Consider the following 1,008,557-nt stretch of genomic DNA (forward strand, 5'->3'; position numbering starts at 1 on the left):
GGATTTTGTTTCGTTTGGGGGCGTATTTTTATTTTTCTTAATGCTTTGTTGTATATTTTGTTAAATGCAAGTTTAAGATTATTATATACAGCTTCAGCAGAGTCTAAAGATGCTATCTGCATCCAGTCTGTTTTTCTGATTTCATCGTTCACTATTGCTTCGTTTACAATGCTATGATACTGTTTTGTAGTCTCAGTGATTTTTATGGGTTCGGGTTCAGTGTGTAACTGCAATGCTGTGAAATAATGGTCTGCTAGTTTGCATGTTATGACTGCTGCTGTGTGGCTGTTTGGAGGGCCCTTATATTTATATGATCAATGCAGGTTGAGGTTGTTGTGTTTCCGACTATCTCTTCTCGCGTATACGACTGTATGGATGGGGTTATGTTATATGCCGATAATAGGTCTAGGTATTGTTCTGTGTTGTTATTTATGTTCCTAATGTTTATATTAATGTCTCCTATTATTATCAAGTATTTTGAGGTGCCTACTTTCGTGGCTGAAAGCCATCTGTTTAGTTCTTCTAGGAATTTTGTGGTGCTTAAGTTGGGTGGTCTGTATATTGCGTTTAATATCAGGGAGTTTTCTTGTTTGATGTTTTTAATTTCGATGCATATGTTTTCTGCGTATTCTAATTTATAGTTTATTACTGTTACTTCTAGTTTATGTTTGGTAAATATTATTATACCACCGCCTCGTTTTGTTTGTCTGCAGTGTTTGTGTTGTTTGAAGTGTGGCATTTGGTAGGAGGATTCCTCTTCGTTTGTCGTAGATACTTCAGTCAGTATTAAAATGTCTATTTCGTCTATATCTTCCTTCAGATAAGCTTGCAGGGTCAGCCAGTATTTTTGAATGCTTCTGATGTTGATGTGGAGAATAGATAGTCCTTTTTTGGGGATTGTCAGTTGTTTCCGTTCTGATATTGATTTCAAAATGTGGCAATTATCATGTTCCGGGGTGATTACGTGTGCTTGATGGTGTGCTTCCATGTTGGCTGGGGTGCTGGTCCTTCTTTACGGGTTGTCAATCTTCCTTTCAATGTGTCAGCCTGTTGAGGTCATCTACGGATTTTATTTCGATTGGTTTTGAGTCTTGTGTCTTTCTAAGGAATATTTTGCTGTCTCTTATCCATATAAACTGGTAATAATAATAATAATAATAATAATAATAATAATAATAATGATTTATTTATTTATTTATTTATTATTATTTATTTATTTATTTATTATCATTATTTTTTTTGTCTCAGATGAATTGCATACATAGTTGCTGTAGTAATTATATATATATATATATACTGTATATATATATATATATATATATATATATAATATTTATAACGCATTACTATTGTGTATAACAGATACTTGCAAATTAATAATTTTCTTCCTCGAAGCTTAGCAGAGCTTATCTGAGGAAGATAATAGATGATAGAGGGTGATGGTTTCATGGTTATGTTCTTATACTGGTCACAAGCCAGGTGTTGATTTTACTGTTTGTTGGTACGTGCTTGGAAGACTTCGACTGATATTACAGTTTAACTTTTTTTTTGTGCAAATAGGGTTGGATTTAGACATGGTGTGTTTGTTTCTTTGTGTTCTTGTAGTGATAGTTTTTGAGACGGGGGGGGGTTGTCATAGGTTTGTGTGTGTGTGCATGTGTGGTGGGGAGAGAGAAACAGGAATTGCTCTAATTTTCATTCTCGCGATAATATTTATATAGTGCCTGTTTCAGCTCTCTGTATGTTCCTAGGTTTCTGTTGTTGAACGGCAGTTTGTTTGTCATGTCAGGTATAATAATAATAATAATAATAATAATAATAATAATAATAATAATAAATAAAATAATAATAATAATAATTATTATTTATTTATTTATTTTATTTTATGTCTCAGATAAATTGCATACATAGATGCTGTAATAATTATACATAATAATATTTATAACACATTACAATTGTGAATAACAGATACTTGCAAGTTAATAATTTTCTTCCTTGAACCTTAGTAGAGCTTATCTGAGGAAGATAATAGATGATAGATGGTAGTGCTTTCATGGTTATGTTCTTATAGTGATTATAGAGTTAGTGATTTGATTGATGTCGTGTTGCATATTTGTGTAAGTGATATTTGCATTGTAATAATAATAATAATAATAATAATAATAATAATAATAATAATAATAATAATAATAATAATAATACGATTAGTGTTATAATTTATAGCAATCCTAACAAAAACAGTTTATAGTTACAATTTTACGTTAAAACAGTTTAACAACTATTTATGATTTTGTCATTTATATTTTAATTTTGCAGTTGATTTTTATTCACAATTACATTAACAATTTGGAGCCTGTGTAGCTCAGTGGATGTGGCGTTTGCCCATCACAGAGCTTGGCCGCACAAAGGAAGACTTGATTTCGAGTCTAGTCGGCGACTAGAGGAAATTTTTCTAAGCCTTTTTTCGACCGGTACCCTAGGTAGTCGATCTCTGCCTCGGGCAAGGGGTTTATTCCCCCTGAAACTCGGGTTTTTTGTCCCGTAAACTCAGGAAAATCGACCATAGAACCCAGATTATTTCAGACATTAAATACGAGTGTTAGGGTTGGGGACCACGAGATGGCGGCACCTGTAGAGCCGTCTCTCTTCACTGCGTACCACTTAATTAGTGATAGCCTTGGGCCAGCTATCTCTGATTGGGTACCAGTGAATATTGAATTGCCCACTTAATCTCCAAAAAGTTAGATAAGACTAAAAACGGCCTCGCCTGCTCCCTATATATACGGGAATAAAAAGGCGTTAGCTGATTTTTTTTATTTTTAGCTGACATTAACAATTATTTTTTCATTAGCATGCAAAAGATATTAAATGCTTAGATTTCACTTTTCACAATAATAATTAAAGCAAAAAAAATCGACACCTACAATGAACAATGACACTTTACAATTTTACAACTTTATAATTCTGTATTAATATGTGTACAATTCGGTATATCACTTTACTTTCAATTATCATTAACTCTTAGACAATGAGATATACTTTATAATACTTTGGCCACAGTCTCCACAATAATAACATTCGCAGTAATCGTTTGTAAATATAGTTCACAGTTAGAAAAGGTAGTTAATATGATTAGATGCTGCATTTTACATTTTATTATCTGTAATTTATCTATATTATTATACAGATAAATAAATACAGATAAATATTATACAGATAGAGTTAACAAAATGTTATCTTTATCATTCAGATTGTTATATTTAGACTATTCACATATTAAGTTTCCAGTTTAGTATGTTATGTAATAAAAACAACAACAACAACAACAATTATTATTATTATTATTATTATTATTATTATTATTATTATTATTATTATTATTATTATTATTATTATTATTATTATTATTATCATCATCATCATCATCATCATCCTCCTTATTATTATCGTTTAAGGTATTGTGATTTTTGAGGCCTGTATAGCTCAGTGAAAGTGGCTATCTGCGTTAGGCCGCTGGACGATAGACTTCAGTTCGAGTCTAGTCGGACCTGAGGAACTTTTCCTAAGCCTATCTTCCACCGGTTCGCGAGTTAGGCGATCTCTGGCACGGGAAAGCGAGTTTTTCATCCAGTAAATTCAAGAAAATCGACCGTAGAATCCAAATTAATTCACACAGCAACATATTCTGTTAGGGCTAAGTACCAAGGGACGGCAGCAGTTGCTTGCCAGTATCTTCATTGGTGGCGGCTTATAATTAGTGATAGTCATGGTGTATCTATTTCTGATTGCCTACAGGTTGAGTTTGAGCTGCCCATGCAGTCTCCAAAACTAGATAGACTTAGATGGCGTCGCCTACTCCACATATGGGAATAAAAAGGCATTAGCTGATTATTATTATTGTGACTCTAAAGTTAAGTGTAGTGATTGGCTAATGAAGATTATTTAATTAATCCCACATACTTCTAAGCTTGGGTTCGCTTTTACGAAAATAGTGGGATTAGAATATAGTACTTACGTTTAGTATTTTTTATGGGTGAAAAGTAGGCATTGGATGATGGTGATTTGAGAAGTGAAAATCGTGGTGCGTGATATATTAATTGTGTTGGTATAGCTTCCACAATTCGTATTTTAATGTTCTGTAATTGTCTATATGTTTTAAATTTTGTGGTAGGTTGGTGAGTAGATTGGGTATGAGATTACATCTCATTGCAGAACTTGTGAGTTGTTCAACGACCTTGGGCTGTTAAGACTTGTGGTGGGCCGTGTTATGCGATATGTCTCTGTTGACGCGATAAGTGTTATTGAAGTAAATCTTTGGCAACATTAAGTAGGTTTCAGAATTTTTATGCTCAGGATTTTGTGCATCGCCATATAGGGTTCGGTTATTGTCTGTTGTGTGTGAGGCCTCCGATTCACTGTTGAAATAATTTTGTAATGTAATGTTTTATTACATTACAAAATTATTTCAACAGTGAAACATTACATCACTAAACATTATATTACATTACAATACAAAACATTACATTACAAATAGAAAATAGAAACGATCTAGAGAACTCCGCATCATTGCAACAAAACGTTTCCAAGTAAAAGACATGATTTCATATAAAGTAAGAAAACTCCTATATCACGATCGCTACTCAGGAATGGCTGTTTGATGTGTGTACCCTACCTGACTAGCAATCGTGATATAGGAGTTTTCCTACTTTATATGAAATCATATCTTTTATTTGGAAATATTTCGTTGCAATGATGCAGAGTTTAATAAGTAGGTATTCTATATGTTTTGTCAGAAGCTTGGTCAAGAGTATTTATATTATGTCTCGTATTAGGTTGAGCCTATGTGTTGTACGGGGTTTGATGTCGCTTAGCCATGCTTAACTCATATAGAAACTGAGTGGATTATTATCTAGGGATCTATATATTATGTTTATTGGGTATTTGATAATATGTTTGTCGCTATTTGAGATTTCCAAAATTAGTGTTTCCGGTGTTCGAAATGAGATTGTTTTACTGTTATATTGTATTTTTCTTTTTTGATAAATGCAACGATACCACCTCTTGTTTTGTTTGGTATACATAAGTTGCAGGTTTGGTAATTATTAATGTTGTATGCGTAGATTTCTCTGTCGTTTATTGCAACTTCGGTTGCAATAAACGACAGAGATGTAGTTTAGCAGTGTTTCCAGTGTAAGGTAGAGTTTTTTTATACCGCTTATATTTGTGTGCATGATAGTGAAGTTGTTATTGGTGGAAATGTTGTGTGACCAAGTCTTCATTGAGTCACAGACCTTGAAAGTTATGTTGTCTGACATGTTCGCCTATATTTGAGTTCTCCATTATATAGTTTTTAAGTGATTTCTATTCTTGTTCTTAAGAATGTGAAGAGCTTGTGTTTTGTTTTGGAAGGCTGTGTATGTCGGATTCTTTTAGAATTATATAAATTCGAGTGTTTCCATTCTTTCTCATAAATATCTTTGAATCTTTAATCCACAGGAACTTGTAGCTTTTCTCTGTTTTTTTTTTTTTTTTTTTTTGTCTTTCTAGCTTGGTATAAAAGATTTTTAATATGGATTCCAGTGTTCAGTTAGATGAGTGTTGGGAATTTCTTGTCAGTTAGGAACGATGTTGTCGGCCTTGTTTACTTGCTTGCTGCAAGAATTATCAGACTTCTGCTAGTAAAACGAGCTATGATTGGTGGCAGTCAGGGAGACTGCCATCTCTCTTTTTTTTTTTTTTTTGTGGGCCTTGGTTAATAGAGGCGATGTCTGTGATGGCGACTTGAATGCCAATTTTGCTGCCGTATCTATCACTAATTATAGCAGCCACGGTTGAAGAGGCTGGCAAAGAAGTGCTGCCATCTCTTGGTACCTGATCCTAACCAGAAATGTCGCTGTCTGAAGTAATGTGGGTTCTAGTCGTGGTGGTCGGCAGTAGATGGCGTTGGTGTAATTGCGGTCAGTTGGTGGATTGAGTGGCAGAGACGGAATTGTAGAGCAGGTGCTCTCCCCTGATGAGTCTTTAGATTCCCTGGAGGTGTCTAATAATAATAATAATAATAATAATAATAATAATAATAATAAAAATAATAATAAATATGGTCAATTTTTCTTGAGTTTATGGAATCAAAAACCGAGTTTCCGGAAGGTAAAACCCCTTGCCAATAATAATAATAATAATAATAATATTTATTCTTATTATATGGGCACCTCCATGGAGTCCAAAGACTGATATCAGGAGACTCGAACAAACCACACAATATATTATTCCTCTGCTTGAACCCATTAAATAGACAAAGCACTTACAAATTAGATTGGTAACCGATTCCACTCATTCGCAACTCTCAAAGCAAAATATATAGTCCTCACACCACTTACTAAACTTCAACTTTATTCAACTTCCAGGGTTGACCTTTTTTTCTGCTCATTCTAGCCAAGTGCTGCAACATTTCTCCTACATCTATCCTATAATATTCTTTAAAGAACTTAAATTTTTCTATCATATCCACTCTTTTTCTCCTCTCAACCAACTTCTGCAGTTCAGTTAGCACACCTTTAATCGACTCTTATAGGGAAGATTCCACAGGCGACTCACCATCTTGTTCACTCCCCTCTGAATCCTCTTCACCGCTTTCTTATCTCCAAGAAACCCAGTTGACCAGACAGCACAGTAATCCAGATGTGTGTATATATCAAGGTTTTCTAACGAGGAATTACAACATTTTATATCTATCTCTCAACCATCCATTTATCCAAGTGAAGAATTTATATTCAAGTCCCATATTCTCCATTTTATGCAACGGCATTTCATGTGGTATTCTATCAAATGCCTTTGCAAGATTCTACATTATCATAGTGTATCTATTCCCATTATCGATCTCTGTCGTAATATTTTTATAAAATACTGTATGAGGAAATTAGTAAAATATGACATTCATTTAAGAAATGTCTGCTGTTTCTTGGATATGATACCTTGTCTGGCTATTCGTTTTTAATGCGGTTTCTTACCAGCTTTTCTAAAAATCTTCTCCATCATATCAGGGATAGTGATATGTCAGTAGTTAGACAGATATTGTTTTGCATCACCCTTGTGGAATGGAATTATCTTAAATTTCTTCCATTGTTGTGGTATGATTCGTGAATTATGACTCACATTACATGAATATGTTAAAGGCCTAACCACCATTTCGGCTGAATATTCCTTTAGCATATGTACTTATGTTCCATCTGTCAGTATTGCCAAATTCTTGTCCAGGTTATGCAGCATCGCTACCGCTTTATTCTCATCCAATGCATTGCGCATCATATCGCCGGCCTGGTTGGCAGAGTGGTTAGTGTATCTGCTCTCCAGCCAAAAGGCTGGAGGTTCGAATCCTGCCGTGGGCCTCGATGTTTGTGATTGTCTGTGGAAATACGAGTGGTAGACGACAGTAGATGGCGTTGGAGTAGTTGCGGTCAGTTGGTGATTGAATGGGGAAGACGGAGTTGTAGGGCAATTGTTCTCATTCCCTGGAGGTGTTTAATAATAATAATAATAGTATATAGACCTGGTTGATATATCTTAGCGAAGTGAAGACTAATTGTTTGGAGAATATCACTGTCTTCTGACTAGAAAACTATCTGCATTCAGTAAAGTTATTCTTCAGCATTGATTTTTACAGGATAACATTGAAGATCTGCTCTGAAACTAAGCCAAATGGATGGACGCTATAAAGACACTGTATAACTTCAAGACTCTCTCACCCAATTACTAAGTAACAATGAAAGAATTTACACAAAGCGAAAAAATGGATGGAGAATTTCTCAAAATGATAACAGAAGATAAAATTTCAGGAAAAGAAGTGGTGTATTCTGGATAAAGTGAATCGAGTGTAGAATGACTTTACTTCAATGTCTTGAGGTTCCAAGAAAAGCATAGGTGCAGAATGACCATATTGCCTCTTATGAAGTCTGGTGAAACTAGATAACGTTTATTTTCGCAGTAGGGATGGCTGAATATTCAATATGTGTAATACGATTATTTATGTGTTTGTTGGAGTTATTATACCTATAATAGAATATTAAATATACATATATATATATGTAGATAGTTTTTTTTATCTTGGGTATATACTACGTTATATTATGTTAAAGATACCAAGCAATTTTTAAAGCAAGGTTTTAATCCTTTTTCCCAAGTAAGCAAACTTGACTTGTTTGTCTGTTTGCTTACTTGGGAAATGGAGAAAAACCAGGTTTAAAATAGCTAGGTATCTTTAACAATATATATATATATATATATATATATATATTTAAAGAAAAGATACCTAGCTATTTTAAACCTGGTTTTTCTCCATTTCCCAAGTAAGCAAACAGACAAACAAGTCAAGTTTGCGCCTGCAAGTGTTGCAAGTCTAGCTGACCCTGCACATAGTTCAAGACCAAGGCATCTCATGGTAAAACTAGATTTAAGCTCTGATCACTAATCTTAATATTTACCCTTAATGCAACGCACATCGGCTGGAGGAGATGTATAATGCTTTGTATTAAAAGCATGGGGCCACTACCCAGACCGCTTTCGACCTTTATTGAGGTCTCATTAGTTGGAGCCAGGCTAGAAATACCAAGATTTTTTTAAAAAAAATAGCTTGGTTTAAATTTGTTTAAAATAGCTTGGTATCTTTAACATTTATAATACACAAGGTAAAATACTTTCTACATTTCTATCTCCTCCTGAGATTTTTATTTAATAAGGTTGAAACACCTTATGGTAACTTGTTCTGGTAAAATACATATAAGTTCTGTATTACTAAAATCTTATATATATATATATATATATATATATATATAGAAGTGGCATTTGCACTCTACAGCGCTTGACCGCACTACTAAAGGCGTTCGAATCTAGTCGCCGACTAGAGGAACTTTTTCTAAGCCTTCTCTCTACCGGTTCCAGAGTTAGTCGATCTCTGGCACGGGCTAGAGGTTTTTTCTCCCGGAAAATCGGGTTTTTTCGTCGCGTAAACTCAAGAAAATCGGCCGTGGAACCCACACTATTTTCAGACATTAAATATTGTGTTAGGGTTAGGCACCACCAGATGGTGGCACTTACTAGCCATTTCTTCACTGTGTGCCGATTATTTAGTGATAGCCTTGGGCCAGCTATCTCTGATTGGCTACCAGTGGAGATTAAACTGTCCACTCAGTCTCCAAAAGTTAGATAGGGCTAAAAAACGGCCTCACCTACTCCCTATATGGGAACAAAAAGGCGTTAGCTGATTTTGTAATTCTCTTGTAGGATCTTCCTGAAGAATTGAATATGTCGAACTATCTCCAAGTAATTAAACCATTTTGTTGTGGTAATCTTCGGAGTTGAGGATGACCGTGGAATTGCCTTTATCAGCAGGCAAAATAATAATGTTACTGTTCTGTTTTAGATTTTTTAGGGCTTGTCTTTCAGCCAGAGAAATATTATCTGTTGGAGGTTTAGCATTATTTATAATGAAAATCGATTCAATACGAAGAAGTTTCGCCAAATGATTAGGAATGAGTGAACTTGCCTTTTCTATTTTTTTAAGGAGAGATTCTTTAGGGATAAATTTTGGTGAGGGAATGAAATTGAGACCTTTGCTAAGAATATCCGTTTCCGCATCCGTTAAAATATGAGATTTGTTCAGTACAACTTTTTCAGGATTAATACGGGCTTCACTATGACTAGATCTGTTTTGTATCCTTTGTAGATTATTGAATTTCCGAATAAGAGTATACTTATTATTGTTTTGTATTCGAGTGGCTTGTGTTTCACTGTTAATGATAAAATCATATAAGTTTTCATTATCCATAATTTCTTCAAGTTTTTGAGCTAAAGATCTTTTAGTGGTGAACAAAAAAGCTAAACAACGTTTTGTGTCTGAAATTCTTTCGCTGCGGAGATCCATCTTAGCTTTATGATAAATTCTTTTAGTGCGTTCCGTTGTTATTTTTTCTTGAAAAGAGATGAATTTAGGAAAAACTGAATGGAACTTACAACGTTTGAGAAATACTAACCTGTTTATTTTCAGGCCTATTTTCATTATAAATAATGCTAAACCTCCAACAGATAATATTTCTCTGGCTGAAAGACAAGCCCTAAAAAATCTAAAACAGAACAGTAACATTATTATTTTACCTGCTGATAAAGGCAATTCCACAGTCATCCTCAACTCTGAAGATTACCACAACAAAATGCTTCAATTACTTGGAGATAGTTCGACATATTCAATTCTTCAGGAAGATCCTACAAGACAATTACAAAACCGTACAAACAACTTGTTAAAGACTGCGAGTGAACTTCTTCATACTGTTAGCCTCTCTTTACGCTCTCTACATCTTCTTATCCCACGCATCTGGAGTACCCAAAATTCATAAAGAAAACATCTCTCTTTGCCCAATTGTGGAAGGAATTGATTCACCTACATATAAACTTTCAAAATATCTAGCAAAGTACCTCAAGTGTTTCTCCAATAAATCTTCATCTTTCATCAAAAACACCACAGATTTTGTTTCACGTATAAAAGATATTGCCATCAATAAAAATGACATTCTAGCAAGTTTTGACATTATATCTTTGTTTACTAACGTTCCTATAGATGAGGTACTTACATTACTAAAGGACAAATTATCCAAAAAAAAAAAAATGTTTGCTTTATTAAAACATTGCATTCATTCTGGTTACTTCAAATATCAGGACTCCGTTTACCAACAAAAACAAAGCCTGGCAATGGGCAATCCTTTATCCCCAGTTCTAGTTAACATCTTTCTTGAAGATTTTGAAACGAAAGCCATATATTCCTTCTCATTTAAACTGAAAGTTTGGAAAAGATATGTTGATGATATTTTCATTGTTTGGAATCACGGACACACATCTCTCATAGCTTTTCTTAATCATCTTAACATCCAACATCCTAATATAAAATTTACTGCTGATCTAGAAAATAATAACTCCTTGCCTTTCCTGGATGTCATGCTTACACGTTGCTCTGAAAGATTAAAAATCTCTATATACAGAAAACCTACTCATACCAATAGATATCTGCATAATCTTTCTCATCATTTTCCACCACAAAAACGTGGAACTATATCTACCTTAGTACACAGAGCATGCTCTCTCTTGAATGAACAAGATGAACTACAAAAACAAATAAATCAACTCTCGCTTATCTTTAAACAAAATGGTTACTCTGAAAAAACGATTAAGAAATTTCTTCTGGATCCTTCTAGACAGTGCACCACAGGAACTAGTAATTTTAAAGGCAGCATCTCCATCCCATATATTAGTACAGTCTCTAACAAATTAGCAAAAGTCCTTAAAAAATATAACATCAAGAGGTTCTTCACCACCCTTCCAAAAATCCGTTCTCTAATCAGTCATCCAAAGCCTCCTCATCACAACCTAAAATATCCAGGTGTATATAAATTATGGTGCGATTGCAATATCCCTTATTTCGGACAAACTAACAAATCTGTTGAGCAACGTATAGAAGAGCATAAAAGAGACATCTCTTACAAAAGATCACATGCAACTGTGTTATCCAGTCATGTTCTTTTTTCAAATAATCCTAATGATGATCAACAAAGCCACTCCGTTTGCTGGGATAGATCAGAAAATATTTTTCGCTCTGATGATGAGTTTGAGAGAAAAATTATAGAATCAAGGGAAATCCTTCTGAATCCTGTCCACTTAAACAACAATTTGAGTTATAACATCCCAGATAGCCATGCTGCAGTTATTCAATATTGGCGTTCACGTGAGTCTGCACGCATACTTGCAACAAACAATGGGACGTCTGTTAGAACAACTTGAAAAAATACAACGTTTTTTATGTATCAATTGTGTGTGGCGATATTTTACCTGTATTTTCAAGTTTTTAGATACTTCAATGTTTATTACTATTCTCTTCCTTTAAGAATACCTGATGAAGGCTATTATAAGCCGAAAACTAGTTGTATTAATCTTATTAAATCTTTATAGTAATCTCGGTTTTTAAGTCATTAAATGTATTAAAAAAAAAATATATATATATATATATATATATATATATATATATGGGAATAAATTTTTAACTTGGGTATATTGTATATTAGGATAACCAAGCAATTTTATATGCTTGGTTATTTTAGCTCCTAATCCCAAGTATGCAAACAATTAAGTTTGCGCCTGAAACAAAGTTCAAGTCTAAAGATGAGTTGCCCTGGTGTTGTACCATCTTTAGACTTGAACTATAGACTTGAACTATATATTTGAGTTATATATAATATATATATATAATTATTACATTATATATATATTATATAACTCAAAACAACTTTGAGAACTAAGGTTAACGGTTCTGTAAATATGTACTTCTATTATAGAACACACGCAATTTACAGACAAAAAATACTAGTTGTGGTAGTGGTGGAGTTGGGCAGTAGATGGCGTTGATGGAGATGATTAGTGGTAGAGGTTCGGTGTAGTGGTTGAGACAGTTGTAGGTCTCCTGCGATGAGTCTTCGGACTCCTTGGAGGTGTCACGAATAATAATAATAATAATAATATTGTTATTATTACGTGACACCTCCAAGCTTTCTGACTCCACCAACTACATCTAACGGCAACTACACCAACGCCATCTACTGCCCACTGGTATTTTCACAAATAATCACAAACATCTATACCCACGGCGGGATTATGCAATATTGGTTTGTGTAAAGTGGCATGAGTTTTGTTGATTTTTTTCAGATTATTTTATTATGGTATGTATATTGAAAAAGTAGGGTATTATTTTTTTAAATTATTTAATTTTTTATGTTAGTACAATTACTGTTTTATTCAAACATTCCGTTTTTTTTTTTTTATCATTAAGATTTATGTATATGCTTCCCAGTTATTTCCTAGAAAAGTTAGTTGTTGGGTAGTGTTAAAATTCCTCACTGATCAGAGAATTTTAGGCTGTGCCATTGATTTAAAAGATGGAACTGTATAAAATTATGGGAAACAAACCTGAAATTTGATATTATCATTAACCATACACCTTTGATAACCGAAAACGGATATTATCTGCATTAAGATGATCAGAGCTTATTCCCCATCTCTTCCTTGGTTTTTTAATATCGAGCGACACCGGACTTCATTGAGAATTTACCCAAAATATCATATTGTGTCTTGAATTTCGAAACTAAAAAAAAAAAAAAAAAAAAAGCATTTAGCAACACGAGCACAAATTCTACATGTTTTCTCCACCTCAAGCAACCTTACCCGTTGTCAGTGTGTTGGGTGATGTCACTATCACTCTTAATCCATTGTCATCTCTGGTAATGATTATGTTATACGTAAATTCTGTAGAGACAAAATGATAATCATTACTAGAGCTGACAAGGTAATGCTACTGTTGGCCCCTGTACTAGCGATTATAATCGTAAAATGAAAGTGCAGCCTAGAGCACTCGGTACTTTTAAACTTTTAGATTATACCACCAATTCTGAGGGAAAAAAATAAATAAATAAAAAGCACTAAGAACCCATCTAAAAGTACCTATTGCCTTAAATTCATAAGCTTAATTACCCTCCCCATCCCATAGTAGATGCTACAGACTATTCACACCAGCTGTCATACCTGTGTTTGAATTCATTCATGCCACTAGCACATGCAACATCCAACAATAATCCATTCCAATCACAGAACACTCTGTGAGAAAAAAATCTAGCCCTAGCCCCCCTTCTTGACAGCATTAGAATTACCAGATGTTCAGGATTGGCCTGGACAGTCCTGGATTTTTAATTATGTCCATGGCTGTGTCCAGGATTGAAAATATTCCAAGATTTTTAAATTATTGGTGCTTACGTGTTTAGTGATTAGTAATTCTCCTTGTGTGTTTGATGTTTGTGTCTGAAAAGTCTGCTACCTGTTTTTTTTTTTTTTAAGTTTTGTATTCTTTACTTTACCATGTATCTTTAATAAACCCAAGGTAAAAAAAAAAACTTTCTACAATGATCAAGTAAGTTGCACATTGTGTAATGGAGACTTCTCAGTTGCACACAAAGGATTAGGTGATATAGAAGATCATATAAAAATTGCTAAACACAAGAGAGCAGTAAGTAGTGTTTCATCTTTTAATATTGTTGTCTATTTTAAATCAGCCGATGCTACTGATGATGATCTTAAATGTGCTGCTAAAGAAACCGTATTTGCTATCATTCCGCAATGCATGAAATCAGTTTCAAAACATCAGACTGTACACCTAAGTTAATTGGAAAGCTATTCAAACCAATTTGAACAAAATTTTTGCAAAAACTGACGCAATAGTTGTAAATGTGATATCGCCATTAATTTTCAATGAAATGTTGGATTCATTAAAAAATGTTAGTTATGTATAACAATTGATAGTTCAAATTATAAAGACATAAAGCTAGGCCCTATAGTGGTTCAGTACTTTACTTTAGCTAATGGGATTCAGATAATACTGCTACATTTTCAAGATGTATCAGGAGAAACTTCAGACATCTTGTGTGATTATCTTTTGAAAAATGTCAAGAAATATTCTTTTGATAAAAAGGTGATATGTTACTGTGCCAATAAAACCAATACAAATTTTGGAGAAATAAATAGGAGGGGGAACTCCGCCATTGCTGCTCCCAGGCCCGAATGAGAAAGGAGGAGGGTTGTACTTGTGGCTAGCAACCATAATATAGAAAAAACATATTACTACAGAAACCAAAACCAAGAGGGAGAAGTACTGGGGAAATGAAGCAAGCCAATGAAAGTCCCATTGGGGAAGATCACAGGCGGAAAACTCCAAGAAAAAACCTCTTTAGCCCAAAACTTTCAACCAAAATTGGATGCTGGGATATTAGGACTTTGTATGAAAGTGGAAAAGCTAACTTACTAACCAGAGAAATGGACAGATACAAAATAGAAATACTAGGTCTAAATGAGACAAGATGGAGTGGTAGCAGAGAAATCCAACTAACAACAAACAAATACTTTTTATTTTCTGGAAACCAAAATGAAGATGACACACATAGCAAAGGTGTAGCTTTCATGCTAACAACAGATACTGGAAGAGCACTAATTGAATGGAAACCAGTTTCTGAAAGAATCATCAAAGCTAGATTTAAAACTAAATACAGAAATGTGACTATAATATATGGACCAACAAACAATGCAAAAACAGAAGAGAAAGAAGACTTCTATGACATGCTGCAGAAAGAAGTCGATGAAGTAAAAAGTAAAGATATACTTTTAATTATAGGTGACATGAATGCAAAAGTAGGAGATAGTAACGTGGGATATGAACGAATAGTGGGAAAAGAAGGTTTAGGAAACTGTAACGAAAATGGGGAAATCCTAAAAGACTTTTGCACTTTCAATGATATTATTATTATTATTATTATTATTATTCAGGCCTCCAAGGAGTCAAAAGACTCATCGAGGGAGGTCCTTTCTAGACATAAAGTCTGTCAAGACTCATCGAGGGAGGTCCCCCCCCTGAGAAACACAAAGTTTATCATACCACTCCTTAAACCCACTGACCGTTCTCGCTCCCACCACTCCATCAGGCAATGCATTCCACGGCTCAACCACCCTCCACACAAAGAAATCACTCCTTACCCTCTTGCTCACAGTTTCCTTTCGTAACTTCCAGGGATGGCCTCTTGTCATCACTCCTTCCCGCTGATCAACCAAGCGAAAGAACTCCCCAGTGTCAACCCTGTAACCACCTCTCAACAGTTTAAAAGTCTCAATCATATCACCTCTCCTTCTTCTATCCACCAAACTCTGCAGTCCACATTCTCTCAGCCGATCCTCATAACTATCCTTGTACAGTCCTGAAACCATCTTTGTCATCCGTCTTTGTATCCTTTCCACAGTTAATTTATCCCCTTCAAATCCTGGGGACCAAATCTGAGAACAATAGTCGAAGTGTGGTCTGATCAGAGACTTATACAACGGAATGATAACCCTCTTATCTCTGCAGGTCAGTGTCCTTCTCATAATAGCAGCAATCCTCTGTGTTACCTTCACCACCTTTGCAATATGTCCCCTAAACTTCAGGTTTCTATCAATCATCAACCCCAGATCTCTTGTCTCCCCTACTTCCTCCAGTATAACTCCTCCCATAGAGTATGCAGCATCCCATCGATGTTTCCCAAACCTCAAGACCTTACATTTTGCTGCATTAAACCGATGCCCCCATTCATTTGCCCATCTATCTAGCTTATTTAAATCCTCTTGCAGGGCTACCACATCTGCACTATTACTAATAATCCTTCCAAGCTTTGCATCATCCGCAAACAACTGAATATCCCCCTGCAATCCACTGGCTATATCATTGATATAAAGGTTAAACAATATAGGTCCTAGTACTGAGCCCTGTGGGACCCCACTTGTAACCATCTGCTTCCTGGAAACTGCTCCACCATACACAACTCTCTGATACCTATCAGACAGCCAATCCTGAATCCAGTTGACCAATCTGACATCCAGACCCATGTGCTGCAACTTAAATATCAGCTTATCATGTGGCACCCTGTCAAATGCCTTCGCCAAGTCTAAGAAAATTGCAGTATATGCCTTTCCCTCATCTAATGCTCTTGTAACTTTATTATAAAAGGCTAGCATATTGCTAAAACAAGAGCGTCCTTTCACAAATCCATGTTGATTCTCACAGATAACATTACCCTCATCTGCCCAATGCTGTACACGGTCCCTCACTACTTTCTCCAAGATCTTAACAACTACCGATGACACACAGACTTGCCTATAATTAGACACTTCCAGTCTGTTACCACCCTTATGCAATGGCACTATCTTACCTTCCTTCCATTCCCTGGGCACCTTTGCCAAAGCCAGACTTTCATTGAAAAGCCACGTTAAAGGTATTGTCAATTCCCTAGCACATTCTCTCAAAACTCGTGGCGAAATACCATCCAGTCCCACAGCTTTACTGACATCCAGAGTACTCAGTATCTGAAACACACTCTCCTCCTGTACCTTCAGACCTCATACCAGTCCTATCCCTCTAGCATTAAAACTGACTCCTCTAGGATGAAATACTCCAATAAAGTGTTCATTGAACAATTCCACTATGTCCTCTGCATCAGTCACTCTATTCCCATTTTTATCCCACAATATCATTCTTCCACAGTCATTTCTCCTCCTACTGGCCACATAGCTAAAAAATTCCCTAGGATTTTCTTTGGATCTTAGGGCCAAACTCCTCTCATATTCCAGTTTCGCTTTCCTTACCACACGAGTCACTCTTCTGGCCTGTGTCTTATATTCCTCATGCATCTCTTCACCTGTCTCCTTATATCTCTTCCATAGCCTCTTTTTCGCATGCAATTCCTGTTTAATATTGTTTGTCATCCACTTTACTCCAAATTGCGCCCTCTTCTTCACTCGTGGTATACAACTTACCATTGCTGATAACAAATATTCTTTCACAATTTCCCACGCACTGGTGATATCCCGGCCTTCCAATTCCTCCCTCCATGAAACTTCCCGAAGTTGACGTCTAAGACTATTATAATCACCTGCCTTATAATTCCACATAAGTTCCCGTCTCTTTGATACTCCTGCATATCTATTCATTTTCCAAGTCAAAACCATATGGTCACTCTCTCCAACTGCTGGGAGAGACGTCAACTCAGTTATTATCAACTCTTCTGATGCTATAACCAAATCCAAAATTTTTGAACCTCTTGTTCCCTCTGTTACATGTTGCCTAAGACATTTGTCCCTCAAGAATTCTAGAAATTCCATTCCCCTATTGTTACATGCATCTTCCTCTGTCCAATTTATACTACTGAAGTTAAAATCTCCCATAACAATCATTCTTCTTGCACTTGCCAAACTTAGCTGTCTAAACATCTCCTGGTCCCCATCCTCTGTGCTCCTGGGTCTGTAGCAACACCCCACTAAATATCCTGTCTTGCCTACCTCTACCTCACACCATACGCTCTCAAAATCATTTGTCTCACTACCTTCCAAATTCTCCACTCTTAGAGGACATAGGTCATCACTTATCATAAGCAGCACCCCACCACCACGCTTTCCCCTCCTATCCTTGCGAAAAATGCTATACCCAGCGACTTCTATTCCTGTTTTTATATCTCTTTCTGTCAACCACGTCTCAGTGATCGCAATAATTTTTGGCCAGGCTGATGCTATCTGCGCCACCAATTCCTCTCCCTTAATATGATCATAGGAGGAACCTTATTTAAGCATAAAGACATCCATAAACAGACTTGGATATCACCGGATAAGAAATCCAAAAACCAAATAGACCATATTTTAATCAACACACCTTGGAGAACCTCTTTGATGGATGTAAGAGTTTGGAGAGGTGCAGATGCCTTTACAGACCACTTATTATTGATTGCAAAAATAAAAATGAAACTAAGAAAAATATTTAAAGACAAGAACCAAATAATTAAATACAATATATCCAAACTGAAACACAAGGATACAAAAGATAAATATAAAGTAACATTAAGGAATACATATGCAAGCCTTGTAGAACAGCATAAGAAAATAGACATTGAAGAGAACTGGGAAAAAATAAAGAATATATTTAATAGTTCCGCCAAAGAAGTTCTGGGAAGGCAGAGTAGGAATCGCAAATAATGAATCTCTGAAGAAACCATCAAATTATGTGAAGAAAGAAAAGCCTTATGGAATAAACTTCTGCAAAGTACAAAAGAAATAGAGTAAATGAAAGATGCAGGCTTAAAAACAGACAGGTAAAAAAAAGTGCAAGGAAAGATAAAAGAGTTTTCCTGGAGGAAAGTGTAAAGAGGTGGAAGAAGTAGCAAGTAAATTTGACCCAAAGAGATAACAAGAAAGTTAGCTGGGAAGAGTTTTAAAAGAGAAGGACCTGTAAAAAATAAACAAGGAAAGTTACTCACAAATAAAGCAGACATAGAAAAAGATGGGTAGAACATTTCCAAGAAATTTTAAATGGAGAAATAGAAAACCTAGAACAAGAAATACCAGAAACACCAGAAGAAGAAATACTTAAAATTAATACAGGAACTATAACTAAACTAGAAATAACTCAGGCAGTAAAGAAAACAAAAAACAATAAAGCAGCTGGGAGTGACAATATACAGGCTGAACTGCTTAAAGCAGATATAAACATTACTGTTGAAATGCTACACCTGCTATTTAATCAAATATGGGAAAAGGAGGAATGGCCAGAAGACTGGAATATCAGGACTCCTGGTGAAACTTCCAAAAAAGGGAGATATAATACTTTGTAAAAATTGGAGAGGGATTTCACTTCTAAATGTTGTAAATAAAGTATTTACTAGAATATTGCCAGAAAGAAAGAAACAAGAAATTGAAACTAAACTCAGGAAAGAACAGGCTGGTTCAGGCCAAACAGATCTTGTATTGACCAGATAATAACATTAAGAATAATTGTTGAACAATCAATAGAGTTGCAGAGTAGCCTAAATTTGGGATTCATCGACTTTGAACATGCATTTGATAGCATAGACAGAAAGACTACAGTATATGGAAGTTAATGAAGCACTACAGGATTCCTCAGAAAATCATAAATATAACAAAGAAAACTCGTGAAAAATCCAAAATCCAAATAATAAATAATGGCAAACTATCAGAACCATTTGCAACAAACACAGGAGTAAGACAAGGATATATACTCTCCTCAACCATCTTTCTCATTGTTATTGATTGGGTGATGAGGAAAACATTTGAAGAAAAAATTGGCATTCAATGGGAATGGTCAAATAAAATCAGTGACCTGGATTTTGCAGATGATATAAGCCTTTTGGCACAAAAGCATCAACACCTCCAAAAGAAAATAGATAATTTAAACCAGGAAGCAAATAAATGTGGATTGAAAAGTATTTCAAAGACTAACTTTGAAATACTAGGGAACAAGAATACACTGGAACAGGTAGATAACTTTGTCTACCTGGGATCAGTGATCAGCACACAAGGAGGAACCAAACAGGATATACAAAATAGAATCCAGAAAGCACACATTGCATTCAGTATGATGAAGAAAATTTGGGGGTCCAAAGAAAATAAAATTAAAAATCAAAATTAGACTCTTCAGCACTAATGGTAAACCAGTTTTACTATATGGAGCTGAGACATGGTCACCAACAAAGGAAAACATAAATAAAATACAGGTCTACATAAACAAATGCTTGAGGAAGATACTAGGAATATACTAGCCAAATAAAATAACAAACATAGAACCTTGGGAGAGAACAGGTCAAACCAGCATCAGAAATGAAATCACTAAAAGAAAATGGAACTGGATAGCTCACATAATCAGGAACCCAGATAAAGAAATAGCAAAAATTGACTAGAATGAAATTCCCAAGGCAAGAGGAAAAGAGGTAGACACAGGATAACTTGGAGAAGAGAACTAGAAACAGAGGCAAGACAGTTGGGATGTTCCTGGAAAGAGATCAAAAAAGAAGCATTGAATAGAGTCAGATGGAAGTCAATGGTTGAGGCCCTATGCTCCGCAGGGAGCGAAGAGGATAGGTTAGGTAAATAGGAGGGGTGAGAAAAATGTATTCAGAAAAATTTAAAGAAGTTTGTATTGTTCTGTTCTCATCATTGGCTGCTCGTCACATATAATAAATAATTGAAGGGTACAGAGGAAAAACAACTTCAGTCCAATTTTTGTGAATTCAACCTAATGCTGCCATCTGTTGGGGATTAAAGGAAGGTTTCATCTCATAAATACGATTTTCTGCATAAACACCCTCAGTTCAGACAAATGAACGGAGAATATTTCTTAAACTTGGGAAGAACACCCTCAGTCCGAGCGGTTGTATGGAAAAGCAACTTCGGTCCAATCACATCAACTATTATCACTATTGCATGAGCCATTATTTTGTTATCAGTGGTTTATTCAATCACTACTAGTCTTGATTATAGTTTTACTGTTTTGGTTTTACGAGTATTTTAATTGTTTTTTAATAATAAAAAGTAGTGCGAAAATGATAAGTAATTATTCTAATAGTTCGAAAGTGAAGTTGATACTAAAGAAAAACTCACAAAGAAACGAAAAAAGACAGGTAGGACTAGAGATGTAATGAAAATTCTTCGTGCAACAACGCACGAATTTGGTCCTGACTGTTTATGCAAAAGGTATTGTTGTTTCGAAACTATTCCTGATGCCGAACGAAAAAGAATTATTTGTGATTTTAACTTATTAGGGAACTATAATGACCAAAACTCTTATTTAAGTGGACTAAATTACAATCCTTCCCATAATGAGAAAGCATCCTAGAAAAGGAGTTGATGCGAGGGTGAACACGGCTTCATTTGCTTTTCGTGTCAGATTACTGCAAGGTGGCGATGAGGGGAATAGCGAAGATGTCAGAATTTGCCGTAAAGCATTTATTTCTTTGCATGGTATATCTGAAGAACGAGTGAGAAGGATTAAAAACTGTTTGATAAATACTGGTCAGTCACTTAAAGATGGGCATGGTAAACACCTAAACAGACCCCACAAAATTTCAGAAGAGACTAAGAACAAAGTTAACAGTTTTATTAAAAGTCTGAGGGGATGAAAATCCCATTATTCGCTAAAAGAAACCCAAAAATTATACCTTTCAGAGGATTTGAATATTTCAAAAGTTCATTTAATGTACATACAAAATAACCCAGAAAATAAAGTATATTATGAAACATTCCGAGGAATTTTTGAAAATAACTTTATCTCTTTTGGTTATTCTAGAAAGGATACGTGTAGCAGTGTGACCTCTTAAAGGGAGAAATTTCCGTTTTGGAAGAAAAAATTAAATCTTGTGCTGATTGAGATGCTTTGAAAGAAATCACAAATCAGAAAAAGCAAAAAGACACACAGTATAAGGTACATTTGACAAAAGCAGAACGTTTTTATTCCTTAAAGAGACCTTATCGCAAATGTTCACTTAAAAATTCAGCTTTCGAAGCTGTCGCGATGGATTTTCAAAAAATTTTGCCTTGTCCAAATATTACAACTAACGATGTATACTACAAACGTCAACTTAACTTCATAAGCTTTAACATCCATATTCTTTCAAATTCACGATCTGTATTTTATACTTAGGATGAGTCAGTCGCAAAGAAAGGAGCGGATGATGTTTGTTCAATGTTATTCCATTTCGTGTACAATATTTTGCCCTTAGATGTTAAAGAACTTGTAATCTTTTGTGACTCATGTGCTAGTCAAAATAAAAATTTTACTGTTTTCCGAATGCTTCACTTTTTAGTAACAAAAAAAGAAAGATTTGATGTTGTAAAGATGATATTTCCTATTAGAGGGCATTCTTACTTAGAATGTGATAAAAATATGGGGTTGTTAAACCAAAAATCTTACACTTAAACTCCGGATGACTGGAGAGAAGTTTTACGTATCAGTCAAGATAAACCTATACCTTTTGAAGTGATTGACTGTGGAAAGGATTTTGATTTCCAAAATTGGACAGATCATTTATCACCTTTGTATAAAGCGAAATGCCTTTTTCCCACGAGACCAATTCGTATGCTGCAAATTTTAAAGGACAAAAAAACCTACAGCGATATTTTACAAGTCGGCTTATTCCGCCGCATATGAAAGTGCATCTATTGTAAAGAAAACTATAAAGAATCAGAATAATAAAAAAATAAATAACAGAGAAACTGTGCTACAGAGCTTATACACTGCCAAAGTACCCATAAAGTTGGCAAAGTATAACGACCTACTCCACCTGTCTCAATTTTTAGAGCGGCCAAATTCAAAAAAAATTTACGAAGACTTGCTGTATAATGATGCTCCAGAGGGTGGCAATGACGACAACGTTGATGACCATCCAATGATACTGCAATATTTTAACTACTTAAATTTTTATTACTTTTTACCATATTTCATTTTTTGTGTATTATTGCTCACTTAATAAAGAAGCACTTACCAACCTTTGTTAGTATAATAATTCCCTTAGTACCTATTATCTTTAAAACAAAGGATGCGATCTGATCATTATTTATAAATTAAATAATTAATTAATTAAAAAATCAGATATTACCAATCTGATTAATAAAAAAATGTGCATAACAACCATTTTTTTATATAGGCACCAACTTAGCCGGAATTTACCGGGGGAAAAACCACTTCAGTCCGGCCATTTCGACAAAAAGGCCATTATTTGCCATTTGTTTTTTTATTTTTTAAGTACTACTTAAATTAATTATGCTTAATATACATGAATGTACCATATCTATTATTTTTTTATTTTGTTATGCTATGTTTACTTGCATTTTGACAACAAGGAAAATTTAATTACATTTTTTTTTGGAAGTCAATATCGTGGACTGAAGTTGTTTTTCCCCTGCACCCTTCAATTGTGTTCAGACTGCTGCAGCTACAGTGTGGATATTGAAGTGATACTAATTAAAATATACAAATATTTTCATGTATACACAGAACCACCCAACTTAAAGAATTCTGAATTTGTTGATATAGAATACAAAACAGTTTTATCTCACAGGATTTTTGAGCTTATTATTATTATTACGGGTATCTCCATGGAGTCAGTAGACTCATCGCAGGAGACCCAAACTATCAAAACAATATCTATCATATCTCTTCTTGAATTCATTTACAGACGAAGAACTCGCAACTGAGTAGGCAATGCATTCCACTCATTCACCACCCTCCAGCCAAAAACCCTCGTTCTCATGCTCTTGTTAACCACACTTTTCCTTAATTTCCAGGAATGACCTCTTGTTCTTCCATCACTATCACACAGCTGAAACATTTCCCCTGCATCAATCTTATAAAAACCTTTTAGTAATTTAAATGTTTCTATCATATCCCCTCTTCTCCACCTATCAACCAACCTCTGCAATCGACAAACTCTCAATCTATCAATATCATTGTTTACATCACTCGCCAACTTAGTTGCTCTTATCTGAACCCTCGCCACAGCCTCCTCATCTCCAAGGAATCCAGGTGACCAGACCTGAGCACAGTAATTCAAGTGTGGAAGTATCAACGCTTTATAAAGGTGAATAATAACCTCTTTATCTCTGGATGTTAGTGTGTTCCTAAATAACCACGTAATCCTATGTGCAATCTTGGACACCTTAGCAGTGTATATCCTCTGAACTTCATCTCCTTATCCACCAACACCCCTAAATCCCTAGCCTCATCAATCTCTTGGAGTACTGTTCCATCATTGTAGTACACAGCTGGTAATCTCTTAATCCCAAAATGCATAACTTTACACTTTTCCACATTGAACTGACTCTATTACCTTTTGCCCATTTTGCCAGCTTATTTAAATCATCCTGCAAACTCTCGGTATCAGCTTGATTTTTTATTGCGCTATCCAACTTTGCATCATCAGCAAACAATTGAATATCTCCCTTTAAGCCATTTCCTATATCATTTATGTACAAATTAAACAACAACAATGGCCCAAGCACAGAGACCTGGTCACTTGCCTCATCCTGGACTCTGCCCCTCCATACACTACCTTCTGGTATCCCTCCCTGAGCCATTCTCCTATCCATATCACCAGTTTAGTATCCATCCCCATCTGCTCCAATTTGTGCAACTGTATTCCATGGGGTATCCTGTCAAAAGCCTTAGCAAAATCCAGAAGTACCACTGTGTAGCCATTTCCTTTGTCCAACTCAGATGTCATTCTATTATAAAAAGTTAATAAATTTTGCTAAGGCAGGATCGACCTTTAACAAAACCATGTTGGCCACATTAGAGTATCATATCCTGATCCACCCATTCTTGAATTTTGTCTTTAACCAACTTTTCCAGTACTTTTACCACCACTCCCAAGATGGTGATTGGCCTGTAATTAACTACCGCAGTTTTAGAGCTATCTTTATGCAAATTAAGATGGCTCTAAAACTACTTTGCCTTCCTTCCACTCCCTAGTGACCACACCAGAGTTCAAACTTAAGTTAAATAGCCAAGTAAGAGACATTGACAATTCCTTTGCACATTCACGCAACACCCGAGCTGATATTCCATCAAAATCTACAGCAGTGTTTGTATTTAAATTTTGCAATATACTAAGTACCTCTGATTTCTTAACTTCAATTCTCACATTGGTTATTGTTACTCATTTGGGTGATAGACTTTTGAAAAGTGATCACTCAGTAACTCTACTATCATATCTGAATTTGTCACCGCAATACCATCAGCATCAACTAAATTTATTCTTCCAAAGTCATTCTTCCTTTTACTTGCGACATAGTGGAAGAACTCTTTGGGATTACCACTGATCTCCTTGGCTAAGGTCTTCTCATAATCTGATTTAGCTGTTTTTACTATGCTGGTAACCTTCTTAGCTTGAGCCTTGTACTGCTCATGGGTGTGTTGATCGCCTTTCTCCTTGTAAATTCTCCATAACATTTTCTTTTTTTGCAGATCAAGCTTGATTCTACTACTACTCATCTATCTAATGCCTACCTTGTTTGTCTTCCTGACCATGGGGACACAATCTGATATTTCCTTCCTCAGATACCTGCTGATTTTATCCCATGCACTGCTAACATCTTTCCCCTGCAATATGTTCTGTCATGGGATGGCTGCAAGCTCACTCCAAAGCTTGTTATAATTGCCTAACCTGTAGTTGTATATGTATCCCTTCTTAAGAGAAAAATCCACAAATTTTGAACCTTTCAAGTCAGTACCATGTGATCGCGCTCACCAATTGGAGGTAATGAGGACACCTTACTTATGCATATATCCTCTGAACCAATGACCAGGTTCAACACTCTCACACCACGTGTCCCTTCAGTTATGTGCTGTTCAAAGTGATTATCTCGTAGATGTATGAATTCCATTTCCTTTTTGCGACATGATATTTTCTCCTTCCAATTGATATCACCATAATTAAAATCCCCCATAATAATCACTAACCCTGCCCTCATTGTGCTAATTTTAACCTTTATATCAATGACATTGTCAGTGAATTGCAAGGGGATATTCAGTTGTTTGCAGATGATGCGAAGCTGGGAAGGATTATTAGTAATAGTGCAGATGTGGCAGCCTTGCAAGAGGATTTGAATAAGCTAGATAGATGGGCAAATGAATGGGAGTGTCGGTTTAATGCAGCAAAATGTAAGGTCTTAGGTTTGGGACACATTGATGGGAAGCTGCATACTCTATGGGAGGAGTTATACTGGAGGAAGTAGGGGGAGACAAGAGATCTGGGGTTGATGATTGATAGAAACCTGAAATTTAGGGGACATATTGCAAAGGTGGTGAAGGTAACACAGATGATTTCTGCAATAATGAGAAGGCCACTGACCTGCAGAGATAAGAGTTATCATTCCATTGTATAAGACTCTGATCAGACCACACTTAGACTATTGGTCTCAGATTTGGTCCTCCCCAGGATTTGAAGGGGGATAAATTAACTGGAAAGGGTACAATGGCAGATAACAAAGATGGTTTCAGCACTGTACAATGTTAGTTATGCAGATCAGCTGAGGGAATGTGGACTGCAGAGTTTGGCAGATAGGAGGAGGAGGAGGAGATATGATTGAGACTTTTAAACTGTTGAGAGGTGGTTACAGGGTTGACACTGGGGAGTTCTTTCGCTTGAACAGTGGAAAGGAGCGATGACAAGGGGCCATCCCTGGAAGTTACGAAAGGAAACTAAGCAAGAGGATGAGGAGTGGTTTCTTTGCATGGAGGGTGATTGAACCATGGAATGCATTGCCTGATAGAGTGGTGAGAGTGAGAATGGTCAATGAGTTTAAGGAGTGGTATGATAGACTTTGTGTTTACTAACAGGGATCTCCTACGATGAGTCTTTTGGCTCCATGGAGGACTGAATAATAATAATTTTTGCTTTTCAAAACATTTCAGTTTGGCAGCAAAGACCAAATGTCTTAAGTCTATTCAGTTTCATGCTATCAGCCAGCAAAATTTTTGAACAAAGCACACACAGTGTTATTTGTTCAATTTCATCATTTACTTCAGTCTTTGTAAAACCAAAATCTATATATTCTGTTGTACTTTCTGAGTGATATTCTGTGAACCTGAATTTGTTGACATCGACACTCCACAGTCATCAGATGCCTGCATATGTCCAGTTAAAAATTTATCCATTTTCCTACGCTACAAAAGATCGTTTTTATACCATGCATCACATTCATTGTGAATAGGAGTAAAATAACGCCAACCTTCGGCTTCTCACTGTTGGTCATTGTTGCAGTGTTACTGCCATTTCAAGCCTTATATATACTCGCAGAAACATTTCCAGAACATTTGAGACTTCGCAAATGTTTCTGAAAGGCTGATACGATTCAAAGGTCTGTGCAGTGATGCCAGATCTATACAATTTTCAAAAGATTTGATGACATATTTAAATTTGTATGAATATTTAAAAATTTTAATTAATTCCTAGTTTGTTTGTTTTTGTTGTTTTGTTTTGCTAACTTTTATGGGTTTTGACAGTGTCTCAACACAAGAATCGCAAGGGAGAGGAGGGGCCACAAAAACTATTAAAAAATGGGGGGCACACATGAAAGAAGGTTGAGAAACACTGGCCTTAGGGAATGTCCTAGTATCACTTTCTTGACTTATTAGCTAGAGTTGGCAGTGAAGTTTTATGACTGGATGCAGCTCCTGACGTCAACCCTAGCCATTTATCCAGACTTAAGACTGGCACCTACTGGGACTAGCCTGTCCCCTTCGGTGGCTTAATCAACGAAACAACACAGCAAAATAGGAAATATTCACCCCAGCCCTCGATTACTCTAATAGCACTGGGGGGAAGGAGCAAGAAGAAAAGAAAGAAGGGAGGGGGGGGGCATCATCACATGAAGAAGGCATGGTTCAGCATCAGGTACCTTGGATTTGCCACGTCCTTACTCACTAAAGTGAGCCCTTCAGGTACTTTATCAGCTCTTGACTAGCAAGAGGTGATAAAGCACCCCACCATCATTCATTCATTCGTGTCCACCATCACAATCATCTCATCCACCCTTTCGCTCCCTCTTAACTGCCACAGCCACACACTGTCTATCATTCCTCCAGGCATACATTACTCAGAATAGCATTATCAGCTCTTCTGATGCTGTTACCAAATCCAAAACTCTTGAACTTTGTGTTCCTTAGTACTTGTTGCCTAAGTCATTTATCCCTCATGAATTCTAGAAATTCCATTCCCTTATTACTACATGCAGTTTCCTTTTCCCAATTTATACTGCTGTAGTTAAAATCTCCCATAACAATCATTTTTCTTGCACTTGCCAAGCTCAATTGCCAAAACTCCTGCTCTTCATCCTCTATGCTCCCTGGCTTGTAGCAACACACCACTAAATATCCTCTGTTGTCCACTACCTCACGCCATATGCTTTCAAAATCATTAATGTCACTGCCCTCCAAAGCTCCCACTCTGATTGGATACAAGTCATCATTTATCATAAGCAGTACTCTACCACCACATTTTCCCTTCCTATCTTCTAAAAAATGCTGTAACCTGCTACTTCGATTCCTGTTAGTATATCATCTTCTGTCAACCACATCTCAGAGATCGCAACAATCTTTGGACCAGTTAATGCTAGCAACGCCACCATTTCTGGATATTCCTGGCATTAGTATAAAGAATAAAAATGTCACTGCTTCTATACCTATCATTATCTCCTCCAGATTCCACTGGATTCAGCATTACCTGATGTATTCCCCCTTTCCCAAGCACCTGTTCCAACAACAGGCCACCCCTGCTACCATCTATCCTGATAATTCTAGTTTCCTTGCATTGACACGCTGACTCGTTCCGAGAACAGCAATCTCTCCAGATGGCTGCATCCTTCCTGATTCAAGGTCTCTTGCATACAGTTCCTTTCTGTCCTCAAATGCCTCCCAAGCATTTACATATTCCAAGCCTCTCTTTTGACATATTCTTGCTATCATACTATTCATTATTAATGCTCTTCACAGCTCTTCATTATCATACCAGGGCAACACACACTATTTTCCTACTCTGAGTCCTTCCATACCTCAACCATGAACCTTGATCTCTTGCCCACCTCTTGCCTCTCTGATCATTCATAACCATCAACACAATCATCTCATCCACCCTTTCATCTCTCTTAACTGTCAAAGCCACACTGGCTATCGTTCCTCCAGGCATACACTCCTCAAGTATTTTATCTTGCACACCACAGATCATCAAGTCTCCATAGAATTATGGATTAATTTCACCATTTGATGCTAGTTTACTTAACTGTTGTTTTGCCAAAAATGCCAGAAATTTATGTTGAAACCTTTCTTTAAGTTTATTTTTCAGTTCAGAATATTTCATTAACTCTTCTGTTGCAGTTATAGAACTGGACTCTACACGCTTGAGCACAGTTTGATATAATTGTAAAGTTCCATGCAAAAACAGAAGTATACTTCATTTACTGGATTTTCAACAAAATCATGTAAAATCTTTTGGCATTGTTTGCTTGAAGGAGTATATGATTTTAGACCCTCAAATACATCTAAAATTCTTTGTATTGCAGATAATATTAGATATCGTGAAGAAGAAAAGCGTCAATGGGAGGATAGTGTGTGTGCTGCCTCGTTTTGAGAATTATGAGTTAAGTAGACGAGTGATGATAATGAATGATATGATTACAAGAATGTGCAACAAAAGAAGTCTGGAATTTGTTGATGTCTGGAGTGTGTTTGAATGAAAAAGACAGCTGTATGCAAGAGATGGGTTGCATCTGAACATGGAAGGTCATAAGCGATTGAAGAGGTTACTGTTTTCTAAACAAGTTGAAGTAATTGGGCAGGGAAACTAAAATTAAAAAGGTTGAGTATAAGAGGGAGAAACTTAAGCAGTGATTGTATATTTGTTGATTCTTATTCGTGGAATAAATTGCAGAATAGAGTGGATAAAAATCGGCATGGGACTACTGAAATTAGTGACAGGTATATCAGTTCTAAAGTTGGTACAAGAACTAAAGAAAATCTGCAATTTTTGTATACCAATGCAAGAAGCATTCGAAATAAGAGGGAAGAATTTTTGACATTAGTCAGTGCAATCTCACCAAAAGTTGTAGGCATTAGTGAAACTTGGCTGTCAGTAGAAGATGTGGTCACTGGAATTGAATGTGATGGGCACAGTATTTTCAGGGAGGATAGAGAAGATAGAACGAGGGGAGGAGTACTGTTGATGATAGCTGATGAGTTGCAGCCAAAGAAAGTAGTATATCAAGATGATAGACATGTGAATGATAGTTTGTTTGAGGCGGTTTGGTGTGAAATAGTGACCAACGCAACCAAATATACAGTTGGTTGCTGCTATAGGCCAGGAGGTACAGGGGAGTGATATTGAATTCATGCATCAGCAAATTATTATTATTATTATTATTCAGGCCTCCATGGAGTTAAAAGATTCATCGTAGGAGGTCCTTCCTAAGAAACACAGTCTATCATACCACTCCTTGAACTTATTGACCGTTCTCGATGTCACCACTCCATCAGGCAATGCATTCCATGGTTCAACCGCCCTCCATGCAAAGAAACCACTCCTCATCCTTTCTTTTAAGCTTACACAGTGATCCGAATTCATTTTTGAAAATTATGGAGACAACTACCGTGTTTGAATAAAAACTTTAGTTTAATATAACTAAAATCTACATTCGACGTTTCGACCTTTATGTCAAGGTCATCTTCTGGAGCATACAACTATACACAGAAAACAAGCTACACTACAATCAAATTGATTTGTTAAAGATACTGATCAACCGCTGCCACAATTGTTGGCCTGTCCTCTGGTGAAAAAAAAAAAAAAATTATACACCAACGCTAGAGTCCTATTATTAGTGTTATCTGTTGGTTGTAGAAATACATTGGGCGTAACAACAAGTATCTATCTATATACAGTGGTATCTCACTAATCCGAACCTCTTTAGTCAGAACCCTCCAGTAATCCGAACTGCGGTTTGAAAGAAAAAAAGTTTTATTTATTACGTATTATTATATTTATTATATATTATTATTTTGTGTACTATTATTTTGCCTACAAACTGTACTCTATTGTTGCAACCAATGGATCAGAACATAATACAATCCATTAAATTAAAAGATCGTAAAGACCTGCTTTTAAATATAATTTCCCAAAATTACCACATCAATAAAAAATATAAATTTAAAGGATGTAGCATTTTCAATTGATGTTGCTTGGGAATCCTCAAACCTGAAGCAATTCGAGTATCATGGAGAAAATTGTGGCCTTCTAGAATTTACGAAGATAACTACGGTGATACACAAAAAGCAGAAATTCAAAACGTGCATAATTTGGTTAAAAATATAAATCCAGATGTTGAAATTTCACAAACAGATGTTACGGAATGGATTAGAAGTAGAACCGAAAGTGAATTCGAAATCAAATCAGATGCTTAAATTATAAATATGACGCTACAGAATTAATTAGCAGACAATGATAACGATAAAGAATTCAAAGAAAAAAAAAGTAAAACATGAAGAGGCAGTTGACAGTTTTAATATGTTTATAGAATGGGCTAATCAGAATGATACGCCATTCCACAAAGTTTTATTGCTAATGCAGCTCCGAGAAGAAGCATTCGAAAAAAGTTCAGCTTACAAGAAGCGAAAGAAAATCAGTGACTTTTTTTACAGAGAAATTAAAAAAAAAACTTTTGTGTGTTATTTTGTGAAACTTTGTTTTGTGTGTTGTGTACAAGAAAGTGATATTTTTTAAGCAAATTAAGTTGTATATTGAACTATGCAATTCTATTAAATCAAAATCCTCAACAATAAAGATTTATACAAACTAAATTTTTTACTAAAATAAACTTATATTACTTTTTAAGTTTTACATTACGGTACAGTAGCTTTTTTTTCTATGAGTTACTTCATTTATTTTCAGAATTAAATTGATGTACCACAAGAATCTGATAATTTTTGTCTTAAACGCCAGTTATTGTTGTCTCTTGGGAGAAAATTCATTGATCCGAACTTTTCGCTAATCCGAACGAGCACGGTTTTTATTAGTTCGGATTACCGAGATACTACTGTACATATATTAACATCATGATTACACTTGTACATTCCAGCCAATTGGTATGGAATGGTTTCTAATACTAGCTGAAGATTGGCTAGAGTAATGACTTATGCTGGATCTTATATATTAGGTAGGCTGAATGTATGCTATCCAGATCATGCCATCTTTGTTGTTGATATTTGGGTGGTTTATCAGGATTTCACAGGCTTCCTTAAATTTCCTTTCATACCAGGTTTTTGTGTGGTGTAAAGAGTGGGTGCTTTTCCAGTTGATTTGGTGTAAGGTGTTAAGCACGTGGTCTTAGAGGCCTGCTTCACCATAATGGTTATATTTAATGTGTCTAATGTGTTCTTTCTTGCGTATATAGGGATTGTCTGTCCTGTTTCACCAATGTATGGTAAGTTACAGGTGCAGCAGATGCAATAGACTCCAGGATGTGCCAATGGGAGGAGATGATCCCTAGAGGAGCTGAATATGGTTTTAAGTTTAGTGGGTGGCATTGAGGTTATGATGTTGTAGGATTCTGTTGAATTTTTCTGATAACCCTTTAGTGTATGGGATGGCTATGGTTTTACTGTAATCTAGATTCGTTTTTGTTGTTGTTTTATGGAGTATTTTATTAATAGTATTTTTGTTATAGCCATTATTTATGAATATGTCGCTGATGATTTTTAGTTCTTGTTTCAGGGCTTGCTGGTTAGAGCAAATTGTTGTAGCTCTGTTTTTAAGGGAGTTAATGACTCCATATTTTTGTGATGGGTGGCGGTATGAATTAGCATGTATGTATTGGCCAGTGTGTGTCGGTTTTCGGTAGACCGTGAAGGATAGACTGCCTGAAGGAAGAAGTGTGACTAGTGTGTCTAGGAACGGGAGCGAATTTTGATTTTCGATTTTGATGGTGACTTATGTGCGTTCGTGTTGTTTGTTCAGGTGGCTAAGGAATGTGTTTAGCGTTTGTCGTCCATGCGGCCAGATCGCGAACACATCGTCAACGTATCTAATCCAGACGGTTGGTCTTAGTGTGGCGGAATCAAGAGCCATTTGCTCAAAGGTTTTCCATGTAGAAGTTAGCAATTGGGGGGGGGGATAGTGGTGAGCCCATGGCTGTACCTTCTTTCTGTAGGTAAAATTTGTTTTCCCACACAAAGTAACCGGACTGTAGTATGTGGGCAAAGAGGGGCCGTAATGTCGGGCTGAAATTTGTTCTGTAATAGGAGAATTGTGTCATTGATGGGACATTAGTGAAAAGGGCAGAAACGTTGAAACTGACTAATAAGTCGTCTTTGTTGAGTGTTATGTTTTTAATTTTGTTTATAAAGTGTTGTGTGTTTTTATGTAGGAGGGGGAATGACTTACCAACTCTTTGAGTGTTGCTGCTAATTTCTTGGCTAAGTGGTAATTGGGACTGTCTATTCCTTCTACGATTGGTCAAAGGGGCACATTTTGTTTGTGTATTTTTGGGACCCCATATATTCTGGGGAGGGAAGGGGGGGGCGGGCGTAGTGGGGTTTGAGTTTTTTAACCATGTCTGGTGGCCAAGAAGTGAAGGACTTGAGTAGTTTCTCTGTTTTATCCTTTATCCTTTTTGTTGGGTTATAATTTACCAGCTTATATGTGTTGTTATTGGCTACTAGTTGATTCATTTGAAGTACGTATGTTGATCTGTCAAGGACGACCAACTAGAAACCACTTTTCACCCTCTTTCTCACAGTTTCCTTTCGTAACTTCCAGGGATGGCCTCTTGTCATCACTCCTTCCTGCTGTTCAACCAAGCGAAAGAACTCCCCAGTGTCAACCCTGTAACCACCTCTCAACAATTTAAAAGTCTCAATCATATATTACCTCTCCTTCTTCTATCCACCAAACTCTGCAGTCCACATTCCCTCAGCTGATCTGCATAACTAACATTGTATACAGTGCTGAAACCATCTTTGTTATCTGCCATTGTACCCTTTCCAGTTAATTTATCCCCCTTCAAATCCTGGGGAGGGCCAAATCTGAGACCAATAGTCTAAGTGTGGTCTGATCAGAGTCTTATACAATGGAATGATAACTCTTTTATCTCTGCAGGTCAGTGGCCTTCTCATTATTGCAGAAATCATCTGTGTTACCTTCACCACCTTTGCAATATGTCCCCTAAATTTCAGGTTTCTATCAATCATCAACCCCAGATCTCTTGTCTCCCCCTACTTCCTCCAGTATAACTCCTCCCATAGAGTATGCAGCTTCCCATCAATGTGTCCCAAACCTCAAGACCTTACATTTTGCTACATTAAACCGATGCCCCCATTCATTTGCCCATCTGTAGCTTATTCAAATCCTCTTGCAGGTCTATCACATTTGCACTATTACTAATAACCCTTCTCAGCTTCGCATCATCTGCAAACAATTGAATATCCTCTTGCAATCCACTGACAATGTCATTGATATAAAGGTTAAACAATATAGGTCACAGTACTGCGCCCTATAGAAGCCCACTTGTAGCCCTTTGCCTCCTTGAAACTGCCAACATACACAACTCGCTGATACCTATCGGACAGCCAATCCTGAATCCAGTTGACCAACCTGACAACCAAACCCATGTGCTGCAACTTAAATATCAGCTTATCATGTGGAACCCTGTGAAATGCCTTCGCTAAGTTCAAGAAAATGGCAGTATATGCCTTTTCCTCATCTACAGCTCTTGTAACTTTGCTATAAAAAGCTAGTATAAATGCTAAAACTAGAACGCCCCTTCACAAATCCATGTTGACTCTCACGGATAACATTACTCTCATCTGCTTAATGCTGTATATGGTCCATCACTAATTTCTCCAAGATGTTAACATCTACTGATGATGCACAAACTGGCCTATAATTAGACACTTCCAGTCTGCTACTGCCTTTATGCAATGGCACTATCTTACCTTCCTTCCATTCCCTGTTCATCCTGCAGCCAGACTTGCATTGAAAAGCCAAGTCAAAGGCTCTGTCAGTTCCTTAGCACATTCTCTCAAAACCATCCAGTCCCACTGCTTTACTCACATCCAGAGTACTCAATATTTGGAACACACTCTCTTTCTGCACCTCTAAACCTCGAACCTGCCCTATCCCCTCTGGTATTAAAATTTACTCCTCCAGGATGAAATACTCTAAGTGTTCATTGAACAATTCCAATATGTCTTCTGCATCATTCACTCTATTACCATTTTTATCCCACAGTGTCATTCTTTCACAGTCATTCTTTCATACTCTTCCTGATGCCACATAGTTAAAAAATTCCCTGGGATTTTCTTTGGATCTTAGGGTCAATCTCTTCTTGTATTCCAGTTTCGCCTTCCTTACCATACTAGTCACTCTCCTGGCCTGTGTCATATATTCTTCATGCATCTTCTCTTCATCTGTCTCCTTATATCTCTTCCATAGCCTCTTTTTTGCATGCAGTTCCTGTTTAATATTGTTTGTTATCCACTTTACTCCAAATTGTGTCCTCTTCACTCCTGGAATATAGCTTACTATTGCTGCTAAGAAATATTCCTTCACAATTTTCCAAGCACTAATGATATCCCATCCTTCCAATTCCTCCCTCCATGAAACTTTCCCAAGTTGATGTCTGGCTATTATAATCACCTGCCTTATAATTCCACATACGTTCCTGTTTCTTTGATACTCCTGCATTTCTATTCATCTTCCAAGTCAAAATCATATGGTCACTCTCTCCAACTGGTGGGAGAGATGTCATCTCAGTCATTATCAACTCTTCTGATGCTATGACCAAATCCAAAACTGTTGAACCTCTTGTTCCCTTTATGACATGTTGCCTAAGACATTTGTCCCTCAAGAATTCTAGAAATTCCATTCCATTATTGCCACATGTATCTTCCTCTCCCTAATTTATACTGCTATAGTTAAAATCTCCCATAACAATCATTCTTCTTGCACTTGCAAAGCTCAACTGTCTAATCATCTCCTGGTCCTCCACCCTCTGTACTCCTTGGTCTGTAGCAACACCCCCACTAAATATCCTGTCTTTCCCATCTCTACCTAACTCCATATGCTTTCAAAATCATTAATGTCACTGCCTTCCAAAGCTTCCACTCTAAGAGGACATATGTCATCACTTGTCATAAGCAGTACTTCACCACCATGCTTTCCCTTCCTGTCCTGCCGAAAACTGCTGTACCCATCTACTTCTGTTTCTGTTATTATATCATCTTCTGTCAATCACATCTCAGTGATCCCATAATCTTTGGCCAGGCTGATGCTATCAGCGCCACCAATTCCTCTCCTTTATTCCGGATTCTCCTATCATTAGTATAAATTATAAAAATGCCATTGTTTCTATACCCAGCATTATCCCCTCTAGACTCCACTGGGCTCAGCATTATATGATGTTGTCCCCCTTCTCCCAGGTACCCATTCCCACAAGAGGCTTCCTCTGCTACCATCCACCCTAGGACACACCGACTCGTTCAGAACAGCAGTCTCTCCAAATGCCTACATCCTTCCTCTTTCAAATGCAAGTGGTCTCTGTGCCCTCAAATGCACTCCAAGCATCCACATATTCCAATCCTCTCTTCTGACTCATTGTGGCTATTATATTATTCAATATTACTGCTCTTTTGCTCAACTCGTAATTATCCTACCTAGGCAACATGCACACTATCTTTCCTCTCTGTGTCTTCTTTCATACAACCTCAATCTAGCATTTATAAAGCTTTGTCTGTAAATGAGCTATTTTGCATCTAGCAATTTTATATTGAACTTTAATGCCATAATGGCAAAGTTCAATATAAAATAGCTAGATGCAAAAAGCCCACACTATCGGAGAAGACCTAATTCTGCCAGCTGCGATTGATATTGTGGAAACTATGCTTGGAGAAAGTTTTGCTGAACAACTACAGTGCATACCTCTATCAGATGATACTGTTGCTCAGCAATTTGGTGATATATGTGAAGATATGCAGCAACAACTTTTGTCGAAGCCTTGTGATCAATTATTCTCATTTCAGCTAGACAAGGCAACATAGCAACAAGGATTGTCATTTAATTGATTATGTTCGATTTTGCAGTGGATTATCAGCAGTTGAAGAGTTATTGTTTTGTAAACCAATAGAAAGAAGAGCCAGAGCACCTGAATTGTTCAAAATACTCCACAATTTTATATGCAACACAAACATGCAGTGGAAAAATTGTGCTGGAATTTGCACTGATGGTGCTCGAGTTATGTCTGAAAGGTTTAAAAGTTTACAAGCCCTTGTGAGGGAAAAAATGCCCACAGTTTCTTTGGACACATTTCATAATTCATAGAGAAGCTCTTGCTGCAAAGGAAATGAGTCCCTTTTAAATGAGATAAATCATGAAGAAGCAGAGAAGTTTAGAGACTCCTTATTTGTGATGAAATTGGGCTACTTGGTGGACATATTTGAGAAACTGAATATGTTAAACCTGTAACTCCAAGGAAAAAAGAACACATCTTAGAGATGAGTGACAAAATCAATGCTTTTTTTTTTGAAAAACTAGAGTTATAGAACACAAAAAAGCAACAAAAATTAGAAGTGTTTGCAAATGTGGATGAATTTATTAAAACCTACAAGGCAGAAGAACAACACATCAAAGTTTTATTTGCAACTATTGAAAATCATTTAACAATGTTGACGAAGAATTTTAGAAAGTATTTTGTAACTGACAACAACATAATGGCAACGCACGAGTGGGTTAGAAACCAATTTCAAATTACCCCTGAAGGTTTTTCAATTGAAGAAGAGGAACAATTTATAAACTTCACATCAAGCAGCAAAATCAAAAGACAATTTGCATCTAAATCGCTGTTTGAATTTTGGGCCAGTGTTGATTATGAATTTTCTGCACTAAAATCAAGAGCTTTTCATGCACTTTTGCCATTTCCAACATCTTATCTTTATGAATTCAGGTTTTCTACAGTGGCTGCCTTAAAATCAAAATATAGTTCTCAGTTAAATATAGAAAGAGAAGTAAGTGTGTCAGTTTCCAATGTATCACCATCATATGAAAAGCTTTGCTCTGCAACACAGGCCCAAGGAAGCCATTAAGTTTTAGATTCATTGTTATTGTTTAGTTTTAATTAATTGCTCTGTATATTTGCAATATTCATATGTTCCCATAAGTGTAACTAGTTTATTTAATACAGTGGATTTTATTATTTTATTTTCAGAGTTTATTTTATGTTTTTGTGTCAATAAATAGTTTCATTAAATGTTTTTCAGTTTTTCCTTTGATTTCCACTTTTTTCACTTTTTTTTTGCCTGCCCCCTTATGTATTTTGCATCTCCCCAAAGGGGCATGCTCCATAGGTTGAGAATCACTGCCTTAGGCGATGCACAGTTACATCGCCCTACAGCTGAGAAGTGGACGAGGGCTACCACATCAGGGGTGGATGCAGTTAAAGAAGCGATCCCAGCGGGTGGAGAGAATGTTGGAACTTGACTAGAAAGGAAGGAAGGTGGCAAACATCGTGAAGAAGAGGAAGTTGGACATTTTATGTGTTCAGGAGACAATGCAAAGGAACTGGGAGATGGGTGTAAATTGTTCTACTCCGGAGTGAATAAAGAGGGAAGAAATGGTGTTGGAATTGTGATGTGTGGCAGAATGAGGGAAAAAGTACTAGAAGTGGGTAGGAGAAACAACAGGATCATGTGAATGAAGCTGACTATTGGAGAAGAGCAAGTGGTCATCTTATGTGCATATGCCCCACAAGTTGGCTGTACAGGAGGAGAAAGATGAGTTCTGGATCGTGTTAGATGAAGAAATAAGATAATTGGAAGAAAATGAGATGGTGATTGTCAGAGGAGACTTGAATGGATACATAGGAATACAGAATAGGGATTGTGAAAGAGTGCATTGTGGCCAGGGAGAGGAAATGATGTACCAGGAAGGAGAGAGGGTTGTGGACTTCGTGGTAGCGTTTGTAAACTCATTTTTCTGCAAGAGGAAAGAACATTTGATAACATTTAGAATAACAGTGCACAGATTGACTACATCTCGACTAGAAGAAAACATCTTAAGGAGGTAAAAAATTGTAAGGTAATCCCATCAGATCAAGTGGTGCAGCAACACCAGCTGCTGTGCGCTGGTGTTGCTGCACCACTAAGGTCAAAGATAAGAACCTTTGGAAACCATGGGATAAAGACAATTAAGTGGTTTCACTTAAAAGAAGAGAGTGTGAGGAACCTTTTTTAATGAGAGGGTGTTAGAGAGGATTTCAGATAGTCTAAAATGTGTGCAAGATAGGTGGAGACATAATTCCAAATTCTGAGCTGTACGATTGAGTTGCTTGGTGTAACATTGGGAAATATTAGAGAGCAGGAGGGTTGGTGATGGAATAATAATGTGCAAGAAGCAGTGAAAGTGAAGGAGGCATAGAAGAAGTGAGGGCGAGTCAAGAGTGGAAGAGGACTGAAAGGAATACAGAGAGAGAAAGCTAGAAGCCAAGAGAATTGTTGCATAGGCGAAGGCAACGGCATGTTATGATGTTTATGATCAATTAGAAATGAAGGAAGGACAGAGGGAAAATTTATCAACTGACAAAATGTTGAAATAAGTCATCAAAGGACAACTTATATGTGAGGCAGATCAAAGACTCCGAAGGAAGATTATTAAGGAGGGATGCGGATGTAAGAAACAGATCGAGAATATGCTTTGAAGGCTGTTGAACAGGAAAATGTGAGGACTCATAGAGAAGATGGGCAGCCTTATGAGGGGATGGTGCAGAACATCAGTAGAGTGGAAGTGATGGAGGCTATAAAGAGGATGAAGAATGGAAAATTGGTGGATCCTGACAGGATCCCACTGGAGGCATGGAAGGCACTGGGGAAGAGGGCATTAACCTGCTGTGTGTGGGATCTGTTTATGAAAGCTTGTCAACAGGAAAAAATGCCTGAGGAGTGGAGGGAAAGTATCCTTGTTTACAAGGGTAAAGGGGATGCACAAGACTAAGAATTACAGAGGAATAAAATTGATGTCCCACATAATGAAAATCTTACAAAGGTTTCTTGATAGAAGACTGAGGGAGGAGATGGTGATTGCAAAGGAGCAGTTTGGCTTCATGCCTGGTCGATTGATGAGGGATGCTATCTTTGGGTTATGCCAGATAATGGAAAAGTTTTGAGGGAAGTAACAGGTGCTACATGTGGTGTTTATTGACCTGGCAAAAGTGTACGATAGAGTGCCAAGGCAAGAAATCTGGAGGTATCTGGAGAAATATGTCAGGTTTTGGTGTTGGCAATGTACAGAAATGTGAAGACAGGAGTTAGGATCTGCCTGGTAGAGACAGAAAGTTTTCAAGTGACAGTTGGTTTGCATCAAGGATCAGCATTAAATCTGTTCCTGTTTAATATTGTGATAGTGGAGATGATGGAAGAGGTGATAGAAGATGCACCTTAGACAATGTTGTATGCAGATGACATTGTGCTGTGTGCAGAACCAAGAGAAGTGGCAGGTAAACTGGAAAGATGGAGGAAAATACTGGAGGAAAGAGGTATGAGATTGAGCAGAAGTAAGACAGAATACATGTGTTGCAAAGTGAATGGCACCCAAGAGACAGATCTGAAGCTGGAAGGAGGTGCATCAGGAAGGTTAGCCTTTAGATACTTATGAGAGTGGTCTGAAAAGTTCTCGGCCTAACACTGAAAAAACAAATTTATAATTTCAAAATATTTTTATTTTTCAACATAATCTCCCTTAAGACTAATACATTTATTGCAGTGATGTTCCAGCGCCATTAACCCATCCCTGTAGTGGTTCTTAGTAAGATCTGCAAAATACCCCTCTACAGTTGCAATCACCTCTTGATTCGAAGAAAATCGCTGACCAGCAAGGAAGAATTTTAGTTTTGGGAAGAGATAGAAATCAGAGGGAGCCAAATACACCCTCAATGAGAATGCTTGGAGAATAGGGTGGATATTCCAACAATTCATAGTGCAGATTCCTTAATTTTTTCATTGACAAAACACCTTTGGGCAGGTGCATTGTCCTGATGAAAGATGATTTTTCTTCTGCAAACCAGGTCTTTTCTCGGGAATTTATTCGTCTATTCTGGTTAAAAGATTGGAATAATATCAAAATAATTAATAAACAAAATGCCTCTAGAATCCCAAAACATCGATGCCACGACCTTTCCTGCTGATGGAACTGACTTTGTCTTTGGCGCTGAACAACCAGCTTCTGTCCACAGTTTTGACTGCTGTTTGGATTCTGGTGTGAAATGGTGAATTCAAGTCTCATCCATAGTAATAAATCGATGCACAAAATCAGTTTTATTCTTGTTAAAACGCTCTCAGCACATTCAGAGATTTTCATGCGAGTGCGTTTTTGATCTGCTGTGAGCAAGCGTGGCACCCATCTTGCGCAAAGCTTTTTCATGTGCAATTCTTCATGCAAAATATATCCTACACGTTCTTTTGAAATACCTATAGTCTCAGCAATTTCACGCACTTTGACTCGCCGGTCATCCAATACCATATCATGCACTTGATCAATGATTTCTGGTGTTGTTACAGTTTTTGGACATCCTTCACGTGGGTCATCTTCAAGGCTTGTACAGCCATGTTTAAACTCAGAAGCCCATTTTTTAATTGTCGGAAACGAAGGAGAAGAGTGCCCATAAACTTTTATGAACTTTGAACGAATTTCTTTTGACATTATACTTTCTTTTACAAAGAATTTTATAACTGCATGATACTCAGTTTTGTCCATTTCAAGGGATACACAACACTTTTGCTACAGACAGCTATGAAACAAACTACTTGATAGAATGACTTGCAATTTCACATGAATGCTTATGATAGATGTACAAACTTAGAAAAAAAAAATCTTGCTGATAGTGTTGCCATCTATGGTTGAGTCCAAGAGCTTTTCAGACACCCTTAGGTTCAGTAGTGGAAGAGGATGGAGAGGCTGAGAAAGAAGTAGGATGCAGGATACAAGCTAGATGGAGGAACTGGAGAGAGAGAGATGGCTGGAGTGCTATGTGATAAGAGGGTGCTGATCAAACTAAAGGGAAAAATCTTCAGGACAGTGGTGAGACCAGCTATGACGTATGCTATGGAAACTAGTCCTGAGGAAAAATAACATCGGCACAATGGAGATAGCAGAGATGAGAATGCTTAGGTGGATGTGTGGTGTTACCAGAAAGGATTGTCTAAGAAATGACTATGTAAGGGGAACGGTGAAAGTCGCGAACTTTAGGAGCGAAGATACAGGAGGCAAGGTTGAGATGGTTTGGTCATGTGATGAGGAGGGAGGGCAAGTATGTGGGTCATTCAGATGGATGTTCAGGGGAGGAAGGAGACCAAAGAAGAGGTGGATGGAGCTGGTGGAAGAGAATCTGAGGATGAAGAACTTGGATGTGGTTACAGCCCAAGACAGGAGATGTGAAGGAGACTGATTAAAAACAGGGACCCTACTTATGTTGAATAAGCTGCAGAAAAATAAGATCAGAAGAGCTGATAATAACTGAGATGGCATCAGAGGCCATGCATAGAAGTTGTGTGGTGAAGAGCTGCACAAGAAGTAGATTTTTTTTACATGGAGAATTTAGTGAATGGTATGCATTACTGGAATATGTTGTTAATGCAGAGAGGGTTACAGATTTTAAGATTCAGTATGATAGATATGTTGTTAGTAAAATGAGCCTCCCATGATGAGTCTGCCAACTCCACGGATGGTGTAATAATAATAAACCACTCAAATTTCTTGCTTTTTATTAACAATAAGATTTTGGATCTTTGAAACAGGTTTCATAGTTCCTGATTATGTTTTCATTCATACATTCTAATATTTTGATTGTAATTTGGTCCAAAATTTTTTTCAGTACTTTTTTCTATTCAGTTTCTGGTACACAAACTACGAGTAGGTGACATGCAAAATGCTCCAGGATTGCAATTCTGATAGGCTGATGGTGAATAGGGTCCACACATCCCAGTGTATTCTCCCTGGCAGAGGCATAGACTTAGGACCTATAGTCAAGTTTTGATCTTAATCAAAATCCGTAGAAACAAAGCAAAGAACATATGGTGAATAGAATGTTCATTACTTTATAGAACTTGTCTCCAAACTGACATATGTGAGAAAGGAAACTGTTTACTGTCAAATATCAGTCCCCAAAACTTGGCTTCTTGTGCAAATGGAATTGGTGCAGAGTTCTGGATTAGGATGAAGACTACATCTGTGGCAAAAGTGCACAAACTGTATTCTGCTATGAAAATCTGAACGGAGTGTCGACCCAGCTACATTAATTAGTTGTAAGCTCCTTATTAGGGGGGGGGGGGCTCTCAACCCACCCTAGGATGGATGGATGAGAAGGATAGATAGATATAATTTTTAAAATTTTTATGATTGTAGAAATGGTGCTATACAGTTTTTCTTTTAATATATTATAGGGTGAAATTTTTTAACTATGTATTTAAAGAAGAAAACTTTTTTTTTTATTTTTTAGGCAAAGGAAGATTTACAAAGTAAATATTTGTGGGATAATTTGAATCTTCATCCATCAGTACGAAATACGATAAAGAATTTTGGTTTCAAATTTATGACACCAGTTCAGGTAGATATATATAACCATAATATATACTGTTTTCTTATATATATTATATCTGTGTGTGTGTGTGTGTGTTCAGCACTAAACATGAAGGTGATCTTTTTGAATTGTAGGCAATATCAGGTATATGGGCAAACATCAAAATGGGAAATTTTACAATGTAAGTTATTTGTACCAATGATCCCATAGAAGATTCTGTTAAGAAAGAAGTGAAGGCATTTTTTTAGTCATGAGAGGTAGCTGACATAAAGAAAAAAGTTAGTCCTTGTTAGCGATCTGCTCAGAGTAGGAAATGAATACTATATACAAATATTTTGGTAAAATTTGGTGAAAAGAGCAAAGCGAAGTAATGGTAAAGTGCCTTGGATTCCATATTCAGGACATGGACTAGTCATCACCATGTTCCAAGATGGACACAAATTTACATGGTTAGAAGATGCATGAAGTAAGAAATGTCTCAAGATTTGTCAACTTCATGAGACTGAATTTCATATGCTGATTTATTTACAGCTTAAATAGAGACTGTGTATTGCTTGATATAATGTTCCGTTTACACCATATAACTAGCATTTTGAAGAGCTTTTCTCTTGTCACCTTGTCATATGCCTTTACCAGATCAACAAAACTTAATTATAGACTCTTGTTATATTCCCAAGATTTCTGAACTTTTTGTATTAAAACGAAAATATGATGCTGACAACCTTTATTTGGCCTGAATGCAGCACGTTCTTCACTTCCACAATTTTCCTCAGTTGTTTCTCAAGTATACTTGCATAAATCTTCCCAGGAACACTCAATATGGAAATATCACTATAATTCTCAGATTCAGTTTTATTTCCGTTTTTATTTATATTGGTAGTATGAGAGCTCTGCTCCAATCATGTGGAATTCGACCCTCTGACAGGCCTTCTGAATTATGCAATGCAGCCACTGTAAAACATTTATAAATTGATATTTCAACATTTCTTGCTGAATTTCATCTACTCTAGCTGCTTTTCCACATTTCAGGTTTCTGATGACTTTAGCTTGTATAACTGAGAGGAGACCTCCACATAGCCTTTAAAGAAATGCAGAACACGACCATGGCTTCTGACCTAATGTCCAGTCCTCACCTTCTCATCGTGCACCCTGTTTGGTATCTGCCTGGATACAAACAAGGATGGGCTGGCAATTTTGGATTTAGCTGATGAAATTGTATTCTTATTGGCTTAAACCAAAATATAAAATGATGGTACAACATGACAAAATTTTATGCCTGCTGGGGTGTCGCCTGATTAAACAAAGCCCCAGTTGTTTTTGGCAGGGAATCAGGGAGAACAGCAAAAAGTCAGCTACTGGAACAAATCTTAAAATACACCCCAACTCAAAATCACCGGATTTCAAGATCGGTATTATAACATAAGAAACCTGAATGGCAAAGAAATGGAACTAGCTGAGGAATTGGATAAGTACCAGATCGACATAATAGGGGTGACTGAAACAAAAAAGACAAAAACTGGTGCTATCTTTCTGAGCAATAAATAGAAAATGTTATATTCAGGCAATGACAATCACGGAAAAGGAGTAGCCATAGTATTTAACACTAAATATGAGGCTAATCTTCTTGAATGGCAGGCCGTCTCAAGTAGTGACGTGGGCAATTATTAGATCGGGGAACTGGACAATGAAACTTATTTGTGCCTATGGTCCCACAGAAGGTTCTACTAAGGTAGAAGTGGAGGAATTTTATGAGGCTTTAGAAAAAGCAACTGTCACAATGAAAAAGGAAACGTTGGTCCTTGTTGGGGATCTAAATAGCAGAGTAGGAAATGATTGTCAGACATACAAAAATATATTGGGAAAATTTGGAAAAAAGAACAAAGCTAATAATAATGACAAATATTTGCTGGATTTCTGCTCAGGTCATGGACTAGTTATTACTAACACAATGTTTCAACATAAAAATGTGCACAAATTCACATGGAGAGAAAAGGCAAGGAATAAGAAAAGTCTCATTGACTATGTTATTGTCGCTAGTGATATTTTCTCCCTGGTGCTGAACACCAGAGTGTACAAAGGATTCAAAATTGGAAGCGATCATCATTTAGTCTTGAGTAGAATAAAATTGAATTTTATATTGAAAAGAAGAATATGTAAGAAAGAAAAAATGAAAGAATTTTAGAACAGGAACCAAACCTTAGAGATTCAGTATCAAGCCAATCAGTAAACACTGATTGATTCAGCCAGAGAGGCATGTGGTGAGGGTGTCTGCAATGATAGAAAAATCAGAACTCCATGGTGGACACAAGGAAGTTAAAGGGGCAGTGAAGGAAAAGAAGAAAGCATATTGAAAGTTCCTGGCAAATAAGTCAGCTTGTTCTCTTAGACATTACAGAGACAAATGTAAGAAAGCTAAACACTATGTAATACTAGCTAAACAAAAGTCATGGGAAGATTTTGGTAAGAACATGGAAATAAATATCGAGAAGATGGCAAGATATTCTGGAGGTTGTTGAAGAAACTCAGAAATGGAAGAAAGAGTGGTGTAAAAGGAATTAGAGATGATAAATGTGACATGAAAACTGGAGAAAAAGATATCCTTGAAGTATGGAGTAGTTACTTCGAAAAATTGCTAAATGAAATAAACAGTGATAGCACAGTGGTAAAAAAACACTTAGCAGGGATGCAGTCAGAATACATATCGATACTTGAAGTAGAAAAAATCCATCAAAGAACTGAAATGTGGAAAGGAAGCAGCAGTAGATGATATTCGACCAGAAATGCTCAAGTATGGAGGTATAAAAGTCTTACAGTGGCTGTACTGCATAGTTCAGAAAGGCCTGGACAGAGGGATAAATTCAGGATGATTGGAGTAGAGTTCTCATAGTACCCATATATAAAAAGGGAAATAAAATTGAATATGAGAATTATTGAAGTATTTCTCTACTGAGTGTTCTTGGTTAGATTTACGCAAATATATTTGACAAACGGTTGAGAAGGATTGTGGAAGAAAAGCTTGGTGAAGAATAAACTGGATTCAGGCCAAATAGAGGCTGTCAGTATCAGATTTTCACTTTACAACAAATAGTTGAGAAATTATGGGAATGTAACAGGGATCTATATTTGGGTTTTATGGATCTGATAAAGGCATACGACAAGATGGCGAGAGAAGTATTCAAAATGCTACAGTTATATGGTTTCAATGGGGCATTATGTTATATACATATATAACATAATACTTAGTCTAACATTTAGTTCTCCTGGCTAAGGCATGAAGTCAAACAATACTGATTTTCCTGTTTTTATTGATGATGCTGACGAAAAATTGGGATTTAGCCTCAAGATGTAGCAACTGAATATTGAAGGAATTAACAGAGCAAGATGTGATTATCTGTGCAAAATACTACAAGAAAATAACATTGATGTTCCTTCAAGAAACGCATGCTGAAAGCAAAGGTGACCTTAACAGAAGAGGAAAAAAATGGTTACACTCTGATTGGTGCTACATACCATCAGAATTATGGCATTAGAACGTATATTAAGGATGATATAGAAAATTCTTTTGACCTGACAACAAGATGTTATAATGATATCCATCTTGTGAGTGTGAAATCCACAACTAACAATAGTCAGTGTCCATAAACCTCCTTTAACATCATGGACTATAGATGTGATACCCACTTATCAGCATCCAACAGTATGGATTGGCGATTTTAATAGCCATCATGAAGAATGGAAGTGCCATGATAACGACTGTGATACTGCCCTTGTTCAATGGGCAATAATATACCATGTATTTGATGCTAAGAGCCTTCATAGCTCAGTCAATATAAATGAAGCTCTTTGGTCAGAAAGACCTGGATTCGATTCTCGTCAGTGAAGTAAGGAACCTTTATCTGGTCTCTTTCGACTAAAGGTGAGTTAGCCGGTCTCATACGGAATTAGGGGGGGGGTTTCACCCCGAAACTCGAGTTTTTTTGTCCCGCAGAACAGGCAAATTGGTCCTGTGAACACACATGGATTACAGTCATGAATACGTTCCAGCCATATGTTGGTCCTGAGCCCGGATAAAATTGGGAGGTTGGGGAAAGCAATGGTGAACTACCCTTTAAAAATCTTACCAAGAATACTTTGTGGGCAATGCCTACAAAGTCACCTATGGTCAGAAACAACTGAAAGGGAAAACCAAACAAACAAATTTGATTCTTAGGATAGAAACACCTTTAGATCAGCAGCATGGCAAACGGAGTCTAATCCAGACTTATGTTTTGTTTCGTTAAACATTGAAGGGCAGCGTTTACCAGCAAGACGATATGTATTTTCAAACTTCCCACACAGTCAACATCGACTGATGTTATTAGAAATCGGGATAATGCTGCTATAGCAAGATTCTTTCCAATACCACGTTTGAATTTTAAAAAAAGCAAATCGGAGAAATTTTACAAATGAAGTGGATAAATGTATTCATTGGATATTCATTGGATACTGCTAGAGTTATGGAGTACAAGAGATTTGTAGGAGCGACCATATCAACTGCTAAAAATTATATCCCTAGAGATTACAGAAAAGATTATCCCTGGATAGACTGAAGAGAGTGAAAATCTTTATAGAGAGTTCCTCAAAAGTGAAGGGACCTAGTCTTCATGAACATACTAAGAAAGAACTTAGAGCATTAAAAACATGCTCCTGCTATTTCACAATATGCCTTAATCTTTACTATAGAATGAAGTTTCTCGTAGACAGGCTTATACGGTGGTTATGCATTATTAAAACACTTAAGGAATAGAACAACGTAGTTAGGAATATAAATTAAATTAAACTTTAATAAATATTTTCCGATATTTCGGCAATGTCACATTGCCATTTTCTAAAGGAACTTACAAAAAAAGTTACGTGCAACGTAGGCACTACAACACAGAAACTGGGAATGAAAAGATGAAGCTATTGTTCTCCTAACAGTCCTGATGGTGCCCTCTAGCGGGCTAAGTAGGTGTTCTTGGCCGTTGGGCTGAAGGTCTGCAGATGTAGGTCTCCCAAATTTGGGGCAGTCGCATAAACCCAAATTTGTTGAGGTTTGGAGAATTTCTCAGGGCTGAGGCTGATTCCATAAAGAGTCTTTCAAATTTGTATTTGCTACAGTGTATCACTGTAGCTTTCTTCCACCGTATTCTGTGGCGTGTATCCAGAGCATGGTCCGCAAGCCCAGAATGACTGTATTTGTGAAAACGGATGTAGTCCTTGTGTTCCGAAATTCTGATATTCGCTGTCCTGCCTGTTTGGCCAAAGTAAGACAGTTTACAACTGCAAGGGACCTGGTAAACACCAGGTAGGGCTAGGGGAAGTGGTTGGTCTTTAGTGGAGCGGATAAGGGATGCCAATTTTCTGTAAGGTTTGTAACAGGAGGTCAGGTCATGTTTTTTTAAGATTTTGGTAATCTTTTCCGAGGTGCCTCGGATGTAGGGAATGGTGATGGATTTAGAGTAATCCTTGTTGTTGGGGGGAGGGAGGGGATCTGTGGTTTGTAGGTTCTAATATTTTTTGGATTTTTTTGGGGGGGTAGCCATTGGCTGAGAAAGTGTTGAGGATGTGATTTAGTTCAGTGTTTAGGGCCAAGTCGTTTGAACAGATTAGTTTAGCCCTGTTGTAAAGTGTTTTCACTACTCCATATTGTTGTGAGGGAGGGGGGTGGGATTGTTGGTGAATGTATCTGCCTGTATGGGTGGGTTTTCTGTAAACTGAGAAAACCAAGGATCCATTAGGCTGGCGGGTGACTAGTGTGTCTAGGAAAGGGAGGCTGTTGTTTTCCTCTTTTTCCAGAGTGAATTTGATTTTGATGTTGGTTGTTCAAGTGTGTTAAGAAGGAGAGAAGTGTTTCAGAGCCATGTGGCTAAATAGCGAACACATCATCAACGTAGCGAAGCCATATGGTTGGTTTTTGTGGGGCAGAGGCTAAGGCTTTTTCTTCAAAGGTCTCCATAAAGAAATTGGCCAAGGGTAGGGAGAGTGGTGAACCCATGGCTGTTCCCTCTATTTGTTTGTAGAATTTTCCCTGCCAAACGAAATAGCCTGAGTTCATTGTGAACTGAAATAAGGCTGAGATGTCGGGAGAAAATTTAGCTTGGATTAGCTCTAAAGTTTCCTTGAGTGGGACATTTGTAAATAAAGAGGACACATCAAAGCTGACCATTATGTTGGAATGTAAGGTTTTCTATGTTGGCTTTGAAATGGGCTGAGTTTTTTATGTGTGATGGTGTGTTGCCAGTATAGTGTGTGAGCTCTTTGGCCAAATGTTTAGCAAATTTGTATGTGGGGGAATCAATGCCATCCACTATGGGACGTAATGGCACATTTTCTTTGTGTATTTTTGGGAGTCCGTAAATACGGGGGGATATAGAGTTAAACGGCTTTAATCTGTTGGTAACTTCTACAGGCCAAGAAGTAACTCTCTTAAGGAGCCTGTGAAGTTTTCTAATTTGAGAGTTGGTGGGATTGTAATTGATAGGGAGGTAAGTGGCCCGATCTAATAGAAGAGCATTCAGCTTACCTGTGTAGTCCTTTTGGTTAAGTAATTTACGGACTCCCAAAAATACACAAAGAAAATGTGCCATTACGTCCCATAGTGGATGGCATTGATTCCCGCACATACAAATTAGCTAAACATTTGGCCAAAGAGCTCACACACTATACTGGCAACACACCATCACACACAAAAAACTCAGCCCATTTCAAAGCCAGCATAGAAAACCTTACACTCCAACATACTGACATAATGGTCAGCTTTGATGTGTCCTCTTTATTTACAAATGTCCCACTCAAGGAAACTTTAGAGCTAATCCAAGCTAAATTTTCTCCCGACATCTCAGCTTTATTTCAGTTCACAATGAACTCAGGCTATTTCGTTTGGCAGGGAAAATTCTACAAACAAATAGAGGGGACAGCCATGGGTTCACCAGTCTCCCCACCCTTGGCCAATTTCTTTATGGAGACCTTTGAAGAAAAAGCCTTAGCCTCTGCCCCACAAAAACCAACCATATGGCTTCGCTACGTTGATGATGTGTTCGCTATTTGGCCACATGGCTCTGAAACACTTCTCTCCTTCTTAACACACTTAAACAACCAACACCCCAGAATCAAATTCACTCTGAAAAAAGAGGAAAACAACAGCCTCCCTTTCCTAGACACACTAGTCACCCGCCAGCCTAATGGATCCTTGGTTTTCTCAGTTTACAGAAAACCCACCCATACAGGCAGATACATTCACCAACAATCCCACCCCCCTCCCTCACAACAATATGGAGTAGTGAAAACACTATACAACAGGGCTAAACTAATCTGTTCAAACGACTTGGCCCTAAACACTGAACTAAATCACATCCTCAACACTTTCTCAGCCAATGGCTACCCCCCCCCCCAAAAATCCAAAAAATATTAGAACCTACAAACCACAGATCCCCTCCCTCCCCCCACAACAAGGATTACTCTAAATCCATCACCATTCCCTACATCCGAGGCACCTCGGAAAAGATTACCAAAATCTTAAAAAAACATGACTTGACCTCTTGTTACAAACCTTACAGAAAATTGGCATCCCTTATCCGCTCCACTAAAGACCAACCACTTCCCCTAGCCCTTTCTGGTGTTTACCAGGTCCCTTGCAGTTGTAAACTGTCTTACTTTGGCCAAACAGGCAGGACAGCGAATATCAGAATTTCGGAACACAAGGACTACATCCGTTTTCACAAATACAGTCATTCTGGGCTTGCGGACCATGCTCTGGATACACGCCACAGAATACGGTGGAAGAAAGCTACAGTGATACACCGTAGCAAATACAAATTTGAAAGACTCTTTGTGGAATCAGCCTCAGCCCTGAGAAATTCTCCAGACCTCAACAAATTTGGGTTTATGCGACTGCCCCAAATTTGGGAGACCTACATCTGCAGACCTTCAGCCCAACGGCCAAGAACACCTACTTAGTCTGCTAGAGGGCACCATCAGGACTGTTAGGAGAACAATAGCTTCATCTTTTCATTCCCAGTTTCTGTGTTGTAGTGCCTACGTTGCACGTAACGTTTTTTGTAAGTTCCTTTAGAAAATGGCAATGTGACATTGCCGAAATATCGGAAAATATTTATTAAAGTTTAATTTAATTTATATTCATAACTACGTTGTTCTATTCCTTAAGTGTTTTAATAATATAGAATGAAGTAAAAGCCATCATAAAAGATGTCAAAGCAGGCAAGGCCTTAAGCTTCAATGGTATCCATCCTGAATTCCTGATTAAGAGTGAGCCAAATGCTATAAAACAGCTTTCTGAATTCTTTTCTGATATATTATTAATTCTTCTTAAACTTCTTAAATTCTTCTTAAACTGGCTAGGTAATCTGGCTGACTACCTAGCCAGTGTATGAAGTCAAAAATAGTTACTGTTCTTAAGACTGGAAAACCGCCCCAGGAGGCAAAAAACATTATCCCCCATTGCTTTATTGAACTGCACCTATAAAATGCTAGCATGTCTTCTGTACAACAGATTATCCATACCAATCATGCAGCACGTCCCGATCGAACAAGCTGGTTTTAGAGAAAAACGTGGTCGATGTGATCAAGTGCTTGCTTTAACATCATACATAGAAGCTGGATTTCAGAAGCAAGAAAAAATATCAGCTGTCTTTCTGGACCTAACAGCAGCCTATGACACAGTATGGCATGAAGGTCTTATATACAAATTTCTTAGTATAGTCCCATGTAAATGGACTGCACACTTAATTTCTTCCATGCTCACAGAACGTTTCTTTCAAGTTATATTAGGAAATAAAATGTCCCAATAATGAAAACTTAATAATGGACTTCCACAAGGGTTAGTATTGGCATCCTCACTTTATATAACCTATACACATGACTTGCCCGTCACCATCTCACTTAAGTTCTGTTATGCTGATGATACTGTAATTGCCATTCAACACAAAAATGTGAGTCAGGCAGAAGAGTTACTTACAAAAGATCTGAAAACAATAGGTGAATATTACAAAAAAAAAGATGCTCCAGTTCAACCCAGCCATAACAGAAATATCAAGCTTTCACCTTAATAGTCACATTGCAGATGTCACTTTGCATATCTGTTTTGAAGGATGCTTACTATGACATAATGAGTTTTCAGGGTATTTGGGCGTAACCTTGGACCGCACGCTCTCTTATAAGCAAATGTTGCTGCTAATTAAGAACCAATCACAATATAATACAAAACTAATAGGCACGACATGGGGAGCAACAGTTGATAATCTACAGATTACAGCACCTAGTTTAGTTTTCTCTGTCGCAGAATATTGCTCACCAATGTGCCTAAATAGCACACATGTTAAACTTCTTGATAACCAACTAAATAATACAATGAGACTGATTTCTGGCACAATCAAATCTACACCTACAAACTGCCTCCTGGCTCTTAGCAACATTGTTCCACCAAATCTGTGTTGGGCCAAAGCTCTCTTACAGGAGTATAAGAAAATTCTGGAGAACACAGCCCTTCCAATACACTTAGATCTCGCAGATTTAAGTATACAACATCTGAGATCGAGACATCCACCCCTACAATTAGCGCAACAATTATTACAATCTGACTTCGACTTCAAGCAAAAGTGGAAAGAACAGTGGGAGAGCAAGACAGATGGTATTACAAAATTTTTTCTCAACAAATTACAAGAAAGTTTTAATGCTTGCTCTAACCTTCCACGAAAATTCTGGACTCAGCTTAATAGAATATGAACAGGTCTTGGCGTATGTACAGATATGCTTTTTAAATGGAATAAATGATCGTCCCCACATTGATTGTGGAACTCAAAGACAAACTGTGGACCATATTGTGAGCCAGTGTTATCTTGGATCATATTCATGAGACAAATCAGACTTTTTAAGTGCTGCTCCCAAAGCTATGAACTATTTCACTAATATGGATATAACCTTTTAATTTTATTGGTTTATAAAATGACTATTAATTTTATTTGCTTTTAAAATGACAGTGTATTGTACTGCATGTTTTGTTATTTAATGCAATCTGAGAGGAGACCTCCACATAGCCTTTAAAGGAATGCGGAGAACCGACCAGGGCTTCTGACCTAATGTCCAATCCTCACCTTCTCGTGGTGCACCCTGTTGAGTATCTACCTGGATACTGAACGAATGAGGATGGGCTGGCAATTTGGGATTTAGCCGACCAAATTGTATTCTTATTGGTTAAACCAAAATAAAAAAATGATGGTACAACATGACAAAATTTCATGCAGGCTGGGGCGTCGCCAAGTTAAACAAGCCCCCCGTTGTTTTTGGCAGGGAATCAGGGAGAACAGCAAAAAGGCAGCTACTGGAACAAATCTTAAAATACACCCCAACTTAAAATCACCGGCGTTCAAGATCGGTATTATAACATAAGAAACCTGAATGGCAAAGAAATGGAACTAGCTGAGGAATTGGATAAGTACATCACCATCATCATCAAATTCCTGCCATGTACCCTCAAGGGGTGTACAGGATATGACAGTACTACATGAAAAAATTACATCATTACTAACTTCCTATCTACAATTTTTCTCCAAATCAGTCTGTTACTTGTCAAGACTCCAACATTATCAGATCTTATATTTCTATCGTCTAAGGCACTTTGTACCGTATCAATCCACCTATATCTTGGTCTTCCTCTGGGTCGTTTTCCTGCCAACCTGGCAGAGAACACTTGTTTTGCTAATCTTTCCTCTCCCATTCTATTTAAGTGACCATACCACCTGAGATTAGCTCTGCTAACACATTCCTGGATGCTGACAATGTCAAGCTCTTTCCTAATATCCTCATTTTTAATATGATATTGCCATTGATGCCATCTGTTCACGCCTATAATCTTTCTCAGGACTCTCATATCTGCGGTCTCTAGTCTTTGGTCAAGTGTTTTACTTCTGACCCAGCTCTCAGATCCATAAGTTAAAACTGGTTTGAACACTGTCTTGTATACAGCTAATTTAGTGTTCTGACTAATTTCTTTTTTATTCCATATGAATTTATTCAATTGACTTCACACCATACCAGCTTTGCTGATTCTGTTGTCTAATTCTATATTTAATTTGCCATCTTCACTAAAAATCGTGCCTAAGTAGCTGAAATGTTTTACTTGTTCCACAGGTTCTCCATTCACAACACAGTTGAAATTTAAAATGATTCTGCCTATTTTCATTGTCTTTGTCTTTTTATGGCTGATCTTCATACCATATCTATTACAACAGCTATTCAATTTAGTCAGAGAATCTTGCAGACTTGTAGCAGATTTATTTAGAAGCATAACATCATCTGCATAAAGCAAGGAGCTGATATTAACATCTCCAATTTTGATATCATGTTTAATACCACTTTCCTTCGTAATGTGATCCATATAGATAATGAATAACAGAGGGGATAATGTACATCCTTGTCTCACACCAGATTTAACATTAAAACCATCTTCCTGTACTTCCTTCAATTCTAACTGCTGACTTACAACTCAAATAAAGACTAAGTATTGCTTGATATAATGCCCCATTGATGCCATATAACTGCAGCGTATTGAATAGCTTCTTTCTTGGCACCTTGTCATATGCCTTTTCCAAATCGACAAAACTTAAATACAGATCTTTGTTATATTCCCATGATTTCTCCACTATTTGTCGTAAAGTAAAGATCTGATCCTGACATCCTCTGTTTGGCCTGAATCCAGCTTGTTCTTCACCAAGCTTTTCTTCCACAATTCTTCTCAACCGTTTCTCAAGTATACTTGCATAGATCTTGCCAGGAACACTCAGTGGGGAAATACCTCTGTAATTCTCACATTCAGTTTTATTTCCCTATTTATATATGGGTACTATGAGAGCTCTACTCCAATCATCGGGAATTCGTCCCTCTGTCCAGGCTTTCTGAACTATGCAGTGCAGCCACTGTAAGACTCTTATACCACCATGCTTCAGCATTTCTGGTCGAATATCATCTACTCCAGCTGCCTTTCCACATTTCAAGCCTTTGATGGCTTTTTCTACTTCAAGTATGGATATGTAATCCTGACTGCATTCCTGGTCAGTGTTTTTTATCACTGTGCTGTCATCACTGCTTGTTTCATTTAGCAGTTTTTCAAAGTAATTACTCCATACTTCAAGGATATCTTTTTCTCCTGTTTTCATGTCACCTTTATCATCTCTAATTCCTTTTACAGCACTCTTTCCTCCATTCCTAAGCTTCTTCAACAACCTCCAGAATATTTTGCCACCTTCTTGATATTTATTTTCTATATTCTTGCCAAAGTCCTCCCATGACTTTTGTTTAGCTAGTTTTACACACTGTTTAGCTTTCTTACATTTGTCTCTGTATTCTCTAAGAGTAAAAGCTGACTTATTTGCCAGGAACTTTTGGTATGCTTTCTTCTTTTCCTTCACTGCCTCTTTAACTTCCTGTGTCCACCAGGGAGTTCTGATTTTTTTATCCTTGCACACAACCTCACCACATGCCTCTCTGGCAGAATCAATCAATGTTTTCTTCAGAGTTTGCCACTGAATCTCCAAGGTTTGATTCCTGTTCTCAAACTCTTTCATTTTTTCTTCAATAATCTTTGTGTATTTTAGTCTACAGTTCACATCTGAGAGCTGCTCAACTTTTATTCGCTTTAAAACTCTCTTACATGTTTTTCTTTTCGATATGAAATTCAATTTTATCCTGCTCAAGACTAAATAGTGATCACTTCCAATTTCAAATCCTCTGTACACTCTGGTGTCCTGCACCAGGGAGAAAACATCACTATCAATAATAACATAGTGAATGAGACTTTTCTTATTCCTTGCCTCTTCTCTCCATGTGAATTTGTGCACATTTTTATGTTGGAACATGGTGTTAGTAATAACCAGTCCATGTCCTGAGCAGAAATCCAACAGATATTTGCCATTATTATTAGCTTTGCTCTTTTCTCCAAATTTTCCCAAAATATTTTTGTATGTCTCGCAATCATTTCCTACTCTGCTATTTAGATCCCCAACAAGGACCAATTTTTCCTTTTTCATTGTGTCAGTTGCTTTTTCTAAACCTCAAAAAATTCCTCCACTTCTACCTTAGTAGAACCTTCTGTGGGACCATAGGCACAAATAAGTCTCATTGTCCAGTTCCCCATTCTTATATTTGCCCATATCACTCTACTTGAAACTGACTGCAATTCAAGAAGATTAGCCTCGTATTTTGTGTTGAATACTATGGCTACTCCTTCTTTTCCTTGATTGTCATTGCCGAAATATAGCATTTTGTATTTATTGCTCAGAAAGATCTCACCAGTTTTTGGCTTTTTTGTTTCAGTCACCCCTATTATGACGATCTGGTACTTATCTAATTCCTCAGCTAGCTCCATTTCTTTGCCATTCAGGTTTCTTATGTTGATAGTACCAATCTTTAACTCTGGTGATATTGAGTCGGGGTTTGTTTTCAGATGTGTTCCAGTAGCTGACTTTTCGCTGTTCGCCCTGGTTCCCTGGCGAAAACAACGGTGGCCTTGTTTTACCGGGCGACGCCCCAGCCGGCATGAAATTTTGTCATGTTGTACCATCATTTTTTATTTTGGTTTAACCAATAAGAATACAATATGGTCGGCTAAATCCCAAATTGCCAGCCCATCATTCGTTCAGTATCCAAGTAGATACCCAACAGGGTGCACCACGAGAAGGTGAGGATTGGACATTAGGTCAGAAGCCCTGGTCGGTTCTCCGCATTCCTTTAAAGGCTATTTGGAGGTCTCCTCTTAGTTATACAGCTTTGATCCTTAAGTAATTATATTTCTTTTAAGCACCCTTCCAGTTGCATTACTAGAGCCTTGTTGAACAGTAAGGTATACTGTTAGATCTACGGTCTATCTACCATCAAGCTTATTTAACATTTCAAATACTTCACATTCATGAGCTTCCAATCTCTTCCCCTTTCCTGTCTTATTCAGTGCTTTTATCTTTCTCCAGTATGGAATAGACTGAAAAGATATTCACTGAACATTTCTGGAACCTTGTCTCCAGAAACCAGTCAGTCTTCCATAGTCATCTTTTCCTATACATAAAATAGTCACATAACTAGAATTTCTGAGGATTTTGCTTTATTGCTTTTGCTAATCTCCTTTCATTTGCTGATTTCTTCTTAATCACTACATTATTTATTTTCTGGTCAGGGGCACACCAGTAGTGTCCAGCACCTGTGTGTAAAACTTTAGTTGGCGCCTCAATTCCCCCCCCCCCCCATAAAAAATCACAAAAAAAAAAACGTTTTTTTAAAAAGTATTTCCTCCTCTTTGGTGCCTTTACTATCCTGGCTCCTGTGTGCCACATTGCACATATAGTTAGCGCGCCCCTGTTTCTGGTCAATGTATTACATTCTTTGTGCAGTTGACAAATATTCACTTTTTTTGCATCTTCTCCATGACATCTTCCTCTGCAGTTCTGGCTTAATTTTGCAATTTATCCATTTTATTTCATTCTTCTTATCCTAACTGCTTATTCAATATTCCTAACTTTAAGAATATATTCTGACATTGACATTAGCAACTGATTTCCCTTCCTTTCAGTTAGTCAGTCTACTGTGGAGACATTTCTTTTCATTTTTCATGGCTAATTTCTTCTACTGCCATTATCTGCACTCACCTTAATTCATTGCACAGAAGTAAAATATTTTCTCTTTAAAAATAAAGGGTGCCATTCTATTTAAGTGTATTTTCTGATCAATAATATTTTACTTTTTTTTTTTTTTTAGGCTGCTTGTATTCCTCTCTTTTTATCCAACAAAGATGTGGCTGTTGAAGCTGTTACAGGTAGTGGGAAAACTTTAGCTTTTCTTGTTCCTGTTCTGGAAATTTTATTAAAAAAGGAACCATTGAAAAAGCAAGAGGTAAACTGAAATTTTATTTTGAAATACTTAAATTTGTTAAGTAGTATAGAGGTGCAATTAGAATAATGTTGAAAATCATACACTTTCATTTTCTTTATGTGAATACCGCTCAAGAAAGGCTGTTAGCTTATGATACATTAGTATTAATACCCTGGGTGGGCTAAATGTTAGAATGTGAAAATCCTGTTTTAGAGACCAAGACATGGAACATTTTTTTTTTAAAATAAATTTCAGAGCTCCAGGAAACCTGGTCTGGTTGATTTAATTCAAATCTTAAGACATTGACAAATATCCACACTCATGGTGGGATTCAGATCTACAGTGAGTTGGTTGGTGAGCAAATATCTGACGACTCATTGCAGAACCAGGCATATGCACATAACTTTGTCAGATCAGTTTTGTGTGAGTTTTCATTTCTTCATTCATATTGCAGGCACTGTTTCTTGTAGCTAGGTAGCCTTAATGTGATGTCCTTATCTCTTTCTTCTCTTTTAGGTCTCATTTTTTTATATTTATTCTTCATGGCATTTGCTCAAAAAAGATTGCAAAACTGTGGCACATAGTATTGTGAGTGGACTATAATCTTGAAAACCTTGCTCTATAGACTAAGCAGAGTACATTTTCAAACCATTTCTGACAAGGTGGTAGTCTTAGATTGTATGATGAAAATAATTCGCCACATTCTGGAAGGGGGAAAAAAAAACGAAAAACATCCATGCTACAGTTATATTGAGTGGGCTTTGTTTGATAATCACTGATCCTTGCTCTAGAGACTAAGTATAGTACATTTTCAAATCACTCCTGACAAGGTCTTAGATTGTGTGGTGAAAATGATGCACCACTTTTGCAAACATCCGTGCCAGAGTGATATTTGTTACTACAGCTTCTATCTGTAATATTTGGCATTATCTGACTAGAGGATTATATATGTCAGACAGGTTATGTTCATATTGCAGTGTGTGTGTGTGTGTGTGTGTGTGTGTGTGTGTGTGTGTTGTTGGTTTGCTGTGATGCTAAACAACTATTAATTTCTTTTTATAAATTTTTATGTTTGGGCTTAAAAAGGGAGGCTGAATGTCAATATAGAACAGTGTTCTGAATTTGGCATAACAGCAAGATGTTGCAGGTACCACAGTTTTTTTAACAAAAAACAGGCAGCTACATCTAAGGTAGGCAAAGGAATCTCGGCACTGGACACTAGAGAATTTGAGAAAGATCACATAATGTGATAAATTTGTGTTATTTCATGCAGTTGAAGGTCCAGGTTATAGTGGAAGAACTTAAAAACAGTAGACTTTGGATAGAACAAGCAATTATAGCAATGTTTTAGGGCATATTTTCACGGAACTCCTTAGGTCCTTGATAACAGTAGAGCAAAAGTAGAATAGCATGAGCTAATATTCTTTTGCTCTACTGTTATCAAGGTCTAAGGAGTCCCATGAAAATATGCCCTAAAACATTGTTATAATTGCTTGTTCTGTCCAATAAGTCTACTGTTTTTATGTTAATGATGCATATCTGTGTAGCCTGCATGTGATGGATGCTATCAACCTGCTGTGTTACAGGGTAGGTATTGCTCAGGAAGGATTCAAGAAATATGGTAATCAAATTCCTGATATGTACCATTGAGGGGAGGTGTACAGGATATCATGATTAGTACTTTGTGAAAAGTTGACATTATTACTGACTTCCTATCAACAGTCCTCCAAATCAGTCTGTTATCTGTCAGGACTCCAATATTTTCAGATCGTATATTTTAATTTTCTAAGGCAGTTCTTTCTTTATCAATCCACCTATTAATTGGTCTTCCTCTGGGTCTTTTTTCCTGTCCATAATGGCATCATACAGCTGCTTTGCTAACCTTCTCCGACTCTGGAGAGTTGGAGAAAGTTAGTTGGAGAAGTGGCCATACTGCTTGAGATTAGCTCTGTTTACACATTGTAGAATGCTAGCAATGTCAAGTTCGTTCCTTATATCCTCATATTTTTATAGGATACTGCAATTGATGCCATCTGTTCATTTCCCTAATTCTTCTCAGAATTCTTGTATCTGCGGTCTACAGTCTTCCAAAAGTAAAAATTGGTTTAAAAGTAAAAAGTAAAAGTTTTTACTTTTTACTTTTAAAAAGTAAAAAGTAAAAACTTTTTACTTTTCAGTTCCAAAAGTAAAAATTGGTTTAAACACCGTATTGTATACAGGCTAGTTTCTCTTATTCCATATAAATATATTCATTTGACTGCCATACCAGTTTTTAATTCTGTTGTTTATTTCCATACTTAATTTGTTAACTCTAAAAATTGTGCCTAAAATGTTCCATGTTTGGTCACTAGAACTAAGTTTCTAGAATATCTAATCCTTATCCCAGCAACAGTACTTTAGTGTGACAGGTTTACATCCTGTGGAATTCAGATTACTAGTTTTCAACAAACAACTTTTGTTCCAAACCAATCTTATGTCTCAGCTTAATCATGCACTCCTGTGCTGCATCAAGTCTGTATATTGGTCATCATCTAGGTAATTTCCCTGCCATTTTTACCACAAACTTTGTTTTCTAATCTTTCATGGCTGCCATTCTGTTTAAGTGACTACACCACTTAGTTTAGCTCTGCTTTCCTCAATATTAATGATGGCAAGTTATTTTGTTTATCCTAAAGGCAATTCTATTTTTTTATTTATTCCATCAAAAGATGAAATGAATAGAAAAAAGAACTGTGTTTAATAGTGAAGACAGTCCCCTAATTTTCTTCAAAAACCCACTTATCTTTGATCCTCTGATCCAAGTGGTAAAATGGTTTGAACATTGTCACTTTTGGTTGAAACAGATTTATACATCTAGATTTTCACCATACAAGCATTACTTTATTTCCATCTTCTTTTAATAATAATCCTAAATATCAAATGATTTAATTGTTCTATAGATTCACCCTTAAGAATGCAATTAATGTAACCGTGCTCCCATCTGTGCATAGTTTTTATCTTTTTTTATTGCTGCTTTCTGTATCAGTTTGGCACAGTTATTTATCTAAAGGTTACTGCAGCAGATTTACTGAAGGACATCTGCATTGAAAAAAAAAAAGAACCAAGCATAACATTTCTTATTTATATATGTTTAATACAACCTTCCTTAATTATGTGTGGTTCATATAAATGAAAAGTATTTGTGGAAATAGCATACAACCATGCCTTACCTATAATATCAGACCATCTTCCTACAGGGCCGGTCCGAGAGTATCTGATTCCCTTAAGCAAAGAAAATTTAGGCGCCCCTATACATTGTCTCTCTCTATATATTTTGTCACGCTCACACAAGCACATGTACACTACATATGTGGATATTTATAAAAATAATATCATTATAAACATCAAAAAAAAATTTTTTTTTTAATGTTATTTATTTTCCAGAAGGAGGAAAAATCTCTGCACTTGTGGTTAAGTATACAAAGAGCAGGGGAGTGGAAGAAATAGAGAAAGGTGAAAATAATATAGGCTCATCAGCAAGCACCAGGACGGCTTGACTTATTTCAGTCTTTTATTATTAATCAAAGTTTTACTAATTTTTTTTGAAGGTTGTAAGTTTTCCTCAAACTATATAGCAAAATCTGGTGCCCCGAAGTCTTAGCGCCCCTAGGCAATTGCCTAGGTTTGCCTAATGATAAAACTGGCCCCGTGTTGCTATACATCATTCTAACTGCAGAACTGTTTGTAGGAAACATATTTGAAACAGAGAAGACTTCCCCTCCAGCCTTATGGCATTTCACTGTTATTTTTAAGAATCAGATGTTTCTGTTCGGTGGAGTTGCTATCCTAGTGGGCAATCATATTCCTTTTCAGTATCTTAATATTGCTCTGGAAGTAATAGCCTGTCCATGGGATTTCTTATTATAATATGTACTGTTTATTTACAACCAAGTTTTGGAGTTAAACGAGATTAGCATTAATAACTTTACATTACGACTGCCTCAGCCTATACTTGTTATGGATGACTTTAATAGATATAACATTCTGTGGGATAGTTTCAACATGAATGAATGAGGCTATATCGTTGAGCGTATGTGTGACAATATTGATCTGTTCCTTTAATAATACTCAGTGCCTTCTTCCTTATGCTTGCCCACTTGTAGTTCTTATAATCTACTCTCCTGTTATTCTTCCACTGTGTTGTGTCGTACCCCTTCAAATGAAATTCTTGTGTCTTTTGATTTCCTGAAAATCTGGCTAATGTGTGGCACGTGGTATCTCTGGGTCACAAAGGAATAGCCCGAGGGTTGAGCCAAAACCTATGTGGCAGACACTTCGTTACCAACCTCTCGTTAAGTCCTAAGAAAATTTATTTATTTCTGCTGCGCCACTTAGGACCTTTAGATTAATTAGAATGTTAATCAAGAAATTGGCAATAAGTGAACAAAGATAACACAAGATATGCAATCGTGACCTGAATTATTTTCTATAAATCTCCCGCCCAGATTCGTAACTGATTTCACAAGTGGTGCATCGAATTCCATAAAGAGACAAAAATTGGTTAAAGAATAGCAAGGTTTATTAAGCATAATATACATATTGCTAATAATACAAGTAAAAAGGTTCCATTCAAAATTTACCTAAGGCATAAATCATATCTGATCTTATACCTTCTACAGACAACTCTATCAAATTTCAATCAATCTAAGTTACTCTATACAAAACATTTTTTTTTTCACTATGATCTTATTCTTTACAATCTCAGTTAACTTTTACTCTATAGATCAAATCCTGTTAAGCATTTTAAATTACACATAATATTCAGATTCATACAGTGCCTGTCCTTTCATAATCTTCTACAACAAACAAGTCTTTTCTGATACAGTCTCTTTTAGTTGCTATCCCTGAGTCGCTTGTCATTAAAGTTTCACATAATGTTAATTTCTGGTTTCACACACATAACAAAGAATAAATTATCTACTTATCTATACTCCTTTGTTCATCTTTTCCTGATCATCAGTATTTGAACACGATCATCTCCTTGATCTCTATTATCACATCATTCCAGACACGTACATTCCTCGACATTCCATGCAGCATAGCCTGCTGCCGTATCTCGGGATTAGATTTCCTGCTGAAAACCGTCCGATCGCATGGCAGCTATGGTCCACGCACCCAGAGCTCCGATCAACCACACGGTGAGACTAAGAAAACAAGAGGGGGGGAGGTTCTAACCCTTTTATACCTCCTTCCTAATGGCCATCACCGTAACTTGGCTGTTCACACGGCACGTATATTTCGTCATCACGTGTATCTGACTTCATATTGTCCGATTGTCTCCTGCTACTTCTAATCACATTCTGTGAGCACGAGACCGCTTGGGGCAACTGTCTGCTTTGCCCCCCCCCCCCCCCCCCCCCCCGAACTTTGAGCTTACGTTTACCCAAATTATGTTGGTCTGGTTCTTGCACGTATTTTCACAGTAAAGGTTAATTCATACTAAAGATAATGTCGACCTTAATTCAGTATTAAATTATACACATAATATTTGCACACTTTTCCTATATATTCTTTTCTTTTATACCAAGTAAATAACATCTCATTACTTTACAATTCTTTCTTTTCTTATTAATGTATTCATAACTACTCATACCTAGATACCAAGCATATTTTAATGTTTCTTATTGGGTGTTCGCTCTGTTATGCAATGATAAGATGAAACTTTAATATTCCAACTTAGCAGGGCATAACAACTGCTCATGTTGGATATTGAAGAGAACATATATGGAAGTGATAATTTTCTTATGATTTATACAATGTCCTCTTAGGAACCATGTTCTGCTACACAGATGTCCATGTAGAAAATTGACCAGGCTGACTGGAATGCCTTTCCTGTCTTGCAAAATTTAATTGTGAGGCAGTTAAACACATGGTAATGAAGCAGTGACATATGTAACAAATTGTATTGTCCAGCAACAACTGCAGTTCCAAAAACATCATCCTAGTTTCCATTCTATCCACAGCCTTGGTGGGATCCTGAGTGCCAAGCAGCCAAAAAAAAAAAAAAAAAAAAAAAAGATCAGGACAGAACATGGGTATGTTTCATAAATACTCAGCCACATTGAATCTTATAGCTTTCAAACATGCTCGGCCCAAAGCACGTTATGTTAGACATCAGAGGCTTGAGCAATCTTCTATCCAGTGTATGTCATCTATTAAGTAGGCAGCCATTGCAAAACCTGTATGGGATGACATTCACAAAAGGAAGGGTAGACATAGATCACACCATTTGTCTACCTTGGAATGCAATAAATATGGTGTTGTCAAACCTAGAGTATTGTAGAAGGAGAAAAGTTTGCTAGAATCTCAGCAACAGCTTCATATCCCTAATTTTTGATGTTGTAAGACCAACAAGGGAAACAGTGGTAAAACGTTTCTACAAATGGGCTACAATCAGCTATTCATTAAGGAGGAACTAAAAAGAACTCCTTTACTGTTTCATGTTAGTGTCATCTAGACTTATTAAGGTCCAGATGACATCCATTAGGAGATGATAAAACATCAATTTCTGGATCTCCCCTTTCTGTGCAACAGAATACTTACACAGGAAGAGTTTCTGGATTTACATGGCAATTTCTGGATTTAATGGCAATTACAACATAAGTTTGTTGTAATTGCCATTTCAAAACTAGGAAAGAATTCAACATGAGCAAACGATTACAGACCTGTTGCTATGACCAGCTGTGTTTGTAAAATATTGAAGAAAATGGTAAATGTCAGACTTCTCTGGTATTTAGAAAGAATTCACCTTTTGTCCACCACACAATGTGGCTTTTGTAGACACCATTTGATCTATTTAGAAACCTGTATAAAAGATGCATTCTTGAAACATGAACATCTAGTGTGACTTTTCTTTGACAAGGAAAACAAATGCTTTTGACACACTCTGGAGATCTGGCATATTAAAAGACCTGCATAACCTATCTCAGATGGTACTTTCCCTCTTTGTGTTAAAAACTTTATTGATGCAACTCTGCCATATAATTCTAAAGTCTTTGGTTTTGTACATAAAAGAAAAACCACTTCCAAAAATGTTTGATTTATACAGATTCATTGAGTTCTTTACAGGCCATTTCCTCCTGTGTACAATTCACATCCTGAAGAAATGATATACTGCTGTACTGGATTCCTGGCCAAATTAGAATTAAGTGCAATGAGTCTGCAGATGCTGCTGCTAGAACCACTTGTATTTTTTCTACGAGGGACGTCCAGAAAGTAAGCTCCGATGGGCTGTCAGAGAAACAAAAACATACTTACAAAAAAAAACTTTATTGGAAATTAAAGTAGACATCTTTCACTTTCACTACTTTTCTACATAATTTCCGCAATTGTTCAGGCACTTATCATAACGGGGTACCAAGAGTTGTATACCTTCGTCGTAGAAGTTGCTGCCTGTGATGCAAACCACGTATTGACTGCTTTTTTGACCTCGTCATCGTCTTAAGTCTAATAGAAAGTATTCTATCATTAATGGGGGTTATAACCAAAAAGGCTTCTTGCCTGAGATGTCTTCAGTATCACAGCTACCCCATAATGTTTTGAGTTACCACCTCGGTAAATAACTAGCTTACCATCCTGTCTTTTGAAGTGACCTTTTCCATTCCATCTGGTTTCTGTAATTCCAAGGATGTCAATCTTGTACCTATCCATCTCTTTACAATTTCAAGAGTGCCGATCTGTAGACCTTGAACATTCCACGTGCCAATGTAAAATTCCCTTCTAAGATTAATCTTATATCTTCTGTGTTGCTCATTCGCAATATCACTGATTTTTGATGGAGACTGTAATATACTTCTCGAACAGAACCCTCTTCCTAAGCCCTGAACGCAGCTCTGATTATTCTGTGCGACAACCGATGCAGCATGAAATGCATTATAAGGCACAACCATATTAGCAATTTGGAGTAAAGTCACTGCAAGAAGAAAGTGGTTGGGTTGGAGAGGCCCTTTCCACATGAGAAGAGATGAAATAGCAAAATAGGAAAGATTCACCCCTAGCCCTCAAATATTCTAATAGCATTGGGGGGGAAGGAGTAAGAAGAAAAGAAAAACGGGAGGGACCAGTCTACAGATAACATAACAGATGTATGTTACGTGAAGTAAGGTATGATCCAGCATCAGGTGCTTCGGGTTTGCCATGCCTGTACTCACTAAAGTGAGCTCTCGTGGGTCTGTAGAGTGATAAGGAGAATAATTTATTGTATAGAATTGTGCCTATTGTAATTCTCGTGGAAAGACTTAGACATTGGTTATACATGCTTACTAAATAGCTTAAGGAAATTACAACGTACAATAGAATATACATTAAAAGAAATTTTAATTCACTTCCAATATTTCGGCAACGTCATGTTGCCATTTTCACAGGAACTTGGAAACAAGACACGTGCACTCAAGCACAATACACAGTAAATGAGAATGAAGCAGGAAGCTATTCTTTCTCCTAAAAGTCCTGATGGTGCCCCCTAGCGGGCAATGTAGGTATTCTTGGCCGTTTGGGCTGAACGTCTTCTGATTTAGGTTTCCCAAATTTGGGGCAGTCTGATGCAACCAAATTTGTTGAGGTTTGGATTGTTTCTTAGGGCTGAGACTGATTCCATGAATAGCCTTTCGTATTTGAATTTACTATGGTGTATTATCATGGCTTTCTTCCACCATATTCTATGGAGGGTATCCAGAGCATGGTCTGCAAGACCAGTGCAGCTATATTGGTGAAACCGGATGAAATTCTGATATTAGCCATCCTGCCTGTTTGGCGAAAGTAGGACAGCTTACAGCTGAAAGGGACCTGGTATACACCAGGTAGGTCTAGGGGAGGAGGTTGGTCTTTAGTGGAGCAGATAAGGGATGCCAATTTTCTATATGGTCTGTAACAAGAGGTCAAGTCATGTTTTTTTAGGATTTTTGTAATTTTTTCCGAGGTGCCTCGGATATAGGAAATGGTGATGGATTTAGAGTAATCCTTGTTGTGAAGGAGGGGGGGGGGGTTGTGGTTTATTGGTTTCAGTATTTTTTTGGATTTTTTTTGGGGGTAGCCATTGGCTGAGAAAGTGTTGAGAATGTGGTTTAGTTCTGTGGTTAGGGTATTGTCATTTGAACAGAAAAGTCTAGCCCTGTTGTGTAGTGTCTTAATGACTCCATATTGTTGTGTGTGTGTGGGGGGGAATTGTTGGTGGATGTATCTTCCTGTGTGGGTGGGTTTTCTATAAACTGAGAAAACCAAAGTTCCATCAGGTTGGTGGGTGACTAGTGTGTCTAAGAAGGGAAGTCAATTGTTTTTTTCTTCTTCCAGGGTGAACTTGATTCTGGGGTGTTGGTTGTTTAAGTGTATTAAGAAGGAGAGGAGTGCATCAGAGCCATGTGGCCAAATAGCGAACACATCATCAACATAGCGAAGCCATATGGTTGGTTTTTGTGGGGCAGAGTTTAAGGCTTTCTCTTCAAAAGTCTCCATAAAAAGTAGAATTTTCCTTGCCAAACAAAATGAGTTCATTGTGAACTGAAATAGGGCTGATATCGGGAGGAAATTTAGCTTGGAATAGCTCTAAGGATTCTTTGAGTGGGACAATTATGAATAAGGAGGAGACATCAAAACTGACCATTAAGTCAGTGTGTCGGAGTGTAAGGTTTTCTATGCTGGCTTTGAAGTAGACTGAGTTTTTTATGTGTTTTCACACATAAAAAACTCAGTGTGTTGCCAGTATGGTGTGTGAGAGTGTTGGCCAAACGTTTAGTTAGTTTGTATGTGGGGGACTCAATGCCATCCACTATGGGACGTAATGGCACATTTTCTTTATGTATTTTTTGGAGTCCATATATATATATGGGGGGGGGTATGGAGTTAAACGGTTTTAATTTGTTAGTGACTTGTACAGGCCAAGAAGTGACCTTCTTAAGGAGCCTGTGGAGTTTTCTAATTTGTGGGTTGGTGGGATTGTACTCGATAGGGAGGTAAGTAGCCTGATCTAACAATAGAGCATTAAGCTTACCCATGTAATCTGTTTGGTTAAGCAACACTGTGGTGTTCCCTTTATCTGCTTTTGTGATTATTATTTCCTTGTTTTTCTTTAATCCTTCCAGAGCTTTGAATTCCTTATTGGGCCTGTTGGTTTTTGGTGGTTTTGCTTTGGTCAGAACACTAGCCACATCCAGTCTAATATCGTTGGCGATGGAAGGTGTCGTATCCCGCGTTCAATTTGTATCATAATGTCTTCAGCAGGTATTCTTCTGGGTGCAATAGCGAAGTTGTGGCCATGTAAGAGAGCGTTGAGTTGTTCCTGTGAAAATGGCAACGTGACATTGCCGAAATATTGGAAGTGTATTAAAATTTATTTTAATGTATATTCTACTGTACGTTGTAATTTCCTTAAGCTATTTAGTAAGCATGTGCCTATTGTACATATATAATTGTTTTCAGTTTAATTTTTTTATACTTGAGCTTCATTCTTTGGAATACATATCATTCTCATTTTGAATTGACAAAAGGGTGACTACTGTGTCGGTAGGACTTTTAGGAGAAAGAATAGCTTCCTTTTTCGTCCTCAATTACTGTGTATTGTGCTTGCGGTGCACGTGTCTTGTTTCTAAGCTCCTGTGAAAATGGCAACGTGACATTGCCATTCTTTGGAATACATATCATTCTCATTTCGAACTCAGTGCACCATCTTGGACATAAATGTGAAAAATTCTATCATCATCATGCGTATCGAGGATTTAGGCCTAGGATGGCCTGTTTCGGCCTTAGAAGTCATTGTTTAAGAGGACGTCCTGGTTTTCTTTTTCCTAATGGCTTGTACTTTAAGGCTTGTTTGGGTAATCTTTCTGTTTTCATTCTTTGAACGTGTTCCATCCATTTATGTTTATATTTTTTGTATTACTGGTTCTTGGTTTAATTCTTGGGGGATTTCAACTATGGCAACATTGATTGGAAGGAGGAGAGGACACATGTGAGGAAGGAAATGGATTTTATTCAATTATTAAGGGATAACTATCTGAAACAGCATGTAATTGAAAATACTAGGGGTGTGGGAGTGCTTGACCTGTTAATAGCATCTGAGAATTTGACTGTAATGAATATGACCATTTTGCCACCTATTGGTGAGAGTGATCATAAGGTCTTGACTGGGAGGTGGCTAAAGGTGTGGAATTTTTGATTAAGACAGGTTATATATGTGGAATTACTGTGCTGGCAAGTATGACAAGCTTAGGAGATTGCTTGGATCAGTGCCATGGCATGTAAAACTTCAAGGGCTGGATGTCTATAGAGCATGGGAAGTGGTCAAGGAGCTTTACAGGAGGTTATGGCTGATTGTATACCTAGGGTCCGAATAGTAAAACAGGTAGGGGTTAAATGGATGAATAACACCATTAAGCTTGAGCTGCAAAAAAAGAAACAACTGTGGACGAAATTTAAAGAAAAAGGTGACCTGCAGGGACACGAATGGTATAAAGCGCAGGCCAGATGGGTAATGAGTGTGGTAAAAAAAAAAGCAAAAGCGGATTATGAAAGGAAACTAGCTATGCAAGCTAAAGAGAATCACAAACAGTTCTTTCAGTATGCTGCAAGCAAAAAAAAAAAAAATGTACACGGCAGAATGATATTAAGGAATACTGATGGTAAGGAGGTCACTGAATCAGTTGATATAGTGGAATTACTGAGAGTGCACTTTGCAAGGGTATATCATCCAGGTGGTGACATTGAAAAAATGAAGGACCATTAGTTTACACGGGAATTGTGATGAATGAAGTGGAGGTGAATAGTCTATTACAGAACCTTAATGTGAATACATCTGTGGGATTGGATGGTATACAGGCACGGGTCTTACATGAAGCGGCTAAAGAATTATCAGTGCCCTTGACCATGTTGTTTAATCCGAGTCCCGAAGGTGTGGAAAGAGGGGAAAATAGTTCCACTGCATAAAGGAGGATCCAAGACTACTGTTGCAAATTACCGACCGATCAGCATATCAGGAGTTGTTATCAAGGTCTTGGAGAAAGTAGTCAAGGGAAAAATACAGGAATAGATTGATGAAAATGAGATACTGTATGGGGGACAGCATGGCTTTGTGATCATGGTAGATCATGTCTCAGTAACTTGCTCAAGTTTTATAACACAGTGACGGCTGAACTGGATAAGGGTAATGGGTTTACAGTGATACTGCTGGACCTGGCTAAGGCATTTGACAGGATACCAGATGGAATTCTAATCTGTAAACTGCAACATACGGGAATGGATATAATTGTTGGTGAGATGGATAGGTGGGTGGTTGATGGAGAGATATCAGAGAGTAGTTTATTCAGGAATAGAGTCCAAAAGACGGCCTGTGACTAGTGGTGTGCCACAGGGTTCTGTTCTTGGACCACTGCTGTTTAATCTGTTCATTAACGATATAGGGAAGGATCTAAGTGGAACAATTCATTTGTTCACTGATGATGCAAAGTTGGGTAGGGCAATAGTGAATGCAGAAGATGTCAAAGTCTTGCAGGATGACTTAGATAGATTGGAGTTCTGGGCTAAGGAGAATGGATGTCAATTTAATGTGACAAAATGTAAGGTTATGCATTTTGGGGTGAAAAGATTAGCAGCAGTATACCACATTGGTGGAACTGTACTCCAGGAGATTGATGAGGCGAAGGACTTGGGAGTGTTGGTGGATAGGGAGATGAAGTTTGGGGGAGGGGTCACATTGCAAAAGTGGCTAAATCAACTCAACTCACTTGGTTGTTGAAAAATACTTTGACGAGCAGAGACAAGTAAGTTATTGTACCTCTGTACCAAGCCTTGATTAGACCTCATCTCGACTACTGTGCCCAGATTTGGTCACCTAGGTTTCTTCTTGATGGGGAGGAGGTGGAGAGGATCCAGAGGCGAGTGACCAAGATGACAGCAGGTCTATGGAATGAACCTCATGAGAACAGGTTGAAGATATGTGGGTTGCAGAAATTGGTTGATAGGTGGAAAAGGGGAGATATGATTGAGACATTCAAATTGCTAAGGGGTTTCTATAGGATTAATTCAGAGGATATTTTTGAGAACAGGACTGGTGGTGGTAGAACTAGGGGACACATATGGAAGCTGGGCAAGAGTGTGGTTAGTAAGGGTGTTAGAGCTGGGTTCTTTATTTATAGAGTGGTAAATGAGTGGAATAAGCTGCCAGAGTCTGTTGAGGGTGCTATGACGGTGAGTGAGTTCAAGGCAAGGTATGATAGATACTGTGAGAATGTCATATAGTTGTGTGGATATGATTATGTTTAGGGCCTCCCTTGATGAGTAAGGCCTCCTTGGAGTCACCCGTAATAATAATAATCGAAAAAAAAAAAAAAAATCTTTGTTTCTTTTGCGACCAAATAGGATATACTTTGCAACTTTTCTCATAAACTTCGTTTCTGCTGTTATTAATCTTTGTTTGTCTTTTTGTTTTATTGTCCAGATTTCGCTTCAATACATTAAGACTGGTAGGGCTAATGCATTGTATACTTTTAGTCTTTTTTGTTTTTGAACTGCGTTTGGTTTAAATATAGAGTTAATTGCACCTGTTATTTTTAAATATTTTGCAATTTTTACGTTTATATCTTTTTCATTTTCATATATGATCATACATCCTAGGTAGTTAAATGAATTCACCTGTTCTAAGATCTTGTTATCTATTACTATTTTAGTTCTTGCTGGATTTTGCCCTTTAATGGTTAAATAATATTAAATAAAGTTAAATAATATGTTTCTTTTAACTTTGTCAAATGCTTAAGTATAAAGAGCTAATAAGTAATTTAAGTAATGTTTGTCAAATGCTTTTTCAAAGTCAATAAATGCAATACGCGTTTCTAAATTCTATTATCTTCTTTTCTCTATTATTAATTTTAGGCAAAAGGCCGGGTCTATACATGATCGTCCTTTTCTAAATCCATTCTGTACTTCTAAAATTAAGTTTTCGGAATATTTCATTAGTTTGCTATTTAAGATTCTGCTATATATTTTGTAACAGGAATTTAGTATACTGATACCTCAATAGTTTTTAGGTCATCTCTATTACCTTTTTTTAAAGATAAGAATCACAATTGCTTTTTTCCATTTTATTGGGGAGATACCAGTTGAATTAATTTTATTTAAAAATAATAAGATTCTTTCTTTGAATCTTGTTCCTGTGTATTTATATAGTTCTGAACCTATATAGCTTTTCTTCTCCTGGTGATTTTCTGTTTCTTGTTTCTTTCAGGCTGATTTCTAATTCTTCTTTAGTTATTTCCTTTTCATTTTCGTTAATTGTTTGCCAGTTGTCTTTTTTAAAATATTTGTCTGTCCACAATTCTGTGTAGTAATTTAGAAATTCTTCTAATTTCAATTCGGCATTTAATTTTATGTTTTCTTTGGTATCTGCATTTAAGTGTTTCAAAATCTTATATACATTGGGTCTTATTTTATATAAATCATGTTCTAAATTAGAAACAAATTTGTTCCATGATTCTCTGTCTTTTTCTGACTTCTCTTTTATCTGTGGCTCTTATTCTTTTATATTCTATTTCATTTTCTAATCTTTTACTACTTAACCATTTGTGATAGGCTTCTTTTTTTCTTTTTGATTATTTCTTTGATTGTATCATCCCAGATCTTCAGTTTTTTCCTTCTATTGAATTTTTTGACCTTTCCTAAGGGAAAGGTCATTCATTTGCTGCTGCATTTATTATCATTTTTATATTAAGCCATTCTATTTCTTCATTTTGTTTTATATTATCTAGATATTGGTTAATTCTTTGTTCATATAACCATTGTACGTATGTGTCATTCAATAGTCTAGTTTTATAAAGAAATGTTTCAGCTTTTTTCTTTCTGTTCTTGTTACTTGTAGCCATTTAGGTGGTAATCTTAATTTTATTTTAACAAGGAAGTGGTCACTGCTTATTTCATATCCTCTGTGAACTCTAACATCTAGTGAAAATTTTGATGTCTTTTCATTTAATATGAAGTAATCTAATATTGATTTCCATCCTCTTGCTGCCCAAGTATATTTATGTATGTCTTTATAGAAGGAATTCATTATTTTTAGGTTATTATAAACTACAAAGTGAATCAATTTTTTACAATTTAGAGTATGTTCTCAATGTATTCCTATATTATTATTCATTTTCGTGTTTTCAATTCTTGCATTTAAGTCTCCTGCTAAAATTACATAATCATTTTTATTTATTTTATTATATATGTTTTGTAGCTGATTATAAAAATCAATATTATCCTGTTCTCTTTCTTCTTTTGGGGGCATATAAACCAGTTATTGTTAAATAGCCTCTATTTATTTTTTTCTAGCTTCTATTATTCTTTCATTCCATAATTTATAATGTTTTAACTGTTTTGAAAGGGAGTTATGAATCCAAATCATTACTCCTGCTTGTGTTCTTTTGTCTCTGTCAACTCCACTGTATATCACATTAAATTTTTCGGTTCCCATAGTTCCTTTTAATTTTTTTTTGTTTCAGTGATTACTGCTATTCTAAAATTTCTTTCATTTAATAATTGGTCTAATTCTATTTCTTTATATGCTATTCCTCTTACATTCCAGTTTGCTATGTGTGTTATATTTTATCATTTCCATTTTTGTTTTACCTTTTCCATTCCAGGGTCGTTTTCCATAGATTCAATCCAATTATCTTTATCTGTCAGCTTACAAGTATAATTATGTTCTCCATGTCAGGGGACTAGCCTGACGATGGAATAGTTCTGTGGTAGGGCTGCTACCTTAAGGCTTCTGAACTAGCCTTCTTTCAAATTTAAACCCTTAGGAGGAATAGGGTATATTGGAGGGGGAAAGATTCTATCCAACCAATAAACAAAATAAAGAAATCTTATATAAATATGATTGGAGTGATGCTAGATGTTTAGTGAAAACAAATGAAAGTATGCAAAAGAATAGAATGAAAGAAAAAAAGGGTAAAAGAAGTGACAAGTGATTTGAGAATAGCAGTGTATGGAGATTCCTTTGTTAATGAGAGAGTCCATAAAGTCTGCTATCCAGGAGGGTGAATAAGCAAGATAATTCATGCTTTGAGCATTAGGAGGAAATCAACAAGATAATTAATGATGCTTATGGGGGGCAGTTGATTTAAGTGGACATAAGAAGAATGTAAGGGCAAATATCAGGAGGTTATTGAGGAGAGCGAAAGATAACAGTGTAGTGGAAAAGGTTATCAGTGTGTGTTGCCGAGATATTACAATGATGAGTTGAGACGCAGAGCCAGGATCATGAATCGTATGTTAATAGAGCTGTGTGAGGAGAAGGGAGTGCAGATTATGGATGTATGGCAAGTATTTGAGGGAATGATGGAATTATACAGATGTGATGGATTGCATTTGAATGGTTTTGGAGTGAGTGAACTGGAGAAACTATTGCTAGATGGAAGTGCAGTGTGTGATGCAGGCAAGAGATCAGAAGTAAGAGATGAAGTGAAAAAAATCAGGAGAGTGGTTTTGAAGAGATAGACGTGCTTGGCAATGGAAACAGTATTGGTGTGAGAGATGATGAGAAAACAGAAATGCATGAACAGGGAGACATGGCATAGGGAGAGTGGATGCTGGAAGTAGTAGTGAATGTATGCATGGGGACGATCAGCATAGAAATGGAATAGGACGGGATATGAGTAGTGATGAAGGTCAGTGGGCAAGAGCAGGTGTGGTGGGAAAATTACAACCTGCAAGTAGCTTGGGTATGGCTGGTTATAGACCTAAAAGTGAACTACTGTTAAAATCACCCATAATAATCATCACAAATGCAAAAGTATCAGAAATAAGGGAGATGATTTGGTTTATTTGCCCCAAAATCATTGGAATAAGTGAGATGTGGTTGAAGAAGATGATATCCTAACAGGAATAGAAGTGGAAGGTAAAGTGTTTTTTGAGAGGATAGAAACGACAAGAAGAGGGGGGAGGAGTGCTGCTGATGATAACAGGAGAATTAAGTCCTTAAGGTAGACATGAAAGAGGGAAATCGTGGCAGTGGTTTTGAGGCAGTGTGGTGTGGGATGGAGGTTGACAAGAATAGATATTTAGTTGGATGTTGCTATAGGCCAGGGAAAATGGGGGGTTGTGATGAAGTGTATAATCAACTTGTATTAGTGAACAAAAGAAGGATGATTATTATGGGTGATTTTAATTATGGCAGTATAGATTGGAATGAAGAGATAACATTTGTGAATAAGGAAAATGAATTTCTCGAGTTCTTGAAGAGACAACCATCTCAGGCAGCATGTAAAGGAGAGCATATGGGGATCATGAGTTTTAGATCTGATCATTTCATTAGAGGATGTAATTGTGAGTGGTTTTTTCACACTTTCCTCCAGTTGGTGAACGTGATCATGAAGTGATCACCTGGATTGTGGCTAGCAATATGCAGACTTCTGTGAGGAAAGGATATATGTTGAATTACTGGTGATTGCAACAAGCTTAGGAGACAGATTGGAACTGTAGCATGGAATGAGGAGCTGAGCTACTTTGGAACTAACAAAGAAATACATAACAGCATCAATGTGTGAATGTATTCCAAAGGACAAAAGGCCGAATAAGGTAGGTGTAAAATGGATGAATGAGGGGATTAAACATGAAATCTGGAAGCAAAAGAAGTCACTTGGAGGTAGTACAAGATGAATAATGGTAATAATTAGTTACATGAAGAGCAACAAGCTAGGCAAATCACTCAGTAAGGACAACAAACATGCACAATGAACAGAATTAGAAAATCAGGTGGAAAAAACCTAGACTTATTTAGATATGTGGTAAGTATGAAGAAGAATGATTATAGTAAGGTAATGGATAAAAATGGTAGAATGGTAACTGCTGCAGAAGACATTGTTGAGGTATTCAGTGATCAATTTATAAGGATGTTTTATCCCCATCAGGGTGAATAATGAGAAACTTAAGTGTAGAGGACATAGGAGAGAATGGCTTTATTGTGGGTGAGCAGGAGGTATATGAGGAAATAAATAAACTTGATGTCAATAAGGCAATAGGATATGATCACATGTCACCACAGTCTAAGGAAAATGTTCCAGGGAATTAGCAGCAGCATCATATGACAGCACAGGTTCCAGGAGAGTGGAAAGGAGGTAAAACTGTTCTACTGCATAAAGGTGGTGATAAGGCTGTAGCTACAAATTACAGGTGAATTTGTATATATCTGGGGTTGTGGTAAAGGTACGAGAGAGAGAGAGATTGGTGAGAAGTAGGATATAGAACTAGGTTAATAACAGGAGTATTCTCTGTGGTTTTCACCATGGGTTTGTTAAAGAGACATCATGTTGTACTAACTTACTTATATACTATAATAAGATGACAAATGTCTTGGACAAGGGAGATGCATATACAATTGTATACTTAGATTTTGCAAAAGCTTTTGATAGTCTGCCAAACAACAAGCTGCTAAATAAATTGAAATGGATGGGATTGGATAATAGACTTCTGAGTTGGATTGGTGACTAGCTGTCAGATAGGTAATAGAGAGTTGTATATGGGGAGGTGCAGTATCCTGAAAGAGGAAGCTTTGCTAGTGGTATGCTGCAGGGATCAGTTTTGGCATCATTGTTGTTCAATTTATATATTAATGATATTGCGATAGGTTTAACTGGTGATATACAGCTGTTTGCAGATGATGCAATTGGGGAGAGCAATGCAGTTTCTTCAGTTATTCTTTGTCATACATCCTTAATATACAGTCTTGTTCCCTTCATAATCCTGAGCCATCTAGATTTGAGTGATAACTTAAGAACTAGTGTACAACAAAGGAATTGCACTGTTTAGAATCAGAACAGCATTAGTTGGTGTTAATAAATGGCATGGTATCACTATATTTTCACATGCCAGTGCTTTAAGTTGCACATTCTCTGTATCCAACTTTTTATGTTAAGAGTTACTCATGGGGATTAACTGTATTAACTATATAGTTAATCTCCATGTAGTTAACTATATTATTATTATTAACATCTAACCTCAATGGACTCATAGACTCAATGCTCATCCAGCTGTGCCTTAAACTGATTCAATGTGTCTATATTCACAACACACACACACTCAAGCATTATATTTATTCCATTCACCAGCCATTCTCCATGTAAAGAGCCTGCTCACACCTTCCTTATACAGTTTCCAGGGATAGAAACCCTATCAGAAGGGTTCTACCCACCTTACCATTCTGTGAAAAATCTTTTCTATGTCAACCTGATAACAACCCCTGACTAACTTATGTCTCCATCATATCCCTCCCTTCTCTGCCTATTTCATGAGGCTTTGCATTTACATTCTCTCAGTCTGCCCTCATACTCCACTTTCCAAATCACTGACCATCTTTGTGAATCTTCTCTGGATCCTTTCTATAATATCCTTGTCACCATGAAAACCCATTGACCAAATCTGTGCACAATAATCCATATGAGGACTGATCAAGGCCTTATACAATGGCATAATAACCTCTATTTCTGCTTAATGGCAATGATGTGGAGGTCCTCCACATCTTTGCCATTATCTGATGTGATGTCTTCACAACTTGTGTAGCATGGTCTTGAATTTCAGGTCCATGTCCACCACTACTTTCAGATCTCTCATTTCCTCTACCTCCTTTACAGTTTCTTTACCAAGTGTATACTTTACATCCAATCGTTGCTTACCAAATTTCCATACCTTATACTTTGGAACTTTTAATCTTATAGTTCCAATTACCTGTCCATTTATTCATTCTGTTCAAGTCCTCCTATAAGTCCATAACATCTACTTGACTCTGCATTGCTCTCCCCAATTTTGCAAACAGCTGTATATCACCAGTTTGAGTTATAATGACAAGGATGAAGAGATATTGATACCAAGAATTCACTAATTCCAGCTAATACACATCTTGATTGATATCACTGCAATTCCTTGTTTAATTTATCCTGCGTTCTTCAAGTCAACCAATATATACAATACTTACAATAAAATACTCAAAAATTGGACTTATTTGATTGCCTTATTCATGGTCAACTATATGCTACATATATAAGTTCAGATGGGAAAGAATTTGCCTGTCTTGCAAGTTAAAGAAAAATCAAAATATTCTTTATGCTGTTGTGTTTGTTTCATTGCTATAATTGTTATTATGAATGAAACATTCCTGTTGTATAAATTTCTGAATTTCCAAATTCTATATTTCTTTGTTTACATTCTTTGTAATTACAGTATATTAGTTGGTATTTTTTCATATTATGTGATGTTTGCTTATCACACCAATCTACATTATATCGTCAGCAAAAGGGACAGAAAGATGAGGGGAGAGGAATTCCTTACAGTACTTCAATACATTTATTGTTTTTGCAGTGTTTTTGACAGAATAAAAATATCAAAAGTGTTTTGCCCAAAGCTTATTAAAAAAAAAAAAAGGAATACTTTTTTGTAGTCCCTGTATGTTTTTCAAAATTTAAAATTCTTCTGGTCTGATGTGGCTTTATTTGAAAATTGGTGAAATTTTGGAAGCAAAGGGATGGGAGTTCTTCAAGGGCTGTTTGATTTCAAAACTGACCATTAGCAGTTTGCTGGCTGAACTTTAAAAAAAAAAAGTAGTTAAAAAAAATAAGGTAAATATTATTTCACATGTAATGTCACTTCAGTGGGCTTGCACCAGGTGATGAATTTCATTGCTTGATGTAAGACCTACCCTGCCTGAAGTGGCTTTTTGTTTGTGGGAGCAGGTTTCTGAATTAATCTAACCTTTGTTCTCATTCATGGTACTAATACTTTTTTGTACGATTACTATCAGTTTAGCTACGTGAACCAAGACTAAAGGAATTATTTGTCATAGTTAAATTTTCTGCATGTTTTCTGAAAGGTATCGCTGTTTACAATTTCAAAAATATTAGCATTTCCATTTTTGAATGGAATTTCTACTTTCCAAATTTTTGGCTGTTGGTCAGAACATAAGCTAAATTTACAATTATCTTAATTATTATAATATAAGATAGCAGAAAACAATGTAATAACATTTTTAATTACTATTTTTATCTCTTTTATTTTAAGATTGGTGCTTTGATAATTTCTCCAACAAGAGAATTAGCTATACAGATTTCTGAAGTTTTATCATTTTTTATTGCTAATTTGCCTCACTTTACCAGCTTATTACTGACTGGAGGTTACAATCCTGAAACAGATATAAAAAATTTCATTGAAAAAGGGTAAGAAAAATTAAATATTTACTTTTATAGTTATTGATTTAGATTTTTTTTTTTTTTGCTGATTGAGAATTTTATAATCTAATATGAATTATAGTTGTATTTGGAAAGGAATTTTTATTTTTGAATCACAATAAAGAAAAGTAACATTTACATTACTTGATTTCTGTTAACTTGTCACTTTTGACAGGTAAATAGAAATTCGCATCTTCTTACCTTTTCTTATCCTACCCTGAGAAAAAGTTAAACAAATAGTTCTAACTCCAATAGCTGTAGTTGATGCGTGTAAATTTGACAATAATGGATAAAATATTGAGATCCAAGCTTAAAGTAGCAGTGGTCAGTTATCAACTTGATTAGAAAGCAGGATGTCACAAGAAAATACAGTGGAAGACCAAAATTCTGAACTTTCACTTTTTGATGATTTTCATTCACCCACCACTGTGAGACTACTATGCTACTGATTAGAAGCCTAAAATAGCTTGAAAAAGTACCATGTATGGTCCTTAGAGCAGAGTTCATCGATTATGTAACCGTATTAAAATGTTAAAGTGTGAGAGGTTCACAATCTTTCACAGATAGAATTCACATTAAAAAAAATTCTCTCTCATTTATAATTGATTTGATTGTTCAGAAGATTAGGTGGTGTTTGGATGCATTGACATGATATTGAAATTGGAAGTAGTGGAAAACCAGCTGTATACCACATTCATGGAACTATACTCTAGGAAATTGACGAAGCCAGAGACTTGGGGTGTTAGTGGATAGGGAGTTGAAGTTTAGGGGGGTACATTGTAAAAGTGGCTAAAGCAGTTAATCAGATCACTTGGTTACTGAAGAATACTTTGACGAGCAGAGAACAGGTTATTGTTCCTCTTTATCAAGCCTTGATAAGACCCCATTTTGACAACTGTGCAAAGATCTGGGCAGCAGGATTTCTTGGTGATGAAGAGGAGGTGGAGAGGAAGATGGACTAAGGTGGAAGCAGGTCTATGGAATGAATCTTACAAGAAGAGGTTGAAGATTTGTGGGTTATAGAAATTGGTTGATAGGCAGAAAAGAGTGATATGATTGAGATATACAAATTATTGTAAATACAAAATACAAAGAATTTTTACAAGATTAATACAGAGGAAATTTTTCAGAACAGATCTGGTGGTGATGGGAGAACTAGGATCCATCCATGGAACTCAGTAAGAGTGTAGTTAGCAAGGGTGTTAGAACTAGTTTTTTTGCTTGGAGAATAGTGAATGAGATGAATAGGTTGCTAATCTGTTCTGGGTGCTATGACTGTGAATGAATTCAAAGCAAAGTATGGTAGATACCGTACAAATGTTGGATAGTTCTTGACATTATGTTTAGGGCCTTCCTCGATGAATTTAAGGACCTCTTGGTATTTCAAAATGTTTATGCTATGTTTTTATTACTTACTTGCAACTCGTTAATAGCTCTTTGGAATCAGTACCATCTTTATGATGTTGATGTTCTTATTATGATAAAAACTAAAAATAAACTTAAAAATATCCTTTGTAACAAATAATAATGATTATTTTCACTTTTGTTTGTGATTAAGGAATTTTATGTGTATTGAATCCTGTGATAGAGAATTAATCTCTAAAGGGCTTTGTTTCATTCAGTTGTATATAATGACAAGGGAGTGAAAGAAATCTCAAGAATTCTTTAAATATTTGTTAGTGTTCTTAAAAAATAACTGATGAATATTATCTTCATCTTCTTTTCCCTTTTACGTATTAGGTCTACTGGCCTGTTACAGAACTAACTTAATCCCTTCTAAGTCATACCCGGCCCAAGGATAAGGTGACTAGTCCTGTTTCTCTCGGTGTATCCTGTGGCTGTAGCTCGTGTGTTCATAGGGCTGGTTTGCTTACTTGCAGGAGGACAAACCCCAGATAAACTGGGGAGAAAAACCCTGCTGTCCACCCCCCAAGAGTGGCTAACTTGGCTATGTCTGAGAAAGATATTTAAGTTCCTCACATTGCCGACGGGAATCAAACCCAGGACACTCCTTTCCCAAGTATATGGTTGTGAAGTGCATAGCCACTAGGCTAACCACACGGACTATGAATATTATTGAATCACTAAACATATACTTCTACATCTGTAATGAGATTTGCCTTCCTTTGCCTTTAGGTGATGTTTGTGTAAATTGTATTAATGACTGATCAAATTTTGTATGAGTTCCTAAAAACTGTGTGCATGGTGCTCTAACTTCCCAGGGGAGTTAAGTGTATGTTAACTCCTGGTTTTGAGGGAAACTTGTGCCATAGTATTATAAATTATCTATATGTGAACACAAGGAAAAGTATTATTTATTAAATATACTACCAAATGTTTCAGTTTAACAAACTGTCATCAGTGTCTTAAACAACAGTCTTTTACAAGGTAGAATGCAAACGATTTATTCAAAATAATATGAGCCACGTGATATTAAATTGCTAATAGCGTTATGCTTTCACTGAAGAAAAGGTTAATCATAAAATTGTAAAATAAATTACATAAATAATTATATAATTTATATTATCATACAAAAACTTAATTTATAATATCATACTAAATAAACCATTAGACTGATGTAGTATCCAGATGGTTTCTTAGGACCTTCTGTCTTTGTAAATATCATTATTGGCCTACTTAAAAAAAAAAAAAAAAAAAAAAAATATATTAATGTGTTGTTCGGATCAAACTTTCCCGTATTTTTGACAAGGATAGGCAGTCATTCTGATTCAAGTTAGGACAGTGAAGTAAGGCCTCAGCACTCTCTTTAAATAGGTGTTCAAATTTATAGCAACATCTGTGTAAAATTTTGTGGCAAGTTTTAGACCAGAGAATTATTATTATTATTATTCATGACACCTCCATGTTGTGGTCTGTCTCTATTCTGTGTTGCACCAATCCAGACTTATCGTATTTGTTGCAAAGAATATAAGATTGGTGTTCTTGTATTTTTTTATTTATTGAATGTCCAGTTTGTTCAAAGTAGGAAAGCTGGCAGTCACATGTAACTTGGTATACACCAGGAAGAGACATAGTTGATAGTTTATCTTGGATATTGGGAAATACATGGATAGTTTACTAATAGCAGTATAAGTAGCTACTAAATCATATTTCCTCAGAATTCTTGAAATATGCTGTGAAATGCCGGAGCTGTATGGGATTGGAACTCGATGTATTGATTCTTATTTTGGTTGGGTTTGGAGGAGTCAAGCAGATGTTGTGTAGTCCTTTTGGAAAAGCCATTTAATTTCATATATTGTTTGATAGCAGAGTGTTCTTTCTGTAAATGATGAGGAGTTGAACAATTAATTCCTTCTGGTCTTTTGAGAAGGATGATGTGCAGGTTGTTGGAGAATGTGTCATCCAATAAAAGTGGGTTTTCTATAAACTGATGTTGTTAAATTACCTGATGGTGAGCGGATGAGAAAATGTCTAAAAAGGATAATTTGTTGTCTCTTTCAATTTTCAATCATCAGCAACAGACCTTGCTGTCAACTTGGAAAATGCTGTGGGGATAGATGTGAGCACTAGGACTGTCCACGGGGATTTGCATACCTTAGGTTACTACGGCAGAGCTGCTACGAACAAGCCACACATCCCCCCCCCCTCCCTCCTCATTGCCAAATAATGTTTGGACTGGTGTCTTTCACACTGTTCCTGAACTGTAGATGATTGGAAAAGGGGGTCTGTGGAGCAATGAATCATGTTTCACTCCGATGGTCATGTTTGTATCTGGAGATTACCTAGGCAATGCATTCTGATGAATAATGCAGTTCTGGCAGGACTGCATCATTCTAACTGTCCAGTTTGGTGGAGGCTCGGTAATGGTATGGGGGAGTGTTTCACTTGAATGGGGCTTGGTCCATTGGTGGACGTGCCCAAAACTGGACACGTGTCTGATGGCTACTGGGGACATCCTGGACAACTTCATGCATTCGATGCTGTGGAAGCTTTGGCAGTGACTCTTGCATGTTTCAGCACAACAGTACTCTATGCAGTGCTGCACTGCATGTCTGAAACTGGTTTCCACAAAACGGCGTTGAAGTGTTGGACTGGCCAGCTCAGAGTTGAGACCCCAACCCAATCCAACATCTTTGGGAAGAATAAGAATGGCAATTTTGCTCCAGACCACAGTGGCCATCGTCAGCAATTGGTGTGGTTTTGCGTGCGGAATGGAAGAATATTGCTCCATATCAAAAAATGGGTTAAAAGCATGCCCGAAAGGGTAGTTGGTAGCATTCAGTCCAAAGGGCATGACTAGCACTATTTTTTAATCTGCATAAAATTTGAAAAATCTCTAAGCGTGCAAAGTTGTGTTAATGATACAACTCTGCGGGGACGTCTTCTTTAGAAAACCTAGAATGCTTAAAAATACAGAGGAAGAGGCTGCACAGTGTAGCTTAACCAGTGAAAAGGGGGGGTAGGCGTCAGGGAGCAGAGCCCCCCCCCCCCAGTATTATTATAATATTTATTGTATTTATATTCAATACAAAACATACAAAGCGAATATTGCAAAAATCAAATGTAAATATTACATTTTTAGCATCTTACATACGCATTTGACATGGCACATTATTTCATATTTTTTATATAAATAGCTATATTGTTATTGTACATTTGCAGTACAAGCACATGAAACGTAAAAGGAAATGTGTTTCAATACTGCTACACAAAAAGTCAATATCAGGTGAAATATTTGAAACTGCAATTCTTAGATTTCTGCTTTAAAATGAAACTTATATGAATAAGCATATATTTACTAATATTCATTAAGCACCGAAATATGCAGGTAGCAAAATTTGTGAACCCGCACCAATGTGTGATTTTTTTCCATTAAAAAATAAAAAATAACAAAAAATAAATAATAAAAATTAAATACATTTCTTTTAAGATAAAAAAAAAACTACTTAGTCTTAAAACATTTTCAATTTGTTTTCATTATTTCATACTCCCCAAGGGGGGCGTGGCCCACAGTTTGTGAAGCGCTGTTCTATGGCACTTTATACTGTATCAAGCGACCTATATCTTGGTCTTCCTGTGGTTCTTTTTCCTGCCAACCTGGCAGAGAACACTTGTTTTCCTAATCTTTCCTTTCCCATTCTGTTTAAGTGACCATAGCACCTGAAATTAGCTCTGCTAACACATTCCTGGATGCTAACAATGTCAAGTTCTTTCTTAATATCCTCATTTTTAATATGATTTGTTACATCTGTTCATACCTGTAATCTTTCTCAGGACTCTCATATCTGCAGTCTCTAGTCTTTGGTCAAGTGTTTTATTTCTAACCCAGCTCTCAGATCCATAGGTTAAAATTGGTTGGAACACTGTCTTATATATACAGTTAATTTAATGTTTTGACTAATTTTGCTCTTATTCCATATAAATTTATTCAGTTGACTTCCTACCATATCAGTTTTGATTCTTGTCTATTCCGTATTTAATTTACCATCTTCACTGAAAATCGTGCCTAAGTAGCTGAAATGTTTTACTTGTTCAATAGGTTCTCCATTCACAATGCAGTTGATATTTTCAGTGCTTCTGCCTGTTTTCATTGTCTTTTTCTTGTTATTCCTGACCTTCATACCATATCTATTACAATAATAGTTATTCAATTTAGTCAGGGAATCTTGCAGACTTGTAGCAGATTTTTTTAGAAGTATAACATCATCTGCATTAAGCAAAAAGCTGACATTAACATTTCCAATTTTGATACCCGGTTTAATACCACTTTCCTTCATAGTGTGATTAATATAGATAATGAATAACAAAGGTGATAATGTACTTCCTTGTTTGACACCAGATTTAACATTTGGTGTCAAACAAGGAAGTCATCTTTCTATTTTTCCTTCAATTCTAACTGCTTATAACTCAAATATACAGACTAAGCATTGCTTGATATAATACCCCATTATAGGGTTTTGAATAGCTTCTTTCTTGGCACCTTGTCATATGCCTTTTCCAGATCTATGTTATATTCCCACGATTTCTCAACTATTTGTCGTGAAGTAAAAATCTCATCCTGAGATTCCCTATTTGGCCTGAATCAGCTTGTTCTATGCCAAGCTTACCTTCCACAATCGTTCTCAAGTATAGCTGCATAAATCTCACCAGGAACATTCAGTAGGGAAATACCTCTGTAATTCTCACATTCAGTTTTATTTCCCTTTTTATATATTTTTATACTGATAGAGCTCTACTCCAATCATCGGGAATTCGTCCCTCTGTCCAGGCTTTCTGAACTATGCAGTGCAGCCACTGTAAGAATTTTATACCTCCATACCTGAGCATTTCTGGTTGATTATCATTTACTCCAGCTGCCTTTTCACATTTCAGGCTTTTGATGGCTTTTTCTATTTCAAGTATGGATATGTTTTTCTGATTGCATACCTGGTCAGTGTTTTTTACCATTGTGCTGTCACTGATTGTTTCATTTAGCATTTTTTTGAAGTAATCACACCATACATCAATGATATCTTTTTCTCCAGTTTTCATGTCACCTTTATCATCTGTAATTCATTTTACAGCACTCTTTCTTCCCATGTCTAAGCTTTTTCAACAACCTTTAGAATATCTTGTCACCTTATTTATCTTTTATGTTCTTACCAAAGTCTTCCCATGACTTTTATTTAGCTAGTTTTGCACAGTGATTAGCTTTCTTACATTTGTATTCTCTAAGAGCACCAGTTGACTTATTTTCCAGGAACTTTTTGATAAGCTTTCTTCTTTAACTTCCTGTGTCCACCATGAATTTCTGATTTTTCTATCCTTGCAGACACCCTCTCCACATGCCTCTCTGGCTGACTCAATGTTTTCTTCAGTGCTTGCCACTGAATCTCCAAGGTTTGCTTCCTGTTCTCAAATTCTTTCATTTTTTTTCTTGAATAATGTTTGTACATTTTAGTTTGCAGTTGACATCTGAGAGCTGCTGAACTTTTATTCACTTTAAAACTTTCTTAAAACTGTTCTTATTTTCAACATGAAATTCAATTTTATCCTGCTGAAGACTTAATGGTGATCAGTACCAATATCAAATCCCCTGTACACTCTAGTGTCCTGCACCAGGGAGAAAATATCACTACCAACTTATATATACTTTTATATAATAATTTGGATAAGAGTGATGGCCTACACCTGAATGTGTTTGGTATCAGGAGTCTGGAAAAACTAATAACTGGTATGACACCTAACAAGGAGAGTCAGGGAAACTAAATTATAAAGGGAGGAACAGTGTGAATGTGACTGTAAGAGCGACAATGGTATATAACTGTGTTAATGATGGGAATGGGCTTTGTCATGGAAATGTTGACTAGGGTGAGAATGATTTCAGGTTTGTGTTTTTCCGGTTTGGACCCATCGTGTGCAAAGATGTCTACATGTGTAAGGCATTAGAGAAGAATAGAGATCTGCAAGATGTCCAACTGTGTCAGGCAGACTGCAAACAAGAGTATACAAAAGAACATGCAGGTAGATTATTATGTCTGTACATGAATGCTAGGAGTATCAGAAACAAAGTGATAGTTTGTTGCCTTAGATTGTAGGAATTAGTGAGACCTGGCTATCAGAATTATCCTTACTAACTGGTATTGAGTGTCATGGGTACAGTATTTTTAGGAAGGATAGAGTGGATAGGAGAGGAGGGGGGGGGGCATGCTGGTAATGATATTGGATGACTTAAATCCAGTTAGAGTTGTGACTTATGAATGTAGTAATAGTACTAACAATATTTCGTGTGGCAGTGAGTTTGAAGCCATCTGGTGTGAGGTGGAATCAAGACAAATTACATATGAAGTGTTGTTACAGACCTGGTGGATTGGTTGCTGGTGATGAAGAAATGCATCGCCAAATAGAAAAGGTGAGCGCGAAAAGAGTAATCATAATGGGAGACTTTAATTATCCAAATATTGATTGGGTAGCAGTAGAATCTCATGAGAAGAATGAAAATGCCTTTATTGAGCTGTTGCAGGACAACTTCCTCAAGCAGCGTTACAGAAGGAACTCGAGGTCAATGAGTGTTAGATTTGATTATAGTGCCAGAGGGTGTTTCAGTTAAAGACATAACTATTCTACCTCCAGTTGGTGACAGTGATCATGCGGTACTCACTTGGGAAGGGATTAAGTTTATGAATGTTCCATTCAGAAAAGGTTACATGCTGAACTACAAAGCAGGAAATTATGACCAACTGAGAGTATGCTGAGTTCAGTGGAATGGGATCGGTTGCTGGATGGAAAGAATATCGACAGTGCATGGGAAGCATTTAAACAATACTTAAATAATGCGATATCAGAATGTGTTCCGAGAGTTCAAAGAATAAATAGAGTAGGAATCAAATGGATGTGTAATCTTATTAAGCAAGAGATTCGTAAGAAAAGGATGATATGGAAGGAATACTGTTTGCATAAGGATGACGTCTGTTATTAACGTTATAAGCAGCAGGCTAGAATAGTCACAACTGTTGTACGGAAAGCAAAGTCTGATTATGAAAAGAAACTGACTCTGCATGCTAAAGGCAACCCACAAGATTTCTATCGATATGCTGCAAGTAAAAGAAAGAATGAATGTGAAAGAATAACTTCTAAATCCAGATGGCATGAGGGTTATAGATGCGGAAGAGGTTGTTCAGTTATGAATGCCCATTTCGTTAAAAGCTATCAACCTGGTGAATGCAACATTGCGCTCACTGTTACCTCTTCACTAAATGAAGAAATGCAGGTGCTTCCAAGTTGTTAGGTCAAGGTATTAGAGCTGTTGCACGAACTGAATAAGAATTCATCAATAGGGACTGATGGAATATCAGCATGTGTGCTAAAAGAGTGTTCAGCTGAACTGGCATTCCTTTGACCAGGATGTTTAATATGAGTCTCAGAACAGGGAAGATTCTGCAGGAATGGAAGGAATGTATGGTAATTCCATTGCACAAGGGTGGTGCAAAGACTGATGTATCCAACTATCGACCAGTTAGTATCTCAAGAGTGGTGGTGAAGATTTTGGAAAAATTGGTTAGGGTCTGCATTCAGAAATGGGTTGACAGTGAATATCTACTTCACAATGAACAACATGGGTTTACTAAGGGAAGGTCATGTTTTAGCAAGTTGCTCACATTCTATAACAATGTTACCATTGAACTAGACAGGGGTGGGGGGGATGGATAAACCATGATACTTTTGGATTTTGCTAAGACTTTTGACAGAACAGCATGGCAGACTGCTGCATAAATTGGAGCAAATGGGTTTGGGTTATACAATATATGAGATAAGAGGATGGCTGACTGACAGATATCAAAAAGTGGTATACGGGGGATCTGAGTCTGCAAGGTTTAAGATAACAACTGGTGTACCACAAGGATCAGTGCTTGGTCCACTGTTATTTAATCTGTACATTAATGATATTGGGAAGGATTTCATAAGTGACATACAGTTATTTGCTGATGATGCAAAGATAGGTAGGGTAATCAGGAATGCTGCTGATATGCAGTCTTTGCTGAATGATTTGAATAGGCTGGAATTGTGGGCATGGGGTGTCAGTTCAATGTTAGTAAATATAAAGTCATTCACTTTGGCATGATTAGATATCCAATATCGTATTATATTGGTGCGATTAGGCTAGAACAAACTGATGAGGATAGAGATCTTGGGGTGTTAATAGGGAGGAAGTTGAATCTTAGGGGACCATGTGGCAAAGATTGCAAATACAAATGAAAAGATAAATGCTGAAACGAACATTCACATGTAAAGATAGGGATGTTATTTTGCCTCTTTACGAGGCCTTGATAAGACCTCACTTGGACTATTGTGCGCAGGTCTGGTCTCCGGGTTTCTGTTGTGATTCTGATATATTGGAGAGCATACAAAGTAGAGTGTTAAAAATGATATCAGGAAAATGAAATACTGATTATCAACACAGATTGAGAATTTGTAGTCTGCAGACACTAGCAAACAGGAGATAGAGGGGTGATATGATTGAGACTTACAAACTTCTGAAAGGGTCATACAGGATTTCAATTTATGGACGGTGGGGAAAGGACAAGAGGCCATCCTTAGAAGCTGAGAATGAAGGCCGCCAAGAAGGGTGTGAGGGCTAGATTTTTCTCTCAGAGGATGGTGCGTGATTGGAATGGATTGCTATTGGATGTTGTGAGTGCAAGCAGTGTGAATGAATTTAAGAATAAGTATGATGGCTTGTGTGTAGTATGTGGCCTCCCTCGATGATTCTCTGACTCCCTGGAGATCTCTCTTAATAATAATAATGATATATATATATATATATATATATGTGTGTGTGTGTGTGTGTAGAAATATATATATATATATATATATATATATATATGTTTTTTACCTTGGGTGTACTATACGTTAAAGAGAACAAGAAATTTTATATACTTGGGTTTAATCCTTTTTTTCTCCAAGTAAGCAAACAAGCAAGCAAGCCAAGTTTGATTTGAAGTATTTTCAGGTCTGAGGCAACTCGTGGTAAAGGTGGTATAAGCTCTGATCACTTGCCTAAGTATCCCATAATACAAAGCACATATCCTTACAGACATGTATAATGCTATACATTATGGGAAGGGTCACTACACAGACCAGTTTCGACCTTTATTGAGGTCTCGTTGGTGGGAGCCAGATCCAGAGTTGGTGATACAAAAAATTTTATATACTTGGTAGTTTTATATATTTACTTTAATTTTATATTCTTACTCTTCTGCTAGTCTGGTTGGTTAATTGGTTACTCTCTGATAGGAGGACAGCTGAATCCCAAGTAGCAGTGCGAGGAAACTGTATATCTAATATAATGATTGGACATTATGCCATTTTGATTAAACTTTCAAGTGTTTGGCAGAACTACCTAAGTTTATAAGGACTCAATCAATGTTATGATAATCGGAAATTGTATAGAAAGTCTTGTAGATATAGCTCTTTACTATTTGTATGGAGGAAGTTTATTCAGTTTTTCAGGAGATAAGAAGACCTAATCCTCTCACTGCTTTCCGTTATGATGAAGATGCATTATATAAAATTTATTTAATGCTTCCTGCTGTTTATATAACATTTGCAAGAGTTTGGTTGGAATCCTGTGGGTAGGTGGTATAAGGGCTTAACTAAATCGTTATGTTGCTTTTGGAGGCAACACCAAATTTGGTGTTGCCTCCAGTTGTGTACATGATTATGCATGCCATTTTTTACGTATTTTTTTTTAAAATGGCAATGCTGTGTTGAATAGCATCAAATGTGACACAGGAATACTGCAAAATAATTGTGATTTTAATGGACAATGCTGCCAAAAGTAAGTGATATTTGTAAACTGTGGCAATATCCATGACTGATTGAGCTAATCCAAAACCATAGCATGCATTCTAGATCTTAAGAACAAATTCATTATCCTATACATGTAGAACAGAGCAAACTGTTCTCAGAAAACACAGTTTTCTTATCACTTTTAAACGAATCAGAAAAAATATGTTTTTTGGCATTCTACAAACGGAGAATGAACTACTTTATTATTCTTATCAAATGTGGAAACAGTGTTCTTTTTTCTTGTGATATCTTGTATTTGAAGAATTTTGAATTGCAGAAATTTGTTTTTAATAAAGATTACATAAAGATTGCTTCCACTTCTTGGACTGTCAAGTTGCAGCTGGCTAGCTAGGCCATTAAAAATCTCAAAACACCTTTTTAAATGGGGGGGGGGAAAGAAACCTAATGTGAATTGAGGAACGAGGGATTGTTTTCAGAGCAGGTTTTTTTTTGTCTGAGCAGGTTTGGATCAGTAGAATTGAAGTAGTAGTCTGACCATTGAAAGGAGGAGTAGAATTATGATGGATCCTCATTTGCTACCCTTCTAATGCCAGAGGACATGAGACAAAAATTGGCGGGCATAGGTTGTTCTAAACTTAGAATGAAAGAATTGTTGCCAGGTAGTTTTGGCAGTTGAGATGGACAGTAGTTTTTTAGGTTTACAACCTGATGTTCCTTTAAGAATAATAAGTCTGATTTTCATGACTGCAGTTAATGGTACACATTGTCTAAACTGTTAAGGTTGTGACTATTCATAAAGTGGATGTGGAAACTTTTTCAAGGATGATTATTATTTATTTATTTATTTTGGATATTTCTTGTTTGTTTTCTATGGAATTAAGATGAAAGGCTCGCAGGCATTCCATCCTTACAGATGGAACACATCTCTTGGCTATGCATGGCTTTGACAGTTCTACCTACATACCACCATATTTGGACTCTATCCAAGCACAAACTGGCAGAGTAAGTAGCAGTAGGTAGCATTTTACTGCTCTACCCTCTTACTGGGGGGGGGGGGGATCTGGATCCCTACATTGTATTCAGCATGTCCTTGAAAAGTGTTACCTGCACTGCATGAAAGAAGAGGGGGGAATGGAAATAGAATCCAGATTCCTCTGAAATCTAAACATAACACTAGGTCTCTTTAAGATGGTTTATTAGATGATGAAAGACATCTATCACCTAGAGCAGTGGTTTCAACTTTTTCCACTCATGTACCCCTTTTAAACCCATTTCTATAAATTGTACCCTTTGTTTTAAAAATAGCTGTTTTTAAATACTGACACTTTTGTTCAGTGCCTATCTTAATGTAAAATAGTGGTAATGAGTTGGGAAAGGAAAATTACTACACTAAAAGTACAAACCACAGATTTAATTTTACAATATTCGTAGCACAGAAATAAGTATAGCTTCATGTTAAATATTGATAATGATGATCAAGTATTTAATAAACTTTTGATTTATTATTATTGATAATATTTATTTGTGTTATCTGAAAAGTCTGTAATAATTGGTATACAGATCACTAGCCAATTGAAACATTGTTGGTGAGATCGTTGAGCTTGCTGTAATGCACTTAGTGTCTTGAAATCAGGCTCAAAAGATGCAAGATACAGTCTTAAATCCGTTTTTCCGTCATTACTGATTATTTATTGTGTACCCCTGAACGGCCCAGCACGTACTCCTGGGGGTACGCATACCACCAGTTGGGAACCAATGACCTAGAGGTTTTAGCTGGCATTTTTTCCAACTAGGAAAGGTATGCAGCAGCAGTATTTGCTGAATGCCCCTGTCCATTGAAAAGGTTTACACCTCTGGAAGGGTGTGGCCGACTTGATTATGAGAGGCTATATGTTATGTATTGATGGCCCTTTAGTAGCCAATTATTGTGACTTGTACATGCAGTAGCGCACTCAAGATTTAATCTTGGGGGGGGGGGGATCCGAGTTGAGTTAATGATTTGAGAATACATACTATGCATCGCATATAACCTATGACTGAGCATCTGCAATGATCGCTAATTCAAAAGTAGTATAGAAATAGAAGACACAGCACAACATAAATTAAAAAAAATGAACTTTAATTAGGAAAAGATTTTGCCCCCCCCCCAATGATGAAGAGCTAACTAATGATGACCTTATGGAGGCATTCCGAAATTCTGAAGAAAATACTAAGCCGATTGAAGAACCGCCAGACATAAATGAATTTACAACGAAACGAAGGTTTTTAACTTTATAGACATGGCGTTAGCAAAATTGGAAACGATGGATCCGAACACTGAGCGGTTCTAAAATGTTAGCTGCCAGATCTATTCCGATATGTCTAGATACAAGGACAAGATGTGTGTGACCACACAATCTACTCTAGACATGTTTGTGAGATACCATTCACAAACTACTGAGTCAGCCTTCAACATCGAAAGGGTAAAACTTTCTGCAGAACAGCATTCCTTAGAACAGCCAACTTAGCCGTCACAAGACATTTTTTTATATGAAAAGTGAATATTTCAGTTTGTTTTTACATTCGTTTATATTATGTATTTTTCGTACTTTCATATTTACAGTATGTATATTATTCAAATACAATTGATAATTTTTTTTAATCACCCCAAAAATGGAAAATATCTGATTAATGGCAAAAAAACTAATGTAAGACACTATGAGTAGCCATTGAACATTTTATTGTATGTAAGTAATTTACAAATTCGACTTACGTAAAGGTTTACAGAACACATTACTTATGTAACTCGGGGTGTAACTGTATATGTGAAAATGCTATTCTAAAGAATATACTATACAATTTATTATATACATATATTCACAGGAATATAGTAATTTTATTATTGCAAATATTTCAACCAGAAACTAATTGGACATCATCAGTGAATCAGCATAATCACAAGGTGAAATTATGGCCGAAATTTAAATTAAGTGATTTGAAATAAAACTAAATTTAATTAGATAGTGAAATGACAAAACATTATATTAAATTAAATTTTACAAAAAATAATTAAAATGGGGGGATGAGCATTATTGCTTGCCATTTATGAGGATGAGACACTCCCAAATCTTGGCAGTATAGAGACAGTCATTTCGATTGAAATTTTGATGGTGTAGAAGTACTTCAGCACCCTCTTTAAATAACTGCTCACAGCTGAACCTGCAGAAAGTTTTTCTACTTGATTAGAAATTAATCTTGCCAAGAAATGTTCTCTCTTTTTTTTTTTTTTTTTTTTTTTTTTTTTTTTTTTTTTTTTAATTCTTTTTCAAGTGTAAGTAAACAAAGTTTGAGCAGTGAAGTATCTATCTTCATGACTATGCCACTTTTATATAGAGGTTGATGATTTCACATCAGTTGCTTTTCAGAAGTGTATGTTACTGAGGCAGTTCATGTAAAGACATCAGCCCTTCTCTTTCTGTGTGTACATATATATATATATATGACAAAATTTCCTGTCTGTATGTCAAATGTGAAAATTAACACCCTGTTAATTTTTAAATGCTTTTAACTAAGATTTGCTTGTAATTAAATTAACAGGTTATTTCCTGTTATTTTTAAAAAATTTTGGCAAATAGGACATCATATGTTGGAAATACACTGTAGTAATTTAGCCAACATAAATGAGTCACTGCTCATAAAACATGTTTGGTGGATGATTAGGACGTGATGACACCAATCACACTGTAATTCGTTCTTTTTTTTTGCGTGGTGTGACTTTCTGTGGCAGTTTTATTACACACATTTTCATAATTTTAGTGAGTTAATTATAAAAAAACAGCAGAATTCAAAAGTTCAAAAAAAAACTTGATAGTTTTTCAAGGCAGGATTACCTAAACAAAGTGCCTCAACATCACACATTAACTTATTTAAAAGTGTTAAAATTGTGTGTAAAACAAATTTTTGTTATTACCGTGCTAATATTCATAAAATTGCAGTATAACGTTACAGATATTTTTATTTTAAAAAATTCACAATTTAACGGACGTCCCTTAGCCCCTATTAGTCCGTTAAATCGAGGGTTTGCTGTATATATATATATATATATATATAAGCAGCCTTGTCGTGAAGATACTTCACATGCAGATTTTGTTTGCTTATACTTGGATAAAGAATTATACAAGAATATCATTTCATGACAAGTTTAATTTAATTTCTAACCAAATAAAAATCTTTCTGCAACTATCTCTGATCCAGAGTATTTTAATAATAAGGTAATACTTCTTTTTTTTTTTTTTTTACTACTTGTGCCTGGGAAATGTATGACTTCTGCATTAAATCAGCCTTGGTATCTCTTCTGGGTTTGGTTTCCACTGATGAGGCCTCAATAAAGATAGAAACTAGTCTGGGTGGTGATCCTTAACATAATGCATAGCAATATACACTTCTGAAAGGAAGTGTGCCTTGTGTTATGCGATACTAAAGCAATTGGAGTCATCAGCCTGTATATTCAAGAAACCTAGTTGTGAAGACACTTCACATGTTTTAATGTGCTTACACTTAGATAGATTAAACAAAAATATAATTTCTTCAATTTTAAGTTAACTCTACATATTATCAATAATTGCTATTGTTGCTTCCACAGGGCAAACATTATCATATCAACTCCAGGCAGGTTGGCAGATCTTTTGTCAAGAACTGAAAACAATTTTAATTTTGCATCTAGTATAAAAAATTTGGTAAGTAAATATGAAGAAAACACAACTTTAGAAGTTTTTAATGCTAACCATGATTCTTTTAATGTGTTTTACCCCTCATTGGCTTTTAGGAACTGAGTACCTCTCTAAATACCGTTTATTTGATGTTGGTTTTGATTATTTTTTTGTCTCCTTAACATATTTGCACCAGACATCCTAACAAATTGTTTTATAAACAACTGGTCTGTGACTATGTAAGTTTATTGTAATTTTTAAATACTTCTCTGTTTAATGTCATGTCATTTGCTTTTAGATTCTGCAAAGTAATTGTATTGGGAAACTGTAGAATGATTGATAATGTTGTTAAATTTACAAACACGAGACTTAACATTAAAAAAAAAATATATGGTAAGTTTCAATTTTGTCATTTGCAGAGTTTATCCAGTATGAAAAGTTATTATATAAATCAAGTGGATATTAAATCCAGCATTATTTCAAAGCTGAATGTAGAAACTATGAAAGTTTCATAACAGAGTTGACCAGAGAGCTTACAGGAATCGGCATTACACTCATCGGCATTACGAGTTGCCCTAGTGCAGACTATATTGGCATTACAAGCTGCACTAGGGCAACTTGTAATGCCGATTCCTGTAAGCTCTCTGGTCAACTCTGTTATGAAACTTTCATAGTTTCTACATTCAGCTTTGAAATAATGCTGGATTTAATATCCACTTGATTTTTATAATTTTGCATTGCCCAAATAAAGCCTTTTGGCTATTTGTTTTAGTGAAAAGTTATTGTTTGTATTCTGATTTAAATTGGTCTTATATGATAAATATTTTATCATCAAAATATTAATTTCTATTTGGGGAATATTTGTAAAGCACTTAGAATTATTAAATTTATTGACTTTTCTACTTGCCCAAATGAGCAGGTGTAACAAAGATTACTTTGTTAATGCAGAGTAGTTTATTATCCTTTAATTCATATAACATGCAATTGACAGTTGATTACATATAATGAAACAGGGGAGGAGAGCAACAACTGTCTGCTGAAAAAAGATTTTGAATTTTTGCCTCGTGCATAGTTGTTCTTATGAGAATTGATATCTACAAATTCTCCACTGTTCTTTATTCCTTATCACTAAAATTAATATTTCATGACTAGTTACCTATTATTACTAGCCTTTCCAAATTTGCATATCATTTGTTGGATTCTGATTTGATTGGCCCTTATTTTCTATATTCTTATGCATACTTTAATTGCATGAAACCTACCTCTTAGTCTCCTTGTTTGTTTTCCTGACACATTATAAACATGCATCCACAGACACATTTATAATTACATCATTTTAGATTAGCCCTTCACATTCTTGACTATTGATAATATCAAGTTTTTTTACTGATATCTTTCTATTTAATATGAGTGGGAATGATAGAATGCTAAATGTTGTTTCTCAGGTTTCGTATCTGAAGAAGAGAATTATTAAAATATGCAATGTTACCTTTCTGTCTTAAGGGATATGCCATTTTATGCATACTAATGCCAGAAGCATTAGCAATTGGTGGGAGAATTTTCTGGTTTTGGTTAATTCATCTTGGCTAAAAATTATAGGCCCATGTTGAGACCTGAGTGAAAAGAACAAGGATATAATTATGCAGGAGAAAATATAAATCTTGTTGTATTTTCAGGAAAGACAGAACAAGCAAGGGGAAGAGAGAGTGTTGCTAATGATGTCAAAATGGCAATCAACAAGAGTCTCACTTTCAGTATGAAAACAGTTTTGTGGGAAATACCCACCTACCCATCCACTGTATTTGAGGCTTATCTATTGTGAGATAAGGCCATTCTGGTAAAATGTGGTCGTTTGCTGCATAGTGAAAGTGAAAAAAAAAAAAGATGTAGAGAGCATGCATTAGCATATTAACTCAATGAGCATAGAGTAATTATTATGGGAGATTTCATTTGTGGGAACATGACTTATTATTATGGGCTACTTCATGGAGTTCTTAGACTCATTGGGGGGAGGGCGCACTAAATAACATGCTAAGCACTATCCAACATTCATGCAATATCCATCATACTTTGCTCTGAATCCAGAGCAAAAATCACAACTGACTCTGGAAACCTGTTCTACTCATTGACCACTCTCCAAGCAAAAAATCTACATCTCTGTCCTGACATCTCTGCTAACTACACTCTTGCTCCATTTCCAAGGATGGCCTTAAATTCTCCTATCACCAATCCTGTTCTGAAAAATTTCCTCTGTGTTAATCTTGTAAAAACCCTATGTCTCAATCATATTGCCCCTTTTCCACCTATCGACCTGTTTCTTTAACCCACAAATCTTCAACCTGTTCTAGTAAAGTTCATTCCATAGATCTGCTTCCATCTTGGTGTCACTTGCCTCTGGCTCCTCTCCACCTCCTCCTCATCACCAAGAAACCCTGGTGTCCAGATCTGCACACAGTAGTCAAGATGAGAGTCTCATCAAGGCTTGATGAGAGAGAAAAGAGGAACAATAACTTGCTTGTCTCTGCTCAAAATATTCTTCAGTAACCAAGTGATCTGATTAACTGCTTTTGCCATATACCTCCTAAATTTTAACTCCCTATCCTAACACTCCCAAGTCTCTGGTTTCATCAATTTCCTGGACAATTTCCAGTACGGTTTCAGAATGTGGTATACAGTGGTTTTCCACTACTTCCCATTTCGATATCATGTCAATGCATCCAAGCACTACTTAATCTTCTGAACACTCAAATCAATTATAAACAAGAGACAATATTTTTAATGTGAATTCTATCTGTGAAAGATTGTGAACCTATCATACCTTCCCAAGGCTCTGTAAAGAGGTATAATAACCTATAAATTAAAGATGTCAAGAAATTATATTCTTGATCTAATTCTTTATCCAAGTATAAGCAAACAAACTTTGTGCCTGAAGTATTTTCAGGACAGGGCAACTCGTATATAGAAGCTAACGACTTTAAATCACTTGCCTCAGTATCCCATAATGCAAAGCACATTTCCTTACAGACATGTATAATGCTTTGCATTATGGAAAGGGTCACTATTCAGACTGGTTTTGACCTTTACTGAGGTCTCATTCCGGTCTCAATAAGACCTCAATGCTCTATCCTATCAAAAGTTTTTGAAAAAGACCAGCATTATCACTCTAAACCCATTACCTTTATTTAACTCAGCTGTCACTGCATTATAAAACATGAGCAAGTTACTGATGCACACCCCACCCATTGCAAATCTACCCCTGTGGGGCCTGTTTGTGCAGGAGGGTACCTTCCAGTGGAGGCCCCTTCCTACACAAACTGGCCCTTTTCATTCTTCCTCCTTTTCTTTGCTTTTCTTCCCACATTCTTTACTCTACTTCTTCTGAGTCTTTTTATTATCCTATCTTCCAGACCATCAACCATCACTGGATCCAATACCCTGGGGCAGTGTTTGCCATCTGTAGACATGTGGAAAGTGGGATCCTGGTAGTTTTGTACTACTTTGGCCTTTGCCATGACTGGTGGTCCTGGCCTGGACAGGATTATTCAGCTAGTGCGCTTGTCTTCAAGGGTCAGTGCTGCTGCAGTTAGTCTCATCCCTTGGACTGAGGTTGAGATTCAAGGTTTGCTTGTATAGCATTCATGTTACGGGAGGGGAAGTTATACTGAGGCATGGCTCACTGCCGCACATTGTTAAAAAGTTATATTCAATTTAAAATCTTTCTGGTCTGTGACACCCCACCTTACTAATGCCAGGTTAATATGATATTGCCATTGATGCCATATGTTCACACCCCTAATCTTTCTCAGGACTCTCAAATCTGCAGTCCCTAGTCTTTAGTCAAGTGTTTTATTTGTAACCCAGCTCACAGATCCAAAAGTTAAAATTGGTTTGAACGCTGTCTTGTATACAGTTAATTTAGTGTTTTGGCTAATATCTCCCTTATTCCATATAAATTTATTCCGTTGACTTCCTACCATACCAGCTTTGTTGATTCTGTTGTCTATTTCCATATTTAATTTATTATCTTCACTAAAAATTGTGCCTGGGTAGCTTAAATGTTTTACTTGTTCTATAAGTTCTCCATTCACAGTATAGTTGATATTTTCCTTGCTTCTGCCTATTTTCATTGTTTTTGTCTAGTTATTGCTGATTTTCATACCAAATTTGTTATAAAATTATTCAGTTTAGTCAGGGAATCTTGCAGACTTGTACTGGATTTATTTAGAAGTATAACATTATCTGCATAAACCAAAGAGCTGAGATTAACATCCCCAATTTTGATATCAGGTTTAATACCGCTTTCCTTCATAATGTGATCCATATAGATAATGAATAAGAGAGAGAGGATATTGTACATTCTTGTCTGACACCAGATTTAATATCAAACTATCTTCCTGTACCTCCTTGAATTCTAACTGCTGACTTACGATTCAAATAAAGACTAAGTATTGCTTGATATAATGCCCCCCCTATTGACACAATGCAACTGAAGCATTTTGAAGCATCTTGGCACCTTGTCATATGCCTTTTGCAGGTCTACAAAACTTAAATACAGATTTTTGTTATATTCCCATGATTTTTCAACTATTTGTCGTAAAATAAAATGAAAATGTGATCTTGACAAGCTTCTATTTGTCCTGAATTCAGCTTGTTCTTCACCAAGTTTCCCTTCCACAATCCTTCTCAGTTGTTTTTCAAGTATGCTTGCATAAATCTCATCAAGTAGGGAAATATCTCTGTAATTCTCACATTCAGTTTTCTTTCCCTTTTTGTATATGGCTAGTATGAGAGTTTTACTTCAATCATCTGAAATTCATTCCTTCCACGCCTTCTGAACTATGCAGTGCATCCACTATAAGACTTTTATACCTCCATACTTGAGCATTTCTGGTCGAATATCATCTAACTACCTTTCCACATTTCAGGCTTTTAATGGCTTATTCTAGAAGTATGGATATGCATTACTTATTGCATGCCTGTTGAGCATATTTTACGACTGTGCTGTCACTGCTATTTCATTTAGCAGTTTTTTGAAGTAATTACTCCATACATCAGTGATATCTTTTTCTCCAGCTTTAATGTCACCGTTATCATCTTTTATTCCTTTTACAGCACTATTCTTCCATTTCTGAGGTTTTTCAACCACCAGAATTTTTTTTATTAAGCTAAAAGCACAATAAAGAAATAAAACTTGACAAGTTTCGTAAGTCGTTTGACTTACATCTTCAGGGGTAAAAGGTAACTTAAAGTTTAAAACAACAGAAAAGAGAAATTATTCAAAAATAGTTCATACTGTACAGTTGTAGCTGTATGACTGTTCATAAAATTAAAAAATCAGAATGCAGATTCAAAGCAGTGCTAAGTTTTTACCCCTGAAGATGTAAGTCAAACGACTTACGAAACTTGTCAGGTTTTATTTCTTTATTGTGCTTAATAAAAAAAATGTGGTCCAATTACCGGAATATGCCTTATGAACTTCTAAACCAGAGAAACCTCCACTTACAGCCACCAGAATATTTTAGGCAACTTCCTGATATTTATATGTTCTTGCCAAAGTCTTCCCGTGACTTTTGTTTGACTAGTATTTCATAATTTTTAGCTTTCTTACATTTGTCTGTGTATTCTCTAAGAGCACAAGTTGACCTTATTTGCTAGAAACTTTTGATATGCTTTCTTGTTTTCCTTCTGCCTCTTTAATTTCCTGTGTCCAACATGGAGTTCTGATTTTTCTGTCTTTACAAACAACCTCACCACATGCCTCTCTGGCTGAATCAGTCAGTTTCTTCAAGGCTTGTCATTGAATCTCCAAGGTTTGGTTCCTGTTCTCAATCTCTTTCATATTTTCTTCAATCATGTTTGTGTATTTTAGTCTACAGTTCACATCTGAGAGTTGCTCAACTTTTATTCGCTTTAAAACTTTTTTACATGTTCTTCTTTTCAATATGAAATTCAATTTTATCCTGCTCAAGACTAAATGATGATCACTTTCCAATTTCAAATCCTCTGTACACTCTGGTGTCCTGCACCAGGGAGAAAACATCACTATCAACAATAACATAGTCAATGAGATGTTTCTTGTTCCTTGCCTCTTCTCTCCATGTGAATTTGTGCACATTTTTATTTTGGACATTGTGTTAGTAATATCCAGTCCATGTCCTGGGCAGAAATCCACTTATCAAAACTTGTCTCTTCCACCATTTGATAATTTCATCATACCTGAACTTTACGATTATGAGTTCTCTGTTTAGTGCATCAATTGTTTTACCTACAATCTTATTCCAGTGACAACTCCAAAAATGGTTCCATTCAATGAGAACCCACTTGTCAAAAAATTATGGCAAAGCAGATACCTCCACAAAAATAATGAATACTTTTGTATCCACTGAAGGTAAATTAAACTTGTTAGTATAGGGGCACAAGAGAGCCTAGTAGTATTAGGAGAAAAAAAATACAGATAGATAGTATGAGAGAGAGAGAAAGGCCTGGGCGCTTTTTTATTATCATTTAGTGAAAAACTATAATTTTTCCTTTTTTGCCTGTCTCATGCAATGAACATCCAAAAGACCAATTGAAACTAAATCACAAAGATGACTGATACCCAGGTTAGCCTTACCTGTGTTAATTGCCTTGAGTTGGTCTTCTCTGCTTGTGATTGCTCTCCAGTCATCCCTGCAATTGACAGTAAGACCACATTGAATTGAGAGCCGGAACCATTTAAAAAAGAACCTCTCATAGTAAAAAATTGACAGATTTTATCTCCCCCGGTGAATATTGCATGTGGGTGGTCTATCCCACCTAGCCAAAACTTTGATATCTCCTGCAATGCTTTTTTCTAAATACAGAAACTATCTGACTGAACAATAAAATTTCCATAATACAGTATTATAAAGCATTTTGCTAGTTTTCAAATCCATGTTTCTTCCTAACCTGCAAAGAATAGTATTTTAATTCATTAATTATAAAAATTAAAATTCTCTTCCCATTGCTGACGATGGTAGGTACTGCAAAAAAATAACCTGTTCTGTTGTATGAATGGAAAGCTCAACACATTACATAAGCTGTTCGAAATATGTAGGACAAGAAAGCAGCTGTAGAATTTATGTTCTACTGTTTCCAATCAGTAGCAGATGTCACAGATTGGATCGCTGATGGTCAAGTACCCATTTGATGTTATTGACTGGCAGGTGATCATATGCGATTCTCCACGGAAGATCCCTCCTCTTAGGAAAGAAATTTCTTTCTTCCACTTGTTTCTGTCTATCTCTTTATTAATGTTTCCATTGTTTGCTGCATCCCATACTATTGTGCTAGTTTGCACTGAACCAGCTTCTCTCTTTATACAGGTCTTTCAACTTTTTTCTTTTTAGGACAGCTTGTTCTTTCCCCATTCAATCATATTCTGTTTTTCTGCTTGTTTGAATTTTAACCATTCCCAGTTTCAGGTAACATTAATCCAGTTTGAACAGAGAATCTGGAATTTAGTTAAAAAGATTAATGGAAAATTTGGTGAAAGTCTCCATGGTCCAGAACTGATCTCTGCTTGTTCCATGCAGCAGAATTTAAGTAGAACTGGATTATGATCTGACATTTTGATATCAAGTAATTTTATTTGAATTGTGCTATTTATAAGAGTAGAAGAGATAAATTTGATCAAATGGGTACCAGTACCTTGATTCTTTTATATGTAATCCTGTGGATTAGGATTGTGAATATTCCATGTTTACTCCCCCCCCCCAAAAAAAAAAAAAAAAAAAAACGTAACTGATACTTTGAACTATTCTTGGAGTAATATCAAAGTGGTGTCTGCTCGATATCCCAGATTGAAGACATCTGCTCCGAAACAAAAGATTGGGTGACAGCAATACTGGTTCCCATAAGAGCTATAAACCCTCTTATGTTAAGAGGTCAGCTGTAAAGAAAGTGCCAAATATGGATGCTATCATGTATGATGATCTCCCTTCTCATAACTACAACTATGATTTGCTTGCTGATACTCTAGATTGCATAAAAGAGAAAAATTAAAGAATGTTACATTAGGTTGGTGTGCAATGGATGAATGACGAGATTAAGCATGCAATACAGAGGAAAAAGCATTATAGTGGCAACATAAGAGGAGTAGTAATAATCAATTCCATGAGGATTACAAAGAACAGGCAAGGAGTGTGACTTGGTTGGTAAGGTAGCCAAAGTTCAGTATGAGCAGTAGTTAGCTAATGAAGCCGAAAAGAATCCTAGGGAGCTCTTTCGATATGTAGCCAGCAAAAAAAAGAATTATTAGGGGGAGGATGAAACTGATTGAAGAAAATGGTATAAGGATAACTGTTGCAGAAGATATAGTTGAAATATTTAATGAGCAGTTCATAAAGGTCTTTTATTCTTGTGAATGTGACATCATGGACAGTTTGAGAGCATTTAATGATGAGGAGGAAAGACAGACTGTAAGTGAACTAGAGGTATATGGAGAATTGAGCAAACTTGATGTTAATAAGGCTGTGTGACTTGATAATATATATCACCACTTAATTTGAAGAAATGTATCATGGAGTTGTCATCTGCCTAGACACATTTGTTTAATATGAGTCTTGCACTAGGTCAAGTTCCAAAAGGAGTTGAATGATGAAGGCAAGATTGTGTCACTTCATGAGATTGATGAAATTGATTTCAGAACTCGGGCATCAAATTATAAGCCTATCTGTTTGTCATTTGTAGTGGTTAGTGTTGGAGAGGCTGGTGAGAACTAGGATCCAGAATTGGGTTGACAACAATGGTATTATCTTTGATAGACAGCATGGATTTGCTGAAGGGAGGCCATGTTTTAGTGATCTACCTACTTATTAAAATAAGGTGATGGCTTCATTGGACAAAGGAGATGGGTACGCAGTATCATACTTAAATTTTGCAAAGGCTTTTGATAGATTACTGCATGATAAGTTGATAGTCAAACTAGAGCAGATGGGGTGGGATATTAGACTAGTGCATTGGATTAGAGATTGGCTATCTGATAGGTATCAGCAGGCTGTTAATAGGGAGCAACATCCCGGAAGAGGGAAAGTCACTAGTGGTGTGCCTCAGGAGTCTGTATTAGGGTCATTGCTGTGTTAACCTGTATGCTAATGGTATTGGGGAAGATTTGGATGGTGATTTGCAGATGATGCAAATTTGGGATGGAGGAGTGGAGGAGATGTAGAAGACTTGAATATATATTGAGTGGATGGATGGGCATGAGAGTGGGGATGCCAGTTCACCGTTGCAAAATGTAAGGTTTTAAAATTTGGGAAACAAAGATGGGATGTAGAATTTATTCTGTGGAAGTATATTGTTGGGGTGGAGGAAATAAGAGATCTCGGGGTGATGGTGGATAAGGATCTAAAATTTAGAAGACAACACAATGAATTCGATGAATGATGCTGAGGACACTGACTTGTAGAAGTAAGGAGATTCTTGTTCCATTGTAAAAGGCTCTGATTAGGTCACATGTGGACTATTGTACACATATTTGGTCACTTGGTTTTCAAAAGGATGAAGAGATGTTGGAAAGGGTCCAGAGGCAAGTGAAATGTTGAATATGAGGAAAGGTTGAGAAGATGCAATGTATAGTCTAGTTGATAGGAGGAGGAGGGGGTGATAAAGGAATGTTAAAGACGTTCAAGTTGGTAAGGGGTTGTTATAGGGTCACTGTTAAAGAGGTTTTTCATAAAATAGTGGGAGATCAGAGGGGAACAAGAGGTCATCTCTGGAAGCTGTATAAGGTGGGTGTGAACAAACAAGGGAGTGAGAAGCAGGTTTTCTACATGCAGAGTTGTGAATTATTGGAATGCCTTGCCTGAGAGGTATTGTATGTGTTTGCAGAGAATTTGAATCTCAAGGTGTTTTCTTTAAATGACCAAAGTAATTCACTAGAATAAATAAATATCTCATCATGTTGAACCACTATATTTATTTCTGATTTCAACTATTTGTTCAGCCAAATTACAAGACCATCCTGGTTCATTCAGTACCCAGTAGATATCTGCTAACTGGGCACACCACATGAAGGTGAGAACTGGACATTAGATCAGAAGCCCCAGTCAGTTCATTGGATTTCTTAAAGACTATGTGCAGGTCTTTTCCAGTTAACTAGCATTGCCCCTTAAGTGACCAGCAGCAAACTCTATAGAAAACACTGATTCATCTACGTAAGCAGGTGGTGAATTTTTGTCTATAAGAACAGTAAAATAAGAACACCACAGTAGACACAAGAAGTTAAAGAATTCAAGTGCTAGAAAAGAAGTTTCTGTCTTATTGTTCCTAGCAAATAAGACAGTAAAATAAGCCCTAAAACAGTGTTTCCCATATACCCCCCCCCCCGGAATATGAAAATGGTCTTTAGGAAGTACATATGGCAAGCACATTTTTTAATTTTTTTACTTTTATATTTTTATCACTGTATTGTCGCATATAAGGGGCAAGTCAGTTCTATAATCAATTTTCAATAAGTAACAAATCTAATTATTATTATTATTAATAACTAGTAAGCGATACACAGAATGCAAAACTCACTGAAAAGATAGTGTACATGAAAGATAGAGAGACTGACGGATTGAAAGAATGCAGGAATGTAGAAATGAAAGTTTCAAAAAATGGAAATGAAATGAAAGAAAGAGAAACTGAGGGAGTAAAAGAATGCAAAGATGTAGAATCGAAAGTTACGGAAGAAGTTGTGATAAACGGAAGTGAATGAAAGTTGGAGAAACTGAAGGAGTGAAAGAATTTAAAGATGTACAAGTGAAAGTTAGTGATAAGGGGGTGAAAGAAAGTATGAATGAGGAAAAGGAAGTAAAGTGTGGCCAAATGAGAGGTAGCGAGATGGAGAGTGAAATTGTCAGAATGCAAGATTTAATTAAACAGATATTGAAAATGAAAAATATGTTGAGCGATGTTAGGTGCCTAGTGGAAACTAATGAAAGTATGCAAGAAAACAGAATGAAAGAACATAGAGTAAAAGAAGTGACCAGTGATTCTAGGATAGCAGTATATGGGGAATCCATAATTAGAGGGCTAGTTACTGACAGAGTCCATAAGGTCTGCTATCTGGGTGGGAGAATGAGTACGATAATTAAGGCATTGGGCATGAGGAAGAAACGAGCGAGAGAGAGAGAGAGAGAGAGAGTTAGTTTTGATTGTAGGGACAAATGATCTAACTGGGCATAAGAAGAATGTGAGGATGAATATCAGGAGGCTATTGAGAAGAGTGAAAGATAACAGTGTAGTAGGAAAGGTTGTTACCCAGGTACGATGATGAGTTGCGATGAAGAGCCAGAATCATGAATGGTATGCTGGTGGAGCTGTGTGAGGAGAAGGGAGTGGAGTTTGTGGATGTATGGCATGTGTTTGAGGAAAGAATGAAATTATACAGGTGTGATGGGTTGCATTTAAATGACTTTGGAGTGAGTGTGCTGGAGAAAGTGTTGCTGGATGAAAGTATAGTCTGTGGAAGTACAGTGTGAGATGCGTGCCAGAGATCAGAAGGAAGAGATGAAGAGAAAAATCAGGAGAGTGGTACTGAAGAGACAGAAGTGCTTGGCAGTGGAAACAGTAGTAGTGTGAGAGAGGAAGAGAGAATGGGAATACAAGAGGAACAGGGAAATGGGGGGGGGAGCTCGGGTGGACAGGGAGACATGGCATAGAGAGAGTGAATGTTGAAAGTGGAGTGAATGTGTGTATGAAGGTGGAGTATTTGCATTGTGGGTGGAGAAATGGAGACTGAGCAGGTATATGTGGTAAGTGGTGATGAAGGTGATTTGGAAGGTGTAGTGGAGAAATCACAATCAACATATGGCTTGGATAGGACTGGCTTTAGACCTAAAAATGAACTATTGTGTTTGTTTACAAATGCCAGAAGTATCAGAAATAAAGGGGATGAAATGGTTTCAGTGATTGAGTTTATTTGCCCCCAAATCATTGGAATAAGTGAAACATGGTTGAATGAAGATGATATTGTAATGGGAATAGAAATGGAAGGGTACAGTATTTTTCATGAGGATAGAAAGGGCAGGAAGGAAAGGGGGTGGAGTGCTTCTGATAGCAAGGGAATTAAGTCTGCATAAGTAGACATAAAAGGCAGAAATAGTGGCAGTGTGGTGTAACATGGAGGTTGAGAGGAAGACATATTTAGTTGGATGTTGCTATAGGCCTGGGAATGTGGAAGGTGGTGATGAAGAAATGTATGAACAACTTGGATTAGTGAACAAAGGAAGGGTAATTATTATGGGTGATTTTAATTATGGTGGTATACATTGGAATGAAGAGATAGCATTTGGGAATAAGGAAAATGAATTTCTCGAGTTCTTGAGAGATAACTATCTCAAGCAGCAAAGGCCAAATGGCTGAATAAGGTAGGTGTAAAAAGAATGAATGTGGAGCTTAAGCATGAAATCTGGGAAAAGAAAGTACTTTGGAGGATGTACAAGATGAATAATGGTAATCAGTCAGATGAAGAATATAAAGAACAAGCCAGGAGAGTGACTCAGTTAGTAAGGAAAACAAAAGTAGAGTATGAGCAGAAATTTGGCAAATCAGGCTAAGAAGAAAAACCTAGAGTTTTTTAGATATGTGGCAAGTAGAAGGAAGAATGATCATAGAAAGATGAAGTTAAGGGATGAAAGAGGTAGAATGGTAACTGCTGCAGAAGACATTGTTGAGGTATTCAGTGATCAATTTATAAAGGTGTTTCATCCTGATCAGGGTGAAATTATGAGGAACTTAAGTGTAGAGGACATAGGTAGGAGAAGATGGCTTAAAATTGTGAGTGAGCAGGAGGTATTTGAGGAAATAAATAATCTTGATGCCAATAAGGCAATAGAATTTATTGACATCGCCATGCATCTTAATGAAATATTCCAGAGAATTGGCAGTAGTATTGGCATACCTGTTTAATAACAGTCTTACAACAGCACAGGTTCCAAAGGAGTGGAAGGAGGGTAAAATTGTTTCACTGCATGATAAGGCTGATGTAGCTTCAAATTACAGGCCAGTCTGTGTATCTGGAGTTGTGGTGAAGATCCTGGAGAGATTGGTGAAAACTAGGATACAGAAATGGGTTGATAACAGCAATATTCTCTGTGGTTATCAGCATGGGTTTATTAAGAGGAAATCATGTTTCACTTATGTACTATAACAAGGTGACCAATACCTAGGACAAGGGAGATGCATAGACAGTGGTGTACTTGGAATTTGCAAAGGCTTTTGATAGACTGCCAAATGACAAGCTCTTAAATAAATTAAAACAGATGGGATTGGATAACTGACTTATGTGTTGGATCAGTGACTGGCTGTCAGATAGGTATCAGAAAGTTGTATATGGGGGTGCAGTATCTCGAAAGAGAAAGGTCAGCACACAAGTGGTGTGCTGCAGGGGTCAGTTTTGGGGCCACTGTTGTTCAGTTTGTATGTTAATGATATGGGTTTGGTTTAACTAGTGATGTCCAGATGTTTGTGGATGATGCAAAACTGGGGGAGAGCAATGCACAGTTAGGCTGATGTTAATGCCTTACAAGAGGACTTTAATAGATTGCATGAATGGGCAGGTAAATAGAACTGTCAGTTCAATGTTGCCAAGTGTGAGGTTTTGAGATTTGATAAACAATGATGGGATGCAAAGTATACACTTGGTGGGAAAACTTGAACAGAAGTAGAGGAGATGAGATATCTAGGAGTGATGGTAGACAAGGATCTGAAATTCAGGGGCTACATTGCACGAGTTGTGAAGACATCACATTGAATAATGGCAATGATGCAGAGAACCCTGTCATGCAGAAATAAGGCCTTGATTAGGCCTCATATGGATCTGGACAGATTTGGTCGCTGGGTTTTCATGGTGATGAGGATATGCTGGAAAGGTTACAGAGAAGATTCACAAGGGTAGTCTGTGGTCTTTGGAATGTGGAGTATGAGGACAGATTGAGAGAATGTAAGTTGCAGAGCCTTGTGAATAGGAGGAAGAGGGGTGGGGATATGATTGAGACATAAGCTGGTCAGGGGTTGTTATCAGGTAGACATGGAATAGATTTTTCATAGAATGGGCGAGGGGAGTAGAACAAGAGACCATTGCTGGAAACTGTATAAGGAGGGTGTGAGCAAAGGAGTGACAAGCAGGTTCTTTGCATGGAGGGTGGTTGGTGAGTGGAATGCATTGCCTGAGTTATGGATGTGGACACATTGAATCAGTTTATGATGCTGTTGGAAGAGCATTGTTTGCAATAGTGAGTACCTCCCACAATGAGTCTCTGACTCCATGGAGGTCAAATGTTAATGATAATAATAATAATTAGATTTGTCATTTATTGAAAGGGGCAATGCTGGAAAAGAGAAACCAAGCGAATTGACTGGTGCTTCTGATCTAATGTCTCGATCTCACCTCTGGTGTGTGCCTTTTAGCAGATATCTACTGGATACTGAATGAATCAGGACAGTCTTGTAGTTTGGGACTTAGCTGAAGAAATGGTTGTAATCAGAAATAAATATAATGGTTCAAAATGACTAGATACTTATTTATTCTAGTGAATTTGGTCATTTAAAGAAACACTGTAATACAGTGCTTACTATGATACACGAAAAAGTGCTCCATTTCTTACCAGAAGAAATGCTCATATGTATATTTAAGGTGTAGTGTTCCATAAACACTACACATTGGCATCATCTTTTCTTACCATAAAAAATACATGTCTATTCAAGGTGTAGTGTTCCATAAACTGGCATCATCTTTTAAATCCAAGTCTTAGTTGATGGGTTAAGGCATAGCTAGTAATCTTTCAACATGCCAACTTCCATGAAAAAGAACATGCAAAGATTATAATTTGGGAAATATTGTAGTATTATAAATAAACATTTGAAATGAACTATCAAGGTTATGTTATTGTAAGGAGGGTCATGTTCAAGAGTTTTATTTTCTCTCATTGCATACATGCATTCTTTTATCCAACAGCGAAACAGAACAGAGAAATAGTGCCAGTGATACCAAAATCACAATAAATTTCCCTCAAAAACTAATCTTATCAAGCAAATCAAACAAAGCACAATATTAAAAAAAAAAAAAAATTGCATCCACTTTTCATTTTGTACTCATCATCATCATCAAATTCCTGCATGTACCCTCAAGGGGGGGATGTACAGGATATGATAGTATTACATTAAAAATTTACATCATTACTAACTTCCTATCTACAATTTTCCTCCAAAACAGTCTGTTACTTGTCAAGACTCCAACATTATAAGAGCTTATATTTCTATCGTCTAAGGCAGTGCTTCCCAAACTTTTGGATCTCTGGGGGGGGGGGGGCTTTGCAAAAATTAAAATATTTCACAGCCCCCCTCGAAAAAAAATCGTAATAGAGAGATATATTATTATAATATTTATTGTATTTATATTCAATACAAAACATACACAGCGAATATTGCAAAAATCAAATGCATATATTACATTTTTTGCCTCTTACCATTTGGTTCTGAAGACGATGAGGGCTGTTCTGGTAAAATATGAAATACTGTCGTTTTTTTTTTTTTTTTTTTTAGTCTGTTTCTGATTGTTTGCGGGATTTTTTTTATTTTTTTTTTATCAGCCACTTATCCATCTCAGGATTAAATTTTTTTTAACGTAGAATAGATACTGGCACACCACAGACTAACAGCATGAAATTAGTGAATATTACCTGAATAAGGGATCCCCTGACCAAGAACATTTTTCTCTTTTGTGACTTTTCTCCCTTTAAGGTAATTAAGCCTAACGCGACACAGACAGCAAAGGCAGATTATTAAAACGTGCATATGATTGGTGCAGTATTAACAAAAGATCGCGCAACCGAAAGATAAAAGGATAGCTGACAATTGAGTTGAAATGCTAACTCTCTTCAACCGAATTCCATATGTGAAACTGCCATAACATTCATTATATATATATTACTTAGTTTTAACACGTTCGGTTGAATTTTATTGCTACCTTGGGAAATCGAACTCACACACATCTAATTAATAACAATAGTTTTTAGTTAGATACTGTGTTTGCCCATGCAACATGCGCATTGCCCATGCCCATGCGCCCTTCGATTGGAATAGGCCTAAGTTCGATTCTCGTCGCGACGGGAGGAATCTTATCTGGTCAATTTCAATCAAAGGTGAGTTAGCCGATCTCATATGGAGATAGCAGGGTTTTTTCTCCCGGAAACTCGGGTTTTTCATCCCGCATACATAAAAATCGGCCCTTCAGAAAACACGCAATTTACAGACAAAAATTACTAGTTGTGGTGGTGTTGGAAGTGGGAGGTAGATGGTGTTGATGGAGATGATTCGTAGTAGAGGTTAGGTGTAGAGACAGTTGTAGATGTCCTCCCACGATGAGTCTTCGGACTCCTTGGAGGTATCAGGAATAATAATAATAATAATAATAATAATAACATATGGATTTGTTTCAGTCTATACAGCATAGTTTCTGTATGAGGGGACATGTGATTCATTAATTAGTGTGTTTTTATCCCAGTTGTCTCTAATTGCACTATTTGTTGAGAAATATATTACACAGACTCCTCATACCTTATTCACTGGAATAATAAAAGTACTTGTTTTTATTGCCTCTGCAGTATAGTGGCTGTTAGGGAGGGCGTGTTGTTTACCACTGCAAGCGAGTTACTATCTCCCCACATGAACTTGATTAAGCTTTTTTTTATGTGTGAAGTATTATGCGAAACTTTTATTGGTAACAGAAAACTAGCTCGGATGACGGTGATAATATAAAACGAGTTTTGATATGTATATAAAGTCAATTTCAACAGTCCCTGATTACGAACGCGTGATGAAAGGGTCAGAAAGATTTGGAGCTTCCCTGGAGAGCATTCGAAGTAAATACAATTAACCACTGCTTTGAAATGAAACATATGAATAAGCAATATTTACTAATATTCATTAAGCGCCGAAATACGCAGGAAGCAAAGTTTGTGAACCAACACCAATGTGTGAATTTTTCCATTAAAATATAAAAAATAACAAAAAAGAAATAATAAATAATAAAAGTTAAATACGTTTCTTTTAAAATAAAAAATCTACTTAGTCTTAAAACATTTTAAATTTGTTTTCATTATTTCACGGCCCCCTCAACAAAACCTACGGTACCCACAGTTTGGGAAGCACTGGTCTAAGGCGCATTGTACAGTATCATTCCACCTATGTCTGGGTCGTTTTCCTGCCAACCTGGCAGAGAACACTTGTTTTGCTAATCTTTCCTCACCCATTCTGTTTAAGTGACCATACCACCTGAGATTAGTTCTGCTATCGCATTCCTGGATGCTGATAATGTCCAGTTCTTTCCTAATATCCTTGTTTTTAATATGATATTGCCATTGATGCCATCTGTTCATGCCTCAATTCTTTCTCCGGACTATCATATCTGCGGTCTCTAGTCTTTGATCAACCGTTTTACTTCTGATCCGGCTCTCAGATCCATAAGTTAAAACTGATTTGAACACCATCTTGTATACAGCTAATTTAGTGTTCCGAATAATTTCTCTCTTATTCCATATGAATTTATTCAATTGACTTCCTACCATACCAGCTTTGTTGATTCTGTTGTCTATTTCTATATTTAATTTACCATCTTGAGCCTGTGTAGCTCAGTAGAAGTGGCATTTCCACTCTACAGCGTTTGACCACACGAAGAAAGGATTTGGTGGTTCAAATCTAGTTGCCGACTAGAGGAAATTTTTCTAAGCCTTTTTTCGGCCGGTTCCCGAGTTAGTCAATCTCTGGCATGGGCTAGCGGGTTTTTTCTCCCGGAAACTCGGGTTTTTCCTCTCGTAAACTCAAGAAAATTGACCGCAGAACCAACACTATTTTCAGACATTAAATACGAGTGTTAGGGTCAGTGATAGCCTTGGACCAGTTATCTCTCTCTGATTGGCTACCAGTGGAGATTGAACTGCCCACTCAGTTTCCAAAAGTTAGATAGGGTAAACGGCCCACCTACTCCCTATACGGGAACAACATAGGCGTTAGCTGATTTAGCTGATTTTCCATCTTCACTAAAAATCGTGCCTAAGTAGTTGAAATGTTTTACTTGTTCCACAGGTTCTCCGTTCACAATACAGTTGACATTTTCAGTGATTCTGCCTATTTTCATTGTTTTTGTCTTTTTATTGTGACCTTCATACCATATCTATTACAACAGTTATTCAGTTTAGTCAGTGAATCTTGCAGACTTGTAGTGGATTTATTTAGAAGTATAACATCGTCTTCATAAAGCAAAGAGCTGACATTAACATCTCCAATTTTGATATCATGTTTAATACCACTTTCCTTCATAATGTGATCCATATAGATAATGAATAACAGAGGGGATAATGTACATCCTTTTCTCACACCAGAATTAACATTAAACTGTCTTCCTGTACTTCCTTCAATTCTAACTGCTGACTTACAACTCAAATAAAGACTAGGTATTGCATGATATAATGCCCCATTGACACCATATAACTGTAGCATATTGAATAGTTTCTCTCTTGGCACCTTGTCATATGCCTTTTCCAAATCTGCAAAACTTTAATACAGATCTTTGTTATATTCCCATGATTTCTCCACTATTTGTTGTAAAGTGAAGATCTGATCCCGACACCCTGTATTTGACCTGAATCCAGCTTGTTCTTCACCAAGCTTTTCTTCCACAATTCTTCTCAACCGTCTCAAGTATACTTGCATATATCTTGCCAGTGACATTCAGTAGGGAAATACCTCTGTAATTCTCACATTCAGTTTTATTTCCCTTTTTATATATGGGTACCCAATCATCGGGAATTCGTCCCTCTGTCCAGGCTTTCTGAACTATGCAGTGCAGCCACTGTAAGACTCTTATACCACCATACTTCAGCATTTCTGGTTGAATATCATCTACTCCTGCTGCCTTTCCACATTTCAAGCCTTTGATGGTTTTTTCTACTTCAAGTATTAATATGTATTACTGACTGCATCCCTGCTGAGTGTTTTTTACCACTGTGCTGTCATTACTGTTTCATTTAGCAGTTTTTCAGAGTAATTACTCCATTCTTCAAGGATATCTTTTTCTCTCATTTTCATGTCACCTTTATCATCTCTAACTCCTTTTACAGCACTCTTTCCTCCATTCTTAAGCTTCTTCAACAACCTCCAGAATAGTTTGCCACCTTCTTGATATTTATTTTCTATATTCTTGCCAGTCCTCCCATGACTTTTGTTTAGCTATTTTTATACACTGTTTAGCTTTCTTACATTTGTCTCTGTATTCTGTAAGAGTAAAAGCTGACTTATTTGCCAGGAACTTTTGATATGCTTTCTTCTTTTCCTTCACTGCCTCTTTAACTTCTTGTGTCCACCATGGAGTTCTGATTTTTCTATCCTTGCAGACAACTCCACTACATGCCTCTCTGGCTAAATCAATCAGGGTTTTCTTCAAGGCTTGCCACTGAATCTTCAAGATTTGGTTGCTGTTCTCAAACTCTTTCATTTTTTCTTCAATCATGTTTGTGTATTTTAGTCTACAGTTCACATCTGAGAGTTGCTCAATTTTTATTCGCTTTAAAACTTTCTTACATGTTCTTCTTTTCAATATGAAATTCAATTTTATCCTGCTCAAGACTAAATGATGATCACTTTCCAATTTCAAATCCTCTGTACACTCTGGTGTCCTGCATCCTGCACCAGGGAGAAAACATCACTATCAATAATAACATAGTCAATGAGACTATTCTTATTCCTAGCCTCTTCTCTCGATGTGAATTTGTGCACATTTTTATGTTGGAACATGGTGTTAGTAATAACCAGTCCATGTCCTGAGCAGAAATTCAACAGATATTTGCCATTATTATTAGCTTTGCTCTTTTCTCCAAATTTTCCCAAAATATTTTTGTATGTCTCACAATCATTTCCTACTCTGCTATTTCAGTCCCCAACAATTACCGACTTTTTCTTTTTCATTGTGTCAGTAGCTTTCTCTTGAGCCTGAAAAAATTCCTTCTACCTTAGTAGAGCCTTCTGTGGAACCATAGGCACAAATAAGTCTCATTGTCCAGTTCCCCATTCCGATATTTGCCCACATCACTCTACTTGACGCTGCCTGCCATTCAAGAAGATGAGCCTCGTATTTTGTGTTGGGTACTATGGCTACTCCTTCTTTTCCTTGATTGTCATTGCCTAAATATAACATTTTGTATTTATTGCTCAGAAAGATCTCACTAGTTTTTGTCTTTGTTTCAGTCACCCGTATTATGTCGATCTGGTAATTATCTAGTTCCTCAGCTAGCTCCATTTCTTTGCCTTTCAGGCTTCTTATGTTGATAGTACCGATCTTCAACTCCGCTGATTTTGAGTTGGGGTGTGTTTTCAGATTTGTTCCAGCAGCTGACTTTTCGCTGTTTGCCCTGGTTCCCTGGCGAAAACAACGGAGGCGTTGTTTAACTGGGCGATGCCCCAGCCGGCATGATAATTTGTCATGTTGTACCATCATGCTGTATTTTGGTTTAACCAATAAGAATATAATTTGGTCAGCTAAATCCCAAATTGCCAGCCCATCCTCATTCGTTCAGTATCCAGGTAGATACCAACAGGGTGCACCACGAGATGGTGAGGATTGGACATTAGGTCAGAAGCCCTGGTCGGTTCTCTGCATTCCTTTAAAGGCTATTTGCACTTTCCACTTTAAATGACATTCATTACCACTTACAGATATTGAGGCCAATCATCCTGTTCTAAACTGAAACCATGTGCAGCATCAACCCAGTTCATCTTCTTTGCCCAATTAAACACTTTATGATTCATTTTGTCATAAGGGTGGCACTTATGCCTTTGTGAGATCTGACATTACCTGCCAGATAAGGCCAAATTTAGAATCTTTTGCTTTTGACTTTCTGTAGCTGAAGGTTTCCTTATCTTATCCCCATTCATCTGTTGTATTTATGATTCTTATCACCCTGACTTCTATATCTTCTTTTCCATGAAGTTTGACCTTCTTCAGTCCAGTTAATGAAGTCATCTTTCTGGTTGGTTTTAATGCCATCTAGAGAGATGTATATGTATTATTTGTATTATAAATAAACTTTTGAAATGAACTGTCAAGGTTCATTTCAAAACCTAATAACCAACTCTCCCATTTTTAAACAGCACTGATTAAGCTGTATATGATGCAGAAGTTTTTGCTACAAGTAATGACCTAATGCTAATCACACATCTTCTTATCTGAATTCATGAAAACCTTTTTTACTTTCCCAGTACCTTTGATTATCTTTTTTTTTTTAACAATTTCTTCTTCTAGATATGCTGTAGAGGTTGCCTTTCCTCACCATCTTGTGCAAGTCTCCACTCACTCAGAATGCCTTCCCTGTTATCACGTCCAGCCTCTTGCACTTTGGCACTACATAGTAGGATGATCTCCGGCACACTGTCTTCTTTTTTATGGACTGGCCATTGCTTCCACTCTTCTGACCCCCTGCACTGAGTGAGTCACAGAAATTATCCTCACTTGCATGAAGGCCTTAATTTCTCATTCCACCCAAAATTTCTCATCAACTTTCTCAACCCCTGGTTCAACCGAAGATGTATGAAAGCACTTGAAGAAATAAAACTTAGCTTACTGCAGGTTGCTTGCATCAAGAATCCCAACTTCATACTCGGCCTGTGCTGAAGTATAAAGAAACTCCAAAGTTGTGCACCAGAGTGCACAACTTTGGATTTTCCTCTATCCTCTATCTTTTCAATTTCCTATACTCAGCTCTCACTTAGCTTGACATGGAAGATCTACTCCTATACAGCTGTAATACTTCTTTTTTACATTAGAGGACACCAAATTAAGACTTCAGATCGTTTGTCCAGTATATACTGAATTGTTTTGCTTAATCATTGTTGCGTACAGTTACAGTTTACAAGCAACAATGAGTAAACTGTAACATGTTAAAGGGAGAGAGAAGTCTGCCACCAGATTACTGACCAGTCGATCCTCAGTCTTCTACAAAATGATTGAAAAAGTTATAAACAGTTAACTTTTCCTGCTACGTAGAGGCCAATCAGTTAATCATTGGCTATCCGTGTGGATTCTGCAAATCTAGATCCACAGCTGATCTCTTAGCCTAGTCATCAATATGTGCCATCTAAAGATTTGGAGAAAACTGTACTATTGCCCTATACATTACAAAGCAAGCCATGACACAAAACACAATAAAAGATTATGTTTGGTATTGAGGCCTGCTTTGCAAACTGCTTCTTTCACTCTACTGCTATCCTCCATAATTGGATAGCCAACTTTGTCTCTAGTTGTTCACTGCATGTTCATGGTGGATTGCACCTTCTCTTCAAGATTTGCTTGAAGAGAAGATGCAGGCCTATCACTTATCCTCTTTGTCTTGTATGCTAATAACCTAATCTCAGTCATCATGAATCCTATCCACAGCTTGGTCAGTAGTAGCATACTCTATTCATTAAATATATGTGCTTTTCATTAAAGTTTATTACTATGGTTATATATTTTTTGTTATTTGATCATTATACTACAAGGTACCTTTAAGTATTTAACGCTCACTGGGAAGAATTCACTGAACTAACTTCAATTTTTTTTAAAAAATTGATTATCATCATTATTTTTTTTTATGTTGGGTTCATATATAGATTTGAAGGACTGGGCATTGCATTCCTTGAGAAACACATGGGAGAGAAGGTTATTGCAATGCAACAGCAGCAGCAGCAATAAGAATGACGGAGTGAAAGAACCTTATCTTATGAGTATGGAGTTTGAATGAAGGGATGCTGGGTGGTAACTGCACATGTTTCAATGGATTTGGTAGAGAGAGGGGGTTGGGGAGTTATTGATGATAGTTCTGATGAACATTTACCATTGAAATATTTACAGATGATGATGCATGTAATAGATACTAGATGCCTGTGTGAGAGTGGTTGGAGTGAGTTGGTAAGAGATGGGTGTTAATCAGTTTGACTGTGCTCTTCTGCTCTCTTCAAGTATTTTTAGGGAGCTCTTAGGGACATCTCTCCAGAATTGTGAGCAGTACTCAGTTATGTAAAAATTAGAGAAATTATCAGTTTTACTAGGTAAGCTTCATGCTCGGATTGCCTTTCTCAAAATAGATCACCATATGAAAGTATTTCTATATTTACTTTCATAGAAGACTATTCGGTTGCCTATAATTTCTTTAATTTATACTTGCACAAGTTTTTCCTTGGTTCAGAACCAACTTTGAGTAGCTAAAAAAGAGTTAACATCTAATCAGACTGATGAGATGCTAAATCTGTTTTAGTCACTTGAAGTTGGTTCTGAACTGAGTAATAAGAGTCTGATGCAAAAATCTGAATCGTTATATCTTAAGAAAAAATTTACTGTTGGAAACAGGGTTACCACCCAGCAAAAATATTTTGTACTAACTTATGCAGGAAAAAGGACTAGATCTGAAAAAAAAGTACTAGATCTGAAAAAAAAGTACTAAATTTTCATTTACTTTCGTTTCACTCTATTTAAGACATTTTACGATATGACTACCTTATTATCATAGAGATGAACTCGATGTAAAACCGCTAAATTAACACATGTACAACAAATATGAAAAGAAAAAAGTCATCTATGAGTCCAAGAGCTGCAGTTGCAAATCATCATAACAGAAGTCCTAATTGTAACTCTAGCACTTCACATGCATGTTAATTTATCATATAATTTTTAGTCTCATTTTAGTGTTTAAAATAATGTAACATTAAATCTTCAGTTATTTATTATTCTATTTACATATATACAGGGGTTCTCATCCATAAGGAAAACACTGGAAGTATTTATTCATTATTTTTATCAGATTTTGCTAAATAATTAACTCTTCAGAAATAGCTGATGAATATTTCAATTTTTCTTTTGTCAAAAGGAGTCCATTCATCAAAGGAGGTTTTTTGAGATTTCATTACGTGAATCTACAGCCAAAGCAGTTTTTATAAGATAGTTACATTTAGTGCATCCACACTGTATTTTCTTAGCAATTTCACTATCAGGAGCAATTGTTTTCAATAGAGTTGGAAGAGTACCATAAGCCACGAAAGCAGATTGTGTTCGTCATCCAGGGCAGTTCCGTTGGTTTGCGCCTCCTGAGTGCAAAATTTTTGTGCCCCCCCCCCTTTCCATTAAAAATTAAAGGATCCCGAAGTACAATAACACATTACGAATCATTTTTATTATACTGCACATTAAGAGAAATGTATATTAAAATAAAGAAAAAACACAAATAGTAAAAAAAAACCTTATTTTTATATAATAAACAAACATACTCCTATAATGTCACATGGAACACGACAAGAAAAGAATAAGAGACTCTCAGAATAACTCAGCATGAAATGGAACGTAGGATTTGTAACATCAGCAAAATGAATATGTTAGAAACATGGAAGTAAGAAAGCGATCAGGCATAAAAGATATGGTAACTGCAGTATAAGATAGGCAGGTCACATAGCCAGATTCAATAATAATAGATGGACATACAGAATATTCAACTGGCATCAAGAATAAAGAGAAAACCAGGAAGACCACCTACAAGATGAGAAGATCCACTAGTGAAATCTATGGGTATAACATGGAAGAGAGAGGCTCATGATTGAGATCGTTTGAGGCATCTTTGTGACCTGCACTCACTAAAACACACGGCCATCAAGAAGAAAACTCAAGAAATTCCTAGAATGTTTGTTCAGTGTGCTGAGAGTAATGATTAAAGTAAGTTGTGTTGAAGCTCGTACCATTTATTTAACTACCCAGCGACTCAGCCCCTCACTGAAATTTCTCACATTCAAAGGTGACAAATAAGCACAAACAGTTTAGTGTATTATTTATTCCCTATTTTTTATGAACGTGTTCGATTATATCGCCCCTAAATTGTGCTGCCCGGGTTCTTTGCACCCTTGTACGAAAGGGACCTGTCTGCATCATATGCACATAATCTAAATTCTGCCTCTTTAATTTATTTTTCCGACTAGTATTTGGAACTGGATTTAAACAATGACATTATACCTAGTGAGCTTCTTTTAGATTCTACATTCTGCTAGTGTATTGGAGTGTTTGCATAATGAATCAGTAGACATTTGCTACCATTAATGCTTATATCACAAAATTTACAATAAGCAGTGTGCCCTTTGCTTTTACCTGAATAAATCCAGGATTTAAGAATGGGATCCTCCAACCATTCTTCTTTGAATTTTTGCTTATATGATTTTTTCGTCTTTTTAGATCAACCTTGTAAACCTGAATTTGAATCATAACTAGCATCACTTTCTCTTTTATTTGAATTACCAGTGTGAGAAGTGGTTTCTTGTGAGCGGGAAGGGCTGGCATTGAGATTTTCACTTTCAATAGTCGTTTATGTACTTCACTGACTCATGCACTCAGTTTCCCCTGAGATTTAGAATCAAATTTAAATTTAGAAAGTTTTTCTTGTCACTTGTCCATGTTTAAAAGTAAAATCTAAATAATAATATTTCCGATGAAGAATTAAACAAGTTTTTGTTAATAAAAACACTGAACTTCTTATAACGCTCGAAGTGTTTGAACAGCAAAGAATATATTTTCATTGGCTAATGCCAGTCGGATTACATGAGTACGGGATCGTGGGGGGGAGAGAAGACTAGCGAACAGTGAGAGGGGTAGGAGAAAAAAAAAGAGAAATCATATTCTTGTATCATTGAATGCGACATATGGGGGAGGTGGGAGAAGAGAAGAGAAAAATATTCAACTCATATGTCTAACTCTCATGTTGTTGTTGTTATTATTATTATTATTATTATTCGTAAGGGAAAAAGTACTAGATCTGTTGGTGAACGTACTTGAACACTAAAAATTTATAAAACATACTAGATCTAGTACGAAAGTACTAGATGTGGCACCCTGGTTGGAAACGTTCCTACTAATAAATGGATAATTAACATTTCTGGATGCCTGTTGACCGATGCTAAGACTAGCATGCTAGCTAAAGGTCATGATTTTGCTGTTGTACCGAAATCCATTATCTTGATTTTTTTTTCTATAATATTGAATGCACTTTTTCTGGTCTTTCTAATGAAGATGCCAACAAACTTCAATTTGCAGTTGCTGCATCACTCTCCAGAAGCAAATTACCTCTGTGTAATTTATGTACTACTGAATTCCTTGTACTGCTTTCTTTAAAATAAAAGAACAATATACATAATTGTAAAGCAGATAAAGGGATGGCTTTGCAGTTGTAATGGATAGGCTGACTACGAGAGGAAGATAGACTGCCTTTTTCATGACACGTTCACTATCAAGAAGTTAGTTAGTTATAACTGTACTGAAACACAGATTGAAGTTATTAGCTGGGATTGAAAAAAGTTTGAAGAAGTTATGTACTCTTTTGGAAGGACTCCTCATTTACATGCAATTTACAGAAAAAAAAATACTGTTGTTGGTGAAGATGGGCAGTAGATGGCATTGATGATGTAGTGTCGTAGTAGGAGAATTAAGTAACAGTAGTGGAGAGGATGAGGTGAATTTAAAAGTGAAGTAGGGCAGATTGCCCTACTGTGATGAGTCCTTGGACTCCCTAGTGGTGTCACATAATAATAATAATATGGTCTTCCAAAAAATCACAAAGAAACCTGTAAGATCTTTTGTGAATTGTATTGACTGTACAATATATAAAACTGAGTTTCTTTCATGTCTATTAATTGTGTGTACTGGACATTCCATATCATTCATCAAGAATTCCACACATTTTCTTTCACACAAAATTTCATACAAAAAATCATGGATATTCAAATCATCAGATATTTTAGCTGATATTGACATCATTTCTCTATTTATTTATAACATTCCATTATCTAACTATTAGCTTTCTATATGATGATTTTACACCTGATGCCAGAAAGATTTTGAATTTATTGTACAATCAGGACATTTCACAAATTTTCTTGAAAAAATCAAGGGTATTCAAATATTTTAGTCAGTATTGACATTGTTTCTCGATTTACTAACATTCCGTTATCTATACTATTAGCTTTCTCTATGATGTCAAATTCACTTGATGTCAGAAAGATTTTTGAATTTGTTATACAATCAGGGTATTTCAGCTGGAAAAACATGATTTATGAACAGATTGATGGCACAGTCATGGGTAGACCTGTCTCCATCCATGGCTGACTATTATTTGACCCCTCTGGAAGATAATCTTATTTTCATTACCAACCCTCTTTCTGGCTTCACTATATCGATGATTTTTTTTTTTTTTTTTTTTTTTTTCTGTTTAGAATTATTCTGAAAATGAACTTACTGACTTCCTGCATCAGATCAGTAGCCTTAATCCACATATTCAATTCATCATGAAAACAGAAGGTGCTGGTAGTTTACCCTTCTTGGACATCCTTGTTACTCACAGCAACTTCCAGTATCTTGTGAACCAGTGTTTATCAGAAATCTACCTTTTTCCTGGTAGATATATTGGAAGTCTGCTCATCATACTTCCCAAAAAATCAGTGCTGTTATAAGTTATTAATTAATAGAGCACATATTGTTTGCTCTTCTCAGCAGGCTTACAACAAGAACTTTTCATTATCAACACTTTAATGGAATTAAATGGTTATGAAGATATGTAGATCACAGGGTTCCAATCCCATGAACTTATTAGTAGACATTTTAGAAAATTATGGAGACAACTACTGTGTTTGAGTAAAACTTTAGTTTAATATAAACCAAAATCAACATAGTGTTGATTTTGGTTTATATTAAACTAAAGTTTTACTCAAACATGGTAGTTGTCTCCATAATTTTCCAAAATGTATTCTGATCACCGTGTAAACGTAAAAGAAACTTATTAGTAGAATTTTTAAGGCATTTCCTTAATCCCACATTTTTAAAAATTTCTCAGCTCGTACATCTACAGAAGAAAAACTGTCTCATCTGTTTTTAGCTGGGGTTTACCAGATCCCTTATGAATGTAATTTAACATACTTTGGATAAATAGGACATCCTGTGGAAAAAATAATTTATTGAACGTCAGTATTAAATTGAATCCACAAAACCTCAAAAGTCTGGTCTAGGAAGCTTGTCCTCTACATAAAAGCAGTTTTAAATATGAACAAAATATGAAGGATATTATGGATCCATAATATCCTCCACTGCACTATTTAAACAATATGAACTCTACCCACAACCCATATATTCATCTTTTATTAATGCATTGAGTAAGTTTCACTAGCTTGAAGCACCAGGCTTCTAATTAACCAAGTTCAAAAAAATACAAGTGGAAGTGAAGCCAAAAGATCATTAAGTACTGTAACTAATTTGTGTTCAGAAAGTTAAATTTATCATAAGTGATCTCTTAAACTGTAGAGCTGAGAAGATTCTTCTTCTTCTCTCCCATAGCCCCAAATGGACTGCAGGAGAGAATACATTCATGGCTGGTAGATGATATTCTTTGTTAGCCTCCTCCAATCTTGTTCTTGATGTCAGTTGAGAAACGGAGGAATTTGTCCATTTTTTCATGTTATCAGTCCATTTTAATTGAGGTTGGCCCCTAACCCTTGGTCCTGGAATGATTCCTTGTAGTGTTTGCTTTGGAATGCCATTAGCCCTCTCCACATGTCCGAACCATTTCATCTGTCTTCTTCTGATGACTGTCAGAATATTTTCCCTTCTTCTCCCGTCTATTGAATCAATCAGTTTTCAGATATTTTCATTGGTTTGGTGAGCGGTATAGGGAATTCTCAAAAGTCTTCTGTAAGTTTTCATTTCAAAAGACAGGAGTCTCCTCTCATCTTCCCTCAATAAAGTCCAGGCCTCACAACCATACAAGAGGATAGAATTCACCAAGGTGTCAATTAGTCTTAGTCTGGTTGTGATTGCCATTCTGTTATCCCCCCCTTCCTCCCACAATGGTTTTAACTTCTGTAGGGCCATGGTTGCCTTAGCAATTCGGTATTTAATGTCGGTTTTTGAATGACCATCTTGACTCAACATGCTTCCTAGATAAGTGAACTTGTTTACATTCTTAATTTGTTTATTGCCAATTTGTATCTTTAAGAATTCAATGTCTGATTTTGAGGTTATTTTTGTTTTTTGTAGATTTATGTATAATCCATATTTTTTTAATGTTCTGAAAATGCAGCTGGTTATCTCTTGTAATTCTTCTTATTTTATTGTCATTCTTATTTTATGTAATTCTTAGACAGTATTACAGATTCATATACATTTTATAGCAGACTGCAGAAGCTAGCGAAAGTAAGAAATGTAGAAAAATGTTCTTAATTTCGAAAATTTATTAGAAAACTTAAGAGAAGGTTACGTTCTTACGAAAATGGCTGGTAAATTTTTGTTTTAAGTTTCTTTCTGTCTGTTATGATATAAAATAAGGATGGATCCATAATATCCTCTATTATAATATTCCACTTATTTTAAATTGAAGCATCTCGGTTCTTTACTTGATAATTTGACATTATTATGTATAGGGAAAGAAAATAAACAAAAATAGGAGATATTAAATAACATTTGAATTTAGTAGTGAACAAAAAAAATCTATCTATATATATTTCTAGAAACTTGGAGAGTTTCAAATTTAGGAGAGCTTATGACGATATAATCCTCAGCATTGGAGTTACCTTAGCTTGCACTACTTAAAATATTTTCAAGTTTGTTATGTAGTTCATGAAATATGCAACTCCGGTGTCAATATATGTTTTATAATTTTTCTTCATTTTGCAATTTGGCTGTTTATAAATTTTTAATGAGTGTATTTAAAAAAAATAAATAAAAATAATATTTATTTATACAATTTAATTCAATATGCTTTGGCTGAATATTCAGTGCTTTTGCCAAATCCTGGTTTGGCACATCCCTGTCTGTGAACATTGACTTAATTACTGATCTCCATACCATTCTTTACTGGGGCAAGGATAACATTGGTCACCTTCAATGCCACCAAAATGCAATTCTGTCTTTTTTCTCACATAAAGGGTCTTAATTTGCCCTTCCTTACCCACTTCCCCTCAGTAATACACAAATCACCAGACAGGAGCAGATCTCTCTCTCTGTTTGGACTAACTACCAGCTTCTTCTGGCATAAACACACCAGTTGCTTCCTCAGCATGTTAAAAGCTAGGCATTCTCTTCCACTTAAGATTCTCTTTCTCATCTGCCTCACTACTAACCCTCTGATATTCCAAATCAGCCCATCCTTAGAATGCTTTTCACACATTTGGGATTTGCACTTAAAATCCCCTTAAAAATTCTTGATGCTGTCCAGAGGAAAGCAAATCTTGTAGATGACCTTTCTGTCACTGACTCATTTCAACTTCATCTCACAGACATGCTTTCTCTCTTTTACAGGTACTTCTGTGGTTACTGCTTCGGTGAGCTGGCAAATATCATTCCTTCACTTTCCATTGGCTCTTGTTAAAAGCATCACTCAACATCCCCTGTCAGCACAACTGCAAACACATGGAATCTGCTTCCCCTCTTTATTTATTCTGTCTATGTCTATCCTCTGGGAGAGCCTCCTTGATGTATTTTACAACTACAACCTCTATCCTCTCAAGAAAAATGCCAGTTGATTTCTTGTTTCTCAATCTTTACTTTGCACCCCACACATATCACATTGATGTGCTTTAGGTTCTTGTACCTTGTGTGTGTGTGATTAAAAAAAGAGGGAAATTGTAAAAGGATCAAGCTATTGTCACCATACACATTAACTTATAATTTAAATATATAATGCTTTTAAGTCATATTTAAACAAAAAGTGATTATTTGCATAGTGACTTCCAAGTTATAATTTCAAGATCTTAAAGTGGTTTGAGATGTCATGTATAAAGAATAAAAATTAATTGCATTATAATCAAACAAAAGAGAAATATGGTTTTCTCTCTCTCTCTCTCTCTCTTCCTCCTTCTGAGGTTACCTTTATTTCTTAATTATTTCCATAAATTGAAGGAATGATGTATTAGTTATTTCTTTACTTAAAATGTCAGTTTATTTCTAAACAAAAATATTATTTTGTATCCAATTTTCATAGTTATTTTTTCTAATATCAGGGAAAATTGAATCATTTTCAAGCATGATAAATGCTTAAATGGATAGCTTACCTACTTTCCAACCAACAGGCTCTAGATTTGAATCCTATAGGCATGGAGTTTGTGAATAATCTTGAGGTTATAGATTATTTGCATCCAAATTAGAAAAATCTAATTTTGTTAACTCATCCTGAGTGTGTTATAGATTGACAACCTTTCAGCGGTGGGAATGACTTAAAATTTAAAAATTACTTCTATTAAGTCTGGGCATGTGTGATCAGAAAACCTATAACATTTAAGGAGTAAGAAGAAATCATTTGATGCAGTCCTTGAGAAAAACACTATGAGAAAGGCTCTTTCAAAGAATAGAGATGGATTGAATGAAAAAGATGAAAAGTTCGTTTGGAAATTTGGAGCTGTGTATGTATGGCTATTTACCAGCTTGAATTTTCACCTGCTTAAAGGGAAGTGGAAGAATAGCAGTTGCCTGTTTAGTACAAGCATCGCACAGAAATACATGTAAAAGGCACAAGTTTGATATTTGCGAGAAAGTGATTAGAGTGACTCTCTCTCATGGAAGTGCCATATTATTAGGGTACCCTCTTTTGGGAGCATTAGGCACTTTTTAGGGTGGGGGGGGGATTTATATAATCGGAGATGTGTCTTGAATGGATGAAGACAGGTTTTTTCTTTTTGGAGCTGAGAAGGCCGTTTGTGTTTGTGCCAGCAGAGATGTGTGATATGTTGCACATCTGATGTGATGTGTGTGTGATATGTCAATTCCAAGAAGACAAATCAAATCTTGATTGGAGTATTATCACGAGTTTTGGCACATTCAACTTTGATAGGTTGCCCTTTCCTGCTGGAGAATAGTGAGGATATCAGTGTTTAAGAAGATTTTAGTTGAGAATGCTGAATCTTGGATTTGATTTGAGCACTAGAAGGTTTGTTCAATGAAAAGTGATGGAATTTACAGACATCAGTAAAACTATGGATAGGTTTTGACATTAATGAGAGTAATTCTGTGTGTAGGAGGAGGAGGAGGAGAGCCCTGGGATATGTTGACATTGATGGTCAAATCTGAAGAGAGGAGGAATCTATCATGGCAAGTAATAAATGCCCAGAGAGTGTTTATCATTTACTATTAAAAAGCCGACAACGAGAGTCCCTTCTGATCTGTGCCTGTGTATCAGCACATGATGAAATTTATTTTTAGAATTTCTAATTTAGAGCCAATTTTGAATATGCTGTCTACGAGCCAATTTTTGAATATACCATAAATATGAATTATATATTAAATTATTTCCTCAGGGGCTCACTTTAGTGAGTACAGGTGTGGCAAACCCGAGGTACCTGATGCTGGACCATGCCTTACTTCATGTAATATACATCTGTTATATTATCTGTAGACTGGTCCCTCCTCTTCCTCCCTTGCTTCTTTGTTTCTTCTCTTCTTGCTCCTTCCCCCGAATGCTATTAGAGTATTCGAGGGGAAATCTTTCCTATTTTGCTGTATCATTTCATCTTGTGCTAACAGGACATTATCAAACACTCTAACATGATCAGGCCATCAAAAAATGTTCATACCGCATCGTCCATCGCGCGGGTTACCAAGGGCCGCGTTCGAGTTTTAGGCAGAGGGACCCTTTTGAAAAATATGTTACAGTCTCCCTTAGACACCACTCCTCAGCACTCTGCTAGAAGAAACTCCATCAATGGGCCCTCTACCCGTTTGGGGAGGTGTTTAGGGGCAGCGCAAAGAAATGGTTCTGCAAAAGGACTGAAATGGCAACGACAACGGCACCAGACTTCTTCTCTCTGACAGGGAAAGAGTTGGAACTGGTCGAGGATGCCAAGCGCTACCGGTTAGACTTGGTCGGGCTTTCTTCGACCAAGAGGAGAGGCTCTGAAACTGTCGACCTGGATAAGGGGTGGAAGCTCTACTACTCTGGTGTGAGCCTGACAATGTCTGCTCAGGTGGGTGTGGGGATACTCACAAACCCCCAGTTATCAGACTGTGTTGCTGAGTGGATCCCATTGGGGGGGGGGGGGGATGGGTATGTGTGTTAAGGCTTCAGATGAAAAACCATGATTTGGCTGTGGTGCAAGCCTATGCACCTAATCTGGACTCAGAATACTCTGCCTTCCTAGAGGAAGTGGATGCTGCTTTTGACAGGGTGGCAGACACGGAATCAGTCCTGCTAATGAGTGACTTCAATGCACATGTTGGAACAGATGACCAGACATGGAGGGGGGGGGTGTGGTTGGGAGGAATGGCACCCCTGACCTTAACGTGAATGGGTTGAAATTATTGGACTTCTGCTGTACTAACAGCTTGTCCATAATGAATACCTTCTTCCAGCACTGAGAAGTCCATAAGTATACCTGGTACAGGGATACACTAGAACAAAGGTCTCTGATTGACTTCTTTATGGTCTCAGCAGACCTATTTTCCTCAGTGTTGGACGTTCGTGTGAGAAGAGGGTCAGAACTGTCAACTGACCACCACCACCTTGTTGTGTGCATTCTACGGCTTCAGAAACCAGATGCTACCATCAACGCTGGTAGGCCTAAGCAGCTATACCACGTGAAATGGGAGACATTGGAAAATGAGGCTGTGAGGAAGAATTTTGCAGATGACATTTCCTCCAGGTTCAAAGAGATTCCCAAGCATACTGCAGATGTTCAGGAGGAGAGGAAGCTGTTCAGAACAGTTGTCACTGCCTCTGCACTCTCATGCTGTGGCAGAAAGTGGCTCAGCATGGCGAGGGGCAGAGAAAGACACCTTGGTTGAACCAAGAAGTCCAAAAAACTGTCCGGGCAAAAGAGGAGTCCTACCTAACATGGCTTAGAGTCAGGTCACCTGAGATTCGTTTGCGGTATGCTGAGGCACAAAAAGCTGCTGCTGAGGCAGTAAAGACAGCAAAGCAAATGCAAACAAAGTATTCTGGCAGACCATCTGCCGCCTTCGAGGGAGGAAATCGTGCACAGCAAGGGCAGTTAAGGCCTCTGATGGTGCACTTTTAACAACCGAGAAGGATATCCTCCACAGATGGAGGGAATACTTTGAGAGCCTTCTTAACACGTTCGCTGCCAACTACGAGTATACTCGTAGTTCGTATATGAGCTTCATAAGCCAACTACGAGTATACTCGTATGTTGATTTACCAACCTCCTATGCCAAACACGAGTTATCCCTTTGTATAATTACTTTAATTTGGACCCTTGGATTCTGAATAAAGTGGAGAGCATGTCTGGGGGCTTGGTAGACGAGAAATAATTTCATCTAAAATATTGTATATTGTGTATGTGCCTCAGATGCCAACTACGAGTATACTCATGTCAATTACCAACCTCGTATGCCAAGCGCAAGTTAATCCGTAGTATAACACATAATTTGTAAATCAATTTTAAACTAGTTAAACCAATAAAAATAAAAACCAGTCAATGAAATAAAAAAGCACTCAGTAAAATAAAAAAAAAAATTGATTCAAATTAAGAATGGTACATTTTAAAACAATTTTCCACGCACAATGATGGTTTTTCCTGGCAAACAGGACAATAATAACGTGTTTCGCGTCTACGTTTGTTTCTTGTACAGACACGGCATGGCTTTGTCGGGTGATTCTTTTTTTCTGTTGGTGGTAAAATTTCCAAATAATGAAAATCCTGATTCCTCCTGATATTCTCTGATGCTGTAAGTTCATCCATCCCAACAAAAATTGGGATAAATTGATCTCTAAATTTTAATGCAGACATTGCATTTCCAGTAATCATGTTATAAAATTTATGTGCATTTTGAATGTATACCTCAAAAATGCGTATTGCCAATTTCTTTGGCCATCTAATTGTCTTTCATAAGGTGGAATAGTATGAAAGCATTTGATCAGAAAGATCGGTGCCTGACATACTATAATCCCTAACGATATTAGGTTTAAACTGAAATTTACCATTCCAATTTTGCGCTTCAACCATTTCAAATTTGTGCATATTTGAAATGGAAAGGACTTCCCTCTTATCCTTCCATTTGCTAACTACAACAGGACCTCTTCTTTGCCAGACAAATTCCCCTTTCTTTAGTTTCTTTTGAATAACATCTGGTGGATTGTTTTCCCTATTATTTCTCAGCGTTCCACACACACGTTTTTCTGTTGGTAAGCGATTCTGTTAGAGCTACAGAATTATAAAAATTGTCCATATGCAATACATAACCCCTGTCTAAATATTCTTCCATCAAGTGGAATACAACATCATATGCGTGACCCATTTTCGCTAAAGACGATTCAGATTTTCCTGTATAAATTTTTATTTTTATCACCAATCCATTTGATTCACACAGTTCATAGAATTTCATGCCATATTTATGTTTTTTATGTATTGCCAAAATGCCAGTCTACCATGCCACAACACCATTGACTCATCAATACATAAGTTTCTGTCTAGTGTGTAGCAATTTTGCATTACACTATTAAAATGATCTAGGACTGGTCTTAATTTGTGCAATTTATCATTAGCTGCTTGAGAATTATCTGCGAAATGCAAATGACGCAATAAAATTTGAAATCGATTTCAGCCCATTTTAGAGCGTCAAAATGGCAAATTGTAAAGTTGATTTGTACTCCAATAATGCTCAATAGACGGTAAATTACAAGGACCCATATGAAGTAAAAGTCCAAGAAATAATTTCATTTCAGGTATGTCTGTTGCTTTCCAGTTAGAAATTCTTCGACTTTTTTTGAACTGCGCTCAGCTTTCCTCAATATTTTGTAAAGCATATAAATTGGTTTGTTCTACTAAAATTGTGAGAAAATCTTCAGAAAAGTTCAACTAACCTTTTGATACTAAAATTTCCAGTGTCAATTTTAAAATCTGCAGTTTCAACAAAGTCAAATTGTGGGGGCTCTTCTTCTTCTGAATTTTTCCAATAAGTTGATGTTAATGTATTTGGCTGGTTGCTAACTTCATCTTCAAAAGTTTCTTCATCATCGGAGTCACCGCTAGAGTCGTCTTTAGGATCATCTTCAGAATCGGAACCAAATATTTCATGAAACTCATCATCGCTCATATTAGCATAAGCTTCTACTTCTATATCAGTAAGTTTTCTTTTACTGGTCATGGCGAAATTGAAGGTTCTTAGAGACTAGAAACTAAAACTGAACTAGACGCAATAAACACTGACGTCAGCACATGTAATATATAGATGGAAGTGATATGAGATTACTCGTAGTTGGCGTATGAAACAAAATTCGATCTGATAAGCCGGCTATGAGATTACTCGTAGTTGGCATATGAAACAAAATTCTGTCTGATAAGCTGGCTACGAGATTACTTGTAGTGACCTTGAAGACGCGAAAAGCGCTTGGCGTGCGGGAACAAACTATGACTGAGTAGCGTGGCAGCGAACGTGTTAACCTGGGTGGCCCAGGTTGTGGATATCCAAGAGGTGCAGATCGGGGCAGTGACTAGTCACAGCAGAAGAGGTCCATTTAGCAATAAAATTGCTCAAATTGGGCAAGGCTGCTGGTGATGATGAAATTCGTCCCAAAATGCTAAAAGCCTTAAATCGAGACGGTGTTCTCTGGCTGACTCAAGTGTGTCAGGCTGCTTGGATATCTGGGTGAGCACCAAAGCAATGGCAGACAGGCATAATAATACCAGTCTTTAAGAAGGGAGATCAGAAGGATTGCAGTAACTATCGTGGCATCTCTCTGCTCAGCCTACCTGGGAAAGAGTATGCTAAGTGCTTGGAAAGACGGTGTAGGAGCATAGTTGAGTCAAAGTTCCAGGAAGAACAATGTGGCTTTCGTCCTGGTAGAAGCACAACTGACCAAATTTTCACTTTAAGGTAAGTCTTTGAGAAATCTTAGGAATATGCCAAGAATGTCTACACATGTTTTTGTGGACTTGGAGAAGGCATATGACTGAGTTCCTCGGGATAAGCTTTGGCAAGTAGTACAGGAGTATGGAGTGGATGACGAACTATTAGCTGCCATCAAGTCCCTGTATGAATGCCTAGAGTTTTGTGTCAGGGTAAACAGCACAAAGTCTGAACCTTTCACAGTCTCCATTGGCCTCTGCCAAGGGTGTGTTCTGTCACTCCTTCTTTTCATAATATTTATGGACTGGATTGATAGGCACAGCCAAGGTAGTGAGTGTGTCAGAATTGGAAGATGTAGCATTGGACTTTGCTTTTTGCAGATGACCTGGTTCTGCTTAGCTCTTCCACAGATGACCTCCAGCAGACCCTGGATAGGTTTGTAGCTGTTTGTGCAGATGCCGGAATGAAGATCAGTGTGGCCAAAACTGAAACATTTGTGGTCTCAAGACAACCATCCCAGTGCACTCTAAATGTAAGTGGAGTCCCAATGAGGCAGGTGGAGAAGTTTAAATACCTTGGGTCCATATTCACGAATGATGTAAAATGGGACATAGAGCTAGATACTCGAATTGGCTTAGCAAGCTCAATATTGCGGGAGCTTGGCCATTCGGTAGTATTGAAGCAGGAGTTAAGCCAGAAGGCAAAGCTGGCTGTCTTCAATACAGTCTATGTCCCCATCCTCACCTATGGTAATGAGAGTTGGGTAATGACCGAAAGAATGCACGAATCCAAGCAGCTGAAATGAGGTTCCTTTGAGGGGGTTGCCGGGCTGACAAGACTCGACAGAGTCAGAAGCTCTGCAATTCAGGAAACCCTCAATACTCAACCACTGCTTCTCCATGTTGAGAGATCACAGTTACGTTGGTACGGGCACCTGGTCAGAATGCCACAAGAGAGGCTCCCTCAGAAGGCTGTCTTTGCCAAGCCAGAGGGTGGGAGGCCGCATGGAAGGCCAAGGACTCGCTGGATAGATCTTCTTCTTCTTCCTAACATGGAATATAGGCCATGTGGCCTGTTCCGGTCTCATGCCATCTCTTTCTTGGTCTTCCGATTCTTCTTTTTCCACTTATTTTGTATCTGTATAATATTTTTGGTAGTCTGCTGTTGTCCATTCGATTTAAATGTTCTAGCCATTTTTGTTTATACTGTCTTATGTAGTAATTAATTGGTTTGATTTTTAGGGATTGTAAGATTTCTTCATTTGTTTTGTGGTCCCACTTGGTATATCCAGCTGTTTTTCTGAGGAACTTCATTTCTGCTGTTTGAATTCGTTTTTCATCTTTCCTTTTCATGGTCCATGTTTCGCTTCCGTATAGTAGAGTTGGTTTTGACAAGACATTATATAGTCTGATTCTAGTGTGTTTTTGTACCAGGGATGGCTTAAATATACTGTTTATTATGCCATTTACTTTGAAAAAGTTTGATATTTTAGTGTCTATGTCTTTTTCTTCTTCGTATGATAGATCACATCCCAAATATCTGAAAGTGTTTACTTGTTCTAGTATTTTATTATCTATCACTATTTTACTTCTTATTGGGTTTTCTCCTTTGAATGCCATTATTTTTGTTTTTTCTTTGGATATTGTCATATTATATTGCTTGGAGATATCATTTAATGATTTTAATGATCTTTGTAAGTCATCTTCTGATGTAGCTAATACTATTTGATCATCTGCAAATAGTAGTGTATCTATCTTCATTTGCGGGGTCATTTGTATACCAAATGGGTTATGCTGTTTCCAGATTGTTAATATTTCATTTATATATATATTGAAAAGCAGAGGTGAGAGGGTACATCCTTGTCGTACTCCTCTTGATATATCTTTCCATTCTGAGGTGTGTTCTAATTTAACTGCTATTTTATTTCCTGTATATATTTCTTGAATAGATTGTAAAATTGGTTTGGTATGTTTAAATTGGTTAATATTTTAAACAATTTTTGTCGACTAATTTTGTCAAAAGCTTTTTCATAATCAATAAACGCCACATGTGTTTCTTTTTGAAATTCTCTTCTCTTTTCTATTAATAATTTTAAAGTAAAAATTGGATCTATGCAAGATCGGCTTTTTCGGAAGCCATTTTGTTCTTCTAGTAATTTGTTTTCTACAATGCTGCTTAGTTTCTCTTTTAATATTCCTGCATATATTTTATATCCTGTATTCAGCAGGCTAATTCCCCTATAATTATTGCAATTGTCTTTATTTCCTTTTTTATAGATTGGGATGACCAGTGCTTTTTTCCAAGAGTTAGGGGTTTTTCCGGACATCCAAACCATATTAAAAAATTTCAAAAGTCTTTCATTAAATTTTTCACCTGCATTTTTGTAGAGTTCTATATTTATATTGTCTTCTCCAGGCGTTTTCCTATTTTTCATCTTCTTTATTATATTTTTCAGTTCTAACATTGTGATATTTTCTATTAGGTCATTCTTTGTCTTATAAAATTTTAATTCATTGTTCTCATCTGTCCAGAGATTTTGGAAATAGGTCACCCATTTTTCTAAATCTATTGTTTGGATTTTTATCTTTTCTTTTATTTCTTTATTCATGTATTTTATTACTTTATAGGTTTTGGGTTGTGGCTTAAATAAATTCTTTTCTAGTTATGTTACGAAATTGTTCCATCTTTCTTTATGTTTTTTCCTTACTTCTCGTTTTGCAATTGCCAAGGACTCGCTGGATAGATTATATCCAAAACCTTGGGTGGACACGTTTGGGAATCCCACCAGAACACCTGAGCTTGGTGGCAGAGGATCGTGACCATTGGAAGTTCCTCTTGCAGCTGTTGCTCCCACAACCCAATTAGGAAAGGTGGGCCTTGAAGATGTATGTATGTATGTGTATATTAAATTATACTTGTCACTTATTTTATTTAGTTTCTCCATCTCCACTCCATTATTATTCTAACCCATTCCACTTAATATATATGTTCTAATTAGTTACTTGTAGCCTGTGCCATGTGGGTGAAGTGACACTGACGTCAGCATATTGCAGAAGTATATTTTTCTAGAGCATCTACTGTCTAGGCAGTACAGTTGTATGAACTTGCAAATTGTGATATATTTCAGTAACTATGCAGATTTAAGTGAATTACAAGGCTTAGAATTTCCTATTCTGGAACTTGACATAATTTGTTTATAAACTGCATCTAAATGCTTTATTTAAGTAGCTGAAGGAGTAAGCATTTAGATTATTCTTATAGAAATATATAGGTAGTGAAGTTTGCCTGATAACTTTTTTCATCACTTTTGAGAACAAGGAATTGAAGTCTATAGGCTGGTAGTTCAAAAAATGAGAAACTTGATTCTGGTTTAAAGCCAGCCATCAATTTTTTAAAAAAAAATTTTTCATGAGATGAATCTAGGTTGGTTTTGATGCTGTCAAGCAGATGCCAGACTTTTTTTTTTGTACACACAATAAGACATCTTGATGAAATATTATGTCACACCTCCAATGAGTCCAAAGACTCATAGAGAGAAGGTAATTACTCTATAACTCTCATCTCCACCACTCGCTCAATCCACTAACTACGTTGAACTGTATCATCTATACCAATACCATCTACTGTTTACTGCCAGCATCAGTATTTTCACAGACAATTGTAAACATCCATGCCCATGGTGGGATTTGAACCTGCAGCCGTTTGGCTGAAGAGCAGATACGCTGACCACTCGGCCAAATAGAGCAAAACAAATTCAGGACTTCCAGGGTAAGGATAAGGATCGAAAGTGATTCTGCAAAATAGCAAAACTGTTTAAGAATTCTTTCTGTTATCTTTTTAGCTAAGGAGTTTGTCTTTTATTCATTAATTGGTGGAGAAGATTGATCCCAGGAGGTAATTTTTATTTTTGGTTGATGATACAGTGATACTTTCTGGATGTAAGAGTTGTGGAAAAGCAGAAGTTGCACCCAGTAGTCTTGGCAAGTGACCCGGAAGTTCAGCTGCCATATGTAAGTAGTTGAGACAAGGATTATTTCAGTTATTGAGCAGCTCAAGAATGTGTTTTTATCAGGGGAGTGGAAATGGTAATCAGACAGACTGGAAGAGTAGAAATCTCTGAGACCATACTACTTCGATACTATTGTAGTTCTGGGTGATGATACAGTGATACGTTCTGGATGTAAGAGTTGTGGACCCTTGTCCATAACTCTTACATCCAGATATGGCCGTTGTGAATGGGCATAAGATGGAGAATGGCTGTGAATGATTTTCTGTAGAAGAGGAAATGTGGACAAGATTGTTTTGAGTTTCCAAGAGGCGAGCTAATATACCATATTTAATTGAATATAACTTGTACTTTTTTCCCCAAAATTAAAGTTAAAAAATCATGGTGGAAGATATTCAGTTAAAAAGTTAAGTTAAAAAAATCATGGTGCAGGGATTTTCAGAAATTAAAATTATTCTGGAAAAAACTTAATTGACATTTATAATTAAATCCTAGGTATTCATTATAATTTTTGATTGCTCACATTATTTATAAAATGAATGCATTTAAATTTTAGCGACAGTGCTTCTGTAATTAAATTAAAATAAACAGCTTTTATTAATTGTCCTTTTTCATTTCAGAGTCATAAGAGATCTTTGAGTTTATCATAACTTTGATTTTAAAACCAGCACTGTAACTTGAATGTTTTGCCATATTTCAAGCAAAAATTACCAGTAATTTACAACACTTAAGATATGTTATGAACAATCCTTCACGAATGACTAATGAGAAGAGAAAGCAGAGCATAAAATGGACAGCAGTGGTAGGCTGGTAGAGATGGTGCAGCTATGAACACATGCATAATTGGTGCAGTATTAACAAAAGATCATGCAACTCAACGACAAAGGCAAACAATGATTGTTGAGCTGAAATGCTGATTCAATTCAACCGAATTCCAAAATATCTCAACCTGCCCTAACAATATTCACTATCTATTTCTTAGTTTTAAACTTTTTTTCATGTGCAAGGTATATATGAAACTTTTTCATTTCTTTTTTCACAGAGTAAAATCAGGGGTGTGAGATATATGCGAGGGCGAGTTATATTCGAGTGATATGGTAGTATAAATTTGGCAATAGAACAGAATAAAGAAAAATATCCAGAGTAAAGAACCACAGTTATTAACAAATACCCTCCATCTCTTCCAGCTTGAATGGAAGATTTCGAGAAATAAAACAAATTTGAGTCTCGAACATTGAACATTGCTAAACAGGACTTTACTTTTTGTGTAATTAGACTACAGACAATGAAGCTATAGAAATAAATAACTTAGCATATAACATGTGCACACATACATGCATGTGCCTACTCTTTTTTAAAATAAATTCTGAATTTATCTGATGTATTTAACAAAGATGTCACCAATTTTAGGCTTCTCAAATTAAGAGGTTGTGGCTTGTGACTTGCTAATGTGAATACAGGCTACTGCACACATTAAATATAAGACTGAAAAGTTGTACACAAAATGTTTTTTTATTTACAAAGTGCAGATGGGAGGGAGGAGGAAGCTTAAGAGTCAAAGCTATATAACTGGGAGGGGACTTCCCGTAGCTTTTAAGGAATGTGGAGAACTGACTGGAGCTTTTGACCTAGGTCCATTCCTCATCTTGTGGTTCACCCTGTTAGGTATCTACCCAGATACTGAACAAACAAGGATTGGCTGGCAATTTGGGATTTAGCCAACCCAATTGTATTCTTATTGGCATAAACCACAATGTAAAATGATGGTATAACATGACAGAATAATGGTGTAAATTTTTCATGTAGTACTATAATAATTATCCTGTACACCTCCTGAGTGTACATATAAGCAATTTGATGATGATGGTGGTGGTGTATTTAAGTTTTAAAACTTAATTATATTAAATGTTTAAATAACATTATTATTCTTTTTATAAAAGTGGAAAATTTAACCTTGCAGTCACCAGAAATTTAAAACAAATATAATGTATCTGATTGCAGTTTATTAATTAATAAACTGCAAAATTAATAAATCAAAATTTATTAAATTTTGATTTATTAAATGATAAATATATTCTCTAGCAGCTAAAATGAGGTGAAAAGTCACTCACTAGCACTGATTTTTTATTTTATTTTATTTTATTTTTATTTTTTTAATGCTGCAGTTTTGTAATATAGAAAAATTCATTTGATCCTAGGGCTTTAAATTTTTGTTCCTTGTTCTCATTTATGAGAGGGGGGGGGGCTGAAACATTCTGATAAATGCCTAGAATAAAAATATTAAAGCAACTAATATAACCACAAAAAAGAACATCTTAAAACTCTTTAATCCTCATGTTTCATCAAATTGTAATAATTTGTTGTTTTTCTTTTAGGATATATCAGAAGACATGTCAGAGGTTTTGAAGAAATTAGAAGACACAGAAGTGCAGGGCTGTCATCAAGTTTTTTGTGGCACAAAAAAGTCCACAACTGAGATAGATTTATCAAACTTTGTGTGAGACTTTAGGGGACTGTGCCCCAGCATATCCAACAGTTGCCTGATGGGTGGCCAAGTTTAAAACTGGGCATCCTGGGACAACATCTGCTCCCCAGGTCAGGAAGACCTTCCACAGCAATCACACCTGAAAACATTGATGCAGTGCTTGCTATGAATCCTGATGATAGATTAATACCAGGTAAAACATTACAAACAGGGGATATCCTGGGAATCAGTTGGAGTCATTATCCACCAACATCTCTCACTGAAATGGGTCCCCCATTTCAGTGAGAGATGCAAATATTTTGGCTCATATTGTGACTGTTGTTGAAATGGTTTCATCACTATAACCCAGAGACCAAACAACAGTCAACAGAGTGGAGACACCAGAGGTTCTCCATGGCCAAAGAAGTTCTGAAAACAAAAATCAGCAGGAAAGTTTCTTGCCATTGTCTTTTGGGATATGGATGGTGTAATCCTTGCCAAGTACTACAAAAAAAGGTAAAACTGTTAAAGCAACAGTTTATTCAACAGCTCTGAAGGAATTGAAGGAGGTACTGAAGGAAAAACGCTGCGGAAAACTGAGCAGAGGCATGTTGCTTTTGCAGAACAACGCACTTGCTCACATTGCTCGTGAAACCCAATAGACGATACATATCTTGGTCTTTCACTGTCTGCCTCATCCACTCTATTTGCCAGACCTATTACCTTTTCCCAGATTTAAGGAAACGCTTGAAAGGAATTTACCACAGACGATGAAGTCATATCTGCAACTGAGGACTGATTTGTGCAACATCAGAAAGACTTTTTTCTCAGAGGATTGCAAATGATGCAGCATTATTGTAATAAGTGTATAACACTTCATGGAGAATATGTAGAATAATGTGTAAGTTACATGTTTCTACCTCAATTATTATTAATTGAGGTAGAAATAAGTAATTAATATTAATAAGTTAGGAAATTTTATTCACTTTTAAAGTAATGAAAATAGTTTTATGATTGTAGATTTGTTTTTTTAGGAAATTCTTGTGTTAGATGAAGCTGATCGCCTTCTTGATCTTGGGTTTGAAGTAAGGTAAGGGTTTTAATTATCATTTCTGCAAGAATTTTTTAAGAAATCCTATTTCAAAATTTCATCCAATTCCTGATTATGTTGTGAGTACAAGATTTGGGAAATTGCATAGTACTATTGTACACCCTCTGTCCAAAAAGAAACCGAATTTTTGATAGAAAATAAAACACAGACCAATTATAATTATTCAAATCATTTATTTCAATCAATATACTCCCCCTCAGCTTCGATACAGCATTTGGCAGGGTCAGTTAATTCGTTAAATGAGTTTTTTATATCGGTTTTTGAGATACTTTTGAGAGTTGTGGTTACTTTCATCAGCAAATGAAGTCGTGGGAAGAGAAAGAAGTCACAGGGGTGCTAAATCAGGTGAATGATCCAACACACAAACTGGGTTTTTGCTCAAAAACTGTCTCGCAATGTTCAAATGATGAGATGGTGCATTATCTTGCAAAAGTGACCAGTTGCCTGCATCACGATTTCATGCTGTACGTGACAAATTTTCGCTATCAGTTGCTTCAAAGCTTCGAGATAAAACTCACCATTGAGTGTTTGGCCAGGCAGAACAAATACTTTTTGGATAATGCCCTTGGAATCATAGAAACAAATCAGCATTGCATTACTTTTGATTTCTCCAAGCAACTTTTTTTCGGATGCCCCTCTCTTCTGGTGGTCTCCACTCAGCACACTCTGGTGCTTTGTTTCGAGCTCATACTCAAAACACCATGTTTCGTCATTAGTAACGATCATTTAAAGGAAGTTTGAGTCCTTATGAGTGGTTTTAATGAGGTCCTTGCAGTGTTCAATTCGATACATTTTTTGGTCGCCTGTCTACTTGTGGGGAACAAATTGCGAATTCAATTTACGAAGGCCCAAACTCTCGGTCAAAATGTTGTGCACAATTGATTTTGGAATCCCCAGTTCATCTTCAATCAATCTCGCGTAAGATTTCGGGTTTTCTTTAATGAAATCATGCACTTTTTGGATGTTGACTTCGCTCAATCCAGGTTTTGGATGGCTGGCTTTTCGTCATCCTCAAGTATATCACAACCACTTTGAAATTGCTTAAACCACTTGTAAACTTGAGTACGGGATAAGCATTCATCACCATATGCTTTTTGAAGCATTTGATGCGTTTTGGTAACTCTTTTACCAAGTTTAACACAAAAGTCAATCGCAGCTCTCTGTTTGAAACTCATTTTCTGACTGTTCGTCAAAACACACTGTTGCTCTTGGCACTATAACTAGGCTTGTAATGAAACAAATGTCATAAACGATTGACACAACACTAATGAAGGTTTCTGCTTTTGACAACAAAAAAATACAACAGGTTGCGCCACTAGTTTCTTCTATATTCGAAAAGTTCGGCTTCTTTTTGGACAGAGGGTGTAGTACTACACAATTTACATTCCAATTTCTGTCATGTTGTACCATCATTTTATTTGTACAATGAAAATAGGCAGAAACATTGAAAATATCAACTGCATTGTGAATGGAAAACCTATAGAACAACTAAATCATTTCAGCTACTTAAGCACAATTTTTAGTGAAGATGGTAAATTAAATATGGAAATAGAGAACAGTATCAACAAGCTGGTATAGTAGGAAGTTAACTGAATAAATTTATATGGAATAAGAGAGAAATTAGTCAAAACACTGAAGTAGCTGTATACAGGACAGTGTTCAAACCAATTTTAACTTATGGATCTGAGAGCTGGGTTAGAAATAAAACACTTGACCAAAGACTAAAGAGCACAGATGTGAGAGTCCTGAGAAAGATTGGGGCGTAAACAGATGGCATGAATGACAATATCATATTAAAAATGAGGATATTAAGAAAGAACTTAACATTGTTAGCATCCAGGAATGGAGCTAATCTCAGGTGGTATGGTCACTTAAACAGAATTGGAGAGGAAAGTTAGCAAAACAAGTGTTCTCTGCCAGGTTGGCAGGAAGAAGACCCAGAGGAGGGCCAAGATATAAGTGGATTGATATATTAAAAAGCCTTAGAAGACAGAAATATAAGATCTGATAATGTTGGGCTCTTAACAGATTGATTTGGAGGAAAATTGTTGATAGGAAGACAGTAATGATTTAATTTCTTCATGTAGTACTATCATAATATTCTGTACACCCCTTGAAGGTGTACATGTCAGGAATTTGATGATCATGATTATCTTTTTTGTCGAATTTGGATTTAAGTTATCTGGTGCCACTTCCATATCTTTCATTCAGCTATCTGTCTTATTACTCCTAAAAATCAGCACCATCCTCTTGAACATCCTGCAGTATATTAAGTTTCTTGTGCCTACTGTTTAGCCTACTTTGGGCAGACTGGTAGGTCAATTAACATCCACCTTGAAGACCACAAAAATTATATCACAATCATCTGTAGGGAAAGTTGGGATTGGCAGATCCTTCATATAGGATTAGATGGAGGAATACATCTATATTACAATGCATTATTACATTATAATAATAATACATCTATATTACATATGATAGAAATCATTGTATGTCTGAGAGACTGTTTTCAAAATGTGGTTGTTTTCAACCTCAACAAAGTATGTTTGCATTAATTTATCAACGATCTGGGAGTCTGTCATTTTGAGACCTGATAGCGTGACATCAGAACAGTATCTTGTATTGAAAGAAGTTTTACAATGATTGTACTACATAATTCACAAGGCATGAACTGAAGGTTGAATTCCAGATGACAGGAGTAGAGCTCTCATCTATAAAAAAGGAAAATAAAACTACAGTGAGAATTAGAGTAATTTTCTAACTGAGTATTCCAAGTAAGATTTATGTAAGCCAACCTGAATGGAGGCAAATAAAAACTAGGAAGAGAAACTTGAAAAACAAATTGGGTTCAAGCCAAATAGGGATTATCAGTATCAGAATTTCACTTTTAGATAAATCATTTAGAAATCAGGAAAATGCAACAAGGATTTGTATTTAGGTGTTCTAGACATCACAAGCTGCTGAGAGAAAAACTGTTGAAAACACTACAGTTATAGAGTGCAAATAGAACATTACACAGAACAGTATCTAGTCCGTTATTTCAGTTGCGATTCAGCAGTTAAATTTGAAGGAGATACAGAGGAAGACATAAAATTATTTGCAGACTATTATTCATCATCTGTGGATCACATGAAGAAAAGTAGCATTAAACCCTATTTCAGAATTGAAGATGTTTAACCTCAGATCTTCACTTTATGTAAGTGTTATTAATATTAAATGCAGCATATGTCTGCATTTAATATTAATAACACTTACATAAACCAAATTTAGCAAGAACGTTTAAAACAACAGCTGCATCTTGATTGGAGAATACGAGACAAAGTTAAATATTTCTAGCTATTTATGCACAATTTTGAATGGAATGAAAAATGCAGGATGGAAAATTAAATATGGAAGTAGACAACAGACTGAACACAACTGGGAGTGCTTAATGGTAAGAGCTGGATAACTGGAAGGAGACCTCCATGTAGCCTTTAAAGAATGTGGAGAGCTGACCAGGGCTTTTAATCCAATCCTAACCATCTCGTGGTGCACCTTGTTGGTTATCTACCTGGATGCTGAATGAATGAGGATGGGCTGGCAGTTTGGGATTTAGCTAAGCAGATTGTATTCTTATTGGCTTAAACCTGCAAAATGATGGCACAAAATGACAGAATTTCATGCTAACTGTGGTGTTTCCAGGTTAAACAAGGTATTCGTTGCCTTTTCTCAGGCAAGCAGGGTGAGCAGTAAAAATTCAACCACTAGAACAAATCCCAAATCGATATCAGTAGAGTTCAAGATTGTGCCATCACCATAAGAAGCATCAATGGAAAGGAAATGGAACTGGTAGAAGAATTGGATAAGTACAAGATTGACATGATTGGTGTTACTGAAACAAAGAAGACATAAAAGAGGTGATATTTTTCTAATCTACAAATACAGGACAGGCAATCAGAATAAGGGAAAGGAAGGAGTAGCTATAGTATTCCATACTAAATATGAGGTTAATCTTTTTGAATGGCAGGAAATATTAAATGTAGACAAATATCAGAATGGGGAATTGGAGACAATAAGACTTATTTGTGCCTGTGGTCCCACAGAATGTTCTACTAAGAAAGATGTGGAGAAATTTTTGGCTGCATCAGAGAAGGCAGCTCGCATAATGAAGAAGGAAAATTTGTTGGCCATTTAAACAGCAAACTAGGAAATAATTACTAAACATAAAAATGTCGAGGAAAATTTGTAGAGAAGGATCTCCAAGCACAGCTAATAATAATGGTAAATACCCGCAGGATTTCTGTTAAGGATTTCATGTTTTAAAATAAAAATGTGCACAAATTCACATGAGGAGAAGATGCAACAAATAAAAGTCTCATTGACCGTTGTATTAGTGATGTTTTCCCACTGGTTTCAGAACACAAGAATGTATAGAGGATTTGAAATAGGATGTGATCACTACATCAGGATAAAATTGAATTTCATATTGAAAAGAAGAGTGTGTAAGAAAGATTTAAAGCAAATCAAAGTTCAGCAGCTTTCAGATGTGAACTGTAGACTCAAATACACATATATTATTCAAGAAAAAAAAAAATGAAAGTTTATAAATAAGAACCAACCTTGGAGAATCTGTGACAAACCCCGAGAAAACATTGATTGATTCAGCCAGAGAAATATGTGGTGAGATTGTCTGTAAGGATAGAAAAATCATAACTCTGCGGTAGATTCAGGAAATTAAAGAGGCAGTCAAGGAAAAGCAGAAATTGTATCAAAAGTTCCTGGGAACTAATTCAGCTTATGCTCTTTAGAGGGTATATCTGGTCAGTAGCAGTCAACCATTTCTACTGTATGAAATTTTTTGGCCATCATTCCTTGTTCTTTTAATTAAGAGCATATCTCCTGTCTGACATCACTCCTCTTGAAAAGTTTAATTTTGTGGAGGTTACTGTGAGTGGTATTCTCATCCATTCAACAGATGAGTTGCTATATATCATGAGTTTTCTGGCAGGGTATTTTGATTACAATACCTCCTGTATGGAATTTAAGATTTTGGGTGTCTTTTCAACCCTTCTTAAAGAATGGTGACATTTTCCCAGTTGGAAATTCGCCTCCAGGCACATATGAGGAAAGATTGTTAGATTTAAGTTTCTCATCCCCTCCCTTCTTATTCTTTTTTAGTTTGCTGAGAGCTAGTTGAAGAATTTTGCAGAGGTCAGGGTGCTGTTAAATTTGAGGATGATGCTTAAAAAAAATAATTCAATGTCATATATCTTCATCCACCATGGTGGCCATAAGTGAATTCCTATCTAGCAAACATTGATTGCACTGTGAACACCAAGGCTATTCCAAATGATATACTACCACTACAGCAAGCCTTGGACCCTGTCATCAGCCCATGGGAAAGGAGATTTACTGTGACACATCTGACCATTGCAGGCAAGTCCACTCTAGTCTATTGGTCTTGGCTGGATCATCCAAGACCATCCAGACCACTGGAGGAAAAGCAGCAGGATATTCCTTTCTTAATGTCTCAGGCTTGGATGACATGTCAAACATGTGGCAAGACATTTGATATCAGTGACAGTAGTCTTTTACTTTTTTTTTATCTTCCTTTCTTCTATAAGAATGAAGGGAATACAGAAGAGTAAAATACTTGAGAAAAGTAGCAAAAAATCATGAAGAAAAGCAAAGATGCAGATGAAAAATGACTGGAGAAGACATGAAGAAATATTTAATAAAGTTACTGTTGTCAAGCAGGTATTCAACAACCAGTCCTAATGTTGAAGGGAATACAGAAGAGTAAAAGACTTGAGAGAAGTAGCAAAAAATCGTGAAGAAAAGCAAAGATGCAGATGAAAAATGACTGGAGGAGACATGAAGAAATATTTAATAAAGTTACTGTTGTCAAGCAGGTATTCAACAACCAGTCCTAATGTTGATGGTCATCTATTCCTGCCATTCCCATAAGACAGCAAATGCAAGGTGAGTTTAATCACCTTGCATTTGCTGTAATCTTGAGAAATATCAACTCCAGGTGGTAAGTAAGCAGTGTTTGTTGTTAGACCCTAATCAGAGATGGATGGCAATGCCCCAAGAACAGTATTATGATTGGGCTTTTTGGAATGTGGTGTGGCTCTCTATAGTGATAGAAATTCCTCTGTGGAAAGATCCATTTCCCTTATTCTCTATGTTGTAAGACAGGTTTCTCATCGGTTTGAAATATGTCCTTCGAGCAAAGCAAATGGGCTCCTGCTTCTACAGAGACCTCCATTTAGTAAATGTTCTTGCAGAATCCAAACAGTTCTTTTGCAGGAATTTAGTGATTTTTTGTTTGACAGCTTTATCTGTCTTCTTATATGATCCCCTTCCCCATGTCAAGTGTAGACATTTTCTTTCTGTGAGGAAATATCCTGTATTTGGGGGATGCTGAACTTATACAAGAAGAGTTGTGGAAAGAATGCATTTCATGTTTTTCCCATACTGAAAAAATATTAAACATATTAAACATCAAATCGAACTCTGTCCACGATACTAGGAATGTATCGTGGACTTCTATATCTCTTTAGATATAGAAGCATCCATTACATGTATAGAGATATTCAGATGCTTGTCTGTGAAGTCCATTTGCCATATCATTGTAGTGTTCGTAGTGCTTATCGTGTTCACTCCGTCTCTTTAAATATATGGGAACAAAAAGGCGTTAGCTGATGTTATTTTAACAAAATAAAATAAGATTTACAAAAAATAGTTCACCCTCACCACGAACACGCACCAATAATAAAAGTTTCGTATCTCACAGAAATAGCGTGCGCAAGCACACGATACACTGCCCAAATGAGCAGTGTTGGAATTACTTGTAATGTGCAATGAGAAGCTTAAACGAATATCGGCGAAGCTAGCTGCAATTGGCCTAACGTGATTTATTTCAGCATTAATCGAACAATTCCAATTATTAGCTATTCAATCAATGTTAAAACATAAGCTGTAACATTTAACATGTTGTATTGCATTTATATAATGTTGTAAGCATTGTTATTATTTATAAACACAAACAAAATTTAATATTTTTTCCTTGGGGGGGTGCTGCAGTGTCGCAGTGATTATGTACGAGCCGCCACTGATTAAGAAATAAATGTGAAGTTTCTAATAGTTATTAATCCATATTATTTATATAGTTAAAGTTGAAAAGGAACTTGATTGATCTCCAGTTCACACATAGAAATGAGCCCAGGAAATTTGTTTATTTATCAGGCTTGTTTATTTTAAGTCTAATAAGTGATTTCTAACAGTTGATATGGTTTTAGTAGTTTATTCAACGAAGTTATAGAAGTGTCTTGGATGAAGACAAGGTATATTTTCTTTAGTGAAAATAGGAAGCAAGACACTGAAATTCCAGAACTTTTGACCATATAGGATGAATCTGTTAACTTATGAGAATTAAAGGGAAACTGTGTAGATAAAGTGTTTCTCACGTTGTCTGGAGTTGTGATATGATGAATATATTGACACTTATGTAGCTAAGTAGTTGATTAGATGTTGTATATATTTGTGTTGTTTGTAAATTAAAGATTTTGATTTTGATTATAAGATGTTTGAAACCTGAATCTCTTAATAAGTTTATGAGTTAACTTAGATAAGATGTTTATGAGCTATCCTGGGACACAAATCTAATTAAGAGGGTGGTCTGAAAAGTTCTCGGCCTCGACCCTAGATGGCAACACTATCGGCAAAGATTTTTTTTTCTAAGTTGGTGCATCTCTCATAAGCATCCAGGTGAAATTGCAAGTCATTCTATCAAGTAGTTTATTTTATACAGCTGTTTGAAGTAAAAGCGTTGTCTGTATAACCTCTGAAATGGATAAAATTGAGTATCGTGTGGTTATAAAATTCTTTGTAAAAGAAGGTTTAATGCGAAAAGAAATTCATTCAAACTTCAAAAGTTAATGGTGGGCATTCTTTTCCTTCGTTTTCGACAATTAAGAAATGGGCTGCCGAGTTTAAAAGTGGCAATACCTGCCTTGTAGATGATCCATGTGAAGGACGTTCAAAAAATGTGTAACAACACCAGAAATCATTGATCAAGTGCATGATATGGTATTGGATTGACTTACTGGCAAGTCAAAGTGCATGAAATTGCTGAGACTATAGGCATTTCAAAAGAACATGTAGGATATATTTTGCATGAAGAATTGCAAATGAAAAAGCTTTGTGCAAGATGGGTGCTACACTTGCTCACACAGATCAAAAACGCACTTGCATGAAAATCTCTGAACAGTGCTTGGAGCGTTTTAACAAGAATAAAACTGATTTTGTGCATCAATTTATTACTATGGATGAGACTTGGATACACCATTACACCAGAATCCAAACAGCAGTCAAAACAGTGGACAAAAGCTGGTTGTTCAGCGCCCAAGACGACAAAGTCAGTTCCATCAGTATGAATGATCATGGCATCGGTTATTTGGGATGCTAAAGGCATTTTGTTTATTAATTATCTTGAAAAGGGTAAAACGATAACTGGGGAATGTTATTCTGATCTTTTAAACCAGACTAGACGAAAAAGCTTGTGAGAAAAGACCCAGCCTGTAGAAGGGAAAAAAAACATCTTTCATCAGGACAATGCACGTGCCCACAAAGGTGTTTTAGCAATGGGAAAATTAAGGATCTGCACTATTAATCATTATTAAAACACTTAAGGAATAGAACAACGTAGTTAGGAATATAAATTAAATTAAACTTTAATAAATATTTTCCGATATTTCGGCAATGTCACATTGCCATTTTCTAAAGGAACTTACAAAAAAAGTTACGTGCAACGTAGGCACTACAACACAGAAACTGGGAATGAAAAGATGAAGCTATTGTTCTCCTAACAGTCCTGATGGTGCCCTCTAGCGGGCTAAGTAGGTGTTCTTGGCCGTTGGGCTGAAGGTCTGCAGATGTAGGTCTCCCAAATTTGGGGGCAGTCGCATACAACCAAATTTGTTGAGGTTTGGAGAATTTCTCAGGGCTGAGGCTGATTCCATAAAGAGTTTCAAATTTGTATTTGCTACGGTGTATCACTGTAGCTTTCTTCCACCGTATTCTGTGGCGTGTATCCAGAGCATGGTCCGCAAGCCCAGAATGACTGTATTTGTGAAAACGGATGTAGTCCTTGTGTTCCGAAATTCTGATATTCGCTGTCCTGCCTGTTTGGCCAAAGTAAGACAGTTTACAACTGCAAGGGACCTGGTAAACACCAGGTAGGTCTAGGGGAAGTGGTTGGTCTTTAGTGGAGCGGATAAGGGATGCCAATTTTCTGTAAGGTTTGTAACAGGAGGTCAGGTCATTTTTTTTTAAGATTTTGGTAATCTTTTCCGAGGTGCCTCGGATGTAGGGAATGGTGATGGATTTAGAGTAATCCTTGTTGTGGGGGGGGGGGGGGATCTGTGGTTTGTAGGTTCTAATATTTTTTGGATTTGGCTGAGAAAGTGTTGAGGATGTGATTTAGTTCAGTGTTTAGGGCCAAGTCGTTTGAACAAATTAGTTTAGCCCTGTTGTATAGTGTTTTCACTACTCCATATTGTTGTGAGGGGGGGGGGGGGATTGTTGGTGAATGTATCTGCCTGTATGGGTGGGTTTTCTGTAAACTGAGAAAACCAAGGATCCATTAGTCTGGCGGGTGACTAGTGTGTATAGGAAAGGGAGGCTGTTGTTTTCCTCTTTTTCCAGAGTGAATTTGATTCTGGGGTGTTGTTGGTTTAAGTGTGTTAAGAAGGAGAGAAGTGTTTCAGAGCCATGTGGCCAAATAGCGAACACATCATCAACGTAGCGAAGCCATATGGTTGGTTTTTGTGGGGCAGAGGCTAAGGCTTTTTCTTCAAAGGTCTCCATAAAGAAATTGCCCAAGGGTGGGGAGAGTGGTGAACCCATGGCTGTCCCCTCTATTTGTTTGTAGAATTTTCCCTGCCAAACGAAATAGCCTGAGTTCATTGTGAACTGAAATAAGGCTGAGATATTGGGAGAAAATTTAGCTTGGATTAGCTCTAAAGTTTCCTTGAGTGGGACATTTGTAAATAAAGAGGACACATCGAGGCTGACCATTATGTCAGTATGTTGGAGTGTAAGGTTTTTCTATGCTGGCTTTGAAATGGGCTGAGTTTTTTATGTGTGATGGTGTGTTGCCAGTATAGTGTGTGAGCTCTTTGGCCAAATGTTTAGCTAATTTGTATGTGGGGGAATCAATGCCATCCACTATGGGACGTAATGGCACATTTTCTTTGTGTATTTTTGGGAGTCCGTAAATACGGGGGGGTACAGAGTTAAACGGCTTTAATCTGTTGGTAACTTCTACAGGCCAAGAAGTGACTCTCTTAAGGAGCCTGTGAAGTTTTCTAATTTGAGAGTTGGCAGGATTGTAATTGATAGGGAGGTAAGTGGCCCGATCTAATAGAAGAGCATTCAGCTTACCTGTGTAGTCCTTTTGGTTAAGTACTACAGTTGCATTTCCCTTATTCGCTTTGGTGATAACTAATTCTTTATTATTCTTCATTTCCTGTAGAGCTTTATATTCCTTGTTTGATATGTTGGTTTTTGGTGGTCTTGCTTTGGAAAGGACACAGGCTACATCCAGTCTTACACTGTTGGCGACTTGATGTGGAAGGTGGCGGATTCCGCGCTCGAACTGGATCATAATATCCTCACTAGGTATTTTATTGGGAGCAATGGCGAAGTTGTGTCCACGTGACAGCGTGTTGAGTGCTTCAGGCTTCAGGGTGACTGAAGAAAGGTTGATTACCGTGTTGGTAGCAGGTTTTGGAAAGACGGTACAGTTCTTTTTTCATTTTTCAAACTTTTTCATCTGTTGGCCTCATATTTTTTTAAATTCTTTTTCGCAGCGGTACATGAGACGTCATGTAAAATGGACCAAAGTTCGTGGTTCAAAGTGCGCGAAAGCTCATCTTCGACGGCACGAATAGCTTCGTTAATGTCCACTAAGAGCGACCGCGTGGCGATGATTTGTTTGCATAGCAACGCGTAGCTAGCGCGGTTCGGAGAGCTTTTTGTGACACAAACCGGTGCTTAAATTTTACACAGTTCGGGATTACTTTATTATCCCGGCAGCATTTCATTTTCACAAATACAGTCATTCTGGGCTTGTGGACCATGCTCTGGATACGCGCCATAGAATACGGTGGAAGAAAGCTACAGTGATAAACTGTAGCAAATACAAATTTGAAAGCCTCTTTATGGAATCAGCCTCAGCCCTAAGAAATTCTCCAAACCTCAACAAATTTGGTTGTATGCGACTGCCCCAAATTTGGGAGGCCTACATCAGCAGACCTTCAGCCCAACGGCCAAGAACACATACTTAGCCCGCTAGAGGGCACCATCAGGACTGTTAGGAGAACAATAGCTTCATCTCTTAATTCCCAGTTTCTGTGTTGTAGTGCCTACGTGCACGTAACTTTTTTGTAAGTTCCTTTAGAAGATGGCAATGTGACATTGCTGAAATATCAGAAAATCTCTTCCCAAAACTAAAACTCTTCCTCGCTGGTCAGCGTTTTTCATCGAATCAAGAGGTGATTGCAACTGTAGAGGGGATATTCTGCACATCTTATTGAGAACCACTACAGGGATAGGATAATGGCACTGGAGCTTTGCTGGAATAAATGTATTAGTCTTAACCACCTTACCGGCCATTATGGATGAAATATATGTCCTCATACGCTTCGTATCCATCATATATTTCAATGTAATATCAATGGTATTACAGTTTTAATATGCAGTACGCATCTATGATAACCTTGACGTCTATAGACGTCTTGGCTGGTAGCATGGTTAAGGGAGATTATGTTGAAAAATAAAAATAATTTTGAAATTATAAATTTGTTTTTTCATTGTTAGGCCAAGAAATTTTCAGACCACCCTCGTAGGTGTTTAGTTTCAGTTTTTTCCTTTTGTTTTGAAATTAAGCATTAAACTACTCGGAGTGTATGGCCATAAGTAAAAAATAAATAAATAAATAGCCCTCCCATACATACTACATATGCATGAGAAGTTTCCATGTGGCTCTCTTTTGGTTTCGATTTCATCATTTTTATTGGCAAAATGATTTTGAGTAATAATAATTCTTAGGTTAAATTTAATGAAATTTCTTAATATTTTTATTAAAATGTCATGAATCATTTCAGTTTTGGTTGCACTGTTAGTAATGGAAAAGTGATAGGCAGAACAAAATTACATATCTAAAATGCATTACCTTTTTACACGCTTGTTAAATTTTTATTACGTACCATCACTTAATAGGGTTCTTTGGATAATGCGAATTTGAAAGATATGATGATAGTTATTTCAAAAATGGAAATGTGGACAGTTGAGAATTTAATGTTGGTCATTATTATTACTGTTATTTAGGACTTCCGTGGAATCATAAGAATGGTGGAAAGTATACCTCAGACACACAGTCTGTCATACCACTTCTTAAACTCATTCACTATTATCATCCTCTCAGCAATGCATGCTATCATATCTACAGTCTCTCTCCATGCATAAACATTCCTTTTCATTCTCTTGGTTCCTTGTCCTTATCTCATTTTCTACCATGTGAAAAGTTCGGATCATCTTAAAAATTTTGTAAATACCTCTTAGCAGCATAAATGCCTTCAATGATATCACCTGTTTGTCTTTTATCTTCCTAAGTCTATGGATTACATACCATGTGTGTCCTCATGACCAGAATTTTACTGTCATGATCACCATGTTGTCTCTGTTATCTGCCTTTGCATTCACTTAATTTCTTTTTTCCCAACAAATCCTGGTGACTACATTTGGGTAAAATAATTGGTTTTTGAATGGGTTTGGTTATTGTGCATTTAGCAAGGCTATTATTTGCAGAGAAGCCAGAGAATCAAGAAGTTAATATAGCTAACAATCAAAGGATATCTTTGATTGTTAGCTATATTGTTTCTATCTTCCTGTTTAGCTGTGCTATCCTGTGAAGCAGGATAGCACAGCTAAACAGGAAGATAGATATGAGGTTAATGATGTGGTTTGCAGCAGGACCAGGTGATGGAATGCATAAACATGAGGATGAGGCATTTATGAATGGCAATCAGAATCAGGGAAACAGGAGTGGTTAGACTGAAGAGAGTGGTAGGAGCACATGTGTGGGGATATCAGTTGAATGTTGCAAAGTGTAATTTTAAAATTTGGAAAGCAAAGTGGGATTACAGAGTATAGGATTGGTGGGAACATTTTAGAGGAGGTGGAGTAGATGAAAGATCTAGGAGTGATGGGGGATAGGGATTTGAAGAGCTTCCTGTTCTTTAATTTTGAATGCTCTTCTTTGTCGACAGTGGGTGTTCTTCAATTTTTGTATTCCAATGATGATAGTATGAACATAATATATGAATAACTTTTTTTTGTGTGTGCTAAAATAAATAAATAAATACTCTAATTTGGTATGCATGAGGCATTATGTATTGATATAAAGTTACGCTGGAATAACTTCTACAAAATTATCATACTTGATATTTGTCTGTGTATATTTCACTTTTCAAATTTTTACTTTGAGCTGTATTATCTGCTTAACTTAATATCTAAATTTAACATTAATTTTAATTATTAAAAAGAATGGAAAATGTAATATATATACATATGTAAACACAAACAAAAAATGTTCACAGATCAGAAGCTTCAGAAATCTGCGGAATTAAATCTGCAGGACACTGGTGCTATATCAGACTCAAAAATCACAGGCATTAGTATGTGGATAAAGGTTGGTCAGCTGGTAGAGCCTCTGCTACTAATGGCTCACACAAAAACTTAAGCAAGTTAGAGTGCAGTTAGTAGTTGGAAGGAGATCGATCGTTCGATGCTGTTGACACATTCCCCCTCGATGAGTCTTTGGACTCCCTGGAGGTGTCACATAATAATAATAATAATTTGCTATGGTGAATTTTCTTTAAAATAGCATTGTGCCTATGTTAACCATAAGCATTGTGCCTATGGTTAGACAATAAATTATATATTTAATTTAATCCCTTATCCAAGTGTAAGCGAACAAAGTTTGTGCCTGATGTATCTTCAGGACTGGGGGGCAACTCGTGGCAGAGGTGGACAAAGCTTCATATCACTTGCCTTAATATCCCCTAATGCAAAACACATCTCCCTGTGGACATATATAATGCTATGCATTATGGGAAGGGCCACTACCCAGATCAGTTTCGACCTTTATTGAGGTCTCTTCAGTGGGAGCCAGACCCAGAAGTGATACCAAGGCTGAAGCAACGAAATCATATTTACTTATACAAGTTGCCAAATGGTGTTTCACATTATTAAATTACTCTGGATTAGAGAACAATGTTGAAAGTTTTTCCCCACTTGGTTAGACTGTAAATTATATATTTAGTTTAATCCTTTATCCAAGTGTAAGCAAACAAAGTTTGTGTCTGAAGTATTTTCAGGACTAGGGGTAGCTTGTGGCAAAGGTGGACAAAGCTTCACATCACTTGCCTTAGTATCCTTTAATGCAGGGTTTCCCAAACTGTGTTCCATGGAAGGTGAATAAGTGTTCCGCAAGAAGATCCTGGAATTTGTCATTTTAGTTTTCTAAGCATTTTTCATGAATTTTATAGTTAATTTTATAGTGGAAATATTCTGATGAGAATAATATTCGTGAATATGTTGAAAAGCTCAGACCCAGAATGCCTAATAACATCTGTGTATCGTTAATTTTCATACATCGAAACCTTTCAACATTTGGAAAGGGAATACCGCTGTTTATGACCGGACATAAAAATTACCTGCAAGCTGATTATAACAATGGGTGGAATATCCTCTGTTCTCAAAACTGAAGGAAATGACATCTGTGTAGAAAATGTCAGTGACCAAGCGGCATGTTTTTAAACATGAAATATTCATGAATAATCGTTAATTTTCACACCAATATCTTTCAACAATCAGGAAAGAGAATACTGCTGTTTATGACTGATCATAAAAATTGCCTGCAAGCCCATTACAACAATGGGTGGCGTATATATCCTCTGTTCTCAAAACTGAACGAAATAACATCTGTGTTGCAAATGTTAGTGACCAATCAGCAAGGAAGTATAAAGAAAATTTTTCCATTGAAATTGAAGATCAAGGTATCTATATCCGGTTCTCAAATCTAGTAATACTGAATACGTTCTTCACTTAAGTTCGTATTGTAGGGTGAACGTTTGGAAACTGTAATGCAGTGCTTTTTTAAAAATAATAGGCCTGCAGATTTCAATTTTAAGGTATTTGTGATGCAACAGATTATCGAAGGTATTTATGATGCAACAGATAGTGAGTCAGCCTCCACCAGCCTACAAAGCGATCTCCAAGATGTACAAAAGGAGGGGAAAAGCACACAGGAGAAAAAGTCGCATTCACTCATAAGTACTTACAATAATAATATAAAATTTTGGTGATCAGAATGGGATATGTTAATGAAAATCGGCACAAATTAATTTAATGATGTTTATGTTTAATTAATGATCAATTATTAATTAATAATAAAAATCATCTAAATTAACAATCAATTATTAATTAATACATTACAAAATAACCAAGGTGTTCTGTGAAAATTTCAGGATTTGTGAAGTGTTCTGTCATCAGAAAAGTTTGCGGAACCATGCCCTAATGCAAAGTACACCTCCTTGTAGACATGTATAATGCTATGCATTATGGGAAGGGTCACTACCCAGACCGGTTTCGACCTTTATTGAGGTCTCTTCAGTGGTCCCAAAGATACTTTAGGTGCAAACTTTGTTTGCTTACACTTGGATAATGGATTAAACTAATTACAATCGGTTCTCTTTTTATGCAGTAGATATGTTCCACAGAAAACAGCATATATAAAATTGCACAAAAAAGACCTGACTTAAGTTGAAAATTTAGGGATATGTCTCATAATTTTCTAAAACTGCATAAAAACAAAGCAATGAATTAAAATAAACCTAAAATCGCATAAAAAAACTTTATTAATTTAATTTTATTGAAAAGTAACATTTTTTTTTTTTTTACATTTTTCATCATAATTATCGTCGCTATTAGAAAATATTCTGCAACATTTGTGAACTGGTGTGAAATCACTTTCATCACCAGAAGATATAGTCAGCGCATCAGATCTATATGGTAAAGGCAGTGGTTCTTCACAAACAGAATTAGGTTCACCTCGTTTTGTGCTGATTTTTTTCTTCTGACAAAGTAATAAGTGATTAAACTTTGCGATGATGATTTTACTAATTTTTTTATACAGATCGCGATATCCAGACATACAGTTCTTCAGCTCACGTTGGAATTTAAAGGCTCGTTCAGAATTTGTGTCATGAACAAGAAAATGATTTTCCAATTTATTTCACAGTTCAAGACCTCGAATTATATTTGCAGTGAGGGGGGACAGGTTTTTCTTCTGCTTCACTATCGTTTTCTAGATCTTCAATGATATCTAAAGTTAATCGAAATCCAATAATATCATTGTCACTTAAGGCATTATCCACAAGTAATTCATCTCTATCATTCTGGCTAAATGTATCAAAATCTTCTCCACCAATTTCAGGTGCCAAAGTAATGATTTCAGCTGATAATGTAGATGTTTGGATGGTTGCACTGTTTGCAACACATCCAGGCCAAGCTGTTTCCAGCAGGCATATGAAGTTTGTGGTCTTATTTCAGTGATAGTAGATGCAACATGATTTAAGCAGTCCAAAATAGAAATTTTTTTCCAAACATCAGTTACTGTTGATGATTCATTTTCTATTTTGTCCAATATAAATTGAAAAGTGTGTTTAATGTAATATTTTTTAAAAGTAGCAATTATGCCTTGATCTAATGACTGAATAATGCTTGTTGTGCTGGGTGGAAAAAACACTAGCTGCACATTTGGATGTTCTAAATGTGGATGACATGGAGCATTATCAATAATTAATAAAACTTTTAAATCGAGAGCTTTTTGCTTCATATATGTTTCCACTTCTGGTACAAAGCAATTATTGACCCATTCAGTAAATACAGCAGTTGTTATCCAGGCCTTTGTATTAGCCATCCAATGTACCAGCAGCTGTTTTAGATCTTTACCTTTTAGAGCGTGGTCTTAGAGATTGATTTACTAGGAGGGGTTTCAACATTCGATCCCCCGATGCATTGCTACAAAGTAACAACGTTACTTGATATTTGCTTACTTTAAACCCACTTCCTTTTTTCTCAGACTTTGCGATGTAAGTTCGACTAGGCATTTTCATCCAAAACAATCCTGTTTCGTCAGCATTAAACACTTGATTGGGAGAATATCCACCATCTTCAATAATTTTGACTGTCAACTTCTCTTGAAAATTTTTGGCGGCTGCTGCATCTGCTGCTGCGACATCGCCTGTAATCTTCACATTATGAAATCTATTCTTTTTTAAAAACCTGGTTAGCCATCCTTTGCTAGCCGAAAATTCTTTATCAGCCTGGGAAGTGGAAGTAGATGCCCTAATTGCTTCATCTGTTCATAAAACGGAGATCTTTTTATTTAATTAAATAATCACTTTTAGGAATTCTTATTAGAGTTAATTCTTCAATCCAAGTTACGTTACGTTTTTTTCTAATAAAGCATCTCTTGAGTATGATGATAATTTGGCATTTAGTTTTGTGCCAGAAATGACAGATTTTCTTAATGTGACTTCATTCTTTTTAATTGCTCTTATAGTAGAATGGCCTAAATTAAAATGTTTACCAATTGCCGTAGATCCCTCTCTTTTTGCTAAGCAATCTAAAATTGCAATTTTCATTTCCAGAGAAATTGCTTTTCTTTGGTGCTTTTTTTCTCCATTGGGCCAAATTAAATCTTTAAAATAAAAATTAGCACAATTTAGACTTACGATGAAAAGACAAAAACAAACTTACTCACATGCAAAATTAAACTTCACGGACACTCACTGCTTACACGTTAATCACGTTACACCCAAAATGTGCTGCAACACACTGTTCATTATGCACAACGGTACATAACTTTTGAAGTTATGCACCGCATAAAAAGAGACCCGAGTGTTTAAACTCTGGAGAGTGCATGTGGCATCAGTCTTCTGGCTTCACTATAGAAGATACTGACAAAAGAATAAATCAAATATATATATGTATTTGCATATAAATAAGTGAATAAATATTTTTGCATAAAATAAATATTTATTTTATGCAAATATTTATAGCTAATGACATTAAATTTGGTTATGATTATGCACAACAGTACATAACTTTTGAAGTTATGCACCACATAACTCTTCAAAACTGCATAATAAAGATACGTATAAAAAGAGACCCAAGTGTATATAATTTAAAAATGCATAAAAAAAATCTGACCTCCAACCTTGTGGTTTGAATTCCAAAATATGCATGGATGTTTGCCTTAAGATGGGAGATTAATTTTATAGCCTGCATGAAACCATTGCTCACTTCTTGAAGCCTGAAATGGCTTGAAAAAGTTTCACATTTTGGTTCTCTAGAGCAGTGGTCTCCAAACTTTTTTGATCGTGTACCCCCAAGACAGAAAAAATAAATAGTGCATACCCCCCCAATTGATTGAGCAAAAATCTATTATAATAAGTATTATAAAGAGGAAATATGCCTTGTATCATCATATAATAATTAAAAAAGCTAGATATTTTTGCACATTATTTTTATTATTAACAGCTTACAAACATATTTATTACAATATTTAATGTGAACAATGGCCTTGCATTTCTTTCATAATTTCTTGAAATTCTCGTTTGATGGCTTCTGATACTGCAATACGAAGGTCTGGTTTCAAGTTTAATTTATTTCGATATTTGGTTTTAATACCTGTCATTACAGAAAATGATACCTCACATAAATAAGTAGAACCAGAAGGTAGGAGTGCATCATTTGCTGTGTTTACTAAATTGCTATACTCGGACTTCAGTCCCATCCATCAGTTGTGAAGAGATTTCTGTTGAAATTCTTTTTTCAAAGTTGTGTTGTATCTAATGTCAAGATTTACTCCCTAGTTTTAAAAAACATGACAGCTTTGCCACGGTTGATTATGTGTGCAAAGTTGCCCAATGTGCGCTACTTGCAAATTTAAGTTTACAAGATCTTTATAACGTCTTTGTCTATATTAGATATATGTTTAATTGATGAAAGAAAGTAATATTCTTTATCTTTAATTAATTTTTTTCCTATCAATATAAAACTTTTTTTGACGTACCTCCACGTATTGACTTGCGTACCCCTTGGGGTATGCGTACCGCACTTTGGAGACCACTGCTTTAGAGCAGGGTTTCTGGACTATGTAAATATGGTAACCCCTCGATTAATTGCGTCCCCGATTAGTATGTCATTTTTTTCGATTCCCAAATTCGATTAGTGCGCCTATATACATCTTAAAAATATATTATTATTATTATTCAGGCCTCCATGGAGTCAAAAGACTCATCGCAGTAGGTCCTTTCTAAGAAACACAAGTCTATCAAGACTCATCGAGGAAGGTCCCTCCTAGGAAAAACAAAGTATCATACCACTCCTTAAATGCATTGATCGTTCTTGCTCTCACCACTCCATCAGACAATGCATTCCATGGTTCAACCACCCTCCATGCAAAGAAGGCTAAATGTTACAGATTTTAAAAATTTTCTATCTATACATTTTTTTATGGTTAACTATTTTAAGAAATCACTCACCAGAATGAAATAATTTAGTTACTGATTTAAAATATTTTACAAAGTTATTTTTAATGGCATACTACACTACTTCCATGTACTCTATGTATGCTATGTTCCAAATTTTTACCGCCAAAATTTATGTCGTCTGCTAATTACATAGCATTTTCCCGATCATATCTTGTACCTCCTTTGCAATTATTTTCCTTACAATTTTTTTTTAAAGTATTTTCCCAACCTTTCATCATGAGTAAAAGAATTAGTGAGCAAAAAAGTGAGTGTGAAATGATTCGAAAAGTCTCATTGAAAAAAAAATTTGAAATAATAAAGAAAGTGAACAAGGCGAGTCCAGAGCAAAGATAAGACATGAACACAAAAATGGGTGAATCAACTATAAGAGCAATTTTAAGCAAAGCTGCTGAATACAAAGTATTATAATGATTGAATTAGAGAGACTTCTTTGTACACGGATTGAAGATTGTAACCAAAAACGGATCCTGCTAAGAACTGACCTTATTAAATCAAAAGCATTAAGTCTCTTTGCAACCTTGAAAGAAAGGGCTATCAATGATGGAAAAGAAGAATTCCACGTTAGTGTTGGGTGGTTTGAGAAATAGCCTACATAATGTTCTAATCACAGGTGAAGCTGCAAGTGCTGATAAGGAGGTGGCTGCAAATTGTCCAGAGATTTGAAGAAAATTGTATAATAAGAAGCGGGCTATTGTAACCAACGAATATTTAATGTCGATGAAACTGGTCTTTTTTTTGGAAGCCAATGCCTTCCAAGACTTTTCTGGCTAAATCAGAGAAATCTCAGCCTGGTTATAAAGTCGCAAAGTCAAATGAAATTACTGCTAGCAATATGCAATCCATTTGGAAGCACATTCTTCCACATTGCGCAAATGAAAAATTTTAGAGGCTTTTCAAATGAATCTAAGTTAATTAAATCTCATTTTGAGAAACTGAGTGATTCCAACCTACTAAATTTAGATGCACAGCAGGAAGATCCTGAAGAATATGATGAAAATTTAATCGCTGACAAGCCCAAAGAGATTTCACAGAAACAAATTTAAAATATTTTTCGTGCAACCGAAACTTTTAAGTAGCAATGCTTAGAGACTGGCCCTTGTGAAGAGAGAAGCAGGAAAATTTGCAGAAGAGGCAGTTGTATGAAAAAAAGAAACAGAATGCCTGCCAGAATAATAGATTTATATTTTGAATGTGTTTTATTGTCTTTCAGCTTCATAGTTTTCCTTTAATTAGGCCTTACATACCCTAATTCTCTTTAAAAAAGAAATTTGAGGAATGAATTATACTTTTTCCCATAGGTTATTACACTCGATTAGTGAATTTTTGATTAATGTGCTGTTTTAAATAATGCATCAGGCGCACTAATCGAGGGATTGCTGTATTAAATAAAAATTACAAAAAATAAAAATAAAAATAAATAAATAAAAATACAGCAATATTAAAAAATCCTTAGCCCATCCATGATACTATAAGTTTACGCCCTTTCACAGACAGCAGACATAAAAAATAAAATAAAATAATTAAATTTCTGGTTAATTGAAAAGTTTATAAATGAGGTATTGCTGCATTTATTTATTTCAACATATAGTGTTTTGTTAGCTGATTTATATATCTAAATATTGTAGACATTTTTAAAGTTATAGTTTCTTTAATTTAGTTTAAATACAATTTTGAGCTATATCCCTAAACAAAGAAGAACTGGACTTTTTTCTGCAACTCAGACAAAAGAAGTTGAAGATATTATTCGTGCAGGTCTGAGGAATCCTGTATTTATTACAGTCAAGGAAAAGATTGAGGGAGAAGTTCAGCACACTCCTTCTACGCTAAAGAATTTTTATATGGTAATTTTCTTTTTTTGTTTTAATTTTATTCTAAATTTATCATTCCTTTTTAGTAATATATATTTAATTTTAGTACTGTACATATTATTTCAAATCTGTGTTTTAGGTTTGAGCCTCCATAACTCAGTCAGTATAGACGAAGCCCTTTGGTCAAAAAGACCTGGGTTTGATTCCCGTCTAAGGCATGAGGAACCTTTGTCTGGACTCTTTCGACTAAAGGTGAGTTAGCCGGTCTCATATGGACATATGGTTTTTTTTCATCTGGAAACTTGTATTTTTCGTCCCCCCAGAACAGGAAAACTGGTCCCGTGAACAAACGCATCTACAGACATAGGATACTTGGGGAAGCATAGGGCCGACCACCTTATTCTTGTGTGAAGAAGAAGTTTTAGGCTTAGATGGAGATTAAAGCTAAATGGGCAGACATCAAAATTTCATTTATTTTACAGAATTTGCCTTTAACATTTGCCAGAACAAGCATAGAGAAGTATAATAGTCAATTGTTTAAATTTCAAAACTGATTATCATTTCTTCACTGATAATGAACAGCATGGGTATGATTTTGGCTTTCTTCAGTGAAGAATTTTATGATATTCATGCCATTTATGGAATAACATCGAATTTTTTTTTGGGTGCAGGGAGGGTATTACAGAATTTTGTAACATTAGATATGAATCCATTAGAATGGATTCTTATCTAATTGATTTCCATAAGAATCCTTGTTTCAGACTTTCTTGAGAAAAATTAAGAGGTATAAACTTCTTAAGAATATGCCATTCTCTTGCAGAAAGTGGATATAATAGCTCTTCACTCATCACTCAAACTAGAATTTGGTCTTTTCTTTCTCTAGGTTTTGTTTTTTTATTTTTGATTGAAGATTGGATGTTTGGTCATAAGTCTCATTTAATTCTCAGCATTACAAAGTAATTTTTCTTCAATAATATTTCTATATTTGGTTTTGCAGTTCATGTTAGAAAACTTTTTTTTTTTTTTTTGTAATGTATGTATTTACTGCAACTTTAGCAGAGACAGTTATAGGATGACTGACAGAAATAAATCATTGTTCAGTTTCCTATTTTGAAATTTTCTCACATCACTACTTGAAATTGCCTGCCATTTGGGAAGGTTAGTTTAGTTTTGTTTTCAATGTTGCATTATTTACCTTTTCCTGTCACTAATATCAAAATATAACACATTGAAGTGGTTAAGGAGTATCTTGCCATTTTAATCTTCCATCTCAATGACACCAGTTATATCAAAATAATAATGTTCTAAATCTTCTATCATTTCACTTCTTTTACATTGCTACTTCTTATGTTGATGGTGCTTGGCATCAATTTTGTTGTTGTTTAGTTTGATTTTTTTCCAAGCATCTTTTGCTGTTCTTTTTTCCTGGTGAAAACTGCAGGGCTTTCAAAAAAAAAAGTCAGAAGTAAAAAAAGTCAGGCTGGCTGTGATGACACCCAGTTAACCATTATATTGTTGAATGATTTTGTTCTTTGCCTGTACTATAACAAAATGAGGAGTAAGCATTTGGTCAGAAGCTCACAGAATTCTCTGCATTATTTAAAGGATGCGAAAGTCTCCAAATTATCCTTACTTTTATTATTATTATTATTATTATTATTATGTGATACTTCAAGGGAGTCCAAAGACTCATCGAGGTAAGGCACCTACAGCTCTCTGTCTCCACCACTCAATCCATCAACCACCACCATCATCTACACCAATTCCATCTACCGCCCACTACCACCACTGGTATTTTCACAGACAATCACAAACATCCATGCCCACGCGTGGATTCGAACCCGCGGCCTTCTGGTTGATGAAGGCCGCAGTGTGTTTTCTTTGAAAACAAAACTGTATAGAAGACTTAAAAAAAATAATGTGTTTGTTTAGGATATATTAGAAACCAATAATTGAGGAGAATTCTAGTAGGGTTTTTCTCCCAGAAACTCTGATTTTTCATCCCGCATACAGACAAATCAGCATTGAGAACACATGCAATTTACAGACAAAAATGCTGGTGGGCGGTAGATGTCGTAGGTGTAGATCATCGGTTCCCAACTGGTGGTGTGTGTACCCCGGGAGTATGTTCTGGGCCATTCAGGGGTACATGAAAAACAAGTAAAGTAAACAAAATGCAAAATGCTAGTTATGGAACAATAAATGTTAAGTTTGAATCACATCTAATTGAGACACTTCAAAACTAGCGGACATTAGCAAATGATAATTGGTGAGGACACGGCTTTGAACCCCTCCCACAAACCACTCTTCTACCAATCATTATGCACAGTTCATATGACATTTTTGTCGCCCATCCTCCTTTCCAGAACAGTTGCGTGTTACTAAGAAATGACTTTTGTGATAACAAACCTTCCATTGAATTCCATTTGCCACGTTTCTAGAACTTCTCCAAAAATATAAATACATCCTTAGCCAGACTGTTTGATCAGTTCAGTTATTGACTGAGTATAAGTAAGTGTGTTGTCTTTAATTGTGATTCTTTTCAAGTATTTTTTTATTTAATGTTTAACGTAGTTTCAGTTGTTGTGAGCGATTTTTTAAGCGTGTTAGTTATGGATCAGTGATTGAAAACAGGAACGGTGTAAAAACAAAGAAATACGTCATTTTCAGTGTTTAGAAAAGCATGCAAATGTAACTTCATACATGATGTCAAGAAAGAAAGACAGTGAGAATGGAGTTAAGGCTTACTACTGTATTGCTTATCGCATAGCTAAATGTGGCAAAAACCACACCATAGCTGAAGGTTTAATTTCTCCTTATATTAAGGATGCTGTTTTTTGTGTGTTTGGGGAAGAACATGTCTGCAAAATTGATACTATCTCTTTTTCAAACAATGCAATGTCTCGAAGAATTCGGGATATGTCTGACGATGTTGAAGCTGCAGTAGTAGATAGAATTTAAAAAAAAGTAAATTCTTTTCCATCTAGGTCGATGAAAGTGTAGATGTTGCTGATTTATCTATTTTGCTCATCATTGCGAGGTACTTGACAGAAAATGAAACTGAGGAAAATCTGTTGTTTTGTTACTCATTGACAGAGCGTACTACAGGGGAAGATATTTTTAATGTGATTGATGGTTATTTCATTGAAAAGGACATAAGTTGGTTGAATTGTAGTGTATGCACTGACGGAGCCAAATCCATGTCAGGCTGTTTTTTAGGCCTATGCAGCCGAGTTAAAAAAGTAGCTCCCTATGTACCATGGAGTCACTGCTGCATTCATAGACAAACTCATTCATCTAGGCCTCTTCCTAGTGAATTGAAAGACATTCTTGATGAGGCTGTAAAAGTTGTAAATTTTATTAAGTGACAACCACGAAACTCCAGATTGTTTAAAGCACTGTGCGAAGAAATGAACAGCCTGTACAGCACATTACTTTTGCATACGGAGGTAAGGTGGCTATCTCATGGTAAAGTACTTACACGGCTGTTTGAACTTAGACATGAAGTCCAGGTTTTTTTTGAAGAACATCGTTTCCATCTCGCTCCAAAGTTTCATGGCAGTGATTGGCTTCGAAGTCTTTCATATTTATCAGATATTTTTCTAGAAATAAACAAACTCAACTTGAGACTTCAGAACAGCTCAATCACTGTATTCAAAATAATGACAAAATTGAGTCAATGATTAAAAAACTGGACTTTTGGAAAGTGTGTATTGATGAAAGAGTTCAGCCTGAGGTTTTTGAAACTCTGCACAACTTCATATCTGAGAATGACTTGCACCTATCCCAAAACATGAAAGAGAATATTTTAAGTCACTTGGAAGGTCTCAAAGTGTCCTTTTATAAGTACTTCTCTCCAAGTGGAAAAGAAAACAATTATATTACATATCCCTTCAATGAAGAATTCTTCAAAGAAGCTAAACTATCAATCAGTGAAAAAGAGCAGTTAATCGAACTTTAAACTGATTCTTCTTTAAATTTGGATTTTAAAAGAAAGCATCTTATTACTTTCTGGGTAGATGTCAGTGAGGAATACGAATAGCTCAGAAGGCACTCAAATAATCCATTTACTAATACAGAACTAGTGGAGAGCTTTTTCTTCTTACACCTTCATAAAAAATAAAGTACCGCAACAAGCTTAATGCAAGTCTAGATTTAAGACTGTTTCTTGCATCTTTTGAGCCTGATTTCAAGAAGTGCATCAAAGCAAGCAAAGAAACTGTTAGCATGTTACTATCATGAAACTATCAGTTGCCATTAACAGACTGTATATCTGTGTCTGTGCACTTCTTAAATAAAAGGTATATTTTATTCCATGCTTCAAATTTACCTCTCTCTCTCTCTCTCTATGTTGTGCTATGCTCTCCTTATCTCTTCAGTTATTATTTTCTACTGTTTTGATTGAAAATCAATGGAATCACCTCCATAGTACAATTGTAAGAAGACCGGGACATTGCACTCTTTTACTGGAAAAGACCTGAGTTTCATTCTCATGGTGACGACAGAAATCTTTATATGGGCTTCAATTGAAGATGAGTTAGCTGATTTCATGTGAAGATAGCAAGGTTTTACAGATAAATTGGTGAAGAGAATATACCAATTTACAGACAAAAAACAACAATGTTGGAGGGCCGTAGATGGCGTAATGTAGTTGTAGGATTAAACAGGAGGGATGGTGAGTTGTGTTTAGTGGAGTAGTGTGTCCTCCCATGATGCATTCTTAGTGATTGTAGGGATCACACAATACAGTTAATAATCTCAGGTTTAATCAAAACAAGCACTGTGTGATTTCTTGCGGAATGCATTGGTCACATCCATGTTCCTCGGATTGCGATATATGGCTGACAACATGTCTTTGCCCAGAGGAGAACTTTTCTGCAACATTATTTATTTGAACTTTAGCAAATAGTTGTCAGTCTATATCAGGAGGGCAACTATGAGTTATCTTAAAGTGTTTTTCATACTGAACATTATTGCAGACTACATGATAATTTGTTGCTGATGCAGGTATTTCAGATGAGAAGAAAGGGAAGAATACTTCATGGAGTAACTAGTGAAATTGAACTAAATACTTTTTTATAAGCAAATAAATAAAAGAAACAACATGAAAATATTTGTACAACAAATACAAAAATTGCAATACTGGAGTTGTACTAACATGAATTCAGAGCATGAGTTTATATTACAGGTTCAAAGTTTCTAGACCCACAAGGGAAGGGTGGGTATCCAGCTTATTAGAAGCAAGTGGCACAAAGATGGTACTATCATCACCAGGCAACATAAGTCTATAGGTTTATAAGTCCATAAGTCTAACATAAGTTTATAGGTGTAAATTAAATTTTTTTTTCAGGAGACAATAGAACTCATAGTAGTGTTGGAGGTATCTTGAGATATCTTAGTATTTATCCTTATGCTAACTACAAAATAATTCAGTTCTTGTTGCTTTACCAAAAAGGTTGCAACTATAGTGATAAGTGTGAAAAATAAGAGGAATTATATATTATTGATGAGAAAGTACATTTTGGCAGTAGTGACAAGTTGATAATGTCTGTAAATTGTATGGAAGATGAATGGGGATGCCAGTTCAATCCACACAGTACTTGAAACTTTCAACCAGTGATTCAACAAAGTAAAAAATCCACCAGCAATGCATGATTTCAAAGATTTCAACAATACATATTTTCGATGAAAATATACTAACAACCTATTGGCACCAGCAGAAAGTTTACACAATAGGCCACTGGCAGTTAACATGTTAAGTACTATCAGTACATATGTGCTAAATTTCCACATGTGCTCATTCTTTTCATTCTTGGCCACTTTTATATTATTAATATTTTTACAACACACACACACACACACATCTACAATTATTTGTGTGTGTGTGTGTGGGGGGCTTATATTTACTTACTCTCTCACACTCCAAGTGATTTAACTCTCGATTTAAAAACAAAAAGAAAACTATGAAACTAAACTCCTAATTAACCTTGCACACAGATTCAAAACCCAGGATCTCACACAAATGTGATAACCTCTCTGTTAACCTTAATAACCTTTTGAACTCATTAAACCAATTAAGAGATTGAGTCTTTACATTCCTAATAACCAAAATAAAAATACTTAATTGGCAAATAATACTTAATTGACAAATATATATGAGTTTATATTATTAATATTTTTAATATTAATAATGTAAAATTAAACTCGAACAAAAAGAAAATAATCTTTCTACATAGCCACTTTCAGTGACATAAGCTAACAGTTATCGTCCTATATGGATAAAACTTTTGGAATTTCTTTTTTCTTGATTCCTACAGAAACTTTAATTCTTTCTTCAGTTCACACAAGAGAAGGATTAACACAAATCTGCTCTCTATATGAGAGCAACATAAGTCAAATGATTCATGCATCTTGATCATGGAACAACACTGAAGAAAACATATCTTGTCTTCATCTATTCATTTTAGAAATTGTGAACTTTACAACCATGTTATAAATAACTATTTTAATTTCCTGACATTTCAACCTTTATATTAAGGTCATCATCTGGAGTATATACAAGGACAAGCTGAGTTACATTTTGCACAGTCAAATGATTCATGCATTTGACTGTGCAAAATGCATGAACCAATGATTTGATTTGTTTTTTTCACAAGTCATGCCAGTTATTCTACTGGCATGACTTGTGAAAAAAAAAAAATACAGATAAAATTAATTAAATATTTAGAAACTACATCAAAGCTAAATTCTATTTAAGATAATATGGGAGAAACATTCTTTCCTGTAAATAGTTTTCTTACAGTAACAGTGATGTCCTATTTTTAACGTGTCAATTGTTATATTAGATTTAGATTCTGAATTATCTACAGTCCTGTTTATAGTTAACTCTTAGGGAGAAAGGTTCCATGGGTAGAATATGTGCCTTCCATATGCTTGGGATTTTTAGACCATCATTATTGTTTAGATTGGGGTGGTTGATAAGAACCTCACAGGCTTCCTTAAATTTGCGTTCATACCATGTTTTGGTGTGATGTAAACAACTGTTACTTTTCCAGTCAATTCTATGTAAAGTGTTCAGGGCATGATCAGAAAGGTGCCCCCTGTTTCCCCTATATATGGTAGATTACAGGTGCAATAAATACGGTATACTCCAGGGTGGGCCAGACGAGGGAGTGGGTCTTTGGATGAGTTCAATAAGCTTTTTTAATTTTGCAGGAGGTTGAAAGGTGGCTTTGAGGTTGTATTTCTGTAATATTCTGTTTATTTTATCTGATGTCCCTTTAATGTAAGGAATGATTATAGTTTTATTGTAGTCTGGTTTATCTTTGTTTTTTATTGAGGTCTTGTAGAGAATTTTTAACAGTGTTTTGGCTGTAACCATTTTTTAGAAATGTATTGCTGATAACTTTAAATTCATCTTTCAGCTCTTGTTCATTAGAGCAAATCTTCAAAGCCCTGTATTAATGACACCTAGTTTTTGTGTTGGGTTATGGTAGGAGTTTGTGTATATATTGGCCAGTGTGTGTTGGTTTCTGGTAAACAGTGAAGGAAAGACTGCCAGAAGGAAGACGTGACAAGTGTATCTAGAAACGAAAGTGTGTTCTGTTTTTCAATCTTAATTGTGAACTGTATGCATTTGTGTTGTTTGTTTAGGTGGCTAAGGAAAGTGTCTAGAGTCTGGCTGCCATGGGGCCAGGTCGCGAAAACATTGTCAACGTATCTAAGCCAGACTGTAAGTTTTAAAGGAAAGTGTCTAATGTATGGCGGCTATGAGGCTAGATAGCGAAAACATCAACAATGTATCTAAGCCAGACTTTGGGTTTTAAAGGAGAGGAATCTAGAGCATGTTGCTCAGAATGTTCCATATAAAAGTTAGCAATGTGTGTGGTGTGGGGGGGGAGATAATGCCAAGCCCATGGCTGTGCCTTCTTTTTGTAGGTAGAAAGCGTTTTGCCATACAAAATAACCGGAACGTAATACATGCGCAAAGAGGCCGTGATATCTGGAGGGAATCTATTCTGTAAAAGAAGGATTGTGTCATCGATTTGGACATTCGTAAAGAGGGCAGAGATGTCAAAACTGACTAATAAATCATCTTTTTCTAATGTAATGTCTTTGATTATGTTTATGAAGCGTTGTTGTGTGTTTCTGATATAGGAGGGGGATTGACCTACCAATTCCTTGAGTGTTGCTGCTAATTTCTTGGCTAGGTGATAATTCGGACTGTCTATACCTTCGACTATCGGCTGGAGTGGTGTGTTTTGTTTGTGTATCTTTGGTAGACTGTAAATTCTCGGGGTACAAGCGTAGTACGGAAGTAATTTTTTGACTGTATCTTCGGGCCATGTAGTAATTGATTTAAGTAGTTTCTCTGTTTTCTTTTTTATTCTATTGGTTCGGTTGTAGTTAACAATCCTTTCCATCCCCTGGTCTATTGTGAGTGAGTACATGTGAATACATATCTTTAGATTCATGTCAGGAAGGTTTTTTTTTAGTATCATATTAGCCAAAAGGCCAACCACATTTGTCTCTTGTTGAAATGCTGTTACTGATCTCAAACTTAAGTAACTCAGTAATTACCATATATGTTGGCATATAGGATGAGGTCTAAATTTTAGGCTATTTTTAGGTTTTAAGCTATGTTGGTTGTATAAGATGACCCTCCAATTTCTTCTTTCTTGTATTAATGCAATTAGGTATTGTTGTTATATCCGTTATTTTTATATCTATGCATATCCGTTATTTTTTTGCTAGTATTTATGCGAATTACCCTAATTAAAAGTGATTAGCCCTAATTTTAATTAATTATTAATATTGCAATTTTTTTTAAATTTTAGGATTATTAAAATTGTTATCATTTAAAATCATGGAACTTGCAACGAAACGAAGAAAGTATGAAGCTCGATTTAAAACAAGGGTAATTGAAATGGCAAAGCAAACTAATAACTGTGCTGCTGCAAGAAAGTTTGACATAACTGAGAAGATGGTAAGAGAATGGCGGAAGAAAGAAGATATTTTAAGAAAAATGCCAAAGAAAAAATGCGCGATGAGAATGGGGATCACCTCATGGCCACAACTGAAAATCACTTTGCAGAATGGGTATTTGAACAAAGGCAGAATGGTTATCTTGTTACAAGAAATATGATTAGAGCATTTGCACTAAAATAGTCAAGATTGAATCTGGATGAAAGTATAGAATTTCAAGCTACTTCAGGATGGTGTAATCGTTTTATGAACAGAAAAAATCTGGTAATATGACAAAAAACGAAAATTGCTCAAACTACCAGCAGATCTTGACCACAAACTTACCAGTTTCCATAAATTTATTAATCAGTTGAGACAAGAATATAAATTTCTATTGCCAAATATTGGAAATATGTATGAAACTCCTATGAGCTTTGATCTGATAAGCAATAAAACAGTGGAGTGTAAAGGTAGTAAGAGTGTGCTAGTTCGAAGTACAGGTCATGAAAAAAAAAAGGTTTATGGTTGTGTTGTCATATTTGGCTGATGGAATCAAGTTAAAACCAATGATCATCTTGAAATGTAAACTAAACCTAAGATAAAATTTCCTTCAGGTGTTTTTGTACATTTTCATGAAAAAGGATGGATAGATGAAAATGGTGTGAAATTATGGATAAATAATGTGTGGAAAATGCAACCGGCAGTATAATGAAGAAACGCAGTTTATTAGTATGGGATATGTTTCATAGTCATTTAACTGAGAATACTAAAAGTCTTCTAGGAAAAATTAACACAAAAATTGCTGTTATACCAGGTGGTTTAACTTCTATATTGCAACCACTTGACGTCTGCTTGAACAAACCATTTAAAGATCACATGCGAGAAGAGTGAAATAACTGGATGTTGATTGGTGAAAAATCATTTACAAATGGTGGATCTATGCATGCTGCATCGCTTGATATGTTGTGCAATTTTGTGATCAAAATTTGGAATAAAGTAAAAGTAGAGACTGTAATAAAATCATTTAAAAAGTGTGGTATCTCTAATCTTATGGATAAATTCACCAGATTCGAACTGGGATTCATATGATGATCATTTAAACAATGAATCTGAAGAACTATTTTCAACAGATAATGAAGAAAATTAATATGAAAATTAAGGTTAATAATTATTATTTGTTTTTTAAGACATCTATTGTAATATTTTAAATAAATTTATGTAACAAAAAACTATCTGATTTGTTTATAAACATCTATTTTCTTATATAATGATGTATTTTAACTACTTAAATGTTCATCCAAGAAATTAAGCTTCCCTTTTTATACTCGCTGTATAAGATGACCCATGATTTCGAGGGGGTTTTCTGTATTGAAAACTCTCGTATTAAAAGTCATATAAGACGACTCTCAGTATTTGAGAGTCATCTTATATGCCGACATATGCAGTAAATCAATTCAAAGAAAACTTTGAATTGAGTTAATTATTTTCTGTTACAGCTGAAGTCGGTTAATACTCCAAATGTAATAAAAAAAGTATTTAATAAATCAAATACTATTTACAGTTATCATATACATCACATGTAAGTACAATTCATCCTGTGTAGAGTTAAAATATTAAATCACTTTCACACACTTTCAATTTAATTCTGCAAACAATTTGTAATGAGTTAAGAGTTTAACAAAACAATGACAATTATGTAGGGCCAAGTTATAACATCTAGTTCCACCAAACTACACCTTAAATAACTAAAATTCAACTTTCAGCAGTTCTGAGCAAATAATTACATGAATTATCTGTTCTACATTCCAAGTTCAAGGCATTAGTAACCATCTGTTCCACCTTCACCAGGAGAGAAAAATTTACTTGAGGAAGCAGAATCATACTACCTTCCAGTAGATGAGAGAAAATTTAGACAAACACGGCCATTTCAAAATAAAGAATATAAGTTCTCACATAAGACAATGGAAGCACATATTAGTTTCTTCTGTTCCAATCAATGTAGAATTATCAGTTATTTTACTTTAATTTGAATTTAATTGAACAAATTCCTGTAAGAAACAGCTTGAAGATATTGGCATATACCATTTGCTGTTAACAGTAAATCTCCATTTCATACTTGAATTTACCTCTTGATGCTATGGTTTCCTTCTCAATGGAAGTACATATTAGGTTAGGTTCTCCTATTATTTTTTTCAATATTTTCCTTTGCTAGTGTATGATACACTGCATGTCATCATGTAAAACGCATTAGCCACATTTGGGTTTGTCATTCTTATGTTAAGCAGTATATAGCTGTCAACATGTGCTTTTTTTTTTGTCCAACGGTAAACATCTTCTACCAAAATCTTGACTGAAATATTGTTGCACCACACTCTAAAATATTTTCTTGCTTTGCTTGCTAAAATTTCTCTGATGTCAAATCATGGTATGCACTAACAGTGCATATGCTCTACACAGTTATTTATATAAATGTTCATGCTTGGCTGCTTTTACATTGTCATTATTTTACAAAATAAATATGCTTTTATAATAAGTTAATAATGAAATAATTGTAAGTAATTAATGGAATGTGTATTTTATTTGAATAACATATTCAAGAAATCCACACAATCTTATTGCTGAAATGGAAACGCTTGCATTGGTGTAGATTGATGACAAAATTGTTTGGTATGTTCTCTTAAGCCCTAAGTGAATAACAGTTTCTTTTGCAAAAATTATTCAGAATTTTTTGTTTGCTTATTTTCCTGACCAAAGTGATTGGCTATATGACTGGTCTGGAGCTTGACATACCGTGTGACTGGGATATGTCTGTTTATCTATATATAATATACATTGTTCTTAAAATTTATTTTTGTACAATGTTATTTATTTGCTTATTTTGCTGTTGTGTATTGCTCTTACTACTTTCATACACTATGACTTTAGTTGGTTTTGTGTCAGTATAACCTTAACCTACCACTTGCCTGTCATATGCTTTACCTGTCCTTTCAGATATGTGATTCAGACCAGAAGTTTAACATCTTGGTATCATTTTTGCAAAAACGAAGTCATGAGAAGCATATGGTATTTTTTTGTACATGTGCATCAGTAGATTATTTTTCTTCCATGCTGAAATTGTAAGTTACTTTTTCATGTAAGAAAACTTGTTTTTCATGCAAAGTTTATTTTGCACTTGGTTAGACTATAATAAATTTAGTTTAATCCTTTATCCAAGTGTGAGCAAACAAAGTTTGCACCTGAAAATATCTTCAGGACTGAGGCAAGGTGGTGTCTCTGTTGGCAACTCTTAGCAAAGGTGGACCAAGCTCTCATCACTCCATGTCTCAGTATCTCCCACCATGCAAAGCACATCTCCTTGTGCTTTGCATAGTGGGAGATTGATTGTTTGTGTCAGATTGATTATTTCATTGCATTATAAATAATTAACAAAAATGTCATTTACCAAACTATAAGGAACCCAAGGGAGCTGTGGAAATTCTACAAACAAACTGAATTACTTATTAGTATACTTAATTATAATCATATAGGTAAATATGACTTCTCCATTGCTCCTTCTGCCTTAGTATCACCTTCTGGGTCTGCCTCCCACTGACGAGACCTCAATAAAGGTCGAAACTGGTCTGGGTAGTGGCCCTTCCCTTAATGCATAGTATTATACATGTCAGCAAGGAGATGTGCTTTGCATGATGGGAGATACTGGGACAAGGATTGATGCGAGCTTGGTCCACCTTTGCTACGAGTTGCCAACAGAGACACCACCTTGACTCAGGCCTGAAGATATTTTCAGGTGCAAACTTTGTTTGCTCACACTTGGATAAAGGATTAAACTAAATTTATTATTGTTTTTCATAGATCAGTATAATTTTCAAATGATAATGTACAAAAGATTTGCAATTTTATGATCTTTACTTAAAATTTCTTATTGTTAATCAAAAATGTGATAATACATGGTTTGAATTTTATTCTCCAGGTTTATGCTATATTCTGATGCTTTATGTAAAGAATGAGCTAATTTTTTAATTTCTAGTCAGATTGATTATTTCATCGCATTATAAATAATTAACAAAAATGTCATTTACCAAACTATAAGAGGCCCAAGGGAGCTGTGGAAATTCTGCAAACAAACTGAATTACATATTAGTTTACTTAATTAATATAGGCAGTTGGTTTTAACACTTTTAAATAATATGATTTTTGGTTATCTAGGTTATCTTTGATTATCTATACTTTATCGTTAGCACATAAATCCTTTAGTATTTGGTCATCAAGAGTTCAGAAATTTCTATCCAGGAAAGATTGACAATGTGACAATTTACCACATTACCATTCTGGGTGGTTGATGTTTTTTAATCTTTCTTGCTAAAGTAGGTAATGCTAAGCTCTTGATCAGAGGGCTAACAGAGTATTTTTTTTTCCAAGCTACTTCAGGCCTGCAATAAGAAATGTGGTTGGGTTGTCTACTGCTTAATGATTTCACAAACATCCATACTGCAATGGGATTTGTTCTCAAATCGTATAGACTTCGGTTCAAATCCCATTGTAGCATGGTGTGACAACCACCTTTCTTATTGCATAGCGTTCACTCAGTCAGCCATCTGGCAATGTTTTAAGTCAGGAAACCTCACTTCATTCTTTAGTAAGCAAAATGTTGACATATGATATATACTGGACAAACAAAATTATCTATCACCTAATGACTTCCTTAAACATCCATTCTTCAGTGAGATTTCAACCCATAACCTAGTAAAAGAGATGTGTTATTCACTTGATGACTTACTTTTTGTAATATACATATATCTGATCCACAGTGAATAAGCAAAGCACAAGATCTGTAGTACATCAGTGGCAAGGGTGTATAAGAGGACAAGAAGAACAAAAAAAAAATTATTTTCATGGTATTTTGAATAGTTGAAGGGTGTGGTTTTTGGAGAAGAAAGAATAGAGGAGAGTGTTCCAAAAAAACTGCAGTTTTATGCCTGCTCAACTTAGCTACTAACCCTATACAAATCCCAAATCTGCCCATCCTTAGAATACTGTTCATACATTTGTGGTGGTGCATCTAAAACGTCCTTAAAAATTCTTGATGCTGAACAGAGGAGAACGTTCATCTCATAGAGGATTCTTCCATCACAGACTCATTTCTACCTCTATCACAGATACAGTGTTTCAGTTCTGTCTCTTCTGAGTCACTGCTCCAGTAACTGGAAAATACCTCTGCTTTTTTGTTGGGCCTGTTAAAATAAAGCAACAGCTATCCAAAATACCCTTTCATTGCAACTGCAAACACATTGAATTTGTTTTTCCTGTTCCTTTTCATTATGTGGCCAATTCAACAAAGCATTTAACCATAAAAGTACCTGTAGAAGAGATGCAAAGCGAGGGGAGACTCAGATGATTTTGTGATAGCATGGTCATCAGTTAATCTAATTGCCTTCTTCTTCTGAATAGCATCAAGCACTGCTAGAAACACTTTGTGTGTGCGCATGCACACAGCACTCCAAATGTGAGTAGTATTCCAGTTTGAATCAATTTGGGATTTATACAGTGTAAGAAGTTATATAGGCAAACTAATGCCCTGTACAAAAAATTATGGCTGAGATACTTTAATGCCAGGATTGGCTGGGATACAGGTGGGCCCAAGAAGAGAAATCTAATTATGTTTTGATATTTTAGTGTTATTGAAAGTAAAGGAGGAGAAGGTGAGATCTCTGTTGTAGGAAATCACACAAGAGTGTGTTTTTCATATCTTTGAAATTTACCAGGTGATACTCAGACTATTAGAGAACAGCGAGATCAGAATTTCGGCATTAATTATCTCGAGGCTTGTAATAATTGGGCATTAAAAATTTGTCAGATGAGAAGGAAGAATGGAGTGTGTGAGACACATATAATGAGTGATCAGAGGAAGCTGGTTGAAAGACTATTTCAGGATTGTAGTTTGCTGCCCTCTGTTCTGGAACCAATCAGATGTCTTAGAAATGTTGAGACTCAATACTTGAGTTTCTTTAAACCTTTCTGTGGATTGAGCCCAGAAGTATTTGGTGAGTACTAGAACAGTCTGTGGGTCGAGATTGGTCGAATCCATCTTTCTGGTGATTGATTAGCTGATGAGTCTCCAGATGGTGTAGAAGTTGGATGATGACCTCTATAGTTTGAGAGAACAGGCTTGATAGTGATTGGACAGAGTTTGTGTACTAACTTTTATTGCCTTTCTTTGTAATGTGCTGAATGTAGATTTGTCTACATTCTATGCAGTACATGCCACTCAAGTAGGAAAGATTGAAGAGGTGTTACAAGATAGGTTTTAATTTCAGGAGCACAGGTTTTTAGCACAATAGATGGCATATCATTAGAAGTAGATAAACAACAAATTACACGATAACTGCAGTAATTAACTTTAATGAAATGAAAGTACAGATATTTTGTATATTTTTAATAATATTATTTATTAATATATTAATTTCTAGCACGCAGCAACAGTTTTTAATTGGTAAATCGCTTGTTGTATGTACCTTTTATTCCCGTTTTTTGATTTGCTTGTTTCTGCATACTAATGATGTACTGTTATTTTTAGTATGAAATATCTGTACTTTCATTTCATTAAAGTTAATTACTGTGGTTATCATGTAATTTGTTGTTTATAATCATGCCACTGGTACCTTTAAAGATTAGATCAGAAGTAGATGCTTTGTGTACAAGTTATTCATCATTCTTCTGATTTCTTTCTTGCAGGTAATGAAAGGTGACATGGAGTGAGTAGTTCTTGGTAGAATATGAGGGGATACTTTTTCATGGTTATCAGTGCATGAATTGGAAGAGAAGAATGGTGTGCCATTCTTGTCTTTGGGTGTTTTGATTTTATTTATCATCCGGATTGACAGTGGCTGGGCAAAAACTCTGCATAGGTCACAGTCATTTTACACATTTTTAATTACTGAGTGCTGATGACCCACCATTTGTCATATTCTGGTGGAGTGCTAGCACTTTACACCATAGAGGAATGCAATTTTTACCTACCTAGTTGAGCCATATACATTCAGGCAGATGTTATCAGACTCGAGCAAATTGCATGATATATTTAATGTTTTATGAATAATTAATTTATATGAACTCATTTGATTATTAATTTTAATTATATGTAAATACTGCATTGCTTAACTTAATTTTTGTATAAACATACATATGTACATATTATTTACTAATTTATCTCTTTCTATTTATTTATACCTTGTATCGCTGTAACCTTTGCTATCCTTGCACCAATAAATCATAAATCAATCAACAAACCAACTTTGGCTAGTGACCAGAAGGCTCAGCGATTAGTACAGTATGCAAACTTATAGTATTTGGACCTTTCAGAATGGGATTTAGATTTATAATGGTGTTTTTTCAGTTGTTGTTGAGGTGCAATGTAGGTTGATATATACTCTCAGTTGCATGCATGATATGCTGAAAATTGCTTCATGGACTTCCTTGGAACACTTCTTGCAGAACCAAGTTTTGGATGGTAGTTGAGAATTTTGGCTGTAATTAGGGATGAAGGCCTTCATGTCAGTTATAATTATTTCTGTTATTTGGTTTGAACAGGTTTTTGGATTGGTAGGACAAGCGGTGGTCAGACCATGGAAAGGAAGAGTTGTCGCAGAGGTCATCCCATTTGGTATCATTGTAATGCTAGAGGACATGAGACTGAGGTTGTTCTAAAGTGAAGGAATCTTAAATTGTGGTCTGAGTTAATGAGAGGAGAACTGACATCCACAATATATTTGAATGCAGTCAAGGGCAAGATATTGTGGGTTGTCAGGTATCTGGTAAGAAGAACTATTTATTACCATCACTAATGGTAATACCTCATCATCCCTGCTTGCTTGATTAGTGGGAACTGGAGAAGGAAACCCAATAAGATGATCTTACTATTTGGAGTATTTTGACTGCAGAAAATCAAGCTTTAGATATTAAAGAATAGAGCCATATCTCTTAATTTGGCTAAAACAGAGGATAAAATTGTACTGAAATAGAGGGTATTATAAAACCATTTATATGTTATAGCCAAATGTTGAAAGAAACTTAAGTTTTGAAATTTACCATAGAGCTTATGAGAATATAACCTTCGTCATTGGAGTTACCTTGGTTTGTGCTCTTAAAAGACATGAACTTTCCCAACGAGCCCAGTTCATATATTCACTTTTTATTGGTGCTTAAATTAGATTCAAACTATGCTGAGGATTGTATTCCACTGGCCTGGCAGCTGTTTCAAACTGTTGGTTCTCATCAGAGAACAGGCAGAAACCTTCTCCTCCTTCTCATCATCAATTTCCTGGGTATGTATCCTCAGTGACAGCATTACATAATTATTACATAGGAAAAGTGGATATTAAAGATCCAACATTATTTCAGCTTAACGTTTGTAGAAACTATGAACATTTCATAAATTTGACCTGCTTACATTGCCAAAGTGAAACCATATAGCTCTTTCTTTAGTAATTATTTTTATGCATTGACTGGGAGTTCACTTATGAAAAATACATTTCTCTGACATTTTATTTCTTTAGTACTGAATGAGAGTGCTTTCTCTCTTGAGGTTTCTGCCTGGTCTCTGAAGAGAACCAACCAGTTCAAAACAGTTGTCAGGCCAGTAAAACCTTTATAAAATAAAATCTTTATATAATTTATATCAGAGGGCCAGGGGAACGGTCGTGTTTTCAGGGAGCTCCCGAAAGCTAAGTACAATTTTGAATGGAAATTAGAATATATGTTAAAAATCATAACGTAATATTGTCTAAATTTGGTAGCTTGTTGTGTCTGTGTGATTTTGGTGTCAATTCCGTAAATTAATTTAGTCTTTAACGATACGTTTCATATATTTGAATATGGCGCCAATGCGACGTAAGATAATGGCGTCCAAAAATACGATGCCATTGTTCAAGAACTATAATGTGAGAGAATTTGTCCAATGTGATGTGTGTGGAATGTATGCATTCCCGAATGAGGCTGGAGTATGGATTGAAAGTGATAGTGGTGGGAGAATGTGTAGAAAGTGTATGCAAAGTGAGGAGTCGAAGTATGTGTCAGGTTGTGAGACAGTTATGGTTGAAGAAAGCCAGAATGTGAGTGAAAATAGTGGATCGATATAGGGAATTGCGGTGTACAAGATGGCAATGTGAGCGTTGATCTAAGAAAGAGCGAGAGCAATTATACAGAAAGAGAAAATGGTGTGAATGATAAAAAAAATGAGGAATTATTTGTAGGAAGTGAGATCGCTAGGCTGCGCGCAGTGATACAAGATGCGCAGCGGCAATTAGAGCACCTGCAAAACTCTTTCCAGAGTGATTCGGCTAACGTAAATAAACAGCGTGGGCGAGTTTCCGAAATGAAGGAGAGAGTGTTGTATGGTGACTCATTATTAAGAGGAGTAATAGATGGGAGTGTAACTAAATCGTACTTACTGGGTGCGAAATTTAAGGATGTAAGTGAGAGCATTAGAGTGCAAAAACAGATGGTGAAAGAAATAACAATTGTGGCTGGTACGAATGAATTGAAAGGTGATAAATTTTTCATGAGAGAGGACTTGAAAGTATTGTTAAAGGTAGCGAAAGAAAAGAGTGACAGAGTTAGAATGGTGAGTCTGTTACCGCGGTATGACAGAGAGGAGTTTAGAAGGAGGGCCATAATCGCAAATGATATTATGCGCAGGTTATGCGGACGGTGTGGTGTGGAATTTGTGGATGTGTGGAATGAGTTTGATGGGCGAAAGGACTTATACAAGATGGATGGCCTGCATTTGAATGGACTTGGTGTGCGGAGACTGGAAAAAGTGTTGCTGAATGAAGTGAAAATGGATGTGCAAAACCAGGGAAACTAGAACTACCAAGGAGGGGGGGAAGTGGATATCCAGACATCAATGAGACAGTTGAGTGTAAAAATGTATATAATGTACCTGAGCCAGCAATAAGGACAAAAAATGGGAATGGGATATTTAGAATAACGCATCAAGATAGGGGTGGGACAAAGGGAACACTGCAATTCATGTATACTAATGCCAGGAGTATTAGGAACAAGAAGGAAGAATTTTTGGCCTTGATTGGCTCTTCCTGGCCACAGGTTATTGGCATTAGTGAAACATGGCTGACGGAAGATGATATAGTTAGTGGAATAGAATGTGTAGGTTATAGTATGTTTAGGAGGGACAGAGAGAATAAAATTGGGGGAGGGGTGTTATTGATGATAGCTGATGAACTGCAGCCAAGGAGAATTGAAGTATTGCAGGATAGTGAAAGGAGCTCATTTGAGGCTATTTGGTGTGAGATTGATACTGGCAGAATAAAATATACAGTTGGGTGCTGCTATAGACCAGGTGATGGAATAGATGGTGGAGATGGTATGCATAAACAAATTGATGAAATGAGTGGAAGGAGGGTAATTATTATGGGGGATTTCAACTATGGTAACATTGATTGGAAGGAGGAGAGGACACATGTGAGGAAGGAAATGGATTTTATTCAATTATTAAGGGATAACTATCTGAAACAGCATGTAATTGAAAATACTAGGGGTGTGAGAGTGCTTGACCTGGTAATAGTATCTGAGAATTTGACTGTAATGAATATGACCATGTTGCCACCTATTGGTGAGAGTGATCATAAGGTCTTGACCTGGGAGGTGGCTAAAGGTGTGAAATTTGTGATTAAGACAGGGTATATGTGGAATTACTATGCTGGCAAGTATGACAAGCTTAGGAGATTGCTTGGATCAGTGCCATGGCATGTACAACTGCAAGGGCTGGACGTTGATAGAGCATGGGAAGTGATCAAAGAGCATTTACAGGAGGTTATGGCTGATTGTATACCTAAGGTACGAATAGTGAAACAAGGAGGGATTAAATGGATGAATAACACCATTAAGCTTGAGCTGCAAAAAAAGAAACAACTATGGAGGGAATTTAAAGAAAGGGGTGACCTGCAGGCACACGAACGGTATAAAGTACAGGCCAGAAGGGTAACGAGTGTGGTAAAAACAGCAAAAGCCGATTATGAAAGGAAACTAGCTATGCAAGCAAAAGAGAATCCCAAACAGTTCTTTCAATATGCTGCAAGCAAGAAAAAAACTGTACATGGCAAAATGATTTTAAGGAATGACGATGGTAAAGAGTTCACTGAACCAGTTGATATAGTGGAGTTACTGAGCGCGCACTTTGCAAAAGTATATCATCCAGGTGGTGACGTTGAAAAAATGAAGGAACCATTAGTTTATATGGGAATTGTGATGAATGAAGTGGAGGTGAATAGTCTATTACAGAACCTTAATGTGAATACATCTGTGGGATTGGATGGTATACCGGCACGGGTCTTGCATGAAGCGGCTAATGAATTATCAGTGCCCTTGACCATGTTGTTTAATCTGAGTCTCAGGTCTGGCTTAGTCCCGAAGGCGTGGAAAGAGGGGAAAATAGTTTCACTGCATAAAGGAGGATCCAAGACTATGGTTGCAAATTACCGACCGATCAGCATATCAGGAGTCGTTGTCAAGGTCTTGGAGAAAGTAGTCAAGGGAAAAATACAGTAATGGATTGATGAAAATGAGATACTATACAGAGGACAGCATGGCTTTGTGAAGGGTAGATCATGCCTCAGTAACTTGCTCAAGTTTTATAACAAGGTGACGGCTGAACTGGATAAGGGAAATGGGTTTACAGTGATACTGCTGGACCTGGCAAAGGCGTTTGACAGGATACCACATGGAATTCTAATCCGTAAACTACAACATATGGGAATGGATATAGGGTTGGTGAGATGGATAGCTGGGTGGTTGATGGAGAGATATCAAAGAGTAGTTTATTCAGGAGTAGAGTCCAAAAAACGGCCTGTGACTAGTGGTGTGCCACAGGGTTCTGTTCTTGGACCACTGCTGTTTAATCTGTTCATTAACGATATAGGGAAGGGTCTAAGTGGGACAATTCATTTGTTCGCTGATGATGCAAAGTTGGGTAGGGCGATAGTGAATGCAGAAGATGTCAAAGTCTTGCAAGATGACTTAGATAGATTGGAGTTCTGGACTAAGGAGAATGGATGTCAATTTAATGTGACAAAATGTAAGGTTATGCATTTCGGAGTGAAAAGATTAGCAGCAGTATACCACATTGGTGGAACTGTACTCCAAGAGATTGCCAGGGACTTGGGTGTGTTGGTGGATAGGGAGATGAAGTTTAGGGGGCATATTGCGAAAGTAGCTAAATCAGCTCATCAACTCACTTGGTTGTTGAAAAATACCTTGACGAGCAGAGAAAAACAAGTTATTGTACCTCTGTACCGAGCCCTGATAAGACCTCATCTCGACTACTGTGCCCAGATTTGGTCACCTCGGTTCCTTCTTGATGGGGAGGAGGTTGAGAGGATCCAGAGGCGAGTGACTAAGATGATAGCAGGTCTATGGAATGAACCATATGAAAACAGGTTGAAGATTTGTGGGCTGCAGAAACTAGTTGATAGGCGGAAAAGGGGAGACATGATTGAGACATTCAAATTGCTAAAAGGATTCTATAGGATTAATTCAGATGATATTTTTGAGATCAGGACTGGTGGTGGGAGAACTAGGGGACACCCATGGAAGCTGGGCAAGAGCGTGGTTAGCAGGGGTGTTAGAGCTGGGTTCTTTACTTTTAGAGTGGTAAATGAGTGGAATAAGCTGCCAGAGTCTGTTGTGGGTGCTATGACAGTGAGCGAGTTCAAGGCAAGGTATGATAGATACTGTGAGAATGTTGAACAGCTGCGTGAACATGATGTTTAGGGCCTCCCTCGATGAGTCTAAGGACTCCTGGAGTAGCCCGTGGTAATAATAATAATAATAATAATAATAATTTTTATACTAATAAAAGGCAAATATATGGATGCTTGCGTAGTGGTCTTGTTCTTTTAAGAGGATTTTAAGACAAATCGGAGTTGCCTTAGAGTTGCTAAGGCAACTCTGATGCTGAGGATTGTATTCTCGTGAACTATCAATTATACAAACATTCGGCTTTGAAATAATGTTGAATCTTTAATATCCGATTTTCCTATGTAATTTTGCATCACCGAAATGAAGCCATGGAGCTTCTTCTTTAGTAACTATACAATTAAGTTTACAATATTATTATTTTCCTATCAACAATTTTCCTCTGAATTAGTCTATTATGTCTGAGTACTCCAATGTAATACTGTTTATCCAACATTTCGATCTTCTAAGGCACACTTAAATCAATCCACCTAGATCTTGGTTTTCCTACAAGTCTTTTTCTTGCCATCTTGACATTAAACAACTGTTTTGCTAACCATTCCTCTCCCATTCTGTTAAGTTGCCACACAACCTTGGATTAGCTCTGCTTACACATTCTTGAATGTTAACCATGTGAAGTTTCTTCTTAATGTGCTTCTGCCATTGATGCCATCTGTCCAGTTTGTTTCAGAACCTTCATATCTGTGGTCTGTAGTCTTTGATCGAGTGCTCGATTTTTAACCCAACTCTCTGATCTATAATGTAAAACTGGTATGAACGCTGTCTTGTATATTGCTAGTTTGGTATTTTGGCTAATTTCTCTCACTTATTCCATATAAATTTATTCTACTGGCTTGCCCACCTTACCAGTTTTGCTTATTCTATTGTCTATTTCCATATTTAACTTGCCATCTTCACTAAAAACTGCCTAAGTAGATGAACTTTTTTACTTCTTCTATAGGCTCTCCATTCAGAATGCAATTGATTTGTTCAAAGTTTCTGCCTATTTTCATAGTTTTGGTCTTTTTATTGCTGATTTTCATGCTAAATTTGTTACAACTGTTATTCAGCTGTAACAAATCCTGGAGATTTGCACAAAATGTGTTTAGTAGTACAACATCATCTTCATAAAGCAGATAACTAAGTGTGATATATCATCATCATCAAATTCCTGCCATGTACCCTCAAGTGGTGTACAGGATATGATACGTACTACATGAAAAATTTACATCATTACTAATTTCCTATCTACAATTTTCCTCCAGATCAGGCTGTTACTTGTCAAGACTCCAATATTATCAGATCTTATATTTCTGTCATCTAAGGCACTTTGTACCGTATCAATCTACCTATATCTTGGTCTTCCTCTGGGTCTTTTTCCTGCCAACCTGGCAGAGAACACTTGTTTTGTTAATCTTTCCTCACCCATTCTGTTTAAGTGACTATACCACCTGAGATTAGCTCTGCTAATGCATTCCTGGATGCTGACAATGTCAAGTTCTTTCCTAATATCCTCGTTTTTAATATGATATTGCCATTGATGCAATCTGTTCACGCCTATAATCTTTCTCAGGATTCTCATATCTGCGATCTCTAGTGTTTGGTCAAGTGTTTTACTTCATCAAGTGTTTTACATAAATGTTTTACAGCTCTCAGATCCATAAGTTAAAACTGGTTTGAAAACTGTCTTGTATACAACTAATTTAGTGTTCCGACTAATTTCTCTCTTATTCCATATGAATTTATTCAGTTGACTTCCTACCATACCAGCTTTGTTGATTCTGTTGTCTATTTCCATATTTAATTTACTATCTTCACTAAAAATTGTGCCTAAGTAGGTGAAATGTTTTACTTGTTCCATAGGTTCTCCATTCACAACACAGTTGACATTTTCAATGATTCTGCCTATTCTCGTTGTCTGTCTTTTTATTGCTGACCTTCATACCATATCTATTACAACAGTTATTCAATTTAGTCAGGAAATCTTGCAGACTTGTAGTGGATTTATTCAGAAGTATAACATCGTCCTATTTTACTGCTGTACCCTCAAATGGGGGGGGGGGGGGAGGGATATGTGTCCCTACATATTTAGCATGTCCTTGAAGTGTGACATCCATGTCACATGATAAGAGAAGGGGGGGAGGACAGAAACCAGCAAGGCTTTCAGCCCTTGCTCTCTGAAATCCAGACATGGCAGTTTTCCCCTTTAAGTCGTTGCGAAGCCATATGGTTGGTTTTTGTGGGGCAGAGGCTAAGGCTTTTTCTTCAAAGGTCTCCATAAAGAAATTGGCCAAGGATGGGGAGAGTGGTGAACCCATAGCTGTCCCCTCTATTTGTTTGTGGAATTTTCCATGCCAAACGAAATAGCCTGAGTTCATTGTGAACTGAAATAGGGCTGAGATATCTGGAGACCTTTGAAGAAAAAGCCTTAACCTCTGCCCCACAAAAACCAACCATATGGCTTCACTACGTTGATGATGTGTTTGCTATTTGGCCACATCCAGAATCAAGTTCACCCTGGAAAAAGAGGGAAACAACAGCCTCCCTTTCCTAGACACACTAGTCACCCGCTAGCCTCATGGAACCTTGGTTTTCTCAGTTTATAGAAAACCCACCCATACAGGCAGGTACATTCACCAACAATCCCACCATCTCCCCCCCCCCCCCTCACAACAATATGGAGTGGTGAAAACACTATACAACATGGCTAAAGTAATCTGTTCTAATGACATGGCCCTAAACACTGAACTAAATCACATCCTCAACACTTCCTCAGCCAATGGCTATTCCCCCCCCCCTCCCAAAAAAAAATCCAAAAAAATATTGAAACTTACAAACCACAACCTCCCCCCCCCCCCATCCACAACAAGGATTACTCTGAATCCATCACCATTCCCTACATCCAAGACACCTCAGAAAAAATTACCAAAATCTTATAGACCATACAGAAAATTGGCATTCCTTATCTGCTCCACCAAAGACCAGCCACTTCCCCTAGATCTATCTGGTGTATACCAGGTCCCTTGCAGCTATAAACTGTCTTACTTTGGCCAAACAGGCAGAACAGCGAATATCAGAATTTCCGAACACAAGGACTACATACATTTTCATAAGTACAGTCATTCTGGTCTTGCAGACCATACTCTGGATACACACCACAGAATACGGTGGAAGAAAGCTACAGTAATACGCCGTAGCAAATACAAATTCGAAAGACTATTTATGGAATCAGCCTCAGCCCTAAGAAACTCTCCAAACCTGAACAAATTTGGTTGTATGAGACTGCTCCAAATTTGGGAGGCTTACATCAGCAGTCCTTCAGCCCCAACGGCCAAGAACACTTACTTAGCCCGCTAGAGGGCACCATCAGGACTTTTAGGAGAACAATAGCTTCATCACTTCATTCTCAGTTACCGTGTTGTAGTGCCTATGTGCACGTGCCTTTTTTTGTAAGTTCCTTGTGAAGATGGCAGAAGAAATATCGGAAATATTTATTACAGTGTAATTTAATTTATATTCGTATCTACGTTGTCAATTCCTTAAGTGATTCAGTAATGCATAACCAACGTATAAGCCTGTGTACGAGAAAGGAGGACTTTGGTAAGAACATAGAAAATAAATATCAGGAATTCGGCAAAATATTTTGGTCGCTGTTGCTCAGAAATGAAGGAAAGAATGCTGTAAAAGGAATTAGAGTTGATGAAGATGACAAGAACACTGGAATATCCTTGATTTTTGGAGTAATTGCTATGAAAAATTGCTAAATGAAACAGCAGTGACAGCACAGTGGTAAAATACACTCACCAGGCAAGCAATCAGTAATACATATCAATACTTGTAGAAAAAGCCATCAAAAGCCTGAAATGTGGAAACATTTCAAGAATACACGATATTCGACCAGAAGTGCTCAAGTGTGGAGGTATAAAAGACTTTCATGGTTGCACTGCATAGTTCAGAAGGCCTGGAAGGGATGAATTCCAGATGATTGGAGTAGAGCTAACATACTACCCATATACAAAAAGGGAAAGAAAACTGAATGTGAGAATAACAGAGGCATTTCCCTATTGAGTGTTCCTGGTAAGATTTCTGCAAGCATATTTGAGAAACAATTGAGAAGAATTGTGGAAGGGACACTATCTGAAGATCAAGCTGAATTCAAGCCAAATAGAGGCTGTCAGAATCACATTTTCACTTTACAAGAAATAGTTGAGAAATTGTGGGAATATAACAAAGATCTATACTTAAGTTTTGTAGATCTAGAAAAGGCATTGAACAAGACCACACTCCTAACAGGCACGTCCCCCGGGTGGCAGATGGGAGTAACCCAAATGTTGCTCTGAATAAAGAGCCTTGGATCAAAGGATGTAGCAGAGACATGGCAAGCTGGCTACATTATTATTCCAGTAACTTCCATGAGCCAGAGAAAGTCTACAAACCAAGACAGTAGGCGCATCAGCTGTCCCATATTGCATATGGGACAGCTGATGCGCCTACTCGAAGAGACTACATAGAGTAGGTGAGAAATCAGCAATGCAGTCAGCCAAAGATGTGAAAGACAGATCTTTGTTATATTCCCACAATTTCTCAACTATTTCTTGTAAAGTGAAACATGTAGCGATCCTCAACATAAGCTCATTATACCAACCTGGAAAATTTAAAAAGACTGAAATGGAGTATTTTAGGTTTATCAGAGACACATTGGTGTGGAGATGGATTCATGGATTTACCAGAAGGAAGACTATACATCTCAGGAAGAAAAGATAACATACACAGAGAAGGAGTTGCATTATTAATTGAGAAGAAACTCACACACTCAGTAATTGAAATAAAACCAGTGTCTCCTAGAATAATCACAGCCAAACTTCAAGCAAAAGAAAAAGGTCAAACAGTTAAAATAATCCAAATGTATGCACCAGACAGTAACTATTCAGAGGAAGAAATAGAAAATTTCTATGAAGAACTACAACAGGAAATAGATAATTCCAAAAATAGAGAACTCATGATAGTGATGGGAGATTTTAATGCTAAAGTAGCACAGTTCACGGCATACAAAAAAGATGTGATGGGGAAATTTGGATATGGAGAGCTTAACGACAGAGGAGAACAATTACTCTACTTCTGTAAAGCACAGATGATCTAATAATTGCAAACACATGGTTCTATCAATGCCCTAATAATAAATATACATGGACATCCCCAGATGGTAATATAAAATAAACAAACAGTGGAAAAGATCAGTAAATAATGTATGAACATTAAGTAGCTTTGATTTCGACACTCACCACAAAATATTAACTGCCAAAGTGAAGAAAACATCAACCTATCAAACTAAAAGATAGCTCAAGCAGAAGTCAATTTTTAGAACAGATGTGCTTGAAATTAAAACCCTCCATCTTCCAGAACAGCGGAAAATACTGGGAAGAAGGAAAAGAAACAGTGTTATCAATTGCAAAAGACACTCTAGGTACCAAACCTAAAATAAACAAACAGTGGATAACCCAAGAAATCGTAGCTACAATAGAAGAGAAAAGAGAGGCTAAGATACTTGTAAACCAACAAAACAATGAAGAGAATAGAGAAAAATATGAGCACTAAAAAAAAAAGTTGTTAATCTATGCAAAAAAGCCAAAGTAAAATGGTTAGAAGAAAACGCTAAGAAATGCCAAGAAGCATATCACCAAAACAACCTAAAAGTCTTCCATGACACTATAAGAGAAATTACAAAGGAATTCTCAGCAAAAGCAGTAACTATGATAAACAACAAGATGACCGAAACCGGGAATATATAAGATTTAAGAAAAATCTGGTCAAACCATTTTAAGACTTCCTTTTACCAAGGAAACAAAACTACAATGCCAACAACAGAAGAAAATGATGACCACCCAAAAATTTTACAAGAAGTTAGATATGCAATAAAAGAGATGAAAAACAATAAAGCACCAGGCATTGATACTGTCCCTACTGAACTCTAGTTATATTGAGGCAGCACATCGATAGAATATTTAACAACCCTATTCAATAAAATACTACAAACAGGAGAGATCCCAGATGACCGAAGAACTGGAAAGATCATCCCGATATACAAGAAAGGAGACAAAAGAGACTGCAGAAATTAGACCAATCAATTTACTCTCCCACACCTATAAAATATTCGTAAGAATTATACAAAATTGATTAAAAAATACCTGCGAAGAAATGGTAGGCATAGAACAAGCTGGTTTCTGAGGAAACTATTCAACAATAGACCAGATTTTCACATTGCACCAACTAGCAGAGCTCAGCTGGGCAGACCATAAAGAACTATATTATTGTTTTGTGGACTTTAAACAAGCTTTCAATAGCATCAACAGAGAAATCCTTAAAGTTCTACTAGAAAAAGCAATAGACAAATATATAATAGTTTCTGATAAAATATTACTCTAAGACAAATGCAATAATTAAAAAGGACACACTCACAACAGAACCCATAGAAATCCAAAAAGGAGTAATGCAAGGATGCCCATTATCCCCATGCCTATTCAACATATATCTAGACGAAGTTGTAAAGAAGGTAGTAGACAATGAGCCTGGAATCAATATTAATCATCATCATCATACGTATCAAGGATTTAGGCCTAGTATGGCCTGTTCCTGCCTTAGAAGTCATCGTTGAATCGTTTAAGAGGACGTCCTGGTTTTCTTTTTCCTAATGGCTTGTACTTTAAGGCTTGTTTTGGTAATCTTTCTGTTTTCATTCTTTGAACGTGTTCCATCCATTTATGTTTATATTTTTTAATTTTTTCAATTACTGGTTCTTGGTTTAATTCTTTCATAATATCTTCGTTTCTTTTGTGATCAAATAGGGTATACTTTGCAGTTTTTCTCATAAACTTCATTTCTGCTGTTGTTAATCTTTGTTTGTCTTTTTGTTTTATTGTCCAGATTTCGCTTCCATACATTAAGACCGGTAGGGCTAATGTATTGTATACTTTTAGCCTGGTTTGTTTTTGAACTAGGTTTGGTTTAAATATAGAGTTAATTACTCCTGTTATTTTTAAATATTTTGCAATTTTTATGTTTATATCTTTTTCATTTTCATAAGTGATCATAGATCCTAGGTAGTTAAATGAATTCACCTGTTCTAAGATCTTGTTATCTAATACTATTTTAGTTCTTGCTGGATCTTGTCCTTGAAAGGCCATAGTTTTTGATTTTTCCGTTGATATTATCATACCATAATCTTTGGATATCTCATTTAGATTTAAAATAGCTTTCTGTAAGTTATCTTCAGAATTTGTAATTATTATTTGGTCGTCTGCAAAGAGGAGAGTGTTTAAGTTAACTGTAGGTGAAAGTTTAATTCCTTGATGTAAATTTTTACTCCATTTTAGTATTATTTCATTTAAGTAGATATTAAAAAGAGTTGCTGAGAGGGGACATCCCTGTCGGACCCCTTGGTTTATCTCTCTTGTATATGATAGCTCGTGATTTAATCTTATTTGTATTTGATTATTTTCATATATACTTGTGACAGCTTTTAGGATATTATTTGGTATTTGTCTTTCTTTTAATATGTTAAATAATATGTTTCTTTTAACTTTGTCAAATGCTTTTTCAAAGTCAATAAATGCAATATGTGTTTCTAAATTATATTCTCTTCTTTTCTCTATTATTAATTTTAGGCAGAAGGCTGGGTCTATACATGATCGTCCTTTTCTAAATCCATTTTGTACCTCTAGAATAAAGTTTTCGGAATATTTCATTAGTTTGTTATTTAAGATTCTGCTATATATTTTGTAACATGAATTTAGTATACTGATACCTCTATAGTTTTTAGGGTCATCTCTATTACCTTTCTTAAAGATAGGAATCACAATTGCTTTTTTCCATTCTATTGGGGGGATACCAGTTGAGTAAATTTTATTTAAAAATAATAAGAGTCTTTCTTTGAATCTTGTTCCTGCGTATTTATATACTTCTGAACCTAGCTTATCTTCTCCAGGTGATTTTCCATTTCTTGTTTCTTTCAGGCTGATTTCTAATTCTTCTTCAGTTATTTCCTTTTCATTTTCGTTAATTGTTTGCCAGTTGTCTTTTTTAAAATATTTGTCTGTCCATAGTTCTGTGTAGTAATTTAGAAATTCTTCTAATTTCACTTCAGTGTTTAATTTTATGTTTTCTTTGGTATCTGCATTTAGGTGTTTCAAAATCTTATATACATTGGGTCTTATTTTATATAAATCATGTTCTAAATTAGAAACAAATTTATTCCATGATTCTCTGTCTTTTTCTGACTTTTCTTTTAGCTATGGCTCTTATTCTTTTATATTCTATTTCATCTTCTAATCTTTTACTGCTTAACCATTTGTGATAGGCTTCTTTTTTCTTTTTGATTATTTCTTTGATTGTGTCATCCCAGATCTTCAGTTTTTTTCTTTTATTGAATTTTTTGGTCTTTCCTAAGCTTTCATTTGCTGCTGCATTTAGTATCATTTTTATATTAAGCCATTCTATTTCTATTCCTTCATTTTGTTTTATTTTATCTAGATACTGGTTAATTCTTTGTTCATATAGCCATTGTACATTTGTGTCATTCAATAGTCTAGTTTTATAAACAAATGTTTCAATTTTTCTTTCTGTTCTTGTTACTTGTAGCCATTTAGGTGGTAATCTTAATTTTATTTTAACAAGGAAATGGTCACTGCTTATTTCATATCCTCTGTGAACTCTAGTATCTAGTGAAAATTTTGATGTCTTTTCGTTTAATATGAAGTAATCTAATATTGATTTCCATCCTGTTGCTGCCCAAGTATATTTATGTATGTCTTTATGTTTATAGAAGGAATTCATTATTTTTAGGTTATTATAAACTACAAAGTCAATCAATTTTTTACCATTTCTGTTTAGAGTGTGTTCTCCATGTATTCCTATATTATTATTAATTTTCGTGTTTCCAATTCTTGCATTTAAGTCTCCTGCTAAAATTATGTAATCATTTTTATTTATTTTATTATATATGTTTTGTAGCTGATTATAAAAAATCAATATTATCCTGTTCTCTTCCTTCTTCTGGGGCATATAAACCAATTATTATTGTTAAATAGCCTCTATCTATTTTTATTCTAGCTTCTATTATTCTTTCATTCCATAATTTATAATGTTTTAACTGTTTTGAAAGGGAGTTATGAATCCAAATCACGACTCCTGCTTGTGCTCTTTGGTCTCTGTCGACTCCATTGTATATCACATTAAAATTTTCAGTTCTCATAGTTCCTTTTAATTTCTTTTTTGTTTCAGTGATTACTGCTATTTTAAAATTTCTTTCATTTAATAATTGGTCTAATTCTATTTCTTTATATGCTATTCCTCTTACATTCCAGTTTGCTATGTGTATTATATTTTGTCGTTTCCATTTTCGTTTTCCCTTTTCCATTCCAGGGTCATTTCCCATAGATTCAATCCGATTATCTTTTTCTGTCAGCTTACAAGTATGGTTATGTTCTCCATGTCAGGGGACAACCTTACGATGGAATAGTTCAGTGGTAGGGCTGCTACCTTAAGGCTTCTGAACTTGTCTTCTTCCGAATTTAAACCCGTAGGAGGAATAGGGTATATTGAAGGGGGAAAGAGTAGATTATAGAAGAAATATAGTAAGGTTTATAGAGAGGGCATAGTTGTAAGGCCAGAAATGAAAAGACCCCATGGCCCTCGAGTACTCTAATAGCACAAGGGTCATAAAGTAAGAAGAGTTGGCTGATAAGGCCTTATAGGAAAGATTAAAGTAAGTGGGTCTTCCTCAAAGTAGAAGGAGAGGATAGATCCAGCTAGTGGTCCATGGGAGTGCCGCTTCCCTTGCAATCAAGATGATTGCCACTTATGGCCCTGTTGGTCCACGAGTCCTTATTCAGTATATTCGGACCACACCACCATATATACACACACACACACACACACACACACATGCATGCATGCACATGTACACACACACACACACACATGGTTGGCTCCCCTATCCGCCACCCAGGGGACCTGCTCTCTAGGGGTTACGGGGTCCCCTGAGAGATCAATGTTGTTGTCAGGGTCCCCTGAGAGATCAATGTTAATGGTTTAAACATAAATAATATCAAATATGTGGATGATCTCCTCCTTATTGCAGAACCCAAATGAACTACAAAGGTTGATAAACAAGCTAAACGAAACCTGTAAAACATAAGACATGACAATAAATATACAAAAGACAAAAGTGATAAAAATAGGAAGGAAGAGAACTACTATCTCAGCCACCCTAAATGGAGGACAAATAGAACAAGTCATCAACTTCATATACCTTGGATTAAAACTAACAGAAACAATAGATGAACTCAAAACAATCAAACACAGAATAGCGATAGGATGGACCTCCATGGGAAAATTACAGAAAATCTGGAAAACAAACAAGATATCTAAGCAATCCAAAATCAAATTATATGAATCAATAATTATACCAACAGTCATCCATGGCTCGAAGAAAATATAGCATGAGATGACGGCAGTGTTCGAGTTTTAGACTATCGGTGTGGTTCTAAAAGGATTCCTTTGAAGATAAATTATGTTAGAAACCCAGAAGAACAAGTGGCGAATTCCGGACCAGCATGTGACTCCCACATGGCAGCAATCTGTCGTACAGAGGGACAATCTATAACAAAGAACAGATGGAAGGATCGAGAAATCATCTAACAAGGTGGTAATGTATAAATCATCCCTTTTATGTGTTATCTATTGGTGACGAAGGTGTAAAAATGGACAGAGTTTAGAAAAGAAGAGAGAGAGATTTTTGAGACAGTTTCCTGTGTTATGTTAATCGAATTGGACTGGTAGTCTACGTTCATAAGTTGTCAAGACCAAGTTTACTGTGTATGGGTCGTTAGTAGCAGTAATCTAGTTTAATACCGACATCCATGTTTGATATAGATGAACATGAGAGTCTCATGAGTGTGTTTGAATAACCTGTCTGTTTGATTATTATTACCCTGCTTTACTTGTATTTTAGTATTAACCTTGATTTGCTTGATTATATGTATTGTTTAAATTGTAAATGTTCTTAGATAAATAATAAATGTGTTTTCCCATGTATACCTGAGTTTGTCTAAGTAAGAGTGAATTTTATCAATCACGAAAATATCGAACCTATGTTTAGAGGAAAAAAGGGGAATTTAAGATTGTCAAGGCCATGACTGTATACTGAGAACTCAATCTACCTAACTACTTAATCTATATAAGGTATTACTTGAATTCCCGGAAAGTTTTTTCGGATAAGAATTTCTTTCCTAGAGTTCTGACTGGCACAGCATAAACAGATAAATTTCATCAGAGCTCGAAGAGAGAAACGGCCCCAGAAAGTCAGTTTAGAAGCCAGATCTCAGTAGGCACGAGGAGAACAATAGAGGTAAAATATTTAAGAAAACAACAACGTAACACGTTGTTAAGAAAAGACAGTTAAGAAAAGAGAGGAGAAAAAACTGCTGGCATTTGAAATGAAATGCTTAAGAAAAATAAATAGAACAAGTTGGATAGAAAAGAAAACAAACAGCACAATCAGACAAGAATAATTGTATTAAAAGACAATAATAGAAAAAATTAGAAAACAACAACTGAGATGGTTTGGCCACTGATGCAAACAGACTTCCTAACGTCCTACTCAGTACTTTTCCAACTGAAAAAAGAAGACCCGGGAGACCAAGAATTACCTGGCTGAAATTAATAAAGAACATCTCGAGATGCAGAACATAAAAGGAACTTTTTCGAACAGCAAGGAATAGAGAATACTGGAAGATCCTGCTCAAGAGAGGACTCAGTCCACCTTAGACAGAAGAGAAGAGAAAAGGCATATGACAAGGTGCCAAAGAGAGGATATTCAAAACGCTACAGTTGTATGGTTGTCAGTGTGGCATTATATTGAGTAAATCATAGTCTGTGTTCTAAGTCAGCAGTTAGAATTGAAAGAAGTACAAGAAGATGGTTTGATATTGAATCTGGTGTCAGACAAGGATATACATTATCCCCCTTTGTTGTTTATTATCTATATGGATCACATTATGAAGGAAAGCGATATCAAAATTGGAGATGTTAATTTCAGCTCTTTATACACCATGTTATACTTTTCAATAAATCCAGTACAAGTTTGCATGATTCCCTGATTAAATTGAATAACTGTTGTAATAAATTTGCCATGAAAATCAGCAATAACAAGACAAAAACAATGAAAATAGGCAGAAATCGAAAATATCAACTGCATTGTGAATGGTGAACCTATAGAACCAGTAAAACATTTAATCTACATAGGCACAATTTTTAGTGATGGTAAATTATCATCATCATCATAATGCTAATTTCGGGTATAGACCATATTGGTCTGTTCCGGTCTCATTATCCATCCAATATCTTTTTTTTTTTTTTGAGGTCTACTCTGCCTCCTCTTTCCATTTGGCTTATATTTTAGTATTTGTTTAGGATATTGGGTGTTGGCCATTTGGTTTACATGTTCTATCCGTTTTTGTTTATAATTGTTTAGTTTTTCTTCTGTTGATTTTGTTTTTAGTTCTTTTAAAATGTCCTCACTCCTTATTTGGTCTAATAATGTGTATTTTGCAGTTCTTCTCATAAATCTCATTTCACTTGTTTTTATTCTTTGATTATCTTGTTTGTTTATTGCCCAGATTTCACTGCCATATAATAATGTGGACATTGCTAAAGTATTGTATATTTTCAAGTAAATTAAATATGGAAATAGACAATAGAATCAACAAAGTTAGTATGGTAGGAAGTCAACTGAATAAATTTATATGGAATAAGAGAGAAATTAGTCAAAACACTAAAGTAGCTGTATACAAGACAGTTTTCGAACCAATTTTAACATATGGATCTGAGAGCTGGGTTAGAAATAAAACTCTTGACCAAAGACTAGAGATTGGAAATATGAGAATCCTAAGAAAGAGTAGGAGGCATGAACAGATGGCATCATTGGCAATATCATATTAGAAACTAGGATATTAGGAAGAATTTAAGATTGTTAGCAGAACTAATTTCAGGTGGTTTGGTCACTTAAACAGAATGTGAGAGGAAGGATTAACAAAACAAGTGTTCTTTGTCATGTTATTAGGAAAAAGACCCAGAGTCAGACCAAGATATAGGTGCATTGATACAGTAAAAGTGCATTGAAAGACATTAATGTAAGATATGATAATTTTGGAGTCTTGACAGATAACAGATTGATTTGGAGGAAAATTGTTGATAAGAAGTTAGTAATGATGTAGTACTGGTATCCCTCGATTAACGTGGTTAATTAATCCCTCGATGTTACCACATATATCAAAATCGCGTTAATCAAATCTAATAATCAATGGTAAAAAGTACAATTCGTCCCTGATCGATAACTGTACTAATAGTTCGTTTTATATGGTACTCTTTTAGGAAAGATAAAAAATGAATGCAAAGAAATGTTTAATAAATGCTTGTATCTCCCCTTAATTTAAATAAAGCTTGTACCTACATTATTTACTGCAAATTTTTTATCAAAAGAAGTTATCAAGAGTCGTTTGAAAACATTTTTAGTTTTTTTCTTATTGGCATAAATTCTATAACAAGCAAAATGATTCTCCAGAATCATTTTGCTTTTTTGTCAAGGAGCAATAAAACATAAAGAAAAAACACTGCAAATATAATACATGATGGATTTTAAAAGTCATAATTATGACTTTTAAAATGTTTAGTCTTCTAATACTTAGCAATACTACATCACACGGCTCGTTCTATGTATGAATGATCAATTGTTTGTATTCCACCTTGTTTTTTAAAACTATTCCTATGTAGCCACTGAAGATGGCCTGTAATATTCAGACCGAATTATTTGGCAAATTAAATATTATTCTTGTGTAAACATTTCTAATAGTAATTCTTATAATTGGCAGCTGCTCTTAAGAATCAGTCTTGCCTAAATAGAAGCCAGTAATTTATTCTTCGAATTTGTCTGACCATTTCCACTCTTTTTCATTGCCTGTGTGCATATTGCTGTTTCATGTTGTACCCCCCTCCCCATCTACATGTTTCAGATTTCTCCGATATAAGGAAAGTAACAATTCCCATTCGATTAGTAACAAATTCCACAGTTAGTCTCTTGATTCCATGGAGGTGTGTTGATGATGATGATAATAATAATTGTTTAATTTCATTTTTCTGTACCATGCCTCGCTTCCTTTTAACTATTATCCAAGCTTTTTTTTTTTTTTTTTTTCATAGCATGGCTAAGAAGTAGTTCAAAACTTCCAAAAACTACAAAGGGTCAAATACAGTTATTACCTCCTCAACCAGCAGTCATGCTTTTTTGGTCTCTTTCCAACTATATTCAGAACTTGTGTATATATTCATCATATATCATCTCTATATTCACTTATGTTCAATAGCATGTATATCTCACTGCATGGAAGCAAAGCTATATTCAGCACATTCCTAAAAAAAAAGAAGATAAAATCTGCCATCAAACTGTCAGTCTGGACACCGATGAAACTAGTCGTGATTTATTAAAGTTTTTTGTGTTATACTTTCTCGGGTTCTAGTCAGTTAAATATTAATTTTATAAACACACACACACACACACACACACACACACACACACACACACACACACACACACACACACACACACACACACACACACACACACACACTCTGTTGTATTTATATATCAAGGAATAAACATTTTTGAAAATTTTTATTATTAAAAATTCCTTATTAATGAATTTCAGTGATTACAATGTTCTATTACTGTTAAATAACATTTATTTTTATGTATGCATATAAACTGTTTTGTACTTTTAACAAAGTAAAATTTTTCGCAAAAATGTTTCATGGAAACTTATTTTATGGGAGCGCTGAAAAACGTTTTGCACAAGGGCACCTCCTACCCATGGCACGACACTGTCTGAAAGGGTGTGTGCTTTGCATTATGGGATACAATCTAAGGCAAGTGATGTGAAGTCCTTTACCTCTGTATACGTGGATGGTCTGAAAAATTATATACTTGGTTTTAATCCTTTACTCAAGGAGAAAGCAATGTTTTGCACTTGAAATATATTCACGTCTGAGCTATTTGTAGATCGTACCATTATGCATAGCATTTTACATGTCTGAAAAGGGTGTGTGCTTTGCATTATCGGATACATACTAAGGCAATGATGTGAAGTCATTAGCCTCTATATATGTGGGTGGTCTGAAAAGTTCTAGGTCTCGACCATAAATGGCAACGCTATAGGCAAGATTTTTTTTCTTTTCTAAGTTGGTACATCTGTCACAAGCATCCACGTGAAATTGCAAGTCATTCTATCAAGAATTTTTTTTATATAGCTATCGGAAGCCAAAGTGTTGTCTGTATCCCTTGAAATGTTTAAAATTGAGTATCGTGCTGTCATAAAATTCTTTCTAAAAGAAGGTTTAATGCCAAAAGAAATTCATTCTAAGTTCATAAAAGTTTATGGGCACCCTTCTCCTTCGTTTTTGACATATAAGAAATCGGCTGCCGAGTTTAAACGTGGCCGTACCAGCCTTGAAGATGATCCAAGTGAATGATGTCCAAAAAGTGTAACAACACCAGAAATCATTGATCAGTACACAATATGGTATTGGATGACCAGTGAATCGAAGTGCGTGAAATTTCTGAGACTATAGGCATTTCAAAAGACGTGTAGGATATATTTTGCATGAAGAATTGCAAATGAAAAAGCTTTGCACAAGATGGGTGCTGCACAAATCAAACACACACTCTCATAAAAATCTCTGATGGAGCATTTTAATAAGAATAAAACTGATTTTGTGCATCGATTTATCACTATGGATGAGACTTGGATTCACCAGTATACACCAGAATCCAGACAGCAATCAAAACAGTGGACAAAAGCCAGTTGTTCAGCACCAAAGAAGAGAAGGTCATGGCATTGGTGTTTTGGGATGCTAAAGGCATTTTGTTTATTAATTATCTTGAAAAGGGTAAAACAGTAACCAGGGAATATTATTCCGATCTTTTAACCAGACTACATGAAAAAATTTGTGAGAAAAGACCCGGTTTACAGAATCAAAAAATCATCTTTTGTCAGGAGAATGACCCTGCCCACAAAGATGTTATGGCAATGGGAAAGTTAAGGGATCTGCACTATTCATTGTTGGAACATCCCTATTTCCCAGATTTGGCTCCTTCTGACTTCTATCTCTTCCCAAAACTAAAAATCTTCCATGCTGGTCAGTGTTTTTCTTTGAATCAAGAAGTGATTGCAGCTGTAGAGGATTATTTTACAGATCTTACCGAGAACCACTACAGGGAAGGGGTAATGTGCTGGAGCATCGCTGGAATAAATGTATTAGTCTTAAGGGAGATTATGTTGAATAATAATAATAATTTTGAAATTATAAATTCGTTTTTTCATTGTTATGCTGAGAACTTTTCAGACCACCCACATACAAGTAACTCAGTTGTGAATAGCAACAGACATTTTTAAGGAAGCTTTTGATTCTGTATTCCAGATGTTATAACAATATTCTAATGTTCGTTGAATTTCTGATGTACATAGTTTTAGGAGTTTTCTAAATTGGAAATGTCTTAATAAATAGATAACAAGGTTTTTTTTTTTTTTTTTTTGAGAAGAAGATGGTGTGGTTGATCTTCAGCTTACCAGTGTAAGCATGTGAAATCCCTTGTATTAAATCATTGGCTTTTTTACTGTGGTTAAGATAAGACATTGCTGATATGTATTTCAGCCCTTTGCTTTATGCTGATGATGTTAAACTTCTAAATAAATCTGCTACAAGTCTTCAGTATTCCCTGACTAAATTGAATAACTGTTGTAAGAGATGTGGTATGAAGGTCAACAGTAACAAGCCAAAGACATTGAAAATAGGCAGAAGCATTGAAAATATCAAATGCCTTATGAATGGATAACCTATAGAACAAGTAAAACATTTTAGCTACCTGGGCACAATTTTTAGCGAAGATCATAAATTAAATATTCAACTAGACAACAGAATCAAAAAGCTGGTATGGTAGGAAGTCAATTGAATAAATATATATGGAATAAGAGAGAAATTAGTCAAAGCACTAAATTAACTGTATACAAGATAGTGTTCAAATCAGTCTTAACTTATGGATCTGAGAGCTAGGTTAGAAATAAAACACTTGACCAAAGACTAGAGACTGCAGATATGAGAGTCCTGAGAAAGATTAGGGACGTGAACAGATGGTATCAATGGCAATATCAATGGCAATAATAAAAATATAACTATATTGATGACTTATTTTTCACGGTATTAACAACACCACAAACACTTTTATCAACAAGGATGTTTTATTCACGCTAATATTTCGCTGATTTTCAACTCAGCATCATCAGAGCACAACACACATGTAAACGTGACAGTGAGTGAGTGAAACAATATAATTGCAAAAGACAAAAGATCTAAAGTCCTATTTTTGACGCCCTCTAATGAAAAAAAAAAAAAAAAAAAAAAAAAAAAGCAGCAGCAGTTATCCAGGAGTTTTTCTTAGGATAACCGTCTCCCAAATTTTTGGCAAATTAATGCAACCATATTTGTTAAGGTAGGGAGAATTCTTCAAAGCCATTGCTGACTCAAAAAATAATCTTTCAGATCTATAATGACTCCTAAATAGCACATTCATTTTCCTCCATCTAATCCTGTGTGAATGAGTGTCCAAAGCGTGGTCTGCCAGTTTCCGACTTGCCATAGTAATAGTAGCGAATGTATCTTTCATGTTCTTCCAGGCGGATGTTCACTGATCTTCCTGTTTGCCCATAATAGGCCAAGTCACAGTCACATGGAACTTCATACACTCCTGGGTGTGCTAAAGGGTGAAGTTTATCCTTTGGCGAGCGGATCAGAGTTGCCAGCTTGACATGAGGTTTGAAGGTGGTGCGAAGGCCATGTTTCATGGCCTTCGCACCACCAATTTATGCACATTTATAAATTGTGAAAGAATAACTGGTTTTTTAATGGAGTAAGGATGATAAGAGTTAAAATGGAGGTAGTTACCAATATGTGTACGTTTGTGGAATGTTTTTGTGACTATTTGCTTGTTAGTTCTAATTAATGTTAAATTTTGGAAATTTATGGATTTTTTGTGTTCTATTTCTATGGTGAACTTTAGTCTGTTACTGAAAACACCACAACACAGTCTACACCAAACAACCTCGTTATAAATTTATCAGACTATACCACATCTGATGAAATTATTTTAAACAAGGGTTTAAATTTTGCAGTATCCCCAAAATATATGCCAAGCAAATATATTATCATTGAAATCCAGAATAAACTAGAAACAGATGCCAATAAAGAAGTAATATTTCATAAAATAAATAATATCATCGATGGCAAAATAAAAATACAATCTAACATTACTTCTAATCTACAGAAAGCTTTGATATCACGAAATAAGCTATAAGTATTGATATCAATTCAGAGAAGTAACATGGAAAAGTTTCAGAAAAATAATATCTAAAGGGTGGCTTTATTGATTTAAATTTGTTTAATATTTGAGAGACAGTATTTTAATATGAACTTCAACCCAAACACAGTAAACTCTGATTATTTAGGGTTAGTGTGCCAAGTTAGGAATTTGCATATTTTGTCCCTTTAAAATTTGCTTCCTACAGTTTGCCAGTTATCCAGTGAAATATTAGCTATTTAATAAATTTCTTATTACCATTAATACATAGATCAAGAATATAATGTGATTTAAGAATGCAAAGATTATTAAAATAATAACCACAGGATTATTATCAAAGAATAAATAAAATAAAAAAAATAAGTTGAAGATCTTAATTCGAGAAAACCTGTTTTCTTTTCTTTTCTTTTTTTTTCTTTCATAAATTTCTTTACCAATTCTTATTACTTAATTTATTATAATTATAAGTTATTGAATTTTCTTCCCCCAGGTTACTGAAGTCTACTACTGTGATGAATATTCATGGCAGAATGAAGAAAAACAGACAGAATATATTTAATGAATTCAGAAAGCTATCTTGGTATGACTTCTGTTTTAATTTTAATTTTGTTTTAATTTTTTTTAAAAATTATGTTTTATATACTTAGATACAAATTTGAATTAATATACAGTTTATGTAATTTATTCAAATGATATTTGAAGAAAAATTTTTAAGTTCTGCTCATTTATGCATTTGCTAAGTTTAATATCTTATCATGGTCTGTCCTCCTGTTGTTTTCCAATAATAAATTATAAATAAAATATCCTGGAGATTAGGTGCTTACCAATGTATATTATTAGGACAAAACAAATAAAAAAATATTTACTTGCATTTATTTTCTTAAGTGAGTGAAAAGAATACTAAAATCAGATTTATTAATTACATATTTGGACCAACAAGTTGATACATACATTTTGCATGAGTTGGGTTTGTGCAAATAGAGAAAGATAAAAATGGAAAAGTGAGCACACATGTATGCACGCATTAAAACTATATGCTAAAAATCACAAATTTAAGTTCAAATTGTCTCTAATCCATTGGATTGCATCTGGGGTAATCTGGAACAGGTCTGGCACTTGAAAACTCCACATTGGGCAGTCCTGAATAATATGATTGACATTCTGTTGATCAGCACCACAGTCGCATGTTGTGGATTGATTCAGGCCCCACTTGTACATCATGGTAGCACATCTGGCATGGCCTGTCTTCCAGTTGAATGCTCTACTGCCATCTGGGCAGGTCAAAGCCAGGGGTCTGTAATGAGGTGTCCGCAACCTGTGATGATGCTCATGGTATCGTTAAGTTGCAAGTCAACCTTACTGACATGACTCAAATATCACACTGGAACACAGTATTCTGCACACTAGGGCATGGGAAACAGATTTTAAAGTGTTAGCTCCTGCCTCCCTTTCCCCCCAGCTGAGCACACAAGCTTCCTGATGATATTATTCTTAGTTTTTAGCTTTAGACAGACATTTTCCAGGTGTTTCTTGAAGGTTAAAGGGCAATTTAAGGTGACTCGGAGATATTTTGGGTTGGGTTGTGCTTCAAAGTCTCTCCCCCCCCCCCCCCCCCCCCGAATGAGACTTTCAACCGCTTATCAGCTTGATGATTGTTTGAGTGAAATGTGTAAACTTCTGTCTTAGAGGGATTTGGACAAAGGCACCATTTGGTGTAATAGTTGTACAGAACTTCAAGGTCGGAACTGAGCATAGTCTCAGCCTCTTTCAGGTGTTTAGTCTTGAGTTTGCCAACACCAGATCATCTGTGTACGCGAACGTTCAGGCAGAGGTGTTTGTGGCATGTCACAAATGTGTAAATTAAAGAAAAGTGGATCTAGCACAGAGTCCTGTGGTAGTCAATTTTTTTAGTACTTTAAAGGGACTATTATTACCATTCAATTGTACCTTTAATTTTCACTCTGATCATGTGCTTTAGAATCTTAATCACCTTTGGGTCTTGTATTATAGTTGCAAATTTCAGTATGAGGCCATTCATCCAAATTGTGTCGTGAGTAGTAGACAGATGTATGAATACTACTGAGGTGTTAAGGCCTTTTTAGAAACCAGCTTCTATATGTGTAGTAAGGTGTGACAAGTACTTGTCACAGAAGCTGTGAGCGTCTCTGAATCTGGCGTGTTCATTTGGCATTAATCAATGGGAAAATTGAATTATAGAGTAATTGTTCAAAAAGTTTATAAGAAATAGTAAAGATATTGGTCAATAGTTGTTGCATCAATAGGCTCTTTTCCAGGTTTTGGGATGGCTATAACTTTGCTCCTCAGGAATTCCTTTGGGATGTTCCTGCTTTTTTAGAATTTTACAGAAAAACTACGAAAGCAACTTATGAGTTTTACTTCCAAGATGTTTAATGAACTGAGGGTATACACCATCCAGGCCTGCTGCTTTGTTATTTTTCATTGATTTACAGTCAACCCTCCTATAACGCGATTAATTCGTACCGCGTTATATGGAAACCGTGTTATAAGAAACTCAGATTTAACGTGCAAACCAGGTTAATTTGTGCCGCGTTATATGGAAACCGTATACCGTGTTATATGGAAACCGCTCTATAAGAAACTCAGAATTAGTACGAATCGGATTGATTCATACCGCGTTATATGGGAACCGCGTGGAGTGAAACTTGGAAGTAAGTAAAATCACTTGTTAATCAGTTTGATTCGTTCTGCGTAAGATTTGATAAGATTTCCACTCATTGGAATTTTTTTGGCTATACAGTCTTTCGACCAGATCATCAATGCTCGTTCCATTTTAACCATATTAATGTTTCGCGCGCGGGTGACAGGTTTCGCACCTAACGGACAGCCATCTGCCATAGGTTTCCTTATCTTTCCCGCATTTTTCTTTACGGTTCGAATTGTAGATTCATTCAAATTTATTGATTTTGCAACAGACTATATTTTTTCTCCAACCTTTAAACGATTTAAAATTTGGATTTTGTCCTCAAGAGATATAAACTTTCTTTTTAACTGTTTTCTTGTTTCTTTTGTGTCTGACATTATGCACACCTGGGGTTAACAATTATTTTACAACAAATAAAAAATATTACCTACAGTATTGTGTAATGTTGTACACAACACTAATCGTGATATGTACGTCTGCATGGATTTACAGACAGTTTCCTACTAAGTTGCACTTAAATTTGATGACAAAGTGGGTGGTTGGAACAGCGAAAGTTTGGCAGTGCTATTGGATAAAAAAATTCACGCAAATACGCAACAGTCAATCATACGGTCTATTTTAAGCATTAAAACAGAGCACTGAACAATCTCGCATCATTTCTTCGCTTATAGGGGAATTCCCTGATAACTGAAATTGGAAAATGGTGATGTACCTTCACCAAAAAGAAGGGAATTCCCCGTTAATTTCAACTGTAAAAATTTAACACATAGATAAATTCATGCTATAGAGAATCTTCTTAAACCAATTAAGTTGATAGAATGTTGTTGAACAGAACCTGCGTTATAAGAGTACCGTGTTATAGGAGGGCTGTCGCAATTTTGGCTCCACGTTATATGGAAACCGCGTTATAGGAGGGTTTACTGTAAATGCTTGAATCAGTTCGTTGTCAGTGAATGGATATATTTGGTCATGATTTCTTTAGAATAGGATGCACTAATGTTTACAGTGTTAGATGTTTGCTGGATTCTAGTTGCTATGTCTTTAGGAGTGATCTATGTGACTTTCTGCTTAGAAACTGAGCAATTCTGAGTTTTCAGAGCAAGGCCCAAGCCTCGTGGCTAGAGAGGATGAAGTCTAAATTTTCGGTTGTAGTTTTTCAAATGTTGCTGTCGTTGTTCATTAAGCATTTCTAAAATTCTTTTTCAGTTTCAGGATCTGGATCTTTTTTGTATTTTTTGAATAGTTCCTCCTATTAGTACTCTTACATAACATTTAATTTTTAACTTCAGGTTGGACTCAATGGATGTTAGATTCCGTTTGTTTAGAGTACTGTTCCCAGTTACCTTTGCAAAAATTCCATCTTGGTCTTTACACAGATTGTGTAATTGGGATTTGTGTTCCTATAGTGACTATAACAGGTCTATGGTGAGATTGTGGAAAGTTTTCAAGAACTTTCCTATTAGTGGGTAAAGGATTATCCTTGGTGTTGCAAGTAACAAAGCAGAGGTCAGGGTTTGAGTCTTTCTTCCATCTACCTGATTTAAAAGTTCCGGAATCTTTTGCATCACAAACCAGTGATAGCCCAAGGCTTTCAGCTCATTCCATCAGTCTAGTACTGTTGATATCATTTATACAATAACTCCAGGAGTAATGCTGACTGTTAAAATCTTCTATTTTGACTGCTTTATATTGGTGAGCAGGAAGAGCTGAGATAGATCGAGTTTGTTTTGGCAGTTTGTAAACTGACACTATGGTTGTGCCAGCTGCATTTACTGTGATGATCTCGATGTTATTATGATTAGAAAAAGTAGTATTTTGCAGTTTTCCATGTTCTCTCGCACGAAGATGGCAGAACTATATATTGTTGACAGGATGTAGCCAGTGATATCTTGTGGTCATCTTATCTTCATTGCTGATATGTAGTTCTTCCTGTACAGAGATTACATTGGTGTTATTTAAGTTAAGGGAATAATAAATCCCTCATTATTTTATTTTAAAGCCGGATACGAAACTCGGAGATCGAAATGTATCAAAATCTAAGAGTTTCATGCCGAAGAACTATCGGCGAGTCCAGGCGTAAGTGATCACCTGGGTAGTACAACACTAGGGAAACTCGTTGCAAACGTAGAGCAAGCTCCTTCACTATCCTTAATATTTTCTCATAATGTAAAACGCAGCTCCTAGGAGATGTATTACTGTTTTACATTATGAGGAGAGGTCACTACCCAGACCGGTTTTGACTGTCGTGACGTTGTTCTCTTGATGTTCGAATCCGCCATTTTGTTAAAAGTCACTTTCATAAAATAAAGGAAAACTAATTGTAAATTGATCACTGATCTAAGGGTAGAGAAATTTCTATTATACTGCGCCACTCTATCCTTAGATAAGTCTATATGAAATAGTAGGATCAATTCGAAATTAGTTAGCAGTCTTTTCATTCATTCAGGCCGAAGTATTTATTTTCTCTCTTTGGGATTCCTGCTAGATTCAAATTTTTGTGAACGGTGCAGTAAAAAGAATTTCAGGCAAATACAACAGTTAGGTTAACAAATAAAGCATTTAATATAGGTCATATAACACTTACATAAATTTTACTTCTAATTTCTATATACTAGAAACAAGTCAAACATTAAGTTTAGATAATCTCAATAGCACAATCTTCCAAGTCTTCACATGTACTTTCTCAGCTTCTGGGTTACAAAGTTTCTACACTTAAATTAATATAATGGAACATCCAATCTAGTCAGTTTTCACACAATTCTCAGTCATGCTATAAGTTCAAAATATTACAAGCACTAATAGCTGAAAATATCTTTCAAACAATTCTTATCTCCAACTCTCATTCACAAAGAGTTTCCACAGTTAAAGTAGCGTTAAGCATAGCGTAATTAACACACAATTCTTCAAGCATAGAAATAATACATTATGATAAACCTTACCGGAAATAGTTCCTAATACATCAATTATGTTGTGAGCAAACCTTTGGAACTTATTTATCTTACTTAATAAAAACACATCTACAAGACTTATCCACGGTTATACTTAAAGCACTATCAAACGCACTTCAGAATTCTAGACTTCAATTACAGGGTACTTCAACTATCGTCGTTACCACTCATAAACTAATTAAACACCGTGAGGTTCTTTTTAGGGCAAATCGGAAATAAGCCACAATTCTAGAATAGACGGGTTCATTCAGAATTCTTCCTTAAACATCCAGCTTTTTATTTTATCTGATTGTAGTATTAATTTCCTTTTCATTATTACTGCTGATTATACTTTCAGCTAACTATAAAGCTCGTTTCGTCCTTGCTCACTTATAAAAAAATATCCACTCAACTCCTACCCTTAAGAACCTTTTATTTACTTCTACTTCTCTAGTTTATCTCCTTGCTACATTTTTTTTCCAAAATTCCGTTCCAACTCCCCTACTACGTATATATTTTCTCTTCTTATTTAGCCCACGCTCTCCTTCCACTCGCGCTCGTTTATTTCACGCGTCTCTATGACAACCGATAAACGTAAACATTCTCGCGAATGTTACATTAGGCTATACAACTACATTGAGTTATTACATAACATTAAGCTTTCACAAAACAGGAATAATTAGAATATTTGCTTTACAATAAATGCGTAGTTAAATTACAAATATAAGTTCTTACAATATTGACATAACAATAAATAAAATAGCTTAATAATATTTAATACAGAATCTATTTACCATTAACACATTTCTTTGATTAAGTAATTAATTATTTGACATAATTAAGGTAGTTATATGATATCAATTATAATTTATGTTATTTACATTAAATAATATTTACAAGTCTAGCCTTTGCGATGGAAGATCATGTTGGATTCTGAAGCAAATAATAATTACTCTAATCTCTACATAATCAGAATCCAACACGACCTTTATTGAGGTCTCATCAGTGAGTAGGTAGACCTAGAATACCAAGGTTGTACTACCCAGGTGATTACTTACGCCTGGACTTGCCAATAGTTCTTTGGCATGCAACTCTTAGATTTCGATCTCCGAGTTTCGTATTCGGCTTTAAAATAAAATAACGAGGGATTTATTATTCCCTTAACTTAATTTACGCTGCCGGAAAAATAGCCTCTTTGCTTTTTAACATAGTAATTGGTGTTATTTGTCATGCAAATTTTTCCAAGTAGTTCACTTTTGGTTCGGGAGGCACCCTCTATATTAATTTGCAGGATCCGTAGGGTAAATCCAGTTTCCTTTATTTTTTTGGTCAGTTTTGGAACCTTTTTGAAAAGGTCTACTTCATTTCTTCCTGTTATACTTTCATTTTGCACATATTAGACAGGAGGTCAAAAAAATGACAGGTTCGGCTCAGTAGTATTTCACAATTCAGCATCTAATGAGTTCATAATATATACAGTACACTATAATAGTACATACATTTTATTACTTTATCATCAGCTCCTTATCAACAGCCTCCCCTTCCTTCAATTCCTGACATGTACCTTCAAGGGGGTGTACAGGATATGATAGTACTACATGAAAAACTTACATCACCACTAACTTCCTATCTACAATTTTCCTCCAATCAATCTGTTACCTGCCAAGACTCAAGATTATATTTCTGTCTTCTAAGGCACTTTTTACTGTATCAGTGCACCAATATCTTGGTCTTCCTCTGGGCCTTTTTCCTGCCAACCTGGCAGAGAACACTTATTTTGCTGAACCCATTCTGTTTAAGTGACCATACCACCTGATATTAGCTCTGCTAACGCATTCCTGGATGCTGTAGGCACAAATAAGTCACTGTTCAGTTTCCCCATTCTCATATTTGCCCACATCACTCTACTTGAGACTTCCTGCCATTCAAGATTAGCCTTGTATTTAGTGTTGAATACTATGACTACTCCTTCTTTTCCTTGATTGTTATTTCTTGAATATAACATTTTGTATTTATTGCTCAGAAACATCTCGCACCAGTTTTTGCCTTTTTTTGTTTCAGTCATCCCTGCTATGTTGAGCTGGTACTTATCCAATTCCTCAGCTAGCTCTATTTCTTTGCCATTCAGGCTTCTTATGTTGATAGTACTGATCTTGGACTCTGGTGATGTTAAGCTGGGTTTGGTTTTAGGATTTGTTCCAGTAGCTGACTTTTTGCTGTTTGCCCTAGTTCTCTGGCAAAAACAATGGGGGGGGGGGGCCTTGTTTAACTGGGCAATGCCTTAGCTGGCATGAAATTCTGTCATGTTGTACCATCATTTTTTATTTTGGTTTAAGCCAATGAGAATACAGCTTGGTCGGCTAAATCCCAAATTGCCAGCCCATCTTCATTCGTTAAGTATCCAGGTAGATACCTAACAGAATGCACCATGAGAAGGTGAGGATTGGACATTAGGTCAGAAGCCCTGATCGGTTCTCCTCATTCTTTTAAAGGCTATGTGGAGGTCTCCTCTCTGTTATATAGCTTTGCCCCTTAAGCACCCCTTCTTGATTACAAATGAACACTGTCTTATATACTGATAATCAATTGCTTTGAAGTTTTTAGTTGTTTTTTTTTTGTCTAATCCTCTAAATTTTCTCTAATTTCTCTTATTCCACATCAGTTTATTATTTAGCTGGCTCTGTACCAGCTTTGCTTATTCTGTTGTGTTAAATATTCCATATTTAATTTTCCTTCTTCACTAAATATTGTGCCTAGAGCCTATAGCTTAAAATGTTTTACTTTTTCTCTAGATTCTCCATTCAATGTATAACTCAAGTTTTCCATTCCTCCTACATTTTTTTAATAGTTTGGTCCTTTTATTGCTAATTTTCATTTCAAATTTATTAAAATTTGTACCAGATTTATGATATCAAAATTGTCAGCTCTTTGCTTTATGCAGACTAAGTTATACTTCTAAATAAATCTGCTACAAGTCTGCAAGATTCGCTGACTAAATTGAGTGACTGTTGTAATAGATATGGTATGAAGGTCAGCAATAAAAAGGACAAAGACATTGAAAATAGGCAGAATAATTGAAAATGTCAACTACTTTGTGAATGGAGAACCTGTGGAACAAGTAAAACATTTCAGCTACTTAGGCACGATTTTTAGTGAAGATGGTAAGTTAAATATGGAAATAGACAACAGAATCAACAAAGCTGGTATGGTAGTAAGTCAATTGAATAAATTCATATGGAATTAGAGAGAAATTAGCCGGAACACTAAATTACTGTATACAAGACAGTCAAACCAGTTTTAACTTATGGATCTGAAAGTTGGGTCAGAAGTAAAACACTTGACCAAAGACTAGAGACCGCAGATATAAGAGTCCTGAGAAAGATTAGAGGTGTGAACAGATGGCATCAATGGTAATATCATATTAAAAACGAGGATATTAGGAAAGAACTTGACATTGTCAGCATACAGGAATGCGTTAGCAGAGCTAATCTCAGGTGGAATGGTCACTTAAACAGAATGGGCAAGGAAAGATTAGCAAAATAAGTGTTCTTTGCCAGGTTGGCAGGAAAACGACCCAGAGGAAGACCAAGATATAGGTGGATTGATACAGTACAAAGTGCCTTAGATGATAGAAATATAAAATCTGATAATTTTGGAGTCTTGATAAGTAACATACTGATTTGGAAGGAAATTGTAGATAGGAAGTTAATAATAATGTAAATTTTTCATGTAGTACTATCATATCCTGTACACCCCTTGAGGGTACATGGCAGGAAGTTGATGATGATGATTTATTTATGAATAGCATCTTCGTGAAGCAAAGAACCAAGTTTGATCCATAAAATAATGAATAAGAGTGGAGATTGTGTGCATCATGACCTTAAACCTGATTTTACATCAAACAAATTTGAAACAAATTTCAATTCTAACTGCTGACTTACAACTCAGATATAGACATATAGCATGTGTTGTTTTGCATATTATTTCATCTGTTGTAATTGTAGTGTACCTGGCACTTTGTCATGTGCCTTTTCTAGATCTAGAAAACTCAAGTATCCTTGTTTATTCCAATGATTTCTCAACTGTTTGTTAAGTGAAAAGCTGAGCTATATTTCGTCTGAACCCAGCATGTTCTTGTCCAAGTTTTTCTTACCTCTTCTCTAATATGCTTGTTAAGTGTTACCTGGAATACTTAGTAGAGAAAATACTCTGCAATTCTCACATTCAGCTTCATTTTTCTTTTTTATAGATGGGAATTGTGGGAACTCTACTCCAGTCATCTGGAATTTGACCATGACCATGCCTTCTGAAGTGTGCTGTGTAACCACTGTAATTGTGTGTAATTTAAAAATTTCATTGTCCAGTTCCCCATTTTGAAGTTTGTTACATACTTCTTGAAATAACTCTTCAAGAAGTTGGCATAACTCTTCTTGAAATTGTCATTCAACCAAGAATGTTTGTTGTGTTTTATATTGATATCTATTTATATCATGATAAATATTATCTGAATATAACACCCTATATTTATTTTTCAAGATCTCACCTGATTTTAACCTTGTGATTTAATGGCAGTTACATCCACATTACTTTTCTGATTCTTCTCCTATTTAAACTTCCTTTATTTTAACATGACTGGAACATATACTGCTTGGAAAGAAGTCAACGGACACCTGCATGGGCAAGTTGTATCCTGCCATGTAATGAATCAAGCATTTGTATAGTATGCCCACAGATACGAGATCCTTCGACACTTCTATGCATGTCAAAAGAAGGAGAATCCATTCCGATAATAGGGTAATCAATCCGTATTGTGGGATGAGTGTTTATTATTACATGCTGGAAAATTAACTTCTCTTTTATGATCATTGTAATTTTTAAAGTAACTATTTCGTTTGTATAATAGTTGGAAAATGTTACGTATAAAGCACGTGATTTCACTCGTGTTGGTGACCAATTTGTGCATCGCCTTATTTCTTTCTCCCCTTCAACATGAACTGACAATTCTTGGCAGTCTGCCAGCTACATCTCTCGCTTCTGTGGTCGGACTATAGCCAGCATAAATTGGAGGAAGATGATGCTCCTAATTCATTGCAACTGTGTTCAGGTGAAATGACTGCAAGAAGGGAACTGATGTACACTGCTTCAGTTCTTGTCCAAGTTTGAAAGATTTGTTGTGATAGGATAATAGGTTGCAGGTCTGTATTTAGGCATATTGTTGACAAATTGGTTCATCTCAGGTCAACAATCAGTGATACCATACTGAGAGGGGAAATACAGAGAGTCAACTGCAAGTGCTACCTGGAGTGGATAATTGATCTACCACACTCATTCAACATGACTGTAGGATGCTACAAATAATAATATACAAAAACCGCCATTCATCAGTCGACACTTTGAATGTAGAGTTCCAGGCATTGACTGTGACACAAATCTGCACAAACAGATTTAGAACCAAGGCTCACAACATGGGTTTCCATGGTAGGACTGCAATATTCAATCCCTATATTATCCATACCATGCAGTGCTGCCTTCAATGGTGCAGTACAGCGGGACTTGGAAGCTTGTAAAGCTGTGTTAATTGGAGCAACGAATCATGTTACACTCTTTACTGAGCAGATGGATGGCTGTTTTGGATGTCCAGTGAAATGTCTCTTACCAGAGTGTGTAACCACATCTATGAAATTCAGAGGTGGCACTATGATGGTCTGTTCCTGTTATTTTATTCCTGGTTTGGCCTCAAACTTCTATTTGTGGTGCCATGTACATTGAACTCTGAGAGGTATCTGAACATTCTGGACAATGCAATGCTTCCTACTTTGTGGTGTTTCTACAGAACTAGCCATTGTCTCTTTCAGCAAGCCAGTGCATTGTTTCACAAAGCTGCTGCTGTAATTGCATGGATTGTGTACATGAACATCACCATACTTGAACTGGCTTCTACAGAGCTCTGATCTCAATCGTATTGATGAACTGGAGCATTGGGTAAGGTCAAGGGATGTCTGCTCTTCAACAGCCCAGGATCTCATTATATGCTTACAAGAAGAATGGTCCAAAATTTCCATGATTGCTATCATATACTTGTGGAAATTATGCCTTGTAGGTATGAATGCTGCAGTCATTGCAGCATAAGTAGGTCCTTCATCTTATTAAGGTGGGTGTGATTGCTGTTTGTTCCTCACTCTATGGTGTCCATTAAACTTCTTTCCAAGCAGTATATGCTATAATTAAATGGATAAAACTTATTGTGGATTATTTACTGAAACTTTACGCAGCAACCGAGAGTTCACTTATGAAAAACACACCTCTCCAACACTTCGAGTTCCTTAGTACTGAGAGTTTTTGCTCTCTTAGGTTCTGCATAGTCTCTGACAAAAACCAGTGAGTTTGAAACAGCTGTCAGACTAGTGAAACCTTATCAAAATGACCAATAGGAGGCGAATATACGTATGGGTTCTTTGAGCATTCGTCGCTCCTATAAGGTTTGGCTAGGCCATCTCATAGTATGGCAGTGAGCGTATTCTCTCAAGCTCTCTGGTCAATTTTTGCACAAAATTTTTATAGCTTCTGTATTCAGCTTTGAAATGATGTTCGATTTAATATCCACTTAATTTATATAATTTTGCATCGCCCAAGTGAAGCCTTTGACTCTTTATTTTAGTAAATACTTTACGCACCGACTGAGAGTTTGCTTATGGAAAATACACCTCCCCGATGCTTTGAGTTCCTTAGTACTGATAGTTTTTGCTGTCAGTACTAAATATTACATAGTATTGAGAGTTTTTGCTCTCTTAGGATTCTGTCTAGTCTCTGATGAAAACCAATGAGTTTGAAACAGTTAGACTAGTGAAACCTTATCAAAATGAACTAATAGGAGGTGATTATATGGGTGTTTTGAGCATTCGTCGCTCCTGTAAGGTTTGGCTACGGCAAATCGTAGTATGGCGGCAAGTATATTCCTCCCAAGCTCTGTGGTCAATTTTTGCATGAAACTTTTATAGTTCATGTATTCAACTTTGAAATGATGTTGGATTTAATATCCACTTAATTTAGATAATTGCTGTGAATTATACTTGCATAATATTTTTATCATTATAAATTAAAGATACCAAGAAATTATATTCTTGGTTTAATCCTTTATCCAAGTGTAAGCGAACAAGTTGCACCTGAACTATTTTCAGGGCTTGGCAACTCATATAAAGAAGCTAATGACTTCACATCACTTGCCTTAGTATCCCATAATGCGAAGCACATCTCCTTGCAGACACTTGCCTTAGTATCTCCTTGCAGAGATACTAAGCCAAGTGTCTGCCTTGTATGAACCATAATTTTGTACAAAATCATGTTCTTAGTTATCAAGAAGACCACAATCTTGTATAGGTTTCATCTCTAGTGGAATTCCATTCCCTCAGACGTTCTCAACCTGGTATTAGTCAATACTACAACTGCGAAGTTGGAACTTAGAGACTACTTTTTATGGTGAACCCATCCATGAGAGGTTGGTTAGTCTATCGTACACTAGTACTGTGGATGGACAATAAGGAACTTTCTTGCATTGACTTAAAAAGCTGTGGACTGTATTCCTTGGGAAACTGTTCCAGAGGCCAACAGTGGAAGGGATGAACAAAGAAGAGGAGAAGTTTGTTCTGTGGGTTTGGAGTTGAATTGTGAGAGGGTCTTAGCTACTGTATGTGTTTAGAGAGATTTGCAAGAGGGGATGGGAGAATTACTGATGCCAGTTCTGATGAACAGTAGCTGTAGAAGATTCAGGCTGTGGAGACTTGAATGCCTGTGTGAGTGGAATGTATTACTGAGATAGGGGTCATCAGTCAATCTAACTGCTCTTTTCTGTATAGAATCCAATATTTCTATGAGTCCTTAGTGGCGCCACCCCAGATAGCAGTATTCAATGATCAGATGAGTTTGTGATTTGTATTGTGGTAAGAGCTGTTTGAAATTAAAGTAATGTTTAAAGTGAAAGAGAAAACTTAAATTTTTGATATAGAGGAGGCATTATTTGTGATATGTCTGTACCAAAAGAGATTTGAGGTTAGAGTATTTCAAAGTAAATTTCTTCATGAATAGGAATTTGGTATTGTCAAGGGGAAGATTAGAAAAAAGGTTGTTTTTTTTTTGTTGGAAATAATGCATAGCTGTGTTTTGTTATGTTGAAGTTAGTAATGTTGTCCAAACTCCATTGAAGATTAGAATTTAAGATAGTAGAGACCACTTTGCAAGGTTTTGTAAATGAAGTGTGCAATGTGCTGTCCTCAGCAAAACTGTGTACTGGATTGACAGCCAGCTGGAGTATATCATTTATGTATAGAAAAAAGAAAGTGAGTGAGTGAGTGAAAGAACAGAGCTTTATGGGACCCCAGCAATAGTTGGGGTCCTACAAGGACAATAAGGAGCCATCCATAATCACTCAAAGTAAACCTGCTGTTAGAAAGCTGGCTACCCAGTTTCAGAAATGAAAATAACAGAATGAATGATGGGAGTTTACTTAATAGACCTTTATGCTAAACTCGGGCAATCATCTCATTCATCATATACATCATCATCATCATACGTATCAAGGATTTAGGGCTAGTATGACCTGTTCCGGCCTTAGAAGTCATCGTTGAATCGTTTAAGAGGACGTCCTGGTTTTCTTTTTCCTATTGGCTTGTACTTTAAGGCTTGTTTTGGTAATCTTTCTGTTTTCATTCTTTGAACGTGTTCCATCCATTTATGTTTATATTTTTTAATTTTTTCTATTACTAGTTCTTGGTTTAATTCTTTCATAATTTCTTCATTTCTTTTGTGATCAAATAGGGTATACTTTGCAGTTTTTCTCATAAACTTCATTTCTGCTGTTGTTAATCTTTGTTTTTCTTTTTGTTTTATTGTCCAGATTTCGCTTCCATACATTAAGACCGGTAGGGCTAATGTATTGTATACTTTTAGCCTGGTTTGTTTTTGAACTAGGTTTGGTTTAAATATAGAGTTAATTACTCCTGTTATTTTTAAATATTTTGCAATTTTTATGTTTATATCTTTTTCATTTTCATATGTGATCATACATCCTAGGTAGTTAAATGAATTCACCTGTTCTAAGATCTTGTTATCTATTACTATTTTAGTTGTTGCTGGATCTTGTCCTTGAAAGGCCATAGTTTTTGATTTTTCCGTTGATATTATCATACCATAATCTTTGGATATCTCATTTAGATTGAAAATAGCTTTCTGTAGGTTATCTTCAGAATTTGTAATTATTATTTGGACGTCTGCAAAGAGGAGAGTGTTTAAGTTAACTGTAGGTGAAAGTTTAATTCTTTGATGTAAATTTTTACTCCATTTTATTATTATTTCATTTAAGTAGATATTAAAAAGAGTTGCTGAGAGGGGACATCCCTGTCGGACCCCTTGGTTTATCTCTCTTGTATATGATAGCTCATGATTTAATCTTATTTGTATTTGATTATTTTCATATATACTTGTGATAGCTTTTAGGATATTATTTGGTATTTGTCTTTCTTTTAATATGTTAAATAATGTTTCTTTTAACTTTGTCAAATGCTTTTTCAAAGTCAATAAATGCAATATGTGTTTCTAAATTATATTCTCTTCTTTTCTCTATTATTAATTTTAGGCAAAAGGCTTGGTCTATACATGATCGTCCTTTTCTAAATCCATTCTGTACCTCTAGAATAAAGTTTTCGGAATATTTCATTAGTTTTGTTATTTAAGATTCTGCTATATATTTTGTAACAGGAATTTAGTATACTGATACCTCTATAATTTTTAGGGTCATCTCTGTTACCTTTCTTAAAGATAGGAATCACAATTGCTTTTTTCCATTCTATTGAGGGATACCAGTTGAGTAAATTTTATTTAAAAATAATAAGAGTCTTTCTTTGAATCTTGTTCCTGCGTATTTATATAGTTCTGAACCTAGCTATCTTCTCCAGGTGATTTTCCGTTTCTTGTTTCTTTCAGGCTGATTTCTAATTCTTCTTCAGTTATTTCATTTTCGTTAATTGTTTGCCAGTTGTCTTTTTTAAAATATTTGTCTGTCCACAGTTCTGTGTAGTAATTTAGAAATTCTTCTAATTTCAATTCAGTGTTTAATTTTATGTTTTCTTTGGTATCTGCATTTAGGTGTTTCAAAATCTTATATACATTGGGTCTTATTTTATATAAATCATGTTCTAAATTAGAAACAAATTTTTCCATGATTCTCTGTCTTTTTCCGACTTCTCTTTTAGCTATGGCTCTTATTCTTTTATATTCTATTTCATCTTCTAATCTTTTACTGCTTAACCATTTGTGATAGGCTTCTTTTTTCTTTTTGATTATTTCTTTGATTGTATCATCCCAGATCTTCAGTTTTTTCTTTTATTGAATTTTTTGGCCTTTCCAAAGCTTTCATTTGCTGCTGCATTTAGTATTGTTTTTATATTAAGCCATTCTATTTCTATTTCTTCATTTTGTTTTATTTTATCTAGATATTGGTTAATTCTTTGTTCACATAGCCTTTGTACATTTGTGTCATTCAATAGTCTAGTTTTATAAACAAATGTTTCAATTTTTCTTTCTGTTCTTGTTACTTGTAGCCATTTAGGTGGTAATCTTAATTTTATTTTAACAAGGAAATGGTCACTGCTTATTTCATATCCTCTGTGAACTCTAGTATCTAGTGAAAATTTTGATGTCTTTTCGTTTAATATGAAGTAATCTAATATTGATTTCCATCCTGTTGCTGCCCAAGTATATTTATGTATGTCTTTATGTTTATAGAAGGAATTCATTATTTTTAGGTTATTATAAACTACAAAGTCAATCAATTTTTTACCATTTCTGTTCAGAGTGTGTTCTCCATGTATTCCTATATTATTATTAATTTTTGTGTTTCCAATTCTTGCATTTAAGTCTCCTGCTAAAATTATGTAATCATTTTTATTTATTTTATTATATATGTTTTGTAGCTGATTATAAAAATCAATATTATCCTGTTCTCTTCCTTCTTCTGGGGCATATAAACCAATTATTGTTAAATAGCCTCTATCTATTTTTATTTTAGTTTCTATTATTCTTTCATTCCATAATTTATAATGTTTTAACTGTTTTGAAAGGGAGTTATGAATCCAAATCATGACTCCTGCTTGTGCTCTTTTGGTCTCTGTCAACTCCATTGTATATCACATTAAAATTTTCAGTTCTCATAGTTCCTTTTAATTTCTTTTTTGTTTCTGTGATTACTGCTATTTTAAAATTTCTTTCATTTAATAACTGGTCTAATTCTATTTGTTTATATGCTATTCCTGTTACATTCCAGCTTGCTATATGTATTATATTTTGTCATTTTCATTTTCCCTTTTCCATTCCAATGTCGTTTCCCATAGATTCAATCCGATTATCTTTTTCTGTCAGCTTACAAGTAGGATTATGTTCTCCATGTCAGGGGACTAGCCTGATGATGGAATAGTTCAGTGGTAGGGCTGCTACCTTAAGGCTTCCGAACTTGCCTTCTTCCGAATTTAAACCCATAGGAGGAATAGGGTATATTGAAGGGGAAAGAGTAGATTATAGAAGAAATATAGTAAGGTTTATAGAGAGGGCATAGTTGTAAGGCCAGAAATGAAAAGACCCCATGGCCCTCGAGTACTCTAATAGCATAAGGGTCATAAAGTGAGAAGAGTTGGCTGATAAGGCCTTATAGGAAAGATTAAAGTAAGTGGATCTTCCTCAAAGGAGAAGAAGGAGAGGATAGATCCAGCTAGGGGTCCATGGGAGTGCCGCTTCCCTTACAATCAAGATGATTGCCCCTTATGGCCCTGTTGGTCCACGAGTCCTTATTCCATTTTATATATATATATATATATATATATATATATATATATGGTGGTGTTGTCCATATATATATATATGGACCACCCCACCATATATATATACACACACACACACACGCACATGTACACACACACATGGTGGGCTCCCCTATCCGCCACCCAGGGGATGCGCTCTCTAGGGGTTACAGGGTCTCCTGTATTCTTATTTGATAGCTGATGGATCACCTCTTGTGTGTGAGAGCACCGACCGTAACACAAAACATATATGCTATTCTAGTGGCATGATACAAATCATATTTAACTCTTTATTTGACAATGTTGCTGTTAGGCAACATGAGTTTACAGTTGTTCTATTCCCATTCCAATAAGAGTTTCCACCCAATTGTTGTCATTATTGTTTTGAGGCAACATTTATCTTCATGGATGCACAACGAGAAACTCGTTGTGATATTTAGAGAGGAGATTTACTAGTGGTGTGTGTCGAAGATTGTGATTCTGATGAATCAAATGCTGTAAGTGTCAGTTGCCACTGAAATCTGTAAAATGATGGAACAATGAAGAAAAGAAGAAATCTGATGCGAATTCCCCAAATATTGTCACCCAACACAATATACACATGTGTGGAGTTGATTTAGCTGGAATGCTAATCAAACTCTATAGGGTAACTAAATGATGGTATCTGAAGATTTTTGGATATTTACTTGACCTGTGCATAGTGAGCTCTTGGTTACTTATCAAAGAGAAACTGGAGACCAAAAGACCCTGTGCAATTTAGGCTTCACATCACAGATGTACTGATGCATGCAAATAAAAGAAAGCCAGTAAGACCATCAGTAGATCAACCAACACCAAAGAAGGCAGCACAGCACTGTCAAGTACCCATACACGATGTACAGTATGATTGTATGGATTATTGACCAATTCATTGGGCAAAAGGCAGATGCTGACATTGCAAAAACGGATTTACAACTATAAGATGTACAAAATATAATTTAGTTTTTGCCTACAAAAAATTGTTTTGTTGATTTTCATACGAAGAAAGAAATTATGTTGTCAGACACGTTCAGCAAATATCTTGTCAAATCTGGGCAATGCTTGTTCATTTCAACATTGTATAATTACTAAAAAAATATAATAAATAAAATTTTTAAGTCACTTTTCTTACCTACTGATTCATGTTGTATCTAATTATTCAATTTTATTTATTTATTTATTTATTTTTTTATTTTTGTAATTTCCCCATTTGCCAAACAAAGGGTTAAAAATTGCATTTATGAGTTCTACTCTGAGCCATGTACACTTCATAGAATATACAGTGTTTGATTATTTACCGTGATTAAACACTTTGTATAATTGCATCTGATCATAATAAAATTTTTATATCCATATACTGATTATCATTTTTTAAAAAAAATCTGTGTTTACTGTATCATAATATTTTATTGTTTACTTATTTATGTTTTGTCCATTTCATAACCTTGGTCATATGCAATACGGTAAGTCATTTGGGGAGCATAAATTCCCATATTGAAAGTAAGAAAACATTTATGGTATTAAAATTTGAAAATGAAGCTTAAAACTAAACGGTTTCTTGCATCCTTGAGCTGAGTCCCTCAGCATTCTTTCTGTTTTTTTTTATATGTAGTTTGTGAGATATCATGTAAATGTATCTTTATTAAGCATGCCATTATCTCCTTGACTTCATAGTGACAGCTTCATATCGAAGTGAATTTTTAATATTGGAAGAACAACATTCAAGACAGCAACTAAACTTTTCTACAAATGAGATAGAGCTGTACGATGAGCCATTTGTCAAGGAGGAACTCAAAACATGACTTTTACTCTTCTCTTGCATTGTGGTAGGATCTGATGACATCCATCAGATATGATAAGATATCTTTTCTGGATTTCCTTCTCTGACTATGCAACAGAGTACTTACAGAGGAAGAGTTTCTAAATTCTGTTGGGATATGTTAATTGCCACTACTATACCAAAATCAGGAAAGGATCCAACACAAGAAATCTATTATTGACCTATTACTCTGACTAGCTGTTTGGAAGATATATTGAGGAAATGGTAAATGCTAGATTTCTCTGGTATTTAGGAAGCAGTGAACTTCTCTCTCTCCAACACACAATGCGACTTTTGTAGATATTGTTTCATGTTGGACCATTTGGTCCATTTAGAATCTAGTCTCACATAGCATCTGGAGAATATGTCAGAGAACACTGAAACATGGAAAAAAACCTTATGACACAACCTGGAGATATGGCTTATTAAAAGACTGATTTCAGGGAGGGGGTACCTTCTTGTGTTTATCAAAAACTTTCTCTCTAGCCAAGTCCTCAAAATCCGAGTGGAAAATGCATTTTGCAAAGAGGCTGTTTCCCAAAGCTCTGTTTGAAGTTTGACTCTTTGCTCTTAAAGTGAATCGCTCTCTAAAATACTTCTTCCCTCCATGTGAAACATCTGCTGTGGTAGAGAAAATCTCTCGGTACTGGCATCTTCACGTATCCTTGGTTCTACTTCTCCTGAGTCCTTTTTTTTAATATTCTCTCTTTCATACTACCATCACTGGGATCTGATGTCTTGCTGCTGTGTTTGTCATATGGTGCGACCCATGAATATCCAGAAAGGAGGATCCTTTAGTTCAGGGGTCGGCAACCGGAGGCCTGCAGGCCACATGCGGCCCAAACGTGCATTTTTGGCGGCCTATGAAAGGTTGACCATACTTACATGGCATGCGGTTCATATGTTGAATTATTTAAATAATATATTTTATAATATGAATAATAAATTAATCATGAATAAATAAATATACAAATAAACTAGGGGGGGTTATTCCCCCTGGCACCTAGGGCACCCAACCCTCCGTATTCCGGACTGGTAGGCCAGTTCTCCTTGAATTCTGCTGACTCAAATTTTGAAGACTTGAAAGGAGGGTTCTGGTGCCTATGGCTCCCAACCCCCAAGTTCCGGACTGGTAGACTGGTTCTCCTTGAATTTTGAAGACTCGAAAGAGGGGCGCCTATGCCTCCCCCCAGTTCTTGACTGGTAGGCCGGTTCTCCTTGAATTTTGAAGACTCGGAAGATTCGAAAGGCCCCCCCTCCTCTTCCATATGCCTTCCCACTTTTATTCTGCAATCAATTTTACAATCTTCTCCCCTGTCATTCCACTGCTCCCATGGGTTGTCGAAGAAAACATATATAGAAGTGATCATTTTCCCATTATTAGCACTACACCTTTAAGGGAATCATGTTCTCCTACACAAATGCTCAAGTATAAAATGGACTAGACTGACCAGAATTCATTTTACAATCTTGCAAAATTGAATACTGAAGCAGTCAGCCAAACAACTATCAGTGAAGTATGTAACAGATTGTATTGTCCATGTAGCAATTCCAAAAACGTCATCCTGATTTTAACTCGATCCTAAACCTTGGTGGAATCCAGAGTGTCAAGCAGCAAAAAAAAAAAAAAATCAAGATAGAGCATTTGGTATCTTTCTTGATACCCTACTACAACAAACTTAATAGCATTTAAACATGCTTGTGCCAAATCATGTTATGTGAGACTAGAGTTAAAAAACAATCCTGGATCCATTTCTATTAATCAAACAACCGATCAAAAATTGTTTGGGATAAAATTCAGACGATAAAAGGTAGATACAGAACACACACTGTTTGTCTACCTTGGAACATAATGGATCTGTTGTTGCTGATCCCAAAGCTATTTCAGATACTTTGGTTGGGAGAAAACTTTGCCAGATAGTTGTTGGAGAGGTTCAGAGATAGCTGACTAAGCTTGTTTCTTGTCTCTGGAATGTGGAATATGAGGACAGATTGAGAAAATGAAAATTATAGAGCTTAACGTAGAAGGAAGAGGGGGAGACATGATTGAGACATATAAGTCAGTAATGGGTAATTACCAGATTAATGTGGATTAGATTTTTCATAGAATATCTGAAAACAGGTGGAATGCGAGGCTATTCCTGGAAGCTGTGAGGAGGGAATTTTTTGCATGGAGAGTGGTGGGTGATTGGAATGCATTGCCTGAGAGTGGTGAGTGCAGAGACGGTGATTGCATTTAAGTCGAGGTATGATGAGCTGTGCATATGAGAGAGAGGCCTTTCGTGATGGGTTTCTGACTCCATGGAGGTCTGTTGATAATAGTAATAATTTATCATGCACCTGTATGTTCAAGGCTTGATAATGGATCTCAGGTTTACATTCCTGCAAGGGAGAGCACACTCCAATGGTTGGACCCTATTCATCATCAGGGTAGCTGAATTGCTACTAATGCTCTGAACACACCACCCACTCAGTCTTTATGTTAAATCAAATGAATCCCCTATATCGTATCACTTAGATGATAACATTTGTCTCTTAATTATGGCCTAAAAAAAAGTATTTTTTTTTTAGGCCATAATTAAAAAGTTCCAGGTCATCCTACATAGACTAGGCTATGTTCTCTGTTTGGGAAGTCCATTATCATGCATGGCATACTTCCATTCATCATGTCCATTAAAGAGCCTCTGGAAGCTATTGGCATGAATGCCAATCGCTCTCCCCCCCCAAGTTCCGGACTGGTAGGCTGGTTCTCCTTGAAGACTCCAAAGGAGGGTTCTGGGGCCTATGGCACCTAACCCCCAAGTTCTGGACTGGTAGGTTGGTTCTTGAATTTTGAAGACTCGAAAGGGGTCCCCCCCCCCCCCCCCGATGCCTACAGCTCCCAACTCCCTGAGTTCTGTACTAGTAGGCTGGTTCTCCTTGAATTCTGAAGACTCGACACTCAGGATAGCCCCCGAGTTTTGAAACGTTTCAAAAATGTGACATAAAAAGGCTTATTTTATATATATATATATATATATATATATATATATATAAATTAAAAAAAAAATAATTTCACATTATTTCAGTGGGATACTGATATGTACAGATGTGATGTCCCGTGGGGTAGACATTCCAGAAGTTCACTGGGTTATTCAGTATGACCCTCCTAATTCTGCAAGGTAAGTGTTTTTTTCTTTCTTTTCTTTTTTTCTCTTCCTGAGACATTAAAGCATTACAAAATTTGATATTATAAATGACAGTTCAAAAAACTACATTTATATAAAGCAAGTGGAGGAGTACTGTCAACTTTAAATGTTGCTGTGTTTCTTATGGTTGTGACTGCTAAATAATGTAAGTCTGTAACACAAGTTCAAATCTATTGATCCCTGCTCTCTTCTCAATAAAATAATCTTGCATTCAGATTTTTACTTGTAGGGGAATATAATGAGTAATGACTAAAGCACATCCATCATTTTTGTAAAATATGTTACAATCTTACATGTTGATGACCTTTGGTTGAAAAGACATAGGTTGGAATCCCATTTAGTATACTGAAAAAGAAACTTCTTGTTGAGAGGCTTATACGCTGGTTAAACATGATAACTAATATTTAAGGAATTGACAGCTATATTACTAGAAATATAAATTAATTAAACTTTAATATATACTTTCCGATATTTCGGCAAACGTCATGTTGCCATCTTCTTGGGAACTTAATACAAAGACACGTGCACACAAGTACTACATAACAGCAAATAAGAACTGAAGCTAGGAAGCTAACGTTTTCCTAAAGTCCTGATGGTGCCCCCTGGTGGGCTATATTGGTGGTTCTTGGCCTTTGGGCTGAAGTTCTTCTGATAAATGTTTCCCAAATTTGGGGCAGTCTCATGCATCCAAATTTGTTGAGGTTTGGCATGTTCCTAAGAGCTGAGGCTGAATTCCATGAATAGTCTTTCATACTTGAACTTGCTGCGGTGTATGACTGTGGCTTTTTTCCATCTTATTCTGTGGCGAGAATCCAGAGCGTGGTCTGCAAGCCCAGAGTGGCTGCACTGGTGAAATCAGATGTAATCCTTGTGTTCTGAGATTCTGATATTTGCTGTCCTGCCTGTTTGGCCAAAGTAAGACAATTTACAGCTGCAAGGGACCTGGTATACACCAGGTAGGTGTAGGGGAAGTGGTTGGTCTTTAGTGGAGCAGATAAGGGATGCCAGTTTTCTATGTGGTCTGTAACAAGTGGTTAAGTCATGTTTCCTTAAGATTTTGTTGATTTTTTCCGAGGTGCCTCAGATGTAGGGAATGGTGATGGATTTAGAGTAATCTTTTTTGTGAAGGGGAGGGGGTGGTGGGTTGTGGATAACTGGGTTAAGTATTTTCTGGATTTTTTGGAGGGGGGGGGGGTAGCCATTGGCTGAGAAAGTGTCACGGATGTGATTTAGTTCAGTGGTTAGGGCTTGATCATTTGAGCAGATTATTTTTGCCCTGTTGAATAGTGTCTTAACTCCATATTGTTGTGGGGGGGGGGGTGATGGGATTGTTGGTGAATGTATCTGCCTGTATGGGTGGGTTTTCTATAAACTGAGAAAACCAAGGTTCCATCAGGTTGGGGGTGACTGGTGTGTCTAGGAAGGGGAGGTTATTGTTTTCCTCTTTTTCCAGGATGAACTTGATTCTAGGGTGTTGGTTGTTTAAGTGTGTTAGGAAGGAGAGGAGTGAATCCGGGCCATGTGGCCAAATTGCAAACACATCATCAACGTAGCGAAGCCACATGGTAAGTTTTTGTGGGGCTGAGTTTAAGGCTTTCTCTTCAAAAGTCTCCATAAAGAAGTTGGCCAAGGGTGGGGAAAGTGGTGAACCCATGGCTGTCCCATCTATCTGTTTGTAGAATTTTTTCTGCCAAACGAAATAGCCTGAGTTCATTGTAAACTGAAATAGGGCTGAGATATCGGGAGGAAATTTAGCTTGGATTAGCTCTAGGGTTTCTTTGAGGGGTACATTCGTGAATAGGGAGGAGACATCAAAACTGACCATTATGTCATTTTGTTGCAGTGTAAGGTTTTCTACTGGCTTTGAAGTGGGCTGAGTTTTTTATGTGTAATGGTGTGTTGCCAGTATAGTGTGAGAGCGCTTTGGCTAAATGCTTGGCTAGTTTGTAAGAGGGGAATCAATGCCATCCACTATGGGACGTAATGGCACATTTTCTTTATGTATTTTTGGGAGCCCATATATGCGGGGGGGGGGTCTAGAGTTATAGGGTTTTAGTCTGTTGGTAACCTCCACAGGCCAAGAAGTAACCTTCTTAAGGAGCCTATGGAGTTTTCTAATTTGTGAGTTGGTGGGATTGTAATTAATGGAGAGGTAAGTGGATCGATCTAATAGCAAAGCCTTGAGCTTACCTGTGTGGTCACTAAGGTTGAGTACCACAGTGGCATTCCTCTTATCCGCTTTGGTGATCACTATTTCTTTGTTTCTCTTCAATTATTGTAGTGACTTGTATTCACTAATAGATATGTTGGAGTTTGGAGGTTTTGCTTTTTTGAGAACACAGGCTACATCCAATCGAATATCGTTGGCGATTTGGCTTGGAAGTTGGCGAATTCCGCATTCAATTTGGATCATTAATTCCTCTGCCGGTAATTTCTTAGGAGCAATGGCGAAGTTGTGACCACGTGACAGAGCGTTGAGTGCTTCAGGCTTCAAGATAACTGAAGAAAGGTTAACTCTACAGTGTTGGTTTGTAGTTTAGGTTTGATGGAACCTTGGTTTTCTCAGTTTATAGAAAACCCACCCATATAGGCAGATACATTCACCAACAATCCCATCACCCCCCCCTCACAATAATATGGAGTTATTAAGACACTATTCAACAGGGCAAAAATAATCTGCTCAAATGATCAAGCCCTAACCACTGAACTAAATCACATCCGTGACACTTTCTCAGCCAATGGCTATCCCCCCCTCCAAAAAATCCAGAAAATACTTAACCCAGTTATCCACAACCCACCACCCCCCTCCCCTTCACAAAAAAGATTACTCTAAATCCATCACCATTCCCTACATCTGAGGCACCTCGGAAAAAATCAACAAAATCTTAAGGAAACATGACTTAACCACTTGTTACAGACCACATAGAAAATTGGCATCCCTTATACGCTCCACTAAAGACCAACCACTTCCCCTAGACCTACCTGGTGTATACCAGGTCCCTTGCAGCTGTAAATTGTCTTACTTTGGCCAAACAGGCAGGACAGCAAATATCAGAATCTCAGAACACAAGGATTACATCCGATTTCACCAGTACAGCCACTCTGGGCTTGCAGACCACGCTCTGGATACTCGCCACAGAATAAGATGGAAAAAAGCCACAGTCATACACCGCAGCAAGTTCAAGTATGAAAGACTATTCATGGAATCAGCCTCAGCCCTTAGGAACATGCCAAACCTCAACAAATTTGGATGCATGAGACTGCCCCAAATTTGGGAAACATTTATTAGAAGAACTTCAGCCCAAAGGCCAAGAACCACCAATATAGCCCACCAGGGGACACCATCAGGACTTTAGGAAAACGTTAGCTTCCTAGCTTCAGTTCTTATTTGCTGTTATGTAGTACTTGCATGCACGTGTCTTTGTATTAAGTTCCCAAGAAGATAGCAACGTGACGTTTGCCGAAATATTGGAAAGTATATATTAAAGTTTAATTAATTTATATTTCTAGTATACGCTGTCAATTCCTTAAATATTAGTTATCATGTTTAACCAGCGTATGAGCCTCTCAACAAGAATAATGATCATCCACAGAGATTCCTTCGCACGCAAGGCCTGCCATTACGGCAAACTGAAGCTTAAGTTATCCAGACAACTTAAACGCCTGGCATTCCTAAAACGCTGCCGGGATAATCAAGTTATCCCAAACTGTGTAAAATTTAAACACTGCTTCGTCTCACAGAAAGCTCTCCATATCTACAACCGGGCAAGCCAGGCTTTACTTCGGGAGTAAATTACCGCTACACGCGGTTCCCTAGCCGACATAAACAGAGCTATTTTAGCGCTAGAGGATGAGCTTTCACATACGCTTAATCACGAGCTTTGGTCAGTCCTACATGAAGTCTCGTGTACAGCAGCTAATAAAGAATTCGAACGAATACGGAGCCGACATATCAACAAGTTTGATAAATTAATAAAGAACTCGGCGTCCAAACCTAAACTACACACCAACACTGTAGTTAACCTTTTTTCAGTTATCTTGAAGCCTGAAGCACTCAACGCTCTGTCACGTGGTCACAACTTCGCCATTGCTCCTAAGAAATTACCGGCCGAGGAATTAATGATCCAAATTGAATGCGGAATTCGCCAACTTCCAAGCCACATCGCCAACGATATTCGATTGGATGTAGCCTGGGTTTTCAAAAAAGGAAAACCTCCAAAATCCAACATATCTATTAGTGAATACAAGTCACTACAAGAATTGAAGAGAAACAAAGAAATAGTGATCACCAAAGCGGATAAGGGGAACGCCACTGTGGTACTCAACCTTAATGACTATGCAGGTAAGCTCAAGGCTTTGCTATTAGATCGATCCACTTACCTCCCCATTAATTACAATCCCACCAACTCACAAATTAGAAAACTCCATAGGCTCCTTAAGAAGGTTACTTCTTGGCCTGTGGAGGTTACCAACAGACTAAAACCCTATAACTCTAGACCCCCCCCCCCCGCATATATGGGCTCCCAAAAATCCATAAAGAAAATGTGCCATTACGTCCCATAGTGGATGGCATTGATTCCCCCACTTACAAACTAGCCAAGCATTTAGCCAAAGCACTCTCACACTATACTGGCAACACACCATCACACATAAAAAAACTCAGCCCACTTCAAAGCCAGTATAGAAAACCTTACACTGCAACATAATGACATAATGGTCAGTTTTGATGTCTCCTCCCTATTCACGAATGTACCCCTCAAAGAAACCCTAGAGCTAATCCAAGCTAAATTTCCTCCCGATATCTCAGCCCTATTTCAGTTTACAATGAACTCAGGCTATTTCGTTTAGCAGGAAAAATTCTACAAACAGATAGAGGGGACAGCCATGGGTTCACCACTTTCCCCACCCTTGGCCAACTTCTTTATGGAGACTTTTGAAGCCTTAAACTCAGCCCCACAAAAACCTACCATATGGCTTCGCTACGTTGATGATGTGTTTTCTATTTGGCCACATGGCCCAGATTCACCCCTCTCCTTCCTAACACACTTAAACAACCAACACCCTAGAATCAAGTTCACCCTGGAAAAAGAGGAAAACAATAACCTCTCCTTCCTAGACACACTAGTCACCTGCCAACCTGATGGAACCTTGGTTTTCTCAGTTTATAGAAAACCCACCCATACAGGCAGATACATTCACCAATAATCCCATCACCCCCCCCCCCCCTCACAACAATATGGAGTTATTAAGACACTATTCAACAGGGCAAAAATAATCTGCTCAAATGATCAAGCCCTAACCACCGAACTAAATCACATCCGTGACACTTTCTCAGCCAATGGCTACCCCCCCTCCAAAAAATCCAGAAAATACTTAACCCAGTTATCCACAACCCACCACCCCCCTCCCCTTCACAAAAATATTACTCTAAATCCATCACCATTCCCTACATCCGAGGAACCTCGGAAAAAATCAACAAAATCTTAAGGAAACATGACTTAACCACTTGTTACAGACCACATAGAAAATTGGCATCCCTTATCCGCTCCACTGAAGACCAACCACTTCCCCTAGACCTACCTGGTGTATACCAGGTCACTTGCAGCTGTAAATTGTCTTACTTTGGCCAAACAGGCAGGACAGCAAATATCAGAATCTCACAACACAAGGACTACATCCGATTTCACCCGTACAGCCACTCTGGGCTTGCAGACCACGCTCTGGATACTCGCCACAGAATAAGATGGAAAAAAGCCACAGTCATACACTGCAGCAAGTTCAAGTATTAAAGACTATTCATGGAATCAGCCTCAGCCCTTAGGAACATGCCAAACCTCAACAAATTTGGATGCATGAGACTGCCCCAAATTTGGGAAACATTTATTAGAAGAACTTCAGCCCAAAGGCCAAGAACCACCAATATAGCCCACCAGGGGGCACCATCAGGACTTTAGGAAAACATTAGCTTCCTAGCTTCAGTTCTTATTTGCTGTTATGTAGTACTTGTGTACACATGTCTTTGTATTAAGTTCCCAAGAAGATGGCAATGCGACGTTTGTCGAAATATCGGAAAGTATATATTAAAGTTTAATTAATTTATATTTCTAGTATATGCTATCAATTCCTTAAATATTAGTTATCATGAAAAAGAAACTATCATAATTACGGCTATTTTGCCTGCTTCAGTTTAGGAGTGCCCCTGTTTAAATGTCATTGGCTATTTACTCACGGATTCTTAGGGCATTGTAGATGTAAATTTACCAAAAAGTATATGTAGCATAAGGAGGAGAAATTTACACATACCTTTTTCTGGGTGTTGCGGCTTTTCTTCTTTCTGTGATGTCCAAAAACTACTGAGTGTGTGGAGGGGGGGGGGGGTAGGAAATTTGGGAGAATTAAATTAGAAAAACCCGATTTTTTTCCGGTAATATATATATAAACATATATATTATATTACTATATTATATAGGGTGGGGGAAAAGGTGAAAGGGTTGATTTTTTATATAAGGAAGGGGAAAAAGGGGGTTGATGGCAGGTGGTCCGTTTTGACTAATTCTTGGTCGTCATCTGAACACTTAGGGAAAGTGGATGCTATGTCAGGTAGGTGCTTCTGTTTTTGAAGTGTTTTTGTTATCACCTATTGGTCGAAGTTGTGACCTCAATTTTATGTTGTGAAGCTTCCAAACCTCGGAGATTATGCAGGGCCTGTGTACGTTGATAGAGTTCGCGTAACATTTTATGGCTGTTGTTTCCGATATTCTTAGCATTGTTTCATTGTTTCATCTCCGAGGTTTGGAAGCTTCACAACATAAAATTGAGGTCACCACCCTGACCAATAGGCGATAACAAAAACACTTCAAAAACAGAATCACCTACCCGACCTGACATAGCATCCACCTTCTCAATGTGTTCAGATGACGACCAAGAATTAGTCGAAACGGACCGCACCCCGTCAACCCCCTTTTTTCCCTTCCTTATATAAAAAATCAACCCTTTCACCTTTTCCCCCACCCTATATAATATAGTAATATAATATATATGTTTATATATATATTACTGGAAAAAAACACGGGTTTTTCTACTTTAATTCTCCCAAATTGCCTACCCCCCCTCCACACACTCAGTAGTTTTTGGACATCGCAGAAAGAAGAAAAGCCTCAACACCCAGAAAAAGGTATGTGTAAATTTATCTTCCTTATGCTACATATACTTTTTGGTAAATTTACATCTACAATGCCCTAAGAATCCGTGAGTAAATAGCCAATGACATTTAAACGGGCACTCCTAAACTGAAGCAGGCAAAATAGCCGTAATTATAATAGTTTATTAAGAGGAGTAACATGGGAGTTTTCCCAGAAATAATATACATAATATACTGAAAAAGAAACTTTTTTTGGATTTTCAGCCAAAGTTGAATTAGCCTATTTTGTAAGGAGGTGGCAGGGTTATTTATACTGCAAAATAAGGAAACCAGCCAGAAAACACATATACACAATACACTGGTCTTATAAATTCATAGTTGGTTTAGCCATAATTACAACTAAACTATAACTATACTTACTAATGTTAGCAGTTACCTGTTTAGATTTTTACTCTGTATATGAACAGGCATCCACATGTTGAAAATGTTAGTGAATGATCAGTCTTTCCATGAATTATATTGTTTGTTGTATCATATATGTTTTTTTTTATTTATTTTTATTTTATATATATATATATATCTATGTGCATCATGACCTCTTCTTTCTTCTCTCATATTTTCAATGTCACCTTTTTTTTTACAGATTTCAAAAATTTCTCCCAGTTTCATCCATATATACCTTTCTGTTACACGTTTCAATAATCTGCTGAGTAAATTAAACAGGTAGACTATTACATATACTTAGGACAACAGATAGCAATGGAACAAAATATCATGGACGAAATTAAAAGACGCACGATGCTTGGGTGGAAAGCATTTGGAAAATTACATTCAGTGTTCAAAAGCCAACTACCATTATGCCTGAAGAGAAAAGTTTTTAAACAACGTATTCTTCCTATATTGACATATGGCTGTGAAACATGGACACTAAATGCAAAGGAAATTCGGAAATTTACACAATTTAATATGGAAGAAGTATGCTTGGTATCACAAGACTGGATTACAAAAGGAATACCTAGATAAAAAACCAAACCAAAGTCTCTGACATCATAGGAAGAGTGAAACATCTGAAGTGGCAATGGGCTGGGCATATTGCTTGAAGACGAGATCAACAATAGTCAAAAGAAGTACTGGATTGGATTACATGAGAGGAAAAATGACCACACCGCCGACTTAAATCACAGTGGATTAATGATATCATCAGATTTGCAAGAGTGACATGGGAAAGGAGCACCTTGGTCAGACAGTTTTGGAGTAATCTTGGAAAGGCCTTCATCTGGCAGTGGATTGACAATGGCTGATGATAATGATACCTTTCTGTAGGAACAAGGAATCTTGTATACCCCAATGGTGTTTGTAGAATGGAATGTTGTCTTTAGGGAAATGTAGGAAAACTATTAAGGTGATGATTGGTTTAATGGCTGTGCTACAGCTGTTTTTCTTGATGTATTGGTGATGTCTTTGTAATTAATTCCTGGATTAACACAACATAGTTTAGAGAAGTAGCATTTTCTTCAGTAACTTCTTAGAATAGCCATTTTGGAAATGATGAAATAGGATTTGAAGTTCTTAATTCGTTAAATTTCATCGTTCTTCAGTATATTCAAATCTTCAATGTTACTCTTCCAGCATTGTTTTTGTTTACTAGGATACCTAAGAATGGTAATTTACTATGAATTTCTAGTGTGAATTTGTTTTTTTTTTTGGATGCAACTATTCAGGACTTGTATACAAAATCTTCAAGATCTTTCTAGATATACTTTCTTGTAAGATGCCCATCATCGATATATCTTCACGATATGTTGTTCTAGAATAATTCAAGCTGTAACTCCTCCCTTAAACTTTTGCATATATAAGTTTGCAAAGGGAATGACAGAGGTTCCCACTGCTATTTTTGGCAGTACAATCTTCCTTTCTAAGTGAAGAATGGGAATTGAAGACAATGATGGAAAAGAGTTGTAATGTTCCCAGAAATAAGCTTGCAAGGATGTCAACTGATTCTTCCACAGAAACATCTGTGAACAACAAAACTCTCTAAGCTAGCTAATATATCAGATGGAGTAATTCGTATGAAAGTTTCTCTGCAAAATGCAATGAATTTTTTGAGAAGCAATTGGAATGTTCAATGTTAGGCTTGAGCAGTTTATACGTGTTTTGAAAGAAGATATCTAGGAGAGCTTTTATGATCATAGAACAGATGGGGGAAATGTTTGCTTTGTATACTTTAGGCACTCCATACAGTCTGGGCGTGATTGGACATCATAAGTTGTTTTTTTAAGATCTGTAATTACAACTGTATTAGAGATTAGAACATTGGTTTCTTTGTGACAGCTAAATGGAATCATGGTCCATTTCTGGGAAGAGTGATAACATAGATGCGATCATGGTGTCATAATTGACACCCTTTAAGATGACTGGAATTTCTTTTGTCCAATTTAAGTATGATAATATTATAATTGTCATACAAACTGCTTCAAATTCTCCTCTATAATGCAGTAGTGTTATTTTAGGTAGACAACTTTTTTCTGAAAAGGCAGCATCAAATAATATTGTGTTTAATGCTTGTATGATAGACACTTAGTGGCTTTTTCAATGCTCCAGAATACATTCGGAAAACTGCATTGGTTGATGTATTCTGGAGTAATGGTGTAACCAGTTCTTTTGCTTAGAATTAAAGCCTATATTTCAGTAAGATTATAGTTTGAAAAATTTAATACAAACTGATTAGAAGTAAGAAAACTGGTATTTTTGTGTACTATACTATATTTACAGTCTTTTCTACTTTTGAAACCTTGGAATGCATACAGTTGATAGTGTTCTCTATGCTTGGGAATATTGAAGTTACCAGAATGTTATGTAGGTAATGTTATTATTATTATGATTATCATGGGCAACTCCAAGGATTCGATAGACTCATCGAAGAGGCCTAATATCATATCAAGAACAATTATTCGACATTCACACAGTATCTATCATACCCCGCCTTGAACTCATTCACAGTCATGGCACCCACAACAGACTCTGTCAGCTTATTCCACTCATTCACCACTCTCCAAGTAAAAAACCTAGCTCTAACACCCTTGCTAACCACACTCTTGCTCATCTTCCATGTATGGTCCCTAGTCCTCCCACCAGCAGTCCTTTTCTCAAAAATATCTTCTGAATTAATCTTATAGAAACCTTTCAGTAATTTGAATGTCTCAATCATATCACTCCTTTTCCTATCAACTGATTTTTGCAACCCACAAATCTTCAACCTGTTCTCATAAGGTTCATTCCATAGACCTGCTATCATCTTGGTCACTCGTCTCTGGATCCTCTCCATCTCCTTCCCATCCAGATGAAACCCTGGCCCATATCTGGGCACAGTGGTATAGATGGGGTCTTATCAAGGCTCGATACAGAGGAACAATAACTTGTTTGTCTCTGCTTGTTAAAGTATTTTTCAGCAACCAAGTGATTTGATGAGCTGATTTAGCCACTTTTGCAATGGTCCCCCTAAACTTCAACTCCCTAACCACCAACACTCCCAAATCCCTGGCCTTGTCAATTTCCTGGAGTATGGTTCCACCAATGTGATATACTGCTGCTAATCTTTTCACCCCAAAATGCATAACCTTACATTTTGTCACATTAAATTGAAATCCATTCTCCTTAGCGCAGTCCTCCAAATTATCCAAATCATCCTGCAAAATTTTGACATCTTAAGCATTCACTATTGCACTACCCAACTTAGCATCATCAGCAAACAAATGAACCATTCCTCTCAGATCCTTTCCTATATCGTTAATGAACAAATTAAACAGCAGTGGTCCAAGAACAGAACCCTGCGGCACACCACTAGTCACAGGCCGTCTTTTGGACTCTGTTCCTGAATAAACTACTCTCTGATATCTCTCCATCAACCACCCACCTATCCATCTCACCAACAATTATATCCATTCCCATATGTTGCAGTTTACAGATTAGAATTCCATCTGGTATCCTGTCAAATGCCTTAGCCAGGTCCAGCAGTATCACTGTAAACCCATTACCCTTATCCAGTTCAGCCGTCACTGTGTTATAAAACTTGAGCAAGTTACTGAGACATGATCTACCCTTCACAAAGCCATGCTGTCCCCCATACAGTATCTCATTTTCATCAATCCATTCCTGTATTTTTCCCTTGACTACTTTCTCCAAGACCTTGACAACGATTCCTGATATCATCATGCTTATCGGTCGGTAATTTACAACAGCAGTCTTGGAACCTCCTTTATTCAACGAAACTATTTTCCCCTCTTTCTACTCCTTCGGGACTAACCCAGACCCGAGACTCAAATTAAACAAAATGGTCAAGGGCACTGATAATTCTTTAGCTGCTTCACATACGACACGAGCTGGTATACCATCCAATCCACAGATGTATTGACATTGAGGTTTTGTAATAGACTATTCACCTCCACTTCATTCACCACAATTCCCATAGAAGCTATTGGTTCATTCATTCCTGCAATGTCACCACCTGGATCATATACTCTTGCAAAGTGCTCGCTCAGTAATTCCACTATATCAACTGATTCAGTTACCTCCCTACCATCGGCATTCTTTAAAATCATTCTGCCATATACATTATTTCTTTTACTCACAACATATCGAAAAAACTGTTTGGGATTCTCTTTAGCCTGCATGGCTAATGTTCTTTTATAATCCGCTTTTGCTTTTCTTATAACACTCGTTACCCTTCTGGCCTGCGCTTTATACTGTTCATGTGCCTGCCAGTCACCTTTCTCCTTAAATTCTCTCCACAGTTGTTTCTTTTTTTGCAGCTCAAGCTTAATGGTGTTATTCATCCATTTAACCCCTACTTGATTTATTATTCGGACTCTAGGTATACAGTCAGCCATTGCTTCCTGCAAACACTTCTTAACCGCCTCCCTTGCAGTTTTACATGCCATGGCACTGAACCAATCAAACTCCTAAGCTTGTCATACTTACCAGCCCGATAATTCCACATGTACCCTATCTTAATTGTAAATTCCACACCTTTAGCCACCTCTCAAGTCAAGACCATATGATCACTTTCATCAGTTGGTGGCAACGTAGTCATATTCGTTATGCCAAATTCTGAGATGTAATTACTAGGTCAAGCACTCTCTGACCCCTAGTATTTTCCATTACATGCTGTCGCAGATAGTTATCCCTTAATAACCGCATAAAATTGAATTTTATACGGTTATTAAGGGATAACTCCCATGTGTTCTCTCCTCCTTCCAATCAATGTTACCATAGTTGAAATCTCCCATAATAATTACCCTCCTTCCACTCATTTTTGCTATTTGCTTATGCATACTATCTTCACCATCTATTCCATCACCTTGCATATAGAAGCACCTAACTGTATATTTTGTTCTGCTAGTCTCAATCACACACCAAATAGCCTCAGATGTGCTCTTTTCTCTATGCTGCAGCTCATCAGCTATTATCAATAACACTCTCCCCCCCCCCCCCCCATTTTATTCTCCCTGTCACTCCTGAACACACAATATCCCTCACATTCAATCCCACTAGCTATATCATCTTCTGTCAGCCATGTTTCGCTAATACCTGTAGCCTGGAAGTGCTAACCAAGGCCAAAAATTCTTCTTTCTTGTTCCTAATACTTCTGGCATTAGTGTGCATGGATTGCAGAAGCCCATTTGTCCCATCCCTATTTTGATGCCTTATACTAACTATCCCATTCTGATTTGTTGTCATTCGTACTTGCTCAGGCATATCACACACATTCATACACTCTACTGTCTTCCTAAAGTCTGCATATCTACCCCCCCCCAGTAACTCTAGTTTCCCTGATTCTGCACATCCACTTCATTCAACAACACCTTTTCAAGTGTCCGTACACCAAATCCTTTCAAATGTAAACCATCCCTCTTATATAAATCCTTTCACCAATTGAACTCGCTCCACACATCCAAAAATTCCACAACACTCCTCTGCATAATCCCCGCATATAGTCATTATCAATTTTGGCCCTCCTATACTCTTCATTGTCATACTGTGGCAGCAGACTCGCCATCCTAACCCTCTCCCTCTTCTCTTTTGCTACCTCAAGTAATTCATTCAAATCCTCTCTAATAGCCATTTTGTCTCCTTTCAAATCATTCGTTCCTGCTACTACTATCAATTCTTTGCTTTTCATTCTATGGAGTACAAATCTGAACTGATCTGCATCAGAGAAAAACATGCATTTTATAAATCCTCCTTACTTTGCAGAGTGTATGTTTTCTTAGATTTTCAGAAGATTAGTTATTATATAATTTTCTCTTCAGTTTTTCAGAAAGATAAATTTGTTTCAAAGTGAGACCTTTCATTTTAATTTTCTTTTTTAAAATCCATCAATATCAGAACAGTTTTCAAACCAGTAATAATAGGAAACCTTGTATGAACACATTTATTTATTTATTTCTATGGAGTTTCCTCCCTTTTCTCCCCCGTCCCTATTGGGGCGAGTTGAGCCTCCTCATTGGGGGTTAAGTATATTTATGGCTGTAGATCTGTGTTATGTTTATGGGGCCGGTTTGCCTGCTTGCTGGATGAAAAACCCCAGATAAATTGAGGGGGGAGGAATCTTGCTGTCCATGCCCATGAATGGCTAACTTGGCTATGGCTGAGGAAGATCCTTAAGCTCCTCACGTCAGTGACGGGAATTGAACCCAGGACACTCCTTTCCCAGGCATATGGTTGCGAAGCGCAAAGCCACTAGGCTAACTGCGCGGACTATGAACACATTGAGATATACACTATTCCTTGTTTGTTCAGAATGGTGTTTATGAGTCCAACTGGGAGAAGTTTTGAAATCTGTAAAAATTAAGACAGGTGGCAGTGAAAATAAGGGAGAAGAATGAAGTGGACTCAGAGCACACAGCCTCTCAGAACATCACACACAGTATATTGGCACACATCTTCCATGCCTTACTTAGAAGAGAATATTTTTAACAGAATGTTGAAGCAGTCTTCTGAGAAAATTTGCTCACAATCACATTAATAAAAACCAAAGTATTATATAGTTCATGACATGTGGAAGTCATTAATTTATATATATATATAAAACATCATCAAAATAAATGATCTCCTCTCCCACAGATTTACCCTAATCACTTTCTCTTAAACCTTATCTAGTATTTTCATGTGCACTGTTATCGAATTACTCTAGTTATATAACATTTGCATACATTTCAACTTCAGACTTATTAAACAGCTTTTCATCCTCCTTTGTCATTCTGTTTATGTCTGTTCTTTGAATAACTTTCCTTATACTATTTTCCCCAAGGTCAGGACCTCCAGCTGTTCACAAAACAGATTCCTTCTTTCTTCTTCATCAAATTCCTGACATTTTCCCTCAAGGGGGGGGGTGTACAGGATATGATAGTACTACATGAAAAATTTACATCATCACTAACTTCCTATCTACAATTTTCTGCCAAATCAATCTGTTAGCTGTCAAAGCTACAACATTGTCATATCTTATATTTCTATCTTCTAAGGCACTTTTAACCATATCAGTCCACCTACATCTTGACTAAATTTAACACACGTGAACCACAGTAGTAGGCTTTTTATTACGTAAATATTTCGTCCTAGGTATCTTAGATCATCATCAGTACAGTATGGCAGTACTAGGAATGACAAAAGAAAGGGTGCGTACGTACAATGGAATCCAAATTGTGTGCAGTGGCGCATTGAGTCCTGAACTTAAATTAAATTAAATTGAATTAAATTACTTAAATTAAATTAAAATTAATTACAGTTATATGCAAAACTGGACTATGACCCCACAAAAAAAAGCTGATGAAACTGAACAAGCTACTCGATGAAACAACATCGTTAGATGAAGAAACTTCAAAAAAAACTCAAATCATACCACGCTAGACCTCCGAGAATATACGATTTACCCAAGCTTCACAAAAACAATGTCCCACTCAGACCTGTCATTGATTCAGTTAGCAGCCCGACTTACAAGTTATCAAAGTTTTTATCAAACCTTCTCCATCCCCACATAGGCCATTGAACCTCTTCAATAAAAAAACTCCACAGGTTTTTCACACCAAAATAAAAGACATTCAACTGCTGACAACAGACATGCTAATTAGCTTTGACATTGTCTCTCTCTCTTCACCAATATCCCCCATAAAGAAACTGTAGACCTATTAAATCAAAAATTTCCATCGGACATTGTTGAACTTTTCAAATTTGTCATCACTTCTGGTTACTTCACATGGAAAGAAAAAATCTACAAGCAAGAGGAGGGAACAGCAATGGGTCTCCCTTGTCACCCAACTTGGCAGATCTGTTTATAGAACATCTAGAAGAAAAAATCCTCTCATTCAAACCCAAACCAAAACTCTGGCTTTGATATGTCGATGATATCTTCGCAGTCTGGAGTCATTCCGTACAAGAGTTACTTCAGTTTTTAGAAAAAAATCAACCTTCTTCATCCTCACATCAGATTTACATTAGAAAGAAAATCCCCACAAGACATCCCCTTTCTGGATTTACACATCCAAAGAAAAGAAGACTGTTCCATCTCCACCTCTGTCTATCGCAAACCGACATTTTCAGGCTGCTACATTCACAATACTTCAGCTCATCCATCCCTCTCAAAAATTTGGCATCGCTAAATCATTGGTAACCAGAGCACACAGATTATGCTCCTCTGAGGATTCTCTAAAACAAGAATTGGAAATAATCAAAAATACAGCCACTCTAAATGGTTACAATCTCAAAACAACTCAAAAAATCATCAGCAATTTTTCCACATTTCAACCTAGACAAGAACAACCCCATAGGATTTCCATACCTTATATCAAAGGCATCTCCAAACGGCTCTCGAAAATTATGAGGAAATACAATCTTGCTGCCACCTACAAACCCATCAACCAGATCCAAAACTTGAAAGTCTGTCTTTAGGTGAGGGTAACATGCTCCTGCAAACTCTCTTATTTTGGACAGACAGGCAGATCAGTTTTTAAATGCATTTCGGAACATCAAGACCACATCCGCCTCATCAAACTGCAAAAATCAGGCCTCGCTCAACAAGGAGTTCAAAACCCAAACCACAAGATCCATTGGAAAAAGACAAAACCTCTGCACAGATCTTCATATAAATATGAACGCTTATATAAAGAAAGTGCTGAAGCCCTACTCCACAGACCAAATCTAAACCGCAATGATGTTCTTGCCATCCCTAAAGTATGGGAAATTGTCATACAAAATTGTGTAAAATAATAACTTAACTATAATTAATTTTAATTTAATTTAAGTAATTTAATGCAATTTAATTGAAGTAATTTAATGCAATTTAATTTAAGTTCAGGCCGCAACACGCCACTGCACGCGATTTGGATTCCATTGTACGTACTCGCCCTTTCTTTTGTGATTCCTAGTATTGCCATACTGTACTGATGATGTCCTATGATACCTTGGACGAAATATTTATGTAATAAAAAACCTACTACTGTGGCTCACGTGTATTAAATTTAGTCATGAATTCTCCACAGGTTTCTATATATAATCAAAGCTATATCTTGGTCCTCCTCTGGGTCTTTTCCCTGCCAACCTGGCAGAGAACACTTGTTTTGCTAATCTGTCCTCTCCCATTCTGTTTAAGTGATCATACCACCTGAGATTAGCTCTGCTAACACATTCCTGGATACTAACAATGTCAAGTTCTTTCCTAATATCCTCGTTTTTAATATGATATTGCCATTGATGCCATCTGTTCATGCCCCTAATCTTTCTCAGGATCTCATATCTGCAATCTCTAGTCTTTGGTCAAGTGTTTTACTTATGACCCAGCTCTCAGATCCATAAGTTAAAATTGGTTTGAACACTGTATACAGCTAATTTAGTTTTTTGACTAATTTTTCTCTTATTCCACATAAATTTATTCAGTTGACTTCATACTATACCAGCTTTGTTGATTCTGTTGTTTATTTCTTTTTCTATATTTAATTTACCATCTTTGCTAAAAATCGTGCCTAAGTGGATGAAATGTTTTACTTGTTCTATAGGTTCTCCATTCACAATGCAGCTGATATTTTCAATGCTTCTGCCTATTTTCATTATCTTTGTCTTGTTATTGCTGACCTTCATACCATGTCTATCACATCAGTTATTCAATTTAGTCAGGGAATCTTGCAGACTTGTAGCAGATTTATTTAGAAGTATAACATCATCTGCATAAAGCAAGGAGCTGACATTAACATCTCCAATTTTGATATCATGTTTAATACCACTTTCCTTCATAATATAATCCATATAGATAATGAATAACAGAGGGGATAATGTACATCCTTATCTGACACCAGATTTAACATTAAACCATCTCCCTGTACTTCCTTCAATTCTAACTGCTGACTTACAACTCAAATAAAGAATAAGTATTGCTTGATATAATGATCAAATGACACCATACAACTGTAGCGTTTTGAATAGCTTCTCTCTTGGCACTTTGTCATATGCTTTTTCCAGATCTACAAAACTTAAATGCAGAACTTTATTATACTCCCATGACTTCTCAACTATTTGTCGTTAAGTGAATATCTGATCCTCACAGCCTCTATTTGGCCTGAATCCAGCTTGTTCCTCATCAAGCTTCTCTTCCACAATCCTTCTCAACCTTTTCTCAGGTATACTGGCATCAATCTTACCAGGAACACTGAGTAGAGAAATTCCTCTGTAATTCTCACAATCAGTTTTATTTCCCTTTTTATATAGGTACTATGAGCGCTCTACTCCAATCTTCTGGAATTCGTCCTTCTGTTCAGGCCTTCTGAACTATGAAGTGCAGCGACTGTAAAACTTTTATACCTCCATACTTGAGCATTTCTGGTCTAATATCATCTACTCCAGCTGCCTTTCCACATTTCAGACTTTTGATGGCTTTTTCTACTTCAAGTATGGATATGTATTTGTGATTGCATGCCTGGTCAGTGTTTTTTTTATCACTGTGCTGTCATCACTGCTAGTTTCATTTAGCAATTTTTTGAAGTAATTACTCCATACTTGAAGGATATCTTTTTCTCCAGTTTTTATATCACCTTTATCATCTCTAATTCCTTTTACAATGGACTCTTTCCTCCATTCTTAAGCTTCTTCAACAGCCTCCAGAATAGTTTGCCACCTTCTTGATATTTATTTTCTATATTCTTGCCAAAGTCCTCCCATGACTTTTGTATAGCTAGTTTTACACAGTGTTTAGCTTTCTTACATTTGTCTCTGTATTCTCTAAGAGCACAACCTGACTTATTTGCCAGGAACTTTTGATATGCTTTCTTCTTTTCCTTCACTGCCTCTTTAACTTCCTGTGTCCACCAGGGAGTTCTGATTTTTCTATCCTTGCAGACAACTTCACCACATGCCTCTCTAGCTGAATCAATCAGGGCTTTCTTCAAGGCTTGCCACGGAATCTCCAAGGTTTGATTCCTGTTCTCAAACTCTTTCATTTTTTCTTGAATAATATTTGTATATTTAGTCTACAGTTCACATCTGAGTGCTGCTCAACTTTTATTCATTTTAAAACTTTCTTACATGTTCTTCTTTTCAATATGAAATTCAGTTTTATCCTGTTTAAGACTAAATGGTGATCACTTCCAATTTCAAATGCTCTGTACGCTCTAGTGTCCTGCACCAGAGAGAAAACATCACTATCAACAATAATATAGTCAATGAGACTTTTCTTATTCCTTGCCTCTTCTCTCCATGTGAATTTGTGCACATTTTTATGTTGGAACATGGTGTTAGTAATAACCAGTCCATGTCCTGAGCAGAAATCCAACAAACATTTGCCATTATTATTAGCTTTGCTCTTTTCTCCAAATTTTCCCGAAATATTTTTGTATGTCTGACTACAATTTTCTTAACCTATAATGAACTGTTGTGCTACAGGTTTTATGATCTGTCATCATGTGTTGTGTTTATATAATAAAAAAAAAAAAAAAAAAAAGAGTAATACATGCCATCATCATTTTCCTTACTGTTCAAATTTGCTAATGAACAAAAATCTTAAACAAAACTTGAGCTGGGAAACTGACTTAATTTTTTTTTTGTTTAATATTTTTTATGTGGTATAGGGATAGCATAAGTATATTGCAGACACATGCAAATACACCCCATGTATGAATAAACATTAATAATGAACTTAGGGAAAACATTCAAGAAATTAGTGACAGTGTTGGTGTCATACACCAACAATTTCTAGTCTCTGTGTTTAATTTTTTTAAATATTAAAGACTTTGAAATCATTTTCAAGATGTAAACAATGTTCAAAATGATGGGAAACTTTTGAAAAAAGAAATGATCCTTGTAGTTGTTATTTAAATCTAATTCTTTGTATACCTGAGATTTTTTATATTGATATTTTGAGCTTTCAGAATTTCATTTATGGTTTCTTACCTTTAACAATAAGAAACTATTAATTTTTATATCATAAGTTTTAATTAATTCATGAATTATTGAAAAGTTTAAATTTTTCTCATTTGTTTGAAGTGCTTTTGTTCATCGTTGTGGTCGCACTGCTCGTATAGGCAATACTGGAAATGCTTTAATTTTTTTACTTCCTAGTGAAGAGGCCTATGTTAATTTCCTCTGCTTGAACCAAAAAGTAAGTTTTTTTTTTTTTTTAAATGAACTAGTGCACTGCTTATCACTGTAGTCATACATAGTCTACTAGGTACTTTTTTATTTTATTAAGAATTTTGGGATATAATATAGATCCAATTATCTGGTCACTGTTTGACATTGCTAAACTTCCAACACAGTCAATATTAATATGTGGTTAAATAGATCTGAATATCTCTCATTACAGAAAACTAAAGGAGTTTATTTATTTATTTATTTATTTTATTTTATTTTTTGATGCATTTACATTGTGTTGTTCCTGTAGAACTTAGCATATGAAATTTTGATAGTGTATTATAGTTAACGTATATTCCTGTAATATTGCTTGCTTTAGTCATCATCATGAACCATGGGCTTACTGCCCGTGTGTGTCCGATGCCTCCTTCACTATCTTCTTCCACCTTTCTTTGTCCAGTGCACAGTGTCGCAGTTTCTGTACACCCATTCCATACCAGTCCTTTATGTCATCTATCTATTCTCTGTATGGTCTACCTCTTCTGTTTACACATCCATAATACCAAACATGAATGTCTTTATCTTCTGATCCTCGCTCATTCTGCAGATATGTCCAAATAATTACAGCTTCCATTGTATAATTTTCTGCATTAAATTCTCCTTTGGTTGTATCTTCCGATAGAGCTCTTCATTTGTGATTTTCTGTATCCATCCTATTCTTAGAATCTTCCTGTAACAAGTTCTTTCACATGTGAAAATTATTTTTCTCGATTTTTCCTTCCTTATTTAGTACCTTATTTATCACATTTTAGATCCATATAGTACACTGCTAAAGACGCATGTTTCTAGTACTCTTAATTTTGTTTGCAGGCTGATCGCTTTACTTTTCCAGATGTTATCCATGGTCTTCAGATTTGTTCTTCCCTTTGCAATCCTGATCTCTATTTCTTTTTTACAGTCCAAGTCATATGTCATTTTACTTCCCAAATATGTGAATTGGTCTACATTTTCTATATTTTCTATATCAGTTCCATCTACTTTCATCTTGACTCATGTTCTTCTTACCAGATACCATTATCTTTGTTTTTCCAAGTTCATAACAAGTTCAAATCTCTTCCCTTCCTCATTTGACAGTTTTAATGTTTTTTTTGTAGTTCTCTTTCGTCTTCTTCAGTGCTTTAGTGGGAACAGATTAATCATGTTAAGGTTAATGTGAAAATAAGATAGCAAAGGGTGAGAAGAAAGTAAGCCCTGAATTGTAGCTTGGGCTTTTAAAGTATTTCCTGACTTGGCACATACTTTGAAATTACAATAAGACTTATTATTTATTTTATTTTTTTCTGTTTTGAAGTCATTAATTGTTGGTATTCTGTGTATATATATAATCATATTAGTAACAAGTAGTGACCATGTACCTATTGACTAGCTTTTTAGATTATTAACCTTTCTTTTGCCTTGATCACATTATCTTTGTTTTTCCAAGTTCATAACATGTCCAAATCTCTTCCCTTCCTCACCTTGATCGTATGCCCACAGATGCGAGACCCTTTGACACTTCTGTGGATGTCAGAAGAAGGAGAATCCATTCTGATAATAGGATAATCAATCCATCTCGTAGGATGAGTTGTTTATTATTACACATTGGAAAATTAACTTTTCTTTTATGAACATTGTAGTTTTTAAAGTGGTAACTATTTTGCTTGTATAACAGTTGGAAAATTTTACATATAAAGCTCGTGATTTTGTGTCTTAGTGACCATCATTTATTTCTTTCTCCCCTTCAGCATGAATTGACTGTTCTTGGCAATTTGCCAGCCCCAGTTCTATGAACTGTGAGTGTACAATGTTAACTGCATGTGGAATACAATATTGTGAATCCAGGTGTTACATTTATGGATTTTTCTGGTTTTTAGATAATATAATATTCATTTGATATCTTCCAGTTCAAAATTGAAAACATTGGTTTGTATTTTGGCTTTTATGCATGTAAAACATTTAAAAATTCCATAATAAATCTACAAACACACATAACATTAATAATAAAAATGAAACATAAAGAAGTATAAATAAAATAGAAATTGAAACAGTGAATATTACATTTTGTAAGTATGCAGATTTATATCAATATATCCGTAATGTATAATATAGCTAAACTAGTTTCCTTTGAGTCATTCAGCAATTGCTTACCAACTAGTAACATGCAAAGTAAGATACATATCTATGAATTTTTAATGACTTATATTAATGGAAGAAGTCATGAGTACAGAAATTTATTTTATTCTCATATGACTAATATCTAAAATACAAACTTATTTAATACTGACCATTTACAAACAAACTTACGTTATAGCCTACCAGTTTTGCCAGCAAACTGTCTGGCTTTTTCAAGGCGTTTATGGAAAGACATAAAAACTAGTAAATGCAAATTGAAGGGAACATAAAAAACGTTTTAAACCAACTAGTAGCTAAGGTTACACATTTGCGTAACAGAGAGGACTTATTGTTCTTATTCATAAAAAACAATAAGTCCTCTCTGTCATGCAAACGTGTGACCTTAGCTACTAGTTGGTTTAAAACGTTTTTTATGTTCCTTTCAATTTGCATTTACTAGTTTTTATGTCTTTCCATAAATGTCTTGAAAAAGCTAGACAGTTTGCTGGCGAAACTGGTAGGCTATAAAGTAAGTTTGTTTGTAAATGGTCAGTATTAAATAAGTTTGTATTTTAATTATAAAACAACCAAATAAGTTTAGTTTATGACTAATCTCTTAGCTGGCCCTACTCTTATTCAGAGTATGTTCATACTGTTGAAAAAGTATGCTTTTTCAACAGTACGAATAAAGTACCGCCAATTTTTACTCCTGCCTGACCTTGCCTTCTCTATTTCAATTTAAATAGAAAATGTGGTTTTAAAATTTCCAGATAAATATATCATATATTATTTTTAATTTTTGTTATAATAGCTTTCATCCCATACTCCTCTTATCTGTTAGTCATATTTACTAAACTCCCCACCATTTCCAGCACAGAGAGAGAGATTGTTTAAGGACTCCTCAATGTGAGGCACCTATTCATGGTGGAGGGGACCTCCCAGTGACAGTACCGGCTCTTTTTGTTCTTATTCTGGTACTGTCAGTGATTCATTACAGAACCTGAGAACAAGCGTTATAAGAGCAAAAAAGCAAAATGTCCTAATTGTGAGTGAGTTTATGCTGTGTTACTTCTAAGCATGCCAAAGGTGGAAGGATGAAAAATAGATTAAAAAAAAATACATAAATAAAAACTCATTTGTGCATCCCATATCATTCAATAAAGATGCAGTAACCACAAAAGTTACAACATCCAATAGTAAACCCTCTTATGCTGAGAAGGCAGTTGTAAAGAAAGTGTCACTAAAGATGTTGACATATGTAGATCCTACTTTCTCATAACTACTACATCTCTGAATGGTAATATTTGCTTGCTGTTCCTTTAGAGTGATAAAAGAGAAAAATCTATTATACAGACTTACTCTCTCTCTCGAGGCATACAGAAATGGTCCAAGCACGTGAGAATTCACTAATTAAAAAAATAACGGAACTTGCTCCAAAGAAGGACATATACATGGCACAGGATCCTTTTATTAGATAGCCTGAATAATATGTTTGCAGGAAACATACCTGAGGCCAAGTGATGATCTGGCATTATGAAATCTTGCCATCATTAGTAATGACAAGACAGGGGAATGGGCCTGCCTACAGAGAATTGCCATCGCTGTGGCAATCATTTTCCCTCCCAGCACGTCCTACTTAATACCAATGTAGAGGCAATTGCTATTTGATTCTCATTTGGAACCCCAATAATAGTATGTTCCATCGTCCTTCCTCCTACCATGGATATCTCTTAACATGACCTTGATAACCACATATTGCAGTTCTTTTCTGCCTTACTTTTAATGTGGGATTTAAGTGGACATAACCTTCTATGGAGTGTATGCTTGATGTAATAAAAAAAAAAAAGTTATTAGATTCTTTTCTGCTGTGATTCTAATAACTGTGATCCTATTTGGGTGATATGCTTTCTGTTTTCTATGCATGCTTTGATCAACAGGAGTAGACATTCTCAAATTCCGATATGTGCTAGTTTGCTCAAGTAGATTTTGTTAGGCCAATAAAAACAATTAATACTATTCTGTTTTTTTATCTAATCTAGCATTTATTAGGTCTGTGAAATTTTCCTGGAGTGTTGTTTATTCGGTTCTTATTGACAATAAACGTATCTTTTTTCAAAATTCCAAAACGCATTAAACCTTATACAGGGTGTTCGGGATAAATTTGACAGTTTCGTAAGGAAAAAGAAAATCTTCTTTGTATCTATTAAATTTAATGAATTGACAAAAAAACATTACAGGCAGAGTTAATTACAATACTATCAACAAGATTTACTCAAAATAACCACCATTAGCATCGATCACAGCTTCAATTCTGCTTCGGAACCTCGAACAAGCTGATGCTACAGTCTCCCTGGGAAGGGCCGCAAAAACTGTTTTAATTTTATCCATTAACTGAGCTTTTGTATTACTGGAAGTGCGATTGGTGTCTTTTTCAACTGCGCCCCATACAAAATAATCCATGGGGTTAAGGTCTGGGGAGTTTGGAGGCCAAACATTTGGACTGGTGAAGTCGTAGAAATTTTCAGACAACCATTTTTGACTTTTCCCAGAGGTGTGGCAAGGGGCCGAATCCTGCTGCCATACATACGGCCTACCATTGGCTACCCTTGTTATCCAGGGCTTGACTACAGTTAGCAACTCCACGAACAAAGCCCGAATTCCAATGCCAGGGTTCTTCAACACCTGTTCCTGCAGATTTGCGAGGAATTCTGCTGTACGAACGCAATCAGATCGTCTGCTAGGGATCTTTCTTCTTGCTACATCCTCGTAGTCACCATTGCAAGTCTCTAGTTCATGCCTGATTGTTTTTACTGTATTCAGGGAGCATTGGGCAGCAGTCGTAATATCCTTATTTTGATGGCGGGCACGAATCATCATGATACAAGTTATTCTCTTCCATGATTCAGGTGGGTTCCAGCTATCCATCCTTTCTGACATCTTGTATATGAATGAAGAAGGGTCCAAACTTTTAAATGAAGAGAAGTGTGTGTTAATACATGTAACTTACGGAAAAATATAATTAATTATAAATATGTCAAATTTATCCCGAACACCCTGTATATGACAATCCCCTACCTTTCGAATGTCACAGCGCAACCAAGCGCCGAAACGGATAATCCATATTTTTTGAATTAATCCAATTTTTAACAGGGACTCTTTCCTTTCCAACTGTCCATTTTTTAACATGGAAGTCTATGGGCGACCGCTGTGCATGTCGTGATGCGTTAGCAGGTGCCTCGTCCTCGTTCGCGAACGGAAGTGACGTCACCGGAAGGGGGATGAAGCGGATGTTACATCAGGCAGACGTCACAATGACGCACCGATGGGTAGTGGAGGAAAGCTTCTCGCTAGTGGAATAATTGCGCCCGCCGATTTTGAAACGAACATTCCTTTACCAGAGGAACTGAAGTTACTTAGGATATAAAGAAAACAGCTATAACACAAATAACAAGCACTTTTGCTGGATGTCACCACAGATGAAACCTGTTAGAGAAGCTGACGTATCTCTCGTAATATTATGGGCGCTGGAAGGGCATATGCAGCGGAACTAAATATATCCCATGCACGATGCAATGTTGTCGGTTGAATAGTAGTCGATAACACTTAACAAGCACAAGCAGCACTGAGGAGAATATAAATAAAGCATACAAGAAATGAAGTAAAAATGAGTCGGGTATTCGTTTCGTGTTTGTTATCACCACACAAACGCTATCATGACTCCATATTTTTGGCTACTGTTAGGGTTCCGTCACTGGCGGGAAAATGCAGCCGAACATGGTATCCGCCATACGCGGACAACGTCGGTGCGATTGCTGGATGTCTCGGTTTGTATGGTATCGTCGGTTTCCATACAATGCACAATTCCTAAATACATACATACAGATCCAAACATAACCAATACAAGCAGCACATACCAAGTAAGAGAGGACAAAGTTAGATTTTTTTACAAAACGAATGCACACATATCACGAACAGAAACTAACTCCCTGCAGCAGGAAACCACCACGTGGATGAAGATGGCCAGTAAATACAATACCTGTGGTATGATGGCGTTTTTGGTCATCGTTATCGCGGGCGATTTATATAGCAGCATTTACAGAGCGATGAACATGATATATTGTTAATATCACATTTTAATCTACGAAGTGCTTATTTAATAGTTACATTTGAAATTGGGTATTCGAATATATATATATATATATACTTTATAATATAACATGATAATTAAAATAAAGTGATATTACATCCCATTTTGTTCCGCTACAAAACTTAGATGTTAAACTTAAATATTAAAATTTAAAAAAATAATCACTAATAACTAAAAATAATAACTATCCAGGTTTGCTGGACGTGTATATACGTCCTCTGCTTTTTTTTTTATTGTTCTCTGTGAGGAGTAAGGTTTTTCTCTGTGCCCCCCATAGAGAGTGAGGCCCCTAGCTTGCGCATCATGCGCCTAATGGTAAATGCGGCCCTGAATATATATACATACATACATACATACATATTCCTTCAGAAGTCGCATTAAACAGCCTCAATCAGTTTCGAATTAATTCATCTATATTGATTATAGATGCAATTTCATGCCCTGTAGATATTATTATTAGACAATTGAGTCGTTCCCGAGCCATCGTAGAGCGAGTGTAATTTGTTTCAAGTTTTAATTTTGAGTAACTCGGGGGGTGGGGATTCAAATACTCTGTTTATGTGATAGAAACTGCTCTTATCCAACTAATTAATACAAATAGCAGCAGCACACAAAAAACCTGTTGTCTCTGGATTAAACTGCTAATTCTGGATTAATAAGTCGCTTAGTGTTTGGTCAACCCAAGTCAAACATTTACGAAGAGAAACTTTCCAGAGGAGATTGGAATTTAGTAATACTGATAAGAACAATAGTCTAAAAGTCCAGGTAGTCCAGAAGTGAAAACCATATATGACAAAATGAAAATAGTTTATTTAAGTAAAAACACAAAAATAAATACAACCAATATATCTTAGAATTCATAATTAAAATGACTAATAATAGATTTCTACAGATGCGTCTCATCTTGTTTTGGTATTAAAGTTATTCTGAAGCATTATGAATTTTACGATTTTATTATTATGCCGCTAATATTTCTTCAAATGAGTCACTTTTTACAATCAAACTGGCTATGTTAAAATCCCTTTGACCTAATTAAAACGTAGAATGCTGTTGAAACTTCATCAGTATTTTATCTGTTCAACTGCAATCTCCCCCCACCCCCCGCCGTTAACGGATTATTGTCTTTATGTGCACTGGGTTACCTGGAATTTCTTTACTGCCCTACGATATTTGACATTTTTTGCTGCACAATTTGTTGTCTCTTCCCAAAAAAAAAAAACGAATTTCACATGTGCAAAAATAAATAATCAAAATGTTTGTTTGCATTGGAAAGATTATGTCAAATATAATTTTTAAATAACATTTATTGCAATAAATATTACATTTTGCTTTCTTTCCTTACAAAATAAGATTATATGGGTCTCACGTTTCAATTTTAGGAACGATTTTTTTTTATGAACAATAAATGGTGTTAAACTGCATTACTCGAGGTTTCCGATTGCGAGCCTTTTTAATATCAAAAATTTATCCAATGGTATTTTATTCACATGCTCTTCGCTTTTGTCTTTGGCTTAAAACTGTAAGATTTTTTTTCTACTTCTTTCGACTACTTCAAATATCTTATTAGCAGGGATGCAATGTGCCTTTATTTATTTTTCGGAAACGAAAATCACAAGTGCGGCAAGCTTTTTTCACCCTGGCCGCGTATGGTGACATATACCGTAAAAAGCAAACATGCCGCATGTGCTCGGCCGCATATGCACGCAAGCGACCGATCGTAACCACAGCCACATAGGGAGACCACGGCCGCTATGCTAGACAGCGACGGAGAGAAAGAGATACGAGCGTCACCATGACGTCAATCTGATGTAATTTCCTGTTCATCCCCTTCCGGTGACGTCATTTCCGGTAGCGAACGAAGACGAGGTACCCGCTCACGCATTAATGCGTCCGCTGCAGTCTCCCATAGACTACCATGTTAAAGAACCAGCCGTTTGAAAGGAAAGAGTCCGATATTCAAAATGGATTAATTTCAAAACCTGAAAAGAGCCCTAATTTTAGTAAGTTGCGCTATTCTCACTGAAAGGTAACAAATTGCATGACATGCTAATATTTAGCTTCGATACGATCTTTCTCACGTTTCCTCGTTTATTCTTTTTGAAAACCATATTGTGTTTTCAATATGATGTGGAATTTTTCTGTCTATGTGGATGTGGAGAGTTTGTGATATACAATGCACTCCATAATTGGGTTGATTACCGACAATGTGGTGATGGATCTATAGTTAGTTATGTTTTTTTACCATGAAATAAGATGAGAGTGATGAATGCAGTCTTTAGTGTTTTAGGTATGTACTCTGTTTCAAAAAGTTTATTTGAGTATCTTTTGATGTCTTTTGGTCTGATTTTGTTTATATCTAGTCTATTGTTGAAGATTGGCCATGATCCTAGTGGAGAATAATTCTTTTCATGATAGGAGAATGTTTCCTGTAGTTTTTGGACAGTGTTCACAAAGTGCAGATTAAAGTTGTTTGCCAACTGTTTGAGAGAGAGAGAGAGAGAGAGAAAGAGAGAGAGATATTGCCTTCTTTTAAATTGCATGAAGCAACCAGAGATTTTGGGGAAACTACTTCAAATGTGTATTAAGCATTCCATAGTTGAATGGATTTTGGGATTTATACATGTTTGAAGTTGTACAGATGAGAAGTATGGACTTGAGAAGAAAAGTTCAGACTTTCTTGAATGCTTATGAAATTATGGCTGAGATGGCTTTGTGTTACCAAAGTGGTATAACATGAGTAAAATAGATCTAATCATGTGTTTGGAGACCTATTAAGAGTAATTAAGTGCGGTGAGATCTTTCTTGTGAGAGAGCGACAGTATTTTGGTGAACTTACTTAAATCAAAATAAAGTATTGGAAGTAGAGGAAGAAAATTAAGTAAAGGAGGATTGTTGATAGGGATTGGTAATAATGCACACTTACTCATATAGTAATGTCATAGTATTCTGAACATCCCTGAGGATATATCAGGAAATTGATGATAAAGTATTAAATAGGATTGGTGTTAATTCTGGAGCACAGGTTTTTCTTGATTACCATGAAGGCCTGATAATGTGCTTGTGTTCATATCATTGGATTCTTTTGATTTCACTCTGTTGAAAAATGAAGTATATCTCAAATGGTTAAGCGGTAAAAGATTAGATGATGAAATTAGAGTATAAAAGAATAAAAGCCATAGCTAAAAGAGAAGTCAGAAAAAGACAGAGAGAATCATGGAACAGATTGGTTTCTAATTTAGAACATGGCTTATATAGAATAAAATCCAATGTATATAAGAGAATGCGTAAAATTAAACAATGAATTGAAATTAGATGAATTTCTAAATTTCTATACAGAATTGTGGACAGATAAATATTTTAAAAAAGATAACTGGCAAACATTCAATGAAAATGAAACGGAAATAACTAAATAATTAAAAATCGCTTGAAAGAAATGAGAAAGAAACTGGAGAAGATAAGTTAGGTTCATAATTATATAAATATGCAGGAATAAGGTTTAAGGAAAGACTCTTATTATTTTAAATAAAATCTATTCAACAAATAATCCACCAATAGAATGGAAAAAATAATAGTGACAGTATTTTTAAAAGATAATAGAGATGAACCTAAAAACTATAGAGATATAAGTATTCTGAATTCCTGTTATAAATATATAGCAGAATTTTAAATGATAAACTAATAAAATATTCCAAGGACTTTATTTTAGAAGTACAAAATGGAAATAGAAAATGACGATCATGTAATAGACTCGACCTTTTGTCTGAAATTGATAATAGAGAAAAGAAGAGAATACCATTTAGAAACACTTATTACATTTATTGACTTTGAAAAAGCATTTGATAAAGCTAAAAGAAGCATTTTATTTAACATATCAAACGAAAGACACGTACCAAATAATGTTCTAAAAGCTATCATAAGTAACTGAAAATAATCAAATACAAATAAGATTAAACAATGAACTCTCATATCTGAGAGAGATAAATCAAGGAGTCTGACAAGGATGTTCCCTTTCAGCAACTCTTTTTAATATTTATTTAAATGAAATAATAATAAAATGGAATAAAAATTCCCATCAAAGGATTAAACTTTCTTCTACTGTAAACTTAAACATTCTCCTCTTTGCTGATGAACAAATAATAATTACAAATTCTGAAGATAATATACAGAAAGATATTTTAAACTTAAATGAAATAGCCAAAGATTATAGAATGATAATATCAACACAAAAAAATGAAAAAACGATGGCCTTTGAAGGACAAAATCCAATAAGAACTAAAATAATAATAGATAACAAGATTTTAGAACAGGTGAATTCATTTAACTACCTAGGATGTATAATTACATATAAAAACGAAAAAGATTTAAACCTAAAAATTGCAAAGTATTTAAAAATAACAAGTGTATGTAATTACTTTTTATTTAATTCTAATCTAGTTCAAAAACAAACTAGATTAAAAGTATATAATACATTAGCCCTATGAGTCCTTCCTATGGTATGGAATGAAATCTGGACAATAAAACAAAAAGACAAAAATTAATAACAGCTGAAATGAAGTTAATGAGAAAAACTGCAAAGTATAATCTATTCGATCACAAAAGAAATAAAGAAATTATGAAAAAACTAAACCAGGAATCAGTAATAGAAAAAATAAAGAAATATAAACATAAATGAATGAACACGTTGAAAGAATGAAAAAAGGAAAGATTACCAAAACAAGCATTAACCTCCCGACTGGCCTGTAAGTATATATACAGGATGTATATATACGTCCAGCAAACCCAGATATGATTCTGACCACTTGTTGAAAGAACATGGATACGAAGTGCAATTTAGCCATTAGAAGATGCGATACCTCACGTACATAGCTATGTTCAGTTGCCTATAGCAGGAAATGTCGTTGCTTGCCATTTGCTCAGTAATTGGAATCTAAGTTAGTAGACTAAATACCTACAAGTATATTTATTTTTACTACTTTTTTTATCATATAATTATAGTTTTTAATGCCATTGCAAAATAAGACATCTTTCATACTTTCTTCACTTAATATTGTATTGCCAATTATATTAGTCTTCAGTACATTTTATCCTCCAAGAACTTGATTTAAGATAATTATTTTTAGGAAACAATTATTTTACAAATTCATAAAAGTCCGAATCTTAAAATATATACAGCCTCCATCTCTTCAAATTAAGTTTTCTTTATTTTTCATTCATAAGGTTAGTTCACAGATTGCTTGAAGGTTCGCACTTTTACGATTTTGCTTTATAGAGAATCATACGTAAATCTTGAATCATATCACATAATGTATAATCTTTATAATGAAATCTGTACTTCTGTGCACTTCAACTTTCTTGGTTTCCAGTAATCACTCACTACAAATCAAAATAAACAGCAGTTTATTTTGATTTGTAGTGAGCTGTCAACTGTTATGTACATATTTTCTGCTAATTTTGATATTATACAGCAGTTTTGAAGTAGTGATACTTCATCATCATCAAATTCCTGCCATGTACTACCCTCAAGGGGTGTACAGGATATGATAGTACTACATGAAAAAAATTACATCATTACTAACTTCCTATCTACAATTTTCCTTCAAATCAGTCTGATACTTGTGAAGACTCCAACATTATCAGATCTTATATTTCTATCATCTAAGGCACTTTGTACCTTATCAATCCACCTATATCTTGGTCTTCCTCTGGGTCGTTCTGCTGCCAACCTGGCAGAGAACACTTGTTTTGCTAATCTTTCCTCGCTGATTCTGTTTAAGTGACCATACCACCTGAGATTAGCTCTGCTAACGCATTCCTGGATGCCGACATGATCAAGTTCTTTCTTAATATCCTCTTTTTAATATGATATTGCCATTGATGCCATCTGTTCACGCCTATAATCTTTCTCACGACTCTCATATCTGCGGTATCTAGTCTTTGGTCAAGTGTTTTACTTCTTACCCAGCTCTCAGATTCATAAGTTAAAACTGGTTTGAACACTGTCTTGTATACAGCTAATTTAGTGTTCCGATTAATTTCTCTCTTATTCCACATGAATTTATACAATATACTTCCCACCATACCAGCTTTGCTGATTCTGTTGTCTATTTCTATATTTAATTTACCATCTTCACTAAAAATCGTGCCTAAGTAGCTTAAACGTTTTACTTGTTCCACAGGTTCTCCATTCACAACACAGTTGACATTTTCAATGATTCTGCCTATTTTCATTGTCTTTTTATTGCTGACCTTCATACCATATCTATTACAACAGTTATTCAGTTTAGTCAGAGAATCTTGCAGACTTGTAGCAGATTTATTTAGAAGTATAACATGATCCGCATGAAGAAAAGAGCTGACATTAACATCTCCAATTTTGATATCATGTTTATTACCACTTTCCTTCATAATGTGATCCATATAGATAATGAATAACAGAGGTGATAAAGTACATCCTTGTCTCACACCAGATTTAACATTAAACGATCTTCCTGTACTTCCTTCAATTCTAACTACTGACTTACAACTCAAATAAAGACTAAGTATTGCTTCATATAATGCCCCATTGACACCATATAACTGTAGCGTATTGAATAGCTTCTCTCTTGGCATCTTGTCATATGCCTTTTCCAATTCGACAAAACTTAAATACAGATATTTGTTATATTCCCATGCTTTCTCGACTATTTGTCGTAAAGTGAAGATCTGATCCTGACAGCCTCTATTTGGCCTGAATCCAGCTTGTTCTTCACCAAGCTTTTCTTCCACAATTCTTCTCAACCGTTTCTCAAGTATATTTGCATAGATCTTGCCAGGAACACTCAGTAGGGAAGTACCTCTGTAATTTATATTTGGATCTATGTTGTTCAGTTCCCTAATTGATTTAGAAATGCATAACCAATGTATAAGCCTGTCTACGAGAATTAATTGTAAGATAGCCTTTCATTTTTTCTTAGATATTTAAATTACATGTACTTCCAGGACCATTTGTAACTGTCCAGTCTAATAAATACATGTGTAAATGTTTTGTGTACTCATCTCTGAAAAATATATAATATTCTTTATTGGGATCTTTTTTTAATAATTTTGTTTAGGTAATTTTGAAAGAAATGGATGTTCCTGAGTGTATTCAAGACATGTTATTTCGAGGGAAGAGGTTAGCTCTAAAAGATAGGTAATTATCTGTGCATATCTAGTTTTTTGTCCCTCAGAACAGCAAACTGGCTCTGTGAACACACATGGATTTACAGTCATAAATAAATCTAAACTCAATACTTGCACCAGAAATTAAATTCCTTCATAAATGATTCATCTCATTTCATAGAGAAACTTACAGATATCCAAAAATAACAGAATCTGAACTTGGCATGTGCACATTTTCTAGTTATGGATGATGCCTTTAGGCATTGCGTGTGTGTGTGTGTGCAGTTTTCCACGCAAGTCTGGCAAGTAGTGTCACCTCTGTGAACTGGTTTGTTGTTTTGGTTGTTTTTTTTTGTTAGTGCATACAAGCAAGTTTGGCGATTTTGTGATGGTTGACCACACGGAACAGAGAATGTGCATGAAATTTTGTTTTCTTTTGGAAAACATTACAGCTTAAACTATTGTTATGCTTCAGCAAGCTGTCAAGGGGGATGCTTTAGCGTCCCCCTTGACAGCTTGCTGACAAAAAAAAAAAAAAAAAAAAAAAAAAAACCTCATAGACCTGATAAAATGCAGTTCTATGAGTGTTTTTCCCATTTTGGAAATGGGGATATTGTCAGTTGAAGACTAACCATGATCTGGCCAACCTTTGACAAGCAGAAATTATGAAAACATTGAAAAGGTTTGCCAGGCAATGAGTGAAGATTGTCGAATGACCATTGAGCAAGTTTCTGAAGAGACGAATTTGCACGGAGTTTGTGCTAGCAAATTTTAGGAGATTTGCAAATGAAATGCGTGGTTGCCAAATTTGTGCTTTGTTTGCTCACAGAAGATAAAAGAAATTGTGCTAAAGTTTGCTGTGATTTGAGGGAGCAAGTTCTTAATGACCAGAACTTTCTTTTAAAAGTTGTGACTGGAGATGAGTCTTGGGGCTGTGGTTATGATCAGGAAACAAAACAGGCATAAAGATTTTGGAAACATGCAAATTCACCAAGATCCATGCAAATCCACGTCAAGTTCGATCAAACATCAAGACAATGTTGATTTTTAAAAAAAAATTTTTTTTTTTTATGCGAATGGAATTGTACACAAAGAATTTGTTCCTCCTGGACAGTGAACTAACATTTTTATCTCAATGTTTTGATAAAACTTCATGATAGTGGGCAACAAAAATGGCCAGAAATGTGGAGTACTGGAGATTGATTGCTGCACAATAATACTCCATTCTACATGGCCTTGTCTATCCAACAGTTTTTGATGATAAACAGCATGATGGTTGTTCCCCGCCCTCCCCACTTGCCTGATCTCTCTTCATGCGACTTGTTTTTTATTTTCATTCATAAAGAAAGTCATGAAAGGGCAGCATTTCATGATGCGGATGAAGTGAAAGAAAAGTCACTGCAGGCCATAAATGGTATTCCAGTTGAACAGTTCCAGAATCCTCCTTACTTGCCTGATCTCTCTTCATGTGACTTGTTTTTTATTTTCATGCATAAAGAAAGTCATGAAAGGGGCAGCATTTCATTGATGCAGATGAAGTGAAAGAAAAGTCACTGCAGGCCATAAACGGTTTTCCAGTTGAATGGTTCCAGAACTGTGTATATTATTTCTGGGAAAACTCCCATGTTACTCCTCTTAATAAACTATTATGATTACGGCTATTTTGCCTGCTTCAGTTTAGAAGTGCCCCTGTTTAAATGTCATTGGCTATTTACTCATGGATTCTTAGGGCATTGTTAGTTAAGTTAGAAAAAACCCGTTTTTTTTTTAACTTAATTCTACCAAATTGCCTACCCCACCCCACACACACACACAGTAGTTTTTCGACATCACAGAAAGAGGAAAAGCCGCAACACCCAGAAAAAGGTATGTGTATATTTCTATTCCTTATGCTACATATACTTTTTGGTACATTTACACTCACAATGCCCTAAGAATCCATGAGTAAATAGCCAATGACATTTAAACAGGGGCACTCCTAAACTGAAGCAGGCAAAATAGCCATAATCATAATAGTTCCAGAACTGTTTCCAGCATTGGAAAAAACGTTGGGACCAGTGCATTGACTCACATGGAGAGTACTTTGAAGGAGACTACAATACGTATTATAAACTTTAATAAAATTAAAAAAATAATAATAATAATTCCAGTTATTTTTGGGTGTCCCATTGTTTACTTCACCTCATCAAATATATTGGCCAGTTGAGACATGATTTCATTATTTACAAATGTTTGAAGAATTAGATTTTGCTTATCAAGATATTTTTCCTGCAGAAGAAAATATATATATATATATATATATATATATATATATTTTTTTTTTATAAAATATAATGTTAAATGTTTTAAATATTAATATTTTTAAACATGTAATGAAAAGAATTAATGCATCAGTTAACATTTTACTTATAAGATGGAAAGTCTATCTATAAATTTTAGATATTTTTTCCATACCTCTCAGTGCACGAAGGAATTTTTGCAGTGGCCATTTTTTTAATGCTCAATCAACAATCAAGTGCAAATGAAAAAATTAAATTTTCAAGTACATTAAATCATGTGGTATTCAGCTGCTTATTTCAGAATTTACTATTCACTCATACTCCAAACCATTTGCTAATGTGTGACTGGATACCATGTGAATTATTGTAGTCATATATATATTATGTACTTTCTCATATACTTTTATTATATGAATTAAAAGGGATTGTAAATGCATAGTATACTAAAACAGTGAGTGGGCTACTGGTTAGATAATCCAGAAATCTTATTCTAGAGATCAGACATGGTAATTTTAAATAATTTTTCAAACCATTCTAGTCCTCCACATTATTAGCATTCATGAATGTGTGAGTAGAGCTAATCTAAAGTGGTGTGGTCACTTAAACAGAATAGGAAAGGGAAGATTAGTAAAATGGGTATTTGATGCTAAGGTGGCAGGAAAAAAAACCCTGAGGAAGGATTTCTTTCCCTGCTCCTTTTGGTACTTCTAACTGCATCCCACACAAAATGTGTGGATTGATGCAGTTAGAAGTACCTTAGAAGACTGAATTACATCTTCTCTCAGTACTGGAGCCCTGAAGTTAACAGACTTATTTGAAGAAACATTATCAATAGTAAGTTAGTAATGTAAATTTTTTCAAATAGTACATTCAAGATTGCAATCCTCATGGGTTGTACATCCTGATTGCACACATTTGTCATCTAAGAAAAACATGCAAGAGCACACTGAACATCCTCTCTATCTTTTACTACACTGGATGCAGAACATTGTTCGATCTATCATGTATTTAGGCTTATGGTTGAAGCTTACTTTATTTGTAATGGAATGAAAACATAAGGATTGAATTAAACACAGGAGGTTTAATGGTGGTTGCAGTATTTGTCTCTGCTACAGGCATCGTCAAGGATACAGTATAAAAATTGTAATGATGCACACAGGCAACACAATATATAAGTGGAAGAAGCCAAAAGCTCTAAGGGGAAGGGTGCCCTGTATGGATGCTGGTGGACAAGGGAATCCATGCCTCATCTTTCCCAAAAATCTCAGGAAGGTTTACACAACCATATGTATTAAAGTGTGGTTGGTTATTTCAATCTGCAGCTAATTAGGTGGGGGGGGATTCATAGCAGTGTTTTTCATTTGTTTCTGTGCAAGTATCCAAGGCATGGTTGGCTACACCTGACTAACCATAATTGTTCCAGTTGATATATTATCTTCTTGAAGATGGATGTTGGCTCTATATCTAGTTTACCATGATATGACATGACATGGCAAACTTAGTACAGAGAGGGAAGGGAGTTGGAGGATGTGGATAAAGTGCAGCCAGCTTCATATCAGATTTGAAAGCAGTGCAGACAAGAATTGTATATTAGAATAACAAATGCTACATCAATTTGCTATTTACTGATATACTTACACATACCAGATTATATATACATTCAGTATTACAGAAGATAATATTACCTGCATACATTAGGTGCTTCTATCTCTGCATATTTATATTCTACCTCTCATCACTATAGAACTTATGGAACTCATTTTATATAATCTTAAGGATTCCCAGCAATTCTTTAGTGCCTAGATGTAGGCCCATGTTCCCCCCCCCCCCCCCCACACACACACACAGACACAGAGATAGAGAAGAACCTAATATTTACAATCCAGGTTATCTATTGGACCTCCTGCTGCTGTATTTGCTCTGCTAGTGTTATTTACAGTGCCATTAGAAATCAAAAATTATACTGCTGAGCTAAATGCCATATAGTTTGCCTTTGAACATACATGCACACACAATAAAAGTTGATATAAAGATGCACTATTGCATAAACTCTCCAAGCTCTTTGCATTCTATATCCACAACTCTGCTACAACTATCGTTTTACTTTTTTGAGATGTTTGCATGTGCTAAATTGTAACCACTTTGTAATCAGTTCACTGATTAAGGTGGAAGGGACATCACAATATTTCCTGTTGGCTGCGATCATTCACAAATTGTCATCTATCTGTCAGAATAGCAGATAATCCTCTGCACCCTCCCAACATTCTTGATCTTTTCTTATTGATATCAGAATTTCTGTTATCAGAAATTCTGATTTTGATTCTGATTCTGATTTCTGAAATTGTTATCAGGTTTCTGATAACAGAACATAAGACCTTTAACCACATTGTCAGGCTTATAGTAAACTTGTACAATAAACAAGAGTCACAAGAATCAGTTTAGAGTTAACTGTGATTGGATTAGAGTAAGAAAGTATCTTAGGCAAGGATGATTGCTCTCCTCACCTGTTCAGCAGGTAAAAAGAGCAAGAAGCTACACTTAAGACATTATGTGTATACAGGGCTTTTTTTCAGCCAGAACACACTCTGGTAAACTTTTAGGACTTTAATGGTCCCTAAACACACATTTTATAAGTATTTCAAAACTAGGACTGCCTCCATTTTAAATTCTCAGTTATGGTCGTTGACAATGTAAATCAAGGGTCAACTTTGGTTCATCCAATTTAGTGCTGCCATCTTGTATTGTTGACACTGAACCTTGAAGATCGAAGTTTTCAATCTTCGAGTTAGAATCGATAGTCGGCCAGAAGTTATGGTAGTTACTGGAAGTGGAACTTCTATGTGAACAAGCATACAAGCAAACATTCTCTACACAAGTAGAATCGCATTTCAAATTACTAAATGATATTTTGAATCATTATTATAGCCACTGCAAACTGTTATATCATGTGTTAATTTTGTTAGTATATTATTGGCTGTCATAGTTTGGTAACTGATATCTAGCTGTCCAAGTAAATTTATGAGCATTGTTATGTCTAGAAAAACTATTCATTGTTCTTATGTTGATTTGATATATCTTATAATAGATAAAATGAAATCTCTTCACCTTCACTGTCTACTGGGACTTATGTTCCTATAATTGTTAGATTGCCTCTTTTTGTTTTTATTCTTCTTTTTATAATCTTTCACTCCAGTGGTTATAACTTGATATTTCATTTGTCCTTTATCCATATCATTAAACCTGCTCTCACTGTCTCTTCTCTTCTAACCTTGCTGTACATCTGTATATGGTGTTCTGATTCTTTTGTACTTCTTAATTTATTTTTTGTTTATTATTATTGTTAAATAAACTTTCAACTTCTTTAGTTCTGCATCTAGTCTTATTTGTGTGTTATATTCTGAACACTGAATGTGCCAACTCTGATTATTCTGTGTTTATCTGTTTTTGGTAACTATTATCTACTTCGGGTATCGAAAACAGCTGTCTGATGAAATTTCTTTGGCAAATTTTGAGTAATACGATTTCTCTCAAGTTAGTTACCATCCAAAATGAGGTAAATCTGATGGTGGTGGTGGTTGGGTTGCCACTTTAGTCTCCAGACTGGCATTAGATATAGCGTTTCCTTTAAACTTAATATTATAGTTATGTCGGAATACTTGGATATCAGAACACTGTTTGCTTTCTTTTGGATGCACCATCTGTGGGCATGGCATTTGGTTGGGAGGTGCTGCGCTACTCATTACCAACTCATTAGCAGCCCTCTGTAGCATGCCGCTTCTATAAATACTTTAATTATAGAGCAATTATTCATATGAATTAGCATTAATAATTTTCCACTTTTTACTGAATCCATTGAAATACATGCAGCTACCACCAACACTTCTTCATGGTTCACCAACAAACTCACAGAAACAAGTTTCCCTACATTCTCTTTTATTTTTCTGTTTCTTCCCCTCTCTCCAGTTAGGTGTTCCCAAAGGAATGTGCAGGTAAGTTACAGTTGCACATGTAACTTACATTATTTTTGGTGAAAATGGGTGCACATTTCCTATCTGTTTAAAAAAAAAAAAAAGTACATTAAATGTAACAATTTTGGTAAAGTTGGCCTCTCAGGTCATGTCCTTAACATCCTACATCAAATCGATTTGGAAAAATACCTGATCCTTACATTATATAAAAACCTAGTTAAGTTATTCAAGTTTTCCAGCATGCTCTTACTTTATGACTCTAATTGCAGCTCTTATTGGCCATCATGTATACTGTTTTGTTCTAATTTATATGAGTAATTATGTGAGAACATGTTACTCTCTAGCTTAGTATATCTCTTAATGATTTGTAACTAAATATATAATAACAAGAACTCTAGGTTTGATGTAGTAGGATTTTTCTGCACCAGACGTCAGGTCAGTAAGTTTAATGGTTGACCAAATTACTGTGAATTTAGCCTACCATATAGATTGCAACATAGCTTGTTTCTTTGTGTGTGTGTATATATATATATATATATATATAGATATAGATATATGCATACTGTCTGTGCAGTTAGCCTAGTGGCTATGCGCTTCACAACTATATACCTGGGGAAGGAGTGTCCTAGGTTTGATTCGCATTGATGATGTGAGGAGCTTTAAGGATCTTTCTCAAACATAACCAAGTTAGCTGGTCTTGGGCATGGATAGCAGGGTTTTACACTCCAGTTTATCTGGGGTTTTTCATCCCGCAAGCAGGCAAACTGGCTTCGTGAACACTCAGGCTACAGTCACAGGATATAGTACTTAATCCCTCGTTAGGAGGGTTCAACCAGTCCTAAGGGGTGGTCGAGGAATGGGGGGAACCCCACATGAATAAAATAAGATAAATATATGCATACTCCAGATGATGACCTTGATATGAAGGTCAAAACATCTAGTGATTACTAAAATAGAGAGCCAAAGGCTTGATTTCGGTGATGCAAAATTATATAAATTAAGTGGATATTAAATCCAACATCATTTCAAAGCCGAATACAGAAATTATAAAAGTTTCATAAAGTGTGAAAATTGAGCTTTGTGGGAATATACACCACTGGCCTAGCTGAACCTAATAGGAAAAGCATGAACACTAAAAGCGGCCATATATACACACCGACGGAGAGTTACTGAAAATACACCTCTCCAATGCTTCACGTTCCCTAGTACTGAGAGTTTTTGCTCTCTTGGGTTTCTGCCTAGTCTCTGATGAAAGCCAATGAGTTTGAAACAGCTGTCAGACTAGTGAAACCTATCAAAATGGACCAGTAGAAGGTACTATACAGCGCTTTTAGTGGTCGTGCTTTTCCTATTAGGTTCGGCTAGGGCAGCTGGTAGTAAGTGGCGGTGTTTTGCTGGAAGCTTTCTGGTAATTTTTCACATGAAACTTTTATAGTTTCTGTATTCAGCTTTGAATGATGTTGGGTTTAATATCTACTTAATTTATATAATTGAATGATTATTTTATTTATGCTAAACTGAAGTTTTATTATAACATGGTAGTTGTTTCCATAAGTTTTTTTAATAATGAATGCAGATCACCTTGTAACTATGAAGGATAGTGTATCATTAGTCCAATAAATTACTGAATGGGAAGGATAACAGCATTTCATAGGAAGCTTTGAAAAGGTGTTTAAATGAAGCAGTATCTGAATGTATCCATAGAGTTTTTGACAACAATAGGGAGGCAGTGAAATCGATGTGCAATCTTATTAAGTAAGGGACTCATAAGAAGATGATGTGGAAGGAATATTGTGAGAATAAGAGGAGTAAGGAGAATAAGAGTAAGAGAGGTCATAAAGCACATTCAAATAATGAATGCGCACTTTGGTAAGATCTAATAACATGGTATTTGTAACATGATGCACAGTAATACTACCACATTGGTTGAGGAAACAGAGGTTCACGAGAATGAGGGTCAAGGGTTGTTGCATAAATGGTTAATAATTTAGCAGTAGGGACAGATGGGATATTGGCATGTATTATGCTAAAAGAATATTCAGCCAAATATTCTAGGTTGAGTCTCAGCTAAGGAAAGAAACCACAGGAATGGAAAGAATGTATGTAGTTTTGGTATATATGCGTGATGCACAAATTGAGGCATATGGTTACTGACATCTCTGCAGTGTTGGTGAAGATTTTAGATAACATAGTAAGAACTCATGTACAGAAATGGGTTGACAGATAAGCTATAAACTATATGGACAAGCAAAGAACATCAGCAGTTTACTAAAGGGAGGTCATATTTTAGCAATTTGCTCAGAATTTCTCACATTGTTATGGCTGAATTGGATGAAGGGAATGGATAAACTACGATACTTTTAGACTTTACTATGGCATTTGATTGAATATCATGTGAGCAGCTGTTGCATAAACTGGAGAATATGGAACTGGAATATAAACTCTTGATTTTCTGAGTAGATGGTTGATGGATAGGTATTAGAAAGGGATATATAATAGGTGTGAGTCTGCCAGATTTAAGGTGATCGGTAATGTATCCTGGTGATCAGTCCTGGGACCACTGGTGTTCAGTCTCTACATTGATGATATTGGCAAGGATCTGACAAGTGATCAATTGTTTGCTGATTATGCAAAGATAGTCAGGAAAGTCAGGCTACTAGTACTACTGATATCCAGCGCTTACTGAATGATTTGATTTGACTGGAAATGTGGACAGTTTAGTATTATTCTCTTTGGTGTGATATTTCCAACAGCATATTATGTTATGATGGTGGGATTTTGCTACAAGAGGTTAATGAGGCTAGGGATCTTGGAGTTATGGTGGATTGGAATTTGAAGTTCAAAAGCACATAAAAATATCAAGTAGAGTTATGTGGGAAAATATCAGAATGGAGAACTGGACAATGAGACTCAGCTAATTTGGGACCATAAGCAGACTCATTTGTGCTTATGTCCCACAGAAGATTCTCTACCAAGGGAGGAAAGGAGGAATTTTTTTGATGCATTAGAGAAGGCAGCTGGCACAATGAAAAAGGAAAAGTTAGTCCTTGTTGGAGATCTAAACAGCTTGATTACCAAACATATGGAAGTGTTTTGGGAAAATTTGGAGAAAAGAGCAAAGCTAACAATAATGATAAATACCTGCTGGATTTCTGTTCAGGATATGGATTAGTTATTACTAACACCATGTTCCAAAAAAAATATGCACAAATTCATATGGAGAGAGGTTGTTCTTAAGTAGGTTTTAAATTAAAACCTACTTTTAATCAATTTCAACTTGGAAAAGGAATGTACAGCGCTCGCTACACTAACAGGTAAGGTTAATAGTATTCTTAAAGCAACTGAAAAGTTAGGGAAAGATAAATTATTGGACAAAATAAAATTAAGAATATCGAAAGGGTTTTGAATATTTAAATTATCCTTCCAAAAAATATCCCGGAAAGTACATAACTCATCATATAGTTCTATTGCATTTACGTCTTTATTGTCGCTGTCCTTCAAGAGAATCTCTAAATCGTCATGATTTTTTTGTAAATCTTCATTATTAATTTGTAGTAATCTATACAAGAAATTGAAATTATCATAATATGTTTTTAGTTGTTCAAAACGTTCTATTAACGAACACATTGCAACGTCTAGAAGTGTATAAAAGACATTCACTGTAAATTTATCTTCTGGCGATTGTGGCGTTTCGTCATGATGCTTGTAGTCAAATTGCTGTGTCTTCTTTCTTCATCGGACTTCTACCAGTTTTAAATTCTTGTTCTCCATCCACCTCTTCACTCAGTTCTTTTGCCGTTTTAGAACATCTTTAAAATTTGTATCTGATCGATACTCTTGTAAGAATATTTTTAAGTTTTCGATAGATTCTAAAGCAAGTGTAATGTTCATATTTTTGTCTTGAAGCATTTTACTCACGGGGTTTATTCTGTTAAGTAAATCATGCCCAGTTATAAGAGAGCAAATAAATTTCTAGTCCTTTATTTTAGCACATAATGTATGTGCTTCATGCTGAGTTTCTTTACTAAAATCTTCATTATTTAAAATTTCAAAAAGTGCATCGTAAATTTCTCGTAACTGATATCGTAGAGGGCAGATTGCATTAATTTTACTTTTCCATTGCATATCTGATGGCTGTTTCAATGTTAATTTTTTTACGAACTTTAAAAAGATTGCCCAACGTAAGAGAATGAAAACAAATTGTATATTTCTTGAATAATTGCAAAGAAACTAATTGTATCTGCATTCACTTTGGCTGAATCGTTAATGATTTAATTTAGAGTATGAGCAGCACATGGCACGTAAAAAGCTCGTGGATTTTTGTTTAAATGCAAATTTTGGAGTCCATATTTTTCCCTTTCATATTTGCCCCATTGTCATACCCTTGACCTCGCATGTCTTCAATGGGAATGTTCCATTATTGTTGCGCATAAATCACGTCCTGTGGAATCTGATATATCTGCAAAACCTAAAACGTTTTCCCTGATCTTAACAATTCCATTGTCACAGGAAACAAAGTGAATAATAATGGTAATTTGTTCTGTTTTACTTACATCAGATGTGCAGTCTAAAATTATGGAATAATATTTAGATTTTCGAATTGATAATAAAATTGTATCCCTGATTCTCATAGACAGGCTTATATGTTGGTTATGCATTATTAAAACACTTAAGGAATTGAACAACGTAGTTAAGGATATAAATTAAATTAAACTTTAATAAATATTTTCTGATATTTCGGCAACGTCATGTTGCCATCTTCTAAAGGAACTTACAAAAAAAGTTACGTGCACGTAGGCACCACAACACAGAAACTGGGAATGAAGAGATGAATCTATTGTTCTCCTAACAGTCGTGATGGTGCCCTCTAGCGGGCTAAGTAGGTGTTCTTGGCCGTTGGGATATAGGCCTCCCAAATTTGGGGCAGTTGCATACAACCAAATTTGTTGAGATTTGGAGAATTTCTTAGGGCTGAGGCTGATTCCATAAAGAGTCTTTCAAATTTGTATTTGCTACGGTGTATCACTGTAGCTTTCTTCCACCATATTCTTCCACCGTGTTGTAGTGCATACATGCACGTAACTTTTTTGTAAGTTCCTTTAGAAGATGGCAACGTGACGTTGCCGAAATATCGGAAAATATTTATTAAAGTTTAATTTAATTTATATCCTTAACTACGTTGTTCAATTCCTTAAGTGTTTTAATAATGTATCCCTGATTGCGTTACTTAAAGTTTCCAATATTTCATTTTAACTGTCTTTACTCAAATAGTGTACTCTATTGTTTCGTTGTAGGGTCCTTTCAACACGATTTTCCATAATGGGATCAAACTTCGCCAACAGTTCAACTAATTTTAAAAAATTGCCTTTATTCCTTTCATATAATTTATCAGATGATCTGCAAAAAGTTAAATTTTGGCTACCATGGAATTTTATAATTTCAATCAAGCGTTCTAAAACACTCATCCAATGTTTCTTTTCCATTGAGTTTGGCAATCAATAGTAGTTTTGTGTTTTAAATTTTTATCAACTTCCTTCCATTTTAAGAAATTTTTCATGTGAGTTAAACTAGTCTCATGTATATGCAAAGTTGTACTTACATTTTTCCAATCGTTATAGCCTTCTACAAGACTACTTGATTCGGTAGGTGCGAAAGGTTTGTAACAAAAGCAAAAAACAGAATTTAAAGTTTCAGAATAAATGAGCCATGTTCTTGGCACGAGGTCACTGTTTTCCATTTTTCAATTATAATACGTGTCGCCAAATTTATGACCATATGTATCTCTGGGATATATTATATTTTTCTTTTGAACAGGCCCCATTTCAATTAAAACAACTCATAATTTTTCATGAATATTTCCCCATTCACCTGGATCTTCTAAATTTACAGAGACTAACAATGTGTTAGTTTCGTGGTCAACTACAACTAAATCTTCTAACTATTTTTCACTTAAATCATGCATCTTGTTATCTTGTTCAATATTTGCAATAGTACTTTCATGAAAACTGGGTGATGTACACGTTTCTTCAACTCTGATTTCTGATGTATCAAGTTGGTTATAATCTGCACCAGAATATTTTAATATTTTAACAAATTTATTAAGAGCCCCAGTTTGTTTCTTAACATCTGCTTCTTTCATAGCATGATGCTTACGATTTTGTGCACTGGATAATTTTTTTAAAATTTTTGATTCCATTTCTATTTTATACCCACAAGAAATTATTACACAACATGACACAGAGACGAAATAATAGTCCGCACTGCGCTACTGTCATTAGCCTACTGAGATGCGTACCATCTGACTGGTTAACTAGCAACAAATGTTTTGTACGAAAATTCGTTTCTGCACATAAAAACTGTTCACCATTTCACTTTAGATAGACTGCAGTAGACACAACATTCTTTAGGCAAGCATTTAGCCTGGTCTCGCTGCAAAATTGTAAACAGCCGGCTGATCAAAGAGGCTGCAATATACAATTTTTTTAAATTTTTATTCGGTGTATCCGGCCAATATTTATTTTAATATTGATCATGCTAAGATTTTTTTGTTTTCATACTAAAAATTTTGTTTCTTAAAAATGAACTTATGAATGGTGCCCCCTTCGTAGCGGTGCCCACATGCTCTGCATCCCCACTTCCGTCGGCCCTGCTTATAATAATAAGGTGATGGTCAAAATGCACAATTGTATTCTTTTTGTTGCAGGTGACTTCGATTTTTATCTACTTAATAGTAATCCATAAATGCTTAAATAAATTAATATGGGTAGCACTTATTTTAATGGCCAACAGGCCAGAAGAATCCTTGATCTCTCATTGACAATAGAGGAGCAGCATCTGAGATAAAAATAAGGAAAGTATTACCATCTTGTTCTAATTGTAATGCTGAGAGAAAGTGCTATAGAATTTTGGATTCAATTCAAATAAGGATATTACACACACACACACTCACCCATGTAAACTAGATTCATTAGCTGCGTTTTTAAGGTAAATGTTTTTGAGATACCCTATAAACTGATTATAGCAAAAAAAAATTGCATTTTTCTTATTTTGGCCTGAAAAAATATAACTTATAATATATATAAGTTATTATATAATTTTTTATATAAGTTTATATTAAAATATTTTTAAAAATTATATTTGCAAACTTTTGTGTATTGAGAGTGATTTTCGAGGCTTTAGAGAAGGCAGCTAATACAATGAAAAAGGAAAAGTTGGTTCTTCATGGAGATCTAAACAGTAAGGTAGGAAATGATTACCAGACAAAGAAATTTTTTGGGAAAATTTGGAGAAAAGAGCCAAGTTAGTAATAATGGTAAGTACCTGCTGGATTTCTGTTCAGGACATGGACTAGTTATTACAGATCGCATGTTCCTATATAAAAAGGTACACAAATTCAAATGGTGAGTACTTGCGAGAAATAAGAAACGTCTCACAGACTGTTATTGTTGATAGTGGTGATTTTCCACTGGTTCAGGACACAGACAGGGGTATACAGAGGATTTGAAATTAGAAGAGATCACCATTTAGTTTTGAGCAAGTTAAATTAAATATCATAATGAAAACATCGGTGTGTGAGAAATGACATGGGCCTAGTTATTACTAACACCATGTTCCAACATAATGTGCACTAATTCACATAGAGAGAAGATGCAGACATGTTATTTTTGATAGTTATGGTTTCCCACTGGTTCAGGACACAAGAGTATTCAGAATATTTGAAACTGAAACTGATCACTATGTAGTTTTGAGCAGGTTAAATTGAATATCATATTAAATTGTTCATATTTGGTCTAATGTATTAAAACTGAGAACTTTATTAATAAGAGACCATACGATTTAATGAATAAAATACAAATTGCCAACCAGTTTCACTAGCTACTGTCTAGCATTATCCAGGCTGTACTAGTGTAAATACAAATGCACCAGTTACATGAAAATATAAGCGTTAGTACCAGTGTTAATTCTTGTTTGGAAGTGCGCATGCGTTAGTCAGAATCTGGTACATGACCACGTGTTGTGTGGTTTTTTGCATATTGTAGTTCTGTTAAGCTGAGAGAATTGATGAGATTTTTTTATGTCTTTAAGAATAGCACCCTGATTTCTATTTAAATTGCTGCTTGTGCATAGCACCACTGCTGATTCTTTAAAAGGTCTGTGTCTGTAGTCATCCTCGATGTAAGGCATAGAACTGTTTTTCCGGTCTATAACGTGATTGGATGTCGAAAAATGATGAGCTAAACCTGATGTGATTATTCTGTTGTGATTTACATCTCCCACATGTTCTTTCTGTCTTATTTCAAGACTTCGAGAGGTCTGTCCAATGTACGATAGGCCACACGTGCATGGAATTGCATATACTCCAGGATGTTTGAAGAATGGGACTTCATCTTTAGGTGATCTTAAGATTTGTCTGGTCGTAGTAGTAGTTGGTTTTGATGTTATGAGCTTTTAACATTCTAGCTAATTTTGTGGATACTGAACTAATATATGGAATCACTGCTGCAGACACATATTAGGAATCAGTTATATGTGTTGGAGGTTGTCTTTGAATAGAAATTTGTTTAAAATGTTGGTGGGGTATCCATTCAGAGATAAGAGTCTTAGCTATTTGCAACAGTTCTAACCGTACATCATCTTGTTTTGAAATAAACTTTAAGGCTGTATTGCAGAGCATATGAATGATGCTGTGTTTTTGTGATCGACGATGGTTTGATGAATCACAAATTGACGAATCGAGGGAAGTCCGAAACATGCTTTGAACTTGCTTTGAACTCATTCACTGTCATAGCACCCACAACAGACTGGCAGCTTATTCCACTCATTTACCACTCTAAGTAAAGAACTTAGCTCTAACACTCTTGCTAACCACACTCTTGCCCAGCTTCCAAAGATGTCCCCTAGTTTTCCTGCCACCACCAGTCCGGATTTCAAAAATATCCTCTGAATTAATCCTATAGAAACCCTTCAGCAATTTGAATGTCTCAATCATATCTCCCCTTTTCCGCCTATCAACCAATTTCTGCAACCCACAAATCTTCAACCTGTTCTCATAAGGTTCATTCCATAGACCTGCTATCATCTTGGTCACTCGCCTCTGGATCCGCTCCACCTCCTCCTCATCAAGAAGAAACCTAGGTGACCAAATTTGGGCACAGTAGTCTAGTTCCATAGTAAATTAATCTTATTGTGTAGTGTTTTGATTTTATTAAGAAACACTAGCAGGTTTTCTATGGTATCTTTTCATATGATGAACAGTCATCGACATATCTCCATCATATCGAAAGTATAGGTGAAATGTTGGAAAAAATATCTTTTTCAAGTTTTTCCATAAATAGGTCTGTGCATGGTGGTGACAGGGGGGGCTACCCATGGCTAGACCTTTTGATTGTTTGTATACAATGTTATTTACTATGAAGAAATTTGATTTCATGCAATGATGGAACAAATGGTTACATGTGTAACATTGTCCGAGGTCTGACTTGGGTATATTTTTTATCAATGCTGACCAAACTTGGTGTAGAATTAGGTCCTGGTTTTTGTTGCACAAAATGGGTATGAACCGAAGATCCTCAAAAAAAAAATGGTTATGAACCAAAGACTCAAAAAAATCCTGAATGCAATCACGCTTCCATACATCAAGAATGTTACAGACAAAATGGCCAATTACTAAACAAACATAACATCAAAGTGGCTTTTCTGTTGGAAAAAATATCAAGATCTCTACATCCCCTAAAACCTCCACATCATCGTTATTTTAAAGGATGGTGGCGTCTGCTATGTAGGCCAGATGGGAAGATCAGGGGAAATTCGCATGAACGAACACCAAAAATACGTGCAAAAAAGAAGAGAAAACAAATCAGGCTTATCATACAATACAACTTCCACCGGCCATAATGTACTCTGGCAAAAAACAAACATGTCTTACATTGAAAAAAATTGTTTCATAAGGAAATTTAAAGAAGCTACAAACATGCTTAGAATTCCAACGCAATGCAACAAAAACCAGGGCCTAATTTTACACCAAGTTTGATCAGCATTGATAAAAAAAATATACCCAAGTCAGACCTCGGACAGTGTGAATGTGAACAACACAACGTGACAGCATCCAGCATTGTTCAAACCTAGCATTGCATAGAATGAACTATTTTGAGTAATTTCTCATTTCGTGTGTTTTAACTTTTAGTTACTTTGACCCTTGAAGATGTAAGTCATACGACTTACGAAACTTGTCGGGTTGTTTTTAATTGTTATTTATCATAATAAACATGTGGTCCAATTACTGGAATCTTTCTTAAGATAAGCTAGTGCGTTTAATTTGTCGTGAGTCAGTGTCAGTATCAAAAGAATACAATATAAAACGACACTACGAGACAAATTCTTGTAGTGTCATTTGCATGCATCCAGTTTTGAACACCTTCAAGGGTAGCTTTGTGTGGACAAAGTAAACCATCTCCAAATTGATTTAAAATGCCAGCAGGGTACGTTTAAAAAGCAGAGGGAAGAGAGTGAAGTGTGCATCAAAGTAAGTTATGTAATAGCTAAAAAAAATTGCTAAAAAATCAAAAGCCTTCTTGGACAGCGAGTTTGTGAAAGATTGTCTTATCGTTGCTGGGGATATTCTGTGCTTAAATAATAAGGAAGTGTTTAAAAAACCAAGTTTGTCTGGGGTAACTGTAGCACGATGTGTCAAAGAACTTGCCAACGACATTGAAGGAACTTTAAAAAAAAATGGTCATCTGAATTTGCGTCATATTCACTTGCTTTAGATGAGAGCACAGATGTTACGGATACAGCACAACTGGCTATCATTGTCCATGGCATTGATCAACAATTCAATGTGACGGAAGAACTGCTAGCACTCGTACCTAAGAGGGGAATGACGAAAGGCACTGATATTCTTGAAGCCGCCAAGAAAATGCTCCAGTATTTTGACCTCAGTTTAACCAACCTCAACAGTGTGGTTACTGATGGTGCCCCTGCTATGGTGGGAAAGAACGAAGGGTTTGTTGCGCTGCTATGGAAAGAACCGGAATGAGAAGGAAAAGATTTCATGAATTATCACTGTTTAATCCACCAGGAGAATTTATGCATGAAAACTATTGGATTTGATAATGTCATGAAAGTTATTGTGACTGTCATCAACATTATTAGGGCAAGAGGATTGAATTATCATCAATTCCAGGAGTTTTCGATTCAAGAGTGCGAAGCGGATCACGGCGATGTGGTTTATTATAGCGATGTGCGTTGGTTGAGCAGAGGGAAGGTTTTAAAAAAGTTTTTGACTTAAGGAGCGAAATACAGCTGTTCATGCAAACCAAGGGGAATCCGATTGCGGAATTTAATGATCCAAAGTAGATGACAGACCTTGCCTTTGTGACTGACATCTTGGTGCATATAAATGACCTAAATATGCAGCCACAATCCAAAGATCAACTGGTGCATACTCTGTTTGATCACATCAAAGCTTTTGTGGCCAAGGTCAAACTTTGGGAGGCACAACTCGCAAAAAAGACTTAACTCATTTTCAGCTTCTCGCTGAGTCCAACTGTTTATCTCTTGATGAATACGCTACAAAATTAGCTGTGTTGCGAAGTGAGTTCGAAGAGAGATTTAGTGATTTTCGAACCAGCAGTCTTCTTTTGATTTATTTTCAATGCCATTCAGTGTCAATGCTGGCGAAATGCCAGGCTCAGGACAAATGGAGCTGCCTGAACTCCAAAACAACTCTTCTTTGAGAGGAAAATTATTCAATGTGCCCTTGCGTACATTTTACAAAAGACTACATTTCTGAGGACACATTTCCTAATCTTCGCTGGCATGCTTTGAAGATGTGTGCTTTGTTAGAAAGCTCATACTTATGTGAGCAGTTCTTCTCAAGAATGAAGCATGTCAAGTCCAAGACAAGAACTCGGATTACAGATCAACATCTCGAGAATACTCTGCGCATAGCAACTTCCAACAGTGATGCCAGCAATGACAAGCTGGTCAAGGAAAAATGTTGTCAAGCTGCCCATTGACATTGTAAAAAAACAATGTTTTCTTCATTAAATTATCTTTTTTCAAGTATTGATTGTATTTACTTATGAACCCAACTCCTACCTATGTCTTAAAGCTGAGTTTATTTATTTTTATAGAATTTTATGTAAAGTATCAAATGCACAGCATTCCTTGTGAACCTGCAAAGCATCTTACAATTCTAAATACTGTTGTGGGCTTAATTGAAATTTTTAATGCGGCCCATACTGTCTGAAAGGTTGAAGACCCCTGATGTATATGAATAAGAGTAGTGTGCATCTTTGTTTTGCTCTGATTTTACATCAAACCAATTTCTTGTATTTCCTTCATTTCTAACTGCTGACTTGTAATTTCATGTTTGCTGTTGAATGCTATTTCTACTCCATCCTTTCCTCAATCATTTTGGCCAAATCAACATCCTATACCTATTATTTAATAAGAACTCATCTGCTTTTTTTCTTCTTTGTCTCACTAATGCCAATTTTGTCCACATTATACTTTTCCACTTCTACAAGTTTTATTTTCTGTTCTGATAATTGAAGTGCATTTACATCATATGATATCAGAAGTTGGTTGATATTTACAGGAATGGTTAATTGAACAGTTGTTGTTTTGAAAGTTGGAAAAACAGTAGATTACTATATTAGTATTGTTGAATATTAATAAATCCATTATTTTCTAATATCTCATTTATTCACTAAGATTCTGCTATTGATGCCATGCAGTTATTGATCTGTCCACTCCCAGTCTTTGATACTATTTTATTTCTGTTCCATCTATGAGACTCATAAGTAAAGCTGGTTTGAACACTGTGTTGTATATTGTTGGTTTTGTGTTTTTGTTGATTTTTTATTCCATTGAAATTTATTTAGCTGGCTTCCAGACATACCAGCCTTTGCTTCTGTTATCCGTTTCCATATTTATTGTATTATTGTTATTATTATTTTAATGTGTGCATTCCATATACAAAAGATTGTAATCTGAAAGCTAGTAATAATGAAAACTTAATTGTGTTGGGCTGTTGAGTGCATGGGAAGTGGTAAAGGAATGTTTGAGGGAGGTAATGGCTGACTGCATACCTAGAGTTTGGAGAGTAAATGAAGTGGGAGTTACTGGATGAATAACACCATTAAGCTTGAGCTGTAAAAAAAGAAATAATTGTGGAGGGAATTTAAGGAGAAAGGTGACCTACAGGCACACCAACAGTACAAAGCACAGGTCAGAAGAGTAACTAGTGTGGTAAGAAAAGCAAAAGAAAGAATATGATGAAAGGAAATTATCAATGCAAACTACAGAGCATCCCCAACAGTTCTTTTGATATGCTTCAAGTAAAAGAAAAAATGCATACGGCAGAATGATTTTAAAAAATGGCGATGTTAGGGAAGTAACTGAATCAGTCAAAATTGTAGAATTACTAAGTGAACACTTTGCAAGAGTATATCATCCAGGCGGTGATATTGCAGGAATGAGGGAACCAATGGCTTATATGGAAATTGAAGTAATGAAATGCAGATGAATAGTATATTACAGAACCTTAATGTGAATACATCTGTGGGATTGGATGGTATACCAGCTCGGGTCTTATGTGAAGCAGCAAAGGAATTGTCAATGGCTTTGACATTATTGTTTAATTTAAGACTCAGCTCTGGGTTAGTCCTGAGGGGGTGGAAAGAGGAGAAAATAGTTCCATTGCATAAAGGATACTCCAAGACTGCCGTTGCAAATTACCGAATGATCAGCATATCAGGAGGAGTCATCAGGGTTTTGGAGAAATTAGTCAAGAGCAAAATACAGGAATGGATAGATGGAAATGGGATACTGTATTGGGAGCAGCATGGTTTTGTGAAAGGTAGATCATGCCTCAGTAACTTGCTCACATTTTATAATACAGTGATGGCTGAACTGGATAAGGGTAATGGGTTTACAATGATACTGCTGGACTTTGCTAAGACATTTGACAGGATACTACATGGAATTCTAATCAGTAAACTGCAGCACATCGGGATGGATATAAGATTGGTGAGATGGATAGGAGGGTGGTTGATGGAGAGATATCAAAGAGTACTTTATTCAGGAGAAGAGTCCAAAAGAAGGCCTGTGACTAGTGGCATGCCACGGCATTCTATTCTTGAACTGCTACTGTTTAATTTGTTCATTAATGATATAGGAAAGGATCTGAGAGGAACTGTTAATTTATTTGCTGATGATGTAAAGTTGGGTAGAGCAATAGTGAATACATATGATGTCAAAATTTTGAAGGATGATTTGGATAGATTGGCAGACTGGCTAAGGAGAATGGATGTCAGTTTAATGTAGCAAAGTGTGAGGTTATGCATTCTGGGGTGAAAAGATTAGCAGCAGTATACCATATTGGTGGAACTGTACGAGGAAATTGACGAAGCCAGAGATTTGGGAGTGTTGTGGATAGGGAGTTGAAGTTTAGGGGAGAACATAGCAAAAGTGGCTAAATCAGCTCATCAGATCACTTAGTTACTGAAGAATACTTTGATGAGCAGAGACAAGCAGGTTATTGTTCCTCTTTATGGAGCCTTGATAAGACCCCATCTGTGCCCATTTCTGGGTGCCAGGGTTTCTTCTTGATGGGGAAGAAGTAGAGAGGATCCAGAGGCGAGTCACCATGATGATAGCTGGTCTATGGAATGAACCTTACGAGAACAAGTTGAAGATCTGTGGGTTACAAAAATTAGTTGATAGGTGGCAAGGGATGATATGATTGAGATATTCAAATTACTGAGGGTTTTTACAAGATTAATTCGATATCCGGAGAGTTCACCAAAAAACAATTAACCGAAAGACAATTCATCGAACGACAGTTTATCGAAAAAGCAATTCATCGAAAATCATTTCATCGAACAACAATTAATCGAAAAAACAATTCCTCGAAAAAGCAATTTGCTGATCAGCAGTTAATCGAAAACACAATTCATTGAAACGCAATTGATCGAAAAACAACAATTCATCGAAAAATCACAATTCACCAAAAAATAAATTATAAGGCATGTGGAGTGAAGATGTGTGTGCAATTTTTTTAAAAAATTGTTTTGTGAGGGTGATTTTTTTGCGGAGCATACTGGCTGCTGTGAATGATATCCACTGTGGCAGATATAGTTGAGATGTTAAATGGAGGATTTCATGCTTGTGAAAATAACATCCTACAGAACTTGAGTTCATTGTTGAATGAGTTGGAAGTATACATGATGAATTCAGTAAACTCGATATCAATGGACTTGTAGATATATCAACATATGTCTTTGTGATATCTCAGAAAAGGAAGTCACTAGTGGTGTGGTGAAAGGACCAGTTGAAAGTACAAGCTGTATGGGGGGGGGGGACTGAAAAGTTCTGATAAACAACTAGAACAAAATGATTTTAAAGCATTCTGATATAAACCACAAGGAAGACCATATCTTAAACCCTTTAACACCTATGTTTCCTGAAATCGTAATAATTATTGTTTTTCATTTAGGATATGTAAGAAAACATGTTAGTGGTTTTGAAGAAATTCGAAGACACAGAGGTGCGGGCCATCAGATTTTTCGTGCTGCAAGAAAAGTCTGCAACTGAGATTCACCAAACATTGAGTGATAATTTAGGGGATTGTGCCTTCCAGTATAACCAACAATTGAAAGCTGGGCATCCTGGACTGGAGACCTTCCACAGCGATCACAGCTGAAAACTTCGATGCAGTGCATGCCATAATCCTTGATGAACAAATGCCAGCCAAAAACATCGCAAAGACTCTGGAGACAATCCAAGGTGATGGGTTGGTGTCATTATCTACCAAAATCTGGAAATGCAGATACTCTCAGCAAAGTGTACCCAAAAAGTTTGAATGCCAACCAAAAGAGAAAACGTGCTGTCATCTCAAGGGATTTTTGATCATTTTGAGAAATCAGGTGCAAATTTTTTAGCTCATATATTCTGACCTTTGATGAAACATGGCTTCGTCACTATGATCCAGAGAACATACAACAGTCAATGGAGTGGAACTCAAAGATTCTCCATGGCCAAAGAAGTTTTGAACTAAAACGTCAGCAGGGAAGGTTTGTGCCATCGTCTTTTAGGATATGGATGGTGTAATCCTTACCAAGTACCTCAAAAAAGGTGAAACTGTTACAGCAGCTCTGAAGGAATTGAAGGAGGTACTGAAGGAAAAACGTTGCGAGAAACTAAGCAGAGTTGTGTTGCTTTTGCAAGACAATGCACTTGCTTATGAAATCCAACAAACAATATACAACTTGGGATTTCAATGTCTACCTCAAACACCATATTCACCAGACCTGGCCCCAGGGCCAGCCCTAGAAATTTTGTCGCCCCGTGCAGTAGCAGTTTGCTACCACTTCCCATTAAAAAAAAAACTTTTAATGACGTTTTAAAACCCATGCTGTTAAGCTAGGCTTCAACATCTCTGATCATAAATTCTAAATAGCAGCATTAGCTAATAAAAATTCAGTTAATGAAATTTCAAGTTAATGAAAAATGATCATAAACTATATTTTTTACAGAAAGAGAGAGTTAACCCTTTAACACTACATTCTTTTAATTATGATTTTTAAAAATATATACAGTACAATGAAGTTTTATTACATAAAAATTTAACTAACAACATCCTGAAGTCTGGTTTCAACAGAGAAGGAATAAATGAGTTTTTTATGATTTATTTTTCGTATACTTTAGGCCAATTTTGCTGCCGCCCAAAATTTGACGCCCCGTGTGCAGATGCAAGTTTTTAACCTTCGGTAGAGCTGGCGCCCTGCCTGGTTCCACCTGAACTATTTCCGATTCCCAAATTAAAAAAAAAAAAAAAAAAAACACTTTCAGAGGAGCAAAATTTACAAATATGAATTCATATCTGCAGCTGAGGACTTTGTGCAAAAAGGGAAAGACTTTTTTAACAGAGGATTCGAAATGGCAGCATCATTGTAATAAGTGTATAATAGCTTGTGAGGAATATGTAGAATAATGTGTAAGTTACGAGGTTCTACATCAATTCCTTCAGGTGGTTATCAGAAATATTCCTCACACCCTTGCAAGATTTAATGCTATGGGAGGCACAGATGGGAAGCAGAATATAGAATGGTGGGGAGATATCTTAGAGGACATAGAGGAAATGCAACATTTCAGATCCTTATCCACCAACATCGGTGATGTTAGTGGATAAGGATCTGAAATGTTGAAGATATTTTGCTAAAATTGTGAGGACTGCACAACGCATTCTGGCACTGATGCCGAGAACACTGATATAGGGGTAAAGATGTAATCTCCATTCTATAAAGTTTTATTCAGACCGCATATGTATTAATGTGCCAAGATTTTGTTACTTGATTTTCAAATGGATGAAGATATGTTGTAAAAGATTCAAAGACGATTGACTAATGGTGGTTTCTAGTCTCTGGAATGTTGAACATGAACACAGATTGAGGCAATGTCATTGTAGAGTCTAGTGGATAAAGGACAAGGGGGGGGGTGTCATCGAGATATTTAAGTTATTAAGGGGTAATTATCGGAATAATGAGTATCAGATTTTTCATAGAATGGGTGGAGTCAGGGGAGAACGAGAGGCCATCCCTGGACGTTGTATAAAAAGATCGTAAATGATGGTGAGTTTGAGGGTGGTTGGAATTCCTTGCCTGGAAGTGTAGTGGGTGTTAAGACAGTGAATGCATTCAAGCCACAATATGATGAACTGTGTGTAATGGAGGGTCTCCCAATATGATTCGTTGACTCCCGGGAGGTCTAATAATAATAATAATACACGCATACCCGGTCGTACGACACGTTAGGTTCCAGACCACCTCCGTATAGTGAATCACTGCCTTTTTTTATCAGAATGCATAAAATGCATGTAATGGCTAAATAACCTTTTAGGTAGTCATGTATGTACATAAATGACGTGAATAAAGCATTTGTCTAGTCAGTTACGCAAAAGAAATATTTAGAATAATTTTCGGAAACTTAAATCTTATTCTGAATTGCATGGCTAAAAGGAATACGCCGACCTGTTTACATACCAATCTGCATCATTAAAAGTTTTCTCATTTCGTCAAAAAGATTGTGACGTTTACGGATAACTGTAATATTAATTAGTGGCTTTTTTTTCCACTTGACTAAGAACTTTATATATTCAAGATACCAAGTAATTTTATATAAATTTGGTTTTAATCCTATTTTCCAAGTATGCAAACAGACAAGAAAGTCAAGTTTGCACCTGCAAGTAGTGCAAACTTGACTTTCCAAGGCATTCCATGGTAAAGGTGGATAAAGAACTGATCACTTTCCTTATTATTTTTCCCTTAATGTAAAGAACATCCCCTTGCGGAGATGTATGATGCTAAACATTATATTTGTATTTTCGTATGCTAAACTTTATATTTGTTTTTAACAAATCTAACAACAGTAGTGCCAAGTAAGTTTAACCTATAGCCTGTCTACTCTATTATTGCATAAAGTGTATACTGAGTCTCAGTAAACAATTGAAAATTCTTAGAATACGAAGTGAAATATACACTAACCAGATATGGTATTATCTAGTTTATATTACTTATATTATAAATAAGATAACATAATATAACATAACATAACTCATAATATATCTTCAAACAAACATTGATCCCCACTCCATGCAGATTTGGCTACAGTTAATTGAAAAGTTAAAGTGATCAAAGTTATTCTACAATTAATATGTAATTAAGATGAGCGCTAATGTGCTATGCACTCTTAAAACTTTCATACATTGATAAAATTTTAATCATACTGTCAAAATGGCAGGAATTTTGTAGTGCAGTTTGCATAAGCCACTGAGTCTACGCCACTGATATATATATTTAAACACAATTAGGAAACTACTCTGAATTCTGTTAGTATTTATCTCAATAAAAGTAAGCAATGTTGAAGTCATTTATTGATTCATGAAATAATCTTAATCCTCTCTTTTAAAGAATCTCTCAATTTTTATTTCTGAGCTCTCCTTTAAGAGCTCGGAAATATTCGTGATGCTGGGAACGTGAAATGGCACTGCAGAATACTTTTTTGTGCCTCGGGTATCTGGAATATTAGATAATCTTGGCTGAGGGCATGATGCTAGCCCAACAAGGCTAATCCAATGTTTATTTCAATGCAAGAAGATCAGTATGCTATAAAGGTATATTTTGATATGCTGGACTCTGAGAGTTAGAGAGAGATTAACTTAGGTTGTTAACTGCATTAACTGTTGCTGAGTGACCTTTTTATCCCCCTGTCTTTATGTCTATTGTGTTGCTTAGAATTTCCCTTACTGTCCTAAGATATTTGACCTTTTTTTTGCCTCTTAAAGGATTTATTGTTTCTTCCCGAAAATTGAAACGAATTTCACGTGTGCGAAAATAATCAATCCTGAAATGACCACCGATCAGCCTTTGCAATGAATCTATTTAGTGATAGTAAATTTGGTGTATTTTATTCTACAAATCAGTCACCAGAAGAGTTGCACTGATTGCTCTTTCACTTCACTTATAATATAGAAATAATTTTTTAAATTTCAGAATTTTCAAATGTTTGCTTTGAAAATATTATGTCAAATATTTATATTTTTAAATAATATTTATTGAAATAAATATGGCCTCTTGCTTTTGTTCCTAGCCAAATAGCATTATATGGACCATCACATTTCACTTTCAGAAACGATTTTTTGTTGTTCTTAAAGACAAAAAAAAAAAAAGTTAAAATGCTAAATTGCATAACTCGGTTTCCGATTGTGATTCTTTTTGGAATTTATATCCAATGATATTTTAACAGTGATTCTTCGCCTTCATCTTTTATTTATGTATTTGTATTATGCACATTACGATAATATCCAGTGCATATCCTTGTAGATATGTTGAAAAATATCATATACGGAATGATTCAAAATTTTTGCTCATTTTGAAGATTTTCTAATGCTTCCTCCCCCCTTCCTTATCCTCTCCTGGAACTCAGTTGAATAACTACTCTAAATTTCTACAGGTTTGAAAGCTTTTCTAGACAGTTCAAAATCTATTACTTCATTTTACCGTTTTGACAAAATATATATGGCAATCAGATTGTACCATGAAGCTTCTAATTCTGTAGTATTTATTTGCAATCTAAAATTAGCTGTTCTACTGTCTGTTAAAATTATTTGATATTTGAAATAACATGCTATATGTTCACCATGCAAAATTGTTTATATGCATGCCACACAAAAGAAAGTTCAGTAGTATTATTTTTGTTTGTTTTCCTTTAAAAAAAATCTAAATATTAAATTATATTATATTATACTACTTCTGCTGCCGGTTATATAATAAATTTAGTTTAATCCTTTATCCAAGTGTGAGCAAACAAAGTTTGCGCCTGACAGTATCTTCAGGACTAGGGTAAGGTGGTACAACACCAGGCAACTCGTTGCAAAGGTGGAGCAAGATACCAACAACTCCTGTCTCAGTATCTCCTATAATGCAAAACACATCTCCTTGCGGATATGTCTAATGTTATGCATTAATTTTGTTTGCTCTAAATTTTGTTTGCTAAAGGATTAAACTAAATTTATTATACTCTAACCAAGTGAAAAATAAAATTTCAACAATTTTCATCATCAGCTGCCGGTTGCTATTTCTGAAATAATCTACATCTTAGAAATACTTGATAATATCCTCTTAGCTGGAGGAAAAGCTAAAGGATTATTACTCTCAGTGCTATTGAGAAAGGAAAGAGAGAACACTAAAGTCACACTAAAGTGCCTCGAGCTGTAGTGCAGAATACATCAAGAATGTCTTGTTTCCTTTATTCTAACAGAAATACCGACATTTCTTTTACATGGTGATACATTATTTATGCCAAAATAATTTCTTAATTTATAATGATCAGTTTCACTTTTATTATCGAAAAATTAGAAATTATTTCATACAATTATCTTGAAAAAGAGGATTTGAATTATTTTCAAAGAAAAGGTTCCTATGCGTTTCATAATCTTCTTTTTTTTGGGGTGTGGGGGGTATAGACCTATTCAGTTTGCAGATATTTCAGAGATATTTCATAAATCGTTCACAAGACAACTGTTACAAATGTAAATCACTTGGGGAACATATCCATTCATTTTAGTGTAAAATAGTAGCAAAGGTTTAATTAATTTAGATATCTAACCTAGAAGAAAATGTTGTCTGCTGATATTAGAATCTTAAGTGAATAATTTTTTCTGACATGATTTCTCTATTCGTTATAATGTAACCAATTTCCAGATTTTTTCCCTCCTGCATACTGCATGTTATATGCAGTGATTTCTTCTTTGTACTACAAGAAAAAAAATATCAGATAAGAGAAGAAAAATATATACTTTAATTACTTAAATGTAATCGCTATCTTCAGAGCTAGAAAGATTTCTTTCCTCATCGGTAGAACAAGAGCTGCTCGAAAGGCGAAAACTCCAACTTTTCTGCATCTCACGAAGTTTCCTTTTTCTTACCCTGAACTGCTAACTTACTGCTACTGCTGCTTGCCATCTCATAAATGAATTGGGTCTTTGGTATACTTACTAATTATTCCTTTCTGCCCAGCTCTAAGCTAACAGAGATTACGAACCGCCACTAAGAAACAGAACAATAGAACATGCAGCACACTAAAGAGCCTCGAGCAATATCCGAATATTTTACAGGAAGAAATTTCTTGTTTGGTTTTTCCATCTCTCTTTATTCTGATATTGCATTTGAAGGATGACAGTGATATTAAATATTAATTTCACCTATTACCGAATATCACATTTATTTCCTGATTTATAATAATCAGGAAATAATATATATTTTTTCTGATTTATTATTTGCTAATTTATAATAATCACCACCTAGTTTCTGTATCGAAAAATTAAAGTTATGTGGAACAATTACTAGAGAAAAATAACGAATCAAATAAAACTGTACATATGTTTCATAACAGTTTTCGGGTGTGTGATAGTGATGTAACAGGGAGGGGAGTTAAACTATCAGAGGCGAAATAAAGTTCATTTCTATTTTAAAAATAAGGAAATGAAATTTCACATTGGTGCATTTGATATACGTATTTTGAATGATAAAAATAACCAAATGTATCGCTTACTTTAAAAATTGGAGAATAAAATATCTGAATTATGCAGAAAATATATACATTTAAATCATAACTGTTAATTTCATTTTGTAATGACTAATTATACATAAAAGTGAAAGTACAAAGAACAGTAGATTACTATATAAAGAAAAAAATATAGTGATATGATTAAAGAATTTCATGTTATTCTCTATAAAGCAAAGTTGCTCAAGCATATCCTAAAGGAAATCTGTGAAGTATTCTTTGATTTCGATGATTTTGAACAAAAATAAAAATAACATAATCTGGAATGTCGGCAGCCGGTTTTCTTTTCTTTTTTTAAAAGAATATTTCAAATAATTATCGTGAATTAATTTCTTCAAGAACAAAATGTTTTGTCGAGTAAGCGATTAGAAAAAAATTAGCGCAAAAAAATTAAAAATGAAATTGGTTCTCCAAGGTAAGGCAATATTTAAGTGAAGAATTTATGCAAGGATCTTTATTTTGTCCAGACGTTAAAATTGTATTATACAATAAAAATAGAAAACAAAATATAAATAATTTCGATATTTTTAGTCTGTCCAATATAACTAAGATCCAGTTACCCAGCATAGAACAAGGAACTGCTTTTCTTGTTATATGCAACTGAGATGCAGCTATGGACGTGAGATAATCCGATTAACTGTTCTCTTCAGGGTGAGAGTTTATCACAGCTTCCAACGGACATGATGGTCAAATTGCACTGTTTATCCCTGTTCTTTCAACAGGTGCGCTGAATCATATCCAAATTTAGCTGAACGTCTATAGACTTATTGACCGTTTGGAAGGTTAATATTAAAAATGCAGATTTTCTTTAATATTGTGTTGTGTAGATGTAATTTGTCAAGGATATTTTTATGCTCATCATTCCCAGCAAATTCTGTATCGAATTCTTATATATACCGGTGCATTAGATAGTCTGTAAAAATTATGAGATACTATGCATCAGGGGTGCATTCTCCATGCTTGCTGTGCCAAGCTCATTACTTGAGAAAAGTAATATTTATTTGTTAATAAATGCATGCATTTATAAGCATTCCATTTAGGCTTTTATTTTTGTAGACAGAAAAGACGTCTTAAGTTTGCGTGGCAATAATTGAGCTTTGCGTTGTGTGTCGAAGCCTGATGCTTACTAGTGTGGTCAAAGCTACCTTGGCTTGATCAGTTGTGTGAGCTTCCAGGTCCTCACTGCAGCACTGTGATTTCATGCGGGCACATAGCCATTTCCACTCCCTTCATGTCGTCTTAAACACATGCCATACCCAGTGAAAGTAGCTCTAACCTTCAGCCAGCCTTTATAAGTGTGCTTGTTGCTTGGGAAAATTAAGTTACAACCAACTTTTTATGACGATGTTATTGACCAGTTCATAAAGATGAACCGTAGGGTAGAATTTATATTCAAGTAGCTAAATTGAAAAAGATAGAATATCATTTGTAAAATAAATGTTGTATTTCTATAATTAAATGTACATAAATTTCTAAATATATAGTTTCAAACGGTCAGTAATTCATTATTTCGCTAATCAGACTTCAATCACACCTCTCACTCCCTGAATGATAACAAGAGCAAGCGTGAATTTCAAGACTAGCATTCGCCCCTGCTATGCATTTAATATGATGCGTTATATACAATGTGTACCTTAGTTTGTTTGCAACTACAAAACTACAAAAACCAGAGAAAAACACTGGTTATACCATTTATTAAAAAAAAAGGAAGTAAAGATGACTGCTATAATTAGGGATAGAATTATTCTGCTATATGCTGGAATATTAAAAGTGAAGCTAACTACTATTGTAGAGATCAAACTACCAGAATAACAGAATGGATTCCGGAAGACCAATCTTGCACAGACTCAAATTTTTAAAGGAAACACAGATGTGGTCTTCATTGATTATGAAAAACTCTTTGAGAAAATTAATAGAGAAACCTATTTAAGATGTTGCCAATCTAAATATATTAATAAATATATTATAAAGCTCTTATTCATGAAATATACAAAGAAAATAGAATAGCAGTCAAATTAGAACAAATATCAGAATAAAAAGACATATCAAGAGAAGTACGACAAGAATGTATCCTATCACCTCTGCTTTTTAATATATATGTATATATAGAAAGTTTTTTTAACCATTTGTTTATTATACGTAAACGACACCAAGAAATTTTATATTTGGTTTATATATTCAGCAGACATGAATTTGGCCAGGAGATCCTCAGGATTGACTGGCTGCCTATTGCTGTTGCTTATTTAGCACCACCTAGGGGACATGTATAGCTTAAGGATCGCTGTGGACGTGGAGCAACAATGACTTCCCTATACTTGATATGTTTTTAATCCTTTTCCCAGGTAAGCAAAACAAAGTTTTGCTCGTGAAATATATTCACTTCTTAGCTACTGGTATAGAGAGGCTAATGATTTCATATCACTCGCCTTAGTATGTATGAATCCCATAATGCAATGCACACCCCCTTTCGGGCGTGCATAATGGAAATGGTCACTACTCAGACTAGTTTCCCTATTTAAGTGACCTGAAGGATGATTTAACTCGGCGGTGTCTCTGCTCAGTGACAGGCTCACCCTACCACCAAGCAGAACAGCCCATATTCCAGGGAAAAGCATCAGCCAAGGAAGCCCTAATACAGGCCACCCCAGTGGATCCAAATCCATGGATGCTCAAAGCTCCCCAAGGCAAAAACTGCTCACCTTGGATCAAGTTACCAACCAGTTTCGACCTTTATTGAGGTCTTATCAGTTGGAGTCAGACTGGGGAGAGATACCAAGGTTGAAGTAATTCAGAAGTCATATATATCATATACAATTAGACAAATGGTGCTTGATCTTATTAATAAAAAATCTCTTGATGAGAGAAAGATGTAGAAAGTTTTATTTATTTATTTATTATTTTTTTAATAACCATGGGTTTATTATACGTTAAAGATATCAAGAAATTCTATACTTGGTTTTAAACCTTTTCCCAAGTAACAAAGTTTTGCCCGTGAAATAAATTCACATCTGAGCTACTTGTATATAGAGGCTAATGACTTCAAAGAATCAAATTGTATTAGCTACATCAGAAGATGATTACAGAGTTTTCAGTATGATCATTAAATGAAATTTCAGAACAGTATAATATGGGAATATCCAAGTAAAGATAAAAATAATGGCTTTCAAAGGCGAAAACCCAATAATAAGAACTAAGATAGTGATACATAAGAAAATATTAGAGCAAGTGAAAACATGCAGATACCTGGGAGGATGCGAATGAAGATAAAAAAAAATAGACATTTCGTTAAAGTAAACGGCATATTGATTAATATATTTTATAAACCATCCTTGAGATAAAAACACACCAGAATCAGACTGTATCATGTTCTATCTAAGCCAAGTTTATTCCACGGAAGTGAAACATAGACCATATAAAAGAAGAATGAAAAAAACGATTTAAAGAACACAAATGATGTTTCTCAGGAAAAGAGCTGGATATACCAAATGAGACCATAAAACTTTTTCAGAAAGAAATTTTTCAGTCTCTGAATATGAAATCAATTAAGTTCTATATAAGTAAATATAAACAAAAATTATTAGAACATATAAATTGAATGGACAATAGTGGACTACCAACTATACAGATATAAAATAAATGAAAAAAAAAAAAAAAGAAGAATGGAAAAACCAAGAAAGCGATGACATGGGTGGGCCCGGAAAAGACGAATTTGGCCTAAAATCCATGATACAAAGAAGAACAAGAATTAATTTTACTTAAAAGTAACCTAATAAGGAATTAAAAAAAAAGAAAAGAAAACTGGATTTCAAGAAAGCGAAAACTGTGAACAGATAAGTGATTCGAATATTCGTACGTTCAGTTTACTTAGCAGAAGTGTTCTGCTAAGAGCTTAGAAGCAAAGAGAATAACACTACAGCTACCGGAAATAATGAGAATAAACATTATATCCCCCACTTTGCGGTCTGTAAAACAGTGGTGTAGCTAGAACTTTTGCCGCCTGGGGCGGTCCCTGAGTTTGCAGCCCCTCTCAATACACACCAGAAATACTACAAAAAGTTAAAATGACGTATAGGGAAATAAATTAGAACACTGTTTATTTTTGAAGTAAAACTTTAATTCAACATTCTAAAATGTTATATTTCTTGCTTTTCTGTTAGCAAAATCGTTGATGACATTGGCAAAGTCTATTTAATAATAATGTAGATGATTCTTAATCAGTTTTATTTAGAAAAACTCCTCCTCTCACAACTAGCTACACTTACAGCAATTGTGAGGAAAATTCGCAGTAGTATTACAATATTTGGAAATCAGTTCTTGAGACTGTATTTTTAGAATTAACTGTAAAAAGTTCAAAAAGGTTCAAAGTGCCGCCCGATGGGGACCGCCTCCTTCGCACCCCCCCCCCCCTCTGGCTACACTACTGCTGTAAAAGCAAACGGCAGCGCACATTGTTTATTACCTTCAAGAACGGTTGTAGTTCAGATATGAATGACAAGTACAAGATGTTTATATTGTTTGTACGGGGAGAACAGTGGGAGGTAGTGGGGGTAGAGTAAATCCAGTAAATATAATTAGTCTCTTGACTGAAAGTGATAGAAGCACATATTTCAAAACATCGAATGAGTAAAAACAATTCCAATATTCAGCTTTTAAAATTTAACTGTTTGATGGAATGGACAATGTTTTCTTGTAAAAGTTTGAATTTAATATAAGTAAACTGTAATTAATATTGGCACAACTTGTAGGAAAATTGCATCAATTGCCACCGATACATTTCTGAATGCTTGTACTTTGCACTTAACAATCACATTTGCCAAAATTCACAGTGCTTGTGTTTGCATTTAAACAAATACAGTACATCGAAAAGTAGATCTAAGTCAGTTTCACAAAAAGACAACCACTTTTTGTGAAATTTTGTTACTGTTCACACTATATTATCACCTAATCGACGTTATTCAGAAGCGGGGAAAATATAGTTTTTGAAATCTTTTATCAGTAAACTGACTTTTCTTCCATTACATTACACAGGTGTTATTTACTTATTAGCAATGAACGTTTCACTTTTCTTTCCCTCATTTACATGTACTACTTAAACACCATTTATTATGTGAATGTCTGAATTTCCACCCAGATGGTGTTGCTGACAAGGAAGATCCGAGAACACTGTTATGAGTTAAATTAGTTGTCATAGAATCCTAACTGTTAGCAAATTCCTAAAACAAACACACTAATGAATCTCGAATCTTTTTATTACAAATTTCATTTCTCTAAAAACAAACAGTATTAATTTTTGATTGTCAAACACGCAGAAATATAAACAAAATTATCAGTGAGTAAACGGGTTTTATGATCTAACTTCGCATTAGTAAAAGCGGACAACTCTCTTCTAGGTATTATGCATATACACATTCTTGAATATATGTAAAATAAACATGGCAGAATTGCGCTTTTCGATATGAAATGATCTGAGTTTGATTCTCGTCGTGATAGAGGAATTTTATATGAGCTTTTTCAACTAAAGCTGAGCATGGAAACTTGAGTTTTTCATTCCGCATACAGACAAAAATAAGTAGACTGCATTCTGTGTAGTTGGTGGATGAAGTGGTGGAGACGGTGAGTTGTAGAGCAACAGCCCTTCCTCAATTACTTGTACTCCTGAAAGGGTGTCATATAATAATAATTATTATTATTATAACTATTATAAATAAAAAATAGTTCCAACAAATGCTCACCCACTACAATTAATAAGAATGACAATGAACTAATTCTAAATGAAATAATTTTTATGTACAAAGATTTCTGGTATTTCATTGTAATAGCGTACAGTATATTTATTGGATTATGAAATGCCTGATAAAATAAAAGTAGTCAGGAAATTAATTTAATCACTTGCGACGTACATGGCTGATCAACATCAGCAATCCCGTTCCGTGCAGTTGCCATAATGTGGAATTGCTCCATCATGTTGGAAAATGAGGCCCTACACATTCTCAATCTGGGGTAACACAAATTTCTCTAGCATATTTAGGTATGCCACTCTCATAATCGTCTCCTCATGGAAAAAATGGCTCAACAATGCAATCATGCGTGATCACATTGTTGAGCCATTTTTTCGAACCATCTCGAAAATTCCAAATCAGAAAAATCAACTTTAAGAAACATCTCATCTCTAGAAAATGAAAGATTGCAAAAAAACCTTGGTGTGAATGTATAAATAAAGTCCTCCATCCTAAACTTATTTTCTACAAAACTGCAGAAACTGAGAAGAGAAAAATTCTGCAGCTTATTTAATGAAACTGCTGAAAAGGACTTCAACATCCTATGTTTATCAAGGATGCCAAGAGCCTTTATTAGAGCATTTCACCTGAAGGTGAGTTAGCCTATCTCATACGAGGATGGAAGGTTTTTCCTCCTTGAAACTTGGTTTTTTCTTGTCGAAAAACAAGCGAACCGAATAGGAAAACACATGCAGTGATTTAAGGCCAGTTGCTTCGACCTTAATTCAAAACAACTTGACCCAGTTCCAATTTCCTTTAGCACTGTGTTTTCTAACTGTGGTCCACCGACCACTGGCATCCTTCAGAGGTCGAATAAGACTTCCAACCGCTGCTCATCTAAATATAACAACAAATGAGTATACTTCAAAAAGGTTTATAGGTTTGTTTTTTTACGAAACTTTATTCATCATTGTTATTTTATTATTTTCCTAGAGAATATTTTAACCTTTTTTTTTTTTTTTAACAAACTGCACCGATCACCTCAAAACCCAGAAATATACCCATGCATATACTAATCAGTATTCTTAGCCTATTCCTCCCCTTATTAACTGTGATTACTTGCTTTCGAGGTTATTCAGGAGATAAGTGCATGTGGCACTCTTGTCATTGAGGAATAAGTGAAACATTATTGAAAAATCCTCAGGAATGATATTTTTTCAAGTTTTCCAATATTTTTACTCTGAATTCCTGTATATTTTATTATTATATTGTGAAAAATATGTACATCAAAGAATCAATTTATTATTATTATTAGTAGTAGTAGTAATATAAATGATTAATACTATTTTCCCTCATTCCCCTCAATATAACGATTTTTGGTATAGCAATGCTACTTTACTAAGGAATAATTACATAGCAATATCGATTCTTATTGTCTTTCTTGTCCGATAAGTGTTTCCTTTTCTGTATGTTGTGTGTTCATGGTACTGATTTGCCTATTTCCAGGTGGGAAATTCATCTCCGTATTAGGCCTACTAACGTACCTTCAGTTGAAGATGACTGATAAAAATTATGCGCCTCGTACATTTATTAATGGACAAATTTTACTCGGATTGGGTATTTGAAACTTTTACAAAAAGTTGTCGAACCGTTCCAGTTTTCAGTTCAGCAATATATTAGGTGCTACAAAGAAAAGTGTCGAAATTATGTATTACAATAACTCGCTGACTTAGCAGAAGTTTTCAGTATAAGAAGCTGTCTGCACGGTTCAGTTCCAAACGAATCACTTTTATCATAACATTTCCATAAAGAATTTCCTGAATGAAATTAGCAATTCCGCTCTGGCTGGATGAAATTTTTAATTTCAATCGGACTAGATTTATTGTGACAAAATTTGGTAGAACGAAATGTCTTCTCTACAGATAAATCGCTATCTGCACAAAGAAGCAGGATGTACCTTACATTAAATGTTCTAAAATGCAAGAAAATAATTATTACATTTCAATGACCCCTTCCATCCATTGACTGTATCATGAGTAACGTTCCGTATTGTTACTGAACATTTTCTAAACAATAGTTTGCAAGAAAAATGACTTTTCGATGAATTCTTTCATAATTCATCAAAAAAATTTCGGTGAATTATTTTTTCGATGAATTGCATTTTCAATGAATTGCCATTCGTTAAATTGTCTTTCTATGAATTGTTTATTCGGCGAATTGCTTTTTCAATGTATTGCATTCGATGAATTGTCTTTCGATTAACTGTTTTTCGATGAATTTGCCTGTAACTGATTAATTCAGAGGAAATTTTCAGAATAGGTCTGGTGGTGGGAGAACTAGCGGTCATCCATGGAAACTGAGCAAGATTGTAGTTAGCAAGGGTGTTAGAACTAGATTTTTTACTTGGAGAGTGGGGAATGAGTGGAATAAGCTGTCGAAGTCTTGTGGGTGCCATGACTATGAATGAGTTCAAAGCAAAATATGATAAGTACTGTGTGAATGCTGAATAGTTCTTAACATGATGTTTAGGGCCTCCCTCGATGAGTCCTTATCGATGGAGGACTCCTTGGAGTTGCCTGTAATAATAATTATACATTTCAAGTAATGATGATGTACTCAACACTAATGCACCTTTCTAAAGTATATGCTATATTCCTCACTCTATTAATCAAATGGTTGATTCATAAGTTTGTTGACATTTACATGTATTTCATTTTTTTTTAATTGATGAACAGTAAATGCATAAACCTAAAAACAAATTTAAGAAGCTAGATCTAAGAAATACTAGTTCACACTTTGTACACATATTTCAGCACATGTTATTTAGAATTAACATTTCTTTAAATTTTTTAGAGCAATATTTGAAAAAGGAATGAAAGCATTTGTTTCTTTTGTGCGATCTTATGAAAAACATGAATGCCGTTTACTGTTTAAAGTAAAAGGTAAGTTGTATTTTGCTCACTTTTCCTATTTGCATTTGTATGAATTCCAGTTTATTCCATTATAGAACCATCAAAATAAATGTAAAAAGTTCTTGTGATTCTTGTCTTTATGATAAATGGGTACCAGTTGTGGCTGCCGTAACTGTGAATGAATTCAAAGCAAATTTTGATAAATACTTCACAAATGTTGGGTAGTTCTAGTCATTATGTTTAGGGCCTCCCTCATTGAGTCTAAGGACTCCTAGGTTTGGCTGTAATAATAATAATATTTTATTTTAAGGTTCATTTTTGCAATATGCACAAGGATCTATTTGGTTTATATTATCTATTTATGCATGTGTAAGTTAATCTTAAGGATAGCTGCCTGCTCAGATTTTACTAAATTTAATACATCGATATCCCTTACTGGTTACGTTTTGTTTCCCACAAAGGATTAAAATGTATTGTAATTATATATTGTAATGATGCTACTTTGTTGGATGAGAGTTAGGATTTAATCCATGGCTCAGTTTTGTTTCAGTCAGATCATTTTAATTGACAATATTAGGATCATTGATATTAATACTGATGATGCTGTACTGACTGAATGAAATTTAATGAGATATGGTATTTAGGTTTTTCATTAAAATTTGACTGGTAATTTCAGTTTTAGTTTCATTTTGGCTATTTATAATTAAAAAATTAAGCAAAAAAAATTGTTCCTCAAGTACATTATTTTAGGTTATTTCATCAATGCCATATAAATTCTTACATGCTTATTGAGCTTTTTGTATAAATTTATCATTATCAATCTCCTGGTATGGATCATCAAGGGGAGCGTACACTACCATGACAGCACTACGTGATTAAGTTTATGTTATTACTAGGGGGGCTATGCCCAACCTCCTGTGTTCCTGACTGATAGACCAGTTCTCCTTGTTCTGATGACTCGAATTTTAAAGACTTGGCACTCAGGGTAGCCCCTGAGTGTTGAGTCTTCAACAGGGGATCTCCCCCCCCCCCCCCATCCCAAGTTCCAGACTGGTAGGCCGGTTCTCCTTGAATTCTGATGACTCCCCCCCCCCCCCCCAGTGCGTGCCTAGGGTGTCGAGTCTTCAAAAGTGGGGTTCCACCTCCTGGTGGCTAGTTACCACAGCCTATAAAGAATGCCAGAAAAGAAAATCCCCAGAACCTGATGGTGGTCCAGGGATAGAACTTTACTGCAAGGCCTGGGTTTTATTCTTCCCATTCTAGTTATGCTATTTAATTCTTTTCTACCATCAGGACACACACCAAGTGAATTTGTAGCAAGCCATACTGTCCTCATTCCAAAACCTAATAGAGATCACACCTTAATCAGCAGCAGGAGATATATTTTTTTATCTAATACTGACTACGAGTTTTTTTTTCTGCATTATCAAGCTCAAAGTGGGAATGAGATGCATAATTGGCACAGATGGCACACAGGTATATGGAATTCCAGGTCGAGCAGTAGAATTTAATCTATTTTTTGCTATGTGATCTAACAGCTTAGTTAATATGAAACAGCAATCAACGGCAGTGCTATCAGTAGACCTTACTCAAGCATTCGATAATGTCTTGTATCCCTTTCTGTTCCAAATCCTCCAGCAAATTGGTGTAGGTAAAAAGCTGTTATCAAAGGAGTCTATGCTAGTTCAACTATCCACCTCTTAGTTAATGGGTTCCTGCCAGACCCGGTCAAGGTCCATTAGTCCATTGCTCTTTGCATTGGTTCTTGAACCTTTCTTACAGGAAGTCAACAATACACATGCTGTGCGAGGAATAACAGTTCCTTCAACTATGAAGGAAAATAAGATATTAGCATATTCTGCTGATGTAGTGGGCACTTTTAAGGATAATGATTCCATGTACAGGCAGTCACCGGGTTATGAAAGAAATACGTTCCTAAGAACTTCTTTAAGTCGGATTTGTATGTAACTCGGATCCCTGATAAACAGCGTATATATATGGAATTAATAATACTATAATGGCTCATATGCGACAATAATAATACAGTGTAATACTGTAAAAATAAATAATAATAATACCCCTGTATTGTAATAATAAGTTACAGAAATTATTGTGTTCTTTCTTTTAATTCAAACAAACAGAACATAAAAATAAACTCGTGCAAAAAGTTTAAATAGGAGAAATTTCAAAAACGAATATTAAAGGTTAACACTCACCTAATGTTGCATCAATGTCTTGCTTACTGGAAGGGGAATTTTTGAGGGAAGAAGGTAGGCTTATATTAACAGGAAGATGATGATGGTACTGAAGAGGATGAAGTGGGTTCTGGAGAATCAGGATTTGATTCTGAGGGGAGCTTACCACTGATCGATTTCTTGAAAAAGGTATCTAGAGTTGTTTGTACAGCTTTTTCTTTCTTTCTTTTTTTTTTTTTTTTTAAATCATAAATGGCCTTGTAGCAGTTAATGTTCTCACTAACTGCACGGTAAACCTTTGTAAACTGCTCAACGTTAGGATCTTGCTCCTCAAGCTTAGCAAATCCTGCTTCAATGAGAAGAAAGCTTTAGCTAATTCTTTTGTTGCAGACATTCTTGGCTCTCGATCTTCTGATTCTTCGTGTTCTTGTGTTTCTATCAGCTGCTTCTCTATCTCCATATTAATTTCTTCATTGGTTAATTCTTGTGAATGGGATTCTAGTAAGTCAATGACATCATTTTCATTGATGTCCAATTGCAGTGCATTGCCACTATCCACCATAGCTTATCTGGCTTCAGAGACATCTTCTTTTTCTGTGAAGTCACAAAAATCATTACAGAATTGAGGGCACAGTTTGTTCCACACCCCTTTAATTGTTGATTGCTTCACTTCCTCTCAAAAATCAGCAATGTTTTTGATGACATCATGAATGTTATGATTCTTCCAGAACTCTTTCAAGGACATCACATCATCTTCCATAGCCCTGACTGCTTGTGGGAATGTATTCCATAGTAATAAGCCTTAAATGTAGAAATGATTCCCCTAGTCCATTGACTGTAGTAATGATATACTGTTGGGTGGTAAAAATACGACCTTTACATTAGGGTGAAGGTCATCTAAAGATGTTGGATGTCCAGAAGCATTGTCCAGCACAAGCAGAATTTTAAAGGGAATTTTCTTTTCAGAACAATAATGTTCCACAGCAGGAATAAAACAAAACAGTTCAAGAACCAATTTTCAAACATGGCGAGTTTGACACCCAGTCCCTTAAATTTGACTGAATTATTAATTATCCTAAGTCGGGTCGTCCGTAACCCGGGGACTGCCTGTATATTTCTTTTTGGTATTTTGGAAAAATTCAGCACCACTGATCTTGCTGAATTTTTGGAATTCCCTTCTCCACTTACCCAATATTAGCAGTTCAAGAACTTATGTACAAGAACTTGGAAACCTTAGAAGACTAGAAAATAGGGCTACTTTCCTTTTCTTCTAAAGTACTCAAAAACATAATCTTTCCTGCTCAGTTGTACATAATAAATATTACAGACATCACAGTAGCTGAAGAAAAGCAATTATATAGTAAACCTATGCAATTTTTTTTAGTTCAGCTGATACCAAGAAGTTAAAAAGGAATTTCTTCAACTATCAAAGAAGCATGGAGGATTTGTGCTTCCACTCTTAAAATTCTGCTATTTAAGCAATACAGCTTCTATAATCCATAAAATATTGCAGACCGATCACACATGTGCAGACCTTTTCCTGTGCGTCCTAGGTTTTCATCTTGGAGTTAATAATTATAAAGGTCCAAAAGTTGAGATTGTTCCTGAATATTACAACACTGTGCTTAACTCTAAGACTGCTACAACACTTCATCATTAACATTCTTTCCATTAAAAAAAAAAAAGTAAAATTTGGCACCAAGAAATCTTCAATCTCTTTTGCCGTTGGATACAGTTGGATACAGATAACAATACTTTGTTTCATAACTTATTGAAGTTCCAAGGATATCCGAACAGGAGGGATCTTGCTTGTAGAATTGCATATAGCCACCTTCCACTCAATACCATCAAATGGAGGTACCAGTAGAAGCATTCTACAGCTGCCCTCTTGCCCTGCATATTTGGAACAGATTATGTAATGTGTTGAGCATTGTGTTACTTACAACAGAACAGGTTATTTTTTTGCTATATCCACCACCTGTCAGGGGAAGAGAATTTTATAATTTTTGATTTTTAATATTAATGAATTAAAATACCATTTATCGAAGGTTAGAAAGGAACATGGATTTGAAAACCAGCAATATGACATACAAATACTTTATAATATTGTATTGTTGAAATTTTATTATTCATTCAAACGATTTTTGTATTTAGAAACAAGTGTTCTAGGAGATATCAAATTTTTGACTAGATGGTGTAGACACCCAAATTATGCAATATTCACCAGGGGGAGATAAAATTTTGTCTGTTCTTCCTATGAGAGGTTTTTTAAATAGTTCCATCTTATTAATTAAATGTGGTCTTATAGTTAATTGCAAGGATAACTGGAGAGCAATCCCAGTCAGAGAAGGCCAACTCAGTTAACTCAGATAAGGCTAACCACCTGGGTATCAGTTATCTTTGCACTTTAATTTCAATTGGTATTTTTGTTGTTCATCTATATAAGATTGATGAAAAAATAAAACTGATAGCTTTTGGCTATATGATGATAGAAAAGAGCTGAGGCCTTTTCTCTTTCTCTCATATTATCTATCTCTCTTTTCTTTCTCCTAATACTATCAGGCTCTCTTGCACCCCTATACTAACTACTCTAGGCCTATGATGAGCACCCCTTTACTTTTTCACCTCAATAAAGGTCGAAACTGGTCTGGGTAGTGACCCTTCCCACAATGCATAGCATTATACATGTCTGTAAGGATATGTGCTTTGCGTTATGAGGTACTAAGGTAGCTTCTATAAACAAGTTGCCTTGTCCTGAAGTTATTTCAAGTGCAAACTTTGTTTGCTTACACTTGGATAAAGGATTGAACCAAGAATATAATTTCTTGGCATCTTTAATTTATTTTACTGACCTTTATTTCCTATTCTGTTTAAGTTACCATATCTTGAATGTAAACAGTGTCAAGTTCCATCTTAATGTTTTCATTCTTAATATGATTTTGCTGCTGATGCCATTTGTTAAGAACTGATGTTTCTAAGGACTCATATCTGTGGTTTCTAATCTGATCAAGTGTTTTATTTCTAATTCAATAGTCAAATCATAATTTAACAGTCAGGATTATGGACCGGACTGTTGATCTAAACTGTCTATTTTATACAGTTTTGCTTGTTGCTTATACTGCTTGTTTATGCTTGGTGTTTGGGCTAATTTCTCTCTTATTCCATATAAATTTATATGGAATATAGATTTATTCCATATTCTCTTATTCCACATAAATCTGTGCCTAAATAGCAGAAATATTTTACTTGTTCTGTAGGATCTCCATTCAGAAAGCAGCTGAGGTTTTCTATGTTCTGCCTATTTTTATAGTTCTGCTCTTTTTAATGCTCATTTTCATATCAAATTTGTTACATCTGTTGTTCAGTTTAGTTAGAGATTCCTGCAGACTTGCACTAGATGTGTTTAGGAGTACATCATCTACATAAAGCAAAGAGCTAAGTTTGACATATCCAATCTAATATCAGGCCAAAAGTCAGTTTCTTTCATAATGTGATACATATGGATGATGAATAAGAGAGGAGATAATGGTGCATCCTTGACTTACATCTTATTTTACATCGGACTATCTTCTGTATTCTCATAATTTTTAACAGCTAATTACAACTTAAATTGGGTCGCTGAATGGTTAGCATATCTGTTCTCCAGCCCAAAGGCTGCCGGTTCTAATCCTACGATGGGCGGATGTTTGTGATTGTCTGTGAAAATACTAGTGGTGGTGGGCAATAGATAGTGTTGGTGTAGTTGCAGTTCATTGGTGGAATGAGTGGCAGAGACAGAGAGTTGTAGAGTAGGTGTCCTCCCTCTATGAGTCTTTGGATTCCCTGGAGGTGTCAGGTAATAATAATAAATATAGACTTATGTATAATAAATATATACTCTTTATAATGTTTTATTTATCTAATATGACTGTAGTGTTTTGTAAAGGTTTTCTCTGGGCACTTTGTATGCCTTTTCCAGATCAACAAACCTTACATATTTGCATGATTTCTCATTTACGAGGTACTCTCAAAGAGAAACTAGACTGTACCAGATACTCAGCAACAGATTGGGTTACAGTGTCATGCTACCTGTCGTCAGTGGCATAGACATTGTCGAGTCAGTGGCAGTGAGCATCGTCATCTTGTAACATGCATTATTTTTATCATGTGTTTGTGCTATTCTGTGATTTTGCCATGAACACGAAATTAGAACAAAGGGAAAATGTGAAATTTTGCATAAAACTGGGAAAATCTGTGAAAAAACCCTTGAATTACTTTGTAAGGCATATGAAAACAAAGTCATGAGCCAAATTAGTGTTTTGAGTGGTACTCTCATTTTAAGAATGGCAGAACCACCTTGGAGGATGAAGAGAATCCAAGATGGCCATCCACTAGCACAACCGATGAAAATGTCGAAAAAATTCAAAAGATCGCCTGTGCAGATCGTTTCACCATCCAGTAAGTTGCTGACAGAGTTGGGATATCATATGGAGCAGCTCGAGTGATTATCATAAGAGATTTGAACATGCATTGCTGCCAAGTTCATTCCCAATCTTTTGACTTCTGATCAGAAGGAGCATACAAACATCTGTCAAGATCTTTGTCGAAAGTCCATTGATGATCCAACCTTCATCTCATAGGTAATCACAGGAGAAGACTTGGGTTTACTGCTATGACCAGAGACAAAACAGCAATCATCACAGCGAAAAAGTCCACATTCCCCAAGACTGAAGAAGGCAAGGCAAGTGAGTAGTGTGCAACAAAGAGAATGTTGATTGTCATTTTTGACATTAAGAGGATTGTGCACCAAGAATTTGTCCCATTCAGTCAGATGGTCAATGCAGAATTCTGCTTCAACACAGTAAGGCAGTTGAGAGAAGTCGTTCATTGCTTAAGACTGGAACTGTGGTGAAGCTTCAACTGGCTCCTCTCCAATACAATGCTCCTTTCCACAGCACCTTAACTTGAGAGTTTTTGACAGCCATCCCACATCTTCGTTACTAACCAGATTTTTGACTTGTTTTTATTTTCAAAAATGAAATTGAAGTTCAAGGAGTGACGGTTTAACACCGTTAAGGAGATCCAAGATGAATTGCAAGCAGTGCTTGATGTGCTTCAACAAAAAGACTTCAAGGAAGCATTTGGAGCATGGTGAATGCGGTGGGATCACTGCATGAACTCAGAAGTGGGGACTACTTTGCAGGGTCCTAATTTAGGTTGAGTCCAAATTTAAATTCAGTAAGGTGTAAGATTTTATTAGACTAGTCCAGCTTTTTTTTTAATAGCACCTTGTATTTGTCATGAAGTGTAAATCTGATCTTTACAACTTCTCTTTGACCTGAATCCAGCTTGTTCTTCTCCAAGTTTGTTTCCAATAATTTTTCTCAGCTTGTTTTCAAGTATGCTTGCATAAACCTTCGTTAAACACTTAGTAGAGAATTCTTTCTTTTAAGGTTACATGGTGGTCAGCATTCATAGTTAAGAATTTATGGAGCCATAACACATGTGTTAAAACAATTACTTTACTTAATATTATTATTATTATTATTACGGGCAACTCCAAGGAGTCCTTAGACTCATCGAGGGAGGCTCCAACATCATCTCAAGAACAACTATTCGACATTCACACAGTATCTATCATACCTCGCCTTGAACTCATTCACAGTCATGGCACCCACAACAGACTCTGGCAGCTTATTCCACTCATTCACCACTCTCCAAGTTAAAAACCTAGTTCTAACATCCTTGCTAACCACACTCTTTCCCAGCTTCCATGTATGGCCCCTAGTCCTCCCACCACCTATTCTCAAAAATATCTTCTGAATTAATCTTATAGAAACCTTTCAGTAATTTGAATGTCTGAATCATATCACCCCTTTTCCGCCTATCAACCAATTTCTGCGACCCACAAATCTTCAACCTGTTCTCATAAGGTTCATTCCATAGACCTATTATCTTAGTCACTCATCTTGGTCACTTGTCTCTGGATCCTCTCCACTTCCTTCCCATCAAGAAGAAACCCTGGTGCCCATACTTGGGCACAGTAGTCTAGATGGGATCTTATCAAGGCTCGATACAGAGGAACAATAACCTGTTTGTCTCTGCTTGTTAAAGTATTTTTCAGCAACCAAGTGATTTGATGAGGTGATTTAGCCATTTTTGCGATGAGCCCCCTAAACTTCAACTCCCTATCCACCAACACACCCAAATCCCTGGCGTCATCAATCTCCTGGAGTACGGTTCCACCAATATACTGCTGCTAATCTTTTCACCCTAAAATGCATAATCTTACACTTTGCCACATTAAATTGACATCCATTCTCCTTAGCCCAGTCCTCCAAACTATCCAAATCTTTCACAATTTTGACATCCTGTGCACTCATTATTGCTCTACTCAACTTTGCATCATCAGCAAACAAATGAACACTTCCTCTCAGATCCTTTCCTATATCGTTAATGAACAAATTGAAAAGTAGTGGTCCAAGAACAGAACCCTGTGGCACACCACTAGTCACAGGCCGTCTTTTGTACTCTACTCCTGCATAAAAACTCTCTGATATCTCTCCATCAACCACCCTCCTATCCATTTCACCAACCCTACATCCATCCCCATATGCTTCAGTTTACTGATTAGAATTCCATGTGGTATCTTGTCACAGGCCTTAGCAAGGTCCAGTAGAATCACTGTAAACCCATTTCCCTTATCCATTTCAGCTTACTGTGTTATAAAACGTGAGCAAGTTACTGAGGCATGATCGACTCTTCACAAAACAATGCTGTCCCCCATGCAGTATCCCATTTTCATCTATCCAATCCTGTATTTTTCTCTTGACTATTTTCTCCAAGGCCTTGACAACGATTCCCGATATGCTGATCGGTCGGAAATTTACAGCAGCAGTCTTAGAACCTCCTTTATGCATTGGAACTATTTTTCTCCTCTTTCTACTCCCTTTGGACTAACCCAGACCTGAGACTCAGATTAAACAAAATAGTCAAGGGCACTGACAATTCTTTAGCTGCTTCAAATACGACATGAGCTGGTATACCATCCAATTCCACAGATGTATTGACATTGAGGTTTTGTAATAGACTATTCACCTCCACTTCATTCACCACAATTCCCATATAAGCTATTGGTTCATTCATTCCTGGAATGTCACCACCTGGATGATATACTCTTGCAAAGTGCTCGCTCAGTAATTCAACTATATCAACTGATTTGGTTACCTCCCTACCATCGGAATTCTTTAAAATCATTCTGCAATATACATTTTTTCTTTTACTCGCAACATATCTAAAAAACTGTTTGGGATTCTCTTTAGCCTGCATGGCTAATGTTCTTTCATAATCCACTTTTGCTTTTCTTATCACACTCGTTACCCTTCTGGCCTGCACTTTATACTGTTCATGTGCCTGCTGGTCACATTTCTCCTTAAATCTCCTCCACAGTTCTTTCTTTTTTTGCAGCTCAAGCTTAATGGTGTTATTCATCCATTTAACCTCTACTTGATTTATTAATCGGACTCTAGGTATACAGTCAGCCATTGCCTCATGCAAACGCTTCTTAACCTCCCATGCACCTATCAACATCCAGTCCTTGCAGTTTTACATGCCATGGCACGGAATCAATCAAACTCCTAAGTTTGTCATACCAGCCTGAGAATTCCACATGTACCCTGTCTTAATCGTAAATTCCACACCTTTAGCCACCTCCCAAGTCAAAACCCTATGATCACTCTCACCAGTTGGTGGCAACGTGGTCATATTCGTTACAGCCAAATTCTCTGATGGAATTACTAGGTCAAGCACTCTCTGACCCTTTGTATTTTCCATTACATGCTGTTGCAGATACTTATCTCTTAATAACCCCATAAAATCCAATTCCTTCTTCCCATGTGTTCTCTCTTCCTTCCAGTCAATGATACCATAGTTGAAATCTCCCATAATAATTACCCTCCTTCCACTCATTTCTTCTATTTGCTTATGCATGCTATCTCCACGATCTATTCCATCACCTGGTCTATAGCAGCACCCAACTGTATATTTTGTTCTGCTAGCCTCAGTCTCACACCAAATAGCCTCAAATGTGCTCTTTTCTTTATCCTGAAGTTCCACTTCTATTCTCCTTGGTTGTAGCTCATCAGCTATCATCAATAACACTCCCCTCCCCCCATTTTATTCTCCCTGTCATTCCTGAACACACCATACCCTTCACATTCAATCCCACTAGCTGCCAATAACCTGTGGCCTGGAAGTGCCAAACAAGGCCAAAAATGCTTCCTTCTTGTCCTAATACTCTGGTATTAGTATACATGAATTGCAGAAGCCCATTTGTCCCATCCCTATGCTGATGCCTTATACTAACTATCCCATTCTGATTTGTTGTCCTTCGTACTCGCTGTGGCATATTACACACATTCATACACTCAACTGTCTCCCTATCTGCATATCCACTCCCCTCCCCCCCCCTTAATAACTCTAGTTTCCCTGATTCTGCACATTCACTTCCACTTCATTCAACAACACCTTTTCAAGTGTCCGTGCACCAAATCCTTTCAAATGTAAACCATCCCTCTTATATAAATCCTTTCACCAATTGAACTCGCTCCACACATCCACAAATTTCACACCACTCCTCCTGCATAATCCTTGCATATAGTCATTATCAATTTCGGCCCTCCTATACTCTTCACTGTCATGCTATGGCAACAGACTCGCCATCCTAACTCTCACTCTTCTCTTTTGCTACCTCAGGTAATTCCTTCAAATCCTCTCTCATAGCCATTTTGTCTGCTTTCAAATCATTCATTCCTTCTACTACTATCAATTCTTTCACTCTCTGTTTTTGCAATCTAATTGACTCGCTTACATCCTTAATGTTCACACCAGGTTGGTACGAATTTGTTTAACTCTCATCTATCACACCTCTTACTAAAGAATCTCAATACAACACTCGCTCTTTCATTTTGTTTACACTCACTATCATACTCTTATTTTTCTTATCATACTTTTACCATTTATTAGTTGGTACGCTCAGTAAACATTTTTGCCAATGCTCCAGCTGCTGATTTGCCCTGTGTATCGCTCCTCATAACTGTGCGATCTCACTCATTGCATCATCTCATCATTTTTATTATCTGTTTATTCATTCATTCGTTCTATATGTTTACCTTCATTCTCACTTTCAACGCGACTCTCACAGCTATCTGGTTCTACTTCACAAATATTACTATTCATACCTCGTATATCATTATTTTCTACATTCAACAACGTTCAATAACGATATCACTCTCACGACCTGAGACACACTCTTTAAATCCTCATATTCCTTACACTTTCTGCACACATTCACTCCACTATCGTTGTCTAACCAGACTCCAACTGCTCTCCTCAAAGCATACATTTCACAAACAGTACACTGAATAAAATCCTTTAAATTAAAAGTTTTTTGACAAAGATGGCTATTATTATTATTATTATTGTTCTGGGAAACTCCAAGGAGTCGACAGACTCATCGAGGGAGGCCCTAACATCATGTCAAGAACAACTATTCAACATTCACACAGTATCTATCATACCTTGCCTTGAACTCATTCACTGTCGTAGCACCCACAACAGACTCTGGAAGCTTATTCCACTCATTTACCACTCTCCAAGTAAAGAACCTAGCTCTAACACCCTTGTCAACCACGCTCTTGCCCAGCTTCCATGCATGGCCCCTAGTCCTCCCAACACCAGTCATATTTTCAAAAATATCTTCTGGATCAATCTTATAAAAACCCTTCAGTAATTTGAATGTCTCAATCATATCACCCCTCCTTAGCCTATCGTCCAATTTCTGCAACCCACAAATCTTCAACCTATTCTCATAAGGTTCATTCCACAGACCTGCTATCATCTTGGTCACTCGTCTCTGGACCCTCTCCACTTCCTCCCCATCACGAAGAAACCCTGGTGCCCATAGCTGGGCACAGAAGTCCAGATGGGGTCTTATCAAGGCTCGATACAGAGGAACAACAACTTGTTCGTCTCTGCATGTTAAAGTATTTTTCAGAAGCCAAGTGATTTGGTGAGCTGTTTTAGTTACTTTTGCAATGTGCCCCCTAAACTTCAACTCCCTATCCACCAACACTCCCAAATCCCTGGCCACATCAATCTCCTGGAGTATGGTTCCACCAATGCGATATACTGCTGCTATTCTTTTCACCCCAAAGTGCATAACCTCACACTTTGCCACATTAAATTGACATCCATTTTTCCTAGCCCAGTCCTCCAAACTATCCAAATCATCCTGTAAAATTTTGACATCCTGTGCACTCACAATTGCTCTACCCAACTTTGCATCATCAGCAAACAAGTGAACACTTCCTCTCAGATCCTTTCCAATATCATTGATGAACAAATTGAAAAGCAGTGGTCCAAGAACAGAGCCTTGTGGCACTCCACTAGTCACAAGACGTCTTTTAGGCTCCACTCCTGAATAAACCACTCTTTGATATCTCTCCTTCAACCACCCTCTTATCCATCTCACCAACCCTATATCTATACCCATCTGCTCCAGTTTACTGATTAGGGTTCCATGTGGTATCCTATCAAAGGCCTTGGCAAGGTCCAGTAGTATCACTGTAAACCCATAACCCCTATCTAGTTCAGCCGTCACTGTGTTATAAAACGTGAGCAAGTTACTGAGGCATGATCTACCCTTCACAAAACCATGTTGTCCCCCATACAATATCCCATTTTCATCTATCCAATCCTGTATTCTTTTCTTGACTAATTTCTCTAAGACCTTGACAATTATTCCTGATATGCTAATCGGTCGGTAATTTACAACAGCAGTCTTGGAACCACCTTTATGCAGTGGAACTATTTTCCCCTCTTTCCACCCGCTCGGGACTAACCCCGACCCGAGACTCAAATTAAACAAAATGGTCAAGGGTACTGACAATTCTTTAGCTGCTTCTCGTACAACACGAGCTGGTATACCATCCAATCCCACAGATGTATTGACATTGAGGTTATGCAATAGACTATTCACCTCCACTTCATTAACCACAATTCCCGTATAATCTACTGGTTTATTCGTTTCTGCAATGTCACCACCTGGATCATATACTTTTGCAAAGTGCTCACTCAGTAACTCAACTATCTCAACTGATTCAGTTACCTCCCTACCATCGGCATTCTTTAAAATCAATCTGCCATGTACATTTTTCCTTTTACTTGCTACATATCTAAAAAACTGTTTAGGATTCTCTTTAGCCTGCATGGCCAATGTTCTTTCGTAATCCTTTTTTGCTTTTCTTACCACACTCGTCACCCTTCTGGCCTGCGCTTTATACTGTTCATGTGCCTGCCGGTCACCCTTCTCCTTAAATTCCCTCCATAGTTGTTTCTTTTTTTGCAACTCACGCTTAATGGTGTTATTCATCCATTTAACCCCTACTTGATTTATTATTCGGACTCTAGGTATACAGTCAGCCATTGCTTCATGCAAGCACTTCTTTAGGAAAGTAACACTACATTAGGAAAGTAACATTCAACGGTTTCATCATCAGGAAAATACATATGTATAAGATACATGCTACTGTACTTAATTTAACTACTTATTAGGCTATGTAAAGTACAAGTAAAGAAAGTGAATGCATTTTTTAAAATTTTGGAGACAACTACCATGTTTGAGTAAATTAATTTTATCTTTGTAAAGTGTAGTGGCATGGAGCTCGTATCTTATACATATGTATTTTCCTGATAATGACCTCAATACAGAGGTCGAAACGTTGAATGTTACTTTCCTAATATTAAGTAAAGTAATTATTTTAAGATGTGTGTTGTGTCTCCATAAATTCCTTCTATCTACTAAGTCTTCACAATTCCTTGTGAAGACTTAGTAGATAAATTCCTCTATATTTCTCACATCCAGCTTTATTCATTTTTTTCACAGCTCTACTCCAGTCATCTGGAGTTCAACCTACTGAACAGGCCTTCTGAGGTAGTATGACCACTGCAAAACTTTTATATCTCCATATTTGAGCATTTCTTGTTTAATATTATCTACTTCAGCTGCTGTTCCATATTTCAAGTTTTTGATGGCTTTTCTACCTAAAGTATTGATATACTCTTGTTTGCATTTTCTCTAAATTTTCTGTTTCAGTTCTGTGATTGGTTGTTTCAGTCTTTAAGAATAATTGCTTTTGACATCTAGAATATGCTTAGATTCAATTTTCATGTTGGCTTTATCATTTTTGATTCCTTTTCCAGTAGACTTTCCTCGATTTCTAAGCTTTTCAATAGCCCGTTGAACATTTTGCTACTTTCCTTATCTTTCATATTCTTACATAAGTCTTCTTTGGGACTTTTATTTAGTTACTTTTACATGTAACTTAGCTCTTTTACATTTTTCTCAGAATTCTTTTAGAGCATCTGCTAATTTACATGCTTGGAACTTTCAGTATGCATTCTTCTTTTTCAGGATAGCTTGTTTAACTTTGTGTCTACCATGGCATATTTATTTTTCTTTCCTTGCATTAGCACATGCCTCCTAGCTGAATCAGCCAATGTTTTCTTCCAAGTTTGCCACCGAGACTCCAAAGTTTGGTTCTTGTTTTCAAACTATTTTATTTTTGATTCTTTAATGTTTGTATAGTAGAGTCTTTGAGTCTACAGTTTACCTGTACAAGCTGTTCAACTTTACTTGTTTTAAAACTTTTGTACATTGTTGTTTTCATTGTGATATTAATGATATTAATTCTGCTACTTAGAACTAATTGATGGTCCCAACTTCAAATCTTGTTTTATGTGGCTTCCATCTGCAAAAGATTTATTTGTGAATTTGTAGAACATTTATACCCTGATCAGGTTAAGGAGTTTTTTTTTTCTTTTATTTTTGTTATTTTTATTTTATTTAATGAATTACCATATTTACTGGCCTATAAGACACCCCCCCCCTTTTTTTTTATACAAATGTTTTAGGAAAAAAAGATTTTTTAGATCCTCTTCCTGATTCTACCAAGTTCTTATCATTTTCTCAGTTGGGGGTGGCCCAAAATGCCTCTCTGCAGCCCTGTTTCCATGTTCTTTAACATACGCAATCACGCGTAGCTTGTATACAATACTCTAGTAATGCCGACGTTTTTCAGCCATGATTTACCAAGAAATTTAGAGAAAATTTAACAACAGAAATTTATCACTGTTCACAACAACCAAGACAACAATTGGAAAGTTTAAACGAACAGCAACACAGCTGTGATCATCGATGAAAGCGTATGTGCATCCACTGAACTTTACGTAACTGGAATGCTCTCACACACTGCAAGGAAGCAAGAAAGAAATCGTGTAACTGGGAACAGAGAAAATTTCCAGAAATGAAAACAATAAAAAACCGAGTATCGGCGTATAAGATGCACCCTGTTTTTCAGATCTATTTTCAAAGAAAAAAGTGCGGCTTATACGTCAGCAAATATGGCGTTTTTTTTTTTTTTTTACCAGATCCCAAAATCTTGCTCTGGAGACCAAACATGGAACTATTTCAATCTAACTTTAGGTCTGCAATAAGCAAGGCAATGGACAATGCAGTTCATCTCCTTTCTAAAACACCCGTATACTCTTTTATTCTTAACTATCATAAAGATATCACTATCAACAGTGACGTAGTCAATGAGTCTTTTCTTATTTCTTGTGTCTTCTCTTCATGTGTACTTTTATATCTTTATGTTGAAACATGGATAATAATGACCAGTATGTATCTTCAGATTATATATTTAGTTTAATCTTTTATCCAACTGTAAGCAAACAAAGGTTTGTGCCTTGAAGTATCTTCAGGACTGGGTCAACTTGTGGTAAAGGTGGTATAAGCTCTCGTCACTTACCTTAGTGTCTCCCATAATGCAAAGCACATCTTCTTGCAGACATGTATAATGCTATGCATTAAGGAAAGGGCCTGGACCGGTTATGACCTTTATTGAGGTCTCTTCAGTGGGAGCCAGACGCAGAGGTGATACCAAGGTTGAAGCAATACAGAAGTCATATTAAGATACTTCAGGTGTAAACTTTTTGCTTACACTTGGATAGAGGATTAAACTTTATAGTCTAACCAAGTGAAAAAAACTTCCAACATCTTTCTCTAATCCAGAGTAATTTAATAATAAGGTGTGACACCTTTTGGCAACTGGTATAGGTAAATATGACTTCGCATTGCTTCAACCTTGGTATCACCTCTGGGTCTGACTCCCACTGAAAAGACCTCAATAAAGGTCGAAACTGGTCTGGGTAGTGGCCCTTCCCTTAATTCATAGCATTGTACATGTCTGCAAGGAGATGTGCTTTGCATTATGGGAGATACTAAGGCAAGTGATGTGAAGCTTTGTCCAACTTTGGCATGAGTTGTCCCCAGTCTTGAAAATTCTTGAGGCACAAACTTTGTTTGCTTACACTTGGATAAGGGATTAAACTAAATATATAATTTATAGTCTAACCAAGTGGGAAAAAACTTCCAACATCTTTCTCTAATCCAGAGTAATTTAATAATGTGTGACACATTTTGGCAACTAGTATAGGTAAATATGACTTCTGCATTGCTTCAACCTTGGTATCACCTCTGGATCTGGCTTCCACTAAAGAGATCTCAATAAAGTTTGAAACCTGTCTGGGTAGTGGCTCTTCCCTTAATGCATAGCATTATACATGTCTGCAAGGAGATGTGCTTTGCATTAAGGGAAGAGCCACTACCCAGACAGGTTTCAAACTTTGTTTGCTTACACTTGGATAAAGGATTAACTAAATATATAATTTATAGTCTAACCAAGTGAAAAAAACTTCCAACATGTATCTGCAGAGATTCTACAGATACATACTGGCCATTATTATCAGCCTTGCCCTTTTATCCAAATTTTCTTAAAACATTGCTGTACGACTTGTGGGATGCATATCCTACTCTGATGTTTAGATCTCTGACAAGGACAATTTTTTCTGTTATCGTTATGCCATCTGCCTATCCTGATTATTGAGAAAAATTTTCAGATTCTTCAGTAAGAGAACCTTCTGTGTGATCATAGACACAAATAAGCTTCATTGTCTATTTCTCTATTTTGAAGTTTGCCCACATAACCCTACTTGAAATTTCCCTTCCAATCAAGAAGTTTATCTTCATATTTGGTGTTGAATTCTATTGCAACTCCTTTCTTTCCAAGATCATTTTTGCCCAAACATACCATCCCGTATGTATTATTTAGTATGATATCACCTGTTTTTGTTTTCTTGAACAATAAAATTGCTAAGTTTAAATTTACCACTAACATTAAAATAAGCTATATGTATCTAGAAATTTCACAGAATCATGTACAAGAAAGCAATTATTCATGTACATCAATCCCTGATATTGTCTGTCTGTCTCTCTCTGTCTGGGTGCATGTGCACTTAGTAATGCTTTGCACATTAGGGAAAGAATGCAAATTACTTCTTCTGCATTGGAACAGGTAGAGATAAGCTTTTTTTGGTGAAAGAATCCTTAAAGCCATTAGACAAAAAGGTGGAATTAATGCATCTTAATTCTTTCTGTAAAAGTATTTCTGAAGAACATAAAGATTGAGCACAATGTACCATATTTGCTGGCATATAAGACACTTTTTTGGTTTGAAAATAGGTCTGAAAAACAGGGTGCGTTTTATATGCCGATGCTCGGTTTTTTTATTACTTTCATTTCTGGAAATTTTCTCTCTGCCAAGTTATGTAATTTCTTTCTTGATTCCTTGCGGTGTGTGAGAGCATTCCAGTTATGGTGGTTATGTATTCCAGTTACTGGAATACATTCTAGTATTCCAGTTATGGATAGATAACATTTGGTCTAGGTGCTCTGGTGGACTGTTGAAGAAGCCTGCCCTGCTAGTATGGGATCAGTTTCGTTCTCACAGAACAGAAGATGTTAAAAATAAACTCAATGAATTCAAAACTCAGTTAGCTGTAATTCCAGGAGGTCTAACTAGTCAGCTTCAACCTTTATATGTCTGTATTAATAAGCCATTTAAGAGATTTATGAAGGAGAAGTGGAACACTGCATCCAGAAGACCTTGAGATTTTGAGGTTTCGCCATCAGGAAGAAGGAAGAGGCCTAGCATTTCGCAAGTTTGTGAGTGGGTCAAAGCTTCATAGGATGCTGTGAAAACTGAGACAGTGGTTAAATCATTTAAGAAGTGTGGCATTAGTAATGCACTGGATGGTACAGAGGACAATTTGTTGTAAGAGGACTCAGATTCTGATTTAGAAGAGGTTTCAAGTGTTTCTTCATTTAGCTCTGGAGATGAATTTCTGGGTTTTGACAAAGAAGATTAAAAGGTGGGTACTCTTTCCTAGTTAGATTAGGTATTTGTTGAAAGTAGACCTACTTATTACTTTATATTTGAAATACTGTAAATTCAATATAATATTCAGTGGTAGTTTTTTTTTCCTAAAAAATGTGTACCAAAAATGGGGTGCATCTTATAGGCCGGTGCATCTTCTACTCCAGCAAATACGGTATTTAAAGTCTTAATTGTTAGAGGCTCTTGACTAGGATATTAATGAGATTCGGCATGGATATAATGGCCTGTATGAGTCTTTTTCTGAAAAACTAAAAAATATAGGCTACTATCTGGTTGATGAAGAATTAGAAGAGCTAAAAAGGCTAATTGGTTTACATGATTTTCTAATGCAAATTGGATCCTGAGATGAAGAGCATTTAATTTAGAAGGAAACTGCTGTAACTCAGGGAGAATCATTCCAAGTTGCAAAAATATCATCCACACATATATACCACTGTTCTAGGTCTGGTGAAATGTTATCAAAAATAAGTTTTTCTAAGTGTTCCCTGAAGAAGTTGGCAATAGTAGGAGAAATGGGATTGCCCATTGCTCTTCCTCGATTTATTGATATAATTTATTTTTAAAGGAGAAATAATCAAATAGTTTAACAATATCTGAAGGAAATCGTTAACCCTTTGACACTTTCTTTCAAGAAACCTTCAAACTTGTAGAGGCATTGTAGGAGCAACCATGTTTTAAACTAGAGGATATTGTTTTCAGTATCAATTCCGTATTGTGCTAGGCCAAATTTCTGGTTAATAATGTAAGTATTCTTGTAATCTTTTCACCACAGAATGCCCAATTTATTCAAAGTATGAAAGGTGATAGTCACCAAGGAACTTGCATTTTTTTGGTAGATGCCAGGAAGAGAAAAAAGAGATTTCTTTAGAAGATGGGAACCAAGAGGAGAATTTGTTGAAAGGAATAAATGTAATTACTGGATGGTATTTTTTAAGGACTCATGAGATAGGGTCAGAGATGCCAGAAATGAATAGAATCGGAACACCATTGTTTCATGGTTGTTTGGAATAGGCTTGTGGGAATCAAAAACACATTTTATAATTTGTCCTGAGAAGCCATTCATTTGCATAAAATGCTTGATATCTGAAAGTTCTTGTCTTAATTTTTGTGGTTGAGAGCATACAATATGTGCATGATATAAAAGTTTTTATGACTCCAGTTTTTTCAGAAGGATGGTGAGCTGATTGCTATTGTATGTAGTGTCTGGTTAAGGTAGCAAGGATGTAGATTGTTTATTTTTGTTAGAAATGCATGTAAGGTATCTTCTTTGTGGTGACAGTCTGCAAAAGATATCATTGTTGTGACACCCAAAAAAGAGAAGGTTGATGTTGTATAGATGAGAAAAGGATTTCTTCTAGGTACTCTAGATAAAATTTGAGTGCTGGAGAAAGTGGGCACCCCATTGCAGTGTGTGAACTTGTCTGTAAAAATTGTTTTGACAAAATAACCTGAGTGGATGAGAAATGCGAACAATTTCACGACATCTGGGGGAAAGGCTTTTGATGAAGGTAGGCTTCCCAAGGCACATTGATGAATAAGGATTCAATGTTGATGCTGATCACTGAAGGGATAAATTTCTTACTTTGTTTATTATTTATCAGAATAATTTTTTATGAACGAATAGGCAGTTGCCAACTTGGGACTTTAATAGATGGGCTAAAAACTTAGCTGTGCAATAAGTAGGAGATCCTATGCAAATCATGATTGAACAAAGAGGTATGTTCTCTTTGTGGATGTTAGGCAGATCATAGAAGCTCCACTGGTTCTAGCAAACTTAGTCACGTTTATGGTATCTTCATCAACACTGATGACTTCATCTAGTGGGGATTTTAGCTTTCTGAGTTGACTGTTAGTGGGATTGTGGGTAAGTTCCTAGTAAGTGGATCTGTTACATAGTAAGAGAGAGAGAGAGAGATTTTTCTTTTGTTTCTGAGGATTCCATGACAACAGTATCTTTCCCTTTGTCGGCCTTTGTAATAATGAAATGACTGTTTCATCTAAGAGACTGTACAGCTTTAATTTCTGCTAGAGGAATGTTTGAATAAAGTTAGAAATTTAGACAAAATTAGAAACTTATCCCTTCAGTCAGTTGACTTAACAGTCATCCCATTGATTGAAGGGGTAAATTGATAAATTTATCCCTTCATGTTGATGAACTCTTCCAGAGTCATGTTGGTGAATCCTTATTCACCAACGTGTCTCTGAAACTTTGCTTACATTTACTTTCACAAGCCTTTCTGTTGAATACAGTCAGACTGTTTGACTATACCATTCACTAAGGTTATTTGTCAAAACACATTTTGCAGACAAGTTGATGGGATTGCTATAGGGAGCCAACAATCTCCAGATCTTGCAAACGTTTTTCTAGAGCACCTAGAAGAAATCATATTTTCTCATCCATAAAACCTGTCTTTCTAGCAGAAATAAACAATATATATCCCTGGATAAACTTCACTATGGAAATAGAAAAAGAAAGAAACTATCTTTCCTGGACATCTTGCTCTTACACAGTTCTTCAGAGATCAGATCCTGTTTGGTGTATTTAGGATGTGTGAACATGAAAAGAGGTCCCTTTTCTGAGAGAAAAGGCAAGACTGTTTTGGTAGCAAAGATGAATGGGTTATCCTTGCTCATTTGAAGGGTGGTATGGATATCAGTGTTTAAGGCACTGGTTGCAATTGATCTTGAAGCTTGGGGTCTCTGAGCACTGCATGGTTTGTCGAATGAATGGGATGAATGGAGGGGTACTACTATCAACAAAGCTGTGGATAGGATTACTGATGATTGACAGAAAGTCATTTATGTATAGGAGTAAGATGGGGTAAGTGATAGAGCCCTGAAGCACTCCAGCAGTAGTGGCAAAGCTCAGAAAGCAATGTTTCTCCAAAATTTTCCATTACATGTGCCCATTGGTGGGTAAGGTAGTCTAAGAGCTGTGGACCTAGTTTGGTGGAATTCATACTGATTAGTTAGCTGATGCTTCTCTAGTTAGCCGAGAAGTTAGCTATTGATAACTTTTTCCATTATTTTGTAGGAGATAGGATTTAGGTGATGGTGATTGGTTAGTAGTTTGACAATAGACTTCTCTACCCCCCCCCCTTCAGAAAAACTCTTGAAATAACTTCCACACATTTGTATACATATCAGCTTGAGTGTAGAGATCATATAGGAGCACAATTAAAGTTGTCACCAGGGCCAGAACATACCAGCCTGTGCAAAACTAGAAAGCTTCCATTTGGACAGAAGGATTAGTCATAATGAAATCAGGTTTGGATCTGTGGATTGTTGTTTTGCATTTACTGTATGCTTCAGCATGTGCTGAGTAGGAAACTGGGATTCTTCTTATTTTTTTTTAAGTAAATTTTAAAAAAATAGCATTTTTTTAAAATTTTAATGTTTTGGTGCACTTTTTGTTGAACTAATGTAACTTGCTCAGAACATGTATGTGACTCAGAAGAGCAAGCAGTTGTCAGACCATGGAAAAGGAAGAATAAAAGTTCTTGCAGTCATCTCACTTGGTACCTTTGCAGTGCCAAAAGACATATGGTTGGGACTGGTTGGAAGGAGGGCATTCTGCATGGGAGGAAGCTTGCACAAGATTGTGACTGAATTTCCAAGAGGAGAGGTGACTTGCTCCGTGGTTAGTCTGGAAGGTGAAATGGTTAGAAAGAAAACCTAAGTTTATTGGGAAAGTGGAGAGGGTTATCCAGAATTCAAAGGTAGATGTAGGATTTGTGTTGGGTAATTGCATATAGCTAAAGCTTTCAGTCCATCTCTTTCAGTGGTGTTGTAAAAGGGAAGTCAGTTGAAGCTATCAATGAATGTTAAGGTTACATGGGAAGATGAATTCACTACTTGAATAGTTGGATTGCAGAAGATAGATCTTCATGGATAGGAAGGTGAAGAGGTCGATGGTTTGCAGAATTTGGAGAGTGGTAAATACAGCAGGTGAATGATACTGAACATTGTGAGGAAATCAGAAGTGATGAAAAGCAGAGGATTTTAAATAGGTATTCTCATTAGGTAAATGCTGGATTTCACAGAAGTAGAATTGCCACCCTTGAGGTAAAAGGTACCACGAAGTGTGTAATTTGGATGCTGAAGTGAGCTGCAATTTGGTTTCTGTCATGAATTTTTTAAATCAGCTTTCAAATTTTAAGTATTTCTTGGATTAGTTTTCTTTAGAAACATATCGTGTATGTTTATTAAAAAAAGTAATGAAGAAACATGAAAGTTGAAACCCATTAAAAAGCATAAGTTAAAAGAAGTTCATCACTTCTTTGTATTAGTAGAACCATTGGATCATTCAATCATTCCATTCGAGTTTATAGAATTCTACGCTCCTCTGAAACAAACCATTACAAGCTTTAAAAAATTCTATATCATTCAAAGTTTGGATTTGTAGTTTCATGCCTGTTATATAAACTGGAGGATACCTTGGCTCTTTATGAAATCATTCACTAGATAAAATGCAAAACATGAGGTCAAACTTGTTTTCAAAGAATTGGCTAAAACTTTCATTAACCAAACAACTTTTGATATAAATGACTGCACAAATCCTTTCCAACTTTTGGATAATGCTCCTGTTCTTAGACATACACTGAGGTCCTTATCAGGTAGCATCCCATCAGCCTGAAACCTTAACTGCATATGTACAATGTAGCATATTTATAGTAATGGTCCTTCTGTTTATTATGTAACATATTCCTTGTGATATTTTATGACAAGGAGAAAAAATAAAAACATTAAATATAAGGTGGGGCTGAAAAGTTTTGATAAACACCTTCAACAAAAATGACTGGTTTCTGCAACAAGGGAAAGACTTTTTTCTCAAAGAATTTCAAATGATGCAGTAGTATCATAATAAATGTATAACACTTGTGGGCAATATGCAGAATAATGTGTAAGTTCCATGGTTCTACCTCAATTTTGTAATTATAATAAAAATATTTCTTTTGTTAGCACTGTTATAGTATTCTGTACATCCTTTGAAAATTTATGTATATACTGTATATCAAAAAAAAAAAAAATGATGAGGTTTCTTGAAGTTTTGAATTATTCTTTTGCATTTATGATTAATAAGATTCAAAATCTGCTTGAGTAATACTTTTAATCTGATAATCCAGTATGTTATTTTTTTATAATTTTAAAAAACTCTTATGGCATCAATCATTGCATAAGAATTTTTATAAACTTGTTTGGTAGAAATCCTATTCCTACCATAATATATTAGTTTTTTTATAAATACTAATCTTTACTGTGCTTGTTTTAAAGAAATTTAAAATTATTTTTCATAAATGTTATTTCAAAATTAGATCTGGATTTTGGAAAATTGGCCAAAGGATTTGCATTATTGAGGTTGCCACGAATGCCAGAGCTAAAAGGAAGAATTGTTAAAGATTTCAAACAAGAAGATATAGATTTTAATTTGATACAATACAAGTAAGAGAAGCTCAGTGTTTATTAAATCAGTTATCCTTTTTAAAAGAATTTTTGAAATATTTATGCATGTTTTCTGTGTTTTTTCCCAAAACACTGAAAGTTTTATTTCTTTGAATAACACTAAGTGATAGGATAAAAAAAAAGAATTTTTTGATTCTATCACGTTTCGTCTTCTTTAAGTGTAGTATACTCAGCTTGTCACAGCCACGTCATATGACTTTTTATAAACCTCATTTTGATAATGATTGGATAGTTAATCCCTGACCTTGTTTTTCATAAGCAAAACAAGTTTCTTGGAGTAACGCCTTGCCACTTGCATCTCTAACTCATATTTTTCATTTGAAACCCCTTATAAATGTTCCTTGCTTCTTTCCTCATGTTTTACTAATTTTATGAAGCTGTTAGCTTTTCAAATAGGAAAAAGTATGTATAGGGGGGAAAAAAATATATATATATATATATTCCACCTTTACCACGACTTGCCTCAGACTTGCACTACGTGCAGAGTCGCCCAGACTTGCACTATGTGCAGGCGCAAACTTGAGTAATCTTCAGACTCATCATGACCTCTAAAAGGAAGCTATTGCTTAGCCAAATGGCATACAACATCAATTAATTTTATTTAAATGTCTTTATTTTTCTTTACCTATTCATTATGATGAATAACTTCAATTTTTCTTTGTTTACCAAACCTCTTTAAGATTTAAAAATGACTGTACATGTGATTGGGAGTGCTCATGTTTTTGCACTGCTGCTGCTGTTAAATGATTAAAGTCAGAATATTCATACTTATTCCAGATGGCTTTCTCTCTGAAGAATAATAAACAAGGCCAACAAAAAAGTCTTGACCATACTTCACATCCAGTTAACTAGAAGTGTCTCATGTACTCAATTCTTGCATTGTTGTGCTTGCGGAGTAAATTTTGAAGAGGAGGGCGAGGCTTACCCCCCCCCCCCCCCTCCCATCTACAGTCATACAATCTGCAAAAGTTCTGGCAGAAAATGGGACATTCATCAGATCGCCAACATTGTTTCCCGTTGTAAATATGGGCAAAAAAGTTATACCTTTATGGAAAATTATATATTAAGAACTTGTCTATATTATAGATAAAAACTTGCCTATCATGTCAGTTCACACTTCATTCAGGCAAAACAGATGAAACTTAGAAAAGAAAAACAGCAACTCATGACAAATGACAACTTTCAGTTTGATTGGTTGACACAATAACTAATCAACAGCCACTGATTTCTAAGTGCTATTGTCTCACTGCTCACCCTGCCTCACCTTATGGGCAATTTAAAACTACTAGAATGCTAGGAATTTGACCTGCTGCACCATCTGCATGTCTGATCAATGGGCTCAGAGGTGTATGTATTCTGAATGCACACCCTGGCTATTAATGCAAATGCGATACAATGTCTATGCATCAAAAAGTGTCCTCTTCGTGAAGCATTAGTATATTGTGTTTAATTTCAGGAATCACACGAAGCCAGGAAACAATTAGGGGAGTCCTTAATGGAAATAAATGCAAAAATATAATATCGGTGATAATATTAATGTTCTATGGATGTGCACTGCACACCTGGAATATTTGCCTCTGTTACACACACACACAAACACACACAAGATGGGAGATCTGGAAAGTTCTAATAAACACCCTAGAACAAAATGATATTAAAGCAACTGATACAACCACAAGAAAGGAAATACTAGTAGCAGAGTTATGAAGGTAACTTATGTTCTTATATGTTTCTTATATGTTCTTTCTTGTGGTTATATCAGTTGCTTTAATATTATTTTGTTCTAGGTGTTTATCAGAACTTTCCAGACTCCTCTCCTCCTCCTCATATATATCTTCAGTGGAAACAGTTGTCTCTTAACTGTGCCATAAACATGGTCTTTGTGTAAGCGATCTATGTGGACTAGTGTTTTTTTTTCTTTCTCTTTGCATAAATGTTATTTCCATGGGAAGTTTTGATGTCATCATGCTGCCTCTCACTCTGCCAATTAGAGAGGTTGTTTACTTCATTCTCACTCCACCTGTAGCTGATTAATATACACAGAGAGAGAGCAGAGTGCTCTGATTTCTTGTCTGTTTGTATGAGCAGTTTGAGATATGAAATCTGTTGGATGCACTAGTGGTTTTCCTGACTGCATTGTCACAAGCCGATTTCACTTAAATGCAGTAATTATACTTTTGAGCTGCATGTCATCCAGCTTCTGCTTTTGCATATTAAACTACTACAAAAAATGCATGATTTCTACAAACATGCTGAGTTCTTTACAGGCCATCCCTTCTTTTGTGTGTAATCCACATCAAGTGGATTCACTTGATTAATTTTGCTGTTCGGTTGTACTGGATTCCCAGCCATTTTGGAATTGAGCATAATGATGTTTACAATCTCATTATGCTAGATCATTCATACTTTCTCCACATACTGCTTATTAGTCCCTTAAAAAGATTACAGACAGTTAATAAAAGCAAAGTTAATTAACTGGTGGCAGCCATCCTGGTTAGGCATTAACAAATAGCAAGAAGTTAAGCCTGAAATTAAGCATTGACAGTCCACTTAACGCGAAAGAGAAGATAGGAATATGTTCTGGCTAGACTCTTAATAAGTTATAGATCTCTAACACATTCTTATTAATTGAGGACAGATGACTCACCTATATGTGAACATCATACCATTTGCTTTACTATATGTAATCTTATGGTGGAGTGCTTGCACTTTGCTTCCGAGTAAGGAATGCTGATTTTGCTAATCTGGCTGAGCCATATATGGTCAGCAAATCATGCCAGACTTCAACAACTGTGTGGAGTTTCTTTTACTTTTTACAAAGAATTTATTTGTACAAATGCATATTGTCATAAATGCCTTGTACATGCATTCATGCCCCCTCCCCTCCACACAAAATTTATTTACTCCACATGTTGCTCACTTATTTATCTGTATCTCTTCTAATTATATCTATCAGATGAACAAAGTCCTGTTCTGTTCTTTTTTTGTTTCCTGAAAATTGATGCAGCTAGCTGTTGTGACTCATTATTTTTCAGCTGTCTGATTAATTCTCATATCTGAAATCCTCAAGTACACAAATACACATGGTAAACACTGAATGTAGGAACAGTTCTCTGTAAACAAATTTTAGCCTTGATGACTTTAATATAAATGTTTTTAGATATGAAAGGTGACAAAGCACATTGGCCCATATTATTTCAGTGAGAAAATATAAAAGCAGTGTTAAATTTAATATATCTGACTTGTATATGATGTAGAATCTTTCATTTAAAAAAAAATGCAGCAGGGGTTTTTGAAAACACTGGTTCACACAAAATAGTTTTATTTTCATCCATATTGTAATGAATCTCTGGGAACAGAACTTGTTTATAATGAAGTTGGCTGATAATTTACTATGGCATATAGACAAGTTTATAGTGGTCATTTTTGACCATAAAATTGCTCCATGTTATGCTGTACAATATTCACTGTTACTGATACCATTGTAAATGAATGCTGCACCATTGTAATAATATGTTATTATTTATTTATTACTTGTAATGTCTTTTGCTCTATACTTTCTATATTATCTATATCTTTATATGCCCTTATTCTAATTTAGCTGTGTGCGCTTTCTCTCTCTGAATCTTTCTTGCTTATATTATTACATATTATGTTTATCTACCCTTCACACTACGAGTCTTATGCCTAAGATACTAGAAAATTTATTTTAGACTGCACCACTAATATCATTTAATTTGCATAAAACTCAATAATACGGCTGGCAGATTTCTCTCTCTAACACAAATTCCTTCAATAAAACTTTACACAAACAGTCATGGTCTATTCTTTTACTTAACTTTATGCTTCGGCTATCTCACTTAGTTTCCTGCTCACAAGTCCGATTTATTTAGGAACAGTTGTAAAAATAAACAATCAGGCAGCACTCCTTTAACAAAAAAATCAAAACACATTTATTTACATTACTAGGAAATGTACATGAATTTAAACAATAGGGAGATTGCTTTCTCAATTCATCTGTAAAAATTCTTTAGCATAGATTAGAACCTTTTTATTTCAACAATAATTAATCTCTTTAACTCAAAAACTTATTTACTCTCTGCTTACAATTTTCACATATTAAACTTTTAGTTTACTTGCAAAGAGGTTAGCTATCTCTCTGTTAAGTTACTTTTACAAACTTTATATCAACTAACTTCAAATATGCCAATAGATTCTCTTAATGACACTTCTTGTTACTGTTAATCTAAATCTTAATTGTCCAACTAATACACATTATAAGAGGAATAGCTTAAAGAATGCCATCGTAACAACAAGTATTGAAGAAGTAGGTTATGTGAATAATATAAAACAACAGGAATGGATGACAGATGAGATTCTTTCTCTTATTGATACAAGAAGAATGTATAAAAACAAAGACCTAGCCAGGTATACAGAAACACATAACATCATCAAGAAAAAAATAAAAGAAGCCAAGGAAAATTGGATGAAAAATTTATGTACTGAAATTGAACTGCTTCAGAAACAACATGATAATTTCAATCTGTATAAGAAAATCAACGAAATTTCCGGAAAACTGAGGAAAAAGCAAATAGTGTCTCTAAGAGACGAAAATGGAAAAATAGTTCTAGAAGAAGAGAATAAAGCACAGATTTGGATAAAATATGTAACAGAACTTTTCAATGATACTAGACAGAAGCCTATAAATATAAAAGATAACATTCAAGGACCAGCAATCATGAAATGCGAAATAGAGAATGCTATACAAACAAGTAAAACAGGAAAAGCCAGTGGACCGGATGGTGTGCAAACAGAATTTTTAAAATTAATCGAACCAGATAACATCAAACTTCTTGAAAAACTATTTAATAAAATATGTGAAAGTGATGAATTTCCATCAGATTGGCTCAAATCTACATTTATCACTGTCCCAAAGAAACCCAAAGCGAATTCCTGTGGTGACTTCAGACTTATTAGTCTAATGAGCCAAACATTAAAAATATTTTTGAAAGTAATTCAGAATCGCATTTATAGAAAAAGTGAAGAAACTCTAAGTGAAACACAATTTGGCTTTCGGAATGGTTTTGGTACTAGAGAGGCCCTTTTCGGTACCCAAATATTGATACAAAAATGCATAGAAAAACACATAAATCTGTCTTTATGTGTTTCATAGATTTTGAAAAAGCATTCGACAAAGTCAGACACACCAACTTAATAGAAATCCTTCAACAAATAAGGCTAGATGAACAAGACATAAGACTAATAACAAATCTGTATTGGAATCAGTCAGCTACCGTTCAATTAGACAACATTACCACCAGTGATATTAACATCAAAAGAGGAGTGAGACAAGGATGTGTGCTCTCACCACTCCTGTTCAACACACAGGGTGTTCGGGATAAATTTGACAGTTTCGTAAGGAAAAAGAAAGTCTTCTTTGTATCTATTAAATTTAATGAATTGACAAAAAAACATTACAGGCAGAGTTAATTACAATACTATCAACAAGATTTACTCAAAATAACCACCATTAGCATCGATCACAGCTTCAATTCTGCTTCGGAACCTCGAACAAGCTGATGCTACAGTCTCCCTGGGAAGGGCCGCAAAAACTGTTTTAATTTTATCCATTAACTGAGCTTTTGTATTACTGGAAGTGCGATTGGTGTCTTTTTCAACTGCGCCCCATACAAAATAATCCATGGGGTTAAGGTCTGGGGAGTTTGGAGGCCAAACATTTGGACTGGTGAAGTCGTAGAAATTTTCAGACAACCATTTTTGACTTTTCCCAGAGGTGTGGCAAGGGGCCGAATCCTGCTGCCATACATACGGCCTACCATTGGCTACCCTCCCTTGTTATCCAGGGCTTGACTACAGTTAGCAACTCCACGAACAAAGCCCGAATTCCAATGCCAGGGTTCTTCAACACCTGTTCCTGCAGATTTGCGAGGAATTCTGCTGTACGAACGCAATCAGATCGTCTGCTAGGGATCTTTCTTCTTGCTACATCCTCGTAGTCACCATTGCAAGTCTCTAGTTCATGCCTGATTGTTTTTACTGTATTCAGGGAGCATTGGGCAGCAGTCGTAATATCCTTATTTTGATGGCGGGCACGAATCATCATGATACAAGTTATTCTCTTCCATGATTCAGGTGGGTTCCAGCTATCCATCCTTTCTGACATCTTGTATATGAATGAAGAAGGGTCCAAACTTTTAAATGAAGAGAAGTGTGTGTTAATACATGTAACTTACGGAAAAATATAATTAATTATAAATATGTCAAATTTATCCCGAACACCCTGTATATGCAGAGGTAATCTTTAAAAAAGCATTGGAAGAATGTCCAGAGGGAATCACAATAAATGGAAAGACAAGACAAAATACATGATCATCAGCAAACATCCAGCCTCATCAATGAAACTGACACTCAATGGGAAAAATATTGATCAAGTGTCAAGATATAAATATCTTGGTTGCTGGCTTAATGAACGGTGGGATCCAGAAATAGATATAAAGAAAAGGATTGAAGTTGCACATCAGTCCTTCATGAAAATGAGAACACTATTCTGCAATAAAGACTTAAACATGGAAGTCAGATGCCGAATGCTGAAATGCTACGTGTGGTCTATTCTGCTCTATGGAGTTGAAACATGGACATTGAAGGCGACAACCATCAAGAAAATCGAAGCCTTTGAGATGTGGCTATACAGAAGAATGCTAAAGATATCATGGACAGAAAAAATTACCAATTAAGATGTCTTAAAATCCATTGGCAAAGCTAAACATCTTGTACAAATAATCAAGAAACGAAAAACATATCTTGGACACATCATGAGAAACAACAAATACCAACTTCTACAAACTATTTTGGTAGGAAGAATTGATGGCAAAGGAACTAGAGGAAGAAAAAGAATATCATGGTTTGACAACATCAAGATGTGGACAGGAAAGAGCAGTGCACAACTGCTCAGATTAGCACAAGAGTGCGGTTTGTTCGCCAAGATTGTCGCTGACCTTCGATAGAAGATAGCACAATAAGAAGAAGAGGAATTTTACAATGGTATATAACTTACAAAAGCTCTGTATTGCATATTCAGTCAAAGGTCTTGCACAAAAAGTTCTAAGGCAATTCTCTCTCTCATCTCAGATCTTGAGCTTCCTTCAGGAAATCTGGCTTCAGAAATATCTCATCAGGAACATAGCAGGCTGTGGACTCATATAGCTCCGTTAATGGTTATTCTCCCACGGCGAAAAGAATAAAACTTTCAAGCGAAGGTGCTTCAGGTAATTTGCCTCGCCTTTTCTCCTCTGCTTGGGCTCGCCGAAAATGCCTGGACGACTGCCTCTTTTGTCTGCCGTCTCGAAATAGCTCGAACTGTCAACCAGGATCCCTCTCTCTGGTCTGGAAACTTTTCTCCGGTGATTGGAACGTCTTCTTTCGTCAATTTCAAGCCCTGTCTGTTGCCTAGAAGCTCTGTCTCTGCAACTGCTGGAAGCAGGAAGCTCTCTGGTGACATCTGGAACCGAGCAGCCTCCCTATAATTGGCTCTGTCCCATTTTATTATGCCTTCTCTGAGATCTTGCATGAAGTTTGTAACCCCCGAAGAATTCGGCATGATTCTTTCATCTTAAGTTTCAAGTACGGCCCGCTTTCTGTTCTCCTCCACTTTCTTTTGATTGTAAGTTGCTGGCCATCGGAAAGTTGTTTGAACTTTTCTGACTGACTTCAGAGGCGTTTATGTGCAGAGCTTCTAAACCTTTCACATACACACAAAAATTTAATAAACAACCTTTCTTATGCCACCATGTAGATCTATTACATACAGCTCCGGCAGCAAAACATTACCTTTGTGTTTAACACTCTAAAATATTCTTATTAAAGGAGTATCATCATCAATCATCATCAAATTCCTGACATGTACCCTCAAGGGGTATACAGGATATGATAGTACTACATGAAAAATTTACATCATTACTAACTTTCTATCTATAATTTTCCTCCAAATCAGTCTGTTACATGTCAAGACTCCAACATTATCAGATCATTATATTTCTATCATCAAAGGCACTTTGTACCATATCAATTCACCTATATCTTGATCTTCCTCTGGGTCGTTTTCCTGCCAACCTGGCAGAGAACACTTGTTTTACTAATCTTTCCTCACCCATTCTGTTTAAGTGACCATACCACCTGAGATTAGCTCTGCTAATACATTCCTGGATGCTGACAATGTCAAGTTCTTTCCTAATATCCCCGTTTTTAATATGATATTGCCATTGATGCCATCTCTTCATGCCTCTAATCTTTCTCAGGACTCTCATATCTGCGGTCTCTAGTCTTTGGTCAAGTGTTTTACTACTTTCAGCAATTTGAAGCCCTGTCTCTGCAACTGCTGGAAGCGGGAAGCTCTCTGTCTCTTGCGACGTCTGGAACCGGGCAGCTTCCCTATGCTTGGCTCTGTCCCATTTTATTATGCCTTCTCTGAGACCTCGCATGAAGTTTGTAACCCACAAAGAATTCGGCATGATTCTTTCATCTTAAGTTTCAAGTTGTTAGGCCCGCTTTCTGTTCTCCTCCATAAGTTAAAACTGGTTTGAACTCTGTCTTGTTTACAGCTAATTTAGTATTCCGACTAATTTCTCTCTTCTTCCATATGAATTTATTCATATGGAAGAATTGACTGCCAACCATACCAGCTTTGTTGATTCTATTGTCTATTTCCATATTTAATTTACCATCTTCAGTAAAAATAATGCTTAAGTGGCTGAAATGTTTTACTTGTTCCACAGGTTTCCGTCCACAACACAGTTGATATTTTCAACAATTCTATCTATTTTTATTGTCTTTGTCTTTTTAATGCTGACCTTCATACCATATCTATTACAACAGTTATTCAATTTAGTCAGGGAATCTTGAAAACTTGTGGATTTATTTAGAAGTATAACATCATCTGCATAAAGCAAAGATTTGACTTTAACATCTCCAATTTTGATATCATGTTTAATACCACATTCCTTCATAATGTGATCCATATAGATAATGAATAACAGAGGGGGATAATGTACATCTTTGTTTCACACCAGATTTAACATTAAACCATCTTCCTGTACTTTCTTCAATTCTAACTGCTGACTTACAACTCAAATAAAGACTAAGTATTGCTTGATATAATGCCCCATTGACACCATATAACTGTAGCGTATTGAATAGCTTCTCTCTTGGCACCTTGTCATATGCCTTTTCCAGATCGACAAAACTTAAATACAGATATTTGTTATATTCCCGTGCTTTCTCAACTATTTGTCATAAAGTGAAGATCTGATCCTGACAGCCTCTATTTGGCCTGAATCCAGCTTGTTCTTCACCAAGCTTTTCTTCGAAAATTCTTCTCAACCGTTTCTCAAGTATACTTGCATAGATCTTGCCAGGAACACTCAGTAGGGAAATACCTCTGTAATTCTCGCATTCAGTTTTATTTTCCTTTTTATATATCGGTACTATGAGAGCTCTACACCAATCATCGGGAATTCATCCCTCTGTCTAGGCTCTCTGAACTATGCATTGCACCCACTGTAAGACTTTTATACCACCATACTTCAACATTTCTGGTCGAATATCATCTAGTCCTGCTGCCTTTCCACATTTCAAGCCTTTGATTGCTTTTTCTACTTCAAGTATGGATATGTATTCCTGACTATATGCCTGTTGAGTGGTTTTTACCACTATGCTCTCACTGCTTGTTTCATTTAGCAATTTTTCAAAGTAATTACTCCATACTTCAAGGATATCTTTTTCTCCTGTTTTCATGTCACCTTTATCATCTCTATTTGGAGAAAAGAGCAAAGCTAATAATAATGGCAAATATCTGTTGGATTTCTGCTCAGGACATGGACTGGTTATTACTAACACCATGTTCCAACATAAAAATGTGCACAAATTCACATGGAGAGAAGAGGCTAGGAATAAGAAAAGTCTCATTGACTATGTTATTGTTGATAGTGATGTTTTCTCCCTGGTGCAGGACACCAGAGTGTACAGAGGATTTGAAATTGGAAGTGATCACTATTTAGTCTTGAGCAGGATAAAATTGAATTTCATATTGAAAAGAATAACATGTAAGAAGGTTTTAAAGCAAATAAAAGTTGAGCAGCTCTCAGATGTGAACTGTAGACTAAAATACACAAAGATTATTGAAAAGAAAATGAAAGACTTTGAGAACAGGAATCAAACCTTGGAGATTCAGTGGCAAACTCTGAAGAAAACATTGATTGATTCAGTCAGAGAGGCATGTGGTGAGGTTGTGTGCAAGGATAAAAAAATCAGAGCTCCCTGGTGGACACAGGAAGTTAAAGAGGCAGTGAAGGAAAAGAAGAAAGCATATCAAAAGTTCCTGGCAAATAAGTCAGCTTTTACTCTTACAGAATACAGAGACAAATGTAAGAAAGCTAAACAGTGTATAAAACTAGCTAAACAAAAGTCATGGGAGGACTGGCAAGAATATAGAAAATAAATATCAAGAAGGTGGCAAAATATTCTGGAGGTTGTTGAAGAAGCTTAGGAATGGAGGAAAAATGCTGTAAAAGGAGTTAGAGATGATAAAGGTGACATGAAAACAGGAGAAAAAGATATCCTTGAAGTATGGAGTAATTACTTTGAAAAACTGCTAAATGAAACAAGCAGTAATGACAGCACAGTAATAAAATACACTGACCAGGCATGCAGTCAGGAATACATGTCCATACTTGAAGTAGAAAAAGCCATCAAAGGCTTGAAATGTGGAAAGGCAGCAGGAGTAGATGATATTCGACCAGAAATGCTGAAGTATGGTGATATAAGTCTTACAGTGGCTGCACTGCATAGTTCAGAGAGCCTAGACAGAGGGATGAATTCCCGATGATTGGAGTAGAGCTCTCATAGTACCGATATATAAAAAGGAAAATAAAACTGAATGTGAGAATTACAGAGGTATTTCCCTACTGAGTGTTCCTGGCAAGATCTATGCAAGTATACTTGAGAAATGGTTGAGAAGAATTGTGGAAGAAAAGCTTGGTGAAGAACAAGCTGGATTCAGGCCAAATAGAGACTGTCAGGATCAGATCTCTACTTTACGACAAATAGTCGAGAAAGCATGGGAATACAACAAAGATCTGTATTTAAGTTTTGTCGATTTGGAAAAGGCATATGACAAGGTGCCAAGAGAGAAAGCTATTCAATACGCTGCAGTTATATGGTGTCAATGGGGCATTATATCAAGCAATACCTAGTCTTTATTTGAGTTGTAAGTCAGCAGTTAGAATTGAAGGAAGTACAGGAAGATGGTTTAATGTTAAATCTGGTGTGAGACAAGGATGTACATTATCCCCTCTGTTATTCATTATCTATATGGATCACATTATGAAGGAAAGTGGTATTAAACCTGATATCAAAATTGGAGATGTTAATGTCAGCTCTTTGCTTTATGCGGATGATGTTATACTTCTAAATAAATCCGCTACAAGTCTGCAAGATTCTCTGACTAAATTCAATAGCTGTTGTAATAGATATGGTATGAAGGTCAGCAATAGAAAGACAATGAAATTGGCAGAATCATTGAAAATGTCAACTGTGTTGTGAATGGAGAACCTGTGGAACAAGTAAAACATTTCAGCTACTTAGGCACGATTTTTACTGAAGATGGTAAATTCAATATGGAAATAGACAACAGAATCAGGAAAGCTGGTATGGTGGGAAGTCAATTGAATAAATTCATATGGAATAAGAAAGAAATTAGTCAGAACACTAAATTTGCTGTATACAAGACGGTGTTCAAACCAGTTTTAACTTATGGATCTGAGAGCTGGGTCAGAAGTAAAACACTTGACCAAAGACTAGAGACCGCAGATATGAGAGTCCTGAGAAAGATTAGAGGCGTGAACAGATGGCATCAATGGCAATATCATATTAAAAATGAGGATATTTGGAAAGAACTTGACATTGTCAGCATCCAGGAATGCGTTAGCAGAGCTAATCTCAGGTGGTATGGTCACTTAAATAGAATGAGAGAGGAAAGATTAGCAAAACAAGTGTTCTCTGCCAGGTTGGCAGGAAAACGACCCAGAGGAAGACCAAGATATAGGTGGATTGATACGGTACAAAGTGCCTTAGACGATAGAAATGTAAGATCTGATAATGTTGGAGTCTTGACAAGTAATAGACTGATTTGGAGGAAAACTGTAGATAGGAAGTTAGTAATGATGTAATTTTTTCATGTAGTACTGTCATATCCTGTACACCCCTTGAGGGTACATGGCAGGAATTTGATGATGATGATGATAGTGAACTCCTTTTATAGCTCTCTTTTCTCCATTTCTAAGCTTCTTCAACAATCTCCAGAATATCTTATCCCCTTGTTGATATTTATTTTTTATGTTCTTGCCAAAGTCCTCCCATGACTTTTGTTTAGTTAGTTTTACAGTGAGCTTTTTTACATTTGTCTCTGTATTCTGTAAGAGCGAAAGCTGACTTATTTGCCAGAACTTTTGATATGCTTTCTTCTTTTCCTTCACTGCCTCTTTAACTTCCTGTGTCCACGTGGCATAGAGTTCTGATTTTTCTATCCTTGCAAACAACCTCACCACATGCCTCTCTGGCTGAATCAATCAGGGTTTTCTTCAAGGCTTGCCACTGAATCCCCAAGGTTTCGTTCCTGTTACTCTTTCATTTTTTCTTCAATAATCTTTGTGTATTTTAGTCTACAGTTCACATCTGAGAGCTGCCCAACTTTTATTCGCTTTAAAACTTTCTTACATGTTATTCTTTTCAATATGAAATTCAATTTTATCCTGCTCAAGACCAAATAGTAATCACTTCCAATTTCAAATCCTCTGTACGCTCTGGTGTCCTGCACCATGGAGAAAGCATCACTATCAACAATAACAGAGTCAATGAGACTTTTCTTATTCCTTGCCTCTTCTCTCCATGTGAATTTGTGCACATTTTTATGTTGGAACATGGTGTTAGTAATAACCAGTCCATGTCCTGAGCAGAAATCCAACTGGTATTTGCCATTATTATTAGCTTTGCTCTTTCTCCAAATTTTCCCAAATTATTTTGTATGTGTGACAATAATTTCCTACTCTGCTATTTAGATCCCCAACAAGGACCAATTTTTTATTGTGTTAGTTGCTTTTTCTAAAGCATCAAAAAATTCCTCCACTTCTACCTTAGTAGAACCTTTTGTTGGACCATAGGCACAAATAAGTCTCATTGTCCAGTTCCCCATTCTCATATTTGCCCACATCACTCTACTTGAGACTGCCTGCCATTCAAGAAGATTGGCCTCATATTTTGTGTTGAATACCATGTCTACTCCTTCTTTTCCTTGATTGTCATTGCCTGAATATAACATTTTGTATTTATTGCTCAGAAAGATCTCACCAGTTTTTGTCTTTTTTGTTTCTGTCACCCCTATTATGTTGATCTGGTACTTTTCTAATTCTCTAGCTAGCTCCATTTCTTTGCCATTCAGGCTTCTTATGTTGATAGTACCGATCTTTAACTCTGGTGATGTTGAGTTGGGGTGTGCTTTTAGATTTGTTCCAGTAGCTGACTTTTTGCTGTTCGCCCTGGTTCACTGGTGAAAACAACAGGGGCCTTGTTTAACCGGGCGATGCCCCAGCCGGCATGAAATTTTGTCATGTTGATACATCATTTTCTGTATTGGTTTAAGCCAATAATAATACAGTTTGGTCGGCTAAATCCCAAATTGCCAGCCCATCCTCGTTCGTTCAGTATCCAAGTAGATACCCAACAGGGTGCACGATGAGAAGGTGAGGACTGGACATTAGGTCAGAAGCCCTGGTCGGTTCTCTGCATTCCTTTAAAGGCTATGTGGAGGTCTCCTCTCAGTTATACAGCTTTGACCCTTAACCATCCCATTAATGGAGTATACACAGTTAATTTCTAAAGAGTTATTTACAAAAAAATCTAGTACAAAATATACAGAGACAAGTTATTTTTCAAATTTCTCATGGGACTTGACCTCTGTAAAAAATCGATATAAAGTGCTTTGATATTTTTAGGCTGCATCGAATTTTTACACCATTACACTGTAGATATGTACGAGGGTGGTTTCATAAGTTTCTGGCTTGACAAACTTCAGAGGTGATAGAAAGAAAACAACTGTGTCACTTTTCAACATAATCTCCCTTTACTTCAACATACTTTTCACATCTTTGAATTAACATTTGTATGCCCCTGAAAAAATAGTCTGTACTTTTGTCAGCAAAATGGCCTAAAACTGCATCTTTCACTTCATTGTCATCTGCAAATCCTTGGACTTTCTTCAGTTTTGAGACGAGGTAGTAGTAGTCACCGAGTTCTAGATCTGGGCTGTAGGGTGGGTGGGTGCTCAATCTCCTGGAAGTCGCACAATCCTTCACTGCAGCCTTCGCAACAGTAGTCATATAGACTGGAGCATTGTTGTGAAGCAGGCGACCATCATGACTTGACATTCCTCATCTCTTCTCCTTTATGGCATCACACAGTTTGTGCAGGAGTGAAGCATAACATTCTGCACTCATGTTAGTATTCCTTTCCTTGTTGTCATTCGAGAGAATTTCTCACCAATCCCAAAAGATTGTTGCCATGATTTTTTTAGTTGACTGAGTGACCTTTGCTTTTCTCAGTGGTGATTCACCTGGTTTGCTCCACTCCATGGATTCCCTTTAGGAAAGTGAATCATAATAAAGGACTACGGTTTTATCCCTGGTGACAATGGATTCCAGGACTTCTCTATGATTCCCTTGACAAAGTTCTAAAATCTTGTGGGAACAGGTCACATGATGGTCCTGAATTGAAGAGAGAAATCTGCACACCCACCTTGCACTTTCATCATGTGAAGCTTCTTGTGAATGAGGTGAAAGATGGTTGTTATAGAAATCCCCAATCTTGCTAAGATTTCTTTTAGCTTCAGCCGAATGTCATTGAACAGTTCCTCCTCAGCAAGAGAGACATTTTCCTCAGTCATCACTTCCCGGGTCAACCATCATGAGGATCATTTTCGATGCTCTCTCTCTCTCTTCCTAGGTGAAACTGTTTAGCAAATTCCTTCATGGTGGAATATGAAGGAGAAGCTTCCCCATAAACACCACCCAATTGCTGTTTGATAGCACTTGGAGAAAGCCCTTCTTTGGTGTAAAACTTTATCACAGTACGTTACTCAATTTTTAACATTACAGCCACTTAGCATGCAACATTACTTGCATGGAGCATGATAGAATTCCCATTGGAAGTTTGTATGTCATCATGCACTGTGCCAGTTAGAGAGGTAGCTGTTTAATACACACACACACACACACACACACACACACACACACACACACACACACACACACACACACACACGCACACACACAGAGAGAGAGAGAGAGAGAGCAGAATGCTCTGATTTCTTATCTGTTTGTATGAGCAGTTTGAGATATGAAATCCGTTGGATGCACCACTGGTTTTCCTGACTGCATTGTCACAAGCCAATTTCACTTAAATGCAGTAATTATACTTCTGAGCTGCATGCCATCTAGCTTCTGCTTTTCCATATTAAACTACTACAAAAAATTTATGATTTCTATAAACACACTTTATTCTTTGCAGGTCATCCCTTCTTTTGTCTGTAATCCACATCAAGTAGATTCACTTGATGATGTTTCACAATTATTTTATCTAATAAAGACTTAATTTTGCTGTTTGGTCAAATGAGTGCCTCCACCTGAATGATGTGGGTAGAATTGAAACTCCTACATTAACCTCCCCATAGATGGTACTATCTGTCACACACAATGTTTTAAATTGGTGTAAATTTTGTATGTCAGGCCGGAAACTTTGGAACCTACCTTGTATATACACATACTTATATTTTATATAAATAGTAAAATATTAAGTTCTCCAATGTGTCAAGAAAACATAAAGCAGTATGTTTGGAAACTAAAATGCAAATTATAAGAAGGTTAGATGCTGGGAAAAGAAAAGCCATGCAGCACAATCAACTATAGAAAAAGTTTTAAATCATGCTGATAATATTAAATATTCTATCCAGAACTGAACATGGAAGAGTATTTTTGTAGATGTGACATGGTGCCGTATACCACTCACTCAGGCAGTAATTCAATACAGGCCATTAAATTTGTATAACCATTTACAAATCTAGGATGCTGAAGAAACAACTATGTCTTTTGTGGCTTCTCATGGATGGTATGAGAGGAAAAAAAACAAAAAAAAAACATGAAGAATTCATAGCTGATTGATGGGTGAGAGACTGCAAGTGGTGACATCCAGGCAGCAGCAGCATTTCCTATACAACTTAACCCATAGCGGAGCAAGAAAATTACTAACCAAATTTGACATTCAGTGTGGATAAAAGTGGGCTTTTCTAGAAATGTATGCTTTCCAAAACTTTCATCTCCCATGATGATAAAAGAGCTTCTGGGTTTAGAGTAGCCAGCCAAAGACAGGATAGGTACTTCTGTTAGCTGACTCGGTATTGACAGTGACCTTTGGTTGGAAAGACTGAGTGTTCAGTACTGGATGAGAATTATCCTTATAAGAGCTATTCAACTGAATTAGTTTGTCTCATACAGAGGTGGCAGAATTTTTCATCTCTCGCAAAACTGACAAGGTGCCATAAAGAACAGACACTGGAAATTATAATAAGTAAATCATACTCTTGTTTTAATCTTTTATCCTATCATAAGCAAATGGTTTGTGTGTGTAAAGTATCTTCACAACTAGGCTACTTGTATATAAAAGTTGTTGACTTCACATAATTGTCGTCGTCTTCTCTCTTCCATCATCTATGTGGATGATGATAATGATGAGGCCGAATGAACTCTTTCCACTTCTGTCTTCCCTGGAGAGTCTGAACAATTCTGTCCAGTTTGGTGTTGCTTGTTGTAATTTGGTTTTCAGGTACTCTTTTATTTTGTATATCCATCTAATTCTGGGCCACCCTTTGGATCTTTTACCTTCCATACAGAGTACACAGTATGTACACAGAGCTTTAGTTGGTAATCTTTCTGGTCACATGGCTAAACCATCAGTCTTCTTTCTTGGGTTTTGTCTATTATTGTTATTTCTTGTTTTAGTTCTTTCTTTATGTCTTCATTTCTTAGTCTATCCAGCAGAGATACTCCAAGTAATCTTCTTAGCCAACCCATAATTGTCTTAGTATCTCATAATGCAAAGCACACTTCCTTTTGGACACACATCTGGTTATGCATTATGTAAAGCAGTGGTTCTTAACCTTTTTTTTTTTGCTTGGTTCTCACTTTCTGGCCAAACATTGCATGCTTGGACAGAATCTTTCATACCCATGCTGTTGAAATTGTACTTGAGCTTCAAAATCATTTTTTAAGTCAATAAATTCTTCACAAAAATTTGAATGAACAGAAGTGGCATCAGAAAGAAATGGATTTATGACCCAATCAGGTATTTTAAGCTCATCAAAGTCTTTGAATCTGACCATCAAGTCTTCTTTCAGTGTCAGAAGATGGGAACAATAACAATCCAAATCTGTTTAAATTGTACATGTTTTGGTCATAAAGTATTACAAAATAAAGATTTATTGTTACATAGACCATATATTTACAACACAATTATATTTACAGGGCAATTTGTAAGAGCTTAAGTACGTTGTAAATATACGGTCTATGTAACAATAAATCTTTATTTTGTAATCCAAATCTGTATCTAATATTAAATCATCATCTGTTATTTGTAGAATGTTATGTATAATGTTAGGGTCTCCCTCGATGAGTCTTTTGACTCCATGGAGACACCTTTATAATAATAATAATAATAATGTTAATTTGCTGATAAAATCATTTATAATTCTGTTTGCTTTAATAAGATTCATGTTGCTTCCCTGCAATTTGATGTTAACCTCATTTAATTTGGTGCAAATATGCGATGTCAACTTTTTCCTTTTTTAGAACATTACACGTTCTCATCATGTGAATTAAGAAATTCCAAAACAGTATAGTAGAAATCATTAAAGTGTCACAGACAGTTTTCATTTGAGAGCCATCTAACTTCAGTGTGAAGCAAAAGACATTCAAATTCTTCTTCATTTTAATGACAAAATTCCCGAAAAATATGGGTATTCAATGACTGGGCTTTTATTTTATTCACTGCTTTAATAACACCATCAAAAGTCTTAAGTAGTCTACCGTTAAGATGTTTTGCAGCAAGTCCTGTCTATGAAGAATGCAGTGAATTGTAAAGATATTTCGAACTGCTTCTTTTAAATGTGCTATAAATCCATGGTGACGACCAATCATAGCTGGTTCTCCATCATACGCAATAATATTTGTGAGAGGAATGTTTTTAGCCTTAAAAAAAGTCTTTAACAACCTTAAAAATTGTAGAACCTTTTGTATCAATTTTCAGTTGTTCAGCAAATAGAAACTCTTCAATAATTTCTTCATTAGTATTTATATAACACACATAGGCCATTAACAAAGCTTTGTTGTCATATGATGTTGTCTCATTGAGGTGCAAAACAAATTTTATGGTTTTTAAATCATTGCAAAGTTTTTTTCGATGTCCTTTGCCATTTTGCCAATTCTTGTTAATACTGAACTATTGCTTGAGAGTAATTGATGACATCATATTATTTTTACCCGATCATTGTATCTAAATTTAGCCAATCATTGTATCTAAAACTTCATTTATAGCTGGTAAGATGACAGTTTTGTCATTAGTATCTGACTTTCCACATTTGGCAATTCATTTTGAAAGTTTATAAGTCACAACAAGTTCCTTCTCTTGTTAGTTACTTTGTTTTGCAACCAAAAGTACAGGATGATTTATAAATTTAGTCTCTAATTCGAAAAAGTACTTCACATTCTTTTTTGCTTTATTTGGATGTTTTGTTCTTAAATGCTTAATCATTATTGAAGGTTTCATTCCTTCATTTGAGAAAGTTTTTTCACATATTAAGCACATTGGTAACTGCTTGTTATTTATAGACAAAATAACTCCATATTTTAAATATTCACTTGAATATTGATGTTACTTTCTTTTTTCACTTATTTTAATGGGCTACATTGCTACACAATATCAATGAAATGTGCCACATGATACCACGGGCTAAGTGTAAACTGCAAACTAGGGTTGTCAGATAGGCGTTAAGAAAAGTAGCAGATAAAGCTTATAAAAGTAGTGTATTCTTCTAAAAATAGCTCAAATTAATTATTATAGAAATATTTTTGTAGAAACCAAAATTCTAAAAAATAAGTAGCAAATAAATTTTAATAGTATTGCCAGACATACAATATGCTTAACAGTGTTGCCAAACATAAAACATAAATAGGGATGCTAGATTAAATACGAAATTTTTTGCTTTTATTATATTAACAGTATTATAATGCTAACTGCCCTCCTCAGCGTTCACAGTGCTCCTGGGGGGGGGGGGGGTCACTACCACCCAGGTTAAGAACTACTAATGTAAAGGTGATCCTTTACATCAGTAATGAGGTTAAATCAAAGCAGAAAGCATATTTCCTTTCATATACTGACTTCTGCAGTAATTTAATTTCAGTTTAACCTTTGTTATGTTTTTCATATACAAATACTAAAATGGTATGTCAACATGTTTTTAAAATGTGCAAGATCAGAAAAATTTGTAGAAAGTTTTTCACTTAGTTGTCAGGTAACTTGTAATGAAGAGATTTCATTCTTGTTTGATTACAATCATGAAATTGAGATTTCATGATTATAATCTTATACCTAAGAGTAAGCAAACAAAGCTTGCACACGAAGCATCTTTGCAACTAGGCTGCTTTGATATAGAGGCTTTTGACTTCACATTAATTGACTTAATATACCATAATGCAAAGCACACTTCCTTTTGGATATGTATACTAAGCCAGTTGATGTCCTGTCAACAGCCTCTATATACAAGTAGCCTAGTCGCGAAGGTACTTCGTGCACAAACTTTTCTTACACTTGGATGTATAGGATTAAAACAAGAATATAATTTCTTGTCTGATTTAATTTCCAGCTTATTTCTTCTGTTAGTTGTGTGTACTTATTGTGCCATTTGCGTTTTGTGGTATGTAAAACCATTAATGATTATATTTCTTTAAAGTTCTGGTTATTATATTATTATTATTATTATTATTCAGGCCTCCATGGAGTCAAAAGACTCATCGTGGGAGGTCCTTCCTAAGAAACACAAAGTCTATTCGAGACTCATCATGGGAGGTCCCTCCTAGGAAACACAAAGTCTATCATACCACTCCTTAAACTCATTGACTGTTCTTGCTCCCACCACTATCAGGCAATGCATTCTACTGTTCAACCACCCTCCATGCAAAGAAACCACTCCTCACCGTCTTGCTTACAGTTTCCTTTCGCTTTCGCAACTTCCAGGAATGGCCCCTTGTCATCACTCCTTCCTGCTGTTCAACCAAGCGAAAGAACTCCCCAGTGTCAACTCTGTAACCACCTCTCAACAGTTTAAAAGTCTCAATCATATCACCTCTCCTTCTTCTATCTACCAAACTCTGCAGTCCACATTCTCTCAGCCGATCCTCATAACTAACATTGTACAGTCCTGAAACTGTCTATGTTATCCACCTTTGTACCCTTTCTACAGTTAATTTTCTCCCTTCAAATCCTGGGGAGGACCAAATCTGAGAACAATAGTCTAAGTGTGGTCTGATCAGGGTCTTATATATTGGAATGATAACTCTTTTATCTCTGCAGGTTAGCATCCTTCACATTATTGCAGCAATCCTCTGTGTCACCTTCACCACCTTTCCAATATGTCCCCTGAATTTCAGATTTCTCTCAATCATCAACCCCAGATCTCTTGTCTTTCCTACTTCCTCCAGTATAGCTCCTCTAATAGAGTATGCAGCGTCCCATCGATGGATGCTGCATACCTCAAGACCTTACATTTTGCTGCATTAAACTGATACCCCAATTCATTTGCCCATCTGTCTAGCTTATTCAAATCCTCTTGCAGGGCTACCACATCTACACTATTACTAATAACCCTTCCCAGCTTCGCATCATCTGCAAACAACTGAATATCCCCCTGCAGCCCACTGACAATGTCATTGATATAAAGGTTAAACAATATAGGACCCAGTACTGACACCTGTGGGACCCCACTTGTAACCCTCTGCCTCCTTGAAACTGCCCCACCATACACAACTCTTTGATACCTATCGGACAGCCAATCCCGAATCCAGTTGACCAACCTGACATCCAGACCCATGTGCTGCAGCTTATCATGTGGCATCCTATCAAATGCTTTCGCTAATTCCAAGAAAATGGCAGTATATCCCTTTTCCTCATCTACTGCTCTTGTAACTTTATTATAAAAGGCTAACATATTACTAAAACAAGAGCACCCCTTCACAAATCCTTGTTGACTCTCACAGATAATAACATTACTCTCATCTGTCCAATGCTGTATATGGTCCCTCACCTGTCTCCTTATATCTCTTCCATAGCCTCTTTTTTTTTGCATGCAGTTCCTGTTTAATATTGTTTGTCATTCACTTTACTCCAAATTGTGTCCTCTTCACGTGGAATATCGCTTACTATTGCTACTAACAAATATTCCTTCAAAATTTCCCAAGCACTAGTGATATCCCATCCTTCCAATTCCTCCCTCCATGAAACTTCCCCAAGTTGATGTCTTAGACTATTATAATCACCTGCCTTATAATTCCACATACGTTCCTGTCTCTTTGATACTCCTCCATGTCTGTTCATCTTCCAAGTCAAAACCATATGGTCACTCTCTCCAACTGGTGGGAGAGATGTCATCTCAGTCATTATCAACCCTTCTGATGATATGACTAAATCCAAAACTCTTGAACCTCTTGTTCTCTCTATTACATGTAGCCTGAGACATTTGTCCCTCAAGAATTCTAGAAATTCCATTCCCTTATTGCTACATGCATATTCCTCTCCCAATTTATAATACTGTAGTTAAAATCTCCCATAACAATCATTCTTCTTGCACTTGCCAAACTCAACTGTCTAAACATCTCCTGGTCACCACTCCTCTGTGCTCCTTGGTCTGTAGCAACACCCCACTGAATATCCTGTCTTGCCCACCTCTACCTCACACCATATGCTTTCAAAATCATTAGTGTCACTGCCTTCCAAAGCCTCCACTCTTAGAGGACAAAAGTCGTCACTTATCATAAGCAATACTCCACCACCACGCTTTCCTTTCCTATCCTTCTGAAAAATGCTGCCCAGCTACTTCTATTCCTGTATTATATCCTCTTCTGTCAACCATGTCTCAGTGATCCCAATAATCTTTGGCCATGCTATTGCTATCAGTGCCATTAATTCCTTTCTTTTATTCCGGATACTCTTGGTATTAGTATAAAGCATAAAAATGCCATTGTTTCTATACCCAGCATTATCCCCTCTAGACTCCACTGGGCTCAGCGTTACCTGATGTCATCCCCCTTCTCACAAGAGGCCACCCCTGCTACTATCCACTGTGGGACACATCGACTCGTTCAGAACAGCAATCTCTCCAGATGCCTACGTCCTTCCTCATTCAAATGCAAGCGGTCTGTCGCATACAATTCCTCTCTGCCCTCAAACGCTTTCGAAGCATCCACATATTCTAATCCTCTCTTCTGACACATTCTAGCTATTATGTTATTCAATATTACTGCTCTTCTGCTCAGCTCGTCACTATCATACCTAGGCAACATGCACACTATCTTTCCTCTTTGTGTCTTCTTTCATACAACTTCAAGCAAGAATCTCATATCTCTCACTGCCCATTACATTACCACTCAGGTCATTTGTTCCTACCATCACAATCATCCCATCAACCCTTTCAGCCCTCTTAATCGCCATAGCCACACTTTCTATCGTTCCTCCAAGCAAACACTCCTCACGCATCCTATCTTGAACGCCACAGATCATTGAGTCCCCATACATTACACCTCTTACCACCCTATTTCTCAATTGCTCACATGCATCCCTCACTTGCTCTCCTCTAACACTTTCTCTCTGTGCTCTCCTACTTACCTGCCTTCCTGACATCACTCTATCCCTGGTTCCAGTGCTCCCTTGCACTGGAACCAGGGATAGAGTTCCAGTGCAAGGGAGCATTCCCTCTCTCCTACTGTTTCCATTCTCTCCTCTTCTATCATTCACATAACTCTCTCATTCCCTCTCTTCTACTGTTCCTATTCTCTCCTCTTCTATCATTCACATAACTCTCTCATTCCCTCTCTTCTACTGTTCCTATTCTCTCCTCTTCTATCATTCCCCATAACTGTCTCTCATTCCCTCTCTTCCACTTATCCTATTCTCTCCTCTTCTACCATTCCCATAACTCTCTCTCATTCCCTCTCTTCTACTGTTCCCATTTGTCTCTTCCATTCGCCTGATCTCATCTTTCACATTTCTCATCTCATTCCTAGACATTCCACCTGCTCTTTCAGCTCAACTCATCTCTCTCTCTCTCTCTGCAAGTCAGCCACTCTTATTTGCCCTTTATCCTCCTAATTGAGACCATCTCCTAAAACTTCACAATCATTCAACCTTTCCATTCTCCCTACTCTCATTATTTTATTCATATTTCTCTTGCCCTCTATCGTGCCACTCATCTCTCTCTCTCTACGTGGAGAATCTCCCATCTCTAACTCAATGAGGTCAGTTATAGTCATCTCTAACTCACCAAGTTCTTCCCATTGCCTGCATTTTGCACATATATATATTCCCCATTCTCTCACCTGCCACATATACAACCGCCGGGACGCATACATTCTGCAAGTCCTGCATGCTACAAAATCCTGTATGATATCACGCAAAATGGAGTCCTTAAATGGGGGAGGACTTGGTGATATGCCATTTGTAATTTTAACTGCCGCTGCTGCCATTATTCAAAACAGTGTCAAAAATAGTGTCACAACTAAACGCTAAATAAGTATAAGGGAGTATAACTATATAAGTAAAAGTACAACCAATTAGAAACAAAACATTTAAGTATACTAAATATAAATAAAATAAAACTAAATAATGAAAACTCATGTTATCTTCATCTTGTCTTCCACCATTATGCATCCGATTCCGACCCCGTAATATAGCGACAACAACGAATTTCAAAAACAACCACTGAAGACACTTGTATTCCAGAAAAACAATATAGCACTACAAAAACATAGAAAAGCAGACTATCAAAGCATTATTATTTTCATCATTATTATCAAAATATTATTATTATTTTTTGAGGTAGCCTAGTATAGAGAATAGTGAACAGCATTATGATAATCTGTATGTTGAAAATGAGGTGAGATACAACTATTTTGTTCATCTTTTTGCAATTGTAGCCATTGGACATGAAGGTACAGCAAATAAAGGAGTGTTCAGCTCTGAGGAAGAACTTGAATTGAACAAAGGTTTTTATGATACTATATTGTTGGGATTGGAGATGAAGAGAAAGTTATGTGTATGTATTTACCTGTGTAGGCAGGTTTCATATAAACTGAGAAAGAAAGAGTGCTGTTGTAATGTTGTGAGATTAGTGTGTCTAGAAAAGCAGGCTATTATTTTCTTTTTCTGTACTTATTTGGATTCTTGAGCACTATACATTGAGTTGGAGGAGGAAACAGTCTAATGCTCCTGAGCCATGTTGTCAGATGGAGAACACATCAATGTGTCATAGTCAGGGCCGGATTTAGACTTGCTGAGGCCCCAAGCTATACAAAACCCAGAGGCCCCGGCAGATTAAATTACATCAGCTGGTCTTTTTGTTTTTTTATTTGATGCCCCGGCAGATTGCGAGGCCTAAGCTGTAGCTTTTTTAGCTTATACGTAAATCCGGCACTGGTCATAGTCAAATAGAAGGTTTGAAATCAGGTTTTTTGAGATTTGAGAATATGTTTTCAAAGTGCTCCAGATCGAAATTGGTTTGAAGAGGAAAGAGAGGAGGGCTCATTGCTGCATCCTCTCTCTGTTTATATATGGCATTCTTCCAAGAGAAGTAACTACTGGTATGGTTGTTAAAATTGATTGACTTTTAGACTGATGTCATCTGCTTATTGTTTTTGTGTGTATTATTACAGGGTTTTTTTTTTTTAAATTCTATCCCAGATCTTTCTGTGACAGAGATAAAATATTGGTGCCATTAAATCTGTGTTTAATTATTTCTTTGTGCTGTTTTATTCCCTTCAACCCAATTAGGCTTAAACCAGTACCTTAGCATTGATACATGAGGTATTCTAAGAGTTAAGAGAGCAACAGATACTGAACATTTAGAAAATGACAGAGGTTCCTCCCAGAGAGAATATTTACACCAGAGATCTTGTTTAATTGTTGAAATGAAGTGACTCATTCCTTAGAATGTCTTATCAAGAAATGATTCTCATTTTTGGACAAAGCTGCATAATGAGGAGATCCATTTAAAATGCTTTAAATTGTTATAATAAATATGCTACGCAGTCATAAGAAAAAAGCAAGACAATTGACTCTAAATACATTTTCAAAGAAGCTTACAATGAGAAATGGTGTTGTTCAGTATTACATTTCATAATAGATTTTGAATTTACTGGCTTATTGGAGTAGTGCAAAGTTTTCTTGTATGTGATATGATTTCCATTTCCAACATGTTTCAAACAGTGTGTAACTCTTTTTTAGTATAGGTGCATACCTGCGATGGTATTTCTACCTTCAATAAGAGTTTGTCATAACAAAATTCTGGACCACGTTTACTTCATTAGCTGGGGTATTACTCTGTATGTAAGCAAAGTTTTTGCATTATGTAACTTCATCACAGGGCTTTAGTTAATATAGAGAAGGGAATGTAGTTTTCTTATGGTTTTAATTTTCATAAACAGATGTAAACGGAGGCTATTATTTACTGCTATTGTAATAATGATGCTTGTTGCCATTATTGTAATAACGAGGCTGGCTGTGCACCTTTGTAATATCTTTATTATATTATAATAAGTTTTCCTTTTATATTCCTTTCTTATTCTGTCTTACTATTGCATACTATGTTTGTTCACCTTTCTCATTTTCTAGTCGTATGCCTATGAATACTGGAAAATTTATTTGTTAAGACTGCACCACGAGTATTTCTATATCGGCATAAGACTCAGTAATATGTCCGGTAGATCTCTCTCTCTTACTAGCATAAATTCCTTCAATAAAGTTTACATAAACAGTCGTGTATCCCAAGTACTTAAACTACACTTTTAATGCCTTAGTTGTTTCTTGCTCATAGGTCCGAGTTTATTTAAGAACAGTGCATTGTAAATTAAAGATCAGGCGGCACTCTATTGACATTGAATAAACATATTTATTTACAACAAACAAAAAAACAATTTACACTATATTTCCAATAGGGAGAAATACTCTCTAACTCTTAGTTAAGAAAAAATGTTAAAATACCTTTGCAATTCATAATTATCATAACACATAAATATTCATTCTTTTCCAACACTAAGTTAAATTCCTGGCCAATTTTACTACTAACAAACTGTTATTCTTTAACTATTACATACATGTTCTCCAGTCACTATCAAGCATTAAAATTCATTCTTAAACACTGCTTAATTTCAGCATCTTAAACTTGATAGTCCGCTAATAAAGTTCTCCTATGTTTCACATAAATAAATGAAAGGATTAATTCACATTAGCTCTGCTACCCTCGGTGCGCACTTATTCTTGGCTTCGTATTGGAGTCCTGAGTTTGCCCTCCGTATCAGGTTTTGGATTCCTTCCTGTGGATCCTCGGACATCGGCATCAGATCAGTGACACTGAAGACCTCTGGAACAATATTTTTCCATCACTCATAAGCTCGGGCGAAGAGGTTCGGTGTTCGGAGCACGTGCATTCCTGTTCGGGTAACGGTGCAATTTCTTTCCAGCTCAAAGGTTCGCTCCTCGGACAATAGCTCCCGGTGACAAATGTCATCAGATCTAGACTCTGCCTGGCGGATTGGCCTTTGTCATTGTCCTCGGACTTCTAGCATAACCTGTTCAAAAGGTCACGTCCTCTATAGTTGAATCCGAACTTCGATTTTCTGGCTAATGCCTTTTATTTATTCTCCTTCGGTTCCCTGCATGAAGGTTTGGGACCCCGAATATTTTGGTGCGATTTTTTGATCTTTCAATAACACCAACCCTTTCTTTGTTCTCCTATGTGCACTCCTATAATCCTCGGGCAGTGGAACCTTGTCTGATCCGCACCCACCCCTTTGACACTGACCTTGAAGGTGTTTATACGCACAGCTCATAAACAACTTTCTTATACACTTAGATCGTAAACAACTTTCTTACACCCTTAGATAGAGCTATTATGCAAAGTTTCTGGTGGCAAACCATTGCCTTTGTTGTTTGACATTCTAGAAATTTCTTTGTTAAAGCAGTAATTCCAGTTAATTCCCATAGGATTATTTCCATTAACATTTAGCATTAAATGTATAGAGACATACAAGGTTATTTTTGTAACAATCTCATGTGACTTGACCTCTGTAAAAATCTATGTAAAGCTTTGGCATTTCCAAGCTACATCGAGTTTTACACAGATCTCTAAATTCATTAAATGTTTTTGCATGACTTCCACCCAGGAAAGTTTGTAAACTTATAGTGCATTAATACTGTGAGTGCGCTATTGATATTTTTCTATTTGTATCAATATCAATTATATATTTTTTGCATTTTTATTTATTTTTTACATGATCTGGAAACCCTGCTGTCGAGGCCAAACTTGGAGCTTTCTCAATTCACTTCAGGCCTATAATAAACAGGGTAATGGTCTCATACCAGGTGATGAAATTCATCTCCTACCCAAAGACAGTTATTAACATTCATATACACATAGCAGAATTCGAGTCTATAACCTGGTGATTTGAAAGCAGATACAATAATCCCTTGGCTAACCAGCCTTTGGTTCCATTGTACTATACCTTAAACTATATTGCTGTCTCAGTCATTCACTACCTGCATTAGCAGTGCATTCCACTCATTTACTCTTCAAGCAAAAAAAATTTCTTCTTCTTCCTTCCCCATCATCTTCCTCCTCTTAATGCAGCTTCAGAGGTGGATTCATATGGTGGGATCACTTATGCCTTCTGCTCTGTGAATGATCTTATCAATGTAGTTAGATTTTTTCAACTTACACACTTCTGCATTCCTACCTTAAATGATATTCCATCAATCTCTCTCTCTCTCTCCATTGCCAACATTCCAGAGTCCTAATATTACTTTGAGTGGCTCTTCTGTAGTGCATCTTATTACTATGAAAACTGGTTGACCAAATATAATTAAGGTTTTAAACAGTAAATTTTAATTTCTACTTGTTATTGTTGTCTTTATTGTTGCAGTACTCTATTGTGTTATTCTCTTAGTTATAGTGTGTTCCATAAATTTTAAGTTTCTGTCTGCCACCATCATACCCAGATCATGTATTTGGAATATGCATCATTTCATCATAGTCTTATAAAATTGTAAAACTCAGTTTACAGTTTGTAAGACAATGTTTGCACTTAATTGTTATCCTTGGTTATATGTTTGTGCATTCAGCCTGTTTAAATCTTTCTAGGAGCTGTATCAGCAACATTAATGGTGACATTACCATTATCTGTAAATAGTTGAATAATCTTTATTAACCACTCATAGTAGTTTTTGTTATTTTTTTATTTGTTATTTATTTGTTATTTTATGATATTTGTTACTCTCTTTTGGGATACTGTTTCCCCATATATAACAGTCATTCTCTTATCGAACCCAGAATCTCAATCCTCTCTTACCCTAGTTTAAATACCAACCTTTATATGGTAATCTGCAAGAAGATGATTGATTCAGAGACCTGATAATGTTTCAGTCTTCAGACTAATTAACAAGATAGATAATAAACAATTCATTCTATAATTTAATTAGTGATCGAATTGATTTTCTTCAGGTCCTGCTGATGAGACATCAGTATGTTAAAACTTATCTGGGTAGTGACTCTTTGTCTAATCCAGGGTTTCTCAAACTTTTTCTACGATGGAACACTTCACAAATCCTGAAATGTTCACGGAACACCTTGGTTATTTTGTAATGTATTAATTAATAATTAATTGGTGATTTAGCTTCTTTTATTGATAATTAATAATTAATTGGTAATTTAGCTCCTTTTATTGTTAATTAATAATTGATAGGTAATTTAGCTTATTTATTTGTTAATTAATAATTGATAATTAATTATTAATGATTGATAATTATTAATGATCAATAATTAATTAATTATTTAAACATCAATTAAACCATCATTAAATTAATTTGTGCTGATTTTCATTGACATATCCCATTCTGGTCACCAAAAATTCATAATATTATTATAAGTACTTACGAGTGAATGCAGACTTTTTCTCCTGTGTGCTGGTTTTGTAGGTTAGGTAAATATAAATAAAATAAATGAGTAAATCTAAGCGTTAAGAAAAAACAATCGTTTATTGTCAATTGTTAATTAATAAAAACAAAACACATAAAAATAGTAAAACGTATATTGCAAATTAAGTTCTTAATGACTCTGATGTTTTTAGGTCTTTGAATTACAAATTCTTTTGATATCACAATATTAGAAAGTTGAATTCTCGTATTTGGTTTAGCGTCGAGTCTGTTCCTGGACTTAGATTTGGTTGCAGCATAATATGAAAATCCTGCCTCGCATAAATATGTCGTTGTAAAAGGAAGTAAAACAAAAATAGCTAATTTTGATAAGCTTGTCCAGAAATCATTTATTGGCAGTTCCTTGTATTTTTGTTTTAAATCAGAGTCACTAATTAAGTCAATTAGATTTTCATAGTCACTTGCGCTGAAGCCTGCTGGCTTAGCTGTCACTGTAAATGGATTCAGAACCCAGGAATTGTCCTCACTGGATTTTGGAAAATATTGCAAAAGGGTTGATTGCAAGTGATGCAAGTGTTCTAAATTACATTAGATATTTCTTCATTTACTTTAGAATTTATTTCAGTCAGAAATTCGTGCAAGGTGGGAAAACAATCAAAATTATTCTGTTCAACTGTAGAAATCCAGAATTGCAACTTCCTATCAAAAGATGCAATTTTATCTCTTGTATTAAAAATTGTAATATTCTTTCCTTGTAATGATAAGTTAATTTCATTGCACTTTGTAAAAATATCTGCCTGATACGCAAGACTCATCAACCATGAAGAATTTCTTAATAATTCAATAAAATTTTGTCCTAAATTATATGACATCAAGAAGACCATTAACGCACCACGAAGTTCAAAAAGCCTCAATAATGCTTTTCCTCTGGATAGCCATCTCACTTCAGTATGTAATAAAAGTGCATTATTGTGCACTACCCATTTCATCGCACAAAATTTGAAATAATCTGGATTGAAGTGGTCGAGATTTTACATAGTTAATCATTTTTTCGGCTTCATCCAAAATAGTTTTTAAATATGTACGAATTCTTTTTTGTTACTAGTATTGTCATGCAAAACACAATGACTTTTGGTGGCTCTTGTAGCTACTTGCAGGATACGTGTTACAACTCCCTTCATCTTTCCTACCATTGCTTGAACACCATCTGTACAAATATCAATACACTTCTCCCAACCGATTTCCTGTTTTGTAATATAATTATTAATACAGTTGAATATATCTTCTCCGGTAGTTTTTTCTTGTAGATATTCGCACATGAGTAAATCTTCTTCAATACTTTTATCAAATATGTAACGAACAAACACTAGTAATACAGTGAGTCCTGCGACATCTGTAGATTCATCCATTTGCAATGAATATTCACTGCAGCCCAAGTCGATGAATTAGCTCTATTTCTATGTCAGCAGAAAGATCTTTGATGCGGTGTGAAACAGTATCATTTGCTAATTGTACTGCATCTATTTTTTTAGCAACCTGCTCGTTTAACGTGCATGATACAATGTCTTTCACACAAAGCTTAATGAGCATCTCACCAATTGTATGAGCTTCACCATGAAGTGCAATGCACTAACTCACGTGAAAATACGCCTCTGTTGCATTTTCAGTTGTAGCAATTGTAGCCATTTGAAGTTTAGATTTTTCTAGCGAGTCACGTCGTCTCTTAAAACAATGTATATCTTTTCCTTTGTAATCATTGTGTTTTGTTTCGAAGTGCCTACGAAATTTAGCTGGAGCCAAAGAACTGTTTACTAGTATTTTATTACATAAAACACCAGGAGCATGTGTGTGTTGCCAATACACGTAAATCCATAATTTAAATAACTTTCATGGTACTTCCATTTTGGTCTGTTCTTAGATGACTCTTGTTCTTTAATATTAGCTTTTGAAGAAACCACCGTTTTCAATTCCATATCTTCTCCAATCATATGAGTAGATGTACCAGCAGAAGTATTTGCTCCTCCTTGTGTTAAAGTTCCTGTCTTTAAACAAGAATCCATGGGTATTTTTTCAGTAATATTCAAATTCCAATATTTGTCAGAGCTATAATAAAAACAAATAGAATTTTGTTGTAAAGGTAACTTTAGTATGAAAAACAATAAGATTATAAATAAGAAATGGGTCGAATAATATAAAAGTAAATGAATAATGCAAAATAGTAAAAAAAGACTGCAACACACAAAAGTAAATATGAATTGTAACAATACTTGTAAGAAAAGTACTAAACCGTATCAAATAATGTAAAAGCAATTGTAATAAGAATGATATGATAAAATGTTCAGTAACAAAAATTAAACAGTTCGAAATAAATCAGATATTAATTATAAAATTAGTTAAAAGAATAAGAAGATTTTTTTTTTTTTTTAAAGTCGCCTCGGCTACTCCCTATCGGGAATAAAAAGGTGTTAGCTGATTTTTTTTTCCGAGGGCCCGGTCCCAACAAATTTACTCGTAAATACCTTTCCAATTTTTTTTTAAAGTTCATACATTAACATAAGTATTAATAATTAATTATGGCATAATCATAAAGAGTATTAGTACACTTATGTATACAGTGTGGCATGTTGACAAATATAAATTACATTTAAATTAGTTATCAATCACTGGACTAATGAAATGTTGTAGCATGTCGTAGTTTATTCATGCAAACATCATTAAATTAATTTGTGCTGATTTTCATGTACATTCTGATCACGAAATATATTTATAATATTATTATAAGTACTTACGAGTGAATGCAGACTTTTTCTCCTGTGTGCTGGTAGTTTTCCCCTCCTTTTGTACATCCTGGAGATCTTTGTAGGCTTCAGGTGGATGACTCACTATCTGTTCCATCACAAACACCTTCAATAAGAGATTTCTTAATACCAAAATTAAACAAAGTGCCTTGTCTCTTATTCATATCAGATTTTAACTCTGTATTGTTATTACTTTTAAAAAAAATCACGGCACTCCTTTTTCAGAACAAGCACTTACACACTGCAATACAAACTTGCGAAGAAAGTATTCAGTAGTAATAGATTTGAGAACCGGATACAGACTACCTTGATCTTCAGTTTCAGTGGAAAAATTTTCTTTATACTTCCTTGCTGATTGGTCACTGATATTTGCAACGTAGATGTTATTTCATTCAGTTTTGAGAACACGCCGCCCATTGTTGTAATCGGCTTGCAGGCAATTTTATGATCGGTCATAAACGGCGGTATTCTCTTTCATAATTGTTGAAAGATTTCAATGTGTGAAAATTAATGATAATTCATGAATACTTCCATGTTTAAAAATATGCTGCTTGGTCACTGACATTTGCTACACAGATGTCATTTCCTTCATTTTTGAGAACAGAGGATATGCCACCACTGTTATAATCTGCTTGCAGGCAATTTTTATGATCCGTCATAAACAGCGTTATTCCCTTTCCCAAATGTTGAAATGTTTCGATGTGTGAAAATTAACGATACACAGATGTTATTAGGTGTTCTGGGTCTGAGCTTTTCGACATATTCACGAATATTATTCTCCTCAGAATATTTTTACTATAAAATATTTATTCATGAAAAATGCTTAGAAAACTAAAATGACAAATTTCAGAAATTCTTGCGGAACACAGTTTGAGAAACCCTGGTCTAATCCATGGCATCATGCATGTCTGAAAGGAGGTGCACTGTACATTATGGGAATTTGAGGCAGTTTGCCATGAAGCCAACAGCCATGTATTATTTTTAGAGTGTCCATAGCCCATTCAGCATCAGTGATGTCCTTGGTTCAAAAGACTTGGATATGAAAAACCTCCTTATGATTCTTTACACTCTAGATGGTGGTGATGGTGGTGGCAGGGTTTACTCTTCCAGAAACTTGGGTTTTTCATCCTGGAAAAGAAAATAGATACACCAGCTGGAGGAACACTAAATTTACAGATTTAGCAGACAATAGGATCAACCACTCTATCATAAGCAGTTATCATTTCTTTCTTTCAAGGGTACACAGTGGTCAGCATTCACTGTGTAGAATTTATGGATGCAAACACACACACACACACACACATTACAGCAATTACTTATAATTAAGAAAATAATACCCAATGTGTTTTGGCCTCTGTGTCCAGGTCATCATCATCAGTAAAAGCATACAATGCACAAGTTACAAGCTACTCGACACTACCCAAAAGTAAGCTAAATCTAACTGCTTTGATAATCATTTTTAACCAGAGGTCAGACTAGTATAAACAATTAACAAAGTAGTTAGATTTAGCTTGCTTTTGTGTAATGTTATGTAACTTGTGTCTTGTGAATGTAAGTTTTCCTGATGATGATCTCAACCTAGAGGCTGAAACACTGAGTGCTATTTTCTTAATTATAAGTAAAGTAATTGCTCTAACATGTGTCTAATCTTTAAAAGTACCTGTGCCATAGCTATAAATAACAAATTACACTATAACCACAGTAATTAACTTTAATGAAATGAAAGTACAGATATTTCGTACTGAAAATAATAGTACATCATGAGTGTGTAGAAACAAGCAAATCAAAGAAACGGAACACAAGGTACATGCAATAATCAGCGATTTACCAATTAAAAACTGTTGCTGTGTGCTAGAAATTAATATATTAATAAATAATATTATTAAAACTATTTTTGATAGTTACATAAAATGAGAATCTCCCAAACTTTTGGGAGAGAGAGACAGTTGTTCCAATTCAGATTTGGCTGATGTAAAAGGGCTTTGCAACTTTCTTTGAAAAGGCATTCATATTTAAAACTGCTTTTATGGAGAAGATGAGCTTCATCCCACCAGATACTATGTTTAATGTTGTGCCAGACCAGACTTTTGAGGTTTCATGTATTCACTATAATACTGCTATTCATTAATTATTTTTTCCACAGAACAGTCTTATTCACAAGGTATCTGGTAAACACTAGCTAATGATAGAGGTGACAGTTTGTTTTTTGTAGATGGCAACAGATGAGAAATTTTGTTGATAGGAAAATATGTGGGAAATAAGGTTATACTTCAAAATTCTACCAATCGATTTAGACATACCAGAAACATAAGGGATTGGAACCCTGCGGTCTGTTGAAGAATCCTGAGATGTTGGAACATAGGAGTCAATTATCTGCTGGATTTAATTAGGGTTGTAACCATTAAATTCCATTAAAGTTGTGATAGTCAGAAGTTCTTGTTGTAAGGTTGAGGGAGAGGAGCACGCATTATGTGCTCTATTAATTAAAAATTTGATTTTTTGAGAGGTGTGATGAGCAGACTTGATGAATGTATCTGCTAGTAAAGGTAGGTTTTTTGATAAACGCTGGTTGGTAAATTACAGCCTACGGTAATAATATACTGATGATATACTGTTATTTAAATTATCTGTGCTTTCATTTCATTAAAGTTAATTACTGTGGTTATCATGTAATTTGTTGTTCTAACATGCGTGTTTTTGTCTCCATAAATTCTACACAACAAATAAGGTAATGAGGTTTATAAGAAGTTAGGCTACTTGGCCTTGATAGGCAGCCATTGAGCCTAACAGCGAAAGATGGGGGTGTATATATGAACTTGGTAAACTTTTTAGAATTAATTTTCTTGTACATAAGATATTATTTGGCTTCTTTTGGTGCGTGCACGATTGCACACACACAAAAAGTTTATTTGTGAACCTATAGTACATTTATACTGCAGGTGGGTTAAGGATTTTCCTATATATGTATTTTTATTTAGTTTTTTTTACCAAATCTTGAGACCTCGCTCTAGAGACTAAACATGGAACTTTTTCAAGTCAGTTCAGACCCCCCCCCCCCCCACCCCCCAAATTAGCAGGGTAGTTGTTGCACACCAAGTGACAAAATCCATCTCCTGTTGGTTAGAGAACAACATGGCAAACCAGGCTGGCTTATTTAGCTATTTATTTTTTTATTACCCTCTTTCATTCTTTGCTATTACTAATATTACAGCAGTACATAGAGAAATAAAAAAAAAAAAATGTCATTTTTACCATTAAAGCCAAAGTAAATCAGATTCCCCTTCCTTTGCCCTACATTGTATTACTTTCCCACATGTAGTCTCACTTCGACATGATCAACTGTTTTTCAGGTTCCTCTCTGATAGAATTTGTTGATTATTGTGAAAAGGCTTTGGCATTTATGTATGAAACAGATGTCCTGTTCTTTGTGATATTATTGCTTTCATCTTCTGGATCGTGACAGGTCTTGAAAGGTGGAGGGGAAAAAAAAAAGAAAGAAAGAAAAAGCTTCTTGAATGACGCAACTTTGAAAATAAATTGAACAAATCAGTTTAATCTGGTGTAATGGGAAAAGGAGCCTCCTTAGCTCAGAAAGACCTGGGTTCGATTCCCATAAGTGACATGAGGAACCTTTATCTGGTCTCTTTCGACTAAAGGTGAGTTAGCCAGTCTCATACGGAGGTATAGGAATTTTTCACCTGGAAACTCAGGTTTTTCATCCACCAGAACAGGCAAACCGGCCCCGTGAAAACACATGGATTACAGTTATGAATATGTCCCAAGCCCAGATAAATTGGGTGGTTGAGGAAAGCAATGGTGAACTACCCTGTAAAAATCTCACCAGGAATACTTTGTGGGCAATGCCTACAAAGTCACCTACGGTCAGAAACAACTAAAAGGAATGAGAAATATCTGTATATGGTAATTGCTTCAGAGATCACACACAGAAGTCGCTATTTACTAATAAGAATATTTTACTTAATAGATACCATTGCACTTAGCATATATGATCTAGAAACACTGTACTACAAATGTGGAAAATTGTATATTTCAGGAATAAAACAAGAGAAAGAGAAAGGCAAGTGAAAATTCAGAAATATCTAGAAATAGGACAGTGGCCTGGTAAAAAACCTTACATTCCAAAGAAGGTAATTAATTATTCATTATGCACTTTTTTCTTCATTATCATCATTAAATTGCTAACATATCCCCTCAGAAGGGCAGTGATATTATGATACTACATGAAAAAGTTACATTGCCACTAAATTCCTATTGACAATTTTCCACAAATTAACCTGTTATCTGTCAACATTGCAATATTATCAGAACTTATGTTTCTCTCTTCCAAGGCACTTTTTACTTTGTCAGGTCCACCTGTTCTTGGTCTTCCTGTGGGTGTTTTTTTCCTTCTATCCTGACAAAGAACATTATGTTTTCTAATCTTTCCTCTCCCATTTAAGTAGCCATACCACATGAAAATGTGATTAGCTCTGCTACCACATTCCTGAATGATAACAATGTCAAGTTCTTTCCTAATATCCTCATTTTTAATATGATACTGCCATTGATGCCATCTGTTTGGTTCCATAATCTTTTTCAGGACTCATATCTGTGGTCCCCAGTCTTTGATCAAGAGTTTTATTTCTAATCAATAAGTTAAATGTTAAAAGCTCTCAGATCCATAAGTTAAAATTGATTTAAGCATTCTTATATACAGCTGCTTTAGTGTTTTAATAAATTTCTCTCATATTCCATAAATATATTCATTTGAATTTCTATCATACCAGCTTCAGCCTTGTTAATTCTGCTATCTATTTCCAAATTTAATTTGCCATTTTCACTAAAAATTGCACCTAAAATAGCTGAAGTGTTTTACTTGTAGTTTCTCCATTCAGAATGCAGTTGATATTTTGATTGTTTTTGTTTATTTTCACTGTCTTTATTTTTCTTAATGCTGATTTTCAGATTTTTATACTAAATTTATTACAGCAGTTATTCAATTTAGTTAGAGAATCCTGCAGACTTGTACTGGATTTATTCAGAAGTATAACATTAGCTCTTTACTTTATGCAGATCATTGCCAATTTTGATATCAGATTTAATATCACTTTCCTTCATAATCTGATCGATATAGATAATGAATAAAAGTGGAGATAATGTGTACCCTTGTCGCATGCCTTTTATTACCTCAAACCATCTTCCTCTACCTCCTTCACTTCTAATTGTTGAATTCAAATATATATATACTAAGTACTAAGTACTGCTTGATATAATGTCCCATTTGAACCATATAAGTTTTCCTCTTAGCACCTTGCCACTTGCTTCTCCAAATTTAAAAACTTAAATTTAGAACTTTGTTATATTCTCAGGCTTCTCCACTATTTGTCTTAAAGTGAAAATCTGATGCTGACAATCTCTGTTTGGCCTGTAATTCTCACATTCAGTTTTATTTTTCTATTTACAGATGGTTACTATGAGTGCTTTACTGCAACCATTTGGAATTTGACTCTCTAATCAGGCCTTCTGAATTATGTAGTGTAGTAACTATAAAATTTTTTTACCTCCATATTTGAAGTACATGCAATCACTGCATGTTTCAATTTGCAATCTTTCAAAGTAATTACTCCAGACATTTAGAATTTCTTCATCTTCAGTTTTCACATCACCATCATCAACTCAGAGTATTCTTTCCTCCATTTCTAAGCCTTTCATTAGCTTCCAGAATATTACACCTTTCTCGATATTTATTTTCTACAGTCTTACCAAAGTCTTCCCATGACTTTTATTTAGCTAGTTTTACAGTGCTTCACTTTTTTATATTTTTCTGTCTGTTCTCTAAGAGCACAATCTGATGTACTTTTTTGGAATTATCACTGTGTTTTCTTCTTTTACTTGACTGCCTGTTTAACTTCTTGAGTCCACCATGGAGTTCTGATTTTTCTATCCTTGCAGATTACCTCAAGGGCTCACTTTAGTGAGTATGCAGTGGCAAACTCAGGGTACCTGATGCTGAACCATTCCTTACTTCATGTAATATACATCTGCTATATTATATGTAGACTGGTCCCCTTCTTTCTTTCTTTTCTTCTTGCTCCTTCCTCCCAATGCTTTTAGAGTATTGAGGGATGGGGTGAATCTTTCCTATTTCACTTTATTTTGTCTTATGCAGTTGGGAGTCTGCCTCACCTCATAGGCAGAAGTCCCATTTTGCATGGCCAACTTGGGATGAATTGGGGAAAAACTTCTCAGATATGCAGAAAGGGCCTCTGCAATCCTATCACTTTTTTTTTTTTTCTTGCAGTGTCTTCACTCCAAAATAATACATTTCATGCTGCAGCAATTGTCATGCAGAATAATCAGAGATGTATTCAGGACTTAGGTCGTGTTTGAGAAGTATGTTACAGTCTCCAACAAAAATCAGTGATATTGTGAATGAGGAATATAGAAGGTATAGGATTAAACTTAAAGGGGAATTTTACCTAGGCACATGGAATAGGTACCCTTGTTATTCTCTGTAAAGAGATGGAGAAGTATAAAATTGGCATCCTAGGAATTACAGAGAATGGAATGGAGAAAAGCTCACTTCAAAAGACAGGATGGTAAGCTAGGTGTTGGTTATAATGCCATTGATGACACAATACTTTGCATTAGACTTAAGGCTCATCTTATCGATGTGTCAATCATGGTAGTTTATGCACCCACACAGATAGGCCTGATGAAGAGAGTGAGGAATTCTGTGAAAACTTAACATTGTTTTGGACTGCCTACCAAGGAGAGATGTACTTTACATCTTAGGGGACTTTAATGCAAAAGTGGGAAAGACTGCTGGAATTTGCCCATGCTAACAGATTAGTTATTACCAATACCTGCTTCCAGAAACATTCACGATAGATCTAAACATGAACATCTAACATTGATAGGTTAAGGCACCAGATTGATTACATCCTGGCTCTTCAGCAGCGGAAGTTAAGCATCTCTGATGTGCATACTTGTCCTGGAGTAGACTGTGGTACAGATCATCGGCTAATAACAGCCGAAGTAAGACTAAGATTCCAAAAACCTTCCAAGTCAGGCACGTTTCACTAGACTGCATGTCAGATTAATTCCTAGTGGGTTCACTAAAGAAACATCAACTCATTTGGATGATTTTTTGGAGACTAGTGAGGAGAACTCACCAGAAATGCTTTGTGAAAGAGTCAAGGTTATAATATAGGATACAGCCAAGAAGTCCAAGAGACCCATAGGTATGAGATTCATTGTGGAATCTAGTTGAAAGAAGGTGGTTGAAAAAAAACAAAGAGACACAGGGAGTGAAGAATATAAGAGATTACATAGAGAAGTTAGAAGAGCCATCAGGCAGGACATAGAAAATTTTATACTAATAAATGTGAAGAGAGAGTTCCAGATGAGGAGGCACAATTATAAAAGGATGTTTCGTTTAGTTTGTGACCTAAAGCAAAAGCTTAAGCCCAAATTGAATGTCATCCAAGACAGGGATGGAGTAGTACTAACAGAGGAACTAGAAATCAAAAATATATGTAAAGAAGAATACTGTGAGGAACTGTACAATAGAGAGGATAAAGAAAATTTGGAGGAGCCTGTCACCAGAAAAATTTTGATTGGAACCTCCTCCACTTAGGCATGAGGATGAAAGAGCAATTACACAGCTTAAAGCAATAAGGCCTCAGGTGCAGATGGAATCCCAGCAGAGTTAATTAAGGCTACATGGGATGGAGGGGTAAGCATGTTTCATAGATCGATTACAAGGATAAGGGTACATAATCATGGCCTAGAGACTGAAGAAGTCAGTTTTCATACCACATAAGAAGGGAGATATGATTGCAAGAACTATAGAACTATTCATTTAATAACTCACACCAGCAAGAGTTTATTAAAGATCATTCTAAATAGGATTGAGGCTAAAGTTGAGGCAGAGATGCCCGAGGAACAAGCAGGTTTTAGGAAAGGTAAGGGTACCAGAGATCAGATCCTTTGCCTTAGACAGATCATAGAAAAATATAAAGAATTTAGCCTTGTAATGTGTTTCATAGAACTACTCTAAAGCTTTTGACTGTGTTCAGCTTGGGAAACTATGGGGAGTAATGAAAAGAATGGGTTTTCCTCAACACAGTCAGGCTGATAGCTAACTTGTACATGGAGGAAGAAGCCACAGTAAGATCAGGTGTTGAATTAATCGATTGGCTTCAAGTTAGAAAGGGAGTTAAGCAAGGATGCCCACTTTCTCCTCACTTGTTTAATAATTTATGCTGAGGCATGTGTGTGTGGATGAGCTCAAGACAGGAATTAGAGTAGGCGTTAGATTGATTAGTAATCTGATGATACAGTACTCCTCTATAATGACAAGGAAGAACTAGGACAAATTCTTGACAAAGTTAATGAGATCAGTAAGAACAGAGGACTTCATCTCTATCCTAGTAAGGCTAGAGAAGGAAATACAGACAGGGAAGCTCCTGAGAAACAAATGCACCTTAATAGAGAAAGAATTGAGGAAGTCAGCAAGTTCAAGTACCTGGGATCCATTATTAATGTGAAGAATTATTGTTCAGAAGACCATTAGGAATGGCTAAAACAACAGTTAGAGATTGTCTAAAATATGGAAGGATGGATCTATCTCCACATGAACAAAGTTGAGGATTTTGGATGTAGCTATTTTTCCAACAGCAACTTATGGCTGTGAGACTTGGAACCTAAAGAAGTCTGAGATGCTTTTGAGATGTGGTGTTACAGAAGGCTGTTTAGGATAATATATACTGAAAGGTAGACAAATGAATGGATGCTAGAAAGGACCAGAAGAACTTTAAGGCTACTTAAGGATGGAGGGAGGACTTTTCAGAGGAAGGGTTAGGCTGTCAATTAGTGGTGTGTCTGGAGTGACTGATCTTCAAAGAGTTGAAGTCTCCAGAAAAGCATACAACAGAAACACATGGCAAGGACTGGTATGGTCCATCACTGAACATCTGAGTGACCATATTGCATCTGCTGATGTCCTGTGAATAGATTGAGGGTTGGCAGATTACCTCACCACATGCTTGTCTGGTTGAATCAATCATGGTGTTCTTCAGGGTTTTTCTGAAGAACACCCGATTGAATCTCCATGGTTTGTTTCCAGATCAAACCCGGAAGGAAGCTTGGTCAGGGATGTTGCTGGTTGGAAAAAGGGAGGCTCCCTGTTTCACAAGAAACCACAGGATTGAAACTTGGAATGTCAGAAGTATGAACCAAGGTAAGCTGGAAATAATAAAGATGGAAATGGAGCACAAGAAGCTGGATATATTGGGAATAAGTGAACTTAGATGGACAGGAATGAACCATTTTCAGTCAGTGGACTATATGGTGTATTACTCAGGACATGAGACAAGTCGTAAAAATTGAGTATCTTTCTTACTCAGGAAAAAGATGGCTAGGTATGTATTAGGTTATAATCCAGTGAGTGACAGAATCATTTCTCTCAGAGTGAGTGAGTGGACATTCATTGAATATGACCATCATTCAGGCTTATGCACCCACTACAGAGGCACCAGAAAAAGATATTGAAGAATTTTATGGCAAGTTACAAGAAGTGATATATGCAACACCAAAGCACAATTTATGGCTACTTATCGGAGATTGGAATGCAAAAAGTGGGAGAGACTGAGGAACAAGGAATAACAGGTCGTTTTGGTTTAGGTATTTGTAACACTGCAGGGAAGAGACTAGTTGAATTTTGTGCAGAGAATTGTTTGTTGCTAACGCTACTTTAAACAGCAAAAGAAGATTGTACACATTGATATCACCTGATGGACAATACAGAAATCAAATTGACCATATACTTGGACAAAGAAGGTGGAGAAGTGCAATTCAGTCTGTTCAAGACTTTTCCAGATGCAGACTGTGGAACAGACCATGAGTTATTAGTGGCTACGATACATGTGAAATTATGGAAACTGAAAACAACACAAATGTCGATCAGATATGATCTTGAAAATATACCAGCTGAATACAATATTGGTATACAGAACAGATTCAGCACACTCAATTTGTGTGAAAGAGAACCAGATGAACTATGGGAAGAGATTAAAGATATAATTAAAACAGAAGCAAAGAAGAATATTCCAACAGTTTGTAAGAAGAAGAAGTTTAAATGGCTGTCAGAAGATGCCATCAAAACTGCTCGGGAAAGAAGGAAAATGAAGGCCACAGGAAATTTGCAGGAAGTACAGCATTTGAATGCAGATTTCAATGAGACAGAGGAGACAAGGAAAAAATACTTTAACCGGAAATGCCAACAAATAGAAGACCAAAACAAGAAAGGAAAAACAAGAGATCTTTTCAAAAAGATTAGAGAACTAACAGGAAAGTTTAGTGCCAAGTTGACAGTATTGAAAAGTAAATGCAAAGGATATCTTACAGAAGCTGCAGACATCAAAGAAAGATGGAAAGAGTATACAGAAGCCCTTTACAGAAAGGACTCCAAAATTACTGAGAAATTTGAAGAGCAGGATTATACGCAGGAGCCAGTACCACTGGAGAATGAAGTGAAGTGGGCACTGCAACAGCTATCCAGTAAGAAGGGACCAGGAGGAGATGGAATATCTACTGAGCTGCTCAAAGCCCTGGGAAAAGAGGCAGTTAAAATTTTAACAGCTGTATGTCAGTGAATTTGGATCACAACTAAATGGTCTAGGGAATGGAAAAAATCAGTTTATATACCTTTATTGAAGAAAGGTGATACAAGAGAGTGCACAAATTACAGAACTATAGCACTGATTTCTCATGCAAGTAAAGTCTTACTTAAGATTATTCAGAAAAGACTGGAACCATTCATGAAGAGAGAAATGCCAGATGAACAGGCAGGATTTCGAAAAGGCAGAGGAACAAGAGATCAAATTGCCAATGTGAGATGAATAATAGAAAGAGCACAGGAATATCAGAAGAATGTCTACCTTTGTTTCCTTGACTATAGCAAGGCTTTTGACTCTGTAGATCATGTGAAACTGTGGAATGTGTTAAGAACAATGGGGATACTAGAGCATTTCATTATCATTCTGAGGAATCTTTATTATGAACAAGAAGCTACTGTCCGAACAGATCTTGGAGAAACTGAGTATTTCATAATAGGTAAAGGGGTATGACAAGGATGTATTTTATCTCTGTACCTGTTTAACTTGTACAGCAAATACATTTTAAGAATGGCAGGGTGGGAGGCGTCTTCAGTTGGAATTAAAATTGGTGGAAGAAATATTAATACTTTGAGATATGCAGATGATACTATCTTGCTAACAGAATGCAATGAAGATTTGGAGGAACTTATTGTGAAAAATTTGAAGAAAGTGTTAAATATGGTCTTAAACTTAACTTCAAAAAGACAAAAGTTATGGTAACATATGAACTTAATGATTTTGAAGTAGATGGGGAGAAAATGGAAGCAGTTATCAATTTTGTGCTCCTAGGATCCCGAATTGATCAAGATGGTTATTGTACTGAAGAAGTTAGAAGAAAATTACTACTCAGAAAGAAAGCAATGACAAATTTAAGCAAATTCTTTAAAGATAAATATATTAGCCTCGCAACAAAAATCAGAATCGTGAAAGCAATGGTATTCCCTGTGGTTCTGTATGGATGTGAAAGTTGGACCCCTGAGAAAGAGTGAAAGCAGGAAGATAGATGCATTTGAATTATGGGTTTGGAGATGCCTACTAAGAATACCATGGACTGCAAAGCAAACCAATAAATCAGTGATAGATAGAATAAAGCCAGATTGCTCCCTCGAAGCTCTGATCATGAAGCAAAACTTGTCATACTTCGGACATATTATGCAAGCAAATGACAGTCTAGAGAAGATGATGATGCTTGCTAAAGTTGATGGAAGCAGGAGAAGAGGAAGACCAAGAATTAGGTGGGTGGATGGAGTTAAAGAAGCAATTGGAATGCGCTTGGAAATTCTGAATGGAGAATGTATGTTCATAGAATTACCAGGAGTCAAAAACGACTCGATGGAACATAACAACAAACATCAAATTGCAGAGAAGCAACATGAATCTTGTTAAAGCAAATACTCATAGAACTGTAAATACTTTTATCAGCAAATTAACATTGCACAAGCAGAGCATTTTAAGAAGAGGATTTTCTGCAGTTCCAAAGTCTACAAATAATAGATGATGATTCAATATTAGATACAGATCTGGAGTTTTATTGTTCCCATCTTCTGATACTGACAGAAGACTTGATGATCAATTCAAAGACTGCTGAGCTTAAAATACCCAATTGGGTCATAAATCCCTTTCTTTCTGCTGCCACGTTTATTCATCCAAATTTGTGTGAAAAATTTATTGACTTAAAAAATGAATTTGATGCTCAAGTATAATTTCAACAGCTTGGATATGAAAGATTCTAGCCAAACATCTGATGCAACTATCCTCAGCTTTGGCAAGAAATAAAATCACTACTTATTGTTTTTCCTTCTTCATTGCTTTACCTGGTCAAGAAAGGATTCAGCGTCGTGTTGCAATTGTTAGCTAAGCAGCAAAATAAATTGCAAATTAGTGAAAGAGGAGACTTGAGACTTTGTTTGTTGAATATCGAACCTGATGTTGAAGAACTAGCAGGATCTCATCAGGCTCAGTGTAGCCATTAATGATTGGCCTATTAAATACAGTAATTTGACATCTTTTTTGAGTAAATATTAATTTGTATCAGTCATTAATTTTTAATTAACTATCATTTCAAATATGTTGATAATTTAGGTTTGTCTAATAATATATTATAATTATCTTATTGAGTCATTAACATAGTGTAAAATTGAGTAGGAGGCTCCAGGTAATACAAATAGTTGAAAGGGGGGGGCACCAGGCAAAAAAAAAGGTTAAGAACCACTGATCTAGATACTAAACTGAGAAATTTTTCTGCTTAGGGTGATGGCAACCTGAAGTCAGTTGGTTATCCAAGTCTCTGGTAGGATTCAGACCTCCAACAACGTGTTGTTGGAAGAGATATTCTATTTACTTAGTCAACCTAGTGTGAAATATTTGGCATATGCTATTTATGTGAACTAGATCTACATATCAGTCAGTTTACTTTGTATGTTAAGAATTTGGTATATTCAATATACAAATTATCTTTTAATCTATTTCAGAAATGCACATTTTAAACAAATACCCCCCCCCCCCCCAAAAAAAAACATTTAGCAAATCTCTTTCATTAATGTGAAATGTAAGGGGGGGGTGGACATATACACACACATCATTTCCAATCAGTTGGTATGGAATAATTTCCAATAAAAGCTGAAAATTGCTTAAAGTCCTAAAGTATGCTGGAAACTAAGTAGGCTGAATATGTGCCATCTAAATTCTTGGAATTTTTATGCCACCATTATTGTTGAGACTAGGGTGGTTAATCAAAATTTCACATGATTCTTTAAATTTCCGTTCATACCAGGTTTTTGTATGACGGAAGGAACAAGTACTTTTCCAATCAATTTGGTGTAGGATGTTGAGAGCGTGATCTGAGAGGCCTGCTTCACCAAACTTGTTATATTTAATGTGTCATAAGTTTCACCAATATCAGGTAAGTTACATGTGCAGTAGATGCAATGAACTCCAGGATGTGCCAATGGGAGGAGAGGATCCTTAGAGGAGTTGAATATGTTTTTTAATTTTATAGGTGGTTTAAAAGTAGCATTAAGATTATAATGTGTAGGATTCTATTGATTTTTTCTGATAACCTTTTAATGTATGAGATGGATATGGTTTTACTGTAATCTATATTCTTTTCTGATGAAGAACTTTATTTTTGTTATAACCATTATTTATAAATGTGCTGCTAATAATCTTTAATTCTTGTTTAAGAGCTTGTTGATTAGAGCAAATTGTTATATTTAAGGGTGTTAATGACTGCAAATTTTTGTGGAGGGGTGGTGATGATACGAATTAGCTTGTATATATTGGCCAGTATGTGTCGGTTTGCAGTAAACTGTAAAGGATAGACTGCCTGAGGGAAGACGTTTGACCAGTGTATCCAGGAATGGGAGCAAATTCTGATTTTCAATTTCAATAGTAAATTGTGCGCGTTCATGTTCATATTGTTTGTTCAGGTGGCTAAGGAATGTATTTAAAGTTTGTCAGATAACGAAAACACCGTCAACATATCTAAGCCACACTGTAGGTTTTAGAGTAAAGGAATCGAGCACTTTGCTCAAAAGCTTCCATGTAAAAGTTAGCAATTGGAGGGGGGGGGGGGATAGTGATGAACCCATGGCCGTACCTTCTTTTTGTAGGCAAAATTTGTTTTGTCACATGAAGTAACCAGAACGTAGTACGTGGACAGAAATGGCTGTAATGTCAGGCGGAAATTTGTTCTGCAGGATAAGAATTGTGTCACTGATTGGGACATTTCTGAAAAGAGCAGAAACATTAAAACTGACTAATAAATCATCTTCGCCGAGCATTATGTTTTTAAATTTGTTTATAAAGTGTTGTGTGTTCTTTATATAGGAGGGGAAATGACCTACCAACTCCTTGAATGTTGACGCTAATTTCTTGGCTAGGGGATAATTACGGCTGTCTGTTCCTTCAACTTTGGCTGAAGCGGAACGTTTTGTTTGTGTACTTTAGGAACATATATTCTGGGAGAATATTCTGGGAGAATGGGCATAATGGGGTATAACAGTGTCTGGCAGCCAATAAGTGACAGACTTCAGTAATTCTCATTTTTTTTTCTTTATTTTGTTAGTTGAATTATAGTTTACAAGCTGATAGGTGCTGTTATCGGAGACTAGTTGATTCATCTGATTGATGTAAGTTGATCTATCAAGGATGACAGTGGCATTAACTTTGTCCGATTTTGTTATAATTATATCTTGATTAGCTTTTAATGACTTGATTGCTGCTAGTTCTGTTTTTGTAAGATTGCTATATAAGGTTTTCATTTTTATTCAGAACATTGCTGGTTTCTAAATATTATCAGTTATATTAATAGGAAGAGACTTAATGCTTCTATGTGATATATAAAATCCAGTTTATTAACAGTTCTAGGTGCTACTGCGAAGTTAAGGCCTTTATCAAGTAATGCAAGTTGACCATTATTTAAGATGTCTTGATAAGTTGATCACATGACTATTGCTTGCAGGTGGTAGGTCGCTCCTTGTCTCACTTGTATGTTGTTCACTGTTAGAGTTGTTTACTGGAGAAGAGATATCCTGATTGGATGGATTCGTATGATTGGCATTAAATAAAGACTTTAAGCTAGATAAATTTAGCCTTAAGTTTTTCTTTATTACTTTCTAGAACATGTTTAGCTGAATTGTCAGTGATTCTTTCAAGCGCATTCAAAATATCTGGATTCATATAACTAGTGACTTTGGATTGTAAATTTAAAACCTGATTTTGAGTTATTGCTAGATTTTTGTGGGCAGTTTGAATTTGCTCTCTAAGGATTGCTTTCTTTGTGCATGCATAGATATGAAGTGCTTTAGCAGAAGTAAATTTCTTTTTCGGCTTGATGCAGTTAGGAATAATACTATTAATAAAGTTCTTCATAAAACTTCATCAAAAAAAAAAAAAAAAAAAGAATATAGATTACAGTAAAACCATAGCCATCCCATGCATTAAAGGGTTATCAGAAAAAATCAATAGAATCCTATACCATTATAATCTTAATGCCACTTTTAAATCACCTACAAAATTAAAAACATATTCGACTCCTTTCCTCCCATTAGCACATCCTGGATTTTATTGCATCTACTGCACCTGAAACTTACCTTATATTGGTGAAACTGGACGTACAATCCCTATACGTTAAATAAATAAAAAAAAGACACATTAAATATAATAATTTTGGTGAAGCAGGCCTCTCAGATCACGCTCTCAACACCCTACACCAAATTGATTGGAAAAGTACCTGCTCTTTACATCATACAAAAACCTGGTATGAACGAAAATTTAAAGAAGCCTGTGAAATTCTGATTAACCACTCTAATCTCAACAATAATGGTGGCATAAAAATTCCAAGAATTTGGATGCCAGATATTCAGCCTACGTAGTTTCCAGCATACTTTAAACAATTTTCAGCTATTATTTGAAACTATTCCATACCATTTGATTGAAATTTATATGTATAATCACATAGTTTTATATACCAAGTAATTTTATATAAACTTGGTTTTTAATCCTATTTCCCAAGTGAGCAAACAGACAAGTAAGTCAAGTTTGCGCCTGCACGTAGTGCAAGTCTGAGTCAACTCATGGTAGTGCCACTCCAGGCAATTCGTGGTAAAGTGGATAAAGCTCTGATCACTTAGTATTTTCCCCTTAATGTAAAGCACATCCCCTTGCAGAGATGTATGATGCTATGCATTAAAGGCAATTTCTACGCAGGAGGATGTGCTATGCATTAAGGGGAAACATACTAAGGCAAGTGATCAGAACTTAATCCACCTTTACCACGAGTTGCCTCAGACTTGTACTGCGTGCAGGCACAAACTTGACTTACTTGTCTGTTTGCTCACTTGGGAAATAGGATTGAAAACCAAGTTTATATAAAATTACTTGGTACCTTGAATACATAATATACTCAAGTTAAAAAACTTTCTACATATATATATCTATATATGTTGCTCTCCATCCCAATTTAATTTTGTAACCTAATAGATAATAATAACTCTAGCTTTGATTTAGTAAAGGTTTTTTTTTTTTTTTTAACCAGAGGTCAGGCCAATAATTGTTTATACAGTTTCCAGGGATAACCTCTAGTTCTCCCCTGATCTCCCACTATTCTCTGTAAAACTTCTCCAGCATTGATCCTATAACAACCCCTTACCAACTTGTAGGTCTCTATCATATCTCCCCTCTTCCTCCTGTCCACCAGACTCTGCAAATTACATCTTTTCAATCTTTCCTCATACTTGACATTCCAGAGGTCAGAAACTACCTTGGTCAGTCTCCTGTGGACCCTTTCCAACATCTCTTCATCCTTCTGAAAACCTGGGGACCAAATCTGGGCACAATAGTCCATGTGTGGCCTAATCAAAGCCTTATACAACGGAACAAGAATCTCCCTACTTCTACACGTCAGTGTCCTCTGCATCATTCCCAGAAGCCTTTGTGTTGTCTTCACAATTTTGGCGATCGTGTCGCCTAAATTTTAGATCCTTATCCACTATCACCCCCCAGATCTCTTATTTCTTCCACCTCCAACAATATATTCTCACCAAGCATAAATTCTGCATCCCATCTTTGTTTTCCAAATTTTAAAACCTTACATTTTGCAACATTGAATTCACATTCCCATGTCCAATCACTCAATCTATTCAAGTCTTCCTGTAAGGCCTCAACATCTTCACTACACTTTATGGTTTGTCCCAACTTTGCATCATCTGCAAGCAACTGAATATCTCCATCCAAATCTTCACCTATATCATTAATATACAAGTTAAACAGTAATGGACCTAAAACAGACTCCTGAGGCACTCCACTAGTGACTTTCCTTTTCCTGGATATCGCTCCCCCGTACACAACTTGTTGATAGCCAGTCTCCAATCCAATGCAACAATCTACTCCTACCAACCCCATCTGCTCTAGTTTGACCGTCAACCTATCATGAGGTACTCTATCAAAAGCCTTTGCGAAATCCAAGTATATTACTATGCATCCTTTTCCTCTGTCCAAGGAAGCAGTCACTTTATTGTAATAAGTAAGTAGATTACTAAAACATGACCTCCCTTTAGCAAATCCATGCTGTCCATGGATTTGCTAAAGGGAGGTCATGTTTTAATAATCTACAAAGCATCAAAGATAATACCATTGTTATCAACCCAACTCTGGATCCTAGTTCTCACATGCTTCTCCAACAACTTAACCACAACACCTGACACACAGATAGGCCTATAGTTTGATGCTTTGAGTTCGATCACCTCCTTTATGAAGTGGCACAATCTTGCCCTCCTTCCACTTCTTAGGAACTTGACCGAGTGCAAGACTCATATTAAAAAAATATGTGAAGGCAGGTGTCAACTCCCTGGCACATTCTTTCAGAATATGTGGTGATATATTATCAAGTACCACAGCCTTATTAACATCTGGTTTACTCAACTCCCCATACACCTCTTTATCCAAGTTTAAGCAAACAAAGTTTGTGCCTTAAGTATCTTCAGGACTGAGGCAACTCGTGGTAAAGGTAGACTAAGCTCTCATCACTTGTCTTAGTATCTCCTATAATGCAAAGCTCCTTGTGGACATGTATAATGCTATGCATTAAGGAAAGAGCCACTAACCAGGCCGGTTTCGATCTTTATTGAGGTCTCATCAGTGGGACCCAGAGGCAGTGATACTAAGGTATGCCTTGAATAGTTTTGGAGATATTGTGTCACCCTGTCTTATACCTCTGTATTTCTGCAGTAGAGATGTTTCCATTGAAACCAATTGCTGCCATTGCATTGGTGTATGCTGATTTGACAGTAATGGAGAAGTCATATTTACCTATACAAGTTGCCAAAAGGTGTCTCACCTTATTATTAAATTTCTCTGAATTAGAGAAAGATGTTTGAAGTTTTTTCCCACTTGGTTAGACTATAATAAATTTAGTTTAATCCTTTATCCAAGTGTAAGCAAACAAAGGTTTGCTTACACTTCTGCAAGTTTGCTTGCTTGTCCACAAGATGTGCTTTGCATTATGGGAGATACTAAGACAAGTGATGAGAGCTTAGTCCACCTTTACCACGAGTTGCCTCAGTCCTGAAAAAAGGTGCAAACTTTGTTTGCTTACACTTGGATAAAGGATTAAGCTAAATTTATTATAGTCTAACCAAGTGGGAAAAACTTCCAACATCTTTCTCTAATCCAGAGAAATTTAATAATAAGGTGAGACACTTTTGGCAACTTGTATAGGTAAATATGACTTCTCTATTACTTCCACCTCTGGGTCTGACTCCCACTGACGAGACCTCAATAAAGATCCAAGCCAGTCTGGGTAGTGAGCCTTCCCTTAATGCATAGGATTATACATGTCCGCAAGGGAATGCGTTTGCATTATGGGAGACACTAAGACAAGTGATGAGAGCTTAGTCCACTTTACCACAAGTTGCCTCAGTCCTGAAGATACTTGAGGTGCAAACTTTGTTTGCTTACACTTGGATAAAGGATTATACTAAATTTATTATCAGTTGTTTGACTTTTTTTGAGACTACGATTGATATCAATTGTTTGTTGTATTCATTTAGAATTGGATTTTCTTATTCTATGATATTAATGACTTTAATTTTCCAAACATGGATTGGGTAGAAGAGAAATCTCATGATCAGAAAGAACAGGAATTTATTGAATTGTTACAGGATAACTTTCTCAAGCAGCAATGTGAAAGAAGGAATTCGAGGTCAAAGAGTGTTGGATTTGCTCATAGCATCAGAAGGTATCTCTGTCAAGAATATAGCTATTTTACCACTAATTAGTGATAGTGATCATGCTGTTCTTTCTTGGGGAGTATCTACTTGTATTGAAGCTCTGATTAAAACAGGCTACATGCTGAACTACAAAGCTGGAAATTATGATCAACTTAGAAGAATACTATCTTTGGTCCCATGGTATCAGTTACTGAATGGAAAAATGTCAGCCATGCATGGGAGTCTTTGAAAAAGTGTTTGAATGAGGCAGTATCTGAAAGTATCCCTAGTGTTCGAACAGTAAATAGGTTGGGTGTGAAATGGATTTGGAGCCTTATTAAGCTAGAAATCCACAAGAAGAAGATGATGTGGAAAGAGTATCGTGAGAATAGGAGTGAGAGGAGTTATGAAGTATATAAAGCTCAGGCGGGAAAAGTAATGAGTATTGTGAGAAAAGCTAAAACGGAGTATGAAAAGAAATTGGCCATGCAAGTTAAAGGCAATCCAAAAGAATTTTATCATCATGCTGCAAGCAAAAGAAAGAATGAATGTGGAAGAATAACTTTATTGAATGCAGATGGTACACGAGTGTCGGAAGCTAAGGAGATTGTTCAGTTAATGAGTGCTCACTTTGCTAAGATATATCAACCAAGTGTATATAGTATGGTGCACAGTGCTACTGCTATGTTGGATGAAGAGTTAGAGGTTCATGAAAATGAGGTTGAAGAGCTTTTGCATAACCTGGATAAGAATTTGTCAATAGGGACAGATGGAATATCTGCCCGTTTGTTAAAGGAATGTTCAGCTGGATTGGCTAGGCCTTTCACACATTTATATAACTTGAGTCTCAGGTCAGGAATGGAAGGAATGTAATATAGTGCCATTGCATAAGGGTGGTGCAAAAATTGGTATTTCTGGTGTGGTAGTGAAGATTTTAGAGAAGTTAGTAAGAACTTGCATACAGAAATGGGTAGACAATCATTCTATACTCTGCATTCTATACACTAAAAGCATGGGTTTACTAAATGAAGGTCATGTTTTAGCAATTTGCTCATATTTTATAACAATGTTACGGCTTGGATAAAGGAAATGGATACACTATGATAATGTTGAATTTTTCTAAGGCATTTGATAGGATACCACACGATAGGCTATTGCGTAAACTGGAGAATATGGGATTGGAAAATAATCTATTGACTTGTATCAGGGTATGGTTAACAGACAAATATCATAAAGTGGTATACAGTGGGTGTGAATCTGCCAGATTTAAGGTAACTAGTGGTGTACCTCAGCATTCAGTCCTTGGGCCGCTATTGTTCAATCTATACATTAATGACTTCAAGCAGGGTATAATCAGATTTGCAATTGTTTGCTAACGATGTGAAGATAGGCAGGTCAATCAGGGATGCTACTGATATTCAGCAATTACAAAATGATTTGAATATGGCTGTCAGTTTAATGTTAGTATGTGTAAAGTTAAGCACTTTGGCGTGATTAGAAATCCAGTGACATATTATATTAGTGGGATAATGCTACAAGAAACTGAAGAGGCAAGGGAGCTTGGTGTATTGGTGGATAAGTATTTAAAGTTCAAAGGTCACATAGCAAAAGTTGCAAATACAACTCAGAGGATAATTTCTATGCTGAAGCAAACCTTGACATGTAAGGATAAGGAAGTAATTTTGCCTCTTTATAAGGCTTTGATAAGACTACACTTGGATTACTGTGCTCAGATTTGGTCTCCCAGATTCCAAGGGGATAAAGAAGCTGTTGAAAGGGTGCAACGAAGAGTTACAATGATTACTAATTATATGAAGAGCCAAAGGCTTCAATTTGGCGACATGAACTTATTTAAGTTAAGGGATATTACATCCCGTATTGTTTCTTAGCCGAATAAGAAACTCAAAGAGTTTCAAGCTGAATATAGAAACTATATAAAGTTTGGCGATTCCAAGCATAAGCAAATACCTGGATAGTGCAACACCTGACCCATTTGGTAGTGTAGCACTGAGGCAACTCATAGTTGCCTCAGTGCTACACTGAGGCAACTATGAGTATATAGTTGTACTCAGATCGGTTTTAACCTTTATTGAGGTCTCATCAGTGAGTAGGTAGACCTAGTTAATACCAAGTTTGTAGCGAACAGAACTTACATACCCTACTACATACAAGTACACACACACAGTGTGTGTATAAAGCCCTTGTATTGGAACTTTTAATAACTTCATTTCTCCATAAGATATAAACAATCTTCAAAATGTAACACATGATGTTTGTTCAGATAACACAGATGCATCAATATTTGCATTCAGTGATGATAACAGTGATGGGGAAGCCTGGTCGATCACGTTCATTTTGAAGAACAGTGGAACATTGTGCCCTTCATTTGAAAAAGACCTGCATTCGATTCTCATCATCCATATTTTTCAGAGATGAAAAATATCGACTTTTTCAGTTGAAGGCAATTTAGCAATCTCATATTGAGGTAGCAGGGTTTTTTTCTCCTGGAAACTTGGGTTTTTCATCTAGCGTAGAAGCAAATGGGTAATGACAACACATGCAATTTATATGCAATCTGTAAAAAAGAAGTGAGTTGATGGTGGTGATACTGGAGGGCAGGTGATGCTAGTAGTGTTGTTGTGTGTAGTTGGGGAATTAAGTATCAGGGATAATAAGATGTGTATAGTGGAGTAGAGTAGAGTGCCCTCCCACAGTGAGTCCTTTGAGGTGTCGCACAATAATATTTAGTTGTAGAAATGTCATTTTGAATATAAAATGCACCTATGTAGCAGCTGGAAGAACAAAAGGGCATTCTGCCCTTTGATTGAAAAACACCTGAGTTCGATTCTTGTTGTGGCAAGAAGAATCTTTATATGGGCTTTTTCAATCTAAGGTGAGTTGGCTGATCTCATACAGAGGTAGTAGGATTTTTTCTCTTAAAAACTCGGTGTTTCATCCTGCATACAGGCAAATGGGCCATGAAAATGGCCAATTTGGTAGTGGTGGGTGGTAGATGGTGTTGTGTGTTGATGATAGTACTAGTGTTATTGTGTGTTGTTGGAGGTGAAGTAGGGGAGAAGGTGTGGTGTAGAATAGAGTGTGCCCTTCCATGATGAGCTTGGACTTGTCACATAATTATAATAAAAATGTAGCATGTTTTTGAAGAGTGGCAGACACTTTCTGTGGTTGTGTGATCTTAGTGGGAGAATTGTTTCATAAGCGAGGCTTTGTTGAATAAACTTCACTTTTAATATATTCCCACCAAAAAATCGAATGGAAACTTGTCTCAGGATCAAAGTGGCCAAGGAGTTGGCCCATCTCTTCCAAAACATCTATCTGTCAGAAAAGACTTTGTTGGAAAATTCTTGCTGCATGAAGTGGTTATGTGTCTCATCTTGCTGATAGTCTCAACACTCCCCAGTTCAGGAGTAAAGCAATTATCTTAGCATGTTCAGAATGAACTAATCATGCATGATTTTCTTAGAGCACAGGGTGTGCAGACTGTCCCTCTGGGCTACCAGAAGCCTTTTAGTGGATTGTCACCATATGAAGGATCAAAATAGCTGTCATAGTTTTTGTATTCATTTGAGCATTATTTTTATTTAGTAAATACAATCTTAAACAAAAATGCTACTTAAACTTGTGGAAACTAAAGACATATGTGACAATGTAATGAATGCGCTTGGAAAGAATGTGTTACACAATATTTTACAATTTCATATTGGCTGTTCAACTATTCAGCATTATTTGTCTATTTTGTGATTATATAAATGTGTTTGTAGCTAAATAACAGCAATAACTAATTTTTATATGCTAGTCTTATGATAGGTTATATTATATATTATACAGTGTTATTATTTAGAAATATATTCATGAATATGTCAAAAAGCAAAGTACAAGGTAAATATAGTTACCTTTTTGATATACAGAAATTTTTTTTTGTTACAGTTGATTTAAAAGAAAAAAAAAACTTTACAATCCAAATAACAAGAATGCTAGAAATTAGTGTGATTAATTAGGCTTCCCTGTCATCATCACTGAAATGCAAACTGATGTATCTCTATTATCTGAATATTTGCAGTTGAATTCAATACACATTATATAAAAGTATTTTAAAATAAATTTTGAACAAGTTCTTGGAGAATCAGAATGGCAAATGAATGTTAGAAATTAGACCCGTGAAGAGCAAAAAAAAGTGAATTTTTATCTTTGAATGTTAGTAAAATTGTGTACCTGAACTAAATTTTAATACTGGTATTTGTTTTTCCAGTGAAAATATCACTGTCCACTCCATTTTGAAATATTTGTTGTCATTTCCTAATTATGTCACATCTTGTATTAGAGGAACCAGATATTAATCAAAAATAAACATGTTATATTACTTTTTTTGTTATTTGTGACATTTTTTGTGTTGTTATTCAAATTTAATTAGCAAAAAAAAAAAAAAAAAAAAAATGGTTACAGCTGGTGATGTGGTTTCTAAGAACACAAGTGTACAAGGGTTGTTTGAAAAGTTTGGTAAATTTCCAGTAAATGGTGACACAATTTGCTCATTCATGCCACCTAGCAAAATTTATCCATGTGTGACGTGTAGTTCTCATTTGGCAAACATTTAAAATGACCATGTTAGCATTTTTCATATAAATGGAGAAAAACGAGTTTTGTGCATTGATAAAACACTTTTATTTGAAGAAGTGGACAGCCGTGAAGATCAAAGCCGAGTTAGATGCAGTTTATGGAGACTCTGCACCAGCATTAAAGATTATTTATTTTTGGATAAATGACTTTATCCAAACGTGGTTGTAAGTCCATCGAAGATGAAGCGTGCTCCAGATACCTGACTGAGGTCACTGTGAAGGGAATGATTGACAAAAATCCATGCTATCGTTATGGAAGACTACTAAGTGAAAGTGCGTGAGATAGTAGGCATCTCAACTGAATGGGTGTATAATATCCTGCACAAAAAATTGCACATGAAAAAGTTGTGTGCGCGATGGGTGCCTCAATTGTTGACTGTCGATCAAAAACACATTTGAAAAGGCATTTCAACTCAGTGTTTGGCGATGTTTATTTGCAATTCGCAGGCAAGATTTTTTTCATCAATTCATGACTATAGACGAAACTTTGATCCACCACTACACGCCTCATCCAAGCAGCAGTCAAAACAGCGGACAGTACCTGGTGAAAGATCACTGAAAAAAGCAAAGACCATTTTGCCAGCTAGGAAGGTGATGGCCACTGTTTTTTGGGATTCCCAAGGAATTATCATGATAGACTATTACTACTTGGAAAAGAGTAAGGCAATAATAGGAGTCTATTATGCATCATTGTTGGACCATTTAAAAGAACAACTGAAGAAAAAAGAATGGCACACAAAAAAAAAGTGCTCTTTCATTAAGACAATGCGCCGTCCCACACATCGGGCGTCGCAATGGCAAAATTGCAGGAATTATTGAGGTTCGAATTGGTTCTACATCTACCATATTCTCTGGACTTGGCCCCCATGTGATGACTTCTTGTTCCCCAACTTAAAAATTTGGGCTTGATGGAAAAAAATTATCTTCGAACGAGGATGTCATCAAGGCTGCCAATGACTATTTTGCACACTTTGACAAATCCTACTTTTTATATGGGATGCAAAAACTGGAAACTCATTAGACCAAATGTGTAGACCTCGATGGAGAAATAAAGGTGATTTTTTTCTAAAAAAATGTATTTAACTTATTTTTTACCAACCCTCGTATATATATAGAGCAAACAAATTAATCAGTACACTTGCATGTACTGATTAATTTGTTTTTTTTTTGAAAATTAATTTTCATAAGAAAATAAGTACAAAAATTAAATTCTAACTTTATATGTGCTCCTCTTATCCTAATAAGTTCAGTAATTCACTTAGGCATGGACTCTCCCAATATAGAATACATTTTTATTATTTCTGCATCTCGAAACCATACTTTTTATAATGGATTGTATTAAGTTTTCCTTTGTATCACAATTAATTTTCTAAGTCTTTTCCCCCCCCCCCCACTATGGACCACAAATTTTCTATTGGGCTAATACCATGAGAGGTACCTGACCACTGAAGCAATTACATGTTGTGATTTTTGAGGAACTCTTAACTATTTTCTTTTTATGGTCTGTGGAAGTACTCTCTGCTTTCAACAATCTTTGATGGACTGTAATGTCAGAATTAACAATCTTGGATTCATTTGTTTATATAGAGAAACCTGTGGAGTATTCATAACTATAAATTCACATGTATGTCATTAACTTTTTAATAACATGTAAATATTTCATCTTAAGTATCATAAGACATAATCAGTATAGTTATTAAATTAAAAAAAAACACATTACTGCACTTGCTTACATTGGAATCACTATGTATACAGTAGTGTGTTTAAGGATTAAAAACTATTGGGCTGTAATTAAATTAAAGTATAACTGATAAATTTATTTTATACAATCAAGGATAACAATTTCCTAGACTTTTAGATAATTAACACAACTTAATCATTCATGTTATTTAATTTAATAATCTCCTTTTCTGATGAAGGGATTTGATACCGACAAAAAGATATTTTCATAAAAATTGAACTTGGAATTCTGGTTTTACTTTTATTATTCAGTTGATGTCATTGTCTATAACTAAGGGAGTCAAAGGAAAACAAAAAAAGAAATTGAAGCTCAAACTGCAGCAAGAACTTAGCCATGGAGAATTAGATAATTTAGTTGAAGACATTCGTCTAATAAAAAAATTAAAGCAAAAAATAAAAAAGGTAAGTTGTTTTAAAATAGAGATTCATAATTTTTAAAGTGAATAGTTGAAAAAAATATTTCATTTTTATAATATTATTTGTTTGCGCCTTTGATCCCATTGAAGGAGCCATTTGCTGAGAGAAAGTAACTGACAAAGAGAAAGGAAAACTGGTTAGAGACCTAAGTAGTAGAGTAGGAAATTAATACCAGCTATAAGGAGTTGTTTTTGAAAAAATACACAGAAAAGAGCAAAATTAATAATGGTAAGCCTCCTGGTTCTGTTTCGGGACAAAGACATAATTATGTTTCAACATGATGATACGCAGAATTCACAGAGAAGTATTATTGATTATCTCTTTCAGGATGTAAGCATATACATGTATCGAAGTTTAAAGAAGTATCAAAGTTGCGCAGCTTTCAGATGTGACATATAGACTGGAGAATAAATGAAACAGCTTGAAAGTAGAAACTAAACCTTGCAGACTGTTGCAAAATCTGATTGTCTTAGCCATAGAAGCAAGCATGCAGTAAAATTGTCTAATGACAAAACTTCATGCTGGATTCAATAGAGATAGTCCTGGCAAGAAGTAAATCAATGTTTCTAAATGCTGTACAAGCAGTATTTTGTAGAGCATTTAGAAATGTGAGGAAGTGTATTTTTATAAGTTGTTATATAGGTGGTAGATGCTTGTCAAAGCAATTGGATGATAATTTGTTGGTATTTTTGAATCCTCACCAGGATACTGGAAATTTATTTTAAACAAAAAAAAATTCTGTTAAATAGGTAAAGGAGTTACTCCATGGATGATAGCAAAAGATGTTTTACCATCTAGTTCTAATGGCATTTAGCCATGGAAGCTAGGAGCTATGAGCTCTTGTTTAAAATAAACAGAATTGGATGTCTTTCTTCTTTGCTTTTTAGGGATGGGAATTGTGGTCCATAAGAGAATGTTGCCTATGATGCAAAGAGTGATGAACAAATTGTTAGGTCTCTTAGCAGTGAATATTCAAGTAGACATAAATATTCATATAGGCATGGGAAGACCAGTAGGCCCTTTCTTAAAGGAGCACCATCATTTGTAATTACATTTCATGGAATGAATACAGCATAGAAAAATAATTTAACACAAGTTTAATTGTTTTGATATTTTGTTTGTCACAGAGATATCTTCAGGAATACAATATTAAAATTGCCATAGCATGCACGCACACACACACAAAAACAAGATTGTTTTTAAGCCTAAATTCCTATGAGGGATGCCCTCTATAGGTGCTATTGGGTGGGATACATACATTTAGATTGGGGCTGTTTTTTTTTTTAAAAAAAATCAGCTTGTTTGTATTTTGTATTTACTGTCATGATGCTCGGTAGTTTTTTTTTTTTTTTAAATCTAATTTCTAACCTATCTAATCCTGTGTAAAGTGTCCAAGGCATGATCATCTAGGTTTGGCTGACCATCCATAGTTGTGGTGGCAGTAGTATGCCTGTGTTCACCTAGGCAGATACTAGCAAATCTCCCACTTAGACCATGATACCTTTTGTGATGCTATAGAGGGAATAGTAATAGCATTACCATAATCAACATGATGTGAGGAAATGGAGGTAACAATTTTTTTTTATTTTTATCTTTTGGCATTGTAGCCATTGAACAGGAAGGTTTGGCAAAGAAGAGTTAACTTGTGAGGGAAACCTGGTTGAAACAGAGGTTGGAGGTTCAGTCGACAAGGGTTTTAATTATGGCAGGAAAGTTTGTATAGGTATCTGAGTGTGGGTGGATTTTCTGTAAAGAAAGAAAAGGTGCCACAGGCTATAGTGAACTGGATTCTGGAGTGCTGGCTATTGAGGAGGAAATTCTAATGTGTCCGAACCATGTGGCCAAACAGAGAATATATCATCAATATATCTGAGCCATATAGAAGGTTTGAGAGTAGCAGTATCAAGAGCATGATTTTCAAAATGCTCTGTATAGAAGTTGGCTAGAGGAGAGGGGAAGGAATCCATGGATGTACTCTTCAATCTGTTTATATAATGTGTTCTTCCAACTGAAGTGACTGGTATGGATAGTAAAATTGAAGAAATCAGTAATGGTGGTGGTGGGGGGGGTGGAGTTCTATAAATTTAGGGTGTTAGAGAGGATGATATTTGTAAGGAGGTGACATCAAAAGGACTTTCATCTTGTCATTGGACTCGTATGACAACTACTGAGTGGTTGGAGGAACATGACAACGAATTTGCCAAACTCCATTGACTGTAACCCAATTGAACATGTGTGAGAACTGCTGATCCTCTTCCTCCATGGAATGAGCGTGAACTGACAGAGTTGCTGCAGCAAATGTGGATTGAGCTATGCATGGAGGATGTTTGACACCTTGTGGAATCTGTTCCTGGGTGTTTGCAAGCTATGACTGCACAGAGGGGTGGGGCTAACTCAGTGTATTTCAGCCTGAATATTGCAGGCCATCATCAGTGGCTAATACATACAATAGCTAATTACAAAGTAGAATGCAAACAATGGATTGATTTGAAAAAGTAAGAGCCACGTGATGTTATACATAAAACAATGCGGTGGTGTAACTGAGAAAATATTGATAATGCATTAGCTATTTTTTTTTAAATATTGATGTGTGATTAAAATAACACTTTCCTATATCTTAGATAGAGAGAGACAGTTATTCTGACTTAAGTTTAGATGATGGAGAAACGCCTCAGTGCTTTCTTTAAACAAGCGTTCTAATTTATATTGACATTGATGAAGTAAGCATGTCGGATGTTGTGGTCTGTATCTCTTCTGTGCTGTGCGAAGCCAGATTTACTGTTGCTGACGTAAGCTTGGTGTTCTTGAATTCTCTTTTCTACAGAGCATCCAGTTTGTCCAAAGCAAGAACGAGGACAGGAACTTGGTAGACACCAGGGAGAGCTAGAGGAGAGACTGTTTATCTTTTGAAGATGGAAACCATGCTGATAATTTGTTGATAGTAAGAAAAGTAGCCACTAAATTGTATTTCTTAAGAATTCTGGAAATGGGTTCTGAGATGCCAGAAATGTAAGGAATTGGAACTCTATTAAATGAATGGACCTTGATGAAGTCCCCAGGTGTTCATAATATCTATTTCAACACAAGCCTATCACTTGTCTGCAGTCAACTATGAGCTGCTAAATATTAACTAATCATTAATATACGTCTTATTTATTATCTCAATTGTAGACCCTAATCTTTCTTGTGCTGTTTATTTAATAAATACAACCGACATTTAGATCATAAATTAAATTCCCTTATTACGAAACAAAGTGCATCTCATGTTGTTCCTGAAAATTGGGTAGTATACATCTCGGATGCCCTTTAACTGAAAGTGAAACTCTTATTCTTTCAAAAGGACACAATTTCTCCATAGTTCCAAAACGAATACCTTAGATTTCTTCTTTGACATTGAACAAAACTCATTCACTCTATCTAGTGAGGATGCTAATAAACTGTGGAAATTTCATCCATCCTACTGCAATCCTACCATCAGTTGAGCTAAAATGAGGCATTACAATCATTAAGATGCAACAGTCATTACATTATTACTGTGCTTAGCATAGCATGCTATTAACACTAAACAAAGTATCCTGTGAGTTGAAGCTCATCTTCTCCATATATAAGCAGTTTTAAATATGAAGCCTTTTATATCAGCCTAATCTGAATGATTGTCTCTCTCCCCCAAAAGTTTGAGAGATTCTCATTTTATGTAAACATCAAACATAGTTTCATTATTTATTAATTTCTGACTTGCAACTGTTTTTAATTATTATGCTGATAATGTACTCTTATTTTCAGTACAAAATGTATATTTCATTAAAGTTAATTACTATGATTACTGTGTAATTTCTTTTGAAAATGAGTTGGTAATGTGTAGCAGAAATGGTGTACATTATATATGTATGGGGTGATGGTTGAAAGGATTACACTTGAATAGTTTGGGTATTACACACTTGGACGAATTATTGTTCAGTTCAATACAATTCAGAATTTTTCCTAAATCTGAAATCTTATGCTTCTTAATAACAGTCACCAGAAGATATTGAAAAAAAAAAAATACAATCTATTTCATTGAAAACCCGAGTTTCATAAAAATAAATAAACAATATCTGATTTTTATCACTCTTGTTAATTAATGATTGTTGCTAAGTGATTTTCTTGGATGCTGAAAGACAACATTTTGGACCAAGTTGTAATATTCTCTGTTAGATGGAATGTAAGAATATCAGATCAACATTCTTCATTTATAACTGCAACCATTTCCCTATCAACAAGGCTGACAACTGTGCTATTGTAAATTTAAGTAAATTACCATAGGAATAAAGACGAAATGTCTATTATGAACAATATAAGGAAATAATTTCTTCCATATCTTAAAAAATGACTGAAAAATGTTTTTAAATTAACTGGAGTAACATGGAAAATAAAATAAATAAAAATATTATTAACTGTTCAGAAAACCTATAAATTTAGTTCTTTATGGCAAAATGCAGATATTTGCAGAATTCTTGGCAATTGATGCACAGTCTCAGACCCCAGGTTAAGAACCACTGCTTTAGATGTAGAGGCTTCAGCTTTCAGTTCAGTTAACATGTTTTTTTTTCTGTTGTTCACATGAAGATATATTCAATCTCATTTTGAGTGTACCTTGAGAACAACTGGAAGCTTTTGCTATATATGGCTTTTTTTTTGTTTGCTGACATTATAAGTGAATTACATGGTCAGGAAAATGTATTAATTACATAGAAACACGGTTAATTTTCCTTTCTTTCTTAAAAGATTCTCCTATGTGCAACTTTCTCAGTGCATACATCAGTTCTTATTTTTATTCCTAAATATTACACTGTTTTGATATCATCTGCCATATGATATTGAGAACTGCACATTATCAAATCATGACACATCTGGGGTACTATCAACAGTTAGTCATAAATGGTTCATTTTACAATTATTTCACCAAATCTCCACAAAGACAATGTTCGTAGCATTTTCAACACATTCCATTCCCTCACCAACCACTTCAAGCTTTTATTAATTCCTTCAAAGTTTTTATCAGCCACAGAGGAAATTACAAATTGGTCTCTATATTTGTAGGGAGACTGGATAATTTGATGACTGAATTTTCACTGTAGAAAAATTCCAATGAAGTTGGTATACTGAATATGCTACAACTGATTTGAATTGTGAACTAAATCTCCTTCTCTTATGGATAACACCAGGTTATGTTCATGAAGCATAGTTAGACATAATGGCATCCTTGTTTGCTGTATATATGGTATTCTCTCAGTTATCTGTCTTTCAAATAACCAAACCCTTGAGTGGATGGATTAATATGTGTCATCGGACTTCTAGTTTGCACCACATAATCATATCTTCAGTTAAACTTTCAATTATTTGAGCAGCAAATTTTCCTGACTTGATAACTGAGGGATTACTGTGATATAAAACAAATATAACATACTGACTGATATGAGAATTTAATTATATTACAGGTATGATCCTCTCCTGAACTTGGCAAAACATGAAGAACTATTTTAAGACAAGTAGAAAGCAAGACTACCTTCCAGAAAGTCAGATTAGTTGGGCCATTGCTGTTAGCCACAGGATTGATCAGTAACTTAACTGTTATACTTCGCCAAGTTCTAATATGATAGAAAGTTTAAGGAAGCATTTGAGGCTGTTGTCAATTTTCTCCACCTAAAGTAAAAGTGATGGCCTCAAGATCACGAGATTTGGCCACTAACCATTTGATTTCATCCTCTTCACTGCTCTATATATCACAAGACTTCAGTTGTGCATGATACTCCCCAAAGAATACCATTAGGATAGTATGCATCAACTGCAGCTGTATACTTTACCTAGTAAACAGAACATTTGATATTGATATGGCAGTACTTTATTTAGGTTTACTAAAGTGTCTAACACCTCAACTTTTTTCTCATGTGATGCTTAAAAATGCATAAAGTACAGCATTAACAAGGAATTCTACCACAGTACATGTGGTTCTTCAGAACATCTGTAAACATCCAATGTCTATTTCTGAAATTTTAGCAAAACAGAATTATTGCAGTTTACTGGTTACAATATCACAAACTTCTGTATGTGCTGAAGACAGTCTCATCATGCAGGTGAAACACATTCTTTGTAGTAACTTATTGTTAATAAATATTTATTCTCTAGATAGTTTTAATCCATAAATCTTATACATTACAGACACAATATTTTTCTCTTATTTTATATGAATATTCAGAATAATAGTGAAGTTTGTTTAAAGACAGATTATTTGGTGTGACATGGATATTATCATGGAGAGAAGGATGATCAATCTGTAACTATAACTTAATGTTTAGTTACAGAGTGTATCTAACCTATTCCTTTGAACTCTGATAGTGCATGCATTCTCCTGTCAACTCAGCTGTGACTGAAAACATGAGCTATAATAAGCACATGTTACATGCTCTGAATGATGTGTTAAAAAATAAATTCTATATTTTTCTACACATGTTAGTAGCATAAGTGTTTAACAATAAAGCAACAATAATATGTTAGGAAGGGAGATTTTCCATCATTGGGTGCTCATGCAATAAACTACTGTTATTCGACCTGCAAAATAATGATTCTTCAATTAACTGACTTTTTTATATGAACCTATTTTGGCACAGCATGAAGTAATTGCACTTCATTTATCAGAATGGCAAATTGACTTACCGATGTGATGAGATAAACGGTAGATTACTGTAGTTTAAAACTTTTGGAAACAAAGTACTTAGATTAAAAACCTTGTAAGCAAAACATTTGCTGCAGCATTTGCAACTCCATGTGCACTTGAAATAAATAACTAGTAGTGTTTATATGGGTGATTAATGCTAAATGAAATATTTCAACCACAGTGCAACACTCATAGAAGAGAATTAAGTGATTCAAACTTATGTGCCCAGGAACATTCAAGAAAAATCTAGTAAAGACTGTTAAGCAACAGTAAGTCAAGCTAGTGACTTATCCCCATATGATCTGTCAAGCATTCAGCCTCTTTAGTCTCAAATGAGTTTCATTTTGATAGTATTTCATGTGAATTTAATGGGCCTATTATGTATATTTAGGTTGGAAATTACTATTATTAATGTACATTAATAAAAATGTCAACCCTGTGCTATGAAATTAAATATTTTCAGATCTTTATTTAGTAGTTTCTAAAATGGAGAAAAGTAAATAATAAAAAAATGAGAAATATATCTATTACAATAAGAAAGCATTAAAATGCTATATCAGTCCCAATTAACAGATTACCTAAAAGAAGCCAAAACTAATGAAAACGTAGAAGAATGGAAAACTCGAATAAAGATAATTCATAAGGCAACCTCTTTTTACGTGTGAAAAGAACTACTGACTCCATAGAAAAAGTGAAGATTGGTTCCAAACATTAAATTCGTTAGGATCATAAGATTTTTATATACATTTCATGGAGAACACATACATATAATGAACTTTAATAAAAAAAAAAAAATATTCATTTCAGTTGTTTGCTAAGGATTCTATAAAAAAATTATGTTAAATGCGAAAGCTTTCATGAGAATAATATCTAGAACTACTACATATGGTAGTATTGTCATCGACTTCCACCTCAACTTGTGGAATTCTTCTTCTCATGTCTTGAACAAAAGTACCACTGGTTGTTTCAGTAGTTTTAGGCATGAACTCAATTATTAATTGCTTTGTTGATGCTTCAGATAAGTCGCGATATAATTCTCTGTATGAAGACATTGAAAACTTCCCAGCACATTCTTCATTTGGGTCATGTCAGGCAAAATAATTGCCTAAATTACTGGCCAGTTTACGACCTTCTTTAATAATATCAGCAGTAAAAGTAGGATTATCTTGATCATTATCATTAACTTCTTCACTTTCAGGAGTCTCAGAAACAATCTCCACCATTTCGTCTTTGCTAAGAGCTTTATCAATTAACAATTCTTCGATATCTGCCGACATAAGATCATCGAATCCTTCTCTGCCAATATTTCACATGCCAAACTTATTATATTGATGAATTCTGCAGTATGATTGAAGGGAACAGGAGCATTCTCTTGAACACATGCGGGCCAAATAGCTTTCCAGCATGCATTCATAGTTTCTGGTCTCAATTCAGATAACGATAATCGAACTAGATCAATACAATCCGTAATTGAAAATTTTTTCCACATCCATAACTGACAGTGTTTCATGATCATTTAGCTTGTTCAAAACATACTGAAATGTTCGCCTGACAATGTTTTAAAAGTCGCAATTATATCCTGATCTAGAGGTTGTAGCAATGATGTGGTATTGGGTGGCAGAAAAAAAAAAAAAATGCACATTTGAGTGTTCTACGGCAGGATGACTGGGTGCATTATCAAGAATCAAAAGCACTTTAAATTCGAGACCCTTGTCATTCAAATAGCATCTAACTTCTGGCACAAACTGTTTGTGGAACCACTCAGTGAAAATATCAATAGTTACCCAAGCTTTTTTGTTGGCCATCCAGTGAACTGGCAATTTTTGAAAATCTATGCCTTTCATTGGCCGTGGTCTTAATGATCGATTTATGAGCAGTGGTTTTAACATCCGATCTCCTAAAGCGTTCGAACAAAATAGGAGTGTTATGCGATCCTTTGCTGCTTTGAACCCGCCAACAGTTTTTTTGCATTTTTGATACGTAAGTTCTGTTTGGCATTTTTTTTCCAGAAAAGGCCGGTTTCTCCCATATTCCAAACTTGTTCATTTGTGTAACCTCCATCGTCAATTATTTTAGCAAGTTTTTGTGGAAATGCTTTAGCAGCTGTTTCATCAGCAGAAGCCATTTCACCTTTAATTTTTATATTATGAAGAGCATGTCTTTTAATAAACTTAGCCAGCCAACCATTGCTTGCATGAAATTCATATATTTTCCTCGATTGAGATAAAGTATCTGGCTGCAGTTTTTAATCTATTCATAAAATCTCAATGCTGATTGCTTGATGGAATTTTCGTCAACTGGCATTCCTTTTTGTACATTATCTTCTATCCACCACACTAAAGCTTTTTTGGCCTTTTCTAGAACAACATCTCGTGTATGATGATAATTTCACATTCGATTTTGTACCAAAATGTACTGCTTTTCTAATAGCCTCTTCATTTTTTTTTTATAGATCTGGCAGTTGATTCACGGACTTCAAAATGCTTACTCACAGCCGTCGCACCTTCCCCAGTTTGAAGACTATCTAAAATTTGAATTTTTATATCCAAGGAAATGGCTTTCTTTTTTTCTTTTTTGGTTATCAGCAACATCATGTGAGGGCTGGATTAAAATCTTCGGTTAATGAAATGAAAGTTTGAAAATTACATACAGCTTACCATTTATTATTTCTTGGCAAAATTATTAATTTTATAACGCGATTTTTATTTCACTTAAAAAATGTAATAACTGTGTTGTCTACTCAAACACCAAATTCAAATTCCCAATAAATGAAATTTGTAAGAATTTTCTTAATTGAAACGAGAATGCAATTCTACAAAATTCTTAGAATTTTCTTGAATTACGGATTTTTTCCTAACTTAGACTTTAGATTGGTAAAAGTGAATAAAAATCGCTTAAAAAAGTTATTTTTGATATCCCAGTTCCCATAAAAAGAGGTTTAGGTGTACTTAGAAAGAAAAAGAAAAGAAAAGAAAAACCTAGCAGCAATACAAATCATTCCTTCAAAAACAAAGGAAAGAAGAAGAAATATTATATTCACATCAGACATCAATGGAGTCAGAGACTCATGGGAGGTACACAGTATCACACAAAGCTCAAACCAGCCTTAAACTCATTCATTCAATGTGTCTGCATTCACAACACACTCAGACAATGCATTCTACTTACCAACCACTCTCCATGCAAAGAACCTACTTCCTCATTACTTTGCTTAAACCCTCCTTTTATGGTTTCTGGCAATGGCTTCTTGTTCTAGCCCCCCCCCCCCCCCCCCAATTCTATGAAAAATTTCTTCTGCATTAACTCTGTCACAACTCCTTACCATTGTAAGCATCTCAATCATATCCCCTCTCTACCTATCGCCATTAAACCATATGAACAAATCTGTGCAATGGAATAATCATAACCTCTTTATTTCAGCATGCCAAGGCTCTCTGCATCATTGCCATTATCTGATACAATGATTTCACAAGTTGTGCAATGTGGCTTCGAATTTCTGGTCCTTGTCCACTACCACTCCTAGATCTTTCCCCCACTAACTTTCATCCCATCATTGCTTACCAAATTTCAGAACCTTACATTTTGCACCATTGAACTCATAGTCCCACTTACCTGTCTCTTCATGCAATCTTATTCAAGTCCTCCTGCAAGGCCAAAGCATCTGCTTGATTCTGCATTGTTCTCCCAAGTTTTGCATCAGCTGTATATCACCATTTAAACCTATCCCAATATCATTAATATACAAGTTGAACAATGGCCCCCACAATTACAGAGCCCTGCAGACACCCCCCCCCCCAGTGACTTCCCTCTTTTGGGATACGGCACCCCCTCCCATATATATATATATATATATATATATATATGACTTTTTCATACCTGTCTAACAGCCAGTCACTGATCCAACTCACTAGGCTGTTATCCAATCCCATCAATTTCAGTTTATTTAACATCTTGTCATGTCATTTTATCACGAGCTTTTGCAAAATCTAAATATACCACTGTATATACATGTCTCTGGTACAATGCATTCATCGCCTTGTTATAGTACATAAGAAAGTTGACAAACCCAGGCTGAAAGTCACAGAGAATACTGCTGTCATCAACCCATTTCTCACTAATCTCTCTAATCCCTTAAAACCACAACTCCAAATATAGAGATTGGCTTGTAATTTGTAGCCACAGTTTTATCAACCTTTATTTAGTGGAACAATTTTACCTATAAACAGTCTTAAGGGAAAGACTGTTTATCCCTATAAACAGTCTTTTCCTTAAGACTCCTAGTGATATGTTATCAAATCATATTGCCTTATTGACATCAAGCTTTAATACCTCACATGCGTGCTCACAATTAAGCCATCCTTTCCTAGTTCTTTTACCCTTGAGCTTTTCATGATTTCATCTTAATGAGGATGAAACATCCTTATAAGTTGTTCACTGAATACTTATGATCTTTGCTGCAGTTACTTTTCTGTAATCCTCATCCATGAACATCATCTTACCATAATCATTCTTCTTTCTACGGTACTTGCCACATATCTAAAAAGCTATGGTTTTTCTTTGCCTGCTTTGCTAATTTCTGTTCAGTACTGCACTTTACTGTCCTCACCAAGTGTGCCACCTTCCTAGCTTGCTCTAGAAGCACATAATCATGTTATATAAAAAATCTTATCCAGTAGATAATTTTAATCATAACTTGAAGATCCAATAGCTGTTCTTGGCCGTGGGTCATTTGTGCTTAAAAAGTATTTTTTACTTTTCTTTCCCTAGCAAGATTTCCAAGTCCTTTTCTAACCCCAACTCTCATTCTGACAGCAATTATTTTTGCTGCATAATTTGAATATGTACCCTTACTGGTGCCATGTAATATACTGCTCAAGAAAATTAACAAAACTTAGAAAATGTGGATGTAGCTCACAGTTTGGGATAAAGTAGGACAAAACTTGGTATGGTGGTGTACAATGAAATGAGGAGAGTGAGAAATGTTGGACATATATATAAAGGATATTACATAGGGATGTATAAGAATTACCAAAAAGATCACATTACAGAATACATTTTGGAAAATTATGGATAACTACCTATGGAGAATGTGGATTTTGGTTTATATTAAACTAAAGTTTTACTCAAACACGGTAGTAGTTATCCATAATTTTCCAAAATGTATTCGGATCACCATGTAAGCCTAAAAGAAAGGATCACATTACAGAAGTTGACACAATATACTTAAAAATATGGTCACATAACATCAGTACAGCATGTGATCTTTTCTATTGGCTAAACTGGCCTGACAGTTGTAAAGCATAAGATTTTGTGGAAGACTAGAACAGACTTTAGCTCACCAAGTAAAAGGCACAGTGGATATCAGCCTGCATTATAACACCCAAGGTTGTTCAACACGTTTGAATCTGGTTATCATACTAGCTGCATTCAATGTGTATCTTCAGTTTCAAGATATGAGCTCTATGACAGTGGCACTGTAATACATGCATGAAAAGAAAATCTGGTCAGCCATACTCCTACAAAGTCAAACATAGGATTTGAGGAACTGACTCCCACTCCCCATGGTATCCCTATCAAAATCATGGAGGGGTGTGGCCATTTATCATTATTCTGCCTCACACGAGAACCCTGCTTCCACTGTAAGTGTCTTTCTCTGATGAGAGGGGGATTGTACTGCATTCCTCGTCCTCTCTAGATCAAAGGTCTAGAATCCATTTATAGACTAAGATGGGACTTATCAGAGAACAGAACTATATCCAATTTGTGAATGCTCCAAATCACACATATTCCTAATATGAGCTCTGCAGTGGTTTGTAGTTAATGGAATACAAACTACTGGCTTCTCTGTATAGTCATGTGTACTGAGCTTTGCCTTCTTAACATAGTATGGTTGGAAATATTTCCACCTGTGGCACCAGCAACCTCAAGAGACAGCTGATTACAGGACATCATATGGTTCCATCATGCTGTTAGAGCCAGATAGCAGTCTGGTCTTGCTAACACATTCCTCAGGTGATAGTGCCTATTACCTGAAACTGTCTATAGTGCTGAGATGATGAAGCCTGTCAATAGCATGTGCCTTCTCAAAGCATCATCTAAGCCATCATCAGTGATTACATGTCATTCTGAAGATGTGACTAACCCATGGTTTTTATAGGCTTGAGTAATTTCTATTGGATACTTAGAATTTTCATGCCAATATGCATGAAATATTCATGAAAAACATTATTTGTTGACAGTATAATATGAACCATGGTATGAAAGTAATGCTCATATATATAGGAGCATTACTTTCATATTTTTTCAATATAAGCATTGGGACAGACAGTAATAGTCTCTAGAACATCCACATTAAAGCTAGTTTCATTACAGTGAGTGGCACCACAATCAATCAGTCACACAAGTGTAGTAAATAGTTCTAAAGAGCAGATGGCACTGTATATGGTGATGATACTGTTGGCATGATTACAGTTAGATGGACAAGACTAGTCTCAATAATGTACTTAGGATGATTGCATCACAACTTGTGCACTGCAACGTAGTTGGTATTAGTAATGATCATCATCGCCAACCTTAAATTGCCGAGCAATGAACAAAAGAAAAATCATTTGTGCAGATGTTCTTCAGCAGTACAAGAATGAAGAGGAAGCTTTGCTATCAAACATCACAAGTGATATAACAGTACACTACTACAACCATCAAGCAAAAACAGTTGATGGAATATCATTGTATTCACATCGTAAGAAGAATTCAAAAGACAGCACTTCCACGAGCAAAGTAATAACAGTTATAAGTTAAAGATGCCAAGAAATTACATTCTTGGTTTCATCCTTATCCACGTGTGAGCAAACAAAGTTTGCATGTGAAGCAACTTCATGATTGTATATGGAAATATATGACTTCTATATTACTTCAACTTTGGTATCTCTTCTAGGTCTGGCTCCCACTAATGAAATCTCAATAAAGGTCGAAACCGGTCTGGGTAGTGGCCCTTCCCATAATACACAGCATTATGAGATACTAAGGCAACTGATGGGAAGTCATTAGCACCCCCCCCCCCCCTCATGAAGTTACTTCAAGCATAGACTTTGTTGGATAAAGGATGAAACCATGAATATAATTTCTTGGTATCTTTAACTTATAATGTAACCAAGTGAAAAAAATTTTAATCACAGCTATGAGGTGTAGGACAAAAGTGTCTTGTTTGCAGACCTTTTGGATAGAACCAACGAATGATACATGGAGGTGTTACAGAAATTGAAAAAACCACATCTGTATATTTCTACTTCTCAGAAACATGAATGAGGTCCTACTACTCTGTGACAATGCCTGACTGCACATCATTTTGTCTGCAGTGGATGCAAATGCAACATTTGGCTGGACCGATCTTTTCCTCATCCTCTTCAAAGCCGTCTAGTACTCTCTGACTACCACCTATTTTGCCTTCTGAAAGTTCTGTAAGAAGCTGTTTGTGAAAAGCATGGATATTGGATTAAAGACTTTATGAGACTGGTATATAGCATCTCATTCAGCAACAGCAAACGTGTACAGAGAATGATGGAGTTTTGTTGAAAAATAACAATTCTTTGTGAAAGATGATGGATTAATCCATGTGAAAGCCAGCACTAAATAAATTATATTTTATGAGAGAAAAATAGGAGGCATTACATTTGTATCTTTCCACTATAAACCCCTCTCAGCTAAGCACATTCTGCCTTCCAGCAGTGTAACTTATTTCCATAAACAAGACTCAGACCAACTTAGCAAAACCATGCTGCAAGCATACTTTCCCAAAGTGGAGTAAATGCCAAATAGACCTCTTGGTGAAAATAACTTTCATGACTGTTTTTTTTTTATATGCAGAGTGGTTGGCACCCTTCAAAGAGAATGGCAAACATACTGGAAGGACACAGAATCTTCCTCATTTGAGAGTACCATAGCAAAGCTATTCCATATGTCAGCAATTAGATCATACATAAAAGCAAATTGGGTGATAACACATCAGGTTTCCTGGCACTTCCTCTGAAAGATAGTTTCCAGAGGAAATCGATTTTTGTGGTATATTATAAGGAATTTGTGCACTGTGAGAAAAAAAATATTCACTAGTCCTACACTCCCATACTCCTTGCCCTTATTCTGTAATTAATTCTCCATCACCAAATATGAAAGCACCAATAAACAAACTGGAGTGAATCTTCAATAAAGACATAAAAACTACTACTTATGCTTCCCATCCACCAACAGTCATGGTACATGCCTGCTCATAGAACTTCAACTGGCAGCCACGATCACCACTGTTCACTCCAACTCTCCAAACTTCTATCATTTCTTCCATTACAAGGGTGGTATTAATAAATGAGATTTGGCATTCCATGTGAGACAAGTGCAACCCATGAATGTTTTTTTTTTTTTTTTTTTTGCATATTATCTCTAAAGTCCTATCATTCAAATATGAGAACATTATGTGAATACTGAATGGACTGTTTGAGTGCTAAGAAGGAGAAAAGGAACAAGGACTGGACACTCAGAAGAAAAGCACAAAGTTAAAATGTTGTTTGAAAGTGCTAATTTCAAGGTGGCTAAAGAAATTCATTTCAGCAATTATAGAGAGAGAGAGAAGATCAAAGGATTATGTGGATAGTTTGGCAGAAGAGGAAAAAAGGTGCAACATTAGGATACATTGGAAGACTGTATGAAGTGACAAGGAAAATATGCTGTAAAAAAAAAAAAAAAAAGGAATAGCAAGTAAATGCGAGATAAAGCTGGTTTGGTGCTAACTGAAGAGAATAATAAGACTGTAGGAAGATAGAAAAGAATACTGGGTGAGATTCTCAGTGTAAAAAACAATATAACTGACGTAATTATAAGCTCCTGTAAGCATAAATTTAATATTATATCAGAATATATATCTAAAAATGAAATAATGAATGTAATAGAGACAATGAAAAGTGGAAAGGCTTCCAGCAATGATGATAATATTATCATTATCACATGACACCTCAAGGGAGACATCTACTCTACAGCTCTCCACCACTCAAATCCACTAACTGCAACTACACCAATGCCATCTACCTTCCACCACCGCCACTAGTATTTCCACAGACAATCACAAACATCCATGCCGATGGCTGGGATTCGAACCTATAACCTTTTGGCTGGAAAGCAGATACGCTAACCACTTGGCAAACCAGGCCAGCAATATAGGAATAGAAAATGTTTAAGACAACTAAAGAAACTGCTGTTGATAAACTGCAACTGATCTTTACTTATGAAAATAACTTTCATGACTGTTTTTTTATATGCTGAGTAACACTCTGCTAGAGACTGAAATACCTAAATAGTGGAAAGAAGCAGTGATAATTACAAATCATAAAGGAAATCTCATTAGATGTGAGAATTGGAGGTGATTAGCCTACTCAGTACCTGTAAAATATTGATATATAGTATTAAATATGAAGTAGAGGAGATATTAAAATGTGAACAAGCTGGTTTTAGAATTGGGGAGGGAGAGTACTGTGCATCCCATTGTTACTTTAAGGAACACCATTGAGCAAAGCATAGAATTTAAAAGCCTATTATACCTAAATTTTATAGATTACACAAACATTATAGCCAGTTTTTAAAATATTAAAATTTATGGAATTCCCACAAATATGTGAAAATAAAGAAATGTATGAGGTAAGTAAAAGTTGTGTTATTGTACAGCAAACATCTCAATGATTTGAGATAATATCTGGTGTAAGGCATCTGGGTTATTATTTAATATAGTCATTGATTGGATTATGAGAAAAGTTACTGGTGCAAGAAGAGGAAATAAATGGAATCGTATGTCACAGTAAGAATATCTAAATTATGCTGCCGACATAGTTTTGGTATAATCAAAATGCAATGTTATACAAACCAAATCAGAAGACTTGTAGAAAAGAGCTAAAATGGTTGGTCTAAAATAAATACAACTAAAACAAAAGTGCTTAAACTAAACTGCAAATGCTACAAAGTGATCAAAATCAATCAGCATGAGGTTAAGAATTTTACACGCTTATTAAATAACTTAAGGAAATTACAATGCACAAAGGATATAAATTAAATTAAACTTTAATCTCTATTTCCAATATTTCAGCAATGTCACGTTGCCATCTTCACAGGAACTTAAAATAAAGACACGTGCACACAGGCACTACACACAGTAAATAAGGATGAAGTAGAAAGCTATTGTTTCTCCTAAAAGTCCTGATAGTGCCCCCTAGCAGGCTATGTAGGTATTCTTGGCCGTTGGGGTTGAAGGTCTTCTGATGTAAATCTCCCAAATTTGGGGCAGTCTCATGCAACGAAATCTGAATTTGCTATGGTGTATTACCCTGGCTTTCCTCCACCGTATTCTGTGGCGTGAACCAATAGCATGGTCTGCAAGACCAGAGTGGCTGTACTGGTGAAACTGGATGTAGTCCTTGTGTTCTGAAATTCTGATATTCACTGTCCTGCCTGTTTGGCCAAAGTAGGACAGCTGCAAGGGACCTAGTATACACTAGGTAGGCCTAGGGGAAGTGGTTGGTCTTTAGTGGAGCGGATAAGGGACGCCAATTTTTTTTATATGGACTATAACACGAGGTCATGTTTTTTTAGGATTTTGGTAATTTTTTCTGAGGTGCCTCGGATGTAGGGAATGGTGATGGATTTTGAGTAATCCTTGTTGGGAGGGGTGGGGGTGGCTAGCCATTGGCTGAGAAAGTGTTGAGGATGTGGTTTAGTTCTGTGGTTAGGGCATTGTCATTTGAACAGATAAGTTTAGCCCTGTTGTGTATTGTGTAGTGTCTTAATAACTCCATATTGTTGTGAGGGGTGGGTGGGATTGTTGGTGAATGTATCTGCCTGTATGGGTGGGTTTCTATACACTGAGAAAACCAAGGTTCCATCAGGCTGGCGGTGACTAGTGTGTCTAAGAAAGGAAGGCAGTTGTTTTTTTTCTTCTTCCAGGGTGAACTTGATTCTGGGGTGTTGGTTGTTTAAGTGTGTTAGGAAGGAGAGGAGTTTATCAGAGCCATGTGGCCAAATAGCAAACACATCATCAATGTAGCAAAGCCATATGGTTGGTTTTTGTGGAGCAGAGTTTAAGGCTTTCTATTCAAAAGTTTCCATAAAGAAGTTGGCCAAGGGTGTGGAGAGTGGTGAACCCATGGCTGTCCCCTCTATTTGTTTGTAGAATTTTCCTTGCCAAACGAAATAGTCCAAGTTCATTGTGAACTGAAATAGGGCTGAGATATTGGGAGGAAATTTAGCTTGGAGTGGGACATTTGTGAATAAGGAGGAGACATCAAAACTGACCATTATGTCAGTATTGGAGTAAAGTTTTCTATGCTGGCTTTGAAGTGGGCTGGGTCTGCTCCGCTCCACTAAAGACCAACCACTTCCCCTTGACCTACCTGGTATATACCAGGTCCCTTGCAGCTGTAAGCTGTCCTACTTTTGCCAAACAGGCATGACAGCGAATATCAGAATTTCAGAACACAAGGACTACATCTGGTTTCACCAGTACAGCCACCCTGATCTTGCAGACCATACTCTTGATTCATGCCACAGAATATGGTGGAAGAAAGCCACAGTAATACACCGTAGTAAATTCAAATTTGAAAGGCTATTCATGGAATCAGCCTCAGCCTTAAGAAACATGCCAAACCTCAACAAATTTGGTTGCATGAGACTGCCCCAAATTTGGGAGACTTACAACAAAAGACCTCCAGCCCAACAGTCAAGAATACCTACATAGCCTGCTGGGAGGGGGGGGGGGGGGGGCACCATCAGGAAAAAGTTATCTTCTTTCCAGTGAAGATAACCTTGCTGACTTCAATCTGCCCTCACAAGATAATAGATAATTACTACACCTAACATTATTTTTAATGTTGGCTAAATTTCCACCAGTCAATAAGACTTTTCTTCTTGTATTAGCAATAACATTAGGTTTCTCAGAGTAGCTTCTGAATCTAAAGAGTCCTTCCTCCTCTGATGAAGATGATATTCTGATTGTAAAAAAAATAAAATAAAAATACTATGCAATTATTACAAATCTATTCTCATTCCTCTCGTTACCAACTCACTCCATTCCCTGCATGTCGATATAAGCATTTATAAATATTTAGGCACTGTTTACCCAAAACGTGTCTGTAACTCAAAAATTCTCTTCGAGCTTTGCTGAAAAATAGAGCAGTTTTTGCTAACTATCAACATTACTATACTAAATGGAATTCTTCACTGGGAAGAATGATTCCTGCCATCTTTCACCTATGGAAAAGTTCCTCTTCTAGCAGCATTTTCAAAAAATACTACAATCAACAACTTTCTTGTTTCATCCTTAGTCTTCCATTAAAGATAGGTTTTTTTCAACCTTTCATTGGTGGAACTGCTATAAAAATCCTGTTATTTTTAAACAACATGCAAAGATCTTCAATGTAAACAATGTCAGGTTGATGAAACCATACAGCATACTTCACTTTTTTCTTTTAACTTAAAACATGCATCCTCTAAACCATTTATTGTATTCTGTTAATACATAAAAAGTTTAATTCTAGCTAAAAGAAAAGTATGTCAAGGTTTATACCAAAAAACAAAATTTACCAACAACAAATACTTTAACATGCTGGCTGCCATTGGCCTAACTTGTAAACATGCTGCTAGTGCCAATAGGTTAGTAGTATTTTCTCTTAACAACAGCAAAATATATATATATACACTAAGGGGGCCCTGCTGTCTACGGTGCCTTGGAGACTCTTTCCAAGAAATTATTTTCTATGTATATTATTTAGGTCATCTCATTTATCTAAACTATGGACTCCAAAAGGAAATAAACAGAAGAGTTTAATTGGCCTGGAGTGCATTCAGAAAACTGAAAAGCATATTTCAAAAGGAAGACATTTAACCAGTGTATACTTCCAGTCATCAGATATGGTTGTGAAACTTGGTCTCTAACAAAAGCACTGGCAAATAAACTAGCAACAACTAAAAAAAAAAAAAACAAGAAGCCAGACTCATATCACTGACATCATTCTTCACCACAAGCGACTAAAATGGAAATGGGCTGGACATCTCTCCAGAAGAGAAGATGAGTAATGGACCACCATACTAACGAACTGGATTCCAAAAGAAGGGAAACAAGGACATCCTAAAAGAAGGTGGAGTGATGAATTGTCAAATTTTGTTGGGAAAAATTGGTCAACCATTGCCACGAACAGAGAAAGGTGGAAGGAACTGGAGGAGGCCTTCATCCAGCAGTGGACAGAAAATGGCTGTAAATATATATATATATATATATATATATATATATATATAAGTAACTGTTAATATATTTTTCACTTTGTCACTGCAACTATAAAAGTTCCTTTAGTAAAAGTTTTTTCAGAGCTTGTGAGATTATATTACTAGAAAGTTTCTAGTCTGTACGTGGGTAGAGAGCATATACTAACATATATTCAATACAAAAACATATACTACGAAATAACTCGAATATAGGCGCTGAACTATGAGTTATCTCATAGTTGGTAGTCAACATGTTAAATTAAGCAAAAAGAAGAGTTGTGTTTCACCAAGAAACAAAGCTTTTGCAAATGTAATAAAGTATTAGTACATACAGCTCAAACTTGGCTGGAAATTGTCTTGAAATTTGATCAAGAGCTGCATAATGAGACAGTGGTTCATCTCTCTGCCTTTACCTAAATGTAAAATACAGACTTATAATCTTTAATGTGTAGAGTATGCATATATGTGTGCCAGGGGCCCCCCAGGCCAGGATTTTTGGCAGCCCCCACCACCTGTCGCTCAGGTTACGGACAACACATTGCTCTACAGGGTTTAGGATCAATTAGTTTAAATGATAACACAAAAGCTTAGCCAAATCATTTTCGATGCACAAAATTGCTAGGGGATTAAGTCGTTCTTGGCTATATCTAATATACCTAAGAAATTCCCATTATGAACATCTCCAATCTTCGTGTTCTCTCCTTGAAATGCTAAACCTCTGGCTGATAAAAATAACGTTACATCTACAATCCATTGCAGAAGTGCTCTCCACTTATTTGTTTCATATTGAATTTGTAGTTGTAAGTCTTTATCGATTCCATGTCCTTTCAATGACTGCAAAAGGGATTTCCAAGCCAGATATTGTTTTCTGTGTTCGGCACTATTTTCGTGAAGAGGCAACATACCATACAACTTTTTCCAATGCTTATTTCTAGGCGAAAATCCTTCTTGGGCTAAACTGCTTAAGTTTTTGTTATTAGAGTCACAAAAAATATGACATGGTAGACAATAAAGATTTTCTTTCGATACACACAATGTTAACCATTCTCTTGTTCTTTCATTTTCGTAAAGAGCAAAAAATCTTTAAATTTCATACCATTAAGATCTCTTGGCAATTCCTTATAAATTTGGAATTCTTGAAAGCTGACAGTTCGTACTGTCTCTTGCCGCATGTTGTTTGAGAATACTATGGTCATCATATTTTATATCAGATTTTTCAACAGAGCCTGCAACTGAAGCATCAACTGTATCATATTCTTCCATAGTCACTCCTCCTGCAGGTTTTTCACTTGTGGCCTTTTCTTCTGTTGCAAGAGGTTCACATGTAACAGTCGCTTGACTTTCGACTGCTTTATGAGTTTCGATTTGACACTGATATTCTGTTTGGATTTCAATGTCACAAACATTATCACCACCTTCACTATGATCAGTACTGGGAACTATGTTCTTTTCATTTTCAGATTTTAAAAATTTGGTTATGAATTGACGACCTCGTGATGCTTTCTATTCTCTCTCTCAGATTTAAGTTTCCTCTTCTGAGCTCTGGACTTATGTTTATACTTTGAATCAGACATTGGGATTTTATTTATTTTAACTAGAATGTCTTTGCTTGCTTGAGAGCAATTTATTTAAATATTTTAATATCTCAAATTTGTGTGATCTGGAAAAAAAAAATTGTGTGTTTCATACAAAAAAATAACTAAAAAAGTTTTATATTTTCTCTTACTAACTAGAAAAAATTTTAATTCAAATAAGACAAGTTTCCTCTTCTGAGCTCCGGACTTATGTTTATACTTTGAATCAGACATTGGGATTTTATTTATTTTAACTAGAACGTCTTTGCTTGCTTGAGAGCAATTTATTTAAATATTTTTAATATCTCAAATTTGTATGATCTGGAAAAAAAATTACTAAAAAAGCTTTATATTTTCTTTTACTTACTAACTAGCAAAATTTTAATTAAAATAAGACAAATTCTTCTCAAATAAAGAATTTTGTAGAAAATTTTCAGTTTCCTGAGATCAACTTAGCCAACTAAAACTAAAGCTTTCTCTTTTATGAATAAAATAAAATTCTCTCAGCATCCGTAGCGTATGCACTGGTAGGGTAGTGTGCTGGTAACATCGGGGCAGCATCGGCATTGAAACGATGGTGTGCATAGAAAGTGAGACGGGCGAACGAAAACTAAAGTAAATCCTTTCAAACGGGAAGTTCAGAAGCGTAACCATAAGTCTGAAAAGATGGATAATAGGTTGGAAACGATTGCAAAATCTAGTAGTCCCTCTCAGCACATATTCATTCTCATTTTATAAAGTTTTGTTAGTCTTACTTAACTGGCTGACCCAACAAGACGGGCCCCCAGGCTAGAGCCCTGTCAGCCCTACCCTTGTGGGGCCATGATGTGTGCATATTAGTATAAATGTGTACACACACACTTACATACAATTTAAGTTGATTTTAAATGTTACATTTAAATTGCATTTGTAAGTAGAAAATAAAGTAACATGAAACACATACTATGGCTATTTTGCTTATTTTTCTTTAGGAGTACCCCTTTTATAATGCCATTGGCTTTTTACTCAATTTTAGGGCATTACTGATGTCTTAAAGACATAAATACATGAAGAATGTAAGGAAGGAAGGAATAATTTTGGACATACCTTTGTGGGACGTTCCTGGTTGTCTTCTTTCAGAGCCATATAGCGATAAACATGACACGAGTCCAGCCCATTTCCATTTTAGTCGCTTGTGGTGAAGAATGATGTCAGCGATATAAGTCTGGCTTCTTGTCCATTTTTCTTTTGAGTTGTTGCTAGTTTATTTGCCAGAGACCAAGTTTCACAACCATATCTGATGACTGGAAGTAGACATTGGTTAAATGGTGAGAATAATGGAGTGCGAGCTGTTTAGATGAAATGGCACACACACCCTGTTACTCCCACCCCTAATCTTGTTTCATTGTATTCTATCCTTCTCCTTTCCCCCCAAAAAAAATTTCTATCTTTCACCTTCTTCCCAAAGAATTCACAGCCCACCCTTGAAACTTGGTTTTAAATTTGTCTTATCTGCAATTCTCCCACATCTATCTTTCTATCTCCACATTTCCACCCCACCTCCTTTCAGTCACACTTCAGCAGTAGTATATCAATGTTTATCACTATACAGCTGATGCGGCTCTGAAAGAAGACCACCAGGAACATCCTACAAAAGGGGTATGTCCAAAATTATTCCCTCCTTACATTCTTCATATCTTTAAAACATCAGTAATGCCCTAAAATTTGAATATAAAGGCATCATAAAAAGGGTATTTCTAAAGAAAAATAGGCGAAATAGCCATAAAAATAAATATTAATTTAGAGTAACATGGAAAATTTTCCCAAATTAATATCTATGAAACATATAGTTTGTGACACTGAAGTTCTGCATCACTACTGAAAACATGATGATTTAAGGCCAAAAATGTAAACCTTATAGCATGTTTGTACCTCCCCCTCAACCTCACCATAGTAGTATTAGTGATAGATTGCTTATGTGTTAGATAAGCAAAGATCTCTCTCTCTCTCTCTGTTCCAGAGATGAAACATGGCACAATTTTTCAAAGTCCCTTCAGGACTTTTGAAGGCTTAATATGGTGGTCTCACAATGGGCAACAGTTTACTATCCAAATCAAAACTTGGATGATTGTAAATATCTGACTCATAATAACATTTTTGAAAGTGCGGGGGATTACCAAGAATGCTTATAATTTTTAAAGTTTTAAATATTTAGATATGCTTCATTTGTGTATGCACAATGGGAGGAAATCTCTGAGTGTGTGATCCCTCCCCCCCCCCCCTTTTTTTTTTTTCTTTTTGTATAACATTGCCCATCTGCAATGTGATGGACACTTCTAATCTAGAACATGTTTCAGAAATAGCTAATAACATATATAAAATATATATATGTTATTATATATATAACATATATATATAATAATAGCTAATAGCTGATATATATTTTTTCATCTTTATCTTTTGTGTTCGTCATTGTTATGGCCAAATAATTGGGCTTCATAGAAATCCAATTAAAGCTATGATAGGGCAGTTAATATCTGCCTATGTCCTTACCTTACCTGCCTATATTCTTACTGTCCGTAAATTGTGTATTCTGTTGCAATTTTGTCTGTCCTGGGAGGAAAAGTGAATAACTCACCTTCACTTGAAAACTGCTTGCAAAGAATTTCATCCTTCTCAATGAGATTTGAACTAAGGTCTTTTTCAACCAAAGAGCATCACATCTTGACATGACCTAATCATGTCAAGATAAATATTAATCAGGTAATCAAATAATCAAGAGAGTCTAAAAATTAAGCAGTCAGATTTTAAACCGAGAAGAGCTTTTAATTAATAAGTTTATTTATGCAGGGTAATATGCGTAAAATGAATCATACAAAATTACCAAGAAAGGCATTTATAGTGAATAAAAAACTTACAACATTGCTATTTAACAATGGAGTGCACAGATCTGTAACATAAATAACATTATTATAATTATCTTATGTAAGGAAAAAATAATTCTCAACCAGTTTCAGCATCTTCTGTGCTATAACAAGCATCCAAGTATGCCCAGCATATTTCTGAGATCACTGTTCTATCTGGAATACTTTGTGCCATTCCATATATTGCTGCCTGGAAATTACAATAGGAATTATCAGTAATTTATTATAGTGAAGAATACATGATAAATATAATTTGTAATATACATAATAATATAAATATAATATAAATCTCTAATTATTATTACATATTCCATTTTATTACTTTTGTTGTTATGCGTTCCAGATCTTCATAAAATTCTTCTATTTCTAATTTTGATTTTCTTTCAACTTTCTAAATACATTAATAATTTAGTAACTTTATTTAACTTTTTCATGTCCTCCTTCATATCATACTTTTCTCCTTTTAAATCATTCGTTCCAGCCAAAACAATGAACTCTTTCACTTTACCCTTTTGTGCTCTAATAGCTTTGCTAGTATCATTAATTGTTGCACCCAGGAAGCATGATCTTGTCACCCTCTTGCTAATCACACCTCTTATGATAGAATCAGGGTACAAGACTCTCCTGGCCAAACATTTCTCTTTTCTTGTACGTCATTCTTTCTGCTTTAAGGTAAACCATTTGCCAGACATTTCTGCATTCATTCCAACTCATTATTCCAACTCTTCTTACTAAATAGCTTAAGGAAATTATAAAGTACAATAGAATATACATTAAAATAAATTTTAATACACTTCCAGTATTTCAGCAACGTCACGTTGCCATTATCACAGGAACTTAAATACAAGACACGTGCATGCAAGCACAACACACAGTAAATGAGGAACGAAGCATGAAGCTATTCTTTCTCCTAAAAGTCCTGATGGTGCTCCCTAGCGGGCAATGTTGGTATTCTTGGCCGATTGGGCTGAAGGTCTTCTGATGTAGGTTTCCCAAAAATGGGGGCAGTCTCATGCAACCAAATTTGTTTAGGTTTCGATTGTTTCTTAGAGCTGAGGCTGATTCCATGAATAGCCTTTCAAATTTTTTTTGACTATGGTGTATTACCCTGGCTTTCCTCCACCGTAGTTGTGGTTTATTGGTTTCAATATGTTTTGAATTTTTTTTTTTGGAGGGGGGGTAGCCATTGGCTAAGAAAGTGTTGAGAATGTGGTTAGGGCATTGTCATTTGAACAGATAAGTTTAGCCCTGCTGTGTAGTGTCTTAATGACTCCATACTGTTGTGAGGAGGGGTGGTGGGATTGTTGGTGAATGTATCTGCTTGCATGGGTGGGTTTTCTATAAACTGAGAAAACCAAAGTTCCATCAGGCTGGCAGGTGACTAATGTGTCTAAGAAAGGAAGGTAGTCGATTTTTTCTTCTTCCAGGGTGAACTTGATTCTGGGGTGTTGGTTGTTTAAGTGTGTTAGGAAGGAGAGGAGTGCATCGGAGCCATATGGTTGGTTTTTGTGGGGCAGAGTTTAAGGCTTTCTCTTCAAACGTCTCCATATAAAAGTTGGCTAAGGGTGGGGAGAGTGGAGAATCCATGGCTGTCCCCTCTATTTGTTTGTAGAATTTTCCTTGCCAAACAAAATAGCCTTAGTTCATTGTGAACTGAAATAGGGCTGTGATATCAGGAGGAAATTTAGCTTGGATTAGCTCTAAGGATTCTTTGAGTGGAACATTTGTGAATAGGGAAGAGACATCAAAACTGACCATTATGTCAGTGTGTTTGAGTGTAAGGTTTTCTATGCTGGCTTTGAAGTGGGCTGATTTTTTTTTGTGTGTGAAAGTATGTTGCCAGTATAGTTGTAAGGGCTATGGCCAAATGTTTAGCTAGTTTGTATGTGGGGGAATCAATGCCATTCACTATGGGACGTAATGGCACATTTTCTTTATGTATTTTTGGGAGTCCATATATATACGGGGGGGGGGGGGGTATGGAGTTAAACGGTTTTAATTTGCTAGTGACTTGTACAGGCCAAGAAGTGACCTTCTTAAGGAGCCTGTGGAGTTTTCTAATTTGTGAGTTGGTGGGATTGTACTCAATAGGGAGGTAAGTAATGTGTAATTTACACTTACCTGTGTAATCCTTTTGGTTAAGCAATACTGTAACATTCCCTTTATCTGCTTTGGTGATTATTATTTCCTTGTTTTTCTTTAATTCTTGCAGAGATTTAATTTCCTTATTGGGCATGTTGGTTTTTGGTGGTTTTGCTTTGGTCAGAACAAAAGCAACATTCAGTCTAATATAGTTGGCGACGTGGTTTGGAAGGTGTCGAATCCTGTGTTCAATTTGTATCATAATGTCTTCAGCAGATATTCTTCTGGGCACAATAACGAAGTTGTGGCCACGTGAGAAAGCATCGGTCGCTTCAAGTTTCAAACTAATTGATGGAAGGTTGACTACCATGTCAGTAGGAAGTTGTGGTTTGGAGTTAGAGTTCTTTTTTAAATTCCAAATTTTTTGATGTGTCATTCCTGTACTTTTTTAAATTCTTTGTCCGCAGCAGTGCAGGAGATGTCATATAAAATAGACCAAATCTCGTGGTTTAAGGTGCTGGAAAGCTCATCTTCGAGTGCCTGGATAGCTGAGTTAGCGCCACACAGGTAATGGAGTTGTAAACACAGGTAAAATGAAGTTGAAGCTATGAAGACAACTGAATCGTCTCGCTTTCCTAAAACGCTGCTGGGATAACCAGATAATCCCAAACTGTGTCAAATTCAAGCACCGTTTCGCTTCCCAAAAGGCTCTCCATATTTATAACCGTGCCAGCCAAGCTTTGCTCAAAGAACAAATCGCCACTACTTGCCGTTACCTGTGTGATGCTAACTCATCTATCCAGGCACTCGAAGATAAGCTTTCCAGCACCTTAAACCACAAGATTTGATCTACAGGGTGTTCGGGATAAATTTGACAGTTTCGTAAGGAAAAAGAAAATCTTCTTTGTATCTATTAAATTTAATGAATTGACAAAAAAACATTACAGGCAGAGTTAATTACAATACTATCAACAAGATTTACTCAAAATAACCACCATTAGCATCGATCACAGCTTCAATTCTGCTACAGTCTCCCTGGGAATGGCCGCAAAAACTGTTTTAATTTTATCCATTAACTGGGCTTTTGTATTACTGGAAGTGCGATTGGTGTCTTTTTCAACTGCGCCCCATACAAAATAATCCATGGGGTTAAGGTCTGGGGAGTTTGGAGGCCAAACATTTGGACTGGTGAAGTCGTAGAAATTTTCAGACAACCATTTTTGACTTTTCCCAGAGGTGTGGCAAGGGGCCGAATCCTGCTGCCATACATACGGCCTACCATTGGCTACCCTTGTTATCCAGGGCTTGACTACAGTTAGCAACTCCACGAACAAAGCCCGAATTCCAATGCCAGGGTTCTTCAACACCTGTTCCTGCAGATTTGCGAGGAATTCTGCTGTACGAACGCAATCAGATAGTCTGCTAGGGATCTTTCTTCTTGCTACATCCTCGTAGTCACCATTGCAAGTCTCTAGTTCATGCCTGATTGTTTTTACTGTATTCAGGGAGCATTGGGCAGCAGTCGTAATATCCTTATTTTGATGGCAGGCACGAATCATCATGATACAAGTTATTCTCTTCCATGATTCAGGTGGGTTCCAGCTATCCATCCTTTCTGACATCTTGTATATGAATGAAGAAGGGTCCAAACTTTTAAATGAAGAGAAGTGTGTGTTAATACATGTAACTTACGGAAAAATATAATTAATTATAAATATGTCAAATTTATCCGGAACACCCTGTATTTTATACAACATCTCATGCACTGCTGCGGACAAAGAATTTAAAAAAGTATGGGAATGAAACATCAAAAAATTGAAAATTTAAAAAAGAATTCAAACTCCAAACCACAACTTCCTACCGACACGGTAGTCAACCTTTCATCAATTAGTTTCAAACCTGAAGCAACCAACGCTCTCTCATGTGGCCACAACTTCACTATTGCACTCAGAAGAATACCTGCTGAAGACAATATGATACAAATACGGGATTCCACACCTTCCAAACCACGTCGGCAATGATATTAGACTGGATGTAGCTTGTGTTCTGAAAAAAGCAAAACCGCCAAAAACCAACATGCCCAATAAGGAAATTAAATCTCTGCAAGAATTAAAGAAAAACAAGGAAATAATAATCATCAAAGCGGATAAAGGGAATGGCACAGTATTGCTTAACCAAAAGGATTACACAGGTAAGCCGAATGATCTATTGTTAGATCGGGCTGCTTACTTCCGTATCGAGTACTATCCCACCAACTGACAAATTAGAAAACTCCACGGGCTCTTTAAGAAGGTCACTTCTTGGCCTGTAGAAGTCACTAACAAATTAAAACCATTTAACTCCATATCCCCCCCGTATATATGTACTCCCAAAAATACATAAAGAAAATGTGCCATTACGTCCCATAGTGGATGGCAACGATTCCCCCACATACAAACTAGCTAAACATTTGGCCAAAGCCCTCACACATAAAAAAACTCAGCCCCTTCAAAGCCAGCAGAGAAAACCTTACACTCAAACATACTGACATAATGGTCAGTTTTGATGTCTCCTCCCTATTCACAAATGTCCCATTCAAAGAATCCTTAGAGCTAATCCAAGCTAAATTTCCTCTCGAAATCAAAGCCCTATTTCAGTTCACAATGAACTAAGGCTATTTTGTTTGGCAAGGAAAATTCTACAAACAAATAGAGGGGACAGCCATGGATTCTCCACTCTCCCCACCCTTGGCCAACTTTTATATGGAGACTTTTGAAGAGAAAGCCTTAAACTCTGCCCCACAAAAACCAACCATATGGCTCCGATGCACTCCTCTCCTTCCTGACACACTTAAACAACCAACACCCCAGAATCAAGTTCACCCTGGAAGAAGAAAAAATCGACTGCCTTCCTTTCTTAGACACACTAGTCACCCGCCAGCCTGATGGAACTTTGGTTTTCTCAGTTTATAGAAAACCCACCCATGCAAGCAGATACATTCACCAACAATCCCACCACCCCTCCTCACAACAGTATGGAGTCATTAAGAAACTACACAGCAGGGCTAAACTTGTCTGTTCAAATGACAATGCCCTAACCACAGAACTAAACCACATTCTCAACACTTTCTTAGCCAATGGCTACCCCCCCCCCCAAAAAAAAAAATTCAAAACATATTGAAACCAATAAACCCAACCCCCTCCCTTTTGCAACAAGGATTACTCTAAATCCATCACCATTCCCTATAGCTGAGGCACCTCAGAAAAAATTACAGAAATCCTAAAAAAACATGACTTAACTTCTTGTTACAGACTTTATAAAAAACTGGCATCCCTTAGGGAAAAAAATCCTATTATTACCACATGAGATCAACTCAATCACCTTCAGCTGCAAAAACCTATATAAAGATTTTCTCTGACGACAAGATTTGAACACAGAACTTTTCCAACAGAGTTGTACAGAAGTACTTAATGTCTTCTGAAGAAAAACGAGGGTGAAGGCTATATAGTAGTCCCCTCTTATTTGCAGTTCACTTTCCACAGTTTCAGCTACTTTCGGTCAACTCTGGTCCGAAAATATTAAATGGAAAACTCATCGACTGTCATGGTATTGAAGTGCTTGTGCACAAGTAACCCTTATTTTACTTAATAATGGTCCCAAAGCACAAGACTAGTGATACTGGCAATTCGGATATTCTAAAGAGATGCATAAAGTGCTTCCTTTAAAGGAAAAGCTCTTGAATTCATAAGGAAAGGGGAAAAAAAGTATGCTGAGACTGCTAAGATTCTATTCACATTCAGATAACTTTTATTAGAATATATTGTTATAATTGTTCTATTTTATTATTAGTTATTGTTGTTAATCTCTTACTGTGCCTAATTTATAAATTAAGCTTTATCTTAGGTATGTTTGTAAAGGGAAAAACATAGTATATATAGAATTTGGTACTATCTGCAGTTTCAGGTATCCATGGGGTGGTCTTGGAATTCCCTCTTATCCATGGTGGCTGTGGATAAGGGGAGTGGACTACTATAGTCGTCATCTGTTATATTTGTGATGATGTTAGATTTGTAACCATGAGAAATGGAGTGTTAAAAAGAAGAGAGTTTATGGAGCAGAAATTGTGTGCATGATGCACTAACATTTTAATACTGTCTTACTTCTGAAACAGATGATGATGATAAAAAGTAAAGTATCAGTGTACCTTCATGTACTTGTGTTTTCTTTCTATATACTGAATACTGTCATTAAAACTTTTTGACAAGAATGTCCAGGAAAGGAAGACTTTTGTTATCTGTTTCGAGAGTGAGCAGAATTAATTTTGTGAAGAAAAAGATCAGATAAAGAGGAGTTTCAAATTGCAAAAATAAGTACATGAATGCCACACTGTAGGCTTGAGAGAGACAAGGCGATAACTATATAAGCTACTTTTCTCTAATGGTTACAACTTTGATATCCCATGATATTCTATCATCATAAAAATAATAAACAACCATGACCTTCATAGGCATTCTTTTCAACAAGACATTTCCAAAGTTTCTTTTCTATATGTCAACAGCTGTCTGAAAAACTCAGACTTCTATGGCAAATAAGTTTTCCTCTTCTTCTATGTGGTTTAAAAATCAAGCTAATTCTTGCAATCTCCAAAGAATAAATTTCATTTTTTCTATACAGGTGTTGACAGAATTCACTACTCATGTGGTTGTTCATAATGTGAGCAGACGATCTGTTTCAGGTACATTTAGAACAGCATCAAGAATACATCCAGTCCTAGAAGTTTGATGAATCAGATCTATCACTGGTCATGCCATTTCTATCAGGCACAGTGTTAGAAAGATTGTATAAGTTGTGAAGATATAGTATTTATTGCCTAAAACTTTCCTTGCTTTTAATATTATATATTGTTATAAACAAACAGAAAATTCTCCTGTCATTAAATATTTTATTGTACAAGGAACCAAGTTGCAGAAGAAATGCAATATATTAACAACAAAAATGAACTAATTTTTTTACATGGACAAGGATAGTGATTCAAATGTTTTGGAATGTGTTTTGAATTCTAGACATGTGAATAAGTTGAAAGGTCAATATGATAGGTATGCTGTAGTTGAGTAAGACTTTTGAGGAGTCTGTTGATTTAATGGAGGTTTACTATTAACAGTAATTGTTATAGATTAATTAATTTTATGTGGGGATAATTAATTGTAATGCAATATTTTTGAGGATGAAATTATATTTTTCACATCTCAGTTATTTGTGTCTTAATCATGCCTCAGAAATGTTTATTATCCTACGATTGGTTATCTTTTGTAGAAATTCGGTAATTATTGAAGACCACCAAGTTCTTAAATTTGTTTAATAAATTTTATCATTTTTGTAATTGAGACATGATAAACATTTTGTAATCAAAGTGGCAAGCATGAATGTATTTAATAGGATGTAAGATATGAAAGTAAAGGTGGTTAAGATGAGATGAAACATAATGCAGCATGAACTTATATAAATTTGGATATAAACAGGAACGAGAGAGCCAGGAAAAAGAGAAAATTAATGACTCAAGAGTCCATTACCCTGCCCTAACCTGCTTCACTTGTGAAGCTGTACTACATAAACAATTGCAATGCCGTTGTTGCACTCCATGAATTTCGTTGTCTGAACAAATGTTGATGAGGTCATTATCTCCATGTGCTCTGCAACGAATGATTAGTCATTTTGAAGAAATGGAATTGTTGGTAGTTAGACCTGACAGAGGTTGCAAACCAATAAGTTCACAACAAGTGAATGAAGATGTTACTGCTGTTGTGGAGCAGACCATGAATAACAGCGTTGGGTAGTGCATGTGCTGTATCAAGACACATGGATTTGCCTTACGCAACTGTATGAAAAATTCTATGTTGTGGAGCAGACATCAGTGGAAGATTCTGCATTTCTACCCATTCAAGATAACCATGACACAGGAGTTATACCCACAGGACTTTGAAAGTCAACTGACATTCGCTTTAACATTCTTTGCTCAAGTGGACACTGTGTAGCTGTGGATGATTTTGTGGGGAGATGAGGCTCACTTTTCACGAACAGAGCTGTGAATACCCGGAAGATATTTTTCTTCTAAACATTCTAGATAAAAGTTGAAAATGACAACAGTAAGCCAATGGCAGTTCCTTCTATTTGCTTACATAGTTTGCCATTCCAAGTAAAATATCCTGTATTTATAACAAACTAAAAAAGGTTGATAATGTCAGTTAGAAATTCAGAAGACAGAATGTTCAAGGATGTTATATGAAGGAATATTGGCAAAGAGTGATTAGATGTCAAAAACTGACTATCACATCAGTGGAAATGAATTTTAAGTCAGATTTTCACAATAAATTCAGCAACATTTTTGATTAAAGAATAGGAATGGCCTACAAAGGTAATGAGTTAGGAAGGAACTTTTCTACTAGTACTTGAAGTAGTACTCTCTAATGAGTCAATAACTGGCATAAGGGGACATCCCGATTTATATAGTTTAAGCAGTCCATATATTTTAGGCATTCTGATCCAAGGAAATGATATTATCTGGCTAACTAGCTTGTAGAGCTGACTACTGATGGAATCTTCACTAATAACAGCATAGATATTAAGATTTCAGAGGAAAACATCCATCTTTTGCTTTTATGAATCAGAACTATGATGACATTGTCTTTATCAGCCTTGTAATTGTAAGATTTTTATCATTCTTGGCAACTTTGAAATGCAATTTATTTCTATCCTCACTGGAAAGATTTGAAATTAAATGTTTGATACCGTGTAGAAAATCCAAATGCAGAAAGCATTTTGGAACAACTGCAGATTTATGGTCTCATATTAACATTAAGATCATCCTCTATTAACACCAATTATAAAAATTAACACGTTCGTTGCCAACTACGAGTATACTTGTAGTTGGTATATGAGCCTCAGAAACCAACTACGAATATACTCGTATATCGATTACCGACCTCCTATGCCAAGCATGAGTTAATCCGTAGAATAAGCACGTTAATTTGGACCCTTGGCTTGTGAATAAAGCAGAGAGCACATCTGGGGGCTTGGTAGAAGGAAAATAATTTCAGAAAAAGTATAGTATAATATAAGAGGTATTGTTGTGTAAACTGTGTATTTATTAATGCAAATAAAACAATTTTTTGAAGTTTTTTCAACATTTTAATATATGATATATATAATGCACAAGTAACAGCAAATGAGTTAAATTTTTCGTAAAATACAACACTAACTGTACTGTAAACCTATAAATGGAAAAGGTCAATCTTCTTGTAAATTAGATTATGAATGGTACACTTCAAAACAATTTTCCACACATGGTGGTGGTTTTTCCTGGCACATAGGACAATAATAATGTGTTTCGCATCGTCGTTTGTTTCATGTATACATACTCAGCATGGCTTTGTTGGGCGATTCTTTTTTTTTTTTTCTGTAGGTTGTAAAATTTTCAAATAATGTAGATCCTGAATCCTGCTGATATTCTGTGATGTTGTAGGCTCATCCATTCCAACAAAAACTGAGATAAAAGTGTGAGAAAATCTTTAGAATAAAAAAGTTCAACCAACTTTTCAATGTCAATTTTAAAACCCATAGTTTCAACAAAGTCAAATTGTGGGGCTCTTGTTCTGAATTTTTCCAATTGGTAAATGTTGATGTATTTGGCTGGAAGCAAACTTCATCTTCAGAATTTTCTTCATCATCTGAGTCATCGGTAGAGTCGTTTGTAGCATTATAATCATCTTCGGAATCGGAACCAAATAATTCATTCCATTCATCATCACTCATATTAGCGTAAGCTTCTAATTCTTCATCAGTAAGCTTTTTTTTACTGGCCATGGTGTAATTGAAGGTTTTTATTTAGATAATTATAAATAATTGTAAGACTAGATGCAATAAACCTTACTGCACTGAACGTCACTGACTCTGAACGCAAGTTACACAGTCGTCAGCGCATGTAAGACATAGGTGTGTGTGTGTGGGGGGGTATTACGAGATTACTCTTAGTTGGTGTATGAAACAAAAAAAAATTTCTGTCTGATAAGCCAGCTATGAGATAACTCGTACCAACTCTGTAGAAGTGAAAGTGCTTGGCGTGCGGTAACAAACTATGCCTGAGGAGCGTAGCAGTGAACGTATTAACCCATTTACCATATGGAAAATTTCTTGTGCAACGAAACTGTTTTAAAATGTTCTTAAATTTATGGCTAAGATGAAGCTAAATTTTGTCATAGACAGAGTTGCAAAAGTTTTTGAAATGCACAGAGCTAATAATTTAAAAGAAAATACCCAAAAGTTCAAAACGTACTAACTTTTGCAAGGATTAAGGAAGCCATTAAATACATAGGAGCTCATAACATTTACCTTAAAGCTAATTATTCTCTTGTTCATGATCAATTTAGATGATTGGATAAACAGTAATCTACTGTTTATCCAAACATATCATAAACAATCAATGGCTGTAGCTTGTGTAATTCCCAAATTACTATTTTAGGAGTATTAACCACGCTACCGGCCAGGATGTATATATACGTCCACATTACCATGGATGCAAAGTGCATATTAAAACTGTAATACCATTGATATTACATTGAAATTTATGATGGATACGAAGCTTTTGAGGATGCGTATTTGATCTTAAATGGCCAGTAAGGTGGTTAATCTCAAGACAGAATTAGTAATACTAATTGCTAGTATACACAGTTAAACACCTCTTCAAATTTGTGAGGTTCTTCAACATCATCCCATCCTTAACCTTTTGCTGGACTTTGCATGCTCAAAATTTGGGTATTAAAAATAAAAATTTGGGTATTTTTTTAAAGAATCCTCATATTGTCATAGTTTACAACTCTGCCACCTTTGCAGATGCCTAAGAAGATAATTATTGTTTATAGCATGTAATTTGAATTTTTCCAACATTCATTTTTCTATAATGAAGTTAGTTTGTGATACTTTGCAAAGTCTAGCTGTATCGTGGCATAGCCACTTTTCCTAATTCTGTTGTCATTCTATCATAACTAAAATATCTTTGTGTGTTCAGAGGCAAACCATGTTTATTTAAAGGCAAATATGGAATTGGGACAAATGTCATCAGTTAGTGCAGACCAAAACATGTACATGTTCAGATTATGTACATTTTGGACTACTCACACATAAAGTGATTTTCTGTTTAAATCAAATACTTCAAAAATATCTCATGATAGCATTTTTGTATGATTAGTAGTGATGAATTTTTTTTTTATTTTTTACTAAATAATTTAAGGAAATTACAACGTCAACTAGGATATACATTAAAATAAATTTTAATATACTTCAATATTTCGGCAACGTCACGTTGCCATTTTCAAGACACTTAAGAACAAGATACATGTACGCAGGCACAACAAACAGTAAGTGAGGAAGAAGCAGGGAGCTATTATTTCTCCTAAAGTCCTGATGGTGCCCCCTAGTGGGCAATGGTATTCTTGGGCAACTGGGCTGAAGGTCTTCTGATGTAGGTTTCCCAAATTTGTTGAGGGGTTTGGATTGTTTCTTAGGGCTGAAGCTGATCCCATGAAAAGCCTTTCATATTTGTATATACTACAGTGTATTATCGTGGCTTTCTTCCACCGTATTCTATGGCAGGTATCCAGCGCATGGTCAGCAAGACCAGAGTGGCTGTATTGGTGAAACCGGATGTAGTCCTTGTGTTCTGAAATTCTGATATTTGTTGTCCTGCCTGTTTGGCCAAAGTAGGACAGTTTACAGCTGCAAGGGACCTGGTATAAACCAGGTAGGTCAAAGGGGGGGGGGGGGATTGGTCTTTAGTAGAGCAGATAAGGGATGCCAATTTTTTATATGGTCTGTAACAAGAAGTTGTCATGTTTTTTTAGGATTTTTGTAATTTTTTCCGAGGTGCCTCGGATACAGGGTATGGTGATGGATTTAGAGTAATCCTTGTTGTGAGGGGGGTTGTGGTTTACTCATTTCAATATTTTTTGGATTTTTTTTTTTTTGAGGGGGGGGTAGCCATTGGCTGAGAAAGTGTTGAGAATGTGGTTTAGTTCTGTGGTTAGGGCATTGTCATTTGAACAGATAAGTTTAGCCCTGCTGTGTAGTGTCTTAATGACTCCATACTGTTGTGAGGAGGGGTGGTGGGATTGTTGGTGAATGTATCTGTTTGCATGGGTGGGTTTCTATACACTGAGAAAACCAAGGTTCCATCAGGCTGGCAGATGACTAGTGTGTCTAAGAAAGTAAGGCAGTTTTTTTTTCTTCTTCCAGGGTGAACTTGATTCTGGGGTGTTGGTTGTTTAAGTGTGTTAGGAAGGAGAGGAGTGCATCAGAGCCATGTGGCCAAATAGCGACACATCATCAACATAGCAAAGCCAAACGGTTGGTTTTTGTGGGACAGAGTTTAAGGCTTTCTCTTCAAACGTCTCCATATAAAAGTTGGCCAAGGGTGGGGAGATTTTTTAAATTTGAAAATTTTTTGATGTGTCGATCTCGTACTTTTTTAAATTCTTTCCCCGCTGCAGTGCACGAGATGTCGTATAAAATAGACCAAATTTCGTGGCTTAAGGTGCTTGAAAGGTCATCTTCGAGTGCCTGGATAGCTAAGTTAGCATCATTCAGGAAACGGCAAGTCGTGGCAATTTGTTTCCCGAGCAAGGCTTGGCTGGCACGGTTATAAATACGAAGAGCCTTTTGCAAAAAGAAACAGTGCTTGAATCTGACATAGTTAGGAATTACCTGGTTATCCCTGCAGCAATGTATATCCTAGTTGACGTAATTTCCTTAAATTATTTAGTAAAAAATGCATAACCAACGTCTAAGCCTTTCCACAAGAAGTAGTAGTGATGGAGTAAGATATTTATTCAAACATGGATCTGAGTTCAATAGTATTCATACGTTAACTGAGTGTCTAAGTTAATAGTGTCACTGATTTTACTATCTTCAAGTTGGTTGCGAATATGAGAGATTTTAATCTAGTGATTTCACAAACATTTGTGCCACATGGATGTTTGTGAAATTCTATAGGGGACAGATGATTTTCATATATTGTATAAATGAAGGCCTAAAGTGACTTGGAAAATAGCACTTGGTTTTTAAAGCAGAACTCTCAGATTATCTATCCAACTACTAAATTAGTTCTAATGTGTTTTTAGTTTTCCAAACTTTCACAGGAGAAATTACCTTTAAAAAATTATACAGTCTAGTTTTTATTCCTAAATGTTTATATTTAAATAAGAAAGACTAAATTAAAGAAATGACTCCATCTTTTAGTTTTCAAATTGCCATAAAAACATCATGAAATACATACAGTTCCCTTAGCTGGAGATTTCCTATCTTTCAAAAGATAAGCTGTGCATTTTTCAATGTCTTTTAAAAACATATCTGCCACGCCTTCTTGGGTATGCTGTAATGTGATGCACAAATGAAATCCTGATGGAAACTGAAGAGAGTTGAGATTCCAGCCTTTCTCTGACATACCTTCACTTAGTCTATATATATCAAAATCTTTTGAGCCAACTGCTATTACACTTGCATTTGGGTGACCAAATACAAATATTCCAGAGATTTCACGAAGTCTGTAAATAAAGAAAGGTTATAAGATTTTACTAATATGACATTTTATTTTATTTATTTTTTATGGGAATCCCACCTACTAAAAGAATAAAACTATAAACTTGTAGTACATCAGTAGTGTGGGTGGGCTAAATAAAAAAAATAATACATCCTATAATGCCTTTTTACTCCCAAAAGGGAATAGCTGGAGCTCTCTTTAGCCTTAACTTTTTGATGATCAGTAGGCAGTTTGTCTCCACCCTTTGGCTATCACTGATAGTTAATTGAAGGCTAGCCACCAATGAATCAAGTCTTTCAGGTGAGAGATTACAACAAACAAGTGCTGTGATTTCATGATCCTAAACCCTAACAGATAAGAAATCCTTTCGTCTCAATGATTGACTAACCCAGGATCCACACAATGAAAGACTGAAGAAACATTCCTCTAGTCAGCAATAGAATTAATACTAAAATAGGCTTTCATTCTTTTGACAGTCTAGCACTAGTGAAGTAAATACTATTTCCATAAGACTCAGAGGCCATGAGAAGCCTGGAAACACTACTCCAGAGGTCAGTCATGGAACATTTTAAGCCATATCTTTATTTTTTTCCTCTCTTCTCTCTGAATACTTACACCAACTTTGGCTTCTTTTCATGGTGTTCCTGGACCTCCGAAAAAAAAAAAAAAAGAGCCTCTGAGAGTGTCACCCTTCAAGCTATACTTCGAACTCTGTCTATTGCAGGATGTTCAGAAGCTTTCCACCTACATATCAGAGATTTATTCTGCAAATTTCCTCACCATCACCCTGGGCTCCAAATCAATGGTCATCTTGGCTTAGGAGTATACATCAAGGAGACCCCTTCTCTCCTATTTTCTTCAATTGTGTTATTGATGAGTTTCTTCACTCTCTTCCAAGCCATATTGGCTACTCTCTTGACACAACCACTGTTAATGCTATGGCATCTGCTAAGACCTTATACTGATAGCCTTTACTAGAGAATGCTTGCAGGAACTGCTAAACTAAGAAGTTGATTTCTTTCAAGTTTGAAACTTTAACATCAATGTGACAAAGTATGCTTTATTGTCCCCTCAGAGACAAGAAATGGAAGGTTGAAAACTTTGAGTTTTCAACCTTCCATTCTACTCCATCTACTCCTTCTCCGTGCTGAAGGAGTAGAGATACCTTGGAGTTCTCCTCTCTCTGAGAGGCAATTCCACTTTCCCATCCACTCTAGTATCTTTCTTTCTTCTCTCTATAAAGCTCCACTTAAATCCCAACAGAGGTTCTTCATTCTGAATTATTTCCTTCTTCCTAGACTCCATCATAGGTTAGACCTAGGTAAATCCCCCCCCCCCCCAAGTCCTAGATGGATGTAGCAGTTCAGTCAGCAGTCCACTCATGGTTACATCTTCCTCAGTGCTACTAATGTTTTAATAATGAAAGAAATTGTATCAGAAAAAAAATAATGCTTACATTTTTAAATGTAAGCATTATTTTTTTATTTATTATTGATAAATCAAAAATTTATTGATGGCTGTTTTAACAACCATCAATAAAAAGCTTTAAGGCTTTACACCTCAAAATTAAAAGACTCCAATACACAAAATGTGTTTTACAAAAAAAATAATTATTGAATAGTGCCTCAACTCTTGTTAGGTTTACAGGTTCTGCACAGAAATGTTATTCCATGCAAAGCACAGTAGTAGGTAGAAACTAATATGTTAGTTAAACATAATATAGCTATTACTTATGTACTGATGGAATAGATGGTGGAGATAGTATGCATAGGGAAATTGATGAAATGAGTGGAAGGAGGGTAATTATTATGGGGGATTTCAACTATGGTAACACTGATTGGAAGGAAGAGAGGACACATGTGAGGAAGGAAAAGGATTTTATTCAATTATTAAGGGATAACTATCTGAGACAGCATGTAATTGAACATACTAGGGGTGTGAGAGTGCTTGACCTGGTAATAGCATCTCAGAATTTGACTGTAATGAATATGACCATGTTGCCACCTATTGGTGAGAGTGATCATAAGGTCTTGGGAGGTGGCTAAAGGTGTGGAATTTTCGATTAAGACAGGGTATATGTGGAATTACCATGCTGGCAAGTATGACAAGCTTAGAAGATTGCTTGGATCAGTGCCATGGCATGTACAACTGCAAGGGCTGGACGTCGATAGAGCATGGGAAGTGGTCAAGGAGCATTTACAGGAGGTTATGGCTGATTGTATACCTAGGGTCCGAATAGTAAAACAAGTAGGGGTTAAATGGATGAATAACACCATTAAGCTTGAGCTGCAAAAAAAGAAACAACTGTGGAGGGAATTTAAAGAAAGGGGTGACCTGCAGGCACACGAACGGTATAAAGTGCAGGCCAGAAAGGTAACGAGTGTGGTAAAAAAAACAAAAGTGAATTATGAAAGGAAACTAGCTTTGCAAGCAAAAGAGAATCCCAAACAGTTCTTTCAATATGCTGCAAGCAAGAAAAAAACTGTACACGGCAAAATGATTTTAATGAATGCCGATGGTAAGGAGGTCACTGAATCAGTCGATATAGTGGAGTTACTGAGCGTGCACTTTGAAAAAGCATATCATCCAGGTGGTGACATTGAAAAAATGAAGGAACCATTAGTTTATACAGGAATAGTGATGAATGAAGTGGAGGTGACTAGTCTATTACAGAACCTTAATGTGAACACATCTGTGGGATTGGATGGTATACCTGCACGGGTCTTGCGTGAAGCGGCTAAGGAATTATCAGTGCCCTTGACCATGTTGTTTAATCTGAGTCTCAGGTCTGGTTTAGTCCCGAAGGTGTGGAAAGAGGGGAAAATAGTTTCACTGCATAAAGGAGGATCCAAGACTACGGTTGCAAATTACCGACCGATCAGCATATCAGGAGTCGTTGTGAAAGTCTTGGAGAAAGTAGTCAAGGGAAAAATACAGGAATGGATTGATCAAAATGGGATACCGTACAGGGGACAGCATGGCTTTGTGAAGGGTAGATCATGCTTCAGTAACTTGCTCGAGTTTTATAACAAGGTGATGGCTGAACTGGATAAGGGAAATGGGTTTACAGTGATACTGCTGGACCTGGCAAAGGCGTTTGACAGGATACCACATGGAATACTAATCCGTAAACTACAACATATGGGCATGGATATAGGGTTGGTGAGATGGATAGGTGGTTGGTTGATGGAGAGATATCAAAGAGTAGTTTATTCAGGAGTAGAGTCCAAAAGACGGCCTGTGACTAGTGGTGTGCCGCAGGGTTCTGTTCTTGGACCACTGCTGTTTAATCTGTTCGTTAACGATATAGGGAAGGATCTAAGTGGAACAATTCATTTGTTCGCTGATGATGCAAAGTTGGGTAGGGCAATAGTGAATGCAGAAGATGTCAAAGTCTTGCAGGATGACTTAGATAGATTGGAGTTCTGGGCTAAGGAGAATGGATGTCAATTTAATGTGACAAAATGTAAGGTTATGCATTTTGGGGTGAAAAGATTAGCAGCAGTATACCACATTGGTGGAACTGTACTCCAAGAGATTGATGAGGCCAGGGACTTGGGAGTGTTGGTGGATAGGAGGCACATTGCAAAAGTAGCTAAATCAGCTCATCAACTCACTTGGTTGTTGAAAAATACCTTGACGAGCAGGGAAAAGCAAGTTATTGTACCTCTGTACCGAGCCTTGATAAGACCTCATCTCGACTACTGTGCCCAGATTTGGTCACCTCGGTTCCTTCTTGATGGGGAGGAGGTGGAGAGGATCCAGAGGCGAGTGACTAAGATAATAGGTCTATGGAATGAACCATATGAGAACAGGTTGAAGATTTGTGGGTTGCAGAAACTAGTTGATAGGCAGAGGAGGGGAGATATGATTGAGACATTCAAATTGCTAAAGGGATTCTATAGGATTAATTCAGAGGATATTTTTGAGATCAGGACTGGTGGTGGGAGAACTAGGGGACACCTATGGAAGCTGGGCAAGAGTGTGGTTAGCAGTGGTGTTAGAGCTGGGTTCTTTACTTTTAGAGTGGTAAATGAGTGGAATAAGCTGCCAGAGTCTGTTGTGGGTGCTATGACGGTGAACGAGTTCAAGGCAAGGTATGATAGATACTGTGAGAATGTAATCGTATAGTTGTGTGAACATGATGTTTAGGGCCTCCCTTGATGAGTCTAAGGACTCCTGGAGTCGCCCGAAATAATAATAATAATAATGTAAATATTTTATTAGCATAAAGGTTTTGCCCCAGTATCAAGGACATCTTTAGTGTGACTTTCAAATTATACAATTAGAACAGAAACGTAGATTAAATAATAAAAACGCACAAACTACATACATGATGTAGTGTCGTGGTCTAAATACATTAATATTCTAGTAATACTAACTTTAACATGAGATAAAAATAAAAGTAAATAACATAAAATAAAAATTATTATTATTTTACTGGAGTCACAAGACTTGCTGCAGGAAGTCAACACCAGTGAACACAAAGTCTATCATGGCACTCCTAAAAACCTTTTACCCATCACCTTCTTTTGCAACTTCCAGGGATGACCTCTTCTCCTTGCTCCTTTGCTCTACCAAATGAAAAATCTCCTCAGTGTTAACATGATAATAAGCCTTCAATAGATCAAATATCTCAATCATACCCCCCCCCCCAGTCTTCTTTCTGCCAAACTCTGCAGTCTGCCATTATAGCCACATACAGTTCTGATATAATTTTTGTTATCTATCTCTGAGGTTACTTCACCCCCCCCTCCAAATCCCAGTAACCAAATCTGAGTACAGAAATCTAGATGTGGTCTTATCAAAGCTTTATACAATGTGACTAGCACACTTCTGACTCTAATAGTTAATATTCTCCTCAACATTGCTGCAATTCTCTGATATGTCTTCACAACCTTTGCAATATATCCCTAGAACTTTAATTTCTATCCACAATCACCCCCAAGATCCCTTGCTTCCTACACTTCTTCCAGTATAACTCCACCAAGTGGATATGAAGCATCTTATCTGTGGAGCCTAAATTTTAAAACCTTACATTTACTTGTTAAACTAACACCCCCATTCATTAGCATATCCTTCCAGCTTATTCAAATAATTTTTGAAGAGATAATAGATAATTATCTATTATCTCTTCAAGAGGAATTTAGTGGAGGAATTATCTGCAAGATAATTCCTCCACTATCATTTTTCCTCCTTACCACACAGGGAAAAAACTCCTTGGAATTCTCCTTGGATTATTCTAATATTTCTAGCCTTACGATATTAGTCACTTTCCTAGCCTTATATTCCTCATGCAATATCTCTTTATATGCCTTCCGTAATCTCTTTTTCTTCTGCAATTTCCCCTTTATTCCTTTTTTCATCTATTTGACTCAAATTGCTTTATTTTTTTCACTCGAGGTATACAATCTGTCATTGCTGTCAACAATTTTTTCTTAAGAATCTCCCAAGCACTAACGACCCCTCTTCCTTTAAATTCATTCATCCATTGTACTGTTGCAAGCTGGTTTCTAAGTCAATGATAGTCACCTGTCTTATAATTCCACATAACTTCCTTCTATTTTGATATGTCCCCATGCCTATTCATCCTCTAAGTCAGGACTACATGGTCACTCTCACCAATGGGGGACAAGCATGCCATCTCAATCACAATCAGATCCTTTGATGCTCAGACCAGATCCAGAACTTTAAATCCTTCTTTTCCCTCCTTTACATGATACCTAAGACAGTGGTGTCTCAAGAAATCCAAAAATGCACTTCCATTATTACTGTATGCTGTCTCTTCTTCCCAGTTTATATCACTATAGTTGAAGTCCCCTATAATGATTGCCTGATATCTTGTCCTATAAACATATCTCACACCATATACTCTCAAAGCCAGCGTTATTTCCACTTAGTTTCTCTACCCTGAGAGCACACAATTCATTTCTTATCGTGAGTAACACTACCCCACCACATTTTACTTCCCTGTCTTTCTGAAATATGCTAAACCCTTCGATTTCTATCCCTAGAACATCCTCCTCAGTTAACCAGGTTTCACTGATACCTACAACCTTTGGAGAGACCGAGTCGATCAATGCACCTTGCATTTGTATACAGAAAAACCAGTGTATTGCCAGTCTTCTTATAGCTATTATTATTTCCCTCATAATCCACATGGCTCTGTAATATAGTGTACACCTCCTTATTTCTCAAGCCACTATATCCCCGACAGCAGAGAGTCCCTGCAACATCCCACCTGTGCAATTCTAGTTTCCCTGTCCCAACACTCATTTAACCAGAAAAAAACAATCTCTCCAAATGCCTGTGCCTTTCTGCATTCAAATGCAATCCATATCTTACATACAACTCTCTTCTATTCTCAAACATACTCCACACATCTGCATATTCCAGACCCCTTTACCTGCACTTTTGTGCTATCATCCCATTCGTCATTACTGCTCTGCTCTTCCACTCTGCATTATCACACCGAGGCAACACACTATCTTTCCTCAAACACATTTCTGCTGCACTATGTCTAACATCAACATCTCATGCTGATGTTAGACAGGTCATTCATCCCAACCATTACTATCAATCTCCTCCACACTTTCACCCCTCTTCACTGCCACACACCATCATTCCACCAGGCAAGCACTTCTCTGTCACTCTGTTCACCCTGAATCATGACACTCTGAATAGATTCATTCATCCTTCTCTCCCTGGCATCCCTGACTCTTACAACTTGCAATCTCTCTCTATCCCACAACTCTCCTTCCTCTCTCTCTCACTTCTCTATCCGTTGCTTCCACATTCTGTTATCTTTATGCAATTTCCTCTCTTCCCACAGTCTCTCCTGTTCTCTCACCTTCCTCTCTGTTGCTGTTCTCTTACACCTACTCTCGTTTCTCTTACACTAGCCAACCTTTCTATCCTCCCAAGATTTTCATTCACCCTCCTCAACTCAGTCTTCATTCCTTCCATCTCCTTTCTCAGCAGTTCTGTTTCTCCCTCCATACATTTTGTTTTCAATTGCCATTCAGACACATACAATCATGGCCATCAGACAAACCATCTCCAACTGCTAAACTACCAAGGGCTAAATCTATATGTAGATCTTTAATATTTTCTCCATCCTCAAACACACTACTGGCATACCCAAACTGAAAATCGTCCATTTCCAAAGCACTATCTCTGCCACTGCAAAATCCCGAGATTGGGACACTTATGTTTCTCAGTGCTTTCCACTGCCTGCATTTTATGCACACACACACATTCACGAACAATGGGATGCATACAAATTAAAAACATAAAAATAAATAAAACAAACTAAAAATTAAATTAATTCTGGAAATTATAAAAAGGAACTATTTTCCATAAGAGGGATAATTCAAATCCATCACTTCTATTTAGATGCAGCTGATGTAGCAAGGCTTTATAACTTTCTTTGTATAAATGTTCTAAGATATTCTTAATTTTAAGGAGAACCTTAATTTTCTTCCAAAGGATTTCATGTCTGGTGGTGATGATTGTGTTTCTACAAGTCTTGATTGTTTGGGCTCTTAGAACTTAATGTGGTCTAAATGTTTGTCATGAAGCATGGCTGCAAATCTGCTTATTTGGTCAAAACATGATAATCCACACTGGTAAGGAATCTGACAAACTCCAGGGTGGGCCATGGAGTTTGTTAGATTCTTTATCTTTAGTTGTGCCTAGAAAAGAAGATATCTTTTTGATAGGGTGGAAGGAAACCTGTAGGCCAACAGATTGAAAGAGGTTGGTTTTACTTTCCGAGACAATTTTAGCATAAGGAATGGTAACATGATGGACCACCACCTCTGTACTGCTATCATGATGGCAGGGAAAATCTATAATTGTCAATTTTTTGTTGATGATTCAGTAAAGCCATTAGTAAGTAGAAGGTGGACTTGATGTAATTAATTCTTGACAGAGCAGCATTTCAGTAGAGTAGAGAGAGTGTGCTCGATATACCAGTCTTAATGGTGCCAGATGTTTGACAGTTATGATGGCATGAAAAAAAAAGCATAATGACCAAGATTAGAAAATTAAATAATATACTAGATAATAAACAATAGAAAATGTGTTTATCCAGTATGTGATTTCTTGCTAAAAACTGAGAAATGAAGGCTATCCTCAGGTTGCAAAGTAACAGGAGATCTAAAAAGGACAATCCAATTGGTCTAACTCAAGAGTGAACTGAATATGATGATGAAAGTGTTGATCTTACTAATGAGCTCTTGTAGATCTGCATGCCATACCAAACTGTGAAAACAATGACATAGGGGATGGTGAAATCACCATCCCCTACGTCCACATGGCACATCGGAAAAAATAGCCAGGTCTTTACTACCTCTACACAGCTTTTAAGCCACACTAGAAACTTGCTACCCTTATCTGTTCTACCAAAGACCAGCTCCCCTTCCTCAGTGCCTGGAGTATATAAAGTATCTTGTTCCTGCAAGTTGGCCTACTTCAGAGAGACCACTACATCAACCACCTAGATAGGACTTTAGAGTCACCACATATTTCATTAATATTGTGTTGTATCCATGTGTTACAAGCATTATTTATACTCCGTGAAGAAGTCTCAGTGACTGAGACAAAATCTTGGAAGCATTAAAATTAGTTTTCAATCCTTTCCCAGTGCTGTTAATACTCCATTAAACCTTCAAATGATATGATATCCTTCCAGCACTTAAGCCTTAACACATGGATCACCTACATATCTGTACCATAAGGATTCCTTAGGAAATGATGCTATTTGGTATCTGTTGCTCAAACTGTTCCATGAAGTAGTTAGCTAGTGTGGAAGAAAGAGGACTTCCCACTGATGTGCCCTCAATTTGTTGGTAGGGTTTATTTTGAAATATGAAATACTAGAGTGAATGACAGTCAAATAGGCTGACAATATTTAAGTATAAGTATTGCTTGAAGAAGATAAGTGTTCATTCTAAAGGAGCATTTGTAGACAATGACACAATATTTAAAATGAAAAATCAATCACCTGGACAAAGACAATGCTCAGATGTATTTTGCTTTAAAATGAGAACTATTTTTGAAAAATAAAGGAGATTTTCCTATTAATGCTAAAAGCAAATTTAGTAAGGTGTTTAACAACTTTATATAAAGGAGAGAAAATACATCCACCACAGGATGTAATGGATATTCTGCTTTGTGGACTTTGGAAGTCCATATATATGAAGAGGATACTCTGGCGAATAAGGCCTGGTGAATGAGGACAATCTGGCGAATAAGCAGCCATGGACCAACAGCGACTGAGCTATCAGGGCGTGGGGGAGCAGAAGTGGCAACTCTGTCTCACTTAAAACCTCGCAAAGCCCAATGACAACTCGGTGACATGGCGAGTAGTGCGGCCATTAAATAAGCATCTGCTGGGGTCACTGCCCCTGACATTGGGAAGCAGCATTGTCAGTACTGACACAAGGTTGAAGCCAAATGATGACAAAAAAGCTTGTGATCAGAGATTTGCAGATGGCAATATGATTATATTGTGTACGTCTGTAATACTGCGGAGCAGAAAGCAAACGGAGAAACTACTGCTCTACCTTATCTCCAGAACAACCACCATGGCAAGCAAACCCTTACAATTTTCCCAAGTTCCCGGCGTCCCTTAAATGGGACAGGGGTGCAAAGAATCTCCGGGCTCAAAATGGTGTCCACTTTTAAAATTGCAACTTGGAATGTCAGAACTCCGTATGAAGCTGGCAAATTAAGAAATGCCACAAGAGAAATGAAGAGGCTGGGCATCCGGATTTTGGGAATTTGCGAGACAAGATGGCCAGGATCTGGAAAGTGTCAACAAGATAATACAACAATGTATTACTTTGGGAATGATGTGAACAAACGCCGACATGGTGTAGCTGTAATAGTAGATGAAGAAATCAATAAATCAGTACTAAATTGGATTCCATTTTCTGGAAGGATAATGCTGTTACAACTTAAGGGAAACCCCGTTAACATAAATATCATCCAAGCTTATGCACCCACAGCTGACAAAAGTGAAGAAGATGTTGAAGAGTTTTATGAACACCTAAAAGAGATTAAAAACCTAACAAAGAAACATGATATAAACATAGTGATGAGTGACTTCAATGCAAAAGTAGGAAGAGGGGGTGATGGAGAAATTGTTGGCGAACATGGCTTAGGTACCAGAAATGACAGAGGAGATCACCTAGTCCAGTTCTGTCAGGAAGAAGATCTAACAATAGCAAATACCTGGTTTAAACTTCCACCCAGAAGACTGTACACGTGGAAATCGCCTCAAGATAACCAACATAACATTGTCCGAAATCAAATTGATTATATACTGATAAATAAAAGATTCCACAGTAGTATAAAGAGTGCAAAGACTTATCCTGGAGCAGATATCTCATCAGACCACAATCCCATAGTTGCAGAAGTACGTCTTAGATTAAAATCAGCTAAAAAATCACAAAAGAAAAAGAAAATTGATGTAGAAAAACTGAAAGACCCGAACATAAATAAAAGTGCCAAGACACAGCTTAACCTGCGATTACAACAGATTAACATAGAAGAAAATAAAAGTGTGGAATCTCTTTGGAATAGCTTAAAGAATGCCATCGTAACAACAAGTATTGAAGAAGTAGGTTATGTGAATAATATAAAACAACAGGAATGGATGACAGATGAGATTCTTTCTCTTATTGATACAAGAAGAATGTACAAAAACAAAGACCTAGCCAGGTATACAGAAACACATAACATCATCAAGAAAAAAATAAAAGCCAAGGAAAATTGGATGAAAAATTTATGTACTGAAACTGAACTGCTTCAGAAGAAACATGATAATTTCAATCTGTATAAGAAAATCAACGAAATTTCTGGAAAACTGAGGAAAAAGCAAAGTGTCTCTAAGAGACGAAAATGGAAAAATAGTTCTAGAAGAAGAGAATAAAGCACAGATTTGGATAAAATATGTAACAGAACTTTTCAATGATACTAGACAGAAGCCTATAAATATAAAAGATAACATTCAAGGACCAGCAATCATGAAATGCGAAATAGAGAATGCTATACGAACAAGTAAAACAGGAAAAGCCAGTGGACCAGATGGTGTGCAAATAGAATTTTTAAAATTAATAGAACCAGATAACATCAAACTTCTTGAAAAACTATTTAATGAAATATATGAAAGTGATGAATTTCCATCAGATTGGCTCAAATCTACATTTATCACTATCCCAAAGAAACCCAAAGCGAATTCCTGTGGTGACTTCCGACTTATTAGTCTAATGAGCTAAACATTAAAAATATTTTTGAAAGTAATTCAGAATCGCATTTATAGAAAAAGTGAAGAAACTCTAAGTGAAACACAATTCGGCTTTCGGAATCGTTTTGGTACTAGAGAGGCCCTTTTCTGTACCCAAATATTGATACAAAAATGCATAGAAAAACAGAAATCTGTCTTTATGTGTTTCATAGATTTTGAAAAAGCATTCGACAAAGTCAGACACACTAACTTAATAGAAGTCCTTCAACAAATAAGGCTAGACAAACAAGACATAAGACTAATAACAAATCTGTATTGGAATCAGTCAGTTACCGTTCAATTAGACAACATTACCACCAGTGATATTAACATCAAAAGAGGAGTGAGACAAGGATGTGTGCTCTCACCACTCCTGTTCAACATATACGCAGCGGTAATCTTTAAAAAATCATTGGAAGAATGTCCAGAGGGAATCACAATAAATGGAAAGATTGTTAACAATCTACGATATGCAGATGATACCGTGCTAATTGCAGATAACATTATGGATCTCCAAAAACTCATTGACAGAGTATACATAGAAAGCCAAAGAATGGGAATAAATATAAACATCAACAAGACAAAATACATGATCATCAGCAAACATCCAGCTTCATCAATGAAACTGACACTCAATGGGAAAATATTGATCAAGTGTCAAGATATAAATATCTTGGTTGTTGGCTTAATGAACGGTGGGATCCAGAAATAGATATAAAGACAAGGATTGAAGTTGCACGGCAGTCCTTCATGAAAATGAGAACACTATTCTGCAATAAAGACCTAAACATGGAAGTCAGATGCCGAATGCTGAAATGTTACGTGTGGTCTATTCTGCTCTATGGAGTTGAAACATGGACATTGAAGGTGACAACCATCAAGAAAATCGAAGCCTTTGAGATGTGGCTATACAGAAGAATGCTAAAGATATCATGGACAGAAAAAATTACCAATGAAGAGGTCTTAAAATCCAGTGGCAAAGCTAAACATCTTGTACAAATAATCAAGAAACGAAAAACATCATATCTTGGCCACATCATGAGAAACAGCAAATACCAACTTCTACAAACTATTTTGGTAGGAAGAATTGATGGCAAAGGAACTAGAGGAAGAAAAAGAATATCATGGTTTGACAACATCAAGACGTGGACAGGAAAGAGCAGTGCACAACTGCTCAGATTAGCACAAGACCGCAGTTTGTTCGCCAAGATGGTCGCTGACCTTCGATAGAAGATAGCACAATAATAATAAGAAGAATCTGGGTCATCATAGGATCATTAGCAAGAGTAGAATAGTCACGAAGAATTAAAGTTAATTTTCTATAGTATTCATTTTGCTTTTCTAATGCTTTTCCCTTTTCTTAGTGATAATAAAGTTATTGTTCTTTCCAAGAGAGAGTAAGTTTATTAGAATCCCATGAAATATTAAGGGATAAAAATATAATTTAAATGGATTATTATTATTCAGGTCTCCATGGAATGAAGAGACTTGTTAATAAAGTAGCAGAATAATTATAGAGAGGGGAAAAAAAATCTAAATATCATTCCTGAATGTAAGCTTACAGTGAAGAAACATCCTTATTGTCTTTCAAAATATTTTAGCAGAGTAGACTGAAGTTTCACTTTCTTTAAATCTTCATGAAATGCTAGTAAATGCAGTGTTTTATTGAGATCTCAAATAATTTGCGATTGTATTCTGTATAGTAGATTCAGGCATTCTGACATATCATCTTATTTTCGAGTTGCTATGACACATTCATGTTGTTCGATCACACAAATTTTTGCTCTAATGTAATTACAAGCCTCTTCTTTTTTGTGCTCAGTGTTTCAGGAACCTTCTTTTTGTCTATTTTGTTAAGAGTCCCACTTGAAATGATTAAAACAAATCATGAAGGCTAATACTGTATGCCCACAGTTCAAAGAACCCAGTCTGGCAGATTGCCAAGAATAGCCAATTCATGCTGAAGGAGAGAAAGAAATAAAGAATGTACGAATTGGTCACAACACACAAAATCACGTGCTTTATACATGAAAATTTTCCAACTGTTATACAAGCAAAAAGGTACCACTTTAAAAACTACAATGTTCATAAAAGAAAAGTTCATTTTCCATGTGTAATAATAAACAATTCATTCCACAAGACAGATTGATTATCCCATTATCGGAATGAATTCTCCTTCTGACATGCGCACAAGTGTCAATGGGTCTTGCATCTGTGGGCGTACAGTAGCAGCATCTAAAATCCTAACAACAACAACCAAGTACCCTCAACCGCACAATGCATTAGCCCTACGTTAACTGAATTTTGGTCTGCATTAAATGTGACCTGGTATTGCTTGTACAATTTGCACAAAATCGAACATCACCTTAATTGCAACTATCTGTATACATAAATTGAAAAATATGATTATAAATTTATTTCACATCTTTTAGATTCACACTAGATAATTAAGCATAACTATTCATTGCATACCTCAAGGGCTCACTTTAGTGAGTACGGGCATGGAACCCAAGGTACCTGATGCTGGACCATGCCTTACTTCATGTAATATATATCTGTTATATTATTCTGTAGACTGGTCCCTCCCCTTCTTTCTTTGCTTCTTTCTCCTCTCCTTGCTCCTTCCCCCTGATGCTATTAGAGTATTCGAGGGCTAGGGGTGAGTCTTTCCTATCTTGCTAAGTCATTTCATCTTATGCAGCCACCGAAGGAGGCAAGCTAGTCTCAATAGGTGCCGGTCCCAAGTCCGGATAAATGCGAGGGTTGATGTCAGGAAGGGCATCCGGTCGGAAAACTTCAATGCCAGCTCAAACTATGATTATGAGTCAAAGAGAAAATGATATAAGGGCTAGGGCGTACCCCTTAAGCGATGCGCAGCCACATCGCCCTACAGCTGTGAGAAATGGACGAGGGCTACCGCATCAAGGGCAGATGCGGTTAAAGAAGCGAGCCCAGCAGGTGGACAGGATGTTACGAGTGGGAACACTGAATGTTGGAAGCATGACTGGAAGGGGAAGAGAGATGGCAGACATGATGAGGAAGAGGAAGTTGGACATTTTATGTGTGCAGGAGACAAGGTGGAAGGGGGGAAACGCAAAGGAACTGGGAGATGGATATAAACTGTTCTACTCTGGAGCGAATAATGAGGGAAGAAATGGTGTAGGAATTGTGGTGTGTGGCAGAATGAAGGGTGAAGTAGTGGACGTAGCTAGAAGGAATGACAGGATCATGCGAATGAAATTGGGTCTTGGAGAAGAGCGGGTGGTCGTATTATGTGTATATGCCCCGCAAGTTGGTTGTACAGCAGAGGAAAAAGATGAGTTCTGGAACGTGTTAGATGAAGAAATGAGGGAATTGGAAGAAAATGAGATGGTGATTGTCGGAGGAGACTTGAACGGACATATAGGAAGACAGAATAGAGACTGTGAAAGGGTGCATGTTGGCCATGGAGTGGGAATGATGAACCAGGAAGGAGAGAGGGTTGTGGACTTTGCAGTAGCATTTGATCTGGCAATTGTGAACTTGTTTTTCTACAAGAGGGAAGAACATTTGATAACATTTAGGAGTGGTAACAACAGCTCACAAATTGACTACATTTTGACTAGAAGAAAACATCTTAAGGTTGTGACAAATTGTAAAGTAATTCCAAGAGATCAAGTAGCACAACACCAACTGCTGTGCGCAGACTTTAAAATAAGATCGAAGATAAGAACTTCTGGATGCCGTGGGATGAAGACAATTAAGTGGTTTCGCTTAAAAGAGGAGAGTGTGAGGAATTGTTTTAGGGAGAGGGTATTAGAGAGGATTTCGGATGGACTAGAAAGTGTACAGGATTGGTGGAAACATAATTCAAAAGTAATCCTGAGCTGTGCAATCGAGGTGCTTGGTGAGACATCTGGAAAGTTTAGAGAGCAGAAGGAGGGTTGGTGGTGGAATAATGATGTACAAGTGGCAGTGACAGCTAAGAGGAAGGCAAAGCAGAAGTGGGATGAGTCAAGAGTGGAAGAGGACAGAGAAGTGTACAAAGAGAGAAAGCAAGAAGCCAAGAGAGTTGTGGCACAAGCGAAGGCCATGGCATATCAAGATCTGTATGATCAATTAGAAACAAAGGAAGGACAGAGAAAAATTTACCAACTAGCGAAATGTAGAAATAAAGCAGCAAAGGACATCTTACATGTGAGACAGATCAAAGTTGCTGAAGGAAGAGTATTATGGAGGGATGTGGACATAAGAAACAGATGGAAAATATACTTTGAGGGACTTTTGAATGAGGAAAATGCAAGGACTCTCAGAGGAGATGGGCAGCCTTCTGAGGGGATGGTGCAGAACATCAGTAGAGTGGAAGTGACGGAGGCCATGAAGAGGATGAGGAATGGAAAATCGGTGGGCCCCGACAGAATTCCAGTGGAGGCATGGAAGGCACTGGGGGAAGAGGGAATTGACCTGCTGTGGGACCTGTTCATGAAAGTTTGCCAACAGGAAAATATACCCGAGGAATGGAGGGAGAGTACTCTTGTCCCCATCTACAAGTGTAAAGGGGATGCACAAGACTGTAAAAATTACAGAGGAATAAAGTTGATGTCCCACACAATGAAGATCCTAGAAAGGGTTCTTGATGGTAGATTGAGGAAGGAGGTGGAGATTGCAAAGGAACAATTTGGATTCATGCCTGGTAGATCAACAACAGATGCTATCTTTGGGTTATGGCAGATGATGGAAAAATATCGAGAGAAACAAAGGGAGCTACATCTGGTATTTATTGATCTGGAGAAAGCATACGATAGAGTGCCAAGGCAAGAAGTCTGGAGGTGTCTGAGGGAGAAGAAGGTGCCGGAGAAATATGTCAGGTTGGTGCGGCAAATGTACAGAAATGTGAAGACAAGTGTTCGGACCTGTTTGGGACAGACAGAAAGTTTTCAAGTAACAGTTGGCTTGCATCAAGGGTCAGCATTAAGTCCGTTTCTGTTTAATATTGTGATGGAGGTGGCAACAGAGGAGGTGAGAGAAGATGCGCCCTGGACAATGTTGTATGCAGATGACATCTTGTTGTGTGTAGATTCAAGAGAAGAAGCGGGAACTAAACTGGAAAGATGGAGAAAAGTACTGGAAGAGAGAGGTATGAGACTGAGCAGAAGTAAGACAGAGTATATGTGTTGCACAGTCGGCGGCGGCCAGGAGACAGATCTGGAGCTGGAAGGAAATGTCATCAGGAAGGTGAGAGACTTTAGATACTTAGGTTCAACAGTGGAAGAAGATGGAGGAGCTGAGAAGGAAGTGGGATGCAGGATACAAGCGGGTTGGAGGAACTGGAGGGAGATGGCTGGAGTGTTATGAGATAAGAGGGTGCCGATCAATCTGAAAGGCAAAATCTATAGGACAGTAGTGAGGCCAGCTATGACATATGCTATAGAAACTGTGGCCCTGAGGAAAAATAACATCAGCAGGATGGAAGTAGCAGAGATGAGAATGCTTAGGTGGATGTGCGGTGTGACCAGAAAGGATCGTCTGAGAAATGACTATGTCAGGGGAACAGTGAAAGTTACGAACTTAGGAGCAAAAATACAGGAGGCAAGGTTGAGATGGTTTGGTCATGTGATGAGGAGGGAGGACGAATATGTGGGAAGAAGGGTCATGCAGATGGATGTGCAAGGAAGGCGGAAGCATGGGTGGCCAAAGAAGAGATGGAGGGAGCTGGTAGAAGAGGACTTGAAGATGAAGAACTTGGATGTGGTGACAGCCCAAGACAGGAAGGTGTGGAGGAGACTCATTACAAACAGTGACCCACTTAAGTGGGAGAAGCGGCAGAAGAAGAAGAAGATTCATTGCATATGATATCCACGATCTTCATCATCATTAATTTCCTCACTAATTTCCGTAGTAGCCTGAAAACTCAAGGGTTTTCAGGCTACTACGACACCACTATATGATTAAGATTACATTATTACTAATCTCCCATCAACAATTTTACTCCAAATGAGCATATTAGTTGTAAGCACTCCAATATTGTTTTTGTTCAATAGTTGCAAGCACTCCAATTATATCTAACATTTTGTTCTTCTATGGAACTTCTGACTGAATCAAATCCACCAAGCCCTTGATCTACCTCTGGGTCTCTTTCCTGTCATCTTGGTATGCTGTTTTGCTAACCATTTTCTTAAGTGACCATACCACAGATTGACTCTGCTCATACATTCTTGAATGCAAATAATGTCAAGTTCCTTCTCAATGTTCTTGTTTAATATGATTCTGCCAGAGATGCCATCTGTTCGAGCTCCTAACTTTTCTAAAAACTCTCATATCTGCAGATACTAATCTTTAATTGGTTTGAACACCGTCTTGTATACTGCTAATTCAGTGTTTTGGCTAATTTCTCTCTTATTCCTATTAATTTATTCATCTGGCTCCCCCACCATACCAGCTAACTTAATTATTTAAATGATACCTAAATAGCTGAAATATTTTAATTCTTCTTCTAGCTCTTCATTCAGAATGCTGCTTAAGTTTTCTATGCTCCTGCCTATTTTTATAGTTTCGGTATTTTTTATTGCTGATTTTCATGCCAAATTTGTTACAATTGTTATTCAATTGAGCTAGAGAATCCTGGAGGCAGTGGTTAAATTCAGCTGGGGCCATCTGGGGTATGGCCCAGGAACTGCTTTAATGCACAGGGCCCAGACCATTTTTCTATTTTGTGACTTTTCTCCCTTTAAGGTAATTAAGCCTAATGTGAAACAGACAACAATGGCAGGTTATTAGGAAGTGCATATGATTGGTGCGGTATTAACAAAAGATCATGTGATGGAAAGATAAAAGCAAGCCGACAATTGAGTTGAAATGCTAACTCTCTTCAACTGAATACCAATAATATGTGAAACTGCCATAACAACATTCACTATATATATATATATTTCTTCAAGTACTGATATGATATGTCATGAGAGTTGGGTAATGACTGAAAGCAGACACGAATCCAAGCGGCTGAAATGAGGTTCCTTCAAGGGGTTGCGCGGCTGACAAGACTCGACAGAGTCAAAAGCTCTGCAATTCGGGAAACCCTCAATACTCAACCGTTGCTTCTCCGTGTTGAGTGATCACAGTTACGTTGGTAGGGGCACCTGGTCAGAATGCCACAAGAGAGGTTCCCACAGCAGGCCCTCTCTGCCAAGCTGTGGAAGGCCAAGGACTCGCTGGATAGATTATATCCAAAACCCTGGGTGGACACATTTGGGAATCCTACCAGAACACCTGAGCTTGGTGGTAGAGGATCGTGACCACCAGAAGTTCCTCTTGCAGCTGCTGCCCCAACAATCCAATTAGGAAAGGTGGACCTTGAAGATGAATGAATGAATGTACTGATATGTACTTCTCTTTTAATTTCTCTTGAAAATTTTCTACTATGGTTCTATTACTGCTTGTTTCATTTAACCGTGTTTCAAATTAATTATTCCAACATTTAAGGATTTCTTTATCTTCAGTTTTTTTCAAGTCATCTTTATCATCTTTCATTCCTCATAACTTTTACAGTACTCTTTCCTTCATTTCTAAGTTTTTCAATAGCCTCTAGTACATTTTTCCACATTCTTGATATTTACCTTCTACATTCTTACCAGTCTTCCCATGACTTTTGTTTAGCTACTTTCACACATAGCTTACCTCTGTTACATTTCTATCTATATTCCTTTAGGACATCTGCTGACTTATTTGCTAGGAACTTTCTTTATGCTTTCTTTTCCAGAACTGCTTCTTTAACTTCTTGTGTCCACAATGGCATTTTTATTTTTCTATCCTTCCAGAAAGCTTCACCAAATGTCTCCCTAGATGAATCAATCAATGTTTTCTTCAGTTTGTCACTGAGACTCCAAGGTTTGGTTCTTGTTTTTGAACTGTTCCACAATCTTTAATAAATATATCTAGCTTTTACTTTGAACTCCAAAGCATGAAACAAAGACAATACTAGCACAATATTACAATAAGCATTTATTTTACTTTATGTCTTTGCATTTGAAATAAACCACTCAGAGGGCTGATGGTATTAAAAGGAAATATATAAAGTTTAGTTTCCCAGCTTAAGACTTTTAGTTTGAAACAAAATTATTTTTTAAATATTAAACCATTTTCTAGCATTTTATACTTTTAAAACCATCAATATACTGCTGATTGGTTGGCTAGTTTGTGCATTATTGGTGCAAGAACAGCAAAAGGGGTGGGGAGGTGCTTAAGAGCCAAAGTTGTATAGCTGGGAGGCGATCTCCATTTAGCCTTTTAAGGAATGTGGAGAACAGACTTGAACGTCTAACCTAATGTCCAGTCCTGACCTTCTAGTGCTGTCCCTTCTTAGCATCTACCTGGATATTGAGGATGGGATGGCAATTTGGGATTTAACCACAAGAAAATGATGGTACAACATAACAGAATTTTGTGCTGGCTGGGGTGTCACCCGGTTACGCAAAGACCCTATTGTTTTCATCAAGAAAATGGGGTGAACAGTGAAAAATCAGCTGCTGGAACAAATCCCAGAATGTGTCCCAACTTTCTGGTAGACTCAGGAAGTTAAAGAGTAAGTGAAAGAAAAGAAGAAGGCATATCAAAAGTTTCTGTCAATAAGTCAGTTTGTGCTCTTAGAGAATACAGCAATGTATAAAATTAGCTAAAACAAAAGTCATGGGAAGATTTTAGTAAGAACACAGAAAATAAATAAAGAAGGTGTCAAAATATTCTGGAGGCTATAGAAATAGCTTAGAAATAGAGGAAAAAGTAATGTAAAAGGAATCAGAGATGATAAATCTGATATGAAAAAGTGAAGATAACGATATTATAGATGCCTGGAGTAATTACTTTTAAAAGATTGCTAAATGAAACTAGCAGTGGCAGTATGATGGTAGAAAACTCCAAACAGGAATGCAATCAGGAAAACATATCCATATCTTGGATTACAAAAAATTCATCTGAAACCTGAAATGTGGAAACGTAGCTAGAGCAGATGAAATTCAGCCAGAGATGCTCAAATATGGAGGTTTAAAAGTTTTACAGTGTCTGATTGCGTAATTCAGAGGGCCTGGTCAGACGGTCGAATTCTAGATGACTGGAGCAGAGCTCTCATAGTATGCAAGTTCTATAAAAAGGGAAATAAAACTGAACGTGAGAATTAAAGAGTAATTTCCATATTGAGTGTTCCAACCAAGATTTATGCCAGTATACTTGAGAAATGGCTTAAAAAATTGGAAAGGAAGCTTGAAGAATAAGCTGGATTCAAACCAGATATATGGAGTCAGGATCAGATTTTCACTTTAAAACAAACAGTTGAGAAATCTTGTGAATATAACAAAGATTTGCATTTGAGTTTTGTTGATCTGGAAAAGGCATATAATAAGATGGCAAGGGGAAAGTTCTTCAAAATGCTATAGTTATAGCGTGTAAATGGGACATAGTCTCTATTTAAGCTGTAAGTCAGCAGTTAGAATTGATGGAGGTACAGGAAGATGGTTTGAAGTAAAATCAGTTGCAACAAGGTGCATATTATCTCCACTGTTATTCATCATCTACATGGATTACATTATTAAGTAAAGTGGTATTAAATTTGATATCAAAATTCGTGATGTTAATCTTAGCTCTTTACTTTATGCAAATGATGTTATATTTCTGAATAAATCCAATGCAAGTCTGCAAGATTCCCTGATAAAGAATAATTTAGTCAGGGAATCTTGGCTATTCTGTTGTAATAGGTTTGGTATGAAAATCAGCAATAAAAAGACAAAAACAATGAAAATAGTAGAAACACTGGAAGCATCAAATCCTGAATGGTAAAACTATAGAACAAGTAAAATATTTAAGCTATTTAGGTAGAATATTTAGTGAAGATGATAAATTAAATATACAACAGAAATTGACAACGGAATTAATAAAGCTGGTAAGTATGCCTGTATACAAGACAGTATTCAAACCAATTTTAACTAATGAATCTCAGAGGGTTAGAAATAAAACACTTAATCAAAGACTGGACACCTCTGATATGAGAGTTCTGAGAAAGATTAGTGGAGTGAAAGATGGCATTAATGGCAGTATGATAATATAATTTAATGGCAATATGGGGATACAATATCCCCATATAAAAAATGAGGATATTAGGAAAGAACTTGCCATTGTTAGCACTCGGGAATGTGTTAGTAGAGCTAATCTCAGGAGGTATGGTCACTTAAATAGAATTGGAGAGGAAAGATCAGCAAAACAAGTCTTCTTTGCCAGGTTTGCAGGAAAAAGACCCAGAAGAAGACCAAGATGATGGTGTGTTAAAGTAAAAAAGTACCTTAAAAGACAGAAATATAAGATCTGAAAATATTGGAGTTCTGCTAGAGAACAGATTAATTTTGAGGAAAATTATTAATTGGAAGTTAATAATGGTCTGACTTTTCATGTAGTACTGTCATAATTATCCTGTACCCAGCTCTAACACCCTTGCTAACCACACTCTTGCCCAGCTTCCATAGATGCCCCTTAGTTCTCCCACCATCAGTCCTGATCTCAAAAATATCCTCTGAATTAATTCTATAGAAACCCTTCAGCAATTTGAATGTCTCAATCATATCTCTCCTTTTCCACCTATCAACCAATTTCTGCAACATTATTATTACTATTATTATGAACTATTATTATATAATAAACTAGATGGATGGACAAATAAATGGGGCTATTGGTTTAATGCAGTAAAATGTAGTCTTGAAGTTTGGGATACATCGATGGGAAGTTGCATACTTGATTGGAGTAAGTAGGGGAGACAAGAGATCTGGGGGGTGATGATCGATAGAAAATTGAAATTCAGGGGGCATATTGCAAAGGTAACCTAGAGGATTGCTGCAATACTGAGAAGGTCGCTGACCTGCAGAGATAGAAGAGTTATCATTCCGTTGTGTAAGACTCTGATCAGACAACACTTAGATTGTTCTAAAATTTGGTCCGCAGGATTTAAAGGGGATAAATTAACTGTGGAGAGGGTGCAGAGGCAGATAACAAAGATGATTTCAGGATTGTACAGTGTTAATTATGAGGATCAGCTAAGGGAATGTGGAGTGCAGAGTTTGGTGGACAGAAGAAAGAGAGGTGATATGATCAAGATTTTTAAACTTGAGAGGCAGTTACAGGGTGTACTGGGGAGTTCTTTCACTTGGTGGAGAAGGGGGAAGGAGCGACGACAAAGGAACATCCCTGGAAAAGTACGAAAGGAAGATGTGAGCAAGAGGGTGAGGTGTGGTGGAACCATGGAATGCATTGCCTGATAGAGTGGTGAGAGCAAGAATGGTCAGTGAGTTCAAGGAGTGGTGTGATAGACTGTGTTTCCTAGGAAGGACTCTCTCGTGATGAGTCTCTTGACTCTATTGAGGCCAGAATAATAATAATAAGGTTGCACATCCATTTCACTCCCAACTTATTTATTCTTCGAACACTAGGAATACATTCAGATACTGTCTCATTTAAGCAGTTTTTCAAAGATTCCCATACATTACTGGCATTTTCCCCATTCAGTATCTGATACCATGGGACAAAAGATAACATTTTCCTAAGTTGATCATAATTTCCAGCTTTGTAGTTCAACATGTAACCTGTCTTAATTGAAGCATCAATACAATGAGATACTTTCTAAGAAAGCACAGCATGATAACTGTCACCAATAGGTAGTAAAATAGCCATATTCTTAACAGAGACCCAATCTGATGCTATGAGCAAATTCAACACTCTTTGACCTCGAGTTCCTTCTTTCAGATGCTGCTTGAGAAAGTTATCTCGCAACAATTCAATAAATTCCTCTTCTTTCTTATCATGAAATTTCTCTTCTACCCAATCAATATTTGAAAAATTAAAGTCACCCATAGTGATCTGTCATTTGGTACCCTTTAGGCTAAATTCGCAATGCATTTCTTCATCCCCTGCAACTGAGTCCCCAGGTCTGTAGCAACACCCCCACCATATATTTCATTCTGTTAACCTCCACTTCACACTAGATAGACTCAAACGCACCACTATTTGAGACGTTGTTACCATCATTGTTTTCTTGTGTTTCTACCCTAACTGGACTTAAGTCATCTGATATCATTAGTAGCACTCCTCCTCTCCCATCTCTTCTGTTATTCCTAAAAATAGCTTACCTATTACACTTGATCCCACTTACCATATCTGATTCTGACAGTCAGGTTTCACTGATGCCAACAATCTTAGACCATATAGTATTGAATAAAGCAATGAACTCAACTTCTTTGTTTTTGATGCTCCTGGCATTTGTGTATAGACATGATAAAGTACTACCTAGCCTATTCTTATAATTAGATATGCAATCTATTTGGTCTTGTTCTAGAATTTCCTCTTTTCCCCTCCCCAGACATGTTTAAAAGGTCTGAAACCAAAGCATTTTTTTGCTTTGTATAAACCAAAGCATGTGTTCTTAGTTTAACCCTTTATCTAAGTGACAGCAGATACATGAGTGAGACGCATGGTAACGCAGAGCAATACACAGGGAAAATCGGCAGCTGGAGCATTGGCAAGTTTGCATGTGAAGTATGTTCATGACTTTATTGAGGTACTGTCAAAGTGTATGCTCAGAGTGATCTACAAGATTACTTGAATTATCAACGGATTGACTATAAATTAAAAATAATAAAACTGGTCACACCTGATCTGAATCACTCCAGGATAAGAAACTCGGTGATGGATCCATTTAGTGACAGGCAAAAACTCTGTACTCTCTGGAATCAAGCCCAGAGACTAACGTTATTATACGTTTTCAGTGGGAACCAGATCCAGAAGAGATACCCAGCTTGAAATGTACCAATTATATATTTCTCATATACAAATAGCAAAAAGGTGAAAATTTAATAATAAGGTGATAAAAATATTCTCAGAGATAGATGTTGAAAGTTATTTCACTTCAGAAGACTATAAATTAAAGATGCCAAAAAATATTCTTGGTTTAATCCTTTATCCAAGTGTAAGCAAACAAAGATTACATGTGAAGTATTTTCAGAACTGGGATACCTGTATATAGAGTCTAATGACTTCACAAAAATACATGACTGCTGCATTACCTAACTTTGGTATCTCTTCTGGATCTGGCTTACATTGATGAGACCTTATCAAAGGTTGAAACTAGTTTGTGATGTGGCTCTTCCCTTAATGTAGAGCGCTCCTGAACAGATAAGTGTTATTTTAAGTAATAATTGGTAAATTTGCTTGAATCTTACGTAGTATTATTTACTTTTCGTATCTTAGCGTGTTTGGGTGAATTTTGTGTGTTTTCTGAGTTTCCAATTAGTAATTTGATAGATATGATTATTTGTGCACATGGTGCCAATAAGGGAGAATATGAATACAATGGTGTCCAGGTCGCCATCTTCGTCTAAAACTTTTAATTTAAAGGATTTTATTCAGTGTACTGTTTGTGAAATGTATGCTTTGAGAAGAGCAGTTGGAGTCTGGTTAGACAATGATAGTAGAGTGAATGTGTGCAGAAAGTGTAACGAATGTGAGGATTTAAAGAGTGTTTCAGGTCATGAGAGTGATATTGTTGTTGAAAGTGAGAATGTAGAAAAGTGATATGCAAGGTATGAATAGTGATAATTGCGAGGTAGAACCAGATAGCTGTGAGAGTGGTGTTGAAAGTGAGAATGAAGGTAAACATACAGATCGAATGAATAAATTAATTAACGGATAATAAAAATGATGAGACAGATGCAATGAGTGAGACGCATGGTAACGCGGAGCGATACACAGGGCAAATCGGCAGCTAGAGCGTTTGCAAAAATGTTTACTGAACATACCAACTAATAAACAGCAAAAGTATGATAAGAAAAATAAGAGTATGATAGTGAGTGTAAACAAAATGAAAGAGCGAGTGTTGTACGGAGATTGTTTAGTAAGAGGTGTGATAGATGACAGTTTAACAAAATCGTACCAACTTGGTGCGAACATTAAGGATGTAAGCAAGTCAATTAGAATGCAAAAACAGAGAGTGAAAGAATTGATATTAATAACAGGAACGAATGATTTGAAAGGAGACAAATAGCTATGAGAGAGGATTTGAAGGAATTACTTGAGGTAGCAAAAGAGAAGAGTGAGAGTGTTAGGATGGTTAGTCTGTTGCCGTGGTATGACAGTGAAGAGTATAGAAGGAAGGCCAAAATTGCTAATGACTTTATGTGCGGATTATGCAGGAGGAGTGGTGTTGAATTTGTGGATGTGTGGAGTGAGTTTGATGGGCGAAAGGATTTATATAAGATGGATGGTTTACATTTGAATGGATTTGGTGTACGGAGACTTGAAAAGGTGTTGTTGAATGAAGTGGAAGTGCAGAATCAGAGGAAACTAGAGTTATTAGGGGGGGGGAGAGTAGATATGCAGACTTTAGGGAGACAGTTGAGTGTATGAATGTGTGTAATATGCCCGAGCGAATACGAAGGACAACAAATCAGAATGGGATAGTTAGTATAAGGCATCAAAATAGGGATGGGACAAATGGGCTTCTGCAATTCATGTATACTAATGCCAGAAGTATTAGGAACAAGAAGGAAAAATTTTTGGCCTTGGTTGGCACTTCCAGGCCACAGGTTATTGTCATTAGTGAAATATGGCTGACAGAAGATGATATAGTTAGTGGGATTGAATGTGAGGGGTATGGTGTGTTCAGGAGTGACAGGGAGAATAAAATGGGGGAGAGAGTGTTATTGATAATAGCTGATGAGCTGCAGCCAAGGAGAATAGAAGTGGAACTTCAGGATAGAGAAAAGAGCACATCTGAGGCTATTTGGTGTGAGATTGAGGCTAGCCAAACAAAATATACAGTTGGGTGCTGCTATAGACCAGGTGATGGAATAGATCGTGGAGATAGTATGCATAAGCAAATAGAAGAAATGAGTGGAAGGAGGGTAATTATTATGGGAGATTTCAACTATGGTAACATTGATTGGAAGGAGGAGAGGACACACGGGAGGAAGGAATTGGATTTTATGTGCCTATTAAGGGATAACTATCTGCGACAGCATGTAATGGAAAATACTACGGGTCAGAGAGTGCTTGACCTAGTAACTGCATCTAAGAATTTGGCTGTAACGAATATGACCACGTCACCACCAATTGGTAAGAGTGATCATAGAGTTGGACTAAAGGTGTGGAATTTACAATTAAGACAGGGTACATGTGGTTGAAAGTTAATTTTCCACTTGGTGAGACTATAATAAATTTAGTTTAATCCTTTATCCAAGTGTGTGCAAACAAAGTTTGCGCCTGAAAGTATCTTCAGGACTGGGATAAAGTGGTATAACACCGAGCAACTGCTTGCAAAGGTGGAGCAAGTATTGAGATAGGAGTGTTGGTATCTTGCTCCACCTTTGCAAGCAGTTGCTCTGTGTTATACCACTTTATCCCAGTCCTGAAGATACTTTCAGGCGCAAACTTTGTTTGCACACACTTGGATATAGGATTAAACTAAATTTATTATAGTCTGACCAAGTGGAAAATTTACTTTCAACATCTTTCTCTAAATCCAGAGTAATTTAATAAAAAGGTGGCACGCCGTTTGGCAGCTCCTATAGGAGGAGATGACCTTGCTAATGCTTCTGCCTTGGTATCTCCACTTGGGCCTGGCTCCCACTGAAGAGACCTCAATAAAGGTCGAAAGTAGTCTGGGTAGTGGCCCTTCCCTTAATGCATAACATTATACATATCTGCAAGGAGATGTGTTGTGCATTATGGGAGATACTGAGATAGGAATGTTGGTAGCTTGCTCCACCTTTGCAAGGAGTCGCGCGGTGTTATACCACTTTACCCCAGTCCTGAAGATACTTTCAAGTGCAAACTTTGTTTGCACACACTTGGATAAAGGATTAAACTAAATTTATTATAGGGTACATGTGGAATTATCGGGCTGGTAAGTATGACAAGTTTAGGAGTTTGATTAGTTCAGTGCCATGGCATGTAAAACTGCAAGGGCTGGTTACTTCTTAACTGCCTCCCATGCACTATATTGATAGTGCATGGAAGGCAGTTAAGAAGTGTTTGCATGAGACAATGGCTGACTGTATATCTAGTGTCTGAATAGTAAATCAAGTAGGGGTTAAATGGATGAATAACACCATTAAGCTTGAGCTGCAAAAAAAAGAAACTATGGAGGGAATTTAAGGATAAAGGTGACCAGCAGGCACATGAACAGTATAAAGCACAGGCTAGAAGGGTAACGAGTGTGGTAAGAAAAGCAAAAAAAGGATTACGAAAGAACATTGGCCATGCAGGCTAAAGAGAATCCCAAACAGTTTTTTCGATATGTTGCAAGTAAAAGAAAAAATGTATATGGCAGAATGATTTTAAAGAATGCCAATGGTAGGGAGGTAACCGAATCAGTTGATATAGTTGAATTACTGAGCGAGCACTTTGCAAGAGCATATCATCCAGGTGGTGACATCGCAGGAATGAATGAACTAATATACGGGAATGGGAATCGTGGTGAATGAAGTGGAGGTGAATAGTCTATTACAAAACCTCAATGGCAATAAATCTGTGGGATTGGATGGTATACCAGCTCATGTCGCACGTGAAACGGCTAAAGAATTTGTCAGTGCCCTTGACCATTTTGTTTAATTTGAGTCTCGGGTCTGGAAAGAGGGGAAAAATAGTTCCACTGCATACAGGAGGTACCAAGACTGCTGTTGTAAATTACCGACCGATCAGCATATCAGGAAAGGTCTTGGAGAAAATAGTCAAGAGAAAAATACAGGATTAGATAGATGAAAATGGGATACTGCATGGGTTTGTGAAGGGTAGATCATGCCTCAGTAATTTGCTAACGTTTTATAACACAGTGACGGCTGAACTGGATGAGGGTAGTGGGTTTACAGCGATTCTACTGGACCTTGCTAAGGCCATTGACAAGATACCAAATGGAATTCTAATCAGTAAACTGCAGCATTAAAATATTAAACCAAAGAATGGGGATGGATATAGGATAGGTGAGATGGATAGGAGGGTGGTTGATGGAGAGATATCAGAGAGTGGTTTGTTCGGAAGTAGAGTCCAAAAGACGGCCTGTGACTAGTGGTGTGCTGCAGGGTTCTGTTCTTAGACCACTACTTTTCAATTTGTTCATTAATGATATTGGAAAGGATATGAGAGGAAGTATTCATTTGTTTGCTGATGATGCAAAGTTGGATAAAGCAATAGTGAGTGCACAGGATGTCAAAATTTTGCAAGATGATTTAGATAGTTTGGAGGACTGGGCTAAGGAGAATGGATGTCAATTTAATGTGGCAAAGTGTAAGGTTATGCATTTTGGGGTAAAAAGATTAACAGCAGTATATCACATCGGTGGAACCATACTCCAAGAGATTGACGAGGCCAGGGATTTGGGAGTGTTGGTGGATAGGGAGTTGAAGTTTAGGGAGCACATCGCAAAAGTGGCTAAATCAACTCATGAAATCACTGTTGCTGAAAAATACTTTAACAAGCAGAGACAAACAGGTTATTGAGAGCCTTGATAAGACCCCACTAGACTACTGTGCCCAGATTTGGGTGCTAGGGTTTATTCTTGATGGGGGATGGAGAGGATCCAGAGACGAGTGACCAAGATGATAGCAGGTCTATGGAATGAACCTTATGAGAACAGGTTGAAGATTTGTGGGTTGCAGAAATTGGTTGATAGGTGGAAAAGGGATGATATGATTGAGACATTCAAATTACTGAAGGGTTTCTATAAGATTAATTCAAAAGATATTTTTGAGAATAGGACTGGTGGTGGGAGGACAAGGGGCCATACAAGGAAGCTGGGCAAGAGTGTGGTTAGCAAGGGTGTTAGAGCTAGGTTTTTTACTTGGAGAGTGGTGAATGAGTTCAAGGTGAGGTATGATAGATACTGTGTGAATGTCGAATAGTTGTTCTTGACATGATGTTAGGGCCTTCCTCGATGAGTCTAACTGTAAAGATAATTACAGTTAGACTAATAATTATTACTAATTATTACAGGGCAACTGTAATAATAATAATATTATTATAATTATTACAGTTGCCATAATAATAATAATAATGTGCAGCATTATTGAAGTCCCAAAGATGGTGTGTTTACATTATGGGATACTACTGGGTGTGAAGTCATTAGCCTCTATATTAATGTAGCCCAGTCATGAAAAGTCTTCACATGCAAACTTTGATTGCTTATTCTTGGATAAAATATTAAACCAAGGAATATGCTTTCTTGGTATCTTTAATTTATAGTATTACAAAGCGAAAAAAATTTCAAGAAAAGTCAATAAAATATTACTTCTGCATTACTTCAACCTTGGTATCACTTCTGGGTTTGGCTCCCAATGATGAGACCTCAATAAAGGTCAAAACTGATATGAACAGTGGCCCTTCTATAATGCACAGCATTATCCATGTCTATGAGGATATGTGCATTGCATTATGGGATGGTAAGGCAACTGATATGAAGTCATTAGCATCTATACATAAGTAGCCCAGTCGGGAAGTAACTTGCATAAAGCCAAGAATATAATTTCTTGGCATCTTTAATTTATATTCAAGAAACGCTTTACCTTATAAATCCATATCTCCAACGACATACATGAATTATTCAAATTCGTTATACCATCAATTATTCTTCTTGGAAAGGAAAAACATACAAATAGCTAGACTGGAGAGCAATGGGCTCCCCTCCCCACATAGCAAATTACTATACAGAATACCTAAAAAATCAAGCACTTAAAATCACTACATACAAATAGCAGTTTCACTACACTATGAAGATGATGTGCTCTTTTGCCCCAAGGCCTAGTTAATTTAGATACATTTTTAGTCAGCATGGAAAAGTACATCTCGCAGTAGAACAACTGCTTTCTCTTTATAAACACACTGGAACGTACTTATATAAACAGTCACACTATTATCCACCCCAACAGTATGGCATCTTTAAAATACTTATAGACAGCTATTTGTTCTAATGATGCAGTTCTTGCCACAGAACTCAGTTATTTTTGTATGCTTAACTCCTATGAAACTGAAAAATTTACTGCATGATCTACACATACCAGCACTGACTTAAAAACCTTTATGCAGATGTACGTAAATATTATTTATGCAGCACATATGCAAAATACTTGGTTACGTGAATCATCCTGTGTTCTAAGGAACTGTTTAAGAATGGGAAACAATGGGAAAAACAAAGGATTTTTTGAAATTCAATAAAGGGATTACTGTGGATACCTGTCTGGCTGGAGCCACGATTTTGAAAACAGTAATACTCACTGGTTTCTGAGAAGGTATAACCTGGTTGTTTAATCAGTGAAAAAATAACCCACATTGCTCATCTAAGAGCAGTAACTGCTCATAGGATAGTCTGTCAGGATTCAGATTGCTGTCATCTGAGAAGGCTTGTATGGATAGACAGAACTGTTTGTGTGCAGTAATTAACCAAAGCATTTAATGAAGGCTATTTCCAATCCATATATCACTGAATCATGTGCTGGGAATTGAAGAGTATCAGTATTGGCAGTTGATGCCTATACGGAGATCACTGTATTAAATAAAAGTTTCTAATTCAGTGGCTGGTATGTGTAGCTCTCCTTCCACACGTAACATATGATCACAACAAAACTGTTCCCATCTATATGAGATACATCTGGAGGGGGAAAAAAAAAGCTAATGTTCTCTTCATAAAATATAATCTCCATGGTAGTTTGAAACATATCCAGTTAGCAACCTACATCCAAGAGGATAAGGCAAAGATACATGTTTAGCCTCCATCTAAAAATACATTTCACAATAGAACAACAACTGTTTTCTCTCCTAAAACCACTACATATACACTAATATCAAATGGCTAATTAACCTACATGCACTGGAATGCACTTATATAAACAGTCACCTTCATCAAACCAACAGTATCATTCATTCTCCTTCAGAGAATGGATGAAGCTGCTTTTGGAGTATAATAAAATTCAATATGCCTATACATTTTCATACTTTAGACAGGCTAGTAGATCTCTTAACATTTACTTTGAAGAACATAAAAATTCACATGCTGATAGTACAAAAGTAACATTTCCAAAAGCAAATTTCAACACCAATAAAACCCAGTTCCGTACTATTTCCCATAAAAAAGAACCATTTCTTCCCAGTATCCTTTTTGACGATACCCAAATTTCCAAACAGTTTGAGAGCAGGAAATTAGCAGCCGAGCCTTTTGGTCTCTCGCCAAAGCAACGGGCTGTAACTTCTGTCCAACACTATTTCCACCCCTATCTTACCCAGATGGCTCTACTGCCTCATCACCCACAGAAAAAGCCAATCTTCTAGCCTCATACTTTGCTTCAAATGCATGCATAACTGACGATGGTAAATGTCCCCCAACCATTCCAGACACCCAACATACAATGCCCCCTATTTCCTTTTGCCAGGATGAGATCAGAAAAATACTGTCCAAATTAGACATACACAAAAAAAGTCTCCTTGCCCTGATGGCATTCCCCCAATTGCTCTGAAAGTTTGTGCTCCAGAACTGACCCCAATCCTATGTCACCTATATATACTCTCTTACTCCTCTGGAATCCATCCCACAAACTGGAAATTGGCCTGTATTCAGCCCATTCCCAAGAAGGGTGACAAGCCACTGCCATCCAATTACCACCCTATCTCGCTTACCTCAGTCCTGTCAAAAGTAATGGAAAAAATTATCAATTCCCAACTCCTACACTATCTTGAAGACACTCACCAAATAAATGGCCACAAGTATGGATTCCATGACTGCCGATCGACAGGAAATCCACTCACATATGTCATCCATTTCTGGACAAATGCTATGGAGAGGTTTGGCAAATCTCAAGTGGTTGCACTAGATATCTCCAAAGCCTTTGACTGGGTCTGGCACAAAGGCCTACTAGGCAAACTACCATCATTCGGTCTGACCCAAGACTTCTGTAGTTGGATTGCCAACTTTCTGTCTGGACGCACACTGCGTGTGATGGTGGACGGCTCCCTATCCTCTCACCACTCAATGCTGGGGTCCCACAAGGTTCTGTCCTCTCACCAACCCTCTTCCTGCTACATATCAATGACCTACTGCAATTGACCTCCAACCCAATACAGAGTTTTGCATTTGATAAGCATTACCCTTCACAACTCACCTCAACCTACAGAACATCAACCACCACCACCCTCAACTCCGATCTCCAAGCCATCCTACAATGGGGTTCGGATAACCTCATAAATTTGAATGTCAATAAAACCCAGTTCTGTACTATTTCCCATAAAAAAGAACCATTTTTTCCCAGTATCCTTTTTGACGATACCCAAATTTCCAGACAGTTTGAGATCTTGCTTCTTCGAATCACCCTCATATCAAACCTCTCCTGGCATAAACATATCACAACCATTGCATCCTTAGTCTCAAAAAAACTAGGATTTCTCTTTCGCTCAAGACGTTACTTCACCCCCTAACAGCTACTAACATTATACAAATCACAAATCTGCACAGCTATTGAATACTGCTCCCACATATAGGGTGGGGCCCCAAAAAGCTCTCTCAAAATGCTCGACTCAATACATAGGAGAGCAATTAGACTTATCAATGATCCATCCCTTACCAATTCTCTCCTCCCACTTGCACACAGACGTATGGTCTCTGCAGTATGTATATTCTATAAATATTTCCATGGGAAATGCTCATCCAAAATAACATCAATAATTCCTCCACTCAGTACAAAGCTCACTGGAACACGTGTAGCTGCTGCACAACATCTCTTCACAGTACACCTAGAAACAAACAGAACAAGTTTCTTTTCCTCTTCCTTCATCCCTGCAACTGCTGCACTGTGGAACAGTCTCCTCCCACCTGCTGTGTTTTCCAAGGAATACAATTCAAATGTAAATAAATTCCTCCTTTCCCAACCCACTACCCATACATGGTACTAATGTACTATAGGTTGGCCAACTAACCTCCTGTGTATGGGCTCAACATAAAAAAATAAAATTAAAAAAATCCTAAAGACCTCTTCATTGTTTTTATCCCCCTCATACTCTTGCATAGATGACTCAGCAATTCATTTCTATGGAAAGTCAAGCCTAGCAGATATTCCTTTGGATACCCTTTCACATAGGATTAAAATGGAAGGAAACAGCTGTTTTCTTCCATTTTAAATACAAATTAATGTATAACTATATTAATTTGCCAGAGATCTGGGAGTTAGTCATGCTAAGACCACATTTAGCTCATTTTCTTTGAACTACTCTATTTTATCCAGCCACTGGAGATGATAAGCCATGATATGACATTATATGGCAACATTAAGTTGCTAACTGTGTGTGCTTTACAATTGTTATTTGTGGTCTGAAACTGATAGTTGGAAATCAAGAAAATAGCATAATTCAATAAATTATTTCTTTATTTTATCTCTGGTTCATCAGGAAGCACTGATATGTGTAAAATTACATGGATAAAGCCAAAAAGGTTGAGATTTTTATGAAGAGCACTATAGTTCATCATAGTTCTTGGGAAAGCAATAGAAATATCAAAATGATTTTTTTAATATATATTTCTGTTCTTTATTAAGAACTGTTCCGATTTTGACAAACCTCTATGATTTGTTATCACCAGGACAACATCACCCAAACAACAGGCGTGTTTCAGCATATGCATTTAAATAAGATTAGTTTTAAGTTCCAAATGACGGGCTATTGCTGACAGTATTGAAGCACTTTACTAGACATTTAATAGAGACAAAGTACAATGTTTTAAATAATGGCTTCACACATATAAGAGAAAACTAAATAGAATTTATTATCCTATATATTTCACTCAATATGTCATGAACTTTATTCAGGAAGAAGGCAGAAGAAATAATAGGATCAGCATACCCTACCTTAAAGGAACATCTGAACAAATAGCAATGACCCTGTGAAGATATAATCTGCCTGGAAGTTATCATCTATCTCTTACTGTGACATACCTTATCACCTCTATCCTTGCCTGGTGTTTATCAAATACCTTGTTTTTGTTATCTTTGCTATGTTGAACAGACTCTCTCAGTTCTGCTACTATTAAAAAACAAGATCAACACTATTTAAGATTTTTGGAATCTAAAGTTTACATCTTGCCTCTCATGTCATCAACACTATACATAGAGTTCACTGGAACCATACAAAGATGCTCCACTACAATAAATTCAAATTTGATCATCTATTTTTTGAATCATATGAAGCCCTGCACCACCATCCTGATCATAATTGGACAGAATGTATGCCTATCTCTAAGTTTTGGGAAGTGATTGCTGTTAATGGTTTAAAATTTTTTAATTTAATTAATTAATTATACATCTATACCCACATATATGAATTGTAATAATGTTTCCTCCTACTGTACAGCTGCGATCAAGACATGCGATATTATATGCATTCTTATATTCCAAATTTAGATGTTGTTGGCAGTTCTTCTGCCTTCTCCCTGAATGAAGCTTATGAAATATTAAGCAAAATATATAGGAGTAATAAATTCTATTTAGTTTTCCCTTGCATGTGCGAAGCAGTTATTTAAAAGATTATAGTGAAACATTGTGTGTTGTGCTAATGGCAATGATGTAATATTTTCCAGCTTTACAAATTAGTAGGTGAAAGCATATTCTTTAATTCATAACAGGTTTAGGATGGATGACTAATCAAACTTAAATTTAAGCCCTAATTGCTAAGCACAATCTGTTAGGAATCCTGATTTTTCCACAGTGTGGCTGGAGGTGTAGTTTTTATTTTTATATGACTCACCAGTAGATAGCTGCGATTTTTAGGGGATGTTTGTACTGCACACTGTTCTACAGATGAACCTGGAAGTTTCTTCCAGGTTTCAGCAGCAACATCAAACTATCTTGGTTTTTTTCTATGGTGATGACAACAAAGAAGAGAAGTATTGCTGAAAAGATCACTTAAAGAATTATGTGCATTTTCATATATCAAATTCTTAAATAAACATGTGAGTCATCACAGACACTGTTTTCATCATATGTATATACACTGTAATACATTAATTTTCAATTTAGATTCAAGAATGGATAATGGCAGATTTTTTTTCCTTTATTTTCATCATAAGTATAGTGTATTTATCAGCAAAATTTGACAATGATAATTTTCATTAGACTGTATGGAAATTAATAATATTTGATTGGGATCTCTATTAAATTTTGTCAAGTTATTTTAACTTTGGTTTCTGACTATTTTAGTGGCAAAACTATACAAAACAAAATTATTCATATATAGTACATATGACAAAAAACAGCACTATGTTCAGATATTGCAATAGCGAATATATATATATATATATATATATATATATATATATATATATATATATATATATATATATATGCTATTATGACATTTGTTATTATCTGTTTACTTTCTTTTTTTATTTTATAACTATCTGATTATTTCCATCTTTCATTTTTATCTCTAACTATTACATATCATAAAACCAAACTTAATAAAAAAAAATCCTTACTGCCTTTCAATATATGTCTTTGTAGCCATGATTTTTTTAGCAGCATTCATATATCCTTCTTCTCCATGAAACATCAAAGTTGCCCAAGTGGCTGCAATAATTCCACCTGCTCGACTACCTAAAATTAATAAATGTGAGATCAATCGAGGCTTCTTTAATATTGTAAAAACCAAAATTCAAATTTGAAGAGTTATGCTTGGCCTCATTTTGAATCTGTTGTGCATTACAACCTCCATTATACCATGGCCTAATACAATCAGATGGTAGTTCATAGGATATAGCTTCTCCTAGTACAAAAACCAAACCTAAAGATAAACACATGAACTGGTTTTTCAACCATGCAAGGTTAGAATTTATTATAAGGTTTAGTGGAATGAAAAACAGCACAAATAAGTAATTCAATTTTTTAGTCAATCCTATATTTCATCTCAATCCTACAAACATTGAAATCTGATATGTTATTTATTACTAAACTTCAAATGGTATTCTCTGTGATTATATCTCACATTAACTTTCCTTCATTAATGCATGTATGATGCCTTTGTACGAAGGGACATTATGTATTTATCATGTTTGATATCCCATACCAAAGGTTACCTAACTGGAATCCCCTTTATAATGCTCTGTTTTAGCTCAAGATTTCATTACCTTCCCTTTTCCATCTGCTCAGACCAAGCTAGAAAAGAAGCCAAAATGTTTGCTATCAGTAATGATTTAACGAATTGTTCAATAACTCACCAGAATTCTAGATAATCATTTTCCAACCACCGTGCAACTTTTTTTTAACAATCTCTCCCTCCAAATACAATGTTGATGTTAGCTCTCCACTTGGAAAGTCTGACCATGATCTTGTCTATGTCTCTCCTTTTTTACAAATCATCCTCCAGTCATTCTCAGCCTTGTATCCTGTGGTACTACAATGGTCTGATTACTGCTTCCACTCTTCTGATCCTAGCGCTTGCTCTGATCTCATAACAGACATTATTCTCACTGGGATAAGTACATTTATTCTCCACTACATTCAAATACTTCTACTATTTTCTAAGCTCTGGTTCGCCAACAACTACGTCAAAGCATAAATCATAAATCAAAATCCTTTTCTTTTTTTTTTTTTTAATAGTTACAGAGCGATCGGCATTTATTATAATAAATTATGCAGACAACTAATGTGTTATTAGCAATGACTTCAATTTAATATAAATTTGGCTTATATTAAATTGAAGTTATTACTATAACATGGTAGTTGTCTCCATAGTTTATTAGAATCAAAGTCTAAATCAAAAAAAATCAAATCCAAAGCATTTGTTAGGGCCAAACGCATTAGGCTTGTTTCCTGCTCAAACAGCAGTTGAACTTTCTGGTTCTTCTCCAAGGCATAAGCTGTGGTTTACAGCCTCTGCACTTCCATGTTTCCACCTCTATCTCTCATATCCTGATAGTACAATGGTAAGATCAGCTAAAGACCTCTAAGCATCAATTACCCCCCCCCCCCAACTCTTGTATAGATGATTAAGGCAATTTTCTTCCCACTTCCTTCTATCCAATGTATACTTCCCCTGATCACTTACCAGGACTTTAGAAAAATACTAAAATACCCTTGATACTAATCAGTCACCGAACCCAGATGGTATTCTTCCAGTTGCAATAATAACTTATGTTCAAGAAGTAATACCCATCCTGTATAACCACTTCAAGCTCCCCTCCATGTGGGGCACCTGTTCGTGGTGGAGGGGCTCCCAGTGATGGTACTGGCCCTTTTCATTCTTCCTCTTTTTCCTTGCTTTTCTTCCCGTATTCTTTGTTCTACTTCTCCTGAGTCTGTCTCACTATCCTTTTTCCAGACAACCATCACTGGGATCCAACACCTTGCCGCCGTGTTTGCCATACAGTGCGACCCATGGACATCCGAAAAGGGGGGGATCTTGGTAGTCTAGTCTTGCACTACTTTGGCCCCCTGCTTCGGCAAGATGGGAGGTCCTGGATGGCCCAGCCAGGATCAATTGGCTAGTGGGCTTGCCTGCAAGGGCCAACAGTGTTGCAATAAGTCTCTCATCCCATGGTCCAGGGTCAGAATCCTAGACCTGCTGCAGTGCTGGTATAGCATCCAGGGTAGCCCTGGCGTTCCACTCCTGAGCGCAGTCTTTGCTTGCTAGGTAGTGGGCGTCCATGTGTGGTTCCATGGTGGGCAGGGAGCTCTGGAGCTGAACTAAAAACTCCTTAAATATGAATCCTTCATCCTCGAATGTTTCAGGAACCCTAACAAAGTCCCAACCAAGTACTGATACTGTAGATACAGTATATGGAAACAGAAGCAAGAAACAAAAGATATCGGATACTAACATAAATGTACCAGCCTTTTAATCATTCATGCAACAGGTGAAAATCCAGTTGGGAAAACGTCACCCTTCTTTATCCAAAAAGGTTTAGGACTGGCAGGACCTCCCAAAACTGTCAAGAAATTGCATTCTGGTGATGATATCCTCATGGAAACAATGTGTAAACAACATTCCGAAAACCACTGAGAGCAACGACAACGTGTGGAATACAAATTGCAGTAACACCTCACAGAACACTCAATTCCAGTAGAGGAGATATGTTCAGAGCTTAAAGATCAAGGAGTGACGGGTGTGATGTGCATCCTGATACATAGGGATGGTCGCCTGGTCTAAACCAAGAACATCATCCATACTTTTGATACACCTAGGCCTCCGACATCTATAAAAGCAGGGTATCTCAGCTGTCCTGTTAAAATGTATATCCCTAACCTGCTGAGATGCTTTAAATGTCAAAGATATGGACATGCCCAAACTGCCTGTCGTGGTTCTACTACCTGGGCCCGATGTGGTAGTAAAGAACATGATAATAAATCTTGCTGTGAAAAAAAAAAAAAAAGCTAAATGTGTCAACTGTCAGGGAGATCATCCAGCTTACTATCATGCATGTCAGAAATGGAAAGGTGAAAAAGAGATACAAAAAATTAAAACAGAACAAAACATAACATATCAGGATGCAAAAAGAAAGCTGGCCACCATTACACCTGTTCTACGATCCTCTTATGCTGAAAAAGTAACAATTAGAAAAGTGCCAACAGCAACTCAAACATGTATGTCTATTCCACCATCTGATAATTTCACCATACTTGAACTTTATGATCGCAAGTGCTTCTCTGTTGAGCGCATTAATCACAAGACCTATGGCCTTGCTCCAGAGACAACTAAAAAAATTGTCCCATTTGATGAAAACTCACCTCTCCAAAAAATTATGGCGAAGATATCACACAAATATAAACCACCAGACACTTGCACAGAAAAAATGGATACCTCGGTACCTACTGAAAGCAAACTAAACCTACCAACTGACCCTAACACATTTGATGTTTTGAACACTCTACCAGAGGAAGAGATGGACACTGGCCATCCATACTTCCCTAAAACAATGGATAAATATAAATCTGACAAAGGTAAGCCCTTAACCTCCTGAAAACCAGACAAGTCAATAAAATCAAGACAATAGGAAAATTTTTATAATGGAACTGTCGTGGGATTCGCCAGAATATTGACGATATCAAGATCTTGTTGCAGAAACACAAACCTTTCTGTTTCTGTCTACAGGAAACGTACTTAAGACCCAATGAGGACCGTACCTTTAGGAATTTCACTGTTGTACATAAGGACAGAACAGGTGGTCATACTCATGGAGGAGTAGCTATCCTAGTGGGCAGTCATATTCCTTTTCATCAGGTTCAACTTCATACTTCTCTGGAAACAGTAGCGATTCGCTTCTCCGTGGGATTTCTTATTATGGTATGTTCAATTTATTTATCACCAAATGCCGAGTTAAATGAAATTCATCTTGATAACCTTATCTCATAACTGCCTGAACCCATACTTTTGATGGGTGACTTTAATGGTCACAATACTCTATGGAGTAGTGCCAACACTAATAGACGAGGTTGAATCACTGAAAGAATTCTTGATAATAATAACCTCTCCCCTTTAAATAATAAACTCAATACTTTCTTCCATATGCCTACCCATTCATATTCTGAAATCGATCTTACAATCTGCTCCCCTTCTATTCTTCCACTACTCACGTGGGACGTTGAAGAGAATATATATGGAAGTGATCACTTTCCTGTTCTCTGCACAATGTCTTCACAGAAACCATGTTCACCCACACGGATACCTATATGGAAAATTGACCAGGCTGACTGGAACACTTTCTCTCATCTTGCAAAATTTAATGCCGATGCCATCAGTCAAACACCTATCAATGAAGTAGTAAAATATGTAACAGGATGCATTGTTCAGGCAGCAACAGCCTCCACTCCAAAAACATCATCTCGGTTTCCAATCTATCCAAAGCCTTGGTAGAACCCAGAATGTCAGACAGCCAAAAATGATCAACAGAGAGCTTGGGACATATTTTGTAGATACCCCCACCACATCAAACTTAATAGCTTTCAAGCATGCTCGAGCCAAAGCACGTTATGTAAGATGTCAGAGTCAAAAACAATCATGGATCCAATTTACTACATCAATTAATCAAATGACCAGTCCAAAAATTGTATGGGATAAAATCCAGAAAATGAAAGGCAGATATAGAATATATTGTTTGTCTACCTTAGACCATAATGGAAGTGTTATTGCTGATCCCAAAGCTATTGAAATACTTTGGGAGAAACTTTTGCTAGAATCTCAGCAACATCTTCATATTCTCCTGACTTTTTAATACCAAAAGAGCAGCAAGAGAAACAAAGGCTTAATTTTTCTACCAACATTCTTCAGTCATATAATCAGCCATTTGATGATAAAACTAAATGTTTTTTCATTATGAAATGATAAAACATCTACCATCATCCTCTATGGATCTTCTTCTTCTCTTATTATACAATAGAATATAGAATACTTGCAGAGGAAGAGTTTCCAAATTCTTGGCATAAGTCAATTGTCATTGCTACCTCAAAACCAGGAAAAGATCCAACACAAGCAAATAATTATCGACCCATTGCTCTGACCAGCTGTCTTTGTAAGATACTAGAGAAAATGATTAATGCCAGACTTCTCTGGTATTTAGAAAGCAACAGTCTTCTCTTCAGTACACAATGTGGTTTCCGTAGACATCGATCAACTTTAGACCATTTGTTCGTTTAGAAACTTGTATAAGAGATGCATTTCTGAAGCGAGAGCATCTTATCTCAGTTTTTTTTTGACATGGAAAAAGCGTATGACACAGCCTGGAGATATGGCATATTAAAAGACCTCTATAACCTAGATCTCAAAGGACACCTCCCTATATTTATTAAAAACTTTCTGTCCAGGCAAACTTTCCAAGTCAGAGTGGGAAATATGCTATCTCGACCATATCATCAAGAACAGGGTGTTCTCTAAGGTCTTAAGTGTGACACTTTTTTGCTATTAAAATTAACTCAATCATTGAACAGCTTCCTCCCACTATAAACAATGCTCTATATGTTGATGACTTCACAATTTACTGTCACTCACATAACATGAGGGTAACTGAAAGACAACTTCAGCAAGCGATTGATCATGTAGGTTCTTAATAATGGATTTAGGTTTTCAACAGAAGTGTCTGTGTACACTTCTGTCGAAAATGCACTCATCACCCAGATCCTCAACTAAGAATGGGACATACTGTTATTCCAGTAGCTACAGAAACCAGTTCTTGGGACTCATCTTTGACAGAAAATTTACATTTCTGGCACACATTCGTCAACTAAGAGAAAAGTGCAAGAGAATTTTGAACCTCCTTTGCACTCTATCCTCTACTGAGTGGGGGTGCTGATCAAGCTTCGTTGCTCCATCTTTATCGTGCACTTATATGTTCAAAGCTGGATTATGGGTCCCAAGTCTATGGTCTGCAAGACAGAGTAACCTACGATGGTTGGATTCCATCCATCATCAGGGTATACGGATAGCTACTGGTGCCTTTCACACATCACCCACTCAAAGTCTCTATGTTTAAGCAAATGAACCGGCTCTATCACTTCGACGGAAGCAGTTATCTCTTAATTATGCCCTAAAAATAAAATCTCTCCCAGATCATCCTACATGGAATAGTATCTTCTCTCTGCATTGGGAAGCTCAGTATCACACACATCAAACTGCTATACATCCTTTTGGTATGCATGTTAAAGAAACTGTGCAAGCTGCTAGTATAAATGTTGACAACATTAGCTATACTAAACATAACTCCATGGCAGGTTTGCACACCATCCTGCAACCCCTCACTTTGCTAGTTACAGAAATCTTATACTTCATCATCCATTTACCTGCAATTGTTTAATGCACACAGAGCAGCACATGCTGATTTCTTACCAATCTATACTGATGGTTCAAGAACTAATGCCTCTATTGGCCTGCTGCTGTGTTTCCTGACATTATTATCTCAAATCAGATCTCACCAGACTGCAGTAATTATACAGCAGAGTTACATGTCATTCAGATTGCACTTGTGCATATAAAAGAAAACTGTTACCAAAAGTGTATAATTTATACAGACTCATTGAGCTCTTTACAGGCTATCTCCTCTCCTATGTATAATCCACATCCAGTACTTTATGAGGTGCTACACCTGTTTCACAAAATGAAAATCCTTAATTCTGATGTTCAGTTTTGCTGGGGATTCCCAGCCACATCGGAATTAAAGGAAATGAGGCTGCAGATGCATCTGCTAAATCAGCTTATACCTTCTCCACATACTGTTTGACAGTTCCATATACAGACTACAGACAGCTTATAAGATCAAAGCTAATTGTTCAGTGGGAGTCAACATGACAAGAAGCATTAACAAACAAATTATATAGCATTAAACCTGAAATTAAACACTGGCATTCTAGTCAACGTAAAAAGAGAAGGGAGGAGGTTGTTCTTGCTAGGAGCCGTATAGGTCACAGTCACCTTATGCATTCTCATTTACTGAGAGCTGACGACCCTCCCATACGTGAAAAATGCAACACACATCTCACTATTTATCATATTCTGGTAGATTGTCAAAAATTTACACGAGAGAGGAATGAAATTTTCACCTATCTAACCAAGCCATATACACGCAGGGAAATGCTAGCCGACTCAGGGAAATTGCATGATGTTTTTAATTTTTTAGAAAGAATTAATTTGTACAAACACATTTGACTATAAATTTGTTTATATGTAAATACTGTCTTGCTTAACTTAACTTTTACACATACATATTATTCATTAGGTTAAATCTGATCAATTATGTATTACCGTAGGCCTTGAACTTGTATATTTGTGTCACCCTGCTGTAATTTTGTTAATATGTAATTACCATAATGCTAAACCTATGCATATATGCTGTATAATAATTCCTTTCTAACTCTTCAAGTATTAGTATAATAATGTTTGTTGTAATCTTACTATATGTAGATACTGCTTTCCTTGACTTGTTTTGTATACACATGTTAACCCGTACTGTTATCTATTTATGTACTACTGAAACCTCTGCAGTAATTTTGTTTATATGTAGATACTGCATTGCTTAACATAAATTTTGTGTATACATCTTATTTACTACTTTATTTTTCGAATAATCATGTAGTGCTGTAGGACACCTTGTTATTTGTGTATCTTCTAGTAATTCTGTATATATGTGTATTGCTATATTCTGTTTATACTACATTGCTAAATTTAATTTTCATCCATGCATATTGTATAATAATCCCTTTTTGCCTATTTTTGTGCTGCTGTAAAAGCATCTATTATAATTTTACATATATGTAGATACCGCATTCCTTGGCTTGGCTTAGTGTTTTGTATTTTGTGCATTAACTTATATTGTTAACTATTTTTGCACTACTGTAATAACCTCTGACCGTGTGTGTTGCTGTTCCCTCTGCAGCAGTTCTGTTTATCTATAGATGCTGCTTTGTGGAACTAGATTCTTGTACAGACATATTGTTTACAATTTTCTGTAAATGCTAATGTTGTAACCTTTAGTATGGCACAGTATGACCTGTGTTGTCTTTGTGTCAAATAAACTGTAAACCAACCAACCACTTCATGCTGATCTGAAATCTGTCCAACTGTATGCAACAGCTAGCATTTCTCTAGCGTATTCCCAAAAAGGGGGATAAAAGTCAGACATCAAATGACTGCTCTGCCTTCAATATGTTTGAAAATGACAGAAAAGGTCAGCAACAGTCAACTGCTACACTTCTTGGAGACTCATTAGTTTACTGAGGGATCACAAATATGCATTCTGTCATTCTCGCCCCACAGTGGATATATATCCTAGCTAACTTCACGCAAGTTTGGACAGATATAGAAAAAGTTTAGAGAGAAACTCAAGCAGTTGATCTTGATATTTCTAAGGCATTTGATCGAGTCTGACACTGCAGCCTTCTCACCAAGCTACCACCTTATGGTGTTACTTCCACCTTTTGTGAAGTGGATTACCTTTGTTTTGTCTCTCATTGTGCATCACGGCAGATGATTTCATCACATTTTTCAATCAATGCTGGGTAACCTAAGCTCTATGCTTTATACATCTTATACATCAGTGATCTTCTCTCTCTCTTTCTGATATCCAATCCTATTCATAGCTTTTCTGATGAGAGTGCTCTATATTCCTGTTTTGTAATTCTTAAAACTTTGTAATACTCAGGTGATTTAGACTGCAAGATCCTCTATCAATGTCTTACACATTGATCTCCTTGGCATTCTTACATCCTAGAGTGAGATGAGGATAAAGTGGAGAGTTTTAATTCATTCTTAAAAAATTATGGAAACAACTACCGTGTTATAGTAAAACTTCAGTTCAATATAAATCAAAATAATGATGACCTTAATGTGAAGGTCAAAAACGTTGAGTGATTATTTGGTTTATATTAAACTGAAGTTTAATATAACATAGTAGTTGTTTCCATAATTTTTTAAGAATGAATTAAAACTCTCCACTTTATCCTCTCCTCACCTCACTCTAGGATGTAAGAATGCCAAGGAGATCAATGTGTAAGACATTGATCACCATATAACTATGAAGGGATGGAGATTTAATGTTACCGCAATGAAATTCTGTGTCACTTCTCAGATGAAACACAATGCTTTGCTCTCCCTCATTTCTAAGTTTCTAAGATGTAGGTTACTAGTTGGATGTGTGTTTCAAATCACCGTGGAGATTATATTTATAAGGAGAACATTAACTGTATTTCTCCCCCCCCCCCCCCCAGGATGTAAATTTTTATTTCTTCAAAGGATATGTTAACAGATCTGCTGGCCTATCTAAAGTAGGCAAATATACAGGCATATTGAATTTTATTATATTCCAAAATGCTCAAAAGGAAAAAGCTACTTCATCCATTCTCTGAAGGAGAATGCATGAAGAATGGGTGCCATACTGTTGGGTAGATGATGGTGACTGTTTATATAAGTACATTCGAGTGTATGCAAGTTAACTGGTCATTTGGTATTTGGTATTAGTATATGTAATGGGTTCAGGAGAGAAAACAGTTGTTTTATTGTGAAATGTATTTTGGATGGTGGCTAAACATGTATATTTGCCTTATCCTCTTGGATGTAGAGTACTAGTTGGATGTGTGTTTCAAATCACCATGGAGATTATATTTATAAGGAGAACATTAACTGTATTCCCCCCCCCCAGATGTGCCTCGTATATAGGGAATGGATGGGAACAGTTTTGTTGCGACTATATGTTACGTGTGGAAGAAGAGCTACACATACCAGCCACTGAATTAGAAACTTTTATTTAATACAGTGGTTTCGTATGCAACTGCCAATACCAATGCTCTTCAATTCCCAGCATATGGTTCAGTGATATCTATGGGTTGGGAACAGCCTTCGTTAATTAGGCTTTGGTGAATTACTCATACAAACATTTCTGTCTATTCATACAAGCCTTCTCAGATGACAGCAATCTCAATCCTGACAGAGTCTTAGGACTGCAGTTATGTCTTATAGATGAGAAAAATGGGTTATTTTTCCACTGATTAAACAACTGGGATAGCTTACCTTTTCAGAAAACAGTGAGCACTACTATTTTCAAAATTGCAGCTCCAGCCAGATGGACATCCACAGCAAGCTCTTTATTGAATTCCAAACGAACCTTTGTTTTTCCCCATTGTTTCCCATTCTTAAACAGTTGCCTAGAACAAGTGGTGATTCAAGTGACCAAGAATTTTGCATATATGCTGCATAATTGACATTTACAAGGGTGGTCTGAAAGGTTCTTGGCCTCAACCATAGATGGCAACACTATTAGCAAGATTTTTTTTTTCTAAGTTGGTACATCTGTCATAAACATCCTTTTGTGAAATTGCAACTCGTTCTATCAAGTAGTTTTTTTATACAGCTGTCTGAAGCAAAAGTGCTGTCTGTATCCCTTGAAATGGATAAAATTGAGTATCATGTGGTTAAAAAATTCTTTGTAAAAGAAGGTTTAACACCAAAAGAAATTCATTCGAAGTTCATAAAAGTTTATGGGCACTCTTCACCCTTGTTTTCGACAATTATGAAATGGGCTGCCGAGTTTAAACGCAGCAGTACCAGCCTTGAAGTTGATCCATGTGAAGGACGTCCAAAAAGTGTAACAACATCAGAAATCATTCATCAGTGCATGATATGGTATTGGATGACCAACGAATCAAAGTGTGTGAAATTGTAGAGACTATTGGTGTTTCAAAAGAACATGTAGGATATATTTTGCATGAAGAACTACAAATGAAAAAGCTTTGCGCAAGATGGGTGCTGTGCTTGCTTGCAGCATTTTAACAAGAATAAAACTGATTTTGTGCATTGATTTATTACTATGGATGAGACTTGAATTTACCATTACACACCAGAATCCAAACAGCAGTTATAACAGTGGACAGAAGCCGGTTGTTCAGCACCAAAGAAGACAAAGTCGGTTCTATCAGCAGGAAAGGTCATGGCATTGGTGTTTTGGGATGCTAAAGGTATTTTGTTTATTAATTATCTTGAAAAGGGTAAAACAATAACCAGGGAATATTATTAAAGCGTGGCATCCATCTTGCATAAAGCTTTTTCATTTGTAGTTCTTCATGCAAAATATATCCTACACGTTCTTTTGAAACACCAATAGTCTCTGCAATTTCATACACTTTCATTCATCGGTCATTCAATACCATATCATGCACTGATGAATGATTTCTGGTGTTAATGAAAGGGATACAAATCCTTTGATGTTTATCTGCCAGTAAGCGAAACTTTAAGAACTAGGACTAAGAGCTATGAGTTTCATACCGAAAAACTATTGGCAAATCCAAGTGTAAGTAACCACTTGGTAGTACAACACCAAGGCAACTCGTATCAAAGGTGGAGCAAGCTCCCTCACTATTCCTTGATATTTTTCTCATAATGTAAAAACACAGCCCCTAGGGGATATAATACATTATGAGGAGAGGTTACTACCCAGACTGGTTTCAACCTTTTTTGAGGTCTCATCAGTGAGTAGGTAGACCTGGAAGATAACAAGATTTAAGTGAAAAGAACTTACATACCTTCACTATACGAATGCCATAAAGGTGTGCCTGTATATTATATTATAACATAGAATAAAAGGCAAAAGGCTATTTTTCTGGCAACCTTAATAATAATGAAGGGGATACAAATCCTTTGATGTTTATTTGCCAGTAAGCAAAACTCTAAGAACTAGGACTAAGATCTATGAGTTTCATACCGAAAAACTATTGGAAAATCCAAGTGTAAGTAACCACTTGGTAATACAACACCAAGGCAACTCATATCACAGGTGGAGCAAGCTCCCTCACTATCCTTGATATTTTCTCATAATGTAAAAACACAGCCCCTAGGGGATGTAATACTGTAATTACATTATGAGGAGAAGTCACTACCCAGACCGGTTTCAACCTTTTTTGAGATCTCATCAGTGAGTAGGTAGACCTGGAAGATAACAAGATAATAAAAATTAATTAAATATTTAGAAACTACATCAAAGCTAAATTCTATTTAAGATAACATGGGAGACACATTCTTTCATATAGTTTTTTTACAGTAACAATGATGTCCTATTTTTTTACCATGACAATTGTTATATTAGATTTAAGATTCTGGATTATCTACAGTCCTGTTTATAGTTAGCTCTTAGGCAGAAAGGTTCTGTGGGTAAAATATGTGCCTTCCATCTTGGGATTTTTAGACCATCATCATTATTGTTCAGATTGGAGCGGTTGATAAGAATCTTACAGGTTTCCTTAAATTTGCGTTCATAAACGTCGGGAATTAAAATAGTTATTTATAACACGTTGTAAAGTCCATAATTTCTAAAATGAATGCTGATCACCATGGATCAGCATTCATTTTAGTGTATGTTGTTATGTCAGTTTCAGATATTGTGAAATTCGGTTGAAGAGAATTAGCATTTCGACTCAACAATTGTCAGCTTCCCTTTGTAGTTGTAATTGCACAATCTTTTGTTAATACCGTACTAATCATATGCATGTCTTCATAGTTACTCTATCTTTACTGGCCTACCACTGCTGTCTGTTTTGTGCTCTGCTTTCACTTCTCATTAGTCATTCGTGAAGGACTGTTCATTAAGTATCACAAGTCTTGTAAATTACTGGTACTTTTTGCTTGAAATAATGGGAAAGATGATGATGTTATTTGGGTAGATGACTTTGATGATGCACACAAGGAAACCACTTTCAAGGCCAGAAGTAGTAATAGGGAATAGGAGATTCTTGATAAGTCATACCCATTTTTAGTTTTTTCCTGTAAACTCTAGTTTCTGAATTTTTTTGGGAAAAAAAAAGGGCGAGTTATATTCAAGTAAATACAGTATAAACTAGTCAGAGGTTGTTATCAGGCTGACACAGAAGAGATTTTTGCATACAATGGGAAGGGGTAGAACAAGTGGCCATCACTGGACACTGTATAAGGAGGGTTTGAGCACAGTAGTGATAAGAAGGTTCTTTGCATGGAGAGTGGTTGGTGAGTGGAATGTATTGCTCGAGCGTGTTGTCAATGTAGACACATTGAATCAGTTTAAGGCACAGTTGGATTAGCGTTGTATGCAATAGTGTGTACCTCCCACGATGAGTCTGACTCCATGGAGGTCAGATGTTAATAATAATAATAATAATGCCACACATTCTCAGAGATAACAAAATTACTGTAGGGCAGTTCACAGGGTTAAGCAGAATAAGAGGACTGAACTTTCTGAGAATGGTTCAACATCAAGAGCACAGCATGTATGTCTGAGGGAATGATGATGGTGTATATACTGAAACAGCTGAGGAGGAGTACTTCCCAAATTTGGAGTGTCACGTACCCAAATTTGGTGAGGTTTGAAAAGTTTTTCAAGGCTGAGGCAGATTCAAGGAATAGCCCCTCAAATTTGTGTTTGCTGAGTGACCTTCTTCCAACATATCCTGTGGGGAGTGTTCAAAGCATGGTCAGCAAATCTTGGGTAGCTGTAATGGTGGAACTGGATGTAGTCCTTGTATTCAGAAATTCTGATTTTGGCTGTAGAACAGCTTGCAAAATGAAAGAGACCTAGATACATGGCAGGTCTAGGGAATGTGGTTGATTGGCAGAGCCTCAGATCCTCAGCCCAATTGCCAAGACCACCCAATGTAGTCCACTAGGGTGCCATTTAAGACTCTAGGCCCAACTTAAGCTGCCTTTCTTTATCCACATTTACCTTTATCCTCATCTGCCTGCGTGCACTTATTATTCCTTTTGTGATTGCTGATGATTGTAATGTAATGTTGCCAAAATATAGGAAAGTATTAATTAAAGATATTTTAATTAATATTTTAGTATAAATTGTTATTCTCTGAAAAATAAGTTTTGGCTAACCAATGTATGAGCCTAACTACCAGAATTACTATTATCCACAAAGATCACATGCAAGGCCCATCAAGATAGCAAGTTTAAGTTGAAGATTCCGGGCAACTGAGTAGATTAGCCTTTAAACACTGTCAGGGTAATAATGTAATCCCGAATTGTGTGAAATCAAAACACTGGTTTACCTCTCCAAAGGTTGTCCACATTTACATGATTACTAGTTTCACTATTTTACTGGAAGAGATTGCTGCCACTCACGTTCCCCTGGCCAACACTAATGAAACTATCCATGCATTACAAAAGGGGCTTGATGCAATGATGAATATCAATTAATCTTTGGACAATCACAAACATATCAGCAGATAAAGAATTTCAAAAAGTAAGATGACAGCACATCAAGAAATATGAAAATCTACTAAAGTAATCAGCTTTTAAGCCTCAACTACCTCCTAACACAGTAGTAAACTTATCGTCCTTCAGCCGGAAGAAGTCAGCACTAGCACCTAACAATATTCCTGCAGAAGAATAACAATCGAAGTAGAATGAGGTATCATCAGCTTTCCCAACCATATTGGCAACAACATCAGACTGGATGTAGCCAGTGTATTCACCTATGCAAGCTAAACCACTAAAAAGCAACCTTTCAAGAAAAGAATTTGAAGCTCTACAAGAAATTAAAAACAACAGAATAGTAATTACCAAAGCAGATAAGGAACCAATCAGATTACACAGGTAAGCTTGCCTCCTTACTTCAAGATCATTCTACCTATAGACTATGATCCCACCAATACACAGATCAGAACACTGAAAAGGCTCCTTAAAAAGGTTCTCTTGGCCTGTGGAAGTCACAAACCAACTAAAATCATATAATTCTAGACCTCCCCCCCCTTCCCCAGATATATGGACTACCAAAAACCCATAAACAAAATGTACCATTACATCCCATTGTGGATGGCACTGATTCACCCACATACAAATTTATCAAACATTTAGCTGAAGTGCTCACACAATATACTAGCAGCACACCTTTCCACATAAAAAACTGTCAAGACCACCCAATCTAGCCTACTAGCGGGCACCTCAGCCAGCATAGAAAACCCCACACTCCAATACACTGACATAATGGTGAGTTTTGATGTCTCCTCTTTATTCACTAATGTCCGACTCAAAGACATCTCAGACCTCATTCAAGCCATATCTCCTCCTGATATGTCAGCCCTGTTTCAGTTCACCATGAAATCAGGCTATTTTGTTTGGCAAGGAAATCCACTTTCTCCACCTCTGGCCAATTTAGCCACATGGCCTAGATACATTCCACATTTTCGTAACACATCTAAACAATCAACACTCCAGGATCCAGTTTAGCTTAGAAAAGGAAAACAACAATAATCTCCTATTCCTAGATAGTGATTACATGCTAGTCTGATGAATCATTTACCAACTGTCAAACCATACCCCCCCTTCCCAACAATATGGAATTATGAAAAGCCTAACAGGATAAAATTAATCAGTTCTGATAACAGTTCCCTATCTACTGAACTTGACTATATTTTCAACATTTTCTTAGCTAATGGCTACAATCTTCCCCAAAAAATATTAAACCTTACAATTGCAATCTGCCTTCCCCTCCCCTTCTGAGCAGAGATTAATCAGGATCTATCATCATTCCATATATCTGGGGCATATTTGAAAAACTAGCAAAAATCCTAAGGAAATTCAACCTTACAACCACTTCCAGACACAAAAAAATTTGGCATCCCTTATTCACTCCACCAAAGACCAGCCACATTCCCTATCAGATCCCTTGCAGTTGCAAACTGTCCTATTATGGCCAAACAGGCAGAACAGCCAACATCAGAAATTCTGAACACAAGGCCTACATCCAGTTCCACTTACAGCTACTCATGACTTGAGTGGACACCAAGCACAAGATAAACTGGAAGAAGGCCACTTGATTACACCACAGTAAACACAAAAATGAAAGGCTATTCCTCGAATCTGCCTCAGCCCTGAAAAACTTTCCAAACCTAAAAACTGTTGCATAAGAATGCTCTAAATTTGGTAAGCACTCATCCTTAGGTCTTCAGCCAAACTGTCAAGACCACCCAATCTAGCCTACTAGCGGGCATCCTTCAGCACTCTAGGCCCGACTCTGATTGCATTTCTTTAGCCTCATTTGCCCAGTGTTAGTGCCTGCATGAATCATTGTTTTTGTGATCCCTGATGATGGAAATGTACCATTTTTGAAATATAGGAAAGTATTAATTAAAGTGATGCCCAAAGCTCTAGAGCAGGGATGTCAAACTGGCAGCCCAAAAAGCAATTTCTTGTGGCCCATGATGCCTCAAGGAAAGATTAAAAAAAAAAAAGAATGGTTGCTTTTTATAATAAAACAGAAATACCATATTTATTCGAATATAACTCGCTCTCGCATATGACTCACACCCCTGTACCCTCATTTTACTTTATGAAAAAAATAAAATAAATTAAAAAGTTTTGCATATACATTGCACACAAAAATAAATTTTAACCACTTTCATGTCAGGGTGATAACTCGCTCCCCACGGTAAACAACATGCCCTCCCCAACTGCCACTATATTGCAAATGCAAGAAAAACAAGTAGTTCTGAATAAAGTACAGAGACATTTGCTGTCTGTGTAATATATTTCTCAACATGTATAATATATATCTTTAGTGCGATTAGAGACAACTGGATAAAAATGACACTAACTAATGAATCACATGTACACCTTCCACATTAACCATGCTGTTTAGACTCAAGCAAAACCATATGTTGCACCAGCAAACATAGTATCTAACTAAAAACTATTGTTTTTAATTAGATGTGTGTGAGTGCGCTCACTAATTCAAACACAAAGCTGCAATAAAATTCGTCAATAAACGTGCTAAAACTAAGACATAGAGTAAATGTTGTTGTGACAGTTTCAGATATTATGGAATTTGGTTGAAGAGAATTAGTATTTCAACTCAAAAATGTCAGCTCGACTTTGTATTATGGTAATGCGATCTTTTGTTAATACTGCTCGAATCATATGCACATCTTCATAGCTGTTCTATCTCTATTGGCCTACTCATTAGACATTTGTGAAGGGTGTTCATTACATATCTAAAATCTTGTAAATTACTTGTAATTTTTACTTTGAATAATGGGAAAGAAGATGACTTTGACAATGCATACATGGAAGGCCAGAAATAGCTATAATGAACAGGAGATTCTTGGTAAGTCATCTCCATTTTCAATTTTTTTTCCTGAAAACTTTAGTTTCTAAAAATCCCTACATATATCTCACACCATGATTTTTTAGCTTTAATTTTTGGGGAAAAAAGCGCAAGTTATATTCGAGTAAATATGGCATCGATTTATTCGTTTTCATATGACGATTATAGTTACAATATGGATGCAACGACCTGCTATAATATAATTGCAATAATAAAAATTTATATCGCAATTTCAATGTTAGATCCGATCCTAATCAATCGTAAACTATATTTATGCTTTCAATGTTAATTTATAGCATGCTGCTGGTAGCGTGCTGAAAAAGTTGAATTCTATTGGCTACCAGCTATTCATTCACGTGATGCACAGCATACGCACTCATGTGAATCCAGCTGTGTGTTTATAATTGCCTGCTACAGTCAATTAGTGATCACTGAAGTCAGTGCGGCAAACACAATTCAACGACAACCTAGCAGTGAGAGAATCCCTTTTATTATTATTTGCAATAGTATCGTGCACTGGTCTACAGTTTTGTGTGCTTTTATTCAAATATTTTTATAAAAATTGTTAATAATATTAATAATAAATTTCATTTAAATCATTCATATGTCCCGTAATAACAACTAAGAACGTTAGATCTTGTACCCATGTCTGATCATTAAGAAATGATCAGACATGGGTACAATCATGATTTTTCATTTCTAGGAACAATTTGATCTCCTCTAAAAGTAAAAAAACAATTGAAAAAATTGAAAAATCGAAAAAAAAACAAAGTGAATAATTATATTCACCGAGGCAATGTCGCTTTCCAAGCCAAGAAAAAGAAAAATTGCTGATGAGGAGAGAAAATTTCAAGAAAATGGGAAATGAATTACTTCTGCACTGAAACAAAGGACAAAATTGTGTGCATTATTTGCAATGAAACAATTAGTGTTGCCACAAAATATAATATAAAAAAAGGCACCACGATAAAATTCACAAAGAACAATATTACGCTTTGAAGGTAAACTGAGAGAAGAAAAATTAAAAAGTATGAAGTATTCACTTCAAAGTCAACAACAAATATTTTCAATATTTATGAAAGATAATGAATCAGCAGTGAGAGCCAGTTATGAAATCAGCTATTTATTGGCGAAACATTCCAAACCTTTCAGTGACAGTTCCTTGGTTAAGGAGTGTATGATAAAAGCAGCAGAAAACGTACGTCCCCAAAATGTGGAAGTATTTCGTGATATTTCTTTGTCCAGAAATACTGTGATTGAAAGAATAACCAAAATGGCAGATAAATCTGCATGACCAGTTGCAAGAAATATCTGCAAACGTACAGTGCTTTTCATTTGCACTTGATGAAAGTTTCGATATTCAACATGGCTGAAGTTGCTTTCTTCGGGTTTGTGATGACAATATGAATATTACTGAAGAGTTCTTGGAAATGATTCCCATCCAGGAACTACTACAGGGGAAGACATTTTTGACACGTGTGGGGCATTTTGGAACAACACCAACTTCCTCTGAAGAGGCTCATAGCAGTGACAACTGATGGTACACCAGCAATGACAGGCAAAAATAAAGGTTTTGTGTCAGGACTTGGAGCAAAGTTAAAGGAAATGTATCCAGACATTCCAAAACTGCAAACTTTCCTCTGCATTATTCATCAGCAGGTCCCGTGCTCCAAAGTACTGGAAATGAGCAACGTACTCAAGCCTGTGACAAATACTGTGAACTTCATCCGATCCAGAGGCCTCAATCATTGCCAGTTTCTAAAAGACTTGGAGAGTGAATTTGAAGGGCTACCTTATTACGCAGAGATTCGTTGGTTATCTTGTCAAAAGGTTCTAAAAAGCTTGTTTTTTTACTTTTAGAGGAGATCAAATTGTTCCTAGAAATGAAAAATCATGATGTTGCATTTCTTAATGATCAGACATGGGTACAAGATCTAACGTTCTTAGTTGTTATTACAGGACATATGAATGATTTAAATGTCAAACTTCAGGGGAAAGATCAGTTAATAACACACATGTATGATGCACTGGCAAGTTTTAGATGTAAATTAATTTTGTTTCAAAATCATTTAAAAGAGAATATTCTCAATTACTTTCCTATGTGTGAACAGTTGAACAATAAGAATCAAAGTTTCATTCTCAATATTGTCCCAAACTAGAAAAGATAAAAGAAGAAGTTTTTTTCACTTTTTACAGATCCTTTTCCCTTTAATTTCGAAAAAGCTCCTATTTGTATTCAAATGGACTTATTGATTTCCAAAATGATTCCATTCTAAAAACGAAATACCAAGAAGTTGGTATTCCAAAAAATATACAGTTATTTAGGTCAAAAATATCTGGAAATAAGAAGGTTTGCAGAAAACATTATGTTATTTTGGAAGCACCTATTTATGTGAACAATTATTCTCATGTATGAAAGGTAACAAAACAGCCCACAGATCAAGATTAACTGACGTCAATCTTTCTGCCATAATGAAGGTCATATGCTCACAATCTTTCAGTCCAAATTTTGGTAGGCTGGTTAAATAATAAACGTTGTCAAGTGTCGGGAAAAAAATAAAATATAAATATTTGATTTATTCAAACAAAATTTAATTTCAGTTTAATTTGGATTAAATGTCTATTGTAAATATTACTATAATAAAAATATTCTTTATATTTATTTATTTTTTTTGTGAGTTGTCATAATCATTATACTATTATTTAATCTTGTAATGACTTAGAATAAATAAAATTTTTGTTATTAATTTTCCAATTTATTTAGTCTCATTTTTTCACTTCCCTTCGAAAACTTCTAATTAGTGCAGGTTTTTTTAGTTGAAAATTTTTTACGACCCACTTGAGATACAGTTTTATAGCAAATGGCCCATGGTCCAATTGAGTTTCACACTCCTGCTCTAGAAGAATAATGCTACAGGAAATTTAATACTATACACTATAAATGACTATAAACTATTCCTGTAGAGCACTGATTGTAAAATGCCAAAAGAAATGAGAAAAAATATTGTGCTTCATACAAACCTACATTTTTATGAAATGCAACAGTCTAATGGATTGTCATTTTATAAATGAAGGTGGTGATAAAGGAGTGAATGACAGAAGACAGAAGGTGAGAGAGAATGAAGAATGTAGTTTGAATGGTGAGTGGGAGAAGATTGAATGGGGAGTGAAGTATTTGGTTTATTAAATTTTATACTGATTTATTCACTATTCTGTGCTTTGCATAACATCACTATTAAGAGCAGGATATATATCATACCTATGCTTATTAAATAATCCCACTATGTTCTCTACAGTATTCATTTTGCCCTCTCATAACCATCCTTTCTCTTGCTTATCACATAGTGGAAGAATTCTCTTGAACAGGCTGGTCTTTCTCCTCTGATATTGCATTTTCTCTTTCCTTGCCACTTTTCCAACTTGTAACTCATACTCTTCACACATCACACGACTGCTATTCATAATATTTTTTAAACTATTCCAATATAGCTGCTCTCCCACATCTTTTACAACACTGCTTGTCTAATTTTTCTATTCATCTATTTTATTCCTACTTTATTACTTTGCCTAATTTTTTTTGTACACATTTATATAATACTTATGTCAGAGATGTAGCCAAAACAATTTCTATACTTTTCCTTGGAGGGTATCCTATGGTGTTGACATAAAATGTCAACACCATACTATGGAACTTTAATTAATTAATTACCTTACAGTTCCACACTGTATGTTCTTAATTGAAACAGTCCTTTCAGTTGTTGGAGGAGAGTATTTTTTTGTTTGTTTGTTGTTGTTTTTGTGTGTGTGTGCATGCAATCTTGTCATGTGCCCAGTTGGTAAATTGCCCTTTCAATGCCAAATGGTTAGGTTTAATTAAAGGAAACCACTTGGAAATGAGGATGTAACTGAAAATTAACTTCAAAATAAAAACATTTCATCTAAACTACAAATCAAATTTGCACACAGATTCATACTACAGGTAGATACATCTTGTTCCCTTAAATTAACTTTTTAACCATTTAACTCATTAACAGACTGAGTCAGTTACATCTTATCATCATACAGCTTATATAGCAAAAGAAAATGTTTAATTTGCAAAATAACATATACAACATGAAATGAATATAACTGAACTACTTCAGATCACAATATGAAACTGTATGAAAAACACCTTATCTACAGTGCATCCTTTAATTATTGTTATTGCACGGGCAGCTTAATGGAATCCTAAGGCTCACTCACTGTCAGAGATCCAAACTATCAACACAATATCTATTGTACCTCGCCTTGAAATCATTAATAGACAAAGCATTTACAACTTACTCAGACAACTCATTCCATTCATTCACCACTCCCCAAGTGAAAAATCTAGTCCTTATGTCCTCGTTACCACAATGAACAAGAAGTCATCAAGGATGACTTCTTGTTCTGTTCCCTCTAGCCAAGTGCTGAAATATTTCCCTTGAATCAACCCTATAAAATCCTTTAAGTATTTTAAATGTTTCTATCATATCTCTCTCCCCCTCCTTTTTTTCCCCCATCAACCAACTTTTGCAATCCCCAAACCCTCAATCTATCCTCGGGGGGGGGTATTTGACAGATCACTCACCTCTGGATCATCTCCACCACTTCCTTATCCCCAAGAAACTCAGGTGACAGTATCCAGATGTTGCATATTAAGGCCTTATAATGAGGAATGATAACTGAGAACTCCTAAGATGAAAAGCCAAACGGCTATTTTTCTGGCGAGGTTGATCTGGCATTCGTATAGCGAAAGTATGCAAGTTCTTTTCACTTAAACTCTGATATTCTAGGTCTAGCTACTCACTGATGAGACCTCAAAAAAGGTTGAAACCGGTCTGGGTAGTGACCTCTCCTCATAATGTAAAGCAGTACTACATCTCCTAGGAGCTGTCTGTTTTTACATTATGAGAAAATATCAAGAATAGGGAGGGAGCTTGCTCCACCTTTGCAACGAGTTGCCGTGGTGTGGCACTACCAAGTGGTCACTTACGCTTGGATCCGCCGACAGTTCGTCGGCATGAAACGTTCAGATCGTAGTTTTCGATCTTAGTTTCGCTTACTGGCTGAAAAACAATAAGGGATTTTTATCCCCTTAACTTAACTGAGAACTCCCTTATCTCTGCTTGTGTGTTCTTCAATAACCAAGTAATCCTGTGATCTAAGTTGGCTACTTTAACAGTATGTCCTCTAAACTTTAACACTCTGTCTAACCCCACTCCCTAAATCTCTAGCTTCATCTATTTCCTGGAGTACAGTTCCCTCAATGCGCTACATAGCTTGCAATCTTTGTTCCTAAAATGCATAACTATAAACTTTTCCACACTGAAATGATATCAATTATGTTTTGCCCATACTATCAGCCTAATCAAATCATTTTCCAAGCTCTCTACATCACCTTGATTAACTTTACCTTACCCAACTGCATCATAAGCAAGTAACTGAATTTTTATTTTTTAATTTTAAATATCGTATCAACACACAGAAGGCCACAGGAATTATTATTATTATTATTATTATTATTCCGGGCAACTCCAAGGAGTCGACAGACTCATTGAGGGAGGCCCTAACATCATGTCAAGAACAACTATTCGATATTCACAGAGTATCTATCATACCTCACCTTGAACTTATTCACAGTCGTAGCACCCACAACAGACTCTGGCAGCTTATTCCACTCATTCACCACTCTCCAAGTAAAAAACCTAGCTCTAACACCCCTGCGAACCACATTCTTGCCCAGCTTCCATGTATGGCCCTAATCCTCCCACAACCAGTCCTATTCTCAAAAATATCATCTGGATTAATCTTATAGAAACCCTTCAGTAATTTGAATGTCTCAATCATTTCACACCTATTCCACCTATCGATCAATTTTTGCAACCCACAAATCTTCAACCTGTTCTCATAAGGTTCATTCCATAGACCTGCTATCATCTTGGTCACTCATCTCTGGATCCTCTCGACCTCCTCCCCATCAAGAAGAAGCTCTGGCACCCATATCTGTGCACAGTAGTCTAGATGGGGTCTTATCAAGGCTCGATACAGAGGAACAATAACTTGTTTGTCTCTGCTTGTTAAAGTATTTTTTATATAACTCATCAATATCCTGGAGTATGGTTCCACCAATGTGATATACTGCTGCTGTTCTTTTCACCCCAAAATGCATAACCTTACACTTTGCCACATTAAATTGACATCCATTTTCCCTAGCCCAGTCCTCCAAACTATCCAAATCATCCTGTAAAATTTTGACATCCTGTGCACTCACTATTGCTCTACCCAGCTTTGCACATCAGCAAACAAGTAAACACTTCCTCTCAGATCCTGTCCTATATCATTGATGAACAATTTGAAAAGTAGTGGTCCAAGAACAGAGCCTTGCAGCACACCACTAGTCACAAGCTGTCTTTTGGACTCAACTCCTGAATAAATCACTCTCTGGTATCTCTCTATCAACCACCCTCCTATCCATCTCACCAACCCTATACCCATCCCCATCTGCTCCAGTTTACTGATTAGAGTTCCATGTGGTATCCTGTCAAAGGCTTTGGCAAGGTCTAGTAGAATCACTGTAAAACCATTACCCTTATCCAGTTCAGCCGTCACTGTGTTATAAAACATGAGCAAGTTACTGAGGCATGATCTACCCTTCACAAAACCATGCTGTCCCCCATACAATATCCCATTTTCATCTATCCAATCCTGTATTCTTTTCTTGACTAATTTCTCTAAGACCTTGACAATTATTCCTGATATGCTAATCGGTCGGTAATTTACAACAGCAGTCTTGGAACCACCTTTATGCAGTGGAACTATTTTCCCCTCTTTCTACCCCCTCGGGACTAACCTAGACCTGAGACTCAAATTAAACAAAATGGTCAAGGGTACTAACAATTCTTTAGCTGCTTCACGTACGACACGAGCTGGTATACCATTCAATCCCACGGATGCATTGACATTGAGGTTATGCAATAGACTACTCACCTCCACTTCATTCACCACAATTCCCGTATAATCTATTGGTTCATTCATTTCTGCAATATCACCACCTTGATGATATATTCTTGCAAAATGATCACTCAGTAACTCAACTATATCAACTGATTCAGTTACCTCCCTACCATCGGCATTCTTTAAAATAATTCTGCCATATACATTTTTTCTTTTACTTGCAACATATCGAAAAAACTGTTTAGGATTCTCTTTAGCCTGCTTAGCCTGCATGGCCAATGTTCTTTTGTAATCCTTTTTTGCTTTTCTTATCACACTTGTTACCCTTCTGGCTTGCGCTTTATACCGTTTGTGTGTCTGCCGGTCACCTTTCTCCTTAAATTCCCTCCATGGTTGTTTCTTTTTTTTTTTGCAGCTCAAGCTTAATGGTGTTATTCATCCATTTAACCCCTACTTGATTTATTATTCAGATTCTAGGTATACTGTCAGCCATTGCTTCATGCAAACACTTCTTAACTGCCTCTCATGCACTATCAACTTCTAGCCCTTGCAGTTGTACATGCCATGGCACTGAACCAATCAAACTCCTAAGCTTGTCATACTTACCGGCCCGATAATTCCACATGTATCCTGTCTTAGTTGTAAATTCCACACATGTAGCCACCTCACAAGTCAAGACCCTATGATCACTCTCACCAATTGGTGGCAATGTGGTCATATTTGTTACAACGAAATCCTCAGATGCAATTACGAGGTCAAGCACTCTCTGACCCCTAATATTTTCCATTACATGCTGTTGCAGACAGTTATCCCTTAATAACCACATAAAATCCAATTCCTTCCTCCCATGTGTCCTCTCCTTACTCCAATCAATGCGACCATAGTTGAAATCTCCCATAATAATTACCCTCCTTCCACTCATTTCTTCTATTTGCTTGTACATACTATCTCCACCATCTTTTCCATCATCTGGTCTATAGCAGCACCCAATTGTATATTTGAATATAATTGAATATTATATTGAATTGAATATAATTGAATGTAGCATATTAGCCATGTATGGGCAAAAGGAATAGAAGAGAGGAGGAGTCTATTCACATTTTGCTTGAAGCACTGAGGGGTTGTAATCTTTGGGGAAGACAGAGTGGGAGAGACTGTTCCAAAGGACAGAAGTAGATGGAATGAAAGAGGAGGCAGTGAAGTTGGTTCAGTGAGTTTCAAGATAGACTGTAAAAGGGTGTTGGTTAGCAGCAGTGGCTCTTGTTTAATGATTTTAGGGGAGAGTGGAGAAATAACAGTGGCCAATTCAGTAGAGCACTGTATATGAAAATATCTGTAGGAGAGACACAAAGCAGAAACTAAATGTCTGTGAGAGAGGAATCATTAATTAGCTGGATTGAACTCTTCTGGATAGAATCAAGCAATCTTAGAGAGGAGATTGGTGCTCCACCACAAATATGGGAGCAATATTTCCATGACTAGGCAGATTTGTGCTTTGTACAGAGTTAGCAGCTGTGAAGGTGTAAAGTAGTGTCTTGTGCGAAAAAGAACACCAAGTTTTTGCTGGATGCAGAAGCTATAATTGAAATATGATTGTGCCAGGAAACACTGGAGGTGCAGGTAAGTCAAAGAGAAATCTGATCGTGTTTAGATATCTCAGTATTACTGAAGGTAAGGGAAAGAGATGTAAACTCTTTCTTGCGAGAGATCAGACAGGACTAAGTTTTGGTGGTATTGAAGTTTACAAGGTTGTCCTTGCCCCACTGGGATATAGCTAGGAGATCTTAGTTCAGGTCACTGGTCATGGTAGATCCTCATACTTGAGCACTGCAAGGTTTGTCAAATGAAAAGGAGGAATGGAGTGTACTGTCATCGGCAAAGCTATGGATAGAATTGGAAGTCTGAGAGAGCAGGTCATTTATATACAAGAGGAAGAGAGTTGGTGAAAGAACAGAACCCTGGGGTACTCCATTGGTTGGGAAACCTGAAGAGAACCATCTACCATGACAAATAGTGAGCGATAAGTGAGAAAGTTGGTTGACCCAGTTGCAGAGTGAGGAAGGCAGACCGTAGGATGGCAGTTTGTTAAGCAGGTCCCCTGTGCCAAACCCAATCATGTGTCTTTGAAATGTCGAGGGCAATCATGTGAGTTTCTCCAAATTTCTCCATGGCTTGAGTCCAGAGGTGGGTGGTGAAGTCAACAAGATCAGCCGTAGATTGCAAGTGGCAGAATCTGTACTGCTGTTTACTAATCTCATTTCAAATTATTTCCTATATCATATAACGTACGTGTCAGTGTATAAGACGAGGCCTAAATTTTAGACTATTTTTAGGTTTTAAGCTTATGTCAGTTGTATAAGACCCCCCAATTTCTTCTTTCTTGTATTAATGCAACGTTAGGTATTATTGTTATATCCGTTATTTTTATATATCTATGCATATCCGTTATTTTTTTGCATAGCACAGATTTAGTATTTACGTGAATTACCCTAATTAAAAGTGATTACCCCCAATTTTAATTAATTATTCATTTTGCGTTTTTTTTTTAATTTTAAGATTATTAAAATTGTTATCATTTAAAATCATAGAACCAGCAACAAAATGAAGAATGTATGAAGCTCAATTTAAAATAAGGGTAATTGAAATGGCAAAGCAAACTAATAACTATGCTGCTGCAAGAAAGTTTAACATAACTGAGAAGATGGTAAGAGAATGGAGGAAGAAAGAAGATATTTTAAAACATCGTTAAAGAAAATATGTGCAGTGAGAACGAGAATCACTCGATGGCTGGAAAATTACGTTCCAGAAAGGGTATTCGAACAAAGGCAGAGTGGTTATCTTGTTACAAGAAATATGATTAGAGCATATGCACTAAAATGGTCAAGATTGAATTCGAATGAAAGTATAGAATTTCAAGCTACTTCAGGATGGTGTAATTGTTTTATGCACAGAAAAAATCTGGTAATACAACAAAAAATGAAAATTGCTCAAAAACAGCAGATCTTGACCACAAACTCACCAGTTTCCATAAATTTATTATTCGGTTGAGACAAGAACATAAATTTCTATTGTCAAATATTTTACTCTTGAGAGACACTTGTGACATTATAATTAGGAATTACAGACACGTTAACACATGAATATTTTAATATTTGCCAAATATTTCAGTCTGAAACTAACAGACTATCTTCAGTGGCTACATAGAAACAGTTTTTAACAAGGTGGAATACCAAAAATTGATCATTCGAAAGTAGAACGAGCCACGTGATGTTAAGCATTAAAGAGAGGAAAAACATTTCATCAGAGTGATGACTAAATTATAGGTATTAATTCACAATTTCATATAATAATCTTAATTTATAGATAACGTTAGACTAATGTAGGAATTAAAAGTCTCAATTAAAAAAAAAAAAAATTTAACGTGTTATCCTGATTAAACTTTCCCATATTTTTGATAAGGTTATACAGTCATTTCGATTCAAGTTAGGGGGTTGAAGTAAGGCCTCAGCACTCCCTTTGAATAGGCATTCAAATTTATAGTGACATCTGTGTAGAAGGCGAGTCTTGGACCAGAGGATGTTGTGGCTTGTCTCTATCCCGTGCTGACCCAATCCAGACTTATCGGATTTGTTGTGCAGAATGTATGATTCATGTTCTTGAATTCTTTTTTCTATAGAGCGTCCTGTTTGTCCAAAGTAGGACAGATTGCAGTCACAAGGAACCTGATATACACACCAGGCAGAGACATAGTTGAACGTTTATCTTTAGAAGAGGAGAAATAGGTGGATATTTTGTTAATAGGTATATAAGTGGCTGTTAAATCATATCTCTTCAGAATTCTTGAAATCGGTTCTGAAATCCTGCAAATATATGGAACTGGAACTCAACGTATTGATTCTTTGTTGTTCTGGATTGGATTGTAGGAATCGAACAGATGTTGTGTACTTTTTTTTCTGGAGAAGCCATTTAATTTCATGTGATGTTTGATAGTTGAAAGTTCTGTAATTCATGAGGAGTTAAACAATTAGTTCTAGCTCATCAGATTAAACATTTCATGATTCCTGTCTTTTGATAAGGATGATGAGCAGATTGTTTGAGAATATAATGTCCAGTGAAGGTGGCTTTTATGTAAACTGTTTCTTAGCCGAATAAGAAACTCAAAGAGTTTCATAATGTAGAAACAGTAATACAGCTACTAGGAGCTAAGTTCACATTATGGGTAAAATACCAAGAATAGTGGTCGGAGCTTGCTCCACCCTTACTATGAGTTGCCTCAGTGTTGCACTACCAAATGGATCAGTTGCACTATCCAGGTATTTGCTTATGCTTGGAATTGCCGAACTTTATATAGGTTCTATATTCAGCATGAAACTCTTTGAGTTTCTTATTCGGCTAAGAAACAATATGGGATGTAATATCCCTTAACTTAAATAAATATCTTTTACTTTTTCAATAAAATGTGTACTGTTCTTGATGAAAGAAGAGCAGTACAAAACACCCATTAGTTCCAAGAATTTATTGTATACCAAAAATTCATAAGATAGGTATTCCCTTAAGACCACGTAGCTGGTAGAGACTCTCCGACCTCTAATTTAGCAAAACATCTCACCAACATGATTTTACCTCATACAGGAAAAACATCTTCTTTCATCAAGAACAGTACACATTTTATTGAAAAAGCAAAAGATATCTATATTGGACCTTCAGATATCTTAGCAAGTTTGGATGTTATCAGCCTATTTACAAATGTTCCAAGAAACGAAACTGTGAATCTCCTGGAAGACCTTTTTCCTCCGGACATCGTAGATCTTTATAAAAATTATATAAATAATACTTTTTTCATGTATCAAGACAAATTTTGGGAACAAAAAGAAGGATTGGCTATGGGCTCTTCCCTCTCTCCGGTTTTAGGTAACCTATTTATGGTAAACTTTGAAAATAATGCTTTAAACAATTATCATAAAAAACCAAAAATATGGCTACGCTATGTAGATGATATATTCATCATATCGCCAGGAACAACAGATGAACTCATTGCTTTCAAAGATTACCTAAATAATTTGCATAATAATATAAAATTTACTTTAGAACAAGAAGAACTTAGGAAATTGCCTTTTCTAGACATTCTATTAGAAGTCAATGAAAAGGATAATAAACTTTCTTTCTCAATATAAAGAAAACCCACCAACACAGGAAGATTTCTTAATGCGGCCTCACACCACCACCCTTTGCAAAAAATAGGTCTAATAAAAACCCTAAGGGACAGAGCGTATAACATTTCCAGCACAGAAAAACAGAGAAATGAAGAATTAGAATATCTAACACAGATCTTTCAAAAGAATGGTTATGAAACCAAGACTATCAAAAAAATCCTCCACACACCTCCCTACAAGCATCTCTGAAACAGATTTCAAAAATGCTATCACGCTTTCATATATCAAAAATGTTACAGACAAGATGGCTAAATTACTTAACAAATATAACATCAAAGTAGCCTTTCTGCCGCTGGAAAAAATTTCGAGATTTCTACATCCCCCGAAACCTCCTCATCATCCTTTAAAAAAAACAGGTGTTTACAAAAGTTATTGTTCTTGCGACATCTGCTACATAGGATAGACAGGAAGATCTGGGGAAATTTGCATGAACAAACACCAAAAGGATGTGCAAAACAGAAGAGAACACAAATCAGGTCTAGCTTTCCATACCACTTCCACCGGCTACAATGTACTCTGGCAGAAAACAAACATGTCGTACATAGAAAAAAACTGTTACATAAGGAAATTTAAAGAAGCTGCAAACATGCTTAAAATACCAACACAATCCAATAAAAATCAAGGATTAATTCTCCACCAAGTTTGGTCAGCTTTAATAAAAAATATACCTCAATCAGAACTCGGACATTATGAACGTGAACAAGAACGTGGCATCATCCAGCATTGTTTAAACTCAGCACTGCTTTGAATCTGCATTCAGATTTTTAATTTTATGAATAGTCAGATGGCTACAACTGTATAGTATGAACTATTACTAATAATTTCTTTTCTTTGTGTTTTAAAGTTTAAGTTACCTTTTACCCCTGAAGATGTAAGTAAAATGACTTATGAAACTTGTCGGGTCTTTTATTAATTCATTGTGTTTTATATAGCTTATTAAAAAAAATGTGGTCCAATCACCAGAATATGCCATGTGAAAAAAAAAAAAAAAACTCTTTGGGATTTCCTTTTGCCTGTTCAGCTAATTTCTTCTCATAATCTGATTTTGTCTTCCTTACCATACTGGTCACCTTTCTTGCCTTATCCTCATACTGTTCATGAATTATCTGGTCACTCTTCTCTTTATATACTCTCCATAACATTTTTTTGTTTACAGCTCATGCTTAATGATATGCTACTCATCCACCTAATTCCTATCCAATTTATCCTCCTGACAGTGGGTATACAATGAGATATTGCTTCCTCCAGATATCCCTTGGCCATTCCCCATGAATTGTGAACATCATTCCCTTGTAGAACTTTATGTCATGATACTGCTTCCAGCTGCCTCTGAAGTGAATCATAATCACCTGCCTTATAGTTTCACACATACCTCCTTCATAACTGGAATTTCCACATTTTGCTACCTCATAACTCTAGACCACATGATCACTTTCCACCAATTGGAGGCAATGTAGCCACCTTAGTTATGGGCAGGTCTTCTGACCCTATAAAAAGTTCCAACACTCCCATACCCTGAGTCCCAACATTCTGCCTCAAGTAATTATCTCTCAGTAAGTGTATAATTTCTATTGCTGTCATGCCATGTGATCGTTTCTCCTTCCAATCTGTGTCTCTGAAAGTGAAGTCGCCCATAATTATTCAACTTGCATTTATACTAATCAGCTGATGCATGTCTTCCACATCATTCCTGGCTTATAACAGCAACCAATTTTATATTTTGTCTTGCTGGCCTCGATCTCGCACAGGATTGATTGACTCAAAAGAACTGCCACCTGCCTGACTGATTCCTAGTCTTGTTGGCTGCAATTCATCTGTTATCATCAGTAGTATCCCACTCCATCCTGTCTACTTTATCCTCCCTGCTAAATCCATCACATTCTATCCTTGTTACTATGTCAACTGCTGTTAACCAAGTCTCACTAATGCCTATAACATTAGTGAGACAAAATTCTGAAATTTTACTCTTTTTACAGAACTTCGTTTAAAAAAAAAACACAAACTGCTCCTTTCAGTGTAATAACAGCATAAATCAGTTAAATTTTTTCTGTAACACTAAATCAGAGAATACCAAACACAGCATATCTTGTCTTGATCCAAAATACTTCAATAACTTAATTCACTTTCTATAGGAAAGTCACAGCAATCTTCTTAGAATAAAATTACTAAACCATATCAACAATTTAATCACCTTGAAATGTGATTAAATATCAGCAATTTAATCACCTTTCTATATGGAAATCTCAGTATACATCACTGAAGAAACAACTACAACCATATGAACTGCTTCAAATCACCTTTCAGATTGAGAATGCTATATAAAAGAGCATTATGATTCACATATTTACTTGGCCATTTCTATATGAACAGGAAAGCAATAAAGTTTCTTTTGCTTTTAACTGGATATACCCTATATGGACTAATAACTACAATAAACTTCACACTGATCTCCTGTCTAAAGAATTTTCTCTCTCTGTCTTCCATTTCTAACTCTTCTTCTGATTTCTGTTCAATCTTCATATACTGAAGACACAGAAACTACTGCACTTCTCCTACTGTGTTCTTTTCTCCTCCTACTCTGGAAAAGCTGAATACTCAGAACATCTGATAACATTCTCGTCACTATTGTGTATATACTACATGCACAGTAGTGAAGAAAAAGACAGCAGAGTAACTTCTTCAATCAACTAGTGCATTGCTATTACTAGTTTTAATTTCTGCTTGAAAAGCCTACTAATTTCTTTTCAGTGTGCAGGAAAGTTATTCATTTATAATTTCATAATGAAACAAGCAGAATTTATGACATTCTTCATTTTTGATGACTTCCAAAATATGAATTAGAATGGTAACTTTGGCTTCTCTCATAAGTAATGCATACAATAAAATTTAATACCATGAACACCTTTATTTATCAAATTTCTTGATAATTTCATTTACAATCAGTGACTAAAATTACATCTCAAAACATGTCCTGTTTGTAAAAAAATAAAAATAAATAAAAAAATAAAAAGAAAGAAAGAAAAGACAACTATTTTATAAAATAATGCTGTAATATTTAGTTGCTTAAGTTCAATTCATTTCTTATTTTTAATTTGCGTGATATCTGAATTTTAATGTCGTACTTAAATATCCTAAATGACACCTATCATTCTCACTAACAGATTGGACTATAGAATAGAACCATAACTATATCATTGTCCTCACATTTCAAGGTTAATAGCCACATCTTGCTAAATATATCAGATTATCAGATATTTATATTGCTTGGTATAATATCCTATTTAAATCATATAGCTGTAGTATTTTGAATTTTTTGGAACCTTGTCATATGTCTTTTCCAGATCTACAAAACTTAAATATAGATCCTTGTTATATTCCCATGCTTTCCCAACTATCTGTCTTAAAGTGAAGATCTGACCCTGAAAATCTCTGTTTAGCCTAAACCCAGCTTGTTCTGCTCCAAGTATGCTTGAAACAATTTTACCAGGAACACTGAGTAGGAAAATTCCTCTGTAATTCTCATATTTAGTTTAATTTGCTTTTTTATACATGGGTACTAAGAAAGCTTCACTCCAATCATCTGGAATTCAACGCTCTGATCAGACCTTCTGAATTATACAGCATTTGTTGTTGTGATGTGCCATCTAGTCGTTTTCAACTCTTGGTGATCTTGTGAACAAAGACTGTCCATCCTACTCGGCCTCATCCTTTCTTTCAGTAATTGTAAGTTCAAGTTGATAAGTTATTTTATGTTGTCCATCCAACTCTTTTGTGACAACTCTTATACATCATAGCTACTGCAAAACTTTTATACCTCCATAATTCAGCAATCTGGTCAAATATCATATACAACAGCTGCCTTTCCATTTCATGTTTTTGATGGCTTTTGTACTTCAGGTATTGATATGTACTTAGCATTCATCTGGAATATTTTATACCACTGTTCTATCATGTTTTGTTTCATTTAGCAACATTTCAAAATAATTACTCCAGACATCTACAATATCTTTATTTTCATGTGTTGTGATTCCACTGAGGTCAAGAAAATAATGTCACCATTATCATCTCAGATTCCTTTTACACTATTCTTTGCTTCATTTCTAAGCTTTTTCAACTCCCTCTAGAACATTTTGCTACCTTCTTGATATTTATCTTCTATATTCTTTTCAGTCTTACCTTGACTTTTGTTTATCTACTTTTATGTATAGCTCTCTTACATTTTTTTGTGCTCTCATAGAGCACCTGCCAATTTACCTAAAAGGAAGTTTTGGTATATTTCTTCTTTTCCACAACTCTCCTGTGAACTCTTTAACTTGTGTCTGCCATGGAATTCTAATTTTTCTATCCTTGGAAACAACTTCACCACATGCCTCTATAATGAATGAATGAATCAATCAATCATTTTCTTTGGAGTTAGCCACTGACTTTGCAAGGTTTGATTATTGTTTTCGAACTTTTTCATCATTCTTCAAATAATATTTGTACATGTAAGTGTAAAGTGCACCTCTGAAAGCTGCTCAACTTTAATTCTTTTTAAAACTTTCTTAGATATTTTTCTTTTCAATATCATATTCCCAGTGAAACTAATGGTGATCACTTTCAATTTCAATGATCACTTTCAATTTCAATGTTTGTATACTTGCGTCCTAAACTGGCATGAAGATATCACTATCCACAATAACATAATTTTCCAAATTCTATTCTGCAATTTCATACAACATTAATGCTAATTACTAAAAATGAAATGCATATAAACAATGAAATTTGTTACCTCCTAAATTTGGAGAAGCATACACTCCACCAGGCCAGTCAGGAAACACAGAAAACTGATAATGTCGAAAAACTTTCCTCTTATACATAATAACAGATGACCCTTTTGGTGCATAACCATACTATAAGAAAAAAGAAATAATTTCTGAATTCATGAACTAGAGAATTAAAAAATAGTGAAATTTATTTCAGTATATAGTAGTACAGAGTCCAAAAAATATTCTTTTTTTGAAGTAGCTATGAAGGATCTGTGAATAATAAGGAGAAAGTGGGGAGAGGGGGAAGACAAGTTTTAATATTAATTTTAGCTGATTGTAAATTTAAAAGAAATTTAGTGTGAAGTAGTAGTGATTGAATGTGGAGCGCTTGCATTTTGAAATTTTTGAAACATTTTTCTGATTCATTGTGCTTGTGTGTGTTGCGCTGTTTCCTTCAATATAAGTGCTGCGATACATCCATTAAACTGATACATTATTGCCCATCCCTCCATTATTTAAATATTTCATTTTACACAGTATAATAAAAGATTTTATAGCATCCTGCACCTGCAGCATGTATGCTTTTTGCCAGTAAAAAATGGGGCAGTTAAGAAATGGGGATGTGCATGTCTACATGAAATGTAAACAATGGGAAGAGTTGGGAGATTTCAATAAAAGTATCTGTGGCTTTCCAGCAGAGAGAGAGAGAGAGAGAGAGAATGGCAGAACTATGAAAAGAGAGGAAATAATGAGAGTACAGGAGAGAAAAAGAGATGAGAGGAGTGAGTGAGTGTTTTGGAGGAAAGTAGAAAGAGAGAGTGAGGAATGCAGGTGAATAAGAATAATAACTGATCTGTGAGGACTGTAATGTATTAATATTATTATAACGTGACACTACTACTGAGTCCAAGGACTCACTGTAGGAGGGCAATCTACTCTACTATATTATATTATGTCTGACATCTCTCCTATTACTTAATTCTCCAATTGCAACACAACTACCATCAATGGCATCTAGTGCCCATCACCAACAACAGTATTTTTTATCTGTAAATTGCATGTGTTCTCATGGCTGTTTATGCCTATATGTGGGATGAAAAACTTTGGTCTCCAGAAGAGAAAAACTCTGCTACCTCCAGATGAGATCTGCTAACTCATCTTCTCATCATAATGAGAATCAAATATCATGTTGCACAGAATAGGATGATAGAGGAACACCCTCCTGGAGGGATAATAAGGAAAGTGTGATTATGGCATAGAATTGAGGTTAGAATGTGGATGAGATGATAGTTGGTATGCATGACCTGAGATGTAGCTTGAGTTGGGTGGGAACAGATCTAAGATTAACAGACAAATTGTGCAGCAAAAAATGTGTGAAAGAGAAGATACTGAGTGTACTGGACACATACTGATAGGTTGAGGAAAAGGTCAGCAACAATAAATGACATAATAGTGTAGGATATTTGCAATTTAGCAATATCTGATTATCTTACTTTTTTTTTTTTTTTTTAATTTTTTTGCAATGGCCGATTCCGAATAAATAAATAAAAATATATGTAGACATTTCACTAAATGCATAATACTGTTTTTTTTTTAAAAAAAATTAGTAATTCCATTAGCAATGTTTTGCATGAAAGAGATCTTTATACAATAGCTTACAGCCTGCTGTATAATTACAATATTTATTTTTTTTTTATCAAACTTGTAAAAAAATCTCGCCTCAAATTTAGTTTCATTTCTGTAACTTAAAAAAAACTCGAGAGAAGAAAATACTGAACTTTATGAGATTTTCATGGCAGTAAAAACTGTACTCTTGTTTATGCAATAAGCAATGATTTTATTTTTGTTTGACCACTGTATTATTAGACACACCAGCTGGTAACATGTTTCTATAAATTTTGTATTTCCAAAGAGGAAGTTTGATATAATGAGAGAGAAAAAAAAGAATAGCTGCTGATTAGAACAGAATAGGTTTTGAATCTTGGAAGTTAAGGGGAGAAATATAGTGTTAAAAGAAAGGATGTTATTTGAAGTCAAAAAAAGATGGAAATGAGCATTATGAGGGAAAACAAATGGATGAAATTTCTTTCAAAGGAAACTCAGTTGAAGTGTCGATAAACTTAGTCAAGTTTATCTACACTTCTATTTATCTATCTGAGTTTATTTAGATAAACATTTTGAACATGAAAGAGATAAACTTTTTGTGCTTAAGAATAAGGAAAATTTTCCAGACTAAAAAAAAAAAAAAAAAGGGAGGGGTTTACATTTTTTTTTTTTGTGTGTGTGTGTGTGTGTGTGTGTGTGTGTGTGTGTGTGTTCTACAGAAAAAGAAACTAATAATAAGAAGAAATATTATCTTACTCAAGAAAGATTGTCCAGAAATTGTTATTTTTGTTTTAAGTAAATTAGATTTCAATGACTGTTGAGGGAGGAAGAAACTGTGTTTGATAAGTTTAAAGTTTACTGATTTGGTTAGTGTGTTCTCATCAAATACTGTGATCTTGAAGAGAAAAAGTAAATAAGAAGAAATCATGGATGATGTTTATGTTCTTTATGTCTGTTGTAAAATTTGTTGGCCTTTTTCACTTTAGAATAAAAGCTGTAGTTGTAATACAGATTTGAATATAGCACTTGTGAAACAAACAATTTACACATACTGTTACACCCATGTAGTACCATATTTTATGCTAATATTGTTTGTTTGTAAATAAAGATTTTAATTTTGAATTTATTTTGTTTCTTAATCTTTCCAATTCTTAAGTTAATCTGTTTTTAAAAGAATATCTCAGGTCACATAGGCCATCCACTCTCATAAAAACGATTAAGGGGGGTGGGGTTCAATAATACTAAAACTATAATAAATTTAGTTTAATCCTTTATCCAAGTGTAAGCAAACAAAGTTTGCGCCTGAAGTATCTTCAGGACTGAGGCAACTCGTGGTAAAGGCAGACTAAACTCTCATCACTTGTGTTAATATCTCCCATAATGTAAAGCACAGTTTTACATTATACATATCTGCAAGGAGATGTGCTTTGCATTATGGAAGATACTAAGACAAGTGATGAGATCTTGATCCACCTTTACCATGAGTTGCCTCAGTCCTGAAGATACTTCAGGTGCAAACTTTTTGCTTACATTTGGATAAAGGATTAAACTAAATTTATTATAGTCTAATCAAGTGGGAAAAAACTTCCAACAACAGTCACATTTACCTATACGAGTGTGACAACTTGTATAGGTAAATATGACTTCTCCATTACTTCCACCTTAGCATCACCACCTCTGGGTCTGGCTCCCACTGACAAGACCTCAATAAAGGTCGAAACCAGTCTGGGTAGTGGCCCTTCCCTTAATGAACAGCATTATACATGTCTGCAAGGAGATGTGCTTTGCATTATGAGAGATACTAAAACAAGTGATGAGAGATACTAAGACAAGTGATGAGACCTTAGTCCACCTTTACCACGAGTTGCCTCAGTCCTGAAGATACTTCAGTTGCAAACTTTGTTTGCTTACACTTGGATAAAGGATTAAACTAAATTTATTATAGTATAACCAAGTGGAAAAAAACTTCCAATAAAATACTAAAACTATTATGACTGACAAAACATATAAGCCTCATTTCTTCTATTTGCACATGACCTGAGAAAATATTTCTTTCTAGATGTTTCACAACAGCAAATAAACTCAATCCTGATGATAGAATTCTACTAGATACAGAAATATTATCTTCTAAATCCAGATTTAAAATGCAATCACCATCAAGATTACTGTCTAATTGAACATCCTCCTCAAAATTTCCACTGTCAGCAGAAGAGATATCAGGTAAGAGCAGAAGAGAATCACCTGCTCCTAATTAATACTTCTCAACTCATCTATTATACTCTGAGTTTTTTGATAAAAAGTTTCTAATTCATAAACTTTATTGTAACGAACCTCAACTCTTTATTTAATTGAAATATGATTTCTTTTACCATGATGCTCATCATTATAATACTTATGATTTAAACTAACTTTAGCACTGTTTCTCTTTAACAGGATTAGATTTTACAGCTAATCCAATTTTCTCTGAGGTATGTCCATTAAATTCACAATCAATTTCCAACAAGTAGTGAACTTTTTTTACTAGATCAGTCAAATATGTATCCATATCCTCAATTTTTTTCTGGATTTTCGTAAAAGACCTTCCTCTACAAACAACAATTTTCAATTTTTACAAGGAATAATAGTAAGTCCATTTACTGATATGATATTTCTGCAATCTATTGGAAAGGGCCACCATAACCCTATCAGAGTGCTTAATATCTACAATCATATAAACTAGAGAGAGAGAGTCTCTTCAATATTTTGTATAAGTCAAATGTGCATGCTCTTAACTTTCCTTCTTTTTTTTTTTTTTTTAATAATATCAGACTTATTTTGTAATAACATAAGTTGACTGGGGTCTAAATTTTTTTTCCTTTCTAGCTTTATTTATAGCCAATCTACTTTTCTCTGAGATCTCTCTCTACTGTATTAGCAAATATGTATTTTGAAATGGAAACAGCACGATCAGTAAAATCAGTAGGAAAAAGAGGATCAAATAAAAAAGCACAAAGAAAAGGTTTTTTTTATGCTGGAATGAATATGTGGAATAGTTGAAATCCCCCCCCCCCCATAATAATTACCCTCCTTCCACTCATTGCATCTATTTGCTTATGCATACTATCTCCACCATCTATTCCATCACCTGGTCTATAGCAGCACCCAACTGTATATTTTGTTCGGCTAGCCTCGATCTCACACCAAATAGCCTCAAATGTGCTCTTTTCTTTATCCTGCAGTTCTTCTATTCTCCTTGGCTGTAGCTCATCAGCTATCATCAATAACACTTCTGACTCCATTTTTTTCTCTCTGTCCCATTATATTGCGAGTGGTTGTGTAATTTAGTGCTTGTGTGAAATTAGTGGTTTTTATCTGTTTTGTTGTGTTTTTTCATCAGAAAATTAGAGTATTATAGTGTATTAGTGTAGATTTTCATGTTTTTAGAGTATCAGTATATTTATAACACTTTTATTGTGATATTGTTGGTATGGCACAAATGCGACAAACAATGGCAGCAAAGACCACGTCTGGCAATTTGAATTTGAGGGATATTATTCCATGCACTGTATGCGAAAAGTATGCATTGAGAAAATTAAAGAATACATGAAAGATAGTTGAAACTGGAGAGAGAACATGTATTAAGTGTTTTAAAAGTGAGTGTCTGTTAGGTGACGAGAATGCAACAAATACCGATGATAAGATGGAAAATGATGTTAATAATATCGAACATGCAGTTGTGGAAATAGATGAGAATGAAATGGATATAAATAAAGAAATAGCAGCTTAAATGTTATCATTCATAGGCAAAGTGCAAAATTGAAAAACTGCAGAAGCAACAAGAGTTAAGCAGGAATGAAAAAAGAAAGAAGCAAGTGATCCAAAAGAATAATAAAGACCGACCGAACAAACAAGAAAAACAAGTTAAGGAGAAAATTATATATGGAGACTCGATATATGGAAATTCGTGTTTCCCAGGTGCACAAATTCACGATATTAGCCATACCATCTGGATGCAATAAGGTAAATTGAATGGAGGATGTAAAGAAGTTGTTAGAAAAGGCAAAACTGAAGAGTGAGACGATGAACATTGTAAGTCTCCTAACATGCTATGACAGAGGCGAACTGAAGAGGAGGGAATTGATAGCCAATGAGTCTATACATAGATTGTGCAAAAGAAATTATGTAGAATTTGTGGATCTGTGGTCTCTGTTTGATGGAAAGAAAGATTTGTACAATGCAGATGGACTACATCTGAATGGTTTTGGAGTTAGATGTCTGGAGAGAGCTTTGTTCACCGAGTATGCTGACGTGCAAATTCAGGAAAATTTAAGCAATTAGAGTGGAAGTAAGTGAGTTTGTATGAAGGGAACCATGAAGAGAGTATGAATGTGAGGCTGTTCATTTGAAACAATCTGGTGTGAGATTAAAGATCAGTAAGACAAAATACACATTTCAGTATTGCTAAAGGCCAGAGAATTCCAGATGATCTGGAAGATATGCATTGTCAAATTAGTACAATGAGTACAGGTCAAGTAATTATTATGGGTGACTAAACTATGATTATGACATGCTTATTTTATATAGACTGGAAGGAAGAAAGATCACATGATAGAAAGGAAATAGAATTTATGCACCTGCTGAGAGATAACTACTTAATGCAACATGTAATGGAGGTGACTTTGGGTGGGAGAATATTGGACCTAGTCACAGGATCAGAAGAGCTATTCAAGAGGACAACATTGCCTCCAACTGGTGAAGTGACCATGTGGTCTTGACTTGGGAGATTGCAAAACATGAAGAATATTCTGTCAGGAAGGGGTATTTGTGGAACTACAAGGCAGATGATTATGACATGCTTAGGAAGAAGCTTAAATCTATACCATGGCATAAAACAATGCAGAGTAAGGATGTTATTAGTGCATGGGATATAGCTAAGGGTCATCTAGAGGAAGCAGTATTAAATTGTATACCTACGGTAAGGAGGGTTAATCGGGTATTAGATGGATGAATAATATCATTAAGCACGAACTGCAGAAGAAGAAAATACTTTATATACCCTCCACAGTATTTTCTTCTTCAAAAAAAAGGTGACCAGCAAATCTGTGAACAGTACAAGGTTTAGGCAAGAAATGTGACCAGCTCCACCAGAGAGGCAAAAGAGATTATGAGAAGAATTTAGCTGAGCAATCCAAAGGAAATCCCAAACAGTTCTTTCATTATGTGGAAAGTAAGTGGAAGAATGACTATGGAAGATTAACCTTAATATGTGATGATGGTCATGAAGAGACAGAAGTGGATAAAATAGTCGAGTTACTTAGTGACCACTTTGCAAGCATATATCTTCCAAGTTAGGTTACTGCTTTAATCTATGTGGCAGACACTAATATGGGAACAGAGGTGGATGATAAGATATTCTGCAATATCTTGTGATATCGCAGAATCTCAATGTAGATACAGCTGTGGAATTAGATGGGATATCATCTAGGGTTTTGAAAGAATGTGCAAGGGAACTGGCAAAGCTTTTGACTAAGCTGTTTAATTTAAGTCTTAGCTCTTGTAGAGTTCCAAGGGAGTGGAAAGAGAAGAAAATTATTCCTTTGCATAAGGAAGGTTCTAAGACTATAGTAGCAAATTATAGACCAATCAGTATCTCAGGTGTGGTGGCAAAAGTATTAGAAAAATTGGTAAAAAAAAGAGAATTCAAGAATGGGTAGATAAAAATATGATACTGTATGGGGGTCAACATGACTTTCTGAAGAGTTGTTCATGCCTTAGTAATTTACTAACTTTTTATAACAGAGTAACAGCTGAGTTGGATAAAGGAAATTGCTACACGATGATTTTTCTGGATTCTGCAAAGGCATTTGGCAGAATACTACATGATACATTCTAAAATTTCTTTGGATTGAGGAAGCAGTAGAGAGGATTCAAAGGCAAGTGACCAAGTTGGTGAGTGGCCTGTGGAATGTTCCCTATTAGGATATATTGAAGGTGTGTGGATTGGAGAAGTTGGTTGATAAGAGAAAAAGAAGGGGATATGATAGAAACATTTAAGTTGTTTAAAGAATTTTATAGGATAGATGCAGGGTCAGTGTTTCAGCACTTGGCTACAGAGACCAGAACAAGGGGGCATCCCTGGAAGTTGAATAAAGGTGTGGTCAGTATGAGGACTAGATTTTTTGCTTGGGGAGTGCTGAATGAGTGGAATGGATTGCCAGAGTCAGTTGTATCAGAGGATGTGATTATACTCAAAATGTCATACTTGTTCCCAGCTGGTGAGTGACCAGTAGCCTTGACTTGGAGAATGAATAGACATAAAAAAAGTAGCAAGGAGAAAGGAATGAATGTAGAATTATGATAATCTTAGAAATCAACCTAGTCTAATTCCATGGATGGAATTAGGCTAGGAAAAACACCCAATTCTCCATTTACACAGTAGATTGGTTCAAGAAAAAAAACATGTAAAAAAGAATACAGTGCATATGAAAAAATAGAATGGTTCCAGATGTGAAAACCTAATATGAACAATAAGTTATTTTCAAACAAAACACATGAAAATCATTGAATAAAACTATTTAATTTTAATGGAATATTTTTTATTTTAAATATGTATTTAAAGTATATACATATAAATCTTTCTTAAAGAAAATAGTGTGTTATTAATAAAACAGAAATTCGAAATTCCCAACTGCCTGTGCATATGGTGTTATTAGTTAAATTTCATTTGCTATCACTTTCTGACAGTAGCTGCATTCTTTTGTGTGAGAATGGAATGAAATAACTTCCATCACATGAAACACTTGGGCCATCCTGTTCATACTGTAATGGTGAAACATTTTCTTCAGTAAAAGGAACTAAATTGGCACTAATTTCTAATAATTCTGAAGGTTGTTTTTTTTTTTATTCCCTACACCACAAACTCTGTAATTAATTGTTGAAATTCTGTTTTGACCAGATCTTTGAATAATTCTTCATATCGCAGCACACGACTTCAGTTCATGTTTAAACTGTTCACCTCATTCAGTATTTGGATCATGTGTAAGAAAATGACTTTGCAGTTTACTAACCATTTGAAGCCCTTCTTTAATTAATCCTGTGAGTGGAATCTCTTCATCATCACTTTTTTCTTTTTCATCAAGATTCTCAAGGACAGCTTCTATTATTTCGTCATCACTAACAGCCTTCCTTGTCAACCAGAATTCTTCAATATCTGCAGACGAAAAATCATCAAATCCTTCTCTGCCAACTGCATGTGCTAATCTGATGATATTGGGATATTCAGTTGTATGCAAAGCGGGAAGCGAGAGCGAAAATTAAAAATATGGCAAACGTAATAGAAAACCAAAAAAGAAATGGTAGTGCTGGTAGGTACTAATAATTTAAGTGCTGACAAACATAGTATGAGAGAAGATATGAAAGGTCTGTTGGAAGAAGCGAGAAAGAAATGTGCGAGGGTAAAAATTGTAGGATTACTACCTAGATATGATAGTACTGAGTTAAGAAGGAGGGCGATGATAGCAAATGATTTCACACACAGGCTATGTAGAAGATATGGATGTGAGTTTTTAGACGTGTAGGGTGTGTTTGATGGCATAAAAGATTTGTATAAGAATGATGGCCTGCACTTGAATTCATTTGGCATCAGAAGCCTACAGAAATTACTATTTGGTATGAGACTTAATGCAGAGAGTCAGACAAACTAGTCAATATGTTCTTTCCTTTCTCCTTTCCTATTCCTCCCTAGATCATCAAGGGAGGAATGGGAAAAATGTGTGTGAAAGTTCAGCTATGGTATACAAACGTGATAAAGATATAAATGCCTTTGAACGTGGTTATGTATGTGGTGTAGGAGTGGAAAAATATGCTTTGGGTTCGGACCTTTTAAGTATGTCTGGGGAGGGAAAAGAGAAATTTCTAGAAAAAGACCAAATACATTGCATATCTAATTATAGGAATAGGCTAGGTCGTAATTATTATGTCTATACACAAATGCCAGGAGCATTAGAAACAAAGGGGTTGAGTTTGTTGCTTTATTGAATACGATGTGGCCTAAGATTGTTGGCATTAGTGAAACCTGGCTATCAGAATCAGATATGGTAAGTGGGATCGAGTGTAATGGATATACTATTTTTAGGAATGACAGAAGAGATAGGAGAGGAGGAGGAGTGCTACTAATGATATCAGATGACTTAAGTCCAGTTAGGGTAGAAATATAAGAAAACAATGATGGTAACAATGTCCCATGTAGCAATAACTTTCAGTCTATTTAGTGTGAAGTGGAGGTTAACAGAATGAAATATATGGTGGGGTGTTGCTACAGACCTGGCAGCTCAGTTGTTGGGGATGAAGAAATGCATTGGCAATTTAGCTTTATGGGTACCAAGCGAATGATCATTATGGGTGACTTTAATTTTCTAAACATTGATTGGGTAGAAGAGAAATCTCATGATCAGAAAGAACAGGAATTTATTGAATTGTTGCCAGATAACTTTCTCAAGCAGTATGTGAAAGAAGGAATTCGAGGTCAAAGAGTGTTGGATTTGCTCATAGCGTCAGAAGGGATCTCTGTCATGAATATGGCTATTTTACCACCAATTGGTGATAGTGATCATGCTGTTCTTTCTTGTGAAGTATCTACTTGTATTGAAGCTCTGAATAAAACAGGCTACATGCTGAACTATAAAGCTGGAAATTATGATCAACTTAGAAGAATACTATTTTTGGTCCCATGGTATCAGTTACTGAATGGAAAAAATGTCAGTAATGCATGGGAATCTTTGAAAATGTGCTTGAATGAGGCGGTATCTGAATGTATCCCTAGTGTTCAAAGAATAAATAGGTTGGGTGTGAAATGGATGTGCAGCTTTATTAAGCTAGAAATCCACAAGAAGAAGATGGTGTGGAAAGAGTATCGTGAGAATAAGAGTGAGAGGAGTTATGAAATATATAAAACTCAGACCAGAAGAGTAACTAGTATTGTGAGAAAAGCTAAAACAGAGTATGAAAAGCAATTGACCATGCAAGCTAAAGGCAATCCAAAAGAATTTCATTGTTATGTCTAAACCAAAAGAAAGAATGAATGTGGAAGAATAACTTTATGGAATGCAGGTGGCACACGAGTGTCAGAAGCTAAGGAGATTGTTCAGTTAATGAGTGCTCACTTTGCTAAGATATATCAACCAGGTGTATATAGTATGGTGCACAGTGCTACTGCTACATTGGATGAAGAGTTAGCGGTTCATGAAAATGAGGTTGAAGAGCTTTTGCATAACCTGGATAAGAATTTGTTAAGAGGGACTGATGGAATATCTGCCTGTTTGTTAAAGGTATGTTCAGATGAACTGCCTAGGCCTTTCACACATTTGTATAACTTGAGTCTTAGGTCAGGAATGATACCACAGGAATGGAAGGAATGTAATATAGTTCCACTGCACAACAGTGGTGCAAAAACTGATGTGTCAAACTACTGACCTATTAGTATTTCTGGTGTTGTAGTGAAGATTTTAGAGAAGTTAGTAAGAAATCGCATACAGAAATGGGTAGACAATCATTCTATACTCTGCAAGGAACAGCATGGGTTTACTAAAGGAAGATCATGTTTTAGCAATTTGCTCATATTTTATAACAATGTTACGGCCGAGTTGGATAAAGGAAATGGATACACTATGATAATGTTGGATTTTTCTAAGGCATTTGATTGGATACCACACGATAGGCTGTTGCGTAAACTGGAGAATATGGGATTGGAACATAATCTATTGACTTGGATCAAGGGATGGTTAACAGACAGATATCAAAAAGTGGTATACAATGGGTGTGAATCTGCCAGATTTAAGGTAACCAGTGGTGTACCTCAGGGTTCAGTCCTTGGGACATTATTGTTCAATCTATACATTAATGACTTCAAGCAGAGTCCATCTGATTTGCAATTGTTTGCTGATGATGTGAAGATAGGCAGGGCAATCAAGGATGCTACTGATATTCAGCAATTACAAAACAATTTGAATACACTGGAAATCTGGGCAAACGAAAATGGCTGTCAGTTTAATGTTAGTAAGTGTAAAGTTATGCACTTTGGCATGATTATAGATCATGCCAAAGTCACATAGCAAAAGTTGCAAATACAATTCAGAGAATAATTGCTATGCTAAAGCAAACCTTGACGTAAGGATAAGGAAGTCATTTTGCCTCTTAATAAGGCTTTGATAAGACCACACTTGGACTACTGTGCGCAGATTTGGTCTCCCGGGTTCCAAGGGGATAAAGAAGCTGTGGAAAGGATGCAAAGAAGAGTTACAAAGATTATATCTGGATTATGGGATTTAGATTATGAGGACAGACTGCGAGTATGTGGAATACAGACTCTGGTTAAGTAGATGTCTATAAACTTTTGAATGGGTGTTATAGCATTTCAAATGATGAAATTTTTTGTTATATGGAAGGCAGGGAGAGAACACGTGGGCATCCACGGAAGTTAAAGTTGTTCTCAGTCAAGAAAGGGTAAGAGCTAGTTTTTCTCTCAGAGAGCAGTGAGTGAGTGGAATAATTTGCCCTTAGGCATAGTGAGTGCATCTAGTGTAAATGAATTTAAGGGAAGGTATGATAGCTGGATTGGTTAATTTACAGCCTCCCTCGATGAGTCCTTGACTCCCTGGAGGTCTCAGATAATAATAATAATACTAATATTGGAATGTTCTTCTTATGTAGTAAGTTTTGAAGGTAGTGATCAGACCCTGGTCTAGTGGTTGTATTAAGTGGCAGAAAACAAAATTCCACATTCGGGTGTTCTAAAACAGGATGACCAGGTGCATTGTCTATAATCATAAAACTTTAAATCAAATAGCATTTAACTTCAGGAACAAAACATTGATGGAACCATTCGTTAAAAATTTCTTTTGTAACCCAACCTTTTTTGTTTGCCTTCCAGTGCACCACCAGAAACGTGTTAAAATCCACACCTTTCATTGCCCACAGTCTTAGGGATCGATTAATGAGTAATGGTTTTAATATATGATCTCCTGAAGCATTGCTGCAAAATAATAATCACACAATCCTTAGCTGCTTTAAAGCTTTTTTGTGATTTCACTTATAAGTTCTACTTGGCATTTTTTTCCAAAAAAGGCCAGTCTCATTTGCATTCCAATCTTGATCAGGAGTGTAGCCACCATTTTCAATAATTCAAGTTTAAGTACATATGTACTGTTCTAGGAAATGATAATAATGGAAATATCCTTTTTAACAAAAATTTTAAAAATAAGTGCCATTTGTACTGTGTCAAATTAAAATATACAGTGTAAAAATAGAATTACTTTTATTTTCTAAACCATGTTATTTTGAAATCGTGTAAAAAAAAAAGGCCTTGTAAAAAGAGAATTAGCTGTATAAACCTGGGAGGTAGTTAGAAAATATTCATCAGCAACAATGGCAAATGTGTATGCCTCACATGAAAAAGCCTCCACTCTGATTATTATTATGTGACACCTCCAAGGAGCACAAAGACTCATTGAGGGAGGGCACCTATTCTACAACACTACCCCAACACCAACTATTGTCCACCACCACTAGCATTTTCACAGACAATCACAAACATCCATGCCCATGGTGGGATTCAAACATGTAACCTTTGGCTGGAGAGTGGATACGCTAACCACTTGGCAACAAGTCCTTATTCATCACTATATGGATCACTTACAAAAGAAAATGGCATTAATCCTGATATTCAAATCAGAAATATCAAAGTTAGTTCTTTCCCTTATGCAAATGGTGTTGTAATCCTATCATGCAAGCCTCCAGGATTCTCTAATTAAACTGAACAGCTGTAACAAATATGGCATGAAAATCAGCGATAAAATGACAAACTATGAAAATAAGCATATATATATATATATATATATATATATATATTATAAAATATATATTATAAAAAAACCTGGGTTTTTCCAAATTAATTCTCCCACATTGCCTCACCCCCCCACCCCCACTTCCTCTTAACAGCAGAAGTATGCATATCGCAGAAAGACAGCCAACAAAAACTGGACCTTGCTAAGGCCTTTGACAGATACCACATGGAATTCTAATCAGTAAACTGCAGCATATGGGGATGGATATGAGGGTGGTTGATGGAGAGATATCAAAGAGTAGTTTATTCAGGAGTAGAGTCCAAAAGACAGGCTGTGACTAGTGGTGTGCCGCAGGGCTCTGTTCTTGGACCACTACTTTTCAATTTGTTCATTAATGATACAGGAAAGGATCTCAGAGGAAGTGTTCACTTGTTTGCTGATGTGCAAAGCTGGGTAGAGCAATAGTGCACAGGATGTAAAAAATTTGCAAGATGATTTGGATAGTTTGGAGGACTGGGCTAAGGAAAATGGATGTCAATTTAATGTGGCAAAGTGTAAGGTTATGCATACTGGGGTGAAAAGATTAGTAGCAGTATATCACAATGGTGGAACCGTACTCCAGGAGATTGACGAGGCCAGGGATTTGGGAGTGTTGGTGGATAGGGAGTTGAAGTTTAGGGGACACATTGCAAAAGTGGCTAAATCAGCTCATCAAATCACTTGGTTGCTGAAAAATACTTTAACAAGCAGAGACAAACAAGTTATTGTTCCTCTGCTTGTTAAAGTATTATCGAGCCTTGATAAGACCCCATCTAGACTACTGTGCCTAGATATGGGCACCAGGGTTTCTTCTTGATGGGGAGGAGGTGGAGAGGATCCAGAGATGAGTGACCAAGATGATAGCAGGTCTATGGAATGAACCTTATGAAAACAGGTTTGAAGATTTGTGGTTTGCAGAAATTGGTTGATAGGTGGAAAAGGGGTGATATGATTGAGACATTCAAATTACTGAAGGGTTTCTATAAGATTAATTCAGAAGATATTTTTGAGAATAGGACTGGTGGTGGGAGGACTAGGGGCCATACATGAAAGCTGGGCAAGAATGTGGTTAGCAAGGGTGTTAGAGCTAGGTTTTTTACTTGGAGAGTGGTGAATGAGTGAAATAAGCTGCCAGAGTCTCTGTTGTGGGTGCTACGACCATGAATGAGTTCAAGGCAAGGTATGATAGATACTGTGTGAATGTCGAATAGTTGTTCTTGACATGATGTTATGGCCTCCCTCGATGAGTCTGTTGACTCCCTGGAGTTGCCCGTAATAATAATAATAACATTGAAAAAGGTATTTCAGAATTTTCTTCCTCTATTATTCTGCATATATCTGTTACTATAATACATCAGTAATGCCCTAAGAATTCTTCAGTAAAAAGCCAGTGACATTTAAAAAAAAGGAGCACTCCTAAACGAAAGCAGAAAAAATAGCCAAAAAAAAAAAAAAGTTTTTTTTAAGAAGAGTAACATGGGAATTTTTCCAGAAATAATTCCTGTAATTATTATCTCAGACCTTCAGGGAGTCAAAGACTCATCACGGAGGCTATAAATCACCCAAACCAGCTGTCATACTCTCCCTTAAATTCATTCACACTAGACGCACTCACTACCCTAAAGGCAAACTATTCCACTCATTCACTGCTCTCTGGGAGAAAAACTTAGTTGTTATCCCTTTCTTGACTGAACAAACTTAACTTCCATGGATGCCCCCACGTTCTCTCCCCACCTTCCATATAACGAAAAATTTCATTAGATGATATCCTATAACATCCATTCAAAAGTTTATAGATCACTATCATATCACCTCTCTTTCTCCTTTTAACCAGAGTCTGCAATCCACATACTTGCAATGTCCTCATAATCTAAATCCCTGGCTTTTTAGATCATAACTAACGAACTCCGATATGTAATATCTACCCTATATATATATAAAATGATAAGCCTTTTTATGTCACATTTTTTGAAACATTTTGAAACTCAGGGGCAACCCCCTTAGTGTCGAGTCTTCAAAATTCGAGTCATCAGAATTCAAGGAGAACCGGCCTACCAGTCCGGAACTCGGGGGATTGGGTGCTGTAGGCACCAGCACCGCTCTAGTTTATGTATAAACCAAAAGATAAATAAAATTATGAAGTGCTGTAGCCACTATAAATTATGAAAATAAATTTTCATAATTTATAGTGGCTACAGCACTTCATAGTTCGATGCTGGAAAGTTAATAGAAGTTCTACAGAAATGAAAATTAAAACTGTATACCAAAGAAACGTGAAATATAGGATTAAGCACATATATGATAATTATTTCAGGCTCACCCTAAGAGAGGGCCTGAAAACCCTAGAGGATATGTTCCTGTGTGGCAGACAGGGGGATGATATGAGTGGTAGTAGAGTAATGATAAAATACTTCCATAAACACACTCACTAGCAACAGCAGTATCTGATCCACAGCAGACAGCTAAAAGAATAACTAAAATTGGTCAGATGAGTGTTGATGTGCTGTGTCGATTGAAATCTGGTGTAAGATGGAAATACATAGGAAAAGTGCAACATTGCTGGCTTTTAGGTCGCCTGGATAAACAGGGTTAGTGTGTAAAGCAGAGTAATTAGGGTACGATGGACAAGTCAGATACCAAAAGAACTACAATAAGATTAAAACTAGCAAGGACATCTTATCTGTAGTAATGTGGAATGTCTGTAATTTACGGGTTCTGGAAAGCTAGACTTACCTTACTAGACTTGGATAAGCAGAGATGTGTGCTAGATACAGTCGGAGGAGATGAGAATGAGAATTGGAAGAATCATCTGATCTGGCAAATATACTATAAAACACTGTTTTATGGTATATCCATGGAGTCGCAGACTCATCCTGGAAGACCCAATCTATTATACACACAAAGCCTATCATACTTCTCCTTAAATTTTTTTTTTACTAAATAATTTAAGGAAATTACAACGTAAACTAGGATATACATTCAAATAAATTTTAATATACTTCAATATTTCGGCAACATCACGTTGCCATTTTCAAGGAACTTAAGAACAAGACACATGCATGCCCTAATCACAGAATTAAACCACATTCTCAACACTTTCTCAGCCAATGGCTACCCCCCCCCCCCCAAAAAAAAAAAAAAAATCCAAAAAATATTGAAACCAGTAAACCCCCCTACCCCAACAACAACAAGGATTACTCTAAATCCATCACCATACTCTATATCCTAGGTACCTCGGAAAAAATTACAAAAATCCTAAAAAAACATGACAACTTCTTGTTACAGACCATATAAAAAATTGGCATCCCTTCTCTGCTCTACTAAAGACCAACCTCCCCCCCACCCACCCCCAGACCTACCTGGTGTATACCAGGTCTCTTGCAGCTGTAAGCTGTCCTACTTTGGCCAAACAGGCAGGATAGCAAATATCAGAATTTCAGAACACAAGGACTACATCTGGTTTCACCAATACAACCACTCTGGTCTTGCTGATCATGCGCTGGATACCTGCCATAGAATACAGTGGAAGAAAGCCACGATAATACACTGTAGTAAATACAAATACGAAAGGCTTTTCATGGAATCAGCTTCAGCCCTGAGAAACAATCCAAACCTCAACAAATTTGGCTGCATGAGACTGCCTCAAATTTGGGAAACCTACATCAGAGGACCTCCAGCCCAATCACCCAAGAATACCAACATTGCCTGCTAGGGGGCACCATCAAGACTTTAGGAGAAATAATAGCTTCCTGCTTCTTCCTCACTTATTATTTGTTGTGCCTGCGTGCACGTGTCTTGTTAAGTTCCTTGAAAATGGCAATGTGATGTTGCCGAAATATTGAAGTATATTAAAATTTATTTTAATGTATATCCTAGTTTACGTTGTAATTTCCTTAAATTATTTAGTAAAAAATGCATAACCAACGTCTAAGCCTTTCCACGAGAATTACTTCTCCTTTAACTCATTCACTTTCAGAGAACTCACAACCATTTCTTGTAATCCATTCCACTCATTTACCACTCTCCAGCCAAAAACTCTGTTCTGCACACTCTTAATAACCACACTGTTACACAACTTCCGTGGATGACCTCCTAGCTCTGCAAGTATTTGAGTAATTATATATTGAAAATTTTCCTTTGCATCAATTTTATACATCCTCTTTAATATCTTATATATTTCTACTAAGTCCTCTCTTTAATTCCTATCAACCAAACTTTGTAATAACCCACACACTTTCAATCAATACTCATAGAGAGAGCATTCAAGAGACCTGTCACCAGCTTAGTCAGTCATTTCTGAATCTTCTCTACAACCTCCTGATCCCCAAGCAACCCGTGTGACCAGATCTTTGCACAAATGATCAAGATGTGGATGAATAGCCTTATAAAGAGGGATAATAACATTTTATTTGCTTACTTTCTAGTATGTTTTTAACATCCAATATGCCCTCTGAAATATGCAATATGCCCTCTGAACTTCAACTCACTGTCCACAATTATTCCCAAGTATCATCAATTTCCTGCAATTCAGTACAATCAATATGACACACCGTATATAACCTTTTCAAACCGAAGTGAACAACCTTACATTTTGCAACATTAAAATGACAATCATTATCCTTTGCTCCCATTGCCAATTTATTTAAATCATCCTGCAGGATATATACATTACCTTTATCAACTATTGCTCTCCCCAGTTTTGCATCATCAGCAAACACCTGAATATCTTCCTCCCTTAAATCTTTCCCTATATCACTGTTATATAAATTAAAAATGAGGGTGACTAGTGGAGTGCCTCAGGGCACTCCACTAGTCACCCTCATTCTCCTAGACTCTACTCCACCATATACTACACTCTGGTGTCAGTCTTAAAGTTACCCTCCCCCATCCACTACTAGCTTCATATCCATTTCCATTTGCACCAACTTTTGTAACAGTTTTCGATGTAGTATTCTGTAAAATGTCTTTGCAAAATCAAGCAGTAAGCAGTATTATAGTGTAGCCATTTCCTTTATCCAATTCTGCTGTTACTATTATAAAATGTGAATAAATTACTAAGACAGGACCTACCTGTCTTAGTAATTTACCTTGCAAAGCTATGCTACCCACTATCCCTATCGGGATTTTATCTTTAATCAACTTTTCCAATACTTTAACAACCGATATATTTTAACAAACCAATTAATATATTTTAACAAATATATTAACTGTAGTTTGTTACCTTGGTCTTGGAGTCACCTTTGTGGAATGGAACTATTTTACCCTCCTTGGAACCCTGCCAGAGCTGAGACGGATTGAACAACTTCATCAGGGATATTTAGCAATTCTCTTTCACATTCATGTAGTAAAGGCTGACATGCCATTCAGTCCCACTGCTGTATTCACACTGATATTTTTCAATATGTTGAACACCTCCTATTCATCTACCTCAAATTTTGATAATGCATCTCTGTCACATCAGCAACTCCAAAATTTCCACCACCTAGACTTTTGCAAAATGATCACTCAACAACTCAACTATTTCTTTGGACTCTGTCACCTTCCTACCATAGTCATTTTCTCTCTTGCTTGCTACATAATGAAAAAATGCTTTTGGATTTACTTTGGCCTACTCAGCTAATTTCCTCTTATAATCTAATTTAGCTTTTCTTATCATACTACTCACCCTTCTCACTGATTACCTTTTTCTTTATATTCCCTTCCTTTTTTTGCAGCTCCTGCTTTATATCTCTACACATCCACTTAATTCCCACTTAGTTCATTCTTCTTACTTTGGGTATGCAGTCTGATACTGCTTTTCACAATCTCTGACCACTTCCCATACACTACTGACATTCTTCACTTGTAGCTTCTCAAGCCTTGGCACTGCTCCAAGATACAAATTATGCCATAATTACCAACTTTAATAGTTCAATATAAATCTTTTCTTGACAGATTCCAAGTTAGGTGACTTCCAAGAACAAGACTGAATGGTCACTCTCCTCATTCAGATGCAGAGTGTACACCTTGGTTACAGATATATCTTCTGGTGCTATTAGCAGATCCAATGTTCTCAAAAAACCCATCTATAACAACTGGTTTTGGGTAATTATCCCATAGCAACTGTATAAATTCCACTTCAATCTTGCCATGCCACCCCTTTTCTCCCTCCTCTCCTGCACTCTGTGCTAATCTGCTGATGCATGGCATCTACGTCTTCCTGTGGACTCCCTGGTATATAGCGGCACACAACAACGAATTCTGTCCTGTTTACCTCTATCTCACACCAGACAGCCTTAAATGAACCATCTCTTTCATGCCTAAAATCTTCTTTAACTTCTAATTTTGTTGGTTGTAATTCTTCAGCTGTCATCAGTAATACCCACCTCCTGTCCTATTCCCTCTATATACTCCCTGAAAATGCACTAACATTTACATTCTATCCCTGTAACTTTACTTTCTGTCAACCAGATCTCATTGATGCCTATAATTTTCGGCCAAGTTGAGTTGACCAATCATCCCTAATATCTCTAGTTTCCCTGTTTTTGTACTTCCAAACTCTCGCTAAAAAACATTTTCTCCAAACATCTAACTCCAAAACCATTTAAATGTAGACATATATTATTATTCTTATTATTATTACAGGCTACTCCAGTCTAACTCCATGTTAGACTCATTAAGGTAGGCCCTAAACATCATGACAAGCACTATCCAACATTTGTGCAGTATCTATTGCACTTTGCTTTGAAATCATTCGCAGTCTAGGCACCAGCAACAAACTCTGGCAACCTATTCCACTCATTCAACACTCTCTAAGCAAAAAACTTAGTTCTAACACTCTTGCTAACTATATTTTTGCTCAGTTTCGAAGGATGCCCTTAGTTCTTCCACCACCAGACCTGTTCCAAAAATTTTTCTTTGTATTAATCTTGTAAAAGCTCTTCAGTAATTTGTATGTCTCAATCACATCATCCCTTTTCTTTGAAAAGGGATGATGTGATTGAAAAGTTTTTTCTGTAACCACCAAATCTTCAACCTGTTCTCGTCAGATTCATTCCATAGACCTAGCAGATGGCCATTGTATCTGGATTGTTTCCACCTCTTCCTCATCATCAAGAAACCCAAGTGAGTAGATCTGCATGCAGTATTCAAGGTAGGGTTTTATCAAGGCTTGATAAAGAGGAATAATAACCTGCTTGTCTATTCATCAAAAGTATTCTTCAGTAACCAAGTGATGTGATGAGCTGCTTTAACCACTTTTGCTATGTGCCATCTAAATTTTAACTCCCTATCCACTAACACTCCTAAATCTCTGGCTTCATCAATTCATCAGTTTCATCAATGTGGTATAGAGCTGGTAATCTTTTCACCCCAAAATGCATAACCTTATGCTTTGCCACATTAAACTGACATCCATTCTCCTTTGCTCAGACTACCGGTATATCCAAATCATCCTGCAAAATTTTAACATCTCTAATATCTCTCCATCAACCATCCTCATATCCACCTCATCAATCTTATATCCATCACCATGTGCTAAAGTTTATTCATTAGAATTCTATGTGGTATCCTGTCAAAGGCTTTTGCAAAGTCCAGCAGTATCACAGTAAATCCCATTACTTTTATCCAACTCAGCTGTGAATGTATTATAAAATGTGAGCAAGTTACTGAGGCACAACCCACTCTTCACAAAATCATGTTACCTCCCCCCCATACAGTATCCTATTTCTGTTTATCCATTCCTGTATTTTGCTCTTGACCAACTTCTCCAGTACCTTGACAACAACTCCTGATATGCTGATCAGTCGGTAATTTGTTACATCAGTCTTGGAGCCTCCTTTATGCAATGGGAACTATTTTCCCCTCTTTCCACATCCTTGAGAGTACCCCAAAGCTGGGACTAAGATTAAACAATCTCGTCAAATGCACTCATAATTGCCCAGCACCTTCACATAAAACTGAAGCTGGTATTCCATTTAATCCCATAGCTGTATTCACATTAAGGTTCTGTAATATGCTATACACCTCCATTTCATTTACTTCAGTTCCCATATAAGTCTTTGCCTCTTTCATTACTGTATCTCCACCTGGATAATATACTCTTGCAAAGTGTTCACTTAGTAATTCTACTATTTAGATTGATATAGTTACCTTCCTACCATCGGCATTCATTAAAATCACTCTGCCATAAGCATTCTTCCTTTTACTTACAGCATATCAAAAGAACTGTTTGGGATTATCTTTGGTCTGCAGTGCTAATTTCCTTTAATACTCTGCTTTTGCCTTTCTTCCCATGCTGGTTACCCTGCTAGTGTTTTTTTTTTGTGGCTTCAGCTTAATGATTGCATTCATCCATTTAACTTCCACTTGATTTTCTCTCCTGAGTTAAGGTATGCAAAGTCTGCCATTACTTCCCTCAAACACTCCTTTACAACTTCCCATGCACTGTCAACATCCAGCCCTTGCCGATTACATGAAATGACACTGATCCAGGCAATATCCTAAGCTTGTCATACTTATCAGCCCTGTAAATTCCACATATATCCCCTCTTAACTGAAAATTACACACATTTAGCCACCTCCTCCCATGTGAAGACAATATGATCACTCTCACCAATTGGCAGCAATGTTGTCATATTGGTTATAGACAAATTCTCAAATGCAATTACGAGATCTATATAAGTCTTACTAGATATACGTCTTTTTGTCCATCAAATTCACTCTACACGTCAATAAACTGCACCCCCCCCCTTCACAATCTTCTATTTCACTCATTAGCAATCATGGCTCTTCCTCTCAACTCTCTCTCCTATCATACTGATTCTAACAGTATGATAGGAAAGGCAGGAATTGGACTTTTTGGTAAAAGAGGAAGAAAAGCATTATTAGGATTAGGATGCAAACCAGTAAATTAAATAATAATAATAATAATGGCAAGATTCATAGCAAGACTATTTAACTTTCCAATGGTCCAGGTCTATTAACCCACTTAAATAGCCAACATCCCAAAAATTCCACTTTACGATGGAACTGGAAGCTAATGACTGTCTGCCTTTCCTCGATAAACTAATCACAAATCTTCTAGATGGTTCCTTATCATTCTTTATTATTCTCATCTATACAGTTAAAATCAATCAACGTGTACGACAAACACATAAGCCTTAACAAACGTTTATTTATTTTTGTACCTTGAATTGAAATTCCCTTTATTATTTTCATCCAGATTTTCTTCCATTGGTTTCCTTATTCTTTCTGTTCTTTTGAAATGCCTATAGTTTCAGCAATTTCACGTACTTTAACTTGCCAGTCATCCAATACCATATTGTGCACTTGATTAATGATTTCTGGTGTTGTTACACTTTTTGGACATCCTTCATGTGGATCATCTTCAAGGTTGGTAGTGGTGAATAGAAGGAGAGGTGATATGATCGAGACTTTTAAACTATTGAGGCAGTTACAGGATAGACACTGAGGAGTTCTTTTGCTTGGTGGAACAGCGGGAAGGAGCGATGACAAGGGGGCCATCCCTGGAAGTTATGAAAGGAAACTGTGAGCAAGAGGGTGAAGAGTGGTTTCTTTGCGTGGAGAATGGTTGAGTTTGAGGAGTGGTATGATAGACTTTGTGTTTCCTAGGAAGGTCTTCCCACGATGAGTCTCTTGATCTCATAGAGGCCTGAATAATAATAATAATGTCATCATAAGTACTTTTCGACATGATGTAAACAACAAGTATAGTTTGTCTGTGATCATCTTGCCACCATGTTTCAGCAGGTCATCAATGGTCTCATCATTTCTTGGTATTTTATTGTCCTTCAGTATATCTGTTTCTGCCTCTTTGCATAGTGGTGATATTTATCCCAATTCAATTGACTTCTTTTGCACCTCAAAATCTCCGTGCACCTTACATATGAGGTGCTACCCAACCGTTCAGGGAATTTAACCCTAAAAAAAATGACTTACCCTTACTACTATTTCCCATTGTCTCCTTCAGACCCTTCGGGCATATATACAGCAATCCCAGCAGTTTTTCTATGCATCCATGGAAATCCTGAAGTGTGATTCTGTTAAGCACTTCCTGTGATTCTGCCTAGATCTCAATTGTGTGAATTTTTGATGCTCCATATATCCTGGGTATTTTAATGTTTTTCAAATACAAGATGCATCCTTATGCCCTGTTGTGGATAGTATAAACAGTCCCACATATGAACTTGCTAAACATTTAACCAAGCTACTAGCCACTCTCACATACAATTCTTTCTTTTTTTGTTAAAAATTCTATCCACCTAAAAAGTATTTTGGAAAACCATACCTTAAAAAGTTCAGACATAATGGTGAGTTTTGATATCACCTCACAATTCACAAATGTACTGTTAATTGAAACCATTCATTTACTAAAGTCACAAATTCCTCCTGATATATTTCAACTATTTAAATTCACAGTACAGGCAGGTTATTTTACATAGAAAGGGAAAACATACAAACAATTAGATGGGATAGCAATGGGCTCCCCCCCCCAGCCAACTTCTACATTGAACACTTGGAAAAGCTAGATATCAATACAGCCATGCTCAAACCAAGGCTTTGGCTATGCTATGTTGATGATGTTCTTGCTATTTGTCCACACAGCCCAGACACATTGGATACAATCTTAGCACATTTAAATAGTCAACACCCAAAAATCCCTTTACAATGGAACTGGAAGCTAATGACTGTAATGACTGTCTGCCCTTCCTGGATACACTAATCACATGTCTTGCAGATAGTTCCCTTATCATTCTTGGTTTAAAGAAAACCCACACATACTGGGAGATATTTACACAAAGAATTACACCGTCACCCATCTCAACAGTATGGTATCCTAAAAAACACTAACCCACAGAGCTAGAGCAATTTGTTCCAATGATATTGCTCTCACTGCTGAACTCACACACTTATGTCACACCTTCTTGGCAAGTGGCTATAATCCCCATAAGATAGACAAAATACTAAATGCTCCCAAGAAACCCCTCCTCCCCCACTGTCTACCACAGAAGACTACAACAAAACTGTCACCATCCCATACATTAAAGAAAGAAAGAAGAAAGAAATGAAAAGATATCTGAAGTGCTTAATAAACATCAACTGTGCATCACATTTAAATTGTATGGGAAATTGGCAACTCTCATCCATTCACTCAAGGATAGAATCTCTCCTTTATCACATCCAAGAATCTATGAAGTGCCCTGTTTGTGTGATCAAGCTTACTATGGACAGACAAGAACTGTGGACATCTGTCTCAGTGAACATAAAAAATACATCCGGCACTATTGCTATGGCAAGTCAGGTCAGGATCAATGGTAAAAAAACAAGTGCTGCACAGAAGCTTTTATAAGTCAGAGGGGTTGTTCCTGGAATCAACAGAAGCCTTGAAACATACTCCAAACCTCAACAAGTATGGCTGTATAAATTTACCAAAGATTTGGGAGACAGTCATCTTAAGACCAAATTAATACCTGCTTTCTCTGTTATTATTTTTTTTTCAACACAGATGGCTCCTAATTATAAGATGCTGGATAGAATACTAGCAAAAAAATCAGCAATAAGTTAATAAATAGTTATTTTCTTATCAGTCTGTGTTCTCATCTATACTGTTAAAATTAATCAACAAAAATAAATAATTTACAATTTGCAGATGTGAAGAGGAACTAGAAAGAACAGTGTTGAAGTTAAGTGAAAATAACCTGCCTGAAGAAGAAAAGAGATATGGGTTTGATAATGAACATCAAAAACACTAAAACAATGATATTTGAAGAGAAGGGGAAGAAAAAGCAAATAAAGATCAATGGCCATAAGCTGGAAGAGGTTAGAAACTTTACATACATAGGATGCAACGTGACACATAATTTAGAACTGTAAAAAAGAGAAGATCGGATAACAATGATGAAGGTAAACCTACATGCAATGGACAAGATATGGAAAAGTAAATCGATGAGCCTTACCATAAAGCTAAGATTGCTGGAAACATTCATATTCACAAGCATTCTCTTTGGCTCTGATACATGGATAACATGGTCAGACTCTGAGAGAAACATTAGATTTTGAAATAACACATTATAGAAAGACTGCATGAATTGGATGGGTACAAAAAGGTAACAAAGAACTACAAAGAGAATTGAATGCAGAAGATAATTTGAAGGAAACCAAAGTTTTCCATTCTGCAGACATGAAAAACAGTAGAAAGATCAAAACCTACATGTTTCATTCAATGGACAGTATAAACAGAAGAGATACCAAAGCAAGATTATGGGTAAATGTGAAGGAGTGCTGCAGAAAACATTTCCAAAATTTGAGTCACCTGGCAAGGCAATGGACAGAGAGAAATTGTAAAAAAAAATGATGAAACAAGCATCAGACACCAATGGGCAAAGGAACCATGAATACTGATGACGACAGTTATGATGCTCATTCTCATAATTTTTTTTTTTTTTTTGCAATTAACCAAAAAAAAGCCTTATTTGATACCGATAAAGATACAATGTTGGAAATAAAAACTTCTCTTTTCTGCACTTTAGTAGAAAAATGAATAACACTACAAGCATTTTAGGATAAGCAGCATGCTTTTCTTTTTAATGCCAAATTCAGATTGGAAAGTATGGATCTATTAATAAGAATAAATAAGGTTCTTTGCTGCATGTACCATCTTCTTCCATTTCTTTCTGCTGTGGGTTCTTTCAGTTCAGTCCAGAATTCCCCCATCTCCAAGTTCTTTTGGATGTTATCCTCCTAGTGCTGCCACAGTGTTCCTCTAGGTTGCTTCCCACTAGGCTTCATCTTAAATTTTTGTTTAGACATTCTCTCTTCACTTATTCTTTCCACATGTCCAAGTCATCTCAATTTCAACCATGCATTTATTAATAAGGTTCTTTGCTGCATGTACCATCTTGTTAAATATTATATGGTTCTTGATTATGTCTTTTTCTCCATTCACCAGTTGTTTTATCTCTTACAAGTCCATAGACTTTTCTAAGGAGTTTATTTTCAAAGATATGCAAAGTTTTTACTTCTTGGTCTGTTATGCTACAGATTTTTGCTCCATATAAAACAATAAGTCTAATGATTGCCTTGTATATTTCTATTTTAATCCTGCTTAACAGACTTCTGAAAAATAGTAAATGACACGATCTATTGGAGGAATGTAGCTTGCATTTCTGTACTAATTTTATTATCTTGAGCAATCAATACAAAAAAAAAAAAAGAAGCAGAAGTGTATTTTGGTTTGAAATGAATATTAGCTGCTTAAAATTATTAATATAGAATACTTAAAACATCAAACAGATATGCATATGCAAGAGAAAGTGAGGTGCAACAAACATATTGCTTACACATTGCATTTGAAGTAACGGCAAACCAAATTTGCTGTGAAATGGAAATTTTTTTTCTTTCCTCCACAGTTTGTAAATGACAGTTCTCACTGGCAGCTCGCCATATAATTGAAACATTATTTTGACAAATTGAATGCAGTTTAATTTTTACAGTTGATAAAAGAAGAATAAATATATTTCTTAACCAGTTTACTTTAAAAAAAAAAAAAAAGGAATTCTAATTATATGAACATTGTGATGATTTATTGTTTACGTCAATTTTACAAAAACTGATTATGGCAAAAATACTATATATTTTGCCATAGTCATATTTGTGCTATTACAAAAGAAGTGTGAACAAAAAAGAAGTAATACAGACAACAGTCAATAAAAATTTATTATCATATTTATTATTAGACCTGTCAACATGAAAGTAATGAATTTTTTATAATATTAAAGAAAAAATCATCACGACAGGGGTAAAAAAAAATTAACATTTGGGAAAACAATTTTTTTATCTCGCTTCTTGGGCAGCTGGAAATATGCAAATAGCTGTGATGAGATATATAGTATTATCATCAGTCAGTTTTTGTAAAATTGATTGTTGACAATACCAATCATTTTTAGTATTGTCAATGTCAAATGGATCAATGATGGAACAATGTTTCATCACACTGTTCATTACAAGCAGAATTCCCATTTTTTTATTTAGTGCAAACTGATTGTTCACTTAGCTATGAAATACATTTATTCCTCTTTTATAAAATGTCAACTACAGAAATAAAACTGCATTTAATTTGTGAAAATAAACTAAGTTGCAGAAATATGGCAAGATGCCAGCAATAACTCATTTGTTTAGTATGCAAGAAACGTTTCCATTTCAAAGTGTAAACTTTAGTCTGTTGTTACTTCACCCAAATGCAAGAAGGAGGAACTGATTTTTTTGCATGTGTTTTCATTGTATGTGTATATTCTTTTAAGAAAAGCATTCCATATTAATTTAAAGATACAAAAGATTTCACATTCCTAACAAAAGTACACATCAGGCAACCTTCTTTTTGGTTGCCTGATGTGTAATTTTCATTGTCAGCCATTTTGTCTTTCTGTATAAATCATAAATTTTATGAAATTTATGATTCCATATTAATTTAAGGATGCTAAGATTTCACATTCCTAACAAAAGTACACATCAGGCAACCTTCTTTTCATTAATTTTCATTGTCGGCCATTTTGTTTTCTGTATAAATCATAAATTTTATGAAATTTGTGATGCAACCCCAAAGTACTGGTATTGTGATAATGAAATACCCATATTTGCCACACAATGGCACCACTTCAGCACAGACTTGAACAGTGTAGGAAAGCAGCTTTCCAGAGACTTCTATTATTTGAAAAAGTCACTATATAGAGATGCCATTCCTCAAGCTATTCAGATAACAGAGTGTACTCTCTCTCTCTCTCTCTCATTACAACTATCTCATCATTCTCCATATCATTCAAGTAGGTTCACAGTAGTAGTGCAACATGCTGAAATTCCATTGTTTATCCATTTCAAAAATTTTGAAAAATGAGAATTTTTTAAATATTATCGTTCTTTCTTTAGGATTAAGTTTTAAATGTAGCATTCATATGATATCTAAAAGAGTAGTTACTGCTACACAATGTAGCCATAATCTGTTACACTGAAAATTTCCATTGTTCTTTTTTTACACAATGATATTTTATGTTGAAAGTTTTTCTACTTGGTGATATTATAAATTAAAGATGCCAAGAAATTATATTCTTGGTTTCACCCTTTATCCAAGTGTAAGCAAACAAAGTTTGCGCACGAAGTAACTAAATGAGAGGGCAACTCATATATAGAGCTAATGACTTCACATCACCTTAGTATCCCATAATGCAATGCACATCTCCTTACAAACATGTATATTGCTATACATTATGGGAAGGAACATTACCCAGACCAGTTTCGACCTTTATTAAGGTCTCATCAGTTACTTCATGAAAGGGAAACTTGTATGTAATAAAATATGAAACCAAGAATATAATTTCTTGGCATATTTAATTTATAATATAACCAAATCTATTTCAAATCCAGAATATTTTAATAATAAGGTGTGACACCTTTTGGCTACTTGTATATGGAAATATGACTTCTGCATTTCTTCAACCTTGGTATAACCTCTCAGTCTAGCTCCTACTGATCAGACCTCAATTAAGGTCAAGAAACATGCTTCTGCAGATATAAAGATAAAAAAACTTTAACAGATAGATATCCACTTCTTTCTTATTGGAGCTTTAAAAGATTTAACAGGGCTGGAGTACGAGTTCTTATTCTTGCCTTCTCCTTGTCATCATTCTGTAATATCCAAAGGGATGCAGAAGGGAGAATCCTGACAATAGAATGGAAATAATAAGATTTATAAATGTTTATGCTCCATCCAATGGAACAGTTAGACAATATTTCTCAAAGAAGTCCTATTTTGAAACCCGTTTATCTCATTCTCTAGACAGTTCCAAGATGGAACCATTTAAAAGAAATTAGCACTCTTAAACTTCTAAAATTCAGAATTCTAATAAAATTAACCTAATCAGAAAATGTGATTCTCTTAAATATATGCAAGACCACCAAACTTCTCATTTTGATTGTACCTTTTTGAAAAATGTTATCAATAATTCTTCTCACCAACTGTCTTCGGCAGAAGAAAGTATTCTTGCTAAAGGTCTTAATTTTGTCACTACTCCTACCTCCATACCTAAAGAACAACTCTTAATGAAGATAGAAAAGGTGGCATCTTTATTACCAATCAAAGAAGCTAACCTCCTTCGTATAGAAGCCATTTTCACCATAAATCATGCTAGACTACCTGCAGACAACATCTCTTATTCTGAAAGAGCAGCTATTAAGTCTTTAAAAAATAATAATGACATTGTGATTCTACCTGCTGACAAAGGGAATGAGACTGTCATTTTAGACAAGTCTGATTACCATAATAAAATTTTGGAACTTTTAAACAGTGATACTTACTCTGAACTTAACAGTGATCCTACAATTGAATTACACAATAGGACCAATAATTTATTAAAACCCACCTTGGAGTTACCAAGAACCATCTGTCTTTCACTCAGATCACTTCATCCTTCATCCTTACAAAACCCTCGATTATATGGTCTCCCCCAAGATACACAAGGCAAACGTCCCGCTCAGACCAATAGTTGAAGGGATACACTCACCTACTTACAACCTTTCTAAGTACCTTGCAACTTTTTTAAGAAATCTTTCTGGAATTTCCTCTTCTCATATTAAAAACTCTGCTGACTTTGTATCAAAAATAAAGGACATCAAACTTAAAAAATCAGATTTAATGGCTAGTTTCAATATTGTCGAAATCACTTCACAAATGTTCCTGCTAAAGAAGTCCTCAATCTTCTTAAGAACAAATTATCCAAAAAACTCTTTGCTTTACTCTCCCATTGCATAAAGTCAGGATACTTCAAATATGACAACAAGATCTACTTACAAAACTCAGGTCTAGCCATGGGCAGCCCACTCTCTCCGATTCTCGCAGATATATTTCTTAACAATTTTGAAGAAAAAGCTATTAATTCCTTCCCCCTTAAACCAAAGTTTTGGTATCGTTATGTAGACGATATATCCTCATCTGGGAAGATGAGGTCAACAACCTCAATTTATTTTTGGACCACCTAAACAAGTTTCATGAAAAAATCTCTTTTACCTTCGAACTGGAATCCGATGACTGCTTCCCCTTTCTAGATCTGAAGCTTACAAGATATTCTGAAAGTATTAAAATCTCAATTTTTAGAAAACCTACTCATACTGACAGATATATCTTCATGCTTCTTCCCATCACTACTCTCCGCAAAAATTTGGTATTATTTCTACCTTAGCACACCGAGCCAAATCTTTATTAACAGAAGAACAAAAATTGAAAATGAACTCCTTTTTCTTAAAAAGACTATCAATAATGGTTTCTCTCCTAATAAGATTTAAAATTTCTTTCTCTCCATCACTCAACTGCTTCTGAAGATCCCTTTTCCCCCCAGAGCCTTTATTTCTTTGCCTTACATCAGCTCTCTTTCACCAGAACTTGCTTCACTACGCTACCAAAACTTCGATCCATACTTAGTAAACCTAAAGAGAAACATCTTCCAACTCAGTTTCCAGGAGTCTACAAGATCTTATGTGATTGTGGAAAGCCATACTACGGCCAAACTGCTAAATCCATCCTTCTTCATCTGAAAAACACCGTAGAGATATTTCCTACAACAGGACTAGAGCCAGCGCTCTCTCTCTAGCCACGTTCTTTTCTCTGTTAATTCAGATGAAGGCCGCCAACACATTGTGGACTGGACACAAACTTCTAATATCCATGTGTGCTCTGATGAACTTGAAAGATTGTCGAATTCAGAGAAATTGCCTTAGATTCTTCCCATATCAATAACTCCCTAAGTTTCAATCTTTCTGATGCACTCATGACAGCACTTAGTCAACTTTTATTTGGAACTCAAGCTCGCATTACTGTTTTCAAAATGTACTACTGTTTTTTGGACTAGTATTGTTAATGCAATTTTTAAGTCTCTGCTATTTTTTGTATATTTCTTTGATTGTGATACCTGAAGAAGTTGATCCATTCAACGAAACTAGTAGTATCTTTTTAAATAAATTATGTCATCTCTTTATCTCTCAGTATCAGTCATTTAAAATAATTTATAATATATATATATATATATATATATATATAGCAATTTGGGATTTAGCCAACCAAATTGTATTCTTATTGGTTAAACCAAAATAAAAAATGATGGTACGACATGACAAAATTTCATGCCGGCTGGGGCATCGCCCGGTTAAACAAGGCCCCCATTGTTTTCGCCGGTGAACAGCGATAAGTCAGCTACTGGAACAAATCTGAAAACACACCCCAACTCAATATCACGAGAGTTAAAGATCGGTACTATCAACATAAGAAGCCTGAATGGCAAAGACATGGAGCTAGCTGAGGAATTAGATAAGTACCAGATCGACATAATAGGGGTGACTGAAACAAAAAAGACAAAAACTTGTGAGATCTTTCTGAGCAATAAATACAAAATGTTATATTCAGGCAATGACAATCAAGGAATAGAAGGAGTAGCCATAGTATTCAACACAAAATACGAGGCTCATCTTCTTGAATGGCAGTCAGTCTCAAGTAGAGTAATGTGGGCAAATATGAGAATGGGGAACTGGACAATGAGACTTATTTGTGCCTATGGTCCCACAGAAGGTTCTATTCTACTAAGGTATAAGTGGAGGAATTTTTTGAGGCTTTAGAAAAAGCAACTGACACAATGAAAAAGGAAAAGTTGGTCCTTGTTGGGGATCTAAATAGCAGAGTAGGAAATGATTGTGAGACATACAAAAATATTTTGGGAAAATTTGGAGAAAAGAGCAAAGCTAATAATAATGGCAAATATTTGTTGGATTTCTGCTCAGGACATGGACTGGTTATTACTGACACCATGTTCCAACATAAAAATGTGCACAAATTCACATGGAGAGAAGAGGCAAGGAATAAGAAAAGTCTCATTGACTATGTTATTTTTGATAGTGATGTTTTCTCCCTGGTGCAGGACTCCAGAGTGTACAGAGGATTTGAAATTGGAAGTGATCACTATTTAGTCCTGAGCAGGATAAAATTGAATTTCATATTGAAAAGAATAACATGTAAGAAAGTTTTAAAGTGAATAAAAGTTGAGCAGCTCTCAGATGTGAACTATAGACTAAAATACAGAAAGTTTATTGAAGAAAAAAATGAAAGAGTTTGAGAACAGGAATCAAACCTTGGAGATTCAGTGGCAAGTCTTGAAGGAAGTCATGATTAATTCAGCTAGAGAGGCATGTGGTGAAGTTGTCTGCAAGGATAGAAAAATTAGAACTCCATGGTGGACACAGGAAGTTAAAGTGGCAGTGAAATAAAAGAAGAAAGCCTATCATAAGTTCCTGGCAAATAAGCCAGCTTGTGCTCTTAGAGAATACAGAGAGAAATGCAAGAATGCTAAACACTGTGCTAAACAAAAGTCATTTGAGGACTTTGGCAAGAATATAGAAAATAAATATCAAGAGGGAGGGTGGCAAAATATTCTGGAGGTTGTTGAAGAAGCTAAGGAATGGAGGAAAGAGTGCGGTAAAAGGAGTTAGAGATAATAAAGGTGACATGAAAACGGGAGAAAAAGATATCCTTGAAGTATGGAGTAATTACTTCGAAAAATTAATTCGAACAATTCTAAATAAAACAAGCAGTGATCACACAGCAGTAAAAAACACTGACCAGGCATGCAGTCAGGAATACATATCCATACTTAAGTAGAAAAAGCAATCAGAGGCTTGAAATGTGGAAAGGCAGCAGGAGCAGATGATATTCGATCAGAAATGCTGAAGTATGGTGGTATAAAAGTCTTACAGTGGCTGCACTGCATAGTTCAGAATGCCTGGACATAGGGATGAATTCCCAATGATTGGAGTAGAGCTCTCATAGTACCTATATATATATAAAAAGGGAAATAAAACTGAATGTGAGAATTACAGAGGTATATCCCTATTGAGTGGTCCTGGTAAGATATATGCAAGTATACTTGAGAAATGGTTGAGAAGAATTGTGGAAGAAAAAGCTTAGTGAAGAACAAGCTGGATTCAGGCCAAATAGAGGATGTCAAGATCAGATCTTCATTTTACGACAAATAGTTGAGAAATCATGGGAATATAACAAAGATCTTTATTTAAGTTTTGTTGATCTGGAAAAGCGTATGACAAGGTGCCAAGAGAGAAGCTATTCAATATGCTACAGTTATATGGTATCAATGGGGCATTATATCAAGCCAAGCAATACTTAGTCTTTATTTGTGTTGTAAGTCAGCAGTTAGAATTGAAGTACAGGAAGATGGTTTATTGTTAAATCTGGTGTGAGACAAGGATGTACATTATCCGCTCTGTTATTCATTATCTATATGGATCACATTATGAAGGAAAGTGGTATTAAACATGATATCAAAATTGGAGATGTTAATGTCAGCTCTTTGCTTTATGTGGACGATGTTATACTTCTAAATAAATCCGCTACAAGTCTGCAAGATTCCCTGACTAAATTGAATAACTGTTGTAGTAGATATGGTATGAAGGTCAGCAATAAAAAGATAAAAACAATGAAAATAGGCAGAATCATTGAAAATGTCAACTGTGTTGTGAATGGAGAACCTGTGGAACAAGTAAAACATTTCAGCTACTTAGGCACGATTTTTAGTGAAGATGGCAAATTAAATATGGAAATAGACAACAGAATCAGCAAAGCTGGTATGTTGGGAAGTCAATTGAATAAATTCATATGGAATAAGAAAGAAATTAGTCGGAACACTAAATTAGCTGTATACAAGACAGTGTTCAAACCTGTTTTAACTTATGGATCTGAGAGCTGGGTCAGAAGTAAAACACCTGACCAAAGACTAGAGATTGCAGATATGAGAATCCTTAGAAAGATTAGAGGTGTGAACAGATGGCATCAATGGCAATATCATATTAAAAACGAGGATATTAGGAAAGAACTTGACATTGTCAGCATCCAGGAATGCGTTAGCAGAGCTAATCTCAGGTGGTATGGTCACTTGAACAGAATGGGCGAAGAATGATTAGCAAAATAAGTGTTCTCTGCCAGGTTGGCAGCAAAATGACCCAGAGGAAGACCATGATATAGGTGGATTGATACGGTACAAAGTGCCTTAGACGATAGAAATATAAGATCTGATAATGTTGGAGTCTTGACAAGTAGCAGACTGATTTGGAGGAAAATTGTGGATAGGAAGTTAGTAATAATGTAATTTTTTTTTTCATGTAGTACTATCATATCCTGTATACCCCTTGAGGGTACATGGCAGGAATTTGATGATGATGATATATATATATGTGGCGATCAGCTTTTACTCGGTTGTTATACATTTGAAAAAAAAATAGATTTAATGACTCCAAGACCGAGATAACATATAAAGATTTTAATGATAAATACTACTAGTTTCGGCATATAGCAGCCTTCTTCAGGTATTTATAAAGGAAAGGAATACTAATAAACATTGAATTATTTAAACAAACTGTAAATTACAGATACAAATTGCCTCACATAATCGATACATAAAAAAATTGTATTTTTCAAGTTGTTCCAACTGGCATGCCATTGTTTGTTGCAATTGTGCGTGCAAGTTCACGTGAACGCCAATATTGAATAACTGCAGCATGGCTATCTGGGATGTTATAACTTAAATTATTATTTAAGTGGACCGGGTTCAGTAGGATTTCCCTTGATTCTACGATTTTCCTTTCAAACTCATCTTCACAGCGAAAAATATTTTCTGATCTATTCCAGCATACAGAGTGGCTTTGTTGGTCATCATTAGGATTATTTGAAAAAAGAACATGACTGGATAACGCAGTTGCATGAGATCTTTTGTATGAGATGTCTCTCTTATGCTCTTCTATGTGTTGTTCAATAGATTTGTTAGTTTGACCAAAGTATGGGATATTGCAATCACACCACAATTTATATACTCCAGGGTACTTAAGGTTGTGATGAGTAGGTTTTGGATGGCTGATTAGAGAGCGGATTTTTGGAAGTGTGGTGAAGAAGGTCCTGATATTATATTTTTTAAGGACTTTAGCTATTTTCTTAGAGACTGTGCTAATGTATGGAATGGAGATGCTACCTTTAAAATTAATAGTCTCTGTTGTGCACTGCTTAGGAGGGTTCAGAAGAAATTTCTTAATTGTTTTTTCAGAGTATCCATTTTGTTTAAAAATAAGAGTGAGGTGATTCATTTCTTTTTGTAGTTCATCTTGTTCATTTAAGAGAGAACGTGCTCTGTATCCTAAGGTAGATATAATTCCAAGTTTTTGTGGTGGAAAATGATGAGAAAGATTATGCAGATATCTATTGGTATGCGTAGGTTTTTTTCTTTTTCATCTCTTTTAAAGAAAAGATAACAACGGAACGCGCTAAAATAATCTATCGTAAAGCTAAGATGGATCTCCTCAGCGAAAGAATTACAGATACAAAACGTGGTTTAGCTTTTTTGTTCAGCACTAAAAGATCTTTAACTCAAAAACTTGAAGAAATTATGGATAATGTTAACTTACATGATTTTATTATTAACAGTGAAGCACAAGCCACACGAATACAAAACAAGAATAAATATACTCTTATCAAGAAATTTAATAATCTAATAAGGACACAAAACAGATCTGGTCATAGTGATGCCCGTATTAATCCTGAAAAGGTTGTAGTGAACAAATCGTCTCATATGTTAACGGATGCAGAAACGAATATTCTTAGCAAAGGTCTCAATTTTATTCCCTCACCAAAATTTATCCCTATAGAATCTCTTCTTACAAAAATAGAAAAAGCAAGTTCACTCATTCCTAATCATTTGCCGAAACTTCTTCGTATTGAATCGATTTTTATTATAAATAATGCCAAACCTCCAACAGATAATATTTCAGTGGCTGAAAGAAAAGCCCTAAAAAATCTAAAACAGAACAGTAACATTATTATTTTACCTGCAGATAAAGGCAACTCTACGGTCATCCTCAACTCTGAAGATTACCACAACAAAATGCTTCAATTACTTGAAGATAGTTCAATATATTCAATTCTTCAGGAAGATCCTACAAGAGAATTACAAAACCGTACAAACAACTTGTTAAAGACTGCGAGTGAACTTCCTCATAATATTCGCCTCTCATTACGCTCTCTACATCCTCTTATCCCACGCATCTATGGAGTTCCAAAAATTCATAAAGAAAACATCCCTCTTCGCCCAATTGTGGAAGGAATTGATTCATCTACATATAAACTTTCAAAATATTTAGCAAAGTACCTCAAGTGTTTCTCCAATAAATCTTCATCTTTCATCAAAAACACCACAGATTTTGTTTCTCATATTAAATATATTCCCATCGATGATATTGATATTCTAGCTAGTTTTGACATTATATCTTTATTTACTAACGTTCCTACGGACGAGGTACTTACATTATTACAGGACAAATTATCCAAAAAAATGTTCACTTTATTAAAGCATTGCATTCATTCTGGTTACTTCAGATATCAGGACTCCATTTACCAACAAAAACAAGGCCTGGCAATGGGCAACCCTTTGTCCCCAGTGCTAGCTAACATCTTCCTTGAAGACTTTGAAAAGAAAGCCATATCTTCCTTCTCATTTAAACCAAAAGTTTGGAAAAGATATGTTGATGATATATTCATTATTTGGAATCACGGGCACACAACTCTCATATTATTAAAGCATTGCATTCATTCTGGTTACTTCAGATATCAGGACTCCATTTACCAACAAAAATAAGGCCTGGCAATGGGCAACCCTTTGTCCCCAGTGCTAGCTAACATCTTCCTTGAAGACTTTGAAAAGAAAGCCACATCTTCCTTCTCATTTAAACCAAAAGTTTGGAAAAGATATGTTGATGATATATTCATTATTTGGAATCACGGGCACACAGCTCTCACAGATTTTCTTCGTCATCTAAACATCCAACATCCTAATATAAAATTTACTGCTGATATAGAAAATAATAACTCTTTACCTTTTTTGGATGTTATGCTTACACGATGCTCTGAAAGATTAAAAATCTCTATGTACAGAAAACCTACGCATACCAATAGATATCTGCATAATCTTTCTCATCATTTTCCACCACAAAAACTTGGAATTATATCTACCTTAGGACACAGAGCACATTCTCTCTTAAATGAACAAGATGAACTACAAAAAGAAATGAATCACCTCACTCTTATTTTTAAACAAAATGGATACTCTGAAAAAACAATTAAGAAATTTCTTCTGAACCCTCCTAAGCAGTGCACAACAGAGACTATTAATTTTAAAGGTAGCATCTCCATTCCATACATTAGCACAGTCTCTAAGAAAATAGCTAAAGTCCTTAAAAAATATAATATCAGGACCTTCTTCACCACACTTCCAAAAATCCGCTCTCTAATCAGCCATCCAAAACCTACTCATCACAACCTTAAGTACCCTGGAGTATATAAATTGTGGTGTGATTGCAATATCCCATACTTTGGTCAAACTAACAAATCTATTGAACAACGCATAGAAGAGCATAAGAGAGACATCTCATACAAAAGATCTCATGCAACTGCGTTATCCAGTCATGTTCTTTTTTCAAATAATCCTAATGATGACCAACAAAGCCACTCTGTATGCTGGAATAGATCAGAAAATATTTTTCGCTGTGAAGATGAGTTTGAAAGGAAAATCGTAGAATCAAGGGAAATCCTACTGAACCCGGTCCACTTAAATAATAATTTAAGTTATAACATCCCAGATAGCCATGCTGCAGTTATTCAATATTGGCGTTCACGTGAACTTGCACGCACAATTGCAACAAACAATGGCACGCCAGTTGGAACAACTTGAAAAATACAACATTTTTATGTATCGATTATGTGAGGCAATTTGTACCTGTAATTTACAGTTTGTTTAAATAATTCAATGTTTATTAGTATTCCTTTCCTTTATAAATACCTGAAGAAGGCTGCTATATGCCGAAACTAGTAGTATTTATCATTAAAATCTTTATATGTTATCTCGGTCTTGGAGTCATTAAATCTATTTTTTTCAAATATATATATATATATATATTTTGGTATTTTGGAAAAATTCAGCAAGATCAGTGGATTAACTACTAATGCAGGCAAGGCAAAATTAAAAGTTTTTGGAAAGTGGGAGGATTTTGGAGGCATTCCTTTTGGACTAATCCCTAAGAGAGAGAGAGAAAAAGAATCCCTCATTATACTTTCAATTCTGTTCTCCACTTACTAAATATTACTAGTCCAAGAACTTATATATAAGAACCTAGAAACGATAGAAGACTGGAAAATATGGCCATTTCCTTTTCTTCTAAAGCCATAGTACTGAAAACTATAATCTTTCCTGTTCAGTTATACATAATAAATATTACAGCAGCACAGAAGCTGAAGTAAAACAAAGTAAGTCTATGCAATTTTTTGGTCCAGCAGATACCAAGAGGTTAAAAAGGAATTTCTTCAACTATCAAAGAAGCATGGAGGATTTGGGCTTCCAGTCATAAAATTCTGCTATTTAAGCAATACAGTTTCAAAATCCATAAAATATTACAGACTCATCACGCATGTGCAGACCTTCTCCTGTACTACCCATTTTCGTCTTCCCCTGTTTGGAATTAATAATTATAAAGGTCCAAAAGCTGAAATTGTTCCTGAATACTACAACACTTTGTGCTTAACTTTAAGACTGCTAAAACACTCTGGCATTAAAAAAAAGTAAAGTTTGGTATAAAGAAATCTTTATTCTCTTTCGTTGCAAAATTCCACAGTTTGCTACTGACAACAATACTTTTCTTCACAAATTGTGGAATTTCCAAGGATACCCTAAACAGGAGGGATCTTGCTTGGAGAATTGCACATGGCTGTCTTCCATCAAATGGAGGTATTTCAACGTCTGAGATCCAATCTGTGACATCTGTTACCGATCGGGAAACAGTAGGACATGCATTCTACAGCTGCCCTCTTACCCTGCATATTTGGAACAGAATATGTAATGTGTTGGGCATTCTATTACTTACAACAGGTTCTTTTTTGCAGAACCTGTCAGAAATGAGAAGAGAATTTTGATTTTTATAATTAATGAATTAAAATACCATTTATTAAAATACTATTAAAAGGTATTTTATTAAATACCTTTTAATCTTCTCAGTTAGAAAGAAAGATGGATTTGAAAACCAGTAATATGATATACTAATGCTTTATAATATTGTACTGTGGAAATTCTATTGTTCTCAGATGACTTTTGTTAGAAAGAATCATTCTAGGAGATGTAAAATTTTTGGCTAGGTGGTGTAGACTACCCACAATATGCAATATTCACTGGGGGGGAGATAAATTCTGTCTATTTTACTATGAGAGGTATTTAAATGATTTCATCCTCTTAGTTCCAAGTGATCTTATGGTCAAATTGCAGGGTTCACTGCAGAGCAATTCCAGGCAGAGAGAAGGCCAACTCAAGTGAGTGAATTCATCTAAGGCTAGCCACCTGGGTACCAGTCATCTCTGCACTTTAATTTCAAATGGTCTTTTAATTGTTCATCTGCATGAGACTGGTGAAAAAGGAAAACTGATAGCCTTTGGATATATGATGATATAAAAGAGCTGAGGAATTTTTCTCTATATCTCATACTATCTATCTGTCTTTTCCCTAATACTATCAGGTTCTCTTGTACTTCTATACTAACTACTCTAGGCCTATGATGAGAATCCCTTTACTTTTTTACCTCAATAAAGTTCAAAACTGGTCTGGGTAGTGGCCCTTCCCAATAATGCATAGTACATATCCTAAGGATATGTGCATTGCATTATTGGATACTAAGGCAATTGATGTGAAGTCATTGGCCTTTATATACAGGGTGTTCGGGATAAATTTGACAGTTTCGTAAGGAAAAAGAAAATCTTCTTTGTATCTATTAAATTTAATGAATTGACAAAAAAACATTACAGGCAGAGTTAATTACAATACTATCAACAAGATTTACTCAAAATAACCACCATTAGCATCGATCACAGCTTCAATTCTGCTTCGGAACCTCGAACAAGCTGATGCTACAGTCTCCCTGGGAAGGGCCGCAAAAACTGTTTTAATTTTATCCATTAACTGGGCTTTTGTATTACTGGAAGTGCGATTGGTGTCTTTTTCAACTGCGCTCCATACAAAATAATCCATGGGGTTAAGGTCTGGGGAGTTTGGAGGCCAAACATTTGGACTGGTGAAGTCATAGAAATTTTCAGACAACCATTTTTGACTTTTCCCAGAGGTGTGGCAAGGGGCCGAATCCTGCTGCCATACATACGGCCTACCATTGGCTACCCTTGTTATCCAGGGCTTGACTACAGTTAGCAACTCCACGAACAAAGCCCGAATTCCAATGCCAGGGTTCTTCAACACCTGTTCCTGCAGATTTGCGAGGAATTCTGCTGTACGAACGCAATCAGATCGTCTGCTAGGGATCTTTCTTCTTGCTACATCCTCGTAGTCACCATTGCAAGTCTCTAGTTCATGCCTGATTGTTTTTACTGTATTCAGGGAGCATTGGGCAGCAGTCGTAATATCCTTATTTTGATGGCGGGCACGAATCATCATGATACAAGTTATTCTCTTCCATGATTCAGGTGGGTTCCAGCTATCCATCCTTTCTGACATCTTGTATATGAATGAAGAAGGGTCCAAACTTTTAAATGAAGAGAAGTGTGTGTTAATACATGTAACTTACGGAAAAATATAATTAATTATAAATATGTCAAATTTATCCCGAACACCCTGTACAAGTAGCTTAGTCGTGAAAAAACTTCATGCTGTTAAATTGTGAATGAAGCTATGTTATGTAATTTATTATTTTTCATTCACATTTAACATTGCTTATTAAATATTAATCATGGCTCATGTAAATTTATTTATTATTCCTTAAATAAGAATTACTAATTAAAAATTTATTCAAAACCTGACCTATTATTAGTTTATAAAATAATAATATGTTTAGAATTTTGTATAACTAAATATATATGGTGTAACGTAAAGTGTTAATTTATATTTAACTGTATACGTAATCAAAAAGTTAAAGAAGTAGCTTAAATATACTGTTGTTTTTATTTGTGAAATATTTAATGTTATGTAATCACTCATGAATAATAATAGACCATACATTACATTAGCGAAATGTTTACGTTTAGTCTGTTGTCATGGAGACGCACGCGTAAACAACCACGAGTGGAGTAGAGCGTGGCGTTCGAACGTAAGGTGGGAGTGAAGGTCATTAGAGAGAAAGGGAAAGAAGAGGGAAGGTCATAGATAAGATAGGAAGGGAGAGAAGAATTATTATTAAGGAGTGAGGAGAGAATTTTGCGGAACCAAGATTATAAAATCCTCAGGGCAGAAATTTAAGAGTATAGTGTTCGGAAGTGAACCTATAAATAGTGAAACATAAAGTTTAATGTTATAAGCGAAATCTGCTGTTGTTATGAAGAAAGGTTGATGCCGTAATCAGATAAAAGGAAACTGGACAGTCAATGCGAAAATTCTGATTAGTTCCAGTTAATCTGGATTACGATTAAATTCTATGTTGCCCTAGGAAAAGCTTATATTGATTACTTGGAGAAAAGTGAACAGGAAAAGATATTAGTACCCAATTACTGTTGTTTGGAATAGTGAAGTGCGACTTACAGTAATACAGTTTAAACTATGGAGAATATTTGTTATGTGTGTTCCGCTAATGTTAATTAAGTTAATTCATAAGTGCTCTCTCAATAATTTGATGTATTGAAGAATTTGTCTGGTAAGAGTAGTTGTATAAGTTTCTCTATTCTAGCATTAACTGTAATATATCTCCGATGCTCAAGGTCCGGGAATATATTTGCTTGGAATATAGCTTACGTAGTTTATTGCCTGCTGTGAATATAAACATTGAGCTGATAGATTTGTGAAGACTGAATAAAATGTGAAATTGTTATATTAACTTGAGATAAGAAGATTTGTGTTTTTGAGACTGTGAATAGTATATGAAAGTTAGAACATTGAATTAGCATCAGTGACCTAAGAAGATGTGTTAAGTTAATTGTATAGCTCCATTTTAAAATAGAGTTCTTGTATTTGTTAACCATATCATATATTAAATGTTTTATTTTGTTGATCTAAATATTGTGTTTGCCTGAATTCCTTATTATTGCACCGTTCATAAATGTTCGAATCTTGCGGGAACCCCAAGTAAAAAATGATAATAGATGATTCGGCCTAATGAGATGACTGCTAACTTAATTTAGAACTGATCCTACTATTTATATAGACTAATCTAAGATTAGGGTGGCGCAGTATAAATATAAATTTCCCTACTTTTGGATCGGTGATCATTTCGTAATTAGTTGTATTATTCATAAAAGTGACTTGAAACTAGATAGATTTAGAACACGACAGAAAGGAATCGTCACGACAATGCGCAAACTTTGTTTGCTTGCACTTGGATAAAGGATGAAACCAAGAATCTAATTTCTTGGCATCTTTAATTTAAACTATTATTATTTTAATATTCAGTTAACAGAATTCGCAGTCAGAAAAGTAACATGAAACAGTTACTTTTCAGAAAATAATGAAATCTTTAACTCTCAAATGAGTCCAATTTGCACCTTATCCAAAGGCCTAGGAATTGAATAGATACTGTCATAAATGTGAAATGTCCCTAAAAGTCCTTTTTCTGGAGTTCAGTTGGTATTAATATCTAGGAGGCTCAACTTTTCCAGATATTTCATAAATGTCATTGGTACTGATCCTAGTGTACCTATGACAATTGGAACTGTTTCTTGCTCCAAAGTCATTGAAATACAATCTCCAGTTGGCCTTCTCTGCCCTATACATGGTCAGTTTAGCATGTACTTCTACTCTACTATCCCCCAGTATGGCCACACATCAAAACCACACACTATTATTATTCAAATACAATGATGTCTGGCATGTTATGTTCACGATGTCTATCTGTCTGAATTTTGAAGTCCCATAATATCTTGGCATTTTCCTTTTCAACAACTTTTTCAACTGAATGTTCAGAAGGGATTTGCAAGATGGGAAACCATATTTCCTGCAGAAGCTCAGTTTACAGCGTTACCTGATCATACCTTTATTTATAGACTGTATGGGCAATCTTGCTGCAAGAATTAATTACCGTATTTTCCGGCATATAAGACGCGCCCCCTTTATTGTACACATTTTTTCTTCTTCTTCTTCTCTTCCATCTAAGAAGGGTTGAGTCTTCTCTTGAGCAGGATCTTCCAGTCTTCTCTATTCCTTGCTGTTTGAAAAAGTTCCTTATATGTTCTGCATCCCAAGATGTTCTTTATTAATTTCAGCTCAGGTAATTCTTGGTCTTCCGGGTCTTCTTTTTTCAATTGGAAAAGTATTGATTAGGACGTTAGGAAGTCTGTCTGCATCCAAGTGTACAGTGTGTCCAAACCATCTCAGTTGTTGTTTTCTAATTTTTTCTATTATTGTTTTTTTATACAATAGTTCTTGTCTGACTGTGATGTTTGTTTTCTTTTCTATCCAACTTGCTCTATTTATTTTTCTTAAGCATTTCATTTCAAATGCCAGTAGTTTTTTCTCCTGTCATTTTCTAATTGTCCATGCTTCTGCTCCATAGATGACTGTTGGTATAATTATTGCCTCATATAATTTGATTTTGGCTTGCTTAGATATCTTGTTTGTTTTCCAGATTTTCTGTAATTTTCTCATGGTGGTCCATCCTATCGCTATTCTGTGTTTGATTGTTTTGAGTTCATCTATTGTTTCTGTTAGTTTGGATCCAAGGTATATGAAGTTGTCTACTTGTTCTATTTGTTCTCCGTTTAGGGTGGCTGAGATGGTAGTTCTGTTCCTCCCTATTTTCATCACTTTTGTCTTTTGTATATTTATTGTCCTGCCATATGTTTTACAGGTTTCATTTAGCTTGTTGATCAACTTTTGTACTTCATTTCAGTTCTTGCAAGAAGGACGAGATCATCTGCATATTTGATATTATTTATGTTTAACCCACTGACATTGATTCCAGGCTCATTGTCTATTGCCTTCTTTACAACTTCTTCTAGATATATGTTGAATAGGCATGGGGATAATGGGCATCCTTGCATTACTCCTTTTTGGATCTCTATGGGTTCTGTTGTGAGTGTGTCCTTTTTAATTATTGCATTTGTCTTAGAGTAATATTTTATCAGAAACTGTATTATATATTTGTCTATTGCTTTTTCTAGTAGAATTTTAAGAAGGATTTCTCTGTTGATGTTATCGAAAGCTTGTTTAAAGGCCACAAAACAACAATATAGTTCTTTATGGTCTTCCCAGCTGAGCTCTGCTAGTTGGTGCAATGTGAAAATTTGGCCTATTGTTGAATAGTTTCCTCGGAAACCAGCTTGTTCTATGCCTATCATTTCTTCATAGGTGTTTTTTAATGTATTTTGTATAATTCTTATGAATATTTTATAGGTGTGAGGGAGTAAATTGATTGGTCTGTAATTTCTGCAGTCTCTTTTGTCTCCTTTCTTGAATATTGGGATGATCTTTCTAGTTCTTCGGTCATCTGGGATCTCTCCTGTTTGTAGTATTTTACTGAATAAGGTTGTTAAATATTCTATTGATATGCTGCCTCCATATGACCACAGTTCAGTAGGGATAGTATCAATGCCTGGTGCTTTATTGTTTTTCATATGTTTTATTGTGTATCTAACTTCTTGTAAAATTTTTGGGTGATCATTATTTTCTTCTATTGTTGGCATTGTAATTTTGTTTCCTTGGTGGAGGATAGTCTTAAAATGGTTTGACCAGATTTTTCTTATATATTCAATATTCCCGGTTTCAGTCATCTTGTTGTTTATCATTGTTACTGCTTTTGCTGAGAATTCCTTTGTAATTTCTCTTACAGTATCATGGAAGACTTTTAGGTTGTTTTGTTGGTATGCTTCTTGGCATTTCTTAGCTTTTTCTTCTTACCATTTTTCTTTGGCTTTTTTGCATAGGTTATCAACTTTATTTTTTAGTGCTCTGTATTTTTTTCTATTCTCTTCATTGTTTTGTTGGTTCACAAGTATCTTGGCCTCTCTTTTCTCTTCTACGGTATCTATGATTTCTTGGGTTATCCACTGTTTGTTTATTTTGGGTTTGGAACCTAGAATGTCTTTTGCAATTGATAACACTGTTTCTTTTCCTTCTTCCCAGTATTTTCCACTGTTCTGGAAGATGGAGGGTTTTAATTTCAAGCACATCTGTTCTAAAAATCGACTTCTGCTTGAGCTATCTTTTAGTTTGATAGGTTGATGTTTTCTTCTTTTCTGATATTATTTTTCCTGTTGAATTTTATCTTCACTTTGGCAGTTAATATTTCATCGTCAGTGTCAAAATCAAAACTTCTCTTCAGTAAATAATGTTCGTACATTATTTACTGATCTTTTCCATTGTTTGTTTATGATGATAGAGTCTATGCAGTTCTTTATATTACCATCTGGGGATGCCCGTGTATATTTATTATTAGGGCATTGATAGAACAATGTGTTTGTAATCATTAGATCGTTTGCTTTACTGAAGTGGAGTAATTGTTCTCCTCTGTCGTTAAGCTCTCCGTATCCAAATTTCCCCATCACATCTTTTTGTCTGCTGTGAACTGTCCTATTTTAGCATTAAAATCTCCCATCGCTATCATGAGTTCTCTATTTTTGGGATTATCTATTTCCTGTTGTAGTTTTTCATAGAAATTTTCTATTTCTTCCTCTGAATGGCTACTGTCTGGTGCATATATTTGGATTATTTTAATTGTTTGACCTTTTTCTTTTGCTTGAAGTTTGGCTGTTATTATTCTAGGAGACACTGGGTTTATTTCAATTACTGAGTGTGTAAGTTTCTTTTCAATTAATAATGCAACTCCTTCTCTGTGTATGTTATCTTTTCTTCCTGAGAAGTACAGTCTTCCTTCTGGTAAATCCATGAATCCATTTCCGCACCAATGTGTCTCTGATAAACCTAATATACTCCATTTCAGTCTTTATAAATTTTCCTGGACTAATTGCAATTTTCCAGGTCGGTATAGTGATCTTATGTTGAGGATGGCTACATGTTTCACATCCCTGGCTGACCACATTGCTGATTTCTCACCTACTCTATGTGGTCTTTGAGTAGGCGCTTCGGTTGTCCCGTACGCAGTAGCACTATCTCGGTTTGTACACTTTTTCCTGCTCATGAAAGTTACTGGCATAATAATGTAGCCAGCTTACCATGCCTCTGATACATCCTTTGGTCCACGGCTTTTTATTCTTTATTCAGAGCAACCCATTTGGGTTCCCCCCATCTGCCACCCGGGGGACGCGCCTGGTAGGAGTGTGGTCTCCCCCAAGACACATTTTTTAGGAAAAAAAAAAAACTTTATCACTGAATATTATAATGAATTCACAGTATTTCAAATATAAAGTAATAAGTATGTCTACTTTCAACAAATACCTAATCTAACTAGGGAAGCGTACCCATCTTTTAATCTTCTTCGTCCAAACCCAGAAATTTATCTCCAGGGTAGATGAAGAGACACTTGAAACCTCTTCTAAATCAGAATCCGAGTCCTCATACAACAAATTGTCCTCTGTACCATCCAGTGCATTACTAATTCCACACTTCTTAAATGATTTAACCACTGTCTCAGTTTTCACAGAATCCCATGAAGCTTTGACCCACTCACAAACTTGCGAAATGCTAGGCCTCTTCCTTCTTCCTGATGGCATAACCTCAAAATCTGAAGAATGCATCCAGCAGTCTTCTGGATGCAGTATTCCACTTCTCCTTCATAAATCCCTTAAATACAGACATCTAAAGGTTGAAGCTGAGTAGTTAGACCTCCTGGAATTACAGCTGAGTTTTCAATTCCTTGAGTTTCTTTTTAGCATCTGATCTGTGAGAACGAAACTGATCCCATACTAGCAGGGCAGGCTTCTTCAACAGTCCGCCAGAGTGCCTAGACCAAATGTTATCTATCCATAACTGGAATACTGGAATACATAACTAATGTAACTGGAATGCTCTCACACACCGCAAGGAAGCAAGAAAGAAATCGTGTAACTCGGAACAAAGAATAATTCCAGAAATGAAAGTAATAAAAAACTGAGTATTGGCATATAAGACGCACCCTGTTTTTCAGACCTATTTTCAAAGAAAAAAAGTGTTTCTTATACGCCGGCAAATACAGTAGATAGTCCACTGTCTCTTCTTTATCTCTGCACAGTCAGCATTTGCTATTGTTACAGATCTTTTTAATCTTCGCCTTTAATGCATTCATTTGTAGTGATTGTTCTTGAGCAGCAATATCAGGCCTTCCGTTTCTTTCTTGATATTGCTCTGCTGAAGCCATTGCTAACTTAAGTGACTGTCAATTTTCCCTTCAATATCTTTCAAATATTGACCATGGAGTGCTTTATTTTTCCAACCATCTGATTTTTTTGCCATTATTATTATTATTTATTATTCTTACTATTATTTTTTATTTTATTTTTCTGGTTATTTATTCATACGTACCAATTGTGAAGTTCTGAACAACTAATATGTGTAATTAATTGTTTCTAATCTCTTTGTTGTACAATGTTTGCTAATATGCCTGATGATGTTTTGCATAATATCCCTGCAAGAAACTTGCAGGATTATGTTTGTTTAGTTTTATTAAACTCATTATCTTAAACCATGAGGTCTCAATATTGGAAGCTGTCTACAGAACTGCTAAACCACAAAAACTTAAGTATTCAGAATATCTGTTTGTTAGCATTTTCTTTTTTTTTATTTTATTTATTTTATTTTTTCGTGAGAAAATGGAAATGTTTGAAGCAGCAATAATCTGTTTGGCAATGTAGGCACATTAAAAAAGCCTTTTATATCTTTATAATAAAAAATACTGTATTTAGAGCTTGGGCCATGCAGCTCGAAACCTTCACCATATTTAAACAATATACAAAATGGAAATATCCTCTTTCCACAAATAATTAAAAAACAAACAAATGACATGACATACATAAATTAGTCACCATAATCAAACTGATTCTTCATATTAATGTTCATACCTTGTGAGTATCGGCAGATATACTTGTAACACCAGGAAGAGTAAAGTCATATGGCGGAAGCGAATATCCTAGTCGTCTAACAAAAGGTAACAAAAATCCACCTAAACAAGCATCAACATGGACTGGGATATTATACTTGAGTCCCAACTGCATGAAGATAGTAATAATAATCAATAAAAACATAAAATCAGTTCAAATACTGAAATTTATATAGCATTCATTAGAAAAGTGCAAATGTTATTAGAAATTTCTCTTATCAGACAATATAGAATGCTTTTGCCGTGTTTTCACATAGCAATTCCATACATGAGAAATTGCAAAACCTCTCATGGATGGTAATGTTATATGCAAATAGAAACAATAAATATCTTACTGACATTCTTCTTATCAAGAGCTGCAGATTGCATTTATTGGAGAGAGAGAGAGCCATCTATTGTGTTTTTATAGATTTTCCAGAAAATAAGGAAAGTAGAATATCAGTTCACTCCGGGAATGCCTATAGAGATTCAGTGTTGAAACTGAAGTTCATCATCAATTTCTTGATATGTACCACCTTCATCAAGGTGGTGTGTGCAGGCTCCATGACAGTACTACATGATTAAGTTCTGTTAACAATGTTCCTCTAAATTAGATTGTTACTTGGAGCATTCCATTACTGTTTTATCCAACATTTCAGTTTTCTAAGGCACTTCTGGCTGAATCAATCCACATAGATCTTGGTTCTTCCTCTGGATCTTTTTTCCTGCTACCTTGGATCAAACACTTGTTTTGCTAACCTTTCCTCTCCCATCTTGTTTAGGTAACCTTACCACCTTAGACTAGTCCTAGTATCTCCATTTTGAATATTATTCTCCTCTCAAAGCCATTTGTTCACTCTCCTAATTTTTCTTAAAATGCATATATTTGTGATCTCTAATCTTTGATCAAGTGTTTTATTTTTAAACCGACTCTCATATCATAACTTTAAATTGATTTGAATACTCTCTAGTATACTGTAGTTTATTATATAAATTTAGATTAGGCTGTTTATTTACATATTTTGTTTAACATGAATACACAAATTTTGGTTCTTTATGTATCTATTTATTTTTTCATAATTTCATTTCTGCTCCAGTTTGGAAAGAAATTAGAAAAGAGAGTATAATTAGCTGAATTTAACTCATGTATACATTATAAAAAGATCTTTCATCATTGTATTATAATTATTTTACAAGATTAAGATAACAGAAAAATGATATCATTACAAGTTAGCAAAATAAAATACAGTAGTACCTGTCACATTTGTATACTAAAATTAAAACAAATTTGCAAACTTCACTGTATCCTAAAGAATGCAAGCATATCTAAGCTTAGATAATATTTAGACAGGTGTGCATAGCCATTCCTGTGAACTTCTGCACATGTGTGCCTGGTGAAATCAACAAAGAGAAACAAAGAACATGTGACAAAAGTAAAACCCTCCTAAAACTCTCTAGATTCTCTTCAACAAACACATATGGTCAGAGTTATTAACAGAAAATCAAATTTCTACTTGTGCAGGAATGACTCATCTAAGTTTTTAACTGGAAAAGTTGAGATGAGTAATGGTCTCTTTTGACTTTTTGTGTCAAAGGTCACACAAATGCCATCTTTAAGATAAAATATCACAGCAAAAATATTTCACTGCAATTGACTACTCCTGCACAAACACTTCCAATATTCACTCTTACTTCTCAGCACTCAGTCTTTTGCTCATTCTTCTATTACTCTCACTAGTTTATATTATTCAGTACCTTTTATCATTTGCTCAACATCATTTACACAATGATCCTTACTCACATTCAATGAAACATCACAATCCATTAAATTATCACACTTCTTGCAAACTCATTTCTCACTTTTCTCATGCAATTTCAATATATTCCTTTTGCCTCCTCCAAAACATATATACTGTGCTTCTGAAATTTAGAGGTCACATACTGCTAGAATTATGTAGCTAAATCAATGGCTTACAGTAATGATTAGGAGAAAACAAACATATATTATGGAATAATGTGATGGTAAAGAGTCAAATCAATAAATCATCGGACAGTGCACACATGTGGGGATGCTGCTATTGTTGAGCAGTTATGAATTCATCATGCCCATCTTATCTTGCTTCGTCTTTGTGGTCCAGCCTAAAGCCCACAAACATGGCTATCTACCATGCTGAATAGTGGATTGTATTGGCTCTCCTACTTACACCTTGCCAAACATCTTTCTCGTCATCTTCAGAATCTCACTTGTCACACTAGTTCTTAAACAGCATTGACTTTCATCTAATGAGAATATAGTTTTGTTTCATGTGGTCTCCATATTTACTAACGTTGTACTACAAGATACTCTTCAACGTTTGCAATTTGATTTTCAAGAAGACATTGTTAGCTTATTTAAATTCATCATCAATGCAGGCTATTTTACATGGCAGAAAAAGTTATTCAAACAAATTGGCGGAACAGCAATGGGCAGTCTCTTATCTCCCCAGCTTCATAAAATAATCAAGTATCTAGAAAATCGACTCTTTCACACTATTTTTCCTTAGTCTTGTAAATGGCTGTATTTTGTTGATATCTTTGTGATTTGTTCCCACTCAGAGTCAGAATTACTTCAGTTCCTGGAAAAAATAACTTTCTGTACTCCTGTAAAAAGTTCACTACTGAATGTGAATCAGTCTATCCTTTTTGGATACTTTAATAATTCAAAATCTTAATTCTACAAGTCATGTCGAATTTTCAGTTTTTCAAAAACCAACATTTACTGGAATATACATTCACTCGTCCTCACACTATAACCATTACAGAAGATAGGTATTATCAAGAGTGTAGTACATTGAGCTCATATGATCTGCTCTTCTGATTTGAAAAGAGCAGAAGGCGCTTATGTCCTTTTGTTAGATGAACTCAATAAAATTAAAAGCAATCTGATATGTAATGGATGCAACAATATTACCATTCAAAAAATTATTGATAATTATCTTTTTACTAGACTACAATCCAACGTGAAAAGGATTTCAATACCTTACAGGAACTTTGAAACAAATGCAAGAATTCTTCGTAAATTCAATCTATACACTTCCTTCAAACCAGCTCAGAAACTGTCTTCTTTCTTACCATCTACAAAGGATATACCACCTCTCTTCGTTAGTTAAAATCCAAGAATGCCGAGATTATATTACATTTTAGGAATCCAACAAGTCAGCCTTGCTTCTCATGCTACTGACACCAGGCACAGAGTTCTTTGGAACCAAACAAAGACACTTCATTCCAGCAAGTTCGAATTTGGTCATCTTTTCCTTGAAACATGCAAAATGTTAGAAATCACCCAAATCTGAACCAATCAGACTGCATACCAATATCCAAGTTTTAAAAAGTGATTACTATTAACTGTTTAATTTTATTTATTTATTTATTTTTTAATCTGTGATTTTAAAATTATTCTTTGAACTCCAATAGTGTAATCCTGTCAATTCAGCTGCAATTGGGACAAGCTAGTATGCACATGCTACAACTTATGATTCATGTTTTGAACGTAGTTACTGGTCTTTCTCCCTGGTGATGTCCATGATACACTGGATGAAATACATCAGTTTTGGAATAAAATTCTATATTTTTTCTACATGTGTAAACCATATAAGTATTTATAAATATGAATTATGATATTCTCCACCAAAATATGATATTCATTATGCATAGGGGAGTTGTCAATAAGGAAAATATCTTGTTTTTCAGTTGTTTCCTGATGATGCACAGTTGGGTAGAATTATAAGAAGCAGTGTCGATGTTAATTCCCTTCAGGAAGATATGAATAAACTTTTAATTTGGATGGATAAATGAATGGAATTATAGTTTTAATGGTGTAACACGTTGCACTTTGGAGTGCAGAGTTTTTAAACTGTTTTGCACCTCATGAAATAGATGGGAGTCAAGACCTGGGGGTTATGATTGACAGCAGACTGAAGTTTACAGGATACATTGCAAGTGTTGCTATGGTAAGGAGTACATTGACAAGTAGGGATAAGGACATAGTTGTGACTGATAAGGAATGTAAATTGTAGAATTTGCAATTTACAATTGTATCCTTTGATAGGTGGAAAATAGGTTCAAGATATTAAAGTTAGCGAATGGATTTTTATCGGATTAATACAGAGGGGAGCACATAAAAAAGAGTGGAAGGTGAGAGGGGAAGAGTGAGAGGCCAGTCATCAAAGGAAGTTGTGTATGTGGTGAAGAGGAGTGTGAAGAGTCAATTCTACAATTCTACATGGAGAATTGCAGACTGCATTATCAGAGTACATTTGAATGCTGGGAGTGTTAAAGGAATTTAATCTTTAATATGTAAACATATTGTAAGTTCAGTGGATTTCAAATGAATAGTCTGCTGACTACATGGTGATACGATCATAATTTTTAATACTTTTGTCAGGTATGTGACTATCAAGGATATTTCTACTTTTAAAGATGAATGTGTTCTGTATAATGCTATGTTTCCTTGAATTGGAAACAAAAGTCCTTTCTTTCTATTAAGCCTATAGAAGAAAGGACTGCAAGTTCGATTCTAGTCCTAGACTACAGAAATTTCATCTTGACAGTTTTTTTTTCAAATCTTGAAAGCCAATTTCTTGGCCTTCTTTGTGAAACCGATTCTCTTCAACCCTTAATTTTTCCAGATGAAGGAATGGGCAGCAAATTTACCATCCAGTGCCCAGAAACTGTATTTCCTTCCTTCAGGGATTATTTACTTTGCAATAGTTTACTGTGATTAGTTGTGATCGCTGTAACATGCGTGTGTGATAGGCATGCATATGGTAAGGGATAAAAAAATGTTCTCTCACCATTTCTTGATCCCAGGAATTTAATCGATTAGTTCCTTAAACACAGCAATAGACAGTTTTCATCTGATGAAAAACTGTTTTGAGTCGCTAATTAATACTAATCTAGTGATATAATTTAATATTATTTTAATTCAGCTATGTATTCTATACATCTGTGAGTTTCAGAAGTACTCAAATGTATTTTGAATAGTCCTACTGGTGTGCCCTGCTGCAATGAGTATTCAGAGGTGTCATGTAATGTGTGTGTGAATTTCTTATTCTATTACAGTAGTGTGGTAAATACAGTCTACTTCCCCAAAACTTCAATCAAACCAATAAACAATAACTAAGTAGAGCCATGCGTTGAGGCTTAAGCGTTGGGAGGGCATCAGGTGTGAGGTTTAATGGAATATTTACAGCACTAGGAAAGGATTAAAAACTAATCTTAATGCTTCCAATATTTTGTCTCAGTCACTGAGACATCTTTAGGTATTACAAATAACTCTTGTAACACACACTCAAATACAACACAATACAAAGTGAAACATGTGGGCAACTCTAAATTCCTATCTAGGTGGTGCACCCTCTATGGGCCTTTGTAGATGGGCTAGGATGTAAAACGGACCTCTGATTATCAATGTTCCCAAATTTTGGAAAGTTTTATGCATCCCTATTTATTTAAATTTGGTTGATTTCTGAGTGCTGCCACAGATTCTAAAAACAGAATTTTTTTTTTTAATTTATTACATTGAAGCATGGTGGTTTTTCTCAAGGTGATCCTGTGGGTTGTATCCAAAACATGGTCTGCAAGGCCAAATTCTGACCATAGTCATGATTGTGTGATTTGTGTTCTTCTAAATCAGTGTTTCTCAAAGTATGGTACATGTGCCCTCGGGGGTATGTGAAAGGTCTTCAGGGGGTACGTGGCAATTTTCAGCTATGGATCATTAACGCATGGAATCATTATTAAGAAAAAAAAAAAGAATTATTTTAAACATATATATTTCTCAATAAATTATATATTATGTATGAATTCTCCTACACAAATTGTGAGTTACTATTGCCACGATGCTCACATCCTGGCGATAGTAACTCGCTCCCTGCGGTAAACAACACGCCCTCCCGAACAGCATCACTACTGAAGATGCAAGAAAAACAAGTAGTTTTATTGTATCACCGAATGGGAACAGAGACATTTGCAGTCTGTGTAATATATTTCTCAACAAATAGTGCAATAAGAGACAACTGAGATAAAAACAGCACTAACTAATGAATCACATCTTCCCTCCAACAGAAACTGCTGTATAGACCCAAGCAAAACCGTATGTTGCACTGGCAACATACAGTTTTGCTTGACACCAACCCCATCGTGAATGTGTTAAAACTAAGAAATATAGTTTATATGTTTCAGATATTATAGAATTCGGTTGAAGAGAATCAGCATTTTAACTCAACTGTTGACTTGCCTTTGTCTTTGGTTCGCACAATATCTTTTTAATACCGCACCAATCATATGCACTTCTTCATAACTGCTCTATCTCTACTAGCCTACCATTACTGTCTGTTTCACGTTCTGCTTTTACTTCTCATTTGTGAAGGATTGTTCATTACGTATCTCAAATCTCGTAAATTACTGGTAATTTTTGCTCGAAATAATGGGAAAGAAGATGAAGCTATTTGGGTAGATGACTTTCACAATGCACACAAGGAAACTGTTCTCGATGCCAAAAGTAGCGAATCGAATAGGAGATTCTTGGTAAGTCACCCCGTTTTCAGTTTTTTTCTGAAAACTTTAGTTTCCGAAAATCCCTGGATATATCTCTCACCATGATTTTTTTAGCTTTAATTTTGTTAAAAAAAAGTGCGAGTTATATTCGAGTAAATATGGTAATTTTTTTAGCTTTCAAATTCTTAAGTATGGATCGTTAGTTAAATTTTAATTTTATAAATTAGTTTTGTAAATCCAGTTAAAGACTGGATTTATAAAATGCACAAAAGAGAGCAATATAGGAAATATAAGTAGCTGTAAGCAACAAGAAAACGTTGATGTATCTGGATCAAATGAAATTGATAAGGTTGTGTCATCTGGCATCTTTAGAGAACCAACTAGGAAGAAGATGAAATGAATTACTTGAAATGTGGATTTTCATGGACGGGAAATGATGAGGAAAAACCTATTCCAAATTTTGTTCTATTAAAAATATATCATATTTTTTGTTTACATGAATATATAAATTCAAATAAAACAGACATTTACAATGAAATATACTTTATTTATTTATTATTATTATTTTGATTAGGGAGTACTTGGTAATAATGAAAATTTAAGAAGGAGTACAAGGATATCTGAAGTTTGAGAAACACTGTTCTAAATGGATTGTTGCTGATCTACCTATCTGTCTGAAGTAAGCTAGATTGCAGGAACAGGATACTTTATATACTCCAGGAAATGAGAGAGGAAGAAGCTGATCTTTGGTAGAATGGATAAGGGTAGCAAGTTTACGGTGGGGCTTAAAAGCTATGTAGAGGTTGTACTTTTTTAAAGACCTCTATTTTTTCTTATGTGCCACGGAGATGTAGGGGTTGGTGATGGCATTTCTGAAATCCTTCTGAAGAGATGGCTGGGAATTGGGGGAGAAACTGATTATTTTTTTAATTCTGCAATCGCTGTAGCCACTGTAAATTTGTTTGGTTGAAAGGAGGCTCCACTCAAAAAAAAATATTGTGGACTATTAGTTATAGTTTTAATAATGCCACATTGTTGAGAGGGGTGGTGGTAGTGGGAAAGTTTGTGAATGTGTCTGCCTGTGTGAGTGGATATTCTATTTATAGACACTGAAGGAAAGGTTACCATTAGGAAGGTGTGTGTTAAAAAGGTGTCTAGGAAGGGTAAACTATTGTTATTTTCTTTTTCCATCGTAAACTGGATTCTTGGATGTATGAGGCAAAATAGAGAACACATCATCATCATCATCATCATCATCAAATTCCTGCCATGTACCCTCAAGGGGTGTACAGGATATGACAGTACTACATGAAAAAATTACATCATTACTAACTTCCTATCTACAATTTTCCTCCAAATCAGTCTGTTACTTGTCAAGACTCCAACATTATCAGATCTTATATTTCTATCGTCTAAGGCACTTTGTACCGTATCAATCCACCTATATCTTGGTCTTCCTCTGGGTCGTTTTCCTGCCAACCTGGCAGAGAACACTTGTTTTGCTAATCTTTCCTCTCCCATTCTATTTAAGTGACCATACCATCTGAGATTAGCTCTGCTAACGCATTCCTGGATGCTGACAATGTCAAGTTCTTTCCTAATATCCTCATTTTTAATATGATATTGCCATTGATGCCATCTGTTCATGCCTCTAATCTTTCTCAGGACTCTCATATCTGCGGTCTCTAGTCTTTGGTCAAGTGTTTTACTTCTGACCCAGCTCTCAGATCCATAAGTTAAAATTGGTTTGAACACAGTCTTGTATACAGCTAATTTAGTGTTCCGACTAATTTCTTTCTTATTCCATATGAATTTATTCAATTGACTTCCCACGATACCAGCTTTGCTGATTCTGTTGTCTATTTCTATACTTAGTTTACCATCTTCAGTAAAAATTGTGCCTAAGTAGCTGAAATGTTTTACTTGTTCCACAGGTTCTCCATTCACAACGCAGTTGACATTTTCAATGATTCTGCCTATTTTCATTGTCTTTGTCTTTTTATTGCTGACCTTCATACCATATCTATTACAACAGCTATTCAATTTAGTCAGAGAATCTTGCAGACTTGTAGCGGATTTATTTAGAAGTATAACATCATCCGCATAAAGCAAAGAACTGACATTAACATCTCCAATTTTGATATCAGGTTTAATACCACATTCCTTCATAATGTGATCCATATAGATAATGAATAACAGAGGGAATAATGTACATCCTTGTCTCACACCAGATTTAACATTAAACCATCTTCCTGTACTTCCTTCAATTCTAACTGCTGACTCACAACTCAAATAAAGACTAAGTATTGCTTGATATAATGCCCCATTGACACCATATAACTGCAGCGTATTGAATAGCTTCTCTCTTGGCACCTTGTCATAGAGAACACATCATCTACATATCTTAGCCAGATAGAAGGTCTGAGTCCATGGCTTGTTTTCAAAATTTTCCATGTAAAAATGGCCAAGGGACCAATAGTGGTTCTCTCTATCTGTTTGTAAATTTTGTACTTCCAAGAAAAGTAATCAGAAATGATGGATTGATGGCAAAGGAAAAGAGATCTAAGATATCAGAAGGAAAAACTTTTTTTTAAGAGCGTTAAGGTGTCATTTAAGGGAATATTGGTAAACAGTGATGCAACGTCAAAGCTTACCAATATATCTCTATTATTTAAAGTTAGATTTTCAATTAAGGTTTTGAAAATGGGTAGAGTTTTTTTTAATATAGGATGTGGTAAGTCTAATGAGGGGGATAAGAGTCAGCTGAGCATGGTGCATCAGTGGCATCTATATATATATATAGGTCATAGAGTGGAATCAGGTTTGCAGATTTTACATATCTATGGGGGGGGGATACTGTTAATGATAACAGATGAACTGCAACCAAAAAGAACAGCAGACAGGCTGTTCATTTGAAGCAATCTGGTGTGAGATTAACACCAGATTGTGTTAACACCATAGGATAAGACAAAATATACAGTTGACTGTTGCTAAAGGCCAGGAAATTTCACAGATGATCTGGAAGACATGCATCACCAAATTAGTGCAAACAGTACAGGTCAAGTGATTATTATGGGGGACTTCAACTATAGAAATGTAGACTGGAAGGAAGAAAGATCACATGGCAGAAAGGAAATTGAATTTATACACCTGCTGAGAGATAATTACTTAATGCAACATGTGATAGAAGAGACTAGGGGTGGGAGAGTATTGGACCTGGTCATAGGATCAGAAGTGCTATCCATAACCAAGTTGACAACATTGCCTCCAATTGGTAAAAGTGACCATGTGGTTTTTACTTGGGAAATTGTAAAACATGAGGAATATTCTATTACGAAGGAGTATTTGTGGAACTACAAGGCAGGTGATTATGACATGCTTAGGAAGAAGCTTAAATCTGTACAATGGCATAAAACACTGCAGGGTAAGGAACTTAGCAGTGCATGGGATATAGTTAAGGATCATCTAGAGGAAGCAGTATTAAATTGTATATTTCGGGTAGGAGTTAGATGGATGTGTAATATCATTAAGCATGAGCTACAGAAGAAGAAAATGCTGTGGAAGGTATATAAAGAAAAAGATGATCAGCAAACTCATGAACAGTACATGGCTCAGGCAAGAAAGGTGATCAGAATTGCAAGGAAAGCAAAATCAGATTATGAGCAGAATTTAGCCAAGCAGATCAAAGGAAATTCCAAATAGTTATTCCGTTATGTAGAAAGTAAGAGGAAGAATGACTATGGATGATTAACCTTAATGAGTGATGATGGTCACGAGGAGATGGAAGCAGATAAAATAAGTGAGTTACTGAGTAACCACTTTGCAATCATAAATCTTTCTAGTGAGGTTACTGCTTTAACCTATGTGACAGACACTAAAATGTGGAAACAGAGGTGGATGAATTGGAGGTCCTTATGATATTGCAGAATTGAAATGTAAATACAGCTGTGGGATTAGATGGGATATAAGTTAGGTTTTTGCAAGAATGTGCAAGGGAACTGGCAAAGCTTTTGACTAAGCTGTTTAATTTAAGTCTCAGCTCTTGTAGAGTTCCAAGGGAGTGGAAAGAGGACAAAATTATTCCTTTGCATAAGGGAGGTTCTAAGACTAGAGTAGCAAATTAGACCAATCAGTATCTCAGGTGTGGTGGTAAAAGTATTAGAAAAATATGATACTGTATTGAGGGTCAACATGGCTTTGTGAAGAGTTGTTCATGTCTTGGTAATTTACTAACTTTTTACAATAGAGTAACAGCTGATTTGGATAAAGGAAATTGCTACATGACGATTTCGCTGGATTTTGCAAAGGTATTTGGCAGAATACCACATGAAACACTGTTACACAAATTAAAACAAATAGGAATGGATATGACACTAGTTAAGTGTTAAGAGGGTGGCTGTTGGACAGATATCAAAGAGCAGAATATGAGGGGGCAGAATTGAGGCGAAAACATGTAACTAGTGGTCTGCCGCAAGGTTCAGTGAGGGGACCATTGATGTTTAATTTGCACATAAATGATATAAGAAATAATCTGAAAGGAAATATTCAGTTGTTTTCTGATGATGCAAAATTAGGTAGTGTGTGTGTGTGTGTGTGTGTTATGTTTCATCGAGTCATTTTCGACTCCTAGCGACTCCATGAACATGCACTCTCCATTCAGATTTATACCTGACCATGTCTTTCAGAACCTCCAAGCACACTCCAGTTGCTTCTTTAACTCCATCCACCCATCTAATTCTTAGTCTTCCTTTCCTCCTGCTTCCATCAACTTTAGCAAGCATCATCTCCTTCTCCAGACTGTCATTTGCTTGCATATGTCCAAAGTATGACAATTTTTGATCGATGGCTTCATTCTGCCTATCACGGATTTATTGGTTTGCAATCTGGCTTTATTCTATCTCTGATTTATTGGTTTGCTTTGCAGTCCATGGTATTCTTAGTAAGCGTCTCCAAACCCATAATTCAAATGCATTTATCTTCCTTCTTTCACTCTTTCTCAGGGTCCAACTTTCACATCCATACAGTACCAAAGGGAATACCATTGCTTTCACGATTCTGATTTTTGTTGCAAGGCTAATATCTTTATCTTTAAAGATCTTGCTTAAATTTGTCATTGCTTTCTTTCCAAGTAATAATTTTCTTCTAACTTCTTCAGTACAGTAACCAAACAAATTAAAAAATTAGGTAGAGTAAGTAGTTAATCAAGATGATGTAGAGAGCTTGCAGGTCGATTTAAATAGGGTGTCAGAATGAGCAAAAGATAATAGGTCTCAGTTTAATGTTGAGAAATAGATTACAAGCTGTTTATCACATTGATGGTACTGTACTACAGAAAATATGAGGATTGTCTGAAAAATTCTTGGCCTAACAATGAAAAATCAAATTTATAATTTCAAAATTATTTTTATTTTTCAACATAATCTCCCTTAAGACTAATACATTTATTACAGTGATGCTCCAGCACCATTATCCCATCCCTGTAGTGGTTCTCAGTAGGATCTGCAAAATACACCTCTACAGCTGTAATCACCTCTTGATTCAAAGAACAATGCTGACCAGTGAGGAAGAGTTTTAGTTTTGGGAAGAGATAGAAGTCAGAGGGAGCCAAATCTGGGGACTAGGGTGGATGTTCCAACAATTCATAGTGCAGATCCCTTAATTTTCCCATTGCCAAAACAACTTTGTAGGCAGGTGCATTGTCCTGATGAAACATGATTTTTTTTTCTTCTGCAAACTGGGTCTTTTCTTGTGCAAAGCTTTTTCATTTGCAATTCTTCATGCAAAATATATCCTACACATTCTTTTGAAATGCCTACAATTCTCAGCAATTTCACACACTTTGACTCGCCGGTCATCCAATACCATATCATGCACTTAATCAATGATTTCTGGTGTTGTTACACTTTTTACAAGTCCTTCACATGGATCATCTTCAAGGCTGGTAGGGCCACGTTTAAACTTGGCAGCCCATTTCTTAATTGTCAAAAACGAGGGAGAAGAGTGCCCATAAACTTTTATGAACTTCAAAAATTTCTTTTGGCGTTAAACCTTCTTTTACAAAGAATTTTATAACCGCACAATACTCAATTTTATCCATTTCAAGGGATACAGACAACACTTTTGCTTCGTACAGCTGTATCAAACAAACTACTTGATAAAATGACTTGATTTCACACGAATGCTTATGACAGATGTACCGACTTAGAAAAAAAATCTTGCCGATAGTGTTGCTATCTATGGTTGAAGCTGAGAACTTTTCAGACTACCCTCATAGATGAAGTTAGAGTTTTTGGGATGGTGGTGTTAGACAGAGAGCGAAAGTTTAGAGAACATACTACTAAGGTAGTACATAAGATTACTTGACTAGTGAAGAACACATTAACAAGTAGAGATAAGGAAGTTGAAATTCCTCTTTATAAGGCCTTGATATGCCCACATCTGTCATACTGTGCTCAAATCTGGTCTCCAGGGTTTCTTGTGGATGTGGAAGCTGTGGAGAGGATTCAGAGGCGAGTGACCAAGATGATGAGTGGCCTGTGGAATGTGCCCTATGAGACTCTCTATCAATCAACTTCTGCATTCCAGAAGTTGGTTGATAGCAAAAAAAGAGGGGTATGATAGAAATATTTAAGTTGCTTAAAGGATTTTATAGGATACATGCAGGGGAAATGTTTCATAATTTGGTTAGAGGGACCAGAACAAGGGGTCATCCCTGGAAGATGAAGAAAGGTGTGGTCAGTAGGGGTGTGAGGATTAGATTTTTTGCTTGTAGAGTGGTAAATGAGTGGAATGGGTTGGCAGAGTGAGTTGTGAGTGGTTTTTATGTTAATAGGTTCAAGGAGAGGTATGATAGATTGTGATGGTAGATTGGGTCTTCGGGGATGACTCTTCGGACTCCATGGAGGTGCCCATATTGTAATAATAATATATTTTCAAGCCAACAAGCCACCTCCAATAATAATAATAATAATGACAATAATAGTAATTATTATTATTATTACGAAGTCAAAGACTCATCTAGGAGGTCCTTTTATCATACCGACTTAGAAAAAAAATCTTGCCGATAGTGTTGCTATCTATGGTTGAGGCTGAGAACTTTTCAGACTACCCTCATAGATGAAGTTAGAGTTTTTGGGATGGTGGTGTTAGACAGACAGCGAAAGTTTAGAGAACATACTACTAAGGTAGTACATAAGATTACTTGACTAGTGAAGAACACATTAACAAGTAGAGATAAGGAAGTTGAAATTCCTCTTTATAAGGCCTTGATATGCCCACAGCTCATCATACTGTGCCTTAAACATACTCAAATTTTCTGCATACACCACACTCTCAGGCAAGGCATTCTAATCATTCACAACTCTGCATGCAAAAATCCTCCTTCTCATGTCCCTGATCACACCCTCCTTATACAGCTTTCAGGGATGACCACTGATTCTCCCCTGATCTCACACTGTTTTCTGTAGAACCTCTCCAACAGTGATCCTATAACAACCCCTTACTAACTTGTAGGTCTTCTCTACCATTCTCACCTCTTCCTCCTATCTACTAGACTCTGTAAATTGCATCTTCTCAACCTTTCCTCAAATTCGACATTCCAGAGGTCAGAAACTACCTCAGTCAGTAAACTTTGAACCCTTTCCAATATCTCTTCATCCTTTTGAAAATAAGAGGACCAAATCTGGGCACAGTAGTCCATGTGTGGCCTAATCAAAGTCTTATACAATGGAACAAGAATCTCCCTATTTCCACAAGTCAGTGTCCTTTGCATCATTCCCAGAAATCTTTGTGTTGTCCTCACAATTTTGGCAATGTATCCCCCTAAATCTCAGATCCTCCTATCCATACCCCAAGATCTCTTATTTCCTCCACCTGCAACAACATATCCCACCAAGCATAAATTCTATATCCCATCTTTGTTTCCCAAATTTTAAAAGCTCACATTTTGCAACATTGAACTCCCATTATCATGCCCATTCACTCAATTTATTCAAGTCTTCTTGTAAGGCGAAAGCATTTTCTCTACTTTACTCTTCATAGTTCATCCCAACTTTGCATCCGCAATCAACTGAACATCTCCATCCAAATCCTCACCAATATCATTAACATACAAGTTAAACAGTAATGGTCCTAAAACAGATCCCTGAGGTACACCACTGGTGACTTTCTCTTCAAAGATATTGTTCCCCCATACACAACTTGCTAATACCTATCAGAAAGCCAGTCTCCGATCCAATGCACTCATCTAATATCCAATCCCATCTGCTCTACTTTGACTATTAACTTATCATGCATTAATCTATCAAAAGCCTTTGCGAAATCTTAGTATATTACTGTGTATCCCTCTCCTCTGTCCAAGGAAGCCATCACTTTATTGTAATAAAATAATAAGCAGATTACTAAAACATGACCTCCCTTTAGGAAATCCATGCTGTCTATCAAATACAATACCATTATCGTCAACCGAATTCTGGATCCTAGTTCTCACCAGCTTCTTCAACAACTTAACCACAACACCTGACACACAGATAGGCCTATAATTTGATGCTCGAGTTCTATCACCTCCCTTACGAAGTGGCATAATCTTGCCATCCTTCCACTCCTTTGGAACTTGACCCAGTGTAAGACTCATATTAAAAAAAATATGTCAAGGCAGATGTCAACTCCCTGGCACATTCCTTCAAAATACATGGTGATATTTTGAGAAATCCCACAGCCTTATTAACATCAAGTTTGCTCAACTCAACCCAACCATGTCTCACTTATTCCAACAATTTTTGGGTGAACTGACTCAATTAATGCAACCATTTCATTTGCCTTGTTTCTTACACTTCTAGCATTTGTATACAAACACAGCAGCTCATTCCTAGATCTAGCTAGTTCCACTGATACCACTTGTTTGATGCGATTTCTCCATGCTCAACTCAAGCCATTTCCCTTTCTCCTTATTCATCTCAGAACCCTCTTCAAATCACTGTTTTCTCTTGATCCCAGGTCATCCCCTTCCTTTCCTGTCTACACACACACATGCATTCACATCCTCTTGGAGCATTCACCTTTCTCATGCTGTCTTTCCCTGAGCCTCCCCATTTCCCTGACTGTCTTGCACACCCGCTCTCTCTCATTCTCTATATTCATGCTGCTCACTTCTTCATTCATAACCACTTCTTCAATCTCTCCTGTCTTCCACATCGCTTCCTGCTTGATTAGATTCATTCTGTACTCACTTCTCTAGCTTCTAGCAGCAGTTTCTCCAAGCGACTCACACCAAAACCACTCAAATGCAGTCTATCACGCTTATAAAGTTCACTGCATCCTTCAAATTCATTCCACACATAAACAAACTGCACTCCTTTCTCCTCACACATTTCTGCTAACATATCATTCATAATCCTTGCTCTCCACCTCATCTCATCACTGTTGCATCTAGGCAACATGCTTACTATCTTTCCTATCACACATTCTCTTTTATCTGTCTAAGTAACCTCCCCAATCTGACGTGTTCGTTCTTTGTTTGCAGTCAAGTCATTTGTACCTATTACAACTACCAACTCTTGTGCTCGCTTACTTCTCATATCCAATGCCTCAATCATTCTACTCATTCCACCTCCAGTGAGACAGGGGTCTTATACCATATGATGAAATTTATTTCTCTCTTAAAGACAATCACAGTTAGTCAAAGAATGACCCAAAACTCAGGCTTTCAGCTGTCAAGCAGCATTGATCCTAAACACATTCTTGATTGATGTTTGAGCCTGAAGGCTTTAGTTATGGAATGATAAGGAAGAACTTATTAACAGAGCCTGACCCATTAGTAGCAATGAACAGGCAAACATGCAGTAAATGGGACGCTCCAAATATCTTGTTCAATAGGTTAGTATAGTATACAGTTGATGATACTTACTGTCAAAATGACCATATTTGGTGGTTAATTTGATGAGCATACTGGCACTTCTTGGGAAAATTAATAATGGCCCCACATGTTTCCTTAAAATTTTTGTACTACCAGAACATTGTTATAGTATAACAGTTTCAGTTAACTGCAGTTGAATACCGAAGAGGAGACTATATTTTGATAGAAATGGTTGAAAGCCAAACTGCAGCAGTAATTTTTGTAGTCACCCCATTCCCCTCCAAATCCCTTTATTATGTTATATTATTACGTACACCTCCAGGGAGCCCAAAGACTTATCGAGGGTGGACAGCTACTCTACACCTCTCCTTCTCCACCAACCACAACTGCCTTCATTTACAACACTATCCACTGCAGATCATCACCACCACTAGTACTTTCACAGCCAATCACAAGCATCCATGCCCACAGCGGGATTCGAACCCGCAGCCTTTCAGCTGGAGAATGGATACACTAGTTACTCAGCCAACCAGGCCGCATTATGTGGGATGGCTAATGCCAAACATTACTGTATGCATTATTGGTGAAGGTCATTTTGATAATTTTTGGAGTACTTTTTTAAGGATCTGCCCATTGGAGCAAATGGATAATCTTTTTTTTTTTTAAAGGATGATGCGAGTTATATCAATTTATGCTGTTGTGGTATAAACACATAAAACAAACAGAAAAAGAGAGACCATCTGATGGAAGATGTATAACTAAAATTTAAAAAAGAGGAGACCCTCACTTGTAGGTGAAACATGAAATTTATTCATTTATATCATATCTTCAAGTGGCTGAGGAAAGCATTCTTTGGATTCTGTCAGACTGGATGATGAATACATCAACCTATCTATGCTATGCTATGGTTCTAGTTTAAGGGGAAGAGTCTAGAGCTGTTTCATCAAAAGATGCTGTGTAAAAATTTGCTGTTGCAGAGAATATAGCATATCAAATATAGTATACAAATAGCAACTATCACAGACTGGTCAGTATCTTGGGAGCAGGAGTTAAGATATAGAAAAGTTGGTCAAGACCAGAATTAAGGCAGGTAATGTGCAATATACAGCCTTTTCCATTCAAATTAATCCTGCCTTTTGGTGGCATGGCTGTTTCCACAAGAGATGTCCTGGCATGTTTGGTGAGCATTCCTACTACAAAAGAATACTTCCCTAGTTGGAGGAAATGCCAATCACACCCGCTAGGCAGGAGATGATCTTCATCAATAGGTGAAACACCACCACTCTGTTTAGGGAAGGCCTGAAGTGGTGAATTCTATTTTGGGCCTCCAGAGCAAGGGCTCTAGTATTCCCCCCCCCCTTCTTTCCAATACAGTGAGCGATGCACTTCAGGGTATGTCAAACATACTTAGAGACCCAAAATCTCCATTTCAGGATCCATCAGTAAAAGCTGTGATGTTACAGGCCAGCCACCAGCTAATACATGGAGCCAAAATCTGTCAGTAATGAGCCTGAAGCTTCCCCGTCAGTTTGTGCATAATCCCACTGCTACCTGCTCTTCCAGGTCATGCTGGTGATGGCAGAATCCAAGTAGCAGTATGTATGCAGGTGCTGTTGAGACCATCTTATGGCAAAGAGAATGATCGCTCTCTGTATGGCTGTTCAAAGTCTGTCTCCTTTCTGTGCATGTCTCAACTGTATCCTTTCACCTAACTCTGAATTAAAAATGAAACACCATAAACACTGCTAGTGTCACCACAACTGAAATAAATCTCTCTCGAAAATCTATTTCAACAAAAGTATGAAACCAAGCACAGTATAAAAAACATGCCAGAAACTGTCCCAAAAACTTTCACGTCCACTTTACCAGCATCCATGGAATAAACCAACATAAATGATGCACATCATTACAAACATCCAAGACCAGACCTGCTCTTGACAGAAAACCACACTGCAGCTATATCAACCAGTCCATTTTCAACATTCAAATTACTTCATGGGATTACTTTTTGCCTGGTACCTGTGCCTTTGTGAAATGCAACACTGCCTACCAGAGAACACCTAATTTAGAATACCATGCTTTTGACCTCCTCCTGATAGATTACACTGCTCCATTGAGTAACATTTATTTGCTATATTTACCACTCACCAACTTCTATAAACCAATCTGACCTCTTCACTTTCCTACCCATGAAACTTGGACTTTCTGCAATCCACATCATCAAATGGTAAAATCTCCTAGGTTAGTGGTAGCGAACCTTTTTATGTGCGCATGCCAAAAGTTTACAAATTGAGTTGCTGGCAGGTGCCAAAAATTTACAAATCAAGTTGCTAACATGCAGGGCAGTTTTTAGTAAGGGAAAAATTAATAGAAAATTAATGAATTTATTTATTTATAATATTTTATAAATAATTATAATTTTATAAATAATATTTTATTTTATTTATATATAAATGTATAACATTATTCAGTGTAAAATTGATTATTGTATTATTAAACTGATTTTAATGATGCTGGTTTGAAAAAAAAAAATAAATAAATAAAAATAAAACGGTAGTGAGAAAAATACTTATGCATTGTAATTCACCATACAAGTTAGCTGAGCAGGGGAAGCAGCAGAAGGATGTCAACTTGTCAATGAAATGCTTGCCATATTTGCTCGAATATAACATGCCCTTGCGTATAACTCACACCCCTGATTTTACTTTACAAAAAAAGACATCAAAAAGTTTTGCATATTACCTTGCACACGAAAAATGTTTAAACATGTTCACATCGAGGCGATAGTAACTCGCTCCCCGCAGTAACAACATGCCCTCCCCAACAGCCATTATACTGCAGGTGCAAGAAAAACAAGTGTAGTTTTATTGTATCCCTGAATAAGGTACAGAAGCATTTGCAGTCTGTGTAATATATTTCTCAACAAATAGTGCGATTCATTAGACAGAGCAGTTTTTATTCCAGCTGTCTCTAATTGCACTATTATTGTCCCTTTCCACAGAAACTATGCTGTATAGACTCAAGCAAAACAATATATTGCACTTAAACACAGTATCTAACTAAAATCTATTGTCCAATTTTTCAATTACATGAAATAAGTGTCTGTTTTATGTATTTGAAATTCTCTATGTCATTATGACAGATCACAAAGGCTAACTTCGAATAAAATTCTACCACGAATTGAAACATGCCATATAATTATGGCGACCTTACGTCCATTATTTAACCACCTTACTGGCATTGTGGATCAAATACGCAACCTAATAAGCTTCGTATCCATCATATATTTCAATGTAATATCAATGGCATTACAATTTTAATATGCACTTTGCATCCATGGAAACATGGACGTATATATACGTACTGGCCGGTAGTGCGGTTAAGAGAACAGTCCTTTATTTCACTGCTCTGTGCTTTAGATTTTTTTTTTTTTTTCTAAAATGGCCATTTTGTCCTTTATTTTGTGAATTGAAATAGTAAATTGAATATTGATGCCAACGTATTTAAAGATGCAATTCATAAATTTTACCAAACCTGCATTGATTATTTAAATAACTGGGTCAGCTGTTTCGTAAAAATGGAAGTATTTGAATGGGACCTACTATCTCTTTCTCAGAAAGCTGTTTCGTGGAAATGGAAGTATTTGAATGGGTCTTATTACGAGAAATCCCTCTGCGGGCAAAGATTGAGGAAAGTGTTTTGTTTACTTCCAGTCACTGGAAGTAAACAAAACACTTATAAGTGTTTTGACATTTATAAGTTCATTTATAAGTTCCAGTCACTGGAACTTATAAATGACAGCAAACTATTTGATGAAGTTTCGTGTATTAAAAGTTATGTCACCAGTGAAAAGATCGAAGAATGGCGACAAAATGACAAGTCCTGCCGACGTAGATGGGTTGAAATTTTTAATTTCGCAGATAAACATGTATCTTTTAAAAACATTTTAAAAATCGCTGAATGGGACATGGTTGATGGCTCCTTCTCTTCAAGCTTATCACCACCAATGCAGGAGCATCTCATGGCTCTGTTCTACTGCTCATCCTTCTCTTATATATGGATGACCTATTCTCAATTACCACTTATCCACATCCTGATAGTATGATGATAGTACACTCCATTTATCCTATGCATTCTATAAAGTATACAGTACTCAGATATCCCAAGCTTCAAGATCATCTGTAACCAGCTACTAACTATACAAATCACAGATCAGTTCATCCTTAGAATATTATTCATGTTTTGGGTAGTGCACTGAAAATCCTCTGAAAAATGTTTGTTGCTGTCCAGAAGAGAGTACAATTAGTCTTCTACTTATGATGTATGCAACTTACAATCACTTGTACTTAACTATCCATTAACCTGTACACCAAACGACACCTCACTCTTGCAACACATGGACCAGGATATTATTGCTGTCCACAAGGCATGTTATTTCAGAAATACTTTTGCTTAGGCTATGGTTTTTAATGAGGCTGAGAAAACCCTCAGAGACTTCTGGAAAAATGTAACATCTTGCATGATCATGTGCTCACAGGATTGAATAAAGACAAAATCTTACAAGAGAAGGGTACCAAGACAGTGCTGCTAGCTAAAGAGATAATGTTGACAAAGATGTAGAGCATCTGTTGGAAGCTGTGGATGAAGATCTCTCAAACAAAGACCTTATAGAGCTAAAAGCAAGAAAATTGCAGCAGAACAAGAAGAGGAAGCCGAGTTTCCAAAAAAAAAAAAAAAGAAGGCTTACAGTGAAAAAGTATCAGGGGAATTTGCCTTTGTTAATAAAGCAATTCAGTTATTTGGAAAAATAGATCCTACATAAAGATTTAAAATCATAGAATGACCAAGATACAATTTCTTGCTATAGAGAAATTTATTTAGAAAAGAAAAGGAAATCTGTGCAGACTAAGTGGGATGTAACATATACATTTTTAAAGAAGCTCACTCCTACTGTCACTTCATCCCCTGAAGATGAGCCTATATATTCCACAAGTTGCATATCTGGTGAATCATCCTTAGAATGCTTTGTTGCAATTCCTGAATTTGAAGAATTTGTTGTTGATTACTTAGCCTCCCCCTGCCTCTTCTGATGAACTATCCTATTAATAAAGCAGCAGCTTTGAAGAATCATTCTTGATCCATGTATTTCTGGCTGATTATTTTACTAGTAACTGCACAAAACAATGAACATTCGTATTGAATCGCATTATATTATACTATATTCATCATATATATTTATTTATTTATTTACAGTATAGTACTGTATATTTATTAAAGTACTGTTACAGAAATTTTATGTTATAATCTGTGCATTACACTGCTGATGATGATATTCAAACTGTATCTTCCCCACTGCTGGATGAAGGCATCTCCCGGTATGGAAGTTTGAGTCTATTTCTTCCACGGTGACTGGGAGAGTGTATACATATTTTTATGAATTAATGTGTAAATGTGTTATAAAGAATCTATATGAGAAATCTGAAAGTGGAGTACGAGTGGAGGACACCTTAACCAACTGGTTCCACACAGAGAGTGGAGTAAGACAGGGATGCAATCTGTTACTGGACCTGCTCAATCATATGCTGGAAGAAGAAACCAGTAAGACCTTAAACAAAGAAGACTCCACAATCAAAATATATGGGAAAAATCTAACAAATTTAAAATTTGCAGACAACATTGCATTACTTGCAAGCAGTGAAGATCTACAATGAATTTCTGATAAAATAAAGGAAGAACGTACAGGGTGCTCATAAAATAACTTTCCCTCTTTGGAGGCATCTATAGCTAAAACCAATAAACGGAACGAGACCAAATTTTATATTGAGACTTTTGAAGGCAAGGGGAGATGATTTCTGAAAAAAAAAAAGATTTAGTACCAAAAGTCACCGATAGGGGGAATTTTGGCACTCTTTACAGATGTCTCCAAAGAGGAAAGTTATTTTATGGCCACCCTGTATATTTGGATCAAACCTAAATATAGACAAAACAAAAATTATGCAAATAGGAAAAAAAAACATCAATCAGAAAATTGAAATCGATAGTAAGAATCTAGAGCAGGTAGAAAACTTTACCTACCTCGCAGGAGTAATTAAGTACAATTGAAATTACAAAAGATATAAACAGACAAATCAGTCACGCATCCCAAACTTTTGGACGACTAAATAAAATATGGAAGCAAGAAACATCAAACAAGTAACAAAAGTAAGAATCTATGAGCCAATGGTCCTCCCAATACTCCTCTATGGAAGTGAATGCTGGAATCTCAAAAAAGCTGAAGAGAAAAAATTAACTGCTGAAATGAGTTGGCTGAGAAGATTACTTGGAGTATGAGAAAAATGTTAACAGACTTCTTTTTCTCAAGTGTCACTTGCATATCACCCCCCCCCCCACACACACACACACAACACTGATGCTAAAGGTTCTTCTAGGTCTCATGTATGGAATGTTATGTCTTAGTAATTTATTCCCTTTCTATAATAAAGTGACAACTGAGTAAGAAAAAGGAAGTGGCTACTCACAACAAGGGATTTTGAGCCAAGTCTTTTTTAAAAGATAAAACATAAAAATGGGAAAATTACATTGTCGATTTCCACTGGGATGAATATGTTGCCGTTAACATGGATAAGAAGAAAAGATAAAATAGAGGAAGGTCTAAGAGAAGAACAGTTTAGTTTTAGAAAAGAGCAGTCAACTATTGATCTGATTTTTGCCTTAAGAGAAATGATGGAAGGACACTGGGAATTTGGAAAAAGTCTGTTTATGATATTTCTTGATCTGGAAAAAGCTATTGATTGGGTTTAACAGGAAAAAGTCTGGGAAAGTTTGGAAAATACAGGAATAGAAAAATAAGAAATAGTCATGATAAGGGATGTGCATGTTAAGTCTAAGAGCTGTGTGAAAACAAAATTTGTTAATTTGGAATGGTTGATGCTTAAAAACGGACTGCAACAAGGAGATGTGCTATCTCCATTGCTGTGCGTTTTGGTGATGAATATCGTCCTATATATATATATATATATATATATGTTATTTTTTTATTTTTAGAGGTACCTGTGGCATAGTATAATTATTAAAAGAACATGTAAGACCACAGTAATAACTATTTAATTAATAAGGTACAGATATTTCATACTAAAACTAATAGTACATCTTCAGTGTCACACAAACAGTTATAGGAATGGAATACAAGTAACGAACATTCATTGGATCACCTATTAAAATGCAATTGTTGCTGCGTGCTAGGAAATGATAGAAATATTAATTAATTAATATTTAAGATAATTCGTTTTACATTGATTCCTAAAATAAGTCTCCCAGATCTTCGAGAGAGAGAGACAATCATTTCGATTTAAATTCGGTCAGTGTAAAATACCTTCACAACTTTCTTTAAAAAGGCGTTCATATTTGAACCTGCATCTATGGAGGAGAATAGCTTTATTCCACTGGATATCATGGGTAGTGTTAATACTGTGTTGTGCTAGACCAGACTTCTGAGGTTTGTTGTATTCAATGTAATATTGATGTTCTTTAATTCTTTTTTCCACAGAACGGCCACTTTGTCCAAAATAAGAAACATCACATTCACATGGTATTTGGTAAATGCCAGCCAAAGATAGAGATGACAGTTTATCCTTTGTAGAAGGCAATAAAGAGGAAATTTTGTTGATAGGAACATACATGGGAATCAATTGGTACTTTTTCAAAATTCTACCTATAGGTTCTGAGATTCCTGGAATGTAAGGGATTGGAACTCTGCGGACTGTTGAAGAAACCTTAGGTATTGGAACATAAGATTCAATTATCAGTTGGATTTGATTGAGGTTGAAATTATTCAATTCCATTAACTTTTTAATGGTGGAAAGTTCTTATAAGATTACTGGAGAAGAGCAAACTTTATTTGCTATATTAATTAGAGATTTAAGAATGCCAAATTTTTTAGATGCATGGTGAGCACTTTTTTTATAAATGTATCTGCCAGTAAATGTGGGCTTTCGAAAGACGCTCGTAGATAAGGTACCAGAAGAAGTTCGAGTAAGGAGGATGTCCAAAAAAGGTAAAGTACCAGAATTTTCTTTTTCCAGTGAAATGAATACGTGGGTGAAGGCTATTTATCTGTTGTAGAAAAGTGGAAAGCTCATCTTCAGTGTGTGACCAAATAGCAAAAACATCATCGACATAACGATACCAAAGAGATGGTTGAGGATGAATGGATGAAAACATAGCATCTTCGAATTGTTTCAAAAAGTAGTTTGCCAAAGGTGGAGACAGTCCTATATATATGGTTAATGACCAGAAAGGAGAAACAGCTGTATGTGAAAAATTGCTATTTCCAGATGATGTGGAGATTTGGGCACATTCAAAAGAAGAGCTATAGAAAAAAACAAATGGAAGTGTGACACAAAAGTATGGATTATTAGGAAGAGTGAGAGCATGGTTTTAAATTGTAGTGGAAATATAAACATATTTCCAACATGGAGACTAACAAAAAAAAAAAAAAAGACATGAATAGAATACAAGCAATGGAAATGAAAGTTTTGAAGACAATATTGGCAAAAAACAGAGAAAGACAAAATAAGAAACAGTACATTAGGAATAACTTAGGACTAAAGTGTTGAAGAAATGCTTATGAACTCTGCTTGAAGTGGTCTGGACAATTAATGAGAATAAATTTAGAAAAAATACCAGAAAGAATTTATGAAATGAAATTTGAGAGAAAGAGACCAAGAGGAAGACCATAGAAAAGATGGAGAAACAAGATAAGAGAAAATCTAGAAAAGAGAAATCTAACTGGCACAGTGTTCATGAAGGAAAAATTTGAGAGGATAGAAAGAAATGAAGAGATCTGATCTGTGACCTGACAGTTTCTGTTGGAACAGTTGTTACTAAAGAAGAAACACATGGACAACAGCAGGATAATAGAAATAACATCTGCTTCTCTTAACATGCTTCTTTCACATAATTTTCTTTCTATTTATAGCATTAATATATTCTTGAATGAACACCATCTAGTGCATGGTACCAGCTTCAGCTATCACTTGAGTGTGAAGATGTGAATTTATCATAAAAGAAGTCAACCAGTGGTGTGTTACATGGCTGTTCCATTTATACACTGATGATATTATAGCAGGTTTTTTTTTTCCTTCCCTGCTTGGATCAAACAAAGAAAATTATACTTGAAATATATTCTGTTTTTTATTGACCCAAACACAATCATGAAAAGTAACATCATGATAAGCTACTTGTAACAGAGGGAGATAATTTTATATTACATTTCTCAAGTATCCCATAAGGCACACCAAAGTTTCTTTTGGATGTGTATGTCGCCATAGTGACTCCATAATATGTGGCAATATACGCATCCAAAACGAGACGTGCTGTGCACGTCTCATTTTGGATGCGTATATTGAAAAATGCACAGTACCTTATCAGGACATAAAGGATAGGTTGAACAGAGCTACAATAAATATTTTCTCCTTCATCTGAATATACATGCCTGAATAAAACAACGATGCCCTTAATTAAATTTATGAAAGTTTTTTTTTCCATTATTATTAGAGCTTAGCAATTACCTCTGCAATATCTTTTATTGGATCTATTACTCCATGAGGATAAGGTGGTGCAGAGCCAACCAGCTAAAAAAATAAAATAAAGATATTTTTGATTACGAAATGATACATATTAAAATTTTATAAATTGAATAAAAAACAGAAAATGAAGTGACAGCATATAGTCATATAGAATAAAATTCTTTCTGATGATACATGATTATTATCATTATCAGAGACCTCCATCTATACACGGTAGTCATCTATACACAGTACTAACATACTATAGGTTAATTAACCAACCTCTCATATATGGACTTGAATAAAAAAAATAGTCAAGGAGTCATTGAGGTAGGCCAGACATCACCCACATAGGCTTTTATACTTTCTCTTAAACTTATTCACACTGGATGCACTCATCATAGACAAATTGCTCCACTCACTGTTCTGTGAGAGAAAAATCTACCTCTCACCCCTTTCTTACCTGAACACAAATTTCCACGGATAATCCACTAGCATTTTCAGAATCCATGCACAGCAGTCCAAGTGTAGTCTTATCAAATGTTAATGTTTGTTTCAACATCACAATTTTCCTCTATGTTGTATTTGCAATACACCATAACTAGATACCTAGCCTCATCAGTTTCATGTGCCGTTGGAAAACTCATCATGCCAAAGTGCATAACTTTATACCTACTAGCACTGAACAGAACCCAGCCATGCTTAGTGAAAACTTGACATGCCAGTCCCAAGCCTGGATAAATGGAGAGGGTTGAGCACAGGGCTAGCAACCCAGTCTCAGAAAAAAAATCTTTGCTATGCTAACTGAAACATTCCGAAATGTGATACTGGATATGAAGAAAATAGAACACGAACTGCCATGAACATGAGGCACCTCTGTGAAAGTCCTTCTGGGGAAGCAGAAGTGTGGAAGAAAGTGACAGACACCTTACCAAAAGACAAGCTTAGACTGGGATGTTAGAACCATGTTCAAAACTGGGAAGACATACCAAGTCTCGAGAGTTCTAGAAGAATACAGACTAGAAATAATAGGATTAAGTGAAACGAGATGGATAGGAACTGGAAAAATCAAATTAAACTCTGGTCACTACTTAATCTACTCTGGGAACCAAAATACGAATGACCATACAAAGGGAGTTGCACTAATGATGACAAAGAAAGCTCATGGTGCACTAATGGAGTGGAATGCAATATCCAAAAGAATACTAAACACTAGATTTAAAGCCGGCAAGCAGCACATCACAATAACTGCTATATATGCACCAACAAATGATGCAATCCAGGAAGAAAAGGTTAATTTTTATAACATGCTACAGAAAAGTAGAGAAACAACAAATAAAAAAGATATGCAACTTATAATTGGAGACTTAATGCTAAGGTTGAAAATGATAATACTAATAAAGAAACTGTTATGGGAATGCAGAAGGAGAAATAAATGAAAATGGAGAGTTACTTATAGACTTTTGTATGTTCAATCAGCTTGTAATAGAAGGGTGTCTCTTCCAACATAAAAAAAATACACAAGTGGACATGGAAAGCACCAGATAGAAAGACAAAAAAACAATTCCTTATATCAAGGAATTGGAGGAAATCACTCCTGTATGTCAGAGTTAAAAGAGGAGCCGAGGCATATTCAGATCACTTTCTCCTAACAGCTACCATGGAAGTAAAAATATTTAAAAATAAACAAACAGTGCACAATAGGAAGAGGTTTAGAATTGAAAAACTCAAAAACAAAGAGATTAGAAATAAATTTTATAACAACTCTAGGATAAATGGGATAAACTCAAAAAAAGAGGAGATAACATAGAGGGAAAATGGACTAAGATCAAAGACATACTAATAAGCACATCAGAAAAGATATTGGGATTTTGAACTAATACAGACAAGGAATGGATATCAGAAAACACCAAATTAAAAATAGAGAGAGAGAGAGATAGAATAAAAGAGAAACTGTTACAGATTGGTGAAAATGTTGAACAAGAACAAGCAGAAGATATAGAGCAATTAAGAAATAAAAAGAAGTACAAAAAATGATAAAAGAAAATACATAGAGAATCTAGCACAAGAGGCAGAGGATGCTGCATATATAAATGATACTAGAAAGTTATATGATATTACAAGGAAATTAAGTGGGAAAAAGATACAAATGGATAGTTCCTATATACAATAAAGAAGGAAAACTATTATTATATGAAAAAGAACAATAAATAGATGGGTGAAATTCTTCTTGGAGAAATTTCAAGAGATGACTGATGGTGACCAGATCCTAGATTAAATGAACAAAATGCATCATTAGATATAAATTTGAACGAAATAACAAAAATAGAAATTACAAAAGCAATAACTCAGATCAAAACAGGTAAAGCACTGGGAGTAGACAACATACCAGGCGATATTCTAAAAGCAAATCCAAAACTTATAGCAGAGATATTATATCCCTTACTAAATGAGATATGGCAAAGAGAAGAGTGGCCTAAGGAATGGAATACTAGATTACTGGTTAAATTACCCAAAAAAGGGAACCTATCTGAATGAAAAAATTGGAGAGGTATAATATTGCCGAATCTTATAAGTAAACCACTAACAAGGATAATACTAGAAAGAATCAAATCAAAATAGAAATAGAAAAACAACTAAAACCAGAACAGGCAGGATTTAGAGCCCAGTAGATCATGCACCAACCACATTGTTACTTTACGAATTATCATAGAACAATCTTCGGAATGGCAGGCAAGCTTATATTTAAATTTTATCGATTTTGAACAAGCTTTCGACAGTATAAACAGATCTTCCCTATGGAAATTACTTAGAAATTACGGATTCCCAGAAAAAATAATAAGAATAATTAAAAAATGTATGAAGATTTTGAAATTAAAGTAATACATGGAAATACCCTCTCAGAACCATTTAAAACAAAGACAATGTTGTGTACTCTCCCCTACTATGTTTTTAATTGTCATAGACTGGGTGATGAGAAACGTATCTCATGGAAATACAGGATTACAATGGTTACTTCAAAACCAATTCCACGACCTAGATTTTGCTGATGATATCTGCTTACTTTAACAGAAGCACCAACATATAGAACAAAAAACAACAACACTTGTAGAAACAGCCAAAAAAGTTGGTCTTAGGATAAATAAAAATAAAACAATGTTGATGAAAATAAATGCAAAGCAAAATAAACAAATAACAATAGAAGAAATACTGCTTAAAGAAGTAGAACAATTTATATACCTTGGTTCAGTAGTATCAATAAAAGGAGGAACTACTGAAGATATAAATAGAAGGAAACAGCTGGCTTATTCAACTTTCAACCAACTTAGAAATATTTGGAAAAACGAGAATTTGTCTATAAAAACTAAAATGAGAATATTTAACTCAAATGTAAAGGCAATACTAATGTATGGATCAGAAACTTGGATGCTAAACAAAAAGATAGTTAACAATGTCCAGGTCTTCCTAAACAAGTGTTTAAGAATGATACTGGGAATATATTGGCCAAAACAAATATCAAACGAAGAACTATGGCAGAGAACAAACCAGAAACCCATGTTACAACAGATATGTGAAAGGAAATGGAGATGGTTGGGGCATGTGTTGAGGAAAGAAGATAAAATAATAGTAAAACAGGTCCTAGATTGGAACCCACAGGGTAAAAGGAGACGAGAAAGGCCAAGAGAAACATGGAAAAGAACAATACTGAAAGAAATAACAAATATTAATAAAAACTAGAACCAAATAAAAGCAGAAGCAAAAAACAGAGTCCGGTGGAAAATGGTGGTGGAAGACCTATGCTCCCAGGTGGAGTGAAGAAGAGTCAAGAAAGTAAGCACTGAATAGACAGCCATTTCATTTTCCCACTGTTCCATCTTACTCAAATCATTCTGTAAGTGCTTGGTATCAGTAGTATCCCTGATTGCCCTATCTTTCCAACATCAGCAAACAACTGAATATCTCCTGTCAGATCTTTCCCAATATCATTAATGTATAGATTGAACGACAATGGTCCAAGGACTGATCCACTGGTCTTGAATCTTGAAGAATCATCTCCCATATATACCACTTACTGATATCTATCCCTTACCCACCCATTTACTGATGTCAATACATTATATTCCAATCCCATATTCTCCAATTTATGCAACAACCTCATTCATGCAGTATCCTACCAGATGCCTTTGCAAAGGCCAAATAGTATCATCGTGTATCCAAGTAAGCATTAACATTGCCCAAATGTGACCTCTCTTTAGTACACCAATGCTCTTTCTTACAAAGTATAGCTTGTCTGTCAACTCAATTTCTACATGTGAATTCTTATCAACCTCTCTAAAATCTTCACAACCACTCCAGAGATACTGATAGGTACACACATCAGTCTTTGCACAACCCTTGTACAATGGGATTATCATATATTCTTTACCTTTCCATTTGTATTATGTTTCCTGAGTTGACATTCGATTTATACAAACACATCAAAGGCCTAGCCAGTTCAGCTGAACTACTTTAGCATACATGCTGATATCACATCTGTCCTTATTGCCAAATCCTTGTCTAGGCTATGAAACAGCCCTACAACAATCTCTTTCTCAGGCACCTCTGTCTCTTCATTCATTGCTGGGGCAGTACTGTGTGCCATTTTCACACAACTCACTTCACATAGTGAAGTGAGCACTCTTTAATTGAACAATCACAACTGCTTCTGACACAAGGATTCTATCTGCATTCAGTAAAGTTAATCTTTCACATTCATTCTTTCTTTTACTTGTGGCACAATGATCTGATAATTTGTTTTGAGTTGTCTTTGGCCTGCACAGTCGATTTCTTTTCATAGTCTGACCTAGCTTCCTGTAACTTTTCTAACCTGCACTTTACATATTTCATAATTCCTCTCATCCTTATTCTCCTGATATTCCTCCCATATGAGCCTTTTTCTTATCCTCTTGCTTAATAGAGCTGCACATCATTTCACTTCCTGCCCTATTTTTTTTATTTGAACTCTATGGACCAATAAAGTGCTGATATTCTTCCCATTCAATAATTGACACAAAGCCATCTCTCTCTGATATTATGGGACCAAACATAGTATTTTCTCGAGTTTGTCATAGTTTCCACTGTATAGTCCAGTGTATCCTAATTGGAACATTCACTTTTGTAATGTCCCAGGTAGACACTGTCTACCAGTATGGCATGATCATTGTCACCATTGGCAAAAGCAGTCACATCCTCAAATGAGGTTCCATTTAATGCTGTAATCAAAATGTACCACTCTTTGACCTGAAGTTCCTTATTTCACATACTGTTTAAGCAGTTTGTCTTGTAATAAAAAAAAAAAATATGAAAATAGAGCAAAACTCACATAAAAAACTTTACTAATGTAAAATTTTCACCTAAGTTTCATAGGCATTGTCAATAGAGGATCACAGAAGCAATTAAGCAATAATTCTAAAAACACCACTTAAGTAGCTAATGTAAGATAACTAAATAATGTCAATAATTTCCTAACTTATTAAAATATATATACATCATTACTAATGTGTTTTCAGATTTGTTCCAGTAGCTGACTTTTCGCTGTTTGCCCTGATTCGCTGGCAAAAACAATGGGGGGCCTTGTTTGACTGGGCAACGTCCCAGCCGGCATGAAATTTTGTCATATTGTACCATCATTTTGTTTAAGCCAATAAGAATACAATTTGGTCGGCTAAATCCCAAATTGCCAGCCCATCCTCATTCGTTCAGTATCCAAGTAGATACTCAACAGGGTGCACCACGAGAAGGCGAGGACTGGACATTAGGTCAGAAGCCCCTGGTAGGTTCTCCACATTCCTTTAAAGGCTATGTGGAGGTCTCCTCTCAGTTATACAGCTTTGACCCTTAAGCACCCCTTAGTAATGATGTAAATTTTTCATGTAGTACTATCATATCCTGTACACCCCTTGAGGGTACATGGCAGGAATTTGATGATGATGAAAAAAAAAAAAAAAAAATACACACACACACACACACACACACACACACACTGTCTACCAATAATTGTCCAGATACCCTTCTTTTAAGCTTACACGGTGATCCGAATGCATTTTTGAAAATTATGGAGACAACTACCATGTTTGAATAAAAACTTTAGTTTAATATAACTAAAATCTACATTCGACGTTTCGTCCAGTGTATACTGGTTAATGATGTGTACTAATGCTTGAGTAAAGGATAAGAACAAGAATATAATTTCTTGTTGATTATTATCACTATTACTTATATATCAGATCTACATGCAGTCAAAAGATTCATCAAGTGAAATTTTACTAGCACACATATAGCTCATAAAACATGCTTTAAACACGTTCAACATTCACTGTCTCTGCACTCACCACATTCTCAGACAATATGTTCCATTCACCACTCTCAATGCAAAATAAATAAAAAAACCTCTACTCCTTCCCTACTCATGACTTTCTTATGCAGCTTACAGGGATGGCCTCTTGTCCTCTCCCCATAAATACATGATGACACAATCACATGTTTATCACCTTCCTTATAAAGCAAAACAATCCTGCACCTCTTTTTACTTATTTAGAACTTGGCCCATGGTTAAACAAATACATCAAAGCTGCTGTTAATGCCATAGACAATCCCTCAAAGCAACCTTATTAACATCAAGTTTACTCAATCCCTCATATACCAACTGCTTACTCACCATTCATACAGCTCCCTTCGTCCCTTCTCCTTCACTAAAGCTCAGCATGATATTAACATTCAAGAGGATGACATACCTTTATGAATTGCTCATTTAATATTTCAACTATATCTTCTGCAGTGGTTATTATTCAAACATTTTCATCAACCAATATCATCTTTCATAATTCTTCTTCTACTAGTCATATATTGAAAGACCTTCCTGGGTTTTTTCTTATCCTTAGAAAAGAATTCATAATAGTCTTTCATGGTATAAACCACACCTCATGAAGAAAAACAACAATTAATTTATTGAACTTGCTAATATTTTGCTAGTTTTCTAATTGGCATCATTACAGCACAAGTTACATCTGTGATGACAAACAGCACTCAACTGGAATGTTATGGAAACAATTCAATTCATGTTTAACTGAACTAATGTCTTAACAAGGTACCCTCTAGGGACCAGATAACAAAGTCAATTTGGAGAAGTCTGTATTAAACATGGTCTTAGAATGATTTCCTCCCAGATCTTTGGCAAATTAATAAAAGCCACACTTGTTGAGGTTGGGAAAGAGCTTCGTCAATAATACCAGTTCTAAAAAAAAAAGTCTCTCAAACTCTTCTCTCAACTGTGCTAAATACAGAAATCGAATGATTTTTGTATAGCAATTTTCTTCCATTTAGTCATGGAATATCCAGAGCATGGTCTGCCAGTCCTGACTTGCAATACAGATGACTGTACTTCTCATATGAAGATTTAACATATGAGAATTATCAGATTTATCTGTCTGTCAAAAGTAGACCAAGTTGCTGGTACAGGGAACTTTATAAATTCCAGGATCTGCAAGAGGATGAAGTTGATTCTTAGAAGAATGGATAAAAGTTACTAGCTGAAGGTGTGGTTTGATGATGATATGGAAATTATATCTGTAGAGAACTTTAGCTATAGTTTTTGTTGTAGAAGGGTAGTGGGTAGACTCTAAAAAGAAATGTAAAGGCACCCAAGTTCTGTTTCCAGGTGTATGAGTCATTCAAAAAAATAAGAAACCTCTTTTGTTAGCAGACTTACAATATTTCATAATCAGGAACCTGCCTTAATCTCTTGAGCTATTAGCAATTGTCTTGCTTTATCCAAAATTGATCATCACACTAACTGACAAAAGTTCTAACAGTCTTTCAGCATCATCAAATTCCTGACATGTACCTTCAAGGGGGGGGAGTGTACAGGACATGATAGTACTACATGAAAAACTTACATCATTACTAACTTCCTATCTACAATTTTCCTCCAAATCAATATGTTACCTGTCAAGGCTCCAACATTAACAGGTTCTTATATTTCTGTCTTCTAAGGCACTATTTACTGTATCGATCTACCTATACCCTGGGTCTTTTTCCTGCCAACTTGGCAAAGAACACTTGTTTTGCTAAACACAGTCTTTCCTGTTTCAAGAAAAGTTTCAGCACTATTAAAGTTCAAGTGAAAAATTATATAACATGAGTCAGATTTACTAATTGCTGTGTGAATTCTCTATTCTGTAGAGTAGTATTATCACCTATACTGACATTACCAGGTGAATGAGTTCCATTTTTACAAAGAGAAAACAGCAAGTCAACTAACATGAAAAATTATTAAATCTTTCAATTATATATTTGGTTTAATCCTTTATCCAAGTGTAAACAAACAAAGTTTGTGCCTGAAGTATTTTGTGGCAAAGTGATATAACTTCTCATCACCTGCCTTAGTATTTCATAATGCAGGGTCGAATGCTGGTCTTGAAATTCATGCTTGCTCTTGTTATCATTCAGGGAGTAAGAGGTGTGATTGAAGTCTGATTAGCAGAATAATGAATTACTGACCATTCAAAACTATATATTTAGAAATTTATGTACATTTAATCATACAAATACAACATTTATTTTACAAATGATATTTTATCTTTTTCAATTTAGCTACTTGAATACAAATTCTACCCTACGGTTCTTCTTTATGAACTGGTCAATAACGTCATAAAAAGTTGGTTGTAACTTAATTTTCCCAAGCAACACGCACACTTGTAAAGGCTGGCTGAAGCTCACTGGCTAGAGATGCGTTGACTGCGTATGGCCTGTGTTTAAGCAACAGAGTGAGACGATGTGAAATGGCTATGCTCGTGCATGAAATCACAGTGCTGCTGCGAGGACCTGGAAGCTCCTACAACCGAGCAAGCCAAGGTAGCTTCGACTAGATGAGCAAGCATCGGCCTTCGATACACAACACAAAGCTCAATTATTGCCATGCAAGTGCAAGCTTAAGAAGTCTTCTGTCTACAAAAAAGCCTAAATGGAATCCTTATAAATGCATGCATTTATTAACAAATAAATATTACTTCTTGCTCAAGTAATGAGCTTGCGCAGCAAGCATGGAAAATTCGTCCCTGCCATAATGCAAAACACATCTTCTTGCAGACATGTATAATGCTATGCATTAAGGGAACGGTCACTATCCAGACCAGTTTCAACCATTATTGAGGTCTCATCAGTGGGAGCCAGACCAACAGGTGATAATACTAAGGTGGAAGTAATGGAGAAGTCATATTTCCATATACCAGTTGCCACACCTTATTAAAATTCTCTGGATTAGAGATAAGTTGATGGAAGTTTTTTTCACTAAATATTGTGTTTAGTGAACTTGCATTTAAAAAATATTGCATATTTAAACTTGCATCTATGGAGAAGACGAACTTTATCCCACTGGATATTGTGTTTAGTGTCAATACTATGCACAATATTATTGTTATTATTATTTTCGGGCTACACCAGGGAGTCCTTAGACTCATCGAGGGAGGCCCTAAACATCATGTCCACACAACTATACGACATTCTCACAGTATCTATCATACCTTGCCTTGAACTCGCTCACTGTCATAGCACCCACAACAGACTCTGGCAGCTTATTCCACTCATTTACCACTCTAAAAGTAAAGAACCCAGCTCTAACACCACTGCTAACCACACTCTTGCCCAGCTTCCATAGGTGTCCCCTAGTTCTTCCCCACCAGTCCTGATCTCAAAAATATCCTCTGAATTAATCTTATAGAATCCTTTTAGCAATTTGAATGTCTCAATCATATCTCCCCTTTTCTGCCTATCAACCAGTTTCTGCAACCCACAAATCTTCAACCTGTTCTCATATGGTTCATTCCATAGACCTGCTATCATCTTAGTCACTCGCCTCTGGATCCTCTCCACCTCCTCCCCATCAAGAAGGAACCGAGGTGACCAAATCTGGGCACAGTAGTCAAGATGAGGTCTTATCAAGGCTCGGTACAGAGGTACAATAACTTGCTTGTCTCTGCTCGTTAAGGTATTTTTCAACAACCAAGTGAGTTGATGAGCTGATTTAGCTACTTTCGCAATGTGCCCCCTAAACTTCATCTCCCTATCCACCAACACTCCCAAGTCCCTGGCCTCATCAATCTCTTGGAGTACAGTTCCACCCATGTGATATACTGCTGCTAATCTTTTCACCCAAAAATGCATAACCTTATATTTTGTCACATTAAATTGACATCCATTCTACTTAGCCCAGAACTCCAATCTATCTAAGTCAACCTGCAAGATTTTGACATCTTCTGCATTCACTATCGCCCTCCCCAACTTTGCATCATCAGCGAACAAATGAACTGTTCCACTTAAATCCTTCCCTATATCGTTAATGAACAGATTAAACAGCAGCGGTCCAAGAACAGAACCCTGCGGCACCCCACTAGTCACAGGCCGTCTTTTGGACTCCACTCCTGAACAAACCACTCTTTGATATCTCTCCATCAACCACCCACCTATCCATCTCACCAACCTATATCCATTCCCATATGTTGTAGTTTACAGATTAGAATTCCATGTGGTATCCTGTCAAATGCCTTTGCCAGGTCCATCAGTATCACTGAAAACCCATTTCCCTTATCCAGTTCAGCCGTCACCTTGTTATAAAACTTGAGCAAGTTACTCAGGCATGATCTACCCTTTACAAAGCCATGCTGTCCCCTGTACAGTATCTCAGTTTCATCAATCCATTCCTGTATTTTTCTCTTGACTACTTTCTCCAAGACCTTGACAACAACTCCTGATATGCTGATTGGTCGGTAATTTGCAACCATAGTCTTGGATCCTCCTTTATGCAGTGAAATTATTTTCCCCCTCTTTCCATGCCTTCGGGACTAAACCAGACCTGAGACTCAGATTAAACAACATGGTCAAGGGCACTGATAATTCCTTAGCCGCTTCACCCGTGCCGGTATACCATCCAATCCCACAGATGTATTCACATTAAGGTTCTGTAATAGACTATTCACCTCCACTTCATTTATCACAATTCCCGTATAAACTAATGGCTCCTTCATTTTTTCAATGTCTCCACCTGGATGATATACTTTTGCAAAGTGCATGCTCAGTAACTCCACTATATCAACTGGTTCAGTGACCTCCTTACCATCATCATTCCTTAAAATCATTTTGCCATGTACAGTTTTTTTTCTTGCTTGCAGTATATTGAAAGAACTGTTTCGGATTCTCTTTTGCTTGCATAGCTAGTTTCCTTTCATAATCGGCTTTTGCTGTTTTTACCACACTCGTTACCCTTCTGGCCTGCACTTTATACCGATCATGTGCCTGCAGGCCACCCCTTTCTTTAAATTCCCTCCACAGTTGTTTCTTTTTTTGCAGCTCAAGCTTAATGGTGTTATTCATCCATTTAACCCCTACTTGTTTTACTATTCGGACCCTAGGTATACAATCAGCCATAACCTCCTGTAAATGCTCCTTGACCACTTCCCATGCTCTATCGACGTCCAGCCCTTGCAGCTGTACATGCCATGGCACTGATCCAAGCAATCTCCTAAGCTTGTCATACTTGCCAATATCCAGTGGGATAAAGTTCGTCTTCTCCATAGATGCAAGTTTAAATACGAACACCTTTTCAAAGGAAGTTGCAAAGCTATTTCACATCAGCCAAATCTGAATCAAAGTGATTGTCTCTCTCTCTCTCCCAAAAGTTTGGGAGATTCTTATCTTATGTAACCATCAAAGAAATAGTTTTTAAGAATTATTTAATAATATTTTATTAATATTAATTTCTAGCATGTGGCAACAGTTTTTAATTGGTAATCCACTGACTGTTATGTACTTCATATTCCATTCCTTTGAATTGCTTGTTGTCTACACTGATGATGTACTGTTAATTTCAGTACGAAATATTTGTCCTTTTATTTCATTAAAGTTAATTACTGTGGTTATCGTGTAAGTTATTATTTATTTGTCTATTATTATAATTTATGTGACACCTCCAAAAGGAGTCAAACTAATTGTGGGAGGGCGCACTGTCACTGCCACTTAATCTTACAATCACACACTATGACTACCATCAAAACCATCTACTGTACACCACAAGACTATTGTCTGTAAACTGCATGTGCCCTGTCTAGATACAAAGAAAACCAAACAATGCAAAACCTTTGATAGCTCATACCAAATTTTTACCTAAATGCATGCAACCTTTCACCAATATTACAGAAAATAAAACTTATCTTGGCTTGAGTGGTATTACTACCCGTCTGCTTCTGTATTATGAGCAATGTTTTCAGAGTGTTTGTCCAAAGGTGGGCAACAAGCCAAAAGATCTCCAGTTGATTGCTAGTGACATAATCCATACTAGCAATCATTTATCACTTGAGATTTCCAGTTTTTCAGAAGAGGATTAAAGATTTTCTCCATTACTTCAGAAAAAAACTGAAATAAGAGAAATTGATAATTTGATGGTAAATATTTTTTTCTCCTCATTTAAAAATTGTCTGAATATGAACTACCAATTTCTAAGCTGCAAGAGAGAGAGAGAGAGATACCAGTTGAAATGGTGAGAATAATTTTCAGTAACACAGAACAGTGATTTCTGGGGCACATCAATCAAAAAAATTCCACTAGAAGCCAGATGACTTTTTGGTATCCAGTTTGGTTAATAATTTTCTGATCTCCTTCACGGTGGTAAAAAATTGAGGGGAGGGGATTGAATGTTTCATGTTTGGAGCAATAGCAGGATCTTTTGCTATGATCATTAATGCAAGAAAGTTAAGCCAGATGAATAGTTTTTACCACAGGTAATGAAGCAAAAGTCCATGTGCAAAAGACATGAAAGTGGAGTCAGACAAAATTATAATAGTTGCCCAGCAAGAGATGAGAATGAATGATTGTCATTTGGCCACAGTGCAAATTTCTACATGGGTCCTTTCAAAATTGGTTTTGGATGTGTTAATAATTTGCTTGAAACTACTTTGAGCATTAACATAACAGGAAGAGATATTTAAATAAAAGCCAAATGTCATATGCTTGATTATTCTCTTATACAGCCCTGGCAAGTTTCTTGGAAAATCATGGTTTAGTTAATGGATGATAATTTAACATGGAATGAAGGATGAATGTTTTCAAGCCAATGATAATTATTTTAGTGCTGGTATTTTGCTGATATGTTTAGATTAGATGAATGAAAATAATAATCCAACCAAGAAAATTAAACATAAAAAAAACCACAAAGCTCATTACACTTGGTATTTTTATGTCAGACAGAACATACTTGAGAGTGGCTACGTGAATGGGAGAAAAAATCACATTAGACTGTTGTCTGAACTGCCTAGAGCAGTGCTTCTGAAACTTATGGATGTAAAAATCATAATACAGATGCAAAATTTGATGTAGCTTAAAAATACCCAAGCGCTTTACATCGATTTTCACATAGTTCAAGTCTCATGATAACTGTAAATAACCTTGTTTGTTTCTATGTATATTTTTGCTAAATATTAATATAGTTAAACCTATGGGAAAACTATGTTTTAACGTCAAAAACAAAGGCAATGCTTTACCATCGGAACTTTGTATATAACTATGTGTAAGAGCATAAGAAAGTTGTTTACAGTTATGTGTATGAGAAAGTTGTTTGCGAGCTTTGCGCATGAACACCTTCAAAGCTAGTTTCAGAGAAGTTTCTGCTGCCTGGCAAAATACGATCAAAAGAGTGCACAGAGGAGAACAAAGAGCGTGTCGAACTTAAAAGAACATGAAAGAGTCACGCAGATTTTCTTCGGGGTTTACAACCCTTGGTGCAAGGTCCAGAGAACAGGAAAATAAAAAGGGGCTGAGCCGAGCATAAGGGTCTTTCAGTCATCGGCAGAGGAGAGGTAGTCAGAACCACAACAGAGGACAGGCAGAACCAGAGCAGTGGCAGCAGAGAAAAGCAGGAGAGTCCAGGTCCAGCTGCCGAGAGAGGAGTGTCCAGGTCCAGTTGCCGAGAGAGCAAGGCGAAGCGCTGTTACCGAAGAGAGCCAGAGCCAGTCGGCGGTAGTTACAGTCATCAGCGGAGGCAGTTAGAGGCACAGTCATCGGCAATTAGTAACAGAAGTGGTGGCAGTTAGAAGCGGAAGTTCCTAAAGTAGGATCCAGAGGAGAATTTGCCCGTATGCTGAAACCTCTTGCATGTGCTATTCGAGTACCGCAGATTGCAGTCCAAAAGCCCGCCAATGTCCGATGTGATACCACTGAAGTAAGACACTCCTGAAGAAAGCCTAAAACTCTAGATGAAAGAAATGCCATAAAAACTTTAGTGCAAGACTCTTGACTGGACGTGCGATACAGAGCCTCTGTAAGTTCCATCCTTTTGTACATTTTCTTTTATAATCTAGGAAATGTATTATATATGGAATGTTAAGAATTAGTTTAATAGTAAGAGAGTCAATTGGCATGTTAGAAGTTGATATCAAATTTGTAAAATTAACTTAGCAGAAAGTTAGCTAACCTCTTTGCGAGTAAACTAGAAGTTTAATAAGTTGAATTTGTAAGCAGAGAGTAAATAAGTTTTGGAGTTAGAGATTATTTAGTGTTGAAGAAAAAGGGTTCTAATTTTATGCTAAAGATTTTATAGATGGGTAGAGAAAATCTCCCTGTCGTTTGATTCATGCGTTTCATATTAATGTAAATAAATGTATTTTAATTATTTGTTAAAAGAGTGCTGCCTAATCCTTTATCTTACAATGCACTGTTTCTAAAAATAATCAGACTTGTGAGCGGGGAAACAACTAAGGCATTAACAGTGCAGTTTAATTACTTAAGAACCACGACTGTTTATATAAACTTTGTTGAAGGAATATACGCTAGTAAGAGAGAAATCTACCGGATGCTTTACTGAGTCTTATGCCGATATTGAAATACTGGATGGTGCAGTCTTAACAAATAAATTTTCCAGTGTTCATAGGCATACGACTAGTAAAATGCGAAAGGTGGATAAACATAATATGCAGTAGAGTAAGTGAGAAAGGTTACGAGAGGAAAAGCGAGCACTGCTAATTAGTAATAAAGAATAAAAGAAGATATTACAATAATGCAGCAGACAGCATTCGTTACACAGACATATATTATTATAATATTTATTGTATTTATATTCAAGATTTTGCATTTGTAAGCTTTTTTTTTTGTGCTTCTTATCAATACTTTGAAATGAAACTTATATGAATAAGCATATGTTTACTAATATTCATTAAGTGCCGAAATACGCAGGAAGCAAAATTTGTGAACCAACATCAATGTGTGATTTTTTCCATTAAAATATAAAAATAACAAAAAAGAAATAAATAATAAAAATTAAATACGTTTCTTTTAAGATTAAAAAAAATCTACTTAGTCTTAAAACATTTTAAATTTGTTTTCATTATTTCATGGCCCCCAAGGGGTCGCCGCAGCCCACAGTTTGGAAAGCACTGGCCTAAAGAACAAACAACATCCACAGTAGCTTAGAAGGGTTTTCCTGATGTAGTAGATATGAAGCATGTTTTTAGGACTCTGGATTTGTGAAGCTGGAAAAAGAGAAGCACTTGAGTTGTGAATTAAAATCTCCAAGGAAGATAATCTCACTATTAGGAAAGACAAACTAGAGAAAATCAGCATCATTTAAAAAAATGAAAAATCTGAATGGTTGTAATAATACAATAGTGAGAGAAACAACAACTGGATGATAGCATGGTAGAGAGAAATTTTTAGCCAAAAAAATTCAAAATGAGATTTAAGTTTGGAAGTCTCCTAATACAGCAATAGTGAACTTATGAACAAATTCCAGCTTTAAGATGAAAAGGATCAAAGAATGTAAAATGAAACAAACTCATGAAACTGAAATCTGAGTTTCTTTTAAGAAAAGCAATGTCGTTTAGCAGATTGCAGGTGGAAATGAACATGGTTCAAGCTGGAACTAAGACTACATATCTGTGAATTGAATCTGTCAAGTTCTAGGTTTGATTTTTTTTTTCAGATATTCACCAACTCCTCTGGCAAACTATGGTCTCGTGTGTGTGTGTGCGTCTCCATTTGATTAGTTGGACTTCCTCAGGTTACTTCTGTTAACATGATGGTAGCAAAATTTTTTACTAGTTGACCTGGAATTTTCCTAAAAGTTTTGATCCAGTATTCCATGTAGCAGCCAATCTGGTATGTTATCTGTTACAATAACTGTTATGCTAGGTGTCTTCATGATGGCTGACGTAATCTCTAAAAATAATACTCATAGTGCATGCTACATGCTATTCAAAAACAGTTACGTAAAAGATTGTAAGAAAACTGGATAAATAAGCAGCGCACTGAGATAGAAGAATTACAAAATAGGAACAAAACCAGAGAAGCATTCCTGAAAGCGAAAGAACTTAATGGAAAAGCAAAACATACACAGTCTAATAACATCAAGGACAAAGATGGAAACATACTCATTGATAAAGAAAAGATAAATGAAAGATGGGTGGAGTACTTGTCAGATTTCTATGATGATGATGGTAACATGTTAGATGATTCACGACACCTTAAGCTAAACGTAACAACAGATACCATTCTACCCACAAGAAAGGAGGTAGAACACGTAATTAAGAATCTTCCTGGTAATAAATCCCCTGGGTGTGATAATATTCCGGCTGAGCTACTGAAAGCTTTGACTGGCAATAATAACTATTTAGTGGAATCCATTCAGGACATCTATAAAACAATACAATTAACTGAAGTTTTTACAACATCTATCTGCATACCAATTCAAAAGAAAACTACTGCACAAAATTGCACTAATATCCCAAGCATCTAAAATTATTTTAACCATTGTTAACAAACAAATTGAAAGGACATGTTCTTTGCATGGGATAAACAGAATTCCTCAAGTAGCACTGACTTGGGCTCTAGAAGGGAGACGATCTAGAGGTCACCCAAAATTAACTTGACGAAGAATGATTAATCCAAAATGACGGAGGCAAGATGGGCGAGCTGAGCAGAAGAAAGAGCAGCTGAGAGGGATAGGGGCAGATGGAAAATCAGCACTGCAGTCTTATGTGCCAGTAGGCATGGAAAGATTTGATGATGATTGATGATGATGAATACTGACTAAAAAAACAACATAGTTTTTTACATTATCAATAACAGATTCACAGTAGGAGAGAGATACATGATCCAAAGCACACAGCTATGTCACATGTGATGGAGAATTTGCCTTGTTCCTGCTACGTGATCTACTCCATCTAGCTCACATGAAAAAAAAAATATCCAATTCAGGTACACCTGGTGGATGTTTTTGAGAATGTCTGGCCATGTCAACCAGCACAATGAGGTGGACAAAAGCCTGCTATCCATCATTACCTGAGTTATACTAATACCCACCTAATATTCAATTGGTTCCTATCAAATCCAGTCAAAATTCAAAAAGAAGTCAAGCAAGGTTGTCTCTTAGTCACTTGTTCTTGCATTATTTCTAGAACCACTTTTGGAGTAAGTCAGCAATTCTTATAACTTGTGAGAGACAACAATTTCCTCGGCTATGAAGGAAAATAAAGTATTAGCATATGCAAATAATGTAATAGGCACTTGGTATCATTATTCAATTATGCACTTCTTGTATTTTGAAAAAATTCAACAAAGTGAGTGGACTAACTGTCAACACTAACAAAATAAAATTCTGGGCTTCTAACCTAATGTCCGGTTATCACCTTGTGATGCACCCTGTTATTAAGTATCTATCAGAATACCGAACAAACAGGATAGGGTGACGATTTCAGATTTAGCTGACCAAACTCTGTTCTTGTGGTTTAAATCAAAATTAAAAATTGAATAACATAACAGAATTTCATGCCAGCTGGGAATTGCTCAATTAAACAAGGTGCCCTGAAGTTTTTGTCAGTGAACCAGGAACAACGAAAAGTCAGTTACTGGAAGAAACCCCAACTCAACGCCAGAAGAACTCAAGATTAGTGTCATCAATATAAGATGTGTGTATGAATGATTAATTGGAATGACTTGTGGACTTTTTTCTTCATTAAAAACTGAATGTAACTCTGACAAGTTTCACTGTCTTTAAGGCTAACAACATCTTTAGGAAGATATTTAACACAAACAAGAAAAATAAACATTTCCAGCAGCCGTTATTTCTATAAACTGAAAAATACTGGATTGATAGTTGTAATCATGTGTATCATTAGGCACACCATGTGCAGTTTATACATCATTGTTCTGTGTGATTGCTGACATCAGAGAGGTTGTGAATATTACATACACTAATTAGTGACTTCTAGATGTCATGAAATATAATTTCTTGGTTTCTATTTAGTGTGCCATGTGAGCATATGACCTTGGAAGACTCCTTGAACAATCTGATGAAACTATTCTCTTCTAAGCAAGATGTGGAGGAAGGCTTGCCATTCTGTTTCTTTCTTCTCCCTTTTTTCAACATAACCTACATTTTTTTTTTTTTTTTTTTTTTTTTTATGGATTTTGAAACATCTCCCAGTTTAACCCACATACACCTTTTTTGTAGGAACAAGGCATCTTGTATACCTCAGGATGACTTTGTAAGGTGTTAAATGGTTTGAAGGCCATGCTGATGCTGATTGATTTTAATAATTGGGCAATTTGTCTTGATGCGTTGCCAATGAATGGCAAGGAAGCAGTGCCTCTAATTAATAATGTATTTGCATATCCATTATGGAGGAACTGACCAAACATGATTTAGAGTTTTTCTTTTCTTTTAATTTCATCATTCTTGAATATATTTAAAGTTCAATTTTTTTATGTTCTGATAATATCTAATTTTTGCTGAGGATGATGGAAAGAACTTGTATGCAAATACAAACAAAAACAAACCTATATGGGTAGGTTTTTTACTATAAACTTCTAATGTTAATCCTCTGGTGTCGTTTTTGTTGATAAGGATATCTAGGAATTGTAATTAACTGTTCTTTTCTATTTCCAACATGAATTTCATTTTGAGATGGTTATTATTCAGAATTGTACAAAATCTTCAAACTCTTTCTGCGTTTGATTTCATATAATAAAAATATAACTAACATATCTTCACCTTCTTTTAAGGTTACATAGTGGTCAGCATTCATAATGAAGAATTTATGGAGACACAACACATGTGTTAGAATAATTACTTTATTTAACATTAAGCAAGTAACAACTGATTCGACCTCTGAACTGAGGTCATCATCAGAAAAATATACATATGTGCATGATACAAACCAAATGATGCTGCCCTATACAAAAGTAAGATGAATCAAATGTTTGTTAATTATTTATCCTAGACTGACCTCTGGTAAATTAAAAAAAAAAAAAAAAGGAACTTAAACAATTTTTAAAGTCCTTTCGTATTGAGATTTTCTTCTGTCTGGGGTTGCTCTGATTGCTATATGAGTTGAATATGGGTCCTCCACATTCTTGGAATAATTAATCCATCATTTTTGTTCAGATTTTGATGATGTTTCAGCATTTTTCAAGCTTCTTTGAATTTTCTGTCAAAACAGGTTTTGGTGCAGTGCAGGGACTTTAGTGCCTTTCAGGCAATTCTGTGGCAAGTTTCAAGTTTGCATGGGTCAGATAGCCCTGTTTTACCATAGTGGAGGTATTTAATGGAGCATTTGTGTTCATCTTTTCTGATTGGAATGGTGCGTCGTGTTTCGCAAGGTAGGTCCTTGAGAAACACGACGCACATTCTACTTATCTTTAACCTACCTTGTATGCAAGGTAGGTTAAAGATAAGTTGAATTTTGTAAACCTCTTAGTGGGGAAGGTATGGAAGAGAATCTTGGGAGGAGCTAAATAATTTTTTTTTAATTTTGCTGGGGATTTAAATGTGGTCATTATCATTATCAAATTCCTGCCATGTACCCTCAAGGGGTGTACAGGATATGATAGTACTACATGAAAAATTTACATCATTACTAACTTCCTATCTACAATTTTCCTCTAAATCAGTCTGTTACTTGTCAAAACCCCAACATTACCAGATCTTATATTTCTATCATCTAAGGCACTTTGTACCGTATCAATCCACCTATATCTTGGTCTTCCTCTGGGTCATTTTCCTGCCAACTTGGCAGGGAACACTTGTTTTGCTAATCTTTCCTCACCCATTCTGTTTAAGTGACCATACCACCTGAGATTAGCTTTGCTAACGCATTCCTGGATACTGACAATGTCGTTCTTTCCTAATATCCTCGTTTTTAATATGATATTGCCATCGATGCCATCTGTTCACGCCCCTAATCTTTCTCAGGACTTTCATATCTGCGGTATCTAGTCTTTGGTCAAGTATTTTACTTCTGACCCAGCTCTCAGATCCATAAGTTAAAACTGGTTTGAACACTGTCTTGTATACAGCTAATTTAGTGTTTCGACTAATTTCTCTCTTATTCCATATGAATTTATTCAGTTGACTTCATACCATACCAGCTTTGCTGATTCTGTTGTCTATTTCCATATTTAATTTACCATCTTCACTAAAAATCGTGCTTAAGTAGCTGAAATGTTTTACTTGTTCCACAGGTTCTCCATTCACAACACAGTTGACATTTTCAATGATTCTGCCTATTTTCATTGTCTTTGTCTTTTTATTGCTGACCTTCATACCATATCTATTACAACAGTTATTCAACTTAGAGAATCTTGCAGCCTTTAGAAGTATAACATCGTCCGCATAAAGCAAAGAGCTGACATTAACATCTCCAATTTTGATATCATGTTTAATACCACTTTCCTTAATAATGTGATCCATATAGATAATGAATAACAGAGGGGATAATTTACATCCTTGTCTCACACCAGATTTAACATTAAGCCATCTTCCTGTACTTCCTTCAGTTCTAACTGCTGACTTACAACTCAAATAAAGACTAAGCACTGCTAATATAATGCCCCATTTACACCATATAACTGCAGCGTATTGAATAGCTTCTCTCTTGGCACCTTGTCATATGCCTTTTCCAAATCGACAAAACTTAAATACAGATCTTTGTTATATTCCCATGATTTCACCACTATTTGTCATAAAGTGAAGATCTTATCCTGACAGCCTCTATATGACCTGAATCCAGCTTGTTCTTCACCAAGCTTTTCTTCCACAATTCTTCTCAACCGTTTCTCAAGTATACTTGCATAGATCTTACCAGGAACACTCAATAGGGATATACCTCTGTAATTCTCACATTCAGTTTTATTTCCCTTTTTATATATATATATATATATATATATATAGGTACTATGAGAGCTCTACTCCAATCATTGGGAATTCATCCCTATGTCCAGGCATTCTGAACTATGCATTGCAGTCGCTGTAAGACTTTTATACCATCATACTTCAGCATTTCTGGTTGAATATCATCTACTGCTGCTGCCTTTCCACATTTCAAGCCTTTGATGGCTTTTTGTTCCTGCCAACTTCAAGTATAGTATGTATTCCTGACTGAATGCCTGGTGAGTGTTTTTTTTTTTTTTTTATCACTGTGCTGTCATCACTTCTTTTTTCATTTAGCAAATTTTCAAAGTAATTACTCTCTACTTCAAAGATATCTTTTTCTCCCATTTTCATTTCACCTCTATCATCTCTAACTCATTTTACAGCACACTTTCCTCCATTCATAAGCTTCAACAACCTCCAGAATATTTTGCCACCTTCTTGATATTTATTTTCTATTATATATAATAAATAACGGAAAAACTCACGTAGAAATATTATTTAATGGTATAATTTTCGCCCGTGTGTCACAGGCATCTTCAGTACAATTAGGCACAAAAATCAAACATTAACTGACAATTCCAAAAAGCGCCACCTAAGTAGCTGGTGTAAGATAACTAAAAAGGTCAATAACTTTCCTAAAAAAAAAAAAAAAAAAAAGAAATTAATACAATAAAAAGTTAGGAAAGATTAGCTGATTTGTAAAGTACTATCTCCCATAAAGGGGATAGAACGTAAGCCGTCGGATCTGTTTAAGTTAGGAGAATGAAGTAGAGTTTCACATGCTTCTTTATAAAGGCGTTCCATGAGAAACTGACTTTTGTGAAGAACTCTTGTCTTTTTCCAATGAACTCTGTGTCTAGTGAAGATGGCATGTTCTGCAAGTCCAGACTTTTCAGGTTTAAAGTATTCAATATAAGATTGGTGTTCTTCTAGCCGAATGGAGGCAGATCTTCCCGTTTGTCCGAAATAACATAATCCACAAGAGCACGGAATCTGGTAGACACCTGGATGATTAAGATGTGGAAGCTTGTCCTTTGGAGAAGCGAGAAAGGTGGAGATTTTTCTAAACGGTCGAAAGGCAACAAAAATATTCAGTGGTTTTAAAATTTTTGCTATACGTTCACTGATGCCTTGTATATAAGGGATGGTAATGCGCGTTATTTCCTCTGTGTTTGAAGAGGGAGACATTAAATCTACTCAAAGTTCTTTTAATGAAGTAATTCTTATAGCCATTAGATAGAAAGGAAGAAGTTATATATCGTATTTCTTTCTGTAAAAGATCGTCTGTAGAACAAAAGGAGTGGGCCCGATGAACAAGTGTTTTAATAGTTCCTGCCTTTTGACTGGGATGGTGATGAGATTCCGCATGGATATAATGGCCTGTATGAGTCTTCTTTCTATAAACAGAGAAATGTAGGTTACCATCTGGTTGGCGAAGAATTAGAAGATCTAAAAAGGCTAACTGCTTATTTGATTCTACTTCTAGGGTAAACTTGATCCTAGGATGAAATGCGTTTAACTTATTGAGAAATTGTTGAAGTTCATCAGAAGAGCCATTCCATACAGCAAAAATGTCATCGACATATCTGAACCAATGAGTAGGTCTGGGAGAAATATTGTCAAAGATACGTTGTTCAAAATGTTCCATAAAGAAATTGGAGATAGCAGGAGAGAGAGGATTACCCATTGCTGTTCCTTCAATTTGTTGATACAACTTATTTTTAAAAGAAAAATAACCAGAATTTATTACAAAATCAAATAAGTTTACAATGTCTGAAGGAAATTCCTGTTGTAGTAATTCAATACTTTCCGAAAGAGGCACATTTGTAAATAAAGAAACAACATCTAAACTGATCATGATATCAGAAACGTCCAAATGAAGATCTGAAATTTTATTTTTAAAATCCAAAGTATTTTTTATATAAGTATCAGTTCTTCTAGTTGAAGAGGAGAGTAAATTAGATAAAAATTTTGAGATTTTGTAAGTTGGGCAACCTATACAATCTACGACTGGTCTTAACGGAATGCCTGGTTTATGAACTTTTGGAAGACCATACAATCTAGGTGGATGACCGAAGAAGGTTTTAAGTTTTTTCTTTTGATCTTCATTCCATGTAGATACATTATCTATTAGAGAATTAAGTCTCTTCAATTGACTCCGGGTAGGATCCGATGTAAGAGGCCTATAAGTTGAATAGTCGCGAAGTAAAAGAGACATTTTTCTCTCATATTCCTTCCTATCTTGAATCACTACAGCCTTCCCCTTATCAGCTTTCGTAATTATTAAATTATTGTTATTCTTCAGTGATTTCAATGCTTTAAATTCAGAGTAAGAAAGATTAGGACGAGGAGGCTTGGCATGAAAAAGAATTTGTGCACATTCAAAACGTAACCTGTTGGCTGTATTTTGGGATAAGGATCGAATACCCCTGTCTATGTTATGAAAAAAATCCATAATAGGCACCTTATTCGGCGTAACAGCGAAATCATATCCTTTTGATAAAACAAAACGTTCACAGTCTGTTAGTGGACGTCCGGAAACATTTATGACTACTTTATCTATATCAATAGTATTATTACTGGATCTAGGTAAGCTGACTAGTGATTCAAATTTGCGTTTCAGCTTGTCACGAGAATCATTTAAGTAAGAACTCGAAGATATGCGCATTACAGTAGTAAAAGTTTCAACAGTTAAAATAGATTCCAGAGCAATTTTTATATCCATAATTTCTCTATTTAAGATGGCAAGAGATTTTTTAGCTTCGTGTAGCTGAATATTTAAAAGAGACTTACTAGCTTTGAAGTAGATCCGATGAGCTTTTGGGGACCTAAAAACTTCTTTTATTTTACAACAGGTTGGAATAACCTGGGCCATCTTACATCGTTTAAGGAATATTAATCTGTTAATGCATTTGGCCTTCTTTATCAATACTTTACCGTATCTAGCAGATTGTCTGGAAATAGACTCTCCGTGAAGTCTAGCAATAAGTTTTAAAAGAGGTAAACCGTGAGTAGACATAACTATATATAATAAATAACGGAAAAACTCACGTAGAAATATTATTTAATGGTATAATTTTCGCCCGTGTGTCACAGGCATCTTCAGTACAATTAGGCACAAAAATCAAACATTAACTGACAATTCCAAAAAGCGCCACCTAAGTAGCTGGTGTAAGATAACTAATTATAACGCATTACCATCCCTTATATACAAGGCATCAGTGAACGTATAGCAAAAATTTTAAAACCACTGAATATTTTTGTTGCCTTTCAACCGTTTAGAAAAATCTCCACCTTTCTCGCTTCTCCAAAGGACAAGCTTCCACATCTTAATCATCCAGGTGTCTACCAGATTCCGTGCTCTTGTGGATTATGTTATTTCGGACAAACGGGAAGATCTGCCTCCATTCGGCTAGAAGAACACCAATCTTATATTGAATACTTTAAACCTGAAAAGTCTGGACTTGCAGAACATGCCATCTTCACTAGACACAGAGTTCATTGGAAAAAGACAAGAGTTCTTCACAAAAGTCAGTTTCTCATGGAACGCCTTTATAAAGAAGCATGTGAAACTCTACTTCATTCTCCTAACTTAAACAGATCCGACGGCTTACGTTCTATCCCCTTTATGGGAGATAGTACTTTACAAATCAGCTAATCTTTCCTAACTTTTTATTGTATTAATTTCTTTTTTTTTTTTTTTTTTTTAGGAAAGTTATTGACCTTTTTAGTTATCTTACACCAGCTACTTAGGTGGCGCTTTTTGGAATTGTCAGTTAATGTTTGATTTTTGTGCCTAATTGTACTGAAGATGCCTGTGACACACGGGCGAAAATTATACCATTAAATAATATTTCTACGTGAGTTTTTCCGTTATTTATTATATATAGTTATGTCTACTCACGGTTTACCTCTTTTAAAACTTATTTATTTTCTATGTTCTTGCCAAAGTCCTCCCATGACTTTTTTGTTTAGCTAGTTTTACACACTGTTTAGCTTTCTTACATTTGTCTCTGAATTCTCTAAGAGCACAAGCTGATTTATTTGCCAGGAACTTTTGATACGCTTTCTTCTTTTCCTGCACTGCCTCTTTAACTTCCTGTGTCCATCATTGAGTTCTGATTTTTCTATCCTTGCAGACAACCTCACCACATGCCACTCTGGCTGAATCAGTCAATGTCCTCTTCAGGACCTGCCACTGAATCTCTAAGGTTTGGTTCTTTTTCTTAAACTCTGTTATTTTTTCTTCAATAATCTTTATGTATTTTTGTCTTCAGTTTACATCTGAGAGCTGCTCAACTTTTATTTGCTTTAAAAGTTAATTACATTTCATTCTTTTCAATATGAAATTCAATTTTATCCTGCTCAAGACTAAATAGTGATCACTTCCAATTTCAAATCCTCTGTACACTCTGGTGTCCTGCCCAAGGGAGAAAACATCACTATCAACAATAACATAGTCAATGAGACTTTTCTTATTCCTTGCCTCTTCTCTCCATGTGAATTTGTGCACATTTTTATGTTGGAACATGGTGTTAGTAATAACCAGTCCATGTCCTGAGCAGAAATCCAACAGGTATTTGCCATTATTATTAACTTTGCTCTTTTCTCCAATTTTTCCCAAAACATTTTTGTATGTCTGACAATCACTTCCTACTCTGCTATTTAGATCCCCAATAAGGATCAACTTTTCCTCTTTCATTGTGTCAGTAGCTTTCTCTAGAGCCTCAAAAAATTCCTCCACTTCTACCTTAGTCGAACCTTCTGTGGGACCATAGGCACAAATAAGTCTCATTGTCCAGTTCCCCATTCTGATATTTGCCCAAATCACTCTACTCGACACTGCCTGGCATTCAAGAAGATGAGCCTCGTATTTTGTGTTGAATACTATGGCTACTCCTTCTTTTCCTTGATTGTCATTGCTTGAATATAACATTTTGTATTTATTGCTCAGAAAGATCTCGAATCCAGACTCAAGTTCAAGTCTAGTCAACAACTGGAGGAACTTCTTCTAATCCTTTGTTCAACTGGTTCCTAAGTTAATCTCTGCAGGGTAAAGCAGTTTTTTTTTCCTACCAGAAAATTGGATTTTTCATCCTGTAAACTCAAGAAAAGCAATGTAGAATTCACATTTTTTCAGACAGTAACATATCCTGTTAGGGTTAGGTACTAAAGATGGCAGCACTTGTTCTTCATCAGTTGCCACATAATTAGTCTTGGGCCAGGTGTCTTTGATTGGCTACCGGTAAAGATTAAACTGCCCACTCAATCTCCACAATCTAGGCATAGCTAAAAGGTGCCTCGCCTATTCCCTTTAAGGAATAAAAGGCATTAGCTAATTATTATTAGGCAATAACAATCAGAGAAAATGAGTAGCTATAGTATTCAACACTAAATGTGAGGATAATCTTTTGAATGGAAGAGGCAATACCAAGTAGAATGATGTGGACAAATATTAGAACAGGTACTGGACACTGAGACTTATTTGTGTCCATGGTCCCTCCCACCAAAAGTTCTCTAAGGAAAGAAGTAGAACTTTCAAGGCATTAGGGAAGGCAGCTGACACAAAGAAAAAGTTGGTCCTATGGGAGATCTAAACTGCAAGGTAGGAAATGATTATGAGACATATAAAAAGGTTGTGAAAATTTTAAGAAAAGAACAAAGCTAATAATAATCATAAGTACCATCTAGATTTCCGTTCTGGAAACGAACTGTTCATTACTAAAATAATATTCCAACATCAAGATGTACACAAACTCACAAGAGAGAGAGAGAGAAGATGCAAGAAATAAGAAAAGCCTCATTGACTGCATTATGTTGATAATAATATCTTTGTGCTGGTTAATGACAGAAGAGTATACAGATGATCTGAAATAGGAAGTGATCATTTAATTTTGAGCAGGCTAAAATTAAAGGGTAAATTGAAAAGAAGAGTGTTTAAGAAAGTTTTAAAACAAATCAAAAATGAGGAGTTTCAGATTTGAAATGTAGACTGAAATGCACAAATTTTATTCAAGAAAAAATGAAAGTCTCTGAAAACAAGAACTAAACAATGGAGAGACCCTGAAGAAAACAATGATTGATTCAGCCACAGAGGGTTGGTGTGAGACACTTTGCCAAGATAGAAAAATCACAACTCCATGATTCAGGAAGGTTAAAAAGGTAGTCAAGGAAAAGTAGTAAGCGTATCAAAAATTCCTGGCATGTAAATCAGCATGTGCTCTAAGAGAATAGAGAAAAAATGTAAAAAAGCAAAGCAATGTTTGAAATTAGTCATACAAAAGCCATCGGAAGACTGATGGAAGGTGGCAAACATTCGGAAAGGTATTGAAAAGTTTAGAAATGGAGGAAAGAGTAATGTTAAAGGTATTACAGATGACAAAAGTAACATGAAAACTGAAGATAAAGATATGATTAATGTCTACATTAATGTATAATTACTTTGAAAGACTGCTATATGAAACAAGCTGAGACAACATGGTAGTAGAAAACATTCAATAGAATTACAATCAGGAGTACATATCAACCTGAATTTGAAAATGCCATTAAAATCCTGAAATGTGGAAAGGCAGCTGAAGTAGATGATATTCAACCTGAAATGCTCAAATCTGGAGATGTAAAAGTTTTACAGTGGCTACATTGCATAATTCAGAAGATGAACGCTTGGTCAGTGGGTTGAATTGCAGATGATTAGAGCAGAGCTTTCATAACATTCATCTATGAAAAAAACAAGGAAAATAAAACTGAATGTGAGAATTAAGGACTTTCACTATTGAGTGTTCCTGGTAAGATTAATGCAAACATACTGATTTTCTAAAGTATACTTGGTTAAATAAAACTGAAAGTGAAGCCTGGAGAAGAACAAGTTGGGTTTAGGCCAAATAGAGGTTGTCGGGATTAGATTTGCACTTCAAGACAAATAATTTAGAAATCCTGGGAATATAACAAGGATATTCCAGTTATGAATATGTGGAAAATGCTTATGATAAGGCATCAACAGAAAAACTGTTCAAAACTTTTTGAACAGCTTTTCTTCGTTTTTTTTTTAATATACAGCAATCCCTCGATTAATGTGCCCCCGATTAGTGAATTTGCGATACCCAAATTTGATTAGTGCACTTACATATCTTAAAAATAAATGTTACAGATTTTTAAAATTTTCTATCTATGCATTCTTCATTGCCAACTATATCTCTTTGTAACCTTGAAAGAAAGGGCTATCAATGATGGAAAAGAAGAATTCCACATTAGTGATGGGTGGTTTGAGAAATAGCCTACATAATGTTCTAATCAAAGGCAAAGCTGCGAGTGCAGATAAAGAGGTGGCCGCAAATTATCCAGAGATTTTGAATAAAATTGTGGAAGAAGGGGGCTATTGTGACCGACAAATATTTAATGTCGATGAAACCGACCTTTTTTTTTTTTTTTTTTTTTTTTTTGTACCAAAAGACTTTTCTGGCCAGATCAGAGAAATCTCAGCCTGGTTATAAAGTCGCAAAGGTGAATGAAATTACTGCTTGCAATATGTGAGCCGTTTGGAAGCACATTCTTCCACATTGTGCAAATGATTTTATAGGCTTTTCAAATGAATGTAAGTTAATTAAATCTCATTCTGAGAAACTGAGTGATTCAGACCTGCTAAATTTAGATGCACTGCAGGAGGATCCTGAGGAATATTAAGAAAATTTAGCCGCTGACAAGCCCAAAGAGATTTCACAGAAACAAATTGAAAATATTTTTCGTGCAACCGAAGTTTTTAAGCAAAAATGCTTAGAGGCTGACCCTGATGAAGAGAAAAGCAGTAAAATTTGCAGAAGAGGCAATAGGGTCCTACCGTTAGTTGTATGAAAAAAAGAAACATGTTAGCTCAATTCTTTATTAAGAAGCAGAATAATCAATTTATATTCTGAATATGTTTTATTGTTTTCAGCTTCATGGTTTTTAACTAGGCCCTGAAACATACCCTAATTCTTTTATAAAAAAAAAAAAAAAATCAAGGATCAAAAGATAAATTTGAGGAACGAATTATACTTTTTTCTCATAAGTTATTATATTCAATTAGTGCACTTTTGATTAATGTGCCTGTTTTAAAGAACGCATTAGGCACATTAATCGAGGGATTGCTGTATTTCTTTTTTTTATTTATATTTTATAGCTTTTCTTCTTCTTTTTTATATGGTATAAATGAGAGATTATATCAATCTATACATAGTCTATATTTGAGTTGTAATCCAGTGGTTAAAATTGAAGGAGGCACATGAAAATGGTTAGATGTTAATCAGACGTAAGACAATGGTGCACATTATCTCAACTGTTATTCATCATCTATATGGATAACATTATGAATGCAAAGTGGCATTAAACATGTTATCAAAATTAAAGGTGTTAATCTCACCACTTTACTTTATACAGATGACATTATAGTCATAAATAAACTGATGCAAACATGCAGGATTCTCTAACTAAAGTGAATAACTGCTATAATAAATTTGGTATGAAAATCAGCAATAAAAAAGAAACTGCAAATAGGCAGAACCACTGAAAGCATCAATTACATCTTGAATGGAGAACAAGTAAAATATTTCAGTTATTTATGCACCATTTTTAGTTAACATGGCAAATTAAATATAGAAATAGACAACAGAATTAGCAATTGTGTCAATAAAGTTATATGGAATAAGAGCAAAATCATCAAAACACTAAACTTGCTATATACAAGATGATGTTCCAACTAATTTTAACACAAGTTTGAGAGCAGGATAGAAATAATACACTTGATCAGAGACTGGAGACCACAAATATGAGAGTTCTGAAAGTTAAAAGATGTCATCAATGGCAATATATTATCAGAAATGAGGATATCAGGAAAGAACTTGATATTATTAACATACAGGAATGTGTCAGCAGAGCTAATCTTTAGTGCAATAGTCACATGCACAGAATGCAAGAGGAATAGTTAGCAAAACAAATGTTTTTGTCAGGATTGGAAAAAGACCCACAGGAAGATTAAGACCTATGTGGATAGAAACAGTAATATGTGCCTTGTTATTATTATGTGCCATCCAGTCATTTTCAACTGTTAGTGATCTTGTCAACAAAGGCTTTCCATCCTACTAGGCCTGTTATCCTTTCTTTCAGTAATTATAAGTTCAAGTTATTAAGTTGAGAATTTGAATGTGAGAATTACAGAGGTATTTCTCTACTGAGTGTTCCTGGTAAGATTATGCAAGTATACTTGGGAAAAGGTTGAGAAGGATTGTGGAAGAAACACTTGGTGAAGAACAAACTAGATTCAGGCCAAATAGAGGCTGTCAGGATCAGATTTTCACTTTATGACAAATAGTTGAGAAATCATCTGAATATAACAAAGATTTGTATTTAAGTTTTGTAGATCTGGAAAAAGCATATGACAAAGTGCCAAGAGAGACGCTTTCAAAATGCTACTGTTATATGACAATGGGGCATTATATCAAGGATTAATGTTAAATCTGGTGCCGTCAAGGATATACATTATCCCCTCTCTTATTCATTATCTATATGGATCACATTATGAAGGAAAGTAGTATTAAACCTGATATCAAAATTGGAAATGTGAATCTCAGCTCTTTGCTTTATGCGGATGATGTCATACTTCTAAATAAATCCACTACAAGTCTGCAAGATTCCCTGATTAAATTGAATAACTGTTGTAATAGATATGGTATGAAGGTCAGCAATAACAAGACAAAGAAAATGAAAATACCAACTGCATTGTGAATGGAGAACCTATAGAACAAGTAAAACATTTCAGCTACTTAGGAAGGATTTTTAGTGAAGATGGTAAATTAAATATGGAAATAGACAACAAAATCAACAAAGCTGGTATGGTAGGAAGTCAATTGATTAAATTTATATGGAATAAGAGAGAAATTAATCAAAATACTAAATTAGCTGTATACAAGATGGTGTTCAAACCAATTTTAACTTACTGATCTAAGAGCTGGGTCAGAAGTAAAACACTTGACCAAAGACTGCAGATATGAGAGTCCTGAGAAAGATTAGGGCATGAACAGATGGCATCAATGGTAATATCATATTAAAAATGAGAACTTGATATTGTCAGCATCCAGGAATGCATTAGAAGAGCTAATCTCAGGTGGTATGGTTACTTAAGCAGAATGGAAGAGCAAAGATTAGCAAAACAAGTGTTCTCTGTCAGGTTGGCAGGAAAAGAAATCCAGAGGAAGACAAAGATATAGGTGGATTGATATGGTAAAAAGTGTCTTATAAGATAGAAACATAAGACCTGATAATGTTGGGGTCTTGACAGGTAACAGACTAATTTGGAAGAAAATTGTACATAGGAAGTTAGAGGTGATGTAAATTTTTCATGTAGTACTATCATATCCTGTACACCCTTTGATGGTATATGGCAGGAATTTGATAACGATGATGAGTTAGTAAGTTTTTTATGCTGTCCATCCAACTTGTTTATGGTCTTCCTCTTCTTTTCGTTCCCTCAATCTTCCCCAACATAACTGTCTTTTCCGATGATTTATCAGCTCGCATAACATGTCCAAAGTGCAACCACTTCTGTTTTCAGCGATCATCGCCTCCAAGGAGCATTCTGTCTTTATATTCTCTAAAACCATCTTATTGGTCATTCTTGCAGTCCATGAGATTCTTAATAGTCTCCTCCAAACCCATAATTCAAATGAATCAATTTTCTTTCTAACTTTCTTCTTAATAATTCGACTTTCACATCTATACATCACTACTGGGAATACTGCAGTTACAATTCTAACTTTTATGGCCTTACTCACATCTCTATGGTTCATAATTTTTGTCAGGTTTAACATCGCTTTTTTCCCCATAACTATCTTTCTTTTAATTTCATCTTCACATTTACCATCATTTCTTATTCTGGACCCCAGTCAATGATTTCTATTTTATCTCCCTCTATTATAAATTCATTTAAATTGCAGAAGCCATCACTTTTGTTTAAATTAAGCCCGGCTTTATTACTTTCTGTCTTAACCAATACAATCAACTGCTGCAGATCTTTCTTAGTTTCTACTCTGAGAGTTGTATCTTCTGCATATCTTAAGTTATTTATTTTCCTACCACCAATCTTAATTCCAGCTGGATCTTTGTCTAAATCAACCATTCTCATAACACATTCACTATAAATATTAAAAAAAAAAGTAAGGCAACAGTATACAACCCTGCTGCACCCCTTTATCCACTCGAACACTGTCTATTTTTATTGTATTTACTGAAGCTTCTTGGTTGTCATACAGCTCTTATCAAGAGAATCAGATGTTCAGATATTCCCGTGGATCTCATTACAATCCACAGTCTGTTGGATCAACACAATCAAAATCTTTCTTATAATCAATAAAACAAATGAATACTTTCTTCTGAAATTATCTTGTTCTTTCCATAATCCATCTCATGATTGCTATTTGGTCTCTAGTTCCTCCACTTCTCCTAAAGACTGCTTGTTCTTGTGACATTTCTCTATTTGCTTATGGCTCCAACCCTTGTTGGATCACTTTCAGCATAACTTGACTCGCATGTGAAATTAAAGCAATGGTTCTATAATTATCACAATCTCTGGCATTTGAGTTTTTTAGGAATGGGACGAATACTGATGTTTTCCAATCTCTTGGCCAGTATATTTTCTTTGAAACCTGTTGACGAATTCCAGTCAATATATTCACTACTTCATCCCCAGCTACTCTCAATAATTCCACTGACACACTATCAGCTCCTGGAGCTTTTCCTTTTCGTGTTTGTTCCTTTGCTGATATCACTCCACTTTTCATTATTATGGGTTCCTCATCAAAATTCTCCTTCAATATTATTATCTTTCATGTACAAGTCCTGTACATGAAAGATAATAATACCCAAATTACTTTTTATAACTCCTAAGCTAGGGATAAAGTTCCCTGTAAGATCATTTATTTTTCTAAACAGATCTCTTCTACCCATAATATTGCTTTCTTCAATTTCCTTTTGTTTAGATGTTTTTTTCCTTATCTTTCCTAGCCTATCTTTGGAAATCTGTACTCAGTTGTTTAACCCTTTCTTTGAAGGGTCATTTTTCTTCTTTCATCTGCTATTTGAATAGCTTCTTCTGACAACCATTTACAATCTTTCTTTCTTGTTGCTGTATTAAGAGTATTCTTTGCTGCTTCTATGACTGTACATTTTGTTTCTTCCCACAGGTCTAATTCTCTTCCTGTCTTTTCCAAACTTTGTCATTTCTTTCTGACTTCTACTTTAAATGCTTCATTTACAGGCTCTAAATCGAATCTGAATACTGTCATTTTGTTTCTTCTTAGTCCTTAATTTCAATTTAACTTCAGCTATCAATAATTCATGATCTGTCCCACAGTCTACACCAGGTAGTACTTTTGCTGGTTGGAGAGCACTCCTCCACCTTCTGCTGGCAACAATATAATCAATCTTCCATGTGTATAATTTTCTTTTATCTTGTTGGAAGCAAGCATTTTCAATAAAGCAACTGTTCTCAACACAAAACTCCAACATCCTTTCTCCTGCTTTATTCCTCAGTCCTAAACCAAATTTTCCACTGATGTCTCATTCTTCTTTTTCACCCTATTTTGCATTCCAATCACCTAATATCAAAAGAAAGGTCTGTTCTATCAGTACTATATACTACTTGTAGGCTGCTATCAAATTCTTTTACCTCGTCTTCACTTGAATCTGTAGTGGGTGCATACACCTATATGAGTAATATTCACTGGGTATGCCTTTATTCTGATTAGAATCATTCTATCAGACACTGGGTTGTAACCCAAAATGTATTTTCTGTATTCTCTTCTAACTATGAATGCTACTCTATTTCTTCGAAGGTGTTCATGTCCAGAGTAATACATAATGAAATCATCGGTACCAAGAAAATCTTGGTACCAAAAATCAAGAGGCACTTCCAGAAGGCTTTGATCCAGATTCATCATTCTTCAACTTCATTGGAAGTTCCTTTTTGCTCTTTCCTGGTAGCCATTTCAGTGCATTCTGACTTGGATGTCCCATCTTCCAGCACTATATATATCACAATAACTTAAGCCTCTGTTCATAAGATTTTCTTGGTAAAATATACAGAAGTGGTTTGCCATTGCCTTCTTTCTGTGTTTGTTTAGCCTACTAAGTAAGGCTAAATAAACTGCAAGAGATGAAGAAAAGTAAAATAGGAAAGACTGAGGGATTAGAAGAAAGAAGGAAAGTAAGAAAGAAGAGTAGGAACCAGCCTACAGATAATATAACAGATATATATTACATCAAATAAGGTATGGTCCAGCATCAGGTACCGTGGGTTCGCAACTCCCATACACTCACTAAAATGAGTGAGCCCTTGAGGAACATGTGCCTTAGGAGACCAAAATATGATCTGATAATATTGCAGTCTTGACAGTTAACAGATTATTTTGAGGTAAAAACTATCAATAGAAAGTTAGTAATGATGTAGCTTTATCATGAACTACTATCATAATTTCCTGTACACCAACTGAAGAAGGTGCATATCAGGAATTTGATGATAAGTTTCACAGATCCCCTAACAGGAGGGATCATGCTTGGAGAACTGTGTATGATCTCCATCTAGTAAATGTCATCATATGCAGATATTGGAGATCCAATCTGTGACATCTATTAGCAATCAGGAAAAGCATAACACTTGCTGTATTCTACAGCTGTTGTCTTGCACTGCATATTTTTGAAATGACTATGTAATATATTGGACATTGAATTACTTACTTCAGTTTTTTCTTTTCTTTTTTTTGGCTATATCCCATGCCCCTTCAACCTCTTTGCAAATGGGAAAAGCATTTTGATATTTATAATTAATGCATTTAAATATCATTTATGGAAAGTTAGAGGAAACATACACCTTCGAAAACTAGACATTTGGTATAGAAATTTTACAGGAGAGTATTCTTCTTCTGCAGCTTGTTCCACTTTAGTGGGGTCGCTGTTAACGATGAGTCTCCTCCACATCCTCCTGTCTTGGGCTGTCACCACATCCAAGTTCATCCTCAAGTCCTCTTATACCAGCTCCCTCCATCTCTTCTTTGGCCACCCATGCTTCCTCCTTCCTTGCACATCCATCTGCATGACCTTTCTTCCCACATATTCATCCTCCCTCCTCATCACATGACCAAACCACTTTCAACCTTGCCTCTTGTATCTTTTCTCCTAGGTTCGTAACTTTCACTGTTCCCCTCACATAGTCATTTCTCAGACGATCCTTTCTGGTCACACTGCACATCCAAATAAGCATTCTCATCTCTGCTACCTCCATCCTGCTGATGTTATTTTTCCTCAGGGCCACAGTTTCCATAGCTGGCCTCACTACTGTCCTATAGATTTTGCCTTTCAGATTGATTGGCACTCTCTTATCGCATAGCACTCCAACCATCTCTCTCTCTAGTTCCTCCAACCCACTTGCATCCCACTTCCTTCTCAGCTTCTCCATCTTCTTCCACTGTTGAACCTAAGTATCTAAAGTAGTCTTCCACTGTTGAACCTAAGTATCTACCTTCCTGATGACATTTCCTGCCAGCTCCAGATCTGCCTCCTGGCCGCTGTCCACTTTGCAACACATATACTCTGTCTTACTTCTGCTCAGTCTCATACCTCTCTCTCTTCCAGTACTTTCCTCCATCTTTCCAGTTTAGCTGCCACTTCTTCTCTTGAATCTGCACACAGCAAGATGTCATGTGCATACAACATTGTCCAAGGCACGTCTTCTCTCACCTCCTCTGTCACTACCTCCATCACAACATTAAACAGAAATGGACTTAATGCTGACCCTTGATGCACGCCAACTGTTACTTGAAAACTTTCTGTCTGTCCCAAACAGGTCTAAACTCTTGTCTTCACATTTCTGTACATCGCCTGCACCAACCTGACATATTTCTCCAGTACCTTCTTCTCCCTCAGACACCTCACTTCTTGCCTTGGCACTCTATCATATGCTTTCTCCAGATCAATAAACACCACCAGATGTAGCTCCCGTTGTTTCTCTTAAAACTTTTCCAGTCATTTGCAGTAACCCAAAGATAGCATCTGTTGTTGATCTACCAGGCACGAAGCCAAATTGTTCCTTTGCAATCTCCACCTCCTTCCTCAATCTTCCATCAAGAACCCCTTTCTAGGATTTTCATTGTGTGGGACATCAACTTTATTCCTCTGTAATTCTTAGTCTTGTGCATCCCCTTTACCCTTGTAGATGGGGAAAAGAGTACTTTCCTTCCATTCCTTGAGTATATTTTCCTGTTGGCAAACTTTCATGAACAGGTCCCACAGCAGGTCAATTCCTTCTTTCCCCAATGCCTTCCATGCCTCCAATGGAATCCTGTCTGGGCCTACTGATTTTCCATTCTTCTTCCCCTCCATGGCCTCCTTCACTTCCGATGTTCTGCACCATTCCCTCAGAAGGCTGCCCATCTCTGTGAGTCCTTGCATTTTCCTCATTCAAAAGTCCCTCAAAGTATATTCTCCATCTGTTTCTTATCTTCCTTCGTCTTTGATCTGCCTCACATGTAAGATGTCCTTTGCTGCTTTATTTCTACATTTTGCTAGTTGATAAATTTTTCTCTGTCCTTCCTTTGTTTCTAATTGATCATACAGATCTTGATATGCCATGGCCTTCGCCACAACTCTCTTGACTTCTTGCTTTCTCTCCGTCCTCTTCCACTCTTGACTCATCCCACTTCTGCTTTGCCTTCCTCTTAGCTGTCACTGCTTCTTGCACATTATTATCCCACCACCAACCCTCCTGCTCTCTAATCTTTCCAGATGTCTCCCCAAGCACCTCGATTGCACAGCTCAGGATTACTTTTGAATTATGTTTCCACCAATCTTGTACACTTTCCGGTCCACTCGAAATCCTCTCTAACACCCTCTCCCTAAAACGATTCCTCTCACATTCTTCTTTTAAGCAAAACCACTTAATTGTCTTCATCCCATGGCTTCCAGAGGTTTTTATCTTCGATCTTATTTTAAAGTCTGCGCACAGCAGTCGGTGTTGCCGTGTCACTTGATCTGTTCGAATTACCTTACAATTTGTCACAACCGTAAGATGTTTTCTTCTAGTCAAAATGTAGTCAATTTGTGAACTGTTGTTACACTTCTAAATGTTATCAAATGTTCTTCCCTCTTGTAGAAAAACAAGTTCACAATTGTCAGATCAAACACTACTGCAAAGTCCACAATCCTCTCTCCTTCCTGGTTCATCATTCCCACTCCATGGCCACCATGCACCCTTTCACGGTCTCTATTCTGTCTCCCTATGTGTCCGTTCAAGTCTCCTCTGACAATCACCATCTCGTTTACTTCTATTTCCCTAATTTCTTCATACATACACTTTCCAAAACTATACATATAGAAATTTTACAGGAGAGTATTATGAAAATTCTCTCAATCACTCTGCTGGTTTTTAATATTCTGATTTAGAAAGAAGCATTCTAGGAGAGCATTCTTAAACTTTTTTGAGAGTGCAGACCTGCATAAAAATATTTGTTTTTCATGGAACCCCTATGAAAAGTTTCATAAAATACTATCTTAAAGGAATTATGACAATGAATTGTTAACCTGCAAAATATTTTAATTAAGAGATTTAATATATGATATTCAAATAATATTCAAATAATAAAGGAAAATTATATGTTTTAGAAACAAGTGGCAATTTAATAAAAATTAATACTTTCTCCATTCAGTGAAGATGTTTTCAGAAACCGCAGTTGATATAAGTATATATCTATATGCTCTGGAGAGTTCATACAGGTTTTCACAGAACACAGTTAAAGGAACACTGTTCTAGGAGAGCAAATTTTTGGTGAGGTAGAACACCCATATTATGCATATTCACCAAGGGGAGATAAAATTCAATCTATTTTTATTATAAGAGGTTTATCACATTGTTCCATCCTCTTAGCTAACTTAGGTCTTATGATCAACTGCAGACTAGAGAGTAATCTCCAGGCAGTTCATTTGAACCCCAATATTACTCTAGATCTATTATGAAGAATCCTTCACTTTTTTTCATCTCAATAAAGGTCAAATCCAATCTGGGTGGTGGTGGCAGCCATTCCCAAAATGCATAAAAGGAAGTGTACTTTGCAATATGTGATACCAAGACACATCTAAAAGGAAGTGTACTTTGCATTATGTGATACCAAGACACATCTAAAAGGAAGTGTACTTGGCATTATGGCATTATGTGATACTAAGACAACTGATGTGAAGTCAGCAGCCTCTATACACAAGGAGACCAGTTGTGAAAATACGTTATGTGCAAAATTCTTTGCTTTGCTTGGGTAAAGGATTAAAAAATAATGATATCTTGTCTATTATAACTTACTTTGTAACCATACATAGCACCTTTCTACCAGCACAAAGTTGTGATTTTTCTATTCTTGCAAACAACTTCATCACATTCCTCTCTAGAATTAATGTTTTCTTCAGAGTTTGTTCTTGAATGTTCAAAGCTTTCGTTCTTTTTTAAACTTTTTCATTTTTTATTTCAATAATATTTGTATAATGGAGTCTACAATTCCCCTCTAAAAACTACTGACTTTTTAAAACTTTTTTACACAGTTTCCTTTTCAATACGATATTCAATTTTATCTAGCTCAAAACTAAATGGTAATCACTTCATATTTCATATCTCCTGTACTCTCTTGTGTCCTGAATCAGTACAAAGATTTTGCTATCAATGATAACACAGTCATGTACTCTTCTTATTTTATCTTCTTTCAATGTGAATTTGTACATATCTTTATGTTGAACCCTAATATTAGTAGAGACTAGTCCACCTTCTGAACAGAAATTCAGTAGGTATCATTATTATCATCTTTGGTCATTTCTCCAAATTAAATTTTTCCTTCTCTCATGACTCAAAAAATCCTCAATTAATCCTTAATAGAACTGTCATTGGATCCATAGGCACAAATAAGTCTCACTGTACAGTTTCTCACTCTGATGCTTACTCACAATACTCTACTTGATAATACCAATACTGTACAATAAAGTACTTTGTTTAGAAAAGTTTGGTTCTGCTAAGCGACTTATTTTCACTGATTTACAGCGAGTATAGTAGAATTACAAATGCAACATATGTGGTTTAGTTAATGCTTACTTAGGAAAAACTATTACAATTTTGTAAAATTACCCCAAGGGAAAAATTGCAAGTCTTTTTTGTCTTTAAATATGCCAGAAATCTTAAAAAATATACAGCAAGCCAATGTTTCAAAATTTTTAGCAGTGTGGAGAATATTTCTAGAACAATCATTCTGTTCTTACTTTCAAAAAACCTTAAAATTTGCTCAAAGTCTAGAATGTTTACTTAAAAATTCTGTTAGTTTTATCTAAAGTAAATGGAAAATTAAATACATACCATACACGTATTCTTAGTGATAAACTTCTTCATCATTTTAACATTCACCTCTAATGTATTAGGATCAACAGGAACATGTTTTATTTTAATATTCAGTAAATGGCCAGCCTACAAAATAGTTTAGAAAAAAAAAAAAAAAAATATATATATATAGAGAGAGAAAGAGAAAATAATTGTAACATTTCAGATAATAATAATTATAATATCCCAAATTAACATCTAACCTCCAAATTTGATCTGCAAATTGCGTTCACTCATCTAAAGACCCAAAATCACCTAATGAATCTTCTTTGGACCCTTTCTAAGATATCCTCTTCCCTTTCAGAAACAGATCACCAGATTTACACATAATAATCGACATGTGTCTGATTGAGACCTTATACATGGGGTAAATAACCTCTCTGCTTCTACATATAAAAGTCCTCAATGTCATAATGTGTTGTGATGTCCTAGCAGTTTTAACAATCCATCCCCGTAATCTTCAAATCTTTGTCCATTACTCTATTAAGTGTATCCTTGCCTATCAGATTTCAAGATGGCATTGCAACAATGAATTCACAGCTCCACTCACTTGCTCACTCACACAGTCTATTCAGATCTTCCTATAATATCTACTCCTCAGTTATTTTCATCTTTGCATCACCTGCAAAACAGATATGATCTCCAGTTAAGCATGTTCCAATATTATTAACACACGAGTTAAACAATAATGGTCCCAAACCAGACTCCTGCAGCACACCACTACTACCCTTTCTCTTTCAAATATATCACTTTATTATGCATCTCCTTTGTCTTACGAATTTATCAACTTGTAGTACATAAGCAGATTATTAAAACATGATCCCCTTTAATAAACCCACATTGATTAACATACAGAGAATAATGCTATTATGAACTCAATTCTGAATTCTAGCCCTCACCTTAACACATCCCAAAGACTGAACTATAATTTGTAGCCTCATCATTATCAGAAAATTTTAACCTCTTCCCACTTCTTTAGGTGTTACACTGTTGCAAGAATCCTGTTAAACAGGCATACCAAGAGTGTCATAACACCTTTTGACATATGTGATATGCTCAGTTTGCATTATTACTAGCTTCCAATCAACAATTTCCTTACAAATCAACATTATATGTCCAGTGTGTTGACATGACCCTTTTCTCTCTTTCATTCAGTTTAAGCAACAAGCACCCTAGATTAACTCTGCTAATACAACACTCAATAATAACAATTTTAAGTTTCTTCCTAATACAATGTATGTAGTATGGCCACTATTGTGTTTCTTGAACATTTACTGAAGTAAAATACAAATTGCTTTAATTCATTATAAAAGTAGCTAAGAACTGATGTAATGTATAGAGAAACTGACAATAGTGGTTGCCATTGTTGACATTACCATACATGAATTCCACAACTAAAACTTTTTTTCTTTAGTGAATGCAGAATTTTTGATGCATGGCACAGCAAAATCCTAAAGAGTGTTGTGAATAGTATACTTAAGTGAAGTTATTTACCTCTAGTCAAAAGGCAAATTGACAACAATGTTAGCAAGCTTAAGAGCCAAGAACTTGTTAAATGTAATTTGTCAAGAAATTTTATTCTTGTTTAATCATTTATCCAAGCATAAGCAAACAAAGTTTGTGCATGACATGTTCACTGTGATGGCAGGACATTGAATGCGAGTGATGGCTACCTGGAACAGGACAGCAAAAAAGACAGAGGAAATAAGGCAAAGAAAAATATAGTAAAAGAGCAAGAATGAAAGGAGACGGCACGATCTTACTGGGATGTTTGCTCCATAAGGAGCAGGTACCTACACGGAGGGGGCTAGCAACATGGTAAGCTATATTTCCATGTTAATTTATTTGTATGGTTAAATAGGGTGCAGCCTAAGGCTTCAGGGTTTTAGGGGACCTCATAACTTTTAAGCCTTATCATTTTTGCACTGAATAGATTTTTAGTAGCATTTTCTTCATAATTTTTTTGGACTTCATAAATTTCGAGAGGCCTCAAAACATGATTTTGCACAATAACACCAGTGTTACAATCATTTCTCTGGCATGCCTGTTTTTGTCTATTTATTTATATATATATATATATATATAATACAAACTATGGCACCCCCCCCACGAGTTCCAGGCCAGTAAGCCGGAGACAAAAAAAAGTGACATAAAAACGTTTCAAATTTCAGCTTATCTTTTTATATAGAGTAGATAGATAGATATATATATATATATTTTTTTTTTTTTTTTTACAAATTTACATACTTTCTCTCTTCTTAGTATAAAAAACTAGCTTATCCACCCCCATTTTATGCTAGCACCTCATGATGAGGTTTAATGGAATAAATACAGCACATATAAATAATTAAATAAGTTTAATCGCACCTATATTTCATATAAGTCACTGAAACATCTTCAGGGAAACAATATTAAAATTTCAAAAACACAAATATGCACAAACAATAAGTGGATGCTAACATCCACCTATTGTTTGAAGAACATATAAAAAAATACATCTGTTGACATAAGTATGGTGACCATGCCTTGGATTCCTTGCACAGAATCAAAGGAGAAAAAAAAACTACTATGCTTCATCACAGAAAATACAAACTTGAAAGTCTTTTTTTAGAATCAGCAGCAGAATTTAAAAACTGTCCTAATCTTAATAAATATGGTTGTATTAAACTTCTCAAGATTTGGGAAACTTTAATTCTTAGTCCTCCTGCCTAACACAACTAAGGCTAGCCAACAATACCCATAGGGAGTACCCCCTCATAAGACTTGAAGCTTCAGTCTAATCTTTTCCATTTAATGTTTGTGCATATTTGTGTGTTTTTGCAATTTTAATATTGTATCTTTGAAGATGTGTCAGTGACAGATGAAATATGAATGATTAATTTTATTATTGTTTTATTATTTATATGTACTGTATTTATTCCATTAAACCTCATCATAATAATAAAGTTCTATCTGCCACGTAAGTCTAACCAGTTATGTTGCCACTTTAATAAATTTAGTTTAATTCTTTATCCAAGTGTGTGCAAATAAAATTTGCGCCTGAAAGTATCTTCAGGACTGGGGTAAAGTGGTACAACACCGGGCGACTACTTCCAAAGGTGGAGCAAGCTACCAACACTCCTATCTCAGTGTATAAACCACAGTGAAAATTATTTAATTGTATATATTTCATCCTAAGTATCTTAGGACATCATCAGTACAGTATTTAAACAAAATTAGGAATAACATACAGTTAGGGTGCATGATTACAATCGTCATCTCAGAAAATTAAATAAGCTACTTAATGAAACTTCCTCCTTAGATGAAGAAACAATCAAAAAACTTAAGACATACCATGCAAGACCTCCTAGAATTTATGGCTTACCTAAGCTAAACAAAACTAATGTTCCACTTAAACCGTCGTAGACTGTATCAGCTGTCCAACGTACAAGTTATCAAGATTCTTATCTAACCTTCTCCGCCCTCACATAGGCCACTCAGTCTCTTCAATCAAAAATTCTACTGAGTTTCACACAAAAATTAAAGACATTCAACTATCAAAAACTGACTTGCTAATCAGCTTCAACATTGTCTCCCTCTTTACAAACATTCCCCATAAAGAAACAATAGAATTACTAACTCAAAAATTTCCGTCTGATATAGTTGAATTGTTCAAGTTTGTTATTGCATCAGGTTACTTCACCTGGAAAGGTCAAATTTACAACCAAGAGGAAGGAACAGCAATGGGATCTCCTTTATCACCAAACCTAGCAAATTTGTTTCTAGAACACCTTGAGGAAAAAATATGCACTTTTAAACCCAAACCAAAAATTTGGCTAAGATATGTCGATGACGTATTTGCAGTCTGGAATCATCCCGAACCTGAATTACAACTGTTTCTAGATAAAATTAACCTTCTTCATCATCGCATCAACTTTACGTTAGAAAAAGAATCGCCACAGGGTCTCTCTTTTTTGGATTTATACATTCAAAGAAAAGAAGACGGTTCCATCGCCACGTCCGTCTTTCGCAAGCCTACATTCTCAGGTCGCTACATTCACAATTCTTCTGCTCATCATCCATCTCAGAAATCTGGCATTATTAAATCACTAGTTTTCAGAGCACACAAATTCTGCTCCTCTGAAGAATCTTTAAACCAGGAATTAGAAGTTATCAAAAATACAGCCATCCTAAATGGATATAATCCCAAAACAACTCAAAAAATCATCAGTCACTTCTGCATACATCAAACCAGACAGGAAGAAGTGCATAGGATTCCCATACCTTACGTTAAAGGCATCTCAGAACGTCTTTCTAAAATTATGAAGAAATACAATTTTGCCACTACTTACAAACCTATCAACCAAATTTACAACTTATTACCTTCTCCTAAGGACAAATTCTCACCCTTGATGTTACCTGGTGTTTATGAGATTCCATGCTCATGCAAATTATCTTACTTTGGACAGACAGGTAGGTCTGTTCAGAAATGCATCTCGGAACATCAAGACCACATTCGTCTTCTTAAACCGCAGAAATCTGGCCTCTCTCAACACGGAATTGAAAATCCAAACCATAGGATCCATTGGGAAAAGGCTAAACTTTTACAAAGATCTTTATTTAAACATGAACGTTTATACAAAGAAAGTTCTGAAGCCCTACTACACAGACCAAACCTAAACCGCAACGACGTTCTTACTATTCCTAAAGTATGGGAAATTATCATACAAAATTGTGTTAAATAATTAACGTTTTTTTTTTTTTTTTTTTTGTACTACTTTAGCACGTTTTCATGAGATTCTATTGTAATCATGCACCCTAACTATACGTTATTCCTAATTTTGTTTAAATACTGTACTGATGATGTCCTAAGATACTTAGGATGAAATATTTACAATTAAATAATTTTCACTGTGGTTTATACGTGTGTTTCTTCTAATTAAGAAAGAAGACATTCTGATACCCACATTAGATCTAAATCCATGGTATGTGCAACAATCTGATAAGGGCCGGCAGTATATTTACTATGCTGAAAGTTTTTTCCACTTGGTTAGACTATATAAATTAAAGATCAAAAAATTATATTCTTTGTTTAATCCTTTATGCAAGTGTAAGCAAACAAACTTTGACATGAAGTTTCTTCACAACTGATCTACTTACATATAAGAGGCTAATAACTTCATAACCCTTGCCTCAGTATCCCATAATGCAAAGCACACATCCGTATGGGTATGTATAATGCTACACATTATGTGAAGGGCCACTGCCCAGATCAGTTTCAACTTTTACTGAGATGAAAAAGTATGCATATTATCATAGGCCGAGAGTAGTTACTATAGGGGTGAAAGAGGACATGATGGTATTCGGATTAAACAAAAAGACAGATGGTATGAAAGATAGACAAAAACACCTCAGCTCTTTCATATCATATATCCAAAGGCTATCAGATTTCCTTTTTCACCAGTCTCATGCAGATGAACAACCAAAAGACCACTTGAAACTAAAGCATAAAGATGACTGATACCCAGGTGGTTATCCTTATCTGAGTTAACTGCCTTGAGTTAGCCTTATCTGAGTTAACTGCCTTGAGTTAGCCTTCTCTGCCTGGGATTGCTTTCCAATCATCCCAGCAATTGACCATAACACCATACTGAAATAAGAGGATGGAATCATTTAAAAAACCTCTCATAGTAAAAATAGACAGAATTTTATCTCCTCCCCCTGGTGAATATTGCATAATGTGGATAGCTTACATCACCTAACCAAAAATTTTAAATATCCTAGAAAGCTTCTTTTTAAATACAAAAATGGTCTGACTGAACAATAAAATTTCCATAATACAATATTATAAAGCATTGATATGTCATATTGCAGATTTTCAAATCTATGTTTTTTTTACCCTAACCTTCCATAAATGGTACTTGAATTCATTAATTATAAAAATCAAAATTCTCTTCCCATTGCTGACAGGGAATGGGTATTGCAAAAGAAGAACCTGTTCTGTTATAATGGAATGCCCAACACATTGCACAATCTGTTCCAAATACATAGGGCAGGAGGGAAGCTGTAGAATGCATGTTCTATTATTTCCAATTGGTCAGATGCCACAGATTGGATCTTTAATGTTAAAGTACCTCCATTTGATGGTATTGACTGGAAGGTGACCATATGCAATTCTCCAAGCAAAATCCCTCCTGTTAGTACATCCTTTGAACTTCAATAAGTTATGAAACAAAGTGTTGTTGTCAGTACCCAACTGTGGAAGTCCATGGCAAAAGAGATTAAAGATTTCTTTATACCAAATATTACTTTTTTTTTTCTTTTTTTTTTAAGGGAACGAATGTCAATGCCAGAATGCTGTAGCTATCTTAGAGTTAAGCACAGAATGTAGTATTCAGGAATAATCTCAGGGAAAAAAAGTGCCTGCTGCTATAGTAGTATTACTATTATAGCAGTAGGTGCTTTGAAGGATAACCATTCCATACATATCTTTTTTTGGTATTTTGGAAAAATTCAGCAAAATTAGTGAATTAACTGCTGATGGAGACGAGAGAAAATTACAAGTTTTTTGAAAGTCGGATCTTGGAGGCATTCCTTTTTGGACCAACCCCCTGAGAGAGAGAGAGAACTCCTGTCACTATACTTGGAATTCTCTTCTCCACTTACCCAATATTACCGTTCAAGAACATTGACACCTTAGAAGACTGGAAAATTTGACTGCTTTCCTTTTCTTCTAAAGCCATAGTATTTAAAACAATAATCTTCCCTGATCATTTGTATATAATAAATATTACAGATATCACAGAAGCTGAAAAAAAGCAATTATATAGTAAGCCTGTGTAATTTTTATTTAAGGTAACCAAATCCTTCCTCAAAGAATTAACTACATTAGTAATTAATTCTTTGAGGGAGGATTTAGGGCTTCTAGTCTTAAAATTCTGTTATTTAAGCAATACAGCTTCATAAATAAATAAAATGCAGACTAATCACACATGGGCAGGCCTTCTCCTGTACTACCTGGTTTCATCTTTCTGTTTGGAGTAAATTATTATAAAGGTACAAAACAGAAAGATGAAACCAGGTAGTACAACAATTTTCTCTCGTCTCCAACCAAGTATGGAATGGTTATCCTTCAAAGCACCTACTGCTATAACAGTAATAGTACTCCTACTATAGCAGCAGGCACTTTTTTTTTTATCCTTCAAAGCACATACTGCATCATCGTCATATAATACCTTATTTTCCTTCATAGTTGAAGGAACTGTTATTCCTCACACAGCATGTATATTGTCAACTTCCTGCAAGAAAGGTGCATGGACTAAGAGGGCAACCTTGCTTGACTCCTTTTGAATTCTGACCAGTTCTGATAGGAACTCATTAATTAGGAGGAGGAGGGTAATTAAATTGGCATAGGCTTCTTTAATATCAGATAGCACTTTTTTTACCCATCAATTTGCTGGAGGATTTAGAACAGAAAGAAATGCCAGACATTATCAAATGCTTGAGTAAGGTCTACTGATAGCGCTGCCATTGGCTGCTTTTTCGTATTAACTCAGCAGAGTAGATCACATAGTACAAACAGATTAATTTCTACCACTCGACCTGGAACTCCACACACCTGTATGCTTTTAATTATCTCCTTCCTATTTTGAGCCTGCTACTGATAATGCAGAAAAATGTCTTTTAGTCAGTAGATAGAGAAATATGTCTCCAGCTGCTGATTAAGGTATGATCTCTATTAGGTTTTTGGAATGAGGACAGTATGGATTGCTACAGATTCACTTGGTATGTGTCCCATTGAGAAAAAAATAATTAAACAGTGTAACTAATGGGAAGAATAAAATCTCAGGCCTTGCAGTACAGTTCTATCCTTAGAACATCGGGGATCTTGGGGATTTTCTTGTTTGGCATTCTTTATAGCTGTGGTAACTTCAGATGATGTAATGGGTCTGTCAAGCCCATTTTGGATATGAAGAAGAAAGCCATTAATGTTACAATAGTTATTTTCCACAGTACTATTGTCTTCAAACAGATTTTTATAGTGTTTTTGAAAGGATTCAAGGATGGCTTGAGGTGGACATGTTTTCCCCATGTTCACCTGTTTTCACCACAGATTTGAGTGCTATTCCTTTATTCATGGAATTTAGTGAATTGTTCTAGTGAAGAATGTGGCTGAAGGGCTATCTGTTAAGTGCTACTGTAATCAGTTGAAACCAGACCCAGAAGGGATACTAAGTTTGAAGTAATGCCTATATATGCCATATGCAAGTAGTGAAAAGGTGTATCACCTTATAAGAGATAAAATTTTTTCACTTGGTTAGATTATAAATTAAATATGCCAAGAAATTATATTCTTGGTTTAATCCTTTATCCAATTGTAAGCAAACAGAACCTGTGTGAGAAGTTTCCTCACAACCTAGCTACTTGTGTGTATATGTATATATATATGAGAGAGAGAGACTAATGACTTCAAATCAATTGCCATAGTATCCCATAATGCAAAACACACACCCTAATGGGTGTGTATAATGCTATGCATTATCAGATGTGAAATCATTAGCCTCTATATATAAGTAGTTCAGTTGTGAAGAAACTTAACACACAAACTTTGTATACTTACACTTGGATAAAGGATTAAACCAAGAATATAATTTCCTGGCATCTTTAATTTATACTCAATGCAGTGGAAAAAAACTTTCAACATCTATCTATGATCCAGAGTAATTTAGTAATAAGATGATACACCTATTCACTACTTGCATATGGGACATATATGATTTCTGCATCGTCTCAACCTTTGAATCTCCACTGGATCTGACTCTCACTAATGATAGCGCTGCTTAGTGGAATGGTGGGTATGAGCAGAACCACCACTGAGTAATGAGTTAAATGATCTTTCCAGTCACTCAATGTTGGGTGATCTGAAGGATCACATGAGTTATTGAAGAGGTATCCTCTGCATTTTAACATACCCAGGGGCAAATGCTGGTCTTAAAATTCACACTTGCTCTTGTTATCATTCAGGGAGTGAGAGGTATGATTGAAGTCTGATTAGCAGAATAATGAATTACTGACCATTTAAAACTATATATTTAGAAATTAATGTACATTAATCATACAAATGCAACATTTATTTTACGAATGATATTCTATCTTTTTCATTTTAGCTACTTGAATACAAATTCTACCCTATGGTTCTTCTTTATGAACTGGTCAATAACTTCATCATAAAAAGCTGGTTGTAACTTAATTTTCCCAAGCAACACGCACACTTGTAAAGGCTGGCTGAAGCTCACTGGCTAGAGCTACTTTGACTGTGTATGGCCTGTGTTTAAGCAACAGAGCGAGATGACTTGAAGGGAGCGGAAATGACTATGCATGCACATGAAATCACAGCGCTGTAGCGAGGACCTGGAAGGTCCGACAACCGAGCAAGCCAAGGTAGCTTTGACTAGACGAGCAAGCATCGGCCTTCGATACACAATGCAAAGCTCAATTATTGCTGGGCAAGCTTAAGACATTTTCTGCCTACAAAAATAAAAGCCTAAATAGAATGCTTATAAATGCATGCATTTATTAACATATAAATATTACTTCTTTCTCAATTAATGAGCTTGCACAGCAAGCATGGAGAATTCACCCCTGAACATACCTCAATAAAGTTCGAAACCAGTCTGGGCAGTGGCCTTTCCCATAATGCATAGAATTACGTGCACACATAAGGATGTATGCTTTGCACCATGGGATACTAAGTCAAAAGATGTGAAGTCATTAGCATCTGTATACAAGTACACTAGTGGCCAAAATTGTGGAAACCTTTTGGAAGTGTATTTTTGAGGTTTGATGTCTCATAACACCACTTTTTTTTGGTGTAATACCATAAAATTATATATCAATGGAAAGATAATTTAATCAAGAATGTAATGCAACATTCAATTACCTGAATTCTATGAAAAGTTAGTAGCCAAATAACCAGAAAAAAGAAACACAACTTGCTTAGGTTGATATGAAGTAGCTTTCCTTCATTTGAATGTAGCCAATGAGCATCAGTGTTTAGAGAGCCAACCAGGTCACGGTAGGATTCAGCTATTGATGTCATGTATTGGAGTTGAGAGGAGGACATTTGTCAGTGTGTTATGTGATTGCTATCAAGTTTTTTTTTTTTGTGTTCTTTCATTTAGTGAGCTTGTAAAATGTAATAAAATTAAAGAAATGGCACAAAGAGTTGACTGGTCACTCAGAAAGTGATGTAAAATAGTACTATTAAATGAACAAGGCTACAATTATGAAGAAATTAGAAGAAAAATTGGTGGAAACTTAACCAAAAGTGGCATTTCTAAATTTTTGAAGAGGTATAAAGAGACTCAGTCACTACAAAACCAGACTGGTAAAGGCAGGAAATGGTGCACAACAGCAAGCGATGATAGAAGAATTGAGAGACTGTGCCTACGTGACAGAAGAAAATCACCTGGGTGTATACAAGATGAAATGGCACAATACAATGTGAAGTTGAGTGCAAGGACTGTTCGACGCAGACTGCAGGAATTTGGTCTAAATGCTAGAATTCCATGAAAAAAGCCATTTTCATCTCTCAAACAAAGGTTGAAAAGATTAAACTGGGCTAAAACCGATGGTAACTGGACAGCGGAACAATAGGACAGTGTTATTTGGAGTGATGAGACCAAAATCTCCCTGTTTGGTAGTGACGGCATAAAATACGTAAGAAGAAGAATCAGAAAAGATTTGCATTCTGATTGCATTACACCTACCGTGAAACACCCACTTAGTGTTATGATCTGGGGTTGTATGACATCAAAAGATGTGGGCAGAATTTGCATCATTAATGGGAATATAAATTGCCAAAAATACATAAATGAAATACTTGAACCCAAACTGAAACCTTCCGCACGTGATCTTTTCCAAGATAATGAAGCATTTATATTTCAACAGGATTCAGCTCCATGTCATGTTGCTGCTGTGTGCAAAAAGTGGTTTCAAGATAATCATATTCCACTGCTGGAATAGCGTGGGAATAGTCCAGACCTTAACCCAATTAAAAATCTATGGAGAGGGGTGCTAAAGGGTCAAAGCTGTATAACTGAGAGGAGACCTCCACATAGCCTATAAAGGAATGCGGAGAACCGACCAGGGCTTCTGACCTAATGTCCAATCCTCACCTTCTCGTGGTGCACCCTGTTGGGTATCTACTTGGATACTGAACGAACGAGGATGGGCTGGCAATTTGGGATTTAGCCGACCAAATTGTATTCTTATTGGTTAAACCAAAATAAAAAAAATGATGGTACAACATGACAAAATTTCATGCCGGCTGAGGCGTCGCTCGGTTAAACAAGGTCCCCGTTGTTTTCGCCAGGAACCAGGGCGAACAGCGAAAAGTCAGCTACTGGAACAAATCTGAAAACAAACCCCAACTCAACATCACCAGAATTAAAGATCGGTACTATCAATGTAAGAAGCCTGAATGGCAAAGAAATGGAGCTAGCTGAGGAATTAGATAAGTACCAGATGGACATAATAGGGGTGACTGAAACAAAAAAGACCAAAACTGGTGAGATCTTTCTGAGTAATAAATACAAAATGTTATATTCAGGCAATGACAATCAAGGAAAAGAAGGAGTAGCCACAGTATTCAACACAAAATACGAGGCTAATCTTCTTGAATGGCAGTCAGTCTCAAGTACAGTAATGTGGGCAAATATGAGAATGGGGGACTGGACAATGAGACTTATTTGTGCCTATGGTCCCACAGAAGGTTCTCCTAAGGTAGAAGTGGAGGAATTTTTTGAGGCTTTAGAAAAAGCAACTGACACAATGAAAAAGGAAAAGTTGGTCCTTGTTGGGATCTAAATAGCAGAGTAGGAAATGATTGTGAGACATACAAAAATATTTTGGGAAAATTTAGAGAAAAGAGCAAAGCTAATCATAATGGCAAATATCTGTTGGATTTCTGCTCAGGACATGGACTGGTTATTACTAACACCATGTTCAAACATAAAAATGTGCACAAATTCACATGGAGGGAAGAGGCTAGGAATAAGAAAAGTCTCATTGATTATGTTATTGTCGATAGTGATGTTTTCTCCCTGGTGCAGGACACCAGTGTGTACAGAGGATTTGAAATTGGAAGTGATCACTATTTAGTCTTGAGCAGGATAAAAATGAATATCATATTCAAAAGAATAACATGTAAGAAAGTTTTAAAGCGAATAAAAGTTGAGCAGCTCTCAGATGTGAACTGTAGACTAAAATACACAAAGATTATTGAAGAAAAAATGAAAGAGTTTGAGAACAGGAATCAAACCTTGGAGATTCAGTGGCAAACTCTGAAGAAAACATTGATTGATTCTGCCAGAGAGGCATGTGGTGAGGTTGTCTGCAAGGATAAAAAAATCAGAACTCCCTGGTGGACATAGGAAGTTAAAGAGGCAGTGAAGGAAAAGAAGAAAGCATATCAAAAGTTCCTGTCAAATAAGTCAGCTTGTGCTCTTAGAAAATACAGAGACAAATGCAAGAATGCTAAATACTGTGTAAAACTAGCTAAACAAAAGTCATGGGAGGACTTTGGCAAGAATATAGAAAATAAATATCAAGAAGGTGGCAAATATTCTGGAGGTTGTTGAAGAAGCTTATGAATGGAGGAAAGAGTGCTGTAAAAGGAGTTAGGGATGATAAAGGTGACATGAAAATGGTAGAAAAAGATATCCTTGAAGTATGGAGTAATTACTTTGAAAAACTGCTAAATGAAACAAGCAGTGATGATAGCACAGTGGTAAAAAACACTGACCAGGCATGCGGTCAGGAATACATATCCATACTTGAAGTAGAAAAAGCCATCAAAGGCTTGAAATGTGGAAAGGCAGCAGGAGTAAATGATATTCGACCAGAAATGCTGAAGTATGGTGGTATAAGAGTCTTACAGTGGCTGCACTGAATAATTCAGGAAGCCTGGACAGAGGGACGAATTCCCAATGATTGGAGTAGAGCTCTAATAGTACCCATATATAAAAAGGGAAATAAAACTGAATGTGAGAATTACAGAGGTATTTCCCTACTGTGTGTTCCTGGCAAGATCTATGCAAGTATACTTGAGAAACGGTTGAGAAGTATTGTGGAAGAAAAGCTTGGTGAAGAACAAGCTGGATTCAGGCCAAATAGAGGCTGTCAGGATCAGATCTTCACTTTACGACAAATAGTCGAGAAAGCATGGGGATATAACAAAGATCTGTATTTAAGTTTTGTTGATTTGGAAAAGGCATATGACAAGGTGCCAAGAGAGAAGCTATTCAATACGCTACAGTTATATGGTGTCAATGAGGCATTATATCAAGCAATACTTAGTCTTTATTTGAGTTGTAAGTCAGCAGTTAGAATTGAAGGAAGTACAGGAAGATGGTTTAATGTTAAATCTGGTGTGAGACAAGGATGTACGTTATCCCCTCTGTTATTCATTATCTATATGGATCACATTATTAAGGAAAGTGGTATTAAACATGATATCAAAATTGGAGATGTTAATGTCAGCTCTTTGCTTTATGCAGATGATGTTATACTTCTAAATAAATCTGCTACAAGTCTGCAAGATTCCCTGACTAAATTGAATAGCTGTTGTAATAGATATGTTATGAAGGTCAGCAATAAAAAGACAAAGACAATGAAAATAGGCAGAATCATTGAAAATGTCAACTGTGTTGTGAATGTAGAACCTGTGGAACAAGTAAAACATTTCTGCTACTTAGGCACGATTTTTACTGAAGATGTTAAATTAAATATAGAAATAGACAACAGAATCAGCAAAGCTGGTATGGTAGGAAGTCAATTGAATAAATTCATATGGAATAAGAGAGAAATTAGTTGGAACACTAAATTAGCTGTATACAAGACAATGTTCAAACCAGCTTTAACTTATGGATCTGAGAGCTGGGTCAGAAGTAAAACACTTGACCAAAGACTAGAGACTGCAGATATGAGAGTCCTGAGAAAGATTGTAGGTATGAACAGATGGCATCAATGGCAATATCATATTAAAAACGAGGATATTAGGAAAGAATTTGACATTATCAGCATCCAGGAATGCATTAGCAGAGCTAATCTCAGGTGGTATGGTCACTTAAACAGAATGGGCGAGGAAAGATTAGCAAAACAAGTGTTCTCTGCCAGGTTGGCAGCAAAACGACCCAGAGGAAGACCAAGATATAGGTGGATTGATACAGTACAAAGTGCCTTAGACGATAGAAATATAAGATCTGATAATGTTGGAGTCTTGACAAGTAACAGACTGATTTGGAGGAAAATTGTAGATAGGAAGTTAGTAATGATGTAATTTTTTTTCATGTAGTACTATCATATCCTGTACACCCCTTGAGGGTACATGGCAGGAATTTGATGATGATAATGATGAAATCTATGGAGCCGACTAAAGACACTTGTTAGTCAGAAGTAACCCACCAATAAAACCCAATTAATAGAAGCAATAATTCAATCTTGGTTTCACATTAACAGCTGCAGAACTAAAAAACTTGGTTCACTCCATGGGAAGGTGTTGTAAGGCCGTAATTAACGCTAAAGGTTACCGAACTAAGTATTAACTCACATTGTGAGAATTTTTGTATATCTCATTTTTTCTGTGTGTTTCACTTTTCTTCTTTATAACTGCTGTTCTAATAAAAAATCCTTCATAAAAATTATTGCATTACATTCTTGATTAAATTAACTTTCCATTGATATAATTTTATGGTATTACTCAAAAAAAAAAAAAAGTGGAAAATGAGCCATGAAACTTCAGAAATACACTTTTTCCAAAAGTGTTATCACAATTTTGGCCACTAGTGTAGGTCAGTCGTGAAGAACTTCACACACAAACTTTGTTTGCTTACACTTGAATAAAGAATTAAACGAAGAATATAATTTCTTGGCATCTTTAATTTACGGTATATTACTATAACTGTCATGTATCCAATAAGAACATGATGGTCATGATAACTACTGGCAGTAAAACTGCCAGTAGTTATCATATGATGTTGATAACAAAAATGTACTAACACGCATATCTTATGTGTATGTATATATATATATATTCAAATATTTGAAGACTGCTTAACAAAGAGAAGCAAACTTACTTTATCAAAACCTGCATGGGCTGTGACTGGTATAACCCTTCAAAAGATAAGGCCATTAAAAACCATAACAATAATAACTACCAGCATAATAATAGAAATGAACAAAAAAAATTGAATAAATAACTAACAATTAAAATATTCAAATTTTATTTTAGTATTATTCTAATTAAACACTGAAAATTAGATCTGCTGAGTATACATTTTCTTAATTCAGTATTAAAAGTACACTTCCATTTTTGTCTATTCAATTTTATAATAAAAATATTAATTTACTGAAGTTTAAAAATCCATTATGTAGTAATTTTCTATTCTGCACATCAAAAGAACTCCAGGATCTCTAATGTTTTCTTGGCTTAATGGCTAATTTCTCATTTTGCACTTTTCCTGTCCTTACCTGTAACTTTCCTTCCCTTTCCTGTAACTTTGCATGTCTCATGTAATTGATTACTATACTTTAATCTTGTGATGGTTCCATAAACCTTTCTTCTTCCTGATTGCATGCTTAATTATGAAATGAAATGCATGCATACAAATGCCCATAGTATCAAAAATAGAGGAGAGGAAATTTTGACATTGGTTCAGCTCAACTTGGCCCAAAATTATTGGAATCAGCGAGATCTGGTTGTCAGAGAATGATTAGTTACAGGGATAGAATGTAATGGATATTGTATTTTCAGAGAAAATAGAGGAAATAGGCAGGAGAGGGGATATTAGATCTGATGAAATGGTCTTAGATGGTTCATTTGAGAATGGCTGGTATGAGATAGAGACCAATATGTTGCTGTTATAGACCTGGGGGGGGGGGGTCTACAGGAAGATGATGGTAGGAAAGTGATACAAGCAGAAGACCTTGGTCTTCCTCTGGGTCTCTTTCTTGCCATCTTGGCATCAAATATCTTTTCCTAATCTTTCCTCATCCATTCTAGTTAAGAATGGATGAGGAAAGTAAAATAAGGCAGTGGCCGTACTACCTTAGATTAACTCTGCTGACACATTCTTGAATGCTAATAATGTCTAGTTCCTTTCTAATATCTTCATATTTAATATGATTGTGCTATTGATCCACTCTCCTAATTTCAATCAGAACCCCTCATATCTGTGGTCTCTAGTTACTGATCAAGTGCTTTACTTCTAACCCAACTCTCAGATTCATAACTTAAAACTGTTTGAACATTGTCTTGTATACTGCTAGTTTGATGTTTTGGCTAATTTATCTCTTATTGCATATAAATTTATTCAGCTAGCTACCCACCATATTCTGTTTGCTTATTCTGTTTCCAGATTTCACCTGCCATATTCACTAAAAACTGTGCCTAAATAACTGAAATATTTTACTTGTTCTATAAGAACTCCATTCAGAATACAGCTGAAGTGTTCTTTTTCCGTGTCTATTTTCATAGTTTTGGGGTTTTTTTATTGCTGATTTTCATGCCATATTTGTTACAATTGTTATTCAATTTAGTAAGAGAATCCTGGAGACTTGCACTAGAAGTGTTCAGGAGTACATCTGCATAAAGTAAAAAGCCAAGTTTAACATCTCCGATTCCAATATAAGGCCTAATTGCCACTTTCTTTCAAAATGTGATCCATGTAGATGATGGTCAATAAAAATAGAGATAATGTGCATCCTTGTCTTACCTGATTTTATATCAAACCATCCTCCTGTATTTCCTCCAATTCTAACTGTTGACTTAAATAAACTTAAATATAGACTATGTATGAGTTAGCCGATCTCATATGGAGGTAGCAGGGTTTTTTCTCCCGGAAACTCGGGTTTTCATCCCGCAATTTACAGACATAGAATACCAGTTGTGGTGGTGGGCGGTTGATGGAGATGATTTGTAGTAGAGGTTTGATGTAGTGGTTGAGAAGTCGTGTGTCCTCCCACGTTGAGTCTTCGGACTCCTTGGAGGTGTCAGGAATAATAATAATATTGTTCTGTATAATATTCTGTTCACCCCATATAATTGAAGTATTTTGAAATGTTTTTCTCTTGACACTTATTCGTATGCCATTTCCAGATCCACTAAACTTGGTACAGATCCTATTTGTCTTAAAGTGAAAATTTGATTATGACAACCTCTATTTGATCTGAACCCAGCTTGTTCTTCTCCAAGTTTCTCTTCTACAATCTTACTCAACATCTTTTCAAGTATGCTTGCATAATAACCAAGCCTTCTGAATTATGCGATGCAGCCACTGTAAAACTTTTATAATTCCATATTTGAGCATTTCTGGCTGAATTTCATCTACTCCAGCTGCCTTTCCACATTTTTGATGGCTTTTTTTACTTCAGGTAAGTATATGTATCTGTGACTGCATTCCTGTAGGGAGTTTTTCTACCACTGTATATGCTTGCACAAATCTTACCTGGAACACTTAGAGAAATTCCTCTGAATTCTTGCATTCAGCTTTATTCCCTTATTTATAGGTGGGTACTATGAGGCTATACTCCAATCATTGGAAATTTGACCTAATGATCAGGCAATCTGAATTAGGCAGTTTAGCTACTGTAAAACTTTTATTAAGGTAGAACTTGGTTGGCAAGGCCCAAATTGTCAGCCTATCCTCGTTTGTTCAGTACCCAGTAGATACCTACTAATGGGGTCCACCATGTGAAGATGAGGATTGAACATTAGGTCAGAAGCCTAGTCGTCTCCCCACATTCCTGAAAGGTGATATGAAGATCTCCTCCCAATTATTTGGCTTTGACTCTTAAGCAACCCCAAAGGTAGGTCCTGCCTCAGTAAGTTATTCACATTTTACACATTTTATAATAAGGTAACAGCAGAATTGGATAAAGGAAATGGCTACACCATGATACTGCTGGACTTTGCAAAAGCATTTGACAGAATACTGCACAAAAAGCTATTACATAAGTTAGAGCAAATGAGAACAATATGAGGCTGGTAGCATGGATAGAGGAGTGACTGGTGAGTGTAGTGGAGCAGAATCAAGGCAAATGAGGGTGACTAGTGCCTCAGGGCTCTGTACTAGGACCACAACTCTTTTATTTGTACATTAATGGTATAACAAAAGATTTGAAGGGGGATATTTGTCAATGATGTAAAATTAGGAAGAGTAATAATTGATAACGGTGATGTAGATATCTTACAGGATAATTAAAATAAATTGGCAGAGTGGGCAGAGGACAATAGTTATCAGTTCAATGTTGTAAGATCTAAGGTCATGCACTTCAGGATGTAAAGATTACACACTTCATATCATACTATCAATATGATATGAGGTTTACAGGAAATCAATGAGACTAGGGATCTGGGGGTGATGGCGAATAGCAAATTGAAATTCACAGGACATATTGTAAGAGTTGGCAAAATAACTCAAGAGGATTACTTGGATTCTGAAGAACACATTGACAAGTAAAGATAGGGAGGATATTATCCCTCTTTATAAGGCTATGATTTTTTTTTTTTTTATATGTTAGGCCTATACACAAGAGGTTGGTTGATCAACCTATAGTATGTTAGTATCGTATATGGGTAGTGGAATGGGAAAGGAGAAACTTGTTTACATTTGATTTAAAAGTCTGTATACTATATTCAATGGGAAATACATCAGGGGAAGATTGTTCTACAGTACAGCAGTAGCAGGGATGGAGGATGAAAAGAAACTTATTCTGTGGGTTTCAAGGTGTTGGGTGGCAGCTGTACGTGTTCCAATGAGCTTAGTACTGAGTGGGAGAATTATTGATGCTATTTCAGATGAACATTTACCATGGAAATATTTGTAGAATACACAAATTGCAGAGACCAAATGTCTATGTGAAAGTGAGGAAAGTGAGTTGGTAAAAAATGGGTCATTTAGCAACCTAATTGTTCTCTTCTGTATTGAGTCAAGCATTTTGAGGGAGCTTTTAGGAGTCCCACTCCAAATGTGAGAGCAGTATTCAATAACTGGGTGGATTTGTGACTTGTATAAGGTTAACAGCTGTTTAGAGATGAAGTAACTTCTTGAGCGAAAGAGAAACCTAGTTTTTTGGAAGCTGAGGATGCAATGTCTGTGATGTGTTTATGTCAGGAGAGGGCCTGATGTCAGGGTAATTCCAAGAAGAGAAATCTTATCTTGTCTGGAAATTTCAGTGTTATCAAAAATAATATTGTGGGAAAATGGTTCTGTTTTGTGAGAAATAAGACAGAACTGGGTTTTACTAGCACTGAAGTTGACGAGGTTATCTGGGCCCCACTGAAGGATGGCTTGGAGCTTAGAATTGAGGGCAGTGATGGTTGATGTCCTGTAGGTTGAAGTGAGTTGTGTAGAGTAAGGTTTGTCAAATGAAAGGGAGGAGTGCAATGTGCTGTCATCTGCAAAACTGTGTATTGGATTGGAAGTCAGCTGAAGTAGGTCAATGATATGGAGAAGGAAAAGGGTTAGTGAGAGAACAGAACCTTGTGGAACCCCAGCATTAGTTGGATGGTGAGAGGATAAGGAACCATCTACCATCACACATAGTGTGTGTACAGACAGAAAGCTGGCAATCCAACTGCAGAAGTCCTGAGACAGTTCAAATGATGGAAGTTTGCTTAGTAAGCCTTTGTGCTAGACCTGGTCAAAAGCTTTGGAGATATAAAGTGCAACCACTTGAGATTTGCCAAATTTCTCCATGGCATTTGTCCAGGGATGGGTGATATACAAGAGTAGATCCCCTGTTGATCGGCAGTGATGGAATCTCCATACTGGTGGTCGCTTAATAGCTGGGTGCCTTCAAGGTGGTGTAGGAGTTGAGAATTGATGGTTTTCTCCATCACTTTAGACAGGACTGAGGTGAGTGAGATGGGGCAGTAGTTAGATAGAAGTCATTTGTCACCCTTCTTAGGAATAAGTTGAATATAGATCAATTTCCAGGCTTTGGGATACCTACCAGTGAAGCAAGAGAGTATATACAGGCAGCATAGGATAGGAGTCAGATCTGGTGCACAGACCTTCAGGACAATTGGAGGAATGCCATCATGGCCAGGAGATATTTTTGTGTCTAATTTATACAATAGGTTTTTGACCTCTTTCTGGCAAAAGGATATAGGAGGCATTTGCCATTGTCAGTTATGCGTGCATTGGAGGCAAAGTCTGAAGCCAGGAGATTAGCTTTTTCTGTGGATGATGATACAATAGAGCCATCTGGGTATGACAGGGGTGGGAATAGTTTAGGGCAAAAGTTACGACCAATTGCTTTGACAAGAGCCAAAAGGGCAGGCTGCAAGTTTCTGGCTTTTTGTCTGTTCAAATTCTGTTTTGGAAGTATTATTGATAGTTTTCTTGCATCGGTTTCAGGCTTCAGTATAAGCACTGAAGGTGGATGGAGTTCTTGATTTGAACCAGTTGCAGTACGCTTGATTTTTCATTTGTACAGCCTTGGCACATCTTTTGAAGAACCAGGGTTTAGATAGGGGATGGTAAGTCAGAGTAATGTGGGGAATGTATGTTTCCATGCCAGTGAGGATTACTTTGATGATAAGTCTGGTGCATATTGGAAGACTGGAAACGATAGTCCAACCATGGGAATGAAGCATAGCAGTGTAAAATAATAGTCGGCTGTGCCATTGTAAAATATTATATTTTGATACGTAAGAACATTTAAGAGGTTGTCTATTGCACCATTTGCAATATTCTATTATCAACTTTATATTGCTATCAACCACATCTTTTATTCCTTTCACACGTGCACTTTAGGCCTAACTTATTTCTTCTGCTTTACTCAAATAAAACCATAATCTCCTTAATATAGACCTCACTATTAATCCTTTATAATCTTCTTTATATCTGCACTGCTAGTTAATGACCTTTGTTATTAGTCTATCCACGATAAACAGGTTACCAACTCTCAAACTATGCAACTTAGAAAAATTTATTTAACGACTGCACCGTTCTAAATTATATGTATAGCTTGAGAATTTACGTATGGAATATATGCAAAATCAAATTTAACATACACGATCTTTATAGCTAGTCGTGGCAATTCTTAATTAAACAGGCTTGCAGGTTTGCTAATTTTTTTTGGAGACAGTGCATTGGCAAATAGATCAAGCAAGATAGTTATATAAATGAAATATTTTAACCTAGTAAAATAGTACAATGCACAAACAAATAGGAGACATTAGCTCTTTAAGGCCTATTACATACACAGTAGGCAAAATATGCGACTGAATATCATACACACAACACTTATCTAAGCATTGTGACAGGGTTAACTATCTAAATTATACATGTAGGTGCTTCTTATGTTACATTTAACTAAACTTCGTTCACTACACATACAGGTTAACATTCATTTTCCCTTTCATTTAATTAACTAATTAAATACTAACAATTTCCTATAAGCACACATACAATTCTCATGTGCAGGCTTTTAAGACATTAACAAAGTGGTGCTTACTTACATTTACTTTTACAAACACAGCTCAATAAATTTGAACAAATTTCAGCTAATTTAGATGGCTTCTATGAGATTTGAATCATTCCTCTTTAAATGCGAAACGTAACATATCAGGCAATTTCTTACCTTTCAATGATAACAGCGCACTTCATAGAAATTGGTGCTCTTTATTTGTTTTTGAATGAATCCATTTCCAAAATCGGACTCTTTCCCTTCCAACGGGCAGTTCGTTAACATGGCAGTCCACGGGAGACCGGAGCAGACGCATTTTTATCTGAGAGGCACCCCGTGTTCATTCGCAACTGGATGTGACGTCACCAGAGGGGGGATGAAACCGGAAGTTATGCAAAGTTGACGTCAATGTGATGTGTAGCTCTGCTGCTGTCTCCGTCTCAGCGATGATAGCTTTTAGCGGTTACGGTATCTCGTACAGGAACTTGTGGCAGACTGTTGGTTAGGTTAGGAAAGCATCTCACTGGAATGTAACCTAACCCTAACCAAACATAACCTAATCTAACCAACGGTCTGCCGCAAGTTCATGTACGAGATACCGGAACCACTAAGACAGCAGCAGAGCTGCACGTCACGGCGACGTCAACTTGGTGTAACTTCCAGTTTCATCCCCCTTCTGGTGACGTCACATCCAGTTGCGAATGAACACGGGGTACCTCTCACATAAAAATGCATCTGCTCCAGTCTCCCGTAGACTGCCATGTTAATGAACTGCCCGTTGGAAGGGAAAGAGTCCGATTTTGGAAATGGATTCATTCAAAAACAAATAAAGAGTGCCAATTTCTATGAATTGCGCTGTTATAATTGAAAGGTAAGATATTGCCTGATATGCTATGTTTCGCATTTAAAGAGGAATGATTCAAATGTAATAGGAACCATTTAGATTGATGTTTTGTCTTCTTCCTGGGTACTGGTTGTTGCCTGGATGATCCTGGTGGTTCTACTGTAGACATTTTCCAGGAAAGCTTAAATTGATTTTACGTTGGGAAACTGAAATGGAACTGCCAAAGTCACCACAATTTCTAACAAGTAACCACACTCTCGTATCACGTTCACAGGAAATTCATCAAAAATTACGGCCTTTACCCCCCCCCCTCCCAAGCACCTGGGGTCACCTGGAATCAAAATCTGGAGACAAAAAAAAAAACCTGAGAGCCCTTTTATATCGTCGCTAATCCTTTGTTCTTCTGGTGTAGTTTACAGGATTACCTGCAAGCATGATAACATCATTTTGGCTCCTTCCGTTCTTGGGAGCATATTTCTATATTCGCATGACCTTGTGAACTTTTGTTCTTCCTTCGTCATCACTATAATCTGTTAATTCCTTACTTTCCGTTTTACATATACTTCAATATACATTAAATTATGTATTTTAACAGTAGAGGTATAACATTCATTTTAATACGTTATAATTTCTACATGTTCCAAAACCTCTGAAAAATCGATCTCGTAAATTTATAAAAAAAATTTACTGCAAGAAATTTTACAGTAGTCTTGGAGGCTGTCCTACTTGGCACTGTTATAATGCCAAACTACTATTGTGTGAGAGTGACTGTGTAAGTGTTGTTGCATGGGGGAGGAGATAAGCACTGGATTGTGATCAGAATTACCCAGGGGTTTCACTACATTCACTGCATACTCAGAAGGGTCATTGGTAAGGAAGAGATCTAGGGTATTTGGGGAGTGGTTTAGGTTATCTGGTAGGCATGTGAACAATTTGTGTAAAGTTGTTAGTGATGGCAAATGTTTCAGCATCTCTACCTGCAAGATCCATACAACTGGAGGAAAAAAGCCAGTTGCTGTTATGAAAATTAAAATCTCCTAGGAGATGATTTCGCTGTTAGGAGAGTGGGACTGGAGAAAATCAATTTTTAAGGAGAGGAAATTAAAGAGAGTTCAGAGTAGTTGGTGGCATTAGGAGAGCGATAGAGACAGCAGATGAATTTGACTGAGTGGGGGAAGGGATATTTTCAACCAAAGGTCAAAGTTGGACGATTCTAGGTTAGGTACTCTCTGGCAGGGTATGTCAGAGTGAATAGATGTGCAGACACTGCCCTTTTGGTCGAAAGGAGCTAAACAGTATGTAGTTTGGAAGGTTGAGGTGGATAGTGTTGGGTGGAGGTGAGATTTGAGTTTCTGCTAAAAAGAGTGAGGTTAAAAGTTTATTTTTCACTTGGTATGACTATAATAAATTTAGTTTAATCCTTTATCCAAGTGTGTGCAAACAAAGTTTGCGCCTGAAAGTATCTTCAGGACTGGGGTAAAGTGGTACAACACCGGGCAACTCCTTGCATCGGTGGAGCAAGCTACCAACACTCCTATCTAAGTATCTCCCATAATGCAAAACACATCTCCTTGCGGATATGTATAATGTTATGCATTAAGGGAAGGGCCACTACCCAGACTAGTTTCGACCTTTATTGAGGTCTCCTATAGGAGGAGATGATCCCTGCTAATGCTTCTGCCTGGTATCTCCACTTGGGCCTAGCTGCCACTGAAGAGACCTCAATAAAGGTCGAAACTAGTCTGGAGAGAGAGCGCAAAGAAGGTTTACTTAGTTAGTGTCAGGTTTATGGAATGTTAGATACAAGGAGAGGATGAGGGAATATAACTTACAGAACTTCTTCTATTCAGAAGAAGGGGAGATATGACTGAGATATACAGTATAAGTTGGTGAGAGGCTGTTACCAGATTAATGTGGAAATTTTTCATAGAGTAGATGAGGGAAAGGGTAGAACTAGATGCCATCCATTGAAACTGTATAAAGAGGGTGTGAGTAAAGGAATGAGATGTAGGTTCTTTGCATAGAGAGTGATTGATGAGTGGAATGTATTGCCTGAAAGTGTGGAAACTGAATGAGTTTAAGGTATGGTTTGACAGTCTTTTTTTGCACGAGAGAGAGTGCAGATCTCCTGTGATGAGTCCTTTGACTCCATGGAAGTTAGATGTCAGTAATAATAATAATAATAATAGCTGTTAAAGTCAATATATGGCATTCTAATTTATTCTCAAATTAGATGATGTTTTTTCTTAGTAGTATGATAAGCCAAGTCTGATTTCTGTTCTTTTTTTTTTTCTTTTCAATATCCTTGATACACACAATGTTTATAAACAACTAGCTTATTGATAGAAAAATAAGGGTGTTAAGGTGACCTAAACAACCCCATATTTTGTTAGTTATCTCTGATATTTTTGATGTATTATAAAGTGACTGTTGCACATTTGTAGTTTGCTTTTTTTTGCAGAGATATTTGAATAGTTTCCAGATTGTAACTATTCTTTACAAGCATTTCTGAGATAATCCATTTCTCGTTCATTTTGTATCACTAAATATGGTACATTCCTTTCTTTAAGAGCTCTTATAATATCCTGTCCTTGTGCAGAGTGATGGTGAGAAGTAGAAAAACCAGTGTTGATTTTTTGCTGAAGAGTAAGAAAGCTAATATGTTTTGTTCAGTGACTAAGATGAGCAAATCTGAAAATGGAATCATTCCATTTTCTTCATTTTTTGCTGTGAAATAGATATAAGCTAAACTAATATACACATGTATGTTAAGCTAGGCGAGAGGACATCAGAGGTGATGTCCTATGTGTCTTTTAACTGAAAGAAGATATTATCTACTATAAATATTGTTTCTTCTCTGGACATGTTATTTATTTATATATTTTATATAAATAAAATATTTTTTCTTTTATACTGACCCCACATACAAGAGGTCACAAGACCTATAACATAACAGTTTAATTGTGTATGGACCAGTAATTAATGGGAAAAGAAAGAATCTATTAACAAATTTATATTAGTTGGAAAACAGCATAGGGCAAAACAATATGGCCTTGTGAGAATGCTAAAAGGAATTTCTGGTTTGGCACCCGAGATTTCTCACCAACTACAGTCATGTATGGATGCTCACTATCCAGGATACCAATATAAAGCACTTGGAACTTCAAGGTTAACATGGATGCCACACACATGCACACAAGCCTTTGTTTTTGGAGGAGACTACTACAACACAACTGACCCTTGCAGTCAAGCCCACTAGCCGAATGATACTGGCCAGGCCACCCAGGGCCACACATTTTGTCGAAGCATGGACCAAAGTGGTGCAAGACTATAAGAGTGTCCCTTTTATGCGTGCAATTCACACTGCACAAAGTGACATAGTGTTGAACACCAGCGATGGTAGTCTAGAGCAGCGTTCTTCAACCTTTTTATACCTGCGGACCAGGAAAAATAGGAGAAATATTTCGCGGACCGGCTGACGGCTAAGACAGAAACATAAAACAATTAGATAGTATTTTATTTATTAAATCCAATGTTATAAAATTATAATTTTTAGCTAGTTCAACATCTGCTGCTGCTTAGAGGTTAGAAAATTTGATATACGTGACTGGAGTGTTGTTTCTGAGAGACGAAGAAATTTTTGCCGGCCCACCAGGAAATTTCCACCTCCATCACAGACCACAGGTTGAAGAACAAGGGTCTAGAGCAGTGGTTCTTAACCGGTGTTCCGCAGAAGATGAATAGGTGTTCCGTGAGAAGTTCTGGAATTTTTCATTTTTAAATTAATTTGTCAGCACAAATTAATTTAATGATAGTTTAATTTATGTTTAATTAATTATTAATTAATAATTAATTATCAATTATTGATTAATAATAAAAAATCAGCTAAATTACCAATTAATTATTAATTTATACACTACAAAATAACCAAGTTGTTCCGTGAAAATTTCAGGATTTGTTAAGTGTTCCATAGTCGAAAAAAGTTTGAGAACCACTGGTCTAGAGGATATAGTAAAAAAGATTCAAGAGAAGTGGAGTGAAGAATACACAAAGAAAAATATAGAAAACAAGGAAGCATCACTGAAAGATCCACCTCCATCATGAACAGATACTACACATGAAGGGATAAACTTAGGTTGTTTTTTTATTTATTTTTATTATGTAGGCCAACTACAGGGCATCTTAGGATATGCCTTCACTTTTATTGCACTGTGTTGAAAATTCACAGAACTCAATATACTATTAACAAAAAAAAAAAAAAAAAAAAAAAAAAAAAAAATCCGGTAATGTTAAAAAACTTATGTAGTTGTTTCACAAAGATGGGCCCTTTCTACAGTAAGTTCCATGACTTATGGGCCCCCATGGGGGGGGGGGCTGTCAGATAATGCAGAAATATGTTCTTGAAGCCATGCAAGAGCATGAAAGTTAACAGGATGGTGGTTTTACACTTGGGAAACGAAATTTATGAATTACCTAGAGGAATTCACAAGTCCAAATTTCCATAATATACTGGGACTGAAATCCACAGTATAATGACTGGGGTGGAAGCACAATCCAGGTTGTTAACCAGTGAATTATTACTGGTATCTCTCATTCACTCCTACAAAGGCAAACTAGCTAGTAGAACACATGCAATTTACAAACAAAACAACACTTATAGGCACAGGGCTGACTACCTATCCTTGAATTGTGGTTATGAAATTCAAGGACACTTGGAAGGTCGTGGGCAGTTAAGTGCTTATTAGAACCAATGATGATGATAATCTCTCATTCAAACAGTTTAGCATATTGATTTCTTATTAGTCTCCAAAGTTTTTTTTTTGGAAACCATAAAAATATATTCTTACTGGGGGAGGGGGGAAGCTCTACCCCCCCCACGACACCTACGGTGCCCAACTCCCCCAAGTTCCAGACTGGTAGGCCGGTTCTCCTTGAATTCTGATGACTCGAATTTTGAAGACTAGAAAGGGGGTCCCCGGGAGGGGGAGGGATGGTTAGGTTAGGTAGCAAGAGTGGCCTCTTGTGGGAATAGGTGCTTGGGAGAAGGGGAGGGGGGGGGGGAAATACATTGTGTAATGATGAATTGAATCCAAATCCAGTGGAGTCTGGAGGAGTAATTATAGTTATAGAAACAGTGACAATGAATTGATGTTTTATACTAGTGCCAGGAGTATCTGGAATAAAGGAGATAAATTGGTCGCATTGATAGCATCAGCCTGTCGAAAGATTACTGGAATCTCTGAGACATGGTTGACAGAAGATGATATATTGACAGGAATAGAATTAGCAGGGTATAGCATTTTGACAAGATAGGAAGGGACAATCTAGTGTGGAGTATTGCTTACGATAAGTAATGACTTATGTCCTCTCAGATTGGAGGATTTGGAGGGCAATGGCACTAGTAGTTTTGAAAGTATATGGTGTGAGGTAGAGGTGGGCAAGACAGGATATTTAGTGTGGTGTTGCTACAAGCCAGGGAGTATGAGGGTGAAGAATAGGAGATGTTTGAGCTTGGTGAATGCAAAAAAGAATGATTGTTATGGAATATATTAACTACAGCAGTATAAACTGGGAAGAGGAAACTGCATGTAATAGTAAGGGAATGTAATTTCCAGAATTCTTAAGGGACAAATGTCTTAAACAACATGTAGCAGAAGGAACACGAAGTTTGAGAGTTTTAGATTAGTAGGTCATAAGATCAGAATATTTGATTATAACTGAGATGGTATCTGTTCCCAGTTGGAGAGAGTGATCATGTGGTTTTAACTTGGAAGATGAATAGACATACAGGAGTATCAAAGAGAAAGGAATGTACGTGGAATTATAAGGCAGGTGATTATAGTCTTAGATATAAACTTGGGACAGTTCCATGGAGGGAGGAAATGGAAGTGCGAAATATAATTAGTGCATGGGAAACTGTGAAGGAATATTTATTAGCAGCAAAAGCAAGCATATACCATGAGCGAAGAGAACACAGATGGATGTAAAGTGGATGACAAACAATATCAAACAGGAACTGTAGAAAAAACAGAGGTTATGGAAGAGATATAAGGAGAGAAGTAAAGAGCAGATGCATGAAAAATATAACTCAGACAAGGAGAGTGACCAGTATGGTAAGGAAGACAAAACTGGAATATGAGAAGCGATCGGCCCTGAGATCCAAAGAAAATCCTAAGAAATTTATTTTCGTTATGTGGCCAGTAAGAGGAGAAATGATTGTGGAAGAATGTCACTGTTGAATAAAAATGGAAACAGAGTGACTGATGCAAAGGATATAGTGAAATTATTCAATGAACACTATTAGAATATTTCATTCTGGAGAAGTAGGTATTAATACTAAAGAGATAGGGCAGGTTTAAAAGTGCAAGAAGAGTGTGTTTCGAATACTGAGTACTCTGGAGGTCAATAAAGCAATGGGACAGGATGGGATTTTGCCAACATTTTGAGAGAATATGCTAAAGAACTAACAGCTCCCTTGACCTGGCTTTTCAATAAAAGTCTGGCCATGAGAAAAGTATCAACAAAGTGGAAGGAGAGTATGATAGTGCCATTACATAAGGCTGGTAGTAAACCGGAAGTGTCAAACTACAGACCAGTTTATATTTCATCAGCAGTTAAGATTTTGGAGACATTAGAGGAATCATATACAGTATTGGGCAGATGAGGGTAATGTTATCTGTAAGGATCAGCATGGATTGCTTAAGGGATGTTCCTGTTTTAGTAATACGAGTCTTTTATAATAAAGTGAAAAGAGTAGTTGAAGAGGGAAAGGCATATTCTGCCATTTTCTGAATTTTACAAAGGCATTTGAGAGGGTATCACATGATAAGCTGATATTTAAGTTGCAGCACATGGATTTAGATGTCAGATTAGTGAACTAGATTTGGTAATGGCTATCTGATAGGTATCAGAGAGATGTGTATGGGGGGTGCAGTATCAAGAAGGCAGAAGTGGAGTCCCGCAGGGCTCAGTACTGGTACCTGCATTGCTTAACCTGTGTATCAATGACATTGTCAATGGATTGTAGGAGGATATTTAGTTTAAGTTAAGGGATATTATATCCCACATTGTTTCTTAACTGAATAAGAAACTTAAAGAGTTTCATGTCGAATATAGAAACTATATAAGTTCAGTGATTCCAAGTGTAAGCAAATACCTGGATAGTGCAGCACCTGATTCAGGTATATGCTTACGACTGGAATCGCCAAACTTATATAGTTTCTATATTCGGCATGGAACTCTGAGGTTCTTATTCGACTAAGAAACAATATGGGATATAATATTCCTTAACTTAAATAAGTTCATGTCGCCGAATTGAAGCCTTTGGCTTTCATATAATTAGGATATTTAGTTGTTTGTAGATGACATGAAGCGGGGATATGTTATTAGTAATAGTGCAGATGTGGTAGCCCTGCAAGAAGGTTTGAATAAACTGGACAGATGGACAAATGAATGGGAGTCAATTTAATGCAGCTAAAAGTCTTGAGGTTTGGGATATACAATGGGAGGCTGCATACTCTATTGGAGGAACTGTAGGGATCTGGGAGTGATGACTGATAGACACCTGAAATTCATGGAACATATTGCAAAGGTGGTGAAAGTAACTCAGAGGATTACTGCAATACTGAGAAGGATGTTGACCTACAGAGATAAAAGAGTTGTCATTCCATTGTATAAAGCCCTGATCAGACCAAACCTGGTCTGATCAGGGCTTTAACCGCGGAAAGAATGAAGAACTGCATAATAAAGATGATATCAGAACTGTACAATGTTAATCATGAGGATAGGCTGAGGGAATGTGAACTGCAGAGTTTGGTAGATAAAAGAAAAAGAAGTGGTATGACTGAGACTTTTAAACTGTTGAGAGCTAGTTACAGGGTCGACACTGAGGAGTTATTTCATTTGGTGGAACAGTGAAAAGAATTTTGAACAAGGGGGCCATCCCTGGAAGTTACAAAAAGAAGTTGTGAGCTAAAGGGTAAGGAGTGATTTCTTTGGGTGGAGGGTGGTTGAACCGTGGAATGCATTTCCTGATAGAGTGGTAACAGCATTAACAGTCAATAGGTTCAAAGAGTCGTATGATAAACTGTGTTTTGTAGGATTGGCCTCTCATAAGTCTTATAACTCCGTGGATGCATGAATCATAATAAAAATAGTTGTAATAATAATAATATCATAAAAGTAGAATTAAATATGATAAAAAAAATCATAAAACTGAAAGCCGACAAAGGCAATTCAACAGTTGTTTTGAAGTTGCAGAATACATGGAAAAGATGAAATCACTTATAGAAGACACAAACACTTATGAAAAGTTGGAATGAGATCCCAGAGGATATTTCCATAATAAAACAAATAACTTAATAATAATAATAAATGCTGAATTGGTCTGAAGAAACAAAAAACATCTTGAATCTAGACATCCTCTTGTTCCTAGAGTATATGGAGTCCCTAAACTTCGTAAACAAGATTTGCCATTGAGTCCAGCTGTTGATGCAAGATTTTCTTCAACTTTTTTACTATATAAACATCTGGCAAACCTCCTCTTATGTGAAGAACACAATGCACTTCATAGAGTATATCAAAGACATCATCACATCTGCTCCTACTGAATTGATTACAACCCTGGACATAGAAAATAGAACCCATACAACTACTTCTGCACAATTTCCTACCAGACACAGTGGACCTATGGCACGTTTTTCAAATTCGAAGATTTTTTTTTAACAGAAAGAAGGATTAGCAATGGGCTCTCCCCTCTCTCCCATGTTAATTGACCTATTAATGGAGTGGTTTGAAGAAACAGTCCTCCAACAAAGGAACATAATCAAAAATTGGCAAAGATATGTTGATGATATTTTTATCATCCGGTCCAATTCTTCTCACCAATTAGATGATTGTTTTCTAATTGGTTAGACAACTTCCTGAACAGCATTCATCCTCAAATTAAATTCATAGTTCAATTAGAAAGAAATAGGTCTTCACTGTTTTTGGATACATCATATCAGAACAAAACCACTCAACTTCTCAGTCTACAGGAAACCAACTTACACAGGACATTATCTAAAGACAACTTCCCATCACCACCCAGCACAAAAAATGGGCATCATCCATTCCTTATGTGGTAGAGCCTACAGAGTTTCCACCAACTTAGATAAAAGAAATCAAGAGCCACGGTATCTTAATTCTGTCCCTCCTGAAAATGGCTACAACAGAACATTACTCAAAAAAATTCTATCTCAACCTCCAAAACAAACAGAACAGATAAACCAAGAATATAAAGGAGCAGCAATTCTCCCATATATACAAGCAATCACCAACAAAATAGCAGGATTGCTTTGCCAACAAAACCTAAAGATTGCCCAATTAACAAAAACCTAAAAGATTGCTTTCTACCAAATCAACAAAACCTTCAATCATTGAAAACCTTCTAAACATCCACATCAGCCACTTAAAAAACCAGGTGTCTGCAAAATCAGTTGCAGGTTGTAATCTACACTACATAGGAAAAACTGGCAGATCTGGTGAGATATTGGGACATTTCAAGGACAGTGAGAATGAAAGAAAGCAAGCATGAATCAGGGTGGTAGCACATACAATAGATATAAAAACATGCAGCAGAATGGCAAACAAACTGAAATGCTCCACATTGAGTACCATTTTTACTCAAAGAGCTTTTAAAGAATCCGCTGAATGAAGGATCCTCTACAGTGGAACAAAAAAACATGGGTTGACTTTACATAAAGTCTGGTCTTCCTTAATCCATCACAACACACTTGCATCCGTAGTATACAGCAACCCATGAACCAGCAAGCCAGGATAACAACGAATGCATGCTTTTCATTGTTTGAACATTTTCAAATTTTTGACTAGAAATGCTAAATGTTATTGCTTTCCTTCTAGTTTTTTAATTTATTTGTGCAATTTCCTGATGAAGTGAAACAAAGTTTTTCATGAAACTAGTCTAATTAAAACATGGTTTCTTTTTGACATTTGTGTGTGGTTTAATACCAGAAATAATTAGTTTTAAGATGTCTTTTCTTCACAGAAGCCTACACAACGAGAACCATATTCTGTTCAGAATGGGGTAAAACAGCAGACAACTCTACCGAATTCCATTCTTTTGAAGTTAACAACTGCAGTGGAAAATAGTCCTATAGTATGATGAATTTCAGTTCCAGTTTGAAAACTTATCCGATTCATTCAGATATACGAGGGATATCCAGAAAGTAAGTTCCGATGGGCTGTCAGAGAAACAAAAATATATTTACAAAAAAAACTTTATTGGAAATTAAAGTAGACATCTTTCACTACTTTGCTACATAATTTCTGCCATTGTTCAGGCACTTATCATAATGGGGCACCAAGTGTCGTATGCCTTCGTAGTAGAAGGTTCCCACCTGTGACGCAAACCACATATTGACTGCTCCTTTGACCTCATCGTCATGAAACCGCTGGTGACCAAGGAAAGATTTCAGATGTTTGAACATGTGAAAGTCACTTGGCACGAGGTCAGGACTATATGGAGGATGATGGAATTGTTCCCATTCAAAGGTGGCGAGAAGTTGTGTTACGCTGGCCGTGTGGGGGCGGGTGTTATCATGAATGAAAACAATGCCCCTGGTAAGCATGCCACATCATTTATTCTGGATCACATGATGCAGTTTCTTAAGGGTTTGGCAGTACATACTCGTGTTGATTGTGGAGCCTTGCCTCAAGAAGTCTACCAGCAAAATTACTCGTCTGTCCCAAAAACAGTGCACATGATTTTCCGAGTGGAAACCATTGTCTTCAATTTCGTCTTGACTGGTGATGAGCTGTGCCTCCACTCCATGGACTGTTGTTTGGATTCAGAGGTTGCGTGAGACAACCAAGTCTTCTCCCCGGTGACGTCTGCTCAAGAAAGCATCGCCATCATCATGGTAGCATGTCAAGAATTCCAACACACTGCCCAGCCGAATCACTTTGTGTTGTTCTGTAAGCAACTTCGGCACCCAGCGTGCACACAATTCCAATAATTCAGTTTCTCCGACACAATTTCATGAGGACATGAACGTGAAACTTCTGGAAATTGCAGCAAGAGTGACGCCATAGTGAATTCCCTATTCTATCGAATCTTCTCTTCAACTGATGCACCAATCGTTAGTCACTAAAGATGGTCACCCGCTCTATTCATCATCGTGCACACCTATCCTTCCTTCATTAAAAAGTCTTACCCATCTTCATACTACTGAATCATCCATTGCATGTTCTCCGTAAACCTCAATAATTTGCTGATGAATTTCAGCTGCTTTAAAGTTCCTTGCATTCAAGAAATGAATAACTGATCTAATGTCACATGCAGCAGATGATTCGATTTTCTTAGACATTATAAACACACACTAAGAAGTGTAAGCATTGCAAGAATGGCACCAACGACTTGGCTAAGGAATCAACAAACTCAGCATGCACGCATACCACTGCGATCACAATGGTGTGTAAATATTTCAAAACAGAACTTACTTTCTGGGCATCCCTCGTATTTAGATTTTTACATTGTATGTTATTAATAAAATCAAAGCAGTTGAGTGTTAAGAGAAAAATATCTGTTATGTAAAATTTTCAAGTGAAATATTAAAATATAATAAAGCTGATTATATCAGCACATAACTCTACTTGTATACAAATGCTTAACGAGTGGGTCAATATGATAATTTGATCATACACTGATAATGGATGATGGCTGTCAGTCATTTTGTATGAGAATTTTACATGATCAGCAACTAATTTGCTAGTGTTATTTATACTGATTTTGGGCTAGTGTTATTTATACTGATACGCTAACCACTCTGCCAACCAGCTGGCCTGGTTGGCAGAGTGGTTAGCATATCTGCTCTCCAGCCAAAAGGCTGTGGGTTTGAATCCCGCCATGGGCATGGATGTTTGTGATTGTCTGTGAAAGTACTAGTGGTGGAAGTCAGGGTAGATGGCGTTGATGTAGTAGTGAGAGAGTTAGAGTAGATGCCCTCCCTTGATAAGTCTCTGGACTCCTTGGAGGTGTGATATAATAATAATTTACAACCTTTGTGAATCTTCTCCAGACCCAATTTGGAAGGGATCCAGCAAACATTTCACCAAACCTCAACCAAATATCTCATTCTGCTTTGAACTCATTTACTTACAAAGCACTCAACAAATGACTCTGGCAACCCATTCCATTCATTCATCAGCTCTCCAAACAAAAAATCTAGTACTCCCAAGAATCTATGGGTTACAAAACCAGTAAACTGGTTTACCAATAAACAGTGCAAAACTCCTTTAAAAATTTACTGGTAAATTTGGTGTTTTCTACCAGTATTTTGGTAAATCAAAAACATTTTTAACACATTCTGTAATAATTTTATTGTTGGCTAATTGCATAAAATATAGTTTCTTCTTTGAATAAACCACTTGGACATTAATTAGTTTCGTAGCTGTATGGCCATAAGTTTATGTTAACAGTTGACTACCTGCATATTTACCTCAAATATTTCATGATTAATTTAAGTCTGTTGTACTAGTAACTTGGTAAAGTTAACATATTCGCTGCAACTTGTGTCAGGTAGAAATTCACCTGACAATACAATATGTTCATCCATATCTGGCAAGCATAATTTTGCACAATGTTAAATATATATATATATATATATATATATATATATATATATAGCATGCCAGTTTCAATTTGGTAAACGTTTATTTCTAAAAACAGCATTTGTGTATCACGTTAATGGTATCAAAAATCCCAAATGTGATGTTATATTATTTCACATAATGAATATTTCAACTTATGAAAACTTGCACTTGTTAGATCCTGAATGCAGAGCTTTACAAGTAAATTCTTTATTCAGGATTTAACATGACAAACTACTATTTATTAAGGAGATATCTGCACATCAGCTAATAATTATAAAGTATTATTTTGTTTTGTAGTAATGTATAGTCCATGTGTGCGATATAGTGAGAGTTATTGCTAGGTTATTTGTAATTCCCAAGTAAGCTGTCTAGTACTTTGCGAAATTCTGAGAAAAGTTTATAATAGTAATCCGGAATAATTGCGTATAATTGGTACGAGTCGAGCGTAGCGATGGAGGCTATACCTACGCAGAAATATGACATCACAGCGCCTTCCTAGAATAATGTAACCGGACAGGTTAGCGAGAGTGTAGGATCACCCAAGGGGCATGAACGATGGGGTTCGTGGGTGAAAACCGCATTGAATAGAGGGTGCCCGAATAGGGCGAATAAAAGACGAAGCACGCCGTTTTAAGGGGCTTTTTGACCTTTTGATCTTCGAGTGCTGGATTCGAGTTTTAGGGGGAGTTTGTCGGAGGATTCGTGAGAGAGCGGTAGGTCGGCTATGGTAATGACGGACGGCAGGTTCTTTTCTTGAGAATGCTTGAAGATTTTCAAGCGGAGCTGATCGCGACATGACAGCCTATGTGGAATCTAGCCTTAGCAGAATGTCCCGTTGGAGAAAGTTTCCTGGGGGGCGGTAGACAGCACGCAGCAGTCAGAAACGATTAGAAGAAAAAGCGTAGTACATCACTAGGCGCAAAGACAGCCGAAGAATATGCAGTATGGTAATCCAGACCTACATGAGATGGCGGCATGAAATCTGAAAGGATCTGGTAATGTAAGAGTTTTCGTTCTATGTTAAAAATTTGTTTAAAAGAACAAGAAATTTGTGTGTGTTGTAACTAAAGGACACTAGTAGAGAACTTTTAGTGAGAATTTGACTGAATTAATTAAGCCCTTGTGGAACAAAGAGGAGTTGTTAAATAGGCAGTAATTTGTGAATGACTAGACTTGCTTAAAATGAAATTTAGAATTAAGATAATCATTGATAGAGTATTAATGAAAGTGTTCAATAAGTATTCTGTGAGTAACTTGTGAAAGGAGTTATATAGTAGTAGTATTTTGCTTAAACCCAATCCTTTCATAATTGAAGGATTTAACTTGCACTGATTCATTGTGATTTAGTATAACCCTTAACTTAGAGTGAATTTTGATTCATTGAGTATTTAAACTTACATAACTGTAAATGTTTTATGTTTTGTACCTTATACCTGAGTTATGCACGATTACGAATTCAAACCACCACTTATGAAATTGAACCTTTTTGGCGGGAAGGAATTCAGATAATAATTGCTTAAGTGAGATTCGGTCTACGACTGCTAACTGAATCTGCACAGTGCTAGGGTAAGATAAATTATTGTGTGTATCCTTTTAAATTTTGAATTATTTCCCTGAACAAGAGTCTCTTCTGTTATAGGATATTGGCTTGCGCAGCGAAATATAAATTTTGCCAATATCAGAAGAGGAAATAAATCTGAATTAGTATTTTAGGAGCACGACAATAGATTAGAAGGAGAGTTATTATAGAGGTAGAATAAGATATAACAATAACACAGCTGACGAATTACAGATATAACACACTACATAAATCTATTTGTTTCTGCAGTTAGTGAAATATATACAAATGAATAAATTTCCCTTAAATTTCAAAGGGGATAAATTTCTCCTTGAAATAAGTTTAGTACATTTTAATTTATTACTACAATCAAATTTCTACTTGTTTGGCACATATTGCAGTATGGTGACTGCAAGGAAAGGATGTTTTTGATTGTATGGGATCAGAAATTCCATTTGTCTCTAACTACACTAAATAATATAATTACTTTAACAAATACAGTGAATTGGATTTTAATATGCTGTATTCCATGCAACAATGATACAGTTTTGCTCTCATCTGTGCAGTATGGAATTTTGTATTTTGATATTGTATATTAACCACAAGCCCAGCCAGTGGGGAGGGCAAGTTAGCCCATCTCAGTGCCGGTCCCAAGCCTGGATAAATGGAGAGGGTTGGCGTCAGGAAGGGCAGCCAGCCATTAAAAAACATGCCAAAACCGGGGATGAAATGTCGAATAACAGAGAAAGGACAACGGCTAGGACGTCCCCTGTAAGCAAAGCGCAGTTCTGTTGCCCGAGGACTGTGAGAAGTGGGTTTGGGCTACCGAACCAAGGACAGGTTTGGCTAAAGAAGCGAGTCCAAGAATCGGGTCGCTGATTGTGGGTACAATGAATGAGAACAGTAGGGAGATAGTAGACATGATGAGAAGAAGGAAGCTGAAGATCTTGTGCGTGCAGGAGACAAGGTGGAAGGACAATAAAGCAAAGAAGCTGGCAGAAGGATATAAACTGTTTTACAGTGGGGTGAATGAGAATGGAAGAAACGGAGTTGGACTCATCATCGACAAGGAGCTGGAGGGTGGAGTCTTCGAGGTGTGCCGGAAGAACGATCGGATGAGTGTTAAACTTGAGATTTGGAGGAAGCGTGGCTGTGATAATGTGTGGATACACTCCACAAGTAGGTTGTGATGAGGAGGAGAAAGAGGCATTCTGGAGAGAACTAGACCAGGTAGTAATGGGAATCCCTGATGGTGAGAGAGTGATCGTCGGAGCAGACCTGAATGGGCATGTAGGAAGGTCACGAAGTGGTGAAGGAAGGGTGCATGGGGGTTGGAGTAGTGGTGAAAGAAATGAAGGTAAAAGAATTGTAGAGAATGCTGTGGCCTCTGACCTGGCTATAGCTAACACATGGTTTAAGAAGAGAGTTGGACACCTGATAACTTATAAGAGCAGGGATAGGATGAGTCAGATTGACTATATTATGTATGCAGAAGGAAACATCTGAAGGAAGTGAAAAACTGTAACGTGATTAATGGAGAAAGTGTAGCAGCACAGCACAGGTTGGTTGTGGTAGACTGTGATATAAAAGGGGAAAAGAAGAATAGACGGAAGTGGCGGAAAGATAGGAAAATAAAGTGGTGGAAATTGGAAGAGAAAGGTCCAAGGAATGAGTTTAAAGAAAAGGTATTGGAAGGGACGAAGTTACCAGAGGATGTGGAAGAATGATGGAACACAAATAGTCGGAATATTAGAAAAATTGGAGAAGAGGTGCTCGTATAATATCAGGAAAGGGGCCGCCTGAGGATAAGAAGGCATGGTGGTGGAATGAGGAGGTGCAGTTGGAGATCAGGGAAAAGAAAGAGGCAAAGAAAAAATGAGACATGACTGGAACCAGAGCCGACAAGGATGCATATAGATTAGCGAAAAAAGTGCAAAGAGAGCTGTGGCAAGGGCAGTTGAAGAGGTTTATGAAGTACTGGAGAGAAACAGTGGTGAAGCTAAGTTGTTGAGAATAGCGAAAGCTAGAGATAAGGCCTCGAAAGACATAACATCAGTTAGGCAGATAAAGGATGCCACAGGAGTAGTACTACAAGAGGAGGACAAAATCAGAGGGAGACGGGAAGAATATTTTCGTAATCTACTAAATGAGGAGAATCCAAGAGAGAGGTGTGTGGATGGAGAGGCAAACGAAGGATCGGTGCAGGACATAAGCAGAGAGGAAGTGTATTGGGCACTGAGAAAAACAAAGAATGGAAAGGCTGTGGGGGTGGGCCAGATACCTGGAGAAGTGCGGAGAAGCTTGGGCAGCGAGGGCATAGATATGTTATGGGTCTGATGAGGAAAATAGCCCAACAGGAAAAGATACCAGAGGAATGGAGGAAAAGCATTCTCGTCCCAATCTACAAGGGAAAAGGAGATGTTCAAGATTGTGGCAACTATAGAGGGATCAAGCTGATGTCACACATGTTGAAGATATGGGAAAGAGTAATTGAAGGAAGGATACAGCAGGAAACAAAAATTGGTGAGGAGCAGTTTGGATTTATGCCAGGAAGAGGGACAACGGATGCAATATTTGAACTAAGGCGACTGATGGAGAAATATAGGGAGATGCAGGCGGAGCTACATATGGTGTTTATAGACCTGGAAAAGGCGTACGACAGAGTGGCAGGACAGGAGGTATGGAGGTGTATGAGGAAGAAGGGGGGGGTGTTGGGAAAGTACGCGAGGTTGGTGAAGGAGATGTATGAGGGAGCGAAAACTCAGGTCAGGTCTAGTGTCAGCATGACAGAGGGGTTCCCCATTGTCGTAGGGCTCCATCAGGGATCAACTCTGAGCCCCTACTACTTTGATCTGGTCATGGATGTACTAGTGGAGGACGTCAAGGAGGCGGCGCCAGGGAGCATGATGGTTGCCGATGATATTGTTCTCTGCGAATCATCCCGAGAGAAGCTTGAAAAGACCCTGGAAGAGTGGAGAAAGATATTGCAGGAGAGAGGCATAAAAATTAACCAGGTAAAGACCGAATATATATCAACAGGGAGTGACGAGGATATGATCATACGACTCCAGGGTAAAAGGTTAACTTCAGGGAAGAAATTCAAGTAATTTGGGTCAGTCGTCGAGAGGAATGGTGACCTGGATGAGGAAATACACCGAATAACATGCGGCTGGGTGAACTGGAGGAAGATGAGCGGGGTCCTGTGCGACAAGAGAGCGAGTTGTAAGATGAAAGGAAAGCTTTAAAAGATGGTGGTGAGGCCGGCAATGCTCCATGGTGCAGAGACTTGGCCTATAACAAAGGCACAGGAGAGGAAGATGGAGGTGGCAGAGATGCAGATGTTGAGATGGATGAGTGGTGTGACAAACGAGGACAGGATAAGGAATGACTACATCAGAGGGACGATCAAGGTGGGACCGATCGGTAAGAAGGTACAAGAAAGCAGGCTGAGGTGGTTCGATCATGTAGAGAGAAGGAGTGAGGAGTATGTTGGTAAACGAGTGAAGCGTATGGAGGGAAGGAGGAAAAGAGGCAGGCCCAAACTCAGATGGAAGGATAAGTCGAGAGAGGATCTTAGGGAGAAAGGATGGAGTCAGGAAGATGCCCCGAACTGGAGAATCTGGAAGAAGATTAAAGATGGGAACGCTGACCCCGTTTAACACGGGATAAGGCATAGCGAAAGAAGATATTAACCACAAAATTATATTCTGCGATTCTGTGTTCTGACTGCCCGTTCAGAGAGCTTAATGAGCAGTTGTTTACATCCTGTGTTAAATAGTAAAAAGTGAAAGATAAGAATTAGAATATCTTCTGTGACTTGATATTTGATTTTTAATACCTCCTTTTAAAAATCATTTTTTTTTAAAAGGAGGTTTTAAAAATGTATTTTATTATTAAGTATAAAGAGCTAATAAGCTTCATTTTGGCAATGAAAACATTACTTACATTAAGGGGATATTAAATCCCACAGTTTTAAAACAGAATAAGAAACTCAAAGATTGGAATCAGAGTTTCTTGCCGAGTATAGTAAACTATAAAGTATCGGCGACACTAGCGTTAGCCAATGCAAGTGATCCTAGTACGTAGTACAATACCGGACGACTCATTGCAAAGGTGGGCGAAGTTCAGATCGCTATTCTTAAGTATTTTCCATAATGTAAAAACACATTTCCAAGGAAATGTATGCTGTTATTACATTATGTAGGGAGGTCACTACCCAGACCGGTTTCAGCCTTTCTTGAGGCTTCATCAGTGAGTAGCTAGACCTAATACCAAAGTGTATAGCGAAAAGAACTTAGATACTCTGCGAACGAGTTTTCCAAACAGGTGCAACCATTAAGTTACTTAAGTATAAAGAGCTAATAAGCTTCATTTCGGCAATGAAAACATTACTTAAATTAAGGGGATATTAAATCCCACATAGTTTTAAAACCGAATAAGAAACTCAAAGATTGGAATCAGAGAGTTTCTTGCCGAGTATAGTAAACTATAAAGTATAAAGTATGTTTAAAATACTGGAAATGTGTTTTTACATTATGGAAAATACCTAAGAATAGCGATCTGAACTTCGCCCACCTTTGCAACGAGTCGTCCGGTATTGTACTACGTACTAGGATCACTTGCATTGGCTAATGCTAGTGTTGCCGATACTTTATACTTTATAGTTTACTATACTCGGCAAGAAACTCTGATTCCAACCTTTGAGTTTCTTATTCGGTTTTAAAACTATGTGGGATTTAATATCCCCTTAATTTAAGTAATGTTTTCATTGCCGAAATGAAGCTTATTAGCTCTTTATACTTAAGTAACTTAATGGTTGCACCTGTTTGGAAAACTCGTTCGCAGAGTATATAAGTTCTTTTCGCTATACACTTTGGTATTAGGTCTAGCTACTCACTGATGAAGCCTCAAAAAAGGCTGAAACCGGTCTGGGTAGTGACCTCCCTCCATAATGTAATAACAGCATACATTTCCTTGGAAATGTGTTTTTACATTATGGAAAATACCTAAGAATAGCGATCTGAACTTCGCCCACCTTTGCAACGAGTCGTCCGGTATTGTACTACGTACTAGGATCACTTGCATTGGCTAACGCTAGTGTCGCTGATACTTTATACTTTATAGCTTACTACACTCGGCAAGAAACTCTCCGATTCCAATCTTTGAGTTTCTTATTCAGTTTTAAAACTATGTGGGATTTAATATCCCCTTAATTTAAGTAGTATTTTATTATTTATTTTATTTTTTGTAGTGATGTAGAAATATTCACATAGTGCTATTTTAAACATACTGTAGCAGGAGAAAGTATGTTGAAAGTTCCTGGTGAATAGGTTAGCTTCTGCTCCTAGAGAATACAAAGACAAATGCAAGAAAGCTAAAAAGCTAAACACTGTGCTAAACTAGCTAAACTTTAAAAGACATGGGAAGACTTTGGTAAGAATATAGAAAATAAATATCAGAAAGGTGGCAAAATATTCTGGAGGCTGTTGAAAAAGCTCAAAAATGGAGGAAAAAGTGCTGTAAAAGGAATTAGGTGACATGAAAACTGGAGAAAAAGATATCCTGATATCTTTTTCTCCATGGAGTAATTACTTCAAAAAATTGCTAAATGAAATGATCAGTGACAGCACAGTAGTAAAAAACACTCAACAGGCATGCAATCAAGAATACATATCCATACTTGAAGTAGAAAAAGCCATAAAAAACCCAAAATGTGGAAAGGCAGCAAGAGTAGATGATATTCAACCAGAAATGCTTAAATATGGAGGTATAAAAGTTTTACAGTTGCTGCACTACATAGTTCAGAAGACCTGGATAGAAGGAAGAATTCCAGATGGTTAGAGTAGAACTCTCATAGTACCCATATATAAAAGGGGAAACAAAACTTATATATCATAACATCTCCAAATTTTTACATCTGGTTTAAACCTCCCCTCCAACCACCCATGATGTCCAGCTAAATCTGGATACGATTCTGTAACACCTATTCAATAACATGGATAAGAAGTGCAATTTGGTCTCACTATTTCATCCACCTTTGCCAGTAGGGAGGTTAATACCTCTTTAATTCATAATGCATTACATATAGATAATGAATAATAGAGAGGACAATGTACATCCTTGTCTGACACTAGAATTAACATCAAACCATCTTCCTGTACTTCCTTCAATTTTAACTGCCGACTTACAAATCAAATATTGCTTGATATAATGCCCTATTGACAGTGTTTTGAATAGCTTTTCTCTTGGAACCTTGTCATATGCCTTTTGCAGGTCTACAAAACTTAAATACAGATCTTTGTTATATTCCCATGATTTCTCAACTATTTGTCTTAAAGTGAAAATCCAATCCTGGCTCCTCTATTTGACCTGAATCCAGCTTGTTCTTCACCAAGCTTCCCTTCCACAATCCTTCTTAACCATATCTTTCTCAAGTATACTTGCATAAATCTTACCAGGAACACTCAGTAGAGAAATACCTTTGTAATTCTCAATTCAATTTTATTTCCCTTTTTATATATGGGTACTATAAGAACTCTACTCCAATCGTCTGGAATTCATCCCTCTGAACTATGAAGTGCAGCCACAGCAGGACTTTTATACCTCCAGACTTGAGCATTTCATCTACTCCCACTGCCTTTTCACATTTCAGGCTTTTGATGCCTTTTCTACTTCAAGTATGAATTTCATGATATGAAGATGATGTTATACTTTTAAATAAATCCAGTACAAGTCTGCAAGATTCCCTGGCTAAATTGAATAATTGCTGTAATAAATTTGCTATGAAAATCAGCAATAACAAGAGAAAGATAAGGAAAATAGGCAGAAACATTGAAAATATTAACTACATCATGGATGGAGAACCTATAGAACAATAAAAACATTTCAGCTACTTAGGCACAATTTTTAGTGAAGATGGTAAATTAAATATGAAAATAGACAACAAAAAGACACAGATTAATAACAGCAGAAATTAAGTTTATGAGAAAAATTGCAAAGTATACTCTATTTGATCACAAAAGAAACAAAGAAATTATAAAAGAATTAAACCAAGAATCAGTAATAGAAAAAATTTAAAAATAAACATAAATGGATGGAACACGTTCAAAGAATGAAAACAGAAAGATTACCAAAACAAGCCTTAAAGTACAAGCCATTAGGAAAAATAAAACTAGGACGTTCCTCTTAAACGATGACTTCTAAGGCCAAAACAGGTCACGCTAGGCCTAAATCCTTGCTATGCATGATGATGAAAATAGACAACAGAATCAACAAAGCTGGTATGGTAGGAAGTCAACTGAATAAATTTATATTTAATAAGAGAGAAATTAGTCAAAACACTAAATTAGTGGTATACAAGACAGCATTCAAACCAATTTTAACTTATGGATCTGGGTTAGAAATAAAACACTTGATCTGAGAAAGATTAGGGATGTGAACAAATGGCATCAATGGCAATATCATATTAAAAATGAGAATATTAGGAAAGAACTTGATAGCATCCAAGAATGTGTCAGCAAAGCTAATCTCAGATGGTATGGTCACTTAAACAGAATGGCAGAGGAGAGATTAGCAAAACAATGTTCTCTGCCAGGTTTGCAGGAAAAAAGACCCAGAGGAAGACCACGATATAGGTGGATTAATACAGTAAGAAGTGCCTTAGAAGACAGAAATATGATATCTGATAATGTTGTCTTGACAGATAACAGATTGAGTTGGAGGAAAATTGTTGATAGGAAGTTAGTAATGATGTAATTTTTGAAAATTATGGAGACAACTACCGTGTTTGAATAAAAACTTTAGTTTAATATAACTAAAATCTACAATTCGACGTTTAGACCTTTATGTCAAGGTCATCTTCTGGAGCGTACAAATATAAACAAGAAACAAGCTATACTACAATCAAACTGGTTCGTTAAAGACACTGACCAACCGTTACCACAATTGTTGGCCTGACTTCTGGTGGAAAAAAATAAATAAATAAAAATGTAAAAATAAAAAATTATACATCAACGCTAGAGTCCTATTATTTGTATTGTCTACTATATACATATATTAACATCATTCCAGCCAGTTGGAGCGGGATGGTTTCTAATACCAGCGGATTGGCTAGAGACAACTACTGTGTTTGAATAAAAACTTTTTGTCAAGGTAATCTTCCTTGAAGATGACCTTGACATAAAGGTCGAAACGTCAAATTGTAGATTTTAGTTATATTAAACTAAAGTTTTTATTCAAACACGGTAGTTGTCCCCATAATTTTCAAAAATGCATTCGGATCACCGTGCAAGCCTAAAAGAAAGGATTCAGATCATCCATGGAAGTGATAATACCCACAAGCGCTGCAATTGCTATGGTAAGCTAAAGATTCGTATTTCTCTCTTAATCAATTGGCTGGCCTTTTTAAAAAGATGCAGAGACAATAACCTTATTCCGATCTGCATCAGGCTAAAAAAAGAAATTTACATCCGCTAAGGCACTCCGTATCTATGACCGCACAGAAAAAGCAATGCTAAGAGAACAGATTCAAACAGCCTGCCAAAACCTAGCTACAACACAAAATCTGGTTTCTAAATTACAATCAGAACTATTGAACTATGTTAATCCAGACATTCTACAAACACTTGAAAGAATTACTGACAATTCGGCCAAACATACCCTGGAAAAGAATAAAGAAAAACTCGAGAAAAAATTCCACAGTTTGAAACAACGGCAAAATATGGCGGCCAATCACAGGAATCCATCCAATCAGAGGACTTCCTTCCCGATAAACAACAATGAACAACAAACAAGGGAGACAAGGAGCGACCAACCACCGACAAGCAAGAACCATGTGATTAACCTATCAAGCCACACCTAGAACAACGGTGAACTTACGCTACTGAATAAAGGACTGAACTATGCAATAGCACCTAAAAAGGTAAACAAATTGGATTTTATCTACCACATTGAAAGAGGCATCAGATCCCTACCTAACAATATAGCAGATAAAATACGACTAGAAACCAGTAATGTCCTAAATACCAAGAAAACCATACAGAATAACCTGACTAAAACAGAATTAGCAGCAATTAAATCATTAAAAGCCAAACAAAACATAATAATAACGAAAGCGGATAAAGGCAGTGCCACTGTTGTCCTTGACAGGTCAACATACATACTTCAAATAAACCAACTAGTAGCCGATAACACATATAAAATGGTAAATTATAACCCAACAAAAAGGATAAAGGATAAAACAGAAAAACTACTAAAGTCCATCACTTCTTGGCCACCTGACACGGTTAAAAAAACTCAAACCCCACTACGCCCCCCCCCCCAGATTATATGGAGTTCCGAAAATACACAAACAAAATGTGCCCCTTCGACCAATCGTGGCAATTACCACCTAGCCAAGAAATTAGCGGCAACACTCAAGGAGTTGGTAGGTCATTCCCCCTCTTACATAAAAAACACACAACACTTTATAAACAAAATCAAAAACATAACACTCGACAAAGACGACATATTAGTCAGTTTTGACATTTCTGCCCTTTTCACTAATTTCCCCATCAATGACACAATTCTCCTACTACAGAACAAATTTCCGCCCAACATAACGGCCCTCTTTGCCCACGTACTAAAGTCCGGTTTCTTCATGTGGCAAAACAAATTCTACCTACAAAAAGAAGGTACAGCCATGGGCTCACCACTATCCCTCCCAATCGCTAACTTCTACATGGAAACCTTTGAGCAAAGGGCTCTTGATTCTGCCACACTACGACCGACAGTCTGGCTCAGATACGTTGACGACGTGTTTGCGATCTGGCCGCACGGGCGACAAATGCTAAACACATTCCTCAGCCACCTAAACAAACAACACGAACGCATACAATTTACCATCGAAAACCAAAATTCGCGCCCGTTCCTAGACACACTAGTTACACGTCTTCCTTCAGGCAGTCTATCCTTCACAGTCTACCGAAAACCGACACACACGGGCCAATACATACATGCGAATTCATACCACCACCCAGCACAAAAATATGGAGTCATAAACACCCTTAAAAACAGCCACTATTTGCTCTAACCAGCAAGCCCTGAAACAAGAACTAAAAATCATTAGTGACACATTCATAAATAATGGCTATAACAAAAATACTGTCAATAAAATACTCTATAAAACTACAACAAAAACGAATCTAAATTACAGTAAAACCATAGCCATCCCATACATTAAAGGGTTATCTGAAAAAACAACAGACTCCTACAACATTATAACCTCAATGCCATCTTTAAACTACCTACTAAACTTAAAACCATATTCAGCTCCTCTAAGGATCCTCTCCTCCCATTAGCACATCCTGGAGTCTATTGCATCCGCTGCAGCTGTAACTTACCGTACATTGGTGAAACAGGATGGACTATCCCTATACGCAAGAAAGAACACATTAGACACATTAAATATAACCATTATGGTGAAGCAGGCCTCTCAGACCATGCATTTAACACCTTACACCAAATCAACTGGAAAAGCACCTGCTCCTTACACCGCACAAAAACCTGGTATGAAAGAAAATTTAAAGAATCCTGCGAAATCCTGATAAACCACCCAAATATCAATAACAAAGATGGCATGAAAATTCCAAGGATCTGGATGGCACACATTCAGCCTTCCTAATATGAAAGGCTCAACATAAGTCAGGACTCTAGCCAATCTGCTAGTATTAGAAACCATCCCACTCCAACTGGCTGGAATGATGTTAATATGCAAATAATAGGACTCTAGCGTTGATGTATAATGTTTTATTTTTACATTTTTTTTTTTCCACCAGAGGTCAGGCCAACAATTGTAACGGTTGGTCAGTGTCTTTAACGAACCAGTTTGATTGTAGTATAGCTTGTGTATTGTGTAAATTTGTACGCTCCAGAAGATGATCTTGACATAAAGGTCGAAACATCGAATTGTAGATTTTAGTTATATTAAACTAAAATGATGGTGGCAGACATGATGAGGAAGAGGAAGTTGGATATTTTATGTGTGCAGGAGACAAGGTGGAAAGGGGGAAAGGCAAAGGAACTGGGAGATGGATATAAATTGTTCTACTCTGGAGCGAATAACGAGGGAAGAAATGGTGTAGGAATTGTGGTGTGTGGCAGAATGAAGGGTGAAGTACTGGACGTGGGTAGAAGGAACGACAGGATCATGCGAATGAAATTGGGTCTTGGAGAAGAGCGGGTGGTCGTATTATGTGTATATGCCCCGCAAGTTGGTTGTACAGCAGAAGAAAAAGATGAGTTCTGGAACGTGTTAGATGAAGAAATGAGGGAATTGGAAGAAAATGAGATGGTGATTGTCGGAGGAGACTTGAACGGGCACATAGGAAGACAGAATAGAGACTGTGAAAGGGTGCATGGTGGCCACGGAGTGGGAATGATGAACCAGGAAGGAGAGAGGGTTGTGGACTTTGCAGTAGCGTTTGATCTGGCAATTGTGAACTTGTTTTCTTCAAGAGGGAAGAACATTTGATAACATTTAGAAGTGGTAACAACAGCTCACAAATTGACTACATTTTGACTAGAAGAAAACATCTTAAGGTTGTGACAAATTGTAAGGTAATTCCAACAGATCAAGTAGCACAACAACACCGACTGCTGTGCGCAGACTTTAAATTAAGATCGAAGATAAGAACTTCTGGTTGCCATGGGATGAAGACAATTAAGTGGTTTCGCTTAAAAGAAGAGAGTGTGAGGAATCATTTTAGGGAGAGAGTGTTAGAGAGGATTTCGGATGTACTGGAAAGTGTACAAGATTGGTGGAAACATAATTCAAAAGTAATCCTGAGCTGTGCAATCGAGGTGCTTGGTGAGACATCTGGAAAGATTAGAGAGCAGAAGGAGGGTTGGTGGTGGAATAATGATGTACAAGTGACAGTGACAGCTAAGAGGAAGGCAAAGCAGAAGTGGGATGAGTCAAGAGTGGAAGAGGACAGAGAGGTGTACAAAGAGAGAAAGCAAGAAGCCAAGAGAGTTGTGGCACAGGCGAAGGCCATGGCATATCAAGATCTGTATGATCAATTAGAAACAAAGGAAGGACAGAGAAAAATTTACCAACTAGCGAAATGTAGAAATAAAGCAGCTAAGGACATCTTACATGTGAGGCAGATCAAAGATGCTGAAGGAAGAGTATTATGGAGGGATGTGGACATAAGAAACAGATGGAAAATATACTTTGAGGGACTTCTGAATGAGGAAAATGCAAGGACTCACAGAGGAGATGGGCAGCCTTCTGAGGGGATGGTGCAGAACATCAGTAGAATGGAAGTGACGGAGGCCATGAAGAGGATGAGGAATGGAAAAGCGGTGGGCCCCGACAGAATTCCAGTGGAGGCATGGAAGGCACTGGGGGAAGAGGGAATTGACCTACTGTGGGACCTGTTCATGAAAGTTTGCCAACAGGAAAATATACCTGAGGAATGGAGGGAAACTACTCTTGTTCCCATCTACAAGGGCAAAGGGGATGCACAAGACTGTAAAAATTACAGAGGAATAAAGTTGATGTCCCACACAATGAAGATCCTAGAAAGGGTTCTTGATGGTAGATTGAGGGAGGAGGTGGAGATTGCAAAGGAACAATTTGGCTTCATGCCTGGTAGATCAACAACAGATGCTATCTTTGGGTTACGACAGATGATGGAAAAATATCGAGAGAAACAAAGGGAGCTACATCTGGTATTTATTGATCTGGAGAAAGCATACGATAGAGTGCCAAGGCAAGAAGTCTGGAGGTGTCTGAGGGAGAAGAAGGTGCCGGAGAAATATGTCAGGTTGGTGCAGGAAATGTACAGAAATGTGAAGACAAGTGTTCGGACCTGTTTGGGACAGACAGAAAGTTTTCAAGTAACAGTTGGCTTGCATCAAGGGTCAGCATTAAGTCCGTTTCTGTTTAATATTGTGATGGAGGTGGTAACAGAGGAGGTGAGAGAAGATGCACCTTGGACAATGTTGTATGCAGATGACATCTTGCTGTGTGTAGATTCAAGAGAAGAAGCGGAGACTAAACTGGAAAGATGGAGAAAAGTACTGGAAGAGAGAGGTATGAGACTGAGCAGAAGTAAGACAGAGTATATGTGTTGCGCAGTGGGCAGTGGCCAAGAGACAGACCTGGAGCTGGAAGGAAATGTCATCAGGAAGGTGAGAGACTTTAGATACTTAGGTTCGACAGTGGAAGAAGATGGAGGAGGTGAGAAGGAAGTGGGATGCAGGATACAAGCAGGTTGGAGGAACTGAAGGGAGATGGCTGGAGTGTTATGTGATAAGAGGGTGCCGATCAATCTGAAAGGCAAAATTTATAGGACAATAGTGAGGCCAGCTATGACATATGCTATAGAAACTGTGGCCCTGAGGAAAAATAACATTAGCAGGATGGAAGTAGCAGAGATGAGAATGCTTAGGTGGATGTGCGGTGTGACCAGAAAGGATCATCTGAGAAATGAATATGTCAGGGGAACAGTGAAAGTTACGAACTTAGGAGCGAAAATACAGGAGGCAAGGTTGAGATGGTTTGGTCATGTGATGAGGAGGGAGGACGAATATGTGGGAAGAAGGGTCATGCAGATGGATGTGCAAGGAAGGCGGAAGCGTGGGCGGCCAAAGAAGAGATGGAGGGAGCTGGTAGAAGAGGACTTGAAGATGAAGAACTTGGATGTGGTGACAGCCCAAGACAGGAAGGTGTGGAGGAGACTCATAATAAACAGTGACCCCACTTAAGTGGGAGAAGCTGCAGAAGAAGAAGTTATATTAAACTAAAGTTTTTATTCAAACACAGTAGTTGTCTCCATAATTTTCAAAAATGCATTTGGATCACCGTGCAAGCCTAAAAGAAAGGATTAGTAATGATGCAAGTTTATCATTGTAGTGCTATCATATTATTCTGTACACCCTCTTAAGGATACATGTCAGGAATTTGATGATGAAGCAGGAGATGCTTGTGTGCATAAATAGTGTTTAAAAAAAGCAGTTGATAGAAGTATTAGAAGTTTATAAACATTTCAAGAGCCAATACAAAATTAACTTCTTAAAAAAAAAAAGCAGGAAAGGAAAATCTGATGATACAGAACTTTCAACTAAATTATCATTGTTAAGATACTAAACAACGATAAAAAAAAATTATAAAAAAAAAAGTTTGTTGAGTTAGGAACATTTTCCTTATCCTCAAAGTCGCTATTTATGTTTTGAAATAAACATTTTACTTGTTTACGTTTATAATTTATATTAATAATTAAAATTTTTTTTCGTTTTTTTTTATGGCACAAGTGTCATATTTCACTAAAATTTGTTTGTTAGTATTTATCGTCTTTCACAGAACTGATTTTTTTTTTTAAATGTAAGAAATTAGGGTAAATCAGTATTTATGAAATTTTTCACCAAAATACTGATAATTGTATAAGTCTGCAAATTTGCAGTCCCCACTCCCACCCCCTATTGACTATATCCTTTGTTAATTTCAAGGGATATCAAATAGTTCTTTTTCTTCCCCTTCCCTAGTCATTATTATTATTAACAGCAGGCCTCCATGAAGTCAAAAGACTCATTGCAGGAGGTTCATATTGTAACACACAAAGCTCATCAAACTGTCTCATCCGATGTGTTTTCACCACGCTCTCATGTGATGCATTCCTCACCAACCACTGTACATGCAAAGAACCTGCTACACACTTGTTCATTTATATCCTCCTTACAGTTTCCAACAATGGCCTCTTGTTCTGCTCCCCTCCAATTCTATGAAAGATTTTCACATTAAATTGTAACTATTCCTGATCAACTTATCTCAATCATATCCCCTTTCCTACTTCATAAGGCTTTGAAAATTGCAACGCTTCAATCTGTCTTCATATCTCATGCTTCAATGAACAGTTTACTACCCTCCACAAAATCCACAGATTCATTGTAGGAGGACCAGTGAACATTTCACCAAGCCTTAACCAGCATTCTTACAATATCTCATATTCGGTTTTGAACTCATTCACTGACAAAGCACTGAATAAAGGACTCAGGAAACTGAAAATTTTCCTTTGTATCAATCTTATAGAACCTTAACTTACATTTCTCTATCAACCAATTTCTGTAACCAACAAATCTTTAATAAGCAGCATTCCATAGACTTACCACCATCTTGGTCACTTGACACTGAATTCTTTCCACTTCTTCCTCATTCCCAAGAAAGACATATGTTTGGAACTCATATCAAAGCCTTATAAAGAAGTAATAATGTCCTTATCTCTTCTTGTTGATATGTTCTTCAATAACCAGGTAAACCTGTTAGCTATTTTAGCCACTTCTGCAACTCACAATCCACCAGAATCTCCAACTTCCTAGCCTACTGAAATCCTGTTCCATCAATGTAGTAAACAGCTGGTAATTTTTTTTCATCCCAAAATGCATAACTTTGCTACAATAAATCACAGCCATTCTCCTTTGCATGCTTTGTCAGTCTATTTAAAACACCTTGCAAGATATCTACATCATCCTTATCAATTAGTGCTTTACCCAATTTTGCATCATTAGCAAACAACTGAATATTTTCCATCTGATTGCTTCCTGTATCATTAATGTACAAGATAAACATCACTGACCCAAGTAGAGAGCTCTGAGGGACAATGCCAGTCACACGCCTTCTCCTGAACTCTACTCATTCATAAACTATTCTCTGATGTCTATCCTTCAGTCACCCCCTTCACTCACTCACCAGCTTCATATCCAAATCCATTTACTCCAATGTGCTTGACACAGCTCCATGCAGTATCATGTCAAATGCTTTTGCATCATATACTCATTGTTCTTACCCAACTCAGCTGTTAATGTACTATAAAAAGTGAGTAAATTGGCATAAAAATCCTTCACAAAATCATGCTACCCCTATTCCTGAAATCTGTATTTTATTGACTTCTCCAATACCTAGACCCCACATTCTAAGATGCTGATTAGCTGATAACTTGATACCTTTGTCTTTGAGCTTCCTTTATGGAACTACCTCCCCCCCCCCCTTTTTTTTAATTCCCTTGGGACACTGCTGAACAATCACAATCTGGTCAAAGGCACTGCTAATTCCATAGCACATTATTATAATATGTGAGCTGAAATTCCATTCAATGCTGTAGCTGTATTCACATCAAGGTTCTGTAATATCCTATACACCTCCACTTCTACTTCTCTATTTGCATCAGCACTTGTTCACATATTAGCATAATAACTCTACTTGGATGATGAAATTTGCACAACAATCACTTAGTAATTCAACTACATTGTCTGCTTCAGTCATTTAAAAGCCATTAGCATTCATCAAAATTATTCAACCATAGTTGTTCTTCCTTTATCTTACTATATATTGAAATAACTTTTTGAAGGAAGTTGTTTTCCACTTGGTTATGCTGTGAATTATATATTTGGTTTAATGCTTTATCCAAGTGTAAGCAAACAAACAACTTTTTTGAAACTGGCTCACTCAGCCAATTTCCTCTCATTCTCTGATTATTCATAATTATTCATGAGTTTGTTGATCACATTATTTAAATTTTCTCCACACTTTTTTTTTTTGTTTGCACCTGCTGCTTAATGATACTACTCATTCAATTAATTCTCCCTCAGTTTATTCCCCTGATATATAATGTATGCAGTATAATACTACTTCCACTGCATCTTCATATGAAATTTTTTCAATTGAAGGTGAGTTAGCTGATCTCTCATGTGGAGGTAGCAGGGTTTTTCCTCTGGAAACTTGGGTTTTTCATCTTGCATACAGACAAATAATCAGCTCTGTAATTCATATACTACTTGTTAACTGAAAATTTTACATGTTTAGCCAACTTAGCTCCTCCGTAGCACAATTGGAAAAGGTCCAAGTTCGATTCTCGTCATGACGAGAGGAATCTTCATATGGAATTTTTTCAATTGAAAGTGAGTTAGCTGATCTCTCATGTGGAGGTAGAAGGATTTTTTCTCCCAGAAACTTGGGTTTTTCATCTTAAATACAGGCAAATCAGCCTTGAGAACACACACAATTTATAGACAAAAAATACTAGTGGTGGGCAGTAGATGACATTGGTGTAGGTGATGGTGGTAGTTCGCTAGTTGGTGGATAAGCAGTGAAGACAGAGTTGTAGAGTAGGTGCCCTCCCTCGATGAGTCTTTGGACTCCTCACATAATAAGGAAAAGCTGCATGGCCACTCACCAACTGGCTGCAATATATCTAACTCAGTTAGACAAATTCTCTAATGCAATCACAGAAGTAAGCACACTACCCCCCCCCCAATCTAGTAACGTCTATCACTGCTTCAAGTAATTATTCCTTAGTAGCTGAATAAATTCAATTTCTTTTAGCCCATAAATCCTTTACTCCTTCCAATTTATGTCATAACAGTTGACACCAGCCTCTTCACAATACTTACCTGCCTCTACCCATTTAATTTATTTGCAAATACTCACTAACAACATCAGTCTTTGCATTCCCTTGTCCATAACAGCAATTGACTATATATTTAGTCTTGTTAGCCTCTATCTCACATGAGATGGTCTCAAATGTGTTGCCTTCCAAACCTCTGAACTCTTACTGTTTTTTTGGTGGCAGTTCATCAACTATCATTAGTAACAACTCATCCCCCCCCCCCATCTCTCAATTTTTCCTGGAATTCAGCCGGGGCCTAGCCCCAGAACTTTTTTATGCAGACTATCATGCAGAAAAATGTTCTGAGGGGCCCAGATACAGAACATTTTTCTGTTTTGCGACTTTTCTCCCTTTATGGTAATTAAGCCTAACATGAAATAGACAACAATGGCAGGTTATTAAGACATGCATATGATGGGTGTGGTATTAACAAAAGATCATGCAATGGAAAGATAAAAGCAAGCACAGTTTCTGTATGAGGGAACATGTGATTCATTCATTAGTGTCGTTTTTATCCCAGTTGTCTCTAATTGCACTATTTGTTGAGAAATATATTACACAGAGTGCTTGTACTTTATTCACTGACATAATAAAAGTACTTGTTTTTCTTGCCTCTGCAGTATAGTGGCTATTGGGGAGGGTGTGTTGTTTGCCGTGGGAGCAAGTTACTATTGCCCTGACGTGAACGTGTTTAAGTTTTTTTTCATTTGCGAGGTATATGTGAAACTTTTTAATTTCTTTTTTTTGAAAAGTAAAATCAGGGGTGCGAGTTATATGTGAGGGTGAGTTATATTCAAGTAAATACGGTATTTCAACTATGGATAAGTACATTGGTACCTTCTTTAATTGGAAAAATAGCTCGGATGACAGTGATAATACAAAAGGAGTTTGTAATGTGTAGTTTCTGAAGAGAGAGGTCTGTAACGAATCCACAGAATTCCCATCTGTTGCAATGCGATAATATTAATACGCTGAACAAAAGGAAAGATTTGCTGACTTGCTGGACGCTCGACCAGTGAATCACATTCAAAGGTAAATACAATTATTTTGTAGGAACATTTTTCTGTTTCGATTTTTCTTCCTTTACAGTAATTACGCCTACATTGTTGTGTTATTATTCAACAAATGTTTACAGTTTTGAACGTGTATATAAAGTCAATATCAATAGTTGCCTGATTATGAACGTGTGATGAAAGGGACGGGGAGGTTTGGAGTTTCCCCAGATAGCATCCAAAGGTAAATACGATTGGTTATTTTGTATAGGGCCCCGGAATTTAACCTCTGCTGAAAATGCAATATGCCTCGCATTCTATCCTAATAATTAGATTCAACCATGTCTTGCTAATGCCAATAACATTTGGTGAAGATAACCAATATTCAAAACTCCTCCTACTTTTTCTAAATGCGTCTACTATTACTGTACTAAAGTGTAGTAGCCTCGTACACCTATAACTATCCTTATACTTTTAAGGACTATCCCTTCAAACTTGTTTTCTGAGGAACTAAATGTAGTATTTTCTATCATGTTCACTTGCCTTATTGTCTGACATGCAAACATACACACTAACTTATCTATATTTTCTCTAATAGCTTTAGTGTCTCTGATTTTGCACTTTCACTTCCTATTCAGCAGCAACATTTTCCAGACTCTTAACATTAAATCCATTCAAGAACAAATTGTCAGCACTGTATAGGACTTTCATCCATCAAACTTACTCCATACATCCACACGCTGCTTATCGTTTATCATGCACAACCTACACACTGACTCATTTGTAATCGTGACCTCATATCATACTGCAGTGATATAAAGATTATAGATTATAACAGATATTAAAATAGACATAATAGATTATCATCTTTATTCTCTTACTCTTATCTTTTGCTACTTCTGATACTATACTTCTCATCTTTCATTTGTACCTGCCAATATTATCAACTCTTTCACTTTATCATTCTGCATCCTAATAGCATCACTGGAGAAAACACAAGTCTTAAAAGTAATAATTAACTAACTAAATATTTAGCTAATCAGATCACCAAGCCAATAGTCTTGTCACTAAGGCATCCTAATGGGCACAAAGAAATATAAGTACATGAACGGCCAAATGGACAATACCATCTTCAGCATAGCACAGCCATACTATGGGTTTGAGAAGGACAAAGTTTAGGGCTGCATCTTCAAACTGTTATAGTAGAGAGAGAGAGATTTTTTTTAAAATTACTAAATTAAAAATAATATTAAAATTAAGACATTTGCATACAACACTATATAACACAGATATAACAAAATATCTGTTATATGTTTATCCAGTTATAAAACGATTATAAAGACATATAGACACATTGATAGAGACATATAGAGACAAGCACACCAGCAAATACGGACTGTAAAAGGTGAGCTCCAACAATCCTAACTAGTGCCCTCTGGTAATGGAATCTTGCTGTTCTCAAAACAATGGAGTCTTAGATTTTTGGTAATATGATGTATTACATCATATTACTAATTGGTAATATGTATTTACCAATTCTTTCAATTTTCAACTGAATTCTTTTAGGTTTGGAGAATGTTGTAATGCTAAGGAGGCAGATTCCAAAAATAGTCTCTCGTTTATATCTGCTTCTGTATAATTGGAAGGATTTTTCCCACTTTATGTGGTGATGGTTTGAGTTTGCAGGATTAAAAAAGTGACAGAACCACTTTTTTTTTTTAAGCCAGTGGCTAAAAACGTGTAGTGAATGCGAGCGATTTCAGTGGAGAGACTAGTGTAGTTTGAGCAGATGATTCTAGCTCCATTTGCTACACCACAATGCTGGGAGGAATGGTGGTGTGATTTCTTGCAGTGCAGGCAGGTTTTCTGTAGATCAAAAAAAGATAAGAATCCACTGGGTTGCCATGTGAGTAGAATGTCTGAAGAGTAGGCAGTTATTGTTTTCATTTTCAATGATGAAATGGATCCTTGGGTGTTGGCACTTAAAATGTGCTAAAAACATTTCTAACATATCTTTACTATGTGGCCAAATGGAAAATACCATATTCAGCAGAGCACAGCCATGCTGTGGGTTTGAGAGGGACAGAGTTTAGGGCTGTATCTTCAAATTGTTATAGTAGAGAGAGAAATTTTTTTTTAAAATTACTAAATTAAAAATATCAAAATTAAGACATTTGCATACAACACCACATGACAGATCTTCTTTGAGTGCCATCTCCTATCGGAGGTCGGCGACCACCCTGGCAAATTTTGAGCGATTCTCAGCTATTCTGAGCAGTCTCTCAGAGTTCATACCAGTCCACTGTCTGATATCTGCCAGCCAAGATTTTCTTCATCTTCCTTGTCCTCTTCTTCCATTTATCTTCCCTTTTATCAATTGAAGTATCTTATATTTTTCATTACGAAGTAGGTGACCAAGATATGCAGTTTTCCTTCTTTTTATGGTATCTAAAAGTTCACGTGATTTCCTCATTTGTTTCAGTACTTCCTGATTGGACGTTTTTGCTGTCCATGGGATTTTTAACATTCGTCTGTATAACCACATCTCAAAGGCTTCAAGTCTTTTTATTGATGTTGTCTTCAAGGTCCAAATTTCTGCACCGTACAGCAGTACAGACCATACATAGCATTTAACCATGCATACTCTAAGCTCTAAGTTTAAACTGCGGTTACATAATGTTGATTTCATCAAGAGAAAATTTTTTCTTGCCATTTCAATTCTAACTTTTATTTCCATTTCTGGATTGCAATCTTCATTTAACCAGCATCCGAGATATTTAAACTTTGCCACTCTTTCTATTTGTTTCCTATTTAAAGAAAGTGCTAAATTAAGAATTGGTTTCTTACTTATGACCATGAATTTAGTTTTGGTGATATTTATTTTTAATCTCATTTTTTCACTCTCTGCATTTATTAGCTCCAAAAGATTTTGAAGATCCTGAATATTGTCAGCCAGATGAGCTGTATCATCGGCATATCGGATGTTACTGATGATTTCACCATTTACACTAATCCCTTCCTTTCTTCCTTCCAAGACTTTTTGAAATATGGCTTCTGAGTAGATGTTAAAAAGAAGAGGTGACAGCACACATCCTTTCCTTATTCCTCGTTTGATGTTAATGGAGTCTGTAATAATGTCATCAACTTGAACAAATGACTTTTGGTTCCAATATAAGTTTTCAATGATCCTGATGTCTTTACCATCTAATCCAATTCTTTTTAACAGTACAATCATTTTAGCATGTTGGACTTTGTCAAATGCTTTCTCGAAGTCGATGAAGCAAATGAATATTACCTTGTTTTGGTCAATACATTTTTGAAATAAGATCTGAGAACAGAAAAGGGCCTCTCTTGTTCCCAAGCCGTTTCTAAAGCCGATTTGGGTATCACTCATGGTGTCTTCACATTTTCTGTATATTCTTTTTTGAATTATTTTCAGAAACATTTTGAGAACATGACCTCATTAGGCTGATCATTCTATAGTCATTACAAGTTTTCGCATTTACTTTTTTTAGGTAGCATGATGAAGGTTGACTGTAACCAGTCTTGAGGGATTATGCCTGTATCGTAGATCTTATTAAATAGCTTTACTAATATGTTAATGTTGTCACCTTCTAATAACTTTACTATTTCTGCCGGTATTCTATTTGGTCCTAGGGCTTTACCATTTTTAGCTGAGTTCAATGCACATTCTACCTCTGATTTTAGAATGCATGGACCTTCCATATGTTCATAAGTATTTTCTGGGTTCTGTCTGTCATCAGTAAAGAGGTCTTCTATATATTTCACCCATTCTTGTATTTTGTCATCCTTTTTGGATATAATTTCTCCCTTTTTGTTTCGAAGGATACAGAATTGTTTTTTCTTATATATACCTGAGGTCTCTTTCATCTTTTTGTGTAGATTAAAATTGTCATGTTTTTCCTGCAGAATTTCTATTTCTTTACATTTTTCATTCATCCAGATTTCTTTTGCTCTTGTGTTTAATAATTTTTTGAACCTCTGTATATTTTGTTGGATTATGATTTTTATATGATCTGTGTTGATCCATGAGAGAAAGAATTTCATCAGTCATCCAATCTTTCTTTTTTACTGCTCTATTAGGACATAAGGTATTGGTACATTTCTCTATGAAGACAGATTTCAATTTGTCCCACGATTCATCAACCCTCATGATGTCATCATTCTTGATAAGTGCTAGCTCTTGATTCAGATCTGGACTCAATTTGCTTCTTATCTCTGTGTTTTTTAATTTTCCCAAATCAAACCTTTTTTGTTGATGTTTCTTAAGCATAGCTTTGAGTCTAAGTTGTAACTCTGCCACCAGTAGGTTATGATCAGAAGCAATATCTGCACTAGGATAGGTTTTTGTACTCTTTATAGAACTTTGAAATCGTTGATTAATTAGTAAGTAATCAATTTGGTTTCTGACTATATTCCCATTATTATCCTGTGGTGATCGCCAAGTATACAATCTTCGAGGTGGTAGCTTAAACCATGTGTTTGTGATTATTAGCTCCTCTTCCTGGCAGAAATGAAAAAGACGGTCACCTCTCTCATTTCTTGTGCCCAGTCCATGTTCGCCAACCACATCTCCACTTCTACCTTTCCCAACTTTAGCACTGAAATCACCCATGACTATGTTAATATCATGCTTTTTTGTATTTTTCATTAGTTCTTTTAATTGATCATAAAATTCTTCAATCTCGGTATCACTCTTGTCAGCAGTAGGGGCATAGACTTGTATAAGATTAACATCTAGTGGTTGTCCTTTCAGTTTTAATAGCATCATCCTATCTGAGTAAGGGATGAAGCTCAACAGTGACTTATTGATCTCTTTGTTTATTATTATTCCAACTCCGTTTTGATGGTTGTTTTCACAACTTCCAGAACATGACAGATACATATAACAAAAAAAGATTACAGATATAGAGACACATAGATATAGAGAGAGACAAAAAGACATGCAACAAAAATTGTTTGTATACGATATATCATGTAGACTGACTGGGGATCTTCATTGTTTGCTGATTTTGAAGAATTATAAGTAGCACTGCTGATGTTAATTCCCTTCAGGAAGATTTGAATAGACTTTTTACTTGGACAAAGGAGTGAGATTTGTAGTTTTAATATCAATAAGTGCAAGGTGTTGCATTCTAGAGTGCAGAAATATAAGGCTGTGTACTATACTGATGGTGCCATACTGCAACAAGTGGATGAGATTAGAGATTTGGGAGTGATGGTTGACAGTAGACTGAAGTTTAGAGGGAATATTGCTAGTGTTGCAAAGGCTGCACATAGTGATGCTATGATAAGAAGTACTCTAATATGTAGGGATAAGGAAGTGGTTGTGCCACTGCATAAGGCATTGGTCAGATCACACTTGGAATATTGTGCTCAGATCTGGTTACCTGGTTTTCAGTGTGATGTGGAGACATTGGATAGGGTCCAGAGATGAGTGACTAAGACAATATCAGGAGTTTGGAATGCTGGCTATAGAGGGGTTGAAGAAATGCAGATTGCAGAGTTTGGTGGATAGGAGGAAGAGATGTGATATGAGAGACATTTAAGTTAGTGAGAGGATTTTACCAGATTAATCCAGGAAGGTATGTAAAAGTGTGGTGAAGAGGGGGTGTGAGGAGTAGATTTTTTACATGGATGGAATGTCATTGAATGGAATGCATTACCAGAATGTTGATTTTAAGATTCTATATGATAAATATGCTATCAGTTGAATGACCTCCCACGATGAGTTTGCAGACTTCATGGAGGGTGTAATAATAGGTATTATTCCTGGGAAAATTCCCATGTTACTCCTCTTAAAGACTTATTTTTATGGCTATTATAGCCTGTTTTTGTTTAGAAATGTCCCTTATTTTAAATACATTGACTTTTTTACTTAAGAAATTTTTGGGGCATTATAAGTGTATTTTAAAGGAAAATATAGCAGAATAATTGAGAAAGAAAATTTTGTACATACCTTGTTTAGATGCTAGGATGACTTCATTCTCCATACTTCTGCTGTTGCGTCAAATACTCCCCCCCCCCCTTTAACAGCCTAACAGCAGAAGTATGGAGAATGAAGTCATCCTAGCATCTAAACAAGGTATGTACAAAATTTTCTTCCTCAATTATTCTGCTATATTTTCCTTTAAAATACACTTACAATGCCCTAAAAATTTGAGTTAAAAAAAGTCAATGTATTTAAAATAAGGGACACTCCTAAACAAAAACAGGCTATAATAGCCATAAAAATAATAGTTTTTAAGAGGAGTAACATGGGAATTTTCTCAGGAATAATACCTATATTTTATTTGTGTTTTGTAACCATACAACCCTTCATCCATTGGCTCTCTACTCAAATAAACCCCTCCTCCATCAAAATAAACACCTTAAAATAAGATCGGTTTAGCACACGCACCAAACACAAGGCTATGTCATGGGCTCATGTCACACATTCAATAAAGGTATAATTTTCACAAAAGAAACCTACCAGAAAACCATCCTAACATACACTGCACAAAAAAATACACATAACATTCCTTAGACACGACCGAAACCTTAGACCCCATTAACGCTCTCCCCCGCTCCAGTTTTCCCATAAAACCCTTCCCCAAAGAAGGGCCCTTAAGTATAATAATATATATATATATATATATACATACATACATATACACACACACACACACACACACACATTATTTTAGAAAAACCTGGGTTTTCAAAATTATTCTTCCCACCTTGCGTCAAACACTCCCCCATGTCCCCCCCCCCCTTTTTTTTAACAGCCTGACAACAGAAGTATGGAGAATAAAGTCATCCTAGCATCTAAACAAGGTATGTACAAAATTTTCTTCCTCAATTATTCTGGTATATTTTCCTTTAACACGTTCATTGCCAGTCACGCGATATCGCGTGTTCTCACCGAACAGCTGATCGCGCGTTATCGCGTAGACGTCGCTAACTAAATAAAAAAATAAAAAAAATTTGGCCACCACACGAAATTCCAATTTTCAGCTTGACAATGAACGTTCATTGCCAATCACGCGATGTGAGTTCTCACCAAATGGTCGATCACGCGTTATCGCGTGGACGTCGCTAACTAAATTAAAAAATAAAAAAATATTTGGCCACCACACGAAATTCCAATTTTCAGCTTGGCAATGAACGTGTTAAAATACACTTATAATGCACTAAAAATTTCTTGAGTAAAAAAGCTAATGTATTTAAAATAAAGGACACTCCTAAACAAAAACAGGCTATAATAGCCGCAAAAATAATAATTATTATTATTATTTGCATACAGTAAATAGAAAGCATATGTAAGATATGATGAATAAATCAACATGAACCCATGATAACAGTGCAATTTCCCTAATCTGCTTCAGAAATCACAATATTATGGTTGTTCTTTAGAGTGTGTGGAGCTATTATCATGGATTCACCTACATAAATTATAAGATCGGCATTCTTCTCTGAGATTGTTCTACTTATAAATCTGAGACTAGAGATCCAAAATTACACAGAAATAAAATTAGATTCATTACTAGACAATATAAATTCTTTAGATGCTGACTATGTCAAAAAGTTAAAGATATTTCATGCTAGAATGCCTAGACTACATGGATTGCCAAAAATAAATAAAATGGCCATTCCTCTGTGGTCGATTGTACTGACTGAAATATCTCTGCCATTATATGGTAAGCTTTGACACTGTTTCTCTCTTATCCAAGATTTCATTAGAACATAACTATTCAACTGCTTTCTAAGGTCTTGCCAGTTCACATCCTTAAATTACTGGACTTTTCGGTGTACTCGGGATACTTTTCCTGACAAGATAATGTATACAAACAGATGGAAGGTTGTGCTATGAGCCACCCCTTATCCCTAGTCACCACTTTTATCAATTATTTAATGGAACACCTGGAAGAATGTCTTTTCCCTGCTACTTGGTTTCATTATGTTTTGATGATGTGTTCAACTATTTAGCCATACACAAATGGAGAATAAGATAATTTTTTTTAAGATAAAATTAACAACTTTTTTCCTAAAATAAAATAAATAAATAAATAATGGAGTCCTTCCCTTCACAGATTGACTGGGAAAGAGGGAAATAGATGGTTCTCTAATTTGTTCAGTTTATAAGAATCTGAGTTGACATTCACCAGAAGATTCATTCTCTAGAACTGTATGCTCCATCCTTCACAAACTCTGAATTGTCAAGACTCTTGCCTGCATATCACATTATCTGTTTTTCTGAAGCCACTCTTAGACTTCAGACTTACTAGAATTATAAATCTAGAAAAGACAACAGTATTCTCAATGGATATTTTCCAAATAATATAAAAAATTTGGAGAACCAACAGTAAACAAAAATGGAAAGTGACTCATTGATTCTTCTTCTTTTCAGCCATTTTCTGCCCACTGCTGGACGAAGGCCTCCTCCAGTTCTTTCCACCTTTCTCTGTTCTTGGCAATGGTTGACCAATATTTTCCAACAAATTTTGACAGTTCATCACTCCACCTTTTAGGACGTCCTCAGTCTCGTTTCCCTTCTTTTGGAATCCAGTTCATTAGTATAGTGGTCTATTGCTCATCTCTCCTGGATAGATGTCTGGCCCATTTCCATTTTAGTCGCTTGTGGTCAAGAATGATGTCGGTGATGCGAGTCTGGCGTCTTATCCAGGTGTTTTGCTTCTTATCTTTTAATGTGATGCCTAGCATCAACTTCTCCATTTTTCTTTGAGTTATTAGTTTTTTTGCAAGTGCTTTTGTTAGTGACCAAGTTTCACAACCATATGTGATGACTGGAAGTATACACTGGCTAAATGTTTTCCTTTTTAAACAGAGTGGGACATCATTGTTTTGAAAAATGCTTTTCAATTTTCTGAATGCACCCCAGGCAAGTTGAACTCTCCTATTTATTTCCTTTTGGAGTCCACAGTTTAGATCAATGAGATGACCTAAGTATGTATATGAAGAGACTCTTTCCAAGAAATTGTTTTCTATTATTATGTTTTTTGGTGTTACAAAATGATTCTTCTTCTGCAGCTTCTCCCACTTAAGTGAGGTCCACTGTTGATGATGAGTCTCATCCACATCCTCCTGTCTTGGGCTGTCACCACATCCACGTTCTTCATCCTCAAGTCCTCTTCTACCAGCTCTCTCCATCTCTTCTTTGGCCACCCACGCTTCCTCCTTCCTTGCACATCTATCTGCATGACCCTTCTTCCCACATATTCGTCCTCCCTCCTCATCACATGACCAAACCATCTCAACCTTACCTCCTGTATCTCCCTCCAGTTCCTCCAACCCACTTGTATCCCGCATCTCACTTCCTTCTCAGCTCCTCCATCTTCTTCCACTGTTGAACCTAAGTATCTAAAGTCCTTCACCTTCCTGATGACATTTCCTTCCAGCTCCAGATCTGTCTCCTGGCCACCGCCCACTGTGCAACACATATACTCTGTCTTACTTCTGCTCAGTCTCATACCTCTCTCTCTTCCAGTACTTTTCTCCATCTTTCCAGTTTAGTTCCCGCTTCTTCTCTTGAATCTGCACACAGCAAGATGTCATCTGCATACAACATTGTCCAAGGCACATCTTCTCTCACCTCCTCCGTTACCACCTCCATCACAATGTTAAACAGAAACGGACTCAATGCTGACCCTTGATGCAAGCCAATGTTACAAAATTAATAAACATGATTTTAGTTTTTTCTCTGTTTATTTGTAGACCAACTTTTCTGCTTTCATGATATAGGTCTTCTATCATTATATTAAGGTCTTCTGGAGTGTTTGCAAAAATTATGATATATCTGCATATCTTAGGTGTGTTAAGTTTCTGTTATTAATCTTTATACTAAGGTTTGTCCAGTTTATATTATTAAATATTTCTTGAAGGACTGCTATAAAGATTTTGGGTGATAGAGAGTCTCCTTGTTGGACACCTTTTTCAATTGATATTTTATTGCTACTCGTGTGAAATTGGATTGCTGCTATTGCAGTGTGGTATATTTCCTGGAGGAGGTCCATATATTCTCCAGGAACTCCCTGATTCTGGAGTGCTTTGATTATTGCATTTTTGATGGAATCAAATGCTTTTTCATAATCAATAAAGGCTAAACAGAGAGGCAATTGGTTTTCTTCTACTTTTTCTATTATTTGTTTTACTGCACGAATATGATCAATTGTGTTAAAGCTTTTACGGAATCCTGCTTGTTCTACTGGTTGATTTGAGTCTAGAAGAGGGGTTAACCTGTTTGTTATTACTTTTGTGAGAATTTTGTACAGATTGGAGAGAATACTAATTGGTCTATAGTTCTTTACTTCTTCTTTGTCCCCTCATTGATTATATAATAATTTAAAAATAATGAATACATTCTACCAACATAAAAATATACATAAATATACATGGTGTGCAAGAGAACAAAAATCAATAATAGACTACTTTATAGCAAATGAAAAAGTAGCAAACCTCTTCCTAGATGTTAAAGTCAGAAGAGGGCTAGAAGAAATCGACACAGATCACTGTTTATTTAGTGCAGACAAAATTAAGGTTTCCACCAAATTCGTTACAAAAAATACAAAAATAAAATAAATAAATAAATAAACTAGGGAAACAAAATGATTCAAGTATAAGAAATTTATACCAACAGAGGATTAATAACTACTTAGAAAAAATACAAAAAAAATGAAGACCAAGAAAGAATGGAATAATATTTAAAAAAATATTACATCAGCAGCATATGAAAGTCTAAGAACACACAAAAAATATCATAAAAATAAAAAAATTACATATATGAGACAATGAAATAAAAACAATAATTGAAAATTAAGAGCTGACCTTTAAAAGATAGTCAACTAGCAAAAAACAAGAATGAAATTGAATATAAAAAAAGATGAGCAATAGCCAAAAGAGAAACCAGAAAGAGAGAGAGAGCTGGGAAAAATTTGTATCATATCTAGTAAATGACCTATACAAAATAAGACCCAGTGTGTATAAAATATTAAAACACACGAATGCAGATTTAAAAGAAACTGCAAATATAAATTGTGAAATAGATTTAAGAGTTTAAAAGAGTTCTTGGATTACTTTATAGATCTTTGGATAGATAATACTAAGATCAAAAAACTTACACCAAAAACTTACAAAATGCTTTAAATGATATAAGAACAATGAAAGAATTAAAGGACAACCTAAGTAAAATAAAAAATGGTTAATCAGTAGAAGATGGGATAAACTCCGAACTCTATAAATTTACTGGAAAATAATTCATCAGAGATTATTACAATTTTTAAATAAAATATATACAAATAAATACCAATAGAATGGAATATAAGATAGTAATACCTATATTTAAAAAGGGTGATAAAACAAAAATCTTCTAATTACATTGGTATTAGTTTATTGAATACATGCTACAAAATATATAAGTAGAATACTTAATGAAAAATTAAGTATTCAGACTTTCACTACCACGAGTTGCCTCAGACCTGCACTATGTGCAGGCACAAACTTGACTTACTTGTCTGTTTGCTTACTTGGGAAATAGGATTAAAAACCAAGTTTATATAAAATTACTTGGTATCTTGAATACGTAATGACAAATTGAAAATATACAATGAAAAAATATTAGAATGTTGAAATGAATTTAGAAAAGGACACTCTACAATGGATGCAATGTTTTGTTTAAAACTACTTATAGAAAAAAGAAGAGAATTTAATTTAGAAACTCATCCTTTGTTTATAATTACAAAAAATCATTTGACAAAGTAAAAAGATATATACTGTTCAATATATTACAAAGAATAAATATACCTAATTTTACTACATGCAATATTGAATACATACAAAGATAATGAAATAAAAATAAATGTAAAAATATCTGAAAACAATCTATAAACCAAGGAATAAGACAGGGATGCCCTCTGTCTCCAACACTTTTCAATATTTATATTAATGAAATATTAATACAGTGGAACACCTTAAACAATCCGGGTATAAAAATTTCCCAGATAACAAAATAAATACGCTATTATTTGCAGATGATCAGGTAATAATATCAGATAAGGAAGACAATTTACAAAGAACAATACATAATTTAAACATTATAGTAGAACAGTTTGGACTGAAAATATCCATAGATAAAACTAAAACAATGTCATTTTGTGGACAAACACCAGTTAGAAGTAAAATAGTTATTAATAAGAAAATAATAGAAAAGATAAATACTTTCAGTTATCTTGGTTGTGAAATATATGAAGGAGAAAAAGACAAAATTAAAAACTTCAAATTTTTTTTACAGATTATAGGCCTAATAAACAGAACACTCAATCAAAATATAGTACAAAAAGAAATATGCTTGAAAATATACAATACTTTAGCATTGTATATTTTATGCCCACATTATTATATGGCAGTGAAATTTGGGCAATAAACAAACAAGATAAACAAAGAATAAAAACAAGTGAAATGAGATAAGAAATGCAAAATATAATTACTAAACCAAAAAAGGAACAAAGATATTTAAAATAACTAAAAACAAAATCGACAGAAGAAAAACTAAATAATTATAAACAAAATTGGATCGAACATGTAAACCGAATGGCCAAAACCCAATATAGTAAACAAATAATAAAATATATACCAATTGGAAAGAGAAGGCTGGGTAGACCTCAAAAAAGGATATTAGATGGATAATGAGACTGGAACAGACCAATTATGGTCTATATCCATAATTAGCATTATGATGATGTTGATGATATTTTGATTCCAAATTACAACACAACTTGGATAATTGCTCTACTAACAGCCTATCATCTGACAGCAAGAGAACTTCTACCTTATATAAAAGGAATTTCTGAACACATCTCAAAAGTCTGATGAAAAAAAGAAAACAAAACTGAATTCTAGAAAGCTTCTAGCCAGTAAACTAGATTTCCTCAATCCTACTTTCCACTAAAGAGAAACATCCTCACTGAGCTCATCCAGAAGTGTACCAGATTTCTGGTTCCTGCATGCCATCCTATTTTGGCCAGACTAGTCATAACATAGACCTCCAATGATCAGAACATAAGGATTATATCTGTTTTTCTCCAAGGCTGGGAAATCTAATTTTGCAAAATATGCTTATACTAGCCACAGGATCCTATGTAACAACACAAAAATTCTTCACACTAGTCCTCTCAAATTTAAGAGATTAAGACTGAGGCTGTGAGAATGAGGATCTAAAAAGTTCTAAATCCTGAGAAATAGTGACTTTGAACTCTCATCAATAATCCAACGATCATTTGTAATATGTATATGCATCACTTACACACACACACACACACACACACACACACACACACACATCCTTTTATATATATATATATATATTTTTTTTCTGTAGATTTATTATTGCATATGTAGTTATACATTCTTCTTTTTATACAATGAATCACCCAAACACACACATGTACTGTCCGTCCACAGATGAGAGACCCTTTGACACTTCTGTGCACGGCAGAAGAAGGCAAACCAATCTGATAACAGGGTAATCAATGTGTTTTGTGGGATAAGTGTTTATTATTATATGTCGGAAAATTTCATGTATAAAGCATGATTTCGTGTGCTAGTGACGAATTCCTACATCGTCTTATTCCTTTCTCCCCTTCAACATGAACTGACTCTTCTTGGCAATCTGCTAGCCAAGGATTTGGCATCTGTGGTCAAACAGTATGTGTAAGTATTCCCAAGTTGATTTATTCATCATATATCACATACACTTTCTATTCACTTTGAAAGATAACCATTTATTTTACTCCAGTCTCCCTGTTCTTTAACCTGGATCACCTACACTCCAGCAAATGAGAAAATGATCTTGATATTTCATCTTACACCTCTTCTTTCATCCTCCCCTCTGCCTACTACTATCTGTAGTATAGCAGCTGACTAACTATAACATACTCATTGGAACTAGGAATACTTTTTATAGTGGACAGTTTGATATTTCTTTTAGCACTGTGCATATGGTACTCTGGTAGTGAATCTTCAGTAGTTTGATACAGTCAGTCAGTTTGTTATAATGATGTTTGCAACAATGAAAGTCAACTATGCTACTTCCATTCTATTAATAATTTCAAACCTGTGCTGTAGTATCTTAAAATATGCCTAGCCCATCTCCACTTTGAATGCAATGCGTACTAAATGTTCAGTATACCTATGCTTGATCTTAGCAAGTGAAAAGATATCACGTCTCTAAGCATCACACCAAGCATATTCATTTCCAGGTTTCACTGCCATATGTTATTACAGGTAAGTTAAATGGTCAGAACGTTTTCCTCAAACTACATGAAATATTACTTAAGAAGATATCATTCATCTTTCCAAAATCCATTCAGTTTTGTTCTAGTTGTATCTTACTTTTTTTCATTTCTTCTGTTTGTCCATATTTATTTCCATGATTTATCCCAAATAAATATATGAATTTACTCTCTCTACTTAGTAATCTTCTACTATAATTCTTTCTGGTGTTATGTGGTTATTCATTACTTTTGTTTTGCTTATATTTATCTTCAACCCAGCCAAACATCTGAGCTGATTCCTTTAATTTCATTTCAAGGATCTTTGCATATTTTTTGCAAACAGGTGATGAATATTTTACCAAAAGTATTCTGTTAATTTTAACTTGTTTTCTTCTAATTCATTTCATGAAGAAGGGTATCTGCTTGTCTTATTTAGTTTAATCCTTTATCCAAGTGTAAGAAAACAAAGTTTGCACCTGGAGTATCTTCAGGACTGAGGCAACTCATAGCAAAGGTGGACCAATCTCTCATTACTCCTAGTCTTAGTATCTCCCATAATGCAAAGCACATTTCCTTGCAGACATGTATAATGCTATGCATTAAGGGTAGGGCCACTACCAAGACCGGTTTCGACCTTTATTGAGGTCTCGTCAGTGGAAGCCAGACCCAGAGGTAGTGATACTAAGGTAGAAGCAATGGAGAAGATATATTTACCTAAGTTGCCAAAAGGTGTCTGACCTTATTACTAAATTATTATTACTATCACCACCTCTGGGTCTGGCTCCCGAAGACGAGACCTCAATAAAGGTCAAAACCGGTCTGGGTAGTGGCCCTTCCCTTAATGCATAGCATTACACATGTCTGCAAGGAAATGTGCTTTGCATTATGGGAGATACTAAGACTAGGAGTAATGAGAGCTTGGTCCACCTTTGTTACGAGTTGCCTCAGTCTTGAAGATACTTCAGGTGCAAACTTTGTTTGCTCACACTTGGATAAAGGATTAAACTAAATTTATTACAGTCTAACCAAGTGGAAAAAAAATGTAAACATCTTTCTCTAAATCCAGAGTACTTTAATAATAAGGTGAGACACCTTTTGGCAACTCATATAGCTAAATATGAGTTCTCCATTGCTTCTACCTTAGTATCACCACCTCTGGCTCCTGCTGACGAGACCTCGATAAAGGTCGAAACCGGTTGGAAGCTTGGGTGATCAATGGCAATGATGTAGCCCATGAAGTTTTAATTGAGGCCTGGCAGAATCCTGGGTGGTGGGGTGGGGGTAACGGCAATGCTGTAGCCCATGAAGTTAACTGAGGCATGGCTGTTGCTGTTACCCCTCATATGAGCAAATGAGCGGCTCTGCTCGGTGGTGGGGGTGAGCCTGCCGCTGTGGAGCCAACCGGTTCTGAGAGGTCTTCTCAGTGGTAGGGTGAGCTTGTTAGTGAGGGGAACAACGCTGAGTTTTTGGAGTTTGACCTGTACTTAAACATTCAATAACGGTCGAAACCGCTCTTGGTAGTGGCCCTACCCTTAATGCATAGCATTATACATGTCTGCAAGGAAATATGCTTGGCACTATGGGAGATACTAAGACAAGGAGTAATGAGAGCCTGGTCCACCTTTGCTACAAGTTGCCTCAGTCTGAAGATACTTAAGGTGCAAACTTTGTTTGCTTACACTTGGATAAAGGATTAAAACAAATTTATTACAGTCTAACCAAGTGGGGAAAAACTTTCAAGAGCTTGTCTTATTCTCCTACTTCTTGGAAATCTTTTAACAAAGATGGCACAACTATGTACACACACACACCATATATGTTTGTGTGTGTATAGCGATCTCTATATTATCTAAATGGTTTAGCTACTGACACAATGAAAAAGGAAAAGTTAGTCCTTGTTGGGGATCTAAATAGCACAGTAGGAAGTGATTGTCAGACATACAAAAATGTTCTGGGAAAATTTGGAGAAAAGAGCAAAGCTAATAATGGCAAATACCTGTTGGATTTCTGCTCAGGACATGGACTGGTTATTACTAACACCATGTTCCAACAAAAAAATGTGCACAAATTCACATGGAGAGCAGAGGCAAGGAATAAGAAAAGTCTCATTGACTATGTTATTGTTGATAGTGATGTTTTCTCCCTGGTGCAGAACATCAGAGTGTACAGAGGATTTGAAATTGAAAGTGGTCACTATTTAGTCTTGAGCAGGATAAAATTGAATTCATCATCATCATCAAATTCCTGCCATGTACCATCAAGGGGTGTACATGATATGATAGTACTACATGAAAAAAATTACATCATTATTAATTTCCTATCTACAATTTTTCTCCAAATCAGTCTGTTACTTGTCAAGACTCCAACATTATCAGATCTCATATTTCTATCGTCTAAAGCACTTTGTACCGTATCAATCCCACCTATATCTTGGTCTTCCTCTGGGTCGTTTTGCTGCCAACCTGGCAGAGAACACTTGTTTTGCTAATCTTTCCTCGCCCATTCTGTTTAAGTGACCATACCACCTGAGATTAGCTCTGCTAACACATTCCTGGATGCTGACAATGTCAAGTTCTTTCCTAATATCCTCATTTTTAATATGATATTGCCATTGATGCCATCTGTTCACACCAATAATCTTTCTCAGGATTCTCATATCTGTGGTCTCTAATCTTTGGTCAAGTGTTTTACTTCTGACCCAGCTCTCAGATCCATAAGTTAAAACTGGTTTGAATACTGTCTTGTAAAGAGCTAATTTAGTGTTCTGACTGATTTCTCTCTTATTCCATATGAATTTATTCAATTGACTTCCCACCATACCAGCTTTGCTGATTCTGTTGTCTATTTCTATATTTAATTTACCATCTTCAGTAAAAATCATGCCTAAATAGCTGAAATGTTTTACTTGTTCCACAGGTTCTCCATTCACAACACAGTTGACATTTTCAATGATTCTGCCTATTTTCATTGTCTTTGTCTTTTTATTGCTGACCTTCATACCATATCTATTACAACAGCTATTCAATTTAGTCAGAGAATCTTGCAGACTTGTAGCAGATTTATTTAGAAGTATAACATCTTCGGCATAAAGCAAAGAGCTGACATTAACATCTCCAATTTTGATATCATGTTTAATACCACTTTCCTTCATAATGTGATCCATATAGATAATGAATAACAGAGGGGATAACGTACATCCTTGTCTAACACAAGATTTAACATTAAACCATCTTCCTGTACTTCCTTCAATTCTAACTGCTGACTTACAACTCAAAATACAGACTAAGTATTGCTTGATATAATGCCCCATGGACACCATATAACTGTAGCGTATTGAATAGCTTCTCTCTTGGCACCTAGTCATATGCCTTCTTCAGATCGACAAAACTTAAATACCGATATTTGTTATATTTGTCGTAAAGTGAAGATCTGATCCTGACAGCCTCTATTTGGCCTGAATCCAGCTTTGTGAACTGAAGACTAAAATACACAAAGATTATTGAAGAAAAAATGAAAGAGTTTGAGAACAAGAACCAAACCTTAGAGATTCAGTGGCAAACCTTGAAGAAAACTCTGATCGATTCAGCCAGAGAGGCATGTGGTGAGGTTGTCTGCAAGGATAGAAAAGTCAGAACTCCATGGTGGACACAGGAAGTTAAAGAGGCAGTAAAGGAAAAGAAGAAAGCATATCGAAAGCTCCTGGTAAATAAGTCAGTTTGTGCTCTTAGAGAATACAGAGACAAATGTAAGAAAGCAGAACACTGTGTAAAACTAGCTAAACAAAAGTCATGGGAGGGCTTTGGCAAGAACATACAAAATAAATATCAAGAAGGTGGTAAGATATTCTGGAGGTTGCTAAAGAAGCTTAGAAATGGAGGAAAGAGTGCTGTAAAAGAAGTTAGAAATGATAAAGGTGACATGAAAACGGGACAAAAAGATATCCTTGAAGTATAGAGTAATTACATCGAAAAATTGCTGAATGAAACAACCAGTGATAGCACAGTGGTAAAAACACTCAACAGGAATCCAGTCATTAATACATATCCATATTTGAATTAGAAAAAGACATCAAAGGCTTGAAATATGGAAAGGCAGCAGGAGTAGATGATATTTGACCAGAAATGCTGAAGTATGGTGGTATAAAAGTCTTACAGTGACTGCACTACATAGTTCAGAATGCCTGCAAAGAGGGACAACTTCCTCATTATTGGAGTAGAGCACTAATAGTACCATATATAAGAAGGGAAATAAAACTGAATGTCAGAATTACAGAGGTATATCCCCACTGAGTGTTCCTGGCAAAAATCTATGCAAGTATACTTGAGAAACAGCTGAGAAAAATTGTGGAAGAAAAGCTTGGTGAAGAACAAGCTGGATTCAGGCCAAATACAGGTTGTCAGGATCAGATCTTCACTTTACGACAAATAGCTGAGAAAGCATGGGAATAAAACAAAGATCGGTATGTAAGTTTTGTCGATCTGGAGAAGGCATATGACTAGGTGCCAAGAGAGAAGCTATTCAATATGCTACAGTTATATGGTGTCCATGGGGCATTATATCAAGCAATACTTAGTCTGTATTTGAGTTGTAAGTCAGCAGTTAGAATTGAAGGAAGTACAGGAAGATGGTTTAATGTTAAATCTGGTGTGAGACAAGGATGTACGTTATCCCCTCAGTTATTCATTATCTATATGGATCACATTATGAAGGAAAGTGGTATTAAACATGATATCAAAATTGGAGATGTTAATGTCAGCTCTTTGCTTTATGTGGACGATGTTATATTTCTAAATAAATCTGCTACAAGTCTGCAAGATTCTCTGATTAAGTTGAATAACTGTTGTAATAGATATGGTATGAAGGTCAGCAATTAAAAGACAAAGACAATGAAAATAGGCAGAATCATTGAAAATGTCAACTGTGTTGTGAATGGAGAACCTGTGGAACAAGTAAAACATTTCAGCTACTTAGGCACGATTTTTAGTGAAGATGGTAAATTAAATATGGAAATAGACAACAGAATCAGCAAAGCTGGTATGGTATGAAGTCAGCTGAATAAATTCATATGGAATAAGAGAGAAATTAGTCGAAACATTAAATTAGCTGTATACAAGACAGTGTTCAAACCAGTTTTAACTTATGGATCTGAGAGCTGGATCAGAAGACAAAAACACTTGGCCAAAGACTAGAAACCACAGATATGAGAGTCCTGAGAAAGATTAGAATCGTGAACAGATGGCATCAATGGCAATACCATATTAAAAACAGGGATATTAGTAAAGAACTTGACATTGTCAGCATCCATTAATGCGTTAGCAGAGCTAATCTCAGGTGGTATGGTCACTTAAACAGAATGGGCGAGGAAAGATTAGCAAAACAAGTGTTCTCTGCCAGGTTGGCAGGAAAACAACCCAGAGAAAGACCAAGATATAGGTGGATTGATACGGTACAAAGTGCCTTAGACGATAGAAATATGAGATCTGGTAATGTTGGAGTCTTGACAAGTAACAGACTAATTTGGAGGAAAATTGTAGATAGGAAGTTAGTAATGATGTAATTTTTTCATGTAGTACTATCATATTCTGTACACCCCTTGAGGGTATGTCAGGAATTTGATGATGATGATACTTTAGGAAATTGCATCTTTGGATAGCTGATTTTTCTGTATGCTAGAGGCCCCAGAATGATGTTCTCTCATGATGCATAAGTGTGCATGCATGTGTTAAAGTGGCTCCATTGTGTGTCAGATATGTGAATTTCATTATCACAATACTAATGTCCTTGGTTGTGTCATAAATTTAATGAAAAAGCTATTCATTTATGGTGTATACAGAAAATGAAAAAGAAGCCTAAACTGAATTTAGTTTAGAATGCAAAATATTATTTTCTTACAAATTAATACAGTATACTAACATTATCAAATAATTATGCACATAAAAATTAACTGAGGCGCAAAAAAAAACATTGTTAACAGTTTGCATTTAGGTGAAGTAATGAACAATTTTTCCTCATAGTGCACAGATGTCACCAACAACTCATTGTTAAGTGTAATGTGTGCACTATGTATTCATTGCAACTTATTTTCAGAAATTAAATACAATTTAATTTGGTGTAGAGGGTGGGATGTATGGAGTGGGAAAAAATTTTAATTTTTTGCCATCAGAAAGATTGTAAATTTCATTATTCTTAAAGAATGTATATGAGTGTAATCGTCAGTCAGTAAATTATTCATATTAAAAATAAGTTAATTACTCAATGTGATGTTCATACCTGAGGTTGTAACTGACACTTAATGGAACCTTTACTGTTGTATTATATATATATAAGCCATAAAGTATAAACATGGTTACAAAACACCTAGCTCTGCCTATACCAGAGAGAGAGAGAGAGAGAGAGAGAGAGAGAGATAGCAGGCATAAACTTTCTAACAATTTCTAATAAATTTCAAAATAAAATTTCTAACAATTTTCTAGAAAACTAAATTTCTAGCAGAATTCTAACATTCTAAAGTATTATAAATACTGTGGTAGGTTATGTCTAAATATCTGTTTTGTTTTCTACAGAGTAAAAATCACAAAAGCGGAGAAACAAAGCAGTCATTAATTCTGTGAAGTAATGAGCTTACAGATAAGTCACTGTTTTGATATATAATTCATGATATTTTTGATAATTACTGGTTGGAGTATCCTCCTTGTGTGTGACTGTGCGGTTGAGTGTGTTTTAGTTTTTTGATATATTTATACCATGTATGGTATAAATATATCAAAAAATATTTATTTTTTGATATATGTGTTATTCAGGGTTACAATGAGAACTAGAACACTGACAGCCAACACATCCTATAGCCAAGACCTAGGATTGTAAAATGTAGTGTGTGTATTATGTACTCATTGCCAAGAGAAAATGGATTTTGGTATGAGAGTGGAGGGAGGAGGTAGGTGGGTGGGGAGGTAGGGAGAGAGAGAGAGATGTAGATGTTTTGAGTCAGAAATACAGGACTTGTCAGAAGCAAGAAAAAAGAAGTAACAAAAGTTAAAAAACTGAAAGTGTTCTAGTGAATGAAATTGAGTTTAATTAATGTGCGAGAAATGTGAAAGAGTATAAATGAGATGACTGAAAGTAGCAGTAAGATAGCATATGCTAAAATTAAATTGATGGACTGTAAGATAGTGATTGTGATAGGTAGTGAGGATGAAAGTGCAAATGACCTGGTAGGGATAGAGAAAAGCAGCAAGAAAGTAATTCAGGATATGAAAGCGAAGTTGGTCAAGATGAGTCAACTGCAGAGTAAAATGAGGAGAATAACAGGTATGTATGGAAGAGAGAAGGCTAGAATAAAAGATGGCAATGTGAAAGGGGTATCCAACGATTCGAGAGTGGACATGTATGGAGAACCAATTATTAGCAATGTGGTAAATGAGAAGGCACATAAGGTTTTGTTATTTTTTATACTTTATATATATATATATATATATAGTATATTAACTATTTAATCTACTGGCTGCACCTTTGTTAATAATTATACTATATACTTATGAGGTGATTTATTATATAAATCTCTTTTACTAACAATTATTTTTATTTTGACTCCGAGTGTCCCTATATGTTATTATATTGCACAAAAGTTCACTCCAATTGGTGCAATGACTTTAACTCTCTCTCTCTCAGAATCCAACTAATCATTGACTCAAAACCAAGTACAAAATAAACACATTTAATAAAACTAAAACAATATATATACACTTCTAGCAATAATACATTACTATAACTACAGATTATATGGATCCAAGGCCTTATTTAAAAATATAAACTTACTCTTAAGACTAAACACTTTTTCTTTCACAATCACAAAAAAATGTTCATAGTCTTTTTCTCTTTCTGTTAAGGCTCTTTTTCAGAAGTTACACGGCTCTGTACTTCATTTTCAGGATCCTTTTCATCAATCAATGTAACACACATAAAAGTCTTCTTGACTATATCTTGTTTCCTTTTAGTAGCAATACTCATCAGATCAGGCATCCTTAATGCCTATAAATCTTCTTAGTCAATATATTTTCTAAACATTCACTTTCAGGCATCCTAATTACTTATAGAACTTCCTTATCAATATTTTCTCTAAGAAAAACATTCACTTTAGAATGTAAGCAACAAGTTCTTCTTTCATTCACAATACTAAATGACAGTCTTAACTTTTTCCACTTAAAAAAACTTACAGTTTCAAGATTTCCTTTTATTCATTACTTATTCCTCCTTGAAACCTATTATTTCCACTATTCCTTTTTCGGAATACACTACTATAAAATTTCTTCCGACTGCCACACACAAAAAAAATCAAGTTCCTTCCAACTTGAATATTTACCGGCCAGTGTTCTAAAAACTTCCGAACGCTCTCTTGTTTACAACCGTTACTTGGATACGCAACGCTTTCCTTGTCAGCTGTCAATCACACATCAAATCCTCTCCGGGAGCATGCGCACTCCACAAAAGTCAGAAACAACACACTGCAATAAAATGGCTGACTCGCTGTATCCATTAGCGCTAAGAGAAAGTCTTTCACAAAACACAAAATTCAACAATTTTAAACCACAACAAACTTTCTTATAAGTAACACAAATATTTAGTTTAGTAAGTACATCAATTTTTTTTACTTCTTTACATGTTACTTCTAATATAACATTTTCATAACGAGCACATTACAAGTGCAGACACTGCGTGTATGAAAACAAAACTAACAAGCATAATTAATACGTAAAAATATTCAGAATTTTTAATATGATTATTTTTACAGTTTGCTTGCCAGGGGTTAAACTAGCAGAGTAATTGAAGCACTAGATATGAGGAAGAAGCAAGAAAAAAAAAAGTTGTTAGTGGTAGCGAGCACAAATGATCAGGATGCAATAAGGAGAATATAAGGATGGATATCAGTAAATTGCTAAAGAGAGTAAAAGATAGCAGTGCAGTAGGAAAGATACTCAATGTGTTGCCCAGGTATAATAGTGATGAGTTGAGACAGTGAGTGTGGATTATGAATGGGATGCTAGTGGATTTGTGGGAAGAGAAAGGAATTCATTTTATGAATGTGCGAGATGAATTTGGGAGATGAACAGGGCTGTATAAAATAGATGGGCAATATCTAAATGGATATGGTGTGAGTCAGCTGGAGAAACTTTTGCTGCAAGAAAGAGTAATGAATGAAGTGAATGGAAGAACAGAGGCAGCAAGAGATGGTAAAAGTGACATGAAAGAATAGGAAAGTAGGGTAAGAGAGCTTATGAATGCAGAAGTGAGTGGCATGAGTGAAGAAAATGAAAGAGATGGAACACAAGGCAAACAGGGAAATGATGACAGTCAGGGTGGACAGGGAGACAAGTGCATGAGAAGAGTGGATGATGGATACAGATGGGATGTGTGTGTGTGTGTGTGTGTGTGTGTGTGTGTGTGTGTGTGTGTGTGTGTGTGTGTACAAGAAAGGATTGGGATGATCAAGGATGTGGGAGATACAAACAGGTCTGAGAAGAGTTAAGATCAGTGATAACAGAGAAGAGTGGCCAAGGGAGGAGGATGTGAAGGAGTCAGATCTGAGGAGTGGTGAGGCTTGTTACAGAACTACAAATAAGCACTGTGTATATTTACAAATGTCAAGAAGGATTTGAAATAAAGGAAATGAAACTGTAGCATTAATAGAGTATATTAGCCCAAAAATGGTTGGAGATGGGACATGATTAGATAAGGATGGCATGCTGATGAGAATAAAGATTGATGGATATGATATTTTTCATGAAGACAGAGCAGAAAAGGAGAAGGAGTGCTGTTGATGGTAGCAGAGGAGTTATCCCCCCCCTCTAAGGTGGAGATGAAAGAAGCAAAATAGTGGCAGTGGTTTGAAGCAGCATGGGGTGTAGCAGAACAGAATGAAATATCTAGTTAGATGTTGCTATAGACCTGATAATGTGGATGATAGTGAGAAGGAAATGTATAGGCAAATCAGTCTAGCTAATAAGACATGAGTGATTTTAATTATGGTAATATACACTGGAATGAAATGTTTTGAGTTTCTCTCTCTCTCTCTCTCTCCAGTAGGTGAGAGTGACCACAAAGTGAATTATTTGGGTGGTAGCCAGCCATATGAGACTTCTGTGAGAAATGAATATATGTAGAATTATAAGGCTAGTAATTCTGACAAGCCTAGGAGACAGGCTGCAGTTATATCATGGAATGAAGAATTGGAAGGAAATGGGGATCAGTGCTGCTTGGTCAGCTGCTTGGAATTGTTCAGAAACTAACTGGCAGAGGAATGCCAGTTAGTTTCTGAACAATTCCAAAACTCAAGAGGTCAAATAATGTGGATGTGATTTGGATGAAGATGATGTGAAGTACAGGAAAACCTCGCTTAACGTAATTAATTAATCCATCAATTAATGCAATCTAAGTGAAATTGCATTAAGTGAATGCAATAAACAATAAAAAATAATTATAATCATCCATCAGTTAGCACAAATCCAGAAAAAAAAATTACAGTATAAGCTATATTAGAGAATAAAATCATCAAAGTTAATAAAAATCAATTGCTTAAATTTTTATTTAATGTCTAAACATTTGATTGAAATAATTTTTTTTTTTTTTTTTTTGGAAAAAAAAGTAAGTAAAGATGTTTGAACAGTGCTCGACTTTTTCATCTTGTCATGCAATTTGTGATAGCTGGTGATCGCTTTATCAAGATTTCAGCGGACTTCGAAGCTTCATTCCATATCAGGATCAAACAAAATTTCCTTAGCATGCTGAATGTGATTAAATAGCTCAAGTTATTTTGTGATTAGCTTCTTAGCTGTAGTTCACACTCCTTATCTTCACATGCATGCTGTTCTTCTAGTTGAAGGAGATCATTCTCGCTTAACTGATGTGATCTGAATGGGAATCGAGCTAGTTTCTCACATCTTTATTATCCAGATGATTCTTTTCGATTGTACTGATTTCTTCAATAATGTTAGATCTTGGATTTTGCACACGATAAACTAACACAGGCTTGAGTTTAAAGTCACCTTCTGCATTGCCTCCTAATAAAAGCGTAAGACAATCTTTAGATACTTTGTATCCTGGTTGAGATGCTTCAATTTTAGCTAAGAAAGTTTTTGTTGGCATATGCTTCCAAAAGAGACCAGTTTCTTGTACTTGTAGCAGTAGCAACTTTTCCTTGTCCTTTGCATTCTTTGCTCTTATTGAATATAGTTCAAACTGTAAACTTGCAAGTATCCCAGGCCTTGCACAATCATTGTATTACTATCACCACTTCTATGTCTCTTAATGACTTCCAGCTTTTCCTCTAACATAATTACTTTTCTTCTCTTTTCATTACTGCCACTTTCTTTATCAGTCTTTCTCTTTTCCATATCAGGTGTTGAATATAATAAAGCCTTATATGCATCTAAATTAAAGCAAAATGAAGGAAAAGTGACTGAGCAAGAGAACAGAGTTTGGACGTGAGCTTGTGATGATAGCTTTGAATCAACTGCTGAGAGTTGCTGGCCACTGCCTGCAGCACTACCACTGCCCACTGACTGGTACACTGAGAAGTGCTGCCACTTTCTGCAGACTGGCGACAAAAAATTTTGAGTAATGTAAAAAAATCGTGTTAACTGTTTATTGTGTATATTGAATTTGCGTTAAGTGAGGTTTACCTGTACACAATTTGGAAGAAGGCATAATTTAGGAGGAGGAAGCATAAAATGAGTGGTGGTAGCAGTCAGTTGCACAAGGTGTACAAAGAGCAAGTAAGAGAAGTAATTCACTTTATAAGGTAACAAAAGTGCAGAATGAACAGCAGAGAGCTAACACAGCCAAAAGAAATCCTAGGGAATTTTTTACGATACTTGGCCCGATTGTGGAAGAATGAAACAAACTGATTGGAGAGAATTGTAGAATAAAAACTGAGGCAGACATAGCAGAGATGTTAAATGAGCAATTCATAAAGGTATTTCATCCTCATGAAAATAACTCATGCAGAACTCGAGGACAGTAGTGAGGGAGGAAGGGTCATTGATTGTGAGTGAGTAGGAAGTATATGAGGAATTGAGTAAACCTGATGTGAATAAAGCCGTAGCAGTTGATGGTATATCACCATATGTCTCGAAGGAATGTTCCAGGGAGTTAACAATTTTAACTTTTATCTTTAACATGAGTGTCAGATATGCCTAAGTTCTCAAGTACTGGAAAGAGGACAAAACTGTTCAGCTTCATAAAGGGGATGATAACACTAAGGCTTCGAATTACAGGCCAATCTGTTTGTCTGGAATTGTGGTAAAAGGGTTAGAGAGGCCAGTGAGCAGCAGGATCCAGAATTGGATTGATGACAACAACATTCTCTTTGACAGAGAGTATGCTAAAGAAAAATCACGTTTTAGCAATCTACTTACTATAACAAGGTAAGAGGTGCACTGAACAAGGAAGGGGGAGATGCATACACAGTTGTATATTTAGATTTTGATACAGCCTTTGATAGATTACCACATGATAAGCTAATTAAACTGGAACAGATGGTGTTGGTTAGCAGCTAGTGCACCGGATTGGAGATTGGCTGTCTGACAAGCATCAGCAAGCTGTGTATGGGGGAAGCAATATTCTTGAAAAGTCACTAGTGGTGTGCCCTAAGGCGCTGTTTTGGAGCCAGTGCTATTTAATTAATCTATATGTATATGATGTCTGGAAGGGCTTGAATGGTGATATATTGTTGTTTGCTGATGTTGTTTGCAAAATTGGAAAGAACTATGAGGAGTAAAATGGATGTCCACTTGCAAGGGTACAAAGTTTGAGTTTGTGAAGCACAAATAGGATGCCCAATATAAGATTGGTAGGGATATCTTGCAGGAGATGGAACAGATGAGAGATCTGGGGATGCTGGTGGATAAGGACCTGAAATTTTGGGTACATTTTGTGAAACTGTGAGAACACAGTTTTCACAAAATAAAATAATGCACAGTGCATTATAGTTAATAATGACAAAGAGAACACTGATGTGTAGTAAAATTTATGATGATTCATATAAGGCGATTAGACTAAATATGGATTACTGTGAACAGATATAGTCACCGAGTTTTCAAAAAGATGAAAGAGTTCACAGATGATTTACTAAGGTGTTTCTAGTCTCTAGAATGTCAGTATGAAGGCAGATTGAAGGAATGCAAATTGCAGAGTCTAGTAGCTAGAAGGACAATGCAGCAGATGATCAACACATAAAAATTGGTAAGTGGTTATTACCAGATTGAAGTGAATCAGATTTTTCATAGAATGGGTGAAGACAGCAGGAGAATAAGAGGCTACCCCTGGGAGCCGTATAAGGAAGCTCTCAGTCAGGAGTGAGGAGTAAACTTTTTCCAGGAAAGTTGTGGGTGGTTGGAATGCACTGCCTGGAAGTGTGGTGAGCATGATTAGAGTAAATGGATTGAAGTCATAATATGATGAACTGTGTGTGATTGAGGACTAGTGATGAATAGTTGACTCTATGGAGGTCTGATGATGATGATAATAAAAACAGACTTCTTTTAGTAGATTCAATAGTTTTTGTTTGCAAACTGATAGCAGGGCAAAATTTACCTAGCTTATTAAAATATTAGTGGCCTCATGCACCGCATAGGTGTAAAAAGCATTAAGCAAGCTGCTCATGATTTAACTGCTCATGGAAATGGAAAAGATGTTCTCCCTTAGCTTTTTTAAACCAAAGTGTGGTAAAAGTGGGGTTACAAAAGTTTATAAAAACAGATGAGAAAGCACTATATTGGTAACACAATGAAACTGTCTGGAATGAGTGCGATTACCTGAATGATTATTTTATGGTTTAGTGGCAACAAAGACAAAGGTCAAACAGCATCATGCCAAAGGATATGATACTGTACATAAGGCATTAACAAATACACACACAGAGATAAATTATTATTATTATTATTCAGGCCTCCATGGAGTCAAAAGACTCATCATGGAAGGTCCTTCCTAGGAAACACAAAGTCTATCATACTACTTCTTAAACTCATTGACAGTTCTTGCTCTCACCACTCTATCAGGCAATGCATTCTATGGTTCAACCACTCTCTTGCTCACAGCTTCCTTTTCTAACTACCAGAGATGGTCCCTTGTCATCACTCCTTCCCTCTGTTCCACCAAGCAAAAGAACTCCCCAGTGTCAACCCTGTAACTGCCTCTCAACAATTTAAAAGTCTCAATCATATCACCTCTCCTCCTTCTATTTACCAAACTCTACAGTCCACATTCCCTCAGTTGATCCTCATAACTAACATTGTACAGTCCTGAAACCATCTTTGTTATCTGCTTCTGTACCCTTTCCAAGTTAATTTATCTTCAAATCCTGGGGACCAAATTTAAGAAAAACAGTCTACGTGTGGTCTGATCAGGATCTTATACAATGGGATGATAACTCTTTTATCTCTGCAGGTCAGCATCCTTCTCAGTATTGCAGCAAATCCTCTGGGTTACCTTCACCACCTTTGCAATACATTCCCTGAATTTCAGTTTTCTATCAATCATCACCCCCAGATCTCTGGTCTCCCCTACTTCTTCCAATCAAGTATGCAGCCTTCCATTGATGAATCCTAAACTTCAGGACCTTACATTTTGCTGCATTAAACCGAAATCCCTATTCATTTGCCCATCTGTCTAGTTTATTCAAATCTTCTTGCAGGGCTGCCACATCTGCACTATTACTAATAACCCTTCCCAGCTTCACATTATCTGCAAACAACTGAATATCCCCTGCGATCAATGCGGGGGATATTCAGTTGCTACAATGTCATTGATATAAAGGTTAAAGAATACAGGTCCCAGTACTGAGGCCTTGTAATCTTCTGCCTCTTTGATATTGTCCCACCATACACAACTCTCTGATACCTATCAGACAGTCAATCCTGAATCCAGCTGACTACTAACTCAACATCTAAATCCATGTGCTGTAACTTCAATATCAGCTTAACTGTAGTGGCACCCTGTCAAATGCCTTTGCAAAATCCAAAAAAAAATGGCAGTATATGCCTTTCATTCATCAACTGCTCTTGTCACTGGATTATAAAAGTCAGTTATATTACTAAAGCAAGAGTTCCCCTTAACAAATTCATGGTGACTCTCACAGATAACATTACCCTCATCTAGCTAATGCTGTATATGGTCCCTCACTAATTTCTTCAAGTTGTGCTTAACAATTACTGATGAAACACAAAGTGACCTATAATTAGACACTTCCACTCTGCTACCACCTCTAAGCAATGGCACTATCTTACCTTCCTTCCATTCTTTGGGTACCTTTCCCATAGCCAGACTTTCATTGAAAAGCTAGGTCAACGGAACTGTCAGTTCTTTATCGTATATATATATATAAATAGAATTTATAATCTAATGCATTTATATAAATTAATTCTTTGTAAAAAAAAAAAGATAAAAACATCTTGCAATTTGTCTGAGTCAGATAACATCAGCATGAGTATATATGGCTCAGTCAGATAAGTAAAAATTTCATTCCTCTTTCATGTGAAGTGCTGGCATTCCACCAGAATATGACAACTGGTGAGATATGTTACATTTTTATCATATAGGTGGGTCATCAGTCCTCAGTAAATAAGAATGTGTAAGATGACTGACCTATGCAAAGCCTAGCAAGAACAACTTCCTCTCTTCTGTTTCTAGGTTGACTAGACTGCCAATTCTTAATTTTAGGCTTAATCTCATGCAGTTTGTTTGTCACTGTTTCCTGGCATGATGATTGCTACTGGGCAATTAGCTTTGATCTTATAAACTGTCTATAGTCTGTATATGGTACTGTCAAACAGTACATTGAAAAAAAGTATGAGCTTATCTAGCAGCTTCATCAGCAGTATCATTTACCTTAATTCCAATGTGGCTGAGAATCCAGCACGACCAAACATTAAATTAAGGGTAATCATTTTGTACAATAGTTGTAAAACCTCACAAAAACACTGGATATGGATTATACATAGGAGAGGAGATGGCCTGTAAAAGAACTCATCGAGTCTGTATAAATTCCACACTTCTGGTAGCAAATTTTCTTTAGCATGCAACTTTGCTGTATAATTACTACAATCAACTGGAATCTGGTTGGATACGGTAATGTCAGGAAACAGCAGCAAACCCAACAGAGGGGGTTTGTACAATGTCATTAAGAGGATGCTCAGATCTTGAACCATTAGTATAGATAGTCAAGAAATCAGAGTAGGCTGCTCTGTGTGCATATTAAACAACTGAAGGTGAACAGATGATGGAGTATGAAACTTCTGTAGTTGACAAACAGAAGTTGAAGGATAGAATAAAAAACCTGCCATGGAGAAATTCTGTTATGCTTAGTGCAGGTAATGTTGTTGACATTCATGCCAATAGCCAGCATGATCTCTTTACCAAGCATACTGAAGAAACCAGGGTTTCTTCGTGATGGGGAGGAAGTGGAGAGGATCCAGAGACGAGTGACCAAGATGATAGAAGGTCTGTGGAATGAACCTTATGAGAATAGGTTGAAGATTTGTGGGTTGCAGAAATTGGACGATAGGCGAAGGAGGGGGTGATATGATTGAGACATTCAAATTACTGAAGGGTTTCTATAAGATTGATCCAGAAAATATTTTTGAAAATATGACCGGTGGTGGGAGGACTAGGGGCCATGCATAGAAGCTGGGCAAGAGCGTGGTTGACAAGGGAGTTAGAGCTAGGTTTTTTACTTGGAGAGTGGTGAATGAGTGGAATAAGCTTCCAGAGTCTGTTGTGGGTGCTACGACTGTGAACGAGTTCAAGGCAAGGTATGATAGATTACTGTGTCAATGTCAAATAGTTGTTCTTGACATGATGTTAGGGACTCCCTCGATGAGTCTGTTGACTCCTTGGAGTTGCCCGGAACAATAATAATAATACCTAAGGGAAATATGATAGTCTGAAGTGTGTGACATTTAGCCTCCCAATACAGAGAAAAGATACTAGTCTGTGTCGGATGCTCTGGAAGAAATTTTATTTTCAGGGTATAGTTAAGAGACAACTGTTTCCTTTAAGTGATAGAGGTAGTTCATTTGCTTCAATGTGAAGATTGAGTGGGTGATGTGCAAAAGACACCAAAAACTATTCGTTCACCCTGATGATGGATGGGATTTAACCATCTCAGGCTATTCTGCCTTGCAGAACCATCTTCTGATACATAATCCAACTTTGAATGTACAAGTACACGTTAAAGATGAAGCAATGGAGATCAATCTGAACTCTGATGAGTAAAGGACAGAGTGTGAAAGAGATTCAATGCTCAACTGCTATTTTTTTTCTCTAAGTTGACGAATGCATGCAAGGAATTTTCTGTCAAAGACGAGTCTCAAGAACTTAGCTTCTGTTGCTACTGGCATAACGGTTTGTGCTGTTCTTAATTCAGTATCTGGTTGAAGAATGAATTTACAGCAGTAGAGTACACAGACAATTTTTTCTGCTGTCAACCTGAAGCTATTACTGATTCCATGGAGAGATACATTCAATTGCTTGTTGAAGTTGTCTTTCAATTACCCTCATGTTACAAAAGTGGCAGTAAATGGTGACGTCATCAACATATAGAGCGTTGCATATAGTGGGAGGAAGCTGTTGAGTGACTGAGTTAACTTTAACAGCAAAGAGTAACTGTATAAACAAATAGAACCAATCTGTCCAACCATGCTGCTCATACATTTCAGATGTACACCTAAAACCTCTCTCAAAATGTTTGTTGCAATCCAGAAGAGGATATAATGTTCTACTTCTACCTCTTCTAAAGGCATTTATATGGAAAATTTTTGGCAGAATGGCCATTGTCCTACTTTCTTCCAAAACTGCAAGAACATAAGATGCTATTCAGTGTTCATTTACTGTCCAGCTTCACTCCTACAGAACCAACTTCTCTTCCTCCTTGTTCATTTTATCTACTTCTGTTCTTTGAACAGTTGGTCTCATTGTCATCCCAACCTCCAGCTGTCAAGAAACGTAACAGATTTCTTTTTTCTTATTAGCTTCTATTTGTTTTGCAATCTTCCAAATGCTTTTCCATATTGGTTCATAATGACATAGTCTCCAGTTAGAGAGACCAATATGAACCAACAATGAAAAGCAGTATCAATTAGCAAAACACAATACTGAACAATCTCAGTTTCAAAGTAAACAGAACAAATATTAGAACTATCAAGTTTTATTTTTATTTTAATTTACTTTCCCCCCCACCTCTCAAGCTTAGTTACAACTTTGGTTTGTTTAAAAACACTCAACTTACATTTCTGGATATCTTATGCCTTTCATGTTATTAGCATAGTCTCTATATGCTTTGCAAGCCAAAAATATACTTTCTGTTCCTCCTGTTGTAACCTGCAAAACATAGTAATAAATGAATCAAGCATCTGTGAAATTAGAAATCATGTTTTAAGTTTATGCCCTATCCATAAGTAAATATTCAAGAAAAATATTTGATTTTTTTGTCATTTATTTCAGGAAAATGTAGCATTTTTTTTTTCCATCTATAAATGTGGTTTATTATTATTATTGTGTATTATATATTATAATATATAATAGATATTAATATAATATAATATAATAGATATCAATTATCTATTAATCTGATATATTAATAGATAATTATCTATTAATACATCACATATTATTATGTGACACCTCCAAGGAAGGAACTACTCTCCTACACACATCTCACTGTTACTCCTACTTAATCCTCCAACTACTCACAACCTCGACTACTAAAATCATTCAACTATGCACAACACCATCTATATCTAACCACCACCACCACCACCACCACCACAAAAAAATATATTTTCTATCTGTAAACTGTGTGTGTTCTCCTGGCTGATTTGCCTGTATGTGGAATGAAAAATATGAATATATGAAACTTATATTCCTTCTTTCTACGTAACATTTGTCCACATTATCATAGTGAATTGTAGGTTTCATGACCTCTCACATGCATGGATTAATATAAAATCTTTTTGTACTGATTTTCTAAAATAAACATCAGTGAGACAATTCACCCTCATTTTACATGAAAATTCTACATAATCTCAAATTAGCATTCTGCAAGTACAAAAATAAACACAAGATGCAGTAAGTATGCAATACAAAAATATTGCATTAAGCAAGCTACTGCCCAATCAATAAGGGATGCACATGAGCTAGGTTCTCATTCCTGCACCCTGTGAATACCCATTAGGGGAAGCTAAAGCTAACAACCAAACATAACTGATCAAATCAAACTAAAATGCTCCCAAATTCCTGCCCTAAAGGATCCCACCTGGGGCCAGGCCTAAAAATAATATCATTTAATATTGAAGATTTCTCCAGTGTCAAGCAAGATCTCATTGCAAATATTTGCAGAGATAATGACTGTGATGTGCTTTACCTGCAAGAAACTCACGGAGGGGAAGGCACCGCAAGAGACCTTATATCTACAGCATGAAACTCAAACAGATACCCCATGATAAATATGGTAGTGCAATATTTACTAAAAAAAACTTAATTCCATCATTCACTGACACAATGAACAACAGAAACATTGAGATTATTACAATCACATTTTAAAATATCTCAATCACGTCAGTTTATAAACCGCCAGAAGAAGCTTTCTCTTTCCCCAACATCCTCAATAATAATGCATACATGAATTAGGTGACTTTAGCAGCCATAGTATTAACTGGGGTTACACAAAGTCCAATGAAGATGGAGAATTTGTTGAAAAATGGGCTGAAAAACCTTTCTCTAAACCTGATACATAATCCAAAACTCCCTGCATTTTTCAACAGCAGCAGATGGAAGCAGGGATATAACTCCAACCTCATATTTGTTAGCTCAAAAATATCCAACACTTGTGTTAAAAAAGTTTTAAATCCCATTCCACATGCTCAACATAGACCTATAATACTTCAATTCAACCCAGCCATTATGCCTAACACAGTCCCTTATAGACAATGATTTAATTTCAAAAAAGTTAATTGGAAGGTTTCATGGAAGATTTTGACCACTCCATAGGGCCAGTCCCTCCAAACCCTCAAGAGTATCCTCAATTCATAAAAATACTGAGGAAAATCTCCACCAAACACATCTCCCAAGGACCTTTCCAGTGATATGCAAGCCTAGTATGCTAATTACTTACTACTTTACAACACCAACCCCTTCTCAAAGGAGACTATCCATGCAGGAGAAAAACTATGCCCGGAGATGGCAGAGGAAAGGTGCTTTTCATGAAAAAAAAAGAAATAGAAGCCCTAATATGACTCACAGTAGCAGAAAGGCATGTGACTTTATCAACAGAATTATTAAGGATTTCACTAAGCCATATGCGCATCCACAGGTAACAGCTAATCAAACTGCTCACCAACTGCTGCTGAATGGAAAATTCCCTAAAAAGCACCCAAAAAATAAGATATTCATAATCCCATGTGAGGAACAAAATATGATTAACTCAGATTTCATGATCACTGAACTCAACGCTGCCATAAACCTTTTAAAACCTAGAAAATCTGCAGGCCTTGATATCTGTAATGAACAAACTAAACATATTGGATCCAGGACTAAAGAGTGGTTATTGAACCTATACAACACTTGCCTCAGAACTCTAAAGAAACCAACTATTTGGAGACATGCTAAAGTGGTGGCCTTTCTAAAACCAGGGAAAACTCCAACCAAAGCAAAAAAATTACACACCTATATCACTACTCAGCAACCTCTTTAAACTCTATGAATGATTAATTGAATAGGCCACAACTCCTAATTGAACCCCATCTTATTGCTGAGCAGGCTGGTTTGAGATTAGGCAAATCCTGTACATCACACATTCTCGACCTCACCCAATATATAGAAAATGGGTATGACAAAAACTAGCCACAGGAGCAGCCTTTGTAGACCTAACTGAAGATATGAGATGGTTTATGATGCCATAAACCATCTCACACTCAGAAATAAAATATTGGAATAACTAGAGACTATCGCCTTGTCCTCCTGATCCAATCCCTCTTGAAAAACAAATATGCTTTTTTTTTTTTTTGTGGACCTGGGATAGGAAGAGCCACTGGCTTCCCTCCAAAAAAAAGGGCTTACCCTCGGGTAAGCCCTTTTTTTGGAGGGATGCCAGTGGCTCTTCCTATCCCAGTGTGTTATCACCATTAGTGATAACATAGCGAAGTGTGTTATCACCATTACTTTTCAACATCTATGTCAATGATCTCCCCATCTTTCCAGGAACTAGAAATTTTATCATGCCGATGATCTATTCAATCAAAAAATTTCAAGTCCATTGAAACTACTCTATCACTTGCCTTAAATAGTCTAATCACATATTATAGGAATAATCAATTAAAAACAAACCTCTTGAAAACCCAGACTGGCCTTTTCCACTTTAACAATAAGGGAGCCAACAATTATACTTGAACATGCAGTCAAGTATAATCATATCCTCTAAATAGAAAAGTTGATAATTCTCAACTTTCAGTTGAAAACCGTCAACTTTCATCACACCTAATTTATTTCTGAAGTCTGGTGTCTTCATAACATAAATATGCATACAAAACTTTCCATTATCAAAATGTCATATATCACTGACACAGTATATAAATAGAGTGCAATACAACTTTCCATATTCTGAAGATGGAAAACAGATGCTTTTGGTTATTTCCAAAACGGTTTTATTTCATCCCATAAAATGATATGTTCATCCCTATGGTATCCTTTTATCGTATTTCATTACAATATTTTTAAGTTCTTAGGTTGTTTTAGGACTTAGAACTACATGGCGAGGCCTGGTGTGGAACATTACTGAGCATCGGAGTGACCATACGGCATCTGTAGATGCCCAGTGAACATAGAGAGAGAGGTTGTTTTAAATTTTGACTTTCTTATATTTCAAGTTTTAATTTATCTTTTTTTTTTATCATCATCATCAAATTCCTGCCATGTACCCTCAAGGGGTGTACAGGATATGATAGTACTACATGAAAAAATTACATCATTATTAATTTCCTATCTACAATTTTTCTCCAAATCAGTCTGTTACTTGTCAAGACTCCAACATTATCAGATCTTATATTTCTATCGTCTAAAGCACTTTGTACAGTATCAATCCACCTATATCTTGGTCTTCCTCTAGGTCGTTTTGCTGCCAACCTGGCAGAGAACACTTGTTTTGCTAATCTTTCCTCGCCCATTCTGTTTAAGTGACCATACCACCTGAGATTAGCTCTGCTAACACATTCCTGGATGCTGACAATGTCAAGTTCTTTCCTAATATCCTCGTTTTTAATATGATATTGCCATTGATGCCATCTGTTCACGCCTATAATCTTTCTCAGGACTCTCATATCTGTGGTCTCTAGTCTTTGGTCAAGTGTTTTACTTCTGACCCAGCTCTCAGATCCATAAGTTAAAACTGGTTTGAACACTGTCTTGTACACAGCTAATTTAGTGTTCCGACTAATTTCTCTCTTATTCCATATGAATTTATTCAATTGACTTCCCACCATACCAGCTTTGCTTATTCTGTTGTCTATTTCTATATTTAATTTACCATCTTCAGTAAAAATCGTGCCTAAATAGCTGAAATGTTTTACTTGTTCCACAGGTTCTCCATTCACAACACAGTTGACATTTTCAATGATTCTGCCTATTTTCATTGTCTTTGTCTTTTTATTGCTGACCTTCATACCATATCTATTACAACAGCTATTCAATTTAGTCAGAGAATCTTGCAGACTTGTAGCGGATTTATTTAGAAGTATAACATCATCCGCATAAAGCAAAGAGCTGACATTAACATCTCCAATTTTGATATCATGTTTAATACCACTTTCCTTCATAATGTGATCCATATAGATAATGAATAACAGAGGGGATAATGTACATCCTTGTCTCACACCAGATTTAACATTAAACAATCTTCCTGTACTTCCTTCAATTCTAACTGCTGACTTATAACTCAAATAAAGACTAAGTATTGCTTGATATAATGCCCCATTGACACCATATAACTGTAGCGTATTGAATAGCTTCTCTCTTGGCACCTTGTCATATGCCTTTTCCAGATCGACAAAACTTAAATACAGATCTTTGTTATATTCCCATGCTTTCTCAACTATTTGTCGTAAAGTGAAGATCTGATCCTGACAGCCTCTATTTGGCCTGAATCCAGCTTGTTCTTCACCAAGCTTTTCTTCCACAATTCTTCTCAACTGTTTCTCAAGTATACTTGCATAGATCTTGCCAGGAACACTCAGTAGGGAAATACCTCTGTAATTCTCACACGCAGTTTTATTTCCCTTTTTATATATGGGTACTATGAGAGCTCTACTCCAGTCATCGGGAATTCGTCCCTCTGTCCAGGCTTTCTGAACTATGCAGTGCAGCCACTGTAAGACTCTTATACCACCATACTTCAGCATTTCTGGTCGAATATCATCTACTCCTGCTGCCTTTCCACATTTCAAGCCTTTGATGGCTTTTTCTACTTCTAGTATGGATATGTATTTCTGACTGCATGCCTGGTCAGTGTTTTTTACCACTGTGCTGTCATCACTGCTTGTTTCATTTAGCAGTTTTTCAAAGTAATTACTCCATACTTCAAGAATATCTTTTTCTCCCGTTTTCATGTCACCTTTATCATCTCTAATTCCTTTTACAGCACTCTTTCCTCCATTCTTAAGCTTCTTCAACAACCTCCAGAATATTTTGCCACCTTCTTGATATTTATTTTCTATATTCTTGCCAAAGTCCTCCCATGACTTTTGTTTAGCTAGTTTTACACAGTGTTTAGCATTCTTGCATTTGTCTCTATATTCTCTAAGAGCACAAGCTGACTTATTTGACAGGAACTTTTGGTATGCTTTCTTCTTTTTTTTTCTTTTCTTTTTTCTTTTATCATAATTAAAATCCTGACATATACCCTCAGTGCAAGGGGATGTACAGGATCTTATGATTGTACTACATGAAAAGTTATATCATTACTAACTTCCTATCAGTGATTTTCCTCCAAGTTGGACTACTATCTATCAACATTCCAATACTATCAGATCTTATATTTTTGTCTTCTAAGGTACTTTTTACTGTATCAATCCACCTACATCTTGGTCTTCCTCTGGGTCTTCTTCCTACCATCCTCAAAGAACACTTGTTTAGCTAATCTTTCCTCTCCCATTCTGTTCAAGTGGCCATTCCACCTGATATTACTTAGCTTTGCTAACAGTGTCAAGATCTTTCCTAATATCTTCATTTTTAATATGATAAGGCCATTGTGCCACCTGTTTAGTACACTAATCTTTCTCAGGACTCATATCTGTGGTCTCCAGTTTTTGATCAAGTGTTTTATTTCTAACCCACTCTCAGATCCATATGTTAAAGATTTGAATACTCTTGTATATAATTAGTTTAGTTTTGACTAAACTCTCTCTTATTGCATATAAATTTGTTTAATTGACTTCCTACCATACGAGATTGGCTAATTCTGCTGTATATTTCCAAATTTAATTTCCCATCTTCACTAAATGTTATGCCTAAATAGCTGAAATGTTTTACTTAATCTATAGGTTCTCTATTCAGGATGTAGTTGAATGTTTACAATGTTTCTGCTATTTGCATTATCTTTGTCTTTTTAATGCTGATTTTCATATCAAATTTATTATATCAGTTATTCAGTCTGATCAGGTAATCCTGCAGACTTGTCCTGGATTTATTTAGGAGCTTGGTGAGTGATTAGCGTATCTGCTCTCCAGCCAAAAGGCTGTGGGTTTGAATCCCACAGTGGGGATAGACATTTGCGATTGTCGGCGAAACTACTAGTGGTGGTGGGCAGTAGATGGCATTGGTGTAGACGATGATGGTAGTTGCAGTTCGTTGTGGTTGGTGGATTGAGTGGTGGAGACAGAGTTTTAAAGTAGGTGGCCTTCCTCGATGAGTCTTTGAAATCCCTGGAGGTGTCACGTAATAATAATGATAATAACATCATCTGCATAAAGTAAAGAGCTGAGATTAACATCTCCAATTTTGATATCATGTTTAATACTGCTTTCCTTCATACTGTGATCAACATAGACGATGAATAACAGTTGAGATAATGTACACCCTTGTCGAATACCTGATTTTACTTCAAACCATCTTCCTGTACCTTCTTCAAGTCTAACTGCTGACTTACAACTCAAATAGTGACTAAGTATTGTTTGATATAATGTCCCATTAACACCATATAACAGGAGAGTTTTGAACAGCTTTCCTTTCGGCACCTTGTCATATGCCTTTACCAGATCTACCAAACTTAAAGATCCTTTTTATATTACCATGTTTTCTCAACTTTCTGTCTTAAAGTGAAAATCTGATCCTGACAACCTCTATTTAGCCTAAATCCAGATTGTTCTTCACCAAGCTTCCCTTCCACAATTTTTGTTATTGTTATTATTATTATTTGACACCTCCAGGGAGTCCAAGATTCATCGAGGGAGGGCACCTTCTCTACAACTGTCTCCACCACCCAACTTCATCCACCAACTGCATCATCTACACCAACACTACCACCACTAGTATTTTCACAATCACAAACATCCATGCCCATGGCGGGATTCGAACCCGCATTGGCTGGAGAGCGGATACGCTAACCACTCGGCCAACCAGGTCGGCTGGTTTTCTCAAGTATAGTTGTATAAATCTTACCTGGAATACTAAGTATGGAAATATCTCTGTAATTCTTGCATTCAGTTTTATTTCCCTTTTTTTTTTTTTTTAGATGGATATTATGAGAGAGCTCTGCTCCAATTATCCAGAATTCGACCCTCTGAATTCAGTCTTCTAAATTATGCAGTTCAGCCACTGTAAGATTTTACACATTCATACTTGAAAACTTCTGGTCAAAATATCTATTCCAGCTGCCTTTCCATGTTTCAGGCTTTTGATGGCTTTTTCTACTTCAAGTAGAAGATGGCATTCCTGTTCGAATTAAGCAGAAGAGAATTATGTTTAGAATAAAAAACAATACCAAGTTGAAAAGGTTATGGATGTGGTGTGTTTGTATCAGTATAAGCTACATATGAAAATCAAGCCAAGGAGAAATGATCTTGGCTGGAATATTATCCAAAGTGAGAGAGAATGAAGCAAGATCTTTCTTCTGAGAAATAAGACAAGACTGTTTTTTTGGTAACGTTAAAATTTATTAAATTATCTTCACTCCACTTAAGAATGAGAAGAACACTGGTGTTTAAAGGCATTGTTTATAGAATATTTTGAAGCCTGAATCATTTGATCGAGGTTTACTAAACAAAGAAGAGGAATGAAGCGTACATAATCAGTATGATTGGGATTTGAGGTTGGTAAGAGAAAGTTATTGACGCATAGGATCAAGTGCAGGTAAGAGTGGAGAGCCCTGGTTACTCCAGCATTAATGGAAATACTGGGGATCACAAAGCAAACCATCCAATCATCACACCCAATGAACAATAAAAGAGAACATTAGCAAATCATTCACAAGGGAAGGTTGAAGTGCCTTATCAAATACCTTAAATATTAAAAGTAGCCATGTAGTTTCACAAATTTTTCCATGGCTTGTTTCCAAAAAATATATAAGGCAAGCTAGAGAGATGCTATGTAGTGAGATTGACAAAATCCATATCACAAATAATTGGTCTCTCCATGTAGTGAAGTGGTTGGATATTAATGGCTTGTTTCCAAAAAATATATAAGGCAAGCTAGAGAGATGCTATGTAGTGAGATTGACAAAATCCATATCACAAATAATTGGTCTCTCCATGTAGTGAAGTGGTTGGATATTAATGACTTTCCATTATTTTTGAAAGTATTCAGATGGGAGCAATGAGCTGATAGTTAGATGGCAGATTTGTCTTCCAATTTTAAGAACAGGCTGGATTAAAGCTTGCTTCCATGCTGTTGGGTAGATGTTAACAGTATAGTCTTAGTGAGGGACCAAAAAACTTAACTGCCATTTGAACAAGAAAGAAGCTTTTTGCATTTGACCCCTATGAAGTCTGATTTTTTATTATTATTTTATTCTATTCATCATCATCATTATTTTTTTTATGATTATGGGCTGTTTGAAGCTCACAATCACAGTCCAAACCTCAATAAAAATGATTGCCTAAAATTTTCCCAATTTGGGAAGTCATCCTAAGTAACATTCTTCATTCCTGTGTTTCTTAAAATTGTATTTATTTCTTAGCGAGTATTTTTTTTTTTTTTAGTATTTATTTTTAGTTTCTCAGTATTTATTTCTATTTGTTTGACTTCTAATAACTGTAGATGAAGTTATCCTCCTGCATTTGATAACATTTATTGTAATTTGTATGTAATTTAAGTATTATTCTTATTGTGTTCACTCTTTCCAACTTTACTGATAATTGCTACGAAACCTAGCCAAAAATTCTACAAATAATATTTTTTTCCCTAACATAAGTGTTATCAATTTCACAACTATTTGTAATTTAAGTGCACACTAGAAATTAAAGAAATTATTACCAGGTATGAACAACTTTAGAAACACTGCTCAATTCAAAGTGGGACAAACAATTTCCTATATTCTTGTTTTCGAGGTGGTTAGACTTATAACTTTGAAGGTGTTCACTTGTTTGCTGATGATGCAAAGTTGGGTAGAGCAATTGTGAGTGCACAGGATGTCAAAATTTTACAGGATGATTTGGATAGTTTGGAGGACTGGGCTAGGGAAAATGGATGTCAATTTAATATGGCAAAGTGTAAGGTTATGCATTTTGGGGTGAAAAGAATAGCAGCAGTATATCACATTGGTGGAACCGTACTCCAGGAGATTGATGAGGCCAGGGATTTGGGAGTGTTGGTGGATAGGGAATTGAAGTTTAGGGGGCACATTGCAAAAGTGGCTAAATCAGCTCATCAAATCACTTGGCTTCTGAAAAATACTTTAACATGCAGAGACAAACAAGTTATTCTTCCTCTGTATCGAGCCTTGATAAGACAACATCTAGACTACTGTGCCCAGATATGAGTGCCAGGGTTTCTTCTTGATGTGGAGGGGATCCAGAGATGAGTGACCAAGATGACAGCAGGTCTGTGGAATGAACCTTATGAGAACAGGCTGAAGATTTGTGGGTTGCAAAAATTGGTCGGTAGGTGGAAAAGGGGTGATATGATTGAGACATTCAAATTACTGAAGGGTTTCTATAAGATTAATCCAGAAGATATTTTTGAGAATTGGACTGGTGGTAGGAGGACTAGGAGCCATACATGGAAGCTGGGCAAGAATGTGGTTAGCAGTGTTAGAGCTAGGTTTTTTACTTGGAGAGTGGTGAATGAGTGGAATAAGCTTCCAGAGTCTGTTGTGGGTGCTACAACCGTGAATGAGTTCAAGGCAAGGTATGATAGATACTGTGTCAATGTCGAATAGTTGTTCTTGACATGATGTTAGGGCCTCCCTCAATAAGTCTGTCGACTCCTTGGAGTTGCCCGGAATAATAATAATAATAATAACTACCGAGGATAGGACTGTTGGTTGGATTATGGGTGCACAATTTAAGATAAAAAAATTTATCAAATATATTCTTGTTTCATCTAATAAAGGAGGGTTTCTCAAACTTCTCCTATGATGGAACACTTCACAAATCTTGAAATTTTAATGGAACACCTTGGTTGGAGTTGAGTATCATCGGTCTCATATTCAATGTAAAGCTAAGCACACACTATCGCCGCAGCAGGCTGTATTGCATCACAAAAATGCGACAGTGCACACTACAGGGGTGCCGGGCTGCAGCACAGAAAGATGTTAGCAGTTCATGGGATATAATCAGCGGGTGTCTGAGGAAGGAAATATCAGAACGTATTCCCATGGTCAGGAAGACAAAGAAGGTAGGTGTTAGATGGATGAGTAGTAGTATCAGGCTTGATCTGCAAAAAAAAAAAAAAAAATGTTATTGAGAATTTACAAGGAGAAAGGCAATCAGTACACCCATGAGAAGTACAACGCTCAAGCTAGGAAGGTTACCAGCACAGTAAGAAAAGCTAAATCAGATTATGAGAAGACCTTACCCAAGGAGATTAAGAGTAATCCCAAAGAGTTCTTCCATTATGTGGCAAGTAAAAGGAGTGGGTGCTGAAGGTATTGAGGTGACCAATTCAGATGTAATAGTAGAGTTACTGAGTGACCACTTTTCAAAAGTCTATCACCCAAGTGAGGATATCTCTGTACCTGTAGCGATAACTAATGTGAGAATCGAAGTTAATAAATCAGAGATAATTAGTATATTGCAGAATTTAAATGCAAACAATGCTATAGCTTTAGATGGAATATCAGCTCAGGTGTTGCATGAATGTGAAAAGGAATTGTCAACGCCTCTTACTTGGTTATTTAACTTAAGTTTGAACTCTGGTATGGTCCCTAGGGAGTGAAAGGAAGGCAAAGTGGTTCCTTTTGCATAAAGGTGGCTCTAAGATTGTGATAGTTAATTACAGACCAATCACCATCTCATGAGTGGTGGTAAAAGTATTGGAAAAGTTGGTTAAGGACAGAATTCAAGAATGGGTGGATCAGAATATGATGCTCTATAGGGGCCAACATGGCTTTGTTAAAGGTCAATCCTGTTTTAGCAATTTATTAACTGTTTACAATAGAATGACATCAGAGTTGGACAAGGGGAATGCATACACAGTGATATTTCTGGATTTTGCTAATGCTTTTGACAGTATACCCCATGGAATACTGTCATGAAAATTAGAGCAGATGGGGATGGATACAAAACTGATATGGATAAGAGAATGGCTCATGGAGAGATACTAGAAAGTGTATGGAGCAGCAGAGTCTAGGATGAGGCAGGTGACCAGTGGTGTGCTTCAGGTGGCACACCACTGGTTTGCTTTGTTTTGTTTAATTTGTACATAAATGATATAGGAAATGGCTTGAAGGGAGATATTCAGTTGTTTGCTGATGATGCAAAGTTGGGTAGCGCAATAAAAAATCAAGCAGATGTTGGAAGTTTGCAGGATGATTTAAATAAGCTGGTAAAATGGGCAAACAGTAATTGTTGTCAGTTCAATGTGGAAAAGTGTAAAGTTATGCATTTTGGGATTAAAAGATAACCAGCTGTGTATCACATTGATGGAACGGTACTCCAAGAGATTGATGAGACTAGGGACTTCGGGGTGTTGGTAGATAGGGAGATGAAGTTCAGAAAGCACATTGCTAAGGTGTACATAGGATTACTTGGTTATTGAAGAACACACTAATATCCAGAGTTAAAGAGGTTATTATTCCCCTTTATAAGGTGTTGATACTTCCACATTTGGATTACTGTGCTCAAGTCTGCTCACCTGGATTCCTTGGAGATGAGGAGGTTGTGGAGAGGGTTCAGAGGAGAATACCTAAGTTGGTGAGTGATGTAAAAAATGCTCCCTACATTGATTGAGATTGCAATTGAAATATTTCAGCTGTCTGATAGTGATGTAAGAACAAGAGGTCATCCCTGGAAATTAAGGAAAAGTGTGGTTAACAAGGGTGTGAGAATTAGATTTTTTGCTTGGAGGGTGGTGAATGATTGGAATGCATTTTCTGACTCAGTTGTGAGTTCTTCGTCTCTAAATTAATTCAAAAAGAGGTATGATAGATATTGTTTTGATAGTTTGGGTCTCCCACGATGAGTCTACTGACTCCATGGAGATACCAGTAATAATAATAATAACCGTATATCAAGCCATTCTATTTCTTCATTTCATTTTATATTATCTAAATATTGGTTAATTCTTTTTTTCATATGACCATTGTATATTTGTATCATTTAATAATCTAGTTTTATAAACAAATGTTTTAAATTTTCTTTCTGTTCTTGTTATTTGTAGCATTTAGGTGTTAATCTTAATTTTATTTTAAAAAGGAAGTGGTCACTACTTATTTCATATCATCTGTGAACTCTAACATCTAAAGAGAACTGATGTACTTTAATTTAAGATAAAGCAATGTAATATTGATTTCCATCCTCTTGCTGCACAAGTATATTTATATATGTCTTTGTTTATAGAAAGAATTCAGTATGTTAAGGTTATTATAAACTATAAAGGCTATCAATTTTTCATAATTCCTGTTTAGAGTATGTTCTCCATATATTCCTATATTAATATTACATTATGTGTTTCCAATTCTTGCATTTAAGTCTCCTGCTAATATTAAATAATTATTTTATTTATTTTATTACATATATTTTGTAATTGATTATAAAATTCAATATTATCCTCTTCTTTTCCTTCTTCTGGGACATATAAACCAATTATTGTTAAATAATCTCTATCTATTTTTATTCCAGCTTCTATTATGCATTCAATCCATAATTTATAATATTTTAACTGCTTTGGACTAAATGAATGCATTGATTTGATTAATCAATATTTATTGGAAATGATAACTGCAATTTAATTTAAATGTATATATGAAATGAAAAACAAATATTTTCTCACACACTTCAAGTGCATGGGATTTACAGTTTTCAAGTAAAGCACTGTAACCATAACATGTAATGGAGGTGCATTTTTTTTTTTTTTTTTTTTTTTTTATATCACTTCATGACTGAAATGGAAACCAAAAGTGTTTTGCACAGTGAAGCATGTATGCAGTGAAAAGAATCCTATAATATTGCTGTGAGAGAAATGAAGCTTTTGGAACATGAAAGGAGATATTTAAGAAATCTCATATAGAAAGAAGAAGAAAGTTGAAAGTTATCAAGTGTTATGTTACGACGACAGAACAACCGTTGGTAGGGAGGGAAAATAAGCTACAGTAGGTCTTCTTTCATATAGAAAGAAAAATAAATTTCTAGACCTTAGAGGAAATAAAAGGAGGGAAGAAAGTGAAGATGACTGGCAATTCTTTAAAAGTGAACACTGTAGAGTTCAAATTAAGGATTTCATATACAGAAGTCTTATTTCCAACTCTTTGAAAATAAAACTAATTAATCTGCTTGTAGCCATTATGATCAAATAACTTGACAATAAAATGAGATGTTTTAAGGGGGTATAAATTATGCAATATATTGAATTTCATTTTGAATGAGGCAGAAAATTAACTTGTCACTTGTTTCTGTTCACTCACCTATGGCACGTGGATGAGTGGATTTCTGGAGCCCTGATTTTATATATATAAAATCAGGACTTCGCGCGCGCGTGCACACACGTGTGTGTGTGTGTGTGTGTGTGTGTGTGTGTGTGTGTGTGTATCAGTGAGTGAGTGTGCATGAGCACATATATTAATTATGGGATATTTCTTCTATATTAATACATTAAGTTTCAAGATAAAATAATTCGCACTCATACTTACTGTACCACAAGAAGCTGGTCCACCACAGAATAAATCACAAGCAATACGAACAATTTCTGCTTCCATTATTCTAACTCCTGGAAAAACATCAGGATGAAGGGGATTTGTATAAGCAGTCTTTCCATAGACTTTTGTTACTAGATCATGTAACTGATAATCATTCCCATGATACACAGCTCCCGAAACCTTGCCTTGTGTCCATCTGGCATTCCCAAGTGTATAATAACTGTCCACTTCTTGCAAAATTTTCTCCTAATTAATATTATTCTTCAGTAAAATAATCTATATATATAAACTGCAAAAACAGTTAATCATATTATTAAAAATACAGTAATAACAATCTTCAAACTACTATTACTTTAATTGTCATTTAAGAGTAACTAAAAGAAAACTTCATAAAGCATCCAGACTCAAATTGTGTCTTGATGATTTATGTCATGAAAGCCATCAAAAATGGAATTCATCCCTATACCACATTGCCTTTTTTTTACAAAGTTATAATGCAAACAATTTACTGAATACATATTTTGGCAATTATTCTTTCCAAAGTACATTTCTTTTGACTGAAAGATTTTGTGAGTCATATTTATGAGGGCAATATTTTCATAGAAAAATGATACATAATTAATGATGCCTATTAAGTAAGAAGAGCCATCATTGATAGCTGTATATACAAGGTCTAACATAAAAGTAATGAGACAAAATTCATATAAAAATTATGTAATCAATTAATCATCTGATACATCGTGGTTGCTTTCAAAGTAATAACATTCCCCCCACCCACCCACTGCATGCACAAAATGCACTTGTTTTAACATTCCTGTTATGCAGTATAACAGGATTAGAAGTCCTTTTCTGTTAATTTATTCAGGGCTCCTGTCATGGCTCTTGATGTTTTCTACAGTCTCAAAATGAGCACCTTTCATCAAGTCATGAGGATACAAGTTGGGTGAAGATAGTGGCTGTTCAAACACTGGATTTCATTTCTTGGATGAAGATGAGCTCCAAGCTTCCTGAACTTGTATGCCCAGTATCTCTGGAAGAGGTACAGGAAACCTTAAAACTCACCAAGAATGGCAAAACTGCAGGAATGGATGGTATCCTCTCGAGTTTCTTAAACATCTCGGCCAACAAGATCAAACATGACTGACTGCCTGCGCGTGTAGAGGCTTAAGTGCTGTGAGGACATCATGTTGGAGGCTTAATGGATTTTTTACAACACTCAAAAAGAGTTAAAATAGAATTTAATACTTCCTATATTTCGTCCTAGTCACTAGGACATCTACGGGGATTACAAAAACAATTAATGTAACATATACACAAATAACAAACAATACTAAGCCCAACCACGTGGGTGACACTAAAGTCCTATCTAGGTAGAGGCCCTCTAAGGGCAGTAGTAGGTGGCCTGGAATGTAAGGTGGGAACTCTGGTGATGAGTGTTTCCCAAATCTTCGGAAGCTTAATGCAACCGTATTTATTGAGATTTGGTTGGTTTTTGAGAGCTGCTGCTGCTGCTTCTAAGAAAAGTCTCTCTTTCTTGAATTTGCTGTGGTGGAGCATGGCGGTTTTCTTCCATGATACCCTGTGGGTGGTGTCCAAAACATGGTCAGCCAAGCCTGAATGGCCATAGTTGTGTTTGAAGATGTAAGACTTGTGTTCCTCTAGACGGATGGATGCTGATCTGCCTGTCTGTCCAAAGTACGCCAGCTTACAGGAACAGGGTACTTTGTAAACTCTGTAAACTTTGTAAAGAGGAGGGAGCTGATCTTTCGTAGAATGGATAAGGGTAGCAAGTTTGCGGTGGGGCTTATATGCTGTGTGTAGGTTGTACTGTTTTAGTATCTTGGCTATTTTTTCAGATGTGCCACGGATGTAGGGTATGGTGATGGCATTTTTAAAATCTTGTTGACGAGAAGGACAGGGAATGGGGGAGGAGTTGATTATTTTTTGATACTGTGATCGCTGTAGCCATTGGAGAGGAAAGTGTTGTGTATGTGGTTAAGCTCAGTAGTGAGGACGGTTCCACTGGAATAAAGATTGTGAGCTCTCTTGGTAAGAGTTTTAATAATGCCATATTGTTGAGAGGGGTGGTGGTGGTGGGAGAGTTTGTGAATGTATCTGCCTGTGTGTGTGGGTTTTCTGTATACGGTGAAGGTAAGTGTATCATTAGGCAGGCGTGTGACTAAGGTGTCTAGGAAGGGTAAACAATTGTTCTTTTCCTTTTCCATAGTGAACTGGATTCTTGGATGTAGACTATTGAGATGACTGAGGAAGGGGTCTAACGTAGACCCCTTCACTCATGACTGAGGACACATCATCTACATATCTTAGCCAGATAGAAGGTTTGAGTGGAGCTGAGTCTATGGCTCATTTTTCGGAATCGTCCATATAGAAATTTCTATATGGACGATTTCAAAAAATGAGCCATAGACTCAGCCCCACTCAAACCTTCTATCTGGCTAAGATATGTAGATGATGTGTTCTCTATTTGGCCTCATGGCCCAGACACGTTAGACTCCTTCCTCAGTCATCTCAATAGTCTACATCCAAGAATCCAGTTCACTATGGAAATGGAAAAGAACAATTGTTTACCCTTCCTAGACACCTTAGTCACACGCCTGCCTAATGATACACTTACCTTCACCGTATACATAAAACCCACACACACACATGCAGATACATTCACAAACTCTCCCACCACCACCCCTCTCAACAATATGGCATTATTAACTCTTACCAAGAGAGCCTACAATCTTTGTTCCAGTGGAACCGTCCTCACTATTGAGCTTAACCACATACACAACACTTTCCTCTCCAATGGCTACAGCGATCACAGTATCAAAAAATAATCAACACCTCCCCCATTCCCTGTCCTCGTCAAAAAGATTTTAAAAATGCCATCACCATACCCTACATCCGTGGCACATCTGAAAAAATAGCCAAGATACTAAAACAGTACAACCTACACACAGCATATAAGCCCCACTGCAAACTTGCTACCCTTATCCGTTCTACAAAAGATCAGCTCCCTCCTCTCTCTCTGCCCTCTTTACAAAGTACCCTGTTCCTGTAAGCTGGCCTACTTTGGACAGACAGGCAGATCAGCATCCATCCGTCTAGAGGAACACAAGTCTTACATCTTCAAACACAACTATGGCCATTCAGGCTTGGCTGACCATGTTTTGGACACCACTCACAGGGTATCATGGAAGAAAACCACCATGCTCCACCACAGCAAATTCAAGAAAGAGAGACTTTTCTTAGAAGCAGCAGCTCTCAAAAACCAACCAAATCTCAATAAATACGGTTGCATTAAGCTTCCAAAGATTTGGGAAACACTCATCACCAGAGTTCTCACCTTACATTCCAGGCCACCTACTACTGCCCTTAGAGGGCGCTCTACCTAGATAGGACTTTAGTGTCACCCACGTGGTTGGGCTTAGTACTGTTTGTTATTTGTGTATATGTTACATTAATTGTTTTTGTAATCCCCGTAGATGTCCTAGTGACTAGGACGAAATATAGGAAGTATTAAATTCTATTTTAATTCTTTTTGAGTGTTGTAAAAAAATCCATTAAGCCTCCAACACGATGACTGACTGCCCTTTTCTCAAAAATTATAACGACTGGAAAACTACAAAACTGTTGCAAAAAGACAAAATAATTGCTGTTCCCAAACCAGGGAAAGACCTTAATAATGTCAAAAAACTACGACCTATCCCCTTGCTTTGCTCCACCTTTAAGCTCTTTGAGAATTCTCCTTAAAAAAATTTCACCACTCATTGAAAGAGCACTCCCAATTGTACAAGCTGGCTTCAGGCCAGGAAGAAGTTGCTGTGACCAGGTTCTGGCCCTGACAACACAGATTGAAGCAGGATTCAGAAGAAACTTAAATCCAGAGTCATTTTCATTGACCTAACATCAGGGGCTTCCTAAAGCTAGGCAATATTATAAGGTGCAAAAAACTTTCCAGCTATTTTGAATCCATTCTCTCCAACAGAAAGATCCAGGTGGGAAAAAAAAAAAAAGAACAGACCCAGATTCCTCCACAATGGTCTCCCACAGGGCTCTGTATTAGCCCCTTTACTCTTTAATATGTCTGACTTACCACATACCAGCTCAAACAAATATATGTACGCCGATGACCTAGAGTGATCCTACACCAATCTACCTCCTTTACAACCTGGAAACAACATTAAACACACACCTGAATGTTCTGGAAAAGTCCTTCAAGCAATGGTACCTGAAACCAAATCAAACAAAAACTATGTCCACAGTATTCCACTTGAACAATGCAGAGATAAATCGACACCTCAACCTCTCTCTCTTTTTGTGGCAAAATGGTAGAACATGAGCCTAGCCCAAAATACCTTGGGGTTGAGCCTGGACAGAAGCCTAACCTATAAAAGGCACATCACCAAACTGTCCAACAAAATTAAAAAAGAAATAATATCATTTCAAGGCTTGCCAAAACAACTTGGGGTTGTGGTGCAGAAGTCCTAAGGTCGTCTGCACTAGCCCTCACATTCTCTGCAGCAGACTGTGCCCCAGTCTGGGAAAGAAGTGTGTACACAAACATTATACACACCCAACAAAACTCTACCATGTGCACAATTAGTGGGACACTGAGAACCACCCCTCTCCCCTGGCTGCCTATCTTATCTAACACTGTTCCACCAAATATACAGAGAAGACAAGCCTTGATTAAAGAATTTAATAAAGTAATGAGCAACCTGCTCCTGCCCCCTCTCATAAGTCCACCTAGTCTTTGCCTAAAATCAAGAAACCCTTTCTGGTCCATGGAGGAACTCTTCAGCTGCCTTAACCATCAACACCTGACATGTGGAGAGAACAACGGTCCAACAACTTCTAACAAATTGCTTCCCAGTTGAAGATCCCTGTGCTCTGCAGCCTGGTTTTGCTCCTCCTAGGAAGATTTGGTCATCAATCAACAGGATCAGAACTAACCAGGACACACGTGGCTACCTACTACATAAATGAAGACTGTCAGACCACCCTTATTGTGACTGTTCCCCCAAGGCCCAAACGATCACTCATATTGTGAACGACTGCCCAAGAGGTGCTAATTTCATGGTGGTGGGCTGCAGGATATCCACGAGGAGAAGAGGCCCTGGATTGGCTTTCTGGTCTGGACATTGACCTGAAGCTGCTTTGTATTCCTTTTACCACAAGAATAAATAAATAGATTTCTTGGATAAATACTCGTGAATTGACAGCACATAATGAGAGGGTGCATTGTCGTCATGCAAGATTCAATCATTCACAATCTCTGAATGCACTCATAAGATGTGTTTTCACAACCATTCAAGGATTTTTTTTGTAGTAAAATTGATTGACAGTCACTTCAGGAGGTACAAATTTTCAGTGAACCACACTATGGCTATTGAAAAAGATGACAATAATTTCGATCAGGATCATACTAAAAAAAAAAAAACAGCTCTCATTCCCAATAATAACTCAATCTAAAAAATTGGGTTCAGTTTGATGGTGGTCCAGCATTTCTATGGAAACATTGCAACAGCAATCTTTTCAATCTTCACTGATATTTTCTGGAACAATCTTTGAATAGATCTTTCAAATTTTCAGTCAAATTCTTGTAAACAGTGAAACAGTTAATATGCAATTCTTCTGAGATTATTTAGTGTTAAACACCAATTTTTGTGGATGCAACACCATACTTGCTCAGTGTTGTTTGTTCTTGATGTAACAGGACATCCCGCACACTGCTCATCTTCCATGCATTCTCTCCCCCTCAAAAACCAAAGACATACACTTACTAAAAATACAATAATTCAATGGGTGATTACCCCTAGTGATGAGAAACATTCTAACAGACTAAATCATGAAAATTATGAAAACAACTACCACATTAGAGTAAGAACTTTAGTTTAATATCAACCCAAATAAACACTCGATGTTTCGACCTTCACATTAAGGTTATCATCTGAAGTACTATCTATACCAATTGGTTGTAATTTATATGTATACTTATACAAGTAATTTTTTTTTATTTATTATTTATTCATATTTTTTCCTTTTTTTTTTTTTTTTAAATGTTGCTCTCCAGCTTAATTTATTTTGTAACCTAATAGATAATAAGATAGCTTTGATGTAGTCAAGTTTTCTTTTTTCGACCAGAGGTCAGGCCAATAGCTGTAACAGTTGGTCAGTAATTTTAGCATCTCATGTAGATTGTAGTGCAGCGTGTTTCTTTGTATATATGTGTATACCCCAGATGATGACCTTAATGTGAAGGTCGAGACAGCGAATGTTTATTTTGGTTGATATTAAACTAAAGTTTTACTCTAATACAGCAGTTGTTTCCATAATTTTCATAATGTATTCTGATTACCATGTAAGTATGAAGGAAAGGATATGCTAACAGACCTTGTACTCTAAATTTAAATAGGAGAAAACCAGAGTTATTATCAAAAGTTAATTGACTTGCATTTCCCAAATTTTTGCCTGCCTGAATGCATAGCATCTCCATTCTCTAACCTACATTGATTTAAACATTCATCATGGCATGGATGTTTATAAATGTCTACACTCTATATGATTTATTTTAACCAACCAATGTAAGAATACCACCTTGCCTATCAGACCATGAAGTGACTTGAAAAATGCCAAGTTTGGTTTCTAGAATAGTTTTTTCAGATTATCTAACTCTTAATAGCACCACATTTGTGGTACTGAATGAAAGGATATGAAGTGCTGTAGGTTTACAGAGAGAGAGAGAGAGAGAGTGTGAGTGTGTGAAAAGGAGGGGAAGGGGGTATAAAAGAATATTAGTGCAGCTATAATTACACAATGGAAAGCCAAGGATACATCAAATGTCTTAAACCAGTACAGAAAAACCACTAGAATTGACATACTTCCCTATGTTTATACAATAACATAGCTCTTTTACATCATGTGAATGGAAAAGTAAATTATACATAGCCATCAATAAATTGCTAGTTGTAAAATTATTTGATTGATTCAGATGTATTTGACCTGCACCTCTGATCTTTCCTGGCACAACCACATTTCAACTATAGCTCTTGCAGTCACCAAAAAACTTGGTGTACTTTTTTGCACAAGACAGTATTTCACACCTTCACAGCTGCTAACTTTATACAAAGTCCAAATCCACCCAGCAAAGGAATTTTGCTCCCATATTTGGGGTGGAGCACCAAATTCCTCTCTAAGATTGCTCAATTCTATAAGAAAAGGGCAATCTGGTTAATTAATGATCCCTCTCTCACAGATGTTCAAAATCTCCTCCAAAATCACTAAAACAAGAGCCACTAGTAAAGAACACCCTTTTACAGTCCATCTTGAAGCTCTCCGAACCAACTTCTTTGCCTCCTCCTTCATCCTGTCTACTTCTGTCCTTTGGAACAGTCTCACCCACTCTGCTTTCCCCAAAAATTACAACCTTCAGCTATTCAAGAAAAATGTGAGCAGATTACTCCTTTCTTCCATTCCTCTTGCCAACAGATGGCACTAATGTGGTATAAGTCTTGTAGCCTTTAGTGTGCAGACCAGATCTCTCTCTCTCTCTCTCTCTCTCTCTATATATATATATATATATATATATACATACAAAATTATCAAATTGCTGATATGTACCCTAGTAAATCTAGTAATATTACCAACTTCCGATCATCGTCAATTTTCCTCCAAATTAACGTGTTCTCTGTCAAGATTCTAATATTACTAGATCATATATTTCATCACTTTTAAGGTGCTTTTTATTGTATCAATTCATCTACATATTGGTCTTCCTCTGGATCTTTTCCTTGCCAACCTGGCAAAGAACACTTGTTTTACTAATCTTTCCTCTCCCATTCTGTTTAAATTTGAGAGGAAAGATTCTATAATACCTGTGATTAGCTCTACTAACACATTCCTGAATGCTAACAATGGCAAGTTCTTTCATTAATATCTTCATTTTTAATGTGATACTGCCATTGATGTCATCTGCTGAATCAACTAATCTTTCTCAGAACTCTCATATCAAAGGTCTCCAGTCTTTGATCAAGTGTTTTTTTCCTAACTCAGTTTTCAGATACATGTGTTAAAATTGGTTTGAACACAGTTTTGCATACAGCTAGTTTAGTGTTTTGACAAATTTCTTTCTCATTTCATACAAATTTGTTCAGCTGACTTCCTACTATACCAACTTTAATAATTTTATTATCTATTTCCATATTTAATTTACCATCTTCACTAAAACTGTGCCTAAATAGCTGAAGATGCATCATTCACGATAGTTGATGTTTTCAATGGTTCTGCTTATTTTCATTGCCTTTTTATTACTGATTTTCATAACAAATTTATTACAACAGGTATTCAATTTAGACACTAAATCTTGAAGATTTGTGCTGGATTTATTCATAAGTATAACATCATCTGCATACAGTAAAGAGCTAAGATTAACATCACCAATTTTGATAAAAGATAAATATCACTTCATAATGTGATCCATATAGATCAGGCATGGCCAACTCAATTCTATGATTCTATAGCATTTATCAATTTTATAGCATCACGGGCCGCACACTTTTAGACAGAACTTAAATAAAAATAAACTCTGCATTTTTTTTTCAAGGCAATAGTTATATGTATTGAATTACTATATTTGTTAAATCATTTTACTACTGGGAGAACAATATAAAATACTTGAATGATTTTAATATAAGTTAAATTAAATTTAATTACATATTTCGTTTTTTTTTTTTTTTTTGTATCTTAATTAGAACACTGTGGGCGTTCATGTGCAGCAACAAGTTCATCAAGTCGATTTTCAACGATGACAACGATATTTGTAACAAATCCTGAAGGTGGTCATCAGATAGTCTGTTTCTTTGTGATGATTTAACTGCCCTCATAGTTGAGAAAGTGCATTCACATATGTGCTTCCAAACATAGATGCAATTCTCAAGCTGAAATCACTCAATGCAGGATATTTTTCCCTTGGTACCAGTTTCCAAAAGTCAATGTCTATCTCCACCTTTGACTGGAAAAAGGTTCATTTTGAAGGTCACACAACTCCAATTGAGTAGTGTCGATTGGAATTGTGATTGTCAGAGCAACATTGTCAATAGTGTCATGCTGCTCTGAAATGTCGCTTTTCATTGGGTTGTTAAATAATGCCAAGAGTGAGCTTTTTTGTATTGATGTGGTTTAGTAAAAATAGATTTATGTACAATTTTAGTACGTACTTGTATTAAATACCAACGTATTCTTGGTATTTAGCACATGTTGCTGTATGTAGTGGCTTTTGAGGTTATATTCCTTGTGCACAGACAATACTTGCAAACACACAAGGCACTGTGGTTTGTTATTATTTATAAACAGAAACTCATTTTCCCATTTCTCCTGAAATGACCTGTTTTCTTCACAGATCTTACGTTTCTTACTCCTAGTCAGTGGCAGCTCGTGGCTTGAAAAGGAGGTGCTGCAACTTTCGAAATATACATACACACTGTAAGTATAGTGTATACGTGTTTGGATAAAATATCAAAATTATGGTAAAAATTTAAAAAATAAAATAAATATGAAAAATATTGTTTATTATCAATAAAATTATACAGTTTGATATAATTCAAAATTACTTAAAAATAAAATATATTCTTGTTTTGTTTCATGAAAAATATTGCTTATTATCGATAAAATTATAGTTTAGTATAATTTAAAATTACTTTAAAATAAAATCCATTCCTTTAATTGTAATTAGAGGAATGGATTTACAATTTTTGGACATTACAATTAAATCCTTTAATTGTAATGTCCAAATATTTAAGAGATGGAGTAAACACAATAAGCACTACAAACACTACCACTGGCGCAAACTGTATATAAATAACAGTGGAAGTGTGCAACAGACAGTGCTGCATTATGCTAATGCACAAGCATAAGCATCTCACTATGACATGCATATGCTTGTGCACGTAGCAATATCACACTGTGGAAAACACAGTGCTGCTAGCGTCATTTGCCTTCCTAAGTGCTACAAGATGGATTTTTATTATTTTTATACAAAATAAGAGAATTGTATAGGATTGTTGATGATAAAATTAAATATTACAAGCAAATATAAATAAATTAATAAATATATTTATATATCAAGAAAAATCGGGGGTGCTGCAATTCCACAGTGCCTATGCACGAGCCACCCCTGCTCATAGTACACAAAGGCTGAAGTAACTGACCAGGGGACACAAACTGCAACAATAACACTGTTAACTGTGAAACTGAGTCTCTGAAACTGATCACTGTAACCAGAGCAGAGCAAGTGACTTTCAATGATGCGTTACTCTGGAGGGCATAGAAATCTACCACTCCCACAACTTGCACAGAGAAGCAGTAGATTTTATAAACTGAGTAATCTTTTTAAAGCAATTTTGATTCAGTGTTGAGAAAGTAAATTGTTTCCGTCGTCAGAAATAATGAATATAACTAGTATATCAATCAGAAAATCTGCAGTCAAAACTAATAGCGAAATTGATAATAGATATAATTTAATATAGTTTTTATCCTGCTGCGGGCCGCATGTGGCCCGTGGGCCTGCTGTTGGCCACCTATGATATAGATAATGAATAACAGTGGAAATGATGTGCATCATTGTCAAACACCTGATTTTACGACAAACCATCTTCCTGTGCCACTATCAAATCTAACTGCTGACCTACAGCTTAATTACAGACTATATATATATATTGCTTGATATAATGTCCCATTAACATCATATAACAGGAGAGTTTTGAACAGATTTCCTTTTGGCACCTTGTCATAGGCCTTTATCAGATCTACCAAACTTAAATAAAGATCCTTTTTATATTACCCTGATTTCTCAACTTTCTGTCTTAAAGTGAAAATCTGATCCTGACAACCTCTATTTGGCCTAAATCCAGATTGTTCTTCACCAAGCTTCCCTTCCACAATTTTTTTTTTTTTTTTTTAACTGTTTCTCATGTATACTTGCATAAATCTTACTCGGAACACTTCTTTAGTATTCTGCAATTGAGCAGGTTCTTTTAGTAGCAGAAACTTTCCTTCCACTCTCTTCTGTTCTGAGCCTTCTCTTTCAAGGTTGTGCACCTGTCTCCATTGAGCATGTCATCTAGCATTGTTTTCCTTACTCTTCCTCTGGGTCTTTTTCCGTCTATTTTTCCTTCGATGGCATCTCTAATGATTCCATTCCCTCTCAGAATATGTCCGATCCAGTTTCCCTTGCTTCTTTTTATCCTCCTTAACAGACTTCTTTCTTCTTCTACTCTTTTTAAGACCTCTTCATTAGTTATTTTATCTGTCCATTTGATTTTTTCCATCCTTCTCCAAATCCACATCTCAAAGCTTTCCAAAATCTTAATTTCTTCTTTCTTCAATGTCCAAGTTTCAGATGCATAGAGGGCAACACTCAACACATAACATTTTATTAGTCTTTTCTTTAGGTGTCTATCCATTTTACTTCTGAATAAATTCCATTTTCTATTAAAGGCATCTCTTCTCATCGCTATTCTTACTTTTATGTCACTTTTACATCTTCCATCACTGCTAATAACACTTCCTAGATATTTAAATGTCTTTACTTGATTCAATTTTTCCCCATTTATTCTGATATCCATATTTGCCTCTTTCCTTGCTATTTTCATCACCTTTGTTTTCCTGATGTTAATTTTCATTCCATAATTGATACAGGATTCCAGTAATCTGTTCAACAGATGTTGTAGTCCTGTTTCAGTGTTTGATAGTAATGCCTTGTCATTTGAGCATCTTATTGCAAATATCTGTCTACCTCCAATCTTTATTCCTTCTTCTGAATTCTCCAGTGCTCCTTTTAGCATTGCTTCGGAATACATGTTGAACAAAATTGGTGACAGAGAACAGCCTTGTCTTACTCCTCGCCCAATGATACCTGGTTCTGTTGTACCATATGTCTCTCACCATGGCAGTTTGTCCCATATATAGTGAGATAATTATCCTTCTGTCTTTCCAATCTTTTCCATTACTTCCACCATCTTATCCCATTTTACATAGTCAAAAGCTTTCTCAAAATCTATATAACAGATGTTAACTTCTTTATTCACTTCTAGACTTCTTTCACTTACTATTCTTAGCAGTCCAGTCGCATCTCTTGTTCCCCTACCCTTCCTGAAACCAAACTGATCTCCAAGAAATTCTTCCACTTTAGATGCAATTCTTTGTGTTAAGATTCTCATAAGCATTTTTGATGTATGGGAAATGACAGTTATTGTTCTAAAATCCTTGCAGTTCACTGCATTACTTTTCTTTGGTATAGGTATAAATATTAAGGTAATTCTTGCATTCAGTTTTATTTCCCTTTTTTATAGATGGGTACTATGAGAGCTCTGCTCCAATCATCTGGAATTCAACTCTTGGACCAGGCCTTCTGAATTATACAATGCAGCCACTGTAAAACTTTCATACCTCCATATTTGAGAATTTCTGGCTGAATTTCATTTACTCCAGCTGCCTTTCCACATTTCATGTTTTTTATAACTTTTTTTACTTCAAGTATGGGTATGTATTCCTGACTACATTCCTGTTCAAAGTTCACAATTCACACATCTAGAAATTCTAGATGTGTGAATTTCTAGTGGTAGACAATTCTAGATGTCTTGCTACAGACATCTAGAATACCTTTATCTTTAGTTTTCATATCATTATCATTTCATATGTTCTTACGAAAGTCTTTCACGACTTTAGCAAGAACATTATCTCAAATGTCCATACAGTTAAATTTATAGTTAATATAAATTTATAGTTAAATTTCTTGTATTATTATTTTTTATGCTATTTAGCCTATTTTTGTTTAGGAGTATCCCTTTTTTCATAAAGTCATTGGCTTTTTACTCAAATTTTGGGCATTACTGATGTTTTAAAGACAGATATTCTTCATATACCTGTGTTTAAAACATCAGTAATACCCAAAAATTAAGTAAAAAGCCAATAACATTATGTAAATATTATTTACATAATGTTATTGGCTTTTTTTATATTAAATATTATTTTCATGGCTAAATAGCCATGAAAATAATATTTACTTAGAGGAGTAACATGGAATTCTTCCAGAAATAATACCTTTATTATTATTTTACATTTTATTATTAAATTTTTTATAGTTAAATTATAGTCCTATCAGGGGGAAAAAGAAAAAGCTAAGTAAATTATTCTACACTCAATAACTTTATTAATAACACAAGGCAGTTGAATGATATGTGCTTTGCATTATAAATGAAAAGCATTGTTGTGTTGGTGTGTACACACACAGAGATATTTATATCAGGATGCACTACAGTGAGCTAGTGGGATACTATATGTAAGTGAAACAACACGAGTGACTACTAGTTAGTTTCCTATAGTGCTATTATTTTTAAGTTCTGTTCTTAGTCTGAGGATCGCTGGTTCAGTATGCTAAACTGCTGAAGACAAAAGAATGACAGCAGTAAATACACGTACTACAAACAATAAAGGAACTATGAGATTATTTTTACAAACCTTCATATGATACTGAACCACTCCTCTCCTTTCAAGAAAGTAGATCAAATCTGTGTTTTCAATGAATATTTTGCAAACTCTTTCGATGGCTGAGCATTCACTAACTTTTTTGGTTGAGGACATTTAGATTGCTTGCAAACTGATTTAACAGTCTGGATGATGTCACTTTGAGGCATGTGCTACTTTTATAGACATGGGAACAGCTGAGAAAAAAAGTGAAGGAAAAACATTCAAAACAGAAAAGAAGTAGGTAATTGTTTTTTTCTCAAAGGACAAACCATAGGTTTTGCTGATCTATCTACACTCGGGTCTCTTTTTATGCATATCTTTTTTATTTGGTTTTGAAGTTATGTGGTGCATAACTTCAAAACTTGTGTACCGTTGTACATAATGAACAGATTGTTGCAGCACATTCTGGCATAACGTGTGTAAACAGCAAGTGTCCGTGAAGTTTAATTTTGCATGTGAGCAAGTGTTTGTCTTTTCATTATCACAAGTCTAAATTTTGCTAATTTTTATTTTTAAAATTTAATTTGGCCCAATGGAGGGAAAAAAGCACCAAAGAAAAGCAATTCCTTTGGAAATGAAAATTGCAATTTTAGATCGCTCTACTATAGACCAATCTACTATAAGAGCAATTAAAAAGAATGAAGTCTCAATAAGAAAATCTGTCATTTCTGGCACAAAAATAAGTGCCAAATGAGATGCTTTATTAGAAAAAACAGAACGAGTGCTCGTAATTTGGATTGAAGAATTAACTCAAAGAAGAATTCCTACAAGTAGTTATTTAATTAAACAAAAAGTTCTTCGGTTTTATGAACAGATGAAGTAATTGGAGCCATCTACTTCCACTTCCCAGGTTGATAAAGAATTTTCGGCTAGCAAAGGATGGCTAACCAGGTTTTTAAAAAGGAATGCACTTCATTACAAGCAAAGGTTGCAGCAGCCAAAAATTTTCAAGAAGTTAACCAAAATTATTGAAGATGGTGGATATTTTCCCAATCAAGTGTTTAATGCTGACGAAACAGGATTGTTTTGGAAGAAAATGCCTAGTCGAACTTACATTGCAAAGTCTGAGAAAAAACAAGTGGGTTTAAAGCAAGCAAAGATAAAGTAACATTGTTACTTTGTAGCAATGCATCAGAGGATCGAATGTTGAACCCCTCCTAGTAAATCGATCTCTAAGACTAACTACGTGCTCTAAAAGGCAAAGATCTAAAACAGCTGCCAGTTCACTGGATGGTAATACAAAGGCCTGGGTAACAACTGCTGTATTTATTGAATGGTTCAATAATTGCTTTGTACCAGAAGTGGAAACATATATAAAGCAAAAAAGCTCTCTATTTTAAAGGTTTATTAATTGTTGACAATGCATCAAGTCATCTGCATTTAGAACATCCAAATGTGCAGGTGGCGTTTTTTTTCACCCAATAACAACAAGCATTATTCAGCCATTAGATCAAGGCATAATGCTACTTTTAAAAAATATGTTAAGCACACTTTTCAATTTATATTGGATAGCAGGATTTTTTTCTCCTGGAAACTCAGGTTTTTCATCCTGCATACAGACAAATCGGCCCTTCAGAACACACGCAATTTACAGACAAAAAATACTAGTTGCAGTTGTGGGCAGTAGATGGCGTTGATGGAGATGATTGGTAGAGGTTCGGTGTAGGTGGAAACAGTTGTATAGTAGGTGTCCTCCTGCGACGAGTCTTTGGACTCCTTGGAGGTGTCACGAATAATAATAATAAACTAGAAAATGAATTATAAACAATTAATGATGTTTGGAAATTTTCTATTTTAGACTGCTTAAATCATGTTGTAATAAAAAAAATTAAGCCTATCCACGTGCTTAAATCATGTTGTATCTGGTATTGCTGAAATAAGACCACAAACTTTAAATGCCTACTGGAAAGCAGCTTAGCCTGGATGTGTTGCAAACAATGCAACCATTCAAACATCTACATTATCAGCTGAAATCATTACTTTGGCACATGAAATTGGTGGAGAAAGTTTTGATACATTTAACCAGAATGATGTAGACGAACTGCTTGGGGATAATGCCTTAAGCGACAATGATATTATTGGATATCGATTAACTTTAGATATCGTCAAAGTTCCAGAAAACGATAGTGAAACGGAAGAAAAACCTATACCCCCCCCTCACTGCAAATATGATTCAAGAAGGTCTTGAACTGTGCAATAAATTGGAAAATTATTTTCTTGTTAATGCCACAAATTCTGAACGAGCCTTTAAATTCCAACGTGAGCTGAAGAACTGTATGTCTGGACATCGCGAGCTGTATAAAAAATTAGGAAAATCATCATTGCAAAGTTTAATAACTGATTAAACTTTGTGATGATTTGTCAGGAGAAAAAAGTCAGCACAGAACAAGGGTGAAGCTAATTCTGTGAAGAACCATTGCCTTTACCATACAGATCTGATGTGCTAACCATCTCTTCTGGAGATGAAAGCGATTTCACAAACATTGCCGAATATTACATAATAGCAACGATAATTCTGATGAAAAAATTTACTTTTCAATAAAATTAAATGAATAAAGCTTTAAAACAAACTTAGGCATTCTTATTTTCCTGGATTTTTACAAACTTTTTTTAAATGCAATTTTAGGTTTATTTTAATTCATTGCTTTGGTTTCAGAAAATTATGGAACATATCCCTAATTTTTCAACGGAAATTAGGTCTTTTTATTTTGCAATTTTTTTATATGCAGTTTTCTGTGGAACTTATCTACTGCATAAAAAGAAAGAGACCCGACTGTATTTGCAAACTATGTGAAGAATTATGGACAAACTACCATGTTAGAACATTTACTTCAATTAGAACAAAATAACTCAATGTTTCAACCTTCACACACACACACACACACACACACACACACACACACACACACACACACACACACACACACACACACACAAACCCTGCTTAAAAAGCAATAAACAGACAAAGCGAGAGGGACAAACAGCCATTGCACCCAACTCAAGATATAATACCTCCTCACTTTGATGACTGCAGCAATCCTCTGAGGCATAATTTCTAAAAGCGTACAATAGCAATCAATGGGAATATTGAACCATTCTTCCTGTAGGCATTTATCGTTATTATTTGGTAACCTCCATGGAGTCAGACCCATTGTGGGAGGCCAACTCAACTAGCAACATGTCTATCATAATGAGCTTTGAAGTTATTTACATTCACAATGCGCCCAGGCAATGCATTCCAATGGGTCTGTTGACTCCATGGAGGTTACCAAATAATAATGATAAATGCCTACAGGAAGAATGGTCCAATATAAAAAATCTACTCCTCACACCCTTCTTCACCACATCTTTATACAACTTCCAGGGATGGTCTCTCGTTCTTCCCATACATCCACTCTTTTCATAATTTCTTCTGTATTAATCTGATAGACTTCTTTAACTAACTTGAAGTTCTCTATCATATCTCCTCTTTTCCTTCTATCCCCCAACCTCTGTAATTCACATTCTCTCAAATGCTCTTCACAGCCAACACTCCTGAGTCCTGATATTCACTTTGGTTATTCGTCTTTGGACCATCTCTAGTGTTTCCACATCACAATGAAAACTAGGTAACCAAATCTGAGCATAATAGCTCATATGTGGTCTGACTAATGCCTTATATAGAGGCACCACCTTCTTATCCCTACTAGTCAATGTATTTTTTTTTTTATCATAGCAGCTATATGATGTGCAGTCTTTGCAACACACCCTTGGAATTTCAGTCCACTGTCCCCCCCCCCCCATCACTCCAAAACTCTGAATCTCATCCACTTCCTGAAGTATATCTCTGCCAATACAGTCAATTGCATCAGTCTTGGGACTGATAGCTCAGCAGCAATTTCCTCCATTCCATCCTGTCATTGGCTTTCTTCTTAATCTACTGGTAGCTCTTCAGGCCTGTGCTTTCTTTCACATGGTCAACAAAGCTTTTCCTTCATCTGCCTCTTCTTTTCCCTGCCATTTTGCCTTCAGTTATTCTTTTCACAAGTCCATCATGCCGAAGTATATGTCCATACCACCTATCCCTTCTAATTTTGATCGACTAATTAGACTTCTTATTTCACTTATTCTCTCTCAGGACTTGTTCATTTGATTCTGTTCGTGCGATGCCAGCACCACATTTCAAAAGCCTCCAATCTTCTGTCTTCTCTGCCTAGAATCCAGATTTCACATCCATACAGTGCAATGCTCCATATCAATGGACTTTTCCCCGCCATTGTAGGTTGAGGTTTCCTGTTAAAATGTTTTTCATCTTAGAGAATTGTGCTCTTGCATTGTTCATTCTTGACCTCATGTCTTCTCTTGTTTTGCCATCTTCTGTTATTAAGCTTCCTAAGTATTTAAACCTTTTTTTACTTGTTTTATTTGATTCCCATTGATGTCTATATGCTCTATATTAATAGGGGTTTTGCCTGTAACAAGGATTTTAGTCTTATCCGTGTTGATTTTAATTTTGTATTTTTTTTTTTAATTTAGTAATTCTAGTATTGTTTTTAATGGAAAAAAGAACCCCTCAGGGGTTCTTTTTCTCTTGGGGGACCATGTAAGCCCTAGAGAGTGCGTCCTCTGGGTGGCGGATAGGGGAGCCCACCGTGTGTGTGTGTGTGTGTGTGTGTGTGTGTGTGTGTGTGTGTGTGTGTGTGTGTGTGTGTGTGTATATGGTTGGGTGGTTCGAAGATACTGAATAAGGACTCGTGGACCAACAGGGCCATAAGGGGCAATCATCTTGATTGTAAGGGAAGTGGCACTCCCATGGACCCACTAGCTGGATCTATCCTCTCCTTCTACTTTGAGTAAGATCCACTTACTTTAATCTTTCCTATAAGGCCTTATCAGTCAACTCTTATTTTATGACCCTTATGCTATTAGAGTACTCGAGGGCCATGGGGTCTTTTCATTTCTGGCCTTACGACTATGCTCTCTCTATAAACCTTACTATAATTCTACTATGATCTACTCTTTCCCCTTCAATATACTATGTCTTTTTATTAATATTAGTCAATATTACATTTCTCCTATGGGTTTAAATTCAGAAGAAGGCTAGTTCAGAAGCCTTAAGGTAGCAGCTCTACCACTGAACTATTCCATCGTCAGGCTAGTTCCCTGACATGGAGAACATAATCCTACTTGTAAGCTGACAGAAAAAGATAATCGGATTGAATCTATGGGAAACAACCCTGGAATGGAAAAGGTAAAACAAAAATGGAAACGACAAAATCTAATACACATAGCAAACTGAAATGTAAGAGGAACAGCATAATTAATAAAAGAAATTATTAATAATAATAATTAATTATTATTAGAAATTAATAATAATATAGGAATACATTGAGAACATACTCTAAATGGTAAAAAATTGACTGACTTTGTAGTTTATAATAACCTTAACATACTGAATTCTTTCTATAAACATAAAGACATATATAAATATACTTGGGCAGCAAGCAGATGGAAATCAATATTACATTGCTTTATCTTAAATTAAAGTACATCAAAGTTCTCTTTAGATGTTAGAGTTCACAGAGGATATGAAATAAGCAGTGACCACTTCCTTGTTAAAAATAAAATTAAGATTATCACCTAAATGGCTACAAGTAACAAGAACAGAAAGAAAAATTGAAATATTTGTTTATAAAACTAGACTATTGAATGACACAAATGTACAATGGCTATATGAACAAAGAATTAACCAATATCTAGATAAAATAAAACAAAATGAAGAAATAGAATGCCTTAATATAAAAACGATACTAAATGCAGCAGCAAATGAAAGCTTAGGAAAGACCAAAAAATTCAATAAAAGGAAAAAACTAAAGATCTGGGATGATCCAATCAAAGAAATAATCAAAAAGAAAAAAAGAAGCCTATCACAAATGGTTAAGCAGTAAAAGATTAGAAGATGAAATAGAATATAAAAGAATAAGAGCCATAGCTAAAAGAGAAGTCAGAAAAAGACAGAATCGTGGAACAAATTTGTTTCTAATTTAGAACATGATTTATATAAAATAAGACCCAATGTATATAAGATATTGAAACACTTAAATGCAGATACCAAAGAAAACATAAAATTAAACACTGAATTCAAATTAGAAGAATTTCTAAATTACTACACAGAACTGTGGACAGACAAATATTTTAAGAAAGACAACTGGCAAACAATTAACGAAAATGAAAAAACTAAAGAAGAATTAGAAATCAGCCTGAAAGAAACAAGAAATGGAAAATCACCTGAAGAAGATAAGCTAGGTTCAGAACTATATAAATAAGCAGGAACAAGATTCAAAGAAAGACTTATTTTTAAATAAAATTTACTCAACTGATATCCCCCCCCCCCAATAGAATGGAAAAAAGCAATTGTGATTCCTTTAAATCTCTATTATCTTTAAAAAAAGTTAATAGAGATGACCCTAAAAACTATAGAGGTATCAGTACACTAAATCCCTGTTACAAAATATATAGCAGAATCTTAAATAGCAAACTAATGAAATATTCCGAAAACTTTATTTTAGAAGTACAGAATGGATTTAGAAAAGGACAATAATGTATAGACCCGGCCTTTTGCCTAAAATTAATAATAGAAAAAAGAAGAGAATACAATTTAGAAACACATATTGCATTTACTGACTTTGAAAAAGCATTTGACAAAGTTAAAAGAAACATTATTTAACATATTAAAAGAAAGACAAATACCAAATAATATCCTAAAAGCTATCACAAGTATATATGAAAATAATCAAATACAAATAAGATTAAATCACGAGCTATCATATATGAGAGAGATAAACCAAGGGGTCCAACAGGGATGTCCCCTCTCAGCAACTCTTTTTAATATCTACTTAAATGAAATAATAATAAAATGGAATAAAAATTTACATCAAGGAATTAAACTTTCTCCTACAGTAAACTTAAACACTCTCCTCTTTGCTGACGACCAAACAATAATTACAAATTCTGAAGATAACTTGCAGAAAGCTATTTTAGATCTAAATAAGATATCCAAAGATTATGGTATGATAATATCAACAGAAAAATCAAAAAATATGGCCTTTAAAGGACAAGATCCAGCAAGAACTAAAATAGTAATAGATAACAAGATCTTAGAATAGGTGAATTCATTTAACTACCTAGGATGTATGATCACTTATGAAAAAGATATAAATGTAAATATTGCAAAATATTTAAAAATAACAGGTGTAATTAACTCTATATTTAAACCAAACCTAGTTCAAAAAACAAACCAGACTAAAAGTATACAATACATTAGCCCTACCAGTTTTAATGTATGGAAGCAAAATCTGGACAATAAAACGAAAAGACAAAGATTAACAACAATAGAAATGAAGTTTATGATAAAAACTGCAAAGTATACCCTATTTGAACACAAAAAAAATGAAGAAATTATGAAAGAATTAAACCAAGAACTAGTAATAGAAAAAATTAAAAAATATAAACATAAATGGATGGAACACGTTCAAAGAATGAAAACAGAAAGATTACCAAAACAAGCCTTAAAGTACAAGCCATTAGGGAAAAGAAAAACAGGATGTCCTCTTAAACGAGGACTTCTAAGGACGGAACAGGCCATGCTAGGCCTAAATCTTTGATACGCATGATGATGAGTATTGTTTTTAACATTCTTCTGTTTTCTGCTACAAGAGCTATGTCATCAGCAAATTTCATACATATGACTTGCTCACCATTTATCTTTATGCCTCTATTTAATTTTATTTTTAGTTTCTTGAATGGCATTTTCAATATATAAATTAAATAAAAATGGTGAAAGTATACATCCTTGTCTTACTCCACTCCTTATATTTATTATTTTCTCTTTATCACTGAGCTTTAATCAGTCCGTTTCGATTTTTATAAATTTGATAAATTAATTTCCTATCCCTCAAGTCTATGGCGATATTATTTAGACAATTTAGGAGTATCTGCTGGTTTACTTTATCAAATGCTTTCTCTAAATCAAGGAAGCAAATGTGTTTTTACTAAGATCTATTCTTCTCTCTGTTAAAAAACATTTAATTTTCTTGACCAAAAACTCTGGAATGACTTTTAATGGGATTATATTGATCAAGTGCATATAATAAACAACTATGTTATACCAACTAGTTTCACCAACTAAGGCTGTTGGTATCTTCAGGGTATATAACTGACGTAAGGCACTAAAAAGTAAAAAACTGTTACAAACAGTTTTTTAGTGCCTTACATCAGTTATGTAGATGCCAAACAATCTTAGTTGGTATAACATAGTTGTTTATTATATGCACTTGATCAATATAATCCCATTAAAAGGCATTCCTATTCTTCTCTCTATTATTCTTAAACAGAGTATTGCCTCTCTTGTTCCTTTATTCTTTCTGAATCCAAATTGGTCTTCATCCAGTAGACAATTCTATTTTGAATAATTTTTAGCAGAATTTTGCTAACATGTGGGATTAAAGCTATTGTTCTGAATTGGCTGCATTTGTTAGCATTATTCTTTTTTGGTATTGGTATTATTTCTTATTTAATTCATGAAATAATCTTATTTCATGAACTTCTTTGGTATTTCTTTATCATAGATTTGGGCTATTAATTGATAGAGTAAGGGTTTTTGTCTCTTCAACTAGATTTTGTAGTAGTTCTATAGGAATATTGTCTACACCTGGACTTTTTCCCTTTCTCATTTTGGATAGTGCTTTATCAAATTCTTCTTGCATTATTGGGCGTCCTAGTTTATCTTCATTTAAATTTTCTATGCTAATATCGACCTCTACTTTGTCGTCATTATAGAGATTTTCAAGATAATTCTTCCATTCCATTAATATATCCTCAGATTCTATGAGTAATTTTGCATTTTTGTCTATGATGGCATTCTTATTCTTATTAAATTTCAAAGTCAATTTGTTAATTTCTTTATAGGCTCTCGCTCTCTATGCTTTCTTTTTTAAATAATTCATCTGCGTTATTACACTGTTCTTCCAGATATTTTTTTTAGCTTATCTACATTTTCTTGTAATTTGATTTTTAAGATATTTGTATTTAGTCACATCTTCTTTAACACCATTTTTATATTTTCTTCTTTCATCTATAAGGCAAAGTATTTCATTTGTTATCCAATGTTTTCTTTCTGTATTTTTTAATAATTGATTTGATGCATTTGTAATAGTCTCTTTAATCATATTCCATTGGGTTTCAATATTATTCTTACTGTTTATATTTTCTGGAATGTTGTGATCAACTGCCTCGTAGTACCTTCTCTTTACTTCTTTATTTTTGAATTTGTCAAAGTTCTATCTTATTGGTTTGTCTCTTTGGATTTGTTTCAGTTCTGTTTTCATTAAAACAAGGTTATGGTCACTACTGATGGCAGCACCTGGATAGCTTCTGCAATTTTTTATTTGGTTCTGTATCTTTTCTTGACCAATATATAATCTATTTGAATTCCCATGTGCCTTCCAGGTGTATCTTCTTCTTTCTAGAACTTGAAATAGTGTATTTGCTATAACTAAATGTTTTTGTGTACAAAATTCTATTAATTGCTTTCCTCTTTCATTCCTATCCAAGACCAAATCTTCCTGAAACATTATCATTACCCTCTTCTCCCACTATAGCGTTCCAATCTCCCATTATTATTATTGTATTGTCTCTGTCTTTAAAGCTGTTCAGATTTTTTCTATTTGTTCATAAATTTCTTTTAATTCTTCACCACTATGTTGTGATGTTGGCATGTAGACCATTATAATATTGAGGTTTACTGGTTCATTTTGAATACTTATCGCCATGACTCTGTCACTGTGGTTAATTATTGTAGTGATTAAATTTCCAACTTTTTCTTTACTATTTTCAGTTCTGTTTTAATTTAAAACAAGGTTATGGTTACTATAGGAAGTTAGTAATGATGTAAATTTTCATGTAGTACTATCATATCCTGTACACCACTTGAGGGTACATGTCAGGAATTGATGAACTTGTATCTATCATATCCCGTGCTTTTTTTTTGGAACAGTACACAACGGTACAGCATACCATATAAAATACATATAAAAGTTTGTAATATTCAATAATTTTTAGATATTTACCTAATATTCAAATAAATTTAGTTATGTTTTACTGAAATTTATATATTTATTATGCCTATTGTTAAAGATATTGATATAACTATTTTTAGAATACAGTACGTAGCCTTATATCTCTGTATCCCAAAGTGTGACACCAAGCTAAGAGTCTATTCAAATCTCCTGAAGAAAATTACATCAGCACTACTCCTGATAATTCTACCTAACTTTGCATCATCGGCAAACATTTGAAGATAGCCATCCAATCCACATGAAATATCATTAACAAACAAGTTAAACAGTAGGGACCCAAGAACAGATACTTGAGCTTCTGCAGTAGTGAGGGAATGGCCAGATATGTTGACAACCCATCTATTTATTGCTGGGTTTACTTTAGTTGGTTTTTGCTTTTTGAGCAAGTGAGTAAACTTGTGGTTGAGAATAAGTCTGCTTTTATTGTAAGAAGATCAGAGAGAACTGCTTAGATAATCTGAACCCAGGAGAAAAGATCAGTATTTAAGATATTTTAATTAATAATAATCTGTCTTTAATATAATTTAATATAATGCTGTGTCATTTCATTATCTAATTAATGAAATTTAATTTTATTTCAAATCACTCAATTTTAAATTAGGGCCTTAATGTATAATGCTATTTTATTGTAACCACCCACTAGGTGGCATCCAGCACATGGCTCGGCTCTATAAATAGGATTACCATTTTTTTTTTTTTTTTTTTTGTAGCTTTGCCTTGTGATTATGCTGATGCACTGATGACTGGTTAGTTTCTGGCTGAAATATTTGCAGTAATAAAATTACTATATTCTTGTGAATACAGTACATGTGGATAATAAATGTTATAATGCTACAAGTTCCATTAAAAAGTCCTGTAGGCATGTAATGAGATCCCAGGCTCTTATGGGACATAAGTTCCTTGACCACACCCAATGCACCAGTTGATCCCACAGATATTCAATAGGGTTGAGATTAGGGCTCTGTGGAGGCCAGTCAAGTGTGGTGACATTCATGACCACAAACCACACAGTAACAGCCTTATGACATGGTGTATTGTCTCTTGCTGAAAGTGACAATGGTCAGTTCTTGGAAATGCCACAAAGTAGGAAGCTATTTGCATTGTCCTGAATGTTCAGATAACTCTCAGAGTTCGATGTTCATGGCATCACAAGGAGGTTTAAAGTCAAACAGGTAAAACAAGACAATACCATCACACCACTACCCTCAAATTTCATAGGTGGGGTTATGCACTTTGGTAAGAGACGTTCACTGGGCATCTGCCACACCCATCCATCTGCTTGGTAAAGGGTAGCGTGATTTGTTCCTCCATAACACAGCTTTCCAAGCTTTCACATCTACTGTACACGCTCTTTGCACCACTGAAGAAGATGATGATGATACGTGCTGGTTCTAGTAATGTGGGGCTTGCATGTTGCAGTCCTAGCATGGAAACCCATGTTTTGAGCCTCAGTCGTGAATGTTTTTGTGCAGATTCATGTGCCAGTGGATGACCAGAGCTTTGCAATCAACGAATGCGAAGGTTGACAAATCACAGTTTTTACATATTATTATCCTTCATAGCACCTTACATTCATGTTCAGTGAGTGGGGTAGGTCATCCACAGATGACTCCGTGCACTTCCATCTCTGTAAGGTATCATTGACTGTTGACATGGGATGGCCCAATTTTTGGGGTTATGCACAACAATTCACCCAAACAGATAGGCCTGCAACATAACATCCTAACACAATGCCTCTTTCAAACTCCGTTATTTGCTTCTTGCAGCCATTTCACCCAGACATAATTGCACTGACTTGGGAGAATCGTATTACACCAATTTATAATGGCTACAAACACTGAACATGGCATGATGCACCTTGCTCATGTAGGGTGTCTGCTAACTTCTTTCCAAGCAGATACACATTTCTGATAATGAACTTGATACATACACAACATACAGGGTCATGTTATATCAGAATACACTACAATGACCTAGTGGGGGATACTATATACAAGTAAAACAACACCCGTGGCTACTGGTTAGAGTTTAGTTTCCTATAGTACTGTTATTTTTAAGTTCTGTTTATAGTCTGAGGACCATTGATTCAGTATTAATTTCTCTTCTTCCTGGTTTCTACATTAAAAACTTAGGTTACTTATGCTTGGAAAACTGTTAGAGTTTTTTCCTCTAGATGTCACATGATTGTAGATGAGCCATTCAATTCTTGGGACTTTTAAATCGCCATTCTTGTTAATATTAGGTTAAATGGATTAGTAACTTGCAGGCTTATTTGAATTTACATTCCTACCAGGTTTTTGTATGGATATAAGGACTGGGTTATGGAATTAATATTCTTATGTAAGCTGGGACTGACAGTCCCCTACTTAAGTAAGGATTACATTCTGCAAACATTACATAACTTGAATTTCACATAAGTCAGATTTAACTGCCCCCCCCCACGCTCACCTGTTAGTGCATTAATGTGTTTAAAGGTTATTTCTGTTAGTTTCATTCAAAGAATGCATATGAGGTGTGACAATTTAATTCCAGGAATGCACCTGTAAAAAACCTATATTCAACACTATACATTAGTGGCTACTGTCACCTTCGAAGTAGTCCCCTTGTGCATTTATAAACTGGTTTCAATGGTGTTCCTATTTTTGGAAACAGGCCTGGAACTCTTTCTGGAATACTCTTAAGCTCCTTTATCACATTATGCTGGGCAATCAGAAATTCTTCGTCCTTTTAGTGCAGTTTTTAATTTTGGAAACAGCCAGAAATCACAGGAAGGTAAGTCAGGTGAATAAGTGGGTGACCTGTTGTAATTCTGTAATTGATATTTTGGCCAGAAACTCTCTCACAATAAGCGCACTGTGGCTTGGTGCATTGTAGTGATGGATGATCCACTGGTCAGGCCACAATTCAGTTCTTTTTCTCCAAACAGAATCTTATGATCTTTTCCGCACCTCTACATAGCATTGTTGATCGACCGTTTGTCCCTGTTCAATGAATTCATAATGGACTATCCCCCTTGTGATCAAAGAAACACACCAACATGGCCTTGAACTGAAAATGTGAGATACATGCTCTTGGAAACATGAGCTTATTTGCAGAAAGATCAGTTGCAACTTGAAGCCGCTGCTGCTTCTTTTTGTCTGTTAAGATCAAAGACACAAACTTTGCAGAAATCTTTCACATACCCAATTCTTTGGTTAAAATTACCCTGACTGTTTCTCGATTCATTTGCAATTCATCAGCCATTAATCGCACACTAATCGTCAGTCAGACCGTACCAAATTTCGCACTCTGTTCACATTTGTGTCTGTCATTTTTGTTTCTGGCTGCCCACTTCTGGGGTCGTTGTTCACATCTTCTTGCCCACCTTTGAATCTCTTATGCCACTCAAAAGGCACTTGACTTTTTCAGAGCATCCACGCCACATGCCACTTTCAGCAGCTCCAACGTTTCAGTAGCAGTTTTGCTGATTTTCACAGAAAATTTGATGTTAACACACTGCTCCAAATTTCGATCATGTATTTTTACGCCAAAGTTTACATGCAATCTCCATTGTTTTTGCAGTAGCCAACTAGCAAATGGCTCTATCAGCTTGAGGTTTATGCACACATTAGTTAAAAGATGTACAAACACAATTACTTATGCGACTCCAACCAAATCACCACAGGAGCGACACTACACAGCTGTTCCGGGAATTAAATTGTACAAATTAGATTTTGGTATGTAATTATTAATGCAAAATAATATAATTAAGTATAAATGGTATGAAAAAACAGAAAATAAGAAGTTTAATTTGGCTATTCAACCTTTTGTATGAAAGTATCAAGAGATGACAATGACAACAGCAGCTTTTTTTCATTTTCATGTTCTCTTCTTAAAACTATTCATAACAAGCTAAAAGCATCCACTATTTGCCTTTGGATTTTTCAGAACATTAGGCATTAGGATCTATCCTCCAAGCACTTTGTTCAACTTTACACTGCATTAAAATTTATGGATAACACCTGTAAAAGTGTTATCCAGAAATTTTTATTATGAAAAAGTGTTATAGCACGGATTCATTGCTACAGAAGCACCACATTCAAGAGTGTTGTATACACACGTAACAGGGGAACTTATTGTGAAGCTGTTTTTAATACTTGATATGATAAACAAATCAACTTTGAAAACTTCTAAATCTGTAGCAGGATAGATGATGTATATGGTGTAGAATATTTTTTAATTAATAATTATATAGATAAGTACCAGATAATCATTATATATAATTATTAATTAATGACATTTGTAGATCAATTTTTGTGCATTTATGCATGGGTTCACTTTTTACAGTCATGATTGTACTCCACCCCAGAGCACACAAATACTAAAAATGATCAAAGTGTATGAATACATAGCCTGTATGCTGTGTATACGAATATGCTATCTGCCTTGCAGACAACTGCAGGTAATTTTTATAACTTGAATTTTTTTCGTGACCCTTTCAGTATAAATTACATAACCCCGAATGTACATAAGTCAGAGGTGTGTGTGCGCGTGCACACGTGCAATCTAATGTAACGATAAGCTTTAGAACATATTTTGCTCTGGAACTCAACTATTCATGACCCAGGTATCGTATAAAATTTATTCTTGAGAAACTTGTTGTAATTTGGACTGAAGTGGCTTTACAAAGTTTCTTGCTTTGTAAGAAGACCAAGTTACTAGATTATCTAACATTCAGCCCACTCAGAGTCCAGATGTGTTACAGGTTCACAATCTTTTCTGTCCATAGCATTATCATAAAAAATATTACATTTGCAACCCATAATGAAAACTTTATAATATTGGATCATATTCATGACAATCCTACCCACATAAAAGGTTGTGGGGTATTGTTATATTAAGTTAACAATCTATAATACTTTATTACCACGGAGTAAAGAAATGCTGCACTTTATTTTGATTCCATGTCACTTAAGACCTCATCATCATCAAATTCCAGCCATGTACCCTCAAGGGTTGTACATATCCTGTACAACCCTCAAGTACTACATGAAAAATTTACTACATTACTAACTTCTTTTACTGCCATTGATGCCATCTCTTCATACCCACTAATCTTTCTCAGGACTCATATCTACAGTCTCTAGTCTTTGGTCAAGTGTTTTACTTATGACCCAGCTCTCAGATCAATAAGTTAAAAAATTGGTTTGAACACCATCTTGTATACAGCTAATTTAGTGTTTTGACTGATTTCTTTCTTATTCCATATAAATTTATTCAACTGACTTCCCACCATACCAGGTTTGTTGATTCTATTGATTCTGCCTATTTCCATCGTCTTTGTCTTGTTATTGCTGACCTTCATACCATATCTATTGCAACAGTTAATCAATTTAGTCAGGGAATCATGCAGACTTCAAGCAAATTATTTAAAAGTATAACATCATCTTCATATCATGAAATTCATACTTGAAGTAGAAAAAGCTATAAAAAGCCTGAAATGTGAAAAGGCAGTTGGAGTAAATGAAATGCTCAAGTATGGAGGTATAAATGTTGAAATTTTTTCCACTTGGTTAGAATATAATAAATTTAGTTTAATCCTTTATCCAAGTGTAAGCAAAGTTTGTGCCTGATGTATCTTCAGGACGGAGGTAACTCGTAGTACAGGTGGATCAAGTTCTAATCACTCCTTGTCTTAGTATCTCCCATAATGCAAAGCACATCTCCTTGTGGATATTTATAATACTATTCATTAAAGGAAGGGCCACTACCCAGACCGGTTTCGACCTTTATTGAATGTTCAAGTACAGGTCAAACTCCAAAAATTCAGCATTGTTCCCCTCAGTAACAGGCTCACCCTACTACTGAGAAGAACTCTCAGAACCTGTTCGCTCTACACCGTGGCAGGCTTATCCCCCACCACTGAGCAGAGCCACTCATTTGCTCATATCTGAGGGGATAACAGTAAGAGCCATGCCTGAGTTAACTTTATGGGCTACAGCATTGCCATTCATTACCCCCCCACACACACACACAGGACCTGGGTGACAGCAACAGTCGTGCCTCAGTTAAAACTTCATGGGCTATAGCATTGCCATTCATCACCAAAGCTTCCAACCGGTTTCAACCTTTATTGAGGTCTCATCAGTGGGAGTCAGACCCAGAGGTGGTGATACTATGGTAGAAGCAATGGAGAAGTCATATTTACCTATACGAGTTGCCGAAAGGAGTCTCACCTTATTATTAAATTACTCTGGATTTAGAGAAAGATGTTGAAAGTTTTTTCCACACATGTCTGCAAGAAGATGTGTTTTGCATTAAGGAAGATACTAAGACAAGGAGTGATGAGAGCTTGGCCCACCTTTACTATGAGTTGCCTCAGTCCTGAAGATACTTCAGGTGCAAACTTTGTTTGCTTACACTTGGATAAAGCATTAAATTAAATTTATTATAGTCTAACTAAGTGGAAAAAACTTTCAAATCGTTCTCTAAATCCAGAGAAATTTAATAATAAGGTGAGACACCTTTTGGCAACTCGTATAGGTAAATATGACCACTCCATTGCTTTTACCATAGTATCACCACCTATGGGTCTGGTTCCCACTGACGAGACCTCAATAAAGGTCGAAACCGGTCTGGGTAGTGGACCTCCCCTTAATGAGTAGCAATCTACATGTCGCAAAGGAGATGTGCTTTGTATTATGGGAGATACTAGGAGTAATGAGAGCGTGGTCCACCTTTACTACAAGTTGCCTCAGTCCTGAAGATACTTCAGGCACAAATTTTGTTTGCTTAAACCTGAATAAAGGATTAAGCTAAATTTATTATGGAGGTATAAATGTTCTGCAGTGGCTGCACTGTATAGTTCAGAAAGCCTGGACAGAGGGAAGTATAACATTGTCTGCATAAAGTAAAGAACTGAGATTAACATCTCGAATTTTGATATCAGGTTTAATACCACTTTTGTTCATAATGTGATCCAAGATAATGAATAACAGAGGGGATAATGTACATCCTTGTCCAACACCAGATTTAACATTAAACCATCTTCCCATACTTCCTTCACTTCTAACTGCTGACTTAAAACTCAAATAAAGACTAAGTATTCCTTGATATAATGATCCATTGACACCATGTAACTGTAGTGTTTTGAATCACTTCTCCCTTGGCACCTTGTCATATGCCTTTTCTAGATCGACAAAACTTAAATACAGATCTTTGTTATATTCCAATGATTTCTCAATTATTTATCATAAAGTGAAAATCCGATCCTGACAAGCTTTTCTTCCACAATTCTTCTCAACTGTTTCTCAAGTATACCTGCGTGAATCTTACCATGAACACTCAGTAGAGAAATACCTCTAATTCTCACATTGTTTTATTTCCCTTTTTATATGTATACTATGAGAGCTCTACTCCAATAATCCAGAATTCGTTCCTCTGTCCAGGCCTTCTGAACTATGCAGTGAAGCCAATGTTAGGCTTTTATAACAATTAATGCACCATACTTAAGCATTAATGGTGAATGTCATCTACTCCTGCAGCCTTTCACATTTCAGGCCTTTGATCGCTTTTTCTACTTCAAGTATGGATATGTATTCCTGACTGCATCCCTGTTGAGTGTTTTTTTACCACTGTACTATCACTGCTTGTTTCATTTAGCAATTTTTCAAAGTAATTACTCCATACTTCAAGGATATCTTTTTCTCCAGTTTTCATGTACCTTTATCATTTCTAATTATTTTTACAGCAATCTTTCCTCCATTTCTCAGCTTTTTCAACAACCTCCAGAATATCTTGCCACCTTCTTGATATTTATTTTCTATGTTCTTACTAGTCTTCCCATGACTTTTCTTTAGCTAGTTTTACACAGTGTTTAGCTTTCTTAAATTTGTCTCTGTATTCTCTAAGAGAACAAGCTGATTTATTTGCCAGGAACTTTTGATATGCTCTCTTCTTTTCCATCGCTGCCTCTTTAACTTCCTGTGTTCACTATGGAGTTCTGATTTTTTCTATTCTTGCAGACAACTTCACCACATGCCTCTCTGGCTGAATCAATCACTGTCCTCTTCAGGACCTGCCACTGAATCTCCAGGGTTTGGTTCCTGTTCTGAAACTCTTTCATTTTTTCTTCAATAATCTTTATGTATTTTAGTCTACAGTTCACATCTGAGAGCTGCTCAACTTTTATTCGCTTTAAGACTTCCTTGCATGTTCTTCTTTTCAGTATGAAATTCAATTTTATCCTGCTCAAGACTAAATGGTGATCACTTCCAATTTCAAATCAAAAAGTCAATGAGACTTTTCTTATTTCTTGCCTCTTCTCTCCATGTGAATTTGGGCACATTTTTATGTTGGAACATGGTATTAGTAATAACCAGTCCCTGTGCTGAGCAGAAATCCAACAGGTATTTGCCATTATTATTAGCTTTTCTCATTTCTCTAAATTTTCCCAAAATATTTTTGTATGTCTGACAATCATTTCCCACGCTGCTATTTTAATCCCCAACAAGGAACAACTTTTCCTTTTTCATCGTGTCATTTGCTTTCTCTAAAGCCTCAAAAAATTCCTCCACTTCTACCTTAGTAGAATCTTCTGTGGGTCCATAGGTGCAAATAAGTCTCATTGTCCAGTTCCCCATTCTGATATTTGCCCATATCACTCTAGACTGCCTGTGTTGAATACTATGGCTACTCTTTCTTTCTCTTCCTTGATTTTCATTGCCTAAATATAACATTTTGTATTTATTGCTCAGAAAGATCTCACCAGCTTTTGTCTTTTTTTTTTTCAGTCATCCCTATTATGTCGATCTGGTACTTATCCAATTCCTCAGCCAGCTCCATTTCTTTGTGATTCAGGCTTTTTATGTTGATAAGACTGATCTGGAACTCTGGTGATGATGAGTTGAGGTCTGTTTTAGGATTTGTTCCATTAGGCTGACTTTTTGCTGTTCGCCCTGTTTCCCTGGCAAAAACAACACAGGCCTCTTTTAAATAGGTGACACCCCAGCTGGCAGAAATTCTGTCATGCTGTACCATCATTTTATATTTTGGTTTAAGTCAATAAGAATACAATTTGGTTGGCTAAATCCCAAATTGCCAGCCCATCCTTGTTCGTTCAGTATCTAGGTAGATACCTAACAGGGTGCACCATGAGACGAGGATTGGACATTAAGTCAGAAGCCCTGGTCGGTTCTCTGCATTCCTTTAAAGGCTATGTGGAGGTCTTCTGTCAGTTATATGGCTTTGAACCTTAAGCATCCCCACTTAAAACCTTTTGTATGCAAATATAAAAGTTTCATACTAATGTACAAATTTATGCGTGTGTGCATGTTAACTCCATAAACAAGAGGCAAAAGAAAATATTACACTTTGGTGATGTGTGTGCAGGTGATACAGTTTATAAGGGTGAAAGAAATTTTAGCAGTTTAGTGGAATTTAGTAGACAGGAAGTTGAAATTTAAGATCATATAGCAAAGAATGAATTACAATTCCGAGTTATAGAATCACATGTGTACAACAATAAAAATTAATTATACAGATTTTTGTAAGACATCATCAGTAGGAGCAAGAAAATAACAAGAATTTGAGTAAATGAAACAATCAAACTGTGGGCTGTGGCCCCCTTGGAGGCCATAAGTTTTGTTGAGGGGGCCGTGAAATAATGAAAACAAATTGAAAATGTTTTAAGACTAAGTAGATTTTTTTTTAAATCTTAAAAGAAACATTTAATTTTTATTATTTCTTTTTTGTTCTTTTTTACATTTTAATGGAAAAAATCGCACATTGACGTTGGTTCACAAATTTTGCTTCTTGTGTATTTCAGCACTTAATGAATATTAGTAAATATATTCTTATTCATACAAGTTTCATTTCAAAAGTAGTGATAAGGTATTAAATATAAATACAATAAATATTATAATAATATATGTTTGTATTAAGATTTTTTTTTCAATGGGGACCATGAAATATTTTAATTTTTCCAAAGGGGCCTTGGCATCCATGAGTTTGGGAAGCACTACTCTAGATCATCGTTTCCCAACCTGTGGTATGCATACACCCAGGGTTATGTGCTGGGCCATTTAGGGGTAGGTACATGAAAAATAATCAGTAATGGTGGAAAAATAAGTAAAGTAAACAATTTTACATTAAGATATGCACTGAAGAAAAGTGTCACTATTTAAAATCAGCTATTTTAAAATCAAGGGGTACAATTTATAGAAATGGGTTTAAAAGGGGTACACCAGAGGGAAAAGGTTAGGAACCACTGCTCTAGATTTATATTTGTATACTGAGTGTTAAAAACTATTGGGCTGAAAATTATTTATTTTTGTTGACTAGTGAGCAGAAAAGCAATATCAGAATTCACTGTTTCTTATGCCACATAATTATATATATTATATTTATGTAGCTCCTACCCACAAACAGTTATAAACCTAGTATTAGCACTATGGGTAAGCTAACAGATTTATATATATTATTATTATTTGTGACACCTCCAAGGAGTCTGAAGACTTATCGCAGGAGGACCTACTGTACAACTCTCCATCTCCACCTCTACTACCAATCATCTACATCAACGCCATCTAATGCCCACCACCACAAGTAGTACTTTTTGTCTAAAAATTGGGTGTGTTCTGAAGGGCCAATTTGTCTGTATGCAGGATGAAAAATCCAAGTTTCTGGGAGAAAAAACCCTGCTTCCTCTGCATGCTAACTCAATTTCAAATGAAAAAGTCCATATAAAGATTCCTCCCATCATGACGACAATCAAACTTAGGCCTTTTCTAATTGAAGGGTGCAATGTAACATCCTTCTTCCAATTGTGCTATTTGGAAGGCGCTAATGCCATCATCACACATGGGTCCCAGGTGGTCACCCCAAGTACTAACTGGGCTCAGGTTTGCTTAACTTCAGTGATCAGATGACAACTGGTGCTTTCAAGCCGATCTGGCCATGAAATATATTGTATTTTGTAATTATTTTTAACATAACCTGGAAACCTTGCTCTTGAGACTAAACATGAAAATTTTAATCTACTTTAAGCATCTAAAGAGTAAGGCGGCAGTTATAAACATTGCATTGAAATTCACTCCCACCTAATACTTCTGATTGGGCTATTGCTGTTACTGAGGGGGGGGGGGCCCTCAGAGACTTTTGAAGGGAATATAATATCTTATAATGTACAAAGAATTTAGATATAGTATGGAGTAAGAGAAAATAGCAGAGTGTATAAATGGTGTTTGGAAGAAGCTGCTGAAAATACACTGTTTTCCATAAATTAAGGAACAAAAAAAAATTACAATAAACAAAAAAAATAATCAAGAGTAATCATGATTAGAAAGCAGACATAATGATGCAAGCTGTAGCTGCTTGCTACAGAGATATTTATGCAGAAAAGAAAATGAAAAAAAGGGGTTGCTTTAAGGGTCAAAGATGCATAATTGGGAGAAGACCTACACATAGCCTTTTAAGGGATGTAGAGAACTGATCAGTACTTCTGATCTAATGTCCAATCCTCACCTTTTTGTGATATCTACAAAATACTAAATAAATGAAAATGGGCTGGCAATTTGGGATTTAGTCAACCAAATTATATCCTTAATGGTTTAAACACCATAATGCAAAATGATGATAGAACATGACAGAATTTCATGCCAGCTGGAGCACTGCATGGAAAAATAAGGCAGCCATTATTTTTATCAAGGAACCAGGGCAAACAGTGCAAAGTGAGCTACTGGAACAAATCTCAGAACACATCCCAACTCAACATAAGCAGAATTCAAGATTAGTACTATCGACATAAGAAGCAGCAGTATCAAAGAAAAAAAATGCAATGAGTATCAGAATAGCATAATAGGTTTAACTGAAAAGATCTTTCTAAGACAAAAACAAAATATTATATTCTGGCAATAATAATCAGAAAAGGTGTAACTATAGTTTTAAACACTAAATACAAAGATAATTTTGAATGGCAGACAATAAAGTAGAAAGCAGGCAATATCAAGTAGAATCAGAATGAGAAAATGGACAATGAGACTTAATTATGCTTATGGTCGCAGAGAAGGTTCTACTAAAGAAGAAATGGAGGAATTTTTTCAGGCATTAGAGAAGGCAGCTCACACAATGAAAGAGGAAAAGTTGGTTGTTTCCTACAGCATTTCAATCATTTCTTACAGCAAAATATGAAATGATTAACAGACATATAGAAATGTTTGGGAAAATTTTGGAGAAAAGAGCAAAGCTAATAATAATAATTATAAGCATCTGGTGGATTTCTGTACAGGACATGAACTAGTTATCACTAATACCATGTTCCAACATAAAAATATCTGCAAATTCACATAGAGAGAAGATGCAAGAATTAAGAAAAGTCTCACTGACTATGTTATAGTTGGCAGCAATGTTTTCCCACTGGTTCAGAACATAAACGTATACAGAAGATTTGAAATAGGAAGTGGTCACTATTTAGTTTTGAACAGGATAAAATTGAATTTCATACTAAAAAGAAGAGTGAATAAGAAAGTTTCAAAACTCTTCAAAGTCGAGTCGCTTTCAGAGATGAACTGTACATGAAAATACCCAAATATCATTCAAAAAAACCAACCTAGAGGATTTAGTGGCAAACCCTGAAGAAAAAATTGACTGATTCAGCCACAGAGGCATGTGGCAAGGTTGTGTGCAAGGATAGAAAAATCAGTACTCCATGGTGGAATCAGAAAGTTAAAGAGGCAGTGATGGAAAATAAAAAAAAAAGCATATTGAAAGTTCTGTAAGAAAGTTTTGAAAGTTCTTCTTTAAGAGCACAAGATAATTTACTGGCAAGTAAGTCAGCTCATGCTTTTAAAGAATCCAGAAAAAAGTGTAAGAAAACGAAAACTAGGTAAACAAAAGCTATGGAAAGACTTTGGTAAGAGTTTGGAAAATAAACATCAGGAAGGTGGTAAATATTCTGGAGGCTTTTCAAAAAGCTTAGAAATGGAGGAAAGAGTACTGTAAAAAGAATCAGAGATGATAAAGGCAACAGGTAAACTTAAAATAAAGATATTCTAGATGAATGGAATAATTACTTTGAAATATTGCTAAATGAAGCAAAAAAGTGTCAGCACAGAGGTAGAAGACACTTAATAGGAATGCAAGCAAAAATACCATATTCATACTTGAAGTAGAAAAAGTAATCAAAAACATGAAATGTGGAAAGGCAGCTGGAGTAGATGATATTCTACCAGAAATGCTCAAATATGGAGATAAAAAAGTTTTACAGTGGCTGCACTGCATAATTCAGAAGGAATGGTCAAAAGGTCCAATTCCAGATGATTGGAGTAGAGCTCTCATAATATCTATCTATAAAAATGGAAATAAAAGTGAATGCAATGGAATTTATGGAGGAATCTCCCTACTGTGTGTTCCTGGTAAGATTTATGCATGACTAAGAAAAAATGTAGAAGGGAAGTTTGGTGAAGAACAAACTAGATTCAGTACAAATAGAAGTTGTCAGGATCAGATTTTCACTTTATGACAAACAGCTCAGACATCTTGGACACATAACAGGATCTGTATTTAACTTCTGTAGATCTGGAAAATGCATGCAACAAGGTTAGAAGGTCTTCACATTAATTGCCTTAGTATCACATAATGCAAAGCACACATGCTTTCAATGTATAGTAGTTAACTTGAGGATGGAAGCCAGCATCCAATGTTATCAATGGATGCTGGATTGCTTCTGAATGAAACTGAAGCAACACAAGCATCTTTAAATGCTTAGAAAAGAATTCTACTCACGGAATGTGAAAAGTAAACAGAAATTTCCAATCCCCCCCACCACCACCAAGAGTCCACATACAGGGTGTTCGGGATAAATTTGACAGTTTCGTAAGGAAAAAGAAAATCTTCTTTGTATCTATTAAATTTAATGAATTGACAAAAAAACATTACAGGCAGAGTTAATTACAATACTATCAACAAGATTTACTCAAAATAACCACCATTAGCATCGATCACAGCTTCAATTCTGCTTCGGAACCTCGAACAAGCTGATGCTACAGTCTCCCTGGGAAGGGCCGCAAAAACTGTTTTAATTTTATCCATTAACTGGGCTTTTGTATTACTGGAAGTGCGATTGGTGTCTTTTTCAACTGCGCCCCATACAAAATAATCCATGGGGTTAAGGTCTGGGGAGTTTGGAGGCCAAACATTTGGACTGGTGAAGTCGTAGAAATTTTCAGACAACCATTTTTGACTTTTCCCAGAGGTGTGGCAAGGGGCCGAATCCTGCTGCCATACATACGGCCTACCATTGGCTACCCTTGTTATCCAGAGCTTGACTACAGTTAGCAACTCCACGAACAAAGCCCGAATTCCAATGCCAGGGTTCTTCAACACCTGTTCCTGCAGATTTGCGAGGAATTCTGCTGTACGAACGCAATCAGATCGTCTGCTAGGGATCTTTCTTCTTGCTACATCCTCGTAGTCACCATTGCAAGTCTCTAGTTCATGCCTGATTGTTTTTACTGTATTCAGGGAGCATTGGGCAGCAGTCGTAATATCCTTATTTTGATGGCGGGCACGAATCATCATGATACAAGTTATTCTCTTCCATGATTCAGGTGGGTTCCAGCTATCCATCCTTTCTGACATCTTGTATATGAATGAAGAAGGGTCCAAACTTTTAAATGAAGAGAAGTGTGTGTTAATACATGTAACTTACGGAAAAATATAATTAATTATAAATATGTCAAATTTATCCCGAACACCCTGTATATGTATGCCAAATATAAGAATCAAAGCAGCTGATGCAAGCAGCTCATCAATTAAATTGAAACCAAAATTAGGTTTATGCAAAGTAACATGGAGAGAAGAAAGATTTCATCATCAATTTCCTGATATGTACCCTCAAGAGATGTTCAGGCTAATATGACAACACTATATGATGTTTATATTATTATTAATTTCCTATAAACAATTTTCCTCCAAATTAGTCTACCACTTGTCAACACTCCATTATTGTTGTGTCTAACATTTCGATCCTCTAAGTACTTCTGACAGAATCACTCTCCACCTAGATCTTGGTATTACTCTGGGTCTCATTCCTGCAATCTTGTGATTAAACAGCTGTTCTGCTAATCGTTCTTCTCCTATTCTGTTAAAGTGAACAAAGAACCTCAGATTAGCTCTGATCATACATTCTTGAATGCAAACAATAACAAGTTCCTGCCTAATATCTGCATTTTTAATATGATGCTGCCATCTCTTCAGACTCATAATTCTTCTTAGAACTCTCATATCTGTGGTCTCTAATTTTAAGTCATGAGATTCATAACTTAAAACTTGTTTGAACACAGACCTGTATACTGCTAGTTTAATGCTTCAGCTAATTACTCTTATTCTGTATAAATTTATTCAAATGGCTCTCGAGCATATCAGCTTAGGTTATTCTGTTGTCTACTTTCAAATTTAATTTTACATCTTCATTAAGTATAACTATGGTTGTGTTCAAAGTGTTGCAGAGATTGGTAAGGAATAGAATACAGAATTGGGTTGATGGACATGGCATTCTTTACGATGGTCAGTATGGATTTGTAAAGGGCAGTTGCTGTTTTAGTAATTTACTTGCATTTTATGATAAGGTGACAAGTGTGTTAGATAAGGGAGAATCATACACAGTGATATTCTTAGACTTTGCAAAAGCGTTTGACAGATCCACATGACAAGTTGGTGTACAAGCTGCAAAGGATGGGAATGGATAGTATACTGGTTAGATGGATCAGAGATTGGCTCGCTAATGATACCAGCAGGTTGTGTATGATGGAGCAGTGTCTCAAAAATGAAGGGTAACCAGTGGTGTGTACCCAAGGATTCTGTTCTTGGGTCCCTGCTGTTCAACTTGTTTGTAAATGATATATCATGTACTGACTGAGGATCTTCAGTTGTTTGCTGTGTTGTTAATGCAAGGACTGTTAAGGATTTTAAGATTATACTGGGGTGATCTGAAAAGTTCTCTGCCTCGGCCATAGATGGTAATACTATTGGCAAGATTTTTTTTTTCCTAAGTTGGTACATCTGTCATAAGCATCCATATGAAATCGCAAGTCATTTAATCAAGTAGTTTGTTTTATACAGTTGTCTGAAGCAAAAGTGTTATCTATATTCCAAGAAATGGATAAAATTGAGTATCGTGCAATTACAAAATTCTTCATAAAAAAAGATTTAATGCCAAAAGAAATTCATTCGAAGTTCATAAAGGTTTATGGTTACTCTTCTCCTTCATTTTCAACAATTAAGAAATGGGCTGCCAAGTTTAAACATGGCCATACCAGCATTGAAGATGATCCACGTGAAGGACGTCCAAAAAGTGTAACACCAGAAATCATTGATCAAGTGCACGATATGGAATTGGATGACTGGTGAGTCAAAGTGCGTGAAATTGCTGAGACTATAGGCATTTCAAAAGAATGTGTAGGATATAATTTGCATGAAAAATTTCAAATGAAAAAGCTTTGCACAAGATGCATGCTGAATTTTGATCTGCTCACAGCAGATCAAAAAACGCACTCAAATGAAAAATTCTGAACAGTGCTTGAAGCATTTTAAGAAGAATAAAACTGATTTTGTGCATCAATTTATTACTATGGATGAGACTTGGATTCAACATTACACACCAGAATCCAAACAGCAGTCAAAACAGTGGACAGAAGCGGTTGTTCAGTGCCGAAGAAGACAAGTTGGTTCCATCAGCAGGAAAGGTCATGGCATCGGTGTTTTGGGTTGCTAAAAGGCATTTTGTTTATTAATTATCTTGAAAAGGGTAAAACAATAACCGGGAAATATTATTCTGATCTTTTAACCAGACTAAACGAAAAAATTCATGAGACCCAGTTTGCAGAAGAAAAAAATCATCTTTCATCTGGACACTGCACCTGCCCACAAAGGTGTTTTGGCAATGGGAAAATTAAGGGATCTGCACTATGAATTGTTGGAACATTCACCTTATTCCCCAGATTCGACTCCCTCTGACTTCTATCTCTTCCCAAAACTAAAACTCTTCCTAGGTGGTCAGCGCTTTTCTTCGAATCAAGAGGTGATAGCATCTGTAGAGGGGTATTTTGCAGATCTTATTGAGAACCACGGGGATGCTTAAGGGTCAAAGCTGTATAACTGAGAGCAGAACTCCACATAGCCTTTAAAGGAATGCAGAGAACCGACCAGAGCTTCTGCCCTAATGTCCAATCCTCACCTTCTCGTGGTGCACCTTGTTGGGTATATACCTGGATACTGAACGAGGATGAGCTGGTAATTTGGAATTTAGCCAACCAAATTGTATTCTTATTGGCTTAAACCAATATACAAAATCATGGTACAACATGACAAAATTTTATGCTGGCTGGGGCCTCGCCCGGTTAAACAAGGCCCCCATTGTTTTTGCCAGGGAACCAGGGTGAACAGCAAAAAGTCAGCTATTGGAACAAATCTGAAAACACATCCCAACTCGACATCACCAGAGTTAAAGATCGGTACTATCAACATCTTATTGTGTTATCTTCTGTTGAATCAGCGACCATCTTGGCGAACAAACTGCGCTCTTGTGCTAATCTGAGCAGTTGTGCACTGCTCTTTTCTGTCCACGTCTTGATGTTGTCAAACCATGAAATTCTTTTTCTTCCTCTAGTTCCATTGCCATCAATTCTTCCTATCAAAATAGTTTATAGAAGTTGGTATTTGCTGTTTCTCATGATGTGGCCAAGATATGTTTTTTGTTTCTTGATTATTTGTACAAGATGTTTAGCTTTGCCAATGGATTTTAAGACATCTTCATTGGTAATTTTTTGTCCATGATATCTTTAGCATTCTTCTGTATAGCCACATCTCAAAGGCTTAGATTTTCTTGATAGTTGTCGCCTTCAATGTCCATTTTTCAACTCCATTGAGCAGAATAGACCACACGTAGCATTTCAGCAATCGGCATCCGACTTCCATGTTTAGGTCTTTATTGCAGAATAGTGTTCTCATTTTCAAGAAGGACTGCCATACAACTTCAATCCTTGTCTTTATATCTATTTCTGAATCCCACCATTCATTAAGCCAGCAACCAAGATATTTATATCTCGACACTCTATCGATAATTTTCCCATTGAGTGTCAGTTTCATTGATGAGGCTGGATGTTTGCTGATGATAACTATCAACATAAGAAGTCTGAAATGGCAAAGAAATGGAGCTAGCTAAGGAATTAGATAAGTACCAGATCGACATAATAGGAGTGACTGAAACAAAAAAGACAAAAACTGGTGAGATCTTTTTGAGCAATAAATACAAAATGTTATATTCAGGCAATGACAATCAAGGAAAAGAAGGAGTAGCCATAGTATTCAACACTAAATACGAGGCTAATCTTCTTGAATGGCAGGCAGTCTCCAGTAGAGTGATGTGGGCAAATATCAAAATGGGAAACTGGACAATGAGACTTATTTATGCCTATGGTCCCACAGAAGGTTCTACTAAGGTAAAAGTGGAGGAATTTTTTCGAGTCTTTAGAGAAAGCAACTAACACAATGAAAAAGGAAAAGTTGGACCTTGTTGGGGATCTAAATAGCAGAGCAGGAAATTATATCAGACATACAAAAATATATTGGGAAAATTTGGAGAAAAGAGCAAAGCTAATAATAATTGCAAATACCTGTTGGATTTCTGCTCAGGACATGGACTGGTTATTACTAACACCATGTTCCAACATAAAAATGTGCACAAATTCACATGAAGAGAAGAGGCAAGGAATAAGAAAAGTCTCATTGACTAAGTTATTGTTGATAGTGATGTTTTCTCCCTTGGGGAGGACACCAGAGTGTACAGAGGATTTGAAATTGGAAGTGATCACTATTTAGTCTTGGGCAGGATAAAATTGAATTTCATATTGAAAAGAATGACATGTAATTAAGTTTTAAAGTGAATAAAAGTTGAGCAGCTCTCAGATGTGAACTAAAGACAAAAATACATAAAGATTATTGAAGAAAAAATAAGAGTTTGAGAAAAGAAACCAAACCTTGGAGATTTGGTGGCAGGTCCTGAAGAGGACATTGATTGATTCAGCCAGAGTGGCATGTGGTGAGGTTGTCTGCAAGGATAGAAAAATCAGAACTCAATGGTGGACACAGGAAGTTAAAGAGGCAGTGCAAGAAAAGAAGAAGGCATATCAAAAGTTCCTGGCAAATAAATCAGCTTGTGCTCTTATATAATACAGAGACAAATGTAAGAAAGCTAAGCACTTTGTAAAACTAGCTAAACATAAGTCATGGGAGGGCTTTGGCAAGAACATACAAAATAAATATCAAGAAGGTGGCAAGATATTCTGGAGGTTGCTAAAGAAGTTTAGAAATGGTGGAAAGAGTGCTGTAAAAGGAGTAAGAGATGATAAAGGTGACATGAAAACGGAAGAAAAAGATATCCTTGAAGTATGGAGTAATTACTTTGAAAAATTGCTAAATGAAACAAGCAGTGATAGTACAGTGGTAAAAAACACTCAACAGGCATACAGTCAGGAATACATATCGATATTTGAAGTAGAAAAAGCCATCAAAGGCTTAAAATGTGGAAAGGCAGCAGGAGTAGATGATATTCGACCAGAAATGCTGAAGTACGGTGGTATCAAAGTCTTACAGTGGCTGCAGTGCATAGTTCAGAAGGTCTAGACAGAGGGGCAAATTCCTGATGATTGGATTAGACCTCTAGTAGTACCCATATATAAAAAGGGAAATAAAACTGAATGTGAGAATTACAGAGGTATTTCCCTACTGAGTTTTCCTTAAGATTTATGCCAGTATACTTGAGAAATGGTTGAGAATAATTGTGAAAGAAAAGCTTGGTGAAGAACAAGCTGGATTCAGGCCAAATAGAGGCTTTCAGGATCAGATCTCCACTTTACAAATGGTTAAGAAATCATGGGAATGTTACAAAGATCTGTATTTAAGTTTTGTCGATCTGGAAAAGGCATCATATGATAAGGTGCCAAGAGAGAAGCTATTCGATATGCTACAGTTATATGGTATCAATGGGGCATTTTATCAAGCAATACATAGTCTGTATTTGAGTTGTACGTCAGCAGTTAGAATTGAAGTAGAGGAAGATGGTTTAATGTTAAATCTGGAGTGAGACAAGGATGTACATTATCCCCTCTGTTATTCATTATTTATATGGATCACATTATGAAGGAAAGTGGTATTAAACATGATATCAAAATTGGAGATGTTAATGTCAGCTCTTTGCTTTATGCAGACGATGTTATACTTCTAAATAAATCTGCTACAAGTCTGCAAGATTCCATGACTAAACTGAATAACTGTTGTAATAGATATGGTATGAAGGTCAGCAATAAAAAGACAAAGACAATGAAAATAGGCAGAATCGTTGAAAATATCAACTGCGTTGTGAACGGACAACCAGAGGAACAAGTAAAACATTTCAGCTACTTAGGTAAGATTTTTAGTGAAGATAGTAAATTAAATATGGAAATAGGCAACAGAATCAACAAAGCTGGTATGGTAGGAAGTCAATTGAATAAATTCATATGGAATAACAGAGAAATTAGTTGGAACACTAAATTAGCTGTATAAAAGACAGTGTTCAAGCCAGTTTTAACTTATGGATCTGGGAGCTGAGTCAGAAGTAAAACACTTGACCAAAGACTAGACTGCAGATATGAGAGTCCTGAGAAAGATTAGAGGCGTGAACAGATGGAGTCAATGGCAATATCATTAAAAACGAGGATATTAGGAAAGAACTTGATATTGTCAGCATCCAGGAATGCGTTAGCAGACCTAATCTCAGGTAGTATGGTCATTTAAACAGAATGGGCGAGGAAAGATTAGCAAAATAAGTGTTCTCTGCCAGGTTGGCAGGAAAACGACTCAGAGGAAGACCAAAATATAGGTGGACTGATACGGTACAAAGTGCCTTAGACGATAGAAATATAAGATCTGATAATGTTGGAGTCTTGACATGTAACAGACTGATTTGGAGGAAAATTGTAGATAGGAGTTAGTAATGATGTAAATTTTTCATGTAGTACTATCATATCTTGTACACCCCTTGAGGGTACATGGCAGGAATTTGACGATGATGATGATACTGAGAACTACAGGGATGGGATAATGGTGCTGGAGCATTGCTGGAATAAATGGATTAGTCTTAAAGGAGATTATGTTTAAAAATAAAAATAATTTTGAAATTATAAATTCGTTTTTTCATAGTTAGGCAGAGAACTTTTCAGACCTCCCTCGTATATGATAAATATGTTGTCAGTTGAATGAACCTTCCACGATGAGTCCGTCAACTCCATGGAGGGTGTAATAATAATAAAAATCTGTGCCTAAATAACTGACATATTTCACTTGTTCTGCAACTGCACTTTCAATGGAGAAGGCAGCTAAAGTTTTCTGTGTCTAACTATTTTCATAATTTTGGCCTTTTTATTGCTGATATTCATGCTAAATTTGTTACAGCTGTTATTCAATTTAGTTTGAGAATGCTGAAGATTTGCATTGGATGTGTTTAGGAATACATTATTTGCATAAAGCAACAGACTAAGTTTGATTTTTCCCGATTCTAATAGCAGATTTAATTCCACTTTCTTTCTTTTAATTTTTCAAGAATTGACAATGTATAATAGGATATTAATTATAAAAAACTTGAGTTAATACTTTCATATATTTCGGCAATGTTACATGCACTAACACTGAGTAAACGAGGCTGAATAAAGGCACCAATAAAGTTACTTTTTGTCCATTTTGACTTATGCATCAGAGACATGGAGAGTGAAAAAAAAAAGTAGATGTGAATAAAGTACAAACAATGGAAATGAAAGTTTTAAAGACAATGTTGACAAAAATGAGGAAAGATGAAATAAGAAATGTGGACATCAGGAATAGATTTTATCCTCCCTTCCTATATTTTAAAGATGTTTAAACTCTCACTTGAAGTGATTCGACATCAAATGAGAATGAATTTAGAAAGAATACCAAGAAAAATAAGGAGCAGCCATAGTATTCAACACAAAATACGAGGCTAATCTTCTTGAATGGCAGCCAGTCTCAAGTAAAGTAATGTGGGCAAAAATGAGAATGGGGAACTGCTGGACAATGAGACTAATTTATGCCGATGGTCCCACAGAAGGTTCTACTAAGGTAGAAGTGGAGGAATTTTTTTGAGGCTTTAGAAAAAGCAACTGACACAATGAAAAAGGAAAAGTTGGTCCTTGTTGGGGATCTAAATAGCAGAGTAGGAAATGATTGTGAGACATACAAAAATATTTTGGGAAAATTTGGAGAAAAGAGCAAAGCTAATAATAATTGCAAATACCTGTTGGATTTCTGCTCAGGACATGGACTAGTTATTACTAACACCATGTTCCAACATAAAAATGTGCACAAATTCACATGGAGGGAAGAGGCAAGGAATAAGAAAAGTCTCATTGACTATGTTATTGTTGATAGTGATGTTTTCTCCCTGGTGCTGGACACCAGAGTGTATACAGGATTTGAAATTGGAAGTGATCACTATTTAGTCTTGAGCAGGATAAAATTGAATTTCATATTGAAAAGAATGACATGTAATTAAGTTTTAAAGCAAATAAAAGTTGAGCAGCTCTCAGATGTGAACTGTAGACTAAAATACACAAAGATTATTGAAGAAAAAATGAAAGTGTTTGAGAACAGGAATCAAACCTTGGAGATTCAGTGGCAAACTCTGAAGAAAACATTGATTGATTCTGCCAGAGAGGCATGTGGTGAGGTTGTTTGCAAGGATAAAAAAATCAGAACTCCCTGGTGGACACAGGAAATTAAAGAGGCAGTGAAGGAAAAGAAGAAAGTATATCAAAAGTTCCTGTCAAATAAGTCAACTTGTGCTCTTAGAGAATACAGAGACAAATGCAAGAATGCTAAACACTGTAAAACTAGCTAAACAAGTCATGGGAGGAGTTTGTCAAGAATATAGAAAATAAATATCAAGAAGGTGGCAAAATATTCTGGAGGTTGTTGAAGAAGCTTAGGAATGGAGGAAAGAGTGCTGTAAAAGGAGTTAGAGATAATAAAGGTGACATGAAAACGGGAGAAAAAGATATCCTTGAAATATGGAGTAATTACTTTGAAAAACTGCTAAATCAAACAAGCAGTGATGACAGCACAGTGGTAAAAAAACACTGACCAGGCATGCAGTCAGGAATACATATCTTGAAGTAGAAAAAGCCATCAAAGGCTTGAAATGTGGAAAGGCAGCAGGAGTAGATGATATTCGACCAGAAATGCTGAAGTATGGTGGTATAAGAGTCTTACAGTGGCTGCACTGCATAGTTCAGAAAGCCTGTACAGAGGGACGAATTCCCGATGATTGGAGTAGAGCTCTCATAGTACCCATATATAAAAAGGGAAATAAAACTGCATGTGAGAATTAGAGGTATTTCCCTACTGAGTGTTCCTGGCAAGATCTATGCAAGTGTACTTGAGAAACAGTTGAGAAGAATTGTGGAAGAAAATCTTGGTGAAGAACAAGCTGGATTCAGGCCAAATAGAGGCTGTCAGGATCAGCTCTTCACTTTACGACAAATAGTCTAGAAAGCATGGGAATATAACAGAGATCTGTATTTAAGTTTTGTCGATTTGGAAAAGGCATATGACAAGGTGCCAAGAGAGAAGCTATTCAATACACTACAGTTATATGGTGTCAATGGGGCATTATATCAAGCAATACTTAGTCTTTATTTGAGTTGTAAGTCAGCAGTTAGAATTGAATGAAGTAGAGGAAGATGGTTTAATGTTAAATCTGGTGTGAGACAAGGATGTACATTATCCCCTCTGTTATTCAATATCTATAATGGATCACATTATGAAGGAAAGTGGTATTAAACATGATATCAAAATTGGAGATGTTAATGTCAGCTCTTTGCTTTATGCAGACAATGTTATACTTCTAAATAAATCTGCTACAAGTCTGCAAGATTCCCTGACTAAATTGAATAACTGTTGTAATAGATATGGTATGAAGGTCAGCAATAAAAAGGCAAAGATAATGAAAACAGGCAGAATCATTTAAAATGTCAACTGTGTTGTGAATGGAGAACCTGTGGAACAAGCGAAACATTTCAGCTACTTAGGCACGATTTTTTACTGAAGATGGTAAATTAAATATAGAAATAGACAACAGAATCAGCAAAGCTAGTATGGTAGGAAGTCAATTGAATAAACTCATATGGAATAAGAGAAATTAGTCGGAACACTAAATTAGCTGTATACAAGACAGTGTTCAAACCAGTTTTAACTTATGGATCTGAGAGATAGGTCAGAAGTAAAACACGTGACCAAAGACTAGGGACCACAGATATGAGAGTCCTGAGAAAGATTATAGGTATGAACAGATGGCATCAATGGCAATATCATATTAAAAACGAGGATATTAGGAAAGAACTTGACATTGCCAGCATCCAGGAATGCGTTAGCAGAGCTAATCTCAGGTGGTATGGTCACTTAAACAGAATGGGCAAAGAAAGATTAGCAAAACTAGTGTTCTCTGCCAGGTTGGCAGGAAAATGACCCAGAGGAAGACCAAGATGTAGGTGGACTGATACGGTACAAAGTGCCTTAGACGATAGAAATATAAGATCTGATAATGTTGGAGTCTTGACAAGTAACAGACTGATTTGGAGAAAAATTGTAGATAGGAGTTAGTAATGATGTAATTTTTTTCATATAGCACTGTCATATCCTGTATGCCCCTTGAGGGTACATGGCAGGAATTTGATGATGATGATGACCAAGATGAATGTATGAAATGGAATTTGAGGGTAAGAGACCAAAAGGAAACCCACAAAGGAACAGATAAGGGAAGATCTAGAAAAAAAAAAAAAAAAAAAAAAAATGAAACTAATACAGTATTGTTTAACCTTTATATCAATGACATTGTCAATGGATTGCAATTGTATATTCAGTTGTTTGTAGATGATGTGAAGCTGGGAATGGTTATTAGTAATAATGCATATATAGCACCCCTGCAAGAGGATTTGAATAAACTAGACAGTGGCCAAATGAATGGGGGATTCAGTTTAATACAGCTAAATAGTATTGAAGTTCAGGATACATTGATGGGAGGCTGCATTCTCTGTTGGAGGAAGTGTACTGGAAAAAGTACGGGAGGCAAGGGATCTTGGGGCAATGATTGATAGAAATCTGAAATTCAGGGAACATACTGCAAAGGTCGTGAAGGTAACCCAGAGGATTGCAGCAATACTGAGAAGGATGCTGAACTGCAGAAATAAAAGTTGTCATTCTATTGTATAAAGCCCTGATCACACCACACTTTGACTATTGTTCTAAAATTTGGTGTCCAGGATATGAAGGAAATAACTGTGAAAGGGTACAGAGGTAGATAACAAAGATGGTATCAGGTCTGTACAATGTTAGTTATGAGGGAAAGGCTGAGCGAATGCAGACTGCAGAGTTTGGTAAATAAAAGAAGACGAGACAATGTGACTGAGACTTTTTAAACTATTGAGAGGTAGTTACAGGGTTGACACTGGCGAGTTCATTCGTTTGGTGTAAGAGAGAGAAGCAGCAGGGACAAGGGTCATCCCTGGAAGTTATGAAAGAAAGCTATGAGGAAGAGGGTGAGGAGTGGTTTCTTTGCATGGAGGATGGTTGAATTGTGGAATGCATTGCCTGATAGAATAGTGAGAGCATGAACGATCAATGAGTTCAAGGAATGGTATGACAGACTGTTTTCTAGGATGGGACTTGCACAATTAGTCTTTTGACTCCATGGAAGTCTGAATCATAATAGTATTCATGAAGGAAGAATTTGGAGGACTTATGCTGACCAAATGGTACTATCAACTGGCTTAAACAAAAAATACACATGATAGTACATGATGAGAAAAAAGACTTTGGTAGTGATAAAATTGATATGCTAAAAGTGCATGCTAGGATGGTAAAGAAGGGATCACAATACTTTTATACAACTATCATGGAAAGTAACATCCAAATACTGAACCATAGACTACTGAAAATTAAAAAATGTCAGCACTACTAGCTGATCTTACTATCAATACATGAGTAACATGCCCACAAAAGACTATGACAATAGTGAAATAGAAGAAACATATCAACAGTTCTCATACTGGAAATCAGTCAAAAAATTTTTTTAAATAAATAATTATAAATAATAAGTAGTGGGTGAAGGTGAACAAGATAGAATAGCATGAAAATTTGGTCACAGCCAGTGGTGAGCTATAAGGGGCTCGTGCGAGCCCTTTGTTATATTTTTCTCAAATTTGCGAGCCCCTTGTTCTTTTTGTTTAATAATCTTGTAGAACTAGAAAATACCATCGCAGAATGTATACATGCTACTGTAACTGCTACTTTAAATTCATATGGATTTTCTGATAACTATTTAAAAAATCATCTCACTGCATTTTGTTCTGATGGAGCTAATGTAATGTTAAAAAACAAATCAGGTGTTGCAATCAAACTTCTACAAAAATTTCCCAACATTGTGATTTGGGATTGCGTAGCTCATCATTTACACTTAGCATTAGATGATTTGATAAAAAAAATTAAAGGAATAAATTATTTTGAAATATTTATGGATAAATTATGCTTTTTATCATCAATCACGAAAAAATCAACGAGAATTAAATACGGTTGCAAAAGACCTTGGTATCGAAATTTTAAAGATCGGCCGTGTGTTCGGACCATGATGGGCAGCTTGCAGTTTACGAATGGCTCTTGCTTTGTGGAGAAATTACCCAGCTTTATGCAAGCATTTTGCATCGAATGATAAATATAAGGGCTTTTTAAACCGACTTCTCAATTTGGAATTTTTAAAAGATCTTTTAAATGATTAATATCCTACAGGAATGATCATATCTGTCAGAAGCTCTACAAAGTCGCAATATAAGTATTATAAGGGCTAAGTTAGCCCCCCCCTTTTTTTTTTTTTGGTCTACGATGCAAGCCCTTTGTTAAAATTTCCATAGCTCACCACTGGTCACAGCCAGCATAATGAAAGAGGATAAAGCCTAATAGACTTCTGTTTACACGAAAACATACCCAAACACAAATAAAACATTTGGAAAAATTCAGGTTATAGCAAAATGTATCAAACTGACTATATATTAGCATGAGATATACATGTTGAAATGATATACAGACAGGTAGCCTGAGACAAGCTGAGTAACAATGTGGATCTGAGTTAGAGGCTAAATCATGAAAAATGTGCTTTGAATGGGGCTAAAAGATACGTAATTTTTCAAAATTTTAATTAATAATATTAAATTGTAGTTTGTGTTCTATGAGTGTGTGATAGATTGAGTTGTTTAGATTTGAAATAAAACTTTTATATTTTATATTAAAGTACATATTGTTGGTATGGTGCTAATACATAGCAGAACAAAGGCAGCCAAGATTTGTTTGTCAGGATGAATGTGCGACTTTATTCGGTGCAGTATGTGCGAGATGTATTCATCATGAAAGTTGAAAGATTTCCAACAGAAAAGAGAGACTGGCAAGCAAATATGCAGAAAGTGTTTTGAGATTGAGTGCTGATTGTGTGGAGGAATAAAACGTGATAGTGAAGTAGAGAATATTGACAGAAGTCTGGAAAATGTCAGTGTTGGCAATACTGTTTGAAAGGGCAGTAGTGGAAAGTCAGGAGAATGAAGCTGTATTTCCATGGTCAAATTTCCATAGCTATTACAATATGAAAGAAACAGACTCCATGGAGATGCCATAAGTAATAATAAATGTATGTGATGATTATCTTCAATCATTTCCATGCTTATGTACGAGGGTGTGCTGAAAAGATGTGATACACAGGCATCACAATCGTGCAAGACTGAAAGATTGTTGAAATGCCAGGTGAATAGAAAAGAAACAAAAAAAAGTGGGTGTGAGGTAAGAAACAAGAACACATAATTAAGCAAGAGAAGGACGGTAAGGAGGGAAAAAAAATAGTGATCCCATGATAAGAGTATTTAATGGGAATGTGACTAGATCTTCTTTCCCTAGTGTAACAATTAATAATACTAGAAGTTGTTAGGCAAAAGGTTAAGGTGAAATAATTAATTGTTTTGGCTAACACTAATGACTTGAAAGGTGAAAAATCTGTATGAGAGAAGATATGAAAGAGTTATTGGAAGATCCAAAAAAAGAAGAGTGAAAGAATGGAGGCTGTAATGATACAATGCTATTATAAAGGCAAACTGAGGAAGAGGAGGACAATGATTGTAAATAAATAAAAGTGCAGGTTATGAATCTTTATTTGCAATTTAAACAGACTAAACTAAATGTGTCAGTAAACTAAAGAAATCCTTGTTCACTGATACTGTAGAAGTGCAAAGTCAGGAAAACTAAGCTATCAGGGTTGATGCAGGTAAGTGCAGGTACCCATGAGGCAAGTGAGTGTGAAACAAAAATGTGGAATCTAGTCTCTCTACGAACAAAATCAAATTGGGTAGACAATACAAGATGTTGTAAAAATGGTTATGTATGCCATGCTATGCTACAGTTTATGTATAATAATACTATAAGTATTATTAATAAGAGAGAGTTTATGGCACTGTTTGGTGCAATCTCACTAAACGTTATAGGCATTGAAATGCGGCTGACAGCAGATTTAGTTATAGGAACAGAATATGAGGGATAGAGTATTTTCAGGAAGGACAGAGAAAGTAAATGAAGGGAGGAGTACTGTTGATGATAGCAGATAAATTGCAACAGAAAGAATAATAGAACAAAAGACAGGTATGGTATGCGGATGGCATGTCATTTAAACCAATTTAGTGTGAGATAGAGGCCAACAGGACAAAATATATATGGTGGTTAGGCCAGGGAGAACTAAGACTACAGAGCACAGATTGTAAGGAAGAAATGGAATTTATGCACCTTCTAAGAGTATCAACTACTTGAAATAGCATGTAATAGACTGGAGATTTGAGAGAGTTGGATCTGATCACAAGATCTGTCCATAAAAGTGGCCACATTTGCCTTCTGCTCAGGAAAAGTACTCTTGACCTGAAAGGTTGTAAAACATGGACTTTTCAGTTAAAAAGAGGAATACATGGAACTACTAGGATAATAAACCTACAAGGACAGTACATAGGAAATAGATAAAAAAGGATATGTATCTGAAGGAAGCAATATCAAATGATATAACCCAACTTCAGGAGAATAAATCAGGTATGAGTTAGATGGATGAGGCACATAAAAGAAAGAATGACTATGGAAGGATAACCTTAAAGTGTGCTGATGACAGCAATGTAATAGAAGCAGACAAATATAGATGAGTTAATGAATGATCACTCTGCAAGGATCTATCATCAATGTGAGAGGAAATTATGTGAGAATAGAGGATGATAAATTGGAAATACTTAGGCTATTGCAGAATCTCAATGAAAACATGGCAGGGGAATTATATGGGATATCATCTCACATTAAGAGTGTGTGTGCAAAGGAACTAGCATTGACAATCTATTTTATGGAAATTTTGGAAAGCCAATGTAATTTCAAGAAAAATGGAGTACTGATTAAAGACATAGAAGAGTTCCAGTAAGAAGAAACTCTACATGTTAAGTACAATAATATGATGATTCCCAAAACCCAGACCAAAATCAAAGTAGGAATATTCGTTCTTCCAAATGGAGAAGACAGGCTATGATATTTTAAAAGAAATCCAAAAGAACAGACAACTGAAAGTAACTAAGCAAAGATGGGACATAGATAGGTGGGAAAGTTGCTAGCCTAGTTGGCTGAGTAAATAGCATGCTTGCTCTCTGAGCCCCATGATGTGACTCAAACCCACATTCAAGTCTTCCATTTTTAAAAGTAATCATTACTGTATTAAGTAAAATTTATACATTCTGCCTAAGAATAAAGACGGTATTCCAGAAAGCCACCATACTGCTTCTCTTTCTTATTATTTTTAAGAAAGGAGAAAAAAAGAAAGATTAAAAATTACTAAAGTCAGCTTCTTTCAACAATATCGAAAATGTTTACAAATATTATTACCAAAAGAATACCAAAACAAATCACGTTACGATTCACTATTCATATGCTGTAATAAGACAAGTCACTGAGAACACAAATATCAAAAACCATCAGGTTTAGACTTGATCAATTTTGAAAAGGCTTTTGATCTCCTCAAATTATTTTGGAAGTCCTAAAAATTAGGTCATTGAAAATCCACCCTGATATACAAATCACTCACACACACATATACACACGTATATATGAGGTGGTATCAAAACGTTTCGAGACTAGGTTTGTAACATGCCAACAGATGTAACATGCACGCAGTCACAGGAAGCACCTACCTTCATATATAATTTATATAATGTGGTAAGCATTGTTATTATTTATAAACACAAACAAAATTTCATTTTTTCATTAGCGGTGCTGCAATGTTGCAGTGCTTATGTATGAGCCGCCACTGCTCTAATCCCCTTCTTCATTCGAAACACCTTGTCAGGGAGCTGACCTCAACAACCAGATGGCTCCATGAGTGACAGATAGTGGATTAAATCCCCAGATACAGAGTGCAGCTACGAAATAAGCAGGGTAACCTGAAGAATAAGCAGTCTGAGACCAACAGCAGTGTTGCCATCAGGGTGGTGGAATGTCAATCAATGTCAAAACATAAGCTGTAACCTTTACATGTTGTATTGCATTTATATAATGTTGTAAGCATTGTTATTATTTATAAACACAAACAAAATTTCATTTTTTCATTAGGGGTGCATTTAATTGTGAGCATTTAATTCAGCATTTAATGTGAGAGGCCTTTGGCAAGGCCTCTCACATTAAATGCTGCAGAACACTAAGACAATAATGTGATATGGTGCGCTATGCCACCATTAAATAAGCATGCCCTTGAGGAGTGTTATGACGTTGCTTTCTCTAAAAATCTTAATGCTTCCTTAATGTAATTTCCTTCCCTATACTGTGATCTATCCCTTCCAGAAATTTCAAACCTTAAACTCCGAATCACCCCTTTTTGTAATTTCCCTATGGAAGTGAAAATTAGCCACCAACTAAGAATGAATTCAATAGACCTTTCTGGGGGACATCTCCTTTTCAGACACCGACAAATTTGGTTTTTAAAGTTGCGCCAGTCAGAGTCCTAGGACAGAAGAATCCTTGTTCAGAGAGACCTTCCCAGAATCTTAACGCCTATTTTATCTTACTAAAGTTCTACAATGTTTGTAGAATTCTTAGCTTGCAGTCGCGACTAAATTTTCTAAAAAATGTTCTAAATTCCTCTTTCTTATTCCCTTTTGCATAGGTTCGAATTTTATGAGTGGCAAGTTGGTCTCATGCTCAGACAACACTCAGGTTTACATAACAAAACATGTTTATTAAGATCTTAGAGTACTTACAATTAGATTCAAATACACACAAGAATTTAATCAATGAAACACTAAATCAAACTGGCGAATACAAGTGAACAGTTTAATAAATAATCAACAACTCTAGCTTCTAAGTTAATCAAAGATACACATAACATTCACAATACAAAATTTCAAATCAGATTCTATCTACAATTCTAGCTCCTCACATTAATTTGGTCACACACATGAGCATAAGATTTCAGACAACCAGTCCAATGAAAACTCCAATAAATTACCAATAAATTGCTAAGCATATCAGTCATTCAAAGTTCCCTAAGTATTTGTCCATAATTTCCTTTCCACTAGAAACTGATTCACCTTTCCTTCTAATACTATTGAAAAATAAGTAAGAAAGTTCTGTACGTTACCATCACTGTGTCTGATTACCATCTCCACCTGGTCCGTCTTCCTCTGTTGGATAAGACTCTGCACTTCCATCAGTTTGTGTCCACATGGAGGTCATGTTGTTCATCCAATAAGGCCCTTTTCTGCACTTAGCGATGCTAGCATTCGTCTCGATCTTTGGCAGGTCACTATGGTCAGCGTTCCCACCTTTGGGAAATAACTTTCCGCTGCCTCATTCCGGTAGGACTTCTATCGATGGACCGAAACAGTGGACACCGACATCTCGCATACTGCCTGTCTGGTACCCATCAAGCACTCACTGGGAAGAGCTCGCCGTCCGACATCATAGCAGTTTCTTCTATTGGTCAGCAACCTCAGTCCAAAACTCGAGAGCTTGAAGCGTGCATGAATCCTCCTTTATTCTATCTCCGTTGCGCCCTCTTTTTTGCTGCAGAGATCTTCAAAATCTACATAACTCTTCATCATAACTCTTTTCCTCGAAGAGCACTCTTTTCGGGGAACGCGAGCTCAATTCGCCTTCTGTGTAAGTCTTCGCCTCAGGCATTACGCTAAACTGGATGGCTAGCACACAACCCTGGGAATTTTGTTTATACTGGATATACAGTTTGATCGCTACAACTTACAAAACAGAATTTCTATTTAGACAAACAAAATACATTTTTCTTTTGCACTTCACATTAAAGTTATTCATTTATGCTCCCTTTTTACAATTTGTTTCCTTACTATAGTACAAGTATCTCTTAGTACTTATTTTATTCTTGTTAAATCTTGAATGAAATAATTTTAATGAAAATTCCTCATGCAAGATCTAACAAGGAGGTACTTGAAGATAAACCACAGCAACTGTCCACCAGATAAGGTACAGCTGCACGGCCACCTGCTCCATGTTAGAAACAGCCTCTGTTTGAGAAATTGATGGTAGCCTGCACTCACCCCAGTCTAGGAGGTAACAACTTATGACTAATACCTCGCCTTTGGGGTCCAAATGCTAACTATTATATCCTGGACTCTACAAGAAATGAGACACCTTGTAATTTTCATCTAATTTCTGGTATGGAAACCATCATGTTTCTAACCAGAAATAGATTTCATTAAAATAAACAATATAACCTGACAAGTTTTATAAGTTGTTGGACTTGCATCATCATGAAGTGAGCAGAGCCTAAAACATTTCCAGTATGTCAGAAAAAACAGAAATAAACTTCAATAAGCTAGACATACTCTTCTGTTAATGGGTACAAACTGAACATTAACAAAATTCTTAGCACACATCTGACAATTCCTTCAAATAAAAATGATTTCAAAAAAATGCAATCTCATTACCTTACAGTAAGAAGGTTATGGGACAAAGTTGCAGTATTACTTTGTAATTACAATTAAAATGCTTTCTTTCCCAATGTATAAGAATGATGCTCTTGTGTCTACCAAAACCTTCACATCCTTCCATAAATGAACCAGGAGTATATAAAATTCATTGCTCCTGTGGCATTTGCTATGTAGGCCAGATGGGATGGCCTAGAGAGAGAGATTCGTGTAAAGGCCATTGAGAAGAAAAAAGAATAGATTGGGATTAACCTTCCATACAAAAAAATATAAATTACCAAGTAGTCTGGCAAAAAAAAAAAAAAAAAAAAAAAAAAAAAATACAGTATATTGATCATAACTGTTTTGTAAGAAATTTAAAGAAGCCTCTGAAATGTTCCATACTCCTACACAGAATATATACAAAAATAAAAATCAATCCTACACCAAGTTGGGTCTGCATTCATCAAAAATCTAATAACAGAACTGAGGCATGACTTTATGCCACAGAATGTGACAACTAATATTGTTCCAATGATTACAAATTAGTTAATCAAACCTTTTCTTTTTGTCACTGTTTATATGTACTAATTTATTGAAGTTTGTATAATATTTGCTATGTGTAATAATTATTTTATTTATTTTTTAATATATCTTGTATTCCTGATGACGTAAGCCCGATGACTTATGAAACTTGTCAGCTGATATTGTCAAGTTTATTTTAATAAAATCTATTTCTGCTTAGAAACACATGAGGTCTCCATACTGGAAATTAAATGATTTCCTAAACCACAGAAATATTCATCATCAAACCTTGTAATTTTCTGATCATTGTAATTAAGTAGGATGAAAATAATCTGATGAATTTCACCGTCATCAAAACACAGTAATGTCACATTTCTGTGTGACATTACTGTTTCACAGAAGAAAAATCTTGCTTTACTCTCCCTAACTTTTGACAATATTCCAATGACCAACCAAGATGCAATTTCTGTTCTTAGTTGACTTTCACATCAAGCTTATCCAAACACAAATACCCTCATCAGCCACCCAAAAAAACTGTATCCTCTTCCTTTCAAAAGACTGCTTCACACCTGCACATCTAAATTCCAAAGCTGTCTAAAGCTTAGAATACTGTTCTCTCATTTGGGATGATGCACCCAAAACTGTCTTAAGAATACTTCATCAACATATTCAAAAATCAGCAGGTTTGTTAAAGAAATGGTCCATCCCATTGACAGCCTCCAACTGTTTCTTACAGATGCTCAGTTTTCACACTATCTTTTTTAATATAAAGGTATGAACTGAAGATGAATAATACAATTATTAACACACCTCCAACAGTTCCTTGAAATTAACAAGATTTCAAAAATGCAATTCATTACCTTACGGTAAAAATGTTATGGACAAAGTTGCAGCATTACTTTGTAATTGTAACATTAAAGTGGATGCAGCTTCACCCAAATTTTTCAAGTCATTTCAAGCGTTCTTGCAAGCTATACTTAGCTACTCTCTTTACACCACTGTTAATACTATGGCAATGGCTGATGACCTCATACTCATAGCCACTACTGGAGAAGGCTTGTGGAAACTCCTCAACCAAGCAGTCGACTTCTTTAAAGTTTGAGGCTTAAATGCCAATGAGACAAAGTCGATTATGCTTTCTCTTGTCTCCCAGGTACAGACAAGAAACTGAAGGCTAAGAACTAACTTGGAGTTTTTCCTGCATGGCATGTCTTGCATTCTATCTGGGTTCTAGAGAAGTTGAGATAAGTTGGCGTTTTCTCTCCTCTCTTCAACAGGCCATTTCTCTTTTCCATCCACTCTAGGACCTTTTTCTCTCTGAAACACCCCACTTAAAACTCAACAGGTGCTCTTCATTCTGAATCATTTCCTTTTTTCCTAGATCCTACATAGGTTAGTGCTAGGTAAAGTCTCTCTCTCAGTACTGTTCTGGATGGATGTAGCAATCCATTCATGGTTACATCTTCCTCACAATGTGCTATTAGCATTTTCCATGCCACTGTGACCACGGAGGTCTTAGGATTCCTCATTGCGATGGTTAGTGCCTGGTTGATGACTATCCAGATTGCAGAAATTTTCTCTCTCCACTCTAGAATTATGTCTTGCTGCCACTACTAAGATAATGTATTAAGGATGATTATTGAAATACCTCTGGATAGGTGATTACGACTGCCTTAGATGAACAAAGTAGATGGGCTTTAATGTTGCACCATTCAGTTGACAAAGCTGCATTACAAGAATCTAAATATGCTACTTCTCAACATCAATGAATCAAGGATGATATTTGCATCTTGCCTCAATTTGAATATATAGATTTAATTAGCACAAGAATCAACGTTCTGCTGACTTCAGTTCATACAAGTGATGACAAGAACTGTGGAGTAATGTCAGAGTATGGAAACTTTGGCTTGTGTAGCTCAGTGTTGTTACTGCGCACAAATGGAGTATCAGAATACACAATTAAATAGTGAGGATTACAGAGAATACGTTGAAGAATAAAGGTTGGATAACAGCAGCAATTAGGACTAATATTGGATTGTGGAAACCTGACCTTATAGTAAAGAGAGAAGATGAGTTAGTCATTATCGATATATACATTGTGGGTGCTGGGTGACCACTCACTACCCCCTCCATCATGAAAAAGTTGCTTACTATGCTGAAAAACCAAGATTTGGTGTGGCTACTTCAGAAAGAACACCACATCATACAAAAATTGACTTCTGCAACTATATCCTTTAAAGGTGTATGGGGTCCAAAGTTATATGGACTAACTCAGCTTTGGACTATCCTGAGTGATTTCAAGACACTGCTCTTTGCATACCTTGCAGGCCCACGCATGAAGGACTTACAGAGAATGACTTCTTGAATCCTCGAGATCTGGAGTTAGATAGCACAGGGAACTGTTGGGAACTTGAGCCTCTTCTGGTCCTACATGTGGGATCAGTGTTTTCAGTGTGAAGTTAGAAAAATGAAAACTTTTCAATAAACATAGCAGTAATGAAATTCATCTACCATGAAAAATATAAAGGATCACTTGGATGTGGTAAAACACATTAACAAGCAGAGGCAAGGAAATTTATTTTCTCTAGTTTATAAAACATTGATATGATCATCTAGACCAGTGGTCTCCAAACTTTTCACCATGAGGGCCACATTGAGTACTTCAGCACTGTTCAGTGGGCCGTAATAATAAAAACTCTAGAACTAGATACGAGTTTTATTGAAAGCAGATAAAAACTGATTACAGAGTATGTGAGATTAAATTATCGTATATTAATGACAACGAACACTATCAGCAATTTTTTGCTGGTCGTTAGTTTTTCAACTGAATATACACAGACAATTTACATGTAACTTTTTTTTAATTTCATATAACTTCTAGTTTTTCGTCAATGAATACAGATCAGGAAATTTTGTTTTCATTTCTTATTTTGCTCATTAGTTCATTTTAACCATGTTTTTAGACTTTTTTTTAAGTGTTCTTATTTCGTGACAAATTTTTTTTTGGTTGATAAAAAAGTTTATTTGGATGTAACTTTTTTATTTTGTTTTGAATTCTTTAAAATTGTTTTTCTTTGTTAGTCAATTTTAACCGACCTTTTACAGTCAGAAAGACCGTAACTTGGATTACGGTTACTTTTTGCTATTCGGGAATATATTTTGAACACAATTTTAATTAATGCATTTGAAATCTATCAACACCATGTTTTTTTTTTTTTGCAGATTCTTATTGAAAAATTAGTCCAAGTGGCAGGCCAGATAAAATCATATTGCAGGCCACATCTGACCTGCGGGCTGTAGTTTGGAGACCCATGATCTAGACTAATAGTTCAGATTTGGTTGTCTGGCGTCTTGGAGATGAAGTGGTAGAAAGGTTAAGTCACAAAAAGAGTATTACTGAATATAATGAAGAGTTTTATTTATTTATTTTTGTGTGTAGAGTGGTGAACAAGTGGAATGAGTACCACAGGTGGATATGGATTATGAGTAATAGGTATCATGTGAACAATGGTTCATGTGGGCCTTCCACAATGAGTCTTCCAATTCTGATGAGATTATCAGAATATATATATATATATATATATATATATTAATGAAATATATTAATGAAATATAATGAATTTATTAATATATTAATGAAACATCAATTTTAAGTCAAATATTACCGTGTGATAAAATTTTTCATATAGTATTTAACAATTTAAAAATTATTTAACAATTAAAGAAAAATAAAAACCCTTGGCTGATACCTACTACAGACCATCCATTTTTAGGTAATTCATTGATATATTTTTTACCATCCAAGCTTTTACTGAGCTCTTTGGTTATATGATAAGAAACTTTGTTTATTTTTTTTTCAACTAACTGTTTTATACATGGCAAGTGCCTGATCCAATACAAAAGTGAATTCTTCGCTGATTTAAGAATTCCTAAAAAAAAAAAAAAGTATTCAGAACATTCATGTATTTTAAGTGTGTAAATACTTTTGTGTATTTACATGTAAATACTTTTGTGTACACTTGTAAAACAAATGGATTACAATAATTTCATATATGTGAGATGTAATTTGTACCTTTGAATAAATTCAAATATGTTTCCTAAAAAAAAAAAAATTCTGTGTCGCCAGTTTTGGGACTACTGTTGTTCAATTTGTATATTAATGATATTGGGATGGGTTTAACTAGTGATATGCAGCTGTTTGCAAATGACACAAAATTGGGAAGAATCAAGTAGATGTTATGGCCTTACAGGAGGACTTGAATAGACTGCATGAATGGGAAGATAAGTGGAACTATCAGTTCAATGTTGCGAAGTGTAAGGTTTTGAAATTTGGTAAGTAGCAATGGAATGCAAAGTATACACTTGGTGGGGAACCTTTAAAGGAGGTAGAGAAGATGAGAGATCCAGGAGTGGTGGTGGACAAGGACTTGAAATTCACTGCACAAATTGTGAAGAGCACCCTGACATGCAGAAAGAAAGAAGTCATGATGCCAATGTATAAGGCCTTAATTAGGTCTCATAGATTATTCTGCACAGACTTAGTCACCAGGTTTTCATGGTGATGAGGATATGTTAGAAAGGATCCATAGAAGATTCGCAAAGCTGGTCAGCGATCTTCGGAATGTGGAGTACGAGGACAGATTCAAAGAATGTAAATTGCAAAGCCTCATGAATATGAGAAGGAGGGAGAGATATGATTGAGACATATAAGCTGGTCAGGGATTGTTATCAAATTGGCATAGAGAATTTTTGCAGAATGAGAAAGGGGGCGAAGAGCAAGATGCCATCACTGGAAATTGTATAAGGCAGGTGTGAGGAGAAGGTAGTTTGCACGGAGAGTGGTTGGTGAGTGGAATGCATTGCCCGAGTGTGTTGTGAATGTAGACACATTGAATCAGTTTAAGGCATGGATGGATGAGTATTGTGTGCAATAGCGTGTACCTCCCAGGATGAGTCTGACTCCATGGAGGTAAGACGATAATAATAATAATAAAACAAATTCAATCTAAAATCCTATGATCTTTTATAAATATACATAACTTTTACTATAAATGAAAGATTGTGATATTGGCTCTGCAACCTTGTGGTCAAGGATTATTAAACTTCACTGCTCCACCAAATAGCACTTTTATATTTGTTAATTTTCTTCAGTGGTTTGCAGGAACTTGTAATATTAGTGGTGTAAGGGTGAGAACTTATGTATTCACAGACTATAGTACAGATTATTAAAGGTAATATAATGTTCTGGTTGCACATGAGAGTTGTATGCATCTATGCATTATGACAAAATTATGGAGACTACTATCTAATTCGGAGTAATTATTTTAAAATCAGATAATTGCTAAATGGTTAGTGTATCTGCTTTCCAACCAGCAGGCTTCCTCCATTCTGAAAGGGCGGGGTGGAGGGAATACCCTCATGATGGGATATCCTGCCAAATTTCACCTCCTAGCGTGAGACTACCATCCAGTTTACTGGATGCCTGATGTGGCTTGAAAGATTTAAAATTTTCATGTTTAGTCTCTAGAGCAGGGTTTCTACACTATGTAAAAAAGAAAAACATTTCTAGCACACCCATGGTATGAATGCAATATAGGTTTACAAAGACATCTTTCATGGGTAAGAGCCTCAAAAAATTATTTAATGTTTCAATTTACATATTCAGGTCATCACCAAGAGTATACAACAACAAAACAGATAAAATACTACAACAGATAAAAACTGCTGGTATAAAAGCATGGTAGAGAAAGCAAAGATAAGATACAGAATGAAGTCATCAAAAGAAAAATATGAACACAGTTGAAGAATACAATGGAAAGGAAAGAGCATTTTGATAATCCTTTTAACAATATTCCAATCATCACTAGCAAACAGACTCTACTTTGATATTAGATATATGACATCTGATATTACCTCATTGCCATTACACCATCTGAGTGTTGGATTGGCTATAAATGAATTTTCATAAATCACCACAATATGGTAAGATTACTGCAGATATGCTAAGAGGAGGTAGGGAGAGAATAGAGACTTGGCTGACTGAGATCTCTAACATTTTTTTTTTTTTTATCAAAGTGGTAAAGTTCCCCAGAGACTTCATCAGAAGTATAATAGTGCTCATTTTTAAGAAAAGAGACTGTACGGTGTGTGAAAATTATATGGGAATCAGCTTATTTTCTATTTCAGGTAAGGTTCTGTATGTCATCATCATCAAATTCCTGCCATGTACCATCAAGGGATGTACAGGATATGATAGCACTACATGAAAAAAATTACATCATTATTAATTTCCTATCTACAATTTTCCTCCAAATCAGTCTGTTACTTGTCAAGACTCCAACATTATTAGATCTTATATTTCTATCGTCTAAGGCACTTTGTACCGTATCAATCCACCTATATCTTGATCTTCCTCTGGGTCGTTTTGCTGCCAACCTGGCAGAGAACTCTTGTTTTGCTAATCTTTCCTCGCCCATTCTGTTTAAGTGACCATACCACCTGAGATTAGCTCTGCTAACGCATTCCTGGATGCTGACAATATCAAGTTCTTTCCTAATATCCTCATTTTTAATATGATATTGTCATTGATGCCATCTGTTCACGCCTATAATCTTTCTCAGGACTCTCATATCTATTGTCTCTAGTCTTTGGTCAAGTGTTTTACTTCTGACCCAGCTCTCAGATCCATAAGTTAAAAACTGATTTGAACACTGTCTTGTATACAGCTAATTTAGTGTTCCGACTAATTTCTCTCTTATTCCATATGAATTTATTCAATTGACTTCCCACCATACCAGCTTTGCTGATTCTGTTGTCTATTTCTATATTTAATTTACCATCTTCAGTAAAAATTGTGCCTAAATAGCTGAAATTTTTTACTTGTTCCACAGGTTCTCCATTCACAACACAGTTGACATTTTCAATGTCTTTGTCTTTTTATTGCTGACCTTCATACCATATCTATAACAACATCTATTCAATTTAGTCAGAGAATCTTGCAGACTTGTAGCAGATTTATTCAGAAGTATAAAATCATCAGCATAAAGCAAAGAGCTGACATTAACATCTCCAATTTTGATATCATGTTTAATACCACTTTCCTGCATAATGTGATCCATATAGATAATGAATAACAGAGGGGATAATGTACATCCATGTCTCACACCAGATTTAACATTAAACCATCTTCCTGTACTTCCTTCAATTCTAACTGCTGACTGACAACTCAAATAAAGACTAAGTATTGCTTGATATAATGCCCCATTCACACCATATAACTGCAGCGTATTGAATAGCTTCTCTCTTGGCACCTTGTCATATGCCTTTTCCAGATCGACAAAACTTAAATACAGATCTTTGTTATATTCCCATGCTTTCTCGACTATTTGTCGTCAAGTGAAGATCTGATCCTGACAGCCTCAATTTGGCCAGAATCCAGCTTGTTCTTCACCAAGCTTTTCTTCCACAATTCTTCTCAACCGTTTCTCAAGTATACTTGCATAGATCTTGCCAGGAACACTCAGTAGGGAAATACCTCTGTAATTCTCACATACAGTTTCATTTCCCTTTTTATATATGGGTACTATGAGAGCTCTACTCCAATCATCGGGAATTCGTTCCTCTGTCCAGGCTTTCTGAACTATGCAGTGCAGCCACTGTAAGACTCTTATACCACCATACTTCAGCATTTCTGGTTGAATAGTATCTACTCCTGCTGCCTTTCCACATTTCAAGCCTTTGATGGCTTTTTCTACTTCAAGTATGGATATGTATTCCTGACTGCATGCCTGATCAGTGTTTTTTATCACTGTGCTGTCATCACTGCTTGTTTCATTTAGCAGTTTTTCAAAGTAATTACTCCATACTTCAAGGATATCTTTTTCTCCTGTTTTCATGTCACCTTTATCATCTCTAACTCCTTTTACAGCACTCTTTCCTCCATTCCTAAGCTTCAACAACCTCCAGAATATTTTGCCACCTTCTTGATATTTATTTTCTATATTCTTGGCAAACTCCTCCCATGACTTTTGTTTAGCTAGTTTTACACAGTGTTTAGCATTCTTGCATTTGTCTCTATATTCTCTAAGAGCACAAGCTGACTTATTTGACAGGAACTTTTGATATGCTTTCTTCTTTTCCTTCACTGCCTCTAACTTCCTGTGTCCACCAGGGAGTTCTGATTTTTTTATCCTTACAGACAACCTCAACACATACCTCTCTGGCAGAATCAATGAATGTTTTCTTCAGAGTTTGCCACTGAATCTCCAAGGTTTGATTCCTGTTCTCAAACACTTTCATTTTTTCTTCAATAATCTTTGTGTATTTTAGTCTACAGTTCACATTTGAGAGCTGATCAACTTTTATTCGCTTTAAACTTTCTTACATGTTATTCTTTTCAATGTGAAATTCAATTTTATCCTGCTCAAGACTAAATAGTGATCACTTCCAATTTCAAATCCTCTGTACACTCTGGTGTCCTGCACCAGGGAGAAAACATCACTATCAACAATAACATAGTCAATGAGACTTTTCTTATTCCTAGCATCTTCTCTCCGTGTGAATTTGTGCACATTTTTATGTTGGAACATGGTGTTAGCAATAACCAGTCCATGTCCTGAGCAGAAATCTAACAGATATTTGCCATTATTATTAGCTTTGCTCTTTTCTCCAAATTTTCCCAAAATATTTTTGTATGTCTCACAATCATTTCCTACTCTGCTATTTAAATCCCCAACAAGGACCAACTTTTCATTTTTTTTTGTGTCAGTTGCTTTTTCTAAAGCCTCAAAAAATTCCTCCACTTCTAACTTAGTAGAACCGTCTGTGGGACCATAGGCACAAATAAGTCTCATTGTCCAGTTCCCCATTCTCATATTTGCCCACATTACTCGAGACTGACTGCCATTCAAGAAGATTAGCCTCGTATTTTGTGTCGAATACTATGGCTACTCCTTTTCCTTGATTGTCATTGCCTGAATATAACATTTTGTATTTATTGCTCAGAACGATCTCACCAGTTTTGGTCTTTTTTGTTTCAGTCACCCCTATTATGTCGATCTGGTACTTATCTAATTCCTCAGCTAGCTCCATTTCTTTGCCATTCAGGCTTCTTACGTTGATAGTACCGATCTTTAACTCTGGTGATGTTGAGTTGGGGTTTATTTTCAGATTTGTTCCAGTAGCTGACTTTTTGCTATTCACCCTGGTTCCCTGGTGAAAACAACGGGGGCCTTGTTTAACCGGGCGACGCCCCAGCCAGCATGAAATTTTGTCATGTTGTACCATCATTCTATATTTTGGTTTAACCAATAAGAATACAATTTGGTCAGCTAAATCCCAAATTGCCAGCCCATTCTCGTCCGTTCAGTATCCAAGTAGATACCCAACAGGGTGCACCACGAGAAGGTGAGGATTGGACATTAGGTCAGAATCCCTGGTCGGTTCTCCACATTCCTTTGAAGGCCATGTGGAGGTCTCCTCTCAGTCATACAGCTTTGACCCTTAAGTACCCCCCTTATGTTCACTATTATAATCAACAGGATAAAGGACCGGGTTGACAAGCAATTTAGAAATGAGCAAACTGGATTCAGAAGGGAAAGAAATTGCACAGACCAAATATTTTCACCACGACTGATCCTCAATAAATGTTTACAATTTCAGAAACCTGTGTTTACATTTTGTTGACTTCAGAAAAGGCTTTCAATTCAGTTGATAAGTAAAATTTATGAAAAGCTGTAAGAGCTAATGGGATACCTGACAAACTTATTAGCATTATGACTAGTTTATATGATAAACAGTTGCTTAACTGTTATCATATAAACTTTACTTAAATTGAATATCATCCATTCTATGCTTTACAGTTAACACTGTAAAGCGCAGAATGATCTAGCTGATCATTTGGTTAATGCACAAATAATGAGAGAATGAACTCCTTTACTGCTGATATTGATGCTACTAGGAGTCAACTTAGGTATGATTATTAATGCTGAGAAAACATCATTGTTGCAGTATACTGAGGAGGACAATGACCACAAGAGATAAAGGAGTTGTGTCCCATTTTATAACACTTTGATCATATCTAGATTCTTTATGCTCAGATCTTTAATTCGGTGCTCAGGAAACATCTAAATTTCATCAAATCAAATCATTTCATTTAATTTGAGAATTAAAGGATGTGATATAAAGAAAATCTCACTTATCTTAAAAGCAGTGTAACCGATATTGGTAAGGTGAGGAATAACGTGGGTAGAAGATTAGGATTGGCTTCAGAAGTGTAATTAAGGATAGTTTGGAGACAGTAGAATATCAATAAAAACAAAACTTAAAATTTACAACAGCCTGGTTCTCTATGTTATGGAGCCAAGACATGGACACAACACAACACAAGAGTAATAATCAGACTTGCTTTTGATCAATAGAGTTTAAGGAGTATTTGGAGATAGTCTGACTTTATGAATAAAGATTACATACATTGGAAGAGTGAACAGCAAGACACATCTAACATAGGAAGCTATTCAATCTAGTCAGACCTCCACAACTGTTGGTTGTTAAGGAACTTGTATGTATACCTATACCAAGAAACATGCTACATTACATAACACATCCTTCCAAAGTATTACAAATTTGATCATAGATTTGATGTAGTAGGATCTACAATCAATCGATTGTAGATCCTACTAGACTAATCTGTGGTTTAAAAGAAAAGATCAAACAACACACACTAATATATATATATATATATATTAAAGATACCAAGCAATTTTAAACCTGGTTTTACTCCATTTCCCAAGTAAGCAAACACACAAGCAAGTCAAGTTTGCACCTGCAAGTGTTGCAAGTCTAGCTGATCCTACAGGTAGTGCAAGACCAAGGCAACTCATGGTAAAAGTAGCATGTGGCTCCCACTGATGAGACCTCAATAAAGGTCGAAACCGGTCTGGGTAGTGGCCCCCTTGGCTTTAATACAAAACATCATACATCTCCTCTAGAAGATGTGTTTTGGCATTAAGGGTAAATATTAAGATTAGTGATCAGAGCTTATTCTACTTTTACCATGAGTTGCCTTGGTCTTGCACTACCTGTAGGATCAGCTAGACTTGCAACACTTGCAGGCACAAACTTGACTTGCTTGTCTGTTTGCTTACTTGGGAAATGGAGTAAAATCAGGTTTAAAATTGCTTGGTATCTTTAACATTTATTATACCCAAGGTAAAATACTTTCTACATATATATATATATATAAAGATATGTTTTTTTTTCTTTTGAAACAGATTAAATGACTAGAGGCCAAGACAAAAAAAATAGAAACACTACTTTAATTTAAATAAACTGCACAACTAGTTTCGTCTTCTTAGAAGACTTCTTTGGGCACATAACATGAGCGAAACTACCAACAAACATTGCGAGATAAAAAAAAACTATAGATTAAAGCATTAACAATATATTAATGCTTTTTTTTTTCCATCGGACAAACTTCATGGAGTTTAGAAATCAGACAAAAAGAACTTGGTGATGTAAACCACAACAGAAGTATCTCTTCCGGCTTAGCACATCATTTCTGTACATCTAACCACACGATAGAGTGGCAAAACAGCTCCATGCTGTATCTGGATGATGACTACAGACATCGTTTATTCAAGGAAGCCACAATAGTGTTAATAACCGGTGGAAACCTCAACAGAAATCAGGGTGCAATCCTAAACAGTTCGTGGAAAAACCTGATCCTCTCTCTAAATCAATCTGAACTACAGCTAGCCAGTAATCACATTACACGTTTACAACAAACACGCATGCGTGATAACGAATAAGAACAATAAGTCCTCTCTGTCACGTGACCGTATAACCTTAGCTACTAGTTAGTTTACAACATTTTTTATGTTCCTTTCAATTTGCATTTACAGTTTTTATGTCTCTGTAAACGCCTTGAAAAAGCCAGACAGTTTGCTGGCGAAACTGGTAGGCTCTAATGTAGTGTTTTTCGTAAATGGTCAGTAATAAATAAGTTTGTATTTGAATTATATAAACGACCAAATATGTTTAGTTTAAACAGTTTAATGAAACAAAGTTCGGTGCATGGAAAGAGAAAAATGCAGAAAGGCCAAACTTTTGAACCACATAACGTTGCAGGGAATTCTCCATCATTCCAAAGTTCCTCATAGTCAGAGGTCATATCAACTCTGTATCAGCTAAAAAAAATTTATCTATGCATTTCATTGGCACTTGTAAGAGAAAGGATTCAACACATGAGATACGAACTAAATAAAAGTGCTATTAAATGCCGCAAGTTATTTGATGACATTTCTAACAATTTAGAGTATACCATATGGAATCAATTAGATCAAATGATACAACGCAGTTATGAAAAAACTTTCAAACTTTATAAGGACAAACAAATTAGGAAATTCGATGAACTTTACAAGAAAAAAAAATATCGGACACAAAACAACCTCCGAGACGACAAAGTGATTTTTAATTTGTCAAATCATAGTCTCACAAAAAATGAATCTGACATTCTCAAAAAAGGTTTTAATTTTGCGATTATGCCCAAACACATTCCTAAAATGGATTTCATGTGTGGAATTGAAAAGGCCTATATCCACTACCACAAAACATAGCCAACACTATTAGATTCAAAAGTACAATAATCCTAGCCAAAGCCAAACAACCTAGTCTCAATACGTCTCCTTATGATAGAAAGGCAATTCTCAACTTGAAGAAAAACAAAGATATCATTGTTACAAAGGCTGATAAAGGAAATTCTACAGTTATCCTTAACTCTAAAGATTATTATAATAAGTTAAAACGTATTACTATCAGACAACTCCACCTATAAGATCCTAGACAGAGACCCCACAATAAAAAATCATAATGAAACAAACAAACTAATCAGAAATTGTAACAATTGGCCAGAAGAAGTGAAGAGAAATCCTCACATCCTATCACTCCAAGACTACATGGGACACCTAAAATACATAAACAGGATATACCTCTCCGTCCAATCATTGATGGAAGATCATCAATCTACTTTTTGGCAAAGCATCTTGCAAACTTATTAAATAATAAAATAAGATCAACAGAATCCTATATCAAGAATAGTCAACATTTTGTAAATAAACTCCAAGCCATTAAGATTGCACCAACAGACATGCTAGCCAATCTAGATGTTGTATCCCTTTTCACCAATGTACCAGTAGAAGAGGTAATAAACATCATCCAAGATCTCTTTCCTCTAGACATCACACAGATGTTTAGACACTGCCTTCAATCTACTTTTTTCAAGGTTAACACCACCATATACCAACAATTAGACGGCCTAACAATGGGAAGCCCACTATCACCATCTTGTGCAGACCTTTTCATGAAAAAACTTGAAAAAGAAATTCTCTCCACAATCTCCCCTAGACCATCTACATGGTGGAGATATGTTGATGATATCTTCATTATATCGCAAGACAGCTTAGAAAACCTAAAATCATTTATGGATAAAATCAACAATACATAAGATAAAATTCACTCTGGAAGTGGAAAACAACAACCAAATGCATTTTTTAGACATCTTGATAAAAAAAACAATCAAATAGTGTCAAATTATCTATTTACAGAAAGCCCACAGATACTGGAAGATATCTTCATTATACTTCAAACCATCACAAGACACACAAACTGAGTATTATCCATATGTTGAAATATAGGGCCAGAAAGTTTATATCAGAAGAGGAGGATACACAGACTGAACTCTCACTAATAGCCAACACATTATCACAAAATGGATATCCTCAAAACATCATCAAAAAATATCTATACAGTGACACCCCCTTTCATCAAGTCAATTTCTTATCAAACAGCCAGAATACTAAGAGCCTACAACATCAGAGTGGTCTTCAAACCAACCACCAGCATCAGAAGTTTTAGGATCCCCAAAAGATAAGGTGCCTTTCTACAAATATCCAGGAGTATATTACATTCCTTGCTCCTGTGGTCTTGCCTACATCGGACAAACTTCACGGAGCTTAGAAATCAGACAAAAAGAACATGTTGGTGATGTAAACCACAACAGAAGTATCTCTTCCGGCTTAGCACATCATTTCTGTACATCTAACCACATGATAGAGTGGCAAAACAGCTCCATGGCATATCTGGATGACGACTACAGACATCGTTTATTCAAGGAAGCCACAATAGTGTTAATAACCGGCGGAAACCTCAACAGAAATCAGGGTGCAATCTGAAACAGTTCGTGGAAAAAACCTGATACTCTCTCCAAATCAATCTGAACTACAGCTAGCCAGTAATCACATTGCACGTTTACAACAAACACGCATGCGTGATAATGAATAAGAACAATAAGTCCTCTCTGTCATGCGAACGTGTAACCTTAGCTACTAGTTGGTTTACAACATTTTTTATGTTCCTTTCAATTTGCATTTACTAGTTTTTATGTCTCTGTAAACGCCTTGAAAAAGCCAGACAGTTTGCTGGCGAAACTGGCAGGCTCTAATGTAGTTTGTTTTATGTAAATGGTCAATAATAAATAAGTTTGTATTTGAGTCTTTGCTCTCTCAAGGTTTCGAACTAGTCGTTTCTCTGAAGAGAACCAACCAGTTTGAAGCAGCTGTCAGGACAGGGAAATCTTTAAAAAATGCACTAATAATAGGCAAACGTGGGGTGCTTGGGCAGCGGTCATGTTCTTTGAAGTAGTGCAAGCTATGGCAACTCTGATGCCAGGTACTGTATTCTCATATGCTCTCAGGTCAAATTTTACAAAACTTTGATAAGTTTCTATAAACATTTGGGTTTAAAATAATGTTGGATCTTTAATATCCACTTTTCCCAAGTTTTAGGAAATTTGCATTGCCGAAATGAAGCCATATGGCTCTTTCTTTAGTAATTCTTATTCTTCTTATTTTTACTTTCAAACACAGAAGATAAAAAAAAGGCCTTTTATTCTGTGTGTTTGGAATATACTTCAATGTTATTCAATGTCTTTTTTAAAAATGTAGTTGAAGGATACAGATTTCATAATGTCTAGTAATTTTATTATACCCATTTGTGACTGTATGTTGAAATTTGTGGAATCTCTCTCCATTGGCTTTGGGAACTAACAACAAGTTTCACCTGTTTTTCACCTTTTTCACACTTGTTTTTTAGGAAAAAAGTTTCACAGGTGGGTGAAACTTGTTTCCCATATATAATTCACATTATGTATGGGGAAATTTTTTTTGTTTTTCCTGGCATAAGAGTAAACAGCAAAAAAGGTAAAGTTTCCCTAATGATAAGATATTAAGGATGGTATACAGAGTGTGATGGAATAGGTAGTGGATAGGAAGTGATAATTGCCCGTATTGTTTTGTTTTGGATCCTTATCAGTAAGTTATTATAATAATCTTCACCCCAGCAAGTGATGCCAAATTCCCATGAGTTAGGAATTTACCCGTAAGCTGTATAAGCATCTCAGGAATGCTAGACTGACAAATTTTTGATATAACAGATTCTGTTTATGTATCTTATTTTGTTTGCCAAAAATGTAACATGGCAATTCCACTTGTTGCTGTCAATATTTAGACCTAAGTATCTTATTAGAGTTTTTTTTTCTTTTCATTAATCAACAGTGACATGCTTGCATGCCATTGCAATTTAAGTTGCACCATTTTATTGAGGTATGCTGATCTAGCTTATTTGTTAAGCTGAAGTATGTATATTTTATTTTATCTAAATTTAGTTTCAGGCCATTAATATAAAACCATTTCTTTGATTTTGTCATATTCTGATTTACATCGTCTTCTAATGGATCAATATTAACATCAATATTAAAAACAGAATAGGTCATAATCATACTACAAGGACCTATAGAATAGGTCCTTGTAGTATGCCATATGTTCTATCTTGCAGAGGCATTTGATAGAACATCATAATGAAAAACTATTCAATAAAGTGAAGCAAACTAGAATGAATATGAAGCTGGTGGCATGGATGGACTGACTAACAAACACCAGAGAATAGTATATGAAGGAGAAGAATCCAGGAATCACATGAAGGTAACTAGATGACAACCTCAATGCTCTGTACTAAAGTCACTACCACTGAATCTGTATATTAATTATACAGAGAATAATTTGAGGGGAGTACTCAGCTGTTTGTTGGTGATGCAAAACTGAGGGGGGCAATAGTTAATAAAGATGTTGTGTAGATATCCTGCAGAATGATTTAAATAAATTAGTAGTGTGGAAGAATAATGGTTATCAGTTTAATGTGGCAAAGTGTAAGGTGTGCACTTCAGGGTGATGAGATCATATACTGTGCATTATACTGATGGTACTGAACTAGAGGAAATTGATAAGAGTAGGGATTTTGGGGATGATGGTGGACAGAGTTGAAATTCAAAGGGTACATTACAAAAGTTGGTGAAATAGTTCAAAGGATTACTTAGAGCTTGAAGAATACACTGACAAGTAGAAATAGAATATTATCTCTGTTTATCACGCTATGATATGGCTGCATCTTGACCTGTACAGAGATTGTGTCACTTGGATTTCTTGGAAGTAAGAAGAAAGTGGAAAGAATGCACAGACATGTGACCAGGATGGTAAAAGGTCTGGAATGCTCCCTATGAGGATAGATTAAAAGCATGCAATTTTCCAAGTTTAGAAGAGAGATCAGCATGAGAGGATATGATAGAAACTTACAGGTTACAAAAAGGGTTCTAAAAGACATACAAAAGAAATTTTACATTACATGATGAGTAGAGAAATAAATAGGGTCCACCCATAGAAAATGTTTAAGAGTGTGGGGCATGTAGACTAAACTTTTTTTTCCCCTGCTTGGAAAGTGGTGCCTGACAGTCAATGAGTTTAAGGAATGGTATGTTAGTTACCGTGTGAATAATGGTTAGCATGAGTCTTCGAACTCCAAGGAGATAATGATATTTAAATAAATGATTTTATCATCTTTTACAGTAGTTACATGTTCTTCAAATTAAAGATATAGTAGAACAACAGGTAGGCAAATTATGATCGCTCTTATATTCATCACTGAAGAATGTGGAATGTTGGTCAACCTGAACATGACTAACAGACTATTTCAAGTAGGATACATGAAATAGAGTCTGAAAAAGCAATAAATTGTTTCAGATCAATAATGCTACAATTCACAGGCCTCAAACACTGCAGGAATGTCCTCAGAAACACATTGCAGATAATATCTCTCTCTCGTCACCAGTTGCCTGTGGCATAACATATCTAGAGGCATTTCTTGAGGAAAACACCCACCTATGAAATCTGTAGCTTAATATGATATTAATTTATCCACATATACTCATAAAGAAATTAAATGCATTTTGCTTTAAGTTTATTGTGCTCATGAAAACTGAAATTTAAAAAAAAATCATTTCACCTTCTTGATTAAAAATATTCCATGCTCTTTCAAATATAAGTGTGATCATTATAGTACACAGAATCAACTGCCAGGATTCCAATCCAGCACAAGCCGAATTAATACTCCACTTTATCATACTCGTCACATTTTTAAGATCCTCTATATATGGCACAACCAATACCTGAAAGAATTGAAGATAAATGTTAAGAGAAGAGCAGAATTGGTTCCTTCCTACTGCACACTAGGTTAAAATAAGTAAGAACAACATGATATTTCAGATCAACTCAAATTATACATACCTCAATGACAGCATCTGCATCCACCTTTCAGCATGGTCACACCATTAACCCTTCTAAGCATTCTCCACCAGTTTGTTATAATATGAATCAGGTATTCTGGATCATTCTTCCTTTAATATAACCAGTAATCAAAGGAAATACTTGTCTGGCTTGGGCTGAATGAGCTAGTCACTTTTTTTGTCACATAATTTTCTTAAAACCACATTGTTAATAGCACCCACAGAATGACACAGTATCCTGTCATGGTGAAAGAAACACAAGTGTTTTGTTATATGGCCACTATGTAGGAATTGTTGCACTGTCCAAAATTGTTGCATATTAGTCAATCATCCCTTCCAAAACTATATGAATGATCCAAGTCTTTATCAAGAATATGAGTTCCACATGATTATATTAATTCACAACCAAATTCAGAGTTGGGATGACTCTTTGTGGCATAAGGTACATGTCACATCTTCATCAAACTGGATGAAGATATGACACGTTCTGCCCATCCTATTGGAAAATCACTATCCATCTCAAAGATTTCTAATACTCTATAAACCAGTCATAATATTTTAGCCACCAATATGCTCTGCACATGTTAACTACTATAGCTAAGTTCTGCATATGTGCAGCAGTCCTTCCATGGAAACTGAGCTGTGCAGCACTTTTATGTAATGTTCTGATACTAATAATGTGAAACATTAAATCTTTAATCTCCTAATTAATTTATTTTCATATCAGACTTCCAAGAAGTCCATGTCACCCTTTCAAGCATCCATCAGTTACTTGGCGTTAACTTCATAGATTATACTGTGCATTTATCAAATGAGGCTGCCCTCTCATATTTTCTTCAGCTGCTAATATTGCCTACATCTGATTTTGGATGTAGAATTTTACTAATGTCATGAATTGAAAGGTCATGGAAATGTACTCCTATAAACACCAGTTTTTTTTGTTTTTCATTGTTCTCCATGTACTACTGAGTACACAGCCAAACTGATAGTACATCTGTTTACCCTGTATGTATAAACCACATGTGAAGACAGTAATATATCAGCATGTTTCATTCTAAAACAGGTGATGTTCCAATTCTTATTTCCAAAGTATATAAATCAGTGGACTGTGAACTTGTGCCAGGTAAACAAGGAGCTTAAATCATCAAAACTCATTCAAAAATTATTATTAAAATTCATCTTAACTCTATTACACAGAATACTATCCATATAGTTTGTAGAATCATTATGGGGGGGGAGGAGATTCCACTAAACATTTCACCAAATATTGATCATCATTTGCACAATACCTGTTTAGTCTTCTTTTTGAACTCATCACCAATCAAGCAATCACGAATGACTGACAACTAGGAATACACAGGGCCACCCCCTAGGAATTTTGCCACCCCTTCTCCCTTATATTTCATATAGTTTATGCCAACTTTGCTGCCCAAAAAAAACTTGCCACCCCGTGCAAATGCACGTTTTGCACCATCAGTAGAGCCAGCCCTGGGAATACGTGCCCTACACGTTTTCATTCCAGTCATTTGCCACTCTCCATGAAAAAAATCAACTCCTTACACATTTGTTGACCATACATTTACTCTCCAGTGATGACCCTTAGTTCTCCCCAACAGTAAAGAGCTAAAAAATTCTACAAAATCCTTTTAGTAACTTAAACCCATCATAAACCCATTTTTTTGCATATCAACCACAATTTATATAGCCCACAATAATAAATTCAGTTTAATCCTTTATCCAAGTGTAAGCAAACAAAGTTTGCACCTGAAGTATCTTCAGGACTGAGGCAACTCGTGGTAAAGGAGGACCACGCTCTCATCACTCCTTGTCTTAGTATCTCCCACAATGCAAAGCACATCTCCTTGCAGACATGTATAATGCTATGCATTAAGGGAAGGTTTTTGACCTTTATTGCCAGATACTCCATATAACCCTTAAGGCTATATGAAGTATCTGGCAAATAAAGAGTCTTAAGGACTGAGGCAACTCGTGGTAAAGGTGGACCAAGCTCTCATCACTCCTTGTCTTAGTTTCCCACACAATGCAAAGCACATCTCCTTGCAGACATGTATAATGCTATGTATTAAGGGAAGGGCCACTACCCAGACCGGCAACTCACATAGATAAAGATGACTTCTCCACTGCTTCCACCTTAGTATCACCACCTCTGGGTCTAGCTCTCACTGACGAGACCTCAATAAAGGTCAAAAGCAGACTGGGTAATGGCCCTTCCCTTAATGCATAGCATTAAGTGTCCGAAGGAGATGTGCGTTGCATTATGGGAGATACTAAGACAAGGAGTGATGAGATCTTGGTCCACCTTTACCACAAGTTGCCTCAGTCCTGAAGATACTTCAGGTGCAAACTTTGTTTGCTTACACTTGGATAAAAGATTAAACTAAATTTATTATATTCTAACCAAGTGGGAAAAAACTTCCAACATTATGTAGCCCACAAATCATCAATTTATCCACATAAGGAGTATTCTATGGATCTGCCATAATCTTGGTTACTCGCTTTGGTTTCCTGTTACCTGATGACCAAATGGGGCTATGTAAGAGGTAATAATAACTATCTCTGCTTGTAGTTGCCTCAATAACTAGGTAATTCTATTAATTTTAACCACTTTTGCAATATGTCCTCTGAATGCTAACTCCATGTCTATCCCAAAATTCCTAGCCTTCATTTCCTGTAGCCCATTTCCATCGACATAGTACAGCTGGCAATCTTTTCATCCCAAAATGCATAACCTTACACTTTTCCACATTAAACTTGGTATCCAGAAAATTCAACAAAAAAACAATTCATTGAAAAACAGTTCATTGAACAACATTATCAATAAAGGAATTAATCGAAAGGCAGTTCCTTGAAAAGGCAACTCATCTAACAGCAATTAATCGAAAACACAATTCATTGAAAAATCATTTTTTGCCAAAACTAAAATCATCGAAAAATGAATTATAAGATGTAAAGTGAAGTGTATTTATCAAAAGAACTGCAGTTTTTAATGGATTAACCACCTTACCAACCATTACAGATCAAATACACATCCTCAAAAGCTTTGTATCCATCATATATTTCAATGTCATATCAATGTTATTACAATTTTAATATGCACTTCGTATCCATGGTAATGTGGACGTATATATACGTCCTGGACGGTAGCTTGGTTAACTTGTGATGTAATTGAAGCTTAGAAATGATATTCCCTATGTATGGTATGTAGATGTGTGTGGCAATTTATTTTTTTGAGGAATATTCCTTTCAGTCAGTATATGCATTTTGTATTGTAAAATTTTTGTAATAGTTTTAATTTTTATTTTTACCATTGGAATATATGTACTACATAGAGCTAATGCTTTTCCTTTACGTTTCTAACTCACTTATGCTGAATTTGACGTTCCCCCTTACTGCCTTGCCTTAATCCTTATTGCACGCATGACTGACTTTATAAATTGCTGCAACAGCTATACGTCTGCGACTTATTCGGTACCTTACACTTCAAATTTATTTGATTTTCGACTGCGCCAGCCAGACTGAATTCCCAAGAGTGAGGGATTGAAATGTATAATAATGGCAAATGCAAGGGCTCTTAACTTTCTAATTATCTTACTCAACATTTAAGCTAGTCATGGCAATTTTCTATCAGCACACAGGTTTGTAACTTTTTTTGGAGATCGTGCATTGACAAGTATCAAATCAGCGTGTTGTTTACAAGTCATTTGTTTTAACCATGTACATTTAAGACAAATAATTAGTTAGGACTACCCTTCCTAATCTACCTAAATCTTGATTATCATTGACTATTATATACTACAATATGCTATTAGACAGTTCATTTTCATTCATTCATCTTCAAGGCCCACCTTTTCTAACTGGGTTGTGTGGGCAGCAGCAGCAGCTGCAAGAGGAACTTCCAATGGTCATGATCCTCTGCCACCAAGCTCAGACGGGACTCCCAAACGTGTCCACCCAAGGTTTTGGATATAATCTATCCAGCGATTCCTTGGCCTTCCACCTTCTGGCTTCGCAGAGAGGGCCTGCTGGGGAAGCCTCTCTTGTGGCATTCTGACCAGGTGCCAGTACCAACGTGACTGTGATCTCTCAACACGGAGAAGCAATGGTTGAGTATTGAGGGTTTCCTGAAATGCAGAACTTCTGACTCTGTTGAGTCATCAGCCCCGCAACCACGTGAAGGAACCTCATTTCAGCAGCTTGGATTCGTGTCTGATTAGACACAGTATTATACATAATTAAGACAACACTTACTTCAGTTTACTTAATTTAGTTCACTTGACCCAGTTGCATATATCTGTAGCACAAGAGTATCAACATATTATAGTTTTCAGGACTGGGGCAACTCTTATCTAGAAGCTAATGACTTCACGTCACTTGCCTTAGTATTGCATAAAGCAAAGCACATATCCTTGTGGACACGTATAATGATATGCATTATAGGAAGGATCACTACCCAGACCGGTTTCGATCACCTCTGGTTCTGGCTCTCACTGATGAGACCTCAATAAAGGTCAAAACCGGTCTGGGTAGTGACCTTCCCATAATGCATAACATTATACATGTCTGCAAGGATATGTGTTTTGCATTATGGGATACTAAGGCAAGTGATGTGAAGTTACTAGCTTCTATATACAAGTTGCTGCATCCTGAAAATACTTTAGGAGCAAACTTAGATTGCTTACACTTGGATAAAGGATTAAATCAAGTATCATTTCTTGGTATCTTTAATTTATAGTATAAACAAGTGGAAAACTTCCAACAAGTATCTGTAATACAGAGTATTTTAATAATAAGGTACGTCACCTTTTGGCTACTCGTATATGAAAATATGAGTTCTGCATTACTTGAACATTCATATCACCAGGGTGAGGGATGGAGAGTTAATCAAGCGTGAGATGCAGTGATTAATACCCTTGGAGGGTAATGGATGGCAATGCTGTAGCCAATGAAGCTACAACTGAGGCTCGGCTATTGCTGTATATATGCTGCCATGATCAGAGCTTTAATAGCTTAATAACACCTTATCCCTACACTGTCCTCTACAGATAATGGGGAAGATGAAAAGCATTCTTGCTTCGCCCCTTTAAGCCAGTCCTTAAAAGGACCATTCATATCACCTTCCTTAGGATGATCCTGGATGCACCGTGGTTCATCAGAAATTCACAGATTCACCGAGAAACCGGCATTCCATACATCTCCTCCCTTCTTCGTGATCTTGCAGAAAAATTCTTCATGAAGTCAAGTTCACATTCAAACCCACTAATCGTACAAGCTGTCAATTACAATGAGACTGATTACTACAAACACAAAAGACCGAAGGCTATTCTTCTCTCAACTGATCATAGCTAACACAACTGCCCTCAGAGGGTGAGCTTAACTGCTCACAAACCTCCCATTCCCAAACAACTCTCATTACAGATAAAGGGGAATATGAAAAGCACTAGTGCTTCACCCATCCTGTCAGTAATGTTAATGGTTAAAATTCATATCACCTCTTGGTACAAAAAATGGTGTATCGCAATCAATCCAGGAAAAAGCTCTGCAGTACTGTACTTTTCACCAGATGTAAGCAGAACCGAACACAAGCATACAAATGTTTGGAAAAGTCATCCCTTGGCACAACTCTACCAAGTATCTAGGAGTTCATCTGGATAAAGACCTAAATTTCAAGACACATAAACAATGTCTCTACCAAAGCAAGTCAGACTATTGTACAGTCTATATCCACTTTTGAATAGGAATGACTTCCTAAACATGAACAACAAAATTCTCCTCTACAAATCAGTGATAAGACCTCAGATAACTTATGCCTCACCAAACTTGGGGACATATGTCTAAACAGAACATCCACAGATTACAAACGATCCAGAACAAATGCCTAAGAATGGCATTTAATGCCCCTTGGTTCATCAGAAACCTCCAGTTACACCAAGAAGCCAACCTTCCAGATATCAAGACCTACATGACAGACATTGCAGAAAAATTCTTCACCATCATAGATAATCACCCATATCAACTAATTCAACAGGCACCAGACTACAAACCCTCAGATCATTTCAAATATAAAAAAAAACGAAATTTGCCATTGCAAGAGAAAGCTAATACAGCTTACAATGAGCAGGTAAATTACCCACAATAATTCCCTCATATATAAGCTAACATCTGAGGAAGGGATGAAGAGTCAAGGACTCAGACCATCTCCCAAAGAAGTTCCAAGTTCACATCACCTCTGGGTCCCACTGATAAGACTTCAATAAAGGTCAAAACTGGTCTAAGTAGTGACCATTCCCATAATGCATAGAATTATACATATCCACAAGAATATGTACTTTGCATTATGGAACATTAAGGCAAGTGATTGAAGTCATTAGCTTCTATATACGAGTTGCCCAGTCCTGAAAATACTTCAAGTGCAAATTTAGTTTGCGGCTGAAGTATTTTCAGGACTGGATTAAACCAAGTATAAAATTTCTTGGTATCTTTAATTATTTTTCTATTGTTTAGGATGTAGATCATTTAAATGCAACAAAATTGAATCTTACATGTGTCTTGGCAATTATTATAGAAAATTAAAGAATATTAACCTTATGTCACAGCATACTTAGCTCTGTTAGTTTTGGCATGGCATACCCCTTGGTTGAAAAGGCTTGGATTCAAATCCCGTTCATGACAAACAGAATCTCTCTCACGGTTTTTCAATCATGTGTGCGATTGAATGATGGTGTGATTTTTCATGAATAAAATAGTCTTTGTGAGCATTCTTCTAAAATATTGAGAAGCAAAGGTTGTCATCTGGTTGACAAAGAATCATTAGATCTCAATATAAAAATGAACTAAATAGTTTGTAGCTAATTAGTTCATTTTTATTTTTTTAACTGAACTGTATTCTGAGATGAAATGCATTAATCTTGTATATGAAATTTTCCAGATCAGAAAATGAACCATCTCAAACCATAAAGTTGTCATTGACATATCTGTAACAAAGTATAGGCTTGGGATTGACTAACTGATTGATTTATGGTTCACTGATGCATGGACAACAAAGGTCATACTGCTCCAAAGCAAAGATTACAGCAGTACAGAAGGTAACAATAAATAGTGATAAATTAGCAAATAATATATAATGTACAAAAAAGAAAATTAAAAAAAAAATTATAAATTAAGCAATTCAGTATCTACACAAAATAGAATATATAATCAAATATGCTTAAATAAATTACTTCTTTGCAAAAAAAAAAAAGTTAAGAATGCCATTCAGCTTGTCTGAGTGTGATCACATCTACCTGAATGCATACGGCTCAGCTAGATTAATAAAACTAATTCCTCTCTTATTTGAAGTGGCATGCTAGCATACATACTGGCACTCCAGTATATAACAAATGGTGAGACTCGTGTTGCATTTTTCACACATAGATAGGTCATAAGTTGTCATTAAATAAGAATATGTAAGATGACTTTGCCCTATGCAGAGCCTAGCAAGAACAACTTCCTCTTTTCTATGTTGACTAGACTGGACTGCCAATGATTAATTTTAGGATTACTCTTGTGCAATATGTTTGCACTGCTTCCTGTCATGAAGACTGCCACTGGGTGATTATTATATCTGATCTTATATGTCTTGTCTTAAGCATTTCACAAACCATTAAAGTTCTTTAGCTGTGGACTTCACAACCACAAGGTGCTTGTCCCTATGCTTCTCGGTGTGTGTGTTCATGGGATTGGTTTGCATGTTCTGGGTTTCACCCGAGTTTCTGGATGAAAAAAACTCCCCTGCCTCTGTATCAGACTGGCTAACTTGTTGAAAGTTTATTTTTCACTTGGTTAGAATATAATAAGTTTAGTTTAATCCTTTATCCAAGTGTGAGCAAAGGTCGAAACTAGTCTGGGTAGTAGCCCTTCCCTTAATGCATAACATTAGACATATCCGCAAGGAGATGTGTTTTGCATTATGGGAGATACTGAGATAGGAGTGTTGGTATCTTGCTCCACCTTTGCAAGGAGTCGCCCTAGTGTTGTACCACCTTACCCCAGTCCTGAAGATACTTTCAGGCGCAAACTTTGTTTGCTCACACTTGGATAAAGGATTAAACTAAATTTATTATATGGCTAACTCGTAAAATCTCGCACGATAAGTTAAATTAGTTACCTTATTGGGCTCGGTTTTACAGGGGTTTCAAACACATGTATATATAATGAAAAATGTGAAATCAGAATAATAACTAAATAATACTTTATATTCTTGTAAATGCATAAAATAATTCCCGTTGAAAGTTGTATGAAAAATTAGAGAGAGGGGATTAAACAAGATTAGAAAGGTGAATCAGTAAAAGTAAAAAATTAAGCACCCACATTAGCGATGTTTGGAGAGAGAAAGCGAAATGACATCATACAAAGGGGACAATCATGGAAACTTGAGTACTGAAACAAAGGATTAAAAAGATATTTAAGGGGACTTAGAGGGGACAGAAGCTCTCTTTTTTTTCATTTGTCCTTTACCCTTCTCAGAGGAACCAGTTCCAACGGTGAGGAGACAAGGCTGTACCTAGGGTTCCTGCTTCGATGCACGGAAGGACGAGGAGAAGCCGACTACCTGAGAACGTGATGAAGAGGTCGGCAGTTAATTCCTAGTAACCCAATGGAAGATCATAGTAGTTGTGTCAACGGGATATCTCCCCAACATCACTGAACTGTTTCCAGGATGGGATCCGCCACATGGATGAGATCCCCTGGGTAAAGACCAAGTGACCGACCAGCGAGAGTAGAAACAGATCGTAGGAAGTTTGAAGAAAGGATATCGTTTGCAACCTTAGCTTAGGGCACTGCAATTGTCTATGGAGTGCCCACGCGACTACGTATCCTGAAGTAAAGGAACAGAGGCAAGAAATCCAGACTGAAATATTGTTCATGTGACTAGACTGTGAATGTAAAAGGTACTGTAAGTAGGAACGTTTTGTTAATGTTTTTTTTTTCTTCTTAGATGTATAAGATTAATATTATCATGAGTAATATTTCTTCTTACAGAGAGGAGTTGGTGTGAGTTCAGGCTGTAGATACGCAAGAGTAAAATGTTATGATTATGTACAAAGAATGGAAGGAACTAAATTGGATTAGAAATAAGGAGACAACTGCTCCAATACTGTATATTTGTTAAACAACATCCTAAAGTTACGTGAAAGCTATGTGTTTAACCAATAAGTGTATGTTAAGCTAATTTAGTATAGTTTGGTCATGAACAGCAGTTTCCTCCTCATGGATGTATTACTTTAATCTCTTACTAGTTAGCAATAAACTTGTTTTATTTGATTCATAACTTTTCCTGATCATTTGCCAATGCACTATCTGGAAATAATTGCAAACCTGTGTGCAAATTGGCAGAGAATCACCACGACATGCTGCATGAGTAGATGTAATTTGTCTGTAATTTTGTCTATGTTCCCCTTCCTAAAATTCTCAGATTATATTAATTCAATTAGGCTGGCACAGTTGATAATCGAATAAATTTGTCTGGTTGAGAAGGAGAATTTTGGTGAATTGCAAATCAGACACAATAGTAACCTTAAGGCCATCTTTATATGCAGCGGGAACTAGGGATAGAGTTAGGAAAGGGCAGAAGAAGGTCAAGTGTAAGGTAGGATTAGTTAAAGTAATAAGGAGTCGTGTACAAACCCGAAAATAACAATAATAATAAAACAGAGGAGAAAAAATAACAAGCTCACCTTTAGTTGAAAGAGACCAGAAAATAGTTCCTCACATCTTGGACAAGATTCAAACCCAGGTCTTTCTGACCAAAGGGCTTCATCTATACAGACTGAGCTATGGAGGCTATGCTGATCTTATATAGCTATCTGAAGTCATATGCAACTGTCAAACAGTACATGAAAAAGTATGAGCTTATCTAGCAGGTGTCTACAATCTGATTTCATTTAGTTCAGTGTGGCTGAGAATACACCACAACCAAATGTTAAAATTAAGGGTCTTCATTTGGTACAATAGTTGTAAAACCTCACACTGGATTTGCATTATACACAGGAGATGAGATAGCCTGTAAAGAACTCAAATGAGTCTGTACAAATTACGCACTTCTTGTAGTGTTTTTTTTTTTTTTATATGCACAAGTGCAAACTGAATGGCATGCAACTCTGCTGGATAATTATTGCAATTAAGTGGGATCTGGCAGGATATAGGAATGTCAGGAAACACAGAAGCACACCTAACAGAGGTTGCATATCTTGAACCATCAGCACAGATGAGCAAGAAATAAGAGTGATCTGCTCTGTGTGCATTAAACCACTGTAGGTAAACAGACGGAGTATGAGATTTTAGTACTTGACAAAGTGAGAGGTTTGGAGCAGGATGGTATGCAAATCTATCATGGAGGAATGCTGTAATGTTTGGGGCAAGTAATGTCAATATTCATGCCAGCTTCCATAATCTCTTCAACATGCATCCTAAAGGGATGTATGGTAATCTTGTGTGTGAAACTGAGCTTCTCGACACAGAAAAGGTATTAATCGATGTAGGATGCTCTGGAAGAGACTATTTTAGGGCATAGTTCAGAGACAACTGTTTTCATCTAAGCAATAGAGCAGGTTCATTTGCTTCAATATAAAGACTTTGAATGGGTGATGTGAAAAACGTGCCAGTGGCTATTTGTAAACCCTGATGATGAATAGGGTCCAATCATAAACCTGGGATCCATAATCAAGCTTTAACCATACAAGTGCATGATAAAGACAGTGCAAGGATCATTGGTCACACTCCATTCTTCAGAGGATAGAGTGTGAAGGAGATTTAAAGCTTTTTTTGCATTTGTCCTCAAGTTAACAAATGTGTGTAAGCTTTCTGTCAATGATAAGCCCCAGAAAACTTAGTCTTTGGTGCTAATGGAATAATACTTTGTCCCATTCTTAAATCAGGATCAGTTAAACTGAATGTAAGCATTATAGAAAAATTTTCTTTAGTATTCCAGCAGGATTAATGATAGCAATATGTAATATCATTAATCTATGTTATAATTAATATATGTTTAAAAAAACTGTAAAGAGAAACTATAGGAAGAACTATGTTTTGTTCAGGCCAAATTCAGGTTGTTACAATGAACAGTCAGGTAAAGTCAAGGAAACATTGTAATGCAATTTAATACTGCAATAGTCAAGAAAACATTGTGACACAAGGATTATACGGGATCTGTTAATCCAGGAAAAGGTATGTAATGAGTTGTCAAGAGAAATTTGTTCAAAACACTAGTTATATGGTAGAAACCAGACACGTGCAATGTCTGGTTTTTACCATATAATTATAGTGTTGAGCAATATATATATATATAGAGAGAGAAAGACTTAAGTTGAAAGTCAAATTCCTGATATGTACCCTCAGGAATAGTACAGAATATTAAGACAGTACTATGAAAAAATTAGATCCTTACTAACTTCTTACCAAGAATTTTCTACCAAATTAATTTCTCATTTGTCAAGAGTTGAATCTTATCAGATTTTAACTATATCTTCTAAGGTACATCTCACTGTATCAATCCAAATAGAACTTGGTCCTCCTCTGAGTCATTTTCCAGATTCTGGAAAAACCATTTATTTTCTTAATATTTCTGCTTCCATTCTCTTCAAGTGGCCACACCATTTGAGATTAACTCTAATAACATCAATGCATTTTTGGAAATTATGGAGACAACTACCGTGTTTGAATAAAAACTTTAGTTTAATATTACTAAAATTTTACAATTCGACGTTTCGACCTTTATGTCATGGTCATCTTCTGGAGTGTACAAATATACACAAGAAACAAGCTATACTACAATCATACTGGTTCGTTAAAGACACTGACTAACCGCTACCACAATTGTAGGCCTGACCTCTGGTGGAAAAAAAAAAAAAAAAATTACACATCAACGCTAGAGCCCTATTATTTGTGTTGTCTACTATATACATATATTAACATCATTCCAGCCAGTTGGAGTGGAATGGTTTCTAATACTAGCGGATTGGCTAGAGTCCTGACTTATGTTGAATATTTCATATTAGGTTGGCTGAATGTGTGCCATCCAGATCCTTGGAATTTTCATACCATCTTTATTGTTGATATTTGAGTGGTTTATCAGGATTTCGCAGGATTCTTTAAATTTTCTTTCGTACCATGTTTTTGTGCAGTGTAAGGAGCAGGTGCTTTTCTAGTTGATTTGGTGTAAGGTGTTAAGTGCATGGTCTGAGAGGACTGCTTCACCATAATGGTTATATTTAATGTGTTCTTTCTTGCGTATAGGGATTGTCCGTCCTGTTTCACCAATGTTCGGTAAGTTACAGGTGCAGCAGATGCAATAGACTCCAGGATGTGCTAATGGGAGGAGAGGATCCTTAGAAGAGCTGAATATGGTTTTAAGTTTAGTGGGTGGTTTAAAGGTGGCATTGAGTTTATAATGTTGTAGGATTCTGTTGATTTGTTCTGATAACCCTTTAATGTATGGGATGGCTATGGTTTTACTGTAATCTAGATTCGTTTTTGTTGTGGTTTTATAGAGTATTTTATTGACAGTATTTTTGTTATAGTGATTGTTTATGAATGTGTCACTAATGATTTTTAGTTCTTGTTTCAGGGCTTGCTGGTTAGAGCAAATAGTTGTGGCTGTTTTTAAGGGTGTTTATGACTCCATATTTTTGTGCTGGGTGGTGGTATGAATTCGCATGTATGTATTGGCCTGTGTGTGTTGGTTTTTGGTAGACCGTGAAGGATAGACTGCCTGAAGGAAGACATGTAACTAGTGTGTCTAGGAACGGGCGCGAATTTTGGTTTTCGATGGTAAATTGTATGCGTTCGTGTTGTTTGTTTAGGTGGCTGAGGAATGTGTTTAGCGTTTGTCGCCCGTGCAGCCAGATCGCGAACATGTCGTCAACGTATCTGAGACAGATTGCCGGTCGAAGTGTGAGCCCTTTGCTCAAAGGTTTCCATGTAGAAGTTCGCGATTGGGGGGATAATGGTGAGCCCATGGCTGTACCTTTTGTAGGTAGAATTTGTTTTGCCACACGAAGTAACCGGACTTTAGTTCGTGGGCAAAGCGGGCCGTAATGTCGGGCAGAAATTTGTTCTGTAGTAGGAGAATTGTGTCATTGATGGGGATATTAGTGAAAAGGGCAGAAACGTCAAAACTGACTAATAAGTCATCTTTGTCGATTGTTATGTTTTTGATTTTGTTTATAAAGTGTTGTGTGTTTTTTTATGTAGGAGGGGGAATGACCTACCAACTCCTTGAGTGTTGCCGCTAATTTCTTGGCTAGGTGGTAATTGGGACTGTCTATTCCTTCCACTATTGGTCGAAGGGGCACATTTTGTTTGTGTATTTTCGGAACCACATATTCTGGGGGGGCGGGCATAGTGGGGTTTGAGTTTTTTTAACTGTGTCTGGTGGCCAAGAAGTGACGGACTTTAGTAGTTTTTCTGTTTTGTCCTTTATCCTTTTTGTTGGGTTATAATTTACCATTTTATATGTGTTATCGGCTAACTAGTTGGTTCATTTGCAGTATGTATGTTGACCTGTCAAGGACAACAGTGGCACTGCCTTTATCAGCTTTCGTTATTATTATGTTTTGTTTGGCTTTTAATGATTTAATTGCTGCTAATTCTGTTTTTGTCAGGTTGTTCTGTATGGTTTTCTTGGTATTTAGGACATTACTGGTTTCTAGTCATATTTTGTCTGCTATGTTGTTAGGTAGGGATCTGATGCCTCTTTCAAATGTAGTAGATAAAATCCAGTTTGTTTACCTTTTTAGGCGCCATTGCGTAGTTCAGTGCTATTGCATAAACAATGGCTATAACAAAAATACTGTCAAAAAATACTCTATAAAACCACAACAAAAACGAATCTAGATTACAGTAAAACCATAGCCATCCCATACATTAAAGGATTATCAGAAAAAATCAACAGAATCCTACAACATTATAACCTCAATGCCACCTTTAAACCACCCACTAAACTTAAAACCATATTCAGCTCCTCTAAGGATCCTCTACTCCCATTAGCACATCCTGGAGTCTATTGCATCTGCTGCACCTGTAACTTACCGTACATTGGTGAAACAGGACGGACAATCCCTATACGCAAGAAAGAACACATTAAATATAACCATTATGGTGAAGCAGGCCTCTCAGACCATGCACTTAACACCTTACACCAAATCAACTGGAAAAGCACCTGCTCCTTACACCGCACAAAAACATTATGGTGAAGCAGGCCTCTCAGACCATGCACTTAACACCTTACACCAAATCAACTGGAAAAGCACCTGCTCCTTACACCGCACAAAAACATGGTACGAAAGAAAATTTAAAGAATCCTACGAAATCCTGATAAACCACCCAAATATCAACAATAAAGATGGTATGAAAATTCCAAGGATCTGGATGGCACACATTCAGCCAACCTAACATGAAAGATTCAATATAAGTCAGGACTCTAGCCAATCTGCTAGTATTAGAAACCATTCCACTCCAACTGGCTGGAATGGTGTTAATATATGTATATAGTAGACAACACAAATAATATGACTCTAGCGTTGATGTGTAATTTTTTTTTTTTTTTTCCCACCAGAGGTCAGGCCAACAATTGTGGTAGTGGTTAGTCAGTGTCTTTAACGAACCAGTATGATTGTAGTATAGCTTGTTTCTTGTGTATATTTGTACGCTCCAGAAGATGACCTTGACATAAAGGTCGAATTGTAAAATTTTAGTAATATTAAACTAAAGTTTTTATTCAAACACGGTAGTTGTCTCCATAATTTCCAAAAATGCATTCGGATCACCGTGCAAGCCTAAAAGAAAGGACTAATAACATCAAGTTCTTGCCTAATATCCTCATTTTTAATACAATACCACCATAATACTATCTGTTCACTCCCCTACTCTTTCATAGAACTCATAACTGTGGCTTCCAATCTTTTATCAAATGTTTTATTTCTAACCCAGCTTTCAGATCCATAAGTCAAAACTGGCTTGAGCACTGTCTTCTATAAAAGCTAGTTTAGTCTTTCAATGAATTTCTCATATTCTATATAAATTTATTCCATTGACTTCTTACCATAACAGTTTTGCTGTTATGGCAAGAATTCTGTTGTCTATTTCCTTATTTAATTTGCCATCTTCAAAAAATTATGACTAAATAATTGAATTGTTTTAACTTGTCTTGCAGTTTCTCCATTCAGGTTAAAACTGAATGAATCAATCTGTCTTTTTATTGTTGCTGATTTTCACACCAAATTTATTCAAGGAATTATTCAACTTAGTCAAAGAATCCTGCACATATGTACTGGATTATTTAGAAATATAACATCTGTATAAAATAAAGAGCTGAGACTAATAGCTCCAGTTCTGAGATCAGATTTAATACGCTTTCATTTATAATGTGCTCCATACAGATGATGAATAACGGTGAAGATAATATGCCCCTTGTCTCACACCTCACATAACATCAACCTATCTTAATGTACCTCCTTCAATTCCAACTGCTGACTTACAACTCAAATATAGACTATATATTATCCAATATACTGTCCTATTTACACCTTAATTAAATAAGGAAGCATTTTGAACAGCTTTTCTCTTGGCACCTTGTCTTTTCCATATCTACAAAACTTAAACACATGTCCTTATTATATTTTATGCTTTCTCAATCAGTTATCTGAAAGTGAAAATCTGATCCTGGCAACTTCTATTTGGCCTGAACCCAACTTGTTCTTCTCCAGTCTGCCATTCCACAATATTTATTATCTTTTTCTAAAGTATTTATACTTGCATAAATCTTCCCAGAAAAACTCAGTAGAGAAATTCCTTAATTCCTTTTTATCAATGGGTACTATGACAGCACTGATCCAATCAGCCTAAATTCAACTTTATGACCAGGCATTCTGAATTTTTCAATATAGCCACTGCAAAACTTAAACATCTCCACATTCAAGCATCTACCCAAGCTGCATTTCCACATTTCGGGTTTTTTCTACTTTAAGTGCATATATATATATATATATATATATATATATATTCCTGTTGAGTGTTTCCTATCACCATGATGTCACTGCATGTTTCATTAGCAATCTTTCAAAGTAAATCACTCCAGACATCTAGAATATCATCAGTTTTCACGTCACTTTTATTATCTGATCCCTTTTTACAGTACTCTTTACTCCATTTCTGAGCTTTTTCAATAGCTTCCAGAACTTTTTACCTTCATGCTGATATTTATTTTCATGTTCTTACCATAGTACTTCCCATGAATTGTTCAGCTAGTTTTACATGGTGTTTTACATTCTTGCATTTTTCTCTGTATTCTCTCAGAACACAAGCTGACTTACTAGCCAGTAACTTTCAATATGCTTTCTTTTCTTCCTTGATTGCCTCTGACTTCTGGAATCCACCACAGAGTTCTGATTTTGCTATCCTTGCAAACAACCTCACTGCATGAATCAATGTTTTCTTCAGGGGTTTGCCACTGAGTCTCAAAGGTTTGGTTGTTCATGTTTTTGAATCCTCATTTGTTGTTTGTGTATTTGAATCCACCTCTGAAAGCTACTCAACACTGATTCCTTTTAAAACTTTCTTATACACTCTTCTTTTCAATATGCTGTTCAAATTTTTTACTGCTGCAAACTAAATGGTGATCACTTCCAATTTCAACATGTCTGTTTATTTTTGTGTCCAGAACCAGAATGACGTCACTATCAACAATAACATAGTCAATGAGATTTTCTTATTTCTCTCATCTTCACTCCATATGCCATCTGTATGTCAGAACGTGGCATTAGTAATAACTAGTTTATGTCCTGAACAGAAACTAGCTCATACTTACCATTATTATTACCTTTGCTCATTCTCCAAATTTTCCCAAACATTTCACAAGATGGTATATGACCTTCATTGCCCAGTGAATGCCATCACCTGGCTTATTGCAAGCCTGAAGTGGCATATGACATGTTTTTGTCTCCGAGCAGAAATTCCAGTTTCTCTCTCTCTCACTTCTGCATACAATGAAAGTGATATCCTTAAAGGCCATGCCATACATATTTAGACAGCCATAACCTCTTCCATTTTGAAGGTACATCAGTTAAAATAGTGATGCTGCAGGCTGAATCCCAGCACAGGCCCAAACCTGTCAACTGGTGCATAATCCCAACAAATATTCTGGCAGGTTGTGCCTGGAGAGGGAGTCTGAGTGGCAGTATGCAGGAGACACTTTCAAGGACAAGTTATTATTATTATTATTATTGCACAGGCAACTCCATGGAGTCCTAAGACTCACTGTGGAAGACAAGCCTAGCAACAGAATATCTATTATACCTCTACTTGACATCATTAACCGACAAAGCATTGAAAACTGACTCAGGCAACCTACTTCATTCACTCACCACTCTCCAAGTGAAAATTCTAGTCCTTATGCCCTTCCTAATCACACTCTTACCCAACTTTCAATGCTAACCTCTTGTTCCCATTAGCCAAGTACTGAAACATTTCCCTTGCATCAATCCTATCAAAGCCTTTAGGTAATTAAAATGTTTGAATCATATCCTCCCCCTTTTTCATTTATCAACCAACTTTTGCAATCCACAAGCCTAAAATTTATCCTCATAAGGAGCATTCCACAGACCACTCACCATCTTGGTTACTCACCTCCGAATCCTCTTTACCACTTCATCCCCAAGAAACGCAGGTGACCAGACCTGAGCAGAGTAATCCAGATGTGGTCATCTCATTCCTCTTTAGTGTGTTCTTCAGTAACCAAGTACACCTCCGAATCAAAAAATTAGAATAATCAAAGAAAATGTGTTAAATGATACTAATTTATTGCATAGAAAATAATTATTACCAAATATGAATTAGCATTATCTAAATATATGTAATTTGTAAATTACGTAACCATGCAAACACAATGTATTATGAATTAAGAAAACTGTTATTTGAAAATATTCACAAAATTAGAATAATTTTAACATTGTTCATAATATTAGAGTAATGCAAAAATAAATGCACAAAAACTACAAAGGAAAACAACATAATTAGTAGTTCGTTGCATCCCCTTAGTTTTAATGACTGTTTGCAAACGGTTGGGCATATTATTTATTAGCGGTTCACAGTCTTTTTTTTTTATTTTAATCAAAACATGCCTATATGGTCTGCAGACTAGAAACAAGTTCATTTTCGTCTCTTGGGATAACTACTTCAAGATATTTCTTCATAATTCCCCACAAATTCTCAATGGGGTTTAAATCTGGTGAATTTGCTGGCCAAAGGTATTATGTTGATTTGCCTTTCTTTGAGCCATCTAGTACTGGTCTTGGAAGTGTGACAAGAAGCTGAATCTTACTGAAAAAGGAAATCACCATCACATAAATTGTCCAATGCCAGTAACATCAAGTATTCAAGAATTTCTTGGTACACTTTGGAATTGACTCCTTCATACACAATACAAAGCCTACCTGGACCCTCTGCAGTCATACAAGCCCATACCATGACAGAGGGTTGCAAATTTCACTGAATATTTCATGCATTCTTTATCAAATGCTTCTTGCTTAAGATGCCAAACATATATCCCATGACCATGGACACACAAAACATACTTTCATCACTAAAAAGTACTTTTTTCCAGTTCTCTTGACCCACCCCACAACAGTCTTTGTTTACACCATCACACTCTAGCTGCCTTTTGCTTGGAAGTCATAAGCAGCTTCATCTTAGGAAGATGAAATTTATTTCTTCACGATATTCTTCAATCTCCTGTCATCTCTTGATGTAGTTATTACCTTTTAACCGCTATTCCAGTGATTATTTTGAAAATTCTGGTTATTAGAATAGTGTCTAAATACTCTACGCACACTTGCTTAAGAACATTTCAATTACTTAGCTATAAACTGTTGAGTTTGGCCTTCTTTGTGTAGAGATACCATATGAAATTTCTAAGCTTCTGATATGTCACTCGTTCAACCCATGTTTAGCAAATTATTAACTGAAATTCATGCACAAACAATTCCTCACAAATGAGTCGGTCCTGCAGCTACTGAAACATATGCTATTTCTATGTTCTCCTCAAAACCAAGCGAAAAAATTTGGACTATTCTAATATTTTGAACCATGTTAAAATTATTCTAATTTTGTGAATATTTTCAAATAAGTTTTCTTATAATTTATATTACATTTTTATGTGTTTACATGATCATATAACCTACAAAGTGCACAGATTTAGATTATGCTAATTTATATTTGATAATTATTTTCTATGTAAAAAATCAGAATTGCAAATCATTTTCAATCCAAGAAAATCCATTTTCTTGGATTATTCTAATTTTTTTGATTCAGAGATGTAATCCTGTGAGTACCCCTGGCTACTTTAATGATATGCCCTCTAAACTCTAGCTCTATCTACTACTCCCCCCCCCCCAAATCTGGTTCTTTGTTCATTTCCTAGAGTTCACCCCTTGATTCTGCTCCTCCATAATACTACTTTTTTGATATCTGTCCATCAGTCACCCTTTTATCCATATCACCAGTTTTATATCCTTCCCATCTGTTGCAGTTTGCTTAATAGAGTTCCATGTGGAATCCTGTCAAATGACTTTACAAAATCCAGCCGTATCGTGTGGTCATCCAACTCGGCTGTCATCCTGTTATAAAAAGTTAACAGATTACTAAGACATGACCTACTCTTCACAAAGCCATGTTACTACTCATAGTGTATCATACACTTATCCACCCATTCGTGAATTCTCTTTTTGTCCAACTTTTCCAGTACTTTTACAACTCCTGAAATATTAATTGGTGTATAATTTGTTATCACAGACTTAGATCCTCCTTTATGCATAGGAATTATTTTGCCCTCCTTCCACTCTCTTGGGACTTTGCCATAGTTGAGACTTTAAATTAAATAGCTTAGTTAAAGGAATCACCAGTTCCCCTGCACATTCTCTTAAAATGCAAGCCGATATACCATTCAATTCCACAACTGTATTTGCATTCAGATTCTGCAATATTCTTATTACCTCTAATTCATAAACTTCTGTTCTCACATCAGAAGTCCCTGTCACTTCTGCCATAACAATATCTTCACTTGGATGATATATCACTGCAGAATGAACACTCAGTAGCTCAACAATTTTGTCCTCCTATGTTACTTCTCTACCATTTGCACTCATTAAAGAAATCCCTCCATACTTACTACATAACAAAAAATACTTTGGGATTTCCTTTCGTATCTTCGGCTAATTTCTTCTCATAATTTGAATTTGTCTTCCTTTACATGATGACAAGACACATTTCTTGCCTGATCGTTGTACAGTTCATGAGTTAGCTGGCCATCATATACCCTCCAAAACATTTTTTTTTGCAGCTCATGCTTAATGATACTACTCATCCATCTAATTCCTATCTGATTTACTCTTCTGAACTGTGGGTATATATACAGTGTGATATTGTTTCCTCCAGATATCCCTTAATTATCCTCCATGCACTATGAACATCCTTCCCTTGTAGATCCTTATGCCATGGTATTGCTTCAAGCTGCCTCCTAAGCATATCATAATCACCTGCTCCATCTTAACTGGAATTTTCACATTTTGCTACCTCCCAAGTCAAGACCACTTTCCCCAATTGGAGGCAATGTAGTTATAGACAGGCCTTTTGATCCTACAACAAGATTCCAAAAATCTCACATCCCGAGTCATCCCCATCACATTCTGCTTCAAGTAATTATCTCTCAGTATGTGTATAAATTCCATTTCCTTCCTGCTGTGATCTTTCCTAGCAGGAAGGAAATGGAATTTATATACATACTGAGAAAATTATATCCCCATAATTATTTTGACCTGTGTTCATTGTACTAATCTGCTGATGTATATCTTCCACATTATTCCTGGCACCCCCTGCCCCAGCCTCTAGTAGTAACCAATTGTATATTTTGTCCTCTTGGCATTGATTTCATACCAGATTAACTCAAAAGAACAGCCATTCTGCCCAAACGACTCCCAATTTTGTTGGCTGCAGTTCATCTGGTATCAGCAGCAGCAGCACCCATCTGTCCTGTCTACTCTATTCTCGATGAAAATACTAAATCCATTACATTCTATCCCCGCAACTACGTCATCTGCTGTTAGCCAAGTCTCATTAATTTGTCTATAACTTTTCGGTGAGGTACACTAACCAACGACAAAACTCTTCCCTCTAATTCCTGATGCTTCTAGCATTGGTATATAGAAACTGTAGCATCTCCTTAGGCCCTTAAACACATTTACATTGGGAACTGATTACCACATTCAATATTGTTGCCTGAGAGACTAGATTCTACATTTTGTGTTCATTCACACATTCATTTATTTCACAGATGCCTGCCTTCACACACATTTGTCTGCATCTGTCCTAATTGCATTAGTTTTCCTTGCAGTTCCACAATCTTAGGTGTCTGGGAGGAACTTTATTCACTAACTCCAAATCCATTTAAGTGCAGTTCAAGCAGTGTACAAATCTTTTCATTCATCCAACTCTGGTCATGGGCCCACAAACTCTACATTATTCATTCTGCACAACCTGCATATTTATTCATTAGTTATCACTCTCCTTAGTTACTCTCTATCATAGCATAGCTGCAGACTCATTTACTGCAACCTGACACTTTTCTTTTTCACTTCTTCCAACAACTCTTTGACATCCTTCCTCACAAAATATTTCTCTTTCTCACCTCTCAGGTCATGGGCTCCAGCCAAAACTATTAAATCTTTCACCTTCGCTTTTTGACAGCGTTACTAATATTATTAATTTTTACACCACAGAATCAAGATTTTGTAGCACTTTCACGAAGAACTCCCCTTAGAATTGCCATAAATAATTATTTGCTTACACTCATTCTCTCAATTATTCTTTTGTCTTTTCATGAGGTTGAAAACCTTTTCCTATGAAGGACTAGATGCAACTGTGCAACTTCTTTATTCAAGTCTATATTTTCTGAACATCTGCCACTACACTTTTATTATGATCACCGATGTTTACATTTTCCAGTCTTGTATCAATTCTCTCTACTCTACCATCGCATGTGTTCTCTCAATATTCATTTTCAAAGCATTTATTACACACTCTCACCAGTGAGAGTGTGTAATATGATGCTCTTCTTTCACATATCTTTCATCTTTTACTATGAGTACATCTCACAAATTTTACACTGCACAAAATCATTCAAATTTACCTTGCCCAACAAAGACGTCTTAGCTGTCACTGGTCTGCTATGCATTGATGCCATACCAACAATATATTAATATCTAATTTAAGGAAACAATTTTTTACTTATGTCTAAATAACTCAGTCTATCTCGCATGCTTATAAAACAATAAATTCACTCAGTACTATTAGAGAAAATTTTTAAAAAAATTATCTTTCTGCAGTGTTATGAATTGACAATATTCACCAAAAATCCCCAAACCCAAAGAAGGTAAATACACTGGTGACTCTTTGTATGGATGTTATGTCCAAGAGTTATTTTTCACGGTATTAACAACACCACACACATTTTTATCACAAAGATGTTTTATTAACGCTTATATTTCGCTGATTTTCAACTCGGCATCATCAGAGCACAACACACTTGTAAACGTGACAGTGAGCGAGTGAAACAATATAATTGTAAAAGACAAAAGATCTAAACTTTTGTTAAGGTTGGGAGAATTCTTCAAAGCCATTGCTGACTTAAAAAATAATCTTTCAGATCTATAACAACTCCTAAATAGCAGATACGTTTTCCTCCATCTAATCCTGTGTGAAGGAGTGTCCAAAGCATGGTCTGCCAGTCCCGACTTGCCATAGTAATAGTAGCGAATGTATCTTTCATGTTCTTCCAGGCGGATGTTCACTGATCTTCCTGTTTGCCCATAACAGACCAAGTCACAGTTACAAGGCACTTCATACACTCCTGGGTGTGCTAAAGGGTGAAGTTTATCCTTAAGCGAGTGGATCAGAGTTGCCAGCTTGACATGAGGTTTGAAAGTGGTGCGAAGGCCATGTTTCAACTTTGGCTATCTTTTCCGATGATATAGGGAAAATAAATGGTCATGTTGTATTCTTGTGTATTATGGGGGGGGGGGGGGACAGAGTAATGGGCCAATGTAGTATTTTATCTATTTTATAGGGACTGTAGCTGTTGGCTAAGAACGTATGGCGCAGGTATTGGAGTTCAGTGGTCAGAGCTGTATCGTTAGAACAAATGGCTCTGTGTGCAAGTGTTTTTAAAATGCCGTACTGTTGGACTGGATGATGATGCGATTGTTTATGTAGGTATCTTCCTGTGTGTTTCTACAAACAGATTAATGGTACTGCTATGGGTTCCCCTCTCTCTCTCTCTCTCTCTCTCTCAGTAGAGAATTTTTACATGGAACACTTTGAAAACAAAGTACTTACCACAGCTACATACAAGCCACAAGTGTGATTACGCTATGTAGATGATGTGTTTGCCATCTGAATTTTGGGGTGTTTGCCAACACCCCAAAATTCACTTCACAGTAGAAAAAGATCAAATAACTGTTTACCATTTCTTGACACATTAGTCACCTGCCTTTCAGATGGATCACTATCTTTTTCTATTTACTTTCTGTAAATTAAAAAGCCTACACACACAGGAAGATACCTACATAAACAATCACATCATCATCCAGTCCAACAGTACGGCATTTTAAAAACACCTACACACAGAGCCATTTGTTCTAACGATACAGCTCTGACCACTGAACTCCAATACCTGTGCCATACGTTCTTAGCCTACAATCTCTACAAAATAGATAAAATACTACATAGGCCCATTACTCTGCCCCCCCCCATAATACAAAATGACCATTTCTATTCCCTATATCATCAGAAAAGATAGCCAAAGTATTGTTGAAACATGGCCTTCGCACCACTTTCAAACCTCATATCAAGCTGGCAACTCTGATCCGCTCGCCAAAGGATAAACTTCACCCTTTAGCACACCCAGGAGTGTATGAAGTGCCTTGTGACTGTGACTTGGCCTATTATGGGTAAATAGGAAGATCAGTGAACATCCACCTGGAAGAACATGAAAGATACATTCGCTACTATTACTATGGCAAGTCGGGACTGGCAGACCATGCTTTGGACACTCCTTCACACAGGATTAGATGGAGGAAAACGAATGTGCTATTTAGGAGTCGTTATAGATCTGAAAGATTATTTTTTGAGTCAGCAATGGCTTTGAAGAATTCTCCCAACCTTAACAAATATGGTTGCATTAATTTGCCAAAAATTTGGGAGACGGTTATCCTAAGAAAAACTGGATAACTGCTGTTTTTTTTTCCCCCATTAGAGGGTGCCAAAAAAATAGGACTTTAGATCTTTTGTCTTTTACAATTATATTGTTTCACTCACTCACTGTTGCGTTTACAAGTGTGTTGTGCTCTGATGATGCCGAGTTGAAAATCAGCAAAATATAAGCGTTATTAAAACATCTTTGTGATAAAAGTGTGTGTGGTGTTGTTAATACCATGAAAAATAAGTCATGAATAACCATCAACACCTAAGTTTATCTGTTAGATGCCCAAGAGTGTATTTTCTCTCACAGTACATCTCATCTCTATCCTTCCATTTAACTATGAACAAACTAAATCATCATAAATTTGGTCACAGTGTCACTGTCACAAATGACAGTGACACTGTGACCAAAAGGAATCTCTCTCAAACTAATTGCAATAAAAAATTAATAACTTAACACGTATAAAACCAACAGTAATAACTTTAACTAATTAAAGGTAATCTTATGCAACCATCAATGAAATAATTATCTTTAAAGAATTATTTAATATTATTTTAATTAATCTTCTGACACGTGGCAACAATTTAATTGGTGATCCATCAACTGTTCGGTACTTTGTATTCCATTCCTTTAACTGTTTGTTCTACACTGATGATGTACTGTTACTTTCAGTATGAAATATTTATACCTTTAATACATTAAAGTTATTACTGTTGGTTTTATACATGTTAGGTTATTAATTTATTATGCCACAGGTACCTCTAAAGATTGCAATAAAAAATACACAATGCAAGCAATCACTACATAGATGGTATTTGGGTTTCTGTCAAGAGTAGGAGGCTCCATCTGGATGATTGTAAGTGATGGTGAATGCTAGAATCTCATTAAAAACTCATTTTCACATCCACTAACATCTGTGGCATTAACACTGACATAAATGACATTCACCATCACCTACAGTCATCCGGAATGAACCTCCTACTCTTGACAAAAACCGAAATAGCATCTACATCCATCTCCAACATTCAAATTATACACTACGCTATTCCTTTTGCCACAATGGTGGCATCTCTGGCTTAAGATCAGAAACTGCATATCGGAGAGTGGCTAATCTAGAATCCTCTGCGTTTGACCTCCTCTGGCCCAAGGTTTCCTTGTCCCATTTAGTAATATTCATCTACTGCATTTACTGTTCTTCAAACTCTGATAACTATCCAGACTTCTTCCCATTCCTCTCCATGAAATGTGATTATCTGCAATCAAACCATTCAAACTAAGCTGGATGAGAGGTAGAAATCTTTGCCATAATCAGTGACCTATCACAAATTGTTCATCTACCTACAGGAATTCCTGGCAACCTTCTTCACTCACCCAATACCCTGGATCTCTTTTTTACCCAGTTCTCCCTCCAAATACACTGCAGAGGTCATCTCTCCTCACAGAAAATCAGCTCACAATCTTGTATAAGTCTAATCTCAAGAAACACTTCCTACTCCTGACCTCACATCATCTGGCACTACAAAGGTGCCAAATGTAATAACCTCCAAAATGTCTAGTCCTCCTTTCCATGATCAGACTATTGCTTCAGCTCATCCAACCCTAACACCTGCTCTGAATGAGTCAGAAATTATCCTCACTGGCATGAAGGCATTCATCTCCCATTCTACTCTGAATCGTCATCTACTTTACAAGTCATGGTTCAACATAAAGCATATCAAAGGAGTCAAAGAAAAAAAAATTTAGCTTACCTGTGGCTAGCATCAAAAACTCTAGCTCCATACTTTGCCTATACCAATGTATGCAACAAATGCAAAGCAGTCATCAGCAGATCCAAATTGGATTTCATAAAGGCAAACAGCAGAAATCTTGCCTCCTGTCCAAATGGAATCTGTGCCTTCTAGTACTTTGCTAAGGCCACTGAATACAATTTCATCACCTGCACTTCCACCTCTCACTCATCAAAATGACACCACTGTTACTTCACACAAAGATAAAGCTAACTTCCTAATATCTCTCTTATCTTCAAGCTCCTGCATTGATGTCCAAGGGAAATTGCTGCCTACCATACTGTAATCAAAACATTATATGCCTCCTGTAGTTTTTAGCCAAAAAGACAGAAAATTACTAAATAATTTGGTTGCTAAAAAGTCTTCTGGTCCTGGTGGCATCTCTCCATTTGCTCTCAAATGATGTGCTCTAGAGCTAACACCTTTCCTGTATCCTCTATACATAGCTAGTGATTATCCCAAACATGTGGAAACAATCTCATATGCAGCCTATTCCAAAAAGCAGCAAACAGAAGTCTACTGTCAAACTACGAATCAATTGCCATCATCTCAGTCCTCTCCAAAATAATAGAGAAAGTCATCAATAACTAACTTCTCCACTACCTAGAGGCCTGTCAATTAATCAGTGATCATTAGTACAGAGTCAGTCATTCAAGATCCACTGCCGCCATCTTAGCTTACATCACCCACAAATGGACATATGCAATGGAGAGGTTTGGTGTACCTTGTGCTATCACTCTTGACATTTCCACAGCTTTTGGTTGTGTCTGGCAGCGAGACCTGCTAAACAAATTGCCATCCTTTGGTCTACCTGCCACCCTCTGTAACTGGATTGATAACCACCTCTCTGGTCATTCAATGCGTATTGTGGTTCCCTCTCTTCAAGCTTCAACAATGCAGGAGTACTTCAGGGCTCTGTCTTATTACTTATCTTCTTTCTCATGTATATAAATGACCCTCAATTAATACTAATCCTATCTGCAGCGTTGCAGATGTTATTACTCTCCATTCATCCTACTCATCTGACAAATGATATCTCAAGCATCAAGATCATGTACAACAGATATCTCAGGCATAAAAGATCATGTACAACTAGTGCCTTAAACACTGATCTACAAACTATCCTCCGACAGAATGAGAACAATCTAGTCACGTTCAATGTCCCCAAAATATAGTCTTCTCTTCTCTCGCAAAAGAAATTCCTTACGTTGCATCCCTTACCCTAAGAAACACACAAAAATCATCAGAACAAGATCAGATATCTCTCTGCTCCAACTACCATTAATGTCCAGTTTCTCCTGGCACAGATAGATCACAACTCAGCATCCAGAAAAATTAGGAATTCTCTTTCATTCAAGATGCTATTTTACATCTGAGAACTCTTAACAAGTATATTGTTAAGAGTATAAAATTTGTATAAAATTGCAAATCAGCCCATGCTTAAAATTCTGCTCACATTTGGAGTGGAGCACCAAAAACTTCTCTAAAAATTCTTGCTGCTGTCCAGAAGAGAGCTATTTGGTTCATAGACGATCCCTCTCTTTACAGATTTGCTTCAACCTTCATCTCACAGATACGGTGCTTCAGTTCTGTGTCTATTCTACACGTACTTTAGTGGTCATTGCTGCTACTGAACTGGCAACCATCATATCTCCTCTTTCAGTTGTACCTACTAATACAACCGTTGCCCAACACTCTTTTGTGCAGCTGGAAACACACCAAACCTGCTTTGCTTCTTCCTCTTTTATTTCATCTACCTCCATCCTCTTCTGCAAGAGCCTATTACAAGAAGTACTTCCAATCAGCTAAAACTTGCTAACACTTCAAAAAAAAAAAAAAAAAAAAAATATTATATATATATATATATATATATATACACACACACACACATATATACACACACATACATATACATGCTAACAAGTGGTTAGCATATGTGCTCTCCAGTCAAGAGGCTGCGAGTTCAAATTCCATGTAGGCATGGATGTTTGTGATTGTCCACTCAAAAACATCCACTGAATGATCCAGTCCCAATATGGACTGGATCAGCAAGGAAGTAGTAGGCCCAAACTTCCTGCAATGGGAGGGGCCTTCACCCTGCAGTGAGTAGAAATATATAGTTACACACTGATAACTTAAGAATGTGAAAATTTTAGTTATCATGATGTAACAGGAGAAGAAATAAAAAAACCTGTATAGATAACCAAGTAAGCAAGCTTGTTCCTAAGCAGATATCGTTAAGAGCCTTTGAAAGTAATGAATACAAAAAATAAAAAAGGAAGAAAAACATGCTTGCATCCAAGTGAAAAATATAGTTGAAATTGTTTGTTGGGGGGAAAAAAAAAAAAAAAGGAAGGGAATTTTATTAGTTTTGATATGATAAAATAAGGTTAAGTAAAGCAAAGAAGATTAGTCATTGGATTTTGTATGCGAGAGGCTAGTTTTTACACTTGAAATAAGAGATTAAAGATTCGAGTTAATTCTTAGAAAATTTTGGAAAGGGGATTAATTTAGTAGATGACATAGAGGTTAGCTTAAACAAAAACCAAAGCTCAAGGTCATAATTCCCGAATTGAGACTTCGTTATCTGTCAGTAGCATGCACACGGACCGCATGATGTTTTGGCAGAAAAACACCACTCTAATTGGTCAGTGAAATAGACTCCAGTAAGGGGGGGGGGAACAAATTGAAGAAGGTGCCGGTAGGATCATCGTATAAAAGGGTTAGGAACAACCCCCCAGGGGGATTTTTTTTCCCCTCAGAGTTTTTCTTCATGAGTCTTCGGATAGGTCTCGCGCGATTTTCCTGAGTGACGGGTCAGGAGTTTTCTCCATCAGACACAATAAGGAAACAAAGTGTGCGGGATTTCGATTCAGTGTTCCTATTATAAGAAATGAGGGACGACGGTTAGTTAAAAAGAGAGCAGATAATGTCTGTGTGTTTCATTGTTCAGTGATCGTAACGATCGTAATAACGAGAGAAAGAAAATTCTATAAAGGAGTCAGTACCCACGTGGTGAATTTCAGAGCCATAGAACAGATGATCCTATGTACGTCCTTGATTGAAGAATGTAAGGTAAAGATTGTGAAAGCCCATCTTAGTGGCAAAAGAACTTAGGAGTGATAAGTTATAGAAGAGCTCGTCCTAGGACGAGCTCTTCTATAACTTATCACTCCTAAAATATCAGAAAAAGGTATTTTTTAAAGTTAAAAAAGGTACTGTAAAATCTCGTGTCAATTCAAATCATATGTAACTGTAGTCATTGTTCAATTACTGAACAGTTGAAAGGATAAATGAGAATTATACTAGGACTTTAGTACATGTCAAACTAGAATAAAAATGAGCTTGTTATTATTAATTAACAAGTAATTCATGTGCCTAGAGATTTATGCATGTACATTGTATTTTAATTAAGAGAGTTTTAAAGATCAAAAGTGTGTATCAGCCAGCAAAAGGATAAATTTAATTCATATTGTCTTAGTGAGAAAATTAGAGTAACTGATTATATATGTCCTAGAAAATACAGAATTATAGTGTGATCAAACCAGTAAGGGGTTAGACAAAGGATCAACTAGTTCTGGGATTATATATTTGTATGTACAGAATCTGTTATGGCGATATGATCACAATTCTCATGTAGGATCTTAACCTAATACTTGTGTTTAGCTAGTGAAAATTTGTATTATATATTCTTAGTATTGAATTGAGATTTATTTGGTAAAGAATGAATTGCACCATGTTTAAGAGTTCAATAAACTTTTGTTCATTGAAAATACAGTTGTCTAAGATTGCCGCCCAATGCACCACTTGTAACAACGTACGAACCTAATCACGCGGGGGAAAATTTACTAAGAATTGAATTTAATGGACTTAAGTGTGTAATTTTGGTATATTATTGGAGCTTTATTAACGTAGTTAGTGTACTAAAGTGTTTTATAACATAATTATGTCGGGAAGTCGCCGCTAGATGAATTCGTAATGAGTAGTGTTCGTGCAAGCTCCAGATAAGATAAGTATCATTTTCAGTTATCGATACAAATTACTTAATATTGTGTAGTTTTGTTTTGTTTGCCTTGCGTATTTTAGTGCGTCTATTTTTGGTGTGTTATAACGTATAATTTGACAAAACACGTTGCAAATAAATATGGCACCTGTGCGAAGGAAAATGGCGGCCAGTAATGAAGGTTAGCCATTGTTAACAAAGAACGGTAGCATAAAAGAAATGAGTCAGTGTACTAGCTGTGAAATGTACGCTTTGCGGAATGCGATCGGAGTGTGGTTAGATGATAATAAAGGATTGAATGTGTGTAGAAAATGTAGGGAGAATGAGGAATTGAAGTGTATTTCGGATCGTGAGTGTGATATTTTTGTCAACCTTCAGAATGAAGGAAATAGGGATATGACAAGAAACTGCAAGGTTGTACATGAAAATTGTGAGAGTGTGAATGTAGAAAGTGTGAATGATAGTATAAATGGTTTCTCAGAGAACAAAAAAGATGAGATAGATGCATTGAGTGAGATCGCGTTGTTGAATAGTGCGATAGAAAGAGCAAAACAGCAGTTAGAGTGCATGAACAAAAGTAGACTGAATGAACCAACCAATAATAAAAGGTATGACAGGAAAAATAGACGTATGAATGTGAACATGAACAAAATGAAGGATAGAGTGCTGTATGGAGACTTGTTAGTACGAGGTGTGTTAGTAGAGGATTTGACAAAATCGTACCAACCTGGTGCGATTATAAAGGACGTAACTGCGTCTATTAGAGAGCAAAAGGAAAGGGTGAAAGAAATGATTGTTGTGGCAGGTACGAATGATTTGAAAGGAGATAAAATGGAAATGATAGAAGACCTGAATGAATTGTTTGAGGTAGCAAAAGAAAAGAGTGAGAGAGTTAGAATGATTAGTCTTTTGCCACGGTATGACAGTGAAATGTTTAAAAGGAGGGCTATAATTGCGAATGACTTTATGCGTGGGTTATGTATGACGAGTGGTGTGGAATTTGTGGATGTGTGGAGTAAGTCTGATGGGCGAAAGGATCTATATAAGATGGGTGGCTTGCATTTGAATGGTTACGGTGTAAGAAGACTTGAGAAAGTGTTGCTGAATGTAGTGGATGTGCAAATTCAGGGAAACTAGATTTGTTGGGGGGGGGGGGGGGAGTAGAGATACAGTCCTTATGGAGGCAGTTGAATGGAAGAATGAATATAATATGCCAGAGCAAATAAGGACAACAAATCTGAGTGGGATAGTTAATATAAGGCATCAAGGTAGGGTTGGGGCTAATGGGGGTCTTAAATTCATGTACACTAATACTAGGAGTATTAGGAACAAGAAGGAAGAGTTTTTGGCTATGGTTGGCACTTCCAGACCACAGGTTATAGGTATTAGTGAAACATGGCTGACTGTAGACGATATAACTAGTGGGATTGAATGTGATGGGTATAATGTGTTCAGGAATGACAGAGAGAATAAAATGGGGGGAGGAGTATTGTTGATGATAGCTGATGAGCTCCAGCCAAGGAGAATAGAAGTTGAATTGCAGGATAGAGAAAAGAGCACATTTGAGGCCATTTGGTGTGAGATTGTGGCTAGCAGAACTAAATATACAATTGGGTGCTGCTATAGACCAGGTGATGGAAAAGATGGTGGTGACAGTATGCACAAGCAAATAGAAGAAATGGGTGGAAGGAGGGTGATTATTATGGGAGATTTCAACTATGGTCGCATTGATTGGAGTGAGGAGAGGACACACGGGAGGAAGGAACTGGATTTTATGCGGTTATTAAGGGATAACTATCTGCGACAGCATGTAATGGAAAATACTAGGGGTCAGAGAGTGCTTGACCTAGTAATTACATCTGAGGATTTGGCTGTAACAAATATGACCACATTGCCACCAATTGGTGAGAGTGATCATAGGGTCTTAACTTGGGAGGTGGCTAAAGGTGTAGAATTTTCAATTAAGACAGGGTACATGTGGAATTATCGGGCTGGAAAGTATGACAAGCTTAGGAGTTTGATTGGTTCAGTGCCATGGCATGTACAACTGCAAGGACTAGAAGTTGATAGTGCATGGGAGGTAGTTAAGAAGTGCTTGCATGAAGCAATGGCTGACTGTATACCTAGAGTCCGAATAATAAATCAGGTAGGGGTTAAATGGATGAATAACACCATTAAGCTTGAGTTGCAAAAAAAGAAACAACTATGGAGGGAATTTAAGGAGAAGGGTGACCGGCAGGCACATGAACGGTATAAAGCGCAGGCCAGAAGGGTGACGAGTGTGGTAAGAAAAGCAAAAAAGGATTACGAAAGAACATTGGCCATGCAGGCTAAAGAGAATCCTAATCAGTTTTTTAGATATGTAGCAAGTAAAAGGAAAAATGTACATGGCAGATTGATTTTAAAGAATGCCGATGGTAGGGAGGTAACTGAATCAGTTGAGATAGTTGAGTTACTGAGTGAGCACTTTGCAAAAGTATATCATCCAGGTGGTGACATTGCAGAAACGAATAAACCAGTAGATTATATGGGAATTGTGGTTAATGAAGTGGAGGTGAGTAGTCTATTGCATAACCTCAATGTCAATACATCTGTGGGATTGGATGGTATACCAGCTCGTGTTGTACGAGAAGCAGCTAATGAATTGTCAGTACCCTTGACCATTTTGTTTAATCTGAGTATCGGGTCTGGGTTAGTCCCGAGCGGGTGGAAAGAGGGGAAAATAGTTCCACTGCATAAAGGTGGTTCCAAGACTGCTGTTGTAAATTACCGACCGATTAGCATATCAGGAATCATTGTCAAGGTCTTAGAGAAATTAGTCAAGAAAAGAATACAGGATTGGATAGATGAAAATGGGATATTGTATGGGGGACAACATGGTTTTGTGAAGGGTAGATCATGCCTCAGTAACTTGCTCACGTTTTATAAAACAGTGACGGCTGAACTGGATAGGGGTAATGGGTTTACAGTGATACTACTGGACCTTGCCAAGGCCTTTGATAGGATACCACATGGAACCCTAATCAGTAAACTGGAGCAGATGGGTATAGATATAGGGTTGGTGAGATGGATAAGAGGGTGGTTGAAGGAGAGATATCAAAGAGTGGTTTATTCAGGAGTGGAGTCTAAAAGACGTCTTGTGACTAGTGGAGTGCCACAGGGCTCTGTTCTTGGGCCACTGCTTTTCAATTTGTCCATCAATGATATTGGAAAGGATCTGAGAGGAAGTGTTCACTTGTTTGTTGATGATGCAAAGTTGGGTAGAGCAATAGTGAGTGCACAAGATGTCAAAATTTTACAGGATGATTTGGATAGTTTGGAGGACTGGGCTAGAAAAAATGGATGTCAATTTAATGTGGCAAAGTGTAAGGTTATGCACTTTGGGGTGAAAAGAATAGCAGCAGTATATCGCATTGGTGGAATCAAACTCCAGGAGATTGATGAGGCCAGGGATTTGGGAGTGTTGGTGGATAGGGAATTGAAGTTTAGGGGGCACATTGCAAAAGTAACTAAAACAGCTCACCAAATCACTTGGCTTCTGAAAAATACTTTAACATGCAGAGACGAACAAGTTGTTGTTCCACTGTATCGAGCCTTGATAAGACCCCAACTGGACTTCTGTGCCCAGCTATGGGCACCAGGGTTTCTTCGTGATGGGGAGGAAGTGGAGAGGGTCCAGAGACGAGTGACCAAGATGATAGCAGGTCTGTGGAATGAACCTTATGAGAATAGGTTGAAGATTTGTGGGTTGCAGAAATTGGACGATAGGCGAAGGAGGGGTGATATGATTGAGACATTCAAATTACTGAAGGGTTTTTATAAGATTGATCCAGAAGATATTTTTGAAAATATGACTGGTGGTGGGAGGACTAGGGGCCATGCATGGAAGCTGGGCAAGAGCGTGGTTGACAAGGGTGTTAGAGCTAGGTTCTTTACTTGGAGAGTGGTAAATGAGTGGAATAAGCTTCCAGAGTCTGTTGTGGGTGCTACGACCGTGAATGAGTTCAAGGCAAGGTATGATAGATACTGTGTGAATGTTGAATAGTTGTTCTTGACATGATGTTAGGGCCTCCCTCGATGAGTCTGTCGACTCCTTGGAGTTTCCCGGAACAATAATAATAAGTTACGAGATAAAGGTCACCACTGCATATCAGCAGACATATTTTGGTAATTGCTCCTTGTTTTTGAATTTTATATCTTAAACTAAATGTCCTGAAAGGCACAGTATAAAATAAATATTTAGGGACACTAAGGGGAGGAGAAGCTTGAATATTTGTATTTAGTTGATATCTTGTATATAAATAAGATTTGGACAAAGACAAGTAGAGTTTCACATGTAAGGATAGTTGAAAACCTAATAATCTTAAATTGGGACACAACAATAGGCTGTTCATTTATTTTTTTTTTTATATGTATGAATAAACTTCTGACTCCTCACCTGCACCACAGACACTGCACATCAGTGCCTATAGGTCCTTTGACTCCCTGTGTATGGGATCAATACATGTATGTATTTTTGTATGCACTATTATAATAAAAGAAGAAATTCTGAGTGTAATAAACCAAATTAACTTATCTAAGTCACCCAGTTAGGATGAACTTCCTACTGAACTGTGGAATAGTGTCACAGCAGCCATCAAATTCCTGCTTAAACTATTTAACCGAATACCATATACTGGTGAAATTCCAGATGACTGGAAGACAGGCATCATAATACTAATTTAATTTTCAAAATGAGAAATAAATGAAGATCTGAAAATTACAGACTAATAACATTGTTAGTCATAGCTACAAAATCTTCAAAAAACAGCATTATTCTAAATAGAATCCAGAGTTTAATGAATGAGACAATAGGAGATCAAGCATGCTTCTGACATGAAAGGTCTACAACAGGCCATATTTTTATGTTACAGTTAATAGACTGGCTGAAAAGTATTGGGCATAACACCTACCTATATACTGCAGTTTTATTGACTTCAAACAAACATTTGATTCTACTGACAAGAACAGAATGATAAATTTCTTAAAATCTATAAGGTCAGATTTAGAACTACAAACCTTTATTACAAATTATTATAAAGATACCAAAGCAACTTGCTAATTTAATAAAATAAAAACAGACAAATGCAAAAGTACGAAAACAAGTCATGCAGGGTTGTCCACTCTTACCAAATTTGTTTACTATCTCAAAGAAATATGCAAATCCATTGCCAAAGAACCAAGTCTATAATGAATGGCACAAATATCAACCACATTAAATATAGATGCAATATTATTATTCTATAAATAAAAAATGATGGTACAACATGACAAAATTTCATGCCGGCTGGGGCGTTGCCCAGTTAAACAAGGGTCTCCATTGTTTTCGCCAGGGAACCAGGGCAAACAGCGAAAAGTCAGCTGCTGGAACAAATCTGAAAACACACTCCAACTCAACATCACCAGAGTTAAAGATCAGTACTATCAACATAAGAAGCCTGAATGGCAAAGAAATGGAGCTAGCTGAGGAATTAGATAAGTACCAGATCGACATAATAGGGGATGATTGAAACAAAAAAGACAAAAACTGGGAAGATCTTTCTGAGCAATAAATACAAAATGTTATATTCAGGCAATGACAATCAAGGAAAAGAAGGAGTAGCCATAGTATTCAACACAAAATATGAGGCTAATCTTCTTGAATGGCAGTCAGTCTCAAGTAGAGTAACGTGGGCAAATATGAGAATGGGGAACTGGACAATGAGACTAATTTGTACCTATGGTCCCACAGAAGGTTCTACTAAGGTAGAAGTGGAGGAATTTTTTGAGACTTTAGAAAAAGCAACAGACACAATGAGAAAGGAAAAGTTGGTCCTTGCTGGGGATCTAAATAGCAGAGTAGGAAATGAATGTGAGACATACAAAAATATTTTGGGAAAATTTGGAGAAAAGAGCAAAGCTAATATTAATGGCAAATACCTGTTGTATTTCTGCTCAGGACATGGACTGGTTGTCACTAACACCATGTTCCAACATAAAAATGTGCACAAATTCATATGGAGAGAAGACGCAAGGAATAAGAAAAGTCTCATTGACTATGTTATTGTTGATAGTGATGTTTTCTCCCTGGTGCAGAGCACCAGAGTGTACAGAGGATTTGAAATTGGAAGTGATCACCATTTAGTCTTGAGCAGGATAAAATTGAATTTCATATTGAAAAGAATGACATGTAAGAAAGTTTTAAAGCGAATAAATAAAAAAATCAGAACTCCCTGGTGTATACAGGAAGTTAAAGAGGCAGTGAAGGGAAAGAAGAAAGCATATCAAAAGTTCCTGGGAAATAAGTCAGCTTGTGCTATTAGAAAATACAGAGACAAATGCAAGAATGCTAAACAGTGTGTAAAACTAGCTAAAAAAAAGTCATGGGAGGACTTTGTCAAGAACATAGAAAATAAATATCAAGAAGATGGCAAAATATTCTGGAGGTTGTTGAAGAAGCTTAGGAATGGAGGAAAGAGTGCTGTAAAAGGAGTTAGAGATGATAAAGGTGAAATGAAAAACGGGAGAAAAAGATATCCTTGAAGTATGGAGTATTTACTTTGAAAGGCTGTTAAATGAAACAAGCAGTGATGACAGCACAGTGGTAAAAAACACTGACCAGGCATGCAGTCAGGAATACATATCTATACTTGAAGTAGAAAAAGCCATCAAAGGCTTGAAATGTAGAAAGACAGCAGGAGTAGATGATATTCTACCAGAAATGCTGAAGTATGGTGGTATCAGTCTTACAGTGGCTGCACTGCATAGTTCAGAAAGCCTGGAGAGAGAGGGACGAATTCCTGATGATTGGAGTAGAGCGCTAATAATACCCATATATAAAAAGGGAAATAAAACTGAATGTGAGAATTATAGAGGTATTTCCCTACTGAGTGTTCCTGGCAAAAATCTATGCAAGTGTACTTGAGAAAAATTGTGGAAGAAAAGCTTGGTGAAGAACAAGCTGGATTCAGGCCAAATAGAGGCTGTCAGGATCAGCTCTTCACTTTACGACAAATAGTCGGGAAAGTATGGGAATATAACAAAGATCTGTAATTAAGTTTTGTCGATTTCGAAAAGGCATATGACAAGGTGCCAAGAGAGAAGCTATTCAATATGCTACAGTTATATGGTGTCGATGGAGCATTATATCAAGCAATACTTAGTCTGTATTTAAGTTGTAAGTCTGCAGTTAGAATTGAAGGAAATACAGGAAGATGGTTTAATGTTAAATCTGGTGTGAGACAAGGATGTACATTATCCCCTCTGTTATTATCTATATGGATCACATTATGAAGGAAAGAGATATTAAACATGATATCAGAATTGGAGATGTTAATGTCAGCTCTTTGCTTTATGAGTATGATGTTATACTTCTAAATAAATCTGCTACAAGTCTGCAAGATTCTCTGACTAAATTGAATAACTGTTGTAATAGATATGGTATGAAAGTCAGCAATAAAAAGACAAAGACAATGAAAATAGGCAGAATCAATGAAAATGTCAACTGTGTTTTGAATGGAGAACCTGTGGAACAAGTAAAACATTTCAGCTACTTAGGCACGATTTTTTACTGAAGATGGTAAATTAAATATAGAAATAGACAACAGAATCAACAAAGCTGGTATGGTGGAAAGTCAACTGAATAAATTCATATGGAATAAGAGAGAAATTAGTCGGAACACTAAATTAGCTGTCTACAAGACAGTGTTCAAATCAGTTTTAACTTATGGATCTGAGAGCTGGGTCAGAAGTAAAACACTTGACCAAAGACTAGAGACTGCAGATATGAGAGTCCTGAGAAAGATTATAGGCGTGAACAGATGGCATCAATGGCAATATCATATTAAAAATGAGGATATTAGGAAAGAACTTGACATTGTCAGCATCCAGGAATGTGTTAGCAGAGCTAATCTCAGGTGGTATAGTCACTTAAACAGAATGGGCAAAGAAAGATTAGCAAAACAAGTATTCTCTGCCAGGTTGGCAGCAAAACAACCAAGGAAGACAAAGATATAGGTGGATTGATACGGTACAAAGTGCCTTAGACGATAGATATATAAGATCTGATAATGTTGGAGTCTTGACAAGTAACAGACTGATTTGGAGGAAAATTGTAGATAGGAAGTTATAATGATGTAATTTATTTCATGTTGTACTATCATATCCTGTACACCCCTTGAGAGTACATGGCAGGAATTTGATGATGGTATTATTATTCTTGCAGAGTTTACAATTGGAAAAAACAAATTTTAAATGAAAAGTGCAAAACTTTGGGAATGAAAATCAATCTAGGCAACAGTAAAGCAATGTTGGTAGTCTCATTACTCATGCTCTCAACAACACAGAAAGAGTAAAATACAGACTTAACAAAGGTTAGTCTAATATGAATAAATTAAATGAAATATTTGAAAATAACAGCATTTCAAAAAGCCTCAAACTAAAACAACCATTATTATATCTACAGCAACACTTGGAGCTAAGACATGGAGACTCAATCAGAAAGAAATACAGGAAATGAGAGCATTCAAAATAAAATGCTTAAGAAAAATAAATAAGACTCACTGGTCAGAACACAAAAAAAAATGAGCAAGTCAAAAATGGATTAAACTAAAGAGAAGATATCATAGCTTTAATTCTTAAAACAGTCTCATTACTCATGCTCTCAACAACACAGAAAGAGTAAAATACAGACTTAACAAAGGTTAGTCTAATATGAATAAATTAAATGAAATATTTGAAAATAACAGCATTTCAAAAAGCCTCAAACTAAAACAACCATTATTATATCTACAGCAACACTTGGAGCTAAGACATGGAGACTCAATCAGAAAGAAATACAGGAAATGAGAGCATTCAAAATGAAATGCTTAAGAAAAATAAATAAGACTCACTGGTCAGAACACAAAAAAAAATGAGCAAGTCAAAAATGGATTAAACTAAAGAGAAGATATCATAGCTTTAATTCTTAAAACAGCAATTAAGCTTTGGACAACTCCAGAGAATGTTCTTTCAGCAATTACCAAATATAGTTTTGAATGGAATTATTGGAGGAAGACAATCAAGAGGCAGACCAAAAAGAGCTTAGCTCATCTTTGAAGGAAAGGTGACAATTATCAAGCTTCAGAGAGAGATGACAGAAATGGCCACAGATAGAGCTAGATGGCAAAGATTTGTTCACAGGGACTCAAAACTTTTCAAATACAATTTGAAAAGCTTTTCTCTGGAACAGCTTTGTTGTATGCCTTGTCATATTCCCAAGATTTCTCAACTATTTGTTGTGAAGTGAAAATCTGATCTTAACAACCTCTATTTGGAGTAGAACAAGCTGAGTTCATGCTAAGTTTTTCTTCCACAATCTTTCTCAATTGCTTTTCAAGTATGCATGCATAAATCTTACCTGGAATGCTTAGTAGAGAAATTCCTCTGTAATTCTCACATTCAGCTTTATTTCCTTTTTTACAGATGGGAACTATGAGAGCTCTACTCCAATCACGTTGGGGGGGTTTATGGAGCATTCATAGTACTAAGAAAGGATTAAAAATTAATTTTAATGCTTTCAATATTTTGTCTCAGTCACTGAGTGAGTACTTCAGGGGACACATATAACACTTGTAACAAGTAGACAAAGAGAACACAATATTCAATGAAACATGGATGACTAAAGTCCTATCTAGGTAGTGCACCCTCTATGGGCATTTGTAGGTAGCATGATATAAACTGGGACTCCTGATGACTGTTGTTTCTCAAATTTTGGGAAGTTTTATGCATCTGTATTTGTTTAAATTAGGTTAACAGACTTTCAAAGTCTGTTAAACAAAACTATCCCAGATGCCTGGAATTTGTTTAACAGACTCCAGGCATCTAGGATATTCTTATCTTCAGTTTTCATGTCACCTTTGATTCCTTTTACACACCCTTTCCTCAGTTTCTAAGCATTTTCAATAACTTTCAGAACATTTTGTCACCTTCTTGATATTTACCTTCTGCATTCTTACTGATGTCTTCTCATAACTTTTGTTTAGCTACTTTTACACACAGCTTAGCTCTCTTACATTTTTCTCTGTATTCTTTTAAGGCATCTGCTGACTTGTTTGTTAGGAATTTTTGGAATGCTTTCTTCTTTTTCTGGACTGCTTCTTTAGCTTCTTGTATGCACCATGAGATTCTTATTTTCTATCCTGGCAGACAACTTTAGCACATATCTCCTTAGCTACATCAATCAATGTATTCTTCAGAGTTTGCCACTAAGACTGCAAGGCTTGGTTTTAGTTCTCAATCTGTTTTATTTTTCCTTCAATAATGTTTATATAGTCAAGTCTACAGTTTACTTGTAAATGCTGCTCAACTTTAATTCTTTTTAAGACTTTTTTTACATGCTGTTCTTTTCAATGTGATATTCATTTTTATCCTGCTTAGCACTAAGTAATAGTCACTTATTTGAAATCCTCTATACACTCTTGTATCCTGAACCAGCATGAAGATATTACTATCAATGATGATGTAGTCAATGAGGCTTTTCTTATTTCTTGTGTCTTGTTAGAACATGGTATCAGTAATGATGATTCCATGTCCTGAACAGAAGTCCAGCAAATACTTACTTACCATTATTATTAGCTTTGTCCTTTTCTACAATTTTTTCCAAAATGTTTGTATATGCCAAGTAGGGTTCATTTCAACTGTGCTGTTCAGATCTCCAAAAAGGACCACTTTTTTCATTTTCTTTGTCAGCTCCCTGTTCTAATGACTTGAAAATTCTTCCACTTCTTCCTTGGAAGAATCTTCTGTTGGAGACTACAGGCACAAATAGTTTTATTATCCATTTTCTCATTTTGAAGTGTGCCTATATAACTCTACTTGAAACTGCCTTCCAATCTAAAAGTTTATATTCATGTTTTGTGTTGAATACTATCATTACTCCTTCCTTTCCTTCATCATTATTGCCTGAATATAACATCCTATACTTATTTAATAAGATCTCACCTGTTTTTGTTTTATTTGTCTCAGTAATGCCAATTATGTCCATATACTTTTCCAATTCTTCTGCAACTGAATTCCCAGTTTCCTCTCAGGTTGTTCACTATATGAAATAGTTGTTCTCTTCAGATTTTCCTATTAATACAGATGTTTTACAGGGTTCTGTTATTTCACCTGTCCTCTTTCTCATATATATATATATATATATATATATATATATATATATATATATATATGACCTGCTTTCACTGACCTCAAATTCTGTTCACAGTTTCTGATCAGAGCACTCTCCACTCATCCTATTCAGACAGCAAGTTTTGTAGTGTTTGAACATCTCAAGCTTCAAGATCATCTGCAATAAGTGTCTAAACACAGACCTCCAAACCATTCAGTAAAGGGGAAATAACAAATAATAACAGAGAAGGTCAGATATCTCTTCTCAGACTGACTCTTACTCCAAGCTTTTCTTGGAATAATCATCATTTCAATAGCATCCTCAACTTCCAGAAAAGAGACATCCTGTTTCACTCACATTACTCTTCATCTGACCAGTTACTTAATCTGCACAAATCTCAAAATTTCTGCCAAAGAATGGTATGCTGCTATCTCATTTGGAGCAGTACACCAAAAGTCTCCTTAAATATTTTTGATGCTGTTTAGAAAAGAGCAGATCAGTTGATTAACAGCTTTTTCCTCAAAGAATTTCTTCAGTGACTGTCTCAGAGATGGTAAGTTTCTACTCTTTCACAGATATTTCCATGAGTGTTGTTTAGCAAAACTGGTATCATATGTCCCCCCCCCCCCCATTTCTACTACACCTACAGCAACATGAGCACAGCTGCACAACACTGCTTCATGTCTGAACTGCAAACTCACAAAACGAGCTACTTCCTTGTTTTGCGAGTTTGATTCCATCACCTTCAGTTCTGTGAAATAGCCTTCCCCACAAAGCATTTCCTAAAAACTACACCTACCAGCTTTAAGAGGAATATCTACTCATTACTTTGTTCTTAATTGCAGCCTACACATAGCATTTATTTGCTATAAACCTTGCAGCGTGTTGTGTTAGAGTAACATAATTTTTTTTTAATTAAAATTAAATATTATAATAAATATGAATATACTAACCCAAACATCATTTTGATCCATTTTGATATAAAGAAACTTCAAAAAACTGGAGAATTTATATAATGAGCTACCTTATTTCTGAAACTCTGAAATAAAAATATTAAAAAAATTATACAAAACAAAATTGAGTAAAAAAATATGTAATTGGGAAAACTTGAAAGAAAAAACAAATGCTACTGCTGCACCACAAATTACTATAACATACAAACAATAGTAAAGTAAAAAAGTTAACATATCTAGATAACATTTCTATAAAGTGTTGAAAATTTTTCCACTTGGTTATACTATAAATTTAAAGATGCCAAGAAATTATATTCTTGGTTTCATCCTTTCTCCAAGTGTAAGCAAACAAAGTTTATGTGTGAAGTCACTTCATGACCTGTGTATTTGTACAGAGAGGTTAATGACTACACATCGATTGCCTTAGTATCAAATAATGCAATTCACATATCCTGATATACATATAAAATGCTATGCATTATGGGAAGTGCCACTACCCAGACCAGTTTTGACCTTTGAGATCTCATCAGTGGGCACCAGACCTAGAAGTGATGCCAAATCTGAAGTAATGCATAAGTCATATTTCCATATGTAAGTAGCCAAAAGGTGTCACAGCTTATTATTAAAATACTCTGGATTAGAGATAGATGTTAAAAGATTTTCCACTTGGTTATACTATAAATTAAAGATGCCAAGAAATTATATTCTGGATTTCATCCTTTATCCAGTTGTAAGCTAAGGATATGTGCACTGCACTATGGGATACTAAGGCAATTGATGTGAAGTCATTAGCCTCTCTATACAAGTAGCCCACTCATGAAGTGATTTGAAGTGCAAACTTTGTTTGCTTACGTTTGGATAAAGGATTAAACCAAATATATAATTTATAGAATTTGAAAGGGATGCACAAGACTAAAAATTATAGAAGAATAAAGTTGATGTCCCACACAATGAAGATCCTAGAAAGGGTTCTTGATGGTAGATTGAGGAAGGAGGTGGAGATTGCAAAGGAACAATTTGGCTTCATGCCTGGTAGATCAACATCAGATGCTATCTTTGGGTTACGACAAATGATGGAAAAATATCGAGAGAAACAAAGGGAGCTACATCTGGTATTTATTGATCTGGAGAAAGCATACAATAGAGTGCCAAGGCAAGAAGTCTGGAGGTGTCTGAGGGAGAAGAAAGTGCCGGAGAAATATGTCAGGTTGGTGCGGAAAATGTACAGAAATGTGAAGACAAGTGTTTGGACCTGTTTGGGACAGACAAAGTTTTCAAGTAACAGTTGGCTTGCATCAAGGGTCAGCATTAAGTCCGTTTCTATTTAATAATGCGATGAAGGTGGTAACAGAGGAAGTGAGAGAAGATGCACCTTGGACAATGTTGTATGCAGATGACATCTTGCTGTGTGTAGATTCAAGAGAAGCAGGAACTAAACTGGAAAGATGGAGAAAAGTACTGGAAGAGAGAGGTATGAGACTGAGCAGAAGTAACACAGAGAATATGTGTTGCGCAGTGGGCGGTGGCAGCGGCCAGGAGACAGATCTGGAAGGAAATGTCATCAGGAAGGTGAGAGACTTTAGATACTTAGGTTCAACAGTGGAAGAAGATGGAGGGGCTGAGAAGGAAGTGGGATGCAGGATACAAGCGGGTTGGAGGAACTGGAGGGAGATGGCTGGAGTGTTATGCGATAAGAGGGTGCCAATCAATCTGAAAGGCAAAATTTGAAAGGCAAAATTTATAGGACAGTAGTGAGGCCAGCTATGACATATGCTATAGAAACTGTGGCCCTGAGGAAAAATAACATCAGCAGGATGGAAGTAGCAGAGATGAGAATGCTTAGGTGGATGTGCGGTGTGACCAGAAAGGATCGTCTGAGAAATGACTATGTCAGGGGAACAGTGAAAGTTACGAACTTAGGAGCGAAAATACAGGAGGCAAGGTTGAGATGGTTTGGTCATGTGATGAGGAGGGAGGACGAATATGTGGGAAGAAAGGTCATGCAGATGGATGTGCAAGGAAGGCGGAAGTGTGGGCGGCCAAAGAAGAGATGGAGGGAGCTGGTAGAAGAGGACTTGAAGATGAAGAGCTTGGATGTGGTGACAACCCAAGACAGGAAGGTGTGGAGGAGACTCATTACAAACAGTGACCCCACTTAAGTGGGAGAAGCTGCAGAAGAAGAAGATAGAATTTGAAAGGGAGAGATGTTGATGGTGCATGGGAGCTTGTCAAATAGTATTTAAAGAAAGCTCTATCAGACTGTATTCCCAGAGTCAGAAGGAGAAATCAAGTAGGAGTAAGATGGATGAATAATATTATTGAGCAGGAGTTGCAGATAAAGAAAAGGTCGTGGAGGAAGTATAAAGAAAAATGTAATGAGCGTTCCCATGAGCAATACAAGGTACAGGCAAAGAGAGTAACCTGTACAGTAAGGAAAGCCAAAGCTAATTATGAGAGGAAGCTAGCTGATGAATCCAAAAGAAACCCTATTTGGCAAGTAAAAAGTTGATATTTGAGTTGCTTAATGATCATTTTGCAAAAGTGTACCATCCTGGTTGTGATAGTGCAGTGTCAAATGTGTCATTAACTGATGAGAGTCTAGAGATAGATGAAATAGAGATGCGTAATATATTACAGAACCTTAATGCTAACACTGCCATTGGGTTAGATGATATGTTGGCCCATGTGTTATGAGAATGTGCCAGAGAATTAGTACCTCCTCTACTAGGCTGTTTAATTTAAGCCTCAGTTCTGGTAAAGTACCAATAGAGTGGAAAGAGGGGAAAATAATTCCACTGCACAAGGGAGGCTCCAAGACTGAGGTTGCAAATTATAGACCAATCAATGTATCTGGAGTAGTGGTTAAGGTTTTGGAGAAATTGGTAAAAATTAGAATTCAGGACTGGGTGGACAGCAATATGATACTTTATAAGGGGCAACATGGTTTTGTGAAAGGTAGGTCGTGCCGCAGTAACTTGCTTACTTTCTATAATAAAGTAACAGTAGAGTTGGATAAAGAAAATCTTTACTCAGTGATATTGCTAGACTTTGCAAAGGCATTTGACAAGATTCCACACAGAACTCTGTTGCATAAATTAGAGCAAATGGGTATGGATCTGAAGCTGGTGATTTGGATTAGAGGATGGCTGGTGGATAGATACCAAAGAGTGGTTTATGGAGGAGCTGAGTCCAGGAGAAGGCAAGTGACTAGTGGTGTACCTCAAGGCTCAGTGCTTGGTCCTCTATTGTTTAATTTGTACATCAATGATATTGGGAATACTTTGAAAGGAAATATCCACTTATTTGCTGATGATGCAAAATTAGGAAGAGCGATAGTCAATTCAGATGACGTAGATATCTTGCAGGATGACTTAAATAGGCTGACGGTACGGACTAAGGTAAATGGCTGTCAGTTTAATGTGGCTAAGTGTAAGGTGATGCACTTCGGGAGGATGAGATCACATGCTGTTTACTATATTAATGGAACTGAACTGCAAGAAGTTGACGAGGCAAGGGACTTGAGAGTTATCGTGGACAAAGAACTTAGTTTAAAGGGTATATTGCAAAGATTGCCAAAACATCACATCAAATTACATGGCTGTTGAAGAACACACTAACAAGCAGGGATAAGGCATTAATAAGACCATATTTGGACTATTGTGCACAGATCTGGTCACCTGGATTTCCTGGTGATGAGGAGAGGATTCAGAGGCAAGTTAAAGAATTGTTGCAGGTCTGTGGAATGTTCCCTATGAGGATAGATTGAAGATGTGGGCTGCAAAAACTAGCTGATGGACTTAGGAGAGGAGATATGATAGAAGCATATAAATTATTAAAGGGATTTTACAGGATTGGTACTGATGACATTTTTAAGACCAGTGCAGGAAGGGAGAGAACGAGGGGCCATCCCTGGAGATTATGTAAGAGTGTGGTTAACAAGAGTGTTAGGACTAGATTTTTTTATCTTGGAGGGTTGTGAAGGGGTGAAATGCATTGGCAGAGGTGGTTGTGAATGAATTTAAGGAGAAGTATGATAGGTACTGTGTAAATAATTGTTAGTGTGTCAATTTGGGGTCTCCTACGATAAGTCTTTTGACTGCATGGAGACACCATTATAATAATAATAATAGTAAAACCAAGTGAAAAAACTTCCAATATCTTTCTCTAATCTAGAGAAATTTAATAATAAGGTGTGACACCTTTTGGCAACTCTTATATGGAATATGAGTTCTGCATTGGTATAACCTCTTGGTCTGGACCTCAATAAAGATCGAAAAACTGGTCTGGGTAGTGACCCTTCCCATAATGCATAGCATTATACATATTCACAAGGAGATGTGCTTTGCATTATGGGATACTAAGGCAAGTGATGTGAAGTCAGTCCACCTTTGCCACAAGTTGTCCCAGTCCTAAAGATACTTCAGGCGCAAACTTTGTTTGCTTACACTTGGATAAAGGATTAAACCAAATATATAATTTATAGTATAACCAAGTGAAAAACCTTCCAAATCTTGTAACTAAAATTAAGCTAATCGCTTAAAGGAAATAAAGTATGCAAAAGAAACTATTTCCTAAATAAATTACCAGCTTTAAGGAGCTCTCCCAAAACTTTGGAAGATTCTTATTTTATATAACCATCAAAAACAGTTTTCAATAATAATATGTGCTCTTGTTTTAGCAATATGCTAGTCTTTTATGATAAAGTTACAAGAGCATTAAATGAGGGAAAGGCATAAACTGCCATTTTCTTAGACCTAGCAAAGGCATTTGACAGGGTGCCACATGATAAGCTGATATTTAAGTTGCAGCACATAGGTCTGGATGTCAGATTGGTCAACTGGATTCAGGATTGGCTGTCCGATAGGTATCAGAGAGTTGTTTATGGTGGGGAAGTTTCAAGGAAGCAGAGGGTTAAGTGGGGTCCCATAGGGACCAGTACTGGGACCTATATTATTTAACCTTTATACCAATGACATTGTCAGTGGATTGCAAGGGGATATTCAGTTGTTTGTGGATGATGCGAAGCTGGGAAGGATTATTAGTAATAGTGCAGATGCGGCAGCCCTGCAGGAGGATTTGAATAAGCTAGATAGATGGGCAAATGAATGGGAGTATCAGTTTAATGCAGCAAAATGTAAGATCGAGGTTTGGGAAACATTGATGGGACACTGCATACTCTATGGGAGAAATCATACTGGAGGAAGTAGGGGAGACAAGAGATGTGGGGTTGATGATTGATAGAAACCTGAAATTTAGGGGACAGATTGCAAAGGTGGTTAAGGTAACACAGAGGATTGCTGCAAAAATGAGAAGGACGCTGACCTGCAGAGATAAAACAGTTATCATTCCGTTGTATAAGACCCTGATCAGATCACACTTGGACTATTGTTCTCAGATTTGGTCCCCAGGATTTGAAGGGGATAAATAAACTGTGGAAATGGTACAAAGACGGATAACAAAGATGGTTTCAGGACTGTACAATGATAGTTATGAGGATCGGCTGAGGGAATGTGGACTGCAGAGTTTGGTGGATAGAAGAAGGAGAGGTGATATGACTGAGACTTAAATTGTTGAGAGGTGGTTACAGGGTTGACACTGGGGGAGTTATTTCGCTTGGTTGAACAGCAGGAAGGAGTGATGACAAGAAGCTATCCCTGGAAGTTATGAAAGGAAACTGTGAGCAAGAGGGTGAGGAGTGGTTGAACCATGGAATACATTGCCTGATGGAGTGGTGAGAGTGAGAACGGTCAATGAGTTTAAGGAGTGGTATGATCGACTTTGTGTGTCTTGGGGGGGGGGGGACCTCCCCTTGATGAGTCTTGATAGACTGTTTCTTAGGAAGGACCTCCCGCGATGGGTCTTTTGACTCCATAGAGGCCTGAATAATAATAATAATCCTGCGATGGGTCTTTCGACTCCATAGAGGCCTGAATAATAATAATAATATTTATTAATATTACTTTCTAGCACACAGCAACAGTTTTTAATTATAAACCACTGACTGCTGTATGTACCTTGTATTCCAGTTTCTTTGATTTGCTTGTTTCTATGCACTCACAGTACGAAATATCTGTACTTTCATTAAAGTTAACTACTGCGGTTATTGTGTAATTTATTGTTTTAAAATTATGGGATATGATAATATAAATGTTCAAAGCTACATATCATAATTAAACATAAGTTAAAGTTCTTTATACTTATTATAAATAAATCTTTTGAACATGGTGAATTTATAGAACAGTTAAAGGTTGCTTCAGTTCTTCCATTATTTAAAGAATGTAACAAATGAAATTAGAAATTAAAGACTCATATCAATATTATCCAATCTCAAAAGATTACTGAAATCTTAATTTAAAAAAATTGAATAACTACCTAAATTCCACATCCCTTTTATGCGCCTAACCAGTACGAGTTCAGATCCTGACTTAATATGGAAAAAACACTATATATAAATCAACACTATAAACAAATAAAAGGAATGCTTATAGAGTAGCCGTTTTTCTTGATATATCTAATGTATTTGACTGTGTGTACCATGGCTTACTCCTTTTTGAAGATGTTTAGATATGGCATTAGAGATGTTACAAATGATTCGTTCAAATCTTATTTAAATAAGAGAAAACAATATATCAGCTAGAACCTTCCACAGTGCAAGAAAAATAACAAATGGAGTCCTGCAAGGTTCGGTGCTAGAACCTAACCTATTTGTTAGGTTCTAGCACCGAAATATATAATCTGTATGAGTACAAACTTTTTGGTAAAATGATATTGCTTGTTGATGACATGACATTAATGTATACTGAAATAACCTTAAAGATTTATAAAACAGAATTAACCATGATATGTTGAAACTAATCAAGTGGTTTAGCAATAACAACCTTAAAATTAATACTGATAAAACTAAATACATATATTTCACCTTAACATCTGTTAATGAGCTAGATCACAATAAAACTATAAAATGGCATGAAACAAATTGTACTGGTTCTCAAAATTGCAACTGTAGTTTAACCCCCCCCCCCTCAACTGGCCATGATGACTATAGACGTCCAGATAAATCTGGATATGATTCCGTAACATTTATTGAATAACATGGATAAGAAGTGAAATTTGGTCTCACTATTTCATCTGCCTCGGCCATTAGAGAAGTTAATCCAATGTCACAGGACTACAGGGAGATATTTAGAAGAAATACAAAGTGGCCTTTAATTTGTTACCTCCATTCTACCCACAAGATTTTCATAAAGCAGTCAAGTTAATGACATTGTCAGTTCCACAGAATATCCCCAACACATGACAAAATCTGCCAGCAGAGGGCACCAATTGGAACAGAAGCATTAATGTGGCGTAGGAGAAAAAAATAAGTTGATATAAATTATTATAGTATTTGCTTTAAAAAAACGGGAACTGTAGATGAAAAGGAGGTTATGGAAAAAAATTAAAGGGAGGGATGAAGACCAGTTAAATGAGGCTCAGGTTATGAAATTGACTAGCATGGTAAGAAAGACAAAACTTGAACATGAGAACCAGATCATACTTTGTTTCTTGTTGCATTGATGTGGGTTTTATAACATATTTGATAAATCCCCAAGATCTGAAGAAAATCCAAAAGAATTCTTTCATTATGTGGTCAGTAGGACGAGAAATGATTGTGGAAGAATAACATTGTTAGATGAAAATGGGAATAGAGTGATGTTAAAAGTTTTTCCACTTGCTTGTACTATAAATTAAAGATGCGAAGAAATTATATTCTTGGTTTAATCCTTTATCCAAGTGTAATCAAACAAAATGTTTGCACATGAAGTAACTTTACAACTGGGCAATTTGTATATAGAGGCTAATGACTTCATATCACTTGCCTTAAAATCCCATAATGTAAAGCACATACCTTATGGACACATAATGCTACTGATTATGGGAAAGACCACTACCCAGACCAGTTTCAACCTTTAATGAGGTCTCATCAGTGGAAGCTAGACCCAAAAGTGATACCAATGTTGAAGTAATGCAGAAGTCTTATTTCCATATACAAGTAGTCAAATGGTGTCAATTACTAAAATACTCTGGATTAGAGTATTAGATTGTTTGCTTACATTTGGATAAAGGATTAAACCAAGAATATAACTTCTTGGCATCTTTAATTTATAGTATAACCAAGTGGAAAAACTTTCAACATCTATTTCTAATCCAGAGTATTTTAGTAATTGACACTGTTTGACGACTTGTATATGGAAATAAGACCTCTGCATAACTTCAACCTTGGTATCACTTCTGGTCTAGCTCCCACAAATGAGACCCCAATAAAGGTCAAAATTGGTCTGGGTAATGGTCCTTCTGGGATATGATGGCAGGTGATGTGAAGTCATTAGCCTCTATATGAGTTGCCTAGTCATGAAGTTACTTCATGTGCAAACTTTGTTTGCTTATACTTGGATAAAGGATTAAACCAAGAATATAATTTCGTCCCACTTCTTCCTTTTTTGTATTAGGCTTACTGGCCAGTTACGGAGCTGTCCTTAGTCCTTCTAAACCATACCCATCCCAAGGATAAGTGGTTAGCCCTATGCCTCCTGGTGTGTTCTATGTTTGTAGATGTGTGTGTGTGTTCAGGAGGCTGGTTGGCCTGTTATGGGGGACAAAAAAACCTGAGTTTCCAGGTGAAAAACCCTACCTCTGTATGAGACCAGCTAACTCACCTTTTGCCGAAAGAGACCAGATGAAAGTCCCTCGCATCACCGATGGGAATCAAACCCAAGTCTTTCTGACTAAAGGGCTTCGTCTATACTGACTGAGCTACAAGAGGCTCCTTAAATATTCTTGTAGAAGAAAGGAAACGCAAAATACCTTTATGAAATCTGTCAGGACAATAAAATCAAATGAAGTCATCTGACAGAAGTCTGACCTGTAGCTACCGTCCTGATAATGCTGGGGTGCCTATAACAGAGCCCTTCAGAAAAACGACAACCTTATTGCTTGAGATCGTCCAATTAATTAATTTCTTAAATATGATGAAAGACTTTATCTTAATTTCTTGGCATCTTTAATTTATAGGGAACAGAGTAACTCATGAAGAAGACAGTGTTGTTTAATAATCACTTCATTAGGTATTTCTCATCCTGGAAAGGAGGGTTTTATTAGTAGAGAGAGAGAGAGAAAGTTCAAGGTTTGGAAGTGCCAAGAGGAGAGTGTGTTACAAATACTAAGTTTTTTTGGATGTCAATAAGGCAATGGGACTGAATGGGATTTCATATGCTTCTAGAGAATATGATAAAGAAATGGCAGTTCCATTTACTTGGCTTTTCAATGAGAGTTTGCTTATGGGAAAGATTCCCATTCCCATTGAGTGGAAGGAAGATAAGACAGTCCCATTAAATAAGTGTGTGCAGAATGGAAGAGTCAAACAATAGGCCAGTTTGTATTTCTTGGGCAGTTGTTAAGATTTTGGAGAATTTAGTGAGAGATCACATGTAACATTGCACAGATTAGGGTAATGTTATCTGTAAGAGTCAGTATGGATTTGTTAAGGAGTACCTCTTGTTCTAGTAATCTAATTGCCTTTCATAACAAAGTAACAAGAGCAGTCAATGAGAGAAAGCCGTATGCTGTCATTTTTTGGACTTTACAAAAGGCATTTTATAGGGTATCACATGATAAGCTGTCATTTAAGTAACAGCATATGGTTCTGGATATCAGGTTAGTCAAATGGATTGGCTGTCTGATCAGTGAGTTGCGTATAAGGAGCAGTATCAAGGAATCAGAAGGTGACAACTGGGTTCCCTCAGGGTTTAGTATTGGGAACCATATTGTTTACCTTTATATAACGACACTGTCGATGGATTGCAGAGGGATATAGTCAGTTGTTTGCAGATGATGTGAAGATGTGCCAATGTGACAGCCCTTCAGGAGAATTTCAATAAGCTGAACAGATGGGCAAATAAAGGGGGGCAGTAGCAGTTCTATGCCAATAAATCTATGGTCTTGAAGTTTGAGATCCATTGATCGAAAGCTGGGTAGTGGTCCTTTTAGGCATTTAGAAGACTTATTGTAAAGGTGGTGAAGTAACCCAGATGATCAGATCACATTTGGATTACTGGGCTCAGATTTGGCTGCCAGTTGAGTCCCATCTCCATCCAGCAAAGGAAATCTGTCTACAATCTTTTTTCCTTCTATCTGCCAAAAAAAAAAAAAACTAATTTAGATTCTTCTTCTTGGATTGCAGCACTAGTCTCCTCTCATATTCTGATTTTTCTGTGCTCACTATACAGACAGAGAAAGTTGCACAAGAAACTAGTTGCAAAAGGGTCTAGCCTAATGTTCCTCATGCAGCTTTCTCTGCACTCTCTAAACATCTTCCACAATTTCTTTTTCATCTGTAATTCATGTTTAATTTCTCTAGTCATCCATTTGATCCCAAATTGCTTTCTTTCCTTCAATCAAGGTATACAATCTGCCACTGCTGTCAACAATTTTTTCTTAACACTGCCCATTCACTACTGATCTCTCTTCCTTCAAATTCTTTCCTCCACTGTACTGCTGCAAGCTGGTTTCTAAGTCTATGATAGTTGCCTGCTTTATAATTCCACAAATTCCTTCAGCCTTAATATTTCTACATGCCTATCAATTCAGGACTACATAGCCACTCTCACAAACTTAATATGATGATACAGCATTTTTCTATTTGAAAATGGAAAATATGACTTCTGCAGTAATTTAGTTTTCAGTACCACCACAGGTCTAGATCCCAGTGATGAAACTTTAATAAAGGTTGAAACCGATCTGTATAATAACCCTTCCCATAATGCACAGCAATACACTTCACTAAAAGGAAGTTGTGCATTATGGGATACTGAAGCAATTGTTGGTATGTGAACAGCTTCTATATACAAGTAGTCTAGTCATGAAGATACAGCATAAATAAACTTGTATGCTCATACTTGGGTAAAAGGGAATAAATTAACTGTGGAAAGGGTACAAAGGCAGATAACAGAGATGGCTTCAGGACTATACAATGATAGTTATGAGGATTAGCTGAGGGAATGTGGACTGCAGAGTTTGGTGGATAGAAGGAGAGCTGATATGATTGAGACTTAAACTGTTGAAAGTTTATTTTTCACTAGGTTAGACTATAATAAATTTAGTTTAATCCTTTATCCCAGTGAGAGCAAACAAAGTTTGTGCCTGAAAATATCTTCAGGACTGAATATAGTGTTGTACTATCTTAACTGGGTAAGTAGTGCAACACCAAGGCAACTTGTAGAAGAGGTGGAGCAAGCTACCAACACTCCTATCCCAGTATCTCCCATAATGCTTTGTTTGCTCTCACTGGGATAAAAGATTAAACTAAATTTATTATGTTGAGAGGTGGTTACAGGGTTGACACTGGGGGAGTTATTTCGCTTGGTTGAACAGCAGGAAGGAGTGATGACAAGAGGCCATTCCTGGAAGTTACGAAAGGAAACTGTGAGCAAGAGGGTGAGGAGTGGTTTCTTTGCATGGAGAGTGGTTGAACCATGGAATGCATTGCCTGATGGAGTGGTGAAAGTGAGAATGGTCAATGAGTGGTATGATAGACTGTGTTTCTTAGGAAGGACCTCCCACAACAAGTCTTTTGACTCCATGGAGGCCTGAATAATAATAACAATAAAGAATATAATTTCTTGTTTAGTAGAATTTAAGGAGAGTTTAGTGGAGAGCTGTACAATTGGAACAAACAGCCCTGATTCTCTGTGTTAATATTTTTAGAATAATATATTGATGAGAAGGCTGGTATAGTTGGAGGTGAAAATGGCTGCCTGTATCTGTGTGTGTGCGTGCGCGCACGCACACAAGCATGCGTTGAATTCCTGTAAACAGAAAACATAATGAAATAACCACCCATATACTGCAAATCTCAAAAATCAAATATACCTGGAAAGATAATGGGACTATCATATCAAGTGTCTCTGCTAATAGCAGATTTGTCTTTCACAATGTTTGAAGTTTTAAGGATATGATTTGTTAAGACAGTTTAGTTTTCTTTTAACAGTCTCTTCTTATTCTTACAGACAGGTAACTCTCCTGTAAAGGGGTATTACTTGTGAGAAGAACAAGAGACTTTGCCAAATGATTTATAAGTCAGTACACAGAATCCATAGTATCAACAACAACATAGTATCAACATCCATAGTATCAACAACATTAACAAGCTCAAACAAGGTTTGAGCTTGTTAATGATTTGGGGGAGGGGGGGGAGAGTGATATTTAACTTTTTTTTTCTGTTTTCAGTAATTTAAAACTATCATTTTGTACATTAGTGAAATTTCAATCTATAATCTGATTAGCAGAATGATCTTTTAGAAGAGATCATGCATTTTTCTATTTTATTTCCTTCAAATATGTCAGCCTGATTGGCCAAGCAGTTAGCATATCCGCTCTTCAGCCAAAAGGCTGCAGGTTTGAATCCAGGCATGGATGTTTGTGATTGTCTATGAAAATAAAAGTGGTGGTGGGCAGTAGATGATGATGGTAGTTGCGGTTCATAGTAATTGGTGGATTGAGTGGTGGAGACAGTTGTAGAGTAGGTGCCCTCCCTCGGCAAGTCACATGGACTTCCTGGAGGTGTAACGTAATAACATAAACAAAGCTACTCTTTGTTCATTATTATGGTTAACATTTCATTATGTGTTATAGATCATTACCCATAACTGATTTCACCAAACAGTTTATCGTCGTTATCATCAATTCAGAGAAAGAGTAGGATATTTTTCTCTATCATACAAATATTACCTCAGATGACAATCTGCCAACTAAAAATACTGGTTCTTTACAAAAATACACATTTCAAAACTGGAATCCATATAATATTACCTATTATATGGATTTCTATTAAAGCAAAATCCCTTAAATCCCCACAATACTATACTAATGACATATTAACAACTTTCCATGAGTAGGATTCACAAAAAATAAATATTTTTGCAACAGTTACTTTCAGCCCACACCACAAATTCAAGATCATTATTATCATCATTAACATCTGACCTCCATGGAGTCAATGACTCATCATGGGATGACACAAAGTCATCCAACCATGCCTTTAATCTGATTTGATGTGTCACCGTTCACAACACAGTTGGGCAACGAATTCCACTCATGAACCACTCTCCGTGCAAAGAATGTAAAAAGAATGTGCAAAGAATTCCCCTCCCCATTCTATGAAAAATTTCTTCCATGTCAACCTAATAACAATCCCTGACTATATGCCTCAATCTTTTCTCTCCACCCAGAAATTTACATTCTTTTAATCTGTCTCCATACTCCACATTCCAAAGACCACCTTTGTGAATTGTGAATCTGTGCACAATAATTTATACGAGACCTTATACAATGGAATCATAACCTCTTTATTTCTGATTGTCAAGGTTCTCTGCATCACTGCCATGATCCGATGTGATGACTTTACAATTTGTGCAATGTGGCCCCTAAATTTCAGGTCTTGTCCACCACCACTCCCAGATTCCTTATCTCCTCTAAAGTTTCCCCACCAAGCATATACTTTCCATCCTATCGTTGCTTACCAAATTTCAAAACCTTACACATTGCAACACTGAACTGACAGGTCCACTTACTTGCTCATTCATATATCTATTCAAGTACTGCTGTAAGGCTAAGGCTATAACATCTGATTCACTCAACATTGCTCTCCCCAATTTTCCATCATCTAGAAATAGCTGCATATCACCAGCTAAACCCATTACCACAAAATATCTATCCTCCTGCATGATGATGTCACTGAGTGGATTTATAGATTCTATTACTATTAATAATATACTAATACCACTTACTTCCTATCTAGACAACTTCTATAGGCAACATTGAATTTTATTTTCAAGGAAATAAATGTAAAATTACTTGGAAGTTTTTTCACTTAGTTATGCTATAAATTAAAGATACCAGGAAATTATATACTTGGTTTAATCCTTTATCCAAGCATAAGCAAACAAAGTTTGCACCTGAAGTATTTTCAGGGCTGGGGCAACTCGTAAGGAAGCTAAGACTTCACAACCCTTTCCTTCGTATCCCATAATGCAAAGTAGATCTCCTTGGCGACATGTATAATGCTATAATTTATAAAAATACTTGTAACATTGTAAAGGAAGAGAATATGAATTTCAGCGCACAATGAGCTGAAATCCATAATCTTGGATATTTAAAAACTAAATGAAGTATATTAATTTTATGGAGAAGTTTATGCTAACACTCATCTTAACCAATTAAAGTAATATTAAAACATCCAAAATTTGGGATGTTTTAATATTACTTTAATAATACAACCAAAATTGGGTTGCATATACTAATCATGGATTATCATAGTGAACAGCACTAAATTAAAGCATTACACTTAATAACAAAGACAACCAAATGTACCCACATAGAAACATTAAAATCTTGTGCTGTGTTTTCTGATGATGCCTTTGTCATAAAGACGAATTATTAGAATCATGAATCTATCGTTATTTCATACCTGGATGATGTTTATTCTATTAAAGCGACATAAGCTCTACCAACTCTTGTATAAGCTAATTACTGATGCCATTCATGATATATGTGCTTCAAGCTAAGCACAATTTAAAATAACTAAAAACTTCACTCCTCTGAAATTCTCACTGATTTCGATAAGCAAACAAGCGTCCTTAACAAATAGAGGTATGGAAAATGTCTGGAAATTACAGTTTTTTTTTTTTTTTTTTTTTTTTACTCTTTTGAATTAACATAAAATTAAAATAACCATCAAAAAGTTGAAAACCCTAGTGAGATTGAATATTTACCTCATCGAACTCGCAATAAAGCATCATTACCAAAAAGATTTATTTCATTCATTCCTACATTTAAAAAGAGTGAAAGATAACGGACAAAACGAAAAGCATCTCCAACAAAAGCTATCCAAATCACGGATAAGTAATAACACAACTGTAAATTCGTAGTACGAGTGCACATGTAAATACTTAATCTGCAGCATGAACGTAACTGCTATTACTCCACCAATCAGAAACACACGCAGCAACTAGAAATACGATAAAACCATAGCATGACTTCGCTCGGAAAGCTATAGTCAGGTCAAGGCCTGCAATAAAAGTGGTGATTTCAAACTTTATCAGATTTCAGTGATAAAACATGCGTTAACTGTTAAAAGATTACTTAATTGCTAGTTGTGAAAATTCTGCTCTCGTAATATTTCCCATGGTAACATTTACAAGATGTTGCTGGGAATTACGGTACAAGCAACGAAGTCTATTATGCAAGATTTTGTCAACTGCGTTTGTTCTCATGATCTTTATGATTTGCATAAAAATGTAACTTGAAATCAGGGAATTTCCTTATTTCTTTACATACGATTTTTTTTTTTTTTTACTGTTTCGAAGAAAGTACGAATGAGTACGTAGAGCAATATTATAAGTACATTTTATTTTATATATTAAAATGGGTACTCAATAGCCTGTGTAGCTCAGTGGATGTGGCGTCATAAGTATATTGTAACGAGTAAATCAAAATGCCTAATAGAATTAGCAGCCTATGTACAAATTGTAAATAGCTGTGTATATATTTATTTTTAAATGTACACAGCTGCTGTTGTTGATACAAATAACCTCAGTAGAAGTAGCCTCAAGAAATGTAAATCAAAATGTCAATTAGAATAAGCATTCTATGTACAAATGTATATATTGTAAATAGTTGTATATATATTTATTTGATTGTACATAGATGCTCTAGTGTTAATAAAAATACTCAGTGGATGTGGCGTTTGCACACCACCGCGCCTGGCCGCACGAAGGAAGACTTGGTTTCGAGTCTAGTCAGCGACTAGAGGAAATTTTTTCTAAGTCTTTTTTCGACTGGTTCCCGAGTTAGCCGATCTCTGGCATGGGCAAGCAGGTTTTTCCTCCAGGAAACTCGGGTTTTTCGTCCTGTAAACTCAAGAAAATCGACCGTAGAACCCACATTATTTCAGACATTAAATGTCATTAAATGCCGCCATCTCGTGGTCCCTAACCACGAGATGGCGGCACATTCGAGCCGTCTCTCTTCACTGCGTACCGCTTAATTAGTGATAGCATTGGGCCATCTATCGCTGATTGGTACCAGTGGAGATTGAACTGCCCACTCAGTCTCCAAAAGTTAGATAGGGCTAAATGGCCTCGCCTACTCCCGTATATGGGAATAATAAAATATAAAATAAAAATAAAATAAAAAAAAGGCGTTAGCTGAAATAGGTACTCTATCAAAGCCTTTTGATAGAGTACCTCATGATAAATTGATAGTCATACTAGAGTACATGGGGGTTGGATATTAGATTAGTGCATTGGATTGGAGACTGGCTATCTGATAGGTATCAACAAGTTGTGTATGGGGAAGCGATATCCAGGAAAAGGAAAGTCGCTAGTGGAGTGCCTCAGGGGTCTGTTTGGGGGCCATTACTGTTTAGCTTGTATATTAACGATATAGGTGAAGATTTGGATGGAGATATTCCGTTGTTTGCAGATGATGCAAAGTTGGGACGAACCATGAAGAGTAGTGAAGATGTTGTGGCCTTACAAGAAGACTTGAATAAATTCAGTGATTGGGCACCGAAATGGAGATGCGAGTTCAATGTTGCAAAATGTAAGGTTTTAAAATTTGGAAAACAAAGATGGGATGAGAATTTATGCTTGGTGAGAATATATTGTTGGAGGTGGAAGAAATAAGAGATCTGAAATTTAGGGACACATAGCCATAATCGTGAAGATCACATGAAGACTTCTGGGAATGATGCAGAGGACATTGACGTGTAGAACTAGGGAGATTATTGTTCCATTGTATAAGGCTTTGATTAGGCCACACATGGACTATTGTGCCAAGATTTGGTCACCTGGTTTTCAGAAGGATGAAGAGCTGTTGGAAAGGGTCCAAAGGCGATTGACTAAGGTAGTTTCTGACCTCTGGAATGTCGAGTATGAGGAAAGATTGAGAAGATGTAATTTGCAGAGTCTGGTGTACAGGAGGAAGAGGGGAGATGATAGAGACCTCAAATTGGTAAGGAAGTTCTACAGAAAATAGTGAAAGATTGGAGGAGATCTAGTGGTCATCCCTGGAAACTGTATAAAGAGGGTGTGAGTAGGGGAGTGAGAGGCAGGTTTTTTTCGTGCGGAGTTGTGAATGATTGGAATGCCTTGCCTGAGAGTGTGGTGTCTGCAAGGAGTTTGAATGTGTTCAAGGTACGGTATGATGAGCTGTGTGTGATAAAAAGACCTCCCAGATGAGTCTTTGATTCCATGAGGTCTTGGGGTGGTAGTAATAATAATTACCCCACCATGTAGCTTAGTGGAAGTGGTGTTTATACTCCTCAGCGCTAAACCGCCTAAAGATAGACTTCGAATTTAAAGTCGCCAAATAAAGAAACTTTTACTAAGCCTTTTTTTCGAGTCGGTTCCCGAGTTAGTTGATCTTTGGCACAGGCAAACGGGTTTTTTTTCTCCCGGAAACTCTTATATTTCGTTCGTAAACTCAAGAAAATCGACCGTAGAACTCACTATTTCAGATATTAAAAATATTGTATTAGGGTTAGGGACCAGGAGATGGCAGTACATGGTGTGCCGTATCTTCATGCGGGCTGCTTAATTAGTGATAGTTTTGAGCCAGCAATCGCTGGTTGGCTACCAGTGGAGATTGAACTGCTCACTCAGTCTCCAAAAGTTAGGACTAAACGGCCTCGCTTATTCCCTATATGAAAAAAAAAGGCATTGGCTGATTTTTTTTTTTTTTGATATTACTCCACCAACAAAAGGTTGGAAATCTATCATACATCGGTACCAAGGGTAGGCTAACAATTTGTTTCTATATATATATATATATATATACATATACACATACACACACATATACATATACACACACACAGGGTGGATCAAAATTCCATGTACAAACTTTGAGGGAAGGCAGAGAACATCAAAATCAACCATATTCACCTAGGAAAACATGACAGGAAACGGCACTGGTGGTACTAACAGGGACAGAAACATACAGAAATAACACAAGGCAAAAGTAGTGTAAAAAACTTTACACTTTTAACTGAACAGTTAAATAGTAGTTGGATACATAATATGGTAAACGAGGTGCATGTCTGCCATCTTAGCGTTCGTAAAACAATGCATGTTCTTCGTACGACGTCGAAAACTTGATAAGGAAGCCCAATTGCTCACTGGAGCGCTCGCCAACAGCTCCCCTATCACTTTCGGTTGGCGTTTCCGGTCATGTTTTCCTATGTGAATATGGTTGATTTTGATGTTCTCTACACCCCCCTCCTCAAAGTTTGTGTGGAATTTTGAACCACCCTGTATACGAGAGTGGTCTGAAAATTTCTTGGCCTCGACCATAGATGGCAACACTATCGGAAAGGATCTGTTATAAGCATTTCTGTGAAATTGCAAGTCATTCTATCAAGTTTTATACAACATTCGAACCCCCTCCCCCTACTGACCATTCTTACACAACTTCCATTCTGAAGCAAAAGTGTTGTCTGTATCCTGTGAAATAAACATTGATGGGCACACTTCTCCTTCGTTTTCGACAATTAAGAAATGGACGGCCGAGTTTAAATGTGGCAGTACCAACCTTGAACATGATCCACGTGAAGGACGTCCAAAAGGTGCAACAACACCAGAAATCATTGATCAAGTGCACGATATGGTACTGGATGACCGGTACTGATGTATGATAGATTTCCAACCTTTTGTTGGTGGAGTAATATCAAAAAAAAAAAAAAAAAAAAAAAAAAATCAGCCAATGCCTTTTTATTACGTATAGGGAATAAGCGATGCCGTTTAGTTCTATCTAACTTTTGCAGACTGGCCACCGTTGGAGATTGAACTGCCCACTCAATCACAGATAGCTGGCTCAAAGCTGTCACTAATTAAGCAGCCCGCATGAAGATACGGCACAACATACTGCCATCTCGTGTTTCCTAATCCTAATACAATATTTTTAATGTCTGAAATAGTGTGACTCTAAGTGCATGAAATTGCTGAGACTATAGGCATTTCAAAAGAACGTGTAGGATATATTTTGCAAGAAGAATGTGCAAATGAAAAAGCTTTGTGCAAAATGGCCCCATACTTTCTCACAGCAGATTAAAAACGCACTCACATGAAAATCTCTGAACAGTTCTTGAAGAGTTTTAACAAGAATAAAACTGATTTTGTGCGTCGACGTATTACTATGGATGAGACTTCGATTCAGCATTACACACCAGAATCCAAACACCAGTCAAAACAGTGGACAGAAGCCGGTTATTCAGCGCCAAAGAAGACAAAATCAGTTCCATCAGCAGGAAAGGTCATGGAATTGGTGTTTTCGGATGCTAAAGGCATTTTGTTTATTAATTATCTTGAAAAGGATAAAACAATAACCTGGGAATATTATTCTGAACTTTTAACTAGGCTAGAAAAAAAATTCGTGTGAAAAGACCCAGTTTGCAGAACAAAATAAAAAAATCTTTCAGACAATGCACCTGCCTACTGTTTTGCCAATTGGAAAAGTAAAAGATCTGCACTGTGATTTGTTGAAACATCCACCCTATTCCCCAGATTTGGCTCCCTCTGACTTCTGTCTCTTCCCAAAACTAAAACTCTCCCCGCTGTTCAGCGTTTTTCTTCGAATAAAGTTAGTTCTTATTAGTTGGTTCATTATTAAGTGACACCTCCAGGGAGTCCAAGGATTCATCGTGGGAGGGCATTCTACTTCACGAACTACATCTCTACCTCTCCACTATTACTTTATTATCCTACTACGACACTACTACCAGCAATGCAATCTGCCACTCATAATCACCAACAACAGTACTTTTAGTATGTAAATTGCTTGTGTTCTCAAGGCCGATTTATCTATACACTGGATGAAAAACCCGAGTTTCAAGGAGAAAAAACTCTGCTATCTCTGTATGAGATTGTCTAACTCAATTAAAAAGCCCGTATAAGGATTCCCCTCATCAAGACCAGATCGAACCCACGTGTTTTCCAATCGTAGGGTGCAATGTTCTGTTGTTGTTCCAAATGAGCTACGGAGGCACCAAAAAACTTCCTCTAGTCAGCGACTAGAATCGAACTGATGACGCTATATCTTCAGGTGGTTAGTGCTGCGGAGTGCAAACATCACTTCCACTGAACTACACAGGCTCGTCAATAAGCGAACGATGCTTCCACGTGTGCTGAAAGTCATTTGTCATCACTCGAAGACAAATATATTAGTTCCAACAACAGATTCGAACCTGCGCCTGTTTTTTGAAGAGGTGATAGTGTAACCAGGCTGGCGTAAGTGAAATGCATAATAACAGTTGCATTATATTTTTATTATTGCTGTATTATATTATATTATAATTCATTACATTATTATTTACAGCATCGCCATGGTGTATGAAGAATCATCATGGGAGATTCAAATTAACCATTATACACAAATCCTATCATAAAGCTCTTTGAATCTGTTCAGAATCAGGGAACTCACAATTCTGGCAATCCATTTCATTCATGACCACTCTCCAGGCCCAAAATTTGGTTCGAACCCCCTCCCCCTACTGACCATTCTTACACAACTTCCACGAATGGCCCATAGTACTCTGACTATTTGTCATATACAGTATTTAAAATTTTTACTTGCATCAATTTTATAAAACTCCTTTAATATCTTAAAAGTTTCTCTCATGTCCCCTTTTCCGTCTATCAATTATAGTGTGTAACCTACAAACAATCAACCTATCCTTGGAGGGGGGGGTGGTATTCCACACACCTATCACAATCTTGGTCACTCGTCTCTAAATTTTCTCTACCACTGTGCAGTAGTTAAGATGCGGTCGATCATAACCTTATGAAGAGGGATAATAACTCTTCTATCTTTACTTGTTAGCAAGTTTTTCAACATCCAAATAATCCTTTGAGCTATTTTACCAAATTTTGCAATATGTCTCTGAACTTCCGCATCTTTGACCACCATTATTCCAGAGTCCCTAGCCCCATCAATTTCATGCAATCCAATACTGTCAATATGATACATCGCATGGAACCATTTAAACCCAAAGTGCATAACCTCACATTTTGCAACATTAAACTGACAATCATTATTTTTTGCCCACAATGCCAATTTATTTAAGTCACCCTGCATTATATGTACATCACCTATATCAACTACTGTGTTGCTCTCACCACTTTTGCATCATTAGCAAGCAACTGAATATCTCCTCTTAAATCTTTCCTCTCTCATTGATATACAAATTAAAGAGTAGTGGCCTTAGTACCGGACCCTGAGTTACTGTTCGACCACAGATGCGAGACCCTCGACACTTCTGCACATGTCAGAAGAAAGGAAACCCATTCCGATAATAGGGAAATGAATGTGTATCGTGATTAGTGTTAATTATTATACGTCAGGAAATTAGCCTTTCTTTTTAGTTTTTTAAAGTGGCAACTATTTTGTTTGTAACAGTTGAAAATTTACGTATAAATCACGTGATTTCGCGTATTGATGACGAATTCGTACATCGCCTTATTTCTTTATCCTCTTCAATATGAATTGACTCTTCTTGGCACATTGCCAACAGAGGATCTGGCATCTGTGGTCGGAGTGTACTGCACTAGTCACCATTCTCCTAGATTCCATTTCACCATATAATACTCTCTAGCGTATGTGCGTCAGACAAACCCGTTTCTAGGATCTTACATTTGCACCGGCGCACAAGGCTCTAGCTGTGGGCTCCCGAAAAAGCATTTGCGTTCTACCCAAAACAATTAACTCATTCACTTCTTTCTTCTGCATACTTACACAATGTCACTAAACATCCTTTCGTCACATTTTCATTAAGTATACTTCTTATCATCGAATCCCCATACAATACTATATCTGTTTTCCCAGTTTCTAGCACTTTTATGCTTTCTCATTCACTCTTAACTTTCATTCTCCGTCGTTCTGTACCACACGCCAATCGTTTCTCCAGTCGCTGAAGTGCACGTTTTCTCCTCAAAAGATTTCGCATAAGCGTGAAATTTCTTTCTGTACTAGCATCTCATCATCCATATTAATAACCACTTCCTTTAAACTCTCATTCGGGTGCTGCACTATCATTCACTGATTCCATTACATTTTCACCACTTTGACAATCCTGCCTTATATCCATAATATCAGTCACTTCATTCTTTGCTCCTGACACGACGCGCATTTCATACACAAAAAAATATAAAAATCAGCTAACGCCTATTTGTTCCCGTATATGGAGTAGGTGGGGCCGTTTACCCTATCTAACTTTTGGAGACTGAGTGGGCAGTTCAATCTCCACTGGTAGCCAATCAAAGAGATAGCTGGCCCAAGGCTATCACTGATTCATCGGAATGCAGTGAAGGCGGCAGCAAGCTAGTGCCGCCATCTCGTGGTCCCGAACCCTAACACAATATTTTTATTTTAATGTCTGAAAATCGTGTGGATTCGACGGTCGATTTTCTTGAGTTTACGGGACGAAAAACCCGAGTTTCCGGGAGAAAAAACCCGCTAGCCCGTGCCAGAGATCGACTAACTCGGGAACCGGTCGAAAAAAGGCTTAGAAAAATTTCCTCTAGTCGGCGACTAGATTTGAACCACCAAATCCTTTCTTCATGCAGTCAAGCACTGTAGAGTGCAAACCCCAATTCTACTGAGCTACACAGGCTCTCTGTATTTCATATACACTCGCATACGAAACATTTCCGACAAATACTCTCCATTCTCGCTCGTATACCACAAACCATTCACTCTCGGCAACGAATACATTAAACACAGTACACTGCACTAAATCCTGCACGTTGATATCTGTAAACATCGATGACTTGGTCGCTATTTCGAATTTTGTACGCATCGGTGACATAATGAAAAACGATTCTGGAAATATATCACTTAAAAATAGTTGACTGAACAACACCCCTTAAAAACACATTCAAAAATAAATAAAATGCCACCAAATACAGTATACATAACAATATCTCTAATATCCACTAAAATTAATGATTTAGCTGCGCAACACCTGTACGAATCCGCTACTAAGGAGAACGACGCTAATGTCCTCCAATATTCAATATATTCAACTTATATTCAAAATGAAATAAAAAGCAAGCTAACTTCTTTTTATTCCCTTGTAGAGAGTAGGCGAGGCATTTTTAACCCTATCTAGCTTTAGCCTGAGTGGGCAGTTCAATCTCCACGGGTCGCCAATCTGAGATAGTCACGGAACAGCCAATCATTAATTTTAAGCTGTCACTGATGAAGAGTCTGGCAAGAAACTCCTGCCATCTCTTGATACCTAACAGGATATGTTACTGTCTGAATTAACGTGGGTTCTACGGTCGATTTGCTTGAGTTTACGGGATGAAAAATCCTGCTTGCCCATGCCAGAGATCGATTAACTCTGGAACTGGTCGAAGATAGGATTAGAAAAACTTCCTTCTCTCGAATCAAATTATATTCAAAGTATGCATTTTTATTAATTTTATACAACAATGCAACTGATTTCTAGTTTATATACTTATATGCTATTTAGAATTACTAAATTATCAACGTGTAAAGCTACAATCAAATAACGTAAACATGGTCTACTTAACCTGCTACCTAATAGCAGCGTATTTTAAAAGTACGTAGGTAACAACGGGTGAGTGAACTCAATTATTATTAGTAGTAATTGTAGTACCAGTATCTCCATAGAGTTTGAAGACTCATCGCAAGAGATCAAATCTACACAATTTCTGTCATACCTGAACTTTAATCCATTTACCGACAAAAGCTCAGAACTTATTCATTTACCACTCTACAAGAGAAAAATATAGTACCCACATCCCTACTAACCACATTCTTTTTTCATCAACTTGCAGAGATGATGTGCAGAGGCAGACTATCTTATAGTCTGCAGTCTGCCTGTGTTCATACGATTAGATGAAAGTGGAGAAATGGGGGGTTAGTTCATTGAAGCAGCATCTATGGAAGCATTTATAGAAAAGCTGCCTCCAACATTATTCCAACCAGCGTAAATGGGCAATCGAATTACAAAGAGGCAGACTGCAAATCATAAGATGGTCTGCAGACCATATGTGCTGAAAAGTCAAGTGCTGAAACAGTTTCAGTCTATCAATCCTACAGAACCCTTTAAGTAACTTAAATGATTCAATCATATCCCCATTTTATCGTCTATCAACCAACTTCTGTAGGCTACAAAGCCTGAGTCTGTCTTCATAAAGAGCATTCTATAGACCACTCACCATTTATGTCACTCGCCTTTGAATCCTGTCTATTACTTCGTCATTCCTCAGAAACGCAGATGACTAGAGTAAGCACAGTTCAGATGTTGACTTATCAAGGTCTTATAAAGAGGAATAAGAACTTCTTTATCTCTACTTTGTAGTGTGTTCTTCAATGGCCAAATAATTCTATGAGCTAACTTGGCAACCTCAGCAATATGCCCTGTAAAGAGGAATAAGAACTTCTTTATCTCTACTTTGTAGTGTTCTTCAATGGCCAAATAATTCTATGAGCTAATTTGGCAACCTCAGCAATATGCCCTGTAAACTTCAACTCTATCTACTAACCACCTCCCCGAATCCCTAGCTGTCTCTATTTCCTGGAGTAAATCCCATCTCACTTAATCTATTTATCCCTAAATGCATAACCTTAGATAACTCAACATTAAACTGACATCTGTTATCTTCTGTCCATACAGACAGTCTGCAAGCTCTCCATATCACCTTGATTAACTGTTACTCTACTCAATTTTGTATTATCAGCAAACAAATATTTTCCTTCAAATTATTTCCTGTATCACTTGTACAAACTATCACTTGTACCGATCCTAACACAGAAACTTGCAGCACACCACTAGTAACCTGCTTTCTTCTGGCCTCTCTTCCATATGCCACTTTTTCCCATCATATCCATATAACCACTGCCACATCTATCCCATTTGTGTTTAGCCATTCTGTGTATTAAACTAATCTGTCACGCTCAGTGGGGCACCGGGGATTTAATCTTTGGGGGGGGGGGGTTGCTTTGAGTAGACGATTTGAAAATACACACTACGCATTGTATACGAGCTATGACTGAGCATCTGCAGTGATTGCCAATACATGATACCCGTGATCTCCTCTGGTCCGGCTCGGGCAAACGAAGTAGCGTCCGAGCACCATTTCATTCGCTTTGCGTTCACAGCGGTCAGGATTCCCAAGTGCTATAGGGTATTTCCACCTTATGTGATCGCTAATTTCTAAGTAGCATAGAAATAGAGGTCACAACATAAATAAAAAAAATAATTTTAATTAGGAAAATACTTTTGGAAATTTTTCTAGTGTTTTTTTTTCTTTTTCTTTGGGGGGAACAGGGCCCTTTGGCCTCCTCCCTGGGTGCACCAATGGTCACGCTATCATAAAAAGTTACTAAATGACCAAGGCATGACATTTCCCTTCACAAAACAATGTTGTCCTTCATAGAGTATCGCGTTCTTCTCCATCCTTTCCTGAATTCCATTTTTAATAACCTTTTCCAGTAATTTCACCACCTCTCCGGATATTGACTGACCTATAATTTGCTACTGCAGTCTTAAAACCTGACTTATGTAAAGGAATTATTAAAGAGGTATTTCTACTTTCTTAGAACTCTGATTCAACCATCTCGCCACATCAGTGTCATGGTTATCATTTCATTGTCATTTATCGTTCTACTTGTCACAAAACGAAAGGTTTGAGGATTTTATTTCACCTACTTGTCTCCTTTCTTCCCATTGTCTGATTTTATCTTCTTTACCATGCTGATCACCCTTCTTACCTGATCCTTGTATTATTCATGAGCTTCCTAGTGGCGCCTTTTTCCTTATATTCCCTCCAATATCATTTATTTTTTTTTTTACTGCTCCTGGTTAATGATACTACTCATCCATCTAACTACCTGATTAACCCTCCTATCATTTGGTATGCAATCTAATATTGCTTCCTGCAGATACCCCTTAACTATTTACCATGCATTACCAACATCTTCGCTTGCAGGATTTTACGCCATAGAACAGGTTCATGTTTTCACCTAGGCCTGTCGTAATAACTTGCCTTGTAGTTCCACATATACCACTTCTTGACAGATTGATATTAATGTTTTACAAATTCCTAACTGAACACTGCATGATCATTCTCTCCAGTCGGAGAGAATGATCATGCAGTCTTGAGTTGGGAAGTCTTGAGTTTTATTAAAAATGTCAATGTGGTCACATTGGTTTTGGACAGCTCTCTTCTGATCTCATACTACCCTATTCTATGCGTTAATTTTTCTAGACAACGAACATCGACTCACTTTGAGCTAATTTAATATACAAGGGATTTGACATAAAGTTAATACAGTCAAAATGATTTACATACAGCAGGATGCTTATCAAGGATTTAGGCCTAAAGTGGCCTGCTTTAGAAGTCATCGTTGAATCTCTTTAGAGGACGTCCTGGTAATACACGTAAATTACAAACCTAGTGGTTTGTAATCTTTCTGTTTTCATTCTTTTAACATGTTCCATCCATTTATGCTTTTTAATTTTTTCCTATTGATTCCTGGTTTAATTCTTTCATTTCTTTTTTGATAGAATAGAGTATATTTTGCGGTTTTTCTCATAAACTTCATTGCAGCTGTTATTAGTCTTTGTCTTTTCGTTTTATTTTCCAGATTTCACTTGCATGCAATAGGATTGGTGGGGCTAATGAATTGCATATTTTCAGTCTGGTTTGCTTTTGAACTAGGTTAGGTTTAAATATAGAGTTAATTACACCTGTTATTTTAAATACTTTGCAATTTTTAGGTTTATATCTTTTTCATATGTAATCATACATACTAGGTAGTTAAATGAATTCACCTGTTCCAAAATCTTGTTATCTATTTTGTCTTTTTTTTTTTTTTTTTTTAAACGGCAAGAGATTACTATCTTGTCCTTTAAATGCCATCGGTTTTTTTTATTATTATTTTTTTTCTGTCGATATTATCATTCCATAATCTTTTATTTCATTTAAATTTTTTCTGTAATTTATCTTCAGAATTTGTAATTATTTGGGCATCAGTAAAAAAAGGAGTGGGTATATGTTTACAGTAGGTGAAACTTCAATAACTTGATGGAAAATTTTATTCCATTTTATTATTTCATTTAGATAAATATTAAAAAGTGTTGTTGCTGAAAGAGAACATCCCTCTCCTTGGTTTATCTCTATGATATGATAGTTCATAATTTAATCTTATTTGTACTCTATTTTCATATAATAAAGTACTTACTTATGATAGCTTTTATTATTAATTATGTCTTTCTTTTAATATGTTAAATAAAATACCTTTTTAACTCAAGGAAATGCCTTTTCAAAGTCAATAAATGAAATATGTGTATCTAACTCTTCTTTTCTACATTATTAATTTTAGACAAAAGGACGGGCCTATACATGATCGTCGTTTTCTAAATCTTAAATCTTATTTGTATTTGGTTATTTTCATGTATACGTGGGTGGTCTGAACAGTTCGCGGTCTGAACCATAATTGCAACACTATCGACAAGATTTCTTTTCCTAAGTTGGTACATCTATCATAAGCATCCATGTGAAATTGCAAGTCATTCTATCAAGTCGTTTGTGTTTTACAGCTGTCTGAAGCAAAATTGTTATCTGCATCCCTTGAAATGGATAAATTTATAACCGTGCTGTTATAAAAATGTTTGTAAAAGGAGGTTTAACGCAAAACGAAATTCGAATGAATTTTCCATTGTATTTCTATTTATTAATTTCGTTTTATTTACCTAATATTGGTAAATTCTTTGTTCAATGGCATTGTATATTTGTGTCATTTAGTATTCTAGTTTTATAAAGAAATATTTGAAATTTTCTTTCCGTTCTTGTAATTTAGTTGGTGTAGCCATCTAGGTGATAATGTTACTTTTCTTTTAACGAGGAAGTAATAAGTACTTATTTCGTATCCTCTGAACTGTAAAATCGAAAGAGAACTTTGATGTATTTCCGTTTAAGATAAAGTAATCTAATATTGATTTCCATCCCTTTGCTGCCCAAGTGTATTGATGCATGTCTTTATGTTTATAGAAAGAATTCATTATTTTAAGATTATTATAAATTACAAAGTCGATCAATTATTTACCATTCCTGTTTAGAGAATGTTCTCCATATATTCCTATATTATTAATTTTCGTGTTTCCAATTCTTGCATTGGAATCTTCTGCAAATATTACATAATCGTTTTTATTTATTTTATTATATATATAGTAATTGATTATAAAATTCAATATTTTCCTCTTCTCTTGCTTCTTCTAGGGCCTATAAGCCAATTATTCTTAAATAACCTCTATCTTTATTCTAGTTTGTTTTCGTTCATTCCATAATTTTTAATAATTATCTGTTTTGAAAGATAATTATGAATCCAAATCATAACACCTGCTTGTGCTCTTTGGATCTCTGTCCACTCCACTATATATTCTATTAAAATTTTCACTTCTCATGGTTTACATACTTGGAAGTAAAAGCGAACGTGTCCATATATTATATTTACCAATGACGCACACATCCATGACTCTTGATCAGAGCCATATTTACTCATAAGTTGGACAAGCAGCAGCTTAGGGCTTTTCTTAAGAGGGCTTCCACTTTAGTATAGTTAACTTAAAACTTATCCAGTAGAACCTCTGAAAAGTTATAGCTTAGGGACCCACAACAACCTTAAATTCGGCTCTCATTTAATCACTGAACACGTGTGCATAACACGAGAAGTATGTCAAGAAACATAAATATAGAAAAATAACGTTAAACACAGTGTAATATTGTGACTATTCGTAGTACTTGCTTTTCATTTCACATATAAATTTTTTAGTAAGATATAAAATCTGTAGCATTTTATACCTTATAGAAGTAGGCAAATGAGCGACTTTACTAATTCATTCAATCTGCAGAATCATTCCATTTTGCATTATATTATTTTGATGCTAGAGATAATCTAATTCCTTTTCATTTTGGAAAGGAAGTAGATGTCGCTCTTTGAGTCCTAACACAATTTTTGAAAAGCAGTAGACAGCCATGTTCCATTTTGAGCCTATCACTAATAGCTAAACAAAGAACTGAATAATTAATAATTATGGAATGCAAACTTTGTTCCTTCATATGGAGCAAATTATATGGACCTCTTGAATTACAGCTTGGATTTTTTTTTTCATACTCTCAGTATGACTTATTATCACATGCTTATCAAGTTCATTCCACTTCATGCTTAAGATCCTTTAATTCCCCCAAATTTGCAGGGTATGTTTTTTCCCGTTACAGGCCTTTCTAACATGTCCCAGATTTTTTCAGTAACATTCAGTTCGGGTGAATTCGTTGACCGGTTGAGATGTGGAATGTCTTTCTCATGTTCTGGAAATGAATCCAGCACAATTCTAGCTCGATGGACACGAGAGTTATCACCTTGAAATTCAGGATTTGCTATATGACCTTTTTTCAATAAAAAAAAATGGACAAATAACAATACTGTACTTCTTTATTTAGAAGTGTCAGATAATTCATGGATTTTATGAGATTGGATACCTCAATGAATGGATCAATTTCAGCACTTGAAATACATCCCAAAAGCACTGTCTTTTTTTTTTTTTTTTTGCACATCTAAACTTTGTATACCTTCGGGGTTAAATGCTTCTCTCGCCTTCCGCATGATCCTGGAGCGGCTATCATTGAAATACAAGCAGAATCTAGATTCGTCGGACCATATTATTTGTCTCCCCTGATCATTGGTAAAGTGATGACGATGCTCTTTTACCCAAGCAAAGCGATTTCTCTTCTGGACAGTTGTTAACTTAGTACATATTGGAGCAACAACTGAAAATGCCTATTCCATGCAGTTTTCTTCACGTTCGTTTAAACTGGTTTACTGGATCCAACATTGTACTGTTAAAGCAGTTCTTGACGAGTCTAGAAACGTTCAGCTAGTTGCTAGTCGTCCCAGACGCCTGGGATCAATTTTGCAGAGCCTCTGCCACAGTTGCTTCTCCTATAGTGATAGCTCCCATACTTCTGGACACCACAGACTGTGGACTCAGACAAGCCTACAAACTTCGCCACCTCTTGCAAGGAATGTCGATGTTCTCATCCAAAAACAATGGCACTCTTTTGAAACTCGGTAACGTTACATTTACGACCCATGTTTGTACCTGTAAAATATAATGCAGAATGCTACCGATTCATCAAACACCCACCTCAGACATCCAGTGTAGCCCAGTGGAGATTGCGGAAGGTTACAATTTCATTAACAAATACATAGGAATAAACGAATTCTTGAAGATGAGACCTAAAGCAGCATATATCAAACTCACGCGCACAGTTATACCACCACCACAACACCGGGAGATTGAAAGAGGGACATTAAGACTATCAAAGGCACTTAAAAAAGCTTTCAATCTGCCCATAAACCCCAAATTAAAAACCTTCTACTACAAAGTACACCACGCTTGTTTTCCCACCAAAATGTGGTGCACAGCGAAAGGGATCCCTCTTCAAGGCCCCGCCAGATGTCATTTTTGCCCCCAACCAGAAACACTTTACCACTTAATGATGTACTGCCCTCACACCTCCCGAATATGGAACACGGTTCAAACATTCATAAAACACAAACAACCCTTTATAGAACACACATTATACTGGTTACACGAAGGGAAAATTAGCACAACTAAAGCAATCATTATTATAACAACCATGTACTCGATTTGGACATACAGATGCGACAAAATTTACGGAAGGGAAACAGGACCAGACATACTCAGGAAAATAAACAACATACTAAAAGAAACAATCACAGATACCATAAACAGAAACAAAATAACAAAACACCAATGGCGACAAATAGGTCTCATCTCAGAATTCGAAGAACAACTGCAAATCATAGAAATAAAGGACCCACCATAAATTAAAAAAAAACATATACACGATAAAATATACATAAGCGAAAGAAAAGCATATTGTAAACTTCTTCATTAAGCTGTATAACCACTTGTACATTAATTGCTTTATGCTATAATTAGTTGTAATTCTGTGCATAATATTTGTCAATTATAGAGGTAGTAGTTTAGTTTTATGTATCAAAAAATGTCAATGACAGTTTATATAGTGGAAGAACCTGATGACATTTTGCATCCGGTGGGTAACTCAAATACCTGCCAAAATGTAACCCTCTCTTTCTATGTTAAAACAAATACTACACATGTATATAGACATTTGCAATCTGAAAAAGATAATAATGAAGCAATAAATCATGTAATGATATGCAAAAACAAGTTTTATTAATTATATGTTAAGAACATTTATGATATGTAAAGTAACTACATGTGTATGTATAAACATGGTATATGTAAATAGCGCTTAACACTTCATGATAAATTAATAATGTATAATCCAAACTATATCTGTATAATCCAAACTGTATATGTATAATGTACAATCCAAAATGTTCACAGCCAAATATAAAAGTGTCAAGTCAAACATAACAAAGGGCTATAAAGAAGTGTCTCCGAAAGAATAATTATATGTATTATAAGTAAAATAGTCATATGCACAGAAGACGTATTGTAAAATATATTATATATTATATTATAAAATATTATATATATTATATTATGTAAAATAGTAATAGGTATAAATTGTACATAATATATATTATTAAGATCAAGAAATGTAAATCAAAATGCCAATTAGAATAAGCATTCTATGTACAAATGTATATATATTTATTTGGATTGTAGGTAGATGCTTCATGGTTAATAAAATATTGTAACCCAGTGGAGAGGGCGTGCGCCTTCTACGGAGAAATTCGCCCGAAGATAATGCTTGGTAAGTTCGATTTAAGTCGCCGATTAGGAAACTTTTACTAAAACTTTTTTTCGACCGATTCCCCAGTTAGTCGATCTCTAGACTTCAAATTTATTTCCTAAAAAGTTTGTATTTCTGATGGAATTATTGTAAGATATGCATTGACAAAATCACCTCGTAGTTGGAAAGAATTACCTGAAAGAGTTGAAAAAACAAACAAAATTCTTGGTTAATAAAATATAACCATCAGCTCAAGTGGGAAATTGGTTCACTATTTCTGAACAAACAAATTGGATGATAGAATCAACATTCAAATATTACTTGCCAAAGGAAGAGAAAAATCAAAATCATTAACGAGGTTAATAGGGAGGCCTCTTCTTGATTTAAATGAAATTGAATGTCCAAAACGTGAACATAACATGTACTTTTAAATGCTTTTGGAAACATGAAAGATTCTGTGCTTATAAATATGTATTGGTTTCAAAACAAAATAAATAAATATGCAACCCTCAATTTTGCTACAGTAATAAATTCCCAACGATCACCAAATGAAAATTAACTTTCAGATGAGAGTCACATTGTCAAAAACCACATGGCAATTTCACAAGCATGTGAGGAACCTTTTGATCAACAGTGCAAATATAACAATAAGAAGACTAAGGAGCAAAAAATAGATTGTATTCTTCACTATTTATTTTCTGCATGTTAGATTCAGTAAATAAAATTTTTAAATAATATTTCACTCAGATAAAATTGGGTGTCATTGATGTGTTATACAAATTTAAGTAAGACTATAATATATTTTTTCCCTTGTGAAATTTTATGCCAGAAACTAACCAGACTTTTTTTGAAAATCGACTCAATGAAACTGTCAACTCTTGGTAGCAAAAGGAAATGGGTATTAAATTAATAGGCAGAATATTTCACATGAAAGTGAAAAAAAGGTATCGTAGCATGCAGATAACAAGTGAATCAACATGTATATATCAAAAAATACTTTCCATTGGAAGAGAAAAATCAAAACACATTAACGAATTTAATAATCAGACCAGTTCTTCATTTAAATGATACCAAATAATGAAAACAATATGTGCATGAATTTCAAAACATTGAAAAAGCTGATGAATTTCTTTGTTTGCTGTGATCATAAATATTTGAGGGTAAACGTTTTTTTTCTTTACAATTTTTCTTTCTTTCTAGCTAATTTTCATTTGAATAATTATTTGTATTGGATAGAATATCTAATATAATAATTGTGTTAAAATACATATATCCCTATTGTGAAATAAATGCAGGCTGAGACAACAAGTCAATTGGGACTAACATAAATGAGTTTTGCATAGTTGAACTATGTAAAAACTGTACTTTAACTTGTTTTGAAATGACACATGGAGAATAATCACATGAATTACACATAAGCACCAGTAGCAAATCATACAGTATGAACATCAGCGCAAATGTTAAAGCAGAAGAATAATAAGACAAAAAATCTTGTCTTTTTCACTTTAATTTCTGTATGTTAGATTCAGTAAATACAATTTGTTAATAATATTACAGGCAAATAAAAAAGGTAACATAGAAATGAACAAAGTATATATTACAGAGCTAATATTCATTTGAAATAAGAAATAACTATTTGTTGTGTTGGCAAAATAAGTTTCTAAAAGAAAACGCTACAGTGAGTTCAAAACCTTGTCTCATATCTGTTACTTAAAATTACTAATGCTAAAGAAAAAATAAATACAATAATAAATTTCAGTTATAGAAATAGGTTCAGAGCACAAGGAATCGAAGGTAAAATTAATAGTCATATTGGTTTAAAAAACAAATTTAAGCATTAATTTAATACAGAAATAATTTCCCACAGGAATGAAGAGTTCCAACCTTAATACATGATTTCTCACCTCTGTACTACATAGGTGAGAAATATGTACCAGATAAGAGAGATATCTTTAAGATAAGACTTTATGAGAAATCTACAGTATTGGAAAATAAATTCACATATTTTATTTATTTATTAATTTTGCTCAGTTATTCTGTTAGAATATGTAGTTAAACTGAATTTTAAAAGTAAGTGAGAAAATAACCAATCAATTTGAAAAAAAAAAATCATTTCACTTGTCAGAATTCCATACTCTAACAGCATTTGGAATTCGAAAGCGGAAATAACACTTACCCTAAACAAAATGGCGCATAGACTTTCCCACCAAGCTTGGGAAAACATAGCATGAGCAACTGTGGGAAAGAATTAATACACAGAACCAATCGGATAGTAATCTAAATTAAGTAGTCAACTAGATTTAGTGTTTATTTACAGAAAAATCTTTCAACTCCTATCTTTTGTGTTAGTCCCAGTAACCTATAATGAAAAAGTCAACTGCCTTTTCAGACTTGTTTGTGTTCTGTGCTGTGAATATATGTTAAAAATCAACAATTTGGAATATTCAGAAAACCTACATAGCACCAAGATGTTCCCATTCTGGAAAGAAATGCCAGTTAATTTTTTTTTTAACTTAAACATAACAATTGATAATTGTAATTTCAATAATCATTGCTTGCATGTTTTGGTAAGCATAATTCTAATACTGAATAGTTTTTTTTTCATAAGAATAATCATATTAGAGTATACATATTAGAGGGTACATATTAGAGTATCAACATGGATACATCGGTGACTTTTCATGTCTAATGTGTGAGGGACACCAGCATAATTAACTTATTCAGAAAAGCCTAATCACTGCCGCCACCTAATCACTGTTTTTTTTTCATAAGAATAATCATAGGGTACATATTAAAGTATCAACATGGATACATCGGTGACTTTTCATGTCTAATGTGTGAGGGACACCAGCATAATTAACTTATTCAGAAAAGCCTAATCACTGCCGCCACCACGACTCTATTCCAAGAATTCCCACCCTTTAACAGGAAAGAAATACCTCAAAATGTATTGGAAAATTAGTACAGCCATCTATAGACAACCAAAGACAAAACATGACGACAATGACGGATGTGTGTCACCCTGGGAAAATTCCAAGATATCTTTTCTCAAAAGATCACCCACAATTCCATAGGCAAACCAAATTACCATGTGATACCACAGTGACATATGCCCCCCCCCCCGAAATTTCCAAACACATAACATCACGATTCCTTATCTCTAAAATCACCCGCAATACAATACACGAACCAAACACACCACGTGGTGTTCCTGACAGAAGGGGGCCCCAGCGAAAATCCAAACCATCTTCATCTGAAAACATACATCCACGTTTTTCATTCAAAACAATTACATCCCTTATTTAGAAGTGACAAATGACGTCACTTGTCTACATCCGATAACACACACACACACACCCACAACACGATTCCTTATCATGATCTTGTCAGAAGTGTCCCACCAATCACGACACGAATCGTTATCTCTAATCATCACCCATAATTCCATATGCAAACAAAACACAAGAACTGAAGCCGTCGACACATATGCCCCTAGGGAAATTCCAAACATTCCAAATTCATGACATCTCAACAACCAATCACGTCACAATTCCTTATCTTAATCTTGTCAGAAGTGACCCCCATACTACACTGACATAGACACTGAAAAAATTATAATTTGTACTCTATCTCATCATAATCACTCTGCATATACCAACCAAGTTTAAGCAAAAGTTGTAGACCTACATAGACATATGCAAATGGTAGAGAAAGGTACACATGCAATCTAATCATGTGCAGACAACACTTCATAATCCTGAATATTGATAATACATTTCACATGACAGCTTTAAAAATAAGCTTACCATATTTACTGGAATATAACTGGCACCCCTGATTTTACTTTGTGAAAAAAGAAATTGAAAAGTTTTGCGTATACCTCGCACAGGAAAAAAATAGTTTAATCACATTACTACAGGGCGACAGTATTTACTTCCCATGGCAAACCATGTGCCCTCCCTACTAGCCAATATGTCAGTAGATGCAAGTAAAACCAAGTCGTTTTATTGCATCACTGAATAAGGTACAAACATTTGCAGTCTGTGTAATATATTTCTCAACAAATAGTGCAATTAGAGACATCTGGGATAAAAATGGTAGTAACTAATGAATCACATGTCCCGTTCCCACAGAAATTATGCTATTTAGCCTCAATCAAAATCATGTGCTGCACTGGCAAACACTAAAAACTAGATGGGTGGGAGTCTGTCTCCCCAGCTCAAATGCAGAGCTGCAATAAAAATTAACAGAAAGTGTTAAAATTCGTAAACGTGTTAAAGCTAAGAAATATGTAGTGAATATTGTTATGGCACTTTCAGGTATTGAATTTGGTTGAAGAGAATTAGCATTTCAATTCAAAAATTGTCTACTGAATTTTATCTTTACTCGCGCGATCTTTTGTTAATACCGCACCAATCACATGAACATATTTTTACTAGCCTAGTACCATAGCCGTCTGTCTATTAGTCATTCGTGAAGGATTGTTCATTAAATATCTGAAGTCTTGTAAATTACTGGTAATTTTTGCTTGAAATAATGGGAAAGCAGATGGTGCTATTTGGGTAGGATGCACACAAGGAAACTGCTCTCTAGGCGGGAAATAGCAATTGCAATATATGAGGGATTTTACGAAAAAAATTGAAAACTTCAGTTTCCAAAAATCCCCACATATCTTGCACCAAGATTTTTAGCTTTAATATTGAGGCGAAAAAAGTGCGAATCATATTCGAGTAAATATGGTATGTTTATGGCAATATAAAGGAAATTTGTTGAAAGTTTATTTTTCACTTGGTTAGAGTATAATAAATTTAGTTTAATCCTTTATCCAAGTGTGAACAAACAAAGTTTGCGCCTGAAAGTATCTTCAGGACTGGGGTAAGGTGGTATAACACCAGGACACTCCTTGCAAAGGTGGAGCAAGCTACCAACACTATCTCAGTATCTCCCATAACGCAAAACACATCTCCTTGCAGATATGTCTAATGTTATGCATTAAGGGAAGGCCACAACCCAGACTAGATTCGACCTTTATTGAGGTCTCTTCAGTGGGAGCCAGGCCCAAGTGGAGATACCAGGCAGAAGCATTAGCAGGTCATCTCCACCAATAGGAGATGCCCAATGGTGTGCCACCCTTTTTTAATAAATTACTCTGGATTTAGAGAAAGATGTTGAAAGTTTATTTTTCACTTGGTTAGAGTATAATAAATTTAGTTTAATCCTTTATCCAAGTGTGAGCAAACAAAGTTTGCACCTGAAAGTATCTTCAGGACTGAGGTAAGGTGGTAACTAGTCTGGGTTGTGGCCCTTCCCTTAATGCATAACATTAGACATATCCTCAAGGAGATGTGTTTTGCATTATGGGAGATACTGAGATAGGAGTGTTGGTATCTTGCTCCACCTTTGCAAGGAGTGTCCTGGTGTTGTACCACCTTACCGCAGTCCTGAAGATACTTTCAGGCACAAACTTTGTTTGCTCACACTTGGATAAAGGATTAAACTAAATTTATTATAAAGGAAATTTGCTTTTATATTTAATAAGTTAAACATTAATTGACAACATACTTCCAATCCATATTTTAATGACTTATGATTTAATAAAATTCAAATAGACTTTAGAAAACGCATACGTTCTTTGCAAAAGATGAAAAGATATAAAGTGATGGTTAAGGAGTCACGCCACGTCTATATGCCTGACGAATAATGCAACAACTGAACTGGACAAAACCTTTACATCAGTATATTGCGGAGATATGGATGGCTTGGAAATAGGATGTTTGTTTCTAATTTTCTTATTATTACTGAAACAGTTGGTAGGGTTTAATTTTTTATTGCATTTTTATTTGGTATCACTGTACTTAATAAAATTTTATTATATTAAGTTAAAATATGTGTCAGGGAAGATGTTTGAAATGTATTTTTTTTATTTAATTATTTTTTTAAGATGAGCCATGGGTTGCATGCCTGAAAAAAGTCGTTAGCATGCGACGTTTGGTAGGCATGTTAAGGGTTGTCCACTCCTGCTCTAGACTAATCGTACATAAAGAATATAATATTTTTTCAACGGTTTCGATAACGAGCCAAATGATGTGTAACAAATTAGAGAAAACTAATGATGAATTACACATTTTAGCATTTTTAGGATAAAAACGAAATCATGTTTGTTAATTTTTATACACTGCATAAATACATCAAAAGGGTTAAGCAAAAACCCTGATATAACAGAAACATATTACCGGGGGCCCTAAAGTCCTCTCGATTTCCTTAGTTATAAGCAAAATTAGAAGGAAAAAAATGTTTCCGCAAATGTCTACCGAATGTGCGGTGCTCGCTGCTGAGAAGCAACCACCACACTATAGGTAATAAACCAATCGCCTTGCTATGCGTTTTATTGTTCTATTTTTAAGAATTTGAATTATAGTACGATAAGTAAATATAACAGTTTTGTTATATTTATATTTTATTTAAAAGTATAGTTGTTAAAAACTAATTAAGTTATAAAAATGCTAAGTTAACATAAATAAAAGAACCGTCGACAAATAAAATTGTCTCACGAAAACAATGCGATATAACACTTTACTAAAAGAAGTCATTTTTCAGTTCAAAAAACCTTGAAATGACCACAAATTGTGTTTATTTCCCGTAGTTGACAGAAGGTTTCACATTTTCAGGTCACAATGCCATCGTATGCGAACAGTTGATTGTCTACACGTTGATTTTTGGTGTGCATGGCAGTGCTAACATTACTACAGTGCAAATAAGTTTTTTGGCAATTGACATTTATGACTTAAGGGGTGAAGCGAAAAGCTTTTCATATTCCCCGTTGTCTGTTACGGTCACAGTGAGGGAAAATATTGAGCAGTTTGCTCGCCCAGAATGGGCATGGATATTATACATCACTGAAGGAAGTTAAAATGGCTTTTGGTCTTTTGTGTTTGAATGTATCCGTAGGCTCATAGGCTACAGCTTGCTGAACTAGATCATTGGGATGAGTGGACGTCTTTAGGAAGAACTTTGCAGGTAAATTTTGTACGAAGGGGAAGATAAGGAATATTTGTATCTCGATGAAGTTGATGATTTCTGACGAACCATGGGGCGTTTAGATCATTCTCAAGCATTTGTTCTGAACCCGTTGCAATTTGATAATATTTGTAGTGGAGGTGTGGCTCCAGGCTGAAGAAGCATAAGTAACTATAGGACGAATCGTCAGGTGGTATAAAAGCAGTTTGATTCTGATGTTTAGCTTGCTGCTTCTGTTTATTACGAGGTAGATCTGAGCGATGGCTTTCGATGCCTTTGTACATGTAGCCTTGATGTGTTGGTTAAAAGTTAATTTTTTGTCGAGGACGACACCTAAGTAATTTGTTTCCGTCTGCCAGGGAATTTTGGTGTTGAATAATAAGATGTCTCCTACAGGAGAGACCTTTTGTGAAGAGAATAGCTGAACTTTTTAGGGGATTTACTTGCAGTCTCCATTTGGAGAACCATCTTTCTAATTATAGAAAGTTTTCTTGAAGTTTTCTAGTAATAACGAAATGTGGTCGAAGAGATCTGACTAATAATGCTGTGTCATCTGCGTTAAGGGCCATGATAGATGTCACTGAGTTGTGCGGGATATCAGACATGTATACAGAGAATAGCAATGGAGCCAGTAATGATCCCTGTGGCACTCCAGCCAGGATGAGTCGCCGAGATGAGGTAGTGCCGTTAATCTCGACTTGCATGGTCCTGTTATGCAGGTAGGAACTAACTAAATGTGTCAATTTCATTGAGATACTAGCTGAGATAAAATTATGTAGCAATTCAAAGTGTCATTTTGTCAAATGCTTTGGATAGGTCAGGGAAAACCCGTGTATTGACGCTAGTTGTAGCTGGTAGTAACGTATTCCACAGTTCTGTGGATTTGGTGAGTAATACTGTATTGACGAAAGCCGAACTGCTCTTTAGGAAGGATGTCTAGATCATTTATTGATGCTTGAAGACGTGCGAGGATGACCTTCTCCACAATCTTGCCTAGGTTGGAAATGAGACTGATTGGACCATAATTTTGAGGCAGGTGAGGATCCTTGCCTGGCTTATGTATAGGAATTACATCGGCCAGTTTCCAGGTGGAAGGGAAATAGTGAAGACTTAGGATTGCATTTATAATTGTGGTCAGGTGCACTACTGCTTTTCGGGACAGAAGTTTGATCATCCGATTAGTAATGCCGTCTGGCACAGGAGCTTTTTTATTCTTTAATTTTTTTTAATAATGTCATATCTCAGCAGGTGATGTTGGTGCAATATGGTCAGTGCTGTTGTCAGGAAGTTTGAGTGAGTATCTGACCTTGCTGTGAATATTATATATGTGGTCAAAGTCAAGATTTTCATACGAAGGCCTGCATTGCTCCTCCAAGTTGTTTGCTATAATTTCTGCTTTGTCTACATCTGTATGAGCAAGGCCCCGTTCAGAGAATATTGGGGAAAGGCTGATATTTTTTAGTAGTCCCCAGATTGAGTGATCAGTAGGTGAAATGGAGACTAACTTTTCTTCCCATACTTGGTCTCTATGAGCTTTGAGTGCATCTCTTACTGCCCCATTTAATCGGTTTAGAGTTGTTTTATCTCGTGGTGCACACGTGGTGTTACGAAATCGTTTCCTAGCTGTTTTTGTCTCTGATCAAGTTCATCATGTCTTCAGGCAAACGATCTGGCTTGCGGGCAGATTTGTAGGAGGTAGCTACCGTTATAGCAGAATCAATTTGTTGTGCGAGATTTGTAACTGCAGTTTCTACTTCTTTAGTGCATATGTGAGGAACAGGTCCAGTATAATCCTTGAGTGCTGTTGACAGTCTTTCTCATGCTATGTAGGAGTGAGGAGGAGGAGACAGGTATTTTTGTTTTCCCAGCTGTAATAGAATTGGGTTGTGATCGGACGATAGTTCATCCATAGATATGCTGTATCGAATTTTGATATCCTGCAGGATAGCTATATCCAGGATGTCAGCAGTGCCAAATGTACTGAGATGAGTTGGTTTGGTGGGGCCTGCCACAACAGCATTGATTGATCCTAAGTAATTGGAAAGAATCAACCATTCTTGTTGGTGGTTGTGCAATTCCACGCAGGGTGCTTGGAGCTCAGATCCCCGGCTATAATGGTGGGCTCTCTGACGCATAAGATGGCATTTAGGTCAGAGTGCAGTAGAGATTTTGGGGAGGGTTTTAAGCTGAGTAGATTTTCAATCTGCCAGCGGAGCTCGTGACTACTTCCACGCCTGTGATCTCAAGGTTAGTGGTTGAAGGGTTGCTCACAGTGTGCTTAATGTGATTTTTAATGAAGATGGCAGTACCGCCGCCTCTGTAGAGTAATCTATCATTTCTGTATAGGCGATAACCCCTTATTTTAGGATTGTCTGGGGGTTTTAACATCTGGTTGATACCTATATGTGAAATCTCGGAGTTCCAGAATTGTTTTTGAGGCCATTTGCATTCCAAGCAATAATCTGAAGAGATGCTGGAATGAGTTTTTTTACTATTCATTTATGAGAGCTGTGAGGATGACCTGCGTTTCACCAAGAAATCTTTTTGTGGATGTTGCAGTAGGATTTGACAGGCTGAAATCTTGTAGCATGTTTGCTAGTGAGGCCGTAATAACAACTGTTAGATTTTTAGATGCTATTGGTTGATTTGTACGGGTCACATCGGCATAACTTCTTGTTTGCTTTTGTGTGTCTATTATTGGAGGCCTCCGACTGTGGCCAACTAAGTCTCCGGTTTCGATGCCTGGGCCTCTGGTATCCTTATGCTGTAGGAGGGCTGATCGACTTCCTCCATCCGTTGGATGCTGAGTACATCCTTTGTAGTTCGCTGGATGAGGGCCACCGCAGTTGGCACATTTGGCCGAGGTAGTCCTCGGCTTTGTGCAGGTATTGGTTGGGTGGCTGTCTCCACATTTAAAACATCTATATTCCACTCTACATAGATTCTGGGAATGGCCAAACTTCTGGCACCTGTGGCACTGCCCAGAAGATGATCTTTTCCCGAGTGGTTCTGGTGTGACGATGAGACCACAGACTCTTTAAGTTGTAGATATTTTTGTAAATTTTATGAATCGCTACTAGGACTAATGGCATGGGAGTCTTGTCTGCTTTGTACATTCTGCTGACCTTGACTGGAGGCAGATCCTGAGAATTAAGGTCAGCAGCTATTTCGGCAGTGTCAATGTCTTCACAGACATCACGAAGGACCACTTTTAAGTTTTTTCCGAGCTGGGCGCAAAAGGTATGATACTGGATGCCTCTATCGTCCATTCTTTGGTCAACCTTCTATAGTCAGTCACTGTTGCTGGCTTCATCCATGTTTTTGGCCTTAATGAAGCCAATGTGCAGATTGGACCATTGTGGATCGTAAAGCTGCCTATTTCTGCTTTTCTCTAAGGATGATCGGAGGTACCTTTTCTTTGGGAGAAGTAGCGGCGTCCGAACCCTGAGCATCCTGTTCCATTTCGTTGTCTTTGTGCGGTTCTTCTGTTCTTCTCTTTTTGCGTGCGCGCACTTCTACAAAATGCGAAGGAGTAGAAGGCATCGATTCTAACTGATCTTCTGCAACAACATCTGTGACACTTTACGGGGAAACGTGTCGTAAAGTTTCACTTTTTCTGGCCAGTTGATGTTAAGTAGTTCACCTAGTCTTATAAATTCTCTCTATACTTCCTCGAATATTGTCTATTTAGCTGTTTTTCCATGACTATCAAATGTGAAGTATCTAAAGTTGGGAAAAAAAAAAAACTCTTACCGTTCAGTTGAAGCCTTACCAGCACTTATGCAGGACTCTGCATTTTTTGGGTAGGAGCACTGATATATAATGGCATGGTGTTCAGGACACATTTGCAAATATCACTTGCCGGTCATTCCACACAATCATCACCTCACTAATTAACAACACAATGACTCAATTCATCAACACTAACAAGCGAGCCGCCATCTTTTTCAAGACTCCAATTCGGTGCAAATAAGTTAAACGGCTGATATACAAATTAATAAAAAAATTGTTAGATATTCATTAATTGTGCGATCTCCACTCCCCTAGCGACAATAATGAAAGTTACAACGTTAAATTAATGCATAGTACATATTGCTGTTTCTCTCTCCATCGCAATGTTAAATCTAATGAAAATTGATAAAATACACTTGACATGCGCCAATCTACAGCATTTATGTGTAAAACCCGAAAATAACGCGTTTGTGCACTTTACTAAAAAAAAATTAATTTTTCGTATTTTCTGTTCAAAGAACTGATTTCGTACCGATATGTGCTGAATTCCTGTAGTTGACAAAATTTCACTTCTTCAGCTCACAATGATATAGTATGGGCTATTGTACGCGCGAGTTCCAATAGGCTGTCAGAGAAACAAAGATATATTTAAAAAAATATTGAAGATTAAAGTAGACATCTTTCCCCAACCTTTCTACATAATTTCCGTCATTGTTCAGGCACTTACCAAGAGTTGTATACCTTGTCGTACAGTGTAGTAGGTTGCCGCATGTGACGCAAACCACGTATTGACTGCTTCTTTGACCTCGTCATCGTCTTCGACCTCCGGCCACCAAGGAAAGATTTCAGATGTTTGAACAGGTGAAAGTCGCTTGGTGCGATGTCAGGACTATATGGGGGGGATGATGAAATTGTTCCCAGACGAAGGTGGCGAGAAGTTGTGTTAAGCCGGCCGTGTGTGAGCGGCCGTTAATCCAAATCGTCAGTCAATAAAGATGGTCGTCCGCTCTGTTCATCGTGCACACCTATCTTTCCTTCATTAAAAAGTCTTACCCATCGATTTTAGATGCGGCGGGCGATTCGATTTTATTAGACAAACACACACCAAGACGCGTACGCACTGCGAGAATTGCGTACGCGTCTTGGTTGGTACCAACGTTTGTTGGTACCAACCACACACCAAGTTGATGTTGATGGTACCAACGCTTTGCTAACGAATCAACAAACTCAGCACGCATGCGCACCATTGCGATCGCAGCGCTACAGTGAAAATATTTAAAAACGGAACTTTATATATACGTAGCTATATGTATGCCTGTGCTAACCTTACAACTGTGCAAAAAAAAAAAAAAAAAGAAGTTAATCGGGAGATATGCAAAATATCTCCCGACTAACTTTTTTTTTTATAAAAATTGATAAATTAATAAAAAATTGCAAGATATTCATTAATTTGCGATCTCAGTGTACTCTAACGGCATTAAAGAAAGTTACAACGTTAAATTAATGTTACGTATTGCTGTTTTCTCAATTTATCGCTGTTAGATAATGTAATATCTAACGAAAATTGCTTAAATACATTTGACATGCTCCAATCTATAGCATTTTGGTATAAAAACACGAAAATAACGCGATAGAGCAATTAACTAAAAACGTCATTTTTTCTCATTTTCATTTCAAAATGAATCTTGAAATGCCTACAGCCTGTGGTTATTTCCTGCAGTTGACAGAAAATTTAACAATTTCAGCTCACAATGTTATCGTAAGGCCTGTTATATATACGCGCGCAGCTGCTTGTATCACCACTGTGATTTTCACGTAGCTGTATAGCAGTTCTGTCATTACAACGGTGAATAAGAAGTTAATCGGGTGATATGCAAATTAATAAAAACATTCAAGATATTCATGCAAGAATTGGGCGATCTCAGCGCCCCCTAACAGCATTAGCGAAAGATGCGAAGTTAAATTAACGTGTGCTATTGCAGTGTTCGCTATAAAGCGCTTTGTTAAATAATGTTACGAGGTTTGCAGTGTACTTTATCAATCGGTATGTTAAATATTGCTAGGCATAATGAAAATTGCGTACATACACACTACATGCTCGAATTTATATAATTTTTGTGTAAAAAAAATACGAAAAACGTTTGTGCACTTTACTAAAAAAATTTCCCATTTTTTCTGTTCAGAAAACCTTCATAAATAACCGCAATGTGTAGTTATTACCCATAGTTGACAGAAAATTTCACACATTTCACCACACAATGCAATCACATGGGATGTTACAGGCAAGCAACTGCTGATATCAGCATGTTGATTTTTCCTCTAATATACGACTTATTAAAATTGCAAGATATTCATTAATTGTGTGATCTCAGCTCATTCTAATGGCGTTACAACGTTAAATTGATGTACACCGTGTACTGCAGACAAAGAATAAAGGAACAAGAGAGGCAATACCCTGTTTAAGAAGATTAGACCTTAGTCAAAATACTTACATTTGCTTCCTTGATTTAGAGAAAGCGTCTGATAAAGTAAACCAGTAAATTCTCCTAAATTGTCTAATATCAGCATAGGTTTCAGGGATAGGAAAATAATTTATCAAATTTACAAAAATCAAAATGGACGGATTAAAATCAATAAGGAGAAAATAAATATAAGGAGTGGAGTAAGACAAGGATGTATACTTTCACCACTTTTATTTAATTTATATATTGAAAAATTTATATATAAGATTTATATATAAGATTTTCTGATGACAGTCCTTGTAGCAGAAAATAGAAGAACGTTAAAAAAAAAAAAACAATGCTAGAATTACTAAATAATAACCTTGAAAAATATAAAATGAAAATCACAGATAGGACTAAAATCATTGTTACAGGCAAAATCCCTATTAATACAGAGCATACAGACATCAGCGGGGAACAAATAAAACAAGTGAAAAGCTTTAAATATTTAGGAAGCCTAATAACAGAAGATGGCAGAACAAGAGAAGGCATAAGATCAAGAATAAACAACGCAAAAGCCCAATCTCTAAGAGAATTAAGATGAAAAGCATTTTAACAGGAAACCTCAACCTACAATTGAAAAAAAAAAATTAGTAAAGACATTGATATGGAGCATTGCACTGCATGGATGTGAAACCTGGATTCTAGGCAGAGAAGATTGGAGGCTTTAGAAAGGTGGATCGCCGCATGAACAAAATAAATTCGACAGAAAAAAAAAAAAAAATCAAACCAACAAGTCCTTGGGAGAGATAAACGAAACAAGAACTAATTAAATATCAAAATTAGAAGGGATAGGTGGTTTGGACATATACTTCGACATGGACTTGTGAAATGAATAACTGAAGGCAAAATAGAGGGGGGAAAGAGGCACACCAAGGAAAAGCTTTCTTGACCAAGTCAAAGACAGCACGGGTTTGAGGAGTTACCAGGAGGTTAAGAAGAAAGCCAATGACAGAGCGGAATGGAGGAAATTGCTGAGCAATTAATTTTTGCGGAGTAGTTACATAAAATTAAAAAAAAAAAATTCAGCTCACAATGCAATCCTATGGGCTATATTCGCTCGGAATTGTTTGGTATGACTACGCTGATTTTTCTTTAGCTATATGGCAGTGCTAATACACAAACGGAGTAATAAGCAGTTAATCGGGTGATATGAAAATTAATAAAAATTGCAAGATATTAATTAATCGTACCATCACAGCGCCCTCTAACTGCATAATTGTCGTTACCACATTAAATTCACGTACACTATATATTGCTGTGTTCTCTATCAATTGCCAAGTTAAATTATGCTATATAAGGAAAATTACTTAAATACTCAAAGTGCTCCTGATTATAGTATTTTGTCTAAAAACACGAAGATAACGCGTTTTGTGCACTTTATTAAAATTGCATTTTTTCCTGTTTTCTGTTAAAAACAGGAGTACTGCACGTAATGCAGTCCTACGGTTATTATGTGCTTGGAATTGCTTTTATGGCTAGGTTAATTTCAGTGCTAATATTCCAATGGTGCAAATAAGTTAATCAGCTGATATGCAAGTTAATAAAAAATTGCAAGATCTGTGCGATCTCTAACTGCATAATGATTTACAGCGTTAAATTCACCTATACTCTGTTGTTCATGTCTATCAGTCGCTAAGTTAAATTATGCCATATGTAACGAAAATTACTTAAATACACACAACGTGCTTCAAATTATAGCATTTTTGTGTATCCTTCCATCCATCCATCTTCAAGGCTCACCTTTCCTAATTGGGTTGTGGGGAAGCAGATGCGAGAGGGACTTCCAATGGTCACGACCCTCCGCCACCAAGCTCAGGTGGGACTCCCAGACGTGTCCACCCAAGGTCTTGGATATAATTTATCCAGCAAGTATAATTTATAGGCCTTCCGCCTGACCTCCGACTCTCTGGCTTGGCAAAGAGGGCCTGCTGGGGGAGCCTCTCTTGTGGCATTTGACCAGGTGCCCGTACCATCGTAACTGATCTCTCAACACAGAAGCAGCGGTTGAGTATTGAGGGTTTTTTCCGGAATTGCAGAGCTTCTGAACCCTATCGAGTCTTGTCAGCCCCGCAACCCCTCGAAGGAACCTCATTTCAGTCCCTTAGATTAGTGTCTGCATTCTTTCGGCCATTACCCAGCTCTCATGATCATAGGGCTATACTGTATTGGCTTAACTCTCGCTTCAATACTACCGAATGGCCAAGCTCCCGCAATATTGCGCATGCTGAGCTAATTCGCAGATCTAGCTCAACATCTCACTTTCCATCACTAGTGAATATGTACCTAAAGGTATTTAAACTTCACTTGTCTGAGTGAAACTCCACTCGCATGTAGAGTGCACTGGGCTGGTTGTCTTGAGACCAGCCGTGTTTCCGTTTTGGCCACGCTGAACCTCATCCTGGCTTCTGCACGAACAGCTACAAACCTATCCAGGGTCTCCTGGAGGAGATCTGTGGTAGAGCTAAGCAGGACTAGGTCATCTGCAAAAAGCAGGCATCCAATGCTATATCTTCCAATTCTGACACTCAGTGTCTCAGCTGTGCCTATTAATCCAGTCCATAAATATTATGGAAAGGAGGGGTGGCAGACTACACCCTTGGCAGAGACCAACTGAAAGGTTCAGACTTTGTGCTGTTTATCCCGACACAAAACTCAGGGCATTCATACAACGACTTGATGGCAGCTAATAGTTGGCCATCCACTCCATACTCCTGTACTACTTGCCAAAGCTTATCCTGAGCAACTTGGTCATATGCCTTCTCCAAGTCCCCAAGATTTCTCAAAGACTTGCCTTAAAGTGAAGATTTGGTCAGTTGTGCTTCTACCAGGACGAAATTTTTCTTTGAACTTTGACTCATCTATGCTCCTACACCTTCTTTCCAAGAACCTAGCATATACTTTTCCATGTAGGCCGAGCAGAGCATTTGTGTGAAAACACGAAAATAACGCGTTTGTGTACTTTGGTAAAGTGCACAAAATGCGTTTTGTGTTCTCTGTTCAAAAAGTCTCGAATTTCCCACGATGCATGGTTATTTCCCGTAGTATAGCTCACATTGCAATCTTAAGGGCTATTATTTGGTCGAAATTCTTGTATGACTACGTTGATTTTTCTGTAGCTATATGTAAGTGTTAACATTCAAACGGTGAAAATAAGAAGATAATCGGTAGATATGCAAATTAATAAAATATTGCAAGATTTATGCGATCTCAGCGCCTTCTAACGGCATAATTCTCGTTACAAAAGGTAAATTCACGTATACTATGTATTGCTGTATTCTCTATCAATCGTTAAGCAAAATTATGCTATATGTAAGGAAAATTACTTATATACATGTTTTCTCTTCAAAAAATCCTGATTTTCCCAAGATGTGTGGTAGTTCAGCTCACAAAGCAAACGAATGGGCTATTCTAGGATCGCTGAAAAAAAAAAAAAAAAAAAAAAAAATGAATTTCCAGTAGTACAACTCCCTATGAGCTAATATTCGCTCGGAATTGCTTGTATAGCTACATTGCTTTTTCTGTAGTAACAATCAAACGATGCAAATAAGTTAATCGGGTGATATAGAAACTAATAAAATATTGCAAGATTTGTGCGGTCTCAGCGCCCTCTAACGGCATACTAGTCGTTAAAACATTTAATTCATGTATATGACGTATAGCTGTGTTCTCTATCAATCGCCAACTTAAATTATGCAATATGTAAGGAAAATTACTTAAATACACACAAAGTGCTCCAATTTATAGCATTTGTGTAAACGCACACATACTCACAAAAAAGAGTTCACTTTAATAAAATTTGTATTTTTTTGTCGATTGTCGCAGAGACTCACTCCAAAACATTCTCATCGATAATCCGTTTTGGGGTCTTTATACCATTTTAAAGTGCTTTAAACTGGGCACTATCACTCTCCTCTAAACTATCTCAAAACCCTGAGTAAACGCTGGTCAACATTCATATATATTTTAGCTTCAAACTTAAATAACAAACTTCTCATATTTCTGTCTTCGTCTATCACTGTTCTTTGGCACACTGTTTTCACAAAACACCACGATCTCTGACAGTTCAAGAAACATATGATCAAGTTCTTTCTTTCTTATCACTTGCTCAGGTATACAGCAAAGTTTTCCTGTTGGTCTTGCGGCGTCTTATCTGCACAATTTACGTATTCGAATGATGTACGGAATGAGTAATTTAATTTTCAAGATAAAAAGTTTGAAAATGTTACGCCCTGCATATATCGTTAAGAATAGAGGAAAATCAACTCTCTCTCTCCGTAAAAGGAGAAATAATCTCATACATATTAATAACTTAAATCAGAATCATTTTATACATTATTCTGAATATCAAAAAAGATTAAAGTCCATAATACTAATTCACAACGAGTGATTTCGATATCCAATATACTAAAGAATATTCCATTATTTACCTCTACTTTGAGGTGGTTATTCATTCATTGACAAATTTATTCAGGTCTGCATTTCGACTCGCAATCCTCCTTTGTTATAGATCTGTTACAGTTGCCTGCACATCTGCCATATATGAACTCCTCGCACATGCTAGTAGTCGAGTTGAAAGAATAACGAGGCATATGGCCGTCGCAATGCCCCGGGTCATTGCGACGGCCATATGGAAAACTTATGGAGAGCTTTAAAAACAGGGATTGAGAGTACCTGAAAATTTGATATTAATCTATTTTTTAATTGAAACAAACAGTTCGGTCTTCGTTACGTTATTCTCGACTAAACTAGTTAAAATATAAAAATGAAATTAAGCCGGTTGGAAACCATTTCAGCGATTAATTCAGGTATAAACGAGCAACTGATTATTCCTTGTTGGTTGGTTTTATACTTTAACCTAAAATTTGTATTATTTAATTATAAGTATCCTTTAATTGCACTGTTGATGTTAATTACTATGTGATCTTCAGAATATTCTTTAAGCTTATAAAATAGATTGTACAATATCAAATTTAATTATTTAAAGAAAAAAAAAATTTCCGCTTATTTTGTTAAACGATGAACAAGAGAAAATCGGGTTCAACACCTCTCCGGATATGATACACGGTGGCCACTAAGGGGTATAAATATTTACTACTTTTTTTATTATTAATTTATTATTATAATAAAGTAAAGAAACTGAAGTTTTTTTTATGAGTTATAAAAGAATACATCACGTAAATGCCTTCCATTTTCGGAGTCAAAGCCGGGACCTTTTCTACGACCTCTTCCATGACAGCTAACAAAGGCTGCGGGGGGCCTTCTTTGTGCACGAATATTCTCCTTGAGTTGTTGGATTGTCTGGGACTTGTTTACGTGCATCTTTTTTTTAAGTAACTCCTTCAAGAAAGAGTCGGGAGTCGTCAGATCTGGAGAACGTGATGGCCAATTAATTGCACATAGCGAAATTATTCGCTAGCCAAAAATGCTTTGAGTTCCACTGTGGCTCTAGCGATGTAGACTGCGAAAAATCGCCAAAATAAAATGAAAGAAATCTCTAGGTATTATTATATCAAAAAAAAAAAAAATAATGTCATTAAATATTTAAACAGCTTCGTAACTCTGGTCTCTATTCTGTACGCGATATCAAGGTTCGCCTTGATATCGCATACAGAATAGAGACCATCGTATTTTAGATTCCCAAACCATCTTACAGGCATATATATCTCTGCCAAAATATGAATAAATAATTTATGACTGACAGTTGAATTTTATCATTAATAAAATATTTGCGGATAACAAAAACATTCATATTCAATCTGAGTTAAATAATGGCATCTTTCCTTCGGAGAACTTAGGTAAGGGATGCACTAAGATTACTGCCATAAGAATCAGATGTTTTAAATATAATCTTTATCCAATAGCTTTAAAGTATGTCCTATCTTTTGAATGATTTTGTAGAAATATTACAGAAAAAAGCAAGAAATCCCAAGATTTTATAAATTGTTCTTGCTAAATAAACTGTTACAACGCAATTAATTGTGTTATTGGTGATAAACATAGAAGATATGGCAAATCCAATTCCTTTTCAGTAAGGAAAATGCTTTCCTGTCAAGAATAATCAAAACATCTTAAATCCATATTCCGATTCTCTTTAACTCGTGTTTATTCTAATAGATAAAACTCACCTCAGAGGACGGAGAACAAGTCAAAATCAGTCACTGATGAATGCGATTTCAAAGGAAGAGTACCGGAGTTGCTATGAACAATGTAAAAACGAAGATAGATTCTGTGTAGTAATTTACAAACGAACAGCTTGAAGAGACCTGGAATGATATGCAAGCAAGTTAAACCTTCATTTTTATCCTACAATTCGGGATCGTTTTTACATAAAATAGTTTATCAAAGTGATGTTGTATTCTATCTTTCTCGAGTTGAAGAGAGCAAAACAATGCAAATAATTTGTGAAGTTTTAAATGAAATAAAAAATCAATATATTATTTTAATTTATTTACGATTATTGTGCACAAATTTATATTGAAAAATGTATATTAAAATTCATACCGTCATTTACACTGACATTCTTCTGTAGAAGCGAAGTGATTGCCGTTTCCACAGCACCCACCATATGTAAAATTTTTGTAGGTACCCGTCTCATAGTCGTAATAATAAACAAGGGACAATGCCAAGCATGGTCTTACAGCCATTGGCATGCGACACAGATCAGCATGAACTATAAAATAGGACAAAAAGTTTCATTGTAGAAGTATTCGAAATAAAGGGAACGAAATTATTATATTGCTTGAGATTATTCGCCCCAAAATCGTTGGTATAAGCGAGTCATGGTTAGATACTGGCATAAACGGATATGATAATTTTGTGAACGCAGACAGGGAAGGGGAGTACCGTTGGTGGTAACAGATGAGTGGTGCCCATCTAAGGTGCATTTGCAAGGCGCAAATAGTGGTTACGGTATTGAGGCAGTATATGGTGTGAGGTGGTAAGCAGGATGAAATATTTTGTGGGGTGTTGCTATAGACCTGGAAATATAGAGAAGAAAAAATATGAGAAGGAAATGTAAGGAAAATTGGCCTAGCTAGCAAGAAAAGAGTGATTATTATGGGTCACTTTAATTATGGCAATATAGACTGGAATCAAGACTGCATCTTGGGGCAAAGTAAATTTCTGGGTTCATGTCAGTACGTAAAGGAGGTTGCACAAAGATCAAGAGTATTGGATTTGATCATCTCATCACTTGATGCAGCAAGGAGTTACGAACCAGCCGCATTATATTTCTTTTTGAACCCCTCATTAGGGGACTACCCTTCATAAAAGGGATGGGTGAGACTAATCAATTACAGTTTTAACTCCCTTTTATTCTTTTCTAATACCCATCAGTATTTACGTCATTTGATATAAAGGATATTTTTTTAAAAAACGGGTAAACACTACTTTTGCACTTCTGAAAATTAAGACGTGTTGGACTTTAGAATAACGATTATGTATATTCCATTGATTTCCTTGTGATACCTTATGTGACTAATACAAAAAGATGAAGGTGTCCATAACTTACTATGTTCTAAACAGCAATGCCTATAATTTTTATTCAAAAATCTGATTTATGCAAATACCTTACCAATGGACTGAACAAAGTCAAATGATAATTGGAAATGCTGTGTAATAAATGTGTACATTTATTTCAGCGTTTATTTAATGCAGACAACTCCGAAGCAGATGTACAAGCGGTTTTCCATTCTTGCTTCTTGTATTGAATGTAGAAAGCAAATTGTAGTCAATTATGGCAGGTGGGAATCGGATTTAAATTTTTTGAATCTTCAAGAAAAATACTTTAATATTAGGAACGATTTAACACAATCACTCAGAAGGAATTAATAAAAATAAATTCTCTCCTACTTATATATATACATTGATGTCCGAAACCTAAGGAAGAACACCTTTTCGGAAGATTACATCGTCAGACGGATTCGTTGTCGTTGAAATTTTTTTTTTTTTTGATCCAATACTTTTTTGTTATCACATACAGCTGTTTCTGAAAGACTTTCTGAATCCGGAAACTGGTAACTGTAATGATGGTGCAATCCGGTTTTATTACGACAATGATATCAATTCAGACGAATCAGCTTGTGGCAATTTGTATAACTGACAATTTCGAGTAGAAAGAAGCGGGTAGACATTCAAATTTTGTTTTCACATAATAGCACTCTATAGGACAAAATTTTGGCAAAAGGATGTGCTACTCGAATAAAATAGCAAACTTGGATGTCTTACAATGTTACAAAGACATCATATAGATGATTTCACGGGGAAGAATTACTGGAAAGCTCGAAGAAGTCAGCAGAATTACTGAAAGTTTGTCTACTCAAATAGCGTTGTATCCAGGCTCTGCTCAGCGCTTCAAACCAATGGAATGTGTTCCACACGTTTGCTAAGAGGTTCCAAATTTTTGGTTATAACACAAAACGTAATCGACGCACCAAGGCAGGGCAGCTTAAAAGTTGCCTCCATTCAAACACAAGTACGCGATCTCTACAACTGTAGCAAGATGTATGTGAAAAAAAAAACGCCTATACTCCCGAAGGCCTGTAGCCTGTGTTACTTTATCTACAACTCATCGTAGAGCATGTTTTCAATGCTATTGTATCCATAAGAATTGGACAAGATGCCAATGGCTATGTACTCTTTACAGTTGAGTCGTTTTTCCCTCCGATTCTAGACGACACTTGATCTGGCGTGAAAGTAGTACTGCTTTCACGTATAGAAAGTACAGTATAGAAAGAATATTCTTGAAAGGAATAGATATGGCAGTGCTATGATAATGATGTGGGGAGATATTATGCTTAATAGAAGACACCAAGCTACAAGTGCTGGAGAAAAAGGGACTATGACTGGTGAACCAAATTGCAACGAAGTTCTTCAACGTCATGTTTTTTTATTAAATGGTGCTGTAGGAGAATAATGCATGTCAATGCCACATACGAAGAGTGGAGATACTTCTGGAGACTGAAGATATTAATCGAAGCGAGCGCCAAACACGCCTTCTCTTCACCCCCCCCCCCCCCAATCACGTTTCGGACGTAATAGGGAGAACCATTGCAACTCGAAATTAAGACTCCAAACGTATTTTCTATTAGAAAATATGTCGTTATTTCAAAAACAGTCCACAGGACAAATACACTATTGCTCGCATACACATGATCTCGAACTCGCTTGAAGTAGCATATTCACCTTTATAAATAATTTCGGTTTTTAAAAATGTGAAACTCATGTATAGAAGGTAATTATTTTGAATAGATTTAAATTCTGAATCAGATGCGAAGCATTTCCTCACATCTCGTTCAGAATTCCGTGATAAGTAGGCTAAATAACTAATTTAATAAAAAATTATATTGGGAAAATTTGTATCTATCCTTTTCACATTGAACATCTCCTTGCTCTAAAGAAGAAGAGGGCTAATTTACCTCAAGAACTTCTGAATCAATTGGTTTGAGGTATAGTACGGTTTTTTGTAAGCACTCTACGTTAACTCTTTAAATACGCCTTATGTCCACATTTGGCTATAGTTATGGAAACGTTTTGATATACAGGTAGTTCGTCCTTGGATTTTGGATACCAGTCTATAAATATTTAAACTACTAAGTGATAGATTTATTCCAATACATAATAGTTTTTTGCTATTATTCATGTTAAATTTTTTAATAATTTAGGGAAGAGTACAATAAAATGCATGCTATATATTTCAAATAAGCAATAACTATTCCTATTTATCTAACACTTACATTACTGTTAATGCACCTACCAAAATACAGAGCGTTATATTGAGATCAAAATTAGTGTGATATAGAAATGGAATGTGCACTTTATTCAAGAATATTTTGTCAGTGTGTTATGTGGCGCCATCTATCAAAGGAACTCCATACTACAATAATTTATTTTTATTACAATCACCAAATTAATTACAATCACCAAACTTTAATATAACTGCTGATGTATCAGCAGTTATATTAAAGTTTGGTGATTGTAATTATGACTGAAGCAATTACGACTCTGTGGTCAGATAGTGTTCTGTTATTATGTGACGCCGCAAGGGAGTTCAAGGCAGGGGCGAATGCTGGTCTTGAAATTCACGCTTGCTCTTGTTATCAAATAAAAGATTTTACAAATGATATTCTACATTTTTCAATTTAGCTATTGAATACAAATTCTGCCCTACGGTTCTTCTTTATGAACTGGTCAATAACAGCGTCATAAAAAGTTGACTGCAACTTAATTTTCCCAAGCAACACGCAGCTACTTAGAGCTAATTTGACTGCGTATGGCCTGTGTTCAATACGAGGTGAATGGAGCGGAAATGGCTATGCGAGCGCATGAAATCAGTGCTGCAGCGAGTACCTGGAAGGTCCAACAACCGAGCAAGCCACGGTAGCTTTGACTAAACGAGCAAGCATCGGTCTTCGATACACAACGCAAAGCTCAATTATTGCCGCGCAAGCTTAAGACATCTTCTGTCTACAAAAATAAAAGCCTAAATGGAATGCTTATAAATGCATGCATTTATTAACAAATAAATGTTACTTCTTTCTCAAGTAATGAGCTTGCGCAGCAAGCATAGAGAATTCGCCCCTGGTCCAAAGACTCATCGAGGGAGAATGAGCCAACAGCATCGAACGATTGTCCCCTTCCAACCGCGCTCAAACTTGCTTAACTTTTTGCAAGCTATTAGTAGCAGAGGCTCTACCAATCGACCAACCTTTGCTGTTAATGGAATTCGCCTATTTTGTGGGTAGAAAATAGGTTTCTTGAGCGATAACCTACTTATTTGACTAACTCCCCTTCAGATGGAAATGTCTTTAAAAGGTTTATTCTCTCCTCTGTAGAATGTGTACACAGTTCATTCCAGCAAATAATAAAAAGCCATCTCATGCTACAACACTGTCATGTGTTCAAACCAATTACGATGGATAACTTATGACACTGACTTGTGTCATAAGTCAAATGAGACTGCAGTTTAAGTTTTCCATTTTCCTGCCCATTTTCACAAGAACTGACTTCATATGCACTTCACAAGGATTATAGTCTTTAAAAAAAGAGATGCGCATCGTATCTGTTTTTTTTTCATTGCATTTGTTTTCATCGTATTTGTTTTCTCATTGCATTTATTGAGTATCCTGCAATTTGTGAAACTTCATTTTCATAACAAATGAGTTGCAATCTTTGTTTTCTGCCAAAGCAGATGATCTTTTGTTATTCCGCATCTGGGTTTTCCTTTTCTTCCATATCTAACAATACCTCCTCCATATGACATAAATGTCATAATGAGGAGGTATTGTAGAAAATTTGCCTCTTACTTGCAGGTTATAAGGAAGGGGCAAACCACTTTTTATTCTTTGCCATAAGCTGGATTACCTGGAAGAGTTAAGATGCTATAGATAGTCTTCTAATTATATTAATTTTTAAAGTGGCTGAGATATTCAACCGCAGTTAAAATTACCAACTACAGTAACTATTATCAATACATTATATAGAAAGGGGAAAAAAGAAATTTTATGGATTTCATTATTACAAAAAAAAATTATGATTGCATATTTACAAAACATGTGTTGTATATATGTAATTAAATATGTAATCATAATTTTAAAGTTGTATGTAGTATATAATTTATCTCAGAAATAATAAAATGTGAAAAAGATTATATTTATTGTTACTGCAGATTTATTATTACTGTGTGTGTGTGTGTAATTAAATCGGGCGTACATGGCAGTCATCGAAGGTAGTTTGAGCACGCTCACATTTCTGACATTAAAAAAAAAAATCTCAGCTACTTTGAGATGTTAGATGTCTGTTAAATATTGGTAACAGAAGAGAGTTCCAGTATTCAGATTTGACACATGGTGGTTTTTTTTTTTTTTTTTTTGACAAAAACGTTCTGTATTTCGGAACCAGATAATCATTTGAGTTATGAATTTCAGCTATAAGAATCTCCCTTATACTATTCCTTGAGATGTAAGTTAGAAGGATATTTTCTCTAAGGTATCGCTTTTGGTTTGAATTCTGTGGATAAGTTTTTTAGGTTGTTTTATAGGATATAATTAACTGCATATGAAAGTTTAAGGAAGGGATGTTGCTGACGTAATGATTCAATTAAACGTTCCCTGATTTTTTTTATTTTATTTTTAAATTGTGATAGGGTTTGTTTAAGTTAAGGGATATTAAGTCCCATATCGTTTCATAGCCGAATAAGAAACTCAAAGAGTTTCATGCCGAATATAGTAGAAACTATATAAAGTTCGGCGATTCCAAGCGTAAGCAAATACCTGGATACTGCAGCAACTGATCCTAAAGGTAGGGCAAGCTGAGGCAACTCATGTCTAAGGGGGAGCAAGCTCCATATGTCGCCGAATTGAAGCCTTTGGCTCTTCATATATCTAATAATTGTGATAGGGTCTTGTAACGATGTGTTTCTTGTATGTCAGAAGATCGTGGTTTCTCTTCTGTACTGAAATAACATTTCATGAGACAAGTATCATGTAATGCGATATTTTCGGTTAGTTTTCACAAATATTTCGCCTACTAAGCGACGAACTTTATAACCGAAAATTAGACAACGTAAATCATAACAATTTCAAGAATCTAAGTTTCAAACTTCGTTTTTTATTTCTTTATGAAATAATATTGTGTATTTGTAGTTGTTTTAATTGAGAATAAGACGGCTTGGCGTCTTAAGCATTTTATAATGTTTCTCCTCGTGAAATTCTGATGAATACTCTCGAATAATCAAAAATCAGCTTCGCGTCCTGCTAGAATTAGATAGCGATTGGAGTCTATAGAGAGAGATCGCCCAATAGCCTCTCCAGCCAAGTCATCCCTGCCTTCTTGTGGTATGAAGAGTTTCCGCAAACGGGGCTCTGGCGTGGCAAGTATTGCAGGCTTAAAAGCATATCTTCCCTAATTGGAAAAAGTTTCAATTGGATCTCTAGGCGTAAGATGCCTTTCATCGACCTATCCTTTTAGATTCCTTGTTGGAAGTTTTTTTTCCCCACTTGGTTAGACTATAATAAATTTAGTTAATCCTTTGTCCAAGTGTAAGCAAACAAAGTTTGCGCCTCAAGTATCTTCAGGACTGAGGCAAGGCGTGGTAAAAGGTGGACCAAGCTCTCATCACTTGTCTTGTATCTGCATAATGCAAAGCACATCTTCTTGCAGACATGTACAATGCTATGCATTAAGGGTAGGGCCACTACCCAGGCCGGTTTTGACTTTTATCGCGGTCTCGTCAGTAGGAGCCAGACCCAGAGGTGATGAAGTAATGGAGAAGTCATATTTACCTCTACGAGTTGCCAAAAAGGTATCTCACCTTATTATTAAATTACTCTGGTTTAGAGAAAGACGTTGGAAGTTTTTTCCCCACTTGGTTGGACTATAATGAATTTACTTTAATCCTTTGTCCAAAAGTAAGGCGCAAACAAAGGATACTTCAGGACTAACAACGTGTATAGGTAAATATGACGTCTCCATTACTACCTCTGATTCTGGTTCCCACTGAGAGACCTCAATAAAGGTCGAAATCTGTATGGGTAGTGGCCCTTCCCTTAATGCATAGCATTATACATGTCTGCAAAAAGGTGTTTTGCATTATGGGAGATACTAAGCCAAGTGATGAGAGCTTGGTCCACCTTTACCACGAGTTGCTCCAGTCGTGAAGATACTTCAGGCGCAAACTTTGTTTGCTTACACTTGGATAACGGATTAAACTAAATTTAACAGAACTTTGACTCCTTGTCCTTATATTCCTATAGATAAATGCTTGTGCTCCAAAAGTAATTTCCATTGTATATCCTATCTGCAAGCAGTCAATAATCTGACATCTTTCTACCTACTTGGAAGAAAGCTTGTATCCAGTCTGGTCCCAAAAAGAGATAAAAGTCAAACTATTACAGTCATACCCCGACTTATGCGAATCCAGAGTTACGCGGTGTATGTACGTATTCCCGTCCCGCGTCACAACTAGTCTTATCTTTCCGGCGCCAGCCGCATTCGCCAGTGTCGCACATGCTGTGAACAAGCACTGACATGTTTCGTGCGGTCTCCATTCATACACGATTTTTATAGTTTACAAACCTTGCGATTGTTTAATGTTATGTTCTTGATAAAAATTTTATCACATAAAAAATAATAATGTCGTCCAAAGGAAGCAAGTCCGATTCTTCTACAGCTAGCAAGAAAAGAAAAACATTGACTTTGGAAACAAAACATTATTAAGGATTCTGAAGGCGGAATGAAAATTTGTGAGCAAGCAAAGAAGTTCGATCTACAGGAATCCACAGTAAGAACAATCATAAAAGAAAGGTTTACAGCTTTTGGAGGACGTAGATTCTAACGAGGAAAGAAATTGTAGCCACAAGGTAAGGAATAAAAAATCATTAGCTTGCTATGAAGAAATTTTGCATGACAAGAAAAAACATTATGCCGTCAGGAGATTCTATTAGATTTTATGAAACCATCGACATCGAACTTTTTTTTTATGTACGAAAAAACTACAATTATGATTATATTTCTTAAAAAATATAGGTGTTTTTGTAAACCTTTGGTCCCAATTAACTAATATTTCGTATGTTCGTGTGCAAAATTATACCCGAGTTACACGAATTCGACTTACGCACTTTTTGTTGGTCCCATCTACCGTGTAATTTCGGGGTATGACTGTACTGTTGTTCTCACCTCAATACCGTCAAAAATTATGGAAAAGGTGATCAACAGTCAACTGCTTCACTATGTCTTACCCACAGGAATCGCGTAGTGCAGCGCTTCCCAAACTGGGCCACAGGTTTTATTGAGGGGGGCCGTGAAATAATGAAAGCAAAATTTAAAATGTTTTAAGACCAAGTAGATTTTTTTTTAAAGGAAACGTATTTAACTTTTATTATTTCTTTTTTGTTATTTTTTATATTTTAATGGAAACATTCACACATTGGTGTTGGTTCACAAACTTTGCTTCCTGCGTATTGTGGCGCTTAATGAATATTGGTAAATATTGCTTATTCATATGTTTCATTTCAAAGCAGTGGTTTATTATATTTACTTCGAATGCTCTCCAGGGAAGCTCCAAATCTTCCTGTCCCTTTCATCACGCGTTCGTAATCAGGGACTGTTGATATTGACTTTATATACATATCAAAACTCGTTTTATATTATCACTGTCATCCGAGCTAATTTCCTGTTACCAATAAAAGTTTCACATATACTTCACACATGAAAAAAAGCTTAAACAAGTTCATGTGGGGGAGATGGTAACTCACTTGCAGTGGTAAACAACATGCCCTCCCTATACTGCAGAGGCAATAAAAACAAGTACTTTTATTATGCCAATGAATAAGGTATGAGGAGTCTGTGTAATATATTTCTCCACAAATAGTGCAATTAGAGACAACTGTGATAACACACACTAATGAATCACATGTCCCCTCATACAGAAACTATGCTATATAGACTGAAACAAAACCATGTGTTGCATGGGCAAACACAGTATCTAACTAAAAACTATTGTTATTAATTAGATGTGTGTAAATTCGATTTCCCAAGGCAGTAATAAAATTCAACCGAACGTGTTAAAATTCGCAAGTGTTAAAACTAAGTAATATATATATATATATGTATATAAAATGAATGTTATGGCAGTTTCACATATGGAATTCGGTTGAAGAGAGTTAGCATTTCAACTCAATTGTCAACTATGCTTTTATCTTTCGGTTGCGCGATCTTTTGTTAATACCGCACCAATCATATACACGTTTTAATAACCTGCCTTTGCTGTCTGTTTCGCGTTAGACTTAATTACCGTAAAGGGAGAAAAGTCACAAGAGAAAAATGTTCCTGGGATTCGATGTTATCAGTCTGGTGTGCCAGTATCGGTAAGTAGTGATATTTGATCTATTGTACGTTAAAAAATTTAACCCTGAGATGGATAAGTGGCTGATAAAAAAAATTCCCGCGTACAATCAGAAGAATCAGAAACAGACAAAAAAAGATAGTGCTTCATATTTTACCAGAACAGCCCGCATCGTCTTCAGAAACAAACGGTAAGAGGAAAATAATGTAATATGCATTTGATGTTTGCAATATTCGCTGTGTATGTTTTGTATTGAATATAAATACAATAAATATAATAATATATTTCTCTATTACGATTTTTTTTCGAGGGGGCAGTGAAATATTTTAATTTTTGCAAAGGGGGGCCCTGACCTCCAGAAGTTTGGGAAGCACTGGCGTAGTGCACATCTTTTATCATTGGAAAGGGCCACGATACAGTTTAAAGCAATTCAAGTGATAGTTCTTGATATTTCCAAATGGTATTTTATCGGGTGTGGCTTGGTAGATTTCTTTCCAAAGTACTTCTCATGGTATATCTATTTCTCACTGGAATTGCAAGTTCTTAGGTCGTTCATTGAAGGTAATCGTGGACGGTTTCCTTTCCGATTTTCAATCAGCGTTGGAATATTTTAGGGCTGAGTGCAACTACATTCTTCCACTTTTACATCAGCTATCATCCCTCTGACATTCAATCCATTTGAATGCTTTGCTAAGGACAGCAAAGTAGTTAGCGTTCTTGTACTGTCTTTTCGTCTTTCAAAACGAATGTATCGTGTTTTAGCTCTTTTGAATACAAATGTTTTATTTATTTATTTTTTTGTAGGTCATTCCTAGTAGGCATCTCAAGGTTTACTTGGGTATTCTTGAGTGCTGCATGGTGTGGTGTATATTTGTTCTTACTTTCTCTTGTTTTTGTGATAATACAATTTACCTAAGTTTGGGTAACCTATAGTACATTCATACAGTGAATAGGTCAGAAGGAACTTATTCACATAAATTTTGAAATTGATTGCAGCCTGTGGGATTTCGAATTGTGAATCATTGTTCCTATAGTGCGGTTGCCGGATTTTTATTACATACATACGCACGCAATATTCATTAATTCCTAGCAGCTACTTAGTTGTAAAATTGTTTTTCCAAGATTTAGTTAGAAATCTGGAGTAGTCTTGGAAAACATTCAAAGGTGAAAAATCAAATCGAATATTTTGAAATTCTGTTATTAGATGTAAGGAAATAATTTGTATATATCTATATATAAAGATAAGCCTAAATATGAAACTTTAGGTCACTTTGTCTCTTCATTGTTTTGAAACTTCCAACAATGTGTTTGCTTTCATGAGAAAAACATTGTCTCGAGTCAGAATTGAAGGAGAATCGGTTTACCAGCCCAGAACTCGGGGGGCGACATGGGCGTTAGGGGGAGGAGCCTCCAGTATATATATATATATATATATATAAAACTGGAGTTTCAAGCGTTTCTCACTAAGTTCATTAACATTAACGGAGTAACTTCAATTTGATAAATTCATTAATGTCTAGCACAATTAAATGAAAGTGTAAACTGGAATATTAAAAATCCATTTCACACAAAAGTATCTAAATTGAATACGTATTTATATGGGATTATTACGTCTAAAAGCATTATATCATAATAAATATAAAATTCAGATACAAGAAATTAACCCGTTTATGTAATGGGGAAGTCATTATCTTCATTTTATGCTGTGCTTTTCTTACTTGGAATTAATCAAATAATAAAAAAGCAGTAACCCATGTATGTTATTGGAGATGCTGAAGTATTTTAATCATTTCTGTCTTTTGCGAGTGATGGTGATGAGATGTGGTATTAAAGTAACCTCCACATCATGGAAGAAAAGAACTGGTAGAAGGATGGAAAAAGAAAAATATGCACAAAGTAGGCATGAAGAGCTTCAGCAATTAGAATGCATTTAACTGAACATTATAAAGTAAATCGCGAATAAAAAAAACTTTCCTGTAGACTCCATCTTGCTCCTGAGAAGAAATGCTACTCGCCTCCCATCAAGCACATAACATTCTGACTGATATACGAAGACTTCACACCTTCCTTCGATAAAGTTCCTCATTTGAGAGTGGATAAAGATGCATAAAACACTTTTTCAAAATTACAGAACCTTAGCTCATTTTTTTACCCTTTCCAGCTCTCCTTGCTTATTTGCTGGCGTTCTCGTTACGTAGAGACACTTATTCTAAAAATTCACAACTAACGCGCATGCCCGTTACCGAGATTTAACGACAACATGGCAGCTGTTAGTACAGCAATTGCAAGCTACAAGTGTTTGTATTAGAAACACAAACATCAATAACGTACATGCAGCATAATTTCCATATAAATCTCAAAGGATTACAGACAGTTTGCTTACTGACTATTTAAATCTTCAGTATCATCACCACCGCTTAATCACACTGCGGTGTCCGGTAACGGATAACAACTCATTAATAAATGCGAACAAATATATATATGTAAGTTATTGCTTTATCTTTCACCAAAGCGGAGCAAGCTTAAATTGGGAAGACAAATCGGATCAATAGGGGTTAAATAACGAATACTGAAAGAATTTTAATAGAATATCCAAAGCAGTCGATATCCTCTCGCAATTCTTTAAACCCCACTGAGAAAATTTGGAATCGTCTCTCAGCCTCTGAGAAAAGAACAGCATCTGCGAAGAATGGTTTGTTTCTGTAACCAGTTAAAAGGCTGGGCGCCAGTCATCATCATCATGACTATCAAGGATTCAGGGCTAGAGTGGCCTGTTCCGGCCTTAGAAGTCATTGTCGAATCTTAAGAGGACATCCTGGTTCTCTTTTCCCTAATGACTTATACTTGTTTTGCTAATCTTTGTTTTCATTCTTTAAACATGTTCCATCCATTTATGTTTATATTTTTTCTATTACTGATTTCTGGTTTAATTCTTTCATAATTTCTTCGTTTCTTTTGTGATCAAGTAGAGTATGCTTTGCAGTTTCTCTCATATACTTCATTTCAGCTGTTATTAATCTTTGTTTTTCTTTTATTGTCCAAATTTCATTTCCATATAATGATTGGTAGGGCTAATGTATTGTATACTTTTAGTCTGGTTTGCTTTTGAACTAGGATTGGTTTAAATATAGAGTTAATTACACCTGTTATTTTTAAATATTTTGCAATTTTTAGGTTTATCTTTTTCATGTAATCATACATCCTAGGTACTTAAATGAATTCACCTGTTCTAAAATCTTGTTATCGATTACCGTTTCCGTTCTTAAGTGGATCTTGTCCCTCAAAGGCCATCGTTTTTAATTTTTCTGTTGATATTATCATTCCATAAGTTTTGGCTATCTCAGATTTAAAATAGCTTTCTGTAAGTTATCTTCAGAGTTTGTAATTATTATTTGATCATCGGCAAAAAGGAGAGTGTTTAAATATTAAGGGAATTGCTCCAGTATGATCGAAATTTTTTTTAGGAGGGAGTTAGGAAGGGGAAGAACAGATTTTATTATTAGAATATCATAAGAGGAAAGCAGAAATACGATCAGAGAATTAGGCATTAGGTGCTTATTGATCTCCTTTTGACCCTAGATATTTATCGACCCCCTGGATTGCCACATCGACTCCCTGGGGTCGGTATCGACCACTTTGCCGACCCGGAGAATAAAGCAAATTATTTAAATACCACTCGTATTTGAACGTTAATTTGGTTGGTTGTCTTAAAGAACGGCTTCGGATCTTTTTTGAGGTCAATGCATGGCACGCCTTTTCACTTTCTTATTATCTGTATGTTCTATTTGTCATCTTTCAAGTCACGTTTCTTCAGTGATTCACTTATTCTGCTTAGAGAATTACATGTACTTGGGTGTAAAGTTCCATAAATTAGTCTTATAAGATAAAGCAATAACTTACATAAATGTATCCCTTACTATATTTTAGTAAGGGATAAAAGTATAAAGAAGCGTCAGCTCTAAGGAATCAGTTTTCGGTAGCATGATGCCATTGCATATGTACCGAAAATATGCTCGCGACGGTACCAGCGTTCTGTATAGGATGCGAATAACCTTCGGAAACCTTTTCAGCAAAGGTTTGAGTAAGCAGGTCTCATTTGGGTGGGGAATAACAAAACATTCGTCCAAAAACCTGAAAAAAATATATCACTGGTTCATAGCCTTAGTTTTTTTAACTGTAATTCAATACAACTCGAGGAGAATGCATACGATTACGAGGAGAATGGATACATTGCGCCGAGAAGGGCTTTCGACACGGTTCAGTACTTAGGCAACCCCTCACAAAAGGGGAATCAGTAAGTCATAATTGTTGACTGAATCGTGTTATGAACCAAAGGAATATCTCCCAAAGAGGAAACATTTCGGGGAGGGGGGGGGAAGAATTTTAAAATAGGTTTGCGAAACGAAGCAACTAAAGTTTGGAAAACAGTAACTACAAGATGTTACTGAGTGAAATTTAGATTAATTGCAATTTTTGATCTTTTTATTTAAATGTTATCGTTAAAAGAATGTACGTTGTACATTCTTTTAACGATTATTCCACCATGACGAGCTGGGAGGGAGTTTGGAAGTCTTGTGGATTTGCCTCGCATCACCTATCTAAAGGAAACAAAATAATTGTCATTTTGTTGCTCAAGCACAGCGTTTTTCTTAATTGCATACTACTTAAATAGCAATTAAAAAAGCACATTGAATTATTAATTGCACTAACTGTTGCAAAAGCAAAATTACTGCTTAAGTCTGAAAATTCATTTCTAAGCAAATCGATCATCACTTTCGAATTATTAATTATAAACAATAATAAGCTTTCCATTGTTGCTCTGGTGATTGTTATGCCAACAGTGGAAATGAAGCATTGACCTGTGAAAGGTGTCAGTTTCTTTGCGGATTAAATCATTACTTTCGAACAACAGTCTTTCTTGAATGGCATCCTTTACCTAAATATTTCGTTTAGGAAGATAAACTTCAGTCTTGTTAAAAGAACTAAACTTTATTGCGGTTCCGAAACTCTTTAGGCTAAATTCCTAACCGGTCGTTATCTAATACTCAGATTAGATAATCTTTTCATAGATTTATTTAATGTAGGCCAAGGGGATAAAATTGAGAAGCGAGGGACTTAGACTACAATAGGAATGGAAATTTGTCGAAAATTGATGTTTTCACTTCACGTTTTTTCATCCATTGCTGAATAATTAGAATGGCTGAGGTGGACCACTCAATGCGATTTCATGTGATCTGACCGATCACAAGGAAGATCCTCTTTATGACCAGTCACTCAAAATAACGGACTGCAAAAATTAGTATCTCTTGGGGGGGGGGGGGGGTAAAGTATATGAAAAATGTCTGCTTGATCATTTAGTGCTGCAGCTCTGAAAACATCGAGGAATGAGATTTGTAAAGACATTTCAGTTGAAGGCGAGTTGACATTTATTATCCGGTGATTTCTTCTCGCAGACCAGACAAACCGACCGAAACACGTACTAAAGGAGTCTGGGGAGAAGTATACAATATGTCAATGCATTTCCTTTTCGGAATAACGGAGAGCGAACTATCCGTTCTTCCTAAAATAACACAAGATGTGAATACCGCTTCGTGCTCACTTCCTTAGTATTGTGAGTGAGAAACTGGAAATGTTCTACTTGTCACAGTTGGCCTTCCCTGACTAAATACTTTCTCTTATTCCACTACCCTAAAGTGTCTAACTTGAAAACGGTATTTTATGGAGTCTTTGATCGGGTGTTTTCGTCATTTATTGGAAACAGTTTCACTCCAGTCGGCATTCTAATTCAAGTGAGGGTGTTGCCTTTAATGGAAATTCGACTGAATGGTACTAAGGGGACATGCGCGGCACTGCTACGGTCCCATGCACGCTCGAAATTTATTTCATTTTTTGACAGAGAATCATTCACAGTGTAGCATAAGGTGACTCAAAGTCTCTTTTCAAATTGATTTTAATGAATTATACGAAAAAACAATAACTACACTTTGCTGTTCTTTAGATCACATAATAGAAGAAAGATGTCACTCAATAAACAAACCTCCCGATATTTGGAGTATTTCCATTTAAACTTGTCACGTATACGTTTGTTTCATAAAAACTTTCAACCATGCATAATATTTGTGTGAGATAATCAAGTCCAAAACCAAATACATCCGTCGACAAAAATGCATTATGAATTATTTTAATATGTACAGAAGTATTTCCACATTTATATTTATCATGTTTTGAATGACATATTCCTCAAAGTTTAATATCCGTTTCAATAATTTATCAATGTGCCACCTCAAACACTTTCCACATAAGAAATCCTGTTTGCAATGCTGAAATAAACCACCATTCAGGCTTCTTCATGAATTACCTCTTCCTCTACAATACGACAACATTCATGCTCAGCTCAGGCCACATCCTTAATAAAATTACAATTTTAAACATAACGAACAAAAAGTAACAAAATAACAGAAGAGCACAAATATTCTCATGAGGTTTAGATTTATTTTTCTGGAAGCGGAATTTATGGTCCAGCATTTCACAAAGTAAACAATTTGGTCTCGGGAACAAAAATAGAGTATTGTGTAAAGAAAAATTACATAATTTTACACTCAAAATAGAAGTTTTACTTTCCTGACATAATGTTCTTACAATTACTGGTCCAATACACAGAAATACAGTTGGTAGACTGAGTGACATCTCACATTAATATTCTTAATTTCGAGATTAAAATCCTTATATAATAAATTGGACACAAAATACTAGTCCTTTTCACATGAAATAGTAAAAATGTTGCATACCATTCCAGAAATTAATATAATGCAAATTTTCTTAAATCATTCTGAAACGAAACTTCCAACTTTATTGGTGAATTGCGAATTACAAAACCATTTTCAAAGTTCAATTTTGGTTGAGCAAGGCATTCACAATACATTTGTCATATATGGAGTCCGGTCTACTGTGCACGATGCGCAGTAGCCCAAAACCGGTCTACTGCTAATATTGTTAGCGTTTTATGGTGAAGTATATTAGTTAAGTAGGATTAAACTAAAGAAAAAGTAAGGAATTTATTCCAACAAAGTATCTTCAGAGTAGTCTTCAACTACTTTGAAACGTGCAATTTATACCAACTGACTTGAAACAAACACACACATGAACGACTCTTTCGTTAATTTTGGTAGCATTTCTCGGGAAAATACCTCTTTGCAACCTGTTCACTTTTCCTTAATGAAGGATGTCAAATTAAATTAACATATGGAAATATCTTCATTAGAAACTTGTTTGTTATACAAACAGAAGTTTTATATATAGATTGAGAAGGAGCATAGGGGTAGTATATTTAAAATTATCCTTTGCTGATTTTACTGCAGTAAAGGCAATGAAAGTAGCTAATTCAACCAGGGAAGCAATGCAAATTACCCTCTATGAAGGAATAATTAAGGGAAACTTCCTTTATTATGGGCCAGTTGGACTTCCTGTTTGAACACTGCTATGCAGTTTTGTAAGGGAATTTGTGTGATTGTACGACGCTGAAAAAACTGAAATTATGCAAGCTTTTCTGAGTTAAATACATACACATCGATTTGAAAGCTAGCACTCGATGCGCTAGGAAATTTTTTGAAATTCCACCTTTAAGTCTGTTATTATTTCTGTCGATCTCTAGTGTTGGCTATTTTCTTAGGCTGCGGCTATGATTTGTTGTTGCTGGGAGTGAATATAAGTAAGTGAACATATTTGCCTTCGGTATGCAAAGAACTATTATAATGCAATTGAACAATCTGTTTTTCCATATTATAGAGCCCATTTTTCCGAATGTATCAATTGAAGCATTGTTTATTTTTTCATTTGAATATTATGTTCTTATTTGTTTCCAGTGCATAAAGGGAAATCCTCCAATTTTCTCTGGCTACAATTTAATGAACTCTCAGCAATTAAAATACACCAACACTAACTTCCCCTTAGACGCCGTCCAAAATATTATCAGTACAGCTAATTCCTACAGCGTTGCATTTCATTTCGTAATGAGAAATTAAAGAAATGCTCTGCTAACCAAGGTCACAAGTGAAAAGCAGTGGTTGACTTGGCTGGAATCCATCGGCGTACGCGAATAATTTAATCGAGGTACAACGTGGGGGTGTGGGAACTTCGCGTCGCCTCTACACATTAAAATCATTACACAGCGAAACCCTAACTAAATCTATTCGTTGATCTAGGAAAACCAATCGTTAAATATTTAAAACTGAATAATTTTCAAGTTCAACATGAGTTACAACCATTTCGTGTGTGTTTTAGTGTTATTACAAGTTCAAGTTGTCAGTACAACTGGGAAGTGATTGTTGCTTTTGATGGAAATGCATTTAGCAGATGAATGACATTTAGGTCGAACCTGCAGAGCACTGCTACGGTGCATTTCACAATCCAAATTTATTTCATTCTTTGACAGAAAATTATTAACGGTTTTGGATAAAGTGATCCAAAGTCCCGTTTCAAACGGATTTGAGTTATACGAAAACGAAACAATTTTGCTGTTCCTTACATTTCATAAGAGAACGATGCGAATATAAACAATCCTCCCAATGTTAAGGGGATAAAAATCCCTTATTGTTTTTCAGCCAGTAAGCGAAACTAAGATCGAAAACTACGATCTGAAATGTTTCATGCCGACGAACTGTCGGCGAATCCAAGCGTAAGTGACCACTTGGTAGTGCCACACCAAGGCAACTCGTTGCAAAGGTTTCCATTTAAACTTGTGATGTATACGCAGGCCCATCGCCAGATTAAATGCCTTGAGACAAACAATTAAATATCGCCCCTGATGGATTATAAGACAAAAAAAAAATAAAAACAAAATAGCAATTTGAGATCTTATTAAAAGAGAAACATTAATGCAGAACCATTACATAATATTAATTAAATGTTTGCTCTACGGGGGTATCGCACAATAAAACTGTTTATTAAGCTCTTATAAATTTAGATTAGAAGCTACGTCCGCCTCTATCCATATAGTTGCTAGACCAACCAATCTTTTTTGGGTTATTGCTGTTTGCAAATAATTTTTAATCAGTTTAAGTTTGGAAAAACTTCTTTCCGCACTTGCTAACAGGAATTGTTAGCGTAGCGACGGCGCTCACCGCAATATGGCTGAACGAGACCCCTTGAGGCAGACTGATTCTATGCTACACCCTGTATACAGTACTATGTATACTGTCTGTTTCATAAAAACTTTCAACGATGCATAATGTTTGGGAGATAAACAAGTCAAAAGTATGACGATAAACCCGTCAAAATACACGAATTTTAATAAATATTTCCGTATTTATGTTCATTATGTTTTGAATGACATTCTTGAGAGATTAACATTCTTTTCAATAAGTTATCAATACCCAAACAAAAATCTTTTCCAATTTCTTTCCTCTTCCACTATGTTTTAGTTTGTTGTTGTCCTTGCTGCGAAAATTAATTTTTGCCACGATTACTTTCCAGTTTGTTATATACGTGAAACCCCCAGTTTATGGTAATTACTTCCTACGTGTGAAAATGTAGCTAGTGGAATGACAGTATTTCCAGTATATCTCAATTTCAGGCTATTCGCAATAAATGACAGCAAGATATTTAAAATTTTCACTTTTAAAGATGATTTGAAGAAGGGGAGGTGCTGCAGAAGCTCGCATTTGTATTGAATTTTCTGCTATTAGACTATTTTCATTCATTTTCTTGGGATTTACGGGTAGTTTATAGTGAATTCTAGGCACTTCTTTTCACATAACGCGGGCTTGGAGTATCGCATAATCGCTTTACAATCAAGAGAAACAAAACTATTTTCCTAAAATGTTACTCAGATTACTAATTATATGAAGAGCCAAACAATGTGGGATGTAATATCCCTTAACTTACTCTGATTATTTTCTTTACTTACATTAAGCACGTTTTTATCTTGACGCAATGCGAGTGCGTCAAGATAATCTGATGAATGCGAATTAATTTGCATAAAAAAAGTATCAAGTTTTAAACCAGCTAGTAATGCAAACTAAGTCTAAGATCGGGTGGGTTAATAGTTTGCTGTTTGAGATGACGTTGGGGTTCTAGCCAAGTGTCTCTCTGAAGGTAATTATATTTTGTTTCGAAATGAAAATGCCGAATAATTAATTAACTTTGTTATTTTGCAAACGGTTACTGTAACGGACTATAAAAATAAATAAAGCCTGCTGGCATCCATGTCTTGTTCATTGGAAGGAGAATAGAATGCAGCGGAATCACTTTTCACGCTAATAAAGCTTAGTCAATAACTAACCAACGCGAAAATAAAAGCACCGATTTCTACAACCCATCAAGAGTAATTTCAGTGGCAGTGTAGTGTCGCTGGCAAATCGGCCGAAATGACTCACCGTAGCGCATTACAAAAAAAAAAAAAAAAAACATCACGCAGATTGCTAAATATTACAGCTCTAAATATTACGAAATAGAATATTCACTATTCAATTCTAAATAGTTCTTGAGTGCAGGATTCAATTCTATTAACCATTTCTCTACTTACATCAGAAAAAATTATGCCACTGTAGATGAGAAAATGGTGATCTCTAAATTTTCTCTTAAATGGAATATTTAAGAGAAATGGATACTCAGTAAAAGGAACGAATTTAGGACACGATATTAGCGGAACAGCTACCTTTAACACGTTTGTTGCAATTATCGAACATGGTAGATTGTGTCATTTAATGAGGAAAAAATCTCAAATCTCATAATACAAACTTAATTTTACAGTATGTTACACTGCGGATTATTACAACCTCTTTTGTATTTACTTTGTTTTGTGGTCTCTAATATTAAATACGTTTTTATTCATAAACAAACTAAGGAAGCCAGCCACACGTCAAGTGCAAGAAACTACATGAAAAAAAAAAAAAAACACCAAAGACATACCTGATTTCGGTGTATGCTTGAGGACCGAGTTTTAGATTCAGCACACGATTGAGAGAAAATAAAGTTAACGCAAATCTCATATTCAAAACAAAATGTGCGCGCATAGTTTAGTGTGATCTGTGTATGCCATTTAAGGATTTAGCCAATCTCAGACGGAGGAGAAGACGCTCCCCCCATGAACTTCAACTTAAATTTCGTAATAAAAAAAATATGCTTAGTGGCATGAGAGTGAATTTGGTAGTTTAATATCTCGCGCTGTGTGGGTAACGCTACTGAAGAGCAAGAAAAATTACATTCGCAATTCTCTTCGACATAAAGTTGCACACCATCGAATGTTACCCTTACAAGATCGATTAAAAGTTAGTGGCAAAAACATGGGACCTGTCACTGCATGTTTATTATATAAAAAACATTACTATGAAATTAATGCTTTGATTTAAGGAAAGCTACCTGTTCTGTTTTACTTATTGCGTATAATAGGCAATATATATCACGTCACGAAAGTGATTAATCTCGTAATAAAAGTCCATTGGTTGGAGATAAATTTCAGTCACTAAGTTTTCTTTAATTCCGAAGCTCTTTAACTGAATTCAAGTTCCGAAGGCGCTATTTCTAAAATTAGCCACACTTCTAGTCTATCAGGATGACCAAGATATTTTATTTTCAAAAACAACACACTTAATTCGTAATTATTTGCAGTTTCAATCCAAAAACATTCTTGGAAAGCAGGAAGTTGGCTGAAATTATTAAGCATGTTAATTTCCTCTCTCGCGCAAGAACGTGGGGAAGAGGAAATTCACACTCTCTCAAAAAGTAGAGAGACTATTATCCAATCTAGAATCGGAATTGTAGCAGCTCTAGTTCGTATTCAACTGCTTTTCAGTGTTCAGACCGGCATTAACCCTACTAGACATGCTGAGCGGTCAGGAACAATTTAGCTTTGTTGTGTCTCCTGCAGCCAGTACAAAGGAGTTTGGGAGGACCTCACATATTTCCTTTTGCTCGTTTATATTCTCTTTTTACATCACATAGAAGGCTCTATAACACGATCATGTCATAGAAATTGATTTTTGACAGAACTCAATCGCAGGGATGTTCGGCTCAGATTGCAGGGTTCTATCATTTTCTGAAGGAAGTTTGGAACATACTTTTAGTTTAAGGTTGATATCTCATGGTTTCGTGATGGAATTTTTGTATCAAGTGTGAAAGGAGTATGGGAGGACCGATTACTGCTATGAAACAGTGATAAACACCGTTTCATAGCAGCCATGTTAAATATGCCCCTTCTTTAAGTGTCCCATTTTCAATGGGATATTGTGTTAATGTCACCCTTCTGACACCAGCCCATCCATTGCGTTCCTACCTCTGCAAAACGATATATCTCTTAGCCTTAATGCAGTGTTTCTCAACGTGGGGCGTACGCCCCACAGGGGGAAATTTGAATATTTTGGGAGGCAATTAGAAAATGGCCATGTACATATTTATATTATACTTGTTTTTCAGAACTTGGCTGACTATTATGCCAGGGGGGGGGCAACAAAATCTTTGAGACGTTGAGGTGGGGAATGATCCAAAAAAGGTTAAGAAACACTGCCTTAATGGGAAAACGTTTCTGTTATATCAGTCGAAGTTTATCATGGTAGTATGTGTGATATAACACAAGTTAAAGAAATAATTTTGTTACGGAGGATGAACATTGATTTTTTTGCCAAGCAACTTGCGTTTACAGTAACTTGACTTTAGTTATTGTTGAATTAGAACTTCATTTGAAAAAAGAAATCGGCAAAACAACACTGCTTATGTCAGCATGGTGAATACATTGCAGCGAAATGATAACCAGTGTGAAGGAATTTTGGTTTTACAATTTGAAGTGTCATGGTGTTTTTAAAAAAGTGAAATGCTCAAAAAAAAAAAAAAAAACATTTGCTTATACCGAGAGCATGGGGTGGGGAAGAAAGAAAAAAGACCATGTAATTGCTTGATGTGATAGCAAGAAAAAAGAAAACACAGAAATAAAGTGAACAGGAAGTTAGATAGCGCTAACGTTAACAACTGCAGATACTCTTGTGATTCATGTACCATAATTTATCATTTTAGTTACCTTTAAAATTATCGTGAATTTTATTTTTTCCCTTCTAACTCTTTAGAATAGCAGAGTGGACACTATCATCTGCTTATTACACATACATACAGAATATACATTTTAATTCTGACCGTTTTGAATTGCATTGCCTTTTAAAATTTGAAATGCATTTTTTAAAATTATTTTTATTTTATTTTCTGAAACAGTAGAATAATTATTTTATATATTTTGAATGGGAGGGGATTTAGAATTTTCTATTTTATTGAAAGGATGCAAGTTATGTACAGTTTAAGAAAACAACTTCTTTCCATGAGAAGTAGACTTAATGCAGCAAGTCAAACCACCGTTTTTGTTTATACTGTAGTTTGTTCTGATAAATATTACTCCCTGCTTTGGGAATCTTATAACTTCTTTTGTTTGTTTGTAAGAAAGACATTATGGCGAAAATATTATATACTACTTTTTGTTTATTATTTTTATGTTTATTAAACTGATGTAACCAAAAAAGCTTTAGTGATTATGTTTTAATTTAACGATAACGCGAGAAGCATTTATAGGCCCCAAGATTAGTGACTTGGGGTCAATAATCCTTCAAATTATTATTATCATTACAGTAATGCCAGTCTTATGACGTTTCGTTTTATGAAGATCCGCTTATACGACGCTTTTCAATTATAACCAGCGCCCATTTACACGATGAGGGGGGGGTCTGATGAGAATCCACAAGAAAAATCCATTAATTTTGTTTTCTTAGATTAAATTTTTTTTAAATTTTCCATTTTAGATTAAAATTTTGTTAGATTAAAAAAAAAAAAAATTATCACAATTTGAAACATGCGGTCAAAGGATTTTAAGATATGTTCTATGGTTATAACAATCTTTAATATAATATCATTTTTGTTCTAGGTGATTATCAAAACAGCCTCCCCACCATACAATGCAGCAGTAGCTCATACGATGGTTTTTTTTTTTTTTTTTTAGCAACGAGCGGCTCCTGTGAAACAATCGCTGCGCGCTTCCGTTTTTATTAATTTACATTCATTACTTGTTACCAGTAGCACACTCAGGATTTAATCTTGGGGGGGGGGGGGGTCGAGTTGAGTATGCGATTTGAGAATACACACTATGCATTGCATACGACCGATGACTGAGCATCTTTCCTTTTTCTTTGGGGTGGCAGAGCCCCTTGGCTCCCCTCCATGGGTGCGCCAATGCTTGTTACATCTCTTTAGGTTTGGGTGTTTCGTTGTAAATTGTTTATACTAATTATTTTCTTGGCAGAGCTTTGATAAAATTCAAAGTATGATTTCTATTGCTTCCAGTGAAAAGAAGTCTCATTACATTACCTAATAAAATAATTAAATTTGCTGAGAATGGTGTATCGTAGAGAGGCCATACGCATACGCTAAACTTACTTGGCACTACTGTTAGATTTGTTAAAAACAAATATAAAGTTCTTAGTTAAGTGCGGGGGGGGAGGGAAGCCACTAGTTAATATTACAGTTATCCGTAAACGTGACAATCTTTTTGACGAAATGAGAAAACTTTTAATGATGCAGATTGGTATGCACGCAGACAGGTCGGCGTGTTCTTTTAGCCATGCGATTCAGAATAAGATTTAAGTTTCCGAAAATTATTCTAAATATTTCTTTTGCGTAACTGACGTAGACAAATGCTTTATTCACGTCATTTACGCACATACATGACTACTTAAAACGTTATTTAGCCATTACATGCATTCTGATAAAAAAGGCAGTGGTTCACTATACGGGGGTGGTCTGGAACCTAACGTGTCGCACGTTAGGTTCCAGACATACTTTCTTCCTGATTATCGCTGCGCTTTAACCTGCTTTCGTTAAAACTTTACTTGTTACGACAATAATTAGTGAAGAGTGGTACCTGTTTCTTGTGATAACTTCTTTTGTCATATCAATAGTGATCTGATTTTGACATGATTCTGTGGCAATGTATCACCATGGGATACACAAGCGACGTTTCATGTCTAAGTTATTAATATATGGTTAAAAGGTGCTTGGGCAACGGGAAAAAAAAAAGTGTGTGGTTGATGGGACACCAGTGATAGCCTATAATTAATTATTCAGAAAATGTCTAAACTTTGCCGTAATCTGTTCACTCAAAACTAAAAATTCCCATACTTTTCTATTGACAAGAAAGTGTGTGTGTGAGGGACACCAATGATTGCCTATAATTAATTATTCAGAAAATGTCTAAACTTTGCCGTAATCTGTTCACTCAAAACTAAAAATTCCCATACTTTTCTATTGACAAGAAAGTGTGTGTGTGAGGGACACCAATGATTGCCTATAATTAATTATTCAGAAAATGTCTGAATATCACAGTCATCTCTTGACTCTAAACTAAATTCCCATAATCGTTAACAGATAAGAAATATCACACACTTATTGGAAAAGTCATGCTGCCACCTATACAGAACCAAACACCATGTGACGTCAATGACGGATATTTGTCACGCTGGGAAATTCCAAGGATAACATACTCGATCTTTTCTCTAAACATTACCCACAATTCATAGTCAAACCAAAACAGCATGTGATGTCACTGACACATATGTTCCTCGGAAAATTCCAAGCTCATAACGTCACGATTCCTTATCTCTAAACATCACCCACAATCCCATACGCAAACCATTTACTTATCTACATCTGATAACAAGACATCCAAGACACTGACGTTTCTTCCCCCATTCACCCTACCCCTATTTGTTTTAAAGTGTCCCACCAATCACACCACGAATCCTTATCCGCTAATATATCTTCCTTTTCCATTCAAAACAATAACGTACAACTAACAAATTAGATACTTATCTACACCTGATAACAACACACACACACATCCACGATATTGACGTCGCTTCCCCCATTCACCCTACTCTTATTTGGTTTAAATTACCCCTCCAATTACGACACGAGTCCTTATCTCTAACCATCACCCACAGTTCCATACGCGAACTAAAACACAAGACCTGACGTCATGGACACATATGCCCCCTAGGGAAATTCCAAACATTCCAATCTCAAGATGTCACACACACACAATACATGTCAATCAGCTTATTGCAATGACGTCACGATTCCTTATCTTATCTTGATCTTGATCTGGTCAGAAGTGGCCACACTACTACTTCCCTCTCTTACTTTCCGTAATACTGAAATATCAAAGCACGATCAGATTTCTCTTCTAGAACTGACTTGAACTTTTCCAGCACGACCGCATTCCAACTATGGCTTCTTTATCCGCCAAAAACCTTGGTGTACTTTGTCGTACAAGACGCTACTTCACACCTTCGCAACTGCGAACTCTATACGATGGTGCACCAATAATCCTTTCTAAGTTTGCTCCATCCAGAAGGTGGCAATACGGCTGATTAATAATCTTTTTCTCACATATCTACTGCAATTCTTCTCTCACTGACGTCCAGTTTCTGCCTTGTGCCTCTTGTACAGATACTTTCATGGACAGTGCTCTGCTGAATTGGCGACTATTACTCTTCCACTCTCCTCCAACATCATTAAAACAAGAACCACAGCTAACTAACACCATTTAACAGTTCATCTTGATACTTACCGAAAACCCTTCACTATCTCCTCTTTCATTGGAACGGTCTCCCCAATCTGCCTTCTTCGAAGATTACAACCCTCAGCTGTTCAAGCAACTTAACAGATTTTCCTTTCGTTTGTGGGGCAGATATTAAAAAATAATAATAAAAACTAATATTTTTAAACATTTTATATTTTTAGCGTTTTCTGCTGAGAATTAGTTAAGTAGGATTAAAGTAAACAAAGGTTTGTTTGGAATTTATTCCTACAGTATTAAGAAAGTTTTTCTTCAACTACTCCGCAACATTTATTTTGGACAAACTGACTTTGAAATAAATTTGAATCCCCTTTGGATTAAGGTTAATTATTACTATTGGTAGCGTTGCTCAGAATACTATTCACTTGTTTGTGACCATGTTTACTTTACCTCATGATGAATCTGTGAGATTAAATCATTTATTGACATATGGAAATTTAACTTCACTCATGACCGGCTAACCTAAGTTTTCACTTATGCAAATATCAACTGCTCATTATTCAGATACAAAAAGACAGTATATTTAAAATTATCGTTTGCTGCTTTTCCTGCAGTAAAGGCAATCATAAACAAGTTACAAAGTAGCTAATTGAACGTTTATCCCCAGGGAGGTAATGAAAAATATCTCTGCAAATGACTAATTAAGAGAAACTTAATTATATCGGAAACTTCCCTTATTTAGAGCCAGATGGACTTCATGTCTGAATTCTGCCAGTAAGTTGTGTGTCTGTCTGTAAGACTTAAAAATCTGAAATTACGCACACGTTTCAGAGAAAACTGTTATAGCAAACGTCGTCTGAAAGATGTGGTACTTTTTTGAAGTTCCACCTTTTGACTGTTACTATCAGTGTGCTCACTAGCTGTATTCATACGTTGTTGCTGAGAGAACAGGTTTCAATTACATAATAATAATTTTCCTGGATATGTAAAGAGGAATTATGCTTTTTTTTTGTTTTTTTTAAAGAGGGTTTCCATTTTGCCGAATGTGTCATTAAAAGTGTTATGATGTTTTATCATTTCCTAACCAACCGATTTAGAATATGAAGGTGTTTATTATGACACTGAACACTATTATACTGTGTTTATTTATTTCGAGTGTATGAACGAAAGTCCGCCAATTTTCACTGGCCACAATATAATGAATCACAATAAAGTCAGCAATTTAAATACGCAAATAATAAAAATAAATAAAATTTATTTCCTATGAGAAAAAAATGCATTGCCAACCGCGGCCGCGTGTGAAAGGCAATGGGTGACTTGCCCCTGTCTGATTCCGTCGTGACCACTTAAATCAATCAATCGAGGAACAATTGGGGGTAGACAAACTTCATGTCGCATCGGGATATTAAAAACATTCCACATCAGTTGAGACAACCAATCCGTATCCAAATCTACTCGCTGTCCAAATCTACTCGCTGTCCTGATGATGCAAAGTTGGGTAGAGCAATTGTGAGTGCACAAGATGTCAAAATTTTACAGGATGATTTGGATAGTTTGGAGGACTGGGCTAGGAAAAATGGATGTCAATTTAATGTGGCAAAGTGTAAGGTTATGCACTTTGGGGTGAAAAGAATAGCAGCAGTATAACGCATTGGTGGAATCATACTCCAGGAGTATGATGAGGCCAGGGATTTGGGAGTGTTGGTGGATAGGGAGTTGAAGTTTAGGGGGCACATTGCAAAAGTAACTAAAACAGCTCACCAAATCACTTGGCTTATGAAAAATACTTTAACATGCAGAGACGAACAAGTTGTTGTTCCTCTGTATCGAGCCTTGATAAGACCCAATCTGGACTTCTGTGCCCAGCTATGGGCACCAGGGTTTCTTCGTGATGGGGAGGAGGTGGAGAGGGTCCAGAGACGAGTGACCAAGATGATAGCAGGTCTGTGGAATGAACCTTATGAGAATAGGTTGAAGATTTGTGGGTTGCTGAAATTGGATGATAGGCGAAGGAGGGGTGATATGATTGAGACATTCAAATTACTGAAAGGTTTTTATAAGATTGATCCAGAAGATATTTTTGAAAATATGACTGGTGGTGGGAGAACTAAGGGTCATGCATGGAAGCTGGGCAAGAGCGTGGTGGACAAGGGTGTTAGAGCTAGGTTCTTTACTTGGAGAGTGGTAAATGAGTGGAATAAGCTTCCAGAGTCTGTTGTGGGTGCTACGACCGTGAATGGGTTCAAGACAAGGTATGATAGATACTGTGTGAATGTTAAATAGTTGTTCTTGACATGATGTTAGGGCCTCCCTCGATGAGTCTGTCGACTCCTTGGAGTTTCCCGGAACAATAATAATAATAATAATAATAATAATATTATACTTTTTTTTCAGAACTTGGCTGACTATTATGCCAGGGGGGGGCATCAAAATCTTTGAGACGTTGAGGTGGGGAATGATCCAAAAAAGGTTAAGAAACACTGCCTTAATGGGAAAAACGTTTCTGTTATATCAGTCGAAGTTTCTCATGGTAGTACGTGTGATATAACACAAGTTAAAGAAATAATTTTGTTACGGAGGATGAACATTGATTTTTTTGCCAAGCAACTTGCGTTTATTTACAGTAACTTGACTTTAGTTATTGTTGAATTAGAACTTCATTTGAAAAAAGAAATCGGCAAACAACACTGCTTATGTCAGCATGGTGAATACATTGCAGCGAAATGATAACCAGTGTGAAGGAATTTTGGTTTTACAATTTGAAGTGTCATGGTGTTTTTATAAAAGTGAAATGCTCAAAAAAAAAAAAAACATTTGCTTATACCGAGAGCATGGGGTGGGGAAGAAAGAAAAAAGACCATGTTGCTTGATGTGATAGCAAGAAAAAAGAAAACACAGAAATAAAGTGAACAGGAAGTTAGATAGCGCTAACGTTAACAACTGCTGATACGCTTGTGATTCATGTACCATAATTTATCATTTTAGTTACCTTTAAAATTATCGTGAATTTTAATTTTTTCCCTTCTAACTCTTTAGAATAGCAGAGTGGACACTATCATCTGCTTATTACACATACATACAGAATATACATTTTAATTCTGACCGTTTTGAATTGCATTGCCTTTTAAAATTTGAAATGCATTTTTTAAAATTATTTTTATTTTATTTTCTGAAACAGTACAATAATTATTTTATATTTTTTGAATGGGAGGGGATTTAGAATTTTCTATTTTATTGAAAGGATGCAAGTTATGTACAGTTTAAGAAAACAACTTCTTTCCATGAGAAGCAGACTTAATGCAGCAAGCCAAACCACCGTTTTTGTTTATACTGTAGTTTGTTCTGATAAATATTACTCCCTGCTTTGGGAATCTTATAACTTCTTTTGTTTGTTTGTTAGAGCCTGTGTAGCTCAGTGGATGTGGCGTTTGCACACCACCGCACTTGGCCGCACGAAGGAAGTCTTGGTTTCGAGTCTAGTCGGCGACTAGAGGAAATTTTTCTAAGCCTTTTTTCGACCGGTTCCCGAGTTAATCGATCTCTGGCACGGGCAAGCAGGTTTTTCCTCCCGGAAACTCGGGTTTTTCGTCCTGTAAACTCAAGAAAATCGACCGTAGAACCCACATTATTTCAGACATTAAATATATTGTGTTAGGGTTAGGGACCACGAGATGGCGGCACATTTGAGCCGTCTCTCTTCTCTGCGTACCGCTTAATTAGTGATAGCCTTGGGCCATCTGTCTCTGATTGGGTACCAGTGGAGATCGAACTGCCCACTCAGTCTCCAAAAGTTAGATAGGGCTAAATGGACTCGCCTACTCCCGTATATACGGGAATAAAAAGGCGTTAGCTGATTTTTTCTTTTTTGTTTGTTTGTAAGAAAGACATTATGGCGAAAATATTATTTACTACTTTTTGTTTATTATTTTTATGTTTATTAAACTGATGTAACCAAAAAAGCTTTAGTGATTATGTTTTAATTTAACGATAACGCGAGGCATTTATAGGCCCCAAGATTAGTGACAATAATCCTTCAAATTATTATTATCATTACAGTAATGCCAGTCTTATGACGTTTCGTTTTATGAAGATCCGCTTATACGACGCTTTTCAATTATAACCAGCGCCCATTTACATGAAGAGGGGGGGGGGGGTCTGATGAGAATCCACAAGAAAAATCCATTAATTTTGTTTTCTTAGATTAAAATTTTTTTACATTTTCCATTTTAGATTAAAATTTTGTTAGATTAAAAAAAAAAAAAACAAATTATCACAATTTGAAACATGCGGTTAAAGGATTTTAAGATATGTTCTATGGTTATAACAATCTTTAATATAATATCATTTTTGTTCTAGGTGATTATCAAAAAGACTCCCCACCATACAATGCAGCAGTAGCTCATACGATGTTTTTTTTTTTTCTTAGCAACGAGCGGTTCCTGTGAAACAATCGCTGCGCGCTTCCGTTTTATTAATTTACATTCGTTACTTGTTACCAGTAGCACACTCAGGATTTAATCTTGGGGGGGGGGGTCGAGTTGAGTAGGCGATTTGAGAATACACACTATGCATTGCATACGACCGATGACTGAGCATCTTTCCTTTTTCTTTGGGGTGGCAGAGCCCCTTGGCTCCCCTCCATGGGTGCGCCAATGCTTGTTACATCTCTTTAGGTTTGGGTGTTTCGTTGGCTGTGAATTGTAAATTGTTTATACTAATTATTTTCTTGGCAGAGCTTTGATAAAATTCAAAGTATGATTTCTATTGCTTCCAGTGAAAAGAAGTCTCATTACATTACCTAATAAAATAATTAAATTTGCTGAGAATGGTGTATCGTAGAGAGGCCATACGCATACGCTAAACTTACTGGCCACAATATAATGAATCACAATAAAGTCAGCAATTTAAATACGCAAATAATAAAAATAAATAAAATTTATTTCCTATGAGAAAAAAATGCATTGCCAACCGCGGCCGCGTGTGAAAGGCAATGGGTGACTTGCCCCTGTCTGATTCCGTCGTGACCACTTAAATCAATCAATCGAGGAACAATTGGGAGTAGACAAACTTCATGTCGCATCGGGATATTAAAAACATTCCACATCAGTTGAGACAACCAATCCGTATCCAAATCTACTCGCTGTCCTGGAAAAATCAATCGATAAATATTGGGAAACTAAATAGCTATTGAATTAATGCGATGTCCAAGATGCTTTACATCCACGTGATGTGCGTTTTTATTAGTCTTCTTGCAAGTCCAAGTTGGCAATGGAACAGGGATGTGTGCGTGTTGCTTTTTGGTGGAAATTCGTTTAGGAGATGCGACCGAAAGCGCATGAATGATACTAATGCGGAACCTGAGGAACATCGTTACCGTGATATGCATACCCAAATTTATTTCATTCTTTAACAGAAAAGCATTCACGGTGTTGGATAAGGTGACCCGAAGTACAGTTTTGAAACAGATTTTATTGAGTTATACGATAACACAATAACTACACTTCGCTGTTTCTTAGATTGGATAGTAGAACAACGATGTGACTCATTAAACGATCCCCCATTGTTTGGAGTATTTCCATTTAAACTTGTGAAGTATGTCTGTTTCATAAAAACTTTCAGCAATGCATAATATTTGTATGAGATAATCAAGTAAAACCACAAAAAGTATGACGATAAACCAGTCAACAAAATACTTAATAATCATTATCCTGCGCATCAAGGATTTAGGCCTAGAATGGCCTATTCCGGCCTTAGAAGTCATCGTTGAATCGTTTAAGAGGACGTTCTGGTTTTCTTTTTCCTAATGGCTTGTACTTTAAGGCTTGTTTTGGTAATCTTTCTGTTTTCATTCTTTGAACGTGTTCCATCCATTTATGTTTATATTTTTTAATTTTTGCTATTACTGGTTCTTGGTTTAATTCTTTCATAATTTCTTCATTTCTTTTGTGATCAAATAGGGTATACTTTGCAGTTTTTCTCATAAACTTCATTTCTGCTGTTATTAGTCTTTGTTTGTCTTTTTGTTTTATTGTCCAGATTTCGCTTCCATACATTAAGACTGGTAGGGCTAATGTATTGTATACTTTTAGTCTGGTTGGTTTTTGAACTAGGTTTGATTTAAATATAGAGTTAATTACGCCTGTTATTTTTAAATATTTTGCAATTTTTACGTTTACATCTTTTTCATTTTCATATGTGATCATACATCCTATGTAGTTAAATGAATTCACCTGCTCTAAGATCTTGTTATCTATTACTATTTTAGTTCTTGCTGGATCTTGTCCTTTAAAGGCCATAGTTTTTGATTTTTCTGTTAATATTATCATACCATAATCTTTGGATATCTTATTTAGATCTAAAATAGCTTTCTGTAAGTTATCTGCAGAATTTGTAATTATTATTTGGTCGTCGGCAAAAAGGAGAGTGTTTAAGTTCACTCTAGGAGAAAGTTTAATTCCTTGATGGAAATTTTTATTCCATTTTATTGTTATTTCATTTAAGTAGATATTAAAAAGAGTTGCTGAAAGGGGACATCCCTGTCAGATCCCCTTTGTTTATTTCTCTCGTAAATGATAGCTCGTGATTTAATCTTATTTGTATTTGATTATTTTCATATATACTGGTGATTGCTTTTAGGATATTATTTGGTATTTGTCTTCCTTTTAATATGTGAAATAATGTTACTTTTAACTTTGTCAAATGCTTTTTTTTAAAGTATTTAAAGTATTTATCTTTTAGCTTTGTCAAATGCAATATGTGTTTCTAAATTGTATTCTCTTCTTTTCTCTATTATTAATTTTAGGCAAAAGGCCGGGTCTATACATGATCGTCCTTTTTTAAATGCATTCTGTACTTCTAAAATAAAGTTTTCGGAATATTTCAAATATTCCGAAATAATACTTAATAAATTATTTTAATATGTAAAGAAAATATTTTCACATTTATGCTCTTTCAAGAGAGCGGAGGAAAAACAAAATCATAGGAATTAAACTAGGATATAAAGAATTATCCAGGTTTTTGTATGCTAGCGATCAAGTTATTTTTGCTGAAAATGAAGACCAATTTCAGAAAAATCTACAAGTGTTTAACACAATAGAACAGTATGAGATGCAAATCAAGGTAAAGAAATTAAAAGATGCAAACTAGTCATTCACAACAAAGTAACAGAACAAGTGAACAAATTTAAATTAACCTAGGAAATTATATAAGCCCCAATGGAGAAATCGACTTTGCATATAAAGAGCAAAAATTCCTAACAGTCATTGGAACTTTGAACAGACACTTCAATAAACAGATGTCTAGAACAACCCAAATAAAACTATATAAAAGAAGAGAAAAACCAATTCTGAGATATGGCAGTGAAACATGTAATTGGGGAGAATGTGATAAAAGAAAAGTGGAAGCTGCAGAAATGAAGTTCCTAAGACCGCTCGCAGACTATAAACGAATAGAGAAAAGAAGAAAAAAGAAAACAGCTATCCATAATTAACATAACAGAAAACTATAAAAACTCTAAAAAGAACTGGAAAAACCATGTAGAAAGAACGAATGAGGACAGATGGCCAAAGATTGCCTGTAAATACAAACCAAAGGGACACCGACCAAGAGGAAGAGCAGAAGATTTTCAAAACCCTTGAAAACATTACAGGCAAACAATTGCTTAATACGCGAAGCCAAGAAGAAGAAGATAAATAGGGAAACTAATTAATACAAATAAGTAGTTTGTCTACATTAAGATAGGACTTTGGAAGTTCTTATGATGTGAAGGAAAACCGGGCTTTTCTGTCATATGCTAATTGACTGGTCTCTGATTTGGAGAGTTGGGGGGAAATGAGGAGAATATTGCTGATGTATTTCCATTATTGAGTTCGGGGTCTGCCTCGTTTTTTCTTTTTTCCATTTTTAGGGGAGCAGAGGACCAGAGCATCAAACGGTGCAGAGGATGGATGTCTGAGTTGGTGCCGGAGCCATTTCATTTGGTTTCTTTGAACGGTGCTGGCTAGAGAATCTTTTGCTGGGTATCATCTAATATATATATATAGCAGAGTTGGGAATGTGGTCTTGCCAGGAGTAAGATGCCAGGATATTTCTTAGACAGGTAATTCCAAAGCTATTTATAATATTGATTGCTGCTTTTTGGTGAGATGTTCCAGGTCTGGGAGCCGTACAGAAAGATATACTGGCTGGTGCACGTGTAAAGACAAATCTTCGTCTACTTTGAGATGAGGCTCGACTTCCATACTTTATTAAGACTTCTGTGGAACTGAAGTGCTTTCTGTTTTCTTCTCATGTGCCCACCTATCTGAATTTTTAATTTCTTTCTTTTCGGGAGTTTAGTTTTAGTCCAAATATTTCTGCAGTTCTAATGTTGGAGCCAATGAGGACTATATCTTCTGCTAAGCTCAGGTCTTCAAGGTGCATTTGTATATATGGGTCTTTGAAGAAGATTCCAGATTTAACTGGAATCAATTTAAAAATAAAGTCAATCACTATGATGAATAAATACGGGGTCAGAGTATCTTCCTGTGGTGATGGGAAAACTGTTTTGTCTCCATTAACTAGTACTGTGGCTTGATATCCCTGGTAGGGTGCATAGATACGATAATTTTAGGTGGAATGCCATAAAGTTTGAGTGTTTCCCATAGTCGTTCCATGTCAATAGAATCCAATGCATCAGGAAATTCAATGAAGTTCAAAATCAATGGTACGTTCTTGTCTTTTGAACCCACTATTAGTCATCTAAATATGTTCTAGAGTACGTTTTTTGAGAAATCCAGCCTGGTTTGTAGGAGGTAATGGAGTTATATGTGAAGTGATTCAGTTTTATTATGATCATTCTATTATAGATTTTTATCGGAGTAGTAAGGAGTGCGACTCCTCTGTAGTTTTCAGGTTTCTTTAGGTTACTTTTTTTGAATTGGTATTATTAAACTTTCCACTTGTCAGGAACTTTCCCGGAGGAAAGTGCAAAGTTATATATATGTGTGGTAGTTGTTCTTTGTCTATAGAACAATGCTTTAAGAGGTATTTATATTTTGAATTTCTTCCAGAAATGTTTCTAAACGTTTTTAGAAAATAATAGTCTTTATGTTACGGTTTGACAAATTTGATTGGCCAGCAATCCGACGTGTCGCGACGGTTTGCGATTCCTTCGTTTCACGTGCTTGTCGACTGTGACAAACTGCAGTGTTTGTTGTGTGAAATGTATTTTCGGTGTTGGGCAGTTTCATCAGAAGTATTTGCCAGTGAATCTATGAAAACAACTCGATATCTAACTGTTAATTGACTGAAGGTATTTGGCTAATTTTTGCTGCTCGTTACCTGTTTCCGTCCCAACCCGTCTAATTTGTGACTATACTGTATTTGCATATGAACTTGTAACATCTTTGACAGTTATGGATGAAGACATGGAAACAACAAGTTACTCTAAAAGAATGAAAAGTTCAAAATTGGCGTTAATATTTTAACAAAAAAATAATAATAATGATAAAGAAATAAAATAAATTCTTGGGTCATTAAACTCAACATATCCGAGACCCCTATTATCGTTGTAAATTTTATTTGACATATCCACAACCCAACACAAATTTATAAACAGGAAGAGCAGAAAAAAGTACAATTGCAATTGTGTTGTTAAACGTGTAAATCAAATTCCCCCAGCAGAGAACTTGATGCAGTAACATCTTACAGTGTGATGGTAAAAATGCTTATTAAAGTTCGCTCTCATGTAGAAGGAATCAGATAAATCGAGTCAAGGTGGGGTGAAAGTACTCATCCAGCAAACTGTTGTACATCTTATTGGTGGTTATAAACAGGAGGGAAGTTGTTTTAAGATGCAAAGCATTAGCTGCTAGCAATTCTAATTTCCAACAAATCAGGCTGTGGAATGCTGAAGATTTCAATCCTTCTGTGATTCTGATACGGTGACAATTATTCGATTAAACCACTGATCAGCTCTCATAATTAAAGAAACTTCGTAGTTAGCTTCTCAGTCCTTTTTTTTTTGGAAAAATTGTGATAAAGTAAAATGTCTCCCTAATACTGATAAATAGTAAGATTTACGTTTTTATTTCTTAAATTCTACAACCATTTTTTATTTGAGGAAAAGTCTGGATTTAGAGACTTAGTGGATCGCATGACTTTATTATAATTTTTTTTTGTGATGGTATCACACGTTCTTACTTCGTTCTGTTATTGTATGATTTATTTCATTGCGTGAAAACTTCTGATCCTACTGATTAACACATTTAAAAAATTCAAATTTTTTTCTGACTCGCTAGCGCTATGTTCTTTCATTTGTTCTATTATCGAATGACTCATACTTAATCTTGCAATCGGAATTTTGTGGACTTTTTGATCAGGTGTTTTGGACGTTTATGTTAAAGTTTCATGCTAGTCTGCATCGTAATTCAAGAGAAGAATATAAAATTTCCATTTAACAACCATTTTTTACAATAAAAACACGTTTCACTTTCATGCATTTAAAGATAATGATATTAAAATCACGAGAGAAATACAGTTGGCAGTTTGACATAACACATTAATCTTGTTTATTTCCAGACTATAATTCTTAGATAAAATTGGACAGAAGACAGTAGACATTTTTCACATAATTTTCAAACAACGTAGTAAATGTGTCCCATAATATTCAGAAATTAATAAAATGAAAATTTTTTTAATTCATTCTGAAACGAAATTTCCAAATTAATTGGTGAAATGCGAAGTTGAAAATTGCAAAACAATTTTCAACGGTCAAATTTGTTCGAGCAGGAATGGAAGTATTTTTCATGTAAATGCATGTGGAGGCTATTCTGTGGTGTGCTGTGCACGATGCTCAGTAGATCAAAACCAGTCTTCTGAGCACGGGATTTTATGGAATGGATGTGGAAGCACGATTTTAGCGCAGTAGACTAAAATCGTGCTTCCATGCATTGTGCGCAGTAGAACAAAATCGGTCTTCTGCGCACAATGCGCAGTAGACCAAAATCGGTCTTCTCCTCAATATGCGCAGTAGACCAAAATCGGTCTTCTGCGCACGATGCGCAGTAGACCAAAATCGGTGTTTTGCGCACAATGCGCAGTACTCCAAACTCGGTCTTTTGCGCACGATGCGCAGTACTCCAAACTCGGTCTTTTGCGCACGATGCGCAGTACTCCAAAATCGGTCTTTTGCGCACGATTCGCAATTGATCAAAATCGGTCTTTTGCGCACGAGGCGCAGTACAACAAAATCGCTCTTTTGCGCACGATGCGCAGTAGACCAAATCGGTCTAATGCGCACGAGGCGCAGTACAACAAATCGGTCTTCTGCACATGATGTGCAGTAGTCCAAAGTGCTAAAATGCGAATCATAATCATTTTGCAACATTCAAGTTTGGTCTAGCGGGAGTTTCACTGTTTTTTCATATAACGATAGTTATTTGTCATTACAGAATACATGTGAAATATTCTTCTGTGAATGATCTGCATTATGCCAAAAGACTCCAATCTTGTTTTCTATTAGAAAGTATTCGTCGTTATTTTAAAAACAATGCACTTGACAAATACCTTCTCCCATACAAATGATCGCGAAGTGGCTTGAAGTAGAATATTCACATTTATAAATAATTTCACTATATAACATATGAAACTAATGAATGGAAGGTAATTTTTTGAAATAGATTTAAATTCTGAATCAGATGCAAACCATTTGCTCACATCTTATTCAGAATTCCATAATAAGAAATAGGCTAAATAAATAATTTAATACAAAATTATATTGGGAAAATTTGAATCTATACTTTTCATATTGAACGTATTTTCTTCAAAAGATTTTTACTAGCTTACGTAAAATTAACATTTACAAGTCCAGTTCATACTTTTCACATTTCATTTGGAAAAGCAGAGATATTCCAAGTTAATTTCTTCTTTTTTTACTGCTATGTATTTCTTTCTGCACATGCCATATTCCTTACTTACCTTGTCATTTCAGAAATATTTTTCTTTTAAGCTTTGAAGATACATCAGCAGAGGAGCAAAGTTATTCACTGTACATATGAATAAACGTAATCATTTGATGGTAGGAAGCAATTCTTCTAACAAAATTCTAACGAATTCTAAAAAAAGCAAAAAGTATTTTGCTTTTGTTAGAATTCGGTGGTAGGGATGTTTACATCCTATTACTTCGTTCTAATTTAAATTGATGTCGTTTGGATGGATTCTTGATGGAATTTGTTTAAATGCTGTTGACTATGCAGAATGCGAAATATTCACGTCTGTAGTATAACAATTGGCACGGTAGAGATGAAAGATTTAGCACAGGATGTGGTCAAATGAAGAAGGCAAATTACAAGCAAAATATGAAAAGAACAGAGAGTGCGCGAAGGTAGAGATGGAAATGTCAATCGAAAAAACTGAAATAATACAAGAGAAGGATAAAGGAAATCATTAATCCTGTAATATTTTTTCATAACTTCATCAAAAATGGAAATTCGTTCGGTTTTCTCGATCATGAAACTGATTCTGGCTGTGGTGTTTAAATATTTTCTGTAAATGTCAGCTGAATTAGACTTTTTGTTTCTTATTTCAATTAAAGTTTTCCCCTTGATAATATGCATTATGCTATAGTCCCATCATTCTGTTAAGTTGGATTATTTTAACTAATTCATGATAATAAGTTTTCTTTAGTTTTATTTTTTGGTTTCATTTGTGGAACTATGTATTTGCCTGTCATTAAATATAGTAAATAATTCTGTGTATTTTTAATTAAAATAAGCAGCTTCTGTAAAATAACTATTATGAATTATATTTTCTTCCTGATTATCGCTGCGCTTTTCCCTGCTTTCGTTAAAACGTCGCTTGTTACGACAATATTTAGGGAGTAGTGGTAACTATTTCTTCTGAAAACTGAACCTAGTATTCCTTATAATTTATTTTGTCAGATCAAGAATGATCTGATTTTCAGAGGATTCTGTGGCTCAACGATATAAAAAACGGAGAAATCATTCTTGCACAGAGAGAAAAGAAAATTCCTTTAATATTGTATTATGGGAGTTATAAAATTCATAACGAAACTATCTGAGAATACTCTTTTACTCCACTAATTCCTTATTTCACTGATATTAAAATACAATCTGCTTCTCAGAGACCCAAAGCTTGCTACCACTACGTTGTATATTTCTTCAATACGAGTTCATCTGTGGAATGCTTCCATTCTTTCATGGAGTTTTTTTTTCCCGTCAGGATACTTTTTGTTGGGCCGATAAACAGAAAATTTAGAAAGTAATCAGATTCCCCCCCCGTCACACACACAAAGTGAGATTCACGTCTGTAATATCACAAACGCACAGTGACCTTCGTAGGTTAATCGACATATTATGAATGAATGAATTATGAAACTGAGAATATAGTAATTAGATTACAAATTAAAATTAAAATGAACAAAAAGACCTAAATTATAACCTTCTGCTTTGTGAGCAGAATGCAACTACACAATTTTATGGGGACTTAGTTGTTAAAAGTGCAGCGATGCTATCGAAACCCTTCAAACAAATTAATAAAGGCCAAAATACGTCCCTTGTGATTATGTGTTAGTGTTTAAAACTGCGATAATCGTAAGCTGGAACAAAGCCACAGACATGATAATGCAGATTCTATTTGAATACTTTTTAAAAAAAAAATCTTAAATTTATCAATGTGGTTAAGAGGTAATTATATTTTGAATTCCTTCCAGAAATGTTTCTAAAAGATTGTATAAAATAATAATATTTATGTAACGGTTTGACAAATTTGATTGGACAGCAATCCGACGTGTCCCGGCGGTTTGCGATTCCTTCATTTCAGGTGCTTGAGGACGGTGACACACTGCAGTGTTTGTTGTGTGAAATGTATTTTCGGTGTTGTGCAGTTTCTTCAGAAATATTTGCCAGTTAAATAACGAATGCTACGAAAGCATTCGTTATCTAACTGTTAACTGACTGAAGGTAATTGGCTAATTTTTGCTGCTCGTTACGTGTTTTCGTCCAAACCCGTCTAATTTTTGACTGTAATATACTTGCATATCAACGACTGATACCTATAGTATGGTGTGTAATTAATAATGACGTTTTTGTATTATTACTTAATGTATCTTATGTAAAATAGAACTTTGAAATGTTAAATACCCGCAGATTCTCACATTTCAGAGAAACAAAGTTTAAGAGAACAAGGAGATGTGTGAAAGCTGAGGATACTGGAAGCAGATTTTACATTAAGATTGTAAATTCCCGTGGGATTTATTTCGCTACTTTTTTATTGATATACGCTTTCAAATGAAATAATATTTCTTGTGAAATATCTGGCACTTAGACCCCTTATGGAATAACAACTATGCAACACTAACGTATATGATATCCTGTAATCCCCAATGGAAATTTGAAACATGGACTAGTCTACTCTGATAAGTTAAAGTATTATTCAGATGCCTGACGAAGATCGTGATTCATATATTGTGCGTAAATGATATACCAACTATATGATATGATACAGATATACCATATAGACAGCCCAGGCGCCTAGTAGTTTCCTGGTGTTCGCCTTTCCAAAAAAGGTTTTATGAATCAAGTGTGAATAAAACGAACTGGAATTGAAAAACAAATGAAAACCGCGTTACAGTATAATGTTAGCAACAGTATGTCCTGTTTATACACATTTTTTTACACGGAACTCAAAAATTAATCATAATTTGGTTTATGATACATCGTTCTGACGTAATAATTCGCCTGCTGAAACAATAATAAAAGATTGTCAGTATTTATATGAATCTATATTCAGTAATATCCTAAATCTTAAACTGTAGTTCACGGCTTCTCTTATGATCAGAGAACGTGCAACATCTTTTGGAGTAAAGAATGAAGACATGGAAACAACAAGTTATTCTAAAAGAATGAAAATTGAAATTGGCGTTCATATTTTAACAAAAAAATAATAATAATGATAAAGGAATAAACTAAATTCTTGGGTAATTAAACTAAACATATCCTAGACCCCTATTCTCGTTGTAAATTTTCATTGACGTATCCACAACCCAACACAAACTTATAAACAGTAAGAGCAAAAAAAAGTACAATTGCAATTGTGTTGTTAAACGTGAAAACCAAATTCCCCAGCAGAGAACTTGATGCAATAACATCGTACAGTGCGATGAAAAAAATGGTATAAATGCTTATTAAAATTTCGCGCTCACAAAGAAGAAACAGATATCGCAACTCAAGGTGGGGTGAAAGCACTCATCCAGCAAGCTATTTTACATCTCATTGGTGGTTATAAACAGGAGGGAAGTTGTTTTATGATGCTAAGCATTAGCTGCTAGCAATTCTAATTTCCAACAAATCAGGCTGTGGAATTCTGAAGTTTAAATCCTGCTGTGATTCTGATCAGGTGAAAATTATTCGACTAAACCACTCATCAGTTCTCATAATTAAAGAAACTATGTAGTTAGCTTCTTAGTCCGTCTTTTTTGAAAAAATTGTGGTAAAATAAAATATCTCCCTAATATTGAAAAATAGTAAGGTTTAAGTTTTTATTTCTTAAATTCTACAACAATTCTTTATTTGAAGAAATGTGTGGATTTAGAGATTTAGTTGATCGCATGACTTTAAGATCATTTTTTTGTGATGGTATCACTAATTATTACTTCGTTCTGTTATTGTATGATTTTTTTCATTGGGTGAAAACGTCTGATTCTACTGATTAACACATTTAAAAAAATTCATATTTTTTTTACTCGCTAGCGCTATGTTCTCTCATTTGTCCAATTATCGAATGATTCTTACTTAATCTATTACGAAATACCCAAAGACTAACTTGCGAACGGAGTTTTATGGAATTTTTGATCGGGTGTTTTCGTCGTTTATGTTAAATTTTCACTCTAGTCTGCATCCTAATTCAAGTGAAGAATATAAAATTTCCATTTATCAATCATTTCTTACAATAAAAACACAAGTTTCACTTTCATGGATTTAAAGATGATGATATTACAATCACGAGTGCAATCTGCATAGAGAGAAATACAGTTGTCAGTTTGACATCACACATTAATCTTGTTTATTTCCAGAATTATGTCCAGACTATATATTTTTCACATAAATTTTCAAACAAAGTAGCAAATGTGACCCATAGTATTCCAGAAATCAATAAAATGCAATTCTTTTAATTCATTTTCAAACGAAACTTCCAAATTAATTGGTGAATTGCGAAGTTGAAAATTGCAAAATAATTTTCATCATTGAAATTTGGTCGAGCAGGAATGGAAGTATTTTTCATGTAAATACATATTGTTTGAGGCTATTGTTTGTTTTACTGTGCATGATGCTTAATAGAACCAAACCAGTCTTCTGAAGGCAGGATTTTATGGAATTGTTAGGGAAGCACGATTTTAGTGCAGTAGACTAAAATCGTTCTTCCATGCCCGATGCACAGTAATCGAAAATCGGACTCTGGGAACAATGCAAAATACTCCACAATCGGTGATTAGCGCACGATGTGCAGAAGAACAAATTGGGTCTTTGGGAACGTACAGCAAAGTACTGCAAAATCGGTCATTAGCTAACGATGTGCATTAGAACAAATTCCGTAATCTGTGCACGAAGTGCAGTAGCCTAAAATCGGTAATCTACGCATGATGCGCAGAAGACCAAAATCGATGTTCTGCCTACGATGCGCAGTAGACCAAAATCGGTTTACTGCGCACGATGCGCAGTAGACCGAAATCGGCCTTCTGCGCACGATGCGCAGTAGACCGAAATCGGCCTTCTGCGCACGATGCGCAGTACACCAAAATTGCTCTTCTGCGCACGATGCGCAGTAGACCAAAATCGGCTTTCTGCGCACGATGCGCAGTAGACCAAAATCGACCTTCTGCGCACGATGCGCAGTAGACCAAAATCGGTTTACAGCGCACGATGTGCAGTAGACCAAAATCGGCCTTCTGCTCACGATGCCCAGTAGACCAAAATCGGCCTTCTGCACACGATGCGCAGTAGACCAAAATCGGTCTTCTGCGCACGATGCGCAGTAAACCAAAATCTGTTTACTGCGCACGATGCGCAGTAGACCAAAATCGGCCTTCTGCGCACGATGCGCAGTAGACCAAAATCGGCCTTTTGCGCACGATGGCAGTAGACCAAAATCGGCATTCTGCCCACGATGTGCAAGAGAACAAAATCGGTCTTCTGCGCACGATGCGCAGTAGACCAAAATCGATGTTCTGCGCACGATGCGCAGTAGACCAAAATCGGTTTACTGCCCACGATGCGCAGTAGACCAAAATCGGACTTCTGCGCACGATGCGCAGTAGACCAAAATCGGCCTTCTGCGCACGTTGCGCAGTAGACCAAAATCGGTCTTCTGCGCACGATGCGCAGTAGACCAAAATCGGTTTACTGCGCACGATGCGCGGTAGACCAAAATCGGCCTTCTGCGCACGATGCGCGGTACACCAAAATCGGCCTTCTGCGCACGATGCGCAGTAGACCAAAATCGGTTTACTGCGCACGATGCGCAGTAGACCAAAATCGGCCTTCTGCGCACGATGCGCAGTAGACCAAAATCGGCCTTCTGCGCACGATGCGCAGTAGTACAAAATCGGTCTTCTGCGCACGATGCGCAGTAGAACAAAATCTGTCTTCTGCGCACGATGCGAAGTAGAACAAAATAGGTCTTTTGCGCACGATGCGCAGTAGACCAAAATCGCACTTCTGCGCACGATGCGCATTAAACCTAAATCGGTCTTCTTCGCATGATGCGCAGTAGACCAAAATCGATATTGTGCAACCAATGCGCAGTAGATCAAAATCGGTCATTTCCCACGATGCACAGTACATCATAATCTTTCTTCTGTACATTATGTGCAGTAGGCAATCATTTTTCAACATTCAACTTTGGTCTAGCAGGAGTGTCACTGTTTTTCATTTAACGACAGTTATTTTTCATTACAGAATACATGTCACCTATTCTTCTATGAATGATTCGTAGTATAACAAAAGATCCAATCATACATTCTATTAAAAAGTATTTGTCGTTATTTCAAAAACAATCCACAATGGAAAGAACAGAGAGTGCGCGAAGGTACAGTTGGAAATGTCAATCGATAAAACTGAAATGATAAAAGAGAATGATAAAGGAAATCAGTAATCCTGTCATATTTTTTCATAACCTCAAAAATGGCAATTCGTTCCGTTTTCTCTTTAATGAAACTGATTCTGGCTGTGGTGTTTAAATAATTTCTGTAAATTTCAGCTGATTTACAGTTTTTGTTTCTTATTTCAATTAAAGTTTTCCCCTTGATAAGATGCATTATAATACTGTCCCATCATTCTGTTAAGTTGGATTATTTTAACTAATTCATGATAAGTTTTTTTTTAGTTTTATTTTTTGGTTTCATTTGTGCAACTATGTATTTGCCTGTCATTAAATATAGTAAATAATTCTTTGTATTTTTAATTAAAATTAGCAGCTTCTGTAAAATAACTATTAGGAATTATATTTTCTTCCTGATTATCGCTGCGCTTTTCTCGGCTTTCGTTAAAACGTCGCTTGTTACGACAATATTTAGTGAGTATTGGTAACTATTTCTTCTGATAACTGAACCTAGTATTCCTTATAATTTATTTTGTCAGATCAAGAATGATCTGATTTTCAGAGGATTCTGGGGCTCAACGATATAAAAAACGGAGAAATCATTCTTGCACAGAGAGAAAAAAAATTCCTTTAATATTGTATTATGGGGGTTATAAAATTCATAAAGAAACCATATGTGAATTCTCTTTTACTGCACTAATTCCTTATTTCACTGATATTAAAATACAATCTGCTTCTCAGAGACCAATCACTTGCTACCACTACGTTGTATATTTCTTCATTACGAGTTCATCTGCTGAATGCTTCCATTCTTTCATGGAGTTTTTTTTCCCGTCAGGATACTTTTTGTTGGGCCGAGAAACAGAAAATTTAGAAATTAATCAGAATCCCCCCCCCCTTCACAAACACAAAGTAAGTTCACGTCTGTAATATCACAACCGCACAGTGACCTTCGTTGGTTAATCGACATATTATGAATGAATGAATTATGAAACTGAGAATATAGTAATTATATTACAAATTAAAATTAAAATGAACAAAAAGGCCTAAATTATAACCTTCTGCTTTGTGAGCAGAATGCAACTACACAATTTTATGGGGACTTAGTTGTTAAAAGTGCAGCGATGCTATCGAAACCCTTCAAACAAATTAATAAAGGCCAAAATACGTCCCTTGTGATTATGTGTTAGTGTTTAAAACTGCGATAATCGTAAGCTGGAACAAAGCCACAGACATGATAATGCAGATTCTATTTGAATACTTTTTTAAAAAAAAATCTTAAATTTATCAATGTGGTTAAGAGGTAATTATATTTTGAATTCCTTCCAGAAATGTTTCTAAAAGATTGTATAAAATAATAATATTTATGTAACGGTTTGACAAATTTGATTGGACAGCAATCCGACGTGTCCCGGCGGTTTGCGATTCCTTCATTTCAGGTGCTTGAGGACGGTGACACACTGCAGTGTTTGTTGTGTGAAATGTATTTTCGGTGTTGTGCAGTTTCTTCAGAAATATTTGCCAGTTAAATAACGAATGCTACGAAAGCATTCGTTATCTAACTGTTAACTGACTGAAGGTAATTGGCTAATTTTTGCTGCTCGTTACGTGTTTTCGTCCAAACCCGTCTAATTTTTGACTGTAATATACTTGCATATCAACGACTGATACCTATAGTATGGTGTGTAATTAATAATGACGTTTTTGTATTATTACTTAATGTATCTTATGTAAAATAGAACTTTGAAATGTTAAATACCCGCAGATTCTCACATTTCAGAGAAACAAAGTTTAAGAGAACAAGGAGATGTGTGAAAGCTGAGGATACTGGACGCAGATTTTACATTAAGATTGTAAATTCCCGTGAGATTTATTTCGCTATTTTTTTTATTGATATACGCTTTCAAATGAAATAATATTTCTTGTGAAATATCTGGCACTTCCACCCCTCATGACATAACAACTATGCAACAATAAAGTACATGTTATCCTGTAATCCCCAATGGAAATTTGAAACATGGACTAATCTACTCTGATAATTTAAAGTATTATTCAGAAGCCTGACGAACATCGTGATTGATATATTGTGCGTAAATGATATACCAACTATATGATATGATACAGATATACCATATAGACAGCCCAGGCGCCTAGTAGTTTCCTGGTGTTCGCCTTTCCAAAAAAGTTTTTTTGAATCAAGTGTGAATAAAACGAACAGGAATTGAAAAACAAATGAAAACCGCGTTACAGTATAATGTTAGCAACAGTATGTCCTGTTTATACACATTTTTTTACACGGAACTCAAAAGTTAATCATAATTTGGTTTATGATACATCGTTCTGACATAATAATTCGCCTGCTGAAACAATAATAAAAGATTGTCAGTATTTATATGAATCTATATTCAGTAATATCCTAAATCTTAAACTGTAGTTCACGGCTTCTCTTATGATCAGAGAACGTGCAACATCTTTGGGAGTAAAGAATGAAGACATGGAAACAACAAGTTATTCTAAAAGAATGAAAAATTCAAAATTGGCGTTCATATTTTAATAAAAAAATTATAATAATGATAAAGGAATAAATTAATTCTTGAATAATTAAACTGAACATATCCGAGATCTCTATTCTCGTTGTAAATTTTCATTGACATATCCACAACCCAATACAAACTTGTAAACAGGAAGAGCAAAAAAAGTACAATTGCAATTGTGTTGTTAAACGTGTAAATGAAATTTTAAAGTAGAGAATTTGATGCAGTAACATCGTACTGTGTGATGAAAAAACTTGGTATAAATGCTTAATAAAATTTCGCACTCACAAAGAAGAAACAGATATCGCGACTGAAATCAAGCAAGCTGTTTTACATGTTATTGGTGGTTATAAACAGGAGGGAGGTTGTTTTATGATGCAAACATTAGCTGCTAGCAATTCTAATTTCCAACAAATCAGGCTGTGCAATGCTGAAGTTTAAATCCTGCTGTGATTCTGTTATGGTGAAAATTATTCGACTAAACCACTCATCAGTTCTCATAATTAAAGAAACTTCGTAGTAAGATACTTAGTCCATTTTTTTTTTGAAAAAATTGAGGTAAAAGAAAATGTCTCTCTAATACTGATAATAATAAGTTTTAAGTTTTTATTTCTTAAATTTTAAAACCATTCTTTATTTGAGGAAAGGTCTGGATTTAGAGATTTAGTTGATCGCATGACTTTATAATCATTTTTTTTGTGATGGTATCACTCATTGTTACTTCGTTCTGTTATTGTTATCGATCATTAGCGCCCGATGTGCAGAAGAACAAATTCGTCTTTGGAAATGAAGCAAAGTACAGCAAAATCGATCATTAGCGCATGACGTGCATTAGAACAAATTCCGTCTTCTGTGCACGAAGCGCAGTAGACCAAAATCGGTAATCTGCGCATGATGCGAAGTAGACTAAAATCGGCGTTCTGCGCATGATGCGCAGTAGACTAAAATCGATGTTCTGCTCATGATGCGCAGTAGACCAAAATCGGTCTTCTGCGCACGATACGCAGTAGTCGAAATCGGTCTTCTGCTCACGATGGGCAGTAGACCAAAATCGGTCTTCTGCTCACGATGGGCAGTAGACCAAAATCGGTCTTTTGCGCATGATGCGCAGTACACTAAAATCGGTCTTCTGCGCATGATGCGCAGTACACTAAAATCGGTCTTCTGCGCATAATGCGCAGTACACTAAAATCGGTCTTCTGCGCATGATGCGCAGTAGACTAAAATCAGTCTTCTGCGCTCGATGCGCAGTAGAACAAAATAGGTCTTTTGCGCAAGATGCGCATTGGACCAAAATCGGTCTTCTGCGCACGATGCGCAGTACAAGAAAATCGGTCTTCTGCGCATGATGCGCAATAGTACAAAATTGGTCTTCTGCACACGATGCGCAATAGACCAAAATCGGTGTTCTGCGCACGATGCGCAGTAAACCACAATCGGTCTTCTGTGCATGATGCGCAGTAGACCAAAATCGGGTTTCGGCACCCAATGCACAGTAGATCAAAATCGGTCTTTTTCCACTATGCACAGTACAACATAATCTTTCTTCTGCGCATTATGTGCAGTAGGCCAAAGTTATCAAATGCGAATTGCATAATCATTTTTCAACATTCAACTTTGGTCTAGCAGGAGTGTCACTGTTTTTCATTTAACGATAGTTATTTTTCATTACAGATTACATATCACCTATTCTTCTATCAATGATTCGTCGTATACCAAAAGATCCAATCATATTTTTCTATTAAAAAGTATTTTTCGTTATTTCACAAACAATATGCGGGACAAATACCTTCTCCCATACATATGATCGCGAATTCGCTTGATCTAACATTTCAACTTTATAAATAATTTCACTTTATAAAACGTGAAACTAATGAATGGAAAGTAATTATTTGGAAGAGATTTAAATTCTGAATCAGATGCGAAGTATTTGCTCACATCTTATTCAGAATTCCATGAGAAGAAATAGGCTAAATAAATAATTATATTGGGAAAATTTAAATCTCTCCTTTTCACATTGAACGTATTTTTGTTCAAAAGCTTTTTTTATTTAGCTTACGTAAAATTAACATTTACAAGTCCAGTTTATTCTTTTCACATTTCCTTTGGAAAAGCAGAGATGTTCCAAGTTAATTTCTTCTTTCTTTACTGTTATGTGTTTCTTTCTGCACATGCCATATTCCTTACTTACCTTGTCATTTCAGAAATATTTTTCGTTAAAGCTTAGCAGATGCATTAGCAGCGGAGGAAAGTTATTCACTGTAAATATGAGTAAACGTCATCACTTGTTAGTAGGATTCAATTCTTCTAACAAAATTCTAACGAATTCTAACAAAAGCAAAATGGTATTTTGCTTTTGTTAGAATTCAGTGGTAGGGATGTTTACATCCCATTACTTCATTCTAATTTAAATTGATATCGTATGGATGGTTTCTTGATGGAATTTGTTTAAATGCTGTAGACTATACAGAATGCGAAATATTCACGTCTATAGTATCACAATTTTCACGGTATAGATGAAAGATTTAGTACATAATGGGGTCAAATGAAGTAGTCAAATTACAATCAAAATATAGAAAGAACAGAGAGTGCGCGAAGGTACAGTTGGAAATGTCAGTCGAAAAAACTGAAATGATACAAGAGAAGGATAAAGGAAATCAGTAATCCTGTCATATTTTTTCATAACCTCAAAAATGGCAATGCGTTCCGTTTTCTCTTTAATCAAACTGATTCTGTCTGTGGTGTTTAAATATTTTCTGTAAATGTCAGCTGAATTAGAGTTTTTGTTTCTTATTTCAATTAAAGTTCCCCCGTTGATAAAGTGCAGCGATGCATTATACTATAGTTCTATCATTCAGTTAAGTTGGATTATTGTAATTAATTCATTATAAGTTTTTTTTTAGTTTTCTTTTTTGGTTTCATTTCTGCAACTATATGTTTGCCTGTCATTAAATATAATAAATAATTCTGTGTATTCTTAATTAATATAAGCAGATTCTGTAAAATAACTATTAAAAATTATATTTTCTTCCTGATTAACGCTGCGCTTTTCCCTGCTTTCGTTAAAACGTCGCTTGTTACGACAATAATTAGTGGTAACTATTTCTTCTGATAACTTAACCTAGTACTGCTTATAATTTATTTTGTCAGATCAAGAATGATCTGATTTTTAGAGGATTCTGTGGCTCAACGATATAAAAAACGGAGAAATCGTTCTTGCACAGAGAGAAAAAAAAATTCCTCTAATATTGTATTATGGGGGTTATAAAATTCATAACTAAACTATCTGAGAATATTCTTTTACTCCACTAATTCTTTATTTCACTGATATTACAATACAAGCTGTCTCTCAGAGACCCAACACTTGCTACCACTACGTTGTATATTTCTTCATTACGAGCTCATCTGTTGAATGATTCCATTCTTTCATGGAGTTTTTTTTTTCGTCAGGATACCTTTCGTTGGTCTGATAATCAAAAAATTTAGAAAGTAATCAGATTCCCCCATCACACACAAAAAGTGAGATTCAGTTCTGTAATATCACAAACGCACAGTCACATTCTTTGGTTAATCGACATATTATGAATTAATGAATTATGCAACTGAGACTAGTAATTAGATTAAAAATTAAAATTAAAATGAACAAAACGAAGGTCTAAATTAAAACCTTCTGCTTTCTTAGCAGATTCCAACTACACAATTTTTTGTTGGCTTAGTTGTTAAAAGTGCAGCGATGCTATCGAAACCCGTCAAACAAACTAATAGAGGACAAAATACGTCCCTTGTGATTATGTATTAGTGTTTAAAACTGCGATAATCGTAAGCTGGAACAAAGCCACATACATGATAATGCATATTCTATTTAAATTATTTTTTAAAAAAAATTCTTTAATTTATCAATGTGGTTAAGAGGTAATTATATTTTGAATTCCTTCCAGAAATTTTTCAAAAAGATTATAGAAAATAATGATGTTTACGTAACGGTTTGACAAATTTGATTGGACAGCAATCCGACGTGTCGCGGCGGTTTGCGATTCCTTGCTTTCAGGTGCTTGTCGACTGTGACATACTGCAGTGTTTGTTGTGTGAAATGTATTTTCGGTGTTGTGCAGTTTCTTCAGAAATATTTTCCAGTTTGATAACGAATGCTACGAATGCATTCGTTATCTAACTGCTAATTGACTGAAGGTAATTGGCTAATTTTTGCTGCTCGTTACGTGTTTTCGTCCAAACCCGTCTAATTTTTGACTATACTGTACTTGCATATCAACGACTGATATCCATAGTACGGTGTGTAAGTAATAATGATTTTTGTATTATTATTTAATGTATCTTATGTAAAATATATCCGTAGATTCTAACATTTCAGACAAGCAAAGTTTAAGAGAACATGGAGATGTGTTAGCCGAGGATGCTGGAAGCAGATTTTACATTAAGATTGTAAATTCCCCTGGGATTTTTTTCGCTACTCTTTTTTTATCGATATATGCTTTCGAATGAAATAATATTTCTTTTGAAATATCTGGCACTTAGACCCCTTATGGCATAACAACTATGCAACAATAAAGTATAGGATATCCTGTAATTCCCAATGGAAATTTGAAAAATGGACTAATCTACTCTGATAATTTAAAGTATTGTTCAGAAGCCTGACGAACATCGTGATTCATATATTGTGCGTAAATGATATACCAACTATATGATATGATACAGATGTACCATATAGACAGCCCAGACTGCTAGTAGTTTCCTGGTGTGCGCCTTTCCAAAAACGTTTTTTTGAATCAAGTGTGAATAAAACGAACAGGAAATGAAACACAAATGAAAACTGCTTTACAGTATAATGTTAGCAACAGTATGTCCTACTTATGCCCATTTTTTAAACGGAACTCAACAATTAATCATAATTTGGTTTATGATACATCGTTCTGACGTAATAATTCGCCTGCTGAAACAATACTACAAGATTGTCAGAATTTATATGAATCTATATTCAGTAATATCCTAAATCTTAAACAGTAGTTCACGGCTTCTCTTATGATCAGAGAACGTGCAACATCTTTGGGAGTAAAGAATGAAGAAATGGAAACAACAAGTTATTCTAAAAGAATGAAAAATCGAAATTGGCGTTCATATTTTAACAAAAAAATAATAATAATGATAAAACAATAAACTAACTTCTTGGGTAATTAAACTGAACATATCCGAGACCCCTATTCTCGTTGTAAATTTTCATTGACGTATCCACAACCCAACACAAACTTGTAAACAGGAAGAGCAAAAAAAAAGTACATTTGCAATTGTGTTGTTAAACGTGTAAACCAAATTCACCAGCAGAGAACTTGATGCAGTAACATCGTACAATGTGATGAAAGAAATGGTATAAATGCTTATTAAAATTTCGCGCTCACAAAGAAGAAACAGATATCGCGACTCAAGGTGGGGTGAAAGCACTCATCCAGCAAGCTGTTTTACATCTTATTGGTGGTTATAAACAGGAGGGAAGTTGTTTTATGATGCAAAGCATTAGCTGCTAGCAATTCTAATTTCCAACAAATCAGGCTGTGGAATGCTGAAGTTTAAATCCTGCTGTGATTCTGATACGGTGACAATTATTCGATTAAACCACTCATCAGCTCTCATAATTAAAGAAACTTCGTAGTTTAATTCTCAGTCCATTTTTTTTTGAAAATTGTGATAAAGTAAAATGTCACCCTAATACTGATAAATATTAAGATTGAAGTTTTTATTTCTTAAATTCTACAACCATTCTTTATTTGATTAAATGTCTGGATTTAGAGATTTAGTTGATCGCATGACTTTATGATCATTTTTGTGATGGTATCACTCATTGTTACTTCGTTCTGTTGTTGTATGATTTATTTCACTGGGTGAAAACTTCTGATCCTACTGATTAACATATTTAAAATAATTCATATTTCTTCTGACTCGCTAGCGCAATGTTCTCTCATTTTTCCAATTATTGACTCTTACTTACTTAATCTATTTCTCCAAACCCAATAATTAATTACAATAATCCAACTTAACTGAATGATGGAACTATAGTATAATGCATCTTATCAAGGGGGGAACTTTAATTGAAATAAGAAACAAACACTCTAATTCAGCTGACATTTATAGAAAATATTTAAACACCACAGCCAGAATCAGTTTCATGATTGAGAAAACGGAACGAATTTCCAATTTTGATGAAGTTATGAAAAATATGACAGGATTATTGAATTACTTTATCATTCTCTTGTATTATTTCAGTTTTTTAATTGGCATTTCCATCTCTACCTTCGCGCACTCTCTGTTCTTTTCATATTTTGCTTGTAATTTGACTCCTTCATTCGACCCCATCCTGTGCTAAATCTTTCATCTCTACCGTGCCAATTGTGATACTACAGACGCGAATATTTCGCATTCTGCATATTTTACAGCGTTTAAACAAATTCCATCAAGAAACCATCCATACGATATCAATTTAAATTAGAACGAAGTAATAGGATGTAAACATCCCTATCACCGAATTCTAATAAAAGCAAAATGGTACTTTGCTTTTGTTAGAATTCGTTAGAATTTTGTTAGAATAACTGATTCCTACTAACTAGTGATGACGTTTATTCATACGTACAGTGAATAACTTTGCTCCGCTGCTGATGTATCTGCTAAGCTTTAACGAAAAATATTTCTGAAATGAAAAGGTAATTAAGGAATACGGCATGTACAGAAAGAAATATATCGCAGTAAAAGAAAAAGAAATTAACTTAGAAAATCTCAGCTTTTCCATAAGATAATGTGAAAATAATGAACTGGTCTTGTAAATGTTAATTTTCGGTAAGCTAGTAAAAAAACCTTTGAAGAAAAATACGTTCAATGTGAAAAGGATTGATTCCAATTTTCCCAATATATAACTATTTATTAAATTATTTATTTAGCCTATTTCTTATTATGGAATTCTGAATAAGATGTGAGCAAATGCTTCGCATCTGATTCAGAATTAAAATCTATTCCAAATAATTATTTTCCATTCATGAGTTTCATGTTTTATAAAGTTAAATTATTTATAAAGGTGAATATGCTACTTCAAGCCCCATCGCGATAATGTGTGTGCGAGAAGGTATTTGTCCTCTGGATTGTTTTTGAAATCACGACAAATACATGATTAGAGTCTTTTGGCATACTGCAGATCATGCACAGAAGAATACATCACATGTATTATGTAATGACAAATAAGTATCGTTAAATGAAAAAAAGTGACACACCTGCTAGACCAAAGTTAAATGTTGCAAAATGATTATGCAATTCGCATTTGAGCACTTTGGCCTACGGCACATCATGCGAAAAAAAAACGATTTTGATCTACTGCGCATAGTGCGCAGAAGACCGATTTTGGTCTACTGCGCATCATACGGAAAATACCGATTTTGGAGTACTGCTCATCGTGCACAGCAGACCGATTTTGGGCTACTCAGCAATGTGCACAAATACCGATTTTGGTCCACTGCGCATCGTGCTTAGAAGACGGATTTTAATATACTGCGCATAGTGCGCAAAAGACCGATTTTGATCTACTGCGCACCGTGCGCAGAAGACCGATTTTGGTTTACTGCCCTTCGTGCGAAGAAAACCGATTTTGGTCTACTGCGCATCGTGTGAAGACGGATTTTAATGTACTGCGCATCGTACGCAGAAGACCAATTTTGTTCTACTGCGCATCGTACGCAGAAGACCAATTTTGTTCTACTGCGCATCGTGCGCAGAAGACCGATTTTATTCTACTGCACATCGTGGGCAGAACATCGATTTAATCTACTGCGCATCATGCACAGATTACCGATTTTGGTCTACTGCGCATCGTGCTCTAATGACCGATTTTGGTGTACTTTGCATCGTTCCTAAAGACCGATTTTCGATTACTGTACATCGTGCATGGAAGCACGATTTTAGTCTACTGCACTAAAATCCTGCTTCCATATCAATTACATAAAATCCCGTGCTCAGAAGACTGGTTTTGATCTACTGAGCATCGTGCACAGTACACCAAAGAAAAAGGCTCCACATGTATTTACATGAAAAATACTTCCGTTCCTGCTCGACCAAATTTGAACGTTAAAAATTGTTTTGCAATTTTCAAATTCGCAATTCACTAATTAATTTGGAAGTTTCGTTTTAGAATAAATTTAAAAAAATTGCACTTTATTGATTTCTGGAATATTATGGGACACATTTACTACTTTGTTTGAAAATTTATATGAAGAATGTCTAGTCTGGACATAATTCTGGAAATATACAAGATTAATGTGTGATGTGAAACTACCAACTGTATTTCTCTCTATGCAGAGTGTACCCGTGATTGTAATATCATTATTTTTAAATCCATGAATGTGAAATTTGTGTTTTTATTGTAAGAAATGGTTGTTAAATGGAAATTTTATATTCTTCACTTGAATTAGGATGCAGACTAGAGTGAAACTTTAACATAAACTACGAAAACACCCGATCAAAAATTCGATAAAATTCCGATCGCACCTTGTTCTTTGGGTATGGAGTAATAGATTAAGTAAGAGTCATTCGATAATTGGACAAAGGAGAGAACATAGCGCTTAGCGAGTCAGAAAAAATATGAATTTTTTTAAATGTGTTAATTAGTAGAATCAGAAGTGTTCACCCAATGAAATAAATCATACAATAACAGAACGAAGTAACAATGAGTGATACCATCACAAAAAAATGATCATAAAGTCATACGATCAACTAAATCTCTAAATCCAGACATTTCCTCAAATAAAGAATGGTTATAGAATTTAAGAAATAAAAACTTAAATCTTACTTTTATCAGTATTAGGGAGACATTTTATTTTATCACAATTTTTCCAAAAAAAAAATATAGTGAGATTCTAACTACGAAGTTTCTTTAATTATGAGAGCTGATGAGTGGTTTAATCGAATAATTTTCATCGGGATTTAAACTTCAGCATTCCACAGCCTGATTTGTTGGAAATTAGAATTGCTAGCAGCTAATTCTTTGCATCATAAAAAAACTTCCCTCCTGTTTATAACCACTAATAAGATGTTAAACAGCTTCCTGGATGAGTGCTTTCACCCAACCATGACTCGCAATATCTGTTTCTTCTAAGTGAGCGCGAACTTTTAATAAACATTTATACCATTTTTTTCATCACACTGCACGATGTTACTGCATCAAGTTCTCTGCTGGGGAATTTGGCTTACTCGTTTAACAACACAATTGCAATTGTACATTTTTTTTTTGCCTTCCTGTTTATAAGTTTGTGTTGGGTTGTGGATATGTCAATGAAAATTTACAATGAGAATAGGGATCTCGGATATGTTCAGTTTAATTATTCAAGAATTAATTTATTCCTTTATCATTATTATAATTTTTTTATTAAAATATGAACGCCAATTTTGAATTTTTCATTCTTTTAGCATAACTTATTGCTTCCATGTCTTCCTTCTTACTCCCAAAGATGTTGCACGTTCTCTGATCATAAGAGAAGCCATGAACTACAGTTTAAGATTTAGGATATTACTGAATATAGATTCATATAAATGTTGACAATCTTGTAGTATTGTTTCAGCAGGTGAATTATTAGGTCAGAACGATGTATCATAAATCAAATTATGATTATTTATTGAGTTCCGTGTAAAAAAATGTGTATAAGTAGGACATACTGTTGCTAACATTATACTGTAAAGCGGTTTTCATTTGTTTTTCATTTCCTGTTCGTTTTATTCACACTTGATTCAAATAAACTTTTTTGGAAAGGCGAACACGAGGAAATTACTAGGCGCCTGGGCTGTCTATATGGTATATCTGTATCATATCATATAGTTGGTATATCATTTACGCACAATATATCAATCACGATGTTCGTCAGGCTTCTGAATAATACTTTAAATTATCAGAGTAGATTAGTCCATGTTTCAAATTTCCATTGGGGATTACAGGATAACATGTACTTTATTGTTGCATAGTTGTTATGTCATGAGGGGTGGAAGTGCGAGATATTTCACAAGAAATATTATTTCATTTGAAAGCATATATCAATAAAAAAATTAACGAAATAAATCCCATGGGAATTTACAATCTTGAGGTAAAATCTGCGTCCAGTATCCTCAGTTATCAAACATCTTGTTCTCTCACACTTTGTTTCTCTGAAATGAGAGAATCTGCGGGTATTTAACATTTCAAAGTTCTATTTTACATAAGATACATTAAGTAATAATACAAAAACGTCATTATTAATTACACACCATACCATAGGTATCAGTCGTTGATATGCAAGTATATTATAGTCAAAAATTAGACGGGTTTGGACGGAACCACGTAACGAGCAGCAAAAATTAGTCAATTAACTTCAGTCAATTAACAGTTAAATAACGAATGCTTTCGTAGCATTCGTTATCTAACTGGCAAAATATTTCTGAAGAAACTGCACAACACCGAAAATACATTTCATACAACAAACACTGCAGTATGTCACAGTCGACAAGCACCTGAAACCAAGGAATAGCAAATTTGTCAAATCGTTACATAAACATTATTATTTTCACTAATCTTTTAGAGACATTTCTGGAAGAAATTCAAAATATAATTACCTCTTAACCACATTGATAAATTTAAAAATCTTTTTTAAAAAATAATTCAAATAGAATCTGTATTATCATGTATGTGAACACACAGGAATACAGCCAAGAATACCTTGAGGCATAGGAGTGACCATCCTATCTTCATACTTTCGTTACGAAATCCAAGCATGCTTGGAAAGCTGTGGGCCTTAAAGGCCTCTTAAAGCCATTGGGATAGATAGATTATCATGTATGTGGCTTTGTTCCAGCTTACGATTATCGCAGTTTTAAACAGTAATACATAATCACAAGGGACGTATTTTGGCCTCTATTAATTTGTTGGAAGGGTTTCGATAGCATCGCTGCACTTTTAACAACTAAGCCCCCATAAAATTGTGTAGTTGCATTCTGCTCACAAAGCAGAAGGTTTTAATTTAGGAATTCGTTTTGTTCATTTTAATTTTAATTTGTAATCTAATTACTATATTCTCAGTTTCATAATTCATTCATTCATAATATGTCGATTAACCAACGAATGTCACTGTGCGTTTGTGATATTAGAGACCTGAATCTCATTTTTTGTGTGCGACGGTGGGGGGGAATCTGATTACTTTCTAAATTTTCTGATTATCGGCCCAACAAAAAGTATCCTGACGGAAAAAAAAAAACTCCAAGAAAGAATGGAATCATTCAACAGATGAACTCGTAATGAAGAAATATACAACGTAGTGGTAGCAAGTGGTTGGTCTCTGAGAGGCAGCTTGTATTTTAATATCAGTGAAATAAAGTGAAATAAATTAGTGGAGTAAAAGAATATTCTCAGATAGTTTCGTTATGAATTTTATAACCCCCATAATACAATATTAAAGGAAATTTTTTTTCTCTCTGTTCAAGAACGATTTCTCCGTTTTTTATATCGTTGAGCCACAGAATCCTCGGAAAATCAGATCATTCTTGATCTGACAAAATAAATTAAAGGAATTCTAGGTTAAGTTATCAGAAGAAATAGTTACCATTACTCACTAATTATTGTCGTAACAAGCGACGTTTTAACGAAAGCAGGGAAAAGCACAGCGATAATCAGGAAGAAAATATAATTCTTAATAGTGATAATTAGTAAGATTTAAGTTTTTATTTCTTAAATTCTACAACCATTCTTTATTTGAGGAAATGTCTGGATTTTCTTTGACATATCAATATCATATTAATATTTTTTTGATAAAATATGAACGCCAATTTTGAAATTTTCATTCTTTTAGAATAACTTGTTGTTTCCATGTATTCATTCTTAACTCCCAAAGATGTTAAACGTTCTCTGATCATTAGAGAAGCCGTGAACTACTGTTTAAGGTTACATTTTTTTATGCTATTACTGAATATAGATTCATATAATTTGTGACAATCTTGTAGTATTGTTTCAGCAGGTGAATTATTACGTCAGAACGATGCATCATAAATCAACTTATGATTAATTCTTGAGTTTCGTGTAAAAAAATGTGGATAAGCAGGATTAATCTGTTGGTAACATTATACTGTAAAGCGGTTTTCATTTGTTTTTCATTTCCTGTTAGTTTTTTTCAGACTAGATTCAAAAAACCTTTTTGGAAATGCGCACCCTGGAAAACTACTAGGCGCCTGGGCTGTCTATATGGTATATCTGTATCATATCATATAGTTGGTATATCATGTACGCACAATATATCAATCACGATGTTCGTTAGGTTTCTGAATAATTCTTTAACTTATCAGAGAAGACTAGTCCATGTTTCAAACTTCCATTGGGGATTACAGGATACCATGTACTTTATTGTTGCATAGGTGTTATATCATGAGGGGTGGAAGTGCCAGATATTTCACAAGAAATATTATTTCATTTGAAAGCATACATCAATAAAAAAAAGTAGCGAATTAAATACCATGGGAATTTACAATCTTAATGTAAAATCTGCTTCCAGTATCCTCATCTATCACACATCTCCTTGATCTCTTAAACTTTGTTTCTCTGAAATGTGAGAATCTGCGGGTATTTAACATTTCAAAGTTCTATTTTACATAAGATACATTAAGCAATAATACAAAAACGCAATTAATAATTACATTCCATACTATAGGTATCAGTCATTGATATGCAAGTACATAATCAAAAATTAGACGGGTTGGGACGGAAACACGTAACGAGCAGCAAAAATTAGCCAATTATCCTTCATTCAATTAACAGTTAGATAACGAATTGCCTTCGTAGATACACTGGCAAATATTTCTGAAGAAAGTGCACAACACCGAAAATACATTTCACACAGCAAACACTGCAGTGTGTCACCGTCCTCAAGCACCTGAAACGAAGGAATCGCAAACCGCCGGGACACGTCGGATTGCTGTCCAATCAAATTTGTCAAACCGTTACATAAATATTATTATTTTATACAATCTTTTAGAAACATTTCTGGAAGGAATTCAAAATATAATTACCTGTTAACCACTGATTAATTTAAGAATTTTTTTTTTAAAAAATAATTCAAATAGAATCTGCATTATCATGTATGTGGCTTCTGCGCACGATGCGCAGTAGACAAAAATCGGTCTTATGCGCACGATGCGCAGTAATTCAAAATCGGTGTTTTGCGCATGATGCGTAGTACACCAAAATCGTTCTTTTGCGCACGATGCGCAGTACACCAAATCGTTCTTTTACGCATAATGTGCAGTAGGCCAAAGTGCTCAAATGCGAAATGCATAATCATTTTGCAACATTCAACTTTGATCTAGCAGGAGTGTCACTGTTTTTCATTTAACGATAGTTATTGTCATTACAGAATACATGTGATGTATTCTTCTGTGCATGATCTGCAGTATGCCAAAAGACTCCAATCATATATTTGTCGTTATTTCAAAAACAATCCACAGGACAAATACCTTCTCCCATACACATGATCGCGAAGTGGCTTGAAGTAGCAAATTCACCTTTATAAATAATTTCACTTTATAAAATATGACACTCATGAATGGAAGGTAATTATTTGGAATAGATTTAACTTCTGAATCAGATGCGAAGCATTTGCTCACATCTTATTCAGAATTCGATAGTATGAAATAGGCTAAATAAATAATTTAATAAAAAATTATATTGGGAAAATTTGAATCTATCCTTTTCACACTGAACGTATTTTACTTCAAAAGTTTTTTTACTAGCTTACCTAAAATTTAAATTTACAAGTCCAGTTTATTCTTTTCACATTACCTTTGGAAAAGCTGAGATGTTCCAAGTTAATTTCTTCTTTCTTTACTGCTATGTATTTCTTTCTGTACATGCCGTATTCCTTACTTACCTTGTCATTTCAGAAATATTTTTCTTTAAAGCTTAGCAGATACATCAGCAGCGGAGCAAAGTTAGTAACTGTACGTATGAATAAACGTCATCACTTGTTAGTAGGAATCAATTATTCTAAAAAAATTCTAACGAATTCAAACAAAAAGCAAAATACCATTTTGCTTTTGTTAGAATTCGGTGGTAGGGATGTTTACATCATATTACTTCGTTCTAATTTAAATTGATATCGTATGGATGGTTTCTTGATGGAATTTGTTTAAATGCTGTAGACTATGCAGAATGCGAAATATTCACGTCTGTAGTATCACAATTGGCACGGTAGAGATGAAAGATTTAGCACAGGATGGGTCAAATGAAGATGTCAAATTACAAGCAAAATATGAAAAGAACAGATAGTGCGCGAAGGTAGAGATGGAAATGTCAATCTAAAAAACTGAAATAATACAAGAGAATGGTGAAGGAAATCAGTAATCCTCTCATATTTTTTCATAACTTCATCAAAAATGGCAATGCATTCCGTTTTCTCTATCATGAATCTGAATCTGGCTGTGGTGTTTAAATATTTTCTGTAAATGTCAGCTGAATTAGAGTTTTTGTTTCTTATTAGAATTAAAGTTCCTCCCTTGATAAGATTTATATTATAAATCTTGATAAGCTTTATACTATAGTTCCATCATTCAATTAAGTTGGATTATTGTAATTAATTCATTATAAGTTTTTTTTTTTTTAGTTTTATTTTTTCGTTTCGTTTGTGCAACTATGTATTTGCCTGTCTTTAATTATAGTAAATAATTCTGTGTATTCTTAATTAAAATAAGCAACTTCAGTAAAATAACTATTAAGAATTATATCTTCTTCCTGATAATCGCTGCGATTTTCCTGCTGTCATTAAAACGTCACTTGTTACGACAATAATTAATGAGTATTTGTAACTATTTCTTCTGGTAACTTAACCTAGTTCTCCTTATAACTTACTTTGTCAGATCAAGAATGATCTGATTTTCACAGGGTTCTGTAGCTCAGCGATATAAAAAAAACGGAAAAGTCGTTCTTGCACAGAGAGAAAAAACAATTCTTTAAATGAAGGTAATTGGCTAATTTTTGCTGCTCGTTACGTGTTTCCGACCCAACCCGTCTAATTTTTGAATATAATAAACTTGCATGTCAACGACTGATATTTATAGTATGTGGTATGTAAATAATAATGACTTTTTTTATAATTACTTAATGTATCTTATGTAAAATAGAACTTTGAAATGTTAAATACCGGCAGATTCTCTCATTTCAGAGAAAGAAAGTGTAAGAAAACAAGGAGATCTGTGATAGCTGAGGATACTGGAAGCAGATTTTACATTAAGATTGTAAATTCCCGTGGGATTTATTTCGCTACTTTTATTTATTGATATATGGTTTCACATGAAATAATATTTCTTGTGAAATATCTGCACTTCCACCCTACATGATATAACAACTATGCAACAATAAAGTACATGGTATCCTGTAATCCCCAATGGAAATTTGAAACATGGGCTAGTCTTCTCTGATAAGTTAAATTATTATTCAGAAGCCCAACAACTGTGCGTACATGACATACCAACTATATGATATTATACAGATATACGATATAGGCAGCCCAGGCGCTTAGTAGTTTTCTAGTGTGCACCTTTCCAAAAAAGGTTTTTTGAATCATGTGTGAATAAAACGAACAGGAAATGAAAAACAAATGAAAATCGCTTTACAGTATAATGTTATCTACAGATTTGTCCTGCTGATACACATTTTTGTTACACGGAACTCAACAATCAATCATAAGTTGATTTATGATACATCGTTCTGACATAATGATTCACCTGCTGAAACCACACTACAAGATTGTCAGAATTTATGAATCTATATTCAGTAATATCATAAAAAAATTTAATCTTAAACTGTAGTTGACGGCTTCTCTAATGATCAGAGAACTTTGGGAGTTAAGAATGAAGACATGGAAATAAAAAGTTATTCTAAAAGAATAAAAAGTCCAAAATCGGTGTTCATATCTTAACAAATAATAATAATGATGATAAAGAAATAAAATAAATTCTTGGGTCATTAAACTAAACATATCCGAGACCCCTATTATCGTTGTAAATTTTCTTTGACATATCCACAACCCAACACAAACTCATAAACAGGAAGAGCAAAAAAAAAAGTACAATTGCTATTGTGTTGTGAAACGTGTAAACCAAATTCCCCAGCAGAGAACTTGATGGAATAACATCGTACAGTGTGATGAAAAAAATGGTATAAATGCTTATATAAAGTTCGCGCTGAAATAGAAGAAACAGATATCGCGAGTCATGGTGGGGTGAAAGCACTCATCCAACAAACTGTTGTACATCCTATTGGTGGTTATAAACATGAGAGAAGTTGTTTTAAATTGCAAAGCATTAGCTGCTAGCAATTCTATAAATTCAAACAAATCAGGCTATCGAATGCTGAAGTTTAAATCCTGCTGTGATTCTGATACGGTGACAATTATTCGATTAAACCACTGATCAGCTCTCAAAATTAAAGAAACTTCGTAGTTATCTTCTCAGTCCTTTTTTTTCTTTGGAAAAACTGTGATAGAGTAAAATGTCTCATACTGATAAAAGTAAGATTTAAGTTTTTATTTCTTAAATTCTACAACCATTCTTTATTTGAGGAAAAGTCTGGATTTAGAGACTTATTTGATCACATGACTTTCTTATCATTTTTTGTGATAGTCTCAGTCATTGTTACTTCGTTCTGTATAATTTATTTCATTGTGTGAAAACTTCTGATCCTACTGATGAACACATTTAAAAAATTCATAGTTTTTTCTGACTCGCTAGCGCTATGTTCTTTCATTTGTTCTATTATCGAATGACTCTTACTTAATCTATTATTCCATACCCTAAGACTAACTTGCGATCGGAATTTTTTGGAATTTTTGATCAGGTGTTTTCGTCGTTTATATTAAAGTTTCACTCTAGTCTGCATCCTAATTCAAGTGAAGAATACAAAATTTCCATTTAACAACCATTTTTTACAATAAAAACACAAGTTTCACTTTCATGGATTTAAAGATAGTGATATTACAATTGCGGGTAAACTCTGCATAGAAAGAAATACAGTTGGCAGTTTGACATCAGACATTAATCTTGTTTATTTCCAGAATAAAATTCTTAGATAAAATTGGACAGAAGACACTGGACATTTTTCACATAAATTTTCAAACAAAGTAGTAGTAAATGTGTCCCATAATATTCCAGAAATCAATAAAATGCAAATTTCTTTAAATCATTCTGAAACGAAACTTCCTAATTAATTGGTGAATTGCGAAGTACAAAACAATTTTCAACGTTCAAATTTAGTCGAGCTGGAATGGAAGTATTTTTCATGTTAATACACGTGTTTACAAATACATGTGAAGGCTATTCTTCTGCGGACAATGCGCAGTAGTCCACAATCCGTCTTCTGCGCAGTAGACCACAATCGGTCGTTATGGGATTGACTCCTTTTGGATTGCACCCAGGCGAATTTGGTTGCAAATCAATTTGCACCCAGACAAATAATGACCTGGGTGCAAATTGAATATATTATAATATCCTAGCTGACACTGAAACCATTAATTTCTTCATAAAATGAATTAACATGCAAAACAAAATGAAGAAATAAAACACTATCGAGTCATAATGAAAGGAGACAAAGGGGTATGGTGTTCAGTAACCTAATGTATAAGAGAATGAAGTAATAATAAACCATACACTCACAGAAAAATGACTAAACATCGACACATGCCAAAACAAAGAGCAGGCGGTCGAGTTACTTTCTTGGTGACTTTGACTTACATCTTTAAAAAGATGTTACTTTAAACGAAAAGTTTATAGTAACTTTGTGGATATTGTTAAGGAATACAGAATGTATGTATATAAGAGAACTACGGACCAGGAATAAAAGAAGTACCGCTCCAAACATTTCACCTTCGTAACTGTTAACGATATTACACGACTTCCGTAATGATAACATTAGTGAAGTTGTTCAAGATTTAAATTTAGCATGCTGACAGCCTTGTATTTTTGCTGCAGAAATTTTAACTCATAACGAGAAAATGGTTTCAAATATTGAGGAACAACGCTTTTGCGATTTATCATTCAATAGGAGAATATAAGTTGCACGATGTCATGTAGACCAATATCGGTCTTTTTTGGTCTACTGATTTTGAAAACCAAAATCGGCCTTCTGTGCACTATGCGCAGTAGAACAAAATATCACAAACTACTATAGAAGAAATACATTGGTGCAATCGTCATTAATATCGTACTATTACACTTCAACTCGCAGAATAAGTGTAATTCAATGGAAATTATATTGTGGAAAGTTTGTATCCACCCATTTTACATTCAACATATTTTCCTTAAATATTTTCTTACTGTTCTTATTTTTGAAGTTAACTTTTACAAATTTGAAACATTCACAAAAGATACTTCTTTTATTCCTCCTGCGTAGTTCTCTCCATACATGCAGCAAACTTACTTAAGAATGTAGTCTTTGCAAGCATTTCAGAGACATTTTTGCATTAAACTTATCAAATATCAGCACCTGAGGAAAGTAAATTCACTACACGGATGAATAAAGAACAACTCAACGATGTTCAACTTCAAACTCTAACTTCTGCGCATGATACGCAGTAGACCAAAATTGGACCTATACTATTTACATCAGCGGCTGATGTGACCGACAGTTAACAAGTGAAATAAACACCTTTGCAGATGATACTGCATTGATATTCACTCTGCAAAATATGGTGAACACATACAAAATGCAAATAGTGATGACAAACTGGATTCATATGGGTTGTCATATGGATGGTATGGATGGGTAAATTTAGTTTTACTAAATTTACCCATCCATATAATGTTAATTATATTTGGCCAGGATACAAACTGTTATACAGTACGGTATCCTAAGCTGGGGAGGAACATATCACACTGACACCATTAATCTCTTCACAAAATAAATTAATACGCATTTTAACCAAAATTAAATAGACACTACAGTGAACGCTAAATACACCTACTACTTAGCCCTATATATTTACAGGATGCTATTTTTCCTAAGGACTAATAACTAGTACGCTAGTATTAGAAAACCAGATTTAAAAAATTTTATCACTAAAGTAAATCGTAAAAAGAAATAATACACAAACACTATTTGGCTCCAAAAATCATCAACGGATTACCGCTCCTAATACGAAAGGGAAAAACACGTACAGAACGTAAATCAACACGTACAGAAATCTGATTAGATAGTACATAATTTTATAAGATTATTTAAAACTTGTTTAGAATAATATAAAAATAATTAACCAATTTATAGGAAGAAAAATTAAACCAATACCAATAAGTATTTACTTAAGTGCATTGTTCTTATTCCACCTGTACATGTGTGTAATGTGTTCCCCTTGTATATTGTCAATATTTGTGTGTACTATATTTAATTTTTGAATTTGTGATCTGCAATGTTCTTATTCCACGTGTACATATGAGTAGTATACACTCGCAATATTCTCTAAATATATTTTCAATTGTCAGTACTGATGATGCTCAGTAGACCCCGAATGTATGAAAAATATCGTTATATCAAAACCAAACACTTCTGTTATCGTCACATGATCTGAGAGACTATTCACTTCTTAAATAATTTCGCTTTTTACACCATATGAAACTCAATCCGTGTTATTACGATTTAATAGGATCGATTGATCGAGAAGGGAACAGCGATTGCCTCATGATCGTGTCAAGGATTTTTATTCTTTAGTGAGATTGTGAATGAGATGCAGATTCCGTGAGAACAAACCTTTTAACAGTAAAGAATAATTTATTAGGCTAAATAACTATACTTTAATAAATTATATTGACGAAAATTAATATATATTCATTACACAATTAACATAGTTTACTTTGGATATTTGCTTATTTACTTTACTATCTTACCTCCACAAAGTATGTACAGTCCTGTTATTTCTTCTCAAATTAACTTAGAGAAAAGTTGAAATGTTCGGAGAGGTACTTCTTTTATTCCTGGTCCGTAGTTCTTTTTATATACATAAATTCTGTGTTCCTTAATAACGAAGTCTTTGCAAGCATTTGAGAGACCTTTTTTCGCTTTAAACTTCAGCACTTGAGCAAAGTCAAAGATGTGTAAACAAAGATCATCACTTATTAGTCGGTGTATTGTCGAGACTGTGTTGTCTCTAAACGGCATTAAAATCGCCCCAGTTATTTCCTTTCGTTCGTTTATATTCTGTTTTTTCCATCACATAATAGAGGGCTCTATAATACGATTACGTCATAAATTTGGATTTTTGTTACAATTCAGTTGTAGCTCCTATTATTTAGTTCTAAAATAATATTTGTGAAAGACGTATGAAAGATACTTTTAGATTTAAATTGATATCTCATGAATGGTTTCTTGATGGAATTTTGTTTAAAAGCTTAATGTATGCAGAATCGTAGTGACAAACATTCTTTTTTAGCGGTAGCATTAAAAATGACTAATTGGAGAAAATCAAATTTTATTTCATATATGTAGATGTGTGTAAATTATAAATATCATTTGTAATGTGGTTTATATTATTATATATATTTTAAAATGAAAAGTTATAAAATACTAAAAATATTAAAATCTTATAATTAATGGTATTTAAATTATACACAGCAATCTTAATACGGATGATGAATACAGTGTTATTACAGATTTCCTTGATTATTGATGAAGGATTAACAAACCGTTTAACCACTGGAAAAAGGTATCAGACTTTCTTTTTAAATACACATTGCCATGTTTTAAATTAAAAAGCGATGTCCATTTATATAATGTGTAACAATTATCTTATTGAAGGTGAAAATAAATTATCTGTTGCCAGTTTAAATTAATTCGCAAATTTATCGCAATCATATATGGAAATGAAAGGAACATTTTCTGTCGTTCATTTATTCGTTTATAATAATAGAAACAGCGAGAGAGTTGCTATCGTCAGTATGCTCCAACCTGCAGCCATTCTCCTATTGAAGGATAAATCAATCAGTATTTCCCCAATATTTGCAACCATTTTCTCGTTGTAAGGTAATAATGTTACTGCAGCAACAATACAAGATTGTCAGTATTTTACTGAATCTATATTCAGTAATATCATGCTAAATTTAAATCTTAAGCTGCAGTTCACAACTTCGCTAATGTTATCATTAGGGAAGTCATGTAACATCCTTAACAGTTATGATATGAAGCTATCAAAATCCCCAAAGTTACTCTAAAACAGGATTTCTCAAACTTTTTCTAGAACGGAACACTTCACAAATCCTGAAATTTTCACGGAACACCTTGGTTATTTTGTAATGTATTAATTAATAATTAATTGGTAATTTAACCAATTTCGTATTATTAATTAATCATTTATAATTAATTAAACATCAATTAAACTATCATTAAATTAATTTGTGCTGATTTGTATTGGCATATCCCATTCTGATCACCAAATATATTTATAATATTATTATATTGTTATAAGTACAATCATACCCCAACTTACGCGAATCCAGAGTTACGCGGTTTCATATATGTACGTATTCCCGTCCCGCTTCACGCCTCACCACTAGTCGTATCTTTCCGGCGCCGGCTGCATTCGCCAGTGTCGCACATGCTGTGAACAAGCACTGTGTGTTTCGCGCGGTCTCCATTCATACACGATTTTTATAGTCTACAAACCTTGCGATTGTTTAATGTTATGTTCTTGATAAAAATTTAATCACATAAAAAAATATTAATGTCGTCCAAAGGAAGCAAGTCCGATTCTTCTACAGCTAGCAAGAAAAGAAAAACATTGACTTTGGAAACAAAACTCAACATTATTAAGGATTTTGAAGGCGGAATGAAAATTTGTGAGCTAGCAAAGAAGTTTGATCTACAGGAATCCACAGTAATAACAATCATAAGAGAAAGGTTTACAGATTTTGGAGGACAGATTCTAACGAGGAAAGAAATTGTAGCCACAAGGCAAGGAATAAAAAAATCATTAGCTTGCTATGAAGAAATTTTGTGTGACAAGAAAAAGATATTATGCCGTCAGACGAATCTGTTAGATTTTATGAAACCATCGACATCGAAATAACTTTCTTTTTTTTATGCACAAAAAACTACAATTATGATTATATTTCTTAAAAAATATAGGTGTTTTTGTAAACCTTTGGTCCCAATTAATTAATATTTCGATGTTTGTGTGCAAAATTATACCCGAGTTACACGAATTCGACTTACGCACTTTTTGTTGGTCCCACCTACCGCGTAACTTCAGGGTATAACTGTACTTACTAGTGAATGCAGACTTTTTCTCCTGTGTGATTGAGGTGGATGACTCACTATCTGTTCCGTCACGAACACCTTCAATAAGAGATTTCTTAATACCAAAATTAAACAAAGTGCCTTGTCTCTTATTCATATTAGAATTTAAATCAGTATTCCTATTACTTTTAAAAAAATCACGGCACTCCTGTTTCAGAACAAGCACTTACACACTGCAATACGAACTTGCGAAGAAAGTATTCAGTTTTAATTAATAGACATTTTCTATTGTTGTAATCGGCTTGCAGGCAATTTTTATGATCGGTCATAAACGGCGATATTCTCTTTCCCGATTGTTGGAAGATTTCGATGTGTGAAAATTAACGATAATTCATGAATATTTCCATGTTTAAAAATATGCCGCTTGGTTTGCTGCACAGATGTCATTTCTTTCAGTTTCGAGAACTAAGGATTATGCTACCCATTGTTATAATCCGCTTGCAGGCAACTTTTATGACCCGTCATAAAGGTATTCCCAAATGTTGAAAGGTTTCGATATGTGAAAATAAACGCTACACAGATGTTATTTGGCGTTCTGGGTCTGAGCTTTTCGACATATTCACGAATGTTATTCTCCTCAGAATATTTCTAGTATAAAATATTTATTCATGAAAAATGTTTAGAAAACTAAAATGACAAATTCGAGAACTTCTCGCGGAACACAGTTTGAGAAATCCTGCTCTAAACTAAAAGTCCAAAATGATGCGTTTATATTGCAAAAAAAAAAAAAAAAAAAAACCTAAAATAAGTTTTGAATTCATTAATCCCCCCCGTGATTGTTATAAATTTTCATTGACATATCCATAACACGATCTTTTAAACAGAAAAAGAAGGATAATTACAATTATGTTGTTAAACGTGTAAGTCAAACTCACCCAGAAAGCAACTTGAAGCAGCAACATCGTACAATGTGATGGAGAAAATGCTAATTAAATGTGCGTGCTAACACAAAAGAAATAACTCGAGTGACAGTGGGGTGAAAGCACTCATCCAGCAAGCTGTTGTACGTCTAGTTGACGGTTAAACTAAACTGGAGTGAAGTTTTAACAAGTGAGGCATTACTTGTTAGCAACTCTAATTTCCATGAAATCAGAATGTGGAATGCCTCAAGTTTCACTCCTGCTGTGATTCTTATAGAGCGACACTTATTGGAGTAAACCACTAACCAGCTCTCACAGTTATCACTTAATTGGCATCTTAGCCGATACTCTGGATTTTTGTTATAAAAAAGAGAAAAAAATAAAAAAAATGAAGAAAATCAGAAAAGTACGAGTACATTTGCTAATTCAGATGAAAAGGAGGCAAATAGCACATTTTAGATGAACAAAAGGAATACGAAAACACTAAAATTTAACCGTGAAATTTCTCACATAAAATAAAAATTGAATAAATATAACGGATGAGATGCACATTTAAAAGATGAAGAATGATATGTCTTGAAGTGATTCGAATCGTAGGAAATTTGGTACATGAGTCGATGCAATCTAAAAAACGAAAATAATACCTTAGAATGATAAGGAAATCAGTAATAATATTAAATTCATCAAAAGTGGCCACATGTTCGGTTTTTCCTAATCATGAATTTATACTTTCTGTTTCAAGTATTTTCTGTAAATGTTAGATGCCTTAAGATTTATGTTTCTTATTACAATTCACGTTTTTTTCCTTGATACGGTACATTACTCTTTAATAGTTACCTCATTCAAGTTAAGCTGATTCATAATAAGTTTTTCTTTTAGTTTTATTTTTTCGTGGCTGTCGCACAATTATATATTTGCTTGTCATTAAAGATCTTCAAAAAAAGTAAGTAATTCTGTGAATCCTTGAGGAACATACACAGCTTCTGTAAAAGTCAATTGCGAATTATACTCTCTTCCTACTTAACGCTGCCCTTTACCCTGTTTTCGTTATACCGTCACTTATTACTACATTAATTAAATACCACTCTTATTATCACCGTCACTTATTATTACATTAATTAAATACGACTCTTCTCTAACTATTCCTTGTGATAACTTAACCTAGTGCTCCTTATAAGATCCTTTTTTTTTTTTTTCAGATCAATAATGATCTCACAAAGTGATCTGCTTTTGCCGTGGTTTTTGTTCCACCAACATAAAACAGCAAAAATCATTCCTGGGTAGAGATAAAAAAATTTCTCTTAATACTACATCATGGGGTTTCAAAATTCACGAAGAAACTTCCAGAGAATATTCTTTTACGCTCTTCATTCGTTTTGACTGATATTAAAATACGAGGTGCTACTCAAAAGTTCCAAGACCATTAGTACAGCTTACTGCCACTAGGTGGTATTTTCCTTCATTACGAGCATTGCGAGTTTGTCCGTTCAATGCTTCCATTATTTGCATGGAGTGTTTTGCAATTATCAAATTAAGTGGTATGAAATTGATTCCACAGCTTTTGCGGGTGGGGGTGGGGGGGCTAAATTTTCAGCTATCTTTGAACCTGTAGTGAAACAAAAGTAAGAAAGTATTGGAGAGCTCCCCCGCCACACCCAGTGTTATTCACGTCTGTCATCAAAAACACACAATCTTTACTTCTTTACTTAGTGGACGTATTAAAAGAATGAATTATGAAACTGAGAAAATATTAAATTAGATAACAAATTAAAAATTGTTTCTTTCTGTGGATTTTTATTTAGGCATTCGTCTTGTTTATTTTAAGGCTTAGTTCTTAAAATTGCAACGAAACACATAATACTTTAGGCCAGATTTAGAAAATTCAGCGGCACACAGATTATTGTAACTCTCTTTTAGCATTCTGTGAATAGATAAGTGTGGAATAAAGGAGATTTCCATGTAATCACTGAATTCTTGTTTTTACAGAATTAAAATAACCATGACAACTGACCACTGAAATTGCAAAAACTTTATTTTTTTATTAATTTCTGTTTGGATAATCTACAAATTAACACAAAATAGCTTTACATTTTGCAAATAAATGATGTTTATTATACAACAATCCATTGCTAAAAAAATTGTCGTGCTGAGGAAACCATTTTGAGATATTCAAGTTCCTGTAAATAGGGGAAAAAAAACACATACACAATTTATTATTTTTAGAACATATTTAATTATGTATTCTGAATAGAACTAACTAACCGAGCCTCCGTATCTCACTCGATATAGACGAAGCCCCTTTTGGTCGGAAAGACCCTGGGTTCGATTCCCGTCCCTGACGTGAGTAACTTTATCTGGTCTCTTTCGACGAAAGGTGACTTTAGCCGTCTCATACGACGGTATGGAGTTTTTAATGCAGAAAGTTGGGTTTTACGCTCTCCAGAACAAATAAACTGGCCTCGTGAACACACAGGTTTTCAATAAAATGAAAAACGAAACTAAAGTATCAGTAGAACTACAGACTGCTACAAGCAACCAGGAACAGGCTAACTCGGCTCAGCCTACTCAGTTATACTCGCATGCCGTTAAAAACAACGCTAAAAACAAAGACGAATCTGAAAACAACCCATGCTATAAACTCATAGTGAAACAGTTAGCTCAATTAAACAGCGAGGAAACTAAAAATATCATCAAAGAAAAAATCGACCCAAGGAAAATCAAAATCGAAATCACAAAAATTAAAAGTATCAATAATGGAGGAGTCTTAATTGAATCGAAAGTAAAGACCGACATAGATTTGCTACATAGTGAAATCACGAAGGAATGCAAAGACACGTTAGTAGCAAATCCCAGTAGGAAATATCTTCCAAGACTAATTATATATGACATTCCAACTGAAATTGATACCAACAATTCAATGGACTCAATCCGTATGCAGAATGAAGAACTCTTCAGTACCGATGCAAAGCTGACACAAAAATACATCATGACAAATAAAAAAACGAACAAGAGAAACTTAATTATTGAAGTCGATCCAACGGTGAAGACCAAATTGCTAAAAACCGGTGTTAAAATGTGGAGAATTTGGCCATCGTGCAGAATAAATACGTAAGCGTTCTGAGGTGCTTTAACTGCAATAAATTCCACCATCACACACACGAGACTGCAGGGGGGGGGGGAACCACCTGTCCATTCTGCTCAAAAGAACATAAGTTTAGCGAGTGCCCACGAAATAAGTCCCAGATGAATTGCATAAACTGCCAAAATCACAACAAGCATGCCAAAACCAAAAACGATTGCAAACACATGGCATTAAGCAAAGACTGCCCGACATATAACTACCACAAACAGCTCAAAATTCAAAACATAGATTATTGAAAGCAATAATAAAGCTTGTAGAAACAGCACTACTTCCCTGGCATGCCTTCAAATAAATCTACAACGCTCTATCAAGGCTGTCAATAACTTAACAGAAATCATAAATAGAAAAGATATAGGACTGGCATTAATACAAGAACCATACAACATCAACAACAAAATATGCGGCTTTCCAAGTAATTTTAAAATATTTTCCGAAGGATCTGAAAGAAAGAGAGCTGCAATACGCTTGGTAAACCCTGAAGTCGAGGCAATATTAATTTCCCAGCACATCAACGAGGACTCGGTACTTATTGAAATTACGTACAGGGGAATTAAAACTTTTGCTGCGAGTATGTATCACGACTATCACACAGACATAAAACACGACTTAGAAAAAATGAGCAACATCGCGGAATTTACTACCAACCACGAAGTAATACTTGGAATAGATTGCAACACCCATTCGGTATTATGGTTTAACGAAAACACAAGCAATAGAGGTAAAATTTGGAAGAGTTCATAGCATCAAACTCCCTACACACTAAACCAGCGCTTCCCAAACTGTGAGCCGCGGTCCCCTTGGGGGCTGTAGGTTTTGTTGAGGGGGGGGCCATGAAATAATGAAAACAAATTTAAATGCTTTAAAGACTAAGTAGATTTTTTGTATTTTAAAAGAAACTTATTTAACTTTTATTATTTATTATTTCTTTTTTGTTATTTTTTATATTTTAATGCAAAAATTCACACATTGGTTTTGGTTCACAAACTTTGCTTCCTGCGTATTTCGGCGCTTAATGAATATTAGTAAATATTGTTTATTCATATGTTTAATTTCAAAGCAGTGGTTAATTGTATTTACTTCGAATGCTCTCCAGGGAAGCTCCAAATCTTCCTGTCCCTTTCATCACGCGTTCGTAATCAGGGACTGTTGATATTGACTTTTATATACATATCAAAACTCGTTTTATATTATCACTGTGATGCGAGTTAGTTTTCTGTTACCAATAAAAGTTTCGCATATACTTCACACATGAAAAAAAGCTTAAACAAGTTCATGTAGGGAGATAGTAACTCCTTGTAGTGGTAAACAACACCCCTAACAGCCACTATACTGCAGAGGCAATAAAAACAAGTGCTTTTATTATGCCAGTGAATAAGGAATGAGGAATCTGTGTAATATATTTCTCAACAAATAGTGCAATTAGAGACAACTGGGATAAAAACACACTAATTAATGAATCACATCTCCCCTCATACAGAAACTATGCTGTATAGACTGAAACAAAACCATATGTTGCATGGGCAAACACAGTATCTAACTAAAAACTATTGTTATTAATTAGATGTGTGTGAGTTCGATTTCCCAAAGCAGCAATAAAATTCAACCGAACGTGTTAAAATTCGTAAAAGTGTTAAAACTAAGTACTGCCATAACATTCATTATATATATATATATATATATATAATGAATGTTATGGCAGTTTCACATATGGAATTCGGTTAAAGAGAGTTAGCATTTCAACTCAATTGTCAACTATGCTTTTATCTTTCGGTTGCGCGATCTTTTGTTAATACCGCACCAATCATATGCACGTTTTAATAACCTGGCTTTGCTGTCTGTTTCGAGTTAGGCTTAATTACCGTAAAGGGAGAAAAGTCACAAAAGAGAAAAATGTTCCTGGTCCGGGGATTCCCTTATTCAGGTAATATTCACTAATTTCATGTTATCAGTCTGTGGTGTGCCAGTATCGGTAAGTGGTGATATTATTTGATCTATTCTACGTTAAAAAAATTAACCCTGAGATGGAGAAGTGGCTGATAAAAAATAAAAAATAATCCCGCGAACAATCAGAAGAAGCAGAAACAGACTAAAAAAAAAAAGGACAGTATTTCATATTTTACCAGAACAGCCAGCATCGTCTTCAGAACCAAACGGTAAGAGGAAAAAATGTATATCTCTCTATTGCGATTTTTTTCGAGGGGGACCGTGAAATATTTTAATTTTTGTAAAGGGGGCCCTGACATCCAGGAGTTTGGGAAGCACTGCACTAAACGACGACTGTAACACTCCATCATTTGAAAATAGCAGAGGAAGCAGCGTCATCGACCTAACAATGGCAAACAACGCTATTTTACCCCGCGTTTCTGAATGGAAATACGAAGAAGAGGAAAGTTGTTCTGACCATCGCATAATAAGTTTCATCATTAGTAACAAAAATATAAACGGAGTAGACAACAAAAACCACCGCATTAACATCAAATACTTCACCAATAAAACCAACCTAGAGAAATTTATAAAATCATTAAAAAGAGAATTTTCACGCTTAATCTCAGAGCATTTCGCTGTTTGCATCAAGGTGATGCAAACAGCGAAAAACAGTTCAGCTTAGACAAAAACCTAGCCATCCGGGCATCAGCTCAAACCGATATAGATTTCCTTGCTTCTGCACTTTCATCAGGTCTGAAAAAATCCAGCGATCAAACACTCAGAACAAAGCTAAATATCGATGGAAGAAAATCAGTACCGTGGTGGAACGACGAACTAGCAGTCCTAAGAAAACGTGTCAACGCACTCAGACGACTATACCAAAGAACATACAATAACCAAGATTTAAGAGAGAGAGACTACTATAAAGCCAAATACAGCTATCAGTCCAAAATTACAAACGCTAAAATAGAATCATGGAAAAAATTTTGTACAGTTTCAACCGTATCGAATCCTTGGAATTGCATATATAAATTAGCAGCAAGCAAGAACAAGACAACACCTATACTATCAACTATGAAGAAAACAGGCGGCACCTACACTAAAAACTTAGCAGAAACTGCAGCTATAATGATAGAGAAGTTTATTCCCGAGGACGATGAATCAACAGATGAAGAAATTCACAAAACTTACAGACAAAGGATGAAAACAGATACAGACTTTCCTGACGACGACTCGTTTGCAACTAATGAAATCGAGTCAATATTAATATCAATGGATCCAAGAAAAACTCCTGGAGAAGAGGGAATAAGCAGCGACATACTCTTAACAGCGTTTCTCGATTTCCCCGAATTCATAACAACAGTTTACAACAAATGCCTAAAAAGAGGATGATTTCCTTCAATATCGAAACACTCAAAAATTATACCTATAATCAAACCAGGAAAAGAAACATCCGACAAAATTGACAAATACACACCAATCAGCCTCATAAACGTTGCTGGCAAGGTACTAGAAAAACTTCTAATAAACCGAATAATGCACTACGTCTACTGAAGAAACTTATTTAGCAGTAATCAATACGCATTCAGACCTCCGTCCAGCACAGTAGACGCAATTATGGAGGTGAAAGAGTTTGCAGAACACAGTCTACAGCAAAAAAAAAAGACGTACTACTGATCTCACTCGATATACAAGGAGCCTTCGACGCTGCGTGGTGGCCAGCCATAATCAATCAATTAATAGATTTGAAATGCCCTAAATACTTACTCTGCCTTACAAAAAAATATTTTTCAGACAGAAGAGCAACTATGACACTTAAAACCACAAGTGTAACGAAAAAAGTCAAACGAGGCTGTCCGCAAGGCTCTTGCTGTGGGCCAGGTTTCTGGAACATCCAGTACGACTCGCTTTTAAGATTTCCTGTCACTACTGCAACAAAAGTCATAGCCTTCGCCGATGATAATGATTCGGGGACGCGACGGCTTGCAGTTAGAAGTAACGGCCAACGAAGAACTCTTTAAAATTGCAGAGTGGGCACGCGAGAAGAAAGTGACCTTCAATAGCACCAAGTCTAAAGTGCTCCACATCTCACGAAAAAAATCAAAACAACCTGTAACAGTCTTCCTAAACGGAGAAGTTCTCGAGGTAGCCAGTGAGTTAAAATACCAAGGAGTAACAATAGACGAAAAATTCACCTTCAATAAGCACATCTCATATGTTGCCGAAAAAAACTTACAAATAGTAAACCTCCTAAGTCGACAAGAATTAAGTGGGGATTAGGCCAACGGGCGCTGAAAACGATATATACCGGTGCTATACTACCACTGATATCTTATGCTGCACCTGCCTGGAAACATACACTAAAATCAAAGATAAACCGACAAAAACTAAATAGAGCTCAACGCCTTATAGCCATACGCATAATTAAAGGATACAGGACAATATCTTTCGAGGCAGCTTGCGTTATTGCAGCTCTAACACCGATCTGCCTGAAAATACAAGAATTATCTCTTATATATATGAGGTCACTTCCGGAAGATCTATCGAAAATTACAACATCGATCCAAATAGCTACGAACGTCCGCTTCACTACAGTAAGTGGCCTCACCCAGCAAAGAAAACAAATATTAAGAAGGAAAGCTCTGAAAGTGAAGAATTCGAAATATACACTGACGGAAGCAAAACCGAAAGAAACCGAGTGTTCTTTCACTGCATACAACAGACAGTCCATAATACAAGAACGCTGCTTTAGACTGCATCCTCTCTGTTCCAACAACCAGAAGAACAACTTGCTATACTTCAGTCACTTACATATCTCCAGGAATTAGAACTCAACACCTCTCATCAAAAGACAGCAACAATTTACAGTGATAGTAGAAGCACTATAGACGGCATAAAAAAACCAGAACAACCATATTGCATTGATAGAACAGACAAGAAATTTGGTTCGAATTCTCACTCTAGAGGGATGGGAAATCAAGTTCTGCTGGGTGAAAGCGCATTCTGGAATAGCAGGAAACGAGAGAGCGGATCAGTTGGCTAAAGAAGCAGCTAGAAACGAACGGCTAGAAACAAGTTATCAGAAATTCCCGAAATCTGCAATAAAAACACTTGCAGAAGAGAAAAGCCTAGACATGTGGAAAGAAGAATGGAAAACGTCAAAAAATGGATCAACAACAAAAGAATTCTTTCCTAGCATCAGAAGCAGACTCCGGTTGAAAAAACACACCATTTCTCCAGGTTTAACCACGCTAGTAACGGGACACGGAAAACTAAGACACTATCTACACAGATTCCATGTCCTGGAATCACCATCATGCATCTGCAGTCCACACCATCAACAGACTGTTGACTACATAATCTACAACTGTCAGCTGTTGGGCTCCATCCAGATGCCCCTAATACAACCCGTCATCACTTCCGAAGACAAGTGGCTAGTGTCAAGACAGAGACTTATCGAACAGTATTACATAGAATTAACTAAATTTGCTAATAAAATCCATTTCCACTCCCTATGATCTAACATAAATACTGTTATTATGTGAATTATACTATATAGTGTTAATATAAATGTAAATATGAAAATGGATACAAAAATATAAATAGAAATGTTATACAGTACCTGTAAGCTACATGTAATATAAGCATTGTAATGCAATGGAGCATATAGGAATAAATTACCTCCTGGTAGGGTTACTATTGGGAGGAAAATGCAAAACACACACACACACGGAACACAGTCTTCTGCTGCATCCCCCTAGGGGGATGCAGCAGAAGAGTGACAAACCGGCTGCATTAATTCGTCGTAAGCCTCATTACAGGGGACTCAACTCTTCCTAAGGGATGGATGAGAAGGATAGGATAGGAACACTAACTAAACACATTTTCGTTTATTTGATGCTTATTTTAATTTTTTTGGCTGACATGAAAACTAAAGTGAAGAAAGTTGGATATGGTCCTAACCTAGCAATAGACTAGTCATCCATTGCACTGTTCATTAATTATGTTCGTGATGACTTGTATGTTTTTGCTTCGTGACATTCAACAGTGGGTGAGAGAGAGAGAGAGAGAGAGAGAGAGAGAGAGAGACAGGATCATTCAATTGTGATAGTTCCAAACGATAACAGCATTAATAAAAAAAAACGTCCTTGTATTCCTCCTCTTCATTTTTATCTCATCAGACAAATTCTTAATTGGTTAGAAAGAAAGCGCTATGTTCACTTATTATTATCTCTAATGAACCCAAATTTCGATCTTCTCAATTCACATGAATATTCTACTATTAAATACCTTTCAAGTCGGTTTTTATTTTCCCTCTATACTGTTTTATTCCGTTTCATGCTGGATGGTTTCTCCTCTTCAGATTATCTGTTTAACGTGAACGTATCTAGTGAAGCGTGGTTGGTGCTCACTACTCCTATACATGACACACACACAGACTCCAATTCTTCATTTGACAAAGTTTCAAGTGCTCCAATGGTGCTAGCTGTGAGATTTTCCATAGCGAATCTTTTGAATAGCCAATACAATTAGAGGAACTTTGAGTAAGATGGAATAGCATTTTACCCACAAAATGGTGTGCCGTATTACATGAAGTTCCACTACATTTCTTCGCTGGATTGTGTGCCAGCAATTAAATTCAATGCTAGCGAACCGCAGGCGTATTTGATATCCGTAGCTGTCCTATGTATCATTTCACTTTACTTTACAGTTGATAATATTGAGACTTCCCTTGTGGTTTGATTTCCAGTTCTTAATCTTGATGGCACATATATATCAAAGACATATCGTCCTCCAACCTCTCCTCTTTCCTTCATAAGATCATTTCTTTCCTTCATAAGATCATAACACCTTGCTTTTGGCAATTTATCAAACGCTTTTGCAAAATCTAAAAATACCACTGTGTATGTAACTCCCTTATCCAATGCATTTTTCGCTTTATTATAAAAGGTAAACAGATTGCTAAAGCACGGTCTTCCTTTAACAAATCCATGCTGGCCACCAAAGACTATTTTTCTGTTTTCAACCCAGTTCTGAATCTTGGTCCTAACTAACTTCTCTAACACCTAAACCTCAACTCCTCCCTTATGAATTGGAACAACGTTACCCTCTTTCCACTGCTTTGGAACTTGACTGAGTGCAAGACTCATGTTAAAAAGATATATAAAAGCTGTTGATAGCTCTCTGGAATATTCCCTCCAGAGAAATAGCATCCAGTACCACAGCCTTATTTACATCAAGTCTATTCTATTCCTCATATACCTACTGTTCACTCAATGAAAATTCGTTCTTCTCCTTCTTTCAAGTTCTGCATGATGTCGCATTCATAAGAATGAAATACCTTTATAAATTGCTCAGTAAATATCTCAACAATAGAATCCGCAGCTATTATAATCAATCCTATCCTACCATTCTCATTCTTTCTTCTACTGGCCACATATCGAAAAACCTCCTTAGGATTTTTTTTTCCCGCATTAGCTAACTGCTGCTAATATTTCACTTTTGCTATCCTTATCAAGCGACTCACCTTCCTCGCCTGCACTTTGTACTTCTCATGCAATAACTACTCATCTTTTGCTTCTTTCATAATACCTTCTTTCAGATTGTATACCTTATCTCTTGATTCATCCATTTCACACCTTCTCTATTTACCCTCTTAAGCTTTGGAATACATTCTGATACCTTCCACCAAATAGTTCCTGAGTATGACACACATTGCATTGATATCCTTTCCATCCAATCCTTCTTTCCAATTTATTACCGCAAGCTGTCTCCAGAGTTCTTCATATTTATCAGACTTATAATTCCACATCACTTTCTAACAGACCTCCCCAAATGACTGGTCATCCTGCAATGATCGCCTCGTGATCACTCTCGCCAACTGGTGGAATATTTGAAACCCCATTTCACCCCATTTATAATAACATCAAATGAATGACATGATCAAATCCAATACCCTTGTATATCCTCCGTTACACACTGTCGAAAGTAGTTGTCTTTAGAATCTGGGGACAAAGAAATTCATTTTCTTTTGCCGCCCAGATGCAGTCTTTGTTTGCAGTCTATACTGCCATAATTAAAGTGGCCCATAATGATCACTCTTTTCTTGCTATATAGGCCAATTTTCTTCTACATTTCCTTCTCATTATCCTCCATATTTCCAGCAACACCCAACTAAATATTTCATCCTGTTTACCTTCACCTCACACCATACTGTTACAAAAATATTGAATGAATTTACAAAAAAATTAACTCATTCAAGATTTAACAAGTCTAACATATCAACAAGGAGAAACTTGTACTTAAGCTATCAAAAGGATTGTAAATAGGGCTATAAATTCCTTTGAATGTAGAATTATAAAATAAAACTTGTTTATTCAAATCTAAGTAAAGATTTCCAGTTCTTAAAATGTAACTATAAAAGGGTATTCTATGTGAAATGAAATGTTTATCAAAGTGTAAACAAAAGTCCCAAGTTCTCCGGCGGACCGTTCAGCGGAACAGTCCGCCCGAGAACTTGGGTTGAGGCATAAACAATTACACGGAAAGCCGCGCTAGCTAGTTTTCCCGGAAGACGCTACACAAGGAGACCCGGTATACCGGATGATCCCACGGGAAAAGGAGACGAATGTCGTGCGTAAGAACGCGGCAGTAAAAAGGGCGCCAAGGATGCAGAATAAAAGGGTTTGCTCCCCTCTCTCGAGGCTTTTTGTCTTGTTCTCCTGACCCTTTCCGGGTGTCTAACGTGGTTGGACGTTGAGCCTCTCTCTCTCTCGCCTTCTGATGGATTCCAGATCACCCTGAGATGTTAGATGTCGGCACCCGCAGTTCCAGCGCTTTGACTAGCTATCTCCTCGGGAGGGAATTCCTGAACCGGCAGCTCTGACGAGAATATGCGGCATCACAACCAGACAGATGTGGTCACATCGCCAGACGTTCGGTAAAGCCAAGTAGGATGACCTCAAAGGCCAAGCAGAGATGTTCTGACCCCATTTCAAGAAAGAAGGATCAGGCTGTGTAAGACGAAAATGTGAATTAAGTGACGGATCTGTTAATCTTCTCAAGGGCTGGTAACTTACAGAATTTTGTTATTCCTTTCCCACTTTGAGTGAAGAAATGTTATATAGTTAGTGAGCAAGGACAATGTAGTATAAAACTCTTAGGTGATTATTGATGATAGCAGTGGCTTACCTCCACTGAGTATTTTGTTAGAGAAAGTTTATAGATGATTTATGACAAGTATTTTATGTGAATAACTAATGTAATTTAGAAGAGAATTGAATGATGAAATTTAAGACTTTTATAATGTGTAGTTTAATGCTTAATCTTATAGAAGGAACTAATGATTGTATCCAGTTGTGTTTTAGATCGTTTAACTAGTTCTTTACTTTAGAATGACATATTATTGAGTGAGTTCATGAATGTAAATGTATAACTTTAAGATCTCAATAAATGTGCTTTATGTTTTGTGCCTGACATTAGGCTGAGAATGAATTCAAATTACCACTGATAAAAACGGAACCTAAGCGGAGTAAAATAGATGTTTAAAAGCCACGATTGCAAACGATATTAAACATAGTTGACATTGAGAATTTCGGTGCTAAGAGTAAGTGTTAGATTCTTCACCTATGTATACTATCTGAGAGAGTTTCCCTGGTTAAGAATTCCTTCTAATCTAAAGATATTGGCTGGCGCAGCGTAACGAACAAATTTGCCAGTATCTGATCGGGAGACAATTTCAGACAGTAATCACAAAGGATTTTGTCCCTAACAAAAGGTAAACCCTTTGTCCGAGTAATTGATACACGTGATTAATCTAGAAATTGGCCAGGAATAATGATAGTTTTTCTATATCATGCACTGAAGGCAAAATTTAGGTTTAGATCTTGAGAGTAATTAAGGTAAAGGCAGATTATATCTAAATAAGGAAAAACAAGTATAACTTAAAATAAAACCACAGAGTGGCGACGTAACAATACTGCCTCAAAACCGTGACCACTATTTGCACCTTGCAAATGCACCTTAGATGGGCACAACTCATCTGCTACCATCAACAGTATTTCTTCTCCCTTTCTTCCCTGTCTGTATTCACAAAAAAAATATCATATCCTATAATATCATATCACATATATAAATATCATATATATATATGTGTGTGTGTGTGTGTGTGTGTGTGTGTGTGTGTGTGTGTGTGTGTGTGTGTGTGTGTGTGTGTGTGTTACGGTTAAAGTGATAAATCCGGTTATTATTAATAATTGCCGGTTAAAGTGAATAATTGCTAGAGGAGTCTGGTAAATGTAATAAGATTATCAACGGTTATCAAGATTTGATATCGCAAAAATTGGAAATATTGAAAAACTCGTCGTATCTGTTAAAAATAAAAGAGATCTGATTATGTATTACTCTTTCTTGGAGGAAAATATTCAGTTAATTCATGACATTCATATTGCCATCGGCCATGGAGGACGAAACTGAATGATGAAAGAGCTTAAAGAGAAGTATAAGAACATCACAGTTGAAATTGTTATGATATATTTGAATCTTTGTGAACCCTGCCAAAAGAAATTGAGCATTCCCAAAAACGGCTCGTTGTTAAACCAATTAAATGCAGCGAATTTAATTCTAGATGTCAGATTGATTTAATTGATATGCAGTCACAAGCTGATGGCGATTATAAATTTATAATGGTTTATCAAGACCATCTTACGAAATTTGTTCAACTTAGAGCTTTGAAAACAAAACGAGCTGCAGAAGTTGCACATCATCTATTGGATGTATTCACAATATTTGGAGCCCCATGCATCTTGCAAAGTGACAATGGCCAGGAATTCGCGAATAAAATTATTGAAGAAGTCTGCGGAATGTGGAATGAGCTTAAGATTATTCATGGAAAACCACGGAAGTCAATCACAAGGCTCGGTTGAAAGAGCAAACCAAGACATTGAAAAAATGTTATCCACATGGCTTGAAACAATAAAACAACAAAATGGCCGGAAGGGATAAAATTTATTCAGTTTATGAAAAATAGAGCACATCACTCTGGAATAGATCGCATCCCTATGAAACTATGTTTGGCTGTAAAGCTAAGGTAGGTTTGAAAACATACTTATCAGTCAATATCTTGTCAGAAATCACGAGTGAAGAAGATTTCGAGATGATATTAAAAGATCAAACTAATAAGGATGATGAATGTGAGAAGATAATCTCAGAGATGGAAAGCGGTATGAGGACAGAAAACGGTGACAATGTGGAAGTGGAAATAGATGAGACATCTGTTGGAGATCCAAACAAAAACAGAAATAAGAGTGTTAACCAAATCGAAAGAACAACATTTTTCTGAAACAGGAACGATCGACAAGGAAGATAACAAAATAAAATATATAACTAATGTTGAATTAGAAAATAATGAAAAAGTAAGGAAAGTACTTCTTTTGCACTCAATGAAATCACAGAAAAAATTAAAGAATCGCGAAACTCTGCTAAGCAATCACTTAAGAAGCAAGCTGAAAAAATGTTAAGGCTTTCAATGACTAAGTTTCCAATTGCAAATGTAGGAGAAAATATTCGGATAAGACTTTCAGAAGTAGACAGGGCTAAGACCGATAACCGGAATATTATAGCTGTTATAATTTCTATTGAGAATGAAAACCTATATAAATTAGGTATAAAATATGGTATTTTAAACCAACTCTATTCGAGGAACGAATTTACCGTTTGTAGGGAAACTTTTATTTCAGTTAATGAAGTTCCTGATATTGAGATAAGTCTAAGAGAATGTGCCCGCAAGAATTCTAATTTAAGTTTCCAATATTGCAATTGTACAGCCCATTGTAACTCAAATCGCTGCAAATGTAAAAAGTCAGAAATCCTTTGTAATTCCAAGTGTCACAGAGGTCTTTCCTGCAAAAATAAGTAATTTGTTTTTTTACCGGACAAAATATAATCATATAATAATGTATTTATCTCCATTTATCTCTGCTATTAAATAAAATATTTTTTATAAAACATGTTTTTATTACATTTACCAGACTCCTCTAGGAATTATTCACTTTAACCGGTTAAAGTGATTAATTCTAATTATTCACTTTAACCGGTAATTATTAATAATAACCGAATTTATCACTTTAACCGTAACATATATATACTGGAACAAATTTGCTTATAATTTTAATGTGTACCTGTTTAACTCTGTAAACTTCATAGTTTAACAATGAAACTTTTTGTCCTATTCTATAGTTCATGATGATGCGTGTCGCATGCCAATGGCTGCAGGACCATGCTTGGCATGGTGCCTTGTTTTTTATTACGACTATAAGAGAGTACTTGCAAAAACTTTACATATGGTAGGTGCTGTGGGAGCGACAATAAGTTTCTTCTACAGAAGAATGTCAGTGTAAATGTGACAGTATGAATTTCAATATACATTTTTCAATATAAATTTGTGCACAATAATTCTAAATAATAAAAATAAAAAATAATATAATGATCGTTGTATCATTTAAAACTTCACAAATTATTTGCATTGTTTTGCTGCCTTCAACACGAGGAAGATATATTTTATCAAAGTGATGTTGTATTCTATCTTATGTAGAAACTATCCCGAACTGCATAATAAAAGTGAAGGCTTAACTTACTTGCATGTCATTCCAGGTCTCTTCCGGCTGCTCCTTTGTAAATTACTACACAGAATCTATTTTCGTTTTTACATTGTTTATAGCAACTCCGGTACAGCAGTGACTGATTTTGACTTGTTCTCCGTCCTCTGAAGTGAGTTTTATCTATTAGAATAAACACGAGTTAAAGAGAATTGGAATATGGATAACATAAGATGTTTTGATTATTCTTTGAAGGAAAGCCTTTTCCTTACTGAAAAGGAATTGGATTGGCCATATCCTCTATATATTTATCACCAATAACACAATTAATCGCTTTAAAAATTTATTTAGCAAGAATAATCTTGGAATTCCTTGCTTTTTTTTCTGTATTGTTTCTGCAAAATCTTATTTAACTTAATAGCCATTGGATAAAGAACAATTTAACAAAATCTGATTCTTATGGTAGTAATCTTAGTTTATTCCTTACCTAAGCTCTTCGAAAAAACAATACGATTATTTAACTCAAACTTAATGAATGTTTTTGTTGTTATCCGCCAATCAGTGCCGACCCTAGCTGCCTGGTGCAATAGCATATTTTGCAGCCCCTTTCCCTTAAAAAAAAACTCTTTTAATGACGTCTTAAAAGTCCCGATGTTAAGCCTAGCTTAACATCGGGGATCAGACATCTTAACAACATGTCTGATCATAAATTCTAAATAGTAACATTAGCTAAAGAAAATTCTTAAGTTAATGAAAAATTATCATAAACTATTTCTTTACAGAAAGGGAGAGATAATTAACCCTTTAATAGTGGAATTTTGTTCTGAAAATGTGCATCTGCATGGATAATTAAAATCAATTGCTATCCGTATCGACATTACTGGGATCGCAATGAGAAGTACTTGCCATGAGCTCAGAATTTTTGTTTTCGGTCCTTTCGCGTATTTTCTCTTGTACTGCATGGGCTGTTTCAGTTTTCTTTTTAGATATTTATACAAAGCCCCGCTTTGTTTTTGAATATCGCGTTCTTTTTCCGATTTTAGTTTGCGATATTCTGCGCCTGATAGTTTTTTTGTTTTTAATCAAAGGATCTCTTCAGTACGAATTTAAAAATTTATACTGAATTTTATCAGCCATATTGGAATGTTAAAATTATTTTAAAATCCAAATCCTAATAACTGTAACAAATGAAGCTAATTATATGATTAAGAGCCAAAGGCTTCAATTCGGCGACATGAACATATTTAACCTCCCTACCGGCTGAGGTATATGAAATATCCACCCCACCATAGCATTCTGCATGGATCAAAACTTGTCGGCATTGTCCCTTTCATCATGCCATTACCTCCCTCCGCCGTTAATCCCTTTACGGCTATTTTACAGCCATTCGTGGATTAACTGTTAGTGTCTGACTAACAGTTTGTGTCACCTGTCTTTACACACACTGTTTTACTTGGAATTTTCTTTACTGTCCTAAAATATTTGACTTTTTTGCCTCTAAAATGATTTATTGTGTTTCTTCGCAAAATTTGAAAAGAATTTCACATGTGCGAAAATAATCAATCCTGAAATGAGCATGGATCAGCCTCTGCAATGAATCTATTTAGTAGAAGCAAATTCTGCTGTATTTTAAATTTATTCTTCAAATCACTGCAACAGAACAGTTGCCCTGGTTGTTCCAATATAGAAACAACTTTTTTCGCGAATTTTCAGATGTTTCCATTGAACATATTATGTCACGTATTTATATTTTTAAATAATATTTATTGAAATAAATATGACCTTTTGCTTTCTTTCCTAGCAAAATACCGTTATATGGATTATCACATTTCAGTTCTAGAAACGATTTTTTTTTGTTTTATGAACAACAAACGATGTTATATTGCATAACTCGGTTTCTGATTGTGAATCTTTTTAGTATCGAGAATTTATATCCAATGATGTTTTAGCAGAGATTTTTAGCCTTTTTTTTTTTGTAGGATGCACATTACTATAATATCCAATGCGTAACCACCGTAGATATGATGAAAATATAATATGAAGGATATCATATACAGAATGCTCATTTTGAATATTTGCTAATGCTTACCCCCCTCCCCCTCCTTATCTTCTCCTGGAATTCAATTACATAACCACTCTAAATTTCTACAGGTTAGAAAACGTTTCTAGACAGTATTCAAAATCTATTACTTCATTTTATCTTATTGCCTTATTTCGACAAAAGAAATAAGGCAATAAGATTGTTGTACCCTGAAGCTTCTAATTCTGCACTATTTCTTTGCAATCTAAAACCAGCTGTTCTACTGTCTGCTGAAATGATTTGAAATTTTAGAAATACTATGCTATATTTTCACCACATAAAATTGTTTATATGCATACCACACAAAAGAAAGTTCAGCAGTATTATTTTAGTTTCTTTTTCTTAAAATAATCTAAATATTTTTACTTATGCTTCTGGGTGCTATTTCTGTAGTAATCTACGTCTTAGAAATACTTGTAGTAATCCTCTTAGCTGGTGGGAAAGGTAAAGGCTTAGATTACTCTCAGTGCTATTGAGGAAGAAAATTGAAAACGCTTAGCTAGAAGGGACATTAAAGTGCCTCAAGCTATAGTCCGAGATACATCAAGAATGTCGTGTTTTGTTTTCAATTGTTGATTATTAGACATATAACATAGAAGAAAGTACAGACATTTCTTTTACAGGCTGATACAGTATTTATGCTGAAATAAGTTCTTAATTTATAACGATCAGTTTCATTTTTATTATCGAAAAATTATAAATTATTTCATATAATTATCTTGAAAAAGAGGACTTGAATTATTTTAAAAGAAAAGGAGCATATACTTCACATAATCTTATTTTTTGGGGAGGGCAGGAAGGTTATATTGAAGACTTATTCAATTTGCATATATTTCAGAGAATTTATTTTATAAATCGTTCGCAAGACAACTGTTTTGAATGTAAATCACTTGGGGAACATGCCCATTCATTTTAGTGTAAATAGTAGCAAAGATTTAGCTACTTCATTAGTGTCACCTATCTAAACTAGAAGAAAATATCGTTATATTTGCTGATGTTATAACTCTTACATAAATAATTTTTCTGGCATGAATTCTCTATCAGCTATAATGTAATCAATCTACAGATTTCTGCCCTCTTGTATTCTACCATCTTATGCGCAGTGATTTCTTCTTTGTACCACAAGAAAAAAATCAGATAGCACAAGAAAAATATGGAGTATTTTCTTTTTCATTGGGTGAATTTACAATGTTCTCACTTTGTGTTTTGAAAAGAAAGTACAAATGATTTTTTTTCTTACTATTTTTGCCATTAGAACATCTGATACAATTACAAGAGTGGCATTTTACCGTTTTCCTCCCACACGAGAAAAAGAAATATGATTCTGTCGAACATTTATAGTGGAAATTTTTAATACAAAACTTTGTAATTTAAATATATACATATATAAGCAAAAGTATTGCTTATTATAAAATTGGAGCATAATATCTGAACTAGCAGAAAATATATACATATCAATTTAAATCATAACCGTTAATTTTATTTTGTAATGACCAATTATACAGGGAAACCAAGAAGGTGAAAGTGAAAAGAACAGTAGAATACAATATAAAGAAAAAAAATTAGTGATATGTTTAAAGAATTTCATTATTCTTTATAAAGCAAAGTCGCTCAAGCATGTCCTTCAGGAAATCTGGGAAGTATACTTCGAATCATGATTTTGAACAAAAATATAATATAAAATATAAAATCCCTCAAAATCAATTTCAGAACTAGTCCTCCTCAAGCAATAAAAAATGAGTAAATCTCTTCTTTTTTCCCCCCTTTCTCTCTCTCTCTCTCTCTCTCTCTCTTTCTTCTTAAGATAAATGCATGACGTATCATTTTCAAATTCTTTATCTGGAAAATTAAATTACCCATTTAGTACATTCAAATACGCGATTTGTGCAGATAAGACGTAGCAAAACCAACAGCGCAATTTTGCTGTATGTCTGAGCAAGTGATGAGAAAGACGTACCTGACCATATGTTTCTTGAACTGTCAGAGATCGTGGTGTTTTGAGAAAATGGTATGCCAAAGAACAGGAATACATAGAATAAAATAGAAAGATGGGAAGTTTGTTAAGTTAAGTTTGAATCTAAACTTATCCAGCATTTATTCGGGGGTTTGGCATAGTTGGAGGAAAGCAGATGAATTATAGTGCCCAGTTTAAAGCACTTTAAACTGGCATAAACACACAAAAACGAAAATGGTTTGGAAAAGGAAAATGGTTTGGAGTGAGTCTCTGCGACAAGGATCGCCTGTCGCAGAGACTCACTCCAATACTCAGATTTCAGTCAGAGTGTCTGAAATCTGAGTATTTTTAACGGAAAAGGGAGGTGAGGTAAGATAAGAATTAAGGCAGCTCCAGAAATAAATCCCGCCTATGTTTTGGCGGCATTGAAGTTCGATAGGTTGTCCACATCTGGCTAAGAATTTCAAGGTGATCAAATGCTTACGACGTCAATTATGGAAGATTTTGAAACTTGCACCGTTTAAGCACTAAAAAATTTGTTAAATGAAGAAAAGAAATGGAGTTTGTTTTTATCAACAAAACTGTCGATAGGTTGGTAACTGAAAAAAAGTTATTTCTGTGTTATTTTGGTTGATTGGGAAACTGAAGCAAAGAAACCATGTAGCATGAAATGGAAACAGAAGAGAAGAAACCAACGATAACTTGCACAGAGTATAGGACTGATATCAATCCAGTAGTGTAAACTTAACTTTGAGTAGTGCACTTGTGAGAATAAAGTCTGATCATGAGCCATTTTCGTATGTAAGCTATTAAGGATTCTTCTAATGCCTGCCGGAGAAAGCTCAAAGCAGATCAATGCAATGAGGATTTTGAGTGGAAAATGACTTTTAAAGAGAAGTCACTTTTCACCAGAGAGAGAGAGAGAAGACTAATGTCAGAAAATCAACATGATCTTTCAATAATGATACAACTGAACGAAAAAGGACGTCTATGAAAACTAATAGCCGTCTCTATCTTAAAACATTAGTCTCTCTGTCTCTCTCTCTCTCTCTCTCTTAGCATGACAATCAAAGCGTCATAAACTACATCATATCCATTGTTTTCTCCTTCAAGTTTTATAGCAACCAGAAAGCTGAAATGAATATCATGCATAAAAACTATTTACCTTTAGTCATAATAATTGAATAAATATATTTTAAAAAAAAATGCTAACTTCTGTTTCTTGTATTTTCAGGATCGTAAACATCTCAAAATGGCTGTCTCAGCTTCAAATTCTAAGGACATTCAACAGCTTAAATGTCCTTAGTAATGGTTTAATTAATAATATATTGTATTTTTCATTGATCGAACCTAAATCTTCTGTGCTATTTTTTTTTCTAGATTATTGAGATTGTGATCAATATAAAAAGATACAGTTTTTGGGTTTTCATTATAATGAAATTTTTCAAACAATCCATCAATACTACATTCATCTATACATACTCGACAAAAGATAGTTATGAAATTTTAGTGTACCGCTGATTTTCTAAATCTTTCCTTTGGTAAAAAAAAAAAAAAAAAAAAAAAAAAAAAAAAAAAAAAAATGAAAGGCTAATCCGGATTTGTGTTTTCTCTTTTGTTAAACATTTCGTTGAACTAGAGATAAATGGTTGGTCATACACAATCTGCTCTTTAGAAAAGCAAAAAAAAAAGAAAGCATTATATTGTTTATTCTTAATTTATTTGTAAATACATAACCGACACTGTTAAATGCGACGATAAATTTGTAAGGTTATGTATTTACATAACCTTACAAATTTGTTATGTTAAAATTCTTGAAAGTTCTAGTATAAGGATTACGATCTTTATCAACAATGTCTTTCAACAACACCTAAGGTGTCGGCAAATCATCAGGAAACGAAAGTATTTATCCTTTTCTTATATCCGGCATGTAATGAAACATTTTCTAAAATACTTCGACAAGAGGATATAAAAGTAGTCTTCACACGCCCCGAGCAAGGTCTCAAGATTTCTACATTCTCCTAAATCACCTCATCCACATATCCCTTAAAAAGCAGGGTCTATGAAATCTACTGATCATGCGGTATATGCCATTACCACAAACACGACGGATGGTGCTGGGAGGTCCGCATGTCAAAAAAAAAAAAAAAAAAGGTATAAAATGTTGAACAGAAGAAAAAACGCAAGTCCGGATTAGCCTTTCATACAATAAATTAAAGTTTTCCTATACTAATTGCATAAAAACAGAAATGCAAAATGCAATGGGCACACCTGCTGCATGCAGCAAAACCAAAGTGATATTTGATATCATGACTAGTGATACGGTGCACATTACTATCACGAACGAGATAATTCCAGCTGATTACATAATGCCATGACGCATGCGTCATTAAGAAAAATTCAATAATTTCAAACATATATATATAATTCAAACATTGTGTGTGTGTGTGTGTGTGTGTGTGTGTGTGTGTGTGTGTGTGTGTGTGTGTGTGTGTGTGTGTGTGTGTGTGTGTGTACACGTGCACCTTCACAGAAGTCAACGGACACCTCCATGGTCAAGGTGCATCGTGCTGTTTAATGAGTCACATGTTTGTAGCCGATATAAATTGGAGGAAAATGATGCCCCAAAGTCAGTGTAACTGAGTCCGGGTGAAATGGCTGCGAGGAGAGAACTCACGGAGTTTGAAAGCGATCTTATAATAGTATAGCATATATATAATCGGGTCTCTTTTTATGCGTATCTTTTTGATGCGGTTTTGAAGTTATGAGGTGTATATTTCATGCAAATTCGGAGTTTCCCCGTTGTACATAATGAACAGCGTGATGCAGCACATTATGGAGTAACGTGTAAACAATTGAGTGTCCGTGACCGTTTAATTTTGCATGTGAGTGTTTGTCTTTTCATTATCGTAAGTCTAAATTTTGCTTGCTCATTTTTATTTTAAAGATTTAATTTGGCCCAATGGAGAAAATAAAGCACCAAAGAAAAGCAATTTCTTTGGAAATGAAAATTGCAATTTTAGATCGCTTTTGGAGTAAAACTAAGTGCCAAACTATCGTCGTACTGAAGAGATGCTTAATTAGAAAAAACGAAACGAGCACTCGTAATTTGGATTGAAGAATTAACTCAAACGAGAATTCCTATAAGTGGTTATTTAATTAAACAAAAAGCTCTTCGATTTTATGAACAGAGGAAGCAATTGGAGCCATCTACTTCCGCTTCCCAGGCTGATAAAGAATTTTCGGCTAGCAAAGGATGGCTAACCTGGTTTTTAAAAAGGAATGCACTTCATAACGTGAAGATTTCAGGCGAGGTTGCAGCAGCAGCAGATGAAGAAGCAGCCAAACATTTTCAAGATCTTGAAGTTAGCCAAAATGATTGAAGATGATAAATATTGTTCTGACGATCAACTGTTTAACGCTGACGAAACAGGATTGTTTTGGAAGAAAATGTTTAGTCGAACTTACATTGCAAAGTCAGAAAAAAATCAAGTGGGTTTAAAGCAAGCAAAGATCGAGTAACGTTGTTACTTTGTAGCAATGCATCAGGGGATCGAATGTTGAAACCCCTTCTAGTAAATCGATCTCTACGACCACGTGCTCTAAAAGGCAAAGATCTAAAACAGCTGCCGGTACATTGGATTGCTAATGCATTGGGCTGGTTAAAAACCGCTGTATTTACTGAATGGTTCAATAATTGCTTTGTACCAGAAGTGGAAACATATACGAAGCAAAAAGCTCTCGATTTTAAAGTTTTATTAATTGTTGACAATGCACCAAGTCATCCGCATTTAGAACATCCAGATGTGCAGATAGTGTTTTTTCCACCCAAGACAAGCATTATTCAGCCATTAGATCAAGGCATAATTGCTACTTAAAAATATTACGTTAAGCACACTTTTCAATTTATATTGGCTAAACTAGAAAATGAATCATTAACATTAACTGACGTTTGGAAAAAAATTTCTATTTTGGACTGTTTAAATCATGCTGCATCTGCTATCGCTGAAATATGACCACAAACTTTAAATGCCTGCTGGAAAGCAGCTTGGCCTGGAATGTATTGCAAACAGTGCAACCATTCAAACATCTACATTATCAGCTGAAATCATTACTTTGGCACACGAGGTGGAGAAGGTTTTGATACATTTATCCAGAATGATGTGGCTTAAGATAATGTCTTAAGTGACGATGACATTATTGGATATCGATTAACTTTAGATATTGTCGAAGATCCAGAAAACGATAATGAAGCGAAAGAAAAACCTGTCCCCCTCACTGCAAATATAATTCGAGAAGGTATTGAACTGTGCAATAAATTGGAAAATCATTTTCTTGTTCATGACACAAATTCTGAACGAGCCTTTAAACTCCAACCTGAGCTGAAGAACTGTATATCTGGATATCGCGAGCTGTACAAAAAATTAGTAAAATCATCATTGCAAAGTTTAATCACTGATTACATTGTCAGAAGAAAAAAATCATCACAGAAGGAGGGTGAAGCTAATTCTGTTTCAGAAGAATCATTCCCTTTACCATACAGATCTCATGCGCTGACTATCTCTTCTTGTGATGAAAGTGATTTGGCACCACTTCGCAAACGTTGCCGAATATTGTCTAATAGCGACGATAATTCTGATGAAAAATATGTAAAAAAATTGTTACTTTCCAATAAAATTAAATGAATAAAGATTTAAAACAAACTTAGGCATTTTTATTTTCCTGAATTTTTATAAACTTTTTTATGCGAGTTTAGGTTTATTTTAATTCATTACTTCGGTTTTATGGGGTTTTAGAAAATTATGGAACGTATTCCTAATTTTTCAATGTAAGTTAGATCTTTTTTGTGCGATTTTTTATATGCGGTTTTCTGTGGAACGTATCTACCGCATAAAAAGAGACCCGACTGCATATACATACACCATCTAATATATAGGAAATTCCAGGAAAGAATTGATTCGAGCAACATTTAGGGAACACAATGTTTGATATCTTTGTGCTATTAACATTAACATTAGAAAAGTAAGTTATCCCGATTAAAATATGAGCATTTTCAATGCCAAAGGGAAATGAAACAGAAAATCAAACGAGAAACAGAACAGCTTTACAAACATAACTCAACTGAGTTTCGATCCTAATTATTGGGTCATTTGAGCACTAATACATTTGTCAAATGAAGAAAAGGAATGAAAGAGAAGAAAGAATGAAGAAAAGGAATGGAAGAGAAGAAAGAATGAAGAAAAGGAATGGAAGAGAAGAAAGAATGAAGAAATGGAATGGAAGAGAAGAAAGAATGAAGAAAAAGATTGGAACAGGAGAAAGAATGAAGAAAGGAATATGAAGAGAAGAAACCATCCAGCATGAAACGCTATGCAACAGCAAAAGAAGGAAACTGTCGCCCTATTTAATTTAGAAATGCAAACGTTTTGCAGAGTTTGAATAATAATAATAACTGACAAGAAGATTAGCTGCTATCTTACCTATTTATAATTTTTCGAATGTCTATCATCAAAGATAAAATTTAGTGAATACATGTAAGGAGCATTTTGGAGGGAAGTTTGTCTCTATAAGATTAGGAGATGGCTGAGGTCACAAAGTGAGCATATAGTTCAGAGATTTCCAACTGAATGAACCAAAACAATAATAAGAATGGTATTGTTAAGCACTTTTCATTCTTTATTATTATTAGTTCTGTTGATTGTGACTAAGCAAGCGACATAAACTACATCACCAAGATAATTCATTATGAAAGCAATCGATACTTGGTTCTCTTCTAAGTTCCTGAACATATCTATCATTTCTCACTTCCGTTTTGATGACAATCAGAAAGTTACAATATGTAATTTTCTTATATTTATTAAATAAATATAAGAAAATATACTTAGTTTAATTCACTTCTTCCGCCTCTTAAGAAACTAAGAGTTTATCAAATACAGAGATCATACTATATATGCTATGTAGAACGACAGTCTCCAAGTGAAAATAGGTTTGATATGGATAAGAAGATAAAAAACCCAAATCCGGTCATCCTGTGCTTTGCCAGAAAACAGAAATATCGTACACAGATTGCGACTGTTTCAAAAAATTTAAGGAAACGCAGAAATTCTAGCCCACCTACTCATTGTCAAACAAAAGGATCGTTCTACGTCAAGCCCTCTTATTCTTAAATCTCCTCACTGAAGTCGGATAAGATACGACCTGTTAAATGCACATGACGTCATCCATTGTTAAATCATTTTCAACCGACGACTCCACTCCCTTTAACTTGCAATAGTGAACTACCTATTGTCATTTAACTTATAATTAACCAGCTCTCTCCTGAGAAAGTGTAAAAAGAAGTATACAAAACTAGTCGAGAACTGTAAAAACAATAAAGTATAGTTTATATCAGAATTACTTATGCTTAATTATTCCGAACTCTGAAGAGTAGTGATAAATGATTAAAATAACCCTGCTTTTAATATTCCTGAAGTAGCTGAATATGAGTGATGTTCAAAGAACAGTCAACTATGCCTAAAATAGCAATCTAAAAAAATATCTCTTTAAAACTCTTTTACAGGCAAACATGAAGGTGTTTTTTTAAAAACAAAAAAAAATTGTACGTTTAAGAAACAACGCACAAATGGCAAAAATTGTTATTAGAATTACATGACGCCTACAAGGAATCGAAGGACTCGTAGCGGGAAGATACTATACACCCCAATGCACCGTCTATGTTATATAATTTCCTATCTACAAATAGATAATCCTTGTTGCACACTAAGCTGTCTACTGCCCCTCTATTACACAACATTAACAACCATCTCTACGCCAACCCAATAACAGTATTTCTGTCTGTTAACTCTGAGTGTTAAATAATTCAGTCTAAGAAAAATGAAAATATAACTAAGAGGTTTTAGATGTCTTCAACTGAGTTGGAATTAGCAAGTCCAAATTCTAAATAAAAAGTACAATAAAAGATGAATAAAGAAAACTTACCCATTCATATAAAAGGTTTTACTTCTTATCGATGGATTTTAACTAGTTTTTTAATTAAATAAAGCATTTAGATATCATAATTCTACATAAATATTTTAAACTTAAATATACTTATATCAAATGAATTTATGATAGCTCTCTTCGCACGGTATGGTCACTGAATTATTCTAGGCACAACGCAGTTGTACCTTGAATATATCACATAAGAATCACATGAAACTGAATTTGCCTAATTGAGAAAGCTAGTGGGATTATTTGCAACTCATTCCAATGGTTTATTTTTCTGTACAGATCATCGCGCGCGTGTGTTGGGGGGGGAGGGGGAGTTTTTGGTAAAATTGGTAAAATATTATGGAATAATACAAGTGTCAATTTTTCAGTCATAAGATCATCATAAGATTTAACTAACTTACATTTGCACTTTTTCGAAGAGTACTATACCTGACGACATCTGGCTAAAAAATAGGCTTCTAACTAATGAGCCGCTCCATTCTTGAATATTTATATATATGAATTATATTATACACTATTTATCAATAATCGTCCGGACACTTTAGCAATTTTCAACTGATACCAGCACGCGAACTGTAATATCGAGTATGTCCACCTTTGGCTTTGATCACTTCCTCCGCCCTTTGAGGGAGACTTCCATCAATGTGCAGCAGACATCAGGTGGAATTTGTCTCCATTCCTCCATCAAAGCAGTAGTGAGTTGAGCGACAGATCGAAAAGTGCTGAGAAAAGTGCTGATCTGGACATCAATCGCAGCTCCCATTCGTTACACAGGTGTTCGATCGGGTTAAGGTTAGGACTCCGCGCGGCCAGGGCCGTCGTTTAACATCCATCTCTTCATACCATTCCATAAGAGCTGCAGCTTTGTGGCATGAGGCATTGTCGTCTTGATAGTAACATGGTTCCATTCCAGTAAAACTCCACAGTGTAGGCAGCAGCTGATTATCCAGAATATCAAGGTACTGAGTTGCCTTCATGAAACCATGGACAACGACCAGTGGTCCCACTCACACCATTACTCCTCCACCACCAAACTTTACTGTGGGTACAACACACTGTGGTAACAAGCGTTCAGCAGGATACCTCCATACCCAGATGCTGCCTTCAGATTGAAAAGAGGTGAACCTTGATTCATTCCTCCAGAGTACCGTTTTCCACTGATCAATTGCCCAGTTCACACGCTCTTTGCACCAGACCAGACGGGCATCCGCCGCGTTGTTGTGAGGTTCGGCTTGTGTGCCGCTGCTCTTCCGTGGAAACCCAGTAAATGGAGCTCTTTTCTTACAGTATAAGTGCTACTGGCGCTCTGGAACTCATCACGGATGGTCTGTGACGATTGCAACCGGTTTTTGCGTGTCACCCGTTTTAACATCCTCCCGTTCCTGTTAATCATTTTCGGCGCCCGCCCACCCTGGTTATTTTCCTGCATTAGTAATGCCAGAACGTCTACATTTGTTGATCACATCGCCAACCGTTGATTTTGGATGCTCCACTTTGACCGGCAATGGCACGTATGGACATGCCATCAATCTCTGAGAGCCCACAATGACACCCCTCTCGAAGTCACTGAGTTTACGTCGTGTTTCCATACCATCGGTATTCAACTACTGCCTTTTACTATCTGTACACCGGTGTTTATGTTATTATCATAACTAGAATGTTCCATAACTTCAAATAACACAGGGGTGTCCGGACACTTATTGGTTGTTATTCTATAGTGTATATAAAATCACAACATATATATATGCAACTAACGATATATATATATATGTATATCAGTGGCCCTCTCAATGTGACCCTAACAACACGCCCTCTCAATGTAAATGCAGTGAAGATAATGAATGTAGAGCGACCACAAAGCCGAAATATTTACATGATTTAAATCTTGAGAGTTAAAATCTGTCGAAACATCACTGTAAATTATTGAGCAAAAACTTTCTACACTTTTATTTAAAATCTTAATTCCCATAAATTGTCTTCATATGAATAAACACAATATTTACTACTTTATTCTGATGATAATTGACTTCTCCTTACTGGTCCGCTATGAATGAACAGTTTTGTTTTGAAATGATCAACATAGTTGTTTCTGGTAGAATGAATCAGAGAAATCACAAAATGTTCTTATTAAATTCGTCTTTGTAATTTAAAGATGACATGCATCATTGAGGAAGGGAGGTGGCGGGAAAATGCCAGTGTTACTAAACTTACAGTAATAAGTTCTGTAACGAAAACCATATCAGATACATGTGAGACAGTTCTACAGCGGGTTCATCTTGAAACTGCTTGTGAATACTCGATTCAGAATGAGAGAATCTGCGTTCACCCAAATGCAACTAACGAGTGTAGTGGATCTGTACACTCCTAGATTGGGGGCCTAGATCTGATCTAGACCCGCAATCGGGAAGGCACACACACACACAATGAATAAGCCTTAACGTGCATTTCTCCATATGGTTACTTTCACTAACTTCTGGTTATTTAGGCACTGTGCCTACTGTTCAGACCATAACGTAAGTGTATTATTTCCGTTTCCATGTTCATTGAAAGGGTTACCTGTTTTAGTAAGAGAAAAGAAATCAGAGTTTGCATTATATAACCACCTCTGCATATTTTGACTGCACCGATATCTTATGTTTATGGTTCCCAAACCTCTTAATAAGCTTTATATATGGAGCTTCTTTAATTTTATCTTCATCTCATCTCATCTTCCTTTTATCCTCTTTTACTTTGTGGTGTCGAGGATTTATTAATCATCGGACATCAAGCCGATCACAGGATAAGATGGTCAGACCTACGCCCCGGTGTATCGTATGTCCGTAATGTTGAGTTCTCAAGGCCGATTTGACTGCTTTGCGGGATGAAAAAACCCTACTGTCCACGCCCAAGACCGGCTAACTTGGCGAATTCATATGGTTGTGAAGCACATAGCCACTAGGCTAACCGCATGGATTTAATTTCATCTTAGATTTCCTAAAATATAGCATGCTTGGTTTCGTATTTATTTTGCCGAGGACAGAAGAGTAAATACTTCATACGCAGGGCACGACAAATACTCTTACTCACTCGCCTGTGGGGAACAGATTTTGTCAACTGACGAGTAACTGTAGAATAGATAAAATATAACATTTTGCCTATTCTAGAATTAAATTAAATGTTATTAAATATAACATTTAATAAAAAAAAATAATTTCAAAACAAAATCCTTTTCAAGAAAATACAGATGCAGTACCACTCATCACTTCATGGAACTCATTAATTTGTGGCACATATTCTTTAAAACAATTTGTTCTCATGGGCGAGTAGTTTTTTGACATGGAGAGTTGGGTTTTACATAAGTTGTTGGGTTAATTTTTACTAGATTAAGGCAACTTTGAATTAACTGCCATCGAATACCTGCCATTCTTGTTATGACTATCCATGGCTGGGAAAGGAAAGCTTTTGTGAATGGTTACGAGTACAGTGTGACACACACACACACACACACACACACACACACACACACACACACACACACACACACACACAGAGAGAGAGAGAGAGAAATATAAAGAAAATCTTGAATCAAACAGCAAAAATAGCGATAGTAATTTTACATTATGTCTCGAATAACAGAATCAAGTCACTTCCATGTAGAAGTTATATGACATTCAAAATGAAACTGCAGTTTACTGAATTAAGTACAAATAAAGGAGTACATTCTAAGTTCGAACTACAAGGTATGAATAATTGGTAGTAACAACTGTTTGGATTTTGAATGCCTAACATTAATGACGTAAAGCAAGGAACAAACTATTGTATTAGTATGAAATAAATTTACATGAATGACCATATTTCTACAACTTTCTTGGAGCAATCTACTACTCGAATGAAGCATATATTTCGTGAATGCAATGTGAAGTTGTCTGGCTTCCTTTCTTTAATTGTTCTTGTGTTGGTTAAACATAAAGGGGAACGAAGGAGTATGAACCTACACACGAAACAGCAAAGAACGTTTGCATATCAGCAGTTTTTAGCACTGTAAAAAGTACAGAGCGATAGAATGGTTTAACTGATTAAAAAAATGAAGACTGACTTAGCTGCAATGAGGAAGATAGCTCGGTTGCGCGGAGTGATACATAGGATGAAGCGGCAGTTGGAGCGATTACAAAAATGTCTACAGAGTGGATCAGCTAACAAAAAGAAGCAAGTGCGTGATAAGATAAATAAGAACTTGATCGAGAGTGAACGAAAAATTAAGGAGCGAGTGTTATATAGTGAATCAATAGTAAAAGGTGTAACAGATGAGAGTGACGAAATCGTGCTTTCCGGGTGCAAAACTTAATAATGTAAGTGAGGTTATTAGAGCACAGAAGCATAAAGTAAAAGTAATGATAGTAGTGGCTGGAATGAATGATTTAAAAGGTAAAAAAATTGCTATTAGAGAGGACTTCAAAGAATTACTAGCGGTAGCAAAAGAAAAGAGTGAGAGAGTTAAGATAATGTGTCTGTTGCTTCTGTATGACAGAGTAGAGTTGAGAAGGATGACCATAATTGCGAATGACTCTATGCGTAGGTTATGCAGGAGGAGTGGTGTGGAGTTTATGGATGTGTGGAGTGAGTTTGACGGGCAAAAGGACTTATACAAGAAGGATGGTTTTTATCTGAATGTATTTGGTGTTCGGAGACTGAAAAAATTGTTGCTGAATGAAGTGAATGTGGATGTGCAGAATCAGGGAAAGTAGAGCTTTTAGGAAGGGTGTTGATGCTGTTAAGTGGACATGCAGACATCAGTGTGGCAGTTGAGTGTAAGAATGTGTATAATATGCCTGAAGTAGGACGAAGGATAACAAACGAAAATGGGATAGTTAGTATAAGGCCTCGAAATAGGGACAGGGCTAGGGGACTTCTGCACTTTATGTACACTAATGCCAGGAGTATTCGGAATAAGAAGGAGGAATTTTTGGTCTTGGTTAGTTCTTCCTGGCCACAGATTATTGGCATCAGTGAGACATAGCTAACAGAAGATAGTTAGTCGGATATAATGTGAGGGGTATAGTGTGTTCAGGAAAGACAGAGAGAAAAGAATGGGGGAGGAGTGTTATTGATGATAGCTGCAGAACTGCAGCCAAAGAGAATAGAACATTGTGGACAGACTTATGTGTTCGTCGAACATGTTGTTTATTATTTTAACGGTATAATAGAACACAGAAACTAAGTAAATAATTAATTTATTAACTTAATGCTGATATTTCGCTGGTGTTATAACCAGCATCTTCAGAGCACAAAAACACTGTTTGTCACAATACGCGAGACTAAAACAACATGGTGTACTTAAACAAAATTGTAGCAGCAACACAAAGACTAGAGTCCTGATTTTGGCGCCCTCTATCTGAAAAAAAAAGGTATATATTATTAGAGTCCTAGAAAAGTGCTAGTTTTTTCTTAATATGACTGTCCCAGATCTTCGGCAAGTTAATACAGCCATATTTGTTGAGATTTGGAGTGTGTTTTAGGGCTTCTGTCGCCTCTAAGAACAATCTCTCTGATTTATACGGGTTTCTGTGTAGTACTTTTGTGTTTTTCCAGTTGATCCTGTGTGCAGGGGTATCCAGAGCATGGTCTGATAGGCCCGACTTCCCATAATAATGATACTTCCGGACGTATCTTTTATGTTCGCTGATGCGAATGTTCACATTTCTTCCTGTTTTACCGTAGTAGGCTTGATTGCATGAGCAGGGTACTTGGTAGACTCCTGGATGTGATAAAGGAGGGATGCTCTCCTTGGGTGAGCGGATGAGGGTGGCTAATTTGCTACATGGTCTGAATGTAGTGCGTAGTTTATGTTTATTGAGAATTCTTGAGATCTTTTCGGATGTGCCTTTAATGTAAGGGATGGTGACTTTTGTTGTAGTTCTCTGTAGTGGATGGTGGGAGGGGTTTCTTAGGAGTGTTTAGTATTTTGTTTATTTTATGTGGATTGTAGCCATTGGCCAAGAAGGTGTGGCGTAAGTGAGTTAGTTCAGCAGTAAGAGCCTTGTCATTGGAACAGATTGCTCTCGCTCTATGGGTTAGCGTTTTTAATATGCCATATTGTTGAGAAGGATGATGGTGTGATTGTTTGTGTGAGTATCTACCTGTATGTGTGGGTTTTCTAAAAACTGAAAATGATAAGGAACCATCTGGGAGACGTGTGATGAGTGTATCCAGGAAGGGCAGACAGTTGTTGGCTTCCAGTTCCATAGTAAAGTGGATTTTTGGATGTTGGCTATTTAAATGTGCTAAGAATGTTTTCAATGTCTCAGGGCCATGTGGCCAAATAGCAAGCACATCGTCAACATAGCGTAGCCAAAGTGTTGATTTGAGAGTGGCTGTATTGATTGCTTGTTTTTCCAGGTGTTCTATGTAAAAGTTGGCTAGGGGGGAAAGGGGGGAGCCCATGGCTGTCCCATCAATTTGTTTGTATATTTTCCCTTTCCATGTGAAATATCCTGCATGTATTGTGAATTTGAATAGTTCAAATATATCAGGGGGGAAGTGTGACTTCAGTAGATTGAGGGCTTCCATTAGTGGTACATTTGTGAATAGTGAAGTGATGTCAAACTTACTATTAAGTCTGAGCTTTTTAGGGTAAGGTGTTGTAAGATGCTTTTTAGGCGTGCTGAATTTTTGACAAAGGAGGGAGAATTGTTTGTGAGAGTGGCTAGTAGCTTCGCTAAATGTCTAGCCAGTTTGTATGTGGGACTATTTATACTGTCCACAATTGGGCGTAGGGGTGTGCCTTGCTTGTGAATTTTTGGTGCTCCATAGATCCTTGGTGTTTTAACATCTGTTCCAATGACAAGGCTCTTACTGCTGAACTGACTCACTTACGCCACACCTTCTTGGCCAATGGCTACAATCCACATAAAATAAACAAAATACTAAACACTCCTAAGAAACCCCTCCCACCATCCACCACAGAGAACTACAACAAAACAGTCACCATCCCTTACATTAAAGGCACATCCGAAAAGATCTCAAGAATTCTCAATAAACATAAACTACGCACTACATTCAGACCATGTAGCAAATTAGCCACCCTCATCCGCTCACCCAAGGAGAGCATCCCTCCTTTATCACACCCAGGAGTCTACCAAGTACCCTGCTCATGCAATCAAGCCTACTACGGTAAAACAGGAAGAACTGTGAACATCCGCATCAGCGAACATAAAAGATACGTCCGGAAGTATCATTATGGGAAGTCGGGCCTGGCAGACCATGCTCTGGATACCCCTGCACACAGGATCAACTGGAAAAACACAAAAGTACTACACAGAAACCCGTATAAATCAGAGAGATTGTTCTTAGAGGCGACAGAAGCCCTAAAACACACTCCAAATCTCAACAAATATGGCTGTATTAACTTGCCGAAGATCTGGGAGACAGTCATATTAAGAAAAAACTAGCACTTTTCTAGGACTCTAATAATATATGATACCTTTTTTTTTTTTCAGATAGAGGGCGTCAAAATCAGGACTCTAGTCTTTGTGTTGCTGCTACAATTTTGTTTAAGTACACCATGTTGTTTTAGTCTCGCGTATTGTGACAAACAGTGTTTTTGTGCTCTGAAGATGCTGGTTATAACACCAGCGAAATATGAGCATTAAGTTAATAAATTAATTTAAAGAGAATAGAAGTTCAACTTCAGAAGAGTGTAAATAGCACATTTGAGGCTCTCTTGTGTGAGATTGAAGTCAACAGAGCAAAATTTACAGTTGGGTGCTGCTGTAGATCAGGCTATGGAATAGATGATGGAGACAGTATGCATAGACAAATAGACTCAATGAGTGGAAGACAGGTAATTATTATGGAGGATTTCAACTATGGTAACATTGATTGGAGGAAGGAGAGGACACATGGGGAAAGGAAATGAATTTTATGAAGTTACTAAGGGATGCAATTACCTAAGACAGTTCGAGAGTGCTTGACCTAGTAGTTGCATCTGAGAATTTGACTGTAATGAATATGACCATATTGCCACCAATTGGTGAGAGTGATCACAAGGTCTTGACCTGGGAAGTGGCTAAATGTGTGGAGTTTTCAATTAAGACAGGGTAGTACATGTGGAATTACCGGGCTGGTAAGTATGACAAGCTTAGGAGATTGCTTCGATTAGTGCCATGGCATGTTAAACTGAAAGCGCTGGATGTTGATAGTGCATAGGAGTAATTAAGGAGCGTTTGAGGGAGGTAGCGGTTGACTTCATACCTGGAGTCTGGAGAGTAAATCAAGTGGAAGCTAAATGGATGAATAACACCATTAAGTTTGAGCTGCAAAAAATAAACAATTGATGAAATTTAATGACAAAGGTGACCTGTAGGCACAAGAACAGTTCAGAGCACAGGACAGAAGGGTAACTAATGTGGTAAGAAAAGCAAAAGCAGATTATGAAAGGAAATTCGCAATTCAAGCTAAAGTGAATCCCAAACAGTTCTTTCGATATGCTACAATTAAATGAAAAAATGTATATGGCAAAATGATTCTAAGGATGCTGATGGCAGCAAGGTAACTGAATCAGCTGAAATAGTAGAATTACTAAGCGAGCACTTTGCAAGAGTATACATCCAGGCTGTGATATTGCAGGAATGAGAGAACGAATGGCTGATAGAGGAATTGAAGTGAATGAAATGGGGATGAGGTAGTATATTACAGAACCTTAATGTAAATACATCTGTGGGATTGGATAATGTAAATACATCTGTGGGATTGGATAGTATACTAGCTCTAGTCCTACGTGAAGCGGAAAAGGAATTGTGAGTTCCCTTGACCATATTGTTTAATTTAAGTCTCAGCTCTGGGTTAGTTCCGACGGGGTGGAAAGAGGGGAAAATAGTTCCATTGCATAAAGGAGGTTCCAAGACTGATGTTGCAAATTACCGACCGATCAGCATATCAGGAATCATTGTCACGGTTTTGGAGATATTAGTCAAGAGCGCAATACAGGAATGGATAGATGAAAATGGGATACTGTATGGAGGACAGCATGGTTTTGTGAAGGGTAGATCATGCCTCAATAACTTGCTCAAGTTTTATAACACAGTGACGGTTGAACTGGATAAGTGTAATGGATTTATAGTGATACTGCTAAACTTTGATAAGGCTTTTGACAGGATACCACATGGAATTCTAATCAGTAAACTGCAGCACATGGGGATGGATGTAAGGTTGGTGAGATGGATAGGGGAGGGGGGTTGATGGAGAGATATCAGAGAGTAGCTTATTTAGGAGTGGAGTCCAAAAGTAGGCCAATTACTAGTGATGTGCCGCAGTGTTCTGTTCTTCGACCACTGCTATTTAATTTGTTCCTTAATGATATAGGAAAGGATCTCAGAGGAACTGTTTATTTATTTGCTGATGATGCAAAGTTAGGTAGAGCAATAGTGAATGCACGTGATGTCAAACTTTTACAGGATGATTTGGATAGATTGGCAGTCTGGGATAATGAGAATGGATGTCAGTTTAATGTAGCAAAGTGTAAGGTAATGCATTTTGGGGTGAAAAATAAGCAGCAGTATATCACATTGGTGGAACTGTACTTCAGGAGGTTGACGAAGCTACAGATTTGGGTGTGTTAGTGGATAGGGAGTTGAAGTTTAGGGGGAAGATAGCAAAAGTGGCTAAATCAGCTCATCAGACTTGGTTACTTTGACGAGCAGATATAAGCAAGTTATTGTTCCTCTTTATCGAGCCTTGATAAGGCCCCATCTTGACTACTGTGCCCAGATCTGCGTACTTGGGTTTCTTCTTGATGGGGAGGAGGTAGAGACATTCAAAGGCGAGTGAGCAAGATGATAGCTGGTCTATGGAATGAACCTTAGAGAACAGGTTCAAGATCTGTGGGTTACAGAAATTGGTTGATAGGCAGAAAAGGGGTGATATGATTGAGACATTCAAATTACTGAAGGGTTTTTACAAAATTAATTCAGAGTAAATTTTTCAGAACAGGTCTGGTGATGGGAGAACTAGGGGTCATCCATGGAAACTGGGAAAGAGTGTAGTTTGCAAGGGTGTTAGAACTAGGTTTTTTACTTGGAGAGTGGTAAATGAGTGGAATAAGCTGCTAGAGTTTGTTGTCGGTGCCATGACTGTGAAGGCAAAGTATGATAGATACTGTGTGAATGCCGAATGGTTGTTCTTGATCTTGATATGGTGTTTAGGGCCTCCCTTGATGCGTCCAAGGACTCCTCGAGGTTCAATAAGCTCGATTCTCGTCGTTACGAGAGGAATCTTTATATGGGTTTTTGCAATTGAAGGTGAATCAACTGTTCTTACACGGTCGTCGCGGCATTTTTCTCCTGGAAACTCGGATTTTTCATCCCACGTACAGACAAATTGGCCTTGATAAAACACGTAATTTGCAGACAAAATTGGTAGTTGTGGTGGTGGGCAGTAGATGGCGTTGGTGTAGATGATGATGATGGTAGTTGCGGTTCGCTATAGTTGGTGGATTAAGTGGTGTAGTAGGAGAGTTGTAGAGTAGGTGCCCTACCTCGATGAGTCTTTGGACTCCTTGGAGATGACATGTAATAATTATAATAATATATATACCCATATTTATCTGGAACCATCTGAAGGTTTAGAACAAAGAGAGAAGATAAATGAAAAATTTCCTGATAAATAACTGGAATTTGAATATTTTTGTAAATATTTTGCATATAAAAAAAATTGAATTATGTGATGCCTAAATTACTTTCCGTGACGTAAGCATCGTGCATATTGTTGTGATTTAGCTTTTCTTTTTCCACATTCATTCACGAATGCATTTCATTCGCTTTCCTTCTTTTTAATAAAATTGTTACCGTTGCGTTTACATTCGCCATATTATTGTAATATAAGATTTATATTAATATCGTAATATTAACAAGAGAGGTCGCCACCACAAGGCTCTGATGATACGAGTTCCAAAGAACAGAATTTACATCACCTAAAAAGTTAAGATATTCTCTCTCTCTCTTTTTGAAATCTTGAAATGAACAATAGTCAGTTCACATTATTCTTCTTTCAACTAAAATTCAGTCCTTAAAGTATCTTTTTGTAATTTACATACGAAGACAAAGACTGCTTGGTATGTATTCAAAACTATACATATACTCCAAGCTAGCAAAAGAATTTATAAAAATGCATACAATCTTGAATTATGCAGCTGATTTACTCAGTTTGAAGGGCTAAAATTATTACATAATTAACTGGAAGGAAAGTAAAGAGCAAGTGTTTTCCGTATACGTTAGCGTATCTAATCTCCAAATAACAGGATTGGAGTTCGAGTCCAATTGGGCATGTATATTGATGGCTGCGTTTAATTGGTAGATGAAATTCATACAGACCCGACGTGAGACTTCCCGATAATTTACGGAAGTCCTGAAAGGGGATTGAAAAAAACGTTTGTCTGGTATGTAGAGCAAGATTTTTGGATTTTGCAAAATCTAATTAAAAATGCAAAAAATATATACAGCATAAAGTTAATTTTATAAAAATATCCTTAAGCTATTTTAATTTATATATCTTTTTTGTTGTTTGTGAGTAGTGCTGGAGCTGAAAATGTCCAGTTGTTGAAATATGTTAAGAGGTCTGTGTTTTCTCACGAATTTTTTCGTCTAGTCTGGTTAAAAGATCGGAATAATGTTCCCCGGTTATTGTTTTACCATTTTCAAGATAATTAATAAACAAAATGCCTTTAGCCTCCCAAAACACAGATGCCATGACCTCTACTGCTGATTGAACCGACTTTGTCTTCTTCGGCGCTGAACATCCGGCTTCTGTCCACTGTTTTGACTGTTGTTTGGATTAGTTAAGATAATCATAACAATGCTTTAATAGTTTGTGTTTTGAAGTAACGTGTTGTTGTTTCAGGTTGTTAACTGTGATGTTCAGGCTGGTTTGTCTATTTATCGGGATGTAAAAATTCGACTTTCGTGAAAAAAATGACTGTCATCTTCACACTGTATTGAATGCTATTTCAATGTTTTTTTTTTACAACTGACACTTACCTATTGAAAAATAATTATTAAATGGAAATTAAAAATGAACGCAGTACTTCTGGAGTTCTATTTTCTTATAATCTTTGATACATTTTTAAGTTTAGAATTACCTTTATTTTTAATCCCCTTACCATGCTTATTTCTGTAAATTTATAATAGATTTACACCGTGAGCGGGTAAGAATTTTTTATTTTATTTTGCTAATTTTTTTTTTTTAATTTATTTTTACACAATCTGGAAACCTTGCACTAGAGATAAAGCTGAAAGATTTTCAAGATTCTTCGGATTATGCTTATTCGCCGACGTACTAATTCATTGTACTGTAAGTTCATAAAATTACGTGGATATGAGTCATACCATAAAATAATAAAATATTTATAAATATATAATGAAATTCCTGATATGAATCCTCATGGATTCAGCAGATATTATGATAATTTTGATGGAAAGTTTAAATCATTATTAACTTCCATTCAACAATTTTTCTCCAAATTATCTTGTCCTTTCAGGGCTCCAGAATCGTCAGACCTTACATGTCGGTCTCATAATGTGTGCATTCTTGTCTCGCACTTGATTGTAACATCAAATGATATTCATGTAACCCTCGGTATCCGGAGAGTTCATCGAAAAACAGTTTACCGAAAGACAATTCATCGAAGGCAATTCATCGAACAACAATTCATCGAGAAAGCAATTCACCGAATAAACAATTCATCGAAAATCAATTTATCGAACAACAATTAATCGAAAAAGCAATTCATCGAAAGACAATTCCCCGAAAAAGCAATTCACCGATGAGCAGTTGATCGAAAAGACAATTCATCGAAGCGCAATTGATCGAAAAACAACAATTCATCGAAAAATCACAATTCATCGAAAATACAGTTCACCGAAAAATGAATTATAAGGCGTGTGGGGGCGAAGATATGTGTGCAGTTATTTTATTTTATTTTTTTTTGTTTGTTTTGGATTATTTTGAGAGGTATATATCTTTTTATTATCCTACTATTTATAACTACTATTTATCCTACTTCGTTCGGAAAGCGATTTTTTGGCGGGGCATACTGGTTGCAGGGAATGATATCCACTGAGGCGGGTATAGTTGAGATGTTAAAAGAACATTTCATAAAGGGATTTCATCCTCGTGAAATTTTTTAGCTCATATTCTAACCGTTGATGAAACATGGCTTCGTCACTATGACCCAGAGAACAAACAACAGTCAATGGAGTGGAGACACAAAGGTTCTCCATGGCCAAAGAAGATTCGAACCAGACAGTAATCAGGGAAACTTCTTACCATTGTCTTTTAGGATGTGGATCCCCCCCCCCACCCCCCCCCCCCCCCACCCCCCCCCCCCCCCACCCCCCCCCCCCCCCACCCCCCCCCCCCCCCACCCCCCCCCCCCCCCACCCCCCCCCCCCCCCACCCCCCCCCCCCCCCACCCCCCCCCCCCCCCACCCCCCCCCCCCCCCACCCCCCCCCCCCCCCACCCCCCCCCCCCCCCACCCCCCCCCCCCCCCACCCCCCCCCCCCCCCACCCCCCCCCCCCCCCACCCCCCCCCCCCCCCACCCCCCCCCCCCCCCACCCCCCCCCCCCCCCACCCCCCCCCCCCCCCACCCCCCCCCCCCCCCACCCCCCCCCCCCCCCACCCCCCCCCCCCCCCACCCCCCCCCCCCCCCACCCCCCCCCCCCCCCACCCCCCCCCCCCCCCACCCCCCCCCCCCCCCACCCCCCCCCCCCCCCACCCCCCCCCCCCCCCACCCCCCCCCCCCCCCACCCCCCCCCCCCCCCACCCCCCCCCCCCCCCACCCCCCCCAATTGTTTGCCCAGTGTACAAAACGCTTTTCACAAGTAGCTTTGATTCCAAGTTTTTAATAATAATTTACTTCTTTTATATGGGAAATATACGACTTCTTCATGAATTCAACTTTGGTATCTCTTCAGAGTTTGGTCTCACTGATGCGCATGCTTGTTTTCTGGAGTAGAACAGGAAACAAAACTTGCCAAATGTACTAGATGGCAAGTTTTGGCCTGTCACTGAGTGGAGCCACTGCTGAGTCTCTAGTTCTGGAGTGATGAGTTTTGTAGTGATCCTTTAGCGACACAATGATATTTAGAGTAATCTTGTAGATCACTGAGAGTTTTTGGAGAGGTACCCCGCACTTTAATAGTACCTCATTAAATATTGAAACCGGTTTGGCTAGTGGTCTTTCGCATTATGCATAGCATACATGTCCGAAAGGGGGGTGTGTGGAGTGCTTTGCATTATGGGATACAAAACGATGTGCAATCATTAGCTTCTATATACAAGCAGCCTGTGAAAAGTTTTTTACCTTGGGGATAATATATATTATATTAAGGATACCAAGTAATTTTATAAACTTGTTTTTTTTTTTACTCCTTCTCCCAAGTAAGCAAAACAGTTAAGTTTGCGCCTGAACGTAGTTCAAGTCTAAAGGTAGTGCAACACCAGGGCAACTCGTTGTAAAGGTGGATAAAGTTCTGATCACTATTCTTAGTATTTTCCATAATGTAAAACACATCTCACTAAGAGATGTATACTGTTATACATTATTAAGAATAGTGATCAGAGCTTTAACCACCTTTGCAACGAGTTGCCCTGGTGTTACACTACCTTTAGACTTGAACTACGTTCAGGCGCAAACTTAACTTTTTTGCTTACTTGGGATTTGGAGTAAAATAACCAAGTTTATAAAATTACTTGGTACCCTTAATATATACAAGCAGCCTGTTCCTGAAGATACTTCACGCGCAAATTTTGTTTGCTTACACTTGGATAAAGGACTAAATAAGAATTAATTTCTTGGTGTTTAAAATATAAATAGAGATCCTTGTTATATTCCCATAATTTCTCAATTATCTGTGTTAAGCTGAAAATCTAATATTGACAATCTCTATTTAAATGTCCGGAGCCATAGTCTCTCATCCTCCAACTTTTCCTTATGCATGCCAATTTCTTATGTTCTTCTGACCGGTTTGCCTGTTTCCGGGATAAAAAACCTTCATTTTTCTGGAGGAAATATCCTTCGACATTATGACACCCTCTAACTTACTTTGAGATTAAAAGCCTTGATAAAGGTCCTTCGCATTCTAGACGGGATTCGGACCCAATCTTTCCAAGTAAGGAGTATATTCGATACCGACTCAGCTGGGATCAGTGATGTGTTTTCCTTGTCTATGTGTGCAGTCAAGGAAAACACATCAGTGATGTGTTTTCCTTGACTGCACACATAGACAAACTGCGTGGTGCGATGCAGGCAGGATGAAATATAGAATTGCTTTCTGCCGTGTTTAGTGTTGTGTACCACGAGATCTAGAACTGGTAGTAATTATTTATACGCCGACCAAATAGGTATACGGACATTTGTTGTCATATATACAACCCTTCATAAAGACAAAGGAGTATTTATTCATGGGGACTGATCCGGGAGTTTTATTTTAATAGCATACTGCAACAACAGCTGTTGGGGTCAAAAAAAACAGCAAAGGATCATTCATTTCAACGTGATGAAGCCTTAAAATTAGACATTTCTAATAACGTAAAGTTCTGATTGCCTGATAATGAATAGAATACAAAATCCCTGTATTTTTGCTGATTTTAATGGATTAATTCATGGTTATGACGAAACAAAGAACATTAGTCTGAATCCAGAGAGAGGTAAGAAAAGGTCACGAATGGTGATCGAAGCTGTTCGTCACATATTCCTCCTTGCGTTTATAAGATAAAAGCATGGTTTTTATCTAAAGACCTTCGCTTGGTAGCCGCCTGTTTATATATTTACAATATATATGTACAATACAATAATACAATATATATATATATATTTTTTTTTTTTTACACACACACAATATATATATCTACTATATATACAGTATATGGTTTTTTATTCTCCTAATATTGCATCACTGACAAAAGATCGTAGAGTATTTAACGTTACCGAGACGTTGAATTAGGTTTTGAGTTAACTTTGAGAGCAAATAGTGTGTTAATCAACACAGAATCTTATAGGACTTTCTCCTTGGAGAAAAAGTGGGTGGAGAATAGGACTCATACGGTTTTACAGGGATCGATACGATATAAAGTTCTAATAATAATAAAATGGAAGTTTCTTCGAAGGCCAAAGTTATAAAAGCTTTTTATTGCACCGAAACTTTAATTAAGCTGTTTCATCTTCTTTTTTTAATGTCAACGATTAAGCAATTGCTTTTAGACACTGCTTCTCTAGTGGGTGTTTTTATGTGTATAAGATAATACACCTAAAAATACATCCCGACCACACACATATAAGATGATACACCACCCCCCCACCACACACACACACACACCATGATCTTGGGAAAGCTGTTCTGAGGAAACTGTTTAATACCTATCACAGTCTAATGATACACACAGTGTGAACTGAATTATCATAAGTGTATTTCACACATGCAGATCTAATTTTGAAAACATTCAAGCATTAAGATGTTCCTTTGTGTTTCTTCGTCAGTCTTGTACTGATTAGTTCTTGAAATACCGGTGAATCTTTCCTTGATAATGTCAAATCTGAATATTATCTTTGAATGCTTTTTTAAAACAAAACAGTTCAAATTCCCAGAAAAGAAGTAGTAAAACACTTTGCATAATGAAAAATTTAATTTTTAGTAATTTGTCATTGCTCCGGGGAATTTGTTCGGAATTAACCTGAAGTACAAGTATTGTTTTCCAGATCAATTGATGCTATTTAGGCACTTCTATTTAAAAATACAAAGTGTTGTTTTTTAATAATCTCCATATTCAGCTAAAGAGATGTTGGAGATTTTTTGTAAGTTGCTCTTTTAAAACATAATAAATTGCTGTTCATTAGACAAATTTCTCATTTAGCAACAATACATCTGTTAGAATAACATTCAGGCCAGACTGATTTTTATATTTACTTGCCATTCTAAACATAAGTACAATGAATGACAACAAACAGTTAGATGTATTCAAGAGAACTGAAGTGGAATGGAATCAACGATTGAAAGTGATTTAATGGTATACGGCGGTGGCATATGTACACAACAGGAATTCGTTTAAAAATATGATGGACATCGTATCCAAGGTCAGCATGCCCAACATAGATAATGCGTTGACTTTTGTTACATGGAGTAAGTGTGCGTAGCATTTCTGATGCATCATTAAATTTTCTGACGAAGCATTTATGATCTAAATATGCTCTTTTTTTCTATACTGCAAGATGACCTTAGTTTATTTGTATCTGGATTTCCGTTTTCTGTTTTCCATATTTTTAACATGTTCCGACATGCGGATCTTCCCGAAACGACATATTTTCCTTTGGCATATGTCACATGATCAGTAAATTTCATAAACCTTTGGGTTTAAGTGGCGGATGGATGAGGTTTAGAAGAATGTAGAAATTGTGACATATTAGGATAATTAAGGCGACTTTTATGTCAGTTATTAAAGTACTTTAGAAAATGCTCTGTTACATGCTGGATATAAGGAAGGACTCACCGCACTCCTCTTGTTTATTTCCGTTCCTTGGATTGGGCTGCATTGCAAGAACGTGATGTACTTATATACATTTTTAATTAAGGGGTCTGCCGAGGTATTCTACTTCTTGATTTCGTATCTGTGTGTTGCTGGAGATATTCTCTGCTCTATATCCTTCCTAGCTTCTCCATTATTCCTATCTTTTGAGTAGGATGGTTGTAGAATGTGTCATAGAATAAATGAATTTTTTCTCTTCGGAGACCTATTGATGTCAACAAATGGCATAGTATAGTCCTTCTGTCTGATCTTTATACCAGAACTCTTAAGAATTTCAACATAAGCGCAGAACTTTATATTGTCATATTTAAGATGAATCGCTATGTGCTTAAAAATAATTAACAATAGTCAGCATGAAGATATTTATCTGCTTTGCTAAATCAGATAGTACATGACCAAGAATATTTTACTTTAGAAACTATACACTATTTTTCTTGAAACTATTTTCTTGCGACTACTCTACGTTATTTCTCTTACAAAATTAAAATAATATTAATTATTGTGTTGTTGTAGTGATTACAAAAATTAAAAATTATAATGAAATTGCAACAACTTTATTATTTTATATTGATTATATTTTATATAATCTAGAAAAAAACAACACAAAAGATTTAAGTTCGCTTAATGAAAAGATAATTTATAATTTATTAATCCATTACTATGAATATTTGCAGTTGAGGCAAAGGCTTTGAGATATTGACGATCCTGAAAAATAAGAAACACAAGCAAGCGTATAACTTTTTTTATGCTTGGTATTCATTTCAACTTTTTTAGTTATCATAAAATTAAAGGGAAAAATAACAGATTCAGCATATTCGTGATATTTGAATTATGCGATATACAATAGATACCCATTGCTTTGATTATCTAGGTGACATAGATTTATACGAATATCTTGTTAATGTTTCATAATTCCTTCAGCTTTTTGCTTGTTATAAAAACTAAAGAGAAAAACGAAGAATACACTCATCATGTGAGAAGTAGACTATTTATCTATTGCTTTGCTATCTACATGAAGGAGTTTTATGGTTTTTTTTTTTTTTTTTGCATTTTTCATGCTCTTGAGAGTGTATGAACGAGAGAGAAAGAGAGAGAGACCAATATTAGAACCAATAATTCCTTGACAGAGGATATTGTTGAATTCTTGATATCAGTCATCTCTTCGATCTCTTCTAGAGACAAATCGCGTCTCACAAATAGCTCTTTGCATTCAACTCTCATCTAACGCGAAAGTTCTTCGAAGAGTCACTCGAAGTTATTCAAAGAGTTCTTAATAGACATCTCAGCTATTAAGAGTTCTTAATAGCTCAGATATTCAAATTTTGCACTCCTGAATTAACATCAGTCCTACACTAACTGTTACCCTCTGCAAGTGGATTGTCAGTTTCGTCTGTGAGGTTTCAATGATTTTCATGCGGCATGGTTTCTGCTCTTCAGATTTCTCGTCTAAGACGCGAAGAACTATTATCGTCCTTTTTTATCTGAAGGTGAGTTAGTTCGTCTCATACAGGGAGTGACTGGGTTTTCTCGGAAACTCAAATTTTTCGGCAGAACAAGGAAACCGGTCAGAACACATGAAGTTTACATACATAATACACTAGCCTCATAATTTTAGTTGTTTCGGCCATAAATCCGAAATAACCAAGCAAAAAACAGTCTTCGACTTTCCCAATCAAGTCCAAAATAGCCAAGTACTGAGCACTTCAACACCCTATGCATGACCTTCCATTACCAATTTCAACTATCCAAGTATTGCTGATAACAACACAGTCCATTCTTTATTCAACAAACTTTGTAGTGCTGATATGATTCAAGATCTTTCATAACCAATTTCGCAAACGTGTGATCTCTTTGCCATTCTTTGGTGGGGGGAGGGGGAAGCTCTAGCTTTACCAAAACATAGTCGTGTTTCATTTCTGATCTGTCTTGTTTCTCACCTAATATTCCTTTTCCGTTGAAATACTCAGGTTTCAATCAAGATCTGATTTCTCAACTTGGGATAAATTACACCTCTAATCTTCCTGCTATAAACACGTCACATTTATATCCCCATGAACTGCCAAAATTGGAGTCCTTTTCTGTTCACGAGATCATTTTACATCGCCATACAACTTAAAAAGTATGTGAATTCTAAATCTGCATGACCTTAACATATTTAATATACATGTTTTCATATCTGTAATCGATGCAACAACAACAACAACAATGTAGCTAAATGTTTGATTTTATCTAGAGGATGACAAACGCCTTAATAAATGACCTTGTCTCAGAGACTCACCCCAAACTGCTTTCTCATCGACATTCTGTATTTTACTTTTTGCTTTTTCTGTAAGACTTTTTCCTGGCTCTCCTTCACAGAACTGGACACTAGACTATTTTACTCACTTCCAACTATACATTTAAGCTTGAAACTAAAAATCAAATTCCTCCATCTCTGTTTTGCCACACTCTTTTGCTCCAAAAATGCTTTCAGTTCAAAAACATATCAACAAATTACTCCTAAATTACCACCTGGTCAACATGTGGTTCAATGATTCTGTAGGTTCCTTCGACCTCGAGGTAAAAACTAAAATAACGAATCATTTAATTTTAAGTGAAACTAAAAGTGCATATATCTATAGGCGTTTTACATTCACCTGTAAAACTGGGAACAAAGCGAGAATTTCACAAAATCTTTGTTTATAGCAAAAATCTTATATCTTATATCCATGCAAATAAAATAGCCTACATTAAATCATTCTGTACATTACTGTGAATATCAAAGAAAATTAAACACCGTGGCACTCAAATCACATTGAGCACTATGCGTACAGTGATTTAGGCACTAAACTAAACAAACTTCAATAATTTACCTCTACTTCAGCGTGTGTTGCATTCACAGTCAAATTTATTTAGGGCTGCATTTCAACTCGCAATCCTCCTTTGTTATAAATCTGTTACAGTTGCCTTTACATCCACCATAGATGAACTTCTCGCACGTGCCAGTAGTAGAGTTAAAATAGAATTGAGGTATATAGGCCCTGCAAGGGCCTGTGTCAGCGTCCAAAGAGCAAGGGGCCTTACCTGAAATTTTGAGATTAGTTAGGATTTAACTTGAAAAAATAGTTGGTATTATTCATCTTTGAAATAAAATTCAGTCCGCAATGTATTGTACTCAATTAAACTAGATAAAATATAAAAATTTATCGAGAATAGTTCATCTGGATGGACTATTCTGGACAAATACGGTAGATTAATTAACATAGGGCAATATGCCCAAAGTTAATTAAAATACCGTATTTTCATTATTGCTTGCAGTTGTTTACATGCGCAGATGATTATTATGCCCTGATATTTTCGAAGAACAGTGACATGAAAGATTAAAGAATCTATATCAAATTTTGTTTGCAACTTTGTAAAGCTGCCTCCAAACCTTTAATTTTCGCAAACCAAACAAAAATTTAACGTTATTGTTTGGAAATGAAAGAGTTCCATAACAGTCGTCTAAAATAGCCAGGAGAGTCTTATAAAACGTCATGAATACGAAAATTGGTTTCTTGGACTGAAGGTATCAGGAATATAGTCGTTTATGCTAAACCATGAACTCGCAGTGTTTGTCGAAACCTACCAAAATGGCAGACCTAGAAGTTCACCTCGACAGTTTTGTCATTGGCAGCCATACACACGACGTACTGATTTTTATTTATTTATTTTTTTGCAAAGAACAATATAGCTGTGCTCCGATTCACTGGATCTTTTTAACTTTTTTTCCTTCATGTGAAGCTGCACTTCAACATTCAGAAATTTGCGAACATTACAAAGATACAGACAAAATTGTAATCATTGCTGAATGAGGAAGAGTTTTCAGTAATCGGAGAAAATCTAGTAGGTTCGGTGTATAAATTCCGCTTACAAAGTGGGGGGGGGGAACACTTTAAAGAGAGCAGAAGCGTTAACATTACACTTTGTTTATCAACTGGAAGATTTCTGCATGTATAAGATAGATAAAGACCACAGTAATAAAATATGTCTTTCCTGTTTATAAAACCATTCGAATAATTTGCAAAACATTTAAATGAAATAAATATATTAAAGCAATGTTAATTTATTTATATAATTTTGTCGATATATCTGTCAATGATGTGCAATCGGTTTGCAATCTATTAGGTGAAAAATTAATATAAAATATATTAAACATTTATTTTGTTGTTAATTCAGATTCAAATTCACACTTACTGTCACATTTACACTGACATTCTACTAGCGATTCGAAATTATTGCCGTTTCCACAACACCCACCATACGTGAAATTTTTGCAGCAACAAGCTTCATAGTCGTAATAATAGCGAGGAAACAGAGCCAAACATGGTCCTTCAGCCATTGGCATGCGACACACATCAGCATGAACTATAAAATAGGGAAAAAAGTTTCAGTGTTAAACTTGGAAGATTATAGAGTTAAACAATTAGACCTTAAAACTAAAAGCGAATTTGTTCCGATATATATATATACCATGCAAACAAATGTACTCATCCAAGACACCCCTTCCCCATATTTTTAGTGATATGTTCCAGTAAGTCAACAGGAGTTCCATAAAGTGATTTGTGTATCCTTGTTCGATCGGAGAATATTTCCTTTCCGTGAGAACCACTCCAAGGAAGTGAAATAATAATAATAATAATAATAGGAAGGGCATTAAAAACTACTGGTTTATATATATGCATACAAACTGGGCAGAAAAGAACACACACATACTCCATTGACAGAATTGAGCCCCTTCGATTGGAAAAGACTAAGTTCGATTCGATTCTCATTGTGATGAGAAGAATCTTTATCTTGTCTCTTTAAATTAAAGGAAAACCATCATGGTTTAGTAGGGTTCTTTCTACAAAAAATTCTATCTCTCATTCTTCCCTCTCACAGGCATGTTGATCAAGAAAAAACAAGCACAATTTACAGACAAAATATATTATTGTAGTGGTGGCGGTAGATGGCGCTATGTGTAGTTGGTGAAGTGTGTGTGTGGTTCAGTGCCCTCCCGCAGTGTGTGGTTGGATTCCTTGGAGGTGTGATGTAATAATTGTAATAATAAGAAAGTATATAAAGAGCATAAACTTTTCCCTATCGAAACATCGATTAAGATTATATAACCGTAACAAGCTATGCTCAGCCAATCTAATGCACGAAGGATAGCACGAGATAAGAATGTTAGAATAAAATAAAATAAAAAAGAAATCAGAAAACATGTTTTCAAGTATTTCAGAGCTGTACTTGTTCCACATTTAGTACTATGAATATCAAATTATATTTAAATCGCTTATGTATACGCAATTATACATACGCAGTCAACAGGCAGAATTATTTGCACACGAGACCAGACTGACTGTACAATTGTTGCACTCTGAATGCTGCCAAACGTTTTTCTTAAATAGATTGGGAAAAACGAAATTGCAATCAGACAAAAAAAAATAATAAATTTACATGGAAGCATCAAAATGGTGGTTAGAAACATAAAGGATATTATTAAAGAAATATCATTTTATGGAGTTATTAAAATTAATGGAGATCAAGAATAAATAATTATCATTTAAAAATTGTGATTGGTGATGACAGCTGGAACAACAGTAAACCGAGACGTGTAATAAATTTCTGTTGAAAGGAATGAAAACCCTGCATGATCAGGACAGTCGATTATTTTTATTCAGTCAAGATTACTAGGACTACTTTTAGTCAAGTTTGTATAGCATGCATTGATGCTGGTGCATTTATAATACCACTAATTAGTAATTACTATATAACTAGTAATTATTAAGAAAATAAATAATTATTCAGATGCTTAATGGTTTTTTTTTGTTGTTGTGCAGAATTATTATTTGCAAGGAAGTTCAATCCACTTTGCATGAGCTGACACCATTCCTCTAATCCATTAGTTTTTGTGGAGTACCATAACGCAATCATAGTTATACCTTTATACATGCAACAATTAAGTGAAAGCAAAACATCTTTGGTGCGATTTATACTTACCATCGCATTCAGTCTGACATTCCTCCGTAGTACAGAAACTATTTCCATTGAAATCGCATTTACAGCATGAGAATTCCTGGCATGTGTTTGTATCGTTGTCGTAATAAAAACGGATGACACCATCATTACAGTTACCAGTTTCCGGTTTCAAAAAGCATCTTTCAGGAACAGCTGTAAGCGATAACAAAAGCTTATTAGATTCGAAAAACGAGTATCAAATTCAAGTCAACTTTCACATATCCTTATTTAATCTTTAGTCAATACTTCAATCTATTATTTAAGATTTTATGTTTGATTAAGTATGTGAATTATTGAGTACACTTCTTGGAAAGAATCCAACGTATACCATAATGTGAGGAACAAACAGCCTTGGCGCACACCTTAATAAGATGTAGGACCTCCTTTCGCTGCGATGACTGCAGCAATCCTACTGAGCATACTTTTCACAAGCGTACGATAGCAATGAATGGGAATTTTGGACCATTTTTTCCGTACGCATGTAATGTGGTCCAGGGTTGTTTTGGGGGAGACGTCCCTTGACCTCACCCGACGCTCTAGCTCATCCCACAAATGTTTAATAGGGTTGAGATCAGGGTTCTTTGGAGGCCAATCAAGTGTGGTGACATTCATGTCCACAAACCACGCAGTTACAGCAGCAACCTTACCACACAGTGCATTGTTTTGCTGAAAGAGACAATGGCCAGTTCCGTAGAAATGCCAAAAAAAAAAAAAAAAAGGAAGCACTGAATTGTCTAGAATGCTTAGATGCTTGGAGTTCAATGTTCTTGGCACCAAAGTACGAGGCAAAACCAGGAATAGCATGGCCATACCATAACATCACCACCTCCTAATACTCTCTAGATGTTTCTGTCTTGGAATTTCCTTAACAAAGTGAAGAACGAAGATTAATCAACTTTCTAATTAACTAATTATTGACTAAAATATTATCTATCCATGTGCTTCTAGGTCATCCCCGGGGTTTTTTACCAGAATCAAGCTCTCTAGTGCAAATTTAGCAAGCTTTTTGATCTAGCTTTTTTTTGACATCATCTATTTAAGTGATGCTATTTTCTTGTGTTCTAGCAATGAAGCCGATTGTCCTTCCGACATCGTCATTTGTTTCGTGTGCCACGTATGGTATCTTCAAAAAGATCCCATACACGTATCTTCAAAAGATACCATACACGGCATTATAGTGAATATATATATATATATATTAATTTAAAAAATTAAAAAAAACAATTTAATCATCAAATAATAATAATAATAACTGGTCGTAAAATGACAGCTTAGAGCAATATATATTACTAATCAGATGAAAACAATGAAAAGTACCGTACTTTGGGCTAAAATCCATAAAGAAAAAATGCAGAATATACTAAAGAAGGTGTTCATGAAGTTTCCGATTCTTGCTTCGTATACAGTGAGAGAAGATTGTAGTCAGTTATCGCCTGTGGTAATGGGATTTAATTTCCGAATCTTAAAAAAAATATTTATAATATTAGAAATGATTTATCAGCACGGTTAGTAGGAAAAGTTTAATATATATATATATATATATATATATATATATATATATATATATATATATATATATATATATATATATATATATATATATATATATATGTAGAAAGTATTTTTACCTTGGGTATAAATATGTTAAAGATACCAAGCAATTTTAAACCTGGTTTTACTCCATTTCCCAAGTAAGCAAACAGACTAAAAGTCAAGTTTGCGCCTGCAATTGATGCAAGTCTAACTGATCCCACAGGTAGTGCAGGATCAGGGCAACTCGTGGCAAAGGTGGAACAAGCTCCGATCACTAATCTTAATATTCACCCTTAATGCCAAAACACAACTCCAAGAAGGGGATGTATGATGTTTTGTATTAAAGGCAAGGGGCCACTACCCAGACCGGTTTCGACATTTATTGAGGTCTCGTCAGTGGGAGCTAGGCTAGAAATACCAAGATTTAGTAATACTGAGCTTGTAAGTATTTCGCCAAAACAAGTTACCATAAGGTGTTTTAACCTTATTAAATAAAAATCTCTGGAGGAGATATAAATGTAGAAAGTATTTTTACCTTGGTAAAAAATTTTTACTTTTTGGCATTAAGGGTGAATATTAAGATTAGTGATCGGAGCTTGTTCCACCTTTGCCACGAGTTGCCCTGATCCTGCACTACCTGTGGGATCAGTTAGACTTGCATCAATTGCAGGCGCAAACTTGACTTTTAGTCTGTTTGCTTACTTGGGAAATGGAGTAAAACCAGGTTTAAAATTGCTTGGTATCTTTAACATATTTATACCCAAGGTAAAAATACTTTCTACATTTATATATATATATATATATATATATATATGTTTAAGAATAGCTTCACTTAACGAAGCGCATTCAACAATAGCAGCTGATCGTTATTGTTAAAAACATACAACGAAACAGAAAACCGTTATTATCAGCAAGGGTAATGAAATACATATATACATATATATTATTTAATCTAAAAGCACTAAGAGTTAAATTACTAATATTTTAATCAACTGAAGGTTATTTATCATCGATAATCTCATTTCAACGAGAGTCATATTTCTATATACCTCACACGATATAAAAATCCTTAAAATACATATTTCTCTTACCTGAACAATACGTTAAACAGATGCTTTGATCGAGTGCAGAGTGTATTATGGGATTTGTTTAAGCTGTCGAAACACGTCTGTCTCTTGTGTTTTTCATGTGATTGCGTACATGTATCCCTGAAAATATGCAACGAGAAAACACCATAATGACGATATGAAGCAATGACTGTTTTCGCACTTATATTTCCAAACATGACAGACTGAAACAGTACCTCCAGTGTACAAGGACATACATTGAACACAATGCAGAGGGATGAAGCGGGCACAAGTACGACATCTACACCTTGAAGTGAAAAACCTGTTAAAATTATTTATCCAAAGTGTTCCTTTTTTTTATTTCAGCTGGTGATTCGCATAATATTTTTAATATTATGCGAATTACGCTGTTTTAATATTTTTATATTTTTGAAGTAGCCTGATGTTGTTTTAGGTCGGCATCTAATCAAAGAAATACCATAATGGAATTCTTAAAGTATGTTTAGGAATTTAAAGGTGGCATGCCTCACTTTGGCACAGGAGAGGAAGAAAATCGAGAGGAAGTAAATTATACGATTTAAATTTTATTTATTTATTTTTTTAAATAGAACTTTATCATAAATAAGCGAGATAGTGCTACAGCTGTCGTTAAATTTTTGGTTTGAATGCTAGTTTCAGACAGAGTAGACTACATTCAGTCAGCTCGAACTCAGACTAGTGCCATAGATCTGTGCGCAAAACTCCTTTCGTTTTATGTCTAGGTGAACTTCCTTATACACATTTACCTTCCCACTAATACTTCATGAATTACAGCCGAAGCAACCAAGGCAAGCCTTTATATTATGTCTGTTAACTGGTGTCTATTCAGGCAGGTTTGCCTGCTTTCAAGGATATATATATATATATATATATAATAAATAAAAACTTGAGTCAAACGCCTTGGCTTCACTGCATAAGACCTGCTATCTTTTCGTTCTACATGTAATTCGAACTATGGTAATTTTAACCCAAATCTTCTCCTCCCACAAATCACAACCATTCCTAATAAATGCTTCCCTTTGCATTAAATTGGTAAATCTGCACGTAAATATATTCTGTAGTGGTAGCACACTCAAAGTTAAAATAACATTATAGGGATTTTTTTTATTCTTTTATCTTAGTTTTTCTGAACAATATAATGGTTGCTTTCGTTTTGATACGTTTTTGTATCATAGATACAAAAGCTAATATGTAATACTTATATTCACTATAATTTTCATCTATTTATACAGTATCAACTTTGTGACTTAGGTCTAATCGGATTGATCGTTTGGAATCCATTACAAAGCTCTTTTAGTAAAAATTCCATCTTATGGTCATCCTAAGTTGACTGTTTTCTCATGTGTATTTCGTTGAGGATGAGCAGGACTAACCTTTATTCTCACAATTGTTAACTAATACCTCAAGATTTTGTTCCTTTACTTACCTCCTCCTCCTTCTCCTTCTGCCTATCAATAATTATAATTGATGGATAAATTCCTCTTGCAGAATTTGAAATATCAGTAATCATGAAATGCCAATTATAACACCATTCTTCAGTGGAAGAGTAGAAGAAAGATGACATTGTCAACGTTAACTTCAACCTGCTTAATTTCCTCATGAAATCTAAAAGCCTCTGAGTCTAATTGCTACCTAACTGCAAGAAGCAAAAAATCTGCTAACAAGTTTTATTTTCCCCAAAGAGAGAGAGAGAGAGAGGCGAGACCATTCAGCCCTAATTGAGGTCTAACCATCCCTAAGGAACAGTTATTCTCCACGCAAATCACAAAATAACTGGCTTAAGACTATGAGCGATTTTAATTGGCATTGGCATCCGGAGAGAAGAGTACGGCAGATAACCTCACGCGGTCAATAATATTATATTGTTGTCTGAAATACTTTGAGTTCTACTATCGATCTTCTTTAGATTACAAAATAAAATAAACGAGGTTTCCGGGAGGCAACCATGCTTTTCATGCCAGAGATCGACCAGGAAACCGGTAGATCGAAGAAAGGCATAGAAAAATTCCTATAACAGGCGACTAGAATCTAACTGAGAACAATCTTTCTTAGGTCTTCCGCGTACCGTTATCAATGCAAACACCATTTCCACAGAGTTTCACAGGCAGTACAAGAAGAGGCATGTCTTTCAAGAAGAGGATACTCAAAACCAAGAATTAATTACTCTTTTTACAATATCAATAACTTCAGTTTATTAAATGTTAACATCACACACGAGCTCGCCAGCACAATTTACATGATGAAATAAAAAAGTGCTATGTTGTATGTAAGCAGATATTTCCATAATATTATCAAGATATTTCATGAGCACTTTTCTACGCACATCTAAGAGAGGAATTAAAGTGTTGTTGTAGAGGATATGTTGTAGAGGTTAAGTTATATGTTTTATTAGCAGATGGACAAATAAAATCATAATGGTATACATACCAATAATTAAAAGTGTCAGAAATAATAAGCGATTGATTATTAATATGCATAACTAAAAGTATATAAATATATAATTATGTAAAGCAATAGTCAACACAGTTATATTAGTTAGACAACATCTGTTTAGTCGCCAAGGTTAGTGGAAAACATAATCTAAAATCGGAATATTTCGACTCTGAAAGACTAGTATAGCTAATAGTTGTTCAGAACATCAAGTTCCTTTAAGGAACCCAAACTGCATGAAATCTATCCATTGTAATTGTATAGATCTACGAACGATACTTAACTTTGCAAGTGATGTAATAACTACGCACCTACCTCATTTATGCTGAGGAAACTACTCAATGTCAATTTCCTAGGCATACAAACAAGCACGCGCGGGCGTGTGTGCGTACACACACACACACACACACACACACACACACACACACACACACACACACACACACACACACACACACACACACACACACACACTGTGTGTGTGTGTGCGTGCGTGCGCACACATAGATTTAATATTCATCGATAGCATTTATGAAGTAATGCTATCCATGAACGAAAATCTATCATGAAGGATAAATGCATTCATTAGTTAAGTTTCGCCTAAATGCATATGCAGAGCGTCCTATTTTTGATTATGTTTGTGGTGAGCCTTTCTGTAATGTAGGAATATCATGTTTGGTTCATGATATTAAATAAAATTCTCTCTTTTAGTATCAGTTTAGTATATATATATATATATATATATATATATATATATATATATATATATATATATATATATATATATATATATATATATATATATATATATATATATATGTATGTATGTGTGGGTGGGTGTGGGTGTGGGTGTGGGTGGGTGTGTGTGTGTATGTCAAAGATACGAAGCTATTTTAAAACTGATTTTACTCCATTTCCCAAGTAAGCAAACAGAACAAATCAAGTTTGCGCCTGCAAGTATTGCAAGTCTAGCTGATCCTACACGTAGTGCAAGACCAAGGCAACCATGAGTTGCCTTGGTTTGCTTACTTGGGAAATGGAGTAAAACCAGTTGCCTATATATATATATATATATATATATATACAGGGTGTTCGGGATAAATTTGACATATTTATAATTAATTATATTTTTCCGTAAGTTACATGTATTAACACACACTTCTCTTCATTTAAAAGTTTGGACCCTTCTTCATTCATATACAAAGTGTCAGAAAGGATGGATAGCTGGAACCCACCTGAATCATGGAAGAGAATAACTTGTATCATGATGATTCGTGCCCGCCATCAAAATAAGGATATTACGACTGCTGCCCAATGCTCCCTGAATACAGTAAAAACAATCAGGCATGAACTAGAGACTTGCAATGGTGACTACGAGGATGTAGCAAGAAGAAAGATCCCTAGCAGACGATCTGATTGCGTTCGTACAGCAGAATTCCTCGCAAATCTGCAGGAACAGGTGTTGAAGAACCCTGGCATTGGAATTCGGGCTTTGTTCGTGGAGTTGCTAACTGTAGTCAAGCCCTGGATAACAAGGGTAGCCAATGGTAGGCCGTATGTATGGCAGCAGGATTCGGCCCCTTGCCACACCTCTGGGAAAAGTCAAAAATGGTTGTCTGAAAATTTCTACGACTTCACCAGTCCAAACTCCCCAGACCTTAACCCCATGGATTATTTTGTATGGGGCGCAGTTGAAAAAGACACCAATCGCACTTCCAGTAATACAAAAGCCCAGTTAATGGATAAAATTAAAACAGTTTTTGCGGCCCTTCCCAGGGAGACTGTAGCATCAGCTTGTTCGAGGTTCCGAAGCAGAATTGAAGCTGTGATCGATGCTAATGGTGGTTATTTTGAGTAAATCTTGTTGATAGTATTGTAATTAACTCTGCCTGTAATGTTTTTTTGTCAATTCATTAAATTTAATAGATACAAAGAAGATTTTCTTTTTCCTTACGAAACTGTCAAATTTATCCCGAACACCCTGTATATATATATATATATATATATATATATATATATATATATATATATATATATATATATATATATATATATATATATATATATATATATATATATATATATATATATATATATACAGCTTTTACATACAGCTTTTACTCGGTTGTTGTACATTTGAAAAAAATATAGATTTAATAACTATAAAACCGAGATAACATATAAAGATTTTAATGATGAATACTACTAGTTTCGGCATATAGCAGCTTTTTTCAGGTATTTATAAAGGAAAAGAATACTAATAAACATTGAATTATCTAAACAAACTGGAAATTACAGGTACAAATTGCCTCACATAATCGATACATAAAAACGTTGTATTTTTAAGTTGTTCCAACTGGCGTGCCATTGTTTATTGCAACTGTGCGTGCAGGTTCACGTGAACGCCAATATTGAACAACTCAGTATGGCTATCTGGGATGTTATAACTTAAATTGTTGTTTACGTGGACCGGGTTCAGCAGGATTTCCCTTGATTCTACAATTTTCCTCTCAAACTCATCATCACAGCGAAAGATATTTTCTTTAATCAAAATCCATTTTGTTTAAAAATAAGAGTGAGGTGATTCATTTCTTTTTGTAGTTTATCTTGTTCATTTAAGAGAGAACGTGCTCTGTGTCCTAAGGTAGATATAGTTCCAAGTTTTTGTGGTGGAAAATGATGAGAAAGATTATGCAGATATCAACTGGTATGCGTAGGTTTTCTGTACATAGAGATTTTTAATCTTTCAGAGCATCGTGTAAGCATAACATCCAAGAAAGGTAAGGAGTTATTATTTTCTAGATCAGCAGTAAATTTTATATTAGGATGTTGGATGTTTAGATGATGAAGAAAATCTGTGAGAGATGTGTGCCCGTGATTCCAAATAATGAATATATCATCAACATATCTTTTCTTTTCCAAACTACAAAAATGAACTACAAAAAGAAATGAATCACCTCACTCATATTTTTAAACAAAATGGATACTCTGAAAAAACAATTAAGAAATTTCTTCTGGATCCTCCTAGGCAGTGCACAACAGAGACTATTAATTTTGAAGGTAGCATCTCCATTCCATACATTAGCACAGTCTCCAAAAAAATAGCTAAAGTCCTTAAAAAATATAATATCATGACCTTCTTCACCACCCTTCCTAAAGTCCGTTCTCTAATCAGCCATCCAAAAACTAATCATCACAATCTTAAGTACCCTGGAGTATATAAATTGTGGTGCGATTGCAATATCCCATACTTTGGACAAACTAACAAATCTATTGAACAGCGCATAAGAGAGACATCTCTTACAAAAGATCTCATGCAACTGCGTTATCCAGTCATGTTCTTTTTTCAAATAATCCTAGTGATAACCAACAAAGCCACTCCGTTTGCTGGAATAGATCAGAAAATATCTTTCGCTGTGATGATGAGTTTGAGAGGAAAATTGTAGAATCAAGGGAAATCCTGCTGAACCCGGTCCACTTAAACAACAATTTAAGTTATAACATCCCAGATAGCCATACTGCAGTTGTTCAATATTGGCGTTCACGTGAACCTGCACGCACAGTTGGAACAACTTGAAAAAATACAACGTTTTTATGTATCGATTATGTGAGGCAATTTGTACCTGTAATTTCCAGTTTGTTTAGATAATTCAATGTTTATTAGTATTCTTTTCCTTTATAAATACCTGAAGAAGGCTGCTATATGCCGAAACACGTAGTATTCATCATTAAAATCTTTATATGTTATCTCGGTTTTATAGTCATTAAATCTATATATTTTTCATATATATACTGTATATATATATATATCGTAAAACCGTAAGACAATTACTATTTTTAATTATTATAATGCACACGCGCGCGCGCTCAAAATAAGTACTCTTGAATCAGAAACTACAAAAATATGTGCAAATAATTTCTTTCATTATGTGTACAATAATTGAATTAGTCATAGAAATTCCGTTTTTAATGATATTGATTTGGCTTACTGACTTAAATGTATTGGATTAAATAATGTGTAAATTCAAACTAATGAATTCTAATTGTGCCTACTAATTGTATTAATGTTTGTATAATCCGAAGGAACAAATGTTCAGTTCTTGAATATAAAATAGTGAAATACAAACCTTTAACACTGACATGAATAATCTGCTTGACTGACGCTGGGAATTGTACACTCAAATGCAGGTCGAGCGAGATTTCAAAAGGATATCAAAATGTTGAGGCTTCTGTCATTTGAGTACTGCAAAGTTCTGTAATTAGCGAAGTTTGGATTTGAAATCAGAGAGAGAGAGAGAGAGAGAGAGAGAGAGAGAGAGAGGGGGGGGAGGTCATTGATGAAAAGGAAAAAGAGTGTGAATAAGAGTACAGAACCCCTTTGGTACCCAGCATTGATGGGGAAATCTGATGAGAGGAAGCCATCTACTATGACACGCAATGAACAAAAGTGCGGAAGCCGGAAATCCAATTACAGACTGCAGGACCGAGGCCCTTAAAATACTGAGAGCGATAGCATGGGTTTCTAGAAATCTTTCCATAGCCTATGTCCAATGGTTAGTGAGATTAGCTAGGAGGTTAGCTATAGGATGAGAACAGCGGAATACATATTGGCGATCGCTAATTAACTGATGAGTTTCCAAGTAATGAAGAATCTTGTTGTTGATAATCTTCTCCATCACTTTTGAAAGTACTGGGGTGAGAGCAATGGATTGATAATTAGATGGCTGACTTCTGTCTCCATTTTTGGGTAAAGACTGGAAGAAGGTTTACTTCTATGCTGTTTTGGGAATGCCAGTAGAATATGTAGGATTGGTCTTAATTCTGGGTCGTAAGTTTTGAGCACATCTGGAGGATGCATTCAACCAGAATGCTTATTAGTATCAAGATTAATCAGGATCTTCAGTTCTTGTAGAAATAGACAAGAAAGAGGTTGGTGTTTATTTGTTTGAAGGTTTAGCCAAAATTGATAATGCATTTACGAACTACATTTTAATCTTAATGTAGTTCTTAAATCTTGTCCATAATATTCACCTACAACCCACTAAACTATACAAGAACAAGGTTGTAATTTAGTTGTAACTCTTTCCAAGATTTTTACAAAATCCAGAGTACAATTATGAATGGATTTTAAAACGTATACCTGTAACATTGCCTTCAACTCATTAAACATTTACAAAAGATGGACTGTAACTATGCTTTACTAATTTGCAAGATACGGCTAAATTCCTTAGGACTTATTCAGAAATGCCGTTTTACTTTTCTCATCATATTCACCTTCAACTCATGCACTGTAAAATATATAAGAAATTGGCTCTAACTTAGTTGTAACACTGCAATATTTAGCCAAACATCTTTAGTATTATTCTATTCTGACATGTATTTTAAATGTGTACATAATATTCCACTTCAACATATTTAAAATATATATGAAAAACATGTAATTTAGTTGTAATACTGCAAGAATTAGCCAAATCTATAATACTCGTCTGAAGTGCATTTTATACTTGCATATAGTATTTAACTTCAAGACAGATAAAACTACAAGAATGTGGCAGTAATTTCTTTGTAATTTGCTATAACATTGTATAATTTTGCTTTAAGATTCAGCCAAAATTTATAGTAGTCTTATAAAATGGAGTTTTAAGTTTTAGCCAAAATCTATTGTAAAATTATGTAACGGATTTGATACCTAATATTCAATATTTTTCACGCATATGAAAAATATACAAGAAAGAGATTGTAATTTAATTTACACCACTTCTCAAGATTTAGTGGAAATTCATATTACCTTTATGAAATGATTTTACTACTGCACATAATATTCTTCTGAACTAATAAAAATCTATAAAAAGGCGGCTCTAATTTGGCTGGAACACTGCAAGACTGTAATTTTGCTTTAAGATTCAGCCAAAATTTATAGTAGTCTTATAAAATGGATTTTAATGTTGCACATAGTATTCACCTTCAACTCATGTAAAATATATAAGAAAAAGGCTGTTATGGAAGGCGGAGAGAGAACACGGGGGCATCCAAGGAAGTTAAGGTTGTTCTCAGTCAAGATAGGGATAAGAGCTAGATTTTTCCTCTCAGAGAGCAGTGAGTGAGTGGAATAATTTGCCCTTAAGGAGTAGTGAGTGCAGCTAGTTTAAATGAATTTAAGGGAGGGTATGATAGCTGGGTTGAATAAATTACAGCCTCCCTCGAGGGGTCCTTGACTCCATGGAGGCCTCAGATAATAATAATAATAATAATAATAATAATAATAATAATAATAATAATAATAATAATAATAATAATAAATATACAAGGAGCTGTTATTAATTTGTAGCATTTTGCAAGATTTCGCTGAAATCTACTGTACAATTTTGAAATGGGTTTTAAATTTGCACATAATGTTCAAACAATGTGCGGCTACTACAACTTCGATAAATTCTTTCCTGTGATTGGTCAGAAGGTGACACTTCCAATATGCATAATAGATATCATAAACACGGTGTCTATTCCTATGATGATCACCTATTTTGTCTATTTTACTGAGAGAATACAAATGAGGGATTCGATACAAAAAAAAAGAAAAAGTGATGGAAATCTGTTTGAGATTTTTCTAACGCTTTATTTGAAAAGGTCTAGAAATAATTCCTTTTCTGCTTTTCGGATTCGAATCCAGTTCTCTGAGTTGAAATCCTAGCAACTAATACAAATATGAAACATCAATTTCTTATAGTACATTTTGTTTTAGATTTTCTAAAAAATATGGTTGCCGTTGTTTTTATATTCCTATGGAAAGACAGGCACAGTACAATATGCAACACTTATATGCCGCTATAACTTTCATTTATTTGTTAATGCTTTATGACTATTTCGAATTGAATCTGATTTATTCTATCCTTCATATACGTCTGAATATTTTTTTCATCATTTCACATACTCTCTGGATTAAAGCGGACAGTGTGCCTGGTAACTGACGCAATTAGATTTTGTGTTTGTTCTCTGCCCTTCCATGCTCCTCTTTTTACGTGTGTGTTGTCACATATGTGTCGCCTTCCACTAATGGATGGAAATCTATATTACATTACCGCAATTAATGGCTAACGATTCTTTATCTTGTTTACATTTAATATTTCTTTTTACATAGCTTGGAAACCATGTTCGAGAGACCACGCATGGAAATTTTCAAGCTACTTCAGGCCTTAATTGCGTTAGTGGTACCACACCGGGAGATGAAATTCGTCCACACCTAAATACAAATATCCTAGACAGTCACAAATATCCATTTTCATGTTGGGAATCGAAATCACGTACTGCTGGTTGGAGAGCGGCTACATTATCCACTCGGCTAGCCAGGCTGCCTTTACATCTCCATACTGTATAGATAACAGGAACGAATCAGAATTTGGATACGACTGTATTTCTGGAACTTGAAATATTTCAAAAGATTCTGGATGTAAAGTTCAGGACACTTGAAATAGTTTTCTCTCATTGATGATGGATGTTTAGTGATTATAAGCATACGGATGATATACGTGGTTGATACAAGATTATTATTCCAACCGTACTAGAATTCATCTTATAGCTGCTGCTCTTGTTTTTGTTCAAAGTAAAATCTCCTCCTGGGAGACAGAGGAGATCACACTGATATCAATCCTGCTGAAAACATTAAGATTTCACGAGGTTACCATAATCGGTTACTGGCTATTGGTTATTGCACAGAGAAATTGTGCTAAAAGTTTCTTCAAAGACGATTTTAATAGTATATATTATGAACGATGTTTTTATAATAAATTGTGAAATGTTCGCAAATGTGTCTGTTATTTTCTATTTACTTGTCCTTACTCTCTTGTGTCAAATAATGTGTGTGTTTTCTGAACGTCGTTTGTGCATCTCTGATAAATTAAAGGGTGAAGAATTCATTTTCAAGGGGAAGACTGATTTAGCTCAAGGTCTCTTGCGCCTAACTGCTGATCTATACAAGGACCTACTGTTCGGCACCGAATGACTGCGCACGGAAGTGAAACGCCTCGCTACTCATGACGTCATACCGGTGCAAGAGCGAGCATTGGATCCTGCATCCGGATCACCGGAGATACTGCGACACCATTGATCATTACAGACAAACCCATGATTTATCTGGCGATTAGTCCGCGCTTCAATCTTGCAATTGTGGGTTAATATCGCACTGCACGACATACACTTCGATAGGGTATTGTTAGATCACAATATTGATAGTCTGGAGAATGAAAAAAAAAGTCTCAGGAGAAGTACGAAAAGAATGTGGAAATAAATTAGAGATTATGAGGAATAACGAAATGAGCTAGAACCATAGTTGGGACCCTCCTCCTTGGGCCACAACAATAGGTGCTACACATGAAAGTCAAAATAGTCAAAATAGATCAGGTAAATCTTAGGCTTCGTCTGCAGACATTCAAATTATGCTAATCATTATTTTCAGTTTTCTCTGTGTTAAAGTTAATATCAATATTTTTGCAAACTAAGAGGATTTTGGGTTAATACTACGTTCAGTTTATTGTAACTAAAACTGAAAAGTAAGCATATTTTAATACAATAATGCACCTTGGTACATGCAAGCAGTGCAATAAATAACTGTGATGTGGATTTTGAGGCGCTAAATAGTACGGAGTATTTCAATTATCGAGCTTCAGAGAGATGACAGAAATGGTCAGAGATAAAGCCAGTTGGCAAGGATTTCACAGGGCTCAACCCATCACCTGACGGATGAGAAAGAAGTAGAAATAGTAGAAATAGTATACCAGTTCTGTTCAGAAAATAGCGGACTCTTGAAAATGGTAGGCAGTGTAAACTGAATTGTCTTAAATCACACACAAACAAATCTGTGCATGCTTATCAGCACTGTTCAGTCGGTTTAAACTATGATGATCTGTGGTTGAAAAGGAATGTGTTGAATCCCCGAGTAAGGCACAAAAGACCTTTATCAGAGTTTTTCATCTGAAACTGGATTAATCAGTGTCATACGGATGCAGAGTTTCTTTCTTTCTCTGAATATTGGGGTTTTTCATCCCACAAAACAAGCACTCTATCCAGAATACACGGTATACACACACTTAGGTATTCCAAACCATATCCGACTTTATCCGATATGGTTTGGAACACCTGCAACGTGCGCTGTTTCTCTACCTGTACGCGTAAACCAAAAAGATGCACGCTAATTAATATTCAAAATATTTAATTTAAATAACAGCTATAAATCCAGATAAATACAAGCTGAAACTTAGGTACGTTTCTTTTTCTTTCTTTTACTGTGTCTTTGTTTTGAATTAGCCTAAACAAGACGCGTTAATGTATTATATTCTTTCAACCAGATGCACTTGTATAAGTTGGAATAATGTTTTGGAAGTAATTCTGAATGCAAAATGGAAAATTATATATGTTTTTCCATGTTTTAACTGAGTATAAATGAAAATTGCTGAATGAAATAGATAATTTTAATTCAACCATTTTAATTTATACTCAGTTAAAACATGTAAAAACATATATTTACACTTCGAATATTTAGTGTATTTTCAGATTTATTAATGTTATTTTGCAGACTGCCGTTTTAATCATAAAAATGATTGTTTTCAAAAAACCTACATATTCAAGTTATACACTTCAAGGAAATATTTTTGTAGTTTGAACTTTTAGTTTTAGTAAAATGATCTTCTTCACACATCTGCCATGATTTTTGCAATTTATTGCTATATTTAACAATGAATGTTGTATTCTTTGGAATAAATTAATTGCCTAGCTAAAGAAATTTAGCTAATTTTCTAATGCACGTCATATATGATTAATAATATTTACTTCTAAGAGAAATTTAGAAAATACGAAGGTATACATTAATTTCTGATATCCCTTTTGCCGCTATGTACATGAAGACAGCAGAATAAATTAGGTTTGTGTTAGTTAATTGATATTATTTCTCTTGTAAAATTTGAATAATAACCTATTTTTTGTATTAATAACACGGAATGCCCTTCACGTGTATTATTCTTCTATCGATCATAGCTTGAAAAATATATAAAATTAAATACAGACATGCAATATAAGTTTTGGCATAAATATGGAATTTATTAATCCATGATGAGAATTTTTCAAGTTGACACAACTCTTTTGAATTCGTCAAGTTGAGGTAACCATTTTTAATTTATCAAGTCGTGGCGATTTCATTCATGATCCTGAAAATATGAAAAACAACAAAAGTTAGCGGTCTTGTATAGTTAGTTATTTATTATGAATAAAACTATATATATTGCTATCATCGATATTCTTTTTCACATTTCAAGTATTTATTAAGATTATGCAGCTTTTTATCTCTCTCTCTCTCTTGCAACAAAATACTAGAGAGAGAGAGAGAGAGAACTAATAATTTCGTATACATAAAATGATACTATTTTTTTTTAAAGTCATTCATTAATAAATACGTCATCGATACATCAGGTTTACTAACCTTCGGACATCGATCTTTTTCTCAGGCTCCTGTAGATGATCAAATCTTCTTCCACTTTACTATGAATAGCGCACTGCATGCTTTTTCTCTGACCCCTCTGCACCACAAAACGTGGTGAAAAAAGTATCCTCCGAGTGCAATCAATACCTGCGCTTCTAATTAATGGCCATTCTTTATCGTGTTCAGAATCTGTTATATTCATCAGGCATTTGCCCGCCGGTATGCGGGCGAACCTTTATTCATCCTATCTACTATTTACTTTCAGGAAATAGAGGTAAATATCAACCATCAATTGTCTGCTCTTCTTCTTTACTTAATTCCTCTTGAAAATAATGGAGATTATCAATAGCTCAATTTTTTTTTACCATCTGGAGTCCACTGTGGCGAATTCCCATTGAATTCCCTTTCAGACTGAGATATAAAAAGGTTTGGATTGTGTCGTGTTGTCACTCGAAATTTCAGGGTATTTGAAAAGACCCTATAAGGCGTCTTTTCAAATACCATGAGACCATAAGGTCTCTGTTTGCCCCCTTTGAAGTTTCGATCTTCAGTTTCTTCTCTGATCACATGAGTACCTTGGTGGATGCATTCCTCTCTGGTTTCCTCAACAATGACAAAGCCAATAGCCGAGTGCTTTTTTCCACGCTGTTCCATACATTAATGACTTTTCATCACTAACATCTTATCTGTCCTAATCAGAGTACTCCATTTTTTATTCATATAAAAGACCTTGTGGTCTTGAAATGATTCGAATTTCATGATGTTTCATAACAGTATAATAAACATTACTGATCTCCATACTGTTCTATAGTCGGATGAGGACAACGCAAGTGAACTTCAGTGTTGCCACAAGACAGTCTCCTCATCTCTCTCTCTCTCTCTCTCTCTCTCTCTCTTTTTTTTTTTTATTTCTCACTCCTCTTTTCCTTCTTCTTCTTACGTAGCTTCATCAGTTTGGAGGTTAGCAATGATGGTAGGCCAGTGTGTTCGTTCGTCTGTCATCCTTTTGATCTCGTAATATCTCGTGTTACCCATCCATTTCTTTACATCATAACTTTTCCTTACCTTGCATAATACTCTTACCCACAGTTAGATTTCTCTTCTTGAGCTACACTACACCTCTAGCCTTCCCTAACACAAACTCATCACATTTATAGCCTCATGTGCCATCAAAGAAGACGCCGTGTTCTGTTCGTTCAAGGATGGAATTCTTACATTAATTCTTACATGTATCACTAATATTTCAAAATCGCTCAAAGTCAGAATATTTTTCTCACATTTCGGGCGGCGCATCCAAATTCTCTTTAAAATGATTGATACTATTCAGAAGATGATACGATACAAGTGTCATATCTTTTCTATAGGCATTTTTCCTGGAAGCTCCACAGAACGTGCTATCTTCATTCCCTGCTTACTTCCAAGTATGTAACAGTACGAACGGCTGCTACCGCATCCATTCATTATTACTGAATTCAGCTTCAGACTTACGGAATCACACAGATATATACGTTTTATGGCCATCTGTGTGTGGGGGGGGGGGCGGTCTATTCATATAAAATAGTTAATCAATCATTACTTTCCATTCTGATATTGTTATTTCTCACGAATCTAAGGAAAATTAAAATGCACAGATTAGAAAAACGAAACGGACATAGTTTTTAAATGAAATATTTTTTTAAATTATATGTCCTTCATTTATAAGATTTACATAAATCCTGAGAGCTAAGAAAAAAAAAGGAGAAGAATGAAAATTTCCCTTTAAAAGGAACTTATCTACATATAAATGTCTTGAATTTGAATTCTTGATAATTTACTTTGTATATAGTATACAAAGTAAATGGAAATGATTTGGAAATGATTTTGAAAATGAAAATGGATTTGGAAATGATTCTGCATTTTATTGCACTCTTTATTATTTCAATTTTAGATGAAAGAACAACAGCAATGCTGTATTCACAGCTTTCTTGTCCTTTCTTAAAATCAGATGCCTGCCTGCGATTCTGCCTGAATCTCATAATGGTCCGTGGATCGCCATGGACCTTTTTGGGATTTTATTCATTTTAGAAATTTTAGGCATTTTTGAACTATATAATTAGTTTAGTATAGAGTACATAAGTATAGAGTATATCTATAATATGTTGTTTCTGTGAAAATGAAATTTCACCTACCTCTGCTTGAACCATCTCTTTAACAATTTTTTTTTCAACTTTTATTCCAGTGTACATTTCATTTCGCATTCCTCCTGTGTAATGAAGTTGTTACAGTTGCCACCACACCCACCGTAGAGGAATTTGTCGCACGTGCCTATAGTCGAGTTGAAATAGTAACGAGGAACGACGGCCTTGCAAGGTCCACGGTCAGCTTCCAAAGAACACGGATTAAAATTACCTGAAAAGTACAGCGATCATGCTTTATTTTTATCGAGAAACAAATAGTTGTCGCTATTCTTTCGAATACAATTGTTTCAATTATTTTTAAATTAATTATTAAATTATAAAAGATAATTCGCCGAGATGGAGTATTTTAGATACTTAATTGAAAACTATCTGATCATTCAAGTAGCCTGTTGGAAATGATTTTGCATTTTATTGCACTCTTTATTATTACAATTTTAGATGAAAGAACAACAGCAATGCTGTATTCACAGCTTTCTTGTCCTTTCTTAAAATCAGGTGCCTGTCTGCCTACATCTCATAATGGTCCGTGGATCGCCATGGACCTTTTAGGGATTTTATTCATTTTAGAAATTTTAGGCATTTTTGAACTATATAATTAGTTTAATTACAATCATTCTCCACATACAGCACCAATATGCTCTAGGTTTTACAATTTGTTACTACGATTAATATTAAAATATTTAAAAATTTTCATTTCTTGTTAATTAAAAAATATAGATTCATACTCACTTTTACATTTACACTGACACGCTACCAAAGTCTGGAAGTTGTTGCCATTTCCACAGCACCCACCATACATGAATTCTTTGCATTCATCAGTCTTGTAGTTGTAATAATAACGGGGTATTTGTGCCCTACATGGTCCGGGATACATCTTCATGCTGCATACGTCAGCATTAACTATAAGATGTGGAAAAAGAGATTTCAGTATCACACTCTGATAGTTGTACTTTCAAAAATTATGTCTAAATGTGTTCAAGCAGATATATTTATATGAACATAATGCAGTAGTATCTGTTTATGATATTCCCACCAAAGATGTTTCCCCGTAAGTTGTTGAATACACTGGGTATTTAAAATTTTCAGTAAACTTCCTTTTTTTCTTATGTTTCCTTTGAATTACGTGGTCTCTTGAAGTAAACACTAAGTGAGTTTAAGTGTTATATGCAGTTAATCTGCTTCAGCTATTTCATATATTTGTTGTGTAGAACACTACGGTTATTGTAGACGACAATGCTTCAAACCATTTCCTATCCAGGTTTTTTTCATTTATTCATCAATAAAAATGACATTTTATTTTTCTATACTTGCATCTATTGAAAAAAATAAAAATAAAAAAGAAGGAAAGATGATTATGTAAAAATATACAAAATAATAAAAATATAAAGGAATAAAAAAACTTATCTCCCACTGCAATACTAATGTACTACAAGCTTATAATGTTTAGTGGGAAGGAGTTACATTAAAAAAAGCGTTTATATACTTATTAATAAAATAAATTAACAATTAACGTACTTTTTCAGGAGCTTTATTTTCTTCACAGATTTAAAGTCTGATCCATTATTATATTTGAATGACATATTTCATTTCAAATGAAAATAATAAACCCTTTACTTCATCTATACTTACCATCGCATGCTGTCTGGCATTCCGCCTTGGTACAGAAATTGTTCCCACTGCCTCCACATCCCTTGTATTCCCGGCATTTATTTGTACTGCTGTCGTAATAAAAGCGGGTGACTCTATTGCTGCAATTACTGGGGTCTGGTTTCTTGAAACATTTTTCAGATATAGCTGTAAAGAGATGTAAAAAAGCTACTGAATTGGCAAAGAATTCGAATAAACTTTTAATATTTGGTTATCAATATTTCATTTCCTACAT

General features: G+C 35.9%; 4 protein-coding genes across 6 annotated transcripts in view; 1 reads left to right on the forward strand and 3 right to left on the reverse strand.

Annotated features, from left to right (window-relative positions):
- Positions 1 to 12,486: 12,486 nt before the first annotated feature.
- LOC150104578 (ATP-dependent RNA helicase DDX55) lies at positions 12,487 to 382,832 on the forward strand. Of its 2 annotated transcripts, none has more exons than XM_090395791.1 (17): positions 12,487 to 12,752; positions 43,462 to 43,569; positions 58,321 to 58,455; positions 79,489 to 79,643; positions 95,527 to 95,620; positions 139,945 to 140,000; positions 161,352 to 161,535; positions 173,458 to 173,582; positions 202,164 to 202,253; positions 224,032 to 224,124; positions 243,818 to 243,932; positions 257,294 to 257,373; positions 294,288 to 294,376; positions 318,191 to 318,317; positions 354,558 to 354,651; positions 376,502 to 376,651; positions 382,144 to 382,832. In XM_090395791.1, exons 1-17 carry the CDS (start codon positions 12,750 to 12,752, stop codon positions 382,147 to 382,149), a joined length of 1,704 nt encoding a protein of 567 aa, XP_090251917.1. In that variant the 5' UTR covers positions 12,487 to 12,749; the 3' UTR covers positions 382,150 to 382,832. The 2 variants fall into 2 exon arrangements, with proteins under 2 accessions (XP_090251917.1, XP_090251919.1); XM_090395793.1 differs by having other exon boundaries at positions 376,526 to 376,651.
- An 18,187-nt stretch (positions 382,833 to 401,019) lies between these two features.
- On the reverse strand, positions 401,020 to 868,678 carry Sply (Sphingosine-1-phosphate lyase). 2 transcript variants are annotated; one of them, XM_090395209.1, is made up of 14 exons: positions 868,626 to 868,678; positions 817,374 to 817,459; positions 774,880 to 775,042; positions 761,245 to 761,420; positions 700,245 to 700,496; positions 686,202 to 686,293; positions 613,829 to 613,865; positions 598,692 to 598,799; positions 559,063 to 559,125; positions 533,087 to 533,233; positions 484,600 to 484,720; positions 450,571 to 450,688; positions 414,509 to 414,776; positions 401,020 to 401,314 (listed from the first exon to the last, which is right to left on the reverse strand). In XM_090395209.1, exons 2-14 carry the CDS (start codon positions 817,392 to 817,394, stop codon positions 401,204 to 401,206), a joined length of 1,677 nt encoding a protein of 558 aa, XP_090251335.1. In that variant the 5' UTR covers positions 817,395 to 817,459; positions 868,626 to 868,678; the 3' UTR covers positions 401,020 to 401,203. The 2 variants fall into 2 exon arrangements, with proteins under 2 accessions (XP_090251335.1, XP_090251334.1); XM_090395208.1 differs by lacking the exon at positions 868,626 to 868,678 and adding an exon at positions 832,181 to 832,610.
- Positions 868,679 to 985,830: 117,152 nt separating this feature from the next.
- Positions 985,831 to 1,007,525, reverse strand: LOC150104580 (carboxypeptidase inhibitor SmCI-like). Its single transcript, XM_090395585.1, has 5 exons — positions 1,007,405 to 1,007,525; positions 1,006,722 to 1,006,886; positions 988,947 to 989,117; positions 987,159 to 987,329; positions 985,831 to 986,006 (listed from the first exon to the last, which is right to left on the reverse strand). Exons 1-5 carry the CDS (start codon positions 1,007,472 to 1,007,474, stop codon positions 985,831 to 985,833), a joined length of 753 nt encoding a protein of 250 aa, XP_090251711.1. The 5' UTR covers positions 1,007,475 to 1,007,525.
- An 80-nt stretch (positions 1,007,526 to 1,007,605) lies between these two features.
- LOC150104581 (kunitz-type serine protease inhibitor-like) overlaps positions 1,007,606 to 1,008,557 on the reverse strand; it is a 2,245-nt gene continuing 1,293 nt past the window's right edge. Inside the window, exons 2-3 of the mRNA XM_090395586.1 lie at positions 1,008,305 to 1,008,469; positions 1,007,606 to 1,007,640 (exon numbers count right to left, since the gene is read on the reverse strand). Of these exons, the coding sequence (XP_090251712.1) occupies positions 1,007,606 to 1,007,640; positions 1,008,305 to 1,008,469 (200 nt within the window). The remainder of the gene's footprint in view (positions 1,007,641 to 1,008,304; positions 1,008,470 to 1,008,557) is intronic.

Source organism: Typopeltis vanoorti, chromosome 7 (genome assembly GCF_054136105.1).
Source record: "Typopeltis vanoorti isolate ZY-2024b chromosome 7, IOZ_Tvanoo_1.0, whole genome shotgun sequence".
NCBI lineage: Eukaryota > Metazoa > Arthropoda > Arachnida > Uropygi > Thelyphonidae > Typopeltis > Typopeltis vanoorti.

What these genes read in the sequence shown, in the direction of transcription:
- LOC150104578 (XM_090395791.1), top strand. An exon ending in GACCCTCCTAATTCTGCAAG is followed by an intron (nt 224,125 to 243,817) that starts GTAAGTGTTTTT and finishes ATTTGTTTGAAG; the next exon opens with TGCTTTTGTTCATCGTTGTG. An exon ending in TTTAATTTGATACAATACAA is followed by an intron (nt 318,318 to 354,557) that starts GTAAGAGAAGCT and finishes TGTATATTTCAG; the next exon opens with GAATAAAACAAGAGAAAGAG.
- Sply (XM_090395209.1), bottom strand. Translation starts at nt 817,394, where the DNA reads ATGGATCAAAATGATGTTTGG. An exon ending in GACCAGCTTCTTGTGGTACA is followed by an intron (nt 686,294 to 700,244) that starts GTAAGTATGAGT and finishes TATGTTTTGCAG; the next exon opens with GTTACAACAGGAGGAACAGA. An exon ending in TCACTAAGAATACGTGTATG is followed by an intron (nt 559,126 to 598,691) that starts GTATGTATTTAA and finishes TTATTTTTTTAG; the next exon opens with CTGGTTGGCTCTGCACCACC.
- LOC150104580 (XM_090395585.1), bottom strand. Translation starts at nt 1,007,474, where the DNA reads ATGTATGGTGGGTGCTGTGGAAATGGCAACAACTTCCAGACTTTGGTA. An exon ending in ATGTCAGACTGAATGCGATG is followed by an intron (nt 987,330 to 988,946) that starts GTAAGTATAAAT and finishes CCTATTTTATAG; the next exon opens with TTCATGCTGATGTGTGTCGC. An exon ending in ATGTCAGTGTAAATGTGACA is followed by an intron (nt 986,007 to 987,158) that starts GTAAGTGTGAAT and finishes TCAAAATTTCAG; the next exon opens with GTAAGGCCCCTTGCTCTTTG.